General features: G+C 43.5%; 4 protein-coding genes, 2 long non-coding RNA genes, 1 other non-coding gene and 1 pseudogene across 9 annotated transcripts; 4 read left to right on the plus strand and 4 right to left on the minus strand.

Moving 5' to 3' along the window:
• Positions 1-14,041: 14,041 nt before the first annotated feature.
• Positions 14,042-17,188, minus strand: LOC115900287. The gene is made up of 2 exons (XR_004059946.1): positions 16,739-17,188; positions 14,042-16,646 (listed from the first exon to the last, which is right to left on the minus strand). It is a non-coding gene; the product is annotated as an uncharacterized LOC115900287 (long non-coding RNA).
• A 57-nt stretch (positions 17,189-17,245) lies between these two features.
• Positions 17,246-17,788, plus strand: LOC115900422 (homeobox even-skipped homolog protein 2-like). Its single transcript, XM_030941104.1, has 2 exons — positions 17,246-17,321; positions 17,418-17,788. Exons 1-2 carry the CDS (start codon positions 17,246-17,248, stop codon positions 17,786-17,788), a joined length of 447 nt encoding a protein of 148 aa, XP_030796964.1.
• WAPL (WAPL cohesin release factor) lies at positions 17,352-103,937 on the plus strand. 3 transcript variants are annotated; one of them, XM_030940696.1, is made up of 19 exons: positions 17,352-17,784; positions 21,069-21,587; positions 39,328-40,353; positions 42,745-42,863; positions 67,083-67,178; positions 68,291-68,443; positions 68,713-68,849; positions 69,941-70,052; positions 74,066-74,293; positions 80,464-80,575; positions 81,252-81,349; positions 83,026-83,102; positions 86,117-86,292; positions 86,612-86,727; positions 87,741-87,905; positions 93,424-93,631; positions 96,488-96,576; positions 101,181-101,276; positions 101,582-103,937. In XM_030940696.1, exons 2-19 carry the CDS (start codon positions 21,089-21,091, stop codon positions 101,645-101,647), a joined length of 3,573 nt encoding a protein of 1,190 aa, XP_030796556.1. In that variant the 5' UTR covers positions 17,352-17,784; positions 21,069-21,088; the 3' UTR covers positions 101,648-103,937. The 3 variants fall into 3 exon arrangements, with proteins under 3 accessions (XP_030796556.1, XP_030796557.1, XP_030796558.1); XM_030940697.1 differs by having other exon boundaries at positions 42,763-42,863; XM_030940698.1 differs by lacking the exon at positions 68,291-68,443.
• On the minus strand, positions 52,400-52,506 carry LOC115900504. Its single transcript, XR_004060188.1, has one exon. It is a non-coding gene; the product is annotated as a U6 spliceosomal RNA (small nuclear RNA).
• A 37,441-nt stretch (positions 103,938-141,378) lies between the features above and the next one.
• LOC115900423 (basic salivary proline-rich protein 1-like) lies at positions 141,379-147,671 on the minus strand. The gene is made up of 2 exons (XM_030941105.1): positions 145,746-147,671; positions 141,379-141,476 (listed from the first exon to the last, which is right to left on the minus strand). Exon 1 carries the CDS (start codon positions 147,669-147,671, stop codon positions 146,733-146,735), a length of 939 nt encoding a protein of 312 aa, XP_030796965.1. The 3' UTR covers positions 141,379-141,476; positions 145,746-146,732.
• A 33,933-nt stretch (positions 147,672-181,604) lies between these two features.
• Positions 181,605-973,333, plus strand: GRID1 (glutamate ionotropic receptor delta type subunit 1). The gene is made up of 16 exons (XM_030940876.1): positions 181,605-182,086; positions 184,271-184,426; positions 343,980-344,264; positions 417,006-417,211; positions 652,118-652,171; positions 693,450-693,620; positions 706,273-706,434; positions 707,853-707,972; positions 831,506-831,607; positions 833,052-833,249; positions 836,463-836,787; positions 837,993-838,131; positions 924,712-924,907; positions 952,815-952,981; positions 959,195-959,435; positions 970,160-973,333. Exons 1-16 carry the CDS (start codon positions 182,008-182,010, stop codon positions 970,586-970,588), a joined length of 3,030 nt encoding a protein of 1,009 aa, XP_030796736.1. The 5' UTR covers positions 181,605-182,007; the 3' UTR covers positions 970,589-973,333.
• A 77,865-nt stretch (positions 973,334-1,051,198) lies between these two features.
• On the minus strand, positions 1,051,199-1,051,299 carry LOC115900556 (annotated as a pseudogene).
• A 98,782-nt stretch (positions 1,051,300-1,150,081) lies between these two features.
• On the plus strand, positions 1,150,082-1,150,899 carry LOC104654590. The gene is made up of 2 exons (XR_746862.1): positions 1,150,082-1,150,438; positions 1,150,592-1,150,899. It is a non-coding gene; the product is annotated as an uncharacterized LOC104654590 (long non-coding RNA).
• Positions 1,150,900-1,153,433: the final 2,534 nt, after the last annotated feature.

Genomic DNA, 1,153,433 nt, shown 5'->3' on the forward strand with positions numbered 1-1,153,433 from the left:
ACATCAAGTCACTGAGGTAGGACAAAAGGGTGCTACAGTCCTATTATTTTACAGTTATTATAAGTGTACTGGAACTCTAAAAAGAACTTGTTTGTATAATGTCAGTCTATACAAGGTTTGTAGCCCAGGAAATGACCAACCTGATGTGTGTTACGACCCATCTGAGCCTCCCATGACCAGAGTTTTTAAAATAAGATTAAGGACTGAGGACTGGTAGGGGCTCATAAACGATATGAGTAAAGTGTTAGCCAAAACAGAAAAAAGAAAGGGTGCTCAAACAAGTCACCTTAAAATTTGATGCCTGTGCTGTCATTAATAGTAATAAGTTAGGAATAAGGTGTAGTTCTCTTAATTAGAAAAGAGGCTATATGGCAGAAAATAAGTACATCTGTCATAAATTAGGACTGTGTGGAAATAAATGTAAATACTGGTCTTGTGTCATTTAGGCCACTTAGATTAAAAAAAAAAAAAAGAAAAGGATCCAGTCCACCTTCAGAAAGGGAAAAATGGCCCTTCCTGTACTAAAGGACAATGTAACCCCTTAGAGCTAGTAATAACCAATCCCGTGATCCTCGCTGGAAGAAAAGGGGAACGTGTAACCCTAAAAATTAATGGAGCCAGACTAGATCTTCAAGTAAATATTGTGGTTTCAGAAAAAGTTTATAAATGCTCTCCTGAGCCAGTATTTCAAACCTTCTATGATAAACTAAAAGTGTCAGTACCAGAAATTCCAGGAAAAACAAGAAATTTGTTTTTGCAATTAGCCGAGCATGTAGCCAAGTCTCTCAATGTCACATGTTATATATGTGAAGGAATTGTAATAAGAGATCAATGGCCATAGGAAGCCCGATAATTAGTACCTACAGACCTAGTTCCTGATGAATTCCTGGCCCAAAAGAATCACCCTGATCACTTCTAGGTCCTAAAAGCCTCAATCATTAGACAATACTGTATAGCAACAGTGGAGAAGGACTTCACCCTTCCTGCAGGAAGACAACATGGTGGAGTTCAAATCACACAGAGAAAAATCCATTCAGTAAATTTCCAAAGTTGCAGACCATTTAGGCCCACCCAGAATCCCACCAGGACTGGACGGCCCCCACTGGGCTATATTGAATATGTGGACATAGAGCCTATGCTAAGCCGCCTGACCAGTGGACAAGTAGCTGTGTTATTGGCACTATTAAACCATCTTTCTTCCTACTGCCCATAAAAACAGGCAAACTCCTGGGCTTCCCTGTTTATGCTTCCCGCGAAAAGAGAAGCATAGCTATAGGAAATTGAAAATATGATAAATGGCCCCCTGAGAGAATCGTACAATATTATAGGCCTGCTACTCAGGCACAAGATGGCTCGTAGTGATACCAGACCTCCATTTACATGATCAACCGAATCACACGGTTATAAGCTGTCTTAAAAATAATCACTAATAAAACTGGCAGAGCCGTGACTATTCTAGCCTGGCAAGAAACTCAGATGAGAAATGCTGTCTATCAAAATAGATTAGCTCTCCACTACTTGCCAGCAGCTGAAGGAGAGGTCTGTAGGAAATTTAACTTTACTAATTGCTGCCTACACATAGATAATCAAGGGCAAGTAGTTAAAGACATAAAGATATGACAAAACTGGCACATATGCCCATGCAAGTGTGGCATGGATTTGATCCTGGGGCCATGTTTAGAAAATGGTTCCCAGCGCTAGGAGGATTTAAAACTCTTATAAGAGTTACAATAGTAATAGGAACCTACTTACTGTTCCTTGTTTTCTACCTGTACTTCTTCAAATGATAAAGAGCTTCATTGCTACTTTAGTTCACCAAAATGCTTCAGCACAAGTGTGGTATATAAATCACTATTGATCTGTCTTGCAAGAAGACACAGGTAGTAAAAATGAAAGTGAGAACTCCCACTATTGAGTGAGAGTCTCAAAGGGGGGAATAAGGGAGGAGACCACCCCTTATATTGTCTTATGCCCAATTTCCGCCTCCAAAGAGAGAAAAAGTACAAACTAAAAGGCAGAAATGGAATCCACAAGCAGACAGTCTGGCACCACACCCTGGGCCTGATAGTTAAAGATTGACCCCTGACCTAATTGGTTATGTTATCTATAGATTACAGACATTGTATGGAAAAGTACTGTGAAAATCCCTATCCTGTTTCGTTCCCATCTAACTACCAGTGCATGCAGCCCCCAGTCATGTACCCGCTGCTTGCTCAGTCAATTGCAACCCTCTCACGCACACCCCCTTAGAGTTGTGAGCCCTTAAAAGGGACAAGAATTGCTCACTCAGGGAGCTCGGCTCTTGAGACAGGAGGCTTGCCTATGCTCCTGGCCGAAAAAACCCCTTCCTTCTTTAACTCATTGTCTGAGGAGTTTTGTCTGTGGCTGGTCCTGCTACATTCCCAGAGAGAACTCATATGCCAGTTAAACCACCATTTTGTCTCTTAGGTCACACGCTTGAGCCTATTCGCCCAACTCCTGAGATCTAATTGGGAAGCTGATCACCAGTTTTGGGTTTTTCTATCTGTTGGGGAGACTGCCTTTCTCTGGCTCTGGGTGTGATCAATTACTATTTTAGACAGCTTCACAGCCTCCTGACCATCACCTGATGGTCTTCTAATATTCCTGGGTTTGGAGGTAGGGGCTCTCATGCCCTGCCCATGTCTGCTGTTACCCACTGTAACAACACTGCCAGGCAGGCTCTGCATTAGGAGACCCACTGTGGCTTCTGGACAACAGGGGATAAAACCCAGGCTGCCGGGACCTTCTGCTTGTCAATCAGCCAGGAGTCGTGTAGCTATCTCACTTGTGCCTCCTAAATCCCTTTCTGGGAAGGCGAGATGGAGTGGTACCAGTATTGTCCTCATTTTACCAAACCTCACGCCTAGTGCCCTTTCCACCATCCCTGGGGCCTTCCAGTAGAATCTCTGTGCTTGGAGAGAAAGGAGTACACAGTCTGAGGTTGGGTAGGGGATGCAAACATCCATTCATTCAACTATTTCTTGGGAACAGGGGCTGCCTGGGACAGGGAGACCTGGGACACTGTCCTAACGGAAGCCAAGACCTGGGGAAGCCCAAGTCAGACGCAGTTAATTATGATTGCAATTACAACTTCGCACTTGAGTGCTTTCAAGGGTAGCTGAGGAGGTGAGAAGGGAAAGAAGGGGCCACAGGTCTGTGGGTGTTGCGTTTGCTGTGCCAATTGGTTTCAGCTGGCGCAGCGAAGATGGCAGGAATCGTGTAGCCGGCAGGCCTAGCTCTCCACCGCGGATTTGCGCCCACACCCTCTTCCTGGGGCTCTGCAGGCCTCACCTCCAAGGTACTCCACAGGGGGAGGCTCGGAGGTGCGGGTGTTTATGTCCTTGGGGCTGCCAGGGCTGCGGTTGCTAAGCCTTTTTGGACTCACAAGCCTCAGATAAGTAGATCAAAACCCAGGTTGGGGCGGGTGGCCTAATCCGCCGCGGCTCCCGGGTCTCGGGAGGCCCCAGCACCGCGCGGATGATAACAGCGGAGCCGAGGCGATCTAGAGCGGGCCCTAGCTCAGCGCCCCCGCGCCGGCTTTCGGAGCCGGGACTGTTCCGCAGAGCAGCCAGGGCCACTGACCTGGTCGGGAAGGTCCCCTGCGCAACAGAGGCAGCCCAGGCGGCCCCAAGGGTAACGCCCAGGGTGACCCCAGTGCAAAGGGGAGTTCTAGGGGAGAAGCAGTCTGAGGCACCCCGCCCCCAATTCCGGGGGCATTTATTTGAAATGTTAATGTTTTGAAGACTCCCCTGGGCCCAGATCCGTCTCCTAGAAAGCGGGCAGAAGCCTCTGTGGGATTACTAAACTAACCGCCTCTGGCTCGGGTGCGAACCCGGTAAACATGTGTTGGTGTAAGCTAGAGAGGCCAGTGTACACAGACGAACCGGGTAAATTATTACACACCCCGACCCCTCGCCGTAAAGTATCCTTTGGTGCACCAATTCCAGGAGTTGAAGTTTCTCCCGGCCACAGACCTTTATTTGCTCTTGTCCTTTACACCCTCCGCCACCGCACAGGAACCGCGGAATCCAGGTCACAGGTAGGGGCAGGGAGGCCGGGGCGGGGCGGCTGTTGCGCAGCTCTGACAGAGCCCAACCCTGGCCCCGCCCCGGCCGCAGGCCTCGCTCAGGTCCTGCTGGGCGGCAGCCCGGCCTGCACTCAGCCGCCAAGTCTCCGCCACGCCTCGGGACGTCCTTGGGTAGCCCGGACCACGCGAGGTCGGGTGTCCCTGGCCCGGAGGCCGCCGGGCCTGGGGAGGACACAGAGGGTGTCACAACGGGAGCTTTTTAGAAACGTTGGAATGCGTCTCACTGTCCACATTCGATAGTTTGTCGAGTTATTGCCAAAATTATCTAGTCAGAGCCTTTTCCCAGCTCAGCTGCTGGCGATGGTAATCATACCCGCACACACTTTGGGCGCGCTGAGACTCTGCCGGGCGCTGTTCCAAGCTCTTCTTATGAATTAACCTGTGATGAGGCGACCAAAGTCAGTCATCTGGCTTCTTTCGAGAACTGGCAGGTCACCTGCCCTCCATTCGACTGGTGGGGTGAGAGTAAATTGGGGCGTGCTCCCCTGTTGGATATGGGGCCCAAGCTGCGCAGACATGATTGCCAAGGGCCCGGGGCTCCGGTGCTGGAGAGGGGCTAGGTAGGGCGTCAGGCACCGTCTTGATTCTGGAAGATTTTTTAGACCCCGCTGTAGTTCTCCAACTTCAACATTCTCTAATCCACGAACTCCTCCAAGCTGCCTGAGCTTCCAAAAGCTTTCGCCTCAAGCTGGGAGAACCCAATAGAGTGATCATTTTTCAACCAAGGGAGCCAACACTCATACATAATGAAGCGAGTTACACAAAGGACAGAATTCTTTCCCACTCTCCTGGAAGAGGCCCCTCAGCTCAGGGAATCGATTGCAGGGCTGCCCAAACGACCCAAACTATGGGCCAGGTTAGGGGCGCATCAGAGGAATGGGGGGAAGCCAAAGAGCTCCTCTGCCCACTCAGAGGCTGGAGTTCCTCACACGAAGAAACCCCCACCCAGGTTATTCCTGAGCACTTCTCAGAAAGCACAGTTCCTCCCTTTTCCTTGCCCCAAAGGCCAGTTGCAGAGCCCATGACCCAGCCGTGGGACGGGACGCTGTGAAGGGAGGAAGAGCCGCTTATGGTGGAGGAGCTCCCTCCAGGCCCCAGCAATACATCTGGATGCTGTCAAGAACCAAGTGGGCAGGGCAAGAAGAGGCATGGCCTGGTTAAGACAAGACACTGTGACCTTGCCTTCAACAACCTGGCCTGTTAGATCTCTGTCTGCCACCCTACCTTTGCTGCTCACAAATACCTGATCTCTCCCTAGGCCAAAGCTTCTCCACCTACCCTTCCTCACTCCTCCTTGAACTTGGCTTCTTCCTCTAAACAGCTTTGAGTTCTTGATCTTGATCCTCACTCCTGGCTTGAGCCTCTGGCTTGAAATGACAACAGAAGGATGGGGTTCCTCTACCTGGCTTGATATTCAGGGCCCAGGACAGCACATGCTTCATGCCTGGAACCTTTGGAGAAAGATAGTTTTGGTTTAAAACCCTAGCTCTGTCACATTAATCAGCTGGGTGACCTTAGGTAAGTCATTTACCATTGTACAGTATTCCTTAAGATTCCTATCAGAGAAGTGGTAGGATAATGCAGCTCTGATAAGGAGATGAGACATCAATGACAATGTAAATAACAATGTAAATTACAATGCAGGGAAATCTGCACTGTGGCTGGCAAAGAATAGGACTCAGTAAATGGTAGCCTTCTCCCTAGGTAAGAACAGAGCAACTCAGCACCTAGGAGGCTGCTTGCCGTTGTTCTTTTATTTAAAAAAGTTCTTTTAGAGACAGGGCCTTGCTCTGTAACTCAGGTGGGAGTGCAGTGGCATGATCATAGCTCACTGCAACCTTGAACTCGGCTTACGAGATCCTCCTGTCTCAGCCTCCTGAGTAGCTGGAGCTTGCCTTTGTTCTCACACTCTCTCCTGAGGCTCCATAATATGGAGGTAAAGACCATGACATTGGTAATGTTGCTGCCACCTCCACCTCCACTCAGTCATGCCCTGGAAGTTAAATACCTGAAACTGTATGGCCATGGCATCCTCGCTTGGGCAAGCAGCATTCAGACGCAGATTGGCTTTCAGAGCAGGTGACATCCCAGAGGCCTCTCTCCTGATGTCACTGTGGGCAAGCAGTCAGGGAGCAGGGCCTCACTGCTGGGATCTTGCTCCTAACTGGGTGTCCTGCTGCCTTTCACCTAGGAAGTGAGCCCAAGTAGATTTTCCCTGACATTCAATAGCCTTGTTCTGCTTCCACTGTTTCCATCTCAAGGTTATTAATTCCTCACCCACTCATGGCTATCAGAATTCTTTTCCAACATTTCCAAGATTAAAATATAGACCCCCCCCCACCTTTTTTTTTTTCTTTTTGAGATGGAGTTTCACTCTTGTTGCCCAGGCTGGAGTACAGTGGAGCCATCTCTGCTCACTGCAACCTCCGCCTCCCAAGTTCAAGCGATTCTCCTGCCTCAGCCTCCCGAGTATCTGGAATTACAGGTGCCAGCCACCACACCCAGCTAATTTTTGTATTTTTAGTAGAGATGAGGTTTCGCCACCTTGGCGAGGCTGGTCTCAAACTCCTGACCTGAGGTGATCCGCCCGCCGTGGCCTCCCAAAGTGTTGGGATTACAGGTGTGAGTCACTGCACCTGGCCCATATCCATCTTCTAAATTCTTACTAGAAAGAAGCACAAAAATGACAAAAACATGTGTCTGCTTTGCTGTATCTTCTTTTATTTTTTAAACCTTTTTTGAGATAGATAGGGTCTAGCTCTGCTGCCCAGGCTGGAGTGCAGTGGCACAATCATAGCTCACTGTAACGTTGAACTCCTGGGCTCAAGTGATCTCCCACTTCAGCATCCCAAGTAGCTGGTGTTAACAGAAACATGTTAACGGTACAGTGTCCATGTTCTTGGTGTCTTGAACAAAGAATTGGACAAAAAGCACTAACACAGCAAGGAAGGAATGAAAGGATTTATTGATAATCAAAGTACACTCCACAGTGTGGGAGTTGGCCAGAGCATGAGGCTCAAAGACCCCATTACAGAATTTCTGGGAGTTTATATACTCCCTAGAGGATTCCATTGGTTACTTCGGGTACACCCTATGTAAACGGAGAGGATGAAGTAAAGTTACAAAGTCATTTACGGCGTATGCCCTATGGAGAGGATATTTCCTGTTATAGCTGAAGTGTGAATTGGCCTTATGTTCCCTGCCTCCAGACCCTATTTTCCTGCCTCACTGGGACTACAGGAACATGCCACCACACCTGGTTACTTTTTTTGTTTTGTTTTTTTTTTTTGAGACAGAGTCTCACTCTGTTGCCCAGGCTGGAGTGCAGTGTCACGATCTCGGCTCACTGCAACCTCTGTCTCCCAGGTTCAAGCGATTCTCCTGCCTCAGCCCTCTAAGTAGCTAGGACTACAGGTACGCACTACCATACCCGGCTAATTTTTTTGCATTTTTGTAGAGACGGGGTTTTATCATGTTGGTCAGTCTGGTCTTGAACTCCTGATCTCAAATGATCCACCTACTTCTGCCTCCCAAAGTGTGGGATTACTTTGGCATGAGCCACCGCACCCGGCCTAATATTTTTTTTTTTTTGAGACAGTCTCACTCTGTCGCCCAGGCTGGAGTGCGGTGGAGGCATCTTGGCTCACTGCAAGCTCCGCCTCCCTGGTTCATGCCATTCTCCTGTCTCAGCCTCCTGAGTAGCTGGGACTACAGGTACCCACTACCACACCTAGCTAATTTTGTTTTTGTATTTTTAGTAGAGATGGGGTTTCACCGTGTTAGCCAGGATGGTCTCAATCTCCTGACCTTGTGATCCGCCTGCCTCGGCTTCCCAAAGTGCTGGGATTACAGGTGTGAGCCACCGCATCTGGCTCTAATTTTTAAATTTTTAGTAGAGACAGGGTCTCACTATGTTGACCAGGCTGGTCTGGAACTCCTGGCCTTAAGCGATCCTCCCAATTTGGCCTCCCAAAGTGCTGGGTTACAGGCATGAGCTATGGCACCTGGCCTGTATCTTCTTTTAACATAGAACTGGTGGAACCAAGGACTAGAGGATGACTGATTCATTTATGGGTGAGTGTGTGACTCAATAAGTGTGAGGCTCCACAAGTGCAGAGGGAGAAGGAAGTTCTAGACAGAGAGGACTGCATGAGCTAGTCTGGCCCAGCTAGTCAGGAGAGAAGGGAAAGAGAGGTATGGCAGGGTAGAACATAACCATAAATGCCAATGCAAATTATGCCTATGGGATATGAACTTATTTCCCATAGATAGTGGGGAGCAAAATATTTTCTTCTTTTAAGAGAGGGAAGTGATTTCTCAAATGTATGTTTTAGAAATATTCTGGGGACTGTGCAAGAAGAGTACATTCATTTTTAAAAAATAGACTTTTTTAGAACAATTTTAGGCTCATAGAAAAACTGTGCACATAGTACAGAGTTCCCATATTACCTCCCTCCCCAATTCCCTTCCCCAGTTTCCTCTATTATTTATTTATTTATTTTGAGACGAAGTCTTGCTCTGTCACCCAGGCTGGAGTGCAATGGCACTATCTTGGTTCACTGCAACCTCCACCTTCCAGGTTCAAGCGATTCTCCTGACTCAACCTCCCAAGTAGCCGGGACTACAGCCATGTGCTACCACGCCCAGCTGATTTTTTGCATTTTTAGTAGAGATGGGATTTCGCCATGTTGACCAGGCTGGTCTCGAACTCCTGACCTCAGGCGATCCGCCCGCCTTAGCCTCCCAAAGTGCTGGGATTACAGGTGTGAGCCAGCGTGCCTGGAGTATAACAGAATTATTTCACCACTCCCTAAGTCCCCTGTGCTTCAGGTATCCATCTCTCTTCTCCCCTCCTCCTGAACCTCTAGCAACCACTGATCTTTTTATTCTCTCCATTGTTTTGCCTTTTCCAGACATCATATACAGTAGTTGGAATCATATAGTATGTAGTCTTTTCAGACTGGCTTTTTTCACTCAGCAATATACATTTAAGGTTCCATATCTTTTCATAGCCTGACAGCTCATTTCTTTTGGTAAATTCATTTTTAATATTTTTCTTCAACAGATATTTACTCAGCCTTTTTTTTTTTTTTTTTTTTTTTTTTTTTTTTTTTTGAGACAGGGGCTTTCTCTGTCTCCCAGGTTAGAGTGCAGTGGCACTATCATGGCTCTCTGCAGCCTCAATCTCCCAGGCTCAAGCGACCTTCCCACCTCAGCCTCCTGAGTAGCTAAAACTACAGGCATGTGCCAACACACCTGGTTAATTTTTGTAGAGACAGGGTCTCACCATCTTGCCCAGGCTGGTCTTGAACTGATGGGCTCAAGCCATCCACCCCGCCTCGGGCTCCCAAAGTTCTGGGATTATAGGCATAAGCCACTGTGCCCAGCTACTGAGCTTTGTTATCAGGGCTGCCAATATAAATATAATGCAAGTCACAAAGGTAACTTAATTTTTTTTAGTACCCACATTAAATAAAGGTAAAAAACAGGTGATATTAACTTTAATAACATTCTATTTAACTTGATATAAAAAATCATTTCAACATTTAATCAGTGTAAAAAGTATTGAGATATTTTATTTTCTTTTTTTGTAGGAAGTCTCTGAAATCCAGTGTGTGTTCTACATTGTCAGGGTTTCTCAACTTGGACTAGCTATATTTCAAGTGCTCAGTGAACGCACAGCTCATGGCTACCACACTGGACTGTGCAGCCTGTTCTTGGTGCTGAGCATACAGCAGAGAGCAGAACGGACAAGATCTCTGCCTTTACACAGTTGACATTCTAACGTGGAAGATAGATAATACAGAACTAGACTGGGCGTGGTGACTCACGCCTGTAATCCCAGCACGGTGGGGGGCCGAGGCGGCGGACCATTTGAAGTCAGGAGTTCAAGACCAGCCTGGCCAACGTGGTGAAACCGTCTCTACTAAAAACAGAAAAATTAGCTGGGCGGTAGTGGCACAAGCCTGTAATCCCAGCTACTCAGGAGACTGAGGCAGGAGAATCACTTGAGCCTGGGAAGCAGAGGTTGCGGTAAGCCGAGATTGTGCCACTGCACTCCAGTCTGGGTGACAGAGTGAGACCCTATCTCAAAAACAAACACACAAACAAACAAAGAAGTACGCAGGCTGGGTGTGGTGGCTCACAACTGCAATCCCAGCACTTTAGGAGGCCCTGGAGGATTGCTTGAGGTCAGAAGTTCAAGACCAGCCTGGGCAATGTAGTGAGACCCCCCATCTCTAAAAAAAATCAAACATTCATTTTTTGAATTTTTCCCTGGGTGTCACTCTTGCCTGTAGTTCCAGTTACTCAGGAGGCTGAGCCTGGGAAAGCAAGGCTGCAGTGAGCCATGTGTGTCTGCACCACTGCACTCCAGCCTTATTTGGGAGACCTTATTTGGGGGGGAAAAAAAGAGATAATTTGGGAGAGTGGTACGTGTTAATAATACACCAGTGTTATGATAGAGACTGGGAAGCTGCTTCAGATTGCCTGGATAGTCAGGAAAGTCTTTTGGAGGCTGAGACTCCAAAAAAAGGAGGCGTTATCAATGAGAAAATCACTAGTTGTTATCCATTATTTATTGTCACAATGCTGAATAACAAACCACTCTAAAATTGAGAAGCTTAACATAATAAGTAGCTATTATTACTCATGAGCCTACAGGTCATCAGGACAGTTCTAGTCCCAGGTGAGCTCACATCTACATCTTTGGGTGGCTGCAGGTCAGGTGGGTTGCCATGCTGCTCCTGGCTGGGCTTACATGTTTGGGGTCTGCTGGCTGTTCACAGGTCAGGGAAGACTTCAGCTCTTTTCCATGTGGCTTCTCATCTTCCATCAAACTAGCCCAGGCCTGTTCTCATGGCAGAAGCAGGGATCCCAAAGAGAACGTGGAAGCATTCAAGGTTTCTTTAGGCTCAGGCTCAGGACTTTATCACTTCTGTCATTTTCTTTAGGCCAAGGTGAGTTAAAATCCAGCTGAGATTCTGGGAGGAGCTGCCAAGTCACATTGCAAAAGGTGTGGCTATGGGGAGGAGTGCGTGGAAAATTCAGGCAATTTTTGCAGTTAATCTCCCATATTACTTTAAAAGCTTTCAATTCTACCAGGAAGCGATAGCAATTCTAACTTGTGTAGTATGTGCCCAATAAAATAGCCTCAAAATGCAGAAAGAAAAATAGAACTACAGGGAGAAATGAAAAAGATTACTCTTATAGTGGGAGGTTTTCATGCATGTTTTGCTATTATTTATAGGTCAAGCAGACAAAAAAATTATTAAAGATATAGAAGAGCTGAACACTATTTATTATTATTTTTGAGAAAAAGTTTTGCTCTTGTTGCTCAGGCTGGAGTGCAATGGTGTGATCTTGGCTCACTGCAACCTCTACCTCCTGGGTTCAAGTGATCCCCCTGCCTCAACCTCCCAAGTAGCTGGGATTATAGGTGCCTGCCACCTGCCTGGCTAATTTTTGTATTTTAGTAGAGATGGGGTTTCATCATGTTGGCCAGGCTGGTCTTGAACTCCTGACCTCAGATGATTCGCTGCCCGCTTTCACCTCCCAAAGCGCTGAGATCACATATGTAAGCTGTACACAATTTTTTTTTTTTTTTTTGAGACGGAGTCTCGCTGTCGCCCAGGCTGGATTCCAGTGGCACGATCTCAGCTCACTGCAAGCTCTGCCTCCCGGGTTCACGCCATTCTCCTGCCTCAGCCTTCCGAGTAGCTGGGACTACAGGCACCTGCCACCACGCCCAGCTAATTTTTTTTGTATTTTTAGTAGAGATGGGGTTTCACCGTGTTAGCCAGGATGGTCTCAATCACCTGACCTCGTGATCCGCCCGCCTCAGCCTCCCAAGGTGCTGGGATTACAGGCATGAGCCACTGTGCCCGGCTGCTGAACACAATTTAAAGCTTGAATTAATTCAGGTATTCCGTCAACAAATATTTATAGCACACTTTCTGCGTGTGAGGCACTATTCGAGGTGTGCTTGGCATATAAAGTGAACAAGTCAGTCATCCGTGTCCTCATGGAGTTTATATTCTTCTGAAAAGAAACAGATGATAACCAAGTTCATACACAAAGCAAACGTAATGACAATGTTATGGAGAAAAGCAGCAGAGAAAAGGAGATACAGGGTGCTGGACGACCTTAAATAGCATGGCCAGGGAAGACACTACTGAGAAAGAGATACTTGAGCAAAGACCTGAAAGCATGGAGGGAATGAGTCATGTATGTCTCTTGAGGACTAACAGAGGGAACAAGTATGAAGAGGGCCCGCAGGCAGGAGCTGGTTTGGCACGTTCTAGTAGTAGACAGAGGTAGGCCTGGCAAGGTGGGAAGGGATAGGAGTACTCAGGGGCCAGATCATGCAGGGCCTTTTTGCCGTAAGAATTTGAATTTTAGTCTTAGTGATAGGAAGACCCTTCAGGGTCTTTGACTAGGGGGGTATCATACAGTATTAGGGGTGAGGATCCTGGATAAAAAAGGGCTGTTTCCAGGACAAGGGTCAGGAAGCCAGACTTCTTCAAGGTTGCTCATACGAGTCCTTGTCAGGCAATGTGCTTCTAGAGAATTTCCTTTGCTTTGTGTTTCATCTACCTAGACAGCAGTGTATTCCCTAAAGGATGTCACTATCTCCAGAGAACATATTCCAATTATCCTGGGAAATAAGATAACTGGGATTATAAGAGTACTCATTTTCTCAATTTTCAGAATGAAAACCTATCCAAGGCAAGAACAAAAGGTCTCCAGGAAGTACTCCCCTCCCCATTGTGATATCCCAGTTAACACTTTATTAGAGCTACCAGGTTATGTGAAACTGTTGATAGTTTTGCCACTTTCCTTTCAAGATATAGGCAGGGGCAGTGGCTCAAGCCTGTAATCCCAGCACTTTGGGAGGCCAAAGTAGGTGGATGGCTTGAGCCCGTAAGTTCAAGACCAGCCTGGGCAACAAGGTGAAACCCTATCTCTACCAAAAATACAAAAATTAGTGGGGCATGGTAGCATGGACATGTAGTCCCAGCTACTTGGGAGGCTGAGGTGGGAGGATGGCTTGAACCCTGGAAGTGGAGGTTGCAGTGATTGGAGATCGTGCCACTACACTCCACCCTGGGCGACTGAGCGAGACTCTGTCACCAAAAAAAAAAAAAAAATTTGTAGCCAGGTGTGGTAGCTCACACCTGTAACCCCAGCACTTTGGAAGGCTGAGCCGGGCAGATCACAAGGTCAGGAGAAAAAAATGAGCTGGGTGTGGTGGTGCGCGTCTGTAGTCCCAGCTACTGGGGAGGCTGAGGCAGGGGAATCGCTTGAACCTGGGAGGCAGAGACTGCAGTGAGCCGAGATTGTGCCACTGTACTCCAGCCTGGTGACAGAGTGAGACTCAGTCTAAAAAAAAAAAAAAATGTAGTGTGTATATATATATGTATATAATCTTACACGAAAGAAGGAAATAAATGGGTGCTATTATTCAACAAGTATTTATTGAGCACCTACTCTGTGGCAGGCAGTCTTCTAGGTGCTAGGGTTGTAGCAGAAAACAAGACAGGCAGAGATCCCTGCTCTCAGAGGCAGCACAATATGTAAGATAAACATGCAGAACACCTGGTATGTCAGATGCGAAGATAAATGCCCTTAAGGAAAGTAAAGCAGGGACAGTGCCATTTAGGAGTGAGGATGTTGCAACAATTTAAAATAGGTTGGTCAGGGGAGATTCATTGAAAAGTCCCATCTGAGTCAAAACCTAGAGGAGAGGAATTGAAGCAGGCTGGCATCTGGGGGAGTTGTGGGCAGAGGAAATAGGAAATACAAAGGCCCTAAGGTGGGGAAACAGCAAGGACTCATGTGTGGGCAGAGCAGAAAGTAGGGGCTGCATGAGCAAAGGGCAGGGCCTGGCCCACATCTCGTAGAGCTTTGTAACATAACCACAACATGCAAGTGTACAATTTAACATTTTATTCCACATCTTATGGCAAAGAAAAATTGACTGCTACCAATATGGTAGTTTCTGACCTCTAGTTCCCTAAATAGAATTCTGTAAGTTGTAATACACTTTACTACATGTTATCAGAAAAAGACTAAAAGTTCTATTTAGTAACTCCAGTTCTGACAGTTCTCATGTCTGGGCTAGAACAAGGGCATGGCAATGGCAGAACAGATGTCTTCTATTTTCTTTGCAGGATTTTCTTTTTTCAGAGGCAAGTACAGGTATGGGCCCACTCAAGTGCAGCTCCAGGTAGTAGGGGGTTCTGTCCTCACCCAAGCAGCAAACAGGAGGGCAGAAGCCCCTCCTAAGGGTACTACAAACTTGGCTCCGATCCATTATTTCAGTTTCTGACATATACAACATTCAGTGGGGGAAAGAAAATCAGGTATCTGAGAGCTTGCACAGAGGCATTCTAGCAAAACCAAAAGCATCTACTGGCTACTTCACGTTAGTGTGAAGATTCTCATGAAATGGAGACAACCATTCTAGGGGTTGAGGGTGGCCAGGGGGATGAGCAGAGGGTGAAGTCTGAGCTGAGAGAACTAAGAAAAACAATACAACAAAAAGCTGCTCAGCCATGTGTTACCCATACTGGAATCCTGTTTGCTCATTCTGGTGTGGAACCCAGGGCCCTGGTAAGGGAATGAGGTGACTCCAGGGCATTTGCCTGCCTCAGTGGAAGCAGGGAGGTGAGGGGTTAAGGTGGTAGTACAGCCTGCAGGGCCAGGAGTCTGAACTCCCTCCAGGAGGGACCCAAGAGGTGTCTTTAGCCTGAGCCACACAAGGAAGGGTACAGAATATTAAGCTCTGCTTAATATTCATATAGTAAGTTTCCACAGACTAAATACACACACACACACACACACACACACACACTTGTTTACTTCTCAAATCATGTACCACTTTGTACCAGATTCAAGAACATCCATAAGTACTAATGGGTATCCAACCATTAAGAAAAAGTTTGACTCCCTCACTAGTTGTAATATAAGTCTTCCCATTTCCTTACCTGTAAGATAAGGGAACAGGCTGGGAAGCAGACAAAGCCCCTGAACAGCCTAGCATCTTACCTGATGCATAGGAGGTTCTTAATCATCTCCCTTCCTCTCCCTCATCCTAACGAAAAATACTAGATTGCTGTCAAATGCTATGGGTATACTTTAAATCGGTGCTTGTCAAACTTTAATGTGCAGCCCAATCAGCTGGGGGAATCCTGTTAAAATGCAGGTTCTGATTCAGTGGAGCTGGGGTGAGGATAGGAATTATGCGTTCCTCACAGGCTTCCAGGTTATGCTACACTGCTGATTAGGGATCCTTCTTTGAATGGCAAGAATTTGACACTACCAAGTTCCATTACTTAACACAACCATCACACAAAAGCCCTCAAAAGGCACCACACAGTCTAAACAATGAGCCCTTCCACTTCAGCTTCATGCAGGCACTGACCCTGCCAAGTGTCCAGCACTAGAGAGGCCAGGCATAACACATATATCCTTTGGTCTTGGGAGGTTCACAACACCCTCCTAGGGGAAGATCTTGCAATTGTCTCCTCACCTCTTCTGGTTTTTTGATCTTACCTTTTCCCTCTGATGATAACTACCCTTTAATTACCATCCACTACCTTGTCATCTAAATAATTATAGTAAGTGCAGCCTGCACCTTTGCCAGAGATCTTTAAACAAAATGATAAAAACAAGTTCCTAAATTGCCAATTAAAAAAAAGAGACAAAACTGACCCAAATGAAACAGTCATGTGCATCCCACCCACAGTGGAAGATATGGACTTGTTATTCATATAAACTACAGAAGAAGTTGATTTATTTTGAAACAAGAAAAAATACTGACTCAGTATTTGGGAAATTGTAAATGTCAGAATATAAATTCTGCAGTCAGGTAGGCAAAACAATGCAACCACACTAAGACCCACCTCAAATTCCTCTTGGGAAAGGCTGCAGGGTCTCTGAACTATTTTTCCTTTATCTGGAGTTTCCCCGATTATACCGGAGGGAGCTGGATAACTTCTGGGTGCATTAAAAGCAAATTATCCATTTGTGGAAGAAGGGCGGGCTTGTCACTGAAAGCAATTAGTAGTTTTCTAATTTCCCAGGTGGGTCTCCATTAACCGCCTAACAAACACCAAGGCTGTCCGAGTCCGACGAATCATGCACTTCTCTTAGGGGGAACTGGTTGTGCTATTCTTTAGAATACTGTTTTCTCATGGTAGCCTTAAAAAAAAAAAACTTACCAATTTTCTGAATTAGGTAACACATTAAATGGGAAAAACCTAAGACAGCACGAAAAGGCGCACAGCGAAAAATTAAGACTCCTTCCTCCCGTCATCCGCCACCTCACTGTTCTCCCTTGAGGCAATCACTGGTTTACTTCTCTAAACTTTTTATTATGGAAAATTTCAGATACACAAGTAGAGAGATTGTATGATGAGCGCATGTGCTTGCATCACGCAGCATCAACGATGAAAAACGTCCTGCCAGCTTGTTTTATTCCTCTCCCCCAGTTTTCATAGGCGTATTTTACACTCCTGACACCAGATCACTCTACCTGTCAACATATCAGTAGGTCTTAAAAAAAACAAAACCATAACCACATTACCGTTACCACACCCAACAAGGTTAATGATATTTGCTCAATACCATCCAATATTCTCGGGGCCACTTTCAATCGGAGACGGGCAGACGGAGTTAGAGGGAGGGCTGCAGGACTGGAGGGGCGCGAAAAAGCGAGGGGCAACGCTGCTCGCAGCCTCGGGTGTCCGGCGCCTCGCAGTCCCGCCGTCGTCACCTACGCCGGGCCAGGACCTGCCAGGCCAGGTCGAGGGCGGCTCTGGACCACGCGCTCCCTGCCTCCGCGCTCCCGGGCGGCGGCCCCCGCAGGCCTAGCGCAGCTGCACAGCCCGCGGTCCCCAGACACCGGCGAGTCCCTGGAGGGGAAGCGATTGATACAGCTGCCTGCACTGCGCCACCCGCTCGGCCGCCCATCCCCGTGGCACCTGCGTCTCCCGGCGGGGCCGGGAGCTAGAAGTGGCTGCAGAGACCGGGAGGGCCAGGCCAGCCGCCCGCTCCCGCTCCCGCGCCCGGTCCTGGGCAACGCGACCTCGCGGACCGGGACTACAACTCCCGTCGCGCCCCGCGGCCAGGCCAATGGCGGGCGCCGGAGCATGCGGAGCGCAGCGCCTGCGCGGCGGTTTGAGTAAGCGGCTGCGCGATTGGCTGCGGGGTCGGGCGGCCGCGCGGGGACTGTGGGAAGCGGAGTGACGGAGCGAGCGGCTGTTGGAGGAAGGAGGTGGGGGCCGGGAGCGCAAATGGCGTTGAGATGGTTCAGGGCCCTGTTCAAACTCCAGCGCTGACCATTCACCGGCGGAAGCGGCGGCGCAGGAGGCGGCGGCGGCCCAGCAGGGGCACGTAGCGGGCTCTGGCACCAGCTCCGGCGGCGGCGACCAGCGAGAGCTAGGCCCGGGCCCGGCCGGCGGCGCTCGAGGCGGGGAGGGAAGTTGCGGGGCCGCCGTTCCTCCCCCCCCCCACTGGGCTTCCTATTTACCGAAAGCGGAGCCCCTCGCCTCTCTCGGCTCTCACCAGCCGGCCCTGCTTTCCCGCGCGGGGGTTCCGCGCCCGCTCGCGGGCCGTAGGGAGCGGGAGAGGCGGAGGCGGCCCGTGGCCAAAGCACCCGCCAGGCGCCGAGGGTAAGTGAGGTGTCGGGCGGCCGCCTAGGCCGGGAGGGAGCCGGGAGGGTGGGGGAGGCAGAGGCTGGGAGCGGGCGGTGGAAGTCTAACTGCCTCGCCCACCGGGCCGCTGAGGAAGTTGGGCAGGGGAATGACCTGAAGAACTCTCTTTTTCCCGTTTTATTTTCCTTTTTCGGAGTTCTTTTTCGGGCGACTGCTGATTGACTTAGGTCCCCAAACCTAGTCAAGTGTGTTGATTTCAGCCCGGAGTTCTTTCCCGTGGTTTCATCCGCCCCTGGCTGCCACTGGGGCCTTGCACTGCCCTAGGGATTCGGTGGCAGAGGCTTCCGGGGCGTCGAAAGCGACCTCCCTTTCCTGGGCGGCGCGGGTTGGGAGGAGAAAAGTTGCGTGAGTGTCCAGTCCGAGGGGTCCACCGCGCCCACTGCCCGTGGCGCCCCGGCTGTCCCCAGGTGAGGATTTCTGGGTAGTCAGGTTTGTCCCGTCCGCTTTCCATCCTCAGTGGAAGCCCCTAAAGCCTTTGGGGATCGGGAAGACGCTAGATTAGGGTGGGAGTGAAGAATAAAGGCTTTTTTTTTGGTTTTCTTTAATCAGCGCACTTCCCTCAAAATTCGACCTGATTTTGGGCTAGGGCAAAAGCCCAACAACCGAAAAGACTTAGTCGTGAATCATTCTTTCCTTTTTAGTTAGGACAGCCTTTGGAGTTTAAAGGTTGAGCAGGATCGTGTACTTGAAACACTTAAAATTTAATTTCAAAGACGTCTGCACACTTATTTTGGAATCTGTAATGCTTTATGCTTACATGCCATTGCAACAGTCTGCAGACTTAAAGACATTTTATTGTGGGAAACGATAAAGGCAATCAGGAGGAGATACTATGTAATGAACTGTGTACCCATCGCTTGGATTCAGCAGTTAATATTAGAGTTATTTCATCTGTACACTTCTCATTCTTTAATGTTGGAAAATCGCTGACGTTATTTCATCAGTATTTCACCATGTATTTGTAAAAAACATGGTCTTTTGGCACAAAATTATTATTATTATTATTATTATTATTTTTGAGACGGAGTTTTTCGCTCGTTTCTCAGGCTGGAGTGCAGTGACGTGATCTCAGCTCACCGCAACCTCCGGCTCCTGGGTTCAATTTGCTCCTGGGTTCAATTGATTCTCCTGCCGCAGCCTCCCGAGTAGCTGGGATTACAGGCGTGCGCCACCACGACCAGCTAATTTTCTATTTTTAGTAGGCACGCAGTTTCTCCATGTTGGTCAGGCTGGTCTCGAACTCCCGGCCTCAAGTGATCTGCCTGTCTCGTCTTCCCAGAGTGCTGGGTTTACAGGCGTGAGCTACCGCGCCCAGCCAGCACAAAATTATTTTTTATCACATAAAATAATTAGGTCCTTAGTGTCAGATATTCATCTGCAGACTTTAAACTTTCAACAGTGAATGCTTTGGGGTTCTAGAACCATTTTAACAGTGAGTTTTTCTGTTGTTGACATAAAGGAACTCGAAGTCTAGATTTTTGTTTTGGCCTTTGCTCAGTATTTTTAGATGATTAGCACATAAGCGTATCCAAAACATTTCAACCTTGTTGGTGTATATATGTAAGCACACTTACAGACCTGCAGGATCTCAGCTTTACATTCTTGAAGGAATCAAGAGAATCGACTTTTAGTTTGTTGTCCGTGGTAGTTGCCCAGTATCCTGTTGTGTTTAGGCTGTACTTAACAAGAAAGAGAGTAAGACTTCTTAGTGTTAGAGCTGCAGTAGAAGATGAAATAGATCTCCTTCAGGAACACTGTTTTCTCTTAACACAGATATGTATGATGACTAAATTATTATTTTGTCAAATTAAAATTCTCACCAAACATTGGGGGATCTACTACAGAATATATATAAAACTCAGACAGTGACTCATTGTAAGTTGTAATAATTTAAGTTAAGGGAAAACACAAGTGTAGCTCAAAACATATTCAAAAGTATAGGTCAAATATAATTTCAATTATTGTAGCTTTCAAAGTAATGAAGATTTTTCATCCCTTAGGCCCTTGTTCACTTTTTAAAGTTATATTCGATGTATTCATGTTTGAACTGTAGAAAGGTCAAAGTGTAGACAAACGGATAAGGATTGATCATGTTTAAAAAGTACTGTACCTTTTTTTAATAGGCACAGAACCAATGCAAGTAACTTGTTTTAAAAAATGTTTGACTCTTGATTTTCTGCCCTAAAGATTTTTTTTTTGTCCTGTGACGTAGATAAATCAGGTAAATCGATTTGCCATTTATAAATTGAAGAGGAAAATAAAGGTTATATGTTTCTATTCCTGTATTAATCCATGAAACAGTGTAATATGCTGGAGCTCACTAGCTCCAGAAAATGTAACTCAGCAAATGAGCACAGCACTATCGGGACAAGGCAGAAAGGATAAGGATAGTTTCTTTCCCTTAGGGAGATGACCATCTAAGGAACATTTTTTAAGTCACAGCCCGAATTACATTACACCAAGAAGCAGAATCTTCAAGATTGGGTTAAAAGCTGCAGATTGTAAAACGTGAGAAAAAGCACCATTTTGGGGACCTTTTTTCTCCTATGAATTAGTGCCATGAAATTTCAAAGAACTAAATTTAATCAAGTATTGGATATTTCTGAGGCCCTGAAAAAAATTAACATTCTGTGCTTAAGATTTTATATAGGTAATTACCCTATACAGATTATTATTACATCACTGCAACCTCCATCTCCTGAGTTCAAGCGGTTCTCCTGCCCCAGCTTCTCAAGTAGCTGGGATTACAAGCGTGTGCCACCACTTGCAGCTAATTTTTTTATTTTTAGTAGAGACAGGGTTTCACCATGGTGGCCAGGCTGGTCTCAAACTCGTGGCTTCAAGTGATCTGCCTGCCTCGGCCTCCCACCTCTATACAGATTATTTTTTAAGGTAAAAATGATGTTTATAAGAATAGTAAGTTGATTCATTTGGAGCTTAACACGTTTCATTTTAAGTTAGCTTTTTGGATATCGTATTATAAGTTGGTTAATCATTAAGTTTTTTTACTTTGTAAGTAGCATAGGAATATGTACTCGTTGTAGAGGAAAATTGACATGGAAGCATGTAGAGTAATAAATCAGCCTTTCTTTTTACCCCTTCCTCATATTTGTTTGTTTAAAAGTCTGTGGTGAGTGTCAAAAGTCATGAGGGAAGAATCCCTAGGTTTTTATTTTTATAGCACTGTTTAACACTTGTTGAGTATATGATGATTATATGTTTTCTTAAATTTTTTTTCACAGAATATGAAACTGGTGTCAAAATGACATCCAGATTTGGGAAAACATACAGTAGGAAAGGTGGAAATGGCAGTTCAAAATTTGATGAAGTCTTTTCCAACAAACGGACCACCCTTAGCACAAAATGGGGAGAGACCACATTTATGGCTAAATTAGGGCAGAAGAGGCCCAATTTCAAACCAGATATCCAAGAAATTCCGAAGAAACCTAAAGTGGAAGAAGAAAGTACTGGAGATCCTTTTGGATTTGATAGTGATGATGAGTCTCTACCAGTTTCTTCAAAGAATTTAGCCCAGGGTAAGGGTTCCTCTTACTCAGAATCTAGTGAAGCTGCTCAGCTGGAAGAGGTCACTTCAGTACTTGAAGCTAATAGCAAAATTAGTCATGTGGTGGTTGAAGACACTGTTATATCTGATAAATGCTTCCCTTTGGAGGACACTTTGCTTGGGAAAGAAAAGAGCACAAACCGAATTGTAGAAGATGATGCAAGCATAAGTAGCTGTAATAAATTAATAACTTCAGGTAAGTTTTGATTTTCTTTATTCTCAACCAAGAGGGTTTTGTGCAAGCAATTTTTTAAAATGATTTAACTTCTAAAATACGTATTGTGTTTTCTTTCTGCACTTAGGATAAATGGGGACTATTGATAGTTTTGTAAAAGACATTTAAGAACTTTAAAGAAACCAGTTAGAGGTTGAAATAATAAAACAACTTGGATATTAATGTTTATAGACTGTTGCTCAGGGTACATTTTGGGAACAGTCATAAGTTTCTAACCCCGATTCCAATAAGAAATATCTCTTTTTGTTGTGTTAGGATCACAGAGTATCTCATTTCTATTACTGTGGAGGATTTGGATGGTTATTGTTAATGAAAATGAGATGAGTACTTAAAATGAGGATTAGTTAACAATGGTAAACTCTCTGCCAAAACTAGCTCAGAAAGATTAAGGAGGTATTGAGTGGAGACATTAAAGAATTGAACTTGATTCCAAATTGAGATTAGTTTGGGGCCAGTAGCAGCTTGTATTGATAAATTTATTTATTTATTTATTTTGAGACAGAGTCTCACTCTGTCGCTCACGCTGGAGTGCGGTGGCACGATCTCGGCTCACTGCGAGCTCCGCCTGCCAGGTTCATGCCATTCTCCTGCCTCAGCCTCCCAAGTAGCTGGGACTGCAGGGGCCCGCCACCACGCCTGGCTAATTTTTGTATTTTTAGTGGAGACAGAGTTTCACTGTGTTAGCCAGGTTGGTCCCGATCTCCTGACCTTGTAGGTCCGCCTGCCTTGGCCTCCCAAAGTGCTGGGATTACAGGCGTGAGCCGCTTTGCCCGGCCGTATTGATAGATTTTAAACCACAAAACTGGTTGTATTTTAAAAATGTTAATTTGTAAATATAGCATCTAGTACTCCTAAAACGATACATTTTGTTCTGTCTCCTGTAAGGGATTTGAGATTTATAATAAGTGAAAAAGGTACAATTAACTAAAAGACTGAAGAGCTAATATTGAGGGTGGCAGGGAAGAGGTGGGGTAGAGAAGTGGGAACACTCTATCAGCATTAGTATAAGGGTGGCACTATACTGTAATTGAAAAGAAACCTTAGTTCTTGACATCTTGGCAAAGTTTAGCAATAATGAAAGGTTATAAAAATCTTCCTTTGAAAGGAAGTAAACACAAAACTTTGCTGTACTGAATTCTTAAGGGGAATTTGTCCTTTGAAGGTTAAGACACGTGAAACAGTACAATGTACTGGGCTTTGCATAGTTTTACTAAAAATGTTGAGCATTTTTTCACTCTTTCTCTCACTCTTGGATGAGACGATGAGCCAGCTGTTACTGTCATTCCTTTGATCCTCCGGGTTAATTCTAATTTGGCTGTCCTTACTGCTTTGCCCACATTTCTCCTCAGGCGTTGTTGGCAAGTTTAGGTTAAATTTCCATTAAAAAACGGCATAAAGGGTCTGTGCAGTGGCTCATGCCTGTAATCCCAGCACTTTGGGAGGCCAAGGCGAGTGTATCACCTGAGCTCAGGAGTTCAAGACCAGCCTGGCCAACGTGGTGAAACCCCATCTATATTAAAAATACAAAAAATTAGTTGGGCATGGTGGTGGGCGCCTCTGATTCCACCTAATAGGGAGGTTGAGGCGGGAGAATCACTTGAACCCAGGAGACGGAGGTTGCAGTGAGCCAAGATCATGCCCCTGCACTCCAGCCTGGGAGACAAAGCAAGATGCCATCTTAAAAAAATAAATAAATAAATAGCATAAACAGCATAAAAACTGTTTTCAGGTCAGCTTCTAAAAATACATAAATGTATGTTAAAATCATCAAACTTTGAGATGGGAGTCTCACTGTGTTGCCCAGACTGGAGTACAACGGCGCCATCTTGCCTCACTGCAGCCTCCGCCTCCTGGGTTAAAGTGATTCTCCCACCTCAGCCTCCGCAGTAACCGGGATTATAGGCACCTGCCATCATGTCTCGGTAATTTTTATATTTTTGTAGAGACAGATTTTCACCATGTTGGCAAGGCTGGTCTCGAACTGACCTCAAGTGATCCGCCCACCTAGGCCTCCCAAAATGCTGGGATTGCAAGCGTGAGCCATCGCGCCTGGCCCATCAAACTCTTTTTGAACTAAAATGAATTTTAACTGAGCTCTCATTTTATATATGAAGCTCAAAGAGGTTAAGTCGCTGTCCAAGGTCAGCTAGTGGCAGAACTGGAATGAGATTCGTTTATTATCAACATATTGAGCACCTACTGTTTGTCAAACCACTGTACTAGGCTCTGCGAATGCTATTCTGCTTGCGTTTGTTGTTCCAACTGACATTTCTTTTTTTTTTTTTGAGATGAAGTCTTGCTCTTTTCCCCCAGGCTGGAGTGCAATGGCACTGTCTTGGTTCACTGCAACCTCTGCCTCCTGGGTTCAAGCAATTCTCCTGCCTCGGTCCCCCCAAGTAGCTGGGATTATAGGCACCTGCCACCATGCCCGGCTAATTTTTGTATTTTTGGTAGAGACGAGGTTTCACCATGTTGGCCAGGCTGGTCTAGAACTCCTGACCGCATGTGATCTACCCACCTCGGCCTCCCAAAGTGCTAGGATTATAGACGTGAGCCACTGTGCCCGGCCTGACGTTTCTTGATGTTTTCAGATAATCTACAGCGTGGGGTGGGTGGGCTGGAGGAAGGAAGATGAAGCTGTGCAAGTGGTGAAAGTGCTCAAGGCTAACTCCAGCTTCCTTAAGTGTGTGGTCTTTTGAGGGATGGTGCATCACTGGCAGGCAGGGACCCTGATGGCAGAGCATATTAATAAAGATGAACGTTTAGGTAAGGGGGAAAGGAATGTGGAAGTATTCAGAAGTAATTGTTTCTGTAGCTTTGCGGACAATATATCTTTGTGTTAAATCTGTTGTTGGAAGTAGGTTGGAGAGACCAGCCAGCTAAGTGGGATAATTGCTTCCCAGTCTATGTAGTTAAATTGTAGTTCTAATGCTGATACTGTGACTGACTCTTGAGTTCAAACTCCATTTTAATTGGTTTGTGAGGGGAAAATACATACTAAAATAAAGGCAAATAGATGTTCAGGAACATCTTGTCCGTCTTCCTTCCTCCTTCACAAAGGGTCTTTTAGTGGTCAGGGAATGGTATAGCACTATGAATATTTCTTTTTTTCTCCTCTCCCTTCGTCATCCAGAGTTGCAACAACCTTGGCAGCTCCCTGTAGGATAAGAAGTGAATTTGAGGGAGTGCATTTAATTTTTATGGCAGTCTTATCCTGTCTCTAATGTGTGCAAGTTAGTTGTTGTTATAAACCATTTATAAGTTTGTATGTTTGTAAGTTTGTTATAGTTGTGGGGATGCTTTTGCACTTCGTGACCTTTCCTTTGTCTCTTCCCTCTAAACTGGTCATTTCTCTTGTGCCTAGACTGTTTTCTTGCATTATGTCTGTCAATTTTCATTGCCTTTACTCTCACTCAGAAAACCTTGTAATTTTAATTGAAATTTAGAAACCGAAACCTAAATTTTTGATAAAAGAGACCTCTGTAAATCTCAAGGGGTTCCTAACCTTTTTTGCATTAGGTACCTTTCTAAGAATGATAGTTTCGAACTCTTTTCTCCAGATGCAAGTACTCATGTACCTACTTGGGTCTCAGAAATCTTAGCAGTCTTTTGCAGGTCATAGTTAGGCATTTTATTTAAGAACCTGTTGCAAATTTTTATTTTATTTTTTTTAAGACGGAGTGTCACTCTGTAGCCCAGGCTGCAGTGCAGTGGCGCGATCTCGGCTCACTGCAAGCTCCGCCTCCCGAGTTCAAGCAGTTCTTCTGCCTCAGCCTGGCAAGTAGCTGGAACCACAGGCATGCACCACAACGCCCAGCTAATTTTTGAATTTTTTTTAGTAGAGAAGGAGTTTCACCATGTTGGCCAGGCTGGTCTCGAACTCCTGACCTCAGGTGATGTGCCCGCCTCAGCCTCCCAAAGTGCTGGGATTACAGGCGTGAACCACTGTGCCCGGCCACCTGTTGCAAATTTTAACAACTCGTTCAAAGTGCACAGGTGAAGTTCCGTCATATCTTTCCAGTGGAGTGTTGAGTGTCCCTGCTCGTTCATCTTTTTTGCTGTAGAATTATATCACATTAGTGAAAAGGGCTCATCCAGGCTCAGAATTATTATGTCATTTGACCTGGCATTACGTTTTTAAGTGCATCTCTTTCTCTATAGGGGAGTATGTGGTTGATTTTTTTTGACACTGTTAAAATTCTTTAAGTACTTTTATAAAAATGGATAGTACTTTTAAAAATTGTGTTGCGAGTGCGGCGGCCCACGCCTATAATTCCAGCAGTTTGGGAGGCCGAGGCAGGCAGATCAGGAGGTCAGGAGTTCGAGACTAGCCTGACCAACGTGGTGAAACCCTGTCTTTACTTATAAAAATACAAAAATTAACCAGGTGTGTTGGTGCATGCCTGTAATCCCAGCTTCTCAGGAAGTTGAGGCAGGAGAACTGCTTGAACCCAGGAGGCGGAGGTTGCAGTGAGCTGAGATTGTGCCACTGCTCTCCAGCCTGGGTGGCAGAGTCAGACTCTGACTCAAAAAAAAAAAAAAAAAAAAAAAAAATTGTGTTTCACTTGAAGAGGAAACATAGGATGTGGTCACTATGAAACATACAATAGCCGGGCGCAGTGGCTCACGCCTGTAATTCAGCACTTTGGGAGGCTGAGAGGAGTGGATCGCTTGAGGTCAGGAGTTCGAGACCAGCCTGGCCAACATGGTGAAACCCCATCTCGACTAAAAATACAAAAAAAGTTAGCTGGAAATTGCTTGAACTGGGGAGGTGGAGGTTGCAGTGAGCCGAGATCGTGCCACTGCACCCCAGCTTGGACAACAGAGGGAGACTCTATCTGAAAAACAAAAACAAAAAACAACCCACAAAATCTACAATGGTTCCCATTTTCCAGACAGATGCTTGATGGGTAAGGGAACCAGAAACAAGATTACAAACTGAATAGGTACTTCAGGGAAGAGTCATGTTGCTAAAATGTCCTATTCCTTAAACAAGAAGAAAACGTTTATTAGGAAACTTTTCAGGCACGCAAAAATAGAATGGTAAAAAAAACCTCATGTACTTGATTGTCCACCTCCAATATTTAGTATCTGGTAGATCTTGTTTCATCTGTTTTGCACACTACTGTCTCCACTTCCCATCCTTTACTCCCTGGATTTTAAAGCTAATTTCAGATTTCTGTTTCTGTCTGCAAATACTTCTGTATCTAATCTTTAATTTTGAAAACAGAAATTTCTGATTACGGTTGCTATTAAAGTCAGTCAGTTCTCAGCCAGGTGTGCCCATTAAAGATGACTGTTAGCAGAAGCTAAAGGTTTACCCTTCTAAGAGATCTCCAGGTAGTCCTTAATGGTTTGAATCAGTTCTGTCTGTAGTAGAGGCAAAAAGAAGTCTTCTCTTGCCTTTTATGCAAGGCTACTTCCATTTCTCGTCTTTGTTCTGTCTGCTACAGGTTTTTAATCTGGACTCTAAAGTGTGCAAAGACTTATATTTCGGCTTGGCACACTTTCCTTGCCAGTCAGCTGGGATTCAGTCTACATATCCTGCCAAATACTGAGAAAATTACAGCATAGGCTCTTAATTTGCCTGACTGGTTTTGTAGCCAATAAAATTTTTTAATTTGTTTAAAGCTGTAGTGAGTATTTGTGTAAGTTAGAGCGATGGTATTGTCAGGAGATTTTTAACTTAGATTTAGAACTGAAGGTGATTTTTTAGAAAGGGAAATGAATTATTACTGAAAGTTTAGAGTAGTCCACGAACTTGTGACCTGAGATGAGATTGTCATTGGATAAACTATAGATGATTAATGAGGATTATTATTATTTTTTAAGTCCTGAAAGGATAGTATCAGCAAGAGTTACCTGCGTTTATTTATTGAATGTATTTGTTGTGTAGAATATATTTAAATCATATCTAAAATCAGCTTCTTTTTAAGAGAAGTAGATAAGACTTATTATTTCTTTTTTCTTTTTATTTTTTGGAGACAGGGTCTTACTCTGTCGTCCAGGCTGGAGTACCTGGCTCATCACAGCTTCTACCTCCTGGGCTGAAGCCATCTTCCCTCCTTGGCCTCCCCAGCAGTTGGGAGTATGGGGTGCACCACCACACTGGGCCAACTTCTGAATTTTTTTGTGGAGACAGTGTCTCAGTATGTTGCCCTGCCTTGTCCTGAACTCCTGGACTTGAGTGATCCTCCCACCTCCACCTCCCAAAAATATTGGGATTACAGGCGTGAGCCACTGTGCCCAGCCCTGTTATTTCTTAAATTCCTATTTTTACATATTAATTGATCCTTAATCACAACTGTATAAAGGAGGCTTTATTTCCATTGTATTGAGGGTAAGGCACAGTTCAGAGGTTGAATAACTTGAACTGTTAAGTGGAAGATCTGGGAAATATCCAGAGTGTTCTTTTCATACAGTGCTGTTGTATTCTGATGTGAATGAGATTAATTTTGTCGTCTTCAAAGCTGTATATTTAGAAGAGACTGTCACTGTAAGAACAGTTTTATCTTGATGTTGGAAATAAAGTTATTTTGCGAGGGGCAAATTATGGATTCCCTCTTATTTCTGTTCAAGTAATTTTCTGCTTTTTTTAATTTTAAAGATCTGATTTTTTTTTTAAAGAGGTGGGATCTTGCTATCTTGCCCTGGCTGGCCTCAAATTCCTGGGCTCAAGTGATGCTCCCACCTCAGCCTCCTGCCTCAGCCTTCTGAGAGGCTGGGATTATAGGCATGCCACCTGGCTTAAGTAATTTTCTTTTTTATAAGAATGATGGGCCAGGCATGGTGGCTCACATCTGTAATACCAGCACTTGGGGATGCCAAAGTGGGAGGATGGTTTGAGCACAGGAGTTCAAAACCAGCTTGGTCAACATAGTGACATCCCGTTTCTTCAAAAGAAGAAAAATTAGCCCGATGTGTTGGGGTGTACTCGTAGTTCCAGCTACTTGGGAGACTGAGTTGAGGATCACTTGAACCCAGGAGTTCGAGGCTGCAGTGAGCCATGATTGGGTCACAACCCAGGCGAAACAGCAAGATAACCATCTCAAAAACAAAACGAGAATGATGACCAAACTGTTTTTAATACTTACCGAATAAAGTTTTTGACTTGATTTTTATAGATGTTTTCTGCTTCTTATTTTCATGTGTGTATACAAATGGAAATTCGACATTATGTAAATTATGAAAGAGGCATTATAATTTTAAGTAAATTCATTTTGTTCTAAAGCAGAACTTTTGTTTCTTACTCAGATATTCTGAGTAAAAAGAGTATTATTCTCAAGGTTTGTGTATTAACAAAAGCATGGGAGACCACTTAACATATTTCTTCTCAGATCCAGTTTGAATACCAGCTATGGGGTAAAATATGAAATTTATAAACATAGCCTCTGTACTTTAGAGTTATTGATTTCTGCTGGTCATGATAAAGAAGTAACATATGACAACACTTTTATATAATACATTGTGCTTTTCAGAGCATTTTCCCTAAGTATTTTATGCTTTTAGAACTTGAAGCCAGACAGCCAGGCACGGTGGCTACGCCTGTAATCCCAGCACTTTGGGTGGTCAAGGCAGGTGGGTCAGGAGGTCAGGAGTTCGAAACCAGCCTGACCAACATGGTGAAACTCTGTCTCTACTAAAAATACAAAAATTAGCCAGGCGTGGTGGTGTGCGCCTATAATCCCAGCTGCTTAGGAGGCTGAGGCAGGAGAATCGCTTGAACCCACTAGGCAGAGGTTGCAGTGAGCCAAGATCACGCCCCTGCACTCCAGCCTAGGTGACAGAGCGAGACTCTGTCTCCATAAAAAAAAAAAAAAAGGCCGGCGGAGTGACTCATGCCTGTAATCCCATCACTTTGGGAGGCCGAGGTGAGCAGATCACGAGGTTAGCAGTTCGAGACCAGCCTGGCCAACATGGTGAATCCCCGTCTCTACTAAAAATACAAAAATTAGCCAGGCATGGTCCGGGCACCTGTATTCCCAGCTACTCTGGAGGCTGAGGTAGGAGAATCACTTGAACCCGAGAGGCGGGGGTTGCAGTGAGCCGAGACCGCGCCATTGCACTCCAGCCTGGGCGTGTAGGGTAACTTGGGTTTAGGGGAGCAGGAAAGAGTTCAGATAGATGTTACTTAAAGTGGGAGAGTGAGCTGTCTAGAGACAAAGTAGAATTTCTGGACATTATTGAGGCCTTAGTTGAAGTTGGTGTTACTGAAAACACATGGTCACTAATCTACCTAGTGTGTGAGTATGTTTTTTCCCCCTCCTTTAGTAGGCCCCATTACCTGGAACCTGTACAGAATACAGAATATTGGATAGAGTTATTAGAATTGTCCTCAATAGACATTCTGTCAGCATGTGGAATGAAGAGAGAGAAGCAAGGGAATTTAGAGTATTATTGCCCAGAGAGTGATTGAGAAGATTAGACTGTGGAATTTAAAATGCTGAGTGCCTGGACAGGGCTAATGAATAGGAGAAAGGGGAGAAAAGGGGTAGTATACTGAGAATCTTCTTAAGTAAAAATGAAGAATGGGAGTACTGGCACAAGCAAGTTGGATGGTTGGTAGGTTATGATAAAAAAAAAAAAGTGGGCTGATTTTAATGTTTAAGAAGTAAAGCATTTTAAGATGTACAGCGAGCTTCTGGATGAAAACTGGTGGCTGAGATGGAATGCGGGAGAGTGTTGATGATGAGATAGGTTAAGGAACTGGGAAGTTAGAGGGTTGGAATTTGGTGGAATTCAGTGTGATAGCAAAATTGGGATGGAGTAGATTATAAATATGGTGTAAAATCCTTAAATACATGAACGGTGAATGAGAGGTTGAATAAGAGGTTGTTGGATGATAGGTATTAGGAAGATTGGAGGGTAACTAGCACAAGCCTCAAAAGAAGGGGCTTTATTTATTTATTTATTTATTTTTTGAGACAGAGTCTCGTTGTTGCCTAGGTTGGAGTGCAGTGGTGCAATCTTGGCTCACTGCAACCTCTGCCTCTCGGGTTCAAATGATTCTCCTGCCTCATCCTTCTGAGTAGCTGGGATTACAGGTGCCTGTCACCACACCTGCCTAATTTGTGTATTTTTAGTAGAGAATGGGTTTCACTATTTTGGCCAGGGTGGTCTTGAACTCCTGACCTCAGGTGATCCACCCGCCTCAGCCTCCCAAAGTGCTGGGATTACAGGTGTGAGCCACCGTACCCGGCCACTACTTTTTTTTTTTTTCTTAAATCTTTCCTTGTTTATTTTTGTTGTCTTTTTATTATTATTAATATTTGTTTAGTCTTACACAAGAAAATCAAAGAAGCCAAGAAGGGGCTTTTATATAACAGGGTGGAGGAGTAATCATTTTATAAAGAGGCTCTGGAGAGTCAACATATCAGTGTCCCCAGACTATCCTGCTCTGAAATAGCAGGGAAGACTGCAGGAGAAGAGGCACCCTTAGTCAAGTCTAGGGCAAGGAAGTGGTAGAAAGGATGAACCCCAGGTATCCTTTAAATTTTTTTTTTAGAAGCCCAGTCTGGAGTGCAGTGGTGTGATCATTGCTCACTGCAACCTTAAACTCCTGGGCTTAAGTGATCTTACTGCCCCCACTTCCTGAGTAGCTAGGACTGTAGGAACGTGCCACCACGCCCGGCTGATTTTCAAAAATTTTTTTTGTAGACACAGTCTTACTCTGTTATCTAGGCTGGTCTCTGACTCCTGGATGCAAGTGATCCCCCTGCTTTGCTCCCCCCAAGTGCTGGGATTATAGGCGTGAGCCATCACACGTGGCCAATATTGACATTTTAAAATATAACATGCAGTTTAGGTGTCACAGTGATTTTCTTTAACTTTTTTAAGTTGTAAAATAAAACAGAAAACCGCACAGAAGAGGTCTAGCTTAATTAATTATTAGAAGAGGAACACTCCTGTAACCATTACCTAGGTTAAGAAATAGAATTGTGCCAAGCCACTCTAGAAGCTCTTCCATGCATCACTTCCTCACCCTCAAAGTATTTTTTTTTTTTTTTTTTTTTTTTTTTTGGAGACAGGGTCTCACTCTGTCGCCCAGGCTGGAGTGCAGTAATGCAATCATATTTCACTGCAGCCTCAATCTTCTGGGCACAGGTAATCCTACCTCAGCCTCCTGAGAAGCTGGGACCACAGGTGTGCACCATCACAGTCAGCTAATTTTTTTGATTTTAGTAGAGACGAGGTCTCGAACTCCTGAGCTCAAGCAGTCCTCACACCTTGGCCTCCCAAAGTGTTGGGATTACCATTATGAACCACTGCTTCTGGCCCGTAATTATTTTCTTGCTTGCAAATGCCATAATTACCTGCTGTTCATTCTCTTTTTAAAAATTTTTCTTTAATAATTTTTCTTTCTTACGAGTCCCCATTATGCCCCAGAAACTGTTCACTTTTGTATGTTTTAAAAAATACAAGAACATGCTCTTTAATAGCTAGAATATAGTGTTCCTTGTTCTTTTTGAAATTGTATTTCTATCCTACTTCCCCTTCAGAATTTTATCCTGATGATTATGGTATTTATGTTTAGTCTTTTAGTGGTCATCCTTTTCATAATTCTTGGTACAAAAATATGTATATGCATTTAAATTCAAATTATTTATTTATTTATTTATTTTTCTTTTTTTGAGACAGAGTCTCACTCTGTCGCCCAGGCCCGAGTGCCGTGGCGCGATCTCGGCTCACTGCAAGCTCCGCCTCCCAGGTTCTTGCCATTCTCCTGCCTCAGCCTGCTGGGTAGCTGGGACTACAGGTGCCCGCCACCACACCTGGCTAATTTTTTTGTATTTTTGGTAGAGACAGACCGTGTTTGCTAGGACGGTCTTGATCTCCTGACCTCGTGATCCGCCCGCCTCAGCCTCCCAAAGTGGGAGAGAATTAACAGGCGTGAGCCACCACACCTGGCCTAAATTCAAATTTTTAAGAGCTGCAGTCGGGCCTGGTGGCTCATGCATGTAATCCTAGCACTTTGGGAGGCTGAGGTAGGTATATCACTTGAGGTAAGGAGTTTGAGACCAACCTCGTCAACATGGTGAAACCCCGTCTCTGCTAAAAATAAAAAAATTAGCTGGGAATGGTGACTCGCGCCTGTAGTCCCAGCTACTCAGGAGGTTGAGACAGGAGAATCACTTGAACGTGGGAGGTGGAGACTGCGCCACTGCCTCATTGACAGAGCAAGACTCTGTCTCCAAAAAAAAAAAAAAAAAAAAAAAAAAAGTTGGGCGCTGTGGCTGAAGCTTGTAATCACAGTACTTTGGGAGGCTGAGTTGGGAGGATCACCCAAGTCTAGGAGTTTGAGATCAGCCTTGGCAACATAGGGAGACCCTGTCTCTACAAAAAAAAAAACTCCACAGCTTTTAGGAATTTTATGTGACTGTAATGCTGTAAACTGTTTTAAAAATGATTATGATTCTGTACTATACTACATCATGATCACAGTTACCAGTGCTTACTTTTTTTTGATCAAATGCTCTCTCTCTCTCAGCAGAATATTTGATCAAACTTAAATGCTGTCATTTATCAAACTTGAATGCTGTATATATTAAAGATAAAATTTACTGAAAATGAATCTTTTAAGAGATGAGTGGGTTTTTTTCAGTTTATATATATATATGAATGAATATTATTGCTAAAGTATATAAAGGTTTTGGACAAAAAAGTTTTTTGGCATCAATTTTCTTCCTATTTTTTGTTGTTTGTTGTTGTTGAGATGGAGCCTCGCTGTGTTGCTCAGGCTGGAGTGTGTGGCTACTCACAGGTGTGATCATAACATAGCAACCTCAAATGAACTGCTGGCCGCAGTACCCTGGGTAGCTCTAGGTGGGACTACAAGCACATACTACTATGTCCCTATTATTCCTATTTCAAATTTTTTTTTGTTTTTGAGACTGAGTCTCGCTGTGTTGTCCAGGCTCACTGCAATCTCTGCCTCCCAGGTTCAAGCAGTTCTCCTGCCTCAGCCTCCCAAGTAGTTTGGACTAGAGATATGTGCTACCACACCCGGCTAATTTTTTGTATTTTTTAGTAGAGATGGGGCTTCACCGTGTTAGCCGAGATGGTCTCGATCTCCTGACTTTGTGATTGCCTGCCTCTGCTTCCCAAAGTGCTGGGATTACAGGCGTGAGCCCCGCACCTGGCATCCTATTTCAATTTTTTAATATGTGTAAATGTTGAGAAGCCATAAATTCATAAAATAAAGATAAGAATGGTAAGAATTTTGTTATAGCAGATTCTATTGTTTGAATTTTTGCATGCCACAAAGCGTGTGGTAGTTATAGAAATTCATTGTAATAATGAATCAGTTTGTTAGGTCTTTTCAGTTCTGTGAAATGCAATTAATTTAGGAAACCACCTGACATGAAAAGGATTTGTTATCCACACATGAAAGTTTTACTTAATTATGAAGTACAGAAACCAACAATCTATCACGTTATCAACAATCTATCACATTATTTCTTTATAGATCATGTCAAGAGTTGGAGAAATGTACCATATAAGATTAGGGATAGGTGAGCGATACGCTGTTATTAATATTTGTAATGTGGGAGAAGAGTGATTGGTTAATGCCAGGTGGGTTGGCAAATCAGTTTTTGGAACAGTATACACCTGGAGGTTGGGGATTTAGAAGTGAATTTCCTTAAAACGCCATTGTACCTAGGCTTTCCACAGACTGTGTTAGTGGCAGCTAAGGGAAGGTTGCGATAACCTGGACTGTTCTGTGTGGTGGGCCAAGCTGAGTAGTACTTTTGAAATTGTTTTTAGTTTAGTGTTTTATCTTTAAAATTGCATGTAAATTTTGTATTTTATAGGTATGCCTTATAAAATATAAAATGTTTTGGATTACCAATTGTAACGCTTTACCATTTTTTAGTTTTTTGTTTTTCCCCAAGATGGAGTCTCACTTCGTTGCTCAGGCTGGAATGCAGTGGCGAATCTTGGCTCACTGCAACCTCTGCCTCCTGGGTTGAAGTGATTCAACCAGCCTCAGCCTCCTGAGTAGCTGGGATTGTGCAGCACCACTCATGGCAATTTTTTATATTTTTAGTAGACATGGGGTTTCACCATGTTGGCCAGGCTGGTCTCAAACTACTGACCTCAAGTGATCCGCCCGCCTTGGCCTCCCAGAGTGCTGGGATTACAGGTGTGAGCCACAGCGCCTGGCCTTAACTGTTTTAAAAAATAGTTTTTGTCTTTCAAATCTTTGAGTAAAGATTTGCTCACTTAGGAAGATGTGCCGTGTTTTTCCTGTGGCCTTTCAGGTGCCTCTGGTGATCAGCCACATGACCATATTAACAGTGAAAAGTGAATTCCCTTCCACTGAACCAGTGCTGTTAACAGTCTGTTACACAGTCTTTAGTAGGCACAGCATGTATGTCTATATTTGTGTTCTTAAAAACACACACAAATGGGAGCATATATATATTTAGTGTATTATGCTTTTAAAAACACTTAATCTTTTAAGATGTTTATTGTAACATAAGGCAGATCTATAAATATTAAGATTATAATTAAAATTATCTTAATTATAATCTGATATAGATTATTATAGATTTATTTATACATTGTTATAATCTTACTGATATTTATAGCTCTGCCTTGATTTTTTTAAAGCAGTTTCATAGTTTTCCATTGTAGTTTCCATAGTACTATAACTGGTTTTAGTTTCCACTGTAGTTTCCATAGTACTATAACTGGTTTTAGTTTCCATTGTAGTTTCCATAGTACTATAACTATAGTTTCCATAGTACTATAACTGGTGTCTTACAGATAGTTTGGCTGTTTCTAGTGTTTTGCTATTACACATAATGCTACACAATATTATTATATACACGTAAATGCTACACAGTATTACATACACGTATGTATTATATTAATGTATTAGTATAATATGTTAATATATTAATATAATGTATTAGTATAATGCACATGTATAATTATATTAACATATTAATACATATGTAGTTATTAATACATGTGTATTATATACACATAAATGCTACACAGTATTACACATAAATGCCACTTCAGTTTTCTCTGGAACGACCATTCATTGTTATTTGTTTTAACCTTTCTGATATGTTTTGTGCACATACAAGCAATACAGGCAGTTCCACGTATCTTTGTGTACATGTGTGCCTGTGTATTTTAATCCACAAAATTAAAATCCACAAAATGATAATTTGCTGCTATTTTGTACCTTACACTTTCTCATGTAATATCTGGGTGATAATACCATATCAGTTTTCTTTTTGGCCCTCTCCCTACCCTTTGAAAAAATACTGTTGCATGTTGTCAATTTCTGTATGTGCTATAAATTACACACGAATATGTCTTTGACCATTATGTCCCATGTCTGAATATAAGGGCAGGAGATGTTTCTTAAGTGGCATTGAAAGGGCTTATATTTATTTATTTATTTTTGAGATGGAGTCTCGCTCTGTTGTCCAGGCTGGAGTGCACTGGCGTGATCTCAGCTCACTGCAACCTCTGCTTCCCAGGTTCAAGCAATTCTCATGCCTTCAGAATTACTGCGTGAGCCACCACGCCCAGCCCCTGCCCTTCTTTTATTTTTAAAACAGTTTATGGCTGGGCTCGGTTTCTCATGCCTGTAATCCTAGCAGTTTGGGAGGCTGAGGTGGGTGGATTGTCTGAGGTCAGGAGTTTGAGACCATCCTGGCCCATGTGGTGAAACTCCATCTCTACTGAAAATACAAAAATTAGCTGGGCATGGTGGAGGGTGCCTGTAATCCCAGCTACTTAGGAGACTGAGGCAGCTTGAACCTGGGAGGCAGAGGTTGCAGTGAGCAGAGATCGTGCCACTGCACTCCAGCCTGGGAGACAGAGTGAGACTTCGCTGCAAAACAAACAAACAAAAAACCCCCAAAACACACAAAAATACCTTTTATTTGCACATGGTTCAATATGGTGTTGGTTAACAATTTCCCTCCTAGCACATTTCCTTAGCCACCTCAGTTTTCTCTGGAACGACCATTCATTGTTATTTGTTTTAACTTTTCTGATATGTTTTGTGTACATACGAGCAATACAGGCAGTTCCGCATATCTGTATGTACATGTGTGCCTGTGTATTTTAATCCACAAAATTAAAATCCACAAAATGATGATTTGCTGCTGTTTTGTACCTTACTCTTTCTCATGTAATATCTTGGGGATAATACCATATCAGTTTTCTTTTTGGCCCTCCCCCTACCCTTTGAGAAAATACTGTTGCATGTTGTCAATTTCTGTATGTGCTATACATTACTTAACCAATTCCTTATTAATGTCAGACTTTCAAGTTACTTCCAATTTTTTTTTAGTAAGTTGCCTTGTTTTTCAGAGAGTAAATACCACTTAATAGCCATGTAATCAACAACTAGTAATGTAAGCCCATTGTCCTTTATCTGTGGAATGAGATAAAGGTTCACATTTCCTTATCTGAAATCGTTGGGGCCAGATGTGTCTTAGAATTTAGAATTATTTTGGATTTTGGAAAGTTTATATTAACTCCCCTATCAGGATCTGAGGTGGTGTTCTCTATTCAAATATAGTGTTTCTTCAGAGGAGAAAATACCTTCCCTAAGTAGGGTAAATACTATAAACAACCTCCCTTTGGCTGGGGTCGGGTTTTGCTTCCAAGTGTGTTGTGAGAAAACTTTTTACTTTTTAGAGCTTTTTGGATGTTGGAATTGTGGGAAAGGGATTATGAATATGGCAGTAGTACCTACCTGATGGTTGCTTTGAGATAAAATAAATTAATGGAAAGTATTTAGAATAGTACCAGGCATATACTGAGGGCTTATATAAATATAGTTCAGCTTTGTTTTACTTTGAGTTTTGTGAGTGAAATTAAGTATCCTTCATAAGTTATTTAATTCATTATATATATTTTAATGAATTGCTCCTTTGTGTTCCTAGCTTCTTATTTATTTATTTTTGAGGCAGAGTCTTGCCCAGTTGCCCAGGCTGGAGTGCAGTGGTTCTATCTCAGCTCGCTGGAACCGCCTCTGCCTCCTGGGTTCAAACAGTTCTTGTGCCTCAGCCTCCCAAGTAGCTAGGACTACAGGCATGTGCCACCACGCCTACCTATTTTTTTTTTTTTTGTCTCTTTAGTGGAGACAGGGTTTTGCCATGTTGGCCACGCTGATCTCGAACTTCTGGTCTCAAGTGATCTGCCCACCTCGGCCTCCCAAAGAGCCGGGATTACAGGCCTGAGCCATTGTGCCTGGCCCCTAGCTCCATTTTGTACTGGGACATTGGATTTACTGATGTGTAAGGATTCTTCGTATATTAAGGAGTTTACCTTTTGTGTTTCCCTAGCAACTCATGATAAGCATTTTTCATGTGTATATTCTTGATGTCATTATAATTTCGTTGGTGACAGCTGCTCAAAATTTTTTTTTGAGACAGTCTTGCTTGTCACCCAGGTTGGAATGCAATCTATAGTGGCCTGATTATGGCACACTGCAGCCTTGACTTCCTGCTCAGTAATTCTCCCACATCAGCCTCCTGAGTAGCTGGGAGTAGAGGCATGCCTCACCATGCCAGGCTAATTTTTAATTTTTTTGAAGAGACAGGGTTTCGCTAAATTGCCCCGGCTGGTCTGGGACTCCTGCGCTCAAGTGATCTTCCTGCCTCAGCCTCCAACAGTGCTGAGATTACTGGCATGAGCCACTGTGCTCGGCTCTGAAGCTGCAGTGAGCCGTGATCACACCACTGTATTCCAGTGTGGGTAACAGAGTGAGATCCTGTCTTGAGGGGAGGAAAACCTATTGGGTAGCATTAAACATATTATAGTGAATCTGTCCATGTAAAGCATCCCTCTCACCTGTATTTGATGATACTAATTGAGATTTGTAAATAAATTTCCTTAAATGTAGATATATTTTGTAGAAGTAATTTTATTGTTTGTCATAGAGTATACATTTTGCCAGTGTTTTTCTACAAGTAAGTGTTGAGGGAATTAATAATAATACCAGTTGGAATCATATTTGTATTTCATTTGGAAGGGTTATAAAAATGTTCTGATAGTAAAAATTGAAGGCAACAAAAATGAATTCTCCACATACAAGATGAATAGGCAGGCCAAGGATTTGTTACTGGCTGATATGCATAAATAGCCACTATTAGCCATTTAACTAACACACCAGAATGACTGCTAAAAATTCCTTGAGGTTATATGGCTTTATAGGATTAGAAGAAAGAACAGAAGTAGCTAGAGAAACCTGATCCTATGGGCAGGCTTCTAGATAGAACTAGCATACCTTATGGGCAGCCCTATCCCAGATAAATAAAAACATTGGTAGAAGGTTTTTCAGTTGGTTAGATTTTACTGAATAATTTTTAATTTAAGCATCTTTATTTGAAAAGCCCTTAATAACCCTAAGAAGGTTTGGCTGAGTCATTTGCATGTCATTCTGAATGGATTCCGTTGCTTAACCCTGCTGAAATTTCTTGTGAGTTGATAATTTTAAGGGACTTGATTGCCTGAGGAAAGGTCAGTAGAAGACATGAGAGCTATATACTGAAAAGATAGGAGAGAAAATGTCTGATATGTAAATATTAATTTCTTCACAACTTAAAATTATTTGCAGTTCTTTCAAGATTGATCATATACTATTGATTAAACACATGTCTGTTGTTTATTAACTTTTATATTGATACCACTCATGTTTTTATCCTTTGATTTATTTTTACAGATAAAGTGGAGAATTTTCATGAAGAACGTGAGAAGAATAGTCACCATATTCACAAAAATGCTGACGACAGTACTAAGAAACCCAATGCAGAAACTACAGTGGCTTCTGAAATCAAGGAAGCAAACGATACTTGGAACTCCCAGTTTGGGAAAAGGCCAGAATCACCATCAGAAATATCTCCAATCAAGGGATCTGTAAGAACTGGTTTGTATGAATGGGATAATGATTTTGAAGATATCAGATCAGAAGACTGTATTTTAAGTTTGGATAGTGATCCCCTTTTGGAGATGAAGGATGACGATTTTAAAAATCGATTGGAAAATCTAAATGAAGCCATTGAGGAAGATATTGTACAAAGTGTTCTTAGGCCAACCAACTGTAGGACGTACTGTAGGGCCAATAAAGCGAAATCCTCCCAAGGAGCGTCAAATTTTGATAAGCTGATGGATGGCACCAGTCAGGCCTTAGCCAAAGCAAACAGTGAATCGAGTAAAGATGGCCTGAATCAGGCAAAGAAAGGCGGTGTAAGTTGTGGGACCAGTTTTAGAGGGACAGTTGGACGGACTAGAGATTACACAGTTTTACATCCATCTTGCTTGTCAGTTTGTAATGTTACCATACAGGATACTATGGAACGCAGCATGGATGAGTTCACTGCATCCACTCCTGCAGATTTGGGAGAAGCTGGTCGTCTCAGAAAAAAGGCAGACATTGCAACTTCTAAGACCACTACTCGATTTCGACCTAGTAATACCAAATCCAAAAAGGATGTTAAACTTGAATTTTTTGGTTTTGAAGATCATGAGACAGGAGGTGATGAAGGGGGTTCTGGAAGTTCTAATTACAAAATTAAGTATTTTGGCTTTGATGATCTCAGTGAAAGCGATGATGATGAAGATGATGACTGTCAAGTGGAAAGAAAGACAAGCAAAAAAAGAACTAAAACAGCTCCATCACCCTCCTTGCAGCCTCCCCCAGAAAGCAATGATAATTCCCAGGACAGTCAGTCTGGTACTAACAATGCAGGTAAGAATTTTTAAAAAATATATAGTAAGTACAGTAGTCCCCCCCTTACCTGCAGTTTCACTTTCTGTGGTTTCAATTACCCAAGGTCAACCACATTCTGAAAAGAGGTGAGTACAGTATGATAAGATAAAGACCCCATTCACATAACTTTTATTATAGCATATTGTTATAATCATTCTGTTTTGTTCTTAGTCATTGCTAATCTCTTACTGTGCTTGATTTATAAATTAAAGTTTATCATAGGTATGTATATGAAAAAACATAGTATATACAGGTTTTGGTGTACTATCCATAGTTTCAGGAATCCACTAGGAACTGGCATGTATCCCCTATTGATGGCGGGGGGACTACTTTAAATGTGTTTTTCAGGCTTAAATCAACACCTACATCGTTTCTTCTTAGATACTCAATTGTAGCTTGTTATATTTATTAAAAGTACCTATTTAGAACTATCTAAAGGTACAGCATTTTAAGTGTTAATGATCAGGTCCCAAGTTTTAAGGAACCATTTTGTAGATTGGAGAGTCTTCATACTTTGAGTTTTAATTTAACCTTTAGCACTTGAGAATTTTAAAGCATGTATGTATATGGGGCAGGGACACCAAACATCATGATGTTTCCACTTGACAAATGCAAATGCAGTGAAGACATAGATTAGATTTTGGACCTTTGGAACTATGCTGATAACAAATGGTTATAATGAGGGAAATACCAGAAGATTAGAATTTAAAAACTCTTTGTGGTTGGCTGAAAACTAATAAACATTCAAAACACTCTCAAACCGTCTTAAGTTGGTTCAATAAAATTGAAAAGTACCAGGTAACTATGCATTCACTCTTAACTGTGGAAATTTAATTTGTGTGGAGATTGTAGACCCAGTAATGACTAAAGGTCCTCAAGGAGTTCAGTCTCCACTGTGAGAGACAAACAAATGAAGTAGGTTAGCTCTGCTATAATTAAGTCATTACCTGACAAGGGCTTTGTGAAGTGGATTGACTGTCTAGTGAGGAAGAATTTGTGAAAGCTTCTGGGATACATGGTTTCTTAACCAAATATAGTTTTTCTGGATTGCTTTACATATTAAATAAAGCTTTTTTCCTGGTAGGGCCACAGAAGTGTCATTATGGTAAATTAGAATTACAATAGTATTTTAAAATACAGATTCTCTTGTAGAATATAAGTCATTCTTGAGATTACCTACCGTTTTGCTTTATTTGGCCTAAAAATAGTTTTGCTTAATTTATTCTTCAAAACTAGACATACACAGGAGTACCCCTAGGGGCTCACCCCTACCTCCCCCGAAAAAAAAAAGAAAAAAGAAATATATCCAGTGTTGTCTTTGAATCTTTTCCGGAGAATGGAAGTTTGCCGCAGGCTTACTATAGTCACTTAAGATCTGGCTGGGCAGAACAGCTAGGCATTTGCTTCCTCAGTAGAATGATAAATACTGCTATACAGTACCACTGCCCTTGTCCTGCTGCAGTTTACTTACAAGCTTTTATTCTAATCTGGATAGCAAGTTATCCCCTGCAATTGAAAATCTGTGACTGAAATTTACGTCTTGGGTAATAAAACTTTTAAAGGTTTAAAATGTGAAATTAGACTGCCTTTGAGAAACTTGAAGTAGATGCTAAATAACATTTGACAATTAGAGGCCATTTGGTTGATCTACCCAAAGTTGAAATTTGAGTCTTCATACCATATGTGAAACAGCAAAAAATTTTAAGCATTGGGATACAGAAAAGTCTTCCTATTTTCCTATTTTGTTTAGCTTAGAAAAAGATACCTATTTTTAACCAGTTGGGAGATAAACTGATTTTTTGGTTAGTTGTGTTTGAAGACCGACAAATCATTAAACTTTGTTGTATTAGGTCATTTTAAATCTCTTGCCAAGGATAACTGTCCTCCTTTTCTGGTGTTTTAAATGTGGCTTTTGTAGTTGCCAGCAGGCATTCTTTGAAGGCCAGCGTGATTTAGTGGATTTAAAGTTCTGAAAAATGTTACAGGTAGATACCGCATGGTGTTTTGTATATGTATAAACTATACCATTCCAGTGGCAGTATCTATAGATATCCAGCAGTTATGTGACCTCTCGGAAGTAAGAAAATTATTTGGGAAAAGACTTGATTTTTCCATTTAACATAAAATAAGACTAGAACACATATATAGCAACCAGGTTTATGATTTCTCTCTCAGGAGGGGCAAGCAGGAAGGGAGAATGGCAGAATGAAACTTCTTATTCTAGGGAGTATTTTGTCAGCTTTCTGGTGCTCTGATTCCTTTATTCTTTTCTTCCCATTTTCATTGATTCATATATATATAATCTTGATAGGTTTTCTGGTAGGTAATTTGAAATATTAGTAAGCTAGATAGTTTTGATTACTATTTCAGAAAACTTGGATTTTACAGAGGACTTGCCTGGTGTGCCTGAAAGTGTGAAGAAACCCATAAATAAACAAGGAGATAAATCAAAGGAAAATACCAGAAAGATTTTTAGTGGCCCCAAACGGGTAAGTAAAGCACTATCAGTGATTTTTATTATTTATTTGTTATTGGAGGGCTCAACTCTTTATTTTTTATTTGAAAGTTACTAATAAACATAGCAACTGTCTTTCAAAGGATATATGTAAGTCCTTTTTTCAGATGTAACCCTTTTTTTAAAAATTGTAAAATATACATATTTTTTGAACCATTCTCAAGTGTATAAATCAGTGGCATTACTTTCACGGTGTTATGTAACCATCACAATTATCTATACCCAAAACCTTTTTATCATATCCAGCACAAACTCTGTACCCATTAACCAATAACTTCCTCCCCCACCCCATGCCTAGTCAATACTATTCCACTCTGCTCTAGGAATGTGCTTTATCTAAGTATCTTATATAAATAGAATCATACAATATTTATCATAAACCAGATACAAAAGGACAAACATTGTATGAATCTGGTTTATTTCACTAAGCCTAATTTGTCTAAGGTTCATCTGTCTTTTACTGTATGTAAAAATTTCATTCCTTTTTATGGCTGAATAAAATTCCATTGTATGTGAGATATATATGTGTGTGTATATATATATAAGAATAATATTCCATTGTGAGACAAACATACCACCACCACACCCCCACACCTTCCACGTTTTGTTTATCCATTCATCTGTTGATGGACACTTGGATTGTTTTTACCTTTTGGCTACTGTGAATAATGCTGCTGTGAAGGTTGGCACACAGCTATATTTGTTTGAGTCTCTGCTTTCAGTACTTTTGGATATATACCTAGGAGTGGATTTCCTGGGTCAACATGGTAGGCCTATAACTTTCTGAGGAACTGCCAAACTGTTCTCTGTGATGTCTGCACCATTTTACATTGCTACCAGCAATGTATGCTACCAGCAATGTATGAGGGCCCTAGTTTCTTCATATCCTTATCAGCACTTCTATTTTCTGTTTTTTGATAATAGCCTAATGGGTATGAAGTGGTATCTCATTGTGGTTTGATTTGCACTTCACTAATGACTAGTGATGTTGAGCATTTTTTATATGCTTACTGGCTACTTTTGTATCTTTGAAGAAATGTCTAAGTCCTTTGCCCAGTTTTTGCTTGTTTGTTTTTAGATGGAGTTTCGCTGTTGTTGCCCAGGCTGGAGTGCAGTAGCACAATCTTGGCTCACTGCAACCTCCACCTCCTGGGTTCAAGCGATTCTCCTGCCTCAGCCTCCTAAGTAGCTGGGATTACAGGCATGTGACACCATGCATGGCTAATTTTGTATTTTTAATAATGGGGTTTCATCATGTTTGTCAGGCTGGTCCCTAACTCCTGACCTGAGGTGATCCACCTGCCTCGGTGTCCCAAAGTGCTGGGATTCCAGGCGTGAGCCACCGTGCCTGGCCCCTTGCCCATTTTATAATTGAGTTTTTTGTTTTTATTGAGTTGTAGTAGTATGTTAATCCTTATCAGTAATAGGATTTACAAATATTTTCTTCTATTTCATTAGTTGTTTTTCACCGTATTGATACTGTCCTTTGATGCAAAAAGTTTTTAATTTTGATGTTCAATTTATCCTTTTGTTGTCTGTGCATCTGGTGTCATATCCAAGAAATTGTTGCCAGATCCAGTGTTACGTACCTTTTCATTTATGTTTTTTTCCTATAGTTTATAGTTTCAGGTCTTTACATTTAGATCTTTGTTCTGTTTAAGTTAATTTTTGTATATGGTATAAGGTTAGGGCCAACTTTATTCCTCCTCCTCTTTTTTTTTTTGAGATGGTCTCACACTCACCCAGCCTGGAGTGCAGTGATGTGATCACTGTTCAGTGCAGCCTTGACATCCTCGGGCTTAGGTGATCCTCCCACCTCAGACTGCTGAATAGCTGGGACTACAGGCGTGTGTTTTGATACCTGGCTACATTTTTGTAGAGATGTGGTTTCACTTTGTTGCCCATGCTGGTCTTGAACTCCTAGGCTCAGGCTATCTGCCTGCCTTGGCCTCCCAAAATGTAATATGGTCCAGCATAGGTATTGAGAATAATTTGATTTCACCTTTTTTGTAAAAAATTCCTTAAATAGCTTGTTAATAGTATTTTGTTATTTAAAGTTAAAATTAGAGATTGTCAGTACCTTTTATTCTTGTAGATTGAATTGCTTTTAAGTAACAAATGAGTGTGTTCAATTTTTATGGCCTTATTTTTCCTATTTTACCTAAAGAGCCCATTTGGGGATCTTTTCAATGTAATTGTGCTATAGTTTTGCACTCCAGGTGCTTAGGTGAGACTTTGAATTTCTAGAAAACTGTATGACTTCACAGTGATATATGTAATTGTATTTTAACAACCTTTTTGGGTAATTTTGGATATTCTTCTACAGTACTACCCCAAAACTCAATAAATGGGAGTTTCTTGATTGATTAGTTGCAACTTGGAATCTGAAACCATGCCAGTAACCTTTCATACCAGTTGCATTAAAATCTGCTTTGTCTTGCATTTTAAATGGGCATTTACCCATACATGCTTTGTAACATCATGTATTGGTCACTTGCAAAATACTGGTTACGATGAATTATGCACATCTTTCAAATGATGACACATTTCATTATACAGTATCAAAATACCACTGTCAAACTCAGAAAGTTTGTAAGTACTGGGAACCTATCAAGTTCACAGTGGTAGATATAAGTTCTCTAAACTTTGTTTTTGCTTGAAAGTTCAATTTTTGTTGTTGTTGTTGTTGGAAGCAGATACTTCAAGGAAAACAACTGATGGTAACAGATTTACTCTTTGTTTTCGAGAAAATGCCTGCCACATTCCCATGTTTGAATCAGCATAGTTTGTTGATCTTTCCAGTAAAGAATGATGTTTGAGAAAAAAGTAGCTAGTTTGGCTTGCAACTTAAACAGTGGTGGTTTTTTCTCCATACAGCCACTGTACTTTACATGCAGCAGAAGTATTTTATGCATACTTGTTTTGTCACAGAGATTATTAGTGTATTCAGGGATAGAGATTTAATAAAATTAACCATTTTTATTCCTTCATTAAGAGCTTTAAGTGAAACTGGCATTTTACTTTTTGACTGCTACATAGTATGTAGCAGTTCAGAAGTCCTACCTTTATTGGTGCTAAGGCACCAGCAGTTTTACCCACCCTTGCTTTTGCACCATTCATACAAATGTCAATCCAGTAAAAAAAGCCAGATAACATCTTTATAAAATTTTTTTTGAGGTAGAGTCTTGGCTCTGTTGCCTAGGCTGGAGTGCAGTGGCACGATTTCAGCTTACTATACAGCCTCTGCCTCCCAGGCACAAGCAATTCTCCTGCCTCAGCCTCCTGAGTAGCTGGGACTACAGGCAAGTGCCACCATGCCTGGCTAATTTTTTGTATTTTTAGTAGAGACGGGATCTCATCATGTTGGCCAGGCTGGTCTCGAACTCCTGGCCTCAGGTGATCCACCTGCTTCGGCCTCCCAAAGTGCTGCAATTACAGGCGTGAGCCAATGCACATGGCCCCATCTTAAAAAAAAAAAAAAGGAAAGAAAGAAAGAAAAAAATGTAGTTGGGCATGGTGGCTTGGTTTAGTCCCAGCTACTTGGGAGGCCGAGGCAGGAAGATCACTTGAACCCAGGAGTTCAAGGCTGCAGTGAGCTATGATCACATCACTTCACTCCAGCCTGGACAACAGAGTGAGACCCTGTCTCAAAAATAAATAAGGTAAATAAATAAACTAAAATTTGAAATATACAGAAAATGTGAAAGAGCAGTAAGATGAATACCCATATCCCTCTGCCTAGATTGATTTCCAATTAGCATTTAACCATAATTGTACATGGTCCCTTCCTTTTCTTGCTCTCTATAATACGTATTTACTGTATAATATATAATACTTATATTAAATATAGATAGTCTTATTTGCAAGTTTATTATATTAAATATATAAGGTCTTATTTGAAAGTAAGTTGCCTGCATTTCTTAAGAGAAAGGTCTTATACCTGTGGTTATATAACACTTAAGTCAATTCCTAGTAATTCTTTGATATAATCTGATAATCACTGTGTATTCATTTTTCCCCATCTTCAAAATGTCTTTTCATATATTTTTTTTCCAAACCATTATAATCATTTAGTTATGTCTCTTTTAGTTTTGAACAGTACCCTCCTTTGAAAAAAATTCCCGTTGGCCCTGATGTTTTTTCTTTTCTTTTTGTTTTTTTTTTTTTGAGACGGAGTCCCACTCTGTCGCCCAGGCTGGGGTGCAGTGGCGCCATCTCTGCTCACTGCAAGCTCTGCCTCCTGGATTCACGCGATTCACTCTCCTCAGCCTCGTGAGTAGCTGGGACTACAGGTGCCTGCCACCACGCCTGGCTAATTTCGTTTTTGTATTTTTAGTAGAGACCTGGTTTCACCGTGTTAGCCAGGATGGTCTCGATCTCCTGACCTCATGATCCGCCTGCCTCGGCCTCCCAAAGTGGTGGGATTACAGGCATGAGCCACTGTGCTCAGCCGGCCCTGATGGTTTTTTAAGAGCCTAGGCTATTTGTCTTACAGAAAGTTCTACATTCAGAATTTATCTGTTTCCTACTGATGTCATTTAACTTGTTACATCACTGCGTTAAAGTACCAGAATTTAAGTCTAGAAGCTTGATTAAATTCAGGTTAGACTTTGTGTGTGTGTGTGGGAGGGGGGAGAGACTATTTCACCGGTTGCATTGTGTATGATGCTTTACATTAGAAGTCTCATGACATCTGGTTACTCCACTCTTAGCATTGTTTGATCACCACCTCTCTCCAAAATATAAGTACATTTCTGCTTTTATAATTTAGTTAGGAAACTTCAGAATGCTAGTCTGGTACCACATGCATGCCCTGTTCCCCATTGTTGTCTTACCTCATCATTTTCATATCCATTGTTGAGTTTTGCCTACATCATTTATTGCTCGAGTTACAGAATGATGAGTTTTCTAATCGTTATTTCTTACACATTTAATAGCTGGAATTTTGTAAAGAGGAACCTTCATCTCTCTTCCTTCTTCCCGTCTCCTTCCCACTGTCTCCATCAGTGTAGATTCAGTAATTTCTGCTTATTGGATAACATTTTTACTTACATTATGCTAAGTTAAGTAACTCAGACACAAAGAATATTAAAAATGGCATGATTTTACTTGTGTGTCAAACTAAAAATAGTTGAATATGTAGAAACAGAATAGAACGGTGGTTACCAGGGATGAGGAGGGGGAGGAAATAGGGCAGTGTTGGTCAGACAGTACATACTTGCAGTTACATAGGATGAATAAATGTAGCTATCTGATGTATAGTAGCAGACCTGTAGTTAATAACATAGGAAATTTGCTAAGAGAGTAGATTGTAGGTGCTCTATAACACACACACAGGGTAACTGGAAAGTGATGGATGCTTGTAGTAATCACTGTGTATATTAAAGCATTATCTTGCATGTGAAATATATGCAATAAAAATAAATACTATTTACTAAATGTTTTATAGTTGATTTTGCTTTTTTTTTTTTTTTAAGTTGAAGTTGTTTTAGATTTGGCCAATGTGAACCATTTCAAGCAGTCTCTTGTATCCTTTTGAAATAACCTGTCATCTTTGAGCACTTCCCTTGCCTTCTGTACGATAAGATGGCTCAGGCTCATCTTGTAGATTCCCTGTTAAGTCATGGAATCATGTGTTTTTCTAGGAACTTGGTTCTGTTTGTGGACATTAGTACTCAGAAACCGAGATCTGAGTGCTGAATGTGTTCATCACATCAAGGGCCTTTGTTTGGACAGAGTTAGGAGATACGTTGAAAAATGAACCATGAGTTTATGTTATTGATAGTTTTTTTTTTCAAATTTATTTATTTATTGGTTTTTTTTTTTTTTGAGACAGAGTCTTGCTCTGTCACTCAGGCTGGAGTGCGGTGGCACGATTTTGGCTCACTGCAACCTCCGCCTCCCGGGTTCAAGTGCTTCTCCTGCCTCAGCCTCCCGAGTAGCTGGGATTACAGGCATGCACCACCATGCCTGGCTAATTTTATTCGTGTTTTTAGTAGAGACGGGGTTATTCCATGTTGGTCAGGTTGGTCTCGAACTCCCGACCTCAGGTGATCCACCCGCCTCAGCCTCCCAAAGTGTTAGGGATTACAGGCGTGAGCCACTACGCCCGGCCTTCAAATTTAACATCGCAGAATTGTATACTTATCTGCTTTATCCTACAGCATACATATATATCAAAATTATAATTCCAGTGACATGAGCAGTAAATATACTGAGTGAATTTTAATTTCTTTGCAATTCGTTTTGTCCTTAGATTATAGTTTACTTAGGATAAACAGTTATGGTAGTGTGTTAAAATTTGTTGAAATGATTTTTATATTGTCTGCTTATGGTTAATTCTATATTCAGTTGAGGTCATTTGTACCTATTTGTGTTCTGTTTTTTTAACTTAGCTTTGAACTTAATGTTAGAGTAATTTCTTTGCTACGAACATAGCTTAGAAGGCAGCAGTGTACATGTACTTGACCTGATTACGAAGGAATCTATCTGGCCTAAAGTAAATCAGGTCATGGCAACTGAGTCAGCGGCAGACCTATTTACTGTTAATGGATGCAACGTGATAGTGTCAGAAAATTAAGAAAATTATTGCTGATTTATAAAACAAAAAGAGCTATGGGACTGAGCTTATTTGAAAAATGTAATATAAGTAAAGTTGTGTGTGTGTTTGTTTTTTGTTTGTTTGTTTTTGTTTTTTGAGATGGAGTCTCACTCTGTCCCCCAGGCTGGAGTGTGGTGGCACGATCTCGCTCACTGCAACCTCTGCCTCCTAGGTACAAGCAATTCTCCTGCCTCTGCCTCCCAAGTAGCTGGGATTACAGACATGCACCACCATGCCCGGCTAATTTTTGTCTTTTTAGTAGAGATGGGGTTTCACCTGTTTGCCAGGCTGATCTTGAACTGCTGACCTCAAGCAATCGGCCCACCTTGGCCTCCCAAAGTCCCAAAGTGGGCCTCCCACCACGCCCAGCCAAAGCTATGTCTTAACAAGCTGTGTCTTAACGTAGTAGCCCCCCCCTTTTTTTTCAAGGCAAAGCCTTTATTCATTTTAATGTTGCACAAGTGTAAGGAACATATAATCTGGATTTATTAACTTTAGGTAACAGTAATTTAAAAGATAGAGAAAGGTCTCATATTATAGAAATTTAAAAATTGACTACAGTAAATGGTGAAGAAAACTAACAATAGAACAGGACAACGTTCAAATAGGTCATACAGTTAACAAATGGGGCCAAAAGATCAACGTATATCCCACGACATCTTTCATGCAATGTCTCAGCTTTTTTTCCCCCCAAACATAGAGGCCAATTAATTCAAATTAGCCCTATTAAGAATATTAGTTTGTTTCCTTCTGAAATTAATATTTGAGTGGAAAATGTATTAACTCATGGTTTCCTACTGAAGTTTAAGATTCCACCAGATGATGCTCAGATTTAGACAGTGCTAGAATAAGATACTACTGGGTGATTATTTTGAAGTGTGAACTACAGGTAAAATCTGAAAGGGCATCATAAACAATATTTTCTAATTTAAAAGACATAATAAATATAAATGAATTAGCTCACATAACCTACTTACAAACAAAACTAGAATAAACACAGCTTTTAGGAGCCAACTGCAGTTGATTTCATGACTTAACAGGAGCAAGATCTTAGATGTAGCCCTGACGTTTTATTCCCAGAAGAGCCTTACTTAAGTAAATGCCACAGATTTGTTTATGTATGAGAAATTAGGATTTATGGAAAGCTCAGTTCTCCAGGGAAGTTTTACATAAGTTACCTCACATGTACCGGGAGAAAAAAAAAGACGAGATAGGTGGGTATAGGAAATGTTCTCAGCAGTCATTCCAGTCTCTGTTTTCTTTTTGTTGTTGTTTTTTGAGACATGGTCTTGCTTTGTTGCCTAGGCTGGAGTGCAGTGGCATGATCATGGCTCATTGCAACCTCAGCCTTTGGAGGGTAGCTAGTGCCTGTAGCTGTTGACTACAGGCATGTAACACCACATTTGCTAATTTATGTATTTTTTGTACAGATGGGGTCTCATGTTGCCCAGGCTGGTCTTGAACTTCTGGGCTCAAGTGATCCGCTCTCTTTGGCTTCCTAAAGTGCTGGAATTACAGGCATGAGCCAGTGTGCCTGGCCCATTCTCTATTATGATAGAAACACCCTTGTATAGTTGGTAGGCCAGTGGGAATATCTGGATTTTCTGGCTCTCTAATCTGATTAGATTTAAGAATACCAGTGGCCCCATTTCCAGGTGGTAAAGAGGTAGTCTATGACTTGTAGTGGCAAGAGTTTTCCTCCTGCTCTATCACACTTTTTCAGCCTAAGCACTATTGATATTTTGTACTGAATAATTCCTGGTTTCGAGGCTGGCCGTGTACATTGGAGGATATTCAGCAACATCCCTGGCCTCTATCCACTCGTCAGTAGCATCCCCCTCTTGCCTAGTTGTTACAACCCAAGATGTCTTTAGACATTGCCAAATGTTTCCTGGGGAGTGAAGTGTATCCTCCTCCCATTGATGTATATGTATTTGTGATGTATATGTATGATGTATATGTTTGTGACTTGATAGTAATTTCAGATGTGATGCCCCTTACTCCTAAATACCTAGTTTATACTTTCTAAAAACAAAAGCACTTTACTGTACTGCGACAGAATACCCATCAAAACCAGAGTTAACATTGAGGTAATCCATTGTCTAATCCACAGATCCCATTCAAATTTCAGCAATTGTCCCAGTAATGTTCTTTATAGCAAAACAACTAAACCACATCCCCACATCTCCTCAACAAAGAACCCATGATCTAATCCATTAATCACATGTTAAATTTAATTGTCACAAGTCTCTACTCTCCTTCAGTCGGCCATGGGATCTGTGTTTCCTGGTCTTTTCATGGTTTTTACATCTTTGGGGGAGTTAAGGCCAGTTATTTTGTCGAATGTCCCTCAGTTTGTGTTTGATGCCTTCTCATGATTAGACTCAGGTTAGACAGTTTTGATGGCAGTACAGAGGAGATGCCATTTTCTTGCTGCATCACATCAGGTAGTACTTAATGTCAGTTTGTACCATTATTATTGATGTTAACTGATCACTTGGTTAAGATGGTATTTATGAGGTTTGTCACCTTTCCTCATTAGACTTTCACCCACTAGTTTTAGCATTGATTCTTGCCTGAGTCAGTTTTTACAACATTGGTTGGCAAATGTAATTTCCTAATTATAGTAATTGTTCTGCAGTTATTAGTATTTGGCCTTCTAGTGTAAGGTAGATATTTTCTTCCCCTCCATGTAGGTTAGAATGTATGCATGTATTTTTGTATGTATTCATTCTATTATTACAGTATGAACATGGATTTCTACTTTATTCAGTCATTTGTTACTGTATTTATTTAAATCATACTTCTGTCATTAGTTTGATCTTAGATTTGGTTGGTGGATGTTCCTTCAAGCTGACTTTGATGTGTCCCACTATTTTGCATTTCCTTACTTACTGACATTCTGTTTTCTTTAATTTTAACTCTTCATGAATTTGTGTGTCATCCTTGTGCAGGGGTCATGCTAATCTTCTTGGTATCGTTCCAGTTTTTGTATATGTGCTGCTGAAGCAAGCACCTTACTGACATTCTAAGATGTTCCAGGCTCATCCTATACTTTCCCAGTCCTGGAGTCAGCCATTTCTTCAAGGATTCCTGTTTGCAATTCATGGAGAATGGTATTTAGAAATAAATATTTGTTCACTAGGTATGGTTATTTCTTCTGAAGTGTCATTGCTTCTAGGCTCTCTTTGAGTAGACAGCTAGGAAACATGTAAAAATATGCATATACTCTTTCATATACAGACACATGCCTATTGCATGGTCATTCTATGTATGTTTAGAACCATGAGTTCATACTAATATTTCTGATACCACGTTTTATTCTAGACTTCTTATTTTCCATATTTTAATTCCCTTCACCGAGAGAAATCTGGTTTCCATTATCCTCCACATGTGTTCTTATTTCCACAATCCTCATGTATTTAACCAGTTTCTTGACTATGCCGGCCATCTTCCTCACCTTAGTTCTGCTGACATAGTCTGGCCAAGAGGTCCCCCTCCCTCTACCTACTCTACCCTGTGTTAGAAAGCATTAACTCTTAAGCATACTCCTCTGTGAGAATTTTCTTCCCAGGAAGAAAATACTGGGAATTTTCGTCTCCCAGACGAAAATTCCTCTATATTCCTGGGAGAATTTTCGTCTCCCAGGAATCTTTCCAGGAATATAGAGGAGTTGTTAATATCAAGATTGAGGGCTGACTGTAGGAATACATGCCTCAGAAAGAAGATGAGGAGGGTGAAGAAGAAAACTTGTAGTAAGAACATAGTTGAGACAATGATTCAGAAAAGTTGTCACTTGCTGGTTAGAAAAGGAAAGATAGGATTTGATAGATTGGGTTGAAACATACCTGGATTTAAGTACCTATTGTTTCTAGGTAAGGTTTTGATCATTGAGCAGTTCTTGGTGCTTTCGTTCATGAAATGTCATCCAGTTTCTGATTTCTGGCTGTAGCTTCCCTACATGCCATTATTTGTAGCTGTCATATGTGTGCTGATATACTTAGATTATTTCTTCTGCTTGCCCTGCTTGTGGTTTGATTTCTCCCTTTTCATTTAGCTGCTGCGTGTCATCCCTGCTTGTAAGCATTCATTGTCTGTATAGTCAGTCTGACTATACAGGTTTTCAGTGCTTGTGGGGTTGATTGTGTTTTACCTGGGATGTTGGCCATCTTGTTTTGCAGTTAAGACTGCTGCTGGGTCATTGATGAAACTAACCATAACATCAGTCTCAGTTTCAATTCTCAAATATTTATACCTTTACGTTCTTTTTTGTTGTTGTTGAGACAGGGTTTCACTCCTGTTGCTCAGGCTGGAGTGCAATGTTGTCATCATGTATCACTGTAGCCTCGACTTCCTGGGCTCAAGTGATCCTCCTGCTTCAGCCTCTTGGGTAACTGGGACTACAGGCGCAGCCACTGTGTCCAGCTAACTTTTTTGTATTTTTTGTAGAGATGGGATTTCACCATTTTTCCCAGGCTAGTCTCGGGCTTCTGAGTGTGGCCATCTGCTGGTCTCGGCCTCCCAAAGTGTTGGGATTACAGGCATAAGCCATCACGCCCAGCCTGTACCTTTACTTTCATCATTCCCCTGTGGTTTAAAGCTAGGCCCTTCTGGCACTATCTTTTGTCTAACTCTTTAAGGAACATTCTGGACTTAATTTTTTCTTCCCATCTGTCCTTCAATATGACACTGGATAGTGGGCTTCTGGGCAATTAAAATTTATCAGTATAAATCATGGTTACATATTTAGTTGTTTTAGAATGTTACAATTACATAAACCTGCAGTTTTAAAGTTGGATATAGCTGTATACTTTGATAAACTTCATTTTTTGTTTTATAAAATGAGTTTATACAGGTTGTCAACTTAAGTAGAAAAATCTTACAATTGAAGAGACTTTAAAGGACAAGTACTCCCACATCTCACCCAAGAACAAATGTTCCTTCCACACAGTATCTTCCTTTAGCAGTTAGAACCCACTCTCATGAAATAGCATATTTTTCTGTCAGAACAGTTTTACCCAGTGTTACCTTTGTTCTGTGTATAGGAACTCACTGACCATCTTGAGATCCAGTCATCATGTGGTATTGTGAGATCCACTATATTCTCAAGTACTAGAAACCTGTATTAATTGATATGAAGCCTGAAAAAAAGAGTGACTGTAGCAATTGGATTGGTGATGAGGGAAACTGGCAGAAGTGTGGAAGTTAATAGCAGCTGCTATTCATTTACAGCTCCAGAGTGGGTGATCCAAAGAGTTGTTGAAGCTGAGCAGGTTCTGGCTGGGCCTGGGTATGGAAGAGAGGGAGTCGGTTTTAGTTGGCTTTTTTTTCATCATTGTTTTTATTTAGTGTTTACTACATGACTTTCACTGTGCTAGGGATACAAAAAGGAATAAGAAGAGTATCTTAAAAAGGCAGAATTGTTTTTTCCTGCTGGAATTTTGAGCAGTCTTAGTATTTCCTTAGTGTGTTTGTTCCAAACCAGAAGCATTATTTCTTCCTTTTATATAGGTAGTATTTAACTTAAATAATAAACCAGATAATTAAAATCATTGATCTGTGTAAGTAGGCTGGGTGTAGTGGCTCACGCCTTTAATCCCAGCAGGCCGAGGTTGGCGGATCATGAGGTCAGGAGATGAGACCATCCTGGCTAACACGGTGAAACTCCATCTCTACTAAAAAAAAAATACAAAATATTAGCCGGGCATGGTGGTGGGCGCCTGTAATCCCAGCTACTTGGGAGGCTGAGGCAGAAGAATGGCGTGAACCCGGGAGGTGGAGCTGGCAGTGAGCCGAGATCGTACCACTGCACTCTAGCCTGGGTGGCAGAGCGATACTCCGTCTCAAAAAAAAAAAAAAAAAAGACAAAAGTTAAAAAGGCTTAGGAAAATGTAAATTATTTTCTCTCTGTGATCCAATTCTTGTGCTTTTTTTCCTTTAATACTTTATTCTGGAAGGATTTTAATAAGGAATGAAAGTACAGTTAATCTTTTTTTTTTTTTCCTTCTTTGGATGCAGAGTCTTGCTCTGTTGCCTAGGCTGGAGTGCAGTGGTGCAATCTTGGCTCACAGCTTCTTGGGTTCAGGTGATGCAACTGCCTCAGCCTCCTGAGTTGCTGGGACTACAGGCGGATGCCACCACGTCCTAGGGCTAATTTTTGTATTTTTAGTAGAGATGGGGTTTTACCGTGTTGGTCTTGAACTCCTTATCTCAAGTGACCTGCCTCCCTCAGCCTCCCAAAGTAATGGGATTATAGGTGTGAGGTACCGCGCCCTGCCTAATCGTATTTTCTTTAGTATAGATGCCTTTAAAGTTTGAAAGTTCAAAGTATTTTACTATTATTTCCCAGGAAATGAGGCTTGAAGTGAGAAAATGTAGCCAGGGGTTATCAAGAGCTGGAAAGCACTGACATCCATTTGATAGTTAAAGATGGGAAGGATTGAGGTAGGGGTTAGGAGGATGGGTAGGGGGGAGATGGGAGGGACGGGGAGGGGAGAGAGAGAGAGAGAGCGCGGCGTGTGCGCACGTATGCCTGTGTGTGTGTTAGGGTGTTTATGGTTTGGAATTTCATTTGTTTTTCCATTTTGTACTACAGTCACGCATTACTTAATGACAGGGATACGTTCTGAGAAATGCATCATTAGGCGATTTCATTGTGCAAACAGAATGTACTTAGACAAAGCTAGATGGGAGAGCTTACCACACACCTAGGCTTTATGGTGTAGCCTGTTGCTCCTGACATGTTGCTGTACTGACTATTGTAGGCAATTGTAATACAATGGTAAGTATTTGTGTATCTAAACATAGAAAAGGTATAGTAAAAATAGATATAAAAATGGCACACCTATATAGGACACTTAACCATGAATGGAGCTTGCAGGATTGCAAGTTTCTTTGGGGAGTCAGTGAGTAAATGTGAAAGCTAAGGACACTACTATAGCCTTTTAAACACTGTACATGTATGCTGCACTAAAGTTATAATAGTTTCTTCAGTGATAAATTAACCTTAGCTTACTGTAATGGCTTGTTTTGTTCTTTTTGCTTTTTGTTTTGAGACAATCTCCTATCACCTAGGTTGGAGTGCAGTGGTGTGAACACTGTTCATTGCAGCCTTGACCTCCTGGGCTCAATTGACCCTCCCACCTCAGCCTCCCTAGTAGCTGGGACTACAGGTGGACACCACCACACCCTGCTGAGTTTGTATTTTTTGTAGAGGTGGCGTTTCGCCATGGCCAGGCTGGTCTTGAACTCCTGGGCTCAAGCGATCCTACCCACTTGGCCTTCCAAAGTGCTGGGATTACAGATGTGAGCCACTGTGGCCAGCCAGCTTACTGTAACTTTTTAACATTATGAACGTTTAAATTTGTTTAAAACTTTCTGGCTATTGTTAGTAACACTTAGTTTAAAACAAACACACTGTACTACTGTACAAAAATATTTTCATTCTTTATGTCTTTATTCCATAAACTTTTTTCTATTTTTAAAATTATTTTTAATTTTACTCTAAAAGTTTTTTTGTTGCCTGGGTGCGGTGGCTCACGCCTGTAATCCCAGCACTTGGGGGAGGTTGAGGCAGGTGGGTCACCTGAGGTCAGGAGTTTGAGACCAGTCTGGCCAACATAGTGAATCCCCATCTCTACTAAAAATACAATTAGCCAAGCATGGTGGCGGGAGCCAAGATCACGCCATTGTACTCCAGCCTGGACAACAGAGCGAGACTGCCTCAAAAAAAAAAAAAACCAAAAACACATTTTTTGTTTAAAACTAAGATACACTAGCCTAGGCCTATCCAGAGTGAAGGTCATCATTCTAACAGTTTTCCACCTCCACATCTTGTCCCACTGGAAGTTCTTCAAGGGGTACTAACATACGTGGAGCTGTCATCTCCTATGATGCCACCCTTCTGGAATAACTCTTGAAGGAGCTGTCTGAAGCGGTTTTACAGTGAACTTTTTTTTGTTTTACAAGTAGACGGATAATACTCTAAAATGGTTAAAAGTATAGTAAATACATAAACCAGTACCTATGTTATTGTTAATATTCATTGTCAGGTGTTACTTACTGTATCTAATTGTGCTATACTTTTTTTTTAATGAGATGGGAGTTTTTGCTCTTGTTGCCCGGGCTGGAGTGCAATGGTGTGATCTCGTCTCACCACAACCTCTGCCTCCCAGGTTCAAGCGATTCTCCTGCCTCAGCCTCCCGAGTAGCTGGGACTACAGACATGCACCTCCACGCCTGGCCAATTTTGTATTTTTAGTAGAGGCGGGGTTTTTCCATGTTGGTCAGGCTGGTCTCGAACTCCCATCCTCAGGTGATCCACCCACCTTGGCCTCCTGAAGTGCTAGGATTACAGGTGTGAGCACCACACCTGGCCTGTATGTGCCATACTCTTACAGGACTGGCAGCGCAGTAGGTTTGTTGATGAAAGCATCACCACAAATACTCACCTAATGCATTGTGCTAATATGTCACTAAGCATTAGGAATTTTTCAGCTCCATTAAAATCTTATGGGACCGTTATATATGCAGTTTGTAATTGACCGAAACCTTGTTATGTGGTACACGACTCTGTAAAGTACATTATTATTAACTGTAGTCACCATGCTATAAGTCAGATCTCCAGAACCTAATCATTTTATAATGGGAAGTTTCTACCCTTTGACCAAAATCCCATTTCCCCTACCTGCCAGCCCCTGGCAGCCACCTTTCCACTCTTCATTCCTATGAATTTGACTTCTTTAGTGAGTCCCTACTTTTTCCCCAATGGTTTATAATCTGTTACTGTACTTAATTATTCGGGGCCTAAATATGTCCTAATTTGGCTAGTAGAGCCTCATCAAGCTGGCTGTTTGGTTCCTCTGCCATGTCCCCATCATTCAATGAAAACTTCTTTCTTCCTGGTGTAATACAGTGTTCCAGGTTCATCTTGTACCTGGTCAGCTGTAGCCTTGGGATCAAATCCATTCTCTGAGGAGTAATGATTCTCTTTAGTGGAGAATGGTATTAGAGATTATGATAATGGGCCCTAGGTGTGTCCTTTGCTACTTGGCCCTTTTAGCAAACAGGCATAGGAAACATGCACATATACATATATTACATATATCTATATATATTCACATACATTCACATATAAATATACCTTCACATATATATGTGGATTCATGCCTATGCACATAAGTTATCTAGAAATTATGAATTCACACCGATACCTTCAGTATCAGCGCATCCTCACAGGATTATTTCTTGTCTTCTGTCTTTTTCACAGTGAGAGCCCAGGGTTCTTTCTGGCCTTATGTCTTTATCACAGTGAACAACAGCAACACATTTACTCAACCTGTAATACATCTAAATAGGTACGGAATTGCTTTGCCCATTCCACTACAATAAGTAAATTGACAAAAATTTTCAGGAATTGTTTGGCAATTCTGCACTTACCCTACTCCATCCTGCCAAAGATTGAGGGTATAAAGTCAAGTAATATGTTCACAAATTACTTGGGATTATTTCTGCCTGCCTGCCTCTTGGTTGGTCAGTGCTTTGGGTTGTTTGTCTGGCTTCTCTTCACAGTATTTGCTGTCCATGTGAAATATGAGTAGGTTTCTTTGTTCTGGTTTGCTTTAAGTGTTGGGGTTTTCTATTTCCATTCTTACCGTTTTTTTTCTTTTTTTAAAATATGTACAGCATTATAAAAGTCAAAACTATATAAAAAGGTAAGTTTAATGAGGTCACTTCATCTGAGATCTGTTCCAGTCTGTCACCCACCCTTGTAGGGAACCAATTTTATTGTTTTCTGCTTTTTCTTTTCTGTGTTTCTTTTTTATATAAAAATAAACAGACTAAAATTTTTCAGCTGGGCACAGTGCCTCATGCCTGTAATCCCAGCACTTTGGGAGGCGGAAGCGGGCAGATACCTGAGGTCAGGAGTTTGAGACCAGCCTGACCAACAAGGAGAAACCCCGTCTTTACTGAAAATACAAAATTAGCTGGGCATGCGTGGTAGTACTTGCCTATAATCCCAGCTACTTGGGAGGCTGAGGCAGGAGAATCGCATGAATCCGGGAGGTGGAGTTTGCAGCGAGCCAAGATCGTGCCATTGTACTCCAGCCTGGGCAACAAGAGCAAAACTCCATCTCAAAAAAAAAATTTTTTTTTTCTTACATAAAAAGTAGCATCTATATGTGCTGTTTTGCACTGTCTCTCCTTTAAAATTTAGTAATATTTCTTGGAAATCACTCTATCAGTTCATATAGATCTTCCTCAGTATATATTTTTATAATTCTAAAAAGTTGGTTTTAGATTTTATTTTTTTCTTTAGTTTCTGTCTTCCTCCTTACATGTTGACTGTTTATATCTTTTACAATGTTTCTTTTTGATGTTGTTTGTGCGTAGTTTACCCACATCCAGTATTGGCAAAATTTTATATTTTCAGCATGTCCTGTTAATATTTGTTTCTAATTTCAATTTACTGTTGTTCAAAGGTGGCTCTTAGGATTTGGTTCAGATGTTGTAAAAGAAATCACAAATTAGTTTTTAATAGATAGCTTATTTTTCTCTGGCTTACCAGTCTCTGGTTGTTTATCTCTGGGCAATTTTCAAATTGTTGCAGTGTAGGGGACTCAGGCTTCCCTTGTGTGGTGGTGTTCTACCTTTCCTAGACTGTTGATTAAGATAGAAGGAACTAGAAGGGAGGGCAGTGAGCCATCCCTAGAAGCCAGGACCCCAGAAGGTGTACCTCACTTCTCTTCACACTTCATTGACATGAGCTTAGTCACATGCCCATGCAAGCATCAAGATGTTGAGAAATCTATGTGAGCATGTGTCTAGCTAAATGTTCTTAAAGGAAAATGAAGGGGAGAATGGATATTCTCAAATCACAGGTGTTGTTGTCTCAAGATATTTATAACTTCTGTTTTTTTATTTCTAAATTTGATAATCATCTTTCTAATACAACTTGTCAACAATATTTAATGGTATTTTTAGTTGTGAGAACTGTTATTTTAGCTGATTGTGGTCATGGCTCTCATACTAGTGTCTTAGTTTTTAATTGTTGAATTATAGGCTAAGTTATGTTCTCACAAAATGCCAACTACTGCATTTTATGTTTTTTTGCACGAACTTTTTAGAACTTACGACCAAGTTATGCTATTTCCTGGTGATATTCTGAAGTGACAGTTACCTACTTTTAATAAAACCGTGGCTACCAATTATGCTTTGAAGTTATACTCACAGTGGTGTGCATCGTTCTTCATGAAGACAGGAATTGACAATTTCTTCATAAAAATGGCAGCTGTCTTTTTAAAAGTCATTACTACCTGTAGTACGCAATTGATTCAGGCAAAGAAGAAAGACTTTGCAGTTTTATTTCTACCTATTAGCTGTGGATTAGATTTCTACACAGTGTTTCATATTGAATATTACAATTTCTAGTTCTTGATAGTACAGACACTGTTGGTTTTAATTTAGGAGTTTCTGTAGTCTTCCTTCAAATAATTCAGTACTCTGAATATTTAACATGTGTTACGTTTTTTGTGTATGATTATGCTTAAAAGGAAGTTGTAAAGAGCTGAAAGATTCTTTTTAAGACTTTTCTTCTTCCTGCTTCTGATTCCAATTGTCTTTTATACAAATCCTTTAAAGAAATTTTTGACAATCCAGATCCAAATTGTTTTTTCTACTTCCGCCTTTTGAATTGCCAGTAAAGTACTGTGCGTACATACACACACAGTTATGCATTGCAGTACTTTTTCAGAGTTCATTTAGTTGTACTTCATGCTGATTGATTGAATTACTGGTGATTCCTTGGGTGGGTAAGTCTGGGTGAATTCTGATCAGCTTACTATTTTTGTCTTCATATAGCACATAGTTTTTGAAACGTATAAATAAATTTGTTCTTGTTGTTTATAAAGTATTTATGGCTTAAAAACATTCCTTTTTTTGGCCAAGCGTGGTGGCTCACGCCAGTAATCCCAGCACTTGGGAGACCGAGGCGGGTGGATCACCTGAGGTCAGGAGTTCCAGACCAGCCTGGCCAACATGGCGAAACCCCATCTTTACTAAAAATACAAAAATTAGCCGGGTGTGGTGGCGGGCGCTTGTAATCCCAGCTACTTGGGAGGCTGAGGCGGGAGAATCACTTGAACCCTCGAGGTGGAGGTCGCAGTGAGCCGAGGTTGCATCATTGTACTCCAGCCTGGGCAACAAGAGCGAAACTTTGTCAAAAACAAAACAAAACAAAACCCATTCCTTTTTTTCCTCCTTTTTATGAGACAGCCCCAGTGAGTGGGGGATAACATAATGTTGTCACTTTTTTTTTTTGAAATGGAGTGTAACTCTGTCATCCAGACTGGAATGCAGTGGTACAGTCTTGGCTCACTGCAACCTCCATCTCCCAAGACTCAAGTGATTCTCATTCCTTAGCCTCCTGGAGTAGCTGGGATTACAGACGAGTGCCACCACACCCAGCTAATTTTTTTGTATTTTTAGTAGTGATGGAGTTTCACCATGTTGGGCAGGCTGGTCTCCGGACCTCAAGTGATCTGCCCACCTCAGCCTCCCAAAGTGCTGGGATTACAGACACGAGCCACCATACCTGGCCTTTTCCTCTGATTTATAGTTGTGATTCAGTAATCCAGTCGGTTAACAGCAACCTTTGTGGTGTTACTGTAAAAACCCATTTTTGTCCATTGTTTTTATAGAAGCTATATTATCTCTCATGGAGAAATGCCCCATTAGTTTGTCACTGGAATATTTTTTTCCTTAGCTTTAATGGAATGTCACATTTGAGGTTTTTCTTTCTTATGCCCTTGGAGCACTGAATATAAAAGAATAATATATTTAAGATTACTACTAGTATTGAAATATGATGAAATGAATCTGAATATTTAGAATGTTAGGTTATTATTATGAACTTTTTGCTTATTTTGTTCTAAGTATTTTTCTCATTAATTTACCTAGCAAACAGAATCCACCTCCCCCCGCCTTTTTTTTTTTGAAGACAGGATCTCGCTCTGTCACCCAGGCTGGAGTGCAGTAGTGTGATCTTGGCTCACTGCAGCCTCCACTTCCTGGACTCAGGAGGTGATCCTCCCACCTCAACCTCTTGAGTAGCTGGGACCACAGGCACGTGCCATCATGCCCAGCTAATTTTTGTCTTTTTTGTAGAGACTGAGTTTCATCGTGTTGCACAGGCTGTCTCAAACTCCTGGGCTTAAGACATCTGTCTCCCTTGGCCTCCCAACTTGCTGGGATTATAGGCGAGAGCCACCATGCCTAGCCACAATATGTATATGTGTATGTGTATATATATATATATATATATATATATATATATTTTTTTTTTTTTTTTTTTTTTTTTTGAGACGGAGTCTTGATCTGTCGCCCGGGCTGGAGTGCAGTGGCCAGATCTCACTGCAAGCCCTGCCTCCCGGGTTTTGCGCCATTCTCCTGCCTCAGCCTCCGGAGTAGCTGGGACTACAGGCGCCCGCCACCTCGCCCGGCTAGTTTTTTGTATTTTTAGTAGAGACAGGGTTTCACCGTGTTAGCCAGGATGGTCTCGATCTCCTGACCTCATGATCCGCCCGTCTCGGCCTCCCAAAGTGCTGGGATTACAGGCTTGAGCCACCGCGCCCGGCCTATATGTATATTTTTTAACACAGAAAAAAGTTTAGGAATCGGGTTTATATGCTGTATCTGCTTTGCTTTGCTTTCTTTTCTTTTTTTTTTGAGACAGAGTTTCGCTCTTGTTGCTCAGCGTGGAGTTCAATGGCACAATCTCAGTTCACAGCAACCTCTGCCTCCCAGGTTCAAGCAATTCTCCTTCCTTAGCCTCCTGAGTAGTGGAGATTACAGGCACCTACCACCATAACTGGCTAATTTAAAAAATATTTTTAGTAGAGATGGGGTTTTACCATGTTGGCCTGCTTGGTTTCAAACTCCTGACCTCAAACTCCTGATCTGTCTGCCTCGGCCTCCCAAAGTGCTAGGATTACAGGCATGAGCCACTATGCCCGACCTGTATCTGCTTTTTTGTTGGCCAGGCTGGAGTGCAATGGAGCAATCCTGACTCACTGCAGCCTCCACCTTCTGGGTTCAAGCGATTCTCCTGCCTCAGCCTCCCAAGTAGCTGGGACTACAGTGCCTGCCACCACACCCAGCTAATTTTTTGTATTTAGTAGAGATGGGGCTTCACCACGTTGGTCAGGCTGGTCTCGAACTACTGACCTCAGGTGATCCACCTGCTTTGGCCTCCCAAAATGCTGGGATTACAGACATGAGCCTTTGCGCCTGGCCCTTTATCTGCTTTTCAAACAAGCATAAAATTAAGAAGATTAAAGACAATCCTGGTGGTGCAATCAGAATGACTCTGTTAACATTTAGCTAGGTTGCTAAATGGTAAGGGTGACTTTTGATTTTCCATGGAAAGTTTATTGCTATATGATATTTTTACATATTTTGTACACACACAATCACTTTCATTAAGTGAAATTAGCATGTGACATACCGCTATTGTGTGCTTTACATACACAATTCACTTGGGAGCATGTGGAATTATTGTACTGTTTTGGAATGATGTAAAGAGCTCAGTCAGTGTTCCCTTTTCTGTCTTTCCCTGTTTCTTCCCCTCTCCGCTGTGTGTGTATGTTAGCCATACACAGATACTACTTATTTTAATTTTTAGTTAGTAAGATGTGTCTTCAATATCCCTCCTCCTGTAATAAACTCTATATTAATCTTGTAAGACTTTGAAATAAAAGTCAAGAAAAAGTTCTGGTGGGACTACTTCCTTTAGATTGCTTATTAGTATTAAAATGGTAAAACATCAAAAGCTTTAAAACTAATAGTGTTACTGAATTGCCTTGTTCAACAGCATAACCAATAGTTCCTTTAATATGACCTTTTAATATAAATATTCAGTTATTCTGTATGCTGTTATGTTTCAAGGACTTTTGAGATGAATGGACACATCAGTTATTCCATTTGTTTATCATATTCCTTATTAGGTAGTTAGGCTATATATTTCTATTTTCTTACGAATGTGTTAGATTTAAACTGAGCAGCACATCATCACATAACAATTATTGATAATATTTAATACTTACAAAGCACTTTTTTCTTTTCTTTTCTTTTTTTTTAAAGACAGAGTCTCACTTTGTCGCCCAGGCTGGAGTGCAGTGGCGCAATCTTGGCTCACTGCAACCTCTGCCTTCTGGGGTCAACCGATTTTCCTGCCTCAGCCTCCTGAGTAGCTGGGACTACAGGCGCTCACCACCATACCCGGCTGATTTTTGTATTTTTAGTAGAGACGGGGTTTCATCCTGTTGGCCAGACTGGTCTCAAACTCCTGACCTCAGGTGATCCACCCGCCTCGGCCTCCCAAAGTGCTGGGATTATAGGTGTGAGCCACCACAGCCAGAAGCACATATTCTTTCAGGGACTCTTACAGTGTTTTAATTTAGAACTTTGAGCCGCCCTAGTATTTTGTTGGCTGTGGAACTAGGTAACTAGGTTATTACCTGTAGTCAATGCTTTTTAAAAAATAATTTCTCTTTTTGTTTCTTTAATTTCTTTAATTTCTTGTAAAGAACAGGGTCTTGCTTTCTTGCCCAGGCTGGTCTTGAACTCCTGGCTTCAAGTGATTTTCCTGCCTCGGCCTAGAGGCATGCTGCAATTACCAGCATGAGCCACTGTGCCTAGCCTAGTCAGTGCTTTTTAAAAAGAAGTAAAATGCTTGAGCCTTGAGGCACTCGTTCTTGCCAAAAGGCTGTTGTTACCAAAGGCTGGACTCTGAGTATGCTTGAGGTACTAAAGGTAGTTCAAATCAGGGATCCATAGCTAGCACACAAGTTATATAGCTGGTCTTTGAAAAGAATGGAAGGAATAGAGAGGTAGGTTTTAAAATTTATGTTCAGTCCACTTTATGTGTTGTGTCTCAGGAAGCCAGATCAAGTCATTGCATGAGTGCATAAATTGTTTCAGATTGCTAATGCGTCATCATCATGTTATGCAAACCTGGCATATAAGAATGATGGGTTTGTATACACAATACAAATGACAGTTTTTCTACTTTATTAAAGATGATATGTATTACCATTAGTACACACTAATGCTTAATGCTAATTATGTTGCTTCATTGCAGCTAGGAAGAGGAGATAAGTTTTTTAATGTAGATTTTTTGACGGTCTTGAAGTATGGTTTTCTACTTGTCTTCTTATTTTTGTGTTGTACTGAAAATAAGATTAGTTTCATAAGAGAAAATCTCTAATTTGACCAAACCATTTCTTTGAAGTTCAAAACATAATTTAACATCACATTTGTAGAGGATAGAATGAGGTGTTACCTTTCTATCTTGTCAGTCGTTGTAATTATGCAGTTTTCTCTTGAAAGTGAGGGTTTTGTTCTTTTACTTGATTTGATTTTGTAGGTTTACTGTCATTTATTCTCAATTCTGAAATTCAGTGTTAAAACTGAAAATCCTCCCCTATAAGTTTAAGTAAATTGATGGGGCAGCACAATAACCTGAATTGATGTGAGGGACTTTACATCCTTGTCCTGCTTAGTGTGACATTTTGCTGCAGAAATCATGTATGTTTTTACATGGTACTTTCTTGGATCCCACTGTGTCTTGGAATATGTGGTATATGTATTATATTTACCTTGATAAAATTTGAGAACTCTTGAGTGGTGGCACACATCTGACTGCAGTGGTTTGCTTTAAATGAGTGCATTATCTGTCATAAACTGCTGGATTCTCATTGTTGGAATGTTGTGAGGCATGAATTGGTAGTAGGAAGAATAACCTTTTAGTACAGAACACGTTGAACTATTATTATTATCATCATTACTATTTTTAAAATTTTTTTGAGATGGGGTCTTGCTTTGTCACCCAGGTTGGTGTTGAACTCCTGGGCTCAAGTGATCCTCCTGCCTCACTCTCCCAAAGTGTTGGAATTACAGGCATGAGCCGGCATGCCCAGCCCATGTTGAGTTAAATGTGTTGATTACTTAGTCAGTAAGCCTAGCAAGAGGTTTACTATTTTTTTTTTTTTTTTTTGAGACGGAATCTCACTCTGTCACCCAGGCTGGAGTGCAGTGATTCAGTCTCAGCTCACTGCAACCTCTGCCTCTGGGTTCAGGTGATTCTCCTGCCTCAGCCTCCCAAGTAGCTGGGATTACAGATGCCTGCCACCACGCCCAGCTAGTTTTTTTAATTTTTAGTAGAGACGGGGTTTCACTATATTGGCCAGGCTCGTCTCAAACTCCTGACCTCAAGTGAGCCGCCTTGGCCTCCCAAAGTGCTAGGATTACAGGCATGAGCCGCTGCGTCCGGCCTACGTTTACTTTCAAGTGCCATCTTTTCTTGGTTAGTCATAGTTGCACAGAGCATAGTTACTGATTTTGTGACCTAGTACTACAGAGATTATATTTGCCATAGACATGAGAATAGGAACTATGGTGGGACTATTCCCAGATAGTATCCATCCTGCTGTTTCTAGGACATGTTTATGCATATAAATTATTCTTTATGATTTTTAGTTTATTGAGAGTCTTTTATAAGGATGGAAGCAGTTGATCTTTCTCTCATTTCTCTAGTCACCCACAAAAGCTGTATATAATGCCAGACATTGGAATCATCCCGATTCAGAAGAACTGCCTGGGCCACCAGTAGTAAAACCTCAGAGTGTCACAGTAAGTGAACTGTACTTATTTATTTTGTGTTTTTTAATAAGCTGTAATTTAAACAATTACTCTTTTAATTCATAATTTGTAAATCTTTGACTTTTCTATTTAACGGTTTATTTTGGCTTTCTTTACTGAAACTTAGTAGTTGCAGTTTAATTCATTGGAAAACTGAGGATTGTCAGTAAGATAGCAGAAATTCTAGTGCTGCTAGGTTAAACAATGAAAGCCATAAAAAATAAGGCTCTTGTTACTCATGACCCACATTTCATGGAATTTATAGTATTTAGTGTTTAAGAGCAAGATTGTCCATATTTGATGTTTGTATAAGAGCTATATTGTATATTACATCCTGTATGTATTTCTAAGTGGCTTTCAGTGCTTAATTTGCTTTTCAGAGGCAAATCTCTTCCTGTATTCCAGTAATACTTTTCAATCCAAAACATTAGGAAAAAGATTCTTAGCAACTTACTTTCTCCAGAATGACTGGTAATATCATACATGATTTCTAGGTTAACAGTAAAGCTTCACTCATCTGGAGTTATCAAGTAAATTAGTTCTTTATAACAACAAGAAATTTGGGGGTAAAGTCTTTCTAAAGTATAATGTGCAGTTCCCTGTTTTCTTAAACTGATTAGACTCCTTTCGACAGTATAAAGAAATCATTTTGCATATTAGTAGTGATATAGCATGCTTCTGTTATAGCTATTTGTTTCTACCCTAAACTACTTCACACTCTTGTGCTATTAAAATTCTTTTGACTCTGTCTAGTTTTTCTGTCCTGTCCTTTTCTGCTTATGAAAGCTATTTTTGCATGCAATTGTGGTTCTTTAGTCTTTCTAATGGTACTAGAGACAAACGACAAATTGTGTGAAATAAAAAGTTTAAAAAAGACCAGAAGGAATCCTTGAGTGGTTCTTCTGTGTGCAGACATACATATGTCTTACCTGTTAGTGCATGGAATTCAAAGTATTTCTAAAGACCTTTGAGAGGCCTCCCTGCTCCCCGCTTTTTGAAAAGCTTTATTTACTTTTTTTGGAAGCTGAATTTGCCAGATAGATGAGATGTTCCTATTTTTATATATTTATTTAGAACAACTAATTTAATACCTTTATTAATAGGTGAGGCTGTCTTCAAAGGAACCAAATCAAAAAGATGATGGAGTTTTTAAGGCTCCTGCGCCACCATCCAAAGTGATAAAAACTGTGACAATACCTACTCAGCCCTACCAAGATATAGTTACTGCACTGAAATGCAGACGAGAAGACAAAGAAGTAAGCAGCCATATACAGTGTTTACTGCATGTTGATAGATTTTTGTATGTAACATTTAGCCTTTTAATATCTTCAGCAAGTATCAGTATACTGATACTCAGTTTTGAACCACAAACTTCTTTTGTCCTACCATCATCATTGTTCTAAAAATATTTTTGTTGCCATCTAAGGAACTATTTTATGCACTTATGTAAAGTACAGTGAGCCCATTGTTTTAGATATGCTAGTTCCTAGTTAAAAAGGGGTGAACTTTTTTTTTTTCTTGGCAGTTATATACTGTTGTTCAGCACGTGAAGCACTTCAATGATGTCGTAGAATTTGGTGAAAATCAAGAGTTCACTGATGACATTGAGTACTTGTTAAGTGGCTTAAAGAGCACTCAGCCTCTAAACACACGTTGCCTTAGGTAAGATCTTATTTTTATATTTTATAATTATGTGCATGCTGTATTAAATTTTTTCAACTAGATGTTGTCCAAAAAGCCAAACATTTTTTATTTTGTTATGATGGAGAGAATATATAGCCAGTGATATGTTAAAATGCTATCCATTTCTTTAGAAAGAATTTGATTCTACATGATAGAGGGAAAGCTGGGTGGTGAGAGCCTTTTTAGCATAGCATAGGCTTCAGTTTTCAAGTGCTTAAAAAAAAAAAAAAAAAGCATTATGCTAAAGCATCTTTTTGCCCTGTATGGTGGCTCATACCTGTAATCCCAGCATTTTGGGAAGCCAAGTTGGGAGGATCGTGTGTGTCCAAGAGTTCGAGACCATCTTGGACAACATAGTGAGACCCCATGTCTACAAAAAATAAAAAATTAACGAGTCATGGTGGCATATGCCTATAGTTCCAGCTACTTGGGAGGCTGAGGTGGCAGGGTGGCTTGAGCCTGTGATCATGCCACTGCACTCCAGCCTGGATGATAGAGTGAGGTGAGGCCCTGTCTCCAAAAAAAGAAAGAAAGAAATAGCAGAAAGAAATAAAGTAAATAACTTTTTAAAAAGATATTTTAAGTTCTTTTTACCTCTGATGTTCAAGTAATAAATTAGATTTATTTAAGCATATTGTGATCTGAGTGCTTACATTTGCACCCAAATGCTCAAAATAAAAAGATGATCTTTTGTATTTCCTAATGGATTGAATACTATAATTTTGATTGAATTTTTCAGTCATTTGTAGTATATCCAATCAAATATAATTTTTATCAGAAGTATTATGAAAGGCAGTTCAGATTTTAAGCTTTTAATGGTAGTAGTAATGTAAGGAATGCACTAAAGACAGTTACGTTATTTTTTAAAAATACAGTGTACCTAATCATGCACTAGGCATCAGTATGTTTTTAATAGTGTGTTTTGCCTATGGTTTTTATATTGTGATCATATATGGGCAGTGCTTTGACCCTTTTACCCCCTTCCTATTTGCTGGTTTTGGTATTACACAAACTAAAAACTAATGTACTAGCTGTTTCCAGTCCCCCTAACCTACTCTATTTTCTTGTAGTGTTATTAGCTTGGCTACTAAATGTGCCATGCCCAGTTTTCGAATGCACCTGAGAGCACATGGGATGGTAGCAATGGTCTTTAAAACCTTGGATGATTCCCAGCACCATCAGGTATTTTTAAGTTTCCGAGATTGAGAAGCCTTATATTGAAAACTACTAGTCTATTTGGCTATCAAAAAATATCTTCACTGAATAGTCTGTAAATATATCCTAATTACAGATTGAGTTCATTTTATTTGCTAAATTTGTAGTGCTTATGGCCAGAAGTTTTTGCTTAATACTTATTTTCTCATGAAAACATTTTTTCTTAACTTGTCATTTTATACTATTAAAATTGTATTTTGTTATCTTAGCTGACGTAGTATATTGATACTGAATTCTGTAAGCATGATATTCTCTATAATCAGAAAGCACTGAGAAGAATCTTTTAATATTATTTGATACTAATGAATGGAAAAAAACTGGTTCAGAAATGCAGCCCTAATTTTTTAGAAACATTTTTGTCCAGTGTTGAATCTAGAACATGGCCTCACATGGCCTCATTGTGATAAGGAATAAATTCTTCATTTTCCTTGCCTTTGATGCTTTTGCTTAATAATAAACATAATAACAAAAGTTATTAGGTTTAACATTTTCTAAAATTAGAAGACAGTAACCATCATTGCTAATTATTATCATTAGTAGTAGTTTGAGATGGCCTTACTGTATTTTTGTTAAAGAAATTATGTTCTAAATACAGGTTAGGTGATAAATAATTTAATACTGCATCTTCTGGGCTGGGTGCAATGGCTCATGCCTGTAATCCCAGCACTTTGGGAGGCCAGAGTGGGCGGATCACCTCAGGTTACGAGTTTGAGATCAGCCTGGCCAACATGGCAAAACCCCAACTCTACTAAAAATATAAAAAATTAGCTGGACATGGTGGTGGGCACCTGTAATCCCAGCTACTTGGGAGGTTGAGGCAGGATAATTGCTTGAACCTGGGAGGTGGAGGTTGCAGTGAACCGAGATTGCACCACTGCACTCCAGTCTGGGCGACAGAGCAAGACTCCCTCTCAAAAAAAACCCCCAAAAACCTGCATCTTAGGAAACCTAAAGTAATGCACTTAACCCTGAGTGAGCATAACTCCTTTACTCAGTTGTAGCAGATACAAAATAATAATGGAGAAAAAGTGAGAACTAAGAAGTTAGTTCGTTAGCCGGGCATGGTGACTCACACCTGTAATCTCAGCACTTTGGGAGGCTGAGGCAGGTGGATCACTTGAGGTCAGGAGCTTGAGACCAGCCTGGCCAACATGATGAAACCCCGACTCTACTAAAAATATAAAAATTAGCCAGGCGTGGTGGCATGCACCTGTAGTCCCAGCTGCTCGGGAGGCTGAGGCAGGAGAATCGCTTGAACCTGGGACATGGAGGTTGCAGAGATCCAAGGTCGTACCACTGCACTCCAGCCTGGGAGACAGAGCAAAATTCTGTCTTAAAAGAAGTTAGTTTGTCGCTAGGCAAGGTGGTGTGCATTTATAAGTCCCAGCTACTCTGGAGACTAAGGTGGGAGGATCTCTTGAGCCCAGGAGTTCAGATCCATTTTGGGAAACCTAGTGAAACCTCATCTCTTAAAAACAAACAAAAAATAGAATTTGCTTTATTATGCAGTTAACAGTGAACTTAGACATTATTGTGTGTGATTTTAAGGGCAGTGGATCCCCAATGGCCTTTACTATGGCATCCTATTTTCCAAAAATAATTTGCTGTATAAACATTTAATCAGACACCTGGTCTGATGCTTCTCTGCTTCCGGGGGCTCAAAGTTTAAATCTTTAGATAGTTGCATTTTCTGTATATTGAAATAAGTGTAAGTACAGAATATCTCAAGTGTTGGGATATCCCACATGTAAGACCTTTTTTTTGTATTCACATTTATCTAGAATATTTCACCTTCAGTATTTTTAGCTTGTGTTAGTAGAGTGTCCTGGCCAGGTGCGGTGGCTCACGCCTATAATCCTAGCACTTTGGGAGGCTGAGATGGGCAGATTGCCTGAGCTCAGGAGTTTGAGACCAGCCTGGGCAACATGGTGAAACCCCATCTCTATTAAATACAAAAAATTACCTGGGCGTGATGGTGCGTGCCTGTAATCCCAGCTACTCAGGAGGCCGAGGCACAAGAACTGCTGGAACCCAGGAGGTGGAGGTTGCAGTGAGCCGAGATCATGCCACTGCACTCCAGCCTGGGCGACAGAGCAAGACTCCCTCTCAAAAAAAAAAAAAAAGTAGAGTGTGCTGATTTAACTACCTGATCTGAGTGATTTTGAGACATTTTGTTAATGATTTAAAAAATTATTTGGTTCAACCAGACTTGATTGGTTTATTTTATTTTTTTAAGCGATCCTCCCAACTCACCCTCTCAAGTAACTGGCACTACAGGCTCCTGCCACTATGCCAGGCTAGTTTTTGTATTTTATTTTGTTTTGTTTTATTTTATTTTTTATTTTATTTATTTATTTTATTTTATTTATTTTGAGACAGAGTCTCACTCTGTCACCCAGGCTGGAGTGCAGTGACACGATCTCAGCTCACTGCAGCCTCCGCCTCCCGGGTTCAAGTGATTGTCCTGCCTCAGCCTCCCGAGTAGCTGGGATTACAGACGAGCGTCACCATGCCCAGCTAATTTTTTTGTATTTTTAGTAGAGACGGGGTTTCATCATGTTGGCCAGGCTGGTCTTGAACTCCCGACCTTAGGTGATCTGCCTGCCCCAGCCTCCCAAAGTGCTGGGATTAACAGACGTGAGCCACTGCGCCCAGCCTAATTTTTGTATTTTTAATAGAGACGAGGTTTCACCATGTTACCAGGTTGATCTCGATCACCTTACCTCAGGTGATCTGCCCGCCTCAGCCTCCCAAAGTGCTGGGATTACAGGTGTGAGCCACCACGCCTAGCGATTGTTTTATTTTAAAGAAATCCAAATACGTGTATTTCAGCATCCTGGGTTTATATACAGATGTAAACACAGCTGTGTTTTCCAGGGGAAAAAATGTGTTAAGGGTTTGATATAGATTTAAAATTATTATTTAAATTATTGATTTTAAACTGAAATATGACTACTATGTCATAAAGAATAGGCTGGGCGTGGTGGGTCACGCCTGTAATCTTACCACTTTGAGAGGCCAAAGTGGGTGTATCACTTGACCTCAGGTGTTCAGGACCAGCCTCAGCAACATGGTGAAACCCCATCTACAAAAAAATAGAAAAAAGTCAGCTGGGCATGGTGGCATCTGCCGATTGTCCCAGGTACTTGGGAGGCTGAAGTGGGGAGGATTGCTTGAGTCCAGACAGACAAGGCTTCAGTGAGCTGATATGGTGCCACTGCAGTCTAGTCTGGATGACAAAGTGAAACCTTGTCTCAAAAAGAAAAAAAATGAGGTATGTCATAATAGAATTTATATATATATATATATACTCACACACACATATCTGTAAAAATGTTCTATAAACTCTTCATGTAGCACAGAATAGCCAAATAAATATGTAACTCAGCTTATATTCTTATAGCTATCAGGCATTCATGTATGGAGGATCCATTGAAAGGAAAATTTTAAGCAACAGCGTTTAATTTTTTAAACATGTTTCTTCAGAATATTTTTAGAGGGGGGCCAGGTGTGGTGGCTCACACCTGTAATCCCGACACTTTGGGAGGCCGAGCTGGGCGGATCACGAGGTCAGGAGATCAAGACCATCCTGGCTAACACGGTGAAACCCCGTCTCTACTAAAAAAAAATTCAAAAAATAAGCTGGGCATGGTGGTGCACGCCTGTAGTCCCAGCTACTCAGGAGGCTGAGGCAAGAGAATGACGTGAACTCAGAAGGTGGAGGCTGCAGTGAGCCAATATTGCACCACTGCACTCCAACCTGGGCAACAGAGCGAGACTCCATCTCAAAAAAAAAAAAAAAAAGAATATTTTTAGAGGGACCACTGAATAACATTTTTGAAGTTTCCAATATGGTTAGTAATATAAGTTTTAAGCGTTCTAACTTGTAAACAAAAGTCATTAACCATCTTATTTCCTGAGATGTCAGGAGTTGCTTACATGAACTTTTTTTTTCTTTTCCTTTTTTTGGCCTGTTGAAGAATCTGTCCCTCTGTACAGCTGCCCTCATGTATATACTGAGTAGAGATCGTTTGAACATGGATCTTGATAGAGCTAGCTTAGATCTAATGATTCGACTTTTGGAACTGGAACAAGATGCTTCGTCAGCCAAGCTACTGAATGAAAAAGATATGAACAAAATTAAAGAAAAAATCCGAAGGCTCTGTGAAACTGTACACAACAAGCATCTTGATCTAGAAAATATAACGGTGGGTTCCTTCTTCCTTCCTTTTAAGATGAGAATTACTTTCATAAAGTCTTTGATTAGTTGCAGTAGCTCTGTGACTGTGGGCAAATTATTTTAACTCTTACCTTGGTATTACAGTTTGGCAAATTTCTTAGGTTTAGATCTGAGCATATTTTCCTTCCTTGCCTGAACTTCCTAAACTAGTTTATCTGTATTTAGGCTTGTTGCCCAGTAAATAGTTACATTTTCTGTTGCATTTTTTCTAATCCTTTTCTCTTTATTTTTTATTTTTTAAGGAAAAAATGGGCCGGGCACAGTGGCTCATGCCTGTAATAACCAGCATTTTGAGAGGCCTAAGCAGGTGGATTGCTTGAACCTGGGAGTTTGGGTCCAGCTTGGGTGACACAGGGAAACCCCAGCTCTACAGAAAATACAAAAAAGTTAGCCAGATATGGTGGTGTGCACCTGTAGTCCCAGCTACTCAGGAGGCTTAGGTTGGGGGAATATCCTCAGCCAAGGGAGTTTTAGGGTACAGCGAGCTGAGGTTGTACCCGCCCCTGCACTCCATCCTGGGTGGCGGAGTGAGATTGTCTCAAAAAAAAGGGTAGAAACTACATTTAGGCTATTAGGAATTTGAATTCTTATTCTCCATGGATTTCAGGAATAAAAGGTTCAGAGGATTTACATCTGCCATTTTCTTTTTTTTTATTTTATAATAATAGTAATAATTATTTTTTGAGACAGGGTCTTGCTCTGTTTCCCAGGCTGGAGTGCAGTGGTACAGTCATAGCTCATTGCAGCCTCAAACCCCTAGGCTAAAGTGATCCTCCCACCTCAGCGCGCCAAGTAGCTGGGACTACAGGTGTATACCACCATATCTGGCTAACTTTTGTATTTTTAGTAGAGGTGGGGTTTTCTCCATGTTGCCCAGGGTGGTTTTGAACTCCTGGGCTCAAGCGATCTCCCCTCAGCCTCTCAAAGTGTTAGGATTACAGGCGTGAGCCACCACCCCTGCCATAACTGCCATTTTCAATGGGCAAGCATCTATTTATTCCAGAGTACCTCAGGGTGTCTAACTGCTTCATGGGACTTGAAGAACCCTGAAGACACGACAAGGAAGATTCCTAGGCACCTCGCCTCCCCTGAGGTGGTGTGCCTTATAATTTAGTCATGGCCAGTAGCTGCTCTTAATGCTCATCACGATGCCCCATGTGTGAGATGGCTATTCCATTTTTGCTTTAGTTCAGTTCTGCTTTCTTCTGACTTTTTACTTGTAGAATCAATAATGTTCCAATGGTTTCTAGGCCAGTAGAAGATAATTGGCCTGTGATTTTGAAAACAAACAAAAAGAATGTTTATTATAAAGTAACCTGGTTTTCAGACATTTCCAGCATCAAAACTATATAAACATTGGTTATTGTCTACTGGTTCACAGTGGACGAGTCTGTGCAAACGTACCCCCAAAGTCCAAGGAAGCTGAGAGGCTGAAGAGTCTGACAAATCCAGTGTTTTAGAAAGAAACATTTAATAGAGACTTACGAACAAAAGCCATATCTGTATCTCGGGATTCCCATGCCATTACACCCCACATCCATGGTTTATATGCTATATGGAAAGCGTAATTCAGAATGGATGTATAGGGCTGTTGAAGTACACCAGGGTTGTTTGACGTAAGGGTAGGATATACAGTAAGTACCTGATTTTACACAAGGAACAATGGGTAAACTGGAAATTTTAGAGGCTTTCCCAAACAGATGTTAATTAATCAGAAGCCAGGCTGGGCGGTGTGTCTCATGCCTATAATCCCAGCACTTTGGAAGTCCGAGGCAGGTGGCTCACCAGAGACCAGGAGTTCGAGACCAGTCTGGCCAGTATGGTGAAACCCGGTCTTTACTAAAAATACAAAAATTAGCTGTGCATGGTGGTGGGTGCCTGTATTCCCAGCTACTTGGGAGTCTGAGGCACAAGAATTTATTGAACCTGGAACCTAAGAGGCAAGGTGGAGGTTTCAGTGAGCTGAGATTGGCGCCACTGCACTCCATCCTGGGCAACAGAGCAAGACTGTGTCTCCAAAAAAAAAGAGAAAAGAAAAGAAAAAAGGCCAGTGTCTCCACACCTACTTAACTGAAGACTGCAGCATTTGCCACAAAAATTTGTAGGATGCTTTGTGCTAGGCAGATGTGACTTAAGGCTCTTACTCCATTCTCTATTTTAATTAAGGTAGAGGTGGTAATACATTCTGGTTACGGTGGAGGATGGGAGAGCAATTTAACTCTAAACAGCAAGATACAAAACTGACATGTATTCAGTAATTTTCACTTTATAAGATTGTGGAGAGAGGTGGTTTGCTCAGATGGCAAATCACGAAGTCTTGCTCCTGTCGCCCAGGCCAGAGTGCAGTGGTGTGATCTCGTCTCACTGCAGCCTCTGCCTCCTCGGTTCAAGCGATTGTTGTGCGTCAGCCTCTTGAATAGCTGGGATTATAGGCGTGTGCCATCACACCCAGCTAATTTTCTTGTATTTTTAGTAGAGACGGGGTTTTGCTATGTTGGCCAAGCTGGTCTCAAACTCCTGACCTCGGCTGACCTGCCCTCCTCAGCCTTCCTGGGATTACAGACATGAGCCACTGCGCCTGTCTGAAATATTTGTAATTTTTATTTACTTCTATATTTTTACAATGTCTACTAATTTTTTCATGCTATAAAAGAATAAATTTGAGCCTATAATTTTTATTTGCCTGCATAGTTGGATGAATGTGCCTTTATTTTTTTGTCTGTATTCAACATTTAGATTCATTTCAGGTATGCTGTTAAATAACATGATAAACTTGATAATTGGATTTGTCTTATATTTTGTTGAGTTTATTAGGATGATATTTACCAGAATAGAAACTTTCCTACACTGTATTAAATAGTTTACTCATATGATTAAGCCAGAGCACAGTTGTCAATTTTAGGATTCCTCTTTTTCCCCACTAATGTTAGCTATTCTTGAATATTTTTGTTTTAAATTGTACAGTAGATTTAGTATGTTGTTTTGTACAATGAATATCCTCTACACATTAGTTTTGTTCCTAGTTGCTTAATTTCTTGAATATATTGGTATTGCTGATGTGCCATGAAAAGAGAATTTAAAATAGTAATACAGTCATGCTTTGCTTCATGACAGATATGTTCTAAAAATGCATCGTTAGGTGATTTTGTTGTTTTGTGAACATCAGAGTGTACTTAACACAGACCTAGAAGTTATAACCTACCACACATCTCGACTATGTGGTAAAAGCCTGTTGCTTTTAGGGTGCAAACCTGTATAGCATGTTACTATATTGAACACTGAAGGCAGTTGGAACACAATGGTGGTAAAATTTGTGCATCTAAACATAAAAAAGGTACAGTAAAAATATGATATAAAAGGTTTAAAAAGATACACCTATATGGACACTTACCATGAGTAGAGCTTGCAGGACTGGAAGTTGCTCTGTGTAAGTCAGTGAGTGAGTGATGAGTGAATGTGAAGGCCTAGGACATTATTGCACACTGCTACAGACTTGATAAACACCATACACTCTGGCTCCCCTAAGTTTAACTCTTGACTCTTTTATAATAACACTTAGCTTAAAACACAAATTTTATAGATCTACAAAAATATTCTGTGAGCTTTTTTCTGCTTTTAAAATTATTATTTTTTAACTTGTAAAACTTTTTTTGGCCGGGCGCGGTGGCTCAAGCCTGTAATCCCAGCACTTTGGGAGGCTGAGACGGGCGGATCACAAGGTCAGGAGATCGAGACCATCCTGGCTAACATGGTGAAACCCCGTCTCTGCTAAAAAAAATACAAAAAACTAGCCGGGCGAGGTGGCGGTCGCCTATAGTCCCAGCTACTCGGGAGGCTGAGGCAGGAGAATGGCGTAAACCCGGGAGGCGGAGCTTGCAGTGAGCTGAGATCCGGCCATAGCACTCCAGCCTGGGCGGCAGAGCGAGACTCTGTCTCAAAAAAAAAAAAAAAAAAAAAAATTTTTTTGTTAAAAATGAAGACGACACACACACGTTAACCTAGGTCCACCCAGGGTCAAGATTATCAATATGACTGTCTTCCACCTCCATATCTTGTCCCATTGGAAGGTTTTAGGGGCAGTAAAACTTGCATGGAGGTGTCATCTCCTGTGATAACAATGCCTTGACCTAGAATACCTTCTGAAGGACCTGCCTGGGGGCTCCCCCGCACTGCCTTGAAACTCTGGCTCTGTCAACCTGGCTGGAGTGCAGTATCGCGATCTCAGCTCACTGCAACCTCCGCCTCTTGGGTTCAAGTGACCCTTGTGCCTCAGCTTCCCAAAGTGCTAGGATTACAGGTGTGAGCCACCTTGCGGCCTGTTGCTCTTATCTTCTGATTAGTGATTTGACTGTGCTTTAACTCTGAGGACTATTCCAGTTTTCAAATAAAATGCTTGAATAGTAGGCTGTTTTTAAATGCTAGCTTATAGTATACTGAATATAGCCTAAAATATCAAAGAATCCTTTTTATGCCAATAGAAACAAAACCAAAACTTACTAAAAAGACTTGAGTTTTAATTATTAATATCACATTACTGTCACCTTTCTTCCAAACAAAGAATGCCTCATTAGGCTTCAGCTTTGCCGGTATGACTCATGAATTAACACACCCGAACCAATCTAAATTACTCTTTGAGGGACAGAATGAAAAATGGGCACAATTGAATCTGTTTTTTGTGGTATTGGATTCTAGTTCTGTATTTGTCACCTTGGAGAACTTTTCTTTTTTTTGAGACAGAGTCTCACTTTGTCGGCCAGGCTGGAGTGTAGTGGCACAAATTTTGGCTCGCTGCAACCTTGGCCTCCTGGATTCAAGCAATTCTTCCTGCTTTAGCCTCCTGAGTAGCTGGGATTACAGGCGCCCACCACCACGCCCAGCCAAGTTTTCTATTTTTAGTAGAGATGGGGTTTTACCATGTTGGCCAGGCTGGTCTTGAACTCCTGACCTCAGGTGATCGGCCCGCCTCGGTCTCCCAAAGTGTTGGGATTACAGGCGTGAGCCACCACACCTGGCCGAGAGCAACTTTTTAAAAAGAAGTAGATTAAAATATTTTAGATCTCTTCTAAATGTGCAGTCCTAAGGTTTTCACTGGTAATATCTGTTGTTTGCGTTTCTAAATATCTAATTTTTGTGCAGTTTTCAAATAGACCTGATAATGTAAACTATCATCTTTCGAAAGGGAGAAATTTAGGGAGAAAAATCAGATCTTGTCAGTCTTTGCTAGTTAAAGAGCGTTTCTTTTTTTCTGCTGAAGTTCCTTTATTACAGCAGGAACCAAATTGCTCTTTGTTGGGAAGTGGCTGTCTGCTTTAAAAAGAAAAACAACAGCCAAAGTGAAATAAAGAGCAATAAAAACTTTACTCAGATTGTGAATGTGGCTGTTAGCTTTTGTACCAGAAGGTGGTGGTCCTAAAGCATTATTTGTATACAGTTTTGTCATCATGGCCACGTGATGAATATCTGAGCTGCTAAGCCTGCAGTATGCCCTTTAAAACTAGTCAGTCTGCAACACTAAAATGAACAAAAGATTTGTATGCAGAATAGACAAAATACACCGAATAATAAGAAAAGACAATCAGTCTTGCAGGAAAATATGGAAAGAATAATGAACAGGAGTCTCATATTAGAGACATAATATGTGAAAAACTGTTCAAGGTTATTGTAGTTGTAAAAATACAAACAAAAGCAATATGTTACCATTTTGTGTCCTCAAACAAAAATGTTAAGTGATAACTTGTGCTTTTGAAGATTCAGGGCAACTGACTTTGCTCCTGAGAGTGTTACTTGTTAAATCCATTGTGGTAAATTAATCCAATATTGATTTACAGTTAAAAAATACATGTACCCTTTGACTTAGCAGTTCCACACTTGACCTCTATACTATAGAAATAAGAGAACCTATATATATGTATAATACTAAACTGACAAATGATAGACTAATAGCACATTTTCTCTATGAAAAGCTGGTTAAATTTGTTCAATGTAGACTGTTCTGATAAAATTGAAAATTAGTTCAATTTTATGTATAAAAGTAGTATTAAAAAACTACATGTAGCATGCAGTAAAGTTTTGTAAAGAAACAATTTCTAGACTTATTGCTGAAAGTTAATATTCATTAATGATGCTTCTGGTTTTTAGACTGGGCATTTAGCTATGGAGACATTATTGTCCCTTACTTCTAAACGAGCAGGAGACTGGTTTAAAGAAGAACTCCGGCTTTTGGGTGGTCTGGATCATATTGTAGATAAAGGTATGATATTCACATTTATAATGTTTTTATATATTATTTAAAGCCTGAAGAAAATACTCCATTGACATACTTCAAAAAATAATTGTATCCGTTTGGAAATGTCTATTTTTTTTTTAGTAGCATCCTGCAAATTTCTAACATTTAAAGAAGCAACTGGCCGGGCGCGGTGGCTCACGCCTGTCATCCCAGCACTTTGGGAGGCCAAGGCGGGCGGATCACCTGAGGTCAGGATTTTGAAACCAGCCTGACCCACATGGAGAAACCCCTTCTCTACTAAAAGTACAAAACTAGCCAGGCGTGGTGGTGCATGCTTGTAATCCCAGCTACTTGGGAGGCTGAGGCAGGAGAATTGCTTGAACATGGAAAGTGGAGGTTGCAGTGAGCTGAGATTGTGCCGTTGCACTCCAGCCTGGGCAACAAGAGTGAAACTCTGTCTCAAAAAAGAAAGAAAAAAGGCCATTAACATTTTGATATTGGGGAATTATGGAAACAAAATAATTACAGAGTATGATATATTTCAGAATCTCACAGTATGAAACCTAGAATAAAAAATGTTCAGAGAGGTTCCAGCATGTTCATAGCGTGTGTACAGATGGCTTCTAATGTTAGCTAAAAGTATTCTGTTGGTAAATATTGATGGTAAATACTAACTTACATTTGTTTTTTTTTTACCTAGTAAAAGAATGTGTGGATCATTTAAGTAGAGATGAGGATGAAGAGAAACTGGTAGCCTCACTATGGGGAGCAGAGAGATGTTTACGAGTTTTAGAAAGTGTAAGTATGGATGACTATTTGGCAAAAATTATTCAATCTTAATTGTGATTGTGTGTGTGAGAGAGACTGCGAAATATTTTATATACCCCTGGGGGTTCACTTCTGTTAATCCAGATAGAAATAGCAGTACGTTTTTTGAGCAACCAGTTGTTAATAAACAAGCCAAATGAGTAGTTTTGTATTTTAGGAGTACCTGTCTTATTGCTGCAAATGAAATGTTATGCTTGTTTGTTTATATATGCCAATCTTTTTTTAAGATTTTATTATTTTTATTATTATTTTTTGAGCCAGAGTCTCGCTGTGTCACCCAGGCTAGAATGCAGTGGCCTTGTCTCAGCTCACTGCAATCTCTGCCTCTAGGGTTCAAGCAATTTTCATGCCTCAACCTCTTGAGTACTGGGATTATAGGCATGTGCCATCATGCCCTTCCAATTTTTGTATTTTTAGTAGAGTCAGGGTTTCCCCATGTTGGCCAGGCTGGTCTCAAACTCCTAGCCTCAAGTGGTCTGCTGGCTTTGGCCTCCCAAAGTGTTGGGATTACAGGCATTACACCTTGCTGGGCCCCTCCAAGCCCAGCTTTTTTTTCCTTAATGTGAATTTCCTTAATGTGAATTTCTACTTGACTACATTGTAGATAACAATAGTGAAATGCAATCAAGTTTTATTTTTAAATTATTATTAGCATTTTGTTTATTTGACTTTTATTTGAGTTAGATTGTTTATAGGCATGACTTGTCATAATATTTGGCTTTGGAGAATGATACTGTTGAACTGCAGTAAGTATATTTTGTTCTTTGACTCTTATGAAGGACTTAACCCAGTTCCGTGTAGATTAGAATTTATACTGCCAGCTAATTTCAGCATGCATAGATTTGTTCACCAGGTTATTTTAAAAACATCTGTGGGGAAAATAGGCCAGGCACGGTGGCTCACGCCTGTAATCCCAGCACTTTGGGAGGCCGAGGTGGGCTGATCACGAGGTCAGGAGATCGAGACTATCCTGGCTAACATGGTGAAACCCTGTCTCCACTAAAAATACAAAAAATTAGCTGGGTGTGGTGGCAGGTGCCTGTAGTCCAATCTATTCGGGAGGCTGAGGCAGGAGAATGGCATGAACCCAGGAGGTGGAGCTTGCAGTGAGCTGAGATCTGGCCACTGCACTCCAGCCTGGGTGACAGAGTGAGACTTTATCTCAAAAAAAAAAATAAATAAATCTGTGGGGAAAATAGTGTAGTATAAATTAAAAGCTCCTGGCTAGATTAAATTGTAATCGCTCCATATGTCTTCTAGAGTGCTTTGGGTACAGTAGATAACAGATATTTCTTTGTAAAAATGTATTCTAAATGAATCTACTTATGAACTTTACGTTATTTGTAAGTTGAGGACTGCTCTCTTCTGACATTCAGTGTGTTTGGCAATTTGTTACAGTGAATATATAGTGTAGAATATGTTAATTATGAATGAATAATTATAACAGTGATGTCTTAATTTTTTCGTAAAATATTAGCTTTCTTATTTTACGTCTGGAACCTGTGGTTTGTGAAATTATTTCCTTAGGTAACAAGAACTGTTTCTTCCTCATTTTTATATCTTTTACGCCCCAGGCAGAATGTGGTGTTGTGTGAATGAATGAAAGTTTTGGATTGCCACAGTTATCTCATATTCTTCCCTTTTAGGTAACTGTGCATAATCCCGAAAATCAAAGCTACTTGATAGCATATAAAGATTCCCAACTTATTGTTTCATCAGCTAAGTAAGTTTTTTGTTTATTAGTTAACAGTTAACATTATTACTTATTTTAAACATTTGGCTTGATCGTAAATGAAAGAAATTTGGATTAGCTTCCTCTGTGAAGTACTCTGTTGAGTTCTATGAATCAGTTCACATTGTGTAACAAAAGTTTGAAGAGTACAGATTTTGGACTCAAAATGAAGATGTGGATTCCAATTTGATAATTTCAGCTGTATCACTTTTGTAATATACAAACCAAGCTCTTTACAAGGGGGGATAATAATTGTGTCTAACCCACCTAGGATTTTTATTACAATTTAAAATATGTGTATATTAAAAATACATATAAAAACATTTTTAAAATTTAAATGACTTTAAAAGTATCTTTTGTATCTTATTTGTGATACATGTTAATGAGTTAAATTAGTTAATATGCAAAGCCTAGAACAGTACTTGGCATATAGTAAATACTAAGCATTTTTCCTCATTCTGGTTTTAAATGGAGTTTTCTAGCCCTCTTCTTCTGCACTTTATTTAAACCTGTTTTTTCATATCTGTATGTAGCTTCTTCCATTCCACATTTCTTTCTTCCCACGTTTCATCACAATTAGGCTAATGCTGTCACCTCTGCGCAGGTAAAATTCCCAAGTATGTCTCCAGTCCTGGTTTTATCTTATTACAGCAGCCTCTTCCTGATATCTCTGTCCTAGTTCTTGATATCTGCCCTAGTTCTCTGGCTTTTAGCCTATCCAGAACAATACCACTTGGAGTTAACTTTCTCCAAATTGCTACTTTGAAAAAAGTTTTAATTTCTCAAATGTCTGATTCCTTATTGTCTTTAGATATATGTACAACTTTCTTATTGAAGTCAGCCTTATCAAAGGCCCATTGCAGTCTTACTCTAGTTTATCTGTTTTTTAACCTCTTATTTTGGAGGAATTCAAATATAAATAGTGTAATAAACTGTAATGTATACATTATCAATCATGGCCAGTCTGGTTTCCATCTATAACCCCATCCATTCCCTCTCCTGTATTATTTGAAACATATCCAGATATTATTTCATCCATAAATACTTCAGTACATAAGGTCTGAAAGAAAAGGACTCTTTTAAAAAATATAACCTCAATGCCATTTGCATACCACACATTATTAGTTGCCTACTATTTTATGTTTAGGCAATATTCTAATTTTCAATAGTCTCAAATTTTTAGTCTCAATAGATTTTCTTAATCTGTAGGTTTTTAAAATCTCCCTTTTTGTCTTGGATTTGTACATTTTGTATCTTTCATTTGTATATTTTATTTATCTTTATTTTATTTATTTTTTTTTCTGAGCCCCGGCTGGAGTACAGTGGCATGATCTTGGTTCACTGCAACCCCCGCCTCCGAGGTTCATGCAATTCTCCTGCCTCAGCCTTCCGAGTAGCTGGGACAACAGGTGTGCGCCACCATACCCAGCTAATTTTTGTATTTTTAGCAGAGACGGGGTTTCACCATGTTGACCAGGCTGGTCTCAGGTGATCTGCCCGCCTCAGCCTCCCAAAGTGTTGGGATTACAGACGTGAGCCACTGTGCCTGGCCTATTTTATATACATTTAGCACCTTTTTTTTTTTTTTTAAATAGATACAGGGTCTTGCTGTGTTGTCCTGACTGGTCTCAAACTTGTGGGCTCAAGTGATTCTTCTGCCTTGACCTCCCAAAGTGTTGGGATTACAGGCATGAGCCACTGTGCCTTGCCTATATTTAGTGCTCTTACCGCATGCATTCTGGTTGTTTGCTACCATGTTTTTACCCTTCCTTACCAAAGATTATTGAAGTTAAATGTTTCAGGTTTCATTTTCTTTTTTAAATTGACAAGAAAAATTGTATATATTGTTTCTGATTTAAAAATATCTCTTGTGTATACTTCATAACCTCTGACAAGTACCTTGTAAAAGGAAGTATTTCATATGACAGATGCTCTTTCGTTGTGATTAGGAAAATCAGGCCACATGTCTTGGAAGTGGCAGTAGAGGTCAGAATTGAGTGTTTGTAAAAGAGCACTTATCTCTAGGTTTTTAAGCTTTTCAGCAGAAACCATAATCAATTCAGAGATAGCTTACAGAAAGATTAAATAACATATGCTGAACCTCCTTTTATCTTCAAAGCCCGAGTTTAGCCCAGTCTAAAAACAGTTGAGTTACCAATGACAGTATGGTAATCCTGACCAGCATTCAATACCAGAAGAACAAATTATTTTAGGTTAGACGTGAAGAACACCTTCCTGACCAAGTGGTTGTAAAATATTAAGAACTTTCACAGAATTTCCTCAGTATGTTTTAAAGGGCAACTAGGCATAGATTAGATACGGTTTCTAATTTTGTGTGTTATATAATGCATGAAGAATCAACTGATAGAGGCAGCTTACTTGGTTTGTATTAAACATAAAAATAGTGGACTTGGTGATTTAAACAGTGTCTTTAGAAATACTAGATCCATTTAGGAATTATATTTCCTTGTTATTTGGGGTAGAATCTTAAGAATCCTTGGATGTAACTCATCCCCTTGGATAACTGTCAAGGAGACATGTCAGTTTGAATGAACTTAAATTAAAAAATAATGATTTATATTGTCACGTTGGTAGTTAAGATAATAAAAATAATGATTTACTCTAATGCATATGAAATATTTAATACTTGTGTTTACTTTAACATTTGTTATGTAGTTATAACATTTACTACCTCAGAAGTGTCTTTAATCATTTGCACTGTTTGAGAAAGGGTTGTTGTCCGTCTCTTATATTGGAGAGATCAATAACATGCAAGACAATTTGGAAATAAAGAGATTATTAGTGGTAAATGTAGATAGTACAGTTATAAACTTCTGCCATGAGTTTTTAATTTTAACATTCCTTGGATAATTTTTTTTAAGGTATCAGGTTTTTCCAAAATAAAGTGAAATTTCATCCGATAGCCTTTAGGTTCAAGTAAATAGAAATTTGCTGTGTACCTATTATTATTTACTATAATAGTCTATATTTTATTTCCTTTTAAGAGCATTACAGCATTGTGAAGAACTGATTCAACAGTACAACCGTGCTGAGGACAGCATATGCTTAGCTGACAGTAAGCCTCTGCCTCACCAGAATGTAACTAACCATGTAGGCAAAGCAGTGGAGGACTGCATGAGGGCCATCATTGGGGTGTTGCTCAATTTAACTAATGATAATGGTAAGATTTTTTCCATTTCTTTCTCATTGAAAGATGTATATTGCATGTGAAAACAAGTTATTTTTGTTTCTCCTTTTCTTAGGATAGTGATTTTTTAATTTGTCATAATGTACTTGACTTATTCATGTGTAGGTTTAAATTGCTTTTAAGAGTTGGTATTTTTAGAAGCCTAGTAACTTAACCTGGAAGTATCAACAGTATGTTTCAATAGAGAAATGACTGTACAATTCCAAGTTAATGTCCATGTTAATAAATCTCCATTATTAGTGTTCTAAGGAAGAATCAATAACCACTTTCCTATATCCATTTCTTATTTCAGAGTGGGGCAGCACCAAAACAGGAGAGCAGGACGGTCTCATAGGCACAGCACTGAACTGTGTGCTTCAGGTTCCAAAGTACCTACCTCAGGAGCAGAGATTTGATATTCGAGTGCTGGTAAGTGGAAATGACTTTTTCAGAAATGAGTATCATATCTAGTAAGGTGTGCAAAATGTTAACCTTAGTTTGGGTTTAAGAACTAACCCTTTAATATATTTTGGGTTTTTTTCATGAATTTCCTTAAGAACATACTTTTTTTTTTTTTTTTTTTTGGAGATGGAATCTACAGTGGCATCATCTTGGCTCACTGCAACCTCCGCCTCCCTGTTTCAAGCAGTCTTCCTGCCTCAGCCTTCCAGGTGCTGGGACTATAGGCGTGTGCCACCATGCCTGACTCATTTTTGTATTTTTAGTAGAGACGGGGTTTTGCCATGTTGCCTAGGCTGGTCTCAAACTCCTGGCCTCAAGCGATCTTCCCGCCTCCACCTCCCAAAGTGGTGGGATTACAGGTATGAGCCACTGCGGCTGGCTGAATGTACTTCTTATTGTGCAAAAGAAAGCCATGAAAGACCCTATGTAAACATAAAAAGTACAAAAGCTAAAAGTGGCGGTTAAAAGTTAAAGGAATGATTCTTTGGGAAAATTGGTGTTTTGTTTTTGTTTTTTTTTTTGTTTTTGAGACAGAGTCTTACTCACCCTCTTTCCCAGGCTGGAGTGCAGTGACACAATCTTGGCTCACTGCAACCTCCATCTCCTGGGTTCAAGCGATTCTCCTGCCTCAGCCTCCCAAGTAGGTGGGGTTACAGGCATCCAACACCACAGCTGGCTTGTTTTTGTATTTTTAGTAGAGATGGGGTTTCCCCATGTTTGTCAGGTTGGTCTTGAATTCCTGGCCTCAAGTGATCCACCCACCTTGGCCACCCAAAGTGCTGGAATTACAGGCGTGAGCCACTGTGCCCGGTCTTTTTGCTTTTTTTTTCTTTTTGTCCTTTCATACTACTGGTTTTTAGTCATTTTGTAGATGGTAGAACATTGATATTCAGCTTTTTAGCTACCAGTAAAAATTGTGTATATTGTGTTTGTTTTAAGTACTCATCTCTGATAATATGTGTCTTTTAAAATTTTTGAAGGGCTTAGGTCTGCTGATAAATCTAGTGGAGTATAGTGCTCGGAATCGGCACTGTCTTGTCAACATGGAAACATCGTGTTCTTTTGATTCTTCCATCTGTAGTGGAGAAGGGGATGGTAGTTTAAGGATAGCTGGACAAGTTCATGCTGTTCAGGCTTTAGTGCAGGTAAGCAACCACTTAAAAACAAACTCATAACTGCAGTTTGTTGGATTTGTCCAATTTCTTTTATCAATTCCACCTTTTACCTCCTTTTCTTCCCCACCTGTCGCTGGCCCCGTCTGCCCATCCTCCAGCCTTTTTAGTTAGAACTCCTGAAGTGTGTCTCTGCTAGGGTCGAAAGGGACTGTTTTACACCTGACCAATTTTTAAATATTCACAGCGTCTAGGGTGAAAGCTTATTTTAAACCAGAATTTGTAACCAATTAAAAATGTGGTACATGGTGGTGCACGCCTATAATCCTAGCACTTTGGGAGGCCAAGGCAGGTGGATCACTTGAGGTCAGGAGTTCAAGACCAGCCTGACCAATATGGTGAAACCTCATCTCTACTAAAAATACAAAAATTAGCCAGGCATGGTGGCATGCACCTGTAATCCCAGCTACTCAGGAGGCTGAGGCAGGAGAATCACTTGAACTGAGGAGGTGGAGGTTGCAGTGAGCCAAAGTGGCACGTCACTATACTCCAGCCTGGACAACAGAGGAGGACTCTGTTTCAAAAAAAAAAAAAAAAAAAAAAAAAAAGTGTTGTGATTTCTCTGTAGATCAGTATACTGCTTAGAATGCATTCTTACTTTATTCTGCTGATTTTTCTCAACTGTTATAATCACGCCTTAAGCATTGTTACCAAAAAGCAGAGACAAAGGCACATTTGTTTTATTAATCAAATTGGGTGCGGTGCGGTGGCTCACACCTGTAATCCCAGCACTTTGGGAGACTGAGGTGGGGAGGGTCACTTGAGTCCAGGAGTTCAATACCAGCCTGGGCAACATAGTGAGCTCCCATCTCTGTTTAAAAAAAAAAAAAAAAAGTCAAGAATCCAGGCCCATCTCATCCACTTCATGTCCTCTAATATTTATTTACTCGTCTGATCTGTGTCCAGAACTTGTTTGACCTTATAGGCCATAGAAAGTTAGAAGTCCTTTGTCACCTGTTCCCTTACCCAGTCTGGAAAGGACAGAGTAGCTGAGCATGGGAAATCATGAATGACAATGTTTCTTTGAACCATTTAAAGTCATTTTTCATTATCCTCTTTTGTTCTCTATTATGTGTGATTGAATGTTGACTGTAGATAAGAGGTAGTTAATCCCTAGGATTTTCTTCTTAGTTTCAGGATACTCAGTCTTGACTAGCCTTGAAATTTTAGTTTATTTAAAATACAAAATTAAATGTGAAACTAGTGATAAATTTTCATTACTTATCAATAACAGTAATAGTAAATGGTAGTAGTAATTTACTAACAATAATTGGTAATAGACTACTTTTAGTCTCCAGATACCATTTAGAGATTTCATTTAATGCAAAAACCATTTTAAAATATTTGGCACCTCTCGCTTTGATCCCATCGACACATTTATTTTTCTGCTAAATGAAGCATTTCTTGACCAGGCTAGGTAGCTCACACCTGTAATCCCAGCACTTTGGGAGGCCAAGGTGGGTAGATTGTTTGAGCTCAGGAATTTGAGACCAGCATGGGCAACATAGTGAGAATCCTGTCTGTACAAAAAGTAAAATAGTTGATCGAGTGTGGTGGTGCATGCTCATAGTACCAGCTACTTGGGAGGCTGAAGTGAGAGGATTGCTTGGGCCCAGGAGTTTGAAGTTGCAGTGAGCTGTAATTACAGCACTGTGTTCCAGCCTGGGCAACAGAGTGAGACCATGTCTCAATAACGTTTTAAAAAAGTATTTTTTTTCTGTACAGTTGACTTGTTTTTAAACTTTCTATTTCAAAATAGTTATAGACTCACAGGAAGTTACAAAAATAGTACAAAGAATCCCATTTACCCTTTACCTAACTTCCTCAAATGGTGACATCTTAATAACTGTAGTACCATAGCAAAACCAAGAAATTGACATTGGTACATCACTGTTAACTGCACTTTAGACCTTACTTAGTTTTACCATTTTTCATCTGCATTCATTTATGTTTGTGTGTAACATTTGTACCTCTGTTCAGTTTTATTACATGTATAATGTACTCACTACTACATTGAGGTATAGAACCATCACCATAAAAGAATTCCCTTGTGCTGCTCACTGTACAGCCTACCGCCCTCCCTGTCTCCTAGCTACCACCAACCTGTTTTCCATCTTTTTTCATCTCATTTTATTTTTTTCTATCATTCTAGTCCCTTTCTTTTAAAAATTGACTTTTCTTCAAATGGAACCTAGAAATGAATAAAAACTTACCGTCAGCCGCCTCACGAGCTGTGTTTGAAGGCACAGATGATAGGTCTGCATTATTCACATAATAGGGGTTCATTTGCAGAAGCCACCCCCACACCCTAGGAGACCCCTGTTGGTGAGTTGTTTCAGGGATAGTCTCAAATTTTCCTACTGTGTCTAATTGACCTGGGAATATCACTTCCAGTATTCCTCTTTTGCACTTAGTGTTGTGGAAGCTTCTTGTCCTTCAGGGTGTCATCCTGTATCTTCTCTGGCTTTCTTTTATCTGCTATGGTTTATGGTTTGTCATTTTTAAATCAGTTTAAAGTTTTTGTTTTTCAACTGTAATACCTTTTGGGTGGTGGGTTCTGTTACTCATTTTAGAAAATTGTGCTGCCTTGTACTCACATCAGTTATCTTAAAGTATCAAGAAATGGCTCTTAATTCTGTTATTCAAAGATAGAGTGGAAAATTCCATGTTCATATTTGTATCTTTTATGCTACTGGTAACATTGGTCTGAATCCAGTAATTTTCAAATTACGTATCTTTTCAATAATGTTGTATAAATGGAATCTTACAGGTAGTTCTGATTACTGACATGAACTTTCCTCTTTCTAGCTGTTCTTACCTATTTATGGATCTGTTTATTTTTTAAAAACCAAACATAATTCACATACATAGTGGGGAAAAAAAAAGTCAGATCCAGAAAGGTTTAAACTCCACAAATGTATTTCCTAAAACATTACCATTTGTAACTTTTGTGTTTGTCCTGAGAAATTAGTGTTTGTGCATATATCAAAATAAATATGGAGGCCAGACATGGTGGCCCATGACTGTAATCTGTAATCCCAACACTTGGGGAGTCTGAGGTAGGCAGATTGCTTGAGCCCAGGAATTTGAGCCTGGCCTAGGCAACATGGCAAAATTATGTCTCTACTAAAAATTAAAAAATTAGCCAAGTATGGTGGCATATGCCTATAGTCCCAGCTATTTGGAAGGCTGAGGTGGGAGAATCACTTGAGCCCAGGAAGTCGAGGCTTCAGTGAGCCATGATCCTGCCACTGTACTCCAGCCTGGTCAATGGGAGTGAGACCCTGTCCGAAAAGTAAATAAAAAATAAATGTGCAATGTGTTTTATATAAATGGACTCTTACTGTACATAGTGTTTAGTCTATACCCGCTCTTTGCTTAATGTGTCTTCCTGAGCTGTTCATGTCAACACACAGGTTTATCACATTCTTTGTAATGACTGCAAACCAGTAGCTTTTTTATTTATACATACATACATGCATAGTAGTCTCACTCTTTTGCCCAGGCTGAAGTACAATGGTCCAGTCACAGCTCACTGCGGCCTTTTCCTCCCAGGCTCAGGTGATCCTTTTACCTCAGCCTCCCAAGTAGCTGGGACTACAGGCACATGCCACCACATTTAGCTAAGTTTTGTATTTTAGAGCTGAAGTCTCACTGTGTTGCCCAGGCTGGTCTCAAACTCTTGCACTCAAGTGATCCTCCTGCCTTGCCTCCTAAAGTGCTAGGATCACAGGCGTTATCCACCATGCCCTGCCTTAATACTTTATTTAACCAAACCTCTACTGATACACTTTTTGATTGTTTTGTGTTCTTTTAAGTTTTATTTTGTTACAAAAATTACAGAAATAAATACCCTAGCATCTAAATCTTAGGCCATACTTTTCTTTTTTTAATTTTTTTTGGAGACAGAGTCTTGCTCTGTCGCCCAGGCTGGAGTGCAGTGGCACCATTTCAACTTACTGCAACCTCAGACTCCCGGGTTCCAGTGATTCTTCTGCCTCAGCCTCCCAAGTATCTGGAATTACAAGCATGCGCCACTATGCCCAGTTAAGTTTTGTATTTTTAGTAGAGGTGGTTTCACTGTGTTGGCCAGGCTTGTCGCGAACTCCTGACTTCAAGTGATCCGCCTGCCTCGGCCTCCCAAAGTGCTAGGATTTACAGGCATGAGCCACCCCGCCTGGCCAGGCCATACAAAGTATGTCTGTGGGCGTAATTTTCTGATTTAGGAATTGTTGTATCAGAATATATTGTACTGTATTTAAAGTTGATATGCCTAACTCCTCCCACCCTCATCACCAAACACATACTTCCTGTGCCCTCAATTTATACTTCCCCCTAAAACTTTTTATGAGTCCCCATTCCTTCATACTCTTGCCAAGATTTTTGCTAGTCTAACAGGTTCCTAGGTATTTTTGGTATTTCCTTAAATGGCATTTTGTACATGTCCAGAAACAGTGATGGTTCATTCTTTTTATTTTTCCAAAGCCCTTGCTGTGTTTAGCTTCCTTTTTTGGCCTTTTCAAAAGCAGTCATCCTTGAAGTTATGTCTTCAGAGTAACCCACAACAACTTAGTTCTTTCTGAAGTCATAAGTAGGAGTCCATTATTCTCTTCTCATACATTTTTATCTCAGGGCTTGAAAATTATTGGGAAACCCAAAGAACTTTTGTTGTTTATATGTGCTTTATCTATTTATATTTATTGAATTAGAAATTAAAACTGGGAGACATTACATTAGCTGTTAGGGCAGTGACATAATCACATGGCATGTAGATTCCAAAACTCCACTGTACACTCAGTGAAAGAAGAAAGAAGTCAGCAGACCTCTTAATATTATTATGAGTGTAATTTTGACCTCCTATACTCCCTGATAGGGTCTTAAGGATCCACAGGGATTCTTAGACCAGTTTTGAGAATTGCTGTTCTCTATAAAGGTTAACTTTTATTTTCTGAAAGATATTATCTTATATAATCTCTCTTTGAAGTTTATATACCACTCTTCTGTATACTCAACAAATCTTTGGGGTCTACTTGGCATTTGATTTTCAGGCAATTCTTTTAGTAACTTGGAGCATTTCCCAAATCATGTCAGTGTTTTCTGTGTGTCAGTACTATACCAGCACAGGGAAAATAAAGTAAGTGATGGCAAGGAATTTAGCATATTCCCCTTTGACTTAAGAATTTTCCAATTTTGTATTTTTTTGCTTGAATTTCTTGTATTATGCAAATTAAGGGAAATTATTGAGACTCATTCTTGCAAGCAACCTGCGTCATTAGTAGATGACTTCATTGAATCTTAGCAGCATTTATACTTTTGTTTTGGCTTTCAGTAGGATGTAGAGCAAAAGCTTTTACTTATACTCATCTCTTTTTACCACATAACCATCTTAGAGTTAGTGATACATTTAAAAGCAACTATAACTTTATATTTACATATATGCATATTGATTGGCGATCTCTTTTTAATGATCTTCAAAAATAATTTTTATCAGCTATTCCTTGAGCGAGAGCGGGCAGCCCAGCTAGCAGAAAGTAAAACAGATGAGTTGATCAAAGATGCTCCCACCACTCAGCATGATAAGAGTGGAGAGTGGCAAGAAACAAGTGGAGAAATACAGTGGGTATCAACTGAAAAGACTGATGGTACAGAAGAGAAACATAAGAAGGAGGAGGAGGATGAAGAACTTGACCTCAATAAAGGTATATTTACTTTGAATGGTGTACATTGAAGATAGTGGTTTGATTTTGTTTTTTCCTTCAAACCATTTTAATTCGCAGATTGTCTTAATCTGGCTATTACTTGAGGATCTCTCTCGTTCAATCCAGACAAGCTTTGATACTTGAGTGCTTGAGTAGTTCTCCCACAGTGAGGAAGGTGCATGCCAATGGCAGGCATGCTAGTGACAGGAAAGATCCAGTTAAATCACTCTTCCTTCCGGGGCCCTCCTTTCCTTTGCTCATCTGTGAAGAGACACATAGGAGACATAATAGGATTTTTTCAGTTTTCAGTTTTTGAGATTGTTTTTTCAGCTTCACTGTAAACTTGAAGATCTATTGTCATAAATTATAGTAATAGTTCTCAAAATGTAAGTACTAGAGGGGAAACAGTAAGAAATATACTGTAGGCTGGTGGCTCACACCTGAGCCCAGCACTTTGGGAGGCTGAAGCAGGAGGATTACTTGAGGCTAGGAGTTTGAGACAATCTAGCAAGACCCCATCCCTACGAAAAGTTTAAAAAATTAGCTTGGCATGGTGGCGCAAGCCTGTAATCCTAGGTGCTCAGGAGGCTGAGTTTGGAGGATTGCTTGAGCTGAGGAATTCAAAGTTACAGTGAGCTATGATTGCGCCACTGCACTCTACCCTGGGTGACAGAGTGAGACCCTTTCTCATTTAAAAAAAAAAAAAAAGATACTAGAGGTAATATCTTCACCAGTCATACATTATTGAGTATCTGCTGTTGTCAGAATTTGTGATACAACTTTTGCCATTCATACGAGTTCTGCAGAATAGCCATTTGTAACTTCATATCACTAAGGTTATGATTTAAGTTCAGTCAGCCCTTCATACATGTGGGTTCCACATCCACAGAGTCAGCCAACCACAAATCAAAAATATTTGGGGAAGAAAAAACACAGGTTAATAAATAATATAACAGCTATTTACATAACATTTACATTGTATTAGGTATCATAAGTAATCTAGAAATGATTTACAGTATGCCAGAGGATGTGTGTGACTTATATGCAAATACTGCACCCTTTCCTATCAGAGATTTGAGCATACTCCAGTTTTGGTATTGGAGAGTGCTGGCATCCTGGAACCAATCCCCCCTCGGATGCAGAGGGACGACCGTAATGTGTTCAATTTTACATCACTAGGAAGCAAGCTGCCGCAATATGTCATTCTGAGCCTTTTCTCCTTCTATTACTCCCACTTCTCCACAAATCTGATACCATTAGTTCTAATATTGTAATACTTTTCTTTTCCTTTTTCTCAGTTACTAGGTTTTGATGCTTTTCTTTTTTTGGCATAATAACAGTTTTGGTTTTTTAGCAGTCTTTTAAAAAGTTACAGCTTTATTGAGATAGAATTCACAGACTGTACAATTCATCCTTTAAAAGTGAGTAATTCAGTAGTTTTTCATATATTCACAAGGTTGTGCTGCCATCACCACTAATTCCAAATATTGTTTTTATCACCACTAAAGGAACCCCATACCCATTAGCAGCCATCACCCCTATTTTCCCGTCCTCCCTGGGCACTGGCAGCCACTAATCTACTTTCTGTGTCTATGGATTTGCCTGTTTTGGACATTCCATTTAAAAAAGAATCATACAATATGTGGCCTTTTATGACTGGCTTCTTTCAGCCAGCAGAATGTTTTCAAAGTTATCCGTGATACAGTATTTGTTAATACTGTATTCCTTAGACAAATAATATTCCGTAATACTGTTATACCATAGTTTATCCATTTGTTTACTGGTGGACATATGAGTGGTTTCTGCTTTTTAGCTTTTTGAAGTTATCTACAAGTTTTTTTGTAGACATTTTCATTTCTTTTGGATTTATACCTAGGATTTGGAATTGTTGGATTGTTTATAACTGTGTGTTTAACATTCTAAGAAAATGCCAAATTGTTTTCCAGTGTGGCTGCACTATTTTACATTACCATCAGCAATGTATGAAAGTTCCAAGTTACTTGTATTGTAAAATAAAATTTTTAGTCATCCTAGTGGGCGTGAAATGATATCTCATTGTGGTTTGATTTGCAGTTCCCTGGTGATTAATGCTGCTGACCATCTTTTTAATGTGCTCATTGGCCATTTGTGTATCTTGTTTGAAGAAATCTCTAAGTCCTCTGCCCAGTGTGGTGGGTTTTTGTTTTTGTTGTTTTGGAGACAGAGTGTTGCTCTGTCGCCCAGGCTGGAGAGCAGTGGCACAATCAGGGCTTACTGTAGCCTTGACTTCCCAGGCTCAAACAATCCTCCCACCTCAGCCTTGCAAGTAGCTGGGGACTACAGTCATGCACCACCACACCCATTTAAGGTTTTTTAATTTTAGTGGAGAGGAGCTCTCACCATGTTGCCCAGGCTGGTCTCAAACTCCTGAGCTCAAGTGATCCTCCCGCCTCAGCCTTCAAAAGTACTGGGATTATAGGTGTGAGCCACCATGCCTGGGCCCTTTGCCCAGTTTTAATTGGGTTGTTTTTGTTGTTGAGTTGTTAAGAATTTTTTTATATGTTCTGGATACTTGACCCTTATCAAGTTCATGATTTGCAAATATATTCTCTCATTCTGTGGATTATCTTTTCAGTTTGTTAATTGTGTCTTTTGTAACACAAAAATTTTAACTAAAAGTTTTATGGTTTCAGCTCTTCTTTTGGATCCCTTTTTCATTTTGATTTACTTTTTGTTAAGTTGTGGATATCCAGTTGTCCTAGCATCATTTGTTGATTTGTAGCTGTTTTGAAGTAAAGATAACTAACAGAATGGTTGGTTTTGTAAGGTTTGTGTTAATTAATATACTGTTACAATTCTTTACTTCAACTCTCTCAGCCCTTCAGCATGCCGGCAAACACATGGAGGATTGCATTGTGGCCTCCTACACAGCACTACTTCTTGGGTGTCTCTGCCAGGAAAGTCCAGTAAGTACATAGTTCAGTGATGTTTTATGTATCTTTGAAAGATTCCAATGTAACAGCTTCATACCTTTACCTGTTTCACTTACTTATTTCTTCAGTGTTTCCCCCTTAATGTCCAACTTATTCCACAAAGGCTATTGGCTGGTTATAGGGTTGTTTAAACTGTTTGTTTTCTATGGAGGAAAAATGGCAAGAAAATGTGTTAACATTTCCAGTAGTTTTATTTAAATTACCTAAATAGTTTTAAAGTAAAAACTTTTGTACAGTCTCTATTGGAAAGGGAATATGTAGCATTTTTTACATGCTAATCCTTTCCAATATAGGTTTTATTAAGTAAGGCTTGGAGTGGAGTAAATTAAATTGATTTTCACTTTTTAAAAAGTGAAATAAAGTTGATCTTTATGGCTTTGTTAGAAAGGATTTGACGGTCAGAGTTAGGCTATTAAAGATATAAGAAAAAGCAGTTCTGGAAAACAAGCTAGTCAGTGCTTTAATCTAATGAAAAAGGAAGAATTACATGCATGAAATCAAATTAAAAATCAAGATAGTGTATAATATTAAAAACTTTTAAATACTTGTTGAGATTTTTAAGGTACGTCCCAAAGGTCAGAATACATTAGGTCTAATGAAAAAGCTCTTGTGGCTGGGTGTGGTGGCTCATGCCTGTAATCTCAGCACTTTGGGAGGCCGAGATGGGCAGATCACTTGAGGTTAGGAGTTCGAGACCAGCCTTGCCAACATGGTGGAACCATGTCTCTACTAAAAATATAAAAATTTGCTGGGTGTGGTGGCGCACACCTCTAATCGCAGCTGCTCGGGAGGCTGAGGCGCAAGAGTTGAATTGCTTGAATCCTGGAGGCGGAGTTTGCAGTGAGCCAAGATCACGCCACTGCACTTCAGCCTGAGCTTCAGAGTGAGACTGTTTCAAAAAAATAAATAAGAAAAGAAAAGGCTCTTGTTTGATGGATGAATATGTTCAGATGCCTTTGGTTGGAGTAAAAGAAGGGATAGTGTGAAACCTGTACTCATCTGGCTTAAACAAGATGGCAGAGTCTAATTTGGGTGATGTCAGTGCCTCACTGAGGTCATCAGAGACTCGGATCATTTCTGTCTTTATTGTTTTTCTGTATTTTTTTGTAGAGACAGGGTTTCACCATGTTGCCCTGGCTTGTCTCGAACTCCTGGGCTTAAGTGATCCTCCTGCCTTGGTTTTTCAAAGTGCTGTAATTATAGGTGTGAGCCACAGCGCTCACCCCATTTCTGTCTTTAAACTGCTGTCCTCCACATGTTGTCCTTTGCTGGCTCTCATGGTCCCATGCTAAGCTAGGTGTCTCATCAAATTAAATAATGCCTAGCAGTAATAGGTGCCTCTTCCTCTAGATTCTTTTTTTTTTCCACAGGTACATTGGCTAGAAATACATATCTTTTTAAGACAACTGTTTGTTTATTTCCCTTTGGGACCCCATGCCACTCTAACCCCTCACCAGGTAGACTTCCTTATCTTGGCCAGCACTGGGTCACAATGCTTTTGTCTGAACCAGTTGCTGGCCAGGAACATGGGATTACTGTGAGTGGATTAGATCATCAGGATTCACTTTGGAGAAATACGAATGTCTAGACAATCAGGCTGAGTCAGCCCGAAAGTGGAAGGTAATGACTACGGGGATAGTCTGCTGCCTTGGGAAAAACAAAGATGAGGAGTAAAACTGTTGATGAAGGGGACGGCAGAATCATTGTGAGTGTTCTCTTTAAGATGGGGGGTTGGGCGTAGGTAGATTATTGTAAAGCCAGGGTTTGAAATGGAAGGCAGATTGTTTTCTAGGAGCAAGGGCATTGAGGGAGCAAGAAAGAGTGGAGACCTATAGAGCTGGGGGTTAGTTTCAGTAGGAAGCAGGGGCCATCTCATTTTGAAGCTGGAGGACTGGAAGAACAAGAGTAATGATAAATGCATGGCTTCATTTGAGCAGGAACTCATGCTGGCTCCTTGTACTTAGGCCCATCTACCCAGCCATGTTTCCTTATTTTTGCCATCTAATTATTTGTATTGCCTTTTTTTTTTCACTTTCTGTATCTAAGTCCTGTGTGTTTTTTCTGAATCCATCTTGTCCATCTCTTCCATACTTATATTTTAACCAACCTAAATACACCAGCCCACTGTGTGTGGCCCCTTTGGATACCACCCATTTCAGGATCAAGACCAAAGTTCTCATCGTGGCTCTGGAGGCCCCGCAAGATCTTTATATCCCTTTTTCTTGTTTGCAGTGACAAGATTTTAAGAGCAAATCAGAAACACATCACACACAGGAGAGGAGGAAGAGGCAGGCCTCAAAAGCAATGAAAATAATATTTAAATGTAAAGATTTTTAGATGCTCTGTTTTGTACACACTATAGGTTTAGTCATATTTCAGTCATATTCTTTCTTACATAATCGTTCTTGAAATTGTGTTATTACCACATGTGATTTATCTTGGGTCATCTTTCCTATGCTAATTCCTATTTGTGTTTGCCTGTATCTATCTTGTCTCTAAAGAGAGAATGTTCTTAAGTTATAGGCAATGTTGTGAATTCATAGAGCCCCAGATTTGTTTGTTGCCTTGGAGATTATGATTAACACCAAAAAGCTAGCTGATACCACAAAATGTAAAGGAAGTTTGGTTTGCCTAATGTGTAAGTGAAAGAGATAGACAAGAAAGCATGTGGTTGTTGCAGCAAATGCCGCTGTGTGGTCTGATCCCGTTTTCACTTGCCCTTCATGACTTCTCACTTTGCATCTGGTGCATTGCAGTGGTCAGTCTTCTCATTGCTCTTCCTGCTTTCTTGCCCCTCCATTCCTGGGACATTGCACATTGCCACCAGAGCTAACTTACTTCAGAGCACTTGCTGATCACATAGCTCCTTGCCCAGTCTTCCTTGGCTCACAGCCAATAAGGGGACTAATGACTGTTTAGTGTTGCAAGACCCTGGACTTAAGACTGCTTCTCCAATTTCCAAACTTACATACCCACTGGATACTTTTAGAATTTTTCGAATAGGCCACGCTGTATCACGCCTTTTCTTTTTGTACCTGCTATACTCTGTTAAAAAATGCGGTCACTGTCCCTCCCATTGCCTCAGAAATGCTGTATGTTATGTTCTGTAGTGTGTTGATAGAGAAGGATTTGATTTGGATTGAGGGACTTTCATCCAAAACATAGGAGCTAATCATATATTCTCTATTATAGAGGTGTACTTTTCTACTGAGCAGTTCTCCAGAGACACTTTAGCCACCACTCTGCCCACTACTGTGATAGCTTTTGGTGGGAGGATCAGTTTGAATGTGTGTAACTGATCCCTTCAACACATGAGTACTTCAGCAGTTTTTTGATTAGATCTTTTCTGAAGCTGTATTCATCTCATTATTTTGCTGCTTTCTAATTTTGCAAGTCCCCTGGCATGGGAATAGAAAAAAGGGGGTGGGTAGTGGCAAATTTCTGAAGAGAAATATGTCGTCTCTCCTTTTTTGCCCCCGCTAACAAAAGTCAAATTGGAAGTTTTTGTGTGTTTTATTGTTGTTTGGTTGGTTTTGTTTAACCCTTTACCTTGTGTCCCCAAACTTGGGACAGTATACTTTCTTTTGCTCCTTACTACAGGTGAACCTTCCTAAAAGGTTTTTTCTTTTTATTCTCCCTAAAACATTTAAAGCATTCTTTAATGTAATGAAATAGTTTTTAAAGCAGGTTGTGTAATGTTTTCCATGTAACAGATTGGTTTATATATAGTTTGGCTGCTTCTTGCTAATAATGAAGGGTTTTCTCTCCTGATACTGTCTGAGAATCTATCGTAGGTGAGGTTAGATTACCTTTGGAAAGATGCTTCTAGTTAATTTCTGTCCTGTGTAATTAGTTGAATTCATCTGTGAAGCATGTGAATTTTTCTTTCATCTTTTTCATTTCATGAGCAGCTTTGTGAGTACATTCTCAAGTCTAAAGTCCTCACTCTCTTCTCCTGTTCCTCCGGGGCCCCCAATGAAGCATACATATACATTAAACAGTGCAGTTTGTTATTTCAGGCCTTTTTCTTTGCATTTATGAAAGTAGGTCAGCATGCTGCCTCACGCCTGTAATTCCAGCACTTTGGGAGGCCAAGGTGCATGGATTACTTGTGTCCAGGAGCTTGAGACCAGCCTGGCCAACATGATGAAACCCCATCTCTACTAAAAATACAAAAATTAGCCAGGTGTGGTGGCACGTGCCTATAATCCCAGCTACCCGGGAGGCTGAGGCATGGGAATTGCTTTGAACCCAGGAGGTGGAGGTTGCAGTGAGCTGAGATTGCACCATTGCACTCCATCCTGGGTGACAGAGTGACTGTTTCATTAAAAAAAAGAAAGTAAATGTGTACACAAATGTTTCTTTGTAGCTTTTGCCAACTTTACCTTTCTCCTTTCTTTCTGGGGGTGTGATAGGAAATTGACAGCACACAGAATGAGTGTGGAAAGAGAATAACCACGTGTTCCAAGGATCTTAAAAATTTACACCGAGATGTGTGTCAAAACCAACAACATTGTACGAGGTACAGTCTCATGTTTTCTGCCAGCTGACCAATATGTCTTGCTCTGTTTCCTCAGATCAATGTAACCACTGTGCGGGAATATCTGCCAGAAGGAGACTTTTCAATAATGACAGAGATGCTCAAAAAATTTTTGAGCTTCATGAATCTCACTGTAAGTAGCTTTTATGATTTTAAATTTAAGTATAATACATTGACAGTAGACATAAAAATACTATGGCCATAGTAAGTGGGAGCAAAAAGGGATTTTCTTCTAATTTTAATAATTGTGTTCTGTTTCTTCAAGGTAATTATTGCATGTTATGGCAAATAACTGTTTATCAAATCCACAATTTAATCTCGGTGTACTTTGATTTGTAGTGTTCAGTTTAGTAAATCTAGAGGCAAACTTTTATTTATACTTCTTAAAATCTGTTAAATATTAACTGTTACTTCCTTTCGCCTTCATCCCCCTTTCAGTGTGCTGTTGGAACAACTGGCCAGAAATCTATCTCTAGAGTGATTGAATATTTGGAACATTGCTAGCTGCTTTACCTTTGCTTCAGGTGCTCGGTAATGCTGGAGCTATCCTTAGACAAAGAAAAGTCAAGTTATGAAAGAAATCCTTGAAGATGTACCAAGAACATTCATCAGTATCATTCGTGTTTGGATTTTTAAGGCCACCTGATTTCTTCGTCATGCATTCGGCATTTGCTAAATGACAGTTACTACATCAATCTGCAACTATCAAAAATGAGGGAAAAGGTTCAGGCTGTTAACAATTCCATGCAGTATTTAAATACATTTACTTTGGCAGAGTTTATACCCTCCCCTTGTTTTCTTGCTTTATTCTGGGCAAGTTTGAAGGGGAAAATTTGTGCTGCTGTTAGTGCAACTGCTGTGTATGTTGAGCCACTGTTGTCATGCCAGCCAGGTGCAAAGGCAGCTTAGCTACTGAGGTAGCGAATGTTCTGAGGACATTCTAGACAACAGCTTAGTTCCTTTTTCAGGCTCATTTGCTTTTGCTTTTTTGTTGAATGATTCCAATCGTAAATAAAGCTTTTAATAATTTTGTGAATTTTTTGGTTGTTGTTCCCTGAACTACTGTCTATATTTAAAATTAGATGGAATCCAAAGATACATGGGATTAATAGTATATTTTTTTATTCTTGATTAGGTTTGGGTTATTGAACTACTTTTTACTTTTGAGACCACAACCATATTCAATATCATACCGTAATGTGTCATGCTGTAGACACAAGAAAAACAACAGTTTGAGGGAATATTGTATAAGATGATGTGCCCTGTTAAAGGAAGAGGCAAAATAGTCAAACCCAGAGTAGTTTACACTTAATGCTAGAGAGGCTCTTGAAACATTATTAGGTTTTGAGGAAAGACTCTCTAGATATATTTTCTAATGTTCAGTACAATAAATATAAGGAAGCTAAAACACCAATGTGGAATTCATGTTTTCAGATAACATGTATATTCTTCTATAGAGTGACAGGATCAATTGCATAAGCGCAAAGCCTTAAATTGCTGGTTTAGAGAAGACCCTTTTTTCATTCAGATCCTTTGTTCATAGAGCGGTTATTTGAAAAACAGTTATGGAACACAAAACATTTTATAGATTTAATGTCATAACATGGCAAATTTTTCTTGTATTTTTCAGACCACTGGTTGTACTTTTTTTTTTCTTTTCCTTTTTTATTGATTGGGCCTGAATACAGGCTTTCTAGAGATCTTTTTCATTAATACTTTAAATACTTTCAGGTAGTACACATCATGTTTCTTCATTGGATTTGTAAAACTTGAAGCCATAAAAATATTAGTTTGGTGTGTATTGGGGAAAATAGCTAAAAGTCTAATTTTTACCCATTTAGACTTTGTTATTTCCTTGTATAAAGTGACAAATCGGGGCTCTTGTATCAGTGCCAGCTGTAATGTTTTTAAATGCAGTGGCTGCCTTCTATTGTCTTCCTATTTTTGATAATGCAGATTGTTGGGAAATCTATAAGGAAGTAACTGATTCCAGGCAAATTGTTTTCTTTCTTCTACCCACCCCGACCCCTACCCATCACCTTTTAAGAACATACTACGCCAGTGTAACGTGGGAACCATTGAGATTGTATTTGCCCTGAGTATTAAAGCTAGCTTAGCAAAATACTTTTAAAAACATATTGGTAAATGATACCCATAAAATTAAATTAGTTTTATTTTAAAATGCAAAATACATTGATATTTATTAATCATTGGATTTAGGGAAAGGGACAGATTTTTGGTGAACCTGACTTGTGGCAGATGGTAAGGAATATTATAAAACATTTGGATGAGAACAATCAGGGCGAACTACATTTTTCTGTTACACTGGTAATCATTTGAAAATTGATTTACCTCAGTGTTTAACAGTTTTTTGTTTTGTTTTGTTTTTTAAATAATAACTAATTATCAAGCACTGATAGAGATGCAGATTTTGGTGGGGGGAGGTGGTGGGGGAGATAATCACTTCACCAACTGCAGTGCATTTGTGTGTTTTTAACCCTCAGAGAACTCTGCATTTTAGGGTACTTGAGGCTGACTTGCAAATTAACTAAAAGTTTTAAAGTAACCTTTTTTTCCATTGTAAATATTTCTGTAAATACTACCAATTGGAAATTAGAACAGTAGAGTACTTTTCTGAATCCAATCCTATTTTTATTTTATACAGTATTTCTCAGCTGTGATCTTTGGAGCAAAAGCCAACGGCAGGAAAAATAGTTTGTACCAGTTTCATGAAGTATGTCTTTGGGTTTTTGTAAATAATTTTAACTCAAATAAAATTGCTACTTTCAATACACATGTTGTCTTTAACATAAGTCTATTGGAGGACAAAAGTGTCACAAACTTCATATATAGCTGACTCTAATGGGAAATACACTATCACTTAACACACATTTAACCAATTTTTGTTAAATATTTTATTTCTACATGTTTTTAATAATACTTATCTGAATATAATGTGAACTCAACAACTCAGGCCAATTAGGGACTGGATTTTCACTTAGGCCCTTGACATACTTACTGTTGTGATTTAGGTATTTTTTGCTCCTATGAGTATGATCCAGGACTTATTTGCTTCTGAGGTTTTACACTGCTTTTTAGTTTTTTTAGTTTAAGTTTTCTTCTTAATTGTCAGTCCTTAGGCCTCCTGCATTTACAAGTAGATTCCTCAACCTCTCCTTTACTGCTTTTAGCCACAAAACTAAATTGAAGGATCTCTCCTGGGAGTTTCCATCTACTCTCCCCACTTAAACATGAGTATATAAGAGTGGTTTCAGGATGCAGGCTATGGATATAGAAAGACAAATCACACATGAAATTTGAATCCTTTTTCTGATACATGTTTATTGACTTTGAGTAAATTCTTGGACCATTAAGCTTGTTTCCTCAAAACAGGAAAAGTAGGGATAGTACCTATCGTGGTTGTGAAAATTAAGTCAGTACATGTGAAGCATTAGCACAACGTTCTAAACTTAGGATGACCGGGCACAGTGCCTCACACCTGTAATCCCAGCACTTTTGGGAGGCTGAGGTGGGCAGATCACTTGAGGTCAGGAGTTCAAGACCAGCATGGCCAACATGGTGAAACTGGTCTCTAATAAAAATACAAAAATTGGCCAGGCATGGTGATGCACACTTGTAATCCCAGCTATTTGGAAGGCTGAGGCAGGAGAATTGCTTGAACTCAGGAGGCGGAGGTTGCACTAAGCTAAGATCGTACCACTGCACTCCAACTTGGGAAACAGAGCAAGATGCCGTCTGAAAAAATAAAAAGTAACCTTAACTTGGCAATGGTAGCTTTTATCGTCTCACTGTTTTCTATCAGGAAGGTGAAATGCTCTAAACAATGGGGTAGCATATTGTTATATTACTGAGGTCAGTGGGGCTTGGGTTACTTTAACAGCAACTCTACAATTGCTGTTTTCAAATTGATCTTGTTAATATCTTGTTCATGATTAATAAGGAGGGAATTGAACAAACTTCAGTATTAAAGTATTTCAAGCATGGTGGTGGGGCGCGGTGGCTCATGTCTGTAATCCCAGCACTTAGGGAGGCCGAGGTGGGTGGATCACGAGGTCAAGAAATCGAGACCATCCTGGCCAACATGGTGGAAACCGTGTCTCTACTAAAAATACAAAAATTAGCTGGGCGTGATTGCGCATACCTGTAGTCTCAGCTACTTGGGAGGCTGAGGCAGTAGAATCGCTTGAACCCGGAAGGCGGAGGTTGCAGTGAGCCAAGATCGCACCACTGCATTCCAGCCTGGGCGACAGAGCGAGACTCCATCTCAAAAGTATTTTAAGCGTGTCCTTCAGGTTTTTTCTTGGATGTAGAACGGATTGAAAGAGGCTTGCACAATTCCCTGTCATGGTCTCCTGACATTGGATGTGTAGATGAATAACTTTATGGATAATGTCTTTGAACAAAGAATTTGAATAAATACTGAGTGTTTTGGTCAAACCTCTTTCCCTGTTTAACCTGTGTGTGCAGTTTGAATACTCCAAATGCCATGTACTGGCTTAAGGAGCCAGTTGAGTTTATAAAACCACATCTGTATACTGCCTAGTTGTTAGTTATAAGAAGCTGTCTTGCTATCTAGAATTGTATTATAGTGAATGTAGGTAAATGTAGCTATCCTCTTGCAAAAATTGTTAAGTAGATTGTCATATATTAAAGGTGCCTATCATAACGCCTAGAGTAACGAGTAAAATACAATGCAGACGCATATAGCTGGAGCTGCCAGAGGAAATTAAAAGAAACACTGGAAAATATTTGATTAATCAGAGGAAGGCAGGGAAGGAGTAACTAACAAAAACGAACAAGAAAAGTAGAAAACAAGAAGCAGGACAAATGTAAATAAGCAAAACATACTTTCCTTGTAAGGAATAAGCCAAAGATGTCCACTAAGCCTAATGACATGAATAATTATATTAAATGTAAATACACTAAAAGGCAGAGATTGTCAAACTGAACAGCCAAGAGACACTAAATACAAATATACAAATGGTATGAAAGTAAAAGGATAGGAAAAGATGTACCGTGCAAATACTAATCACAAAATTGGAGTGGCTGTATTATCAGACAAGATGGACTTTAAGACAAGGGAATATTAACCAGATCTATTAAGGGGAAAGGGTCTCTAACAGGAAGAAATAACAATTCTGCCTGTGCATCTAATACCTGATAGACCTTTTATACTACATGCAGTTAAAAATTTAAAGGAGAAATAGACAAAGTGACATCATAGTTTGATATTTCACCCTTTGGAATTAATAGGATACATAGATATATATATGATATATATCAGTAAGGATAGAGAAGCTCTGACAGTATCAACTATCTTGACATAATTGACATTTATAAAACATTACACTGAGCATATTTTTCAACTGCACAAAAAATTTTCACAGACCATCTGGTGGATCATAAAACAAGTCTCAATGAATTTAAGATGACTGAAATCTTAAAGGGGATATATCTTCACCCCAGGGAATTAAATCAGAAGTCAATACAGTATCTAGAAAACTTTAAAAAATAATACACTTCCTAGTAGTCTTTGAAGGGGAATTAGAAAGTTTAATGATCTGAATGACAAAATACAACATATCAAAATTTGTAGAATACACTTAAAGCAGTGCTTAGAGGAAAATTAAGAAGGCTTAAATTATCCTAATTTCTATGTGAAGCTAGATGAACAATTAAACCTAAAGTAAATTGAAGGAAAAAAATATGAGCAGAAATTAATAAAAGACAAGTAATAGAAAAATTTTACCAAAGCCAAAAGATGATTCTTTGAAGTTAATAAAACTGATAAATCCTTAGCAAGACTAATTAAGAAAGAAAAACACCCAAATTATCAACGTCAGAAATAAAAGATGGAATACAGATGCTATAGGTATAAAGGGATACATAATTTTAAAATTTTTATAATTAAAAGATTTTTATTACTTAATAGAGACAAGGTCTTGCTTTGTTGCTCAGGCTGGTCTTGAACTACTGAGCTCTGATCCTCCTACCTTGGTTTCCTAAAGTGCAAGCATTACAGACGTGAGCCACCACACCCGGTCAGATAAAGAATTTTATGAATAACTTAAGCCAGTAAATTTTACAAATTAAATGAACAAATTCCTTGCAAAACAAACATACCAAAACTGACTCAAGGAACAGAAAGCCTCAATAGCCCTATATTCAAAACAATTGAATTTGTACTTTAAAATCTACAAATAAGTCCTGTCCCAGAAGACTTCATTGATGCATTACATGAAACACAAGGAAGAATTAATATCTGTCTTACATAGAAAGTAGAGATGGGAATACTTATCAAATCAGTGTATAAGGCTTACCTATATATCCCCAATACAAAACGCAGACAAAGATATGGCAAGGAAAAAAATAGCAACATTTTATAGATGTAAAATATCTAACAAAGTATTACAAAATCAAATCCATTATATAAAAAGTATAATACATCACAACAAGGTATTTATGAAAGGAGTGCAAAATTGTTTTATTATCCTTTAGATACAGAAAAACCGTTTTCCAAAATGCAACACCTATTCATGGTTAAGAAACAAAAAAGCAACAACACAGTGCCTCACGCCTGTAATCCCAGCGCTTCGGGAGGCCAAGGCAGATGAATTGCTTGAGCCCAGGAGTTCGAGACCAGCCTGGGCCACATGGCAAAATCCCTTCTCTATAAAAAATACAAAATTAGCCAGGTGTGGTAGTGTGCGCCTGTGGCCCCAGCTACTTGGCAGCTACTAAGGCAGAAGAATTGCATGAGCACAGGAGGTTGAGGCTGCAGTGAGGCGTGATCACACCACTGCCCTACAGCCTGGGTGACAGAATGAGACTGTCTCAAAAAAAGAGAAAGAAATAGGAACTAATATTGATTCCCCCCCAGAAGAGAGCATGTTTGAAAAGTGTACAATATAATTAAACATGATGAGTCACTGAATACTTTCCTCTGAAAATCAAAAACAAGGCAGTCCAATATCAACACTTCTACTTTGTTTAAAAGCAGAATTGACAAGCGGATTCTAAGATTCACATGGAAATGCAAAGGACGTAAAATAGTAAAAATAATCCTGAAGAATAACAAAGCTGGAGGACATACACTATTGACCTTTCAGTTTCACGGTGAAATCACAATGGTCAAGACCATGTGATATTGGCATGAGGACAAGATCAATACAATGAAGGCAGAGCCTAGAAATAGGTCAACAGATACAAGGTCAACTGATTTTTGACAGAGGCACCAGAGCAATTTAATGTAGAAATTAAAATATTTTTAACAAATGGTTATGAAACAAGTGAATATCCATATTTAAAAAAAAAAAAAAACTTGACCCTTACCTCATGCTAAACAAAAATTAATTCCAGATGGATCATAGATCTCAATGTAAAAGCTAAAACTATAAAGCTACTATAAAAAGAAAGCACGAGGCCACGCGTGGTGGCTCATGCCTGTAATCCCAGCACTTCGGAAGGCCGAGGCCAGCAGATTGCCTGAGCTCAGGTGTTGGAGACCAGCCTGGGCAACACAATAAAACTCCGTCTCTACTAAAATACAAAAAATTAGCCAGGCGTGACAGCCTGTGCCTGTAGTTCCAGCTACTTGGGAGGCTAGGGTGGAAGGATCACCTGAGCCCAGGAGATGGAGGCTGCAGTGAGTGGAGATCAGGCCACTGTACTCCAGCCTGGGAGATAGAGCCATACCTCGTCTCAAAAATAAAATAAAAATTGGTCGGGCACAGTGGCTCATGCCTGTAATCCCAGCACTTTGGGAGGCCGAGGCGGGTGGATCACGAGGTCAGGAGACTGAAACCATCCTGGCCAACATGGTGAAACCCTGTCTCTACTAAAAATACAAAAATTAGCTGGGTGTGGTGGCTCGCGCCTGTAATCCCAGTCACTGGGGAGGCTGAGGCGGGAGAATCGCTTGAACCCGGGAGGCGGACATTGCAGTGAGCAGAGATCGCACCACTGCACTCCAGCCTGGCGACAGAGTGAGACTCCGTCTAAAAAAAAAAAAAAAAAAAAAAAAAAAAATTGAAAAACCCCTAAATTACAATGAGATACTATTGTATATTCAGTAGAATGGCCAGTTCAAAAGATGACAACACCAAATGGTGGCACATGAACAACTGGAACTTTTTTTTAATGCTGTTGGGAATGTAAAATCGTAACACTATTTTGGAAGAGTTTTGTCAATTCCTTGTGAGGTTAAAGTTATACCCGTCTGGACTGAGTGCACTGGCGCATGCCTGCAATCCCAGCACTTTGGGAGGTGGTGGCAGGAGAATCACTTGAGGCCAAGAGTTCAAAACCAGCCTGGGCAATGTGGTGAGACCTCATCTCTGCCATTGTATGATTGATTGATTGATATAGATAGATAGATAGATAGATAGATAGATAGATAGATAGATAGATAGATAAAAGCTGGGCATGGTGGCACATGCCTGTAGTCCCAGCTGAGGCAGGAGGATTGCTTGAGCCGAGGAGGTTGAGGCTACAGTACCTGCGATTGCACACTGCACTCCAGCTTGGGCCACAGCTAAATATATATATATCTGTCCTTCAACTTAACAGTTTCACTTTATCCAGGAGAAATGAAAATATTCAACAGAAAAAGTTGTGGAAAATGTTCATAGTCATATCAACAAATAGCCAAACACTGGAAACAACTCAAATGTCCATCCACAGACAAAAAACAAATTGATAGATTCATGCAATAATATACTACTTAGTAATAAAGAGGAATGAATTACTTTTTAAATAAACATGAAGAAATTTCACATTCATAACGCTGAGTGGAAGAAGCTGAATTTTCAAAATACATATAATACAGCCATGTGCAGTGGCTCACACCTGCAATCCCAGTGTTTTGGGAGGACAAGGTGGGAGAATCGCTTGAGACCATGAATTTGAGACTTATAATATGCATCAATTTATACAAAATGATAGAACAGGCAATATTATCTCAGGTGAAACATTCAGAACAATTTATTTAAAAGACAGTAATAAGCAGTTAAATGAAAACTTCTATATGCTTAGAAATGTAAAAAGCACAACCCAATAACTCATGAGTTAAATCAATTATAATTTTGTTGTTGTTGTTGTTTAGATGGAGTCTTGCTCCGTCACCCAGGCTGGAGAGCAGTGGTGCGATCTTGGCTCACTGCAACCTCCAGCTCCTGGGTTCAAGTGATTCTCCTGCCTCACCCTCCCGAGTAGCTGGGATTACAGGTGCACGCCATCATACCCAGTTAGTTTTTGTATTGTTAGTAGAGACAGGGTTTCACAGGTTGGCCAGGCTGGTCTCGAACTCCTGACCTCAAGTGATCCGCCCACCTCAGTCTCCCAAAGTGCTGGGATTTACAGGTGTGAGCCACCACACCTGGCCATAATTTTTTTTTTTTTTTTTTTAATTAGAACTAGGCTGGTGACAGTGGGTCACACCTATAATCTCAGAACTTTTAGGAGGCTGAGGCAGGTGGATCACCTCAGCCCAAGAGTTCGAGACCATCCTGGGGAACATGGTGAAACCCCATCTCTATGAAAAATACAAAATTAGCCAGGTGTGGTGGCATACGCCTGTATTCCCAGCTACTTGATAGGCTGAGCAGGGAGGATCACTTGAATCCGGGAGGTACAGATTGCAGTGAGCCCTGATTGATCCACTGCACTCCAGCCTAGGTGAAAGAGTGAGACCCTGTCTAAAAAAAATACATATTTTAATTTAAAAAATAAATTAGAACTGGATGATAATGAAAATAAAATATATCAAAAGTCATGATGCAGGGCGCGGTGACTCATGCCTGTAATCCCAGTACTTTGGGAGGCCGAGGCGGGCAGATCACTTGAGGTCAGGAGTTCAAGACCAGCCTGGTCAACATGGTGAAACCCTGTCTCTACTGAAAATACAAAATTAGCTGGGTGTGGTGGCACATGCCTGTAATCCCAGCTACTTGGGAGGCTGAAGCAGGAGAATTGCTTGAACCCGGGAGGCGGAGGTTGCAGTGAGCCGAGATCATGCCATTGCACTCTAGTTTGGGCAACAAGAACAAAACTCCTTCTCAAAAAAAAAAAAAAAAAAAAAAAAAAAAAAAAAAAAAAAACCAGTCATGGGATGCAGCAAAATTTTTTACATGCTTATATTTGAAAGACGGAATGACTAAAATTGTAAAGTACATATTATTCATCTTAAAGACAGTAACAACAATAGAATAAACTCTTAATAAGTAGAACGAAGAAGATAATGGCAAATTTTTAAAAATTGGTGAGAAAAGGATTCTTTGAAAAGTCTAAATTTTGAGTATGCTGACCAAGAAGGAAGAATACAATACAAATTACAAAAGTAAGTATAAAAATCAATACATGTGGGTTGGGCGTGGTGGCTCACACCTGTAATCCCAGCACTTTGGGGGGCCGAGGCGGGCAGATCACAAGGTCGGGAGTTTGAGACCAGCCTGTCTAACATGGTAAAACCCTGTTTCTATTAAAACTACAAAAAATTAGCCAGGTGTGGTGGCACGTGCCTGTAATCCCAGCTACTTGGGAGACTGAAGCAGGAGCTTTGCTTGAACCCAGGAGGCAGAGGTTGCGCCAAGTCGAGATTGAGCCATTGCTCTCCAGCTTAGGCAACAAGAGCGAAACTCCATCATAAAAGAAAAAAAAAAAATCAATACATGCTATCCTGTATGAAATAAATAAATAAATAAATATTAAAAAGACAATATATGAGTACAGAAACACTAGACATTTAAAAAGTTTTAACTAAATACTCTGAATAAATGCATGCTAATGAATTTATGACTTAAATGAAGTCATATTCCTAGAATAATATAGCAAAAAGGAAAAACCTGGCCAGATGTGGTGGCTCATGCCTGCAATCCCAGTACTTTGGGAGGCTGAGGTGGGTGAATCACATGAGGTCAGGAGTTCAAGACTAGCCTGGGCAACATGGTGAAACTTTGTCTCTACTAAAAATACAAAAATTAGCCTCATGTGGTGGCACGCGCCTGTAATCCCAGCTATTTGGGAGGCTGAGGTACAAGAATCCCTCGAACCTGGGAGTTAGAGACTGCAGTGAGCCAAGATCATGCCACGGCACTCCAGCCTGGGTAACAGAGCAAGAATGTCTCAAAAAAGAAAAAAGAAACCCGACACAAAAAGGGACAGAGTTTTACAATTTCTCAAGAAATTGAATCAGTATTATTAAAAGATTTCAAAACACACATGACACGAAGTCCATGGTTTTGAAAGTAATTTCCACTAAATTATCAAGAAATAATTTCAATCTTATACAAATTCTTCTGGAGCATTGAAAAAGAGGGAACTCAGAAACTCCCCTAAATATTCAATGAAGGCTATATAACGATAAAAATAAGAAAAGGACAAGAAGAGAAAGATAAATTTCAGGGTAATCTCCTTAATAACCATAGATAATAAATTCCTTTACAATATGTTAGAAAATTGAGTCCAGAAATGTATAAAAAGCTAATACAATGTCCAAGTTGAATTCATCACAAGAATGCAATGGTGAATTAACATTACAATAATCAACAAATGTAACTTATCACATAAATGAAGAAAATAATGAGGTCTTCTCAGTGAAAGCACAAAAAGCATTTAATTAATTTTAAATAATATTCAAAGATAAATATACAAACTACACAAATTAAATGACTAAATAAAAGAAAGTTTTAAAGATTGACACTAATTACATAAATTCAAAGATACTCAAAGAACAAATGTTTTAGCAGAGTAGGAATAGAAGCGAACTTCTTTGAAGCAATTGAAGGTATCTATTTAAAATCTACAGAAATATTCTACCTTAGTAGTAAAATCTTAGCAGCATTTGCTTTAGAATTAGGAATAAAACAAGGATTTCCAGTGAGAGTACTCCTATTTAAAACAATAGCAGAGGTGTCAGCTAATGTGATAAGATAAATACAGACATAAAAGTGAAAGGATGAAATTAAACCTGAAATTATTTGCAGATGATATGATTATCTATATAGAAAATCCAAATTTATAGAGAATTTGTTAGATATAAAAAGACAGTTTAGCAATATGGCCAGATATAATTTCAGAAAAAACAGATGACAAAAGAATTCAGACCAACCATCTTGCTAAAGACAAATCACTGGAAGAAATACTTTTTAAAAGTCTCTTAAAAATGCACTGAAGCCGAGCGTGGTGGCTCACGCCTATAATCCCAGCACTTTGGGAGGCTGAGGTGGGTGGATCACCTGAGATCAGGAGTTGGAGACCAGCCCGGCCAACCTGGTGAAACCCCGTCTCTACTAAAAATACAAAAATTAGCTGGTGTGGTGGCTCACGTCTGTAATCCCAGCTACTCAGGAGACTAAGGCAGGAGAATCGCTTGGATCCGGGAGGCGGAGATTGCGAGCTGAGATTGTGCCACTGCACTCCAGCCTGGGCACAGAGTAACACTCCAGCTCAGAAAAAAAAAAAAAAAAAAAAAAAAGTAGGCAAAAGATTTCAACAGGTACTTCATTAAAGAAAATATAAGCAAGATAAGCAAGTGCAAGAAAAAAGTCCTAAACATCATTAGTCTTTAGGGAAATAAAGATTAAAAAAATAAAGATTAAAATGATAGTGTACAACTCATACATATTAGAATGCCTAAAATTAAAAGACTGAACACACCAAGTGTTGGCAAAAAGGTGAAGCAACTGGAACTTTCTTTTTTAATTTTTATGGCTACATAATAGTTTTACATATTTATGGGGTACATGTGATATTTTGATACAAGTGTACACTGTGTGATGACCAAATCAAGGTAATTAGAATATCCCTCAACTCAAACATTTAGCATTGCTTTGTGCTGGGAACATTCCAAATCTACTCTTGTAGTTATGTTGAAATATACAATAAATTATTGTTAATGATAGTTGCCCTATTGTGCTACCAAACACTCAATGTTATTCTTACCATCTAACTATATTTTTGCAGCACTAATCACATGCTTTAATTCCATCATCCATTAACCAGCTCCTTTTTATCCTCCCCCAGTGCTGTGCTTCCCAGCCTCTAGTCACCATCATTCTACTATCTACCTCCATGAGATCAATTTTCTTAGCTCCCCCATCAGTGAGAACATGAGATACTTGTCTTTCTCCACCTGGCTTATTTCACTTAACATAATGTTCTCTAGTTCCATCCATGTTGTTGCAAATGACAGGATTTTACTTTTTTATTATTATTTTTTTGAGACAGAGTCTTGCTCTGTTGCCAAGGCTGGAATTCAGTGATGTGATCACAGCTCACTGCAGCCTTGACCTCCTGGGCTCAAGTTATCCTCCTGTCTTACCCTCCCAAAGTATTGGGATTACAGGTGTGAACCAGCATGCCTAGCAATGTTATTCTTTTCTATGACTGAATAATATTCCACTGTGTATCTATATCACATTTTCTTTTTCTTTTCTTTTTGTTTTATTTTCTGAGATGGAGTCTCACTCTGTCACCCAGGTTGAGTGCAGTGGCATGATCTCAGTTCACTGCAACCTCCGCCTGCCCAGTTCAAGCGAGTCTCCTGCCTCAGCCTCCCCAGTAGCTGAGATTACAGGTGCATGCCACCACACCAGGCTAATTTTTGTATTTTTAGTAGAGACGGGGTTTCTCCGTGTTGGCTAGGCTGGTCTTGAACTCCTGACCTCAGGTGATCTGCCCGCCTTGGCCTTCCAAAGTGCTGGGATTACAAGTGTGAGCCACTGTGCCTGGTCACCACATTTTCTTTATCCATTTATCTGTTAGTAGACCCAGTGGAATTGTTGATTCCATATCTTGGCTATTGTGAACAGTGCTGCAATAAACACGAGAGTGCAGATATAACTCCAGTATACTGATTTCCTTTCTTTTGGGTAGATACTCAACAGTGGGATTGAACCGTTAATGGGTGTGTTACCTGATGTACCCAGCAAGTTAATACCCTGAGAATGTTAATATTCTTCGGGTTGCAGCAGAGAAAGAGGTTTAATTATAGGGTCACCGAACGAGGAGATGGGAAGAAAGTTCAAATGCCTTTCTCTGAGGAGTTTGGGGCTAAGGTATTTAAGGGCTCTGGAGTGAGCTGAAGTGTGGGGATCATTGGTCCAGGAGGGAAGGGTGAAGTCATAGGATAAGATGAAGAAATAATTCTCATGTTGATTCTATTCCTCCGTGGGGGTCTTTAAACTGGTTGGCATCAGCTGTTTTGGTGGAATTGGGGATCTGAAAAACATCTTGAGCAATTCTTAAACAATAGTCTCATGATTTTAACATCAGTTCTGTCTCTACAGGAACAAGGTGAATGCAAATAGTCAGACTCTGGTGCTACAGGAACCTCTGGTTACAAGGACGTGGGCCAAAGTGCAGCCTGATTAGAACTCCATTTCTGTCCAGAATTCTTCTTAACCCTGTGAGAATAACTACAGGAGTCCTGGATCATATGGTAGTTCTATTTCTAGTTTTTCTAGGAACCTGTTTTCCACAGTGGCTGTACTAGTTTACGTTCCCTCCAGCAGTGTACCAGTTCTCCATAGCCTTGCCGGCATTGTCAGTTTTGGTTTTTGATAATAGCCATTTAAACTGGAGTGAGATGATCTCTCATTGTGGTTTTGATTTGTGTTTCTCTGATGATGTTGAGCATTTTTTTCTTTTTCTTTTCTTTCTTTCTTTCTTTCTTCTTCTTCTCCTTCTTCTTCTTCTTCTTCTTCTTCTTCTTCTCTTCTTCTTCTTCTTCTTCTTCTTCTTCTTCTTCTTCTTCTTCTTCTTCTTCTTCTTCTTCTTCTTCTTCTTCTTCTTCTTCTTCTTCTTCTTCTTTTTTTATAGAGACGGGATTTCACCATATCACCCAGGCTGGTCTTGAACTCCTGGGCTCAAGCAATCCTCCTGCCTAATCTTCCCAAAGTGCTGGGATTACAAGCATGAGCTACTGCACCTGACCTAGTTTTTTTTTTTTTTTTTTTTTTTTTTAATAGAGATGGGGGGCATTTTTTCATATACCTGTTGGCCATTTGTATGTCTTCTTTTGAAAAATGTGTAATCAGATCTACTCCCATTTAAAAACCTGATTCCTTGTATTTTTTCTATTGGGTTGTTTGGATTCCTTATGTATTCTGGTTATTTTAGTCCCATGTCAGTTGAAGAGTTTGCAAATATTTTCTCTTATTCTGTAGGTTGTCTCTCCCCTTTGTTGATTGTTTCCTTTGCTGTGCAGAAGTGTTTTAGCTTGATGTGATCCAATTTACCCATTTTTGCTTTGATTGCCATGATTCTGAGGTCTTACTCAAGAAATCCTTGTCCAGACCAATGTCCTGAAGCATTTCCTCAATGTTTTTTCCTAGTAGTTTTATAGTTTCAGGTCTTACATTTAAATCATTAATCAATTTTGATTTAATTTTGGTATATGGCGAGATATAGGGGTCTAGTTTTGTTCTTGTGCATACGGATATCTGGTTTACCAGACACCATTTGTTGAAAAGACTGTCCTTTCCCCAGTGTATGTTCCTGCTACCTTTGTTGAAAATGAGTTGACTGTAAATGCATGGATTTATTGGAGTTTTATACTCTGCTGGTGGGGAGTGTGAAGTGGAAGAACCACTTCGGAAAACACTTTGCCAGTTTCTTTTTTTTACTTTCTTTCTTTTCTGCTTTATTCTTTCTTTCTTTTTCTTTTCTTTTCTTTTTTTTCTTGGAGAAAGGGTCTTGCGTTGCAATCCAGGCTGGAGTACAGTGACATGACCTTGGCTCACTGCAGCCTCAACCTCTTAGGTTCAAGCGATCCTCCTACCTCAGTCTCTCAAGTAGCTGGGAGTACAGAAGCATATCATGATGTCTGGTTAATTTTTTGTATTTTTTGAAGGGACAGAGTTTCACCATTTTGCCCAAGCTGGTTTCAAACTCCTGAGCTTAAGCAATCCACCTGCCTTGGCCTCCTAAAGTGTTGGGATTACAGGTGTGAGCCACTGCCCTGGCCTGTTTGTCAGTTTCTTAAACACACACTGTCTATATCACCCATACATTTCACTGCTAGGTATTTACTGAAGACAAACGAAAGCACACTTTCATACAAAGACTTGCTGGTTCAAGATATTGATCATGGGGGAGGCTGTGCATGTTGCAGGCACGGGGGTACCTAGGAAATCTCTGCACCTTCCACTCAATTTTCCTGTAAAACTAAAACTACTTTAAAAAATTAAGTCTATTTTTTTTTTTTTTTTTGAGATGGATTCTCACTCTGTGGCCCAGGCTGGAGTGCAATGGCTTGACCTCAGCTCACCGTAACCTCCACCTCCTGGGTTCAAGTGATTCTCCTGCCTCAGCCTTCTGAGTAGCTGGGATTACAGGTGAGTGCCACCATGCCCAGCTAATTTTTGTAGTTTTATTAGAGACAAGGTTTTACCATGTTGGCCAGCCTGGTCTTGAACTTGTGACCTTGGGATCTGCCCACATCAGCCTCCCAAAGTGCTGGGATTACAAGCATGAGCCACCACAGCTGGCCATAATTTTTTTTTAAATTAGAACTAGGCTGAGCATGGTGGCTCACACCTGTAATCTCAGCACTTTTGGGAGGTCAAGGCGGGTGGATCACTTTATCCCAGGAGTTCAAGACCATCCTGGGCAACATGGTGAAACCCCATCACTATGAAATATACAAAATTAGTCGGATATGGTGGCATACGCCAGTAGTCCCAGCTACTTGAGAGACTGACAGGGGAGGATCACCTGAACCCAGGAGGTGGAGGTTGCAGTGAGCCCTGATTGAGCCACTGAACTCCAGCCTAGGTGAAAGAGTGAGATCCTGTCTAAAAAAATAAAAAATAAAAAATTTAATTTCATTAAAAAAACATTAGAACTGGATAATGAAAATAAAATATATGAAAAGTCATGGTGCGGGGCACGGTGGCTCACACCTGTAATCTCAGTACTTTGGGAAGCCAGGGTGGGTGGATCACTTGACTCCAGGAGTTCACGACCAGCCTGGGCAACACAGTGAAGCCCTGCCTCTACAAAATACACCAAAACATTAGCTGGGGTGGTGGCATGTGTCTGTAGTTCTAACTGCTTGGGAGGCTGAGATGAGAGGATTGCGTGAGCCTGGGGAGGTCAAGGCTGCAATAAGCCATGGTCACGCCAATGCCCTCCAGCCTGGGAGACAGAGTGAGACCTTGTCTCAATAAAAAATACATTGACTGGGTGCCTACTATGCGTCAGGCCCTGTTCTGGGCACTGGAATTTAGCAGTAATGAAAGACACAAAACTCCTGCCTTCATGAAGCTCACATGCTAGCAGATACATAATAAAAATATGCTATGTGGCAGTGAGAAGAGGCGGTGAGAGGTAGTCAGATTCTGGGCATAATTTGAAATGGAAATGAGGGGTAATAAATGAATTATATAAAGGGAAGTGGTGTCACAGTTATTCCGTATTTGGTGCCTAGGAGCTCAGTGAAGGGAACTGAGCTATGAAAGGCTCATGAGTTACATACATGTTGGTGGGGAGGGTCTCAGGGTTTAGTTTCTATATATGATGTAGGAGATGCCTGTGAGACATCCAAGGGGAAAGGGTGGATGGGCGCCTGGATGTGTATGTTTAGGAAATGTTAGGATTGAAGCTACAAATTTGGGAGTCATCAACACGTAGGTGGTGTTCCAAGTCATGAGTCTTGGTGGTCTTATGGGTTATTTCAGTGTTGGAGGTGGGCTTAGTTGGGCCCTCCTCCCTCATGAATGGCTTGGTGCCCTCTCTGCGGTAATGAGTGAGTTCTCATTGTATCAGTTCACGTGAGATCTGGTTGTTGAAAAGAGCCCAGTGCCTCCCTCCCTATTCTCTTGCTCCCTCTCTTACCATGTGACATCTCTGCTCCCTCTCTGCCTTTTGCTTTGACTGGAAACTTCCTGAGCCTTCACCAGAAGGAGATGCTGGCACCGTGCTTCTGGTACAGCCTGCCAAACTGTGAGCCATAGAAACCTCTTTTCTTGATTACCCACCCTCAGGTACTCCTTTATAGCAATGCAAAACAGATGAATGCACCTTCCTATAAAGAAAACACTTGGCCCGTTTACTTTTACTGGTGAGTTTTCCAACATTTTAAGAAAAAAGTAACAACAGTGCTATACAAAACTCTTTAAGGAAATAGAAAAAGAGGAAATACTTTTCCAACACATTTTATGAGACCCATTTGTCCCTGACACCAAACCCTGATGTGGACATTGTAAGAAAGAAAGATTGTACTGTAGTCCAAACTTTCATGCCTTGGATGTGAAATGGTAATAAAATGTTAGCCAGTAAATTACAGCAATATATAAAAATGTGCCTGGATGCAGGTGGCTCACTCACACCTGTAATCCCAGCACTTTGGGATGCCAAGGCGGGTAGATCACCCGAGGTCAGGAGTTTGAGACTAGCCTGACCAACATGGTGAAACCCTGTCTCTACTAAAAGCCAGGCTTGGTGGCAGGCACCTGTAATCCCAGCTACTTGGCAGGCTGAGGCAGGAGAATTGCTTGAATCTGGGAGGCCGAGGTTGCAGTGAGCTAAGATCACGTGACTGCACTCCAGCCTGGTTGACAGAGTGACACTCCCTCTCAAAAGAGAGAAAAACAAAAAGTGGGGGCGGAGCAAGATGGCCGAATAGGAACAGCTCCAGTCTCCAACTCCCAGCGCGAGCGACACAGAAGACCGGTGATTTCTGCATTTTCAACTGAGGTACTGGGGTCATCTCACTAGGGAGTGCCGGACAATCGGTGCTGGTCAGCTGCTGCAGCCTGACCAGCGAGAGCTGAAGCAGGGCGAGGCATCGCCTCACCTGGGAAGTGCAAGGGGGAAGGGAATCCCTTTTCCTAGCCAGGGGAACTGAGACACACAACACCTGGAAAATCGGGTAACTCCCACCCCAATACCGCGCTTTAAGCAAACGGCCACACCAGAAGAATATATCCCTCACCTGGCCGGGAGGGTCCCATGCCCACGGAGCCTCCCTCATTGTTAACACAGCAGTCTGCGGCGATCTAACCGCAAGGCAGCAGCGAGGCTGGGGGAGGGGCGCCCGCCATTGCTGAGGCTTAAGTAGGTAAACAAAGCCGCTGGGAAGCTCGAACTGGATGGAGCTCACAGCAGCTCAAGGAAACCTGCCTGTCTCTATAGACTCCACCTCTGGGGGCAGGGCTCAGCTAAAAAAACAACAGGGGAAGCAGCAGAGGCCTGAGCAGACGCGAACGACTCTGTCTGACAGCTTTGAAGAGAGCAGTGGATCTCCCAACACGGAGGTTGAGATCTGAGAATGGACAGACTGCCTGCTCAAGTGGGTCACTGACCCCTGAGTAGCCTAACTGGGAGACATCCCCCACTAGGGGCAGTCTGACACCCCACACCTCACAGGGTGGAGTACACCCCTGAGAGGAAGCTTCCAAAGGAAGAATCAGACAGGTACACTCGTTGTTCAGCAATATTCTATCTTCTGCAACCTCTGCTGCTGATACCCAGGCAAACAGGGTCTGGAGTGGACCTCAAGCAATCTCCAACAGACCTATAGCTGAGGGTCCTGACTGTCAGAAGGAAAACTATCAAACAGGAAGGACACCTATACCAAAACCCCATCAGTACGTCACCATCATCAAAGACCAGAGACAGATAAAACCACAAAGATGGGGAAAAAGCAGGGCAGAAAAGCTGGAAATTCAAGAAATAAGAGCGCATCTCCCCCTGCAAAGGAGCGCAGCCCATCGCCAGCAACGGATCAAAGCTGGTCGGAGAATGACTTTGACGAGATGAGAGAAGAAGGCTTCAGTCCATCAAACTTCTCAGAGCTAAAGGAGGAATTACGTACCCAGCGCAAAGAAACTAAAAATCTTGAAAAAAGAGTGGAAGAATTGACAGCTAGACTAATTAATGCAGAGAAGGTCATAAACGAAATGACAGAGATGAAAACCATGACACGAGAAATACGTGACAAATGCACAAGCTTCAGTAACCGACTCGATCAACTGGAAGAAAGAGTATCAGCGATTGAGGATCAAATGAATGAAATGAAGCAAGAAGAGAAACCAAAAGAAAAAAGAAGAAAAAGAAATGAACAAAGCCTGCAAGAAGTATGGGATTATGTAAAAAGACCAAATCTACGTCTGATTGGGGTGCCTGAAAGTGTGGAGGAAAATGGAACCAAGTTGGAAAACATTCTTCAGGATATCATCCAGGAGAACTTCCCCAACCTAGTAGGGCAGGCCAACATTCAAATTCAGGAAATACAGAGAACGCCACAAAGATACTCCTCCAGAAGAGCAACTCCAAGACACATAATTGCCAGATTCACCAAAGTTGAAATGAAGGAAAAAATCTTAAGGGCAGCCAGAGAGAAAGGTCGGATTACCCACAAAGGGAAGCCCATCAGACTAACAGCAGATCTCTCGGCAGAAACTCTACAAGTCAGAAGAGAGTGGGGGCCAATATTCAACGTTCTTAAAGAAAAGAATTTTCAACCCAGAATTTCATATCCAGCCAAACTAAGTTTCATAAGTGAAGGAGAAATAAAATCCTTTACAGATAAGCAAATGCTTAGAGATTTTGTCACCACCAGGCCTGCCTTACAAGAGACCCTGAAGGAAGCCCTAAACATGGAAAGGAACAACCGGTACCAGCCATTGCAAAAACATGCCAAAATGTAAAGACCATCGAGGCTAGGAAGAAACTGCATCAACTAATGAGCAAAATAACCAGTTAATATCATAATGGCAGGATCAAGTTCACACATAACAATATTAACCTTAAATGTAAATGGACTAAATGCTCCAATTAAAAGACACAGACTGGCAAACTGGATAAAGAGTCAAGACCCATCAGTCTGCTGTATTCAGGAAACCCATCTCACATGCAGAGACATACATAGGCTCAAAATAAAGGGGTGGAGGAAGATCTACCAAGCAAATGGAGAACAAAAAAAAGCAGGGGTTGCAATCCTAGTCTCTGATAAAACAGACTTTAAACCATCAAAGATCAAAAGAGACAAAGAAGGCCATTACATAATGGTAAAGGGATCAATTCATCAGGAAGAGCTAACTATCCTAAATATATATGCACCCAATACAGGAGCACCCAGATTCATAAAGCAAGTCCTTAGAGACTTACAAAGAGACTTAGACTCCCATACAATAATAATGGGAGACTTCAACACTCCACTGTCAACATTAGACAGATCAACGAGACAGAAAGTTAACAAGGATATCCAGGAATTGAACTCATCTCTGCACCAAGTGGACCTAATAGACATCTACAGAACTCTCCACCCCAAATCAACAGAATATACATTCTTCTCAGCACCACATCGCACTTATTCCAAAATTGACCACATAATTGGAAGTAAGCACTCCTCAGCAAATGTAAAAGAACAGAAATTATAACAAACTGTCTCTCAGACCACAGTGCAATCAAACTAGAACTCAGGACTAAGAAACTCAATCAAAACCGTTCAACTACATGGAAACTGAATAACCTGCTCCTGAATGACTACTGGGTACATAATGAAATGAAGGCAGAAATAAAGATGTTCTTTGAAACCAATGAGAACAAAGATACAACATACCAGAATCTCTGGGACACATTTAAAGCAGTGTGTAGAGGGAAATTTATAGCACTAAATGCCCACAAGAGAAAGCAGGAAAGATCTAAAATTGACACTCTAACATCACAATTAAAAGAACTAGAGAAGCAAGATCAAACACATTCAAAAGCTAGCAGAAGGCAAGAAATAACTAAGATCAGAGCAGAACTGAAGGAGATAGAGACACAAAAAACCCTCCAAAAAATCAATGAATCCAGGAGTTGGTTTTTTGAAAAGATCAACAAAATTGACAGACCGCTAGCAAGACTAATAAAGAAGAAAAGAGAGAGGAATCAAATAGATGCAATAAAAAATGATAAAGGGGATATCACCACCGACCCCACAGAAATACAAACTACCATCAGAGAATACTATAAACACCTCTACGCAAATCAACTAGAAAATCTAGAAGAAATGGATAATTTCCTGGACACTTACACTCTCCCAAGACTAAACCAGGAAGAAGTTGAATCCCTGAATAGACCAATAGCAGGCTCTGAAATTGAGGCAACAATTAATAGCCTACCCACCAAAAAAAGTCCAGGACCAGTTGGATTCACAGCTGAATTCTACCAGAGGTACAAGGAGGAGCTGGTACCATTGCTTCTGAAACTATTCCAATCAATAGAAAAAGAGGGAATCCTCCCTAACTCATTTTATGAGGCCAACATCATCCTGATACCAAAGCCTGGCAGAGACACAACAAAAAAAGAGAATTTTAGACCAATATCCCTGATGAACATCGATGCAAAAATCCTCAATAAAATACTGGCAAACCGGATTCAGCAGCACATCAAAAAGCTTATCCACCATGATCAAGTGGGCTTCATCCCTGGGATGCAAGGCTGGTTCAACATTCGCAAATCAATAAACATAATCCAGCATATAAACAGAACCAAAGTCAAGAACCACATGATTATCTCAATAGATGCAGAAAAGGCTTTTGACAAAATTCAACAGCCCTTCATGCTAAAAACGCTCAATAAATTCGGTATTGATGGAACATACCTCAAAATAATAAGAGCTATTTATGACAAGCCCACAGCTAATATCATACTGAATGGGCAAAAACTGGAAAAATTCCCTTTGAAAACTGGCACAAGACAGGGATGCCCTCTCTCACCACTCCTATTCAACATAGTGTTGGAAATTCTGGCTAGGGCAATCAGGCAAGAGAAAGAAATCAAGGGTATTCAGTTAGGAAAAGAAGAAGTCAAATTGTCCCTGTTTGCAGATGACATGATTGTATATTTAGAAAACCCCATCATCTCAGCCCAAAATCTCCTTAAGCTGATAAGCAACTTCAGCAAAGTCTCAGGATACAAAATTAATGTGCAAAAATCAGAAGCATTCTTACACACCAGTAACAGACAAGCAGAGAGACAAATCAGGAATGAACTTCCATTCACAATTGCTTCAAAGAGAATCAAATACCTAGGAATCCAACTTACAAGGGATGTAAAGGACCTCTTCAAGGAGAACTACAAACCACTGCTCAGTGAAATCAAAGAGGACACAAACAAATGGAAGAACATACCATGCTCATGGATAGGAAGAATCAATATCGTGAAAATGGCCATACTGCCCAAGGTTATTTATAGATTCAATGCCATCCCCATCAAGCTACCAATGAGTTTCTTCACAGAATTGGAAAAAACTGCTTTAAAGTTCATATGGAACCAAAAAAGACCCCACATTGCCAAGACAATCCTAAGTCAAAAGGACAAAGCTGGAGGCGTCACGCTACCTGACTTCAAACTATACTACAAGGCTACAGTAACCAAAACAGCATGGTACTGGTACCAAAACAGAGCTATAGACCAATGGAACAGAACAGAGTCCTCAGAAATAATACCACACATCTACAGCCATCTGATCTTTGACAAACCTGAGAGAAACAAGAAATGGGGAAAGGATTCCCTATTTAATAAATGGTGCTGGGAAAATTGGCTAGCCATAAGTAGAAAGCTGAAACTGGATCCTTTCCTTACTCCGTATACGAAGATTAATTCAAGATGGATTAGAGACTTAAATGTTAGACCTAATACCATAAAAACCCTAGAAGAAAATCTAGGTAGTACCATTCAGGACATAGGCATGGGCAAAAACTTCATGTCTAAAACACCAAAAGCAATGGCAGCAAAAGCCAAAATTGACAAATGGGATCTAATTAAACTAAAGAGCTTCTGCACAGCAAAAGAAACTACCATCAGAGTGAACAGGCCACCTACAGAATGGGAGAAAATTTTTGCAATCTACTCATCTGACAAAGGGCTAATATCCAGAATCTACAAAGAACTCAAACAAATATACAAGAAAAAAACAAACAACCCCATCAAAAAGTGGGCAAAGGATATGAACAGACATTTCTCAAAAGAAGACATTCATACAGCCAACAGACACATGAAAAAATGCTCATCATCACTCGCCATCAGAGAAATGCAAATCAAAACCACAATGAGATACCATCTCACACCAGTTAGAACGGCAATCATTAAAAAATCAGGAAACAACAGGTGCTGGAGAGGATGTGGAGAAATAGGAACACTTTTACACTGTTGGTGGGATTGTAAACTAGTTCAACCATTATGGAAAAGAGTATGGCAATTCCTCAAGGATCTAGAACTAGATGTACCATATGACCCAGCCATCCCACTACTGGGTATATACCCAAAGGATTATAAATTATTCTACTACAAAGACACATGCACACGTATGTTTATTGCAGCAGTATTCACAATAGCAAAGACTTGGAATCAACCCAAATGTCCATCTGTGACAGACTGGATTAAGAAAATGTGGCACATATACACCATGGAATACTATGCAGCCATAAAAAAGGATGAGTTTGCGTCCTTTGTAGGGACATGGATGCAGCTGGAAACCATCATTCTTAGCAAACTATCACAAGAACAGAAAACCAAACACCGCATGTTCTCACTGATAGATGGGAACTGAACAATGAGATCACTTGGACTCCGGAAGGGGAACATCACACACTGGGGCCTATCATGGGGAGGGGGGAGGGGGGAGGGATTGCATTGGGGAGTTATACATGATATAAATGATGAATTGATGGGTGCTGACGAGTTGATGGGTGCAGCACACCAACATGGCACAAATATACATATGTAACAAACCTGCACGTTATGCACATGTACCCTAGAACTTAAAGTATAATAAAATAAAAAAATAAAAAAATAAAAAAAGTGAACACCTCACAACCAAGTTGCCTTCATATTAGGAAAACAACCTGTCATCTGTGTGCACAAAAGCTTCTGCACACCCCTGATCTCAACCTGTGGCCCCTTCTTTTCCCTTCCTCACTTCTTGGTGGTCTTAACGGGTTGGAATAACCCATAAGACCACCAAGACTCATGACTTGAAACACTACCTATGTGTTGATGACTCCCAAATTTGTAGCTTCAATCCTAGCATTTTCCTAACTGTACATATCCAGGTGCCCGTCCACCCTTTCCCCTTGGATGTCTCACAGGCATCTCCTACCTCTTATGTCAAAACTAAACTCTGAAACCCTCCCAAACAATCTGTATGTAACCCATGAGCCTTTCATAGCTCAGTTCCCTTCATTGAGCTCCTAGGCACCAAACATGGAATAATTGTGACACCACCTCCCTTTATATAATTCCTTTATTACCCTCTCACTTCCATTTCAAATTATGCCCAGAATCTGACTACCTCTCACCGCCTCTTCTCACTGCCAGATAGCATATTTTTATTATATATCTGTTCATCATCTCTCTCCCCTGCTAGCATGTAAGCTTCATGAAGGCAGGAGCTTTGTGTCTTTCATTACTGCTCAATTCCAGTGCCCAGAACAGGGCCTGACGCATAGTAGGCACCCAGTCAATGTATTTTTTTTATTGAAACAGGGTCTCATTGTCTCTCAGGCTGGAGTGCAGGGTCGTGATCACTACTCATTGCAGCCTTGACCTCCCCAGGCTCACACAATCCTCTCATCTCAGCCTCCCAAGCAGTTAGAACTACAGACACGTGCCACCACCCCAGCTAATGTGGTGTGTTTTGTAGAGACAGGGTTTGCTATGTTGCCCAGGCTGGTCATGAACTCCTGGAGTCAAGTGATCCACCCACCCTGGTCTTCCAAAGTACTGGGATTACAGGCATGAGCCACCGTGCCCAGCCCCCATCAATATTTTTACAAATAATGACCTCGAGTGTTTTTAAATACATCACACATCTTAAAAGATTGATACCATCTACTTTGTAAGGATGTTGGGCCACAGGTACACATTCATAAACTGTGTGTGTGAGTGTAAATTGTTATAGCTTTTTAAAAACTAGACTTTATGCCGGGTGCGGTGGCTCACGCCTATAATCCCAGCACTTTGGGAGGCCGAGGTGGGCGGATCACAAGGTCACGAGTTCAAGACCAGCCTGGCCAACATGGTGAAATCCTAAAATACAAAAATTAGCCGGGCGTGCTGGCTCATGCCTGTAATCCCAGCTACTCAGGAAGCTGAGGCAGGAGAATCACTTGAACCAGGGAGGTGAAGGTTTCAGTGAGCTGCGATCGAGCCATTGCACTCCAGCCTGGGCAACAGGGCAAGACTCAGACTCAAAAAAAAAAAAAAAAGACTTTATTTTTTAGAGTAGTTTTAGTTTTACAGCAAAATCGAGTGGAAGGTGCAGAGATTTCCCAGGTACCCCCGTGCCCGCAGCACGCACAGCCTCCCCGACGATCAGCATCCTGCGTCAGTGCCGTGCATTTGCTACAATCAGTAAACATGACACATCATTGTCACTCAGAGGCCAAGTTTACATCAGGGCTCACTCATGGCCTTCTATGCTCTGTGGGTTTGAACAAATGTACAGTGACATCTATCCACCATGTTAGTGCCATACAGAGTACTTTCACTGCCCTAAAAATGTTTTGTACTTCGCCTACTTATCCTCCCTCAATGTGACAGCCTTTATAGAGGTCAACTTGAGGGTATCTATTGAAATTGTAAAGATGGGTATCTTTTGACCCAGAAATTTATTTTTGTAATCCATTGAAGAAAATACTTGTACCCAAAGAATAAATATGACTATGTTCTCTGCAACATCAGAATAGTGAAAAATGAAAACTCCCTGAATGCCCCTGAGTAAGGAGATTGCTGCTGAACGAAGTGTGGTCGTTCTTTGCATGGAATATCACACAGCAGTAAAAAGAAAGAGCTCACTCTTGTGCTGACAAGGAAAGAGAAAGTCATATTTTTAAGAGGCAAATTTAAGTGGCATAGTAATATGTACAGTGTGTTCTATCAGTTGAAATATATGTATAATTTCCATACATGCTTGTGAGTATATAGATGGAAAAATTCTGAAAGGCTAAATATCAAACTCATAGTTATTATTTCTGGGGGATGAGATGAAGGGAGATACAAGGCAAATTGTGTTTATTCTGTATTGATTTGGATTTCTTTATTTATCTCTCCCCCCTTTCTCTCTCTTCCTCATTTCTCTTTCTCTTTTCTTTTTTTCTTTCTTTCTTTCCTTCCCTTCTTTCTTTCTTTCTTTCTTTCTTCCTTTTTCCTTCCTTCCCTCCCTCCTTTTTCTTTCTTTCTTTTCCTTTCTTTCTTTCTTTCTTTCTTTCTTTCTTTCTTTCTTTCTTTCTTTCTTTCTTTCTTTCTTTCTTTCTTTCTTTCTTTCTTTCTTTCCTTCCTTCCTTCCTTCCTTCCTTCCTTCCTTCCTTCCTTCCTTCCTTCCTTCCTTCCTCCCTCCCTTCCTTCCTTCCTTCTTTCCCTCCCTCCCTCCCTCCCTTCCTTCTTTCTTTCTCTCTCTTTTCTTCTTTTTCCTTTTTTTGGAGACAGAGTCTTACTCTGTTGCCCAGGCTGGAGCGCAGTGGTGCTCTCATAGCTCACCGCAACCTAGAACTCCTGGACTCAGGTGATTCTCCCGCCTACAGGAAGTATAGGCATGCACCTGGAACTACAGGCATGCACCACTATGCCCAGCTATTTTTTTTTATTTTTTAGGGACAGGGTCTCACTCTGTTGTCCAGGCTGGTCTCAAATTCCTGAGCTCAAGTGATCCTCCCACCTTGGCCTCCCAAAGCACTGGGATTACAGGTGTGAGCCACCACACCCAGCCTGGACTTCTTTTAAATGAGAATATACTTATTCATTTCCTATGTATTAAAAATAAGTTGAAAAAGTCAGGAAAACAAATGAACAGACAAAAAGTTGGTATCACTAGCATTGTTATTTAGAAGGGGTCGGCAGAGGGTGCTGAATATTGAGCCATATCTAAATGATGACCTGCTTACATTCAAGAGCAGATAGAAATCCACACTTAGTTTAGTTAAAATAGTTCTGATAGCTCAGTGGAAACCTGACCTCTGTGAAGCAGATTATTATTCTTTATTGCCAGAGGCAGTGGATATAATAACCATGTTATCTATAGCTAACAGTTCCTGAGTGGTTTACAGGTAATGTATATTTCAACAAGCATCATGTGAATGGGTTAATGCTAAAATGAGCTCACTCCTTCATTCTTTAGGAATATGAGCAAAATTAAGAATGGTTCTTGAATCGTTTTACTGAATGTCTTGATTCTCTAAAACAATCCTCAGCCAGTCACAGTGGCTCATGCCTGTAATCTCAGCACTTTGGGAGGCTGAGGCAGGAGGATCGCTTGAACTCAGGAGATCGAGACCAGCCTGGGCAACATAGCAAGACCTTGTCTCTACTAAAAATAAAACAAACAACAAAAAAAATTAACTAGACATGGTGGTGCTCCTGTAGTCTCAGCTACTTGAGAGGCTGAAGTGTGAGGATCTCTTGAGCCCAGAAGGTAGAGGCTGCAGTGAGCAAGATTGTGCCACTGCATTGCAGGATGGGCAACAGAACAAGACTGTCTCAAAAATAAGTAAATACGTAGCTGGGCACGGTGGCTCACACCTGTAATCCCAGCACTTTGGGAGGCCGAGGCAGGTAGATTGCCTGAGGTCAGAAGTTCGTGAATAGCCTGGCCAACATGGTGAAACCCCATCTCTACTAAAAATACAAAAAATTAGACAGACGTGGTGGCACGTGCCTGTAATCCCAGGTACTCAGGAGGCTGAGGCAGGAGAATCGCTTGAAGCCGGGAGGCAGAGGTTGCAATGAGCCAAGATTATGCCATTGCACTCCAGCCTGGGTGACAGAGCAAGACTCCATTTCAAAATTAATTAAATAAATACATAAAAATAATCCTAGAAAAGAGTGTCTAATAATGAAAATAGTCAATATCCAAATTAGTCTGTTCAGGGTATTTAAAGTGTTTTTAAAAACACCTGGAACAGGGGAGTAAGATGTGAGAATATGGCCATTGTCCGCTGATTAACAACAAAGACTTAGGAAGCAGCTGGTGAGACAGTCCAAGTCCACCTCTAAAGAAGATCAGTGTGTTTTGAAAACGGTCCCTTTAGCTGTCCGGTAACACTAACTGATCGCCTGATTGAAAACCTAAACTCTGAGAATAGAAAACAACAGAATTTTTACTGCGGGCTTTTCTCACAACCACCCTGAGGAATTAGTTGAGCTCTGAAATGGGGATGTACTGAAATGAAGTTATCACTTTCCAGTGAGACTGAGCTTTTTACTTTCGTAATCACAAGCCTTTGAAAGTGCTAAAAAAAAAAAAAAAAAAAAAAAAAAAAAAGCCGGGCGCGGTGGCTCATGCCTGTAATCCCAGCACTTTGGGAGACTGAGGGGGGTGGATCACCTGAGAGCAGGAGTTCCAGATCAGCCTAACCAATATGGTGAAACCCCATCTCTACTAAAATACAAAAATTAGCGGGCATGGTGGTGCACGCCTGTAATCTCAGCTACTCAGGAGGCTGAGGCGGGAGAATCGCTTGAACCTGGAAGGCAGAGGTTGCAGTGAGCTGAGATCATGCCACTGCACTCCAGCCTGGGCAACAGAGTGAGACTGTGTCTCAAAAAAAGAAAGAAAGAAAGAAAAAGAAGAAAGAAAAGAAAGAAAGAGAGAGAGAGAGAGAGAAAGAAAGGAAGAAGGAAGGAAGGAAGAAAGGAAGGAAGGAAGGAAGGAAGGAAGGAAGGAAGGAAGGAAGGAAGGAAGGAAGGAAAGGAAGGAAGGAGGGAAGGAAAGGAAGGAAGGAAGGAAAGGAAGGAAGGAAGGAAGGAAGGAAGGAAGGAAGGAAGGAAGGAAGGAAGGGAGGGAGAAAGGAAGGAAGGGAAAGAAAGAAAGAGCTAAAAAAAAGTTAAGGTGATTTTGGGGAGGACAATTGCAATATGAAATGAAAAATCAACACAAATCCTAAGGTATGTGGCTCTTGGGGTTTTATGTGAGGAGTTTTTTCCTGGACTCAACTGTCAAGATTGGGAGGGCATGACCATGTCAAGGGTCTGGCATGTGCTGAGTGCTTTCACGTAACTCTTCTGACATAACTTCTCCAACATCCTAGGAGGATGGGTGGGTAGTATCTGTGTTTTACAGAGAAATAAATCCCGTGTCGTGAGTCTGGATTAGCCACCTGAGGTCACATGGGGGCAGGATCAGAATCTGAACCCAGGTCTGCTTGATTCCCACAGCAGCTGGGAGTCCCAAGACTCCAGGCTGTCCTTCCTGGGTGGCCACTCCTATAGCCCCTGCGTACGCAGTCCTGAATTTTTCTGTTTTATGGTTTTCCCTGTTCAGTTAAAGTTTGTTGAGGGCAGGAAGTCGGTTTTATTCATGTTTGAATACTCAGTGTCCTACTGAAACTATCTCAAAATGACTTTTTATTTTTATCTCAACCAATTACTAAAATAAATTCTGATTCCTTGTAGCAAGGATGAAGCCACTTCAAGTTCTAAGGAAGAGAGTAATTAGAAGCAGGAGAATTTCAGGAGAGACAAATATATTAAGTAAAGAAAAATATATTAAGAGAATGGACCTCACAGGTTTGAGTGTTCTAGGAATCAATTCATGAGTCAATTGGCACCTCGTGATGAAGGGAAGATAAATACTTAGAAAAATAAGCAAATTATTAACCTGCAGGAAACAAAGTTTCACGAGAAAATAAATGCAATCATAGTATAGTATACATGGTTCACTGGGTAATATTTACACAGTTGTAATCATGAATGTTGAATACTGAGTATTGATATCACCAAAATTTGTGATAGAGCTTTATTGGGGAGATATGTGTGGGGCATAGGAGAGGGAAAATCTAGTCTTCTAGGGCAGACAGTCAATGGAAAAGTCAAGAAAAAGCAGTATAAGCATATTGTTTAAAAATATGGAGTAAAGGCTGGGCACAGTGGCTCACGACTATAATCCCAGCACTTTGGGAGGCCAAGGCAGGTGGATCACGAGGTCAGGAGTTCAAGAGCAGCCTGACCAACATGGTGAAACCCTGTCTCTACTAAAAACACAAAAATTAGCCGTGTGTGGTAACAGGTGCCTGTAATCCCAGCTACTCAAGTGACTGAGGCAGGAGAATCGCTTGAACCCGGGAGGCAGAGGTTGCAGTAAGTTGAGATTGCACCACTGCACTCCAGCCTGGGCAACAGAGAGAGACTCCGTCTCAAAAAATAAAATAAAATAAAATAATAATAAAATTAAAATACGGAGTTAAATCAACTGGCAGAAAAAAGCAGGTGCCAGGGCTGGAAGAGGGTGCTTTCTGGGAACAGAGGTTAATGGTGAACTGCAGAGCTAGGGAACCATTAGTTTTAATTGTAAGCATTTTCACTGTAAAACGTTTGATTTTTAAAGATATGCACACTTATTACTTCGATAGCAATAAAACTCAAGCTATAAAAGGAAAGTGAGGGGCCAGGCACAGTGACTTGTGTCTGAAATCCCTGGTCAGAGACTAGGGTGGCTGAGGCAGGAGGAGCACTTGAGGCCAAGAGTTTGAGACAAGCCTGGGTAGGATAACAAGACCCTGTCTCTACAAACAATAATTTTGAAAAGATTTAATCAGGCATGGTGGCATGAGCCTGTAGTCTCAACTACTTTGGAGGCTGAGGAAGGAGGATTGCTTGAGGCCAGGAGGTTGAGGTTTCAGTGAGCCATGATTGTGCCACTGTACTCCAGCCTGTGACAGAATGAGATCCCAGCTCTTTTTTTTTTTTTTTTTTTTTTTTTTGAGACGGGGTCTCGCTGCAATGCCTGGGCTGGAGTGCAATGGTGCCATCTTGGCTCACTGCAACCTCCGCCTCCTGGGGTCAAGCGGTTCTCCTGCCTCAGCCTTCCGAGTAGCTGGGATTACAGGCACCTGTCATCATGCCCAGCTAATGTTTGTATTTTTAGTAGAAACGGTGTTTCACCATGTTGGCCAGGCTGGTCTCGAACTCCTGACCTTGGGTGATCCGCCCAAAATGCTGGGATTACAGGGGTGAGCCACCACGCCCAGCCAAGACCCCAACTCTTAAAAAAAAAAAAAAAAAGAAAAAAGGAAAGTGAGTGGCAGCTGGGACTGGCTTTGAGTTGGAAACCACATCCTGAATTGAACCTTTAGACCATGGAAAAGTTTCTGAGGCACATAAGCATGAATTTTTGCATGATTGGCCATGTGATACATCAAATAGTTTTTGGTAACTAAACTGAAATAATAAAAAATAAATTTTCAGGGTTTCAGTACTATAGTTGTCAGTACTGTACTTACATAGCACCCCATGGAAAATAAAACAAGACAAACCAAATATTACATAAGCACACACTGCTACTCTAACTTCTTCTGTTTTATGTTGCTGTCATCCAAGGAGAAAATTTAAGCACAGCTTTCATAAAAATAGCTTGCCTGTGCTGAACATGCGCTATATATATGCCAGAGTCTGCAGAAACCACATCCTGCGTTTAACCTTTGGATCACTGAACAGTTTCTGAAATGGTAAGCATGAATTACTGCACAATCCACCATGTCCAGACAGAAATAGTTTAAGTGGACTAATATTAAATATAGCATTTATATTTAGGGTTGTAAGAGTGACAGAGAACCCATACACAAGAGAAACTAAAATGCAGTAAAGTAAACCATCTTACTTCAGCACCTGTTACTGTTCCAACGACGGCCTGATCGTGCCTCTCCAGCCCAGGATGATGTTCTGAGGAATGTTTTTAATATTAATTGTGAACATTTACTGAGCACTTAGAATGTGCCTGGCAGTCTTCAATTTTTTATTTTTTATTTTAGAGATGGAGTCTAGCTTTGTCACCCAGGCTGGAGTGCAGTGGTGTGATCTTGGTTCACTGCAACTTCTGCCTCCCGGGTTCAAGTAATTCTCATGCTTCAGCCTCTTGAGTAGCTAGGATTACAGGTGCCCAAAACCATGCCCGGCTAATTTTCATATTTTTAGTAGAGATGGGGTTTCTCCATGTTGGTCAGGCTGGTCTCAAACTCCTGACCTCAAGTGATCCGCCTGCCTCTGCCTCCCAAAGTGCTGGGATTACAGTTTGTGAGCCACCATGCCCGGCCTGTCTTCAATTTTTAGATACTTCCAGAAGAGTTTATGTTTCAATTTTGGGTTTCCAGGTCTATGCGTCAAGAGTTCATAATGTGTGAACAGGCAAACTCTTACCTAATTTTCAAGGCAGTGTGAAGTTAAAGAAACAACAGGTTTACTCTGGGCACTGCCTGGAAGTGTATGAATTGTTTATAGCGGAGCATGTCGGTGTCTCATACACAGCAAATTAACATAACGGCATTTTAATCAAATCTTCTTCTACCTGGTCAAATGATGAGTATGGTGATATAATGTACTAAGGGTGAGCCAGAGGTATGTACAGCCTGGCATGGGAGGAAAAAGAACAACCTCTTTACAAGGAACAGTGCCAGGTGCGGACAGCCCACAAAGGCCTGATTTATTTTATTTTCCTTTCTTTTCTTTTTCTTTTTCTTTCTTTCTTTCTTTCTTTTTTTTCTTTTTTCTTTTTCTTTTTTTTTTTAAACAGAGTCTTGCTCTGTCACCCAGGCTGGGGTGCAATGGTGTGATCATAGCTCACTGTAGCCTCGACCTCCCTGGGCTTAAGCAATCCTCCTACCTCAGCCTCCTGAGTAGCTGAAATTACACACATGCACCACCATGCCTGACTAATATTTTACTTTTTGTAGAGATGGGGTCTCACTATGTTTCCCAGGCTGGTCTTGAACTCCTGGGCTCAAGTGATCCTTCTGCTTTGGGCTCCCAAAGTGTTGGGATTACAGGTGTGAGCCACGATGCCCGACCAGGCCTGGTTTCATGACAGGTGATGAAGTGGATGGACAGGGCCAGCTTTCTGCAGGGCTGGGTTGCACCATGGTCCAAGTGGAAGCCAACGTCTATTGAACACCTACTAGGTGGTTTATGTGCACTGTCTTATTCATTGTCACTCCTCTTTTACAGCTGTGGGAACTGTGGCCTACAGAAGTCAAGGATCACAGCTAGCAGATAAGGGCCCAGTCCATGCTTTGCCTCAATTCTCTGAGTCTGGGCTGTAACAGCAATGCTTCCTGTGTCTGCGAGCTCATAGCTCTGAAGTGCACAGAATTTCCTGTCTGAGCACTGTGGGTGTTTCCTGAAATAATCTGCTGGGTCAAAGCTGATGCATGCTGTCTGTGCAGTCTTTGACATTTATTTCTGTTTTGCTCCACCTCCGTTTGCACGGAGGCTTTGGATTTATGAAGATTTAGCTGGAATGGGAAATCCAGGAAGAAGCTGGGTGGAGTGGGAAAGTGTCAAGAGAAGCGACTGATTTATTTATCTAACCTGGGGTTACCCAAGATAGGTTTTTTTTTCTCATTCTTAACAATGACAATAAAATATTTTTAGCCCAGCTTTAGTCTCTTAGACTGCACACTATCCTCGTGCATTTCCTGAAGGATGGTTCTCATAAACACAGATGACTCCTCATGCTGGTGTGGAGCTCAGCATCCTGGTTTTAGCATCTGTTTGTGTTTGTTATGGGGACAGTGGTAGCCAGTATCTGAAAGTTTTACAAGAGCTCAATGGGAAAGGAGAGGATGTGTTCAGGCAATTCTTAATGAGCTGTTGAGAAGAGAGCAGAGTCAGAGATAACAGGTATCACGGCCCACACAGGGAGGGAGGTGTGTTGGATCCCCCAGCTGTAGTTGAACCACCTGAAGACACCACGTGTAGAAGGATAAGCTATGCCCACTGAGCCCCGCTAAACTCCACAGAATCATGAGTGACAAATGCTGTTTTGAGCAACCAAGTTTGGATGTACTTTGTTACACAGCTATAGCTGACTGAGACAGATACTTATTAGGAAGAGTCAAAACGAAGGGTTCACAGATTCACAGGCCATGGTCAAATTCAAGTCAGCTAAACTCATGAGATGGAAAAGGTTCACAGAAGAAAGGGAGAGAGGCTAAGGCAGGAGCAGAGATAAACTGAGTCAACATGAAGGGGAAGATAAAGCCAGTTCTGTTTCCAAAGGATCAGCCAGATGGCCTGATCCTTAGAGGAGAAGCTGGCATGATGTTTGCATGTGGCCGAAGTTCAAATAGTATTTGTGGAATAAACAAATGAATTCATGAAGCAGTCTGCTTTCCTGTTCTACTTATCTTCATTTCATCAGCAAAATACATTCCTCTCAACTGTGTCATCTGGTTTCTTGTTTATTCTGTGAGCCATTTTTTTTTTTTTTTGAAACAGAGTTTTGCTCTTGTTGCCCAGGCTGGAGTGCAGTGGCGTTATCTAGCCTCACTGCAACCTCCGCCTCCCGGGTTCAAGCAATTCTCCTGCCTTAGCCTCCCAAGTAGCTGGGATTACAGGCATGTGCCACCACGTCCGGCTAATTTTGTATTTTTAGTAGAGATGGGGTTTCACCATATTGTCCAGGCTGGTCTTGAACTGCTGACCTCAAGTGATCTACCCGCCTCGGCTTCCCAAAGTGTTGGGATTACAGACGTGAGCCACCGTGCCCAGCCCTGTGAGTCATTTTATGCTCCTAATAATACTCAATGTCTTTGCTATATTTGTTCACTGTGATTCAAGTGGCTCTCCTTAGGCCAAATGTCAAGGAATCCAAAATTCTTATACAGGGATTGCTGGGGAGGGGAAATCTGCTTGAAAGAGAGAACTTGTGGGCCGGGCGCAGTGGCTTACGTCTGTAATCCCAGCACTTTGGGAGGCCAAGGTAGGCGAATCACTTGAGGTCAGGAGTTTGAGACCAGCTTCAACATGGAGAAACCTCTCTCTACTAAAAACACAAAATTAGCCGGGCGTGGTGGTGCATGCCTGTAATCCCAGCTACTCAGGTTGCGGTGAGCCGAGATCGCACCATTGCACTCCAGCCTGGGCAGTAAGAGCGAAACTCCATCTCAAAAAAAAAAAAAAAAAAAAAGAGAGAGAGAGAGAACTAGTGGACTTAAAAAAATATATATAGTAGAATATACAAATCTTAACTGTACAACTCGATAAAACTTTTCATGTGTATACACAATGTAACCACCACTCAGATCAATATCTAGAACATTTCCATCATCCCAGAAGTTTCCCTCATGTTTCTTCTCAGGCAAGACCTTTTCCCACCAAAAGACAACCACTATTGCAACTTCTACCATCACTGATTAATTAGAACATCATATATATAGAACATCATATATATAGAACCATACAGCATATATGTGTCTGACTTCTTTTAATCTACATAATGTTGGAGATTCATGCATGTCACTGTATCAGTAGTTTGCTCTTTTTAATTGTATAATATACCACAATTTATTTACCTTGTTGGTAAACGTTTAGTTTGTTTCCAATTTGGGGCTATTCTGAATAAAGCTATCATGAAGAGTTTCGTGTATGTCTTTTATAGATATATGTTCTAGATTGTTTCTAGTGTGGGGCTATTATGAATAAAACTTTCATGAACACTTGCATGCATGCCTTTTATAGCTACATGCACTAATTTCTTTTGGGTAAATAGGAGTGAAATTCTGGATCATAGAGTAGGGCATATATTTAACTTTAGTAGATATTGTCCAACTGTTTTCTGAAATAGAAACATGGATTACTCTCCCTCTGACAATTAATGATAATTTCCAGCTGCTCCATAACCTTGCTAGCACTTAATATTGTCACACTTTTATATTTCAGCCGCCCTGTCTGGTATGTGATGGTATCTCACTGTGGTTTTCATGTATATTTCTCCCATGAGTGATGAGGTTGAGCACTTTTTCATGCACTTATTGGTTATTTGGATATCTTCTTTATGAAGCGTTTGTTCAAGTCATTTGCCCATTTTCTAATTGAGTTGTTTTTTAATTGCTATATAGGTGTTTTAAAATATATTTTGCATATTAATATTTTGTCAGATACATGTGTTGCGAACATGTTCTCCAAGTCACTGGCTTGCCTAATAATGATGTCTTTTGCTTAATGTAAATACTTAATTTTAACAAATCAAGATTTACCTTTAAAAAAAATATAGGCCGGGCACGATGGCTCATGCCTGTAATCCTAGCACTTTGGGAGGCTGAGGTGGGCAGATCACCTGAGGTCAGGAGTTCAAGACAAGCCTGGCCAACATGGTGAAAACCTGTCTCTACTAAAAATATGAAAATTAGCTGGGTGTAGTGGCATGTGCCTGTAATCCCAGCTACCTGGGAGACTGAAGTAAGAGACTCGCTGGAACCTGGGAGAAAGAGGCTGCAGTGAGCTGAGCTGAGATCACACCACTGCATTTCAGCCTGGGTGACAGAGTGAGACTCTGCCTCAAAAAAAAAAAAAAAAAAAAATATATATATATATATATATATGTATATGTATGTATACGTATGTATAGCATATGTAAGTTATGATATAATATAGTGAATATGGCAAGCCTGCCCCAAACTTCAGCTCTTGAATGTGACCATTTGGAGCAGCATGCCTCTCCCTTATGCCAACCCCTGCCTCCCTCTCTACTCTTCAGAGTAAGGTAACTACTACCTTACATTTTGTGTTTATCATTTTCATGCTTTTAAAAATAGCGTTAGCTAACATGACTATATCTCTGCTATGGTCTAAATGTGTCCCCCAAAATATGTGAGGTGGGGCCTAATGGGAGGTGTTTAGGTCATTCGGGCTCTGACCTCATGATTGGATTAATGCTGCTATAAAAAGGGCTAGCATGCCAGGCGCTGTGGCCTGTAATCCCAGCACTTTGGGAGGCTGAGGTGGGTGGATCACATGAGGTCAGGAATTCCATACCAGCCTGACCAATACGGTGAAACCCTGTCTCTACTAAAAATACAAAAATTAGTTGGACATGGTGGTGTGTGCCTGTGGTCCCAGCTACTTGGGAGGCTGAGACAAGAGAATCACTTGAACCTGGGAGGCAGATGTTGCAGTGAGCCAAGATCGCACCACTGCATGCCAGCCTGGGTGATACAGGGAGACTCCATCTCAAAAAAAAAAAAAAAAGAAAGAAAAGGAAAAAGGGCTAGCAGGAGTGGGTTTGTCCGCTTCCACCTTCTGCCGTGTGAGGATGCAGCGTCCCTCCTCTCTGGAAGACACAACAAGGTGCCATCTTGGAGCCAGAGATAAAACCTGCTGGTGCCTTGATCTTGGATTTCCCAGCCTCTAGAACTGTGAGAAATAAGTTCTTGTCCTTTATAAATAATCCAGCCTCAGATATTCTGTTACAGTGGCACAAAATGGACTAACATGATCTGTAAACAACATGTTACTTGGTTTTGCCTGTTTTTGAGATGTATAAAAATAGTACCTTATAATGTGCTGTCTTCTGAAGGATTCCTTTTTTTTCCCCCACTCACTTTTATGTTTCTGAGATTTATCTTTATTGCTACATGTAGATGTAGGTCATCCATCTCCACAGCTGGATAATATTTCATTACATGAAATTTCCACAGTTTATCTACGCAGTAGCCCATCCATGGAAATATGGAATGTTCTCAGAATTATTTATTTTTATTTTTATTTTTTTGAGTCAGTCTTACTTTGTTGCCCAGGCTGGAGTGCAGTTGTATGATCTTGCCTCACTGCCACCTCTGCCTCCCAGGTTCAAGCGATTCTCCTGCCTCAGCCTTCCAAGTAGCTGGGACTACAGGCATGCACCACCATGCCTGGCTAATTTTGTATTTTTAGTAGAGATGGGGTTTCATCACATTGGCCAGGCTGGTCTCAAACTCCTGACCTCAAGTGATCTGCCCACCTTGGCCTCCCAAAGTGCTGGGATTACAGGTGTGAGCCACTCTGCCTGGCCCTCCAAAGATTTTTAATTTCAAAGAATTCTGTTATGATCTGTTTTGTAAATATCTCCTCATGCATATGTATAAGAGTTTCTCTAGATAGATACCTAAGAGTGAAATATCTAGCTATAGGATGTGTGCATATTCAGTTTAAAATACTGTCAACTTGTTTTCCAAAGTGACTGTGCCAATTTATACTCCCATGTGCAGCTAAAGGCGTCCCTACTGCTGTATCTTTCCACCAACACTTTGAACAATCAGATTTTTAAATCTTTTGCCAATTTGATGGATATAAAATAGCATCTCAAGTGTCATCTTTATTTCCATTTTCCTGATTACTGGTGAGGTTGAGCATATTTACAGACCACTGGTCTTTTGTCCATTTTTCTATTGAATTGTTTATCTTTTTCTTACTTTTTTTTTTTTTTTTTTTTGAGACAGAGTCTCACTCTGTTGCCCAGGCTGAAATGCACTGGCACGATCTTGGCTTGCTGCAACTTCCGTCTCCCGGATTCAAGAGATTCTTGTGTCTCAGCCTCCTGAGTAGCTGGGGCTACAGGGGCTTGACACCATGCCTGGCTAATTTTTGTATTTTTAGTAGAGACGGGGTTTCTCCATGTTGGCCAGGCTGGTCTTGAACTCCTGACCTCAAGTGTTCTGCCTGCCTTGGCTTCCCAAAGTGCTGGGATTACAGGCATGAGCCACCACGCCTGGCCTCTTATTGATTATTATACTTACATATTCTGAATATGATTTCCTTGTTGATTATATATGTTGTGAATATATTCTTCCAGTTTGTGGCTTAACTTTTCACTTTCTGTACAGTGTCTTTTATGAAATAGAACTTTTAAATTTTTATTAATCTTTTCCTTTTTTCTTATTCTTTTTTTGTTTTAAAATGACGATGAAATGTGCCTTCATGTTCTGGAAGGTTTTTTTGTTTTGTTTTGTTTTGTTTTTTCTTTTTTTGAGACAGGGTCTCACTCTGGCATCCAGGCTAAAGTGCAGTGCCGTGATCTCGGCTTACTGCAACCTCTGTTTCCCAGGCTCAAGCAACCTTCCCACCTTAGCCTCCTGTGTAGTTGGACTACCGATGTGCAGGTGCGCATCAACATGCCTGGCTGATGTTTTTGTGTTTTTGTAGAGGTGAGGTTTCACCATGTTGCCCAGACTGATCATGAATTTTAGGGCTCAAGTGATCCACCTGCCTTGGCCTCCCAAAGTGCTAGGATTGTAGGTGTGAGTCATTGTACCTGGCCCAATCTTTTGTGATTCAAATTTTTAATATATTATTTAATAAATCCTTCTCTACCAAAGTTGTTAAAACATTCTCCTATATTAGTTTCAAAAAGTATTAAACTTTGATTTTCACATTTAAGTGATCTTTTTGAAATTATTTTTTGTATTACAAATATAAATTTTGTTTTTTTTTCCATATGAACAACCAATTGTCCCAGCACCATTTCTGTCCTTTCCCTGTCGGTCGGTCTTTGTGGTAGGCTGAACAATGGTTCTCCGTAGATGTCCACATACTAATCTCTGTAACTGTGAATGTGTTACTTTGTAAGGTGAAAAGGAATCTGTAGATATGATTAAGTTAAGGATCTTGAGAAGGGGAGATTATCTTGGATTATGTGGTGATCCCAGTATAATCAGAAGGTCCTCATTGGAGGGAAGCAGAGAAGTTAGAATCAGAACAATGTAAAGACACAAGCAGCTCAGGGGTTGAAGTGATGCACGTTAAAAAGGGAGGAAGGGGTCACAAGCCAAGGAATGTAGGCTGGCTCTAGAAACTGTGAAAGAATTCTTCCTTTGAGTCTCCAAAAGGAACAGAGCCCTGCAGACACATTAGAATTCTGGCCTCCAGAACTGCCTGATAATATATGTGTATTGCTTTAAGTAACTAAATTGGTGGTAATTTGTTGCAGTAGCAATAGGGAACTAATATAGTATTCAAAATCACCTTTGTTGGATATCAAGTTTTCATATTCTTCTGAGGTTGTTTCTAGGTTCTCTTTCCTGTTCCATTAGTCTATTATGTATCCTTCTGCTGACACCACACTCTTACTTATCGTAACTTCATTATAAATATTGACCTGGTAAATCAGGTCCTTTATCCTCCTCTTCCTACCTGTGTCGTGGCTACTTGACTCTTCTTGGGCCTTTGCTTTTCTAGATAAATTTCTTTCTTTCTTTCTTTTTTTTGTTTTTTTGGGATGGAGTTTTGCTGTGTTTCCCAGGCTGGAGTGCAGTGGCACGATCTTGGCTCACTGCCACCTTCGCCTTGAAGGTTCAAGTGATTCTCCTGCCTCAGCCTCCCTCCCAAGTAGCTGGGATATATGCCATCATGACTGGCTAATTTTTGTGCTTTTAGTAGAGACGGGGTTTCACCATGTTGGCCAGGCTGGTCTCGAACTCCTGACCTTGAGTGATCCACCCCCCCCCCCAAAGTGCTGGGATTACAGGGGTGAGCTGCTGTACCCAGCCTCCAGATAAATTTCAGCATCTGCTTATCAAGTTCCTCAAATATGACCATCGGGGTTTTTGTTTAGAATTACATAGATTCTGGCCGGGCGCGGTGGCTCAAGCCTGTAATCCCAGCACTTTGGGAGGCCGAGACGGGCGGATCACGAAGTCAGGAGATCGAGACCATCCTGGCTAACACGGTGAAACCCCGTCTCTACTAAAAAAAATACAAAAAACTAGCCGGGCGTGGTGGCAGGCGCCTGTAGTCCCAGCTACTCGGGAGGCAGAGGTAGGAGAATGGCGTAAACCCGGGAGGCAGAGCTTGCAGTGAGCTGAGATCCGGCCACTGCACTCCAGCCTGGGCGACAGAGCGAGACTCTGTCTCAAAAAAAAAAAAAAGAATTACATAGATTCTAGAAATCAATTTGGGAAAAATTGACCTCATTCGGTATTGAGTTTTCTAAAAACACATTATACTCTTGTATTTATTTATGTCCTTCATATATTATAATAAAGTCTTTAAATTTTTTTCTTACACATCTTTTGTAAGACTTTTTTCCTAGATACCTTGTATTTTTTTGTTCCTAAAGGAAATAGTATTATTTTAAAAATTATACATAACATTTAAAAGACTATGCTTTCTAACTGCTGTTGTATAAAAATGCAATTGGTTTTTATATAAGCTCTTACTAGTATAATAAATTATCTACAGATTTCTTGGTTTTCTATTAGATATGAATATCTCCTGCATAATGAGTTTTGTTTCTGCCTTTCCACTTTTTTTTACCTCCATTTTCTTTTTCTTCTCTGACTGTGCTGGCTAGGATTGCCAGTATAATACTGAATAGAGATAGTGATAGAGGTCATCCTATATATACTTCTGGTTTAAAAATAATTTTGACATTTCTCATTGAGAATAATATGTGATGTAGATTTTTTTTTTTTTTTTTTTGCCCAGGCTGGAGTACAGTGGTGCTATCATGGCGTGGGAGCCGCCAGGCGCTCTCTCTGCCTCCAGAGGTGCTGGCACTGCCAGTCATGCCTGTGGCCTCAGTCTCCCAATCCGAGAAGTGGGTGGGCAAAGAAGAGCTCGGCAGAGCTGCATCTCCAACTCCCTGCTCTCCCCTAGGGGAGTCTACCAGCTCGAAGGTCACTGCAACCTTCGCCTCCCAGGTTCAAGCAATTCTCCTGTCTCAGCCTCCCAAGTAGCTGGGGCTACAAGCACCCACCACCACACCCAGCTAATATTTCTATTTTTGCTAGAGATGGGGTTTCACTATGTTGGCCAGGCTGGTCTCAAACTCCTGGCCTCAGGTGATCCACCTGTCTCAGCCTCCCAAAGTGCTGGGATTACAGCCATGAGTTACCACACCTGGCCGTGTGATGTTGATTTTTTAAAAATTCTTGGCCAGGCACAGTGGCTCATGCCTGTAATCCCCAAGGCGGGTGAATCACCTGAGGTCAGGAGTTGGAGACCAACCTAGCCAACATGGTGAATCTCCATCTCTACTAAAAATACAAAAATTAGTTGGGTGTGGTGGCGGGCGCCTGTAGTCCCAACTACTCAGGAGGCTGAGGTAGGAGAATCGCTTGAACCCAGGAGATGGAGGTTGCAGTGAGGCAAGACTGAGGCACTGCACTCCAGCCTGGGTGACACAACCAGACTCCATCTCAAACAAACAAACAAACAAAAAGCAAAAACAAAACAAAACAAAAAAAACCTGGTGTTGAAGTTTACCAAATGCCCAAGTTCATGTTTTTTTTTCAGTGAAGTGCACCAGTGTTTTCCAGTAAGAATGAGTTGTCCCTGCTGTTGTCTTTGATTGCTTCTCTTTGGTATCTCTACCAGACCTGTCAGTCAACTTTTGAACTAATCTGCTTTGCCATAGCTCAGGAAGGGGCAGCGTTGGTGACCTCACCCAAGAGTGGACACATGACCCAGTGTACACATGGCTCAATGCCAGCCAATTATTTCAATGTCAAGACCCTTAACTGTGAGCAGAAGTGTGGAACACAGGAGCTTCCAGGTCACAGAGATGAGAGGTCAGAATTGGCTCCAGGGCAACGGAAGACCAGTGCAGGATCAAGTCATAGGGCACAGAAACTGGAGCCACAGAGGACAGGGCAGTGTCACAGAAAGGAGACACATACATGGAAAGAGGAGCTTTCTCCAATCTTAATGATTCCCAGATCTCAGCCTCGTTTCTGTAAGGCCTGGCTCAGCTTCATCTCTGCCCTTAAGGAAACTCCCCCTTCCTCCAGGTAGACTGAGTAGGCTTCTCCACCTGATTAAAGGAGCCACACCCATATCCCCTGGCACTGGCTTGCATAGCACCTGTCCCTTTGACCTCTGCTTTTCCATCCCCATCACCACATTCAGGTCCTTCTCATGCAGCACCAGGCTTCTCTTGCTCTTGCCAAACCAGTCTCTGGCTTGCCTTTAGGAAAATCACCTTCTCCAGCCGCAAATGTGGCTTTCTGCAGCCCAGCTCCAAAACCACCCCTGCCCTTTGGATCACCCCGCCTCAGCTGCCAGCGTCTTTCGGAAGTCTGACCATCTCACCCCAGCATTCAAGGACCCAAGTGATTCAGTCTCACTGCCTCTCAGAGTTATGTCTCCTCTTGGTTACAGGCGACCCAGTCTGCAAGTAAACTGTCCTGCTTTGGGCCCTGCTGTGTCGCTCTCCGCACCAGCCTTTGCCTCTGCACTTCGCTCTATGAAGTCCTCTCACGCTGCACGGAAGGACGACTCTCTCAGGTCCCTTAGCGATGGAGACTCAGGGACATCAGAACACATCTCAGCGGTGGTGACTAGCCCTCGGATTTCCTGCCATGGTGCTGCCACTCCCACCGCCCGTGCCCTCTGCCTATGCTGTTCCTGCTGCACCAAACGCCTTCTCCTGCCACCGCCCTTTCTTTAGAAGCCCCTGCCAGCACCCGAGCTCTCTACAGATTGCTGCTGTCCCTCCCAGTCTGCGGAAGCTCTGCCCATATGCTTTCCTTAAAAGGGCTCTGGGCAGGGCAGGTGCCCCCACTTCTCAGGGATCCCCTCCTTTTGCCTTCAGCTCTCCTTACCAGATATCTATATATTTGTATATATTCAGTTTCAGCAACAATGCATCAAGTACTTTTTTTTTTTCAGTAAAGATAAGAACCGCACTCATCAAACCGGAGTTCCACTGATTCCCCACCCCCCACCGCCCCAAATCTGGCACCTCTCCGAGGTGTCCTCAGAACCATTTGGGGTGTCCTTTGGCACTGAGTAATAGAAATACATTTTTACCTCTTTCTACCATAAATTGCTGACCCCCTTCATCTGACTTATTGTTGTTTATTTTAGAATATTTTCTCTTTGAAATATTTTTTTTTCGGCAAAAAGATACGACACCGAGCACAGTGCTCCGAAGGCAGAGGCGGATGAATGCGGGAGGTCTGCCTTCGTCTCTTTAGGCGACGCCCTCCCACCCCTTCCCTTGTTCTCACGGCATTCCTCGCGGCTGGCAAAGGTATACGTGCCAGTTTCTGCTGCTCCCCCACAGAATGGAAGCCCCAGAGGGCAGGGACCTAGTCTGTCACATCCCAGGCCTCTCCTCAGCTCCTCTGAGGCCCCGGTGCTGGGTCGGGGCACCTGCTGGGCTGCGCGGGCGGCGGGGGAGGGAGAGCCCTGGAGCGCGGCCCCAGTCCTGGGAGGGAGAGGTGTTCTTCGAGGAAAGGGACAGAAGAGAATTGAGGAAGAAAGAGGGAAAGGATAGGCGTGAGGTGGACGTCCGGGCGGGGTGCGGAGGGCCCCGGGCGAGGTCAGGCCCACGGACTTTCTAGGGCGTGTAGCAGCTCAGGGCCGCGGGGGTGCTCTCCGCTCCAGTCGGACCGCCCGGACGCTGTAATCTCCTCCGAGGCTGGCCCTTCTGCCTCCAGGCAAGCTCGGGTCTGGCACGGAGCAGTGGGAAGGGCGGGAGATTGCCCCTAGCGGACTCCAAGTCCAGCCCCTGTCCCTGGGCGCGTCTCGACACTTGCTGGATCGCGGAGGAAATCCGGTCGCGGATCCCCAGCCAGCACGGGCGCCCGCCTCGGCTTCGCCCCCTTTACCCAGAGGTGGCCTCGGAGGCCAGGGTGGGGCGCGCCGCTCACCTGGAGAGGAGGCTGGGGGTCGGGGGACGCGCACGCCCTTAGGCCCCACTCCTGTCTTCTGCCCTTTTTATTCTCCCCTGCACCCTGGGGCGGGCGGCGCGGGGCCAGGGTTTGCCAGTGTCACCTGCTTGGTAAGTAGGTGGGCGAGTGACGCATCGCGGCGTGGGAGCCGCCTTCCAGGCGCTCTCTCTGCCTCCAGAGGCGCCGGCACTGCGAGGCCCCAGTCATGCCCGGGGCCCCAGTCATGCCCACGGCCTCAGTCTCCCAACCCGAGAAGTGGGTGGGCGAAGGAGAGCTCGGTCGAGCTGCGTCTCCAGTTCCCTGCTCTCCCCTAGGGGAGTCCACCAGCTCCAACCGCGACCTCTTCTGTCCCCAAACCACAGACCGTAGCCCGCCTCTGGGACCCGGATATGGAAGGAACTGTGGGGCGTCCTAGCCTTGATCCACCCTGGGCCGGGCGGGCGTTCGGGAGGCTGTGGGGCTGCAGCCCTTCCTCCCCGCCTGGAAGGTGCGGGTGTGGGAAGAGCGGGAGATGGCGAGGCCGACTCAAGCCCCGCGCGACCAGTGGCGAAGCCCAGAGCCAGACTAGGAGCGCGCTCAAGCGAGCTCGGGGGAAGGCCGAGAAGGTTTCCCGGAGGCGGCGGCGAGCCGAGACCTGGAGAGAGACGGGGCAGGGTGACGGGGCGGGCCGGGTGAAGAGGCGAGCCCCACCCCAGGAGCGCGGGGCCACACGGACACTGGCGGGCTGTCTCCCCCGGGATGCGCGGGGATTGCAGGCCTCCAGCGGACCCGCCAGCCGCCTCCGCCCTCGCGCGCCAGGGCGGCGTGTTCTGCTGGTCCTCGGCCGTGCGTATGGGGTCTGGATACCCGGCTCCGCTTGCCGCGAGCGCGCATGTCAGCCGACTAGCTCTGGACCGCATGGAGCAGCTCCCGCAGGGCCACAGCCGCGCGTCATCGCTGATTGCCAGCTCCGCGCCCACTGCACCTTTGGGCGGCCGCCTAGGGCTCATCGCGCGGAAGTCGGCCGGGTCCCTCCCCTGTGCTAGAAGGGGCTGTTCCTCCCGTGCCGTCGCGCTCTGTGTTGGATGCGAGAGAGGCTTCTGGGGGCGTCGCGGGCTAGGTCCGGGAGCTGCGGTCCTCTCAGAGGTCTCAGTGTGCCCGCAGCGCCCCCTGCAGTGCATCCCCTGCACGGGGCCCGGAACACATTCTTGTCCCCGCCAGGCCTGGAGGCCCTAGCGCCTGCCTTTCATCCGCTCTGCCCACCCGCCTCTGCTGCCTTGGGCGCTGGCCTTAGCAGTTCTGAGTTTGAATTCAATCGCCAATACACAGAAAGCCACACAAATGTGAAGCTTTGTGAATTATTATAAAATAAACACCTTTGTAACCACTACCCAAGCCAAGAAATAGTACTTTCCCTCAGAATCCCTTGCTCGTGCTCCCTCCCGATTTCACTCGACTCCCTCCTTCCCAAAGTAGCCACTATCCTGCCTTTCATAGTAATTACTTAATCGAGTTTTAAAAAACCTGTTGTCACCCAAGTTCGCCTCTCTAGAGGCTATAAATTAGACTTGCTTATTTTGTTAATACCTTTTAAGTCTCTTTAATTTGTAGTTTCTTTTTCCATCACTTTATTTTCCTTGCAACGCATCCTTCGAAGAATCTGAAGAGATTTCTAGTCTGGATTTCACTGATTGCATTCTCCTGGTTCAGTTCAACATATCTCCCTGTTTTCTGCATTTTCTGCAAATTGACAGCTGGATCCAAAGCCTTGATCAGACTCAGGTTCAAGACTTTTGGTGAGACTCCAGGTAGTGGAGTGCTGTTTTGTCAGGAGGCAGATAATGTCTGGTTGTCTCTCTTTTTTGAGATCTAAGGAGAGATGATGTCCAATGCTTACATTCATTAATTCACTGGGGGATGAAAATGGTGATATACTAATTATATAATTTATTTTTCATTTATCATCTGGGTTGATTTTATAAAGAGACTCTCCTCCTCATCTGCTATTTGGTTACCCAGTGGAAGCATTCACAGAGGAAAGGCAGGGTAAATGCTTGTTTCTTTGCATTTATTTATCCATTTTCAAGACAATGAATTGCTACCCTGTCATCTTCCCAAAGTGAAGGATTAGTTAAAAAAAATACCATTATGATGCCAAGGATTTAAATGTGCTAGATGGATTTCAATACATTGCAGTTACTGTCAGTGCTGACATACAAATGGTCCCATGTTTGGGCAGCTGGAGCCTCTTTAGGTTAACTCTTGAGTCCTTTAGATGTGACCCTAGTAGTCTTTGAACACTTCCTTGTTATCTGGAATGACAAGACGTCTTACCAGTTTGGGATGCTAGGAATTCTCTTCACTTCTTGGTTGATCTTTGTTTCTAGATCTTTTCAATGGATGCGCTATAAATTACATATATGATAAAATACACTGGGAATTTATACTGATGTAACTAAGTTAAATGGAGGACTTCTTGATTACACCTGTATTTCTTTTCTTCCACACTGGGAATCCTGGTTCTTAAGGACACTGGGAATAACTGAATTAGAATCCAATTAGTCATTTGTTTTATTTCAATTTATATACTTACAGGTTCAGAATAACAATATCGATACCATAACTAGCTATAATTTCGGAAAATACCTAAAACTTTTTCTTTCTGCATATGTTATTTCTATCCCCCCCATGTGTTTTTTTTTTTTTTTTTTGAGACAGAGTCTTGCTCTGTTGCCTAGGCTGGAGTGCAGTAGCACACTCTTGGCTCACTGCAACCTCTGTCTCGTGGGTTCAAGCGATTCTCCTGCCTCAGCCTCCCGAGTAGCTGGGATTACAGGCACATGCCACCATGCCTGGTTAAGTTTTCAGTAGAGACAGCGTTGGCTAGGCTGGTCTCGAACCCCTGAACTCAGGTTATCTGCCCTTCTTGGCCTCCCAAAGTGCTGGGATTACAGGCGAGGGCCAATGTACCCAGCCTCCCCCCTGTTTTTGTTTGTACTCTACATTCTCAGCTGGTAAAGCCATTAGATAGTATAATCTCTCTTTTTAAACCCTCATTTAGTCTTCACTCCACAAATAACTATACATTTGTTAATCATCACCAATCATTAATGTGATATTTCTCTAGTTATTTTGGTCTCTGGGGCTGGTGCTTTAGTAGATCCTCAAGAAGGGCTATGGACCATGTTACTGTATCACTGTAATAAAGACAGGATCAGCATCACTGATTATTCCTTTGGCCTCAGGCTCCAGTACGGTTCAGTACAAGACTATTAATATCCTATATTTATTTAAAAGTTTGATATTTTGTTCATCATGGATTTTTTGGCATTGGATTTGGTTTAAAAAATTATTACATTAAAATCTCATTTTCTGCATCCCTGAACTGTTTAGTGTGCTCTGAAATTCTGTGCTGCAGGCCAGGACTTTTCTCTACTCACCTGCCTCACCCTGGTTGGAGATGAGTTGGAGCTCCTCTTTCCTTGCTCTTTATTTTTCTTATCTTGTTCAAAAACAACAACAACAGCAACAACAACAACAACAACAACAAAACTCGGTGGGCGAGTTTAAAGAGACTGGGTCTTGCTATGTTGCCAAGAGTAGTCTCAAAATCCTGGCCTCAAGCAATCCTCCCACCTTGGCTTCCCAAATTGCTGGGATTACAGGTGTGAGCCACCATGCCTGGCCCCTGCTTAATTTTGATTCAATTTCCAGCAGTTGCTGTCCATTGTGGGGGTGCAGTCTGGAAGAGAGCCCTGGCAGGTCAGTGAGAGAATTCACAGACCTTCAGATCTTACCGCAGACCTCTGGTAAGATCTGGAGTGAGCCAAACCTGCTGTTCCTCACCCGGCCCCTGCGCTGTACATGAACAGGGCCCTCAGGTGCCCAGGTAACCTGTTGCTTCCCTCTGCTTTCCCCCAACACATGCTGATACTATGCAGGAGTCATGGCTGTTGTCCACCCACTTGCATTTTGTGATGACAGGATACCCCGTCACTTAGTTTTGTTGCAATATTGTCCACAGGTTTTGGTTTTAATGTCTTGTTGCTCTGACTGTATTTATGTGGGGATTCAGAAAGCACAAATTTATGTTTCCACCACCACTGCCCCTTTTTCAGATTTAATTTAATTTATTTAAAAAAAAACACTTTATTTTATTGATATATGATGGTTGTATATATTTTGAGGGTACACCCAATAGTTTGATACATGTATGCAATGTGTAATGATCAAATTCAGGTAAGTGGGATATGCATCACCTCAAACATTTTTCTTTGTGTTGGAAACATTCCAATTCTTCTCTTCTAGCTATTTTGGAATATACAATCAATTATTGCTAACTATAGTCACCCTACTGTACTATCAAACACTAGAACTTATTTCTTCTAACAGTATATTTGTACTCACTAACCAACTTTTCATTATCTCTTCTCCCTTCTACCCTTCCCAGGCCCTGGTAAGCACCATTCTACTCTCCGCCTCCATAAGATCCACTTTTTTAGCTCCCACACATGAATGAGAACATGTGATATTTGTATTTTTGTACCTGGTTTATTTCACTCAACATAATGAACTCCAGCTCCATCCATGTTGCTACAAATGAAAGGATTTTATTCTTTTTTTATGGCCAAATAATGTTTCTTTGTGTATATATACCACATTTTCCTTATTCATTCATTCATTGGTGGATACTTAGGTTGATTTCACTTCTCGACTAATGTGAACAGTCTGTAATAAACATGGGTGCGCAGATAGCTCTTATGTATACTGATTTCCTGGCTTTTGGATATATATCCAGCAGTGGGATTGCTGGATCATATGGCAGTTCTACTTTTAGTTTTTTGAAGCGCCTCCATACTGTTGTTCATAGTGGCTGTCCTAGTTTATATTCCCACTAACGGTGTATGAGTGTTCCCCTTTCTCTGAATCCTTGCCAACATCCATTATTTTTTGTCTTTTTGATAATAGCCATTCTAACTGGGGTGAGATGGTATCTCATCATGGTTTTGATTTGCATTTCCCTGATGATTAGTGATACTGAACATTTTTTCATATACCTGTTGACTGTTTGTATGCCTTCTTTTGAGAAATGTCTATTCAGGTCCTTTGTTCATTTTTAAAATGAAGTTATTTGTTTAAAAAGGATACTTTGAAGCCAGGCACAGTGGCTCACATCTGTAATCTTAGCATTTTGGGAGGCTGAGTTGGGCAGATCACTTGAGGTCAGGAGTTCAAGACCAGCCTGGCCAACATGGGGAAACCCCGTCTCTACTAAAAATACAAAAATTAGCCGCGTGTGGTGGCGGGCGCCTGTAATCCCAGCTACTTGGGAGGCTGAGGCAGGAGAATCTCTTGAACCCAGGAGGTGGAGCTTGCAGTGAACTGAGATCACACCACTGCACTCCAGCCTGGTGACAGAGAGAAACTCCATCATAAGTAAATAAATTAATAAGTAACATACAGGGTGTGGTGACTCATGCCTGTAATCCCAGCACTTTGAGAGGCTGAGGTGGGCAGATTGCTTGAGCAGGAATTTGAGACCAGCCTGAGCAATGTGGCAAAATCCCATCTCTACAAAAATAACAATAAAAAAAATTAGCTGGGTGTGGTGGCATGCACCTGTAGTCAGTGCCAGCTACTCCAGAGGCTGAGGTGAGAGGGTCACTTGAGCCTGCAAAGTAAAGGCTGCAGTAAACCATGATTGTGCCACTTCTCTCCAGCCTGGCTGACAGAGAGAGACTTTCTCTTAACAACAACAACAACAACAACAGCAGCAGCAGCAACAACAAAATATATATGTAGGCTGGGTGCTGTGGTGCATGCCTGTAATCCAAGCATTTTGGGAGGCCGAGACAGGAGGATCACTTGAGCCCAGGAGTTCGAGACCAGCCTGAGCAACATAGTGAGACTTCATCTACTAAAAATATAAAAAAACTAGCTGGGTGTGGTGGGGTGTGCTTGTAGTCCCAGCTACTTGGGAGGCTGAGGTGGGAGAATCACTTGAGCCTGGGAGATGGAGCCTGAAGTGAGCTATGATCTTACCCCTGCACTCCAGCCTGGATGACAGAGCGAGACTTTCTAAAAAAAAAAGTCAAAACAACAATAACAGCAACAATAAATAATAATAATAAAAAAAACAGGCTAAAATTATCCCTGCCTTAAAAAAAGAAAAAGAAGAAGAAACCTTTACTTCCATACACCCATAAGATTTGCACAACTAAAAAGTCTGATGTCACTTTTTTTTTGAAACGGAGTCTCACTCTGTTGCCCAGGCTGGAGTGCAGTGGCATGATTTCAGCTCACTGCAACCTCTGCCTCTTGGGTTCAAGCGATTCTCCTGCCTCAGCTTCGCGAGTAGCTAGGATTACAGGCTCGTGCCACCACACCCAGCTAATTTTTTTATTGTTTTTATTTTTATTTATTTATTTATTTATTTTTGAGACGGAGTCTCACTCTGTCGCCCAGGCTGGAGTGCAGTGGCTGAATCGCAGCTCACTGCAAGCTCCGCCTCCTGGGTTTACGCCATTCTCTTGCCTCAGCCTCCCGAGTAGCTGGGACTACAGGCACCTGCCACCACGCCCGGCTAGTTTTTTGTATTTTTTAGTAGAGATGGGGTTTCACTGTGTTAGCCAGGATGGTCTCGATCTCCTGACCTCATGATCCGCCCGTCTTGGCCTCCCAAAGTGCTGGGATTAGAGGCTTGAGCCATCGCACCCAGCCCACCCAGTAAATTTTTAATATTTTTGGTACAAATGGGGTTTGACCGTGTTGGCCAGGCTGGTTTTGAACTCCTGACCTCAAGTGATCCACTTGCCTTGGCCTCCCAAAGTGTTGGGATTACAGGTGTGAGCCACTGCGCCCAGCCCTGATGATACATTTCATTTTAAACTATCGTTCAGGAGTAAGGGTAAAACAAGATGTTCAGAGAGGGAACCATAGGGAAGCTGGCGAGACTGTGGCAGAAACAGGAAATTGTGTACTCCATTTGTTGAAATCTGAATCAGCCGACTATGTGGAGAGCACTTTGATAATCCTGCTTAGATATCTGCATACTTTGTGGTAGAGACATTTGTAAGTATCAGCTCTAGGGAAATCTGTTCCTATGTTCGCAAGGGTGTAAGTACCAAGATATTCGCTGTGGCACTGTCCGCCATTCTAAAGAAATGGAAAAAACCCGACTCTGCCCTGGTAGGGGAACAGGAGATTGAGATGCAGCACTGTCTATCATCGAATACTGCAAAGCAGCGAAGACAGAGAGCACGAAACTCCATCTGCCAACGCATCGAAACATCAAAAACATGATGCAAGAAAAAAGCGAGCTGCAACACGATATACACAGTATTATCATAATTTATGTAAAGTGAAATACACTGAAGCTGTAATATATATCATTAATGGAAATATACACATATATCAAAGTGTAGAAAAGTCAATTAGACTTACAGCTGACTACTTAACACAACCAATACTACATGTCAACAGCTGTGCCACTGGGGCAGGGGGAGGGGAGGGGAGGGATGAGCCTCAGCTCTCTCCATAGTGGTTTATTTCTAGTAGATAGAGAAACAGCTCCAGAGCAAAGGGATTTCATGGGTTATTTCTGCATGGCCAGTAAGGGTGTCTGTTACATCATTATTTTTCTGTATGTTTTAAAATTTTGTAATTAAAATGTATTACTTCTGCATGAGCACTTTTAATTTCTCCTGTGAAGTAATCAGAAGAGTTGGAAAATAAATAAGAAGGAAATAACTTTATCATTCTGCAGTTGAGTACAATTTGAAGTTTAATTCCTGACTGTCTATCACCCCCCACCCTACCAGTGCTGGAGAATGCCAGGGAAGAGGTGTGAGAGGCCCGGCCGAGCCCAGTGAGTGTTTGCGCTGGTGCTCCTCTTGCTTCTTGTGCCCATGACACTGCACCTTGATGTCCTGCTCTGCTGCAGTGCCTGCCCCACCCCCTTGCTGCTGCAGCCCCATCCCTGGCCTCCGTGTCCTCCCATTGCACATTCTTGCTTCATATCCCAAGCAGTGCTGCACACACAGTGTGATGTCATTGTGCATCTCACTGTCAGAATACAATAACAAAATGAGTGTTTTAAAAAGAAGAACTGGGCCGGATGCAGGCTCACACCTGTAACCCCAGCACTCTGGGAGGCCGAGGTGGGCAGATCACCTGAGGTCAGGAGTTTGAAACCAGCCTGGCCAACATGGCAAAACCCCGTCTCTACTAAAAATACAAAAATTAGCTGGCATGGTAGCACGCGCCTGCTAGCTACTTGGGAGTAATCCCAGCTACTTGGGAGGCTGAAGCTTGAGAATCGCTTGAACCCAGGAGGCAAAGGCTGCAGTGAGCTGAGATCATGCCACTGCACTCCAACCTGGGCCACAGAGTGAGACTCCGCACCCTCACCCCCCCAAAAAGGAAAAAAATAAAAAGAAAAGTTAGCATTTCTCCCTTCCCCCTAACTAGTTGGGTCCACCTTCCTGGCCCCACATCTTAGTGTTGGATGGGGCCCGTGCTTGCTGACCACATGTCACTTGCACACCTTCCCCAGCTTCAGTCCGCCAGGATAGGGTGACAGTACAGGGCCCAGGACTCAGAGGGAGGAGACCAGCAGAGGCAGGTGGGGGCAGGACTTGACCTTCCTCTTTCAATAACTCTAAATTAGTTCTTGCTGCTTTCACTCATTCAGGTCGACAGAATCCCTGAGACATGCAGACATGACTTCCTAAGCATCATTCGTGTGTCCATCCCAGCCCTGCCCGGCCATGTCTGACCTGGGCTCAGGATGGCACTGGCACCCAGGGGTGATTTAGGGGTCGGGTTTCAGTGGGCTTTACCTGAGGTAGGCTCAGGTCACAGAGCACAGCCAGGAAGGAGAACCAAGCTCTTCTAGGAGTGTATGGAAAGAGTTCCAGGAGGAGGAGCTGCCTGGTTGGGCCCGGAGTTGGCCAGGTATTGGGGGAGGTGGGTTCCAGTGCTGTGGCCAACCTCACTGATGACGCTTCCCAGGTCGCAGCCTTCTCCTCTACTCCCACCCTGCCCCTTGCAGCCCCTCCACTTACCCCACCTCCAGACTCCCCTTGCTCCCCTCCCCTTCCAGGGCACTCTCAGGGACACTAGCCCCCAAGCTCCCCCTATCCGCATTCTTCTCTGAGCATCCCACCCTGATGCTTTGATAGACATGGGCTGGCCTAGGCCCTGCCCCCTCTTCAGTCTTCTCCAGTGTGGGGATACCATTTCCTCTCCTGCTATCAGCAAACTGGACCTGGGAGATGTGCAGTCTGTCCTTAGAGACAGGTCTCTAAGGTCTGTCCCCAGCTTAGAGCATTTCTCCTTTCCTTCCAGCAAGTCCTTCTCTCTAAACCCCTGACTCTGGTCTTGGGAGGACCATGGAGCCTGTCTCCTAGCTGTGAGTGCACTCTCTGGCTGGCACCTTCCTCATCCCTCCTCCCTCAGAAGTGGCCCCTCCAGGCTCTGGTGCATCTTCTCTCTCCTCAGGGACCTGTTCCCACACCTCCTCCTTCCCTCCTCTCCCTCTCCTGGGGACTTCCCCGGCCTCCCAACAGGCCCAGGAGGCCCTAAAAAGAAAACAAACCAAACTTCCCTTGACTCCACAACTCCCTCCAGCTACTGTCTCCTCTCCTTCCCCTGTTTATATCTACAGGTGTTTTCTAATCTCAGTTGGTGACTCTACTGTCCTTTTTAGCTTGTAGCTTCACTCAGCATCCCATCTGCTAAGGTCACCAGGGACCTCCAGGGCCACATGTAATCACCACATCTCAGTCCTTGACTTCTGAAGTCCCTTGCTCTGCCTCTTCCCTTGTTTCAAGCTCCAGGCTCTTCAGTTTGCTCCTGGATTCACTTCCGCACCAGGGCCACATGGTCTCAATCTCCTTGCTAACTCCTCCTCCAGGCTGCCCTCTAAAATTACACCCCACCTTCCCCTGCCCCTGCTCAGCTGCTCAGTTGCTCAGCTCCTGCCCTTCTCTCTCCACCTGACCTCTCTAGACCTGAGGTTCTCAATCTTAGTTTGCACGAGAATCATCAGGGAGTTCTGTGAAATGCTGATGCCCAGGCTGATCGCGTCCAGGGGAGGCCCAGGGTCACTGGTATTTTTCCAACACTCCCAGGTGATATAAGTGCTCTGTGAGGGCTGAGAAGCCCAACCCAGGGTGTTGCCTCCATTATCAAGGCACCAGCATCGTGTCCTGCGCAGGTGCCTTCCAGCCTGACCCCTCCTCTGAGCCCCACCTGCCAGTGTGACAGCTCCATCTGGCATGGGAAGCGAAAAAAATGTTACTTAAAAACCCAGCGAACTTATTAAGGAATCTGTGGCTGCAGTTCGAGCTGGTCCCCACAGGCTCGTGGTTCTTCTTAATCAAGTAGTAAATCCTTTGTAAGGTGGTGTCTCACCACAATCATATGACCTAGATGTTATTATTCCCACTTTACAGACGTGGAAACAGACACAGAAACTTGCCCAAGGCCATGCAGGTAGCAGGAGGTGGACCTGGGATTAAAAACACAGACAGTTTTGGCTCAACAGTCCAGGGTCATAACCACAGTGCAGCTGCAGTGAGTCCTGCTGCCTTCACAGGGGACAGCAGCCGGCGGGGTTGACTCCTTGGGCTGGCCACACAGGGACACGGGGACAGGCAGGCAGACAATGGGACTGCCATCGCCACATACACGTGACAATCTGCTGCTGCCTTTATGTTCCATTCCTTAAATACCTCTCCCCAGGATCAAGGCTGGCTGCAACATTTATCTAGGCCCAAACTCAGCATAGGCAGAGTCCAGCCCCACCAGGCATGGCAGCATTTTTTGTGATCTGGAGTAAGACCTTCTACCAGCAACTTCACTGGAAATTCCCTGGTAAGCGGTTTCTCCCAGTGATTTAAGTATTGGAACAGATTTGCTCTAATCTCATGAGTGTCAAAGGTTTAGTGGCCCCAAACTGCCTTCTGGAACGACCTCTCCGCCTTCCTGAAGTGGCAGCTCCTCTCTGCAGCTGCTTAAGCCAGAACCCTGGGGTCTGTGTTGGCTGCTCTCTTTTTTTTTTTCTTTCCTTTCTTTTTTTATTTTTATTATCACCCCCACGTGCAGTTAACTCATCCCCAGGTCCCATCGATTCTAACTCCAAAATCTATCCCTCTCTACATCTGCCTCCACTCCCTGGTCCCGGCTGGCTCTGGCCCTGTTCATGATTCATGCTTTTCACTTCCATTTCCCACTCCCTCCCATCCAAGTGAGAGGTGTTTACAAGACAAATTTAATCCTGTTTCTCTGGGGACAAACAAAAGTATCAGTGGCCCTTTGAGGAAAAGCCCAAATCCTCATTGGGGCCTCAAGCCCCTCCTCCTCCCAGCAGCCCGCCTGGCGAGCCCAGCCACATCGGTCTTCTGTCTGCGCCTCCAAGGAACGCCCCCCGCCCCAGCTTCAGACGCCCCAGGCCTAGCCACCTCCTCGCTTTTTGCCTGGATATTAACCCATTCTTCAGCTTGCCCCCAGGGTTCCTCCTGACGCCTCGCCGCGGGTCTCGGGCGCTGTCAGCCCGGTGGGCGCAGTGGTGGGTCAGACCAGTAAGGGGGGCGAGGCCGGGGGTGGGAGGCGACCTCAGGCCCAGGCCCCGCGGCTCCGCAGCCACCAGCACTCAGGTGCGCCCAGCTGGCTCTGTCGCCTCCCGGCGGCAGCGGCGACCCCGGCCCTCTCTCTTCAGCGGACCCGGCGAGGCCTGGTGCTTCCCGGACCTGGGAAAAGGGGACCAGCCGTGCTCCCCGGGCCCCGCGGTCAGCCGGCGTTGCTCTGGTATTGAGAGAACGCTAACGCCCAGACCTGGGAGCACAGGATCCGAGGGCGGGGCGGGGCTTCCCAGCACTGGCCCCGCCCACCTCTGGCCAAGTCCCAGCTTCCTGGTGATAATCAGCTAGGTCTTTGCTCTCTCGGCGGTCAGAGACGCCGGGTGCAAGTTCTCTGCCGCTTTACTATGTGGCGTGTGCAAGTCACCCTTACTCCTTTAAAGAACATTGACCCTCTTTCACGTGCCAGGCACCATTACAGGCACTGAGCATACCGCCTGGAGCTTACAGTCTACTGTGGGGAGATTGATAACAAGTAAATAGGTTTTTGTTTTGTTTGTTTTGTTTTAAGACGGGTCTCGCTCTATTGCCCAGGCTGGAGTGCAGCCGCGCAATCTTGGCTCACTGAAACCTCTGCTTCCCGAATTCAAGCGATTCTCCTACCTCAGCTTCCTGAGCAGCCGGGACTACAGGCACGCGCCACCACGCCCAGCTAATTTCTGTATTTTTAGTAGAGAGGGGTTTTCACCATATTGGCCAGGCTGGTCTGGAACTCCTGACCTCAAGTGATCCGCCCCCCTCGGCTTCCTAAACTGCTGGGATTACAGGCGTGAGCCACCGCGTCCGACAACAAATAAGTTTTTAAAAAGCATAGACTGTTAGGTGGTGATACTCCTTAGGGGAAAACATAGCAGGAAAGGGGATAGGGATCGCAGGAAAGAGGACTTGCAGTTTTAAGTAGGGTGGTCTGGGAGGCTTCCTCCTGCGGAAGAGCTTTTCCTCTGAGGGAGGAGGGAGGCCGAAGGTTCTCAGCAGAGGAACGACAGGACGCGACACGCTGTGTAACTGAGTCTGGCTGCTGTTGCTGCAAACACGCTGCAGGGGGCACGGGTGGGATCCTGGGACCAATTAGGAGCTCTTGCAATGAGGCAGGAGGCCTCGGCGGTGGTCGCGGAGGGGTGAGAAGGGGCTGGATTCTGAATCTTTATCGAAGCCAGAGCATACAGGATTTGCTGCTGGCTTGGATGTGGGGTGGAAGGAGGGAAGCAGAAAGTTAGGGATGACTCTCAGGTTTTTGGCCTGAGTTTCAGAAAGGATAGAAGTTGCCGGGATGGGGAAGGCTGCAGGAGAAGCCGGTTTGGGGGTGGGGAGATGTGGAACTCACTTTTGGGCACCTCCCATTGAAGATGAATACTCCACCTTTAAGTGGAGATGATGGTTAGATGCTGGCTGTGTCAGTGAGGCAGGACTTCACTGGGGGAGAGTTGGGGGTGGTGGGCTGGAAATCAAGATTTGGGAGTCATAACGTAGAGATGGCATTTTAAAGCATTGGAACTGAATGAGATCATCCAGAGACTGACCGAGAAAAGGTGGGTAGGGGAGATAGGAGAAGGAGAGACTGGAGGAGACTGAGCTGGAGCAGTCAGGAAGGCTGGAGAAAAACCAGGAGGGTGGGAGGAGGCCCCTAAAGCCAAGTGAAGATAGTATTTAGGAGAAGGGCTGCTCAGCTGTCCCAAATGCCGATGACAGTTCAAGAGGAGGACTAAGAGGCGACCATTGGATGTAACACCATGAAGTCATTAGTGAGGTTGATAGAGCAGCATGGGTGAATGGTGGGGGGAAAGCTTGATTGGAGTGAATTCAAGAGAGAACGAGAAGAGAACAGCTGGAGACAGTGAGTCTAGATAAGCCTTCCCACAGTGTGAGCTTTGAAGGGAAGATGGGGAGCATCTGGAGAGAGATGTGAGTGCAGGTCCTGCAGAGGCAGGTGGGTTGATGCAGGAGAGGGAGGCCTGGCAGAGCAAGGCCTAGTGCTGGCTGTCAGGAGGTGCTTCAACCACAGCAACGGGCAAGAGGGTGTAAATTATGTGCACAGTCGCTGCAGCTAGGTGGAGCTTGTGGAAGTTCTCCTTTTTCCCCTTACGCTAACAATATTTTCTGAAAAGTGCATAAAACACAAATATGCCATTTTGTGAATGAAGTAGGTACTATGTAACCATCACCCAGGTTAAAAAGATTAAGGGTATTAACACCTCACCCATCTTCCCAGTGCTCCTCCACAATCATAATCCTTTCCTTCTGCTCTAGATATAACCACCATTCTGGCTATGCTGATAGTATTTTATTTTTATTTTTGAAACAGAGTCTCACTCTGTTTCCCAGATTGAAGTGTAGTAGCACCATCTTGGCTCTGCAACCTGTGCTTCCTGGGTTCAAGTGATTCTCTTGTGTCAGCCTCCCAAGTAGCTGGGATTATAGGTGTGTGCCACCGTGTCTGGCTACTTTTTTGTATTAACATTTTTAGTACAGACGGGGTTTTGCCATATTGCCCAGGCTGGTCTCAAACTCCTGGCCTCAAGTGATCCTTCCACCTTGGTGGCTGAAAGTACTGGGATTACAGGTGTAAACCACCATGCCTAGCCAACAGTGATAATATTTAAAAAGTAGTTTTTTACTATCTCAGTACATTCCTAAATTTGTTTTGGTTGTTATTTAACTTCATTTGAATAGAAGGCCACTAAATATGGTTGTTTTTTGTTTTGGTTTGGTTTTGCCTTTTATTCAATGTCATGTTTGTGAATAGCATTCATGTTTTCTATAGTTTTAGCTTGTTCATTTTCATGGCTGCATAGGGGTCCGTTGTAGAAACATATTGCAGTGATCTATTTACTTATTCCACTAAGATGGAAGTTTGGGTTGTTTGCAGGGTTCTGCCTTTCACAAACAGTGCTGCTGTGAGCGTTCGTAGGTCTGTCACATGTGTCCTTGTGCAGGAGTCTCCCGGGTGTAGAGTGGAAATGCTGGGTCAGGGGGCATGTGTATCTGCAGCTTGAATAGGTGATGCCAAACTCTTTCCAAAGTGGACACATAATTTTACACTCTTATATTTTGATGGATGTGTAATGGCATCTCATTCTAGTTTTAATTTGTATTTCTCTAATCACAAATGAATTTTTTCATTTGAAAACGTCCCTGTTCAAGCGTTTTGTCTGTTTTTCTGTTAGGTTGTTATTCTGGTTATGTACTGCTACATAACCAACCACCCCAAAATTTTGTGACCAGAAAAAGCAGCACTAATTTCTTTTTTTTTTTTTTTGAGACGGAGTCGCTCTGTCGCCCAGGCTGGAGTGCAGTGGCCAGATCTCTGCTCACTGCAAGCTCCGCCTCCCGGGTTTACGCCATTCTCCTGCCTCAGCCTCCCGAGTGGCTGAGACTACAGGCGTCCACCACCTCGCCCGGCTAGTTTTTTTGTATTTTTTTTTTTTAGTAGAGACAGGGTTTCACCGTGTTAGCCAGGATGGTCTCAATCTCCTGACCTTGTGATCCGCCCGTCTGGGCCTCCCAAAGTGCTGGAATTACAGGCTTAAGCCACCGCGCCCCGCCAGCAGCACTAATTTCTTTTGCTCATGGGTCTTCAACTTGAGCAGGACTTGTCCTCAGCTGTGATGACTCAATGGCTAGGGGTGGGGCTAGCTGGAGAATGGCTTCTTCACAGCGGGCCAGTCTCAGGTGTACCCCAGAACAAGCATTGCAAGCATTGGGTGGAAGTGCAGGGCTTCTTCTGACTTAGTGTTGAATGTCCCAGATGTGTTTTTTCAGTCAAGCAAGTCACTAAGGCCAGCCCAGGTTCAAGGAAAGGGGAATTGGATTCTACCTTTCAATGAGAGGAATAGCAAAGAATTTGTAGTCAACTTTCCTCTCCCTTGATTGTAACTTTTTTTCATATTGATTTGTAGTTCTTTATATATTCCCTCTATTTGTAATTATTTATTTTGGAGAATTATTTTTGATTTATACCTTGTCCCATCATGGCTTTGTTTTTACTCTCTTTATAGCTTTTCCCCACTTTGTGGCTAATGGTTTATAAGTCTTGTTTAAGTTTTCCCCTCCCTCAAGGTCATAAGAGCTGTCTAACTTTCTAATCATCTAAAGATTTCTGTCTTTGTCTTTCTATTTAGGTCATCAATCAACCTGGAATTTACGTTAGTGTATGGTGTGAAGTAGGGATCCAATTTAACTTTTTCCTCATATGGATATCTAAGTGTCATTTATGAAGAAGAATGTCCTTTCCTGTCTGCTCTGCAGCGCGCCGGATAGCAAATGTTTGTGTATGCAAGAGTCCTTTCTGGGCTCTCTATTCTGTTCCATTCTAATCTTCTGTCTTTGAGTCAATACCACACTGTCTGAATTTCTATTTATAATAGGTCTTGACATCTAGCAGAATAAGTTCCCCCATCTTGCTTTTCTTTAAAAGTGTCTTGGCTATCCTGTTTTTTTATACTTCCTAATACATTTTAGACTCACTTTACAAGTTCCACAAAACATCTTTTGAATTTTTGATTTAAACTGACATCTGTATCATATTTGTTCTTCCAATATGTATTCGTAGTGTATCCCTTCATCTATGTAGGTGTTCTTAAAGCTTCTCACTGCACCTTTTTTTGTTCTGTAGAATCCACAGGTTTTCATATATTTTTCCTCCTTCAATCCATTACAATGTGGTGAATATCATTGATTTTTAAAAATGTAAGCCAATTTTCATTACTAGAATACATAAAATTTGGTCATGATGGATTATATATTTATAATATCTTTATATTTTATTTATATATCTTTTGATTTGGTTGGCTAATGTTTGATTTAGAATTTTTGTATTTACTTTCATGAAAGTGAGTGGTTTGTGATTTTCATTTCTCTAATGTCTTTGTCAGGTTTTAATATTAAGGCTCTGCTGGCATCATAAAGAAGTTGGGATGGTTCCTTTTTTTCTTTTCTTTTTTTTTTTTTTGAGGACGGAGTTTCACTCTTGTTGCCCAGGCTGGAGCGCAATGGCTCGATCTCGGCTCACTGCAACCTCCGCCTCCCAGTTCAAGCGATTTTCCTGCCTCAGTCTCCTGAGTAGCTGGGATTACAGGCATGTGGCATCACACCCAGCTAATTTTGTATTTTTAGTAGAGATGGGGTTTCTCCATGTTGGTCAGGCTGGTCTCAAACTCCCCACCTCAGCTGATCTGCTCGCCTCGGCCTCCCAAAGTGCTGGGATTAGAGGCGTGAGCCACTGTGCCCAGCCTGGTTCCTCTTTTTCTGATCTATGGAAAAGTCTGTGTAACAGTGACATTGTTTCTTCCTTAAATGTTTGGTAGAATTCACCAATGAAGCCATCTGGAATTCAAGGATTTACATTTCTTTAATAATTGTAAGACTGCCCAAGTTATCCATTTCCTCTGGTATAAATTTTGGTAAATTATATTTTAGAGAGAAATTTATCCATTACATTTGAATTTTCAAGTATATGTTAATACTATTTTCTTATTTTTTGATGTCTGTAGGATCCTTGGTTAACTTCTCTTTTTCTTACTCTTGTTTAGTTATTTTCATTCTCTCTCTCTTTTTCTCTCTTCCATTTTGATCAGTCTTGCCAGAATTTTTTAACTTTGTTAATAGTTTCAAAGAAATGACTTTTGACGTTTAAATTTTATTTTGATTTCTCTATTGCATGTATTATGTTTGTTTCATATTTTATTAATTTACACTCTCAACTTTTTTATTCTACCTTTTTGGGTTATTTTACATTTCTTTTTCTAATGTCTGAAATGGACACTTTTTCATTAATTTTCTGACTTCCTTCAAGACTATAAATCTTCCAAGTACATAAAAGCCTACTTAGAGAGAAGCACAAGTTTTGATATGTGACATTTTTGTCATTCTTCTATTGTAAATATTTTCTAATTTTCATTTATCATTTTCTTTTTGTATACTGAGTTGTTTAGGAATGTATTTCTCAGTTTTATTTTTAATATTAATTACCAAGTTGATTACATTGTTGTCAGAAATCATGTTTAATGGCTGGGTGCAGTGGCTCATGCCTGTAATCCCAGCACTTTGGGAGGCCGAGGCAGGCGAATCACCTGAAGTCAGGAGTTCGAGATCAGCCTGGGCAACATGGTGAAACCCCCATCTCTACTAAAAGTAGAAAATTAGCTGGGCATGGTGACACATGCCTGTAATCCCAGCTATTGGGAGGCTGAGGCAGGAGAATCCCTTGAACCTGGGAGGCAGAGGATGTGGTGAGCTGAGATCGTACCATTGTACTCCAGCCTGGGCAACAAGAGTAGATCTCCGTCTCACCAAAAAAAAAAAAAAAAAAAAAAAAAAAAAAAAAAAAAAAAAAAAGAAAAGAAATCATGTTTAACACTATTTCAATCAAACATTATCTTTTTTTTTTTTTTTTGAGATAAAGTCTTACTCTTTCACCCAGGCTGGAGTGCAGTGGTGTGATCTTGGCTCACTGCAACCTCCACCTCCTGGATTCAAGTGATTTTCTTTCTTCAGCCTCCTAAGTAGCTGAGATTACAGGCACACACCACCATGGTGGGCTAATTTTTGTACTTTTAGTAGAGATGGGGTTTTGCCATATTGGCCAGGCTAGTCTTGAACTCCTGACCTCAGGTAATCTGCCCATCTAGGCCTCCTAAAGTGCTGGGATTAAAAGCATGAGCCACCGTGCCTGGCCTGAAACATTATCTTTTTGTAAATGTTCATGTATGCTTGAAAAGAAACTGTAATCTGCTCTTGTTGAGTGCAGTATTTTATATGTGTCCACTAGATCAAATATGTTAATAATATTGTATAGATGGTTTATTTCTTCCCTAAATTGTGATGGCTTTTTACTGCTTTTCTTGTCTATACTGAGACTTGTGCTAAATTCTCTCACTATGATGTTGGATTTGCTTTCTTCTTGTAGACATATAATTTTGGGCTTTATATATTTTGTGACTATGTGGTTAAGTGCATACAAATAGAACATTTTTATGTCTCCCTTGTAAATAGAGTATTTTATCATCACATAATAATCCTCTTTATCTCTAATAATACTTTGTGCTCTAAAATCTATTTTGTCTGACATTACTATAGCCACAGTAGCTCTTTATTGGTGAATGCTCACATGGCACATTATACTTATTCCTTTTATTCTCAATATTTCTTTATTTTTTATATCCTAAATGTGACTTTTGTCACATCTAGATTTTCATAAAAAATCCAATTTACTAACATTTGCCATTTGACTAAAGCATTCATTTCTCTTACATTTAATATACTTATCAATGTATTTCTGTTTTTAAAATATCACTTTATTTTGGGCTATTTGCCTTTCTGTTCTACGTTTCTTTTTCTTGCTTTCTTGGGCTCAACTGTATTTTCTTGGACTTCGCTGTACTTTGTCATACATTTTCCATCAGAAGTTATTGTCTCCTTTTTTTTTTTTTTTTTTTTTTTGAGGCGGAGTCTCGCTCTGTCGCCGGGACTGGAGTACAGTGGCCAGATCTCAGCTCACTGCAAGCTCTGCCTCCCGAGTAGCTGGGACTACAGGCGCCCGCCACCTTGCCCGGCTAGTTTTTGTATTTTTAGTAGAGATGGGGTTTCACCGTGTTAGCCAGGATGGTCTCGATCTCCTGACCTCGTGATCCGCCCGTCTCGGCCTCCCAAAGTGCTGGGATTACAGGCTTGAGCCACCGTGCCCGGCCTATTGTCTCCTTTTGTGTGTATGTGCTTTCCTTCAAAATTAAAATCTGCATACTTAATTTACCAAAGTTTACAGTTAATGAATACTTTTGCTATATTCCCCAGGCAATCCATGTATTGTCTTATATTTTAGTTCTTAATTTTTGTATGCCATAGGCATCACTGTTCTAGACAGTGTTCATTTATATTCACCCATGCATTTAAACGCTCATTGCTTTTCACTCTTTCCTGTACATAGGTCCTTCCATCTGGGATCACTTTCCTTCTGCCTGAAATAGCTCCTTGAGCATTTCCTTTAGTGAATGTCTGCTTCTAATTGAACTCTCAGAGTTTTTGTTTGCCTGAAAAAATCTTTATTTCATCCTAATTCTTGAAAGACATTTTTTTCCTTAGTGTGGAGTTCTAGGGTAGAAATGTTCTTTCAGCTCATTGAAGCTACCACTCCACTATCTTCCGCCTTGTTACGTGTGTACTGTTGTTGAGAAGTCAGCTGTCAGTTTAAGACATCTGTTTTTTCTTCTCTAGCTGCTTTTACAATTTTTCTCTGTATCTCTGGTTTTCTGCTGTCTCACTATGATGTATCCAGGTGTGAATTTCCTATTGACCAGGAGTTCCAAAGGCATGTGGATGGGTTTCAGCAGTTGGGGAGGGCTGGGAGGTGGGATCAGATAAGGGGATGCCTGCAGCTTGTAGGGGATTGACCTGGGATGCCACATCATTGAGCCTCAGCTGTGTGCTCTGTAAAAGAGGGTTGATATTTACTTTGCCTCTCCATCTTCATTCAGTAAGCATTGATTGAGAACCCATCAGGTAGGTGCTAGACCCTTTCCTGGGTAGTGGGAACACAAGATGAGTCTCAGCTTTTGAGACTCTTCCAGCAAGAAGGGGAGGCAGGTGTGAGAACAGACATATATGATGGTGGATGCTGCAGCCACAGGTGGCCCAAAGATGGGTCACTTCCACATGGGGTTGGGGGTGTAGGTAATAAAGGCTTCCTGGTTCATGGAGCTTCAACCTCATCTTAAAAGCCGCATACATTTTTAGTGGACCATCCACGAAAGAAGGCATTCCTAGGAGAGGGAACAGCAGGCGCTGGGAGGTGGGAAACAGTGTGGCTCATTAGTGTTACCGAATTGTTTCACACTGGGGGGTTGGGTGCCCTTTGGAGGGCTTCTGTTCTAGCCAGTAATCTTTTGGTTTTCAGTGACCATAACACATGGCAGAAACTCACACTGCAAAGGTAGGGAGGGCAGGGGAACAGCCAACACCTCTTGCCCCTGCTTCTCTGGTTCCTTCCACCCATCAGGGATCATGTCTGCCCACCTAGCCTGACTTCACATCTTACATTCCCACCACCTAGAAGGCCAGATTCTCTTTATTCTAGTTAAAGCATTCCAAGGAGGGTGCTGATTGGCTAGTTTGGAGTAGGTGACCATCTTCAGACCAATCAGACATAGTCAGGGCCTGGGTCTTCTATGACCTTGGTCATTCCTGCTACAGCCCTGTGTTGTTTTGATGGCATAGCTCCCAGGGTAGGGGGCATTGCCTGGGGCCAGTCCTGCAGAAATTCACTACAGCATAAATGCTATGGAACTCGACCATTGTTCTGTAGACAGAGGGTCCAGAAAAGGGTTTGTTTGATTTTACATTATTTTTATTTTTAATTGTGATAAAATGCACATAATATAGCATTTACCGTCTTAACCATTTTTAAGTGTACAGTTCAGTGGCATTAGGTACATTCACATTGTTGTGCAACCCTCACTACCATCCATCTCCAGAACTTTTTCATCTTCCCAAACTGAAACACTGCCCCATTAAACAACTCCCCCTTCTCATCTCCCCTCGCACCCTGGCAACCATTCTACTTTCTGTCTCTATGAATTTGACTACTCTAGGTACCTCCTGTGAGTGAATCATACAGTATTTGTCTTTTCTTTTCTTTTTTTTAGATGATGTCCCACTCTGTTACCCGGGTTGGGGTGCAGTGGTACGATCTTAGTTCACTGCAACCTCTGCCTTCCAGGCTCAAGCCATCCTCCTGTCTCAACCTCCCAAGAAGCTGGGACCACAGGTGTGTGTAACCACGCTCGGCTAATTTTTTGTATTTTTTGGTTGAGACAGGTTTTTGCCATGTTGCCCAGGTTGGTCTCAAACTCCTGAGCTCAGACAATCCACTTGCCTTGGCCTCCCAAAGTGCTGGGATACAGGCATGAGCCACCGAGCCAGGCCAGTATTTTTCGTTTTGTGATGGGCTTATTTCATTTAGCATAATGTCCTTAAGGTTCATCTATGTTGGAACATGTGTCAAAATGTCCTTCCTTTTTAAGGATGAATAATATTCCATTCATGGATGGACCACAGTTTGTTTATCCATCATTTGTTGATGAACACCTGGGTTTCTTCCACCCTTTAGCTATTGTGAATAACATTGGTATAAATATTGGTGTACAAATATCTCTTTGAGGACCTGTTTTCAATTCTTTTGGATATATACCCATAGTGGAATTGCTGTATCACGTAAAAGGAAATAAAATTTCAAGATCCTCTAAATTTATTATACCAAGGGGAAAGGCTCATTCATGTAGCATGTTTGCAATTCTGCTTCTTAGATTATAGATTAAGGCCGGGTGTGGCAGAGCACACCTGTAATCCCAGCACTTTGAAAGGCCGAGGTGGGTGGATCACCTGAGTTCAGGAGTTCGAGACCGGCCTGGCCAACATAGTGAAACCCCATCTTTACTAAAAATCCAAAAATTAGCTGGGCTTGGTGGCAGGTGCTTGTAATCCCAGCTACTTGGGAGGAACTCGACCATTGTTCTGCAGACAGAGGGCCCAGAAAAGGGTTTGTTTGATTTTACATTATTTTTATTTTTAATTGTGATAAAATGCACATAATATAGCATTTACCGTCTTAACCATTTTTAAGTGTACAGTTCAGTGGCATTAGGTACAAGAGAATTGCTTGAACCCAGGAGGCAGAGGTTGCAGTGAGCCGAGATCACACCACTGCACTCCAGTCTGGTGACAAAGTGAGACTCAGTCTCAAAAAGAAAAAAGGAAAAGATTATAGATTACTCTCTTACTCATTGCTCTTGTTCTGTAAATGACGAGGGGAGACCAGAGACCATAACTCCCCCCTTCCAATCACTGATCTTTGTTATAGATTAACTGCCTTTTTTATTGTCCTGTACCTAACTTAGACCAGATAGCAGCCAAGACCCCATGACAATTATATCTTCAGTGTGGAATGTTAAGTATACCTTTCCCGGAAGAAAAAGACCATCTTGACTAATCAGATCATTGTAACTATGTATTAAGCTTTACATAAAAAGATGTTAAGGCCAGGGCGCGGTGGCTCAAGCCTGTAATCCCAGCACTTTGGGAGGCCAAGACGGGCGGATCACAAGGTCAGGAGATTGAGACCACCCTGGCTAATACGGTGAAACCCCGTCTCTACTAAAGAATACAAAAAACTAGCCGGGCGACGAGGCGGGTGCCTGTAGTCCCAGCTACTTGGGAGGCTGAGGCAGGAGAATGGCCTAAACCCGGGAGGCGGAGCTTGCAGTGAGCTGAGATCCGGCCACCGCACTCCAGCCTGGGCGACAGAGCCAGACTCTGTCTCAAAAAAAAAAAAAAAAAAAAAAAAAAAAAAAAATAGATGTTAAATGTTCTGTTAAGCTTCCCTAAACTTTGTCTGTATGCATGATCCTAAACTTCTACACTTTGGATCTACACTGACTTCCATCCTTTGGAATCTTTGCTTCCTGGGCCACTTGTCCTTGAACTTTGCACTTAATAAACTCTTTAAGTGAGATTCTGACCCTTTCGGTTAAGTTGGAAATCACATGGTAGTTCTATTTTTAATTTTTTGAGAAATAGCCTGCTGTTTTCCATAGTGGCTGCACCCTCTTACGTTCCCATGAATAGTTCACAAGGGTTCCGATTTCTTCACATCCTTGCTTGTGATTTATTGGTTGATTGTGATTAGTGTGTAATGGATGTGAGGTGGTATCTCATTGTGGTTTTTATTGCATTTCCCTAATAACTAGTGATGTTGAACATCTTTTCATGTGCTTATTGGTCATTTATATCTCTTCTTTGGAGATATGGCTATTCATGTCCTTTGCCTGATTTTTAATCAGGTTGGGTCTTCTTGTTGAGTTGTAGTAAAGAGCTTTAAGTAGGACTGTCACAGTTTGACTTACGGTTTTGACAGAGTTGAGCCTGAAACTTTGGCAGGAATCAGGGTGAGGGGGAAGCGGCAAGAACTTGGGGCTGCCAGGACTGACACTGCGCACAGTGGGCTCTTCACAAAAGCTGATCTCACCCAGGCCCTCTTCCTGCTCCGGATCTTGGATGGCCTAAGGAGGAGGACACTGGGATCACTTCTTTGGATCCTGGCCTTTTTTTTTTTTTTTTTTTGAGACGGAGTCTCGCTCTGTCGCCCAGGCTGGAGTACTGTGGCGCAGTCTCGGCTCACTGCAAGCTCCGCCTCCCGGGTTCACGCCATTCTCCTGCCTCAGTCTCCTGTGGATCCTGGCCTTTTAAGGCTCTCAGGGAATGCTCAGGCAGTCTCCAACAGACCCCTGGGAAATCCAGGGCCCTAGTCCCTCCATATGTGGTCCAGACGGAGAATGGTTAATGATCCACGCTTTAGGACACCTGCCTGCTATTTGCAGCAGGGGCTGACCATGGGGGTTGGGCTCTAGAAATCCGCAGGAATTTACACATAGGTGCTGGGCTGTATGAGGGTGGATCCCCCACTGGTTTTTCTGACTGGCAGATAGTTCAAAGACGTGGGCTGGGGAGCCAGAATGCCTGGGTTCAAATCCTATTTTGCCACATACCACTTGGGCATATTACATAACTCTTTTGTGCCTCCATTTACTGCTCTATAAAATGGGAATAATAAGAGCTCCTCCCTTGTGAAGGATTGGGTGAGGATTACATGAGTTAATGTATGCAAAGCGTTGACATAGTGCCTGTCTCGTAGTAAATGCAATGTAAATGTGGGTTATTGCTGTTATTTTCACTGAGACCAGGCCTTGTTAGGCTTCCCACCGCCCAGCAGCCTGCAAGCCTCCCGGACCACGTGGAGGTGCGGTTATCCTTGGGACCGGTCCTGCCTCCCCGGGCGGCTCGCGCGGCAGCGCCTGGGGTCCGTTCCCGCGGTTGCCGGCAGGGGGCAGCATTGCACTGCGACTGCTCCTGGGCGGCGCGGGCGGTCGGGCTTGGGAACTGCTCCTCGCGTGGGCCCGTGCCCTCGCTGCGTGCCTCGCGCTGTCACCTGCGGCATCGGCGGGGTAGCCTGTGTAGCTGTCTGCCCAGTAGGGTGGGCATGGGGGCCGGAGACCGCTGTCTCTGTTCAGCCCGGGGTCTCTTGGGGCAGGGCGCCCCACCGCCTCTTCCACGAGGCTCTCAAGCGTGCCTGGCTCTTTCTTGGCCCCTCGAGGTGCCTGGAGGCCCTTGACCATCTTTGTTCCGTGCACAATCCAATGTGGGCAATTGCGCGGTGGCTCAGGGTGCGGCCCAGGCCAGGCACAGAGTGTGAGGGTTGGGAGATGTTTGGACAACCCCCACCTCGGCCTTCATTAGGTCGGGGACCGGCAGGGCCTGAGCGGTATTGCAGGTGCGTGTGGCCTCTGGGGAGGGAGTATGGCGGAGAGGATGCGCGCGCCCTGTGGTCCTGATCTGGGCTTGAGCCCACCCCATGCTTGAATCTGCTCTGGGCCTTTGCTTATGCTCAGCCTGCTTCCTGGAATGGCTCCCCCTTCCTCCTTATTCAACCCCCTCGGGTATCTCAGAGTCCGTAACAGCCTTCCAGGTCTCAGGGTCTGGCATCAGCTTCCCTTCCCTGCCAGTCCCCAAAACCGTCTGGTCCTCGCCTGGGCCTACCCCTCACCCACCACCACCAGACTCTGGGTCCACATTAGGACCTGTGTCTGTCCTGCCCACCGTGACCCTTGGCAGGGGATCACGGGGATGGCCCGGCCTCCTGTGAAGGAAGGTCAGCTCCGTGATTCCAGATGATTCTAGTCTGGAAATCTCGTGGACTCCAGAGGTCTAGCCTTTGGCTACTCTCCCCCACATTTCCTGGAGAGGCTTGACCACTGGCCCATAGGCCAAGGGGACCCTCCCTTCTGTGGTCACAGACCTTCAACAGATGATGGCAGATGCAGGTCACTACCCTCAGGTGACCCCACAAAGAGCCACACACTGGGGAAAGAACAGTCAGTGTTCCCAGTGAGTGGGAAGTGCACCCTAAAACAACTTAGAGATACAATTTTTCATTTATCAAGAATGAAACAAAGATTAATGTTTAGTGTTGGTGAAGGTGCAGAGAAGCAGACACTTTCATGAACTGCCCATGGAAATGTAGATTGGTTTTAAAAACAGCTTTGGAGGGCAATTTTGGAACTATGTATTAGAGACTTAAACGATGCATAACCTCTGACCCAGCAATTCCACTGCTAGGTATTTTTTCTACTAAGAAAATAATTGCATAAAAGTTGAAAACGCATGTATAAGTATTTTTACCGAAACACTGTTTATAATGGTAAAAATTGGGGAGAATGTTCAACAGGAAATGAATGATTGAATAATGTATGATAGCTCCATGGAATAGAACTGTAATCAGCCATTAAAAAAATCACATTTTTGGAAGAGAATTTCATAGCAGAGTGAAATGCTCACATTAAAATGTTCATTCATTCACTAATTAATTGATTTAACATATATTGAATATCTGTGAGACATGCCAGGTATTCTTTTAGGCACTGAGAATACAACTGTAAATAAGATAAATACTATCGCCCTCCTTATTGGGCTTTCCTTCTATAGCTGAAGACAGGCAAGAAAGAAGTGAAAAATAATTTCAGGTAGCAATACTTTTGTCTGTTTCTCTTTCAAAATTATACTTGAATAGAAAAAAGGATGGGAAGAAGAGCATCACAGTGTCAACAGTGGTTATTTCTGGTTGGTGGTATCAGGTAGGATTTGTGTTAAGTTACGAGTAACTGAGAACTTCACTGCAGAAGCTTATAAAGACCAGGGTCTGATTGGCTCCTGTGTCCTGGGTTGATAAAGCAGCTCCACTCTGCCCTCCTGGAACGCAGGCTGTGCATGCCCTGCTTGGCTTCTCAAGGTCACAGGACGGTAGGCTTTCCTCCAGGTCTCCTGTCTACCTTCCAGGCAGGAAGAAGGGGGAAGGCAGAGGAACAAAGTCTTTCTCCTCCAGAGGCTCTGCCTTTTATTTTATGTGAACAGAGCTTCAGTCAAGGTCTCATTGGTCAGAATGGACCACTTGGGAAGAACATGGAGGTAGTGTCATGGGTTATCACCGTTTTCTTCTTCACATTTTCTGGCATTTTGTAAATCAAACAAGACATTAAAACTAGCTTCTGTATATAGGAAATGAAGGACTTTTTGTGTTTTAAGAAACAATGTTGGGGTGGATTGCTATGTGGGAATGGAGAGCAGAGGGCAGGCAGTTGCAGCTGGGCTCAGACACAGCTGCTATGGGTGCCGTGGTCCTGGAGGTCTCTCCCACTAATTTCCATCCCCCTGGGTCCTGTGTGCCCCTGAAGACTGGTGCAGTCCTCAGAGGACACGGTGGAGTGCAGGACCGTGGCTGTCCCTGGGAGGGCCATACCTGTCTACTGGCCGCCTTGCTGGCTGCCCTAACTCTCTCTGTTTGCTGGTCTCCAGGAAGGCTGTGTGGCTGCTGGGGTGAGTGTGCACAGCCTAGGCTCATGCTGGGCTGGACTGACTGGCCCTGGGGCTTTCTCCCCAAAGGATTTGTCCCCATGCGCAGGGCTGGTGGGCCATGTCAGGCTAATCTCGATCTGTGTCCTGGCCTCTGTATTGTGTTCATTTCCTGTGGCTGCTGTATGGAATTTCAGCTTCTGGTGGCTGCCCGCATTCCTTGGCAGGGGGCCGCGCCCTTCCAATCCCTGCCTCTGTGATCACATGGTCTTCTCTGTGTCGTCCTTCTCTGACTCTTTCTTAGATGGACATTCATGATGGCATTTAGGGCCCACTTGGACAATCCAGGCCCACTTTGACAATCCAGGACCATCTCCTCATTTGCAGATGCTTGACTTAATCAAATCTGCAAATGCTCTCTCCAAATAAGGTCACATTTACAAATTCTGGGGATTAGAATGTGGACATCTGTTGGGGGCTATTTTTCATTAACTGTCCGGTGACTTTACTGCTCTGAGCCTTGATGATCTCATCTGTAGAGTGGGGATAAGAGTCCCATTCTCACAAAGTCTTGAGTCAGTCACCAACAGGCCGTGAGCAGGCGCTCGGCAGGCAACAGTGAGTGTCCCTCAGTGGTTGAGCCCTGCCCTGCCCCTCCCCTCTGACTGCTGAGGCTGCTTCTCCCTCGCTTTCCCTTGTTGGTTGATCTGCCCTGGTCCTGGAGACAGTGAGAGGACCTGGGTGGCAGGCCTGCCGACGGCCTCTGATCTGCAGACCCTTTTTCCTGTTTCCACCTCCTTCTCCTTCCACTGCCTGTCCCCATAGTGAGGCGTGTGTGCTGCTTTGGTGCACAGGCCTTGTGCTTGGCAAGGGTTAAGCACATGCAGGTTCCCCTCCTTCCCTGGGAGCCTCCCCTGGGGGCTTCTGCTTCCTCCCACTCCCTCTTCTGTTCCCTCATATCAAAGCTCCCACCAGGCTCAGTGGCTCAGGCCTATAATTTCCCAGCACTTTGGGAGGCTGAGGCAGTCAGATCACTTGAGGTCAGGAGTTTGAGACCGCCTGGCCAACCTGGTGAAACCCCCCTTTCTACTAAAAATACAACAATTAGCCAGGCGTGGTGACACATGCCTGCAGTCCCAGCTACTTGGGAGGCTGAGGCAGGAGAATCACTTGAACGTGGGAGGTGGAGGTTGTAGTGAGCTGAGATCATGCCACTGTACTCCAGCCTGGGCAACAGAGCAAGACTGTCTCAAACAAACAAAAAAAGCCAAAACCCCCAAAACAAAAGACATCTCTGGGTCCCTCTCTATTTTCCAGACAGATCTCTGGCAAGTCAGGGACTTTGCCCAAGGTTGCCTAGCATATTGGCAGTGGATTCAGAGCCTTTGCCATGTTCCTGCCTCATCTGGAGGAATACCAGGCAGCCCTTGCTCCAAACCAAGTCTCCAGAAGCCTCCTGTGAGGTAGTACTTCCCCCCTTTAGGTTTACAGAGTGCTAAATGCACTATGGTGCCCAGATAGGAAAAGTCAATCACAATTTCACTTCATTGTCGGATGGAAGAAGAAGTTTACAGGCCAGATAACCCGCTCTTGGAAATGGGTGTGTCCATATGTAGGGTGCTCAGATCCATTAGGGGCTGCGTTCAGCTGGAGGGCTGGGTCTGCGGAAGGGGCTTTCTGTTGGATGAGCAAGGACTTCAGGTGGATGCACCTGCTCCCTTGGGAGAGTTGGGGACTCAGTTCTGAAAGGCTGTGAGCTCGTGGGAGCCCCTGTGCTGCACCCAACTTAGGAGGATGGGGTGAGGAGGGGTGTGGTGGGGTGGACCTCTCGCATCCATTGAACAAAATATCTGTGCAGCTCCTGGCCTGCTGTGCAGGCTGACATTTAGGTACCTCATCTTAAACAAGGAGCAGGGGGCGTCTGGTGAGCAACAAGGCCCCACTTTATGTGTGGACACTTGCAGCCTCATTCCTGGGGAGGGCAGAGGACATATGACTGGCATAGAGCATTGTGTATAGAACCAGGGTGGGACAGTCTCCCATGAGTTCCCTGGTAGCCAGGGGGACAAAGACCTCTCACTCCACTGTTTAAGTTCCCTTTTGCAGATTGGTGATTCTCTTGCCCAGGATGTCCACTGAAGACACGATGGTTGACAGGCCTCTGGCTGCCATGATGTCACCCCAGACCCACTCTGTAGAGATGTGTTTGGGAAGGAGAATGTGTGGCTTTAGCATCTCCCACCAGGACCATTCTGTCAACTTCTATCCTGGTCCCTCTGCTGCCTTCTTCTTCCCACCTTGCTGCTCTCCCCACAGCCTTCCCTTACTTGTTTCCACCTCCATACCTTTCCTCTCGCTGTTCCCTTCACCTGCAATGTACACTCCCTTCCTTAACTCAGCTCAAGGTCTCAGCTAAACCTGTGTGGAGCCCTGGAACCCAAAGCAGGAGATGACAGAGGCAGGAGGAGCCCTGGGCAGTGGTGGAAGGGGCAGGGGCCTCTGTGGCACTTCATGTTCTGGGACAGTCAGGCGGTGACTGTTGAGGGTACAGGAGCCTGAGTTCAGCTCTGGGGTCAGACAGGCCAGGATTCAGGACCCTGCCACTTAGTCTTTCCAGTCATTGGGGACTAGAGTGGTCCCCAAAGTGCAAAAACAGCAGAGTTGCAGAGCCCAGGTGTTGGGGAGAGAGGAGAGGAGCCACCCCAGGCAGGCGTTGGGGTTGGGAAGCAGGGAGCCCAGCAGGTCTCCTGGGAGGGCGTGGGCCAGCCTGTGGGCTCTAGGACAGGCTTTTCAGGGCTGTGGTTTTACATGTGTGAGCTGCAGCAGCAGAAGCCATTCCGTACACACAGGTAGACTCAAAGCGCCCATGCCCAAGGCTGGCTATGGACGTGGAGTGGGGTTCTCAAAAACCCTGAGCTTCCTCTTAAGAGCCTCTTATATCCAGGCTTTGGGGCACATACTTGGAGAATCTCTGCTTTAGCAGGAGGTGAGACACAGGCTGCCCCCAGAGGCCTGGGACTGAGATGACAGCTCCTGGGGGTTGTTCTTTGGACCTGAGCCTTGCTTCTCCTTTGCTCTCCCTTGGCGTTTGGAGATGCCTTTGTGCACACTCCAGCTTGCCTTATCTGACTTTTGCAGGGTTCTAAGGAAGGGATGAACCTTGCTGGATTCCAAGGGGTCAAGGGGAGTCCTGGATGTCAGCATGAGAGCCCCAGATGAGCCTGAGCTGCTGTTCAGTCCTGCCACCCACCCTGCCTGGAGAGCCTGGGTCTAGGAAAGAGGCCTCTGGAGTTCCTTGCTTTTGCAAAGGAAGCAATTTTCCACACAGGTAACTTTTTGGACTAATTGATTCTAAGCAGACTGAAGACCCAGTCCTGAGTCCCAGTTTCCTGACTGTATAATGGGAGTAAAGAGGTCCTTGCCCTGGAAAGATGAGGCCTTCCTATCTAGGGCAGACACATGATGTGTGATTTCCTTTCTCCTCATTGGCCCATGGGGCACGGCTCTGGCCCGCAGAAGCCCTCCCTCAACTGGGCTGCCCGCCATGGGTGTCTGCACCGTGCCATGGGAAGGGTGCAAAGGGGCATAACAGTGGGTCTTGCCCTGGTGGCTGAGGCAAGCTTGTGCTGGAATTTTCCCTCTCCCTAACCTTGGGAAAACCAAGGAATGAATCAATAGAAGCCTCAAATTAATAGAATGAGCAATGCAAAAGATTGCTGGCCTGGGAAATTTAAAGTAAAAACCCATGAGGCTACCAAGAGTAAAAGTAAACTAAAAAAATACAGTAATATAAAAGAAGATCAAATAAAATAAATACAAGCTGAGAAACATTAAAAATAAGATGAAAGAGGTTGGCAAGAAAGGGTAGTAAGGAAGACAAAGTAGAGACAGACAATTCACATTCAACTGAGGAAGAGCCAAAGCAGTGCTGGGAGAACAGATGAAAAAAGCAATAAACAAGGGTGTTAAAAAAAACCAAAAAACAAAAAACAAAGCTGGCGTGGTGGCTCACGCCTGTAACGTCGGCACTTCGGGAGGCTAAGGCAGGAGGATTGCTTGAGTCCAGGAGTTCAAGACAGCCTGAGAAACATGGTGAAACCCCATCTCTACAAGAAATGAAAAACATTAGCTGGGCATGGTAACATGTGCCTGTGGTCTCAGCTACTCAGGAGGCTGAGGTGGGAGGATTGCTGGAGCCCAGGAGGTGTAGGCTACAGTGAGACATGATCACATCAATGTCCCCTGGCTTGGGTGACAGACCAAGACCCTGTCTTCAAGAAAAAATAAAAAAAGGAAAAACCCAGTGGGTTAAGAGAGGAAGGCAGCAGTGAGATTTCCTGAGCTTGGATCTTGGCAGAAAGTGGGTTCCCTGGAGCCTGTAATGAGAGATGGGGCTGGCAACAAGGTTCTTCCCCCCAGATGCCTACAGACTCTTTCCTGGGGGCTTGACCTCAAGACCTGGGTTGGCTTCTACCCTGTGTACAAGGCACAGCTGGGTTCCATGCCAAAGCCTGCAGAGAATTCCCCAGGCTTGGACTTGATCTTTCTTTGCCAGCAGGGCCTGGGCTGAATCGTCTTCCATATCACTGGTAGGCTCTCTGCTGTGGAGGGAATGAGGAAGATAGAGTTTTGGGGCCCTCCCTGGAGACGCATGATTCAGGAGGGGCACTTCTGCAGGGGTTGGGCACTGGTGGTTCCGCATCAGGCAGGCAGCTCCTCAGGATTGTGCCTGGGAGGCAGGTCACTCGGAGGGCCAGGACTCCAGCTGGCCTTTCCTTAGTCCAGCTCTTGGCTGACTAAGAGAAAGAAGGCAATGGAGAAAGGAAAGATCTGCATTTCTGGAATGACAAAGCTTTAAGTCACAATGATTGTGGCTTCCAAGTAGACCACTGAGGCCTCTCTCTGCCTTGACATTTCACCTACAGCTTCTGTGGCCAACTACTAGCTTCCAGTGTTGTTTCAGTTGAGATTCCTGATGAGCCCAGTTTATCTTTTTGCACCGTCCTTCCATTTCCTTGTGTGTAAAATGGGATGACCATCTCCTCGGTAAGATGTCAGGTGGTGAGCACAGTACCTGCATGTGGTAAGTGCTAAATAAAAGTAATTAGAATCAGTAAAACTGAAGAACTCTTTAGAAAAAGCAGTCTCCTGTGTTGGCTGAGCTTGTGTAAAAGAAAGATTTACTGACTCAGTTTTAATTTCTTTGAATACACCTTTGTGTAGTGAGGAGCAAACCAAGAGGACTGAGCCTTGGGCCTGCCAGCAACTCACCTGATGCCTTTCTCTGGGCCTCAGTTTTTCTCTCTCTGAAGTGGGTGTGTGTCATATGACCCAGAGATTGCTAATCTTTCTTCTCCAGCTAAATTCTTGCAGTAGGGGTGAACTTGTTCATTGGGTAGAGCTGCTTCCCCTGCTTTTGGAGAGGCAGCATTTGCAGCCCCAGAGGCTATCAGGGATAAGGGTGTTGGGCCAGGGATAGCTGGGCCAGGAGCAATAAATTGTTAAAGGCTTTATGAGTCTGAGCAAGCCACCACTAACAGCCAATGCCCCTGGAACCTGGCAACTCCAACTTTAGGTGGCAGAGGATTAAACACATTTTGCCTCAAGGTGAGTCTGTACAGGTCCCGAGTGGTCTCTGGGCCTGCCTCCCAGCTCTGTGAGGAACAGGAGCTGAGCAGAGTCCTACAGTCACCACACAAAGGGTGTTCAGGGGATTGTAGCCTGAATAGGAAAACTGGCTTGGCTGAGTGGATTGTCCCAGGGTGAGCATCTGGGAATGAGCATATGGGGATGGCAGACTACCACACGCCCTGGAAGCTGGAGGGGAAGGAGGCACCCGGGACAGAAGGTGAGGTTGCCGCAGGTCAACAGCTTCAGATGAGATCCACCTTGAGTCATGATCCTCAGATGCCAAGCCACAGGAACCTCATCACCCACCTCATCATCCAAACTGGAACTTGATGGAAATCACTCCAAAACTATGTGTTAGTGGGTTGTCTTCTTAATACTTGGAAGGAGGTCTTAATACTTGTTCCACTGAAATCATGCTACCTACACCTAGCAAAACATACATCAAAGAAAAACTTCTAACTGGGTATATCACATGCCCACTGTACTAACACACTGGAGAACCCCCAACAACAGGGGACCCTGGGAGTGTCCCTGACCCACAGGGACTTCAGGTCAAGACCACACCCACCATCCTTTCAAGGTGGAGACAGTCCCCGTAGGAACCAAACTGATGTATAATAAAACTCATCATTTATTTCTCTTCTCCTTACAACATTTCAGCCAGTGAATGGTAGAATTTTGCAGGAATGAGAATTAGAGGCATAGAGGGTTTTGAGATGCAGGGTGGGTCAGGTTTCACTACTCAAGAACCCTAAGACAGGTTTTTGGAAGAAGTGTGTGTGTGTGTGTGTGTGTGTGTGTGTGTGTGTGTGTGTAGGACCACACTCAGCCACTCCCATGGGCGAGTATGACCACTCCTCTCTTCTTGCCCCGTGGCCCCCTTAACCTGGAAGTCACCTTGCTGGCCCATGGGATTCCTTGATACTTCTGCAATCCAGCTTCTCTGCTCCACCATGCTGTCCCTGCTCAGCTGAGCTGGCCCCCTCAGGGTTCCCTCACAGGGCTATGGGCCTCTACTGGCCCCCTCAGCACAGCCCATCCTCTCCAATCTTTCTTTTCAAAGTGAAATCTACCAATGATTACTCTTTGGCTGGCCACATGGGAGACAGACAGACATACAGACACACACACTTCTTTCTTTTTGCCTTGGCTCACCACCGTTCAATGCCTGGAAGCCTTATTTTCTCCTTGGGAACCTTCACTCAGTCTTTACGACTGTCACCTCCTCCAGGAAGCCATCCCTACTCTTCTTCCCAGGCTAGGTCAGAGCCCAGGCATCTGAGCATACACAGCTCATTCATAGTGCCCCCCAACATTTAAAAGATGACCTGGTTAGGTGTCTGCCTCGCCTACTGCTCTGGGTGCTCTGGGAGCTCTGGGCAAGGGCTGTGGTGGGAGCCTCTCCGCCTCCCTCGAGCTCGAGCACCACCTGGTGCGCGGCGGGAGTCCTGGGGTCCCCGCTGACAACAGGGCCGGGGGACGTTCCCAGGCTTGCCAGAGGAGCAGCTTTCGAACGAGGCTCTGCCAGGTCCCAGACTCCAGGAAACTCAGCTGTCTCCTCGTAATCTTGGGGGTGCCACATGGAGCCCAGTCCCTTTCAGGCACCAGCCCACAACAGCTTAACGCTCTTTGGTGGTGGCCAGCCCGAGGCAGGCACCGGAGGCGGAGGGAGCACCGTTCCGCTATGGCCGCGAGGAGTGGGCTCTTCGCCCGGCCTCGCGCAAGAAAGCTCCGTGTAGGGTCGGAGTCTGAGCCCGCCGGCCGCTTGGAAGGCTCCTCACGTCCAGGCGCCGCGGTCACGGCTGCGCTGGTTTCCGGCCATGAATTGGGCTTCAGAGTCCGAGCCTCCTGCCGCCTCCCGGCTGAGTGCGCTGCAGGCGGGGCGGGGGATGGGCGCCCGCCGAGGTCCGCGCGGCCAGCCAGGGTTCGAGCCCGCGGCCCGGGCTCTCCTCCGAGATGCTCGCGGCGGCCGGCCCCCTTTGGCTCCCCAGGTGTCCCGGGGCCTGGCCCGGCGCCCCGCCCCGGTCTCTCTTCTTGCTCCCCAGGTCCCACTCCACGAGGAACGGTCTGTTTCGGCCGGGGACATGACCCGAGACCCGCGGCTGCTGAGATCGCCAGGGCGCTTCGGGAGCCCCTCGAGGGCAGTTAGCGGCCGGCCCTCCTCCGTTCTCCCGCCCCTGGTGAACCGGAGAAGGAGCCCCGGGCCGCCACGGCTCGGCGCGCCGCAGCCCAGGCCGGTCCCCGCTGCCGTGCCGGTCTCCGAGCGTCCCCCGGGCCGGGAACGTGGAGCACCCAGCGCCCCCTCCGAGCTGCGAGCGGGCGAGCGCCGCGCGGCGAGGCTGAGGCTCCGCAGTCACGTGGTAGAGAGAAGGGCGGAGGGGAGGGAGGCGGGCAGGGAGGGGTGGGGGAGCTGAGCCCAGGGGGAGGGGGAGGGGAGGGGGCGTCCTCCGCAGTTCGCTCCTCACCGGGGCTCAGACACACAGCCAGCCCAGAGCCGCCACGCCAGCCCGGCCGCCGCCACCACCGCCTCAGCCTCCCCCGAAGCCGCTCTAGCCTCGGGAAGCGCCGCTGCCACCGCCACGGGCCGCCCCCGCCGCGCCGGCCTGGGCTCAAGCTGCCAGCGCCGCCGCAGCCGCCACCGGAGCGGGAGCGGGAGCCCGACCGCGCTGGGCTGGGCTGGGCTGGGCTGGGGCGGGCGCAGGGCGCAGGGGCGGGCGCGCGGGGGAAGACGCACGGGCGGGCTCGGCTCTCCCGGGGAGCGGCCCGGGACTGCACCGGGACCAGCGCCTCCCCGCTTCGCGCTGCCCTCGGCCTCGCCCCGGGCCCAGGCGGATGAGCCGCGCGCCCGGGGGACATGGAAGCGCTGACGCTGTGGCTTCTCCCCTGGATATGCCAGTGCGTGTCGGTGCGGGCCGACTCCATCATCCACATCGGTGAGCGTGGCTGGCTGCCCGGCTGAGGATGGGCGGGGGCCCCAACGGGGAAGGGGGTGCGCGGCGTCCAAACTTGGCGGTTCCCCGGGCCGAGGGGCTCGGCGGGCGGTGCTCCCCCGAAGGGCCGCGCCGCGCCGCCCGGCGGAGGAGCTGTGCACGGGCCGCGCCGCGCTCCGGCTGGCTGCTAGCCGCTCTCCGGGGCTCCGATCTCCGCGCGGGGCCCCGCGGCCTCTGCCGACACTTAGGGCCGAGGCTTCGGAGAACAGCGGGATGGACGCGCGTGGAGACCCGCGCCCTTAGAGGGGCGGTCGGCGGGTCAGGAGGTCCTTTCCGCGCAGCTCAGAGCAGCGGGGGGCAGGGGAAGGCACGGCGGGGGGCTCGCCAAGTTGGCAGGGCAAGATCAAATAGACCGGACCGGAACCGTGTGTGAATGTGTGTGGTGCGTGTTGTCAGCGTGTGTCGCTGTGTGCGCCTGGCACGGTGTCCCTGTTACTGCGAGAGGGCGTTGGGGTGTGTGGGGCCATCTGAGCGTGTGTTGGTGCGTGCACGACTGTCTGTCAGCCTGTTAGAGTGGACACAGTGTCTGCCTGCTTCTCCGGTGTGTCTGTGTAGCCCTCGGTGTATGTGTGGGTGCGTGTGTATCTGGTTGTGGCGACTGCAGCCCCATCCTGGACAGTCCCAGAGTTCTGCGTGGTCCAAGTCTTGGGGGCCCAGACAGTCTGGGTGGTGGGAGCCGAGGGAAGAAGCGTGGGCAGCGCGGGGTAGGGGGATGCTGAGCGGGAAGAGATGGATAGAGAGAGAGAACCGGGAAAGAAGATGAGAGAGCAGAGGAGGAGGGGGCGCGCCGAGGGGCAGTGGGTGGGAGTTGGGAGCAACACGGGAGGAATCTCGGGAAGTTGGGCCGAGTTGGGGGGCTGACAGCGGTCGCTTTGGGGGAGTCCCTCCGCAGTCGTCTTTCCGGAAGTTGGGAAAGACCAGCGATCACAGGGAAACTGGGGGTTGGGAGGTGTTGAAGTCGAGGAGAACGGGACAGGCGGGGCCGGGGCGTGGAGTGGGGTGGTGAGTACTAGGCCTGGGCTCAGAGAACTACGGTTCCCCTGCAGGGGCCCGTGACCAAACCTGCTTCCCGCCCTGGAGGGGTGCGGGTCTCGCGGTCAGCGTTGCGGCTCGGACTCCGGGTGTAGTGAGGAATCGGGGCCTCCCTCCTCCTACCCAGCCCCCAGCTTGAGGGATCACTGGGCCTAGCTCCGGGACCTCAGGGACCCTCGGGGCTTGATGAGGTGGGGTGTGGGTGGCTGACTCCAGAGCTGCCCAGGTTGCAGGACTAGGCTCGAGCTGGTCGGACGCATCTCGGCTGGAAGCGCAGGGTCCATGGAAGCTGTGCTAGGCGCACAAAGCGCCAGCCGGAGGGCGCCCTGGAGGAGCTGTCCGCGGTTCTAGAAAACCCTTCAAGAACAGGTCCTTCTGGGACCCCCAGCCCCGCTAGATCTGAACGTGGAGGCGCCTAGGACACAGTCCCCTTCCCCCACTCCCCTCCACAGACATACAGGAAATGGAAGTGGGGAAGGATGGAGAGTAGGAGGCTGAGCTCAGGGCGCCAGGCCGGGCAGCGTCACAGCCATTCAAGCTGCAGGTCATCGGAGGCCCCTGCCTAAGGAAGACCCCTCTGCGCAGGAAAGCCAACTGTAGGCCTGCTTCGCTCAGCTCCACTCAGGAGGGAATGTGCATGGCAGAAAGGAGTCATCATTCTGTCCTGGGATTTGGGTGGGGGACACCACTCTCCCGGGGAACTTCCTGGCTCCTGGGATGGGATTAATGGAAGGCATTTGGGCACTGACTGGGGCCACCCCAGCTTGGCTTAGTCCCTTGTGTGGGGCATGGCTAGGACATGTGGTGCCTTGGTTGTGAGACACGTGTGTGACCTGGTGGCAGCATGTGGGATATGCATGTGTAACTCATGTCAACTGTGTGCACGTGTGCGCCGAGGGCTGCTGGGGGGAGGGGAGCATATTCCTGTGCGGGTGGAGATGGGAGAGCCTTATTCTACCCTGCCAAGCTGAAATACCAGCTCAGACTTCCCACCACCTGGCAATCATCGGTCTGCGAGTGCCTTGACCCTTGGGCCAAGGGAAGCGGGGAGAGGGTTCTTGTCCAGGTCCAGTCTTGATCCCCCCTCTCCTCCAGGTGCCATCTTCGAGGAGAACGCAGCCAAGGACGACAGGGTGTTCCAGTTGGCGGTATCCGACCTGAGCCTCAACGATGACATCCTGCAGAGCGAGAAGATCACCTACTCCATCAAGGTCATCGAGGCCAACAACCCGTTCCAGGCTGTGCAGGAAGGTGAGTTACCGCTGTGCCCAGGCCCACTGGGACACGGTCTGTGAGGCGTCGCAGCAGTGGGCACCGGCGGGGTTGGGACGAACTGGGCCGCGCGAGTCCCCCTCTGCTCCTGGGCAGCCGCGGTGCTACACGCGGTGGCGCGCCTTCCCTGGCCCACCTAGGCAGCGGCGCCAGGACTGCTCAGCGCTGCGGGCCGGCAATGAGAGCCGGGCTTCTTGCGGGTTGCGCGCCGCCTTTCGGGCTGTGTGGGCGCGGGTGTGCGCCCAGCGCTGGCTGCGCAGGCGTGCGTGGCTCAGGGCCGTCTTTGTTTCTCGGTGTTTGGGGGTGGGCGTGTCTGCGTGCCGGGTACCTGTGTCGGGCGCACCTCCCCTGATCTCGGTGGGCCGGTGTCTTCCTCACTTCGAGGTGAGGAGTGCCCAGCGGCTGGAGCCCGCCCTGTCTCCTTCTCCTGGGCATAACCTGGTAGGTGCGGTGTTTCGCGCCCCACGGCCCCCAGAGCCTCAGCCCGGCGCTTCTCTGCCGCGCTCCTCCACCAGGTTTGGAGGAGCGGGTTTCTCTATCGCTGTCCGCGCCGCGGGCGGAGGCGCCGCCGCCTGGGCCGGAGGTGGGCGCTGTTCGCCCAGGAAAGTAGCAGAGCTGGGCCAGTCCGGCTGCGGGGAAATCCTAGCCTGCGCCGGGGCCGTCCTCGTCCACGGCCATTGCCTCCAGTCCGGCCCGCGGCAGGCGCCACAGGTGCGCGGCGAGGGCGTTCGTGACAGCAACTCCCTCTGCTTTCCCTCCTCTCTCCTAGTCCCTCCCTTTCAACCTGACTTTCAGCTCCGGAACCCCGGTTCTGTCTCCAAGCCTCCAGCTTCTTGGTTAAGGCCTAAGGCTCCACCTCTGACACTTACCCAGCTTAAGTCCGTTCTCCTTCCCTCTGCCTTGCTCACCACAACCATGGGGACTCTGAGGCCAGTGCCCCTCAGTGCTGAGGATAGAAGGGCACAGTGGTGCAGGATGCAGGGATTCCTTGCTGGAGGAACTGGTAGGGCAGTGTAGAGAAGGCAGTGGGTGTAGTGAGAGGTGGGCTGGCTAAGAGCTCTGGGCCGGTGCTTTCTCCTCAAGCCCCTTGAGCCCAGAGTCCTCTTGCTGCTATGGTACACATGGGCTGCTAGTCTCCCTGGTGCCTGCAAGGACAGGATACCTCGATGATGGCTCTGGTCTGGGTCTGGGGTGTCAGAGCTGGTGTTGGGGAGGTCGTTGTGCTAGAAGGAGGAATTCTGGGGGTCTCCTATTCTTGGGTGCAGCAGAGGAAGGAAAGGGACCAGCTCTGGGGGCAGGGACCGGGGACTAGTTCTGGGGACTGAAGGTCCAAGGATTTCTTGAGGTGGTTTTACAAACCGGGAGTCCCAAGTGTTTTCTTTGGGCAGGGGGTGTGAGGCTAATACTGCTTATTATGGGAGCTGCTGCTTCCAGCTGTGACAGATGTCCATTGTCAGATATCTGTTGAGGTACAGGAAAGAGGAATTCCTGCCCTTCTTTGGTGTCTAGTACCCCACCAGCAGTCTCTGTCTCCAGACGCCCCCTGTTCTGGACTTCTTTTCGGTGTGCCCTTACCACAGCTCGTTGCAGGTTCTTGGGGTGGGCTCCAGCCAGAGGAGGGCAGGGCCTTCTTAGTGGAAGGAACCCTAACTGGGGTGGGGACCTGGGGTGACAAGCTACAACTTCCACATTGCCTCCTGTTCCCTTGACACTGGCTCCACACACCCCATCTCTGTCGACATTCATTCTTTGTGCTTGGGAGCCGAAGCCACAGTTTGGAAGCACATATTTCCTGGACCCAGGAGCTCCCAGTGTGGTGGAGACCCTGCCTGTGTTCTATGTCTGGTGACACACCTCTGTTGACTCCCCTCTGCGGTGTTGAGTATCCAAGCGCATTCATTTTGCCCTTGAATAATGCCTGTTCACTCCCCTCAGCAGTTCCCCAGGGACTAAACATGGTGCTCTTGCACAAGGTTGCCACCTCATGCAGGTAACACACAAGGATGAACCGGGCAGCTGGTTCCTGTGGCACCTGGAGTACAGGGCCTGAAGAGGTCATCTCCATTAAAAGGAGAAGCTGTCACACAGCTTTAACAGATTTTGTGGTTGGGAGTGAAAATCCTACTGTTGTAGACGTGCTGATTTATTTTTTTAAGAGGAACCCCAAATCTGGACCTTAATGTAAAATTTGATTTAAAGCTGTCATCAACTAATAAAACAATGTAAACAACACAGCACAAGCCACACAAAACAGAGCTATGGGCGATTCAACCTGTAAGCTCCTCAAAGCAACTTTGTCCTGGGGACAAATGTTCCACCCAGGGGCCTTTTCTGGGTCTCGGTTTCTCTGTTTGTATAACTGGAAAAATGTCTCAGGCTCCAAGGATGGCAGGGTGACACGGTCTCTGTGGGGTGTGAGAGTGAGTGTTTCTGCATGTCTGGAAGTAGGGAGTTAGATTCTGGTGGTTGACAGTTGTCGAAGGAGAGAGACACTGGCCAGGTATTGTTGCTGGGCTGCCTACTGCCCAGAGAGTTTGTGCTGGTGAAAGCTGGCATTTACTTTCATTTTATGAGTCTGGTGGACTGAAACCCATTGTTATCCTGTGACCTTGCATAGCCCTTGGATGCCTACAAGGGATGGGAGGAGCCAGCCCTGGAAGGCCTCTGGGAGGGGCAGAGCAGTGCTCATCAGCCTCCTTTTCCCTTGCCTGGGGCTCTGCTGCAGGTACTCAGCTCTCGATGTCCTTCCTTGGCTGTACTCTGTGGGGTGCTTTTCCGTCACCCGGCTTGATCCCTGCTTGATGAATGGCTTATCTCTCACTGCTGGGCCTGGACATTCATTGCAGCAGGACATGGGTTGTCGATACAGGTTGAGTAGGAAAGAAAAAGACTTTGAGTAGGGGAGTGGTCAGGGATGGAGAGCAAAGGCAGATAGGGGCTCCATCTCCATCATTGACTGGACAAGCCCACAGTGACCTCTCAGTAGAGTGGTGCTGTAGCTGTTTTGGTCTGAGAGGCAGTGCCATGCAGCAATAACAGCTTGGTGGAGCCTAAAGAGTTTCAGTTCCCATGTTGCTTGTCTTCACTTGCCGTGTGACCCTGGAGCCCTGCTCTGAGCTTCTGTTTCCAGATCTGTTCAAAGGGAATAATCATAGGATTTGCCTCATGGGATTGTGAGGATTAAATGAGATGAGACGTGTGTAAATCATCTGCATAAGGCCTGAGGTGGGTGTTCTGTAAACAGTAATTCCCTTTCCATTCCTTGACCCAACTGTGAATCCATCTCAGCTTCTCTTGAGGCTGTTGATATTTTCAGCTACACCATTTTTTTAAGCTAGTGAATTCCTTGAGAGAGGACCCAAACTGACCTTTTCATTTTTAGCTCTTACTTTTTTCCCCTGATTATAAAAGAAAATGCATTGCGGCAATGAGCATGTATTAATACAAATATATAAAAAAGAAAAAGGGCAATGTGTGCTTATTATGTAAAATGTGGAAGGTACAGGAAAGCATCAAGAAGCAGAACAAAATTGCTCTGAATAGCACTAGTGTTGTTTCCTTCTAGTCTTTCCCCCACCACTGTATTTTATAAATTTTGAGAGCTCCCATTCTGTTCAGTTTTATATCCTGTTTTTTCTCCCCATTTAACATCATTGGCCTTTTCTGAAATCACTGTGAACTATTTGTAAACATTACTTTTAGTAACTGCATACATTTCTCAATGTTCAAAACTTTTTTTTTTTTTTAAAAGGAACTATTTATGCTGAGATATGCAGAATTAAATATTCCTGAACAAAACAAGAAACTCGGTCTGGATATGTTGGTCCTAAGATTTATACTTAACAATTTCTTCAGGCTGACTTTTAACAAGCTCCTAACAAGCACTGCCTTTTAGGACATTTGGTCAATTTATGGAAAAGAATGGATCACACAATAAAATATCCATTTGATAAGGATTGAAAGTTAGCAAATAACACAGAAAGGACATTTAAATCTCTAAAATATTACATCTTAGATTTAGCTGGCAAAGTCCATATTAACAAATAGTGTGAAAATTTGTCTTCTAGATACTAAAAGAGATCCTAATTTGTTAAATAAAAAAAATTTCAGATTGTCGTAAAGTGCCTGCTCAAGTAGGAGGTTATATAAATGCATATAATTTATATAAAAGAACCGGCTGAGCACGAGTCTTCTCATTTCCCAGCATTACTTTTTACTGTGAGTAAAAGATGTGAGTTATTGGATATGCTGTAGATATACCTGTCGCAGCGTGGAGGGATAACAGTTTAGGGAAGAGGCAGAAAAAAGGAATGCATACAAGTGAGGCAATATTCCTTTTAGTTATCAAAAGCACAAAAGGGTTCTAGGAAGACATAAAAATTACCAAGAATAGCTTGTGGTTCACAGAATGAAACAATGAAATAAAATAAAAATGAAACACAGAGAGCTTGTTGGTGCCCATCTGGAGGCCTTGCTCAGTTTATATCCGTTACCTCCTCCTTGCTCAGTTTATATCCGTTACCTCCTAAGTGGTCACCCTGCCCCTCACTGGCCACACTGGTATCTAGACATTCTGCTAGCTCTGATGGCTTCTGGCATCTTCCTTGGCTTCCATTCAGAATTATAGAGAATTGTAGGTCCCATCGAGGCCATGCCCTTGCAGTCCTGCAGGCAGCCTCACCAGACACTATCAGAGGCTGTCTGAGTGTGATGTCCGTGTCTTCCTAAAGATGCCGTAGACCCCTTATTCCCATCCTCTCAGCTGTGTTAGTTTTCTTGTGGTGCTGAAACAAATTTTACCCCAAATTTAGTTGGTTAGATCAACACACATTTATTCTTTTGCAGTTCTGCAGGTCAGAAGCCTAACATGGGTCTTGCTGGGCTAAAATCTGGGTCCTTCTGGAGGCTGGAGGAGATAATTGTTTCCTGGCCTTCTCTAGCTTCCGAAGGCTGCTGGGTTCCTCAGCCCCTGGCCCTTTCCTCCATTTTCAAGGCCAGCAATGGCGGGTCAAGGCCTTCTCACATCCTCTCATGCTGACCTGGCTTCTGTCATCACGTCTCCTTCTCTGACTCTTCTTCCCCCCTTTTCCACTTGGCTTCCTCTTTCAAAGACCTTTGTGGTTATATTGGGCCCACCTGGATGATCCCAGATAATCTCCTTATTTTTATTATTATTATTTTTTGAGACAGAGTCTTGCTCTGTCGCCCAGGCTGGAGTGCAGTGGTGCGATCTCAGTTCACTGCAAGCTCCGCCTCCCGGGTTCACACTATTCTCCTGCCTCAGCCTCCCAAGTAGCTGGGACTACAGGTGCCTGCCACCACGCCTGGCTAATTTTCTGTATTTTTAGTAGAGACGGGGTTTCACTGTGTTAGCCAGGATGGTCTCAATCTCCTGACCTCGTGATCCACCCGCCTCAGCCTCCCAAAATGCTGGGATTACAGGCGTGAGCCACCGCATCCAGCCCTCCCTATTTTAAGGATAGCTGGTTTGCAAGCTTAATGCTGTTGGCAACCTGTGCCATGTAGCCTAGTATATTCACAGATACGGGGATTAGGATGTAGACATCTTTATGGGCCATTATTCTGCTACCATGTTGGCACACCTGTCTTTGCCCAATGTAGCCAATGTGCACTGTCCACCTCCACTTTCCTTCCACCCTGATAATCTTTTGCATGCTTGACTGCACTCTTGGTTACTGGGGGGCATCCTCTTGTCTTCGCTGGGCTTGCTACAGTCACTTGGGATAGATGGCTATGTTTCCTTTCCATTTCTACAAAGCTCACTCTGGAAGCATCGCACTGTAAGCCTGTGGGGCCTCCAAAGACTTACCTGTGTTCTCCAATGACATGCCAGCTTCTTTTCCTGGGCTTGGCTGCTGCTTGTGCATAAGGAAGTTCCTGGAGGAAACTGCCGTTTGAATAGTCAGACTGTAAGTTGGTGCTGCCACTTGGACCCAGGGCTTCTTTTCTGCCTGGGCAGGTTGTTCTTCAGAACCTCACCATCTATGCCCATGCCTACCTACAGCCCAAGGGAGGGCCCTCGTTGAAGTCAATCTTGCTTTGCTGCCCGAGGTCCCACAGAGAGCTGTTGTTCCTGGACCCCTCAAAGGCTACTGCCAGTGATAACAGCTGTGGATGAGGCTGCAGGCATTGATAGTCTGGAGTTAGGCATTGGGTCCCCTCTCCGGATTTCCCACAAACCTGTGCTGAACTCACGGTGTCAGGGTGCTGAACTCATAGGCATCATTCTCCTTCATTCTGGAGTCACTCCTGTGCAGGTGCACACACATGCATGTGCAACACACACACACATGCATGCATATACTCTGGCACACACACATCCACATGTACTCAAGAGCACACACACATGCACACATGCATGGGGACACACACACTTTCTCATTTTATAGACTACACTCCGGCACCACCCACTTCTTCAAATTTTGGGTTCAAGAGGTTCCCTTCATTCCTTATTGCCATGGCTCGGCTCTCTAGATTGGGAGGTTGGACTTAACTGGCATTGAGCAGATGGATACCTCATGCCAGGTGTGTGGGAGAGTCCACAGATCATACTGCCTCTGAGCTGCTGCTGTTCCTAGTCCTGGGCTGGCCTGTGATAGCCCCTTTCTCTGGGGTGCTCCCCTCTCTGACAGGCATTGGGCCCAGGAAGGCAGCTGGGTCTGTGTCCAACATCTCAGCTAGGCTGTCTGAGCCATTCCTCCCAGCCGGTAAACAGTCAGTTTCCTGGCCAATGGCCACAGTTGAGAAAGAAGAACCCAGAGTTCCCCCTTCTGGACCTGAGGTGTGGGCAGGGTGGCCTGGAAGGGATGAGATGGCCCCTTCTGTTTCTAGGTCTAGGACATGAGTACTTTGACAATTTTCCTACTGGGGCCATTTCTCCAGGTTTCTCTTGGGGGCCAGCTAAGGCTGTCCCTCAGCACTCATAGTCACCTCTTGTAATGGCAGACAGACTCTCTTTCCCAATTCTTGTAGCTGCCAGGTTGAAATCCTCTAGCTTTGTCCTCACAGCAGCTGTCTTCCCTCTTCACTGAGCCTTCTACTGCCCAGGAAATGCTGTCGCCTAACAACTCAGAGCATCCCATCTGCCCTGCCTCTTCCCAGATCATTTCTAACCCATTCCATCCCTGGATGTGATTCTTTTTACACTTGGTTACCCATGGCCGTGCCTGTGGGTCTCCACCCTTTGGTTTTGCTCTGTTTCCCATTATATGAGTCAGGGGAGACTAAGTTATGCTACAGTAACAAACAATCCAAAAGTCCCAGCAGCTTGCATGACACAGTATTTCCTGCTCTTGCTGTGTGTCCGTTGCTGGTCAGTGGGGAGCTTGACCTGTCATGGTCACTTCACTTGGTTGTTGCCAGTTGCTGTGCCAGAGGGAAAGAGAGCTCTGAGGGGCTCAGCCTGGATGTGCCCACATCACTTCTGCTTATGACTCATTGGCCACAACCAGCCACATGGCCGCAGCCAGTCACAAGGGATCCAGGAAGCACAGCCCTACTATGTGCCTGGAAGCAGAGAGAACTGGAAACAACTGGTGAGCAACAGAAATGCCTATTTCCCATTCATGTCGAAACAGCCTTCCTATTTCCTTGGCGATTCATTAAAACAATAGCAGCAAACAAAAAGCAAAAACAATTTTAGGTATTGGATGCTGAGTTGGGTGGAATCCGTGGCTCCCGTCGATTCCCCATTGTGTACTCAGCGACTTGTCCCTCCTCTGCAGACCTCTGGGCAGCCCTTCCTTGTGCTGGGAAGTCAGGAAGCCAGGGTCCCCAGCCCGGGCTGGGGTTGCACCTCTGCTTTTCTCCATGTCTGCCAATCTTGTGCTCTGTAAATTAGCACCTGGACAATCCCAGTTCTCAGGAGCGTTGAGCTAGTCATGAGGTGAAGATTGGGTTCTCGGCCCAGCCACCGACAGGACCAGCACCCATGACCTCCCCCTGTCCCCGCAGCTGGACTTGGCAAGTCTGCACTTTCCATGGCTTCAGCCCTGTGGCCCTGTCCCTGATATAGACTCCCACGCCTTGCTCCTGCTGCCCCGCGAAGCAACAGGCTTCTCCTCCTAATGGCAGTGGGCTGGGGCAGAGACCACATATCTGCCATTGCTGGCCTGTGACAGCCCCTTTCTCTGGGGTGCTGCCCTCTCTGACAGGCATTGGGCCCAGGAAGGCAGATGGGTCTGTGTCCAACATCTCAGCTAGACTCTCTGAGCCCTTCCTCCCAGCCCGTAAACAGCCAGTTTCCTGGCGGATGGCCACGGTTGAAGAAAGGAGAACCCAGAGTTCCCCTTTCTGGGCCTGAGGTACGGGCAGGGTGGTCCGGAGGGGATGAGATGGCCCCTTCTGTTTCTAGGTCCAAGCTGTGGGCAGCGTAGGTTACCAGTGGGTGAGGTAGAGGGTGTTAGCTGGGGGCCTAGGGTGGTCCTGAGCCCAGGCTGCCCCTCCTCCTCCACCCAGGTGTGGGACATGTGGCCCTAATGGCCCCATCTTTCCAGTTTTCCCTCACACTCGTCCCTCGACAGACCCTAGGTGAGGCAGCTGTGCTCTGCGACTGCATCTCCACCTGACCTGCCCCGGTTCCCCACTGTGCTCAGCCTGGCCCTTCCCCATGCCTCCGCCGGAGCATCCGTGTAGTGTCCAGGAGCTGAGGGGGTGGGAGTGTAGTGGCTGTCCCTCACACAGACTGGGGCTCCCACCCCTGCTGTGCTTTCTGACTCTGGGTGGGCAACCTTGGTTTCCATGACTGTAAAATGGAACAGAGGACAGCTGAGAGGATCAGTTGAGGAAATGCACTAAAATAGCCCAGCCCAGGGTGAGCACAGGGCAGTGACTGGGTGAAGAGGTGGAGGTGGCTGTGATCTTACTAGCTTGAGTGGTCTATGGTGGAGACTTGTCCTCCTCTCACTTCCTGCCCTGGGCTGGGCAGTGTGAGCAGGTTCCCTTGGCCCACTTAGGGTGGTGGAGATGTGCAGCTTGGAGTTGAGCCCCAGCCATTCTGGGTGCCTCAGGAGAGCAGGGAAGGAGGTTAGCGTTGACAACATGGCTCATATGGAGGCTGCTCAGAGCCGTCCATGTGGGCTGGGACTCTGGGAACCTGTGGACTGTCATGGCATGGTATTTCCATCTTGCTGTGGCCTTGTCTGCTCTGAGTGCATGAAGTGGCCAGAATCCCACTGGCCTGCCCCTGCCTCCGTAGGACCTGGCCATAGGGCAGGTCTACCTTGCTCTGTTTGGTGGAAAGGGGTCAGGCAGGTATGGGTTCAGTTCCCAAATCTGACTGATTAGCTGTGTGTTCTCGAACAGATCACTTTCCCTCTCTGACCCTCAGTCTCAACCTCTGCGAAATGGGGCTGCCTTGGGTTTGTGGTGGTGGATCTAGAGAGGATGGCAGGAGGGAGGCTGTGGTGAGCGACAGTCCACCATGGTGCCCGAGAGAGGGGTGCTTAGTGCCTTGGGGCTCATTCTTGCATTGAGGGCATGGGTGCTGGCACATAGTATGTTCAGGAGGCATTCGTTCTTGTTGTGTCCTGGCCACAATGTTTTCCATCCTCCTAGGATCCTGCCAAGGTACACGACACCTCTTGGTCTCTGGGTCCTGTCTGGGTGCTAGCAAACCCCAGGTCAGGGCTGAGACACAGGCCTTGCTGCCTGGAGCTCTGGGCCCAGCCCACCCATGGCAGTTTATAGTGCCCCTGTAAACTGGGTCCTGGCCTGGCCTGGAAGGCTGTCTCCTTGCTCTCTGTCCCCCATGGCACTCCTCCTGCTCAGTCCAGGGTGGAGACTTGAGGTACTACTGTGGCTCTGTTCCTGGCCTGGGGTCGTGGGCCTTCTTCTGCCTTTTCATCTGAGTGCCCAGAGGTGTGGTGAGCAGTGGAGTGGCCCCGCTCTGGCCTCTGGTCTGGGCTCTGGGCTCAGAGCTCTGAGACCTGATCTGAGCTCTGGGCTGAGCCCCCCTCCCAACAGTGCTCCATCTTCAGTGGCCAGTGTCAGATGCTGAGGTGGCCTTGATTCAGCTGGGCTCTAGGGTTCCTGCCACCTTCCCTGCCATGGCTGTAACATCCAATGCTGCTCCTTCTCTGTCCCAGGAGGCTCCCAGGGTACCTGCCCTCACTCACCTCTCCCACAGGGTTCTGGTAACTAAAACAACCCCGTGGGCCACCCCCAAGTCCTGCAGTTTGCCAGCCTGGGCCTGGAGAGCTGAGGGTGGGTCTCTCCTTATCACAGAACCCCAACTGGAGCTGGCCTAAGGCTTGCTGCTGGGGCCCAGCTCTGCGCAGGGACCTGAGCCTCAGCTCTGGGCATCTACTGTGCACCTGATAAAGGCTTTGGAGGGCTGAGCCATCACACTGCTGGAACGGGTTCCTCCTGTTGCAGGAGGAACATGGCCATAGGTGCCCTGGAGAGTCCAGCAGTGTGATGGCTCAGCCCTCCAAAGGGCTTTTGGGGGCTCTGGTGTAGTGGGCAGTGCTGAGCAGGTGTGTATGTACACAGACACATGCACACACAAGGAGACTGTTGCAGACACCCATGCTGCCTGGGCATGTTTAGCAGAAAGAGCCAAGGCTTCCAGCTGCTGCTTGGAGCACTGTTAGCTCCCTCACACTCCTCCTGGAGTCACGTGAGGTTCCAGTTGGGAGGTGGCATCCTCAGAGTGCATCCCAGCACCCACAGGAGACTGGCCTGGCCATGTGCTCCCCTTGCCTTGTGTTTCCTTTGACTTGTTGGTGATGCCTCCTGGAGGTTGTGGACTGTGGGGAGGGAGGGACTCGGTTGCTTTTGTTCCCTGTGGTATCCTTAGCTCTAAGGGCGGTTTGTAGTGCACACTCAATAAATACATTTTCCTCTCCCTCCTGGGGGCACATTCCTGGCCTCAGATGTGTAGGCCTGACTCTGGGGCCCTCAGAGATCATCCAATGGGATGGTCATTGCAGTGGTGGTCACTTAACTTGGCCAAGGTCAGGAGGAGGCCGCGGACAGCACCTTAAGTGCTTCTTCATTGTCGGTGTCCCCTGTAGCATCTCAGCATCATGCTAGTGGGATGAGAGGGAGCCAGTCTGCCTACACCCCCGGGAGTGGCCCTCTTGGGGTCTCAGCTATACAGGTCAGCAGATGTCAGAGTTCTTGTGTCCAGAGCTGAGGGGGCCATGCAAAGCCAAGGCCAGACTGGGGGAAGGTCTAGAAGTGTTATGGACTGAATGTTTGTTTTCCCTAATTTTATATCAAAGCCCTTAACCCCCAATGTGATGGCATTGCAGGTGGGGCCTTGGGAGGCAATTAGGTTTAGATGGGGTCATGAGGGTGGGGCCCTCAGGATGGGATTAGTGGCATTATAAGAAGAGACACCAAAGAGCTTGCTGTGTCTCTTTGCTATGTGAGGATGCAGCAAGAAGGCAGCCGTCTGCAACCCAGGAAGACAGCCCTTACCAGGAACCAACCATGCTGGCACCTTGATCTTAGACTTTCAGCTTCCAAAACTGTCTGTTGAGAAAATAAATTAGTCTATTGTTTAATCCACCTGGTCTATGGTATTTTGTTTTAGCAGCCAGAGCAGACTAAGACAGGAGAGGAAGGGCTGTGAGCAAACTCTGGCTTGGGGCTAGACCTGGCCAGGCATCGACTGCCTGAGGGAGCATGGGCCAGCCTGCCTTGTCAGGGCTACAGTGCCCAAATTTCTCAAATCCGGCCTTGAACCACATGAGCTAAAGATCCGTGTACCTCTAAGGATTGGTGACTCTCATCTCGGACAGTCTTTATGCTGAGCTGTATTTTTAGTAGAGATGGAGTTTCACCATGTTGGTCAGGCTGGTCTCAAACTCCTGACCCTGTGGTCCACCCGCCTTGGCCTCCTAAAGTGCTGGGATTACATGTGTGAACCACTGCACCCAGCCCCTTTTGTTACTGCCCCTCTTAACACACAAGGTCCCTGGGACATAACTCGCAGAGCCTCAGCATTCCTTTCTGTACACTTGGGATACTGGTGCCCCCACTTAATGGGCTGTCTTCGGGAACAAATGAAGTAATGACTACAGCGGACTTAGCATGTGCCTGGCACAAAGGAGGTGCTCAGTAAAGAGCAGCTACAGTTATTGTCCTCGCGATGTCACCTAGCCAGTGCAGAGGGATGGGAATGGTCACTGCTTGTTCAGGATACTCTGCTGATGTTGATGAAGCCAAAGAGGACACTGGCTTCCCAAATCACTGCCTGCTGTGGCTCTGGGTAAGCCTCTGATCCTCAGGCTCTGGGATCTTCTCCCAAGAAAAGGGGGTGCATCAGACACCCCTGGCAATGCTCACGCAGCTGGCTATTTGACTCCAAATGTGGACTGTACACTGACTCCTTTAGTCCAGTGTGTTCAGAGCTCTGCGAATCTCATGCTTACTTTCTAGAGGTAGCTAGCTGTCTTTCCCAGCCCCAGCCACCTTGCAGGGAGGCCTGTGCTGCCCTCACTGACCTCAGAAATGTCCAGCAGGCTGGACCTAGGCCTGATCCCTCAGTCCACCTCCCCAGCCTGCCCTGTGACTTGACACTGGGTCACAGACCAGCTCCTACGTGTGCTACAAGAATCCCAGAAATCCCATTAGCCCATGCGTGTCTGCACCTGACTCAGTCCTGCACACTTTTTCTATCCACATACACTGTCTCATGCATGTTTCATGGAGCCACGGGATGCTGGAGTTGGCTGGGGTCCTGGAGCCATTTCAGCTAATCCTCGTTTCATTGTAGAAGCCTCATGGACAGTCACCTGGGTGGTGCTTGCAGCTGGCCCAGGAATCTCACTCGGGAAAGGAATGTGGTGAGCTTGGCAGCGTCTGCCATACTGCAGGCTCCTGGTGATTGCCTGTTCAAAAGCAGAGGCATCTGGATGTTCTCACTCATGTGGGAGCTAAACACATTGAACTCATAGAAGTAGAGAGTAGAATACAGGTTACTAGAGCCTGGGGAGGGCAGGGGAAAGGAGGATAGGGAGAAGATGGTTAAGGGATACAAAGTTACCGCTGGTTAGGAGGCATAAGTTCTAGTGGTCTAGAGCACTGCAGGGTGACTATAATTAACAATAATTTATTGTATATTTTCAAACAGCTAGAAGAGAGGAATTTGGATGCTCTCAACACAAAGAAATGATGAATGTTTGAGGTGATGGATATGCTAATTACCGGATGTGATCATTACACGTTGTACACATGTATTGAAATATCACTCTGTACCCCATAAATATGTACAATTACTATACGTCAATTTTTAAATAAGCAGAGGTGTCTACCAGTACATTACAAACTGCCCAGGGCTGTCTGTGCATCATCTCAGGACAATCCTGGGCAGTACAGGGAATGACACAGAAAGCAAAGTGAAGCAGGGATTGCTTAGGGAGTGTGAAGGACTGGCAGCCAAGCTGGTGCTCTCCTTGTACCTGCTGGGCCTCCCACTATGCACCTGGCTTTTGTCTTGTTCTCTCCACCTCCACTGCCATCTCCCCAGCCCCAGCCTGGACACTTGAGGTCACTTCCTCGTGGCCCCCTGCTTCTGCCCTTCCCTCCAGGCCATTGTCCGTATAGCAGCCAGAGTTATCCGAAAAATCAATCTAATCACCTTCCTCTCCTGCTGAAACCCTTCAATGGCTCCCCATTGCACTAAGAATAAAATCCAGACCCCTCGCTGGGCCACAAGTCCCCAAGGACCCCGACAAAAGCCGATCTTACCTGTGTCTCAGTCGCCACTTCTCTTGACCTCACTGCTCTGGCCACATTGGCCTTTTCCCCATCTCTCCAACAAGCCAAGCATGCATCTACCTTGGGGCCTTTGCACATACTGTTCCTACTATCTGGAAGGTTCTTTGCATGCTGGGCCCCTTCTCAGCCTTTGGCTATGCCTCTGATCTTACCCCCTCAGAAAAGCTCCCCTTGGCTCCAAGTAGGGCCCCTATTACTCTACCAAAATGTTATTTTCCTTCTTTGCAGGCTTCCTCATCAGCAATGATGTTAATAATTTATTTGTGAGGGCCATCATGTTTGCGAGGGCAGAGAAGTGTCTGTCTTGTTTGCTGCCAAGTCCTCAGAGCCAAGCCTGGTATGAGGCTGGTTGGAGGTATTCAGTAAAAGTCCCTGGATGGGCGACAGGATGGAGGGACTCATAGGACCTCTGCTCTCTGCAGCCTCTGCATGCTGTTGCTCCTTGTCCCATGTTCTTTCTCAGGACCACTTTGGGTCGCACAGCTGTGTGTATAGCAGTCCTGTCCTGCCCCCTGTGGGTCTGCCTGTGCTAACCCTTCCCTCCTGGTTAGCTTCTGCACTGAAGATCTTCCTGTCAAGAAAAGATGGGAGCTGATGGCACTGCTTCTCCCTGGTAATGGCTATTTATATGAGGTCTTCCAAGGCCACGTGCAAAGGGGAGAACCACGATGGAGATGTTTCCAATACTCACTGGCTGGAGTGGGAAAGTTCTGGAGGCCCCATACCTCTGTATGCCTGAGGTGTGCCTGTACGGGTGGGAGAGGGTAGTTGGGGGTGAGTGGAGAAATCTTGCAGAAGAAATAGAAGCTCACCCGGGCTCCAGGTGCTGGCGGTGTGAGCTTCTGCACCAGAACCTGGGTTTCTCTTCTCTTCTCCCACCTGGGAATTTTCTTGTGGGCTTAGGAGACCCTCTACCCCCAGCAGCCTCCATGGGTGAAATGGGGCTGACATGGTCCTGGCCACTGCCTCTTTCTGGCCAGGGTAGGTGGAAGGGTCCCTGGCCAGGAAGGGGAGGAGCTGTTGCAGGTCTGGAGTGGTGAGCCTGACAGCTGTGAGCTTGGCAGGGAGGTACTTCCCACCGGCTCCCACTAGCGCCTCCCTCTGCACTCCAGAAGCTGCTGACCATTGCCCGTCTGAGTTCATAGCCAGCAGCCACTGCTGTCGCCACGTTGGCCTCTGAGGAAGCAGAAGCTGGACCCCTCCTGGTGAGCAGGGGCTAGAAGGGCTTTGAAGCTCTGTGGTTGTTCATGCCCAATTTTTCCCAGGAGAAGGCTGCATGAGTGCAGCCGGGATGGGGTCCCACTGCTTTAGGCTACTTAGCTCCTGCGAAGAAAAATTAACATTGTTAAAGGCAGGACAGTGAGGTCTGTGATGAGTCTCAGCATGCACTGATCAGCACTGGTAAGTGCTCCTGGGAGCTCCTGGATGTCAGGTGCAGCTAGCAGAGGCATGCATGTGGCTCTGCCTTGGCCTTGCCCTGGGATGCTGTCACATGGACATGCTATGTGCGTGGACAAGCCGGGGCTCTTGTGTGCCAGCCCAGGCACTGGCACATGGCAGATGGGCCCCCACTCAGCCTTGCCCCTCAGAGCTCCCCAGGGCATCTTCCCAACACCAGGCCCCTGTGGCTGCTGGCTTGCAGGGTCACACCTGTGCTCAGCATTCAAGTCCTCCTGGTCTGGCCTCTGCCCTGGCATCCAGTCTGCTCTCTCCTGGTTGCCTACATCCATGCATCCTGTGCCACCGAGCCCCGTCACCTCCCAGTCTCAGCTCTGTATGCTCTTCAGGAGGCCTTTCCTGGCCACTCTGCTTCCTCTGTCTGGGCCAGGGCTGCCTCGTTGCTGCCATGCCATTCATTGTGTCTTAGGTGGTGTCTGGCTTCTACATGCGCCTCTGAAGTCTGTGAGCACCAGCACCATGAACTCATCTTGGGACTCCCGGGCCTGTATAGGCCTAGGCACATGCAGGGGTGGAGCAAATGTTTGTTGAGTGGCTGCCTGACTGGACCTCTGGCAAGTACACACCAGGACCTGCACACACACACTGCATGCACACTGTGTGTCCCAGAGAGCTCACAGTGCACACCTGCTGTTGGACTGAGACCCCAGTGACAGGTGGTCTAGGGGCCATCTTCCCAGAGAGCCCCTTCCTGGGGGAGCCTGTCTAGATGTGCTGGGAGGGCCCCACTGGGACCATGGGGAAGGTGGCCAAGCCTCGCACCCTGTGGCATGTAGGGGTTTCCGCTTCTTATGGCCTGTGGGGAAGTTATGGGCCACGTGTGTCGTTTGTCAGAATGCTAAAGCAGACCATCTGAGACTATCGCCTTCAGGGAAACCTGCCGTGGGTCTGAAATAACCCTCCGTGTTAGTCATATTAATCATGCTGGTGTCAGAAACCCTCATTTGGGCCTAAGCAAAATAGGGATCATTATTAGGCCATGTAATGGAAAAGGCCAGAGGCTGCGTAGCTTCAGGCATGGCTGGATCCAAGGCCCAAATGGTATCCACAGGACTTTGTCTCCGTCTCCACAACCTTTGTCCCTGCTGTCTCCTGGGTGGTTTACTTCCTGAGCAGCCTCCTGCCTGTTGCAGGCTGATGTCCAATGAGCCCAGCCACCTGGCCACTTGACCCTGGAAGAGGGGAATTATTTAACAAGAGTCTCACAGGAGTCTCAGGACTGCAGCTCACTGGGCTGGTATGGGGCCGAATCACTTCCTCCCTGAATCATCCTGGTGCCCAAGGAGTAGAACTCCCTGATTGTCAGGCTGGTGGGGGCTGCCCAGTCGCTGGACTGAGAGTGAAAGAGGCACGGTAGATGGGGGTGGGGTCACCTGGAGAGGAAGAGAAAGGATGACGAGACGGCAGCAGCATCCAGCCAGGGGCTTCTCTGCCACAGGCACTTGGAATGTGGCCCGTCACATTAAGGGGGGATTGGACTGGGAGCCTCAGGGCAACAACACCTGGTGACAGTTGTTCCAGTGAGCTCCAGGAGACCCAAACAGTGCTGGCTGGAAACCTCTTTGGGGACAGGAGAGTAAGGTGGGGAAGGACCAGGCTTTGAGCTCTGTGGTGTGTCCATGGGTGTGTGGGGCAGGGCAGGAGGGTGGGGCTGGGTAGTTAGGGTAGGCTTTCTGGGGTAAGAGACATGTGCCAGCCCACAGGATGACACTTGTGCTCGGCATTCATGCAGGGTACAGGGCCTGGGGCTCTCACACATAGCCCTCACTATGTAGCTGCCATGTGTGCTCTTGCTCCTGGTTTTAGTCTTCCCCAGCCGGCAGGCCTCTCCTAACCCTATGCATACATTGTGGGTGGGGATCTCTGCTTTCTTCCTCCCAATGGGCACATTTGTGGGGAACCCTGAGAGCTCCCTCCAGGTTCCAAGGGACAAGGAGGAGTCCTGGGCCAGCAGCCTTGCCCCATCCTCCTGGCTAGCCTCTGTTTATCCTTCTGCTTAGTGGGGCCAATGCCTGGGGCTGCTGTGGACTTCAGGAAGCTGGGCTGCTGCTGGGAGGTGGCTGCCTTATCAGCATGGGACTGGCTTCTGCCTCCTGGGCAGCACCTGCTCTGCTCTGAATGATTAATTGAATAGAAATCCTCGCACTGTGAGGCAGAGCTAGGGCCCTGCCTAATCTCATTAAGAAGTCCCCTGACAGTCTCATTAAGCGGCTGACTGCTCAGAGAGGTTTATCTCTGCCACAGGATGGTCAGGCCCTGGGGGTGTGGACCTGGGGCCAGGCCCCACCCAGCTGCCCTCCAAACACAGGCCTGGGCAGAGATGAGGCTATGGCAGCTCTGCCGGCCAGCACCAGTCCCTACTTAATCGGTTATGGTTTGCTGGACTTAATTACTTTAAAATTATTAACTTCAGCTGGGGAAAGCAGGTGGTGGTGGTCCAAGAAGAAACGTGAGCCTTCTTAAGGGGTGTGAGGCGGGCTGGGGCGGAGAGGGTGTTTTCCAGCTGGCAGAGTCCATGTGCTGGAGTTGCCCTGGCAGGCCACACCCAGCAGCGGGTCTGGACACTGTGCATACATATTATGCCCACTGGCTGGGTATGGCAGGGACAGATGAGTGGCCTAAGAATGTGATACATGCTACAAGAGAATGAAGCCTGCCCAGGGGTGTGGGAGCACAAGGGTGGTGCCTAACCTAGCCTGGGCTTGGGGGCAACCAGGGGAGATTTCCTGGAAGAAGTGACTTCTGAGCTGAGTCTTAAGTGTGGAACAGGGGTTGGTTAGGTGAAGAAAGGGAGGCAGGCACTCCAGGTAGTGGCATAGCTGAAGCTAGTGCTCAGAGGTGAGCTGTCCAGGGTCCCTGGGCATAGATGGAGGAGGGTGCTGACATCCTGGCAAAGTCTGCAGGGGCCTTAGGGCTTCTCTTTGGTACAGGCAGAAGTGGCTCAGGACTAAGGCCCTGAGCATCAAAGGATCTAGGATGTGGGCCACTGGAGGGGACATCGCTGGGGCTCAGAGCCACGCACCTTCATCTAGGCCCTTAAGCTGTGAGGAGAGAGGCCTGTGGGGATGGCAGAATTGCACAGGCCAGTCAGCTCCCCCAAACCCTGCCTCTGCAGGCATCTGTGCTCTGGACTCAGAGCAGCTCCCTGAGGATCCCTGGTGCACAGCATACCATTCTTGGAGGTTTCAGGACTTCTACATGGCTGAGGCCCATCCCTAAGCCTGGCTTCTGCCTCCCATGGCCACAGATTCCTGGCCTGCCATAGAAGAGGGGAGAGGAGGAGCAGACTGCTAGGCTGGCTGGCTTCTCCCTGGATGGGGAGCAGGGCTCAGAGCCCCAAATTTGCCGAAGGCCTGGTGCTAGGTCTGGTAGCCCCAGGCCTCTCTCTTCTCCACCCCAGGGGCCCGTTCCTGTCCACCCAAGCTGCACCACTCTGAGTGACTTTATTACATATACTGTTGAGATGGTGCTGGCTTATGACAAGGATACCTGCATTTCATAACATATGGTAGCCTGAGGCCCCTCCACGCAGACATGAAGATGAAGATGTCTTATGTCAGACATCTGAGGTGAAGGCTCATGCGCCAGCAGGGGACTTTGGAACACATGCCAAGGGAAGAGGAAGTGTGAATCAGGGCAGGAGGGAAGGCCAGTCTGACTGGTCACTGCCAGGGCTCGTTCCTGCTGGGACCCTCCAGGGAACCACAAAAAAGGCATCTGGATTGTCCATCTGGGCAGGGAAAGTGGGAGCATTTATCCACCAGCCCACTCCTCACTGGTCAGAGGGGCCTGGTGCTGCTCACTTCCCAGCTATTCCAGGTTTGTGCAGCAGCTTGGCTGGGCAGTTCCCACCTGGTGCCAGCAGAGAGGCCCCTGCTGAGCAGAGGTGAAGGCTGCCCAAGGATACCTGTATGCAGCCAGTCACCACAGCAACAGGTGCAGAGGTGGCTGAGAGGATGTGACATGGGCCACAAGAGTTGTCTAGAGACCTGAATTCTTCCAGACTTCTTACAATGACCTAGTGGTAAAATTCAGGTGTCAAGACAGGGCTTTCCTGGTGTGTGGAAATTATATCCTACAAATGTACATTGGCCCCAAAAGAGACTGGTGTAGGAGGAGCGGTGCCCCCATTTCTCCCCAGCACCTGGTGGCATTGCTAGACCACTGTGGCCTCAGAGGCAGCCCCTGGCTCCTGCTGGTCCCTGCTCCTCCCCTAGCTTCTGGTCCAGTGTGGGGCACATGTGGGCCAATCTTGGCTGGGGGAAGGCAGGTGGGATAGGGTGAAGTCTCTGAATCATCTTTGACACTGGACAGTGCTGTGGCTGGGCCGAATCCCTCTTCTGCCTATTATTGGCTGTGCGAGTCAGTACATGTTCCTCTACATATCTGCACCTCAGTTTCCTCATCTGTAGGATGGGGATACTCACATCTACCTTGAAGAAGAATTGTTTTGAGAGTCTGAAGACATGGTATGCATACAGTGGGTGCCCATTTGTTCCCTGCCCACATGTCTCTGGAGGGTTGACCCAGTGCCAGCCACTGTGGGCACAGCAGACCCAGGCCCCAGGAATTCAGAAAAGTGTCAGTGCCCGGGCTCCACCCCAGAGAGCTTGATTTCACAAGACTGGCAAGGGCCCAGGCACTGGTATTTTCTAAGAGCTTCCTGGGTGGTGCCAAAGGGCAGCCAGGGCCAGCCAATGAATGGTGGCCCTTCGTGATGCAGAGATGGAATGCCAAGGGCCAGGTGTGGCCACGTGCTTTCCCGCCCCGGCTCCCAGCAGGTACTTGGCTAGTGGGGGTGCTCTCACTGTTGATTTCCTTCATCACAGCTCTGGACACGCTCCCCTAGTTCAGACTGAAATACACACTTGTGCTGCACAAGGCAGGGTCCCTGGCTGGGCCATGACTGTCATTCTGTCCATCCCCCTGCATGACAGCGATTCTCCCTCATCAGACACAGGGTGCCATGGTTCACTAGAGAGGTATGGGGAACCACGCCTCATTAACTTCAAGGCTGGGATCTCCACAAAGGATATCCCGTCATACTGGCTGACCACCTCCTTTCCCACCTTGGGGGCCTCAGCCACCAGATGCTGTGTACGCCCAGCAGAGCTCTGAGCCAACAATGGCTTATGTTCTCTGCAAGGAATATTTCTCTGCAAGGAATATTTCATCTCATTTTATCAGTAATATGGAGCAGTGGAGCAATGGTACATACGTGTTCTAATTCATAATTTTACAGTGATTTTAGAAAACTCAAGATATTGGTTTTCTTTCCATTAGTGAGATGGTGGCAGGCAGTAAAGCCCACTGTCTTTTTGTAATCGGATTTAAATTGTTTTAATTATACAGCCCATATTCTCCCAGTAACATACCATCTCTGTGAGTTAATGGGCTTTGAAATCTTCTTTTGTTCCATACACTGTAGATACAGATTTTTTTGTTAAATGATTTATTTTATATATAGAAATCCAGAAAATTAGCTGTGAGGTAGCTTAAGATGAGAACTGGGAGGTTCTGTTCTGTCAGAAGAAGGTGAATAACCCTCTGCAGAAAACTCAACCCTAATTCCTGGATGGAATTCCGAACATCTCATCTCCAAAACAAGGTTTTAAGAGCACAAGTGATGGAGAGTGCTATCAGCAGAGAGAACATTCACATTCACTGAAAGGCTGCTGCATAAAGTCCTCTGTTGATCCTTCAGTGGGGATAGTATAAAGGAAATGTCCATTCATTTGTTCATTCATTTCCTGAGTACCTACTGTGGACTGGCCCTGGCCTTGGGCATATACAGCAAGGAACGCCAGGATCTTTATCTTAAAAGAGCCTGTGCTTTTCAGAGGAACAAACATTTGTATTTATGACAAATAAGACCTTTCAATGGTCAGTCCTTCCCCGGAATGGGCTGCCGGGCTGAGGCTCACAGCACACAGGGCTTGCTCACTGCTGGGGCTCCCTCAATGCTGAGGGGTACGCTGTGGTGGAGGGGGTAGATCGCTACCCGACTCAGGCTGCTCCTGGGCAGGGAAGCAGCGTGGGTTCCCTAGGGCTTCCTGGAGGGTGGGCCGGGCTGGGCCAAGCTTCCTGTTCTCTGGATGTCCCTCAGGCCTGCCCTCCACACTCTGTCCTGGGGACATGGCCAGCCCGTGGGTCTCAGTCCCCCTTGGGTATCTAACAGGGCCCAGCCAGCCCCTTAACTGGGTTGGGCTGTCCCAGTTAGGCCAGCCAAGTTACCCAAAAGACTTCTGGGGCTTGACAGACCTTGGGTAAGGACATAGTGGGGTGTGTGTGTATTAGGAAAGGAGCTGGGATTCATCTTGATTTCCACTCCACCTCCTTCTTGGTTCTTTGGACCTGGGGTTGAGGCATCACTGGGACCGGGACTTGGACCTCCTGGCTGGCACAGCACCGCTGTGTGGCCTTTGTGAGCTACAGCCCTCTCTGGTTTCTGGCATTGGCTGTGTGCAGCAGTGCCTGCAGCATGAGGGCTGTGTGACCTGCCTATTCCAGCACTCCCCTCTCGTCCCTGCTCCTGGACACATGTGGCACTTGGTTTGGAGCCACCTCGGGAGTAAGCAGAGGTAGATGAGGCCCAGAAGGTCACACCAGCCCCTCAGTTGGAGGAGCCCAGGGTGACTCTTCTTTAAAAGCTCCCAGATGAGAACCTCAAGCTCAGGACTAGCTCCCCATCTCGATAGAACTTCTAGAATTAGTGCCCTAAAATCCAGATCCCCGGGCTGGGCTTGGAAACTCTGGCATAGAATCCAAGGAAAAGATGCTCCCTGGAAATTCCCCAAGGCCAGATCCCTAAACTGGGGCTCCACAGACTAAGAACTGCAGGCACACAGCTCTTGAGCCTGGAAACCCCATCTGGAAGCCACCCGGCCCAGGCCCTTTGAGCCCAGGTCCCCTCTCTGGGCAGACAGGGCTGGGAAGAGGGGCAGGGCTGTGTGTCTACCCCACTGCCTGAGGCACCAACTCCACAGATGTAAATGCCAGGCTCATGGCAAGAGACCACATGTTGTGAATTGTGGCCGTGGTTTTGTGGCACGTTCTCTCAGTGTGTCAGTTATTTACAGCTGGCGAGGAGGGCCTAGCTCTGGGAGCTGCAGGAGAGGGAATGCTCAGGCTGAGGGAAAGCCATGGCCGTGAGCCCTGCGGGGGAGGTTGCCCACCCTCACTGGCTGCCTTTAAGGAAGCCACCTTTAAGGTTTTTGGTTAAGGTTAAGCATTTCCCTGAGCGGGCCCTTCTGGAAACATGTGTGAGGGAGGGGCACCATGTGAGCACCCAGGGTCCCACTAGGACCTCATCCCGTCCCATCTTCTCCTCCATCCTCCGGGACTGTTTAGTGGGCAGTGCAGGCTCTGGGGCATCCGGGGCTCAGTGTCGGTGGTAGGATTTTCTTACTATCTCTAGAAGCACTCTGCTCCTTTTGTTTTTGTGTTTTAGGGGACCACGTTGAAAGGATGGACCTGGGGGATCAGGGACAGTCCCTGGAGCAGGGGGTTTCTTAAATGAAGCCTGAACAATACGGAGGAGGGAGGATACACAGCATATGCAAAGGCCAGAGGCCAAAGGACAAGTGCCCAGGAGGAGGTAAAGACAGAAGGGCCAGTGGGGGTCAGGGAAGGCAGGGCTCCCTCTGAGAGTTAGGGGATTGCAGTAACTGGCCTGGATCTCTCTGCTGTTGGGACTGGACAGTGAGGCCCAGCGCCAAGGGGGACGGGGTTGGGGGCCACCTGTGGTCCTTGACTAGGAGGAGGCCTGAACTGGAGTAGGCTCCTGAGAGGCAGAGTGAAGGCCTTTTTCTTCCTCCCTTGACACCCTCCAGGTGTTTGTCCAGGGCCACCGCCTCCAGGCAGCTTCCCACTCCAGTCCTCATCCAGTTGCTCTGTGTTGTCTTTGTAGGCCCTGGCTGCTGTGGGGACTTCAGCAGGCAGGGCCATCTCGCCTCCTTTTTTCTTCTTCCCTCCTCCCCTTCTAGTTTTTGATTTTATCGAAGTTATTCATGCAGGTAGTTTGAAGACCCCATGATTTCTATAAGGTCTAGAGAAACAGCGACTCCCCTCCCCTGCCTTCCTCTCCCAGAGGCCACCGTGCCCCTGGAGTATTCATCTGCAAAGTTCCCAAGTGCATGCTTGGCTCCACCCCTTGATGTTCCCCTTGTGGACGTCTGTATTGGCTTCTCGCCTCAGAAGACGGGAATCACGGGCTTTCCCTCCCTCTGTGCCCTGCATCCTGCCCTCTGGGTGGCGGGTCATGATGGTGCTCTGCAGTCTGGTCAGATCTGTGGTGCACGTTTTCTGCATTAGGCCTGTGTCAACACACAGCACAGCCCAGTTAGGGAAGCCCTGCCTTAGCCTTTCCTGTCCCACATTTTGCTTCCCCTGGAGTTGCTGACTGACTTTTTGGTGGTTCGGGGCTTTGCCTGCTATGCATCTCTCGCCATTTCATGCTTGTGCTCTCAACTGGGTGTCTGAGTGCCCCCTTGCTCTGATCCTTGCTCAGCTCCTCCTGGGGTTTCCATTCCACTGCTTGGCTGCTTGACCTTCTCCCCAGGAGCCTCCCAACTGCTGCAGGAGGCACTCTCCCTCATCTGTGAGGCTCACTCTCCCCTCCGCCAGTCCCTGCTGTCTCCTCCTCTATTAGTTCTTCCCTGGGATCCATGCAGAATTTCACCCTGCTCCCCACCCCACTGCCGCTCCCCACCCCACTGCCGCTCCCCACCCCACTGCAGCTCCTCCCGCCCTCCTGGCGCTGCCTGTCTTTCTCTGTAGTTCTCATCTCCTTCTAATAGGCCACTTGGCTGGATGATGAATTAACCTAGTTGTTGCTCGTTCACCTCTATCCCAAGTGGAAGCTTTAGGAGGGCAGGGATTTCTGTCTTTTGGGTCCTCATCTCTAGCGCCGTGCCTTGCACACAGCAGGTGCTTCATCAATGCAGGTTGCATGGAGGACTAAATACCTCTGAGCTGGCGGCCAGACCCCAGACCTTGACACTTCCTCCTGAGGTCACTTTGGTCTGCTGACTCCCAGCCTCCCCACTCTACTCGTTCCCTCCTTTGCTGTTGTGGGTTCCTCAGCAAGGTGCGGCTGGCATCCTCACTGCCCGTGAGGCTGCTCACATGGCCATCCCTGAGGGTCGGCTCTAGGTTCTCCTCCCCAGCGGGAGGCAAAGGCCTGACTGAGCTTTCTTCCTCAGTGTGCATCCTGCAGTGTGGCTCTGCCTGCCTAGCCCAGCCACAGGGTGCAGTGGGAACTACCATACCCCTGGGAGCTGCAAGTTAATTAGTGTAGGTGGAGCCAGCACTGGGTAATCACCGAATCCACTCCCCATGGGCAGGCCTGTGCCAACCCCCAGCCTTCCTGCATGGGGCTTTGAGGTGCCCTGGCCTGGCCTCTGCCAGGCTTGGCAGCTTCTCTCACCCCATGCCTCTTCCTCCTCCTCCCCTGCCTTCCCCTGCAGCTCAGGAGATGTTTCTCGGGAGTGCAGCATTCCTGGGAGGCTCCTAGGAGATGTCCAGGTGTGGCAGGGCAGAGAGCATTTGTTCACTTCAGAGATGTTCACTGGTGTCTTGTCTGGGCCAGGCACCAGGCACTGTGTTGGGTGCTGGGGTTCAGGGTGGACATGGCACCTGGAGCTCGCCTTTGAATGGAGAGAGGAGGTGACAGACAGCACTTTGGAGGCAGACCAGCTGGATCTGAACCCCAGCTCTGCCACTGACTATTTTATTTTATTTTATTTTATTTTTGAGAAAGAGTCTCACTCTGTTGCCCAGACTGGAGTGCAGTGGCTCAATCTCCTCTAACTGCAGGCTCTGCCTCCCGGGTTCAGGCCATTCTCCTGCCTCAGCCTCCCAAGTAGCTGGGACTACAGGCGCCCGCCACCACACCCAGCTAATTTTTTGTATTTTCAGTAGAGACGGGGTTTCACCGTGTGAGCCAGGATAGTCTCGATCTTCTGACCTCGTGATCCGCCCACCTCAGCCTCCCAAAGTGCTGGGATTACAGGCGTGAGCCACTGTGCCCGGCCCACTGACTAGTTTTTGACCTTGAGTAACTTACTGAAGCTCCCTGAGCTTCACTTTCCTCATCTATAAAATGGGGATAAGCATAGGCCCTGTCACTCAGGGTATCTGTGTGAATTAAAATGGGAGCCAGGCGTGGTGGCTCACACCTGTAATCCTAGCACTTTGGGAGGCCGAGGCGGGCAGATCACTTTAGGTCAGGAGTTCAAGATCAGCCTGGCCAACATGGCGAAACCCTGTCTCTACTAAAAACACAAAAATGATCTGGATGTGGTGGTGTGCACCTATAATCTCAGCTACTCGGAAGGCTGAGGCAGGAGAATTGTTTGAACCCGAGAGGTGGAGGTTGCAGTGAGCCGAGATTGTGCCACTGAACTCCAGCCTGGGGGATAGAGCGAGACTCCTCCCTCCCCAGGGGGGCTGGTACTGTGGACTCTCAGGTGGGAGGGACCAGCAAGTTTCCCAAATGAATTCCCGCTGTGGTTTCTTCGGTTGTACAGGACAAAGATCCAACTCACCCTGGCCTTTGCCAAAAGGGGATTGGGGCAGGCTGGATTCTGGGCTGTGGAGTATCTCTTTGTGGCTCTGCTTGACTTCACTTTGTGCATGCTCCTTGCACGTCATCCACTCTTCCTGCTTAGCAAAAATTGTAGAGAAGAGACCACATTCCCTTTCCACTCCTGGGGAGGGATCCTCAGAGGACTTTGATTGGCCCACCCTGGTTCATGTGCTTATCCGTGAACCAATCAGTGCTACAAGGGACAGGGCTATCCTGAATGGCCCAGCCTGGGTCATGTGCCTATCCATGAACCAATCAGTGCTACCAGGGATAGGAGTATCCTGACTGGCCCAGCCTGGGTCGTGTGCCCATCCAAGAGCCACTTAGTGTTATCAGGGAGGGGTGTTTTCATTGGCCAGCCTGAGCCATGTGCCTCACATCTTTCCAAAAGCAGGTAGTATTGGAAGGAAGTTCGGGGTCGGGCTGCAATGGCTCATGCCTGAAATCCTAGCACTTTGGGAGGCTGAGGCAGGTGGATCACCTGAGGTCAGGAGTTTGAGACCAGTCTCGCCAACATGGTGAAACCCCGTCTCTCCTAATAATACACAAATTAACAGCTTGTGGTGGCAGGCACCTGTAATCCCAGCTACTCCGGAGGCCGAGGCAGGAGAATCACTTGAACCTGGGAGACCGAGTTTGCAGTGAGCGGAGATCGTGCCACTGCACTCCAGCCTAGGGGACAGAGCGAGACTCCATCTCAAAAAAAAAAAAAAAAATTTTGAGTTCCCAAAAGGGAAGAGAAAGGCTGTTAGCAAGATAAGGTGAGCAAATCAATTGTGCTGGACATTCAAAACTGTAACTTACAGGCTACCACCAGGAGCAGTTCTTCCTTGGTGGCTGTAGACATTGACCTCTGCGGTCCTCCCCTGCGGTTTTCAGGCCATCTAGGCCACCCCTACTGGTGGGAGTTCTCTTATTTCAGGACATGGGAGGGTCGAGACTGGGGTCAGTGTCTCCCCGACTCCCGGCTTTCTGTGGTGGTGTAGCTGGGGCCCAGTGTGGTTGGAAGCTGTCTGCTCCTTACAGGATGGTGTCCCTGTGGGAAGGCCCTGGCTAAGACTCCTGAGCCAGGGAGTACACAAGGTCAGGGATCAGAGCCTCCCAGCTCCTGCCTGGGACGGCACAACCGTACTCCCAGGCAGCCTCTGGTCCTGTCCTGCCCACATGCAAGTTGGAGGGGCCGGTGGGCTCGTGGGGGGCCTCCCTAATAGGGGATAGGCTGCGTTCCTGCTGGCTGACTTGTGGTTAGTGTCGGTCAATCAGTCGGTCAGATAAAGAGTGGGCCAGGCAGTCAGCAGGCCAGGAGTCAACAGGGCTGTGTGTCGGGGTCTTTCTAGAAATGCCTACAGATGAGTGGGCAACACTTACATGAAATAACACAACTGTCAGAAACAATTTATAGCCATGTTCCTATGGAGCCAGGTCTGGTTATGACTCTGCATGTTGCCTTCTGGCAAATGAGGTTTGTCACCTAATCATTGTACTTTAGTACCTGATATGAAAACCAGCCCTGGAGCCTACTGGTTGGGGACACCATGGGGTTCCAGGCATCCAGAGGACGGCAGGGGGATGGGGAAGTGTGGACCTGGTAAGGGTGGAAAACAGCATTAGTTGTCACTGTGGAGGAGGCTGGGTTGTGGACATACACTTGTGTTTCTTCTTCAGTTGCCTGCTTGGGCTCTAGAGGAGTCCTGGAGCCCAGGGTGTCATTGCTGCAAGGAGCATTGACATTCTTGGAGGCCCCCACTCCCAACATTCTGTTTCCTGGATGTCACAGTTCTTCCATTCTGTTATGAAATCTTGTCCAATTCCTAAGCGTGTGCTTGGCCAGGGGCTGGGGATTACAGTGGAGATCAGCCTTTAGCCTCTGCCTCTGCCATTGTGCACCCCATTAGTGTTTCTATGTGTTATTGTGTACATTTTATTGCAAACACTGTGAAACAATCTCCTTCTTACACACAACACTGGACAAGTAAGTCCAGTGATCATACTCCTAGGAGAGCAACCTAGGGTTGTCTGTGATAGACACAGCCTTCAGAAAGGTGGAGTGGAGCAGCTTCTGCCGCCCTCCCGTCTTCAATGTTTGGGATCAACAGGTGTGATGTTCATGTGACTCCTGGATTCCCGCCCCTTCACTGGCTGGTTAGGCCCCATGTAAAACCATGCTCAGCCGGACTGGGGTGGGAGGGCCCCTCTAAGGGTTTACCCTGTGTTGGGACCAGGCCAGGTGCCTGCATACCCAGTCCCTTCAGTCTACCTGGTTGTGGAGTAGGTTGCAGAGGGGTTCTTTCATGAGCTATAGAGAAGTGGCCATGGGAAGTGTAAGGAGTTTGAAAGAGTCACATACTTTCAGAGTGTTGTCCCAGCTCTCCCCTCCATGGCCATTGGTTGGGCATCTCTTCATATAGCTCCCAACTGTTTGTCAAGGGCCTGTTGTGTGGAGGTCTCCATGCTGGATGCAGGGGATATAGCAGTGAATGAGAGAGACCTCATGAGTGTGTTTCTTCATATCTAAGATAGGGACAGCAATGGCCGCTTTCCGGGCTGGGGAGGAATAGAACAGTATGTCCCAGATTGAATTCTGCACAACTGATTTTACTGAATATTGTGGGAGAAAACAGGCTCTGTGGCCAAATACATATGACCCAGCTAGATGCTTCTCTTGAGGACATCACCACATACATCAGCATATTTAAGGCTCTGAGAAGTCCTGCAGTAAAGAAGCCTGTTAACTTTTGTGAACTCAGAGTTTGCAGGCTCAGTTGAACATGGAACTTTATTTGGCAGAGCACCTATTAACATCCTGTGTAATTAGTGCTTTGCAAAACCCATTTTGGAAATGCCAAGGCAGCATATGTAAAATACTCCACAGAGTGCCCAGCACCTGGGAGGTACTCAGTAACTGTGAGTCTTTCCCCAACTTGGCGTCCTGGAGGAGGCAGAAGGATAAGGCAGCCCTGGCTGGCTGCAAATCAGCTTGGAGGAGCTGACAGTAGCTAACACTCTGGTTTTAATGGTTATAGCAATGAAAGTCTAAGTGAGTTTAATTTTAAAAGACAAGGAGCAATTTCCCCCATGCTCTACCAAAATGGGACTTCATAAATATTACAGCAGGATGTGCTAGGTGGTGGGCACATCTCCTGGTTGAGCAAAATCTCTGCAAAGCACCATGCAGCAGCAAATGGCTCCTCCCAAACCACACTCCTGTTCTTGTTTAGCAGGACATACCCCTTGACAGATTTACCTGCCAGCACCGCTACTGGTCAGAAGATGGCAGCGGATGTAGCAGACCTGTGTTCTGGAAGTGGGGAGGGACTGAGGCTGTGGGAGGGCTCTGCAGACCCAGCCACATCCTCAGCCTCCCAACCATGGTCCATTATCAGGGAGCCTCGGTTTCCTCCTCTGGAACATGGGGATGATGATCAGCACTGTGTGTCGCTTGAAGTAGGGACTGCATCTTTCTCCGAACCCATCACAGATGAAAATCAGAATTGGGTTTTGAAGGATGAGTAGGAGTTTCTTGTGCATACAATAGAAGAAGGGCATTTAGACAGATAGTCTTAAATGCCTTTCTTCTACTTCAGGTACAAAGGTGTGGAGGCCTGAAGAAGTCTGACATGTGATACGAACCATAACCAGACAAGGAGTGTTAGTCATAATTGAGCAAGTGACAGAAAACCCTTTTCACTTGGGTTGCTTAAGGCAACCTTGGGGATCTGCTTTCTGTGCCAGAAGAGACACCTGGAAGGAAAGCATGGTGCATGTGGAGACAAAGGTGATCCCCACCCCCATCCACTCTGGGAGCTGCTTCACTTCATCTAGACAGCCAGCAGCAGCAGTAAATGAGGGAGATGGAACGTGTTATTTTAATTATATACTCTCACCACCTAATTATAATTTTAATTGATATGTGAGCAGGTGCTATGCTCTTCAAAGCAGTTTAAGGCAGGAATATTCCCTGGAAAAGGAACACAGGTTGTTCTGTTCATTAGTCAAGCAGATGGATAGGCGAGGGGACTAGGGGGCCAGGTGGGGGGAGGCAGCCTTTGCCCTGAGTGATGTAGGAGGTGAGGGGCTTCCCCTGGCCGGACAGAGCACAGCTTGAGGGAAGAGGAGAGGAAGGGGGGTGGCGGCTGGCATCCAGTGCTAGTGGGTTGATTCCTTTATTCACTCAGCTATGCAGTTGACCCTTAAACAACATTGGTTTGAACTGTGTAGGTCCATTTACACAGGATTTTCTTTCTCCTTTCCCAACCCTGAGACAGTATAACCAACCCCTCTTCTTCCTCCCCCTCAGCCCACTCACTGTGAAGACAACAAGAATGACGATCTTTATGATGATCCACTTCCACTTAATAGTGGAATAGTAAATATTCTTTCTCTCTTCCTTATGATTCTTTTCTCTAGTTTATTGTAAGAATACAGTATATAATACATTTAACATGCACAAATATGTGTTAATAGATTGCTTATGTTATCAGTAAGGCTTCCAGTCAACAGTGGGCTATTAGTAGTTAATTTTTTAGGGAGTCAAAAGTTGTACTCAAATTTTTGACTGCATGAGGGGTCAGCACCCTAACCTCTCATTGTTCAAGGGTCAACTGTACTTTCAACCGACATTTGTTGACAGCTTGCTGCAAGGCAGGCTCTCTGCTAAATCCAGGGGATTCCAGGACGGCTCCAGCACAACTCCTTTCCTCCAAATGTTCCCAGTCTAATGGGGAAAGCGTAGATGTGGAAATAAATATTTACAGTTCATGGAATAAATGAGAAATTATCCTAGAAGCAGCATGGACTGGCGGGAAAGTTTTGCTCTCTAGTGAAGTTAGGGAAGGCTTCCTGAAAGACACTTTAGTTGGGGTTTTGAAGTGTGGATAGGAGTTGACCAGGTTGCCTAAGATGAAGGATAAGAGATGGTGGTGGGAGATGGCATTCTGAGCAGAGATGGGAAACCTCCATCTGTGGGGTGTGCAGGGAGTGCCTGATGGTTTGCTGGAGCGCTGGCCTGACGGAAGATCTGGTAGGAGATGAGGCTGGAGGTTTGGGTGATAGGTGGGTCTCCCAGGAGCAGGAGCTGGACCTCGTACTGATAGCAGAGAGGAGCTGGGAAGGATTTGAAGCTGGGGGTGATGTGATGGGTTTGTGTTTTTGGGAGGCCACCCTGGTGGAAGGTGGGCTGGACAGGCTGATGGTGCAACCAGGCAGAGAATCGAGGAGGGGCTGTGTGAAGGTCAGAGCAGGAGCTTGGAGGTTGGCTTCTGGGTATTGGAGTGAGGGAAGGGGAAGATCAAGGTGAAGGTCACGTACACGCTTGGGCCTCAGGGAGGCCATCTTTGAGATGAGGAGTCAGGGAGGAGCAGGGGAAGATGTGAGGTCAGTGTAGACCATGGAGTTTGGGGTACTTGGGGGACCTGGGTGAGGTGTCAGGAGGAGAGAGGTGTGCTGGAGGCATCACTTCGGGAGTCACTGTGGGAAGGCAGGGAAGGAAGCCCCAGTGGGGATGAGGTGGGGGCCTGGGACACAGTGTCAGTTCCAGGGAGCTGAGTCCAAGTGGGATTTTGGCTTTTAGGAGGCTTATTGGGGGTGACATTGGGATCTGCACCTGGGAAAGGCAGAGAAAGGAGTCAGGCCAGGCAGGACACAGACTGAGGGATGAGAGGCCATCCCAGGGGAAGCCCCAGCAGACCCTTGGTAGCTCTGAGGCTGAGTGGCCCTTCAGAGGCGTTCTGAGCTGCAGGGAGAGAGTTGCACCCTTCATACCTCATGCTGCTCAATCCTAGGGGTCCATCTAGAATTTTCCTTCAGGAATGCATCATCCTCCTCTTCAGGGGCTGTTCGTGCCCTCCCTTCACCATCCTAGGGCAGCCCCCTCCTCCAGCAGGAAGTTGGCCTGGATTCTGGAGGAGTCAGGGAGGGGCTGTGAGAAAGCTAATCCAGCCATGGGGGTGGGGAGGCCAGGGATGGTCCCTTTGGGCCCCACCCTGACACTGGCCAGCTGCATGACCTCAGGGAAGTCACCCCTGGCCTGGACTCCAGGTTTCCCATCTCTGAAACGAATGGTCTCGTATTGGCAGGTGCTATGGTGTTGCAGGCATGCCCTGAGCCCTGCAGCCTCCGTCTGATTTGTCCTGACTCACAGTTTCTGCTTTCTGTGTCATTCCTGTCCAACAGGATGACCAGTGTCTCGGGCAGTAGGCTCACATCCGATGCATTGCCACCCACCATACACAGTGCCCAGTCTGACCTGGCAGAGACAGTGGCTGGATGCTCATTGCTGGAGAACAGGCAGTGGCTTTGCTTTTACTGAGCACTTGTTCTGTGCCAGACCAGTTACTAGCAGTAAGCGTGTATTTTTCACAGCAACTTGTCTGCAGATGAGGAAATGGAAACTCAGACACTTGGTACCTGCCCCAAGGACCAGAACTCGGGATAGAAGTGACCGCTGAGCTGGGGACCCAGGCTTGGTGACCCCAAAGTCTGAACTCTTTCTGTTCACCCTGCCCCTGAGGTCCCAAGGCAGTGTTTTGGGGAGACTAGGAGTCTCTGTCTCTCCAGCCCTGTCCCATGGAGGGCACTGGTGGAATGTCTGGCACTGTGTTGACTCCAGCCCTCCAGCTTCCAATGGGTTCCTGGCACGTTGTACACCTTGCGGAGAGGGTGGGGGCATTACCATCGCTACCAAGCCTACACACTGCCCTGGGCCACCCCTCCTGACTGTGCACGGAGCTGCTGAGGCTCAGCAGGTATTGACCTCCCTGTGTAGTTGTGGGAGAGGGGCTCTGCAGCCTGGGAGGCCCTGTCAGGGCGGCTCTGTGTGCCCCCTGCTCCAGCCAGGGCTGTCTAGCATGGGAGTCTAAGGCTGGAATGCCCAGTGAGAACCTAGAAGCCACTTAAAGAAGCTGTGGTACTCTGGGCGGCTGGCAGAGAGGTGAGGGGTGGGGGAAAGGTGGAATTAGCAACGTATCCCATGAGCCAAGCCAAGCCAGCAGCTCTGCATGGGTGACAAGTCTCAGCGATGGGCTTCCAGATGCTTCCTGCACGCGCCGGCCCTGCCACAGCCTCCCTGGATTGTTTACGGCAGGACCCTGGTGGCCCTTCTCTCATGGTGTTCCTGGGGCGGCCTGGGGCATGCAGCCCGCCTTTCCTCTTCTTCCTTGTTCACTAGTCCTGGCCTCCAGTCCCTCCTGCCTCTTGGCTGCAGGACCTTGCTGTGGTCCCCCAGCTCTCTGAGGCTCCGTGCCTGCAAGGTGACGTCAGTGAGATGAGCCATCACCTGCCAGGGCAGTTGTACCAGGTCTGTGGGTGTGCCCATGTGCAGTGGGCTTCCTGGACATGCTGCTCCTGTCTTATGTGGCTTACATTTGCCAGGAAACCTACCTTCCTCTGCATCTGGCCTCACCTGAGCTTTGCTGTGAGCCACACCAGGATTAATTTCTAGTTTCTCCTCTTCCTGGCTGTGTGGCTTCACACAAGGTGTGAAGCTGGTCTTGGCCTCCACTTGCTGCTCGGCCCTGTGGGACCCTGATGGCAGCCTCCTGCCGTGGTTGGGGCAAGAATGGGGTGAGATGCTGTTCCCAGTGCTTGGTCAGGGCTTGGAAATGGGTGCAGCCACCATCATTGTGACTGTGCAGTCTCCAGGGGTCTGCTCCTGGCCATGTGTCCTGAGCCCTGGGCTGTGGGTGGGCTTGCTGGAAGGGAACTGGAAGAGGGAGAGGTGTCTAGCCCTGGTGGTGTTGCCAGCCTGCTGGACCCAGGGTTCAAACTTGTGGGGTGGCCAGGACCTCCTGCCTTCTGCAGAGGCCTCCATTGCCTGCCTGAGGAGCTTGAGGGGAGAGGAACCCCCCAGGAAGGCTGGTAAGGGGGTGGGGAGGAAGGGAAATTGGCACACTGCAAGAGGGAAGGGTGTGAACCACCCCCGAGGTGGGAATGGTGAGTCTGGGGTCAGCGGGAAGGGCTGAGCCCCTCCCCAGGGCTGGGGATGCAGAGGAAACAGAAATTCGGTCCTGCCCTGGGGGAGTCACAGTCTGTCCATGATACAGGCCCTGATGCCTGATGCTACTGGGATGGGGGAGGGGAAGGACTTCTTGGGGAGTGAGCAGGAGGGGAGGAAAGTCCTGCTGGCCAGCTCAGCATGCAGGGAGGGAGCCCATCCTCGAGATCAGAGCGTGGGGAGTGGTGCAGGAGCTAAGGAGAGGGCTGTGGTGGTCAGTATCTGGGGTGGGTCATGCTTGGCCTCACAGGCTGGCCTGGAAGGGAACCGATGATGCCAAACTGTGATGTGGCCTGGTTTGCTTCAAGGGAGGCATCCCCCTCCAACTTCATAAGGAAGATTCAGGCTCTGGGTCCTTGGGGTTGGATTCTGAGTTGTCCAGAGCATGAGCAGGGGTAGACTGGCAGGCCAATTTGAGCAGAAACCCCCCAGCAGGGCCCCTTTGCTGAGACTTTGTGTCTGGGACCTCTGGGTTCTGCCAGTTGGCTGGTTGGGGATCAGGGGTCAGTCAATGGGTGTGGGCTGGGGGATGGTCACAGAAGGTAGCATGTATATTCAGAAAGGTCATTTGGGTCATTCTGTCATTGACAGATGAGGGAGTCTGCACACTAGGCCCACCCCTGTCCTTTGACCAGTAGGCAGGAAGCTCCTTGCCAAAGCCCTTCCCAGGGCAGAACCACAGGCTGTGGTGCATGGACATCAGCTGTCCCCCTTCCTCCTGGCTTCCATGGAGGCATATTTGGGTGCTCACCCCCAACCACATGGGCTGTAGACACCTGGCTAGTTGGGGTTGGCGGTTGTTTGTAACCACAGCATGTTCACTTGCCTTGGAGGGCCCTAGAGGAGGGCCCATGGTATGACAGTTGGGGAGAGGCGGCCTGGCCAAGGCAACCTGGTGGACCTTGCAGTGGGCAGCATGCACATCTGTGGTCAGCAGGGCTGGCCAGGGCAAGGGAGCCAGGCAGCTGCATTATCACTTTACATTGGAGGGCTCGGGACGGATGCCCTGAAGGTGTTCCTGCACGTGGGAGGCGATGCTGGCGGATATTTGTCTCACACCCTGCTTCTTTCTCTGAGCCAGGCCTTTGCTTTCCTCCTGGGCTTCTTGGATATGGTCACCCAGCTCATAGTGACAGGGCTTCTGGGCTTGAAGAACACTCAATCCTTATAGCCTTGGGGGTCCCCAGTTCAGCCCCCAAATTTCCAAGTCTTGGACTTATTCTCTTGTGCTATACAGGGAGGTAGAGGCTGGGGGTGGGGTAACCCCGGGGGTCCTGGGAGGGCCTTAGAGTTAAAGGGCCTTGTGCAGAGTCCCCAAGTCCTGGGAGTCTCACAGCTTACATGAAAGGTGAGTCTGAGCATGTTGGTGGGGGTGGGGAACAGGGTCTTGCCAGGCACACATAGAGTTCCAAGGCTCACTCTTGACCCATGAATCAATTCTGGGGATGTGAGAGAATCTACAGGGAACCTCTCCTTAATGGAGAGTGGGGCACCAGCCAGCTGCACGTAAAAATGCTTCCTGAATTTTTCTGATTGTAAAAGCAATATGCGGGTATCACGGAAAAATGAGGACATGCGGAAAAGCCTATGAAAGTGCTTTTGTTACCTGGCAAGATAAATGCTGCCAGGAACCCAGCCATGCAGAGCACCGCTGCTCATGGCTTCCAGCCTCTCCTCTTGCAGACTTCTTCACATGGCTGAGCACATAACCATTCACTCAATTTTGTCTTCAGCCTTCAACCTTAACACTTTCATTTCTTTAAATATCACAAATAATACACAAACACATCTCATTATGAAAGACAAGAAATAATTAAAAGAAACAAAAGCCCCATTTCCTGCCTCAGAGGGAAAACTGCAATCAGCTTGCTCTATATTCCTGCAGAACTTTCCCTCTGTGTTTACATGTGGAGAAATGTAACCTACACACATAACAGAATAAAGAGTTTTGCGTTCTTTTTGTGTGTTTTGTATATATAAGTAATGCCGACTACACATATTTATTGCACTTGCTTGTTTTCTTGCACCAGTGTCTTGGTGGGCTTGCTGTGCTATTTCATATAAATCCACCACATTTCAAACAGAGTTTCATGACATACATGAAACTGTTAATACATATTTAACAGATTCCTCCTCTTAATAGATAGTTAGGTTGTTTTTAATTTGCACAGTAACAAACCATATTGTCATGGAAATCCTTATATATGCCTATGTATCTAGGTAGACTCAGATGTGGAATTGCTTGTCTGAATAACATGCACATTTAATTTAAAAATAACTTCTGCCAAATTGTCCTCCAGAAAGTGGAATCAATTTGCACACCCAGCGACAGGGTAAGAAGAGCACCCACTTCTTCACATTCTTGCCAAGACTTGATGTTATCAGCCTTTTAATTCCTGTCAGTCCAATGGCTAATAGGCGGTACCTCATCGTTGTTTTCTTTTCCATTTCCCTAATTACTGTGAGGCTTCTCTTCTACCTAACACATGCAGTTCTAGCAGATCTTGTTAACAGAAATATTATCTTGCTTAATTTATTTAATCTAAGAGTTCACTGCAAACACAATTAACAATGGCATTCTTTTCCAGTAAGATAACAGCATTTAATGAACTCAGTGATAAAACTTTTGAAAGAGCAGTATATAGGTGTCCATGACTCAATACTGGCATTGATTGATTATGAGTGCTATTGTTCTCATGTGGGTTTGCTCTGCTCTTTGGCTGCTTGCGGAAATTCTTTAAGATGCTGTTGTCCAAGGATGGGATCTCTGGCAGTGGGCAGAGTAAAGTCTGCCATCCTGATGATGGCATGCTGGGTAGAGATAACTAACATACAACCAGTGTTACAGCAAGACCCTTGGATCCTCTAAGCACTGGGATTTTAGGCTCCGTAACTAACTCAAAGTAACAACAGCACTAAACTTTAGCATAAATGTAAGGATATCCAACAAGGGTGTTCATTTTCACAGGATGACTTACTTTGAAATCGAATTCTTTTTGTTGTTTTTGAGATGGAGTCTTGCTCCCTCTCCCAGGCTGGAATGCAGTGGTGCAATCTTGGCTCACTGCCACCTCCGCCTCCCGGGTTCAAGTGATTCTCCTGCCTCAGCCTCCCAAGTAGCTGGAATTACAGTAGCTGCCACCATGTCTGGCTAATTTTTTTTTTTTAGTAGACACAGGGTTTCACTGTGTTGGCCAGGCTTGTCTCGAACTCCTGACCTCAGGTGACCCACCCACCTCGGCCTCCTGAAGTACTGGGCTTACAGGTATGAACCATTGCGCCCCGCCAAAATAAAATTATTTTAAAAATGTGTTCCTTGTAATCCCAGCACTTTGGGAGGCCGAGACAGGTGGATCACGAGGTCAGGAGATCGAGACCATCCTGGCTAACACCGTGAAACCCCGTCTCTACTAAAAAATACAAAAAACTAGCCGGGCGAGGTGGCGGGCGCCTGTGGTCCCAGCTACTGGGGAGGCTGAGGCAGGAGAATGGCGTAAACCCGGGAGGCGGAGCTTGCAGTGAGCTGAGATCCGGCCACTGCACTCCAGCCTGGGCGATAGAGCGAGACTCCATCTCAAAAAAAAAAAAAAAAAAAAAAAAAAAAAAAAAAAAAAAAAAAAATGTGTTCTTATTTTAGGGCCCCACTTTGCTGGTTGCCTCCTGGGTAACCTGGCACCTGCTCCACTCTCGCCTCCAGTTTACCATGTGATGTGCCCACAGCTGTGGCCCACACCTCCGATGTTATGTGCATCCATAGGACTTCAGCTTGCTGATTATTGAAGGCTGGCACCGTTTGCTTGGTCCGACAGTACTCCATTGCTTCTCTTCCAACGGCAAATTGTTCTTCTCTTTGTTTGATGCTCTTTGGTCTCTCTGTGGCTCTAAATTTTAATTTTGGTCTTACGGACGATTTGAGCTGCCTTCTACTTTTTCATTACAGTTTCCCTCCGATTTTTCAAAATTTGTTCATGTGGTCCAGACCGTTTTACCCTTCTTCAAACTTTCATACATTTGATTAGGTAAATAAGTGCTCAGTAAATGCATGCATTTCTTGTGGGTAGACACTAGCTACTTGTCATCCACTACTGTTGGCAATTATACATGAAAATGTGTGTCTGTCAGTGGGTGCTTTGAATATATAGGTAAGGCAGGAGCTCCCATCTTCATAATATGAATAGTTACCAACCCAGGGCGTAGTGTGTCTCCCCATTTATTTTGGGTCTCTTTAATGCTTTTAGTAAAGTTTTATGTTTTTCTTTGTGTAGGTCCCGCACATTTCTTACTAGGTTTTTCCCCAGGGATTTTATCGATTTTGTTTCTAATACAAATGAGCTTTCTTTTACATTACATTTTCTAACTGGGAGTGCTCCCATACACAAAAGTTATTGATTTTTGCATATTGATTTTATATCCCTGAGTTTTGCTGAACTCTTGTATAAGTTCCAGTGGTTTATTAGTTAATTCTCTTGGAGTTCATAGGTGGATACCGATATTTTCTACAAATTATGTCAATTTTGTCTTTCCTTTTTCAACACTTGTCCATATTTATTTTTCAGGTGCTGTCACATTGTCTGGGACGATGCTAAATATTTTTAGTGGTAGAACACTCTACAGTTTCACAGTTAAGTGTGATGCTTGTTGTAGGTTTCTAGGAGATGTCCTTTATCAGGTTATGGTTGTTCCTTTTAATCCCTAGTTTACCAAGAATTTTACAGAGTATGATTTTAGCCATATTCCAATAGGTGCTCAATTCAAATTAATTTCTGAATAGTTTGGAATTTCTCTTGTTATGTTCTCTTAAGCCAGCAGGTATGAAAAAGAATGTTTTAAGTGTTCTAAGTAGATAGATTGGGAAGGAGGTTTCTTTTATTGTTAATTCCTAGTCTTACTGCACTGGACTTCGTTAATACACAATGAATTTTTGAATACTTTTTTCTTAAGGATTTTACTGAGATTTCTACTGTGGAAAGTTGGGTGTGCATGGAAGACAGTGCTGTCTCTTTTGGGTCTCAAGAGAGGGAGCATAAGTGGAGGTTGAGTGTACAAGCTTTGGGGCCAGTGCCTGACTCGAACCCCAGCCCTGCCTCCTGCTGTCCACAGGATGGTGAGTAAGTTGCTGGTAATCAGTTTCATCATGTGTCCAATGCATAGGATAATAGTGCCTACTTCATGGCACTGTGTAAGGACGATATTCGTTAATATATGCAGAACTTTAAACCAGAACTTAGAATATAAGTATTTAATATAATATTGTTAGATAAACGTGTACAAGTGAGATGTACAAATCTTTCATATTATTTTTTGCTCACTGAATCTGAAAGAAAAATGTTAAAATCATCTTTAAGATTATGGATTGGTTGGTTTCCCCTTCAATTATTGTAAATTTTGCCTTATCTACTTTGAAGCTGTGTTGCAAGGTTCATATAGTGTCATGACTGTTATATTTTTGGCGTACGTGGTGTCTTTTATCAAAATGAACTCTTGCTGCCTGTTCCTTTGAGTGCTTCCACCTTGAACTCTTATTTTGTCTGATACACATCCCCTTTTTCTGTTTTTTTTTGCTTGGTGTTGTTTTTCTCATCCTATTATCTTGAACCTTCCTGGGTGTGTGTTTTGTATCTTTTGTAAAATGTTATGTCATGATGAAAACAAAATCTCATCTGTTTATTGAGGATTTTATTAGCATAATTTAATCTATTTACTTTTATTGAGATAGTTGATATGCCTGGACTTTTCCTTGCCATTTTATTTTGTGTTTCTTGTTTGCTATACTTTCTTGTGCTACTCTTGCCCTTTCCTGCCTTTTATTGAATCAATTGTGTTTTCTTTGTCCGAGTTTTTGTTCCTTAAAGCAGTTTTCTCAAGAGTGGCCCTGCATCCTTTGGGTGGGACTGTGTGTTGGTCTGTGGGAGTCTTTGCTGCACCACAGGGCATTTGGCATCCCTCACCCTGGACACTAAGCTACAGCAGACCCCAACCATCTTGTGACAACCAAAAAGTTCCCTCCTCTTTTCTCCCAGTGGAGAGCCATCCACTAAGGGTTCAATAATACATTACATGTTTGTTTTTCTAGTGACTGCTTATATTTTAAAGATACTTTTATGTTTACATGGGTCTCTCAACATATAATCAGTGTATCTTGGAACAAATTGAGACCTTTCTATGTCTCAATGGCCTTCTACCCTGAGCTGTATCACTGCCTAACATGAGGCCAACTGGGATTTTATACTTAATAAAAGCCAATAATTTTTTTTTTTTTGAGACGAGTCTCACTCTGTCACCCAGGCTGGAGTGTAGTGGCACAATTTCGGCTCACTGCAATCTCTGCCTCCTGGGTTCAAGCGATTCTCCTGCCTCAGCCTCCTGAGTAGCTGGGACCCCAGGTGCACACTACCATGCCCAGCTAATTTTTGTATTTTTGGTAGAGATGGGGTTTCACCATCTTGGCTGGGCCGGTCTCAAACTCCTGACCTTAAGTGACTCACCCACCTTGGCCTCCTAAAGTGCTGGGATTACAGGTGTGAGCCACTGCACCGGGCCTCAATAAAGTTTTAATGATAAGTTTTAATTTTTTCTCACTACTGCTTTTGCATTCCACATCATGTTCTTAGATTCTTTTTTTTAAATTGTGGTAAAATGCACATCACATGTTTTTAATCATTTTAAAGTATACACTTCAGTGACTTCCAGTACATTCCAGTGTTGTGCAACCATTGCCACTACCTAATTCCAGAACATTTTCATTATCCTGAAAAGAAACCCTATACCCATTGAGCAGTCACTCCAATTTCCGCTCCCCCGGCCCCTGGCAGCCACTCACCTCTCTGCCCTCTGGATTCATTTTTGTGGTTGCTGGAGCATACCATTTGGTAATTCTTTCCAAGAGGGTTTGTGGTGGTGAACTTTCTGTATCTTCACATTTCTGAAAAAGCCTGTTTCCTTCCTAAAAGCTGAGTAGAGAATTTAAGGTTTATGCCATTTCTCTCCTAAGCTCTTTGGAGATATTTTTTCATTGACTTGTATGCATCCATGTCCTCAGGAACAGTGACTGCTAAGTTGAATACAGTGTGTGCTCTGCACCAGTGCTTCATACATAGTAAGTCATTTAATTCTGCTGGCAACTCTGAGGCTGGGGCTGCTCCCCACATAACAGGCAGAGAAAGTGAGGCTGAGTGAAGAGAAGCCCCACATCTCCTCAGCTAGGAAAGAGGCCATCCCGGCTCTCAAGAAGTTGCCATCTACCACTTCAGCTTCTGCTCCTCTGTAGGCAGGCTGTGTTGTTTTCTGGGAGAATTTGTCGTTTTTCCTTTTTCCCTTTGATTTTTATGTTTTCTTTTTCATATAGAGTCGCACTCTGTAACCCTGGTTGGAGTGCAGTGGTGCGATCTCAGCTCACTGCAACTTCTGTGCCTCCTGAGTTCAAGCGATTCTCCTGCCTCAGCCTCCCGAGGAGCTGGCATTACAGATGTGTGGCACCACACCTAGCTTTTCTTTTTTTTTTTTTGTATTTTTAGTAGAGATGGGGTTTCACCATGTTGGCCAGGCTGGTCTTGAACTCCTGGCCTCCCTCGTGCTGGGATTATAGGCATGAACTACCCTGCCTGGCTGTCCCTTGGGTTTTGAAATTTCACTACTCTATGCCTAATATTTTTTATTATTTATTTATTTATTAAAAAAATAATTCAAGGCCGGGCATGGTGGCTCACATCTGTAATCCCATCACTTTAGGAGGCTGAGGCTGGTGGATCACCTGAGGTCAGGAGTTTGAGACCAGCCTGGCCAACATGGTGAAACCCCATATCTACTAAAAATACAAAAATTAGCTGGGCGTGGTAATGTGTGACTGTAGTCCCAGCTACTTGGGAGGCCGAGGCAGGAGAATTGCTTGAACCCAGGAGGTGGAGGTTGCAGTGACCCGAGATCATGCCACTGCCCTCCAGCCTGGGCAACAGAGCAAGAATCTGTCTCAACAACAACAACAACAACAACAACAAAACAACAACAAGAAGCATGATTCTATTTTGCATGTGGTAGGTTCTGTCAATCTGAGGACTTGTGTGTTTCTGCATTTTCTTTTCTAATTTCCCATATTCTGTCAGGTCTCTTTTTGGAATTCCTTTTAGGTGTGGTTGGAGCTTATACCCTTCGTGTCTTTTAATTTACTTTTATCCTTTCCATCTCTGGGTTTTTGTGCCATCTGGGAGAGTTCCTGTCTCAGCCCTCTAGGTGACTAATTTGATCTTCATCTGTTCCATGCTGCTATTCAGCCCCTTTTTAAACTTTAATGATGAAATGTTTGATTCCCAGATCTAGTTCATTCGTTTTAAATGGATGTGATAGCCTCTCCCCTCTCTCTGTTTTCTCGTTCAAAGTGTCGTTCTGCTTGTCCTAGTACCCAAGTCCTCAGGGGTGCATTCATTTAGCAGATGAGTTTGGTGTGCCTCTTTCGATGTGTAATCTTCTTAATAAGGTAGGTGATTCTGGGTTGCCTGCTCATCTTTGTGTTTGAAGGCTTCTGTTGTCCTATCTGTGAGGCTGAACTCACACACTGGATGGGGAGAGCTCTGCACTGTGGTGCCAGCTGGAGCAGATCCCAGTCTTTGGGTGTGGGCTCCACTGACCTCCTGTGTGTTGGTGTCACTATAGGGCTGCCTCCCCTACTCCCTGCTTCTGCCTGTGGGCGGTTGCTTTTGCAAGTCACTGCTTGGCATCATGGCCCTGCCAGCCACCCTCACATTTGATTTGGAGCTTCTTCTGGGTCCCCATTTTTCTGGGCTTCCCATATTGGAGCTGCCAGCTTCGTGGCAGCCCTCTCCCGGGTATGCTTTGCCCTGTGGTACCATTTCCAATCCGAACCCATCAGCCTTCTGCCTTGCAAACATTCTTCATGATTCCTGCCCTAGTAAGAACCTCATTCTTCTTCTTTTTTAAAAAATCCAGCTCCTGCAGGAAAGAACCCCATTCTTGTTTTTCAGCACTGCTGTGGATTTTTTAAAAAGTATTTATGTTACTTTTAGGGTTTTGTATTGGGAAGAGGCAGAATGTGATCCTAGGCCACCATTTTGGCTCAATCTCTATTCATTTTTACTGGATGAACTTGTTCCAGAAAAGATTTATAATGTGGCACATCATTTCATATAATTACCATGCTATGGTAATTATTTCCTGGGTCATTAAAATTTCTCCATAATCACTATTTTAATGACTGCATAATATTTCTTCTGGTGGGTATATCTGAATTGACTTAGCTGTTTCCTTTTTCTTCCCAACATTTTACTATAATAAAAAAAATGCCACAGTGAACATCTTGTGCTTGAAATTTTGTCCACATTTGGAACTATTTTCCTAAGGTAGAGTCCTAAGATGTGTGTGTGTGTGTTAAAATGTACATAACATTTACCATTCTAGCCATTTTTAAGTGTACAGTTCAATGGCATTAATTCACATTCTATGCAACTATCACCACCATCCATCTCCAGAACTTTTTTATTTTCCCAAACAGAAGCACTATAGCCCTTAAACAATGACTCCCTCTTCCTTCTTCCTCCAGCCCCGCAAAACCACCATTTTCCTTTCTCTCCTTCTGACTTTGGTTACTCCAGGTACTTCATACAAGTGGAATCATATAGTACTTTTGTGATGTGCTTACTTCACTTAGCATGATGTTTTCAAGGTTCATCCGTGGTGCAAATGTGTGTTTGAAATGCCCATTCTGTCTCCCCTACCTCCTGGCTGCCCTCCCTGAGATCCATCCCCTACAATGTTTGGGAATGCATAGTAATCTCTCAGGAGGTGGCCTGGGTGTCTCTCCTCATTCCTGTGTAGAAGGGTTCTTCCCGGAGACTCTGCCATCCTCATTTGCTTAGTGATTCATCTCAGAGTTAGAGCCAAATGAAATAGATTTCATTCCCAGCAGGGCTAGTTTGAAAGTTTGTGCTCATAAACTTGCTTTACCGTAATTTATAAACTGAGTTTTCGCGCTCTGCCGGCCCTATTTCTCCCACCTCTGCCAGATGTATTGCCACATTGGGCTGCTGGGCCCAAGCATGAGGGGAGCCCCCAGGATGCTCTGTGCCTATGGAGGTGCAGCGGGGATTGGTAACGGTGAGGGGGTGTGGTTTGAACATGTAATTGCATTTCATTACTTGATTATTGCTGCTGCTGTCACTGAGGGAGCTAGGGAGCTCCTGGTACAGCTGCTTGTTACTGTAGTTCGTGTTCTAATATCTGATCCTAGGAGGGAATTTGATAGAGTAGAAGGAGGAGGAGAGGAGGAGGGGCAGCCCCTGGGCACCCTGGACAGCAGATCCTCCTGAAAGCCATCAGCAGCATCTTAGCCACGCTCCCTGTCCCCGTCAGCAACTTCTGCAGACACCAGGATTGCCCACCTCCCAGATTATCTCATGGAAGCCTCTGAGGCAGCTGCTACTACTTATTGGAAGCTCTTTGCCCGAAGTCATAGCTGGAGTGTGCTCCCCATGGCGGGATGGGTGCTTTACCCACAGGAATGAGGGGAGAGGGGAAGGTAGCTGGAGTTTTCCCGGGGCCTAGGGCAGGGGGAGGGGATCCCACCCCTTCTTACCACTCCAGGCAGAAAAGCGTGGAGGCGACAGCTGGAGACCTGGATTGTATTCCTGGCTTGCATTCCTGGCTCTGCAATCCTGGCTGAGTGACCTGGGATGAGCTGCTTAACCTCTCTGACCTTGACCCTCTCACTGTAACACCCCTAGGTTGTGGCCAGGTTGGGTGAAGCTGGCACTTCAGGCTGGTCTCCATACTTCTATTCCCAACAGAGTTGTCAGAGTGAGCCTTTGAAAATAAAGGGAGGCTGTGACTCTTTTGCTTACAACCCACCATGGCTCCCCATTTCCCTCAGAGTCAAAGCCCAAGAGGCCCTCATGATCTTGTCTCATTTTGGCCTCATCTACTCCCTTTCTCCCTGGGTGCGTCCCCTGCAGCCACAGTGGCTTAGTCCTTGCTCCTGCAGCACCCCATGTGTGGTCCAGCCTCAGGACCTTAGGGTCTTTGCACTCCCAGTTCCCTCGGCCAAAATGCCCTTTCCGGGACACTCATATGACTTCCCTTCTACCTTCACCATCTCGGTGAGACCTACCTTAAGCCCCATCTTAAAACCCATGACAAGCATAATATTTCTTCAATTTCCTTTTCCCTGGTCTGTTTTTCCATAGAGCTTCTCACCTGGCACTCATGATATGTATGTGTTTACTTGTTTAGTTTTTAGTGCTTTCTCTCCTGCTAGAATGGAGCTCCATGAGAACAGGTTCTAAGTCTGGTTCTCAGATGAATCCTAAAAGCGTGGTGACCAGTAGGTGCTTAGTTGAACGAACGAATGAATGAATGAATGAGGGAGTGAATGAGTGAATGAGTGTCTAGCAGATTGCCCTGCATATGGTAGGGTCTCAGCAAGAGTAAGTTCCTCTTCCCTGCTGTCCCTCACCCTGCCGTGTCCTCAGGCTCAACTTCTGGCTCCAGGGGACGGACAGGGAGGACGCCAGACCTAGCCTGTGTTGGTTCTCTTGTCCTCAGGTCCTGTGGCATCCCCAGGACATCAGAAGTGGGCTTTTCATAGCAGGAGGGGGCTGCAATCTGAGCTTTACTCCCAACCTGTCAGCCTGTGTGGATCCCTGGTATGGGCTGGCCCTGGCAGGCAGAGGGCAGGACATTCGGAGTAGCCACTGCAGCAGAGCATGGAGCTTGACTGGTGACAGAGGGTGTTTTCCAGCTCTGGCATGGCTTCTGTGTGGCAGCAGTGGCCATGACTAGGTCTGAGTTATATGCAATGTGCAGAATTAAAGCCAAGATGGGGCTGTGACTTCTGGGGTCCACTGTGTTCCAGCAGCTGGGGCAGGGTAGACAGCCATCCCTGGCAACAGCACTCAGGTACTGAGTCATTGCCTTTATCTGCCTGCCTTAAGGGGGCCTTGGCCTTTCTCATGCCTCTGAAGAGCAGGCAGGCAGTGGGGTGAGGCTCCCGAAGTGCGTGGGCCTTTTTCTTTCTGCTTGGGGAGCCCAGCCCAGCCCTTCAGTCTGTATGAGTCAAAGGTTGAAGGTCAGGTGCAGTGGCTTGTGCCTGTAATTCTAGTGCATTGGGAGGCCAAGGTGGGAGGATCGCTTGAGTCCAGGAGTTCAAGACCAGCCTGGGCAACAGCAATACTCTGTCTTTACAAAAAAATAAAAAAAATTATCTGGGCATGGTGGCTCTTGCTGGTGGTCCCAGCTACTTAGGAGGCTGGAGGGCGGCGGGGGGTAGGGGGGGTCACTTGAACCCGGGAGGTCAAGGCTGCAGTGAGCCATGATTGTTCCACTTCATTCGCTCCAGCCTGGATGACAGAGTATGACCATGTCTAAAAATTAAAATTAAAAATTTAAAAAATGACACAGATTGGGGGAGCATCCCTTGACCTCCTGCTCTTTAAGTCAGTCAGGAATGGGGACCCTCTTGCTCTCATGGCCCAGCCAGAAGCCCTGGCTGAGATAATTGGGTGCAGGGTCCCTGCTGCCCGAGGCCTGCCCACCTCTTCCTGCCATCCCAGCAGAAGTGGGGTACAAGGATGCCAGATGTGTGTTCCCAAGAAATGTGGCAGTATGGAGAATCCACACTTTCAGCAGGTGAGATGTAATTGTGGGTAATTGAAAAACACCATCAAAGCTATTTGTCATAATTTTAACAAATGCTTTCTTCCTGGGTCATTCATAACACTTCTGGAAACTCACAGGTCCACAGAACACCTACTCACATGCTTTCCTTTACCCTGCAGGAGTCTGTCTTGTTCAGAGTGGGAAAGGAGGCCTGTGGATGAGACAGTCAGGCCTGGAGGTGTAGCCTCCCTCTCAGGAGGGAGCTGCAAGCCAAGTGTCTAGAATCAGAGTATGAGGAGATCAGGACAAAGGGGTCGCTATGCAGACTTGGGATGAGCCCTGAAGCCCTGAGCAGATGCCCAGGGCTGGTCCGGGCAGAGGTCTGCTTCCTGCAGAGAAGCAAGGGGTGGGGAGCCAGGTAGCTCTTTTGAGGGGATTCAGATGTGTGTTGTTCTGTGCTGAGTGGCCACTGGGGCCACATGTATCAGAATTACCAAGGCTGTACTTTTATACAGATTCCTGTCCCCACCAGCTGGACTGAATCTCTTGGGGAAGGGCCTGGGGATATGCATTTTAGTGGGAGTGATTCTTGTGCACACTCAGGGGTGAGAAGCACTGGCTTGGAATAAGGTGCTTCTGAATGCCAGCCTGTCTATGTCTCATGGAAAATCATATAAAAGCAATACAGCCATCTCATCCGGCAGCTGAATAGGAGGCTGAACAGGTCAGTTGGGGTTTGTGAGTCTGTGAGCAGGGCCCAGGAGTGACCTTGGAGGATGCAAGGCTGCTACTCAGGAGTGCTGGGGCTTTAAATTCACAGTGCTGGCTCATTCCAGGCTAGGTACCCCTTGCTGTCTTGGGAGCTGGCTCCATCTCCACCCTGTGTCCCATCTTCCACTGGAGCTCTGCCCTCCCGAGCCTGGAGGCTTTGCCTGGCTATTCCACCTAGGTTGGGGCAGCTTTGAGGGGCCTCTGGGTCCAGCACTGGAGAAAGACTCTTCCATCTGGTTTCAGGAATGTGCAGAGCTTCAGGGGCCAGGCTGTGCCTGATTGGGCGGGGGGATTATTGTGTCTCTGGAGACTCTGGAGAACACTGACTTAGACTGGCTTCTCCTGCAAGTCAGGGCTGCAAAGCCCCTGACATGAAGGAACTGTCAATCCTTGCTGTGGGGGTGTGTCCACTTGCTGTGGACAGTGAGTGTGATGTGATCTCTGCCTTAGTGACCAAATGTGCAGAATGTATTGGCAGCACAGAGTCTGCCTGGGGTATTCTGGGGCACACCTGGTGGCGCATCCCAGAGTGCAGCAACTGAAGGTCATGGGGAGTGTTGGTCAAGTAGAGGTCCCCGGTGTGGACCAGGGTGGCTGCTGTGGCTGTCTGTGACCAGTTCTAGCTCCCTGGCTATCTAGTCTTATATTTTGTGATGCTCTTACTCCGTCTCATCAAAGTGGGGGATGGACGTGTAGGTAGGTGAATAAGTGATGGATGGGTGCATGTGTAGATGGATAGATGGATGAGTGGATGGGTTGACAGGTAGGAGTTAGAAAAATGGGTAGATGGATGGATGGATAGATGAAAACCTGGCTGAGTTTATTACTGCCTGGGTGGGTGGGTGGCCAGTGGGAGGATGTGTAGATGGATGGATTGACGGGGATTGGAGCTGGATAGGTGGCTGGATGAATTGTAGGTTGGGGATGGTTGGATAGATGGTTGGGTTGATAGAGTGTGAGTGGGAGTAGATAGATGGATGAGTGGATGGTTGGAGGCAGATATATATGGGTGACTGAAGGAAAATATGAGGGCATATGAATGGATAGGTGGGAGGATGGATGGATAAAGGGGAGGGTGAATGCATGGATGGGTCTACAGGTGAATGGGTTAATGTGGCTGGAAGGAGGCATTGTGGGGCAGGAAGCAGATCAGGTGGGTGGCCAGGTTCACTGATACAAAATTAAACTGTGGCCAGATATGCAAAAATCCATTCCTTGTGTGACTCAGAGGCGATGGGAGTTCTGAGAGGAGTTGCCCAACCCTGGACTCATTAGAGGAAGCAGCCCCAGCCCCCTTCCTGAGCCACGCAGACCATGTTCCTGGCCTGGGCATCTCTCTGCTCCATGTGCTGATGCCTCAGCCCTCCTTGCCTGGGGTCCAGCAGTGCTGGCCGGCGTGTGGCTGTGCCTGGCCAGGATGACAAATTGCAAGAACCTTGCGGTGGCTATTGGGGGTGGGGGCTGGAGGACAAAGGCTGAGGAAAGAGAACGGGCCTTTGCTTTATCTAGTCTCCACCAGGCAATGTGCTAAGTGCTTTGAGCATGTTGCTGTTTCATGTTTGTGACAGCTGGGGAGGTATGGGCCCCACAAATGAGGAGTCTGAAGGTGACTTGCTCAAGGTCATGCTGTTTGACAGAGGCAGAGCCTGGAAGCTTGATGGAAACAGGGTGGCTCTGAACTAGGTGCGGCACAACAGGATCCGATGCCAGCAGTGGGTGGGGGCAGAAGGTCAGTCCGGGGAAGGACAGGTTGCATGGAGGTCCTGACTGCAGGCCCAAGCAGGGGAGGACTTAAGGGAGGGTTCCCATGGGATGGACTAACACAAGGGCTTGGTGGCTCTGTGATGGATCCTGGGGGCTCTGGCTCTTTACCATGTGGCCTTTCTGATGCTCCTGCAGTAGGTCTCAGGGCACTGGGCAGAGCTCCGAATGGCAGCCTCAGATTCTGGGCTCAGATTCTAGCCTAGAGGGCTAAGACAGCTGGCACACATCTGAGGAGTGCTGGGAAAGGGGACTTTTGGCCCAAGAGCTGAGGCTGACTTCATAAGAGGTGCCATCTTCAGAGAACAGCCTCCTCAGGGAGTCTTCTGGTGAGCAGCAGGCGCTTCTTGCAGCCCACTGACCCTGTCCTTCTAAGGGCACCTGTGCCACTGTTTCCCAGGCCTGGCAGGATATGCCCCCAGAACACCTGAAGCTTCCTTGTCCATCTCTGGGCTAGGCCGGAGATTCCTCTGATATTTCCCCAGGCCAGGCTCTGTAAGCACAGCTGATCCCACCCTGAGGGGTCAGGGAGGCAGATGACCACTGATCACCAGAGCCCAAGGAGCGGAAGGAGCCCTCGTCTCAGGGATCTGAGCCACCTTTATGTCACCTGCTGTCATCTGGAGTTTCTGACTTCATGGTTGAGACAACCCTTGGGATCTGTCCCATCCATGCTCATGTGGGGGCTCTTCATTCTTTGGTGGGTTGCAGGTGGGAGTCAGCTCTCAGCAGCTCAGACCCCAAGCACCAGCTGAAAGCAGCCAGCCCCACCTCTTGGCTACAGTATCTGAGGGGCAAGGAAGTGGAACCTTAGGAGTGAAGAGCTGGAAGCCACTCATGTTCAGGAGGAAGGAGAGAGGAAGCTGGACCTTACCTGTCCTTAACAAAGAAAGATAAAGCAGGAAAAACCGAAAAGTAATTTTAGTGCATTAGGCTAGAGATGGGAGAGTGTTTACAGATCATTTAGTTTACGGATGGTGATAGGTTAGTGGTTAGATTAGCAGGAAGCCAGTCAGCTTGAAAGGAGTGAATTAATTTATGAGATTGCAAAGGGGAAAATTATTTGCAAGAAATACAGGGGTTTTGTTGTAATAGCATGGAGTTTAGCAGAAACAACAAGCACTGGCAGGCCCAGTTGTCCCTCAGGGAGCAAGCCACCAGGAGTGCCAGTCTGGGGGCTGGGGATGTGTGGGAAGAGTGGGACGCCCCAGCACAGGGTGCAGCCCAGCTCTCACCTGCTCCCTAGCTGGGGGGAAGGCTGTTCCTCTCCCACGACTTTCCTGGGCTTTGGAATTGAGGTTTAGGATTGGGAGAAGCTTTGGTGATAGGTGGGCAAGTTCCCGGGCATCATTACATCTTGTGCCAAGGACCTACTGAACTGAGCCTAAAGGGGGAGACTTCACTGCCACGGAGACTGTTCCTGCCCCTGTGCCACACTTCAAGTTCTGGGGAGTGGGGATCTGAGGAGAGGAGCTTGGAGCCTGGAGAGTCCTCTCTTCATTACACTAACATTTCCCATGCATGACAGGGCCAGAGAGACTGGGTTCCAATTCCAGACCCATAAATTAGTGGCTGAGTGATTTGGGCAAGTTGTTGAGCCTCTAGGAACCTCTGTATCCTCATCTGTCAACATCTCAGGGTTGTTGTGAAGATGACCTGAGAAGATATGTGTGAGGAACTTGGCCTGGTGCCTGGCACATGGTTAGTGCTGGGTAATGATCGCCGTTAGTATTTTCACGGTTACTTTAATGGCAGAGGAATTAAACAGAGCTTGCCAAGTTCCAGCTTCTGATCCCCCTTTCCCCCACTGCACAGTCTCAACCCCAGTTCCCTCCATAGGACTTGCCTCTTGCCCAGGCTCCTCCCCCAGCCCTGACTGGTGGCTCTGTCCAACCCACCCAGCCTCTCTCATCCCTAGAGCCTGTGCTAGCTGAGCTGTGGCTAAAGGCTTGGGGCTTCCTGACGCCGTCTGTGCTCTGCCCTGTTGTTTCATTGCCACAGCTCCACAAGAGGCTAGGCATCCTTGAGGCGTGCCTGAGTTTGGGATCCACCGTCCTGGTTTCCTGTGCTGCAGAGCCTCTTGGGTGTCCTGTTGCTTCTCCCTCAGTGGGTGGGCCACCGCTAATGTTGCCATTGGGGTTTGTCCACAGACACCCCCTGACTGCAGGAGGCACACTCCAGGGCTCTGTTCACTACAGTCTATGTGGATGGCATCCCCTGGGGTGGTGCAGGTGACAGCCCTGATAGCTCCTAATAGTTTATAAAAGGCTCAGTCTCCCAAGTCACCTTGTGAGATGTGATCGACAGTGATTTCAAGAAAGGTGGAACATCTTGCCCAAGTTGCAGGACTAGTGAGTGTTGGAACCAAGATTGGAACTTTCCTCCCGTGGCACCCACTGTTCCCTATTTCACTGGCCCTTGGGGTCTAAGATGGGTCTCCCCATGGACTTCAGGGAGGCAGAACCAAGGCTTCTGAATCTACTACCAGAGGCAGATGGGAAGAAATCCTTCTGGAAGAACAGATTGGAAGGAAAGCAGTCCCCTCCCTTTGCTGACTAATGAAGGGTGAGCTTGCTCCTTTGGAGGTGATGAGTGAGTGCTCTCGTCATTAGCTCCAGCAAAGAAAGGGACGGTGTGTTTAGGGTGGGGTGGGAGACCAAAGAGTGCATTTCCTCCAGCTACTTCTTGGCACCACTGTGGAAAGTCATTTTTCCAGCATGGGGGAATTTGTTTTGAAAGTGAAATGACTCTGATGTCATCTGGGCTTGAAGGAGCTAAGCCATCTGGAAACATTTGGAGATAGGTTTGCCTTGTTTTCACCCACATTTAACTTCACAGTAGCTGAGGCAGTCTGAACTTTACAGAAGTGCCCTGTCAGCAGAAAGAGCCTGTGTGGTGGCAGTCAGCCACAAGGCACTTTGCACAAATTACAAGTGCTGGGAAACAGAGGCCAGCCCCCAAGGCAGAAGTGGGCTCCCCAGTTCTGTTGACAGTGTGGATACTCTGTTTTGAATAATCTGTGAGATTTTCAGACCTGTAGACCCAAGGGCTTCAAAACCAACTAATTAAAACAGATTGTGAGGCTGCTGATTTGTCTTTTCTTTTAAGCCAAGGTCTCACTCTGTTGCCCAGGCTGGAGTTCAGGGGTGCAATCACATAGCTCACTGCAGCCTAGAACTTCTGGGCTCAAGTGATCCTCCCATGTTAGCCTCCCAAAGTGCTGGGATTACAGGCATGAGCCACCATGCCCAAACTGTCAGTAGATTTTTGACTTAGGTTTTGAACTGTCAGGTTGGATGGATGGAAAGGCAGAGAGAGAGATTGAGAGAGAGGGAGAGAGAGAAAGAAAGAGAGAGAGAGGCAGCAGTGCATTTTGTTTTTCACTCTGGCAGCCTGGTGTTCTCAGGAGCCCCTGCACCTCTCTAGGCATTTGTCATACAGGTGTGGTCTAGGCATTTGCCTTGCCTGGCTAGAGAGGCTCAAATGGGAACCAGTAACTCCTTCAGGCTTTGATGGAGGCAAGTTTTGTTGTGGGGCCACACCCCATGATACAGCAAAGCACTATGGGAGCAAGTATATATGTGACACTGTCTGCTATTCTGACTGGGTCTCCCAGCTGCCCCAGGATGTCCTCCTCCTGCCTGCTGAAGCTGCACCGTGCAGTGGAAAGAGCATGGCCTTTCACTTCTGACAATCTGAGTCTGCATTTCCTGGCTATGTGATTTAAGGACATTTCTTAATATCTCTGAGACCTCCTTTCGTCAGTGGTAATGAGGGAATAATTCCTGCTCAATAGGCTTTTGGAGGATTGAACAAGATACCACTATATGGTGTCTTAGTTCTGTGGCTGGCACAGAGGAAGGTCTCAGAAAATATCAGTCTACCTTTCCTCCCTCTCTCCTTCCTCCTCGTCCTCACTGCCCCTCCTCTTCCTCCTGCCCATGTCCTCCTCACGCTGCTCCTCCTCCATCTTGACCCACAAGGCTCTTTCAGGATGGATTGGCTGGAAATCTATCATGCTTACCTTCCTGTACCCTCTGCTGTCTGGGATGGAGAGATCTGAGCTCAGAGATAACAGGCTATTACTGAACAGACTGCTGCACGGTGTTACCAAAGACAGCCAAGTTGTAAATTCCTCTGACTTTGGCTTTGTGGAAGTTCCAAAAATAAATGTGGGGGCATTTCAGTCTCCAGCAGACTGGGGTGCTCCAGCAGACGTGAAGTCTCTGGGCTGAGGTGACAGGGCAGCGGATGTGTCTGTCTAGGTCTGAGGGGCATCAGCTGCCTTTTCTGGAGTCTCCACCCTCTTTGCAGAAACCCTGCGTGGCACAGTGGGAAGCCTGGAGACTGGATAGGTATATGCCTTTCTCCCCAACACTCAGGCACCTGATGCTCAGCAAGGGCACTGGCTGGCTGATGCACCCAATTGTGATTGGGGTACTGAGGGCTCAAGGCACACTGGTGGTGTCGGGCACAAGTTGGAAGCTGATGGAGGCTTGCTGCGCACCCCTCTACCCAACACAGGGCTGGGGACCACCTTGCTGGGGATGGAGAGGAACAATGGCCAAGTATATAAAGAACTTCAGTGTGGCTCTGTCTTGAGCAGCCCCTTGAGGTACAGTCCATTGAGAAGAACATGACAGGGCAAGCTTTGGGGGCATTGGGCTATGTTCACAACGGGACCAACTAGTGGCTATGGGCCTGGTTAGAAGGATCTGGGCTTGGGGATGGGGCCAGAGGGTATGAGGGCTGCTCGAAATTTCTTAGGGTCAGGTCAGAGCCAGCAGGAGAGTCAGGTAAGGGTGAGGGCACTGCCCTGTGCACAGGATTCTGGCTCAGCAAACAGCAGAAGTGATTTAAGCAGTGCAGGTGGTGGAGCTGAGGCTGCTGACCCTAGCAGGTGGCCTCAGGCCAGCTGGCTCGGACCTGAGGGGTTGGTGGTGGGCTTGAAGCTGTGAGTTCTGGAATGGTGGTGAGAGAGATGGAGAAGAGCCAGTTGTGTCCTGGCTGGAGGGCACGCAGTTCAGAGGCTGAAATCATTGAGGCACTGGCATCCTCTCTTAGGATGTCTCTTCCAGCAAGGAGGCTTTGTAGGAGGAGGGACTTCAGTGCAACCTTTGTGTGCTAATTGCACAAATATACTTCAGAAGGAAGGACCTTGAAGGCTATTGATCCCATTCTACTTATTGGACCTCCCTTAAGTGGTTCTTTGATGGCAGTGACCATGGAGGCCAGAGGCCACACTGCTAGCAATTCAAGTCCCCCATAAAGATCACTGGGAGAACAAATGCTGCCATCTCCAGTTCAGAGTTCCTCCGATGTGGTGCTGCCAGGACAGGATGCTGCCAGGTAGAACAGAGGAGGCCATGTGGACTTTTTCAATTCTTTACAATGTTGAAACAATGCTTGTGGGAGCCATAGAATCTGTGCACTGTGCCCAGGAAACATGAGCACGCAGGCATGATCCCTTTTATGTAAGACCGCTTTCTTCACCCACTACTCAACTCCCTCCAAGCTATGCCAGTACTTCTCCCAGAGTAGTTCTGACAAGAGCCAACACTGCTCAGTTATTTTATCTACTATGGTTTTGTTAATTATTGTGTCATTAGCATAAGGAGGGGGGCCCTTAATGGATGACTGAGGATGCTGTCTGTAGGCTCTTGTCTCATCTGGACCCCAGTTTTCACTTTGTCAAACTCCAACTGTGTCTTAGGACTCACCTTACTCTGTTGTCCTAAGAAAATTAATGCTCTGAAGCTTCCTAGCCCCTTATTTCTATTGCGACTTTGTAAATCCTGAGTACTAAGACAAGTTCTCCTAAATTCACTAGTTGACTGTATTGTCTTCCTACTGACAGAGCATAGGCTATATCCAAACATAAATAACTAGATAAATATATTTTTAGAAACCATCTGCTATGGTTTGAGTGTCCTCTCCAAAATGCATGTTGAAATTTAATTTCCATTTTGATGGTGTTAGGAAGTGAGACCATTAAAAGGTGAGTAGGTCGCGAGGGCTCTGCTCTCATGAATGGATTAATGTTGTCATTGAGGGAGTGGGTTCATTATGGAGAGTGAGTTGTTAACGAAGTGAGATAGGCCCTCTCGTGCTGTCTCATGCTCTCCTGCCCTTGTGTCTTCCGCCTTCTGCCATGAGATGATGTGGCAAGAAAGCCCTCAGCAGATGTGGGCCCCATGACTTTGGACTTCCCAGTCTCCAGAAGTGTAAGGAATAAATCTCTGTTTTTATTTTTTTATAAATTACCCAGTCTCGAGTGTTTTGTTATAGCAACATGGGATGGATTAAGAGCTTCTCTAACTAAGTGTATTTTACATACTTACCACTGGACCTAATATGTTTCCTTCTGTAGCATAGTAGATTTCTCTTTTGAACAGTATCACCCCATGGGAGAGTCTGTGGCTTGTAAACAGTGACGCACAGTCACTCTGAGGTTGGGTGTCTGGTGTTTGTATTCCATCAGTTCCTTTGGGTGTAGACTTCCTTGCCCCTCCAATTTGTCAGGATGTACAGAAGCAATGACCTGTTTCAACCAAATATCCACAGATTCTGGAAGTGGCTCTGGGGCCGAGGCCAAGGGCTGGGGCCTCATCCCAATGTCTGGTGGGCCCTAGTTCAGGTCTGGAGGTAGAGGGACCCAGCTGGCCACTCAGAGGTGGGCTCAGTTTGCATGTCCATTAGGATAAAGAGGAACTGCTTCTGGAGGTGGGGCAGGCTGGAAAGTGAATGTCTAGGGTCGCACAGTCAAGATGGGCAGGATGGCAGGGAGTGAGAGGAGAACTCTGGACTGTGGAATTCACAGTGAGGTGGAAGCCAGGAGTGGAGATGAAGAATGGTGGTTCTTGCAGGAGAGGGATGTGGGGGGCTGTTGTTCAATGTGTATAAACCTACAGTTGTATGAGATGAGTAAGCTCCGGGGATCCACTACACAGCATTGTGCCTGTAGTTAACAATAGGAGATTGTATATGTAGAAATTTGTTCAGAGCGTAGATCTCACGTTTAGTGCACAAACATATGCACAAAAACAACATCAACAAAAACAAAGGGACAAAGGACATTTTGTTTTTACTTGATTTTCCTCCAGCTTTATTAGATATAATGGACAATAAAACATTTAAGGTGTACAACATGGTGTTTTGATATACATTGTAAAGGGATCACCAGAATCAAGTTAATGAACATATCACCTCATATAGTTAACATTTTTCTTTTTTGTGGTGAGAAAGCTTAAGATCTACTCTCTTAGTAAATTTGAAGTATACAGTACATTATTGTTAACTATAATCTTCATGCTGTTCATTACATCTTTAGAACTTATTCATCTTGCATCTGAGTTTATACACTTTGACCAAAATCTCCCCATTCCCCCCCACCCCAGCTCCTGGCAACCACCTTTCTATGCTCTGCTTGTCTGAGTTCTACTTCTTTAGATTTCCACATATAAGTGAGATTGTGCAGTATTTGTCTTTATATGTCTGGCTTATAACAAAACATAATATTCTCTAGGTTCACCCATGTTATTGCAAATGGCAGGATTTAATTCTTTTTTAAGGCAGAATTCCATTATGTATGTATACCACATTTTCTTTATCCATTCACTCATTGATGGCCACTTAGGCTGTTTGCATACCTTGACTGTTGTGGATTATGCTGCAATGGACATGGGAGTGCAATATTTCTTTGAGATACTGATTTGAACTCCTTTGGGTATATATCCAGAAGTGGGATTGCTGAATTATATGGTAGTTCTATTTTTAGTTTTTTTATAGAACCCCAAGTACCCAATACTGTTTTCCATAATGGCTGTTACCAATTTACAATCTCACCAACAGTGTGCACAGGTTCCCTTTTCTCCACATCTTCATCAATACTTGTCGTCATCTGGGGACACAAGGTAATTTTTGGAGGTAATGGGCATGTTTATTACCTGTACTGTGGTGAGGGCAGCACAGCTGTTTACACATGTCCAAACTAACCAAATTATAGATATTGATTATGTGCAGTGTTAGGTATACCAACTATATTTCAACAAAGGTGGATCAGTACCTCGGACAGTGCCAGGAAGGCACCATTATCCTAAGCTCTTGTGAGGCAGAATTGTCCGGCTCTCTGGAACTTTTAGCTGTTAGGGAACCTTAGAACTTTAATGTCAACATGGTCCTCAGGGACTTTGGATCTCTGTTTCTGGACGACACCTTTGTTTTCTTTCCTGGGTGCTGGACCTCCTTCTTCCCCCCATCTCTCTTTTTCCCTTCCTCCGTTTCTTCACTGCTCTGACTGAGGGCTTCTGGAAGCCAGATCATGGCAAGTACAGGAGGGAGAGATTGGAGGGAGCTGAGCCCAGTACAGGAGGCCTTCATCTTGAAGTCCCTTTGGCTTCTGAGCCCAGGTCACCACAGGTTTCTACTTGGAAATTCCTGGATAGTTTCCTCTATCTGTCCCTGGGATTTAGAAGTCTCCTTGAATCAGATAAGTCAGTGCCAAATGTGACTAGGAGTATTTTAAATCACCGAGAGGAAGCTATTGGGAAATGTTACCTGAACAAAGAGCTTTCTCCACTGGTTTTGGCTCAAGAGAGTCCTGGATAAGCCACCAGGGACCATGAATACTCACAGTTCTTGTGAGAGCCAGAGCTGTAGCAGGGGACCAACTGGGGCCTGGGACTCCAGCATGAGGGACTCCCAAGCTAGGTCCCTAAGCTTGGAGGAGGAGTCTTTCTTTTAAGATCTGGAGAAGAGGCTAGTACCCACTTCTTTGCCCAAAGCCTTGACTAAAGGGTTTTGATGGAACAATCTCTGAAGGCTTTTCCTTCTCTCTGCAACCACAGGTCAGGTGGAGTCATCTTTCCCCATGGCTGAGAGACAGAAGGAAAAAGTTTCTAAATGTGGTCAGGATATATGTTGGGGCATTGATCACCGCCAAGTTATGGTGGGGGGAATTGGGCTGGAACATAGGAGTGTGCATTTGTAAATGTCTTGTATCAAGTTCTTCAGAAAGAGAAGGCTTGTGTCTTAACTCCTTGAGCCTCAAGTTCCTCATCTATAAAATGGAGACAATGTTATAGAATTGTTGTGAAGATGGTAGACAAAGTATAGAAAATGCTCAGTGGTAGGCTCAGCCCCTCCTTTCTCCCCAGAGGGCTGAAGGCATTGTGTGATCCTCCTCTCTGAAATCCCAGGGAGCCATCTGTTCTGGCTCCAGGGGAAGACCTTACTGGAATCCCCAATTCCTATTGTTTCTGAGAGATAATGCTCCCACTGCTCCTATTATGGTGGTGGTGGGGGCAAACTGAGAAATGTCTGTATGCAGAGGCCCTTCCCCTCCCCACTGGCTGCTGCCCCCACAGCCTTTGGGGCCTCAGATATGTGATGTTAGACATCCTAGTGCTTCCCAGGCATGAGAGACCGAGGAGAAGGCAGCGATGTCTGAGAATCACATGGTTATGCAGTAAAAACTTCTTTCTTTTGGGGTTTTACACAATCCTAAAGCCAAGATCAGTGCTCGGCCATGTCACTTCCAGTCAATTTAAGAGAAATAGAGACAGGCTTATGGGACACATCTCAGAGCAGGCACAGGCCCTGCCTCTCAGCACCTGTCATGTGCTCCTGACCAGTGATGGAGGTTGAGGGAGGGCTTCCCCCAGGAGATGGAATTATCTTACATGAGTGTAGGCTCTGGCAAGTCCGAAATCTGCAGAGCAGGCTTCCAGCCTGGGGAGAGTTGATGTTGCAGTCTTGAGTCTGAAGGCAGTCTAGGGACAGAATTCTTTCTTCCTCAGGGGACATCAGTCTTTTTTTTTTTTTTTTCTTAAGCCCTTCAGCTGATAAGACCCACCCACACTATAGAAGATAATCTGCTTTACTCAGAGTCTACTGATTAAATGTTAATCACATCTGAAAAATACCTTCATAGCAATCTCTAGGCTCGTGTTTGACTAAATAACTGGCCCCTATAGCCTAGAAAAATTGACCCATGAAATTAACCACCACAGACAGGGACAGTGCCACCCAGGGGCTTTAAAGTGCTGCTTTAACCCAGATGTAGACCAAGAAGCTCAGGTCTGAAAACATCCACACCCTGACCATGGAAAGAGTGTGGCTTTGAAGTTTGCCAGCCTGAGTTCTAACCCCTGCCTCCCCACTTCTCTGACAAAGACAAGTTACCTTGTCCCTCTTGAAGCTTTTATTTTTCCATCTGTAAAATGGAGATCGTAGCTCATATCTTACAGGAGTGTTGGAGATTGACAGAGATGATGGATATGGCAGGACTGAGCACAGTGCCAGGCCATGACTCATAACTTACCAGTGTGTTAACTTCCTCCCAGTTTCTCCTTCTGCCTTTGGGGGCCTCCATTAGCAGCCCTGAAATCTACCATGCCTTCTGTGCTTAGGATAGTGGACAGAGGGATAGTTCTGTGGGACTTAGCAGGTGCCTACTGGATCCTGCTCAGGGGTCCAGGAGCAGAAGTGTTCTTCTGTGGACCCCAGCAGCTGAGCCAGGGGTAGGCAAGGGTCAGGATTCACAGGGAGCTGAGTGAGGCAGCTGAGGGTGGGACATGTGGAGCATGTGTCCAGGGGAAGGGAGGGGAGGAGTCCCCTCTGCCAGATGTCTTCCTCAACATAAGTATGTTGGGGCTCCTGCCCTCTCTTTGTCCTGGTGCATCTTAAACACACAGCTTCTGGGCTCCCCAGGAGACATCACACAGTGAGCCGAGGGGCAGAATGCATTTTGAAGCAGGCTGTTGAGGAGGCAGGACAGGTAGGAGGTGCAGAGAAGTGCAGTGGAGTGAGCTGGGGTAGGTCCTTGGGTCCCTCTTGATGCCTCCTCTGGGTGGGGTAAGAGCAGAGAGTCACTACCAGGGTCGCGGGCTCCACAGCCTGCAAGAGCCTCCAGCTGGAGGGGGAGGAAATGATGGAGATAGGAAAGGCCACGGCAACGAGAAGTAATGACCGACGACCTGAGACTAAAAAGGGAAAACTGGTGTGTCTTTAAAAGGTCAGAGGCAGTGAGGTTAGTTAAGCCTGGAGATAACATGTGGAGGCAGATCTTAGAGGGAGTGCCCAGAAAAGCTCCAGGAGAGACAGAAACAGTTCAGGACAAGCCCTTGGCGTCTCCTGCTGACATCTGAGTGCCCAGAAGAGATTCAGGTGAGGCTTCTCGAATAGCTCACTGTGCAACCGGGTGAGTTGCTGGTGGACTGGAGAGAGCCCCGGGGTGTCACTGAGATCCTGTCCACAACCCTTAATAACTGTGTGATGTGGGGCAATGTGGTATCCATTAGCTGGCTCAGTTTCCTCATCTGTAAAACAGGGTTAATGAGACCACCTAATGGAATGGCATGAAGATCAATGAGGAAAATAAATATCCGCAGCTGTCATGCCTCTTAGATAGTGAGTGCTTGAGAGAGGCATGCTCTCCCCTTGCCTGCTTCTTCCCTGCGCCCCACCTTCCTGCTGAGCACAGTCTCTGCCATGCGGGGAGAGAACCTGTGCTGATGTCCTCCTGGGCATTGCTCTACTCTTTGTTTAGAAAAATCCTAATGAAGTAAGGGGTTCTTTCCTTATATTTCTAATTTTTATCATAAAATATTTTTGTACATACAGAGTGTAGACTAGTGTAATGGACATAGCCATCATCTGGATTTAACCATTGTTAACATTTGTCATATATCTGCTTCATCTGTTTTTTGTTGTTGAAATATTTCAAAGTAAATTACAGACATCATGGCATTTTACTTCTAAACACTTAAGTATGCATCCCTAAAAATTGGAGGACATTTTCCTACATTTCATGCCTAGCAGAATAATTCTAATTTCTTAATATAGTCTAACACAATCCATATTCAAATTTCCCTAATTGCCCCCAAAATATCTCTTATACCTGATTGGTTCCAGCTGGGATTCAATCCAGGACAACACATGTGATTCATTATTTCACATAAATCTCTTCCTATTTAGATGAGTGTTTGTCAGACTTCTGTGTGTGCACACAGATCACCTGGAGATCTTGCTAAAATGCAGATTCTGCTTCTAGGTCCAGGAAGGGCCTGAGATTCTGCATTTCTAACAAGCTCTCAATTGGCACTGCTGTTGGTGGTTCATGAAATACGTCTTGAGTAACTAGGGTCTAGAACAACCTCCTTTCTTTCCTATGACATTGACTTGTATAGCATGGGCCAGTTGTCCTGTAGAATGTTTTGGCTACTGGATCTAGCTAGTTGCTTCCTTAGGGTGACATTTAACCTGTTCCTCTGCCCTCTGTATTGCCTGCAAGCTGGAAGTTGGGTCTGGAGGTGAGTGTGATCCAGGGAAGGCATTTGTGGTAAGCATACAGGATTGAGGGTGCTGTGTGTTTCAAATGTCATCATGTCAAGAAGCACATCCACACACCTTTCACTGCAATTTATGGTTGAGCATCCTTGGCCATGTGAGGTTGTAGGCAGAGGCTCTGTAGATGCGAGCATAGACCTTGTGGGGAGGTGGGGAGAGGATTCATTGGTTGCATCAAATTCTCAAGGAGATGTTAGAAGTTTTCATTCACAAAAAGTACCCCAGAGTGCTTCTCAAACCTCCAAGGCGCATCAGTGCTGCCCTTGGTTCCCCTTTCTTTTCCTCTGCTGGGTGAGGACCACTGCCTCTTGCCACAGATGTGTCTCCCAAGGAGGCGCAGTGGCCCCTGTGGAGTGAGTCTCAGGGAGGCGCTGCAGTTTGTGTCCAGGATATGCCTGCCAGGCCGGGTTACATCCTGCAGAGACCTCACCTGGCTGTGACCTAGACCATGTGCCAGGGTGAGGAGGGAAGCTAAGGGTCAAAGAAATGGAGCTGTCTGAGCCAAGTGAGGCTTTTAGCACAGAAGTAAGTGGTGGGCCAGAAGCCAGGGAAGGCCGGAAGTAGAGTGCGGGTCAGTCAGGTGACCTGGGAGTCAGGCAGCAAACCATGGCTTTGTCTGAGTCCATTTTCGGGGGTGCAAACATAGCCTTGATGACTTAAGAGGCTCTTTCAGGTACAAAACCAATGAAGACACCTGAAATGTGTTTGCTCTGTTGAATCAGAAAGCTGTTATCTGAGGGTTGTGAACATCTGCTCTTTTTAGTAGTACTGAGGCCTTAAGAAGGGTAAAGAAACTGATTGCAGAAGGGGTCCCTGGGGTCCGTTATCAGTAATGATTGTCCATCCTGGGACCAATGGTGACAATGGTTCAGGCAAACACTGCTCAGAGGCAGGGGGCTGGATGCATTAGCTTTCTCATTCTCAGGCATTGGGGGTCCCTGCTGTCCCTTTCCTTGGGAAGGTGGGGATACAAGGTTGGAACAGTTCCTTGTGGCCGAGGGTCCATCTGCTGGATGGTAGGCCCCTTGAAAATGGGTCTAGATCTGGGTGAGATGTGTGTCTGCTCCCCCTTTAAAGATTTGGCAGAGATGGAGAGAAAAGCACATGTGTGCAGGCTCAGGGGAAAGATAATGCTGTATAATTTTATATCTTCTTTTATGCTGTGTCTTAGCCACACACCATTAGCACAACAGGAAGGAAAATGAATGGAAATGAAGGGTGTCAGTGGCAGAGATAGATAGATGGAGCTGATTGATTTTTGATGTTTCTTCAGTGCAACCTGAAGCAGAAAATTGACAAGCCACTCTGAGCTAGAGTCCGCCAGGGCCCCCAGCAGCAGGTCCAAGGTGAGGTACCTCCCAGCTGGTCTGTGGCCTGTGGCTTGGTCCTTGTGGTGAGCTGAGCTCACTGTCTCTTTTCTGCTTCCATGGGCAGGTGGGTCGGGGGTACCTGAAAGCTAAGCATTTATTCCCTTAGCCTTCCTTGGATGGCAGGGGACCCTCCAGGGCCTGTGCATTTTGACCTAAACGTATAGACTAGCAATAGAGAGGGTTCAGCAGCTTCTCCAAGACCACCCAGCTGGTAAATGGTGGAGATGGAAGTTGAACCCAGTCTTTCTGCTTCCAAAGCTCCCACTCTCTGCCCTTTCCATTCCCCAGGATGCTGTGGTTCTGTCTTCTCTTCTGTCTTTTCTTCCTGGCCCAGACTTCCCGGGCTGTACCCTGGACTCTAGGTGCATTCACCAGGTGGGAGTGGGAAGTGGCTGGCTGCGTCATGGTGGAGTGGGCTGGAGCCCAGGGAAATGCTGTGCTTGGAGTCCCAGGCCAAGCCTAGGGGGGTTCTTTCCTTCTGCTCCAGTTACCATAGCTTCATTCATGTGTTGAATGGCTCAGGTGGGACCTAGAAGAAGCTGGTTTTTGCTGTTCCCAGGGCAGGATCAGCCAGGGAGGGTGGAGGCTGCAGGGAACTCCATTTAAGGGAAAGATCTTTCCAGGTATTTTGTTTTTTCCCTCCCCCCCTTCCCCTCCCCTCCCCCCCCCCTCCTCTCCCCTCCTCTTCCCTGCCTTTCCTCCCTCCGTCCATCCCTCCCCTATTCCCTGTGACTCTGTCACCCTGGCTGGAGTGCAGTGGTACAATCATAGCTGATTGCAGCCCCAAACTTCTGGGCTCAAGTGATCCTCCTGCTTCAGCCTCTGAGTAGCTGGGACCACAAGCTCGTGCCACCGAACCCACTGTTTTAGTTTTCTAGGGCTACCATATCAAATTTACACAAACTGGATGGCTTACAACAACAGAAATGTATTCTCCCAGTTTGGGAGGAATTCTTCCTTGCCTCTTGTAGCTTCTGTGACTTCTGGCGTGCCATACCTTTCTTTGGCTTGTAGATGCATCCCCCACTTTCTGCCTCCAATGGGCTTCTTCTCTCTGTAATGTCTCTGTGTGTCCTCTTCTCTTCATATGAGGACACCAGGTGTTGGATGTAAGGCCCTCCCTAATCTAATATGACCTTATCTCAACTAATGATATCTGCAAACACACTATTTCTATATAAGGTCATATTCTGAGGTTGGAGTGGATGTGACTTTTTGGAGAACACTATTTAGCCAAGTACATATTCCACTGTGCCAAGTTCAGGCAGGGGATTGGAAAGTCCTCGTGGAGGCTGTCAGCAGTGCCGAATTTCAGTGTCCCGGAGACTAACTCCAGCACGTGGGTCTGTCCCATTTGCAGTTTAGTGGCCCGAGCGTCAGTGGTAGGAAGCAGTGTCTTTGGAGCAGGGAGTGTGGTTCATGGGCCCTTGACTCTGCTTGGGTGTTGGAGGGGCAGGCACAAGCCCTGGATTTTGTGTTGGCTTTCTGCTAAGTCCTCACAATCCACATTGGCAAAACGCTATTGGATTCTTATTGCCCACATGGAAAGCTAGTCCTTGTCCTGCAGTACAACATGGAACAGGCAGGCAGGATTGGTTGTATGTGACGTTACCTCTCTGAGCTTTTGAGGGCACCTATAAAGTAGAGGTGATGATAGTTACCCTTATAGGGCTGGGTGGGGGTGGAATGGAATAGGGCATAGAACTATCCCCAGTGCCTCAGATATGTGAGCTCCTTTCCTCTGCATCTAGCCCGGGAGCTTCTGGAAGAAGGGATGCTGTCCACTCCTTCATGTGCCACCCAGGTTTGGCATAAAATTGCAGGCCAGGGATCCGTAAGTGGTGAACAAACCATTACCAATATCTGCTTTGTACCAGGCCAGAGCTCAGCACTGGGCTTTCAGACACAAACTGGATAGAACCACTGCCCTCAAGGAAACCCCGGACCGGGAGCTGGGCACAGGACATTCTGGCAACTCCGTGTCTGGGAGAGTTGCAGTTGCCGTAGGGGTGGAGTGGGATTGAGAAACAGAGAGGAAGGTGAGGAAGCCTCAGGGGCATGTTCAGCTCCAGGATGAGTCCTGAAGGAGGGGCCTTTCCAGGGAGGTGGGGAGGGCATTTCAGCCACACCAGGAGAAGCACAGCAGAAGCCTGGGTCTCCTGTGTAGCCTGGGCAGGCCAGGCCTGGGTGAGTCCTCACAAGAATGGCCAGGGTTGCCCATAGCCCCACACCCCCAGCACAGGGGTTCTGGAGTGCAGGGAGTGAATGTCAGGTGAGGCTGACCTCATAGCTAAAGAGACTCCTGTGTCTGAGTTTTTATGTAATACACAAAAATGCTATTACATTAGAATGGAAATAATAGAGCCAGACTCCATGGTTCTATTTTCATTTTCTATATTCCCTTCCAGTCGTTGGTCCATAGACATATTTTTAATCATGGCAAAACTACAGCTTTGGTTGTGACTTCCTTTATTATACTGTAAACATTTTTCACTGTTGCTACAGTTTTCATAATTATCATTTCAATGGTTGCATAAATTGGCCATTAAATTGATGTTCTTTAATTTATTTAAACATCGCCTTTTGTTAGAGGTTTAGATTGTTTTCCGTTTCTGGATATTATAAATCATGTTGAACATCTTTTTGAAGCAGTCGTTTCTTTCTAACGAATTATTTTCTCAGAAGAAGTGAGATTATTGGGTTAAAGAATGTGGGCATTTTTATGGTACTTGCAATGGTAATGCCCGATCGCTTTTGAAAAGATCATTTCCTGTCAGTGCGCAGGAAGATCGGTTTTACCACAACTCAGCAAGCATTTGATGTGGCAATTAAGCCTTTGTTTTGCTTTTTCTGCTGTTTTAATAGATGTGACCTTCCATTGGATTCCCAGAGAGGTGGATTCTCCTGTGTTTACTAACAGCACCTTCCCATGGGTGGATTTTCTGTCCTGCCCGTTCATCCACTGGCATCTGGGAGTTTTGTTTTTTATAACCATTTGTGTGAACTCCTTATATTTTAGTTATCAATGCCGCCTGATGCACTGCTACAAATGTTTTTCATAGATTATTTTCATTTTAGTTATCTTGTTTCTTTCCTACAAAGCTTTTGTACTTTTTATATTGTTGAATTGTTATCTTTTTATTTGTACTTTTTTTTATCAGCATGAAACTTGAGAAGTTATCACTTCCTCCAAGGAATAGATAAATATTTCCTTCCATTTCCTGCTAGGTTTCTTTCATTTGACTTCTCTAGTTGACTCCTTAATCTCTCCACCGTTTATTTTCTGATGTGTGAGGAAAGGTGTGTTTCTGAACTAATTACTTTTCCTCAAAACTATCAGCGCAATTTATTAATCAAGAATTCCTTTCCCCATGACTTGTTGATACCTGCTTTGTAATGCATTACATTCTTGTATGCAATTAGGTCTTTTTCTAGATTTTTTTATTCTGATCCATATTTCAATTTTTGTGCAAGTTCTATAGTACTTTAATTATTATTGCTTTATAATGATTTTTATATCTAGTTTCCTCTCATTTCTTTTCCTTTATTGAATTTTATTTATTTTTCTCATCTATTTATTTTCAAAATGATTTTAGAATAACTTTATATAATTCCTTGGGGAAATCCTTTTGAGGTTTTGATTGAGATTGAATTAAATATATAAGTTAACTTTTGGGAAAATTAACATCTTTATAACATAAAGTCCCATCTGGAAACAGTTATTTTCTCTATTTATTCAAGCCATCTTTCATAGCTCTCAATAAAGTTTGGTAGTTTTCTTTACACGGGTCATGCGCACCTCTAGCGAAGCTTTATTTCTAAATAGTTACACTCTTTGTTGCTTCTGTGAGTGAGATCTTCTTGCTCATTTTAAAAAATATTTTTGTCTGTGTAGAATACAGTAGTAGAATAAGTTTTATGTGTGTATGTATGTATGTGTATATATATATTTATTTTTGAGATGGAGTCTCCCTCTGTTGCCCAGGCTGGAGTGCAATGACGTGATCTTGGTTCACTGCAACCTCTGTCTCTTGGGTTCAAGCGATTCTTCTGCCTCAGCCTCCCGAGCAGCTGAGATTACAGGCACGTGCCACCACGCCCAGCTAATTTTTGTATTTTTACTTGAGGCAGGGTTTCGCTATGTTGGCCAGGCTGGTCTTGAACTCCTGATCTCAAGTGATCTGCCCGCTTCAGCCTCCCAAAGTGCTGGGATTAAAGGTGTGAGCCATGTGTCCAGCCTATTTTTTTAAAATCCTACTTTTAATTTATTGTATAACCAAGATGGCAACAGCATTGCAGAATTTAAAAAGAAAACAAAGGAGGAACCACTATCTCACCACCTTAACAAGCAAATGGTTTTAATTTTTCTGTGGTTCTTTCTAGAACTTGTCCTCAAACAGACAGACATTAGGCACAGCTATAACCACAGTGGTGATCTGTTTTGTCTCCTGTGGCTTCTTCTATAATGCCATAGCATTTTCCTTGTTGTCACAGGATTTTGCTAATGGTCCCAGTTAATGGTGAGCCACTGGGACTGAGCATTGGTTCTTAGATGCTCTGAAGAGTGTATGGAGACACTGGAGATGGACTGTGGCTGCCGGCCATAGTGTGGGAGCCACTGTGGTTAACTCAGGGCTGGTGGAGCCGGTGCTATGGGGAAATTGGCTCCTGCCCTTGGTCTGCTTTCTCTGCAGCTACTGTCCTCTGCGTCTCCTCTGCCGCTCCCCCACCCCCTTACAGCAAAGCTCTTGAAAAGGCTGGTCTGTACTCTCTGTCTCCTATGCCTTTCTCTCCATTGCTCCTGTGCCCACTGTGGTCAGGCATTTGCCCTCACGACTCTCAGAGCTGCTCCTATGAGCATTCTCATGACTTCTGTGTGACTTGGTCCAGTGGCCCAATCTCAGTCCTTTCCTTACCTGGCCTGCCCCCACTGTTCCCCGGGCTCAGGGCTGCAGCCTCCCTCTTCCTGGCTCTCTGGTGGGTGTGCCTTCCCAGTCCCATTGCTGGTCTCTTCTCATCTCCTAACCTTAAAACACTGGCATGTCCTGTGGCCCCGGCCTCGATCGTCTGTCTTCTGTTGTACTCCTTTTCTTGGTGACTTCTGACTTTCTCACACCTTTGAATATCACCTACCCACGGAGGACTTCGCAGTTCTGCCATCTTTCATCTCTCATTAGCTCTAGATTCTCTGTCCACTGCTTCTCCACTGGGATGACATAAGCTTTTTACATAAGCATGTCCCCATGCTGGGTGCTTCAGCCCACACCAGCCCCCCTGAGGCTTCTCCATCTGCCCTCCCTCCAGTGCTCAGGTCCAGTGCCTTGGGGTCCCCTTCACTCTCCCCTCTTCCCATCCCCAGGAGCCCACCCTTCTCGCTCAGCCCACTGACCACCCCCATGGCTAAGCCACCACCATCTCTTCCCTGGATTCTTAGAATGGCTTCCTGACAGGTCTCCCTGCCTCCGCCCTGTCCCGCTTGGTCTGTTCTCATCATGGCACCAGAGTGATGCTGGTGCACACAGCTCACTCACATCAAAATCCCCAACAGCTTCCATCTCACTAGAGGAGAGGTCAGGGTCCACACACAAGTCGCCAGGCGCTGTGTTGCCCGTCTGCTCCCCCAGGCCTCAGCGCTGACTGCCCTGGGCCGCCTGCGGTGTTCTTCTTGCCTTCACCAGAACTGGTACACCTCTCTTAGAGACTCAGCCCCAGAGCTTGCCCCAGGACTCCCCGAAGCCTTTACTCTCACTTCCTGGTGCTGACCAGACCTGCCTAGCCTCCTCTCCATACTCCTCCAGTCTCTACCCTAGGCTCTTCAGATCCTCTGCCTCGATTAAGTTTTACCCATAACAGTGGTCACCCGCGAATGTACTCTGTCATCCACTCAGCCATATTTTTGAATTGACTTAAAATGTTTTCTTTGACTTCATTGCATTAAAATTTTTATTTATTATCTTATTGTTATTTTTTATCCATCAACCATTTTTGATTTTACTAGAGCCTTAGCTCCAAGAATACAGACATCTATATCTGGTGCAAATGCACCCAGCACAGTGCCTGGACCAGAGACGTTTGTGGGAGGAATGATTGGTGAATGAATGAATGAAGGAATGCATTCCAGCCCAGCTGCAGTGTCTCCTCCCCCACCCCTCCCTATCATCTTGAGTCTGTGTCTCTGTGCTGACAGATTGGTGTGGATGCAGGCTTCCTCATGCTGCAGCCCTGAATCCAGGGCCTGGTGCGGGAAGCAGCAGGTTGCTTTGTGAGGAATACAAAAGGTCTTTGCTCTGAGGATTGGTTTGGGGTTTTTGTTTGAAATGTAATATGCAGAATAATAACAAAAAAAGTCTTTAACATGTAAATGGTTCTGCTTGGCAGAGCCAACTAATCAAATAAAATGGCTCTTCTTCTATGCCTACCCCATCCCCAAGGCATTGCTGGCACCAAGGAGTTCCTCTGAGGCTTTGTTAGTGAGCTGGTGGGGGTAGCTGCAGGAGCCTGAGCAGTATGGGAGCCCTTCTCTTCAAGTCTCAGGGACTGGGACGCCTGGGCCAGGGAAAGACATGGGGAGGTAGGCGATGGCTCCTTCTCCCTCTCTGGCATTGGAGTGTGTGGCCTCCACACCAGGGCAGCCCTGCATGGGCCACAGGGAAAGAAAGAAGGAGTGATAACAAACCTGGGAAAGGTTGGAGCTCTAGGAAGACCCTGGGCTTCTTGAGACCCTCCCACAACAACCTGCAATGGTACAGGGGTTGGGCAGAGGCAGCGCTGGCACAGCTGGGGCACAGGACACAGCTCTGGGCTGGGCATGGTGCCAGGCTCAGGAGTGAGAGGCTGGGTCTGCAGCAGGGCCTCAGGGAGTCTGAGGTCTGTGATTTTCATAGAGCCCAGGCCCAGTCGGCTTTCTTTCCACAAGGGTCCATCCATCTGCCCCCATCCATCTGTTCACACAGACACCCTCACTCACACGGCTACCTTCCACATCCATATCTGCCACACTCACAAACTCATACATATACAATCCCACACAAACTTACACATTAACATCCACACTCACACTCACCCACACTTGCATACACACACCCAGACACTGTCACACTCACACCCACTCCCACCGACACTCACACCTACCCACACTCTCACCCACCCGCATCCACACTCACACTCACCCACACTTGCATACACACACCCAAACACTGTCACACTCACACCCACTCCCACCGACACTCACACCTACCCACACTCTCACCCACCCACATCCACACTCACACTCACCCACACTTGCACACACACCCACACACCTCACACTCACATGCACACACAGAAACACCTTGGCCCTGAGGAGAGGGAGGAAGGCAGGGGTGAAGGGAGGCACAGGTGGACCCCTCCCCAGCCTCAGGGCAGCAGACTGCTGTTCGCTCCGTTGGACCAGAGGAGGTGCCAGGGGTGACGCCTATCCCTGAGCTCAACTCCAGTTTAGCAGCAATTGCCGTAGGAGCTGCTGTTCCTGAGAACTGAGCCTTTCTTCCTGGCCTGGTGATGCTTCCCTGGGGCATGTGGCTGCAGGGCAAAAGCAGAATCCATTTTCCCAAAAGGGAAATGTCGCCCTGTGCATCTTGGCTGCTGTCAGTCCTGACAGTCTCCTGAAATGAAGCTCGCAGGTGAGCAAAGAAGAGCTCCCTGCAGCTCCGAGGCCTGCGGATGCGCCATCCTTCCCAAAGCAGGAAGTGGGGCTGGAGACAGAGCTGAGGGGTGGCGCCCTCGTGGCTTCTCCCCTTGGGCAGGTTCCCCTGAGTCTGTGCTGGGGGGTGGGCGCTTTTTCTTGCACAAGCCTGCAGCCTCTGTTTGTCAGGGTCTGACCTGGAGGGTGTCTGTGGAGGGGCTTCCCTGACCCTGTGTGTGGGCCCCAGTGCCTCCTCTGCCCAGGTTTCCAGGGCTGGCAGCCCCAGACTCCAGGTGATGATGATAGTGAAGGAGAGGAATAGGCCCTGGCTTGAGAATCAGACTGGCCTGGGTTTGAGTCCTTCTCAAAGGGCCCTGGCTGGGTAACTTGCCCTCGATTTTCTCTGTCGGGTGGGCATGATAATCCCTTGATTAGGGCTGCATGTTGAATTGCTACTGCCTGCCCCCGCCCCAGACCTTGCTGTGCTGTGTCCGTGTGTCATGGGCTCAGGGCATGGTGCTAGCATTGATGGAATGGTTACTTTGCATCAGCCTTGGAGGTGAGCTGATGTACTTATTCCCACGGAGCTCTCTGTTTGGTGGGGGAACCAACACGGAAACAGAGATTCAGCGTTGTGTATCTTTCACCATCTAAGATGAACAGGGGGTGGTGTTGGGGACAGCAGCCTAGGGCAGCCCCATATCCAGGAGAAGGTGTCTGGAGGGCTTCCTGGAGGAGGATGGCCTGTGCTGAAGCCCAAAGGCTGAGTGAGAGGCTTGTGCTGTGCCCCTGGGCTGAGGCAGGGCTGGTGCTGGGGAGGCTGCTGTGGGGTGAGCCTGGTACTACCCGGAGTTGGGGAGTCCCTCTTACTCAGCCTGTGCCTTCCCTGGGAGTGACTCATTTCTGCTTTCCCTGGGTTCCTCAGCTTCCCTTCCTCTAGCCTGGTCCTAACATGGTCTCTGGGCCAAAGTCTAGGGCCAGGCTAGGGCGAGGAGTCAGTGGGGTTGGAGGTCAGTGGGGGTGGAGAGTGGGGGTCTGGGTTTTCATCCCCTTCCTGCCTCTTGTTGTGTGCTCTGTACACCGTGCTGTGGATCTGGAGGCCCTCTGGGCTCTGCTTTCCACCCCCCTGCCACAGGTCCCCTTCTCTGCTTTGCCCCTGTGCCTTGTGCCTGTGGCCCATGGTGGTCACGGTCCCTGGGGGCTCAGAGCTGCTGGGAGCAGAGCAGTGCAGACTTCCAGGATCTTCACAAGCTGTCCTGGTCCTGGGAAGCTCTTGGGGCCTGGAGCTTTGCTGCTCCTCCCTTTGAGCTTTTCAGGGACTGGGACTTGGACTCTCAGGATCTCATTGCTGCCCTAGGCTGCTTCCTCTCCAGGACGGCTTTCTGTCCTGGGTTTCAGGGGTGCAGTGTGGCCTGAGGAGGTGTTCTCCCTTGCTGGTCTATTAAACAAAGTCTAGGTTCATTAACAGAGGGAAAAGACCCTCACCTCATGATCCATGCTGACTCATCCTTTGCTTTCTACAACTGCCTCTTGCCTTATTGTTCATACTACTTCCTATTGCCCCCAAACACATTGTGGTCTTTCATGCTTTCTCTTTGTGGCTCTCTTACCTGGAGCATGTTTTATTTTATTTTTGAGACAGAGTCTCGCTCTGTTGCCTAGGCTGGAGTGCAGTGTCATGATTTTGGCTCACTGAAACCTCTGCCTCCTGGGTTCAAGCAATTTTCCTGCCTCAGCCTCCCGAGTAGCTGGGAATATAGATGTGTACAACCACACTTGGCTAATTTTTTAATTTTTATTTTTAGTAGAGACGGAGTTTTGCTATGTTGGCCAGGCTAGTCTAGAACTCCTGGCATTGAATGATCTGCCCTCCTTGGCCTCCCAAAGTGCTGGGATTACAGGTATGAGCCACCGCACCTGGCTGGGAACATCTTTTAAATGATAGCTTTGATGTATCCTCCCCTGGGAGCACCCCAATGCTCTCAGCCAGAATGAGGCACTGCCTCTTCAGTGCTCACAAGAGCAATTTGCATTTCCTGTTAGTTTTATCAGGCACCATGTTTTATGAAAATTATTTGTTTATCTGTAATCGAGTCCACTTATTTTTGCAAGCATGGGGAGATGTATTAATCAGGACTGTTGGTTGAAAGTGATAAAAATACCAGTTAAATTGGTTTAACTAAAAAAGGGAATTATTTTTAGCTTATATTACAAAGTGATCCAAGGATGTGCTAGCTTCAGGCATGGCTGGATCTAGTGGTTACGCCTCCTCTCTTGCTTTCTCTTTCTTGCTCCCTCGGGGTGTCTTGTTTCTCTTCTTCTCTCATTGCCTTGATTCTTAGGAATGTCCTCCCCACCCAGTGACAAAGAGGAACCACAACTCTAGCTTGTCTGGTCTTTGGTGTCCACAGTCTCAGCACAAGTAAGAGTCGCTGTTTGGAAAGCTCAGGCAAAGGCTTTAAGGATATAGTATTGGCCCAGCTGGGGTGGCCGCCCATCCCTGAACCAATTAGGCTGAGTAGGACACTCTAGTTGGGGTGGGCTGCCACTGCATCTGGCCAGCCCACTAGAACTCATGGACTCATGGACTAGGAGTAGAGGGAGAAGGCTCTGCAAAAGAAAATCGGGGTGGGAGGCTGGGCAGGATGGACAAGTGGCTGCCCCCTACAGGAGTCATTAGAGCTTGGTAAACAGGAGCTGGGGAGATCAGAGCCGTGTTTTAGAAAAATTAAGCCAACTGCAGTTAGGAGAGTGGCATGGGGCGGCTGGGGGTGTGGGCACTGGGCCACCGAAAGGCAGCATCCTGGGTCTTCTGGAAGCAGGGGTGGAAGAGGCTGAGGTAGCAGAGCTTGGCTTGGCCTGTGCTGAATCACCAAGGGCAGCCGAGGGTTCTAAAGGGGTGATGACTGCTTCAGCTGGCGGATGTTCTGTTTCTCAGGGATTCACAATTAGGATAATGACGCGAGGGATGACGTTGCCCCCAGTGGTCTCCAGGCCCTTCCCCTCTTCCTTACTCAGTTTCGTGCTTCTTGGAGCCCTCTATTTTTCATGGCTAGGGCTGATGTTCCTGGGCATTAATTGGTCTTCATTAGACAGTTTGAGAGTTGAGGATGCTTTGGGCCTCACTGTATCCTCCCAGCCAGTGTCAGGGGTCCATTGGTCTGTCAACCTTGAGTGACAGGGATCTTCTGAGTCCACTTTTCAAGTGTGTAGCTCTAGTGACTGTGCTCCTGGGGCCCAGTGGGAGAAGAGGCATGGGAGGCAGAACAGTGGTGTCTACACATATTTTTGTTCACAGAGAAACCTGGACAGACATGGTGGGGTGAGCTGCGTCCATGGCCATGTCCCATTGCTGAGCAGGAGGCTGCTAAGTTATAGGGAGTGGTGGGGCCTCTGTTCTCCTGCAGCCTTCACCCCATGCTTGTACGGGGTGTCTTGGTGCCTGCGCTGCCTGCTGTGTTCACGAGGTTGGCATAGCCAGTCAGCCCTGCTCAGAGAAGCGCTCTGGCTGTCTCTGCACACTGAAGAAGAGGTGACAGCCACCCACTGTCAGATTGACATTATCTGGCAATATGGGTGCTGCCGCTTTGAGGTTTGGGGTGATAATGGTGATGTTTGAGAGGGAACCCAGAGACCCAGGTGCTACTTTCCCCCCAGAACGTACCTGAGAGGCCAGCATGGCTGTTCAACAGGACTCCTGGGTTCTCACAGAGTTCCACCTTGTTTCTGGTTTCGGAGTCAACTGAAGAGCAAGTTGCTGAAGTGGATGTTGACCACATTCTAGAACAGCAGTGTGGTTGCCTCATAAAAGCCTTGCTTGTAGGCATATTAAGCTGAATGAACATTGCCAGAGAGAACCCCCTTCCTCAAAACTGTGACTGATCACACACTCTCCAAACAGCAGGTACTGTTATTGTCTCTGGAGACTGGAGACTGTGGGCTCTCCTGGGCTCCCTGGGACATCCTTGGTCAGCCATGCCTGGCCGCTCCAGCTGAGGAGTTACTGTTCAGGAGACATGGGGGACTCTTGGTGTTCGCTGATGAACTCCACTCTCGCAGGAGAACAGGTTCATGGGCAGGGAGATCCTGACCTGTGGGGAATGTGGCAGGTGGGCAGATGTGAGTCTCTGCCCTCGCTTTGTACCCATAGACTCAACTTCTGCCAGGCAGCCTAGCATCTTCCTGCTGCCTTTTGCCCAGGAGGCAATGGTACAACTCTGCAACGAGCATCTGTGGTGGAGGCAGAGCATGACAAGGGCTGGGCAGGCTTGGAGGGCAGTGCTAGGCCTGCATGGAGCATGTGGAACTAGAGGAAGAGACCGTTACTGGCTAAGGAGCAATTTCCTGGAGTCTTGTGGGTACATACTGTAGTGATCCTGATGCCAGCCACCTTCTGCCATCCTAGATATGGGTGTCTAGGAAACCACAGAAAATCTCTGGCAACAGGAACTTTGGGCTGAAACCATGTGGCTCAGAAGTTAGGCTGACCACTGAGAAACCACTTAAACTGGGAAACTTTTTAAAGTGAAATTAATAATTTCACTAAAGAACAGGTGCAACGGCTGTGCTGGGCAAATGAGGATGCACGGTCACCTGTTCAGGGCAGGCTCTGTGGAGGGGCACAACCAGCCCTCTCCTGTGGACTCTGATGGTTGTAGTCAGGGCTGGGGCTAGAATGTAAGGACCCAACATGGCAGGTTGGCCTGAGTATTGAGATGTCAGGACTGGTCCTGGTGCACAAGCCCATTTGATCCAGGGTGCCAGCGCAAGCACTGTGCAGCCGTTCATTTTCATTTTTTTTCTCTGTTGCAGAAGACACTTGGCAAAACAATAGCAGCAGCTGCTTTTAGTTAAGTGATGAATTACTGGGACCCGGAATGGTGTCCAGGGCTCTCCCCTGATTATCTCTTGCTTTGAGGTAGGCACCCAACTTTTAGTTATGAGAGAATTGAGTCAGTGACCTCACTCACAGGAACTTCCAGTCCCTCAGGGATACAGGGAGGAATCTGGGGACTGCAATTCAGGCTTCTCATATGACAAGGTTGCTTTCTCTCTCGTCCTGTTTCTGCCCTAGACTCACCTGCGGCTCCTTCCCCACGGGACCTCCTGTGCCCAGGCATTCCATCTATTTCCATGCCTCCAGAGCTGTCCTGTGCATCCTTCTGGACCTCACCTTCTCAGCCTTTAGGGTCCTGCTCTGTTGTGCTCCCTGAGCCCCTACTGCACTGCCTGGGGTCACATGTCTGCCTCCCCCACCAGCCTATAAGAGCATGGCTCATAGGAGCAACACCAGGTGGCGGTGCCTATGGCCCAAGATCTTGCAGGTGCCCAGGCAGTGGTGGTCATACCACAGTGGCCTTTCTGCTGGGAGGGGTCTTGAGGGCCCTAATTTCTGCTCCTCTGGTTTTCTGCGTGGGTGCTGACTTCTTCCCATTCACAGTAGAAAGCTGTCAACCCTGCCGGCGCCCAGAGTGGAGAGCTGTCAGGCTCTGCCCCTGGGGTAGGTACCATTGTTGTCCCATTTTACAGATGAGAAAGTGAGGTGCAGAAGGCAGGTAACTCCCTCACGGTCACATGGCAGGGCAGGGCTACGATGGAATCCTGCCTCTATCTGACCTGATTCCAGGATCTTGACAATTTGCTGAGCCGCTGAGAAGTGTTTCCTGTCTGCCTTGCGATGCCATGGAGAGGCCCTTTGTGGAGCGCATCCTGTGCTGCAAATTCCTGCCTGGCTTCTTGTGGCCTCTCTCGTGGGCAGAAGCAGGGACTTCGTGGACCCCATGGTGGTTCCCCCAAAACTAGTAAAAAGGCAGGAGAGGGAATGATGCCCAAGCCATGGAGACTGCCTCATCTCCACCCAGGGAGGCACAGGCTGCTCCCTCAGCATGCTTCCTGGGTCCTCAATGAAGGCCCAGCACCCAGGTCAGTGCTGGGTGGTGGTCCAGGCTCACCATCATGCTTGTTTCCTCATCTGTAAATATCTGTCTCTTTATAGGGCTGTGGTGAGGAACAAGATGATTCTATAACTATACATCTACACTTCAATATACCTATGCACCTATATCATCTATACCTCTCTCTACCTACACCTACCGGCTACCCCAACCTCTACTTATACCTACACCTACAGCCTACATCTAACGTATTCCTATCCCTATCCCTATCCCGACATCTAATTTAAATCTGTATCTATATCTACATCTCATCTATACTTATACCAATTTCTAGACCTAAACCCACATCTACAATACGTTCTTGCTTAATGTTGTTGATAAGTTATTGGAAACTTTATGCAAAACAATGTACAGCAGGTTCTCCAATAAGGTTTTGCTCAAATGTCTTCATTACAATGTTGATGAGAAAAAAATTTGGTTTCCATTATACATTGTTTCGCTTAAAGTCCTATCAGTGATATAAGTAAGGACTTACCATATATCTAAACTATGCCTTGACCTACTTCTACTCCTATTCCTATTCTTACATCTAATCTGTACCTGTTCCTAGACCTACAGCCATGCCAACACCAGCACCTACACCTGCGCCCTCATCTCCAGTACATATCTCAGAGCAGTGTCTGGCATCCTGAAAGCCCTGTGCAGGCATGCTGCCATATGGTTATTATTACCGCAGGCCAGGTGGTGGGCGCAGTGCTGGTCTCTCGGAGGTGGCACAGGTTTCCTGTACTGTTGACCCAGTCGGCAGGGGCCCTAGGCTGGGGCATTTAAGCAGCATGTTGATGAGAAGCTGTGCCCTTTGTTTCTGTGACGGGTGGTGGCTGGAGTCTCCCTGGCTGCATCCTCTTTTTGGGTCATTAAGAATGTCACATTTGGTTTAGGCAAGTGTGTCACTGCAGGGCTTCACCATGAGTGTCATGTGCAGGGCGATCCTGAGCATGCCATCTAGGAAGTCCCTGCTAGCAGCCTGAGACGGAGGCGGGAGAGGGTGTCTGGCTTCAGAGCCATTGCTGTCAACTGATATTCGCCTGGCTCAGGGGAAGCTGGGCCTCACAGGCTGTAGAGTCTGACACTACTGGTGCTGCGGTGGTGTTTGCAGGGACACTCTGGATGCTTCCTCTGGGCTGAGGAGGGGTAGAGGCAAAGGTCCCTGGCCATGGGGGCTGGGGTGGGGTGGGGGGCTCACTCGTCTCCTCTCCTGACTCCATCACCATGGAGGGAGGACTGTCCACCTGTGGGCTAGAGAGGCATGGCATGGTCTTGTTGTACCTTCTAGCAACCCCATTACTGTTGTCTCCATGGTTAGGTCTTGACACTGAGGCTCAAGAGGTGGCAAGGCTGTCCTGAACCACTCTGCAGACCAGGGTAGAGCCAGACCTGAGTGGCCACAGCCCAGTTTTCTTCCCCTATATCACAGTGCCCACTGCCCACTCTGCCATCTCTCTCTGCTGCGACCCTATGCCCCGTCCTTAGACTCTGACCCAGGATGTTGGCTCCTGACAGTGGATGGCATTGTGGCCTTTCCCCACAGCATCCGCGTTTACTGAGGGCGCTCTCTTAGCTTTTCTGCCTTCCTTGACTGCCACACTGAGAGCCTGTGGCCTGGAGGGCCCACATTTGCTGCTTCGGGAGCTGCTCTGAGAGCCTGGCTGTGTGATGGAGTGCAGCAGCTTTGTTGGCCCCCGCCTGGGAGCTGGCAGAAGAAGAGCTGGTTCACCTCAGCAGTGGTAGGGCAGCCCCTAGCTCAACAGTAGTGGAAGTGGGTATGTCCTGCGAGCTGGAGCTCTGGTTTTGTTTAAGAGGAGCATTTGGGCCGGGCGCGGTGGCTCAAGCCTGTAATCCCAGCATTTTGGGAGGCTGAGACGGGTGGATCACGAGGTCAGGAGATCGAGACCATGCTGGCTAACACGGTGAAACCCCGTCTCTACTAAAAATACAAAAACTAGCCGGTCGAGGTGGCGGGTGCCTGTAGTCCCAGCTACTCGGGAGGCTGAAGGCAGGAGAAGGGTGTAAACCTGGGAGGCGGAGCTTGCAGTGAGCTGAGATCTGGCCACTGCACTCCAGTCCGGGCGACAGAGCGAGACTCCGCCTCAAAAAAAAAAAAAAAAAAAAAAAAAAAAAAAAAAAAGAGGAGCATTTGTAGTCTCCATGGCTTGGAGATGGAACCTCTAAATTCCTGTGTGCTTCAGTGAATCAGAGTCTGATTAGGAGGTGGCTGAGCTGCCAGAGGAGTCTCCGTTTGTAATTGAAAATGCAGCAGTGACAAGGGTGGGCTGTGTGTGTGTAGGGGTGCATGTGTGTGCAAGTGTGTGTGATGGCAGACGTGTTGTGTGCAGGTGTGTGTGTGAAGGCAGATTGAAGACAGGTGTATATATGCAGGTGTGTGTATGAGGGCAGGTGTGTATGTGTAGGTATGTGTATGAGGACAGATGTGTGTATGCAAGTGTGTGCCTGAGGGCAGGTGTGTATGTGCTGGTATGTGTGAGGGCAGGTATATATATGCAGGTGTGTGTATGAGGGCAGGTGTGTGTATACAGGTGTGTGAGGGCAGGTGTGTATGTACAGATGTGTGTGAGAGGGCACGTGTGTATATGTAGGTTTGTATGTGAGGGCAGATGTGTATGCAGGTGTGTGTGCGAGGGCAGGTGTGTATATGCAGTTGTGTGTATGAGGGCAGGTGTGTATGTGCTGGTGTGTGAGGGTAGGTGTGTATATACAGATGTGTGTGTAAGAGCAGGTTGTATGTGCAGGTGTGTGTGTGAGGGCAGGTGTGTTTGTATATGTGTGTGCATGTGTGTGTGAGGGTAGGTGTGTACGTGTGTGTGTCATATGGGCAAGCTACCCAGCCACAGCTCTTTCCATCCAAGAGCCTGATGCCAGACCCTCCTTCTCTAGCAGGCCAGTTCCATTAAAATCTTCTTGGTCCTGCTGAATCCTTCCTTCCAGCCAGGGAGTGGGCTAGACACTGGGGCCCCTCACCACATGTGGGGAGCTGAATGAGGTGAAAGGCCTGCGTGCTGTCTTGAGGAGGTCTGAGTCTTCCCTTCCCCTTCCCCAACCTGTGCAAATAGCACAGGGGAAAGGATAGGATGGGGGCTGAGCTTTCCTAGAGGAGAGTCTCCTAACCCTGCCTGGGGAGGAATCTCCAGGGAAGACTACCTGGAGGAGATGGTGCCAAAGCAGAGCCTTGGAGGATGAGTTGGAGGAATTGGCCAGGCACGCAGCAGGGCAGGGACGGGCATTCCAGGCCATGAGGGCACATGGACAGGCAGAGAGGTGCCTAGGGTAGGGGGCTGGTGTCTTAGAAGAAGTGAGAGCAGTTCAGAAGGTGTAGGGGATGGCAAGGGTAAGGGTGCACTGGGTGGGCAGAGGCCTGGCCCTGCCTGTGAAGGGTCCTTATGCTACTGGGGAGAGCTTGGCCTTGACTGTGAGCCAAGTGGGTTGCTGCTGAGTGGCTTCAGGTGGAAGAGTGGCATGGACAGATCTGATTCTTAGAGAGTTTCTCTGCTGAGGGTGGAGAATGGGTTGGAGGCAAGGCTAGTGTGGACATCTAGAAGGGAGATAATGACTAATCTTGGGCCATGGCAGTGGGGGGCTCAGAGGATGTGGGAGGGGAGCTCCCAGGGAGGGGCCACAATCCCTGAATTTAGGGGGTGTCCAGTGATAGAGGCCAGCACTCTCTGTTACTCCCTGGGAAGAGCCCTTGTGCCCACCCTTGGATACTGCCATGCTTAAATGGTCTTGCTGCTCATGGTCACTCTTTACTTACACACAAATGGCCTCCAGTACAGTCTTTTATCTTCCTGGGCTGGTGGGGATTCAAGAGCTTGCTGGGGAATTGCACTCTTTGAACTGTGCCCTGAGATGGACCACGGATCCCCTGAGAGGACAGACTCAGCCAGCACCTGGACCCATGGAAGGGCTATGCCCTGAAGACTCCCTGTCTCTGATTTCCCTGGTGGAGTAAAGAAACAAAGGCCCGGTTCCTGCTGTGGTTTTCTCCATTTTACAGATGAGGCAACCGAGGCCCAGAGAGGTCCAGTGATTTGCCCAAGTCACCCAGGGAGAGAGAGGGACACCCAAGCCTCCTGCCTCTACCTTTAGAGGCTGGGATGGGAGCACGAGGGCACTGCTTGAACATCTGCTGTATGCTAGGATTTGCAGGGGCTTCATGAATTCACTTTCCCATTTCATTCTTCTAGCAGCCATGCAAGCTGACAATGGTCTTCCCAGTTTGCAGATGAGCAAACCAAGGTTCTAAGTGGTGGAATCACTTATCCAAGGCACCACTCTGTGGGATTGGGATGCAAACCCAGATGACTAGATGCCAGGGTCTGTCTGAACCTAACCACTGGGCTATTGTGCTTTCCACTGAGGAGTATGGGAAGGAGTGGCATTTAAGCAGATCTTACAGAAGGCAGGAGGCCTCCTCCCTAAGAGTGCTCTGTCCCCATCCTAGAATAACTATGGGCTGGAAAGAGTCCTTCCCAGGCCCAGGGTCTCAACCTGGCTGCCCAGCAGAATCATCTGGGGGAGCTTTTAAAGTGTGCTCAAGCTCTGATCAATTGAAATTGCATTTCTGGAGATGGGGCATGGGCATCTACATTTTAAAAACCTCCCCAGCTGATCCTGATGTCCAGTGAAGGCCTAGGACTACCGTCCTAGGCCTCAGGCCATGGGTCTGTGGGCAGTGGGAATCCAGAGCACCTGCTTCCTTTCTCTAACTGCTGGGCACTTCAAACTCCTGAATTTGGAAGATCTCATGAACAACAAAGTTGCTTTTGGCCATAGTTCCCCATGCTGATTTTCAGATGAACTCCAAATAAGCCAGGGTTAAGCACAACCGCCTGCCCAGTGGGTAGGAGAGGAGGGTAGATGAGGCAGTAGAAATGCTACAGTTTTCCTCTAGCCCAGGACAGCTCTGGTGAGAAATTCTCCCTGAAGAGCCAGCCCACCTTGCTGTACCCCGTAACCCCTCTGTGGCCACTGGCCACAATAGGTGCAGTTCTACTGTGCACCTCAACTTCCTCTGCAATCCCAGCAGCTCGGTGTCAGACAGGAAGTAAATGAAAGATGCCTTCCCCTCACCACATCATTTCTTGCCTCTCTTTATCCAAGTATTCCATTTCCTTCCTCTTTCCAGATGAAGCCACTTCCTCCCCCCTCTTCCAACACTTGCCAGTGGTTTCTTTTGCTGTGCCAGGCCCTGCTGGAGGTGCTTTGGGTTGTATAGATGAGCCAGATATAGGCTCTGCCCCTTGCCTATTGCATTCTCAGTCAGTACAGGAATTAGACAAGAAACACGTCCCAAAGGGAAAGTGCCCCTGGCTCCAGGCGAGGCTCAGAGGAAGGGTGATCCCCATGATTGGTAGAGTCAGGGAGGGCTTCTTGGAGAAGGAGGCATTTGCAGCTGGTCTGTAAGGGCTGAGAAGGATTTGGATATGGGCAGAAGGAAGAGTAATTGAGGCTGGAGAATGAGCTGTAAAAGGAGAGAAGGAAGAAGGGAAAATGGGGGAGAGAAAATACATGAATATTTTATGCACTGACATGGGAAACGGTAGGGGAGGTATGGGGAGCAGTGAATCCATTTAGCTGGCAGAAAGGGTCAGTGAAAGGAGGTTAGGGGAAAGAACATTGGAAAAGTAGATAGGGGGCTGGATCATGGCCTTGAAAGCTGTGCTGAAGAGTCTGGGCTTGATTCTATAGGGAGAGGCATGATGAAAGCTTTTGTGAAATAAATGAAGAGGGGAGAGATGGAAACCACTCAGTCCCTGCTACAATGACTTAGGAAGGCTTTGCTCCTTCTGCTTTCACAAGGGTTCTCACCATAATGAATGTCTCCATGTTAAGTATTAAAACTCTTTGCAACTGATATCATTGCTATTCTGAATCTACTGGCCATACTGAGGAGCTTGTTAAGTTTGGCATTGACTGTGCTCCTGAAATGAAGATCAAGGAATCATTGAAGGAGCAGCAAGTAGAGGAGGGAGAAGATGAAGGATAAGTTGTGATGGTGGAAATTTCGTCAGACTAGTCCCTAAATACTCCATTTTTGATGCTATTGTGAATAATATTTAAAAAATTTTAAATTTGTAATATACAATTGAGTTTGATATATTGATCTTTCATTTTATTTGAATTTATTTTTAGAGGCAGGGTCTTGCTCTGTTGCCCAGGCTGGAGCGCAATCATAGATCACTGCAGCCTTGACCTCCTGGGCTCAAGCAATCTTCCCATCTCAGCCTCCTGGGTAGCTGGGACTAAAGATGTGCACCACTATGTCTGGCTAATTTTAAAATTTGTGGTAGAGATGAGATCTTGTTATGGTGCCCAGGCTGGTCTCAAACTCCTGGCCTCAAGTGATCTCTTGTCTGTCGCTCCCAAAGCACTGAGGTTACAGGCATGAGCCGCTGCACCCAGCCTGTATGTTAATATCTAGCAATGTTGCTAAACTTACTTATTGGTTTTAGCACCTTTTTTAAAAGGGTAGATTCCATCAAATTTTCTAAATAAATGATAATGTCACCTGTGAAGAAAGACAGTTTTGCTTTTTCCCAATTTGGATGACTTTTATTTCATTTTCTTTATTGCAATGGCTGGAACTTCTTGTAAAATGTTAGAGGTGATGAGAGTGAACATCCTTTCTTCTGATCATAGGAGAAAACCACCCTATTCAGTCTTTCAACACTAAATATGATGTTAGCTGTAGGTTTTTATAAATGTTCTTTATCAAATAAAGAAGCTCCCTTCTATGCCTCATTTGCTGAGAATTTTTATTGGGATTGATTTTGGAATAGTCAAATGCTTTTACCATGTTCAATGAGATGATCATATGTGTTTCTTTTTGGGCTTGTTGATATGGTGATTTGATTGCAAATGTTAAGTTAAATGTTAAATCTTACTTAGTCATGATGTATTATCATTTTTATATATTATTGGATTTGATTTGCTAAAGTTTTTGCATCTAAATTCATGAGCGACATCGGTAGGTTGTCTTCGTTTATAAGACTGCTATAACAAAGTGCTGTAAACTGGAAACTTATCAGTAACAGAAACTGATTTCTTACAGTTCTGGAGGCTGGAGGTCTGAGGGGGATACCGATATGGTCCAGCATTGATGAGGGCCCTCTTCTGAGTTGTAGACTGCTGACTTCTTGTGGTACCTTTCCATGGTGGAAATAGGGCAAGAGAACTCTCTAGGGTTCCTTTTATAAAGAATTCATCACATTCATGAGAGCGCCACTCTCATGACCTAATTTCCTTCCAAAGATCCCACCTCCTGATACCATCGAATTAGGGATAATACTTCAACATGTGAATTTTGGGGGAACACAAACATTCAGTCCATTACACATGTGGTTTATTATTATTATTTCTTGTAATGTCTTTGGTTTTGTTATCATGGTAATTTTGTCCTAATAGAACAAATAGGGAAGTATTCATTCCTTTACAATTTTCTGGAAGAAGCTATGTAGAATTGGTATCATATCTTTCTTAAACATGTGGTAGAATTCATCAGTGAAGCCATCAGGGCCTAGAGTTTTCCATGTTGGATAGTTCTTAACTCCAAATTCCATTTCCTTCATGGATAATAAGGCTAGTCAGGTTATCTGTTTCTTCTTGAGTGAGCATTAGTAGTTTGTGTCTTTCAAGGAATTGGTCCATTTGATCTATGCTGATGAGTTTATTCTTGTTCATAATATGTCCTTATTATCTTTTTAATACCTGTAGGATCTATAGTAATGTCATCTCTTTTATTTCTGATATTGATAATTTATGTCTTTTTGTTTTATCTTGATCAGTGTGGCTAGATGTTTATTAATACTATTGATTTTTGAAAATAAGCCAGCCTTTGGTCTCATTGATTTTCCTATTGTTTTTCTGTTTTCTATTTTATCATTTTTTTGGTTTGATATTTATTATTTCCTTTATTCTATTTAATTTGGGTTTAATTTGCTCTTCTTAAGACAAATGCTTAAAGTAGAAACCCAGGTCACTGGATTGACCCTTTAAAATTTATGTACAATGACTTTCTTTATCTCTTCTTACAGTTTTGTCTTACAGTCAATTTGAAAAATAGTGTTATAGCCACCTCACTTCTTTTTTGGTTATAATTTGTATGGAATATCTTTTTCCATCCTTTCACTTTTGACCTACTTATGTCTTTGGGTGTAAAATGAGTCATTTACCTTGAATCATGTTTTGTAAAATTTACTGCTGCAGCCCCTGTTTTTGGTTGGAGAGTTTAACCCATTTACATTTAAAATTATTATTATTTTGATAATTATTGATAAGAATTATTGATAAGAATATACTTACTTCTGCCACTTTACTATTTATAGTTTAACCCATTTACATTTAAAGTTATTATTGATAGGAATATACTTACTTCTGCCATTTTACTGTTTATAGTTTAACCCATTTACATTTAAAGTAATTATTGATAAGAATATACTTACTTCTACCATTTTGCTGTTTGTTTTCGGTATGTCTATTAATTACTTTTTTGTCCCTCATTTTCTCTATTAATGGCTTCTTTTGTGTTTAGTTGATTTTTTTGGTAGTGAAACACTTCGATTCCCTTTTAGTTTCCTTTTGTGTATATTCCTTGGATATTTTCTTTGTGTTTACCCTCAGGATTACACTTAATATCCTAAATTTATAACAATCTAATTAGAATTGATACCAGCTTCCACAACCTACACAACTATGCTCCTATGTAGCTTTATTTCCTTGTTTATGTTATTGTGACAAATCACATCTTTATCAATTGTGTGCCGATTAAAATAGATTTATAATGAAAAATTCATGTGTTTTTAAAATTATGTAAACAATAAAAGTAGAGTTATAAACTAAAAATACAAGAATGGCTTTTATGTTTGTCTGTGTAGTTACCTTTGCATTTATTCCTTCATGCAGCTTTGAGTTAATGTGTAGTGTCCTTTCATTTCAATCTGAAGGACTTCCTTTGGCATTTCTTACAGAGAAGATCCAGTGGTAAGAAATGCCCTCAGCTTTTGTTTATCTAAGCATATCTTACTTTCTCTTTTTAAAAGTTGTGGTAAAATTTATATAACCTAAACTCTACATTTTAAACTATTTTTAAGTGTGTTGTTCAGTGGCCTTAAGTACATTCATATTGTTGTGCAGCCTTTACCATTCTCCATCTTGAGAATATTTTAATCTTCCCAAACTGAAACTCTGTACGTGTTAAACAATAACTCCCCATTTTCCCCTCCCCCCGGCCCTTGAAAACCACTATCCTACTTCCTGTCTCTATGATTTTGATGACTTTAGGTATCTCACATAAGCAGAATCATAAAGTATTTGTCCTTGGTGACTGGCTTATTTCATTTAGCACAATGGCTCTCTCTTTTGAAGGACAGTATTGCTGGATTTAGAACTCTTGAGATTTTTAGTTTTTTTATTTTTATTTTTCCAGCACTCGAAATATGTCATCCCACTGCTTTCTGACTGCCTTGATTTCTGATGACAAATTGGATGCTAAATCTTATTGAAGGCTGGGTGCGGTGGCTCATGCCTGTAATCCCAGCACTTTGGGAGGGTGAGGCAGATGGAACACTTGAGGTCAGGAGTTTGAGACCAGATTGGCCAATATGGTGAAACCCCGTCTCTACTAAAACTACAAAAATTCACTGGGTGTGGTAGTGGACGCCTGTAATCCCAGCCACTCTAGAGGCTGACGCATGAGAATTGCTTGAACCCAGGAGGCGGAGGTTGCAGTGAGCTAAGATTGTGCCACTGCACTCCAGCCTGGGTGACAAAGTGAGACCCCGTCTCCAAAAGAAAAAAAAAAATCGTATTGAATGTCATGTGTTGAATCGTGTCTCAAAAAATTCATATGTTGGAGTGCTGACACACAGTACTTCAGAATGTGAACTTGTTAACTTATTTGGAGATAGGGTCAAAGTGAAAGGATGGAAATTTGCATCCCTATAGAATAGGAAAATTTGGTCACTGAGATAAACATACATAGAGGGAAGATGGTGTGAAGAGACACAGGGAGAAGATGGCAATCTATAAGCCAAAGAGATAGGCCTGTAACAGATCCTTCTCTCAAAGTCCTTACAAGGAACCAGCCTTACTGACACCTCCATTTCAGTCTTCTATCCTCCAGACTGTGAGACAAATCATTTCCATTGCTCAAGCCATCCAGTTTGTGGTATTCTATTATGACACTCCCAGTAAACCAATGCATTGGGCATCCCTTGTACATGACAATTTCCTTCTTTCTTTATGACTTTAAGATTCTTTCTTTGTCTTTGTCTTTCAATAGTTTGATTATAAAGGGTCTCTGTATGGGTCTATGAGTTTATCTTACTTGGAGTTCACTGAACTCCTTGGATTTTAATTTCATGTCTTTCATCAAATTTGGGAAGTTTTTAGCCACTATTTCTTCAAATATTCTTCTTCCCCTTTATCTCTCTCTTCTCCTTCTGGAACACTCATAATGAGTATGTTAGTCTGCTTGATGGTATCTCATAGGTCATTTAGGTTCTGTTCACTTTTCATCTTTCTCTTTTCTTTCTGCTTCTCAGACTTGATAATTTCAGTTGTCCTATCTTTAAGTTCACTGTCTTCTGTCCATTCAAATCTGCTCTTTAACCCCCTAGTGAATTTTTCATTTTGTTATTGTACTTTTTAGCTCCAGAATTTCTATTTGCTTCTTTTAAAAATTAATCTTAATCTTTTTATTGCTTTTCTCATTTTGTTCATATATAATTTCCTTGATTTTCTTTAGTTCTTTTTCCATGTCTTCCTTTACTACTTTCAGCATATTTAAGACAGTTGTTTTAAAGTTGTTATCTAGTAAGTCTGATGCCTGGGCTTCCTTAGGCATGGTTTGTGTAAATTCACTTTGTTCCTTTGAATGGGCCATGTTTTCTTGTTTCTTTGTGTCCTTTTTTTTAAAAAGGACATCTGAGTATTATAATGTGGTAACTCTGGAAATCATATTATCTTCCTTCCCCAGAGGCTGCTGTTTTTTTTTTTTTTTTTTTTTCCAATTGTTGAAGGGTGTATACTTCTTTGTTTAGTAACTTTCTCAAAGATTGTATTTATTGTCTTGTGTGATCACTGAAGTCTCTGATCCTTTAGCTTGTGTTTGGTTAATGTTTTGACAGATAATTCCTTGAATGTCATGAGCTAAAAGCAAAACAACAACAACAAACAAACAAGAAAAACAGAAATACACCAGACATCTCTCTCAGTCTTTGCAGATTTCTCTGTGCTGGGGAAATCCTTCAACACTTAGCCAGGCTGGCATTGTGCCTAGAGATTAGTGTGCCTAGAGATTAGTGTGCCTAGAGAAAGCTTGGGGTCTTCTTATTTCTTTTCTTAGCATGCATCTTGCCCTATGCCTAATGTAGCTTTCTAAATTCCTCAGTATAAATAGGTACTTTTGAATGTCCGAATTTCCCAAAGAATGTTCCAAGCTTTTCCTCACAGGTCTTGTATGTCTCAACTGTGTCTTTTGTCCCAAGTGTCTGTGAGTTGTTCGTTTGCTTTGCAATGTTGTAAGTAATGCCTGTTACTTTTTGGTCTAAGTTCCAAGTTAGGGGGAACATAGAAGAGTACCTTGCATCAATCCTTCAGGTATCCCTCAGACAGCCTATAACAGATAGTCACAATAATTTGTGAATAATATCTGCTCTGCTCCCTCTAGAACTAGAGATGAAGGTCTTACAATGGGAGCATGGGATGGCACCACTTCAAGATGGCACCACTTCAACATAACACCATGCTGGGGGAGGGAGGGGGCATGGGCAAGTAAAAATGCCACAGTACCTCCCTAAAGTTGCCTTTTTCTTGACTAAGTGTTCTCTTGGTTGTTGTAAACCTTTGACTGTTTTCCAGAGTTTTGACAAAGTTGGCACTGGCAGTTTTTGCTTTTTTGTTTGTTCATTTTTTGAATGTTTCTGTAGGAAGATTAGAACTTGGACTTGTCTACTCTGCCATTCTGGTCCACCATCATTTTTGAAAGATTTTTTTTCGTGGTATAAAAATCTAGGTTGATAGTTTTTTTCTCTTTCAGTACTAAAGGTGTTTCTGCCTTGTGTTCTATTTGCATTGTTTCTGATCAGAAATTTACTGTCATCCTTATCCTTTTTCCTCTGAACATTATATATTTCTCTGGCTGCCTTCTCTTTATCTTGATTTTTATCATTTTGATTATAATGGGTCTTGATATATTTTTCTTCATGTTTCTTGTGCTTGTGATTTCTTAAGATTTTTGCATCTGTGCATTTATGGTTTTTGTCAAATTTGAAATTTTTCATGAATTATTTCTATAAATATTTTTTCTTTTTCCTCCCACTCTCCTCCCCTCTGGGACTCCAGTTACACATATGCTAGACCACTTGACGTTGTCCCATTGCTCACCAATGTTACTTTCTTTCTTCTTTTCTCTTTTTTGATTATTTTTCTTTCTCTGTTTAACTTTGGATAGTTTCTTTTTCCATGTGTTTAAATTTGCTCATTTTTTCCTGCTGTATCAAATTTGACATTAATCTAATTCAGTTTATTTTTTAAATCTCACATATTGTACTTTTCATCTCTAGAAGCTTGATTTGCATCTTCTTTTAAATCTTCCATGTCTCTACTTAACGTTTGAACATACGGCATGTAGTTATAATGACTGTTTTAATATCTTTGTCTGCTAATTTCAACATCTGTTTCAGTTGTGGTTTGATTTTGATCAATTGATTTTTTTTCTTCATATGGGTAAATTTTTTTCCTGCTTCTCTACATACCTAATCAGTTTTGATTGGATTCCAGACATTGTGATGGATATTTTTGCATTCTTAGAAATATCCTTGGGCTTTATTCTGGGATGCAGTTATGTGGAAATAGTCTGATACTTTTGGGTCTTGCTTTTACTATTTGCTAGGCAGGACAGAGCTGCTACTACTGAGGCAGGACCTTTCTACACACTCTACCCAATGTCCTGTGAATCATGAGGGTTTCTAGTCTTGTTGAAAACAGTCACTGTTCTTGAAAGTACCAGATACTATTCCCTCAAATCTTTTGGATGATTCTTCTCCTGGCTGTGGGGTGTCTACTCATACTCTGCCGAACACTTGAGTGGGAGTTTCTGAAAGCTCGCCAGGTGTCTCTGTGCGAGACACTGTGCCCATCACTCTTCTCTGGTACTCTGTCCTGTGAACTCTGGCAGCCTTGGTCTCTAGACTCTGAGCTCCAAATCTGCAACTCAGGACATCTGCTAGACTCTGCCTCCTGTGTCACCCTGGGAAGTCCCTAAAGACAGCTGAAGAAATTGTAGGGCTTGCCTTGTTTGATCTTAGCCTCTGGAATCACTGTTCTTCATTGCCTTCTCTCCAATGTCTTGAAAAACCATTGCTCCATATATTTTGTTCATTTTTTTCTTTGGTTATTCCATGAATAAATTCTGATTGACAAATTGGATTCCTCTTACTTTAGCTGGGTTAGAAGCAGAAGTACAAATTATTATTATTATTATTATTATTATTATTATTTTTGAGAGGGAGTCTCGCTCTATTGCCTAGGCTGGAGTGCAGTGGCACAATCTCAGTTCAACACTGCAACCCCACCTCCTGGGTTCAAGCAGTTCTCCTGCCTCAGCCTCCCGAGTAGCTGGGATTACAGGCATGCACCACCACACCTGGCTAGTTTTTGTAGTTTTGCTAGAGGCAGGGCTGTACCACATTGGCCAGGGTGGTTTTGAACTGCTGACCTCAAGTGATCCACCTGCCTTGGTCTCCCAAAGTGCTGGGATTACAGGCATGAACCACCATGCCTGGACCGATTATTATTTTTTTTAATAGTTGTATCTGAGCTCATTTAATGATGGAGGGAATGGAGAGAATGAAGGGTGGGGGTAGTAGAGGGGAGGCAATTGTTGGAGTGAGGTGGATAGTGATTTAATGATTTAATCTGCTACTGATCACTGTTCTGTGCCAGGCCCCAGTGGGTACTGAATGGAACAACTCATAGCCCCTGCCCTCGAGGAGGCCACAGTCTGAAGGGGTGAGGGAAAGTCTTTATCATTGTTTTAATCAGAAGATTCGGCTGCTCAGACAAAGCAGATGTTCTATGTTTCCAAACTATTGAGAATTAGATTCATTTAAAATGCTTTTCATTGAATGCAATTATGAACACTGTTCCAGGAAGACCTACAAATAAGGATAGATTTGTTTAGTATTAAGGGAAGGGGATGTTTAATTCTGTGAGGGAGGCTGCAGGGAGGAGCTTGGGTCAGAAGACTCATGTGTGAGCCCTGTAGACCCCTTCCCTACAGGGGGTCTTAGTGCCTACAGCACAGTGAAATGGGACCTTGTATTACAGGCATCTTGCAGGGTTTTCATGGGGTACACCTAGGCGATGGTCAATAAATGTGGGTCCCATGTCTTAGAGGGATAGCAAAAAGCAAACAGGATGTGCCCCTACCTTCAAGAAGTTGCTGCCAATCTGCCTTAGAACTCCAACTTGGGAATTGAGACTAAAGGGGAGTGAAAGCAGCCCTAGATGGGGCCTGAGGAAAGGGCCAGCTGTGACCAGGGAGGATGAGAGGAAGGACTGAGAACCGGGAGAGGCACAAGGCTGAGGCCAAGAGAACTCTTAATTAGCAAGGGGTCAATGCCAGCCAGTGTGCAGAGCCAGAAATGACGTCTCTCAGAATGTGTGTGGGTGAAGGGGTAAGGGAGCTGGGTGCATAACTTGGAGCATTGGCTTGGTGACCTCAGTGAGGCCAGCACAGCAGGAGCTGGGGCCTCTGTGTGCCCTGTGTGGGTGAGTGTCATCTTAGATACAGCCTATCCTCAGTTACCTGGCCGTGCTGGAGCCTGCCCAGGCCAGGGCTTGGGACTCAGGCCAGTTCCTTCGGCCCCCAGCCCTCCAGGCATCTTGGAGCTAATCAGAGGTTAGCCACCCTGAGCAATGGAAAATTCTCAATGTGCCAGACACTTTATATGTGATGTCTGTGCTCCTGTTATTTTAAGAATGCCCTGGGAGGTAGGTTTTGTTGCACCTACTTTAGGATAAGGAAACCAAGGTTCACAGAGGTGAAGGGATTTGTCCAAGGTCACAGACGTGACTTAGCTTGGATTTGAACCCAAGTCTGCTTTCCAAACCCCAATCTTTTTATTTATTTATTTTTTTTGAGACAGAATCTCACTCTGTCACCTAGGCTGGAGTGCAGTGGCGTGATCTCAGCTCACTGCAACCTCCGCCTCACAGGTCAAGCAAGCCTCCTGCCTCAGCCTCCCAAGTAGCTGGGACTACAGGCATGTGCTACCACACCCAGCTAATTTTTGTATTTTTAATAAAGATGGGGTTTCACCATGTTGACCAGGCTAGTCTCAAACTCCTGACCTCAAGTGATCAGCCTGCCTTGGCATCCCAGAGTGCTGGGATTATAGGTGTAAGCCACGGCACCCGGCTCCAAACCCCAGTCTTTCTAACATGCCTCATGTGCCTCTTCCTTTTTCAGATTTCATCATGTGGTTATCATAGGGACACACCTGGCACTAAGCCTATGTAGAAAGCCAGCCAGTGGTGTTGGTGGCCTCCCATTAGAGTCCCTGACCCTTGTGCTGGCCTGGACACTGCAGGAAGCATGGTTCTTTCACACCTTGCATGGGTTAGAATAGACTAGCCCCCGTGGCAGTAACAAACAACCTCCACACTTCAGTGACTGATTCCTTGCTCAGGCTGCATGTCCATCGTGGACAGTCCTGGGCTATGCTCCCTCCCATCCTCTTCCTCCAGGAAGCAGGCTGACAAGCAGCCAGTATCCACATGCTGTTGGTGATAGCGGTAGAGAGGAACCGGGAAGCTGGAACCAGCTTGGAAACATCTACCAGGAAGAAATGCTTATCACATGGCTTCCATTTCATTGTTCAGAGCAGGTCCCTGGCAGACCTAGCTCTGAGGAGTGGAGGAGCATACCGGGTAGCAGTTGACTATGGATACCCTGAAAGTTCCCATCAGTGGTGACTTTCAGATGCCCCATGTGTGTTCTTCTGTGCAGAAACGGGGGCTGCTTGCTGGAGAGGGGCCCCTCTAGAAGCTTACTGTCTAGGGAAGGGACAGTCATAACCCAGGAAAGAGACGCCTCCACGTAAGATGACTGTGCATGACACGGGTGAGCACTGGGTTGTGGGTGCGCAAAGCGGTGACACATTCTTCATAGGGAGAACTGTAGAGGCGACAGTGTCTGAGCCCCCAGTTTGAAGCTAAGAAATCCCTAGTGAGGCACAAGAATGGAAGGGCCTCTGCCGTTTGAGGGACAGAGTGAAAAGGTGCAGGGATGAGAGCGCAGTGCTGGGTGCAGGCTAGTGGCGTGTGTCTCTGGAGCTCTGGAGACCTATGGAAGTGTGTGGGCAGAGGAGGAGGCTAGAGAGCTGGGCAGGGCCAGGAGTAAGGCTTTCTTCATTGTGGGTGGGATGTCATGTGCCTTTTGCTGTCTTTCAGCTGAGCCATGGCTGTGGAATTCTGGCCAGTGGGTGTGGTGGGCACTCAGAACTGCCTGACCAGAAACTCTAGCGAAGGCCCGGACCCTGCATGCATCCATCCAGCCTGGGTGGCTCTAGGCTGCATTCACCGGTCTAGACTCTGCTGTTCACCCTGGGGGGATGAATCAGCTTCATTCTTCCTGAACAAAAGCTCCTGGGTTGCCAGGGAGATGTAGGGGCTGCTGCCTGCACTTCCTAGAGCTGCAGTTTGGTGTCAGGAAGAGATGGGCACTCAGCAGCCCTAGGGCGGGGCTGGGTTGAGCTGCCATCACCACTGTTGTCCTTGTTGAATGGGACTCTATGTGGATCAGAGACAGCAGAGCCTCTGAGTTTGCACAGATTTGGGTTTGAATGTGGCTCTGCCCGTTGATGGCTACATGACTTTCAGCCGCAGTGTACTCTTTTGAAGCCTGTTTCCTCAAATTGAAGTTGGGATGATAATATCCAGCTTGCAGGGGCTGAGATATTTCATGAGGTAACAGTTGGAAGGCATTCCATCTATTCATTTATTTAATACATGTTTGTGGCTGTCTGCTGTGTGCCAAGCACTGTCCCGGGGTGGGAATCTATGCCGTGACGTGATGCTGACATGGCCCTGTGCTGAGTGGTCAGCCTGGCTGGCACCATGCTAGGCACACAGAGAGCCTCACTAAATGGTATTTACTATTGTTCTTGGGGACAGAGACTCTGTGGGGATAGGTGAAGAGTCCTCCCTGGAGTTTGCCTGGTCTTGGGCACTTTGGGAAAGTGGAGAGGTAGGGGGAATCCCACTCCCCAATCCTATAGCCCGGCAGGAAGTAGTAGGCCTCATGAGAAAACCCTGACAACTTAAGCTCCATGCTGCCTTTGAATCCCAGGGTTCACGGGACCGAGAGGGTTTCCTAAGCCTGTGAAAGCTGCTGCAGTTGGTGTTGAGGCCACCACAGAGCCACAGTCCAGAGGCCCAGTGGGCCTTTTCTTATCTCTCTTGCCAGACCACAGAGTAGGCTCTGGAGAATTGGACCTGGCAGCTCTGAGCTGGGCTGACACCCATCACTGACCTGGGATCATGGGAGTCAGGCAGGAGGGCCTTCCCCTGGGAAAGAATCCTCTCATCTGACTGTGGTGTGTAAAAGATCGGGAAGCCTTGAACTGATTAGGGCAGAACTGGGGATAGGTGCAGAGTCTGGGGGCTCCTCAGCTGTGCAGAAGTGCTGAGAATGCATGAAGTGTATTTAGGGGTCAGACATGGTGGTTTTGGGGTTATTGATGGAATTTGGGGGTAGCCAGGGATGCCGTGTGTGAATGCTCTGGGAAGAGGTTTGGGAAGAGGTTTGGGGGAATTACAGGGATTTGCTGGAGGAGCTTTCTGATGGCGTCATTGGTGCTGTGCACTGGGGGTTGGTGGTAGGTCCTGGAGTCATAGCTGGGGTCATAGGTGTGTTAGGGAGGCAGTGATGATGATTTATTAGGAGGGGGAGGATCACTGATGAGGTGGGAGGTGGGAGCAGCGAGGATGGGATGGTGCTGTTGACCAGGGGGTCCTCAGTGACTATCCCAGCAGGTTGGATTCAATTATAAGCTCTGGTGTGTCTGTTTCTTGTCTCAGTGCTCCAAGGGGAAGTTTAGGCCTGAGCCTCTGAGAGGGTTCGCTGGGCAGAGAGACTCTTGGATCTCAGAGGGCTGAAAGGGGAGGTGAATGGTAGGCATGGATGGCAAGGGGCTGAGCCAGGGCAGTGGAGGAGTCAGGGGTGTGGGAGGCTGGGCTGCTGATCAGTGACTTTGCAGATCCTCAGGGTCATTACTTGCTGTTGTTGCTGGGGAAAGTTGCAAAATGAAAATTAACTGTCAGAGAAGATTGATTCGTTTGATGTCTAACCAGGAGCAGCCTTTTATTGCTGTAAAATGTTGATTTCCTCTTGCCTGCAATGACAGGTGAGTGTTAGTGGCACTGAAGAAAGACAGACCCCCGAAAAGAACCTGCAGAAACCATCCCCTGAGGGGCTCAGCCCTCTTCCCTCCATCTTCCATGGCTGCAGGAGCGGGACTCAGTGTCTGATTTTACTCATGGGGTGAGAACACATATGTGGGTGTGCCAGCCATGTGGCAGGGCTGTTGGTAAGACCTGGGGCTCTGGATTCAGACACATCTGGTTCACATCCAGGCTGGGCCACTTAATAGCTTTGTGCCTGTGGGCAAGCCTCAGTGTCCTCATCTGTAAAACAGAAGGGTCATACCTAATTAAGTCCTAGATTTTAAAGCACTTGGCACAGTGTCTGGCACAGGTTATCAGGGCTGGGTCCAGTTGAAATGATCAAAAGCTGCTGAAATTCAGAACTTGGGTCACTTTTGCAATAGCAGCGTTGGTCAGGGGGCAAGGATGGGACCAAGGCATGACAAGAGTCAAGAGAGGGAGCAGTCAGTGAAGTGGAGTGGGAGGTGAGCAAGGACAATTTGTTATAATGGAACCATGCCCGAGGTGGGGGTATGGGAGCTAACAACTATGGGGGGCCGGGCAGGGTGGGCCACTTAGCCTGCAGGCCTGGGTCAGGCTAGCTGCTTGGAAAGGATGAGCAGCCCAGGTCTGCCCCTGCCCAGTGTGTGGCCAGGGGAGCCTCTCCATGCCCATGCCACTTGTCTTGCTTAAGTGTGAGTAGGAAGGAAAAGGCTGGGCAAGTGCAGCTCCTGCCTGGCTGATCCAGGTCTTGATGGCAGATAGCTATGTTCAGAGGGTTTCCCGGGGGCGGAGGAGCAACCCTTCTCCTCCAGGAGCCTCTGGTCAGCAAGGAGTGCATTTGGCTACAGGTTGGAGGGCTTCCTCATCTGCAGGGCCAAGCAGGAAGGGGCGGCGGTGACACAGACGAGCGAGCGTGTGGGAGGTCTCTGTGTTGGGCGTCTGTCTGCCCGCATGCCTGCCTCTCTGTTGCTCTGAAGGAGGCAGGGGCTGGGCCTGCAGCTGCCTGGGCAGAGCGGCTCCTGCGTGGGACATGGCTCTTCTCTCTGGTTACAGACTCACCACTTCGCTCCCAATCTACTTCCACAGTCAGCGTGGGGCATCAGGGCAGGCCCCCCTGAGCCAGAGAAGATTGTGGAAACCTTGCTCTCCAGGTGGAGTGGCCAGCCTCTGGGAGGTGTTCAGGGAATGGGCCCCTAGAGAGTGTGGTAACCTCAGGCTGGATCTGAGCTGGGCAAAGCTGTTTCCAAGGGGGGCCTGCATCCAAGGGACCAAGTGGTGGTGGGATTCCTTGCTCTGGGGTAGTCTCCAGCCTGTGGGGCAGGGGTACAGGGTACAAGGGGCAGACAAGATGTAGGGAGGACAGGCAGGAAGTTCCAGCAAGTTTCTGGGCCAAGGAAATGTTGTAGAGAACCAGAGGATGACAGGAAATAACAAATGAAGGACAAATGAAAAGGCCTTGCCAGGCTCCAGAGTGGGGCGTGTTGAAGTCTGAGGGTCATGGGTCTCACCTGTTGGCAGGGCTGGGCTCTTAGCCCCAGCGTGGGATCGTACTGCAGCTGTTGGGATGGGAGAGGAGGGTGCCCAGTGGTACCTTCCATGGGTCAGCATGACTGGCAATGAAAATGAGGTGAATGAGCATCCCAGGAGCTCATGCTGCCAATGAAACACCTGACCCGGCAGGTGGGCGGCCTGGATTTGGCTCCCAGCTCTGCTGTGAACTTGCAGAGGCTCCTGGACAAGTCCCTTCCCCTCTCCAGCTTTCTGTTTGCTCCCTGCAAAATGTGAGCCAAATATTTTCGAGCAGTGGCACTCTGTTCAAATGAAATATTCCATGAAACCCACTTTTCTTAACTGAGTGAAGAGGGTTGAGGTGGGGAAACCCAGTGGTCTAGCCCATCTCCAAAGCCTACTTCAAAACATAAGCAATTGTCCTAGATTTTAAAAATTAATATTTTAAAACCAACTCTTTTTGAGCACTTGATATGTGCCAGGCACTGTTCTAAGCACTTTATAGACAGTGGCTCAATTCTCTCAACCCGAGGGGGAGGGAGGTGGGGAAACAGGCATCAGAGGTCAGGTGACATCTCAAGGTCCCACACCTAGTGAGTGGCACAGCAGGATTCCAGCTCAGGCAGTGAGGTCTAGGACGGGATTTGCCCTCTGTTCTCGCTGCCTGTAGGTGCTGGAGAAGGGGGCGGCTTGTTCTGTAGGAGAAAGGCCAGGGCGCCCACGTGACTCGGTGCTGCGCGCTGGAGCCCCGAAGTCAGTGTCTGGGGAACCGTCCCTTTGGGCCTGGATCCCGACTAGCTGGGAGAGGCGGGATCCTCCCCTCTGCCCTCTCATTTCCCAGCTGGCCCACCGCGGCCCCGCCACTCCAAGGCCGGTTTACAATGGCAACGTTGCGCGCCGTGGCGCGTAGGGAATTGAATGCGGGAGCTTCTCCGCCAGGCACACATTCTAACCACCAAATTTATTTAAGCAGATAAAATGCAGGGGTGTAATGTCAGATTAATGGATAAATAACCGTTCTGGTTTTTGGCACGATGACGGGGAGCTGTAGTGAGAAGCCTCATTATGTGCGGCTCTGCCTCGAAGAACAAGCCTCGTGCTGCAAGCCCAGCACCCGGGCCCGCGAACAGAGCATTAAATTGTTGGGAATGGCTCCCCTTCACTCGCAGAACAAAGATGTTTTCTCCAGAATAAATTGACTCCCTCCCAGTGCGCTCAGCCCTGGTTTCCCACAAACGCAGCCTATGCTCTCGGGGGAGGGAGGGAGGGCGGGCGGTGCGGGCCTGGGAACGCCGCGCAGGGAGCTTCCTGCGGGGGCGGGCTTGGGGCCCGGGCTCGGGGCCGGGCTCGGGGCTTCTGGCTCCTGGGCTCTCTGTCGCCAAGCCTCCGTGGTAAAGGAGCAAACCTTTAGTTGTGTGGACAACGCGGAAGTCTGGCGGAATCGGGGTTGGAATTAGGGTGCGCTGAGGTAGTGTTCCTTGGTTAGGGCTTTGCGTTTCGTGTCCCTAGGTTTGCATGTCGTTGGCCAGCTGGGCGATCTTCAGGCAAGTTACTTAACCTCTCTTAGCTCAGTTTAACAGTGAAGTGGGGAAGGGGCCCTTCCTAACAGGGCTGTGGTCCAGAACACCCTAATAAGAGAACGCTTGGGGGTGGAGCCACGTTCCCTTACTCCAGAAGGCGCCCTCCGCTCTGACACTCTGCCAGCATCCATGCCCAGGATGGTGTGGTGGGGTGTGGGGACCCAGGAGGCTGCTGTCCGGCTGGGCCTAGACCCTGTGGCATGGACCAGGGGGCCGAACTGAAGGACTCAAGCTCTTTGAGGTGGGTGGGGGAATAAAGCCTCCCTTCCTGGGTACCCAAGGTCTGGCCAGTGCCTAGTAAGCCCCTGGCTGGGTGGGATCAGAATCTCAATGAAGAGCCTGGCTTTGCTCTGGGCCAAATTTAAAGACAGCCATTGCCTCCCGGAGCCACTGTGCTTGGTTTCTGCCTGGCTTCCTGGGCTCAGTAGGAGCAGAGCTCCAAGAAACTGCTGAGGGGCAGACTAACTGCTTTCAGATCAGCGCCTTTCTTCCCCTCCTTCCTCCTCCTTCTGGAAGGTGACTTGCACAGTGTAAAGAGTGCAGGCTTTGGGGCCAGATTCACCACTGTCACCTCCTCCTGGCTGTGTTATGCTGGACACACTGCTTCACCTATCCATGCCTCAGTTTTCACCTGCGGATGCCAGAATAATACTTTCACTTTGTAAGACTGGCATGAAGAGTGAAGCTCCTGGGCTGATATCTGGCACAGAGCTCTTTGGGCCCCAGTGTTCTGTAACAAATGCTTATGGAGCACATACTTGGTGCCAGGCTCTGAGATACAATGGTAAGCAGTGCAGCCGTGTGTGACCTCCAGGAGTTGACTGGGGAGCAGGATGACCTGGCTGCTGGTGGCTGCCCGGATGTGTATGTGTGTGTGCCACCTCCGTGCACCTGCTCAGGTGAGAGTGGGTGACCTGGGGTTTTGCTGCATCCAGCAGGATCTGGCCTTTGGGATGGTGGGCTGCCTCTGTCTTGTGCTGCCTTTTCCTTGTCCTTTTGGCCTTGCTCCTTCTTACCTGCTCCACCCCAGTTTCTCACTGACCTAACCAAGAGGTTGGAAAAGGAAAACACCCCTGGCTTGGGGCAGGACTATGGGTCCCAGCAGTTTGTGGAGCACCTCCTTCCCAGTGCATTGGGTGCTCTCCAGGCACTGGGGTCCCCCGTGAGCAAAGTAGATGAAGTCTCTGTCCTTGTGGTGCTTGCAGTCTTCTGAGTACTGACAGCTACTGAGCATTTGCCCAGTGCCAGGCTCTGTACTAAGTGCTTTTCCCATCTGATCCTCACTATGCAATGGATAGTCTGTGGCCGGCTTTGAACCCCACCCCTTTGTCATGCCGGCAGGTCCTGGGGGCCCTTTTTCTCCCCCAGGGGTCCTGCAGGCCCTGCCAGGATAGAGCTCTGGACTCAGGTAGGGGTAGCTTTGAGCTTGGTTCTGTCCTGTTATTTTGCAAGTCACATAACTTGTGTAAGCCTCAGTTTCCTCATCCACAAAATTGGGATAATCATAGTACCACCTCGCAGGGTTGTGAGGAGGAAGCACCAAGCATAGAACCTGGGTTACTGCAGGGGCCCAAGCCCTGGTGGCTGGGTGTTTTGCTCCCTGGGGAGTGGGCACAGAGGCTTCTCCGGGCTTTGCAGCCCCCACCCAGCTTTTTCTTTGGTTTGAGGAACGTGTGTTTAGGAGGCTAGGAGAAGGCTCTCCAGGCAGCACTCTTTCTCTCACGTGCTGGGTCTTTGTTTAGCTCCAAATTAAAGCTAAAGCAGAAAGCACAAAACATTTCCATCGCAGGTGAAGGAACCGTCTGTCTTATCAGCTCTGGAGCCGGGTGGTTTGGCATGCGTTTGCTGGTAATTGTGGAGTCTGAATGAGGGGGTCTCTCTGGGGGCCATGCTTTCCATCACTGTCCGTGTCTGTTATGATTATCTCATTCCCAACCAGGCTCAAGGGAAGTGGGGCTGGGTGAGGATTTTCCGTTTTCTGGAGGCTCACATCCCATCTCCACCTGCTTACTCATTCCGATTGCCCAGCTCTTAGCAGCCCTCCCTGGGCTCTGCCTTGATCCTTCTAGGATGTTATCTGCTACTGGTGTCTATTCCAGTTCTGTCTGTCTGCATCTCTGTGAAGACCAGGAGCTCCTGAAGGTCTTGCTAGAGTCCAGGGATTATTGATGAAGCTCTAACCAGGAAGAGAGAGTGGGACACATGGTGGGGGTGGGGGGAGGATTGAAGTTCTTAGAGGCAGATCTGGCTTGTAAATCTAGCTTTGTCACTTGCTGTGTGACCTAGGGAAAGTTACCTAAGTTCTCTGAGCCTGGCTTTCCTGATTTCTAAAATGAAGGTGTTACCGGTACGTGCTGTTTGTAAGGATTGGTGTAAGTATTATCATGAAGTAATATCCACAGTGTATAGCTGAGTGCCTGGCGTGGAATCAGTGCTTTGCAGTGCTGGCCCAAAAGTGGCAGGAAGCCATATGGGTGGTACTCAGATTTCCCTGTTGAAGGTAGAACAGAGAACAAGGTGCAGAAGAGGAAGGCTGGTTGTTGCCCTGACCACTCCACACAGGTGTTCCATGGAGTGGGGGCAGGCTCACTGTTATCTCAGTACCAGCTAGAGACCAGTTCACACTAACCAAGCTCATAAGAGACTGATTTTTGGCTGAACACAAGCCAGCATATTAATTCACAAGGAGAAACCACTGCCTGGGCTCTCATGTGCTTCCCCAGTGAGAAATCCTAGTGAACCAGGTGACTAGGTGCTTCCCACTGGATGGAGGGACGTGCAGAGGGACTGCTGGTGGGTCTCAGGGGCTTCTTGATCACTATATAGAGCCTACTATGGAAGAGGTCAGAGTGTGGCCTCTATCTGGCCTCTTCCTCTCAGTTCACTTTCCTTACTGGACTCTCCTCACTTTGCCTTCTGCTATCTTTCCTCCCCTGCCCCTGCCATTTATGCAGGCTTGCACACGCATGTGCGTGCACACATACACACATGCACACAGACGTGTTATTAGGAATGCAGCTGGACTCTGCACTTGATTGAATTTGAAATAATTGACTTCATTTCTGATTTGCAACTTACAGATTCCGCACTCCCCTATGTTGGCAGTACCCACGTTTTTCCTTGACAATTTGTATTTTTGAATTAATATATTTATACAACCTCATATGTAATGATATAGATGTATTTATATAATTTAATGATATTCTTTAATAATTCAGAGATATTCAGCTTTCTGTATGCATAGTTTACACGCACATGAGGGAGGAAAGTCATTAGTTGTCATCAGTGAATATGGACAGGTATAGATTAAGGAGAGAGGGGAGAGAGAGAGAGAGAGAGGGAGAGAGAGAGATAAAGATTGCAGAGGTCTGGAAACAGAATCTTTTCTTTACATTTTTGGGTTAAACTGTTAGGGCTGACAGTTTGAAAAGAGGTCAGGCTAGGCCACCTGCCCTAGGGTAGGGGGCTGGGCCATCAGAGGAAACAGCTCCATGTTCTTATAGCTCCTCCTGCCGCTTCAAGGGCACAGCTGGGCAGCACATGTTGGCCTGTGTCCAGCCATCAGCGCCCACCTTCGTGAGGCCACAGCTGCTCTGTTTTCCTCATCAGAGATTCTCTCTTTTTCTTTGAAATTTAAGCATTGTTCAATTATGAAACTTAGCATTAATTTCGGTGCATAAACTAAGACTGGTTGTATCCTTTTGATTTCTAATCTGAGTTCTTCGTTCAGTTCCAGGAATTTTTCTATTGAGTTTATGATCAGCTATGATCAGTTTCTTATGTCTTTGGAAATCATGTCCCTGTAATTGGGTTCTCCCTGCATTTTCTCTTGTATGTGTCATCTTTCACATTACAAAAAGCCTCCACTTACTTAGTCTATTGTCTGGATATGTGCAGTAGATTGTTTCATTGTTCACAATATCCACTGCTTTTCTCTGTGGGAGGATTTACAGGCTGCCCTGATGATGTCATCCTTGGCCATGTGACTTGCCAGGGCCAATGAAGTGAGGATGAAAGTGACAGAGGCCTCTTTTGAACAGAAGCTCCAAGAGCTGCCACATTATTTGTTTTTCCCTCTGCCGTGAGAGATGGGGGCTGCTCCCTGAAGCCTGGGTCTTGGAATAAAGATGCCATGGGACAGAGCTGCAGCCAACCTACAATAAACAACCTACAAAAAAACAGTGTGAGAGGAAAATCACTTTTTACTGATTTAAACCACCGAGACTTTGGGGTTGCTTGTTACAACAGCATATCTTAGCTTAAACTGACAAATACATTTCTCAAATATATTCTTTGTTTCACTGGTATGGTTTCTTGGCAATACCAATTTTGTTTTTTACAGCTCCCAACAGTGGTTCTATTAGAATCATACAGATATTAATTTTGTTTTGAATTATATCATTCAGTTGATGTATTTTTTTCTCTTTGAAAATAATTGGTAGTATTTTTCTAAAATCTTATGCTATATATGTGAGTCTGTTTTAGGGTTGGCTATTCTCATGAAATTTTTATATTGGACTGTAGGGATTTTTATGTCCTTTACCTATTTACTACACTTTGAGTGTTCTCTATTGTTTCTTCCTGTTTTGCTGAGGGGCTTAGAAGCCTCATTGGGGTAGAAAGCTAAGTTGTGGGGCTGGAGGCGGGACACCAATCAGTTGGAGACTGGGCATGTGTTTTGCTCATTGCTGTTGGTGCTGCTGAGGAAGTCTTTGTTTTAGTACATTGCAGACTGTTTTAATTGGGTTATAGGGAGAATGTCCTTGGCATTGCTCCCCTGTTCTTTATCTTCCTGGAGGTAATCCTTTTAGGTGTCTGGAGTTGGCGCTCATGTCATCTTCACACTTAGTCTACCTTCTCCCCGGGCCTCTCTGGGTCTCTCAGCCATGCCCCGTGATGAGTTCTGTGTCCTATACACCTGCCTGGTTGTCCCCTTCTACTTCTTCCCCATAGTATTACTGTCCCTACTGAATGTAGAGCCCAGAATGGATTTCAGCGCTCAGCTGCCATCTGGACTGTTTGGAGGGGATCTCTCCCTCCTTATCCAGGGTATGATATCATGAATTCACACAGTCGTGGCCACATCTGTCTGTTGGCTCTTACTAAGCTTAAAGGTGGTTGCATCCAGGTCTTCTCCCACAAGCTTCTAGTTGAGTCTTTTCCACCTGTTCTTATGTCTGTGACTTTCAATCCATCTCTGTTGAGCTCTGTTTTGCTCATGATGGCCCATTGGTCCAGATGGCCAAGATCTTTTTGTATCCCAGACACTGTATTAACTCTCTCTCAAGTGGAATCAGTAGCAATTGATATCCTCTGCAGTCATTCATAAAACTGTTGAGCATACAGGTCTGAGGATAGAGCCCTAAGGCTTGTCACTAGAGACTCTGCCAGTTGTTGTCTCTGAATGCACCTAATTGTACTAGCACTCAGTCCACCTCAGAGAAGATTGTGTGAATACCTCGTTGAAACTCTGCGTCAAAGCCTAAGTGTGCTGACTCTTGAGGTGCATTACTCAGTGTTTGGGAAGAAACAGATTATGTATTCTAAAGGGGCACTGAACAGATTTGAATACAGAAGAACCCAGCAGGGACAGGGAAGCACTCAGAGGGTATCAGTGCCAGGGAGCGGCACTATCCCTGGGCCTGAAGCGACAGGGGCTGTGTTGCTGAGCCTGAGAGAAGGATGCAGCGGGCAGAGAGTGGCTGCCAGTGGGAACTGTGTCCTTCATTGGGGAACACAGCTACTGTAAACCCAGGCCCAGCTCAGCCCTCTGATCTGATGCTTCCCGGTGGCTGAAGCCAGGTAGAAGCCAAGGGGCAAGGGAGCCCAGGAGCTGAGTCCATAGAGGCCAGCCTTGCAGGGTGCACAACAGAGTGGACAGGAGATGCCAGCACAGTAGGCAGCTCAGCAGGTCAAGCTGTAATCTCATGTGCTTCTCTAAGCCTCCGTGTTGTGCTGCACTAGGTTACTTGTTATGTCCCAAAGAGTCTTGTTAATTATATATACATATATGAAGAGAGAGAGAGAGAGAGAGAGAGAGAGAGAGAGAGAGAGGGAGAGAGAGAGAGAGAGGAGAGAGATCCCTTGGGATAGAGAGAGAGAGAGAGAGAGCTTCTCTGTCTATAATCACTTTTGGACCCTCTTGCCAACAGGGTGAGTTTAATTGCAGTCATGGGGACATGATGACATTTAATTAATTAATTAATTATTTAGAGATAGGGTCTCACTCTGTCACCCAGGGTGGAGTGCAGTGGTGCCATCATGGTTCACTGTAGCCTCAGACTTCTGGGCTCAAGTGATCCTCCCACCTCAGCCTCCTGAAATGCTGGGATTACAGGTGCGAGCCACAGCACCCTGAGACGTTGACATCATCTTAACAAATTCAATGCCCATGGGAGCTAACTGGGCTGTTCCCTGTGGGAGCAGAGCCCCTGCTCTGGCCAGAGATGCAGCCTCAGGGTGACAATAGGGGAAAGAAGAGCAGTCAGAGTTGCTAGGAGTTGGAGCTATTGGGTGGGGGCCCATGGAGTCACCCTTCTGTCCAGGGCTGTCCTGAGCAAGACACACAGACAAAATTCACACAGACCCACCTGTGGGGCTGCAAAAGCTGTGCCAAATACTGCTGAGCTGGGAGATTTCTGTTTCATGCCTGCGTTTTAAGAAAAGGCGAGGGCTGTGATCCGAATGACCCTGGAATCCTCTCTAGGAGCCCTGGTTACCGGCTGTTGTGCACACCATGGGGAAGGCTGTGTAGTGGTTGGGGTTGCAGCAACTTCAGAAGACAGGGCAGACTATGTTGGACATGGGAAGTGAGATGTGGTGTGTGTGGAGCTAGGCAGCCCAGGCGAGTCCCCTGGAGCTCCGGCTCAAGTGGTCTGTCCACCTGCCGACTCAGCCCAGCACAGGTGAGTGCACACCGCCATCTCTCTAGCTCTGACATCCCAGCTGATAGGACCAAACCAAATCCTTATGGGGACGTGCTGGGGACACCCTAGGTCCCCAGGGGGTAGTGCAAGTCCTCTCTGAGGTGATGACAGGTGTCAGTTTGCCAGTGCCATAAAGCTGGGCACTGGGCAAGAGAGTTTGTGACTGCAGGAGGAAAAGGGTAACCCGAGCCACGGGTGCACAGAGCCTAGCCAGATGTGCACACAGGCGGCAAGGGAGCTCAGCCACTGCATCCTGAGGGTGGTGAGCACAGGGAGGGCCTCCTGAGGGGCTAGTATATGAGTGTCGGGGGACATTGACTTTGGCCTTAGTGCACTTCTCTGAAAGTGCTACCCAGCCTCTGAGTTGTGCTGCACTCAGTTACTTGTTAATGTCCCAAAGAGTCTTGTGAAGTGTGTGTGTGTGTGTGTGTGTATATATGTATATATACATTGATTCCCTTGGGCTGGAGAGACAGCTTCTCTGTACAGCTTCTCTCGACACAGTTTGTTTCAATTATTAGTTTTAAAGTACATATTCAAAATAGATGCATGACAGAATCTTTGAAAAAGAAAGAAAAGAAAAACATGTTTGCATCTTGGCTTGCTTCTTGGCACGCCCTTCTTAAATACTTGTGATTCTCCAGGGAGTGGGGGACAAGGCTGTGGGGTGACATCCAGGTGGGTGGGGAGTCCATGGAACAGGAAACACAGTGGGAAAGGATCAGGGAGAGAGGCTATGACCAAGGGCAGGCCTGGTCTTAGGGGTGTGGAGGCCAGACTCAGGCTGGAGTTGTTCGTCCCGGGCTTCCTCATGTGGCCTGCTCCAGGGGCTGGTCTTTATCTGGGCTTCCTGAGTCCTGGAGGTGTTCCCCTACTTTGGTGAGCAGGGCCAGCCTGTTTGGGGGGAATCCCTGGCTGGGGCTGTTCAGCTGGCACTGGTTCAGCCAGGTCTGCTTGCAGAAACTCTTGTCTCTTAGGCATTTCTGTGGTCCAGTGGGGAGCTGCTAGGCATCTGACAGGTGATGGCCAGCCCCAGGCTTCAATGGCTCTGCTTTAGTGGCAGCGCAGCTGGAAGCCTACTGGGCCCTGCTTGCCATTGTGGAGAAGCACACAGGGCCAGGGTGTGGCCCCAGCTGCATACCCTGTGTGAACACTGACTCCAGGATCCCACACTATGGGGCTGCAACGTGAGTATCAAGGTTTTTGAAGGCTATCCAGGTGATTCTAAAGAGCAGCTATGGTAGTTCTCATATTTTATGTGCATCAGTCACCTGGATCTTGTCAAAAGACACAATTACAGAGGCCCACCTCAAAAGTTTCTGATTTGTTAGGTTTGTCTGAGAATTTGTAAGAAATTGAAATCTAACAAGTTCCCAGGAGATGCTGGTGCTGCTGGTCTGGGGACCCCACTTTGAGAACCTCTGGCCTAGATGATGTGGGAAATTCTGGTTACCTCCAGAAGGCAAGGGCAGGTGTCAGCTCCCTCAGATGGTGAAGGCAGGTGTCAGCACTCACAGGTGGTGAGGACAGGTGTTGGTTGTTTCATGGGGTTGTGAGGGAGGAGGCTGGTTGTCACAGGTGCTGAGGGAAAGTGTTGGTTGCTATCCTGTGCTAAGGAAAGGTGTTTGCTGTCAGGTACCTAGGTGGTGTAGGAGGGTGTTGCCTGGTATCAGTAATGAAGAAAGCTGTTGGCTGTAGGTTTGGGTGGCAAGGGAAGGGGCTGGCGGTGACAGGTGACAAATCAAGGTGTTAGTGTTGGTGGGTGGTAAGGAAAGCTGTTGACTTTCTGTACAGGTGGTGAGGGCAGGTGCTGCCTGTCGCAGATGGAGCGGGAAGCAGCTGGCAGTCACATACCTGAAGTGAGGGAAGGTATGGCTTTGTCATAGATGTGAGGGTAGGTGTCAAGTGTCACAGATGGTGAGGGAGTTGATGCTGTGTCATAGATCATAAGGGAAGGTGGTGATGGTTCCAGGTGGAGAGGGAAGGGGCTAGCCCTTCTAGCTGGCTAACATGGACATTGGCCTATTTCCCACTGAGGCTGAAGGTGCCTCCAGCTCCCAAGTTCCCTCGTGTGTCTCTCCTGATCCCCTTTCCTGATGCCCTCCGAGCCTGGCCTTCTCATCCTCCCATGCTGCAGTGTAGACCAAGAAGGTGGGTGGAGCTCCAGGGCCTGGGTGGGTGTGTCTCTTGGCCTGGGAGGGAGGAGTGTTCGGGTGGGCTGGGGGGCAGCAACGTGGAGCTCTGTGCTGGGGAAGTGCTTTGCACAATTTCATACTGGCCTTCAATAATGCATCTGCCACAGAACGATGGCCCCAGGAAGCCTCACTCCCTGCACACATTCAGGAGGCACATTTCAATGCAGAAGCCACAGGAAGAGCATTCTCATCTCTGTCTTTTATCATCAGTTTCCAATCAAGAATCACAGCAGCCTGTGTCCTGGGGCTCCAGCCTAGTGCCTGTGGGGAAAACAGTTCTCCCAAGAGCAGGCCTCCGATGCAGAGATGCAGGATGTAGAGCTCGGCTTTTGGAGACGGCCACATGCAGATGAGCTGGTCTTAGGGGAAAAGACAGAGCTGTCAGCCTGGCTGTGTCTGATGTCCCTGGTTTCTATAGCTACAGTAAATGTAATTACCAAAAAGTAACCCTTTTCGGATTTCATCGTAACCTCAGAGAGCTAATGACATTTACTGGGTTTCTAGCAATCTGGGACAAAATGCTCATTTTAAATTTAACATGAGTAATGCCATTTTCCATCTTAGTTAAGTACTTTGTGTCATAAAAGAGTTATCTGCCCAGAGCTCCTAGTTCTGTCAGTAAACATATTACAAATATTATCACCACTTATTTTCTGGATGAAAGATGTGGCGAAGGCCCAGAGAAACACTCCTCCTTTACATTTATGACTTTGCTTGGAGACTCAGCAAATTCAGCATGAAATCATTGTAGAGGTAATTCAGACTGTGCACCAATATCTCACACTCAGCCAGAGGCCCCCAGAGATAGTAATGTTATCTCAGGGAGCACAAACTATGTAAATACATCCTTCCACCACTCGACCACAGTAGGCGTCAGGTGGTGTCACTACCAACAAAGGTGACAGATACTGAGTGTCTTTGGTGTAGAAAAATGGAAGTCATTGACTGCAGCTTGTTAGGGGGAAGATGAGTTTCTTCTCTGTTCCTGGAGACATACAGAATTTGCACACCAAAGCAGAGATGGTGTCAAACCACATATTTATTTATTCATCTGTTTATTCATGCACTTTGTGGATCCATTCACACAGACCCGTAAATAATTCTTACAGTACAGTGTGGTGGGTATTCTAATGGAGGGATGTACCAGGCTTGCTGCAGTGGAGGAAGCACAGAGCGGGAGCCACATGAACTGCCTGGGGAGTCCCAGGAGGCCCATAGCGAGGGTGATGTTGGACCAGGCCTGGGTGGATGTGACTGAGTTGGACAGCCTAGGCTGAAGGAAGATGCTGCAGGCTGGGCGTGATATTAACACTCTTCTTGGGCCACATCCGGGTCTCTGCCGGAGTGAGGACTGGCATTGACCTGCCTCCCCTAGAATCCAGCACTGCTTTGCAGGTCCAAGGCAGAGGGGAGAGCACCTGAGGGCCCTGGGAGAGCTGGACCTGGGATCTGTATCTGGCTCTGCTACTTAGTAGAGGAGTAACTTCAGGTAAGGTCAGAGCCTCAGTTTCCTCATTCATGGAACGGGGACACCCATACCAACCTCTGCAAGTGATAGTGAGGATGACATCAAACCATAGTCCAAGATGCAGGTGCCACTGCTGGTCTTACTGCAGGTGGCTCCTTTAGGGAATGAGAGCACCCATCCCATGGGGGAGGTTTGTGCTCACAGAGTGCTCTAAGACAGCCCAGCCCTGAGCTGCTCAGGGCCAGGCAAAAGTATTTTTAGATGTGAATGTCAGGCCATGCAGGTGCTAAGCATCTGTGCCTCCTGACCCCTGGTGAAAACCTGTTTCACTCTGGCTGATGCCTGGTCCTGGCTCTGACACTTGTCAGCAGTGATTGGCAGATTCTGAAGTGTGAGAACTTTGGAGGAGGAGCTTCTGAGCTTCCCTTCCTGAGTCAGTGCCCAGCCCTGACTCCAGAACCCCAGGCCACTCCTGTCAGGGGCCTGATATTCTAGGGAGGCAAGCAGAGGGGTGTAAATCTAGGGTTTTCCAGGAAAAGCTGAGGTAGTAGCCCTGCAAGGCTTGAGGGACCAGCTCCTGCAGACATGAGGGACTTGAGCCTCGGGTGTGAGGACCAGCCATGGCCCCAATGCTGTCAGTAATTTGGCATAATTGTGTCATATTGCCTATAAAAATACATGCGATTTTTAAGCTTTCCTTAGATTAGCCTGCTGAGTGCCCCACGGGGGAGCCGAGACACAGCACACTCACACAAGCTGCCTGCTGCTCACTGAGACCATTTCTCTTGGCTGATGAATACACTGCAATGCTGAAACTGTCCTGAATGGCTCTTCTTCCAAGAAGGCCTGTGCATGGGGACAGTAACTGTAGAAACAGAAGGGCTGCTCAAAGGCAGCAGGAGGGGAAACAATGTTGAGGGGATGCTGGAGAGGTACTTCAGCCATCCCTCTGCCTTTGCTTAGGGCTACCTTAAATGCCTGGAACAGAGGGAAACCTGCCCTATTCCCAGTCTAGAGGAGACTGCATGGAGGGGATTTTGGCAACTGGAAGCAATGTCCCCACTGGCTTTCGCCTTTGCCTCTTCTTTATGTGACCTTCCTGTTGGACTCACACATGCATGCATCCATCCATCTACTCACCCATCCATCTACTTACCCATCCATCTATCCACCCACCCACCTACCCACCCATCCATTCCATTCACCCATCCACCTACCCACCCATTCATCCATCCTTCCACCCACCCATTCATCCATGCATCCATCCATCTATCCACCCTGTCACCATTCACCTACTCACCCATCCATCCATCTACCCACCCATTATCTACCCACCATCCATCCATTCATCCATCCACCATCCATCCATTTATCAAACATTGATGGGAGTTACTGTACCAGTAACTGGGGATTGGAAGGTTCTATTGTGGGGAGATAGACATAGAAGCACACATATGTTAGAGGACTTGGAGGCCCAGTGATGGAGATGGTGATTGGAGGCTTTCTCAAGGAGGGCCATCTGAGCATTAGCAAGTGGTGGTTGAAGGAGAGGAGTTTCAGACAGAAGGGACTGCATGGGCAAAGGCATAGAGGCCAGAAACAGTTATCTTCCTGTGGTGGGGGGGCAGTGGGGGGAGAAATGGAGGTGAGTTAAGATGTGTGGAGGAGAAATGGAGGCGGAGTGTGGTAGTGAAGACCCTCAAGGAGGATGCCAACTGTTGTGCGGCTGGTCTGAGGGCCACGCGAGGGGCACAATCAGGTCTGTGTTCAAGTAGATTTGTCTGATGTCAGAGACTGGAAAGGATGAGGTGTGGGATAGGAGTGTCCAAGGATGGATCCAGAGCAGGCTCTGACTCAACTCTAGAGAGGTCCTTGAAGGCAGGACTGATGGTGACCTTGGGACTTGCTAGCCTATGGGTGGCCAAATGCCAAGCCCTTTCTGATCTCCCAGGTCTAACCCAAGGGCATAGGTCCTGCTGCTAAGGAAGGGGCACCCTGGGATCCCCCATCCTCAAGAAATAGGGAGGTCTCAGTATGGGACCCTCTCTCCACCTAATCATGGCTTTCGAGGCATCATGGCTGTCAGAAGGTGAAGGTGTTTGGGAACAGGAGGGTTTTCTGGGAGCCCTTGTGGACCAAAGTTAAGTGCCGATCTTGGCCCCCTGGTGGTCTTGGCTCCTCCAGTGAGGGAGACAGCTATCAGGCAGGCTGGCTCCTTTTCCCTGGGAAACTGATGGTGGGGGTTTCCTAGAGCCTGCATGACTCGAGTGTTGTGAGCTGATTTGCTTTTTCAGCTCCTTCAATCTTGATAGTGACTGAGAGGTAAGAATTGTCATGCCCAGGCTGGGCACCGTATTCCTAACATTTTGGGAGGCCAAGGCAGGTGGATCACTGGAGCCCAGGAGTTCAAGACCAGCCTGAGCAACATAGTGAGACTCCATGTCTACAAAAATTACAAAAATTAGCTGGGTGTAGTGGTGCATGTCTGTAGTCCCAGCTACTCGGGAGGGTGAAGTGAGAGGATCGCTTGAGCCCAGGTGGTGGAGGTTGCAGTGAGCTGAGATTGTGCTGCTGCAGCCTGGGCAACAGAGTGAGACCTTGTCTCAAGAAAAAAAAAAAAAAAAAAACAAGAGATTTGTCATGCCCAATTTACAGACAGGGAGCAGAGGTCTAGAGACATTGGGATTTATCCAAGGTTTTGTATGACCGGTGCAGAAAGAAAACTTCTTTCAAGTCTGCTAATTCTGAAGCTCATAGTTATTTTTTGTTGATTCACAATAGAATATTGTTTTAACTACTTGAGGTTATAATCCCTCCGCCCTCCTGCTCCCAGTTTGGTTCTGTAGATCTGTCTGAATATGGCCACCTGCTGAGGTGGGGCCCAGCACAGCAGTGGATGGTGCTGTGGGTGGGGCCTCAGCACTCAAGCAGCCCCAGCCTGCTGCAAGGGTGAAGGTGGGTGAAGGTGACTCCCGCTGGCAGGAGCTGCCTTATTAGACAGTGCCTTTGCCATCTGAAGCCACTGTGTCTGCACCGTCTGCCTACTTTGTGGAAGTGGCTTTGGTTTATTGGGAAGGAATTTAATAAGCAAGCAGTGATTCGGAACATTCTGGGGGAAGTGGGAGGCAGTTTGAGGGGTGGGCAGCCCCTCTGTTGGGCCCCTCAGGGGCAGCACTTGTTGATCCCTCATCTCTGTGGAGGTTGTGGGGGGACCTCGTTGTCAGGATGGTCATAACCACATTCTGGGCCTGCTTGGTGGATATGGAGACAACTATCAACACGTGTTTGGTGTTCAGAGGGCTTGGTCTTGGGCTTAGGTTGGTCCCTTCAGATTCTGCCTGGGCTCTGTGCATGTGCCAGACCTCCTTGAGGGAGGAGTGCTGGGCCATCCACTCTCTAGTTCATGGCTTGGTGCCTCCTGGGGCCTCAGGGGCCTAGCTGGTGCTATTCTCTGCTCTGTCTAGTGTGCTTGTTCTCACACTCCTCGGCACTTCCTCCTCTCAGTCGCAGACTCTAGCTCCCACCTCTCTCATCTTAGTTTCCCAACTTTGAAAAAACTTTTAGGGGTAGTCATGGCCCCTTATTGGAAGACCCAGAGCGTTTCCTTCTAGCCTTCTGCCCTTGGAGACTGCTTAGCCAAACTTTCACTCTTATGGGGCTGGTTTGGTCTCTTTTTTGGTGACTAGTTTGAGAATTTATCTATCCATCTATTCATCCATCTATCTGTCAATCCTTCTATCCCTCTTTCTACCCACCCATCCAACCATCCATCCATTCATCTCCTCATCTGTCCATCCATCCATCCATCCATCCATCCATCCATCCATCCATCCATCCATCCGTTCCTCTGTCCTTCCATCTACCCACCCATCTATTCATCTATCCACCCATCCACTCATATATCCATCCATCCATCCATCCATCCATCCATCCATCCATCAATCCCTCTGTCCTTCCATCTACCTACCCATCTATTCATCTGTCTACCCATCCACTCATATGTCCATCCATCCATCCATCCATCCATCCATCCATCCATCCATACATCCATCCATCATCCACCCATCCATCCATCCACCTACCCAGTTGCCCACTTATCCATTTGTCCATCTGACCATCAGTCTATCTAGTCATTGAGTCAACATGTATTTACTGACACCTGCAGTGTTCCAGGCACAGTGTCAGGCAGCATGGACCCAAAAAGAGATAAGGCTCATTTCTAATTGGAGAAGCAATGTGCAGAGGAGACATCAGTCATTCTTATGGGGCCATATTTAGTGATCCAAGGATGCCACAGGGCTTGGTGAGCTGCCCAAGGGCTCTGAACGAACAAGTGGACTCATCACAGTGATTGTTACTGAAGGTGAGTGTGGAGGGGCATGTAGGAGCCAGCACGGGCTGGGGGAGGCCCTGCGTGGGGGTTGGCTTTGGAGAGGCAGCTGCTGTGAGAACATCAGGCCTAGAATAAGCTTTCAGGCCATGCCATTCCCTGTGGGTGGCAGGGTTGTCAGGAAGACAAGAGGGAGTTCTTGTGTGAGGTACATGGGGGTGGGATAGGGTTCTGGGCGGTGGAGGGAGGATGGAGGGACCTGGAAGGGGAGGCAGGGGCTTTGAGGAGGCTTCGGGTTAATGGTAGGGGAATGCCAGCAAGGGTAGATGGGTCAGTGGTCCCCACGTGGATGGGCAGATTCTCAGGCTCCTCCTCTTTCCTGTGAGCTGGCCCAGGTGCGGCCGGGTTGTGGTGGCCAAGACCCAGCTGGAGTCACTGTCAGGAGCTCCTTTGCTTGTTCCTTCGTTGGTGGCCAGGGCTGGGCTCCTCTCAGGTACCAGACAGGCCAGGCTGTCCTCAGAGAGAGGCCATGGGAGAGTCAGAAGTGTCCCCACAGGGCCCTCAGGGAGCCCAGGTGGGCCGTGGCTTCACAAGGCCCTGTGGCTTTACTTGCCTGGCTGTTATCAGTGGGGTCAGGGAGTGGCAGGGCCGGTGAGTGCAGCTGAGGGGAGAGCATACTTTGCCCTCTAGGCTGGCTGTAAGTCAAGGCCAGAGGGTTCTGGAACGGCACAGTCCCTGGTTCCCAGATTCTGGTAGCACTGCCCTTTCAGCCTCGTGTCTCCCTGGGAGGGCAGAGCTAGGAAGTACCCTTGTGTTTTTCCCTGACCCTGGGTCATCTTGGCCCCCAGGCACATGGGTGCCTGCCCCCGCTTTTGGTTCACCTCTCCCTTTTGCATGGGTCGTGGTGGGTATGGGAGTATGTGTGAATACTCTTGGCATCTGTCTCGGGGAGGCTGGCTGCTGCAGCTGGAATGGGGACCTTGAGGGTTCCCTCTTCCTGCCTTCCCTGGCTTCCTGTGCTTCCCCAGCCTTCTCCTCCTGCTGACCTCTGGCCTGTGACTTTGTGAGTGCCCAAGGCCGGCCAGCTGTGGCTGGCAGGAAGCAGGGGCTTCCTTTCTGCCCAAGCTTCTCATGAGAAAGCGGGGCAGGGACAGCTTTGGGGCAGGTGAGCGGTGACTGCTCACTCATGTGGCTTCAAGGACCGCCTGAGATGCCCACTCACCACCTGGGGACAGTACTCTAAGAGGCAGTTCCTTTGGGTGGGGCCTTCTCTGTTTTGTGGAGGCCACTAAAGAGAGGAGGAATGGAGTAAAGCGAATGGTAGTAGGAGGTGCAATAATGACGGTGATAGGCCGTAGGAATGGGTGACTGTCTGAGGGGCAGGTGCTGGGACATGAGTCCCAGCATGGGCAGTTTCCTGACTTCCCCAGGCCACTGGCCCCCTTGCTCTAAGGGGTTTCTGTGCCAACCATGGGAGCAGCAGGTGGGTAGTGTCCCCTGTTCCCTCCCCTGGCTTAATCCAGTTCCCCCAGAGCCCAGGAGAGGAGTTTCCAGGTAGTGGGAGCTGAACACAGGTCCTTCGGTCTACAGGGAACCCCAGGCTCTGTACCAGGCCAGGTTCTTAGTGCCTAAGGTCCCCTGCCATCGTCTCAGGAGGAGAAAGGAAAAAATGAAAACATGGAATCAGTGCGACCGGGGTCTAATTATTCTAGGTAGCATCAAGCCTCCAATTTTGGGTCCTGGTGCTCCTTTTAATTTGGGGTGTTTAAATATTTACCTGCAATGGAGGGGAAAAAATCTTTTGGGCTGCAAGGCTATTCTGGCAGCAATGCACTGAGAAATTCAGTTAAACCACAGTTAATTAGGGGATGAAAGATACATATATAGCTCATTAGCTCAACCCACATAATTTACATCTCTGAGGATATTCGAGGACTAACTCAGTTTAGGCTCTCAGAAATGATGTCTTGAAAGGAAACCTCTCACTTTGGCTATTTATTTGGGCCTGTGGGGTTAGGGAGAGGCTGATGGCTGCCCTCCATCTGTCTGTCTGTCTGTCTGTCCATCCACGAGAGGATGAAGGGGCCGAGGCCTCGCTGCCTCTCGTGTTCCCCGCTGGAGCCAGAGGTGGGGCTGACTGGTTGTGCTCCCGCTGCCAGGGATGATTAACGAGGGGGCGGCAGCCTCCTTGCAGGCGCGCTGCTTAGCATAATGGTGCGGTGTCTGCGAGGGCTTTAATCTGCATTGAATCCGGTTTCTAGATCAGAGACATTATCCCCGATTTAATCTGTAACAGTCAGAGAAATCGGGGTGGGAGCATCAGATCCACATGTCTCTTACCAGACAATAGTTCCTGTTCTGGCGCCCGCTTGGGGCCTCTGAGGGGAATTAGGGGGGCCTTGGCTCTGCTGAATCTGTGACCAGGCCTTGCACACCAAGCAGGTCCCCAACTCTGCCCGCTTGAAGGGCTGCTCCTCTGTGCCACTGTCCCACCAACTTGGGGCTATGACAGGATTACTGGCCTTGGTAAGGGTTTCTGCATAGTTGTCATCTTTTGGTGGATATTGGTAGGAAGTGCAGTTGGTTAAAAAAAAAATTTCCTGGCCAGGTCCCACTATCAGCCCTCACCCTGATTATGCCCTCAACTGAGGAAGAGAGGTAAGGAGAGGAGCTGTGTTTGCATACCCATGTATATGTGTATACAGGTGTGTACACATACATGTATACATGCATGTATATATGTGTATACACAGTGCACACGAGCACACATGTGTGCATGTATGTGCAGGTATGTATGCATGTGCTTGTGTGCACATGTGTGGCATGTGTGTGCAGAGATGGTGGCGAGGACTGGGGAAGGCTGGATTAAATGTCCTGAGGGATCAGCATGGCCCCTCCTTGGCCCTGACATCTGCCTGCGTTGTGCTGGGGGCTGCGGGTGAATGGAGGTTGGCCAGAATCAGACTGGAAGGTGTGAACCCCATGCTGTTAATGGGTGGTGCTGGCATTTTGGGCAAGCAACTTTCATCTCCAGGCCTTGATTTCCTCATCTGTATACTGGCAGCAGCAATCCCTCACTCAGGCTATTTTTGAAAATTAAGGGAGATGATACAATTAACACTCTTTCTCCAGGGCCTGGCATAGACGAACTGCTCCCTATGTGTTAGCTCTTTTCATTATTGTTTTTTGTTCTTTACCACTCTGAGCCTCAGTTTCCTCATCTGTTAAGTGGGGTTGCCTAGCTCACAGGGTGGTATGAGGAGCTGAGTTCTCATCGGCATCTGACACACAGGATCCAGACAGCCCAGTGGCTTTGGGCCATGTCAATGAATGGGGAAGGGTGGGCACAGCCTGACAGTGCTTGGTTCTCTAGGCCCGGTTAGGGTCCAGGAGTAACTGAGCCCCTAAAGACTCCATCTGAGGACGCCTGACCCTCATCCTGGCCTACCCCAGTGGATGCCTACCCTATTGAGCACGGGTCTGCAGAGCCAGGCCTCTGGGCCTTGGTGGTACCACCTACTAGCAGGTCCCTTTCCTCTTCTTCTGGGTTTGCACCTGTTCCTAATGGCACCCACACCTGCATCGGGTTCCTTATATGAACCACCACCATGACTAGATAGCAGCAGCAGCACCAAGAATTACAGTTGATGTGCATTCTGCTGGAATTGACATCCTCACACCCATCCTGGGAAGTGGGCATTATTATAACTCTTGTTTTACAGGTGAGGAAGCTGAGACACAGGGAACTTGAGCTTGGTCCCAGTGCAGGCCTGCTGGAGGTGGGGAGTTGGGTGAGGTGGGTGGGGCTGGGTGAGGAGCTGATGGACAAGCAGTGTCCATCGGCTGTCAGTACCAGATCCCTGCCCTACCACTTGTTACTGTGACTGTGGGCATGTTGCCTCTCTGTGCCTGAGTTTCCTCATCTGTAGCCTGGATGTCATTACTCGGAGAATGGAGCAAGGTCACCATGCAAAGCACCAGTATCGGACACATGGAGAGCTCTGATTTTTGGGAGTAGGGTGGGAAGAGTGTACTCCTGGAGAGGCCCTCTTGGAGGAAGTGGCCTGGACAGGGGTTTTGGAGGTGGGCGTGGGCAGGGAGTCCAGCTTGGCCACTCTTCCTATATGGTCTTAGGCCTTTGCACTCTCTAAGTCAGTTGCCTTACCTATATCCCTTTCAAAAGTGCCCCAGTTAGGGCTGAGCTAGGGCCTGTGGATGCCTGATGAGGGCATCCCTTCATCAGCAGGCAGCTCAGGATACTGTCAAGAGCCCTTGTCCTCTCCTGGATGTCCTGGGAGGGGAAGTGTGGCAGCCCTCAGCCTGGCCCCCTGAGGCTCTCAGGGTCAGCGTCTGGGTCAGGAGGCAGTCTCCCTGTTCCTCCATGCCCTCATCAGCAACTTGTGGGGCCTTTTGCTCCAAACACTCCATGATCCAAAAGCTGGCCACCGTTCTGGAATGCCATTGTCCTCCTCCCATCTTTGTTTGTGATGTTCCTTCTGCCAGGAACAACTGACCTTATTCTTTCCTTGGTAAATCTTGCTCTGCCTTCAAAAGGCTCAGTTCATGATTTAGCAACCACATACTTCCTACCAGGTGGGCTCTTTGTTTCCATGAGGTTGCACTCTGTTGCCAGAACCTAGCACGGGGCTTGGCACATAATAGATGCTCAACAAAAATCTGTGTAATTGAATTAGTGCACATTATTACAAGCCATCTGTTTCATGTCTCTGTTGCTTCTTCCATGTGAGCCATTGAGGCCAGGCCCCCAGTGAGGGTCGGGGGAAGCTCGGTCCTTGCATCCAGGGACCCAGCACGGGCATTGGCACACAGGAGGTGCTTTCTAAGGGTCTGTTGAGCTCAGCAAAATACCTGGGGCTCTGACCAGGGTCAGGTGGGGGTGTCATCTGCCCCATCCAAGCAGTCTGGGCTCTTGCAGGTGATGGCCTCCCAGGGGCAGTGGTCAGGGGTTTGTCTCAGCAGGACTTTGAGTAGGAACTTGCACTCTATCACTCATAACTAATTAATTATATCGTAGAATTGAGGCTCATTCCTATTATTCACTGATGAGAAAATTAAAGATCTATTGATATTGCAATAATTAATTGAATAAAAATGTAGAAATAACTATGCAAACTCTGTCTAGGATTAAGTTAGTGACATTAACTCCCCAGTGATCAGATAGCAGTGGGGGGGAGTTCTGCTTAAGGGGAGCATGGCCCAACTAAGGCCTGGAGGCCCTGCCTGAGGTAGTGTGGACTGATGGGTAGTGCTTGTTTGGCAGGGCGTTGCCCAGAGGGGCTCAGCCTGCGGCTGTAGGGGGCCCCCTGTAAGGATGCCTCACTCTTAACTTACCAGAGGTGGAGTCCTGATGGCCAGGGCTAGCCAGAGGGTGGAGCCTTTCCCCTGAAGGGCTGGGACAGAGAGGGAGTTACCAAGAGGAGCCAAAGTTACTTCAGGGAATAGACAGCCTGGGTGAGATGAGGAGAGGGGCTTGGGGGCCAGGGCATGGTGGGCTGAAGGGTCAGAGATAAGGCGAGAGTTCATAGCCAAGGCTGAGAGTGGTGAACAAGTGGGAGCTGGTGCATTTTGTGGGCAACAGGGCCTTGGACCCCTCACAGAGCACTGGGCAATGACCACTCATTCCAAAGAATGGTGGCTTCTCCCCAGATCCTGTTGCCTAGGCTTTAGCATCGGGCTATGTCTCCTTGTGTGCTTGGGTAAAGAGGCAGTGTTCATTCAGGCTTCATGTCGCCAGGGCCAGTGGGGCCTTCTCAGGGGCTCTGACCCAGCCTGGCAGGGACACCTTCCACGTCTTTCCACATTGGCTGCTCCTGCTGCTCTGTGCTTGGCTCCCCGAGGCTGGTCTGGGGCTCCCATGCTGCTATTTCTGGAGGATGGAGACCTGAGGTGACCACAGGTGAGCCACTACTTGGTGGCAGCATTGATGCCATGACTGGAAAGCCACACATTCCTATGTTCACCCTGACGCACCTGGTGGCTGCTCCACTGAGTGCAGCTGCTGCTTGGACTCCTCATCTGGGCAGCACATTCCATAGGGGAGCACTTGGTCTCTTTTCTTCTGGAGCTAAAATCTGCTTTTCAGGGGTCCCAGCTCTGCCCTGCCCGTTGCCCCCCCTCACTGCCGCACCCGCCCAAGAGGTGGGCCCCTGGACATATCTTGCTCTCTTCCACACAATAGCCACAGCTCTTTTTCAGAACCTGCTTCACTGACCTGCTGCCTTCCCTGACCCTTCCTCTGAGTGCCCCTGGCTCTCCAACATGGGGCTTAGTACAGAGGAGGCAGCACTCCACTCTCATTCTCCAGATGATCCCAGAGTGCCCCTGTGAGCCGGGCACAATCCCAGGCCAGGTTCTAGCTCCCAGGAAGCTCATGTCCTAGTGATGTGTGTGCTGGAGTGATGGGGGATGGATAGGGTGGAGGCCCAGGGCCCTAAAACCAGACAGCCAGGCTTGCCTCTCCCCAGCCATGGGCCTCAGGTACAGTGTCCCTTACTGAGCCATAGTTGCCTTATCTGGAAATGGGATATTTGGTTTCCTGGGGCTTCCAGAACAAAGTCCCTCAGGCTGGTGGGATTCAAAAAATATATTTATTTTCTCACAGTTCTGGAGGCTGGAAGTATAAGATCAAGGTGTCGGCAGGGTTGGTTTCTGCTGAGCCTCTCTCCTTGGATTGTAGATGGCTGTCGTCTCCCTGTGTCTTCACATGGTCTTTCCTCTGTGTGTACCTGTGTCCTCGTCTCCTCTTTTTATAAGGACACCAGCCTTACAAAGGTGGAATAGGGCCCACCTTCCTGACTCGTCTTAATTTAATCACCTCTAAGGACCCTGTATTTGATCATTCTCACATTGTTATAAAGAACTACCTGAAACTGAGTAATTTATAAAGAAAAGAGGTTTAATTGGCTTTGTGGGCTGTACAGGAGGCATGGCTAGGAGGCCTCTCTATAAGGACCCTGTAGTTGATCATTCTCACATTGTTATAAAGAACTACCTGAAACTGTGTAATTTATAAAGAAAAGAGATTTAATTGGTTCTCCAGGTTGTATAGGAGGCATGGCTCGGAGGCCTCAGGAAACTTACAATTGTGGTGAAAGGTGAAAGGGGAGCAGGCATGTCTTACATAGCTGGAGAAGGGAGAAGAGAGCAAGGGCAGGTGCTACTTGCTTTTAAACAACCAGATTTTGTGAGAGCTCACTCACTATTGCAAGAATAGCAAGAGGGAAATTTGCCCCCACGATCCAATCACCTTCCATCAAGCCCCTCCTCCAACACTGGGGATTACAATTTGATAGGAGATTTGGGTAGGGATACAAATCCAAACCATATCATTCTGTTCTTGGCCCCTCCTGACTCTCATGTTTTTATCACATTGCAAAATACAATCAACCCTTCTCAACAGTGCTCCAAGTCTTAACTAATTTCAGGATTAACTCAAAAGTCCACAGTCCAAAGTCTCATCTGAGACAAGGCAAGTACCTTCTGCCTAAGAACCTGTAAGATCAAAACCAGTTAGTGACTTCCAAGATACAATGGGGGTGCAGGCACTGGCTAAATACACCCATTCCAAGAGGAAGAAATCAGCCAAAACAAAGGGGCTGCAGGCCCCATGCAAGCCCCAAACCCAGTCACTAAATGTTAAGCTTCAAAATAATCTCCTTTAACTCTGTCTCATGTCCAGGCAACACTGATACAAAGGGTGGGCTCGCAAGGCCTTAGGCAGCTCTGTCCCTATGGCTCTGCAGGGCTCAGCCTCTGCAGTTCTGGAGGACGGGGTGTTGAGTGCCTGTGGCTTTTCCAGGTAGATGTTGCAAGTTGTTGGTGGATCTACCATTCTGGGGTCTGGAGGATGGTGGCCCTCTCCTCACAGCTCCCCTAGGCAGTGCCCCAGTGGAGACTCTGTGTGGGGGCTCCAACTCCACATTTTCTCTCCACACTGCCCTAGTAGTGGTTCTCCATGAAGGCTCTGCCCCTGCAGCAGACTTCTGCCTGGACATCCAGGCATTTCCATACATCCTTTGAAATCTAGGTGGAGGCTCCCAAGCCTCAACTCTCACACTTTGCACACCTGCAGGCTTAACACCTGTAGAAGCCCACAAGGCTTATGGCTTGCACCCTCTGAAGCAATAGCCCAAGCTGTACCTTGGCACCCCCCCTTTTTCTGAGATGGAATCTCGTTCTGTTGCCAGGCTGGAGTGCAGTGGCACAATCTTGGCTCACTGCAACCTCTGCCTCCTAGGGTTCAAGTGATTATCCTGCCTCAGCCTCCCAAGTAGCTGGGACTATAGGTATGTGCCACCACACCCAGCTAATTTTTGTATTTTTAGTAGAGATGGGGTTGTATTTTTAGTAGAGATGGAGGGCAGGATGGTCTCAATCTCTTGACCTCATAATCTGCCTGCCTCAGCCTCCCAAAGTGCTGGGATTACAGACATGAACCACTGCCCCTGGCCACCTTGGCCCTTTTAGCCATGACTGGAGCTGGAGTGCCTGTGATGCAGGGTGCCACGTCCCTAGGCTGCACAGCAGTGGGTCCTGGGCCTTGCCCACAAAACCATTCTTCCCTCCTAGGCCTCCAGGCCTGTAATGGAAGGGCTGCCGCAAAGGTCTCTGAAATGCCTTTGATGCATTTTCCCCATTATCTTGGCTGTCAACATTTGGCTCCTCTTTACATATGCAAATTTCTGCAGCCTGCTTAAATTCTTCCCCAGAAAATGGGTTTTTCTTTTCTACCACAATGCCAGGCTGCAAATTTTCCAAACTTTTATGTTCAGCTTCCCTCATCTTCCTGTTTTCTTTTGAGCCCTCCAAACTGTTCCAACCTCTGGCAATTACCCAGTTCCAAAGTTGCTTCCACATTTTCAAGTATCTTTATACCAATGCCTCACTTCTCAATACCAATTTTCTGTATTCGTCTGTTCTCAAATTGCTTTAAAGAACTCCTTGAGACTGGATAATATAATTTATAAAGAAAAGAGGTTTAATTCACTCACAGTTCCACAGGCTATACAGGAAGCATGACTGGGTAGGCCTCAGGATCATGGTGGAAGGTGAGGGAGAAGCAGGCATGTCTTACATGGCAGGAGAGGGAGAAGGAGAGAAGGGGAAGGTGCTACTTTTTTTTTTTTTTTTTTTTTTTTTTTTTTTTTTTTTTTGAGATGGAGTCTCATTCTGTTGCCCAGGCTGGAGTGCAGTGGCGCAGTCTCGGCTCACTATAAGCTCCACCTCCTGGGTTCATGCCATTCTCCTGCCTCAGCCTCCCGAGTAGCTGGGACTGCAGGCGCCTGCCACCATGCCTGGCTAATTTTTTGTATTTTAGTAGAGATGGGGTTTCATTGTGTTAGCCAGGATGGTCTCAATCTCCTGACCTCGTGATCCACCCGCCTTGGCCTCCCAAAGTGCTGGGATTACAGGCGTGAGCCAGTGTGCCTGGCCAGGTGCTACATGCTTTTAAACAACCAGATCTTCTGAGAATTCACTCACTATCATAAGAACAGCAAGAGGGAAATTCACCCTCATGATCCAGTCACCTCCCACCAGGCCCCCCCTCCAATACTGGGGATTACAATTTGACATGAGATTTGGGCAGTGACACAAATCTAAACCATATCAGACCCTGTCTCCAAGTAAGTTCATGTTCTGAGGTACTGGGGGTTAGGGCATTTTAAGGGGGACACAGTTCAGCCCTTAACACAGGAGGTAATGTCACCTCCTCCCAGGAGCGTAGTGAGGAATGGCATAGTGTCCATGACACAGCTCCTGGCACAGAGGTCTCCCTGGTTCTCCTGGGCTGTGGGTCTCTGAGGGGAAGGAGTGTGGAAGCAGAAGCAGAGGACTATGTCGTGCAGGCACATGGAATTAGAAGTTCTTCCGGAGTGCATCTCACCATGTCTCCCTCCCAACAGCAGTGCTCAGGAGCTCCAGCATGGCCTGGCCCCCAGAGTGCCACTCTGCCTGCCTCCTGCTCTCTGATTTCCTGCTAACCCTGAGAGCCGGGCCTAGCCACACTTGCTGGGTCAGGCATGTAGCCCTTCCCTGGCACCCAGGATGTGCCATGCACATTTTCCTTCTCTCTGCTTCTGCTCCTGCTGACCCATCTGCCAGGACATCTTGTCATCCTACCCCTACTCACACCTGTCACCTTTGAGATTGTGCTCCATTCTCAGTGCTCCTGTAATGGGTCTTGCCTGCTGATGTTGCATTTTGCTGTGTGAAGACTGGAGCTGGTGCCACTAATGTTGTATGCAGGCCCTGGAGGGAAGATGCTGGGGATGCCGGGATGGCCTAGGGCTCAAGCTGTCCTAGGTCCTCATCTGTATTGTACTGGGTACTTCAAGTTGAAGGCCAAGACAATGCAGACCTTGACTTCCAGGGATGAGGTGAGGACAGTGATGGTAGTGGTAGCTCCATATTTCAATGGCCTATGTGCCAGGTCTGGCAGTAGGCACTCATCATCCTTGTTCTTTACTACAACGTGGTAAAGTATTATGGCACGTTCCAACTTGCAGGTGAAGACATTGAGAGGTTGAAATATTGCCTAAGAGAAAAAATGTGCAAATCACATATTTTATAATGAATTTCTGTCCAGAACATATAAATGAGTCTTCCAATTCAATAAGACAAGCCACCCAATACAAAATGGGCAAAAGATTTGTATAGATACTTCACCAAAAAAGATATACAGATTTCACATACACATGCAGAAAATATGTTCAATGACGTTAGTCTTTAGGGACATGCAAATCAAAACATAATCGGATACCACTTCACACCCACTAGGATGGCTATAATAAAAAAGACAGTAGCAAGTGTTTTGAGGATGTGGAGCAACTGGAACCCTCATACACTGCCAGTGGGAATGCAAAATGGTGCAGCTCCTGTGAAAAACAATTTGACAGCTTATTAAAAAGACAAACTTATATACTTCACCGTATCATTTAGCAATTCCACTCCTAGGAATTTACGAAAGAGAAAGAGAAGCGTATGTCTACACAAAGACTTATACATGAACGTTCATAGCAGCATCATGTATGATGGCCTCAAACTGGATACAACACAAATGTCCATCAGCTGGTGAATAGATAAACAAAACTGGGTATTCCTATTCAGTGGAATACTACTCAGAAATACAAAAGAATGAAACACTGATACATGCTTAACATGGACGAACCTCAAAACATTATTCTAAGTGAAAGAAGGCAGACACAGAAGACTACATGTTGTATGATTTCATTTATGTGCAATTTCCAGAAAAGGCAAAACCACAGAGACAGAAACCAGATGAGTAGCTGGCTGGAGCTGGGGGTGGAAGCAGAGATCGACTGTAAACAGGCATGAGGGGACCTTTGGGGGGTATGGAAATATTGTAAAACTGGATAGTGGGTATGGTTGCACAATTGTATAAATTTGCTGAAACTCAAAACCACACAATGGGTGAATTTCATAGTATGTAGTTTGTACCTTAATAAAGCTGTTTAAAATAATCTTGCTGAAGACCATAACTAGAAAATGGTCAAGGCAGAATTCAAACCAAGACCAGCCTGCTCCAGGCGGTCTCTGGTCCACACTGCCAGGTACAGAGAAGTCAATCTTGGGCAGGAGTTGAGAGACCTCTGCCCTCTGCAATGTGGGAGCCACAGGGGAGGTGACAGTTGCATTTGGTGTTGGGTGGAGGACTAGGAGGTTGGGGCTGGGCCTTCTCCAGGGCCTGAATATTTGAGGAGGGTATGTATATGAGTGTGTGAGACCCAAGGAGAGAGCTGGCAAGGCTCTGGCCCGGGGAGTAGGGAGGCCAAGACAGCTGGCCTGGGCAGCTGCAATTCTTTTGGGAAAAAGTCTATCTGCATGCACGTCCGTGGAGCTTTCTCCCCTCCACTGCACTTTCTCCTCTCCACTGCACCTCCCTCCCTTTGAGGTTTCTCCACCTCTATTGATTTGGCTGGTGGTTCCACCATCAATATGCCTGCAGGTAGTGATTTTCCCCATAAACTGCATCTCGGCTCATTTAAGGAAGCCGATGGCTTCCTGTGTCGCCAGTATGCCTGCTGTATTTTGCTGATGGGCCCAGAGCTGTATGGGCCATGGAGTCTGCTTTCTCGCCCTCCCATTCTCATCATTAACATTCCAAAGTAGAAAATAAGCCTGATGTTTGCTGCCTAAATATTTATGGAATGCTGCTGGGGTCAGAGGACGAGAGCAGCAAGTGAAATTAAAGATTTACACCGCAACACCAACCTGGGGGGGCTTGGGCCTTGGCTTGCTTTTTGTGTTGCTTAGAGAGTTTTCTTTTTTCTCCTAGGAAACTTAGTTTTTGTAGATATTTGAAGCAAAATGCATGAAATTTTAATCTCTTGCTTCATACTGGATCTTCCTAAGTTGTTAGTTACTAAGGAGCCGATGAGTGAGAGGTGCAGACCCTTCCGTGTGTCTGGATGCACACAGGGATTCTGGAAAAACCAATGCCATTGTTTGGCTTTCATTCTTTTGGCTCCACTGGGGAGCAGGGCTTATTTGGTAGCGTGGGAGCTGCTGCCTGTGTAGGGATTAGCTGGGGGCAGACGTGCCTGTTGTTTGTGTCTTAATAACCCTGAAAGCTGCCCACTTCTCTCTTTCTAGGGTATCTCTGATGAAACCTCCCATTTTATATTGGAGGGAGGAAAAGGGGGATGGAGCGTTTCTCCCAGGCCAGGTAAGGTCTGGTGGAAAACAGACCCTGAACAGAGTTTTCCCAGTAGTATGGGCAAAGTTAAGGGCACCAGCTGTGCTGAAGTGGCCTCAGGAGCTGTTCCTGTCCCTAGTCCTGAAGGGACACAGAGAGGGGAAAGCAACTGGAGCAGGTAGTGCAGCCAAGGTCAACCCAGCAAGGAGGCAGTCAGGGGAGAAGCACTCCCACCCCCACCCACTCTCCTCCCCACCCCCTCCCCCACCCCCACCCCCTCTCTACTCTCTCATTTCCTGCCTGTGTCTCCCATTGGCCAAATCATCAAGGGACCTGGGGACAAGGGAGTCTTGGCCATGCCGTCCACAGCAGTCAGCCTTCCAGAGTCCCAGTAGTGGATCTGGAGGGTCCAATTGTCTCCGGTCAGATTCTCTAGAGGCAGAGCCTGGGACAGGGGTTGGGTGTCTAAGATTTATGGAAGGAAGCAGGCTAGAGAGGAAAAAGAGTCAAGGAAGGATGTGGTATCATGTAAGTCTAGCCTGTCCCAATCAGGGACTCTGGAACATAGAGTTGTTTCCTCTGGAGGGGAGGAGGGGTGACCTCCTCTACCACCACCACTGTCCGACGTTGGCTGTGAGCTACCCTCGGGTGGGGAGTGGGCCATCCTCTCTGGCGGCGCCCCTGGGTGAGGGCAGTTTGCTGGAGAAGAGGGCACCTGTGAGGCCCAGCCGCCTAACATTCAGAGCAAGAGGGGATGGGAGTGTCCATCTGTAAAGGGGGCCTGGCTGGGACACTAATAGCATCTGCGGCTCCATCAGGGAACAGCCTCCGCACCACAGCCTGGCTTTGTGAGGACTGAAGTCAATTAGCAGACACCTCTGGATTAAAGAAAGCGGCCCCTTGCTCCCAGCCATCTCACCTGGGGAATTAATCTGAGTGCTAGTCTTCTCAGAAGCTGCACCCAGCCCGGCTGAGGTGGTCACAACAGAAGCAGAGCGCCTTCTGCAGCTGACGGCTTTCCCTCTCTCGGTGGCCAAGGCCGTTCAGCTTTCCCTAAAACGCTGAAGCTGGCCACTTCAGTGGATGTCCCATCCTATCCCCCAGCCTCTGCCATAGACATCCTGTTCTCCTGCAAAGGCCTGGCTGAAGTACTCCCTTTGGTTATCCTGAGAAATTATCCTGAAGGGTTCCTGCAAGTGAAGAATTTTAGATGAGGGTATTTATCAGAGCCGAACATTAATAATAAATGATGCATGATTTTTTTATTAGAGGAGCCACATAAATGTGGCCGCTTCAACTTTTTAACTCTCAGGAAAGCTTGAAGTTGCAGGCTACTCTGCCGTGGGAGAGTGCCAGCTAATCAGGTCCCATTCATATGCAAAGTACTTGCTAAGCTGAGTTCATCAAAATGCAGTCGTTTCTTAAAAAAAATATTTATAGACTTTCCCTCCCTGCAAAAGACTGCAAGGAAGATGGATAGTGAAAAATACAAATTGTTAATGCCCTGAAAAGGAAGCCTCATTCTGAGTCTTGCTAAAGCATTCCCTATTCTTTGAGAAAAACTTAAAAATGGGCATTTGTACTCTAGAGTTCTCTACTTCCCTTTACTAAACTCTCTCCCTCCTCTTATTCTAGTCACTTCTCAGTATCTCCTTGGAGTCTAGTCTGATCTGTCAGACGAGGTGGTGGTGGGGGTAGATTCAGGGTGGGTGGGGAATACAGCAGGAGAGGCAGCTGGACTGTATTGAGTCCTGCCTTGACTGTACCTGGCACTCTGTGGTCTTGGGCTTGTGAAACCTCATTGAGTCTTTGCATGAAGTCTGTCCCCATTATAGAGACTGGAAAACTGAGGCTCAGAGAGATGCCCAGTAACTGCCAGCCAGAGAACCCTCAGTGTATCGGTTCCTAAGGGAGCAGCATTCCAGAGCGTGCAGGAACAGGACTGCTCAGCTTGCCTTTTCTCCTGGCTCCCTAATACAATGGCTGTGTTATTACCCTGGGGCTCTCCCTGGCCTCCCAGTTTTCTTCCTCACAGGATTGGGATGCTCTGTTTTCATTGCACCTAGGGATGAGAGAGGAGAAAACAGGGAAAGGGAAGGTGGGATTCAGGGCTTCCTGGCCCACTTCTCTACCCTTGTTTCTCCTCTCTTATCCCCAAGTGCAATGAGAACAGGGTACCCCAGTCCCTGGGAGGAAAAAAAATGTCCATGCAGCTACACGGGAGGGTTTGCAATATAGGAGCAACCCTCACCCCATCCCTCACCCAACGAGCATTTGTTGAGTGTGTTCTGTGTGCCGGCCTCAGGGAATCACAGTCACATGAAGGTCCTGCACTGCTTGCTTCCTTGGGGAGACATTAAATGCAGGTTACTGTGAAGAGGCTTGCTCATGAGTAACTGAAGACACTGCATCTCCAAATACAATAGGAGGCACGGACTAGGTGCTGATAGACGTCAGCTGTCTAATGATCCCTGTGGTGGTTAATAATAGCTGCTCACTCTGCTTCCTTTTGTGGTAGCAAATACCCTTTGGAGAAAACACTTGGACAGGTTATTCTTCCCATTTATCAAGTGGGAAAGCTGAGGCCTGTAGAGATAACATGACCCGGCCTGTGCTCTTCATCCAAAGCTTTTGCTGTCTCATTGCTTGGATGCTTGTGGAGAGAGAGAATGGTTGACAGTAGGGCCTATGGGCCTGCCTGGTTCAGCATCCCCTGGCTCAGGGCACAAGGGTCCACTTAGGGGGTCTGGAATAGGGTTACCTGTGGCCTCTGGGTCAGGGGCCATTAGAGCCAGAGGCTCTGTCTTGAGTGCAGAATGACTTGGCTCTGCTTCCCAGGCAGATGGCTATGCCCTGAGTGTGCAGAGATGGTTGGGGGTCAAGACGGCATTTCTGACCTCCCGGGAACCAGCCCGGGCCCTTTGCCTCCCTCCCGGGAGACACTATCTTCAGATTTCCAGGCAAATTAGCAGCAAACCAGCCATTTCCGCTTGGAATTTGAAATTGATTGTGGACAATTTTCTGACATGCATGTCTCCTGCCATTTGCAAAATGTGTTTCACAGGCACCTTCTGGAAGCCTAGCTGGGCAGGCAGTTCTCCCTCTGTCCCCAGCCACCACCACAGATGTTTGGGTTTGTTGGAGCCAGAGTTGTGCTTACAGACCTTGGAAACAGCCCAGTGCTGAGAGGCCTGGTCCTCAGGAAAGTCTCAGGGAACGAGGGATTGCAGTTTGGGCAGAAGTGTGGCCACTTGGGCCTGTCACTGCCCACACCGCTGGGCACAGAGATGGGTGTGCGTTACTCATGTCACCATCCATGGAGGGAGCCCATCTGCCAGCCCTGGGTGGGAGATGAATAGATGGGTTGGACATGATCATGCCTGGAGGATTTCACAGACCAGAGCAGGAGACAGCTCTGAGAACACAGAGGAGAGATCTGGGAGAAATCAGGGGAGACTTCGTGGAGGAGGTGACAACTGAGCAAACTCTTGAAGTATGAGTAGGAATTTATAACGGTCAGAGGAGACTTATGCACATAGAGGAAACAGGGCATGCAGAAGTACAAAATGTTGAAAGGTGACATGTGTTTAGGGAACAGTGGGAAGTTCAGGTGTGGAGACAGAAAGAAATGCATGTTTTCTCACTCCAGGCTCAGTGCTGATGATGGCCTATCCAGAGTTGATCAGGAGAAGCTGTTTGAGCTCTGTCTGCTGTCCTTTTGTTGTGCATTGTCACCAAGTGGCTTCTGGGAGGGCTGAGGCTTCCAGCTCCAAGGGAAGCCAAATGTGGCACAGGAGTTCCTGGTGTTGTTGTCCCCACTGGAGACTCATTTCCTCATCTGTGATAGAAACTCACCCAGGCGATGGTGCGACCAGAGAAGTGGAGACCTGTGGTGGCCTCTCTCCTCCGTGATTCTTGATATGATTGCCCAGTCTGGGGCGGGGTGGGGTGGGTGGTGGTTCTGGGATGGGGTGCGACTGTAGGGTGAGGTCAGGCAGGGCCTGGAGCCAGGTTTAGAAGGCAGGGGCAAGTTGGGCTGGTGGTGGGCTGCTTGAGGCTGGCTGGTCACCGTAGGCAGAAGGGCTGAGGCCGGGAGGAGGAGCTGCTACCAGGAGCAGGATGCAGGGGCCGGGGATGCCTGCCTGGAGGCTGTTACTCCTTCTCTTACCAATGGTCCCGTGTTGAGTCAACAAGCACCCTCAGGGCCTGCTCTGGGCCAGGCTCTGGAGATCCCAAGGTGAGCCAGACAGATGTGGCCATATGGTAGAGTGACTGCCTGAGGACAGGATTCTATGTGTGGTGGTGTCTTACAGAGGACATAGCCTAGCCTGGGATTCGGGGCAGGTCATCTGAAGGAGAGGTGTCTGGGCAGGACTTAGTGAAGGGGGAATTTGTGGAGGAGGCTACAGCAGATGCCACGTGTGGGTAGGAGAACTGGGCTGGCACACCCGGCCATCTGCCCTGGCCATGCCATCAGAAGGGTTGAGGCCAGATGGATTGAGCTCCAGGCAGTGCTAGGCTAGGACAAACCTGCTTAAGAATGAAGCTTCCGGGGTCCCTGGAATGACTGGGGCCTGCGTACTCCCAGAAGTGCGCCCACTGCCACCCCCAGATCATAAGAATAGCTCAGACTCCTAGAGGGTGCCCTGTGAATCAGGCTTGGCTCTCAGCAATGTATACCATTTACTCACTCAGCCTGTGAGGCAGGGCTATTATTAGCCCGTTTTGCCAATGAGCAAATTAGGCACAGAGAAGTTAGGGGTCTTGCCCAAGGTCACAGATTTAGGTAGCTTTAACCTTGGCAGCCTGGTTTCTTCATCCTTTCTCTGAACCCTACACTCTACTTGCAGTGCTGCCTGGTGTTTTGGTGGCCTCAGACCCCAGCAGGTGCCTTCGCTGCTCCTCTGCCCTGGGAGGAGGGGGACTGGCTGTGCTGGCCCCAGGCACTTGCTAGAGAGTGGGGTGGCCTGGCTTAGGCTGAAGCACTGGGGTTCCCATGGGAGGCACAGAGGGACATGGCTGGAGAGATTGAGGGAATGGGGCTGAGTGAGGGGTCACAAAGTAGAAGGCCCAAAGGAGATCATGTGGGGACCCTCCCCCAGCTACAAGCAGTCCCTATTTTGAGGGCACGGAGCCCCACTCTGGACGAAGGCAGCGCCTGCCTACTGTGAGTGCCCACTACCTCCACACCCACGCCCTTGTTCAGGGTGCCTCTGGGCAAGTGGAGCATTTAGAAGGGTCACACTTCTCTCCCTCAGTCTCTGCTGTTGCCTCTTTGGTGTTGAAGAGACCAATGCCTTTAGGGGTCCCTCTTGGGGTCCCAGCTCTTTAGAGCAATGAACCAGTTGCTAGGTGAGTGTAAGAGGAGAGTGGCCGGGCCAGGAGGGGACCCACATATCCACTTCCTGAGGGGTGACCCAGCTCCCTGAATGTGTGTGTGGGGGTGTCTCTTGGTGTCCCCAAGCTCTGCTGTGGGCTGGAGCTCCTGGGACACTGTTGTCCTCATTGGATCCCAGTGGGGGGTCCAGGAGATTGATTTTTCTGCTGGCCTTGGCTGAGCAGGCCCATCTCCTGCCATCCCTTATGGGGTCAACACCTGGTGGCTCTGGGATGCCTGGCCAGGGTGTCAGGTGGAATTAACTGGTAGCAGGGCCAGGTGGGTGTTGATTGAGGCTGATTGCTGGAAGGCAGCAGCTGCAGGCTGCACAGAGCTATTTCCAGCTGCTCCAATTGTATCAAGGAGGCTTAATCCTTCTAAGTGCCTTTGTGGTCGGGTGGTGTGGAGTGAGGATGGGGGACCAAGGCTGGAGCAAGGTCAGATTTCCTCTGATTATCTACGTTTCCTCTCCCATTCACCCCACCCACCCCTTTCCATGCACCAAGCCACCCCCATTCACTCCCTCACCACACTGTCCTCTCCCCCACCCCTCCATCCACCCACTTACATAATCCAGCCATCTACTCACCCACCCACTTACACATCCATCCACTGACCTACTAAACCAACCACCTGCACATCCATGCACCCACCTACTCACCCAACCACCTACATATTCATCCCTCCACCTACTCACTCACTCACCTCATATCTATCCATCCCAACCTGGTCCCCCATGCATCCTTGCATCCAACCATCTTTCCTTCCATCCATCCAATTATCCTTCCATCCACCCATCTGTTGATCTATACATTCACCCATCAATCTGCCCACCCATCCACCCACCCATCTGTCTATTCTTTTATGGCCATCATTCACCGTTTTCCTCGGTGTTTACTATGTAGCCACCATGTGTCAGGCACCATGCTGGGCCTGGGACTAAGCACAGATGAGGCATGGCCTCGGTCCTGCAGTGGCTCACAGTCTAGTGGTGGGAACAGTGCATGGAGCACCCATGATGGAGGGAGGATGGCCACCACAGGAGCTTGCCTTGGGAGGGGAGCCATGCTGAGGGCCAAGCCGGGACTTCACATATGGGAACTGGGCTGAGTATCCTCCAGGCAGAGGGCTGGCATGGGCTGGGGTTCAAGAGGTGTGAGGAAGGACAGTGGGGTAAGGAATGGGGTGGGAGCAGGTTTTGGAAAGGGATTAGAGAACTGGGCTGGGCTGAGCTCATGAGGGTCTTGGGGCTGGGTCTCTGGCTGCTGGTCCTGTGAGAATGGGAGTCTTTGAGAGTCTTAAGCAGGGGTAGGTTTTAGGAAGATTGCTCCTGTGAGCGGTGAGCCCAGGAGTCAAGGCTGGAGGCAGGAAAATGAAGAGACCAGGAGCTCCTGCCTTGGTGCTGGGGCTGCAGCCTCCCGCTACTATGAGTGAGCTCTTAGGGAGTGCTATGAGCTATCCACCACCCCTGCCTTAATGCTGGGCTCCTGGGCCACCTCAGTGCCTATGGCCCACCATCCACCCCAGGAGGGCCCCTTTGAGGGGAGGGGTGGCCCCAGTTGCCATTGTCTTTTGTTTTCTTTTTCTCAGCTCCACCTTTCCAGGCTTCTCCTTTCCCCAGGCTCAGTCCCTCCTCTCAAGCCTCTTCCCCACTGGGAAGCTGCCCTGGCAGAGCAGGTGGCTTCACCCAGACCCATATCAGAGGGATGCTCCCTTTCTCGACTCTGTGGCTTCGGAGGCTTCCCCTTTCCACCAGTTGCAGATGCACAGCTCAGGGTGGCTCCTCTGGTGGATGCTTGATAATGTAGAGAAAGATAAACTGCAGGGCAGGAGGCCTGTGCCAGCAGGGCATGTAGCACCAAATCAGAGAAAGCAGCAAGGCTGAGGCCTGGTAATTCCCTGCAGTTGTCTCCAGGTAGCCTCTGGTGGTTCCATTTCCTAATTAGTGTGTGCAAGCTGACTGAGCTCAGGGAGGAGCGCTGGCTGGTTCAGGGGTCTGCGGGTGAGGGGAGGCCTGGCTATCTCTCTGCTGGGACTGCTGCTTCTGGAGGGAGTAGGTGAGGAGGCCAGGTCGGGACTTGGGGCTCCTGTCCACCTGTCCAAGGTAACTCCTGTTGCTGCCAACACCTCCACTCCACTGGGAAACACTGAAGGTGGGAGGGTATGCTGGGGTAGGAGGGTGTGCTGGGGTGGCCTCTGACCGCTGCTTCATGGGGTGTCAGCTCAGGGAGGTGGCTTTTCAATAACTTTGCATATATGAGTGAGGTGTATGATGTGTGACGGTCAGGGGTGGGTGGGTGGGATCCCCAGTATGTCTGTGCGGGGAACAGGAAGGTCCCCTGTCCAGAGGCATGGCTCTGAGGTCTTCTGGGATGTCCTTCTTCCCTTTCATTCTTACCCTCTTCTTGCTTCTCATGCCTCTGCCCTTTGCCCCATCAGCCTACCTGTCCACCTGCAGAGTCTTGTCAACTTCATTAGGTGACTGTTAATTGAATCGGGCCTGTGGAATTCCAAAGCCCCAATGAGTGGGTCCCCATGAAGCCCCCAGCTCTGTAGAAAGGGGTCAGGACCCCACGAATGCCTGCAGCCTTGACGGTGACCTGATGCTCACACGTGGCCGTGATGTCATAGTTGCTGTATTAACATGCAGGTTTATTTGTTGAGGGTACATTGGCTTCAGGTCGTGATGAGTGCTCTCAAGCAGCAGGCACTAAAGTACAGCTACCTCGTGTAGGAGCCAGTTTTGAACTTTATAAAAGGATCCTGTCACCCAAAGAGCTGGGGGATCTGTTTCTGGGCTTGTCCTTAGCAGATCTTTCTGCTCCTCTCCCCAACAACTTGGGACCTGTGGGCCTTCTTGGTTCCCCTCCAGGGCAGGGTGTTTGGCAGATGCTGTCTTTCATGCCTAAGTGGGGCTGGAGCTGGGACGCTAGCACCTCTCCTGTACCTTCCGGACCCTGCAGTCTCCAGGCCGGCATCCAGCCATTGGGCCTTCTTCCCTGCAGAAATATATGCTTTGAGAAGAGTGCAAATTGCAGTGAGCAATATATAGTCCTCATCTGAATACGATTATGCTTAAACACTATAAATATTCGTAATTCTCAGCCTTGAGTACTGCTTCCCTTGGTGTTATATCCTTTTAAAAAACACTCGAGAAGTCAACCATTTAAGGCAAAAAAGTGCTGAGCTCATTCTGGGCAGTTTCCTTGGCTGGTGTCACGGCTGGAGAAATGCCGGTAGTGAATCGAGACTCTTAGCTCTTAGTCTGGTTTACCTCAGGCTCCTGGACAAGTCAGTGAGCTATTCAGCTCTCCCCTGGCCTGGGAGGGGCTGGGAAATGTCAGCCCCCACCTTCTTGCCTGCCCCTCTGTCTTCACACTAGGGTCGTCTGCTGGAAAACTGGAGGCAGGGTTCTATAGGGCAAAATCGATGCTTTCTATGTGAAACTAGTCCTCTGCACCTGGGCTTGATCTAATGCAATAGTTTCATTCGCTCCTTCAGTAAACATTCCTCTGGCACGTGTGCCTTGGGGACCCTGAAGTGGCCTCAACACGGTTCCTAAATTCCAACAGCTCACAGCCTGGTGGTGGAGACAGAGGGTGATGATTCCGAGTGATAATGCCTGGGCTGTGCTCTGGATGTTGCGAGGGTGGGAAAATCCTGGGGACTTCCTGGTGGAAGGGGCACTTGAATTGAACTTTGAAGGGTAAGGAGCAAGGGACAGAGAGCTTGGGTGTTGGTATGTCAATAGCTGGGCTTATTTTAGTGGCCAGTGCCCTGGATGGCTGTGTAGAGGGAGATGAAATCTGGGTGCATTAAGGATAGCAGCTGGCTGTCTCCCCAGCTTACACCTCCCTCTAGCTTCCTAGAGCCCCTAGGGGTTGATGGAGGTGCAGGACAGGTGCCATCTGGCCTGGGATCTTTGAGAGTAGAGCACTTCTCTCCTATTTGTGTGCTCCCCACATCCCATCCTGCCCAGTCCCCATGAGAACCTGTAAGAGCAGAAGTAGCTATGGACCCAGCTGTAGCAGGGCAGTGGGTGGCAGCATCCCCATGCCTGGGACTCCTTGTGTCCTCCTCTGGGGACTCCCAAGCCCTGGAGCCTTGGGTTGGTCTGTTTTCTCATGAGCTGAATGGAGTGTGGGCTGCCTTCCAAGAAGGCACTGGGGGAGGAGGAGGCTTACCCCTATCTGGTAAGGCTCTGCCTGGGTAGGTGTGGACGCTTGGGCTCACTCAGCCAGTCAGCACACTTACCTTCAACCAATGCTATTGTGATTTAAGCAGATGCAGAAAATAGGTGTGTGCATCTGTGTATGCTGGGAGTGTTGGGGGTGGAAGCTTGGGAGGTTGGGGATTCTGGGAGTTCAAGAGGTTGGAGGGGTGAAACCGGAGTACAGTTGGTGGGAACATGTGCCTGGGATGACAGCAGAAGGTTTTCCTTCTTTCATATGACTTGGAATATCAGTATATCACCTGCTGGTCCTTGGTCTATCACCTTCTGGTCTTCAGTTTATCACCTGCTGGTCCTTAGCCTATCACCTCCTGGTCTTTGGCCTATCACCTGCTGGTCCTTGGTCTATCACTTGCTGGTCCTTGGTCCATCACTTGCTGGTCCCTGGTCTATCACCTGCTGGTCCTTGGTCTATCCCCTGCTGGTCCTTGGTCCATCACTTGCTGGTCCCTGGTCTATCACCTGCTGGTCCTTGGTCTATCACCTGCTGGTCCTTGGTCTTCACTGGCTGGTTCCTTGGTCTTCACCTGCTGGTCCTTGATATTGACTTGCTGGGCCTTGGTCTAACCTGCTGATCCTTGGTCTTCACCTGCTGGTCCTTGGTCTTCACCTGCTGGTCCTTAGTCTATCACCTGCTGGTCCTTGGTCCATCACTTGCTGGTCCCTGGTCTATCACCTGCTGGTCCTTGATCTATCACCTGCTGGTTCCTGGTCTATCACCTTCTGGTCCTTCGTCTATCACCTTCTGGTCCTTGCTCTTCAAATGCTGGTCCTTGGTCTATCCCCTGCTGGTCCTTGGTCCATCACTTGCTGGTCCCTGGTCTATAACCTGCTGGTCCTTGGTCTATCACCTGCTGGTTCCTACTCTATCACCTGCTGGTCCCTGGTCTATTACCTGCTGGTCCTTCGTCTGTCACCTTCTGGACCTTGGTCTTCAACTGCTGGTCCTTGATCTGTCACCTGCTGGTCCTTGGTCTATCATCTGCTGGTCCTTTATCTATCACCTGCTTGTCTTTAGTCTATCACCTGCTGGTCCTTGGTCTATCACCTGCTGGTCCTTGGTCTGTCACCTGCTGATTCTTGGTCTATCACCTGCTGATCCTTGGTCTATCACCTGCTGATCCTTGGCCTATCACCTGCTGATTCTTGGTCTTTGCCTGCTGGTCATTGGTCTTTACCTACTGGTCCCTGGTCTATCACCTGGTGATCCTTGTTCTTCATCTGCTGGTCCTTGGTCTTCACCTGCTGGCCCTTGGGCTTCACCTGCTGGCCCTTGGTCTTCACCTGCTGGTCCTTAGTCTGTCACCTTCTGGTCCTTGGTCTGTCACTTGCTGGTCCCTGGTGTATCACCTGCCAGTTCTTGGTTTGTCACCTGCTGGTCCTTGGTCTGTCACCTGCTGGTCCTTGGTCTGTCACCTGCTGGTTCTTGGTCTGTCACCTGCTGTGGTTTTGATTCTTATCTGTGCCACTTGGTAGAGTGGGAAGAGAGTCTGTAAAGTCAGACTTACTTGAGTTTGAACTCAGATTCCATTGCCTTCTTGTGTGACCTTGGGCATGTGACTCTGCCTCTCTGAGCCTCAATGTCCTCATCTGAGAGATGGCAACAATACTTCTTACTTCAGAATTGTCAGGTGGATCAAATGAGATGGGGAAGGGAAACTGCTAGGCACAGAGTGGTTTGCTCTGTGTTTGTAAGAGGGGTTCCTCCGTTGGCCTGTGCTTTTCTTCGTGTCAGTGTGTCCCTGAGTGAGACACAGCATGCGATTGTCACTTGCTGCCCGTGCTACCTCAGTCACTTCTTGGAAAGCAGACCCAAGCTGGGCTGGAGATTGCCCACTCCAATGGGCCTGTGGGAGGGAGTGCCCCTGCCTCAAAGCCTGAGCTGAGCTGTCCTTTTTGGAGACAGTGCAGAAGCAGTCCTCAGAGCCCCTCCCCATACCTCCAGAACTGCCTGGAATCATCCGTCCAAATCTCCTGAGAGGCTCAGTGGCCTTGGGTATGACTGGGACAGCTCCCCACACCATCATGGGAACTCCTCCTCAGTGCAGAGCAGCCATGTGTGCATGTGCGGGGGGCCATGTGCCTGCAGGTGGTGTGCTTGCACGCGTGCCAGGCAGGGCATTTGGAGGGGCTGAGCCCCCAGCCACAGCTCCGCAGCTTCCTGTTCCTTCTCTGGTGTGTGTCCTGGTGCTGTGTCCTCCTGCCTGTCATCCCTTTGTCTCTTTCTAGGGAAGGTGTCTGGGCAGAGGGTGGAAAAAGGGAGCACCGTCTTCCATGTGCAGGGTAGGGCTGGAACTGAGCACCAGAGCAATCTACTGTGCCCTCCAGACCTAGCCATCCCGCACGCAGCCACTTTCCCAGCAGGAAAAGGCTCTTAGGGAAGGCAGAGAGCAATGAGCAGTATGTGGTATTTTCGGGGGATTCTCAGAGCCCCCCTGCCTTGGTTTGATATGCCATAGTGCTCCCCAGAAGCAGGTCAGCGGCATGGGAGCATACATGCCCAGGCTCCTCTCCCAGCCAGGAGCTCATAGTTCACAGTGGGGTGGGGACCCTATGACCCCAGCTGAGCTTGCTGTGGGGTGGGGAAAGCAGTCTCACACATCCCCCCAGGGGGTGACGGTGTTGTTTTGGGTGTGCACCTGACACTCCTATCCCTTGCCTGACTGGCCGTAGTGCCCTAGTGGCTTGGTGTTGTGGTGGTAAGGAAGGGGGTGCCCTGCCCCCCCTTAAGCTGGGAAGTGCTTGGGCTCTGTGACTTGTGTCCACTCCAACTTGGGGAATTGCATAATGCAGTTTTGTCCATGCTTACACCCTTTTTCCCCTTTGGATTCAGTCTGTCCCAGTGGCTGACCCTGGCACTTAGGGGCTCCTATAACTCCACTGCCCTGAGTGGCTAGGCTGCCTCTCCTGGGGTGCGTCTTTCAGAGGCCCCTCCATTTTTCAGTGAACAGGCCTGCTCTCCAGCTGCTGGGTGGCCCCTAAGCTCAGCCTGGCCTGCAACATGCATGGTCTCTATGGGGCTTCTTCAGGACACAGTGGGGTGAAGGCCCTGCTTTTCCTCCCCACCTGATCCACTGTTCCCACCACACCTTCCCTGGGCACTTAGATGGCACCGAGTCCCTCAAGCCTCTGAGGGCAGCTAAGGTGCTGACTGGAGGCTGAAGGGCTGACCATGCCCTCCCCCTGGGTTGGGAGGCACCTGGAAGCCCAGGCTTGGGGTGGGCAGAGTGTGCCCCTTGGAAGGCCTGAGTTCGTGGCCTAGCTCACTCCACACTTGCCACGCAGTGGATCATACGTGGCGAGAGAGCTCACATTGCCAAGCTTCAGGTGCCCCCTCTGCAAATGGGTGGGGGGACAAGTGGTGGCCCCCCCCAGGCCGGGGAGGATGCCACGAGATGGCATGCAGGAGCCTCGGGGGCCACCGCGTGGTAGGTGCCCTTGCCTAGTCCTGCCAGCTTTGGGATTCTTGGGGCTTGGTGTCTGTCCTTGGCCTGTCCCCTTCTTCCCCTCATGCTTCAGCTGGCTCTGCCCCCTGTTTCTGTGATGGCCATGATGCTGTTCCCACTGCCTCCTACCCCCTGCCCTCCCTACCCCTGTTCCTGCTGGGTGAGGAGGAGGAGTAGTAGTAGGAGGGGGCTTCTGCCTCCAGCCCTCTGGCTGCATCCTCCCTGTGGCCACCTTCCCAGAAGTAAGCTCTGAGCAGGTCCTCCCTCTGCTCTGAAACCCTTCAATTCTCCCTGCTCCTCCTGGGATCAAAACAAAGCCCCTCAGCTGATCATCCAAAGACTTCTGGGGACTCCATCCTCCCTTTCTTCCTAACAGCCATTGCCCAACCTCTCACCCCAATGTGAGGGGGCCATTCCTGGAGGGCACTGGGCCTTGGCTCACAGCAGCCACTGGCCTGGGTTGTCCTCTTTCTCTGCCCCAGCATCAGCTGCTGTCCTCTGTGAAGCCCCCTTGACACCCCAGGCTACATGACTGTTCATGCCCACTCCACCTGCCGGACCTCCACCACTCCCCAGAGCACAGCCTGGCTTCCTCTCCAGATAGCCTTTGCTGGGGCCTGTGCTGGGATCTGCCTCAGTTCTGTGTTCCCAGCATGGGGTGCTTGGGGAGATTTGTAGGGGACTTCCGGGAGGCAATTTGATTACCTGCTGGGAGAACGTGGCTCCCAATCTGTCTATTGTGCCTAAAAACGTGCTGGTGGGAAAAATGTAGCCTTACCGACCAAGATTCTCTAAAGTTCCTCTCTGGTTTATGAGTTTTGTTGTATTATTTTTCAATTTTCTCTGAGCATCTGCTACTGTGAAAATTTTCATTATCACTGGCAAAGAGCCCCTCTCATCCCTGCTGGCTGCAGGAGATTTCTGATTTTGCTCCCCGACTGCTCTGAAGCACCTAGGGGCTGAGATGGTAATGTCCCAGGGCCAACTGGGCTCTTTCTCAGAAAATATTAGGAGGAGGGCCAGCCTGAATGGCCAGGGAGGCGCTGGCCATGGCTTGTGTCGTGATGGCTTTGCCTCCTCCTGGAGATGCAGGATTGGTCAAGCTGAGAAAGCTGGATTTGGGGGCCAGCCAGCACATGTATCCACTTTTCCATCTTGAGAGACCCTTGGCCCCAGGGTGATCCCCTCAGATGTTGGTGCTGGGTGCATGGTGCACCCCTAACACCTGGCTGACTCATTCTCTAAGACAGGCCTCATGTCAACAACTTCAGAGGCTGTGTGCTGTCATGCTGGCTGTTAGGATGGCAATGAGGTGTTGGAAAACAAAGCCCATGCAAAACTTAGGGTGAATGAGAAGAGCTCCTGCACCATGTGGGACCCAGGCTGGGTGTGGCCCCCCCTCACCCCTCACCTGCAGAATTGCACCTGGGCATTCTGCTCAGAGGTGGTACCGATGAGCAGAGGATGGTCTTGGACATGCCCAGGCGTCTGACCATCAGCCTAGACCTCACTCTCCTAGCTTGGTTTTGAGTTTGAACCTAGCCAGGCTGCTTTCTTCTCGCTCTTCTTGCAGTGGGTGGTAAGTTACCTGCACTTACTGGTGCTGGTCGAAGTGCTTCCTCAGTACTAACTTGACTCTCATTATCGCTCTTTGAGGTCAGGACTATCATAACCCCATTTTCAGGGTAGGGCACGGAGCAGGTGTGACTTGCTCACAGCAGTAAGGTGCAGAGCAGGGATTCGAGTCCAGGTAGTTTGGTGCCAGAACCTGTCCTCTTACCGCTGGGCCAGTCCATCTCTCTGAGAGGTCTGGACAGCCTCCTTTCTCTTGTGTTATTGGACGTCCTCTGCACTAATGTGGTTTTCAGTTTCAAAGGGGCCAAGAAGGAGTGTGTTTGGCACTTGATTGGTAAATGAATGAATGAATGAACACTTCCTGAGGAGGAGGAATTAGCATTTTAGAACTTATTCAAGATCTATTTTGTGCCAGTGGCTATATTTTTACATCTGTGTGTGGTGCAGGTGCCATGACCTGTTCTTCGCTGCCCTTCCCCAATTTTACAAAATTAGGCATGAGGCATGACCAACCCAGGCTCCGGGCTGCTGTGTGGTAGAGGTGGGCTGGGGCTTGGGCTTCGTGATTGCCAAGTCCGTTCTCTTTGCACAGCCCAGGCTGCCTCCCGGGGGGAGCATCTGTGGACTGGCTGGACAGAGTTAGTTTGTAAGAGATGCCTTCAGCTTCTGTGGTGTCACTTTGCCTCTTCCTCATTCTGTTCACAGTCCCCTGGAATTAGCATTTTGACCAGTAAATATGGACAACAGTCCACTTGCACTTGGTCACATAAGAATCACAACAAGAAGGATATAAAGAACAGAAAGGACCTGGGAAGGGGGAACCTGCTCCATTTACCCCCACTACTTCCCCAGCCTCACTCCAGCTCTCTCCCTCCTGCCCTCACTCAGGGACGGGGGAGCTGCACATGATGAGGGCTGTAGGGGAGTAGCATGCAGAGCAGGGAGAAGGGGAGCAGGGGGGCTGCCCCTCACGGGTCATCTCCCTGGGCTTGGCTGCAAGGCATGCTGGGGGCTTGCTGGCAGCCAAGGTCGATAAACAACTGGGCTGAGCAGAGTGAGGCAGGGGCTGCGTCTGTCGGGGGATGGCCCTTGAAGAGGGACCTACAGCCCAAATACCTGGTTTAAGGGCCATTGGGCAGTTGGCAGCATTGAACTCATGCTGGAGGGTGGGCACAGTCCCCTGGTAATGGAGTCAGGAAAGGTGGACAATGGATTAGGGGTTCTGGGTCAAGAGACCAGCAGCTGGGGGTGCAGGGGTGGCACCTTCCCCTTGAGGGAGTGGGCTAGAGGTGCTTCAGGCCAGCGCTTCTGTCTTGATCCCTACCAGGCGACAGGCCAGGGAGCAGCATAGAGGCTGCATGCACTCCCACCTGACCTGCCCAGGCAGTTGTAGAGGGAGTGAGGTGGGTGTGGGCGTCGCTGTGACTCTTACCCTAGAGACAGACTCATAGGGTGATGACTGGCTGCCATTGCCTATGGTTTGCCTGGCGAGCACAGCTGTCTTGAGCTGTCCTGGCGATAGTGGGTGGACCACGGCCAGGCCAGCATGATGCACATCCCGCATTGTCCTGTTGCTGCCTGCTGCTCCAAGGCATCCAGAGCTGGGAGTCCCACTCCGTGCGGGGTGCTAGGGAGAGACAAGTCCTGAGGGAGCTCAGTGCAGGTGGTAACAGGGACCCAGGAGCAGTCAATGACACTGAGCTGTAATCATATATAAAGCAGAAAGTGACATCAGAGGAAGGGCCTGTGTTGTCCTGATTGTGGGTAAACAAGAAGGTCCCTGGAGAGGAGGAGGCACTTGTCTGGGTTGATGATAAGGATTCACCATGTAGATAGGAGCCAAGAGGGAACAGTGAGCTTATGGCAGGGGAAAAGCAGGTGCAGAGATGAGGACACAGCATAGCCTCCAGACCCTGTGCTGTATCTTGGAGCCTGGAAGTTGCCCTGGGAAGTCTGCTGGCCATGCTGCAGGATTAGTACAAGGCCTTGGAGCTGGGGCTTGGGGCTGGTGAGGCAGGCAGGGTGGGCCACTCCAACCTTTCCTAGAAGGGCTGCTGGCCAAGGTGTGAGTTTTGTTCCTGCTGCACGAATCCCCGGGAGGGGAAAGACTAGACAGCTGAGGGCCTAGCAGGGGGCATCCTGGTCAGCTTCCAAATCCAGGATGGAGACAAGAGCCTTGGCACAGACAGGAGCTCTGGAGCAGTCAGCCCTACCAGGGAGGCAGGACATCGGCTGCGGTCGGGAGAGTGATTTCCACCTACATACTTGCATATACCTTTGTTGGTGTGTGCATGAAAACACACACACACACACGCACGTACACACACACAGAAGCGAGACTCAGAAAGTCAGAAGTAGTGATAAGGAAGATGAGACAGCCAGAGAAAGCTAAAAACAAAAGTCGGACATAGGTTGAGATGAAGAGGGAGAGCCAGAAACTTCACAGAGCCTAAGTTCCCTATCTGGGAGGGATGCTGGGGCCTGTTGTCTGGATGTTCTTGTCTTTCAGGAGATGAATGCAGGTGGGGTAGGGGAGAATTGGACATGGGATCGGGCCTGGTGGCCCAGGGCTGCGGGGAGGGCTGAGGCAGGCTCTGTGGTGTGGCCTGTCTGTAGGAGTCTAACCGCAGGCTCCTGTTCCTCAGACCTGGCCTTCAGGGGCTTCTCAGTTGTCTGTTGCCAGGAGAGCAGCTGGCCCAAAGGCCGGCAGGAGGAGAAACCACCGTGCAGCTTCTTCCCTGAGCCTGTTTTAGAGTGCAGTGGACATTCTCTGTTCCCATGGCCCAGTGACTTCTGGAGAGGTATTGCTTATGAGGTGTTGCTTACAGGAGCACCAAACCCGCAGGCATGTGGAATTTCTGGGAAGCCGGCTGCGTCTTTCCTAGGGCCAGGCCATGATTGGTGTCTGGCTAAGAGTTTTCTGCTCAACAGCGCTGAGACTACCTCTCCCCGCCCAGACTGAATGAAGGAGTTGGCCCCAAGCTCCTCCACCCTCTACTTGGCTGAGTCTCTAAAAACAGGATCCCATATGAGAGGGCTGTGACTAACAACAGAAGTTGATCCTTTTTTGAATACTTACTATATACCAAATGTTATTCTAAACTTTTTACATGAATTGGTCCATTTAATCCTCATGTCAGCCCTAGGAGATGGGGACTGTTATTATCCATTTACAGGGTGAGAGACCGAGGCTCAGGGAGGTTAAGTGGCTTGCCTGAGGGCACACAGCTACCACAGTGGCCTGTCTCCTGGGCTGGTCCCCTAACTTTAAGATCAGAGACAGCTCAGGGTTTGAACCCAGGCTCCCCTGTGATTTTAGGCAATGCTCTAACCTAGGATCTCTGCTCCTGTTCCTCCTGTCTAGAATGGGGTAGTAGTACCCACTTCCCAGGGAGGCCATGCGGTTTGGCGATTAGGTGAGGGGGCCCTGGCACGGCTCTCTTCCTCCTCACCCACTGTCTGCAGCAGAAGGCATGTCCTTGCCCCACCCTGAGCACTGCCATAACCTTATCCTCTTTTTCAGCGTTTTTCTAAACAGAGCTGGAAACACCTCCTTGGTTAGCCTAGGGATCCTTTTCTGGCCCCAGCCTTCCCTGGATGTGTCCGCACCTGTCCCTTTCTTTCCCCCTCAGTCCATGTTCTGGGCATAGCTGAGCTTCTTGGAGAGCTCCATGTGCTGCCCAAGTCTCCGTCCTCCCCAAGCCAGCTATGCTTCATAGTCTTGGGACCCGAGTTGTCCTGCCCAGGGCCCCATGGAACCAGGGATTCTCAGATCTGGCTGCTTGTCTCTCCCTTCCTTTGCCAGCTCCAGGACAGCATCGTTGCTTTCTCCCAAGCTTCTTGTTTTCCTTTTCTGACCCCGAAACACTCTCTCCTTCTTGGGCAGAATTAGATGAAGTGAATTGCCCAGGACTCCTGACTCATTCATGCAGGGACTGGATTCTGAACCAAGTCTAGGAGGCCCTGCATTCCAAGATCTTTTCTCATTGCGCTGCTGAAGGCCTTGGACAAGACAGAATTTTCCATTGCCTCATTCCTAACATGAGTCCCATCCCATTGATTCTCTAACTTAATCGTTTACCTTGAAACGCTAATATTTCAAATGATTTCTCTAGTATGGATGTATCTGTGCTTTCACTCAGCTCATTCAATCATTCCATATCTTCTGAATATCTCTGCATCAGGCCCTGACCCTGAAGATACATAAAGCCATGGGCCTCAGCCTCTCTTCTTGTGACCTTAGGGATTAAGCATGAGATAATATGATATGTATACAATAGAAGTGTGCTAGGATAAAGTATTCCTGGACCTGCAGGAAAAGGAATGGTGGACTTTGCCTAGCAAGGGGAAAGTCAAATAATGGCAAAGAGCAAGAGGCATTTGAGGTAGGTTTTGGGGAATGAGTGGAAGTTTGAAAGGCAAAGTAGGGGAGGAAGAGCATTTCAGGAAAAGGGAATCAGCACATGCAAAGATAGAGATTAGAATGGGCATGTCTACACGTAGAGAGCATGGGACATGTGAAGGTTTGCAAGTAGACTGGTGCCATTGTGATGTGTGGAGCTGAGGAGCAGTGGAGGATCTCACAAACTGGACTTTGATCACTTGCAATGGGGAGCATGGCTGGTATTTCAAGGACATGCTTGTCGCTGAACTTTGGTCTGTAGAGTGGAGAAAGAAGGACTGGGAGGCAGGGAGACCAGTTCACTGATAAGGGAGGGATACAGACATTCAAAGGCAGAGTGAGGAGGTAACGTCTTGTGGGCTGGCCAGGGGCTGAGGGGATGCCCAGGAGGAGCTGTCTGGGTTTGGGAGTGCTACAGGAGGCCCTAGTGCTCAACTCCTTTCGAGGTTCTCCAAGACACTCCTCCGTGCAGGCATGCCCAGGACTCATCACTGTCCTGATTTAACTTTGACAGCGTAGGCTTCCGTGTGAATCCTGGCTGGGGAGCCTAACGTTTCATTGGTGGAGCAGTAAAGGTCATTAAAGAGGAGCTGGAGAGCTATAAATAAGTGAACATGATCCCACCCAGTGTTCCCTGTGTTTCCAATCTGCAGGAGTAGGGAATTGGTTTTGATTCATTAATTGTTAGAGGAATGAGGCCCCAGAGATCCCGTGGTGCTGCCAGCTCTTCCCCACCCTCCCGATCTGCTTTGTGCATCCTGATTGCATGAGCTGCCCACCTGCCCTGGATGACAGTCCATCATTCCTCAGGACCATTTGGCCGTGCTCCCCTGGGCCTCCCTGGGCCTCCCTGGGCCTCCCTGGGCTAGGCTGAGCTTGAGGCCAGAGAGGCTGGGACTCCCAGCCTGGTGGTGCTCCTGGTGAGATATTTGCACAGCTGCTGCTGCCTGAGCCAGGCCTCAGGCTCATCCCTCTTTCCTCCTCACTGTCTCCTTGGTTCTCTGCAAGCTCTCAGTGAACCCCTCCTTAGAGGGAGTGTCACCTTTAAGGAACTGGCTCCCCTTCTCTAAATTGTGGGATTCGGCTTTGCCTTTTGGTGAACATGAGCACTGTGAGACCTTGGCAAGTTTGAAAACTTTGTGTCTTACCCACGAAATCTGGACTCCAGTTGTGCTTATTTTCCAGAGTTGTTAGGATTATGTTCTTCCCTGCCCTGCCCTGCCCTGCCCTGCCCTGCTCTGCCCTGCTCTGCCCTCACCTCCCCCTCCCCTTCCCCACTTCCCCTCCCCTCCCCTCCCTTCCCTTCCCTTCCCTTTCACTTTTTTGATTCGGAGTCTTGCTTTGTAGCCCACGATGGAGTGCAGTGGCACTATCTTGGTTTACTACAACCTCCACCTCCCAGGTGCAAGCAGTTCCATACCTCGGGCTTCCGAGTAGCAGGGATTACAGGCATGTGCCACCATGCCCAACAATTTTCTTGGTATTTTTTTTTAAGTAGAGACAAGGTTTCACCATGTTGCTCACGTTGGTCTCAAACTTCTGAGCTCAGGCAGTTCGCCCACCTTGGCCTCCCAAAGTGCTAGGATTATAGGCGTGAGCCAGAGATTACATAGTTTCTTGCTCTGCTGTGCTGTGCTAGGTGCTGGGGGTTGGCGGGGTGGGGGGGGGGGTGGGGGGAGGTGGGTAAGAAGTGAAGGTGCTTCTGCTTATGGGCAGAATGAAACCACAGAAAATAGTCCAACATTTGCCATTCCAACTGCCCAGTTGGAATGGCAAATGTTGGATAGTGCCATGAAGGCAAACCATGGTGAGGGAAGATTGGGGACCATGTGGAAGGTTCTCTAGAGGGAATGATGGTTACCCACCCAGCACACAGGAGAAGGAGAATTAGCCAGACAAACATAGCAGGAGCACTTTAGGCAGTGGGGGGAGTGTGGGAAGAGTCCTGGCAGTGAGCAAGAGCTTGGGACGCTTGAGTTACCGCACAAAGGCCTGCTACTTGGAACGCAGTGCATAGGGTGTGGAGTATGCTGGGCCTGTGGGTCCCATTAGGGTGTGCATTTTGTTTTAAGGCCAGTGGGGAGCTCATGTGATTTTAAGCAGGGACAGCACTGTCTGGTTGGTGCTTTATAAAGGCCAGTACACTAGTGTGTAGAATGGACAGTGTGTCCATCTGGGACAGGTAGGGAGGTTGGAGGTGTGAGGGTCCACTGGGGAGGTGACAGTGTTCTGGACCAAGGCGATGGCAGTGGAGTGGAGGAAAGTTGACAGACTCAAGATATATTTGGGAGATAAGGCATACAGGCCTGGTGGTGGCTTGGGTGCAGAGGGCCAGTGAGAGAGAAGGGTTAGGAACTAGTGGGTGGATGGGGCACCACTTTACTGAGGTTGGGAGACTGGGAAGAACAGACCCACACCCTAGGCATCTCAGTGTTGATGCATTAAGTTTGAGCTGCCAAGGGACTCATTAATTGGAGATCTCAGGCAGATGGGTGGGTGGGGGTCAGGACCCCAACGGGAGCCTTGTGGGCTTGAGCAATAACGGTGGAGCCCTCAACAGGACTGGACTTAGGGTGGGTCAAACATGCAAGAAAGGTTGATGATTCCATAGAGAGAGGGTATAGATGATGGATCTGGGTGTAGGAAAAGGCCAGAGGAGGGAGCCGCCAGAGCTCAGGAGCAGGGACCAGCCTTAGGAGAAACTTCTCTCTTCAGCTTTCAGCACAGACAGGGAGGTGTGGAGCTCTGGAGGCAGGAAGTCACGCGAGATTGCTTGTGATGATGTCTTCTGATTCATGAAAAAGGCTGTAAGTCATTCGTTGAACTTGGGGAATAAGCCTGGGTGGTTCAAGAACAGGGAGAGAGGTGGTAGAGAGATGTCAGCGTGGGAGCCCTGCTGAGATGGGTGACTGCCACGTGGCCAAGGTCACCAAGTTGCCAGGGTGTGGCGCTCTCTGTGGCCCTGCTCTGCTTGCCGGCAGTGTGGAGAAGAGCGTGGGCAGGTTGATCCACCCTGAGTTGACTCCTAGTTAGGATTTCAGCAGCCAAGCTACATAAGGAAAGAGAGGGAGTCTGTAGTGGTGTGACTAGAGAGGAGGAAAGCAGGCTCCAAGGAAGGAGGTGGGGTTGCTGCAGGTCTCTGGGAAGTCGGAGAGTGGGCAGAGAATCACTGAAGCACACAGTCTGTGGGACAGGATGGACGACGCCTGTCAACTGTGTGTCCTGTGCTCTGGAGGGAGGCACCTTCTGCAGGAGGGGCAGGAGTGCCAGCTCACTCCGGGGCCCGAGCTCTAGCATTGGCCTCTTACGGCACCACCACCCATTCCCCCCCAGTTTTATGGTTTTGGTTACCTTTTATTTTTATTTATTTATTTATTTATTTATTTATTTATTTATTTATTTATTTTTATTATACTTTAAGTTCTAGGGTACATGTGCATAACATGCAGGTTTGTTACATATGTATACTTATGCCATGTTGGTGTGCTGCACCCATCAACTCGTCAGCACCCATCAATTCATCATTTATATCATGTATAACTCCCCACTGCAATCCCTCCCTCCTCCCCCCTCCCCATGATAGGCCCCAGTGTGTGATGTTCCCCTTCCGGAGTCCAAGTGATCTCATTGTTCAGTTCTCACCTATGAGTGAGAACATGCGGTGTTTGGTTTTCTGTTCTTGTGATAGTTTGCTAAGAATGATGGTTTCCAGCTGCGTCCATGTCCCAACAAAGGACGCAAACTCATCCTTTTTTATGGCTGCATAGTATTCCATGGTGTATATGTGCCACATTTTCTTAATCCAGTCTGTCACAGATGGACATTTGGGTTGATTCCAAGTCTTTGCTATTGTGAATAGTGCCGCAATAAACATACGTGTGCATGTGTCTTTGTAGTAGAATAATTTATAATCCTTTGGGTATATACCCAGTAGTGGGATGGCTGGGTCATATGGTACATCTAGTTCTAGATCCTTGAGGAATTGCTATACTGTTTTCCATAATGGTTGAACTAGTTTACACTCCCACCAACAGTGTAAAAGTGTTCCTATTTCTCCACATCTTCTCCAACACCTGTTGTTTCCTGACTTCTTAATGATTGCCATTCTAACTGGTGTGAGATGGTATCTCATTGTGGTTTTGATTTGCATTTCTCTGATGGCGAGTGATGATGAGCATTTTTTCATGTGTCTGTTGGCTGTATGAATGTCTTCTTTTGAGAAATGTCTGTTCATATCCTTTGCCCACTTTTTGATGGGGTTGTTTGTTTTTTTCTTGTATATTTGTTTGAGTTCTTTGTAGGTTCTGGATATTAGCCCTTTGTCAGATGAGTAGGTTGCAAAAATTTTCTCCCATTCTGTAGGTTGCCTGTTCACTCTGATGGTAGTTTCTTTTGCTGTGCAGAAGCTCTTTAGTTTAATTAGATCCCATTTGTCAATTTTGGCTTTTGCTGCCGTTGCTTTTGGTGTTTTAGACATGAAGTCCTTGCCCATGCCTATGTCCTGAATGGTACTACCTAGCTTTTCTTCTAGGGTTTTTATGGTATTAGGTCTAACAATTACGTCTCTAATCCATCTTGAATTAATCTTCGTATAAGGGGTAAGGAAAGGATCCAGTTTCAGCTTTCTACTTATGGCTAGCCAATTTTCCCAGCACCATTTATTAAATAGGGAATCCTTTCTCCATTTCTTGTTTCTCTCAGGTTTGTCAAAGATCAGATGGCTGTAGATGTGTGGTATTATTTCTGAGGACTCTGTTCTGTTCCATTGGTCTTTATCTCTGTTTTGGTACCAGTACCATGCTGTTTTGGTTACTGTAGCTTTGTAGTATAGTTTGAAGTCAGGTAGCGTGACACCTCCAGCTTTGTCCTTTTGACTTAGGATTGTCTTGGCAATGCGGGCTCTTTTTTGGTTCCATATGAACTTTAAAGCAGTTTTTTCCAATTCTGTGAAGAAAGTCATTGGTAGCTTGATGGGGATGGCATTGAATCTATAAATAACCTTGGGCAGTATGGCCATTTTCACGATATTGATTCTTCCTATCCATGAGCATGGTATGTTCTTCCATTTGTTTGTGTCCTCTTTGATTTCACTGAGCAGTGGTTTGTAGTTCTCCTTGAAGAGGTCCTTTACATCCCTTGTAAGTTGGATTTCTAGGTATTTGACTCTCTTTGAAGCAATTGTGAATGGAAGTTCATTCCTGATTTGGCTCTCTGCTTGTCTGTTACTGGTGTATAAGAATGCTTGTGATTTTTGCACATTAATTTTGTATCCTGAGACTTTGCTGAAGTTGCTTATCATGCTTAAGGAGATTTTGGGCTGAGACAATGGGGTTTTCTAAATATACAATCATGTCATCTGCAAACAGGGACAATTTGACTTCTTCTTTTCCTAACTGGATACCCTTGATTTCTTTCTCTTGCCTGATTGCCCTAGCCAGAACTTCCAAGACTATGTTGAATAGGAGTGGTGAGAGAGGGCATCCCTGTCTTGTACCAGTTTTCAAAGGGAATTTTTCCAGTTTTTGCCCATTCAGTATGATATTAGCTGTGGGTTTGTCATAAATAGCTCTTATTATTTTGAGGTACGTTCCATCAGTACCGAATTTATTGAGCGTTTTTAGCATGAAGGGCTGTTGAATTTTGTCAAAAGCCTTTTCTGCATCTATTGAGATAATCATGTGGTTCTTGTCTTTGGTTCTGTTTATATGCTGGATTACGTTTATTGATTTGCGAATGTTGAACCAGCCTTGCATCCCAGGGATGAAGTCCACTTGATCATGGTGGATAAGCTTTTTGATGTGCTGCTGAATCCGGTTTGCCAGCATTTTATTGAGAATTTTTGCATCGATGTTCATCAGGGATATTGGTCTAAAATTCTCTTTTTTTTGTTGTGTCTCTGCCAGGCTTTGGTATCAGGATGATGTTGGCCTCATAAAATGAGTTACGGAGGATTCCCTCTTTTTCTATTGATTGGAATAGTTTCAGAAGGAATGGTACCAGCTCCTCCTTGTACCTCTGGTAGAATTCAGCTGTGGATCCATCTGGTCCTGGACTTTTTTTGGTGGGTAGGCTATTAATTGTTGCCTCAATTTCAGAGCCTGCTATTGGTCTATTCAGGGATTCAACTTCTTCCTGGTTTAGTCTTGGGAGAGTGTAAGTGTCCAGGAAATTATCCATTTCTTCTAGATTTTCTAGTTGATTTGCATAGAGGTGTTTATAGTATTCTCTGATGGTTGTTTGTATTTCTGTGGGGTTGGTGGTGATATCTCCTTTATCATTTTTTATTGTGTCTATTTGATTCCTCTCTCTTTTCTTCTTTATTAGTCTTGCTAGCGGTCTGTCAATTTTGTTGATCTTTTCAAAAAACCAACTCCTGGATTCATTGATTTTTTGGAGGGTTTTTTGTGTCTCTATCTCCTTCAGTTCTGCTCTGATCTTAGTTATTTCTTGCCTTCTGCTAGCTTTTGAATGTGTTTGCTCTTGCCTCTCTAGTTCTTTTAATTGTGATGTTAGAGTGTCAATTTTAGATCTTTCCTGCTTTCTCTTGTGGGCATTTAGTGCTATAAATTTCCCTCTACACACTGCTTTAAATGTGTCCCAGAGATTCTGGTATGTTGTGTCTTTGTTCTCATTGGTTTCAAAGAACATCTTTATTTCTGCTTTCATTTCGTTATGTACCCAGTAGTCATTCAGGAGCAGGTTGTTCAGTTTCCATGTAGTTGAGTGGTTTTGATTGAGTTTCTTAGTCCTGAGTTCTAGTTTGATTGCACTGTGGTCTGAGAGACAGTTTGTTATAATTTCTGTTCTTTTACATTTGCTGAGGAGTGCTTTACTTCCAATTATGTGGTCAATTTTGGAATAAGTGAGATGTGGTGCTGAGAAGAATGTATATTCTGTTGATTTAGGGTGGAGAGTTCTATAGATGTCTATTAGGTCCACTTGGTGCAGAGATGAGTTCAATTCCTGGATATCCTTGTTAACTTTCTGTCTCGTTGATCTGTCTAATGTTGACAGTGGAGTGTTGAAGTCTCCCATGATTATTGTATGGGAGTCTAAGTCTCTTTGTAAGTCTCTAAGGACTTGCTTTATGAATCTGGGTTCTCCTGTATTGGGTGCATATATATTTAGGATAGTTAGCTCTTCCTGTTGAATTGATCCTTTTACAATTATGTAATGGCCTTCTTTGTCTCTTTTGATCTTTGATGGTTTAAAGTCTGTTTTATCAGAGACTAGGATTGCAACCCCTGCTTTTTTTTGTTCTCCATTTGCTTGGTAGATCTTCCTCCATCCCTTTATTTTGAGCCTATGTATGTCTCTGCATGTGAAATGGGTCTCCTGAATACAGCAGACTGATGGGCCTTGACTCTTTATCCAGTTTGCCAGTCTGTGTCTTTTAATTGGAGCATTTAGTCCATTAACATTTAAGGTTAATATTGTTATGTGTGAACTTGATCCTGCCATTATGATATTAACTGGTTATTTTGCTCGTTAGTTGATGCAGTTTCTTCCTAGCCTCGATGGTCTTTACATTTTGGCATGTTTTTGCAATGGCTGGTACCGGTTGTTCCTTTCCATGTTTAGGGCTTCCTTCAGGGTCTCTTGTAAGGCAGGCCTGGTGGTGACAAAATCTCTAAGCATTTGCTTATCTGTAAAGGATTTTATTTCTCCTTCACTTATGAAACTTAGTTTGGTTGGATATGAAATTCTGGGTTGAAAATTCTTTTCTTAAAGAACATTGAATATTGGCCCCCACTGTCTTCTGGCTTGTAGAGTTTCTGCCGAGAGATCTGCTGTTAGTCTGATGGGCTTCCCTTTGTGGGTAACCCGACCTTTCTCTCTGGCTGCCCTTAAGATATTTTCCTTCATTTCAACTTTGGTGAATCTGGCAATTATGTGTCTTGGAGTTGCTCTTCTGGAGGAGTATCTTTGTGGCGTTCTCTGTATTTCCTGAATTTGAATGTTGGCCTGCCCTACTAGGTTGGGGAAGTTCTCCTGGATGATATCCTGAAGAGTGTTTTCCAACTTGGTTCCATTTTCCCCCTCACTTTCAGGCACCCCAATCAGACGTAGATTTGGTCTTTTTACATAATCCCATACTTCTTGCAGGCTTTGTTCATTTCTTTTTCTTCTTTTTTCTTTTGGTTTCTCTTCTCGCTTCATTTCATTCATTTGATCCTCAATCGCTGATACTCTTTCTTCCAGTTGATCGAGTCGGTTACTAAAGCTTGTGGATTTGTCACGTATTTCTCGTGTCATGGTTTTCATCTCTGTCATTTCGTTTATGACCTTCTCTGCATTAATTAGTCTAGCTGTCAATTCTTCCACTCTTTTTTCAAGATTTTTAGTTTCTTTGCGCTGGGTACGTAATTCCTCCTTTAGCTCTGAGAAGTTTGATGGACTGAAGCCTTCTTCTCTCATCTCGTCAAAGTCATTCTCTGACCAGCTTTGATCTGTTGCTGGCGATGGGCTGCGCTCCTTTGCAGGGGGAGATGCGCTCTTACTTTTTGAATTTCCAGCTTTTCTGCCCTGCTTTTTCCCCATCTTTGTGGTTTTATCTGTCTCTGGTCTCTGATGATGGTGACATACTGATGGGGTTTTGGTATAGGTGTCCTTCCTGTTTGATAGTTTTCCTTCTGACCGTCAGGACCCTCAGCTGTAGGTCTGTTGGAGATTGCTTGAGGTCCACTCCCGACCCTGTTTGCCTGGGTATCAGCAGTAGAGGTTGCAGAAGATAGAATATTGCTGAACAGTGAGTGTACCTGTCTGATTCTTCCTTTGGAAGCTTCCTCTCAGGGGTGTACTCCACCATGTGAGGTGTGGGGTGTCAGATTGCCCCTAGTGGGGGATGTCTCCCAGCTAGGCTACTCAGGGGTCAGGGACCCACCTGAGCAGGCAGTCTGTCCATTCTCAGATCTCAACCTCCGCATTGGGAGATCCACGGCTCTCCCCAAAGCTGTCAGACAGAGTCGTTCGCGTCTGCACAGGCCCCCGCTGCTTCCCCTGTTGGTCTTCAGCTGTGTGCTATCCCCAGAGGTGGAGTCTTAGTTGAAAATGCAGAAATCACCGGTCTTCTGTGTCGCTTGCGCTGGGAGTTGGAGACTGGAGCTGTTCCTATTCGGCCATCTTGCTCCGCCCCTTGGTTACCTTTTAAATGTCTTAATAAAAGATGAAACGTATTTACTCTCCATAGATCAATTATTTACTATGAGTTATGACAATACTAAATTTGGTCAATTATTCATCAGCTCTAAAGTATTTATAAATGCTACCTTAATTTGAAGCATTAGCCATTGGAATTCAAATATTAATGTAGCTGTTTCCCATTTAAAGGAAGAAAGGAAGAGTACAGATAATGAGGGTGGCTGGGGGCAGGTGGGTGCTCGTGTAGGTTAAGATTATTGGAGGAACGAGGTGGCTCATGGAGCAGCCTGGGGGTCGGCAGAGGTGCTTAACTCCCTTGGGGAGAGACCATTCCTTCTGGGAAGGCAGGGCTGAGCCCGGGTTTGCTCAGAGCCTGGCTGTCTTTTCTGCTGCCCACGGAGAGGAGCTGAGCCTTGCCAGGTTCCTCTGAGGTTAGGGCATCAGGTCATTTCTCCCCAGGTGGAGGCTCTCTCTTGCCTCATCCATTTGGGAACATCCTGCTGCTCTTTAAGGTGGCACCCAGAGGCTGGCTAACACAGGGGTTGCCAGTTGAGGGGGTTGGGACCTCAAGAGTAGCAGGGGCTGCATGGGCAGATCTTTTTCCAGGGTGAGCAAGCCTGGGAGCGATTCCTTAACAGCACCTGACAGAGGGAAAGGCTTAGCTGGCAGTGGCCAGTATCATGACCAGGGGGTGGCACCAGGAACTGTGGGTCTCTTCTAACACATGCCTTCTGAGGTATTGCTTCTCACAGCCTTGTTCTGAGAATGTTCTAGAAATCCCCCTGGAGATGGAGAATAGTGGGCATGGATTAGTGATGGTGCCCAGAGTGACCTCAATTTCTGGGGCACCTCTCTCACCTCCAACACCCACCTGCAGGCACCCAGTGACTTGATGAGTCAAGGATCTGCTTTCAGGGGAGACAGGCCTTGTTCCTGCCTGCCTGCTCCTTCCCTGGGGCCAGCACTGAGCTGGGAGCTGCCCTGGAGATTTCTGTCCAGGGACAGTTGGGTAGAGTCAGCCTGGAATCCTGGGTTCTGTCCCTGCTGGCCACTTTCTCTTTGCAGCATTGGATATAGAGGTGCCTGGTGGTCTGGGGTTCTCTTTGCTGTTTGCTCTCTGGCTGTGTGGTCCTGGCCAAGCAACTAGCACTCTCTGTGCTGTAATTTTTTTTTTTTTTTTTAACCAGGAAATCAGAAAGCTCACCTGGGGTGAGAGTTACTGAGAGTTTGTCCTGTGAAGTAGCCAGTACCTCACCTGACATATCCTACCCCTGAGAGTCTGCTGTCTGGAAAATTTTTGCCTGTATGAGTGGGATGCGAACATCTTCTCCAGGGAAGGAGGTGGGAATGTGACTATGGATTGTGGAGTTGAATTGGGAATGCTGGCTGCCCCCCACCCTCGCCCCTGAGCTCTGAGTAGCCCTTTCTTTTGTGGAGACCTTCCACTTTCCCAGGACACAGGGTGCACGGGGAGGAGGCTGGAAGCTGCTCTTTATAGTTTGTCTTACTTTCTCAGCTGACGGATGGGTCATTCTCAGGGGGCCCTTATCAGTCCATCAAGCTTGTGTTGTAATCAAGAGAGACATCAGCTTTGTGACCCTATGATATGGAGGCAAAGAATTATAACAAAAGCTGTTATCCTCTAGAGAGCTGTGCAAACATCTTTGAGCATCATCCTAGGTAGTGGTGACTTCTGATTTGCTACTGTGTGTGAGGCAGCATGAATGACTGTCCACATATAAAGACCTTTCATGGCACACGTGGAGCAGCCCTGTGAGGGAGCCATCATCTTTATTTGACCCTCACCAAGAAGAAAGAAGAAAGAAAAAGAAAGAAAGAAAGACAGAAAGAAATAAAGAGAAAGCCAACCAGTAACCCGGAGAGGACAAGCCCTCAACCACGGTCCCAGTGTGTGACCAGGGCAGACCCTGGACTCCGGCAGGTGGCCAGTCCCAGTCCTGGGGTTCAGCATCTGTCACAACAACCAGGGCATGCATTGTGTAACATCCCATCACACACAACCTTGATTAAGCTAATAGCTGATTTGGCTTTGATCTGATGTATTTTGATCTTATTATTTTTATGTTAGAAGCCTCCAAATAACCATCATTTCAACAGTGCCCCAATTAGCAGGCCATTCACAGTGGATTGGAAATTGACTCACATCAGGCCTCTCCATTAGCGCCTGGGAGAGGCTTCCAGCCTTAATTACCCACCCTGTTTATGAGGCCTGGCGCTTAGGACGCTGCAGGTGGCTCCATGAGGGGTGGGCCGGCAGTGCCCACCTCCATGGGGAGGGCGAGATGGCTCTCGCTTGGGACTACTAATGCTTTAGATCCTGGGCATGACTTTGATGGAGAGATGGAATGTCCAAGGAAGGGGCAGGAGGGTGACATCTGTTCAGCATCTTGTGCACTGTGAGGCATTGGCACTTGCTGTCTGTGTCCTAAGCCAGTGCTCTCATAGCTCTGCTGGGTAGAGATTCTTATTCCTATTTAATAGAAAATGGAGGCTTAGAAAGGGACATACCCGTGGCTGTGTGGCTACTGACTGGAGGAGCCAAAACTGGAACTTGGGTGAACGTGAGATCCGAATGCTCTTCCCACCACCCTTGGTGAGGTGGTAGCTGGTGAGGGTTCTGCCTGGCTCTATGTCGTTGTCACTCTGCACCCACCTTGTGCTGCTCTCCCTGAGGGACACCCTGAAAGTTTCTAAATCCTTTCCTTCATTTGAGGCCCTGGTGCTGACCGCAAATGAATTTACCCTCCTCTGTGTCCCTGGGAGCTTCCTCTCTCTTTCCTCCAGTTGAGTTGCAGAGTCTGTCTCCTTGGTGGATCCTAACCTCCTCAAAGATGGGACCTGTGGTCCTTCCTGCTTTTCCCCCTAATAGTGCTTAGGGCAGGGGCTGGCTTGTGGGGGTGCAGGCAGGGATACCAAATGTATGTATGAGACAAGGAGAGCAGGAGCCAGTGGCATGCGTGCCCTGATGGGGAAACTGAGGCTCAGAGGCATTCTGCAACTTCAAAACCTGACATATATGGAGTGAGGACAGATGATGACCTGGGAGGGAGCCAGGCAGGTGGGGCAACAAGAGCCAAAAGTGACTGAGGGCTGCAAGGAGGACTCTCCATGGGAGTCCTGGGATGGGAGAACTCCACAATTGAGCATTGGAGTTCCTGGAGAATTTACGTCCCAGGGATATACAGTTTATTTTGTACAATCGCTGTTTAAGATTAAAAATGTATAGTATTGGCATTAAAGAGAGCATGCACAAGAAAAAATATCCATGCATTGTCGTAGCGCCTTAGCCTGTAGTGTTTTCTGTTGCCGTTTTCATGGGTGTGCTTTCTGCCTAGCTGTAATCATAGTTAGCATATAATTTTGTGCCCTGGTATTTTCATGTGGCCACCTCTCAGAAGCATTTTCCCCATGTCTGTGGCAGTGTTCATTGTGTGGCCTCACATCTCATTGTCTGGAAAATGGATGCAATGATACCTACTCTACACAAATGTCCTGAGAATACTGTGAATTCACATGTACAAAGGACACCAGGAGAATTTGGCACAGAGGCAATTCTCACACAATAGTCCTTCCTCCTATGTAGTTTTCATACTTGTCCATTATCAGAGGATTATTTTTCTATTTAAAAGGAATTATCCATTTATGTCACAAAATTTTGGCAAAATATAGAAAAGAAAGACCACTTTCAGGTTTCTTCTAAATTGCAGTGACTTTTAACATTTTGCAATATTTCCTTCTGGTTTTTCTTTCATGCATGTTGACGTTTTATTTAATTGATAAAATAAAATACAGACAATTTTTTATCACTTTCACCTACTTTTTTATGACAGGCACTTTCCCATGTTATTGTAGTATCTTCTTGAGTAGTTTAAAGGCTGTATATACTTTCAGCAAATGGGGCACTTTCATAACCGCTCACCTATTTGCATCTTTTAGATTGTTAGCAATATTCCAAGAGTACGGATAGTGTCCTCTGAATGGTTTTGGATTGAATGCTGTTCCTATGGTTTGGACAGGTACCCAGAGAGGAATTACTGACCGGGCCCATGGAAATTCTTGCATGGTATTCTTGCACGAGTCTTTATTGCCTTTGTGAACTGGGCTTAGCACGTGTCTGGGAAAGGATGGTGAACACAGCAGGCATGACACTTGTCATCCTGGAACCTGGGGTCAAGCTGGAGAACGAGCCAGTAACACAGGCAACATGTGGCCCATGACAGGGAAGTGCAGTGAAGGGGGATCATGCCAAAAGGATCATGAGCCAGTCTGGTGATGCTGAGTCTGAGTTTTGAAGCAAGAGTGAGCATCAAGATTGAAGAGGTGAGTTTGAGGGTCTGGGGTGGGCAGTTGGTTGGGATGTGGTGGAAAAGGGTATGGTGAGGAGCGTGAGGCTGCAGGCATGGGAGCTTGCAAGACCGCTTTTTCAGGAGTGGACTTTTACTTTATTCCTAAGGCTAAAGTAAAATGGGGGCACAGCAGGGCTTTAAACAGGACATGCAATAGATTTCTGTTTAGGAGAGAACTCAGCAGACTGGAGCTGGGGTAGGTGGGGGCCAGGGCATCTGGGGGGCTGTGAGATTCACAAGACATCATCATCTCTTGTTTAGCTACCCCTGCCGGTGGCCTTGAAGAGGAGAGAACCATGGGATTTGGGTTCTCGTTCTGCTGGTGCTCATGCCAGTGCAAGGTGAGCGCCCTTGCCCGGAGGGCAGCCAGACTTTGCTGCTGCAGAGTGTGGGGGGACCCTCCCTTTTCCCACATGTTCCCCTGCCTCCCAGTGCCTTGCTCCCTGGGGTCAGTTTCCCCTGTTCTTCTCTCCTTCTCCCAGCCTTATCTGAGGCATTACATAAACCCAAGAGCTCTTGACCGAAAGAACTGCATTGTCAAAAATCGTTCAAAGTCTGCCGTGTGCAGCAGATGGCCTGCTGCCATTCACAGGCTGTGTTTTGAAACTGCATCTGCTTCTGCACATCCTTGCCATCGCATAAACCATTAGTAAGAAATGTTTGCTTCAAAACTGGTGCAGTGGGTTGCGGCGTTGGGAGTTGCATCTTTCTATTAATTGGTTAATATCCCAAAAAAGTGTAGGCACATGGCTACAAGGGGTGCCTCTTGCAGTTACAGGAGAGCTTGGAAAGATGAGCCCCTGAGTGTGTCAGACCTAGAAGTGGCTGCTGGAGCATCCGTTGGGTTCGTCCTCTGCACCCGTGGTAACTGCCTGAGCAGTGGGAGTGTCTTTCTTTGTTATTGTCAAGTGGCTTTTGAATAATCCTTCTGGAACAACTGCTTCATCTGGGGTTTGGCCCAGTATTTTTATGATATGGATCAAGTGGACTTGGCCAGAAGACCTAGGGTTTCTTTTCTTTTGTAATTTTTTCCTACATCTTGGGTCCTCTCGGGTAAGTGCCTCCCTGACTTTCGGAAGCCATTTAGTCCATTCAGTCCCAATCAGTTCAGTTCAGTCAACAGTTGTAGAGCACACAGTGTATTCTCCACCCACAGCTAGGCATGAGGATACACAGATCAACACAATGACGTTTTGGCTCTTAATGGGCTTATAGTCCTAGGCAAGAAACTCAGGATGGCCGAGTTTGGCTGAGTGAGGATGGCTAATCTCACAGCTCAGTTGGGGAGTCAGGCAGATTTGCGATGAATCTGTACTCTACCATCCTTCCCTGACTAGCCTAGGGCAAATGGTTTTACCCCTTTTGACTTCTGTTTTCTCATGTTAAATGGGTACAAGAATGTCTAGTTGGCATTTTCACCAAGGATGTCAGTGAGGCTGTGCTCATGAAAACCGCTGGCCTGGCCCAGGATGGTTCTTGGTCCTAGAGGGAGGCAGCCTCTCTTGGGAGTCCCGGGCACGAGCTGCCAGGCATGGGGCCTGCAGGCTGAAGCTGGTGCAGCATCACCCCGATGCTGACCCCTTCCTCTCTCTCTCCTCTCTTTCTAGCCTGTGACCTCATGACCCAGGGGATTTTGGCCTTGGTCACGTCCACTGGCTGTGCATCTGCCAACGCCCTGCAGTCCCTCACGGATGCCATGCACATCCCACACCTTTTTGTCCAGCGCAACCCTGGGGGGTCGCCACGCACCGCCTGCCACCTGAACCCCAGCCCTGATGGTGAGGCCTACACACTGGCTTCGAGACCACCCGTCCGCCTCAACGACGTCATGCTCAGGCTGGTGACGGAGCTGCGCTGGCAGAAGTTTGTCATGTTCTACGACAGCGAGTATGGTGAGTTGTCAGGCAGGAGAGCCAGGGCTGCTCAGGGGCAGGGATGGCCAGATGCTGGGAGACCAGAGAGAGGGTGGGGCCCTGGACTGGTGGTGGGTGGTCTGTGCTGAGTGAGTCTCCAGGTGATAGGGTCAAACCTCAAGCTTCATGAGTCAGGAAGAGCTGTAAAAACAGCTCCCTAGATAGGCACTAAAGTTGCCTAGCAACAACACCTTATCATGACGGCTGAAGTTTGAATCATCTTAGAGGTTTCAATAAAATATTAATAAACTGCTGGCAGGGATCCAAAGGGCTGTGTGCTGGCACAGGTGGAGGCCGGCCAGCATGGTTCCTCCTGGAGGCTTCCTCTCCAAAGAGTGCCCTTCACACTGGACGATTGCCAGGCCTTCCTGGCTCCTTGCCTCCATCCATCCCAGTCGGCCTTCAGTTTCAGGGTTCCAGGCTGGGGCAAAGGTCGGGGGAGGAATGCCCTGAGTGTCATGGAGCCAGGCTGGGGTTGGTGGGTTGGGGACACTGGGTAGGGCTGGGCATGGCTTCTTTGAAGGCCTCTCATATGAAAAAAAATCATTTTCTTGTTAGGAAACCACAAAAATGGGTTTTGGAGAAATGGCTTCAGGTTTTCTTATGACTGCTCTGTAAAAACAGACTAGTCATAATCCTGAGATAGAATGGTTTCCATGTTTAGTGTTTAAACAATTTTTTTTTTGAAAATTATGAGATAACTTAGATTTACATGCAATTATAAGGAGCAACCCAGAGAGATCCAGTGTGCCCTTCACCCAGGTTCCCCCACGGTAACATCCTGCATAGCTGTAGTACAATATTGCAACCAGGATTTGATACAGCCCATAGGCCTTGTTCATATTTCAGTAGTGCATGTGATCTTGCAGGTATGGATTTATTGCTATGCGTTTTAAAAATCACATGTGTAGATTCCTGTGACCACCAGTCAGGATACAGAGTAGTTCCTTCACAAGGATCCCTATGCTACCTCTGTATAGCCACAGACACCCCCATAACATGTTAGAGGGTGCGGGAGACTGATGAGGGTTGGCAGCCCCACGGCCGGTGCCAGGATGGAATGGGTGGACCTTCGAAAGTCCCATTTTGTCTCTGGGTGATATAATTTCTTTGCCAAGAATGTAACTAAGAAAAGAAATCAGCATATGTTTGCATTTGCCTAAATACCCTTCTTCTCTAAGACTGGAAAGTTGTCCCCAGCTCTTGAGCAAATATACTGTTTGGAGTCTTCCAGGAAGAATTGAAAGAGCAAACAGTCACTGTGCTGAAATAAAAATGAGGTGGATGGGGACAAGGGTGGGACCCGAACTGGACTCAGTCCAAGACCTGGCCTCTCCCTTCCACCCTCCCACTCCTGCTCAGTCCCTGGCCCTTGGGGAGGAGTTGGAGGCTTTGTAAGAGCCCTAAGTTGCCTGCAGGGATCTTTCAGGGGCCAGGCCTTCCCCTGAGAGCCCTTGGGGCTGGTGGCTCAACCCCAAAGTCCAGCCTGCTCTGAGGCTGGGCCCTGTGGAGAGGCATGGACACTGCCAGATCCAGTGCTGTGATCCAGTGTGCCCAGGCCCTTCCCACCCCACTTTCTCTGGGCATCATTGCTCTGTTTCCAATCTGGCCTGCAGACACAGTTTTCCCCTAGAGCCTGGAAGGCGACCTTGATGGGAACCTCAGCTGCTGGGAGGGCAGGTGATCAGCTCTCTAGCCTGCCCACCCGTCTGTGCTCCTGTGATTCCTGCAGACTGAACAAGGCCTGGTAGCACTTGCCCAAGTCCTGTTTTCTTATTACACTCCTTACCCTCACTCTGCTCAAGATGCAGGTCCTCAAATAAAAATGTTCCTGAGCCCCACCTGTCCTACAGAGCTGGCAGCTTGGTTACATGCTCTCGCAGACATGCTCGTCCTGCCCTCAGCCTGCTCTCGGCTTGTCCTGACTCTCATGAGGGCTGGTCCTCCATGAGTGCTGGACTGCCTGGTGAGGCAGTGAAGTCTGGGAGAGTGGCTGTGTACTTCCCACCACAATGGCCCTGCTGCCTGCACGCTGCCTGGCACAGAGTAGCCCCTTGACACATTCATAGATGGGGACATGGAGTTTTCAAGCCATTTCAAACAAGACAAAGGAGGAATGGGGAGAAAGACAAGGGTATTGGATAGTCTGACCTCTGAATATGAGGTGGCAGGGAAGGGGTGTAGACTAGGAAACGGAGGTTTTATTCTGCAGACACATTTCCCCACCCCTCTTCTCTCCTCCACCCAGAATCTACAATGGGACCAAAAGCTGTGTTCCTCTTTTCTGACATGGACACCTTTGCTACCTATGGTGGGGTTGAAGTTAGTTTTCAACCAGACTGCTCCTTATCAGTAAGTCCATAAAGTTGCCAAGTGACCAGTAACTTTCATCTGGAGGACCACTCACTGTAGGTGGTTAATTGAGGCTGCTTGGGAGCTGTGCTGGGAAGGATTCTGAGTCTCTGTGTGGGCTCAGCAGCAGAAAACACCATGGTCGGCCTGTGAGGCTTCCATGGTGCAAGAGAGAGATTGGCAGAGACCTGTCATGTTTGCTGGTTCAGGCCTGGAGGGTGGAGGTGAGTGGAGAACCCCAGAGCTGGGGTTCTCAGTCAGAAGACAGCGTCAGAGCTGTGTGCCCATGGCGCTGTCCAGGGTGCTAGCCCTTCTGGCTCTCCGCTTGCTGGAGGCCAGAGAACTCTTTTATTGGATTCTGTGCAGGACCTCCTGCCTTTGCCTGCCCTGGTCATTGGCCTCCTGATGTGACAAGCAGTGAGGCTTGGTTTCTGCCTCTACACATTTTCTGTAAAATTTTAACTCAGTGCGCAGTGCTCGTCCTGGCTTTCCCCTCATGCCCAGCCCAGCTGCTGCCCATTTCCCACGTGCCTGAGCCAAGGCAACACAGCCTATCTGCTGTTTGATGCAGCACATTCAGCCCTCGGAGTGCGAGTGTGGCTGCTCCCTTGGCATGGCTGGCTGTGGCCTGTCCCAGTGTCACTTCTGGGTGGATACACATTGCCAATACAGCCAAGACAAACGGTGCCTCCGGAACACCTCAGGGCCCCTCCTCCCCCTGACTCACTGCAGCACTAGCTGCAGATGAGCCCAGTTAAAAAGCAAATTAAGTGTAAAGACTGTTCTATTCTTTCCAAAGTCAAACAGAAGTGGTTTGGGAATACAGCAACTTTTTTTCAATGTGATCTGCAAGTATCTTTATGTATTTTACTTCACTCTAGCCACCCAACATCCCTCTGAGGTCGGATTATCGCTACATTTTACAGATGAGGGAAATGAGGCTCAGAACGGTTCTTTTTGACTTTAGTACCCATGCGTTTAGCCAAGGCATCATCCTGTTTCTGTAATTTGGACCCTCTAGGCTCTAGCTTCCTGCTGCTGTCCCCAGCCAGTCAGAGTTGATGCCAAGAAAAAGGGAGGTAGTTTGGAAGGGACATGACATGCTTTAGGCTGGTGCACTCACTTCAGTGAGCATCACACATAGGCTTCCTCCTTTGTGGGGCAAGGCCTGATTCTTCCTCATTTGCTCATCAGCCTCCCTTTAAACCCAGGAATGTCCTGCCCCAGGTAGAGCCTGAGGACTGGGCATTTCAGTCAGGAGTTAGAGATCAGAGCAGGAAAAGCCATGGGCTCCAAGACAGAATTTGGCAGAAGGGTGAGAGAGGAGATGGTATGTATATGGTTTACAAGATGTACCATTTGGTAAAATTCCACTGAAAATACTTGTATGCTTGTTGTGACAGTGAAAGGAAAAATAAAAGAGAAGATGACATTTGAGAGAAAATTTGCAACATTAAAATACCAAAAGTTTGGATCAAAAAGAATGGAGAACTTTCTGAGTTGCCACTTCAAATGCTGGGATATTCATGTGTGTATGCATTGGCAGGGGCCGGGGTGGGGATGTGCTAGTAGCTGTATCCACAATTTCCCTCTAGTGAATAAATTTGGATGAAGGTTGTAATTATGATGAGCTCTTCGATATCATTGACTCATTCATTCAACAAATATTCACGGAATCCCTACCACATGCCAGGTATTTTGCTAGGCACTCATTTTCAAAGAAGACATAGATGGGTGGAGTAACTTGGCTAGTAATGCATGGGCTGGCATTGGAAGTCAGGGCCCAGGGCCCAGGGGCATCTCCAGGGCATGGCAGTCCCTTCCTGGCCTCTGGGCTAGCTTGCAGACCTGGGATGGGTTGGAAGCTGTGATTCCACAGAAACAAAACATCAGGGCTCTGTATGAGTAACTACTGTCTATTTGTACTAGTTTAAAAATTATTTTTTAATCGAAAGCTACACGTGGTTACAATGTATATGTTCAATTAAAAGACTAATAACCTGAAGACTCATGAACACACAATCAGTTTAAAAAATATCAAGGAGCCCTTGTGTGCTTTACCCTGACCATGTCTCCCCTACAGAGGGACTTAAACACTCTCCTGATTGTGTGCTAACAAGTCCCTCGCTTTCCTTGATATATTTTTTTTCTTTTTATGTGTCTGAAGTTTTGCCAAGTTGTATCTAAGCATGGAAATTTTAAATTTATGCCTCATATTTTTAAAACACTGTACATGTATTTCACTGTTTTAGAGGATCCCAAGCCAATGTCTTTTTTTTTGAGACGGAGTCTCACTCTGTCGCCCAGGCTGGAGTGCAGTGGCCGGATCTCAGCTCACTGCAAGCTCCGCCTCCCAGGTTTATGCCATTCTCCTGCCTCAGCCTCCTGAGTAGCTGGGACTACAGGCGCCCGCCACCTCGCCCGGCTAGGTTTTTGTATTTTTTTTTAGTAGAGACGGGGTTTCACCTTGTTAGCCAGGATGGTCTCGATCTCCTGACCTCGTGATCCGCCCGTCTCGGCCTCCCAAAGTGCTGGGATTACAGGCTCGAGCCACCGCACCCGGACGTCTTTTTTTTTTTTTTTTTTAACTTTTTTTTTAGGCTTAGTGGTACAAGTGCAAGTTTGTTACATAGGTAAACTCGTGTCGTGGGAGTTTGTTGTATGGATTATTTCATCACCAAGGTAGTAAGCCTAGTACCCATTAGTTGTTTTTCTTGATCCTCTCCCTCCTCCCACCCTCCAATCTCCATGCTCCCTCCACTCTCCACCCTCCCATAGGCCCCAGTGTGTGTTGTTCCCCTCTGTGTGTCCATGGGTTCTCATAATTTAGTTCCTGCTTAGAAGCGAGAACATGCCCTATGTGGCTTTCTGGTCCTTAGTTGGCTTGGGATAGTGGCCTGCAGCTCCATTCCTTGATAGTTTTATCATACAAGTATGGGGCCCATGGTTGGTTTGTGACTCATATATGTGGAATAACACTTCTGCATGCTTCTAGGATTGTTTTTTTATTTTCACTCATCATTAGGTTTTTGAGATTCATCCGTTTGATGCAGGTCGGTGTATTAATCATTTTTATTGCTGCACTGTATGCCCTGATTCATTTATCCACTTTATTGTCCATGGGCATTTGTGTTGTTTCCAGGATTTTGTTATTACCAACAATACTGGTAGGAACATTCTCATATTTGTCTTTTGGTTTTTGTGTGCAAGAGCTTTTCAGGGTCTATTCTGAGGAGCAGAATTGCTGGACTGTTGGGTCAGTGCGTATTTCACTTTATTAGGTTAGACCAAACTGTTTTCCAAAGCATTCCTAGCGATTCACACTACCACCTGCAATATGTGAGAGTTCCCCAAGTCCCCTAACCTCACCAACACTTGTCTTCTTGTTACTTTTAGGTTTCTAGTGCAAAATGTAATCTTATTTTGATTTTAATTTACATTTTCTTGATGATAGATGAGGTTGGGTATCTTTTTATATCTTTGTGGGCTATTTTCTCTTCTGTGAAACACCTGTTTACAGTTGATTTTTTTGCCCGTTTTTAAAATTGAGCCTTTTCTTTTTAAGCGTGGCAATATCTTCTTTAAGTTAATTGTTTGTCTTAGTGAACAGAAATTCTTTATTGTATTGTTGTCAAATGTAGTCATCTTTTTTCCTTTTTTTTTTTTTTTTTTATGGCCAGCTCTCTTGCTTGTCTTGTTTAAGAAGTCCTCTCCTACCCGCATGTCAGAAAGAAATTTTCCTGCTGAAACTTCCCTCTCTATGTGGAGAGCAGATATTGTCCACCTGGCTAGGTGTCCACAGCTAGGGTCTGGCCAGGCTGCGCCTGTCTCCCCTGCTCCTCTGTGAGCCTAGCAAGCCTACCTCTCTCAGCAGCTGTGGGTTGATATTCCTTCCACTCTGACACTGCTCCACTTTGCCGTGCCTTTGGGCCTGTCTTTTTCTTGGTGGTAACCGAAGAAAGCTCATGCAAATTCAGTGTAGCCTATGGCAAGGTGGTTAGGAAGAGCTTCCTGGAGGAGGTGACATTTAAGCAGGTGCTTAAATAGGAGTAGTTTTTATTTTTTGTTAGGCAATTAAAGGGCACTGGGGGCTGGAGGTGACATTTAAGCATGTGTTTAAATAGGAGTAGTTTTTATTTTTTGTTAGGCAAGCAAAGGGCACTGGGGTTGTAGGAAGAGTATTCCAAGCAGAGGGAAGAACTTGCTTCCCTCTTTCCTGAGGAAAGGCCTAGGAGCAATGGAGAGGAGGAAAGATCATATGGCTGGAATATGGGAATTGGCTAGGGATGAGACTGGAGAGACAGTCAGAGGAGACTTTAGATGCTCAGGATCCCCAGAAATCCCTGGGAGCCATACCTTGCTACCTTGGGTGGCACTCTTGGGTCCTGTTCTTTATACCCTGTCCAGAGATCTGAAGACAGACAAAGGCAAAGCCTTCATCTCTAGAAGGCTCTGGTCCTTTCACTGCCTTCTGTCTGAAGTCATTGTCTGCAGACAAAAGGGCAGAAACTGACACATTCTCAGGAATAATGATCTGTCTCAGGGCAAACCACAGCCCCAGAGTCTAAGCCAGATGTAGGGCCTGCATTTCCCAGATGACCCAGGCGTCATGCCAGCGGGTAACAGCTCCAGTCCCTCTAGCCCTTGCTTTGTCCTGGGTGCCCTGAAAGAGTGTGGAGCTGCCCTTGCTCACGTCATCCCAATAGCAACCCCACATGGTGGGTTCTGTATTCAGAGAAGTAAAGGGGTTTGCTCTAGGTCATATGGCTGGTGAGTGGGGGGCTGGCCAGCTCTGGTTCCCAGAGGGTCCACAGCTCTGTTCACAGCCTCTTGGCATATCTGTGAGGAGCAAACACTGTGGTAGAGTGTTTGCTTGATGTACTAAGATTTATTGTGGCATATTTGATGACATCAGAAATTAGCAACAATCTAAATGTCCATCTTGAGCAAATTGGTTAAATATATTATGATATGTACATTTAATGGAAAACTCTAGTTTATTATGTACTGAGTGGAAGTAGTTCCAAAACATGGCGCTGTTAGCTGACAATAGAGAAATGAGAATGGTGACGTAAGTGTTGCTTTGTGTACAAGTGAGCTTCTGTGTGTGTGTATCTGAGTGGACACACAGTCACTCCAAGGAAATGCTGTTTAAGGGAGGGAAACACAGTGGCTTGGACTGGGATGGGAGATGAATTTTTCACTGCATAACTTCTTGTACTTTTTGAGTGTTGCATCAAGTGTAAAAAATAAATGAGTAAGTAAAAAAATAAGCATGGATCAGCACCCCTCTCTGCCTCCTGCTTCCTATGCAAGGTGACTTCTCTGAGCTTCAGCTTCCTCATCTATAGGGTAATTTCTGAGCTGTAAGGGCAAAACACCCAGTAGAGTACCTGGCACATGGTAAGTGGTCTATATGATCACAGCAAACCATGCGTGGGGACCAGGAGTGGCAGGAACCAGAATTCTTCCCTCATGGCAGTGCGTAAGGGCACTAGGCAACTTTGGTAGAATCTTGGTGCAAGAGATTTGGCTGTTTGCTCCTCCAGTCAGGCTCAGGATAACCCTTGCATTTAATAGTTAGGGGCGTGGCATCCAGAGCAGTCTTCTTGTTGAATCCCAGCTCTGCTGCCTTAGCTGTGTGACATTGGGCAAGTCACTCAACCTCTCTGTGCAACAGTTTTCTCATTTGTAACATTGCGATACAGTACTCATTTCTGCCTGATGGGGTTAATGTGTGGATTAAATGAGTCAATAGATGTCAGGGGCTTAGCTCAGTACCTGGCAGGTGGTAACTGCTCAGTAACACTTACTACTCTGGAGCTGTGCCCAGCGGTGGTCCCATTGCTGTCCATTCTTCCTTGGCTGCCCAAGGCAGACCTGGTGAATCCCAGTCCTGGCTTGTTCAGCATCCCAGAATGCAGCTGTATTTTGGTTGTGTTCTTGGTGCTTGGGGAAACACAGAGAGCTTGGGGGTCAGCTCTCTCACCTGCAGGGTATACACCTTGCCCTATGGAGGAGCTGAGCTGCCAAGGCTTCCCCAAGGTCTCCTTGCACAGTCACAGGTGGCTCTGAAGAGCCATCGTGCCTTCTAAGCTGGACAGCTTAACTGGTTTTCATAGCAAATATCTGTTGGGATCTCACCCCCAGAGTCTTCCTGAAATAAAATTCCCTGAAAGAAAGGGAATTATTAGGGCAAATGTTACTTTATAATCAGTGCTCCTTGCTGACGTCTCCTTTGCGGCCCCTGGCAAAGCAGTCCAGATGACTGAACTGTCATGCCCGCTCTCATTAATAACACACATTGGATCATTATGGCATTAGTTTAAATTGAAGTAATACATACTTTTTTCAGACGAAATGAGTAAGTGGGTTTAATTGCTAGGAAACCTACGGAAGAAGTTTGACAATAACTTTACCTGGACGAGTGTTTTGGGTTTTGTTCTTCGATCTAATTACAAAGTAACTGTACTTTAGGGTGTGTTAATTGTAGTGTGCACTAGAAGATTACAGTTTATTAACTCTGAAGTTCCCTCACACCTCTGTCAGATTCCAGAGTGCGTCTGGAGAAGTGAGGAGATGCCTGATACAGGCGTGGATAGAGGACTGGAAAGTGAGGCTTTGCCGACTCCCACACATGCCCCAATGTGCCACTGGGTCCTGCTGGAGTTGAGGGAGCAAGAACTTGGCCAGATCTTCCCCTATTTCCTCTTCTCACCACACACTGTTGTGCCCTTGCAGGACCAGTGCAGGCTCCTGTTGATATCCCTCTTCTGCCAGACCCACACTCCCCAGACCTCCTTCACCCCACACATGAGAGGGAACAAGGGAGATGTGTTGTTAAATACTAGAATTTCAGGAAGGGTACCACTGAGATGTGGCTGCAGACTTCTGAAAGGATCACTGGTCCAGATGGGACCTCCCCTCCTCCCTCTCCCTGTCTGCTCCCCTCCAGCTCCGGCTCCTTGGTGCTCCGTGAGCGTGCCCGGCACAACTTGCTGCAGAGACTTTGGACTGGCTGTTTCCTCTGCCTGGGACACTCTTCCTGCATGTGCAAACGTCCGCAAGCTGCACCTTTGGGGCTTTGCTTCAATTCCGTCTATCCCTTGGGGCCTTCCCTTTCCAATGTATTTAAAAATGGAGCTCTATTTTCTCTTGGCACCCCTTTCTCCCTTTTTTCATTGAATTTATTCCCATTTACTCAGTTTTTGATGTCTGTCTTTCCCCAACTAGAATGTGAGTTCCATGCAGACAGGCAGTTTTGTTTGCTTAGATGAGTGATACTGGACCCACAGCGTTTAGAACAGCACCTAAAGCTTAGTAGGTGCTCATTAAATATTTGATGAGTGAATGAATGGATATTTGGGGGTGTTTCATTGCCCATTTATTGGCCTAGGAGCATTTGTTTCTTTCCTTGAGTTTACCACACAGCAGTAATATATGCTTCCTATGGAGTCCGAGGATGTGCAAAGGCAAAGCCCCTCCCTCCTCCACTTTCAGCAGAGCACTGGCTTGTTCAGCCTGCTGTGTTTCTGTCTATACCTTCCTCCTTGTCAAGTGTGTAGACTGCCTGTGTTTGCCAGGGGTAAGGACTAGATCGTAGTTTAGATGTGCCCAGCCCCTAGAAAAGTTCTTCCCATAGCTTCAAGAAAAGAATGACTGCAAAACACATATGAATCACAGTGAGATGGCAACGGTGCTGCTAAGGTCTGGTGGGTGAGCCTGGCTTGTGTTGGAAGACTTAGTTCTCTTCCTGGCTTTGTCTTTTTCTAACGTGCCTCTGGGCACACTGACAACTCTTTCTGATCCTTTGTTTTCCCACTTTGGTAGTGGGGATAATAAAAACGCCCACCATGGAAGGTTCCTGTGAGGCTGAAATGAAATGAAATGAAGTGATGGATTTGAGAGTGATTGCGCTCCCCAAGGTCCCAGACCATTTCTCGTTTTTCTTACTCCTCCGCAGTACCCAGGACAACACTGGGTACAAGGCCTGTGACTGAGCCAAGTGCTGAACAAACTGTGCTGGGATCCCTGAAGCCTAGAGCCCCAACTCTGTCCCGGGAGGCAGTGGGTTTTGAATTACAGCTGGGAGCAAGAGAGCTTCTGCAGATGGAGGAAACCTGTGACTAAAATGCCAGGGTGTGAATGGCATGGCATATTTGAGAGGGAGGAGGTACGGAGGGTCAGTAGCTTATGGGAAAGGATGAAGGGGTCCATGGAAGGGAAACTGCACTGGCAGTCCCAGAGGCCAGGTCGTCGTGTCTGTCGTAGGGTTTTTCTCTTCTGATGTGAGGCATGTGCTGTGACGTTGAGGCTTGTCCTCTGTGTGCACTTTCTCCTGTGTAGTAAGGATGCTCAAGAACAGAAGCCCGTCCTCTCTGGTTGCATTACTCTGGAATGTTAAAAGGATGAAATTGCCTGTATCTTGTGTGGCTAGTTCTGGACTGCAGGAAGCCTGGTGGTTTTGATCCAGATGGCAACTTCCTGCCCCATATTTCCTGCAGAAGGCTCTGCGAGTGGTGACAAGGCTACTTAGAACCAAAAGGTGGGGGTCATGCCCAGACACAGCCATGTGGGTAACATTATGTCTCCTCTCAGCTCTTCATGTACCCAGTTCCTTGCTGGAAGTTAGTCTCTTACCCACCTGATGGCGTGGTCGCCATGGGGGCTTGTTTGCTGCCAACCCCCAGCCAGCATAGGAGGCTGCACGTAAGTCTGGCACGCTGCCTCTGATTTTTGGTTTGATTGTTTCAGGTTGCATTATCTGCCTGTTTGCTTATTTGTTTATTTCCTGTGATATTCAGAGAGGATTTGCAGAGGCTTCTAATGTCTTCTTAGAGAGACACTGAGGTTAAGAAAGCAGCTGCATTAGAAAATCAAGTGGTGCCAAGGACGGCTGTGGTCATGCTCTTCTGGCAGCCACAGGTTACAGAGACCACAGTCCCTGGGTGGGAGGAAGCGGAGGGACCAGGCCCCCCTCAGCACTGCAAATAATCCTCCCTGAGGGACCTGATCTCTGCAGGAGACCCTGAAGGACAGAATGGATGGGAATTCCGGCTCAACCTTTACAGCAAATGCAGAAGTGGGTTTTGCTTGGCTGTTTCTCATTCAAGCACAGTCGCTGACTGCCTCTCATGGCTCAGCTGATCCCAAGCTGGAACTTACCATTCCTGGAAGAGAGTAGGAATAGGACTTGTCCCTGCCTAAGCTTCCTCTGGGCCGGACTTGTAGCGGGTCACAGTAAGGGTGTGTGTTCCGGCACTCCTTGCTGCCCATGGAGGTGTGTTCCGGCACTCCTTGCTGCCCATGGAGGTGTGTTCCGGCACTCCTTGCTGCCCATGGAGTGAGGCTTCATGTTTCCATTCAGTTTAGTTCCATTGGACAAATGTCCTCCGAAGGCCTTTGCAGTCCCAGGTGCTGAGTGGGGCTCAGGAGGAGAGCACGGCAGGCATGGTCCCTGCCCTGATAGGAACTGCTGTAAGTGGGACAAAGGGTGTGATGGGGGCTGTGCAGTGCTCGCCACAGAGCCGTAGCAGAATCTGGGGAGGCCTTCATGAGCATTGGTGGCTGAGTCCAGTCCTGATGGGGTGAGGAGGGCGGAGCAGAGACCAGCCCAACGTGAGGGGTTCCAGCAGGGCAGAGGGGCTGCCTTGTATTCTCAGGGGAGTGGGAAGATGTGGAAGGGGAGACCACTCTGCTTTGGGACTTTTGCTTTGAAATTATTTTTATCATATACATAAGTCATATGCAAAATGAATATGCTCTTGTTGAAAAAAAATTAAAACAACATAGTCATTTAAAACAAAAAGCAAGCACCCATTAGGCACGTGTTCTCCCTCTCCCACCTATCTGTCTTCCTCTCTTGAGGTGAGTAAAGGCCTTGCCTGGACATGCCACATGTGCATACAGACACAGTGCTTTGCAGACGCAGAAGGGGGAACATGTCCCGGGCATTGTTTGGTGACATGCTTTTACTTGATGGGCTTTGCAGCTTTTGCTCCATATTGCCCACTTTGTTCTACCCCATTCTTTTTGCCTGCTGCACAACATTCTGCAGGGTGGACCCCATGGGCTTTATTCCTCCATGTCTTGATTCAGGTGGCTTCTAGTTATTGGCTGTCACAGAGGGCTGCAGTGCGCAGCCATGGACACACATCCTCATGCATGTATCTAAGTACTTCTAGGGATTGGATTGCTAGAAAGCAGAGCAGCTGGGCTGCAGGGGATTCTGTTTTCAAATTAGGAAGCTAGAAGACAGTGATGAGATGCCAGTTACCAAAATAAGGCAGGGAGAGGAAAGTGTTCTGGAGGAGAACAGACCTTGTTCTGGCCCCTGTTGTTTCCATTCTTGGGTGCCATCTTGCTTAGAAATGTGATTGGACAGAAAGTCAGGGACAAAATCCAAAATCAGAGAACCAGATAAAATGCAGCAAGGACCCACTTAGGCCGGCAGCAACTCTTGTGAGAAGCGATTTGAGGGTTGAATTATCTGCAGCTTGGTGGGAGTGAGCGGTGGGAATGAGCAGTGGGAGTAAGCAGTGGAAAGGAGGGAGGGAGGTGGTGAGGACTGGGTAGTCCCTGTGGTGTGTCCTGCACCGAGGGACATGCCTCTCTGGTGGAATGGAGACAAGCTGGCAGGAATTCAGAAAGGAGGGATTCTGAGGTCGCTGACAGGCCTGGAGCTAGGGGAATGGGCTAATGTGAGCCGAGGGGTCCCAGGACTGGGACTAATGAGGAAATGCTGCAGAGAATAGAGTGCGGTATGTCAAGGAACTTTCCAACTATCAGAGCCGATCTGAACTGGAAGGGACTGCCTCTCTTCCCCAGGGACCCACTCTGGGTACTATGGCAGGAAGGGTTCTTAGCTCTGGTGTGCCCACAAGCCCCTGGCTGATTGGCCATCATGAGATAGGGGTTCTCCCCAGAGACCCTGGCACGGTTTCCCCAGGCCTAGAGGCTCACCAAAGGCCATATGGTTGAGCTTTGCTAATGGATCATAAAGAGAATAACGTGCCCTGCACTGCTTCTCCCAAAGGAAGCAAATCAAACATTCACTGTGTAGTTACTCTGTGCCAGGCACACAGCCACAGTTCCTGTCTTAGTCTTTATAGTAACTCAACAAGGTAGGCATCTGCAACCAGGTCACATAGGGAGCAGACTGGGGGGACCCCAGCTGTAGGTGGCGATTCAGATCTCAAGCTCTCACTCTCCTGATTGCAGCCCAACCACCCTGAGCTACAGGTGAGCGTGTTCCGGATACCATGCCCTGGGAATGAGGAGAGAGTGGAGGGTGTAGGTAGGGTGAGCTCCTGAAGCCCTGAGTTAGGAGATGCTGAGGCTGGATGGGGCTCAGGGAACTGGGAGGCATTTTTTCATTGCCTCACCTTCTCTTCTGTTCTCCTTGCTCCCCATCCTCACGGACTCTCCTGAGACACAAGAGCTAGCCTCTCACATGTGCCATTTGCAGAGGGACCTGCACACAGTGGAGCCTTAGGCCTGGGATTTGGGCTCTGGGAGGCTGCATCCTCACTGTGGGGCCTTTAAGGATTTTGTTGCTGGAGACCCTCATGGTTCTGTGGAATCACCACATATATAAGTGTGAACATCACCTGTTGGCCCTGGTCCTGTGTGCTGGATTCTACCTGTGCTCTGGTGGGAAGTTCCTACTTTACTTTTGTAGTTTTTTTTTTTTATTGTGGAAAAATATACATACAACACAAAATTTACCATGTTAGCCATTTTAATGCACAGTTCAGCGGCATTAAGTACATTCACCTTGCAGTCACTACCATTCATCTCCAGAAGGTTCTCATCTTTCCAAACCGAAATTCTACTCATTCAACAAACACCCCCATTCCCCCCTCCCTTCAGCCCTCCGTACCCACTGTTCTCCTTCCTGTCCCTGTGACTTTGACTGTTCTAGGGGCCTCATGTAAGTGGACTCGTACTGTATTTGTTCCTTGAGACTGACTTATTTCACTTGGCATAGTGCTCTCTACGTTCCTCCACACTGAGGCATGCGTCAGAACGTCCTTCCTTTTTCAGGCTGAGTAATATTCCATTGTGTGGATAGACTGCATTTTATTGATCTATTCATCCATCAATGGACGCTTAAGGGTCGCTTCTACCTTTGGTCCACTTGGCTTTCTGAGGGTGTTGGGAGAGGAATGTTGTCTCTTGGAGCCTCTGTGTGTGTGTGTGTGTGTGCAGGTGTGCGTGGGTGTGTGTTGCTGCAATAGGATTGTATGTGTTTGTGTGTGGTGGGCATTTTCATGCTACACTATTTGGAAGACATCCATTCATCCTTCATTCTGCCACCAAAGTCACCTTCCTTAACTCACTGCCATGCTTAGACCCCTGAATGGCTACCCATCTCCTTAAGGATCAAGTTCAGATCCCTTCTCACAGTACACGGGGCCTCCAAGGTCTGTCTCTCCCTGGCCTCTTCTCTCATCACTCCCTCAAGACCTCTGTGTCCCAGTGATGCAGGATGGATCAGCAGGGGTGCCATCAGGAACACATGGTCTACTCTAGGTCATTCAGAGGAGGGGATTTACCATGAGGAACTACTGACAGGTGTTGGCAGAGGTGAGGACAGGTGGAGTGGAAGCAGCCCAGACTAACAACTGGGCAGGGCTGAAGGGGCTCCCAGGACTCGAGGGATGAATGGGAGAGATGGTCCTGGAGCCATGACTGCCCAGTGGGTATTGAGACCTCATAGAGGGGCCACCCTGAGGGAACTGGGAGCATGTGGGAGACCCAGCCATGGCCAGAGACACTGGAGGCAGAGAGAGGATGAAATACGTGGCTTCCTCTTCCTCCTGTCCCTGAGTCTCCTGATCATGCTTCTCAGTGGTCAGTGGCAACCAGAAGGATAGGGAGTCTGGGAAGGGGAGTTTTTTTCTGGGGGAGGGGTGGGCACTCCAGAAGGCAGAACAGGGGAGGGTGGGGGATGGATGTGACTACAATCTGCACTCTCCACCACACCCAGGGACTCACCTTCCTGAATGTGTCCCAGTCACACCCCACCATCCCACATGGCTCCCCGACCCGGACCAGCCACCTCACTGCCTGAAAGCTATTCCTCCATCCTCAAGACTTATTTGACTGTCTCCTCGTTTGGGAAGCTTCCTCTGTTCTCCTTGTTCCCCTGCCAGGTGGACTGTCCCTTCTCTGGGTTCCACAGCTCTCTGTGCATCTCACCCCAGGTTACTGGGCCATAATTACTCACTTCTTTTCTCCCTCCCTCTGGACAGTAAGCTCCTCCAGGGTGAAAAGCCTGCTTTACCTGACTTTGAGTCTCTGGCATCAAATGCGTGTAACAGGCCTGAGCAGATGCTTATTGTGTGATTCAGCAACTAGGTTAGAGGTGACAGAAATAAAAAGCCCAGAGATCTGGAGCTGTCTCTCTCTCACACACGCATATATGCATGTGTGTTCACACAGGCATATGCATTTGAGCACACACAGATGCATGTGTGCATGCATGTACACACTCATGCATGCATGCATGACTATGCACACACGTGCACATAGACACGTGCATGTAAACACCCACACATCTGAAGTGCCTGTGGTCATTAAAGTCAGAGGCGCAGATGAATGTGATCTGAGGCTAGCTATGAATCTTGCTAACAGTCACCAAGAAAGATCAATAAATTTACCTCCTTTCTTCTAAGTTGGCACAAGGTTTCACTGGAGGGCCTCAGGCAGCTTAAGGTGAAATTCTTCCTGAGGTCTTCCTTCTAGCCTGGCCTGTGCAGGGAAGGGAGAGCCAGGTGAGCTCCAGGGGCCCTGCACACCTGCAGGATGGGGATGGGCATGTCAGGGGTGCCTTTGGTCCATCTTGGACCTATCCAGATCTTGGCTACTGCCACTGCAGTCAGAGGCCCTGGCTACAGAGCCAGGCTATAGCCATGGGGCACTGCCCAGCCCCTCCCTGACACCAGCATAGCCAGGCTTTGTGGGCCCCCACACCTGTTGTGGGGTCCGGGGGCAGCAAAGGGAGGAAGCATGTGGGGTGCCCTGGAGCCTGTGCACAGGGTCTCGTGCGAGCCACCGTGCCACCTCTTCCCAATTCCGTGTTTGGTGACAGCACTTCAATCAGTCCTGGTGGGAATATTTACTCCGCGGAGGCTAGTAAGTGCCGTACGTCAGAGCTTCTTATTCTGGAGGGCCGGTTAAGATCACACCATGTGTCCCACTCACAGAGTGTTTGTGACCTGCTTGGGGGTGGGTGACCAGATGGTGACACACAGGATATTCAAGGTAACAGTGTGTGTTGAAGGGAAAGCAGGAGCCTGGGGCTGAGTCACGGAAAGCGTGCTGTGGACTTCCACTGGACTTTGGAAGGCAGGGAGGGCTTAGGCAGAGGGAGACAGAGGTGCCCAGGAGGGGAACAGCCTGAGCTCAGAGAAGCACGAGGGTCAGAGAGTGGGGCGTTAGCAAGGAGGGTTAGGTGAGTTTTCAGGCAAAAGAGAAGGGCCTGGAGAGCCATGTTAGGAGTTGGCCTTTGTCCTTGCAGGGAAGGGGTTCTTAGTGGGTACAAGAGCCTCCTCCTACCTCTGGCCCTGGGGACATTTGGCAATGTCTGGGGACATTTGTGTTTCTCTGTCATAACAGGGGATGGGGAAGAGTACTAGTGGCCTCAGTGGGTAGAGGCCAGGGTTGCCAATAAACATCGCACAGCACCCGCTTAAGACAGCCCTTGACAGTAAAGATCTTTCTGGCCTCAAATGTCAATAGTAGGTAACAGGGCATAGGTAATAGGGAGCTATTGCAGGTTTGTGGTCAGGGATCTATAAAATTGTGTTTTCAGTGCAGTTTGTGGAATAGAGTGGAAATGCATGCATGTGGGGTGTGTGTGTGTGTGTGTGTGTGTGTGTGTGTGTAGAGGGTAGGGATGCTGGGGACAGGGAGACCATAGGCAGGGGAGTAATGAGTAGGCTGTGTCAGGATTTCTGGGATGGTGATGAGGGCTTACTGGGGGTGGTAGCAGTGAGATCACAGCAGAGAAGACACATGGGACTTTGTAACAGGAAGTGATGTGAGCTGGAAGCAGACTGGTTAAGCCAGGTGAAATGGGAAGGTTGACATCAGAAGTTCCCCAAAGGTCCCATCACTAGCCTAGGAGGCCAGGGGCTCCATCATCCTGAAGAATACGAGAGAGTTGAAAGGAATGATGGCAAACCAGAAAAGGACTCTGGTTTGAGTCCTGGATTCCAGGGTCACAGAATGTCTGAGCTGCAGACATGACCCCCCCCTTTTAGAGAAGGGGAATAGAGCTTTGAAAGTGCCAGCAGGTGCCTGTGGGTGTTGAGATGCAGGAAACCAGAGGGAAGTGCCTTTGGATGGTGGAAAATGGGTGTTTCAGAAATCTGCCTGCTTCTTCACTGGTGTGGGTCAGGAGAGCCCTGGGCCTGGCAGAGTGGGGCTTCAGCCACAGCTCTCCCTGTGTCAGACACTTGGTTCCCCCTGTGGCTCCTTGTGGTTAGAGTTCCAGAACTGGGCTCAACTTGTGCTCTGACACTTGTCTAGTTGGACCACTCTGACCTTCAGAGTCTTCATTTATCAAACAGAGATAACACTGGCACCAATCCCATAGCTTAAATAGTGGATTAAATGGGATTACTGATGTGCCTAGCACAGGGCCTGGCACATTTGGGGGTCTGTTATGGTTATTCTTTAATAGAGGAGGTTGGCAGTGGTGGGTGATGGACGATGAGAAGAGTAGATATGTGTCCTGTAGCCCCAGGACAGCCCTGCCAACCTGCTTGGGCCCCGAGGGAGAGGGAGGTGCTGTAAATGCTTGTCCTCATCCCTCCCAGCCCTCTGGCACCCTTCCTGTATGCCTTGGGCACAGAGGCTTCTCTATTCCTCAGGGAGTGGGTCTTGGCAAAGGAACCTGTTTCTAGGCTCAGACAGTGGGCTGGCAGGGGGATGAGGTAGCTTGGCAGAATGGAAGGTATGGGCAGGCCAGGCCTAGCAGGGGCTGCTCTCCTGGTGGGCTGCAGCTCCCATTTTCCCTCTGGCCTGGTTTGTTGGGGGATGAACTGGTCCCTGAAGGGAGAAGAGCCTGAGCCCTTATTGGCATGGGGATGGCATCAGCATAGCTGAACAGACATTCTAGCCATGCAGGGACTCAACCTTGTGCTAGGGGAAAAGTGGGGTTTAGATGTATGCAGCTTTTCTACTTATTATCTGGGCACCTTTGAATTAACTTATCTTTCCATCTGTGCAATGAAGAACTGGTACCCAACTTGCTGCAGTCCACATAGGAGCCATACACGCTCACACCTCTATTCATTTCACCATGTGTGTCACTCATCAGTACTAATTGAGGATCTGCACTATAAGGAGCTGCAGAGGATGGACAGGGCAGGGCAGGGCAAAGACCTGGAGTCCTCCTGGAGTCTTCACCCAGCCCTTCCATCACCCACCAATGGGCCTTTGGTGGGTCTCTTCCTTCAAGACTTATTTCCCTTCCTTCCACCAATTAGGACAGGGCTAGGGGTGGTCCCTGTGGCTCTGACATCTCTAGTTATGTGTCTTATGTAGCATCTGTGAAGTAAAAGCTCTTTAGGAGATGGGTGGTGGGAGCTTCTTGAATTATTCCTCCCATGTAGCTGCTTTATGGAAATGAGCCGATAATGGCCAATTCCATGTGCAAATCAGCTCTGGGCTCAGCTCAGCCTGAGCAGGCGTGATGCCTCCTGCACTATAAATACCTCCCCTGGAACTAGGGCAGCCCCAAGAGTAGCCCCAGTGCTTCTCAGCATGCACAGATGCCAAGAACATCACCTGTTCTTCCTGGGGCTCCCCACCCTCTGGCTGCTCCTTGGAATCTCACATTTCCTGGTCTAGTTCAGTGCTGGGTCCCTTAGGTATATTTGTTAATTCTCATAAAACCCTGGGAAGATAATGCAATTAGCAGCACTGGATGGTGATTTAGCACTAAGACTCTGGTGCTGACTGTCGGAGTTCAAATCCTGCCTCCAGCCTTTCTAGGTAGGATGAACTTGGGTGAGATACTCAATGTCTCCACGTCTCAGGTTGCCTATAGGCATCTACATTGGAGCCTTCTTGTAAGGCATAGAGAGCTGGCACCACAATAACACTCAGTGCCTGTCCCATAGAAAGTGCTTATCAGATGCTTGATATTATTATCAACCCCATTTTACCAATGAGGAAATGGAGACTCAGGGAGGTGAAGTAATTTTTCTGAGGTCGCAGAGACAGCAAATGGCAAAAGAGGTCTGACCCCCGCCCCGCCCCCAATGACCATGCTTTTCCTACCACAACCCACCTGGATCTCTGTCCTCTGGGGATGGTCAAATGATAAGGTAAAAGCTAAAAGGGATTTGGGGCTACCTTTCCTTGGCTCTTCTCTGGAATGTCCACCAAGTCATTGAGTGTCATAGAAAACCTGGTTTCCCCAGCTTAAAATTCTAAAGCTAGTCCAGAGGAACATTTGGTTCTGCCTGGGAGTTAGTCTCTGTACCTCAGTTTGCTTCTCTCTAAATGAATAGATCAGATCTGCTGGACTCTCTTGTGACTGCATTGATCTCTGTGTTTTGTGGCTATGGTGTGCTTCTTATGTGCTCTGGGGTTGTTACCCAAGGAAGTGATGAAATGGTTGCTTGTCATGGGGACAGGAAAGAAGGAGCATTTGAGTAATCACTGCATGCCAGCATTGGGTTTAGTGTTTAAAAAACTGGCCCCATTGAGTTTTCATAACACCCCGGTAAGTTAGGTACTTTTGGCACCATTTTCCAGATGGGAAAACTGAGGTTCAGGCAGGTTATTGAACTTGATTGAGGTCACCCATCAAGATAAACAAATACTGGTGGCTATGTGGCTTGAAGTCCCCTTGTCCCTTAGGAAAGCAGAAAGTCCTCAAATTACCTGAGCTTCCACCTAGGAAGCTAGGAAAAAAGAGCAAATCAAATCCAACATAAGTAAAAGAAAGAATAAATGAAGATTAGAGTGGAAAATGATGAAGTGGAAATCAGAAAAACAATAGAAAAAATAAATGAGACAAAAAGCTGGTTTTTCATGAAGGTAAAATTGATAAACCTCTGAACAGACTGACCAGGAAAATACAAGAGAGAAGACACAAATTACCAACTTCAGAAGTGAGAAAGGTGATATCACTATAGATGCGAGAGACATTAAACAATGATAAGGGAATATTTTGAAAAACGTCATTCCTTGAAAGACACAAATTACTAAAGCATAATCCAGAAGAAATAGAAAGCCTGAATGGTCACATACTGATTAAAGAAATTGAATTTCTAGTTTTAAAACCTCTGAGAAAGAAAACTCCAGACACAGATAGCTTTGCTGTTAATTCTGCCTAATATTTAAGAGAGAAATATTTCCAATTTATGCCAATTTATCCAGAAAACTGAAGAGAATACTTCCCAACTCATACTATTAGATCAGTGTTATCCTGGTACTAAAACTGACCAAAACGTGACAAGCAAATTAAACTGATGTCCTTCATAAGAACCTCAACAAAAGATTAGTAACAATATATAAACAGAATACTTCATTGTGAGCAAGCAGGGCCTAGTCCAGTAATACAAGGCTGATGTAACATTCAAAAATCAAGTGACGTAATCCCCCATTATTATAGACTTAAAAAGAAAACACATATGATTATGTTGCAGCATTTGATGAGATCCAACATCCAGTTATGTTAAAACTCTCAGCAAACTGGAGATAAATAACTTCTTTAACTTCATAAAGGGAATTTATAAACAATTCACGAGGAACATCATACTTAATAGTGAAAGACTATATGCTTGTCCCTTGAGATCAGGAGCAAGACAGGATGTTTACTCTCACTGTATCTATTCAATGCTGTAGCTGAGGTTTTAGCCAGAAAAGTAGGCAAGAAGAAGAAACAAAGACTCCCAGATTGGAAAGAAAATGTGAACACTTTAAATTTACTGATTATATGATCATCTTTGTGAAAAATTTAATGGGATCTACAGAAAAGTACTAGAATTAACAAGTGAGTTTAGCAACATTGCAGTCTAAAAAATATACAAAAATCCATTGTATCTACATACTAGCAATGAACAATTGAAATCAAAATAAAGAAGAATACTATTTACAATAGCATACAAAATGGGAACTATTTAGGGATCAATCTGACAAAAATCAACAAGATCTGCACACGGAAAACTACAAAACACTGCTGAGAAAAATCAAGATAAATGGAGAGACATACTGTGTTCGTGGATTGGAAGACTCATTACTGTTAAAAATATTAGTTCTCCCCAAATTAATCTATAGGTTCAATGCAATCCCAGTAGAAATCTCAGCATGCTTCTTCTTTTTGGTAAAAATTGCTAATTGTAAAATTTGTATGGAAATGTAAAGTACCTAGGATAGTCAAAACAACTTTGGAAAGGAAGAATAGACTTGAAGGACTAACACAACATGACTTCAATTTCAATTTCACTACATGACTATATGTTTTCAATGATCCATTGCTAGTTTATAGATACAATGGATTTTTGTATATTGATGTTTTTATACTGCAGGGTTGCTAAACTCACTTGTTAATGCTAGTAGGTTTTTTGTAGATTCCATTGAGTTTTGTACATAGATCATCATATGATCAGTAAACTAAAAGTTTTAGTTTTTCAGAGTTATAGCTTCAAAACATTTAAAAGCTACAGTAATCAATACAGTGTGTTTTTGTGTGAACACAGAGAGACAGATTACTGGAACAGGAGAGACAATCCAAAAATGGACCCCCACTTATATGGACAATTGATTTCAACAGGGTTGCAAAGGCAATTCAGTGAAGAAAGAATAAATAACCTTTTAAACAAATGGTGCTGGGACAACTAACTTTCTGTGTGCAAAAAAAGAAATATACTTCATTCATCTTGCCCATATGGAAAAATAAGTCAAAATGCTTCACAGACACAAGAATAAACCTTAAAAATGTAAAATTACTAGGAGAAAACACAGTGGAAAATCATCATGACCTTAGATTAGGCAAAGATTTCTTAGATGTAACACCAAAAGCACAATCCATAAAATAAAAAAATTGATAAGCCAGATTTCATTAAAATTAACTTGCACTCTTGAAAGATACTGTGAAGAGGACAAAAAGCCAAAATTGAGGAGAAATATTTATGAATCACATAACTGATAAAGAAATCATGTATAGAATATAAAAAAACTCTTAAAACTCAGTAATAATAAACAACACAGTGAGAATTGGGCAAAATGTTTGAATAGACACTTAACCAAAGAGGATACGTGGATGACAAGCACATGGAAAAATGCTTATTATTGATTAAGAAATTGCAAGTTAAAGCCACAGAACATGCTATGTCATAACAGTGATTAGAATTGCTAAAATTAAAGATGACTGACTATACCAAGCATCAGGAAGTTTATGGGGCAACTGGAATTCTCATTTACTGCTGGGGGGAATGTAAAATGCACTACCAGTTTGGCGAACTGTTTGGCGGTTTCTTAAAAAGCTAAACATATACCTATCATATCAGTCATTCTACTCCCAGGTATTTACCTGAGAGAAATGAAGGCACAAGTCCACCTGAAGATTTCAGTAGCAGTTTAATTCATAATAGCCTCAAACGGAAAACAACCAAAATGTCCATCGGCAAGTGAATGAATTAAAACATTTTGGGCTGGGCGTGGTGGCTCACGCCTGTAATCCCAGCATTTTGGGAGGCTGAGGCAGGTGGATCACTTGAAGTCAGGAGTTCGAGACCAGCCTGACCAACATGGTGAAACCCCGTCTCTACTAAAAAGACAAAATTAGCGGGGTGTGGTGGCGCATGCCTGTAATCCTAGCTACTTGGGAGGCTGAGGCAGAAGAATCACTTGAACCTCAAAGGTGGAGGTTGCAGTGAGTTGAGATCATGCCATTGCGCTTCGGCTCGGGCAACAAGAGTGAAACTCTGTCTCAATAAATAAATAAATAAATGAATAAATAAATAAATAATTGTGGCACATTTATACGATGAAATACTACTCAGCAATAAAATGGAATCAATTATTGGTACAAGCAACAACATGGATGAATTTCAAAATAATTAGGCTGAGTGAAAAAAGACAAAAAGAGTACATACTGTGGGATTACATTTATACAAAACTAGAACATAGAAACTAATCCACAGTGACAGACTGCAGATCAGTGGTTGCCTGGGGACTGGGGTGGGGGATAGGGAAAGAAAGACCACAAAGAAGCACAAGAAAATTCAGTATCCTGATTGTGTAATGCATATGTCAAAAATGCATTAAAAATTTACATTGTAATACGTGCAGTTTATTGTATGTTGCACATTCGTACCTCAATAAAGCTGTTGAACAAATTCCATTGCCTTTTCCTGATACCATGCTGCCTATCACAGGGGTTCTGTGTCCACGCCAAAGAAACCATCACACCTGAATTCATTCAAATAATCGCATATCCCTTATGGTCTGCAAAGACTTGTTAGTTTGAGAATCCATCTGTGTAATGTCTACCACATAAGCAAGCTGTGCTGGCTTGTTGGAATTCCTGTCACACACAGGACAGAAAGGGTAGACCAGTCAGGATTATATTATAGCAGGGCCCCCAAATGCAATGAGCAATTTCAACTACTAGTCCTTGAAATGTATGACAAAGGAAGCTAAGTGCATTGCGATCTAGAAGCTGACATCACAGTTTTTAATCTCCATGTTATAATTTTCTTCCTTTATCACCAGTCTGCATTAAGGTTTATTAGTACATCTCTGGCCTGCTCCGAAGCCATCAGGTGGGGACAGATTAGCGTGTCAGTTATGGAACAGTGGTAGGCAAAAGCCGATCAGATGAACTCAGACAGCACGGTAATTAGCATGCCCGAGACACCAGGCTGCCGCGCTGGGGCGGCCTTGGCCAGTCTCACTGTGGAGCAGTTTGTTCCTTTCCTCAAAGAAATTCATTAGTGGTGATCAATGGCATGCAGTGTGGAGGCTCCCCCACCGATGCCTGGAGTCTCCATGGCCCAGAGTCGCCCCCTGCTTGGGGCTGGGAGACAGAGGTATCCATGCCAGCTCTCTGGCTGCTCGGCAGGGCCGCTCAGCAGCCCCTCAGGGCTAGGCTACGGGGAAGCACCCGCAGACACTGGAATTCTGCATGTAGCCATGGTCTCACCCCACAGTCTCAACGGAAGGACGAGCACACAGCTCTAAGGCTGTCTGCACCCATGGAGACTGATGTGGAATTGATGCGGGGGTCGAGTGCAGAGTCTGAAGTCATTAAGCTCTTAAAGAAGCCAACTTCACTTTTGGATGTTTGCCCCATGCCAGCAAATTCTAAGTACTGAAACATTAAGTTGTAAATTCGTGTATTCGTCCAATGAGTATTTATTGTGTGACTTTTGCAGGCTAGGTTCTGGGGATTCATGGAGAATGCAGGGGCCAAGATTCCTGCCCTCATGGAGCTTATAGCCTGGCTTAGGAGACAGAGAATAAATAACTAAGATAGCCAACAAGATAAGTATCACTGACACTTAAGAAAACTTGTTATTATGTAATGTTCTGGATACAGCGTGACTTTCTTATTCAGAGGTTCTTCCCCTGGGCTCATAGACCCCATAAGCTCCTTGAAATAGTATGGAAAAGTATGTGTGTCTTTGTTTCTGTTTTTTTTTTTTCTCTAGGGAAAGTCCATACTTTTCACCATATGCCTAAAGTGTCTATACTCCAAGGAAGGGTGGACAAATGACTCTAGTTCACCCCTTAGGTGTCCATGGGCACAGGCATTCTTTCCTAACCCTCTCCTGGACCCACTGTGACTGTCTCCTCCTTGTTTCTCTAAATCACTCCCAGAGAAGTCTGTTCCCATGTCCTAGTGGGGCTGGGAGCTATTGCTCCTCTGGGTTCATGTCAGTGTCCACTGGAAGAGGCGACCTACCTGCATTCGATCAGCATTGCTCTGCAGCATTGAGAAGAAGCTCTCCATTTCCCAGGGGAGGGCCAGGTCCTGGGGGCCACAGCTTCAGGGGCAGCTGGATGGGAGACCATGTAGCCCTGCGCCACCAGCCTGATCTCCTGGATTTGTAAGGTGATGGCTGCAGTGGGAGGCTTTGGGTGGGTGCAGGTAACCAAGTTCACCTGTGGGATAAGAGTGAGGGGTTTGCAAGCAAATACCAGGGAACGTGCCCTGCTCCTGGCACCTGTACTGGGGATTGCTCTGCACACCTGCATGGTTGGGGGTGTGTGTGGCTTGTATAGCCTCATGGCTGTATCCTGCCCAAGCACTGTGTGTTCAGGTGAGGTTCAGCCTGGGCTTGTCTGTCCTCATGGCCAGCATCCAAGTGAGGACCCTTACTTGCTTGCCCTGGTCCTCAGTACCACCTCTGCTCCTCCAGGTTAGCCTTCCCTGAGCTCAGAGTTTGCCAGTTCCCTTACAGAGCCTTCGGCCTCTCTGGTCTGGCACTGAGCTCCCCAAGCCCTGTCTCAGGAGGGGGCTACAGGGATCTTGTTGCCATTTGTGTCACAATCTCTGAGGATGTTCACAGCCTGGTTCCCGGGCCTGGCCTCAGGTGGTGGAGCAGGCCCTCCCTTTGTCCAGCCCTGCTCCTCTGAGCTGCAGGCAGCGCCTTGTTCCTGCCTGCACGTCACATGGAGAGGGGGCCTTCTGTGGAGCAGCTGTTGGAGTACATGGGGAAGCCTAGGAAGTGGGTGCACTTGGGCTTTGTTCTTTAAAGCTCCTGGGTGCTCAGGTCTCTGCCCAGCCCAGCTTGGGACAGGGAGCACATGGGGCTGGCAACCTTGGTCCTTCAAAGCATCATTGCCCTTGACCCCAGGACCTGTCCTCTGCTCAGCAGACCACCAGTTTTAATTATGGTTAGGATGTGGTCAGTATGGGGCACTCTGAGGACAACCTCTGTGGTCCTAGAGTCACTTTTCTTACAGAAGATATAGGACCGTCACACCTGCCCAAGCATGGCCCTGGGCAGCCGCTCGATCACCCTGGGCCTCTATGCCATTTGTCAGTAAAATGAGGGGCTCCTGTCTGTGGCATGGAGGAGAGGAGTTGCTGAGCCAATCACTGCGGGCCACAGGCATGGTGCCCACCCCCGGTGTTCTCTGGGTGTCCTTCTGTTGCACCAGCCAGAACCTTCTGCTCACAGGCTAGCTGGCGTCCACCTCTCCTGCACCTCTCCACCACTCCACCACTGGGCTGGCCTCCCTTTGTCCAGCTGCTCCTGCTCTGCCCTGCCCACGGGCTCCCAGACTCTTGACTTGGCCTCTGCCATAGGTTGATGGAGCTCTGGTTTCTTTGTGGTGCCCCAGGCCTCTGCAAGGGATTCAGACCCTTCTGCATCTTTCTGGACTCATTCTTTGGCTCCCTCCTGCCCATGCGCCGCATGGGATTCAGACTGAGGTGTGTGTGTAACAAATGTGGGCCTCTTCTTCTCTCCGCTTTTCGGGGGAAGATGGGCTTCCTCATGACCCTCTGGAGGATGCCCTGGGGAGGATCATGTGGTGGCATTTCATTGTTAGACTTCGCTTGATTAAAGTGGCTGAAATCCTAGTGGACGTTTATTTAGACATAATGCACTGGTTTGGGCCAGGAGACTCATTGTGATTGATCGGCTGTGGCCCTGAGGTTCATACAGATGTTTCCATAGAGGGAAGGACGCTGTCCCATGGCCAGTTGGAGCAGTGACTGGGGACCTAGGGAGCAGAAGGGGACTTGAGGCCCCACAAACTCTGTCAGAGAAAATGAAACGCAGTTCTCTGTGGCTCTCCACTTGCAAATTATGTGACCTTGGACAAGTAAGTAGAACTGTCTGAGCCATAGTTTCCTCCCTTGAAAGCTGGGATGGAAGTGACTCCCTGCTGGGGTCGTGGTGAGGACCAGAGGAGGTCACCTCAGTGAAGCTGCCTGACACACCATCCCGGACAGCCTCAGAGAAGTTTAAGTAAATGTCCGGCTGATCCTAGGAGAGCAAGGAGAAAGATGGAGGGAGGGGAAGGGGGAGGAGGGTTGCAGTCCAGGGCTGGGGCATGGGTGGGGGCTGCTGCAAGATCAGCCTGGCCAGTCTGGGTTTGTGTGCTGGTGGCAGGAAGAGGAAGGTAGCCAGGCTCGCTTTGGGAATGTGTGTGCTGTGGGCCCCAGTGAAGGCCCTGGAACTTAGCCCTGGGCGCTCATACTCAAATGTGTGTACTGTCTTGGGGGGATTTCTGCCTTCTGGGTGAGAATTGGGTCTGGAGCCCGGAAACACCTTTGGTCTGATGACCCAAGCCCTGGGCATTCCATCCCATCCTTGGCTCAGACTAGGCTGGGACCTAGGATGACTCCAATCCCAGCTCTCCTATTGGCCCCAGGAGTGTACGGCTGGGGCAAGGCCTAAGGGTAAACCAGACCCTCCAGCTTCTGCATTGCCTGCCCAAGGTCAAGGCTCTTGGCTCAGAGTGACAGAGAAAATTCTCCCCATCAGGAACCACTCAAGGCTTCCCTGGACAGGGCACTGACTTTGAGGGTCTCTGGGCTAAATGGTCTCACTCCAAATCAAGCAGGGAGGCTGGGGAGAAACCGTGGGTTCGGGGAGGGGAGTGAAATCAGAGCCTCTCAAAGGCAGAAAGGGCCAGGAGGCCTGGAGGGGCTCCCAGGGTCTGATGCATGGAAATGAGGAGTGGCTTAATTTAAGGAACCCGGAGTTCTCTGTGTGTAGAACACCCGGGGATGCACGAGCCACCTGCTGGTCATCTGGAGGCGGCGCACGGGCTCTCTTGGACCTGTCCTCTGTGGCAGGGCCCTTCCTGGGCCTAACATCCTCATGAAATGGCCTATGATCTTGAACCTGGGCCTGAATGTCCTCACTAATGACCCAGCACTGTTTGCCAAAAATCAGGCCAGGTTGCCCCTGGAGAGCCTGTTAACTGAATGACTTGCTGTCACCCAGCCTTGCTTCTTCTCCCCCTGTACCCCCTCCACTGCTCCCGCTTTTGTGTGCAAATAGGCAGGCAGGGGAAGGTTTGGGGCCATGTCTAAAAGAAGGGCACGATGAATATAAAATGTAAGAAAAAAAATTCTCAATAATTTGGTGATCTGGAAAATCAGCCAGAGGTCATTTGGGAGACAAATGATTTTGTGACCTGGTTTCTGGTGAGTTGGCCATTAGAACTGCTCACTTGAAGATTTTGTCACTTGGGGAACTGAGTTTGGAGATTTGTTTTTTTGTGGAGTGGAACTGATTTCTTAAGTGAAATCTCAGCACAGAGGTTTATAGGAAGTCAGAGTCCTCCTTACTTGAAAACTCACATCTCACCCCTGGTGCCCCTCAAGGCTATGTCTCCGCAGTGTCCCCATGGAGGGGAGCATAGTATGTTCTTCACGGTGGTGGATTGGGATCTCTTTGTCTCATGCTCTCTCTGTCTCTTTTACACACATACTGGAACCTTTGTTTCTGTTTCTCTCTCATGCACACATACACACATACACTGAAGTCTCTGTCTCTCTCATGCACACACATATGCATACGCTAGTCTCTGTCTCTGTTTCTCTGTCATGCATGCACACACAGGCACACACACACACAGTCTCACTCCTGCACATATACACACACTGGAATCTCTCTCTGCCTCTGTCTCTTTCTCTCATATACACAAAATGGATCTCTGTCTCGTTCACACACACATGCATACACATGCTAAAGTCTTTCTCTGTGTCATGCATGTGCACATACACACTATCTCTGTCTCATGCACATACACACATACTGGAATCTCTCTCTTTTTCTCATGCATGCACACACACACTGAAGTCTCTGTCTCTCATGCACACACGCATGCACATGCTAAAGTCTGTCTCTCTCTCTGTAATGCATGCACCCACCCCCCTACACACAGTCTCTGTCTCTCATGCACACACGCATGCACATGCTAAAGTCTGTCTCTCTCTCTGTAATGCATGCACCCACCCCCCTACACACAGTCTCTGTCTCTCATGCACATAAACACACACTGGAATCTCTCTCTGTCTCTCTCTCTCTCTCTTTCTCCTGTCTGAAGCCGCCAGAGAAGTAAGTTGAATGTTGAGCAGGGTTTTCCCATGGGGTGGCTCAGAAGCAGCCGTAATTGGAGGGAGTAGGGAAAAGACAATGCACTGTAATTGGTCTAAATTACCCTTTTCGCTGAGTGTTAAAGGCAAATAACTTCTCAGGAGCAGACCTGGCTTTTTCCTCCCTAGGATTTTCTTGCTTGTTCCTGGAGGGTGTTTTCATCTCTCTTGGGGGAGTTGGGGATCCTGGGTGCTGTTGGGGTTTGCTGCTGTCAGGGGTGGGGGCGAAGGGCACCAGACAGTGATGTGGTGGAAACTGTACCGTGCATGCCTGGGGCTGTCTCACAGATGCTGAGTCTGAACTCACCGTTTCTCCTCCAGATCTGGTCTCCTTTTGTCTTGGCTGGTGACATCACTGCCACTGGATGATATTTCTTACTGTTGCCACGGCCACTGAGAAAGCTGACACCTTTTCACAGCTTTCAGTGATTGAACATTGACTCTTTTCAAGCATCCTTGCATCTACTCTTCCATCTGCACCATTACAGTCCCTCATCATTTCTTTCCTAGACTGGCACAATAGCAGTCTATCAAGGCTTTCTGCTATCAATGTCTTCTTTCTCTAATTCACCCCGTTGGTCACTAGAGGGGACTTGAGAATATGAGTCTGATTAGTCATATCCAAGCTTGAAAACCTTCGGTGGCTCTTCATTGCCTCAGGGTCAAATTCAAGCTTTGTAACTTGACATCCAGGACACTTTCCTACCTGGCCCCTTCCTTCTTTTGCATGATCATCTCCTCGTCTTCTCCCTCATTTGCCTTTGGTCTCCGGCAGTCCTGAACTGCTTTAGCTCTCAGAGCATGCACAGGATTCTCCTTGCTTATGCCTCCACTTTTTCAGGCCTCCGTGCCTTTGCACATGCTGATCTTCCTGCCTGGAAATGCCTTCCTTTCACCTCGTGCCACAATGAATTTAATTACGCCAAGTTCCCTGTTCTTTTAGGTAACATTAGATACACTCTCCTTGTGCTATTTCTGTTCTTTTTTTGATGACAACTATCATGCTCCAACACTGTGCTATTATTCATTTGTTTCCATATCCTACTCTCCTCCTCCTCCAGCCCCAGGACGTGGTGTTCAAAGGCAGGAAATATGCTTTGTTCACCTCTGTATCCCCAGCATCTAGCCCAGAACTCAGCCCAACAGCTGGTCTTCAAAAATTGTGATCCTGGCCAGGCGCGGTGGCTCATGCTTGTGATGCCAGCCCTTTGGGAGGCCAAGGCAGGTGGATCACAAGGTCAGGAGTTCAAGACCAGCCTGGCCAACATAGTGAAACCCCGTCTCTACTAAAAATACAAAAATTAGGCCGGGTGTGGTGGCTCATACCTGTAATCCCAGCACTTTGGGAGGCTGAGGCGGGCAGATCACCTGAAGTCGGGAATTCGAGACCAGGCGGTGCATGCCTGTAATCCCAGCTACTTGGGAGGTTGAGGCAGGAGAATCACTTGAACCCGGGAGGCAGAGGTTGCAGTGAGCAGAGATTGTACCATTGCACTCCAGTCTGGACAACAAGAGTGAAACTCCGTCTCAAAAAAAAAAAAAACTATATCTATATCTATATATACACACATATATATAGACTCATTCCCCCTAAATGAATTGTGAATTCATTCCACAAACATCTACCAAACACTGCCCTATGCCAGGCACAGCTCTGGGCACTGGGGGTGCATGGATGTGAGTGTCGACCACTGGGTTTACAGCAGTGGTGTCCTTGACAAGAGCCGTTGCAGTGGGGCAGTGGGCAGATGGGGTGGGTTCGAGAGATGGCAGGAAGAGAGGAAGTGGAGCCAGCTGCCTAGATCATATGGAATTCTCTTTGTTAAGGGGTGTGGAGGCATGGTGGCCATTGAAGGAGGGGTCATGGTATCAAGAGGGAGATATTTTAATAAAGACAGAGGGTAGCTTAGGACACCACTTTCTTGGAGTCTTTTTTTTTTTTTTCTTGCTTTATTGAGGGCAAGGAGGTAGAGAAAATGACCTTTTGGGAGTAAGTAAGTGAGAAAGGGGAGAGAGAAATACACAGAGAATAACCAGATCCACAAGTCGAGACACTGTATCTGTAGCTACTTCTGGTACCCATCCCTATAGCTATTGCTGCATCTATGTGTAAACACATATACCTCCTCCCCCCACACACATGTTCACACACACATCTTTACTGAACGTTCAATGATTTCTAAAGGTCCTGTGGAATGCTGGTGTGCTGCCTTGTGGGGAGAAAAGAAGACCGAGGAGGAAAGTTTAGACTAAAAGTGATTTCAGAGATGTATCAAACAACTGGCTATAGGTATAGACTTTGTCAGGATTCTGATTTGAAAAAAATTACAAGAAAATATTTATGTGGCCATGGGGAAATATGAATACTGGCTGGATACTAGAAGATAGTAAGGGTTTCTTTACTTCTTTTTTTTTTTTTTTTTGAGGCGGAGTCTTGCTCTGTCGCCCAGGCTGGCGTGTAGTGGCCGGATCTCAGCTCACTGCAAGCTCCGCCTCCCGAGTTCCCGCCATTCTCCTGCCTCAGCCTCCCAAGTAGCTGGGACTACAAGCGCCCGCCACCTCGCCCGGCTAGTTTTTTGTATTTTTTTTTTAGTAGAGACGGGGTTTCACCGTGTTCGCCAGGATGGTCTCGATCTCCTGACCTTGTGATCCGCCCGTCTCGGCCTCCCAAAGTGCTGGGATTACAGGCTTGAGCCACCGCACCCGGCCTGTTTACTTCTTGTAGTATGCTTATGGCATTGCATTAAAAAAATTTCTTGTCAGGCCAGGTGCAGTGGCTGACGTCTGTCATCCCAGCACTTTGGGAGGCTGAGGCAGGAGGATCACTTGAGCCAGGAGTTTGAGACAAGCCTGGACAACATAGCAAGACCCTGTCTCTACAAAAACCAATAAAAATTAGCCAAGCATGGTGGCACACACCTGTAGTTCCAGCTTCTTGGGAGGCTGAGGTGGGAGGATTGCTTGAGTCCAGGAAATCAAGGCTATAGTGAGATGTGATTAGGTCACTGCATTCCAGCCTGGGTGACGGATATTCTGTCTGTTCAAAACAAAACAAAACAAAATAAAATAAAACAATAACAGGGAAAAATCCTTGTTTTTTTGGAGATACAATTGAAATGTATACGTGTGAAAGACGTGATGCTGGAAATTTTCTTCAACGTAATTTGGAGTGGGTGAGGTGTAGGTGATAACAGTTGAAGCTAGGTAAGAGATACACAAGGCCCACTACCCTTTTTTCCAATGTTTAAAATTATTTTATAATAACAAGTAAAATAAAATCAAATAATAACAGTTTTTTCTTAGTTATACAGGAATCCTGTTTGCTTTTTATTTTAGGTTTTACGGCCTTAACTTTTCTGAAATATTAGGTGCTGTTATCACTTGCCGGCTAGAGAGAGGAGCAGATGGCAGGATGGATGGATAAGTAATGAGCAAATATTAATGAGAACAGGAAACTATCAATCGAGTTTCCTGGACAGATTGCTTTTATCCCTGGATACTTCTGCAAAATTACATGCATATAATATAGTCATATTATTTTTTGCTAGAAAATGATTCATACCATGGGATTAAGTAGGGCAGTACTTTGTGGTAGGAGGGAGGTTTATAGAGGCTTACGTGTGGGCTCTGGAGGCAGACTGCCTGACTCTGCACTCAGTAATCCTCTGACCTGGGGCAGTAACTCCCTGTCTGCAAAATGAAGATAAAGTAGGTGTATGCATGAATATACACCTGATGTATACTCACACAATGGAGTATTATTTGGACACAAAAAATAATGAAGTACTGATGAGTGCTACAGTGGCGATGAACCTTGAAAACATTATGCCAAGTGAAAGAAGCTAGCCACTAAAGACCACATATTGTATGATTCCATTTATATGCAATGTCGAGGATAGCTGAATCCATAGACATAGAAAGTGGCTGCCAAGGGCTAGGGTGGGATGGGGGTAGAGGCGTGTAGAGAGTAATTGCTGATGGTCATGAGGTTTCTTTTTGAGTTGATGGGAAAATTCTGAAATCAGATCGTAGTGGTGGTTGCAAGAGTCTGAATATAATAAGCCATTCAATTGTACACTTAAAACAGGTGAATTTTTTGGCATGTAAATTATATCTCAATAAAGCTGCTTGAAAAAAATACACCACCCACATCACAGAGTTAAGGATTAAATGAAAAACTGTGTGTAAAGTATTTCCTGGCATGCCATGTAGGGTTTCTAACTCCAGGTGCTTCGCCGAAATCATTAGGGAAGAGCGTGTTCCTCCGGCGTTTGCTTTCTGAAATGCTTGATATGAATCATGCTATGAAGACTCTGGAAGTGAGTGGTTTAGGTAGAATTACCATTTCAAGTTTCTAATGACCACATACTGGTCTAGAATTAAAAGCCTTCTTAATGGCCCTAAAGTAGATTATTCATATTGCTCCAAATTTTTGGTCTTTAAAACCTTCTCTCTTTGAAGCTTGGAAATCTTTTAGACAGTCTACAGTGTGGAATTTCCTTGCACAGCCCCCACCCTACGCACCTCTGCAGACCCTCCTCTTTTCCCATGGGACTTATGTGAACGCCTGAGCCCTGCTGACGTCTTCACCCTCTGGGTCCCCACCTCAGTTAATAGAGATGAAGCCAATTAGTAGCTAATCTAATGGACTAGTGATGTCCTAGTTTATCTCTCTTTCTTCAATACTTCCTTAATTGCCTAAAATGTTGTGAGAGAGGCACAGAGCTAGCTGACCCACAGAACTGATGGGGTTGGCCTTGGACTTGGGGATTTTCTTCCTTTCCAACTTTCAGGCTTAAAGACCAAATCCCTGGGCTGGAGGCAGAAACACTTCTGCTGCCCCAGGTCCCTTCCCCCGTGGTTCTCTTGAGCTTGAGAAGAATGTGAACCATCCCCCCTCTTTTTTTTTTTGAGACGGAGTCTCTCTCTGGTGAGAGTGCAGTGTGGCGCCATCTCGGCTCACTGCAAGCTCCGCCTCCCGAGATCAGGCCATTCTCCTGCCTCAGCCTCCTGAGTAGCTGGTACTACAGTCGCCCGCCACCGCGCCCGGCTAATTTTTTTTGTATTTTTAGTAGAGACGAGGTTTCACCGTGGTCTCGATCTCCTGATCTTGTGATCCGCCCGCCTCGGCCTCCCAAAGTGCTGGGATTACAGGCGTAAGCCACTGCCCCCAGCCGTGAACCATCCCTTTAATTTAAGCTCTTGCTGCCCTGGCAGGGCCAAAGCATGCTTTCTCATAGTGGCTGCACCTTGGGATCACTTGGTAAGTTTCAAAAAATACAGGTGCCTGAGTCCTGCCTCTAGACGCTCTGATGTAACTGGTATAGGGTAGAGAGTATTAAAACCTTCCAGGTGATTCTAGTATGCCTTGAGAAGTCTGAGAACCACTGCCTCAGAGGGAAGTCATGCTGAACAGGTGGTGGCGGTCTGAAGGCAGGGAAAAGCAGAAGTGCTTAATGAGTTGGGGGAGGAAGCGCGGGGCGGGGGGTAAACGTTTTTCTTGACTTGAGTGTAGAGGAGAACCTGTGAGTAAACATGCTGTTTTAAATGGGTTGGCCATTGGCTGAAAATACACAGGAAGCACGGGTCCAGCAATCCATTCAGCTTTTAGAACGTGACCCCAAATAGCTTTACTCCTGCTCTGACACATCCACAAGAAGGAATCTTCCTCCTTTGTCAGCCAAACATGTCAGCAGTTGTCTTCTGGCACTTGGAGTGTGTATATGTGTGTGTGTGTGTGTGTATGTGTGTGGGTGTGTTTGTGTGTGTAGGAGAGAGAGAGACAATAGAAAGGTTGTGCATAGCTGTGGCAGACTCTGCACATGCTTCTTTGTGGTTCACTCGTCCCTTGGAGAGCAAAGTGGGGACCCTCCTAAAGATGGGCAGGCCCAGCAGGGAGAAGAGCAGGTCCATTCATTAAAGAACAGGGCATTGCCCTCTCCTGGGGGAGCTCACATTTCTGACGGGACCTATGGAGGCAGGCACTGTCCTAGGGCCGTTATCTCCTGTAGGCCTCAAACGACACTCCTGTGAGAAGCTCCACTTTACCGGGGAGTCAGTTGAGGCTTGTGGTGCATCCAGGACATACATATGGTGGGTGATAGGGCCCTGATTAGAATCGCTGTCTACTGGACCATGCCATCTGCCTGCTGGCTCAGAGGTGGCTGCTGTGGAGTTGACACCCCTAGATGCTCTGGGAGAGCTGGTACAGAAACCCAGTCCTGTGGGCTGGGCCAGAGCCACGCAGGCTCTAGGTGTCACCTTGGGCACTGTTGTAGTCCTTTTTGGCTCTGTGATTTCCTCAAGCCCCAGGCTTGCCTGGAGACCTTTTTGGAAGAGGTGGCTTGGGATAATGCTTTTCATTAATGATGGGCGGAAAGGCCTGTCTTCTGAGAGTCCTTGGCAGTGCTGATTCAAAACCCAAGCGCCAGGTGCCCGAGTCTTGCACAGGCCCCTTTCCTGCCTCCCCTTTGCCTCTGCGAGCTCCAGCTGTGCTCTGAGCAGGACAAAGGAAGTGACTGTACCTTGAAGAAGAGGGATCCTCAGAAGCCCCAGTGGAGCCACATGGGCTGCCGCTGGGCTGTTTCAGCGGTAGATCTCCCTGGATGGGGTATCTTTGGGGAGTTCCTCCTGCAGGCCATGGCAGGGCTTTGCCTGTAGCACTGGGGCATCTTCTGGGGACTCTTGAGTTGAACTGGCTGGTGGGGTCTTCTGCCTGGGGATTGAAAGTGACCGTGTTTCAGAAATCCCAGGCTGGACTGCTGCTGGAAACTGCTAGAGGAATTTTGTGCTCTTCTGACTTGCTGGACTCAGCAGGCCTTATGGGTTGCCCTGTCTGCTTTCTCTGAGGTTTCAGGCTTTGGTTCCCACTCTCGTTTTCTCCTTGGCAGCATCCTTTCCACCACCCCTATGATGCACCTGGGCACATGTGGGTACCCCTGTGCAGGGGTGTGCTGGAAGCTGGCATCCTAACTCCATGCTTAGTAATGTCACTTGGTAGCTTGAAATCTACCATGGTGGAAATATTTACATCAAGGAAGTTGGCAAAAGCTACAAGTTAGGGGTTTATTTACTTCCAGAGAGCCAGTTAAACCTCTCCTAGTACACCACTGCCCCGGGGGCTACAGCGTGGCTTGATAAGCTCAATAGTACTTACCCCATTCTCTATCTGTTTGGCCTAGGGTCATTGCCAGAAGGCACTTAGCTATCTCAGGGCAGTGTTTCCAGAGGCCACTGTGGCCCTTTTGGTCTGCTGTGACCAAATCCCTAGCTTTGACACAAGGCCTTCTTGTTGCAGTCAGGCCTAGCTCTTGCCATGATCCTGGATTGGCCTGGACCAGTGCATTGAAGCATCTTTTACGTCAGACACACTGTCCTTCAGCCTTCCTGCACTGGCATTGTGCGCCCATGCAGGTGTGTGAGGGTGGGGGGCGAGGCCCGGCTCGAGCTGTGGGCCTGGGCCCCGTTTCTAGCTTCAGTTTCTTTCCCCACAGAACGAGCTGAACTCACAAGATCCAGGTCATACTCTGTGCCCAGGGAGTCTCCCTGAATAGTGCTGCCTCCTGTGCCCGTTGCCTGGGATGCACGCCTGCCTTGGGTCTTTGCCCTGCCCTGTCCCCCAGGGTAAGTGGGTGAGTTAGAAGAAGGTCTTTCCAGAGGCGGGTATTTTGTGAGTCTTTGAGTATGTGACTGGGTATTTCTGTGTGTCTGTGTGTGCAAAACCTGAGTGTGTTCTTTCCCTGCCAGCCTTACTCGCCACTCTGCCCTGGGCTTGCTGAGGCTCCCTCAGGGCCAGGGTGTGTGAGGAAGGGCACCTCCTCAGGGTGCAGTGGGCATTTGGTTTAGAATCCTTCCCACACCTGACAGAGGGGATTCTGCATCAGCAGGTGTTGTGTGGACAGCAGGCTATTGGGTTCTAGAGATTGTCATGGTGTCCCGGTTTCTAAGGGCTTCCCAGGGTTCAGATGCACCCTCGGTGAACACAGCCCACAACTTGGGCAGGGCCTCCCATCTCAGTGCAGCGCTCGAGGGCAGGCGAGGTTCATTTTTCCCAGCCTAGGGTCATGCCGCTTGCCTGCACTGTCTCCTCGGCTCTGCACACAGCCTGGTGAGATCGTGTGCCTATTTTTCAGTAGAAACTGAGGCTCAAAGTGGTTAAGTCCCTGTCTACAGTCACACAGCCCATAAATGTCAGGAGGAAGATTTGCCTTAGACTCAAAGGTCCACGCTCTGTCTCACTGTCATCACACTGCCTCAGGCAGGGAATGGAAGTCCACTCATGCAGGCTCACCTTAACCTGTGGTGCCTCTGGTGGAGTCCAGATGTTTTTGGGCTGTATTCATTTCAAACCACTGATGCCATGTCTGCCTCCACCGAGCAGCCTGCCTAACTGCTTCCCCTCTTCTTCGGTTTTCACCACACTCAGTGTGCTCAAGGCTGTGGGGGTCTATGGGGCTTCTTTTAGCTCCTTCTGTCCTGGAGAACCCACTGTGAGCCTGGCCTGGTGCCTCCCTCAGTCACAACTGCTTGCCTCTGGGCCTCCTCTGCTGGAACACAGCATCGTCTTCTCACAGATGTCTCCTGAGAGGCTCAGGCAGGAATCCTGGGTGGTGGCTGCCCAAGCTGAGCCTGGTGCTTCTGTGAGAAAGGCAGAATCTGTCCTGCTTTGTGTCTAACATCAGAGGCTCAGGACCAGGCTGAGGAGGGCTGACTCTGCAGTGATGGTGGGGCAGGAAGACAGCAAAACCTCAGTTTCCTCATCTGTAAAACAGCTACAGTGCTATGGACCCTGCCTGGCGGTGGGGAGGACCAGCTGAGATGGTGCACACCTGACACCTTGGCCAAAGTGTGAGGCTGCTGCTGGAAAGCCTGCCACTCCCTCAGCAACCACTGTCCTATAGGATGTTGGCTCCATTTGCTTGGTCCCGAGGTCCTTGGGAACAGCCAGGGGCAGGGTGTCTGTGGCCTGTGGGATCTCTCCTCTACTTCCTGGGGAGATGCATGGTTCTCTTCCAGAGTGGGCAAGCACACACTCTGGGGCCAATTCGGTGGTTCCTTCTAGAAGGCAGGCACTCTTTCTTGGTGGCGCCTGCACTCAGGCCTTCAGCCTTCCTCTGTGACCCCTTCTCCCTGCTGCTCATCCTCAGAAAGAAAGCAGCAGGGAGGATTTGGCCTTCTGACTGGCTGGACACCCTCCCAGGGCCTAGGCCCCTCTGCCCTGTCTTACTGGCAGCTCCTTGGCCTCCCCAATAGATCAATGCTCTCTTGACTGTGGAAAAACCTCTGGTATCCCTGATAAAATGGTGCAGGGTTTGCAGGGAAGATGACAGTGCTGCAGGGAGGGAGAGAACTTTCCCTTCTACCCTTGTTGGCTGGGTCTTTTCTGGGCTTGGTAGGGGGTGCTCCCCATTCAGCCTCTCTGCCAGTAGGCCTCAGATTCCTTGCTGCAGCAGAAAAGTAGCAATGCCTGTAAGCTCCTGAATGTAAAGGCAGGAAGATTTGGTGCTTGAGATTTGGAACTTTGGGTTTGGGGCCTGACTCAGGCTTAACCGTTTGGGAGGTAAGGAGGTACTGGGGGCAGAGCAGCAACCAAGCCTGGTACAAATAGTGTGGAAATAGAGATTGCCCAGCAAAAGCTTAGACATGGCTGTGAAGACTGAGGAGAACTGCATTCTGCTCACATAAAACCTCCTATTTTGAGAAAGCAGAGATGGAGTATTTGGTTCCACCTAAATTTTAAATGTCGGCCAGGCCAATTTATACTGTGGGGCCAGGAACTGGGCTGTCCTGACAGCAGGTCCTGCTTTGCCACTTCCCAGCTATGGGACTTGTGCCAAGTTACTCGTCCTCTCAGAACCTCATTGTGCTTATTTGCAAAATGGGACAGTAATATAGGCCTTGCGAGTTCTCCTGAGTACTGAGTGAGAAAATATCTGCAAAACACAGGTAAAGCTGCACCCCCCAGCTCAGTAAATGCTGCTAAGATAGTGACAGTGACATAAAGAACTGCTGAGAATGACATAATGCATGTGATGGAGGCCGATCCATGGGTCTCATTTACTCCATAGTTAGCCAAGGCGTAATGAATGTGAAATGTTTCCCTGTGTCTTCAGCATTTTGGTGTCTCCCTTTGCTCTCATGTCCAATCAACATGACCTGAGCCTCCTTTGATTGTGGTGGGAACCGTTGCTCTGCACAGGATTTCTGGGGGTGTGAATGAGGAGTGAGTCTTACCTACTGAATCCCAGGCCCTGCCGTATGTCGGTTCCCACTAGCCACTCGCAGCACCACCTTGCCCTAAACAGAAGCTGCCCTTGGTTTCCTCCCATGAGCACCTCCAGGGAGGTAGTCAGCAGGACAGTTTGTCACTTAAAATTTGAGAAAACAGGGAAGGATGGCTACCCACCTGGATCTCAACTCCAAGAATTCTAACCCTTAGCCCTAGCCCCAGTCTTTATAACCTTAAACCCAACCCAAAACTGGAAACAACTTACCACCCAATATTGGATCTCCGTCTTTGTAGATTAGGCCAGCCACAGGCAGCCTCTTTGGCCCTGGGCTTCAGCAGGGATGGGCTCTCAGTCCTGTCTCAGCACCTCCCCTCTTCTCCCAGCCCTCTGTCTCCAGGAGGCCAGCAAGCAATGCTGCAGTTCTGCCCTGCAGGGCCCATGTGCTCCCTTTTCCCTCTCTGCCTTGGTCTAGCCTGGGCCTAGTCCTTCACACAGAAAAAGGGCTATTCAGGCATTTTCCTCCAGAAACCTTGAGCACCGAGCAACACAGCAACTTGCAGATGCTTTGACACAACCATTTGTCTTGGCCTCGTCTCAGATCTAGTTCTTCATCAGGGCTTTCTGCCCACTCTGCTCCTCCTCCTACTACCAGGATGTAATTAATACAGGAGCATGGGAAATGTGCACCGAGAGCAGCCCTCCAGGTTCACAGATTTTGTTTTCCCTTCTATTGGTCGTAGCTGGGGTTGATTGAAACCCCCTGTGACTGCCTCGTGGCTGTTTGTTCTGCCAGACACAGTCTGCCTCTGGAGCACACAGCAGGGCAGAAGGTACTTCTGCCATTGTTGGAATCCCCAAATTTCCTCTCCCCCCGCCACTGCACATTCACCTCTGTACACTGTTCTTTGCTCCATTTCTCTGGCCTTTGGATGCCTGGTCTGCCTTCTGGTCCCATCACCCAAGGACATGCTTTATCATCACCCGTGCTGCCTCCTCCATGCCACTGATGTGCCCCCAGCTTCATCCACTACTCCTTGGGGCCCCAAAAAAGGGGCTAAGTAAGTGTATGGCTGACTACATTGGAGGGAATGGCTTGCATCGGTCCTGGAGGAAGCCAAGCCTCCAGGCTTTGTTCATGCTATTCCATCTGCCTGAATGCTGTTCCCTCTCCCACCTCTCTGCACCTATTGCAAACTCCTCCTCCATTCCTCTGCTTAAAGTCATTTTCTTGGGAAACTCTCCCTGATCCCCTGACAAAGTTAAGCTTTGTCCTTGTTTAATTATAATTTAACTATTTGATTGTGCTATTTTGGGCTTAATTATACTTCTGTTTCCTCCACTGTGCTGGGTGAGGGCAGGGACTGTCCCTCTAAGACTGTGCTCAGCAGGCTGCCTGGAACAGTGTCACTTAGTAGATATTTATCCTTTGTGCAAATGAATGAATGAATGAATGCTCCAGGCTGCAGGGTTCCGGGCTGGGCCTCAGCACTGAGCTCTTTTGTTCTCTGCTCCCTGGTGCTGCTGGGGGTAGGTCGCCCCAGCGCTGGCATCCTGCGAGTCTTGCTCACGTCCCCGATTCTGAACCTCTTTTTCCTCCTGGTTCCTGGGCTGCTGTTCCAGGTCGCTGGGCTGGAGCCTCCCCCAGATTTTGTCCTTTAAAACTCATTGATTTTTGTGCTGACTTTTACAGTACAAATGTCATCGTTAGATAAAATAATTGAAGCGGGTAATCTATTCGCTGAGCTCACACAGCCCCTCCCACTCTGCTCAGCCTGGTGCACTGGTGAAAGCACTGCCCGGGTTTGTTTTGACAACTGTTCCCCACCTGGGGTCCAAAGACGATGGCCAGCTGGAGTGAGCAGCACCCGGTGGTGCAGGGGCCTCAGGCCTGAGACCCTTCCCTGCCACGCCAGTAGCTTCCGAGATGGACAGGGTGATGCAAGCAGATGGGTGAGGCTGAGCAGGCGACCACAAACCAGCCGGGGGTGCTGGGCCACTCTTCCTCCTCTCTGTTCTTCATCCTCTCAGCCATTTGGTGGGGATAATCATACTTCCCTAGAAAGAAGATTAAGAGACCACAGATGGACTGCCCCCACCGTACCTCCTACTGAGTGGGGACTCAACAGACATTGTCTGACCCAGGCCTCCCACACTGAGTCCCTGCTCGTGACTCTGGGCCAGAGGGCCAACCAGAGACCAATTGTAGGGGCAAGGCTCAAAGTCTCAGCCTCTGACCCTTTGTCTGCCTGCCGGGTCGGTGGCTGACGCTATCAGTCCAAAGAATCATGCTCACGGTCTTCATCACTGGCTTAACAGCTTACGTGTTAACAGAGGATGTTTAAGAAATGCATCAAAAAGTGCTGCTCTGGGGCTTGTGCTCACAGGATAGCTATGCCCCGAAGCCCCTAGCTCTGCGTCTGCTGTGGGCCTCAAGGACAGGATGGGCCATGGAGTGACTCACCTAGGCCTGATGGAGACAGCTGGCAGTGCCATGGCCCAGGGCAGCCATGGGCTCAAATGCAAGTGCCAGGCCAGGCTGTGCTGCTCCTACTCCTGTTCCAAGTGGTTCCAGCCTGCCCTATGCCAGCCTGGGATGCATAAAGGGCACTGAGGGCACTGGCCCATTGGAGGTCCACAGAGTCACAGTCACTCCCACTCCCTGCTTCCACCTCTCCAGTGTCCTGGCCCTCAGTTTTGGAATCTCAGCCCCTGTGTTTCCTCAGGTTCTTGTACCCTAATGTGCTACTTACTTAGTACAGGCCTCTCCAACTCAACAAACCCCTGACACTGGCTTTCAGAAGGCTCCTTCAGGCCCATGTCCATGATGGTGGATCAGATATACGCCCCCTGCCAGGCTGCCCACCTGGAGAGAAATCTGCAACCCCAGGACTCTGTTTACAGTAGCCCTTCTCAGCCCTGGGCACAGGGCATGGCCCAGAAGGTTCTCTCTGGGTGTTGGGACAGATACCCAAAGGCCATTCCCAAAGAATAGTAAAGCCAAGAGGAATGATGATTTCTCCATGCAGTGGGTCATGGACAACCCCAACACCACCCTCACCTGCCCACTAGTGTGCACCCTGCTGACTCCAGGTCTAGACATACTTTATGCTTCTATACTTTTGAAAAGGTGGCCCCAAGACCCTTTTTATGCACAGGACACCCCTGTTTTTAGGGTTGGATTTGCAGAATTGGGAATGGAAATTGAGTTTGAGCTACTATGTGGCTTATCAATGGAAAGCTTCTGAAAACAAATAAGATTGGCTGCCCTTTGCTTTTAGGTGAGAGAACACACAGTTTGCAGTTAGCTGGCCCCAGTGGGCTTGGGAAAGGAGGAGCTGTTTGGCTGGGCTTTGGGTGGCTGGGATGGGGATGTATGGCTCTTCTTCCTGTTCCTTGCATGGGGTGAGGGTCCCTGGGCCTCAGCAGGGATGCAGTCATGATGGCCCCATGATTTTGCCCTTTTCCTGTCTTTATTCCTGGGACAGTTCCCTCCTTGTGATGGCTGCACCCTCTTCCCTTTTTCCTCCCTGGGCCTTGTTGCCTGGGACACCACCCACCCAAGGCCCCAAAGGGTGCGGGGGTCCATCTGGATAAATTACTAACCCCAGGACACATTCATACATATTCATTTGTTCAATATTTAATTTTAATTAGAAGTGAAATGGCATTGCAAAAACACCCTGCCACAAGCCTACCACTGGTCGGGTGTCTTGCTGTCCCTCCAGAGCAGGCCAGCTGCCAGGAGCCCTTCCTGGGTGACCACCAGCATTTTCCTTCAGTAAACAGTGACAATTGGAAGTTTGCACAAAATACAACACACTTGTTTTTCTGCCTTCTCTATTGATTTGGTTTTAGCAGGAAGAAGCTGGATGTAAGTTTTGTTTGATTTTTCTCTTGGTTTCTGAGTGGACTGAGATGTTGTTGTCAATTCCTCCACCTCCAGCCATCTCAGTAATCCAGTTCCATTGTGACCACCAACACCTGCTTGCAAGCCTGTGGCTTGCACAAGTCAGCCAGTAAGTCGTCTCCACCTGCTTGCTAAAAACCCTGCCCAGAACCAGGGTGATGTGGTGGAGATGTGCAGCATTTTTGGGAAGGCAGATTCTGACTGATGAGAGATAAGCCCTTCTAGAGACTCCCTCAAGCACTCATGGCCTGCAGAGACCCTCAGTTCCCCAGCCTCAGCTCCTAATGTTACTTTTTGGCTTAGGGCACTCACTGAGCCTCACTGTTCTCATCTGTGTAATGAGGTTAGGGCATTTCTCATGGGAGAAACAGGAATGCTCAGTGGGGGTAGCACACATCAGCCTGCCCCAGAGCCTGGCACTAGGTGAGAGCTTCATAAATGCTTTTCCCTCCCCGCAGTTGCCTGTTCTGGCTCAGCTTCTCAGACTGAGTCACTCCTCCAAGTGCCCTGTCTTCCCTCTTACACCACCCCCTACCCAGGCTTCACAAACCCCTAGCTACCTGAATGTACCTGAATGTGCCTGAATGTGCTAGGATGTCAGGCCCTGTATTTCCCTCCTGACACTCCTTGCTACCAGCTTATTTTCTCATGCTGTCTCTTATTCCTAAAAGCGTGGCTCACACCTTAGTTCTTTGGGTCACTGGGGTTGGGCGGCCAGGGTGTGGGAGTTTCACATCGTGTAGCCTGTCTGTTGTTGTTGGTGCTATCAGCTGAGAGGTGGGAGGCCTGGGACAATGCACAGCTTTCCTGAGAGCCAGCAGGGTAAACACTTTTACACAAGAACACCCTCGTTCTCGTTATTGAGGGGAGCACCCAAACAGATGTTGAGAGATCAAGGCAGGATTTTGGCCTCTAAGAATAAAGATGCTTTGTTTCCAGCATGCTGAGTGTGTGCTTGGACAGTAGGCTACACCGTTCTAAGAGAACAGCTTTTGGACTGGAGTCTCCTAGACTCCATTCCCTGCTTTGCTGCTTATACCCTGTGTGACCCTGGGCAAGTCACTTCACCTCGTTGAGCCTTAGGCTACTGATCTGTAAAAATGGGGTTATTATTCCCCCCTGGAAGGACTCTTGCAAGGGCTAAATGAGGGAACACATGGTTCCTGGCACATCGTAGGCCCTCAGCTTATGCTGTGGCCTTCTTCCTATGGCACTAGGGGTTGCCGATGATGAGCTTCTTTCTGCTTGGCATGTCTGGGCAGGCACCTGGGTCTGAATATGGTGACCACCAGCAGGTTGCTGGTTTGTGACCAGTCAGCCTTCTGACCCTTTGTTGATCATGCCTCCTTCTTCCCCTCCACTCTGAATGCCAGAAGGTACACAGTGAACTTTCTTTTTGTTGGCATAATTGTGCAAGCTCTTGATGTCATTGGTTCTAAAGAGTTACTCCAGAGTGGCAATGCTAGCTAGTTGGTCTGCAGGAGGCATGGCAGCTGGGAAAGGAGGGGCGAAGTAGGTGATCTGGACTGAACTGGGAATTCCACGTAGTTGAAATGAAATTTGTGCTTTGGTGAGGTGCATGCAGCAGGGAGGGAGGACAGGCACACAGTGAGCATTTGCAGGATGCCTTAGGACTCAGCTGTGGCTTTGGCAAGACCGAGCATAGCATACACATTTATGGGTGGCTCCTTTGTGTAGAAATCAGACCCATCCTGGCTTAATCCCCCAGTTGAGGGCTTGGTGTTCTGGAGGTATGGCATGGACAGGTGTGCTTTGGTTCACTTGATGATGACAATGATAATGATGATGATGCTGGTATTGATGGTGGTGATGTTGATGGTTATGATGATGGTGGTAGTGGGGGTGGTGATGATGAAGGTGATGGTGAAGGTGATGGTGAAGGTGATGATAATGGTGATGATGGCAATGTTTATGATGATGGTGATGATGGTGGTGGTGGTGGTGATGGTGATGATGATGATGATGATGGTGGTGGTGATCGAGCTAATTCAGCTCTTACCACATGCTGGGTACATTTACCTGTTTTGAATGTAGATTTAATTCTCATAAGAATCCTATGAGGTTGGCTTTGTTATCATCTCCATTTTATAGATGAGGAACAAAGGCAGAGAGAGGTTAAAATTGTTCATTGCTGAATGGTTGGTAAGGGGTGGAGTCCAGTGTCCACCTGGCTCAGATCGGCTCATTGTTGTGCTTAAGTCCACCCTGGCTGACTTAGCCCAGTGCCGCCTACCTCTGTCCCAAGAATGATGAGCAGGCATGCTGAGCAAAGCTGTGTTCTGTGGCACAGACAACGCTCTGGCCCAGCGCTAACAGAAATATAGTCGTGCATTGCTTAATGATGGGGATACACCCTGAGAAGTGTGTCTTAGATGGGCTAATTGTTGTACTTACTGTGTACTTACACAGACCTAGAGGGTACAGCCACCTACACACCTAGACTATAAGGGACAGCCTATGGCTCATAGGCTACAAACCTGTACAGCATGTTATTGTACTGAATACTGGAGGCAGCTGTAACACAGTGGTAAGTATTTGTGTATCTAAACAAATATAGAAAAGGTAATGATGTTACTGTGGCTATGATCTCACCAGGCAATAGAAGTTTTTCAGCTCCATTATAACCTTTGGGATTACCATGTTCATTGTTGACTGAAATGTCATTTTGTGGTGCATGACTGTATAGTGTGAACCACATATGTAATTTAAAATTTAAAAAGTAAAAAGAAAAATGTGAAATTAATTTAGTATGTTTATTTTAGCCCATTATTGTCATTTCAACATATAATTAATATAAAAATAATTAATGGGAGGCCGAGGTGGGTGGATAACGAGGTCAGGAGATTGAGACCATCCTGGCTAACACGGTGAAACCCCGTCTCTACTAAAAATACAAAAAAATTAGCCGGGCATGGTGGCGGGTGCCTGTAGTCCCAGCTACTTGGGAGGCTGAGGCAGGAGAATGATGTGAACCCGGGAGGTGGAGCTTGCAGTGAGCTGAGGTCAGGCCACTGCACCCCAGCCTGGGCGACAGAGTGAGACTCTGTCTCAAAAAAAAAAAAAAAAAAAAAAAAAAGATAATTAATGAAATATTTTGCATTCTTTGTTTTATACCAAGGCTTTGAAATTCAACCTCAGCTTTACACTTAACAGCCGATCTCAGTTGATTCCACCTCATTTCAAATGCTCAGGAGCCCCCTGTGGCTGGTGGCTGCCACATTGGACAGTGTAGGATCACCCAGACTCTGCCTCAGGGTGTACAGTATGACTGGGGACATCTGCTCATATTTTGCTTCCCATTGGTCACACAAACCTCTCAGCCATGATTCGGTGTCTCCTGACTTGTCCCATGGCCTCCTGAATTGCCTCTTTGAATAATTTCCCATCTCTGTAGTACCTCTGTGACCTCACACAGGTGCTTCTTTTGGTCTGGGAGCCCTTTCAAGTGGGGTTAGAGCTGAGTGCTACAGAGCAGAGATAATTTGGAAAGGTCAGGAGTCAGGGTGCTGCTGAAAGCCAGGACAGGCAAGGGCACATCAGCTGCTTCCCAGTGGCTTAGTAGGTGAGTGAGTAATTTCTGATGATGGTCATCGTAGGTGCAGTTCACTGGGAACCTCCACAAATGCCTGACCTTTAATTCTCACAATAACCCTGTAATGCAGATACATTTCCCCTTTTAATTGTAATCAGTGTTTTCATTGGTAGGGAGACGAAGGTGCAGAGAGGTGAGAGGTACCTTAGTTGGTGGGTGGTGAAGCCAAGACTGGGGCCAGGGCTGACTGACTCCCAGGGCCAGGCCGTTCCCCTCTGTCAGGGTGCTCAGTCTCAGGCTGATGAATGAAAATTCTTCCACCGACCCAGGAGCCCTGGAGGCTTGTGAGCAGGCCTGTGTCAGGGAAGAAACACTGCGTTGGGTGGACAAATCTGGCATGAAATGACACAGCAGAAATCTTGAGAATTCATGCTGTTTATGAAAATCCCCTTGATCACTGTCTAGGCTGTGCTGGTCCCATGCTCTGGGGGCCCAACATCCTTTCACGGAGACCACAGCTCACCTGTGGGAGCAGCTGGAGCCAGAGCCCAGGCAGCCACGCTTATGGACAGTCCTGAGGAGGCTACTATCTTCTGTATTTTGGATAATGATGGAGGGGGTGCTGACAACACCTTCACTGACTGTTGGCTGTCAACTTTCATTTATAATTTGGGAGGATTCCAGGTTGTCTCTAGGGTAACCTCACTGTTACTACCTAGACTTTCCATCTGCTTTCTTCCATGGAGCCCACAGAGGTGGCCTAGGAACTCAGGTTACTGGGAAATACTCCCAATTCCAAGCTGTCCATGGGAGAAGTCCTGCTGGTGAGCACCTGGAGGAGAGATGTGTTTAGGGAGATAAAAGGTTGAGCATGGCGTACAAACCCTTCTTTACGTTTCTCCATTTGTCACTCCACTGGAAGTTCTCTGGGGTACTCGCCATCATTCATGGCACAGGCAGCACCGTTTCGAGCTCATCATCCTTGAGCCCTCCAGGCACCCAGTGGTCTTGGCCACCCTGCTTACTGGAAATGCCCCCTTTTCCTGCTTGGGGGGCATTTGCCTTCTGGGTCTCATGCCATGTCCTTAGCCCTCATTCTGTCTTGCTCTGTATCTCTTCCTGGGCCAACATTCACATTTGTGGCTTCAGTTGTTCCTCTGGTGAGGACACAGCAAGTTACATCTGTAGCCCTGATCATGTTTGGATTCAAGTTTTCAAGCATCTGATTAAGATGTGCTTCAACACCTCACAGTAAACAAACCCCCATCAGAACTCACAGCTTCCATCCTAAGCTTGTTCCTCCTTCTCTGTTTTATGGATTCACTATTGCCACCTTCATGCTTCCAGAGGTCCTGTTTGGAAGCCTCCAAGCCATCCTAGCCTCCCCTTTCTTCCCCTCTTTCCATCCAGACAGTCAGCTTGTTCACTCTTCCACTGAGCGCCTCTTCTCCTTTATCCTTATTCGCTCCTGATACCCCTCCCCTTGAAGTCTGCCTGTCATCCTCTCTTGCCTGGTCTGTTGCCACACCTCCCACTCCTGTCTACTGTTCCCTCCAGACCACTTCTGTTGGCCCAGCCCTGTTTATGTCCTTCCCCAACTTTAGGATCTCCCTCCTATCTGGGGGTACAGACCCATCATGCTGGCCTTTGAGACGTGAGATCACCTGGACATGACTTGTTCTAGATGTCTCTTCTGACATTCCCTTCCCCATCTGCTCCCACATAGCACCATTAATCACAAGTCATACATTTTCTTGCTTCTGGGCTTTTGCTCTTGTGGTTCTCTTTTGGCAATGGGTGACAGAAACTCACCTTGAGCTACCTTAGTTAAAGGGCCGGAGCCATCTGAGCCTCTGGCTTTGTCAAACCAGGGACTCAAATGTTGCCCTTTGGTTTCTTTACCTGTATATCGGTCAATTCCCTCACCCTGGCTTCCCCCACTGGACAAGAAACATGACAGCTCTCACCTCCTGAGCCTCCTACCAGCTTTTTCTAGAGGGCCATCCCTCTTCTTTTAGTTACAGTTTGAAAAAAAATCAGGGAAGGGCTCTGACAGGCTGTGCCTGAATCATGTGATCTCTTCTGGACTAATGAGCTATGGCCAGTGCCTGGGGGCAGGTTGCATGGATGGCAGCACTCACTAGAGCTACAAGATCAGATTGGAGCAGATAAGGAGGAATTCCCCCAAACAAGAGCAGGGAACTGTTTCCAGAAGAAGAGGGATGTGCTGCACACGCAACAAGTTGTGCATGCATGTGCTGCCCCTCACTTCTCCCCTTGCTCACACCTTCCCTAGAGGCCAGGCATTCTTTTGGGCTCTCCTAGCATTTGCATGTGGATGGAGTTCCGAATTTTGCAGCTTGTTGCAGCTGTCTCTACATCTGACTCCTTCTCCAGCCTGCTAGCTGGAGAGTGCTCAGCTAGGAAGGTCAGACTGGGGACTGGAACTTGCCTTGGATGTCTGGGGACTTTGTCCTCCCCATCAGCAGGCACGGCTACCCTCGATGCCTTGCACCCATCCTGTTGCTCAAAGGTTTCCCTGCCTTCCCATTCTCCTCAGGCCTGCATCCTGCCAGTGGATTTTCAGAGCTTCCTGGAGACAAGCACACAGCCCAGCCCTGACTAGAGATTCACAACTTTCCTCCCTCCTGCCCTCTCTATTCCCCTACACCCACTAGAGAGTCCTGAGGACTATTAACCTGTTCCCTCATTTAGGGCTGATGTATATATTCAGTGGAAAAGGCAGGGGAGTGGAGATGAGAATGGGGGACTTCCACCAGAGCTTCTGATACCTCTGATTGCCCCAGGAACCTGTGCTAACCCACAGATGATTGGATCTCCCCTTTATCCTGGTGACAGGGCTTGCGATGAACTGCTCATATTTTATTCCTCAGGAAGTTTTATTGCTATTCCAGAATGGTAGAATTCATTCTAAATGCTTTCTGGGGTGTTCATTTCCCTCTAAACTGGAAATCACTATAATTGCAATGAAAACTCTGACTCAGAATCTGAATCTGTCTTTTCAGTTGCTCTTGCAAAGATGGTTTAAAAAAAAAACAAAAAAAAGGGGGGGGGGGCGGAGCAAGATGGCCGAATAGGAGCAGCTCCAGTCTCTAACTCCCAGTGCGAGCGACACAGAAGACTGGTGATTTCTGCATTTTCAACTGAGGTACTGGGGTCATCTCACTAGGGAGTGCCGGACAATCGGTGCTGGTCAGTTGCTGCAGCCCGACCAGCGAGAGCTGAAGCAGGGCGAGGCATCGCCTCACCTGGGAAGCACAAGGAGGAAGGGAATCCCTTTTCCTAGCCAGGGGAACTGAGACACACAACACCTGGAAAATCGGGTAACTCCCACCCCAATACTGCACTTTAAGCAAACGGGCACACCAGGAGAATATATCCCACACCTGGCCGGGAGGGTCCCACGCCCATGGAGCCTCCCTCATTGCTAACACAGCAGTCTGCGATCTAACCGCAAGGCAGAAGCGAGGCTAGGGGAGGGGCACCGGCAATTGCTGAGGATTAAGTAGGTAAACAAAGCCACTGGGAAGCTCGAACTGGGTGGAGCTCACAGCAGCTCAAGGAAACCCGCCTGTCTCTGTAGACTCCACCTCTGGGGACAGGGCACAGTTAACAACAACAACAACAAAAGCAGCAGAAACCTTTGCAGATGCAAACGACTCTGTCTGACAGCTTTGAAGAGAGCAGTGGATCTCCCCACACGGAGGTTGAGATCTGAGAAGGGACAGACTGCCTGCTCAAGTGGGTCCCTGACCCCTGAGTAGCCTAACTGGGAGACATCCCCCACTAGGGGCAATCTGACACCCCACACCTCACAGGGTGGAGTACACCCCTGAGAGGAAGCTTCCAAAGTAAGAATCAGACAGGTACACTCGCTGTTCAGCAATATTCTATCTTCTGCAACCTCTGCTGCTGATACCCAGGCAAACAGGGTCTGGAGTGGACCTCAAGCAACCTCCAACAGACCTATAGCCGAGGGTCCTGACTGTCAGAAGGAAAACTATCAAACAGGAAGGACACCTATACCAAAACCCCATCAGTACGTCACCATCATCAAAGACCAGAGACAGATAAAACCACAAAGATGGGGAAGAAGCAGGGCAGAAAAGTTGGAAATTCAAAAAATAAGAGCGCATCTCCCCCTGCAAAGGAGCGCAGCCCATCGCCAGCAACGGATCAAAGCTGGTCGGAGAATGACTTTGACGAGATGAGAGAAGAAGTCTTCAGTCCATCAAACTTCTCAGAGCTAAAGGAGGAATTACGTACCCAGCGCAAAGAAACTAAAAATCTTGAAAAAAGCGTGGAAGAATTGACAGCTAGACTAATTAATGCAGAGAAGGTCATAAACGAAATGACAGAGATGAAAACCATGACACGAGAAATACGTGACAAATGCACAAGCTTCAGTAACCGACTCGATCAACTGGAAGAAAGAGTATCAGCGATTAAGGATCAAATGAATGAAATGAAGCGAGAAGAGAAACCAAAAGAAAAAAGAAGAAAAAGAAATGAACAAAGCCTGCAAGAAGTATGGGATTATGTAAAAAGACCAAATCTACGTCTGATTGGGGTGCCTGAAAGTGAGGGGGAAAACGGAACCAAGTTGGAAAACACTCTTCAGGATATCATCCAGGAGAACTTCCCCAACCTAGTAGGGCAGGCCAACATTCAAATTCAGGAAATATAGAGAAAGCCACAAAGATACTCCTCGAGAAGAGCAACTCTAAGACACATAATTGCCAGATTCACCAAAGTTGAAATGAAGGAAAGAATCTTAAGGGCAGCCAGAGAGAAAGGTCGGGTTACCCACAAAGGGAACCCCATCAGACTAACAGGAGATCTCTTGGCAGAAACTCTACAAGCCAGAAGAGAGTGGGGGCCAATATTCAACATTCTTAAAGAAAAGAATTTTCAACCCAGAATTTCATATCCAGCCAAACTAAGTTTCATAAGTGAAGGAGAAATAAAATCCTTTACAGATAAGCAAATGCTTAGAGATTTTGTCACCACCAGGCCTGCCTTACAAGAGACCCTGAAGGAAGCCCTAAACATGGAAAGGAACAACCGGTACCAGCCATTGCAAAAACATGCCAAAATGTAAAGACCATCGAGGCTAGGAAGAAACTGCATCAACTAACGAGCAAAATAACCAGTTAATATCATAATGGCAGGATCAAGTTCACACATAACAATATTAACCTTAAATGTCAATGGACTAAATGCTCCAATTAAAAGACACAGACTGGCAAACTGGATAAAGAGTCAAGACCCATCAGTCTGCTGTATTCAGGAGACCCATCTCACATGCAGAGACATACATAGGCTCAAAATAAAGGGATGGAGGAAAATCTACCAAGCAAATGGAGAACAAAAAAAAGCAGGGGTTGCAATCCTAGTCTCTGATAAAACAGACTTTAAACCATCAAAGATCAAAGAGACAAAGAAGGCCATTACATAATTGTAAAAGGATCAATTCAACAGGAAGAGCTAACTATCCTAAATATACATGCACCCAATACAGGAGAACCCAGATTCATAAAGCAAGTCCTTAGAGACTTACAAAGAGACTTAGACTCCCATACAATAATCATGGGAGACTTCAACACTCCACTGTCAACATTAGACAGATCAACGAGACAGAAAGGATATCCAGGAATTGAACTCACCTCTGCACCAAGTGGACCTAATAGACATCTATAGAACTCTCCACCCTAAATCAACAGAATATACATTCTTCTCAGCACCACATCTCACTTATTCCAAAATTGACCACATAATTGGAAGTAAAGCACTCCTCAGCAAATGTAAAAGAACAGAAATTATAACAAATTGTCTCTCAGACCACAGTGCAATCAAACTAGAACTCAGGACTAAGAAACTCAATCAAAACCACTCAACTACATGGAAACTGAGCAACCTGCTCCTGAATGACTACTGGATGCATAACGAAATGAAGGCAGAAATAAAGATGTTCTTTGAAACCAATGAGAACAAAGATACAACATACTAGAATCTCTGGGACACATTTAAAGCAGTGTGTAGAGGGAAATTTATAGCACTAAATGCCCACAAGAGAAAGCTGGAAAGATCTAAAATTGACACTCTAACATCACAATTAAAAGAACTAGAGAAGCAAGAGCAAACACATTCAAAAGCTAGCAGAAGGCAAGAAATAACTAAGATCAGAGCAGAACTGAAGGAGATAGAGACACAAAAGACCCTCCAAAAAATCAATGAATCCAGGAGTTGGTTTTTTGAAAAGATCAACAAAATTGACAGACTGCTAGCAAGACTAACAAAGAAGAAAAGAGAGAGGAATCAAATAGATGCAATAAAAAATGATAAAGCGGATATCACCACTGACCCCACAGAAATACAAACTACCATCAGAGAATACTATAAACACCTCTACGCAAATCAACTAGAAAATCTAGAAGAAATAGATAATTTCCTGGACACTTATACTCTTCCAAGACTAAACCAGGAAGAAGTTGAATCCCTGAATAGACCAATAGCAGGCTCTGAAATTGAGGCAATAATTAATAGCCTACCAACCAAAAAAAGTCCAGGACCAGATGGACTCACAGCTGAATTCTACCAGAGGTACAAGGAGGAGCTGGTACCATTCCTTCTGAAACTATTCCAATCAATAGAAAAAGAGGGAATCCTCCCTAACTCATTTTATGAGGCCAATATCATCCTGATACCAAAGCCTGGCAGAGACACAACAAAAAAATAGAATTTTTGACCAATATCCCTGATGAACGTCGATGCAAAAATCCTCAATAAAATACTGGCAAACCGGATTCAGCAGCACATCAAAAAGCTTATCCACCATGATCAAGTGGGCTTCATCCCTGGGATGCAAGGCTGGTTCAACATTCGCAAATCAATAAATGTAATCCAGCATATAAACAGAACCAAAGACAAGAACCACATGATTATCTCAATAGATGCAGAAAAGGCTTTTGACAAAATTCAACAGCCCTTCATGCTAAAAACGCTCAATAAATTCGGTATTGATGGAACGTACCTCAAAATAATAAGAGCTATTTATGACAAACCCACAGCTAATATCATACTGAATGGGCAAAAACTGGAAAAATTCCCTTTGAAACCTGGCACAAGACAGGGATGCCCTCTCTCACCACTCCTATTCAACATAGTCTTGGAAGTTCTGGCTAGGGCAATCAGGCAAGAGAAAGAAATCAAGGGTATTCAGTTAGGAAAAGAAGAAGTCAAATTGTCCCTGTTTGCAGATGACATGATTGTATATTTAGAAAACCCCATCGTCTCAGCCCAAAATCTCCTTAAGCTGATAAGCCACTTCAGCAAAGTCTCAGGATACAAAATTAATGTGCAAAAATCACAAGCATTCTTATACACCAGTAACAGACAAACAGAGAGCCAAATCATGAATGAACTTCCATTCACAATTGCTTCAAAGAGAATCAAATACCTAGGAATCCAACTTACAAGGGATGTAAAGGACCTCTTCAAGGAGAACTACAAACCACTGCTCAGTGAAATCAAAGAGGACACAAACAAATGGAAGAACATACCATGCTCATGGATAGGAAGAATCAATATCATGAAAATGGCCATACTGCCCAAGGTTATTTATAGATTCAATGCCATCCCCATCAAGCTACCAATGAGTTTCTTCACAGAATTGGAAAAAACTGCTTTAAAGTTCATATGGAACCAAAAAAGAGCCCGCATTGCCAAGACAATCCTAAGTCAAAAGGACAAAGCTGGAGGTGTCACGCTACCTGACTTCAAACTATACTACAAGGCTACAGTAACCAAAACAGCATGGTACTGGTACCAAAACAGAGCTATAGACCAATGGAACAGAACAGAGTCCTCAGAAATAATACCACACATCTACAGCCATCTGATCTTTGACAAACCTGAGAGAAACAAGAAATGGGGAAAGGATTCCCTATTTAATAAATGGTGCTGGGAAAATTGGCTAGCCATAAGTAGAAAGCTGAAACTGGATCCTTTCCTTACTCCTTATACGAAGATTAATTCAAGATGGATTAGAGACTTAAATGTTAGACCTAATGCCATAAAAACCCTAGAAGAAAACCTAGGTAATACCATTCAGGACATAGGCATGGGCAAGGACTTCATGTCTAAAACACCAAAAGCAACGGCAGCAAAAGCCAAAATTGACAAATGGGATCTAATTAAACTAAAGAGCTTCTGCACAGCAAAAGAAACTACCATCAGAGTGAACAGGCCACCTACAGAATGGGAGAAAATTTTTGCAATCTACTCATCCGACAAAGGGCTAATATCCAGAATCTACAAAGAACTCAAACAAATATACAAGAAAAATCAAACAACCCCATCAAAAAGTGGGCAAAGGATATGAACAGACATTTCTCAAAAGAAGACATTCATGCAGCCAACAGACACATGAAAAAATGCTCATCATCACTCGCCATCAGAGAAATGCAAATCAAAACCACAATGAGATACCATCTCACACCAGTTAGAATGGCAATCATTAAAAAGTCAGGAAACAACAGGTGTTAGAGAGGATGTGGAGAAATAGGAACACTTTTACACTGTTGGTGGGATTGTAAACTAGTTCAACCATTATGGAAAACAGTATGGCAATTCCTCAAGGATCTAGAACTAGATGTACCATATGACCCAGCCATCCCACTACTGGGTATATACCCAAAGGATTATAAATCATGCTGCTATAAAGACACATGCACACGTATGTTTATTGCGGCACTATTCACAATAGCGAAGACTTGGAATCAACCCAAATGTCCATCTGTGACAGACTGGATTAAGAAAATGTGGCACATATACCCCATGGAATACTATGCAGCCATAAAAAAGGATGAGTTTGCGTCCTTTGTAGGGACATGGATGCAGCTGGAAACCATCATTCTTAGCAAACTATCACAAGAACAGAAAACCAAACACTGCATGTTCTCACTCATAGGTGGGAACTGAACAATGAGATCACTTGGACTCGGGAAGGGGAACATCACACACCGGGGCCTATCATGGGGAGTGGGGAGGGGGGAGGGATTGCATTGGGAGTTATACCTGATATATATGATGAATTGATGGGTCCTGACGAGTTGATGGGTGCAGCACACCAACATGGCACAAGTATACATATGTAACAAACCTGTACGTTATGCACATGTACCCTAGAACTTAAAGTATAATAAAAACAAAACAAAAAAAAGGCAGCTATGGGTTAGGAAAGAGTCCATGTAGTGTCCCGGGCAGAGACTGTGTGGTTGACACCTTGAAGAATAGCAGGCCAACTGTCGAATGGGCCTGGTTGAGCCGGACAAAGTGGGCACCCAGCTATTGGCTGCAGGCAGGGGCTGCACAGACCCAGGGCCACCAGAGGGCCTTCCCCAGACTTCAGCAAACCATACAGCCCATGATGCTGGCCTGGGCAGAGGGCATCTGGCAGCGAGTGGATTTATTTTTGATTATTGTTTTTTCTGGAAGGTGAAGGGGGCTAACAATAATGAGGGGCTTCTTTATAGGAGGCATGTTCCTAAATATCAGAGAGACTCAAGGTAGGGGCTTTGGAGTCAGATTGACTTGGATTTGAACTGTGGCATTGGCACTCACCTCTCCAAACCTCAGTTATCTGTAAAGTGGGGATAATAATAGACCTGCCCTCCTGGGTTTGCTGGGATGAGTAAATGAGATGGGAGTGCATGGGGCTTGGCACAGTGCTGGGTGCACTGCTGGAGTGTCCCCCGGTTTTGCTCCTGGACAGGTGGCAGTGAGGAGAGGTGTGCGCTCTTGCCCATCCCACGATGACAGGTCTTTCAATTCCTCCTCTTCAGTTTGCATAGGCCAGCTCAGGTGTGGGCTTCTGCATCAACCCAGTGGGCTCCTGTTGGACTTGAGCTTCCATTCCTGGACAAGGAATTGCATTTCTGTAATTAATTTGAACATTTTTTCCATGTGACTTTTCTGAGCTGCTATTGCATGCCAGGCTCCATGCTTGGATCTGGGGATATGCAGTGCTGAGAAAGATGCCCAGGATCTGGGGCCACTCTCTAAAGACACCTGCTGCTGCTGGGAGGGACCCCCTTGGATATGGAGGTTGGTCAAGAAGTCAGGAGCCCTCCTGGAGACCACGGTGTGGACTGGGGTCCTTGGGGCTCTACATTCTGTTGTATCACTCTCCTGGAGGCAGCAGAGCTGGACAGAATCAGACCTCCTGGTTCAGCCCTTATTACTAGAGTGCCTGAAGCTCTCTAGGCCCCAGTTTTTTCCTCTGTAAAGCAGGAATGAAAATCCTGCCCTTGTAGGCTTGCTGTGAGGAGGAAATGAAGGGGAGAGTGTGGGACAGTGCAAAGAAGGTGCTTCATAAGCCATAAATGGGGGCGCACTTCCCTCCTCCCCTGGCCCAGCATTCCTGGCAGGAAGGACATCTGCCCTCGGGAGGAGGAGAGGGGACAGTGTTGGTCCCAGCAGCCGTTTCCCATGACTGCAGCCCCACCCCACTGGCATTGATCATACTATTAGTCCAGTTGTCTGCACCTTCCTCAGAGCCCAAGAGCAGCCCTGGCATTTCCAGGGCCTTCCGGCGGCCTGTGATGGATGGCCCCACGGTCCCGTCTTTGCTTGTGCCAGGCCTGGGCGGGTGCGGTATGTGATGGATCAGACCGAGGATGGTATTTTGGAAGGAAAATTCAAATTATATTTCAGGATAATACCCTGCCTCCCTGGCCCCCACCCTACATCCCATTTGTAATCTGGCCAAAGAGGTTCTGGCAGGAGGTAACGAGTTTGTGATGGATGGGCAGACAGCCCCATTAGGCCTGCAGATCCTGCCTCTTAATTAATATAGATGTGGCTTTAATTTGGGGGCTTAGCAGGCATGTTTTCGTGGCGGGGCTCTGTGGGGTTGCAGAGGCCCTGGGCTACCTGTGTTGCTCCTAGCATGGCCGGGCTGCCTGGGCTGGGGTATCCAGCTGTGTCACCGCTCCGTTCTTGCAGAGCTCCCCGCCTCTACTGACCACCAGCCCCATCTTGAGCAGCATGATGTCCCTGGACATGGAACTGGGAAGCAATGACACCCATTATTTCTGGTGTTTCAGATAGGATAGACATTAATAGCCTCAAGAGCACAGATAATAGTAAAATGCAGCAAAATCATTAGGGAATGATGAGCTTTGTGTACTTATCAATTTTGTTTGTTAATATAATTTGTTTAATGATAGGTTTATATAATTTAATCCATACTGGCTGTGTTTAATAACTGGCTTGCAAATTCCTGAAAATGTAACAATAGGCTCTGGCAAAGTGGTAGGATGGGCTCCAGCCCACTAAGTGTGTGTGAGTACAGGTGAGTGTGAACACTGGTGAGTCGGAATACCTGAGCGTGTGTGTGAGTGAATGTGTCAGTCAGGGAGGCCTTCCTTTGCACCCAGACTCAGGCCTGGGGCAGAATCCCAGATGCCACCTGACCTGGCACCCACTGGGCTCAGTCACTGGAGGCTCTGTGGCACCCTGGAGCTCAGACAGAGTGAGGTCCCTCTGCAGAAGTGGCGTCGGGAGGCCCACAATGAGGGGTGGTGGCATCTGTGGGCCCCTTACTGTGGCTTCACTTCCAGCTCTGGTTGCTACTGTCTCTTCAAAGACAGGTTCCCGAGGAAACAAATTAAACCCGAGTAAATATCAGAGGGAAATTATGTAAATTAAATACATAATTTAAAGAACACTTGTCATGAGGTCAGTGGAAAGCTGTGAAGACAGAAGCCTCCCTGTCAGGGCTGGCAAGGCACAGATGGGTGAGGGGCGGCAGCCACACTGGAGAGCATGGGCTGCTGTTCCGAGTGGCCTGCCCCTCACATGGGCTCCGTCCCAGGTGCTTCATATCTGTCCTTCCATGTGCCCCTTACGGTGGTCCTACCCCTAGACAGCCTCACTCTGCCCAATTTAGAGGCATTGGCTAAAGCTCAGGGAACTTAAGAGCCATGCCCAGGCCAGAGATGGCCACCCGTGAGTCCACCTCCCCTGTGGCAGGCCCCAAAACCCAGGCTCTTTCTTCCACGGGGGGCCACAGCCCTGCCTTGAAGTGGCCTCCCTGAGAGCTAGGCAGCAACTGCTCAGGCTGTGGGGACTCTTGGGCGCAGAGTGGGGCTTCAGGGCTCACTCCAGGGCAGTGGCTCTGTTGCTGTCATCCTTTCTCTGCCTCAGAGACAGGAGGCAGTGGGCAGGAGTGGTGGGCTTGGCATGGCTGGGCCCTAGGCCCTGGTCTCAGGGTTTTCTGGCACGCTTGCTGTCCAGAAATGCCACTGTGGCTATCCTATTGGGGGCACACAAGGCCCCACACCCCTCATACCAAAATAGAACCACGCACAGGTCTCCACCTGGGCTGTTGGGTTCCATGAGGCCTTTGATCCTGACATCCTCTCGGTCTGGAATACTCCCTCTCTTGTCCATGCAGAAAATGCCTCTTCATCCTGTAAGTTCCAACTCCTGACTTTCTGAAGGCTTTCTTGAGACCTTCCGTCTGTCTGGGGAAACAAATCCCTTCTCGTGCACTCCCTGGTGTTCCTAGTACATCCTCAAACACTGTTTTCTTGTCCGTTTCCTGTTGGACTCACTGACAGGAGGACAGGATCTGATCCTTCTCTCTAGTATCCACAATAGGGCATGGCCTGGTTGGGCACCAGACATAGGCTTGGGGCAAGCCTGAGTGGGTGAGATAGTGTGGGGCAGTCCCATCACCCTGTCACTGAGAGGGTGGGAGTTGTGGGCAGTGACCAGGGCAGGCCCACACACATTCCCCACCAGAGCAGATCTCGAGACATTGCTGGTCCCAGGGATCAGGAGGGCCCATTGGGTGGGTGGGTGACAGCCCCTGGGTGGCCCTCGGACAGGTCTGCAGAGGTGGAACCCAGCCCAGGTTGCTTCCAAGTTAACTCAGTTGGGGCTGCTCTTTCTAGTAGAATGGGCTTTACTCAGAGTGATAATTTACAGAACTAATGAAGATGCTACATTTCACTGTATAATGTCACTTATTAATACTGATTGCAAATTAACAGCTGGTAATGGCATGCATCACGGTTTCCTCTTGCCATTCTTAAATGCCAGACTCCAGCGTTTGACCAGCCTGCTGCACTGTCTCTCTGGAGTTCTGTATGCCTGTGGTGGCCACTAGGTAGGTCTGGGTGGGGATGGGGGTTTCCATGTGTTGGTGCACAGAGAGCAGAGCCCCTTATGGTAGACAGATCTGGGGTTGAATCCCAGCTCTGTTCTGAGCCAGTGACTTATCTGTGAAATGGGCATACTCTGGTAATTCCCTATGGGTGCTCAGGCTCAGGTGAAATGTGTGTGCCGGGCACCTACCTCAGCATCGCAAACCAGACCATTGCAAACATGATGGGGTTTACAAACCTGCCTCCTTCTCATCCCTTCCCAGGTGCCTTCAGCTTGTTGGTGAATAAGGCTAAAGACCTCTGGCTCTGGAGTCAGAGGCCCTGGATTTGAGCCCCTTCCTAGGCTGGATAAACTCAGGCAAGACATGAGGGTGTCATGGGGATTAAATGAGACAGTATATGCAAATTACTTCACATAGTGCCTGGCAAGAAGACAGACCTTGATAAGATGTGCTGTGTCCTAGTAAACTTGGGCTGCCATAACAAATACCTCATGCTGGGGGGCTTAAACAACACACATTTAATTCTCACAGTCTGGAGGCTGAGAAGTCCAAGATCAAGGTGCTGGATCTGACGTCTGGTGAGGGCACTCTTCCTACTTTGCAGTTGGCCATCTTCTCTCAGTGTGTACACCTGGTAGAGAGAAAAAGATCTCGAGTCTCTTATTTTCTTATAAGGCCACTAATTCCAACCAGGAGGTCTCTACCCTTATGACCCTAGTTACCTCCCAAAGCCCCCTCTTCTAATACCATCACATTGAGGGTTAGGATTTTAACACATGAATTTTGGGGGAGCACAAACATTCATTCTGTAACATGCTGTTACGATTATGCCATCATTGGTTTGGCCATACCATGGAGAGACGTCATCGGGCTGTGGCATTAACAAAATCCAAAGGCATCAGCTTTGGAGTCCCTGGAAATTCACATGTGGCTGTTTGGACAAACACTTGGAAATTACTTCTCTAGATTTGCTTCTCTACTTAAATGAAAGAGGGATCCAGAAAAATACCCAGAGCTCCTTTAAAGCAATGATGTGGGTCGTTCCTCTGTGTTCTGAAGGAGGAGCTCAACTTCTCTGGCCTTCAGTTTTTTCATCTTTCATGATATGGTTAGCCTTCCTAACAAGCCACAGAGAGGGAGAAAAGAAACGAAGCATTGAAGAATCCAGCAGCTCAGGGAGAGGGCACCAAGCACCCAAGGACTGGAGGCGAGCCTCCTGCTGGGCGCCTTCGGCTGGGGTCTTGCTCCTGCCCTGAGGGGCCTGTTGATGCAGGAAAGAAGCTTGTGGGGAAATGCCATGCTGATTCCTTGTCCTGAAAAAATGGCGTCAAAACAGCAGGACTCTGAAAACCATCCCTGTAAATCATAGAGGAAGAACTGCTAAAATCATTACCAAATACCTCAGAAGTGAAAGGTGACAGGAAAATCAAACTTTATTTGTGAAAATTCTAAAAATCATTAGCATATTATGGATTCCTTAAAAATATGATCTCACTCAGTTGATGGAAGGGAATTGTAAATCAAAGGGACTATTTATTGCAGTGGGAACAAGGGACCTGCCAGATTAAAAGAAAATATTGAAGGAGCCAGAGATTTGAAACATGAAAGACAGTAGCAGATAAACACTATGGAATTTTATCCAAATACTGGAACCCAGCTTGGAACACAAGTTGGTGAAGAATTATTTTATAAAGTCATTTTCATCATAACATGTGTAAAATGCAAATCTTGATAATTATGCAAATTAGTTACTTGGCATAATTTACTTAATTCAAAGCACTTAATGTAGCGTGGTATGTTTTTTCCAAAGTGCCAGAGTAGACGTTTATTTTAAATTGTTTTTAATCTCGATCTTCCAGCCTGATTATTTAAAATGTTTTTCCCTGTGTTTGTTTTTTAAATGGAAAGGAGTAGAACTTTGTGGGAAATTGGAACGTGGTTGGATCAGCCGAAGCCTTCCATTGTCAGTGCCCCAGGCAGGGGGTGTGGCTACGGCTCATTCAAGGTCCCTGTGTCTGAAACAGCACACATGTGAACACACAGTGTGAACGTGCCCATATGGGGTCATCCAGACCACCCACTCCCTTTCCTGAATCTGCCCTTATGTGGCTCTGTGGCTGGTTCTGAAACCTGTCTGAGCAGAAGGCTCCTAGGTACTATCAGCCCTTATTAGAGGCAGAAACTTGTTTCCTTTCTCAAAGAGTTTTCAATGACAGACCTTCCCCTTCAAGCCACTTTACAACTTTGGAATTTCCATGATCACAGAAGGGAGAGATGACCTTTTTAGTTTTCTATTGTGTCACCCAATTGTCAGGATGGCACCTCCCTTCTTGATGAGACTCTAGAACAAGAGAGATGATTTGTTCATTTGGGAGCCCTTTTGGGGGCGTTCCCTGCAGTGATGAGAAGGTTGGAAGGGAGCTGACAGCCGCTGAACATCTGTTTTGCACTGTGCCAGCTGTGATGTATGCCCCTCATTGAAGGATCTGAGGCCTCCTAGGAGGAAGGTGGGGCTGGCTCTGCTTTGCAGGTGAGAAAATGGGCTCAGAGAGGTGGTTGCCCAGGATCACCCAGATAGTGAACCCAGGCTTGTGCTTATTCTGTGCACCCCTGGGGGAGCAGGGCAATGGGACTGCTGCTTTGTGCCTTTCCTAAGCTGTGAATCTCAGACCACCATGGAAGACAGTGGTTTTTTTTTTTTTTGACAAGTAAAAGTTATGTTTTTATGATACACAACATGTTTTGATATATGCATACATTGTGGAATGGCTAAATCAAGGTAATCAACATATGCATTATCTCACAGTCTTTTTTTTTTGTGGTGAGAACACTTAAAATTGACTCTTTTATGAATTTTCGAATATGCAATATATTGTTATTAACTGTAGTCAACATTTATACAGTAGATCACTTGAACTTATTCCTCTTGCCTAATTGAAATTTCACCTCCTTTGACCAACATCTCCCCAATCCCTTAACTCCCCAGCTTCTGGTAACTACCTTTCTATTCTCCATTTCAAGTTAAACCTTTTCACATTCCACTTGTGAGTGAGATCATGCAGTATTTGTCTTTCTGGGTTTGATTTATTTCACTTAGCATAATCTGCTCCAGGGTCACGCACATTGTTGCAAATGACAGGATTTCCTTCTTTTCAAAGGCTGAAGAGCATTCCATTGTGCATGTACACCACGTTTTCTTCATCCATCCATCGGCTGGCGAACACCTAGGCTGATTCCCTGTCTTGGCTATTGCAGAGTGCTGCAAGGAGCACGGGAGTTTTAATACAGGTTTTATTATGATTTAAGTATGGCAAGGCCAATACATTAGGAGATGACTACCATTGAAAAGATCGTTTGTTATACTTGCAGATTCCCAGAGACGAGGGCCTGCCTTGCCAGCGGGTGCCACAGGGAAGCAGAAGGGAGGAGGGGGGAAACTATGGGCAAGAGTCGGCTGTGCTTTCCATGGGGAGGAACAGGCAAGGCAGAGTAGGTGGGCTTAGGGTTGGCTGATGGGAATAAGCCCAGTGGGCTCTGGGGCATAGGGTTGTCCCTGGTTGTCTGGTACCTGGCCCTGGGGTGATTGGGACAAGTGTATAGTGTCCCTGAGTGTGAGATCCCAATATAAAATGTGCTTGGGGTTCTGGGCTCTGGATTAGTTGGTTTGCAGATAAAAGGCAAGCTCTGGAGCAAGTTGCTTACTAACCCAGGGAGAGACAGGCCCTCCAGGGTAAGCAAGGCCCCAGATGTCAAAGCATCAAAAGGTAAAAGATGTAAGGAAGGGGTCCAGTTTTAGTCTTCTGCATATGGCTAGCCAGTTATCCCAGCCCCACTTAGTGATAGGGAGTCCTTTCCCCATTGCTTGTTTTTGTCAACTTTGTTGAAGATCAGATGGTTGTATGTGTGCAGCTTTATTTCTGGGTCTTCTTTTCTGTTCCATTGGTTTATGTGTCTATTTTTGTACCAGCACCCCTATGCTGTTTTGGTTACTGTAGCCTTATAGTATATTTTGAAGTCGAGTACGTGATGCCTCCAGCTTCGTTCTTTTTGCTTAGGATTGTCTTGGCTGTTCAGGATTTTTTGGTTCCATATGATACACTCTGAAACTAAAATAAAAGTTAAATAAATAAGTTCATATCTTTGGGAAAATGATATGGTTAATACAGAGGGTGGAGGTTTTTGGGGTGAGGGATGGGATGTCAATCTGGAGGACCTCAGGGCCGGGCCTACCATGAGTGTTGTCTGGGCAGCTGGGATTGTGATGGGGACAGGGGAGGCCTCCCTCCCATCCAGGACTCTCCCAGATGAGACCTTGGGCAAGAAGACTTAGAGCAGTAGCCCTGTGCTGCTGAAGCTGGCGGGACACCATCATTCTACTCACCTGAATGCAGCCCTTGCCTAGGCTCTGGGGGACCTTGTCACCCCACGACGGGGGAGGCCTGCTTCCAGTTTTACCAACAGCTGCTGGATGTGCCATACCTTTGCTGAATTGCCCCTGGGCCTGCTTGGTACCCCTCTGACTTCCACAGAGAGTCATCTACATGGATCGATTGCAGGGAATTCGTTTATTTATGAAATACTCTGCAAATGGAACACATTCTGGCAATAGGAGGTGCTCAAGAAGTGGCAGATGGGAGCCACTCCTTTCTTCAGGGTCAGCGTCAGTCTTACCCTCAGGACCCAGAGCTCCTCCAGGACAGGGCTGTGAAGTTTTAACATTCTGCTCTTCTGGAACCAAGCATAGGGCCTGGCCCAGGACAGTGCTCAGGAAATATGTAAGGAAGGAAGGAAGAGGGCGGGAACGGAGGAAGAGGAAATGCATAGCTGAGAAGCCAAGCTGTGAGGTATGTGGAGGTGAGGCTCCAGATGGATTCCAGCGGGCAGAGGGCAAGGGTATCCCCTGTGATTGGAGCCACAGCGGGTAGTTCTTTGGGTTCTCTTGGAAACGGCAGACCCTGCCACCATCACACCTGCTCTGCTTGCAACAACTATGGTGACGTTAGGAGCTGGTGGTGGGAGGGGAATGTGCAATGAAAGAGGAGAGGAGGCTGGGCAGGGCTCTTAGAAATGAACTTGAATTATGGGTAAACTACATCTGGGAAGAAATTCAAAGCATATCTTTGGGGGCTCAGATAGGAAAGAAGTAAAAAAAAAAAGAAAGTCTGTGGAATCAAAGTTGTGTCTCAGCCTTTGGAAAATTTGCCAATAATCCAAAAACACTTCTAACTGTGAACTTCTCCTGGGTGTGAGGTGGCAGCATTCATACATATATATGTACATTACAGATGGTAAAATATTCTCTATAAGTACTCTCAGTGCCTGGGCCTTTCTCAGAAATTGAAAATAGTAGGGGAAGCAATTTGAAATGTCTTCTTTCACTTCAATTACTTTTCAGAAAGAAAGTATTGAAAATACCCAGTATTAAATATACTATCTGATATTTTTCAGAGGGAGTGGAGGGATAGTCACAGTTATAACCTTAGATTTTTGAAAAAATGATTTTCCTGACTTCAGTTCCTTACTAAGTAGGGCTTTGCCTCCGCCTGATACGTGGTCATCGTGTGGCTGCTGAAGTCACTCCGGGCTTCAGGCAGGTTCCCGCTGCGGTTCAACTTGATTCCGTAAACTTTTACTGTTTCTGACTCTGTACTAGGCACCAAGCCTTGGGGTTTGATAAAGAACACGAATGAGAAAGGCCTAGCTCCTGTTACCCATATATTATGATTTAATGTTATTAATATTATTTAATATTATTAAATTTGAAGGAGGCATGAATTTCAACTTGAGGACTTGAGATGGCCTCAGAGGGGAAGTTTGAATTGGGTCTTGATGGAGGAGTAGGGCTCTGTAAATTTCAAATTGGGAGCATCCCAGTGGAGGGTGTGTGTGTGTGTATGGAGGATGTCCAGGAGTGGGCAAAGAGCTTCTTTTTTTTGGAGCCCAAGGTATATGGTTTGAGGAGGTCATGGTGGAGGCAGGTGATGAATGTTAAAACAAATAGAAAATGCTGTTAGGCATGGTGAAACCCTCACTAAAAATACAAAAATTAGGCGGGTGTGATGGCAGGCGTCTGTAATCCCAGTTACTCTGGAGGCTGAGGCAGGAGAATTGCTTGAACCTGGGAGGTGGAGGTGGCAGTGGGCTAAGATCGCGCCACTGCATTCCAGCCTGGGCAACAAGAGAGAGACTCCATCTCAAAAATATGGTATTAGGACCACAGTCTCTTAGGTACTCAAAATGTCTGGAGTCTATTTTGTGCACAATAATGAAGTCTCTAGAAGACTTTTTGTTTGTAACTTGATTGACTGATAATTTTGAGGATATTAATTTCTTGGCAACTCTTACATAAATTGTGTTATTTGTTGAAGGTTTAGAGGAGGGCTTTATTGTGAGCGGATATAATCTCAAGAGAGAAAATTCTTGTGGAATGTGTTAGAGGGCAGATGCTAGGATCAGGGGACCCTGCAGGACACTGTTGCATGAATCCTAGGGAGGACGTGATAGTGCTGAACCTGAGAAGGGAGAGTGGAACTTGGAAAATGTTTAGGAGGAGAAGTTAAAAGGCTTCCGCCAGTCCAGGATGTGGGCCTCATTAGTACATGTGTGGTGATGCTCTTCTCAGACACGTGAGAACAGATATTGCAGGTAGTACCAGGGGGAAGTCCAGGACTAGTGGGAGTGTGACTGGGAGTGTGTGAGGGAGGAGAAGGGGAAGCGAGTGGGAGCAGAGGGGCATATCATTGAGCTTGCAAGTCCGGGGGAGAGGGCATTAGGCAGGGCTGCAGGCTGGATGCTGGAGAACCGTGGAAGACAAAGACCGAGGAGGGCCCCTGTTTGTTGATGACTTTGGCAGGAGCTTTAGAGCAGAGTCATGGAGCCTGATGCAGGGGGAGAGGGCGAGTGGCCGGGATGTGCTGGGCAAGCAGGGCCAGGTGTCAGAAAGCTGGTGTGGAGGCAGGGAGGGACCTGTGTCCTCTCCTCCCCATGGGTTGTCCCTGGTGCCCACTGACCCTCAGCTTCCTTTCCTGGCAGTTCCACAGTCCAGCCTTGTCATGGGGCGAGCAAGGATCTTCTTCATTTGATGTCAAAGATGCTTCATTCTGGAATTTTCTATGTACTGTTTCCCTCTCCTGGAATGTTCTTCCCAAGGGTTTTCCAGAGCTGCTTCTCCTCACCGAGGCAGGGTCTTCCCTATCCCACCCTGAAGTCCCCTCCAGGCCAGTATTTATTTCTTTGGCTCTTCTCATTGTTGGAAACTATCTTGTTGTCTTTCCTGCTGTTGATTTGTTCTGGTTTGTTCTCGGCCTCTGAAATGTTAAGTTCTGTGATACAAGAACCCCAGGGGCTTATTCAGTTTTGTTTTCCCCATACCCAGGGGAGAGACAGATACAGAGTGCTCAGTGAGTACTGGCAGAAGAAGGAACGGGTGGGTGCTGGCAGGACTCTGGCAGGCTTGGGTATTGGGAAGGCCTGGTGACGGGGCCCCTGAGAGCCCACAGAGGGTGCAGCGAGGCTGGCAGGCAGAGAGGCAATGCCAAGGCCTAACCCGGGCACCGTCACCTTGCATTCCTCGCAGGAGTGGACTGGGCCATGCTCCCCAAGCTTCCTCCTTTCTCTAAGGCACAGGACTCCTCTCTAGGGAGCTCCTCCCTATCCCTGCAGTGTCCAGTGGCCTTTTCCAGAGTCCATGCCTCTCCTGGCTGCCTGGAGACCCAGTGGCCATTCCCTTTCTCGTGCCCATTCTGGATCAGGTTAATGTGAGGCCTGACAAGACCTCAGTCAGCAACCTTCCCCAGGGGCGGGTGGAAGTGCGTGTGGTTGGTGGAAGCTGCATTGGTGATGGTGGGTAGGGCTGGCCAGTGTGTATAGTGAGCTTGCTGGGGAGGCCCTGGGACAAAGTCCAGAGCCCTGTGGGAGCCAAGGGATTCCAGGGGAGGGGCGCTCACTCTGTGGCCCAGTGGGGGAAACCCCAGATCTGTTCATTGTCTACAGTCTTGGGGAATTCTCTGTGAGCAGCAGCAGCAGCCAGGTATTTTTGGGGGTGGGGGATGGGGTAGGGTGGAATTACAAATTCGGTTTCTTGAAGGGAGAAAAGGACTTTGTGGGAGAAGTGGGCTTCCGTGGCCCCATTCCTGGAGAGTAGCAGGAGGGCTGCAGCATGGGCTTGGGCTCCCCACTGTTACTCTGCCTCCAGCCCCACCCCAAGTGCAGCTGGACAGAAGCTTCAGGGGAAGGAGGCTGAGAGTTGACCTTGTCAGCCAACTGGGAGCAGGTGGTGGTAGCCAGGGGCTGTGGTCCCTCAGGAACACGAACACTGGCTTCAGCTGGCATCACTGATTTCAGGCGTGAGGAGCCACCGCTGGCAGGGAGCTTAAACTCTCTCTGATGGATTGTAAACCCTCAGCCCCATTAGGGGCTGCTGGAACAGAAGCCAGAAATGCAGCAGTGGGAGGTAAAGAGGAGCTCTGAGGGCTTGTGTCCTCCCATATTGCATGTTCTCATGTACTCAGGATGCCAAGACAGTTGCTACCTGCCCATGGCATCTCCTATTCCCTGAAGAAATGAAATAGTCCTATGGGTTGAGATGGTTTTAGGTAGAGGGAGCTCAGAAAAGGGACTGAAGGAGACTTTAACCCCAGCCTGAGAGGACTGGCCATGCTGGCATGAGGCATAAGGTCCCTGGAGCCACATGGGTGTCCCTACCAGACTCATGGACTTATGCAAGCCCTCATGGTACACAGATGTGGAGAAAGGTATGCTCTGTAGACATGGCCAGTCTCTGCCATTTTAAAGACTTGCAGTGGCCTTAGAAGATGCTGGAAGGAGCAGAAGCTTATAAATGACAGGTCTCAGGATCCCACCTTCATGCCCATCATGCAGCTGTGCTTGGATCTGGGTCACAACCCAGAGGACCATGAGGGCCATGAGGACCACTGGTGTTCTAAGGAAGGGACAGGGCTGCAGAAGCTCCCTGTGGACATGTGGCCTCATCCTGGGGCTGACTAGCACTCAGCCCTGTGTGGACAGTTCCACAGGTAAGCTGTGGCAGGGCAATTTTTAAAGGCAAAGGTGTTGCTCTTTCACTTAACGTTTTCATAAGCTATACCAGATACAGTGCATCCGATGACCTTGATCTATCAGTTTGTTATTGCTGGGAAACAAACGATCCCAAAACTTAGTGGCTTAGAACAGCAGTCATTTATTATTTTTTATGAGTCTATAGGTCAACTGGGCAGTTCTGCTCTGGGCTTGCTCGTGCATCTGAGTTCGGCTGCTTGCAGCTGGGGATGGCTGCCTGGGTGCCTGCCTCACTCTTCTCTGTGTGTCTCCAGCAGCTGGCCTGGGGATATTCTCATGGTGGTGGCATGGTCCAAGAGTGGAAATGGAAATGCACAAATGCTTTTTTCAAACCTCTGTGTGCATCAAGTTTACTACTGTCCCATAATCAAAGCGGGTCACTTGGCCGAGGCCGGAGCTGGAGCTGGAGGAGTCCTCACAGTGAGAGAACAAAAAGCCTGGGATTAGGAGCCTTTGCCAGGGGCCTTAAGGCAGCCAGTCTCCCATATTTAGGAATATCGTTTACACCACACTGGTTAAAGGTGGTTTCTCCAGGCAGTACCAGGCAATAGGACTTTCTGTGATGATCAATCTCATATGATCTATATCTGTGCTGTCCAACATGGTAGCCACCAGCCAGATGTGGCTGTTGAGTACTTGAAATGTGGCTAGTGCACCTGAGGAGCTGAGCATGAGCATGTAATTGTGTTTCTCTTCAATTAATTGAAGTTTTAATGGCCATATATGGCTAAAAGTTGTGTTATGTACAGCCCAGATCCAGGGGGAAACCCTCATTGGCACCCATGGAAGGCTGTTATGTGCCCAGCACAGCTGCCCACTGCTGGTTTTGGTGTGGGTGGCCGCTGGGTGCTGAAATGTCCTCCAGCTTATGATGAACAGATTTGCATTGTGCTGTGCTCCAGAGAGGGCAGGACTGGGGCTGACACCAGCGCTTGTGTTTCTGGTTGGAGCTCTTGAGCCATCTCTGCACGCTTGCCCTGCTACTCCCTCTAATTGGTTAAGAAAAGGTCTTTATCTTCTTCACCTTTTCTTTCAAGAAGCTTGGGAGCTACAGATCTGCACAGCCCTGAACAGGCTAATGGAGACTGAATTGCCTCTCTGGGAACCCAAAGGGTGTTGACAGCCTGGGGCTTGTGTGTTGGGGGCCTGGAGCACCGGTGCAGGTGTAAGGCACCGTATTGTCCTCAGTTGGCTACCTTTCCTCACTTTGGGGGAGGCCTGTGCTGGCCACTTCATCCCGGCCCTGGGGCTGGCTCTCCTTCCTGTCTGACACAGTGGGAAGAGCAACACCGAGACCCCTGTGCTTTGTGAAGCCAGTGGGTTAGGTCACATGGCTGTGCTCCAGGGACCAGGCTGCTGATGGACAAGGGGCCAGCTGAGGACATGGTTGGATGGTCACACATTTGCCATCTCTAGAGGGCCCCAGGGTTCTCATTTGTATGCTACTGTGCCCTCCCCATGCACCACCAGGAGGTGGGCTCCCTGTACTCCCAGGTGCAGGCTCCTGAGACACAAGCAGGTGGCCTGCACAGGAAGTGTGGTTCCTCAGAGTCCCAGGAAAATGGTAGTTGGCGATTTTCATCCCCATTTGACAGAGAGACCTTCAGGCTCAAAGGGGATGGTGATTTGCCTGAGAGCTTCAGGGACTGCACTGAGTCCTAGGTGTCAGGGTTCCTGGCAGGTGCTGAGGCCCTAGTCCAGGGCTTTCCCCCTGCAGTGGGAAGGGGGTCCCTGTGCACAGCTCCCAGCACCCTCATTACGATGGCCATAGTGCTCTGCTCTCCTCCTTCGTGCTGCTTGATTCCCCATGATGGCTCCTGTCACACAGTCCAGCTGGGACTACACTTAGTGGTGAGCCTGTCCTCTTGGCACAACAGGGAGCCCGGGACTTCTGCAGCAGCTTGCATGGCACTTGGCATGAGTGTAGACCAGGAAGTTTGCAAAATGAGTACAGAGAGAGTTTTGGAGAGGGACTGGTCAGGAGCAAAACCTGGTTGAACTAACACTGTTTATTTGGATTTCTATCTTGGTGACTGCATGGGCCAGGCCGTGCCTGTGGGCATCCCAGGGCATGGGGACAGTGAAGCTTGTGGATCTGGGCAGACCTAGAGTGTCCTTTGGAGGGTGCGACTCAGGCATGGGTCTTGCTTATGGGAGGTGAAATGCAAGGATGGGCCAGATGCAAGAAACATCCCAGGCTGTGAAAAAATGGTCTGTGGATTGAGACTCTGGGCTGCACATGACCCACCTTTGGCAAGCAAAGGCATTCACTGGCTCATGAAACTGGAAATTCGGGAGAAACAGGCTTCAGCCTCACATGGACCCAGGGGCTGAAATGACATCATCAGGACCATGTCTTACTCTCAGACCTGCCTGCCTCTGTTCCTGGGCATGTCTATTTTTGGGAAAGCCAAATGGCTTCTACAAGGCTGCTGCTAAAAGATGATTTTGGCACTGGTTGAAAAAACTTTAGCACCCTCAGGCCTCACAAGGATAGATTTGTAGCAGTGTGCAGTGCAACTATGTTGGCTTCCAGGTTCCTTCTTGTTGAATCTTCCATCCCTGGGTGGTTTGTGCCTACAGGCCTCTCTCCCAGTGATCACCAGCGTGCCAGGATGGGCTCTCTCTGTACCTCCTTGAACCCCCCGCTCATCCCTGATCCAGTCAGGATGTGGGCTTCTCTCTGGACTTGGAGTGAGAGTCACTCCAGCTGGAAACAGGCAGGAGGAATGTTTCATCCAGGAAAATCAGGTCCCTGAAGCCAGATGGGGTCCCACACCTCAGGGCTGGGGTGCCGTGGTGCAGGCTGTACATTTGCGGGATTGGTGCAGGGACTGAGGGCTTGAACTGCCCATCTGCTGAGGCCAGGCCCACTCCAGTCAGTGGCCTCAACTCACCATGGTTGGTCAAGGAACCTCATGTGGGGAGCAGAGGGAGTTGGAGCGGACTGGGGATGTCAGGCCCAGGGACCTCCAGCAAATGTGGCCTGAAGGCCAGAATTGCTGTGATTGGGCCCATCTAGGGAGAGAAAGAGAGCTTGTCATGAATCAAGGGCACGTTCTGGCCATAGGACCTGTTGGATGGCATCCAACCTGTTGGGGAGACAGTCAGCCAAGGCTGGACACTGGTGAGCGTGACTGAGTCTATGCCGGTATCCTCCAACCTCTGTTTAGGGGAATCCCTGAGGCAGACTTGGACCCTTGTTTTTCGCGGTGGCCTGCAGGGGTGGAACGTGTTGGAGTTAGACACCCTCCCTGGTGCATTCCCACTTAAAGGTGATTTTTCTCCTCCTCCTCTTCTCCCACTGCTCAGATATCCGTGGGCTTCAAAGCTTTCTGGACCAGGCCTCGCGGCTGGGCCTTGACGTCTCTTTACAAAAGGTGGACAAGAACATTAGCCACGTATTCACCAGCCTCTTCACCACAATGAAGACAGAGGAGCTGAATCGCTACCGGGACACGCTTCGCCGCGCCATCCTGCTGCTCAGCCCGCAGGGAGCCCACTCCTTCATCAACGAGGTAGGTCGTGGGGGCCTGAGGCCTCAGGGGCCTGGTGCCCAGGGCTCTGCAGAAGATGGCTCAGGTGGGCTGTAGGGCACAGTCGTCTTATGCACGGCCTAAACGGACATGGAGACACTTGGGTGCTAGGCCCACAGCACACAGCCTGTGAGGGGGGATTCTCTGAGCACTACTTGGTTCCTGATTGTTCCCGAACAGGTGACTCAAGGCCTGCCCAGCCTCTGAGAAGCTGTGGGGAGGCTGATGGGAAGCCTGTTTGCAAGTCACTGCCAGAGATTTCTGAGGCAAGACTCAGGCCTTTTTTTTTTTTTTTTTTTTTTTCCTTTTTAATTTTCCTCTCTTTGTTGACAGGTGTAAGCCTCTAGGGATAAAATAAATTTCCAGCTTTCTGCAGAGGTGGGTAGGTCTGCCTTGGGATTTCTTAGCACCTGGAAGAGGTGTCTTTGCCTATCGTTGAAGGATACATTGGACGTTCTTATTTTTTTGGCACTTGGGCTAATAATCAGTGTGTATTTCTTTTATAAACATCTCTGTTCGAGATTGGAGCCTTCTAATGAAGACAGGGCCCATCAGTTTAAGAATCCATTAGTTAGTAAAGAATCCGTTCATTTGTAAAGAATCCATTAATTTGAGAACAAACTAGAAATAACCTATGAGTTGGCTGATTGGCGCCGGCCCAGGTAGTCTAATGGCAGAGAGGTGATGGGCTGGAGTTGGCAGGTCTCCCTCTGGCCTGGGTTGGTTTTGGGGGTAAGCTGGGGATGTGGTGTGCCTGGGAGCAGAGGCGGATTGAACAGGTCACAGGGTGGCCAAGAGCTCCCTGCAGATTCTCCAGACAACCCCAGTCACCTTGCTGGTCCTCTCTGATTGAAAGTAAACTGAAGTGAAGCATGGCATTATGCTAATTCCATTTGATGTTCTTTGCTTGCTTATTCTGCTTTTCCCTCTAATTAATTATTACTCAGAATGCTACCTCATGCATCAGGAGCCAGCCCAAAGCCCACTGCTGGGGAACTTAAAGTTTGGAATGCTTAATATGGTACAATTGGCCGGCAGCCCTGATGCTCTCTGCTAAGCAGGCCCCGAATCACGCCGGTGGTCCGTCAGGCTGTGATGTCCTGTCGGCTCCCGGCATTTTCACCAGAACATGTTGCCCTGTATGAAGTGATTCAGTCCAGTAATGGGCAGCCTGGGATTAGCAGCACTAACATGTCCATTCTTTCTCAGAATATACCCAGCTGTGCGTTTGCAAAAGTCTGCTCAGGGGATGGCTCTTCTGGCAGTATTTCCTCAGCTGGAGTCTGTACTGGTGATGGTGTCAGCTAATCTCATTGCCGTTCCCCTCGCTTCTTGCTTCTCGTCAATTCCTTGCCCCTTCCCCTTGCTTCCTTTCCTCCTTGCTCTGCTGTGAAGCTTGGGGGTGGAAAGACTATTGGTTTTGGAGCTGAATGGATTTGGGGGCAAGTCCCAGCTCCCTGAATTATTATTTGTGTGACCTTGGGCCATTTGCATCACCATCTTAGCCTCTGTTTCTTCATCTGTTAAAAGGGATGAAGGAGACAGCTATGATAAAGCATTTAGCGTATAGCTTTTTAAGAAGCATCTGTTTTCTTTTCACTGCACATATTCATGCATTTTCCTTCTAGAGGATTTTAGCCCTTTCCTGTTTCTAGCCCTGTGAGGATTTAACACATAACTAAGACTGGCCTAAGGGTGTTATTTCCAAGTGGTTAATTATGCAAGCGCCTGCAGTGGTGGATTCCTGGGCTTGCTTTGTCCTGCTCGCATTGCTGGGTGTGATGGGACTGGGGATGCCTCTGGGGTGGCCACTCTTTTTTTTGTCAGGCCATTATTTTATTTTTAAATTTCAACTTTTATTTTAGATACAGGGGGTACATGTGCAGATTTGTTACATGGGAATCTTGTGTGATGCTGAGGTTTGGAGTACGGATCCTGTCACCCAGGTGGTGAGAATAGTATCCAGTAGGTCGTTTCTAAACCCCCCACCCTCTAGTATGCTACAGTTTCTTTTGCTCCACTCTTAACTTCAGTCAAATCCTTGGGAGTGTTGGCAGGAGATTGGGGGGAAGGATGGCATTCGGACTTTGGGCCAACAGCTCCCACCATAGTCTTCAGTCTCCACTGATGATAAGAGTCTTGATCCCTGTTCCCATGTGCCTGCTATTGGGAGGGAAGAAGCTGAGGTTTCTCGAGTGCCCGCGATGGCTCTGGCCCTTTGTGCGTTCTCTAATCCTCACACTTTGCAGACGGAGGAAACGGAAAAGCTAAACATGTTAAATGACTTGCTTAAGGTCACACAAGTAGCCACTTAGGCATTGAACAGGATTCAAGTCCAGATTTTACTCCCTCCAGAGCCCCTCTCTTCCATCTGTGATGATTCCAGGAACACAGCGTATAGCACTGCATTTGCTGGAGTGGGGAAATAGGGCATGCTGGCCTCATGGGGAAAGATATGGTTCCAGTGTCTCTGGCCAGGGTTTGGTAGAGGTTCTCAGGGTACTTACACGCAAAGCATTTTAACGTATCTCCTAAGTGTGGTGAGGAAGAAATGTGGATTCTGAAGTAAACATGAGCTGTCTGACTGGCTAGCCCAGCAGGTCCCTTAGGAACACCTGGGAGTGCTGTCCCTGCATGAAGCCTTCCTCACCACCTGGAGGCATTGCATGGGCTTCTTGAGCAGACGACCCAACCTCCTCTTTGCTGTGACAAGGACAAATGATGCTCACAAGGATGACACACTGCCAGAACATGTCCTGAATTCTATGAAGCCCAAAGCACAGTTAAGGAAGAGTAAATGTCCCCTCAGCGCCCCCCCACATCGACTGCATGTCAATGTTATGCCGCATCTGGGATGGTACGGATGAGCTACAGTTGGCGTGGGCTCTGTGGCTCTCCTAGTTGTAAGTTCTCCTCTTCCCTACTCAAGAAGCCTAGCCACATGGGAGAGGGAGGGAGTGAGGAAGACAGAGCTGCTGGAATCTTTTACATTTTGCAAAATGGCATTCATTCACTGCAGATGGCTGTTGGCCTGGGGGCACATGGCACCACCAGCCTCTCTGTGATTCCACTTCATGAGGGGCTGTGCTGGCGGGGCCTACAGGTTCTGTGAGCCTGGCTTTGGCAGTGAGTGGGTGAGTGGAGGAATTGTGGCAGGCCAAGGTGCTGGGGCCTGCCTGGGGACACTGTGGGCTTGTGTGTCAGGCCCCACCTAGAGACCCCTCACATCCCTCGCTCAGTCTTTATTCCACATTCATCCTCTCAAGCCTCCTCATCACCATCTTAGTAGCCACCACAACACTGCATCATCTTAAAGACGTGTGGAGAGGCTCCCCTCGGGGAGGATGGGCCTGAGGGTGATAGAACTCAGGTCTCTGGGTCCCAGGCCTGGGGCCACCATGGGGCTGCTCTGGGGGCTGCCGAGGGTATAGGCTGTGGAAGGTCCCTTCCTCCAGGGGTTCCTGTTCTGTCCTGGGCTTGACCTTGGGACCCTCCATGTGAGTGTGGGTGGCTCTTTCCAGTCATACCCTAATTGGGGAGTGGATTGGACTCATTGGATCCTCAGCTGGACCTTGGTTCTCTGGGCCACAGGTTGCTTAGTGGGACTTCAGTGCACAGTGACAACTACCTGTGATGTTCTCCTCATGCAAGCCTGTCAGCTTCCTCACCAGCTGGAGATCACGGCCCATGGAATGGCTGAAGTGACCAAGGCAGCAGCTGCTGAGAGGGGTCTTGCTCTGGGAATCTTGCCGGTGGCTGCTGGAGCTTTCTGTCTTCTCCTCATGGCTCTTCCTGTCACTTCTCTAGCATTTACTGAGCCCCAGCCTGTGCCAAGTTCTGTGTGGGCATGTAGGCTGTTGTCCCTGCTCTCACAGGGCTCCCAGCTTGGTGGGGAGGACTGAGGTGTGAACAGACCCCTTTACCTGTAATGGCAGAGGTGTGGCCAGGTCTTGTAAGAGCACGGAAGACAGAGAGATGTCCTGTGGCCAGGGACAGATGGGGTCATCAGAGGGTCAACAGAAGCTTCCTGGACTAGGTGATTCTGGGTCTGGGTCTGTAGGAATGAACTTGCACTAACTCTGTGGACAAGGAAGGGCTGGAGAGAGGGGTCAGGAGATGCCTAGTGTATTCAGGAACTTGTATGTCATGCAGTTGCAGTCATGGGTGTGCAGGGGAGGGAGTGGCTGGAGTTGAGGCTGGGATGTCAGCAGGGAGGGCTACCTAGCCTGGGGCAGGAAATCCAGACTTCAGGACTGGTGTGTTCCAGGGGTTCTTTCCAGGGTGTTAGAAGTTAACACCCTACAGTTTACATGTCTTATTGTTCTTGTTCTTAGTCTAGGTCAGGCTTGATGGGGAGAACTCCAGTCCACAGTCATTTGGCCCTGGGCTTCATCTCAGCTTCATGGAGGGATTCTGTTCATCTATTCATCTGTCATCCATCTCTCTCCATTCATCCATTCATCTGTCCATCTCCTCATCCATCCATCCAATCATCTACTTACCCAGCAAGTACCAATTGGGAGTCTCTTATGGATGAGGAACCCTATCAAATGCTGGGGGGCATGGAATTCAGGGGCAGTGCCTCCTCCTCTCCAAGATTGGTTATGATATGGAAAGTCATTGCCACATACCATGCCACTGCTGGGCATTCCAGTGGCTGGCAGAGCAGCTGTGCCCCAGGGCTGTGATCACTGAGGCCTCTCTCAGTGTCCGTGGGCATTTTGAGGACTCCAGGGCTTTGTCCTTTCACCTCTTATTTATTGGTTCTATGCCACTGTCTCTACTGTACATAGGCCTCCCTCTTTCCTTTTGTTTCCTCTGTGTTTCCTCTTCTCCCTTCTAGTCTTTTGTTTCACTGGAAAGAGTGGAAAAATTAAATGATTTTAGACCATTTGTGATCTTTATGGAGAATAGTTGCTGCTCCTTCCTTCTACTTCCCAAGGAGACGGGGCAGCCTGCCCAACCCTGATGCCCAGGCACTGTCCATTTCTGTATGTCCTGCAGATGTTGGACAATCTGTCCCTCTAACTAGAACATGCTGCCTGTAGACCAGGGACTGTGTGATGTTCACCATTTTATTTCCTGAGAGCAGTATGGGACCTTGTCTACAGTAGTGTTGAGGGAATAAATAAATGGGCATTTTATGTTTCTTACTTCCAATAGAAATGGGGTAAGCTGTTTTTGTCTGTGTGTATACTTTGGTTGCCTGTTTGGCTGGTCAACAACTCCTAGGCCAGCACATCAGCAAGGGCTTTGGTCTGAAAACTTTGGCTAGTGGGAAGGCTTACCTTTGACTAAGAGTGTTGCCTTAGGCCTAGGTGGGTCAGCAAATGAGGCCAGGGCTGCTCCTGCAGGTGAGACATTCCTGGGCCCAGCTGTGGCACATGGCAGTGGAGCATGGGGTGCAGAGAGATGAGCATGTGTGGGGGCGGTGGGGGTGGTAAGCAGCAGTGGAGGAAGGTGTGGGAGACCAGGCATTTGTGCACACACACACACGCACACATGGACACAGCCTGATGCAATGATACAACCAGCAGCCACATACACTGGTACAACCAGACCTTCAGACTGGCACAGCCCAATAGGAACTGACACATGCACATTACCCGTGCAGATCCACACATCAACATGCACACACATCCACCAGGAGGAGAGCATTGCTGGTGGCAGAGCAGTCTGGGAGAGGTATTCTGTCTTTGGAAAAGAAATGGCAGCTACCCAGTGTCAGTTGCAGCAGATGGCATTGACCTCTGCGGTTAGATACCAGTGATCTCTTTCTGTAGAGAGAAAAAGAGGAGAAAGAACAGCAGAGAGAGAATAGTTGGTTGGTCGGACGGCTTTCCATTGCTCTGGTGCAAAATGTTACTTTTCATCCAGGCTGGATGGAGTTAGGTGAAGGAAAAAGTTGGAAGGGGCCACTCCCAACACCTCTCCCAGATTGGCTTCCCAGGCATGGTGTGTGCCTGGAGGTCAATTTAATCCTTCATAGAAACCCAGCCTGGGTTTAGTCCTGTCTTCAAATCAATTGCTTCTCAGAGTTTGCTGCAGTGACTGAAGCTCCCGCAATTTGAATATAAAGACTGTGCTTTTTAATACATTTACAGCAAAGGTAAATTAAGTAATCTCAATGTTCTGTTGTCCCACATGATATATGCAAATATTTCTCACTGTAACACGGTAAATCTTTAGCAGACGACTTTATCACTCAGAGCTAGGCTAATTCTGTGCCATTTAAGTATCATTTACCAGAATATTTTAAATTACTAATTAATTGTAGGAGATTAATTTTTGAATATGGCCCTGCATTTGCATTTAATTATATCCCACTGTTTACGGATTCTAAAGCCTTAAGCACTTTAGTAAAAGTGCTTCCAGTCTGAGAAATTTCTGTTTTCTCTTAGAAATTCTTAGAAATAAGATCACAAGAAAGAAATGTTTCTAGATTTTGTTCTGATAGCTTGGAACTCAGCGGCTGCAAGAGGGAGCCAGAAGGTGGGGCCTGGCTGAGTTCAGGAAGAGAAGAGAGAGCTGTCCTGTTAGGGTCTGTGTTTAAGGATCTACATGGCTCTGTCCCTTTCCTCCTCTGTCCCCACCCTCCTGCTCATCTTTCCAGAGTCTCTGAGTGCTGGGGAAGCTGCTGTGAGCTCTGTCCAGGTACCAACCAGCACTGGTCTTGCAGGCCTCTGGCATCCCAGCCCCCTGTCCCCTCTCTATGACAGCACCATCACATCCCTCAGAGCCTGCTGCCTCCTGAACACACCTCTGTTGCCACCTCATCCCAGAGCTAGCCCTGCACCCAGTGCTTGTGCTGTGACCATCTATTGCATCTCCCTCCTTGTGTGACCTGGGAATGCTAAGGGCAGGAACTGGGGCCTGTTAATCTTTTTTTATCACCTTTTCAGGGGCCATGTGTTATGGTTGGTAAACAGATGGAGGGTGGGACCCCAGGAGCACCGACTTCTGCCCCCACACAAACATTGTCTGGAACTTCGATTGCCCACTGGGCAAATGAAACACATTCTTTACACTCCAGCCAAGCAAAGGCGCCTGAGTAAAACATTGTAAGAATTTAATGTTTGATTTTTGATATTTCAAAGGAGCGTCTAAACAATCATCAGGGAAAAAGGCCTAAGTGCTGCTGGACTTTCTGGTGTTTATTTTCTGGTTGGGTGTTGTTTCTATTTTGAGTTCCATCTCAAATCATGCCATCCCATTCTTGGTGCTCAGGGGTGCTGAAAGCCTTACAGAGATTGTCTGGGAGGCCTGTCTGGGGTCAAAGAAGGCTGTGAACCTGAAGCATGGGCCTGAAGACACCTGGTGGCCTTTCCTTCCTTTGTGGGTCATTAAATAGCAGAGCACAGTGTCAGCTCCTCCCTGCAGAGTCTCTGTGGCTTATTAGCAGGTAGCCTCTTGAGGCAGCAGACATGAGAAATAGGCATTTACAAAGGGAAACAGCCTGCAGCAGCCAAAATGGCTCAATTACCCTTTCTGCTCGGATCCCCAAGGGTTTTCAGCCTGGGGGGGCCTCGCCCCTGAGCCTGAGGTGAGTCAGCCTGTTTGTTGACTGAAGAGCTGATTGGGGAGCTCAGCAGCGAAGCTGTAAGAAGACATGGTGGGAGGCGGGGGGAGGAGGTGGGTCATGAGAGGCAGAAATGAGAGAGATTATCTAAATTGGTATGAATTTATCTCAGAGAAGCTATCTGTGCCATGTAGTCCACATCTGGTGCCATCCTCTGCACATGGCATCCCCAAACAGAGCCCTCTCCTGGTGCTGGTGAGATGAGAGACTTCCCTGACCCCACTCGCAGGACGTGGGATAGGGATGTGGCTCCTTTGTTCTGCTGCGTGCTCCTTACGGGAGAGGGGCCTGCAGAAGGGTAGGTACAGGAGCTGGGGTGAGGACTTTTGGACTCTGGCCCCGTGGTAGCATCTAGGGGTGGGTGCCTGTGACTCCCAAAGCCCCAGTGGGTGTGTTACAGTGCTCTTTTAGCTCTGCCATCTGCAGATGGCTTAAGTGTTAACCAGCTCAGTGCCCTCTTGGTACTCAGGTCCTTGTCTGGCATCCAGGAAGAATCGGGCCACATGGACAAGTTGAAGGATGGTAAATGCAGGGGATTTTATTGTCAGATGGAAGTGGCTCTCAGCAGGGTGGATGGGGAGCTGGAAAGGGGTTGGAGTGGGAAGATGATATTCCCCTGGAGTTCCACCATCCTGCAGCTGATCTTCTCTCTGACTGTCTCCAACCAAACTCCTCTTGATGTTCAGATGCTCCTTTTCTTCTCTCCTTCTCTGCTGTATCACTCTTCTGTTCCTCTGCCCTTCTGCTTATGGAGCCTGGGGTTTGGGGTTGTATGGGTACAGGATAGGGGGGCATGGCAGGCCAAAAGGCAACATTTGTGTGTGAAAACAGGAATGACTGTTCCCATTTCGGGCTGTGAGTTTCCAGGCTTGTGGGTGGGGCCTTTGCTGGGGAACTTCCCTCTTCTACCCAGTATTTCCCGGCCTCCTGTCTGTGTCACTGGTAGGAACCTGGCCTTGGTTACCTGCCATCTGTGCTTGAGCTGCCGGTTCCCTTGGAGAGAAGAAGGGCTCTGCATTACCTAGCTGGTGCAGTGTAACAAACCATCCTAAAACTCAGTGTCATGTGACAGTAAGCATGTGTTATTACTCGTGAACTTCCTGGTCAGCAGACCTGGGTTAGACTCACTGGATCTCAGCTGGGTTGGCTCATGCATCTGGGCTGGCTGGTGAGGATGGCACTGGCCAGCTGTAAGCTGGGGTGATGAGCCTTGCCCCTTGACAGGCACACTAGCCCAGGCTTATTCATGTGGCAGCAGCGGAGTTCCAGGAAAGCAAGTATGAGTGCTCAGGGCTGCTTGAAGCCTGAGCTCAGACCTGGTGTGTTGTGACTTCTGCTGCAATCTCTTGGCCAGAGCAAGCCATGAAGTCAGCCCAACAGGCAGGGGAAAGAGATTCCTTCTCTGGATGGAAGACTGCTCTTGAAGGGGGAAGTGCAAAGTCACATTGCCAAGACAGTGGCTGCATTAAGGGATGGAGAGTTGGGACCATTTTTTTGTCCATCTAGCATGGTCCTAGTGTGCAGATGAGCTTCCTGGGTGGAAGCAGATGGCAGCAGGTCTGCGGGTGACCTGGGATCATGTACCTCTTGACTCTCACTTTGCTTCAACATTGCTCAACTTTGGGGTGAACATGGCAAAGAGGGGGATGCGGGGCAGAGGGAGGGATAAAGGCAGCCTATATTTATCAAGTTCACCATATTTAGACCTTGAAACTCATGAAATCTTCTCAACAATGCTGAAGAGAAGGGCTCGAATGGAGCTTTGAGCCTGCAGGGATTTTGTGGTTTGCTCATGGTCTGGAAGATGAAAAATGACAGAGCTGGGCTATGAATGCTGAATACCCTGACTCAAAACCCAGCCTTTTTCTACCACTGTGTGCTGTTGGGAGAGGAGGCTTGTTGCCATTGACAGATCAAGGGTGAGCCCACTTTTCTCCTGGAGTATAGCACAGAGCAGACTAGGTGAACATTGCCACGGAGTAGCAGGTAGCATGGGGAGGGGGACTGGACACTTCTGAATGCTCGTATGGAGATGGGGACAACCCCCAGTCCTCTCTCTGCCAGCACATCTGCAGAGAGCCCGAGGGGATGGATGGGCTCCCTCTGCCTCTCCATGGACAACTAGAAGAGCAGTTTCCACAACCTCCCAGGCACCTGAGAGTCTGGGGACATTTTATATAGGCTTTCTGTCTACAGGGCAGGGAAGGGCAGAGTTCAGGCAGACCCAGCCCGTTTCCTGCCCCACTTTCTCACCATGTGGCTTTCTGAGCTCTGGTTCCTCATCTGCTCAATGGAGTTAATACTTGATTCACAATGTTCTTCTAAGTACAGGTTATTTTGGGGTATAGGTTTTCCTTTTTCCTTTCTCACAGTGCTTGATGTGGGTATGGGTACCCAGAACATGCCCAGTGACTGATGTGTGAGTGGGGAGATTGACGAGTCTCAGAAAATGTAAAGATATGGGTATGAAGGGCATTGAGAAAAGTGAAAAGATCTTCTGTGACCCTGGGCAAGGTCAACATTCTGAAATTTAGGATGTGATAGTGCTTGACATCAGGGATTGGGCTGGTAACCTGCTGCTAGGTCGGTGGACCTAGGAGAGAAGTGGCAAGGTCGGTGGGCTGTTACCAGGCATTTGTACCCTTCACCTCCAAGTTGCCTGCTGTGCAGGGCATGGTGTGGCCTCTCCGTCTCCCCATTGCATTACTTATATCTGCACTATCACCAAAGTATGCTGTGAGCGATGTCGGGGAAAGCAATGTACAGGGTTGTGGTCCACAGTTGGAGTCACAGAGCCTGGGGGAAGGGAGCTGCTGTAGGAGACAAGTGTGAAGGTGCGGGAGAAAAGAACTGGAGGGAGGTAGATCATTGCAGGAAGAGCACACATGAATTCCCCCAACCCCATCCAAGAAGCCCTGGGTACATGGGCACAGGGAGGGAAGGTGGACTTGAACAGGGAGATGCAGGACTTGAACCACTTCAATTTAAATAAGAAAAGGCAGGGCAGACCACCTGAGTGTCCCCCTTCTCCCATACCCATTCCACCCACTCTCCTCTTCACAGAGGAAACCTGAGGCTTTCAGATGCTCAGCTGGGGCCATGATGATGCCTTTTTTTTTTTTTTTTTTTTTCCCCCAGGGCTGGGGCTGCTGGTGGCACAGAGGAAGGGGCATTGTCCTTGGAGCAAATGGACACAGAATCAGAGCCCAACTCTGCTATCAGTGCCATCTTTTTGAGGCTGTTTACTGGTCATAAGCTGGAGTATTAACACCTTCCCAGAGGGTTGCCATGGGAATTAAATGAGGGAACACGCTTGAGAGGGCCTGGTGCAGGGGTGGTGCTCTGCAAATTGTAATTTCATTATTGTGCCTGTGGATGGTGTTTGGCTGAGATTGTAGAACCAATCTGGGACTGTTGGGGTCAAGCATGGAGGTGCCGGTGGCTCAGAGATGGGGAGCTGTGGCCAGCCTGGCAGAAGGATAGCTCCCACTCACTCTGTGTCAGGAAGCATAGCTCCCAGAGCCAAGTGAGGAAAGCCAGATGTGGGGTGCACCTTGGGTGGTAAGAGGAGGGGCTAGGAAAAAGTGACAAAGTGCTCACAATCTCCAGCCAGCCCAGCTGGGTTTGAGAACTGGCTTGCAGTCCAGCACTCAGCTGGAGAGGATGTTAGAGTCCAAGGGAGAGGGGGAGAAGAGGAGGGCTAAGTGCTGCCTGGGCTCCAGATGCTGGCTGGGCACTTTCGGATCTTGTTCAGGAGCAGGGTGGGAATTCACAGGGCACCTCCCATCTGGGCTGTTATTGGAGCACATGAGCAGGAGCAGCTACTAGTGACTTTTCAGGAGTGCTGGTTACTGGGCTGATAGAAAGAGGGACAGCCGCTGATGCTTTCTGCCTGCAGAGTTACTCTTCAGATGAGAAGGCATCTCTCAGCAGCCTGTCAGTGGCCAGTCCACCACTAAGACATAATGGGCTCCATCCCCGGACCTCTTACACTGGGTGCTTTGGGGGAGAAAGACATGGTCTCTGCCCATGAAGCACTGCCAGACTACACTAGAGAGAGAAAACAGTGAATACTCAGTTGGAGACTGCCCTGCACCTAGCGAAGCAGGGTGGGAAGGGGCTGCATAGCTGCCACTCTCTCGCCCTGTGATGATCAAGTGGAACCATCCCATCCAGGCCACCACGTGAACCACTCTTGGATAATTCTGTAACTTGGAGCTTTTGAGGACAATCAAAGGGTCAGAGAAGAATGGCTAAAGCCACCCTTTGACATGATAGCAGGCCATAAATCCAAATGCCTATGGCATCCAGGCAGGGATATTAAGGCAGACAGCAGGTAGGCTATAAGAACTGAGAGTATTGCAGCTCCAGGCACCTGGGGAACATCCTTCTCCGAAGAGGACTGTTAGGCTCTGCCAAGATTCCCCTGAGAAGGCCTGGTGTGGTCACTATTTCTTGTGTCTCAAGAGGAGCCAGAAATTTGGACTTCCTGTGAAATCTCTTAGTTTTTAAATGTTTGTAGCTAATTACAAAAATGCTGAACTCTCTGTTGGCCAACTCTGCCTGTGGCAGGGCTGATAAGGCTTGTAGACTGCCAAGTGGCAATGTCTGATTTATTGCATATATACTGTCAACTTAAGCTCATTAACTATGAGAATAGTGTGAAACAAGCCCTGTTCTCCTTTCCGAGTCCTTTCTTGCTGAGGATCGGCAGTCATTCTTAGCACAGTGGTCCTAGGAGTTCCTATTTCTTTCCTTTTCTTTTTTTTTTTTTTTTTTTTTTTGAGATGGAGTCTCGCTCTGTCACCCAGGCTGGAGTGCAGTAGCGTGATCTTGGCTCACTGCAACCTCCGCCCCTCCAGGTTTAAGCAATTCTCTGCCTCAGCCTCTGGAGTAGCTGGGATTACAGGTGCGTGCCAGCACACCCAGCTAATTTTTTGTATTTTTAGTACAGATGGGGTTTCACTATCTTGGCCAGGCTGCTCTTGAACGGCCGACTTTGTGATCCACCCACCTCGGCCTCTCAAAGTGCTGGGATTACAGGCATGAGCCACCGTGCCCGGCTGAGTTCCTGTTTCTTTCCTTGGCTCCTCAAGGTACCACCCCTGTTTTCTGTGATTCCAGCACCCTTCTTACTTTTGTTAGTGGGTGCTGACCTGCCTTAGGGGTCTCCTTTGTGCAGTTGACCCTTGAACAATGCAGAGATTAGGGGAACCAACCCCCTATGCAGTCAAAAATCTGTGTATAACTTTTGACTCCCCCAAAACTTAACTCCTAAGCTTACTATTGGCCAGAAGCCTTACCGATAACATAAACATTTGATCAACACATATTTTGTATGTTATAGGTATTGTATACTATATTCTTATGGTAAAGTAGAGAAAATGGAATTAAGAAAATCATAGGAAGAGAAAATATATTTACTACTTATTAAGTGGAAGCGGCTCATCATAGAGTTCTTCGTCCTCATTATCTTCATGGTGAGTAGGCTGAGGAAGAGGAGGAAGGGTTGGTCTTGCTGTCTCATGGGTGGCAGAGGCGGGAGAGGTGGAGGAGGGATAAGCGGAGGAGGGAGAGGCAGTCACATTCGGTGAAACATCGATTGAAAAAAATCCACAGGTAAGTGGAGCCTCACAGTTCAAATCTGTGTTGTTCAAGAATCATCTGTAGTTGCCAGAAGCCCTTGTTCTTTTTATCCACCATTGCTCAAATTCTACCCTAAATGTGAACTGAGCTCTTTAACCATTACTGGCACTTTTGGTCTTTCCTGTGTGAAGGTCGGCTCTTTAGATGGGTGGTGATCATTGGCATTGGTTTGCTCTGCCTAGCAGTACTCCACAAGGCTGCTTCTGCTTGTTAACTATCTTGGGACTGGCAACTTTCAGTTCGTGGGTGTAATAGCTTTTTCCTTTCTGCATTTGGGACACACTGACTCTGCTGGTTCCCTCTCTGTACTGGGGTGGGGAGGGTTTCGGCCTGCCTGACCATTAGCGTGAGAAGTAGCTTCCTACTTAGGGCCTGAGTGGCAAAGTCTTGCCCATTGACAGTCACGTGGAAACCATGGTGCTTTTATGTTCTACTGTCAGATTTTCTTCCTCCAGTCCCTGCTGTGGGTGCAGCATGTCCAGGGAGCCTATCCAGGGAGCCTGTCCAGGCCAGTGCTGAGGCATTACTGCATTGGACTGTGGCCTTAGTTTTCATGTTTTTCTAAAACCATGTCTCACTTGCAGGGAGGGACCAACCTCACCTTACCATTGCTCCCTGAAGTGCATTGAATGGGCCATGCAGAGTAGATGCTCAGCAAGTCACTGACTGCATCAGCCAGGCCAGTAGGGAACTGCCCAATTCCTCATATCACACCTAGGAGCTCTCCAGAGCCTGGGACTAAGGTTCGCACAAGCTCTTGCCCTGGCTATGTCCTGTTCCCTGTATGACTATAGGGCACTGCCTTGCCTTTCTAGGTCTCATTTGCCTGTCTTGAAATGGATTCGATATTAATTGGGCAGCAAATATGGACCAGGCTCTGTTCTAGACCCTGAGAATATAAAGGGACTGAGACAAACAAGGTCCTTGTCTTCAAGAGCTGACATCTTAGTGGAGGTGGTGGTCAGACACTAAACAAATAAATGAGTAAACCAAAAGTCATGCAGGTAGTGATAACCCCCATGAAGAAAAATACAGTAAGGTAAGAAGAGAGTGGTTTCGTGGGGGCACCACTGTAGAGCCATGGTCAGGGACAATGATGCCAAGAAGGAGGCATTTATTGAGTGACCGGAAGGGTGTGATAGAGCCCCCCAAACAAGATCTGCTGCACAGGGATTGTGGCAGCTGGAGTGGCATGTGGTCCTGAGGCTGGAATGAGCTCAGCACATTGGAGCATCAGTGAGGAGGAGGATGTACCTGGTGCCAGGTGAGCCAGGGGGAGAGTGGTGGCAGGTGACATTAGGAGATGTCCAAGATCAAAGCACTGGGGGCTCTCAGGCCTTTGTCAGATTTTGGGTTTGGTTTCAATTGAACAGGAAGTCACTGGAGGTTTGTGAGCAGGTGAGCAGCATGATCTGGAAAGGGACCAGGGTTAAGGTGTTGTCTCTGCCACTTTCTGATTCCATGGGAAGCAGCTCAGGGACACAGAAATCCTAAGGAAATGGTAATCTATAGTTGTCAGCCAACAGGGAGCCTGGGAGCTGAGAATGGCTACCCTGGGGAGGTGCTCCCTCTATCTTCCTACTTGCCTGGGCCACAAGGCCTGGATGGTCAGCCCCCTGCCTGGCAGCCTCATTCTGGGCTCCCTTCACTCAGGCCACCTGCATGGGCCCTTGGTGTGGGAAGCCAGGCTGGCTCCTGCTTTGTGCCTCATGGAGCGAATTCACAGGGGTGAGCTCAGCCTCTTGGCAGCCACCATAGCGGCTTCCTGTGAGGAGCAAGCAATCAGCCTAAAGAGCTTTGCACATTATTAATGTGTGTGCAAATGGGCCTGCCTTGCTGCTCCAAGGACTCTCCTTGTGAAAGGGCTGAGAGAGGACGTGCCCTTTCCAGTGCATCTTTCCTTTTTCCTTCAGCAGGGAATTTGGGGAAGCAGCAAAAGCAACAGCAATAACAAACCCCAACCACACAAACCTGTTCATCACCTAATGAGAATCAGGCAGGGCTGCTACCAAGCCCAGTGCAGGGCCTCCCCTCCCCAGGACTGCGATTTGTTTGCCCTTGTGCCAATAGGTAAACAAAGCAGGGATGCCCGTGTGTGGACACGTGTGGGTGTGGGTGTGGGTGCAGAGTTTGCATTTGTTCCACCTTTGTCTGCCTGTTTCCACACTGGCCTTTGAAACTGTGTGATGCCCCTACCTCCACCATAAAGGACTCACTGACATTGTGGAGGATAGTGATGTGGGGCATCCCACATCCCATCCCATTCTTTGTTGCTCCCAGCTGCTTCCCCTCCACTCTCAGCATCACTGGTAGGTTCCAGGCTATGGCCCTCTGTCCTCTGTTCCCTAGGTTTGGAGTGTAGCTTTGCCCTTAGGATAAGGTGGTTTTCAGCAGGTCCCCCTTCCCCTCCTGTGACCCAGTAGACTGCAATCCTCATCCCCACCATTCATTCCAGATCCCCTAGGGCACTGGCAGTGTTGGGGCAGAGAAGTAGTCAGGCCTGGCATTGCACGGGACCAAAATCATGACATGACTTGATTCAAAAATCAAGCAGTTGCCTGGTTCATCCTCAAAGCTGGGTACCTTTCAGAGCCTTTGCAGTGATGCTTGGGTCCCTTGGTTCTGCTGCCATGGCTCTGAAGTCCTATGTCCCTGGACTCTGGACTTGATCACTGCCCAGGCCGCACGGCAGGGCACTAAGAGCTGCGGAAAGTGGGGCCCAACAGTTCCAACTGGGCTCTCCCCTTGTCTGCACCCCTCCCTCATGTGTGCTCACACCCCAGGGGTGGCCCTGAGGGTCAGTCTCATCAGAGGCAGCAGCTGTGGTACAGACATACTGGACCACAGAGGCCAATTAAAAGGTGAGGAAAAAATAAATTTATCTGTGAAATGGGGAACACTATTTGCACATTTATTTCAGTGACCAATTAAAAAATCATGACTGTTTCTTTCTATGAGGGGCAGTGTCCTTTCAAATCTGGCTAGTTTTAGCTTCCAAAGGAAGATAGGTAAAGGGAAGTTGTATAAGCTATCCAGGCACCCAGTGGAGCTCCAGTGCCAGGGAGAGGCTGAGCAGGAATTCCAGCTCCAGGGCTGCTCATTCCTCTTCCAGTTGTTGGATATTTCTTCCTATGCAGAAGGGGCCATGCCCAGGATGGCCATCAGCCCCTGGAAATGCAAAGCAAGCACATCCTGGCTCATTAATTGCTCTAAGTGAATGTGCAGGGAATGATCCTGCTTCTCTGACAGGGTCAGACAGAGGGACCTTGTCCCTGGCTCAGCATGTGGTACCTGTCCTCAGGGTAGGGATGGGGGAACAGTTGGGGACAGCAGAAAGAGCAGGGTTTTGGGGGTTACTCAGCTTTGCTTACTCTCTGAACCTGTGTTCACTGGTAAAGTGAAGAAGCTAGTCCCTGCTCACCTCCAGGGCTGTGGTAAAGTTTATAGGAGGTAATGTGTGAGGAAGTGCCTGGCTTGGAGTAGGTTAGTAAATTACTGCATTTGTCTCCCTTCTATGGCACAGGGTGCTCTTAGGTCTGTCACTCTGTCCAGAGCCAGGCTGTTGTCACTGCTCCCATTTTTCAGATGCAGTGACTGAGGGCCTGCAGGGTTGTATTTGGAGCCCTGGGGTATCCAGTGGAATGTTTCTAAAGCAATCAAGGTAAGGAGCAGGTTTGAGGGGAGAGATGTCAGAGCAGGTAAGAGCATGTCTAGCTTTTGGAGTTGTCTGTTTGGTGTTAGAATCCAAGCACTGCCCTTTATGGCTGCTGGCTGTGGGCAAGTTATAAAACTTCTCCAAACCTTTGTTTTGTTATCTCTGAAGTAGGGATAGTGGCAGGACTACATCATAAGATGTGATGAGAGTTTAACAAGACAGTCATTTGAAGTGTTTAGGATAGTTCCTGGTACATAGTAAGTACTCAGTAAATGTCCCTGGTATTACTGTGGTCATGGTGATAATGACGATTTTGATGGTGATGATGCTGTTGATGGTGATAATGATAGTGAGATGATGGTAATGGTGGTGATGTTGATGGTGATAACGATGGTGAGATGATGGTGGTGATGATGATGGTGATAATGATGGTGAGATGACGGTGATGGTGGTGATGATGGTGATAATGATGGTGAGATGATGGTAATGGTGATGATGGTGGTGATGGTGATGATGGTGATAATGATCATAAGATGATGGTGATGGTGGTGATGATAATGGTGATGGTGGTGGTGATGATGGTCATGATGGTGATGGTGGTGATGATGATGATTGTGGTGATGATTATGATGATAGTGATGATGATGGTGATGGTGATAATGATGGTGAGATAATGGTGATAGTGATGATGGTGATGATGGTGGTAGTGATGATGATGGTGATGGTGATGATGGTGATGGTGGTGGTGGTGATAATGGTGATAATGATGGTGTTGATGATGATGATGTTGATGATGGCGATGGAGATAAATGATGGTGAGATGGTAGCATTGGTGGTGGTGGTGGTGGTAGTGGGTGATGATGGTGATGGTGGTGATGATAATTATGATTATGGTGCTGTTGATGATTGATGATGACAATGACAACAATGGTGATGACAATGACATTGATGGTGATGATAGGATTGATAATTATTATGGTGATTGAAGATAGTGATTATGAAGACAATAATGATGATAGTGATGATGATGATGATGATGATGACGGCGCAGCTTGTGCTTTCCATCAGAACCACTCTGCCTTTGGCATCACTTTGGCTTTCTCAGAAACACAAGTAACCAGGAGGTCTCAGCTCAATCATAGAATGCCCGAAGTATATTTTTACTTTATTTGTGGGCTGGTGGGTCAGAGTGAGGTAGGGGTGAGAATTCCTTTCTGTGTGAGGTTGACAGGAGTCAGGGGATGCCAGATTCTGTGGTTGTGGGGCCTGAATGAATGTTTCAGGAAGACGTTTGAGCCAGAAGCACCAGCACATTGGAGAAGGGACAGAATAGCTTTCTCTGTCTGACAGTGGGACCAAGGCTGTGTGGGAAGCTCAAGTTTGCTGCTGGAAGAAGGATCTGAGAGAGGTGTTTGTTTATTGCAGTGGCTCTGATGTTGGACCTTTGCTCTGGTTATCTGTTGCTGTGTAATAAACCACCTCAAAGTTCAGTGGCTTAAAACAACAATCGTTTTATTATTATTCATATTTTCTTTGGGTTAAAACTTTGGTAAGCTGGGTGGTTTGGGCTCAGAATCTGTGATGTGGTTCAATCAGGACTTGGAAGAGTGAGGGGCTGGAGAAGCTGGAGACTGGCTGGGCAATCTTCCTCTTCATTTGGTCTCTCTGAATATATTAGTTGGGGCTTTGTCAAAGCATGGTGACTTAATGCTGTTAGGATTTCTTATATTCTATGCTGAAGCTCAGGGACTCAGTATGCAGGGCTCCAGCAAGCCAGGAGGAAGCTTGGGCCTGTTCATTCCAGACTTCTGGCAGGATCCATGGTTGGGAAGAGGACTTAACATGGAAGCACTGTGTCCTGTATGTGGCTTTTGCATTATGAACATTCATGATCCTGCCATTTGAGAGTAGCCTGAAGGTGACGGACCAGAGGTGAAGTTTTTGTTAAGGTGCAGAATGAAATTACAACTTTAGGGACAGAGCCAAAGCAGGGCTTGAGAGGTGGCTGGAGGAGAAGATGTGGTAGACAGGTGGAGGCCCAGGAGGAGCCTTCCTAGTTCACAGCAGCTCATCTTCCCCTCCCTGACTTACAATGTTGTCTGCACCTTGTCGTAACTCCTGAGTCTCCCTTGCTCCTTGTGGTTGCTCTTATTTCATGTTTTGGAGGGAAATGGAGGCCATAAGGGGATGTGCAACTTGAGGATCTCCCAAGAGACTTGAACAGATTCCTCCAGAAACTCAAAGGGCCAGGCATGGTGGTCTGCACTAGGGCATGTGAGAGACAGGTTGTGGCAGGGCCAGGTATGTCAGGAGCCCAGCCTCAAGCCAGGGAGGAGGCATTCTACTTGGAGGACGGAGGCAGCCGGCAAACCAGATGTTCCACTTGGCATCACTCCCCCCATGACAAAGGCACTTCTCATCAAAAACTGGAATTTCTAATTCTTGCAATCATAGTCGGAAAATAGTTACATAGAAGGTGATATTTAATATTTATGTCCAAACTGGCAATACCTTGACATTAATTATCCTGTTATAATTAAATCTAGTATTCCATTACATTGCCATATAGTGGATGTGGTTATATAGGACTCTAGTGAGGATAATGGAGTTCTGAAGAGCAGAATTTGTAATTTAAAACCCAGGAACAAAAGCCCTGGATTGTTGGCCATGATTTTTCATGCCACCCTTTTTTCCCAAAGTCATTTACTCATCATTAAATAAACATTTGTTGAAGGTTGACAATGAAGAGACATAGGTGAGAGCACTTGTCTGTCCTTAGGGAAAGTAAGCAATCAACGACAATACAGAATAGATGTAAGTACAGGGATTGCCAGGGCATCCTCCGAAGCCAATACATTTGTCCTGGGGCAAAATAAGGCTTTCTGTAGGAAGCACTGTCTGAGCTGAGTCTTAAAGGACAGGCAAGGGCCAACCAGGGAAAACAGTGGGGCAGCAAGGGTGGGAGCATAGATGGTCAGAGCATGGGCACTAGAGGAAGTTTCTGGAGGAAAGAGCAATTGGTGTTTTAATATAGCAACATCAAAAGAGGCATGTGGAGGAACAGGAGGCCAGGCTGGGAAGGATCCTGTATGCCATGCTAGAGGCTATAATCAGTCCTTAAAACAGTGGGAGCCGGCCAGGCACAGTGGCTTACGCCTGTAATCCCAGCACTTTGGGAGGCCGAGGCAGGTGGATCATGAGCTCAGGAGATCGAGACCGTCCTGGCTAACACAGTGAACCCTGTCTCTTCTAAAATATACAAAAATAAATAAATAAATAAAATAAAATAAAATAAAATAAAATAATAATTAGCCGAGTGTGGTGGTGGGTGCCTGTAGTCCCAACTACGTGGGAGGCTGAGACAGGAGAATGGAGCAAACCTGCACTGCACTCCAGCCTGGGCGACAGAGTGAGACTCCGTCTCAAAAAAAAACAAAAAAACAAAAAAAAAAAACAGTGGGAGCCATTGCAGCATAGATGTGCCTCCTCACATCTGTGTTCCTGAAAGCTCTGAGTGGCCTCAGGAAACAGGATGCCCTGGATGGGATGCCTGTGGCAAGGAGGAAGGGCAGTGCTAATATTTGGGTGAGCGTCAACATAACATCGAGCTAAGGAAGTGATAATTGGGGAGGAGGAAATACTTTAGAGGAGTATTTCAGAAGTGTATTCTATATAATTTAGGGTGAAATTCCAATTTTTTGAATAAACTTTACATTTTAGGATCATTACAAAGATACTATAGAGAGTTCTCATATACCCCACACCGAGTTTTCCCCATTTTTAGCTTCTTACATCAGTATAGAACATTTGTCATAATTAGGGACCCAATACTGATGCATTATTAACTGAAAAGTTTGATGTTTGATTTTTCATTCCTGAGTTACTTTACTTAGAATAATAGTCTGCAATTCCATCCAGGTTGCTGTGAATGCCACTATTTCATTCCATTTTATGACTGAATAGTATTCCATGGTGGTGTGTATATGTATATCACATTTTCTTAATTCACTTGTTCTTTGATGGGCATTTGGGGTGGTTCCATATTTTTGAAATTGCAAATTATGCTGCTATAAACATATATGTACAAGTATCTTTTTTATTAACTTTTTTGTATAATGACTTCTTTTCCTTTGGGTAGATAGTTAGTAGTGGGATTGCTGGATCAAACGGTAGATCTACTTGTAGTTCTTTAAGGTATCTCCACACTGTTTTCCGTAGAGGTGGTACTAGTTTACATTCTCACCAACAGTGTAAAGTGTCCCCTTTTCACTACCTTCAAGTCAACATCTATTTTTTTTGCTTTTTTGATTATGGTCATTCTTGCAGGAGTGATGTGGTATCACATTGTGCTTTTGATTTGTATTTCCCTGATAATTAATGATATTGAGCATTTTTCCACTCAGCTGGGATATTCTAATTCACTTTTTGAAGGTCAAATTGGTTGTGATCTGTGAGGTTAATGGTGGTGGTGATGATAATGATGGTAATGATGGTGGTGGTGATAATGATAGTAGTGATGATGGCAGTGGTGGTGATGATGGTAGTGGTGATGGTGATAGTGATGGTAATGGTGGTGGTGATACTGATGATGATGGTGGTGATGGTGTTGTTATTGTTGGTGATGGGAATGGTGGTGGTGGTAGGATGGTGTTGGTATTGGTGGTGGTGGTAATAGTGATGGTGTTGGTGCTGGTGCTGGTGTTGGTCATGATGGTGATGGTGATTGTGGTAATGGTGGTGGTGGTGGTAGTGGTGGTAGTGGTGGTAATAGTGATGGTGTTGGTGATGGTGCTGGTGTTGGTCATGATGGTGATGATGATTGTAGTAATGGTGGTGGTGGTAGTGGTGGTGATGATGGTGGTGATGTGATTACAGTGATGGTGGTGGTGATGGTGTTGGTGTTAGTGTTGGTGGTGGTGATAGTGGTAGTAGTGATGGTGATAGTGATGGTAATGGTAGTGGTGGTGATGATGATGGTAGTGATGGTGTTATTGGTGGTGCTGGTAATGGTATTGGTGATGTGGTGTTGGTGGTGATGGTGGTAGTATTGCTGATTGTGATAATGGTGGTGCTGGTGATGGTGGTGATGATGGTGTTGTTATTGGTGGTGGTGGGAATGGTAGTGGTGATGGTGGTGGTGGTGATGGTGGTAGTATTGGTGATTGTGGTGATGATGGTGGTGATGGTGATGAAGGTTGTGATGATGATAGTGATTGCGGTGATGGTGGTGGTACACAGGCTAGTAGGAGAGGACTCAAAATTTCCCTGAGAATCATTCTTTGGGCCACCTATGCCCCTCTGGACCTGCCTCCAAGGGACAATTTATTTGGTGGTGGATTGAAGACTTGTGCTACATTCTGAGCAGGCAGGTGAATAAGGCTTGGGTTCTCTCTTGGTGAGCCTTAGACCCTGGCCACATAGTCTGTCCTCAGGCTGCTGGTGCTCCTCTCCCCGTGAGTGGTGGTGGGGGGTGGCATTTGATTTAACTTAATTAAATCAAAGTCAACCCCGTAAGCATTTTTTGCATGTTGCCTTTTGCTTGTGTGTCAGATCTAGGGCTCACCTCTGGAAATAGATGAGTCAGAGGTTTTGTTAGCCCTGGAGAAGCCTACCACTTATGAATGACCATCTTTCTCCCACAAACAGTCTCTGGCCCTTTGGCCTCTCTCTTTTAAGTTGAAGTTGGCCACCTGATTCTTCCAGCTGGTTGGGAAGGGCAGCTTTTCACCCTGGGCTTCTCCCTGAGTGCTCATTTGGGGAGCTGGGGGAGAGAGAGCAGCCTTGTTGCCCTTTGAGTATCTGCCTGACACACTCTACGGGTAGAGGCATTGCAGATGTGCCTTGGCCTTAACACTCCAAGCTCAATCTTTTCCAGATACCTATTTTTCATGTTATTTTATTGTTTGTATGAAATAAAATTTTGTAAGCACTTACTGACTACAGCCAAGAAAGTGACAATTGCACTTGGTTGTTATTTCTGCTGTTTATTATTGATCTATTAGAAGATATCCAGTCATGCATCACTTAACGATGGGGATATATCCTCAGAAATGCATCGTTAGGTGATTTCATCATTGTGCGAACCCCATAGAGTGTACTTACACAAATCTAGACAGTACAGCCTAAAGCACACCAAGGCTTTATGGTACAGCCTATCGCTCCAACGCTACAAACCTGCGTAGCATGTGACTGTGCCAAATGTAGTGGTAACACGGTGGTATTTGTATGTCTAAACACACTTTAACAGAAAAGGTACAGTAAAAATTCAGCAATATAATCTTCTGGGACCACTGTCTTATATACAGTCTATGGTTAACTGAAATGTTGTTAAGCAGAGCCTGATTGTACACGTGTTTTGGCCTCCCAGGTAATAGCCTGGCAGGCTCCTTCTGCCAGGAGCAGCTGGGATGGGGCTGGCCCAGTGTGCTGGGGTCACTGGCTCTGTCAGTCCTTTTTGGCAAGTAGATCACCTCATGGGTTAGCAGAATGGCTAAGCAAATGGGTCAGGCCCCAGACTTGAGTTGGAATTCTGTCTAGTCACCACTTACTAACTGTAGAACCTTAGGTGAATGCCTCAGTTTTCTCACCTGCAAAATGGGGATAATGAGATTACCTACCTTGTAGGTGGCAGATTAAAGAAGTTAGGACATGTAGAGCACTTAAACACATGCCTAGCACATTTACCTAGGGGTGTTAGCCGCTATCATGTTTAACATAGGCAGGAGAGACTTGGGACTTTGGGAACTAAACAATGGGTTCCTAGTTTTCATTCATTTGTTCATTCATTCATTCATTCATTCATTCATTCATTCATCTATTGTTTCATTCATTTGTAATCCAAATATAAGTAATGGTGCCTCATATAGCAGTGGTGCCCCAATGTCTAGGTAGAGTCACATTAGAAAAAGAAAGTAGTGGCATGCAAAGCAATCCTTTACTGATACTCTAAGCGCCTGAGTCCACGGCATTCATGTTGATTTCCTCCATCTCGGTGGGATTGTAACCCCCTGAGGGAGGGTGGGGCCTCGTTCCCCAGCAGGGGCTCTCTGCACAGGGTGGGGTTGGGGTGTCAGATGGAGCACAGGTATCCACTTGAATGTCAAAGAGGATCTTTGTTATAACTCACAGCCTTGCTTCTTAGAATACTCCTGTTTTTCTCTCTTCCCCTTGTCTCTCACAAGCCGCCATCTCCTTGAACTCTCCAGATGTATTACCTTTCATAGCCCCCGGGAGCTCTTGCTTCTCCTCCCTGCTCCTCTTTCTGTTCCTCTTTTCCCCCCACAAAAGTCCAGAAAGCCTGAGGAAACGGGGAAGATACACGGGCCAATATTGGATCTTAGGAGCAGGCAGGGAGAGAGGTGGATTCTCACCTGCCGTAACTACCTCCCTGCTGAGTGCCTGCCGTGGGAGTTACCTGTACTGGTTGATGGAAATGCAGATTTATGATGGAGTCACGCCCTGGAGGAGACCGTGGCATCACAGCTCTGTGCCTGTTGACGCTGGGAGGAGGGAGCCTGCCAATGGGCTGGTTCTACCAGCTTCCCTGCGAATAGCTCTATGTCAGATGACAGAGTGCAGAACTGAGTGGGGTTCCAGTTAGGGCTTGACCTAGGAGGTTTAAGGGGCTTCCTTTTCTCAGAAGACAGGGGAGAGGGAAAGACAGGAGGAGTTGAGAATGTTTCCAACTGGCAGGTCTGCAGTCTGAGGGGAGCTGCCTGACCTTCGGGGGTCAAGCTGTCAAGAATACAGGCTGTGGCATCAGTCAGATCTGAGCGCAACTCCCAGCATCTCCCAGACCCACTGTAGGACTTGGGCAAATAATGTGACTGTCCTGAGCCCTGAGTTTCTTATCTGTGGGATGGAAGTCATGTTCTCCTTCACAGGGCTGTGGGAGCATTGGCAGAGGAACAGTTAGAGGGCAGCTTGTAGTGTTCCCTGACTGCCACCTCTGTACTGCCTTTCCTGTCCACTCCCCAGGCTTGTGTCCCTGGAGGAAAGTATAGACTACAAGCTTAGTTCCTCCAGGAAGGTGCCTGCCTCCACATGGGGGCCCCATGGATTTAGCCTGGCCTGGAGCCTCCAGCTTACCCCTGAACAGGAGCCAAGAACCTATACTGTACTCCGTGTCTGGTGAATACCTGTGCTCCATCTGACACCCCAACCCCACCCTGTGCAGAGAGCCCGTGCTGGGGAACGAGGCCCCACCCTACCTCAGGGGGTTATGATCCCACTGAGATGGAGGAAGCCAATGGAATGCCGTGGAATCAAGCGCTTAGAAGGATGCTCATCTCTCCACTACACAGGCTCCAGCAGTGGCCTTTGCTGACAAACCTCTGCACATGGGGAACTCACTATCGATTAAGGAAACCTATTTTGTTGTTGGGTAGCTTGACAGTGGGAAAATTACCTTATGTTAGGCAAAAGCTGTCCTGTGGCTTCTACCCATTAGTTCTGGATTGGTGTTCTTGGTCTACACAGCAATTTTACTTTCTTTTCCCATCATCCCCTTGGTTATCTGAAGATAGGTGCATGCACTTTGTGGACTTCTTGGTAAGTCCAGCTCCACCAGCTCACCCACCGGCCTGAGTCCATCAGTAGTTACTGAGCATCTCCTGTGTGTCAGATGCCCTGAAGCTCTACAGGGTGCGGGGGTCTGATGGGTAAACCAGGCGAGGCCGCCACACCTATGGAACTTACATTTTATGTGAGAGAGGGAGAGGCAAAAAAGCAAGATAATATCATGTGAAGAGTTTTGTAAGGAATTAGAACAGAACCATGTGATGAGACATGACTGGGGCTGCTTTTGGCTATGTGACCACTCTGACTTTTCAGCTGACATCTGATTGCTGGAGTCAGGCCTGAGAAGGCCTTTGCTTTTGTAAGGGAGACCTTTACCATTGCAAGAGTCCCAAGATGGAATTAAAACTGGCCTGTTAGAGGAACAGAGAGAGAATGCCTGTGTGGCTGGAGCTTAATGAAAGGAGGGGAGGCAGCAGCATGGTGGGGTCAGAGAGGTGGGTGAGAGAATGCCACCTGGGGTTATGTGGTCTAGACGAGGAGTTAGGGTTCTATTTTAAGTATGATGGGAAGTCATTGGAGGGTTTGTATAGGGCAATGACATGACCCATTTCCTCTTTAGTGAACCCTCTGGCTGAACTGTGAAGAGCCTTTAAGAAGGCAAGCATGAAAGCAGAACAAATGTCATTGCGTGCATCACATGAGTAAGATCCTTAAAGCCTCACTTTAACAAGTATTGGACAAATCAGAGGCTAAAGGTCTAGTCTGTGGCAGAGGCTGGGGTCATCAAGGGCTTCTGAGTCTTGGTACTCTAAATACTCAACTTCTAGGGGTGTCTTCTACTCATAAACTTTGTGTGCCTCTTTTCCCCCCTAATTTTGGGTAATCCTGGCCAATGCAAAATATGCATCCCTCAGCCAAAGCCCCCAGGCTGTGAGCATGGCCAGGCTCACGGGGAGAAGAATGCTGCATGACACCACCTCATCAGCAGTCCCTGGAGGTGCCTTGGTTCTCATGATATATCGTTAGAGAACATATCGGTGGAAATTGCTCTTTCATCTTCATCAGTATCACTTTTATGTTGTGGAGAAGGCCCGTCCTCATTAGGAGCCAAGGAGGAGGTGAGATTTGCAGGAGGAGCCCCCTGGCAGACACCACAATCACAACCCCCACCCCCACCCCTGCTCGGCCGCAGTTGTCATTAATCTATATTTCACTCTTGCTTTCATCCTTCACTTGCTGTTTGTCATTTTTGGAGAAGGATCCTCTCTGTTAGCACATTTGGAACCTATTTCATTGCTGAGGAGAAGGGAACAATACAGGTTTTCATCTCAGACTAATTATGCCTCCAGTACACTGATGCTAAATAAAACCAAGGGGAAGGTAATTGGAAATTCTTGACATGACATTCACAGCTTTGAGAAAAACAGATGTTCACTTGAGGAGCTGGGAAGAGAATCCATATCCCTGTGACTGGCCAATGAGATCAGTTCCAGGAGGTTTTGAGACAGAGCTGGGCCACCCCTCATCCTGCAGATGTGGCGTGAGGAATCTTTGCTGAGCCTGCCTGTTGCTTGCTAGTCTGGCTTGACCTGGGGTCCTAGGTCCCAGCACTGTCCCCTGTCTCTAGTCCTGGGGACTAGGTGCTCTGTCTTCACCTGGGATGACTTGGACAACTCCTGTGTTGAGTCGTCTAAGATACTTTGTGGCAACTCAGGTCTTGAACCTGAAAGTGCCTACCTGCAGCCTTGCCTCAGCCACTCAGCAGTGTGGGACTGTGGGCCTGGACTGTAGCCTCATGGTGGCCCATGTCTTTATTGTCGGGTGGAGAGTACACCTCATTAGATTCCTGGAGGACTTGGATAAGACAATGTCTGTAACATGTCCAGACCATGGAATGTCATTAGAGGTTCTATTTCTTTGCAAATGATGGCACTTGCCAGCGGGTTAAGGCTGTGCCTAATCCTCAGTGCCTCTTCCCATCAATTTGAGTTCTTTGACTTCCTTCAATGGCATGACTGATTGGACCAGCCAAACATTGGTATCTGTCAGCCTGGGAAGCTGTGAACACCAGATCCTCATCCTCTTTCATATGAACAGTTTCACCAGGTGCAAATAATAATGAAGGCAGTTGAGTGTAGCTTGGGTTAACTCTTTTATCCCTCCAAGTCCCTTCTTTTCCACCTGTTAAGTGAGTGACAGTTCCTGCCTGGTTTAATTTATAGGACACATATATCAGGGAACAGGTGTCCTTCCCTGAGATACATGCAGGTATCCTTCAGGCTAGAAAATACTCTGGATCCCAAATAACTTCAGTGATTGGGACAAAATTATATTGTGCTGCAGCTATTCCTGATGCATTCTTTCTCTGTCCAGGTCAGGAGGAGGTCTTTTAGGTCAGCGGCTGGGCGTGATTGATTGGATGGTTGCTGCAAGTTATTCACACAGACCTGCATCCACATGCTTGCTATGTTCTTGTGGTGGGTGGATTTTAGTAGGGAACTAATAGCCCTGTGACTTGCTGTGGCCAAGGGCATGTAGGCAGAGATGACAACCTGCCAGTTCTGAGCCTGGGTTAAAAAAAGAGATATTGGACATTTCCACCTGTCCTCTTGAGTTTCTATCACCTTCACGTTCTTGAAAACCTACTGGTTCAAAGCAGATGAGAAACATAAGGGGCAGACAAGAGCCACTGAGCTGAGCTACAGACTTGCAGTGAGGAGCAGATCTGCCCAACCAACCCACAAATCTGTGTGAATAGATGATGCTTGTTTTAGCTACTGAATTTTGAGTTGTTTGTTATGCAGCATTATTTTGGCAAGTGCTAACTGATACACTGGGCTTTATTTGTGTCTCTATTCTCCACATCCAGCAAATTTGTGCATGGCATAGAGGAGGCTCTTAGAACTGTTTACTGAATAAGCACATGAATGAATGAATGAAGAATTGTATTTGCTTGTTAAATCTTACTGTGTTAATTCTTTCTTTACATTGACACACATGAACACTCTGAACTTGAGGGTCCTCTGGGGTGCCTACCTCATCTGGTTGACTCTTTCCAAGTTTTGCTGGGATGAAAGCTGTGGGCTAAACTCTTTCTCAGTGTCACAGCTGGGAAAGAGAGGAGGAAGAGTGGCGCCTGAGAGCAGATAGGGATTGCTAAGCCTGGTCCTGGGATGGCCGTCCCAGTGACGGCCTAAGGAGGGCAGTAGTGAGCCCCCATCCTCTGGGTGATAGAGGCTGGACGTCCCCCTGATGCCCAGCTTTCACCCCATTACCTCTCTGCAATGGTACCCTCCTTCTCAATAGGTGGCTGCTGTAGGGAGGTATTCGAAGAGGCCTGTGGCAGGTGTTCTGCCCCAAACCGTCTTCCCCTCTTCCTGGGCCAGCCAGCACAGACAGACCTAGGGCCAGCACAGACAGACCCAGGAGCCCTTTTCATTTCTCTCTAAAAAGCAGGGCCACGTGGCAGAGCAGGGAGAGAAGTGGACCTGGGATGGGTGACCCAGGGGGTGAAAAAAGAATGGTAGGCTGGGTGTGGTGGCTCATGCCTGTAATCCCAGCACTTTGGGAGGCTGAGGCAGGTGGATCACCTGAGGTCAGGAGTTTGAGATCAATATGGTGAAACCCCGTCTCTACTAAAAATATAAAAAATTAGCCAGGCATGGTGGCACGCACCTGTAATCCCAGCTACTCAGGAAGCTGAGACAGGAGAATTGCTTGAACCCGAGAGGCAGAGGTTGCAGTGAGCCAAGATCACTTCACTGCACTCCAATCTGGGTGACAGAGCGAGACTCCATCTCAAAAAAAAAAAAAAAAAAAAAAAAAAAAAATGGCAGAGTTACAGATTTATTGAATGCTAACTTTGTGCTAGGCCCTTGACATGCGTTTTTTTCTTTACCTATGAGGAGTGCTGTAGCTGAGGACACTGAAGCCTAGTGAGGCTGGGTAACTTGCTGGAGTTGGACCACAGAAGCAGGATTTGGACCCCAGCCATCTTCCTCTAGAGTTCCAGCTCTCGAAAGCCCATGGTCTCACCCTGGCCTGCATGTTAGAATCACCCAGAGAGCTTTCAGATAGGGTCAAGGCCCACATCCCATCTAGACCAACTAAGTGAGATCCCTAGGGAAGAGGCCAGTCAATGAGATGCTTAAACATCTCCCCAGGTGACCTGATGACATAGAGAGGCCTTCTGCAACCCGACTGTCATGCTATGTCCAATGGCAGGCCTGGCTCATAGTTGGGGTATGCCTGCAGTGCAGGTCTGGCAACAGGGCACAAAACATTGTGTGTGGTTGTCCTGTGGAGTTGTGACATGAGAGGGAGCTAGCATGGGCTTGGGGAGAGCCCTGTTTGGCCACTGGGATGTTGAGGGAGGCCGTTGTTCCTCAGCCTGATGACAGTGATTCCTGGAGCCCATTAACAAGGCCCCTTGTGTTGGGGGCCCAAGAGCTGTGCTGAGTTTTGTAAGCCTTGCTCACCCTGGGCAGGTGGCAGGAGCCTATCCTCTGAACACTCAGTGTCTCATTTTCTTTGCACATCAGATTTGCTCTTTCCTTCCGTTGTTCACTGTGTCTTATTAGCAGCTAGGCTGAGGCCCTCACTGGAGTAAGGGAATGGTTGTTTTGACTTACAGAGGAGGGAAACTACCTTGAAGCAAGATAAACAGGAGGGGAGATACATGTTGTGAAATATACTCAATCTATAATCACAGCTGGAAGAACGTTTGCTTAAAAAAGGGTCAGGAGAACAGAAGAAAAGGTCGATGAAGGGAAGGTGGAAAGAATGTTTGGGTTTCTTTAATGTGGGAGATGTGCAGGCTGGGCTGCAGCGAGAACTCGGTGAAGGCAGCGCATGCTAGGGATGTCGTAGGTTGGGGAGGGACTCGGAGAGGGAAGCCGGCCAGGGTGGGCACTGATGAAAGCCAACCTCGGTGGGGGCTGCTCTAAGACAACTCAGGAAAACTGAGTGATCAAAACGCAACTGCCAGACTCACAGGCATTGGTGGGCCCTTAGGTGCCTGGGCGTTTTTCAAAACGTGCTGGTGAAATTCTGAAAGTGATCAGATACCTCTCTTGTTAGACATAGGACCTGCAAATCAAAGGAAGTGGGAAATCAGAAAGACTAGAAGGGAGCAAATAAGGAAATGCAAACAACCCCAAGGAGAAGAGCAGAGCAGAGTCTGGTGCTGGGGATGGGGTGTGAGGGCTGGCGCTGCTCCATCCCAGGGATTCTGCTCTTTTGGGGAGATGGAGCTCCTTCTGGAATATTGTGTGTACATGTCTGTGTGCACGTGTGTGGGTGTGCACGTGTATGTGCATGCATGTGTGAACACCTTCTCTCATGGAAGTTTCCAGTCCCAGAGGAGAAAAATAGGACAATTTGGTGGACAAAGCTCCATTCCAAGCAGGCAGAATAATAACTGCTAATACCTGTTGAGGCTTACCACTTTTCTGAGCAGTTTTTGTGTTTATCTTGTTGAATTCCCTAAATTCCATAAGGTAGGGTTTTGTTAAAATCCCTATTTTATCTGGGGAAGCTGAGATGCAAAGAGGTTATATTGAAATGGGAAAAGTTCTCTTGTCCTCCTCGCTGGGCATGCAATGGAGGCGAGGCTCGTTTCTTCAGTGCCCCGCTGCTCAAACCTCTAGGGGAGCATACAGACGGGCAGACTGTGGGACTCTGACCCCACGGTGGTGTCTAGGCATGAATGTTTACAGCTCCTAAAGCCCCAGTGGGCATGTGTTACAGGGTGCTCTCTTAGTTTGCTGTCTATAGGTGACTTGTGTTAATCAGCTCAATTAGACCCTCTACCTCATTGCAAGGACAGAGGGCTTTCTGTATCCCGGGTTCTTGCCTTGGTATACAGGAAGAATTGGATCACACGTGGGCTTGGAGAATGAGTGCAAGGTTTTATTGAGTGGAAGTAGCTCTCAGCAGATGGGGGAGCAACAAGGGAGACGATTTTCCCCTGGAGTCGGGCTGTTTGGCGGCTTCGGTTCTCCTGAGTACCCTGGCCAAATTCTGCATTATTCTGCGGGTCAGTGGCTGGCTGGCCTGCTGGTGCCTGCTGAAGTGCTCCTCTCGACGTCCAGCCACCTGTGTGTTCCCCCGCTGATGTGCTCCTCTCAACATCCAGCTGCCTGTGTGTTTGCCTGTTAGGATCTCAGCGTTTTTATGGGCACAGGATGAGGGCATGGCAGGCCAGGGGAGGTCTTGGGAAATGCAACATTTGGGCAGGAAAACAAGAATACCTGTCTTCACTTAGGTTCGTGGGCACAGGCTGGGGAGTGGAGCCCTAGCCAGGGACCATGCCCTTCCTTTCCTACATTCTGTATCATTTAAAGGGCCCATGCCCTTCCCTTCCCACACTTCCCTTCCCCCCTCCTGTATCAATATAACTAGGCCAAGGTTTGGGCCACCCTGTGGGGCTTGCCACTGACACTTGTGAGGCTTGTGCATTGTACCTGCCAAAGGACACCCTTCAGATCATGGTCCTCATGGCTGTGCATTGTTACCAGGGCACACCTCCAGCAGTCAAAGGTCTCCAGCAGAATAGCTATTTGGGCCAGGGCAGGGCCACAGGGCTCAAGATTCCTTCCCAGAGCAGCAATCGGGCAGTGAGAAGGCGGCACCTGGATAGGATGTAGGCGTACCATGGTGCCACCTAAGGCAAAGCGCTAATACTCAGTGAGCTGTCACTAGGCCTAATGTCTGGGTTGCAGGCTGGGCTTTCCTGCTGTGCCTGCACTGGGAAAGTTTCCTTTTCCTAGACTTGTCATGCAGGATTTGTGTCACTTGGTGTTTTCCGTAGGCAGGTCTGGCCCTCACTCTTCACAGGGGACTGGATTCTGTCACCGCAAAGACCCATCTAGGCTTCTGACCTAGAAGTCCTCTCTCTTAAAACTTCACCTCTCTTCTTACCTCCTCCTTGTTGTCGGTTCATTTTTCTCTTCACCCCTGGGCTCCTTCACCTCCCCAGCTCCATTCTCTATCCCATCTTAGCTGCCACCTCCAATGGCCTCATCCTGGAGCCTGCCCAGTCCCGGAACTCTCCACTGCCAACCACCATGCAGTCCTGCCCTTCGTTCCCTTGCTTCCCTAGACACGCCCTTGCACCTCACCAAGACCCCTCTTCTCATTGCGCATTCCTGATAATCTCTGATGATCAGGAATCAGAGAAGTGAATGACTTGGCCCAAGTGTGCAGCCCAGGAAGAGAACTTTGATTTGAACTCAAGGCTCCCTCCTCCCATCCCCACACCTAAAGCTGGCCCCTCTCTCTATCCCCACTCCTGAAGCTGGCCCCTTCTTCCATTCCCACACCTGAAGCCGGCCCCTCCCTTTATCCCCACACCTGAAGCCGGCCCCTCCCTCTATCCCCACACCTGAAGCAGGCCCCTTCCACTATCCCCACACCTGAAGCAGGCTCCTCCCCCAACCCACACAACTGAAGGCAGGTCTCCTCCCATCCCAAACACCTATTTTGCTTATTTTAAAAACATATGACAGTGTCAGGAAGAATTCCATAACCTTACTGCCTAGCCTAGTCATTGTTTTTGTTTTTTGTATTCTTCTCTGAACACATGCACACTGATTTTATATAGAGATACTCATAATCTAGATGAGATTTTGTGTTTTGCTTTTTTGACCTAACATCCTGGCATAAACATTTCCCGTGTGGTTGCAAAGCCTTTCTAATCATCATTTTTAATGATTGCATTGAGATGAAGAATTGATGTTGTATGCCCTATCTAATGTTTCCTATCATTGGACATTGTGACTGTTTCCAATCTTCAATTTTTTTGACCGTGTTCAGTGTAAACCTTCATGTGCAGTGTTTGATTTTTCTCATTTGGATTATTGCTGACAGGAAATTTCCTAGAGCAGGAGCAAAAGGTCAGGGAAGGACAGACACTTGGGGAGCTCCCAGACCCTGGAGCTCACAGTCCCCAAGACTGTGATCTTGGCTGAGGTGCTGAGCAGTGGATATCGTCATCCTCCTTTGCAACTAGGAACACTGGCTTTTCCAGAATCTTCTCTCACAAGGCTTCCTCTCCCTAAAGCGGCCCCCATCCTCTTGTCCCCCTTGCATACCATACTAACTCTACCATCATTTTCATCTCCCCATCGTGGCTCCGCAGGGCAGCATTCCTGAGTGACCCGTGGTGCCCAGGCCAGTTAGACACATGCACAGTGCCTGTGCTTTTCCCTCAGGGTGCAGACTTCACTCTGCAATGATCTGTCTGTCACAGGCTTATATGACTGGCATCAGTCTCTCTCCTAGATTCTAATCTTTGCTGGAGAAGGGGGATGGCCATCTTTCTCTCCACAGTGCCAATTACAGTGCCTGGCACACAGAAGAGGCTTCAGTGCTTGCTGAATGGGGAACGAAGGCTCTGTGTGCCCCGGACACTGCTGGGGAGGGGCAGCTGGCCCCTAGGGCTCTGCTATCATTGAAGAGCGTGTTCCCCACCCAATCTAGAGGTGTGCCTCAGAAGGCTAGGACTCAAGTGTGGGAATTGTGTGAGAGCCACAGGAGGCAAGAACAGCCAGTGCTGTGTGTTCTGAGGAGATAGCATGGTGCAGAATCAAACAGGGCGTCTGTAACAGAGAGGCCATACTTCTGACCAACTCTGTGCTCCACAACTGTGAGACCTTGGCCAGAGCGCTACACCCTCTGGGCCTCAGTTTCCTGGTCTCTGTGATGGGCACACTCCAGACCTTAATGGATGGGCATAACCTTGCCTGCCCTCACTGTCTTCCCGGGCAAATTGAAGCTATCCCAGTGCCTAGTTCATGCAGCTTTTCCCTCAGGTATTTGGGGTAACAGTTCTTGAGAAAGCATGGCTCGTTAAATTGAAAAGTGCTTCTCCAACTTCCTGGGAAAGAGGATGGCACTAACCCGGTCCAGATCTTCAGAGCCACTGTAAATCACTTCCTTAAAATTCCCAAACTTGAATGTAATTATATGAATATATAATGAAGTCAGAAGTGGGTAGGATTGATTTGTCAGGTGAATTAATCTCCACAGCAAGTGGAGGCACGCGGGGGCACGAGGCCTGTCACAGCCTTGTCACCTGCTGCAGGCTTCACTGGCTTCCCGCTCTCAATGCTGTACCTTTTGCCCCCCTGTCCTCTGTTGCACACCCCAAGCACTTGCTGTGTGTGGCCATCGGCCATGCGTGAAGGTCCAGTGCACTGTCTCAGGCCCTGCAGGGTCCTGGGAATAAGATACCAGGTTGAATTCAGTTGGACCTGACCATGGTGCATGTTAGGGTGTGGGTGTGTGTCCAATACTGAAGGGACAGAGGCAGAGCCCTGTGGTCCTGAGGGCCTGGGGGGTGGGGCAGCTGGGCCAGGCCTATGGAACAAGGCAGGAATGACTCTGGCCATTCAGTATGCCAAGGATTGCCCCGATGTATGGCATGGAAATGTTCTCTGGCCTCAGAGGAGCTGGTGCTCCCTTTGTGTCGTGCTGCCTGTCTGTGGCCAGCTAGGGCTGGGCCTTGTGAAGCTCTGAGCATGGTGGGCATGCACCTGTCTGGGCCATCCTTGCAGCAGTGATCTTTACCCTGGGAGGGAAACCTATGCCCTGGCTAAGCAAGTGGATGAGTTGTGCCCCTCGGACGTTGGAGGAAACAGGTGTGGGATGCCTGTGCTGGGCCTTCTCATGGGGGTCTGGCCACGAGACCTCTGCACCTGCTGAGGCCTGGCCTCAGAGTTGGAGGGAACTTCACAGAGCAAGTGTGGTTGGGTCTGGGGTCCCGACTGCACCCTGGACTCTGAGCTGGGTTGGCCAGCAGCTTTGCAAGAGGAACTAGCCCCTTCTGCCTGCCAGGTTTGGGTTTGAACCCTGGTCCGTATGTCTCCAAGCCTGTTCTTGTTAAAGAACAGGGTGGGCAGAGAGTGGAGTGGTGCCTACCCCATGGGATAAAGCACCCACCTCTCTGCCAGACTGGAACAAGTGTGCACATATGTGCCCTTACATGCCTGTGTAGCTGAATAGAGTCTGAAGGCCACATTAGAGAGCCATGCTTATGAGGGAAGCACGGCAGGAGGAGCTGTCCTCCTGAGGCCAGGAGGAAGAGTTGTGATGCATGAGATTGGGTGGGAACACCATGAGGGCTATTCCCAGCGTCTGTCACTGGATGACTGATTGCCCCATGTGCAGGGTTCAGCCCAACAGTACTTAGTAATGATTCTCTCTCTCTCTCCAGTGACATGGTTGGGCCAGGGGAGGTAGGCAGTGTCTCAGGGTGGCCTTGCCCTCTGTCCTTGCTACCCTTGAGGTACAAGGCACACACCTTTCCTAAGGGCTCCCCACTGTGGCAAACGTTTAAGAGCCATGGCTGGAGCAGAATGTGAGATGCTATGGAATGAAGGAGAGCCTGTTCCTGTCCCCCAAGAAGGCATTGCATGAAGCAGCATCGGAAGTCCTCTTCCTCCAGGGCCTGTCTGCAGTTTCACTGCTTGTCCACATGGGCTCCAGGTCCCATGGCTGACGCTTGCTCCGGGGAGCCTAGGCCTGTGGACTAGGGGTGCAGTTGAGCCTCCTTACATGGCATAATGTGAATCTAGCCCTGGGCACTAAGCTGAGGCTGAGCAGGTGGCAGGAGACTGAGGGCCTCATCACAGGCTCACAGGGAATGACTGAGGGCCTCAGAATTCCCCATCTGGGCCCTGTAGGGAATTGATGGCCAGCTCTGGTCTCTGGCCCCAGGAGGTCAGCCTCAGGTGGCAGAGTGGCAGCTGACTCTGGTGCTGTCCTCTGTCCTGGCTCCACCTCTGTGATGCACACAGGGGCTTATTGGGCTGACCAGTGAGGGGTGCGGCCTGAGCTGCCAGCCTCTTCTGCTTGCCTGTGCTGACTTTGTCCTCTTGCTTTCCTGCTGTATTAGTCCATTTTCATACTGCTATGAAGAAATACCTGAGACTGGGTAATTTATAAAGAAAAAGAGGTTTAATGGATTCACAGTTCCACATGGCTAGGGAGGCCTCACAATCATGGCAGAAGGCGAAGGAGGAGCAAAGGCATGTCTTACATGGCAGCAGGCAACAGAACATGTGCAGGGGAACTGTCCTTTTGTAAAACTGTCAGTTCTCATGAAACTTACTCACTATCATGAGAACAACACGGGAAAAACCTGCCCTCATGATTCAATTACCTCCCACTGGGTGCCTCCCACGACATGTGCAGAATATGGGCACTACAATTCAAGATGAGATGTGGGTGGGGACACAGCAAAACCATATTACCTGCCCTTCCATAGGCCTCGCAGTCTGGTCATGAACAGAAAAAGAGGTTTAACGGATTCACAGTTCCATATGGCTGGGGAGGCCTGGCTCCCATCCCCTGGGCCTCTTGCCACTGCTCCCAAGTAGGGCCTTTCCAGGACTGGGCACATTTATGTTGTGGAGATCAGGCCTGGATTCCTCCTTAGGGAAGATTGTTTGTTCTGTGTTTAACATAAAGCAAATGGTGTGGCAGTGCCAGGCAGGGCTTGGGAACACCAGCCCCGGTTTTCCCTCTCAGTGAGTGGACATGGGGTAATACCTTGCCCACGTTAAACCATCTCTGTGAAATGGGCCCATGACCCTTTCTTCAGTTGCCCAGGCCCAACATCTTGGTACTGTCTTTGCTGCTTCTTCCTCACACCCCTCATAATTAGTCCATTAGCAGTTCTGACACCCTTACCCTCCATGTGTCTGGATTCTGATTACTCCTCACTATGTTCCTGGTCTAAGCCATCACTGGCATCAGCCTCCTGACCTGCCTTCCTGCTTCTCACCTTGCTCCATGCAGCTTGTCATTCTGAGGCAGCCGGAGTGACTCTGTTAAAATTCCAGCTGATCAAGTCATTACCCTGCTCAGAGTCTTCCTGTCTCACTGGGGTAATAGCCGGAGTCCCTGTGTGGACAAAGTGGGGCGAACACTCTTCCTGGTCTATGAGGGATGGTCTCCACTTATGACTTTTGTTCCGGAAGAAATATTCGTTCTCAAAATCATCCTGGTTTGCTCTTTGTGAATGCTTAGTGGCTTTGTTGTAATAACCCCAAACTGGAAACCATCCCAATGTCCTTCAGCTGGTGAATGGATAACAAACTGTGGTACATCCATACAATGGAATATTATTCAGCATTAAGAAGGAGCTTGAGACCAGCCTGAGCCCCATAATAAGACTCTGTCTCTACGAAAATATGTGTATATATATAAAATAAAATTAGCCAAACCAGACATAGTGCATGCCATGTAGTCCCAGCTACTCAGAAGGCTGAGGTGGGAGGATCTCTTGAGCCAAGGAGATTGAGCCTGCAGTGAGCTATGATTGCACCACACTGCACTCTAGCCTGGGTAACAGAGCAGAGACTCTGTCTCTTAAAAAAAAAAAAAAAAAGAATAATAAAAAACAAACCAGGAACAAACTACTGATACACACAGCAACATGAGATGATTCTCAAAAGCACATGCTGAGTGAAAGAGGCTGCACTCAGGAGGCCTCATACTCCATAATTTCAATTATGTGATGTTCCTGAATAGGCAAAACTATAGGGGCAGAAAACTTACCAGTGTTTTCCAGGCCTAGGGATAGGAGGATTCACTACAAAGAGCCATAAGGAATTTCTGTGGGCAATGAAGCTGTTCTATATCTTGATTATGATATTGGTTACATTACTGTCTAAGTTTATAAAACTCATAAAATTATACATTAAAAATAATGCATTTTGCTATGTAAATTATACTTTGATTTAAAAAGCAAGTCCTGGTTAGGGTGATAAATTATATGGTCACTCAACCTCTAACATCTTACCCGATTCATCCTCTCTTTGATGTCATCTCCTGCTGTTCCTCTCCTGGATCTCTCATTCCAGCCACCCAGGCCACTTGCTGTCCCGTGAATATGCCAGGTGGGCCCCTGCATATGGTTCTCTATACTTGTTTTCTTCTCTGCTTGGAAAAATCAACTTACAGATAGTCATGAACCCCTTCTCTCTCACTTCCTTAAAATCTTTACCCAAAAGTCCCCCTGTCAGTCACCAGTGACCACTTAATGCTGCATAACAAACAGCCTCAAGTCTCACTGGTATCCAGCAGCTCATGCACCCTACAGATTGGTGGAGGTGCCACATCCAGGCTGGGCTTGGTGGGCTCTGCTTCTAGCTGTGGGTCTGCTTGCCAGCATCTCAGCAAGGCCAAGATTGAAAGAGCAGCAGCTACCCAAGGGACACTCTCTTTTGGCCATGGCACAAGCACAAAAGACACGTCCTGCATGTGCACATTTCAAGCTTTTGCTTGTGCTGTGCCAGTTAACATCCCATTGGTGACAGCAAGTCGAGCTGTGCAGTATACTCCACCCACAGGGAGAGGAGTGAATATCACCAATAACCCAAACAGTCCCCATCACCTTCCCAGTGAGGGCTTCTCTGACCAACCTGCGAAAACTTGAGCCCCTGCTTGCCATTTTCTCTCCCTCCTCTCTGCTTTGGCCTGTGTTTTCCTAACACTCCTGACTGTATAACTTATTATACATTTCATTGATTAATCTTGTTTAGTTTCTGTCTTCCAGTCACTGGAGTGTAAGTTTCACCAGAGCACAAGGACATTTATCTGTTTTTTTTTTCTTCACTCCTATATCTCCAGCACCTAAGAAAAATGCTCAGTAAGTATTTGACTAAATGATTGAATAGAGTTATGCTAATAATTTATTGAGATGATATATGAGACATGTTTAAAATACAGTCCTGCACACGAGAAGTGCTCGGTAATTGGAGGCTCTTGTACTCTACAGCCTGCATGCTGTTGGGAGAGTCAAGGCTCAGTTATGTGTATGATTACAACACTTTGCACAATAAGCCTTTGAAGCCAGATCTGCTTTAAGTTTGGCTTCAGAGATAAGGCGTTGAGGCTTGGAGAGGCTGTTCCTTGCCCAGAGTCACTTGGTGAGTCAGGGTCTCTTTCCCTGAAGCTCATGCACTTCTCCCCATGCTATGCTGCCCCCACACCTTCCTGCATGCTAGTTACCAGGCTCTGGCCTCCTTCCCTGCACCAGCATCCCTGAGGAGTCAAAATAACTGATGATATTAGAGCTCTAGCCCATGAGGGTGCTGAAGTTGGCCACAGATACCCCTCCCAGTTCTCTGGAAGCCAGTTGCTATGCAGGGCCTCTGGAACACTGATGGCTGTCCTGTGCCACCCCCAGCCACCAGTGGCCCCTGTGCATGGAGACCCCAGAAAAGCTGCTCCCTGCAGACCCTGAAGCAGTTGGACCCTGAGGATGGACAGACGGCTGGGCCTGTGGTCAGAGGAGATCACAGACACACATGCTCAGGAAAAGCATAGGCCCCTCCTGCCAGGAGTGAGTCACAGAGGGAGGGCTTGATGGATGGGATGTGGGGAAATTTATGAGAGTCATTCCGTTTGCTCTGTGACCCCTTATGGATAACACTGGGTTGGAGGAGTCAGACTGTGCTCCAATGTGAAACTTCAGAAAGATGAATTTGACCTCGAGTGGCAGATTCTGCCCTGGTGAAGGGACAAGGGGCCTGGGTTGTGGCTTCTCAGTGCCTTGTACACGCGTCTGTGAGGGCCCTGACATGATGATTGGTTCATAGTGTGTGTTTGTTTGTTTTCTCTGCCAGACTCTGAACTCCTGGTCTCTGTATTTCCAATGCCCATCAGGATGCTTGGCCACAACAGCATCTGCATGTGTTTGTGAAATGAAGGATTTATAGAGCAGTCACCATGGGCCAGGCACTGTGCTTAGCACCCCACAGCTATGATTCATTTGACTCTTACCTGCCCCAGGAGGGAATTGCTGTTATCCCTGGGGATGGCAGAGTTGGGTTATAGATGTGGACTCAAAACCACTGTGCTACCTTGTCCCCTGAAATTGAAAGAAATTCTGGTACCAACTCTGGTGGTTAGTGGTTACATGACCCTGGAAAAGCCAGTGTAATCACTTTGAACCTTTGCTTTCTGCTCTGTAAAATGGGGATTACGAATCCTATTAGTCCTACAAAGAAGAGGGTTGTGAAAATCAAACCAGAGTGTGCTTGTGTTGAGTGCTCTTTAGGTTTGAAATTTTATTACTAATATTATTTCAAGTGGGCACCAATGGCAGTCAATAAATAGGGGAGTTGTAGCAGAAGCGTGACAAAAGAGAGGGCTTAGAGAAGCTTAAGTATGACACCGATCATTTCCAGTAGGTAAATGTGCAAAGAACATGATCAAACAAATCACAAGAGGAAATGCAGCTTGTTAGCAAACATATGGAAAACCACTAAAACTTCAGTTGTAATCAAAGCAATGTAAATTAAAACAGGATGCCATTTTTCACCATTCAGTTAAAGAACATGCAGTGCTGGGGGACTTTGGCAAAATGAACACTTGCCTATAACCTGGTGGAGATGTTCTGGAAGATAAATCAGTAATGAGTATCTGGAACTATAAAAATGTTTGTACCTTTTGACCTGGTAATTCAATTTCTAGGAATCTCTCCTGAGGGATTATTCTAATTGTCCAGGAAGCTTTCTGCATGAAGTTGTTCAAAACAGCTGAATAAAAAATGGGTGATAATCTAAGGAGCCAATGTTAGGGGTGTGGTTAAGGCAATGATGGTATCCAGGTGATAGAGGATCCTGCAGGGACCCACGAGTGCTTGCCAAATCACATCAGATGACTGTGTAGGCTCTAAGGGAAAAGCAAGACACAGGAATGCACATATTTTATTACAACTATGTAAGATTCTGTAGGAATCTTTGCTTAGAGCCAAATCTGGAAAGAGGTAAAACAAAAAATGTTAACAATGGTTGTGTGAGGGTGGGATGAATATGGGTGATTTAAGATCATCCTTTTAATAGTAAGCATGTACTCCTTTCATATCAGAACCATAATATGGTGACTACATTGACTTGAGGATGTAAAAGGAGGCCTGGATGCCACTGGAATAGAGGCGCCATGGTTGGGAAAACTGAGTCAAGAAACTGCTTATCTCGTGTGGTATTTTTATGTAAAATCCACTTTGTGGAAAACAAAGGGATGATTTCTGAAGATAAGCCATGCTGGAAAATAACCACTCGATTGTATTTTTCTTCATATCTGGATTTTTTTTTTTTTTGTTTCAGATTTGGTTATTTATTATTGTCCCTTTTTCTCAAGAAGTGATTGGAATGTTTTTCTTCTGCTGAAAAACAAGAGAAAGTTATATTAACTTCAACCATGATAGATTCACATGCAGTTGAAAGTGGACTTGGTTTTGTCTCACCCTCTTCAGAGATAACCACTGTTAAGAGTTCAATATGTATCTGTCCACCTTTTCCCACATATATGGTGTTATATAATTATTATTTATTCTTTTTTTAAAACAAAGTTTGGGTTATAGTATGCATTTTCTTTTTTTCATTTAGCTATGTATCTTGGGCATTTTTCTATTTGAGTTTGTACTAAAGTTCTCCAGATAAAGAGGACCAACAGGATATAGATAGATGGATGATAGATAGCTACATAGGTAGATAGATAGATGTATAGACAGATGGATAGATAGGTGGTAGATAGATAGACGATAGATAGATGATAGATAGATGAGAGGGGATAAAAGTGTTCCTTTTACCAGTGTCCCCAGCACTGCATGTTCTTTAACTGAGTGGTAAAAAATGGCATCCTGTTTTAATTTGCATTGCTTTGATTACAACTGAAGTTTTAGTGGTTTTCCATATGTTTGTTAATCCCCTAATAAATCCTCTCTTATCTTTCTGTCATCTATCATATATCTATTGTCTGGGATTGGCTCACATGATTATGGAGGGTGAGAAGTCCCATGACAGGCTATCTTTAAGCCGGAGACATTGGGATGCTGGTAGTGTGGCTCAGTGCAAGTCTGAAGGTCTTACGACCAGAGAAGTGGATGGTGTCACTCACACTTTAAGGCCGAAGGCCTGAGGACCCAGGGGACCACTGGGGTAAGTACTGGAGTCCAAAGGCTGGGAAGCCTGGAGTTGTTGCCCAAGGACAGTCCCTCTGAAACTAAGACCTCTAGGCCAGCAGAGCCTGAAGTTGTGGTAACAGGAAGCAAAAATTTTGCTAGTGGGTCACTGGGGGTAATGGTAAGTGGTGCCACTCCCACTTCCACCCCTTGATTCCTGGACTTGTGAATACTGGCTATGGAAGAAACAGCACCACATATTGGGTGCTGATTTAGAGCATATACAGCCTTCTGGAGAATGTTGTCCCAGCCCTGCAAGGTACTGGCAGCTAGCTGGTGTTGTAACTAAGTATTTAGGAGGCTATCCCATTATTCTATCAAACTGGCTACTCCAAGATGAAGGGTAACATGGTAAGACCAGTGAATTCCATAAGCATGAGCCCACTGCCACACTTCTTTGGCTGTGAAATGATTTCCCTGGGTAGTAGCAGTGCTGTGTGGAATACTGTGACAGAGGATAAGGCAGTCTATGAGTCCACGGATTGTAGCTTTTGCAGAAGCACTGTGTGCAGGCATAGCAAATCTGTATCTGGACTAAGTGGCTATTCCAGCAAGAATAAAATGCTGCCACTTCTCTGGAAATGGTTCAATATAATTAACTGGTTGAGCAAGATTGTGCCTTTAATGGAGACGAAACTATGGAAACATTTGTGGGGCTGGCACAGTCTGTGGTTGTGGGCAACTCCTTCAGCCATTATTTCGTTTTTTTCCATAAGTTATTGGGGTACAGATGGTATTTGGTTACACGAATAAGTTCTTTAGTGGTGATTTGTGAGAGTTTGGGTGCACCCATCACCCATGTATACACTGCACCATATTTGTAGTCTTTTATCCCTTGTCCCCTCTCACTCTTCCCCCCAAGTCCCCAAAGTCCACTGGATCATTCTTATGCCTTTGTGTCTTCATAGCTTAGCTCCCACATATCAGTGAGAACATATGATGTTCGGTTTTCCATTCCTGAGCTACATCACTTAGAATAATAGTCTCCAATCTCATCCAGGTCACTGCAAATGTTGTTAATTCATTCCTTTTTATGGCTGCATATATATACTACAGTTTCTTTATCCACTCATTCATCGATTGGCATTTGGGTTGGCTCCATGATTTTGCAGTTGTGAATTGTGCTGCCATAAACATGTGTGTGCAAGTATCTTTTTTGAGTAATGACTTCTTTTCTTCTGTGTGGATACCCAATAGTTCGATTGCTGGATCAAATGGTAGTTCTACTTTTAGTTCTTTAAGGAGTCTACACACTGTTTTCCATAGAGGCTGTACTAGTTTACATTCCCACTGGCAGTGTGGAATGTTCTCTGTTCACCACATCCACGCCAGCATCTACTGTTTTTTGATTTTTTTTTTTTATTTTATTATTATGGCCATTCTTGCAGGAGTGTGGTGGTACCGCCTTGTGGTTTTGATTTGCACTTCCCTGATCATTAGTGATGTTGAGCATTTTTTTATATGTTTGTTGGCCATTTGTATATCTTCCTTTGAGAATTGTTTATTCATGTCTTTAGCCCAGTTTTTGATGGGATTGTTCATTTTTTTCTTACTGATTTGTTTGAGTTTGTTGCAGATTCTGGATATTATTCCTTTGTCAGATGTATAGATTGTGAAGATTTTCTCCCACTCTGTGGGTTGTCTGTTTACACTGCTGACTGTTCCTTTTTCCATGCAAAAGCTCTTTAGTTCAATTAGTTCCCAGATATTTATCTTTGTTTTTATTGCATTTGCTTTTTTGTTCTTGGTCATGAAATCCTTGCCTAAGGCAATGTCTAGAAGAGTTTTTCCATTGTTATCTTCTAGAACTTTTATAGTTTCAGGTCTTAGATTTAAGTCTTTAATCCATCTTGAGTTGATTTTTGTATGAGGTGAGAGATGAGGATTCAGTTTCACTCTCCTCCTGTGGCTGGCTAGCCAATTATCTCAGCACCAATTGTTGAAAATGAATTAGGGAGGGTTTCTTTCCCCACTTTATGTTTTTGTTTGCTTTGTTGAAGATCAGTTGGCTGTAAGTATTTGGGTTTATTTCTGGTTTCTTTATTCTGTTCGATTGGTTTATGTGCCTATTTTTATATCAGTACCATGCTGTTTTGGTGGTTATGGCCTTATAGTATAGTTTGAAATCAGGTAATGTGATGCCTCCAGATTTGTTCCTTTTGCTTAGTCTTGCTTTGGCTATGTGGGCTGTTTTTTGGTTTCATATGAATTTTAGAATTTTTTCTTTTTTTCCCCAAATCTGTGAAGAACGATGGTGGTATTCTGATGAGGATTGCGTTGAATTTGTAGATTGCTTTTGGGAGTATGGTCATTTTCACAATATTGATTCTACCCATCCATGAGCATGGGATGTGTTTCCATTTGTTTGTGTCATCTGTGATTTCTTTCAGCAGTGTTTTGTAGCTTTCCTTGTAGAGGTCTTTTGACTCCTTTGTTAGGTATATTCCTCAGTATTTTATTTATTTTTTGCCACTGTTGTAAAAGGGGTTGAGTTCTTGATTTGATTCTCTGCTTGGTCGCTGTTGGTGTATAGAAGAACTATTGATTTGTGCACATTAATCTTGTATCTGGAAACTTAGCTCAATTCTTTTATCAGTTCTAGGAGCTTTCTGGAGGCGTCCTTAGGGTTTTCAAGGTAAACGATCATATCGTCAGCAAATAGTGACAGTTTGACTTCCTCTTGACTGATTTGGATGTCCTTCATTTCTTTCTCTTGTCTGATTACTCTCGCTAAGACTTCCAGTACTATGTTGAAAAGAACTGGTGAGAGTGGGCATCCTTGTCTTGTTCCAGTTCTCAGAGGGAACTGATTTCCCCATTCAGTATTATGTTGGCTGTGGGTTTGTCATAGATAGCTTTTATTATATTAAGGTATGTCCCTTGTATGCTGATTTTGCTGAGAGTTTTAATCATACAGTGTTGCTGAATTTTTGTCAAATGCTTTTTCTGCATCTGTTAAGATGATTGTGTGATTTTTATATTTTATTCTGTTGCTGTTGTGCATCACATTTATTGACTTGCATATGTTAAACCATCCCTGCATCCCTGTTATGAAACCCACTTGATCATGGTGGGTTATCTTTTTGCTATGTTGTTGGATTCGGTTAGCTAGTATTTTGTTAAGGATTTTAGCATCTATGTTCATCTATGTTCACCAAGGATATTAGTCTGTAGTTTTCTTTTTTGGTTATGTCCTTTCCTGGTTTTGGTATTAGAGTGATGCTGGCTTCAAAGAATGGATTAGGGAGGGTTTCTTCTTTGTCTTTCTTATAGAATAGTGTCAAAAGGATTGGTACCAATTATTCTTTGAATGTCTGGTAGAATTCTGCTGTGAATCCCTCTGGTCCTGGACTTTTTTTTGTTAATTTTTAAATTACCATTTCAATCTCGCTGCTTGTTATTGGTCTGTTCAGGGTATCTAATTCTTCCTGGTTTAAGCTAAGAGGGTTGTATTTTTCCAGGAATTTATCCATCTCTTCTAGGTTTTCTAGTTTATGTGCATAAAGGTGTTCGTAGTAGCCTTGAATGATCTTTTGTATTTCAGTGGTGTCTGTTGTAGTATCTCCTGTTTCGTTTCTTAGTGAGGTTATTTGAATTTTCTCTCTTATTGGTTAATCTTGCTAATGGTCTATCAATTTTATTTATCTTTTCAAAGAACCAGCTTTTTGTTTCATTTGTCTTTTGTATTTTTTTTTTTTTTCAATTTCATTTAGTCCTGCTCTCATCTTGGTTATTTTCTTTCTGGGTTTGGTTTGTTCTTGTTTCTCTAGTTCCTTGAGGTGTGACCTTAGATTGTCTGTTTGTGCTCTGTCAGACTTTTTGATGTAGGCGTTAAGGGCTATGAACTTTCCTCTTAGCACCGCCTTTGCTGTATCCCAGAGATTTTGATAGGTTGTGTCATCATTGTCATTCAGTTTGAAGAATTTTTTAATTTCCATGTTGATTTCGTTTTCGACCCAATGCTCATTCAAGAGCAGGCTATTGAATTTCTATGGATTTGCATGGTTTTGAAGGTTCCTTTTGGAGTTTATCTCCAGTTTTATTCCACTGTGGTCTGAGAGAGTGCTTGATATAATTTCAATTGTCTTAAATTTATTGAGGCTCATTTTATGGCCTATCATATTGTCTATCTTGGAAAATGTTCCATGAGCTGTTGAATGTGTATTCTGTAGTTGCTGGATCAAATGTTCTGTATATATCTGTTAAGTCCATTTGTTCCAAGGTATAGTTTAAATCCATTGTTTCTTTGTTGACTTTCTGTCTTGATGACCTGTCTAGTGCTGTCAGTGGATTATTGAATTCCCCCACTATTACTGTGTTGCTGTCTATCTCATTTCTTAGGTCTATTAGTAATTGTTTTATAAATTTGGAGCTCCAGTGTTAGCTGCATATATGTTAGGATTATGATATTTTCCCACTGGACAAGGCCTTTTACCGTTATACACTGTCCCTCCTTGTCTCTTTTAGTTGCTGTTGCTTTAAAACTTGTTTTGTTTGATGTAAGAATAGCTATTCCTGTTCGCTTTTGGTGTTCATGTGCATTAAATGCCTTTTTCCACCCTTTAAGTTTATGTGAGTCTTAATGCGCATAAAGGTTTGGTCGTTTAACATAATCCCAGACTTCTTGGAGGCGTTGTTCATATTTTCTTATTCTTTTATCTTTGTCTTTGTTGGATTGGGTTAATTCAAAGACCTTGTCTTCGAGCTCTGAATTTGTTTCTTCTACTTTTTCAATTGTATTGCTGAAACTTCCCAGGGCATTTTGCATTTCTAAAAGTGTGTCCACAGTTTCCTGAAGTTTTTGTTTTTTCTTTAAGCTATCTATTTCCTTGAATATTTCTCCCTTCATTTCTTGTATCATTTTTTTGTATTCCCTTGCATTGGGCTTCACCTTTCTCTGGTCCCTCCTTGATTAGCTCAATAACTAACCTCCTGAATTCTTTTTCAGGTAAATCCGGAATTTCTTTTTGGTTTCGATCCATTGATGGTGAGCTAGTGTGATGTTTTTGGGGGTGTTGAAGAGCCTTGTTTTGTCATTTACCAGGGTTAGTTTTCTGGTTCCTTCTCATTTGGGTAGTCTCTGTCAGAGGGAAGGTCTAGGGCTGAAGGCTGTTGTTCAGATTCTTTTGTCCCTTAGGGTATTACCTTGATGTAGTACTCTCCCCCTTCTCCTGTGGATGTGGCTTCCTGTGAGCTGAATTGCAGTGATTGTTGTCTCTCTTCTGAGTCTAGCCACCCAGCAAGTCTACCCGGCTCTAGGCTGGTACTGGGGGTTGTCTGCACAGAGTCCTGTGATGTGAACCATCTATGGGTCTCTCAGTCATGGATACCAGCACCTGTTCTGGTGGAGGTGGCAGAGGGTGCAATGGACTCTGTTGAGGGTCCTTAGCTTTGGTGGTTTAATGCTCTATTTTTGTGCTGGTTGGCTTCCTGCCAGGAGGTGGTGCTTTCCAGAAAGCATCAGCTGTAGCACTGTGGAGAGGTACCGGCACTGGGCGGGGCTCTAGCACTCCCAACATTATATGCCTTTTGTCTTCTGCTACCAGGGTAGGTAGGGAAGGACCATCAGGTTGGGGCAGGGCTAGGTGTGTCTGAGCACAGACTCTCCTTGGGCCAGTCTTGCTGTGGATGCTGTGGTGGATGGGGGTGAGATTCCCAGGTCACTGGAGTTGTGTACCTAGGAGGATTATGGCTGCCTCTGATGAGTCATGCAGGTTGTCAGGGAAGTGGGGGAAAGCCGGCAGTCACAGGCATCACCCAATTCCCATGCAAACTGAAGGGCCGGTCTCACTCTCATGGTGACCCCTACAACAGCCCTGAGTCTGTTTCCAGGCAGAGCACGAAATGGGCTTGAAAATTTGTCCGAAGCTATCTGCCTCCCATCTGGGAGAGAAAAGGGCTTGGTTCTTACCCAGCCTGTGAAGTCTGCACACCAGATTCGTGCCCTTCCCTGAGTTCTGGCCAGGAGTCTTCTCACCCCTTTCAAATTGTTACAAAGTTCAGCTACAGAATTCCTTCTCCCTGTGGAGTTTTACCCCCTGCTTCTCTGGCCGCCCTCCCGATGGATCCCTGTGGTGCCAAGCAGGAAAGGGCTAACTGGGGACCCAGTGAGCTCCCAGGGCCTTTCTCCTGCTTCCTCTACCACTGTATTTCACTCGGCCCTCTAACTTGACTCAGCTCCAGGTAAAGGTGGAAACTTCTCTCACAAACAGACCTTCAGCTTCTCCGGTGGGGGTGTGTGTTTGGGAGAGGAGGGTCTCCCTTTCCCACTTCTGGAGTTGGGCCATTCACAGTATTTGGGGTGTCTCCCGGGTCCTGCAGAAGCAGTTTGCTTCCTGCAGAGTGTCTGTGGATCTTCTCGGGATTGCTGGTTTGTTCTTGCAGTCAATCTGGAGCTAAAATTCACAGTGCAAGCCTCTGTATTGCTCTGTCCAGAGTTGCAATCTTGACCTGCCTCCTGTCCGCCATGTTTCCCTGTAGCCATTATTTCTTCAAGTACTTTTTCAGCCCCATCTTCTTTCTCCTTTCCTTTTAGGACTCCAATGACACAAATGTTAGATTTTTTTTTTTTCTTTTTTTCATAGTCTCACAGGTTCCTGAGGCTATGTTCATTTTCTAAAAATTTCAGTCAATTCTGTCTCTGTTGTTTAGGCTGAGTAATGTATATTATTATGTCTTTTTATTTTTTATTTTTTGAAACGTAATCTCACTCTGTCACCCAGGTTGGAGTGCAGTGGTATGATCTCAGCTCACTGCAACCTTAGCCTCTCAGGTTCAAGCAATTCTTCCGAGTAGCTGGGACTACAGGTGTGCACCCCCTTGCCAGCTATTGTTATTATTATTATTTTTTGCATTTTTAGTAGAGATGGGATTTCTCCATGTTGCCCAGGGTGGTCTTGATCTCCTGGCCTCAAGTGATTCCCCCGCCTCGACCTCCCAAAGTGCTGGGATTATGGGCGTGAGCCGCCAAGCCTGGCCATATCTTTTAGGTCACTGATTCTTTCCTCTGTCTCCTCTTTCAACTGAGCTTTATTTCTGGTTATTGTATATTTTAGTTTTAAAATTTCCAGGCCGGGCACAGTGGCTCATGCCTGTAATCCCAGCACTTTGGCAAGTGGATCACCTGAGGTTAGGAGTTTGAGATCAGCCTGGCCAAGATGGCAAAACCCCATCTCTACTAAAAATACAAAAATTAGCTAGGCTTGGTGGCATGTGCCTGCAGTCCCAGCTACTTGGGAGGCTGAGGCAGGAGAATCATTTGAACCTGGGAGGTGGTTTTTTTTTTTTGTTTGTTTATTCCTTCTTTATCTATTGTATTTCCTTGCTGAGATTTTCTTTTTTCATTTGGTTCAAATACATTTGCAATTGCTCATGGAAGCATTTTTATGCTAGCTGTTTAAAAATTTTTGTGAGATTGTTCTTTATGATTTCATCATCTCAGCACAGGAATCTATTGATTGATTCAGTTTGAGTTCTTCCTGGATCTTTGTGTGAATAGTGACCTTTGTTTGAAACCTGGAAATTCTGGGGAATTACGTTAGGCTCATGGGTCTTCGTTACACCTTCTGTTTTAGCTGGTTTCTTCTGATACTGCTCTGGCGAGGGGGTTGCTGTCTCATTGTCAAATGAGGGTGGAAGTCCAGATTCTCCTCTTGGTTTCTGTTGAAACCTGAGGTGGGGGTTCCTTGTTACTACTGGGAAGATGTGGAAGTTCTAGCTCCCTAGTGAGGCCACCACTGACCCCTCCCTGGCTGGGAGAAGTAGGGATGCATCGTTACTGCTCTCTAGATGGCCTCCACTGACACCACCTTGGTGAGGGGGTTGGGCGTGGTTTATTTGTGAACTCTTTATGGTAGTGGTGAAAGTTCTGACTCTACACTAAACCCTTTTGGACATGACCCAGCTGGGCAAATGGGGACTTCATTTCAGCCTGGTGACGATGGGGAGTCTAGAGTCTGCATTCGGGCTTTGCTGGTGTGGGTGAGGTGAAACCACACTTACTTTCTGAAATGTTTGGCTGGAGTATGGTGGCAATTATCTGAAAGTTTTCTGTCTTGGTAGCCTACCCCTTTCCTGGACCTTTGGCTAGAGAGAGCAGGACTTCTGTTGACAGCATTTTTTTTTTTTTTTTTTTTTTTTTGCCTGCGTCTATTGGTCTTTCTGGGTTGCTGAGTTTTCTGCTGCAAGTCTGCAAAATGATGAGGCCAAAAGAAAACCCCAGACCTCAACATCATGTTGTTCTTCAGGTCCTGAGGTCCTGAGCTGTTCTGCCTTCTTCTCTCCGTTGAATAATCCTAAGACTCTTATGTTTGTTTTCTGTACAATGTTTGGGCTTTTTAGTTGTACTTAGTGGGGAGAATAAGGAAAAAGTCTGTCTACTATATTTCCCTGGGAGCAGAAGTCCTCACTCTGGCCTGCCCTCAACCATGAACCCTCAATGTTTTGAGCTGAAGTTCCTCCCAGCAATCTCTAATTTGCCCTGGAGAAGCGGAGTCACTGTTTCAGAGCTGGGATCCCCATGCTCTCTGGGACGTGACAGCTGTTCTTTAAGCAGAGAGATACAAAATTAGTCAAAGTACAGTTGCTCATTTTTCAAACATGTTTAATGACAGAATACATTTGCATGCTAAACAAGTATATCTGGATTCTAAGACAGTATTTAAAGAATCTCAAGTGGGGGATATTTATTTAGTTCTGAATTAACGGATGTGACCTCTCTCTCTATCACTCTCTTTCTCTCTCTTTTCCTTCTTATTTGCCTTTTTTCCCATTGTTGTCTTTTAATTAAACAATTCCTTCATAGGATGTTCCTTCATTGAGAATTATTAAAGATGTAAACCTTCCTTTATCAAACAGTGGACTGTGCAATTATTGTATAGACTTTACATTTGGCTCTGGGGAAATTTGAGAATTGCGGTAGAGAAGGTGCTTCATTAACTGGTTGAGCAAGATTGTGCCTTTAATGGATACAAAGCCACGGAAGCGTTTGTGGGGCTGGAACAGTCCGCGGTTGTTGGCCAGGACAGAGGCGGCCAGTGTTGGGGGCTCTGCAGACAGTTCCTGCTTCTGCACTGCCTGTAGGACGTGCTCTGCATAAGCAGATAGAGGACACAGGGGGTGGGGAGGAACTAGCGCTGTAGGGGCCTGACCCAGAGCTGGTGGCTGCACCACCATCCTGAGCAGAGCCATGAAAACTTAGGCTGCCTTTGCATGGTTGGGGTCTCAGTGGTCACGGGCTGGGAGGGAGGTGGGCCAGCAGCCATGTGGTAGGGAATGGGAGCTTCTCCCTTGTGCCATCTGTGCTGGGCTGCACATCTCTGTGATACTGTGAGACTGTGTGGACAGGGACCCAAGGGTGATCTGCGCTTTCCTTCTGTTAATGAATAAATTAGTTGGTTGTGCTTATTGGACACATAGGAGTGGCCAGTGAAGGAAAACAGAAAGAGCTGGCCTGGTCTCTGTCTTGTCAGTTTTCACTCTGGAGGGGAAGCAGAAAACACACACACACACACACACACACACACACTTGGATCTGCTTGTAGAGACATAGGTATAAATAGTCTCAGCAACAACCCATCACAACAGGTGTGTACACACACATACACAGACACCCCAGATTCACACACACAGACTCCATTATGCAGACACAACACACACACACACACACTCAGACCCACGTGTACATTCATGCCGTATACTGACATACTAACATATTACACACACACACATAGATGCTCAGACACAAGAGCTCCCCCGACAGACCCCCCCCCACACATACACCATCTTCTAACATAGAGGCGGGCATAGAGGCAGGATGGAGAAGACCCAGATGGGAAGTGTGTGTAAGTGTATATAGCCATTACAAAGGAATCAGAAGCTTGTATTGGTTCCATGCCCCATGACTTCTATGTAAGCAAATTCATTTTTTAACCCTAAACTATTGGTAATTTTGTCTCTAGAGACTTTCCTTTCACATACACAGGCAAGAAAGCACAAGAACTTAAAGCAATGACAGTGCATGTATGTACAGCTCTTGAATTTGCAATTAGTTGAGCCGACTTTTACTGATGCTCAGCTGGAGGGCCTGTGGAACGTCCTGGGCATAAAGCTGTGAAAAAGATGAGCTCCTTTTGTTCCATGAGCTCCTGGACCTGCAAAGTGGAGTCATGTTCAGGAGTCTGGGGGCACTGACACACACATGCACAAACACCAACACACACTGTGCACACACATACATATCTGTGCAAATATGCACACACACCCACACTTGTACACAAGTACACGCCTGCACATGCCCATGCACACACATAGACACTTGTGCACGCTCTTGCGCATATACATGCACACACATGCACACATATGCTTGCACACACATACACACTTGCACACACAGGCACACTCAATTGTTTCATTTGCTTCTTATAACCCCCTGTGGGCTTTGCAGAACCCTTAGACAGGTGTGGCTTTGAGTCTCAGCCCTGCCCCTGACTGTCTGTGTGACGGTGGCACTGTGTGACAGTGGAGACTGAGAGCCTGGGTTCTGCTCTTGGGGCTCAGTGAGTATCAGGACTCTTCCTAATTCCCCAGCCTGTTCCTGGTTTGATGCCATGGGCTGTGGGATCAGCAGGGAGCTTCGGGTCGATGTCCCCTGCCTGCAAGTCCTAAAGACCCCTGGGATTCCCAGGGACATGGAGACCATTGGATGGAGGTGACAGCTCTCAGCTGCCACCTGCCTTCCTGGTGACTAGTAAATAAAGGAGACGTTCCCAGTGACTGTCCATTTCATTCTATGAGAAGACTCAACTTTATTTACTTTGTTCCTAGGGAGCAGGCAGGAGGTTACCTTTGAAGGTATTCATCTTCCCCACCCAGGTCCCTGGAGCACCAGGGCTCTTGGAGAGTACTATTGGGAGAGTACACAGGTCTCATCCAGTCCAAAAAGCCATGCTCTCTCAACTTTTTCTGCTTTCATGCCTGGTTTCCACATTTTCTCACACTTGCCTGCATCTGCCAGTTCCACCCTAATTTCTTGTCCTTGGGTGCCTGCGCCATCCTTCTGAGGCTGGCACTGGAGGTCCACAGAATGGCAGTGGCAGAGCAGAGCTGCTATGGGCAGGCAGTTGCTGGCTGAGCCCCGAAAGCCCAGGGAAACAAGCCGAGGACCCAAGGTTCCAGGCTGCCTCTCTGGCTATCCCTGGAGGGGTTTTTCCTGCTCACTCCAAAGGTAGGTGTCTCTGCCCTGCCACATCTGGGGCGTGTCGAAGTAGTGAGAGAGAGGCTTATCACAGGGGTTTCTTCCTGAAATGCTCTTCCCTGGATACTCCTCTTTCTTTATTTGTTTAAATACACATTGCATGAGTATTGGTAAAATACATCACATAAAGTTTACCATGTTAACCATTTTTAGGGCATTAGGTACATTTTCAGTGTTGTGCAACCATCACCACCATCCATTTCCAGAACTTTTTTATTAGCCTAAACTGCAACTTTTTACCCATGAAACAATAACTCCCCATTCCTCCCTCCCCTCAGTCCCTGGCAACCACCATTCTACTTTCTGTCTCTGTGAATTTGACTGCTCTAGATAACTCATATAAGTGGGATCATACAGTATTCTGTCGTGAGCGGCTTACTGCACTTAGCATAATGTTCTTAAGAGTCATTCATGTTGTAGCATATGTCAGAATTTCCTTCCTTTTTAAGGCTGAGTCATATTCATTGCATGGATAGACACCATTTTGTTTATCCATTCATTAATTCGTCAATGGACACTTGAGTTGTTTTAGCTATTGTGAATAATGCTGCTGTGAAAATAGGTGTGCAAGTAGCTCTTTGAGACCCTGCTTTCACTTCTTTTGGGTATATGTTCAGTGTTGAATTGCTAGATCATAGGGTATTTCTATTTTTAACTTTTTGAGGAATTGCCATACTGTTTTCTATAGCAGAATTTCTATTGATAGCAATTTTACATTTCTATCAATAGCACACAAGGGTTCCAATTTCTTCACTTCCTCAACAATACGTATTTTCTTTCTTTTTCTCCCTTCCTCCCTTCCTCTCTCCCCCCATTTCTTCCTCCTCTCCTTCCTTCCTTTCTTTCTTTTGATAGTAGCCATCCTAATGGTTCTAAGGCCTTCTCATTTTTTAAGACACAGGTCAGTCATCACCTGTTCCAGGAAGTCTTCCCTGGTGCTCACCGTCTGGCTGGGCGCCTGTCCTTTGTGCTCCTTCAGTGCCCTAGGCTTCCCTCGATTGCATTTGTGTGTGTACCTACTACCCCGTCGCTGCTCTGTGAGTCCAGAGGGACACACTGGATATTCAGTGCATGTCCATCCTGCCATGCCAGGGCCTGATCAGGGGAGGCACACAGGACATCTTTGTGGAGTGGATGCACAACAACCAGACCGAGGCTGATGTCCAGCAGGGACTCCAGACGCAGTGAAAGAAGCCTGGCCCCTTCCCTTGGGACACCTGGAGAACTTTTTGTGAGTGTGGGCACAACCCTAGAAAGCAGCCTTCTGTTGCTGCAAAGTCTCATGGCTGAAAACACACAAGTACAACTTACGAGCTGAACTGGAGTTTGATGTGCACTGGAATGGGGTATTCAGGTGGAAAGCTGCCTGTAAGGTGCATGCTGAGTGGAGGTCATTGGCCATGTTGACCAAGGTGACCTGATTTCTGAAGGTAATGCTGGCAGATTTATCATTCTTCTTCCTAGGGATGAAGATAACAACAAAGCTTATATTCCCTGTGATTTAATGACAGACCCTTCATTTCTCAGAACGGCCCAGAGACTTGGATCTGAAGGTAGGATGGACTTTTACTATCACTTGAAAAAGGAATGTAAGTTGTAGCTGTTCCCCATCACCCCGTGCAATGTCTGCTTCTGAAACAAGATTTAAGGATCAGACTTCTTGACAACAGTTGTCTCATGACAGCGAGGAGGGAAATTCACTGGCTGTGGTTGAGACCAACTGTGTGTCACATTGTGCAAACCCACCGTGCACTTCACTGCTGTTCTACAGCGGCACAGGAGATAGCGTGAGTGGTACCATGCCGTGCTTAGAAGATGGAAAGGATGGCACGGAGCTCCTAGGTGGCCACACACTCAGGAACAAGTTCTCCCCACCAGTCCTCAACCCCTATGACAGCCCTGGTGCCCTTCTCAGAAAGGGCATCTTCCAATAAGTGATGCTTTAGAAACAACTGCATGAGAATATAATGTTCAAGGGGAGAAGAAAATGCTGCTTTGAATTCCAAGTTCAGATGGGAGCCAGACCACGTGACATTTCAGTCCACTTGCACTCACCTGTTCACTCAGTCATGTCACAGACTTTACTGAGCCCTCACTATGTGTCTGGCTTTGTGCCAGGTATAGTGACAAAGATGTGACATCTTTCATCCTCCAGAAACTCTTGGTCTAGTGGAGTGAAAAGGCAGACAATTCCTCAGGAATAGAAACAGAGATCCAGAGCTGAGATCATCAGCTGCTTCCCCCCGCTCTGTCCTTGCCTGCTGGGAAGACACTGCAAAGGAGGAAACATTTGAACCACATTTCAGAGAATGGAAGTGAAGAAAGGGGGCAGGATGGTGCAGGCAGAGCCGACAGTCTATACACAGGTGCAGAGTCATGGTTTGGGCAGCACTGAGTGGTGGGGCAGAGGGAGGGGTAGGGTGGGGACATGAGGTTGGAGAGTCAGCTTTGGCCTAGGAGGCTAAAAGGTTCTTGTGGGTTGTGTGAAGGAGTCTGTGCTTTATCCTGTGGGAAACGGGGCACCTCCAGAACTTGGGAAGAGGGGTCGTGGCCCTATTGGATGAGTTTTCTTTGAGGCTCCCTCTGGCAGTAACGTGGGGATAGGCTGGAGTCTAGGGGATAAGTTAGAAGCTATTGCAATGGCCCAGGCAAGAGATGATGAGGACAGGGTGCAGGAGAATTTCCAGGGAGGCTTGCTTGCCTAGAGCAATCCCAATTTTGCTTAAACTCAACTCCCTCCCTGCTCTGCACCTGCAGCTGCCCCTGGGCAATGGAATGCTGTTGGCAGAAAATACATAGCCAGGCTGCAACTGGCCTCTAGGAACTCCCACCTGCCCTCAAATGGGTCCTTCATGCTGCAGGATTATTCTACCGCGTTGCCCAGGGCCATTTATATCACGTGTTCCCTCCCCTCAAACCTCTGAAACTGCTTCTTCTGCAGTTACGTCTTGCTATTATTTTTCCTTTTTTGAAAAAATTAAGGGGCTTTACTTTTTTGAACAGTTTCATGTTTGCAGAAAAATTGAGCAAAAATTACGGTGAGATCCATGTAACTGCCTCACTTTCCCCCAATTTCCTCTATTATTGATATCTTGAATTAATGTGGTATAATTGTTACAACCAATAAGGCAATATCTGTACATTCTTATTATCAAAGTTCATAGTTCACATTAGGATTCACTCTTTGGTGCTATAAATGTTATGGGTTTGGACAAATGTGTAATGACAGAAATTCACCGTTATTAGTAGTATGCAGAATAATATTACTGCCCTGAAAATGCTCTGTGCTCTGCCTATTCATGGGCAACCACTGATCCTTTTACTGTCTCTATAGTTTTGCCTTTTCTAGAATGTCATATGGTTGGAATCATATAGTATGTCGCCTTTTCAGACTGGCTTCTTTCACTTAGCAATATGCATTTAAGTTTCCTCCATGCCTTTTCATGGCTTGATAGCTCATTTCTTTTTAGGGCTGAAGAATATTCCATTGTCTGGATGTGCCACAGCTATTCATTCACTTACTGAAGGACATTTTAGTTGCTTTCACATTTTGGCAATTGTGGACAAAGCTGCTATAAACACAATGACTTTGCTTTTTAATTTACTGAGAAAACAGGAAGGATGAGGGCAGAGTTGATCTATGCATTCACTGCCATGTCTATCAGCTTCCATCGTCTGTGGCCATGAGCCTCCTCTTCTGTCTGATGTTGAGCGGGAACACCGTGTGCTCCTTCTAAACGCAAGCCCTTGGATACTAGAAATAATTCCCTGTCACCTACTTAAGGGTGGAATTCTTGCACTGTCAGTTTCTCCTTTTCAAATGGATCACATCAGCCAGCTCTCAGGCACGCTGTAATACCCACTATCTCTGCACGGCCCTCTTTGCATCTGTTTTCATCCCCAGCCCCATTTATCTGCTCCTCTTTGAACAAAACTCTTCAAAATAGTTACCTTGTCTTGAACTCCTGGGCTAGCCTGGGTGACAGAATGAGACCATCACAAAATAATAACAATAACAATAATAATAATAATAATAATAATAAATAATAATAAAATGAGATAGTTACCTTCACTTGCTGTTTCCACTACAGCTCTTCCCATTCTCTCAGGAGCTCCTCTGCAGCAGATGCTGGCAGTGACCACGGCCCATCCTTGGCCCCTCTCCTGTCAATGGGCTCTGCAGCATCTGCCTCTCCGTGTCCCGGGCTTTTTCTGTAACCTTAAGGGCCATGCTTTGCTTGCACTCAGAGCAGGCTGGAAGTGAGGGAATTAGTCTACCTGGGAGCATTCTTCAATCAAAGACAGGCTGGAGTTGGTGTATAGATACCCTGTCCCCTGTCCCTCGGTGGTAAAATCTAGAGGTCCAAATTCCGCATTGTTTCCCTGATGGAGGAAGCTCCAGTCGTCTGTGTGGAGATTTCCTAGTAACACCCATTGTGGGCCGCTTTTCCTTCCCACTTGCTTACTCTCCATCAGTTTTCCCTGCGCATCACAAATGAACTTCTTGCACCTGATTCCTTTTGTCAGCGTTTACTCCCTGGGACCCCCATTCAGACACTCCACTCTCCAATCAGGAGGATGCCTGACGTCCTACAGATGTTGCTCCTGGGGGCCAAATCTAGTGGTGAAAAACCCTGGGCTTCATCTTACTCCATTTCTTTCTTCTTTCTTTCCTTTTTCATTTTCCCCCTTTCCCCTTTCCTTTCCTTTCTCGCTTTCTCTCTCTCTCTCTCTCTTTTTTTCCACATAGTCTTGCTCTGTTGCCCAGGCTGGAGTGCAGTGGCACGATCTTGGCTCACTGCAACCTCTGCTTCCTGGGTTCAAGCAATTCTCCTGCCTCAGCCTCCTGAGTAGCTGGAATTACAGGAGTGTGCCACCACGCCCGGCTAATTTTTATATTTTTAGTAGAGACGGGGTTTCACCATGTTGGCCAGGCTGTTCTCGAACTCCTGACCTCAGGTGGTCCACCTGCCTCAACCTCCCAAAGTGCTGGGATTATAGGCATGAGCCACTGCGCTGGGCCCTTACTCCATTTCTTAACAGCCTTTGGCCATGGTGGTCATTCCCTTGCACTTGTCCTGTGGGACATGGTTCCTTTTTTGGTTTCCTCCTCTTTATGGATTGGTCCTTTCAGATTTCCCAGCTAGCTGCTTCTCAGCTTCCTGCCCCTTGCACCCACTGCCAGGGAGATTAACCAGAGTATTGTATACAGAAAGGAAATAACATCCACTTAAAGAAGAGTGGGAGTTCATTTACTCTATAACTGTTAGGTCAAAGGGGGAAGTGACCCCGTTTAAGTGTCTGACATGCTCTGGGCACTTTGCACCCGTTAACTCATTTGATCTTGAAAATAGCTGCATGATGGAGGTGCTTTTTATCACCATAAACAGTGGAGGACACAGAGGCCCAGAGAGGTTGAATGACTTGGTCAAGGGCACCCAGGGTTGGTGCTGGGATTTGGAACTGGGTCTCTGTCACATTCCATTTCTTTTAAGGAGCTGCTGACTGAGACAGCTGTGTTCAAAGTGGACCCTGGTTTCTTTCCCAGCTTCTTTCTGCCTCACTTCCTGGTCTGATGGATGTCTTATTCCCTCCAACCCAGTGCCCAAGGCCCTTGATTTGGCTAAGCCCTAGAGCTCTGGAGCCCTGGAGAGAAACGCATGATTAAATCATCAATAGTGCAGAGCCCCAGTGACTTGCAGGCAGCCTTTTCCCCTACCAGCCTAGAACGTTCAGCCTTTATCAGGGAGAACCAGTATGACTTCAGAAATTCCTTTTCGGAACTGTGTTCAAAGGGTAATCAGCCCCCATCCAGGCCATTTGCTAAAACAGGTCTGAGTAATTCAGCAGTCCGCTCCAGGAGGCTGCTGTGACTCAGCTGGTGCTGTTGAGCTGCTAATGGGCTTCCTGGAAGTGTTGGGCCCCATGTCCCTGCACTCACCTCTCTGAAACCTGTGCTGCTTCAGTTCAAGGTACTGGGTACAACAGGGAGTCTCTTTATGCTGTGTATGGGGGATGAGCAGCTGCTGGGCTGTTACCCAGTTTCTGAGTGCTGTGCTGATGGGGGTAGCTCCGTCCCAGAGGAGATCTCCCTTGTGCCTATTGAGCCCCCTTAAGTGTGGACCTGAGTTTACACAGCTCCTGACACAGAGCCGGGTCCAGGGAGGCTACCTGTCAGGTTTGCACAAGAGAGGAAACCCTTGCTGGCTCTCCTCAGGGCCACCCATGCTGGGCGCTGGGGGAAGGCAAACACAGTCCCAGAGGTTTAGCTGCAAGGCCAGGGGGCTGGGGACCCTAGGTTCCATGGAGAAGGCTGGGGCTGGACACCTTCCTGCTTCTCCCAAGCCCTCATGCCTGGCTCCCATTACCCAGCCAGTCCTAGGCCCCCAGGGGATCCTTGAACAGTGGAAGGGTCCGGTGTTGAAGGCAGGGCTGTGTGTTCCCATTATCAATCTTATGTCTTATTCCTTGCTCAGAGAAGACAAGACATTAAGCAAGGCTTTCGAGAACATGAAGTCTTTTGAGAAAGAAGGTATGAGTCCCAGGTTTACATGACAGAGAGATGAGAGTGTGAGAGGAGGAAGGACAGGGGGATGGCTTGTGGAGAAGCTGCTGCAGGTCATGGAGCACCCGTTCCACCCACCGTCTGTGCCCAGGGCAGCCAGCTGCTGACCGTCCACAAGAGGACATTTCTAATTTAACAGATTTTACACTTTGCAATGAAGAAGCAGCTGTGCATTTTAGCAGGAAACTGGAAGGAGGCAAAAAGCCCAGGCAGAAATGGATCGATTGTGTTGTCCATTAAAATCGTTCCAGGGCTTTGCTAAGCATATCCCTGGAGTTGTCGCTGTCTCCTGGCCTCTGGGAAAGATAAGCTGTATGATCACAGCCCTCTTCTGGCTGTGGAGATGAAAATCAATCCCTATGCATTTCCTTGGAGATGGCCCATGGATGGGCAGGGTCAGGCCTGCCAAGGGAGGCATGAGTGCCGGCCCTGGCACTGCCACTTCCCTCTAAGCCCAGGTCCTAGAGAACCCTTGAGTCTCAAAGCGACCAGGCTGGCCATGCGTCAGGATGTTGGCTCCAGAAAGCCCCTTGGGCAGCCTCAGAGGATCCTTCCCAGTGAGCTTTGGAGTCAAAGCTTCTTAGGCTTGCTTTGTAGGCCAGGCCATGAGAGCCATTTTCCTGTCACTTTCCCTTGAGTCACTTAATGTCCACGCCCTGGTTCATGCAGACTGTGTGTGGGGCTGAGGTTGAGGTTTTTTTCCATCCGTGATTTGTCTGCTTTCAATCTATGTATTCCTTAGCTTCCCATCCTAATATTCAGCTCCTAATATAGGTTCTCACAGGGCTGCAAAGAGCTCTCAGTCTACAGATGGGGACAGTGGTCAAGTTAGAGTGGGGACAGATTCCTTTTTCTTTCAACGCACATGAATCACTGGTCATAGCCACACAGTATGTGTTCGAATGGATGTCTGTGCAGGATGTCTGTACAGATGGAGACGTAGCAAATAGCATGATTCTGTCTGCAGGGAGCAGGGAATGCTTTGGAAGAGGAGCCCTAGTGCCATAGGTTTAGGTGGGACTGAGCTCAAAGGGGGAAGGGCACTCCAGGCTGGAATAATGGAGTGTGCAAAGGTGTGGCTGCTGCAGACTGCAGGGGGTGTTCAGGCAGTGGGCGTGTTTTGGAATTCTTGAATCAGAAGGTTTGATGGAAGACTTGGTGGTGACCAGATCAGGAGGGGCTTTGGAGACTGTCCTGAGGAGTTGAGGCTTATTCCGTAGGTGATTTGGAGCAAGAAAGATGGTATCAATGCAAAGCCATGGAACAGGGAATACAAAGATCTGGCCTGTGGGTCAGTTTTAGAGAAGGAATTGGAGGGGTTAGGAGGGCAGCAAGGAGGTTGGTGCAGGGCCCAGGTGAGTGAATAGGCGAGGGCCAGTGGTTTTGCTGTGGTTTGAAGGTCTATGTTTCCCCAAAATTAACATGGCAACCTAATCCTCATGTCACAGCGTGACCTAATCCTCAATGTGATGCTATTAGGAAATGGAGTCATTGAGACCTATTAGGTCATGAGGATAGAGTCTACATGAATGGGATTATTGCCCTTATGAACGAGATCCCAAAGAGATCCCTTGCTCTTTCTACTGTGTGAGGATGCAGCTAGAAGGTATCATCCTAGAACCAGGAAGTGAATCTTCACCAGACACTAAATTTGCTAGCACCTTGATCTAGGACTTCTCAGCCTCCAGAACTGTGAGAAATAAATTTCTGTTGTTTATAAGCCGCTCAGTCTATGGTATTTGGTTATGACAGCCAATGAATGAAGACAGAGATCTTTTCCACTGCCATGTTAGCTACTATTCTGATTTAGCCTGAGATCTGGGGGAACCTTCATTCCTCTCTAGCGGGTCCCCTAACTTTTATTCCCAGGTGTGACAGTTAATTTTATGCCAATTTGGCTGGGCTCTGGTACCCATATATGTGGCCAAACATATTCTAGATGTTTCTGTGAGTGCATTTTTGATGAGATTAGCAATTAAATAGATGGCCTCTGAGTAAAGCAGATTGCTCTCCATGATGTGGGTGGGCCTCACCTAATCAGTTGAAAGCGTGAATGGCCCAAAACACTGACCTCCACCAAGCACAAGAGACTTTTGCCAGTAGACTGCCTTTGAACTTGAACTGCAACATGAGGTCGTCTAGGGGTCTCTGGTCTGACAACTCCCCTCACAGCTTGTGGACTTGCCAGCTTCCATCATCAGATGAGCCAATTCCTTAAAATAAGCCTCTTTCTCTCTCAGTGCACACATTTCTTATTGGTTCTGTTTCTCTGGAGAAGCCTGACTAATACACCAGGTTTGGCCAGACTGTTGCTGAGAGCAGCAGCTGCCGAGCTTCAGGTACCCCAGACCAACTGGCCTGCATTCTAGTGATTCATGACCGACTTTCACATTTTTATCATATCTTCATATCACCTGTTCCTTACTTACTGTTTCTTTCTTTAAACTTACTGTTTTCATTACTTAAATGGTGTCTCATCCTCAATCATAATTTTCTTGAAATCATGGCTTGGATATACTAGCAGGGAATATTTGCCCAGTTATAAATAATTAAAATAGATAGATCACTGTGAAAAATGTTTGCCCATGTGCTACCCGTGTCGAATCTGATAGAACTTGTGGCAACTGATAACTTCTTGAGAAGAATAAATGGACCTTTCCCAGAAAATAGGAGCCATTTGGTTTAGATTTCACAAGTCTTTTCCTCCTTGCTTCCCTCTCTCCTTTAGAACTTTCCTAAGCACCTACTAGGTGCCATGCATAGGGCAGGAGCTGGGGACACCAACATGAGTCTTGGCCCCACCTTGCTTGGCTCTGTGGGGGGAGTCAAGACACCAGCCCTTCCTGTGCTGGGAAGGCCCAGTGGTAGGCATATTTCTAGCTGCCCCGTGGTGCCCTTCACATCCCATTTCCTCTGAAGTTTCCTTACATTCCTGGCCAACCTCACTATGTGTGGTGTTTTCTGTTTGCCTATGAGCAGAGGGTCCTCTGCGTGTTCTCTGAGGAAGTGCCATGTACCTTGTGCCTGCCTCCCCTTGGGCATCTCTTCCAAAACAAGCCCTCCATCCTGTTGATTTGTGGTGGCCACGGGCAGTGTCTGGGCATGGGAAGCACCTGGAGGAACCTCGCTATGCCTTTGGGATAGTTTGTTAGGGCAGTTGTAACAAAGTACCACAAATGGGGTGGCTTATTCAACAGACATGTATCATCTTACAGTTGCAGAGGTTGGACGTTCAAGATCAAGGTGTTGGCAGGATTGGTTCCCTCTGAGGGCTGTGAGGGGGAATTTTGTTACTGCCTCTGTACTAGCCGCCAAGGGTTTGCTCAACCTTAGGCCTTCCTTGGCTTGTGGCAGCATCATCCTGATCGCTGGCTGCTTCTTCCCATGACGTTCTCCCTGTGTCTGTCTCCCAATTTCCCCTTCTTATAAGGATGCCAGCCATGTTGGATTAGGGCTTAATGACCTCATTTTAATTTGATTATCTCTATAAAATCCCTATTTCCAGATAAGGCCAACTTCACAGGTACTGGCGGTTAGGACTCTGGCATATGAATTTTGGAAGGGGACACATTTCAACTCATACTGAGTCAAACTGGCAGGGTGGGACAGTGGCAAGTGAGGAGCCTTCTGCAGGAACTGTGGTGGGTGAGCTGAGCTGGACTCTCCTCCCAGGCCTCTCACCATGGGGTGTCATGCTTAGTGAAGCTTGCTGGTTCCTTTTGTGCATTTGGTCATTCATTCAGCTGCACAGTGATAGTCAGTGGCTCCTCATTCCCACACTGATTTGCTCATTCACACACTATGCACTTCATTTGTTCATTTATTCAACAACTACAATAATATTCAGTGACTTCCTCCTTCCCTCTATCAGTCGTACATCGACATGCATCCCATTATTCATTCCTTTGAACACTTCTCAAGGGCAGATGGAGCCCTGTCCTGCACCATCTCTGTGTAAAAGCTGAAGTCAAATTTTAATAATCCATTCCTTTCCGTCGGAGTACTCTTCAGGGCTCAGAAAGTGGGAGCACTGCTGAGTACTATCCAAGGAAAAGGAATCAGTATGTCAAAGGGTTATTTGCACACCTATGTTTACTGTGGCACTGTTCACAATAGCAAAGATGTGGAATCAACCTAAGTGTCCATCAATGGCCGAATGGATAACGAAAATGTGGTATACTCAGTGGACTATTAGTCAGCCATAAAAAGAATGAAATTATGTCATTTGCAAATTATGTCAATTTCATTGTAAATGACAATGAAATTATGTCATTGCATAAATCAGGTCATTATCTTAAGTGAAATAAGACTGTCACAAAAAGGCAAATATCACATGTTCTCATTTCTATGTGGGAATGGAAACATTTGAACACGTGGAGGCAGTGAGTAGAATGATAGTTCTCAGAGACCGGGATGGGCGAGTGGGAGGGAGGGGAGAGGATGAAGAGAAGTGGATTAAAGTGTACAAACATTTAGTAAGATAGAAGTAATAAATTCAATGTTTGATATCAGAGCAGGGTGACTATACTTAAAAACGTATTGTGCTTGGGTGATGGACACATGGCTTGATCGCTACACATAACATACACGTAACCAAATTTCTCATGCACCCCATACATTTGCGCAAATAAGAAAATAATAAAAAAGAAAGTGGGGAGGGATTTTTTTTTTGTCTACTATTTTTTTTTGAATAGACAGACTATTGAACTATCTCCACTTCTTCAAAGTGGTGTGATTTTCCAGGACTGGAGGACAATGGTGGTTTGGTGAGGAATGGATGTACAGGTTGGCTGTACACTTGATTTCTTGGCTACTTCTACTCAGAATAATGGGAATTTCCCCCACCCTCCCCCAAACTGGTCAGAGGGAGAGCTCTGTCCTGGGTGCCTTTGTTTGAAACCAGAGTGCCTGTCTGCTGTGGTCCTGACTGTCCACATCTCTGAGCAAGAGGAGAGAGAGCCCAGGCGTTCAGTCCTGTCAGCCAGGCAGGGCATGTCGGTCTCTTCCTTCTGACCCTCTGTTGTGTCTAGGTCCTTAATCTTGCTCTGAGGATTCCAGCCAAGTGATGATGTTTCTTTTTTTTTTTTTTGATGGAGTCTCGCTCTTTTGCCCAGGCTGGAGTGCAGTGGTGCGATCTCGGCTCACTGCAACCTCCGCCTCCCGGGTTCAAGCAATTCTCCTGCCTCAGCCTCCTGAGTAGCTGGGATTATAGGTGCCCACCACCATGCCAAGCTAATTTTTGTATTTTTAGTAGAGATGGGGTTTCACCATGTTGGTCAGGCTGGTCTGGAACCCCTGACCTCGTGATCCACCCACCTTGGCCTCCCAAAGTGCTGGGATTACAGGCGAGAGCCGCTGTGCCCGGCATGATGATGTTTCATCACTGATCATGGTGCCTGGGGCAGCTTCACACTGGCATCAAGTGGTGCCCACCTTGTGATCCAGAGCTCAATGGAGCTTGAGAGTGCCCTTAGTTGTCGCTGGAAGACAGGTGTGCATGCCAGCTTCCTGCCAGGGGGGCCGGGCCCAGCCTCCCTCTCCCCCTGGATCATCCCAGCAGGAGGCAAGAAAACATCATCACCAGCAAACTCTGTTTCCAGGCTGCATAACCACACCCCCAGGGAACCCACCAGACAAAGTTATACTGTTGGGGTGCACAATGGAAAGCAAAACTGTCCCAGGAAGAAGGCAGTGGCTTCTGTGCGATGGCTACTCTCCCAGCACACAGATGAAGTCTGGCTTCACCCTACCCCAGTGTGTGACAGGGAATAAACACCAGTCCCCCTGCTGCACAGAGCTGGAGTGTAACTAAAAGGAGGTTGTGCTGAATAAATTGGTCCCTCCCTCAGGGGTGCTCTGTTGGAGAGAAAGGCTGTGTGATGAGCATGCATTCGTCTGTTTAGATGTTTATGGAGTCTCTATTTGGCTAATCATTTTAATCAGAATTTATTTCACTTACTGCAATATTTGGGGGTGTTAATGCCTCCTCCTAAATCCCTTCAACAAACAAAGATTTTTTAAATTACTAACAACTTATGAACTGGAAATATGAGTGGAGGTTGTAGCTCTTTATTTATTCTTTATTCTCAATACTCACAAAGCCACACATCTGGATGAGAATTTCTGGAAAAATTCCACCAGCTATCTTCATGTTTCCAAATATTGTGGCTTTGGCATTGGGTAGATGACATAATAGAATTAAAAAGCATTTCATCTCACCTCCTTGCTGCGTAGGCACTAGCACATGCTGTACAGGCACCTGTGCCTTTCCTGGGCTGCAGCAGTGTGCGTGCAGTGAGGACAAGTAAACCACTTGTTTTTGTACACTAGCAAAGACCCTATACTCTCTCCTTGGTGTAGAGTTAGGTCTGAGACCGTGGAAAGGGGTGGGATAGATGGACGAAAACCCATGAAGAAAAGCTGACATTAAAAAGGAGAGATGTTCACTGTGCTGATCAGACCGAGCTACCTTGGACTTCTGCGGGTAATTATTTTCTCCTTACTAAGAATTCATCTTACTTTACTTCTATATTGCTATCTTTAATTACCTCTGCTACTGAAAACATATCTATATTTCCTGAGATGTGTTTATATTTCTTTACCCAATAAAATAAAAAAAAGAAAGAGTAGTTATGGACTCCTCTGGGTAAGATGAGGAAATAACTTGTATTGTCTAAGAAAAAAACATCGACTGGCCTGAAAAATGGCTGGGCATTGCCTTTCCCATGAGTCTTCTTTTAGCTCCCTACCTGTTTCAAATTGCAGAAGCTTCTCCTGGCACCTCGCCCTTGGTTAGTGATAAATCTTAGTTTACCGTTTTCATCCTCGTGTGAGCTGTGATAGATTTTTTTTGGAGGGAAGTTGGTTGAGGTATGGACTGTTGCCAGACACTACCTTAAACTTGAACGTCTGAAATATAAAACTTATCTTGTTCCTCTGCATAAAACATTTCCACACTTCCTGATGACCCCAGAATAATGTCCTGCTCCTTTAGCTCCCAGGAGGCCCTTAGAGACTGGCTACCTTTCCTTCATCACTCCCAGTTCCTCCCATCTTCCTCTTACCTGACAGTAACAGCAAATGACTCACAGTTTCTTCCTTGCCATGAGCCCCTTCTCCCCTCTCTTGGCATCTGCTCATGCAGGTGTCTCTGTCTCCCATTCTCTTTCACTTCACTATTTCTTTCACCCTTCAACATTTACTCAGGTTCTGCCTCCTCCTCCAGGATGCTGTTCCTGACCACCTCTCCCACTGGCTGGGGCAGCTCCTCTCATGGCAGTCTGGGTTTCCCTCTCCTTTACCAGCTCCCAACGTACATGCGCCACAATATAGATCATTTATGCATCTCCAAGTAGACCATGAGCTCTTCAAGGCTGCACATGCCCCACGTCCCCACCACCTCCCTCAGCGCGCCTATAGCACAGAACCTAGCAGGTAATGGGTGCTGTGAAAATATTTGTTATCTGTAAAAAGAAAGATGTCAATGTTGACTTACTCTAAGAGGAAGGCATATGAGTTTAATGGAGCAAGGGCAAACTAGAAAAAGGCAATGGCTTGGATTTGCAGAAAAGTGTTGCTTTCAGAGGCTGTAATCTGAGTTATTATTTGCTGAGCATCTCACACTATATCACATTGCACCTGTGAGAGTATTGTGGACCCAGTTTTGTGGCTGATGGACCAGAGACCCAGAGGTTAAGGAACTTGCTGAGCTTCCGTAGCATGGCAGGCAAAGCCAGGACACAAGTCATTGTCCTACCAGCCTATTGCATTTGAGATCTGTGCAGTTATGCCAGGTGGGGTGGACATTCTGAGTGGCACCAGGACTGCTGTATCTTCCCAGGACAGTGAGCTCTCTCAGCACAGGCTGGATATGGGTTGTCTGTACCTCTGTGTGTCTATCGTGAAGCAGGAGGATTCCCCAGTTGAGTCTGTTCCTAAGCAGTTATTCTTGTTGGAATTTTAAAATTGGCCGAAGCAATGAAAAGCATTCACACAAGTTACCTCAGTACTGGAAGCAGATAAGCTGAGGGTTGCACACCCAGAGGCCACCTTTTTTTAAATTCACTGGCAGTGTGTCAGCTTGGGGTCAGGGTGAGGTGCAGGAATTGACCCCTGGGATACAGGTCAGAGATGGATGCCTTTTCAGTGGCTTGCAGGGAGGGAGATGTGCATGCAGTGGTTCTCTTCCCAGATGCTTCCCTCTTTATTGGTTCCTCTCCATTACCCCAAAAGCTCCTCCAGGGTAAGAACAAGATGGGATTAATCCTGTTACTCTCTGTATCAGCTGGGCCTACTTCAGTGCCTGGAATAGTCAATGAATGTTTGTTGAAAGACTACTTAACACACAGATGAGTGGGTGGATGTAGGCATGTGTGCAGGGATGGATGAGGGGCCAGGAAGCAGTGTCTGGGTCATATCACAGAGATGCTTTCTTGTGGGCTGCCCTGAAGGTTCTGAGAAGGCTGATGGGTAGTTCCCAGTGTCCACTGTGGAGAGAAAGGAGCTTGGGCACCCTGCAGAATTCCCTTCACCAGCTCCTGTTCCAGACACTAATGACAGGCAGGATGGATGTCAGGAAAAGGCATCTGGTGCACGTGCCCATCCCAGCCTGGTCAGGGCAGCATTTAAGACAATTATCTTAATTTATGCCAGGAAGAAATAGCTTCCCTATGGAGGGTTTGATTCTGGAAAGACACCCTGTGGTAGAGGTGGGGCTGGGTAAGGAGTATGGACCACACGGTCTGACCCTGCTCCCATCAGGGGTGCATGCTTTGATTTCCACAACTGGCACAGACACTCCCAGTGCCCCAGTGCCCTCTTCCAAGCCTGGATGCCTGTTACTCCTCTGGTTAGCCCAGCCCAGGGGAATTTAATTCCAGAAACCCTTCCAAGCTCTGAGGAGGAATAACAGGCCAATGGGGAGGTAAGCATGAGATGCAGGTAACATAAATTATCGGCTTTCCATTCCACAACACTTCTGAGAGATGGTCTCGGACTCCAAAGAGCTGGCACAACCACAGCACCATCCTACCCAGGCTCACAGATTTCCTTCTGCAAGCTCATTGTCCTCTACAGGCACCATATCAGGACCCACAATGACCCAGGAGTTTCCTCTTCGGCATCCCTGTCTTCCCACAGTCAAGAGTGAGTGGCCCCTCTCCCCTCACCCATGCACCACTCACTTGGGGCTTTTTGAGTCTTCTGCACCAGGAATGATTTTTATCTACACGTCACACCCCAGCTGAGGCATAGAGGAGTGTTCTGGCTAATAGGAAATGAAGATGCTGGCTGGACTAGCTTGCCTTGTAACTTCCTGGACGTCTCTTCCACTGAAAACAAGATTCATCATGGTCTTACTGATGAAGCTTCTTGGCCTCTCAGAATGTTGGAGAGGGAGGCACTCCTGTATTTATTTATTTATTTATTTATTTATTTATTTATTTATTTATTTATTTAGAGACAGAGTCTCGCTCTGTCACCCAGGCTAGAGTGCAGTGGTGCGATCTCAGCTCACTGCCAGCTCTGCCTCCCAGGTTTACGCCATTCTCCCACCTCAGCCTCCTGTGTAGCTGGGACCACAGGCACCCACCACCATGCCGGGCCAATTTTTTGTATTTTTAGTAGAGACGGGGTTTCACCATGTTAGCCAGGATGGTCTCTATCTCCTGACCTCATGATCTGCCCACCTCGGCCTCCCAAAGTGCTGGGATTACAGGTGTGAGCCACCACATCAGGCTGGGTAGCACTCTTGACTGCAGTCCTCCCAGGGTGAGGCTCTGTGGTCTGGAGCAGCTCCATCCCCTCGTCCCCAGCCTCTGAAAGCTGGGGCCTACTTATAATTCTGCTCACATCACCTCTGAACCCCCTTGGCAACTGTCATGTCATCGTGTCTGCAGTGGCAGGTTTTCTGCAAACCTGGCCCAGGTGAGTAGAGGCCCCTCCTGCCAGCAGCTCTCATTAGGGAGCCTGAAGTACATAAACACCTCCATGCCCTGGCCTTCCCTGGCCCATCCTCGGTCCTCCCCAACCTGACCTTCCCCAGCAGTCTGCATACGCTCCCCCTTCCCACAGCTTCTCCCGGAAATTGTTGGGTCTAATCAAACCAGAGACTAGGGGCTTGTGGAGCAGCTTGGAGTTTCTGACTGTGGCAGGACTTGCTGGACATTGGGCAGGGGGTGAGTGGAGGCAGAATGGCAAGTCTGTGAGAAAGGAGCCTGTCTTTCCTCCCAACTCCTGATCACACATGCTGCCTGCCAGCAGAGAGGGCACTTGGACAGTAATTAATAGTTACATAGGGGTGGCACATTTCACTGTTGGTTTTGTTTTGATTGGAGTGAGGCTATCTGCCTTCTTAGGATGCCCAGGTCCTTGGGTGACACCATCTGAGCAAGTTGCCTCCCTAGACGCTCATCACGGAGCACATTTTAATTCAGCAGGAGCGTGTGTGACAGTATCTGAGGCACCGTCGCTGGCAGTAGGCTTCTTTACCTTTATTGAAGCTGTTAGCTCCTTTAGGCAGGAGCCCCATGTGGGAAAATTTGCCTCAGTCTATTGACCAATGAAATATAAATTATAAATTAAAATGTAGGGTATGTTTTATAATTGAGAATCAGAGAGGTGGCAAGTGGTTAGTTTCTTGCCAAGCAATATGTGAAGGTCCCACTTGGGGATGGTGAGGAACACACAGAATGGTGATTTGAACTCCTCAGTGAGGGGAGGTTTTCTCTCTCCCTGCTGGTCTTTCAGCTTTCAGCCTGGTGTATCTTTTCAGATCTTTTTAGAGCTCCGTTCTCTCTTCTCCTGACTTCACATAGCCCATCGTAAACATGAGGAAGTAACGTGGTGCCATGCAAATACATTTGCATGGGTTTCAGCATCAACCACACCTGGGTTACATCTTGCCTTTGCCACTGAGGAGCCATGTGACCTTGGCCAAATCGCTGTCCCATTCTGAGCCTCAGTTTCCTTATCTGTAAACGGTGACATTTTCCCATACTCCACAAGTTTGCTGAGGAACGTTAGTGAAATAGTGAATGGAAAGTGTCTAACACAGAGCCGGGCACAAAACAGTGTTCCAAAAATCGTAGTTCTAATCCCCTCTCCTTTTCTCCCTGCTTAAGTCTGACTCCTTGGAAGCAGAGCCAGGCATTGCACAAGTGATTTATCCAGGGAGAGCTCTCTGGTGAAATCCTTAAGGATGTGGAGGTAGCAGGATGGGGCAGGGGAGGAAGCTTGGCACAGCGGGGTCTCAGCTGAGGTCAGGCCTTGGCCTGATATTAAGGGGAGCTCTGGCATAGGAATGGCACCACAGAGTCATCGTGGCTTGAGGCTAAAGGGCTGGAATTTGGTGCACCATAGTGCTCACTCACTGACTGTGGGCCACCCCAGTTGGAGGGCATAGCATTCCAGGCCTTTCTGTGTGAGGCAGAGGCCTTTGCAGTTCTCAGGGGCCTGTGCCCCAGCTGCTGGGGATGGGCACACCCAGCAGGGGAGGGGATCTGGGTGGAGAACCACAGCATCTGTCACCTTCCCCTTGCCTATTTTAAAACTTTTTATCCCAAGAGTTTTAAAAAATCAGCTGTAAGTATAAGCATGCTCAAGAAAGTTTCAACTACATTCCCAAATGCCTATGCCTTCCAGTTTGTAGATTCTCTGGCTTTTTGGGGTGAGGTCTGTGAAACGCTCTTTACTCACGCAGTCCCTTGGTGCGCAATATCCTGGACTAGCCACAGGGCAAGCCTGACCTGCCTCGTAACTCAAAAATGGTGGAGATGCAGGCTGCTGCTGTCTCAGGATCAGTTCCAAATTGAGAAGCTCCCCAGGTTTAATTGGCCAACCCTCCAGTGTGCATGCAGAGCGCGGAGGCTCTGTGCTGCTGGAGCCGCCTCTAATCAGCATTTGCTAAGGTTTATTAACACCTTATCAGTGCTTGGGATGGCTCAGTGTACACTCCCTTGTCAGTGGCATTATCTCACTCTAGGAAATCTGAAAACATTAGATGGCAAAGCCATCTTGCATGCCTCATTAGTTGTTCAAAGCGTGCATGGTTTGAGGACCATTGGGGGTATTCCATCAGCTCCATGCGCTATTAAGGAAAGGGTGATTGATAGGTGGGTCCTATCTGGAGGCTTTATAGCTCCAAGGGCTTCATAACAGGTGTGACAGTGGCCCAGGGAAAGCCCAAGGCCCTGCCAGCACCTATGGGATGCTCGTGCCGGGGCGGCCCCTACCGAGGGTTCTGGGCTGTGGCTCTTGGTGTTTGCCATCTAAGCCCATTGCCACTCTGCAGTGACATCTAGGCACATTTCCTTAAAGGGGAGGAGGTGGCCTGATGACAGGAAAGAGCACACAGAACCTCCCAACTTAGGCAATAGCTTGAATTTGCAGAAGAGTGTTGCTTTCAGAGGCTGTTACCCGAGTTACCATTTGCTGAGCATATCACACTATATCACATCACACCTGCAAGAGTATTGTGAACCCAGTTTTGCAGATGATGGACCAGAGACTCAGAGGTTAAGGAACTTGCTGAGCTTCCATAGCATGGTGGGCAGAACCAGGATGCAAGCTTGGGTTTGACCTCCCTCAGCTCTGCCACTTACAAGCTGTGTGAACTTGGGTACTTGTGTGCATTCTTCAGTCTCCTCATCTGGAAAATGAGTGTCCTCTCTTAGGGCTAAAAATTGTAATACCCCTGGCACACAGCCCACTGGAAAGTTCTAGACACATATTAGCTGCTCAATTGTCAGTAACAGTTTTTAGTATCACTCCTGGATTTCACCTCCCGGCTTGGGTTTGAGCTCATGGGAGGTGTGCAGTCCCCCTTGGCGGGTCCTTGGGTCAGAGCCACCGTGGAGCAACATCCCTGAATTCTTCTCTCTGGGAAGGGGCTGCCGGGCTGGGGGATGTGATAAATAACTTTTCTTCCGAATTGAGTCTTATATTTCAGTCAACTCAGCCTCCTGCTATGTGTGGGCAATTGCACCATCTTAATACCGCTCTTCCCCCTCTTTAATCTGTCTTTTCAGAATGCTCTGTCAATTAGAAAATGCTTGTCAGCTAAGTGACTACTCAGGAAAACAGCCTACATGACTTCTTCAGCACTTGAAGAATTTAAAATAATGTCGGGGGATTAACTCGCAGGGAAAGGCATTGTTAGGAAGGAGGGCTGCTATTCAGAACTGCCTCCTAGTCTGTACGGTTTCATTAATAACACCTTTCATTCTGTAGCCCCTCACATCTAGAAGGATCCTGAGTGATTAACAGATGCTTTGAATAGGAATTACTTCATCTTCTGCTGAAATATCACTTCTCCTTGGAGCTGCAAGCATTTGATTCTCACCATCCTTGTCATGCCAGACATAGGAGGGCTGAGGCTGCCTCGTGGTCACTCTTGCTCCTCCAAATTAGGGGGGTACAAATCATCACCAAGTGAATCAGTTTAATTCTGCAGAAGGTCCTGAGCCCTGACTAAGGGCCTGGCTTTGTGCTAAGTGATAGGGAGGCAGGAATCAGAAATAGCTCCTGCCCCAAAAGATCCCACTGGCTAGGAAATAGATAGGTAAAGAACACCTGGCCACAGGGCAGGGGAGTGCACGCAACAGAAATTTAATGCATGTGGCTGGGAGCTGGCCCAGGACTCAGTTGTGCTGGGACCAAGGTGGAAGGATGGGGGTATGAGGTAGAAAAGGCTGGCAGAGGGCACAGATTGGCCTTGGTGCTTGGGCCAGAGTCCATAGGGCTACAGCAGAAGTTCTCAGAGGGTCAGGTATTGTAATCCCCTGGAAGGCTTGCTACAGCACAGACTTCTGGGCCCTAGCCCTGGAGTTTCTCACTCAGTAGGTCTAGGACAGACCTGGGAATTTGCATTTCTAGCACATTTCCAGGCAATGCTGACGCTGCTGGTCCAGGAGCATACTTGGAGAACCACTGTGCCAGAGGATTTAATGGAAGGGTTGTAATCTCAGATAGATGTCTATGGAGGCCAGTGAGGGAGGCCGGGTGGTGGCCCTAGTGGGGTGCTCAGCCAACTGGGAAGCATGCACCCTATGCAAAGAGAACAGCTGCTCCTGAGCCACAGCCTGTGGCTGCTACATGGTAATGTGGGATGAGCATTACTAGATTTTCTGCTCAGTCTGGAAAGAATGGGAATCTCAATTTTTAATATAAAATGTTATTTTTATGATGCCACATGGGTCTGAGGAAATGCATTTGCAGGCTTCATGTGGCCAGCGAGTTTTCAGTTTGTCTTCTTTCTTTTAAAGAACGAATAGGAATTTTCCAGGCAGCTGGGGAGGGAAAGGACTTTTATGCAAAGGAATCCACAGGTGCAAATGCCTGGAATAAGATGCTCTGAGTGAGGAAGTGTGAGGCTTTCTGATTGGCTGGAGCATCGTGGTTGCTGGGTAATGGGGAGGGGAAAGGGGGAATTGTCAGAGAGGTGAGAGGCAGCAGCTGAAGGGCACATGGAGCTTGGAGAAGGTTTAGATTTTATCTCTGACTCCAGTGTGGCCAGCTTTGCCTACCAACCTTGGTTCCTCTGTGTCCTGGGATAGAGGAAGCATTTGATATCCATTGTAGCTGGCCCAGCACACTGAGGCAAGCACTGTGCCCTCTGGGAGCCATGAAGAGTTCTGATGCCTCGCACCAGACCTGGATAGGATGCTGGTAACTTGCATCCCATCCAGGCCAGCTTCTGTGAGGAGGCAGTGCCTCCCTTTGGGGAGGGACCTCTTGTCCCTGTCTCCCCAGAAGAGAAAACAGGAAGCCTTTTTTCATCACAGATATTGTGCTCAGCATCTTACCCTGAGAGGGTCTTCGGGTCAGACAGACCCAGGCTGGGTCTCACATGCACTGTGGGCAAGTTGCTAGAACTTTCTCTAACTCTGTTCCTCAGCTATAAAATGGGAAAAATGTTTGTGAACATTGATAAAATTATTTTTAACATAAGTAGGCCAATAGATTGTTTTTCTAAACTATGTGCTTTTTAGGATATTATACATTATCACAGCAGAGAAAACATAAATATATAAACAGCCATAAAGGAAAAAAACCCAACAATTTAAAATTACGCAAGTTCCTAGTACCTTGACATAAACATCATTAATATCTTTGTAGCTCTTCTTCTAGACCAGGGGTTGACATGCTCTTTTTTAAAGGGCCAGATAGTAAATAGTGTTGGTTTGTAGCATATATGGTCTCTGCTGCAACTCTTCATCTCTATCCTTAGGCCTGACAGTAGCTACAGATAATTCATGAACAAATGCCTGTGGATGTGCTTTAATAAAACTTTATTTATAAAAACAGGCCCCTGAGTTGAGTTTGATGATCCTCTTTCTAGACTTTCTACAAAGTTCCATGTATCCTGTATTTTATAAATACGTAAGTATTCCTACTTTTTCTTCTTTGGCCTGACTTTTCACGTCACAGTATATCATGGAAGTCTTCCATATCAATATATATTCACTTACATTTTTATTTCTAAAAGCTGCAAAGTATGTCTTACAATAGCAGATTGGTTAAGCACATTATGGTTCTATTCATAATTTATTTAAGCATCTGGTACTGTTGGATGTTTTTCCAATTCATTTTTATTGAAACATGATGCTGAGGATAAGATGTATCTTACACTGTTGCACACTTGCCCAGTTTTGAAATAACCTTTTTGGAGTCTGGGCACTGTAGTTATTGGAGAAGTGCAGGCTGCTCTCTCTGGGCCCTCTCAGGTTCCCATTCTGGCATTTCCTATCAGTTCATGTTCTCCATTGTCCAGTTCCCCATGAGCTCCTTTATGCTTCTCAGTGGCTGGCGTGTGTTTCTCTAGCACCTGTGGGTTTGCCACTATTACTTTGTCAATTTTATATACATTGTGTATACTCACCATTTCCACCTGAGCACGAGCATATGGACTTCAGGTTTTATTTCCTTCATGCTTTTGACACGTGTGTTCCAGGGCGGTTGCCTCAAGTTGTCCTGCCTCTGACAAGAGGGGGTGGCACTGTTGCCCTCAATAGGGAAGACACATGGGTGCCAGGCTGGGTGGAGTTGGAGGCTCCATCCTGTCTCTCTTCCTGGGCTGGGGCTTGTGACAGCCTCCCGAACATACCCCTGTACTCATCCTAGGGGGGTCCCTCCCAAGTTCTGGGCAGGACCCATCACCCCGAAGACCTTGGAGATGCTCAGGCAAGGGGAGAGGGGTCCTGTTGATCTGTCCCTAGTGAGCAATAGTGAGGGAAAGTTCGGGCCCCAATGGGAGGCTGCTGTTAGCCCTGGGCATGTGGTCAACCACAGCCACAGCCACAGCCACAGGACCCAGCCTGTGCCAGACAGGTGCTGGGCATGGGGTTCACACATGTGGAAGCCATGGTCTCCCCTTTCAAGGAGCTACATTCTAGAAGGGGAGGTGACAGCACATGATTGGTGGGATATGAGCGAAGCTGGTGACTGGGATAGTGGCGATGGCTCTGGGAGCTCATATTCATGGCAGGGACTCCACCAGGTACTTTGTATTCATACACAGACTCCCCATGACAGTGCTGCAAGGCAGGCATTTGTCTAGGGCAGGCTTCTTCCGAGCAAACCTTGAAATGAGGGTTCCAGTACCAGTATTTCCTAAGAAGGTGCTCACAGAGGAGCCTGGAAGGGAGGGGAAAGCAGGACAGAGAATGGCCGGAAGCAGGGGTGGAAGCGAAGCTGAGTGGGACCTCCAGAGAAGACCCCTAGGTGTCAGACTGAGCTCCAGGTTCTCTGGGGTGAGGGTGAGTCACAGCCTGGAATGTCCCTGAGGCAAAGGGAGAGCTGGGTCATCACACCCTCACCCTCATCTTAAGTGTGTGTGTGTGTATGTGTATGAGATGCTCAGACCCTTCCAGGCCTCTCTGCCTGTGGCCAACATAGCTCCAGGAGCCAGAAGGCCATTCTCTGAATAAGAGCCCCAGGTAGGTGCCAGGGGTAAGATGCAAAGCACACCAAAGCTTCACCCTCATTTAACCAGAATGTTGCGATTCCCATTGCACAGATGGAGAAGCAAAGGCACAGAACGGATGATGGGCTCATCTGCAGACTGTGGGAAAGCCAGAATTGTGGCTCAGCCTGTTGGATGCTTTCTCTGATACCCATGGGGGTGTCCAAGGGAGAGAATACATCACGGGCTCTTAGTTTCTATTTCTGGTTGGGCCAGTAAAGCCGCTTCCTCATCTCTTTTCTGCTTATCACTAGAGAAAGAAATTAAAAACCCCGGCTTCAGGCTGCTAAAAGCCTAAAACAAAACCAAGCAGAACAACAACAACAACAAAATAAGGCAGGTTGGACAGGCTTGTGACCTACAGAAGTGAGCATCTGGCCTTTGGGGAATGGGAGCACTCCAGGTGGATTCCTGCAGGAGGAGTCTTGTGTGAAGCCTGAGTGTGCAGGGATGGCCCTTGGAGCACTGGCAGGAGGGACAGAAATGGGCTGGGTCTGAGAGAGGTAGGTGGGTCCTGCATGATGGGGCCCTCCAGAGGGGTCTGGGGGAGCAGCAGCCATCTGGAATCACAGTGCCAGGCTTTGCTTCCCCTTGCTGAGTAGAGAGGGGCCTTGACTGCATCTCACTGGTTCTTCTTTGAGGAATATGAACCTGTCGGTGGTGAACAGGACAGATTGGAGAGGGCGAGCTGGATGGCAGGGCTGCCATTTTGAAGGTGATGCTGCTGGGAGGTGGCTGCTTTCACAATGGAAGGGGAATCCTGCACAGAGAGGATCCTGTCTGGATCCCTGCCTGGGAAGGGGCCAGGGAAGAGGGAAGAGTCAGAGGCCAGGCCAAGGCTTGAGGGATTCTTTGCAGTGTCCTGCAGAGGGGGAACTATAGTGGAAGCTGGGAGTTGTTATTTGGTTCTCTTGAGCTGCCTTTGGCAATTCAAGTGGTGGATCTGCTCGGAGCTGCTGGAAGGTAATTGGATTGGAGGGTCCTGAGCTCTGCAGGGAAAGAGGCCAGTGCTGCAGATATGAGTGGAAAACAAAGCCCATGGAGTACCCCCAGGAGGTAGGGATGGGAGAAGGATAGTGGAGGCACCAGGAAGGGCCAGTGCCATGGGGGCCAAGGTGAGAGAGGCCACCAGAAGGATGGTGCAGGTAACTGGGGAGGCATAGGAAGTGCCGCGGGGTGGAGGCTGCTCTGCCTTCTCTTTGGAAAGGGATGCATTGTAGAGTCAACTGATCTGCTAGTGCCTGCCAGCTCTGTTGGGAGGTGGCTACCCAGAGGCCTTGACATCTGTCAAGGAGGGAGCTGCCCGTGTACAGGAAACAAGTTTGAGTGCCAGTCCATGGAGAGTACAAGGCATCTAAGGAGCTTGCTGGCCATGGTGGAGTAGATGTGGCCTGGAGGCTGGAGTCCTGAGCCTGGACTGGGAGCCGTGTCTTCTGGAGGGACTGAGTGAGACACAGCCTGAGGTTCTGTTCCCCACAAACTCAGGAGCACTGTTCATGTGTTGAAACCAGTGGCAGGTCACCCAGGCCAGCGCCCTGCTGTGGTGGGGCATCTGACTCCCAGGGACACCTGACATGGTTAAGTGACCCGGCCTTCAGGGTGGGGCAGATGGGGCTATAATCCTGGCTGTGACTTTTGTGCCTGTGCCCCTGAGCTGCTCAGCCTCCAAGGCCTCCCTGGATGTGATCCTTCACCAATATACTGGGGATATGCTCCCTCCAAAGTCTGGGTGCCCACATTAGGTGCTCTGGCTGGTGGGTTCAGATCTATCTTGTGGGTAGAATCGGGCAAGCTTCCCAGTTCGCTCCTGTAGCTAGTTCCCATAAATGCTGGAATACAGAGCATCTCCTAATAGAAAGTGCTTTATGCATTTTCCCAGTGGGGAAATCCTATATTTAGGGGAGGGGGTCAACTTGTAGTTGAATATAAAAACTCCTAGGGAAACAGATGAAAGAGTTTATGTCTATTTGTAGCATTTGATTTATTAATTTAGTTACACATACATATTTAAATTCCCATGCCATGTAAAATAGTATTTAATTTAGAAATCTGCCTTTTTTCCCTTTCTGGCAGTTATGGAGCAATTTTATTCAAAGCCTTCCCAGGCCCCATCATTGCCAGAGCCACTGTGTGCAGCATTGAACACAATTTTCCAGGGCACAGAATCTCCACTTCCATCATGGTTGTTTGAGACCCGACACTTGTGGCTTTGTGTAAAATGCTGTCACTGGAGAATTTATCACAAGCTACCTATGCTCATTTGCATGATATTAGCAGAGTGTTTTTTTTTTTTTTCGTTTTTTCTTTAGGTATATATCTAGGATCTTCATAGTGTAACTACTTCTGATTTCGCGTTTTAAAGTGATTTGTAAAAGACTTGTTTAGACCAACATCCCCAGCTTGTAATTCTAAGATCAGACCCAGGAATAATTATTAAATAGGGGTTAAATATCTTTGCCTTCTCTTTTAACGATTCCATCAAGCAAATTCTTATGAGCATCCAAAACTAGCATTGATTGAGGTCATTTCAGGCTAATATCTTTTCCCCAAATGGTACTTTGTTGGTTAAAATAAAGTAAATGAGAGAACTGCCCTTTAACAGGAGAGTTTGTCAGGAATTTGAATATAAGTTCCCTTACTCTCCTTATTGAAGGATGATTTTGGAAAAAAATTACCTTTGCCGTTTGCTTGGTCACAGAGAGTAGCAGTGGCTCCACAGGTAATTGTTACATTGAATGAATGCACAAATCTAAGGATTTCATAAATGCCTGTGTATGGCAGAATGCCTGGCACGTAGTAGGTGCTCATCAAAGACAGTTCTTTTCTCCACCTGAGCTCCACTGTATCTTTACCATCTTTGCATTTAAGGAGCGACCTGCAGGTTACTTTTGCCTACCCTCTTTCACTCATAATGTTATCAGGCTCCCGATAAGCAAGACCCCTTGACATCCACTCCCACAAGACTCAGGACCCTTGTGGACCAGCTACACCTACTCCCTTTGCCTGCTTCGTCTCAGACCACATGGGTCCTCATCCTCCATGGGTCTGCTTTGTCATGACCTATCCAAGGGCTTTGCATGTGCTGCTTCCTCTGCTGGAATGCTTTCCCCCGACCTCCTGCTCCTCACTAGCTCATATCCACCTCTGGTGACTTCTCTGGTCCCTAGATGAGATCAGTCATCCCCGCTCAAACTCCATCTGCTGCCCAGTGTTATGTCCTCATAGGGCCCAGTACCTGTCCTTCCTAGTGTTTATCCAGCTGCAGTTTAGCAGGCATTTGGGTGATCATTTGATTGATGCATGTGTCCTCCTCTAAATTATAAGCTCCTCAAGGGCAGGGACCTGGTGTCCCTTCACAGCTGTGATCCCCATGCTGAGCATGTGCCAGACACACTGCAGGTGTTCAAGAAAATATTTGCTGCATGTTTGGCTGAGTTCATGGTACCTGCAGATTAAGAAGTTTAATGGAAGATGAAGGGTGGCATCTTAACATCCTGACCTGCTTCTTGGGTCTTGAATCCCCTCCCACAGGTCTCTGGCAGATGTCAGTTTCTGTCATTTTGCACAAATCTGATGGGCTCAGGAAATGAAGGTACATGGATGCCCAGAACTTCGAGCTGTGGGTCGTTATCTCTATACAATTCGCCACTTCTTTCTCTGAAGAGAATGAGTTCAACTTTTAGTTAATCCGCCAGTTTTGGTATTTCTGGGACTCAGAAATGTGGGCTGAAAGTTATATTAAAAGATCACTGTACTGGAGAAGCTGAAATTGTGGGCTAATGGGGAACCAGTTGCAATGAACATGGAGAGGTTGAACTTGATAGCTCTCATGTCAGCATGCCTGGAATCTGGGCCAGGAACCATCCAAACCAACTAGAAGGTCACACAGAAATGAGCTGAGTTCTACCTTGCTTCTACCTGACCTGTTGTGCACACAGGTGTTCCATCCAGCCTCTCGCTTTCTCTGTTCCTTTCCCTAGGAGGGCTGGGGGAGGAAGGGTGTCCCAGGGGTCTCATTTATGCACTCCAGCTCCCTCCCTTCCTCTCTCCCTTCCTTCGTCCCTTTCTTCCCCACTTCCCTATCAGATTTTCCTGGTTTTACTTCCCCAAAGCTGATTTCTACTCATATTTTGATCCCAAGATCTACTTCTGGGGACACCCAACCTATGACACAATGGATCCTCCATTTCCCAAGGCAAAACTCCTAGTTAGTATTCCACAAACATTTCTGGAGTGCACACCTCATGCCTGACATAGAGTTAGATAGTCAACATGCACACGTAAGCCAAAGCAGGCATGGCTCCTACTCTCCTGGGATTTACTGACTTGTGGAAAAGACAGACATTAACTAAACAGTTCCATGGCCAGGAGAATAAAGTTAAGACACTTAGTGTGTGGGGAAAGAAAGAGATGTGGTTCTGAGAGGGAGTAACTCTGAGGAAGTGGCCCCAAACTGGAGGGTCAGGGAAGACTTCCCTGAGGCAGTGGCCCTTGAGGTGAGACCTGAGAGTGGGGAAACTGAACCAAGGCCCTGTGCTGAGGGATGTTAGTCAAGGAATTGAAGGAAATTGGGATATTGGGAACCCAGCAAGGGGGCCCTTGCTGGGTGTGCATAAATGAGACCCACCTGAGGGCCAATGTTGTAGGCAAAGGTTGAGACTGCAGGGCGTCATAGGCTGCATCAAAGGTTATCAGCTTTATTTAAGAACAGAGAAGAGCCATGGCTTGGTTGAAGCAGTGTGACGTACTAAGCAGGATGGGAGTATAGGCCCTGTTTGGCCATTGCAGAAGAAGGTCATCCCAGACGCTGGGGGACCTGGCACATCTGGGAGGTGGTTGTGTGGTACCACAGAAGGCAGAGTTCTCATCCACCTCATTCCTGACCTGAATCCTAGGTGACTCCTGTGAAATCTCCAGAGAAGTGACTGCAGGAGGGATCTCCTTGAAGGCCCAAATGTCCTGTTCTCTGAAAAGGTTTCTTTAGTGCTCCTTCTACTCTGTCTCTCTCTCCAAGCCAGGATTAGTTGCCCTCTCTGTGGGCTCACAACCCTGTAGAAACCTCTGTAGAATCCTCTCCACTCCCTGGAGGGTCCTCGAGGGCCAGGACCACATCTTGTTAGTTGGAGTGCAGCCTGAGCCCCAGAGACAGCAGCCCTTTATGGATGTGCTGAAGGAACTTCATCTTCTCTAAGAGTTCCACCACAGCCAAAAGCCAGGTGGGGGCAGCACTCCAGCTCTGCGGGAAGCACAAGGCATCTTCTGATGCTTTGTGGCATCTCAAATGAGGCTCTGTCTTTGCACAGCAGGTGGGCCCCAAGCCCTAGGGGCTCCTGATTGCTATGTGGTTTGTAAGCCCTTGGAAGGGCCTGCCAGGCTGCCATATGTATGGGCAACAGCCAAATAGCCTCCTTAAGCTACAGTCTCTGCTACAAGATCCACCACATGGCTTTGGAGAGGCTGTGCATGTGACCTGGGGGCTCTGTCTTCTGCATACAGGGAGCTGCTGCCTCAATGATGCTGGTGGGTGGAAGCAACTTCATTTTCTTGGCTGTAAAGGAGATACCCAGGTCCTACCATCTGTCTGTGCTATGTTAACTGTGTGACTCGGCAGTCTGATTTGTGGGGAAGGGTTTGGGAATGGGGACAGGTGGGAGTAGGAATTCATGAGGAGATCCTAAGAGTTCTGGCTTCTGGATCTCAAGATTGGCATCCTTGGGATACGGGTTGCAAACGAGATGAGAATTCCTGAAGGACAACTCTTCCTTGTTTTTATTACACCTGGAAAAGCAGATCAGCCTGGTTTGGACAAATGAGTGCTTCATTGGGAGACCTTTGTTGCAGCATTTCCTTTGCCTTTCTATACAGTCTGACCTTGGCCAATTCATTTGAATCATCTGGTCTTCAGCATCATCATCTATAGAACTAGGAAGTTGGAGTTAATGCCCTCAAAGTCTGTTTTCAGCCTTGGAATTCCATGTGCTTAGAACATTTAGGATTCTAGGACACCTCAAGGCAGGAGGCAGCCCCAAGGGTGTGGCTGAGAAATTTGAAGTGGAGTAAAGTCCACCTGCTCTGGTCACTGCCCTGAGGCTGGGCAGGAAGCTGTGAACTCCTTATTAAGCTTTGGAATCTAACTTTGTCACCTACCAGCTGTGAGACCTTGTCTGCTCAGGCTGCCATAACAGAATACTATAGCCTGGCTTAAACAACAGAAATTTGTTTTTCTCACATTGCTGGAGGCTGGGAAGTTCGATATCAGGGTACTAGCACTGTTGGTTTCTGGCAAGGGCTCTTTTTCTGGCTTGCAGACAGCTGCCTCTTTTCTGTGTCCTCACATGACAGAGAGAGAGAGAGAGAGAGAGAGAGAGAGAGAGAGAGAGAGAGAGAGAGAGAGAGAGAGAGAGAGAGAGAGAGAGAGAGAGAATGAGAGCAGAAGCTCTCTGGTCTGGCATCTCTTCTTCTTCCTTCTTCTTTCTTCTTTCTTTTTCTTCTTTCTTCTTCTTTCTTCTTCTTCCTCCTCCTCCTCCTCCTCCTCCTTCTTTCTTCTTTCTTCTTTCTTCTTCTTTTTTTTTTGTTGTTGTGGTTGATATGCAGTCTCACTCTGTCACCCAGGCTGGAGTGCAGTGGCACAATCTCGGCTCACTGCAGCCTTTGCCTCCTGGGTTCAAACAATTCTCCTGTCTCAGCCTCCCGAGTAGCTGAGATTATAGGTGTGCACCATCATGTCTGGCTACTTTTTGTATTTTTAGTAGAGACAGGATTTCGCCATATTGGCCAGGCTGGTCTCAAACTCCTGACGTCAAGTGGTCCGCCTGCCTCGGCCTCCCAAAGTGCTAGGGTTACAGGGGTCTCTTCTTAAAAGAGCAGTAATCCCATCATGAAGGCGCCACGCTCATGACCTGATCTAATGACACATCTCCAAATACTATCACATTGGGTGGTTAAGGATTCAATATATGAATTCTGGGTGTTGGGACACAAACATTCAATCCATAACAAAAAAGTTTCTTTCTCAACTTGAGTTTAGCAGCAATAATGGTACTCACTTGTATCCAGTTATTTATTGCCATAATAATGCAGTGTAACTCTCCCCAAACTTACAGTTTAAGACAACAACCATGTTTTATTTCTCATGATACTACAGGTCAGCTGGGTGGGTTTGCTTTCCTGGGTCAGGCTTGGCTGATCTTGGGTGAGGTGACTGATGTCTGTGGTCAGCTCAAGTTTTGGCTGGTTAAGGGTGACCTTGGCTCATGTGGCTTTTCTCCACGTGATCTTCCATCCCCAGCAGGCTAGCCCAGGCTCATTCTCATGGAAATGGCAGGATTCCCAGAGAGTGAGTAGAAACGGGCAAGAGCTCTTGAGTTCTAGGCTCAGAATTGGCACGTCACTTTGCCTCGTTCTATTGGCCAAAGAAAGTCACAACATCTGCCCAAAGTCAAGGGGTGAAATGTAGACCCTACCCACTAATGGGAGAAGCTGCAAAGTCACATGGCCAAGAGCAGGGATGTAGAGAGGACTGGGAAGTGGGCCCATTTTTACAGTGAGTCTTCTACACTACCTCATATCCTTGCTGTGAGCCTTAAATAAGATTGTGTTCTTACAGTGCTTGATAGTGAAAACACATTGATAGCTGCTATTATGTTATTATTACACTTAAGAGTTTGCAGAGCTAGACACAGGGTCAGCCACTTTATGCAGCCAGGGTCAAAATGAGAAGTCCCTCTGGCCTGAGCCTTTGCAGGGCACACTGGTCTCTCTTTCACACTCACAGGGAGGAAAATTGTGGATAAGTGAGGGGCCCTCACCCAGAAGGGGGTCGGCAGGACTCTGCTCTTGATCTTCTTTTAGAGTTGGGGGAAGATCAGCCTAAATCTGAATCTCCAGCAACAAGTCATCTTTGACGCGAGAAGAGGGTCAGCATATTCTCAAAGACCAACTGCATCAGCTGGAGGGGGCTTGACTCTCTTCCAGGTATTTCTCTCATCTCTGATGCCCACTCTGGTTTCACCTTGCCTGCTGGGTACTACCCACTCCAACCCCCAGCCCCGACTGGAGTAGACAGAAAAGCCTGCTCTCTGCCTTCCTGTGAGTCCTGTGGTATCGCACTTTGGGCCTTCAGAATTTGCTCTTTCACCTGCCTGGGATGATAACACTTCTGGCTTACTATCTGAGTTCTGAGAAGGCATTTTCAGGGGTCATGAGAGTTAAGTGGCTTTTTGGAGCCTGGACTAGGCATAAGGACAGAACTTCATGGCATAGTATTTGTGTTTTTTTCCATCTACATACTCCTTTATTAAGGTTCAATTTTAGGCAGAAGGCCTATTTACAAAACATGAGAAAGTGGAATTATGACTGTGTGTGTAAGAGAGCTTGCGTATGTGTGTAAACGTGTGTTAGTGTGTGCAGGTGTGCACGTGTGTGTGAGCATGTGTGTGTGTACATGTATAAGCATGTGTGTACCTGTGCCTATGTAAGTGTGTGTGTAGGGATGGGGGCCAGCATGTGGAGCACAGCCTCAAATCCTCCATCTTTCCCCTTTCCCCATCTCTCTTGCCCTCAGCAGCCCCTGAGGAAAGCCTCTGAGGAAAGCTTTTGAGTTTTACCATAGCACAGTTTAAAAATATTGCAGTAAAGGCCAGGCGTGGTGGCTCACGCCTGTAATCCCAGCACTTTGGGAGGCTGAGGTAGGTGGATCACCTGAGGTCAGGAGTTCGAGACCAGCCTGGCCAACATGACGAAACCCCATCTCTACTAAAAATACAAAAAAAATTAGCCAGACACGGTGGCTCATGCCTATAGTCCCAGCTACTCAAGGAGGCTGAGGCAGGAGAATTGCTTGAACAGGGGAGACAGAGGTTGCAGTGAACCAAGATTGCACCACTGCACTCTAGTTTGGGTGACAGAGAGAGACTCCATCTCAACAACAACAAAAAAATGGAGCAAAGAATCGAGATAAGTAGAAGTCCACGAGAGTAGCTATCTCAGATATCAATCAACAAAGCTCAACTTTTTCTTTTTTTCTTTTTAAATAACTTTTATTGTTTTTTATTACACAAGGAATATATATCAATTGTAGAAAAATTAGAAAATATTATTGTGCAAAAAGAATAAAAGTCATCCATTACCCCACTCCCTGGGATAGCTGCAATGAATATGTTAGTGTATACCTTTGCAGCAGAGGGTAAACATCTTTTGGTATCATTAAATATGCTGCAGCATAAATTTGGTGCCTGCTTGGGATTCCATTGTATGGGAGGCCATGACTTACTAAATTAATCACCCGTCTCTGAGCATTTGTATGTAAAGTACAGCCTTGTATCTGTCTTTGAGCACAGTCTTAGTGATTTTCTTTAAAAAGATTTCTAGATCTACAATTGCTGGGGACAAAGGGCACTCACTGCCTATTGAAATGTTTTGAATTATGAAATCTGCATATATGCGCACATACATATTAGTTTTATATAATGTATATGAATGGTTCAAACATGTTGTGATGTATTTTTGTGTGCCTTATTCCTTCACAATTCCATTATCTGCTTCTGGCACTTTGCTTTAGTTCCACAGAGTTTGGCTCCCTTTCCCATTCTTCTTCTCTATCTTTGTTCTTTATCTCTGTAGTACTAGAGTTTCTTTTATTTTCATGTTCTCTGTTATCTGTTCTGTTAACATTTAGTTATCTCATTTTTTAAAACATATGTATCTATCTGTCTATTCATTTAAAAAGGCAGCAGCATCTGGTATTCCCAGGCAGTCTCCCATTAAAGTACTAACCAGGCCTAACTTTGCTTAGCTTCCAAGATTAGAGGGGACCAGACATGTTCAGGGTGGTAGGGCCACAGACAACATCTGTCTTTGAAGAAATAACTTTAATATATTTATTTAATTTTTGAATAGGCTCAAAAATTAGTAGTGTAAAAAGGTATTGGGTAAAAATTCTCCCAAGCTTCACTCTATTTCACCCCTCCCCACTCCCTCAGATAAACGTATTATTAATTTTTTAGTGGGGGATTTTCTAGATTTTTAAAATAATTATAAGCAGATAAGAGTATAAATTCACATTCCTTCACTTCTGTATGCAAATACAGGCATGCTATGTATACTTTTTCTTCACATTGGTTTTTTTATTCCATGTTTTTCTTTTTTTTTTTTATTATACGTTAAGCTCTAGGGTACATGTACACAACGTGCGGCTTTGTTACATATGTATACATGTGCCATGTTGGTGTGCTGCACCCATCAACTCGTCAGCACCCATCAACTCGTCATTTATATCAGGTATATTTCCATATTAGAAAGGCTTGCCTGTTTTTCTCAACTGCACAGTAGTTTATTGCATAGATGTGCCATAACCTACTTAACCAGCTTCCTAATAACATTTAGATTCCACACATTCTTTTGCTATGAAAAATTGTGCTGCATAGAATAATCTTGCAATTAGGACAGTTTGCATTTTTGCAAGTATATCTATAAAGATAAATACATAAAAATGGAATTGCAGAGTAAAAGGATTTTTGCATTGGTAATTTTGGTAGATACTGCAAAAATCTCTTCTAGAAGGGTTGTGCCAATTTATATTCCCACCAGCAATGTATAAGCGTGCCTGTTTTTCCATAGTTTTGTCAACAGAATGCGTTATCAAACTTTTGGATTTTTGCCAATCTGATGGATAAAAATAGTATGAAAGCAAGCTTTAATTTGCATTTCTCTTTTGAACAAGATTAAGCATCTTATCACATGCTCAGGAGTTATTTGTATTTCATTTTCTGTGAGACGTGTACATGTACTTTGCCTATTTTTCTACTGATTTTTGGGAAATCTTTATAGTAGGGATTTTATACCTTGATTTTTTGGCATGTGTTGAAAATATTGAACCAGTTCATTGATTTTTATTTGCCTTTTCCCTTCATGAAACAGTTTTTGATTTATATATGGGAAAATCATTGGTTCCTTTTTCTTTTATGACTTCTGAATTTTAGTTCATAGGAAAACATTTGCTAGTACAAAGTTATAAAATATTTCCCTCATTTTTCTTATAAGTATTTTTGTGGTTCCATTTTAAACGTTTAAATCTAAGGCCCTGTTAAAGGTTTTTTTTTTTTTTTTTTTTTTTTGCTTTTGTTGTATAGTTAATCTAAATCCCATTTATTGAAAACTCATCATTTCTTCATTGATTTTCGTTGTTATTTTATAGTATATTAAAATCATGTGTATATGTGAGTCTATTTCTAGAAATGGTATTCTATTTCATTGATGTTTCTGATGGTCTTTCACATGTCTGTACCACACTGTTTTAATTATTGTAGCTTTGTTTTATATGTGTATATATATATATATATATATATATATATACACACACACACTTTTTTTTTTTTGAGATGGAGTTTTGCTCTTGTTGCCCAGGCTGGAGTGCAATGGAGTGATCTTGACTCACTGCAACCTCTGACCCCCGGGTTCAAGCGATTCTCCTGCCTCTACGTATATTTTATTACTTGGTATGATTAGGTCTCTATGAACCTCCAGCTATTCTTGTTTTTTTTTTAACTTTTTTTTCCTGGTTCTTATGATTGTTAGTTTTTGGTTTAGAGTTTTAGAATCAGCTCATCTAGTGCCCAAAACGCAGCCTATTGACATTCCATTGCAACTGCTTTACATTTATAAGTTATTATAGTTTAGGGAAAATCAATCTTTATGATATTGGATTCTACCCAAGAACTTGGTATATCTTTCCATGTTTTTCATTCCTTTCTTTGCACTCTTTTGCCACTATTTAAGAGACTGACTTCATATAGATTTATGCAGTTGAAGTCAGCCTATTCCTAGGTATTTTATCTTGCTATCTGGGTTTGTAAAGTTTTCCCCCTTCTGCTAAATCTTCAAATTCATCATTGTTTGAATATATGAGAATTACTGACCTTTTAGTATTGATTTTGTACTGCACTCTGTTTACATTTTCTGTTTTTTCCTTACCAGAAGTGGATCAGCATTTCTTCATGTGTTTTTCAGAGTTCTTATGCAAGTTCAGCCATGGGTACACATTTAAAAACGTATCCACACATTATTAAATAAATAAATGCTTAAAATGTGTAGAACTATTTATTAATTGAATACTAAACACTACGTATATACACACACATACTTCTTACAAATACTTTTGAGCATTGTAAATTCCAAATAGGTTTTGCCAATAGAGAAATCGTGTGCCTCCTTTTAAAATGCTTAAGTGGCTAAATATTAGAAACACAGACATTTCTTGTAAAGTGTCACTGATGCCCTGTCTCCTTGGTCATCCCTCTTAAGTGTATTGACTTGATTTTCCAGTGATCCCTGTGAGCCATCTGTGGAATCACACCTTGCTGAGTCTGGCAGGAACACACCTGGGTTTTTGTGTGTGCATGGATCCCATGGATCCCACCATTTCTCCTTTGCCTGCCACACATTTTGACAAAGGTGGATGAGCAGGCAATCAGATTGAGCTCTCTGATGGGTGTTTAACATGTACACACATGTGTCCCTGTGAACGGAGGAGAGTCTCACCTTTGAAAACCAGCTATGAAAGGGGCAACATAGATATTCTATTAAAGAAACACTGACAATGGCTTGCTGGGCTTAAACGATGACAAAAAGAAGAAGAAGAGGTGAGTTGCAGGCAGAGCCCAAATATATCTCCAAGAGGAGGTTATGTATTTCTCAAAGACTTGGACAAGTAAGAGTCATGGATGAATCTGGCCCCAGAGGTAGTCAAAGCCAAGCAATGCAGCCATACCCACCGACAGGCCTGGTCCCCAGGAAAATGCATGTCATCTAGAATCACCTTGATTCTGGCAGGCTCCCCATTGCTGGATAATGGTTGGATTTTCTCAGTGCCAGTGAGAAGCAGCCTTTGCCTTATCCAGGGATTAAGCACATCTCTTCCTGGTGTGGCATGGCCGGACTTGCTTTCTGGTTCAGTTCCCCAATCTCACAGTCAGGACAGGCTTTTCCTGGGCCATATAGTAGCCCCATCTCCACCAGTTCTTCTCATTCAGGAAATAATGTCTTTAAGAAGGAAATTTTATGGGTCAAAAATATCTAGACTGCTGGAAAGTTGGGTCAAGTCTAACAAGATAAAATTTGATATGGATCAATAAAATGTGTAAGAGATCTCGCTGCACCATCCCACTCATCTAATCAAAGTATGTTGGTGGAAGTAGAGGGGGATGAGGCTGTGGCTGCCACTTAAGAGGCTGCTGGGGGCCCGGTCAATTGCTCAGACACTCAGCATCATGTGATGGTGACAGGCTGGGGCCTGTTGTCAATACATGAGTTCACTTCTCAGTTCTGCCGTTTACTGTCTAATGACTTCAGTACCAAGTTACTTAACTTCCCTGAGCCTCCTCTCCTGTGAAACAGGGATAGTGGTAGCTCCAGGCTCATGGAATGACAGAGAGCAAGACAACATAGGTAGGAACTTGGCACAAGGCTCGATGTACAGAAGGGCTCTTTCTGTTTTCAGTTCTTGCACTCATTCTGGGAGACAGGTGAATTACCATTTCCATTTTGCAGAGAAGGGACTGAGCTTCAGAAAGGGGAAGGAACCAAAGAGCCAAGGTCTGTAGGGCCCTTGAGCTTGCGAACCTCCTGGCATGTCCTCTAGTGTCCCATAATGTTATTATTATTACATGTTGACACTATAAACAAGGTGAGTCTTCAGTAGGGTGTGTCCTGAATAAAAAGTGAATGTGGCTTTAAGCCATGTGGATCTAGCATTTCAGCTTCCACCCCTTCCCATGGTATTTCCAAACACAAGCACTCACCCAGAACCCTGGCTCCAGAGGGGAGAGGCCTTTAGCATCAGCTGGCAGTGTTGCCATGAGCCTCGTGTGTTGGGGCTTCAGCCCAGGCCCCTAGCCCGGATCTCCTTTTCCTTGAAATGGTTTTATTCCTCAATCTTGTGTCATGCCTCTGCTCCTGGGCCTGGAAGAGCCATCTGGCCTTCCCTGACAAGTGCCTGTAACTTAGAATATTAAATTGCAGGAATTGGAGTTTTGGTGCCTTTTCTCTTAGAGGACTCTGTAAGGTTTTGAAGGCTCCAAAGGAAATGATTACATAAATAGACTCACAATCCCAAGGCAGTGGCTGCCTCTCTGCCCTACTTTTACCTAAGATGGGCACTCAAGTGATCCTCTAGAGGTCAAAGAAGTCAATGTCTTCTATTCTCTGTTAAAAAAAAAAAGTATGGTACTCTGTTTCATATGCCTATGAACTTGAAATGAAATGAGTGCAAATTACAGCCCCTGCCTGATGATCTCTGATCCTGGAACCTCAGAATACTTTGGCTTCTTCACTGGACATCTGGAGTTTGCTTCCCAAAGTGAGGAAAATGAACACATGTTCATTTGTGTGCAAGGATGGTGAACTTGAAGTCAGGGCCAGGAGAGCAAAAAGCAGAAGCCGACAAAGGGAATGCAGTCACCGCATTGCCACGTCGGGTGTTTCCAATGAGGACAAAACAACCATTATTTTCCTCCTGGGAAGTTCCAGTCAGCCAGAGAACAAAAATCCAAATGCCTTCATCAGCAGAGTTTACGCCTAAGTTCTTGCTAGCCTCTGAGAACAGAAGCTCAATATTACAGCGAGTTCTCTAGTTTGTGGTTTGTGGCTGTTTCTATCTAATTAGACATGTAATTTCATTTCCCAGTCTTGATTAAAAGTCATTTTTTCCCTAGAAACCACATCTCTGAGTGCTTCTGCTGCACCGTGGAGGGCATTGAGGTGGCTCCTCCGAGATTACCCCAAAAATCATCTCCAGCATCATTGCTGGGTTCCAATTAACCCAGAGCTTCTTTGATCTCCTCAGTCCTTAATGTTTACTTCACAACGATTTGAAGGCAAGGAGAGGGCAGGGTTAGGAACTCTGTTTAGGCTGGGTAATGTAGCGGTGCTCCCCCCAAAAGTCCTAATTAACCATGAAATTATACACACCACCCTATTAGCAACAAGTCCCTTAACATCCCCATTCACTGGGAATAATTGCATCATTTCTCAGGGCTGCCTCTATGTCCCAGGAAAAAGCCAACTCTATTAATCACCTAAAGCAGAATAAGTGATTTTCAGCTTATGTTTTAATAATGTGTGCCCAGCTCCAGTCTGTGTAAGCAGGGGTTGGCTCTGCTCCACACTCGTGGATTACAGTTCTGCCTGTTGCCAGACTACCTTCTCCCACCAGGGCCCAGGTAGCTCAGGAGGCTGAGTCATTTAGATGAGTATGTTTCCTGCTGGGGAGCTGTCTTTGATGATGAACTCAAGTTTGGTATTTTCAGTCATTGAAGGTGAGACTTCAGTGAGCTTAACGAAGATTAATTAGTTTTGAGAATGAGCAGCTAATTAGTTTCAAGGCAATCATTTGTTCTGATGCTCAGAGAACATGGTACTGAGTCATGGAGAAGTCCTGCAACCTCTGGTGTGGCCACTGCCTGACTTGAGAGGGCGGGGGGAGCACATGTGGCCTTTCTGCTGCCCTGCAGACCTAGGTAGTATCCCCACCTGACTGCTTGCTAACTGTTTGATCTCTCTGGGTCTCTGTGTCTTTTTTTTTTTTAATGGGCTTAACAATTTGCAGCATTATTGTTGGGATTCAAAGCACTTACAGATGTAAAGAGACTGCATTTAAGTGATTAAAAGTGAGTTTTATAGAGATAATTGTCCAGAGATGAGCAACTGGCATTTCCTTCTTTGATAGTTTCACTTGTCAAGATAACAATCCCTTCTTCCTCTGGTGGGATGGGGAGATGAATCCAGATGTCAAGGTGAATCTAGGGTTAACTGTTATATACAATCTTTATTAGACCAAGGTGGGGTGGGGGGAATAAACTTTGGGAGGAGAATGAAGAGAGAAATTTGTAATTGTTTGCCTGATGTGATCATGCTGACTATTAACCTGGAACTCAGCCACAGGCCACTGAGATCTAGGTGAAATTGATATAGGACAGGCAAGCCCCAAGTGGGGCTTAGGCCATGAGGGTTCCTGGATTCGCCCAGGGAAGAATTCAAGGGCAAACTGGTGGTAGGGTAGAAGAAAAAAGCTTTATGGAAGCAGCAGTGTTGCAGCTCTGGTGTTGGTGCAGATCCGTGACTGCTCCTGCAAAGCAGGGTGCTCCACAGGCAGTGTGCTGAGATAAGCAGCTCAGAGCAGTTCGGGAGTCATATTCACACTTACTTTTAATTACTTGTAGATTCAGGGGCGGTTTATGCAGAAATTTCTAGGGTCAGGGTGGTAACTTCTAGGTCTTCAGGTCATTGCCATGGAAAGAGGCAGTAACTCCTGGGTGTTGCCATGGCAATGGTAAACTGACATGGCACAATGGTGGGTGTGTCTTATGAAAAGCCGCTTCTGCCCCATCCCTGTTTTAGCTAGTCCTTAGTTTGGTCTGGTGTCTGAGCCCTGACTCCAGAGTTGAGTCCCACCTCCTACTTCAGAATCACCTGAAAATCCCCTCCTCAAGTCCATGGCCAGTAGAAGTCCAAAGCTCACTCAGAGATCTCCCCAAGGGTTTGTAAACCACTGGCATCCTTTCTCTCTAAACTGTGGTTTCAGCAAGTGCAGCCTCTGTCTTGCACCACACCTTTCCCAATGTGAACCTTAGTCCTCCTCTGTTTCCAACCATAACAACAGCCCTCACACCAATGACCAGTCATTATGACAATCGGTTATGAGATTGATAGACATTCCTTAAGATTTGCTGGATGGAGTATCCAGAGACGGTCAACCACCACTCATTGCCTCACCTTCTTACCACCATCTTGCTCTCTCTCTCTACCCCCCCACTCTCTCTCCATCTGTTTTGCTTATCTTCATCCTCCCAGAGGATCTCAGGAGCCCCATATGCTTCTCTTGTATTATGTAGGCCATATTCCCCTCCTCTGAAGCTTTGGAGCCAGGCTACCCCGAGGACTGATGTGACTCATCTGTTGTTGCCGTAAGTGTCTCTTCCTAAGGAAAATCCCAGTCTCACTTGTTGAAATAATTTCCCCTACCATATTGCTCTGTTGATTGACACATTGTATGTCCATTTTGCTCTGCAGTACTGCTCCAGCATGTGTAGATGTGGTCACTCAGTGCTTCTAGACCTTGGTCCAAAAAGCCACTGCCGTGGTTGCAAGTGAAGATTTCCAAAGCAGAGTCAGGGTTTGAATTCCAACTCTGCCATTAATAGTCACATAACCCTGGGCAAATGACTTAACTTCCCCATGCCTCAGTTTCCTCATGTGAAACTGGAAGCAATAACAGAATCTACCACAATGTGTTATTGTGTGGATTGAATGAGTTAATACAAATCAAGAGTACTGGCTCTTGACAACACTTGCTACATACTCTTTGCATTTAAACAATTTCCACTAAATTGCAGGCTGCACCGGAGCAAGGATTTGTGGGTCCTTGCATCCCAGTGTCAAGAGGAGGGCCTGGTAAATAGTAGTTGCCAATAAACATCTGAGGAATGAATATGTAATGAGTTTGTGTGATTCTGCCTGGCACTGACTCAGGGCCCTGCGATGCTCTTGCACTCCACCAAGGCTCCTTGCTACAGCATCCAGTTCGGCAGTCTACACAGAATGTACTTTTGGCCTGTGTGAGATAACTTGCAAAATGAGCTGCCAAGTTCTACCCAAGAACAAAGGGTCTTGCTTCTCCTTTAGCAGACAAATGTGTGATTTCTGCAAGGTCCCCCAAAGCCTGGAAATCACTCGTGTTGCTCTTCCCCTGCCACATACCATGGTTGCACATCTCTAAGAGTTGGGGAATCCATGGGGAACCCTGTAACAGCACCTCTGTGATATGATGAGTAGATTTTCCTCTTTTGAGTAAGGTTTTTAGGGGAAGTGAGGTCTCAGGACCCTGGGAAAACCAGGTGGGCTATAAGTCACCCTTGGTGGATATGCAGATGAGAGGGTAGCTTTTATGAATGTCTGCTTCTTTACTAAGCAAGTCCGGTATCTTCTGTTGATCAGCAATGTCCCAGTTCTAGCACTGAAGAAAGACCAGCAAAAAGACCAGCAATTAAAATATAACCAAGGTAAAGTCATTCACTAGCATGTCAAAAACCATTAAGCCAATGCTGGTTTATAAGTTTATGCACTATGATTAGCAAGCAAGTAGGGAAATGAAGCAGGTCTTTACCTAGAATTTTAAAAATAAATAATACAGTGGAATGCTATTAGCCACTTCACCCCTTCATTCAGCAAACATTTATATGGCACTTATGTGCTTGCCACTTGCTAGACTCTGGGGATGGAGTTTAACACAGTGTAGTTTACTTCCTGACCTTGAAAACCCTGCTATCTTGAGCAGTGTTTCTGTGTGGGGGCTTGGTAAAATATCTGACATTTCTTTAGTGGACTATTGAAAACAGATGTAGAGCTGGTATTATATAATAATACGTAACTCACTGTCTTACTATTGAGCACATGTAGGTAATGTTTATTAAGTCTTTCAATGATCATGTTAAAAGAACTTCATTTTCATTTTCTATTGGCACGCGTTAATCATCACTGAAATTTGAAATCTCACAGGCTTATATTGCTTGGGGATAATTCACCTTGTAAGTAATGATCCAGTTATTTAAAGATCTAGAAAATGCAAGTTTTTGTAGATTTGTGAGATTCGGTGTAAGGGCTGACATTTGGGAAACAGAAATGGAGGATGTGAGAAGAAATTGTATGTGTAAAAGTGTTCAAAAATCCTGTAGTTGGATTATTTATGATGCATTGTGCAGTTCCAGAGGGGGTTTTATTGAATTGAGTTGAGCTGTGAATTTGCCAGAGATCAGATTGAAGCTCTGGCTGGATGCAGAGCCAAGGTAGGTCACCTATAGCCTGCAGCCTGCCCACCTGTGCCCTTTCCTGCTCCTCCGGGCCCCAGCCTGCCAGTAATGAGGGCAAGGATCACCAGGCTGCCACCAAGAGGCCCACAGGATAGCTGCAGGCTCAGGCCTGCAGGATGTACTCCCAGGGGAGGACTGGCCTGGGCTCCCTGGCTTCCTCCAGGTGTGACTCCACGCCCCTGGCTGTCAGGAAGGTCTGCCTTATGTCGATCTAATTCCATTGAGGTAAAGAGGGAGCTCTTTTCCAGTGTCTGGTCCTCAGATTCTTGATAGCCTTCTTCTGAGGGGTCTGGCGAGATGGAGGAACAAAGGGTGGTAGAGAAGAGACAGTCTGGGAGAAAGTCCCTGGCTGGGTGTCTGTGATGAAGGACTTGCGGCTCGGGAGAATGTTCCCCAGTTGGGGATTTTAGGTATATCTTTGTGTGGACGAAGGTATGTAACTCCACTCTCTGCTGTCTGATAGAATAAACACTTTCTTTTTTTGGGAACACAGTCTTTGTCACCCAGGCTGGATTGCAGTGGAGTGATTGATCTCAGCTCACTGCTGCCTCGACCTCACTGGCTCAAGGTATCCTTCCACCTCAGCCTCCTGAGTAGCTGGGAATACAGGAACACACCACCATGCCCAGCTAATTTTTTACTTTTTTTTTTGTAGAGATGGGGTCTTACTATGTTGCCCTGGCTGATCTCGAACTCCTGGGCTCAGGTGATGCTATTGCCTCAGCCTCCCAAAGCACTGGGATTACAGTGTGAGCCACCATGCCCAGGCTAGAATAGACATCTTGGTGGATTCTCAGAAAGTTTTTTCTCTGTGTTGGCATCTTGGGCTTTCTATGATGCTCAGAGATAAAGATGAAGATGCTGTGAGCACAGCTTGGCCATTTAAGCAAGGGCAGGGCCACCACCTCCTCCAGGCAGGTCCCCTAGTTCCTGTGGAGTTCTTGGTATAGCCTGTTGGTCTTGAGTTTGCTATTAGCCTACAGTTTGGGTGTTACAATACCCCCTGCTATTTCTAGGCCCCCATGCTCCAGAAGCTTCTTGGACCACTGAGCTTCCAGTTGACACCCACAGAACTCCTGCTCTCTGCTTGGTCCTGGAACTCTGCTCAGGCGGGGCTTTATCTCTCCTGGTTGAGCCCGTCTTCCTGGTATCTCTTTCCTCCAGGTACTGTGGCCCACACTGTGCACCCAGAGGCTTCCCTAACCCTCATGGAGCCTCCCAGTCTTCTTCAGCATCCTCTTGGGCTGTGAGCCTGGAGTCTGTGGGCCCAGAGACCTGAGTGTCAGACCAGGCTGACTTCTCCCAGCTGAGGAGAGACTCCAAAGACACAGAAAAACCTCCTGTCTGTCCCAGGGGGGATTGAGAAAGCCATCTTTCTGGAGGCAAGATGGCTTTAAGGACTGGATGAACTTCATTAGAGAATTTGGCTGAAGCCCTCATAAGCAACCTCTAGAGACCCTCCCAGTTTCCCCCTTGCATGGTGGGGGCTGTCTGAGGAGCTGGTGGACCTGTTCCTCTTTCAGCTTGGTGATTGGGAAAGGGGTGCTACTAAGCAAGAGGGTTGGCTTTGATTGGTCCCCTTAAATAAATCTCTAGGTTAAGGCTGGCAGCAAGAGAGGAAGGTTCACCTACCCAGGTGGGAGGCCTGACAGGGCCCTCAGTAGCAGGCAGCATGAGGCCAGATATCCATGGTAAGGGACATGTGACATCCTGGGCAAAAAGTGGTGGAAATTGTCAGGGCTCCAGCATGCAGCTCTACACTCACGATCCTCCTTTCAGATGACAAAGCTGATAATCTTGGGGTTTACACAGTGACTTTTGGGTCACAGACTTGATGTTAGTGTTCTGTCTTACACATTGTAATAGCTCTGAGCGACGAAACAGATTTTACAGATTAGGAAACTGAGGCTTGATGGTCAGGGGACCTGTCCTGGGTTATCTAGCTAGGATGATGGGGGACTGGGCTTTGAACCCAGGAAGAGTGACTCCCAAGCCCATGCTCCTCAGGATACTCAGGCTGCTCCAGGTGCATCCCCTGGCTGGCCCCACTATGGAAAGCAATCCATCAGCACCTGCAGTTCCCCTCTTTTCAGGTCTCTGCCCGATATACAGCACTGGCCAGGGAGATTTCTAAATAAGGTCAGCTTTTTTGTGGATTATGGGACAGGGGGTGGCTAATGGACTTGCAGCTCAAACACCCTTGCATTTCTCCTTCAGCCCTTGGAGGCAGTAATGGTGCAAGCAGATGCACATTTTGCTCTGTTGTTGTGGTGTTTGCAAGACTTCAGGCCTTCCAGGAGGCCTCACTAGGGCTCAAGGTCTTGCCCAACCACTCACACCCTGGGTTGGTTTGCAGGAAACAGATGTCAGCAGACCTGCCTTAAAAACTGCTGGTCCAAAGAGCTCAGGGAGGTCTCCATGTGGATGAACAGGTGGAGTGAAGTGGTTATCCAATACCAATGGATAGCTACATCTTGGATGACACATGTAAGCAAGTGTGAGAGAGAGGCTGAGTGGGAAAGAGGACAAGTATCAGGAACTGGGCAGGAGAGGATAGGCGGAAGGAGGCAGAGCCCAGAGAGAGCCGGGTTGTGCAGCTACACCTGAATTCTACCATTGTGGGGACAGCCCCACCTTGGGCTGCTGAGCACTTGGATCCTGTAGCCCAGAGACCAACTTTAAAAAAAATTTACACATAATAATTATACATATTTTGGGGGTACCATGTGATGTTTTAACACTTGTGTACATCGTGTAATTATCAGATCAGGGTAATTAGCATATCCGTCACCTTAAACACTGGTCATTTCTTTGTTGTGGGAACATTCAAAATTCTCTCTTTTAATTATTTGAAATACACAATGCACTATTGTTAGCTATAGTCACCCTAATTTGCAATGGATCAGAAGAATTTATTCCTCCTATCTAACCTAGCAAACGTAACACTGTACCCATTGGCCAACCTCTCCCCATTTCCCCCTTGCCCTTTTCACACTGTACCCATTGGCCAACCTCTCCCCATTTCCCTCTTGCCCTTTTCTCCTCAGTCTCTGGTAACCACAATTCTATTCTCAACTTCTATGAGATGAACTTTTTTTTTTTTTTTTCAAGGTATGAGTGAGATCATGTGGTATTTGGCTTTCTGTGCCCGGCTAATTCTCTTAGCATAGTGATTCATCCATGTTGTCACAAATGATAGATTTCATCATTTTTATGGCTGAATAGTATTCCATTTTATATATAGCACATTTTCTTTATCCGTTCATCCATTGATGGGCACTAAGTTTATCTTGACTTTTGTGAATAGCACTGCAATAAACATGGGAGTGCAGGCATCTCTTCAACATACTGATTTTATTTCCTTTGGATATATACCCAGTAGTTGGATTTCTGAGTCATACAGTAGATCTATTTTTAAGCTTTTTTTTTCCTTCTTTTAAAAATTATTATACTTTAAGTTCTAGGGTACATGTGCACAATGTGCAGGTTTATTATATATGTATACATCTGCCATGTTGGTGTGCTGCACCCATTAACTTGTCATTTACATTAGGTATATCTCCTAATGCTATCCCTCCTGCCTCCTACCCGATGACAGGCTCCAGTGTGTGATGTTCCCCATTCTGTGTCCAAGTGTGCTCATTGTTCAATTCCCACCTATGAGTGAGAACATACGGTGTTTGGTTTTCTGCCCTTGTTATAGTTTCCTGAGAATGATGGTTTCCAGCTTCTTCCATGTCCCTACAAAGGACATGAACTCATCCTTTTTTATGGCTGCATAGTATTCCATGGTGTATATGTGCCACATTTTCTTAATCCAGTGTATCATTGATGGACATTTGGGTTGGTTCCAAGTTTTTGCTATTGTGAATAGTGCCGCAATAAACAAACGTGTGCATGTGTCTTTATAGCAGCATAATTTATAATCCTTTGGGTACATACCAAGTAATGGGGTGGCTGGGTCAAATGGTATTTCTAGTTCCAGATCCTTGAGGAATTGCCACACTGTCTTCCACAATGGTTGAACTAGTTTACAGTGCCACTAACAGTGTAAAAGTGTTCCTATTTCTCCACATCCTCTCCAGCACCTGTTGTTTCCTAACGTTTTAATGAGCTTAAGGAGATTTTGGGCCGAGATGATGGGGTTTTCTAAATATACAATCATGTCATCTGCAAACAAGGACAATTTAACTTCCTCTTTTTGTAATTGAATACCCTTTATTTATTTCTCCTGCCTGATTGTTCTGGCCAGCACTTCCAACACTATGTTGAATAGGAGTGGTGAGAGAGGGCATCCCTATCTTGTGCCAGTTTTCTTTTTTTTTTTTTTTTTTTTGAGGCGGAGTCTTGCTCTGTCGCCCAGGCTGGAGTGCAGTGGCCGGATCTCAGCTCACTGCAAGCTCTGCCTCCCGGGTTCCCACCATTCTCCTGCCTCAGCCTCCCAAGTAGCTGGGACTACAGGCGCCCGCCACCTCGCCCGGCTAGTTTTTTGTATTTTTAGTAGAGACGGGGTTTCACTGTGTTCGCCAGGATGGTCTCGATCTCCTGACCTTGTGATCCGCCTGTCTCGGCCTCCCAAAGTGCTGGGATTACAGGCTTGAGCCACCGCGCCCGGCCTTTGTGCCAGTTTTCAAAGGGAATGCTTCCAGTTTTTGCCCATTCAGTATAATATTGGCTGTGGGTTTGTCATAAATAGCTATTATTATTTTGAGACATGTCCCATCAATACCTAATTTATTGAGAGTTTTTAGCATGAAGGGCTGTTGAATTTTGTCAAAGGCCTTTTCTGCATCTATTGAGATAATCATGTGGTTTTTGTCTTTGGTTCTGTTTATATGCTGGATTACGTTTATTGATTTGCATATGTTGAACCAGCCTTGCATCCCAGGGATGAAACCCACTTGATCGTGGTGGATAAACTTTTTGATGTGCTGCTGGATTCAGTTTGTCAGTATTTTATTGAGGATTTCTGCATTGATGTTCATCAGGGATATTGGTCTAAAATTCTCTTTTTTTGTTGTGTCTCTGCCAGGCTTTGGTATCAGAATGATGCTGGCCTCATAAAATGGGTTAGGGAGGATTCCCTCTTTTTCTATTGATTGGAATAGTTTCAGAAGGAATGGTACCAGCTCCTCGTTGTACCTCTGGTAGAATTCGGCTGTGAATCCATCTGGTCCTGGACTTTTTTTGGTTGGAAGGCTATTAATTGTTGCCTCAATTTCAGAGCCTGTTATTGATCTATTCAGGGATTCAACTTCTTCCTGGTTTAGTCTTGGGAGGGTGAATGTGTCCAGGAAATTATCCATTTCTTCTAGGTTTTCTAGTTTATTTGCATAGAGGTGTTTATAGTATTCTCTGATGGTAGTTTGTATTTCTATGGGATCGGTGGTAATATCCCCTTTATCATTTTTTATTGCATCTATTTGACTTTTCTCTCTTTTCTTCTTTATTAGTCTTGCTAGCAGTCTATCAATTTTGTTGATCTTTTCAAAAAACCAGCTCCTGGATTCATTGATTTTTTGAAGGGTTTTTTGTGACTCTATCTCCTTCAGTTCTGCTCTGATCTTAGTTATTTCTTGCCTTCTGCTAGCTTTTGAATGTGTTTGCTCTTGCTTCTCTAGTTCTTTTAATTGTGATGTTAGGGTGTCAATTTTAGATCTTTCCAGCTTTCTCTTGTGGGCATTTAGTGCTATAAATTTCCCTCTACACTTTAAATGTGTCCCAGAGATTCTGGTATGTTGTGTCTTTGTTCCCATTGGTTTCAAAGAACATCTTTATTTCTGCCTTCATTTCGTTATGTACCCAGTAGTCATTCAGGAGCAGGTTGTTCAGTTTCCATGTAGTTGAGCGGTTTTGATTGAGTTTCTTAGTCCTGAGTTCTAGTTTGATTGCACTGTGGTCTGAGAGACAGTTTGTTATAATTTCTGTTCTTTTACATTTGCTGAGGAGTGCTTTACTTCCAATTATGTGGTCAATTTTGGAATAAGTGTGATGTGGTGCTGAGAAGAATGTATATTCTGTTGATTTGGGGTGGAGAGTTCTATAGATGTCTATTAGGTCCGCTTGGTGCAGAGATGAGTTAAATTCCTGGGTATCCTTGTTAACTTTCTGTCTCATTGATCTGTCTAATGTTGACAGTGGAGTGTTGAAGTCTCCCATTATTATTGTATGGGAGTCTAAGTCTCTTTGTAGGTCTCTAAGGACTTGCTTTATGAGTCTGGATTGCTCCTGTATTGGGTGCATATATATTTAGGATAGTTACCTCTTCTTGCTGAATTGATCCCTTTACCATTATGTAATGGTATGTAATGACTTTCTTTGTCTCTTCTGATCTTTGTTGGTTTAAAGTCTGTTTTATCAGAGACTAGGATTGCAAACCCTGCTTTTTTTTTCTTTTGCTTTTTTTTGCTTTCCATTTGCTTGGTAGATCTTCCTCCATCCCTTTATTTTGAGCCTATGTGTGTCTCTGCATGTGAGATGGGTCTCCTGAATACAGCACACTGATGGGTCTTGATTCTTTATCCAATTTGCCAGTCTGTGTCTTTTAATTGGAGGATTTAGCCCATTTACATTTAAAGTTAATATTGTTGTATGTGAATTTGATCCTGTCATTATGATGTTAGCTGGTTATTTTGCTTGTTAGTTGATGCAGTTTCTTGCTAGCATCAATGGTCTTTACATTTTGGCATGTTTTTGCAGTGGCTGATACTGGTTGTTCCTTTCCATGTTTAGTACTTCCTTTAGGAGCTCTTATAAGGCAGGCCTGGTGGTGACAAAATCTCTCAGCATTTGCTTGTCTGTAAAGGATTTTATTTCTCCTTCACTTATGAAGCTTAGTTTGGCTGGATATGAAATTCTGGGTTGAAAATTCTTTTCTTAAAAATGTTGAATATTGGCCCCCACTCTTTTCTGGCTTGTAGAGTTTCTGCTGAGAGATCTGCTGTTAGTCTGATGTGCTTCCCCTTGTGGGTAACCCAACCTTTCTCTCTGACTTCCCTTAACATTTTTTCCTTCGTTTCAACTTGGGTGAATCTGACAATTATGTGTCTTGGACAATATCTTCTCGAGGGGTATCTTTGTGGCATTCTCTGTATTTCCTGAATTTGAATGTTGGCCTGCCTTGCTAGGTTGGGGAAGTTCTCCTGGATGATATCCTGAAGAGTGTTTTCCAACTTGATTCCATTCTCCCTGTCACCTTCAGGTTCACCAGTCAGATGTAGATTTGGTCTTTTCACATAGTCCCATATTTCTCGGAAACTTTGTTCATTTCTTTTTACTCTTTTTTCTTTAAACTTCTCTTCTCGCTTCATTTCATTCATTTGATCTTCCATCACTGATACCCTTTCTTCCAGTTGATCGAATTGGCTACTGAAGCTTGTGCATGCGTCATGTAGTTCTCGTGCCATGGGTTTCAGCTCCATCAGGTCATTTAAGGTCTTCTCTATGCTGTTTATTCTAGTTAGCTATACGTCTAATCTTTTTTCAAGGTTTTTCAAGCTACTTTTTCAAGGTTTCAAGGTTTTTCAAGCTTTTTTCAAGCTACTTTGCAATGGGTTTGAGCATCCTCCTTTAGCTCCGAGAAGTTTGTTATTACTGATCGTCTGAAGCCTTCTTCTCTCAACTCGTCAAAGTCATTCTCCATCCAGCTTTGTTCCGTTGCTGGCAAGGAGCTGTGTTCCTCTGGAGGAGAAGAGGCACTCTGATTTTAAGAATTTTCAGCTTTTCTGCTCTGGTTTCTCCCCATCTTTGTGATTTTATCTGCCTTTGGTCTTTGAGTCTTTGATGATGGTGATGTACAGATCGGGTTTTGGTGTGGATGTCCTTTCTGTTTGTTAGTTTTCCTTCTAACAGTTAGGACCCTCAGCTGCAGGTCTGTTGGAGTTTTCTGGAGGTCCACTGCAGACCCTGTTTGCCTGGGTATCACCAGCTGAGGGTGGAGAACAGCAGATATTGCAGAATGGCAAATGTTGCTGTCTGATTGTTCCTCTGGAAGCTTCGTCTCAGAGGGGCACCCGGCTGCATGAGGTGTCATTCGGCCCCTACTGGGGGGTGCCTCCCAGTTAGGCTACTTGGGGGTCAGGAACCCACTTGAGGTGGCAGTCTGTCCATTCTCAGATCTCAAACTCTGTGCTGGGAGAACCACTACTCTCTTCAAAGCTCAGTTGGCAATGCAGAAATCACCCATCTTCTGTGTCACTCACACTGGGAGCTATAGGCTGGAGCTGTTCCAATTCGGCCATCTTGGAACCTAATCCTCTATTTTTAAGTTTTTGAGGAAACTGCATACTGTTTTTCATGACGGCTATACTAATTTACATTCCCATCAACAGTGTATAAGAATTCCCATTTCCGGAGACCATCTTAACTTGCTTTTTCAGGTCCCACAACAGTGGATGCCCTACCTGAAATATGGCAGGCACTCAGTGCTTCTCAGAGTGCATCCTATTCTGTGGAGAAAAGACTCAGCCCTCTTCTCCAGGGGCTTCTGATCCACAGGGGGAAAGTGACAAGTTGACAGATAATTACCACTCCATGTACTAGTCTTTTCCTGTTGCACAAGTTCTGGATTCCAAGGGCTAATTATTCATACTCAACTATTCTGTGAGTTCTGCACTAATTCAGAAGCATACATAGAAGTGAGATAGAGAGAAACGTCAGAGAGAAACGTCTCTATTTTATTGCTGGATTAAAGACCTGTTTTGGAGCTGAGACCAAAAATGGATTTTCCACTATTTCCCCACAAGTGCATTGCTTAGGCCCTACAGGTTGAGATAGTTGTCTATAGATCTGATCCTTGTTTGGTCAACTGCTAGGGGATCGCAGCCTGGGCCTCAGCTCACCCTTCTACTCACTCTTGCTTGCCATCACCAGAGTTAGGTGAGCCAGTGGGTGTCAAACTCTTCCCTTCTCACCAAGCAGGTAAAACCTTTCCCTTCCTAAGGAGAGAAGCTTGTAAAAGGTGAAGGAAAGTACAACAGCTTTTAAAATATATATTTAAGGGATAAAATTTCTTATTTAAAATCTGGGATAAAACATGGGGAAAGGGAGCAAGTGGTCCCTCATAATGATTCATTAACACGGACTGGAAAAACTCAGAAAGGGGTTTTGAAGGGTGAAGAGGAGCTGTTCCAGGTAGTCCAATAGGGACCAAAAGGGAATTTTAAGTGGAACTATTTATTCCCAGAGTGGTGAATTGACATGAGTTCTGTCATAAAATCCAGAACTGTCAAGGTTGGGAGGAATAGGGGAAAATGACCATAGAGAGGTTAGGAGTGAGGAATGACAAGGTCCAATTTGCATTTTGATTCTCTTTCTAGTTGAGCGTAGGAGGAAAGGAAGGGAAGCGGGGAGATAAAAGAAAAGTGGTTACCTAGGAGGCAATGAATAGTCTTGGCAGATGTTCAAGACCTAAAGGAAAGAAGTGGTGGTAGGGATATACCCTAGGGGTGATAGCGAATAGGGGTGGATTTCTGACCTGTTTGGAAAGCAAAATTGGCTGGGCTTTTTTGTTGCTTGGTTTGCTCACCACAAGGATAACATTGGCTTGGAATAGGGCTTGGGGTTACACATTTAGCCTGTTGAAGAGAAGGGTGGGGGCTGTTGTGAGATTACTCCCCTACTTCAAGAACTAGGAAATCAGAAATAAGACCATCTTCTGCGAGTCATCACTTTAGCCAACACACAATAGATCCTCACAGATATGTACAAAGTTACGTTAAAGAGAAATGACACAATGGGATATTTAGAAGGACTGAGAAGTGAAAGTAGAGGTTTGTCTGCCCGGAAGAAAATACAAAGAGGAATTTCAGAGGCCGGTGTTGGCCATGTGTGTCTGAACACAGTGCAAAGGGGCCTGGAGCTTGATTCCTGGGCTTCCAGGGTGTGTTTTCACTGGCAGTGCTATCACCTTTTTAGGGCACAGCACTTGAAAGCTAATGGGCTTTTAGGCTCATGAGCAACCATGGCAGCTCTGCATATGATTGTACATTTGGCTAAGTCCCCTTGTCCCGTTAGTCACCTCTTGCTTCTGATTCAGCATCCCAGGAGCAGTATCTCCAAGAAAAGACTGTAGCATGTCTGGTAGATGCAAGATTTCAACCTGAATCTCAGATTTAGCTGGTGTTTGTAATCATACCTGGCTTGTATCTGTTCATGGGAGCCAATCATATGCGTCTCTTCCAATGGTGTATCACTTGGAGACATTACATTGGTAGCTTGAAAGTGGCCACAGTGGGAGTATCCGTGTGCTGGGGCTACCATATCAAAGCACCACAGACCAGGAGGCTTAAACAACAGAATTTATTGTCTCACAGTTCTGGAGGCTAGGAGTTCAAAATCAAGGTAGTGGCAGGGTTGGTTTCTCCTGAGGCCGCTCTCCTTGGGTTGTTCATGCTATCTTCTCCCTATATCTTCACCTGATCTTGCCTATGAGTGTCTGTGTCCTAATCACCTTTTCTTATAAGGACACCAATCATATTGGATTAGGGCCCACCCTAATGACCTCATTTTAACTTAATCACCTCTTTAAAGATCCTAGCTCCATATACAGTTTCATTCCAAGGTGCTGAGGGTTAGACCTTTAACGTATGAATTTTGGGGGAACACATTCAGCCCATATAATGGTAGTATTTATAGCATGGAAAACAGCAAATGCACAACTCAGGACTTCCCACGCCCACCTGAGAGCTGGATGTTAAACATTTACCAACACACCATTGACTATAGCTCTCACTGCCACCCCACTCTTTTTTTTTTTTTTTTGGTGTATGCATCCATTTCTTTGAACTTGGTTATTTCTCAAAGATAAACAGTTTCTGAGTTTCTGAACTAACAAGGCTAATACTAGGCCTCTCCTTGGAGAAAGGGATATCTCTGTAGTGCACCTAAGCCCCAACCTCAAGGCTTCCTAAGACAATAACCTCTTGAACCTTCTAAGGAAAGTGTATCTTAGAATAATAGTAGCAATTTTTATTGATTTCTTCCTATGGAACAGACCCTGGTCGAAACACTTTGCATAAAGTAGCACATCAGTCCCCACAGTAACTCTGCAAGGTGGATATTATTATTACTATATCCTTTTCTGGATGAGAAACTCACGTGGCACCACACAGCTGCTAGATGGCAGTTAGGATTCCAGCCTTGCATGTTCTTGATCATCAGGTTCCTTGCTCTTTGAGGCCCGGATGTTCCCTCATTTCATACCACCTCAAGTAACTAAGTGTGATTAACTCTTTCCAAAGCCAGATCTTGGTCCTTGACGGCCTTGGTTCCCCTTCCAGGAAAAGAAACACATCTTTGCAAGTACCTTTGTAACTCAAAGCTTGGATGGCAAGTTTGATGATATTTCTAGCTACCTCGAGCCCCTTTTTCTATTCCAGAAAGTGGTATCAAAAGGGCACCTTTAGAATTTACTCTGATTGCATAAGTACTTTGAATAACACATCTGTAATTTGTGACATATATTCTCTAAGCAAAATATAGTGAGCCATGCTTCAGGGAACACAATGTGCTGTTGTACTAATTAATTTGTCAAGTTATGGCTAATTATAAAATGCACTGTTGCTTATTTTGATTTGTAATGTAGCCTACATTGTTTTAACCACTAACAGGAAGTGGCAGAGTGTGGGGGAGTGCAGTGTTCCCTCTAGGCTGCAGAAGCCATGGGCTGGCGTCTGGGTTACCTGGGTCACCGGGTGTGTGTGTTTCAGTCGATCCTCACCTGCTCTGTAAGGCTGGAAGTCCCCATCCACTCCTTTCTCACCAAGTGGATGGTGGAGGGCCTTCCTGCTTGTCAGCTGGTGGACACTCTCACTGTGTTGCAGTGAGAGGGTCTCACAGGGTGGCACTGAAGCCTTTTGTTTCCGAGCCCTTCAGGGACAGGGAGGCAGGACAGGGTCACAGGAGGGTGTCCTGGCCCTCCAGAAGAATCAGTTCTGGACCTTTGGCTGGTCCTTCTTGGGGCTGGAGGTGACAGGCTCAAGATGAACAGGGGAACAGGTCACAGTGCCTACGGCTGCCTTCCAAAACTTCACAGATGGCAGCATTCCTTGGGAAATCTCCCAGGGTGCAGGGTTGGGCATTTGGACTGATAGCCCCAAAGCTCAATTTTGTCAATACATTTAGAGGGACTCCCTTTCCAGGGCCAAACTCACAGCAACCAGCCAAGAAAACTCATGTGTGACACAAGGCCAGAAATCCCAGGACAGCACCTGATGGCCTCACGGAGAGTCTGCCCAGCCCAGGGCGGACAGAGTGGTGATGTCACTTGTCTTAGTCACCCAGGACTGGTCTGCCCAGGGCTCAGCAGGCAAGAGCCTGGGGTCCTACACACCTTTCCCCCAATTGCATTACATGAGTGCTGTGACTTCTGCTTCTCTGGGCTTCCTTCTTCATATACCAGGCTGGTCACCTCCCCTCCCTTTTTTCTAACTGATTGTAATGCTTTTGGTGATGTGCCCTCACAGCCCTGCCTTTTAAAGACCACCCTGGTCCACCTGAGGTGAGCTGCAGGGGGCTCTCGAAAGCTTTGGCCTGAGGCTCCTATTCCAAGTGTCTGATGATGCCAGTGTGCTGATATTTCCCCCTATTTTACCACCCCTATTTTGTTCTCTTCAAGCACCTGCTCTTTTCACTGGGCATGTGTATCTTGCCTTATATCTATTTATTATTATTTATAGATTTATGTTCTGTATTATGTTATATTATAAACATATTTATTCATTTACGTTAATGCTCATTATCTGTCTTCCTCCTGGATCATGCTGTTTTTTCCACCAAAGCACACCTGGTGCCTAGCCCAAGGCCTGGCACCAGTGGTCACTGATAAAATATTTATTGAATGTACAAAAAATCCTGCACTGAGAGGGGACTCCGGGAACCCTTCATAGAGCTGCTCTGTGCTGCCAGCCTGCTTTGACTCTGGACACGGTGGATGGCGCTTGTGCGGCCAGCCCTCTGCTGGGACCTGTGAGCACCTGCCTGGAGCTGGATCCTGCACAGCACACTCTCTACCATCCATGCTTTCATAGTCAAGAGGGCACTTAATGAAATTAAAAGGCTGCAAATTTAAAATAGATTCCCGTTTTTTGGCAACATATTATTAATCAGCCTTGGGAACTCACTCCTGCAGGGTATCATTGAGTCAAATAATTCAGCACGACTAAGGAGGGGATTAGAAAGCTCTATGAATAAGAATAACATCTGTTAGGATGGAGCTTCGCTTTCCAGAGAAATCCACCCCTGAAGTGTTAGGTAAAATCTCAGCCCCAGCTATGATGAAGGGATAACAGGCCTATCAGCGCTGATTAGGTAAAATCAAGGCTGCTAGTGAGAGGGTGGTTATAGACACTGACCAGGGAGAGAGATCTTGTCCCAAAGACAGCCCAGTCCCCAAATCCTCCTTTCCAAATGACTGTGCTCCCTGGAGCCTAGAACTTAGATTTAATAAGTCCCCAATGATTCCATGTACCTATATACTTATCCATTCACCCACCATCCATCCATCCATCCATCCATCCATCCATCCATCCATCCATCCATCCATCCATCCATCCATCCATCCTTCCATCCATCCATCCACCAACCCATTGATCTATCCATTCATGGCATCCATTCATCAGTAGGTCCATCCATCCATCCATCCATCCATCCATCCATCCATCCATCCATCCATCCATCCACTGGTCTGCCCATCTGTTCATACATCTGTTCATCCAGGCACAATCTGAGGAGAAGATAGACAAGGCCCTTATTTTCAGAAACTCTCATGCTCCAATAAGGCAGGCCAAAGAGGAAACAGATCATTGTAATTGTAATCACATGATAAAATGATTACAGGGGACATCCTAGGTGCCAGGGGAACCCAGGGAAGGCCCCTTACCAGGAAGCAAAGCCTCAGCTGGTTCCTGGGTAGCAGTGTGGTATTGCAGAAAGAATGTCTGCTTTGGAACTAGTCAGAAATGGATTTAAATTCTTGTTCTATCACTTACAGTCTGAGTGACTATGGGCAACTGCGTGGAGCCTTCATTTTCCTCCCCTCTAAGATGGAGACAGCTAAATCCACCAGGTTTCTGGGAAGATTCAGTGAGGTGGTGTCTGTGCAGGACCTGACAGAATGCCTACCATTAGCAGCTGGTGGGTAAATTGTGGTGCCTTTCCTTCCATTTTCTTCTTTCTTTTTTTTTTTTTTTTTTTTTTTTTTAGAAAGATTAGAACTATTTTTATTTTTTAATTTTTAAATTTTTTTTTTTTTATTATTATACTTTAAGTTCTAGGGTACATGTGCATAACGTGCAGGTTTGTTACATATGTATACTTGTGCCATGTTGGTGTGCTGCACCCATCAACTCGTCAGCACCCATCAATTCATCATTTATATCAGGTATAGCTCCCAATGCAATCCCTCCCCCCTCCCCCCTCCCGATGATAGGCCCCGGTGTGTGATGTTCCCCTTCCCGAGTCCAAGTGATGTCATTGTTCAGTTCCCACCTATGAGTGAGAACATGCGGTGTTTGGTTTTCTGTTCTTGTGATAGTTTGCTAAGAATGATGGTTTCCAGCTGCATCCATGTCCCTACAAAGGACGCAAACTCATCCTTTTTTATGGCTGCATAGTATTCCATGGTGTATATGTGCCACATTTTCTTAATCCAGTCTGTCACAGATGGACATTTGGATTGATTCCAAGTCTTTGCTATTGTGAATAGTGCCGCAATAAACATACGTGTGCATGTGTCTTTATAGCAGCATGATTTATAATCCTTTGGGTATATACCCAGTAGTGAGATGGCTGGGTCATATGGTACATCTAGTTCTAGATCCTTGAGGAATTGCCATACTGTTTTCCATAATGGTTGAACTAGTTTACAATCCCACCAACAGTGTAAAAGTGTTCCTATTTCTCCACATCCTCTCCAACACCTGTTGTTTCCTGACTTTTTAATGATTGCCATTCTAACTGGTGTGAGATGGTATCTCATTGTGGTTTTGATTTGCATTTCTCTGATGGCCAGTGATGATGAGCATTTTTTCATGTGTCTGGTGGCTGTATGAATGTCTTCTTTTGAGAAATGTCTGTTCATATCCTTTGCCCACTTTTTGATGGGGTTGTTTGTTTTTTTCTTGTATATTTGTTTGAGTTCTTTGTAGATTCTGGATATTAGCCCTTTGTCAGATGAGTAGATTGCAAAAATTTTCTCCCATTCTGTAGGTGGCCTGTTCACTCTGATGGTAGTTTCTTTTGCTGTGCAGAAGCTCTTTAGTTTAATTAGATCCCATTTGTCAATTTTGGCTTTTGCTGCCGTTGCTTTTGGTGTTTTAGACATGAAGTCCTTGCCCGTGCCTATGTCCTGAATGGTACTACCTAGGTTTTCTTCTAGGGTTTTTATGGTATTAGGTCTAACATTTAAGTCTCTAATCCATCTTGAATTAATCTTCGTATAAGGAGTAAGGAAAGGATCCAGTTTCAGCTTTCTACTTATGGCTAGCCAATTTTCCCAGCACCATTGATTAAATAGGGAATCCTTTCCCCATTTCTTGTTTCTCTCAGGTTTGTCAAAGATCAGATGGCTGTAGATGTGTGGTATTATTTCTGAGGGCTCTGTTCTGTTCCATTGGTCTATATCACTGTTTTGGTACCAGTACCATGCTGTTTTGGTTACTGTAGCCTTGTAGTATAGTTTGAAGTCAGGTAGCATGATGCCTCCAGCTTTGTCCTTTTGACTTAGGATTGTCTTGGCAATGAGGGGTCTTTTTTGGTTCCATATGAACTTTAAAGCAGCTTTTTCCAGTTCTGTGAAGAAAGTCATCGGTAGCTTGATGGGGATGGCATTGAATCTATAAATAACCTTGGGCAGTATGGCCATTTTCACGATATTGATTCTTCCTATCCATGAGCATGGTATGTTCTTCCATTTGTTTGTGTCCTCTTTGATTTCACTGAGCAGTGGTTTGTAGTTCTCCTTGAAGAGGTCCTTGACATCCCTTGTAAGTTGGATTCCTAAGTATTTGATTCTCTTTGAAGCAATTGTGAATGGAAGTTCATTCATGATTTGGCTCTCTGTTTGTCTGTTACTGGTGTATAAGAATGCTTGTGATTTTTGCACATTAATTTTGTATCCTGAGACTTTGCTGAAGTTGCTTATCAGCTTAAGGAGATTTTGGGCTGAGACTATGGGGTTTTGTAAATATACAATCATGTCATCTGCAAACAGGGACAATTTGACTTCTTCTTTTCCTAACTGGATACCCTTGATTTCTTTCTCTTGCCTGATTGCCCTAGCCAGAACTTCCAAGACTATGTTGAATAGGAGTGGTGAGAGAGGGCATCCCTGTCTTGTACCAGTTTTCAAAGGGAATTTTTCCAGTTTTTGCCCATTCAGTATGATATTAGCTGTGGGTTTGTCATAAATAGCTCTTATTATTTTGAGGTACGTTCCATCAATACCGAATTTATTGAGCGTTTTTAGCATGAAGGACTGTTGAATTTTGTCAAAAGCCTTTTCTGCATCTATTGAGATAATCATGTGGTTCTTGTCTTTGGTTCTGTTTATATGCTGGATTATGTTTATTGATTTGTGAACGTTGAACCAGCCTTGCATCCCAGGGATGAAGCCCACTTGATCATGGTGGATAAGCTTTTTGATGTGCTGCTGAATCCGGTTTGCCAGTATTTTATTGAGGATTTTTGCATCGATGTTCATCAGAGATATTGGTCAAAAATTCTCTTTTTTGGTTGTGTCTCTGCCAGGCTTTGGTATCACGATGATGTTGGCCTCATAAAATGAGTTAGGGAGGATTCCCTCTTTTTCAATTGATTGGAGTAGTTTCAGAAGGAATGGTACCAGCTCCTCGTTGTACCTCTGGTAGAATTCAGCTGTGAATCCATCTAGTCCTGGACTTTTTTTGGTGGGTAGGCTATTAATTATTGCCTCAATTTCAGAGCCTGCTATTGGTCTATTCAGGGATTCAACTTCTTCCTGGTTTAGTCTTGGGAGAGTGTAAGTGCCCAGGAAATGATCCATTTCTTCTAGATTTTCTAGTTGATTTACGTAGAGGTGTTTATAGTATTCTCTGATGGTAGTTTGTATTTCTGTGGGGTCGGTGGTGATATCCCCTTTATCATTTTTTATTGCATCTATTTGATTCCTCTCTCTTTTCTTCTTTATTAGTCTTGCTAGCGGTCTGTCAATTTTGTTGATCTTCTCAAAAAACCAACTCCTGGATTCATTGATTTTTTGGAGGGTTTTTTTGTGTCTCTATCTCCTTCAGTTCTGCTCTGATCTTAGTTATTTCTTGCCTTCTGCTAGCTTTTGAATGTGTTTGCTCTTCCCTCTCTAGTTCTTTTAATTGTGATGTTAGAGTGTCAATTTTAGATCTTTCCTGCTTTCTCTTGTGGGCATTTAGTGCTATAAATTTCCCTCTACACACTGCTTTAAATGGGTCCCAGAGATTCTGGTATGTTGTATCTTTGTTCTCATTGCTTTCAAAGAACATCTTTATTTCTACCTTCATTTCGTTATGTACCCAGTAGTCATTCAGGAGCAGGTTGTCCAGTTGCCATGTAGTTGAGCGGTTTTGATTGAGTTTCTTAGTCCTGAGTTCTAGTTTGATTGCACTGTGGTCTGAGAGACAGTTTGTTATAATTTCTGTTCTTTTACATTTGCTGAGGAGTGCTTTACTTCCAATTATGTGGTCAATTTTGGAATAAGTGCGATGTGGTGCTGAGAAGTATGCATATTCTGTTGATTTGGGGTGGAGAGTTCTATAGATGTCTGTTAGGTCTGCTTGGTGCAGAGATGAGTTCAATTCCTGGATATCCTTGTTAACTTTCTGTCTCATTGATCTGTCTAATGTTGACAGTGGAGTGTTGAAGTCTCCCATGATTATTGTATGGGAGTCTAAGTCTCTTTGTAAGTCTCTAAGGACTTGCTTTATGAATCTGGGTGCTCCTGTATTGGGTGCATATATATTTAGGAGAGTTAGCTCTTCCTGTTGAATTGATCCCTTTACCATTATGTAATGTCCTTCTTTGTCTCTTTCGATCTTTGATGGTTTAAAGTGTGTTTTATCAGAAACTAGTATTGCAACCCCTGCTTTTTTTTGTTCTCCATTTGCTCGGTAGATCTTCCTCCATCCCTTTATTTTGAGCCTATGTATGTCTCTGCATGTGAGATGGGTCTCCTGAATACAGCAGACTGATGGGTCTTGACTCTTTATCCAGTTTGCCAGTCTGTGTCTTGTAATTGGAGCATTTAGTCCATTAACATTTAAGGTTAATATTGTTATGTGTGACCTTGATCCAGCCATTATGATAATAACTGGTTATTTTGCTCATTAGTTGATGCAGTTTCTTCCTAGCCTTGATGGTCTTTACATTTTGGCATGTTTTTGCAATGGCTGGTACCGGTTGTTCCTTTCCATGTTTAGGGCTTCCTTCAGGGTCTCTTGTAAGGCAGGCCTGGTGGTGACAAAATCTCTAAGCATTTGCTTGTCTGTAAAGGATTTTATTTCTCCACTTATGAAACTTAGTTTGGCTGGATATGAAATTCTGGGTTGAAAATTCTTTTCTTTAAGAATGTTGAATATTGGCCCCCACTCTCTTCTGGCTTGTAGAGTTTCTGCCAAGAGATCTGCTGTTAGTCTGATGGGCTTCCCTTTGTGGGTAACCCGACCTTTCTCTCTGGCTGCCCTTAAGACTTTTTCCTTCATTTCAACTTTGGTGAATCTGGCAATTATGTGTCTTGGAGTTGCTCTTCTGGAGGAGTATCTTTGTGGCGTTCTCTGTATTTCCTGAATTTGAATGTTGGCCTGCCCTACTAGGTTGGGGAAGTTCTCCTGTATGATATCCTGAAGAGTGTTTTCCAACTTGGTTCCATTTTCCCCCTCACTTTCAGGTACCCCAGTCAAACGTAGATTTGGTCTTTTTACATAATCCCATACTTCTTGCATGCTTTGTTCATTTCTTTTTCTTTTTTTTTTTCTTTTGGTTTCTCTTCTCACTTCATTTCATTCATTTGATCCTCAATCGCTGATACTCTTTCTTCCAGTTGATCGAGTCGGTTACTAAAGCTTGTGGATTTGTCACGTATTTCTCGTGTCATGGTTTTCATCTCTGTCATTTCGTTTATGACCTTCTCTGCATTAATTATTCTAGCTATCAATTCTTCCACTCTTTTTTCAAGATTTTTAGTTTCTTTGCGCTGGGTACGTAATTCCTCCTTTAGCTCTGAGAAGTTTGATGGACTGAAGCCTTCTTCTCTCATTTCGTCAAAGTCATTCTCTGACCAGCTTTGATCCGTTGCTGGCGATGGGCTGCGCTCCTTTGCAGGGGGAGATGCACTCTTATTTTTTGAATTTCCAGCTTTTCTGCCCTGCTTTTTCCCCATCTTTGTGGTTTTATCTGCCTCTGGTCTTTGATGATGGTGACGTACTGATGGGGTTTTGGTATAGGTGTCCTTCCTGTTTGATAGTTTTCCTTCTAACAGTCGGGACCCTCAGCTGTAGGTCTGTTCAAGATTGCTTGAGGTCCACTCCAGACCCTGTTTGCCTGGGTATCAGCAGCAGGGGTTGCAGAAGATAGGATATTGCTAAACATCGAGTGTACCTGTCTGATTCTTACTTTGGAAGCTTCCTCTCAGGGGTGTACTCCACCCTGTGAGGTGTGGGGTGTCAGACTGCCCCTAGTGGGGGATGTCTCCCAGTTAGGCTACTCAGGGGTCAGGGACCCACTTTAGCAGGCAGTCTGTCCCTTCTCAGATCTCAACCTTCGTGTTGGGAGATCCATTGCTCTCTTCAAAGCTGTCAGACAGAGTCGTTTGCATCTGCAAAGGTTTCTGCTGCTTTTGTTGTTGTTGTTGTTAACTGTGCCCTGTCCCCAGAGGTGGAGTCTACAGAGACAGGCGGGTTTCCTTGAGCTGCTGTGAGCTCCACCCAGTTCGAGCTTCCCAGCATGTTTGTTTACCTACTTAAGCCTCAGCAATGGCGGGCGCCCCTCCCCCAGCCTCGCTGCTGCCCTGCGGTTAGATCGCAGACTGCTGTGTTAGCAATGAGAGAGGCTCCGTGGGCATGGGACCCTCCCGGCCAGGTGTGGGATATATTCTCCTGGTGTGCCCGTTTACTTAAAGCGCAGTATTGGGGTGGGAGTTACCCGATTTTCCAGGTGTTGTGTGTCTCCGTTCCCCTGACTAGGAAAAGGGATTCCCTTCCCCCTTGCGCTTCCCAGGTGAGGCGATGCCTCGCCCTGCTTCAGCTCTCGCTGGTCGGGCTGCAGCAACTGACCAGCACCGATTGTCCGGCACTCCCTAGTGAGATGACCCCAGTACCTCAGTTGAAAATGCAGAAATCACCAGTCTTCTGTGTTGCTCGTGCTGGGAGTTGGAGACTGGAGCTGTTCCTATTCGGCCATCTTGCTCCGCCCCCCCCCCCCCATTTTCTTCTTTCTTTGTTTAATTTTGAAAATGAAATACATATCATGTTTAAAAATATTTATATATTTGATATTCTACACACACATACACACATACTCACACACACATGGAATTTAACACTCTCAGTTCAGCATTAAATTTCTCCCTTTTTCTAGGCAACTCACAAGGACATCTGTTACCTCGATGCTATTAGCTGCGTTAGCACATCATTAAAAAAATCAAATATTAACAACATATCGGGAGCTCTAGGCTTTCCATTTGATTACTCTGAAGGGTAAGTTTACTTAAAATAAGCTAATTTATAATTCTGAAGTTGTAAATTTGAATAGCACTGTCCCTTGAAGACTTTTTTCAATGAATCCAAGTGTAGACACAGAATCCTCAGTTTCCATAGGGGCAGCCCCAGGGTCAGTGGGGATGAGCTGACACAGGATGACATCCTCTCATTGGCACCCTTCTTCTCCCCTAACTCAGGGGGAGCACAGCCAGCATCTTTAACACTGGAGCTGGTTGGTGGGCATTGAGCACTTGTTGCTGTGGTAGGAGTGGTTACCATTTCCATTTTGTTAGGACCCCTAGTGAGCCACTGGTTCTGTGGGTGTGATGGGAGAGAGAGCTGACATTCTTGCTGGCCTGGAGCCCTGTCCAGTCTGGAGGCCCAGTGGCCAACTGAGAGTGCTCCGGGTGGCCCATCTGCCTGGGACTATGGGGAGGACACAGAGGTGCTTTTCTGTCTGGATATTCCTTGGGGCTATCTTATAGTCCACACTTTTGCAGGCAAGACTGCTGCCCCCTGCAAGGGCTTCAGGTGGTCTCCTTGCAGACTTTGATTGTGTTTTTGAAAGTGAAGTCCACTTCTTATCTCATCTACACCCAATTCCCGGCCTTCTCCAACTCTTGTTTTCTTCCCACCCCTTGGATGACCCAGAGACTGAAGCATCATTCGTCCTTTTGGGCTTCCATGACCTGCTGTTCTGGCTCCTCTCTCCCTCTGAGGAGTGTGCCAAGCCGGGCAGCAAGTGCTCATGGGCCCTTAATAGAAATATTTGATGATGATAATTAGATTATGGGCAATTTGTTACCATAGCATTTACTTTTCACATTTTTCTTGGAAATTACATCTGTCTCCAGCTCTTTTGCTTGACTCAGGACAGCGATTTCAATTTTTGCAAAGAATGTGGCCCAAAGAGGCAGTTCATTGTTGAAGAAAGAGCGAAGGCCGCAGAACTGGGTGGGCCAGGCTTCTATTCCAGCTTCTCTGTCTTCTAGCTGTTTGAATCTGAGAAAGCTTAAGTTTCTGGGCTTGAATTTTCATGTTTGCAAAATTCCTTCTTCCTCCCTCTCACAGATATTTAATGAGCACCTAGTACATGCCATTCAGAGAGAGATGACCACCAGCCAGACTAAGCCCCCTTTGTCATGGAGCCTACATTGCGGGACAGGTGACGACCAGATAACCACATAGATGTATGATAAATACGGTGAAGATGAGTAAGGAGAAAAATGGGGTGTCGGTCATATTGCAGAAAGGTGGGGAGGGAAGGGAAGGCCCCTCTGACATGGGGGCATTTGAGAGGCCTGAAGGAGGTGACAGAATGAACCACCGGGACGTGGGCGAAGAACATCTAGGCAGAGGGAACAGCCAGAGCAAAGACTCTGAGCAGGGGTGTATTTGGCATATGCAAGAAACACCTTGGCAACAGGTCAGGTAGGGCTTTGTGGGACTTTGTAAAGAAATTACAAAAGTATAACGAAATGCACTTTAAGATGGAAGCTGTTAGAGAGTTTTGAGCAGAGCTGCTGTGAAGAACTGACCATGGAGGGAGAAGGGAAAGGAAGGAGGCCTTTGAGAACACTGTGGAAGCAACCTAAGCAAGAGGTGGTGGGGGCTTTGATGAGGGGGTGGAGGTGGAAAACCTAAACAGTAGTCAGGTTCTGGATGCATTTTGCTGTTTTGTTATTTTTGTTATTTTAGAATGAGAGGGTACATGTGCAGGTTTGTTACGTGGGTATATTGCATCATGCTGAGGTTTGGGTGTCTAATGATCCTGTCACCTAAATAGTGAACATAGTACCCCATAGGTAGTTTTTCAACCCTTGACCTCCTCCTCCTGCCCCCCCTTTTGAAGTCCACAGTGTTTATTGTTCCCATCTTTATTTCCAAGTGTACTCAACATTTAGTTTCTCCTTGTAAGTGAGAACATGCCATATTTGGTTTTTTGTTTTTGCATCAATTTGCTTAGAATAATGGCCTCCAGCTGCATCCATGTTGCTGCAAAAGACATGATTTTGTTCTTTTGTTTGGTTGTATGGTATTACCTAGTGTATATGTACCATATTTTCTTTATATTTTGGGTTTTTTTTTTTTTTCCGTTTAGGAGTGGAGATTTAATAGGCAGAAGAAAAGAGAAAGAGAAATAGCTCTCTCTTTAGAGAGGGTAGTCTCCAAGCAGAAAGGACTGGCTGGTGGCAAATGCGCCAGATTTTATAGGCAGGTTTGAGGAGGTGGTGTCCGATTTACATAGGGCTCACGTGCTGGTTCGATCAGGTATGATGTTTACATAGTGCACAGGGAAGGCTGGTCACCCCACCCTAATCTTTTTATGCAATAGGCTTTCCAGTTGATTGGCACCATCTTGTTTACTCCTTACTGTACACGTGGCTGACAAAGAGAAGGAAGATGGAGCCACCATCTTGAACATGTCTAGTCCCTAGTTCCTGCTGGCATTCACCCGTGCAAGCTCCCAGCTTGCTTGTCTATGTCTGCAGCCTGACTTTACAGGCTTCTCTTTGTTAGAAAATGATTTGGGGCTGCTTTTTATTAAAAAGGAAAGCCTTACCGAGGACTCCTATACCCTTACTATCTTCCTAAGTGATTTCTTCTTAACTCCTACATCATTCCTCACTCTGGAGTGGTAACCCTAACGGCTGTTAGGGAGTGTTGGATGATGACTCTTTCTGGGTATTTACTGCTGAGAAGGGGCATCGTGTGCAGAAGAGCCGCTAAGATTCCTCCTGGGGTCGATCTAAGGGTCGCTGGAAGAAAGGCATGTCCATGCATGGTTCTATCTGCAGCACCATTTGGAGTTTGATTGCTGTCAGTCATTCCGATGGGTAGTAACACTGGTTTGCCTCCACCAGATGTAGCTGAAACGTCAATATAAAAGTAACATTCCTTGTAGGATGAGTGGTATTGTATTTGGGTAGCTAGAGAAACTTTAGTGTTAACCTTTGCTAATTCTTTCCTGCAATTATTAATCCCTTCATGACTTCCATAGGCCATCTAAGACATGCTTACACCTTCTGTCTTGTCCTAAATATCCCTGTTTTAAACCAACCATTTCCTTTGGGAAAAGTATTTACCAAACAAGATCCTTTCTTATATAAAAATCTCTTTCCTTTATAACCTTCTTTACATAGCCAGGGTGTGACATATTACCAAAACCAATAAGAAATTCTAGTAGACTCGGCGATAGTAAAACTTTCATGATTCCTTTTTGTTGGTAACTATTATCTCTTCTATAAAGATAGGAATTAAGCAAAATGCTATAGCAATGGAAACTTTCTGTCCAATATTTCAGTTAGAAGGTGCTACCGTGTATAGCTCTACTGCAAATAGTAGAGTAAGTACAGCAGTTCCTGCAAGGGTAACATAGTAGATTATTTCCATCTAAAATTTTACTTGCCAAGATATAAAATTTCCTTTTGGGGGTCTATGAAGTTCCTTGGTTTTATTTTCCCAAACAAAGAAACCTCCAGGTTATGGACACCCTACTCACTTTCATTACCTGGCAGAATTTGCAGGTTAATTGCCCAGAACTAGCATATTGATACAGATTTCTATGTTACCTATCCCTTTTTGTTTCTTTCAAGCTGCAGAAGATCACCACTAGATTCACAAGAATAAGCAAGGTTAGTCTAAAGTGTAGGCAAAAAGCTTAAAAACAATTAATGTGACTAGGATTTAGTGACAAATGTATGATAAGCTTTGGAGTATAATTTCTCTCTCCAGTCCTCATTTTTGGTAAAAACAAATTATGATGGGACCATGTTGTTCATAGAATAAACTTTAGTCTTATACTTGGCCTGATTCTTTGCAAAAAGTACAAGAATGATTATTAGGCCTTTTGGATTGACTTTGATGGAACTCTGTTCCACAAGGAATCTCAGATAAGACCTCTTAAAGGTGAGCCCAGACATGGGTTCGTATTCTCAAATATCTGTGAGTTGGGTGATCCTCTCCTAGATTTTGGATGTATTTTGAAGGTGAATTGACAAAATCTGCCTAGAGCTTGGATGTGGGTCTTCAGAGAAGAGTCAAGGACAGCGCCATCACTTTTGGCCTGAGTTATAAGAATGGTGTGACCAATTGCTACAATGACAAGGAGGACAGAGGAGTGGGTTTAGGGGGAAGTGGAAGCCAGTTTATTTTTGGAAATGTTAAATTTGAGAAACCCAATTAGAAGTTGAAGGAGGCAACTGGATCAACCATGCTGGAGATGAGAGGAGAGGATGGAGCTTCAGGTACACCTGGGGACTCACCAGCACGCAGACACTGTGGAGAGCCATAGTATAGTATTAGAGGGATGCTTAAGGGAGGAGAAGGGATCCGGGGACTGGTATCAGAAGGATTGCTGTAAGGGCTAAGGGGAGCATAAAGCAATCAGCTTTCTTATCTCCCACCCTTCAGAATTCATGAGACATTTCTTACCCTTAGATTTTACAATTTGAAAGTCTACTGGAAGACCTGGGACATGTTATTTTATTTTATTTTATTTTATTATTATTTTTTATTATACTTTAAGTTATAGGGTACATGTGCACAATGTGTAGGCTTGTTCCACATGTATACATGTGCCATGTTGGTGTGCTGCACCCATTAACTTGTCATTTTCATTAGGTATATTTCCTAATGCTATCTTTCCCCTCTCCCCCACCCCCATGACAAGCCCCATTGTGTGATGTTCCCCTTTCTGTGTCCAAGTGTTCTCATTGTTCAATTCCCACCTATGAGTGAGAACATGTGGTGTTTGGTTTTTTGTCCTTGCGATAGTTTGCTGAGAATGATGGTTTCCAGCTTCATCCATGTCCCTGCAAAGGACATGAACTCATCTTTTTTATGGCTGCATAGTATTCCATAGTGTATATGTGCCACATTTTCTTAATCCAGTCTATCACTGATGGACATTTGAGTTGGTTCCAAGTCTTTGCTATTGTGAACAGTGCTGCAATAAACATACGTGTGCATGTGTCTTTATAGCAACATGATTTATAATCCTTTGGGTATATACCCAGTAGTGGGATGGCTGGGTCAAATGGTATTTCTAGTTCTAGATCCTTGAGGAATCACCACACTATGCTCCACAATGGTTGAACTAGTTTATAGTCCTTCCAGCAGTGTAAAAGTGTTCCTATTTCTCCACATCCTTTCCAGCACCTGTTGTTTCCTGACTTTTTAATGATCGCCATTCTAACTGGTGTGAGATGGTATCTCATAGTGATTTTCATTTGCATTTCTCTAATGGCCAATGATGATGAGCATTTTTTCATGTGTCTGTTGGCTGCATAAATGTCTTCTTTTGAGAAGTATCTATTCATATCCTTTGCCCACTTTTTGATGGGGTTGTTTTTTCCTTATAAATTTGTTTGAGTTCTTTGTAGATTTTGGATACTAGCCCTTTGTCAGATGAATAGATTGCAAAACTTTTCTCCCATTCTGTAGGTTGCCTGTTCACTCTGATGGTAGCTTCTTTTGCTGTGTAGAAGCTCTTTAGTTTCATTAGATCCCATTTGTCAATTTTGGCTTTTGTTGCCATTGCTTTTGGTGCTTTAGACAAGAGGTCCTTGCCCATGCCTATGTCCTGAATGGTATTGCCTAGGTTTTCTTCTAGGGTTTTTATGGTTTTAGGTCTAACATTTAAGTCTTTAATCCATCTTGAATTAAGTTTTGTATAAGGTATAAGGAAGGGATCAAGTTTCCGCTTTCTACATATGGCCAGCCAGTTTTCCCAGCACCATTTATTAAATAGGGAATCCTTTCCCCATTTCTTGTTTTTGTCAGGTTTGTCAAAGATCAGATGGCTGTAGATGTGTGGTATTATTTCTGAGGGCTCTGTTCTGTTCCATTGGTCTATATCTCTATTTTGGTACCAGTACCATGCTGTTTTGGTTACTGTAGCCTTGTAGTATCGTTTGAATTCAGGTAGCGTGATGCCTCTAGCTTTGTTCTTTTGACTTAGGATTGTCTTGGCAATGCGGGCTCTTTTTTGGTTCCATATGAACTTTAAAGTAGTTTTTTCCAATTCTGTGAAGAAACTCATTGGTAGCTTGATGGGAATGACATCAAATCTATAAATTATGTTGGGCAGTATGGCCATTTTCATGATGTTGATTCTTCCTATTCATGGAATGTTCTTCCATTTGTTTGTGTCCTCTTTTGTTTCACTGAGCAGTGGTTTGTAGTTCTCCTTGAAGAGGTCCTTCACATCCCTTGTAAGTTGAATTCTTAGGTATTTTATTCTCTTTGAGGCAATTGTGAATAGGAGTTCACTCATGATTTGGCTGTTTGTCTGTTATTGGTGTATAGGAATGCTTGTGATTTTTGCCCATTGATTTTGTATCCTGAGACTTTGCTGAAGTTGCTTATCAGCTTAAGGAGATTTTGGGCTGAGATGATGGGGTTTTCTAAATATACAGTCATGTCATCTGCAAACAGGGACAATTTGACTTCCTCTTTTCCTAATAAATACCCTTTATTTCTTTCTCTTGCCTGATTGCCCTGGCCAGAACTTCCAACACTATGTTGAATAGGAGTAGTGAGAGAGGGCATCCCTGTCTTGTGCCTGTTTTCAAAGGGAGTGCTTCCAGTTTTTGCCCATTCAGTATGATATTGGCTGTAAGTTTGTCATAAATAGCTCTTATTATTTTGAGATACCTTCCATCAATACCTAGTTTTTAGCATGAAGCGCTGTTGAATTTTGTCGAAGGCCTTTTCTGCATCTGTTGAGATAATCACAATTTGGAAGTCTGCTGGAAGACCTGGGAGATTTTTTTTTTTTTAAGTATAAATATTTTGCTCATGATGACACAATTTTTATTTAGTTACAAACCTGTCATTTGAGATGAAAATGGCTCTTTCCCACAGTCCCTCCTACCAGGTGGCTTTTCAGAGAGAAGGGTGGATACTGCAGGGCCCTGGGCACTGGCTAAGAGGTATGCTGAGAGGAGCCCTGGCTGTCCTGAGCAAGTCATCTCTGGTAAAGACTGAGCATCACATGCTCCCCCCTTCTCTAGGTTTGAGCATGTGAATGTGCACATGAATATTTAAAGATCCCAATATCTAAAGATAGTTCTCATAATTTCTAGAACATTCCAGGGTAGACAACAGATACCTGTTTTATTGTTGGAAGATCAGGGCCATTTCAGTTCAGTGGACTGACTCACCTGAAGTCAGACAGTAAATCAGTCCATACCAGTGACCCTGGCTTCTAATCCCATGGCCTAGTACCTTAATTCCATAGCCTTGATGCATATATAAAATTCCATAACTTTCCCAGAATGAAAGGGGCAGAGTTGTACCCAAAGAGCATATAAGGATGGAAGCTTTGATTACTTGCACAGCTGCTGTGGTGTGCAGTTTGATGGGGCAGCGTATAGATGCAGTGGGAGCAGGCTAAGGTGGCTCCTTGCTTATAATTATTGGTCAAGGAGGTATTGGTTGGAGATGCAGGAGGCAGCTTTGGAGCCACACATGCCTGGCGGGTGAATGGCATCTCAGCGTCTTGTGAGATGTGTAATTTGAGAAGAGTCCCTTCACCTCTTTAAGCCTGAATTTTCTCATCCATACATCACGGAATATTAACTCTTAACTCCAAGAGGGGTTAGAAGGGTTAGTCAGATGACATCCATAAAGGAGCCAACACAGAGCCTGGTACAAACCTGGTGTTCACTCAATGTTTATTCTCTTGTCTATATACAGCCAATGAGAAATTCATGATGGTAATAGGTACAGGTTAATGATAAGCAGTTTCTGTAATGACTGTTGTGATAATGTGAGTGTTGATTTTATGCCAATAAATCAATTAGGAAACCTGAGCTGAGGAAACAAGGTGTCTGATGTGTAGGCAAAACAAAGGCAAACAATGTGTGTGACTGGAAGCTGTCAGCTCTGGCTTTTCCTGAAGGAAACTTGGTCTCAAATGGACCTTAGGAGAAGCAGCTCCAGACTCCCTAAGCAGGATATGATGATCTGAGTTCAGGAATATAACACCTAAAAAACTGGAACTAAAGCTGTCTCAGCCACTAAAATCAGATAAGGGTTTCATAGCAGCAGTGTTCACAACAGCCAAAAAATGGAAGCCATTCAAATGTTTATCAACTGCTGAATGGATAAATAGAATGTGGCATATCCATACAATGGAATAGTATTTAGCCCTGAGAAGGAATGCAGTTCTGACACATGTTACAGCTTGGATAAAACTTGAACACCCTATTCTAGGTGAAAGAAACCAGGCAAAAAAGGACCACTATCCCATGACTGCATTAATATGAAATGTCCAGAACAGGCAAATCCATGGAGACAGAGAGCAGTGAGTAGTTGCAGGGGCTGGGGAGAAAGGAAAATGGAGAGTGACTGCTAATGGATACAAGATTTTCCTTTGGGATGACAAAAATATTCCAGAACTAGCCACTGTTGATGTATTAAATACTATGGCATCTTATACTTTAAATGACTACAATTGTGGATTTTATGTCATGTGTATTTTACCATAATTAGAAAATAATCAGATAGAGAAGTCTGAGATTTTACTCCAGGAGACCCTCAAGACAGGCTGCTCCTTCTGAGTGGAGCTCTTTGTCCTGCCTCCCATGGCCCCACTGTGGGCCAGACTTAGCCCAGAACGCTTTAGATAGGTTGTTTCTTTGTCTTCACAGCAGCTGTGAGAGTGGTGCTCTCCTGCTTTACAGGCCAGGAACAGAGGCTGAGAGCATGTCATGCATTTTCTCCAGTCCCAGGCCAGCATGTGCTGAGCTGGGATTCACACCCCACACGTCTCCACATGAGGGCTGGACCTGCCACCATAAGCACCAGTCTCTGGTCATCCAGCCCAGCCACTGTTGTTTATTGAGCATTTACTATGTGCTTGCTCCAGGGTAGGTCTGGGCTGCTTCTCACCAGTTAGATTCAATTCTGGGTCCCCTATGCTAAGTACAGTGTCTGACAAAGAATAGAAGCTGAGTATGTGTTTGTTAAGTAAATATTAGGTTTTTGTCTCTGACGTAGTTGACTTGGTTGTAGATGGCAAACTGTATAGAAGGAATGGCTTTCTCTTTGACAGCCAGCACCAGTGGAGGTTTCAACAAGAGCGAGCCTGACTCCTAGCTTCTCTGAAGTAAAGCTGCTTGAAACCCTCATTCTCCGTTCCTCTGATACTTGGCAACCACAGCCCATCAAGCAGTTGAAAATCATTTATATGTTCAGAAATGGACAATTCAGTATTGTAAATTTGGAAAATTAACAAACTGTTAGAGGATCACTGTGCACTTGAAGTTGTGGCAGAAAGCAAGCATTTCTGCGCTTGTAAGAGCAATATGTATGTGTGTGTGTTTCAGATATTACTCATCAAATACAAGCATATGTTTATAACCCTCCATCTATATGCAAGTAGTTTGTGGTGTGGCACTCATATCCCACACAAATAGTGTGAAATGTATATAAATTATGCAATAATATGGATGTTGCACATATGTTAGTTGGAGCAAATTGTCATAAAAACTCCGGGATTGGATGGGTTTGTGTTGTGGATGTTAGCCACACCTCCTTGGGCGCTGAGGGGAGTGCCAGTGAAGGTCTTGCTGTAGGAGCAAGCCAGAGGGTAGTGTGGCCTTGGAAGGAGGCTGCTTCCCTGCCCCAGGGCAAAGAAGGACTATACCCTGAGGCACAAGGCTTAGAGGTAAGTTCCTCAGAACAGAGGTCTGTTTTTCAATTTTGCAGGCTCAAAATTCAATTTTACTGGAGTTCTAGGGGAGTGACTGGGCCAGAGGCATTATTCCAGGTCCCCAAACTGGGTTGATTATCTATTTACAGTGAGAAGTCCCACTGTCCAGGCTGAAGTCTCACCCTGGCTGAGCTGCATGATATCTGCTTGCATACACAGTGCAGGGCACAGATATCAGGTTCTGCTCCAGGTTCAAAATTCAGCCCTGCCACTTACTATATGTATGACACCTGAAGGAAACATCCACCCTCTCTGAGTCTGTTTTCTTATTTGTAAACCGGGCAGGTAATGGCTCCTGATCTAGGGTTGTGGTTGGGGTAGAAATGACAGCATTTGGAAAGCACATGGTACATAGAATGTGCTCCCAATTGGTGGAACCCCTTGATTGTGACTACCATCGTAGGAAAGCTACAAAGGGGGAGCCAATTCTAATAAGGCTACTTGTGATAGAAAGTGAGGAGTCAAGTGAGTCAAGTCAGTCTCGTTGGAATCACTCGTATTCATGACCTGGTCTCTGCACTTAGGCTGCGTAGTGTTGATGACAGGACAATGCTTCAGAAATGAGCAAACCACCATAATCACTACATTTACATGCGTTTTATTACCTAGTGTTCCCAAAAGGAAGACTTGGTACTATTACTATTCGTGGTCTGCAGCTCAGCCAGGGGAAGCCATGTGTCTGGGTCACAGAGCTGGTGAGAGGGGGCCAGGATTTGAGTCTAACCTCTGTAGACTGACTTCTCCATCAGGGCTGCTTCCTTGCAAATAATTCTGGCCACGTGGGGACGTGTTGCTGCATTTTGAGCCTCTCTTATCACATGATTCCTGTTTAAGGCAGTTTCAAACCACTGGTGCGGTTGGGAGACTAACATTGGGATTGATATTGCAAACTGTTCAGACTAGCTTTCCTGGAATTAGCCTGGTATAAAGACTCCTGGGGCTCAGATGACATCCTAGGATGCCTGGCCTCATCTCATCTATTCCGTGGATGTTTTCCCTCTTTGGGTGTTTTTTTGGCAGAGAGGGGTGGGAATACCCACCCACTGTTTCCCTGGGCCAGGGACAGGAAGACCCTTGCGTGCTGAACCAGAAGTGAGTGATGGGACAGGAAACCACCAGGGGCAGGGAGGAAAGGCTCTGCCCAACCGGCTAACTGTGAGGCTGCTGGGAAGCAGAGCTGTGGACAGAAGCAAGTCTGGGTTGCAGCCAGCCGGAGAGGTGGGGCTCAGAACCAGGGAAACTAACTTTTGGGAGGAGCCCTCACCTGGCTCAGATCTGCTCGTCTCGTGGAGCCCCGGCGCCATCCACGTCGTGGTGAGGCTCCTCGCAGTGACTTTGCATGGATCACTGTGTACCATTTAGAGCATCTCACAAGCAAATTTAGCCAAGCTTATTTTAGGCCAATTGAAGTTGTAGGCATGCTGCCTGGGGAAAAAATAGATCTTTTCTCACTTGATGTATGACAGATGAGAGCGACAGAGAGGCCCCTGCACTGTATCCTACACACCGTGATTGCTGCTTGGGGAACTGGGGGCTGGCTACCTTATTATCCTGCTTCTCATAGTCACTTCTGGGGTGTTTAAATGGGTCGTTTGTACCAGACGGCTGGGGGATAGCAGAAGAAGAATGGGAAAGAAGAAATAAGCAAGTTATTTTGTGGGATGCTAACCAGGTCTGGCCGTCTCTGCATACTCATTTGTAAACTGGGTGATCTCATTCCAGAATGCCCGTTCCAGCCCAGGTCATGGCTCATGGGGCCCTTGACTAGGGAAATCTGACAGCTCTTATTCCATCCTCAGCATCTGGAGACATAAGTGGCTGGCCTTGGTTCAGAGGCACTGTAGAGGAGAGAATGAAGAGGAAGAAGAGGAAGGCATTAATTTAACATAATTAATGAGTACTCACTCATGTGCTAGGCATACAGACATGACTGTGATGATGATTAGTATTTTTGTGTACTTGTCTGTTTATTTGCTGCAGCCTCAGTGAGAGATGGTGAGGCCCCTGTCATGTGTGGTGCTGGGACAGAAAGGGAACTTACTCGATTCATCTGAAGGGAATAGATGCAACTGAACTTAGAGAGGTAGGAGACCAGCGAGATATAAGACAGAGTCTGGGTTCTTGCATGTGTGGCTGTGTAAATCATACATGATTCAGGGAGCATAAGAAGTCAGGAAGAAGAATGTGTTTGGCCAGGGGGAGGTAGTGAGTCTGGCCTTGGGCATTCTGGGTGTGTAGCGTTGGTGCGGTTTATGCGTGCAGGTATTGTCAGCAAGCAGTGGGTAATAAAGAAATGGTGTTCAAGAGAGGGGTCTGGACAGGGACCTGGAGAAGCAGTGGGCATGGAGCAGGTTGCTGAGAGAAGGTTTAGAGGGAAAACTGGACTGAGGGACTAAGCCAGTGGAGACGGGATGGGCAAAGGCAGCAGGAGTTCAAGGCACCCTTTGAAAGTGGGATCAGATTAGTATTTAGCTTATGGGGTTGTGAGAATTCAAGGAGGTAAGGGCTTACAGTGAAGCACAGGACACAGGCCATATTGGTTGCTGGTGTGGATTGCACTGATGACTGTTTTTCTGCCTCGATTAGTTTTCTCAGTCTTTCTTGGGACATACATTTCACCTTTGGACTAGGTCAGATCTTAGTGCGGAAAGGGGCTGGGTCTCTCTACTGCATCCCTCAGCAGGGCCTCTCTTTCTCCAAGCTGGGAACCCCTGAGGACATAGTGGGAGGTGGCAGTGTGAGGAGGTAGAGGGACCTCCAAGCACCCTGAGCTGAGGTTTGGAGGCTGGGAGAGCTGCAGTCACTCTGCCCAGGCGGCAGTGATTACAATATCCTTGTGGCCCCCCAACATATGACCCTTGTTTGGGTGCTGGTCTCTCAATAATCTTGCAGGTCTTAAAAAAATGCATTTTTTTAATCTATTTTTTTTTTTTTTTTTGAGATGGAGTCTTGTTCTGTCACCCAGGCTGGAGTGCAGTGGTGCAATCTCGGCTCACTGCAACCTCCTCCTCCTGGGTTCAAGCAGTTCTTTGGCCTCAGCCTCCAGAGTAGCTGGGATTACAGGCACCTGCCACCATGCCTGGTTAATTTTTGTATTTTTAGTAGAGACAGGGTTTCACCATGTTGGCCAGGCTGGTCTCAAACTCCTAACCTTGGGTGATCTGCCCTCCTCGGCCTCCCAAAGTGCTGGGATTACAGGTGTGAGCCACTGCACCTGGCCAAAAAAGGAATTTTTGATGCCTTCCATTCCCCAGTAGATTAGCGGCCTTGAGCTAGCCCCTCACAGAGACCTTGGGAAAAAAAGAGCATCAGAACTGCCCTGTTTTTTTTTTTTTTTTTTTTTTTTTATCCTTTAATTGACTTTGGGGTTTGGGGCTAATGACTCTCATGGGCAGGAGGCAGCATGGCTGACCAGAGGACCTCCCTGGCCTCGCCCTGTGGCCCTGCACTGTCCTACACAGGAGCCACCAGACACAGGTGGTCATTGAGGGCTTGAAATGGGGCCAGTGCTACTGAGCACCTAAATTTTAATAATATGGAATTGAAATTAGTTTAAATTTAAAAACTGACACTTGATTCAAGTATTAGAAAAAATTTTAAGTATGTTTGGAACAACTTGATTATGTGAATCTTCTAAAGATACATTTTATAAAATATAAAATCAGATCAAGTATTTCTGATGAAAATTTAGCATTTGGATTAAGATGTGCTGTAAATGTACAATACACACTGGTTTAGAAGACTTCATATGAATGTGAAATATCTTATTAATAGTTTTTATATTGATTACATGTTGAAATGATAATATTTTAGACATATTGGGCTAAGTAAAGTGTGTGGTATTAATCGGTTTCTTTTTACCATTTTATAGTGGAGGCTAGACAATTTTAAATTGAATATGCAGCTTGCCTTCTACTTCTTTTGGATGGGGCTGCCGTAGTCAGCCCGGGTCCCAGGCTGTAGCTCACCCTCAGCTGACTAAGAGCTACTAAACCCTTTGCAGACACACCTGAGGGTGAAGCTCTCCAAATCTTCTGGGGAGGCCTAGCTCAGCCTATGGTCTGAGAAGCTGATGGCTCCAGGGTTCACTTACAAAATATACCACGCAGGTCAACGGGAAAATTTTGCAGGTTTAAACCAGACACCAACCTGAATATAAACTATGGACTTGGGGTGTAAATGATGCGTCAGTGTAGGCTCATCAGTCGTAACAAACATGGTACTGTGGCATGGATGGTAATAATGTGGAGATCATGCATGTGTAGGGGCTGGGGAGATACAGCAATCTTTGTCTTTTCTGTTCAGTTTTGCTGTGAACCTAATACTGCTTTTAAAAATGAAGTCTTTTTTTTTTTTTATTATACTTTAAGTTCTAGGGTACATGTACACAACGTGCAGGTTTGTTACATATGTATATATGTGCCATGTTGGTTTGCTGTACCCATTAACTTTTCATTTACATCAGGTGTATCTCCTAATGCTATCCCTCCCCGCTCCCTGCTCCCCACAATAGGACCCAGTGTGTGATGTTCCCCTTCCTGTGTCCAAGTGATCTCATTGTTCAATTCCCACCTATGAGTGAGAACATGCGGTATTTGGTTTTCTGTTCTTGCGATAGTTTGCTGAGAATGAAGTCTTTTTAAAAAACAAAAAGCCTAAAGCAGAAGAAAAGAGTAAGAAAAACAATTAATGAAACAAACAAAAACCCTAAACAGATATCTCAGGGTGTCATCAATGTCTTTTTCTGGGGAAAGAAATCTGCTCAGTTAATCCCTACTCACCAAGGGCGGTGTCTGCTGATAAGACCAGATCACAGCATTGTTATAGTATGATAATAAAAGGCTCAGCTGGAGGGGTGAGACACCTGTTTGCCAAGGAGTATCTCCTGAGATTCTTACCAGGAAACCCAGAGAAGCCCAGATAGGGAGGGAATGCCTTTTAAAAATTTGCTTGGCTTTCATTTGGGAGATTAAGGCCTTAAATCACACCCGCAATTACAAGTGGATTCCTCCCAAGCTTTGATCATGGTCTTTGCATTGTAGAGTGGCTCTCAGACACTTTTATCGTCCTCCCAGGCAGGCAGGCAGGTCAGATTGAATTAACCACATATGAGAATCAGACAAGACAAAAACGCCTTGCAAAGTGGTCTCCAAGAGTTCTGGGGGGGCTGCTAATATTCTGTTCTCTCATCTCTGTGTGTTCATTTATGAAAATTCACGAGTCTCAGGATTTTTGCACTTTTCTGTATGTCTATTATAACTTCAGTAAACATAGTTTAACAAAAGGCTTCAGAGTCAGCTGTCACTGTCATCAAATGCACAAGGAAAGGAACCAGGAAGATGCTGCTCCCAGAGGGGCTTCCCTTCTCCCCAGGGAGGCCTCATTCTGTGGGGCCTGCCTGTCCTGTAGGCTTTGGACACTGGAGGCCTGTAGTGCCAGCTGACCTTAGATGATGCTTTAGAATTTTGCAAATGGTGGAAATGGAGCTAATGATGAATTACAAGGCACTTTCCACTCTCCCTACTCCATCTGTTACTTCCTCTGACCCTACAGTCACCTCCATGCACTTGACTCCATTTTAATAGGCAGGAAATTGAGGCTTAGAGAAGCCAAGGTCACTGAGCAAATAAGCAGTGAAGGTTGGAACTCAGTTCAGCCTGATTCCCCTGAGCCCACAGGCTGTGCTGGGGCTGTGCCTATATGCACACAAGGGCCCACAGGCTGGAGGTACATGGACGAGTCTCGACTCCTGCACATCCAGCATGGATGGCTCAGTCGGTCAGCGCCAGGAACCATCCTGTCAATCACACGGAATCTGGGTAGCTGGCTCTGCTTCTGCTCCTCTCCTGTGCCAGGCTCTGTCCTTGCTCCTGCCTGGCGCTTTGGAAATGTGTGAGGGTCCCACTCTGCCATCTAAAGGAAACGGATTTTTCTCTCACATTGGAACAACTTTGCTCATAAGCGGATATGCAGTGTCTCACCTTGGCCAGGGCACTGCCAGCCCTCTGAGGGGAGTGTGCAGAATGCTAAACGCGCTTGTTGACATTACACCTGAGACATGTTTGTGTTATAAATGGGTACAAATTGAATTTGGCTTAGGTGATATATGATGTTTGTCATGTTTTCCCCCATGGTAAGTCAGTTAGAGGAGAGCTAATTTATTTCAGATTGGGCATTCCCAGCCTTCATTGTGCTTAGCATGGCCATATTTCCCTCTGCAATCACTAGGATGAAGCTGGCAGTGTACCAGGGCTGCCGGTGAGCTGGCCGCTGCCTTCAGGGTGCTCCTCAAACCACCCTGGCCCTGGGTACACATGCTGAGGATGCTTCGTGGCCTTGGCCAAATAGACTTTTGCCTTCTTTTGGCCCATGAAGACCTGGCTTGGAGTCAGACCTCTGTTTGAATCCTGATCTGCCACTTATTAGCTATCACACTAGCTGTGTGGCTCAAAGCAAGTCACACACCTTCTCTGGACCTCAGCTTCTTAATTTGTGAAAGACAGAGATGCCAACTTCCACCCAGGGGAGTTCTGGGAGGATTCAATGGATAGTCTGCAAAGGGCCTCGTATGCATGTGAATTGCTTTTCCTCATCTGTGCATTGAGAATGCAGATTCCACCTGTGTACCTGGCTGGCCAGGGTATGGTTGGAATGGAGCTGGGGTCATGGGCAGGAAAGGGGAAATGCCCCATGCTCCGAAACCCTCCAGCCCCCAGAAGCCCTCTTCCTGATGGGGACACTATGGACTTCCTGATGAGAGCAGGTGGCTGAGGCATTAGGGGGTTTGTAGAGAGGTTTGCAGGAGAACACCACCATGCTACGGGGGCACGTGCCTATGCAGAGCACAGCTGGGGTGGAGGGGCAGCTGTGTGAGGACACATATTGTCAGCACTGGGGATGGGGGTGTGCAGGGGTCCATAGGCCCTTCTGTGGTGCAGATGCCAAACCTGGTTCATATGTGTTTCTGAGTGGACTTTGAGGCAGCTGCCAGGCCTCTGGTTCAAGTTGCCCAGACAAGGCTCCACCTTGATCAAAGGCACTATCTTGTCCTGTAAGAGCCACTGTGTCCTGGGTTGTCTACACAGTCCAGAATCCAGTGTTAGGTGTCCTGACTGTGCCTTCTGATTTGGAACTGCAAGCTCTTCAGCCCACATCATTAGTATCTTTTGGAGAAGGTCCATCATGGATGGAATTTGCATCTACTCTTGAAGTTAACCAAATGCAGAAAAATACTTGGTTGCATCATGAGAAAAAAGAAGACAATATTGTGTGGGTTGTGTTAAAACCCTGAGTCTGTGGCTGGTGGAAACTGTTGAAACACATGGCAGCCTCCTGCCATGCAGCCTCTGGTGGGGCAGGGAGATGGGGCTGGAAGGCGGGGATAATCCTTTCAACCACAGGCCAGAGCTTCCCGAGCAGCAAGTCTTTGTCTGTGGCCCCAGCATTCTGGCTGGCTGTTTAGGCTGGTAGTCTCCAGAGGCACTCACAGGAGGTTTGGAAGAAACAGCCTGAGCAGCTGCCTCAGCAGCTCTGGAAGGCGTGGGCACCTGCAGTCACGTGCATGTAACAAAGCCAGCTGTTTGCTCTTGGCCTCGGAGCTGCAATCAAGAACCTAGGACTTGTTAGAGTGAGAGACAGGTTGTCATGCTGTGTGAGAACACTGCATGTGTAACTCGATTGAGTTCCCCCAGACATTTTGGCATCGGATACTGTCTGTCTTGTAGCATTTGCTGATGCTTCCCATAAGCCTGTCTTTTCTCCCCTGACAGGGTTATGGGAGGCCAGAGAGCCAGTCTGCTTTCCTCACACCTGCTACAGGCACTCACAGAATTCTGACCAAGCTGGGCAGTTCTGATGTGTTTCAGGGAGAGGTTTCTGATGCCAGAGTTTGGTTGTGGCTCATGGCATGAAGAAGCTCATCAGAAGTCTGTGGGCCCAGGGCTGAGGTACATGGTCCAGGGCCAGATCACCCCTCCATTGGAACAGAGGTGAGCAGACTGCACTGTTGGATGTGAAATGTTGCTCCATATCGTTGTCTTTTTCCTAGAGCTGCGGGACAAGTACAGCACCTTGCAGCTGGGGGTGAGGTGCCCGGGAGAGTTGGTGTGAGGAGGAGGTAGGTGGTGCAGGAAATCTGCAGTGAGGCAGCTGTAGCACTGAGTCTGGACATGGTCTGTTGGGCTCAGAGATGGGGCAAGTGCCTCCACACACCTGTGCACTAAGGGATATGCCAACCTCCTCTCTTTCCCTCCTTTGCAAGGCCCAGACAGGACCTGCATCCTCTCCAAATCTTCCTTCTCTTTCCTACTTGGAATCCCCACACCTGATTTTCTATCTGCAACATGCTCAGAATTACCAACCATTCACAATCATCAGGGATGGCTACTTTGATTTACACAAATGACTCAAGGGTGGAAGGACACTTGTGTTGTCAGATGGATACTGTGGCCCTCTGGATTGAATGTCTGCCAGCCATACCTGCCCCTTGTCCTGGAGACACCAGGGCCAATACAGCCAAATGGGCTGTGACATTGAACCATGACCCAGTTGTGCCTGCTCAAGGGTTTTGGAGAAGGTGGCTGGAGAACCCCTGCTTCTGCAAATAAGGCTGGAGGAACAGGCAGCCTGGTGCCTAGTTCTGCCTCTGCAGGCCGGTGGCTGCAGGTCTGTAGCAAAAGTCAGCACTTACTAAAGTGGGGTCAGTGCTTACTAAAGTCTAACATAAGACCCTGTAGTCCAGCCTTCTTTGACAATTCAAATTCTGAGCACTTGTTGTGTTCCTGGTCACATTGCCCAGAAAAGCAGAGAAAGAAGATGGAGAATAAGGACAGGTTATACATGTCTCCTGATACTTACCTGATGTGCCTGGAATTCTATTTTCAGTTGTTATTCCCATAGGTAAAATGAGGGAATTGAACCTTGGAGAGATTTGAGTTATTGTCTCAAACAAATGTTTTATCACACATAGCAAGTAAGTGGTTGGGGTCAAACTGGAACCCAGGAATACTTAGCAGCAAGTCCAATACTTTGTGTTGGTAACCCTTGATCTCTGTAGTTACATGTGTGTAACATCTTCCTGGGATTTCAGACTGTTTCTACTTCAGGGTCTAGCAGATGATTGGCACACAGCAGCACTTAGTAAAAGTTCATTGAATGAATGAATTAGGCCAGTGCTAGACTCAAGACCAATGCCTCCTCTCATCACAGCACCCTCATTCTGTGGATACTGAGTGTGAGAGATGATACCTCTGACTCTAAAGTCCAGGGTCCCTCAACCACATGGTTCTGGCCATCCAGCTGCTCACCATTTGCGGGGAGATAGAATAATACACATAAAAGAGGGCGGTGGGTTTAGAAATGGGAGGCAGAGATCTGAGAGAGCAATTGCGGTATAAGGCTATTTTTCAGAGTCATTGGAAATAAAATATCACAGAAGCAGGAAAGATGTGAAATGGAGAAAAGCAAGACTAAGTTCCTTCATTCATTGTATATTCCACTGATATTTATGGAGGACTACTGTGTGCTAGACGCTGTTCTCAGCTGTTGGGGGATAGGAGTGAAGAAGACAGAAAGAGTCTACCCAATTTAGAGAGAATTCATAGAAATAAACTCTTACTCATAACTCTCACTTACATGGTTACACATGAAGAAGGCTTGCTTCACTTAATTCCTTAGTAAACATTTGCAGCCCTACGCTCTAGGGATTCAGAAACAGAGATCGCGGCTACTCTTGTAAGAGATGGTGCTCTTTGGGGTTAGCCTGACTATTTAACTCAGCCTGTTGTTTACTTCCTACCACTCATCTGAGACTTTGGTCCCTGGATAACTGTCTTCCTCACCAGCCCAAGTCTAGACATAATGTTCGGTAACTTCCCTGTCTATGTGGCAATCCCTCAACACATTTCCTTGACCTCCTGATTTCCTCCTCCACTGTCCACTCCTCCACTGTCCCTCAGCTTTCTACTTCCACAGCCCCATCATGGCCCTTAGCATCATCTAAAATGATTCCAGCTCCTACTTTCTGGCCACATCTGTAATAATACCTGTAATAATTTCCCATGCCTCACCTTCTGTTCTGTCAGGGTTCTGATTGCAATGATGAAGTCCGCTCCCATTAACTTAATCAGCTAACATGATGGATTGTTAAGATATTGGACAGGTCACAGAGTCAATGGGAAGTCCAGAGAACCAAATTAAGAAAATGAGCAGCAACCAAGGGAGTCTGGGCCCAAGAGCAGTTGGATCTCCTCGGCCACAGTGTGGCTGGGCAGCAGGGCTGTTGCTGAATGTGGCTGCCACTTCTACTTGCCCTGCCACTGCCTCCACAGCTGGACATTGGCTTGCACTAGCATGGTGTCAATACTCTCTTAGAGTGCTTGCATTTTTGTGTCACTTTCATCATATGTGGAAAGTTGGGTAAGATTATCCCATTTCCTCCTTTTGCCATACCTGCCAGAGCATTGGGAGAGAAAATTATCTAACTGCATTAAGCATCTTTGGTAGGAGGAATGAACTTTTCTTCTATGAAGACTAAAGCTGTGGTTGAGTTTCTAACCAACTGAAAGGGAGTTTGGTGGCTGGAAAGCGAAAGGAAAACCAAATGGTCACGACATTTTTCCTTTTTGGCTGACTGACACCCATATGCATTTCTTTAACCCATAGTTTTGAGCACCTGCTGTGTAACTGGCACAGTTCTAGGCGCTGAGGCAGTGAACTAAATATAAAATTCTCTGCTCAGATGAGACTTTGAGGAGATGGACAATAAACAGGATGAATAGGTATATGGTATGTTATGATAAGTGCCACACAGCATTACAGGAAAAGGAGCCGTAACATGTTTAGAGGGACTCAATGTTAAATATGGTGGTAAGAGGAAGCTTACTGGGAAGTGGGCATTTGAGTGAAAACCTTATAAAAGGTGAAGAAACAAACTATCTGAATAACTCAGGAAAGGGTGCTCCTAGCAGAGATGACAGTAAACATAAAGACCTTAAGTGAGGGCATGAGTGGATGTGGGGACTTACATCGATATGGGGCTTGAATAGAATGTCCTCCAATCAGATGAGAGACCAGCATGGCTGGAGTCCCATGAACCAGAAGGAGAGTAATAGGAGATGAAGTCAGAGGGAATAGTGCCCAGCCTGAAGACTTGCTCCCTTTAAGTCTATGACATTCTGGCTAGAAAGTGAGCCATTGACTGACTGTAATTGTAGTGCTATGGCAGTGTGCTTCTGGATGGCATCTGCATACTTGCCGAGTGATCTTTGTGGTATGCCTAAATCTGTTTCTCCCATCCATGCTAAAGACAGTCCTGATATGAGTTGAGAGAGAGCCTGCTGCGTGGCCAGAAAGTGCAGGCAAGGAGAAGCCTGCTGGTGGCTTTCTTGTGGCTCCAGGGCCTGACCAGGCATGACCATGTGCATGCCCTTGTACTGGATGATAGAATGCTAATGCATATCCTCAACTTTCTGACTCACTTAGTGAATCTGAAAACATCCAATCTGTGTTGGGTGGCTCAGCCTATACATTAATATCGTTTCTGTTTAATATTGTTTCCATTATTAGGCATTCCTTCTTTCCTAAGTCTGTTAGAAAGTCAGGAACTGCCCAGTGTGAAAAATAAGAATAGCTAGTTGTCAAGCAGGGTATAACTTGGCTCCCAAGCCCCATAAATGTCTGGCATGTTTCACTTGTGTGAGCTCCATACAGCATCCTCACTCAGTGGAGTCATGTTAAATCCTGGCTTGTGGGAGCTGAGTGTCAGAGCCTCTGTGCTGCAGCCTGGAAAAAGCAGACAGTTTACTCTTTATCTGGGCCCCATTAAGAGTTGTCAGATTTTCAGCTTCTCCAGTGAGTGGATCAGAGCAGCCCACCCAAATATGGCATCTGTTGCCTCCAAATCCAGAAAGGCTCACCTAGTGTTGTGCCTTTTTGTGAATAACATGGGATGCAGGGGACAGCATCTTGTTTTTTCTTCTGCAGGGTACATTCTGACAAACCATACAGCACTGAGCCTCCAAAAAGCTTAACTAAATTTTGCAGGTTCATAGAAGTTATTTTCTACCATATATACATGTATCTTATCAAGGCACTTTGTATTTGCTAATTTATACCCTCTATGTCTTGTCAGCATGATGTCATCAATGTATTGGACTAGCATGATGTTCTTCTCAAATGGTCAGATGGTCAAATTCTTATGGACTGTGTGGCTTAGAGACAGAAAGTTGCTATGGACCTCAGGAAGGATAGTGAAGGTTTATTGCTATAGCTATCTGGAGAAAGTAAACTGCTTCTAGTAATTTTTGTTGTTGTTTGGGATAAAGGGAGAAACATACTGACAGGTCAATAACCATGTACAAGTTGCTAGATTCTGTATTGATTTGATCCAGTAAAAGACCGTATCAGAAAGAGCAGATGCAATTGGAGTCACCACTTGATTAAGTTTATGATGATCCACTGTCAATCTATATAACTCACTATTTTTTGTATGTGCTAACTTAGAAAGTTAATATAGGGATGTGATTGGAATCCTCTGCTTTGTACCTTTCAAATAGTTAATGAGGAAGCAAATTTATCTGATTTCTCTGGGGATGTAGTCATGTTTATTTGTTGTTATTTTGGTAGGAAGAGGGAAATAGTTTAGGTTTTGTCCCTTTGGCCTTATTTGCCCTCACTTGATTTTCAGGGAGAGTCAATCGGGAAGTTTATCTTATTGCTAAAGATATCTATTCCAAACAGACACTCGGGAAATTGGAAAATAGCTATTGAATAGGTCCGAGGTCGGACTGGACTGACTAGGGTTGAAACTCTATTTTTCATTTGACCTGCCTTAGCCCCTACTCTGACCCATGGGTGGATTCAGATGTCCAGGAATTAGGATTAGTCAAGATCCAGCATTCAATGATACCCCAAAGATCGTGCTCTTATTTCGTTTCCTCCATTGCAAAGTTATCCTGATAAATAGTGTCTTAGGTCATTCAGGCTGCTATAACACAATACCATAAATGAATTAGCTTATAAAAAACAGTAATTTATTTCTCACAGTTCTAGAGACTGAAGTCCAAGATCAAGGTCCCAGCAGATTCAGTGTCTGGTGAGGGCCTACTTCTTGGTTCATAGAATGCGTTTTGTCATGGAGTCGTCACATGGCAGAAGGGTCAAAAAACCTCTCTGGAGCCTCTTTTAAAAGAGTACCAGTCCCATTCTGGCACTTCACGATCCCATCACCTCCCAAAGGCTGCATCTCCTAATACCATCACCTTGGAGGTTAGGATTCCAACACCTGAATTTTGGGGGTGGGACACAGACAGTCAACCCATAACAAATAGTTTCAGGTCCCTTTAGGGAAGGCTAAGAAATGTTAAGTATTCATGATACTTAATTCTGATGCTGTATGTGAGTTGAGGTCTTCCTTCCTTGTAAAGGGTTCCGGGTCAGGGTCAGTTAACCTCTGCCAACTCCCTCCATGGGTTAGAACATTCTGACGACCCCTCTGGCTCTGCCGATTCCCTAAGTGCCAGGTACACTTTACTCCTGGTGTTTGTGTGGGTGCTCTGCCCATCAGGGCACTAGTTTCAACTGCAGTTGACTGACACTTTATAGCCTATGGAGACCAGGCCAGGCACTAACATGTTTTTCCAAAATGCTAGCACTCCCCTCACCTTTGTATTTATCAACACTTGCCGAAGGGAGTGGCTTTGGGAGTGTGCTTATAGGTGAGTAGGGTGAGGTACATCTACTTTATTTTATTTATTTATTTTTTGAGGTGGAGTCCTTCTCTGTTGCCCAGGCTGGTGTGCGGTGGTTCAAGCAATTCTCTTGCCTCAGCCTCTTAAGTAGCTGGGATTACAGATGCCTACCACCATGCCTGGCAAATTTTTGTATCTTTAGTAGAGACGGGGTTTCACCATGTTGGCCAGGCTGATCTCGAACTCCTGACCTCAAGCAATCTGCTCGCCTCAGCCTCCCAAAGTGCTGGGATTACAGGCGTGAACCATCACAGCCTGGCCAAGATACATCTACTTTAATATTTTTTTGGTCTTTGGACTGTTTCCTCTACATTATGTCAAAGAAATTTGGCATCTAACTTCATTTAGAGTTCATCACTGTTGAGTTTATATTTCTGTTAAATAGCTGAGCAAACAATTAGAACCACTCTCAGCTGCTTGTACTAGGACATTGAATTTAGAATTCTGGCAAGTTCCTCCATATCAGTGAATTTAGTCTGATCTGAAATTACGTTCTTTCCTCCTTAGGCCCTCTTAGGGTCCAGTCCTTTACGTTCAGTTCATATATTGAGCCTCAGATTTAGAGATCTGAGACGTTTTTTCCCCTTTTTCCTTCATTTATACAGAGCACTTAGAAGCTGCCATCCTAATCCGTGCCATTTTCATTAATCTCTTCATGCTTTTCATAATATTCTTTGGGAGCCAAGCATTAGTGTCCCAAAATTTTGCTTTCAATTCATTTATTCACTAAACTATTATTTAATGAGCATGTATTATTTGTTAGGTATTGTTCTAGGTGTTAGGTATAGCAGAGGAAAAAAAAATGGCAAAAATCTCTGCTCTCATGGAGTTCCCAATCTAGCAGAAAGTTTATTTCAGTTGATCACATGTGCTAATTTAGTGAGTTATTTCGTCACTGCAAAAATATTGGCTTCCAGCTCCTCATTTCTGAATCCAAATTAGATTTTCATTATCTTTGCCCTCAATGAGATTAGAATATCAGCCCCAGATTTCTCTCCTTACTTCTTATTGCAATCAGCTATTAAGTAATCCTCACATTTTCATTTTGACCATCTCTATTCTTCATCCAGAGTGAGTTTTTTTCGAAATGCAAAATATGAAAGTCATCTCTTGCACCTACCCTGTCCTTTAAAGATCCCTGTCCCAAATTCCTTTAAAGGTTTCTATAGATTTAGGGCAAAGACTGGAATCTTGACTGTGGCCTTCATGATTCATCTGCTGCCTAATTTGGTGCATATTTCTTCTGCCTTATTTGTTTCTACACACACACACTCACACACACACACCTTCAACTCATTACTTTTTTTTTTTTTTTTTTTTTTGAAGACATAGTCTCGCTCTGTTGCCCAGACTGGAGTGCAGTGGCAAGATCTTGGCTCACTGCAACCTCTGCCTCCCAGGTTCAAGCAGCTCTTCTGTCTTAGCCTCTCGAGTAGCTGGGACTACAGGTGCACACCACCATACCTGGCTAATTTTTTTGTATTTTAGTAGAGATGGAGTTTCATCATTGCCCAGGCCTATCTAGAACTCCTGAGCTCAGGCAATCCATTCACCTCAGCCTCCCAAAGTGCTAGGATTATAGGAATGAACCACCACACCCGGCCTCATTGCTTCCTTTTCATATTCAGAAATCACTTTAAACTTTACTTTCTGGAGTCCCAGTCCCACTCCTGCCAACATGGTCTGGTCCCTGGGCACCCTGCCTGCCCTTCATAGCACTTCCGTTGATTTGTAATGGAACATACAATATTATGGCCATCTGGTAAAGCAGTTTTCCCTTCCTGGGAAGTAGGCCCCAAGAAAATGGGCACTGTGTTTGTGTTTGCTGCTATAGCCCAGTGCTCAGCACACTGTCTAGTATGAAGTAATATTCAGTGGATATTTGTCTAATCAATTAGTAACATCATGATAGCCATTGTAATGATTTCTCATTCTCTAAGTGCCGAAATAGGAGTATATACTAACACTGTTGTCAATTGCATAAGAGGCCCTTCAAGGATTCCAGGGACAGTCAAGGATGGCTTCCTGAAGGAGAAAGAGTTTGAGCTGAGAAGAGAACTGAGTTTGTCTTTCATGGGTGTTTGAGAGTTGCCTGGGTGTTTTTGCCCTGGATCCTATTTTGTGTCTGATATGCAAACCTGGATGAGGTAACTGAGGTAACTGATGGTTTAAAATCACTGTCTGGAGTCAATGAAGTGGAGAGGTCTCATTTTTGTACCAGTCCTTTGGAGATCACTGAGACATGGGTTTTCAGCCTTGTAACTTTCTTGCCTATTTGTGTGCTAATGGTTATGACCCATCTTTTTGGGTTAGTTCTCCTTTTTCTCCATTCTGGTGTCTGATGCAGATTTTTTAGGAAGTTTACAGACCTCTGCTTAGGTTGGGTTAGGAAAATTCCACATAACATGTTCATGTCCCTGGTTCTTCAAAGTTCTTGTAGGAGGGTGAGAAAACCTTTGCAGGGAAAGAACATAAACAGTGTTGGGAAAACTGAAATCTAATAGCAGCTTTTTCTGCTGTTCGTGCTATAATTACCTTCCTTCTTGGCAATGACTTTACCTCTTCTATCACTGCTGTTTCATTTGTCCAATAAACTCCCGATTATCCATCTTCAGCAGCGTGGCCTGGCTTTATCTCAGGCAATTGGTTCCAGCAGACGGATTGATTAGAAGCCATTTCCTTCTCAAATTCTGTAGCTTGATGTTCCTGTTAACTTTTATCATCAGGGCTGTAGAATCCTCTCTTAACTCTGCCTGAATTCATGCATAAATAAAACTGGCTGCAGCTAAACCCCCAGCCTCTGCCATTTAAATCCCTATTTATCTCACTCTGGGATGCTTGGGTAGAAATTTCGTTTGTGGTATTGGGTTGAAAAATGTCAAGAGGGGCTTGCTGTTAAAAAATAAATTCTTCTGCAACAGACACTTATGCCTCTTGCAAGGATGAGATCACAGCACTTGTCTGACCAGGGAAAGGAGTGTCCTTTCAAAAAAAATTCTCCACTTTTTTTTTTTCGGTTATATTTTGGATCTCAGACTTGGAGTATTCATAATCCTTGGTTTGTGACACATTCTCATCATTGCTGTGTGTGGCCAGAGCTCATTAGCATTTTGAGTGCTATATAATATTACAATGGGATGCTGTTGTGAATGGTGTCTCCTTTGTAATCCATTCTCCTGTTGATAGGCATTAGGCATGATATCAAGATTTTGCTATTGTGAACTGTGTTGTTATGAACATTTTTGTGTATGCTTCCTACTATACATGTGCAAGAGTTTCTCTTGGAGTGGCGTTGGATAGCTGGGGACATGAATATTTAAATTAAACCAAAAAGCTCTCAAATTGATTGTATCAATTTATCATTCAGCAAAATATGGGAGATGTTCTTGATTTACATACTCTGAAACACATGGAGGTTTCTTAATCTGTGTCCATAAAATGTGTATAAAATGGCATTTTATTGTGGCCTGGATTTGCATTTCTCTGATCACCAAGGAGACTAAAGATCTTACAGTTTTATTTTTCACAGGTGTTTCCTTTTCTGTGAAAAGACCATTTGTGTCTTTGCTCATTTTTCTATTGGGTTGAAGATACTTTTCTTATTGATTTATAGAAGCTCTTTATATATTATTTATAAATTCATGGTCACTTATAACTGTTACAGCTATTATTTTTCCATTTGTCTTTTTTACTTTCTTGAAGCTTTTCATTGATAAATAGAAGTTGTTAATTTGGATATTGTAAAATTTATCCACTATTTATTATATATAGTTTTGTTTTGGTTTGTTTAAGAAATCCTTTTCTACCCCTAGATCAGAAAGATATTCACCCATGTAAAAGTCCTAAAGTTAGCTTCTGTCATTTAAGTTCTTTTTTTTCTTTTTTTTTTTGAGACAGAGTCTCACTCTTTCGCCAGGCTGGAGTGCAGTGGCACGATCTCAGCTCACTGCAACCTCTACCTCCCGGGTTCAAGCAATTCTCCCACCTCAGCCTCCCGAGTAGCTGAGACTGCAGGTGCATGCCACCAGGCCTAGCTAATTTTTGTACTTTTAAGAGACCGGGTTTCACCATGTTGGCCAGAATGGTCTCAATCTCTTGACCTCATGATCCACCCACCTCGGCCTCCCAAAGTGCTGGGATTACAGGCATGAGCCACCATGCCTGGCCCTGTCATTTAAGTTCTTAATCCAACTACAGCTAATTTTTGTGTTTTGAGTGAGTTAGGTTTTGAAATTAACCTTTTTTCCCAAGTGGATAATCATATTTTCTTATCCTATTTATTGAATAGTCTTCATCTGTCTGATGACCTGACCTGCCACTTTGGACATCTAGAACATTTTTACTTACAAATAATATCTATTTTAGGGCTTTGTATTCTATTCTGTTGGTTAATTTATTAATTACTGCACTAGTACCACCATGGCTTAATTGCTTTAGATTCATAATAATTCTTGATATTTGATAAAACAAACCTCTTCAATCTTCCTTCTCAGAAGTGTACTGGCTATTCTTCCATGTAAATTTTAGAATTAGCTTATTAGGGTTCATGAAATTCTGTCGGAATCTTGAATAGAATTGCATTAAATATACAGATAAGTATGGGAAGAATTTATGTCTACATAAGATTATATATCCTTATCCACAAGTATGATACATATCTTCATTTATTTAAGTTTTTCAGAGACCAGATAGGGCCTGTGTTTCAATAGTTCTCTTGCCTGCTGTAAGGCAAATCTGTGTCACTTACCCTTTCATATCATACTGCGAGCTATCCACCATAACATTATACATTCTTGTATCTTGTCTGAATTCTATGCCTACTCTTACTCAAGATAATGGCGATGGTTGTCTGACATCAGAGTCTGTGCTTTGGAGCTATCACTATGACCCCCATCAAAGTTTGACCACAGTGTGGGATCCCTTACCTCATCCTGGTGGTTAATTTATCAGTGATTTTTTTTAGTGCTTGCTTTCACTTTTTGGTAGTCCAGGTATCCTGTGCTTTGTTATTAGATATTCTAGTTTCACACCCTTGTTCACCTGCTACCTAATCTATGTGATTAACCAGTTGTCTCTCCAACAACGTTTACCCTTGCCCGTGATCTTTCTCCTTACTGTCTTAGGGGTGGCCTTTTATGAGAAGGCAATGAGTTTTGCCTTTTTTAAAAATTTGTTTTACAAGTACTTATTGAATGGAGCTGGCCACTGGGAAGCATTACAAATGTATGCCCTGGGGGAGGGGATATCACCAAGTACAAGATGGGAGCCATCACGGTTGGCTGGCCAGAGCTGTGGGTCAACCATAGAGTCTTCTGCAGGAGAACTATTCCTTTCAGTGATCCTAGTACCAACACTGACCAGCTGTTGGGATAGGTGGCATCTGCCCACTTGTGTTTGATTCCTAGCAGAGCCAAGGCATGCCCACCATCTAGGTCCTTGCTATATGCTTTGGGAGAATAGATATGGAGTTTGAGCCTGAAAATATTTCATCACTTGCCTGATGTGAGACGTTGGTAAGTTATTCAGCTCCTCTAAGCCTCGGTTTTACTCCTTATAAAATGGAATCAATGATAGCTTCCTCAGAGTGTGATGTTATAGTAGTTTATGTCTTCTTTGTCCTTCTTTCAAGATTCCAGACAGAAGAACGTAGGGAACAGTGCAATGAGGTCACTTTTCATCTGTCGATCAGCTGCTGCAATATTGAGCAAGCGCTGGAGAGAGGGGATGTTAGGGTTCTCCAGAGAAACAGAATCAAGTGTGTGTGTGTGTGTGTGTGTGTGTGTGTGTGTGTATGTGTGTGTAGGGAGGGGAGAGAGAGAGAGAGAGAGAGAGAGAGATTTTAAGCAATTGGCTCACGCAATTACAGAGACTAAAATCTGCAGAGTGAGCCAGCAGGTTGGAGACCCAGGAGAGAGCCAATAATGCAGATGAAGTTTGAAGGCCATCTGCTGCAAAATTCCCTTTTGTTGGGAGAGGCCAGCCTTCTGTTCTATTCATGCCTTCAACTGATTGGATGAGGCCCACCCACATCATGGATGGCAATCTGCTTTACTCAAAGTCAGATGATTTAAATATGAACCTCATCCCGAAACCATCCATCTTACAGAAACAGCCAGAATGTTTGACCAAGTATCTGGACATTGTGATCCATCCAAGTCTACATAAAATTAACCATTACAGAGGGACTTTGGGAAGCTCTTTCTGGCAGCACATCTATCTCTTCTTTGATAATTAGGACATTTTTCAAACATGTGTAAACCTCCGGGAGAATTGCAATATACCTCCATGTCCATTCTGCACATTTCTTCAGAGGCAGGATTGCAGAATGGGTAAGATCACAGATGTGGGGTCAGGTGGCCTGGGTTGACCTCTGGCTCTGCCTAGATGTGTAAACTTAGGCAAGTTACTTACCCTGTCTGTTCCTCAGTTTCCCCATTGGGAAATAGGGTAAATAGTATACCTGTCTCGCAGGGTAGCAGTAAGGATTATCTGTTGGATTGGATTCCTGTGCACAGTTTCCTTCTTCCTGTTGCTCTGTTGCATGACATTGGGGAGTTTCTAATGTTTTGCTGAAATGGGCAGTGCTGCAGTGAACAGCATCCTGTTGTTTTCCTTGTGCCCTATGTGTGTGGCGCAGGACAGGCAAGTTGGCAGGTTTCTTAGCTATTGCCAAAGGGATCTCCAAGTTTGTTATACTTTGTTTTTCACATCCTGGCAAATATTCGATTGACATTGTTACACTTTAAAATCAATGCCTATAGGATGGGTGTAAGTGGTGGGCTCCTTACAATGTGCATTTCTCCATTTATAGATGTTTGACTGTCTTCTTAGGTACCCATTGGCCATTGGCTTCTAAACCCTTATGGAAAGAGAGCTGCTCTCACATTTGGTGTCTGCCGATGGCAGCCTCCTTGCATACTTGGGCTGGGTGAATATGGGAAGTACTGAGGCACACCTGGGCTTCACGAGTGGCTGCCACGTGTCCTGCTAGCTCCTGGTGGCCTTGGCAGCTCTCAGAAGCTGCCTGAGCTCTCAGGAGTCTGGATTAGTTGGGCTTCCCTGATTAGTCACTGAAGTAATATTCTAAATAGGACACAAGTGCCAGGGAATTAAAAATACTTCTTGTTTTTGAATAAGAAGCTGACATGTTCTTAGGACATCAGGGCTATATCTGGATGAACAGCTGTCAGCTGCCTCATGGGCTCTCCCATCCAGCTGATGTGCCAAGGGCTCCCCATTCTCCTAGCTCCCTGGCTTCCCAAGAGCAAGTCTCGTTAGACAAAGTTCAGTGAGGGCATCTACCTCCTGGTTCTTCATCATCACTCTATTCCCATGGCTCAACATGGTGCTTGACACATTGTAGGTATGCATTTTCATTTGTTAAATGAATGTGTCAAGTGTCTACAGGTGCCCAGGAGGTTCTGGGTTAGTCTGGTTTTGGGCTGCATTGGGTTCAGGAGACAGAAGAAAGGGAAGTCCTTTTTTGCTCTTGTGGGTTTGCTGTTGACTTGTGCAATGAATCAAACTAGCTGGAGGACAGTCATTCCTTACTCTGCAAGAGGAGTTAGGGCCAACCCTAAGATCTTGCTGTACCTTGAAAACATTTAAGACATTGAATTTTCATAAGTTTTTATGGCTTTCTTCTGTTTGTCTTTGTATCCCCAGCACAATACATGAGGTGAGGACATAGTATGTGTGCAGTGAATATTTACTGATGGGATAAACAAACCAATGGAGGAAGGCACAATGATTCTCATTAACTATGGTTTTGAAATGCCACTTTTGTGTCTGTATATAAAAGGTTTAATTCCGCAGTTTTTAAAAAATAGGTGCATAGTTCAACACAGTCCCTTTAAACAAAATAACACAGCAATCACTATGGCTCCTTTCCTTTGTAGAACATGTGGCTGAGTCTGGGGGATTGTAAGTGGAGAGACATTTGTTTATACTTCTCCCAGGCCCAGTAACCACCGTGATAATTTTGTGAAAAGGCTAGGAGATTAAACAAGGATTTTGCTGAGACTTAGGAAGTTGAGACACTGGGGAATATAAGTGCAAAAAGGCATTAAATTTTACGTCTGTGAGTGCTGATTTGAAAACTTTATAAAGATATGTGGCCTGCATTATAGAAAAACATACAGTAATGCAGCTCTGTTTTTCCAAGCAATTCAAAAAATGCAGTTCAGGGTAAGGGGAGAAAGGACTGAATGCCAGTGAGCTTTAGAATCAGTTGCTATTAGTACATTAAACACATGAATGCCAGCATTCTTGTTTTACCTGTCATTTTCTATTTTCTATTTTCTATGAAATCTCGGTATTTTAGGTTGAATTGTATCACCTCATGGGTGTATTGAAGACTTAACCCCTGATAACTGTGAATGTGACCTTGTTTGGCAGTGGGATCTTTGTAGATGCTGTGAGGTTAAGATGAGCTCATGAGGGTGATCCTAATCCAGTATGACTTGTGTTCTCATAAGAAGAGGAAAATTTGAAGACAGACATGCACAAAGAGGAAATGCACGCAATGACACGGACACAGAGAGAGGTGGCCATGTGAAGAAAGAGGCAGAGATTGGAGTTATACTGCCACAGGACAAGGAATGCCTGGGGCTACTAGAAGCTGGAAGAGGCAAGGAAGAACCCTTCCCTAGAGACTTTGAAGGGAGCATGGCCTTGCTGGCACCTTGACTTCAGACTTCTAGCCTCCAGAACTGTGGGAAAATACATTTCTTTTTTTTTAAGCCACCCATTTTGTGGTCCTTTGTTACAGTAGCCATAGCAAACTAATACACTCGATGTAGTTGTTCAGTTACAACAATCAAGCTAATTGTCAGGCATCTCCCACAAATGATAGGGAAACTTTCTGCATCATTGGATGCTAAACTTTGTAGCAGAATCACAGATGCCTCTGAAGCTGAATCTGCATTTGTAACAGGTGCCCTTTCTCTGCACGGCCAAATTCCTTCAGGAAATCTTTCCCAAACTCTGACATACAAGAAACGTTGAAGAACAGCACTCTAAGGAATCTCCAAGGTCAAGGAAAGAGGCTGAACAGTGCTCCAGGCTCAGAAGGAGGAATTTGGACGTGAAGTCAGGTGGGTCCTCCAGGATCCACCTCTGCCCTTTCAATGCCTTATCATCTTCCTTCTGTGTCTTTTGAGAGACCGAGTGAGGATTGATGGGGTATTTTGGGGTGTTTTGTGTGGGTTGTGTCATTTTTTTTTGTTTGCTTATTTTGTTGCTGTTTGCAGTTCTCTAAATTTTAACATATATAAAGATTCATGGAATCACCACCTCAATCAGGATACAGAATAGCTCCATCAAAAATTTTCCTTATACTATCCCTTTACCGTGGCAGCATTTTCCTACCCTGAGCCTCTTGCAATCACTTATTTGTTCTCCATCATGATGGTTTTATCATTTTGAGACTGTCATATGAATAGAAGCAAGCAGTATGTAGCCTTTGAGACCAGCTTCTTTCACTGAGAATAATGCCTTTTAGATTCATCCACATTGATATGTGTATCAATAGTTCATTTTTTAAAAAATTGCTGAGTAGTATTTCATTGGTATGTCATAGTTGATTTCTCCCTTCACCTGCTGAAGAACAAATGGGTTGTTTCTAGTTTTTGGTAATTATGAAGAGTGCCACTAAAAGCTTTTTCTTGTGTGAATTTTTTATTCTTGTTGGGTAACACCCAGGAGTGGGTTTGCTTAGTTGTATGGTAAGTTTGTATTTAACTTTATTAAAACTATCAAACTTTTCCAGAATGATGTTCCATTTTGAGTTGACTTTTGGGCAAGGTGTGAGACTTAATTTAAGGTTCAACTTTTTTGATATATGAATTTCCAGTTGTTCCTACACTATTTGTTAAGACACTATCCTTTCTCCATTGAATGGCTTTTGCATTGTTGTTAAAATCAATTGGCTATATTTGTGTGGGTCTATTTTTGGACCCTTTATTCTATTCCACTGATACATTTGTCTATTCCTTCACCAATACCATGCTGTCTTGATTACTATAGCTTATGGTAAGTCTGAAAATTGGTTAGAGTGATTTCTTCAACTTATTTTTCAATAATGTTTAGCTGTTCTAATTCCTTTGCCTTTCCATGTATATGCTAGAAGTGGCTTGTCCATATTGTGAAAAATCCTCTTGGGATTTTGTTACCTATAGACCAATTTGGAGAGGATTGGCATCCTTCCTCTACTGAGTCTTCCAGTCTGTGAATACAATTTGTCTTTCCATTTACTTATGTCTTTGATTTCCTGCCTCAGTGTTTTGTACAGATTCTGCATGAGTTGATAGTTTTATAACTTTCTCCCCCAAGTTATTAGGAATAGTATTGTCTTTAGATTTTGTTTTCCAATTCTACATTGCTAGTATATGGAAACACAACTGAGTTTTGTATATGATCTTGTAGTATGCCACTTTGCTAAATTTCATTTTTATTTCAAGAAATTGTTTTGTAAATTAATTGAGGTTTTCTATATAGACAATATTGTTGGTTGTGAATAGGGACAGTTTTACTTCTTTCTTTCCAATCTGTACACATTTTGATTTCTTTTTCTTGCCTTATGGCACTGGCTGGGGCTCCCAGGAAGATGGGGAATAAGAATGGTGCATGTGAACATCTTTACCTTTTTTTGTTCTTAGTGGGGTAAAGTTTCCAATCTTTCACTATTAGGTGTAATGTTAGACATAGATTTTAGAAATAGATACCCTTTATCAAGTTGAGGAAGTTGTCTTTTATTTTTGGTTTGCAAGGAGTTTTTATCATGAATGAAAGCTACATTTTGTCATGTGCATTTTTTTCTGCATCCTTTGATGTAATCAAGTGGGTTTCTTCTTTAGGCTATTAATATAGTATATTATATTGCTTGAATTTTAAATATTGAATTAATCATGCGTTTCTCAGATAAATCCAACATGGCCATAACATTAATTTTTCAATATATTGCTAGATTCAATTTGCTAATATTTAACATTTTCTTTAAAATTTTTGGGTCTATGTTCATGAGGGATATTCATCTGCAGTTTTCTGTTTCTGTACTGTCTTTGGTTTTGGTAGCAGGGCAAATCTGGCCTCATAAAATGAGTGGGGGGTGTACCTGTCTCTTTTATTTCTGGAAGAGATTTATGTAGAATTGGTGCTATTTCTTTTTTAAATGTTTGGTGGAATTTTTCAGTAAATCATCTAATGCTAAAGATTTCTTTTATGGAAAGCTTTTAACTATGCATTAAATTTATTTAATAATTATAGGAGTACTCAGGTTACTGAGTTAATCATGGGTAAATTCTGTTGTTTGTGTTTTTCTTTCTTTTTTCTTTTCTTTTCTTTTTTTTTTTTTTTTGAGATGAAGTCTTGCTCTGTTGGCTAGGCTGGAGTGCAGTGGCACAGTGTTGGCTCACTGCAACCTCTGCCTCCCAAGTTCAAGTGATTCTCCTGCCTCAGCCTCCCAAGTAGCTGGGTTACAGACGTTCACCACCACATCCAGCTAGTTTTTGTATTTTTAGTAGAGACAGAGTTTCACCATGTTGGCCAGGCTGGTCTTGAACTCCTGACCTCAGGTGATCCACCCACCTTGGCATCCCAAAGTGCTGGGATTACAGGCATGAGCCACTGTGCCTGGCCTTATTTGTGTTTTCCAATGAGATGGTGTTCTATGTCATCTAAGCTGTTGGGTTTAAGTGTACAGAGCTGTTTGTAGTATTCCCTTCTTAACATTTTAACAGCTGTGGAGTCTGCTGTGTTTTATCTTACTTTTCTAAAATTGGTTATTTGTGTCTTTTCTTTGTTAGGTGTGCTGGAGCTTTATCAAGTTTGCTGATGTTTTCAAAGAATCAGTTTTAGTTCTGTCAATTTTATCTGTTGTTTTTAGGTTTTTAATTTCTTTGATTTCTGATCTTTATTATTTTATTCCATCTGCCTGTTATGGAGTTAAAAGAATGCTTTTATTCTTATAGTTTCTTAAGATAAAAGCTAAAAGCTTAGTTTTTTTTTTGAAATCTTTCTTTTTTTTAGTATAAATATTTTATTGCTATGCATTTTCCTGTAAGCACTGGTTTGCCTGTGTCTCACAAATTGTGCAATGTTGTGTTTTTCATTTTTATGTAATTCAAAATATTTTCTAATTTTCTTTTAGACTTTTTTTCACCCATGCATTTTTTATAAGTTTGCTTTCAAGTGTTCAGATATTTTCTTATTATCTTTCGAATACCAAATTCCAGTTTAATTCCATTATTTTCAGAAAACTTTTATATGATTCACTTATTTTACATTTGTTAGGATTTGTTTTATGATACAGGATGTGGACTTCCTTGGGGAATGTTTCCTGAGCTCTTGATAAAAAAGGATATTCTGCTGTTGTTGTGTGAAATATTCTGTAAATGTCAATAAGATCTAGTAGGTTAATGGATTTATTTAGTTCATTTTTATCTTTAATAATTTTTTGTCTACTAATTCTATCTATTGCTGACAAAGTTGTGTTAGAGTCTATAAAATTATGCATTTGTTTATTTATCTTAGTTCCTCCAGTGTTTGCTTCACATAACCTTTATCATTAGATAATATTTCTCTATGCATTATCATCTTCTTTGCTCTGATATTTCATTTGTCTGATATTAATATAGTTACTCTAGCTTTTATTTGATAAGTGCTTTCACAATATGTTTTTCCATTCTTTTATCATTAATCTATCTATATCAGTATAGTTGAAGTGAGTTTCTTGTAGGCAGCATATAATCGGTTTGCTTGTTTTTTTCAAAAAATTGATGTATTCTATCAATTTTTGATTGATATGTTTAGACCATTTACATTTAATGCATTTATTAACTTCTTTAGATTTACATCTTCCATTTTCTTGTTTTCTGTTTCCTTTCTGTTTTTGTCTTTTGCTATTTTCTGCCTTCTTTTGGGTTATTAAAACATTTTTTACTATTCCTTTTGGATTTATTTATTGTGATTTTGACTATATATCTTTGATTGTTTTTATAAGATTGCTTTGGAGACTATAATATGCATACTTATGTTTTTATAGTGTACTGAGAATTAATAATTTGCCACTTTAAGTGCAATGTAGAAATCTTGCCACCATTTATAGTTTCCTCTACATAAATCAAAACGTTATCCAACTATTATATATATATATATATATATATATTTTTTTTTTTTTTTTTGAGGTGGAGTCTCGCTCTGTTGCCCAGGCCTGGGGTACAGTGGCACGATCTTGGCTCACTTCAAACTCCGCCTCCCAGGTTCAAGCAGTTCTCTGCCTCAGCCTCCCAAGTAGCTGGGATTACAGGTGCCCACCACCACATGCAGCTAATTTTTGTGTTTTTATTAGAGATGAGGTTTCACCATCTTGGCCAGGCTTGTCTTGGACTCTTGACTTTGTGATCAACCCTCTTTGGCCTCCCAAATTGCTGGGATTACAGGCGTAAGCCAGCATGCCCAGCTTACGTTATGATTTTTACTTTTAGCTATCTCTTGTTTTAGAGAACTAAAAAGGAGAAGAATCTATTATATATAGACTTTATTATTTTCAAGATTTTTTTCCTTGTCTCTAGTTTTTAGCAGTTTAATTGTGATTTGTCTGAATGTGGGTTTCTTTACGTTTATTCTGTTTGAGTTTGCAGAACTTAGATCTATAGATTTTTGTCTTTCACCAAATTTGGTAAGTTTTAAGCCATTATTTCAGTTTTTTTCTTTTTCTTTTTCTTTTCTTTCTTTCTTTCTTTCTTTCTTTCTTTCTTTCTTTCTTTCTTTCTTTCTTTCTTTCTTTCTTTCTTTCTTTCTTTCTTTTTTTTTTTTTTTTTTTTTTTTTTTTTTGAGTTGGAGTTTTGCTTTTGTCACCCAGGCTGAAGTGCAATAGCACAATCTCAGCTCACTGCAACCTCTACCTCCTGGATTCAAGTGATTCTCCTGCCTCAGCCTCCTGAGTAGCTGGGATTACATGTGCCCACCATCATGCCTGGCTAATTTTTGTATTTTTAGTAGAGGCAGGGTTTCACCATGTCGGCCAGACTGGTCTCTCTGATAACACAAATATTAGATCTTTTGTTTTTGTCTCCTAGGTCCCTGAGGCTCTGTTCATTTTTAAAAATATATTTCTCTTGTTCTGATGGAATCATTACTATTGATGTGTTTTCAAGTTTATTGATTCTTTCCTCTGTCATCATCATTCTTCATTGAGCCCATCCAATGAAATTTTTTTTGTTGTTAAATTTTAGTTATTGTGTACTTCAGCATAACATTCCTATTTGGTTTTTTAAAAGTCTCTTCTATTTCTTTGCTGGGACTTTTTTGTTTTTTCATTTCTTTTAGGAGTGTTCACAATTGCTTGTTGGAACATTTTTATAATAGATACTTTAAAGCCTTTGCCAGAAAATTGCATCTATGTCATCTTTGGGTTGATGTTTGCTGATTATCTTTTCCCATGTGAGTTGAGATTTTGCTTGTTCTTATTCTGAGCAATTTTGGATTTTATCGTGGAAAATTTGAATATTATGAGACTCTTGGTTTCACTTACATTCTATGAAAGATGTTGATATTTTTATTTTAGCAGGTTAAGTTCAGGCCACAAACTCCAGCATGTTGTCTGTGGGCCTGTTACCAATGTTAGCTGAGGTTTGAAAGTGTTTGTAGTGCTCTTCTAATCATTCCCATGTGTGTGCCACCCAGTGGCCAGTCTGGAACCTAATGGTAATCTGTCTTTTATCTTTTATTCGCAGCTTTTATATACTGATTAGAATCCTATCCATGTGTGAGCAGCTCAGGAGTGAGCCCAGGAGTTCGTAAACAGCTTGTTAGAGTTGCTTTCCTGAGATTTTCCTTCTCTGTGACATCCTCACTCTTTTCCTATTCTGAGGGACTCTTTGATGGTTCTCCAATCAGCTGTGGCTTTGGAGATCTTGCTCTGCTGCACACTTTTGTGGCTGCATCTGCCTCTAGGGCAAGGGGTCAAGATGGTTAGAGGATAAAAACTTGGTAAACTTATAGCCAGTTTGGTGTTCTTTCAATTCTTATTTTCTTCTCCTATCTGCCTGCTCATGTTTACTCATCAGACTCTTTGAACAGCTGCTACATGCATTCTGTCCAGGTTTTATGACTATGTTCAGGGGAGAATCATGGTGGGTGCTCCTACTCCATTCTACCTAGTCAGTGCTCCTTAATCAGACATGCATACCTAATCAATTGGGGAACATTTTCCCCTTGCATAGTTTTTATGGAGCCCTGTGAGTGGGGGATCCAAAACTCTTCCTCACCCTCAAGGCTGGAGACCCTGAAAACTAAGGCAAAGCCAAGAGATTGGGAGCAGAGGCATCCAGCTGCCTGCTAGTTGGGAACTTCCTCTCTTGCCAGGATTATCTTAGGACACTTGTTCTGTCCAGAAATAAAATACAGGAGAGCCAATAGGTGGTCATCCCATCAAAGTTCTATGACTAGTGATAGATTATTGGAAACCACTTTGTTCCTGAATAATGCCTTTATGTTGAATTGTTATAAGAGAAGCTTCTATTTTCTATGGCTGTAGCATTATTTTCTATAGGTACAGGGTTCCACTTCTGAAAAATAACTTTTAACATAAAAATCCCCAAGTCTAACATGAAAATAAATGAAAAGAACATAAAACTCAACTATGTGCCTTTAAAAACATTTATAGTAAGCATGTGAAGGCAAACAGCGTCTATGAAGGTTAATTTTACATTCACAGTTGTTTCAGCCAGGTGGAAATGTTTAAAAATATAAGCCAAATGGCATTTTGACTAAAGATTCTGTCTTGTATTCTCAATAAATTTTATATATTAGGTGCTTTTGATTGCTTCAAGAAACTTTAAACTGAATTCAAAAACAGGGAATTCTGGTCCATAGTAGGCTGTCTCTGGAAAAGCACAGGCCATCTTACCTACTCTTGTCTGACAGCTGGAGATAAGGTTACAGCCATGGTTTCTGGACTATCAGGTGACTAGTTGGGGGACCCCAGCATTCTGTCCACTGCCACAGATGCATAATCGCGTGCTGAGTATCTAACAGCTCACCAATAAGTGGCAGCGTGTGTGTATCCATATTCCGACCAGAATGGACCTCTATTTCTTCATCTCAGGGCATCCAAGCATCCCTTGGGTTTGGCCAGTTTTATGGTTATCACTGCAGTGGGCAGCTAGGGTTCTGTGTGGTCCCCAGTGTCTAATTTCAGGTGTGTGATTTAAGGGCAGAGATGTCGGGTGCTGCGATTGAGATTATCGGCTGTTATGGGCTGGATTTTAAACAATTTTAATCTCAAGTTGGCCTGATGCCAGGTGAGCTATGTCCTCTGGAAAGCACCCTGCCTTACCTCTGTCCACTCACAGATGCTGACGCTGTGGGATCCTTACCGCAGCCCCGGCAGGTCAGGCTGCCATGCTGTGGGTCACTGCACAGCATCTGTAAACCCAGATGGAGGGTCTGTTTCTTGAGCTGGAAGAGCTATTTGGAGGCATTGGGTCAAGCCTCTTTCTGGGTCTGGTTTGCTCATTTTTCTTTCCTGTTGTTTAGTGTGTTTGAAAAATCAAAGCCGTTTGCAGCTCCTGGCCCAGGACATGTTTGATTAGTTGGTTCATCAGGGAAGATGGCTCAGCAGGGCAGGAGTCCAACGAGGTTAAAAGTTGCAATGTCCATCTCTGTGGCAGGGGCATCTGCTCCGTATTTAAACTGGTTGCCTGACAGGGCTTGGACATGACTTCTGTGTCAGGCTGCCGTGCAAGGAAACATCATCTACTAAACATCATCAGAAATGGAGAGGGGTCCCTGGCTTGGACTTTGGGCGAGTCTCATTACTCTCCTAGGCACAATTCCCCTGTCTATAAGATGGTATACAATGTAATTTTACTTTACAGTTCGTCATTAGGATAAAATAGGACAATTCATGTAAAAGCAATTAGCCATAGGCTCACGTGAAGTAAAATACTAAGTAAATTTCAATGGTGCTCTTCATCATTTTCTTCTCCTTCTTCTTCTTTTATTACTAGTCATGGGCCCTGGCTGGGGTACCTAGTTTCTCTAAACCTTTCCCTTGTGTATAGAGTGGGGGCAGTAATAGCTCCTTTGCAGACTTGTAGGAGGATTAAATGGGACAGCAGGAGGACTGAATGTTCGTAGGACCAGTGGGTTTCCAATACTAATTGCTTCCCTGACCCCATTTGATTGATATAAATGTCCATGCTTTAAAAATATTTGCTAATATTTACACACACAGGTGACCCTTGCACTGTAGCTTGCCCATGTGAGGCAGTGTCGGGGATGGCCCATACCATTGAGCAGAGAATTAGAGGCCCGCTCCCCACTGCACATCTGCCAGCTCCCATCCGACTGCCTTGCTGCCTTGCTTACCTTGGACAAAGCTTCCCCTGCACCTGCACAGATTCCACCTGCTGTCCTCTCCCACATCCCTCCCCTTGTCCTCTGTACCAACTGTCCTGAGGCCAGCAAACACGCTGGCCTCCTCCTCTTCTCTTACCTTACTTTCCTTAACTCAAACCGGCTATCCTCTGGGGATAGCCTGTCATGTTGAAGGTCTTATTCCTTTCACATTCCGTGTCCCTCAGGAGGTGTCCTTTTAATATTATCTCTTTTATCTCCTCCAAACCATTTCTTTCCCTTCCTGCACCACCCTATCTTTTTCTAGTTCTTTAAAAAACTTGTAAAATTGTTATTTTTTAGAGACAAAGTCCCACTTGGTCACCCAGGCTGGAGTGCAGTGATGCAATCATAGCTCACTATAGCCTCAAGCTCCTGGGCTCAAGTAGTCCTGCTGCGTTAGCCTCCCAAGTTGCTGAGACTACGGGTGCATGCCACCGTGCCCTGCTCATTATTATTATTATTATTTCTTAGAGACAGGGTCTCACTATGTTACCCAGGCTGGTCTTGAACTCCTGGGCTCAAGCAATCTTCCTGCCTCAGCTTCCCAAAGCACCAGGATTAAAAACATGAGCCACTGTGCCTGGCCTCTTTCTAGCTTCTTCTAGCTCTTAACATTTGTGCCCACCCTCTCCACCCCCCACCTCTCCTCATCCTCACTGCCAGCTCTGTCCCCTCTGTTATCTTTCCCTGAACACTCTGGCTCACTCTTTCCTCCCTCCTCCAGTCTGGCACATGCCCAGTGACCTCCTAATGAGACCTCCAACCTCACGTTTTCACAAAACCCTTGTCTTCATGCCTTCTTAGTGAAGCTTCAAGTTACTGATCCATAATAATCTCTCCCTTGCCTGCCCAATTTTCCTGGTCCCTTTTCTTTGTAATATTCACCAGGTAAAACTCCCACATGAGCTAAGCCTGATCATCTACTTTTGCATACCTGTGCCTGAGCACTGAGTGTTGCTGTAGATAATGACAAAGCTGGGATGCTGATCTTCCTTGGTATTGCTCCTCACAAATCTCCATGGCTTGCACTGTACTTCCCTAAACCCCTATTCCATGCTTTGTCTTCTCCTTTCAACCCCTTCTCCTCCTCCCTCCTCATTTAGCCATCAGATAGGAGCCCCCTCATCTCCCATCTCCAAAGTCAAGCCCACCCACACTTGTACCAGCTGGCTCATTGCCCCATCCTGTCACACCCACGGACGTTAAGTGTCTGTTCTTGCAATAGCCACTTGCCCCCTGCCTTGAATTCATCCCAATTTCCCCTCTAGGATTTTGCCTTTTCTTTTCCACATTTCTCTAGTGCATTACCAATCTCTTCCTATCCACTCCTGCATTGCTGCTCTGCCTAGAAACTTGTTTTAGAACATTTAGTCTAAGAAAACAACCCCCCTTCCACATTTTCCACATCCCCTTTCAGTGATTGCTGTTTCTCCCAATTTCATTTTCTTTTTGTCCAATTTTCCACCTGCCACAGTTTGGCTACTGATTTCACCCTCCTTCTCCTGAAATTACCTTTGTCAGGGCTAACCATCTTCCTATTTTCCAATTTGCTGCTCGTTCCCCTCTTCCTTGCCCACTCCGTGATGTTTGACACAGTGAAGCGCGGCCTCCTGACACATTTGCTTCTCTGGTCTATGATATTAGCGTCAACCCAGAGCCCTCCTGACTTGGCAGCTTCTTTCGCAGGCTCCCCTTTCTTGCCCAAACTCCTATTGTCCACATACCCCGAGGGCAGTCCCGTACCTCTTCTCTGTCTCTTCCCTCCTTCCTTGGTGGTCTCATCTCCACCAATGGCTTCAACTACTTGCACATTAATATACTCCAAATGTTAGTCTCCAGCCCAGGCTTTTCCTGTGAGCCTTGGCATCCATCTGGATGTTTTGCAGGCACCTTGGCCTCAGCATGTCTCAAAAAAAATTCTCTACTTTGCTCCTCCCTTACTTTGCCCACCTCTCAAAATGACTCTACAGGCAGCGAGTTGCTTGAGTCCAAAATAGAAATCATCCCCATCTCCCCCTTTCCTTTGTATTCTACATTCAATTCAATGGATCCACCAGCATCATAAAGAACTAGACCCAGCCAGAAGGAAGACAGGGACCTCACCTCATCCACAGACAATCAGGCAACTCTGGGCATCTCTCTACTCTTGCCCCCTTCCCTCATGGGCCAGAGGAGTGGAGACTCCAAGGAGCAGGGAGGGTGCAAGAGGAATCTTGGTAGAAGATCGTGCTTCCTACCCCAGAACAAGGTTACCCATACCCTGGGGGACAGTGGAGGTGAGCATTAAATGGGGTAAGATGAACCTGGACTTTTTAACGATTACAAGTGACCTTAAAGTTATGGGTGTCATTCTGGGACCAGGGATAATGACTGAAGGAAAAAAAAAGTCTTTATATTTTTATTCTATTGGTTTCTGATTTGTCCAACAAACTAATTATAGTAAACATGACCACATCACCCCCTGTTTCAGACTTCTCAAAGGTGTTCCATTCAAAATAAAAACCAAGCTCCTTTTAGAGGCCTCCATGCATTCTACTGACCACCTTTCTCTACTTGCAGGGGACCTCTCTTCCTCCTGCCTCAGCACTCTGAGCTCTTTGAGCCCCATGGCCTTTGCACATGATCTTCTGGTTTCCTGGAAAGGTTTTGGCTGCTTCCTTCTCATTTTTCTTAAGGGCACCTTGGTTGAAAGGCTGTCATCTCTCACGATTTGTTTTCTATGTTTCTGGCTTAGCACCCATCACCTATTTTTGAATTCCTTGTTTCACTGCATATTGTCTCCTTTAAGTGAGTCCTGTGAAGGCAGATCATTCCTGCCTTGATCACACTTACTCCCCCTGAGCCTCATACAAGCTCTGCATGTGTTAGGTCACTGATAAATACCTCTTGAGTGTAAGAATAAAATTCATTTACTGGCTTACTGATGTCACCATGAAGGGCTATTTCTTCTCTGCTGAGCAGAGATGAGGATATTGTGAAGCTAACGATGCCTACGTTTCAGGGCCATTTGCTTTCCTGGGTTCCTTCTAAGGCAAAGTGATCAATAAAGTCATGTTTTTGAATAATTTGCAGAAGTGTCTTGTTTGTTTGAACTGTTATAACAAAAATACTATAGACTTGGTGCCTCATAAACAACAGGAATTTAGTTCTCACAGTTTGGAGACTGGTCCTAGATCCAAGTGCAGACAGATTTTGAATCTGGTGAGGGCCTGCTTCCTGGTTCACAGGCGGCTGTCTTTTTGCTGTAATTTCACAGGGCTGAAGGGGCAAGGGAGCAACCTGGGGCTTCTTTTTATAAGGCACTCATTATGAGGGATACACCCTCTTGACCTAATCACCTCCCAAAGGCTCCATGTCCTAATACCATCTTGGGAGTTAGAATTTCAACATGTAAATTTTGCAGAGATACAAACTGTCAGATCCTAGCAGTTAGATGAAAATCATGCTTTCTTTTCCCTTCCTGTAGAACAGCGGTCTCCAGGCTTTTTGACACCAGGGACAGATTTCGTGGAAGATAATGTTTCCATGGACCAGTTGGGATTGAAGGCTAGTTTCAGGATGAAACTGTTCTATTTCAGATCACCAGTCACTAGTTAGATTCTCATGAATGCACAACCTAGATCTGTCACATGCTTAATTCACAATAGGGTTTGTAGTCCTGTGAGAATCAAATGCTGCTGCTGATTGAACAGGAGGCGGAGCTCAGGTGGTCTTGCTTACTGGCCTGATACTTATCTCCTGCTCTGTGGCCTGGCTCCTAACTGGCTAAGGACTGGTACCTCTGTTGGGCTAAACAGGGGAAAATGCAGGTACCAGCCCATGGCCAGCGGGTAGACCCCTGCTGTAGAATACTTCTGTATTAACATGTTTTTGATTTCTCAGACTTTAGGATGCTTTGACATGTTGGGGCTTTACTGACCAGGGAAAGCCTTCCCCTCAGGGCAAGCTCATTCCTAGAGACAGCAAATGACCCACCTGTGACACACTTTTTGCATGTCAAGCAACCCATCCAAAGCCCATGACTCCAACAGCTGCCTTGTGCCTTTGTGGAACTCTCACTGGCCAAGCCACTGTTCCCCTGCCCTGATCATCCCAGGGTCAGGTAGTAGGCGACTCTTGACAGTCCCTAACACCCAGAGCCTGCTAGAATTATTCACACCAGCCAATCCTAAACCTATGTACTCTGCCTCTCCTATTTCTTCCCTCACAAACCACACAAAAAGTTCTTGTCCACATTTTCCTTCTGCCCTCTGTGACCGGACCCACACTGGCGCTTCCCCATGTGGCCCCAAAAGGTGTGCCCTACCTCCTTTGTCTAGGGATCTGTGACTCTGTGACCACAACAGACTTCTTCCTGCATGTGAGTCATTTCTGTGTCTGTGTATCTCACCATCCTTGATTAAAAGAAATCCTGGGGATATGTTAAAAATCCTCCCAAGTTGTATAAACAGATAGCATCCCTTGGTCAAAGTGGCTTTGGTTGTGAAGTTCCCACAGATTTCTGTGCCCATACCCATGTACATCTAGAGGCCACACCACCAATCTGTGGCTCGGCCACCCCTGGGACGGAAAAACAGCAAAGGCCCGGGAACTTCTCAGTGCTTGAGCTGTTCATCCCATATGGGTGACGGTGATCTTGAGAAGATCACACTTTCTCTGCTTAAAGTCATTCCCTAGTCCTCCTAGGCCCAGGGGTCTAGGAAGGCCCAGGTTGGGGAGCAGACTTTCAGGCAAGGGTGAAAATGTTACTTCTCTTCTTGTAAACAATTCATTTGATCACAGAGCCTCTGCCAGTAGTTACAGAGCTTCTAGACTGAAGTGCCTGAAAAAAGCTTCCCTCCATATTTACTTCATTCATCCTTATATTTCATTCATGCAACATTCACCGGACTTTTGCCAGACTCTGTGTGAAGGGTAGGGGACACAAAGTCCAATAAAGCCACCCCTGCCCCCGAGGATCAGACAGATTAATCAATGATCGAGTCTCAGGGTGACACCTGCAACAATGGAGGAAAATGCAGGGTATTGGGAGAGTAGAGGGGAGTGGGGTAGGGTCACTTAAATCTGGCAGGAGGTGGAGAAGAGGAGGCAACACTTGAGCTGAGTTGTGAGGGATGAGTGGGAATAAGATGAATAACTGGGGATGGAGGGGGCATGCCAGATATTCCTTGCTATTCAGCAGGTCTTTTGTTTTTGAGCAGGAATTTATTGTGGGTCTCTGTGTTCAGTGCAGGGGATTTGGTGGTGACAAACCTGATGATTACCCACTTTCATGGAGTTTTCAGCTAGAGGGGAGATAGACATTACACAAAAAATGGTTCAGTCACACTGAAGAGTCACAAATTCTGATGTCTGTGAAGAAAAAGGTGAGGATGTGAAGAGGTGAAATGGTGTTGCTGGGGGACCCCATTCAGATGCAAGGTATGGGAAGACCCCTGAGGAAGCACTACTCAAACTTAGGGCTTAAGGTGAGAATGTGGGAAAAGGGCAGTGGCATGGGAGGAGCATCCTGGATTCCGGAAAGAAGGAACTGGAAGTGCCAAGGACCAGAGGGACGAAGGGATATGTTGGATTAGAGCAGGTTAAGGCTGCAAGGGAAGTAAGGGTAGGAGCAGGTAAGGCTGTAGGGGAGGTGAAGCTGGGGAGAGGTAAGACTGGCGGGGGAAGAGGTGATTAGGTTGGGGGAAAGGTATAGCTGGGGGGAAGGTAAGACTCTGGGGACGTAAGGCTGGGGGTGATTAGGTTAGGGGGAAGTTAAGGCTTGGGGAGAGGTAAGGCTGGGGGTAGGTAAGGCTGGGGTTGATTGGGTTGGGGGAAAGGTATAGCTAGGGGGAAGGTAAGGCTTGGAGGAGGTAAGGCTGGGGGGATGATTAGGTTGGGGGGAAGGTAAGGCTTGGAGCAGGTAAGGCTGGGGGGATGATTAGGTTGGGGGGAAGGTAAGGCTTGGAGCAGGTAAGGCTGGGGGGATGATTAGGTTGGGGGGAAGGTAAGGCTTGGAGCAGGTAAGGCTGGGGGGATGATTAGGTTGGGGGGAAGGTAAGGCTTGGAGCAGGTAAGGCTGGGGGGATGATTAGGTTGGGGGGAAGGTAAGGCTTGGAGGAGGTAAGGCTCGGGGGATGATTAGGTTGTGGGGAAGGTAAGGCTTGGAGGAGGTAAGGCTGGGGAGATGATTAGGCTGGGGGGAAGGTAAGGCTTGGAGCAGGTAAGGCTGGGGAGATGATTAGGTTGGCTGTGGGAAGAGATGAGAGTGGGAGGTGGGAGGTGAGACTCGGGGAGGGGGAGGTAAGGCCTCTTGTGAGGGAGCCATCTCAGTCAAGGTGAGGACAGGCTGGCTGATCCTGGCAGTCCAGGCTGTTCAAGATGGGGACCATGACTCAATCCAGGGTGGGCTTTGAAGATACCCCTGAGGCTGCTGGGCTGGGTGGCTGGGGAGCTGGGGCAACTCTGAGTCCTGGGCATGGAGTGGCTGCCCTGGGGTCCACTAGGTGCCCGTCGTACCCCTTCAGCCTTCATTCTAGTCCTAGATGGGGAGGAGCTGGTTAGGGTGGGGCAGGAAAGTCCTGACTCATCTGCAGCTTGGGCTGGGATCCTCCCTTAGGAGTCAGTGCCTGAGGCTGGGAGCTGCAATGGCTGTGATGAAGCTGCTGCGTCTGAGAGTGCTGAATGGGGCCATCTGTGGAATGAACAGAGTGGAGCAGACTCTGGTTCTTTTTCACACTCCACTTGGGTTTCATAAGAGAAGAAAGCTCTATCTGTGCTGTCCTTTGCAGTATCTTCAGTATCTAGGATCATTCTTTGGAACTAGAGCTCTGCAAACACTTGTTGAGTAAATGAATGTTGCACCTCTCTTAGACATAGGAGCAGATGCAGGCTGAGCTAACCAGGGAGCCAGGGCACATTTCGGAAGCCTGGCATCTCAGTCTCTTTCCTCACTTCTGTGGGCCTGGCACAGACTTGCCCTTGCATGCTCAGACCACTCCTTTCTCCAGTGTGGGTGGCAGGAGAGGCAGGTTGCAGGTGGGGCCTGGCAGCGATGCAGGCTCCTTCCCACTGCTGTATTTACCTGATTATTATGTGATGCTCTTCCCAGCTGGCCTCCTATCCAGCCTGTCTCTACAACTAACGCAATTTCCCTGGCAGAATGCACAGACAAATGTCTCAGACAACAAACTGGATTATTATTATTTTCTTCCTCTTGGACTGACTGCTCCAGTGCCCACCAAGGGCTCTCCCAGGGCATCTCATTTGGAAGTGTTCTGGGCTTGCTATTTGCAGGCAGTTGCCTTTAAGACAAAGGCGGTCTGAGACAACTTCATTACCTTTCAGGTTTTTTTCGGTTAAATTTGGGCTGCCTCAAATATGGGAGACTGGCTTACCGTGGAATTCTTAGCGTACATTTATTCATCCACCCAATCTATCCATAAGTTACGAACACCTGGGAGGCACGCAGAACTTTCCTTCTCACTATGCTTAGTGCTTCAGAATTTTATTAAACATGATTTATTGAACACCTTGAATGCAGTAGACACTGTGCCAGGCATTTAGCCTCCAACTTCTTGCTTTGTCTCCACCACATCCCCGTGGGGTGGGTATTATTATTTTTCTTCTTTGGAGGAGTGAATTCATGTTCTGAGAGATGAAACCACATATTCTGAATTTGTCAGGATTTGTACCGAGAGACCAGGCCTTGCTGCTCTAACTTGACTTTGGGGAAACAACGCAGCCAACAGCTGAGTTTTTTTTTTTTTTTTTGCCTCTCCCGGCAGGCCAGGCAGCCAGATCCGGGAGATCCAATGGGGCCATGTTTGTAGATGGGATCCCCACCACCTCCAGGTGCTGGTTGAGGCCCGGTAGAAAGATTACCTGACCAGAGGGGAATCGCAGTGGGGACACACAGGGGAGACAGCTGCCCAGCCAGGTGGTGACTGTGAGTGCAGGTAGCATTTCAGAGGCTCTTCAGGCACTGAACGGCCAGCCTGGGAACCCAGAGGTAAGTTCTTGCTGCATCTGGGGTTCCAGGATGGCTAGTGGTTCCTACAAGGAGAGCCTGCCCCATGAGCTTCATGTACCATGCGGTAAACCCTGCTTCTGGCCTCTGAAGGTTACCATCTAGTTAGATTCACAGGGGCTGCTCCTAATTTATCGATCAAATTCAGGTATCACCTGCTAGCTTACAGTTGGGGGAGACCGAGGTGGGCAGCCACTTAGTGTTGATCTTTGCATCAGGAAATAGAGTTTTATGGCAGAAAATGCCCTGGACTTTGAATCAGAATGGCCTGGGAACCCAGGGCATTTTCTGCCATAAAACTCTATTTCCTGATGCAAAGATCAACACTAAGTGGCTGCCCACCTCGGTCTCCCCCAACTGTAAGCTAGCAGGTGATACCTGAATTTGATCGATAAACATGAATATGGCTACTTGCTTAGTGATGTTGGGCAAGTCGATGAACCCTCTCTGAGTCTCAGTTTCCTCATTTGGCAACTTGGGATAGAAACATCTATTACTATTGTGAAGATTAAATGGTGTATGCCAGTGGTTCTAATTTGGGTGCAATTTTATTCCCCAGGCAACATTTGGCAATGTCTAGAGACATTTTTGGTTGTTACAGCTGAGGGGTTGGGATGCTACTGGCATCTGGTGGGTAGAGCCCAGAGACGCTGATAAAAATCCTACAATGTGGAGGTCAGCCCTCTGCAACAAGGTATTATTCAGCCCAAAATGTAGTGCTAGGTTGAGAAACCCTGGTGTAAGTGAGTAAGCATCACCTAGTGCTTAGCACCAAGAGGGTGTTAGTCAGGGCTAATTGAATTAGAGCCAGAGTGTTAAGAGCCAGAGGACTCTCAACACTGGGGCCCCAGGGCTCCAGAGCTCCAGTGCTCCAGAGCTCCATGGTTTGCTCCTGGGACTTAAGGTAGGGCTGTGAATGTACCTGTGTATTTTTGTCAGGGAACTAGCAGTCCTGATCAGTTGCTTGTGAAGGACACTCCTTTCCCCTTCTTGAGCCTCTCTGCCTGCATCCTGCTGGTGTCCGACAGAGTTTCTGAGGGCCGTTCGGCTCTGATGTTTCTTTCCAGGCACTCGGATATGCTGGGATTTGGCCAGGACCAAGGCTCCTTGCACTTCTATTCATTAGCATGAGTATCCTGCCCACCCCTCCCAGCTCCAGGTCCTGGACACAGGCCCATCCCACCTGCCTGCAGGTGCCACAGCCATCGGGAGAAGGCTCTCCTGCCCAGACCTCTCGGCACCCAGGCTGCTTTCTTGACATAAGCAGCTCATGCCTTGGCCCCAGGTGGCCAGGTGGTAGATGGAGACTAGAATCCCCCACCCTGACTGCTGGCTTGGGCTTGAAGACGACCCTTGGGTTTAATCTGGGTGTGGAGAGTCTGGAGGAAGGAGAATTGTTATGTTTCTTTCTGGTTCCATGTTGAGTGGTTCCAGGTCTTTACTGAGGCCCTCAGGCTGGGGGCTCAGGGGCACAGGATACCTATTAGGAGCCTTGTGAGAAAGTAAGGGAGAGGAGCAGGCAGGGATGAAGCCAGGGAGATGGGTTGGAGCCTCTCTCTGTGGTCCAGGGAGAGGTGAGGATGCTGCTGGGAGGTCACGGAGGAGGGATGGAGAGGAAGGCTGGATTCAGATTACATTCCTGAAGTCCAGTGGCCAGGGTGGGGAGGAGACAGGCTGACACTCACGTGTCCAGAGGAGATGGAGGAGTAGGGAAGGAGCAGGTATGAGGAGGACCTCATCTGGCCATGCTGACGGTGAGGGTCCTGTGGGCATGGGAGAGAATTATATTGTCAGGTGAAGCCTGAAAAGAAAGGGCCTCTTTTTTAGCAGCCCCCAAGCTCATGACCCCATGGTGAGTCTTGGTCCTCCCTCCCTTGACCAGGGCTTGAGGAGGGAAAGCCCCTGAGCCATGGAGTGTGACCTTGTGAAGCATCTGGGGCCTGCCTTGGAGATTCTGTGGGAGCTTTCTTGGCCTGGCCAGTTCCTGCTCACCATTCACAGGGCCTGACGCTCATTCAGCTCTGACAACCCTGGATGTGACACCCTGGCCCGGGAGAGGATGGGCAACTGGAACTTGTGGGTGGTCTCAGAAGGAGATCCATTCTGTTCAAGTCTCCAGGCCACATGCCCTGTCTGAGCTTCAGTTCTCTCATCTTTAAGATGAGATAGTCATTTCCACCCTGTTCATCTTAGAGGGCAGTTGCAAAAATTAACTGGGCTCATTTCTGGGATTGTGTAGCACTGTGAACTGGGGAGTTACCACAGGGCCAGGTGGAGCCTGCTCAGGGCTGGGGTCCCATGCAGTGGGCAATGGACAAGCAGCATAATCTCACCAGGTGAATCTGCACATGTGCCTCACTCCTTTCTTTCCCCTCTGGGCCTTCTGTGAGTGGCTCCCCCAGCTTTTCTGGTTGGACCAGGTCTTACACCAGGTCCAGGGCCAACCAGCACATGTGACAGAGACTCCATTTCCTTACTCATGAACTCAACAGAGGCTGTCCAGTCATCCTCACTTCAGACAAGGTGGTGGGTGGGCTCAGGAGCAGGGCTGCCCACCTGCTTCCCCCACAGAGACCTCTGTCCAGGCCATGGCTGGCACTCCACTCAGGCAGCTCCCCATGCTCCAGTTGCCAGAAATTTGTGGTTTCTGGGCCCCAAATTGGCTAATTGGATCAACAATAGAGGGTCTCTAGAGGATATGCCACGTAGGTTTCTAAAGTGTTTTTAGGGAGCCATAAAAGTGCCCGGTTGTCTTTTTTATGATGGCTTTTACAGTCTTGATTTAAGAGGTTCTTGAGTTTTCCTGTTTTTGCCTGTGGGTTGCTCTTTCTGAGAAACTTGGGCTGAGGGAGTTCCTTTTTCAGTGACAAGAGCTACTATAGGGAAGAAATTCTTCCCAAAACAGAGATGATAGCAGATGGGGAGGGAAAGCCACTTTTGCTGAGGTCCTGATATGAGTCAGGTGCTGTGCACAGCCTTTTGCATACGTTATCTATTATGCTCCTACTGGATACCCATGTGGTACTAGGATTGCTCTCACTGTATAGAGGAAGACACAGAGGCTCAGAGAAGTCCCAACTTATCCCACATCACAGAGCTGCCAAGGGCTGGGCTCACCATGGGTCCACTGCTCCCCTTCTCCCCTACAATACTCCCCATTCACCCTTGGCTCTCACCTGATAGACAATGGCCACAGGCGTCTTTGGGATGGCTGCACTTCACCCTTGACTCCTTGAGTCAGTTTTAGCACCATATAGCACCTGTTAGATCACTATTGATCACTGGTCAGATCACTGTTGCTGAAAATGCTTCCAGTGGTTTTTGTTTCACAAAATAAAATCCAAAGTTTTTTTCTTAATAAAAAGTATATATTTAAGGTATACAACATGACGTTTTGCTATACATACAGAGAGTGAAATGGCGGCTATATAGCCAAGCAAAGTAACACATTCATCATCTCACATAATTTACCCATTTTTTTTTTTTTATGGCAAGAGCCCTTTTCATCAGTTTCAAGGCCTGCACTAAATGGCCATTTTTCCATCTGTTCTCATCTCCAACTTCATTCCCCAGACTCACCTGGAGTCTTATTTTTGGTTCTCAAACATGCCAAACAAGCACTCACCTCAGGGCCTTTGCACTGGCTGTCCCCTGTCATTGGATCACTCTCACTCTTTGCCCAGATTCCCACATGGCTGGCTTCCTTGCTTCTTGGTGCCGCGGCATGATGCTGCCTCATCACAGAGGCCTTTCCTGACCACCCTACCTGAAGCAGCACACTCCTCCTTCTCCCTGGTCCCTCTCCTGCCTGACTTCATCGTATTTGTCATGACCTGACATTGATTCATATATTAAGTGGGTGGTTGGTGTTTGTAATAAAAGAGGCTATGTGTGTTTTGCTTCAGCTCTATTCTCCATGCCTGCAACAGCATCTGGCACGTAGTAGGTGCCTGGAGCATCTAGCGAGTGAACAACTCACTGAACTAACACAGGAATCAAAGAGGCGGTGGTAGTGGGGAAACACAGAGAGCAATGGTGAAGGAAAGGGAAGCTTTAGACAAAGCTTTCAGATATGTGCATCTGAGGGTAAGGGCATCAGCCTGCCAGAGAGCCCGGGGCAAGAAGGCAGAGCTTGGATGAACATTGATGTACATTTGAAGGAGGCCAACATGAAGTCCTTTGCCAAGGTTCCTAGTGGCTGCTGGGCTCCCATCAAAAGCCAAGTAGGCATTGTAGCCCTTGTGAAGTTAGCATCCCTGGCAGCCAGCTGCTTCCAGATTCCCTTCTACAAAGGTTGATGATCCGCGAAGGCTTTTCCCTGGAGTGACTGCAGTTTGTGTCCTATGCCTGCATATTTCAAGGCATAACACAGAGCAAAACCAAACAGGTCCTGTCCTGGCAGCTTCCGAGTCAGACTGAAAGCGTGTGCCTGAAGAGGTGTGGGTTAGACCTGCTATGGTGGGAGGGGCATATTCATTGCTGTTGGCTGCTGGTGGTACATTTCTTCCAGGGCCTGGGACAGAGCATGGAGCCTGTTGGTCAGTTCCCAACTGTCTGTGCTCATGGGCCGCTGTTGAGCCGTGAGCTACCTAGGTGAATCCCCACATGCAACCTTGTCCTGTGGCTTCATTGGGAGCTAGTGGCCCCTCCACACTGAGGCTGTCCAAGCTACGGCTCACCTGGGAGAAAGGCAAGAGACAGCTGTCACTTCCTGGGTGCCCACAGTGCCTAGGCATCAATCTAGGCATTTATGTATTCATAATTTCCCAAATCCTCACTGTGAAATGGGCTTCATTGTTCTCTCATGTATTACAGTGGAGGAAAGCAGGGCCCAGAGAAGCCATGTGACTCTCATAAATTCCTGTTTCTATTAAGAAGCAGACGCAGGGTCTGAGGACTTACCTTGAGGCCTCAAGTTTGGGGCTCAATTCATTACAATGCATGCAGGAGACACATCCCTGTTCCTGACCCCACTCAGGGACGGCCAGCACTCTTTGCTGTTTTCTTTATTGCTCTCTTACCAACCCTTCATCCCAGGGCCTCATATGGGAACATGAGTGTGGTTTCCATGGGGAAGAAAGAGCAGGGAGGTTTGCCTGCTGGCCAGGAAACATCCAGAGATGTTGCAGAAGGCAGACTCGGATCTGTCCCAGCCCCAGCTCGGGGAACCAGAAGTTTGCCGTTGAGAGCTCAGCATTAGGAATCAGATGGCGTTAGCTGTGCAACCTTGGACAAGTCATTTCTATAGACAGACAGTTTCTCATCTGTTATATGGAAACAGAAGTTTCCTTGTATCTAAAGCTCCTACTGCAGGATAAACTTAAAGGCATCACTGTCCCACTATTTCTTCACTTAACAAACACTGAGCGCTGGTCATATGCCAGGCACTGTCCTAGGAGTAGGGGCCCAGAGGTAAGCAAAACAGCCCTGACACTCTCCAGCAGGGGCTATGGGTGGCACAGGAGATGGGCATGGGGGAATCCCACCCTGGGGAGAAGCCCATCCACCTGGGGTCTGACGGGTAAGAGAAATTCATTGTTATCAGGTCTAGGTAAGTCCCAGGTGGGGAAGGGGGAAGGGGAGAGCATTCCAGGAACCAATCCAACATTTGGAAGGTAATGAGGATGGAATGGCTTCGTTCTCTCCCCTGAGACTAATGGACTGTCATTGAAGGCTTCTAAGCAGTGACTGCTCTTATCAAATTTGTGTTTTGGTTGAAAAGTTCATTCTGGCTGCTGTGTGGAGCCTGGATGGGAGGTAACAATTGGCATGAGTGAAGATCAGCTAGGAGGCTACCCAAATTGTTTTGGCAACAGATGAAGGTAGCTTGGAGTAGGCAACTGGATAGACCCATTCTCTGCCTGTCCTCCTGGTCTCTTCCTGAGGCCTGTGGACCAGTATCTGCCTCCACCAAGGATAGCAGTGCTACAGCCTTCCGTTATGGACTGAGTTATGTCCCATCCCAAAAGATAAGCTGGAATCCTAACCCCAGCACCACAGCATGTGATCTTATTTGGAGACAGGGTCTTTGCAGATGATCAAGTTAAAATGATGTTATAAGGGTGGACCCTAATCCAATATGACTATTTCCTTATAAAAAGGAGACATTTGGATTCAGGACATACACAGACAGAGGGAAGATGATGTGAAGATACAGAGAGAAATGGCTATCTACAAGCCAAGAAGGAAGGCTTGGAAGTGATCCCTCCTTCCTGGTCCTCAGAGGAACCAGCCCTGCTGACACCTTAATCTCAGACTTCCATCCTCCAGAACTGGGAGATAATACATTTCTGTTGTTTGATCTAGCCACCTGGTCTGTGATATTTTATTATGGCAGCCCTAGCAAATGAACACACCCTCACGTCTTTACGTAGAAAACTTGGGGACTTCTAAAATTTCACCATTCTTGGGTCCCACTGGTGGAGATGCACAGATACAGCATAGGTGGTGGTCAGGCCTCTCCAGATGATGCTGATGGGCACTGGGAGTCATGGGAGTGGGGCTGGAGGACACAGGTCTCATGCAGGGCCTTCCTGTGTGCACTCACACCCTTAGTCCTCAGCTTTGTGCAGCCAGACCTCCAGAAACCTATGTCCTTGGCCTTTATTATGCTCACAGACCCCTTTTGGACACCCCCCTCACACAAAGTTCATCTCTTGTCAAGGGTCCTACAAGAAGAAACAAGTCCTGCAGAGTCAGAGAATGGGGCTGTCACTTACTGGTTTTGTGAACAGGGCAAGACACTTATGCTTTCTGAGCCCCAGTTTCTCTGTATACAAAATGGAACCATTGTCTCTGGAGGGTTACTGTAAGTGTTGCAGGAGGATAAGTACACAGGGTTGCCACATGCAGGTGAGCAGGTTGCCTTCTGCACCTGGATGACTGGGAGGTGAGTCTGGACTTCATCAGCACACTGTTTGCTGCTCAGCAGGCCTTCCCCACTGGGGCATTTTCTTCTAATCTGAATAAGAGCTCATGCAGGCAGGGAGGACCCTGTATGGCAAATGTCTCACAGTGTTTCTAGCATGTAGTAGACATTCAAGAAGTGTTAGCTTTTTTCCATTAAAATAATTGTCCATTATACAATTTGGAGGAATCTCTTTCAGAATTTAGGGAATGTCTGCTTCCTCCTTCCTGGTAATGTGATCAATGTAACAATGTGTTTCCCTTTTTGCTCTTACTGCTGGGAAGGTCAAGTCCATTAATTCTCAGGTTTGTACAAATGTATTCACTTTTCCCTGGCTCAATTTATTATGCTTTATTTATGTTGTACCAGTTGATTAAATATGTTCTTTATGGTAAGTTACCCAGTCCCTTTGGAGAAAATGCTTCTAAGTAAATGCAATGTTTTTAGGCTTGGGCAACATATAATCTAGCTGCTTTAGGTCCTTTGGCCTAGTGGATAGTCAGAGGTGAATGGAATAGCTCTGGCGTCTGCATGGTGTTGACCCTGAACCCTAAGGATGTGGCTTTGGGGGATTTTTAAAAATCACAGGTTAGGTAGGGAAGACGCTGCATGGACTGGAAAAATGTCCACTCTGGGACCACTTGTTGATGGCTTTGTATAGTAAGCAAGAACTATAAGGATAACCCTAGCTATGTGTGGATCCCTGGAAGGTTAGTAGTATGTTTTCAGAGAGCTGGATACATTCCCAGGCTTTTTTGGCCCTCTGGCCCAATTGACCTCGGCATTCTCATGTGGGCCCTGGAGTGGCATCTGTGATCACAGCTGCCATCATGTTCATCCTTCAGGGCACTAGATAGACCAGACATCTGCCAGGCACCTGAGTGTGGTCCATCAGGGCGTTACTAGTGTTAAGGTTGGCATTGTGCTTAAACAGCAGCTTAGGATTTCACTTTCAGAAGGGGGGCGGGGCGATCTTCAATTGGCTAGTGACTGTTTCCCACATAAGGACTGGCTGGGTATTTCTGGATATGAAATAGGAACTTGTGATCTAATCCAGGGCAGTAAGGAAGACCAGCCCACTGCATTGTGTCTGGAGAGGGGCTGTCTTGAGTGTGAGTTCAAGGGAGTACTCCCAGGCTCTGCAGGTGTGCATGGAGCCTTGCTCTAATCTAAGCCTGGGGGGTTGATTGCTTACTTTATGTTGCTAGAAATGTTTCATAGCTATGAGTATGCCCTTGTTTTTCATATTTTTCTCTTCTCCAGAGTTGAAGCTCACTGCCCATGGGCTGAATTCAGATCAGAGATATATTTGTGTGGCTGGCATGGTGTTTTCTACAACATCAGAGTCCCTTTAGGTGGGGTCTGCACTCTTGAGTCAGGCACAGGTCTCATTTCTCCTCATGGGCTCATCTCTACCTGTTCCCCTCACTTCTAACTGTATTACCTGCCTGGGACAGATTCTGTGCTACCTCCAGCATTTACACTTTGGCCACAATAGGCTTTAGGATGGAAGGAAAGCTTTGTTGAGCATCTGCTACATGCCAGCCACTTTTCTAAGCATTTTTGGAACTCTAGTCTTCTTCAGACTTTGTATCAACCCTATAATGTAGACACTAATCACATTTATAGCAGAGGGGGCTGGACTCCAAATCAAATGCATCAGGAGAGTATGTCCCAGGATTTAAGCAGCCCTGGCTCCTACGCAGGCTTCATGGGCTTCACCTCTCCCCTGAAACTGGGTCTTGTCAGAGGGAGAAGACTGTGCTGGAACCCACAGGCCAGTGCTTAGTCCTTCCTAACTGCCTTCCATTTGGAGCAGGAGAAGAAAAACCATCTCTGTTAGTTGCAGACAAGTTCCCATTATGGTTGGAGTAAACCTGCACCCATGTGATATATTTTCCTGAGGCCTTGGAGACACAGCACTCCTGTCTTAGCCTGTCATGTGGGGTTTTTGAAGACTGTCAGGCCTGAAGGCAGAATTTAGCAAAGAGCATACACAGAGGGAAAGAGGTAAGCCTGCTCAGGTCTGCAGCCAAGAGCAGCAGCTGCTTCTCTTCAGGTTGCTGCAGGGACACTGGGGAACTGGAGGAGGGCTACATCTCCTGCATATCATCCTGGAGTGTGAGGGATCCTCCTGCAGGTGCATGCACAGGTGGATGCCATAGGGTGGCAAGGGGCAGGGGAGCTAGATGGATAGGTCAGGTTTTCTAAGACAAGGAAGCAATGGCTCACCTCATAGGTGAGTTCCTGCAGAAGCCAGAATCTGGAGCCTTTCTTCTACTCACCTGAAGGAGCTGCCATCCTCTGGAGGGAGCCAGCCATAGGTCTGGTGAGCAGGAGCTCAGCCTGTCATCACTCAGTCTGGAGGCATTTCCACTCTCCGGGGGCAGTGCCTTAAAATCACTTGACCTCAGGCCATGCTAGTAATTGGGATGTATTGATGGAGCACCATCCAGAGTTGTGATTAACTCGGATCAAAGTGCTCAGCAGAACACAGCCTTGCAGATAGATTAATTGCTGCAAGAAATGATCACAGTTTGATCTCTGGTCATTTTGTTGTTATTTGAAAACAGAACAAAAAGTAATAATCAAATTAGAGAAAATAGATGCTTTTTATTAATGAAGGGGAAAAAAAGAGAGGAGAATAGCACAAAGACATTCAGATCATAAGAAAGACAAGGCACACATGGCAGAAGCATTGGCATCTATTAGACAACACTTGCCCACCCCGCGGTGAGCTGGTAAAGTGAACAGAGGCAGAGGGTTCCTGAGCCATAGGTGAGCTCTCCTGGGGCTTCCTGGTGTTCTCACAGATGGCACACTAGTTCTAAATGACAGGTTTTGGAAGACTAATAAGGAAAAACCACATAAATATGTTGATTTTTTCATGTAGATGAAATATATTTTATAGGAAAGAAATCACTGCTGTCCTTTTGGGGAGCATGAATTAAGTTTTTGGGAACAGTGGCCTCTGAGAGAGAGAGCTTGACCTTGAGGGTCGATTTTTTTGATTATCTGCTGGGCAGTCCCTGCCTCATGGAGCTTAGTTGAAAGAGGGCAACTCGGAGACCCCTTGACCATAGGCCTGGACCAAAAAGAGTCAGTCTTCAAAATTTTGGGTTCTGGGGTAGCTTACTACAGACTGGACACTGTTCATTGTCCACAGGGAGGCCATTCAGCTTTTCTTGTTTGCAAACTCCAGTTGATCCCAACCACAGATGAGCCATCTGCTAGACCTCATCAAGCATCTTATAACTTTTAAATTTTATTTTGTTTCCTTTATGCTAGAGGATCCAATTAGGACAATTGCCCTCTTGGCCCTAAATGTGGATGGCCTGGAGGAACCACTTGGTGAAGTGGAAATGAGAGTAGCCTTGTGTCAGGCTGGCCCAACTGATGGCTCTTCAGTTCCCCACAGTCAGCCAGGAAAGGCTGGGCAAACCCTGTCCACCCTGCATCTCAGCAGGGAGGATTTCAAAAAGTCTCGAGAAATCTCAGTGTTTCTGTCAAAATAAGGGAAGATGGCTTTTCAGGTTGTGCAGGCTGGAAACTGAATGTGAGGAAGTAATTATGAATGTCCCCAGTAGAGACAGAGAAGGTTGGGATAGACCAGCAGAGCCACATGCAGAGATTTTGGACAAATTCATTTTTAGGGCATGGGCAAATGATGAGAATGGGAATGTCTAAGGTGGCATATTTAGATTTATATGAGACTCTGGATGATGCCCTTGTAGAGAACATGGAGAAACATATAATTTTAAGCAGGGCAATTAGGTTGATGTGTAACTTTAAACACATGTACCCAGAAATTATTGATTCACTGATCAAAGTCAATCAAAGGAAGGCTTTAGGCCATGCTCATGGCCCACACCTATAATCCCAACATTTTGGGAGTCCAAGGTGGGAGGATGGCTTGGGCTAGGAGTTTGAGACCAGCCTGGGCAACATAGTGAGATCCTGTCATTGCAAAAATAAAAAATTAGCCAGGCATAGTAGTGCGTGCCTGTGGTCCCAGCTGCTTGGGAAGCATTAGGCAGAGTTCAACATGTCCACCATCCATGAGGAGTGGTGGAGCACTGACTGGTTGCAGAAAGCCAAGAGGGTCGCTATTTCATTAGTGCCGCACAACCTGCCAGCTAATATAGGGGAGCATATTTAGCATAGTGCTGTCATATTCATTTACTTGACAGGTGAGGATCCCAAATATCTCCAATGACTGGCGCAGTGTGTCAGAGATAACAAGATAAAATCTGATGTGGAAAAATTGAAAGTCTTCCACTTAGGTTCAAAAGGTCAATGGCAGCATTTGGTCTATAATTAAAAACAATAATAATACCTGACATTTCCGATGTTCTTGCTACTCATCAGGCATAATGCCAAGCGGTTTTCAGACATTATTCCATTTAGTCCTCACACAGCCCCCTGAGAGAGGCAGGTGATAATCTCTGATTTACAAAAACAAAACAAACAAAAAAACCTGAGACTTGGGCTTTATGTGACTTTCCCTAGGTCTTCCTTTCCTAAATATTGACTGATGAATTTATTTATGTGCACAGTTGATGCTGGATCTGGTCATGAGCTTGCTTTGGCTAATAGCATGCTGGAAAAAGTGAGCGTGCAAGTTCTGAGCATAGACTTTCAGTAGAAAGCATGAGTCCACCTACCCCTCTCCTCTGATAAGGAGAGTATGCCCCAGGTATACACTATCCTCACACCTGAGCCCAAGAATGGGACGAGTGGAGGTGGGCCATCCAGATGACTCCCCAATCTGCGAATATGAGACATACACCATTATAGTGGGTGATCCTGAGATTTTGTGGTTGTTTGCCACTTAGCAGCATGACTAATACATGTTGCCAGTTTGTAGTTGGGCTGGGATTCAAATTCACATAATCTGACTTCAGAGCCCATGCTCTTTGGCTCTTTACCATATTTCATTGAAAGAAATAAGAGATGAATAATCAAGGAGACTTAATATATTCCCTACTGTAGTCTTTTGGCTAAATACTTAAAAAGTCTATTCTCAATTTATAATTGTAGCCTAATCCTCATCAAAATTTCCATCCAGTGTTTTATTAGATTTTTACAAAATGATTAGAAAATAAAATTGGAAAAGAAAAGCTACTTTATATAGAAATAGTTAGAAAATAAGAAATAATGAAGGGGGCCAGTATTAATAGATTTTAGAACATAGAAGCCCATGGTAATTAAATCCGAGAAGCACTGGTACAGAGCAGAGACTTTCAGCAACAAAAGACAAATCTGAAAGAGTTCCTTGTACATAAAATGAGAGAAGATAAAGGAGGAATCATATACCATGGAGAAAAGAAGGATTTGTAATGAAGGATGTTGGAAGAATGTATTAGTCATTTGGAAAAAAAAACTACAAATAGCAAAAAGTAGACTACAAGATTTTTCAGGTAACACTCTAAATTTTAAAGTGGTAAAAATATTTACAAAGTAAATAGATCCAACGTATAAAAAGTAAAAACTTCTTTATAAAGACAAAAAGAAAGAAAAAAAGTGGAGGGAAAATTATTTGTTACAAATGTGACAAAACAGGAGTGTTTACCTTATCTTGTTCAAATTAATAAGCAAATTCAAACCCTGGTTAACACTGGACAGAATGTATGAATGAACAAGTGACATCGGAAGGAATAAGGTTCAGTTCACCTGAAAAGTCATGTGGTGCCACCTTGCTCTGTGCCTGGCCTTGTTAAATACCAAGACTTCAAAACAAACATAGCAAAATGAACATCTTCAGGAATAACCAATGAATTTCAAAATAAAATGAAATCCATGCAATCATCTTATATCTATTATAGATAATTAAAGGTAATAATGCTATCAAGGTTGTGGTAAAACTGGTGTCTTTATACATTGCTAGTTGCTGTGTCAATGGGAAAAATCATTTGTAAAATATACCTAGAATCATTAATATGTTCATTTGTTTGATCCAATAATCTCACTTGTTAAAATTTATCCTAGCCTTGTAATTTAAGTGAGAAATACATTAATATACAAGGACTGTACTGTAGTGCTATCTTCCATACTTAAAAATTGGAAAAAACCTAAATGTTCAGTGCAGGGAATAGCTAAGTACATTATGGCATAGCCACACAATAGATGATTATATAGCCAGTAAAGATGATGATTGCAAAGGCTCTGAGAAAGTATTTCTGATATGATCATGAGTATTGAAATAGCAAAATTATACCTATGTAATGATTATAAGTACATCAAAATTAAATATATAAATGACTAGGGACTAGAGGGTCCCTGGAATCTGACGATTCATGGGATGGCTGGCCTGTGGGAAATTATGCTCTTCCCAATTGCCTTTGATTTCCATTAGGGTTGTTTCATTTTTCAGTAAACAAGTAATAATAACATTAGATTAAAAAACATGCCGAAGGATGGAATGAGAACAATGAGTCCTAGCTGTGCCGGGGGAAAAAGAGACTTAGGAATGTGAGTTGAATTCAAGCTCACTATGAGCCATCAAAATTATGGGTCAGTTAAAAAAAAGAAAAAGAAAAGAAAAATGGTCAGGAAACCCTTGAATGCTTTTGCTGAGACACAGCATGAGATCCACAGGAGATGTCTGGCTTCTGTCATGCAACATAATATCTGTGACATTTTCTCATGTTGTTGTGTCTATTAGGGGTTGATTCTCATTTGTTACCATGTAGAAATGTAGAATTCCTTTGTAAGAATATACTGTCATTTATTTATTCTTTTCTTGATGGAAATTTTGGTTAGTTCTAATTTTTGACTATGATGAATAAAACTGTTACTGTTTTATTCTTGTTCTTGTCTTTTGGTGGGCATATGCACCCACTTATCTTGGATATATATCTAGAAATGGAATTGCAGAATTATAAAGTAGATATATGTTTCGTCTTAGAAGATGCTGGCAAACATTATCCCAAAATGGTTGCAGGAATTTTTTCCTACCTGAACTGTGTGAAAGTTTCAGATACTCTACATTCTCAACAACACTTAGTGTTGGTAGTCTTTTTAATTTCAGCTATTCCAAAGGCAGGAGTGAGTCTCACTGTGGTTTTAATTTCCATTTCCCTGATGACTGAAGATATTGAGCATTTTTCACATTCTTACCAGCCATTTGGATATCCTCTTTTGTAAAAGGCTTGTTGAGAACTTTCTCCCACTGTACCTTTTCAATTGGGTTGTTGGACTTTTTCTTTTTGATTTACAGGATAATTTTAAAACTATATATTCTGAATATGGGTCTTTTGGGGACATAGGTATTATGAATATCTTGTCACTTGTATCATCTTTTTCACTGTCTAAGTTTGGTGTCTTTTGGTGAGAAACAGTTATTACTTTTTAATAAAGTGTGATAGATTATTTTTAAATGGTTACTGCCTTTTTGTCTTATTTTAGAAATCTTTGCCTACATTAAGGCAAGGAAGCTATCTTCCTATATTTTCTTTTAGAAGTTTATTTATTTATATCTTACCTTTTACATTCATATCTGAAGCTGAATGACTCCTGAGGAAAGGTCACTGGGGAACCATCTAAGTGCATCTGTTTTCATTTAGATTTGTTGTTTTTATTCCTAAATTTGATTTCCTTTTCATACCATTGTAAATTGAATTGTTTTATTATTTTTATTGTCATGCTAGTATATAGAAATAGAATTGATTTTTATATATTGATCTTGTTATCCTACAACCTTACAGAATTCATTTATTAGCCTTGATAATTTTTTGTGTGAATATCTTAGGACTTTTAAAAAAATAAATGAGCTATGTCATCCTCAAATGTAGTTTTACTTCTTCCTTCCTTTCTATTTCCTTCTAGATGTTTTAAAATTTCCTTTTCTTGCCTAATTGGCATGACTAGAATCTCCAGTACAATACTGAGTAGAAGTTGCAAAAGCAGATGTCCTTGTCTTGTTCCTTGTCTTAGGGGAAAAACATTGAGTCTTTCACCATTCAGTATGATGTTAGCTGCAGGTGTTTCATAGATGTCCTTTATCAGGTTGAAGGAGTTTTCTTCTATTCCTAATTCGTTGAGTGTTGTTGTTGTTTTTAATCATGAAAAGCTTTGGATTTTGTCAAATGCTTTTTCTGCATATGTAAAGATAATCATATGGTTTTTGTCCTTTATTCTGTTAACTATGGTATATTACATTGATTGGTTTTCAGATGTTAGACAAATCCTGCATTCCTAGGATAAATCTTACTTGACCATTAGGTATAATTCTTGTTATATGCTGCTGGATTTATTTTGCTAGCATATTGTTGAAAATTTTTGTGTTTATATTCATAAAAGTTACTGGTCTGTAGTCCTCTTTCCTTGTGGTGTCTTTGTCTGATTTTAGTATCAGGGTGATAGTAGCCTCTTAGAACGAGTTTGAAAGTGTTCCCTCCTATTCTATTTTTTGGAAGAGTTTGTGAAGGCATGGCATTAATTCTTCTTTAAATATTTGAAAGAATTCACCAGTGAAGACATCTGGGCTTTGACTTTACTTTGTGGGAAGTTTTAAAATTACCAATTCAATTTCTTAACTGGTTATAGGTATATTCAGGAATTCTGTTTCTTTCTGAGACAGTTTCAGCAGTTTGTTTCTTTCTAGAAATATATCTATTTCACTTATTTAGTTTGTTGTCACACAGCTATTTATTTTTATTTTCTTAAGATCAGTAGTGAAGTCCCCTCTTTTATTTCTGACTCTAGTAATTTGAGTCTTCTCTAATTTTTAATTGGTAAATCTGGTTAAATTTTATCAATTTTGTCAGTCTTGTCAAAAAATCAACTCTTTGCTTATTGATTTTCTCTATTGTTTTTCTATTCTCGATTTCATTTATTTCCATTCCAATCTTTATTATTTCCTTAATTTCCTTATTTTGGTGTTAGTTTGCTGTTTATCTTTTTAGTTTCTTTTTTTTTTTTTTTCGAGATGGAGTCTCGTTGTGTCACCCAGGCTGGAGTGCAGTGGCAGGATTGGATTTTGGCTCACCGCAAGCTCTGCCTCCCGGGTTCACACCATTCTCCTGCCTCAGCCTCCCAAGTAGTGAGTAGCTGGGACTACAGGTACCCACCAGCATGCCCGGCTAATTTTTTGTATTTTTAGTAGAGACGGGGTTTCACCGTGTTAGCCAGGATGGTCTCAATCTCCTGACCTTGTGATTCTGCCCACCTTGGCCTCCCAAAGTGCTGGGATTACAGGTGTGACTCACCTGTGCCCGGCCTATCTTTTTAGTTTCTTAAGGAAGAAGGTTAAATTACTGATTTGAGGGCTTCTTTCTCTTTCAATATAGGTGTTTACAGCCACAAATTTTCCTCTAGGCACTGCTTTTGTCGCATCCTATAAATTTTGATATCTGTATTTTTTTCTCATTAATCTCAAGTATGTAAAATTTTTTTTGTAATTTCTTCCTTGACTCATTGATTATTGAGGAGTTCGTTGTCTAATTTCCACATATTAATGAATTTTCAAAATTTCCTTCTATTATAGATTTCTACTTTAATTCTATTTAGGTTAAATAACATACTTTGTATGATTTTAATCCTTTTACTTTTATTGAGGCATGTTTTATGGCATAGCACATAGTCTATCCTATCCTGGGGAAATGTTCCATGTGTGCGTGAGAAGAATTCTCCTTTTGTTCAATGGCGTGTTCTATAGACATCTGTTAAATTTAGTTGGTTTATAGCATTTTTCAAGCTGTTTCCTTATTGAACTTCTGTCTAGTTGTTCTACCAATTATGGAAAGTGAGGTATTATAGTCTGCAACTATAATATTATCATTGAATTATTTATGTCCGCCTTCAATTCTGTCATTTTTTGCTTCCTGTGTTTTTGGGGTGCTGTTGTTAGATGAATACAAGTTTATAAAACATACCTTCCTAATGGATGGACACTTTATCATTATAAAATGTTCCTTTTGTGTTCAATAAATTTTGCCTTAAAGTCTATTTTGTCTGCTATTAGTACAGCCACGTCAGCTGTCTTGTGGCTATTGTTTGTATGGCACATATTTTTCCATTGTTTTACTTTCAACCTATCGTATCTTTGAAACTAAAGTGTGTTTTTTGTAGACTACATCTGGTCGTAACTTTTAAAAAATTCATTCTGTCATTCTACCTTCTGATTGGAGTATTTAATTCATTTACATTTAATGTAATTACTGATAAAGTAGATTTGCACCTATCATTTTATTGTTTGCTTTCTGTTTGTCTTATGTGTTTGTTCTTTTTTCCATTACCGCTTTATTTTGCATTCAATGTACATTTTCTAATGTAATGTTTTAATTCCCTTGTTTCTTTTTCTGTATATATTTTTTAGTTATTTTTGTAGTGGTTGCCCTGGGAATTACAATTAACATCTTACCTTAAAACAAACCAGAACAGATTAATGGTAGCTAATTTTAAATGTTATGCAAAAACTTTGCTTTTGTGTAGCTGTTTTCTCCCCCTTCTTTATATTATTTTTGCCGTTGAAATTGCATATTTATATATTTGAAGCCTGTCAATACAGTATTATTGACATAAGTATTATTATGGGCACTTGTCTTTTAATTAAATAGAAGGACAGACTTACAAAAATACATTTATACCTTCATTTTTACTTATATTGTTACCTTTATCAGTGCTCTTTATTTTGTATGTTAATTCAGATTGTTATCTATTGTCTTTTCGTTTCAGCCTAAAGGACTTCCTCTAGTACCTCTTGTAAAGCCAATGTAAAAACAAATTATATCCATTCTCATTTATCTGTGAATGTCTTAATTTCTCCTTATTTTTGCTGGGTGGTTTTTGCCAGATATAAAATTCTTGGCTGATGGTGTTTTTCTTGCAGTACTTTGAACATGTCATCTTACTACCTTCTGGCCACCACAGTCTCTGCTGAGAAGTCAGATGACAATTTTATTCCTCATCAGTGATGAGTCATTTCTTTCTTGCTACTTTCAAGAGTCTCTGCCTTTGGTTTTATGATATATTTAGGCATGAGTCTCCCTGAGTTCTCCTTCTTAGCATTGATTAAGCTTCATTCAAGAATTTCATTTAGTTCTTTAAAAATATAATTTCTATCTCTTTATTGACATTCTCCATTTGGTGAGATACTATTGTTATACTTTTTTAGACATGATTTTCTCTAGTTCCTTGAAAATATTTTTAATAGCTGACTTAAAGTCTTTGGGTACTAATTTCAACAACTGTCCACCATGGGACAATTTATATTGAATGCATTTTTTCCTATTTTTCTGAATGTCTCATCATATATTTTGTTGAAAACTGAACACTTTAGATAATATGATGTGGCAACTCTGGAAATAAGTCCCCCTTATCCTGGGTTTGTTGCTTTTCTTTTTTTTTCTTCTTTTTTGTGGTGGTGTTGCTATATACTTGTTTAGTAACTTTGATGGACTAGTTTTGTGGTGTCTTTATTACATGTGGTGTGTATCTGTATTAGTTTATTCTCATACTGCAATAAAGACATACTTGGGACTGGGTAATTTATAAAGAAAAGGGTTTAATTGACTCACAGTTCCACATGGCTGGGGAGGCCTCACAATCATGACAGAAAGCAAGGGGAAGCAAGACACGCCTGCTTGGTGGCAGGTGAGAGAGCTTGTGCAGGGGAACTGCCATTTATAAAACCATCAGATTTTGTGAGATGTGTTCACTACCATGAGAACAGTATGGGGGAAACTGCTCCCAGTAGTCAGTTATCTCCATCTGTCCCTGCCCTTAAGGCATGGTGATTATTACAATTCAGGGTGAGATTTGGATGGGGACAGTCAGTATCCATTGAAGTCTCTGCTCAAGCAGTCTTCTTAGTAGTCAACTAATAATTGGTCATATATTTCTTTTTGCTTTTTTTTTTTTTTTTTTTTTTTTTTTTTTGAGGTGGAGTCTCACTCTCTGTCACCCAGGCTGGAGTGCAGTGGCATGATCTTGGCTCACTGCAACCTCTGCCTCCCGGGTTCAAGCGATTCTCCTGCCTCAGCCTCCTGAGTAGCTGGGATTACAGGTGCATACCACCATGTCCAGCTAATTTTTATATTTTCAGTAGAGCTGGGGTTTTGCCTTGTTGGTCAGGTTGGTCTCAAACTCCTGACCTCAGGTGATCCACCCACCTCAGCCTCCCAAAGTCCTGGGATTACAGGTGTGAGCCACCATATCTGGCCAGATATCTCTTTAGATGCCTTTAGTCAATATAATTTTTACCCTTTCCTGGGGATTCCTATGATGGGGCATGCTTTAGATGCTCATGTAGGTACTTACAACTCTCTGTATCCTTTACTTTCTACTTGTATACAGTCTCAAGGCCAGCCAGAGGTAAGATATCGGGGCTGAGATCTTTTCCAGGTGCATCCTTCTAAATATCCAGGAATAGATCAGAGATTTCCCAATGTCCCTATAGGCATCTTTCTCTCCATTTTCCTTTTAAGGTTTTGGCCAGGCTGTTGTTTTTCCTAACTGTTATTACAGACTCAGGTATTTGTGATGCCAAACAATTGCTTCTAATTGTTTTTAACAAATGCTGTAAGGACAGGGCTTTTCCTACCTAGTGAGCTGTAAGCCAGGTAAAATAATGACAACACCCTGTGAGTAAGAATCTTCCAGGGAGCTGTGAAACATGTCAAATTGTGACAATGCCCTGGAGAATGGAACTTTTTAAGAAGCTCCAAACTCAGTTCCCACCCCATCTTATAGCTGCAAGGAAGATGGTCTTCATAACTACCTGGGTTGAGGGATTGCTGTTTTTTAAGGCTACTCTGGAACTGGGGAGGAGGTGTTGAGAGTAGATCTAGTTAAAGTACCATAAATCCTGATGTTCTTACCAAGGATTAGTTGGGATTTTTTGAGTAACTACTCCTTAGGTTGTTATATGGCTTTGGTTGATTTTCAGAGTTGTGAAAATGTTTTTTTTTTTTTTTTTAATTATATTTTAAGTTCTGGGGTACATGTGCAGAACTTGCAGGTTTGTTACATAGGTATACCTGTGCCATGGTGGTTTGCTGCACCCATCAACCCATCATCTACATTAGATATTTCTCCTAATGCTATCCCTCCCCTAGACCCCCACCCCCGACAGGCTCCGGTGTGTGATGTTCCCTTCCCTGTGTCCATGTGTTCTCTGTGTTTAACTCTCACTTATGAGTGAGACCATGTGGTGTTTCGTTTTCTGTTCTTGTGTTAGATTGCTGAGAATGATGGTTTCCAGTGTAATCTATGTCCCTGCAAAGGACACGAACTCATCCTTTTTTCTGGCTACATAGTATTCCATGGTGTATATGTGCCACATTTTCTTTATCCAGGCTATCATTGATGGGCATTTGGATTGGTTCCAAGTCTTTGTTATTGTGAACAGTGCCACAATAAACATACATATGCATGTGTCTTTATGATAGAATGATTTATAATTCTTTGGGTATATAACCAGTAATGGGATTGCTGGGTCAAATGGTATTTCTAGTTTTAGATCCTTGAGGAATTGCCACACTGTCTTCCACAATGGTTGAACTAATTCACACTCCCACCAACAGTGTAAAAGCATTCCTTTTCTCCACATCCTCTCCAATACCTGTTGTTTCCTGACTTATCAATGATCGTCATTCTAACTGGCGTGAGATGGTGTCTCATTGTGGTTTTGATTTACATTTCTCTAATCATCAGTGATGATGTGCTTTTTTCATATGTTTGTTGGCTGCATAAATGTCTTCTTTTGAGAAGTGGGTGTTCATATCCTTTGCCCATTTTTTGATGGGGTTGTTTGTTTTTTTCTTATAAATGTGTTTCAATTCATTGTAGATTCTGGATATTAACCCTTTGCAGATGGATAGATTGCGAAATTTTTCTCCCATTCTGTAGGTTGCCTGTTCACTCTGATGATAGCTTCTTTTGCTGTGCAGAAGCTCTTTAGTTTATTCAGATCCAGTTTGTCCATTTTGGCTTTCAGTTTCCATTGTTTTTGGTGTTTTAGACATGAAGTCTTTGCCCATGCCTATGTCCTGAATGGTATTGTCTAGGTTTTCTTCTAGGGTTTTTATGGTTTTAGGTCTTATGTTTAAGTCTTTAATGCATCTTGAATTAATTTTTGTATAAGGTGTAAGGAAGGGATCCAGTTTCAGCTTTCAGCATATGGCTAGCCAGTTTTCTCCACACCATTTATTAAGTAGTGATTCCTTTCCCCATTGCTTGTTTTTGTTAGGTTTGTCAAAGATCAGATTGTTGTAGATGTGTGGCATTATTTCTGAGGCCTCTATTCTGTTCCATTGGTCTATATCTCTGTTTGATACCAGTAGCATGCTGTTTTGGTTACTGTAGCCTTGTAGTGTAGTTTGAAGTCAGGTAGCGTGATGCCTCCAGCTTTGTTCTTTTTGCTTAGGATTGTCTTGGCTATGTGGGCTCTTCTTTGGTTCCATATGAAATTTAAAGTAGTTTTTTCCAATTCTGTGAAGAAAGTCAATGGTAGCTTGATGGGGATAGCATTGAATCTATAAATTACTTTGGACAGCATGGCCATTTTCATGATATTGATTCCTCTTATCCATGAGCATGGAATGTTTTTCCGTTTGTTTGTGTCCTCTCTTATTTCTTTGAGCAGTGGTTTGTAGTTCTCCTTGAAGAAATCCTTCATATCCCTTTTAAGTTGCATTCCTAGGTATTTTTTCTCTTTGTAGCAATTGTGAATGGGAGTTCACTCGTGATTTGGCTCTCTGTTTTCCTGTTATTGCTGTATAGGAATGCTTGTGATTTTTAAATTTCTTTTATGGAGGGGCTTATTTATGGAAGTCCTCATTCTGCCATGTATAAATCCTCTTCCAGTTAGATACAAGGACTCTTTAAGTAATTTCTGCATGCCCTATATTAGGTGTTGCTGCTAGAGTGAGAAATAAGATAGAGGGCTTGTTTTCATCTCATAATGTAAAAAGGAGAGAGACAAGTTGCATACAAAAGCAACAAAATGTTATACACATAGAGTGCTGACCAGGGTGAAGTAATGACTCAAGGAATGTAGTGGGTACTTCTACCTTTGGGGCAAGGTGTGACCAGGAGAATTGAGGTGAAGGAGTAGTCTTATACATATGGACAATAAATAAACCCATGGATTTGGAGAGTTGCTTTGGACTTAAGGTTGGGAGTGGTAAGAGTGGAGGATGGGGAGATCATCAGGGGTCTGGTGTCAGGAGGTTAGAGTTTTTTTGAAAAGCTATGAGAGCCTTAGTAGAGGTTTGAGCACAAGTCTGACTAGCTCAGATGGAAGTGAGCAAAAGTCACCCTGTCCACTGTGTGGCAGGTGCATTGGAGGGTAAGTGAGAAAAGGGATGGGAGTCTTAGGAAAGAGGACTGGTTTCTTCACTTGGCAGAGAGGTGATGGCCAACACCTGGGAGTAAGGTAGTGGCAGTGGAGAAAGGAAGGAAGGGTTGGAGTAAAGAGATAATTCAGCAGTGGAATCCTTCCTTGGGACCAGAAACCCAGTTGCATATGAAAGAAAAGGTCAGAAACATCTTTATTTTATTTTATTTTATTTTTATTTTTATTTTTTTTTGGTGGCTGAAAGATGTAGCTGGTTCCCATGAAGAAAGCCATAGGCCCTCTAAGTTCAACTGCCTCCAAGAACATGTCCTGGAATCCATGATACAGTTACAGCAATGGAATTAAATAAATAACCTACAGTTCAGGCATCAGCAACACAGATCATTCTTCCAGACTTCCCTGGCTGGGTTGGGCAGCTCTTCTTAGGCTCACACAGAACCTGCTTCTTATGCCCAGCAGAACACTTAGCATATTATTTTAAAATTATCTATTTGTGTGCCTGTCTTTCCCCGTAAACCATGAGTGGTTTAAGCATAGGAACCAAGTCTCACTCAGCATTGCTTCGCTAGCTTGTCCCAGAGTAGGGATTAACAATTGTGTGTTGAATTAAGGATGGATGTAGAGGGTTAGGAGGAAATGGAATCTGAAAGGGTAGTACTAAGTGATTTCAGAAATTTTAAAATTTCTCTCCAAACCCAGTACCTCCCAAACCTGAGCATAGTATTCAGTTGTCATAGCCCTGCTCAGTGCTTGAGACACTCAGTCTCCCTGGGGCAAGGGTGCCACCTTGATGCAAGTTGGTTTCTCTTGAGCAACCATCTTGCATTCTAGGATCCCCCCTAAGAGCTGTTAGTGTGCCTTGAGGCCATGTTGTGCTGGACACATCTGTGATGATGTTTTCTTCCCTCCCTCTCCACTTATTAAGCTGACATGGCTCCAGGAAATGTTACTTCTCTGGGCATTGTTTCCAAGTGGAGCTTTTGGACAGTTGTAACTTTTGCCAGGTGCTTGGGAGTTCTATGCAGCTGAGCTGGTGCTTTTTCTGATTTTTAGGGACTGGCAGCTTCAGGTTGTCTCCTTAAGTAGAGAAGCAAGGTGGAAATTGGGAAAGAAGGTTGTAGGGGAATATCACTTCCATCCAGACACCAGATGCTAAGCAACTTTGTAGGGGAGAGCAACGAACCCGGGGATGCTGGAAAGGAATGCTGGGTAGGGAAGGAAGGAGGGGAGGAGTGACAGACCCCTATAGGAGCCTACTAGGGACCCTTGTACCATGGGCACAGTGAAACCTAGACCAGTGAGGAGGCCTGACCAAAGGAGAGCGAGTGGCCCAAGCCATAGACCTCAGGATCCACAGACCACCCTCTGTCCTCCCTCCCTCTGCCTTTCTTCCTTCATTCCCTTCCTCCTTCTTTCCTTCCTTTCTTCTGCTCTTCTTTCTTCCTTATTTTCTTCTTTCCTTCTTTCCTTCCTTCCTTCCTTCCTTCCTTCCTTCCTTCCTTCCTTCCTTCCTTCCTTCCTTCCTCCTTCCTTCCTTCCTTCCTTCCTTCCTTCCTTCCTTCCTTCCTTCCTTCCTTCCTTCCTTCCTTCCTTCCTTCCTTCCTTCCTTCCTTCCTTCTTCCTTCCTTCCTTCCTTCCTTCCTTCCTTCCTTCCTTCCTTCCTTCCTTCCCTCCCTCCTTCCTTCCTTCCTTCCTTCCTTCCTTCCTTCCTTCTTCCCTCCCTCATTCTTTTCTTTCTTCTTTTCTTCCTTCCTTTTTCCCCCTTTTCCTTCCCTCCTTCCCTCTCTCTCTCTTTTCTTCCTTCCATCCTTTTTGTCCTTAGGAAGGAAGGAAGGAAAGAGGGAGGGAGGGAAGGCTGGAGGAAGGGAAAAGAAGAAGGAAGAAGGGAAGAGAGGGAGGAAGGGAAGAGAAGGAAGGAAGAAAGAAAGGAAGAAGGGAGGGAAAGAAGCAGGGAAGGAAAAAAGGAAGGAGGGAAGGAAGGTGAGAAGGAAGGAGTGAAAGAGGGGAAAACAGATGAAAGGCAGAAAAGAAGGAAGGAAGGAAAGAGGGAAGGAGGTAAGGTAAAAGGAAGGAAGGAAAGAAGGAAGGAGGAAGGGGAGGAAGGAAGGAAGGAAGGAAGGAAGGAAGGAAGGAAGGAAGGAAGGAAGGAAGGAAGAAAAGCAGAAGGGAGGGAGGACAGATGGTGACCCGTGGGTCCTGAGGTATTTGGCCACGAGCCACTCGCTTTCCTTTGCCTCAGGACCCGAGTGGCAGGAGTCCTCCTCGCTGGTCTGGGCTTCACTGTGCTCATGATACCACGGTCCCTGGTGGGCTCTACAGGGGGTCTGCTCATAGCTCCCGGACTGACAGATGCGGGAGACTTGTTGGGCACAGCTAATGTGCCTGGTGGTGCCAGCTGTGAAGGGAGGCAGGGGCAGGCTCAGAGGAGAACCCAGTGCCGCATGATAATTGAGGCTTGCGTTTGGGGAGCAATTTAGTGTTTTCAAAGCACTTGCATGTACATTATCTCATTCTGTCCTCAGAGCAATACTGTGAATGTGTTATTATCACTCTGTTCTGTTCAGAGAAGAAATCTGGGCTTAGGATGTACTGCCATTCAAAAAGGCAGGGCCTACTTCTGAGGCTCGTGAGACTGGCCCTGGAGCCCTTCACTGCAGGCCTGGACACCGCACAGAGAACTCCTTGCCAGCTTCCATGCAACTCCACTACTGAGCCTCTCTCTGAGTTCTCAGGGTGAAGGCCTGGGTTAATAGCATGGTCTGCAGAAGCCTCTCCTCCCTCCTCAAGCCACCAGCAACAAGCGGGAAAGTTCTCAAAAGATCAAAAGAAATGTTTTCCCTGTGTGAGGTCAGTGCTCACAATGGTGCATGCATGGGTGGAATGCAGTGCTCCAATTCCGTGAGGCTGGTGTGGCCATGATAGAAGCAATTAAACCAGATTCAATCCATTGATTCATTCATTTGGATGTTCACCAACATGTAGCACCAATTGTTATTGCAAGGCAGGTGAGAGATTCTTAGGGGTGGGGGCAAGGGGAGAGACACACACATCAGTAGGGTGAGGTCCAGCCCTTGAGCCACGGCTGGTGGAAATGTATAGTGCTCTTTCTACCTTAGCATGGCTGTGCTGTGTGGATATGTGCCCTCATGCCCACAGCAAATGCAGAGGGGAGCTCAGTGTTGAAGGCTAGAGAAAGCTTAAAAAGCTTTAGCAAAGAGAGGACTCTAGACCTGGCCAGGGAAGGCCTGCTGTACTATGATATGATCACAACCTTTTCCTGACTCTTCATCCTGCAGGCAGCACCTGAACACCTCGCCACCTGTCTGTGTGGGCAGAGTGATGTTAAAACTTTGCCAGCTTTGCTAGTGAAAATGGAAGATAGCGCAACTACTTCAGAGGACAGTTTGTCTGTTTCTTGGAAAGCTAAGCATAAAATTACCTTAGGACTTTGCTATTCTGCTCCTAAATATTGACCCAGAAGAGGCTGGGCATGGTGGCTCACACCTGTAATCCCAGCACTTCTGGAGGTTGAGGCAGGCAGATCACTTGAGGTCAGGAGTTTGAGACCAGCCTGGCCAATGTGGTGAAACCCCGTCTCTACCAAAAACTATAAAAATTAGCTGGGAGTGGTGGCACATGCCTGTAGTCTCAGATACTTAGGAGGCTGAGGCACAAGAATTGCTTGAACCGAGAAGGTGGAGGTTGCAATGAGCTGAGATTGTGCCACTGCACTCCAGCCTGGGTGACAGAGTGAGACCCTGTCTCAAAAAAAAAAAAAAAAAAAAAATTTACCCAAAAGAAATGAAAAAACATATCCACACAATGACTTGGACATGAATGTTTAGCGCAGCTTTAATCGAAATAGTAAAAAGCTGAAAATGATGCAAATGTTCATTGACAGGTGAATAAACAAATAGTGATGTTCTCAGTAATAGAAAAGTAGACAGCAATTAAAGAAAACAATCTGGTGATACACACAGTGACAAAGATGAATCTCAAAAACATCATGTTGAGCAAAAGAAGCCAGACCAGAAAAAGAGTACATTATGTATCATTTTATGTCTATGAAACCCTGGAAAAAGTGAATCTGATCTTGAGCTATGGAAAGCAGACCAGTGGTTGCCTCGAGTGGGAGCGGGTGGGAGACTGGCTGGCAGTACACAGGGAACTCTCCTGGATGGTGGAAATGTGCTCCATCAGGATCAGCGAGTGGGTGCACAGGTGGATACCCTTGCCAACTCATTGCCCTGAACACCTCCAAGCAGGTGCTGTCAAGGCACTGGAGCAACACCCTAGAGACCCTGCTGCATTTCATCTTGTTCCTTTTATTTGCCAGGTCACAGAGAGGGCCAAAGTTTCCCAGGGGAAGGTCCATTTTGGCCAGGACAGGGCAGGAGTGTTGCTGAGAAGTGTTGCATCAGTCAGGGTTCTTCAGAGAAGCAGAATCAGTATGCATACACATAGAGAAAGAGATTCATTATAAGGAATTGACTCAGGCAATTTTGGAGGCTGACAGATCCCAAGATATGCAGTCAGCAAACAGGAGACCCAGGAGAGCCAGCGGTGTCAGTTCCAGTCTGAAAGATGTTTCAGTTCAAGTTTGAAGGTTGGAAAAGACCAGTGTCCCAGCTCAACATAGTCAGGCAGACAAAATTTCCTCTTCCTCAGCTTCTTTTTTTTTTTTTTTGAGACAGAGTTTCACTCTCATTGCTCAGGCTGGAGTGCAATGGCACGATCTTGGCTCACCGCAACCTCTGGCTCTCAGGTTCAAGTGATTCTTCTGCCTCAGCCTCCCGAGTAGCTGAGATTACAGGCATGCGCCATCATGCCTGACTAATTTTGTATTTTTAGTAGAAACGGGGTTTCTCCATGTTGGTCAGGCTGGTCTTCTCTTGACCTCAGGTGATCTGCCTGCCTCAGCCTCCCAAAGTGCTGGGATTACAGGCGTGAGCCACCCCACCTGGACCCTCAGCTTCTTTATGTTTTGTTCAGATCTTCAACTGATGGGATGAGGCTTACCCACGTTAGTGGGGGTGATCTACCTTACTTAGTTACTGATCCAAATGCTAATCTCATCCAGAAACATCCTCACAGACACACCCAGATTAATATTCAGCCAAATGTCTGGACATCCTGTGGCCCAGTCAAATGGACACGTAAAATTAACTATCACAGGTGTCACCAAGGGTCCTTGAGGCAACAGATGGGTATAGTATTGTTTAGTGTGTTCATATGGGTTCAGTTTAGTGTGTTCATATGGGTTCAGTGTAGCAGGGTACCTGTGGATGAGGGACAGGTAGTTTGTGACTTACCCCTGACATTCCTATCTTTGAGGAGATTATGGTGCCATGAGAGAGACTGTCATTAGTAAAAAGTTACTCATGGAAGTAAAATTCAAACTGCAGTAATATTTACAAAGGAACATGTGGAATCCAGGAGAGGCCCAGGGTGACCTGACCCAGCAGGGGTCAGAGGGGTTTCTAGAGGTTATTGGCCCTGGGACAGTGAAGTTTGCCTTTGTTGTCCGCTTGCTGGGTTTTGCCGTCATGGCCCTGACTAGCTGGCACATTTCCCGACTCCCTTAGGAGGAGTTTCACATGTTCCATTCTTGCTTAAGTTAAAAGTAGCTCAATTTGGGGAAGGTCCTTACTTGCAGCTTGTCTCACCTTGGTAGGTGACATCCAGGTTTGCAGAGGCTGCCCCTCCATGTTGTGTTCACCCTGGGGAGCCAGAACAGGCTTATAGACATCCCCAGCCTGGCTTTCCATTAACCTCTCCTCTCCCAAGCTTGGGGGAAGAGTTACCTGGGAATGGGTGGCTGCTGACCTTCAGCATGGATGCAGGGAGAGCATGGCCTGCAGAGCAGGCTTGGGGTCTTGCCATACCAACCCAGTCTGGGATTCAGGGTGTTCTAGATGGGCTGCAACCCTACCAGGTGGGCTCAGGCTGTCAAGACACTCTTTTCTGCATTTTCGCTGGGGAGAACATTCATCCTTTCCTCCTTCCTACTGCTCTCTGATTTCATTTTGGGAGCTCCATCTTGCCCTTATGTGTAGTCTGGGGGGAATTATCCTATTTACAGAAGCCAAAGGGGCCAGATATGTCTTCTTAGCTGCCTAATACAACCGGGGGAACACCAAGACCTAATCTGGCCACTTAAATGCTTTCTTGTGGGGTTCTAAAAATTTGAGGACTGAAGACCTGGCTGGAAAGCATTCATGGGGTGTGTGAGGCTGGAAGACCCTCTGGCCACACCATTTCTACTCTAAAGTGATTTCTGTAGTTTGTTCTCCAAACCCCTGGAGCTGCCTCATATCCCAGCTTCATTCTGTAGCTTTGGCAGTGTCATATGGTCTGGCTCTGTGTCCTCACCCAAATCGCATCTTGAATTGTAATCTGAATTGTAATCCCCACGTGTTGGGGGAGGGAATTCATGGGAGGTGATTAGATCATGGGGACGGTTCCCCCATGCAGTTCTCGTGATAATGAGTGAGTTCTCAAGGGATCTATTGGTTTTATAAGGGGCCTTTGCCATTTTGCTCAGCACTTCTCTCTCCTGCCGCCACGTGAAGTAGGATGTGTTTGCTTCCCCTTCCACCATGATTGTTTCCTGAGGCCTTCCCAGCCATGCGGAACTGTGAGTCAATTAAACCTCTTTCCTTTATAAATTACCCAGTCTTTGTAGCAACCTGAAAAGGAACTGATACACAGTGATTCTGTGAGTTGTCAGATTCCTTCCAACAGTTCCCCAACTTTAATTAGAATCAATTTCTGTTGCTTGCACTAAAGAGTCCAGTGGTTCTTGCTGGATCCATTTCAAATCGATGCTTCCCATGCCTACCCTGTTCTGCACTCCTCAATGGGAGAAAGGGCATTTTCCATTAATCTCAAAGAACCTTTTTGATTAGAGTTTGTAAAGTGCCGGGATGTGAAGGGGCTTTCCTTGTGCTACCACTGAATGTTTGGGTAGCTTAGAGTAATCAGACTACATGCATGAGCCCAAACCAGACCAAGATGGTCCCTTGGGGTCAAAACTGCAGTTAATCCCCACCTGCCCCATTTGAAAAGAGAAATCCTGAGCATCTATTTTAAACTTTTTAAAGATATGGTGTTTATGTAACTCACCTCTTTGAAGTTGGATATATCCTCATAAACTTTGAAAGGAATGAGCATCGGCAGCTTATAAGTTTCCAGAGGAGAGTGCTGGGGAGGTTGGGCTAGTAGGAGCTTGCTAGAATAGGAAGGGTTGGGAAAGGGAGTTGGCACAGCCAATTAGAGAGTCAAGTGGTCAGGGTGCCCAGGGGTAAGGAACTTACACCTGGAGTGCAGGACTTGCACAGCAGGTGCAAACTGTTTGACACCATGGCTTACAGTCTGACTTGGGAAATGATTTGGGTTAAAATTAAAATAAGAATAAATATTTGGAAAACAAGATATGAGTATAACGAGTGTTGAAAGAAAGAGGCTGCCCAGGGGCTTGGGCATTGTGTGCCCTGAGTAACCACATCAGGACTGTGGCCATCCACTTTGAGGGCCTGGAATCAATTTTGCCAGGGAGCCTGGAGGTTACTCCAGTGGGTCAAGCTACTATGAATGTCACATCCTAATTTCCTTATCATGCTGAGAAAGAGAAAGGGCTGAGGGGAGCACAATGGCCAGCTCCCCTCTGGTGGAGGCTGAGCTGTAGAAGCCTCAGGGGTCAGAAGGGGAGGAGTCCCACTCTAGGACTGTGGGCACAGGTCAGCCGCACTGTCCACTGTGACTGTGGCAGACAGGGGCAAAGTGTGGGCTTGTAGGGAGCTCAGGAAAGGTGCTCACTGACTGTCTGATGACTAAATGAATCGTGGAGAAAGGACAGCCTGAGGTCTCCACCTGCTCTGTCGAAAGAGACCTTTCTGACCCACTGGACCCTGTCAATTGCTAGTTGTTTCTTATCCCAGGCACAACTGAAGGCCCGGAAGCATTTTCCCTTCACCATGCCCTACATCTTTGAATAGGATAATACCCCTAATGAGGCTGAATTCATGTTCTCAGGTCCTGCTGTTTCTGCTTTGACTACAGAGTCCCTCCTAGGTAGGGAACTGGGCAGAGGCTAGCTGGCCCCTCTACCACTGATTCCACCCATTTTACTCCCAGAGGAGGCCGTTGCATCCAGATTCTTGGCACTTCCATAAGTTGTCTCTCATGCTGGAGGCTGGCTATCCTGATGCTGGTTCTGAGGGGCCTCTTGGTGTCCCCATATGTTGTTTAATCATGGCTACAGGTTTGCCACCTTGATGAACTGACCCCAAGGACTGGGACTCTGGAGCAAGGGCAGAAAAGTTTCTTTGGCCCCATTTCAACTGAGTGAGTAAGTTCTTCCCTGCACCGTCCAAGGGACAGGGAGATGGAGTCTTTCCTTCAGGCCTTGGAATCTCATCCTTTAGACCTGTTTCAAAGTATATACTAGAAAATGAGAAAAAATACAAGTTCAACAAGTGTCTGTAGTGGGTTTGACATTTTATATCCATGATCTCATTTAAATTTCACAACACCATGGGGAACTGAACTATGGCTCGGAGGGATTAAGTGACTTATTCTAGATCACAAGATTAGTAAATGTTTGAGTTCATACTACTTTAACACTTATTAGTGTAATTTACTGCCTTGATCTCTATTTTGGGGGTTTAGCACAGTTCTCCCAGTTTGGAAGGACCTGGGAGGCTGTGTAGGGACAAGTATTACCTGATTTTGCTATTTTCTGCTTATGCTAGAGTACACTGCTTATGAGGAACCACATGATACAGTACTGTTGTCGAATTTAGGGGCAACTTCCTTAGATATATCAAGGGCCATCTATCTTTGGCCCTTTTATAATAATCCCTTTTAGAATAAAGACAGTATAAAGGCTTTTGTTGGTTGGTGGACTTTTGTTGGTTTCCTATATTTATGACTTAGGCTTTCATGTAGACTTAATTTCTGAAGATTTCCTATTGCTGCCAGTTACTCTCAGTCCATTAAATAGTTAGGACATAGGATAAAGAGAGACAATGTTTAGAGTAACTTGGCATGCTTGCTGGATATAATAATTAGCAGTCATTGATTTATAGTGGAAGTGATGGTAAACCTTTTTCTGTTAGATTTCATATTTAATTGAACATCCTCTATTGCCATCCTCTTGTCCTGAGTGCTATCCAGTTATCTTCATGAATGGCATTTCATGGTGTTGTTTTCTGGGACCAAAGCTTCCTACTGGCTCCCCTTCTTTCCACCATTTTATACGTTTGTTAATTTCAAGGCAGTTTCAGACACTCCTGTAAATTGTTGAGCAGTGATAGACTCCCCTCCTCTCATCTGACTTGATTGTGAAGTGCCAAATTCCAAGTTCAGAAGGATTTGTTATTTGGAGATTATTTTGTCCTCTTTTGTAAATTAATTTCCTTTCCTGCTAAAACAGCCAAAGAACTGCAATGATTTTCTACCACAGAGAGGTAATGAGGCTTAGGGGAAAATGCTTAATAGGAAAACATTGTCCCACACTGAGAATTAGGAACTCAGGGTGGAGAAGAAGAAGTGAATATTAAAACCAGACAGTGTGATATTTCTGTGTGAGGGTTTCTGTGAAAATGTGCATGAATTGTCCTGGGAAGGAGTTACGCCTGTACCTTCATGCACATCAGAGACATACCTATACAGAGAGACTGTGAAATGGCTAAGCACTTAACCCCTCACAGGCTGAAGCGGGGGAGAGGAGTTTGCAATTGAGTATGGTGTTGGGAGGCCAGGAATATTATAGAGTCCACAAATTCTGCAAAGTGGGGAAGGCTTTTTTAGTTATACATAGTCTGGAAGTTTCTTCTTACAAAATATCCTAGCAATTACAGTTGACCTTTGAACAATGTTGAAGTTAGGGGTGCTGACTCCCTGCATAGTCAAAAATTTACATATAATTTTTGTTGTTCAGATTATTTAATCACTCAGGTATTAAGCCTAGTACCCATTCGTTATTTCTCCTGTCGTCTCCCTGCTCTACCCTCCACCCTCTAATAGGCCCCAGTGTGTGTTGTTCCCTTCTATGTGTTCTCACTATTTAGCTTCCACTTATAAGTGGGAACATGCAGTATTTGGTTTTCTGTTCCTGCATCAGTTTGCTAAGAATAATGGCGTCCAGTTCCATTCATGTCCTTGCAAAGGATATTATCTCATTCTTTTTTATGGCTGCATAGTATTCCATGGTGCATATGTACCACCAAGGAATACTTTTGACTTCCCCAAAATTTAACTACTAATAGGTTACTGTTGATAAGCAACTTACTGATAATATAAAAAATTAACACATACTGTGTTTGTTATACATATTATATACTGTACTCTTACAATATGTAAGAATACAATATATAAGAGAAAAGAAAATGCTATTAATAAAATCATAAGGAAGAAAAAATATAGTTACTATTCATTCAGTGGAAGTAATCATCATGAATGTTTTTACCCTTGTTGTCTTAACATTGAGTAGCTGAGGAGGAGGAGGAAGAAGAGGGGCTGGTCTTGCTGTCTAGGGGTGGAAGAGGCAGAAGAAAATCTGAGTGTAAATGCAATTTAAACCCACGTGATTCAAGGATCAACTGTGTACAGTTCTCCCAAGATGATAGCCTAGGTCATTGATTGGGGGGTGTCATACCAGAGAGAACCCTTGAAATAGAGATGTACTTCAATTTGCAAGGCCCTATTTTGTTTCTTTTTCTTTATTTTTTCTCTTTTCCTCTTGTGGCAGAAGGCTTTCTTTGGAGAGTGAGCCAAGCCTTGAAGGAAAAAAAAAAAAAAAAATGCAAACACAAAACACCTCCTTAAAAAATGGGTTTGTTGCAGATCCCACACTTAAACCTGAAGGCATTGCAGTAATACTGCAATTGATATCAAAGTGTCTGTTTCATCACAGATGAGTTGAGGAGTTTGGGAAACAATGAAGAGAATTAATAAAAGAATAATTTCTAAAACGTGGCATTGCCAATTTTTTCATGTCTAGCTTTTCCTCTGGATGGATCTTAAAAAACAAAATAAAACAAACAGAACCAGGCCATTTTTGGTTGTTCTCTGAATTGTTTTGAAGATTTAGCCTGTTCTAGGAGTTTGCTTCCTCATGCTGTTTTCAGGTTGATGTTGTAACATGTGCCCCTCTTCATTTACTGGAAATTATTAACTCCGTTCAATTGCTCTTTCGTGTCTTTATTTTTGCATTTCCTTCCTGTTTGTTTCTTAGAGGATGCTATTCCCATGTAGGCAGTGTGCTACAAGAGACAGAAGGGAGAATCGACATATGTCTTGTTTTTGAAAGATTTGTTTGGGAAGATGGAATGTTTGGTGCTTTGGATAGTGTTCCTTAGAAGCAGGGCCTGACATGGAGATTTGTGAGCACTTTATTTATTGAGAAAGGGAGATGCTCATAAAGCAGTTAGGGAGATGGGGTGGAGGAAGGGATGGATCTACTCAGGCAAGACGTCGGCCTCACCCCCAGGAACACAGGTGATGCTACAGAGGATCCTACGGGCTTGTGTTCTCCAGCAGCATTGGCCATGGGGTGGGAACAGGGCCCAGTGGGCACCTCTGGGCTTTGATTGTTCCAGGGAAGGTTGTGAGTGTGAGCCTTTAGCCAGCACCTGCGGGCCCTGGGGCAGGGCCAGTGAAAGGGATCCTGGGGTGTGTCTGGGTGGGCACCAGTGATGTCCGCTGCAGTTCTGTACATAATTTGCCTTAGATAAAGGTAGAATATAAGACATGTTACTAGAAGTTTGAGATAATGTGCAATGAAACTTCATAAGGCATAGAGAGCGACTTTATCTGGGAGCATCGGGGAAGATTGCATGGGAGAACCAGCATATGAGACAAACCTGGAAGAGATTTGAGCTTTTTGATCATGGGTAGGGAATTGCATTTTGGTTGTACGTGACAGAAATCCCAACTAAAGCTAGTATAAGCAGAAATACAGAAATATAACATTTGAGCACACTTAATGGGGAGGTCTGAGGGTGCATGCTTAGAATTCTCTCTGAACACTGGTGCTGCTTGTCCTTTTATTTGCTCCGATTCCATCCTGTCACATTCAATTATTAATTCAACAAACATGCATGCACTGTATGCCAGACAAAAATCCCTTGCCCTCCTGGAGCCCAGAGTCTGGTTCTCCTCATGGTAGGCAGGGTGGTAACTGCCAGCCCCAGCCCAAGGAAGACAGTGACCTGATTTGGTCTTGCTTGAGATGTTTTCATCCTGTGGGCTGATCCCTGTGAACAGGAGAATAGAAACATCCAATGACCGGGTATAGGAGTGGGATCTTGTGAGTGGTATCTAACCAGAGACAGATGGAGTCCTGCAGGGGCCATTTCCCAATGGAATGGGGATGCCAGACAGGCCCCTAACTTCAGACATCTCCCACCTATACTCCAGGCCCAGGGTTCAAGTCAGATGATGGTACAATATTCCTCCTGGAAGGAGACTCTTGAATGATCAGTGATGGTGTGGTCAGAGGGCAGGACATGTGGAGAGAAGTGGTACAAATCAGGCTGGGACCTGATTTGAGAGGACTCTGAAGCTGCATCATGACTGTATACCTTGTTCTGGAAGCCTCAGAGGATGATGGGGCTTGGTGTGCCATAACGGGGTGTAGGAAGATCACTCTGGCAGGAAGTTTGTACAGGGCATAATGTTTGCTAGATTCAAGAACTGATTGAATTAGAGGACGAATCAAAGGTGACTGCAAGGATGTGCTTCTGCTTTTAAATATTTTGTTATCTCACAGGCCTCTTGAGATGTTCTCTGCCTCCACTCCTTGACAAGACCATTGATTACAGTCTGGTCAGGCTTGGATTCTCAGAGCCTCCCTCATCTGTAGCTGTATCATTTTTAAAAGTCTTAGGACATGGAGTTACATCTTGCTTTTCTTTGGGCATTTCACAGTCTCTTTGGCTAGAATCTGGGATACATTTGTGATTACACTGAGCTGTACCCTCTCTGGCTAGCACATGCTGTTAAAATGACATGACCACTTTCTCTCAATGTTCTTGCCACTCCATTTCCGGAACCATGTCTCTTTAGCTCCACAATAGTGGCATTTACTCCATCACTTCTAAGTTGGAAAATTGTCACTGCAGGTGCACTGCTCTGGGCTTAATGGCTCTTCAAGCAGATACTTTAGTTGAATGTAAAACGCCCATTGCCACTGTGTTTTGTCTGCTCCCTATTTCCTTAAAAGGAAAAGGAAGGAATTTAAGTCCATTTAAGATCATTAATTTATAAAATTCCTCCATGCCTTGATGCTAGGCTTTGTTGCCTACCAGGTGTCTCTGTCTCTCTTTGTTATCTATCTATCTACCCATCCATTTATCATCCACTCACCCATCTATCCATCCATCTACTCACCCATTCATCCAACCATCCATCCATCCATCCATCCATTCATCCATCCATCCATCCCTATAGTCCTCTCTCTCTCTTTATATATCTCTCTCTTTTATCTGTCTCCCTGCCTATAGACACACACACATCAAACACACAGATATCAGGGGAACAACTAGTCATTTTTGTTCATTTTCTTTTAGTCATTAGTATAAGTGCATTTAATCCTGGCAATATATGTATAAAGTAGATATTATTGCTCAGTGATTATTCACTGAGTTTCAGAGAGGTTAAATAATGTGTTCAAAAATATAGTTAGTCTTTGGAGATGCCAGGATGGAAGCCTAGAGGGTTTGATGTAAAGATTGTGCTCATCAGAGCACAAACAATATGGCAGCACCATCCATAATACAAAAACCTGGAAACACTGTAAATGAAAATCAATAGGTGTTTGGATAAATAATTGAATATTTATCCATAAAATGAAATACAATAGCACTTCCCAAAAGAATGGATTAGGCCTACATACACAAAGAGTGAGAAAATGTTCATGATCTATTGTTTTATGACAAAAAGAAGCAAATTATACAATAGTATGTATAATATGATTTATTTCTGTTAAAGTTATTCTTATATATATGCATAGAAAGGGTCTGGAACAATGCCCAAAAATATGCAGTTACCAGTGGTTACTTCTGGGATATGAAATTAGGGAATGAAAAGGAATTTTCAATTAAAACTGTTTTGAAATTTTTACAATTATTATTATTCTAATAATAGTTATTTTTGTTAAAAAAAAATGTAAAAACCAATACAACACCCTGGTATGAAAGGCTATCTGCTGCCCTTCCCCTCCCACACCTCACACCTGTCAGAGTACCCTCCTGGGAGAAGCACCTCTTCTGTTCCTGTAGAAAGTGCTTCCTTTGTCCTCTCCACCCAAATTTAAGCATCATGTCCAGATGGTTTCTCTCCTCTCCAGTTTGTGTATTCTTGTGTGGGCTTAAAGTGTATTTTTCTATTCAAGTTCCTGATTATAAAGTTAATACTTAATAATAAAAATGTCAATTCAGACAACAATGAAATATCATATTATCTTTTAGAATGGTCAAGGTATTTTGGAAGCAGTTCACATATATTTATTTTTTCCTTAAAGCACATGTTTTTATTTAAAATTTGAAAAGATCGTATATACTTAGAAGACTTCAGAATGTCAAATAAACAGCAGGGTCTTTTTTCTTGCAATTATAAGCTGGTATTAAGTTCACAGAAGAGTTAATACAAGTTGCATCAAAAACAAAACTACCACTCCAAATATAGTTTGTGTTATATGTGACCTGCTTTAAATTTCTATGTCAATTTACAGCCCGATACTGTAAGATACAAAGTTAGTGGCTATTGCAAATACCTCTAAAAGACAGGTTCATAATGTTTTAATCTTAATACTAGGCTTACTGTACAAAAATTATCTTACACATCCTTATGATTTCAATTTTTAAAAAACCAAGTGAGATGTGTGTGGGGCAGTTAATTCCTTCAGAGAAGACAACATCTTCTAAGTTGGGAAATTGTCACTCCAGGTGACAATACAGCTTCCCAAAAGGACTACCTAATTCCTCAACTGTATCCTCAACCACTTCATCCTCATCTTCCTCTTCCTTGGTCTTGCTCTTTTTATCCTTGGCAAGTCTCTCTGTTTTTTAAAAATAAACTTTTCATTTGGAATAATTTTAAATGATTAAACAATGGACAGAGAGTTCTTATCTATCCCCTTACTCAGTTTCCCTTGATGTTGATTATCTAATCTAATCAAATTCTACATTGCCTTGGTACATTTGTCAAAACTAAGACACTGACAATGGTACATTACTATTAATTAAACCCAAGACTTTATTTGAATTTCACTAGTTTTTCTACTAATGTCCCTTTTCTGCTCTCAGTTCTAGTCTAAGATACCACATTGCCTTCAGGGCAACTTCTTCTTCTCCTATGGTAGGCTTTAACCTGGCAAAGCAATACCATTTTCAAAATTTTCCTCAGCTTGGTAGGCTTATTGTAAGGTTGCTTATCACCTGCAGTGCTATTCAACATTCTCCCAATTCTTTTGTAACATCTCCAAGATGCTCTCCTTTGATTTCTGGGGATAGACGGAACAAAATAAGAACAAGGTCGAAGGAGGCTATTGAGTGTATTGGGACTCCTGACCCTCTTTCTTTCCCCTTCAGAAGGAAATAAAGCTTTCATAGCAAGGCTTTATGCTTTTGCCATGTCTTCAGCATCCTCTCTTCTCAGCAGATTTGGTGGTCTTCTTTACTAAGCATTTTTTAGAAAATTCTGTGAAGTTGACAGAAGCATCAGGTGCTGCTTGTGTGCCTTTCTCTGGCACAGCGTCCTGCAAAGTCACGACACTCTCCATGGACATGCACTTGCGGGTCTGTGGTGACCACAATGCCCCTGGGACGATGACTGGGTTTTCTAGGGGAATCTGTAGCCATAGCTTCATTCCCAAAACTTGCTGATATGTACTCTACATACATATCTTTAAATCATATTTTATATGAGTTATGAAAGTTATCAATGGCCATTATAACAAGAAAACCAGTTCAAAGATGTGTAAACCAGTATTCTTCCCACCCCACACCACCTCCAGTCCCAGGCTTCCTGTTCACAGCTTGGAGTGTATCCTTGCACAGCTCTGTGTGGGTAACAAGGTACCAATGCATGTGGTGGGTATTTATCTCAAGCCACAAATTCAGAAGTGGAAACAACACAGCCTTTTACATCTATAGCTGAACTTAATTTTCATCTTGCACTTCCCCTTCTGTGTGGGGGCAGAGAATGCAGCCACAGCCATGCTCTGTTTCCCCTGTCCCCTTCTCCTGGAGGAGCCTCTCTGATTTGGCAGTGAGAATAATGGTGTGGGTGGACAGTGCTGGTGGGGACTGCTCTGGTTCATTGTCATCACTGTCCCGCCTCTTCTGAGCCATACACTGTTTCTTCTGGACTTGCTGTCGTCTCTCTTGCTGTGTTTGCCAAGTCATCCACATTTCCGCATCATGAACCATTGGAACTTACGACTGTGTGCTTCTCATACTCACCTACTATTGTCCTGTCCACAATTCTCAGGTCACCAGGCAGCTCCACAGGCCACACTGGGGAGTGTGGGTGGGGTTCTGGGAGGCCCCTCATGTCTACCTTCCTGGATGCCTGAGAAAACTGGGCTTGTTGGTATCACAGTGCCAAATGAAACTGAAGACAGTTTCTCAGAGCCGCCCAAGACTGAACTGGGGATTCCTCCCCCCGCAACCCCTGGGGCTGACCTTGACCCTGGGAGCAGGGACAGCATCCCTTTCTAAGCTCCCACTGGACTCTGACATCTCTTTTTGCCTGAGCATTTTTCTCTCTTCATGGCATCAAAAGTATTTTCCCAAATAAATTATTTAGAGTAGTGATTTCCAAAGTGGATTACACAGTTGATTCCCTGGTGTGTCAAAGAAAAATATTAGAATTTCTCTTTCTAATTTTTAAGTAAAAATCAAAGGAGTGAAGCTTCCTAATATTGAACACGAGTTGGCACTTGGGTTGAATGGAATGGACACTGAGCAGGGTTTGGAGCAGTGACCTTACCTGGCTGTTTATCTTCTCAGGGCATTGAGCACAACCCATTTAATCTGCCATGAGATACCATTAGCTTATTACTTTTTAAAACATAAGACCTTTCAATGGCAGACTCTTTATAGTACCTTGTAATGAAATGGGGAGAAAATTTTGAAATCTTTTGTACTACCCAGAGCTTCACCAGTGATCTTTTGGCAAAGTGCTTGAAAGGCTGGGACTTGATGCTAAGACATTTTTCTCTCATTAAAAGACAAACTTTCAGGATTGCTGATCCTTTTTGTAATAATGAGATAATGTCAATTGAATGTACCTGGCAGGTACTCTTCTAAAAATTAACCATATTTTATCTATCCCTTCAATGTTTTAACAATGCATAAGAAAGTAATTGCTTTTTGAAAGAAATTCTTGCTTCAAGAAAGCATTTTGAAAATGAATGGTTGGAAATATTTCCATATGTGTCACTCATAAATAATAATTTAAAGCCCTTATATCTGCTTACTAGAAAACAAACCTTGGAAACAGAATTTTCTAATCCGTATGTAAAAATCTTCCACAGTGAAGCATCTCAGGATATTTGGAAAGTGCTTATGAAAACTGTGAAAATTTACCATCCTAAAAACCTGGGAAACAGAATTTTCTTGCCCATGTATAAGAACCTTCCAGAGTGAAGGGTTTCAACGTGCTTTGAAATGAGTTCCTAAAAACATGAAAGTTTAGTGTGTTTGAAGTATCTGGGAAGATAGAAATGTATCAGTCAACTTTTTGACAAATTCTTTGTTTGCTAAGATTGAGGAATCAATATCCCAAAGAACGTCTTCAGTTTGGACATATGGAACTCTGAGAGATACCTCTTTCAGCTACAATACCCATTAAAATCAAGTATTGAAATAAATGGAAACTGGAAGCAGGCTTTGAATTATTGTATTAAAAAGGGTTACAACAAGATATTTAAAAAATTAAAGCATTTTCAATTACATTGCTGGACTTAGAATTGTTTATAATGGAGCATATATGTTTTTAATTATATCAAAAAGATTTTGTACTATTAATCACATTAAATCATAACTTATTAAAATCATTTATTTCTTCTTTTGGATCTCCTTTTAGTATTATATATTCTAATATGTTTTATAATCTACAGTAATTCATGTGCATAATTTTTAAAAACCTAAGTATACATATAATGGAGCACCTGCTTCAAAGGTTTTACTGATAGGTGTTCACGGTTAGGATGCTTGGCAGTCATAGTTTGGATGAGGACCTCAGCATTTGAAACTCAAAGTCATGAGTTAACCTTTATTTCTATAGTCTGCTGGGGTACCCATTATTTTCATGTTTTTAGGAGGGTCACTGGATAAAAGAAATTAGTAAGATGGAAACACGTCAATATTATAATATTCTGCAAAAACACATATAACTATATCATCTTTTTATTTTAGAAAAAATGGAATTGTACTGTATCCATTACATTGTAACTTGCTTTAAAAAACTCAACAGTAAATCACATTCATCTTTCCAAATTCGTAAATGTAAGTCTGATTTACTCCTTTAATATTTATCTAGTGACCTATAATACACACATGCTACATTTTACTAAGGATTTTCCTATTGAGAGATATACATGTTTGCCCCAGGTTTTCTCTTGCATTCTTTTCTTTCTCATTACCTCCCTCCCTTCCTTTCTTTGATGATTCCTCCTCCCCCAATACAGCCAATATGCCAATAAGTATCCTTATACTTTTTTTTTACTGCTGTTAAGATAAATTTCTCGAAGTCGAGCTCTAGAGTCAAAGGCTATATGTATTTTCAGTTTCAATAGCTTTGTCACAAAGATAACATATCTTTTCAGATATGTTAGTAGCAATTTGCACTCAGCAATGAATAGAAATATTTCTTTCCATCCTTGCTGAACTGAAATTATTATTATTCTTCATTTTTGTTAATTTGAGGGTTTAAAAATAATACTGTGCTTAAATTTGCTGCTTGTGAGCTTCAGCACATTTTTATTTGTTTATTAGCTATTTTTGTTTGCTTTTGCTGCATAACAAATCGCCCCAAACCTTAGTGGCCTAAAGCAACAACCATTTATTTTAGCTCACGATTCTGTGGGCCACCAGTTTGAGCTGGGCTCAACTGGGAAGTTCTGCTACTGGTCTTGGCTCAGCTCCCTCACAGATCTGTGGTCAGCTACTGGTCAGTTAGGTGGCCCTGTGGTTGCCAGTTGGGTGGCTGTTGGCTAGGGCTATGGAGACCAGTGGGCCATACGTGTCTCATAATCCACCAGGCTAGCTGGAGACTGTTCACAGGCTACTGTGGCAGGATTCCTCAGAGCAGCAAGATAGGACAAGCTCCAGTGCTGAGAACTTTTCAATTCTTTGCTCAAGTTATATTTGTTCATTTCCCATTGGCCGAAGAAGTCACACAGCCAATCCAGACTCCGGGCTTGGGGACGTAGACATCGCTCCTGATGGGAGGGAGAATCATATGGCCATTGTTTCTAATCTATCATTTAGCCTTTTCAATTTATTTTTCTCTGCATTGCTTTTGCAATCCTTTGCCCCATCCTCCTTTATTTTCTTATTAATACTAAAGGAGCTCTTTATTTACTGATATTAACCAGTTGCTTGGCAGGTATAGTTGGCCCTTGAACAGCGTGAGTTTGAACTACATAGGTTGACTTTTCATATAGGTGTGTTCTGCAGAGCCAGCTGTGATTTTAAATGTGCCTGGATTTTGGTATAGGTGGGGGTAGATTCAATCTCCAAGTATAGCAAGGTACTTTACGTTGCAAATATTTTCTCTAATCTTTCATTTATCTTTTTGCTTTATGGTATTTTTCACTATATTGAAAATGATCTGGCTTAAGAAATTCTTCCTAGTTCCATGGTGAGGTAATGCTTATGTTTCTGGTATTTTTTTCCCTCCCAGTGTAGATATTTTATTATTTCCATTTAGAGCTTTAATCTGTTTGGCATACAGTTTTAAAAAATATGGCATATATTTTATATATCTTTGATTTATTCCAGCATTCTTTATTAAATTTCCTTACTAAATAATCATTTTCCCTCACAGAACTCAAATGTTATTTCTGTAAAGTTCCCATATATAATTTTTTAGTAGGGGGCTGTTTGGCAATATCGTTTGACATAACAATTTTTCCTCTAGGAATTTATCTTCCAGAAATAGTTGATCAAGTGAGCAAGAGATATGCACAAGAATGTTCATTGAAGCATTAAATAGTGAAAAATTGGAAGCAACTCTATTTTTGAAACATGATTAGATATTGAAATAGAATAATAGAATATTGTTCAACTATTGCAAAGAATTTATTAGCTCAATAACTCAAAGGCATGTTGTTCAGTGATGATAAGAATATTGTAGAAAGTATGTATGATATGCTTCCACTGCCATACTGTTACTAAGCTATGTATCTTCATTTCATATAACCAAAGACATATATAGTATTTAATATTTTTGAATATGAACAGCTGCTCTTTTCTCTTCTTTCTATGCCTCACTTCCTCTCCTCTCCCAGTCTTCAGGCAACACATAGGACCACAGGACAAAAGTTAATTTCAGCTTTGGAATTTCAAAATAGACTTTTGTAATCTATAATAGAGACATTGATTTGAGGAGAAGGCTTGCATAGTGTCCATTCCAAGGCAGAGAGAAAGGACCCCTGGCATCAGGTTTATGTCTTAAACCTTGAACACGAACAAGTCTCTGCTCAGGTTATATTTGTTCATTTCCCATTGGCCAAAGAAGTCACACAGCCAATCCAGACTCCGGGCTTGGGGAGGTAGACATCGCTCCTGATGGGAGGGAGAATCATGTGGCCATTGTTTGTGATTTATCACATTAGCCTTTTCAATTTATTTTTCTCTGTATTGCTTTTGCAATCCTTTGCCCCCATCCTCCTTTATTTTCTTGTTAATACTAAAGGAGCTATTTATTTACGGATATTAACCAGCTGCCAGGTCCATGCAAAAGAGATAAAGATTACAGTAGCTGCAGGAAGGAGAGGAAACTGGGTGGAGAATCTGAGTGTTCTCATTTAAGTTTTGGATGGGCATCTGTGAAGGGATCTATGTCTTTGAGGCCCTCCTAGGGTGGGGAAGGAAAGTCTGGATCACAGGCCCCAGATAGCTTGGGACATAAGAGTCAGAGACCCCTCTGAACTCTGTGGAGGTGGAGACCCACACACCAACATCCTCTGAACCAGGTAGAGGCAGAATCAGAAGATTAGAAATTGGCAGGGTGGGGGTGGAAGGCAGGTCTAGACAGAGAAAGCCTGTGAGTGCCCCTTCTGGGGGAGCAGGGGATAGCATCTGGAAGCTTTTTGAGGGGGCCTTTGAGAGACTGAGGACCCAAGTCTCTTGGACCAGAAGAGAAAGGGGTGCCCCAGTGTGTTTGGCATGGGTTGATCAGTGTATTTGAGAAACTTGCATATCTAAGAGTCCATTAGTTGGGATAGACCCTGAAGACCAAGGGCAGGGGAAAAGTACATCTAGGTTCAAGCTAGGGTGGAAAGATGACCCCTCTGGTGCCCCACTGCACACTTCAACACCATGTAAGCTCCCCAGGATGAAGATGCAATTCCAGGGAGAAGTAGGAGACAGTAGGGAGTTAAAGCCATCGGGAAAACTCTTATTTGGCTGGGAGCATTCTTATTTGCCTGATCTCACTTTCCATTGCTTAAAATTACGTTTCTGCCACTAAGTGAAATGGGGCCTGGGATAGAAATAAAATTCAATCACAAAAAACTAAAGATGTCCTCTTTTGCACAGCTTCTGAATTTGTGACCTGTGAAATTCATGCCCTGTACATATGTATTTAGATAGGCACAGAAAAACATCTGGAAGAATTCATAACAAGCTGTTCCCAGTGGTAACAAAGTTTAATTTCCTACACTGAACATGGATCACTTTTGCAATAAAAATGCAAATCTAGATAAATATTTCAAAGTATGTCATGTTCATTGTAGGCAATTTGGAAAATATAAAAAAGTACATTTAAAAATTAAATCATCTGAATTCCCACCATGTGGATATAACCATCGTTAATACTTGTATTTATTTTCTTTCATCTATCTATGCATATATATTGACAGCATATAGATATGCATATATTCAACATGTATATATTCTTTTTACAGAACCAGAGTTACATGGTTTTTGTGTGTCATCCTCCATTTTTTTCTTTTAATGTTGTTAATGACCATTTTCCCGTGCTATTAAATATTCTTTGAAAACACACTTTAAAAGATTCAGGCTCTGTGAGGTATAGACTACAGTTTCTAAATACAGATGAGAAAATGAAGGTCAGAAAGATTAAATAACTCACCCAAGGACACCCAGCTGGCATGTAGTGCAGCTGGGATTTGAACCTAATCTTCCTGATTATGAAGACCAACCCTCCTAAGGTGGGAAGAATAATTGAATACACATCACAGGTTGATGAAAAGCACCTGACATATGTGGGTCCTTAATACATATAATTCTTCTCCAGTCTCCCCACCCCCTGATCTGGCCTTCCCCAGGCAGAATGGTTCTTATATTGGTAGTCAGTCTCGGTTTATAGCAACCCTTCTGAGGAAGCTCTTGGAGCTTGAGCGGTTGCTTTGGCACCCTGAGCCCCTGCCTCGGTCTCTTCTTCTCTCTGAGATTCTGGCTGATGCTTTCTCCAGCCAGGGTCTGGCTCTGCCTCTTTGTGTTTCCCATGCCACTGCTCCCAGTTGTCCACATGGGTCAACAGTGCTTTTGTCCACGCCATCCAGAAGTTTAACAGAACCTCCACAGAAGACAAGATTTAAACAGTGCAGGCAGTCAAAGTTCTCCCTGCACCCCTTAAATTTAAAGCGATCAATTGGATGAGTTATTGTGGAGGCAGTAACTGGGTTTTGGCTGGGAGAAGCCTAGGGTCTATAAAATTCAGATAAATCATTCCATAGATGTATATTCAGAGTTGTAAGTCACCCAGACATCGATAGAAACGGATGTTTCTCCAGTTTCTTTTTCAGAAGCCACATCAGTGTGTGCACCCTGGAATCTGCATTTATTATTCATTCCATTAGCTTTGGAGAGGGTTGCCGGCAGCACTGGGGGTCTGCATATGGTATCACTCGTCTGAGCTTGGCTTCCTAAGAGCAGAGCTGAAGCTAAGTGAGATGGGCCCTCCTTTGAAGATTCACTACACATGGGTTAGAAACTCAGCTGCCTCTGTGGGCCAGGCAGAGAATGTAAATAAGAGCGGAGTGTTGGAAAAGACGAGAGTGAGTGTTGGTGACCAGACAAACTGGAGAGGCATGTCCCATCAAAAGGCATTCAAATTCAGTTAAGAAACTACTATGATAATTCCTCGGACACTTTGCTACTACATCTAAGAATTGTGGCAGGCAGAACAATGCCCCCTCCCTGCCCACAGCTGTCTTTTTTTTTTTTTTTTTTTTTTTTTTTTTTGAGAGGGAGTCTCACTTTGTCACCCAGGCTGCAGTGCAGTGGGGCAATCTCAGCTCACTGCAACCTCTGCCTCCCAGGTTCAAACAATTCTCCTGCTTCGGCCTCCCAAGTAGCCAGGATAACAGGCACGCACCACCATGCCCAGCTAATTTTTGTATTTTTAGTACAGATGGAGTTTCATCATGTTGGCCATGCTGGTCTCAAACTCCTGACCTCAGGTGATCCTCCCACTTTGGCCTCCCAAAGTGCTGGGATTATAGGCATGAACCACCACACTCAGCCTGTCTCTGTCTTAACTCTTGGAACCTATGAATATGTTATGTTACAGGATGAAAGAAAATTAAGGTTGAAGATGGAATTACTGTTGCTAATCAGCTGACCTTAAACAGGGAACTTATTTGGGTTATTCAGGTGGGCCCAATGGAATCACAAGTGACTGTGAAAGTGGAAGAAGGAGACAGAGAGTCAGAGGAACACATGACTCCCCAAGAAAGGCCCAGAGAGACGTGTTGCTGCTGCTTGTGAAGATGGACAAAGGGGCCAAGGAATGAGAGTGGCTTCTAGAAGTTGGAAAGGGCAAAGAAACACACTCTATCCTAGAGCGTCTAGACAGGAACGCAGCCCTGCCATCACCTTGATTTTAGCTTAGTGAGACTTCTAGTGTACCAAACTTTGTAGGTTTGTGCTAAGTCACTAAACTTTGTGTGCTTAGTCACTAAACTTGTGGTAATTTATGGCAGCATCAATAAAGAGCTAATACATGTTGTATCCTGTCTATGAGCTAATAAGAAAGCAATCTCTGTTGGATCAGGGGTCCCAGTAAGACCTACGTGGGTAGGGAGAGGTGGGGAAGCATAGACTTGACCTTGACTTCCTTGTTGAACTCAGGTTGGAGGAATCAGGGGTGCCCCAGGGGCAGTCCAGGTGGGCTGGCAGAGAGGCTGTCCTACAGACCAGGCACCAGGCGGCCTGGGACTGAGCAATGACCCACCTGCCGAGGGTTGGCCTCCAAGGACAGCCATTTGACCAGGCTTGGTTTTCCAGGGGGTTACAAGTGTCAATGTCCATTTAAAAACGAATCAAACTTTGGCAGGTTTGAACAACTATGCTCAAATTTAGTTGATTAATTTGTTTTGAAGAAATTAACTTTAAAAAGGGATTTTACTTAATATATGTTCATATGACTTTTTTTGGTTGAATATGAGAGATTGTTGTTGCTGGTATTATCAAGTCATAATTTTTTAAAGCTTTCCAAGTCACAGGTTAAATGCCTACCTGTGATTGCCCAGCTAAGGGCTGGCCAAATTAGGTTCTGGCCTGTTTCTAATCTGTTGTTACTGGTGATGACCCATAGAGGACTGGGTTTTTAATTGGCCCTCAGAATACTGTTGATTAGAATTGGAGAGCCTTTTGTATATTTTCAGCATGTTTACTCACTATCCCTGAGGTCAAATCCTGGCTCTTTTGTATCGTGGCATTTTTATGATGTCTGTGAGGCTCACTTTTCTCATTTGTAGAATAGGAACCATGAGAGAAACTACCCCATAGGGTTGTTGTGAGAGTTACGGGAGCCAAGCCATGGAAAACTCTGAGCACATTGCCCAGCATGTAGTAAGTGCTAAAAAAAATTGATTTATCTCATTGTTATTCTAATTTTGGAATATATAATATGAAAAATTGGAGAACATTGTATTGAAAGTCAGGGCACGAGTAGAGGGTGGACTCTGACCCCGTCCGAGCACTTAGATGCTGGTGATCCACTAGGGAGGAATGGATGTGGCTGAACTTTCCCCTCAGTATTGGTCTTACTTATAGAAAATGTGTCCAAGTATTTTTCTCCTTAATTCAGGTGGATTTTCCTGGAGAACTTGCCCTAGAGAGTTGGACTCTCCCATCCAGATTCCCCCGGGCAAAATCTCTGGGATCATAATTGGAATGCAGCCGTATCATACCTCTGGAAGAAACTCTGTTGGTTGATGGCTTTGTAGAATATATTAAGCTCAAAGGCTTGTCAAATTGAGACCAGATAGCTAATAAATCTTGGATGGAGAGTCTAGATGTTGATAGATCACATTGGTCTTATCTGAATGATGAATAAGTATGGGAAGAAGAAAGTTCTCGATGTGAATATCTTTCTGATATTTAGTGTCAACTTTGTGTTGAACATTAAGCTAGCCCTGGTTTTCTCAACCTCAGCAGTGTTGGAATTTTGGGCTGGGCACTTCTTTGTGGTGGGGGCTGAACTGTGCTTGTACGATGTTTAGCAGCATTCCTGACCTCTACCCATTTGATGCTCTTGGCGCCCTCACTCCAAGTTATGACAACTCCAGATGTCCCCAGACATTGCCGAATGTTCCAGTGGGAGGAGGATGGTGGAGGTAAAATTGTCGCTGGCTAAAAGCTATGGGGTTAGGCATTGGAATTACAAAAATGAATCAAACCCTGCTTCTATAATCTAGAGTCTTACAGTTTAAGAGGGGAGACCCTCAAGAGCAATGGGCTGTGATAATACAGTCAGGTCAACCACAAGGTGAACCCTGAGCAGAACATAAGACTGGAGATGAGACAGGGGAGGGCGGGTGATACCTTCAACACAGCTACTTGGCTGGATACAGAGAGAAATGGTCCTTTTCTGGTGAACACAGGTGGGTATTTGGAATACCAGTTTTGATTTTCTGATGCCCACAGGGGCTAATCAGAAGGTGCTACCTTTTGCCCCTGCTGCAAATGGGCCGAGGCTGCTCTACATTTTGACCTCCTGCATCTGTGTTTCATCGTTAGACTGGGCAGTTTTCACATCTTGTTGCAGAGGCCATCTTTATCTTTAGCATCTTTGCTCTTCTTTAGAAGTACTAGTGCTTGTCCAGGCCACAACCCAGACTAATTAAGCCAGAATTGTCGGGATGAGGGCTGGACACTGGGATTTTCTGAAGCTGCTCAGGTGAATCAGATGTACATGGTTGAACACCACTGGTCTCATGTAAAAGAAAACAGCCGGGTGAGGATTTGAGCAGAACAAACCAGGATAAGGGCTGGTGGTGCCTCCAGAAGCTGCTCTCCAGGTCTGGGCTTGGTTCACATCAGTAAAATTAGGTAATGGCCACATCTAGGAAACAAAAGCATTATTTTGATTTATAAAATCAGTTTCTATTGAGTTGAAAAACAAACGTGAATTAAAATTAACTTAATAACTGATCTTTAAATTTAGTGTAAGAAGAGATTGTATTAATATCATTTTAAAACTCTCCCTTAGTCAAATACTTTTTAATTGAACATCAAAATAATAAAAATATTGAATGTCTGCATTTTCTCTCAAGATAGAGGCAAGTAAACAAGGGCAAAGGGATCCTTATGCCAAAAAACATAGGCTAAAGGAGGCTCTTAACATTGCCCTCTGCTCTGAGCTTCCCAGTAGGCAAAGCAACAAACAGAACTGGATAGAATGCATGGCCCTCAATGCTTACTACAAGGAAGAATGCCAGTCCATTGAGAGTGAGGCTTCTATTTTTTATCTTTTTTTTTTTTTTTTTTTTTTTTTTTGTCTGTTTGGTGCTTTTTTAGGAGGCATTTATCACATGAATTTCCAGATAAGGGACATAGAACAATATAATGGGTAGTGTCTTTGCTTGCAGTTTTACAAACAATGCAAATGCGATTCATGTGGCTGCCTCTTATATCAGCTCTGGCTAGAAGCCAAAGGCATAAACAGTGTGATATTCTAGTTTGGTGTGAATTTTTCCATGGAGAGCAGAAATGATATCATCCAGGCTTAGAGCTTCCCAGGGATTTGACTTGGCAGTAGGCAGAGCTTAAAAGCCTTAGAAGAATTAAAATTTGGTGTTTCTTAGGCTGTCTTTCTGGCTAACTTCCATTTAATTTTTAAGATGTAGTTCCAGCATCATGTGTTCCAAGAAAGTTTCTCTGACTCCCTGAAGTTGAATTAGGTATCCTAATAATGTGGTCCCATAATATCCTGTGCACCCCACCTTTCCACAGAACCCCCACTCCATTATACCTGTGTATGTGTCTGTGTTGCAGATGATGGACCCTGAAAGGTAGGCATGATATCAGTTATGTTTGTATTCCCAGCTCATACACTGGCTCTGGCACATAGTAGGTCTTCATAAATATTTATTAGGCATGCCAAACTAGAGTAATTCTTGGTATAAGGCAAGGTAGTGTGCAGAGAGGTTAGAGTCTTGGTTTTGGCACCAGATTGCCAGGATAAAATTTAGGCCTTTACCACTATCTAGCTCCGTTACCTTGGACAAGTGAAAGAATTGTTATGTGCCTCTGTTTATGCATCTGAAATACGGAGCTAACAACAGCACCTACCCCTAGAGTTGCTGAGGAGATTAAGGGAATTGACATATGAAGCATATTTAGTACAGTGCCTGGCATATAGAAATTGCTATGCAATTGGCTATGATGACTGGTGTTTTTGATGTCCCCATGGCTCTTTTGCCAGGGTGAATGTACAGAGGGGCTAAGCTGTGGTCCTGGCTGGGCCTGGCACACAAATACTTGTTACTCACTTGAAAGTAGCTCCTGTGTGCCAGCTCTTAGGCATGTGGAGGGGCCAGGCTGATGCTCTGCGTGCATACTGGCCCTCCAGGCTGCCTCTGTCCAGAGGTTGGGCAACCTTATCCATCCTTCTCAGAGCTCCCTGTCTAGCCACACTGGGGTGGGTTTTGGGAGGATATTTGTAGTCTCCAGGTCAGAACTCCATCTCTGAGGCTTTCTACCTTCTTCAGGTGACTTCTCACCCTGCCTTGGTTTTCCGTGGGAGGCAATTGAGGGGTCTTTGGCCACGAGCAGACTTGGGATCCTCTTCTGGCTCAGCCTCTTATTTTCTGTGTGATCTTGGATGAGTAATGAAACATCTCCAGCATCAACTGTCTCATCTTTAATAATTGAGATGATAGCAACCCTGATAAGGTGGCTACTGTAAGGATTCAGGGAAGTAATCTGTATAGAGCTGTTAGCTGGGACCCATCATGATCAACATGTAATCAGTATGAGATGCTTTTGCTCTTGACTGTGAAACTGGCTTCTATGAAGTCTATACCTGTTTTTTCTCCATGACATGAGCTTTCTTTAGAATGTATCTTTGTTGAAATAACCAGAAAAGCTCTGGAGGCCTTAAAGTACTGAGGTGGCTTTATCCCAACCAAAGTCTACAGGACTTACTTACAAGTAGGGATCAGTGCTCACTAACCTGCTCCTGAAGATGCTGGAGGTCCCTACTCACCTTCTCCCTCCTGGAGCTGCCTGGCACTCAGGCCATGCCTGGCAGTGGTCCCAGCCAGCGTGACTGGCGTCCTGTCTGCTTGTGGCTTCTCCTTGCCCTTTTCATACAAGCTTCATTTTCTACTCTAAAAGACATAGGTATTTTACAAAAAAAGGATTAGGAAAGAAGAAAAATTAGGCACTTTTCATCATATTTGTACAGAAAGTGATGTGTAAAGTGGTTTTGTTGAGAACAACATATGATTTTTGTACCAGAGCACTAAATGTGAATCTAGACTCTTAGAATATAGCCCAGACTCTGCCTCCAATCCACAGCTGGCCAGGAGGTGTGCCATTTTGATGAGCTATTTATCTTTGCTGTGTGTTTGTGTGTGTGTGTGTGTGTGTGTCCAATCTCTGCCGCTTAGGGTTCTTCCGTTCCATATTTTGGGGCATACTATGGGCACACTGGACTCAGAGTAACTTTTCTTTATACTTACGTTAATTTTGAGGGCAAGGAGCTGTTTTACTCTTTCTTCCTTCACAGGATTTCAATGACCTACTTCTTCCTTTAGGTCTACCCAAACTTCTCACCCTTTCAGCCCATACCTCCATGAAGCCATTCCTACTATTCCAGCTTGCTCTCACTTTTCCCATCAGAGGTCCCTCCAGACAGCTTACCTATCCACAGACTGCATGCACTATCTCTTCCTCCCTACATAACCCCACAGTGGAGCCCAATCTGATTGAGGAAAGAGACAGCATCAGTGGCTTTCCTTCTTGCCTGCAAATTCACCCTCACTGAGGACAGGATACCTAGGAAACCCTCAGCCTATATTTATGTTGAAGGAGCTCAGATCTCCTGTTCTGTACATTTTTAAATCATTCATCCTTCTAGAAAGATGTGTTGATCAAAGTGAGCCAGTATGTTTGAACTATTTCTTTGAACAGACTGTTATAAATCTCCAGCCCTCATGCACATCCTGTTGATATAATGTCAATCCCGAGGTTACTGATGATTCTGCACCTCTTCTTTCTTTGAGTTGCCTGATGTATGTTCATTTAAATGGGCTGTGGAATGAAGTTGTAGGATAAGCATCTGACATTCTTCCCTTCTAGAAGTGATAAATAGAGCCTGAGCCCAAAATGGACTTATGGGCTTGATCAAGAATTCTCTATGAAGTTGTGTCTGTTCTACTGCTTGATTCCAAAGAACACACAGCCCAAACAGCCACCAGGGCCTGGAGATTGGAGCAGAGAATTCCTTCTCTTATCTCAACGTCTGGCCAGAAGGTCCACCTTTCCAAAGTGTATGAAAATAAGTTATGTCTTAGTCCATTTTGTTCTGCTATCACAGAATACCTGAGATTAGGTAGTATATTGAAAAATAACCTGTTGGGTACTATGCTTATTACCTGGGTGACGAAATAATCTGTATACCCATTGCTCATAACATGCAATTTACCTATATAACAGGCCTGTGTATAAACCCCTGAATCTAAAATAAAAGTTTTTTTTTTTTTTTTTTTTTTAGAACAGAGATTTATTTCTTATAGTTCTGGAGGCTGGGAAGTCCAAAGTCGAGGAGTCTGCATCATTGGCAAGGGCCTTTGTGCTGTGCCATTCCATGTCAGAAAGCAGGAGGGCAAGAGAGGGTAAGAGAGGGCGAGCAGGAGAGCAAGAGGGAGTCAAACTCACCCTTTTATAAGGAAACCACTCTTGCAATGCTGACATTAATCTATACAGGAGGATGGTGTCCTATGACACAAACACCTTCTATTAGACCCCACTGTCAACTCTATTGCATTGGGAATTAAGTTTCTAACACATACTTTTTGGGGGATGCATTCAAACCATAGCAAGTTCTATATAAGAAGTTTTGGAGTTTGGGTTCTCAGCTAGTTTTCCAGGCTTGGTGCAGAAAATCGATATTCCTTTTATTTTGTTTTGCTGCCAATTTTCCCTCTTCTGTCAGCCCCTGCACAAGCCATGCTCATCCCTGCTGTGCCCCCGTCCAGCCACCTTGCATCAGTCAGTGTTCTTAGTCTTCAACAACAGAAACCTGCTCTAGTTAGCTTAAGGAAAAGGAGAATTTATTGACTTCTGATGGACTTGGGATTTATTGACTTCTGATTAGACAAGTCTGATTGGTTGCCCATGTTTATCCCTGCTGTCCCCTAAACTATTCTAAAATGATGGGCAAGAGGTTAAAATGTTATAAATCTACAAGATCAAAGAGTTCATAATAGGAGACAATAGTGGATGGGTGCTTGGGGCCAGTTTTTGGAAAATAGAAAGTAGATGGAGGGCTGGGCATGGTGGCTTATACTGGCACTTTGAGAGGTTGAGGCAGGAGCATCCCTAAGTCCAGAAGTTTGAGACCAGCCTGGGCAACATAGTGAGACCCCGTCTTTACAAAAAATTAAAAAGAAAATTAACCAGGCTTGGTAATATGTGCCTGTAGTAACAGCTACTCGGGTGGCTGAGGTAGGAGGATCACTTGAGCCTAGGAGGTCAAGACTACAGTGAGCCAGGATTGTGCTATTGCACTCAGCCTGGGTGATAGAGGGAGACCCTGTCTCAATTTTTAAAAAAGTGGATGGAGGAAGGATAACTGATTTAGCAGATGCAAGGATGTTGCAGTGTTAGTGCTTGATAATAAAGAGGTTATTGGGGGATGAGCCTGGTTCTGCCAGCAAGCCTCTGAGAGCCTCTGCACCCAAAAACTCCAGAAAGCCGAGGTTAGGCAGGTGGCACAAACCAGGAAAAATTAAGCAGAGATTGACATATTTGATAGTAGAAACTTTGGCTACTTCTTCTGACCTGCTCACAGGATGCCAGTGGCTGGAGTGCTCTCTTCTGGCAGGATATAGTAGGAGTCATTTCTGGAGAAACTGAAGGACTCTGGGGAAAATACCTCCAAATGCTGACATTGGGGAGTCTTCCAATGCAAAGGACAGGAAGTCCCCCTATCCACAAGTCACACCCATACCCTTCAATGAGCTTCTTAATGCTTCACATTAAACATGAAAGGACAATTAAGGATCATTATGCATTTGAGGAATGTCTTTTATATGAAACAGAGAGTACAAAACAAAGGGATACCAAAGGGATCCAGGACAAACTAAATAATGTGAGGAAAAAGAGAAAACTTCAAAAATGCTATTATTAGTCTGAAAGAGATTAAAAAATATTGCACCCTTAAGACATGAACAGGTTGCTATGAAAAAGAATAGAGAGCACAAAGCAGCAATTGAAGAGAAACGTGATGACTGAAATTGTAAAAGTCCAATTGAAGTAAAGCAAAAAAGGCAAAGAGGTACATAATGAGAGGAAAAAGTTGATAAAAATGCATGGCTTAATTTAGAAAGTTTAATATTCTAGTAGAAATTCTAGAGAGAGAACAGAAAAAATACAGAAAAGGCAAATATCAAAGAAATAAGTAACAAAATATTTCAGAGTTAAAGGATATGTGTCTCCAGATTAAAAAGTCCTACTAACCATGTAGCTCTTACTCAGAGTAAACGAAAAGAACAACCACACCAAGGCACTGGGTAGAGGGGTAGGGCAGGGGTAGAGGGAAGGGAGGAGGAAGAAAAGGGGAAGGAGGGAAAGGGAGGAGGGAGAGCAGGTGACACGAAAAGAACAGGAATCAAAATGGCATTAGCATGCTTAAGAGTAACACCAGGCATGGTGGCTCATGCCTGTAGTCCTAGAACTTTGGGAGGCTAAGGCTGGCAGGTCACATGAGCCCAGGGGTTTGAGACCAGCCTGGGCAACATGTCAAAACCCAGTCTCTACAAAAAATGTAAAAACTAGGCCACCACAGTGTTGGACACCTGTAATTTCAGCTACTTGGGAGACAGAGGTGGGAGATTGCTTGAACCTGGGAGGTCGAGGCTGAAGTGAGTCATGATCATACCATTGCACTCCAGTCTGGGTGACAGAGCGAGACTCTATCTAAAAAAAGAAAATAAAAAAAGTAACACCCATACTAGAAGATACTGGAGAGGTGCTATTTCTGAGGAAGAATTAATATTCACCTATTCTATACTAAGTGAAGCTATCAATCAATATTATAGCAAAGTTAAAAAAATTCATATATGTAAATACTCAAAAACATATACCCTGTGAATCTACTTAAGAAATTACTATGGTAGGATGGGCTTCAGAAAAAAAAAAAATCAAAACACACAAAAAAAGATAAAAGTAAGCACAATGGCAGTTACAGAGAATCCAATCAGCAGAGCAGAAAGGAAGTCTCATGACAGCCCCTGCTCATCCATCTGGAGACCAATTGGCCCACACAAGGGAAGGGAGGGAGCTGGAATGGGCTGTCTCCAGGGTTTAAGGAAATGGAAAGCTTATTTTGTTGTGTTGAGCATTTGGAAAAGTACATTATATTATAAATATTATATAATATATAACTACAAATAACTGTAAATATAAATTAAAATTTTGTGGTTAAAAGTAACTACAAGTCAGAGCAATTGCTAATGCAAAAAAGCAAAAGTTGTATAAGCAAGGAAATAATATAATCATAGTCTACTGTTTGGTTTAGTAGTGAATAGTATCATAATCATAATGGAGTCAATACATTTGATTTAATTTACAAATTGTGATATAGCTAGATTGGAAATACTGGGAAGGGAAATGAAAGGATGAGAGGATTGAGAGACTTAAGTCCTCTCTGCAGTATCAGGAAGATAATAGATAGTGGTAAAGTTGATCAACAAAGTATAGCAGTATGAACATGATTAAATATGATTAAGAAACATGGAAGTAAATCCCAAAGAAACAGATGAAAGAGTTATAAGTGTTTGCCACTGGGGAGCAGGACTGGGAGTGGCATTAGGACCAGGGACTGCCATTTTTCAATAGAAGGCTTTTAATTCTGCCTTTTAAAAATTATGATTTAGTATAGAATAATAGGCTTAGAAACTATTGTCTATAATTGTCACATTGTGCTTTGAAATTACTCAGTTTATTCTCCCTTTTAAAACATTTGATTATACTCTTATTTGGCACATGGCTCTTACCAGTTTTTTATATTCAGATTTTAAAAATAAATATTATTTTCCCGATTGTTTGTGTAAAGTTTTAGAACAGAGTTAATAAGAAATAAAAGTAATTTATTCAAATGACACTGGTCAACTCACAGCGGTGGACTGAATACTGAAGAACTAGACCCAGAAAGCCATGGGAGGCTGGATGGAACAGATGTGGCTGAGGTTACCCTGGGTCAGCCTGGATAAGACACCATCAGTGGACCCCAACACTGCTGTTCTCGTGGGGAGTGAGTTAGACCTTTGAGTCACTATCTCAGGATTCAGGGGGATCTGCTGTGCTAAGCCTAGGTCCTATGCTGGCCTTGCACACAATGGGCATCTCCACACACCAAGGACTCCCTGATACAGGGCAGACAAAATCCTACAACTGTTTCTCACACACACCCATGTGGCGCACCCTTTCCTTTTCTCCCAAATGACTGGATTCCTCAAGCTATTGGGAACCTGCCCCCATAGCATTTTCGAATATATTGAGGCCCAAGCATCAGTCTTGTCTATCAATCTCCCAGACTTTTCAGATGAAAAAGCAATGAAACCCGGGGAGTTTAAAAGCAAAAGAGAAAAAGCAAGAGCTAGGTTCGTAGTCCTTTTCACATATATTTCCCTGGTTGATCAAACAGGGTGCTAGTCTGATAAAGTTTACCTTCGCTCGCGATCTAAGGTAAAGAGGGTAATGTTGGAAGACAAGAAGAGGTTCCAAAGTATTCTGAATGGTTTGTGTAGAGCAGTGAACTGATTCCAACAACATGACATTTACAATGATAAAGATGAAGGCTTCCAGTGAGGCTGGGAAACCCCCTGAACCAGTACAGAGAATGTAGGTGTATGTGTGTGTATGTAACTCATAATTTTAAAAATACATTCCTGGGGCTTGAAAGTGGGGCCGCTGGGTGTGAGCTGTGCTGTCTCCAGGAATGTGGAAGCTCCGCAATAGCGAAGCAATCGTGGTGCAAGGGGGAAAGGGATCTTCCTGTCCTGCCACTTTCGGCCCGGTTTCCAGCCTTTACAGGTCACCAGTTCTGCAGCTGGAGTGACTTGGTGTCTGCAGGCCAAGCCTGTCAGTGCCGATTCCCACACTGGAGGACGGGGACTCTGCAGGCTGCCTTGCTGCTGCATAACCTGCCTTGTCCTTGCGGACGTTTCCCTTTTGCCTGAGTGAAGCCCTTGCCCTATCCCTGTCTGCTCCTGTGATTACTCATCTCTCCCAGACTTTATGTATTTATGTAAGTGTTTTAGAGATGCAATCTTGCTATATTGCCCAGGCTGGTCTCAAGCTCCCAGCCCTAAACGATCCTCCGCCTCTGTCCCAGAGCAGCTGGATCACAGGTGTAAGCCACCACAACTGGTCTCTCCCAAACTGTTAAGATTGTCCTCTCCAGCTTCCTGCTGCCTGAGGGAGTTTAGCAGGATGAATCATCATCTTCCTCATTGAGCCTATCCAGCGTCTGTCTTTATGCAGCTGCATCTGGAAGTCACGTCAAGTTCCTTTTTCTCCCTGTACCTCACTCTGTTTTCAACCTATGACCCCATCCTGTCAATGTTTTCTTTCTAAACACTTTAAGCTCCATCCTTTTCTTCCTGGACCAATGCCTCATACCCTGTTCTGGTCCTCATTGCCTCTTTTCTGGACTATTCTAACTACTTTTCATCAGATTTTTAAAATGCTCTCACTTGTTAAATTCACCTCCACATGGTCAGGCTGGCCTATCTGGAATCCAGATCTGACCATACTCTTCCATCCTAACTTCCTTCCATGCATGCCCAAGGCTGCAGCTCCGTTTACCTGACTCTGTTCCTGTTGCAACCTCAGTGTCCTGTGAAATATTGATGTGTTTCTTGAACAAAGAAAGTGAATATTCTGGGGAGATTCATTTGATAAATAAACTGTGGGTTCAGCCAAGTTTGACAAGTTTCTGTGAAAAGAGGACTTGTCTATTTAGTATGCTTTGTCATTCTCAAGCTGGAGATATAAATGCAGTATATCTCCAACTTTCCCACAGATTTTTTTTTTTTTTACAAGAAACTTTTAATTGTTTCCTAAGACCCTCCCATTCTGTGGAATACAATCTGGAAACTCTCATTTTATGGGGTAAAAGCCAGGCTCTGCTGCCTGGCAGAAGACCTGTTGACTGGGACCTGGCAGCATTTCAGGTAATAACTCACGCCTCATGTCACTGATCCTCCCACCTCGGGTATTAAACCATGAGGTGACCAACAGTAGAGATGCATCATGTGCACATTTAACTCACAGTCCATTGGTTATCAGGCCAGATGATGCCACATCTGCCTCAACAGGCAGTAGGCATAGTGAAACCTGACATAGTTTGTGTGCCAGGACCTGCTGGGGAGAGTGCGCGCATGGTCTCGAGGGTTTCTCACGAGGTCAGCTTACCCACACACTTCCTGTCCTAACTTGCAAGGCAGGAAGAGCTTCCAAAGTGGTCTGAGCATTTGAATTAGAGCAGTGGCCTGAGAGAACAGGGCTAGGTAAGTGGGTGATGATTTAGTCAATACACTCAGGGAAGAAAATGAAGCTCTAATTGAAGGCTGTAGAGAAATAGTGATTGATAAAGGTTAGGGGAACAGACAGAACGTTCTTTATACAAATGATGTTTTCTGTACCATTTCATATCCATGAATTAAGAAATCTTTATGGCTAATTTTGTCTAATTCATTTTTGCCTCATCTGGTAACTTTAGATTCAAATCCTCACTCACACGATGTGACGGTGTGGCTCCACCACCGTCCCTACAAATCGAATGCCCTTTCACATCTCCAGGCTTCTGCACACTGTCTCCTTAGAAGCCCTGTATTACAGAGTTTTCTCTCTAAGCCATGTCATTCTGTGGGTGGGGCCTTTTCAGGTGCTTTGTGCTGGCAGTGGGGTGGGCGTTGGGCAGGTGGGCCACACCCCTGAGGACTAAGAGCAGGCATCTTTGGTTTCTGATTCTGTTTCTACCTTCTATAAGGGCCAAATGCAATTTCCTGGCTTACTGTGAGGTCCCAAGAGCTCTGGGCAAAAACTAAGTTCCTGACCATTCCCAGGTCTGGGACCAAACTGCATGGGCGCTTTGTGCTTGGAGAAGGGCTGTCTTAATGGTTGTGAAGCAATTTACATTGTGGATGCTAAAAATAGATTCCTTCTCCCTACATTCTCTTATTGCTGAATTTGCAATATCCTCTCTTCCTTACTCCCTAAGATCTCAGAGCCCCCCATGGTCTCTCAGTCACTTTCTGTGGAACCAGAGTCCCAAATTGAGTACTGAGGTGGCCAAGATAAGAGGTAAGCAACGGTTTATGCCCCAGCTGTCGCACCATCCACCTCCCCTCCCCCACTGCACTGGCCACCTCCCCTGGTTTTCCCATGTCACAAATCCAGAGACTTGTTTCCTGACAATTTCTGGGCCAGGAGTTCCTCCCTAGCACCATGAGGTAGAAGAAGCTTATGTCTCCAGAACTAAAAAGCAGATATTTTTCTTTCTATTCCATTCTCAAAAAGTCAGGCTCATAAAAAAGAATACAAATTATACTCAGCAGCTCTTATCAGCTTGGTAAAGAATTGCTACTTTCAACTTTATTTCCTTAAAAAGAATTCACATGTTTCCATCTTTTAAAAAAAGATTTGGGTTGAGGGAAGGAATTAGATTCATGTGCAGAAGTGGCTTGCCTGAGCATGATTTGAAGGGGTCACGGCATTAACCTTGAACGCTGATGCTTTAATTGAACAGCTGGGAAAGTGTAGCTATTCTCCCAGCGGATGTCCCCGCTGTGGGTCAGGGGCTCTGAGACTGACAGCTGCACTGGGAGGGAGGGACTCTCCTGTCCCAAATGGCTCCACACCCTCCTTCAGCAGTATCTGATGCTGTAGTCCCTGGAGTTGGTCTTTGGATGCAGGCAGCAGCTTCTCAAACTCCAGTATGAACATGAACATGCTGGAGGGAGGAGAAAACATTTCTAAACAGTTTTGGACTTTGCTTGTATTTGAAAATCACTTGAAGCTGGAGCTGAACGGCAGAGTGTATGAGAAATGGCTCAGCACAGCCATCTGCACCCCAGGGCCGTGTCCCCTGTCCTCAGGGACCGAGTCATGAGATTGTTCACAGTGCACACTGCAGAGGCTGGTGGCTTGCCCCGCCGAACCAAAGTGAGCATAAATAATCTCAGAAGTGATTTGTTCCACTGTACATCCAGGTCCTCAAAAGGGGTTGTGGAACAGCATCCATGTGGCCAAAGGCCTGAATGTCTTGCTCCTCTGTGAGACAAGATTGGACAGAAAAGCTGGGCTCCGTTACCTCCCATCAGGACATAGCCTGAATGCCTGTAAGAGTGAGGACAAGGGGGGCCTTATTTGGTTTCTGTGCCCTCCAGGTGGCAGGGAAATTATGGACCATTGATTAAAATCCAAGTATCCATTGGCCAATACTCATTGGTGCCGCCTGGCTTCACTTCTCCAAGTTGATCTTATTAAACAGATCGTGCCTGCGAGCAGGCTCCATTTCATTTTTCTGCTGATATTAACGTTTCCTTATAAATTGTCCACATGTAGCATATTCTCACTTTTTATTATAGTAAATTGCACTCCCTGCACAGCCTGGAACTTGCCTCTATTTCATCTGAAGGATCCACAAATGCTCTGTAATGAATCTTCATTCCCCCGGGGCTGTGAGAGGGCGCTTCTGCCATCCACACGAACAGGGAAGGCAGTTCAGGACTGGCTATTGAGCTCAGACTTGGTCAACAAGAAGGACTGAGGCCAGAGAGGTCTAATGATTTACTAGAAATTTTTCACATCTATCAGAATTTTACATGAATTTAGTCAATTATGCTTTCTTTCTTTCTTGTTATTCCATAGCAACATAATAGTTTTTCAGAGATCTGAGCCAATGTCCAAAAAGTCTAATGCTGAACACTCTCTCTTCCAGTGTACTCTCTTTCAGTAATATCTTTTTAAATCTCACTGATTGACCAAACTAGCCCAGCACTTACTATGCTGTTAGGTATGATATATGGGAACTAGCATCAGGAGGATCAACACTCAGTCCGAATGAAGAAACAATTGTATCCTGGAGGAAAAGCTCTAGAATTTGATCATGTTTCCATCAGCTCCTAAAGGTCACGGCATCTTGCATTCATCCGCTTTAAGGTCACTTTGTTTCCTTCTCAGATCCTCTCAGATGTGTAGAACAGTGTGTTATTTGCAAATACAGTCTGCAGTCACTTTGCACGGCACAAGTTAACCAAAAATCAAGTGTATAATCAAGTTCGTGCAAAGCGAGGACACTAGTTCCATATGCACAGGTTTTGGTGACCACAATACCATGCACCATGCAAAGCACAGGTCACCTGTACATTCGTGTTCTTTTTAACTGTAGTAAAGTTTCTATTTATGCTCCCGGCCTTCCTTCTACTCAGTCCCAGGAATGTGAATCACCCATTCATTCATTCTATAGGCACATTTTGAAGTTCACTGTCTGCCAGGTGCTGTGTCCCACAAATGGCTTCGTAGTAATTAGACCAGGCTTTGGCCTCTAGGAGCTCACTTCCTAGTGAGGGACCAGAGGCTATCCCCATAGACAAAAAAATCCTTTGGCAACCAGAGGTGCAGATGATCCAGGAATTTTGAAAGGAGGTGACAGGAAACTCTGGAAACCAGGATCAGACTTTGCAGAAGCCTCTGTAGCTCTCTAGGCCCCCACTATTCAGTCACTACTATCACTGTCACCTGAATCATCTTCTGGTTTAGCTGTTGTTTTTGCACTAAACACCTATGAAAGGTGCAGAGATTGAGTTTCGTCTTTTCTTGGTGCCCAAGTCAGTGGAACACGGTAGAAACCATATGGGTTTTGCATTGGAAAGGCCTGGTTACTCTGACTTTCTGGGAGACTTTGGGAAAATAACTTCATCCTTCTGAGCCTGGGCTTTTCCATTTGTAGGCTGCAGTTCAGTAGCCTCTTTCAGTGGGCCGTTGTGAGGGCTCAGGGAGGGATCGTGTGTAGAGGGCTTAGCTCAGGGTCTGGGTTGGATGAGGTGTTCTGTAAATGCCAGCGATTGCCCCCAGCCTGCAACCAGCCTTCCGCTCCAGCCTTTGCCAGCCAGTGCCTTCCCTGAGCTCCTAAGTGGTAGGTTCAGCTTTCTCCCAGCAAAACAGCCCTCTTAAAGGCCTCCCCCAGAGCTGTGGTTTAGCGCTTCACAGGGTAAATTCTACACCTTTCTCAGATGGCTTTGCTAGAGCCAGGAGGGATTGCCTTATCTCCACCATCCTTCAGTGACCTGAGCCCATGCACTCCCCCATGTTCAACTGCTTTTCCCTGTGCCCAGATGGGGTGTTTCCTGTTCCTGCCAAGGGTGGGGGCCTTGGGCTTCAAGGATCCTCCAGCAAAGAGATGGGTGAAGTGGGAATAGATGACCGTCAGGAGGGGCTGACTCCTGGGAAAGGCTTGGGAGAAAACACTGGAAAAGAGACCTTCTGGGATCCAAGATTCCCCAGTGGAATCTAAAAATAAGGATGGAGCCAGAATTAGGAGTTGTGGGAGATGAAGAGAACTTCAGGGCAGTTTTCTGGTGAACACAAAGACCAAAGAGGCTCCAGAGAAAAGACTGGGGCAAGGAGAAGCAGCTGAGCCAGCATCTTGGGACATTTTCCCAAGCAGGCAGGCCCCCAGGAGGCACAGGGTGGCTGAGAAAGTTCTGTGGTAACTGCTCTTTAGGGGTTTCCTCATGCTTCCTGGCATAACTTCTGAAACTTGGGCCTCATGGTGTCTGCTTTGCTGATTTCCTTTTAAACGGGCTCTTCAAATAATCCATCCTCCTGCAGCTAGCTGCGCCCCTTCCTTGCAAATGGAGGGGCGTTGCGCTCCCGCATGCTTTGGAGGGGTGACATTGCACAGAGAGCATTGTTCCTAAATGACATGTTGTTGCAAAGGCAGCGGTGGGCCTTTAACGTGAGCTCAATATCTGTCCTTGGGAAAGTGCCAGGCCCTGGGCTCCACGGGGGTAATGTTCTCAAATGTTAGAGTTGGGGTTTTAAAAAGATGCTAATTGCTGACAAGCTTCCATTATCTCAGGCTCCCAGTGTTGGGGGGATGCCTAGATAAGTGGTCAACAATTAACACATACATAAATAATTGGTGGCATTTGCACTTTGTAAAATAAATCCTCAGCGATGTTATTGGAAGGCTTCCATGTGGAGGTTTGAGGTTTTTTTCACTCCATTTACTATTCCTTTAGGCCAAGATAAAGAGAAACAGTCTCACACTTAAGAAATGCAAGTGGGATAATGGTCTCAGGCTTATGAGGACAGGTTAACCTGGAGAAGGACAGCACTGTGACTTGTAATGGTGTTTTCTTAGATATGAGAAAAAAAGACCATTTTGTTCCCATTGTTACGGGGCCGGGTTCAGACCCAAAAGCTTTTTCAGACAGTTATCTGGGCTTTTGGAGAGCAACATGACCAAAAGAAAGAACACAGGCTTTGGAGACAGTTGGGCCAGAGTTCAAATCTAACCTCTGCTGAGTACTGGCTAAGGGACCTTTTGCAAGATACGAGTCTAGATTGAGGTCTCAGTTCCCCACCTGTGAAGCAGGGATAAGAACACTGCATGGCTTGTTAGGTTGTTGGGAGTAAATGAGGTGTGTGGGTTGTGAAGCAGAGGAGATGTTGTATTGAAGTATCTTGGGGGGTGGTTAATAAAAGCAAGCTCTCGTCACCCTTGGAAATGTCTCCAACTTAGTCTTGAGGGAAAAGCCGAGGACACAGAGGAAGGGGCCCCAGGCTGGAGATGCCTCCTCCAGCGTGTTCAGCCTCACTGTTTTCTCTACTTTCTTCCAGGCTCTTGGATGTTAGAACTGATCCTCACTACCATATGGTCCAGGGGCAGCTGTCAGCTCTCCCCATCACCAGTCTAGGAGAGCCACCTCCGCCCTTGACATTCATGTCAGTGCTCATGGACTCCTTTCTGTGCAGAGTCTGTTTGGAAGCTGGGAGCCAGCGCTTGGCCCACATCTATTTCCCTATGAAAATCGTGAGATCAGGGTGGCCAGAGCAGGACCCAAATGTCCTCTGGCCCTCAGTGGGCCTGCAGAATGGCCTCTTGGTGTCCTGTGTCACTTACAACTCAGCTCTTAGGCATCACTGGGAAAAGGCATCTAAGGTTCAGATTGGGGCTGTTGCTCTCGAGCAGGGAGACACATTCCCTTCCACAGTCAGTCGGCTCCCCCAGCGTGGGAATAACAGCCGCTTTCGGTCTCCTTTAGCTGGAGTTTGCCTATAACAGCACACTTTTCTTTCCAGGGGGTGGAATGTGGGTGTCAAGATGTGGATGTACACATAAGTCAACACACGTGTGGACACTTAGCTGTTCCTTTTACCCCTGGCTGACTGTGCCCAGCCTCCCAGCTATCTCATGCGCTAGTCACCACCGTCAGCATCTGCTGTCTCCTCCACTCAAAAGAGGCTAGAAGAGAAGTCAGCCAGATGCTTTGCAATTTCTTACATCCTTAACTCTTCTTCTGAAGTTCTGTGTTTGCCAATGTATGATCGCCACAGGAGCCAGGCAGACTGGCCCAGTGGTTTGACTAGGTCTCGTGGGATTCATAGCAACTTGAGGGGTGCAGGCATCTGGCCACTGCAGCAATTCCTTTGGGCTTATTGGGCCCTAGTTCCCAGCTCCCACAGGGTTTGTGTCCCCCAGCCACAGTGTCTAATTTCAGGAGAGAAGTCTAACTGCAGACCGCAGGGAATCAGCCACCCCACCTGCTGGGAGCCCACCCTGAGCAGGAGGCCAGCTCCCCTCGCCTCCCCACCCACATGGTACAGGGGCTGCCCTTTGCTTGTCTGACTGGGTCATCACTTCTCTGCTGATGCCCACAGCATTATGCAGCTCAGTCCACACTGTGGCCAAGATGGGAGGGAAGCACCACGTCCTGCTGCCTTGAAGGGGAGCACATGGAGGTGGCGGTGCCCATCAATTTGCAAAGCTGTATTGATTGTTGGTCTTTTTGCCACTGGTATCTCCATGATGGCAGAGATGAGGTTCCTGGTTCACTCTCCTACCCAGGAGAATTGGGATGGCCTGTTGGGGTTGGATGGGCTCTGTCTGTTGAATGAAGGAATGAATGAATGAGGGATTACGCACTTGTACACATTCAAAAGAGACCATCGAATCAAGACCAGGCTGGAGACTCCAGTAGAGGGAACGAGAGGAACTTTGTGCTGACTGATCATCTTTAGTGAGCTCCTCCCTGGGCTGGAAGTGTCACCTGTAATTTCATTTGACTCTCACAATAACCCTAAGTGGGAGGTGTTTGTCTTGAGTTGGGTTCGCCGAAGTAGACGTGGAGATGAATTTTTTTGTATGACAATGGTTTATTAAAAGTTATGGGGAATTTAAAAAAGAAAGACAGCAGGGGAGTGGGGACTTGGAACAGGAACATAAAGGAAGCCAAATAAGGTGATTTTGGCTCCACCCTGCAGAGGAATTCTGGAAACAGCTGAGATCACACTCTGGAGAAGTCTCCATTAGGGAGCAAGGCAGCTGGGATTTGTTTTCGTGGCACTCTGGGTCCCTGGTTAGGGGGGTGCATTCCAAGCCACCGTGAGTGCCAAGCAGGGTTTAGGCCGCCTGAATTGGGGGTGTTGGCTGTTGGGAGTGAACACACATGCTGAGTCAGTGTAATAAAAAATGCTAACAAGATTCACAGGGACTGTGGGCAGAGCCCCCTGTAGCACTGTTGGTATTCAAATGCCTTATGGGTGTGGAAACTACAGCTCAGAGAAGTGAAAAGGCTCACCCAGGAGCACTCAGCCAGGAAGTGGCAGAACTGGGATTCCAATGCACTCTGCCTGCCTGCTGGAACTCTCCATAGCGTTCTCACTCTGCAGACGAAAGGGAGGACTTACCTCTACCTGCTGCAGATGTAGCTGGAGAGGAAAAGGGAAAGGGCAGCACTTAGAAGGGGAATTAGTGGTGCTGGGAGGGACATTGCCCACTGGGGTGTGAGCATTTAGGACTCTTCCCACAGAGCTGGCAGCCCTCTAGTAATTGCTGAAGTAGCGTGGGGTGATAGAGGACAGGGGGAGGCAGGCAGTGTTCCTGCTAAATCTGCTATAGCTTCTCCTTCTCTCCATCTATCTCAGCCTCTGTGCGAATGGCACCCTCTGGAAAAGGCTGCAGAAAAGCACTATTTATCTCCATGTGGGGAAAAGAGGCTTAACAAATTAGCTGATGCTTAATTGGTGAGGAAAAGTAGGACAGAAAAGTTGACCAGTTGTCCCATGGGGTTTTCTGATCAATTGTCTCCACCAATATCTTCCCTGCATGGGTCTGATACTAGGTGGAAGTACTTCTTAGGGTGGCCAAATCTCCCACCCACTCCCTGCGGTCTCCCAGAGTCAGGTTGTCTGCAGTGCTGGCTTCTTCCAGGACAAGCAGAGAACCTCTCACCTGCACAGGTATACCCAGACCTTCAGATTCACAGAACTGCATATTCTGAAGCAGGACTCTCAGGCCCTGAAGCCAAGAGGCAGGGTCAGAGCTCTGAAACAGCACAGGATCTCAGACACAGCACAATTACCAGTAAATTAGGATCCCTAGCAGTGGGGCCTGGGGGCCCTCTTTTTTAAAGCTCCCTAGGAGGTTCTTAAACACAGCCAGACTGGAGAATCATTGCTGAAGAATGTCAGTGCATAATAACGCTTTACTTCTCACAAATGGTCAACCTTCTTAGATACATGGCACTGTAAAGAGAGTACTGCTCACCTTCTGCTCAGGCACTTCCTGGGATGGGACGTCGCTACTCCTGAGACATCCCATTTCATCTTGAATGACTTGGAAAGTCAGAAAGTTGTCTCCTATATTGAATTGATATCTGCCTCCCTGATTATGGGAGCCATTGGCTCTAAGTCAACACTCAGAAGATGCACAGAGCAGTTCCAATCTCTCTTGCACATGACAATTTAAAGACACCTGTATTATCCCACCTCTAAGCATCCCTGATCACTTTAACTGTCCCTCTTCATGACTGGGCTATAGTGTGCATTGTCCTTCATCAAGTGGGGCGGCCTGGTTAGGTCCATCCCCCAAGGGGTGGAACAAACTCCTCCCACACCCTCGTTTCCATGAGTTGAGCTAGAGGTGAGCTAGAGCCCATCGGTGTGCTTTTACATACCTTGGGAGACAGGAAAGGGCAAGTGTTATCTACATTTTATGAAGGAACAGAGACCAGAGTGGTTAAGTGACAGCTGGGTGGAGGCAGTCCCCTTTGGTTTTTCCTCAAGAGTGTTGCTTTCAAACTTCATTTCCCCATTTGCCCTTCTGCTCCTGGAAACTGAGTGTAGGGCTGTGAGTTCGGCCTTGCTAAACCACATGTCTTTAGATTCAGTTCAGTGTTCCAGCCACTGAGATGTTATGACATCCTCCCAGATTTGCATCTGTGCACATTTGATAAGAGTATTGCCAGTGTCCTCTACATGAGTGTTAAGGAAATGTTGAACTGTTGGCAATCGAGGTGAGCTAGAGCCCAGTGATGTTCTCAGAGCATTCTCAGCCCACCCTGTCTCCACTTCTCCCTCCACTTCTTCAGCAGTGCTTCCAGGCTTTTGAAGGCCTCCCTGAAAGTCTGCATGTTGACAGGAGAGAGGCTCTGGACGGAGTGGCTGAGACTCCACCCTGAAGTGTTCTCCTTCCTCTACCCTGACTGAAGGTTCCTTTGAGCTTTGGCTCTTCAGCCCTTGAAGCTTCTGTGGAGAAAGCCGGGTTAACTGAGTTTGTAGAAAGGGGCGGAAAGTGTCTTCAGGATACAGCCTTGCAGCATACCCAGGTACATGGCTTAGCATCTCTTGAAGCCTCCTTTCTTTCCAGTGCAAAAGAGAGGCACCCTGTATATGACAGTTTGCAGGCTGCAGCACCATGCAGACCTAGGGTCACTGGTGGGGTCGTTGGCATAGGCCCTGACACCTCCATGCCTCATTTGTTGGGAGTGAGGCAGATCTCTATGTACTGATGAGGAAAGATATTCGTGTTACATTGAGAAATCAAAAACTAGAGTCTTAACTGGATGTGTATTTCATGGTCTGATTTTAATGAAAACACTTGTCTGATATCTATTTGTAGCTATTTACTTGCAGAGATAACTGTAAAATCTTCTAGAAGGTGACACCTCAAACAATGTTTAGAGAGTAAATATGGAGGGATAAAGGGGGAATTTTCACTATGACAGCATATTTTTTTTAAATGGGATGGGATGATGGGATGTTGAACATTTTTATTTTTTTGCATTTTTTTCGATAGCAGGAATAATAAAATTACATTTCAAACAAAAAAACAGGACTCCAATCTGATAGCTCTTGTCCAGGTTCATAGTCGGCCTGGCTCAGTGTCCAGGCTCAGCAAGTACTTGGCACCTGCTCACGGGAGGTATTCATACGGGACATGCTTGGAAACCATCAGTCTCTTCCAATTCTTCCAATCTGTTGGCTTTCCAATTGAAGGAGAGGGAAAGCACTCATAAACACATACAGGAAACAAAATAATTAACTGAATTCTGTCTGCCTTGGCCTTCCACTTCATTTGCATAATCAACAATGTTTACTGAATACCTGCTGTGTGCCGGTTACAGCTATTGGGACACAGCTGTGACCTAGGAGATGTGGCCTTTGACATAATGGCAGAGGAGATAGACAATAAGAAATATTCTGGCAGAGGAGATAGACAATAAGAAATAAATAAACTGATAGCCATTCAAGCACAAAGATGGCAAGTGCCATAAAGAAACAGAACAAAACACTGTAATAGAGAGTTACAAATGGGGCTATGGCCCAGGAACTAGAAAGAGCTTTGTTCTATGGATCCTAAAGAACTGAAGGAAGCTGGGAGCCCCAGAGCTGCTGTGAGCTGCTGTCTTCCTGAATGTCACTCAGTACAGCTGGACTAGACAAGCCCCCATAAATCCCTCATTCCAGTTTCCTGATTCTGCAGCCTGGAGTAATGATAACACTCATCCCTTAAGCGCCCCAGCAGAAAGGTGTTTGCAGGCATTCCTAGGGAAGGGAGGCTGTACCTGTGCCTGTGACTCTGTGCTGCCTGCAGGAACCCAAGCATCTAATCTTGCTCTGGGCTGGTGCAGGAGAGCATGGAGGGAGAGCAGGAAATCAGATGTCTGTGTTCAGATGAAGCTTCTTGCAGCTAAGGCAGCCAGAGCAGGCCCCAGGGGGATGGCATGTTTTGTGAGGAAAATATTCTCTAAGAACAATGTTTATAAAACTGTGTCTCGGCAATCATCCTGTGTCTGCCAGCTTCTGTCTTGCTTCTGTTCATGTTCGTTCTTTTTCTCTCTGCAGGCCGTGGAGACCAACCTGGCTTCCAAGGACAGCCACTGGGTCTTTGTGAATGAGGTAAGGGTTCTAGAAATGTGATGAGCACGGCCTGGACTGAGCCCCTAACCCCTTGGTAAAGCTCAGCATGATCCTTTTGGGTTCAATTCTGACTTAGGGGGCTGTCGTGAATCCTGGGGCTCCACCTAGCCCAGGCAGGAACTCAAAGAGTTGAACTTGACCTAGCAGGGTGCTCACCTGGCAGGTGAGAACCAGAGAAAGAATCCTGACCCGGGTCCATGAGGAAGTCAAAAGTCAGAGGACAGTGGTGGCAGGGATGAGGCATGCTAGGTGAGGTGAGGCAGCCAGTGGGAGCCAGGGGCTGGAGCAGTTAGGGCAGGTCATGAATTGGGATGCAGAGGCGGTGGGGCAAAGGAATGAGTAGGGGAGGAAGGCTGAATTTCATGCAGGATGGTAAGGGTGTGCATGAGTGTGAGCGAGAGTGTGTATGCAGGGTGTGCACATGCATGTGAGAGTGTGAATCCAGGTGTGTGTGTATGTCTGTGTTAATGGTGTGTGTGTGTGTGTATGAGTTGTGTGTGTGTGTAGGTGTGTGTGAACATCCATGTGTGTGGATGTGTCTGCGTGAAGGTGTGTGTATATATGTGTCTGCGTGAAGGTGTGTGTATATATGTGTGTGGATGTGTTTGGGTGTGTGACAGGTATGTGCATGCATGTGCAAGTGTATGTGTGTGTGTGAGCGTGTGCATGTGTAAATGAGTGAATATGTGTGTGGCTGTGCATGTACAAGAGTGTGTGTGTGTCTTTGTGTGTAAATTGTATGTGTTGAGTGTATGTACCAGGGTGTGCATGTGCAAATTTCATGTGTGCATGTGTGTATGTATGAGTGTGTGTGCATGAGTGTGTATATGTGAGTTTGTGTATGTATATGTTTGGGTGTGTATGTATGAAAGTGCATGTATCTGTATATGAGTTTGTGTGAGTGCTGTGCTGTGTGAGTTGTATGTGCATGTGTGTGTGTGCATGTGTGTGTAGGTATGTTTGTGTGTGCAACCAGTACGTGTAGGGATAAGTGTACCCATGTAAAGGGAGTAAATAGGAAGTCTCTCCCATGACTGACCATCCCACCAGCTTGGCCCCAGGGAGGAATGACAACACCAGGGATCATGGTGGCCTGGCCTGCTCTTCATTACTTGTACCCTGTCTGGCCCTGGCCTCCTCCACGCTGGAAATCACACAGCCTAGCTTTCCCAAAGAATCCCCTCTGCCCACATGTCATTTCAGGAGCACTGACTGGGGTGGCCTGTGTGACCTCAGTGTGCTATATTCACTGACAGCAGACTCAGAATGTGTTCCTGGTGCAAGCTTTCATCATGGCTCATCATGGCTATGGCCTTCAGCTGCTCCTAAATTAGCTGATCAATTTCTAATGGCTTCATCTGGAAGATGCAGGTTTATTATGTAGGCAATTCATTCTTTTATGATGTCTGTTTCCCCATTAGTTCTTTGCTAATATGTCTGAAATAGTCTTGGGTGGCTTATTTTAATAATTGTGCAGGTAGTATCAGATTGTAACTACTTGCAAAGTCCACTTTTCATAGATTTCCCTTCATGAATTCACATCTTATTAGCTCCATGTCCACAGATGCCAGTTGGGGACGTGTAGTAACTGTCCATTTACCATGGGGTGCAGGTGGTTGTGCTGGTAATTAGAGGGGACATGACCACCTCCTCCTGTTTTCAGAGCCTGTGAGAGGCTGCCTTGATCCTTGAGAAGTTTGGATTCTCTGGGGTTTGCTGACTTCTCTATGGTTCTTCACAGTCCAGTTTTCTTTGTTCCAAAGAAACAATGCATTCCTAAAGTCAAATGTCTGATGCTGGTTTTACTTTTTTGATGAAACCTCCAAATTGGATAGCCAGTGTTTCTCTGTTACCAGTCTTCAAAAGAATCGCTCTGCTTTTACATTCCTAACCTGTTTTCTTTTCTTTCCCCAAATCCCCACCCACCCTCAGGGGCCACCTGTCTGTCCCTCTTGACTCACTCTTCAGGGCTGGAGTTAACTTTAGACTAACCCAGTGTGTGGTGCCCCTAGGGCATTCCATACTGGTAGGCACATTGGCATTACTGGGGCAGCTGGAACCCAGGGCTGAGTGTCATCAGGAGGAGTCAGATATGGGGTATACCTGTTGGAGCCACACTGGAGCAGCTTAGAGAGGATGGCAGTGTCGCACCATGGCCAGCTGTGTACCCTGCGCCAGCCCAGGAGCTCACACGGATGGTGCGAGTATCTCTGAGCTGAGTGTGTCCTCTTCCAAATGTGAGGGGCCTCCAGGGAGCCCCAGCTCCCTCCTTTCTTGGCTTCCTTTTCTGTAAGGCAGGGGACAACATCTAATATTTCTTATTTTTATTTTTTATTTTTTGAGACTGGAGTCTTGTTCTGTTGCCCAGGCTGGAGTGCAGTGGTACGATCTCAGCTCACTGCAATCTCCGCCTCCCAGGCTCAAGCAATTCTCCTGCCTCAGCCTCCTGAGAAGCTGGGACTATAGGTGTGTGCCATCTCGCCCAGCTAATTTTTGTATTTTTAGTAGGGTGGGGTTTACCATGTTGGCCAGGCTGGCCTCGAACTCCTGACCTCAAGTGATCTGCCCTCCTTGACCTCCCAAAGTGCTGGGATTACACCATGCCTGGCCAGCTAATATTTCTTAATCACCTACTATGCGCCAGGCACTTGTCACTGCATTTGTTACCCTCCTAGTCCTCATCAACAGCCCAGTGTGACAGTTATCCTCATTTTGCAGATGGGAAAACAGAGTCTCCAGAGGTTAAATCACTTGCCCAAGGTCATGCAGCTATTAATGGTGTATCTAGGATCCTATTTGAGGACCAGTCTGGCTCCAAAATTTTTCCATCAAACAGTAGCTTCATGCACATGGCCTTGGCAAAGATCCCTAACTCACAGTCAGTGTCTGATTCAGTGAAGCCAGTCAGTGAGGGTCAAGTATGTACACTGACGGGGAATACTCTTGGGCTGGCCTTTGGTGCCAACTCATGGACTTTTTTGAAGTCTTCTATCAGAAGGTAGGGCCTGTTGGAAAGCTTTCACCCAGGCACCCCAGGGTAGCCTCTGGTTAAGGACCGAAGTGTTTTCCAAATTACATGTAGGCTTATCCTTAGGATCTGGCTATATTCAGGACTACTGTTTCCGGTTTCAGCATGGCCCCAATTGAACACAAAAGTCCTGTTATTCTTGTTACAATGTGATATCATTTTAGGCTTTGCCCAATTTTTAAGCTATCCAAGTATAGAGCCACAGGCAAATGGTTTCCCAGCTACCTTCCTGTTTGTCTTATATAATGACTAGAGATAAAATAAGGGGGAAAAATAAAGAAAAAAGGAGAGTCAGGGGCAGGCATTTACTGGCTCACTTTCCAACATGCTCCAGAATTCAGCTGCTTCACTGGGTCCTTGCCTTCCCACATGTTGAAACTGCTCCCCACTTCTCTGGATTAAGTTCAGCTCCTCAAACAAGATCAGGTCTGTGTCTCCCCGACCACCGCAGGTGTCTTTGGGACCTCCAGCATGGCCCTCTAGCTGTGCCCCCCACTCCCTCTCATTCCTTACAGGTTCTGCCTTTCAGTTTCTTTCTCTATTTGATTTGTTTTATGCATTTTCCTGGATTCAAAATAAACATTTGAGGGCACATGTTTTTATTTGCTTTTTTTATGCAGTGGTTTTCTAAATACATCTGCCCTCTTTCTGGTGAGTATTGGCGTTACATATTACAGACCTGGTTTATTTGGAGAAGAAATAATTGGATGCAGAGGAAGCCTTGTGTGAGCCCTACCGACAGTTCCTATAGGTCTCTGGGCACCACTCTGGGGACACTGGAGAGCAGATGTGTTTTTAGATCTGCTAAAAGTATTTAAAGAATATTTTAATTGACTGATTAGGTTGCAAATTACCTTAGAGAGGGTAGGGGATTCAAAAGAACTTGTGGAAAACAAAATGAACTGTTAGTCAAGGTGGCCACTGAACTGTGAGTCCCTTGAGGGCATGGCCAGATTCAGCTCATCACTGAATCCTCAATGCCCTGAGCAAGGAATAGATTCTTCAAAGGTTTGTTTGAAGGCAGGTCGATGTACATAGTGTAGAGCAAATTGCATTGACAAGCATTTCCCTGTCTGCCTCAGAGAAAAGACAAAGGCAACAATTAAGTCCTGAGTTTCAGCGATGGAAAGGACCTCTATGGGTCATTCATCAGATGTTGCCAAGTTCAAGCCCAGTCAGCCTTGACTCTGGATGAGGCGGGTGGCTTTTGGAGCCTCTTTAGCAGCTGAGGTAAAATGTTTCCTCTCCACGCATCCTCCAGCAGATGCCAGGAGAGTCAGGGATCCCTGTGGGTCTGGCTTTTTGGGAACTTTGTTCAGGGAGTTCTCCCATAGAAAAATCAGTATGACTCTCCAGCCTCTTGAAGAACCAAGGGTGATGGGGATTGAAGCACTCTGTTTGTTGCTGGGCAACTTCCATTGTTACATGAATTCTTCCAGACGTTGAACCAAACCACACACATACTTTGGTGGAAATGGTTTAAGGTGCTTAACGGATGATGTGAGTATGCACACATAACCTTTGCACCTGGGTTTTATCAGAGAGTGAGGCTCTAAGAGGTGATCTGTGGGTCAGCAGGGGCCAGGAGGAGGTGACTTCTAAAAAGGGAGGACGTATAGTCAGCAGGCCCTTGCCACTTCTTCCCGATTGTCAGCGTATGTCGGTGACTCCACATCTCACATGCATTCCAGACCTTGCCCTTGAGCTCCAGATCCAGAGATCCAGCTTGACTCAAGATCCTCTTGACTTGGCCACTTGGAAGCTCCATCACCAACTCAAACTCAGCGTGTCTCTCTCCAAACTCACCATCCTCCCCAAACCTGGCTCTCTCTTGGTGCTCCTGATCTCAGAGACCACTGTCACCATCCTTCTGGTTGGCTCCTCAGACACAGAAAAGACAAAGGCATGATAAAAGAAAAAGACTGTGATGTGAATGCTGAATCACATAGCTTTAAGAAATCTGCCCACATCATCCAGCCCACTGCAGCCCTCTGCAGGATGACCCTGACCCTACATTTGCACCCTTATTTACTTCTTACTATTGCATTCCTATCTCATGGGTCATCCCTGCAAAAGGATAAGTGACTTCTTGTTTCTTGTATTTATTTTTCCCTGCTAGCTTTGGGGTTTTGGCAGCATTTTTCTTTCCACCTGCCATGTCCTTCTGAATCTGTGATTGTCTAGGACTTCCCTTTCTTGCAGGGATCTGCTTAACATTGCCTCTGCCAAAAGGACTTCTGTATTTCCCCAGTAGGGTGATTCTTTCACAGCCTTACCCCAGTTCTACTGTGTTGGGGAATTGATGCACGTGCCTGATTCCCTGGACAAGCTGATCTGCTTTCTCTGAGGTTCCCTAAAGTTTCTAGTATGAGGAGCTGACACATAGAAGAGCTCGCTGGGTTAAATGATCTGACTGGATCTTAAGAGATCCCCCATCTGCCACCCCAAAGACAAGGTCATCCCAGTGTGTGGACTTCTTCAGTACCTTCTGCCTAGATGCTCTCCTGTTCTTGAGCCTCAGGCCCTGGTCCCCATCTTATCACTTTCACTAGTTTGTCACCAACAAGTACTCAGTGAGCAAGGGGTCAGTCCTTGCTCTTAGAGCAGCCTCTGTCAATAGTCCAGGGACATCACTCCAGACTTTCAAATCTTCCCTATCCTAAAGCACACACCAAGGTAAAACAAATGAAAATAAGATTACATGCCACATGTATAACATGGGAGAGGAAGATGCTAATGCTCTAATTGAAGAAAACAAAGAAAAAGACCATGATATGAATGTTGAATCACATAGCTTTAAGAAATCTCTGTTTGGGACCCACAGAAAGAGAGGGAAGGAAAAGATTGTTTTCTTCCTTTTATTTTGAAGATTCCAATTCTGTTGGACTGTTCAGTCCCTGTACCATTTACCATCTTCAAATTTAATTTAGTAACACTCAAAAACAATTATATTTGTCATAATCGTTTTACTTGTTTCTCTCCCAGCCTCACTGAGAAATCTTTGAGGACAGGGAGCACATCTTACTACCTCTGTAGCCCCAGTTCAGAACTCTTGAATGAAGACCAGGAGTTGCCATTTATTAGACCTTAGATAGAGCCAGACATTGTTTTTGAGTATCACCTTCATTATCTTTTTCTTTTTTTCTGAAAAAGTAACAGCTTTGTTGAGGTTTAATTGACATGCAATACATACAATATTTAAGTATGTAAGTTGTTAAATTTGGCATATGTATATACCCAGGAAACCGTAACCACAATAGAGGTAGTGAACATATCCATCACCCCAAAAGTGTCCTCATGGCCCTCAGGAACGCCACCCTCCTGGCCCACTTTCTCCCACTCTCTAGGCAACTACTGATCTGTTTCTGGCTCTACTGATTATTTGTATCTTTGCGTTTTATCTAAGTGGAATTATGGAGTATGTACTCTTCTGCTTTTGGTATGGCTTATTTTATTCAATGAAATTATTTTGAGATTCATCTTATGTTGCAATGTATAGCAATAGTTCTTTCCTTTTTATTGATGAGGAATATTTATTTGTACATGGGTAAGCCACAATAGGATTATCTATTCTTCTGTTGATGGACATTTGGGTTGTTTTAGTTTTTTTGCTATTACAAATAAAGCTACTACGAACATTTATGTATAAGTCTTTGTATGGACGTATACTTTCCTGTTTCTGGGACTTATACCTACAAGTGGAATTACCAACCCCTATGGTAGATTTATGTTAACTTTTTAAGAAACTGCCAAGTTGCTGAGAGTTCCAATTGCTTCATATCCTCTTCAGCACTTGTTATGGTCAGGCTTTTTGATTATAGTCACTCTAATGGGTGTGTAATGGTTCTCACTGTGATGTTGATTTTTCATTTCCCTGATAACTAATAATGCTTCCTAGCATCTTTTCTTGTGCTTATTTGCCATTTAGATCTAAGTATCTTCTTGGCAAAGTATCTGTTTAAACAACTTCCCCATTTATATTGGATTTTTTGTTTTCTTATTATTGAGTTCTGAAAATTCTTTTTATATTGGGATAAAAGATTTTGTAAAAATCAGATATGTACTTTGTAAATATTTTCTCCCAGCCTGTGGCTTTTCAGTCTCGCATTGTCTTTTGAAGAAGAGACATTTTAAATTTTTATGAAGTTTAACTTACCAATTTATCTTTTAAGAATATGTTTTTACTGTAGTATCTGAAAAATGCCTGTACTCTTGATTCTATTCCATTGATCTATTTTTTTCTATCTTTATGCCAATCCCACATTCTTTTGATTACTACAGCTATAGCTTTATGATATGATTTGGAATTAGATTTTGTTAGGCTTCTGCCTTGTTCTTCATCTTCAAGATTGTTTTGGTTGTCTTAGGTCCTTGAAATTTTTGTATACATTTATAATCAGCTTGTCAGTTTCTAAAAAAAACTGACTGGGATTTTATTTGGGATTGCAGTGAATCTGTACTCCATTTTTGGGAGAATTGACATCATAAAAATAGTGAGTCTTCTCACCCACAAACAAGATATATCTCCCTAATTATTTAGATTTTCTTTAATTTCTCTCAATGTTTTATCTTTTCCAGTGTACAGATCTTTCACGTCTTTTTGTCAGATTTATCCCTTAGTATTTTATATTGTCAGTGCTAATGACAATTATACTTTAAAACAAATTTTAATTTCCAATTGTTCAATGGTAGAATATACAAATGCAATTGATTTTTGCATATTGATCTTGTATCCTGGAACTTTGCTAAACCCACTTACTAATACTAGTGGAGTTTTTCATAGATTCCATTAGATTTTCTTAGAGAAAATATTCTTGACTATCATGTCCTCTGGGAATATGACAGTTTTACCTCTTCCTTTCCATCTGGATACTTTTTATTTCTTTTTTCTTCCTGATTGCACTGATTAGTACCTCCAGTTCAATGTTGAATATAAGTGGTGACAGGAGACATCATTTTCGTATTCCTGATATTAGAGGGAACACACACAGTGTTTCATCATTAAGTATCAGGTTAGCTGTAAGTTGTTTATAGATGTTCTTTATCAGAGTGGGGAAGTTCTCTTCCATTCCTAGACTGGTGAAAATTTTTATCAGGAAATGATAATGGATTTTATCTAATGCTTCTGCATCTATTGAGATGATGATATGGTTTTTCTTTTTGCAGAATATGCTGAATTACATTGACTGATTTTCTAACATTAAAGCAATCCAACATCTCTGGGATAAAACCTACTTTTCATATTATATTATCCTTTGTATATATTGTTCTATTTGATTTGTTAAATTTTTGATTAGAATTATTCTCCTATGTTCACCAGGTATATTGGTATTTATTTATTTTTTCTTTTTATGTCTTTCTTTAGTTTTGGTATTGGCATAATGCTGGCCTCAAAAGTAAGCTGGGAAGTATTCTCTCTTTTACAGTTTCTGGAAGAGTTCATAAATAATTATTATTTTTTTCCCCTAAATGTTTGTTAGAATTTACCAATGAAGCCATCTGAGCCTGGGGTTTTCTTTAGAGGAATATTTTAACTACAAATTAAATTTATGTATTAGACATAGAACTAGCTATTTGTTCTCAAGTAAGTTTGGTAATTTGTGTCTTTCCAGAAATTTTTCCATTTCCTCTAAGTTGTCAAATTTATAGGTATGGTCCAGGCATGGTAGCTCACCCCTGTAATCCCAGCACTTTGGGAGGCCGAGGCAGGCAGATCACTTGAGGTCAGGTGTTCCAGACCAGCCTGGCCAACATAGCGAAACCCCACTTCTACTAAAAATACAAAAATTAGCCAGGTGTGGTGGTACACCCCTGTAATCCCAACTACTTGGGAGACTGAGACATGAGAATCACTTGAACCCGGGAGGTGGAGGTTGCAGTGAGCCGAGATCGTGCCATTGCACTCCAGCCTGGGCAACAGAGTGAGACTCTGTCTCAAATAAACAAAACAAAACAAACCAAACAAAAAAATTTATAGGTATGAAGTTCATAATATCCTGCTATTATCCTTTTAATACTTGTTGAATCTATAGACATATGATTTTTCTCATTTATAACATTCATTACTTGTCTCTTTTCTTTTTTTCTTGATCAGTCTGATTGGAGGTTTATTGATGTTATTCATTTCAAAGAACCAGTTTTCAATTTCATTGATTTTCTCTATTGTTTTTCAGTTTCCATTTATATTAGTTTATTGTTTTGTCTTCATTATTTTCTTTTTCTGTTTACTTTGGCTTTAATTTGCTCTTTTTTCCCCCTAGTTTCTAGGGAACAAGCTGAGATCATTGATTTAAGACCTGTCTTTTTCTTTGCTATGTTTCCCCTTAAGTGATTTAGTGACATCTCACAAATCTTGATATGATGTGCTTTCATTATTTAGTTCAAAATACTTTCTATATTACTTTTGGATTCCTTCTTTGACCCATGGGTTTTAGAAGTATGTTTTTAGTTTCCAAATATTTGGGGATTTTAAAGAAATCTTTCTGCTATTGGTTTCTAATTTAACTCCACTGTGGCTACAGGATAGAGTTTCTATTATTTGGGTCCTTTTAAAATTATTGAGACTGATTTGATAGCCAGTATATTGTCTTTCTTGCTAGATATTTCAAGTATACGTGAAAAGGATCCATTATCTGTTGTTGTGTGGAATGTTTCATCAATGTGAATTAGGTCATTTTAGTTGAGTGTTGGTTGTGCCTTCTGTATCCTTTATGATTATTTTGTCTACTTTTTCTATCAATTATTTAGAGAGGAACATTAAAATATTCATCCTTAATTGTGAGTTTGTTTATTCCTCTTTCAGTTTTATCCGTTATTGCTTAATAGATTTGGAAGCTTTATTTCAAGGGGCAGAAATGCTTAGGATTTTTATGTCCTCTTGATTTATTAACCCTGTATCATTAGGACATAAATTAGGATTTATCCCTGGTAATTTTTTCTGCTCTGAAATATACTTTATCTGATATTACTGCAGCCATTCTATATTTATTTTGACTTGTGTTAGCATAATACCTTTTTTCACCATCTTACTTTTAACATACTTGTTTCTTTATGTTTAAGTATATTTCCTGGAGGCAGCACTTATTTAGGTCTTGCTATTTTATCCATTATAACAGTCTTTACCTTTTAATTGAGGAATTTTAGATAATTTATACTGAATGTAATCGTCAATATTGTTAGGCTCAAGCCTGTCTTCTTGCCGTTTTGTATTTGTATCATTTCCTTTGAGTCCTTTTTTCTCTTTTAAAGCTTCTTATGGATGAATTGAGAATTTTTTATGATTCTATTTTAACTGTTTTATTGGCTTATGAGCTATAACTCTTTTAAAAAATTTTAGTAGTTGCTTTAGGATTTATAGTATACATCTTTAATTCACCATCATCTACTTTTAAGTGAAATTATACTACACCACATATATTTCAGTATAAGTATCTTACAATAGTATCCCTCCATGTTACCCTCCTGGACTCGATATAATTGTTATAATAAATATTACTTTTATATGTGTTATATACACAAAAATACATAGGTATTATGTTTATTAAAACAGTCAATTATCTTTTAAAGAGATTTAAGTAATAAGAAAATAATCTTGGCCGGGCGCGGTGGCTCAAGCCTGTAATCCCAGCACTTTGGGAGGCCGAGACGGGCAGATCACGAGGTCAGGAGATCGAGACCATCCTGGCTAACACTGTGAAACCCCGTCTCTACTAAAAATACAAAAAACTAGCCGGGTGAGGTGGCAGGTGTCTATAGTCCCAGCTACTCGGGAGGCTGAGGCAGGAGAATGGCGTAAACCCGGGAGGCGGAGCTTGCAGTGAGCTGAGATCCGGCCACTGCACTCCAGCCTGGGCGACAGAGCGAGACTCTGTCTCAAAAAAAATAAAATAAATTAAAAAAAATAATAATAATCTTAAATACTTTTCTCTGCCGTTATTATTTCAGGTGGTATTTATTTTTTTGGTGTGAAGATCTGTAGTTTGATCTGGTATCATTTCTCTTCTGCTTGAAAGACTTCCTTTGACATTTCTTATAGTACAGTTCTGCTGGTGGTGAATGCTTTCCACTTCTGTATGTGTGAAAATGACTTTATTTCACTTTCATTTTTGAAAGATATTTTTACTAGGTATGGAATTCTAGGTTAACAGTATTTCCTTTCAGTGCTTTAAAAATGTTGCCGCACTGTCTTCCTACTCATATTAATACTGATAAGCATCTGATATTATCATTACTTTTGTTTTTCTGTACATAACATGCTCTTTATCTCTGTTTTCTTTTAATGTTTCTTCTCCTTCTCTGGTTTTGATCAATTTGATTATCACATACCTTGGCATGGTTTTCTTGTTTTTATTTTTGTGTGTGTCTGCACTTTGTTGAGCTTCTTGAACTTGTGTATTTATAATTTTCATGAAAACTTTAATCCATTATTACTGCAAAATGTGAAAAAGATCTTTTATATTTTCTAATATTTTTCTGCCTCCGTATACTCTTACTTAAGATTTTGAGTTATGCAGATATTAGGTTTTTTTGAAGTTATCCCACATATTACTGATGTTCTTTTCCTCTTCTTTTTTTCTCTCTATTTTATTTTGCATAATTTTTATTGTTATGTGTTCAGATTCAGTGACATTTTCTTTGTTGGTGTCTCATTTGCCAATTATTCTGTGCAGTGTGTTTTTTAAATCTCATGCATTGTAGTTTTGATCTCTAGAAGTTTGAGTTGAGTCTTTTCTTTAAATCTTCAATGTCTCTACTTACATTTTGAATGTAAAAAAAGTAGCTATAATAACTGTTTAAAGTCATTGCTAATTCTAATTCTGTTTTAGTTCTGGGTCAGTTTTGTTTAATCGATTCTTTTTCTTCTTATGGCTTATGTTTTTCTGAATGCCTGGTAACCTTTGATTGATGGCCAGACTTTGTGAATTTTACTTTGTTGAGTGCTAGCTGTTTTTTGTGTTCCTATACATATTCTTGAGTTCTTTTTTCTAGGATACAGTTATTTGGAAATAGTTGATCCTCTTGCTTTTGTGATTTAATAGGTATTTCTCAAGTAAAACTCAGTCTAGGGCTAATTATTTTACACTGCTGAGGCTAGACTACTTAAGTATTTTGCTCAATGCACATGAAGTATGAGGTTTTCCAGTCTGGATGGTAGGAAGAAACACTCTTCCTAGCTCTGAGTGAGCTCCATACACTGGTTTGGTCGGTTCTTTTACCAGCCTCAGGTAGTCTCCTTACATGCATGCTCTGGTCAACACTCTGCTCAGTATTGCCATGGGGGACCCTCTCTAAGTGACCACATTTTTCTCTCTCTGTGCAGTTTTCTCCTCTCTAGTACTCTTTCCTGCAAACTCTAACTGCTTTGCTCTTCCAGTCTCTCGGGTCCATATCCTTAATACGTGGAGTCTGCTGGGTTCTGCATGCTTCCTCTCCCCACCTGCACTGTGGCATGGAAATTCTCTAAAGGCAGTGATTTAGCTCAGTCATAAAACCCTTGTTTCCTGTCTTGGAGGATCGCTATTCTTCATTGCCTGTTTTCCAGTGTCTTGCAAACTATTTTTTCATGGGTTTTTCCTAGTCTTTTGGTTATTTCATATCAGAGGGTAAATCCAATCCCTGTTACTCCATCTTGGTTAATTATAGGTGTCATCTTTATTATCTGACTTAATTCTCAGAAAGCTCCTGGTATCGTGGAGCATATTTTGAATGGCGCAAGACAGATGACCAGATAATTATTACATTTATAATTTGATGAATTTGTTAGATTCTATGTAGTGTAATAAAATCATGTAAGGCAAAAAGAGGGAGAAGGAATGGATTCTACTTTACATAGGGTGCCCATGAGAAATCTATCTGATGAGGTAACATTTGAACAGGGACTTGAAGAAGTGAGGAAGTGAGGAAGCTGTGCATGTATCTGAGGGAACAGCATTCCAGTTGGAGGAGAGAACAGGTGTGAAGTCTCTGAGTGGGAGTCTGGGGGTAAGCTTTAGGAATGGTACAGAGGCTGGAGCACAGTGAATGATGGAGAGAGTGGTGGGAGAGGGGTTAGAGGCATGGCAGGGGGCCAGGTTACGTAGAACTTTTCTGGCCTTTGTAAGACGCGATTCTTATTCTGAGTGAAGTTGGAAGCAAGGAGAGGGTTTTGAGCAAAAGATGGCTATATATATATATATTTTGAAACTATACCCTCGTAGCTGCCTTAAGAGTAAGTGAGGTGGTAAGGGGTGTAGGGATGAAATAAATTATTTATCAGGCTATTGTGATTATCTAGGAAAGGAAGGGTGGTGGTTTTGACTATGAGGTAGTATGGAGGAGGTAAGAAGTAGTTGGATTCTGAATATATTTGGGGTGGGGAGCAGGTAAGATTTGTTGTTGGATTAGGTGTGGATTATGAGAAAAGAGAAATATCAGGTATGACTCTAGGATTTTCATTTGTTTTTAGCTTCAGGAACTGAAAAGAGAAGACATTTCTTGAGATGAGGAGATTGAATATTTGAGGGGTAAGATCAGGAATTTGGTTTGAATCTGTTGATTTTGAGATACCTATTAGACCATTACACAGAGATGGTATGTAGACACTAGACATGCGGCTCCATGAGTCTGGAGTTCAGAGGGAGGGTAAAGCTGGTGATATGAATCTGGGAGCCATCTGCATATAGGGGATATTTAACCTCATGCAACTGGATGAGACCACAAAGGGGTTGCATTACTAAAAATGAGAAGAGGCTCGAACCCTGGCACCTCTGGGACATGCCAAGCCAGAGAAAGGAGGAGAAACTCACCATGGATGCTGATCAGGAGCAGCCTGAGGTGGAGGAGGAGGACAGGTAGGCGGTGGTCCCAGAAACTAAGTGAAGAAACCATTTCAAGGGGAAGGAGAGGTCAATGTCAGGTGATGCTGCCAGGAGGGTATGTGACCTAGAAGGGGAATGCCAAAAAAGCTGGGAGCACGGAACCCTCAAGAACTCCAACTTCTATTATACCATCCTACAGATAAGAAAACTGTTTGATGCCACATAATTAGTAAGTGGCAGAATCAGGAATTGAGATCTGAGTGACTTCGAATTTAAGAGCTACATACCTGATGCCACATGGCTCCCCCCTTATCTTCCCTCTCACACCCAGCACTGGAATGCTGAATAAGTTATGGAATCCCAGCAATATTTGAATTTTTCATAACTTAGAAACAGTAATATAGTTTGTATTATGGAAAGTCTTACAATGAAACTTTTGTTAATTTATTGCAATTGTCCCTCCTTATCTGCGGTTTTACTTTTTATGGTTTCAGTCACCCACTGTCAACTGAGGTTCAAAAGTATTAAGTGGAAAATTCCATAAATAAATAATTCATAAGTTTTCAATCACACACTGTTCTGCGTAGTGTGATGGAATCTCGCATTGTCCTGCTTTGTCCCACCCAGGATATGAATCATCCCTTTATCCGGAGTCTCCACACTGTATGCACCACCACCCATTGGTCACCCAGTGCTAGGTTATTGGATAGAAAAAACTATAGTATATATAGGGTTTGGTATTATCTGCAGTTTCAGGCATCCACTGAGGATCTTGAAATGCATTCCCCGAGGATAAGAGGGGTCTGCTTTATTAGATTTCTACCCTTCATATTATTTTGCACATTAGCGCCTTATTTTTAAAATCTATTGTGGAAAACATGAAAGAACCTGGCAAAAGCCCACACAAATAAACTTATACAAGTCCCATGAGGAATACATGAAGGAAACAAACCCTGTTTACTGGAAATGCACTTCTATGTGTTAATCACAATAGGTCTGTTCTTCTTTCTCAGCCCTAAAGGAACCTATGAGATTTAACGTTTATGGTTGCAGATATATGAGGTCATCATTGTTCTGCAGGATCATTCTTTAGCCCTTTGAAAAGCCCTGTGGAGAGGGTGTTTGCAGCTGCACAAATGATGGGTTTGGGGAGCAGGACTGAGGAAGAAGTGACATACCATTGTGCTTTAGATCACAGCCTTTGAGAACACACCATGGATATGATTTTGGCTCCAATACTGACCACTTCTATGACTGTTTTATTTCCTTCCTTGAGCCATATCTTCATCATTTACTCAGTAGACTTTGTGATAGTTACCTGCTAGGACAGACCTCCTAGGACAGTCATGAAGATTAAATGAGCTAACATACAGGAAGTGGCCTAGCACAGCATCAGGCAGACAGCAAGCACTCTTAAAAGATAGCTCTTCTTCTTTGGGAGGCCAAGGTGGGCGGATAACAAGGTCAGGAGATGGAGACCATCCTGGCTAACACGGTGAAACCCCGTCTCTACTAAAAATACAAAAACTATTAGCCAGGCATGGTGGCGGGTGCCTGTAGTCCCAGCTACTTGGGAGGCTGAGGCAGGAGAATGGCGTGAACCCAGGAGGCGGAGCTTGTGGTGAAGAGGAGATGGCCACAGAGCGAGACTCCGCCTCAAAGAAAAGAAAAAAAAAAAGATAGCTCTTCTTTGTAACAAGTGACTCACATCCTGTGGGAAAGTTAGCCTTTGTACTTTAATCAAGAAAACACACAGACTTGAGGAATTAATTCCTTTTGTTATTTGTTATGAATCCGTATCACAGCATTTATAGTTCTGTTCTGGGCCTGCTGCGACCCTCGTTCTTCCTGAAGTCTCATGCATCCTTTAAGACAGTTCAAATTACTGCCTCCCCCACTTTTTGCAATACCTATTAATGTCTTCCATGGCCTTTCCTTCTTTCCACACTGCATACAACTTATGCTGTGATTCTTCAGTGGTCCTTACCTTTTTCTTTCATGGCCTCTCTCCCTCCCATGATACATAACTCTTGACAAGCTATTGTTCATTCGTCATACATGTACTGAACACCTGTGAAGCACCAATGCTCATAAGAATTTGAAAAATGCATCCCTCACCCTCAGAGAGTTTATAGTATCACGAGTGAGAAACATGTGTCCATGGATCACTAAATTACAGCTCAGCCAAGGCTGTGGGAGCCACTCCAGATCCTCTACAGTTCAAGTTCCAACTCTCTGTAGACAGACAACCTGCCATTGCTGTGGAATCAGACTCCATGTTTTTAGATATGAATCAATTGTTCCCAACAAGCGTATTGCCGTTTTGCAGAGTTTTGACAGAAAAATGCTTGGGAAAGGGAGGGCTGACACTTAGGGAGTTTTAAAAATAGCTTTAATTACCACGTGCAGCAAATGTATTTGAAAACTAAAGGTTGGTGTCTACCTTTCCGCATTCCTATCCATCTGTCTTCCAACAAATGGATTCTGGTGGATTCAGATGAACTTGCTGCTTGTGCCAGAAAGGCCCTATTATCTGTGCCTTCTACCCTGTTATTACACCTCCTTCGCCAGGCTGGATAATCATTATGCACCACACAGAGGAGAAGCAAGCGCGCCTGCATGCACACGTACACACGCACATTCACATGTGGCTGCTGCCTTCACACAGCATGGGGAATTACAGGCCCCTGGTGGAGCTCCCCAGGAAGGGTCCTTTCAAAGCTGGAACAGAGCAGAGGCGGGAGATAGTTCAAACCACCAGAACCTCTTTCTGTGAAGTGTCTTAAGGGATTTTTGAGGGTTTACAGAGACAGTAGTCTCAGCTTTGGTTCTCTTTCCTACTGCCTCAAACCAAGGGATGCTATGTGCACCAAGGCAACTGTCTCTTAGGGGTGGCTGGAGAATCCCAAATGAATATTATGCAGTTTTGGAAAGGAAAGTGAGGAGGCAGTTTAATTGCCAGTGATTGGAACTAGGATGCAGTTTCCAGCAGCCCTAGAGGCCAGCTTGTCAGCTGCTGAGGCAATGAGGGGCTGAACTTTCTGGGTACTTTCATGCCCGATACTCCTCTTGCTCAAGAATTTCTGAAAAGCCCACTGTGTGAGGCCCATGGGGATCTGAACAAGTGCCTCCCCATATTCAGGTTTCTGCTTGCTATCGGCAAGGCAAGAATAGCAAGCTGAGGGGTCGCCCTCAGAAGCAAGCAAATCATGTTGCTGAGTGCCTACTGTGTGCCAGGTCCTGCTTTGGATGCTTTATAGATATTATCTTAAAACAAATTAAATTTACCCAATTAAAGGGATGGCAAGAAACTTGATCTCAGTTATAATAGGATTGCTTCCTTTCTGCCCTCCTGAAGGATGTGCAAAGGTTCCTGGGTTTTATACTAACAAGATCAATCATAGAAAGATGTCTGTAGACTCAGCAGTCCCACTACGGGGTGTACATCCAAAGGAAATGAAATCAGTGTATCGAAGGGACATCTGCACTCTCATGTTGATTGCAGGACTATTCACAATAGCAAGATATGGTATCAACCTAAGTGTCCATCAGTAGTTGAATGGATACAGAAAATGTGGTCTATCTACACAAAGGAATTCTATTCAGCCTTAAAATGGAAGGAAATCTTGTTATTGACAACATGGATGAGCCTGGAGAACACTATATTAAGTCAAATAAGCTAGGCATAGAAAGACAAATATGGCCTGACATCACTTATACACTTACGTGTTGCAGAATGATGCTTCTGCCAACCACGAACCCTATCTACAATAGCAGTCCCGTAAGATTTTAGTGGACCTGAGAAATTCCTACCACCTAATGACTTTGTAGCCATCCTAATGTCATAGTGCAGTACATTACTCCAATATTTGTGGTGATGCTGGTATAAACAAACCTACTGTGCTGCCAGTCATGTAAAGTAGAGCACATACAATTAGGTGCAGTCCATAATACTTGAGAATAATAATAGGCAGCTATACTATTGGTTTATGTATTTGCTATGTTATATTTTTTATTGTTATTTTAGAATGTACCTCTTCTAGTTACAAATAAGAAAGTTAACTGTAAAACGGCCTGAGGCAGATCTTTCAGGAGATATTCCAGAATAAGGCACTGTCATCACAGAAAATGACAGCTCCATGCATGTTATTGCCCCAGAAGACCTTCCAGTGGGACAAGAAGTGAAAGTGGAAGACAGTGATATTGTTGATCCTGACCCTGTGTAGGCCTAAGTGTCTTAGTTTTTAACAAAAAAGTTTTAAAGAAATTTAAAAATAGAAAAAAGCTTATAGAATAAGTATATAAGATATATAAGTATATAAGAAAGCAATATTTTGTATAGCTATACATTGTGTTGTAAACTAAGTGTTACTATAGGAATCAAAAAGTTAAAATAGTTAAAAAGTTTATAAAGTAGAAAAGTTATGGTAAGTTAAAGTTAATTTATTTTTGAAGAAAGAAAAATTTTAAAAATAAATTTTAGTGTAGCCTATGTGTACAATGTTCATAGCCTCTATGGTAGTGTACAGTAGTGTCCTGAGCCTTCACAGTTACTCACCACTCACCCACTAACTCACCCAGAGAAACTTACAGTTCTGCAAGTAAGTGTACTATACAGTTGTACAATTTTTAATCTTTTATAGCGTATTTTTAACATACCTTTTCTACGTCCAGCTTTGTTCAGATACACAAATACCATTGGGTTACAATTGCCTGCAATAGTCAGTACAGTAACATGCTATATAGGTTTGTAGCCTAAGAACAATACGCTATACCATATAGCCTAGGTGTGCAGTTGGCTGTTCCATCTAGGTCTGTGTAAGTACCCTCTATGATGTTCTCACAGTGACACAATCATCTAACAACACATTTCTCAGAACATATCCCCATCATTAAGCAATGTGTGACTGCATGTGGAATCCAAAAGAGTTGAACTCGTAGAAGCAGAGAGAAGAAGGGTGAGATGCCATGGGCCAGAGTGACAGTGGGGGCTGGGGAGATGGTGGTCCAAGGAATCAAAATTTCAGTTAGAAAGAATTACTAGTTCAGGGGATCCATTCTACAACATTGTTACTATAGCTGATAACAATGCATTGAATACTTGAAGAACGCTAAGAAAGATTTTAAATGTTCTCATCATAAAAAATTGATAATGGATCAATTAATTAGCTTGATTTAACCATTCCACAATGTATACATGTCAAAATGTCATGTTGTACATCATAAATATAAAACATTTTATTTGTCACCATCATCATCATCATAAAAACTTCTGTAGGTACTCAATAACATTAACTCCAAGGCACTTTGGGCCTCAGGCATGATGATTTGTTTTCCGAGGTTGAGAGACCCCATGCCTATGGCCAAGCCTTCCTGAGGGCCCAGTGTATCGGCGATGGGTCAATCCATGGCTTCTCCTCTGTCTCCCTCCCCATCTTCCCTGGAGGTTTCCTGACTCAGGCCACTTTACCTATCCCCATTCTCCAAGCCACAGAGAACTTCCCAGCCAACCATTATGTCAGTTCGCCTATTTTTTGAAAGAAAATATCTTGGGAGAAAGAAGAGCATAAACTTTCTAGGGCGTAAAGTGCTGCTTACCACTGTGTGGGTGTGTGGGTGTGTCTGGGTGTGTGTATAATGAAGGGGGAGGGGCAGGGATAGAAGCAAAACAGAGAAAAATTGCTCTAATTCCTTCTGCTCCTTCTATAATGATAAAATAAAATACAAATTAATGTACCAATAAATGATCCTTTCAAACAGCCTTATATATGTCATTTATTTTGCCACATCAAGATTTTACTGTTATGTTCAGTTTTGTGTCTCACTGTTTTCAATTAATAATATATCATTAACAATTTATCATGTCAGTAAATAGCATTTGAAATAATATTTAATGACCTTGTAGTATTCTGTCATTGGAGGAATCATCTTTATGCAAATCTTCTCCTTTGTTGGAAACTTAGCTTGGTTAATGCTATTGTAAATTATGCTGCAATCAACATCCTTATACCTAGATCTCTTGATGTCTCCTTCTGATGATAATATTACTATTTCAAAGTATGGAAACTCAAAGAGTCTGAACTACTTTTATCATAGTGCCCATCTCGTCTTATTCTTGCATCTTGTGACATGAATGTAATAAATTGTTATTTGTTTTTACCAATATTTTAGATAAAAAAGGTGCACTGCATTGTTTGTTTAATTTGTACTTGTTTGCTTATCAGCTAAGTCAAACACTTTTAATATTTATTGATTGATCATCACGTCTACTTCTATTTTGTGACATGGTTGCCTATGTCCTTTGCGCAGATGTGTTAGTATCATATAACTTTGTCCTTACAACAACCTTATAAGAGAGATATTATTAAAAATCCAGTAGAGGTGATGAAGTTGAAGCTCAGAAAAGGTCTGAGGTATCACAACAATATAAAGACAAGCTAGGATTTTAAGCTCAGGTTGGTCTGATTCCAAAACCTGTGTTACCTTCATGCAGTACTACTGCCTTTGAACCAGCCCAGCTCTACCTTAATGGAAGATACATGTTGATTTTTGTCCTTTAAAGGTCAAAATTTCTGCATCAAGCCAAGTAAAACTTCTCATTATTATACTGGGGTAGATCATTTTAATGGCTGAATCAAAACTTGACTTTGCAACTTAAAGTGACAGAACTTCCTATTAACTAGAAACAGACAGAAAAGCCACAAAACTTCATCCGACAGATGAAATTCTCATCCAATAGAAGAGAATGAATGAACAGATTCAAAGGGCCAGTGGAAGACAATGTAAAGTAGCTTTTATGATTTACCACAAAGAATCCTGCTTGTTTAAAGTCCTAGCTGTCTTACGTTGAACTCTTCAATGACCCCACCAAGAAGACCTGCAGTGAGGGACAGACACTCTCCTTCCCCTTCTGGGAGTGACAACACATTCATGTTCTATTTTTCCCCCAGAGAGAAGTTTCTCACTAAATCCTCTTTCCCATAATTTTGATTCTTGTGGACCTTTTATGTCCTCCTTGTGGCTGAGCATTTTTGGAGTCAAGAAACTGATTCTTATTTTCCTTGGATCATCTGCATCTGGGTCAGACACTTTACTGTGGAATTTCATTATCTTTAAGACTATGTGCCTCAAAGAAAATTTTCGGTTTAGCATAATGGTTCAGTTAATGTGAAACGCCATTTCTTCCACCCAAATATTGGCTGCAGGAAGACGGGTTCTAGTAACCATTAGGTTTTTGTCCCTCAACTCACACCACACAGTACTGGGAGAAATGTGTACCCCAGATGAGAAGCAGTCACAGCCAGGAACCACAAGAACTGGGAAATATGGTGATGGCTTGTGGATGAAATATGGGCAGACAGCTAATAATGGGGCAGTGGCTTAGAGTCCAAGGTGATAACATACGAGCAGGGGTGGGATGAGTTTCTGTGGCATCTGTTCCCACAAGGACTTGGCTTCTATTCTGATTGAGCTGAGGAGACACTGGAGCATTTTGTATTGAAAAATGATGTGATTTGAATTATCTTTTTGAAGGACCACCCTGACGTCAGTGTTGAAGATTTATCATGGGGGTTGGGGTGAGGAGGGGTAGGAAAAAGGAAAAAAGGTGGAGCCTTTATTACAGATGATGGGACGTGGGCCAGGATGGTTCAAGTGGAGGTGGTGAGATGGATTCAGGCTCAGGAGTTTCAAAGATGGGGCTAACAGGAGCTGCTGAGAGTTGATTAAACTGATGTCAGGGAGGACCAATGGTTAGTGCAAAAACAAGCACCTACAAGTAGCAAGTGTTGAAAGGAGATGAAGGCTATAGGTTCTGTGTGGGGTGAGTTTTATTTATACACACACACACACACACACACACACACACACACACACACACACATATACATGTATTTTTTTTTTTGAGGAAGAGCCTCAGTTTGTCACCTAGGCTGGGGTGCAGTGACATGATCTTGGTTCACTGCAACCTCCACCTCCCAGGTTCAAGCAATTCTCCTGCCTCAGCCTCCCAAGTAGCTGGGATTACAGGTGCATGCCACCATGCTGGGATAATTTTTGTCTTTTTAGTAGAGACGGGGTTTCACCATGCTGGCAAGGCTGGTCTTGAACTCCTGACCTCAAGTGATCTGCCTGCTTCAGCCTCCCAAAGTGCTGGGATTACAGGCATGAGCCACCGTACTACGCCAAGTTCTGTTTTATTTGGAGTGCTCTGGGTCTGAGCAAAGGTAGTCTGATTCCAGTGCCTACGCTGCTATTATTTTACAAACTTTTAAAAGTATAATTGACACTTTAAAAACCTGCACAATCTGATAAGTATGACTGGAGTTTTGAAATATACATTTGTAAAACCATCACCACAATCATGATAATGCACCTTTGCATTACCCACAAAAATTTCCTCCTGCCTCATATAATTTCTCCCTCCACCTAATCTCAAGACAACTTCTGATCTGCTTTCTGTCACTGTAGATTACTTTACATTTCCTAGAATTTTACATCAATGGAATCAAACTTGTATTACACTCTTTTTTGTGGAGCTTATTTCACTCAGCATATTGATTTTGAGACACATGCATGTTGTATATATTGGTGGTTAATTTTTGCATATGATGTGAGGTAAGGGTTAAGGTTAATCTTTATTTTATTTTCTTACATAATTATTTAATTGTTCCAGCACCAACCATTGAAAATATCCTTTCTACCTTGGATCCTTTGCCAAAAATCAATTGCCCTTCAGTATGTGTATCTATTCTTGGACTTTCTGTTCTGTTCCATTGACCATTGACTGGTGGAAAGATTGGCTACTGTCCCAGCAGTGCCATACTATCTTAATAACTGTAGCATTATAGTTAATTTTGAAATCAGCAGGAGGAAGTTCTCTACTTTGTTCCGTTTTTGAAACTTTATTTTCACCTTTCTAGGTTCTTCACATTTTCACAGGTGTGGGACTAGGGTGAGACAAGTGAGGCACCCAGGACACCAAATTTAAGAGGAATTCACTCTGAAGTTTGTGATAGTGCCTTACCCTAGTTGAGGCCCTGCATTTCCATATGCATTTTAGAATTAACTTGTCAGTTTCTAGAAAAATCCTACTAGGATTTTAATTTCAATTGTGTTGAATTGGCATCTTAACAATATTGTCTTCTAATTCGTGAACAAAGCATATCTTTTCATTTATTTAGGTCTTTGTTAATTATTTCTAGCAATGTTTTGCACTGTTAAGTGTATAGGTCTTGTTGTTAAATTAATCTCCAAGTATCTAATAAGTTTCACATAATTGTAAACGGTGTTTCTTTTTTCATTTAAATTTGCAATTGTTTGTTACTAGCATGTAGAAATACAACTGGTTTCTGGACCTTGTGTTCCTAATCTTGCTAAAGTCAGTTCTTAGTTCTAGTAGCTTTTTGTTTCAGATTTCCTGGGATTTTTCTGTATAGACTATCATGCCATCCATAACTATAGTGAACTATCCTTATTGCTTTCCAATCTGGATCTCTCTCACTTATTTTTCTAGCCTTGGTGCCCTGACTAGAACCTCCAGCACAATGTTGAGTAGAAGTAATAGTAGTGGATATCTATGCCCTTTTCCTGTTCTTAGGGGAAATAATTCAGCTTTTTATCATTAATGATGATGTTAGATGTAAGTTGATTGTTGGTATTCTTTATCATGTTGAAGAAGTTTTCTTTTATTCCTAGCTTGCTGAGAGTTTTTAACATAATTGGATCTTGAATTTTGCCGAATACTTTTTGTGCATCTATTGAGATAATCAGGTTTTGTCTTTTGTATTTTGTTAGGGTGGAGAACTAAATTGATTCATTTACAAGTGTAAAACCAACCTGCAGTCCTGGGATGAATATTTTTGTCTTTTTTAAAGAAAATGTTAGATTTGAAATTAAAATATTTTAGCTAAAGTATTGCTAAGATATTTTAAAGAAATTTTAAATCTACAAATTTTGTATCTATGCCCAGAGATACAAAAATTGACTTTAGTTTCTTATCTTGTAAACCCTTTGTATGGTTTTGTTATCAGAGTAGTGATGACCTCTTGACATGAGTTGCGATATGTTTCCTCCTCTTCAATTTTCTGAAAGTGTTTTGTGTAAAATTGATATTCTTTCTTCCATAAATGCATGTAGAATTCACCAATGACGTTATCTGGGTCTGAAAAGGTTCCTCTGAATACCGTTCATGGAAAGATTTTAAGAACACATTCTGTTTCTTTAGTAGATCTAGGACTATTTAGGTTATCTTTTTTAGTGTGTGAAGAGTTTTTGTTTTACTTTTAATTTTTCTAAAAACGTCTTTGTTTTTGCAGGTATAAAAATCTAGGGAAAACATAGTTTTTTTTTTTCTTTTCATACTTAAAAGATGTATCACGGACTTCAGGCTTGCCTTGATGAGGACTCAGCTCTTAATCTTATTTTTATTTCTCCCTGCATATCGGATCTTCTTCTTCTAGCTGCTTTTAGGATTTTTTCTTTGCCTCTCTTTGTTTATATGCTTAATTAAGTGTGCTCTTCATCAAATTTGGAAACTTTTTGGCAATTATTTTCTCAAATACTTTTTTCTGTGTTTCCTCTCTCTTCTCCCTCATGGACTTGAATAACTTGTGTATTAGGCTGCTTGAAATTATTCCATTGTCACTAATGCTCTGTTGATTTTTTTCCAGCTTTTTTTTTTTTTTTTTTTTCTCTATGATTCATTTTGGATAGTTTCTGTTGCCATACTTTCAGGTTCATTGATTTTTCTTCTACAGTGTCTAATGTGCTGTTAATTTTATCCAGTGTATATTTCATCTCAGACATTACATATTTTATTGTTAAATCCAATTTGTACCTTTTATTTTTCTCCCTATCATGCATGTTTTGCTCTGTCTTCTTGAACATATGGTATATGTTTAAAATATTTATAATATCTGTTTTAATGTCCTGTTTTACTAATTACCATCTACCATCTGCATTATTTCTGGGTGTGTTTCTATTGATTGATTTGTATTCTCATTATGGATTGTATTTTCCTGCTTCTTTAAGTGCCTGGTAATTTTTGATTAGATGCCAGACATTGTGCTTTTACATGGTTGACTGGTTGATTTATTGTTAGTCCTTTAAAGACTTCCTCCCTCCTTGGGACACAGCTGAATTACTTTGAATATTTTTATTTTTCAAGACTTGCTTTGAAGCTTTGTTATGCAGATCTCTTTAGGCTGTTGCTAATTTGGCCTATTTCTAAGGATTGCTGCACCTTTTCCTTTCAGATGGTCCTTTCCCTGGATTCAGGGGGTTTAGTTATGTCTGTCTAGTTATGCCTGTTATCCAGTGTCTGAAAAGTTGTTGCATATATTTTGTTTGGTTTTAGTTATTTAAGATGACAGGTACATTCAGCTCCTATTAATCTACCATGGCCAGCATTTGCACTCTTAATTACCACCCTATATTTCCTTCTGAATGTATGTTTTTTATCTTTACTCTTGGGTCTACAAAATTGGATCTTGTTCAGATGTAAGGATTAGATATGTTAAATACAGGGCTGTAAACTCCAGAATCATGACACTTAAGGGCTCTGGGCCATGTAATTTTATTTCTAAATCATCTTTGGAAAGTTTTTTGGGGTAATTTTTTAGGATTTCAAATTATATATGTAATTAAAATTGTAATTATCTGTCAGCTCCTCAGGGATTAAAAAAAAAAAAAACCCTTAAGGTATTAATGTGAAACGTAAGGTCTCATTTTCCCAGTTGTGGGCATAGTTGTGCACAAATAGAAGCAGATTTAAATATTCCCTTGAGATAAACAAATAGGTATTGCAAACAAAATAATTAAAGTGGTTTGTAACAGGCAAGCAAATGAGGACTGTGAAGGATCAGCTCTATTGTATTTATTTTTCTGTTTGAATATCTGCCTGGGGCGTAAACTGTGAATTAAAGGGCTCAGTCAGCTTTTAATAATTTAACAACAGAATGAAAAGAATTGGCTTTGTGTTACGGAGCTAGTTACCCAGGTCATAGTTTAAAATATTACAAATTTTGAGGTTCACTTTGTGTGTATGTGTGTGTAATTCTAAATACCTCATTTTCTCCCTTCTTCCTTTTTCTTTCTCTCTTTCTTCTTCTCTCCCTTGCTCCTTTGCTCTTTCCTCCTTCCCTTTCCTTCTTCCTTCACGAGTACTTACCAGGCCTGGTGCTTAGAGCTAGGAAGATAGCACAACAGGAGACATTTACCTCACCCTGTAAGAGCTGGTGCTGGTTCTAACTCCAGCATACATAGAGCAGTGGATTATCACCTGCAATTTTCTTTTGGTTTTGGAGGCACAGTGATTATTTACAGTAGTCCTGAACTAAATGAAAATTGTGGCTATGCACAGTGAATGACCAAAAGATCCTTATGAATTTTAGATCTGAGTTAATGGAGTTTCTTTATGCATTTATTAACACCCATGTTCTTTTTTTAAATTGACACAATAATTGTACATATTTATGGGGGTACAATGTGATATTTTTGTGCACATATACATTGTATAATGATCAAATCAGAGTAATTAGCATATCCATCATGTCATACCTTTATAATTTCCTTGTGGTAAGAACATTCAGAAACCTCTCTTCTAGCTATCATGAAATATACAATATATTATTGTTAACTATAGTTTGCCTGATGGGCAATAGATTCCCAGAATTTATTTATCCTAACATCAGTAATCATCAGAGAATTGCAAATCAAAACCACAATGACTCACTAGGTAGAAGGAATAAGTTCTAATGTCCTGCAGCACTATAGGATGACTATAGCTAACAATAATACACTATGTAGTTTCAGATAGCTAAGAGGAAGACATTGAACATTCCCAAGACAAATAAATGATGAACTTTGAGGTGATGGCTATCCTAATCACCCTGATCTGATCACTATGCATTGTATGAATTGAAGCATCATTACATACCCCCGAATATGTACATTATGTGTCAATTTAAAAAATAGAACACAATGAGATGCCACCTCACTCTTTATCAAAATGACTCTTATAAAAATGATAAAAGATAAAAGTATGGATGAGGGTGTGGAGAAAAGGGAATCTTAACACACTGTTGGTGAAAATGTAAATTAGTACAATCACGGAAAACAGTATAGAGGTTTCTCAAAAAATTAAAATACAACTACCATATGAACCAGCAATCCCACTTCTGGGTATCTATCCAAAAGAAAAGAAATCAACATCTCCAAAGATACCTGAACATGGTTATATGTTTATGGCAGCACTATTGACAATAGCCAAGCTATGAAAACAACCTAAGTGTCCCTCAACAGATGAATGGATAAAGAAATTGTGATATATATCCAAAAGAGAATACTATTCAGCCATAAGAAAGAGTGAAATTCTGTCATTTGAGACAATATTTATGAACCTGGGAGACATTTTGTTAAGTAAAATTAGCCAGGCACAGAGAGACCATTACTACATGATCTCACTCAAGTGGAATCTAAGAAATATTGATCTCATAGAAGGAGAGAGTAGAACAGTGGTTACCAGAATCTTGGGAGGAGAGGGGTAAGGGGAGATTGGAGAGAAGTTGGTGAATAGTTACGAACTTGAAACTCCTTTTCTGGGCCCATTTTCACATTGCTTTGTTGGGTGCAAGGGATCGCAAAAAGGGGCACGTCTCTGCCTGTGATTGCTGAAACCCATTACCTGGAAAACTTCCCACTTAACCTCTGCCTTGAGTTGTTGAACCACAGAGACTCTAGATTTGCCATCCCTCCAAATGCCAGACAAAGCTGTTTTAGCTTGTCCCAACAGTTATTTCAGTGCTTTTAAAATCCAGGTTTAGACCTGCAGAAGTTTCCATTTCAGATGCAACTTGGAGCATATTTCAGGAATATCACATCTGAAAAAGTCAGAGTAAGGTTAGCAATTAATAAACCACTTTTGGGAATTGCTTTGACCTACCCTGAATGTTCTGAGTCCATTGGAATTAAAGGAAATTGCATGAGTAGGGACGGGTGAAATGGGGTTTTGAGAATTTAGAATTTGCTAGGTAGAATTTTCCATGGCAGAAGAAGTAAGCTCAGAGAAGATGAGGGAAAAAGAGGGTGAAATAAAAAGAGAGGGAGGACGAGTGAGAGACAAAGGAAACAGTAAAAACAAAAGGAAAGCAGAAAGTAAAAGTAGGTGACAAGAAAAAAGAGATGAGGAGAGAACTGAGGAGAAGGTGGATAAATCTCACAGACAGCCCACCTAAACACGTCTATCACCTATAAATAACCAACCAGCCAGAGGAGCTCCAGTCACTGTCCTCAGTGTGGGTCCCTAGTCTCATTGGCAGGGAGATGTCCACCTTGTGCTCATGATTAAATATGGTTGAACAAAATAGAGTAAAATGTGAAAAAATACAAATTGGTCGATAAAATGGTGTAAGCTTCTCAAAGCGTAAAGTTCTTGGGACTTTGGACTTCTCTGGCTAATAACAGGTTCTTCTAGTAAACCAGTAGACCTGGGAAGGGTTTGCCAGAACTGAGCAGAGAGCCTGTTCCTCCATGTGCTATTCTTTAGGGAGAGGAGACTGCTGCAAATTGCTGGCTGTGCTGACTGGGCCCACTCATGGGAATGGGCTATGATGGAGGAGGTGGATGGGAGGCAGCTCTGCTAGCTGAACGCTGGACAGCCAGAGTATGAGGGCAGGCAGTGTGCTGACTCTACGGTGAGCAGAAGCTATTGTGCCATTAATACAAACAAAGGAAGCTGCACTGCTTTTCAAACAATGGCCCATTTTATTTAATAACAGAACTGTTGAGTCCTGTTTTGATGTCCTGGCAAAGGGCAAGGGTACCTAAGATTTCTTGGAGGTGAGGAGCAGGAAAGGGCTAATTGAAAATTGAGATGGTGTGCTATGGGTTTCCTTCAGGGTACGGAAGAGGTTGTAGGAGGAATGGGATGATGGGAAGGGCAGAAAAAGGGCTGCTGTGGCTTGCGTGGAGGCCAGGTAGAGGCAGGTCTTTGATGGGTATCAAAGGTTGTAGAAAGAAGTTTAGTTTTTGAGTTAGATGGATAAGGAGGACTCACTGCAAAACTTTGGGCTAGATGCATTGTATCCTATTGAATTAAAGCCACTGAACTTTGTCAAAACCCTAGGAAGTACTATTATTCCATTTATAAATGATGCTCAAAGAAATTAAGTGCCTTGTCCAAGTTACACCACCAGGAAGAGAAGCCGGGGTTGGAATTCAAATCCATCTGATTTCAGACCCTACACTCATCACTTCACTACATAATATCTTAGACCAGGGCTTCTCAAATATTAATGTGCCCATAAGTCACCTGGGGATCTTGTTAAAATGCAGATTCTGATGAGATAGGTCTGGGGTGGGGCCTGAGACTTTGCATTTCTGATAAGCTCCCAGATGATGCCATTACTGTTGGACCATGGATCTCACTTTAAGAAACAAAAGAATGCTTTTTGGCAAGTTTCTGTGGCCTATGCAAAGCAGGGAGACTCATGCATACCCCATAAGTTTTTAGGGGACAGCTAATGAGATGATGTGCCTCTGGTCAGAGTGACTACTCAGAAGATGTCCCTTCTTCCACTGTCCACTGTCCTGGAGATGATGTAACCAGTGCCAAGCTTTGGCAGTGTCTCTCACCCTCTCTTCCTACCCAGGATGTCCTGATCTCCATGGAGCCTTGGTCTGCCTTGCCCTAGGTTTTCTATAGGGATCTGAATGCAACACACATTCTGTAAACCCTGCTGACTTCAGCAGGAGTTGTTCTTTCATCATGACTTTATTGAATTCTTTTATTTTCTCAACTTTTCTTAAGCTGGCCTTGTCTGAAGTTTCTCTACTGTCATCAACTTAGATTACAGGCACCGTGGTTTGGAGGAGGAAAATAAACTTTGTTATTTCTCCAGAGATGGAGTAATGCTGGTATCACACAGATGTTTGATAGATCTAGGTCTTTCTAAGGAATAAAAGGAAATTACTAATAATGTAATTGCATAGCCCTATTAAGTTTAGAGATTTATATAAATGTTTAATAATATTTTTCTCTGATATCAGAACTTTCCAAAATTTTACTGAAGTTTTGCAGATCAGACAAAAACTTATTTGTGCATGAGTTTTGCACCTGGTTTACCAAAATACATATTTAGAAAAAAAGAGATCCTTACTATTTTAATTGTTGCTTTGAAAATTTCTCTTCATTATAAAAATTTATCCTCTTTGCTCCTCAACCTGACTTGAAGTGAGACATTTGCAGTTACTCTTTCTCTGTTTTCAATAAAATATTTCTAAGATGCTTAAAAGATACAGAGAGTAATATAACAAACACCCACATGTCCATCATTGAAATTTTGCCATATTTGAGATCTCATATTTGGAGAAATTGGCTATTTTGGATACAGTGAAAGTCTGCCCTGCACCCCATTTCAAGTCCCATTAAAGTGTGAATCAGTAAGGTTGTTCTGACTCCAGTAACAGAAAAATATGCATCAAATTTCCTTGAACGGTCTAAAAATTTATTACTTCACTTTACATATGGTTCAGAGACAGGTCATAAGGTTTCAAGGTAGGACAATTCAGAGGCTAAGTGGCATCTTCAGGCTCCCTGATCTTTGCAGTGTGATGGGCCAACCCTCAAGTGGACTCTGCTCAGGACTCAAACATCCAGAGGCAGAAAGGTGCTGTCTCTTCTAGGTCTTCTTCTTAGGATTCAGAAAATCATCTCAAAATCCAGCATGGAGAACCCCCTCACGTCTCAACAACCAGAAATGGGGCCATGACTGTTAAAACTGGGACAACCCAGGTGGTCTGGGACCAAGCAGGACATAGCTCTGGTTCTGGGTATCCTGGAGGGGAGGGCACCCTGGGGTTGCCCTAGCATGGAGGAAGTGGGCAAGAGTCTCATGCAGGCCCCAAATCTGCTGGTTAGCTCCCTGTTTTCCCCCAGGGACAACTACTGTCCTGAAGCTGGGTGTGTCATCATCTAAGTTTTTATTATACTATACATATATCTTTACTATAAATGTATTTATATATCACTTGATAACTTATTCCTCTTTTCCTTTCTTTTCTGCTTTCCTTAACTCTGTCATCCACATCCGTGCAGCTGACGAAGTAACACCGCAGATGTATTCAGTCATCTTTCTAGCTGGATGGTAGTCCGTCGTATTAATTCCATTACTTCCTCTCTTCTTTCTTTTTCTGTTATTACATCAGAGGCCTGAATGAGTGTGAGGAAGAAATAGCTGAATCTGACAGTTAGTGAAACTCTTGTGTCTCCAAATTATCCCATTGATATTATCATCATTTTTATTCTTCTCATAATTAGCAACAAAGAGCACTTGAGGAACCATTACTAGCCTCCATATCAGTAATTCATCACCTTTTTGTTTTGATTAAAGGCTTTTTTGAAAATCCAATATAATCTATGGGCTTTCTCCACAGGAAAATGCACATATACTTGTATACTTTGCACTTTTTGGAATGGCAAGTCCTCCTGAAGCCAGCCGTATAGCCTGGCTGAATACACATGTTCCTCTGAACAGGGGAAATCACATCTTACCCCCTTCCTTAGTGCATACTATAAAAAGGACAGTTTTGCTTCAAATCAGTGAATTAAGTGTGTGCCTTTTGGGAGAATGTGAGGATTGGCTTTTCTTTAGATTTCTAACTTTTCTTTGGTCTTAACGCTTTGCAAGTGAAGTAGAGATTTGCAGAGGTTTCTTAATAATTTATTTGACTCAAAATGCAGATTTTCTAAGATTCAGTGTATTCTCAGTAGAGAATTAGAGACAGCGATTATTTTTATTATGTAGTGCATGAAGCAATTTCTCACATTTTAGTGTATTCACAGAAATCTTTTATTAAGTGTGGTATAAGGCAATAAAAGAGTCTTTTTTCACTTTCTGATGACTGGCAAAAAGGATATGATGTTAACTCGAAACTCCATCCTTCATTTCTTCTCTACTTGTTTTTATTGTTACAATATTCTGGTTATTAAATTGCAAATACTTCTCCCATTGAAAATGGAACTGCTCCATCAGTATTTTGCCATCGATCAAATCCAATTTCATCATCAGTTAATGCTCCAAATTCTAAATTTTACCTAGTTCTAAAGATGACCATTTACAGCCACCTTAGCTTAAGTTACCATCATCTCTCACAGGGCTAATCTCTTGAATGAGCAGTACTGATGAAATAGGATTTATGGGTGGAAACTATTAGATTGTAGGAGAAGAAGTAACAGAAATTTAGGGATATCTTTCTGGAGCAACACACAAAATAAGGTGGAATCTTCAGAATATTTACATTCTTTCAGTCACGATAGTGAGATTATTCAAGAATACAATTCAGATTTGGCCAAACGGAGGAGAGTGCACATGCCTCTCTTGGGCCCCTCAGAAATAGCCCTCTTTCTAATATTAATGACAAGAAACTTAAGAAAAGGCAGTCAAATGAAGCAAATATAAATTATAGCATAATAACTGAGGGTTAGTCAGTCACAAAGTCAAAACATATAGGGAGCTATTTGGGAGGCAGATGTGTGTCCCAGAAAACGAACAGGGTCATGAGCTAAAGAATTTAAATTCTGTACAAAAGGTTTAGTAGTATGTCTTCATAGAAGAATAATTAGCCTGAGTGACACTCACAAAAGGAAAAATGACCAAAAAAAGCCAGATATAATACATTTAAAAATACTTAAAAATAGAGTCCATCAAGAATAACATCTATGAAGGCCAAATATAAAATGACAATAGGAACTTTCAGCAATATGTGAGCTTCAAATTTAATTTTTGCCTTGCATGTATTTGCCCAACTGTGAAAACCCTGAGCTTTTCACTTATGACTGTGCAAGGAATAGGACATATAAGATAAAGTCTAAGAACGAAACAAATGTGGAGCCTGATAAGAGATTTCTACATAAAGCTGGAAACTTCTATCTTCAGTATAAAGATTAATGAGAAATGAGCACACTCTGCAGAAGGAGATGGCAAGGAAAATTTTCAGTCTTGACTGGAGTTGCATGGAGCGGGGAGGTTTCTTCAGAACTGCTAACTCCCATGCAGGTTTGTGATCCAAGTTTCCACTATTTACGGTGTCTTTAAAAAGCTGAAAGGAAAACTTAGTTTGTAGTGGTTATAGATTTGTAGTGGTTATAGATAACTAGTCCTCCTAGTTAGGGGGTTGAAGCAAGCATAAATAGTTTTTGAAGTAATGTGAATCAAAGGATTCATAAGGAAGTTTTAAGGAAAATGAGATTACATTCATGATGGAAAAAAACAAGGAAGAAAGAGAGGGTAGGAGAGAGAGGGAGAGAGGGACGGAAGGGGAGAGAGAGAGACAGAAAGAGAGAAGGAAAAAAAGAAGGAAAGAAAAAAGTCACCATGAGTGAGAACCAGGAAACAATAAGGTGCAGTTTAATCAAACCTGAAATAATTTTATGTATTTAGAATAATCTGACATAGAATATTAAATAAGTGTGCTTAAACATGTTTCAAGAATAGAGACTGGAAAATATGAGCAAGGAATAAAAGGCATTTAAAAAGCAAAATGGAAAAGGAAATGAACAGAACATCAGAAAATTAAGAATCTAACAATTGAAGTTAAAAATCTTAGAGGAGAGGTTGAATACCAAAGTGGATACATATGCAGAAACAATTAGTGAACTGGAAAATATGAAGAAATTGTTTAGAATGAAGCCTAGAGAAACAAAGAAATAGAAAATATGAAGGAGAAGTTAAGATACATGGAAGGTAGAATGAAAACGTCCTACATGCTTTTGATTGGATTTCTAAAATGAAATATGAGACAATGGAGAAGAAAAAATAATAAATGATGTTATGGCTTCTAATTCTCTAGAATTATTGAAAGAAACCAAATGCCATACTCAGGAATCCCAAGAAACAGAATAAAAATTAGAAGTCCATATCTGGGTACAGCATAACATGCTACTGTAGAACACCAAAGACAAGCAAAAACCTAAAAAAGCATCCAGACAGAAAAGACATGTCATCTGCAAGGCAATGACAGTTAAAATGATTCTTAATATCTGGATGTGGTGGGCTGAATAATGGACTCCAAAGATATCCAAGGCCTAGTCCTAGAACTGCGAGTATTACCTTATATGGCAAAGGACATTTTGCAGATATGATGAAGTTAATGATCTTAAGATGGGGCGATTATCTTGGGTTATCTGTAGCGGTCTTAAATGCAATCCCAGCATTCTTATAAGAGGAAAGCAAAGGGAGGTTTGATTGTACAAAAGAAGAGGAGGTAATGCAATCATAGAGGCAGAGCTTGGAATGATGAAGCCACAAGCCAGGGAATGCTGATGGCCACCAGAAGCTGGAAGAAATGAGCAATATATTTCCCCTTGGGACTCCAAAAGAGGGCATCCTGGCCACCACCGAGATTTCAGCCCAGTGAAATGGATTTTGGTCTTTGGTCTCCAGAAATATGACAGAATAAAACTCTCTTATTCCGAGCCACTAAGTTTGTGATAATTTGTTAATGCAGCTGTGGGAAACTGACACACTGGATAGCAGTGGAAGCTAGAAGACAGTCCCGTATTACTTTCCATGTCTAAGAGAAAATAGTAGTCAACTTAGAATTATATCTTTCAAGAGTGAGATAAAAATAAAGGCATTTCCCAGTAAACAAAAACTGAGTTTATCACCAACAAACCCAAATTAAAGGAAATTCTCAATAATATACTTCAGGAGGAGGAAGATGATCCCAGATGTAAGGTTTGAGGTTTCTAAAAGAATGCCAATAAACTAATGAATATTGGTTACATAGACAAATATTGGCTGTATCAAACCATAGAAATAATGCGTAATAGGAAAACATAAAGAAAGACTGAATTAAAATACTGGAGGTTTTTAACGTGTTAGTTGGGATAATGGTGAGTGGAAGTAAACGTTAAAGAAGAGAGTAAGAATACTTATTAACTTCATACTTTGTTAGATATGCATATTAAAATATCTAGAATAACCAATAAAAGATAACATAGAGAACGTAACTGCCAAGCCAAGGTAAATAAGTGAAGATAGGAAACAAATCATTTTAAGGGGAAACAAGGAAGAAAGAGAAAACACCCAAATATATAATATAAATAATATGATAGGAAACAATCCAAATATATAAGTAATCATAATCAGTATAAGTGGATTGAGATTTCTACTAAAAATTCAAATATGGATGTAAAATATCTAGTATATTAGGTTTACAGGAATTCCAACTAAAATGTGAGACAGAGAAAGACTGATGGCAAAGAGATGGAAAAAGTTAGAGCAGACAAATGCTAACCAAATGTAGCTATTTTAATATCAGACACAATAGATGATAAGGCAAGATGTATTACTAGAAATAGAATATCTATATGATGGTAACATTTAATTCAGCAAGATGCTATCTTTCTACACTGTGTGTAACTAGTAAAAGAACCTGTCAGCCAGGCATGGTGGCTCACACCTGTAATCCCAGCACTTTGGGAGGCCAAGGCGGGTGGATCACCTGAGGTCAGGAGTTCAAGACCAGCCTGACCAACATGCTGAAACCCCGTCTCTACTAAAAATACAAAAAACAAAAAACAAAAAAAAAAAAAAAAAAAAAAAAGCCTGGCATGGTGCCATGTTACCATAGTCTGAGCTACTCAGGAGTCTGAGACAGGAGAATTGCTTGACGCTGGAAAGTGGAGGTTGCAGTGAGCCGAGATTGTGCCACTGTACTCCAGCCTGGGAGACAGAATGAGACTCTGTCTCAAAATAAATAAATAAATACATAAAATAAAATAGCCCCAAAATATATTGAAAATAGCCAATATTCAAAGAGAAACACACAGGTTTTTAATGGACCTAAAAATGACCATTGACACCAACAAGTGAACAGCGAGTGCACATGAAATGTTCATATAATACAAACTGACCACACGGTAAGCTACAAAGCCAGCCTCTCTACAAAGAACCAACGTTAGATGGGTTTGTAGTCTGATTCTAAGAAACATTCCAGAATGCGGAGAAGGTATCTGTCATGGGTGACAAAGGCTTTGTATCTAGAATAAAAAAATGCAGTCCCACAAATTAACATGCAATAGAACCAACTCAGTGGAAATTGGACAAAAGCACAAATGCAGGAAAGGCAATACAAATGATTCATAAGTGCATACGAGATATTCAACCCTATTAAGAACTAGGGAAGCGAAAATAAAATTTAACAATGCTCCAACGCATACTTACTGTCAAATATTAGGAAGTCATACAATATCAGGTGTAGGCAAGTATGTAGAGCAACAGAAACTCCCATCACAAATGATTATAAATTTGTAAAACCACTTTACAAAAAGGAAAAATGAAAAAATAGCAAAATATAGAATATAAATGACAGAAATCAATCCAAATATATAAATTTATTTTGTACTTTACATATTTGCTGTTACCTAGTAAATTTGAGTATGTTCCTATTTTCTAATCAAGGAATTTTAATTCTCGATATATATCCTAAAGAAATTCTTACTCAAGCACACCAAGACACACGCACAAGACAATGTACATGGAAACTTTGTAATAGCAAACAAACAAAACAATCAAATGGTAATCAACAATAGGGTGAATAAATTGCAGTATAGTCATACAATGTGATTGTTCACAGCTTCGAAAATGAATAAACTAGAACTTCACCTACCAGCGATGAATCAATCACTAATGCTTAATGTTCGACCAGTGGTTATTAAATGTTGGTGAGTATTGGAATTATCTGGAAAGCTCATGGGGTACCCAGAGATGTTTCTTGTTAAAGTGGGACAGGACTGGAGCTTTGTAATTTTGTTAAGTTCCCCAAATGATACTGATACACAATGAAGTTTGAGAAACAACGTGTTAGAGCACAATTGTGAGAGGCATGCACACTGTTTAGCTTACCCAAAGCTAAACAGAACAAAGGAGACTAAGCTGTATGTTATTTCGGTTAACACTATACTAATCAGAGCATGACAAAGGCTGCTTCTGTGAGGAGGAAGGGGTAAGCATTTGAGAAGGAGGCATCCAACCAAGATGTGGGTAATATTTTATTTCTTAGCTTGATTAAAGACACACTGAAATTATTTTATTATTCATATTTAATATATGTAATGTTTGTACATAAGATATATTTCACAATATAAACTTTAAAAGTAATAAAATACAAAAGGCTTACTTTGAGCCTGTGCACTCCAGTGAGCATCTGTGTATGATACGTTACTTTTGTTTGTGCTGCTGTTGTACTGACTTCTGATAGTGTTGTATATACATTGTCTTGCTGCTTCTGCTCATTGGCTGCACTGCTGGAGGAAATGTTTGCCCAGGTCAAAGGGAAAGTTTGTTTTCCAAGAAGCCACTTGGATTGCCCTCTGCATACTTAAGAAGGTCCCGAGGTCAGGGTATCTCACAGTAGTACAGAGATTGACCTGATGTGTGCAGCCAGGAAGTTCAGTCTGGTGTGTGCGGCCTGACATCAGTGAGCAGGGAGTGAGTGCATCCCTACACTCACCCCTGTGGCACTCAAGGGACCCAGGAGGACCAACAGGACAGGAGCAGGGCCTGGCATGAAACTGCTAGAACTGACTGATCTCAGAGGTTTGGGACTGAGGCAAGGAGAAAACTGACCTTTTTAATTGCCCCCCAAGGAAGTAGGGAAGCTGCTTCTGTGGCTTCTTAGATTCTGATTGCAGATATCTCTGGATTGTACAGTAAGAATAGTCCCACAAGTGCAAGGAGGTGGGTGGGAGTACATTGGCAGCCAGCATACATGCTCTGATCCAGAGCACATGGATGAGAACTGGGTTAGGGGAAACAGGAAATTCTGCAAGGTACCTGCAGACCCTCACAGTGAGGAAGGCATATGGCAGCTAATGGATTGGAAAGGGAGCCTTCAAGAATTCCCGGGTGGGTAGAATGGAAAAGAAACAGTACAGACTAGGGCAGCTGGGGGCAGGGGCTGAGCCCACTTGATGTTGTGGCTGCCCTTGGCCCATTTAGCCAGTCACTCCAGGTGCTGCCCAAGGTTGCCAGGGAAAGTGATGGTTGTGCTTACAGAAAGGTACTGTGCAACTTTGTAAGTCAGCTCCACTACAGATTTCCAAGGTCCTGCTTGGGGTGTGGTAGGGAGAGCTCAGTGCTGCTGATTCTCCCTCCAGAAAGTTGAGGAAGCAGGAGAAGTTTAATCAAAGGACTTCTAGGAAAATGGCCTGTTATTCCTACAGTGCCCTCTGCCATCAAGAGAATATGAGAAAAACAAAAGTCATGAGACACATTCAATTCCTCTTGGAGGTGTACTGGCCCTGATTCTCCCTTTTCTGCATAATCTAAATTAGGGTCTTCATGACCTCATACTTTTTCTAGATTAAAAATTCCCTCCCCAAGTCCTTTATATTCCATCTTCAAGGTAAAACTAACTAATCTACTCATTGCTTTTTCTTATATTCCTACTTCGTGTTAGATTATAATGTGATTTCTCTCATTCTGTATCCTGTGTTCGGGTCAGGGCCTTGGTCACCAAGGCAGCTAAGAGCAGAGCTGAGCATGCACATCCAGGCTCAGCTGTGCCCTCTGCTCCCCTCCCTGAAGCCCAGCTGTGTTCTAGGCCTGCTCCATCTGGTAGTCCTGAGATATGGACATTGTCAATTTCCCCACCTTTGACTGTCTGTCGGTTCCAATCTAATAAAATCATCTTCCCTTGAACAGACTTTTGTCTGAAATACAGTTTAGTAGTTTAAGCCCAAATCCAATATGTAATAGCATTTTAGTTCTTTTGAAATCCCTGTAATTCAGTATATTTAGAAACTATTAATTATCTTAAAAGAATACAAACCTTAATTTTTTACTTTCTCCCAGATCCAGCATGCGGTTTCAACTGACCAGGCTTCACACACATATCAGCTTCTTAAGACAGCTCCTGAAATACATTGTTTACCATCTTACCTTAAAAATATTATGTTCTTGTTTAAATGATTTTGAAACCCTCATTACTAATTCCTAACCTCATTAGCTTCCTCTTTACCATCATATTGTCTCAAAGTTAGAATGTGTCACATGCGAGGAGGAAGATTTAAGACCTATTTCAAAATGTAGCTATTTGTAGATAAAATTTTGTCTTGTGATTTACCACTGATTTAGTCCCTTCTTAGAAAGAGTGAACCAGAGCCCTCTCTTCCACTACTGAAATTGTTGGCTTGTACAGGCTGTCCCTGACTTAGAATGGTTTGACTTACAACTTTTTGACTTTTCAATGGCGTCAAAGTGATACACATTCAGTAGAATACCCAGTTTAGTACCTATAAAACCATTCTGTTTTTCACATTCAGTACAGCATTCAAGAAATTCCGTGTAAGATATTCAACACTTTATTACAAAATGGGCTTTCTGTCGGGTGACTTTGCCCGACTGTAGGCTAATGCAAGCATTCTGAGCAAGGCTAAGCTGCAATGTTCATCGGCAAGGGGGATTAAATGCATTTTTGATATACAATATTTTCAATGTATGATGGGTTTGTCAGGATATAAGCCCATCTTAAGTGGAGGAGCATCTGTATGTGTTAGCTTCCATTTTTGTTGTAATTCCCATGTTGCACCTAGCTACAGAGATGGGTGCTCTCTTCTCTGCTCTCTCCTCCAGTTTTGTTCCTCTCTAATCCTCTCTCCCTACTGCAGTCAGAGGTTTTAAAAACTGTAAATCTATGGCTTGTTTGAGGCCAGATCCTTTCAAGGGCTCCTTGTCTCCCTTAGTATGGGCATTTTGTGGGGTGTCCTGACCGTCTGTTCTCCCATCTGACCCTGAATGGGGCTCTAGCCCTGCCTCTGACCACTCTTCCTTCTGCCTCACAAGCATTCCCTGCAGGAGGGCAGTCTCTCTGTCCCTCTTCAGGTTGCCTAAGGCTTTAGCGTTTCACACTCCCTGCTGCCTCTACCCTCTACCTGGAACAGGAAGCTATTGGCAGCTCCCTCTACCTTCCTTCCACAGCAACCCCAGCTCCTCAACTGCAACCCTGCCCTGCCTACCAGCGGCACTTTGGCTAACAAGTTCCTCCTCCAGAACTTGTTAGCCAGAAACGAAATCTGTATTAGTCAGGGTTCTCTAGAGGGATGGGAGTAATAGGATAGAAGTATATATGAAAGGGAGTTTATTAAGGAGTATTGGCTTACACGATCACAAGGTGAAGTTCCACAATAGGCTGTCTGCAAGCTGAGAAGCCAGTCTGAGTCCCAAAACCTCAAAAGTAGGGAAGCCACAGTACAGCCTTCAGCCTGTGGCCGAAGGCCTGAGAGCCCCTGGAAAATCACTGGTGTAAGTACAAGAGTCCAAAAGCTGAAGAACTTGGAGTCTGATGTTCAAAGGCAGGAAGCATCCAGCACAGGAGAAAGAAGGAGGTTGGAAGACTTAGCAAGTCTGCTCTTTCCAGCTTCTTCTGCCTGCTTTATTCTAGCCATGCTGGCAGCTGATTAGATGTTGCCCACTCAGATTGAGAACGGGTCTGCCTCTCCCAGACCGCTAACTCAAATGTTAAAATCCTTTGGCAACATCCTCACAGACACACGCAGGAACAATACTTTGCATCCTTCAATCAAGTTGATACTCAATATTAACCATCACAAGTCCACCCCTTGTCAGATTCCTCATGGAAGCCCTATTGTGGAAAGAGCTCCTGTGGTCTCCTCCCCTTGCTATTTCTATGCTCCACAGTGGATCATACCAGGATGGGATGTTGTGAGCCTAAATGAGTTAATGTGAGCAGAGGGTTTTGTGTAGTCAATATGGACAGCACATAGATTTCCTCAGCCCTGGAACTCGGCATATTCCATCCTAGGATGTCCATGAGATTTATGGGACAGGATAGGGCCTGATTTGTTCCTGGCTGTATCCACAGTACTTAGTACAGAACAAACTTCAGAGATGTAGGTAGATTTTGTGGAATGAATAGTGAATAAATGAATGGATATATTCTCAAAATTCATATGCAAATATTTTGTAAAATGAATGTAATTCTAGAAGAATTCAGGGAAACTCATTGTATATTGATCAACTATGGCAGAGAAACCCAGCTTTCCCTGTCAGAATCAGGTAGGTGACTCCCAAAAGAAAAGTTAACCTTTCTCTCTTGCTAATGTCTACCATGACCTTTGACAGCATTGGTTCCTAAAAGCTTCACACCTGTGGAAACCAGTGCTTCGGTGGTTTAGCCTCAAACATCTTTTTCTAGCCTTCAGGGAAAATGTTGACTAATCTTGTTTGCCCCTAAAGGATAGCAAGTATTATTTGTGAATAAGCAACTAATGAACTGTGTGACCTGGGCCCAATCCCTTGCCTTCTTTGGCATCAGTTTTTCAGGCTGCTGGCCTAGACGCCTCCTGATAGGTCTCTTGCAGAGATAGTTCATGAGTGGATGGTAAGCATGGGCCTGGTTATTTTTCTAGGAAATCAGTGACCCGGAGATCTTGGATCTGGTCCATAGTGCCCTTGGAAGGATGACCGTGGTCCGGCAAATCTTTCCGTCTGCAAAGGACAATCAGAAATGCATGAGGAACAACCACCGCATCTCCTCCCTGCTCTGCGACCCCCAGGAAGGCTACCTCCAGATGCTGCAGGTCAGTGCTCAGCCTCTTCTCCCCAGTGCCCTCCACCAAGAGTCTCACCCACACCCTTGGCCAAGGGAGACATGTGGGGGCCTCCTGTTGCCACCAACTTCAATTACTAGCTCTGTCATTTGTTGAGATTGAAACCGGCCGACTGGGCAGTGTCTCTGAGCAGTACCAGCAGGCAATTATGCCTGTTGTCAGCAGACAGGGCTTATTGGCTCACTGGGTGTCTCTGGTATTTAAAAGTTCATGCATAGAGGGTAAAAAGATTCCTGTCTCTTATGTCTCTGTGATGACTGCTTTGTGGGAATGTGTTCGTCTGGCAGGGCTGGGGATGGAGTCTTCTTTGGGAAGTGATCATTTTGAACCTGTTTTAGGCTCTTCTTAATACAGACATGACCCTTGCAAAGCAAATTGGGACTATCCCAGCACATAGGTTGAGTGCTGAGGCTTGGGTCACCCAGGACACTGCTGGATGCCCAGCTGAGCAGGGAGGGGCAGGACAGCAGGACCATGACATGGAACCCCACGCACATGGTTCCTTCCAAGGCCAGAGGTATCAAGTGTTTCTGGCCATTCCTTCAACCCTAAGTATGTGCAATTGGCACTAGCTTGTCTTGGGCCTTGGAATATGATGGAGAGCTATATGCCTGGTGTAAGAGGTGGTTTCTCTCTGGGTGTTTGGGAGCAACAGGGAAGCAGTGTGGAGAGTACCCACTGGCAGCCTCAAATCCACTTCTAGGTTAGGAATGTGGTGCCTCAGAAAACTTTCACTGATGCTTAGTGAGAGCCACAGGACAGAAAGAAACCCTTCTTCCAGTTGGGTTTGTGGAAATTGCCCAGAAGTTTGTACATGTGATATGCTTTCCCCTCAGCATTTGAAACTAGTTCCACCATCTTTACCCAGCCAGGCATGAGGGATAGAAATCAGGGTTTCCGAACAGAGATGGCTGTACCTGCCACCTGAGTATCAGCCCCACCCCATAACATTTTGTTCTCACTGTATCAGGGGCCACACATTTTGTAGAGGGAATTATTGGAATCTTGAGTGGGGTGTGGACATGTGTCAAATTTGCCAAAGGAATGAATCTACTCTATAATCTCAGATGTAGGGAGAAAAAGGAAACATGTCTCAATGATGGTAGGCATGATAAATGTGTTCTTGGTTGAGGTGGAAACACAGCACACATTGATTTTAGCTGGAATAATTTCCATTCCACCAGTGTCCTCTGCTCCAGGTAGCCCACCAGAGTGTCTGGGGTCTTTCTAAGGTGGTAGAGGGGTGGCGAAGAGAGTGGACCCAAGGCCCCTGCAGCACTCATGGACTCAAGAGCCTGGGCACCCGAGTCAGAGTGAAAGGCCCTGGTGCAAGAGTTTATGTTGAAGTGCTGCTGGTTTATTCTGCCTTCCTCTATGTGGAGTCTGTAAGAAATGGTGAAGGCCAAGTAAGTTCCTTTCACTGTGCCTCTGTAGTCATCACTCCCAGCCTCCATGTGGATGGAAACGGCCTTAGACAATGGGACTCAGGGAGAGTGTGCCCATTCCCACCCAGTGCACCTGGAGAGGGGAATCCCTTTGCTCTCTGTGGGGCCAGAGCCTGTGAAGGTATCACTCTCTGCAGGGTCTTTCTAGCTTCTCTCTCCCTTGAAGGGCTTCCTCCCTCCAAATACATGGCACCCTTGCCTCATATGCCCTAAATCATTCTCTGGGTCTTAATTAAACTGCACTCAGTGTCCTTGAGGAACAAAGATGGGGCCACTTTCCATGGCACAGAAGTGTCTGCAAAGGTTGGAGCAGGGGAAAGAGGAAAGTGCTTATTGTTGGGACCTGTGATGCCATCTTTTGCTGTGGGTGAAAGGCGCAGGTGGGCCCCTTGGTTGCATATCAGACACATTGGATACAAAAAGTCTTTTCACTGGAGTAGAGAGAAAGAGAGACTGAGGGGTTCAAAAGGGAATCTATCTGAGGGCCTACTTAAATGACACGTGCCCATGGAGAGGAGAAACAAAGGCGCAGCTCCCAGATATGTGGCCGAACATCATCAAATGAGGTAAATGCAGTGTCAGACCCAGGAACCCTGGGACACTACACCTCCCTCTGTTCCTGCTGAGACCCAGGCACTGCATAAAGAGCAAAGCTTAAGTACAACACTACAGGAATCTTGTAGTAATAGCAGCAACAGTAAAAGAGGAATCAAATCACCTGGGTTCAAATCCTGGTAACTCTAGTTACTAGCCAATTATTTCATGATTATTATTTGTTTATCATTCTGTGCCTCAGGTCCCTCCTCCCTAAATTGAGGTTTAGAGTATTACCCCCCAGAGCCATAATAAAAATTAAATGGGAGAACATACGGAAAGCATTCAGTTCAGAGCTGAGCTATTAGCAGTACAGGTTGAATATCTCTAATCTGAAAATCCAAAATCTGAAATACTCTGAAATCTGAAATTTTTGAGTGCCAAAATGACACTAAAAAATGCTCATTGGGGCATTTCAGATTTTGCATTTTTGGATTAGGGATGCTGAACTGGAATTGGAATATAAAGCAAATATTTCAAAATCTGAAAAAAAATCCCAAATAAAAACACTTCTGGTCCTAAGCATTTAAGATACTGGATACTTAACCTATTATCATCATTACTGAGGGTGTGGACAAGTACATTTAGGGTTTCCATGGAAAGGCTGAACATAGCCTCCTTTTTTTTTTTTTTTTTGGTGTGATTTAGTCTACCTATCTCCAAAGTGTGCTTTTTAAAGGCATCACTGCAGGTGGGAGGGCAGTTTCTATCTTTCCAGCCCCTTATCACAGGTTTTGTGTACCACTTATTGTCCACATCTCTCCCATGGGTACTGAATCATAGCTTTCTTGCTTGGGAGTTGAGAGGCTATGTCTTTTAGACTCATGTAGCTCTTTATACAAGACCACAAGACTCTGCTCATTGAAGACCCTCGATAAGGAATTAAAGGATGAATCTATTAAGAATGCAGGTCTCAATACAATACTGACTCTAGATGCCTCTCTATATATATATATGTAAAACACTTTATTAAAGGAATGTCTGTCTCCATTTGTTGCATCTGCTTCCTTGCGAGGTGGTATCATGAGAGGAAAATGTGGATTCATTTACTCATCCTGCCCAGTAACTACTTAGGCATCTTGTAGATTCATCTCATTTACAAGCCATTCCCTTCCAGTTTCCTCCATAGCTATTACCACTTCTTTCTTAATGAGAGTGTGAAAGGCAAACTAATTTCTACTAGCCTCTAGCTGTGAGATTTATCGAGAAGACTCTAACATGTTTGGAACAACTAACTCAAGGAAAAAAAAAAACATTTATGTCATGGATTATTAACTTTGTCTTGACGAAATTAGTGAAGATCCTTTTGGAAATGGAGCTCTCCAGTCCATCTTTAGTCCCCCCCACCAAATGGCTACTCTTGGGAAGATCATTCTGGTTTAGAAGCTTCTGGGAGGACCAAGAAGAACAGGGAATTTTTGCAATAGCATCCATCCCTTGGCTTCTCTATTGAGCTGGCCTCAGAAACTCTGTCATCCTCTATGAGGCCTGTGGTCAGGGCTTTCTGTGCTCTAAAGCCAACCAAGGACTATTATAGCAAATCAATTTGGTTCCTATTTAGCAGAACAAAAGGCCCTTGGAAGAAAAATACCTAAATATGTGACCCCTAGTGCTTCAAAAGCATTGCCTTTGCCAGCATGCAGCACTGTTGTTTATTTTTCCCACAAAGCACTGTCTTATTTGTGTGTTTCTCATTCTTGTTTCCTTGATAAGTTAGTTTAGGATTTGTCTGACTCAGCCAGTAATAAAAGTGATAACCAGTCCCTCAGAACCCTGAGACTTTGGTAAGATTTCACGGACATCTTTGCTCAGAGGAGAATCTGTAACGTACTCTGTCTCTGGAACTGTACTGCCCTGTGACATCAGGGCTGCAATTGAAGTAAGAGGCATATTATCACATAGCTATCCCCCCATTTATATTCAAATGTGTTTCTAAGGGGTGACAGGCAAATGATATAAACTGTGTTGTGTGGTCACTGTGGAGCCAGATCCCTGACTTAAGCTTTGGGGGCTAACGTGGTATTACCATAAAATGGTCCCTCAGGTTGAAATTTCTCTTCTTTGTGTGTTTAAAAATTGTCGAATGGCTTGATGGAATCGTTCTTCCTCTGTGCTGCACACAATCTATTAGAGGATTTCAACCCCTCTCCCTCTAATATCCCTTTTTTTTAGGGCTTTCTGTACTCTTCCATGGCTAAAAGGTTTTTGTCAACCTGTTGGTAGAAGCCTGTCCTCTGGAGCTTCACCAAGCCTCCACATACCAGCTACCTTGGATTTCATGTCACTTTCAATGGTTTACTTAGCCCTAAAGATCCGTATGGGAGCATTTAACACAGAGAGTGGGGAAGGCTTTGTCGGAGACAATTGCACAGGTGTTCTCCTTGGGTGCAACCAGCTGCTGTTCTGGCTGCAGGTGGCCATGCGTGCATTTGGAGCCCAGAAAACCTTGGGTGTGGACAGATAACCCTCTTTACTCTTCACACCATCCCCTCAGATTCAGCAGTGAGCAGAGCTCCCTGCATCCCCCGTGCCCTCTGTTACCATCTGCTTCCTCCTGAGGCTTGGCTGTGGTGCCCTATCCCAGGACAGCTGGACTGGCAGCAGTTTGGCAGAGAGACTTCACCTGGCATAGATTTCTCAAGCTGTGACATCTGTGTGTCAACTTGTCCTCCCTGCTGGACCCTCTGTTAGCTGCTTGTCAAACTTTGCTGGCCAACCACAACCTGTCTGAGGATTTGGTCAGAGGTCAGTTCCTGCTGTTTGCCTCTGTGATGTCTCTCTGAACAGTCCACTTTGCTTGATTAATGACAGAGGGAAGAGAAAACTAGGCTCTTTAAAAGCCTGGAGGAAATGCAGCCTTTCTTAATGAAAACATTTCCCACACTTCCAGCTTTGGTGTTGGGAGGATAATGGTCTGGTTCTGACCCTGGCCTGTGATTCATCTTCCTTCGCCTCCAAGGATGATTTTTACCTTGATAATGCGGATGCACAACAATTCCCTGGGCCCCAGAGCATAACAAATACTAGGCTGGAACACCCCAGATTTACTACGGAGAAGGTATGTGCTGCTGCCAGGAAGGCAGACAGTGTGGCCATCCAGCAGACACACCCTCCTGTGTTCCAGGGACCTCTCCCTTTCCCACTGATGGGGGCAGAGGTCTTAGCTGGATCATCCTGGGAGCCTGCAGCACTCCTGAGGACCTCAACACATTTCATGGGGGACTTACATGCTCATTATCTTTGGTCCTGATCCTGCTTCCAGGGATTCAATAACAGACCAGAGCACCTGGGCTTCCAATGTGCCTGCCTCCACCCTGCCCAGTGCTTGCCCAGGTGGAAAGTCAGTGCCTTCCTGATTTCAACAAGACAACAAATTCCCTTCTGTACAAGATATCCACTGTGGTCTGAATGTTTGTATCCCTCCAAAATTTCTATTTCAAAACCCTATCCCCCAGGTGACAGCATTAGGAGGTGGGATCTTTGGGAGGTGATGAGGGTGGAGCCCTCCTGAATGGGATTCGTGCCCTTATAAGGGGCTGAAGAGACCAGAGTTCTCCTCTTCCACTCTGCCAGGACAAGATGAGAAGGCATCACCTATGAGCCAAAAAGCACATCCTCCCTAGACACAGACTCTGTAGGCACCTTGATCTTGTACTTGCCAGGCTTCAGAACGGTAAGAAGTTAAGTTTCTGTTGCTTATAAGCCACCCAGTCTGTGGTGTTCTGTTGCAGTGGCCTGAGTGGACTAAGGCAGCCTTCACATCTCCTCGGGAGCCTCAGAGCCAGTGTTACACATGGTGGGATGTTGGGTGGGGCATTTGCATTGTAACTGCTCAAGCAGGATTCAGCCTTCGAAGCCCCTCCCCGCTGGAGAATGTGCAGTGTTTCTGAGCACTGCTCCCCTGCCCCCAGTGCTCCATCCATTTCCTCCCTCTGGATCTTGATTCCTTATTTTCTCATGAAGATCAATTTAACACTCTTACTGGTGGCCTTTGCTCCTGCTGACACAAGGTATTTTCCTAAATAAAGTATAGTTACTGATGTAATAGAAATTCTGGTAATAAATTTTTAAAAAATCAATTTTTTCATCCCTGGTCCTCAGTCAACTTCTTGTGACTCATCTCTAATTATCCAGCAGCCAAGAGTGTCCACCTGGGTCTCTCAAGAGCTGCAAGCCCCCAACAAGAGCTCACGGCTGAGTTCTCTCCTGCTTCCCAGAGACGCCTCCTACCTTTCCCGTTATCTTTCTGAGGACCCACCTCCTGCTTGGGTAACTGATGTTGGAAATTTACACCTTGCCAGGATCCTGCCATCTCAGGGAAATGCACAGCCTGAGATTCTGGTGGGAGATGGCCAGTTCCACATTTATTCACACAGAGCTCCCATCTCTTTCCCCAGCAGCCTCTATCCACCACCACTTGTCTTCTAAGAAGAGGCATCTTCTTTGCAAATGCCTTGACATCTCTTTAACTTCATGTTTCTAAGAACATGTTTAGAACTGTTATTCAACTTTCAGTAATTCCATAAATACCCATTTATGCATTTGTTATGCATTTCTTCTTACGTTAGACCTTTCACAGATGTTTCCTCCTAATTCTCATAAACCCCTCAAAATTGGGAATTTTAATTTCCACGTCGTAGCATGTTCTGATTAGGGAAACTGGCATGTGCACAGGCCCAGAGGCCTGAGAGAGCAGGGGAAGAGTTCATTGTGCCTGGGGCAAGGGGTGAGAGGCAAGAAGTTGCCAAGTAACTTGGAGGGGACAACAGCGACTGGGGCTCTGCCCTTGGTGATGTGATGTGGAAGATGTGTATCTGAAAAAGGCAACTCTATGCAGTGTGGAAAGGGAGGATCTGAGACTGGAGACAGGTTAACCAGTGGTTACCATCTCCCTAGGGAAACATAAGGGCACCTGAACTCCACCCCTAAAATGGGAGGTGACCATTGAGTGAGGACATCTGGAGGCTACCCCAGGACTGAAACCCCTGAGCTGGGCAGAGGGTGGAGTGCAGAGCACCCACCTTCCATGGATGCTGGACTGCAGCTGGCCTTTGTTCCAGCCATACCCTGCCTGCCTTCCCCACCTACCCTGCACACCTTGCTGATCTCATTGCAGAATCCACTGTCCCAAAGGCTCCCGTGGCTGAGCCAGCCTTGCTGTGTGAATGTCTGGCTTTTGACTGCAGCGGGCCACACTCTCTCCCTCTCAGGAACCAGAGTCAGGGTATTATAACGCTTTCCCCTCCACCCCTCGCCATGCAACACACACTATCTGAGCCTTCCTGTGTTGGTACCTTTTATGAAACATCCTAGGGGCAGAGAAGTGGCCTTTCCCTTAAAGGGCTGCCCTGCAACACCTCAGATCATGTGGCCCTGAAAGGTGAAAGACCCTGGGGGCTGTGGCAGCTGTGACTGTGCTGCTGGGACCTGGAGGAGGCCAGGGACATGTACACAGGTGCTCAGGTGAGCAGATTTCAGGTGGGACTGGGAATTAATATTCAATACTGATTCTTGCTTGATCTCTGACCCTCAAGCCTATAGGAGTCAGACATGTTCCCTTCATGCCTTTGGAAGGCTTTAGGGACCAAGTGACTTTGTGAGAGAGGATGAGTGGTGTTGGAGGATACAAATTCATTTTCTCAGTAGTTCTCATGTTCTGCATCTAGACTTGTGCTGACCCCAGCTTCTGGCGACATCCCTGGAGGAGCTCTCAGCTCATACATATTGAAATCAGGAAGCTGCTTAGATATTTTATTTGCCTCTTCTATTCCTTTCTGTCTCTGCTCCCTCTGAAAATGAAGATGCATGCAAAGATCTTAGAATAGTACTTGGCACACAGGGGTACTACCATCTGCATTCCACAGGTGGGTAAATCAGGGCTGCCACATTGCACCTCTCCAGGGGCCCAGATCACACTGTATTTTATTGTTATAAAGGTAAGTCTCAGAGTGTTCAACAGCTTGTTCAACATCACTCAGCAAATGGATGCTAATGGAGATCTACTTCACTTGTTCAATCAACATTTATTGAGTGCTTGCTGTATCCAGGCACTACTGTAGAGACCTGGGTCCAGCTGTGAGCAAAGCTGATCCAGGTTGGGATGAATCCAAAGCTGTTGCTGATCCTATTAGACCACTTGCCTAAGCTGCAACCCTAGTGTGAGAGTCGTACTATATGGTAATTAGTGAAAGAGGAACTTACTGTTAATCTCTGGGGTGGCTAAATGAAACCATCTAGTCCCTCTTCCAGCTCTCTCCTCACTTATAATAGAGCCCACGGGCTCCCAGGAAGGCCTCAAGCCCTTTTCCTGGCTTCTGTCTGGCCTTGACTTCACTCCCACTAGCATCTCTGACCTGGTTCTAGGTATTTTGCTTTGCTGCCAGGTCTCTCCTCTGCCATGCCCGTGGCCTTGGCACTTTGACCTGTCTTTTGCTTCTCAAATTTACTCTTACCTGGAATGCTTTTTTGATTCCTGGAACTTCATGCTGCAGTGTTCCTAGGTCACCCAGAGCCCTGGGCTCCTGCTTGCATGGGGATGATGGTTTAAATAGTGACAGCATCTGCTTGCTTGCCTTACCTTTGCTGATGGACTCTGTGCTGTGCCTAACCTAAAATATGAGGGAGTGAGGCAAGGACTTCTTCAAACCAGGCCTCATTCTCTGCACCTGTGGTCTGTGGCTCCAGCCTGGGCTGTTGGTCCCTGGTGGTCAATGATGAGTGAGCATCCATGCATCTGGAAGCCTCTCTCCTTCCACACTTCCTTCTCAGGGGCTTGACATGACCAACCCTGATACTGGTATCCAGCTATCTTCCCTGAGGAAAGGCTTCTCTTATGTTTATCAGGCTCTGGAGAGGGCCCCAAGTTTAAACTGCCTTTCTACCATCTACTTGTGATTTTTTTAATCCAAAAATTGCTTCTCAGAATTGGTTGTGAGGTTAGGGCCTTTCCTACCCTCTGCATTGCCACCAGTGAACTGTCAGCTAAAGTCAGTTTGCACAAAGTAGGTCACCTCCATGAGGATGCTGAGGTTGGAGTGCAGATGGGGGAGCCACAGATTATTACTGCAGTGTTAGATTATCCCCATGGCAGGGAGAGACAACATCTTACCAGGGAACAGTTAGGAGTAAGTGGAGTAGATGGAAACAGCTCCTTGGGAAGATCAAGAAGATGTTTTGAGGAGGTTTTAGACAAGAACAAATTGCTGTTTGAAAAAAGGAGGCTCTCTCCAAAGTCAAAGTTGGAGGGATAAAATCTCTTTTATCTGTGATTCATTTTCTATAATTTCTCTTTTTTTTTAAAACATGGTTAGTGTATGCCTTCTGAGAAGATCCATCCATCCATCCGTCCGTCCGTCTGTCCATCTGTCCATCCATCCATCCATCATTCCATCCATCCATCCATCCATCCATCCATCCATCCATCCATCCATCCATCACTTCATCCATCCATCCATCTTCTCATACATCTACACACTCATCTACCCTTCCGTTTGTGCATACATGTGTCTACCATGTGTTCAGCCATGAAACATACATTAAGTACCAGCTATGTGCTTTGATTGGTGCTGAGTTCTAGAGATAGTACTTAAAGAGCTCAAAGTTTGCTGAGGTAAACACATTTATGAGCTGACAACATATGTAATGGAAGAGGGTACATCCAGGGTGATATGTGGGCAGTGGGGAGGCCTGCCTATCTGTGCCTGGAAAAGTGCATTGCTCAAGCCTGTTCCTGTGAACTGGGATGTATTTGCCCTTCCAAGCAGACATACTTGTGCAAGGACTGAGGGCTTCCTTTGGCCTTTCTGAGTCATGTCCTGCTTTTTCCTCTTTTTTCAAGATCTCTCTGCATTCATACATTTGTTGAGTACCTTGATTCATTGTGAATAGAAGTGCTGAAGTGAAAGGGAGATTCCACTGGGTTCTGGTCAGAGCCACAGATGAGCTGGTGCTGCAGACTCTGCCCTGATGTGTAAGTGTGTGGATGGATAGGGGTAGGGGTCAAAGAGACCTGGCTGGTTAAATAGCAGCAGCTATGAGTGGGTGACAGGTAGACCCATGAATGTCTTGAGAAGAGAAATCTTCACATCATTAAGGAGTCTCAGCTTCAAGTTATTCTTTTGGGTAAAAAAAAAAAAAAAAAAAAAAAAAAAAAAAACAACAAAGCAATTCTAAGTGGTTTATATTCCTTATAACAACATCTCCATCATGGGTTTGTTTTCCAGAGGGGAGGAAGACTTAAAACACATGCAGTGGTGGGGGCTCCTGAGGGCTGGGGAGTTGCCAGCAACAAAGAGTGAATTAGTCCTGCTCATTGAGGAAATGCTCCTCTAGGCCTCAAGTGGCTGAGGGCACAGTTCTGTCATGGTGTTCTGTGTGTGGTGGGGGGTGAGCTCCCAGTGGGTGGTGGTACTTAGTTTTCCCCCTGCTGTCAAGTAAACTCCTGTGTGCTTTAGGCCCCTGAAGAGGGTCAGCCCAGGCACTGACCTTCTGCTCCCCCTCAGTTCAAGGCTCTGGTTTTAGCATACTCTTGACACCTCTGCAACATCTGGCCATCGTCCACGTACCTATCACACCTACAGCATGCAGAGACCCTGGGCATGCAGCCCACAGTGGTCAGAGCTGGGTGACAGGACAGTGACAGACAGGACAGAGCTCTTCAACAATGGTCTGTGCACAAGGACACCTACAGGGGTGGCAGTCAGCTCTGCCTGGATGTGACATGCTGGGAATGGCCCTTGAGGACTGGACAGGCATAACGGGGCAGATGTTTGTGATGCCTTGCACCTCCTATTGGCTCATCTCAGACTTCAGCTTCAGTTGCTGGAGAGTTCCCGCCACCTAAGTTCTGATCTAAGGTTCTGCTTTTGGAGCACCTGGACTAAGAAACATGAGGAAGTAAATTGCGGGCAGAGAACAAGGCACAGAGGTGTTGTAGTACAGGGACATATTGAGGAGGGTGGGAGTGAGGCTGCGGGAGGAGGGGTTCTTTTTGCAGCCCAAGGAGCCTATTTGATCTTTGCAGGAGTCCTGTGAGGCTGACATGATCTCCTATTTTTATCTGGTGATTTTGTTTTTCTAAAATATTTTTAGCAGACGACTTGCTGCTTAGGCGTTCAGAGAATGGTCCCCTTGACCCACTTTGGCTGAGGGTTGTTTGTGCAACAGTTATCAGTGGGGGGCCACAAACCTGACTGAGGGTGGACGCTACCTCGTCCTCACCCCCTTCCCTTCTCCTACTCCTCTCCTTTGTGCTCCAATGTCCCCGTGGAGGGCTGGGGTGGTGTGAAGGTAACATCTGAGAACAATGCTGTGCTTCTCTGCCATTGGGCTCCCGCTGGGCGCCTGGGAGGGCGGGTTCTGTCTTCCAGCTCCTCCACATCCAGATTGGGGTCTGTAGCCACACTCAGGAGGCTGAGCCTGGCCTGCCCACCCTGGACCCCACACATGGGTTGGGCCCCGATGCTGTAGTGTCGTTCTTCACACTGCTACCCTAGATTCTCACTCATGGCCTTGCTCTCCAGAGCTCTGAGACAGGCATGTGTCTCCTCTACCACTGAGCTCACATCAGACAACTAAACAGAAGGGTGGTCTTCAGATGGGCACAGTTGCAAATCCCAAATGTGTTCCCTGGGTGGCAGTGACTCCACTGCACAGCAGGCACCAGAATCCTCATCTCTTGTTACCACCGTCCTCGCTGTTACCTTGTCACTCAGGCCACCATTCACCCTAGGCCCATCCAGTGACCAGAGAAGTCTTTCTGAGGCCCAGGTCTGATCTCCAGCTTCCTGTATACAGACCCAACAATGGTGTCCTTCCCCCTACAGTCACCTGTGTTGCTATTCCTCCTTAGTAAGTCCCTAAGTCTTTGCAGGTCTCAATCCCTGCTTCTCTCTTGATCCTGCTCCCTCTGTATTGTATCCATTGACACAGTCGTCTTGAGCTGCTTTCAATTCCTTTAACCCAAGGATCTGCCAATGGTGGCCCACAGGGTAAATCCAGTATATTGCCTGTTTTGGAAAATAATGTTTTATTGCACATGGCTGCACCCATATGTTTATATGGCTGCTTTCAAGTTATAACGGCAGGGTTGAGCAATTGCAAGAGAGCAGTAAGCCTAAAATCTTTATGAGCTGGTCCTTTACAAGAAACTCTGGTGGACTGCGCTGTACCTGGCCCTGTCTCTTGACACCTTCATGCCCTTGCAAATGCTGTGCCTTTCCTTTATCCCACTAATCATTCAACCCTGAGCTTTCTGCTTATCCTTCCCTCCATCCTCCCTCACCTGAGTGGGTAACTTGCCTGTGTGCACATCTCAATCAGCTACAGATCAGGGTTCTCCTTGCTGATGTACAGATGCACCTCCCACTCTAGTTCCTGAGGCAGGGCAAGGCCTTATTCCATTCAGGACTCCAGTAGCTGGCTGGGTTTTTGAACGTACACCTAAAAGCCAAGGATCTTGGCATAGATTCTTGGCACCACAGCTTAGTGTTGGCATCCTGCATTCCTCCTTCTTTCTGTGGGTTTCTCCAAAGCTCTCTGGAAATGCACCTGTGGAAAGGGTTTCACTGCCTCTGTCTTTGCAGATCTCCAACCTCTATCTGTATGACAGTGTTCTGATGCTGGCCAACGCCTTTCACAGGAAGCTGGAGGACCGGAAGTGGCATAGCATGGCAAGCCTCAACTGCATACGGAAGTCCACTAAGCCATGGAATGGTGGGAGGTCCATGCTGGACACCATAAAAAAGGTATGTGTGAAGGGGCACCCCCAACCTGGCCAAAGAAAGGCCGCTTCTTATACCTCTACTGTGTTCCCCTCTAGCAGCTGGCCTGAAGCTAGGCTCTGTGTAGCTGCCCCAATAGGCCCCTCCCCATTCCTCTCTCCTCGTCACTATTCCTGTCCCAGCATCTGCAGGCCAGGTGAGCTGTGGTCCACGAATACATACTATCATTACTGTCTTCAATTTAATATAAGAATTTCTGAGAGGTTATGCAACTTGCCCTTGGCCGCAGTTGTCAAGTAGGTATGAAATGGAGGCATCTGCCTATCCCATGTCTGCAAGGTACCCCTCTATGCAGACCACCATTCCCCAAGAGAGGAGTGCACCTGTATGTGTGCTTGTGATGTATCTCATGTGCTGAGGAGGGATACTGAATTAGAAAGCTGGATTTGAAGTGAATTGAGTAATCTATGGACCATTTGTTAGAGTGAATTGACTTTTAGAGGTTTCAAAAGAGTATTTAGGGAAATCCATAGCATTAGGAGTTTAGTCACAATGAACTGCATGTGGTTTCAGTAGTAGTGAATATGCTGTAGTGTAGGTGAGAATCCACTACAGCCCAGGGCAGAGCCAGGGCCCCTTCTGGGCCAGGTGTTTCTGGGACTCTGTAGGCTCATAGGGACTATGAGAGATAAATCTGGTTGAGAATCTCACCCTGGGCTTGGAGAGAGAAAGGGGCTCACCATGGCTCCCTCAGCTTCCTGCTGCCTCCTTCTCCTATAGAGCCCACTGAGCCAGTAGAGAGGCAGGGGGACGGTAGCCCGTCTATGCTGGATGCTGTGCTTTGTACCTGTTTTCTCCTTCAGTCCTTGTGAGTTCTATGATGTGGAGCTGATTAACTTCAGGCCAAAGCTGAGAGATGGGCAATGTGCCCAAGGTGACACAGGTGGCAAAGTCAGGATCCAAGCTTGGGACCTGGCTGTGCCCTCCAATGCACATGCTTGCTGCCCTGCAACTTAACATCATGTGTCTGATATGTCTCTTGTTGACCTTTGAATTTCCTCTTGGGTCAGGCTAAGGTGAGCCTCTGGAACTGATTGCAAGGGGAGGACTAAGTTTCAAGAGGGCAAGGAGAAAAGCTGCCACTGTTTAATCTCATGGCTAGCATGGTGCCTGGCACATAGCAGGGACTCTAAGCATATAGACGGTATGAATGACAGGTGCAAGCCTTAGGGATTTCTCCCATAAGCAAATGTCCTGGAAAGTACTGATCCTACTCTGAGGGCCTAGGACCACCAGCCTATCTTGTCCTCATTACAGCCTGTCCATGGTCTCAAGACTGATTGCTCCCTTCTTGGTGACCACTTCCTTGCTCCTCTTAGCCTTTGGGATGCCATCCTCTACTTTAACCAGATTTTCCAATGGGTTTTTCTCCTCTTCTGCAGGGCCACATCACTGGCCTCACTGGGGTGATGGAGTTTCGGGAGGACAGTTCGAATCCCTATGTCCAATTTGAAATCCTTGGCACTACCTATAGTGAGACTTTTGGCAAAGACATGCGCAAGGTAAGCCCCAGGCTCTCTATCTTCCAGTCTTCCTGCTATGGTGCCACTGAAGACAGCAACAGCTACAGGATCCCTGGGCTCCCAGCAACTGTTAGTTGGCACAGATTCCCTCCCTCCCAGTCTCTCTCTGCTGATGCTACCATTGGCTGGTGTTTATATAGCATGCTAGGGAGTAGGTGCAGAGAGGTTTCCAAACAGAAATTGTCACTAATGGAGTCTCTTTGAGTAGAGCAGGGGTACCTGGTAACAACTGGGTCCTACTGCTTGGATCAGGGGGGCTGCTTGGAGGCTATAAAGGACAATGTGTTTTCTCAGAGCAGTGAAATCAGCCCAACCACAGGGACAAGTGTGAATTGCGGTTGAGGCGGGAGACAGACGTTACAGCCTGAGTGTCCTCCAGATCCAAGAGTGAGACAAGGCCACAAACAGAAAACGGAGCTGCAAGGAGGGTGGAAATTGGAAAATGCCAGAGCCCAGCAGAAAGAGAAATGAGAGACAGATGAATTGAACAACTCAGAATGAGGTTTGGCTTTTTTAATTTGATGCTGGTGCTGGTGCAGGTGGCAGCCTGGGTCTTCCCAGTGATACTTTCCCTCTTCTTCCACCTCTTATAGGGGATAGAGAATAGTTTTTCAGGATTGTAGATAGTGGAGAAGTGGCCTTTTATGCAGGGTGGGGATCCCCACAGTTAAGGGGACCCATGACACCAAGAGTCTAACAGGGCTAGGACAAAGAGGCCCATATGGCAAGTAAGGGCTTGGAACAATTATCCAACTGAAGGACCTCGGATGTGGTCACTGTGAGCCAATGTGGAGCTGATGGTGGGTATCCTGGTGTGGTCAGTGGCTGGCTGTCCTGGGCCCAGCCAACTCCACTGGCTTGGATGCACTTCCAGAAATAACCTGTACAGGAGAGACCAGAGATGGGACTACTCATGGTGTAGAAGACCAAGGCCACAGGGGCTTGATCTTCTCTGGAAATAATGAAAGCATTGACTGATTGGCATGTACTCAGGCACAGCCTCATGTAATCACAGACACGCTCACACACTCACACATGGACACACTTCATACACTTCGAAGGAAGATGTCTCCACTAATGATGGTGCCTGGAGCATGAAGGACAGTCCTTGCAAGCAATGAGCTCTCAGCAGGGGCTGGATAAGCCCTCAGTAAAGAGCCCTCTAGCCTGACGTCAGCATTGGCTAGGAGCAGTGCTAGAGGGGGGAGGCAAGGGCTAAGTGATGTTGGGGTACTGAGAATCTGGGTGGGGGACTTCTAAGGTTTTGCTCCTGAGGGCCAGGGTAGAAAGACGCATGTGTGGACTGGTGGAGGGTATGAGAGTTGGGGAACAGGGAGGGAGCAGTGTAGAGCTCATCAGTGACAGATGGGGCAAAAGACTAGCTCACCAGGGATAGGCTGGGATGGCCTGGGTGCATGTGTGATGGGGAGGTGGGGAATTTTTAGCCCACTCTGTGATGGAAGAGAGAGTCATGGATTGGTCATATAAATAATTGAAGTTTCAATAATTTGTTGTGACACAATGTCTGACATACATGGCTTGATGACATTTTGGAGCTCAGAGGTTTGTTGGTGGCATCCTAGATGGAGCTGGCTAGCAACTATTCTGTGACTTCCCATGGAGGGCCAGGGTGTGACCTGTGATGTCCAAGAAGCCAGGGCTGGCCTATGATGTCTGTTAGGATGCCCAAAGCTGTGAGACTTGGTGAGGGGATGGGGATGGGTGGTCAGCACTAGTCTGAGTCATGACCACAAGAGATATGGGCTTGCATTGGGACTCCCACCAGGTAAGGAGGGTTCTTTCAGTCACTCTCGTATGAAAAGGCTTGCCAAGTGTAGCTGGCTGCCGAAGTAACTGTTCATATTGACCATGGTCCTGGTGCAGTTGCCTTCATCCCCAAGTCTTATTCTGAAGTTAGGTCCTGCCTGCCAGCTCCTTCCGTCTCCCACCCACTTCTTTTGGTGGGAATGCTGGTTGTGGAGTTCTCTGCCTTGTCTCAAGCAGCTGACCCTCCAGTCCTGTGCCTGGCGCCCTGCTGGCCACCTCAGGTGCCTGAGAGAGGGGGAGGCACTGTGTCCTCCACTTTCTGTTTCAGGTGTCTGGGCCTTCCATGTTGCCAAGGCAATGCGCCTCAAAAACCCCGAAGCCAGTGGGAGCTGGAATCTCTCAGTATAAGGAGCTTTGAGCAGGAGGCCTGAATGTAATTGAGTTGGAAGGGAAGCTGATTTTCAAGTGGGCTTTATGTTAAAATGTATCTTTTTGTCATTTTAAAATCTGCCCTTAATAACTGCATATCCTAGTTGTTATCTGTCTGCCTGGCAGCTTATCACTGCTAAGGGGAAGTTATCTGGAAAGTAGGGAATGGGATTTACTATAGCAAATGTTTGTGATGCGGCCTAGGGTGCATTAAAGCAAGTCCGGGGGTTTCAGATGAACCAAGGAGAAGGGATTAGGACCGTATCATGGGGGTAGGGCAGCATTTGAAGGCAGAGCTGAGTGGTGGTTTCGGATGGGAGACGGGGCTGTGAAGGGTGGGGCTGGAAAATCAGGGTAACTTAAAGGACATTCACATAAGGAAGAAAAAAATTGAGGATGGGTGGCAAATTTGAGGGTAGGGTCCTGAGCCACACCAAAACAGTGCCAAGATCAGTCATCTAAGGAGTGCCCAAGGTCAGAGTCCAAGGGGTCGCAGCTCTCTTGGCCATGCAAGGTGCACAGCTGCTGGAGGAGCCGACTGGGCAGACTTCTAGATCCTGTTATGCTGGGCAGGGGCAACATTCCCTGCAAAGATTGTATGTGCCATACATGAACAAATCAGACACAGACTAAGCAGTTTCTTAAGACTTAAACCAAGAGGCATCTTTTAAATTAAAGACCAACATGTTTTCTTAAACTGAATACCCTGGAGGGAAATCTCAGGGACAGTGAGTCACCCAGACATTTTAGATTAAGTGGTATCAAGAGACTATAGATTACTCAGCCCCTTCATTGGAGGGAAGGAGTGGGTGATCGCCTTTCACTACAGGGTGCTGGACAAATACTAATTCAATTATCTCATCCAGGAAGTGTGTTCTTAGTGAATGAGCTTTGTATGGAAAAATCAAAGGTCTATGTCATCAGCTTGCTGTGTAACTACTAGCAAAATATTAATCGTCTGTTTTGTACTTGGAGCTGTCTGGCATGGGTCTGCCACCAGGGGAAAGGTTTGCTGGAAACTCTTCTAGCTCTCACAGGCATTGGTCTAACATTTGTCTTGGTGGGGTGGGGGGTGACATATGCTTCTTTTATCCTATTGGAGGGATATTTTTTTTTCAGGGTTCAGAACTGTAACAGGACCTCCACAAATTTCTATTTGGCTTTGTTTCTCTTTGTTCAGACAGGAATCTCCAAAGGAGGATGCCATGAACATGTCCATGTAAATGTCCTTAGCTCATGATTGAGCTCTGACAGATCTGTCAGAGCCACCTGTAGACAAGTTTCCAAAGGTGGGGTGTGTGGGAAGCTGCTAGGTATAGGGAGCGGGCAGGAACTATTAAGCATCCACGGTATCCAAAGGTACATTGTACATATGTTGTCTCATTGACCTGGGCCTTTGCTTTGCTCCTGGTTCTGCCTCTCCTGAGTTTTTGCACAACTTCCCTTTTCTGAACCTTTGTTTCTTCAGAGGAAAGTTACAGGTAATATAAGCCGACCTGTCAGATGAAGGGGTCAGTCAGTGTAATGACACTGTGCAGCACTTGGCAGTGAGAGCGTGCTCATATGGCACAGGGCATCAGCTTCGGGCAAATGGGACTGTGCGTTTTCTCTGAGCGTATCTATCTCAGACTCCACAAGAGCAGAGAGACACAGGAAGGCCTAAAACACAGCTTCCAGCCTGACAGTACCGTAGACTATAGCTCCAAAGCCAAGGCCAGAGATGGGAGGCTCCCTCTTGCAGCCTTGAGCTGGTACAGCTGGGATCACTCAGCTCTGTGTGCCAGGGCAGTGCCAAACTCCCCTTCTATGCCTGGCAGCAGATGTCCACTCCTTATAAAGACCAAGGGCTGTGAGGAATCTGTGGAACTTCACCTATGATAAGATTTTATTTTCAGGGCTGTTTTGTTGTTAGTATAATCATTGCAAGAAGAAAAACATAGTTGTCTTTTTTTTTTCCCCCACAAGCATGACTTGCTTGGATAGCAGCACTAGTTATAGCCCAGAGGAAACATTTCTCCATGACCTGATTGCTGAAGCTGTCCGCCTTTCTCCATCCTAATGACACTGGTGTAGGGAACTCATTCTCTTCCACTAACTCCGGGTCCCTTGTGCTTGAAAACCCTGGGAGAATTGCCAACTGCTCGCAGGCCCTTTGAACCTCATTTTCTCTGGGTAGCATCCACCCGATTCAGTGGCTCAGTGGAGGGCAGTGGGTGTCCTTGGGCAGGAGGGTGGGAGAAGTAGGCAGAAGCATCTGGACAGCCTGTGGCTTTGTTTTATGCCTTGCGTCCTGAATGAGGGAGACCCTGATGTGGTGTGAGACAACAGAGCTGCTTTCTTCTCCTTTCAAGAATCAAGTTAGGACCAAGAGAGGCTGAAGGAATATTTTGTTCAGGGGATCAAGTTTTTCTCTGGCCCTAAAAGTCTGGTCAAGCAGGATCTTTCTGGGACCCAAATGTATTAAATATACATAGAAGCACATGTGCTGGTTGCAATAGGTGGGGAATTGGGGTCTGCACAGCTAAGTTTGGGAAAGAGAGGCCCAGAGACTGGGGAGATGCATAGCACCAGCAAGCATGATGCTGTGCTGGGCTTGGAAGGCAGATTTTCTGGAAGTGAGAGGGGGTTAACAGAGGACCCAGAACATCCTTTCTGAACTTAAGGTAATGCAGTTCTGTGACTCCCTCTCTCCCCTTCATCTCACTTTCTGCTCCAACCTTCCCCAGCCAGCATTAGGGCATCACAGTCCCTTCCTGTTGACTGGGAGCCTGCTGAGTTGAAATTTCCACCACTGCCCTTGGCTCAGCCTCCCTGTTCCAGCGATTTCCCAGGGAAATAGAAGGGCCTCATTCCCCTTTACTAGTTTAAGATGCTTCTTCTAACTTCTCTGTCAATGTTGATTCTTCATAAAAGCTGGCTTTGGATGGGAATCAAATGCCCCCCTTGATGTTGCATCCCTGGGAGAGCCTTGTGACTGCTGATAATTCACTGAGTAATAACTGCTCTTTGTGCAGCGATTGCCACGCCATAAGACCTCAGTCCTCCCTGAGCTTGAAAGTGCATCATTAACATTCTCGTGCAGATCCACTATGCGGTGTTACAAATTGCCCCAAATTCTCAGGTTCAGAAGTTTGTAAGAGGTGAAGCCAGGTTGAAAAGGCTAACTCCTAATGAAGTAGAAGCTGCCTTTACCTGGTGGCTCCAGCAGTTGGTGCTAGGAGCCTGGGAAGTGGGCACAGCAGTGAGGAGGGGGATATGGGTGGAGGTGGGGCTGCGAGGATCTAGTCTGAGGACTGTGCAGTGTCTCTATTAAGCTGCTCTCATAGAGACTCCCGGCTGTGCACAGTGAGTTGCAGAAGAGAAATAAACTTGAGTCTCTTCATGGATTAACATTCTTCCAGTGTATTTTCAAAGTAAAATGTCAACCGTTCTGAACCCTTGTGCAGAACTATTTTTGACAGAGCTGAGAACTGAAACAAACACTGCTGCTTCATCCCAGTAAAGAAATAAGGAAAAGATGCAATTAAGTATTTCATTTTAGGTAGCGTTTTATCAATACATACCCATTAAGGGTAGAATGTTCAGAAAATACAGATAAATGAAAAGAAGAATGTAAAACTCAGCTACAATCTTTAAACCAAGAAATAAATACTGTTAATGTTTCTGGTGTATTTTCTTGTTTTTTTTTTTTTTTTCTCCCTCCGTATATAGAGATTATGATATGTATATTTATCAAATTGCCATTTATTGTAATACATTTTATATCCTGACCTTCCTACAAAATGTTATATTGGTAATATTTTCTCATTTCTTTGTGCTTTACAACTGTGATTTTTTCAGTGGAAATACATTACTCAACTTCCAGGCAGCCATCATTTATTGCATCTTCCTATCTGATGAATATTTAGGTATTTTCACCACATTTATTATAGAATAGTGTTGTCATGAGCATCTAAAATACATACAGTTTTAATTATATCTATATTTACTTCCATATTATATTTTTTAAGAAGTAGAATTACCAGAACAAGAATATTAATTCTTTTAGGCTCCTAATGTACGTGATACGTATTTTCAAATTGATTATAGAAAGGCCTAATAACTTTCACATCCATGAGTAGTATATAAAGTCTATGTTATATGCTGAAAAATATGGTTAATATATATTAAGCATTTTTGCTAGTTTGATAGCAGGATGAAAAAGCGATATACTAGATTTGCATTTCTTGTGAGATTGTACGTTTTAAAGTATAATTATTGGTCGTTTGTATTTCACATTTTTGTAAATTATACCTCAGGTTCTTTGCACATTGTAAACCTATATAACCTCTCTTTCAGAAAGGAATTGATAGTTATTTGTGTTCAATATTTTGTTCCAATAAATAGTTTGACTTTGAATTAAATATTTTCACATACAGACATTAAAAAATGCATGTGGTCAAATAATTAGATTATCCGTTTGCATTTTTTTATATTTGCGTTTTTTAGAAACTTATACCCAATTCGCAAAGTAGATACTGTTTACTCATACTTTCTTCCAGTTATTTTTGTGGTTTGACTTTTTTTTTTTTTTCCAACAAAATCTACCATCTAACTGGGATGGATTTGGGATAAATTGTGAAATGATGTCCTAGCTTTTACATTTTTTCACTAAATGGTTTCTACTACCATTTATACAGCAGACCTTCATTTCCCTATTGACTTGAATATCATATTTTATTATAAGCTATATAAATTTGCATATCTCCTCATTGATTTTTAGAAATTATTAATCATTTTTCTTTTTTCTCTCAGCTTAAATTTAATTCACATTTGTACATTTTCAGAATGTGCTTGTCTTCAGGTAACAGAATGTCCACCTTAAGTGGATTACACAATAAGAAAGACTTACTATCTCACATTAAAGAGGACTGCAACTAGGAAGGCTTCAGGGTTGGCCAATTCAGCCATTCATTGCTGAGCCCAAAGGCCCAGGTCTTTTTCATATCTCAACTTGGCTGTTCTCAGGCCACAGTCTTAATTTTTCTCATAATTTCAGAATGACTGTGGCAGTTCAAACTGTCATACCCAGAAAGATAGCAGTAAGTAGAAGAAGAGTACCCTTTTCTGTGTGTCTCCATTCTGTAAGTGAAGAGCCCTTTCCTAGAAATTGGTCCTGGCTTACTGTGCTATTTTATATCATTTTTTTTTGTTGTTATAGCAGGTGAGGGTTTCCTGTTAGATGCATAAGTAACATTGGCAGAATTTCTCTCTCAGATGCTTGTGTTCAGCTTGTGTTAGGCTTGTGCTCTTTTCATAACATGGAAAAGAAATTGCTCATTCTTTTGTACTTACATAGACAGAGCTCTTGAACGTTGGAAAGAATTTGACTATACAATTTTCTGGACTAGTGGCTGGTTTTGGAGATATTACTTTTGTATCTTGGAAACTTTCTTTCCTGGTTTCTACATTTCATTTAATCATTTTTAGTAATCTGCTTCACTGAAAATCTTGCAGTTCACTGGAATTTTCAAATTCATTACTTACAGCTCTATATAGTACTTGTAAACAATTTTAAAAATACTGAGCTGTTGACGTAACTCCTTCTTCATTCCTATTATTACATATTTGTGTTGTCTTGCTTTATTTTTTTATTAGACTTGACAGCAGATTTTTCCATTTTTTTTTTCAAAGAACTAGGTCTAATTTGTTTAATCATTTTTTGTACTTTTTTCTGTCTGCCTGCTACATAATAGTTGTTTTATTGTTATTTACCACTTTTTGAGACACAGTGTCACTCTGTTGCTGAGGCTGGAGTGCAGTGGCACAATCATGGCTCACTGCAACCTCTGCCTCCTGTGTTCAAGTGATTCTTGTGCGCCAGGCTCACGAGTAGCTGGGACTACAGGCACATGCCACTATGCCCAACTGATTTTAATAGAGATGGAGTTTCACCATCCTGGTGACGCTGATTGCAAACTCCTAGCCTCAAATGATCTGCCCCCTCAGTCTCCCAAAGTACTGGGATTACAGGTGTGAGCCACTGCACCTGGCCAATTTTATTGCTATTTTTAAAAACTTTTTATATGAGGTGTTAGATAATTTATTTTTATTCTTTCTTGTTTTGGAATGTCTTGTTTTATTCTGAATATAGTTGTGACTGAATTCTTAGTGGTTTTGCTAATATAAACTGAAGCATAAACCTCATACAGAAAAATGTTGAAATCTTATGTGAATCACAGTGAATTTTCAGAAGTGAACATGCCCACACAGACAACACTTACATCAAAGAACGTCACCAGCACCCTCAGAGCTCTCCCCTGTGCACCCCTTTAGTCAGCACACCCACCAAATGGAACCAGTTTTGATATCTAATGACCTTAATTAGGTTTTTCCTGTTTTTAAGTTGATATCAGTGTTATCAAATGTTCCATACTCTTTTGTATCTTACTTCTTTTGCTCAACATTGTGTTAGTAGTATTCATTATTATTGTTGTATGTAGTTTTAGAAAATTCATTATTGTGTTTTACAAGGAAAGTTTTATTATCATACAGGTATAGAAAGGCCAACAAATCAGGAGATGACTGCCATTAAAAAGATAGGTTGTTACTCACAGTTCCCCAGAGGAGCATGCACCGCACACTAGACAGGACCACAGGGTCAGTCAGGAAATGGAGGAAAACCTGAGCAAGCTTCATACTTATTTTTCAAGATCGACTTGGTGATTCTTGACTCTTTGCATTTTCTTACACATTTTAAAATTAGATTTTTATTTTCCACAAAAAAATTTGGGATTTTGACGGAGATTGCCTTGACTCTTGATCAATTTGGGAAGTGTTAATAATGTCTTACCAATATGGAGTAATGTAATTCATGAATATAGTATACCCCTCAATTTATTTATGGCTTCTTCAATTTCTCTCAGTAAAGTTTTGTAGCTTTCACTGTAGAGATCTGAATAACTTTTGTTTGATTTATTCCTGGATATTGATTTATGATTATATGTAGTAAATTTCAAATTGATTTTTCTACTTGTTACTGTGTGTATATAGAAATGGAATTGGTTTTGTATATCAAACTTATTTCCAGTGAACTAACTGTATTTGCTAATTTATTTTACTAGTTTACCTTTAGATTATTTTAGATTTTCTATATACACAATCACGTCATCTATAACTAATAAAAATTCTATATTTGCATTTCTAATTGCCATTATTATTATTATTTTTTGAGACAGAGTCTCGCTCCATTGCCCAGGCTGGAGTGCAGTGGCGTGATCTCGGCTCACTGCAAGCTCCGCCACCTGGGTTCACACCATTCTCCTGCCTCAGCTTCCCAAGTAACTGGGACTACAGGCACCTGCCACCACTCCCAGCTAATTTTTTGTATTTTTGGTAGAGACGGGGTTTCACCATGTTAGCCAGGATGGTCTCGATCTCCTGACCTCGTGATCCACCTGCCTCAGCCTCCCAAAGTACTGAGATTACAGGCGTGAGCCACTGTGCCTGGCCTCTAATTATTATTTTTTTTATTTCTTTCTCCTGTCTTGTTGCATTAGTTAGGGTCTTTAGTTCAAGTTAAATAGATGTAATAACAGTGGATGTCTTTATTTTGTTCTTGATGTCAGAATATAATTTGTAATAATTTATTCTTTAATATGTTTGCTACATAATTTTGGTTTAATGTTCTTTTTTCAGATTAAGAAAATTCGCTTGAATATCTAGTTTACTAATAGTGTTATCAAGAATGAGTGTTACATTTATTTAAAGGCTATTTTGCATCTATCAAGATAATTATATAATTTTTATTCTTGCTCTTTCCTGTTAATATGATAAATTATGTGGATATATTCCTTTTTGATGGTGCTCATTTCTCTTTATTGCACAAATATCATACCATACCATACTGTTATTATTATTTTATAGTATATTCCAGTATTTGCTAAGTTTGATACCATCTAATTTATCTTCCTTTTCAGAATATTTTACAATTAAATTTGATTTATTTTGAGTTGGTATAGATTTACATGCAGTTTTAATAAAAAGTATAGAGAGATCCAGCATACCCTTTATTCAGTTTCCTCAGGGGTAACATCTTGAGATGCAATAATAACACAATAAGGATACTGACATTGATACAACCTATGGATCTCATTCAGATCCACATTTTCCTAGTTTCATTTGTGTGTATGTGTCTGTGTATATTTAGTTGTATTCAGTATTTTCCTGCGTAAGCTGATATATCCACTACCACATCCAACACACAGTTCTGTTACCAAGAAGATTCCTTCCCCATTTGCTCTTTTATGACCACATGGACCTCACTCATACCTCCCTGCCCTTCTTGTTCCTACCTCCTGATAACCATAGTATTTTCTATTCTCCATTTCTAAAATTTTGTCATTTAAAAAATGATATATAGATTGAATCATATAGTATTATAATTTTTATTGGCCTTTTCTCACTCTAGAAAAAAAGGCATAATTTTCTAGAGGTTCCATCCAAGTTGTTGCATGTATGAAGAGTTTCTCCCTTTTATTGTTGAGTATCATTTCAAAGAATGGATGTGTCCCTATTTGTTTAACCATCCACCCATTGAAGAACATCTGAATTGCTTGCAGTTAGGGCAATTATGAATAAAGCCACTATGAGCATTTGTGTGCAGGTTTTCCGGGATAAATGCCCAAGAGTGCAATTGCTGTGTCATATGGTAATTACATGTGTAGTGTTAAAAAAAAATAACAGCCGAACTGTTTTCCAGAGTAGCTGTACCATTTTATACTTCAGCCATGAAATGCATAAGAAAATGCCTCTACATCCTCACCTGCATTTTGTGTTATCACTATTTTTTATTTAATAATTGCACAGAGATATCTTATTGTGGCTTTAATTTGCACTTCACTGATAGTCAGTAGTGTTGAAATTTTTTTATGTGCATATTTGCCTGTTTGCCATCTGGATATCCTCTTCAGTGAAATGTCTGCCCAAGTCTTTTGACTGTTTTTCTAAGACGATTGCTTACATTGTACTGTTGAGTTTTCAGAATTCTTTATATATTCCAGATACTAGTCTTTTAATGGATATATAGTTTGCAATCATTTTATTGCAATTTGTAATTGGCTTTTCCTTTTCTGTTGAGGACTTTTTGCAGAGCTAAAGTTTTACATTTTAATGAGGCTAAGTGTATCAATTTTTTCCTTTTATATATCATGCTTTTGGTGTCAAGTCTAAGAATTTTTTGCCTATCCCTATATTCCAAAGATTTTCTCCTATTTTTTAAAAGTTTGATATTTTCATATTTTTAAGTCTATAATCCATTTTGAATTAATTATTTTAGACATTGTGATGTTTAGGTTGAAGTTCATTTTTTTGCCTATAGGTATCCAATTGCTTCACCACCATTTGTTTAAAAGACAGTCCATCCTCCATTGAATTGCTTTTGGATCTTTGCCATAAATCATTTTGGCATATTTGTGTGGGTCTATTTTTGGGTTCTCTAGTCTATCCCATTGATCAGTGTGCCTATCTTTATGACCCTGTGTTGATTACCAAAATGTTTTATACATTGTTGGATTGTATTTGCTAAGACATTATGGGGGATATTGCTATTCTGAATTCATGAGAATATTGAGGTTTAGGGTTTTTTTTTTTTTTTTTGCTGTTCTACTATCATTGTCTGCTTTAGGCATCAGGGTAGTATTAGCCTCATAAAATATGTAGGAAAACATTTGTTTTTCATCTTTTGGAAGAGATTGTGTAGAATTTGGTTTTAATTCCTTAAATGTTTGATGTAATCCTCCAGTAAAATCATTATAGCCTGGGGATTTCTTTTACAGGAGCTCTTAAATTACAAATTAAATTTCTCCAATGGTTATTGGGATATTCAGATTATCTATTTCATCATGGTTGACTTCTGGTAGTTTGTAGGAAATAATTGGTCATTTCTTCTAACTTGTTAAATTTCTGAGTGTAATGTCGTTTGTATTTTCTTTTATTGTTTAAAGGGCTACAGCATCTGTAATAGTATCTCTTGTGTTATTCCTGACATTTGTGATTTGTCTTTTCTTTATTATTATTTTTGTTAGTCTTGTTAGAGGTTTACCAATTTTATCGATTTTTTCAATTCTTATTTTAAGTTCAAGGTTACATGTTTAGGTTTGTTACATACGTAAATGTGTGTCATAGGGGTTTGTTGTACAACCAGGTATTAAGCCCAGTACCCATTAGATATTTTTCTGATCTTCTCCCTCATCCCATCCCCCTACTCTCTAATAGGCCTCAGTGTGTGTTTTCCTCTATGTATCCACATGTTCTCATCATTTGGCTGCCACTTATAAGTGAGAACATGCAGTATTTGATTTTCTGTTTCTATTCTGCTAAGGATAATGGCCTCCAACTCCAACCATGTCCTTGCAAAGGACATGATCTTATTCTTTTATGTGGCTGCATAGTATTCTAGGGTTTATATGTACCACATTTTCTTTACCAGTCTAACATTGACAGACATTTAGGTTAATTTCATGTCTTTGATATTGTGAATTGTGCTGTAGTGAACATACACATGCATGTGCTTTTATAATAGAACAATTTATACTCTCGGGGTATATACCCAGTAATGGGATTACTGGGTTGAATAGTATTTCTTTTTTTAGGTCTTTGAGGAATTGCTACACTCTCTTCCACAATGGTTGAACTAATTTACACTCCCAGTAACAGTATATGTGTTCCCTTTTCTCCACAACCTCGCCATCATCTGTCATTTTTGACTTTTTATTAATAGCCATTTTGATTGGTGTAAGATGGTATCTCATTGTGCTTTTAATTTGCATTTATTTAATGATCAGTGATGTTGGGCTTTTTTTCATATTATTTTTGGCTACCTGTATGTCTTCCTTTGAAAAGCGTCTGTTCATGTTCTTTGCCCACGTTTTAATGTTTTCTTTTTGATAAATTTGTTTAAGTTCCTTATAGATACTAAATATTAGACCTTTGTGAGATGCATAGCTTGCAAAAATTTTATCTCATTCTGTAGGTTGTCAGTTTACCCTATTGGTGCAGAAGCTCTTTAGTTTAATTAGATCCCATTTGTCAATTTTTGCTTTTGTTGCAATAGCTTTTGGCCTCTTTGTCATGAAATCTTTGTTCATACCTATGTCCTGAATGATATTACCTAGGTTGTCTTAGAGAATTTTTGGAGTTTTGGGCTTTACATATAAATTTTTAATCCATATTGAGTTAATTTTTACATATGGTGAAAGGAAGGGGTCCAGTTTCAATCTGCATATGACTAGCCAGTTATTCCAGCACCATTTATTGAATAGGGAATTTTTCCCTATTGCTTGTTTTTGTCAGGTTTGTTGAAGATCAGATAGTTGTATGTGTGTGGACTTATTTGTGGGTTCTCTGTTCTGTTCTTTTGGTATAGATGTCTGCTTTTGTACCAGTACCATGCTGATTTGGTTACTGGAGCCATATTGTATGGTTTGAAGTAGGGTACCCTGATGCCTCCAGCTTTGTTCTTTTTGCTTAGGATTGCCTTGGTTATTCAGGGTGTTTTTTGGTTCCATATGAATTTTAAAATGCTTTTTCTAGTTCTGTGAAGAATCTCAATGGTAGGTTAATAGGAATAACATTGAATCTATAAATTGCTTTGGGCAGTATGGCCATTTTAGCAATATTGATTCTTTCTATCCATGAGCATGAATTTTTTTTTTTTTCATTTGTTAATGTCATCTCTTATTTCTGTGAGCAGTGCTTTGTAGCTCTCTTTGTAGAGATATTTCACTTCCTTGGTTAGCTGTATTCCTTGGTATTTTATTCTTTTTCTGGCAATTGTGAGTGTGAGTATGTTCCTGATTTTGCTCTCTGCTTTACTGTGCTTGATGTATAGGAATGCTAGTGATTTTTGCACATTGATTTTTGTACCCTAAGACATTGCTGAAATTCTTTATCAGTTTAAGAAACTTTTGATTGGAGTCCATGTGGTTTTCTAAATATAGGATCATATCATCTGCAAACAGGGATAGTTTGACTTCTCCTCCTCCTATTTGGATGCCCTTTATTTCTTTCTCTTGTTTGATTGCCCTGGCCAGGGATTCCAATACTATGTTGAATAGAAGTGGTGAGAGAGGGCATCCTTGTCTTGTGCCAGTTTTCAAGGGGAATGCTTCCAGTCTTTGCCTATTCAGTATGATGATGGCCATGGGTTTTTTATATACAGCTCTTATTATTTTGAGGTTCAAGGATATTGGTCTCAAATTTTCTTATTTGGTTGTATCTCTTCCAGGTTTTGGTATCAAGATGATGCTGGCCTCATAGAATGAGAAAGGGAGGAGTCCCTTCTCCTCCTCAATTTTTTAGAACAGTTTCAGTAGGAATAGTACCAGCTCTTCTTTGTACATCTGGTAGAATTCAGCTGTGAATCTCTCTGGTCTTAAGCTTTTGGGGTTGATAGGCTATTTATTATGGCCTCAATTTCAGAGCTTGTTATTAGTCATCCAGGGCTCAATTTCTTCCTGGTGCAGTCTTGGGAGGGTGTATGTGCCACAAATTTATCCATTTCTTCTAGATTTTCTAGCTTATGTGCATAGAAATGTTCATAATATTCTCTGATGGTTGTTTGTATTTCTGTGGAGTCAATGGCAATTTAATTTAATTTAATTTAATTTAATTTCTAATTTAATTACACTGTGGTATGAGAGACTATTATAATTTTGGTTCTTTTGCATTTGCCGATCAGTGTTTTACTTTGGATTATGTGATCAATTGTAAAATATGTTCCATGTGGCAATGAGAAGATGTTTACTCTGTTGTTTTGGGGTAGAGAGTTCTGTAGATATCTATAAATTCTGTTTGATCCAGTGCTGAGTTCAGGTCCTGAATATCTTCATTTCCTCTCTCAGTGCTCTGTCTAATATTGTCAAAGGGGTGTTAAAGTCTCCCAGTATTATCGTGGGAGAGTCTGAGTCTCTTTGAATGTCTCTAAGAACTTGCTTTATGAGTCTGGGTGATCCTGTGTTGGATGGATATATATTTAGGATAGTCAGATCTTCTCACTGAATTGAACACTTTACCATTATACAGTGTACTTCTTTGTCTTTTTTGATCTTTATTGGTTTAAAGTCTGTTTTGTCAGAAACAAGGATTGCAACCTCTGCTTTTTTCTGTTTTCCATTCGCTTGGTAGATTTTTTTCCTTTCTTTATTTTGAGCCTATGTGTGTCACTGTGTGTGAGATGAGTCTCTTGAAGACAGCATAACAATGGGTCTTGGTTCTTTATCCAGCTTGCCACTTGTGCCTTTTAATTGTGGGCTTTTAGATTATTTATATTTAAGGTTATTATTGATATGTGTGGATTTTATCTTGTCATTGTGATATTAGCTGGTTATTATGCAGACTTGTTTGTGTGGTTGCTTTATAATGTCACTAATCTATGTACTTCAGTGTATTTTTGTAGTAGCTGGTAAGTCTTTTTTTCCATATTTAGTGCTTCCTTCAAGAGCTCTTGTAAGGCAGTTCTGGTGGTAACAAATTCCCTCAGCATTTTCTTATCTGGAAATGCTCCTTTGCTAATGAAGCTTAGTTTGGCTGGGTATGAAATTCTGGGTTGGAATTTCTTTCTTTAAGAATGTTGAATATCAGTGCCCAATTTCTTCTGGCTTGTAGGATTTCAACTGAGAGTTCTGTTGTTAGTCTGATGAGCGCTTCCCTTTGTAGGTGACCTGGCCTGTTCCTCTAGCTACTTTTAACATTTTTTCTTTCATTTTAACCTTCAATAATCTAATGATTATGTGTATTAGGGATGATCTTCTTGTGAACTATCTGACTGGGGTTCTCTACATTTCCTGAATTTGAATGTTAACCTCTCTAGCTAGGTTGGGGAAGTTCTTATGGATGATATCCTGGAATATATTTACCAAGTTGGTTCCATTCTCTGCATCTCTTTCAGGTACACAAGTCAGTCATAGCTTTGGTCTCTTTACATAATCCCATATTTCTTGATGGTGTTATTCATTCCTTTTTATTCATTTTTCTCTGTTTTTGTCTGCTTGTCTTTTTTTAGAAAGGCAGTCTTCAGGCTTTGAGATTCTTTCCACCTTTTGGTCTCTTCTGCCATTAGTACTTGTGATTGCATTATGAAATTATTGTAGTGTGTTTTTCAGCTCTATAAGGTCAGTTATATTCTTCTCTAAACTGGCTATTTTGTCTGTCAGTTCCTGCAATGTATTATCGTGATTTTTAGCTTCCTTAAATTGGGTTTCAACCTACTCCTGTAGCTTAATGAGCTTTGTTCTTATCCATATTCTGAATTCTATTTCTGTCATTTCAGTCACCTCAGCCTCAGCCTGGTTCTGAACCCTTGCTGGAGAGATGATGTGGTCATTTGGAGGAAAGAAGACACTCTGGCTTTGAGTGTTCAGCATTCTTGTGCTGATTCTCATCTTTGTGGGCTTATCTACCTTCAGTCTTTGAGGTTATTGACCTCTGGATGTGGTGTTTTTTTTTTTTTTTTTCTTTTGTCCTATTCAATGACCCTGAGGACTTGATTATGGTATAAGGTGGATTCACTAACTTGCTTTATTTCTGGGAGATTTTCAGGAGCCATTGCTCAGCTCCCAACTCCTAGACTGCATGCTTTGACTCTGGAGAACTTGTATTGGGTCCCAACTTTGTTCTCTGGCTCCTAGAGGCTTGGAGTCCACTGTGCTGGGAGTGCCAAGGTGCAACAGCTGCAACAGAGTGCTAGCATGTGCAGGGGTGCCTGCCTCACTGTGGGCATTCACCACAGTGGCAGAGGCAAGACAGCTGGTAGTAGGAAGGACCCTGATGGAGACTATGTGCACTGTTGTGCTGGAGGTGGAGTTGGTTTGGGATAAGGTGCTGGCTGGCATAGGTCTAGGTGCTTTCTGTATGCCCCCACAAGCTACAGTGATCACTCAGGTTGTGGGAGGATCCCTTGTTCTCTGTGCAGCATTAGCATAAGTATGGGACACTAGTGGAGGCAGGGCTTGCTGACTGTGTGCCACGAAGGCTCTGTCTGCAGTGACAGCTGGTGGTGGTGGGGGGACAAACTGCACTACCACATGCTGGCAGGGCAAGTAAAGCAAAACCCACCTATGCAGACACATGCTAACAATGTGATGTGAGGGGTTGCTGTGGGCTCAGGGAAAGCTGCAGTATGGGGAGGTGGCATGTGGGCTGGTGTGAAGCCACAGGAGCTACTTCTCTGGAGCTCTCCACCTGTCAGGCTTGGTTCTCTGGTGCAGAAGTTATGATGTGTGCCCCCAGGGCACCTGACGCTGCCTTATAAGCAGGCATGGTGATGCTGGGGCCCCAGGAGAGGTAAGCAGGCCGAGGAGTGCTCAGGTTGGACAAGTCCTGTTTGATGTGCAAGACCACCCTACAGAGATCAGGTCTGACAGTTCCCCTAAAGCTAAAGTCTCTTATTTAGGAGCAAGTTGAGCCTAGGGGGATAGCTGTCCCTGGCCATGCTCCATTACAGCTGCCCCTACACCAAACCCTCTGTACTCTGCATCAGCTGGCTGCTGCCCCACCACTTCTCTAAGCAGCAGTCCCTGCTATCTCAAGTGTCTCTGGTAGTCAAGGGGTCCCCTTCTGCCTGGGATCCAGAGGCCTGTGGTGAGAGTGGGTTGCTCCTTGCCAGTTCAATTCATCCATTCCCCTAGAGCTGTTGTGGGTCAAAAATGAATCCCAGTGCTGAGTAGCCCTTGTGGGGTTCATAGCTTTCTCCCTCTTCAATCTAGGTTCTGTGTCTTTCCTCCATTCACTCTCGGTGCCTTCCCTCTGATGATCTGTTAAAACCATACCTGTCATTTCCATCCCTCCATGGGAGCTATTCCACTTGTCAACATCTAGTTGGTCATCTTGTCCTCCCCTCCTTTATTGATTTTTTGAAGAACAATATTCTGTTTCATTTTAAAATTATTTTTCTATTTCCAATTTTAATAATTTCTGCTCTCATCTTTTATTATTTCTGCTTGCTATGAATTTATTTTGCTTTTTTTTACTCCTTGAAGTTGAACCTTAGATTATTTGAGACATTTACGTTTTTCTTTTTTTTTTTTTTTGTTAGTTCTCAAAATTGTTGTTTTCCTGTCATTTCTGTTTTTTTTTTTTAAATTATACTTTAAGTTCTAGGGTACATGTACACAACATGCAGCTTTGTTACATATGTATACTTGTGCCATGTTGGTGTGCTGCGCCCATCAGCTCATCAGCACCGATCAACTCGTCATTTACATCAGGTATAACTACCAATGCCATCCCCCCTCCCCCATAATAGACCCCAATGTGTGATGTTCCCCTTCCAGAGTCCAAGTAATCTCATTGTTCAATTCCCACCTATGAGTGAGAACATGCGGTGTTTGGTTTTCTGTTCTTGTGATAGTTTGCTGGGAATGATGGTTTCCAGCTGCATCCATGTCCCTACAAAGGACACGAACTCATCCTTTTTTACGGCTGCATAGTATTCCATGGTGTATATGTGCTACATTTTCTTCATCCAGTCTGTCACTGATGGACATTTGGGTTGATTCCAAGTCTTTGCTATTGTGAATAGTGCCGCAATAAACATACGTGTGCATGTCTCTTTACAGCAGCATGGTTTATAATCCTTCACCCAAAGGATTATATATCCCCAGTAATGGGATGGCTGGGTCATATCGTATTTCTAGTTCTAGATCCTTGAGGAATCGCCATACTGTTTTCCACAATGGTTGAACCAGTTTATTAGAACTATTTTGGCTGCATTTTATATAATTTAATATGTTGCATTTCATTTATATTCAGTTCTATATATTTTCTAAAAATTTCCTATTTGATTTATGGCTTAGGTTAAAACTGTACTGTTACTTTCCACATGTTTAAGGATCATCCTTTTGTTTTTCTCTTACTGAATTCTAGTCTGATTCCATTATAATCAGATAACATACTCTGTATGATATCAGTTCTTTAAAATTTATTGACGTCTCTTTATTGTTTAGGATATGATCTATCTTGGTGAATAATCGGTGCACAGTTGAAAATATATATATTCTGCTGATATTGGGATAAATGTTCTATATGTGTCAATTAGATATTATTGGTTGATTGTTGTATTAGTCTGTTCTCACACTGCTAATAAAGACATACCCAAGACTGAGTAATTTTTAAAGGGAAGAGGTTTAATTGGTTGACTCACAGTTCCACATGACTGGGGAGGCTTCACAATCATGGTGGAAGGCAAAGGAGGAGCAAAATCACATCTTACATGGTGGTCGGCAAGGGAGATTGTGCAGGGGAAGTCCCATTTATAAAATCATCAGATCTCATGAGACTTATTCACTACCATGAGAACAGTATGAGGGAAATTGCCCCTATGATTCACTTATCTTCACCTGGCCCCACCCTTGGCATGTGGGTATTATTACAATCAATGGTGAGATTTGGGTGGGGACACAGCCAAACCATATCAGTTGTGTTGTTCAGAGTTTCAATATCCTTGTCAATCTATTGGTTTTATCAGATGCCGAGATGGGGTTGTTGATGTCCCCAACTACAATTGTGGATTTGTCTATTTTTCTTCTCAGCTTTATCAGTTTTTTCTTTGTGCATTTTGAAGATCTGTTGTTTGGAGCATGCACATTTAGGATCATTATGTCTTTCTGATGGATTTTTCCTTTTAAAATTTTGTAATGTCCCTCTTTATCTCTATTGATTTTATTTACCTGATATTAAAATAGTCACTCCTACTTTTTAAAAATTAATGTCTGCATGGTATATTTTTGAATTTTTTGACATTAACCCCTCATGTTATTGCCTTTGAAGTAACTTTTTTTTGCAAACAGCATTTAGTTGGATTTTAAAAAAATCTGTTCTTCCCATTTTTGCCTTTTAATTGGCAAATTTACATCCTTAAGATAATTATTGTTGTTTTAGCATTTAAGTAAGTGCTATATCATAATTGTTTATTTCCTCTGTTTTTAATTTTTCTGTTTCTCTTTTCTTACTTTCTTGTGGGCTATTTGCATATTTTGATGATTCAATATTGATATATTTATAGTGTTCCTTAGTGTATATCTCTGTGGAGTTTTCTTAGTGGTTGCTCTGAGTATTACAATACACATATGTGACTTAATAGTTTATTGGTGTTAATATTTTACCACTTTGAGTGAAGTGTAGAAATCTTACTTCCATTCAGGTACCTTTACCTTTCATACTTTTAAATGTCATTGTCTTGAGTATCAAATGGTGTAATAGTTTCTGTTTCAATTATCAAATACATTTATAAAACTCAGAAGAAGAAGGATAGTATATCCTCATATTTCTGTTGCTTTTACTTACTTCCTAAAGCTCCAATAATGCTTTTGTTTTTTGTTTTTTGTTTTTGCTTAGTAAATGTTATTTATCCAGTCTCGAAGGATTGGTCTTCTAGGCACATATTCTTTTAGTCTTCCTTCATCTGAGAATGTCTTTATTTCCCCTTTTTGTCAGAAAGACAGACATAGAATTTATGGTTGAGAGTTCTTTTCTTTCCGGAATTTAAATGTGTTGTGCCATTTTCTACTGATTACCATAGTTTCATATTCTCAAATCACTGTAGTTTTGTATTCTTCTGGGTAGTTTCTTTCTAGGTGCTTTCAAGATTTCTTTTAAAAAATTTAGTTTTCAGAAGTTTTATTATGATATGTCTTGACATGGATTTATTTGGGCTTATCTTGTTTGAATTCTTCTTGAATTTCCAGGTTTACATCTTCCACTAAATCTGTCAAACTGCTACTCATTATCTATTTGAATAGTCTTTCAGCCTCAGTCTCTTTCTCTTCTCTTTCTGGAATTTCAGTGGAATTAATGTTGGTGTTGGATCTCTTGTTATTGTCCCATACACCCTCGAGGCTCTATTCATTTCTTTATCAATCTGTTTTCTCTCTGTTTTTCACATCGGGTAAATTTTATTCATCTGTTCTCTAGTTTGCTGACTCTATCCTCTGTTATCTAAACACTATGATTGATTTAATCCAGTGAATGTTTCATTTTAGTTATTCTATTTTTCAGGTCCATAATTTCCATTTAGGTCTACTCTATACCTTCTTGTCCTTTGATGAGATTTTCTACCTTTTGTTTCAAGAATTTGTAATTGCTTGTTGAAGCATTTTTATGATTATTTATTTAAAATTATAGTCAGATAATTAAAACATCTGATCCATCCTGGTCTTAGCATCAGTTGATCATTTTTTCTTACTCAAGTTGTGGTTTTCCTAGTTCTTGATTATATCTTGAACATTGTGGTAACTGCCTTAGGAGGCTGTGTGTTCGGCTTAAATCTTTTTTTTTTTTTTTTTTTTTTTTTTTTTTTTTTTTTTTTTTTTTGGTAGGGAGTTATCCTGGTTAGTTTTAGCACACATGTCTGGCCTACTTTTATCTGCTGTGCTTTCAGTGACTACTTAATTTTAGGAGCTGGTGTTATTTTGTGGTACTATTTTGGTCTATTTAGTTTATCTGGTGCTGTTGGGGCTTCCACTGATCTTTCTTTGTGATTCCCAAGAAGTATGACAGGGATTTTCGAGGCTGGGCCACCTGGTTTCTGTAGTTGAGAATGAGGAACACTTCCCAGGCACTTGTGACAAGACTATCCTGCCTGTAGGGAAAGGAGGGCACTTCCCTGGCTGGGGACTGCTTGTGGCAGGATCCCTTTTGCCAATGCCACCTGCTGACTCTGGGTGGAGGAGGAAAGATTCCAGCCTATGGGGATGAAGAGTTTTTATGGGCTAGGTGGAATCACCGTTGCTGGTCCTGCCCAGCTGCCTGAGTGGGAGTGTAAAGTCTTGGACCCACAATGACAGAGAGGATTCCTGAGCTGTGTCCAATAATGATGAGATCTCTTTGCCAGTGCTGCTTATGGTGCCCGGTTTCTCATGGTGGGTCAGGGGAGTCCCAGGTTGCTGTGGAGGGTGGTTGGTGTGGAAGGGTTGTGCTTCTAGGGCTGGGCCATTTGTTTTCAGCAGGACTTCTGATTGATTGTCCTTTTGGTATTGCTTGTCTGGTCTGGCTGGGAGAAGAATGAGCCTACCTGGACCATCTTCTGTTGCTAGGTTGGAATTTAGAAAATTCTAGGCTTGGGTTTGTTGCATTTTTTATGTTGTTGGGGGCCATAAGACACCCTGTCACTATGTTTTTCCTCTAGTGCTGAGTTCCATTACTATTTTGTCTTCCTCTTCCCATCTTTCAGTATTCTCCTTTCATTGCCTTTTGCGTTATTTCCAGGGTTTGTAGTTGTATATAGCAGAGAAGAGCAGGGAGAAATGAGTGAGTCTACATCATCTTCTTCAGAAACTCTCACATTGATGGGTTTTTGGAAGTTGAGCCATTTTTCACTGCTCGAATTATGCTTGGTTGTAATTTATTATCCTTATTGTGTATCACCACATTTGATTTTCTAATATTTTGTTAATAATTTCTTTATGTTCATAGAGAATTTGTCTGAAATTTTCTTATGTGGCAATGTCCTTCTCAGTTTTAGTATTCAGTAGTCTTAGTATTAAGACTATTGAATGCTGGGGCTCTTATAATGAGATAAAAAGTGTATATTTTTCTCTATTTCTGAGCAAGTTTGTATGAAGTTGGTGCAACTTCTTTCTTGAATGTTCAGAATAATTCACTAGTGAAGCAAACTGTCATTGAGTATATATATTTATGCAAACATGCTAGTATGTACATTTAGATTTTATATTATTTCTTGACTCAGTTTGTTAAGATGTGATTTTCAATAAGTATTTCCACTTCATCTAAATTGTCAAATATCATGGCACACACAAAAAATTGTTTTCTTACCTGATTTTTGTTGTTTTCATCTCTTTATTCTTTTCAAAAAACAAATTTTGGCCTTATTACTTTATTTTGTTTAAAATTTTTATTAATCTTTGTTCTTATTTATTTTATTTTCCAATATATTTTATTATGATTTGTTGTTTTTCTGGCTTCTTGCTATGTGTGGTTAGATAATTTATTTTTTGTGTTTATTTTTCTTTCATTTAAAGCTATGAATTTACTTTACAGTACTGTTTTAGCTGAATTCCATATATTTTGACATATTTTACTTTCAGTGTTATCCAGCTCAAACATTATTTCATTTACTAAAGAAAATTGTTTTTGACCCAGGTTTTATTTAGAGGCATATTGCTTATTTTCCAAGCATAGAAGGTTCTCTAGTCTTTTCTTTGGTTAGTCATTTAATAGTTTCTAACTTATTTTCACCGTGATCAGCAAATTTGTAAATGATTTTGGCTCTTTAAATATTATCTTGGCTTACTACATGACCACCATACAGTCATCTTACCGTATTACCACCATAGAGGTAAATATTTCATGTGCCCTTAAAAAGATGGTATCTCATCTTATTGTTTCATATTATGGTTGTGGATTTACCTATTTTTTCTTCTTTGTATTTTATATCTTATAAAACTTATTTTAGCTTCAGGGGTATATATGCAGATTTGTTATATAGGTAAGTTGCATGTCATGGGGTTTTGGTGTACAGATTGTTGTTTCATCACCCAGGTAATTAGTATAGTACCTGATCGGTAGCTTTTCAGTCCTCTCACTCCCACCCTCCACCCTCAAGTACTCAAGTGTCCATTTGTACTCAGTGTTTAGCTTCCACTTAAAAGTGAGAACACATAGTATTTTGTTTTCTGCTCTTGTGTTAGTTCGCTTAGGAAAATGGTCTCCATCTCCATCTAATTTTCTGCAAAGGACATGATCTCATTTTTTATAGCTACATAGTATTCTATGGTGTATATGTACCACATTTACTTTATCCAGTCTACTCTTGATGGGCATTAATGTTGACTTCATGTCTGCCATTGTCAATAGTTCAGCAATGAACATACATGTGTATGTGTCTTTATAATAGAATGATTTACATTCCTTTGGATATATACCCAATATTGGAATTGCTGGGTCAAATAGTAATTTTGCTTTAATTTTTGAGAAGTTGTCACACTACTTTCCACAATGGCTGAGCTGATTTACATTACACCAGCAGTGTAGAAGCATTCTTTTTTCTTCACAACCTCATGAACATCTGTTATTATTTTATTTTTTAATTAATAGCTATTCTGACTGGTGTGAGGTGATCATTATAGTTTTGATTTGCATTTTTTTAATGATTAGTGATAATGGAACACTTTTTCATATGCTTGTTGGCTATGTGCATATCATCTTTTGAACTGTCTGTTCATGTCCTTTTCCCACTTTTTAATGGGGTTTCTTTTTGCTTGTAAATTTGTTGAAGTTCTTTACAGATTCTGGATATTAGACCTTTATTGGATGCATAGTTTGCAAAAATTTTCTCCCACTTGGTAGGCTGTCTATTTACTCTGTTGATAGTTTCTTTTGCTGTGCAGAAGCTCCTTAGTTTATTGAGGTCTCCTTTGTCAATTTTTGTTTATGTTGCTGTTGCTTTTGGTGTCTTTTTTGTGAAATCTTTGCCAGGGTCTATGTCCAGAATTGTATTTCCTAGGTTGTTTTCCAGCATAGTTTTTGGTTTTACATTTAAGTCATTAATTCATCTTGAGTTAATTTTTTAAATATGATGTAAGGAAGAGGTCCAGTTTCAGTCTTCTGCATATGGCTAGCCAGTTATCCCAGCACCATTTATTGAATAGGAAGGCCCTCTCCCATTGCTTGTTTTTGTTTGCTTTGTCAAAGATCAGATAGTTGCAGGTGTATGGCTTTCCTTCTGGGCTCTTTATTCTGTTCCATTGGTCTATGTGTCTGTCTTTGTTTGAGTACCATGCTGTTCTGGCTACTGTAGCCTTATAGTATAGTTTGAAGTCAGGTAATGTGATGCCCCCAGCTTTGTTATTTTTGCTTAGGATTGCTTTGGCTATCTGGGCTCTTTTTTGGTTCCATGTGAATTGTAAAATAGTTTTTTCCAATTCCGTGAAGAATGCCATTGGTAGTTCAATAGCTATAGCATTGCATCTGTAAATTGCATAATAGCATGGCATCAGTATGGCCATTTTAACAATATTGATTCTTCCTATCCATGAGCATGGGATATTTTTCTGTTTGTGTCATCTCGGATCTCTTTGGGTTGTGTTTTGTAATTCTCATTGCAGAGATCTTTCACCTCTTTAGCTAGCTTTATTTCTAGGTATTTTATTCTTTGGGGGGATATTTTGAATGGAATTGTGTTCTTGATTTGGCTCTTCACTTGTACATTGTTGTTGTATAGAAATGCTACTGATATTTGTGTATTGATTTTGTATTCTAAAACTTTGCAGAAATTGACTATCAGATCAAGGAACATTTGGGAGAGACTATGGGGTTTTCTAGATATAGAATTAATCATCCGCAAACAGAGATAGTTTGGCTTCCAATCTCTTGCTATTTGGATGCCCTTTATTTCTTTCTCTTGCTGATTGCTGTGGCTAGGACTTCCAATAGTGTGTTGAATAGGAGTCATGATAATGGGCATCCTTGTCTTGTTCTGGTTCTCAGCGGAATGCTTCCAGCTTTTGCCTATTCAGTATGATGTTGGCTCTGGGTTTGTCATATATGACTTATTTTTTTTTTGAAGTATGTTATTTTAATGTCTAGTTTGTTGAGGGTTTTTAACATTAAGGGATGTTCCATTTTATCAAAACCTTTTCTACATTTATTGAGATAATCATGTAACTTTTGTTTTTACTTCTGTTTATGTGATGAATCACATTAATTTGTATATGCTGAACTAACCTAGCATCCCAGGGATAAAACTTACCCGTTCGTGGTGGATTAGCTTTTTGCTGGATTCAGTTTGCTAGGATTTTGTTGAAGATTTTTGCATGTATGTTCATCAATGATATTGGCCTGATTTTTTCTGTTTTTGTTGTGTCTCTGCTAGGTTTTGGTGTTAGAATGATGCCAGCCTTATAGAATAAGTTAGGAAAGAGTCCCTCCTCCTCAATTTTTTGGAATAGTTTCAGTAGCAATATTAGCAGCCCTTCTTTATACACCTGGTGGAATTCAGCTATGAATCCATCTAGTCCTGGGCTTTTTCTGGTTGGTAGGCTTTTTATTGCTGATTCAATTTTGTTACTAATTTTTAATCCATTCAAGGATTCTATTACTTCCTGGTTCAATCTTGGGAGGTTGTATGTTTCCAGGAATTTATTCATTTTTTCTAGATTTTCTAGTTTGTGTGCATAGATGTGTTCAGAGTAGTCTCTAAGAGTTGTTGTCATGGGGATTTTTTTGCATTTCAGTTCAGTAGTAATGTTTTCTTTGTCATTTCTGACTGTGTTTATTTGGATCGTCTGTCTTTTTTCCTTTATTAGACTAGATGGTGATCTATCAATCTTATTTATTTCAAATAATGGACTCCTGGATTTGTTGATCTTCTGTATGGTTTTTCACATCTTGGTTTCATTCCGTGCAGCTCTGATTTTGGTTATTTCTTTTCTTCTGCTCCCTTTGAAGTTGTTTTGATCTCTTCTTTTTTTCTCTCATTTCTCTAAGTATGATGTTAGATTGTTCATTCGAGATCTTTCTAACTTTTTGATGTGGGATTCAGCACTATAAATTTTCTTCTTAACACTGCTTTAGACAGCTAAAGCAGTCTATTCTGTCTGCTGTGTTATATATTTCTTTTCATTAGTTTCAAATCATTTCTTGATTTCTTGCTTAATTTCATTGTTTACCCAAATGGCATTCAGGAGCAGGTTGTTTAAATTCCATGTAATTGTGTGGTTTTTGAAAGATTTTCTTAGTATTGATTTCTATTTTTATTGCACTGCGGTTGCGTGTTGTGGTTGGTATGATTTCATTTTTTTAAATTTTCTGAGAATTGTTTTATAGCTGATTGTGTAGTCAATTTCAGAGTATATGCGATGTGCAAATGAGAATAATGTATATTCTTTTGTTTTTGAATGGAGATTTCTGTAGATGTCTGTTAGGTCCATTTTGTTGAGTGCCAGGTTCAAGTCCTGAATGTCTTTGTTAGTTTTCTGCCTTGATCTGTCGAATACTGCAAGTAGGCTGTTGATCTATCCCATTATTATTATGTGATTATCTCAGTCTCTTATCAAGGTCTTAGAAGACCTTGATGCTTCTGTGTTTGATGCATATATATTTAGAATAGTTAGGTCTTCTAGCAAGATTAGATATTTTCATGGACGGTATCCTCAAAAATTCGCTTTCCAAGTTGCTTGCTTTCTCTTCTTCTCTTTCAGTGACTCCAAGTCATAGATTTGGCCTGTGAGTCATAGTTTGGTCTCTTTACATTTTCTCATATTTCTCAGAGGCTTTGTCCATTCTTTTTAATTCTCTCTCTCTCTGTCTCTCTCTCTTTCTTTGTCTGTCTGTCTGTCTTTGTCTGACTGATTTAATTCAGAGAACTGTTTTTCGAGCTCTGAGATTCTTTCCTCAGCTTGGTCAATTCTGTTGTTGATACTTGTAATGGTATTATAAAATTCTTGAAGTGAGTTTTTTAGCTCTATCTGATGAATTTGGTTCTTTCTTAAAATGGCCACTTCATTTTTCAACTCCTGTATCATTCTATTGTATTCCTTAGACTCCTTGAATTGGGTTTCAGCTTTCTCTTGAATCTCAATAATCTTCATTCCTCTCCATATTCTGAATTCTATGTCTGTCATTTCAGCTATTACAGCCTCACTAAGAACCATTGCTGATGAACCAGTGCAGCCATTTGGAGGTAAGAGGATACTCTGGCTTTTTGAATTGCTAGAGTTCTTGCACTGGTTCTTTCTCATCTGTGTGGGCTCATATTCCTTCAATCTTTGAAGTTGTCTTTTGAATTAGATTTTTTGCTTTCATTTTCTTTGATGCCCTTGGAGGTTTGATTGTGGCATAATGTGGGTTCAGTCAATTAGCTTTATTTCTGGAAGATTTTAGGGAATCAGGCCTCAGGTCAGCACTCCTGGACTGCCTGCTCTAACTGTTGAGGTTTGGTGCCAGGCCCCCAGTTTTGTTCTCTGGCCCCTTGAAATTAGGAACCTGCTGTGCTGGAGGAACTGAGGTGTTCCCAGTCTGTTGGCGGCAATGCTCTGATGGGTGGTGCTGGCCAGAGTGCTTCACTGAAATGGTGGCAGCAGGATCCTTGCTCACTTGTGCCTGCCAGTAGCCACAGCAGTGTGGCATGGTGTAGGTGCAGTGTGGCTGATCATTTAAAAAATTAGTTCTTTTGCCCCCTCTATTAACTTGTTACCTTTTGCTATTCCTTTAGTGAATTCCCTAGAGATTAAATAATACATTTGACTCATTACAAACTAGCATAAATTATTCTTTTACCTTTTCCACACTAACACTAGAAAGTTTCAGTATTAGTCTATTTTAACATAATTAAATTCAAATGCTTCTGCACAGCAAAAGAATCATCAGAGTAAACACACAACCCACAGAATGGGAGAAAATATTTGCAAACTATGCATCTGACAAATGACTAATATCCAGAATCAACAAGAAGCTCAGATAAATCAGCAAGAATAAAACAAACAATCCCATCAAAAAATGGACAAATGACATGAATAGACACTTCTCAAAAGAAGATACACAAATGGCCAACAAACATGAAAAAATGCTCAACATCACTAATCATCAGATAAATGCAAATTAAAACCACAATGAAATATCACCTTACCCCAGCCAGAATAGCTGTTATTAAAAAGTTGAAAGCAACAGATGTTGGCATGGATGTGGTGAAAAGGAAACACTTATACACCGCTGTTGGGAATGTAAATTAGTACAACCTATATGGAAAACAGTATGGGCATTTCTCAAAAAACTAAAAGTAGACCTATCATTCAGTCTAGCAATCCCACGTCTGGATATTTTTCCAAAGGGAAAGAAGTCATCACATCAAAAAGACACCTTCACACATATTTATTGCAACACAATTTACAGTTGCAAAGATATGGAGCCAACCTAAGTATCCATCAACTGATGAGTGGGTAAAGAAAATGTGGTATATATATAGTGTGGAATACTACTGAGCCATAAAATAGAATAAAATAATGTCATTTGCAGCAACTTCAGTGGATCTGGAGGCCATTATTCTAAGTGAAGTTAACTCAGAAATGGAAAACCGAATACACATTCTCAATTATAAGTGGGAAATAAACTATGTGTATGCAAAGGCGTACAGAGAGGTATAATAGATATTGGAGACTCAGAAGACCGGAAGGTTGGTGGGGTCAGGGGGTAAGGGATAGAAAACGATATATTGGGTGCAATATAAACTACGGGGGTAACAGATGCACTAAACTCTGATATTCATGGCTATACAGTTCATTCATGTAACCAGAAACCACTTTTACCTGAAAAGCTATTGAAATTTTCAAAATTGTGAAAAAAATGAATTAAAAAACAACAACAAAAAAAGGCTGGGCATGGTGGCTTATGCCTGTAATCCCAGCACTTTGGGAGGCCGAGGTGGGCAGATCACTTAAGGCCAGGAATTTGAGACCAGCCTGCCCAACATGGTGAAACCCCGTCTCTAGTAAAAATACAAAAATTACCAGGTGTGGTGGTGTGGGCCTGTCATCCCATCTACTTGGGAGGCTGAGGCAAGAGAATCGCTTGAACCCGTGCGGTGGAGGTTGCAGTGAGCCAAGATTGTACCACTGCACTCCAGCCTGGGCGACAAGGCAAGACTCCATCTCAAAAAACAAACAAACAAAATCAACTCTTTTAAAGTCCTTTCCACTTTTGCCTTATTGTTGTCATGTACTTTCATTGTGAATATTTTAAAACCCTTAATACATTGCTATTTTTTGAACAATGATCATTTAATCACTATTTAGTTATACGTAGTCACATATTTACTTTTTCAATTGTTCTTATTCCTTTCTACTTTTCTCTGGGATCCTTTCGTACCCAAGGAACTTTCTTTAGTGTTTCTTTCGATGCGGGTCTACTGGTGACCAGTGGATTCTCTCAGTATTTACTATTTTGAAAATATATTTTTCCAGTACTCATTGATGATGATTATTTTTACTAGGTGTGGAATTTGAAGCTAGTAGTTATTTTTCTTTCATAACTTTAAAAGGTATTTTTCTACTTTCTTCTTGATTCCATGATTTCTGGGACTGTCAGTCTTACTGTTTCTCATTTCAAAGTAAAATGGTAACATTTTTCCCCTGACTGTTTTAAAGTTTTCAGTAGTCTTACTGTATCTAGATATGGTTTTTTAAAAAAATTTCTCAAGCTTGATATTCACAGAATTATTTAATTATTTGGATTTAAATATATTATCAGTTTTGGACGATTCTCAGTTTGTATTTAATCTTATATTGCTTTTGGTGAATTATCTCTCTTCTCTCTGAAATGCTAATTACATACATTAGAGCTTTTAAGCATGACCCACATGTTAACGTTTTACCCCCTCTTTTTGGTTTTAGTCATTATGCATTTTTAATTTTCTGTTTATTTTTGTTTAAATATATTTTAATTAGATTCTAATTATTTCTCAAATGATCTATATTTTTATCTTTTTTGTAATTTAAAAAATTTCTTGAACATATCTTGGATTTTTCAATAACTTGATTGAGGCATATTTTACACATCATATAATGCACCCATTTCAAGTGTATATGTCAATGACTTTTAGCAGCTTTACTGAGAGATGATTGAAGTAAAATAATTGAGAATATTGATAATGTACATTTTAATAATTTTCAGGATATATACACATATACATATATATATATGAATACAGACACCCATATATATAACAAATTTTATTACAATCAAGATAACAATTATTTGCATTACCCTCAAATTTGCCTGTACTTCTTTGCAATCCATGTCTCCCTCTAACACAACCCACAGTCAACTATTGACCTGTTTTCTTTTTTGTTTGTTTGTTTTTATTTTTTATTTTTTGAGATGAAGTCTTGCTCTGTCACCCAGGCTGGAGTGCAGTGGCACAATCTCAGCTCACTGCAACCTCTGCCTCCCGGGTTCAAGTGATTCTCCTGTCTTAGCTTCCCAGGTAGCTGGGATTACAGGTGCCCGCCACCATGCCCAGCTAATGTTTGTATTTTTAGTAGAGACTGGGTTTCACCATTTTGGTCTGTCGGGCTCGAACTCCTGACCTCAAATGATCCTTCCACTTTGGCCTCCCAAAGTGCTGGGATTACAGGCATGAGCCACCGTGGCTGGCCTGATCTGTTTTCTGCTACAATAGTTTATTTGGTGTTTCCTAGAATTTTGTATAAATATAAAACATAACGTGCTTTTTTTTACACTTTCTTCTAGAATGTGATTTTGAGACTAATCTACACTGTTATGTTTGTTAAGAGGTCTTTTCTTTTTATTGATGAGTAATTTCATTATATAGGAAAACCATATTTCTTTATCTCCTCATCTGTTGATGAGCATTTGCATTGTTTCTAGATTTTGGCTATTTTTAATAAAGCTGATACAAGCATTTATGTAAAATATGCCTTCATGTAGATATATATTTATATTTCTCTTGAATAAATACCAAAGAGGCAGAATGGTTGGGTCATATTGTTGATGCTTAATTTTTAAAGAAACGTCCATGCTGTTTTCCAAACTGCATATTTGATTTTTAATTTCCTTCAGCAATGTATTAACATTTCAATTCTCCTACAGCCTTGCCTCCATGTAGTATAGATAAGTTTAAAAATTTTAGCCATTATAAATGGTATAATGGTATAATAGTGGTATCTTGTTGTGGCTTTTATAATTAAAAAATAATTTTAGGATTTGAAAAGACAGCACAAATAATTGTTTGGTGTACTTTCCTCAGCTTCCTTTAATTTTAACATCTAACATAATAATTATAAATATATAAAATCTGGGAAATTAGCCTTGGAATAATATATTAACCCATTTATTCCTGAGGTTGCAATTTTTTTAATTTGAAAAATCGGATCTTGGCGATGACCTTGAGCAGTAGGATATAAAGAACTCCCACATCCTTAGCGTTCCAATAATGGAACACTAAGCATATGAAGTAAACTATGGACTTCATTATGATTTTGCCTGTTTTCCTACTAATGTTCTTTTCCTTTTTCAGGATCTTTCTCAGGAATCCACATAGCAGTTAGTCATTGTGGCTCTTTCCTCCTCCAATCTATAACAAATTATTAGTTTTTTCTTTTTTGAAAGACCTTGACAATTTTGAAGAGTATTCATCAGGTATTTTGTAGAAAGTTCCTCAATTTGAGTGTATCAGAAGTTTTCTTTCTTTTCTTTTTTCCCTCTTCCTTTCCCTCCCTCCCTCCCTCCCCGCTCCCTCTCTCCCTCCTCCCTCCGTCCCCCCTCCCCCCTCCCTCCCTCCCTTCCTCCCTTCCTCCCTTCCTTCCTTCCTTCCTTCCTCTTTCTTTCTCTCCCTTGCTCCCTCCCTTCCTCCCTCCCTCCCTCCTTCTCTCTCTTTCTGTCTTTCTTCCTTGATGGAGTTTTGCTCTTTTTGCCCAGGCTAGAGTGCAGTGGAATGATCTCGGTTCACTGCAACTTTCACCTCCCGAGTTCAAGTGATTCTGCTGCCTCAGCCTCCTGAGTAGCTGGGATTACAGGTGCCCGCCACCATGGCTGGCTAATTTTTGTATTTTTAGTAGAGACGGAGGTTTTACCATGTTGGCCAGGCTGGTCTTGAACTCTTGACCTCAAGTGATCCGCCTGCCTCTGCCTCCCGAAGTGCTGGGATTAGATTACATGCATGAGCCACCATGTCTGGCCAGAAGTTTTCTTATGATTAGATGGAGGTTACGAATTCTGGGGAAGAACACTACCTGGTACCCTTCTCACTGTATCGTGTTAGGGGATACATGATATTAATGTGATGTTAACCTTGATTGCCTGTTTAAGGTGGTGTCTGTGAGGTTTCCCCAAGGTAAAATTACTAGTTTTTTTCATACAATATTCATTAGAAGCAAGTTACTAAGTCCAGATCATGTTGAGGAAAGGGGAGTTAAGATTCATCACGTGGTGTGAGGAGTAACAAAAAGTTGTGGGTCCTTGTCAAAATCACAGTAATTAATAAACGTCTGGGGGAATATGCTTTGAAACTGTGCAAATGTCTTATTTCTCCTTTAATTTTTTCCCACTAATTTTAGCATTTATCAGCGAATCCTGCATGCAGCAATGTTGCTATTGTGCTTTTTGTGGTGATTTGAGGTTTCCCTTGTTCCTCTTACCTTACTTGGAATTCTTACATAACGAGGATTTGACTCTTCCTCTCCCTCCCATTTATTTATTTGTTGAAACATGCATTATATCAGTATGAACTCATGAATTTTTTAACGCTAATCTTTGGGTTATAATCAAATACTATTATTGCACAGGACATGGTGGCTCACTCCTGTAATCCCAGCACTTTGGGAGGCTGAGGCAGGTGGATCACTCGAGGTCAGGAGTTTGAGACCAGCCTGGTCAACATGGCGAACCCCCGTCTCTGCTACAAAATACAAAAAAATTATCCAGGTGTGGTGGCATGCGCCTATAGTCCCAGCTACTTAGGAGGCTGAGGCACGAGACTCACTTGAACAGGGGAGGCAGAGGTTGCAGTGAGCCAAGATTGTGCCACTGCACTCCAGCCTGAGCGACAGAACGAGACTCTGTCAAAAAAAAATTAATATTGGTATGTTTTTCTGGCTTTGGTTACTGGGAACTGTATCAAGTAGCCTCCTATCTCCTTTGGACATGCCTTCCTCATCCTTTTTGAGAACTTCTATACTTTCTGATGGTATAAGATGCTCTGTTCCCATCTTGTATTTTCCTTGCCTCTGACCTAGAATTAGCCATTTCTCCAAGGAGCTCTGGCTTATTTTATTGGTATCTGGCTTATATTAGTGGTATTCAGAAACTAAAAGATGGGTGATTAATGTATGTGCTTTTACTGAGATATCATTGCTTCTGGGACCTTTTAATGGACAAAGCGAGGAAGAATATGTACGTGTATTAACTCTGGTATGCACACACATCTCTATTTCTGTCTGTCTGTCTCTCTATTCATGTATATGCATGTGTATTAACTCATGTACGCACACACATCTCTATTTCTGTCTGTCTCTCCATGTATATGCATGTGTATTAACTCATGTACGCATACACATCTCTATTTCTGTCTGTCTCTCTATCCATGTATATGCATGTGTATTAATACGTACTCACACACATCTCTATTTCTGTCTGTCTCTCTATCCATGTATATGCATGTGTATTAACTCATGTATGCACACACATCTCTATTTCTGTCTATCCATGTATATGCATGTGTATTAACTCATGTATGCACACACATCTCTATTTCTGTCTCTCTATCTATGTATATGTGTGTGTATTAACACGTGCTCACACACATCTCTATTTCTGTCTCTCTATACATGTATATGCATGTGTATTAACTCATGTATGCACACACATCTCTATTTCTGTCTGTCTTTCTCTGTATCCATGTATATGCATGTGTATTAACTCGTGCATACACACATCTCTATTTCTGTCTGTCTATCCATTCATCCATCCATGTGTGTGTGTAGATGTATATTTGTAGATACAAATAGATGGAAACATAGGTAGATTTAAACCCACATACATATATGTATAAATAATCATAATATTTAACTCATCGATCAGGAAGGATTCATTCTAGTCTTCTTTTTTACTTATTTGTTACTTCACTCTTTGACAGTGAGAAACTTGGCTTCCATTATCTACAAATTATTTACTTGTTTGTCCAACCCTTGGATACATAGAGTATCAGAACTGCTAATCAGCATGCATGTGAGAACCAAATTTACCAACTAAAGAACAGCATTTAAATACAGTTCTTTTGGTATTTGGCATCAGAGTATCCAAGCAAATCACTGTTTCCGAAAGCTACCTAGGTAAACTTCCATTCACCCTCTGCCTTCAGTGAGGTTATGCCTTTTATTTGTGCTACAATGAAATTCTTTTTTTTTTTTTTTTTTTTTCTGAGACGGAGTCTTGTTTTATCACTCAGGCTGGAGTGCAGTGGCAAAATCTCACCTCACTGCAACCTCTGCCTCCCGGGTTCAAGCAATTCTCCTGCCTCAGCCTCCCAAGTGGCTGGGATTACAGGCACGTGCCACCACGTCTGGCTGATTTTTATATTTTTAGTAGAGATGGGGTTTCACCAAGTTGGCCAGGCTGGTCTCGAACTCTTGACCTCGTGATCCATCTGCCTCAGTCTTCCAAAGTGTTGGGATTACAGGTGTAAGTCACTGTGCTCGGCCTTCTGAAATTCATTTTTTATAGCCAACTTTCCATCCTGGAATCTTTTGACGTTCTGGCTATAAATCTTAAACATGTTGTTATTATTGAGATAGAGTCTCGCTCTGTCGTTCAGGCTGGAGTGCAGTGGCACAAATATGGCCCACTGCAGCCTTGACCTCTTGGGCTCAGGCTGTGCTCCTACTTCAGCCTCCTGAGTAGCTGGGACTATAGGGACATGCCACCATGCCTGGCTGATTTTGTAGTTTTTGTAGAGATGGGTCTCACTGTGTTGCCCAGGCTGGTCTTGAACTCCTGGACCCAAGCAGTTCTCTCACTTTGGCCTCCCAAAGTGCTGGGATTACAGGCATAGAACTTAAAACAGAATTACCATTTGAACCAGCAATCCCACTATTGGGTATATACCCAAAGGAATATAAATCATTCTACCATAAAGACACGTACATGTGTGTGTTTGTTGCAGCACCATTCAAAATAGCAAAGACGTGGAATCAACCTAAATACCCATCAATGGCAGACTGGATAACGAAAATGTGGTACATAGAAACCATGAAATGCTATACAGCCATAAAAAATAATGAGATCAGGTCCTTTGCAGCAACATAGAGAGAGCTGGAGGCCATTATCCTAAGGAAACTAACACAGAAATAGAATATCAAATACTGCATGTTCTCAGTTATAAGTGGGAGTTAAACAATGAGAACACATGGCTGGTAGGAGGGGAACAACAGATTCTGGGGCCTACTTGAGGGTGAAGAGTGGAAGGATGGAGAGGATCAGAGAAAAATACCTATCAGATACTATGCTTATTACTTGGGTGATGAGATTATCTGAACACCAAATCCCTTTGACACACAGTTTACCTATATAACAAACCTGCACATGTACACCTGAACCTCCAATAAAAGTTAAAATAATAATGATAACAAAAAGCATGAAAAAATTATACAATAAAATTTACTTTTGTGGTGTACAGTTTTATAGATTTTGACAAATGCACAGCATCATGTATCCACCAACATGGTGACATGCAGAATAGTTCCATCACCCTAAAAATTGTCTTGTGTGGCCTCTTTCTATTCAACCCCACATCCTTAAAAACCAGCCAGGCAACCAACCACTAGTCAAATTTTTGTCTCTATAGGTTGACTTTACAAGGATTTTATAAATGAGTTACATGATATGTATGTAGCCTTTGGGGTCTGTCCTCTTTCACTTAGCAAAATCTATGTAAGATTAATTTATGCTGTTCTGTAATTTGTTTCTTCATTTTCTTGCTAAATAGTATTCCATTGTTGGATGTGCCAGGGTTTGTTCATCCATTCAACTCTTGAAGGACATCTTGATTATTTTCAATTTTTAGCAATTCTGAATAAAGGCATTATCAAAATTTTTGTAAAGATTTTTATGTAAAAGTGAATTTTAATTCATTTGGATAAATATACCTTGAAGTAGAATTGATAGATCATGTCATAAGTAGATATTTATTTTCATAAGAAACTGCCAAACTTTTTATCAAAGTGGCTGTATAATTTTGCATTTCCACCAACAATGAATTAATGTTTTTTTGCTTCACATTTTTGTCAGCATTTGGTACTGTCAATTTATTATCATAATAATTTTTTAAAAAAATTTGGCCATTCTAATAAATATATAGTAGTGCCTAATTGTAGTGTTAATTTGCATTTAACTCATGACTAATGATGTAAACTTTTTTTTTTTTTACAAAAAGGAGTTGTTTTGCTTTATTGTTGAAGTATTAATTTTCTATAGATGTATTCTTAATACAAGGTGTTCATTAGATAAGAGTTTTAAAATATCTTTCCCCATCTGTGACTTGCCTTTTCATTACCTAATAGTGTATTTTTGCAGAACAATCAGTACTTAAATTTTGAGAAATTTCAAATTACATTTTTTTGGTGCATTGTGATTTTGGTGTCCAATGTAAACTTTCTAGAAATCTAAGTCCATGAAGATTTTTCTCTTATGTTTTATTCTAGAAGTTTTAAAGTTTTACATTTAAGTCTGTGGTCCAATTTGAGTTTTTATCTGGTGATCTTGTTAAACTTACTTACTCGTTTACTAACTTACTACTTACTAGTAGATTTTAATGTAATTGTTTAGTTTTTTCTACACAGAGAATCGTTTCGTCTGTGAATAGAGGCAGTTCTATTTATTTCTTTCTAATCTATATTTCTTATATTTCTTTTGTTTATTTTTATTGTCTTATTGCATGTCTTCCAATATGATGGTGATTAGGAATTGTGAAATAGGCATTCCTTCCTTGTTCCCACTCTTAGGGAGAAAGCATTCAGTGTCTTTCATTAAATGAGGCATTATTGCAGGTTTTTAAAAAGATGTCTTTTAATAAGTCATGGAAGTTTCCTTCTGTTCTTAGTTCCTTGAGAGTTTTTATCATGAATAGATGTTTAATTTTGTTGAATGGTTCATTGAGATGATTATGATTTTTTTTTCTCTCAGGTTTTCAGTGTGATCATATGGTGAATTCCAATGACTGATTTGTGTATGTGAAAGCAGTTTTGCATTTGAGGGATGAACATCACTTGGTCATGATGTATTATCTTTTTTATATGTGGCTCCTTTCAGTTTGCTGGTATTTTGTTGACAATTTTGCATCTATGTTCACATGATCTGTCAGTCTCCAGTTTTTCTGTAATGGCCATTTCATTTTGGTATTAGTATAATGGTGACCTCATAAAAATAATTGATAAATGTTCTCTCCTCTTCTATTTTCTAGAAGAAATTGTGCAGAATTGGTATTATTTCTTTCTGACTCCATCAAGTGAAACTATAGGGGCCTTTTGAAAGATTTTTATCTACAAATTTAATATCTTTTTTTTTTTTTTGAGATGGAGTCTTGCTCTGTCGCCCAGGCTGGAGTGCAGCGGCCGGATCTCAGCTCACCGCAAGCTCTGCCTCCCGGGTTTACGCCATTCTCCTGCCTCAGCCTCCCGAGTAGCTGGGACTACAGGCGCCCGCCACCTCGCCCGGCTAGTTTTTTATATATATATATATTTTTTTGGTAGAGACGGGGTTTCACCGTATTAGCCAGGATGGTCTCGATCTCCTGACCTCGTGATCCGCCCGTCTCGGCCTCCCAAAGTACAGGGATTACAGGCTTGAGCCACCGCACCCGGCCAAATTTAATATCTTTAATGGATATGAAGTTATCTCATTATCTATCTCTTCTTGAGTAGATTATAGTAATTTGTATCTTTCAAGGTATTGATTATTTTCATCAAAGTTGTTTGACTTATAGAAATAGAATTATTAATGGTATTCCCTTAATATCATTTAAAAGTATGTAGTAATGTCCTGTTTTAATTCCAGATATTAGTAGTTGGTGTTATTTCCACTTATTACTTGATCAGTCTGACTAGAGGTTTATCAATCTTACCAATCTTTTCAAAGACATTATCTTTTGGTTTCATTGATTTTTCTCTGTTGTTTTTCTGTTTTTAACTTCGATCATTTCTACTTTTACCTTTGTTATTTTCCTTCTATCACTTGTTTTAGCTTTAATTTGTTCTTTCTCTAATTACTTAGGTTATTTATTTTATATCTCTATTCTTTCTTTAGCATAGCATTTAATTATACACATTTCCCTCTAAGTACTGCTTTGGCTGCATTTCACAACATTACGTAAGTTGTAGAATTATCTATCCATTTATTTTCAATCCTCCTGCCATTTATGTTTAAATTGTTACTTATATATGCAGCCTATGGCAGGGTATTGCTTTTTGTCCACTCTATCAACATCTGCCTTTAAATTGGAGTGTTTGGAACATCGTATAATTTTGTGTAATTATTGATAGAGTTGGATTTATGTCTACAATTTTCTTATTAATTTTTTGGTTGTTCAGTCTCCATATCCCTTTTCTTGACTTTTTTGAGTTATTTAAATTTTTAAAAATATTTCACTTTATTTATTTACTTTTTGGATATATATTTTCTGTCAATATTTAAGGAATTTATTTAGCACTAATGTTGTATCACTTTACGTTGACTTTAGAAAATTTGTAGCATGTAGGTCCCTATAACTCTCCTCCTTTACCTCTATGCTATTTTACATTATAGATATCATATATATCTGCATACATTGAAAGTTCTAACAGATGATGTAATTTTTTATTTCAACATTCAGTCACACACATTTAAAAGTACTTAAGCTATAAGAAAATAGCTTAGATATTTACTATTTATTTTATTTTTTAATTTCTGAAGATGCAAGTTTCCCTCTGGTATTGTTTTCCTTGAATATTTTTTAAACATAATTGTTTGAAAAAATATTTTAAAGCAAATTTACAAAAAACATTTTTAATATTGTAGTCCTGCTGTAAAACTTCTATTTGTTTTTCTTCTTGTGAGAAGATTGTAAGTTTCATTTATTCTTGAAGGATATTTTTATAGGATATAAAATTCTGGTTTGACAGTTCCTTTTTTTCTTTTTTTTTCAGCGTTTCACATTTTAAAGATGTTCCACTTTATTCTGGCTTCCATATCCTCTGATGAGAAATCAGTGGTGATTCCAATCCTGCTTCCCCTGTGTATAATGTGTTGTTTTCTTCCGGCTGCTTTCCGGATTTTTCCTTTTTATTTCGTTTCCAGCAATTTGATAAAGATATATGTAGACATGGTTTTCTTTGTGCTTATACTTTTTGGAGTTCACTGTCTTGAATCCATAATTTATATATATATATTTTGTATCAAATTTGGAATATTTTCTATAATTACTGCTTTAAATATTTTTGCACGAATATGTTTTTCTCTTCTTCTGGGGCTCCAATGGCACATCAATTAAAACATTTAATACAGAGTCCTAGAGGCTCTGATCTTTCTTTTTCAATCTTTTCTGACTTCTTTTCTCTTCAGATTGAATTATTTCTATTGCTCTATTCATGTTCACCAAATATAAAGCAATACATGAGTTTCCATGCTATCTTTAGGTACCAATGCTGCCATTACCACCATGCTGATATACAGCAAGAACACTCTTAAGTTGAAAGAGAGCAGGAGAATATATATACACACACACACACACACGTACGTGCATATATATAAAATATACACACAGATATATGCATATTAATGCACATACATATGTATGTATAGACACACACAAATATATAGTGAAAGAAAGAGATGGGGGGAGAGAGAGAGAGAGAACTTCTCCTGTTTGCTTCTTTAGTTTTGACTTTCTTTCACAATGTGCCTGCATTACCTCACACTTTAGAGTCCTCAGGTAATTATTTTCTGCATTTTTTCCAGAAAGTATAACTCCAACTAGCAGAAGGGCTGGGCTGTAATAGATTCCTACCAGCCTAGCAGAATTGGAATTTCAGTTATGTCTTTTAAATAAAGAAGATAAAAAATAATAAAATGCTAATAATTGCTATCTCCAAATAGGCTTTTACAGCCACTGTACATCACTGCCATTATCACAACATATATGTCACCTTTGTACATACACCCTGATCATCATTTTTTGAAGCTCATTTCCATAGATTATCAAGTTCCAGATTTGTAATTATCTTTATTTTAACACTTTACATATGTAATCTTATGTCATGATAAAGTTTGATTTTTTTTCTCTTTCTCCTTTGTGTATCTGTTCTAACTATGATTTTTGTAATTTTTTGTGTTTTCATGATGGTAGTAATCATCTTTTCACTTCCAGATGTAGGACTCCCTTAAGCATTTCTTTTAACACCAGTATAGTTGTGAATAATTCCTGTAGTTTTTGCTTATCTGGGAAATACTTTATTTCTCTTTCCTTTCTAAATAACAGTTTTGCTGGGTTCTTGACTGGCAGTATGTTTTTCTTTTAGCACTTTCTATAAATTATTCCATTCTCTTCTGGCCTGGAAGATTTCTCCTGAGAAACCTACTGTTAGTCTAATTGGAATTCTCTTATATGTGACTTACTGTTTTTCCCTTGCTGCTTTTAGAATGCTCTCTTTGTCTTTGATTGACAATTGGCTCTAATGTACATGGGAGAGGATGTGTTTGTGTTTAATCTATTTGGGGTCCTTTGAGATTTCCGGACCTGGATGTCCATCTCTCCCTCTCTAGACTTGGGAAGTTTTCTGCTATTATTTTATCAAAAATGTTTTCCTCACCTCTTCCCTTCTCTTTACCTTCTGATTGCTCATAATGCAAATAGTTATTCACTTAATGCTTTTCCATAAACTCTGTAGGCTTTCTTTATTTGTTCTTTCTCTTTCTTTTTCTGCTTTGTTATTTCAAAAGATCTGTCTTGAAGTTTAGAAATTCTTTCTTTTGCTTGGTGTCATCTGTTGTTGAAACTCTTGATTGTATTTTTTATTCCATTCATTAAGTTTTTCATGTCTAGAAGTTTTGTTTGGTTCTTTTTAAAAATAATATCTATCTCTTTGTTGAATTTTTAATGCAGATGCTAAATTGTCTTCCTAATTTAATTGAATTGTTTATTCATATTGTCTTATATCTCACTGGCGTTTTGTATATTTCCTTTGATTTGGGGTCTATTACTGGAAAATTATTGTGTTACTTTGGAGGTGTCATGTTTCCTTGCTTTTTCATGTTTGCTGTGTCCTTACATTGATATTTATGCACCTGAGGGAATAGTAGCCTCTTCCAATTTTATAGAGTAGGTTTCATAGAGAAAACCTTGTTCCTATAGATGGGTTTTTATATGTTGATTGGCTGGGGTGTATTGACTTTGGTTCTTGGTAGATAAAGTAGTGCAGTTTCTTCAGATGTAATCCATGTTAGTGATGTTTGATAGTGCCTTAGTGGCCTAGGTTGTGAGGATTTGTGGTGGTGATGACACAGCTTCTTCTGGGGTGGGCTTGCTGAAGTGTTTCTCAGCCTTGGGTGTATGCATGAACACAGTGGATCAGCCAACTTGAAGACTGGTTCACTAAGGTTTGTGCCACCAGGATGTTTTTTGGACTGTGGGTGCAGGTGTGCAGGATGAGTCAGCTGGCTTGGGGACTGGCTCACTGGGGTCAGGGTCTCTCGTTTATTACTCCAACTGGAGACATGAGTCATGCCTGTTTGTCTGGCCTGGGATGAGTCTGCCAGGGTTGGGTCTACTCAGCTGTTTCTGTGATCAGGGTAATGGGTACATAGCCACTAAACTAGTTCAGGCATACGTCTGCCTGGGGCAGGTCCACTAGGCTGTTTTACTGATGGGGAATATGATGATGCAGATGTTTGGTAGCTTAGGGGCATGTCTGCCAGGGGCAGGTTTGCCTAGCTTCACTCCAGTTGGGAGTGAGAGTGCATGGTAGTTAGGTCAGCTCAAGACCAGGTCTGCCTGGGATGGGTCTGCTGGAGTGTTTCTCTTACCAGAAACTCAGGCACACAGCTGCTCAGCTGTTTTGGGTCCTTCTCTGCTAGAGTCAGGTCTGCTAGACTGTTTCTCCAACTCTGGCCACAGCTGCTTAGCAGCTCAAGGGTGCGTCTAGCCAGGGTCAGGTCTGCTGGACTGTTTATTGGCCAGGGACATAGGTGCACAGAAGTTCAGCTGACCCAGGATGGCTCACCTGCAGTGTGGTAAGGGAGCAAGGGCCATTCCTGGGCCCAGCGCTCTGAGCAGCTGAGGTCATGGTGTTACAGCCACCCATGTGGGTGGACAGACTGTGGAAACCCACAGTTGGAGGCCCAAAGTTGCTATTGGCCCCCAGGGCAGAGCACACTCCAGTAGTGGCTCTAGTTTTAAAGATGGTACCACACCCTAGCAGCTTGGGTAATTGGATAATGGAAGTACAAAACTTGTACTCCTAATCCAGTGAAATGCAGCCATGTGAATTCCAGACAGCTCCCAAATGGAGCTGAGGGATTGTGAGGACTGTGGGATTCTTCTGTAGTAAAGACTACAGGGTGGCTGTAGTGGCAGTGAGGGCTGCTGCAGGTCCTCTGCTTTCCCTTTCCCACAGGAAGAAGTCCCTGTTATCTCTGAGCTGATCTCAATAAGACAGGTGGTTCAGCAGAAGCACGGTGCCTTGCTCCCCTCTTTATGTTACCCTCTTGGGTTTCTGAACACTGAAATGACTTTACTACTCCTTTGTTACACTTCAACACTTTCCCTCTGATGCTTCAGTAAAAGTTTTAGTTGTTAATTTACTTCCTTTGTCATATATATATTATTATACTTTAAGTTCTAGGGTACATGTGCACAACGTGCAGGTTTGTTACATATGTATACATGTGTCATGTTGGTGTGCTGCACCCATTAACTCGTCATTTACATTAGGTATATCTCCTAATGCTATTCCTCCCCCCTTCCCCCTCCCCACAATAGGACCTGGTGTGTGATGTTCCACTTCCTGTGTCCAAGTGATCTCATTGTTCAATTCCCACCTATGAGTGAGAACATGCGGTATTTGGTTTTCTGTTCTTGCGATGGTTTGCTGAGAATGATGGTTTCCAGCTGCATCCATGTCCCTACAAAGGACACGAACTCACCCTTTTTTATGGCTGCATAGTATTCCATGGTGTATATGTGCCACATTTTCTTAATCCAGTCTGTCACTGATGGACGTTTGAGTTGATTCCAAGTCTTTGCTATTGTGAATAGTGCCGCAGTAAACATACGTGTGCATGTGTCTTTGTAGCAGCATGACTTATAATCCTTTGGGTATATCCCCAGTAATGGGATGGCTGGGTCAAATGGTATCTCTAGTTCTAGATCCTTGAGGAATTGCCATACTGTTTTCCACAATGGTTGGACTAGTTTACAGTCACACCAACAGTGTAAAAGTGTTCCTAATTCTCCACATCCTCTCCAGCACCTGTTGTTTCCTGATTTTTTTCATGATTGCCATTCTAACTGATGTGAGATGGTATCTCATTGTGGTTTTGATTTGCATTTCTCTGATGGCGAGTGATGACGAGCATTTTTTCACGTGTCTGTTGGATGTATGAATGTCTTCTTTTGAAAAGTGTCTGTTCATATCCTTTGTCCACTTTTTGATGGAGTTGTTTGTTTTTTTCTTGTAAATTTGATTGAATTCTTTATAGGTTCTGGATATTAGTCCTTTGTCAGATGAGTAGATTGCAAAAATTTTCTCCCATTCTGTAGGTTGCCTGTTCACTCTGATGGTAGTTTCTTTTGCTGTGCAGAAGCTCTTTACATTAATTAGATCCCATTTGTCAATTTTGGCTTTTGTTGCCATTGCTTTTGGTGTTTTAGACATGAAGTCCTTGCCCATGCCTATGTCCTGAATGGTATTACCTAGGTTTTCTTCTATGGTTTTTATGGTTTTAGGTCTAACATTTAAGTCTCTAATCCATCTTGAATTAATTTTCATAAAAGGAGTAAGGAAAGGATCCAGTTTCAGCTTTCTACTTATGGCTAGCCAATTTTCCCAGCACCATTTATTAAATAGGGAATCCTTTCCCCATTTCTTGTTTTTGTCATGTTTGTCAAAGATCAAATGGTTGTAGATGTGTGGTATTATTTCCGAGGGCTCTGTTCTGTTCCATTGGTCTATATCTGTGGTTTGGTACCAGTACCATGCTGTTTTGGTTACTGTAGCCTTGTAGTAGTTTGAAGTCAGGTAGCATGATGCCTCCAGCTTTGTTCTTTTGACTTAGGATTATCTTGGCAATGTGGGGTCTTTTTTGGTTCCATATGAACTTTAAAGCAGTTTTTTTCAATTCTGTGAAGAAACTCATTGGTAGCTTATTGGGGATGGCATTGAATCTATAAATTACCTTGGGCAGTATGGCCATTTTCACAATATTGATTCTTCCTATCCATGAGCATGGTATGTTCTTCCATTTGTTTGTGTCTCCTCTTTTATTTCACTGAGCAGTGGTTTGTAGTTCTCCTTGAAGAGGTCCTTTACATCCCTTGTAAGTTGGATTCCTAGGTATTTGATTCTCTTTGAAGCTATTGTGAATGGGAGTTCATTCATGATTTGGCTCTCTGTTTGTCTGTTACTGGTGTAAAAAAATGCTTGTGATTTTTGCACATTGATTTTGTATCCTGAGACTTTACTGAATTTGCTTATCAGTTTAAGGAGATTTTGGGCTGAGACAATGGGGTTTTCTAAATATACAATCATGTCATCTGCAAACAGGGACAATTTGACTTCTTCTTTTCCTAACTGAATACCCTTGATTTCTTTCTCTTGCCTGATTGCCCTAGCCAGAACTTCCAAGACTATGTTGAATAGGAGTGGTGAGAGAGGGCATCCCTGTCTTGTGCCAGTTTTCAAAGGGAATGCTTCTAGTTTTTGCCCATTCAGCATGATATTGGCTGTGGGTTTGTCATAAATAGCTCTTATTATTTTGAGATACGTTCCATCAATACTGAATTTATTGATAGTTTTTAGCGTGAAGGGCTGTTGAATTTTGTCAAAGGCCTTTTCTGCATCTATTGAGATAATCATGTGGTTTTTGTCTTTGGTTCTGCTTATATGCTGGATTACATTTATTGATTTGCATATGTTGAACCAGCCTTGCATCCCAGGGATGAAGCTCACTTGATCATGGTGGATAAACTTTTTGATGTGCTACTGGATTCAGTTTGCCAGTATTTTATTGAGGATTTCTGCATCAATCTTCATCAGGAATATTGGTCTAAAATTCTCTTTTTTTGTTGTATCCCTGACAGACTTTGGTATCAGGATGATGTTGGCCTCGTAAAATGAGTTAGGGAGGATTCCCTCTTTTTCTATTGATTGAAATAGTTTTAGAAGGAATGGTACCAACTCCTCCTTGTACCTCTGGTAGAATTCAGCTGTGAATCCGTCTGGTCCTGGACTTTTTTTTTGTTGGTAGCTATTAATTATTGCCTCAATTTCAGAACCTGCTATTGGTCTATTCAGGGATTCAACTTCTTCCTGGTTTAGTCTTGGGAGAGTGTTAGTGTCCAGGAAATTGTCCATTTCTTCTAGGTTTTCTAGCTTATTTGCGCAGAGGTCTTTATAGTATTATCTGATGGTAGTTTGTATTTCTGTGGGGTCGGTGGTGATATCCCCTTTATCATTTTTTATTGTATCTATTTGATTCTTCTCTCTTTTCTTCTTTATTAGTCTTGCTAGTGGTCTATCAATTTTGTTGATCTTTTCAAAAAACCACCTCCTGGAGTCATTGATTTTTTTGAAGGTTTTTTGTGTCTCTATCTCCTTCAGTTCTGCTCTGATCTCAGTTATTTCTTGCCTTCTGCTAGCTTTTGAATGTATTTGCTCTTGCTTCTCTAGTTCTTTTAATTGTGATGCTAGGGTGTCAATTTTAGATCTTTCCTGCTTTCTCTTGTGGGCATTTAGTGCTATAAATTTCCCTCTACACACTGCTTTAAATGTGTCCCAGAGATTCTGGTATGTTGTATCTTTGTTCTCGTTGGTTTCAAAGAACATCTTTATTTCTGTCTTCATTGCGTTATGTACTCAGTAGTCATTCAGGAGCAGGTTGTTCAGTTTCTGTGTAGTTGAGCGGTTTTGATTGAGTTTCTTAGTCCTGAGTTCTGGTTTGATTGCACTGTGGTCTGAGAGACAGTTTGTTATAATTTCTGTTCTTTTACATTTGCTGAGGAGTGCTTTACTTCCAACTATGTGGTCAGTTTTGGAATAAGTGCTATGTGGTGCTGAGAAGAATGTATATTCTGTTGATTTGGGGTGGAGAGTTCTGTAGCTGTCTATTAGGTCCGCTTGGTACAGAGTTGAGATTCAATTCTTGGATATCCTTGTTGACTTTCTGTCTTGTTGATCTGTCTAATGTTGACAGTGGGGTGTTGAAGTCTCCCATTATTATTGTATGGGAGTCTAAGTGTCTTTGTAAGTCTCTAAGGACTTGCTTTATGAATCTGGATGCTCCTGTATTGATTGCATATATATTTAGGATAGTTAGCTCTTCCTGATGAATTGATCCCTTTACCATTATTTAATGGCCTTCTTTGTCTCTTTTGATCTTTGATGGTTTAAAGTCTGTTTTATCAGAGACTAGGATTGCAACCCCTGCTTTTTTTTTGTTTTCCATTTGCTTGGTAGATCTTCCTCCATCCCTTTATTTTGAGCCTATGTATGTCTCTGCATGTGAGATGGGTCTCCTGAATACAGCACACTGATGAGGCTTGACTATCCAATTTGCCGGTCTCTGTCTTTTAATTGGAGCATTTAGTCCATTTACATTTAAGGTAAATATTGTTATGTGTGAACTTGATCCTGTCATTTTGATATTAGCTGGTTATTTTGCTCACTGGTTGATGCAGTCTTCCTAGCATCGATGGACTTTACATTTTGACATGTTTTTGCAATGGCTGGTACCTGTTTTTCCTTTCCATGTTTAGTTGTTCCTTCAGGATGTCTTGTAGGGCAAGCCTGGTGGTGACAAAATCTCCCAGCATTTGCTTGTCTGTAAAGGATTTTATTTCTCCTTCACTTATGAAACTTAGTTTGGCTGGATAGGAAATTCTGGGTTGAAAATTCTTTTCTTTAAGAATGTTGAATATTGTCCCCCACTGTCTTCTGGCTTGTAGAGTTTCTGCTGAGAGATCTGCTGTTAGTCTGATGGGCTTCCCTTGGTGTGTAACCCGACCTTTCTCTCTGGCTGCCCTTAAGATATTTTCCTTCATTTCAACTTTGGTGAATCTGGCAATTATGTGTCTTGGAGTTGCTCTTCTCGACGAGTATCTTTGTGGCATTCTCTGTATTTCCTGAATTTGAATATTGGCCTGCCTTACTAGGTTGGGGAAGTTCTCCTGGATGATGTCCTGAAGAGTGTTTTCCAACTTGATTCCATTTTCCCTGTCACTTTCAGGCACACCATTCAGATGTAGATTTGGTCTTTTCACATAGTCCCATATTTCTTGGAGGCTTTGTTCATTTCTTTTTATGCTTTTTTTCTCTACACTTCTCTTCTCACTTCGTTTCATTCATTTGGTCTTCAATCGCTGATACTCTTTGTTCTAGATGATCGAGTTGGTTACTGAAGCTTGTGCATTTGTCACGCAGTTCTCGTGTTATGGTTTTTATCTCTATCATTTCTTTTAAGGACTTTTCTACATTGGTTATTCTAGTTAGCCATTGGTCAAACCTTTTTTTAAGGTTTTTAGTTTCTGCGCTGGTTACGTAGTTCCTCCTTTAGCTCTGAGAAGTTTGATCGACTGAAGCCTTCTTCTCTCGACTCGTCAAAGTCATTCTCCGTCCAGCTTTGTTCCATTGCTGGCAATGAGCTGCGTTCCTTTGGTCCTCTTTTATAAGACGAAATATATGGCAGGTCTTTCTAATTACCCATCTTGCTGATAGCACTGCTTTTGTCTAGGCAGATTTTTGTTTTGAAAGTCATCCATCCTATTGTTGCTCCTTTTAAGGGAATATACTTTTTTGTCTAGGTGCTTTTAAAATTTTCTCTGTATTTGAGTTTTTTTATATGTTTATAATGTGTGTAGGTAGGTGTGGTTTTGGGATTATGACTATAATGTGTTTAAGTAGGTGTGGCTTTTATTACTTTTATCCTACTGAAGTTATTGAGGGAATGGTTTGATGTGTTTTATTAAATTTAATAATTTAAGTTGTGATACTTTCTCTCATTTTGAGACAACATTTAAACATTTGTTAGACATTTTTAACAGGAACTTATATATTTTATGCTCTGTTTTTTTCCTCATTTTATTTTTTCTCTGTGAATCAGTTGAATATTGGGTCACATCTTCTGCTGTGTTCAGTCCATTTTATTCTGATTTAGTGAATATTTTATTTTATATTTTATTTTACAATTCTTGACTATATTTATAATTTTTGTGGATTTAAATTATCTGTTCAAGTTTTTTAACTTTTCATTCAGGTTGTCTCTCTCTAATTTCCTCTGTTTTCTTTGATATACAGGCATAATATAGACATAATATTTATTTTTAAATGCTGGTCTGTAAACTCAATATCTCACCTTTTAAGGTCTTAATTCTATTGACTATTTTGTCTCTTGATTATCAGTCATTTTCTGTTTTTTGTATATGTAATAGTAAATTTTTATGTTTTCCTGGACATTGTGGGAGATACGTTGTACCATCTTTGGTTTATGTTAGTTTTGTCTGATTATTGTACAATGCTGTACTAAAAGTCATTTATGTTGCTAACAAATCATCTTGGTCTTATTGAGGTATGATTTTCAATTTGTTGTGGTGATTCTATTTTAGTCTTTTCCTCACTCTTACTTAGACCATGCTTACACTGAAGGCATAGCCTCCCTTATGTGTCACTTAAAAGTCATTGACATTCATTCATTGAGATGTTTATACTTTCCCTGGAGTTTAACATATTTCCAGAACTTTATGACCTCTGAAATATGTGCTCATTTCTCCATTTTCCTAGTTGATCAGTGACATCATCTTAGACTTTTTGCAAACTAGATACGTGTTATAGGAGTCATCCAAGAACTTGAATGCAATTTTTGCAGAGATATTTTGGGGTTCTTTTTAATTTCAACTTGTTCCTTCCTCTTAACATACTTCACAAATTTTTCTCACCTTGATACCACAAACTCTTATTTCTATTCCCTTCACCTAGCGAGACTCTCATTCCATGCTTGTGTTTGACTTCCATGCAAAACTGATGACAAAATATCTGCAGGTAATAATGTCTAGTGTGAATATGGGCCTCCTGCCGTGTTTTTCTGGTTATTTCAAAAGTAACCTTGTAATTGTTGATATCTAAGGCCTGAAATCAGTTATTTTATACATTTTAATAGATTTTATAATTATTTACTGTGGGAACTTCCCTTACTTTTATGATTCTATTATATATTTATTCATGTCATTTCCCTGAAGTGTTGTTCAGTTTAAATAGTTTTGAACTTTCAAATAAGGGTATCTCCTGGACTTTACTTTTAAACTCAACACTTTTATGTTAATAAAGTTTATTATAAGTGCAACTATGTTGTTTAATTTATATTACTGATGTACAAGAGTTTCTCTTGACTATATACAGAAATGGAATTCCTGAGTCTTGTGAATAATAAACTTTAAAAATCAACTTGTAATATCTATTTGTTTTCCAATGTGGTTATAGTAATTATACTTCCAGCAATGAATACAATGTTCCACTAATCCACATCTTCTTCACCCCTTACTATTTTTTAGACTTATTTATGCCACTCAAGAGAATGTAAAATAGTATCACATTTTGATCAAGATTTGCATATCCCTGATCACTATGAAAACCAAGCAGCTCTTCATATGTAAATTTAACATATGTTTTTTTCTAGGTAATATTCATCTCCATTGCTCATTTTTTCTACTGGAATATTTATCTCTTTCTTACTGATCAATGAGAGTTCTTCATGTGGTTTATGAAGCTTCTAACTTTTTTAAGTCATATGGTTATCTTTCATATATTTGTATCATTCTTCCCTCCATATTTTTAAGGTGTCTAAAATTACTAATTCTTAATCTTAGTAAATAAAGATTCTTTTTTCCTTTTTTTTTTTTTTTTTTTTGAGGAGATGGAGTCTCACTCGGTTATCTAGGCCAGAGTGCAGTGACGTGATCTCAGCTCACTGCAATCTCCACCTCCTGGGTTCAAGTGATTCTCCTGCCTCAGCCTCCTGAGTAGCTGAGACTACAGGTGCATGCCACTGCACCTGGCTAATTTTTGTATTTTTAGTAGAGATGGGGTTTTGCCATGCTGGCCAGGCTGGTCTCAAACTCCTCACCTCAGGTGATCCACCCACCTCAGCCTCCCAAAGTGCTGGAATTACAAACGTGAGCCACCACGCCCAGCCCATGATTATTTTTCTTTACTTTTAATAAACCAAGATTTTTTTTTAAATTTCTAAAAGTAGTACTGTTTGTCTGAATCCAAGGTAAAAGATATATCCTTTCATTTTGTAAAGTTTAAAAAAATCTGTTGAGATATAATTTACAAATATTAAAGTGCAACCATTTTGATTGCACAATTAGATTAGTAATGATAAATATGTTCATACAGGTAACCACCACCCTATTTAAGGGCTAGAACCTTTCCATGACACTAAAATATTATCCCATTCCCCTTTTGAATTGAATGCCCTCTTCATTGTAAGCAAATTCTGATTTGATTTCTGTCACTATAAATATTATCTATTCTAGAACATACAAATAAAGTACACAGTCATCTTTTATATCAGTTTTCCTTTAATTAGCCTAATGTTTTTGAGATTTCCACATTGTTTTGTTTATTCCTTTTTATTGAATTATTTGTTCCTTTTTATTTGAATGGCATTTCATTATATGAATATTATCACAATTTTATGAAAAAAAAATTTTTTTCCCAAATTTGGATTATCATAAATCCAGCTTCTGAGAACATTCACATGCAATTATTTGTGTGAATGGGGACTTACGCTTCAATTTGTCTTAAGTAAATATCTAGGGTTATGACAAATATCTAGCCATAGTCTAAGAACACAGTCTAAGAAATTGCTGAACTGTTTTCCAAATTGGCTATATCTTTTTGTATTCTCACCAGAAATGTATGGAATTTCCAGTTGTTCCACTTTCTTACCAACACTTGGCATGACCGTGTTAATTTTTGTCATTCTGGTGGGTGTATAGTGGTATTTGTGTTTTCAAATTCTTCTTCTATAATGACTGATAATGTTAAGCATCATTTCATGTGTTTATTAGCAATTCTTAATGTGTTCTTTTGCAAAATGTCCATTCAAATCTTTTGCCCATTTAAAACATTGGATTGCTTGTCTTCTTTTATTGAGTTGTATGATTTATTTAATATTCTGGATACCATTGATTAATTAGGTGTATGTATTGTGAATATTTTCTCCCAATCCATAGCTTGCTTGTCTTTTCCTTAATGGACTTTTTGTTTTTGTTTTTATCTTTTTTTTTAAGCATGATAGTTATAGGGTCCAATTTATCAATCCTTCTTTTATGGCTTTTTGTTTCCTATTAAAAAAACTTTGTCCATCCCAAAGTCACAAATATTTTTCCCTGTGTTTTTGCCTAAATTTTGTAGTTTATGTTTGACTTTTCTGGCTACGATTGATTTTGAATTATTGTTTTGTATGTGTTGTGAGGGAGGTATCAAGGTATTTATTTACCTACTTATTTATCATATGATATCTAATTATTGAAAAGGCATTTCTTGCCCTAATGTATTACTTTGGGATCTTTGTTGAAAATCAATTCAGGGTGTATATGTGGATCTTTTTCCAGACTCTCTAGTCTGTTTAGTTTTTAAAATACATTTTTCTTTATGCTAATACCACATCTTCTTCATTACTGAAGCTTTATAGTCATATGATGTAAATTCTTCACTTTTATTGCCTTGGTAAACATTATTTTGTCCATTCTTAGTCCTTTAAATTTTTAGAATCGCATAATTTCTTAGAGTCAAATTGTCTTAAAACATCTGGAATTTTTGGGGGGGATTGTTAAATCTTTTGACCAATTTAGGGTTTGTTGGACATCTTAACAATTGAGTCTTTCACTCATGAACATGCCAAATCTTTTTATTTGTTTAGGTTTTATTTTCTTTTTCTCATCAATAGTTTTTAGTATACAGCCCTTGAATATATCTTATTACATTTAGTATTATGTAGTTTATGTTTTATACACTGTTTCAAAAGTTATTTTAAATTTCATTTTTCAGTGGCTAACTCATGGTGTGTAGACAGGTATCAGGTTTTTGTATCCTGTGAACTTGTTAAATTTATGTGTTAGATCTAGTAGTTTATTCCTGTATTTTATTATATTATTATATTCCTATGTATTATATATAGTATGTTCCTATATTCTAGTATATTTTTCTTATCTTCTTTACATTTTTTAGATATATGACCAAAAGGGCCGTCAACTTCTTTCTTCCTTTTCTCCCTTCTTCTGTCTCCTCCCACCCTCTTTTATCCTTCCTTTTCTTTTTTTCATTGTATGGTTTTTTCTTTTGTACATTTACTATAATTTTGAAAAGATGCGGTGAGAGCTGACATCCTTGTCCCCAAACTTACTTAGAAAGTATTCAGGCTTTTGTTATTAAGCATGTTGTGAAATGAAGGTGTTTTTGAACATGGGCTTTATTCAGTTTCTACGTTGCTGAGGCATTTATCATAATTGAGCTTTGAATGTTAATAAAATTTTTATTGTGATTATTATGGTAATTGGTTGCCTTATTCTGTTAATGAGGAGTGAATTATATTGATTGATTTTTTTTTTTGAAAGGTAAAAGAATCTTGCAATTCTAGGACAAATACGTACATAGTCATAATGCTGTATCATTTTTTATATATAAGTGAATTTGATTTATTATTATTAAGGGTATTAATCCATGAATTTTTTCTTGTAATGTCTTTGGTTTTGTATGAGCACAACACTGGTCATATAAAATGAGTTAGAAAGTACCCTTTCCCCTGTTATGTCTGAAGCTGTTTGTGTGAAATTGGTATTGTTTGCTCCCATATGGTTGAGTAAAGCCATCTAGACCTGTATTTTCTTTGTATGCGGATTTCAAATTATGAATTCAATATCTTTAATTGTTACAGGTCTATTTAGAATTCTCATTTCTTCTAATGTCAGTTTTGGTCATTTGGATCTCAAAACTTTTTTTTTTTCACTTTAGTTTTTCAAATTAATTGGCATATTATTTATAGCAGTCTTTTATTATCATTCTCATGTTCATAGAATCAGTAGTGATACCCTGTCTTTTACTCCTTAGACGGGTAATTTATGCTTTTTTCCTTTTTTCTTCCTTGACTAGTCTAAATGGGGTTTTATCAATTTTTATTGTTATTGTCAAGAATGAATTTTTGTCTTTATATATTTCTCTGTTTTTTTCCAATTTCATTGACATCCCCTCTTTAGTGTTTCATTAATTCTATTTATTTTGTGCTTAATTTGTTCATCTTAGCTCCTTAATTGAAAACTTGGGTTGGTGATTGTACACCTCTCTCTTCAAAAAATATATATAAATATTTAGAACTATAACTTTTTAAATAAATACTGCTTCGGCTGTGTCCCATAAACTTTGCTATTTGGGTGTGCATTATTTTTTAGCTCAAAATATAACAAAAAGTATAAATGTGTGAGGTGATGGATACCCCATTGACTCTGATGTGATTATTATGTATTTATGCCTGTATCAAAACATCTGATGTAACCCACAAATATATACACTTACCATGTACCCACAAAAATAAAAAATTAAAAATATATTTTCTAATTTTCATTTTTTTTAACCAGTTGGTTATTTTCACATATGTTGCTTAAATTTCTTTATTTAGAGTTTTTGGAAAATGCTTTTGTTATTAATTTATAAATTAATTTTGTTTTGGTCACAGAATATTTTCTGTGTGATTTTAGTTGTTTTAAAGTTATTGAGACTTGTCTAATAGAAAAACAATAGTTAATCTAGGTGAGTAGTTCATTTGCACTGAAGTTGTTAGATGTGCTCCATAAATGTCAGTTAGGTTAAGTTTGTGTGTGGTGTTTTTAAAAATAAATTAATTATGTTTTTAGTGGGTACATAATAGGTGTATATATTTATAGCATACATGAGACGTTTTGATACAGGCATGCACTGTGAAATAATTACATTATGGGGAATGTATCCATGCTCTCAAGCATTTATCCTTTGTGTTACAATCATCCAGTTATACTCTTTTAGTTATTTTTAAATGTACAATTAAGTTATTATTGTCTGTAGTCACACTGCTGTGCTATCAAATAGTAGGTCTTACTCATTCTTTTTAACTATATTTTTTGTGCCCATTAACCATCCCCACCTTCCACTCACCCCCAAACTACCCTTCCCAGCCTCTGGTAACCATCCTTCTGGTAACCAATCTCTTGTCCAGTGTTGGAAAACAGTTTTTATTGTATATTTATTCCTGTTTTTAAGTTATTTATGGTGAAAGTGCTAGTACCAATTACTCTCTGTCTCCATGAGTTTAATTGTTTTGATTTTTAAATCCTGCAAATAAGCAATTTGATTTGAATGTGCCTTGGGGTGTGTGTGTGTGTGTGTGTGTTTATTCTGCTTGGAGTTCTGGTGAGACTGCAGGACTCTCTTCGTCTGTTTCTTTTCTCTTGACATCTTGACAGTCACAGTTCTGCCCTGCCTCTTGTCCAGTGTTTGAAAACAGTTTTGTTTTGTATATTTATTTCTGTTTTTAAGTTATTTATTGGTGGAAGTGCTAGTTACTAGTTACTCTGTTATGACCAGGATTCAGAGTTATCCCTATTAAAATTTATCTATTTTTCCTTTTAAATGTAAGATCTGAATCTATGTGGAGATAAATTTTGTGTATAATATGAGTTGGCATACAATTTCATTTTTAAAAGGTTATGAATAAGCATTTTACCATAGTTCTATTTATCCAGTAGTCCTTTGCCTAATGATTTATCATGCCTCCTATTTTCTATAGGCAAATTTCCATATTCATATATATGTGAGTCTGCTTCTGGGTTCTCTATTTTATTATGATGGTCAATTGATCTATCACTGTACCAATACTGAACTATCTTAATTTCTACGGCTTAATAATAAATCGTGTAAATCATATTATTTGTAAAGTTGGGTCCTCTCTCCCAGTTCTTCTTCAGAAATGTCTTAGCTATTATTGGCTCTTTATTCCCTCCAAGTTCCTTATGAAATGTTGCTTTTTTGATTAGCATTTCTTTGGCTGTCTAGAACAATTTCAGAGACAGTTGATATCCTTACCATATTATGTCTTGTTTTCCTTGATCATGGGTTAAACCGTTCATTTTAAAATTCTTTAATGACTTTCACTAATTTTTATAACTTCCTCATGGAGATGTTGCACATTTTTGTTAGATTTATTTGCTATCGTAAATGCTGTCCTTTGAAGATGTTTTCTCTAATTGTTTGGTGTATAGAAAAATAAGTAACATTTATAGAGAGATTTTCTATTCGTTTATCTAGCTAAATTCATCTCGTATAGCTAATAGTTTTTCTCAAGATTAGTTTTGTTTGTTTCATATACAAACATAATCTGAAAATATCTCTTAATTTCACATTTCTAATTCTTGGGGTTTTTTTTCCTATAATTGTATATTCTAGAACATGTAGTATAATGTTGAATAGATTTGTTAATATTGAACATCATTTTGTATTCTGATTTTAAAGCAGTTGCTTTACATTTTCTCATTTATGGTTATGTTTATTAAATGTGCTTTGTAGATCCCTTTTATCAAAATAGAGAACTTTCTTTCCATTCCCAATATATTATAATTTTATCATAAATGGACATTAAATATTATGGAAAGTTTTATTTGTCTCTGTGAGGTGATGACATGGATCTTATCCATTAATTTGTTTAATAAAACTCATAAATCCTGTTGTATTTGGTTATTTAGAATTTGTTTTAAAGATTTTTATTTAACACTTTTAGTTAGATATTTTACATGTATATTGATGAATAAAATGAATGGTCCTGTAAAATTTTCTTCTTGAATAATTTTTGTTTCTTTTCAGATCAAAATATAGTGGATTTATAAGATGAGTTACAGTATGCTCCTTTTACTTATATTTTTTGAAAGAACATACATCTTGTAAATTTAGTAAAAATTGCCTATGAAAATGTCAAGAACTTTTTTGTGGGAAAACCTTTAATTATTTCAATTTTTTTCAAAAGCTATCAGAATTTTCATGTTTTATTTCTTATTGAATCATTTTACATTAACAAACAAATTTTCTAACTTCTAAAGGTTATTAGCATAAAAGAATTAATAATATTCTCTCATATTTTAGTTTTTACTCTGTTATTAATTATGTCACTTTTTCAATCATAATATTGTTTGTTTGTTCTCGGTCTTTGTTTCTCTCTCTCTCTCCAAATCAATAATCCCAGAGGTTTGCCTATTTTGTTATTCTTTTTAAGTAATTGACTTTTATTTCTATTGGAGTCTTTCTATTTTAACAAAACAGTTCAAACTCTGTAGCCAGATTCAGGCTCCAGCAATTACTAGCTGTGTGGTTCTGTGTTAATTACTTAAACTCTCTGTGCTTCAGTTTCTATCTCTATAAAATGGGAATTATATCCACCTCATAGGTTGTTATGTTGATTAGAAGAGTTAATAATTGCAAAGCACTCGTGTCGTCTGACACATAGAACGTACTGTATAAAAATTTATTTAGTAAATAAATAATTGTGTTGATTTCTGTTCTTATCTCCTTTCTTGTATATTTTTGGAATTCATGTTGCTCTCTTTATAGATTCTTAGGTCTTGCTTCTCTTCTAATGTAAGAACTGAAAGTTAAATATTTTCCTCGAATTACCACTTTTGCTATATTCTATAAATTTAGCTATGTGGTAGTTGTTTTGGGGTTTTGTTGTTGTTATAGTTCTAGATGGTTTTGAACTATCCATTATGGATTTTTCTATAATCTTGGAGTTATTTAAAAGTACTTTAAAATATTTCTCTATATAAGAATATCTTATGTTTTTGTTTCTATCTTGTAACCTTTGGTTAAGAACATAGTTGGTTCTTGTTTAGTATGTAATCCAGTTTCGGGACTGTATTATAAATGTCTGAGAATGATGTGTGTTTTTACATTGTCTGATTTGGTATTGATGGAACGTACCTCAAAATAATAAGAGCTATTTATGACAAAACCACAGCCAATATCATACTGAATGGGCAAAAACTGGAAAAATTCACTTTGAAAACTGGCACAAGACAGGGATGCCCTCTCTCACCACTCCTATTCAACATAGTCTTGGAAGTTCTGGCTAGGGCAATCAGGCAAGAGAAAGAAATCAAGGGTATTCAGTTAGGAAAAGAAGAAGTCAAATTGTCCCTGTTTGCAGATGACATGATTGTATATTTAGAAAACCCCATTGTCTCAGCCCCAAATCTCCTTAAGCTGATAAGCAACTTCAGCAAAGTCTCAGGATACAAAATCAATGTGCAAAAATCACAAGCATTCTTTTACACCAGTAACAGACAGAGAGCCAAATCATGAATGAACTTCCATTCACAATTGCTTCAAAGAGAATCAAATACCTAGGAATCCAACTTACAAGGGATGTCAAGGACCTCTTCAAGGAGAACTACAAACCACTGCTCAGTGAAATCAAAGAGGACACAAACAAATGGAAGAACATACCATGCTCATGGATAGGAACAATCAATATCATGAAAATGGCCATACTGCCCAAGGTTATTTATAGATTCAATGCCATCCCCATCAAGCTACCAATGACTTTCTTCACAGAATTGGAAAAAACTGCTTTAAAGTTCATATGGAACCAAAAAAGAGCCTGCACTGCCAGGACAATCCTAAGTCAAAAGGACAAAGCTGGAGGCGTCACGCTACCTGACTTCAAACTATACTACAAGGCTACAGTAACCAAAACAGCATGGTACTGGTACCAAAACAGAGATATAGACCAATGGAACAGAACAGAGTCCTCAGAAATAATACCACACATCTACAGCCATCTGATCTTTGACAAACCTGAGAGAAACAAGAAATGGGGAAAGGATTCCCTATTTAATCAATGGTGCTGGGAAAATTGGCTAGCCATAAGTAGAAAGCTGAAACTGGATCCTTTCCTTACTCCTTATATGAAGATTAATTCAAGATGGATTAGAGACTTAAATGTTAGACCTAAAACCATAAAAACCATAGAAGAAAACCTAGGTAGTACCATTCAGGACATAGGCATGGGCAAGGACTTCATGTCTAAAACACCAAAAGCAATGGCAACAAAAGCCAAAATTGACAAATGGGATCTAATTAATGTAAAGAGCTTCTGCACAGCAAAAGAAACTACCATCAGAGTGAACAGGCAACCTACAGAATGGGAGAAAATTTTTGCAATCTACTCATCTGACAAAGGGCTAATATCCAGAATCTACAAAGAACTCAAACAAATTTACAAGAAAAAACAAACAACCCCATCAAAAAGTGGGCAAAGGATATGAACAGACATTTCTCAAAAGAAGACATTCATACGGCCAACAGACACATGAAAAAATGCTCATCATCACTGGCCATCAGAGAAATGCAATTCAAAACCACAATGAGATACCATCTCACACCAGCTAGAATGGCAATCATTAAAAAATCAGGAAACAACAGTTGTTGGAGAGGATGTGGAGAAATAGGAACACTTTTACACTGTTGGTGGGATTGTAAACTAGTTCAACCATTATGAAAAACAGTATGGCAATTCCTCAAGGATCTAGAACTAGATGTACCATATGAGCCAGCCATCCCACTACTGGGTATATACCCAAAGGATTATAAATTATTCCACTACAAAGACACATGCACACGTATGTTTATTGCGGCACTATTCACAATAGCAAAGACTTGGAATCAACCCAAATGTCCATCTGTGACAGACTGGATTAAGAAAATGTGGCACATATACACCATGGAATACTATGCAGCCATAAAAAAGGATGAGTTTGCGTCCTTTGTAGGGACATGGATGCAGCTGGAAACCATCATTCTTAGCAAACTATCACAAGAAGAGAAAACCAAACACCGCATGTTCTCACTCATAGGTGGGAACTGAACAATGAGATCACTTGGACTCGGGAAGGGGAACATCACACACTGGGGCCTCTCATGGGGAGGGGGGAGGGGGGAGGGATTGCAGTGGGGAGTTATACATGATATAAATGATGAATTGATGGGTGCTGACGAGTTGATGGGTGCAGCACACCAACATGGCACAAATATACATATGTAACAAAGCTGCACGTAATGCACATGTACCCTAGAACTTAAAGTATAATAAAAAATAAAAAGAAAAATAAAAAAAAAAAAAGAAAATGTGGCGCATATACACCATGGAATACTATGCAGCCATAAAAAAGGATGAGTTTGCGTCCTTTGTAGGGACATGGATGCATCTGGAAACCATCATTCTTAGCAAACTATCACAAGAACAGAAAACCAAACACCGCATGTTCTCACTCATAGGTGGGAACTGAACAATGAGATCACTTGGACTCGGGAAGGGGAACATCACACACCGGGGCCTATCATGGGGAGAGGGGAGGGGGGAGGGATTGCACTGGGAGTTATACCTGATATAAATGATAAATTGATGGGTGCTGACGAGTTGATGGGTGCAGCACACCAACATGGCACAAGTATACATATGTAACAAACCTGCACGTTATGCACATGTACCCTAGAACTTAAAGTAGAATAAAAAAGAAATAAAAATATAAAATAAAATAAAATTGGTTATTGAAAAAAATAAAATAAAATAAAAGTTGAGATTTTTTTAAAAAAAGGAAATTTGAAATTTTGTTTTAAATTATCCAGTGTTTTGAGGTTTTTTAAAAAACTCTTTTTCAAATAAGAAGAAATTTAACAGCTTCATACCACATCATCCTGCGAGTTTCTTTTATTCTCGTTTTGGTTTCTTATATATATACTTTATCCTTTCCATTTGGCAGTGCTCTTAGCCTTTTAAAAGACAAAAGAAAATTTTCCAGATATTTTATCACTCCTACTTCATGTGTCTCCTGCAGCATTTGTTAGGTTTGTGTCTTTTCTTATTTGAATACTTTATCACAAAGTCTTTCTAAAATGGGTCATTGTTAGACAAAACTAATGAAGCCTTCCTTGTATGTCTGAAAATATTTTTATGACATTTGAAAGGCAATTTGTCTGGATATAAGATTTCAGATTTAATGTTCTTTTACTTAAAATGCCTTAAAATATCTTACTGTGTTGTCTTATTGAAACTAATGTTTCTGTTGCTGTTGAGGTCTGATGTCAAATTGTTCTGAAAGGTTATTTGCTACTTTTTTTTTTTTTTTTGAGTTAGAACATTTTAACTATGAGCTTAAATTATTTCAGTGTTCAAAGTCATTGCTTTTCTACCATGATTTGCCCATCTAGACCTCTTAATTTTCAGAGTGGCTAGATTATATATTCATGCTGTTTTTCCAAGCAAGCCACTTTTGATTTTTTCTGAGCCTTTTATATCTTGCAATGTGCTTCTTAATCTAGAATGCACTTCTTGTGACATTATGTAAGTTGGAGACATTTACTCCTTTCTGTTGTTGTTTCTAGTGTATAAAATGGAAGGTCTGAAATAAAGTAGATTTTTTAGTCAACACCATTTTTTTCTCTATAAGAATTTGTTATAGTGTGTATTCTTTGTCCAATTAATATTTTAATCACAATATGTCTAGATTTATTTTAAGAACTTTGTTTAGAGTGTGGTAAGTCCCTTTGGCTTACAGGTGATTATTTTAAAATTCAAAAGTATTTCTCCAGTGGTGTCTTCTTTGATCCTGTCAAAGTTTTGTGGGTTTTCTGGTTTGTGCACTAGTTTTCCCAGAATCATCTGTGATTCTGGCTTTGACCTTTATTCTCTATTCTCTCCACATCATTCCCCTTGTCCCTTGTCATTGCTATCTCTGACCATTCCTTTCACATTGTCAGGAAGAGAAGGCTTCCCATGACTGATCCAGTCTCTTCTTCGTCAATTCCAATGCTGGGATTAGAGGTTTGGTTTTGTTTGCAGTCCTCCCTTAACTCACCAGCTCCCCTTTTAAGTTCAGCTTATCATTTTTTCTGTCTCTTCCTGGGGCTCTCCATCTCAGCCTGTTTTCTTCCCTCAGTTCTTCTTCATAATAGTTTCATGATAAACATGTCCTCTGAATCATTTGGAAGATGTTGTTTACTGTTGTGTATATTGTTTTACCTATGGTCACTTTCTCTGGATTGCTCAGCAAGCAACTGCAAGCCTTGCTGTAAGATGTTGAGATTCTTTCTGTCTCAGCCAAATGTGCTTTGCTGGTGGGCATTATGGGTGCCAGGATTCGATGTGCCATTGCCTGTCTCCTTTCTCCTCCACTTCCTGTTTCCTGTCTTCCTGCTTCCTGGTAATTGTTTTCCCTAAATTAATTTAGAACATTTTCTGAAAATATGTTTCAGGGAACACTAGTTCTTCAGGATGTATATAGATGATAAATGAAAAATAAAAATGCCTTGTATTCAAGTGCATTTAAGAAATATTGAAATAAACAAAATCATTACAGGATTATTTACTAAATGGCTTCTGAGAGCCTTTGATAACTGTGGCTTCTTGAGGTGGGACTAGATGAAGCTCTCTGAGGTGCATCTTGTAAGACTGACATGCTGCAGGACACCTTTTAGGTGCATCTTGTAAGACTGACATGCTGCAGAACACCTTTTAATGTCTTTTGCTGTCATATGTTTGGGGAGATAGAGAAAATGGTCTGGCTGCCCCAGAAACAGGAAGCACACAGTAGAGGAATTGCTATGCACTATTCAATTTGGCATAAACCTTGGGCCTCTAATTTCAAGAACAATCAAAGAAGGAATGAATGATGTTAGAATATCCTTCTGTGGTGATTCAGAGTGGTGAGACTGTCCTGTCTTTTGGACAAAAGCATAGGTAGTCCAGTGATTATATTTCTCAGTCCATATCCATCCACCTATATTCAAGGGAAATTCCTAATATTTACAGTGGGATGACTGTCAGTATTGTCTTCATCTTTTATTCTATATTTTCATCATTTCCGTGTCTTTATATTTAGTTAGAAGTTGGCGGAGAATGTGTCATCTGCCATTTTCAACTGGAGACCTATGTAAATAGTGCAAGAGGTTGGTAAGTAATCCACTTTGAATTTGCTGTGTCTTTCAGGCAGGAAAAGCAATCACTTGGCAGTATGTCAGCTTCACGCTTCTCCATCAGTGTTTGACCTCAAGGGCATGGCTCTACTGTCTTATGATTACAGGAGGCAAATGCAGGGTCTTATCTCCACATCAGCTGCCTTTACATCACTTGGGTCTATTAGCACCCAGTGGTAAATACTACTGGCTGCACCCCAGGCACTGGCTTAGAAGTAAAACTTTGAACTTGCCATTGCCATTACTTAACCCCCATCAAAGCTAGATTGAGAGAAACAACACTTTTAGTAGATTACCTGAAAGCTATTCAATCCGTCAATCCTTTGGACACTAACGTTTATAATCAGCAAAATTCTTCCAGTGATAATTGCTTTCCTCTGTGGAGATTCATTTCATCAAATATTTTTGGTGTGATGTCACTGACTGTCATTCAAGAACATGATTAGAAACACACTTATAAAATTCATTATTGACTTTATTGTGAACATGATCCTGAAAACATTCACTGCCTGACACACGTTTTCTCTTTAGCACTGATGCTCTGAGATTCAATCTCAGGGATGGAAATAGCTGTGCTTGTTTTTGTCCTATGTTATAAATCATATAAATGATTAGGTTACTGATCATATTAAGCAGCTAAAATGATGGGTGACAGAGTTGACATTTAAATCATTATGGCAGGATGGGTAGAGGCTAACCAAATAACCTCAGCAGTGGAAAATCTACAGCCTTCATTTGGGTAAAAATAATCCATTGAAACACCTGTTCTGACAGAGAGATTAATTCAGCATTTCCAAAAGTATGCTTGGAGATGCAGTCCTTCAAGGAGATGCTTCTTGAAGGAAAGGCCCCGGGGAGAACTAAGTATGGGAAATGCTGCATGTTAAATCTATCTTATCATGATTCATAATACTCATTATCATATTAAAAGTCTGTAGTAAAGAAATCTGTTTAATTCTGTTGTCTCCATTTTTTTCTTCCTAAGTTCATTTAATGCAAAGCTTTTGTTGTTGTTGTCATTCCTGGTAGACCCAGGACTATCCCAGGAATGCTCTGCAGAATTCATTTTAGAAAATGCCAGGTTAAATCATTCAGCCTAAGACCAGTGAGTTTTCCTTCCCACTGTTGATTGACTCTTACTATAGTAATGCTTTTATTTTTTCATATAGTTTTCATGACCTTTACCATGGTAGTAATAGCTATCATTTGTGGAGTATTTTGTATGTGCTGTATCTTGTAAAAGTTACTATCAGTGAGCGTACCAGAGATGCCAAATGGTGGAGCCCTGCAGAGACCGTCAGGGCCTGAAGAAGTTGGAAAACTCACTTGATAGCTGTCGGTCCAAGGGCAGAACTGGATTCCTCCAGTCACATCTTTCCTGACCTTCATCTAGGCCTGGGCTGGATTATGCAGATAAAGTTATGAATAAGAAATATAGTCTTTGTCTCCAAAAGCTTAAAATCGAGAGCAGTGACAGACAATGCATGTAAGAGGAGCTGGGTAAGAGACTCTAGAAGAGAAAGTGATTGATTAGTGGAGGTTCAAGTGCACCTTGACTGCAGAGAGCACACCTGTGCTGCTGTATGGACAGCAGCTTCCAGGTGGGGGCAGACTAAGGATCCAGCAGAAGCACCTGCAGAGTCCCAGGACGCCGCTTAAGGAGTGCATATGGCAGTGCCAAGAGTTGCTTCCGGTTGAGGTAGTGGGTTTCACATAGCTGGATTATGGAACCCTTTGGGAGATGAAGATGGACATTGGACCTGGAAAGGCTTCAAAGCCCATCGAGAGTGTTGAGCTCCAGACAGGAGGCATGCCTGCACTCTGGAGCTGATATGTGGCACTTGCCAGAAGTCGTATGATGGAAAAGCTACTTAGGCAGGGATGGGACAAGGGTGTGGCAGAGCCCTGAAGCAGGTACTGATGACCTCAGCGTAGGCATCTGACTTAATCTGAAATGTTTCACACCCTCCTCACTGCCATCGTTGTGATGGGCAAGTGCCCCTGCTGACTCTTCTCTGTCTGCTCTGCTGGCCCACCTTCTCACAGCCGTGTAGGTACTCGTGTGGTGTTGTTGGACGGGAACTCAGAAAAGGGTCATTGTGGCCTCCTCCCTGCAGGACTCTGGGTGTCATTTCCATCATTCCACTGGGATACCAGGAGGAAGAGGCTTCGAGCTTGAGAGGAAAACCACAGCTTCCTGAGAGGTCTGGAGTGGCCCTGCCTTTGAACCTGCCCCGTGGATCTGGGTGCTTGGACAGAGCTGCAACAGTCGCTTCATTTAGCCAGTGTTGGGAGGAGTGGGGAGAGAGAGAGACCAGGATCCTGAGGCCTTTGGCACCTCTCAGCTCAGATCGCAAGCTGGGTTCCTCCGGAGTCATAAACCCTGTACTCTGCCAGAGAACAAATCATTCCAGCAAGAAAGAGGATTCTAGCTTCCAGTGTCTGATGACTTATGAAGTGCAGCCAAGAGGGAAAATCATTTTTAAAAATATTGAAAGGCACCTCGCCAGGGCTCCCTCCACTGGAGGAAATATCAATACAGGATTTATTTGAGGCCCCAAGTGCTGTGGCATCATCCAGAAATGGGGACAACACTGTCTGCATTTCAGAGCTGACAGCTACAACTTGTTTCTTCCTGCTGCTGCGGCTGTGGCTGCTGCCACCGTCAGGAGCTTCGAGCGTCAAGGCAGATCTCTGGTGGCACTGACAATTGAGGCATAATCCTTCAATGGAGTGGGTGATGGTTTCAGGGAGGCTGTGGTCCCATTCTTGTGGAAGGAGGATTTGGGGAAAGCTATGCTCTGTGGTTTGGCCAGCTTGGGTAGATAATTTAAGTTATGTGCTAGTTCATGAATGCAGTTAGGCTTGCAGAACCTAAAGTGAGGACATTCTTTTGGGCTGGTTCACTGGCCTCCTGCCTGGGGGACCCAGGGACTCAGCTGCTCCTTTTACTCCTGATGCTGCATCCTCCCCGCTGGACCACAGCCCAGCTCTCCCCACTGTGTCCCGTGCACAAAAGGCCAGGGTCCCCTGGCTTTGTCTCTTCCCTAACCTGAACTATTTGCTTTTTCTCTGTCTGTTGTTTTATCTTTTCTTTGAACTCTTGTATCTCTTCTTGAATTTCTTTTTCCTTCAAGAGACCATGTTATCTGTAACTTTTTTGAGACTTGGGAGAATATTTGCCTGAATTATTAATCTTTTCTGCCCTAAGAGATAATTCCTTGTGATGGATTTTTACATTTTCTTTATCTGCTTTTCTCCCCATGCTGGCTTTTCCCTCCCTTACTCATGATTTGGGGACATTCTGTGTGAACTCCACCCCCCGACACACACAATCCCTTTGCCCAGACAGGCCCTTCCTTTGATAGAAACACCCTTTTATATACTGTTGCTTTCTTTCTGATTATCATTCACCTTTAAAGAGAGCTGGCTCCCTGTTTCAGAAAGTGTAGGGAGGGACTGGGGACTGAAGTCAGGAGCTTGCTGGGGCTGTCCTTGGCTTCTGTGAGAATTGGTGAGTTCTCTCTCTCCAAGTTTTTGATTCACTTTGTCCTGGATGTGTATCTATACATAATTTTCAGGATTCAAAATGGGAGGGAACTTTCAGAAAATTCTTCTAAGATCTGCATTGCCCAAGTCAGGGTTTTGGCCCTCTGCCCTCAGGTCCTGTGCTCCATCTCACCATGGGGCATCTTTCACGGCCTGGGTGTGGCTGGAAACCACAACACAGTCTCTGCCTTGCTTGGCCTCCTGTTGGATTTGGGGATCAACCTGGACTCTCCAGGGACATCAGTCACATCGTCTGTGGGCTCCCTGAAATGCTCTCATCTGAGGATATCTGTATTCTGCTCGGACCTGAGCTGCCGGGTGGGCATTGATATTGGGTGTCACTGCCTGGCTGGTGTGCTTCTGTCGCCATGGGTGGCCATTGCCGGGGGTGAAGTCGCTCGTTGTCTCTGGGAAAGGCAGGATTAGAAGGGGAGTAGATAACCATGGGGGCAGTAGAGTGTGTTGCCCCCAGGCCCTCAGGAAGGCTAGAACCAAAGCCCAGCAAGTTTCTCTACTCTGCCTCAGAGACAGTGGGGCTGTACCTGGTCTCTAAAGAGCAGAGGAGCTGGGGAGAGAGGGTCCTGTGAAGCCAGGACGAGGGCTTGGTCGAGGTGCTTGAGAGGTTGTGAGGAGCGGGTGGTGGAGAAGCCAGGCGGCCCTGTACTGTCAGCCACCTCCGTCAGCCGCATCTTTCTCAGATGCCCACTCATGAAGCATGGGAGTGACCATCCTCATATGCACCTGACCCAGACAATGGACGAGGGGACCAAGGGCCTGGATGCTCCCTGCCAGGAGGCTCCTGGTCCGACTCAGGTCAGGGCCTGCTCTAAACCTAGTGACCTCAGCATACCTTGGTGCCCCATGCTGACAGGCCCTGAACTCCACCCCCCGACACACACAATCCCTTTGCCCAGACAGGCCCTTCCTTTGATAGAACCACCCTTTTGTCCCACTCTGAATCTCCCTCATCATCTGCCTGTCCTGCAGTCTCCTCAGAGATGCAGACCTTGTTTGTTTCTTTCCAGTTTCCCTTTCCCAAGGCCTGAAATGGCCTCTGGGTGTGGAGCCAGGTCCCCTGAGGACAACTGCCTAGTCACAAACTGCTGGGGATTGGCAGACTCCGTGTCATCTCATTTAATCATTCTCCTGCTCCATCTATATTTATTGAGTTCGTGATATCTGCCAGTCATGGGGTTAGGTACTGGGGAATGACAGGGGACGAAGGGAAACACAGCCTTGTCCTCCTACATCCTGGGCCGGTCCTCATCTGCTTTGGTGGACAGGCTCAGTCATGCTGTGATAGGAGAGGTGGGTGGACCTGGGAACATGCAGCAGCAGTCCCAGCCTGGCTGGAGGAGGATGAACTGCCCACTGGGAAAAGCTTCCAGACAAAGTAAATCTAAGCTGAGGCCAGAGGCAGAGTCAGGAAAAGGGAGAGGGCTCTCTGGAGATGGAAGAGCAGGTGTGGACGCCAAGAGCCATGAGGGCGGGTGCTGCCACCGTAGAACTTGGGGCTCTTCAGCCTGGGGGAAGCCAGAGGGTCTCAGGGCCTGATCACTCAGACTTGCAAATTGCACTTGTGTTTGTACTGTAGGTTTGCATTGAATGAGATCACAGTGCCACAGTGTAGGGATATTCAGGACCCACCTTCTGCTCTTGGCCTCTGCTACCCTGACTGTGAGGCCCCCAAATCTCCTGGGGGATTGTCACATCCATGGGCAGTTCTGAAGCCATCCCAGTTCCTTCCTCTCAGCTGTGAGGAACCTGAAAGTGTTTGCTGCTTTAATTGTGGCAAAGGAATTCGTAAAGCTACAGCTGAAAGGGCATCCTCTGAAGCCTGCCTGTGTTACCAGAAGGGTTGTTTAATAATAGGAACCATACTTGGACCTGGGCACTGCACCAGGAGCTTTGAGACCCATTTTCACCCTCAGAGGTGGTCTTTGTTCCAAACTGCCATTTTCTATAAATTCAAGCTGAGACCCAGGGAGAGAGACACCTCTGTATTATCCATAATTTTCCTGGATAGTGCTGCCCAGTCTGGGGTGCTTACAGGTCCTCTCCACTCTGTGGCTGCTCTGGCATCTTCCCCAGGGCCCTCTAGGTGGGCACCAGCCTGCACACGGACGGCAGCGCTCGGTGCAGTGTCAGCTTTGGCAGGTGTCTCGGCTCCAGAGCCAGCTCTGTGGTTCCTGCGTACACAGTCACAATCCTGAAATTTGAAAATAGATCATAAATAGACATGTAGATGACCTGAATCCAAGCAGAGGGGGCACCCTGGGGGAAGAAGACAAAGCTCATTTATTTATTTATATTTACTTATTTATATTCTGCCTCCTTCCAGAAAAGGATTTCTGACAGTTTACAGAAACACTTAATGTACAATGGGAAGTATCTTTTGGTTTTTTTCCTCTTAATCAAGATATGGGGGAAATTAGGGCAAAGAGAAAATGAGGGCAGAGATGCAAGATGAAGCTGGTGGAAAGCTAAGTATACAAATGCATGTGCCCACCCTGCCTCCCCCGACCCTGAGTTCTCTAGCCTAGTTTTATTTCACAGCCAAGTCCTAACTTGGGCTGACATCTCCAAAGCAGCTGAAAGCCCTCCTGGCTGGTGCAGTCTGGTGCTCAGCAACTCATCTGCGAAGGACTTGATTAGTTGCTAGAGGTCAGCTCCAGACACTCCATATGTGCCTGTGCACCTCCAACTAGCCACAGTGAGAAGGGAAACAGGTCCCATTTCACAGTGCCAGACTGTCCTAACGCAAGAATAAATCAGTGACCCAGAAGAGGACGAGCCTTCCCAGATACTCAGGCCTGAAAAAGTCTGTGGGTAATGACTTGTGTGGCAACAATTAGGGCTTGCCTTTCACTGGGGAATAAATTCATGAGGTTGGCCAAGAAAACGTCACTGGCCCCACTATGAGCCAGCCACATTGGTTGATGTTACAGATAAGACCTTGGGCAGACAGACTCATCCCTGCTTTAATGGGGACCCCAATATTTAGGGGAGACAAGACCATAAGAAAGAACACACCTAAACATAATAATTGAATGCTAAGTAGGAATAGAGGAGCTCTGATAAAGATGGGACTGCAGCCGTACTGGTGGCAAGGATATATTATGTAAAGTCTTGATATACAAATGGAAACCCAAATGTTGAGAGAGAAAAGCACAGAAAGAACCAGTGAAACCATGTTCTAGGCAGAGGAAAAAGAAAAGGCAAAGGTACAGGGGCATGACAAACCTTGGAGAGCTCTAGTGACCCATGGAAGTCTGTAGGGCTGTGACAGTGTCTGCTGCAGGGCTCCAAGGCCTCTTCCCAAGAGTCTGACTCTGAGACTAGCCCAGTGAGAGGCTCAACATTCTTGAGAGGCAGAGGCTGGGGAGGGAGGTCCATGGTCCTGCCCCCTAAAGCAGAGGAAGCTCATCAGGACCAGGTGGGCTCCAGGTTAGAGTGGCTGTATTTCAGTGGGAGACTTCATCTTTTCCAGTCTAGATCAGATTCTTCTGATGAGAGTCAGGGGAAGCTGAAATAGGAGCCTGCGGGCCTGAGGGAGCCCTTGAGCTGTTGGGAGACAAGGATTGGAACAGAGAACCAAAGGCAAGAAACCAGACATCCTCCAAGAGATGCCCTCAGACTCCAAGTGTTTCCTCTAAGAAGGGTCCACCGTTAGTAGTTTTTAACTTCTGGTCTTTCTGAGGATTGCATAGTAAATAACTGCATGCAGGGACCATCCAGCCATTGCCTCCACTTACTCACCAGTGGGAAACAGGAGTCCCCAAGACAGAGGACCAGAGGCCAAATGCAATAGTGCATTTAGGACATGTATGAAGTTGACTTTGCCTGGCTCCTCCACACATGAGATCTGACCATGGGTATTGCATGGTATAGAAGGAACCAGATATGACTTATTCTACTTCCATCTGATCAGATGTTGGCTTTGAGCGAGAACAATGGGGATGAAAGAAGGATGCAGAAGGCAAACAGAGAGGCTGCCTTTGGTGGGATCTGTCCCATGGGATGTGGGGTCTCTAGATTCTCTGCCAAGTGGTCACTTTTCTGAGACTCTGTATTGCTGCAGATCATCCCAAGTCAAGGTTGGTTGGATGTGTTGGGTGCATTAGCCTTCAGAGGCATGATGGTGGAGAACGGGGTTGAGGCTCGATTGCTGGGGCGAGGGGGCAGCACCACTGATGCTTTTGGCTCATGGACACATCTGTACTTTGATTCTCCATGCAGAGGGTGGAGCCAAGGGGAAAACCTTTGAGCCAGAAAACAAAAATGGGCCCAGCAGCAACTTGGAGATTTTCGGGAAAGCATTTAAGTTAGATTCAACTTTTCCTGGTGAATATCAGGAGCAGAGACAATAACCTAAAAACACAAGCTAGGCTGTGCAAATTCCATGGCAAGCTTTGGAGTTGCACCCTTGCAGGAAGGGCTACCAGGCAGGAGATGAGGCCCTACGGAATTTAAAATCTGCTGGTTTACTTACGTTGACTAAGTCTCTCAATGGGGTACAATAAGCCTGGCATAGCCTAGAAGTTCCTGTGCTTTCAGGCTCTGTTCAGATGTTTCATTTCCAGCTCAGGTGTCTCCCCAGAGAGAAAAGGAGGCCACCTTTGCAATCTGCCATGCTCTTCTTTCTTCTTGACTCACTGGGCCTGCTTATCACCACCCTCATCTCTGTCTAGCATCGCAGTGAATGTCTGCTCTTCTGGCCAGGCTCACTGCACTTCCCTGCCCTGACCATATTTTATAAGAAAAGTTTCTCCCACAGAGAAAGAGCAAATCATGAAAGAAAAAGGCTGGCAAGCATCTAGGCAGTCAATAATTCCTGATTTTTTTCCCCCTCATTCATCAGCTTTTAATTGGTGTCTCTGTGTGTCAGACATTCTGCTAAGGGGTAATTAAAAGGCAAAATAACTTTTTTCTTTTTCTTTCTTTTTTTTTTTTTTTTTTTGAAGTTTATAGCCTCCGGAGGGTGACCGATGAGTTAGCAGATCCTTGTGATGTGCTCAGTACTTTGCAGGGGTAACAGGAGACAAGAGCAAAGAGTGGAACCAGGGCCAGACCCTGGGGAGGGATTTGGAAATGGATTCTGTGAGCCACTGGGGACCTTCTCAGTCCTAGGAGCAGAAGCATCAGGAGTAGAAAGAAACTGGAGAGGGGGAGTGCTGGTGGCATGGGGGCCCCTGGCTGTCAGATGGCAGCAGGGCACAGCAGCAGAGAGGGGCAAGGTGGGGTGGGCTTGGCAGCAGACCCACCCATTTAGGCTGGCTGGGGAATGGTGGGGATGCAACTGGGCAGTGTGCTGAGCTGAGGATTTACCTGGTTCCACTGTGGTCCACATCAATGGGCGGTCCTGTGTGTCTCAGAAGCAGTGGATGTCACAGAGCTGGGCAGGCTCTTAGAAGGGAAATGGAGCTGGTTGGACAGGAGATAACCCATGACATCAGTCCCTTGTTGTTCCCTCCCAGGATTCAAAGCATAGCTCCAGTTCCTATGGGAAAGATGAGTGAGAGGAATGAGGCCTACATTTTTCAAGTCCAGCATGAAGGTGGGTGCCCAGCCCTAGGACATGGCAGGAACTGCTCAGGCCGCTAGCTTCACCCACAGGACTTCTTATGACCTGGGTCCAGGTGGACAACAGACTCAGAGGACAAAGCAGAGTCCATGGCCATGATGGACCTGAGGACAGAGGGTTCAGATCCAGACAATGAGGTTGTCAGCATCAGTAGGCCCAGCTGGATAGCTGGGAGTGGCCAGGGCAGGGGCAGGGGCAGGGACAGGCACATTTACCAAACCCTTCCAGAACTGTCCTGGATGCACTATGTCTGTGATCTCACCACCACACTGCATGAATGCGAATGGTCTCTTCAGCGACCAATGGGAACAAGGCTCAGAGAACATATAAGTAACTTGCTCAATGTCACAGTCATCTTCCGTGGGTGCTGTGCTCTAGCCACGGCTGCAGGGCATTGATGGGAGACGGTGGATGGCAGCTGGGAGACAGAGGGGGAGCCTCTCATAGCAGGGGGCCTAGGCCCTGGGGCAAGCCCCAGCCATGGCTCTGCCCCCAGCTCTCACAGGTGTGACCTCCAGGCAGGCTGGAGAGAGGCCCCATTTCTTAATGGCTGGTTTATTTTCAGGTTGAAAGCTTCTCCCTGTCACCACTCCTCCTCCACACCCTGCCCTTTGCAGCCTGGGCCCTGGGAGGCCATAGTGACATCCAATGCTCGCAGCAGGTTCATTGCCTATTGCACAAATCTCCTTCCTATCAGCCGGGTCCTGGCGGGGGGGTGGGGCATGCTAATCTAATCGGCCCTTTCCCATCTGTAATTACTGTAATCTATAACAATAATTACAGTCCATTTTATTTTAGTGCCACTTATCTAAACGTGGATGTGCACTACTGAGATTGCCAATAGAAATAAGCCCCCGGGTGAGGCAGCAGGGTGGGAGGGATATCCGGGAGAAAGCTATGCCCTGCAGGCCCACATGGTTCCAATGTGCTCCTCTCCAGCCCTTTGCTGCCCTCCTGAGGCACCCTGCTGCCCTGTGGAGTCCAGCATGCCTGCAGGGGGTGGACCACTGAGCAACCAGGAAAGAGTAAGCATTGTCACATCAATGCTAGAGTTTAGTGACTTCCCTTGGAACAGGTTATCTTGAATCCTAGAGCCAGCATGGCAGCTGCTACACATACAAAGCCTTTTGGGAACAGGGATCATGCCCTCAGCACCCAGTTTCTCAGACGCCAAGTACAGTGTCTGGTGTGTGGTTGGTGCCCAATGAGTGCTTGGTGAATGATGTAGAAATCACACTAAAATCATATGTCACTCAAGCTGGCTATTGATTCAGGCAGCTTTCCCTTCATGAATCAAGTCTCACTGCCTCTATACTTTGGAAAGATAACTGCTTGGGGGAATATCATGAAAAAAAATTCATTTTACACAGCATGATATAGCCAGGCTAGAGATTGTGTGTGCATATGTATGTATATGGTGTGTATGTGTCTGTGGTATGTGTATGTGTATGTGTATAGTATGTGTATGTGTGTGTGGTGTGTGGGTATGGTGAGTACACGTGTGTGTGTATGTGTGGTGCTGTGTGTGTGTGATGTGTGTGTGTCTGTGGGGTGTTGTGTAGTGTGTGGGTGTGGATATGTGTGTGTGCATTTGTTTAATGCACTTTGAGCTGCTGTTGCCTGTTCTTCCAGTGGAGGAGAGCCAATCTGTCTTTGGTCTTATCCTGAGTCACATAAAGTTCCTGATTTCAGGTTTGGGATGGAGATGGCTGTGGTGGTAAAGTTGGGTGTAAACCATTTATTACCAGGGCTTCATCATAAAGTCCAATGAGGCTGCTTTACTGAATTTACTAGGTCCCTAGAACACTAAAAAAGGAAGTCAGTGCCCCTGTCCTTGGGGACTGGAGGAGACAGATATTTCAGTCTAGCCTAGAAGCCTTAGACTCCAGAAGTCATGCTCCCTTCAATATTTAAAAACAGCTTGAGATTTCATCCAGCTTATGGAGGGGAACCCAAAGCCTGCCACAGCAGAACTGTGGTCATTCTCAGGGAAGCCCCTTCCTAGTTCCACTTTTCTTGTCTCTTTCTGCATCCATGGAATTCATCTCGTGATCATTTTGCTTCCTGCTGTGGGTCTGTTTCCTCCGCTTTGCTCTCAACCACTGTGGAACCAGAGTCTTTTCCTTTGATTTGCAAAGGAGCTTCTAACACAGGGCTACTGCAACAGCAGAATTTCAGAGAAGTTTTGGGGTGGTCAGAGACCAGCATAGTGAATTCCTTACCTGAATATTTACCCTGTAAGTTTAAAAGCGTCTCTACCCCATTCCAGTTTATTTCTCATTCATGTAAAATCCAAAATAAGTGTTCCTGATTGCTAGGGTGCACAGGTGTGTGCATGTGCATGCTCCTCTCAGTCAGGCCAGGCCCCAGATCAAATGACTCATTCAGAAACCATGCTGGGTGACATTATGCTGTCTACATACAAGGGAGAGCATCAGGGATGTCCTCTGCAATTGTGTAGCCAGACTTAGAAGTGTCACCTGTCACATCTCATTGAGCAGAACTCAGTCACATGGCCATGGGGACAGGAAAGTGAGGCTGAAAATGCAGTTCAGTTGTGTGCTCAGAGAAAAAAAAGAAATCTTGATAACCAGTGAAAACACTCTTCCATAGTTAGCCCTTGTGTTTACCAAATGTTTCATTGATTTTCCCTCACACAGAGCATGCACACCTCGTCCTTAAGGCAGACAATCTTCAAATCCCACCCAGCCTCTGGATCCGTTCAAAAGCCCAGAACTTCTGGACTCCATCAGCTTAAGATGGGCTCCTTGCTATACTGTGACTCAGGAGCTTAAACAAACAAACTGATGCTCATGGTTGTCTGCAGTCCTCCCTCCCAAAGCACACCAGATACAGTCCTAGAATTGGGACAGGATAAATGCAGTAAACATCCCACTTGGCAGAAAGGGGAAAGGGAGATGACGTGGCCATCATTCAGAGTGATGCTGAACTCCTGGGAAGCCCCATGAGCACGTTAGCCATGGCAGTGGACAGAGTGCCCCAGGCAGACTCTAGTTCTGTCCCCTAGGAAGAACTCCTTTGACCCATTGTCCTCTGTGTCCCCTGATCCTCTGTCTAGAGGTCTGTACTACCCATTAGCCTCCTGGACACACCTGAGGTGCATGCTGTGGAGTGGGTGTGCGTGTTTATGGGCTTGAGGATTGGTTTATGTAGTCAGAGCCTCAGAGAGATGAGCAAAGACCCTGCTATTGAGAGTAAAAGTTCTTTAATTTACCTCTGGCATGCTTTCAGCATCTTGAGCTAGATGATTCCTGTTTAGACAATTAATCCTCAAAATAATTCTTCCAAGAGAAGGTCCATTATTCAGGTAATAAAATAAAATAATGTAAATAAATAATTTACATTATTTCCTTTGCTAGATGTTCCCCAGCTCCTTTTTTATCTATAGCAGATTTTGCTGAAGGTTTGACATATTGGAGAGTAGTTACATCACAGCCCCACCTAGGAAATCATGAAGACGCTGAACATTACGTGCTCTTGTTTTTAAAAGACCCTGGGCCCCCTGATGCCAGCGATATCTCCCAACCCTCAACTAACCAATAACCCCCACATGACATGCAGTGTCTTGGGAGTGTCCAGGCTATCTCAAATACTGCTCTTCTCTAGGTGCTCTTGGGAGGTTTTATTTTGGCTCAAGTAAGCCTCTGGTGACAAAAGCTTTATTTTTTTTTGGAGTAAAACAATTCTGGCCATGCTGGATGAGAGGGAACTTTGGGCAGGTCCCTGATTGCCTATTTGTCTGTGCACTGAAGCAGACTTGTGGCAGTTTTCTAAAGTGATCCCTGTCCCCACCAGTGGTAATCCTCAGCTCACCTCATGACACAAGGACGAAGTGTTTTTAGCAAGATCCTTGGCTTCTACAAAGGTATGTCATTTCCATTCTGGTTTATTTTCTGCGACGCCTCAGAGGTTAGTCCTCCACTGGCAACCACAAGAGCTATATTCAGTGGCTTTCTGGGCAGTGCCAGGACAGTCCTGATCTCACTGTCACTCTTTCTGACCATAAAATCGGATTCAAGGAACTCCATTCAGTGAGGATTACGTGAAGGATGAGAGGTCTTGCCCCGCTTCTTGATATTATGAATCTGTGTGTGGTCAGTCTCTCTGTCAGAGGGTAGCCCCCTCAGATGCCCAGCCCTCTCTTCACCCTTGGCAGAACTGGCTTGAGCACCTTGCACTGTACCTAAGAAACAGGATCTGGGAAGCTTCTCATCACATTCATTGCAAGGGTGCTGCTAGCGATGCTGTTGTCCGCTTTGCTTCACGCAGTCTGGATATATGATCCCCCGGGGAGGCAGTCTTTTCTAATTACAATGCCAAAGACAGTTTTAATCCCTCGGATTGAGTTGTTGGCACTTATTCTCTGGGGATGGTGCATTTGGTGATGAATAGCATTTCCCCGTTTATGCCTACTCTGACACCTAGGAGGCTGAGAAGAAAAGTGAGTCCCAGCTGTTGGAGATGTGGAGATCATCTTTTTAGGCATTTCTAGTGCCTTTCTGGCTGTAGTTTATTTCCATCCTTATTCATTTTCTTTCTTCTTTTGATCCCATGTCAATGTGTGTCTTTTATTGCAATTAACTTGGTCAGCTGCCCAAAATTCCTCCTGGAAAATTTAGACATGCGCATACACTGGTTTGTACTTGAATATTTTCTAGAATAGCCTCGAGGCCCATATGACCCAGTCCCCTGTGACATCCCTGGCTCCACAGCAGTTGCCCTGGCAGTATTGCACTCATTTTATGCCTGCCAGGCATTTACCTACCTCAGGGCCTTTGACTCGCTGCTCCCTCAGCCCAGAATGCCCTTCTCCCGATATTCATTTGACTTACTCCCTGCAATCTTTCAGGGTTTTTACTCAAATAACTCTTCTTCAATGAGGCTCTTTTGTTCACTTAACATTTCAACTCTAACACTGCCCATTGCTCATCCCATATAACACCTGTATTAGTCTACCTTCACTAAATTGTAGCGTACAAGAGAGCAGTGATTTTTACTTGTTTTGTTAATTGCTGGGTCCCCAAGGTTTAGAACAAGGCCTGGCATGCTCAATGAACATTTGTTGAATGAATGAAGAAATTCTGTTTTCAAGCTGTCAATAGACAATGATACTGCCCGTCCTACAGAGATCTCATAAAAGGCGTTGATTGTTAATTTTCCAAACATTTCCCTGCATGATGTTACAATGTGGATTCTGATTACTGTGTGTGTGAGAGTGTGTGTGTGCGTGTGTGTGTGTGCGCATGTGCACTCACATGTCTTGTCCGAGGGTCAGTTGTTAAGTGTCGTAATTGGTATTATTGCTGTTATTGTGATTTTGGGCTAATTTCAGTGGCTCCCAGACCTGGCTGGCTTTTTCACTTAAAAATATTATAAAATTATTATGAGAATATTAATATGGATTTATTGTAATTAAACTTTTAATTTTTTGCCTCTAGGAACATTAATTTTCAGAAAACAGACTAACAAAAATAGGTCAAACCAATGTTAAACTATTGAGAATTCCTAGCCTCCTAAATAACCATTGAGGTCTGGAAGAGCTTGTCAGGGCCTAGTGATTAAGATCATGGATTCTAAGCCCAGCCATTTCTATGTATAAATCCAGGCCCAATAAGTTACTGACTGCGTGATCTTGAACTAGTTTTTTTTTTTTTTAAATGTACAATATATCTCTGTTTCTTCACTGGAAATTGAAGACCATGATATTTACTTCACAGGCTTATGTAACACTGTCCTCTGTGTAAAATGCCCAACATGAGGCCAGCCATGTAGTAGGTATTCATTAAATACAGATTTTACTCAGGAGGTTTGAGGGAATGAGTTAGCATTTCCTGAGTCACATGCTCTGGTCCGAAAGTTTGACCCTCCGTCAACCACTTGTTACCTACTCTCCAGCATCACACAGGCATTTTATCATCTCAACCACCACGTTTGCAACTGGCCAGCCACTGCTATACTGCAGCTCATGTAATCAGTAATGTTGTATTTTACAAAAGTAGATTATTCATTTGTCAGACACATACTACAAAAAAGTAACTGTATGGATTCCAGGGAACAAAGGATTAATTTCTGACAGAGCTAATCATGCTTATGTGGCATAGTGAGAGCACGCAGAGGTGTCTCAATATTTGAAGGGAAATGTTCTTCCCCAAATGATATTATGACTCAGGAGTCCAGGAGAATTAGCTTTAGTCTCCTTCTAGCAAAGGAAAAATTATCCTTAATTTGATATTGATTTTTTAAAATTGGGTTCTGCTACTTTTACTTTCCATCTGTGAGCAGAGATTCAAATGCCAGCTTTTAATCCTAGGAGCACCTACTTCATTTCCCCTTCTGGATGGGGAGACCAGGCAAACCCTCCAAAGCTCTGTAGAGACTGGAGGAAACTTCCTGTGATGGAGAAAATCATTCCTTCCCAGGAGTGAGCTCCTGAGCCCGGTGGCTCCTTGGCCCTCCTTTGGAAACTGGGTTCCCAAGCACTCTGGTGTTCACCATGGACACACCCTGGGCCAAGCAGGGCATTTTTTGGTCTGTCTTTACAAGACCACGCTTTCTGTAAATTTTAATAGCAACAACTATTTATAAAGCACTATGTGCCAGGAAGTTTTTGAATGACTTTGCATCGAATGCCTAATTTAATCCTCAGAACACCACTGTGACTTGACTTCCGTGATTAAGCACTGATATTGGCCCCATTTTACAGAAGGGAGGCGTAGCTCACCCAGGATCCCACAGCATGGCCGAGTGGAAATAGGGTGTGACCCGTACTATCTGCCTCCAGGCTGGGTGTTCAGGAAGCTGGCTCAGAAGTGCCATTGGCATAACTAAACTCGTATGAGGCCCGTGGTGTGCCAGGCATTTTGAAAACGTCGGCTCGGTATTGGTAAGCAGCAGCCCCATAGGAATGATTATCATCCACATCCTAGTGATGGGGGAGCTGAGGCTGAGTTAGGTTAAGTAATGTGCTCAAAGCCACATGAATAGTAGTTAGGAGAAACAGGACTTTTGCCCAGTGGTGCAGCATGAGAAACGGGGCTCTTTGTAATACCAGATTACACCAGTTCTTCTCGCTCCAGCCCCACTTCCTCCTCCACCTCCTCCAGGTAGGCCTGGGTTTGTAGATCTGTAGGGGATGTGGTGGCAGTTGCATCTGGGCATGTTCTGAATCCCAGCTGCTGGTGGCTGTGCCTCTGGTCTATCTGGACTGCAGTGCCCATGGCAGCAAAGCTCTGAGTGGACAGTGGCCTCACAGATCCTCCTCTTCTCTCTGGCAAATTTGCTCTGAGGCTCTAGGGCTGGGGTTAAACAAAGATCTCAAGATGTCCTCCCAATGCCAAGCATGGTGCAATGTGGAGCTGCTCTGCCCCTTTTGTTTCATCCAATCTTGACCTGGCACTGCTGAGCCTTAAGGGAGCACATAGCGTGGGCTAGTGCCTGGAGAGAAGATGAGATGGAGAATCTGCACGGTGCTATACCTGCCCTTGTCATTTACCCCTTCCCTTTCTCTGGCAGACATCTTTCCATCATCCCACAGACTCTGCTAGCATGCAAAGCCAACCAGGACCAAATGCAAAGGACTGCTTCCCTGCACGTGGTGCCTTCATAGAAACCAACCACCATTTCCATGTGTAACTTTCCTTTTCCCTTTCCATCCTCATCTCCGCAGGGCTGCATTGCCAGTGCCTGTTGTGTGAGATTAGGAGGTATTAGTGACTGCTCATTCAGGGGCCAACTGATAGAACATGCCTGGAAGGGGCAGTTAGGACCTCTTTAGACAATGTAATTAACCTCGTCACATTTCTGCTTGTAGAGTGGATAATGCTGTCAAATGCTGTCCAATCTTTCTGGTATTCAACATATTTCAATTAAAACAGAAAAGCCCAGCCTGGGGAGGGAGAGGATCAGTTGAGCCTATCCTTTCTGATTTGCAAAGGAGTTTATCGTTCCCTTGGTCACTGTCCTTCTGAAACATCTGGGAATGGTGATGTCTGCTGGGAGCACGGGACCTGGCATGCAGTAGCCAGTGGGTGCTCAGTGAGCATCTGATGCCTGCACCACATGGCAGGGATGAAACCCTGGCAGGATAACTGAGAAGACTCCCATTGAGTTAGAGAGATTTCACTCTCCTAAGGCAGGTTTTGGATTTTTCCAATAGAGTGAAGCAGGGGAACAAAAATTGAGTCTTGTTACCATTTGATGTGCTTTATGTGCTTGCCTGGAGGCCTTCGTAGAGTGAGAAACACCAGCAAATTCGACAAGCTCCTCCTGGGCCGGGGCTTCCAAGCTACATTTTCCTTCCTTGAAAGGCAGCAGAGCTTTTCCACCCAACTTTTCTCCAACAGCAGCTTGGTTACATGCACAGCAGGAAGAAAGAAAAGTATTTAACTTCACTGAAGACATTTTGAAAAATGACAACTTAAATCATTTCCAGAACTGTTTTTTGTTTAAAGGCTTGGCTGCTTCTCAGACTTCATAGCTACTTTCTTCTCCTTCATCCATCTCTAAATATTATTATTTCCTGGAGATGTTGTCTTTATCCCACACTCTTCCCAGCTATATCTGTCAGGTCTCAGCTTTGAAGACTTTTCATTTACTTTTTCTGTTGCAGAAGTTTTTCGAAACACCTTTTACTACTGGGAATTCTTGGTTTTCTATTGAGTGTAAGTTAAAATCCAAATCATCAGCACAGCACACAGGTCAAACTTGTCCCCTTGCCCTGAAATTGTTTTTTCCTCTTTCCATGCACTAGAAAGTGAGCTTTCTGAGGTCAGGAACAGTATCTTTTTGCTTATCACACTATCCTGGGGCACTATAATGATGAGCAGAAAAGGGAAGCACAATGAATACTTTTGGGGGGTGAATACCACGTGGTTCCTGACAACCTAGCCTTGGAGTGACATTTCATCCCCAGTGACACTGCATCCAATGCTGTCCCCACCTCCCACCCCTGCTCTGGCCTACCTCTTACCTTGCTGAGCCACCTGTTCCTCACCTTGTCACTGCATGGCACTGTTCCCCACCATGATTCCCACTGGAGTTTCTGCTTGTCTAGCAGGTGTGCCGGACACAGGTTCATCTTATGCCCCTGTGTTCTCGCAGCTGCTCTGACACCTCCAGAGCCCCTCCAGAGCCAGTGCCAATGCTCCCTGTGTGTGCTCCTCAGAACCCCTTTTCTTGTCCATGGTGGTCCTAGTCTTATTGATTCCAGCTTCCGTCTTTTCTTTGTTTATCTCTTGAATTCCACAACAGGGCATAGTGTCTTCCAACAGATTTCATGGACAACAGAACCTGACGCCGAGATGCCCAAGAACTGGTTAAATTAATGAGTCTTGAGATGATAGACCATGTACAGAAATATATTTGGGGTGTGGATTTATTCTTTCCTCAATATCATCCCCCTAGTTTTAATTACGGCTAAATTTCTGCACAAGAGTGTCTGATGATTGCTGAATGCCTGTCTATCACTGCTGAGTGATGTGGTGTCCTTGGCTGTGGTAATCAACATTCCTCATTTGCCCAGGACTAAGGAGTTTCCTGGGATGTAGGACTTTCACTGCGAAAACTGAGAGAGTCCTATGGTTAGTTCATCCTCCTATCCTGAGCTATGACCAGCTGAGAAGTCTCTTTAGTAGGCAAAAAGCAAATAAATTGGTCATTTCCTTTTATATGAAATCATGGCTATTTTCTCCATTAGATTATGCTTTCTATGAAGACACATGATGAGAACTTCAAAGAAACAAAACAGTACAATATGACATGGGTCTCCAGTCCTTGCTGAATATTAGAATCACCCAGGAGCTCTTAAAAATCCCAGTGCCCAGGTCCTACCCCATCCCACTTACATCATAAGCCCAGGTGTGGAAGCCAGGCATCAGTCTATTTTAAAGTCTTCCAAGGATTCCAATGTTCAGCAAAGTTGACAGGCATTGTGGAGACTCCTAGCAGACATGAATGGATTTGTTGAGTGGACAGTAGGCTGGAGGTAAGCAAAGCACTCCTGGCAATATTGCAGGCTGGGAGAAAGGAGGCGCCAGGGGAGAGAGTGGACCCCAGGTTTTTGTAGCGTTGGCCTTTGCCCACTGCTGATTCTGGGAACATCCCCGCCTCCCTGATTTAGAGGCCCGCTTATTAGAGCAGAGGGCATGGTTGGTAGGCCAGAGGAGAAGGTGCCCAGCTATAATTACATATTAGGCTGGAGAACTGGAGAGGAAGGTGGAGGTTTGTGCTGATACAGGACCCTTTCCCATTACAGTGGGAAGGAATGCATTTTATTGTCAAATTTGCTGTTTGTTTTTATCCAGATAATGATTTCAGCTGCCAATACCACAATTTGTTGTAGCTACAGGTAGCAAATGCATTTCATTGCTAGCCTCTCACTGTGGTCTGCTTTCTGCCTCCCTGTGTCCCTAGAACACTTGGCCAGTGAGTAAGCCACACAAGGACTAGCAGACTTGAGATTCAGTGGACACAGCAGAGATTTGAGGACTATGCTGGAACATGGCTGTTAGCTTCATCCCTGCTTCTCCTTACTCAGTTCAGAGAGTCAGTGCCCTTGCAGGCAAACCTCATCTGTGTTGGGAGAGGATGTTGGGCACTTGGATCACAGGTAGCATTTGCTTGTTGACATAGAGGCTTGACAATCTGAGTTAGGGCTGCGGTTGCCACGCTTTGTAGAGCCCTCCATTCTAGGGTGTGGTTTCCAAGCAGTGATCTCCCCTTCTCCTGCCTCCCCTCGGCTGCTGGGTGCTATGTGTTGGTCTCAATACAGGCCACCCCAGTTCTTGCCACTTCCTTGGAGAGGTGGCCTCAGCTCTGCTCCAGCCAGGACACTGGCACAATAGAAACATTGTGTGTGTTTCTATTTTTCTCCTAAGTGGAGAAGGTGGGAGAGCATTTCATGTTCATTTAGTAACCTTTTATGTTTTCTCTGCTATCAATTGTCTGCTCTATGTTCTTTGTTGTGGAAAGCATGAAATTGATCCTAGCCTCACTTCTGTCCCTTATAAAAAGGGTTGTTTTGAGGTTTAATTTTTATTTGACAATGCATAGGTGAAGTGCTTATTCCTGGGCCCATAACATCAAGAGCTGCTTGCTCATCTTTGTAGTCTTCTCTTGGAGCAGCAAAGGCCTTACCCCAACCATTGCCTCCAGTAGGCAAGGTCATTGTAGTTAGGAACGTGGAGGTGTTGTGCCTAGGTTGGGACACAAACCCAAGTCTCTTCAGTGCATGGCTTCTAACTAGACCATCTGGCTAACTGATGAGACCACCAGTGCTTTTCTGATTTTTTTTTTTTCCTGATCTCAGTTACATATATTTTAAAATATTCATTAGGTTAAATTTGTTTTGATTGTTAAATTATTTGATTATATTATATATTCATGTAGTGCAAAAATTTGAACAAAACTATTTACAGTGAAAGTTCTGCTCCCCACCCAGAAAGACAATGACTCTCTTTTTTTTTTTTTTTTTTTTTTGAGACAGAGTCTCACTCTATCGCCCAGGCTGGAGTGCAGTGGCCGGATCTCAGCTCACTGCAAGCTCCGCCTCCTGGGTTTACGCCATTCTCCTGCCTCAGCCTCCTGAGTAGCTGGGACTAACAGGCGCCCGCCACCTCGCCCGGCTAGTTTTTTGTATTTTTTAGTAGAGACGGGGTTTCACGGTGTTAGCCAGGATGGTCTCGATCTCCTGACCTCGTGATCCACCCGTCTCGGCCTCCCAAAGTGCTGGGATTACAGGCTTGAGCCACTGCGCCCGGCCAAGACAATGACTCTTTTGTGTTTAGTCCTCAGTTCTTCCCTGCCTGAAGAGATGCCTAATGTTGCTATTTTCTCATATACAGTTCTTTAAACCAAATAAATTGGAATACATATTTCTGAACCCCCCTTTCAACAATATTCTTTTACAAAAAATTTAAAAATTTAAAATTTTTAAATGATTTTAACTATTATTTTAGATTCAGGGTGGGGTGTATGTGCAAGTTTCTTACATGGTTATATTGTGTGATGCTGAAGTTTGGGCTACAATGGATCTCATTACCTAGGTAGTGAGCATAGTACCCAATAGTTAGTTTTGCAACCCTTTCCCCTCTCCCCTCCCTTCCTCCTCTAGGAGTCCCCAGTGTCTATTGTTGCCATCTTTATATTCATGTGTATCCCACATTTAGCTCCCACTTATAAGTGAGAACATGCAGTATTTGGTTTTCTGTTCTGTGATTAATTTGCTTAGGATAATGGCTTCCAGCTGCATCCATGTTGCTGCAAAGGACATGATTTTATTCCTTTTTTATGGCTGCATAATATTCCATGGCATTTTCACCATTATTCTTGCAGTTATTTTCATATTAGTTCAGAAAGAACTTCTTGATTCTTTTTTCACAGGTACATTATTATAGACTTGTTGTTTCTTTACAAGTACAATACTTTCCTTTGAGTGAATAGAGCATGACTTATTTTACCAATACCCAGTTGATGGACATTTAAACTATTTCCAATCTTCTGCTATTGAAAACAGTGTTGAATAAATGACTTTGACCATATATTAATTCACATGTGTCTGAGAGTAACTTGAAGATAAATATCTAAAAATAGAATTACTGGTTAAAAGTATTTGTATATATGTGTGTGTGATTTTGCTAAATATTACCAAGTTGGCCTCCACAGGTGTTGGGTCAATTTCTATATCTGTCAACAATGCATTGGAGTTCCAATTTCCTTACAGCCTTGTTACTGCAGTGCTTTACCAAACTTTGGGGTTTTTGCCAACCTGTTAGGTGAAAAATGGTAACACAGAATAATTGAAAATTGTATTTTTTAAAACCCTGTATGAGGCTGTATATCTTTTCAAATGTTTAGAGGCATTTGTTTTCCTTTTCTGTTAATGGCTAGTCATATAATTTTTCCATGTTAAAAACTGAATTGTTGATCTGTGTCTTTCTTGTTTATTTATAGGAGTTTTATACATCAAAGAGATTACCCTTTGCATTGGATATTGCCAATATTTTCCACAGAATATTGTTAGTCTTTTGGATTTTCTTTTTGTTATTATCATTGTTTTTTTTTTTTTTTTACCACATAGAAGGTTTTCATGCAGTCTAATTACTATTTTTTTCTTTTATGCACTCTAAATTTTAAATAATTTTTCAATGTTATCTTCTAGAACTTTTATGGTTTCAATTTGATGTGTTTAAATCCTTGATTTTTTGGAATTCATCCTGGTGTATTGTGTGTTGTGTGAAAAATGGATTCCACTTAATATTTTTCCAGATGGTCACCCAGTTATTCCAACACCATTTATTGACTACTTCATATTTTCCACACTTCCTTAGGGGTTGGTCAAGGAAAACACATTCTCAGCTTTCATTTCTTCTTAATCGATTTTAACTCGGGATTTCCTGGGAAGGTGATAAAACTTTCCACCAAAGTCTCTGGGGTTTGCATTTCCTGTTCTGTTTGGGGATTACTATGCATCTCTTAACTCTGTCATTTTGCTTTCCAAGCTTTTGTGGTTTGCATCCCTTGTCAATAGGATTTTCTTCTGCAAACAGCAATGTAAAGGCTCAATGTGTCTAATGTGCCTCTGTGGTCTGTATGGTCACTATAGCTGTGGCACCAGCCATAGCCATTTGTGAGCAGAGAGCTCTCAACAAATATCTCACGTTTTTCTATTTCTGCCAAATGATTCTGCATCAGGACAGGATGGGTGCAGCAGCCAAAAGAAATATCAAAGGTGGAATAGGAGCCACATTTGGGAAGTGTGTGCATAAAGCCAGAGGAAATTGCCAGCTGTCAAGCATATGAAAAGACAACTGAAGAAATGCCTACCGCTTTCCCTTGAGTTCTTCCTCGCCCCTTTTCCATCTCCCCGACCCAGGGACTCTTGCTCATGGAATGAGTAACAACAGGCCCAAAACTTCAGCAAAATGAAAATGACTCAGAACTTTTAGGTCTTATTTGTCTGTCTATTCATTTAATAAAGTTCTTTTTCCCATCCTAAAAATAAGCATGCTGGGTGTATATTAGATATGCTATTTAAATTATTTGAATTTTTAATGAATATGATTCAGTGAAGAACTTGAGTCAACTAACAAAACCAAAAATGGATCAGAAAAAATAACTGGTGGAATTGCAGCCTAGATAATGGAGGACAAGAAAGTAATAAAGCTGGGGATGGAACTGGGGGTGACGGTGTGGGAGGAGGATAGGATCATAGAAGTGTAACTTATTGAGTTTGTACAGTTGCTGCATTGCTCCAGCTTGGCTCTACATTTCCTAGCGGTCAAATTAAAAAGGGAAATATTAGTTACAACTTTCATAAGATGAATAGCTGCGCCTGAGTGGCCCAGCTTCTCCTGATCTCGAGTTCTGGGAATAACTCTGCCAAATGCACTAATGTTCATTCCCAAGAAATTATAAACCTTATTGGAATTTGACAATGACAGACATGGATTTGACTACAGGAAACAAGAGGGGCATGGATACATTCTTGGCATATGCAGGGGAAGACTCTTCCCCTCTAATTACACGCAGGCCGGGCAGATCCAGGCTTTCTAAGACTTGAAGTGTATGCAATTTCAAAGGTTTTACTTTAAGGAAAAGAATATGAAATTGTGAATGTAAAATCAGGTATGAAAGTGAATATTTATTTAATGAGAAAAAATACAATAAAATATACTAAAAAACATGAAAAACATGACAGATACAACAAAATCATACACACACACACACACACACACACACACAGTCATCTGCCTTGCACACAGTTCCACAATAATTTCTCCCCTGTCATTTTTGGCTACTCTTTGATCCTCTCCTCATATGATAATCCTTTTGAATTTAATGTCCCATAGAGAGAAGAGCAAGATTATTTCATCTTTCCTCTGGTATGGTTGATTGAAAGTTTTTTATTAGTAGTTGTTTAGAAAAATTTTGTTTGGTTTGTTATCATTGGTAATGTGTTGTAAATTTAAAACTATTGTCGGCCGGGCTCGGTGGCTCAGGCCTGTAATCCCAGCACTTTGGGAGGCCGAGTTGGGCGGATCATGAGGTCAGGAGATCGAGACCATCCTGGCGAACACGGTGAAACCCCGTCTCTACTAAAAAAATACAAAAAACTAGCCGGGCGAGGTGGCGGGCGCCTGTAGTCCCAGCTACTCGGGAGGCTGAGGCAGGAGATGGCGTAAACCCGGGAGGCGGAGCTTGCAGTGAGCTGAGATCCGGCCACTGCACTCCAGCCTGGGTGACAGAGCAAGACTCCGTCCCCAAAAAAAAAAGAAAAAAAAAGAAAAAAAAAAAAAAACTATTGTCATTTTTTTTTGAGACAAGTTCTCATTCTGTTGCCCAGAGTGGAGTGCACTAGCATGAACACAGCTTATTGCAGCCTCAACCTCCTGGGTTCAATTGGTCCTCCCACTTCAGCCTCCTGAGCAACTGTGACTACAGGCACATGCCCCTCCACCTGGCTAATTTTCAAATTTTTTATAGAAATGGGGTTTCATCACTTTGCCCAAGCTGGTCTTGAACTCTTGGGCTTATGCAATCCTCACGCTTCAGTCTCTCAAAGTGCTGGGATTATACGCGTGAGCCACTGTGCCCAGTCCCTATTATCAAATTTAAGGAAACCCTTTCAAGTTTCTTTTGTGAGGGGGAAGATTTGGAAGGTTTTTCCATGGCTGACTTCCTCCTTGGTTTATTTCAAACCTTGTTTCTCCTCTAGCACATACTTGTGATGCCAGGGCTGCAGCACATGTACTGCCATGACACAACCTCACCTGTGCACCTCTGTGGTATGAGACCATTGAGTCAGCAAGAAAGCTGGTTAAAATTGTCTCCCTCTGGTAGCCAGCAATATGTTTTCTATGCATGGAAGTGAAACTAGACCATGGGAAAGTATTCCACTAAACTCAGACCCAAAACTTGGCTTCCTAAAATTTCTGACAGCGGCTCCTACAGCAGTAGACACAAGAGAAAGTGTGGCTAATAGGAAGCTGGGTGGAACAGTGGTCTGAATTGATTCCCATTAAGTTCAGATTGAGTGTTCTTTATCCAAAATGCTTGGGACCAGAAGTGTTTTGGATTTCTGATTTTTTCTGATTTGGGAATACTTGCATTATTTATATGCAATATCTTGGGGATGGGACCAAATTCTAAACATGAGATTCATTTATGTTTCACATACACTTTATATGCATGGCCTGAAGGTAATTTTATAGAATATCATAAATAATTTTGAGCATGAAGCAAAATTTTGACTGCATTTTGACAGCAACATGTTACATGAGGTCAGGTATGGAATTTTCCACTTGTGTCATGTTGATGCTCAAAATGTTTCAGATTTTGGAGCATTTTGGATTTTGCATTTTCATATTAGAGGTGCTCAACTTGTATCCTACTTTTTCAAATGTTACTAAACTGGAGACACATGGGAAAACATTGCTAGGACCTTCCCTGGTAATCAGCATTGCCAGAGCAACAGGAGGGCCTTGAGGCCTAAGCCAGCCCATGTAGCTAAATCTCCCTCTGGATGCAGAGCTTTCTAAGGGTAATCATGATCACTTACACATAGAATTTGGAAGCAAATAGCATGTCCTAGTTGAGCCATTTTCTTGCTGTGTGACCATGGACTAGTTATTCAACTTCTATGAACCTCAGTTTCATCTGCTTGAAAACTGAGATAATACAACATAATACAAAATTATGGGGTTGTTTTGAGGATTAAATGGGATATATTCATACATCAATTACTCTTTTCAGCACCTGCAACATCCTAAATTCTAAATAAATATCAAGTATAAAGATGTACTGGGATCCTCAAAGAGACCATCTAACCACTTGCTTTGTCCTCTTTGGGGCAAAGAAAAATCCCTGCTGCATTTCTGTTATATAATCTGATGACCCTTTCTATTTTCAGACAAGTAGAATTTTAAATTAAGTGACCCTGAGTTTTGTTTTCAATTTTCCCTTTCTATTTTCCTTGAATTGTGTCTGGGCCTGTACTATGGCTGACATGCATGCAATGTTAAGCACAATGTGAGCTATGTGCAGAGTAAACCGTAGCTTCAGAAATAGTTGTTTCTTGAGAGTGACGTGAAGGTACTAACTTAGTGGAGAGGAAGATAAACTTGAAGTCATGGGTTTACTAACTTAGACTCAGAAATAAAGCCCACACGTGTTTTTGAGGCTTTCGGACAACTCTTTAGAACATGTGCCTGTGTCTAACCATCATTTCCTGGGCCCTGTATTGCACTGGACCCTGCGGGGCATAGGGTTCAACTGCAGCAGCCCAGGTGGCTGACTTTCCCCACATCAAGATGACTGGTTCTTAAAGGGACCAGGGGAACCTTGTCCATTCTGGGCTTACTTTCTCTGCCCTGGGGCCTCACTGAGGACTTGTGAATGCTACCAGAAAGTACTATGTGGGGCCATTCAAAGGCCCAGAATTTATCCTGAGGCCCTGTGGTGAGTTCATTTGCCACATGTGCCCCTGCTTAAAATTCCACTCCTCAGGGGGATTCTGTGCAGCCCTTTGAGAACCATCACTTTGCAGGGAAGTCAGTGCTTGGCAGCATAGAATGAAACTGGATCCCTCTGATTATTCAACACAGTTGCCCCTTGGCCTGGGAAGCATTTACTGAGCATTTTGGTCACCTCCTGTCACCCTTCATGGAAAGACTCACCACTTCAGGGGCTCATCATCCTGTTCCTGAACAAACTGGAGTTTTACAGGCAGAAAACACATCTCTTGGCTTTTATTAAGAACTAATATTGAAAAATCCAGCAGTCTCCAGAGGGTTCCTTCTCTGTGGCCTCATCTGTAATTTATCTATTATTTAATCTTTAAATGGAGTCTCTCAGAGACTTTGCTGGAGTTTTTTCATCTGCCTCCCCACACAGAGATGAAATTATTTCCCAAGTGCCTTAGATCATGAATTGGTACCTTTTGGAAAGGAAAAGATAATACTGTTTATGTGCGAGTACAAGAGAATTACTTTACTTGTCTGTAGTAACACTAATTCAACTGAAATGTCAGAGCTAATGTTACAGTTAATAAATGTTATACACATTCAAATTTGTCTACTGATGATTCTAACAAATGCAGAGGATGCTGCTTAAAAATAGGAGGGATACCTGCATGACCATGTGAGTGCTATTTGTGCTGTCCATTTCCAGTGAGTAAGGTAAAAATGTGCGTTATAAATGAGACCCATGTTGGTGACGTCTGCAGGTCATGTTTTATCACTTAAAGTTTTCCTAACCAGATAAATTGTCATAGTTATGGGAAATTGACATAGGACTGGGAAAACATTTTCTGAGATGAGTTGCATTATGTAAATTAGAAGATAGTGGGATAGAGTATGATGAGAAAATGGAGTGTCAGACATCAGTGTGCCAGCGGCTTTGGTGAGAGGAAGAGCAAAAGGGAGCACAACAAGTAGGAAAAACAAGAAAATGAGATGAGGACTGCAAGGTGGGCAGCTGGCTTGGGGTAACTGGCAAAAAGACCAAGACTCTAGTCCACCCTGCCCATTCTCCCAGAAGTCAAATCTCAGTTTCTGGAGAAAGATGTCACTCTTTCTCTGACCACAGGAGGACTTTACCTGTTTGCTGTCTACCCCTCCATTCTCCCCAGATGCTGTGCTCTGCTGCAGTTTCCCAGTTTCTAGATATACTGTGGGGTTTGTAGTCTCATACATATAGTTACAAATCCTAGCTGTGACTTTTGACTAGGTTTTAACTGAGGCTACTCAGGGGCCTCCTGTCTGTCTCCTAGGATGATTCTGCTAAATCAGTGAGCAAATGTATATCAGGCACCTGACAAGTCACCTGACTCACAACCGGCACTCACTTCTTCCCATCCTCCAAATAGAGTTGATTACTTGTGCATTGTTACGACTTCAAGACGGGGGCTTTTCTTCTCTTCCCCATTGCCCTCTCTCTTCCTGGTTTCTAATGTCTGTCAAAGCCTCTGTAGCTTTTTTGGTCAGCAGATAGGAATAGGGTTGTTTGTTTTTTTCTTGTAAATTTGTTTGAGTTCTTTGTAGGTTCTGGATATTAGCCCTTTGTCAGATGAGTAGATTGCAGAAATTTTCTCCCATTCTATAGGTTGCCTGTTCACTCTGATGGTGTTTCTTTTGCTGTGCAGAAGCTGTTTAGTTTAATTAGATCCCATTTGTCAATTTTTGCTTTTGCTGCCGTTGCTTTTGGTGTTTTAGACATGAAGTCCTTAGCTGGCAGGCAGCCTTTTGCCCTCTCTCCGGCACATGCGGCAGTCTAGGGCTTATCTGAAAGGAGGAAGCTGGTTGAGGCACAGTTCCTGCATTGGGGTAGATTGGGGAGCAACTCACACATTCAAGGTCTGGGACATCCCAGCTGGCACCCCCAGTTAGGCAGCTCATCACCCTAGGAGAATTCTAATTCAGTTGGATTTACCATCAAATGATTGTAACAAAGAAAGGATATATTAAAATGTTCATTGGGGATCTTGGTTATTATAAATTACATTCTTTGAAATCTCATTTAGATCCAGAAATTTCCAGACTGCGTTTGGAAGCTCTGAGGATTAGTCCTTTTGGAACAATGGAGTGTCAGTGATCATTTGAAAAAGTAATTATGTCAAATTTAATTATCATGCATATGCATTTCATTGACATCACTGTGCACACCCAGGAGACAGTGGGGAAAGGACTGCTCCAGCATGAGCCCTTGTTGGAGGAATGCGGTGCAAAATTGTACATGTTGTAATTGAGTGTCACTTAATCTGAGGCATGATGGATACAGTGACTGTGGGTGGAGCAAATAGAAGGGAGTATTTGGCCCACTCAGCAGATGTTTGAGATATTTGGGAAGGCTTTTCAATGTTTTCAATATATTGGAGAGAAGCAAACTACATTTTAAGAAGGCTGATAACAATGTTTCCCTGTCTTAAACATTTTTGTTTTCTGTTCCTGTGGTAGCTTCACCTCTTCTGGATTGCAGGATGGTTTGGCATAATCAAGTAAACTGCTGAAGGAGACTTTGAAAGTGTGTGTGTATTTTGAGGGGCCTGAGGGGAGCGTGGCATAGGGACTGTCTGGCAGACAGAGGGGTCACCATGGCAATTTGCACCCTAAAGTGTTCAGAGTATGTTCTATTGGATGCTGACCAATTGGGGACCTGTAGTGGTTTTATCTGTCTCCTGGCCTCTATTCCAGCTTCCTCCCTTAAGCTGGCTAGCACGCTTTAGAACTCCCTGTCATTGCCTCTTCTTTAAGGGCCTTCCCTGATGACACTGGGTTAGGTTGGCTGCCCTGCACTTACTTGCACAGCACAATGGTGTAATTGCTAATTTGTATGCTTGTTACCTCTGCACACCGTGGGCACTGTGCGAGCAGTGACCTTGTCCTTGGCTTAGCATTGGCTCTCTCGTCCCCAGTGCAGCATCTGCATAGAAAGGGCTCAGTAAATACTTGTTTGAATGGGTGATCAGAAACTGGAAAGAACTCCACAAGTCAATTTCTCCTCTCTACACATCCCTAATTGTGCTGAAGCCCAAACAAGCTGTTTCTAAAGCTGCTGTCTTTGATTTGAGGATGTAAGATAAAACCGTTAGTGTTTAACACATGACACTGGATATATGACCAGGAGCTAACTGGTTAGCTTCTCTGGGGCTCATTGAGAATTGTAAAACTGGCTGCAGGCATTGTTGAGTGGAAAAACTGAAATAGTGCACAGCAGGTGCTTCCTTCTTCCTGGGATACCCGTAAAAAGTTACCTTTTAATTTGCTCAGCTGAGCTCAGAGTCTTTTTGTTTTTTGAAGAGCTGGCCAATAATTCATCAAGGACTGAAAAACTGAAGCCTTTAACTTCAGGTTAGAGGTGGTATTATTGGGTTCTCAGTGCATGGTGCTGAAGCCACAGCTCATGGGTGTGAGTGCAGATTTGTCCACTTTGAAGAAATGCCTTCTGACCTGTGTTATCATCTGAGAATCTTGGTGCTTTGGGTAAAGTTTGATGGCCCTGCTGATGCTCTGACAAGGACATTTTACCAAAGCCAGGGAACCTCAAATTGCTACAGTAGAGCAGAGTGGCTCCTGAACAGGAAATCCAGGCATAACTCCCACTTTCTGGAACTCTTGGGAAGATAAAACAGGATAATTGAGGAAATTGTGCTTGAGACACTATAGAATGTGTTGCAAATGTATACTTATTGTTGACATTGTTGATTTCTGTCTCACTAGCCAATACTGTGTGTGTGTGACCAGTCTCATTGTGACCAAGACATTGAAAAGCTTGATGATTAAAGGATGCAGGGCTCTTTGTGACTTCTGTTGAGTTGCTATAGTTTACCTGGCAGAAAATGAATGGTGGAAACCCAAAATGGGCAAAAGGAAGGAGCTAAATTGTTTTGAAACTGTCTTGTGTGCCAGGGGGAGTGACAAACACATTTTCTTATGTACTTTAATCTAATTTTCCCAACAACCTGGAAAGTAGGCAGTAGTACTACTTCCACTTACAGTGAGTTGCACAATTCATGCCAATGACAATAGTAATAACACCTAAAATCTACTGAGTTCTTGCCATATGTCAGGCATCTAATAAAGCTGAACAATATAAAATTGCCATTTATACAGGTCAAAAACAATTGATGGTCAACACTTTTCATGTATCTTATTTGTGCCTAAACAAACTTAAGTCAGCAGGGCTGTCTGACTCAAGTTTCCTGTTATGACACCACCTCTCACTGAGGTAAAATAGCTTGCTACTAACAAAAACGGATGTCAGAATCCTGTCTTATATATTCATAATAACACAACTGTTACCATCAAGAGCCCCACTGAGAAGACAGGCCTGGTGACTTGAGAATGTGATGGCGATATGGGGCAAGAGAGAGCAAGTCCCCAGGAACCACACTTTGGGGACTCTCTTTCTTGCATTAATTCTTTACCTGGCATGGCAGGATGCCCTCAGAGGTGGAAGATACTTTTGCTGTATTAGGTTTAAAATGTCATAACTAATTAGAATTGCAGGTTGGGTCAGTGCAGTATCAAGCCTGGGGACTCAACTTTATAGACATAGAATTGAAGGGAAAAATACTTTTCCGAACTCATTTTAAAAATAGTTTCCCTTGGAAATTAAAACCATTAAATGTACATAATTATGCAGATCAGTATTCATGCTTTAAAGAAACATCATTTTGCCTTCACTTAATTTGTTTCTCCAAGACCTAATTATGGATTAGATTTAAAAATGTTATTTTTCAATCACTGTGCAAATCGCCTTTTACCACCCAGCAGGACAGTTCTCTCTGGTTAGTGAGGGTCGTTTCCATGCACTAATCAGTCAAGGAAAAGTCAGAGAGATATATTCCAAGAGGGAGTTGGTTGTTCATAAAGTCAAAGGAAGACAACAAGTGTGATCCTTTTCAGTAAGACAGAGCTGTGGGGATCAGCTTGAATGGGGCTCCAGGTCTTTTCCCAAGAGCAGCTGCATTTAGCACCTGGTCAGACTCTAGGGTTGTAAGGGTGCAGCTGCCCAAGGGCTGGTCCAGGATCCAACAGTAAATGTCTATGGCCCATCAGACTGGGATGCCTGGAAAGGAGCACCAGGGTTGCAGGGAGAGGGAAAGGCACTCAGTGACCTCGAGGGGCAGCCAGGAACAAGGTGGAAGACAACACCTCTGTAGTCATCACTTTGCTTCATGGGAAGTGTTGATGCCAGAGACTTGATTCATGACCAAGACTCAGAGACTGAAGTTAGCTCTGATTAGGATGATAATAATGGAAATCATCTCCATCATGTTTACTATGTCCTAGGCATGGTTTTAAACACTTTACAAACATCAACTTATTTAATCCTCACAACAATTCTACAAGGCAAGTGCTATTATTATCTTTGTTTTATATTAATAGATGAAGAATTTGAACCACACAGGAGTTAAGCAGCTTTTCCTCTAGTGAGCAATGAGAATGGAGCAGCCTGTCTGGAGTCTGTTTCACCAGGCTATAGTGGGAGGCTCTCCACTGTGCTGCCTTTCAATACTAGCAGGTCAATCACAACTTGACAAGTGCCATAGATGCTCTATTACATTTAATCCTATCCATAGCCCTATGGGGAAGATAGGCTGTGGTGAGCTGTTATTCTAATTGGTCCCCATCAAATCATACTTCCCAGTGCCCACACACTTTTGCAGTACCCTCCCCTTGAACTTGGGCGGGCCTATACCTGCTTTAATCCACAGGATATGGCAGAACTGATGGTGGGACATGCTATGAGACAGTGCTTATGATCCTTGGCAGTCTGCGCTTTGCCCTCTGGAGAAATCCAGATGCCATGTAAAAAGTTTGAAAACCCTGAAGCTGCCAAGCTCAACAATGAGGAGAACCTATGTGGAAGAAAACTGAGGTCTCAACAGTTGCCCTCTGCTGAGCTCCTAAACCACAGCCCCACCAACTTTCCAGCCATGTGAGTGAAGTCAACTTGGTAAGAAAGTGCCCACCCCTAGTGGTTTTCCCTGGCTGATGGCACGTAGAGCATAGACGAGCTGTTGCCAAACTCTTTCAGAATTGCAAAAGAGTGAGCAAATAAGTAAAATAATTGAAAGTGATTGTTGTTGTAAGCTACTAAGTTTTGCCATTATTTGATAATGCAGCAAAAGATAATTAAAATGGTTATAGACTTCACTTTACAGATGAAAAATCTGAAGTCCAAAGAGGCCCTAAAACTTGCCTCAAATGCTATAGCGAGAGTAACAGATGCAGAAATGGAATCAAGGAGTGTGAGTGCAGAGGAGCACTCTAACCGCCGTGCTCTACTCCCTTTGTTGGTGCATCTGCAAGGACTGCCTCAGTGTCCAAGGAAGGTCAGTCTGTATGAGGCTGTACCAGGAGTGTTATGATATCAAATTTCTGGCCCCTGCCTACCTGGCCGGTCTGTTCTGGTTGGAGCTTACACTTCCCTTGGAATACTTGCGAGTGTAGCAGCATGCTGCAATATTTACTGAACTCCAAGAATGTACCAGATACTTTTTAGTTGGCTTATCATTGAATCATAAAGAAGGTAGGAATGACTGTCCCCACCTTGGAGTTGGGAAAACAGGCTTGGAGATTTCAGTAAGATCCTTAGGTTCACACAATGTGTTTGGATGGAGCTAGAATTTGACCTGGTTCAGCTCAACCACCATACATAGTACATGGACCAACTTCAGCTCCTGTTCCTAGTCTTTAGTGTTTCCCAGTAGGCTCTGTCACATTATTCAAGATGCTGCTGAACTCTGTTCAAAGTGAGCTTCTTTCCACTTTCCCTACATAACAAGGTCAGCCACAATCCTGGGGATGCTCTGAATGTTTGTAAGACCACCTAGATTTGGTGGCCTCTTATTGCCTCCCTGATCAGAGATCATTATATCTGTTTTCTTGTACATGCCAACTCCCAGAGTGGACAGGTGGGAGAATTTTCTGCTCTCACTCCACCCTTGTGCAGATTGAGCATCAGATCCTCTCAGCATCCTGAAGACAGTTCTCACAACAGCAGCAGCATTAGCCAAGTAAGCATTTGGCTTGGGTTGGGCCATAGGGAAAATTTTCCTTCCCATCCACAGATAATGAGCAGGAAGGTGTTCCTCAGTGAGAGGCTTGTTCTTCCAAGCGAGATTAGGTAGTAGAACCTTGAAGGGGAGTTGAAGGCATTGAGGCTGTGCCTGAGCTCAGTAGAGGAGCATCTGCTGAGTGGGTGAACCCTGCCATCCCAAGTTTGTGCCCTGTTGGCTTGGTTTGCTTCCCATGCCTTAGATCCTGCGCTTAACTCAGGTACCTTTTAGAAGGTAGATCCTTGGAGGAGCTATACAAAAGCAGCTGACAGACTATGAGAACATTTTGATCCAAAAGGCAGTCATTAACCCTTAAGCTATAAAACTACACTTTGCCTCAGTCTCCCCATTGTACAGGGAATCAGTAATGGTGCTTACCTCATTAGGTTGTCATGAGGATTAGAGGAGTTTATATTGGTACAGTGCTCAGAGGAACACCTGGCATAACCTATAAATTGTTAGCTCAGTGTAAGTGACAAATGGACAGAGGGCCAAATGCCTGTCTATACAGTAGTACTCCCTTATTTGTGGCTTCAGTTTTCATGGTTTCAGTTACCCACAGTCAACCAATCAACTATGGCACAAAAATATTAAATGATAAATTCCAGAAATAAACAATTCATAAGTTTTAGACTGCAGTGCTGTTTTAAGTAACAGAATGAAGTCTCACTCTGTCTGGCTCCACCCTACCTATGACATGAATCATCCCTTTGTCCAGCGTATTCACACTGTAGATAATACCTGCCAGTCGGTCACTTTGTACCTGTCTTAGTTATCAGATTGGCTGTGTTGGGATTTCAATGCTTGTGTTCAAGTAACCCTTATTTGACTTAATAATGGTCCTAAAGTACAAGATTAGTGATGCTGGCAATTCAGATATGCCACAGAGAAGCCATAAAGTGCTTCCTTTAAGTGAAAAGGTGAAAGCTCTAGACATAATAAGAAAAGAAAAAAGTTGTATGCTGAGGTTGCTAAGATCTACGGCAAGAACGAATCTTCTATCCATGAAATTGTGAAGAAGGAAAAAGAAATTTATTCTTCACAGCTCAAAGTGCAAATTTACGGCGACAGTGCATGATAAGTGCTTAGTTAAGATGAAAAGGGCATTAAATTTATGGGAGAAGAACATGAACAGAAACGTGTTCCAGTTGATGGCAGTTGGGTTTGGTACTATTTGTGGTTTCAGGCTCCCACTAAGGGGGGTCTTGGAACATAATGTATCCCCCTCAGATAAGGGAGGACTATTGCATGTGGGTGGGGGTTGAAGGAGAATGGGTGGTGAGGGTAGGAGAGAGATTACCATGGTGAGAGAAGGTTCCTGAGCTATTACCAGTGGCATCCAGCGCATGGCAGGGTCTCAACATGTCTTTGGCCTGTGGGAAGGGCTCTGATAGGTATGAGTCCCACCTCCTTGTTTTAGGGATGAGATAAGGGAGATTTAGGGGCCAGGGGAGAGGCCTGTGTAATTCAAGTTTGTTCCAGACCTTTTCCATCTAGGTCACGTCACCCGGAAATAGGGTTCTTAGACAAGGGTGTCAGAGCCCCACCACGTGTGCTTATGGCCCCGGCAGAGTGCCCAGGGGTGCCTGAGCGGAAATGCCACTTCAAGGGCTGAGAAGTGAGAGTGACACCAGCTGCGTCAGGTTTTCTCATGCTCTCATGCCAGCAGTAGGCTCCTCATCTCAGCATGTGCGCCCTCCTTGGCGATGTGAATTTGATGCTTTTACCTTTCAGAAGAGTCCTTTGCTTTACTCTGGTAGTCCTGGCACTCCTGTGACTTGCTTCGACCACTAGAATGTGGTGGAAGTGACTTTGCAGAAGTTCTGGAGCCTTAGGAGACCACGCAGCTTCCGTTTTGCTCCCTTGCACATCATCCTGAGCTGGGCAGGCACTAAAGAACCAAGGATGGAAACCACGTGGAGAGAAAGGCCGAGTCATCTCAGCCAGCTCAGCTGAACCCAGGACCTATTGATCCTCCAGCTGAGTGAAATCCCAGGAGCAGGCTCCATTAGCTCATTGAACTGTTAGAAATAAGACATTGTGGCTGTTTGAAGCCATTAAGTTTGGGAGTGGTTTGTTTTGCTTCAATGGGTAACTGAAATGCTTGTACAAGTTTGACCAGGCCTGGAGTCCTAGGACCCTTTCTAGCAGCCCCTCTACTAACGTATGAAAAAGGGCCAGTCAAAAACAGGCTTCATAAGAAATAGTGAGGGGAACTAGTGAGAAGAAAAGGCTAAAAACCCATAGGCTCATGATCAGGCTGTTTCAAATACCAAGAGGGCCATCCTATATCAGAAAGACTAGGCTGATTCGAAAGCATCCCAAGCTCTTTAAGAAATATTATAACAATGATAAAAATAAATTTAGTACCTCCAATATGCCAGTCATTTTATATGCAGCCTACTCTTAATCCTATAAATAACTTTTTAAGGTAGGTAGGCATTAATTCCATTATTTTTTGGGTGAAGAAATAGAATCAAAGAGTTTCCTGCCTAAGTTCACACAGTCTGCAAGGGGAGGAACTAGAATTTGAACCAAAGTTTGACTCCCAAACCCAACCTCTATTTATTATGCCTTGTAGTCTTTCTCTTGGCCAACTGGATGTAAGTCAAGGGAATGAGAATGTTGGGGGAAAGGAATATCTCTGAGCATAGCATGCTCTTTTTTTTACCACCATTGCTTTGCATATACTCTGTTTTTGATCAGTAATGGGCATTATGTAAGTCTGTTTGGGGAAATTCTATTCACTCTTTAACTTTAATCATATCTTACTCTTTTTGTCATATCTTTCCCTAGTCTTGTATACTCAGAGGATCACTCTTTTCTCTGTTTCTCCTCAGTGCATTCTACAAACCTTTTTCTCATATGTAACTCATGATTTTAATTACTTTCTTTTATTCTATCTTTCTCCCTTCTAGACCAGACCTTTCTCTGGGACAGGATCTATACTTTATTTCTGTGACCTGTGCCTGTCAGCTTCCGGCATGTGGCAACCTTCAATAAATGTTTGTTTAATTAATGAATATATTGATGCTTTGATAGAAGGAAAAACTCTGTGAACCATTGCCCACATTTGAAAAATGACATTTCTGATGGAAGTGAGTCCCCCTCCCCACATCTGTTGAGTGTCTGGGTAGTCATTTAGGCTGGTGGCATGTGAATTCTGGCTTTGTATGAAGATTTTACAAAATCAGTGCTCTCATGAGTGAAATTGTCACATTACTGGGTGATGGAGGATAAAATTAGAAATTTCTTTTTAGTTTTTTTGTCTTAAAACTTAAGAAAGAAATTAAGCTTTACAATATTTGCTATGTGCTTTAGCACTGGTGCTTATAGGGGAATGGCTTTGCCATGATTGTCTGAAGACCTTGTGTGTGTCCAGATAGGCCATACAAGCAAAGGCTTAAACTACAGCTAATGGAAGTCTTGGTGTATCACCTTGCAATCCTTCTGGAACACAAGAAGAAGGGAGGCCTCTGAGGAGCTGCTGTGAGGCCATCTCTCACTCCCCTTCCTATTTCCTATGGGAGGCTGTCCTGAGACAGTTTTTCATTACTCTTCATGAGGTGTGAGTCTTTCTGCCCTACACCTATCAGGATATAGCTGTAGGCTATAAAATTGCTTAAGTGAGGTCTAGAATTGGCTCCTCAGCAATGGAATATCCCACAACTGAAGTTGTAGTCATTTGGACCAGATAAAGTCTAGAATTAGCTCCCCAGCAGTGGGATATCTCACAGCTAGAGTTATAGTCACCAAGACCCTTTGGTTTTAGTGTCATCTTTTCTGGTATGTAGGAAGACACAGGGAGTGGGCACGTTTAGTTATTCTTCCTCTCTCTGTCCATATAAGTTATAAACTCTGAATCCTTAAGTGGCTTGTCATCTCTTCACCAGCCGAATCTTTTAGGCCTTGGTCCCGGCCTTTCCTGCTGTGTGCTTGATGGTGCCCTTACTGTCTACATGTCAATCTGCCCATGTGCCCCATATGTCAGTGCTTCTCAATTATTTGCAGTAAAGGACCACTTATTTTTATTTTCAATCTTCCACCAACCCATATTTTTATAGAGTATAATAAAATGAATTTCTAAAACATTAAAGATACACAGAATACAAGTCCCTCCCTCTTCTAGTTAAATCAGATGACATAGTGTAATCTGTGAAATTGCTAGATGTTTATGAACACTTTTGATTTCTCTACTTATCTCATTGAAGACTAGGAAGAGTTTGAAGGCTAGCACCGATCCATGGATCACACTCTCAGCAGCACTGAAGTGTGGGACATGAGATACCCAAGGGAAAAGTAGGGATTTCAGAACACAGATGGTTTGCCAGAATGCCCTAAGTTTTTATTTATTTTTATAAGTTGTAATGTATACCTGGTAGGGAATTTATGTATAATATTGATTTTTAACTAAAATAACCCTTAGAGGAATTTGAAAAAACCTTAAAAGTTACCTTTTAGTAATGGAGAGATTGACAATATTAATAAAGGCAAACATAGCTTACAATATGCAAATGGTTGAATGGACATTTCTTTAACTCTTAGTCTCAGCTCCTTGTCAGCCATATTATGAGGTAGACAAAATAACAGTATATTCTGGTATTACAGGAAATTGGTTAAAAATTCCAAGTTAGCAATAGACTATTTAAAATATCAAATTGAATTTATAGTGGTTAATAATGAACCTTGTTGTAAGTATATATTGGATCTTGAAATATTCATTAATTACAATATGATCTCTCAAGTCTGGCAAGACAGTTAAAGAAATTTATCTGTATCTTCACTTGTCAAAATTCCATTTTGTATCTATTTTGTAATATATACATATGTTAGTATATATATCTATATCATTTGTAAATAAGCAGTCATATATTGGTGTGAGGCTTAGCATTTTTTCACAGGGGTCATGTACAGGAAATGTTTTGACCTTGGCATGAAGTCACCTTCAAGGCCTTCCCAATCCCAAAGGTAGTCAGTCATGTCTCAGATTTTACCTTGTGAGTGCAGGTCATCATTTCTGGACTTTCTCCACTTTGAGTGTGTCTCCAAGATTGTGAATTCAGGGTCAGCTCTGGGATGTGTTTCCCACCAATTCTAACCACGAAGGACCTGAGGGCTGTGATTGTATGTGCTTTGGTCTTGTACCAATTACAAGGCTCATAAAGATACGCTCAAGAGGGGCACCAACTCTTTCTACAGTTTGTCTATTCCAAGTTTCGTTAAATAATGTGGATTAAAGAAAGGCCATTTTGGGAAGGCAGATGTGTCTCTATCCTAACTAGCCAGAGTAAGCTGACTAGCAGAAATGTGGGGATGCTTACTTTCAACTAGTCACTGACTTGGCCATAGCAAGTTCATAACCCTGGACTTGCATAAAAGTATTTAAAATTTCACTTTATTTAAAATCATACTTTATTTTTCTCATTATGAAAGCAAGTCAAGCTCATTGTGGAAAGTTTTCTTAAATGCATTAAATTTAAATAAATTTAACAATAATTTTTTTGCTTAAAGAATCATTAATTTTTGGATCTATTATATATCCTCATACCACATACCATACATATATGTGTGCATACATATATAATATTAAATGTGTATATGGTTGTAATAAGAATATATATTTATCTTTTTAAAATAATATAATTTTGATTCCCCAGCTTTTACCTCTACAGGCCCCCAAAAGCCACTGGGGAGATTGAGTTCTACTAAGTTTTGATCCTGAGGCTTCCTCTTCCATGTAACTAAAGGGACCAGACTGAACAGGGGAAGCCATGTGAACCCATTGGTGTGATGAGGGCTATCTCAGTGGGATAACAGAAGACCCGATTTTCTCGAGCTTTCAGCAGCAGTCTTTTCTTATCTTGGATGTGATGCTTTCTTTCTAACACCACCTTTGTCTCCTGCACAAACCCTTCCTAAACTCTTATGGAAATCTGCTCCCAAGGCAGAGCTTCTTAGACCCAACCTGGTGCTACCCTAATATCTGCTCATTTCATTTGCATGTGACTTGTCTCATTTATAATATCACTACCAAGAGAAGGGGGCCTGTAACCAGGGCAACCAGAAGAGGTGCCTTCGAAATTCTGGCTCAGCCAGACTTTCTGCTCAGTTAGTCAGATTCTTATACGTTTATGGCTCTCTTCTCTCCTGAGATTGTAAGAATGTAAACACCTAGAATGTCCCTCATCTCATGTCCTTTTCTCCCAGGGTCCCCTCTGGGCCCACCTACCCAACACATTCTGTTTCTATCAACCTGAATGTTTCTTCAACTGTTACAAGATTCCTATTCAATTACTATCCAATATTATGGGTCGTAATATTTTCTAATGTTAATACAATCTCTGATCATTATTTTTAATGCTGCCTATTGTTATATCCAGAAGGTGGACCATAACTACTTTACAATTCTCCTATAATTGGATTTTGGGTAGTTTCCTTTTTTGTTTGCTTTGGCCATTATGTTTAGTTCTCTGATGATCATCTTTGTGCATTACTTTTGTTTCTGTCGTTAATCTATAGGCGTCCTTCCCTGGAACTGAAATTAATGATCAAGAGGTATGTTTGTTAGGCTTTTGATGCATACTGCTACGTTATCTTCCACAGAGTATCAGTTTACCCTGTATTATCATTGTGCCCATTTCATGGTATCATTGCTAGGTATTTCATTTTTAAAATATTTTATAAGCAAAAATAAAAATAGAAATAGCATAACATGACAATTTGCCTTTTTATGTTACTAGATTGGACATATTTCCATGCTTGTTAGTTAATTACTTATTCTCTTTGTGAAAGTATTTGTTCTGGTTTTCTTTCCTTTCAATTATTCATGTTTTACTTTGCAAGTTGTTCTGCCTGTGAGGTTGGGCAGAAGCCTTGTTCTTAAAATAGGAGTAATAGTATCTTTCAGCCAATCACAGGTGATGATCAGATGACCAAATTCTTCCCTGGTAATGGGTCAGAAGAGTTGTGTGCTTCTGAGCACAGCTGAACCTTCTCTGAATTTTGGTTCAGGTAGAGCACTGTGTGATCATGTATTAAGATTATTCCAGATCTACACCCTAGTCACCTAAGAATAGATGCTCCTGTTGGAATTCAGCTAACTATAAAAATAGGTATGCATATCTTTTTAATTTATGGTAATGATAGTAATAATAATTCATTTTTACTGAGTGCCTTCTCTGTGCCAGGCATTTTAATAAGTGCTGAAGGACCTGCTGAAAATAGGTCAAACTATACTCTGTCCTCATTAAGCTTATATTTCAGTGAAGGGAGATAGACAAGAAATTTATAAAAATGTTAGAAACTAAATAATAAAATAAGTTGGATCATTTTATATAGTTATAATACTATTGAAAACTAAAATAGGAATATAGGACAGAGAAGGACTTAGTAAGGGAGTCTACTTAGGATGACAAGAAATCCCTTTAGAGAAAATAACTGACTAATGCAAGAAGTCGATTAAGAGTAGTTCTGGGGTGAAAATGTTTCTAGAAGAAGAGCATGTACAAAGGCTCTACATTGGGAATAGTTTTGGACTGTCTGAGGTACAGAAAGTGGGCCATGTGGCTGTTTTAGATTACTAGGAGGAAGTGATAGGATATTATTAACTAGGCAGAGGTCATATCATATAGAATGCTGTAGGTTACACTTGGGAATTTGGATCTTATTTTAAATGGGTGCCAAAGGAACATTTTAAATGAAGGAGTAATATAAAATGATTTATGTTTCTGAAATGTCACTCTGTATCCTATGTAGGGGATGTATTATGGTCAGGATAGGTTAGACTGTTATTTTTAGAGGCTTCATGCATTAGAGGTTTATTTCTTGTTCACAGAAAGCCTGATGTGGCCAGGTGTTTCTCTAGGGAATGTCTTCTCCATGCAGTGACTCAGGAATCCAGGCAACATCTATCCTGTTATTCTACCCCATCAACTTGTGAACTATATGGTTGCCACTAAAGAAGAAGAGATGGAAGGATAAGCACACAGACTCTTAAATGCTCTGAGCCAGAAGCAAGAGTCCCCATTGCTAACATTCCCATTTGTTAAAACTCAGGCACATGGCCCCAAACTCACTGGAATGAAGCTGAGAAATTTAGAAGAACGTATCGATATTTGATGAATAGTAACTGCGTGTCACCTGGAGGCCCAAGTAAAAATAGGGATATCTGTTACAAAGCAGTTTCAGTGATCCAAATGAATATCGTGGCTGGAATTTGGGAGGTAGTAATAGATATGGTGCAGTTTCCGGATAGAGTTCTGAAGTAGAGTAAACATGGCTAGCAGATGGCTTTTGTGTGCAAGGGAAATCAAGGATGATTCTGAAATCTTTGGCTTAAGTAATGAGGTAGATAATGGTGTTTGTAATTGAGATGAGAAATATGTGGAAAAGAAAAGGTTAGTATGTGATGTGTTTGAGGAGTTTTTGGAGGGAAGGTTATGTATTTGAAATTTTTGACTCGGAGTTGTCTATTAGGTATTCAAGTAGAGATGTCAAGCTGGAGCCTGGTCATTTCAGTCTGGAGGCCAGGGAAGAAACCTGATGTAGAAATATAAATTTCAAAGTGATTAGAGCATTGATGAATATAGAAATTCACCAGGACCTGCTATCAAAGTTAATATGTGTTCTAATTTAAGGAAACAAAACTTGAGGCTAAAAAGGGTTAATTAGCTTCCTTAAAGCCATAATTAGTATGTGATTGAGGTAGGATTCAAACTGAAGTCTGCCCAAATTCATTCAGCCAAAGATAATAATTATTTTAATATTGCTAATATGATATCAATTTTTGATCAGTTTTATAGCTCTCAACCCTCTTTTACCCATATGATTTCACTGGTGAAGAGGTTAGATATTAAGAATTTCTGCTCCTGGTTTTCAGGAGATGACAGTGAAACATAGGATAGTCACATGAATTGACTAAGGTCATGTGATATTTCTCAGGCAATCTCACCCTTGATATGCAGGTTTTTTAGTGGAAGCACTTTACACCATACTGTACTGTTTTTCAGTCAGTGTGGAATTATGTGAATGTTCTACTCCATTCCGTTCCATTTCTTTCAGTTCAGTTGCAGATGTTCTTATTGAATGTTTGAATGTCTGAGCCCAGGGTCTTTGGAGGCCACGTAGAGGCAGACGCTCTTGGCTGCCGACCTTGAGATGTACACAGTCATAGTGGGCAGGTGCACCTCACTCCTATGACTCATTTCCCTGAACACAACCTTCAGGCTCATCAGAAGCAGAATCCCCTCCAATCTTACAAAGTAATGTACTGATCATTTTCTCTTTTTACTGTTGTAGAAAGAAAGGTGATTTATTTGGTTATCTTAATATCTGAGTTACATGTATAAACTAAAGAAGACTTACTGATACTGAAAGCAAGTACTATTCACTTTCTGATTATGGACTATGAAAGATAAAATTAGATATGGGAAGACCCATCTTTGACCCCCTACACTGTCTTCGTAGCTAGATCATCTGGGCTCAAGACTTCGGGTATCCCATAACAGAAATTGCTTTCAAAATCTCTATCTCTTGGTTCTTATTGCCTAATATCACTCCCAGGTTATATAGACTAATCACTTTCTGGTATAGGCTTTATTATTGTTATGCTTATATCCATTTTCTGGGTAAGAATAATTCTTTGGCTGTGGTGCTGGGGATGAATGAGAGTCATTTTCCTTCTGTGCAGTTGGAGAAACCTCTATAGTATGGGGCTAAGAGGAAGGGGCAGGAGGAAGGAGGCCTGAAGCTTACGAGGTTTCTAGGTTGTGCCAGTGCAATGATCTGGCTCCCAGAATGTCAAATAAGATGTAAGGAGAAGGAAGCCCGCAAAATGCTGACCTCAGGATCGTGTCAAGTTTCTGGGGCTTCATCGGCAGTCCCAGTCCAGATGAGATTTCATCACTGTGGAAGTTAACTGCCTTTGGAACATTTTTCTCTGTTATTCCTTCTTCTATCCTGCTCACCTTTCCTTTATGTCTTCCTCCATTAAATAAGGAAATGCCTATGCAGACACTACTATGTGCATAGGGAACATTTTGTGAGGAAAATTCCATGGGCTTTGATTCAGAATTTCTGAGTTTACAGGCTCTCTGGATTGTTTAATTGACATAAATCACCTAACTGTTCTGAGCCTCAGGTCTCTCCACCAGCAAAATTGAAGATAAAAATTTCTGTTTTACTTAACTCACAACGTGTTGGTGACACTCAAATGAGATATTATGTGTGACAATACTTTGTAGAATGTAAACAAGTTCACCTACTGTATGGGAGGCAGCATTTTAGATGCTGTGGGAATACAGAGAGGACTAAACCAGCCCAGGCTTTTAAGATGAGCATAAAGGCAAATGTATGAGAAAGTGTTACTATTGATGCATTAACAAATGACCCAACATTTAACAGCTTGAGACAGCAATAATTTATTATATTATTTTATGTAATATTCATCATGTTTTATTTTATTATATATCATATATTATGCAGGATTGGATGGGTGATTTCAACTGAGGTCACTTAGCTGTACTCAGGGGGGTTCAAGAGAGCTTCACTTGCATGCCTGTTACCATGGTGGGAGTTACTGAAAGACTGAGATCATCTAGAACTATCTTCCAGGACATCTACATGTAGCCTCTTCAACATGGTGATCTCAAGCTATTGAATCTCTTATATGGTGGCTGACGTGCCCCAGTGCAAGAGTCATAAGTGGAAATTGAAGGCCATTTAGAATGTAGACTCAGAAGTCATAAAATGTTACTTCCACAACAATTTAGAAATTACAAATAAAACCAATCAATATTGAAGGGAGGGGGTGAGGTTAGGCTTTGTATGAAGATGTGGAAGCGACAAGGTCACATTCTAGAAGAGCATAGGATGATGTTATTGCTAAACTTGGAAGGTGCAACCTGCTATCCTACTTCTGATGGCTATAATGATCCACACCCCTCTCAAATGAAAAAAATACCCTCAACTCCCTCTCTAAAGAACCTCAAAGACTCGTACCATTTAGGGCATTGACTCAAAGTCTAGGATCTCATCATCTAAGTCAGGTTGAGGTACAGATGAAGCTCTTTGAGTACAGATTCTTGGGTACATCTTCCCAAGTATAGTTTTCAACCTGAATACCTAAATCTAAAGAGACAAATGATATAACTCCCTTGCACTCAAGATATGAAAGTAAGGCAGTCATAGGATAACTGCAATAAGGATTACCATTTGTAAGGATGGAGAAGTTGGAAAGCACATAGTGATAACTGGTCGATAGCAATTTTCATATCCAGCTGGGCTCATGTCATTAACTCCTCAATTAAAACTTGTTGCTGCTTCTCTGTTTCTTCACTCTACCTTTGAGCTCTTGATTCTTCCCACATCATCCTTAGTTTTCCATTAAAAAAATGTAGATTCTTTTTGCACCTGATTTCCTTTCCATAGTTCAGGGATCTAAATGTCTCTCTCATTCTGTATTGTCTCTGACCCATTTAGTCTAACCTGGTCATGCTTTTGACACTACACTTACTTTAAAAATTGTGTGGGTTTTAAAATTAAGTTTATTGGCTGTTGACCACATTAGATAAAAGCACACTTGCCAATATTTTTGACAGTCTCTTCTTTAGCTTGAATTCCCAAACAGGCTGCTAGGGATTTTTAGAATTTCTGTTGTCTAACAGAGAAGGTTTGTGAGGTACACCTTTAAGATTATAGAAAGTCTTTTGTCTTTCTGAGAAGTCTTCAAGGCAGCATTTTAAATATGTATGAAGTCTTAAGAAAGGGTTTACAGTTATACCCTTCATTTCATGGGTCCACATTTTCTGGCTAGTCTACAGGAGTTGATCTTTGCAGTTGAGAACCTCTCTTATTTTGGAATTTTCTGCTAGAAAAGACTGAGAATAAAAAATGTTTTATTTTTGAATCCAACAAATCTTGGCTTCTCTCTTCTGTATACTTTCTTTAAATTCTGATTGAAAACAGAATCCCTTCTTTACTTAATCTATGAACTATCTATGCACCTATGCATGTATTATGACATGCAATTAAGAGAAACCAAAGGATCATTCAAATTTCTGCCTGAACACCTCAGTAGTTAGATTCACCAGTTTATTAAGTGGATTTTCTACTTTCCATATTACTGCATGTGAAAAATTTCTAAAATTTTCTGCCACTAGATATTAGGTTGGTGAAAAATTAATCATGGCTTTTGCCATTACTTTAATTTCAAAAACCACAATTACTTTCTCACCAACCTAATAACAAAGGTAGCTTTTTTTTTATCAGCTTCCAATATTTTTCCCTGAACTCCTACAGTAGTTTTCCTGAGTTTTGGTTCCACTAAAAGTCTCCTTAAGGTTCTCCTATCTTCTTTCCTATACGCAGCCTCAAAGCCAGTTCCACATATTTTATATATATTTCTTATAGTATCACTGCATTTCCAGGACTAACTTCTTTTCAAGTTACTTACTGCATGAAAACCTAGAATTTCATAAAATAATAATTTATAAATGTCTAATGGATTCTGTATGTCAGAAATTTGGTCAGGGCTTGTCTTGGGGATTCTTCTAATGTTAACTAAAGTCACTCAATGACACTCAGCTAGTTTACGCACCACTCTTCAGGATCTAAGATGGATTCACTCACATGTCTAGTGCTTTGGCAGAGGTGATTGGAAGGCTGGACACATATGGGATCCATGTGGGACCCACATGTGATCTCTCCAGCATGGCGGTCTCAGGTTTGCTGTACTTTTTGCAGGCAAAACTGGATTCTCCTAGATAATTGGTTCTCAATGGGTGGTGTTTGCGGGGGGCATGGGTGTATAATTCTATCCTCCAAGGGTTTTTGGCAATGTCTGGAGATATTTTTGGTTGTCACACTGGTTGGGGGCCAGGGAGTCGGGAGAGAGGCACTACTGGCATCTATTTGGCAGAGGTCAAGGATGCAACTAAACATCCTACAATGCACAGAATAGCCCCCACACTAACCCACAAATAATTATCTGGCCCCAAATGCCAATAGTGTCGGGTTGAAAAACTTTTTCCTAGAGCAAGTATCTCAAGGGAACTAAGTAGACACTGCATGGCCCTTTCTGACCTAGTCTCAAAGACAGAGCATCAGATTCAGACCAGATTTAAAGGAAGAGTAATTAGACTTCTCTTCCTGATAGGAGGTGGAGAAGTCACATTACAGAAGAGCATGGGGGATGGGGAATATTGTCACAACCATCTTTAGAAAATACAATCTGCTGCAGGAACTGTCAGGGAAATCTGAATGTGATCAGTGCCATGAAAAGGGGTAAGCATAATGCGTTAAAGATGCAGGAGGATCTGTCACTTCTAGTTGGAGAGATAAAATGGGATTTCCTGAAAACATGGCAATTAAACAATTTTTTTAACTGACAATTGAACCTTGAAAGAAAGGTAGTTCCTTGAAATATGCAACTGAAGCAAGAACATTCTAGGCAGAGGGAACAATATAATAAAAGTATCAACATTTCAGGGATTAACAAACTATGGCCCTTGGGCCCAATGCAGCCTGCCGCTTAATTTGTAAGTAAAGTCTACTGGAACCCAACTCCACTACTCAATGTGTGGAGTGGTTGACCACAGAGACCATCTGGCCCAGAAAACTTAAAATATTTACTGTATGGTCCTTTATGGAATAGTTAAAGAATTATCCATGGACTAGTTCTTTAATTTATTTCCTGATTCAACAAATAATTTGTTAAGTGCATGACATGTGCCAGAAAGTGTGTCAGATGTTTAGTGTATGATGGTGAGCAAAACAGACATCCTCCCTATTATGGAGGGTGCTTTTCACAGTTTCAATATTTGAGAGGTATGAAGAAAATATCAAGGTCTTGTGTTTAAAAATATTAAAATGCTTAGGAAGAGTGAACCTGAGAAGGCCTTTATCAAGAGTAAAACTCATCAGGCAAGACCCACCAGAGGAGAAAGAACCAAACATGAGTTGTGAATGGCAGAGATAAGATTTACTGGGAACATGAAGGATATACACAAAGTTCCTAATCAGAAAGGACCTAGGCTTGAGAGAGAAAGTGAAATGTGGCCAGTGTCGGTGGGGTGTAGTGAGTGAGGTAGAAAGTGTGGTGGATGGGGTTAAAGGCAGACATGGATCACATCTTGGTGAGTCTTACAGACCATGAAAAGGATGACCCAAGTGTAACTGAAAACCATTTGAGAATTTTGAGAAGAATGAAATAAAGCAATTTCTTAAAGAAAAGGAAAGAAAACCATCTGTTGGGTTGAGGGAGGCTTAGATAGGGGGTGGATAATAAAGATATTGAAGGATAGTTAAGGCAGCTCATAAAGGTCCCAAGCAAGAAATGATGGTACCATGATATAGAAATTGTTCTTCTCTAACCTTACTGTGCCTATGTTCTTCTGGGAATCTTGTCAAAATATAGAAACTAATTCGGTAGATGTGGGATGGAGCCACACTGCAATGCTCCTGGCCCACAGACCACGCACAGGGGCCTAGTGGTAAAGACATATCAAGCGAGTTTTTAAAGAAAATATTTATTATCCTAATACTTTACCATGACTAGAAGTCTTAAAGTAAGTTTCCAACACAAAATCATGCAAAAGAGAAAATCCAGCCCAGGAAATTTCAACCACTGGAAATAAATCAGCACTGAATGAGAAAACCTTTTGCAGAGCTTCAAATATAAGGCATAATCTGGGACCCTGAGTCTAAGAAAAGCAATGACATTCCAGCCAGTTAATGAGGAAGCTCCCAGAAGATGATCAATATTATTAATTTTCCGAACAAGATTTTATTGAGCAAATCAAAATGAGGAAGAGATGGTCTCTGCCTTAACAAAAAGTTATGTGGGCCAGGCACAGTGGCTCACCTGTAATCCCAGCACTTTGGGAGGCTGAGGTGGGTGGATCACCTGGGGTCAGGAGTTCGAGAACAGCCTGGTTAACATGGTGAAACCCTGTTGCTACTAAAAAAAATACAAAAATTAGCCAGGTGTGGTGGCAGGCACCTGTAATCCCAGCTACTTGGGAGGCTGAGGCAGGAGAATTGCTTGAACCAGGGAGGCAAAGGTTACAGTAAACTAAGATTATACCATTCCACTCCAGCCTGAGTGACAGAGAGACTCTGTTGCAAAAAAAAAAAAAAAAAAAAAAAAAAAAAAAAAAAAAAGTTACAGTGTATTTGTGAACAGATAGACATAAAATTTTAATATATTATAAAAGGCATTTCCATAGGGCAATGGTCAGGATATCATGGGCTCACTCAAGGAAGACAGCTACTTATAACTACCTTGTACTTCATGGAGGTACAAGGAAAGATCTCTAGAATGATATTCAAAGGATGAGTAGGAGGCAGAGGACAAAGGAAGAGAAGGATGTTCCAGAGAGAGGAGCCAGTCCAGAGTTTGAGAGAGTGTAATGGGAGACATCTGCCACTTTTTTCAGCGTAAGAACTCATAGAATTGACTGTCAGAAGTGTCTTGTCAGACTTCAGACTGAGGTATAGTGTACATAGGGTGATTAATTCGGGTCAATTAAAACCAACAAGAATCTCAAATCTGTTAGTATGGGCCTGAGCATAATAGACTTAAGAGGAGATATTGTATTATTAATAACAATAACTAATATCTGATGGAACTTGAAACACATGAAGACACTTGAGCCCAGAGAACAAATATGACCACTCCATACTTTGCCAAAGGTTTCCAGGCTCATCTGTGGAAGAAACAGTATTCCAGCCTGGCTTGTCCCACTATAGAGAATGCCTTCGCTGGAACTTGCAGTTTATTTAGAGAGAAAAAGCTGATACACCTGAAACAATTAAAGAGAGGTACAAAATCAACATTACAGTCATTAGCTAGACTGCACTGCAGTTTCAAAATGAAAATTGCTTTATTGTTTTTCTTCTGATTATAAAAACAATGCTTCCTCTCAGTAAAACAATTCTAACTGTATAGGACTGTGGAGTGCAAGAGATGAATATTCCCTATAATCCCATTGCTCCACCCAATGCCAGAAACAGCTACTTATAACTACCTTTGAGCTTAGGCTTATATGTGCACCATCTCACAAAAAGAAATAAGCTTTTGAAAAGTTGGATCACAGTGTATGCAATGTTACATAATCTAATTTCCCCCCCACACACCATGGAACTATTTGCAGTTAAAACTGTACTTAGATTCTTCCTAAACTCTTATAATGATGCATCTAGTTCTTTGAGATTGATAATTTTTTGGCCATTTGATACCATCTAGCTCCATGTAATTAAAGCACAGTCACCTGAGAATACTACAATTGATCGTAATGTTATTTTTGTTTTGTTTTGTTTCGTTTTGAGTTGAAGTCTTACTCTGTCGCCCAGGCTTGAGTACAGTGGCTCAATCATGCCTCACTGCAGCCTGGAACTCCTGGGCTCAAGTGATCCTCTCACCTCAACTTCCTGAGTATCTGGGAATACAGGCACATGACACAATGCCTGGCTGTTTTTTATTAGTTTATTTTTAGAGATGGAGTCTTGCTATGTTGCCTGGGTTGGTCTCAATCTCCTGGGCTCAAGTGATTCTCTTGCCTTAGCCTCACAAGTTGTCAGGATTATAGGCATGAGCCACTGTGACCAGCTATAATGTTATTTTGGCAATCATTTCCTCTCATCATCCTTACCAATAGGTCATAGTTGAGTCACATGACAGGTTAGTGCCACTACCTACCTGCTCAACACATGGCCCATCATTTAAAAAATCATTATGTGTGTGTGTGTGTGTGTGTGTGTGTATGGCATGTATTTGTATCTAAATAAACCATATATATATTTAGATACAAGTATATGATATATATATATAATGATTTTATATATAATGATTTCAAATGGCTGGATTTATTGCACATACTTGTATCTAAATAAACCATATGGTTTATTTAGTATGTACAATAAATCTATCCATTTGAGGTATAGAGTGTTTGATCAGCTCTGACAAATGTATATGGTAACGTAGGCACCAGGCCATTCAAAATATAGAACACTTCCATTACCCCAAATGTCCCACCTTCCTCTTTGCATTTGATACCCTTCTACCATTACCACCTCCAGACAAACATTGATCTGTTTTCAGTACCTGTAGTATTGCCTTCGCGAGAATGCCATATTAACAGCACCGTAAATCACACGGTCTCCTATGTCTGGCTTCATTCACTTGGTGTAAGGCTTTTGAGCTTTATCCATGTTGTTGTGTGTGTCAGTTGCTTGTTGCTTTTTATTGCTGAGTAGTACTCTGTTGTATAAATATCCCACACTGTTTATCTATTCACCAGCTGATCCACATTTGGAGAGTTTCAATTTTTTGGCTATTATGAATAAAGCTTCTATGAACATTCACATATGGACCTTTGTATGGACATGGTTTACATCTCCCTTATGTAATGTCTAGAAGTGGAATCGCTGGGCTTAACATTGTATGTTTAACTTTATAGGAAATTGCCAAAGTGTCTTCCAATGTGGCTGCAGAATTTGCCTGCCAGATTCTCAGTGACACTTGGTAACATCTGTCTTTGATTTTAGCCATTCGAGTGAGATTTAGTGTACTGCCTTGTCACCTTACTTTGCATTTCCCTGATGACTTATGATGTGGAGCGGGTATGTTTTCATGTGCATATTGGCCTATCATATGTCTTTCTCGTTGGAAAAATAAGTCCTTTCTCTATTTTTAAAAATGAGTTGTTTGTGAGTTTTCTTTATGTGTACTTGATACATATCCTTTATTGGGTACACACATGTTTGATATTTTTCCTATAACTTTTGGATGGTAGCTTACATTTTTCTTTTTCCTGCTCCATCCAGTGGAGGTTTGATGGAGAAGGGCTGATGAGTAGATGTGGCCTCCCTTGAGTCTAGGGCCCAGGGATCCTGACTGTTAAAGATCCACACTTGACCTTTAAGATTGTTAAAATACCAGGGTTTTTTCTTCTTACTCACTTTTATAACTACCACCTGCGTTTGCTCCATGCTCTGCCATAGAGCAGAAACACTTCTTGCATCCTGTCTCTACTTGGAGGGGTTTCGTACCATTTGAAATTCAGTTCAAAGGGTGGTTTTGTGATTGCAAGTGTCTTATAGGCTAACTTTATATCTATATATGGTTAGTTGATTTTTTGGCTTTACTGTTGTTGTTGTTCCCAAATCCTCTTGCTCCTTTCTATGTCTTAAGCAGAAGTGGAACTGCCTGCCTCCATCCTTGCTCTTAATATGACAAAAGACTCCATTGACGGCATTATTAGAGTTGGTTGGTCCTTTTATCCTGTGTGAGCTCACTGAGACCTTTGTGGCCTGGGCTTTAAGGTAGTGGAAGCTAGAGCTTGAGCATTTCCTTTGCCTTCATTATGAGTGATCTCTTGCCAGTGCAGAAGGCATTTCTGCTAGTTTTCATTGTCTTTCCAGCACCACTGGGAAGTATCTTTTCCTCATCCTTGCTAAAGGTTTTTCAAAAGCCCCTGTATATGATAGCCCTCCTGTCCATTTCACTCTTCTTTTAGTTTCTTACAGCTCTGTCCTCTGGACACTTAACACACGTCCTTCTAGGACTTGTTTTTAAGATAGTGTGTCTTTCACACCAAAATCTCAATTCCTTGTGCAAATGGTCCTGAGATGGATACTCTCAATTCTCTCCATCTTAGAGAGTGATAATCACTCCTTCCTATTCACATGCCTGAGATATTCAAGAGTGGTCCTAGCCCCTTCCTCATGGGTGTATTAATTCGGCTCTGACTGCCAACTCCTGTGACTCATACCCTCCAAGGCCCAGGTTCATTAGCTCTGATATGCTGGCATTCCCAAAATGAACTCTCAAGTTATACCTTACTTCGGGAATCCTGGCTACCAATATTAATATTCTACCCTCAGATGTTCACAGTCTCCTTCCAAGGTGCTGTGTTTGTATCTAAACATGTTGTTCCTGCATTTAGCTGAAGATTAAGACTTGCAATGGATTATCTGATATCAGTGCTGGCCGAATGTCCATTTCAAGCTGATTCAAGATAGTGAGTTCTGTTTCACGTTACCCTTATTTAAGGCTGTGATCCTTTGAAACATACTCTGAGCCCATTTGCTTTCCAATAAAAGTAAACAAAGAAAAAAAAACCCTAAAAGATGACTTATTGTTTTAGAAAAACCCATACACTGACATAACGACAGACCCACTATGGCCATCATCACTGAGACTGGGGCCATCTGCACTCAGATCATGGCAGTCACTGGTTGATGAGAACACAGCTCTTATGGGATTTCAGATGTGGTTGTGAGGTCTGATAGACATGGCCATAAAATCTTCACCTCTTGCTTTCTAATACTACCTTGAGACAAGCTTACCAACAAAGTATTTGTCACTAAGCTGTAAAATTGTGACTGTGTAACTTATTGATCCATTGTCTTATTGGATATTATTAAACATGAGATTTGGGGTTATTTCCTTCCTTCCTTCCTTTCTTCCTTCCTTCCTTTCTTTCTTCCTCCTTCTTCCTTCTCTCCCTTCCTTTCTTCCTCTCTCCCTTCCTCCCTCCCTCATTCTCTCCTTCCTTCCTTCCTCCTCTCCTTCCTTCCTCCCTCCCTCCTTCTTCTTTCCTTCCTCCTCTCCTTCCTTCCTTCTCTCCTTCCTTCCTTCCTTCCTTCGCTCCCTCTCTCATTCCTTTCCTCTGTCCTTCCCTCTCTCCTTCCTTCCTTTCTCCCTCCTTCCTTCCCTCCCTCCCTCTCTCCTTCCTTCCTTCTCTCGTTCCCTCCCTCCTTTTCTCCCTCTCTCCCTTCTTTGCTCTCTCCCTCCTTCCCTCCCTCCTGCCTTCTGTCCTTCCTTACTTCTCTTGCCTCCTCCCTTTCCCTCCTTCCCTCCCTCCATCCTTCTCTCCTTCCTTCCTTCCTTCCCTCCTTCCTTTCTTCCTTCCCTCGCTCCCTCCCTCCCTTTCTCCCTCTCTCTCTTCTTCACTCCCTCCCTTCTTCCCTCCCTCCTGCCTTGTCTCCTTCCTTCCTTCTCTTGCTTCCTCCCTTTCCTTCCTTTCCTCCTTCCTTCCTTCCTTCCATCCCTCCCTCCCTCCCTCCTTCCCTCCTTCCTTCTTTCCTCCCTTCCTCTGTCCTTCCCTTCGCAGGAACATACAATGCTCTCTATATGAAATTGGTTATATTGTCCCTGGGCTGTAAAACAGTTAGATTGCACCTCTTTCTATCCTCCCTCCCCATGAAAAGAGAATGACACTTTAAGACACCTTTATAACTAGTCTACAGAACACAAAGCCCAATCTTCCAAAGGACATTTGTCCCATTTAGGGTTAATAGCCCTGCATTTATTAAGGACAGGGCCACAAAGTCCCAAATCCCCACATCTTACAACTCAGAAACACTAACTTGAAGAACAGCCCAGTTGACTTGGGAAATATATTTTCCTGAGACCAGTGATTTGTGAAATATATTCTCCAATTGGCTGATCTCTTGCACAGTTGTTTGTCATAATCAGATTTTGAGGCCATATATCTCCTTTCAAGTGATGATTGTGCTGTAACCTCTGGCTCCATCCACATTTCTGGTTTGGGTAGAGCAGATCTCAGCAATGAATGAAAACCGTAGCTGTCTTATCAAATAGCAGCAGTACTTGTTTTGTTTAACAGTGCTGGAAATTAGTTTTTCAGGCACTGATCTTGACAGGTCAGCTGTCAAAAGTGGGTGTCTGTGGCCATAAATTCATCAATCCTGTAAACAAAATTCTGTCTGCAAAATACAAGGGGAAGTCAGAGTAGACACACTTAGGTACAAATGAAATGGTCTGGAGCTGTATGACTAAGTGTCGGGACTTCTTTGGGTCAAAGGTTTTTCTGGCTTCCCATTTATCAAGTCCATTGGCCTCATTTGGCTTTTATTGACTGAAACATTTTCTTGAGCATTTGGAGTGGGGAGCGCCAGACACCCTCAGGATGGAGGTGGGATGCAAGTCTCTTCTGATCTTGGTTGACTACAGTGCTGGTAATCCATTTAAAGCCTTCATTTACTTAAAAATATTCCACTGGATTATTTCATGTGAACCGTGTTTTTCTATGTTCTGGCCTTATATTTTGGATCACAGACGGATGGCCTTGCCCAGAAATGATGGAGGTTTACCACTGTTATCTTAAGATTTGGGCAAGAGCACACCGTTTTGTGGAAATGGGGAGATTCACTCAGCTTGGAGCACTTGGCTTCTGTCTGATATGAGGGAATAATAAACTTTCCTACTCAATATGAAGGATCCTGAATCCTGGAACATAGTTGCACTTTGATGTGTTTGAAAGGCAGAATTTTGATTTTTTCCTTTGAAGTTTTTTTTTTCTTGCTTTTCCAGGGTACAGGATGCCTAAAGGCTAGGGAGAAAGAGAAGTCTGTATTAAAGCAAAACAAAACAAAACAAAAATACTTTTTAAGTCCTAACCACTTTTAGATGAAGAGATAAGCATGATAATAGGCTTGGAAGAATTTTTTTTCCTTCATGAAATTCCATTTTAATTTACATGGCCTTCTCGTATTAAGATTGTCTGAATATTAACTAAAATGATTTGGAGCTGCTCCTCTTTCTCAGTGGAGAAAGATTACTTGGATTGCTTATCTTCATGGATCTGGGCCTCAGCTGTGGTCACTTCCTATCTCCCAACCCAACAGTTTACAGAGCTCCCACCATCTTGGAGAGATCCTAGAATATGAGAAGCTGTGCTGGTCAAACTAGCCATATGCCCCTTCATGATGAGGCACCTCTAGACCAAAATTCCTTAGAGCCAAAGCACTGATTTATTGGGTTCTGACTCTCAGATTGGCCTTGACATATTGACAGGTAATTTGACTCCAGTTGCTCCCCCATCATGCAGTTTTCAGTCGTACAAGTGCATGTGATAGGATATTGCTCAATCATCTATGCTAGTTATTTTTATCAAAAGCTTATTTTACTTCCTATTAGTGAAAATCCTGTTAAAATCAGGAAGAGGGTGAAGAAGGTAGTAATGATTACTTATAATTCCATCACCTATGTGTAACACACATATCCATGTATCACATTTTAATGTATCTTCTCCCATTTTTACCACTGCTTTAAAAAAAAACATAATTGAGGTCATATTGTATGCTGTCTTATATCCTGGTTCTTTACTTTGTGATTTTTAATTAAGCTATTTTATAATAGACTATTTCAAAGTTATTTTCTTCTTTGAACAGCCCCTCAATTTGATAGGCAAGGAAGATTTTTATTTCCCATTTCATAGATAAGAAAATAGAATCGGCTGGGCACAGTGGCCCATGCCTGTAATCCCAACATTTTGGGAGGCTGAGGTCAGTGGATCTCTTGAGCCCAGAAGTTTGAGACCAGCCTGAGCAACATGGCACAACCTCATCTCTACAAAAAATACAGAAAAATTTGCAGGATGTAGTGGTGTACTCCTGTAGTCCCAGCTACTTGGAAGGCTGAGGTGGGAGGATCACTTGAGCCCAGGAGGCAGAGGATGCAGTGAGCCATGATCATACCACTGCATTCTATCCTGGACAACAGAGTGAGATCCTGTCTAAAAAAAAGAAAAGAAAAGAAAATGATGGAATCTCAGTAAAGTGTACTTTATTGAAAAAATATTTATTGACTCTATGTTTCAAGCACTGTGCTGTCAAGTGCTGTCTGAGGTCACTCACATAAGTGGTGACAACAACTAGAGCATAGGTCTACTGACTCATGAACGTCTGCTAAGTTCACACTTCCAAGTTCCCGTCTTCTTCCTCAGTTACAGAAGTTAATGTTGGAGAGGAGAGCCTGGAATTCGAGGCAAGGTTGGAGACCCTGAGATGGGAATGAGAAAGGCCAGGTCCAGCCCAGGAGCCTGAGGCTCTAGACAGCTTATGAAGACAGGGTTTTGACCCCAGAGAACATGGCAAGAAACCCCAATGCCACAGCTGACTTACTGACTTAGGCCAAGAGTAGAAGGAACTGGAGATCCTTCTATTTCATTTCTATTGCAGATTTGCATAAATCATGGATATTAGGCTGAACATTCATTAGTGGTGATAAATGTGTCATTCTAATGTTATATCTTAACAATGGGAAAAACTGGGTATCGATCTATTGACATTCTCTGCACAGCATCTACAACTTTTCTGTAAATCTAAAACTATTCTAAAGTGAAATCTCATTTCAACAAACAAGTAAGAGTTTGCCAGACCCAGAAGAAGAGAAAGGGCATTCCAGGCAGAAAGAAACCAGATACAAATATCAGGAGGGAATGCGGTGTGCCTGAGAAAGGAGGAGGAATTTTGGGGATTGTAGTATACCGTAACTACATAAACTAAAGTGAGGTTGAGAGTCAGGATTGGCTCTGGATGAGGAAGGCTTTTCTTTTAGGCCAAGTTTAAAAGTCTTAGGATTTATTCTGTAGGAAAAAGGAATTCATTAGAATAGTTTAATTAATATAGTTCATATTTGAGTTTATTTGTTGTAAGGGTACCCACTTGCCTATTGATGAGCTGTAAGAGAGAGAGGTTGAGAGTAATGAAACCAATGAGAAAGCTGTTGCAAAGATCTAGGGGAACTGAGGTGGTGCCTCCTAGAGCCAAGCAGTGGGCCAGAAGTAGAGAATGATGTTCAGGGCTTCATCCCAACTGTTTCTTTCTGCCTCCATCCTCCATTCTAATTTCTGATTACAATCCCAGTAGAAAGACAGAGAAGGCCTTCTTGATCAAGATGCACAGAGCCCCATTCCAAACACTCACTCAAGCCAAGACAGTAGAGAATTAAGATGCCCCTTCACCGTGCCAGGAAGATTTGGCAGCAGATATTAGGCAAAAGGGTCCTGGTACAAGATAGAGTATGGAGTGTCTGGAATGGTTGCATCATCATTAGGACAAGATGGCTTCTGTTATGACTCTATGAGCCATTGGGGTGGTCAAGAAGACCTCTACAACTCCACCCACACCCAGGAGAAGTAGCAGTATACACATCAGGGCTAAGCAGCTCCAGCATCTGGGCTAAGCAGTTAAGGTAGTGCAGATACAGGCACCCCAAATAAATATCCACTCCTGCCCCAGTGAGTCCATGGTAGAACATCCAAAGAATAGGGGCAATCAACCCCTTGGCCCCATTTGTCTGAATTTGTCCTCTTCCCGCTGACAAGCATTTTAATCCAGCTGTAGAAATCGATTCTGCATCTTCATTCAATTTCTTCCTTTCCTTTCCTTTCCTTTCCTTTCCTTTCCTTTCCTTTCCTTTCCTTTCCTTTCCTTTCCTTTCCTTTCCTTTCCTTTCCTTTCCTTTCCTTTCCTTTCCTTTCCTCTCCTCTCTCAATCTCCCCCCCTTTCTTTCTGTATTTCTTTCCCTCCCTCCCTTCCTTCCTTCCTTCCTTCCTTCCTTCCTTCCTTCCTTCCTCCTTCCTTCCTTCCTTCCTTCCTTCCTTCCTTCCTTCCTTCCTTCCTTCCTTCCTTCCTTCCTTCCTTCCTTCCTTCCTTCCTTCTTCTCTCAATTCCTTCCTTCCTTCCTTCCTTCCTTCCTTCCTTCCTTCCTTCCTTCCTTCCTTCCTTCCTTCCTTCCTTCTTTCCTTCCTTCCTTCCTCCCTTCCTTCTTTGGCAGGATCTCACTCTGTTGCCCAGGCTGGAATGCAGTGGCACAATTACGGCTCTCTGCAGTCTTGACCTCCTGGTCTCAATTGAACCTCCCACCTCAACCTCCCAAGTAGCTGGGACTACAGGTGTATGCCACCACACCTGGCTAATTTATTTTTATTTTTTATAGAGGCAGTATTTCACCATATTGCCCAGACTGATTTTGAGTTCCTGGACTCAAGTGATCCACCCGCCTTGGCCTCCCAAAGTGCTGGGATTGCAGGCATAAGCCACAGCTCCCAGCCTATTTCTTAAGATCCAATGGAGAAATAGCCATGATTTTTGCTTTTTTTTTTTTTTTAAACTGTATCATTACCCAAAGTGTGGTATATTGCTATCTTCAAGGTCTTTAAGCAGAATTTTGGGCAGATCTTCATTTGTTCTTTACCTCAATGCCCCCAAATTAATTAGTGGTGGTGGTGGTGGGTGGTTCTTCAGGGTACATGGCCATGATTATACTAATTTATTTATTCATCACACCAAGGCATCCTATTATTTAGAATGGAGTGGGTCTTGTTGGGCATCATGTCCAAGGTGACAATAGGAAATTCTAGGTTTCTGTAAAACTGACTCTAGAACTCCATCTCTTATTCTGATGGTTTTACTTTATATCTCAGAGTTGTTGTCTCTTCCAGGAGGAATGGCCCCTCAGGTTCTATGGCCTTATAGTCAGGGCTCAGTGTGCAGACGCTGCTGCAGATGTCAGAACCATGGGAAATGCTGAGAGAGTAGAGGCATTCTTAAGTGGAACAGTTGGTGGTTCCTTCAGGGCTCCCAGTAGCACTTTTCCACTGGGATTCTTCTTCTCTTCAGGTTAACTAGGGGATCTTATGGATTTTTCCCTGATAACAGTATATACTGCCTGTGGCAGTTTGACCCTTTAGCCCCCTGCTATTTAAATGGTGGTCCATGGATTAGCAGCAGCAGCAGCAGCAGCAGCAGCAGCAGCATCACCTGGGAGCTTGTTAGACATGAATAATCTCAGGCGCCAGAATCACAAAGTGCGTAGAAAATCCCTGGGCCATTTGTGTGGATATCATAGTTTGAGCATCATGGCTTTAATCAACAACAGTGGTTCACAATTCTGGCTGTGCATTAGAATCACCTGGGGAGCTAAAATATTCATCTCTAGTACACTACAGACCAATTACATAAGAGTCTCTGGGGGTAGGACCCAACTTTCAGTACATTTTATTATAAAGCCCCCCTGAAGAGATACTAATATGCAGCCAAGTTGGAGGGCCAGTGACCTAGAAGAGCAGGGGTTTTCAACCTTGGCTGCAGTATCAGGAGCACTCGGGAGGCATTAACTTCCTATGCTCAGGCCCTGAGATCCTGATTTAGTTGACTTGAGATGGGGCTGGGTATCTGCATTTTGTTATGTCTTCTCCATTAATAGTTGAGAATCATTTCCCAGACAAAAGTTTTGTCATTGTATAGACCCTGCAAGGATGCAGGGAGGGAAAGCAGTCTCATGAACAACTGTGTCTCCTCATTGTTTCTGAGCCAAAGTAGGTTCTCCGTGACCACCTTAGGATGACTGTCAGAGATGCATCTGGCTATTGGATACACTCTGCAGGCTTAGGAGAATGTAGCAGATTCAGAGCACATTTACCCTGCCTTTAGCCTCTACCTGCCTATCAAGGAAAATGAAGCAGCTGACACCACAGTGAAAACAGGCAGGAAGCTCTTGACCCTGCTTGCCATAGGCACCGGGGTGCAAGGCAAGCTGTGCACTTGAGTGTTTGCTACTTGCTTTACTGCTGAGCCTCATCCTACCCATGGAGGGAGCAATGGCTGAACTCAAGGGCGTTGTGGCCTGGGCAAGCCAAAGGAATAATTAAACAAAGAGGGTATTTTGCAGGCATCACAGTGACATGGCCTCTGTGGGTGAACAGAATAAAACTGGACATAAACATTTGTTTTAGAGACAAGTTCTCACCAGTTGGTTTCATTTTAGCGCTGTGCTGAGCTCTAGAGATCCAGGCAAGCTGAAGGAGGACATGTAACTCTGCTTACCATATGTCTATTCTCTTTAGGGTTTTAAAATGGCTCTGGGTCTCTGGGAACTCCAGGGCACTGCTGTTACCCTACCTGCCTAATTCAGGCTCCCAGTGTAGGAGCCGAGGTCCTAAGGTGTGCATAGGTGCCAGTTCCATCCCTCATAATCTTTATTTCTCCTTCACAGTTGGCAACGTGGGACTCAGAGAAGGGCTTGAATGGCAGCTTGCAAGAGAGGCCCATGGGCAGCCGCCTCCAAGGATTGACTCTCAAAGTGGTGACTGTCTTGGTAGGATCATGGGGACATTCTGGGAGCTACACCATCCAGGCTGTTGAATCAGAGGCTGCTTTCTGTTTAATGCTGGGTTTTGGGAGAAGAGAATCTTGAGGAGTGTTGTGAGCTTTCATAAGGCCTTTCATTTAACTAATTGTGTGAATAATGAAAGGAAGAGTGAGATTGATGTTTCTGCCCCAGGACCTCTGTGCTTTCCATAGGAAGTCCCTGAGCTGCTCTATAAAAGGACTTCTCATCCATAGCCTCCTCTGAGGACCAGAGGGGGCCCAGCTGCTCCCCTTGTTCTTGGATGTAAACTGGATCTTGACCCACTACTGGTCCTTAGGAGAGCTGTTCTGGTAGCCAGAACCCCAAGATAGATGCTGGAGGAGGATATTTCCTAGCACCCAACACTACTGATGGGCTCATGTGACACAAGTTCAGAATGAAGACCATTTGGTAGTTGCAACTTTTCTGCATGGGTATCCTGGAATCATAGACTTTTGCATTTGTAAGAGAACTTAAAAGCATCTTCCTTTCAATTGTTTTTTTCACATTTTTATAAAAACTGCAAGAGACGTTACAGATTTGCCTCTTATTGACTGGGTCACACATGCCCAAATGTCCCTTCTGTCCCAGCAGACACTAGCATTCCCTTGGCTCAGAAATCTTTGGCAGCAATATCTGTGCATTCCCTGTTTGCACACCACAAACAAGCTTTACACCCTATTTCCCGACACAACTAAATTAATGAGCTATACTCCCTGGAACTGTTTGCCAAAGGCCCCTTGTTCAGTTTCACACAAGAAGGAAGGGGAATGGTGGTGAGCGCTGAGGCATTTTTCAGATGACCACCTCGCTCACATGTGGCATAGCACAACATGTGCAGGTGTGAGCATGGCATGGCTTTGAACTCGGAACTCTGGGTTTGAATTCTATCTTACCCTTTGGCTTCTGGTCTGGCCTTGGCCAGTTAATCCATATCCACTTTCTAGTATTGCCAGTAGACATAATGCTTTTTCTCTCAACCTAATGTCACAGAACTTTATCACCACTTATTATCCTGGATGAGAAGTTTCATGTTTCTTATGTGGGCCTCGTATAATTTTGGCATATTCTAAGGACAGGGTCCTAACTCTGCATGGATGTTACAAATGGAGGAAGGAAAACCATATTATTCAGGGAAGTAGGGGTTGGAGCAGAGCCTGGGATAACATAACATAGGACAAATGAATCTCCACTCCTCTGTATGGACCTACTGATTGGAGTGATCATCCTGTGCACTGTTCCTTGAGTGTCCATACACGGCTTTTAGAAAAAGGCAGGTAAGTTGAGCCTCCAGTCCTAAATTGGGGAACTGCAAATGTTCTAATCACATCTTTCTCTCTAACAATACACTCGAGATATGTGTTAATGAACCTGTTATTTAATTGGAGAACCTTCATTCTGTTGTCCTCAGGAAGAGCCTTTCGTGATGGTGGCTGAGAACATCCTAGGACAGCCCAAGCGCTACAAAGGGTTCTCCATAGATGTCCTGGATGCACTGGCCAAGGCTCTGGGCTTCAAATATGAGATTTATCAAGCCCCTGATGGCAGGTATGGTCACCAGCTCCATAACACCTCCTGGAACGGGATGATCGGGGAGCTCATCAGCAAGGTAGGTACCCACAGCAGATCCAGGGGGAGGGGCACCCTAGTCTTCCTCTGGGGTAATATCTAAACTTGACCAATTGCACCGTGGAAACCTTGGGACCAGCTAAACAGACCACAGTTACCATTCTCCACACACAAAGGCTCTTTTGTCCTCAAATCCCCTGCTACATCAATTTCTGCTCTTGTATCTCCTCAACCCTGACATTCTGTGTTACCTCCCTGCCCACTTATGTCATTTATTTGAAGTCTATCATCCACTGTGCCTACTCTGTAGCACACCTTTCAGGGAACCACCCCACATTTAGGGTGAAGCAGAAACCTAGTTCCCACCAGGGGTACTGGTGAGTGCTCATTCTCCTATCCCTCATAGACCACAGGTAGGATATGCATACACATGTGTGTGTCTGCATTGCTATGTGTGGATGGTGTGGTATCCCGCAGGTCCTTATACTCATTTAAATCATACTCTTCTTCCCTCCCGTGGAAACTGCATCCTCATTGAAACTCATGGCATGAGGCCAACTTACCATGTCCCCCTTCTTGTCATCTCATGACCCTGGGTCGTTTCCCCATGATCATTGATCATGATGGCATCTGACTCAAGTCCTCCATCTCCATTATTCCTCCTGCCACCATTCTGACAACTTCTGACATCCCTGTAGACAACTCTGGACTCCCAGTACTTTGACACCCTCGCCTCCAGAGAGCTTTGCTGTGCTACACTCCATTGTTCACCCCCATGCATCTTGTTAGCATCTTACATGTCACCATCACTAGCCCACTGCATGACCACAACAAGTTGTCCTTCTGACTCTTTTGAACCTTTACTCTGACAGCAAAGGCCCTTTGCTTTTTAAATCGGTAAAGGCAGACACTAGGCTTGTCATTCCTCTGATTTCTATTAATCTTTTTAAGAAACAGCTTTACTGTGATAAATTCACATACTATAAAATTTACCCATTTTAGATATACAACTCAATGATTTTTAGTAAAGGTACTGGGTTGTGCAACCTTCATTATGATCTAGTTTTAGAATACTTCCGTCACCCCATTGAGATCTTTCATACCTACTTATAGTTAATACCATTCCCACCCCCAGCCCTAGGCAACCATTAATCTACTTTGTATCTCATAGAGTTGCTTCGGTGAACATTTTGTACACAAGATGTGGTCTTTTGTGTCACACGAGATGTGGTCTTTTGAGTCATACAAGATGTGGTCTTTTGTGTCTGGTTCTTTTCACATAGTGTGTGTATTTGAGGTGCATCCTTCTCTGCGGCTTCTGTGCCTTTCTGATACTGCATCCTCCATGGGTGGCCAGATAAATCCCTCCTCCCTTCATCCCTTGTGACTCCCTCTGTTCTTGACTTTTTTCTTGCACCCTAAGCCTGAATGGATTCTATTATCTATCCTCTTCACTCTGAAATCCAGGTTGCTGCACTCAATTAGAGAAGGAAATTACGAATCTGTCCAGATTGCTGTAGAAACCCTGTGTGGTCTCCAGAATCAGCTGGGCCCTTCAGTACTGCCAGAATCTTTTAACTTGTCCTCTGTTGGGCTCCTTGGCTATGTCTCTCAGAGACTGTTTAAAAAGTTTACCTTTCTTCTTGAGCTACCTAAGAATCTTCTATCCTTCCCAACTAAAAAAAGAAAAGGACTGTACTTCTATATCGGGGAAATAAACTGAGACTTTGGGGCATAAAATTGTACTTCTAATGCCTATGAAATTTACATCTGCAGGCACCTGTCATCTTCCACAGAGGGGAGTGTCCCCTGTCCCCTGTCAGTCTCTCCCACTGTCACAGGACAACCCCTCCACCTGTGTCATGAGTTGATTCCTTTGTGCCTCCTTCGAACCTTGCTCCATAAATTAGTTTACCTTCATTCTGTGTTATAAGCCTATCCTGCTCCACTAAATTTCTTTTTAAGCCCTTAAATATGCTCCAAACTTTCCTAATCCTAAAAATAGTCCCCGGATGTTGGGATTTTTAGAAGAGAGGCAAGAACCAGAGATGCCAGTGTGACAAGTGTAAGAGGAGGGTGTTGATAGGGTCACCTCCATATTTTGTCTTTACTCAAGGTATAGTATTAAATTTCAGTTTAGGACACGAGTATATCTGTCCCTAGCCCACATATTAAACCTTAAAAAAATCATTCCACGTGTGTTTCCCCAACTTGAGCATGGAGGTTGAATCAGTTGTCACTATTGGTCATTCTAAAAGAAACCGGTTCTGCTGATGCCTCCCACTTGGAGGGCCAAGAGCCCAGATCATTATGATGTCTGCCTTTCAGTGCTCTGGTGACTAAAGGAGGACTCTAGGCCCCATTGTCACCTGGCATCTACCCATCCAGACATGAAGCTTGTGATTGCCCCAAACTTGGCAGCTTCATCCTCACAGTCTGGATCCATCTTAATGGCGTTTCTGTCTGTTTTTGAAATGGAAGCCTATTTTGGAAGGCAAACATCTTGGGAGATAATTTTGAGGTCACAGTAGGGAACGTCCATAGAGATTCTTCACACCATGACTTTATCATGGAAGAATCAGCCTGTGGGTCTGCAAGCCATGAATTAAGGGTGGGGGAAGATAGAAGTAAGTAGATGACCCCTTTATTCTTTCAGTATTTTACTCTCTGGCATAAAGTCTACATATAAAACACTCAGTGGCTAATATGTTAATGAAGTCTAACGTAGTTGTAGAACTCACCATATAACTTCTGAAGTGTTTTAGAAAAGAGAGAGATCAATGTGGGATAATAGAGTCTGAGGGGTGTGATGAAGAAATGGAGTGTGCCTCTGGTCTTAACATGTAGGGAGGATGCAGACAGGCTTAGAAGAAGATAGAAGGGCCTTCTTGGTGAAGGGTAGAGGGAAACACAGGGAAAATAAAAAGAAGATAGCTAAAGTTTGGTAGGAAAACAACAAGCAAGTGAAGATAAACTATAATTCATAGAGAAATGAAGATGCTTTACTCGGCTCTTTTCTGTAGAAGTCGTTTCCTGAAGTTTTTAAAAGAGAGAAACTTGTAAGGTGAAGGAAATAGTAACAGACAACTTGGTGTTGGATTTTCCTTACAATATTCAGACTCTCAGGGCGCCAGCTCTCAAATCCATTCCTCTGAACAGAGCAGTTCAAAGGGCAGAAGGTGGACCTTGACCCAGGGCAGAGCCCAACAGTAAGCTGAGGACTGCCGTCTGATGAGATGGCTTTGCCTTTCAGAGAGCAGACTTGGCCATCTCTGCCATCACCATCACCCCAGAAAGGGAGAGCGTTGTGGACTTCAGCAAGCGGTACATGGACTATTCGGTGGGAATTCTAATCAAGAAACCTGAGGAGAAAATCAGCATCTTCTCCCTCTTTGCTCCATTCGATTTTGCTGTGTGGGCGTGCATTGCAGCAGCCATCCCCGTGGTTGGTGTGCTGATATTTGTGTTGAACAGGATACAGGCTGTGAGGGCTCAGAGTGCTCCCCAGCCCAGGCCATCAGCTTCTGCTACTCTGCACAGTGCCATCTGGATTGTCTATGGAGCGTTCGTACAGCAAGGTACCTTTCTGGTTCCCTGATCCTTGAATAGCTTTGGGGGCTTAGAAGAACTTATCCATTGGCAAAGTTCTCAGGTGCATTTTAGCAAAGTCATTTCAAATGCAATTTTACTTAATCTCTAGGACAGTACAAATATCATGTTGCACCAACTTCCCTGAGTAATATCAGAGATAAATTAAATGAAACAACAATAAGGAACTCAACTTCAATTCCTGATTCTCCACTTTAGATAAAATTAACTTTGGAGTTCTGCTTTGCACTTTTCTCCCCTCCTACATTAAAGTGATTGCTATGCACATGAGGTTGTCAATGAAACTGTGAATCTTGCTTAAATTTGATGACTTAATGGGAAAAAAAATCCCAATTGTGTTGCAATCATATAAGCAGTACTCCAGCCATTCTTGAGGTACAAATTCTCCTACCTTTGAGGGGTCCATATGGCACTTCTATCCAGTAGTGAGTTATAGGATTGTGCCATTGTGACTGGAGCAACAAATTGCAAAGTTTCTAATGTGAGTCTTGGTCCTGTTTGCACCATGGCAAATGCTTTGTGAGGTTATGTAAGGAGATAAGCAGTGAGAAGCTCTCTTCTCCTAACACTTTAGAGACCAAGGAGAAATAATTGGCCTCAAAGAGGCTAAACTTCTAACTAAAAGGCTCATGCCATGATTTCTGAAAATTCTGGGGGAAGAAAAGCCATCTAGAGAGGCCTGAATACTAATAAAAGTGATATGGGACATCCCATTTCTGAAGTTTAAAAGAAAGCCAGGGAGCCCTCCACGTAGGAGGTATTTCTATATTTACAGAATTCCCGAGTCTGCTATATATGAATTTGAAATTGGAAAGGGATCTTACATAAGGCTGCAGCCCTAGAAGTTCTTACCACTGTGAGGTAGAATCTCCTAACTGAAAGATTTTGATATTCAGATCCCCACCCTTGGTGTTTTGACGAACTCCACACCACTAGAAGCCCAATCCTAACTTTTCCATATTTTGTGGTCCTCTGCCCCTGTCCAAGATCCATGGTTTTAGGATCCTATCCCAGAATTGGCACAGATGCCCAGAGCCAGCTGGCAGTCACCTCCCTGGTTCCCAGCCCGTCACCAGTGATAGCCTGTGTGCCTGGCTGCAGGGCAGAGCACCTCCCTGGGGATGAGAGGGAGACCAGAAGCCACTGGCCAATCCACTTTTTCTGCCTCCCACAGGTGGTGAATCTTCCGTGAACTCTGTGGCCATGCGCATCGTGATGGGCAGCTGGTGGCTCTTCACGCTCATCGTGTGCTCCTCTTACACAGCCAACCTTGCTGCCTTCCTCACAGTGTCCAGGATGGACAACCCCATAAGGTAAGCCTATTCTTCCTTGATCTGGAGCCAGCAGCTCAGAGAGGCTTTAAAGAGGGTGTAAACCTTTCTAGGGCAGTGTGGTATGATGGAGAGAGCCCTGATCTGCAATCTGATGGTCTCCTGGAATCTTTAGTGCATGGAGAAGAGCTTCACTCCTGTTGTATTTTATCTCAGGCAAAATTACATAAATGTATAAATTCATTAAATAATATTTCCTGCAAATGTAATGCTGGCTACAAAGCTAAGAAATCAATTAACAAATTACATTTCCTCAGACATTTAAACATTGATTACAAACTTATTTAATAAAATTTTATAAATATTTAGTTAAAATTAATTTAAACCAGAAGTCTAATATGTTTTTTTCAATCTTCAAACACCTTAAAATGATTTTTTCAAAAATGCCAATTACCACAATAACTAGAAACCATATTTCATGCACATTTATATGATTATAAAATTATTGAAACCAAAGACTAAAAATATGTCTTCATTTTTACAAAATATTAAGATTGTGGCATAAAAGAACGAGCTAAATATAGCAAAATAACTCTTGGAAGTGACTTTATTTTATGATCAGATTCTCAAATATAGTGCAAATTATAAAAAAAGAACATGGACAAACTGCATTTGGTTTGGATGTATGGTTGCTAAAGTGGCCATAAGGCATGGATCTGTTGTACACTTCATTGGGTACGATATTGGTTTCAATATTACCTCTAACTTGATGTCTGACTATGGTTTTTTGAGCCACTGCTTTTAGTAACATCTCCTTTAATTCATCACACTCATTGCCATCATATTGGTTCTTTTGATCCATAGCTCTTAATCAAGTCATTTATACTCAACTAGCCTCTATGGGTCTCAACTAGCTGTTGAAAAGAGTTCAAACTCCTTGACTAGGATTCAAGATTCAGTATGATATTGTCTAATATCTTTATTAAATTGACATTTTTATTGAGATAATTATAGATTCACATGTAGTCGTAAGAAAAATTGCAGAGAGGTTTCCTAGGATCCTTTACCCAGTTTTCTCAATGGTAACATTTTGCAAAAGTCTAATATTATATCAAAACCAGGGTACTGACATTGATGCGGTTGACTGATTTTATTCACATTTCCCCTCTTGTACTCATCTCTCTGTGTGTCTGTGTATATGCATGTCTGCATTCGGATCTATTTTATCACTTATAAACTTGTATATCTGCACCACGTTAAAGATACTGAACAGATCTATCACCACAAAGATCCTTTATGTTGTTGTCTTATAACCACCCAACTTTTTTCACATTTCTTCCCCTGCCACTCTGTCCCCAACTCTGGCAACCATTAATTGTGCTCCATCTCTAAAATTTTGTCATTTCAGCTTGTGATATAAATGGAATAATGCCTTTTGGCTTTGGCTTTTTCACTCAGCATAATTCCTTAGAGATTCATCCACGTTTTCGTGCATATTAGTAGTTCACTGCTTTGATTATATCACATATACCACATAAGAGTAATATCACATATACCACAGTTTGTCTAACCTTTCCCCCATTGGAGGACATCTGGGATGTTTCAAATTCTTGGCAATTATGAAAAAAGCTTCCATGAACATTTGCGTGCAGGTTTTTGCGTGAGCATGAGTTTTCATTTACATGTGATAAACACCCCGGAGTGCAATTGCTGGATCATATGGCAAGTTCATGTTGGGTATTGTAAGAAAGTATCAAATTGCTTTCCAGAGTGTCTGTACCATTTCATATTTCTGCCAGTGATGTCAGAATAATCCAGTTTCTCTGCATCTTTCCTGACATTTGGTATTGCCATTATTTTTCATTTTACCATTCTGATGGGTGTGGAGTCATACCTCATTGTGGTTTTATTTTGCACTTCCTTAATGACTAATGATGCTGCACACCTTTTTATGTGCTTATTTGCTATGTATATATCCCCTTCCATAAAATATCTGTTTTTAACTTTTCTAAATGGATTGCTTATTACTTTTGAGTTTTGAAAGTTCTTTATATATTTTAGATACTAGTTCTTTGTCAGCTATGCGGTCAGCAAATATTTGCTGCCACTCTATAGCTTGTCTTTTCAAACTCTTGTCTTTTCACCATGAAAACGTTTTAATTTTGATGAGGTTCAATTTAGAAAATTATTTGCTTCACGAATCATACTTTGATGTCAAGTCTTTTCCTAGCCTGAGACCCTGAAGATTTTCTACTTTTCTTTTTTACTGAAAATGTTTGTATTTTACAATTCAGTCCACAATCAATTTTGAGATAATTTTATACAGTTTGAGGTTTAGGTTGAGAGCATTTTTTGTTTTGTTTTGTTTTGTTTTGTCTGTCTGTTTTGGTCGATGGATGTCCAATAGCTTTAATACTATTTGTTGAAAAGGCTATCCTTCCTCCATGGAATTGCTTTTGTATTTTGTGAGAAAACAGTTGGGCATATTTGTATGTTATCTAAATTGTCTATTCTGTTCCATTGTTATATATGGTCATCCCTTTGCCAACACCATACTATTGTGATTACAGTAGCCATAGCATAAGCCTTATTATAGGGTAGAGCGATTCCTTCCATTTTAATCTTCTTTGTTAGGATTATTTTAGCCATTCTTGGACTTGCATCTATACATATAAATTTTTTCACATTTGTATTTTTTGTTATTTTCAAAATTATCAGCTAAAGGATTTCAGAATTGTATTCAGAGCAAATGGACCAACTGAAAAATTAACCATATAACACAATTAATTAAAATTTTCCTATTTAATAATTAATAAATAATAAAGTATCAGTGAATCTAATAGTAGGTTGAGTTTGAACCCAGCTCAATAGTTAGTCGGCTAAATATTTTCCTCAAAAAATTGATAAAGTAAGTAGCCATTTACTCTTATGTTGATCTTTTGCTAAGTTTACTTATTTTTTCTTTATTGAGGTATTACTGACAAAAATTTACAGCATACAACGTTATGTTTTACGTTAACAGGGTCTTTCACTGAGAAAAGGTTTTAATTTTGATGAGGTCAAATTTAGAAATGTATTCTTTCATGGATCATTCTTTTGATGTTGTCTTTGTCTATCCAGAGAGCCTTAGGATTTTCTCTTGTTTTAAAATTCCTAACATTTTTATATTTTTACATTTTACATTTCATTCCACAATCAATTTTGAGTGAATTTCTGTATGAAATTTGAGGTACAGGCTGAGGTCTTTTTTTTCAGTCTATGCATACTGATATGATTTGGCTGTGCCCCCACCCAAATCTCAACCTGAATTGTATTTCCCAGAATTCCCACATGTTGTGGGAGGGACCCAGGGAGAGGTAATTGAATCATAGGGGCCGGTCTTTCCCGTGCTATTCTCATGACAATGAGTAAGTCTCACAGGATCTAATGTGGGTTTATCAGGGGTTTCTGCTTTTGCTTCTTCCTCATTTTCTCTTGCCACCACCATGTAAGAAGAGCCTTTCACCTCCCACCATGATTCTGAGGCTTCCCTATCCATGTGAAACTGTAAGTCCAATTACAATTTTTTTTTTGTTCCCAGTTTTGGGTATGTCTTTATCAGCAGTGTGAAAACAAACTAATACAGTAAATTGGTACTGGAAGTGGGGCATTGCTGAAAAGGTACCCACAAATGTAGAAGTGACTTTGGAACTGGGTAACAGGCAGAGGTTGGAACAATTTGGAGGGCTCAAAAGAAGACAGGAAAATGTGGGAAAGTTTGGAACCTCCTAGAGACTTGTTGAATGGCTTTGACAAAAATGCTGATAGTGATATGAACAATAAGGTCCAGGCTGAGGTGGTCTCAGATGGAGATGAGGAACTTATTGAGAACTGGAGCAAAGGTGACTCTTGTTATGTTTTAGCAAAGAGAGTAGTGGCATTTCTTCCCTGCACTAGAGATTTGTGAAACTTTGAACTTGAGAGAGATGATTTAGGGTATCTGGTGGAAGAAATTTCTAAGCAGCAAAGCATTCAAAAGGTGACTTGGGTGCTGTTAAAAGAATTCCGTTTTAAAAGGGAAACAGCATAAAAGTTCAGAAAATTTGCAGCCTGACAAAGCAGTAGAAAAGAAACACCCATTTTTAGAGGAGAAATTCAAGCCAGCTGCAGAAATATGCACAAGTAGCAAGGAGCCTAATGTTAATCCCCAAGACCATGGGGAAAATGTCTCCAGGCCATGTCAGCCCCTCCCATCACAGGCCCAGAGGCCCAGTAGCAAAATATGGTGTCATGGGCTGGGCCCAGGGTCCCTATGCTGTGTGCCGCCTAGGGACTTGGTGCCGTGTCCCAGATGCTCCAGCCATGGCTGAAAGGGGCCAACATAGAGCTTGAGCTGGGGCTTCAGAGGGTGGAAGCCCCAAGCCTTGGCAGCTTTCACGTGGTGTTGAGCCTGCAGGTGTACAGAAGCAAAGAATTGAGGTTTGGGAACCTCTGCCTAGATTTCAGAAGATGTATAGAAATGCCTGGATGCCCAGGCAAAAGTTTGCTGCAGGGGCAAGGCCCTCATGGAGAACCTCTGCTAGGGCAGTATGGAAGCGAAATGTGGGATTAGAGTCCCTACTGGGGTGTGGAGTCCCTATGTGGAAGTCAAGGAGTCAAGAATTGAGGTTTGAGAACCTTTGCCTAGATTTCAGAAGATGCATAGAAACGCCTGGATGCCCAGGCAAAAGTTTGCTTCAGGGGTGAGGCCCTCATGGAGAATCTCTGCTAGGGCAGTGCAGAAGGGAAATGTGGGGTGTGGAGTCCCTACACAGAGTCCCTACTGGGGCACTGCCTAGTGGAGCTGTGAGAAGAGGGCCACCATCCTTCTGACCACAGAATGATAGATCCACTAACAGCTTGCACCGTGTGCCTGGAAAAGCCACAGAGACTCAATGGTAGCCCATGAAAGCAGCCATGAGGGAGGCTGTACCCTGCAAAGCCACAGGGACAGAGTTCCCCAAAACCATGGGAACCCACCTCTTGCCTCGGTGTGTCCTGGATGTGAGTCCTGGAGTCAAAGGAGATCATTTTGGAGCTTTAAAATCTGACTGCCCGCTGGATTTCGGACTTGCATGGGCCCTGTAACCCCTTTGTTGTGGCCAATTTCTCCCATTTAGAATGGCTTTATTTACCTAATACCTGTATCTCCATTGTATCCAGGAAGTAACTAACTTGCTTTTGATTTTACAGGCTCACTAGCGGAACACACTTGCCTTGTCTCAGATGAGACTTTGGACTGTGGACTTTTGGGTTAATGCTGAAATGAGTTAAGACTTTCGGGGACTGCTGGGAAGGCATGATTGCTTTTGAAATGTGAGGCCATGAGACTTGGAGGGGCCAGGAGTGGAATAATATGTTTTGGCTCTGTCTCCATCTAAATCTCAGCTTGAATTGTATCTCCCAGAATTCTCACGTGTTGTGGGAGGGACCTAGGGAGAGGTAATTGAATCATGGGGACCAGTCTTTCCCATTCCATTCTTGTGATAGCAAATAGTCGCACAAGATCTGATGGGTTTATCAGGACTTTCTGCTTTTGCTTCTCCCTCATTTTCTCTTGCCTACACCATGTAAGAAGAACCTTTTGTCTCCCATCGTGATTCTGAGGCCTCCTCAGCCTTTTGGAACTTTAAGTCCAATTAAATCTTTTTTTTTTTTGTTCTCAGTTTCGGGTATGTCTTTATCAGCAGCATGAAAACAAACTAACACAGATACTTAATTGCTCCAGCACTATTTGTTGAAAAGGCTGTTCTTCTTCTATTGAATATAACATTTGCATGTGCACTACGAAATGATTACAATGAAGCTAAGTAACATATCTGTTACCTCACATAGTTATCAGTTTTTTGTGTGTGATGAGAATATTTAAGATCTGCTGTTTTAGCCAATCTCAAATATATAACACAATTTTATGAATTATAGCCACCATGCTGTACATTATATCTCCAGATCTTATTCATCATACCTAACAAATTCTGTACTATTTGACAAAAAGCTCGTAATTCCCCCACACTCCAGTCCCTGGCAGCCACCATTTTCTGGCAACCAATAAACTTTCCGTTCCTATGAGTTTGACTCTTCAGATTCCAAATATAAGTGAGATCATTCAGTATGTGTCTTTCTGTGCCTAGCTTATTTGAGTTAACATAATATAATATTTGAGTTAACATAACATAATATCCTCTAGGTTCACCCATGTTGTCACAATGGAAATATATTTTATTTATGTATTATATATATTAATTATATATAATGTATCACATTTATATATTATATGTATATTTAATATATACAAATAATTACATTTATATACATTATGTATGTGTATATATAATCACATGTGTATACATTATATATGTGCATATATATAATATATCACATTTTCTTTGTCCAATTATTTGTGGATAAAATGTTAGGTTGATTCTGGCTGGGTGCAGTGTCTCACACCTGTAATCAAGCAATTTGGGAGGCCAAGACGGGCGAATCACCTGAGGTCAAGAGTTCAAGACCAGCCTGGCAAACATGGTGAAACCCAGTCTCTACTAAAAATACAAAAATTAGCCAGGCATGGTGGCGGGCGCCTGTAATCCCAGCTACTTAGGAGGCTGAGGCAGGAGAATTACTTGAATCTGAGAGGTGGAGGTTGCAGTGAGCCAAGATCATGCCACTGCACTGCAGCCTGGGCAATAGAGTGAGACTCCATCTCAAAAAAAAAAAAAAGTTAGTTCTATATCTTGTCAATTTCTAATAATGCTGCAGTGAACATGGTAGTGCAGACAAATATCTCTTCAAGATACTGATTTCATCTTCTTTGGCTCTGTATTAAAAAGTGGGATCACTGAATCATATGGTACTTCTATATTTAAGTTTTTGAGAAATTGCCATACTGTTTTCCATATTCTTATCATCACTTGTTATTTTTTGTCTTTTTTTTTTTTTTTTTTTTACCATAGCTATTCTAACAGGTGTAAGGTGATACCTCATTATAGTTTTCATTTTTATTTTCCTGATGATAATTATGTTGAATATTTTTTCATATATCTTTTGGTCATTTATATGTCTTCTTTTGAGAAATGTCTATTCAGGTCCTTGCCCATTTTTAAATTAAATTATTTGTTTTGTGGTTAGTGAGTTTTTGATTTCCTTATATATTTTGGATATTAGCACATTATTTGATTTTCTGTCATTTTTCAAGTTGTCTCTTCACTTTGTAGATTGTTTACTTTGCTATGTGTAAGATTTTTAAATTTGATTTAGTTTTTTATCTGAATTTATCTATTTTTGCTTTTGTTGCCTGTGCTTTTGGGTCACATCCAAAAAATCATGCCCCAGACTAATGTCAAAAAGCTTTTTTCTTCTGGAATTTTTACAGCTTCAGCTCTTACATTTAAGTTTTTAATTTATTTTGAGTTGATTTTTGTGTATGGTGTGAAATAAGGGTCTATTTTCATTCTTTTGTGTGTGAATATTCAGTTTCTCCACCATCATTTATTAAAAAGACTGTCTTCCCCATTGTATGTTCTTTGCAACTTTGTCAAAGATCGATTGACTGTAAATGTGGCAATTTATTTCTGGGTTCTATTCTCTTTCATTGGTCTCTATATCTCGTTTTATGCCAATACCAGATTGTTTTAATTACTATGACTGTATACTATATTTTGAAATCAAGTAGTGTGATGTCTCCAGATTTGCTTCTCTTGTTTAAGATTGCATTGCTATTCAGAGACCTTTTGTAGTCACAGGAATTTTACGATTTTTTTTTTCTATTTCTGTGAAGAATATCACTGGTATTTTGGTAGGGGTTATACCAAATCTGTAGATCACTTTGGGTGGTATTAGCATATTAATGGTATTATTTTTTCCAATCCATGAATGTAGGATACCTTTCCATTTATTTGTGTCTTCTTCAGTTTTTTCACCAATTTTTTTTTTATTTTTTATTTTTTTTTTTTATTTTTTATTTTTTATTATTTTTTTTTTTGAGATGGAGTCTCGCTCTGTCGCCCAGGCTGGAATGCAGTGGCCAGATCTCAAATGACTGCAAGCTCCGCCTCCCAGGTTTACGCCATTCTCCTGCCTCAGCCTCCCGAGTAGCTGGGACTACAGGCGCCCGCCACCTCGCCCGGCTAGTTTTTGTATTTTTTAGTAGAGACAGGGTTTCACCAGTTAGCCAGGATGGTCTGGATGTCCTGACTTCGTGATCCGCCCGTCTCGGCCTCCCAAAGTCCTGGGATTACAGGCTTGAGCCACTGCACCCAGCCACCAATGTTTTATAGTTTACAGCATAGCATACAGATTTTTCACCTCCTTGGTATAATTTATACACAATAATTTTATTTTTATGCTATTTTAAATAGAATTGTTTTCTTGATTTGTTTGTAAATACTTTGTTGTTAGTTTATAGAAATATTCCTGATTTTTGTATGTTTATTTTGTATCCTGCAAATTTACTGCACTATTTATTAGTTCCTGCATTTGTTTGGTGAAGTCAAGGGTTTTCTATATAGGTCATGTCATCTGCAAATATATGCAGTTTTACTTCTTTCTCTCTGATTTGAACGTCTTTTCTTTCTTTTTTTTTTTTAACTTTTACATTCAGGGGTACATGTACAGGTTTGTTTATAGATAAACTGTATGTCATGGGGGTTTGATGTACAGATAATTTCATCACCCAGATAAACATAGTACTTGAGAGTCATTTTTTTCTGATACTCTCCTTCCTCCTAACCTCCACCCTCAAATATGTCCCAGTGTCTGTTGTTCCTATATAGCGTCTATCCATATGTTCTTGTTTAGCTTCCATTTATCAGTAAAAACATGTGGTATTTAGTTTCCTGTTCCTCTGTTAGTTTGCTTCAAATAATGGCCTTTAGCTCTATCCATGTTGCTGCAAAGAATATTATCTTGTTCTTTTTTATGGCTGCATAATATTCCATGGTGTATATGTATCACATTTTCTTTATCTTTTATTTATTTGTATTGCCTAACTGTTCTGACCATGCCTTCCAGTTCTGTGTTGAATAGATATGGTGAGAGTGGGCAATTTGTTTTGTTCCCAATCTTGGAGGAAAAGCTTTTAGATTTTTACTGTTGAGTATGATGTTAGTCATAGGCTTCATATATGGCTTTTATGATGTTGAAGTACATGACATTTAGTCCTAATTTGCTGAAAGTTTTTATCATGAAAGATGTTAAATTTTCTCCAATGATTTTTCTACATCTTTTGAGATAAATATATAATTTGTATCCTTCATTTTGTTAATGTAGTGCCTCCCATATCTTGATTTTTGTATGTTAAACCATCCTTGCATTCTGGGGGTAAGTTCCACTTGATCATGGAATTTTTTTTCTTTTTTTAATGTGCTATTGAATTGGGTTTGTAAGCATTTTGTTGAAGATTTGCACATCTATGCTATCTGGGATATTAGCCTGTAGTTTTGTTTTCTCGAAGATTCCTTGTCAGGCTTTGATATAAAGGTAGTGGTGGTCTTGTAAAATGAGTTTGAAAGTGTTCCCTTCAATTTTTTGGGAAGTGTTTGAGAAGGATTGGCATTTTTCTTTCTTGGGAGGTGTCTGATTACTGTTTCAATCTTATTACCAATATTAGTATGTTCAGATTTTCTGTTTCTTCAGCAATCAGTCTCAGTAGGTTATGTTTCTAGAAATTTATTCATTTCTTCTAAATTACTCAGTTTGCTGTTGCAAAATTGTTTATAGTGTTCTCTTATGACCCTTTCTATTTCTGTGGTATTGATTGCTTCTCTTTCATTTATAATTTTATTTATTTGAGACTTACCACTTTTTTCTTAGTCTAGCTAAAGGTTTTTCAATTTTGTTTGTCTTTCCAAAAAAGCCAATCTTAGTTTCATTGACCTTTGGTAGTGTCTGTCTAGTCTCTATTTTATTTGTTTCTGCCCTGATCTTTATTATTTTCTTCTTTCTGCTAACTTTGGGCTTCGTTTGTTCTTCTTTTTGTAGTTCATTGATATATAAAGTTAGAATATTTAAAATGTTTCTTTTTTAATGTAGTTTTAATCAACATTAACTTCCTTCTTAAAAAGACTCATGCTGCATCCTATTATTTTTGGTATGCTTGTGTTTCCATTTTTATTTGTCTCAAGAATTTTTTTAGTATCCCTTTTTATTTTTTCTATAATCTACTGGTTGTTTCAGGGATGTGTTTAATTTCCACATTTGATAAATTTTCTTATTTTTCTCTGGTTATTGATTTCTAGTTTCATAGCATTGTGCCTGGTGAAGATACTTGATATGATTTCAGTCTTCTCAAATTTGTTAAACTTGTTTTGTGGTCTAACATGTAATATATCCTGGAGAATGTTCCATGAAAGTTTGAAAGGAATGTGTATTCTGTGGCTATTAGATGGAGTGTTATGTATGTGTCTGTTAGGACCATCTGGTCTACATTGTTGTTCAAGTCTGTTTTTACTTACTGACTTTCTGCCTAGATGATCTTTCCATTGTTGAAAGTGGGACATTGAAGTCCCTGAGAATTCTTGTATTGCTATTTCTCCCTTCAGTTTGGTCAAAATTTACTTAACATATTTATGTGTTTAATATTGAATGCATATATGCATATGTACACATGTGTGTCTATTTTGTTGGATATAAGTTTAGTCAACCTATTCTATTACCACTTGCATGGAATATCTTTTTCCATCTTTTTTCTTTCAGTGTACTTGTCTGAATCTACAGTGAGGCACCTGTACACAGCATATAGTTGGATCATGTTTAAAATCATTATGCTGATCTCTACTTTTAAATAAATGTTTATTCTGCTTATATTTAATATAATTTCTAAGAAAGGACTTAGTTCTACCATTTTGCTATTTGATTTCTATATGACTTACATCATTTGTGTTCCTCATGTTTTCTGTTGCTGCCTTCTTTTGTGTTAAATGGATATTTTTTTCTTTCTTTTTTTTAATTATACTTTTTAAGTTCTAGGGTACATGTGCACAATGTGCAGGTTTGTTACATATGTATACTTGTGCTATGTTGGTGTGCTGCACCCATCAACTCATCAGCACCCATCAACTTGTCATTTACATCAGGTATAACTCCCAATGGCATCCTTCCCCCCTCCCCCCTCCCCATAATAGGCCCCGGTGTGTGATGTTCCCCTTCCAGAGTACAAGTGATCTCATTGATCAATTCCCACCTGTGAGTGAGAACATGCGGTGTTTGGTTTTCTCTTCTTGCAATAGTTTGCTGAGCACGATGGTTTCCAGCTGCATCCATGTCCCTACAAAGGTGACGAACTCATCCTTTTTCATGGCTGCATAGTATTTCATGGTGTATATGTGCCACATTTTCTTAATCCAGTCTGTCACTGATGGACATTTGGGTTGATTCCAAGTCTTTGCTATTGTGAATAGTGCCGCGATAAACATACGTGTGCATGTGTCTTTATAGCAGCATGATTTATAATCCTTTGGGTATATACCCAGTAATGGGATGGCTGGGTCATATGGTATTTCTAGTTCTAGATCCTTGAGGAATTGCCATACTGTTTTCCACAATGGTTGAACCAGTTTACAATCCCACTAACAGTGTAAAAGTGTTCCTATTTCTCCACATCCTCTCTAGCACCTGTTGTTTCCTGATTTTTAATGATTGCCATTCTAACTGGTGTGAGATGGTATCTCATTGTGGTTTTGATTTGCATTTCTCTGATGGCCAGTGATGACGAGCATTTTTTCATGTATCTGTTGGCTGTATGCATGTCTTCTTTTGAGGAATGTCTGTTCATATCCTTTTCCCACTTTTTGATAGGGTTGTTTGTTTTTTTCTCGTAAATTTGTTTGAGTTCTTGGTAGGTTCTGGATATTAGCTCCTTGTCTGATGAGTAGATTGCAAAAATTTTCTCCCATTCTGTAGGTTGCCTGTTCACTCTGATGGTGGTTTCTTTTGCTGTGCAGAAGCTCTTTAGATTAATTAGATCCCATTTGTCAATTTTGGCTTTTGTTGCCATTGCTTTTGGTGTTTTAGACATGAAGTCCTTGCCCATGCCTATGTCCTGAATGGTATTACCTAGGTTTTCTTCTACGGTTTTTATGGTATTAGGTCTAACATTTAAGTCTCTAATCCATCTTGAATTAATTTTCATAAAAGGAGTAAGGAAAGGATCCAGTTTCAGCTTTCTACTTACGACTAGCCAATTTTCCCAGCACCGTTTATCAAGTAGGGAATCCTTTCTCCATTTCTTGTTTTTGTCAGGTTTGTCAAAGATCAGATGGCTGTAGATGTGTGGTATTATTTCTGAGGGCTCTGTTCTGTTCCATTGGTCTATATCTGTAGTTTGGTACCAGTACCATGCTGTTTTGGTTACTGTAGCCTTGTAGTAGTTTGAAGTCAGGTAGCGTGATGCCTCCAGCTTTGTTCTTTTGACTTAGGATTGTCTTGGCAATGCGGGCTCTTTTTTGGTTCCATATGAACTTTAAAGCAGTTTTTTCCAATTCTCTGAAGAAAGTCATTGGTAGCTTGATGGGAATGGCATTGAATCTATAAATAACCTTGGGCAGTATGGCCATTTTCACGATATTGATTCTTCCTATCCATGAGCATGGTATGTTCTTCCATTTGTTTGTGTCCTCTTTGATTTCACTGAGCAGTAGTTTGTAGTTCTCCTTGAAGAGGTCCTTTACATCCCTTTTAAGTTGGATTCCTAGGTATTTTATTCTCTTTGAAGAATTGTGAATGGAGGTTCATTCATGATTTGGCTCTCTTTTTGTCTTTTACTGGTGTATAAGAATGCTTGTGATTTTTGCACATTAATTTTGTATCCTGAGATTTTGCTGAAGTTTCTTATCAGCTTAAGGAGATTTTGGGTTGAGATGATGGGGTTTTCTAAATATACAATCATGTCATCTGCAAACAGGGACAATTTGACTTCTTTTCCTAACTGAATACCCTTTATTTCTTTCTCTTGCCTGATTGCCCTAGCCAGAACTTCCAACACTATGTTGAAAAGGAGTGGTGAGAGAGGGCATCCCTGTCTTGTGCCAGTTTTCAAAGGGAATGCTTCCAGTTTTTGCCCATTCAGTATGATATTGGCTGTGGGTTTGTCATAAATAGCGCTTATTATTTTGAAATACGTTCCATCAATACCGAATTTATTGAGAGTTTTTAGCATGAAGGGCTGTTGAATTTTGTCAAAAGCCTTTTCTACATCTATTGAGATAATCATATGGTTTTTGTCTTTGGTTCTGTTTATATACTGGATTATGTTCATTGATTTGCATATGTTGAACCAGCCTTGCATCCCAGGGATGAAGCCCACTTGATCATGGTGGATAAACTTTTTGATATGCTGCTGGATTTGGTTTGCCAGTATTTTATTGAGGATATTTGCATCGGTGTTCATCAGGGATATTGGTCCAAAATTCTCTTTTTTTGTTGTGTCTCTGCCAGGCTTTGGTATCAGGATGATGCTGGCCTCATAAAATGAGTTAGGGAGGATTCCCTCTTTTTCTATTGATGGGAATAGTTTCAGAAGGAATGGTACCAGCTCCTCCTTGTACCTCCGGTAGAATTCAGCTGTGAATCCATCTGATGCTGGACTTTATTTGGTTGGTAGGCTATTAATTATTGCCTCAATTTCAGAGCGTGCTATGGGTCTATTCAAAAATGGATGTTTTTTCTTTACTATTTTAACTCCCTTGATATACATACATATATATCCACACATCATATATATTATTATTATATTTTTAGTAGTTGCCCAGGACACTATAATTAACATCTTAATTTATAACAATTTGTGTTGGATTAATAGCAAATTTAGCTTAATAATATACAGAAGTTATGCTCTTATATAGTTTTGTTCCACCTACACCCTGATCTTAATTCTTTTATAAAACTGTTTGATGTGCTCTTTTTCAGGAGGTAATTTTAATACTTTTAATTTATTCAGTAGATAGTCTTCGATATTTAGTTTTAAATTTGTTATTTTTTTACTTGTTGAATAAACTTCACAAGTTTTAAGAACATCTTTAGGTATTAGAAGATATTACTAAATTATTTGTTTATTCTGATTTAAATTTTTATTGGTAAAATATACATGACATAAAACCTATTGTTTTAAGAATTTCTAAATGTAAGTTTAGTGGCACTAAGTATATTCACATTGTCACAATCAACATTACTATCTATCTCCAGAACACTTCATCTTGCATGACTGATAATCTGTACCCGTGAAAGAACTAATTTCCCATTTTCTCTGGACCCTGGAAACCACCATTCTATTTTCTGTCTCTATAAATTTGACTACTCTAGGTACCTCATATTAGTAATATTATATGGCATTTATTTTTTATGATTGGCTTATTTCACTTTTCTGTTTTCAAGATTCATCCATGTTGTAGCTTGTGTAAGAATGTCATTCCTTTTTAAGGCTGAATAATATCCCATTGAATGTATATATCATGTTTTATTTATCCATTCATCTATCAGTGGAATCTTGGATTGCTTTCACATTTTAGCTATTGCAATACTACGGTTATAAACTTGGGTATACAAATACCTGTTCAATGCCTGCTTTTAATTCTTTGGTGTATATACCCAGAAGTAAAATTGCTGGATCATATGGTAATCCTATGTTTAACTTTTTAAATTAATTAATTAATTAATTTTTTATTATACTTTAAGTTCTAAGATACATGTGCACAACATGCAGGTTTATTACATATGTACACATGTGCCATGTTGGTGTGCTGCATCCATTAACCTGTCATTTACATTAGGTATAGCTCCTAATGCTATCCCTTTCCCCACCCCCCCACCCCTGCCCCATGACAGGCCCCGGTGTGTGATGTTCCCCATCCTGTGTCCAAGTGTTCTCATTGTTCAATTCCCACCTATGAGTGAGAACGTGCGGTGTTTGGTTTTCTCTTCTTGCAATAGTTTGCTGAGCATGATGGTTTCCACCTTCATCCACGTCCCTACAAAGGACATGAACTCGTCCTTTTTGATGGCTGCATAGTATTCCATGGTGTATAGGTGCCACATTTTCTTAATCCGGTCTCTCATTGATGGACATTTGGGTTGGTTCCAAGTCTTTGCTATTGTGAATAGGGCCGCAGTAAACATACATGTGCATGTGTCTTTATAGCAGCATGATTTATAATCCTTTGGGTATATACCCAGTAATGGGATGACTGGGTCAAATGGTATTTCTAGTTCTAGATCCTTGAGGAATTGCCACACTGTTTTCCACAATGGTTGAACTAGTTTACAGTCCCACCAATAGTGTAAAAGTGTTCCTATTTCTTCACATCCTCTCCAGCACCTGTTGTTTCCTGACTTTTTAATGATCGCCATTCTAAGTGATGTGAGATGGTATCTCATTGTGGTTTTGGTTTGCATTTCTCTGATAGTGAGTGATGATGAGCATTTTTTCATGTGTCTGTTGGCTGCATAAATGTCTTCTTTTGAGAAGTGTCTGTTCATATCCTTCATCCAGTTTTTGATGGGGTCGTTTGTTTTTTTCTTGTAAATTTGTTTGAGTTCTTTGTAGGTTCTGGATATTAGCCCTTTGTCAGATGAGTAGATTGCAAAAATTTTCTCCCATTCTGTAGGTTGCCTGTTCACTCTGATGGTAGTTTCTTTCACTGTGCCGAGCCTCTTTAGTTTAATTAGATCCCATTTGTCAATTTTGGCTTTTGTTGCCGTTGCTTTTGGTGTTTTAGACATGAAGTCCTTGCCCATGCCTATGTCCTGAATGGTATTGCCTAGGTTTTCTTCTAAGGTCTTTATGGTTTTTCAGTCTAACATTTAAGTATCTAATCCATCTTGAATTAATTTTCGTATAAGGTGTAAGGAAGGGATCCAGTTTCAGCTTTCAACATATGACTAGCCAGTTTTCCCAGCACCATTTATTAAATAAAATCCTTTCCCCATTTCTTATTTTTGTCATGTTTGTCAAAGATCAAATGTTTGTAGATGTGTGGTGTTATTTCTGAGGACTCTGTTCTGTTCCATTGGTCTATATCTGTAGTTTGGTACCAGTACCATGCTGTTTTGGTTACTGTAGCCTTGTAGTATAGTTTGAAGTCAGGTAGTATGATGCCTCCAGCTTTGTTCTTTTGACTTAGGATTGTCTTGGCAATGAGGGCTCTTTTTTGGTTCCATATGAACTTTAAAGCAGTTTTTTCCAATTCTGTGAAGAAAGTCATTGGTAGCTTGATGGGAATGGCATTGAATCTATAAATTACCTTGGGTAGTATGGCCATTTTCACAATATTGATTCTTCCTATCCATGAGCATGGTATGTTCTTCCATTTGTTTGTGTCCTCTTTTATTTCACTGAGCAGTGGTTTGTAATTCTCCTTGAAGTGGTCCTTCAGATCCGTTGTAAGTTGGATTCCTAGGTATTTTATTCTCTTTGAAGCAATTGTGAATGGGAGTTCACTCATGATTTGGCTCTCTGGTTGTCTGTTATTGGTATATAAGAATGCTTGTGATTTTTGCCCATTGATTTTGTATCCTGAGACTTTGCTGAATTTGTTTACCAGCTTAAAGAGATTTTGGGCTGAGATGATGGAGTTTTCTAAGTATACAATCATGTCATCTGCAAACAGGGACAATTTTCCTAATTGAACATGCTTTATTTCTTTCTCCTGCCTAATTACCCTGGCCAGCACTCCCAACACTATGTTGAGTAGGAGTGGTGAGAGAGGGCATCCCTGTCTTGTGCCAGTTTTCAAAGGGAATGCTTCCAGTTTTTGCCCATTCAGTATGATATTGGCTGTGGGTTTGTCATAAGTGGCTCTTATTATTATGAGATATGTTCCATCAATACCGAATTTATTGAGAGTTTTAGCATGAAGAACTCTTGAATTTTGTCAAAGGACTTTTCTACATCTATTGAGATAATCGTGGTTTTTGTCTTTGGTTCTGTTTATATGCTGGATTATGGTTATTCATTTGCATATGTTGAACCAGCCTTGCATCCCAGAGATGAAGCCCACTTGATTGTGGTGGATAAGCTTTTTGATCTGCTGCTGGATTTGGTTTGTCAGTATTTTACTGAGAATTTTTGCATCGATGTTCATCAGGGATATTGGTCTAAAATTGTCCTTTTTTGTTGCGTCTCTTCCAGGCTTTGGTATCAAGATGATGTTGGCCTCATAAAATGAGTTAGGGAGGATTCCCTCTTTTTCTATTGATTGGAATAGTTTCAGAAGGAATGGTACCAGCTCCTCGTTGTACCTCTGCTAGAATTTGGCTGTAAATCCATCTGGTTCTGGACTTTTGTTGGTTGGTAGGCTATTAATTATTGCCTCATTTTCAGAGCCTGTTGTTGGTCTACTCAGGGATTCAACTTCTTCCTGGTTTGGATTTGCGAGAGTGTATGTGTCCAGGAATTTATCCATTTCTTTTAGGTTTTCTAGTTTATTCGCATAGAGGTGTTTATAGTATTCTCTGATGGTAGTTTGTATTTCTGTGGGGTCGGTGGTGATATCTCGTTTATCATTTTTTATTGTGTCTATTTTATTCTTCTCTCTCTTTTTATTAGTCTTGCTAGCGGTCTATCGGTTTTGTTGGTCTTTTCAAAAAACCAGCCCCTGGATTCATTGATTTTTTGAATGTTTTTTTGTGTCTCTATCTCCTTCAGTTCTGCTCTGATCTTAGTTATTTCTTGCCTTCTGCTAGCTTTTGAATGTGTTTGCTCTTGCTTCTCTAGTCCTTGTAATTGTGATGTTAGGGTGTCAATTTTAGATCTCTCCTGCTTTCTCTTGTGGGCATTTAGTGCTATAAATTTCCCTCTACACACTGCTTTAAATGTGTCCCAGAGATTCTGGTATGTTGTATCTTTGTTCTCATTGGTTTCAAAGAACATCTTTATTTCTGCCTTCATTTCGTTATGTACCCAGTAGTCATTCAGGAGCAGGATGTTCAGTTTCCATGTAGTTTAGTGGTTTTGAGTTAGTTTCTTAATCCTGAATTCTAGTTTGATTGCACTGTGGTCTGAGAAAGTTTGTTATTATCTCTTTTCTTTTACATTAGCTGAGGAGTGCTTTACTCCCAACTATGTGGTCTGTTTTGGAATAAGTGCGATGTGGTGCTGAGATGAATGTATATTCTGTTGATTTGGAGTGGAGAGTTCTGTAGATGTCTATTAGGTCTGCTTGGTGCAGAGCTGAGTTCAATTCCTGGATATCCTTTTAACTTTCTGTCTCATTGATCTGTGTAATGTTGACAGTGGGGTGTTAAAGTCTCCCATTATGATTGTCTGGGTGTCTAAGTCTCTTTGTAAGTGTCTAAGGACTTGGTTTATGAATCTGGGTGCTTCTGTATTGGGTGCATATATATTTAGGACAGTTAGCTCTTCTTGTTGAATTGATCCCTTTACCATTATGTAATGGCCTTCTTTGTCTCTTCTGATCTTTGTTGGTTTAAAGTCTGTTTTATCAGAGACTAGGATTGTAACCCCTGCCTGTTTTTATTTTGCATTTGCTTGGTAAATCTTCCTCCATCCCTTTATTTTGAGCCTATGTGTTTCCATGCACGTGAGATGGGTCTCCTGAATACAGCAAACTGATGAGTATTGACTCTATCCAATTTGCCAGTCTTTGTTTTTTAATTGGAGCATTTAGCCCATTTACATTTAAGGTTAATATTGTTATGTGTAAACTTGATCCTGCCATTATGATGTTAGCTGGTTATTTCGCTCATTAGTTGACACAGTTTCTTCCTAGCATCGATAGTCTTTACATTTTGGCATGTTTTTGCAGTGACTGGTACCAGTTGTTCCTTTCCATGGTTAGTGCTTCCTTTAGGATCTCTTGTGGGGCAGGCCTAGTGGTGACAAAATCTCCCAGCATTTGCTTGTCTGTAAAGAATTTTATTTCTCCTTCACTTATGAAACTTAGTTTGACTGGATATGAAATTCTGGGTTTAAAATTATTTTCTTTAAGAATGTTGAATATTGTCCCCTACTCTGTTCTGGCTTGTAGAGTTTCTGCCAAGAGATCTGCTGTTAGTCTGATGGGCTTCCCTTTGTGGGTAACCTGACCTTTCTCTCTGGCTGCCCTTAACATTTTTTCCTTCATTTCAACTTTGGTGAATCTGACAATTATGTGTCTTGGAGTTGCTCTTCTCAAGGAGTATCTTTGTGGCATTCTCTGTATTTCCTGAATTTGAATGTTAGGTTGGGGAAGTTCTCCTGGATAATATCCTGCAGTGTTTTCCAACTTGGTTCCATTCTCCCTGTCACTTTCAGGTACGCCAATCAGATGCAGATTTGGTCTTTTCACATAGTCCCATATTTCTTGAAGGCTTTGTTCATTTCTTTTTACTCTTTTTTCTCTAAACTTCTCTTCTCGCTTCATTTCATTCATTTGATCTTCAATCACTGATACCCTTTCTTCCGGTTGATCGAATTGGTTACTGAAGCTTGTGCATTTGTGCATTTGTCATGCCCTTATTTTCAGCTCCATCAGGTCATTTAAGGACTTCTCTCTGTTGGTTATTCTAGTTAGCCATTTGTCTAATCTTTTTTCAAGGTTTTTATCTTCTTTGTTATGGGTTCGAACTTCCTCCTTTAGCTCAGAGAAGTTTGATCATCTGAAGACTTCTGTCAACTCGTCAAAATCATTTTCCATCCAGCTTTGTTCCATTGCTGGCGAGGAGCTGCATTCCTTTGGAGTGGGAGAGGCACTCTGATTTTTAGAATTTTCAGCTTTTCTGCTCTGTTTTTTCCCCATCTTTGTGGTTTTATCTACCTTTGTTCTTTGATGATGGTGACGTACAGATGGGGTTTTGGTGTGGCTGTCCTTTCTGTTTGTTAGTTTTCCTTCTAACAGTCAGGACCCTCAGCTGCAGGTCTGTTGGAGTTTGCTGGAGGTCCACTCCAGACCCTGTTTGCCTGGGTATCAGCAGCAGAGGCTGCAGAAGAGTGAATATTGCTGAACAGCAAATGCTGCTTGATCGTTCCTCTGGAAGCTTAGTCTCAGAGGGGTACCCAGCTGTGTGAAGTGTCAGTCCACCCCTACTGGGGGGTTGCCTCCCAGTTAGGCTACTCGGGGGTCAGGGACCCACTTGATGAGGCAGTCTGTCCGTTCTCAGATCTCAAACTCTATGCTGGGAGAACCTGCTACTCTCTTCAAAACTGTCAGACAGGGATATTTAAATCTGCAGAGATTTCTGCTGCCTTTTGTTTGGCTATGCCCTGTCTCCAGAGGTAGAGTCTACAGAGGCAGGCAGGCCTCCTTGAGCTGCGGTGGGTTCCACCCAGTTCGAGCTTCTGGGCAGCTTTGTTTTCCTACTCAAGCCTTAGCAATGGCGGGTGCCCCCACTCCCCCAGCCTCACTCCTGCCTTTCAGTTAGATCTCAGACTGCTGGGCTAGCTATGAGGGAGGCTCCATGGGCATGGGACCCTCCGAGCCAGGCGCGGGATATAATTTCCTGGTATGCCGTTTGCTAAGACCCTTGGAAACGCTCAGTATTAGCGTGGGAGTGACCCGATTTTCCAGGTGCTGTGTGTCACGGTTTCCCTTGGCTAGGAAAGGGAATTCCCTTACCCTTTGCGCTTCCCAGGTGAGGTGATGCCTCATCCTGCTTCGGCTCTTGCTTGGTGGGCTGCACCCACTGTCCTGCACCCACTGTCCAACACACCCCAGTAAGATGAACCCAGTACCTCAGTTGGAAATGCAGAAATCACCCATCTCTGCATGGCTTATGCTGGGCTCTGTAGCCTGGAGCTGTTTCTATTCGGCCATCTTGGAACTGCCCCGCCATGTTTCATTTTTTTGAAAAATAACCATACAATTTTCTACAGCAGCCGCATCCTTTTACATTTCCACAGCAATGCATAAGAAATCCAATTTCTCCAAATTATTGCCAATACTTGTTGTTATCTGCTTTTTGTTTGTTTGTTTTTATTTTAAATATCCATTTCAATGGATGTGAAGTAGCATCTCATTGTGGTTATGGTTTGCATTTCCATGATTTAAAATTTTGAGAATTTTTATGTGTTTATTGTCAAATTTGCATATCTCCTTTGGAGAAATGTTTATTCAAGTTCTTTGCCTATTTTTAATTGAATCCTTTATGGGTTTTTTTTGTTATTAAGTTGTAGGGGTTCTTTATACATTCCAGGTATTAATCCATTATCGTATATACGATTTACAAATTTTTTTTCTATTAGCAGGTTGCCTTTTCACTCTGCTGATAGTGTCTTTTAATGCAGAAAAGTTTTTAATTTTGATGAAGTCCAGATTATCCCTTTGTCTCTTGTTGCCTGTACTTTAGGTATAATATTCATTGTCAAATCTAATGTCATAAAGCTTTCCTCTATGTTTTCTTCTGGCAGTTTTATGATTTCAGTGTTAGATTTAAATCTTTGAGCCAGTTTGAGTTAACTTTTGTGCATGGTGTAAGGTAAGGGTACAGCTGCATTTTCTACACGTGGATATCCACTTTTCCCATTACCATTTGTTGAAAGACTATCCTTTCTTCATTGAATTATCTTGGCACCCTTGTTGAAAATCATTTGACCATACCCAAGAGGGTTTATGTCTGGGATCACTATTCCATTCCACTGGTCTATGTATCTGTCTTTGTGCCAATACTACATTGTTTTTGATTGTCATAGCTTTTGATTCCATTTGGAAATCATAAAATGTGAGACCTTCAACTGTGTTTTTTTTCCAAGAATGTTTTGGCTATTTGGGGATCCCTTGAAATTTTGTACAAATTTTAGTTTTTTTTTTTTATTTCTACAAAAAAAAAATCATTGGAATTTTGTTAGAGATTACATTGAATTAGTAGATTACTCTGACCAGTATTGCCATCTTAAAATATTAAGTCTTCCAATCCATTAGCATAAAATGTCTATTTATTTGTGCCTTTAATTTCTTTTTAGCAATGTTTTGTAGTATTCAGTGCATACACCTTTTGCCTTCCTGGTTAAGTGTATTCTTAGGTATTTTATTTTATTCATGGTTTTATTGTAAATGGAATTATTTTTGTAATTTCCTTTTCAGGTATTTTATTATTAATGTATAGAAACAAACTGATTTTTGTGTGTCTACTTTTATCCTGCAACTTTGCTAAATTTGTTTATTAGTATTTACAGGTGTGTGTGTGTGTTTGTGTTTGTGTATATGTGTAATTTAGTGTTTTTTTGTTTTTGTTTTTGTTTTTTTTACCTATACAATCATGTTGTTGAGAATGGACATACCTTACTTATTTCTTTTTAATTTGAATGCTTCTTATTTATTTTTATTGCCAAATTGCTTGGCTAGGACTACTTCTAGCACTATGTTGAATAAAAGGGGTGAAAGTGAGCATCTATGTCCTGTCCTGATCTTACAGGGAAAGCTTTCTGTCTTGCGTTATTGAGTATGATGTTAACTGTGGGTTTCTCATATAAGGCCTTCGTTATATTGAGCTTGTTTCTCTCTCTTTCTAGTTTGTTCAGTATTTTCTTTTTTGTCGTGAAAGGGTATTGAATTGTATCAAATGCTTTTTCTGCATCAATTGAGATAATCATATTTTTTCTTAATTTCATTAATGTGATGTATTACATTGATTCTGTTTATTAAACTATTCCTGAATTCCAGGAAGAAATCCCTTTTGTTAATGGTGTATAATCCTTTTAATATACTGTTGAGTACAGATTGCTAGAAATTTGTTCAGGATTCATTAGGAATCTTGATCTATACTTTTCTTGTAGTGTCCTTATGTCTGGCTTCAGTATTAGAGTAATGCTGGCTTCATAGAATAAGTTAGGAAGTGTTCCCTCTCCTTTAGATCTTTTTTTTTTTTTTTTTTGGTAAGAATTTGAGGAGGGTTGGCATTCATTATTCCTTAAATGTTTGCTGGAATATGCGAGTCAAGCCTCTGGTCTTGGGATTTTCTTTGGTGAGTGGTTTTTTACTGTGGAGTCAATCTCCTTTCTAGTTATAGATCTATTTGGATTTTCTATATCCTTATGATTCAATCTTGGTAGGTTGCGTGTTTCTAGGAATTTGCCCATTTCATCTAGGTTATTCGTTTTTTGTATATAGTCATTCATAATACTGCCTAATAGCTCTTTTTCTTCTGTAAAATTGGTGCTAATGTCTTCTCTTTCATTTCTGACTTCAGTTATTGAGTATTCTTTCTTTCTTCTTAGTTAATTTAGCTAAAGGTTCACCAATTTTGTTGATCTTTTTGAAGAACCAACTCTTGGTTGTGTTGATTTTCTCTGTTGTTTTTCTGTTCTCTATTTTACTTATCTCTGCTCTTAATTTTATTATTTTCTTCCTTCTGCTAGTTTTGTATTTAGTATTTTTTTCTAGTTTCTGAAGGTATAAAGTTAGGTTGTTGATTTAAGCTGTTTTCAATGTAAGCATTTTTAGTTATAAATTTTCTTTAAACTCCACTAATTTTCCTGCATCCAATATTGTTTGGTATGTCGTGTGTTCATTTTCATTTATCTCAAGATTTTTGTAATTTGTGATTTCATACTTGACTCACTGATTTTGAAAGAGAGTTACTTAATTTAAGTAACTACAAAAATTCCATTTCTGTTTCTCTTTCTGTTAATTTCTAGTTTCATTCCGTAGTGATCAGAATATGTACTTTGTGTTATTTAATCTTTAAATATGTGTTAAGGCTTGTTTTGTGCCCTGGTATATGGTCTATTGGGAGAATGTTTCATTGCACTTGAAAAAAATGTATACCATATTCTCCTTTGGAAGAGTATTTGGTATTTATGTCTCTTACATCTATTTTTTTAATAGAGTTGTTAAAGTGCTCTATTTATTGAGCTTCCATCTGATTTTTCCAGTCATTATCAAAAATGGAATTAAATACATGTTTATTCTTGAATCATTTAAAATATCTATTTATTTACTATTGTGTTTTCTTTTACTTTTCTCTTTCTTTTTAATTTGTGTTTAAACTTTTTTCTATATTCACCGTAAGACTGGGGTATTTTATTTCCTCCACAAACCTCCTATTGAATCTGACTTTCAAATTACCCCCACAGTCTGCACAGGTAATTATGCAGCCTAAAACTTTAGACTGTCAGAGTTCAAACTGTTGTTCTATCAATTAAGAAGTAACTACTCTCATCATGTCTCACATTTCTCATTAAAGGATAACTGCTTACCTGACAAAGGATGTTAGGAGGACCAGAAGACACCAGACATGTTAAATGCATAGTATGACATGTGTCCTATGAAACACCTAATATAATCAGTTATTGATTTTTTTAAGTAAACTTTTTTCAATTTACTTTTACTTTTATTAATTCCTCCTCTTTCATCCATCACTATGATTTTAATTTCTTTTGTATCTTTGGCTTAATATTATTTTAATTTCTATTCCTTTTAATAAATGGCTAATACCCTGATAACTTACTTGCCTGTATACCTTTGAATCCCATTTTCTCTATTATTTCTTTACTTTTTTTATTACACTTTAGCTATATTTTTATAACTCCCCACTTCATTTTGAAAAGAAATTTTTCTGACATATATCTATTTGAATTTGAGATTAATTACATCAAAGTACATATAAATTACCTATAATTGCCTATAAATGTATTAAACACAAATGAAAGAATATTTCTTAACATATCAGTATTTAAGCATGCCAATGTAATATAATTTTTTTCCAACTCAAATTTTTTTTTATCACCTAAGTCAATTTGTATTTGACATTTGGGTTACATGTGGATGTAAATATAGACATATCACTCAACCAACATATAGAACAGCAAAGAAGGATGCTTCTATCCTGGTTTATCTATGGTCTATATTCCTCCTCATGAAATAACCTAGACAAAAATTAAGAGGTATGAAAAGTGCCAAATAGTGATTTAATACATTTTCCTCTCTTTCTTATCTTTTAAATATACAATTGTGCACTATGGGTGTGAGTGAACTAAAATAATTCTAATCTAGACTATGAGTTCCATGGGCAAAAAGAGAGAGACAGCATAGGTGAGTGGAGGGCACTTGTCCTTCATCAAGCTATTCACACAAACTAATTGAAGAGGTAGACTAAATTCTCTAAGGCTTGATGGGCTTAGATGTTACATAGGTCTTCAAGTGATGTTTTACTTTATTTTGCTTTAATTTATTGCCCTATATGTTGTATGTTCCACTATTCTTGTAATTGGGCCAAAGTGAAAGGTTCAACTAGTCTAAGAATAGTTAATATACCCCATAAACTGTCTGAATCAAATATTTTTATTTATTGTTCAGCCAAACACAACTGATTTCCATCTACAATTATTTTTTAAGATAACAAACAGTATGTCAACTGAAGGAAGAGCTGGGATACCAAACTGTAAAACATTATTGCACTTTAGCACACTGACTGAGAAATGCAGAACCTCAGGTGGGGTCTTGTCACTGTTGGCTGCAGCAGGGCATGAGCGCAGCCTCAGTGGGCCTTTTCCAAGAATGCTCTGCAGCACCTGACACATAGCTGGTACACCGTCTCAAAGTCAGGGTCATTGCCTTAACAGAGATTTTCAGTAACAAGTTGTTTTGGTGGATATAGCTCCTAAGTAGTTCAATTTTAGCTTTGCAGTGTTTAACTTTAGGAAATTTTCTCTTCAAATCTCTCGGATTGTTTTCATTGATATATGATATATAATCAAATGAGGTAAAGTCTTCTTTGATAATCTGCTGAGCCATGTGATTCATGGGCATACCATGCTTCTTCATGTAATTTTCCTCCCTGTAATCTGGGGGGTTTCCTATTTCATATGTGGAGGTAACTGCATGGTCTATCCTCCAAAATATGTGAAACACTTTTATCATTACACCCTTTCTGAAAATTGCTTCTGCAAACGAGTGGCTGACTGCAATGGGTGTATGTGTTACCCAGACACGTACACAACACTGAATTGGGCACATGCTTGGTCATCTTCTTCTCTCAAGTTTTGCTTTCTGCACTTCTGTAACCCACAACTTCATTAGGGCTCAATATTTTGCCAATATAAAATGATCATTTTCCAATTTAATATTGTATACCTTAAATCTACTTATTGAATATTGGTATGACTCTTTGATTACTATTCTTATGTGTTTACCGGAAAAGTATTTGTCATATTTGAATCATAGTGCTTTGGGTATTTCTCTTGTAATCAGCATGCATTGTATTTCTGATCCCATTTTATTAATCTTGTATTTTAAAGGAGTATTTTTAACCATTGGTAGTTATTATAATATAGATATATTTGATTTTATTTTTCTCATGTCCACTTGTACATTTCCAACTTTTTATGCTGTTTAGCATTCTGTTACCATTATTATAACTATACTTACCTCCTACCTGAAGTTAACCATTTTCTTTTAATCTCCAGTAGTTTCCTTTAGGCTTAAAAATACATGCAACTCCATTTCTCTTTCAGAATTAGCAGTGAAACTATATATTCATATCTCTCCTTATGTAAGGTAATACTAAAAGACCTTTTTTCCTCCTCTCCTTCTTCCCTCTACTTAATCTTTGTTTACAGAATTTTAGACCCAGTTTACTATATTTCTTTTTTTCGTCTTAACATCCTATATGGCTTCTTTAAGATATATATTTGCCATTCACATTCTTTTATTTTTTCCCATCCATATCTATAGTTACAGTTAAGACTGAATTCTGTGCTCCAGTTGTTTTAATGATTGTTGAATGTTTCTTTATACTATGATTTAGCCATTGTTCATTTCTTTATTTTGATGGATTTTTGATCAGCTGGAGTAGCTTTTTCAGCAATATAATAAGTAGTATGATTTCTGAGACAGCATATCTGAGAATGTTTTCTGCTGCCTTTATACATTAATTAAAACATATCCGTATGTAATATTCTTGTGTCACAACTTTCCTCTTCAATATTGTTTAGAACTTGCTCGATTGCCTTCTTCCTGTGTGTAATACAATGGAGAAACTTTCACCTATTGATTTTCCTCTCCTCTTTTACTTTCTCCCTCACCCCCTCACAACTTTCTCTCTTCTCCCCTCTTCATCTCCTTCTTTCCTCCTTTCTGTTTCTGTCTGATTCATTTACTCATCTTCTTTCTCCTTAACCTCCCCTTCTCTTTCTTTCCTTTTCACCCTCTTCCTCCTCTTTTCCTTCTCCTTCTCCTCACCAGCTTTCTTCTCACTTACCACCTCCCTGTTTTTCTCCTTCTTCCTTCTTCTCCTGCTTTTCCTCCCCTTCCTTTTCCACTTTTTCCTCATCTCTCCTCTCCGCCTCCATTTATCCTCATACTGCTCCTTTTTCTTCTCTTTTTGTTCTCCTTTTCCTTTTTCTGTTTTCCCTCTTCCTCTTTCACTTGTTTCTCCTTTCCTGTGCTTTCTCCTTTGTAATTATCCTTACTAATGTCTTTCAACTTAAAAACTTCCAGAGTTGGTTGATATGCCATTAATTATTCTCAGGATTCACTGAGGCCTTCATATATGCAAACAGAAACTTGCACTTTAGTTCAATAATTTTGCCATCTGTTAAACCTTTCCTTATTATTTATATTCCATTTATTTGCGTGTTGTTTCCAGGAACATTGATTTTTCATATGTTGGTATTATGATTACTCCACATCTATCACATTCTCTGATCATTTTCAATTCATTTCCTTTTCCTGCTCATTCTGGGGCAGTTCCTCAGTTTGTCTTTCATATTTCAGATTAGATTTTCTTTAGTTTTCACATGCCTTTTAGCAGTATTAATGACTATATACATTCTACTTGTATATTTTTATTCCCCCTTCATTCTGTCTTCCTTTCACTCTGCTAGCACTTCTTTTATTTCTCAGCCATTTATTTCTCATCCATAAAATGAAATGGATTTCATGTTAAAGTTTTGTTATAAAGAGTCCTTGCTGTAGTAAATTATACCTACAGAAAAACAAATATTTTTAAAATGTTGGCTTTGTTTCCTTAGCATATGTTTTTCTAACAATATATTCTTTAGTATCTTTAACACAATATTATATAAACATATTTATGTATTATTTCTTTCATAATGAAATCTTCCTTTATGTCTCCGTCTTGTTGCTATTTTCTAATTTGGAAATATCTTCATGTCTTTTTCCCCATAGGTTATTGGGGAACAGGTGGTGTTTGGTTACGTGAGTAAGTTCTTTAGTGGTGATTGGTGAGATTTTTGTGTACCCATCTCCCGAGCAGTATACATTGCACTTTGCTTGTAGTCTTTTATCCCTCACCCCTATCCCACCCTTCCCCCCAAGTCCCCGGGTCCATTGTATCATTTCTTATGCTTTTGCCTCCTCATAGCTTAGCTCTCACATATCAGTAAGAACATATGATATTTGATTTTTCATTCCTGAGTTACTTCACTTAGAATAATCAGTTTTTGTTTAGTTTACTCTTCCTTGAATGTGGAGAGCTCTTTCCGTAAACAGGTGGGTTGATTCTCTTTGGATTTCCTAATAGTACATCTGGATGCAGTTAGAATAACTCTTTCAGGTCTTAACCTGGACTTGTGAGTATAAGTGGAGAAGGTGATATAAATTTAAATTCCTATTATCAAAATTATGCCTTAGTGGAATTTTTTCTTTTGAGTATTTTGCCCCAGTGACAAAGTTTCAGTTTCTAGCATGCTCAGTGATATAGCCTCAGCAACAGTAAGAGAAGCCACTGTGTACCTTTTTGTAACCTTTTTTTTTTTTTTTTTTTTTTTCTTGGCATCGGTATTCTCTGCTATTTACTGACAAATTACTATTGTTTGGAGACAAATGCTGGTAAATGAGGATTACTGCATACTGTACCCTGCAGAGCTGTGAGGAACCTAGGCATTTGACATTGTTGCTGCTCTGAATTACTTTGTCTCTATAGATATAAGAAGAAATCCACAGAGATGATGCGTTTTCAAAGCAAGATGAATTTGAGTCTCCCATTGCTGTCTCCCATTAATTTTTTCTCTCTCCCCTAGAAATCTCCCAGAGTTTAAATAAGTAGGTAGCAGCCTTTCCTGGTTCATGATACATGATTCCCCAGAGTTTAAAAAATGGCCTGTTCATTTCAATAGGTAGCTGAAAGGAGTAAGGATGAATATCTGTTCTCTCTTTATAAATGTCTTTTTTTAGTTATCTTCAACTTACATATTTTCAAGCTAATATAAAACCATTCAATAATGATTGCAATTCACCCTGTCCATATAAATGTTCATCATTACTGTCTAAGTCTTAGGAATCTATACATTCCTTAAAAGACATAGACAATGCCAGCATCCAAGAGAACTGAAATCTAAAGAGGAGAGATTCACTTATCAATTATTTTAAGCAATTTTTACCTTTTTCATCAGGGGTGAGTGTGAGGTATGTTCGTTGAGGAGAGAATATCTCATTTTTGTTCACTAAGCAGTCTCAAACTACTGTAATTACTTTCATTTCCTTTACAATTACTAATAGATATTTACCTGCTATAATGATGACAGCAGAATCATTTGAAAACGGGAGCATTGGCATAAGGTTGAACACTACAGGCACCTTTTAATAATGCCTTTAGGAAATGCATCATTAAATGCATTAATGTCTGCACTTAGGAAATACTTTGTTTAAAAATCGTATGTGAGTAGCATCCTACATTCAGAAAGATCATATTTGGCCCAGAGGCTCAGGTTGGAAGGCAGGAGGACAGTGGCATGACTAAGAAAGACAAGAAGGCATGGTTGTCTTGAGCATAGACACAGGAGCTTGACTGACTGGTTTGAAATCCTTTCTCTCTCACTTACTACCTGTGTAATCTTGGAAAATCATTTGACCTCTCTGTATTTCTCTTTTATTATCTCTATATAGGGATAAGAATAGCATCTATCTCACAGGCTTATTGGGAAGATTAATCAATCTATGTTAGAGTTTATAAAGTTACCTGGCACATAGAAAGGGCCATATATCTGCTAGGTATTATCGTTACTGTTGTTGACAAGGTCCTTCATAGTCAAAGGAACAGCTCTGAGGTTTGGAGTCCTGTGCTGAAGAAAGCCAGCATGCCTGGGTGATGTGGGAGAGAAGATTTAGTCTAGGAAGTAGACAGCTCCATTTTGAAATTGTTACCACATAGCTGGATGGCATTAGAAACTATTCTGATGTTTAGCTTCCATATATGTAAAATAGGGATGTTGGTATAAACTGCAATTTAAGATGTTTGCTCGTATTTTCACTGGAAACATCAAATTTGTAAACTAAAGTAAGCAAATACTTTGAACAGATAAATTATTGTGTTAAACTAAGGAAAGATAGGCAATCTATAATTAGAGATTTGTCTTGTGTCCACAAATCTGCACAGTTTCAGAGGAGAAAATAATTAGGCTTCTGAATTCACCAGAAGCCTAATTTATCCTGAGGTAGATTCCTTCCAATTATCTCAATGTAAAGAAATAACCTTTATTAATACAAAATTTACTATAAACCTCTGAGTTTTAATTTTGTATTATTATTTTAAAAAGTCTTTTGATAAACTGAAAATTTAGATGACCTTGGGTTTGGTGGTGACTTCTTTAATACAAGAACAAAAGCATGATCCATAAAATAAAACATTGTTAAGTTGGAATTTATTAAAATTTAACACTTCTGTGAAAGACATTGTTAAGGGAACAAAAAGGTCACAGACTGGGAGAAAATCTTTGCAAAACACATGTAAGATAAATGATTGGTATCCAACATAAACAAAGTACTCTTCTTTTTTTTTTTTTTTTTTTTTTTTTTTTGTTACAGAGTCTTGCTCTGTCGCTCAGGCTGGAGTGCAGTAGCGCCATCTTGGCTCACTGCAATCTTCGCCTCCTGGATTCAAGAATTCTCCTACCCCAGCCTCCTGAGTAGCTGGGATTACAGGCGTGTGCCACCATGGCTGGCTAATTTTTGTATTTTTAGTAGAGACGGTGTTTCACCATGTTGGTCAGGCTGGTCTGAAACTCCTGACCTTGTGATCCACCCGCCTCGGCTTCCCAAAGTGCTGGGATTACAGGCGTGAGCCACCATGCTCACCCAACAAAGTACTCTTAAAACTCAACAATTAGGCTGGGCGCAGTGGCTCACGCCTACAATCCCAACACTTTAGGAGGCCAAGGTGGGAGGATCACCTGAGGTCAGGAGCTTGAGACCAGCCCTGGCCAACATAGCGAAACCCTATAGTTACTAAAAAAACAAAAATTAGCCAGGTATGGTGGTGCATGCTTGTGATTCCAGCTACTGGGGAAGCTTAGGCAGGAGAATTGTTTGAACCTGGGAGGTGGAGGTTGCAGTGAGCTGAGATCATGCCACTGCACTCCAGCCTGGGCCACAGAGTGAGACTCTATCTCCAAAAACAAAACAAAAAGCAAAGCAAAACAAAAACAAACAAACAAAAAAAACTCAACAATGAAAAAAATACCAACCACCTGTTTAAAACTTGGGCAAAAATTCTGAACAGACACCTCATCAAAGATTTACAGATGGCAAACAAACATGAGAAGATGCTCAACATCATGTCATTAGGGAATGCAGATTAAAACAACAGTGGAATACCACTACACACCTATTAACATGGCCACGATCCAAGACCCCAATAGCACCAAATGCTGGTGAGGACATGAAGCAACAGAAGGTCTTATTCATTGCTGTTATGGCCACGTTGGAAGACAGTTTGCAGTTTCTTACAAAACACAGCATACTCTTAGCATATAATACAGCAATTACTCTTCTGGTATTTAGCCCAAAGAATTAAGAATATATGCGCACACAAAAATCTTTACATAAATGTTGATAGCTGCTTTATTTATAATTTTCAAAACTTGGAAACAACTAAGATATCTTCTAACAGGTGAATGGATAAGTCAGCTCTGGTACATCCAGACAATGGAATATGATTCAGTGCTTAAAAAAAAAAAAAAAAATGAGCTATCGGGTTGAAAAAACGTGGTGGATACTTGAATGCCTGTTGATAAGGGAACATTTTATGATAAAAAGAAATATCTATGAATTTTTTTTTTTTTTGAGATGGAGTCTTGCTCTGTCACCCAGGCTGGAGTGCAGTGGCCGGATCTCAGCTCACTGCAAGCTCCGCCTCCCGGCTTTACGCCATTCTCCTGCCTCAGCCTCCCAAGTAGCTGGGACTACAGGCGCCCGCCACCTCGCCTGGCTAGTTTTTTGTATTTTTTTAGTAGAGACAGGGTTTCACTGTGTTAGCCAGGATGGTCTCGATCTCCCGACCTCGTTATCCGCCCGTCTTGGCCTCCCAAAGTGCTGGGATTACAGGCTTGAGCCACCGCGCCCAGCCAAGAAATATGTATGAATTTTTAAGAACACCTATGTCAAGTCTTAGAAGATGTATTTGTGGATTAAGTGTGGAAAATATGAACTGGGCAGGGCTACTGTGGATCAATTGCTCTTTGGAGGCTGAACTTAAATTCTGTTTATACATGGATCATTGCCATTTTGCATGTGAGCTTTTTATTCTTTTAATTGATATGTGGGTAGTGACATTGAATAGGAATCATAAACAGTTGGATATGATCTGAATTTATCTGACATCCTTGGTTTTTTAACAGCACAATGTTTTAAATTTTTAAATTTGATATTTTGGGGGGTACCTGCACTCTCCAAATTGCCATTGGTATAATTAGTTTTTTATTTTTTGTCACCTGCTGGCTTTATAACCTCACATACTCACTGTACACCATCAAGCCATTCATGTTAGTAACTTCTCCTATAGAAAATCTGAATAACTCTTTGCAAGTTAGTGGGTACTGTAAATCCTTGCTATTCAAAGTGGACCATATAGACAAACATCACTAGCATAAGTGAAGTCTCAGACCTCATCTCAGATATCCTGGATCAGAATCTGTATATGACTAGATCTCTAAATGTTTTTAATCCACATTAATTTTTGGAAAGCAGTGCCTCTAGTTAGGAAAAAAAATGATATATAAAATGTCAATAGCCTGAAGTGATTGGCTGCATCTAACAAAATATGTTTTAATGGAACTACATATCAGTTCTTGCCTTCAGGCCACCATAAACTGGTAGAGGAAGGTGGTTCATATTAATGGGACTCATGAAAAAGAACTTGTGTACATTTCTTTACATGTTATGATAAAGTAACAGGTCTTCCCTGTTATGGTAAAGGAACAGGACCAGTCTTCCCATTATTAATAACTATAAAATGGGGAAAATATGCTATATGTAAACATTTTAAGCACAAAAAGGCACAGATAGATTGAGAGAGAAGGTGAAGATATACCATGTCAACAGTGAGCATAAGAAAGCTGGTGAGGCTATATCAATATCAGACAGAATGGACTTTATGCCATAGAGTATTACAGAGGATAGAGGGTCATTGCATAATAATGAAAGGAACAAAGTCACCAGAGAGACAAGATGTCTAAATATTTATGCTCTTAATAATGGAGCAACAAAGTTTATGAGGTAAAATCTGACAAATCTAGTGGAATATGTAGAAAAATCTAATATAGTCAAAATGTAACTTCATTCTCTTAAAAACTCATATAACAAGTAAACAAAAAACCATTAAGGCTTTAGAAATCTGTACAACACTCTCAGCCAACTTGACATAATTGACATTTATAGAACACTACACCCAAAAATTGCAGAATACAGTTTTTTCGTGTGCCTGAAACATTCACCAAGAATAGTCATTTTTTGAGCCATAGAGTTAAATTTCAGTAAATTTAAAGAGTAAAATCATACATAGCATGTTCTATCCCTACAATTAATTACATTAAAATCAATAAAAATAATCCAGAAACTTCACAGGAAATATAACTAACATAATGTAGCCAAAATATTCCTGAAATATTAGCTAAATATTATCAATAATAAATATTTAGCTAAAATATCAGCGAAATGTTTAATATAGCTAAAATCGTGCTTAAAGGAAAGTGTATAGCTTTAAATGCCTATATTAGAAACAAAAAGAGTTTTGCTTAAATTGAGATTCTTAGTTTCCTTCTTAAGAAGAGAGAAAAATAAAGACAAGCTTAGTTCAATGTAATCTGAAAGAAAAAAATAGAATATATATAACGGCATAGAAAATTAGCAAAGCTTAAAGTTGGTTATTTGGTAATTTTAATAAAGGTATTAAACCCCAAGCAAGACTAACCAAGAAAAATAAGAGAAAATGGAAATTTGGCATGCCCTGTCTCTGTCTAGGTGTTTTTAATTTTATCTCCCAGTAGCTTCTGTCTGCTCCCTGAACATCATGAATAGTTTTCTGCTCTTCCTCATGTAAGTTAGTCCATATTTTTAGAACACCCTTCTCATGCTTTTTTACCTAGCCAATTTCACTCATCCTTCAAGTGACTGCTCAAACATCACCTCCTCAGAATGGCCTTCCTAGATACACCTCAATTTATATCACCTTTCTCTAATTTTAATGTCATAGACCCTATACTTTTATTTCATAGCAATTATTACACTGTACAATTATGTACTTATGTGCTTACTTTTGTTTAACATGCACTCATATCTGCTTAGCACAGTGCCTGACAGTATATATACCCTATAGATATGTTAATTGGATTACTTAATTACTGAAGGCAGACTTGTGCTTTATGGTCCATATATAAAGAATTAGGAACATTGGGTAGGATAGTTCAAGATAAAGCTTAGCTCAGTGGATAAAATAAAGTCCTTTCTTGGTGTCAGACATGTCTGAAGATGAATACACATTCTTGGGAGGTGATGAATTGTGCATCCCTGAGCCGTGTCCATAATAGCTAGGAAGCCATGAAGGTCTCTTATAAACTCTGAATTCATGTATTTTGTGCTCCCTACTCCTTGGGTTACATGCTCTTTACACCTCTGCCATGCAAAGAGGAATTGGCTTGGTATTTTTTGTTTGTTTGTTTGGTTGGTTGGTTATGGTTTTTCTTATTTATTTTTAGATTGAGGACAATTGCTTATGTCCAGCATACACATCAGTATCCTACTGGGCAAAGCATTGACAAGACACCTTTTTCTAAAGGTCAAATTGGAGATTTTCCACATCTTTTGATTTTTTTACTTCTTTTTATTCTTCTATTGCTCCTGTATCCAGAGATCCATTAGAATTGTGTGAAATGCAGTCTGCAGTTTATGTACTGTTTCACTTTGAACAGTGAGATTCATGAATTGATAGCATCCACATTTTATAGCTGTGATAAGTCATCCATATGCACAACCTGGCTGTAAAATTTGTATTCCTGTTCAGGCTTATGCATACACAATATAGTAGTAAGAATTATATAATTCAGGAAAGCTAGGTTCCAAAGGGGCAAGCATGTTGTACAACTCCCATGATGGGTGCATACCCACTTCTCTCATGTCACATCCAGAACTACAGCATCTGGTTGTCAAAGAAACATCAAGGGCATTGAGTCCAGCCTTCTGCAGTAGATGTTGAGTTTTTAAGGAAGGTAAGGGTCAGCATTACCACAGGCTTACTCTTTGGACTGTTGAAAAGACGGCCTTCCTTGAGGACTAACCTAAAGTTGACATATTCAAGGTGCTGGAAAATCCCAAATTAGTATTTCTCTTCTCTCCTACATGTTTTTAAAAATTTAGTAGACTTCATTTTTTAAACAGTTTTAGGTTTACAGAAAAATTGACTGGAAAGTAATAGAGTTCCCATATATTCATCTTCTCTTCCCTCCACTTTCCTCTATTGTTATTTTTTATTTGTATTAATTTAAGGGGTATAAGTGCAGCTTTGTTACATGGATATATTGTGTAGTGGTAAAGTCTGGGCTTTTAGTCTTACCATCACTCCAATAACGTACATTGTACCCATTAAGTAATTTCTCATCATCACCTCCCTCCCACCCTTCCACTTTTCCAAGTCTCTAATGTCTATTATTTTTCTGTCTTTGTCCATGTGTATGTATTATTTACTTCCCACTTACAACTAAAACAAATATGAGGAATTTGACTTTGTGTTTCTGAGTTATTTCACTTACAGTAATATCCTCTGGTTCCATCAATGTTACTGCAAAATATATGAGTTCATTCTTTTTTATGGCTGAATAATATTCTATTATGTATATACACCACGTTTTCTTTATCTAGTTACCAGTTGATGGACATTTAAGTTGATTTAATAGTTTCGCTATTGTGAACAGTGCTGCAATAAACAGTTATCTTTCTGATGTAATGATTTATTTTCTGTTGGTTAGATATTCAGTAGTGGGATCAAATGGTAGTTCTATCCTTAGTTCTTTGAGAAATCTCCATACAGTTTTCCCTAGAGGTTGTACTAATTAATTTACATTTCTTCCAACAGTGTATAAGTATTCCCTTTTCTCCACATGCTTGCCAACATGTTACATTTGTCATTTTAGTAATAGCCATTCTGATTTGTGTAAGATGGTAAGTCACTGTAGGTTTAATTTACATTTCTCTGATAATCGGTGATGTTGAGCATTTTTTCAGGTTTGTCGATCATTTGTATGCTTCCTTTTGAAAAATATTTGTTCGTTTCCTTTACCCACTTTTTAATGAGGTTCTTTGTCTCATTGTTGAGTTATTTGAGTTCTTTGTAAATTCTGGATATCAGTCTCCTATTGGATGCATGCTTTGCAAATATTTATTTTCTCTCATTTTTCATGTTGTCTGTTGACTCTGTTGACTATTTCTTTAGCTTTGCAGAAACTTTTTAGTTAATTCCCACTTGTCTACTTTTGATTTTGTTGCTTATGCATTTACAGTCTTAGGCATAAATTATTTGCTTAGACCAATGTCTGGTTTTTCCTCAGTTTTCTTCTAGTATTTCTGTAGTTTCAGTCTTACACGTAAGTCTTTTATTCATCTTGAGTTGATTTTTGTATACAGTGAAAGATAAGGGTCCAGTTTCATTCTTTTGCATACAGCAATCCAATTTTCTCCACACCATTTATTGAAAAGTGTCCCTTTCCCCATTGCATGTTTTTGTTCATCAGTTGGATGTAGATATGTGGCTTTATTTCCGTGTTCTCTATTCTGTTTCATTGACCTGTGTATCTATTTTTATACAAGTACCCTGCTGTTTTGGTTACTATAGCCTTGTAGTATATTATTAACATCTTAGTGTGGCACATTTATTACAGTTGATAAGCCAATACTGATACCTTATTATTAACTTAAGGTCACAGTTTACTTAAGACTCACTTTTCGTGCTGTATATTCCATTGGTTTTGATAAATATATAATGACATATATCCACTTTTACGGTATCATACATAATAGTTTCACTGTACAAAAAGTCTCTATGTTCTACCTATGCATCTCACTCTCCCTCTCCCCAAATATTTTATTGACTAGGCAGACACTGGAATCATTCTAAATGTCCACTTGCTCCATACACCCCAGAACTACTCTGTTAATAGAGTCTATCCATTCTATCCCCTAAATTTCTCAAATACATGTGGTTTCTATGTCCTGATGACTACTTTGTTTATTATACCAGCCTCCTGGCTTACCTTTTTCCCTCCTCTTTTCACTCCCTCAAATCTTTCTCCATCTTGTAAGTACAAAATTCTTTGTAGAACAAATTCTGATAAGGTCAGTCATTGCTTATTAATTTCTAGTGGTTCTAGTGTTCAGATTAAAGTTCAACTTTCTTAGCAAAGCATCTTCACTTGATTGTAGCCACCTTTACAGCCTTACCTTTACAGCTACATGCATGTTCTGTGATGCCTAAAATGCTAGGCCTTGGTGAATATCTCAAAGTACAGTTATCTCCTGTACCTTGTTAGTCAAGTGTTTGAATTTTTCAGAGTTCAGTTTTATTTATCTTGTAGGATTTTTCTTATGATTTTCTATGACAGCTCCTATATAACTTCTTTAATTGAAATTTGATTATTTATTTGATCTCTTTGTATTTCTTTTTCTTTTTCTTTTAAACAGGGTCTCACTCTGTCGCCCAGGCTGGAGTGCAGTGGCACAATCTTGGCTTACTGCAACCTCTGCCTCCTGGGCTCAAGCTTTTCTCCCACCTCAGCCTCCCTCCTGTGTAGCTGGGACCACAGGCACATGCCATCACAACTGGCTAATTTTTGCATTTTTTTGTAGAGATGAGATTTTGCCATGTTTCCCAGACTTGCCTCAAACTCCTGGGGTCAAGCAATCCACCCACCTCAGCCTCCCAAAGTGCTGGGACTGTAGCTATGAGCCACTGCACCCGTCCTCTCCTTTTGTTTCTATCACTGAACTTATTTAATTGAATTTTTACTATTCATTTATAAGTTCTGTCTTTCATTAAATTGTGCCTTCATTGAGTGTAGAAACTGTGTTCCATTCATTTTCTAATTCTCCGTGCTAAACAAATGGCTTGGCACTCAGCTTAGCACATAGTAGGGTTGGGTAAATTCATGAATGAACAGACAGTGGAACTTGAGAGACTCAGATGCCCTAGAGTCAGTAGGTAAACAAATAATAATGAAAACACACTGTGAAAGCTGTGAGAAGAAAAGAGTAGATGTAGAGAGAAAGCTGCATAAATGGAGCAACTGACGAAACCACGAAGAAGGATAGCTGCTGCTAAGAACAAGCTGCCCTATTGGCAGCTCATTGTACGGTGTAATGTAGAACTATCGAGAGGGCTACAGTGACAATCTCCCAGTGTGCAATGGGACCCCAACTTCAGAAACCATTGAGGTGGAAACAAGGTAGTTTAGATGAACTGGTCATTGCTTTTGGTGTTGAGTGACTGTGGACCCATCTATCTTCTGACAAGCCCAGGGCAAGTGTCTTGGAAAACAGCCAGAATACTTATGGCGCATTTGGGGCCATGCAGAGCTGTTCACATTTTAAAAATGAGGGAAAGAAAATAATTTGTTGATAATGCAAGTAATGGGAAGTGTGGGAGAAAGAGAAACTGTCTTATTGAAATTTATTGTAATAGATGCGAACTAGAAGGCAGAGTTAGGCACAACTTGGTAGTTAGTTAATTCTTCAGGAAAGCAGAGTTCCAAATTTTTCAGAAAAGGGAACATTCTGAGGTCCACGGCTATGGTTCAAGAGGGGAAAGTCTTTAAATTATGCAGCGGGAGTGGTCTAATCACAAATTATCTCAGTGAGGAGGGAACAGCAGGCAAATGCCCACGGGCTCACTACGAGGAGCTGGGGAATCAGAGGGATGAGAGACAAGCGTGGAAATTGGAAGATAATGCACAGAATAATAAAACGAAGCAGGGATATTCACTCAAAAGTGTATATAAGTAGGGCCAAGTGAAATAATGAACTTCAATTGGTGAAAAATGCTGAAGAAAACAAAAGTTATGGCAGAATTGCTTTCTATACTCTCGTTAGCAGAGCAGGTCAGTGTTTAAGGATACTGGGTGGCATTAACAGACAATAATGTGAAGTAGAATCACTGCTGTCATATAAAAATCATTGGTTCAATTGTTTTGTGTTAGCACAGTGGCTTGCTGGCTGTGTGATTTTAGATGGTCACTTTATGGATCTGAGTCTTAGCTTTCTCACCTCCAAAATAGACAGAATTAATGAGTTTAATGGTGGGTTATGTCAATTAATTAAATTAGACATCATATGATTCAGCATTGTGTTGGCATTTACTTGGTCCTCAATAAATGAATAAATCTATCTTTCCCCTAATGTCTTGTAAAAGCCTGCTTCCAGATTCAATTAGAAAACTATTCCAAGACTCTGGAGCAATGTGTGTATGTGTGTGTGTGTGTGTGTTTGCACTGCTGATAATATTTGAAAATCAGAATGGTATTAGAGTATCAGAGATGGTTATATATCTAACTTTTTGAGAAACCATTGAATTATTGAATTTTGTGTTTGATATGCCAGTGAATTTGATGTGCAACTGTGCCAACATTTACAAATGATTTCTTTGGAAGATCTGTGAACACTTGGAAAGGAAAAAGTGATCCCTGGAAGGTGGCCCCAATGCCCCAAGAACAGATCATCTTGAGTTAGGCTAACCTCTTTCAACTTGTTTTTCTTTGTTTTTGATAGACTTTTTAGACTGGCAAATCAGAATAATTCATAGACCTGGTATGTCTTGATTTCAGCAGTACATTATTTGGTGGTCTTTGATAGTGATCTTGGGATAAAAAGGAAAATGTGGTACATGGATAAATAGATTTGTGATTGGTTAAAAACTGTCCTAGTGCATTAATAAAATATATTTGGGTTAACTTGGCAGATTATTGCTTAGTTGAACGTCATAAAGTGCTTACCTTAGAACCATTGTGTTCAACAGTAATCAGGCTCAGATTAAGAGAGCAAACACATACTAATCAATTTCACAGATAATATACAATTTTAAGGATGTATATATTTATGTAAATTTTATTACTGTAAAAGTGCATATTCATTAAAGACAATTAAATCTAAGCAAAAGAAAAATGCACAAAGTACAAAAATATGACTATATTTTAACATATTATTTCATTGCAGATTTAATTCATAGTCAGTTCAGATAGAAACGACGTATTAAAACCTTTCTCCATAAGACAATGTTGATAAGTTGGGTGGTGTTCCTTCTGATAGCTTTTTTGGAAAATCTGAGAATCATTTTACATACAGCTTTTCTGCATTTAGGTTCTTCCTGTCAGTTTAACTCTTGATTGGTTGAATTGTGCTTTCACTAGATATTTCAACAAAAGGACATAGATATTTTATTTTCTAAACTCCTACATTTCTGATGATTTGTTTCATTTCTGGTTCTTTACATATGAAGAATAACTTGACTGGTAGAATTCAAGGTTGTATTCTCTAGCATGTAGGACTTCACAGGAGAGAAATGACCTGAGTTATTTTTCTTCCTTTGAATCTGTCCTTCCTCCTCCTTTTAAAAATCATATGCCTACAGGATATTTTTGACAGATTTTGTTAGCATGGGTAGAAGTAATATTTGTTTCTTTCCATTGGATTTCCTTGGGATGTGGTGACTTCTTTCAATTGTCATGTTATCTTTTGGTTTTTGTTGTATTTGATGATTTTTTTTCCAATTATAACTTTGTTTATAACATTTACTATAGTTGTTTGCATGTATGTCAGCAACTTCTATATATTTTTTGAGGATGGTGCTCTGTCCTCTAGCCTCTACTATCAACTTTTTATTTTCACTTTTTTTTTTTTCCATTTCTTTGTTCTTTTACTCTGGATTCAGAGCCAGTTTTTGAAATGTGTCCTTCTTACAATTTATCCTGTTTTCTCTACTCTCCATGTGGATTCATTTGAGCAATTTCAGTTTTCCCCTGCAATTCTTCATTCTATTAACTATTCCCATTTACATCTTATCTTGTTGACTTTTCATTCTTGGCTCTTTCCTTTGTAGCCTGTCTGTACCAGTTCCAAAATGCTTATAAAGAAATGGCACATTTGCTATTTTACAAAGTTGTAATTTTTTGAATGATGGTGTGATATTTTATCATTTTTGTGATTATTGTATTAGGAAGTTGGGAGAGTTGTGCATGCTCGACAGAGACATTTTAAACTGAAAAGCCTGGGATGGTTAATATGTTGACTGATAGAATCAAAATTCTAAATGATATCAACAGGGTAGAACAAAGCACTAAAACGAACAAGATGGATAAATGAAACCTGATAAGCTGCCTAATAAGCCACTTAAGTACAGGACAGGGGATGTGTATTTCCAGGCTTATACATCCCGCTCCCTGCTTAGCCCGTTCTCCGTACTTCCTGAGCAGTGTCACCCACTCCTAAGGCTTCAATTACCACCAAATGCTGAAGGTGTGACATCTGGGGCCCTGGTCCAGGCCAGGTCCATAGACTCAACTTGTTCAACACTGAGCTCATTAGCGCAACCCTAAACCATTCTACCAACATTATTCATTAGTGGAAGAGCACCACCATCCTCCTGGCCACTCATTCACCCTTAACCCCAGCCTGTCCTTGTTTCCACAGGACATCATTTGCCACCTAGAGATGCAGAATACCTCATAAATATGCCTCAAAGTCTCCTCTTTGTTTCACTTTTGAAGCAGGTGTTCACATACCTAGATAGCTTCCTTCCTGCTCTGGGGCATGTGGGTCACTTGAGGCCAAGAGTCCAAGTCTGCAGTGAGCTATGATTGTGCCACTGCACTCCAGCCATGTCTCTTTTTAAAAAATTCACCCAATACCTTCTGAGTATTTTTAAAAAGACTAATCAAGTTATTTCCCAGCAGCCCCTTTTCTCCCCAAGACGAAGTCTGTTGTGATCTCCTGCAAGAAGTCCAAGCTGCTGCAATAGACACCAAAGGCAATGACATGACAGCCTTGCCTGCCTTCATGGCTTCCCTGTTCCCAGTCCTTCTCACTCACCTGATATTTCAGTCACAAGTTGTCTCCTTTCTGTGCTTTTGAATTTGTTGTTTTATTTTTCTATCCTGGAATACTTTACTCACTTCATCTTCCTGGAAAACTTGACTTTTCCATTCAATAATCTATGCTCTCTCCTCTGTGAATCTGTTTTGACTTACCAGACTGAACAATCCCATTTTCCTGGGATTTCCCAGCACTATTCTCATACCAGCAATCACATCCAACTCCCTCATTTGAAGTCATATACTGTATTCCCCACACTTTTAAACACAGTCATTTCACTCTCGGTGAGCCAGTTATTTTCAGGTTAGTCCTTCTCCCCCAAATACACATTCAGTTCCTCAGTTTGTTCATTTTTTGAAATTTCACATTTCCTCCAGGTCTGGTGAAAGCCTGCTCTTCCTTTAATTGTTCTTGAACTTTTCCCAGTTCATTTGTGTTCTCTTTAAAATCCCTTGTCTTATACGGTCTGTTTGTGCCATGTTGTACTTTATTGCCTTAAATATTTTGTAATATAATTATTGTACTATTTTTTTGTTTGTTTGTTTTGTGTTTGAGACAGTCTTGCTCTGTCACCCAGGCTGGAGTGCAGTGATGCCATCTTAGCTCATTGCAGCCTCAATCTCCTGGGCTCCAGCAACCCTCCTGCCTCAGCCTCCCAAAGTGCTGGGATGACAGGCATGATCCACCATGCCTGGTCCTGGTTACATTTTTTTTTTTTTCAAATATTTTTATTCGTACCATACAAATTCAAATTTTAAAAATAACAATTACCAACGTTTTTCCCTCTCTCCAAGTAACTAATATTTTCAATTTGGAGAAAACCATTTCAGGAGTCTGGTTCTGCCTATTTATGGATGGATAGAGAGGGGTAATCTCGAGAATAAAATAGGGTCATCTTATAAACCTGTTCTTAATAAAATTATTATATTTATTTTTACTTGACTTTGAGGAACAATGAATAGAAGTAAAACTAAAGATATTGCTGAAGTTTGAATATATTTTTTATTACAAGAAATATTAGTTCCTAAATTATCCTAAGTTATTCTGTAGTTATAAAGTCAAATCTGAAGAACTGAAGAAGTTGCAGTACTTTCAACTATCGGCTTCAAATATTTTAATCTCCACTGTGGAAAATAAGATTATCATACACATGTACAAGTAGCCTCCTATTTCCCTAAGTATTACTTTCCATTTTGTTTTGTTTGGTGTTATATTTACGTTACAAAAATTATGAATGTATATTTCTTCTTTGTACCCATAATTATCCAGAGTTGCTAAATATTAGGTTCTATGTGTAAATGGATCCAGTGCTTGTTCAATACCTGTATTTTTATCATAATTCACATCTCTTTAACTATCTTTGTATGTTTTGTAGAAAACATTTAAACGTGAAAAGAAATTAAAAGTAATATAACAAATATTTATGCCCCACCACCCACATATAAGAAATGTTAATCAATTTCCTTCAAATTATGTTTTGTGAAATAAAATCTTATAGATAGTATTGAATACACATTAGCACTTATGTCATTTCTTTTTTTTTCTCTTCTACCCACAGTCATTTATTGACATGACTTCAGTTTTTCTCCATATATAAATTTTACCATATATAATATGCCTCTGTAAATAAAATATAGGATTATTTAAAATATTTTATTATCTTTCAATTTCTTAATACCTTTGATATTTTAGATCAGAAATATATTTAATATATGTATCATCTTTTAATATCTTCAAAATGTGTGTAAGTAGTATTGAACTATATGTAATTTACAAATAGTAGGAAATCTATGTGTTGCCTTTTAAAATCAATATTTGGTACATATAGGGCTAGTCCATTTATTTAGATACCATATAGTAAAGTTTATTTTAACTATACAACCACATCACATTTATCTATCCATGACTGGCATTTGGAATGTTTCATATTTTGCCAGTGTGCCAATACTGACAGTGCTACAGTATGCATTCCTATACTATCTTGTGAACAACACATGGATGTGTTCCTTGTAATGCATACCTTGAAACAGAATCACTGGCTTATCAGTATAATTTTATTTTTATTTAATTTTATTAGATATTGCCAAATTGCTCTTTAATGTGGTTTTGCAAATTTACATTGCCAGTAGCTGTGTATGAGAGTACACATTGTTTGTCAATGCAGTGAATATTTGATGATTTAATATCTTTCAATTTCAAAAATGTGGTGGGTGTCACATGCTATTTTATAACTATATTAATTTCCAGATTCCTGATTACGAGTGAGGCTATGCATTTTTTTCATAAGTTTATTTCCATTTGGGCTTCTTCTGCACATTTTCTATTCATATGTTTTTTGCTTTTGGTAAATTATGATATTTGCTTTAATCTTATCAATCTTACACATCTGTTACATGTATACAACCATTTTCTTCCAGTCTGTGGCTTATATTTTATTTCCTTTGTAGCATCTTTATTATGAAAAGATTTTAATATTAATGTAGTCAACTTTATAAATTATTCCCTTTAGCATTTGTTCTATTTGCATGTTTTTTAAAAATATCATCCCTAACTCCAGGTCTATGATTTATTTAAAAAATTATGCAGTATTGACTTTCACATATAGGTCTTTTATCCATCTTGAATTTACTTTGGAGAATATCATTTAACCTACATGGATAAATATTTTTACAGGGTCATTTATTGAATAGTTCATGCTTTCCCCCTCTGATGTTTTTTTGTTTTTTGTTTTTTTTTTTTTTGTTTTTTTTTTTTTTTTGAGACAGAGTCTCACTCTGTCCCCCAGGCTGGAGTACAGTGGCGCGATCTAGGCTCACTGCCAACTCCCACCTCTCAGGTTTACTTACACCATTCTCCTGTCTCAACCTCCGGAGTAGCTGGGACTACAGGCACCCGCCACCACACCCAGCTAAGTTTTTGTGTTTTTAGTAGAGATGGGGTTTCACTGTGTTAGCCAGGATAGTCTCCATCTCCTGACCTCGTGATCTTGCCACCTCGGCCTCCCAAAGTGATGGGATTACAGGTGTGAGCCACCGTGCCTGGCCCCACTCTGATTTTTAAATAAACATTTTATTTACAGTACAGTAGTCTATGTTTACAGGAAAGTAAAACCTGCAAAGTAGCTTTTGCCAGGTTTCTCCAATTTGAGGGTTTGTATACCTCTTTCCCATATTCTGCTTTTTAGTAGCATGTCATGAAGCACAGTTCACACTCAAGGTTGAAGGTATATTAAGTTCTAATTCCCAGTGGAGGGAGTATCTACATAAGTCATTTAAAATTGTCCTCTATGAAAGCTTTATGTCTTCTTATGTATTTATTTAGTCATTAATTTATAGTAGTATAGATTTATGAATATTTTATTCTTCAAATTATAATCCAATAGTACCATAGTTATTTTGTTGCTCAAATTGTTTTGGCTTTGGCCATTGGTTGGCTCCTGGGTCCCTTTGGTGCAATCACATTCTTTTCTTTTTTTTTTTTTTTTTTTTTTTTTTTTTTTTTTTTTTTTTTTTTTTTTTTTTTTTTGAGACAGAGTCACACTCTGTCACGCAGGCTGGAGTGCAGTGGTATGAACTCGCTTACTGCAGCCTTTGCCTTCCAGGTTCAAGCGATTCTCCTTCCTCAGCCTCCTGAGTAGCTGGGATTATAGGTGCACACCACCACTCCCAGCTAATTGTTGTATTTTTTAGTAGAGATGGAGTTACACCATGTTGGTCAGGCTGGTCTTGAACTCCTGACCTTGTGATCCATCTGCCCCGGCCTCCCAAAGTGCTGAGATTATAGGTGTGAGCCACTGTGCCTGACCACAATCACATTCTTTTCTTCTCCTTTATTTGTATTCATTTTCTTATTTTTTGTCACAAGATGCTCCCCCATTCTGTATGTTCCCTGCCCCAGCCCTAGAATGTGTTGTCTTTCCAAGGAGTTTTTTTATTTTGCTTTGTTTTATCTTTTAATTTAAGAATGGTAATAAATCTGAGACATGGGCTCTGGGTGTATTCATTGCCACTGGGGCATCACTGCTACTGGGTCATCTCAGAGGGTGGAGCTAGGAAGTAGCTGTGTGTATCTTGACCCATGTACACATGTACACACTTGCTTGTTTCTTTATCCAGTCATGTGTTACCTTCACCAAGCTAAGCATGAATGTATACTGTTGCCTCCAACTCTAATCCAGTACTGCATGTTTCATTCTTGCTTTCTCCTCTTGCTTCTCTGTAATTTCCTTTTCCAATAGACAAAACCTGGATCCAACTATACATCATCCATTTACTTATTGGTTTGACCCTAGTACATATGGAAAGCAATTTCAGAATAATAACCCCTACTTTCATGAGAATCAAATTTACTAACTAGAACAATGTTGATTAAGAATTTCGTTTTTTAGCCTTATAATTGCCAGTCAAAACATTGTTTTCTGAATTGACAGGTTAGGTCATTTTCCCTATGCTCTTTAGTGGTCACATCATTCATTTATACTACCGTGAGATCCCTGTGAGACAATCTGCATTCTATCCTGGGTTCCCCCAAATTCCTGGCCTTTTTTAAAAAAAAAAAACTTTTATGCATTCAAGTTTACTTTTTGTGCTGGAAAGTTCTATGGGCTTTGACAATCTCCACTGATTTCCAGTATCTCTTCAATCACATAAGTGGGCTGTGTATGTAACTGAGACTCCTGGGCTTTCTTTTCTCCCCCAGTGATCTATTTGTTTTTCCCTGTGCACTATAATAGTTTTGTGCTTGTCACACTTATCTTTTTTATATTTTCCAGAACTTCCTTGAAGCCTTATTCTCTTATATATACTTGAAAATCAGCTTCTTATATTTCACATAAACAAAATCAAAATATACTTGGGGATAATTGGCACCTTTATGAGATGAGTTTTTCTATTCATGAACAGAGTATATCTATCTTTCCATTTAGTTTTTTTTCTTTAGTTACTTTTATATTGTTTTTCAATAAAGGTCTTGCACATTTTTATTAAATACATCACTATGTATCATAATATCTGTGTTGTTAATATGAATAGTGTATTTATTTCTGCTACGTTTTCTATACACTATATTGCTATCCTATCAGAAAATTACTGCTTTCCTTCAGCACAGTGTCATCTTTGTCATAAATAAAGTATATACACATGTTTCTAGAATTACTATTTCCCTTTGGTCTATCTATGTTTGTAAAATACCAAACTATTTTAATTTCTTTAACTTCCTAGTAAATCTATGTAACTGTTATATCCATGTCTCCAACCTAGTTTGTCTCCAGGAGAATTTTGGTTACTCTTGGATCTTTTCATTTCCATGTATGTTTTTGGATCAGTGTTTTAAGTTTTACCTGAAATTACTGTAGATAGTTTCATTATATTGAATTTACAAATTGACTTGGAAATAAATTACATCATTATAATACTGAGTTTTCTGACCCATGTAAATGGTAGTCTCTCTGTTTATTGAAGCATTCTTTTTCTCAATTTAATTTATCTCATGTTTTTACCATTAAGATATAGACACCTTTTGTTAGATTTATTACAAGGTACTTGACATTTTCATGGTATCTTATAAATTTTAATTTATGTTTTACATTTATATAGCTGGTATATGGAAAAACAATTGATTTTGTGTATTGATTTTAAATCCAGTTACTTTTCTGAATAGGCTTATTAATTTTAATAACTATAAATTCTCTTGGAATTTCTGTGTACACAATCATATCATTTGCAAAAATCGTGATCTTGTTACAATCTTTAGCATTTTATCCCCCTTTTGATGAAAAAATAATACCTCCAGTACAATGTTGAATAAAAGCTATCATGGGTGCTATAGACTGAATTATATCTCTCCCCCAAACTCATTTGATGAAGCCCTAACCCCTAGTGTGGTAAATATCTGGAGACAGAGTCTTTAGGAAGTAATTGAAATTAAATGAGGTCATATGGGTGTAGCCCTAATGCAAAATGACTGTGGCCTTGTAAGAAGCGAAACAGACATTTCTCTCATGTGGAATACAGTGAAGATATGGCAGTCTGCAAGCCTAAAGTGAAGCTTCACCAGAAGCCTACTAGGCTAGCACCCTGATCGTTGACTTCCAGCCTCCAGAACTGTGAGAAAATAAATTGCAGTTATTTAAGCCACCCAGTCTATGATATTGTATTATGGCAGCCCAAGCTAAATAGTATGACGGAGTTACACATTTTATTTCTTCTCTCAAAGGAAAAGCTTTTAATATTTTGCCATTTAGGATGATGTTTGGTATGTTTTACAGATATCCGTTACTAAGTTAAGAAATTCTTTCATTTCTATGAAGCTAAGAGGGTCTTTTTCCCTTAAGATGAATATTACATTTTATTAAATGCTTTTTCTATATCTGTGAAGATGATTATAGTTTTTTCTGCTTTGATATATGAATATAACAAATTACATAGATAGTTCTAATTTTAAACCAACTTTGCATTTCTGAAAGAAGCTCAGGTTGCAAGTGCTATATTAATTTTCTTAATATTTTGTTTAGGGTTTTTATCTCTATATTTCCAAGCAAGTTTGGCTGGAAATTTTTCATTCTCTTGTCATCTTTATCATATTTTGTTATGAAAATTGTGCTAGTGGTGGCCGGGCGCGGTGGCTCAAGCCTGTAATCCCAGCACTTTGGGAGGCCGAGATGGGCGGATCACGAGGTCAGGAGATTGAGACCATCCTGGCTAACACGGTGAAACCCCGTCTCTACTAAAAAATGCAAAAAATCAGCCGGGCGTGGTGGCGAGCGCCTGTAGTCCCAGTCACTTAGGAGGCTGAGGCAGGAGAATGGCGTAAACCCGGGAGGCGGAGCTTGCGGTGGGCTGAGATCCGGCCACTGCACTCCAGCCCGGGGGACAGAGTGAGACTCCATCTCAAAAAAAAAAAAAAAAGAAAGAAAATTGTACTAGTGGCATACGTTGTTTTAGAGGCGTGTATACTTGTCAAGTTAGTCTAAGCTATTTCGTGGTAACAATTAAATGCTAAAATATCTTAACACAATTAATTCTGGCTTGCATCATAGTCCATTGTCATTTAGGTCACCCCCTTGGCATAAAAATGACTAAGAGATCCAGAATCTGTACATATTGTGAGGCTCCCGTATTAAATGGATGGTTTCTGAAGTTCCCCCGTAAGGGAAAATAACACTTTATGGCCTGTTCTGGAATTTTTATACATAATTTTTGCCCATATTTTATTAATTTGCATCTAGTCACATGGCTCTAACTGCCAGAAAGGTTGTGGAATTTGGTGTTCCTTTGTGCCCAGCAAGAGGAAATAGATGAACAGTTAGACATTCTTCATCACAGGGAAAACCTTCATTGTCTATTATCTGTAAGAGTGTGTTGAAGACTGGAAATATTTCATTCCTAAATATTTGGTAGAACACTACAGTGAAGCTATCTGGGCCAAAAGTTTTCAATGTAGAAAGGTTTCAAAATATGGATTTAGTTTTTCTTAATAGTTATAGGACTATTTAAGTTTCCTATTTTTTTCTCAGGTCAGATTTTATCAGAGTTCTTCAACGCAGTTCATGGCCAGTGAGCGTGAAAAGCTAAAGTTACAAGGATTTCATGACAATTTTCTTTACAACTGCTGCTTTTAATGAGGAAAGGAGAAAAACAGTTTGCTTCAAAGTTGACTTCATGACCACTGTATGTTCCACAGTGCCACGTTTCAGTTCACCAGTCCTCAAGGCACTGCCCATGTCCCATGCCAAACCTAAGAGCTCTAAAACAGTATTGTGAAGATTCTTTTCTATTTTCTTTTTCAGAGCACTATTTTAAAAATTTCCACTCTTAAGGCCTAGAGATCTCTTCAATTGTTTTGGCATATTGTCGTTGAGAGAGACATGGAGTTCTCCCTATTCGCTTTGACACTTACACATTCCTCAAACCTCCTGTAAGAGATGGTCGTCTTCATTTTTGTCCGGTGAAATTTTGTTTTTCTATTTTTTTCTTTGCATGCCTATAACAAACCTCTAGAACTTCCTAGAAAGTGAGATCTCTCTTGGTGAATAAGTTTCAGACAGAGATGGAAAGAAGCCCTCTTATGATTTCTGTGTGTCTGAGAGTGATAGTAAACTGCGTGTGAGGGCTACTAGCCCAGCCTGTCGCCATGGGAATTGGGTATCACTTAAGTACTGACTGAAAAACAGCAACAAAAGTAGAAATGTAGGATGTTCTTCACATCCTTGGAAAGTGAAAACTGGCCACAACTGAAAGGCTCCCTAGCCACGTGCCATCTTCCCTGGGGAGGGATGCCAGAAGGCGAATCTTCTTGCACATCTGAAGAGGATTCTCACAACAGGCACGCTTGGGATTCCTTCCAAGCGGCTACATTCCAGGAGCTTGGCTGCACATCAGACACAGGGACTCAATCTGTCCAAGGCTGTGTTGCTGAGGCCATGCAGGCAGGCCTGTGGGAGGCCTTGGCCTCCACTGGGGAAGGGTGCCTGAGGCCTCCATCTCCTCTCTATACCTTAGTTGGAAATTGCAGCTGTTAGTTTATTTTCCCACCTGCCAAAGATGTTTGTCTGTGTTTATAAGGAGGTGGAGAGAGTGGCAAAGTGAGTTGGCAATTTTTTGTGATCTGCAAGCAGTGGTGTGCTGCTGGCTGCTGACGATTCACTGACATCACATTGCTAGGGTAAAGTTGTCTATGGTGGAAGTAATGACATCACAGAAATCAGAGCTTTTTATTCATTTATGTATTTACCTATTTTTGGAGGGTCTGTTTTTGTACAGGCATATGGTCTATGAGTAGGTCTATGATCTACTAATCATAGACCATAATTGCTGCACACACTGCACTAGACTCTGTAGTAAGTGCCTTACAAACAAATCTCATATCATCTTCCCAACTCTCTGGAATGTGGGGATTACATTTTTTCTATTTCATTGAAGGAAACAGAGGATCTAGGAAATGAAGAGACTTTTCATATTATATGACAACTATTGGAAGATCTGGTCTTGGGACTCATCCCTTTTCCCTCCATCTGCAAGGCCTTCCCTGGGACCCTTGTCCCTTGCTGCAGAGAAGCCAGCTGGTTCTAAGAAGGCACGTCTGTCTTTCTTGTTCTTATTATCCAGGGTCTGTTGCTCTCTGCTGCTTGCCCCACCCAGTGAACACTCCAAGACATGAAGGGTGAGACAGGTGCTCTCCCAGTGTTTGCTGGTGCATATGCTATGCCGGGAAGAAACTGAGTGTACAGGTTGGGTAAAGTGCCTGAGGTACCCCAACATTGGTTCAACTCTGGTTGAGCATCCACTCGGCACAGACACCGTATACTGTGGGGACAGCAGGCCGTATACTGTGGTCCTTGCAAAAAACCCTCCATCAGGCAGCTTGCTGTTTAATATTGGAAGTGAGAGAGATGCGGAAATGCCAGCAGAACAACCCGGAGTGATCTGTCAGGTGCGTGGGCTGAAGGCAGTGTGGAGGGAATAATTACCCTCAGCTGTGGTGGCAGAAAGGGGCTGGGCTGTGAAGAAGGTGCAAGATTTAGAAAGTGACGGTGCATGGAGCATTCCAGGTAAAGAGGCAGTGCATGTGGGGTAAACCCAGGTGGGTACCCTTAGTGAACTCTGGGGAAGCCTCGGGTCGTGGGAAAGATGAGAAGACACAGAGACTGTCAGACAAAGTCTGAGTTCCAGCCTTGAGAATTAATAAACTTTGAGAAACTGAAGTTTTCCAAACCTATTTCTTTTCTTTGTTCTTTTTCTAGAAACAAATGAAAAATACTAATATCTGCTTCATGGGTGTTGTTTGAATTAGAAAAAAATAGATAATATATTTTAAAATGTTGGTGCAATGTTGGACATGGAAGAGGTGCCAGAGAGCCCGATTCAGAGCTCCTTTTCCCGAGTTTAGATTAGGTGGAGAACAGGGCTCATGGGGGGAGCCAACTTGAACATGAGATTGGGTCCCATCATGGAGGGCCTGCAAAATGAGATCAGGGATTTCTTTCTTTTTTAATTTTTACTTTTATAGATGGAGGGAGTGCAAGTGCAGTTTTGATGCATGGATATATTGCATGGTGACAAAGTCTGGGTTTTTAGTGTAATCATCACCCAAATACAGTACATAGTACCCATAAGGTAATTTCTCCTCCCTCACCCCCTTACCACCCTTCTGAGTCTCCATTGTCTGTTATTCTACTGTCTGTGCCCATGTGTACACATTATTTTGCTGTCACTTGTAAGTGAGAGCATGTAGTATTTGGCTTTCTTTTTCTGAGTTATTTCACTTAGGATGATGACCTTCAGTTCCATCCACATTGCTGCAACAGTGATTTTATTATTTTTTATGGCTGAGTAGTAGTCCATGGTGTATGTGTACACATTTTCTTTATCTAGTCAAAGATAATGCCCATGTTGATGGACATTTAGATTGGTTCCATATCTTTGCTATTGTGAGTAGTACTGTGATAAACATGAGTGTACATATCCTTTTGATATAATAACATCTTTTCCTTTGGTAGATGCCCAGTAGTGGGATTGCTTGATCAAATGGTAATCTTATTTTTAGTTCTTTGAGAAATCTCCATTCTGTTTTCCATAGGGGTTGTGCTAATTTACATCCCACCAACGATGTATAAGCGTTCCCTTTTCTCTGCATTCTCAATAGCATCTGCTATTTTTTAGGTCAGGGATTTCTGTGCTGAATGGCAGATAGATGAGAGTTTCCATCAGGAGTTGGCCATGATCGTGTGGCACTTTGGGAAGATGAGCTGCGTGAATAGGCTGGAGAAGGAACATGTGGACTCCTGGCTAGGGAAGGAGTTGGAGTGTGGTCTCCAGGGACAGCCGGAGTGGAGGAAGTGCCAGTGGAAGGAAATGCAGCAGAGGGTTACTGGTGGAGCTGGACACTGGTGGGAGGTGGCCTGGAAAGAGGAAGAAGGCAAAGGGTGTTAAGCTGGGCTCTTCTGGATCTGTTTGCAGCCGCAATCTGCAGTCTCCTGCCACTGCACACACACTTATTCTGTACTCATGTTTACCCTTCAGTATTTTGCGGGAGCTCCAGGGCTTGCTTGGAATGGCTGGAGGAAGTCTTGGGCATCTAAAGCAGAAGCAGGTTGTTAGTACAGGCCTGACGTGGAACTGTGCTGCATGCATAGGAGCCTGAGATGCCCCGCCCAGGGCCTCAGGACTCTTTCCATGACCCCCTAAATTCACTGGCCACCACCTCTGCCTAGGCCCATCATGGTCACTGCCTGCATAATTCTGTCATGCTGCATCTTGCAGGGGGGTGGGGCAGGGCAGGCACTAGAGTGTGTTAATGTCCCCCCACTGACTGTTACAGATGGTTTGTCATGGGTCCTGATGTTGGTTTTTAAATACTTTCTGCCTTGATTTTATCACTAGCTTCTTGTAGCTTCTTTTCAGCTAGCAGGGTGGTATTTTCTCTGGAAACATTCTTGCCTCAATCACGTCCATCCTCCTGCCAGTAAGACATTTTGTCTAACAGACCAGGGTTCCCTACCCCCATATCCTACATTCTGCATCCTTGTTCCTTCTGCCTGGAAGCCCCAGTCCTCTGCTTCTCCAGGGCATTGATATCTGTATCTGTCCTGCAAGTGTCAATTCAATTGTTCCCTCCTCCAACAGGCCTCCCCAGATCCAGTTAGGTTGAGTTGAGGAACAGCTGGAAATGCGCACCTGTTGGTTGGGGAATAGTCGGGGCTGATAAAGTCAGAGCCTTCAAAGTCCGCTGCAAAAATATTCACTCTTCATTGTGGGAGTTAGTTTATTCCCATTGGATATACTGCAGACTGAGAAACCAGGAGGGCTCAGACAAAGACTTTTAAGGTATGGCACATTTAAGTTATGGTAGAGGAAGATGAGAGAGATCTGTGGTTTGGGAGCTTGATCAGAGCCTGGGAGCTGAGATGCTGTGCTGTTCCAAGGAGTAAGTATTTCAAGGATGTATCTGTCTGGGGTTGATAAGCAGAATTCCCTGGAGGCTTCTGAAACTCTGCCTCCCAACACCACTGAGAATTACTGCCATGGTAGTTATGGCAGAAGAATGTTCTATCCCTAGATGTGATGGGGCATGTGAAGCTAGAAAGAGTACTGGATTAAATGACAAATTAAATCATCAGCGTTGTTTGAGAGCCTGTTTTATGTCAGGTGTAGATTACCTATAATGATGCACGTTAAGCAGCAGTGTGGGACTTGGCTGAGTTTAGTTCCCTCTCCTTTATCCATTGAGAGAAAAATTTAGTTGCATGCTCAGGGTGTAATTTAAATTTCAAGGAGTACAAACCAAAGTTGCAGAAGTGAGGGCATATTATTATCGAGAACTTTAATGGTGAGAGGAAGAGGAGAGAAGAGGCTTGTAGAGGTGGTGGTGGCAGAGCTGAGGGAGGTGTCCAGGGAGATCTGGATGTTAAAGTAATTATTTTAGGATGAGGTGGACCTTATCATATCTTTAGACTGAGGGTAGCCAGAGGCAAAGTAAAGAAGGGCTGATGGATGGGGCAAAGTCTCTAAGGAGACTAGAGAAAATGAAAAAAAAGGAAGAGTTTGTGTCCTTTGTAGGGACATGGCTGCAGCTGGAAACCATCATTCTCAGCAAACTATCACAAGAACAGAAAACCAAACACCGCATGTTCTCACTCATAGGTGGGAACTGAACGATGAGATCACTTGGACTTGGGAAGGGGAACATCACACTCCGGGGCCTATCATGGGGAGGGGGCAAGGGGGAGGGATTGCATTGGGAGTTATACCTGATGTAAATGACGAGTTGATGGGTGCTGACGAGTTGATGGGTGCAGCACACCAACATGGCACAAGTATACATGTGTAACAAACCTGCACGTTATGCACATGTACCCTAGAACTTAAAGTATAATAATAAAAATAAAAATAAAATAAAATAATAAAATGAAAAAAGAAAATGATGTTGAGACTCAAGTAGAGAAGAGAACCAGGAGATACAGTGCAGAGACCACATGAGGCAATGGGACCTCTCCACGGGCCACCAATTGCAGCAGCCAAGTTTTAGACCTCATCTTTGGGTATTGGACCTTGGGGAGTCCACTCTTCCCAGTTAACAATTTCTGCTCTTAGGGCTTGAGAAAGGGCTGAAGAGAACCACAGCCCAGAGCTATAATTATCTTTGAATGTGTCTATGAAAGAAGCCAGTGGATGAGAGATTAGCAAATTATGTCCAGCCTTTGATCTTTTCCTTCAGGATATCAACAATAAGAAAAAATCACTCCTCTGCTGAAGCATCCCAGTTGAGGTTTTCTCCTGGGGCGCCTTGTCCAGCAGGGAGGTGATCATTTCCCTTTCTTCTTAGCAGAACCCTGACCTTCCTGCTCAACTGAGTCCTTAATTGAAATGCTTCTTAGGGAGCCAGGAAGCCCACCCCACATCTTGCGTTAGCTTTGGCCAACTTAGAGTCTGAGGGTTGTGGGGGGCAGAGTGCTGGTGGTGAAGAAATGGGATTCCTGCCTTTTGAGTGTCAAGTCACTAAGAATGAGATACAGCATCCTGCCTGTACATGTGCCAGTTAAATCCCTTCTGTAGACACAGGTGCTTTCTGGGGAGTTTCTGGCACCATGTCTGTCTCTAGTGTCTCAAGATACACTCTATGAACTCACTTCCCTTTAATCTCACCAGGCTACAAAATGGAGCATGTCCTTCTTTACCTCCCCCTATTGTGCATGCTCTTCTCACTTCCATGAATGTGCTTAGAGGTTATTTTCCTTCAACACTCCTCTTTTCACTCACAGCTCATCCCATAAACACTACTTTGTAGGGGAGACTCCAGTCAAACCTACGACTCCATTCTCTCCAGGGAAGGTCCCATCTAACTATGATTCCAGAAAGGTATTGAGAGTACAACCTTGGTGGGCTGAAAATCATGTAGGCTTGGGTATTCACCTGATGTAGGTTTTTGTCTTCTCAGCTTTGTTTCCCCCTGGCTTTTGGATAGAAATATCAATCCCTTCTTCACAAAGCTGTTGAAAAGGTTAATAGAGACAACTATGTGAATGTATCTAGCACGTGATAGGTGCTCCATTGAAGTGAGTTACTGTTTCTCTTTCCTTTCTTCTCAATTCCCAGTATTGATGCATCCAGGAACTAAGTGAGCTCCGATCCCTCCTCCCCCTCAACTGAATCACAAGGATGCCTCATGCCTGTCCTTTTTCCCACTGCTTGCTGACCACTGTGTGCCAGGCATGCTGGCTGGGTGGGCATTCTTGGCCTGCCAACAGCCCTCACACCCACACCCTGGTCTTAATTAAAACTTACCTACCCACATCCCACTTTATCTCTTACCCTGTTGAACACTTTGGCCCTTGAGATTTTGTTTTAGAAATAGATTCCAGGCTTAGCACTAAGGAGGCTCTGGCTGTTTTGGGGGTCAGTTTGCCCCATTTTGAGTTTATCAGAGGAGATCTGTCACACATTGCCAAATCATCAAGACAGCTTAGAATCTTCAGTCCAAATACAGGGTCCAACAAATTTCTCAGCTCATCTGCAAATAGCAGCCACTGTAGGGTCAGGTTTTCTCCTAAGGCCTTATTTATTTTATTACTACCCCAAACATAAAAATGATGGTTCTGATAGCTCTGCCTGCCATTAACTAATAGCAAACCCGGTAACTGATTGTGCTTGAATCTGGTAAGCAAGTGAAATTAATTGTCCTTGCAGAGACTGGTCCCTGCGGACTTGGAGGAGAACAGAAGTGCTGACATGCAAAGAACCAAGCATATGAAAATATGGAGCTTTATCAATCAAGTCAGATCTCCAGGATATAATGGGTGCTTCCAAGGTGCTCAGTGCTGTGCCTCATACCTTTCTGCAACTTGGAAGTCCATGGCTTCCCAGCTTCCCTTGCTGTTCTAGGGCTAGGAGAGGCTCTTTGGAAGCTGCATCTCCATTGTGGTGTGTTTGACTGTGAAGCTTTCTTGCTTTCGTAGTTGGGATTCCTATGAGCAGAACCTGAGCTGAGGACTCTAGCACAAATGTTTTCTTGGGTGGAGGGGAACCTCAAGAGAAGCAGAATGAGGGAAATAGGGTGAGGCAGGGAAAAGGTGCTAAGCAAGAATATGGTGTCAGGTGGAAACTAGCTCCAGCCTGATCCCACAAGAACTCTGGATTGCAAGTGGCCCCACAGATTTGATCCTACCCTGAAGCAAAGAGGCTGCCTTTGACATTCCCATGTCAGTCAGTTGTTGGCTGTGGGCTGCGGAAGAGATAAGAGGGGGGTCATCTCCAGGGGAGGCAGCTCCCCTCCGTGGAGGGCGGTGTTCTTGCCCCATTAGCTGCCAGGACTCACAGGAGGAACAGGCCTAACCTTCCAAAAATGATTCAAGGTGAGACGCTAACAGTATCCACTACAGGTCTGGCTGACCTCCCTTCCATGAACAGAAACTCAAGCTATATCTATGTTCTTTGCTGCCATGAAAATCTCCTTGCTGGAGGTGATCCCTGTGGCATTGCACAGCCTTTTTAGTGAAAACCACTTGGTCACACAGACAGGACAGGAAGCAGAATTTGCCAAAAGCCTTGGGGATTCTGACCCCAGGGCCTGACCGAATCTTCAGTTTCCAATTACAGCTTCACATGCAGGTCCCAGCCCTCACAAGATATATGGAACACCCAAAGCAACATGGACACTGCCCCTGCCCTGTGACTTTGCGTTATCTGTCAAAAAGCAAACCTGTCCTTCTCATGAACACCTGAAGCTGATGCCTCCAATTTAGTCTATATGGGTTGATGTCACACCAGGCTGCATGGCATTTTTATACCAGGGGCCCTGCTGGACATTGAAAGAACATTATTCTTCTCTCTGAAGTTTGAATGTCAAACTCATTGTGTTTATGGTCTCCCTCTGTTTGAGAGAGATAAAGATGGGAAGAAAGGTACGAGCTCATTTTCCACCACACGAGAACACATTTTAAGTAGCGTGCTTTGTCATTTTCTCAGATACCTCCCTTAAGGAACTTGAGGCATAGTCTGAAGGACTGAATCAAAGAATTCCCCAAGTAATACACATAAGATGTCTGTCATTCCTGAAAGCAGCCTTTCTCACCAGGAGTTATCCTGGATCCCTGTGGTAGGTTCAAGTTCCTCCTGCATTATTTTGCCCCAGGCTGAGATCTTCATTGTCCCTTAGCCTAGGAGGATCTGGAATAGGTGGTGGGTGGAGGGAAAAGAAAGGAGAGGAGAAGAGCACTGACATTCTAGACTTATCATGCAGAGTTTATTGCTAGTCCTAAGGTGCTTCATCAATCCCTTCTAGCCGCATAGCTCACGGGTGTGCAGCCCCAGAGTAGACAGCATTGCTAGGTATCGCCTAGACCCTCCAAGAGTATGAATAATTTCTTAAAACTTTCCCTGGGAATAGGTTTCTTTTCTTCTGGGCAATTTTCCTAAGAGGAAATGACACAAACCAGCAGCATTGAACCTGATGGACGGTCTCTTATCTTCTTCAAAACACCTGTAAAGCTATTGATAATGCATTGAATATGAACCCAGAAATGAGCCCTAAAAAAATAATTTCCAATAAACTCCAATGGAATATATGAGCAGTTTAAGCAGAACGATACTCTAAATTTCTGAGCTTCATGCCCAGAGTTTGTCCTACATATGTCTCCTCCTGGGATAAAGGACTAGTAAGTCTTTGGTTGTAATTTGCATTAATAATGATTGAGCTTCTCATTAGCATACACTGGGCATGTCAGTGTCAGGTAATCCATTTGACTGCTATGGATGGATTTATGCTGCACACCAAAAAAAAAAAAAAAAAAAAAAAAAAAAAAAAAAGCTGCAATTTTCACTCTTCTCTTGTACTAAGTTATGTGGCAGAAGAAACAGGTGATATGGTGCCACAAAATATTAACTCTGTGTTCTTGAATAACCCTTAACCTCTCAGAGCCTCCAGATCCTCATCTTTCAAATGAGCATAGTTAATTGCAGTTGACTTCATAGGATAGTCATCTTGATCAATCAGTGTAATCTATGTGATGATTCCTGGAATATTCTAAAATGTCACAAAAGATATAATGTAAGCTTTTATAATCCATTAATCTCTGAAAGAAGACTTTTATAATTTGTCTGTCTTGAACTTTGAGATATATACAGTGGGGTATGCTGAAGCTGTTCTTATTCATTGGATTTCTTCTTAACACACATTTCTTGGGCACCTGTTCTGTGAGGGGCTTTCTATGGGACATCTAGAACCACATAGAGAAATACGCAGGCTTTGGCCCTAGGTGAACACAGAGGGAGAACAGATGAGCCCACAGCTTTGTAACTCTTGGACAGGTCACAGCACACAAGCCAAAGAAGAAGCCCAGAGAGAAAAGCAATCTTACCCATCCTGTTGGAAAAAGGGATAGAAGGAAACACAAAGGACATTGCATCTGAACTGGTCACATCTAAACCTACTATGTCCAGTAGAGAAAGGTGGAAAAAGTGAAAGTTGAGCAAACTAATTTTAACCTAAGGTTAAAAAATGGATCTATTAATTAAGAAGAGTGATCTGAGAGGAATTTGTTCAAGTCCAGATCATCTCAAGAAAGTGAATACTGCAATAAATAAAGTCACAGGATTTTTTTTGTTTTCCAGTGCAGATAAAAGTTATGTTTGTATTATACTATAGTCTATTAAGTATTCAATAGCATTATGTCTAAAAATATGTATACTTTAATTTTAAGGTACCTTAAATTTTAAAGTACTAACCCCCATCTGAGCCTTCAGTGAGTTGTAATCTTTTTGCTGGTGGAGGGTTTGCCTCGAAGTTGATGGCTGCTGACTGATCAGAGTGGTGGTTGCTAAAGGTAGGAGTGGCTGTGGCAGTTTCTTAAAATGAGGCAACAATGAAACTTGCCACTTACCACATCAATTGACTCTTCTTTTCATGAAAGAATTCTCTGTAGCATGTGATGCTGTTTGATAGCCTTTTACTCACAGTAGAACTTCTGTGAAGATTGGAGTCACACTTCTCAAACCTTGCCACTTATTCATCAACTATATGAATGGAATGTTCTAAACGTTTTGTTGTCGTTTCAACAATGTTCAAAGTATTTTCACCAGGAGTATGTTCTATCTCAAGAAGCCACTTTCTTTGCTCATCTGTAAGAAATAAATGCTCACCCATTTAAGTTTGATCATGAGATTGCAGGAATTCAGTCTCATCTTCAGGCTCCCCTTCTAATTCTAGTTCTCTTGCTATTTTTACCACATGTGTAGTTACTTCCTCCACTGAAATCTTGAACCTCTCAAAGTCATCCATCAGGGTTGGAATCAAGTTCTTGCAAACTCCTGTTTATGTTGATATTTTGACCTCCTTTCATGAATTACAAGTATTCTGAATGGCACCTAGAATGGTGAATCCTTTTCAGAAGGTTTCAATTTACTTTGCATCCATCAGAAGAATCATTATCTATGGCAACTACTGCCTTATGAAGTGTATTTCTTAAATGATAAAACCTGAAGGTCAAAATTATACCTTGATCCATGGGCTCCAGAATGGACGTTGTAATAACAGACATGAAGACATTAATCCCCTTGTACATCTTCATCAGAGTTCTTGGGTAGCCAGGTGCTTTGTCAATGAGCAATAATATTTTGAAAGGAATCTTTTTGTTTTTCCAGAGCAGTAGGTCTCAACAGTGGGCTTAAAATATTCAGTAAGCCATGCTGTAAACAGATGTGTTGTCATACAGGCCTTGTTGTTCCCTTTACAGAGCACAGAGGCTGGGTGTGGTGGCTCAAGCCTGTCATCCCAGCACTCTGGGAGGCCGAGGTGGGCAGATCATGAGGTCAAGAGATCAAGATCATCCTGGCCAACGTGGTGAAACCCCATCTCAACTGAAAATACAAAGCTTAGCTGGGCATGGTGGCATGCACCTGTAGTCCCAGCTACTTAGGAGGCTGAGGCAGGAGAACTGCTTGAACCCGGGAGATGGAGGTTGCAGTGAGCCAAGATTGTGCCACTGCACTCCAGCCTGGCCACAGAGGGAGACTCCATCAAAAAAAAAAAAAAAAAAAAAAAGCGCAGAAACAGTAAATTTAACATAATTCTTAAGGGTCTTCGGCTTTTCAGAATGGTAGCTGAGCATTAGTTTCAACATAAAGTCATGAGCTGCATTAACTTCTAACAGGAAAATCAGCTTGCTCTTCAAAGTTTTGAAGGCAGGAATTGACTTTTTCCCTCTAGCTATGAAAGTTATAGATGGTGTTTTCCTCCAATAGAAGGCCATTTCAGCCACACTGAAAATTGGTTATTTGGTATAGCCACTTACATCAATGATCTTAGCTAGATCTTCTGGATAACTTGCTGCTCCATCAGCACTTGCTACTTTACCTTGCACTGTTATGTTATAGGGACAGCTTCATTCCTTAAACCTCATGAACCAACCTCTGCTAGCTTCCAACTTTTTTTCTACAGTTTCCTCACCTCTCTCAGCCTTCATTAAAATTGAAGAGTTTTGGGACATTGATCTGGATTAGGCTTTAGCTTAAGGGAATGTCCTGTTGATCTTCTATTCAGACCACTAAAACTTTCTCCATATCAGTAATAAGGCTGTTTTGCTTTCTTATAATTCGTATGTTGACTGGAGTTGCACTTTTAATTTTCTTCAAGAACTTTTCCCATGCATTCACAACTTGGTTGACTGGCTAAGAGGCCTTTCTTGGCTTTCAACATCCCTTCCTCACTAAGTGTAATCATTTCTAGATTTTCATCAAGAATGAGAGATGTACAACTCTTCATTTCACTGAATCAGGCCATTTTAAGATTATTAATCAGCCTAATTTCAATAGTGTTGCATCTTGGGGAATAGGGAGGCCTGAGCAGAGAGAGAGAGAGAGAGAGATGAGGGAATGGCTGGTCAGTGGAGCAGTCAGAACACACACAACATTTACTGATGAACTTCACCATTTTATATGGGCACAGTTTGTGGCCCCCAAACAATCACAACAGTAACATCAAAAATCACTGATCATAGATCACTATAACTTATAATAATAATAATTTTAAAAGTTTGAAATATTGTGAGAATTACCAAAAGGTGACGGAGACATGAAGTGAGCACATGCTGTTGGAAAATGGCACTGACAGACTTGCTTGACACAGGGTTGCCACAGACCTTCAATTTGTAAGAAACACAATAACTGCAAAGTGCAATAAAAGGTGTTAAGCCTGTACTACCATAGTCAGATGACAGGGAAAGAAACTGAGCTAAGAGAGTGTCAGTAGAAATGAAAAGAAAGGAGGGTGTTGGCAGTAGAATTCTGTTGACTCAACAAGGCAAAGGTATAAAAAAAAAGGATTATTGAAGAGTCCTAAGACTTTATATTTGGGGGACTGAGGGTGGCAGTGTCCTCACAGGACATAGGGAAGTCAGGAGGTGAGCTGGTTTTAGAAAAAGAGGATTGCCTGATGGCATTTTCAGAGCAGGAGATTTCTATTTTGGCATCCTAGAGGCGCTTATCTCAACCCTATGCAAGTAAGAACGCCAGAGGTTAAAGGAGGAGCGACAAACCATCTATGACTGGATGGGCACAGGCAGAGGTGAGGGAGGAAAATTTGCAATAAGCAATGAAAATGAAGAGGTGAACCATTGTCAAGCATTGTCAAGTTGGGCATGTAGGTCAGGGCAGTTTCCAGAGGTGGTAGTCTGTGACCTAGCAAGATGGAGGACCCTGTGGGCTGAAGGGTGCGAACAGAAGCCAGTTGGTCATGAGCAGGAGACGAAGATGCAGGGTCTGAGATGAGGGGTCTTCAAGCGACTCTCAGGTCCTTCTCACGCTTGCAGTCATCCTCAATTTTGTCTCTATAGACAAAAGAGACTGTCTTCGTGTTTGTTTGGGTCTAGGTGTCATTTTAAACTTCGGATGTCATTTCTGACCCTTTTTCTGAGGTATCTTTCTTCCCTGGTCTCCCTTTCTTGAAAAATAGTGTTCCTTCAGCTAATTATTCAAGATGGAAATACAATGGGCTTGTTTAAAAAGCCCATTGAAATCCTATTCGGGGGCAGGCAGAATCCTCATTGCTCTGTTTCTAATGCAAGTCTCAGCATTGGTGCCCATTTCAAAGCCTTTTGGTCTTTGAATCATCTACACATCATTTCCCAAGTGGTTCCTAGTAGCTCTGTTTTCTGAAGATGGAAAAAGTTGGGTGAAATAAAGTTGAAAATTTTCTTTAAAGGGCTTTTCAGTCTTTCCTGTGTTATTATGCACCGTAAGTCTCTGAGAGGGGCTGTCGTGTTCAGTATTTCCCAGATGTATTTATTAATGAACTATTTTTGAAAAATCATAAATATGTATTTCTGAATAGAAAAGTCAAGAAAGACAATTCAATAAACTAACTAGAAAAACATATTTGTATCACATTTTTAAAGAAAACAAAATACCTTGTTACGATGCAGGTGTGTCAGCATTCCTCACTGTAAGCCAAAACACAGTAGAATATGATACTGCATGAAAAGCAGAATCACGCCAGAGTAGTCTACTTTCCCTAAGTCCCATTCACTGATTGCTGATGTGATCAGCAACTGAGCTAAGAGAGTGCTCAGTTGTTACCGAGGCTCAGGTGTTAAACAGTAAACTTGGTTGAAAGAGCTTCCATTTTAGTAATCTAAGTTACTGCATAGAATGAAAGTATTAAAGGTGGCTTCCAGTTGGAGCAGGACATAGAAGGGGGCCTCAGGATAAGATCCGTCTGGGGATGGGAGCTAGCAGTCCTTCCCTAGACAGTCTGATCTAAGGATGGGCCAAATCAGGACCCACAGAGCAGGGCAAGTCATGAGAAGTGGGGCTGGGAGTCAAATTGGAGATTCAAGAGGAAGTCATGGATGAAAAATGGGTCAGGAGCCAGGGTGAGGGTGTGGGTATGGAGGAAGAAACCAGGGACTTCAGAAAGTGTGAACTCTGTTCTATGTAGATGTATTTTGCTTTTAGTTTTCCCAGCCAACTTGTCCACATTTGAAATCATCTGCATTTTATGCCCATCCTCATGACCCAGAGGGGCCCTTGGAGCCCTCTCAGATTCCCAGTTCGCTCCTCTGTGATATAACATTGACTTCCCCACAGGTGGTGATTGTGAAGAGAAACTCTCTGTAAAGTGCTCTGCACATTGCCTGGCTCATGGGGCCCCTCAATAAATAGGAAACTGCCACCATCCTCCACCCCTACTTAACCCACTGGCCATTTGGAGTGGGCTTGGTGGACTCACAGAATCCCACTGTCTAGTGCCCTGCATTTGGGTAATGGTTATAAAATAGTAATTGGACATGGAAGACAAGTCAGGCCTGGTTTGGGCCATATGCTTACTCAGGCCTAGAGTGGGGAATCCTGTGATTAGCCCATGTGTCATCCTCTGGTGGAACCAAGAGGATTTCTAACTTGGATAATGTTTTTCAAACACCTGACTATGCCAGTGCAAGTCTACAGTGGAAGTCCACAGTGGTTGCCAATGTGTCCTGCAGGTCACTTTTTTTCTCTCTGTCTTCCTGAGATCTGGACCCCTTGAGCACACTCCACTGTACTGACTTAGAGGATTCACAGGAAGGATCATGAGCTGTTGAGAACACAGCAACCAACATGACTTTTTGATGTGCAACGTAGAGCCTGGATATTGGTGACCTGCCTTTAGAAGCAGTGCCTTATTGCCATTGCTGAAGTGTGAAATAAATTCTACCTTTAAGCAATGGCAAGTCTTCTAGCAGGTCCCTCAGGCATTGTGCAAAGTCCACTGAGTGTGGACAGAGAGTCCTGGCGGACTCATTAGCTGTGTGTCCTTGGAAAGTGACTGCTTTCTGGGTCTCATTTTCTAGGTCTATAAAATGAGGGGATTTTATGAGAAGATTTCTAAACTTGCCTCCTGCTCTGACAGTTTGTGAGCTTATTGACAATTTAGTTCAAACTCTTGCCTTAAACAGTAGCGTCTAAAGAACATCTCAGAAGTGGCTTCTCTAGGCTCCACACACTAAGAAAAGCAGGACAAATTTGATCTGGAGTCAAGAACAGGCACATTTTCCTGCTTCCACTTCAGAGCTTCACACAGAGAAGACACACATCAGCCCACAGATGCCCACTCAGGGGTAGCCAACCACACACACACACACACACACACACACACACACACACACACACGCAGTCAGAGGCACATGCTCCATTGCTCACATACAGAATGAATCTGCCTGTTGTCTATGTGCATTTCTTTCTTTTACTCTGGTTTCTGTTTTTGGCCAGGAAGGGCCAGACTGAGGCTGCATTTCCTTCCCTGGGATCCTTCTCTGAGCCTCCCTATGGAAGCATCCCCAGTCTCCTGTGTCTGACAGGTTGTGGAATGTGCGTGCTGATGCCCTCACAAGGCTAATGCACCTTATCTCATAATAACAACAGTCATAGTACACAGCAGGTTAGCCAGGGATTTTCCTCGGAAAACGGGGATAACTCAGCAGGTGAGATGGTATGTGATTCTGCATGCTGGCCTTTGCCTGGGGCTTAGGGATGGGGAATGGTGGGTGCCCTCCAGGGAGAGCACTGGCTCAGCATGAATTCATGGAAATGGAGGGCAAGGGGAGTTGTCATTTCCTACAGAGCGGGGAAGCCTAGTCAGACAGCTGGGAACAGAATACTACAAGACCAGTTATCAGGGTTTACAGCAATAATATACACAAACAGACTAGATTCATCCACTCATTCACTCACAAAGTTTTTGTTGACCACCTACCATGTGCTAGGGGCTGTGCTCAGTTCTGGGGGCACACTGGGGAAGAAGCTAGACCTGTTGCATGTCTTCATGAACTTAAAGTGCAGGAGCATGGTTAGGAGTCCATGTACGGGAGCCAGACAGCCTGCGCTCACATCCTGGATCTGATATTGAATGGACGTGTGACTTTGGGCAAGCTGATTAACCTTCTGGACTCCAGATTCCTCTTCTGTAGACTAAGAATACTAACAGGGCCAACCTAAAAGGGTTGTTCTGTAAATAATCAGAACACTGCCCTATACATAGTAATAACTCACTAATAATATTCTATTGTTTGTCTTTATTCTTTTTTTTAAAACAGCCTACTAGGGGAGTAGGCTAACAGATAAAAGACATTCTCTCTCTCTCTTTCTCTCTCTTCCCCCCTCTCTTTCTGTCTGTGTGCATGTTTGTGTGTGTGTGATTCTAGAAAGAGTTGCTACATAGGCAGGCAGAATGCCTGCCTCTACCTGGGAGTCCCAGAGGATGCAGGGGAAATTTTTCCCAGGAAGAACAGCAGATAAAGAATAGACGGGCTTCCCATGTGCTAGATGTGAGTGCAGATTTACACTGGAGACAGTCATGCCAATCATATAACCACAGAGAGCAAGGTCTTCACTACTTTGCTGTTATCATTGATCCTGGGTTCTCTTCTGTGTGTCTGCTCCTCTCTGCCTCTGCTTAGTTCCCTCTCTTTACAGCCTAATGAATGTTCTCCACATTTCCTCAACTACGACAGTAGCACTGATGTTGGAGGAGTAGGGAGATCTGAGAAATATTGTGGGGCTCAACTCAGTCAGGCCTGTTGGAATATGACAGGTGGGAGAAAGGCCAGAGTAAGGGGCAAGGCAGCCCAGGTGTTAGTGTGAGACCTGGGTGGATGGGGGCACGTGCACCTAACGTGAGCTGTACGGGGGAGGAGCTGGCTTGGGTAGGCAGAACAAGGTCCAGTTGAGACCAGGTAAGTGTTAGATGCGCATAGATATCCAGGTGGAGATACCCAATAGGTAATGACTGTGGGGAAGCTTGGGATGAGCTGAGGTCACGGCCCCTGTAGTAACCAAAATCAGTCACAAAGTACAGTTGGCTGTTGAAACTGGTTTATTGACTACAATGAAGTTCACCTAAATAAAAAATGTAAAATGAGCACCTCTAAAATCATCCCCTATCCCTTCATGCCTTCCAAGCCAACCTCAACTAAATCTCTTACTTCTCCACCCAAGGTTGCAGGCACCCGCCCCCAGTGGGGAGAGGCATCAAAGTCCCAGTGCACCCTCTGCCGGTGGAAGGGATGGCAGCAAGAAATGCCCCTTTCAAAGGATGTGCTGACCCTGGAGAGAGGTTCCTATCCATACCCACCAGGAGAAGTGTTCTAGGGCTGGCCCCCTGGGAAACGCCTGTTCGTTCTACCCTGTTCTTTCGTGCCTTCTGTTTCAGCAGATCAGTGTAGGGGTGTGGTTTTGTCAAATCTGGTATTCAATACTGGCTGAGACATTGACTAACCATGCTGGGCCCCAGTGTCCTTGCCTATAAAATGGCACCACTCTATCTCTGTCAGTATAGTCTGGAAATTTAGTGCATAATAAATATTCGTTCCATAGTAGCTCCCTCCAGACCATATCAGAGGACGTTTACAAAAGTGATGGTGTAGTTCTTTAGAGACAAGGTAGAAAAATCACATATTTGCTCTTTGTCTAGTTTCTTTCTTTGGGTTTAGGAGACATTTGCCAGAAAAGAGCCTTGACCTCCAGCGGTGAGCTGTGCACACTCCTGTCCACCCTCCCCTTGGTGGAATTATGCTGATCTTGCCTGGCAACGTGCCTCCCTTCCCAAGACAGCTTGGAGATGCATATTTATATATTTCCAGTCATCACCCCAAGAGCTCAGATTTTCCTGTCCTTAGTGTCACTTTAATTAATACACTCCCATGTGCTGGGTGACAAAATTAGGTTGCAGGGGTGGCAGGCGTTTATATCACGAAGGGAGAGAAAAAAGGTGTTTTGAACCATTTTCCTCCTTAAGCTCTGTTATTAATCTTTGCAATCAATACTCCTTTATTTTTGGCTCCAGAAGATGGTAGGGTGGAATCAGACTGTCAAGCAATTTAAGACCATATCTGCATAAGTAATAGAGATGGTGTGTTCCTTTTGCTCTAGGTGAAAACATGTGTCCCTGGCCAGATGTGGCAGGGCCAGACTCTGAGTCTCATGCCAGTTTTATGATATGTTTGATTTAGGTAAAGTGCCTGGAACCTACTGGGACTAAGTTGTTATTAAACACCATCTGCAGTTTTCAGTTTGATTAATGTCATAAGAATTAGGATCCCATGCTTTAATTATCATGTTAACCCTTTAGGATCATGGGAAGAAGGAGGGAAACGTGGGAAGGTGGACAAGCGTAGCTCTTTAGAGGACTTTGGATCTGTAGGTTGACGCCCTTCATCCTGAACCCCACAGCTGAAAACATGTGTGGTGGGCTAGTCACTGTCCAGGTGTGACCCTGGGGCTGCTGGGGTTTGCTTGTGTGGAAAGGAAACTGGAGTATATTAGTCCAATAGAGAAGGAGTCTACTTAAAATATCAGTCACACCTAGTTTCCCAGCCCCGTAAGGGAAATTACTTCAACAACAACAGTAGCACTAATAATGATAGTTCTAATAATGACATATCATTTGTTGAGGAATTACTTTCATTTTAATATACAGTGTATACTATGTAGTCTGTGTGTGAATATATACTGTGTTATACAATATATTCTGTACTAGAAACTGCCTAAGTGCTTTCCAAAAATTACATCATTTAATTTTTACCACATTAAGCTCTGATTGCTTATGAGGAAACCAAGGCAGAAAACAGTCCACATACCTAGTGTGAAGCAAAACTTGGATTCAAATGTAAGCTTATTTGAATCAAATCCAATGCTTTTCATTAACGTACATCACTTAATAAAACATTCCTGTTGAAAAGTTGAAAGGAAAGACTTCAAGTGGAGAGGGGACCTATTGTGCCCTCCAGGATTTCATTTCCTTTGTGGGAAATGAAACCTCAGATTCTAATATTGCTGCCATTGCCACCTCCAAGGTACCCATGCCTGTGGCTTCAAGCTCGGCTGTCAGCGAAGAGACTGAGCTCATTGCTTGTGTTCTCCAAGCAAAGCTAATGTTGGCTGATACATTGACAATGCTTCCTCAAACCATGCAGGATAATAAGACGTAAATACATTCAGACATTACAAAAGATAAAAAACTGGAAACAGGGATGGAAAAGTCTGAGATGTAAGGTTAGTCTCAAAGTAATGCTCTGATTCCAAGGGAAGAGCATTTTTGAGGTAGGCACCACTAGGCAGAAATCTTTGTTACCCCTTACTGGCTACAGGACCGCAGACAAGTCACCTATCTCATATGCCTGGGTTCCTCATTGGAAAATGGAGATGTTCATGCTTGCCCTTCATGGGTTTCATGAGGATTCTACCCAGAGCTTGATACATAGCAGGCATTCTTTTAAAAGCATGACTCTTCTTACTGGAGGCTCTCACATGTTGACTATCAGACTAATTGCACAAGGAGGGTGATCTTGTGACTCCCAGTCAAGAGCTCCCTCCTGGGCCTCTCAGTGCCTTCATGCCATGCTCTGCTGCACATCAACACTGAGTGACTATTCCATATGGCAAGGTTCCTCTCAAGAAGCATGACGCCAGGAATGAAGTCATGCTGGAGAGGACACTGTGCCTTTTATACTCTGGGAGGTGTCTCTTTACAGGTTAATTGACTCATCTATTCATTTATTCATCCAGCAAGCAGTATGGAGCATATTCAATACCTGGATTAAGCTGGACATTGGTGAAGTAACAGTGTTATGGTAACATTATCTTGTAACCAACATAATGACCATGTTGCAACAGTTGTCTATGATCAGAAATCATCCTATTCGTTTATTCACTCATTCATTCTTACATTTCTACAATAAAGAGATCATTTGCCCCTATCATTCACCTGACATTGTGTCAGGCTCTGGAGATAAAAAGTGGATGAGAAATTATGTTCTCCACCTTCATGGAGTGGCAGTTGGCAATTCAGAGGAGCAGGCAGAGAAGTGACTAAGTACAGCACAGTAAGATGAGTACCATGATTAGGGAAGTTTCTGTGATTGTCAGGGCACATGGGGGCTGTATTAGTTTCTTAGGGGTACTGTGAACAAAGTATCACAAACTTGATTTAGCTAAAGTGCCTGGAACCTGCTGATACTAAGTTATTAAACACCATCTGCAGTTTTCAGTTTGATTAATATCATAAGAATTAGGATCCCATGCTTTAATTATCATGTTAACCCTTTAGGGTCATGGGAAGAAGGAGGGAAATGTGGGAAGGTGGACCAGGGTAGCTCTTTAGAGGACTTTGGATCCGTAGGTTGATGCCCTTCATCCTGAACCCCACAGCTGTAAACATGTGTGGTGGGCTAGTCACTGTCCAGGTGTGACCCTGGGGCTGCTGGGGTTTGCTTGTGTGGAAAGAAAACTGGAGTATATTTGTCCAGTAGAGAAGGACAAATTTATTTATTGTCTCACAGTTCTGGAGGCTGAAAGTCTAAGATCAAAATGTGGGCAGAGCGGATTTCTTCTGAGGGCTGTGAGGGAGAATCTGTTCTCACCTCTCCCCCAGCATTTGACGGTGGCTGGCAATTTTGGTGTTCTTTGGCTTGTAGATGCATTACCCTGCTCTCTGCCTTCATTTTACACATGGCATTCTGCCTGTGTAGGTATCTGTGTAGAAATTTCTCCTTTTTATAAGGACACCAGTGGTATTAGAGTAGGGCCACTCTAATGACCTCATTTAACTTGATGACCTCTGATAAGGACTCCCCAAGTGAGATCAAATTTGTGGGTACTAGCGGTTAGGATGCCACATATTTACTTTGGGGGGATGCATTCCAACCCATCACAGGGGAAATATCTTGAACAGAATTTTGAAGGTAGTGATATGTTCCCCAAGATGTGAGATGAGGAGTTGTCCGCATGTCTAGAAAGGAGAACTGTTCCATGTGGCATATGGGAAGGACCAGAAGCAGGAGAGAGCACTGTGGGCTTGGGAAACAAAATCTTGCATGGGACAGAACATAAAGTATAGGAGTAGCTGCTGGAGGACTAAGTGGGACAAATCCTTCAAGGCCTAAAGAGTCAGATCTGGAGGGGTCCCTTCCTCCTGAGGAGAGTGGGGACCCATGAAAGGCTTATCCAGACAGCTTCATGGTCAGAATCCATCCCAGTCTCCCACAGAGAACCTTGTCACGGTGGTGTGGCAGATATGGTGCTTCCTATGATACAGTGCAGCTCTCTTCTGGTAGGCCACGTAACCCATTAGGCCCTGGCATCAGGAAAAATGTCATACAGGGCTCAGTTCAGGCATGGGGGAACACGGTTTCTTCCCTGGGAGAGGGGCCCTATGGTTTGGAAGGAGAAGGGAGCCTGTCTCTGGTTGGCAATGGCCTTGTGGGTGGGGAGAAATATTAGGGAGGGAGCTGGGGACCCAGTGTACAGGGCAGAGGGACTTAGGGTTCACCTGAGATGGCTCCACTTGCAGCCGCCTTGCTGGCCCAGCGGCTCCCTTCACTGCAGTCATGTGGTCCCTGAAGCCCCCCATCCTGGCATTGGAGCCCTCTCCTACCTGGGGGTCTCCTCAAGCCAAGTGCCCTCTGGTCCTTTTGTTTTTACTTCTCCAGACTGTTTAGCCAAACCCATGAAGGAACATCAGAAATACCTTTACAGAGACCTGTAGGTATCCCTGTTTGTTGACCTGACTACTGTCTCTGGAATAGGAGAAAGGAGAGTAAAACACAGATGAGGCAGTGAGATGTGTGTCTTATACATCATTCATCCACTCGACCAAATCAGGATGCAACATCTGCTGAGTGACTCTTGGGATTTCAGTGCAAAGATTCAGGTACAGCCTGGTCCTGGTGTGCCTGGCTCTGAATCCAGGAAACACAGGAGGCAGTGTTCCTCCTACCTGGCCTGGATGCCCTGTGAACATGGCAGAAGGAAACCATTCCAGGGAGAACCTTGTTTTTGGCAGACATGGTAGTCTAGAGAGACAGCAGGCAAAGAGAGCACCATCTTGGAATGGTGAGGGTTCCCTTGGAATGCTCATTTCTCTTGAAGAATGGCAAGCAGCTTCCACCCAAAATTCATCTTTGGCTCTTCCTGCTGGAAATCTCTCTTCCCCCAGAGAGGAAGACATTGGCTTTGCTTTGGGTTTGTGGCTAAATTTTGTGCATTACCTTTCATCCTGAGGCACTACGGGGACGTGTTATGTTCTTAAGAGTCAGAAAAGACCACAATGACCTGAGCTGGTGCCTTTGAAGGTGGTTGATTTGCTTTGCCCCATTGGGTGCAGTGTCGCTGTAGCCTTGGTGTGTGTGACTTGGGGACAAGCTCCCTGGGTCCCTGCTTCTGAGGAGGTGGCTTCCAGCATCCTGCAGAGGCAAAGCTGCTGGCGTCTGAGCACACTACATTTTAATCACTAGAGGTCTATTCTCTGTGAGATGCTCCCCGTGGTAGCTCTGAGTCCCAACAGACACTGCAAAATGAGATTCTAGTTTTCAGAGAAAACAGCTATGTTTCAGAGAAAAAAGCCCATGATGCTGCTTTTCTGGAAGAGAGAATCCTAAACAAGATAAGTCTTTTAGTTCCAGCCCAGGCCATAGAATCATGAAATATCACAGCAGGAAAAGGCCTGATGGATCATCTTGTCCAGTGGGTTTCCATCGCAGTGTTTACAGGGCTAAGCAGAGAATGTAAATGTCGGTCTAAGACCAGAGTGCTGAGCCTGTGATGACTCAAAAATCACAGACCCAGGCTAAAAAAAAAAAATGCAGATTCAAAGCAGGCAAAGAGCATGCTAGCCAAACCAGCCACTTCTGTACTGGGCATGCAGGTTGGCAGTTTACAAGCACTGGCATAGCATCATTCCCTCATGTAATCATTGGGGAAACTGAAGCTCATAATGATAGCTAACACTTACTAGATGCTTCCCACAGACTGGCACTATGCTCAGTGCTCTGCCTGAATTCATTCAATCCATGAATATTCCTGTTGTATAGATGAGAACACTGAAGCACAGAGAGGTTAGGTAGCTTATCCACGGCCACAGAGCTAGCAAGATGTAGAGTAATATTTGAAAGCACACTCTGACTCCATTGCCCAGGTTCTGAACCGCTTCCCTGCCCTGCCACTCCAGCATGAGTACTCCTAAGAGCAAGGAAATGCCATGTTCCCTAGGCAGGGTCCAGAATCCAGGCCCTGGACTCCTGGTGAGATAGCGCCTGAACTGCAATGTGTTGCTTCCCTTGTTTTCTCTGCTTAAGAGGTTTGATATTTAGAACCAGACTTCAGCCAGAACAGGCTAGCATATATGATCATCTCTTCTCATGACCAGCTGTAGGGTCCTGCATAAATTGATATGAGTCTCAGATTCTCTGGGGAATTCACCTTACCTCCCAGGGTCCTAAGAATTAGGACTGTTCTCCCAGGGCTGTCACAAGGATCCCATGAAAGAGGAACTGGCACCAGGTCTGGATATGTTTGGCTATCCCCAGATGTTTTTGTCCATCTGTGTTTTTTCCAATAACCTTTCCATGGTGGTGTATCTAGTGTTCTGTAGTGGGATGTTTTGCTCCAACTGGACAAACACTGTTGGATACTGGCAGAGTTATCCTGAGTGTCTTGCCCAAACCCTAAAAAGTCAATGGGATGAATAATTACTTCAAAGAACAAAAAACAGCGCCATGCCCTATCCTGCCAGTATCCTGGTCCTGATTGGGGCATAGGCGGGCTCCCATTGATGCCCTGGGGAATGCAGGCACCTGCAGCAGATAGTCTCTGTCACAGGCCAGAGAGCATGCCAGGTCAAGGTTATTTGGTGTGTGGAGCTCTTGGGGTACTGTGACTGGCACCTGGCATTGCTAATCGTGCCACAAGAGAAATAGTGTCCAAGATAAAAATAGTTGTAACCGAAAGTTTCATGGCATGGACATCATCCCTAATTGGAGCTGGTTTGGGAAGATAGCTAAGGCATCTAGGAGATCCAGGCCTGGAACAGCTTAGCATCAACAGCTCAACAAGCTCAACTTGGCTTTGGCATGGACCAGCTTCAAAAACTTCATAATTTCCTTATCCATAAGATGGGAAGAATAGCTTACCACAGAGGGTGGTTCTGAGAATGAAATGCGCTAGCCCATGTAACAGCACATGGCACAGAGTAGGAATCCTCCCATTCTCTGAACTCAGACAAGACTCATCAATGATAGAGCACAACTTCTCCTCCCAATTCCCTTTCCTAAACTTCCCATCAGAGTCTATATCCTTGTTAATGTGATTTTCTGCAAACTGATTCGAAACAGCTAGATCTTGTAGCTTCACATTTAATTACAGCTGGTTTTGCATTGTTCAATCACTGGCCCATGTGTGCTAGTATTTTTCCTCCAGCTGTCCCACAAGGGAAGAGCCTTAGTCTGTTTTCTTGCACCATGAGTACTGACTGCTCAGATCCATAAACAAGCTCAGGCAGGCAGATGTCTTGTGTGCTGTGATCCCTTCACCAGCTGCTTTGGTTGGGCTCTCTGCCACATGAATCCACCTCCTCTGGGGTCCCCATCCAACCACTGAGGAACTCACAACCACTCCTTTATTTTAAAGTTAGTCATAGCAAATGGCATACCCCTATCCAATTGTCCTGGCCCTCCAGCAACACTCTCTTCTATCTTTCCTCTCTTCTTCCTGCTCTGGGGCCCTTGAGTATACATTCTTACATGAATACACGCAGGCCTGAACAGGTGTGCACATTTATGCACGCACACATATGTGCAAGCACATGGACTCACAGCTGCTTCTCAGCTCTGCATTCTAAAATACGTGTGGCATACTTTCTGCAGTGGCTTCCTCACTGTCCACAGTATAGGATGTCTCCACCCACTCAGCTCACACATTCTCTGGCCCCATAATTGTCTAGGGAGCATCGATAGCTTATCATTTTTCCATTATCTTTGCACTTCCACAAAAATTCCATTATAACAATCCTCTAAGTATTTTATGGACAATTGTCCTGCAATCCTATTCTTAGTGCTTAGTAATATACCATTTCTGCTGTCTCCTAGTAAACTATTACTAGTTCCCAGAAGATTTCTCTTTCTCACACACATCTATGATTTAAACAATGCAGTGTTATCTTTGCACAGAACATTTTTTATTTATCTCTTCTGCATGTCCATTTCCTGTTTCTCCTTAAGTCTCAGCCTTACCCTCACCCTTCCCATGAACCCTCCCTCTTTGCTCACAGCCCTAGTTCCTTGTCTGCTAAGCAGGGACAAGTTCAACTTCATGTTCCCATGACTCTATGCTTCATTCTAGCACAGTTTTGCATGATGTTTCTAATGGTCCATGTGCCTGTTTGCCCTCCTCGCTTAGCTATGAGCTACTTAATATCACCATAGGATGATACTAATATGGACAGGTTTTTGTACCAAGCAGTCCTGAGTGTGAAGACAGCTCTTGTACTTGCTGCTTCTGTGACCTTCCATAAATTCCTTAATCTCCTGAAGCCTTGATTTTTAATCTGTAAAATGAGGGGGCTAGCAATAATAACTATGAAAGGGCTATTGCCAAGGTTCAGTGAAACAGTATAAAGCAAGTGTTAGCACAGGGTCTGGAAGTTAGTCTCATTGTATCTTTCTTCTGGCATATCAAGTGACTGCTGGGGAAGATGACACACTAGAGGGTTCAGGCAGACATTTGAAAAGAAGAAGAGGGAAGGAAAGATAGTATTAGCAGGGAGAGAAGAGGCTCAGGCTGTTTCTCTGGAGTACAGGGTGATGCAGGCTATGCCAGAAGGGGAAGAAGGCACCTTCACAGCCTCCCCAAGGGCTGCTGCCCTGATTTGCATTTCAGACACATTTGTGACAGCTTCATAATGGATTAAGAGCCCCAGCACTGATATATTAAAGGTTAATGGTGCATCCTGCTTTTATCTTGATTTGTGACAGCAAATATTTGCGGGTGTTGAGAGCTGGGAGCTAGCCATGTTCTTGGCGTGGAGGTCTTGCTGGCTGGCAGGACTCCCATGGAGTGGCAGGGACACAGGAGCCAGGGGAGCAGACAACAACTGTGTCCCAGGAGAATTCTCTTAATTGGTGGATGCTGATTTCCACTGCACCCACAAAAAACCTGTATCATGAAGTTTCAGCACCCTGCAGATTGAGCCTAAAGAACTAGATCTGATTCCCAGACTCCTTAGCAATCTGTTCCTGGACAGCCTGAAGCCATGTAGCTTTGTGCTGTGCCTCCTGGCTCAGGGCCACAGTTTTTTGGTTCAAGCACCTCAAACTATTACTAGGCCTGCTTCTCTGCAGATGATTGACTCACAGTTGTCCTGAAGGGAGACTAGTCAACCCAAGATGAAGATTTTTCCAACAGAATATCCAAACTAGATGTTTTAAAGGCAAGAAAAAGGCCAAGTCATTCATATATGATTCATACATATAACCTATGTTCATCTGAGTGTTTACCTTGAGCTGGGCACTATTGTAGGTAGGGGGCATATTATCCCAGTTTGGCTAGAACTTTTCTGGTTCTAGCACTGAAAGTCTTGCTTCCAGGAAATCTCTAGTTCCCAAGCAAACTGGGGTGATTGGTCACTCAAGTTGTAAGCACTGGTGATATAGCAACAAAACAAATAGCCGAGTCCCATTCTAGGAGGGGAACTAACATTAAGCAGCCATATATGTCAAGTTGTGATGTGTTTTTGTATTTTTTTCATATAATTTAAGGGATGTTGTATTTTGTAAAAGATTGTCAACAAAGGCATCATGGAGAAGGTAACATTTGATTCGACTCAGACCCTGAGAGAGTGAGCCAATTACAAATCTGAGGTAAGAGTAAACCAGGATAAGGTTAATAAAAAAACTACAGAAACCCCGAGGTGGGAAGGCAGGGAGGCTGGTAGAGTGAGAGTAGATATATTGGGGTCCACATAACCTGGGACCTTTCAGGCCATGTGAGGACTTTGGATGCTCCCTTTGACTTTGGAGTCAAGAAGTCATTGGAGGGCTTTGAATGATGAGGTGACATGATCTGGCATAGATTTTTAAAGGATCACTCTGCTTGACCTCCCCAGGGAATAGCTGTAGGGGTTAAAGGGGGAAGCAAGGAGTTTCTTAGACAGACTAGCTCACTGTCCAGATAAGATGCAGAGTGAAGGTCATGATAAGTGATCTGATTCTAGATGTATCTTGATAGAAAAAGAGCTAGGAAATGCTGAAATTTGTATGTGTGATACATAAGAAAGAAGTCAGTAGTGATTTCAAGGCTCTTGGCTACAGCATCTCAAAGAATAGAGCAGTGTTTGACTGAGATGGGAGAACTAAAGGAAGAGTAGGCATGATTTAGGGGTTAGTGATTTAAGAGCTCAAGTTTGAACATTTTTATTGTGAAGATCTATTAGCCATCCAAATGAAGTGGTCAGGTGGGTGATTGCCAGGAGTGAATGGGGTGGGTCAGGGCTGGGGTGTCCCACTGTGGTCATCAATGTATGGCTGCATCTACAGACAACTGACATGATGAGATTGTGGCAAAAGTCCTGCAACCCAGAAGATAAGGAATCTGTGGTCTGACCTCTGGAAGATTCCAAAATTCAGAGTCTGAGAACAGAAAGAAGAACTAGGAAAGGAAATGAATAAGGAGGTCCTCCAAGGTGGGAGGAGGACTGAGCAAGAGCAATTTCTGCAAACCAAATGAAAGAAGGGCATCTAGGAGAGTGGTTGGCTTGTCAAATGCTACTGGTCGGGGGGATGTGAAGACCGAGGATTGGCCACTGTATTTGGGAGATCATTAATGACCTTGATGAAAGTTGCTTCAGATCAGCAGTGGGATGAAAACTGGAGTAAGCCAGGTTTCTGAGAAATGGGAAGAGGGTAATGGAGGCAGTAATCATAGATAACTCTCCAGAAGAAGAGCTGGAAGGGTGGTTGGAGGAGGAAGTCATTTCATAGGATTTTTTTTTTTTTTTTTTTTTTGAGAGAGAAGATGTATGTGTGTATTTTCAAGCCAATGGAAATGATCTGCAGAGAGAAATAATTTCATGATGAGGAAGATAGAGGTGCTCTTCCATGAAGTGGAAGAGCAATGTACTTTGAGAAAGCAAGAATGTCTGGGATCTAAGAGACAAACAAAGTTAGACATACATGGGAGAAAAAACAAAACTGTCATTTTAAAAGGATGGAAGGCAACTATTCTGTTCGGTAGTTTTTGAGAAGGGAGTTCTCTGGAAAAGCAAAGTTCTCCACCGATGGCTTCTCCCTTCTTAGGAAACAAGAAGCAGCCTCATTGTCTGAGAGTCATCTGAGAACGTGGGAGGAGGAAGTGCATGGGGAGATTTAGAAGATCTAGGCAGCTTTAAGGGTCCCCTGGAGGCTAGTGGTCATGATTCTAAAGTTAGAATCACCATGCTGGTGGTTAGCTTGGATCTTCTCCCAGCCATATTCAGCCATTCACTTCTAAACACAAAATTGTTTTAAAACAGAGTTCATTCTTCCAGAAAACATGAACTCAGCTCCTAATGTCTGTCAGCCTGTATGCGGGGTGATAGAAATTCAGAGATGAACACAGAGTCCATTCCCTGGGGGAGCTCAGGGTTGAGGTGGGCAGACAACACAGGAAGCTCAAAGGTGAAAACATTAGGATAGGGCCAAGTCCAGAGCACATAGGACTTAGATCCAGTGGGCATGGATCCGCTCTTTCAATACAACGTGACAGCTGAGCTGATTCCTTCAGGGTAGGTATGTTTTAGTCACCTGACAAAGGCAGGGCACAGCAAAGAAGGCAGGCAATGAACCTGAGTGAAGACTTGGAGGCCCGAGTGAGCAGGAGGTCTTCCAGGCTGGCACCCCAAAAGTAGGGTAGCCAAGAAAAGCTGGAGGAGGCAGCACTGAAGCACTGAAGGCTCTACACTAAGCCTCCTTTGCTGGGGGAAATAGAAGCCCCAGAATTGACCTAGTGAATAGTGTGGACATTGAGCTCCTGACTTGGCTTAGCACCTGGCCCACAATTATCTGACCTCATCAAGGTGATTTTCACAGCTCCTATTACTGAGCTCTGCTTACATACAGGATCTAGGCTGAGTTTGGCAAATCAGAAACAAGTATCACATATGCCCATGTTTAGGAATTCACAGTCTGCTTTGGGACCAGGGCACCAGGCCTGGGTTGAATTCAGGCAGAAAGTGCAGAAGTGAGGAAACTCCAGCCTGCCTTGGTATGGGAGCCTGAGTACTGATGGGCCCTAAGTACCTGGGATGGCCTCGGACCACTTTGAGTTAGTCTGACATGTTTGTCTTGCTGTTGGGACTGAAGATACAACTATCACAGCCTCCTCGTGGCTGTGGACAGGTTGTTTGATGGGGCTGGTAGAGAGAACTCCTGCCTCTCAATGGATCTTGGCTGATGGGAGGCTAACCCAGGAGGAGAGGTGGACGTAGAGGATAGAAGAGAGCACAGAGCTCAGTTCTCAAGGCCCAGAACTGATGCTTGGGCAGAAGCAGGATATTTAAAATCATTCAGATCACATTTTTTATTTATAGCATAATAAAAATGCAAATTTTACAAAAATGTGTTTGTAAGAAGTGGAAGTCTTGCAGAAGTTCACTGCTTATCCCTTTTGCTTTTGTTTTTATATTTATTTACATTTATTAATTGTTACTTTTTACAAGTATGTAAATATATTCAAATGCTTTGAGTCTTTCTAGCCGTTTATTTTGGATGTCTTTTAATTTCAATAGCAATTGAAGAAGTGGGATTTGGAGAGAAAACACCGTGGAGGGAAGGAAGGTGAGGAGGGAGGGCACCTCAACTGGCCCTCCGAGGCTGGCTTTCAGGCACAGGTTGGAAGAAGGGCTCTGTGGCCTGTGGAAGCATGCATTTTCCTGCCGTGGGCCCTGCAGCCCTCACCCTGTGGGTCACTAAGTGTTCTCATACAGTGTTTGGATCTGCAGTCCCTCTGCTCACTACTCCAAATCACACCCTGACTAGGCTTTGGATACAAAGGAGAACTGTTTTCTTAGTCTATTTTTTCTCGCTTATAACAGAATACCTTCAACTGGATAGTTTATTTTTTTTTTTAAAGGGCATTTATTTCTTACAGTTCTGGAGGCTGAGAAGTCCAAGGTCCAGCAGCTGCATCTGGTATGCACCTTCTCCCTGCAGTGTCATGTGGTGGTGCAGGGCATCACGTGGATAGGGGCCCAAGCCTACTTGCATCCCAGCTTAAGCCTCTCTTCTTCTTATAAAAATACCGTCTCCCCTCCCATGATGACTGATTAGTCCATGGCTGGGTTAATCCATTCATCAAGGCAGAGTCTTCATGATCCAATCACCTCTCAATGGCCCCACCTCTCAATACTGCCACATTGGGAATTAAGTTTCAACATGAGTTTTGGCGGAGACAGTATTCTAACCACAGCACCTGTGTACACCCAAGCATCACCTTTCCCAGGCTTCCTGGAAGGTCCCTGGGTAAATATTCCAAGGTAGGAGAGGTTCATAAGCTGGCTCCTTGGCTTCCCTGTCTCAGCTCCTTGGCAGGACAGCCCCAGCAGGCCTCAGCCCCAGCCTCTGCGAGTTCACTCCTCTCTGCTCCTCTTAGTCCAGTGCGAGGACAGATACTAGAGAAACACATGCCCTAGATGTCAACTCCAATGGCTCAAAATCCACCCTGGCTACTTTATGTAATCACTGCCTCCATCATTTTATCTCACCCTTGCTCTGCTTTATTAATCTTCATAGCCTTTTTCATCACTTGTTACAGAGCTGCAGGGGTCAGCCGACGATACCCCACAGGCCTTCAGAGGGCCTGCAGCCTGCTTTGACACAGCCTGCAAGCCAAGACTGCTTTTCCTTTTTAAAAATGTTTTAAATGTTGGAAAACAAAACAAAAACAAAGAATATGTGACTGAGTCTTGTGTGGCCCTCAGAGACCACATAGGCACTATCTGTCCCTTTCCAGAAAGTTTGCTGACCCTGGCATTACCTAGTTATTGTATTGTTGCTGTTGTCATTGATGTTTGTTTCTTTGTCTCATCTCAACTATGTAAAATCCACAAAAGTAGGAACTTGGTGCCATTCATGCCCTATCACCAGACCTGGAGCACTGTCTAATGCAGGCAGATGCACAGGAAATAGGGTTGTTTGAATGACAAGTGAATGAAAGAAGGAAGACACCTAGGAAGCCTTCCCCTGCATGGGTGACAGATTAGAGAGGCCGTGGGGCACCCTGGGGAAGAAAACCAGGAGAGGCTTATCAATGTGCACCAGGGTGGGTCATGGTGCCCTCTGGAAGCCAGTTGTGGAGCCCTAGCCAGGCAATCTGGATTCTTTTGATGATTGCAGCATCATCTCTTGTAGAGTCAGACATGAGATAGAAAATCGAGACTGCTGGAATGATAGTAAAGGCATCTGTAGGCTGTAGCTATGAAAGTTTCAAGTCACCAGGATGGATATCCCCACCCTCCCGTGTCTTTTGAGACACTCTACCATGTTGTTTTCTCCTTAAGGAAGAGTAATAGGACTTCCAGATCCAAATGTATCAGGCCCATGCTTATGACATCCCCACCATTGTTGAAATCCATTACATATACTGAATATTGATTCTGCTCTTGTTGCAAGTGTGTTTATCTCCATTGCCAATGTAAATATTTTTGTAACATGCAAAGATGTATTTATAAATTCTGCGTGTTATTGATTTTTCTCATAATGCAAACACATTTATCTCTTTGTTAATGAACATATATCAAGGAAATAGTAAGACTGATTTATGGAGAAAGGTGTGGGGAGGAAAGGAGGTGGTACCAAGCTGGGGAGAATATCCTTGGCCACAGCTGAAGGATGCATGGTGGGTCTTCTCTGGAGGTGCATGTTTAATTAGAGGACAGTGTTCTCAGAGGCAAGGGATGCTTACAAAGTCCTTTTGCAAGACAATCTGATGTGCTCAAAGGTATCAGCTATGCTTTTAGCTTGTGGAAATTTCAAAAATCGGTAATCCAGGTCAGGAGACACAGAGAAGCAGCTCGCATTGGTCTCAAACCCAGTTTTGGTAGGACACACTTGAGTAGAAGATACTGATTTAAACATAAGATTGGAGGAGAGTGTAGGCTTTGTCAGGGGAGGATTCCAACACAAAATATTATCAAAAGGTGAAGTAAGAAGATAGGCAGCAAACAGAAGTGAGGCTCAAGGGATACACAAGCTTGCACCATGGTATTTCATGAGCCAGTGCAGACTCTGGTGGGCAGCCTGGGTCTGATGCTTTTGAGGCCATTCTTCCTGAGCAGTTCCTTGCCTAGGACTTCACTACTTTCCCGGGGTAGCCTCTGCTAGGCTGTTACTATGACGACCCACAAAGCAAATGTCCAGATTTCCTGCTAGAGGAGTTTTGGTGTCTCTATGCTCATCCTGGGTTCAGACTTCTGCAAGTCATCCCTTTAGGTATCCTGAGTGCCTGAAGTGTGTGCTGTTGACATGGCAGCAAATTGTGGGCTGATAGGGGAGCATTTGCATGTACCTTGGCAACAAGATGGAAACAAGATGGGCCATAGGCTTCTCAATGGGGAGACAGATGGGCAAATGGGGAGATAGGCTCCAATCACATTAGCCTGGAAGCTTAGACATGCGGCTTGCCCATGCTTGCTTCCATCTAGGTGTGACTACTCTGGCCTGTTACCCATGACTCCTTCACATGAGCCCAGTGCTCCAACCATTTGAACTACTGATAAGCAGTCTACTAGAAGGGCTAGCATTTGTTAAACATTAACTGTGTACCAGGTGTATGTCTGGGATCATTAATCTTCAAAAACCCTGTGAGTTGGGTATGAGTTTTGAAATCTAAGGCCTCAGAGATTAAATGACTTGCCCCAGTCCATGGTTCTCGAGCTTGCGTGCATCATTTGGAGGGTTGTGGAAACATAGACTGCTGAGCACCACCCTCAGAGTTTCTGACTCAGTATGTCTGGAGTGGGGCCCAAGGATTTGCATTTCTCATAAGGCCCGAGGTGCTGACACTGCAGCTCTGAGGATCACACTTTGAGAGCTACTGGTCTATGTCAAACAGTGAAGGCATTCAGAGGGAGCATCCACACCCAGGACTGCCAAATTCCATCACCTATGTCTTTTTAGCTGATGTGAATTGCTCCCTGGTTTGTGTCCCGAATAAGCCACCTGTTTTCATTACCCAAATGCCTTCTCAGGTAATACCTTCTCTTCTAGGAACATTCTACCCTTTGGTTCTCCATCTGACTGCCTCTACCCGTTCTTTCTGACTCAGCTTAATGTTCCCACTTCTAGGAAGCATTTCTTTAGCTCCTACCTATGGGTTAGCTACTTTTCTGTGCTTCTGGGGTCCCCCATACAGACCTGTATTTTAATGTCTCTCATATTGTTTGGTCACTGTTGCTTTACTTCTCTGACCACTCACCCCCTGATGATGCCTGCCATGTATTCCTTGCTTGGTGTGCACTGTGCCTTACCTAGTAGACATTCAGGAACTGTTGGTGAAATAACTGGTTGAATGACATCAGCGAGTTGCATTGTACATGTGAGGTTAATAGAGACCACACCTGTGATGGGCATGTCTTCTTCATCTCTCTGTGGTAGAGGTACCTGGACACTTTGTAGCAGTTGTTGCTAAAGAGACTGACTTCAGAAAAGTTCTAAATTGAGTGTACTGCTAGCACAGCCTTCTCCAGGTGAAGCCTCCCTCACTTGCTTGAATGGGCGTCCTATCTGACTTCAGCATCTGTCTTCTGCTGACTGCCACTATTGGCTTGGCAGTCTGGATGCCTGGCTGTCCCCATTCTCCTTTATTCCTCCCTGTGTGTCCCCTCCAAAACTCTGTGCTGTGACAAGAGGATGACTTCCTCAGGGAGATGATGGCTTTCGTGGATGAACTGTTGGGTCCCTCTGTTTAACATCCCAGGTAGCCTTCCATAAGTTTATTCACCCTGGAATAAGATGATAGTGCCCCCTGTGCTGGGCATTAGTGAGCCTGGAAACCTTTGTTGAAAGATCGAGTGCATGTCTGAGATGGGAGAGATTCCTCTGCACAAATTTGTGGCTATGAGAGGTGATGGATGAATGGAGGCTATGACCGTGGGTCTGAGCAGTAAGATTCAAAGAAGATGGGGGTGCCATTTTGGGGTTGGAACAGTGAGGTCTACTGGAACAGAAATGAACATGAAGCCATAAACATTTGGGCTGCCTGCTTCTTATCCAGAGACGTTTTCTGAGCCTCTGGACATGGGCACCTTCATGAATAATACCAAGAGGAGAGAGAAAATCTCCATTTCAAATGTGGGGATGAAACAGTTTGGAGATCCCTGGCAGTTACCCATTCGTTCCACACTCATGAAAACTGCAGCAATTCAGAGCAGCTCAGTATTTAGACTCAACTATGTAATTCATCCTGATGTTTCTCATTCATCAAAGCCTTGTGTTTGTTTGTATTACCGTGAGAAAAATTTTTTAAAATGTGGGAAAAAAAAGATCCTCCTCCTTTCATTACAGGCAGATTACGGCAGAGTTGCAACCTTTGGGGCCCTTCAGGCAAGGGAACATCTTGCTTCAATTAGATATAAATAATGAACAATAATTAGAAAGATTTCTTCATCGAATTTGTTATTTTATGTTTCCTTTCATCTGTAATGTATTGAAACGAATACTGAGCTCTGTTTCTGGGCCACATAGCAGGGATCTAAGGAGTGCTGTGGCATGTGTCTCTGAAGCAAGGGGAAGCATCCACAGCTGGGCCTTCTGTGTGCTGGCTGGGGAGGCTGCTGTCAGCATTGGTCCAGGGCCATGGATGCAAAAAAGGGGCTCCTTCAGCTCCAGTCCTCAATTCGTATAGTCCACTGGGGACCTGAATAATCACGGTAGTCAGGGACTGCTCTGAGAGCTGAACACAAATCCCATTTAATCCTCATAGCAATCCTCTGCCACAGGCTCTGCTTCTATCTCCATTATTAAAAGATTTGGAAACTGAGGCACAGATAAGTTAACTAACTTTTCTGGACCACAGTGTTGGTTGTGGAGGGCAGACAGGCAAGGTAGGTAATTGGACTCCAGAGCCCTTGCTTGTCTCTGCTCTGGCATGTGGCCCTCTGAAGTCCCGGTGAGCTCGTGCTGCCACAGAAGCCCACAAGGTGTGGAGAGGGCACAGGGAGGCTGGGATGGGGACAGCTCCCCAAGGAAAGAGGCAGCTGTTGGCTGCTGGATTTTCAACGGGCTTGTAGAGGTGTTGTTAGAGGAGGAAGATAAAGGGATTCCAGGCAGAGGGAGCAGTGTGGCCTGGTGCCACGGATGGGAAGTGTGTGGGATTTCTTATTTCAAGGTTGGCTACGGTGCTGTGTGCAGGTGGGGAGAACAGCCAGAAATGAGACCAGAAGATGGAGGGTTGTGTAGATCCAGTTGAGAAGACTGGCTCTTCCTGTGGAAACGGTGACTCAGAGAGAGGGAGGGATGATGGTGTGGGTTGATAAAGAGGAGAGACAGATTTCTAGAAGAGAAATAAGTAAAGAGTGATCAGGCTGGAACCTGGAGAGAGAGGCTAGCTCCCCACTGGGCTTTTTTTTATTTTGCAATTCTGTTTGGTACATGACATTTTCTCAACATGCTGAGCCAAGTACGCTCTTCTGAAGCAAGTGAAATCTTCATAGCGACTGGTTCTTCCTGCTGTGCCTATTCGTCCTTCCCCAGAGGAATCTCCTCCTCTGCCCCTAGCTCAGAAGTCTGCTCTTGGGCTGCCGATGGCTGTTGTTTCGTGAAATCCCGCCTCTGATGTGCACCTGGCTGGAGCCACCTGCCACTCCTGTAAGGAAAGCAAACCCAAGGCCTTCAGAAGTGCTTTGTTTTTTTCATTATCTTTTAAATAATGGTCAACATTTGAAAATCAGGAGAGATATAAAAATCCAATTTACTTTATTTTTTCAAAAACCAAATTGGTCAGGGAGGTCATGGGGAGGGGAGCATTCAAAGTCAATAATTGGCTAGACCCCTAGCACAGCTGCAAGCTTTGGAGGGATGCCTCTTAATTTACCCTGAGTCAGTTGGTCTCTGAGTGCGTTTCTTCCCCATGCTGTCTCTGAATGTCACAGGCCAGCCATCATTATCGTCCATATTGCCAACATAGGCCTTTTTCCTGTGCAGCCTCTGCAGGCATATGAGTTGGAGATCCGCAGCAAACAGCCTCCCATGTTGCCCTGACTCTTTGATACTATGATTCTCTGTCTATATGTCTGCTTCTATAGCTGAACTATAAGCTCCTTAAAGGCAAGAATCATGTCTTATTCATCCTTTTATCCCTCCAGTTCAGTAAAGAACCTGGTTTTAGGCGCCCAGTCATCTTATTGAATTAATCTACACTGAGAAAACATACCTGTAATTGAATGAGGCCCTCTCCGGGCTGAGGGACTCAAACTTTGGGGGATTGGGAATGAAGAATGTGGATAGTGGGCCATGCTGGGCTTGGACTTCAGAAGAGCCTTGCAGCCCATTTGTAACCTTGCAGTGTGCAGTGCACAGCATGTACTCATGCCTCGCTGTCTTTCTGCATTTCAGGACTTTCCAGGACTTGTCCAAACAAGTGGAGATGTCTTATGGCACCGTCTGGGATTCTGCTGTATATGAATACTTCCGGGCCAAGGGCACCAACCCCCTGGAGCAGGACAGCACGTTTGCCGAACTCTGGCGGACCATCAGCAAGAACGGAGGGGCTGACAACTGTGTATCCAGTCCTTCAGAAGGCATCAGGAAGGTAGGCAGGGAGCTGGCGCTTGGGCACGTGCACTGTGACAGGGCCACGGGGTGGTCATCCCCCAGGTGAGAGATACCTCCAGAGGCATCTGACTCTGAGCAGCCCTGTTACCTGCGGGGCAATCCATCACACACATTCTTTTTTTTTTTTTTTTTGAGACGGAGTCTCGCTCTGTCGCCCAGGCTGGAGTGCAGTGGCCGGATCTCAGCTCATTGCAAGCTCCACCTCCCAGGTTTATGCCATTCTCCTGCCTCAGCCTCCCGAGTAGCTGGGACTGCAGGCGCCAGCCACCTCGCCCGGCTGGTTTTTTGTATTTTTTAGTAGAGACGGGGTTTCACCATGTTAGCCAGGATGGTCTCGATCTCCTGACCTTGTGGATATGATCCGCCCGTCTCGGCCTCCCAAAGTGCTGGGATTACAGGCTTGAGCCACTGCGCCCGGCCCATCACACACATTCTTTAGGTGGATGCCCCTTCTGGGCAGCAGAAGTAGAGCAGCTGCTCCTTAGAGACCTCCAAGTTTGCAGAGTGGTGCTGGCTGGGGAGGAGCAGGCAGATTAAGCCTGACCTTTGGCCCACCCTCCTCATGGGCTCATAGGAGGGTGGCACCAAGAGACCTGTCCACCCCAGGTGAGAACACTTGGCAAAAGCAGAAGCAGAGTACCAAGGAAGAGGTGCAGGAGTGAAGGGAGGGTGTTGGGGAGAGGGTGGCCCACTGTGGTTAGCCTGGGGGTCTGGTTGGGGAAGTCTGCACACAGGGAAAGGGTCAGCCAGGTGGGCTGGGCTCATCTCTGGGGCCGTACTGTGAGAAGAGGTGTGCCTCAGAGATGGGGATAAGGGCGGAGAGCCTGGGATAGAGCCTTACCAGGCAAAGCCTTGGGAGGACAGGTGGGAAGATACCAGTGCCAGAGGGAAGAAGGGAGGAGAAAGCCCATGATGCTCTTCAGCACTGTTAGATGTTGCTCATTTGTTTCAGTCAATTTCCCACAATGACTCGAATTCAGCGTTATTATCCTCTTATACAGCTGAGGATTGGATGGTTCTGACTCATGACTCCTTGGGTTCCAATCTGGGGAATTGGCATTTATCCACTCATGTGCAGCTGTAGAGCCCTTGGAGGTCAATGAAGAAGAATGTGGTGGGATGAAGGCAGGTGTTATGATTTTGCTGCTGGTGGTGGGGTCCTCCTGTCCAGTGACCCCCACATGTGACGGCTACTGTCCTGAGGTCATTAGAGAATAGGACCAGAGATATGTGCAGCCACCTGGTCAGCACTGCTGCCTCTCTGAGCAGACCAACTGCCTCAGTGTCTCCTCCTATCCCTTCCCTCCCAGACCCATCCTGCCACCTCTGTGGAGTCTCCTCATGTATACCCTCACAGGCGCACTCACACCTTACCCCCCAACCAACACATACACTCATCCCTGTGCTGCCCCCCAGCCACTCCAGTGACATCTTGGCCTTCCTGCAGAGAGCGTTGGATGTCAGGACAGCCTGGGGCAAGCTGTGGGGCCACTAAGGCCCACTACCCTGCCCTTCATGGTCCTCAGCAATCTGCCAGCCCTTCCCTGATGTGCCCCAGAGGGGTCAAGGGAAAGAGGCCTGAGTCCCCCTTTGCTTTGGAAACACATGGGCATCAGACAGAGTGCAGCCTCTATCCCGTGACAGGCTGGGGCACCTAGCTGTGGTACCATGTGGAGTGAGGCCCACTGGGAAGACGGTTGTGCATAGGATGACTTGTATGCTTCCATGCTCAGGATGACTTTTCCTTGCCATTTAGCCACATTGAACAGCAGAATGTGTCTAGGCTCTGGAGCTTGACACATTTAGGTGTGAATTCCAGTTTTGTAAGTTACCAACATTGTGAAATGGAGCACACCATTCTCCCTGTCTGGGAACTCTTGGAGTTGAGAAAGACCTGGGCAACTTTCCATTTGGGGGTCTCCTTAGAGATTTAAATGATCTGACAATACATATCATGATAAATTTTGAATGTTTAGATTTAACAAAGTGATACTTTGACAATAATAATAGAATGCGGTGTAACTGTGCTATTCTCATGCTTACAAGATTTATTAAAACCTCATAGTTCTCACTTCACTGCAAAGGATGGTGCTCTAGCCTTAAGCTGCAGGGTCTTCTTTCATCCCTGACAGTGAATCTTTGTGGCTGTAGGTGACCTCATTTGAAGATAATGAACACAATGTTGATTTAAGGCCTTTTGTGCATGTGAGGCCTGGGCCAAATGGCCTTCGAGTTCCTTTTCCTGGCTTTCTTTGACTCTCAGAGAGAGCCAGTACTGTCATCCTCACAGGGTCTTATGAAGATTCATTGCATAATGCTAAAAAAAAAGCACTGCTTAGAAAAATAAAAAGATAGCTACTTTTGACTTTGTTAAATTTCTGTTCATTACAAGTCACTTTAAATAAAATAAAAAGGCAAGTCACATACTGGGAGGGGATATTTACAATACATATAACCAATGCAAGATTACTATCAAGAATATATCAATAAGAAAAGCTCAAACAACTTAATAGGAAAATAGCAAGAGGCTTGCACAGGCCTGACACAGAAGAGGCAACACAAATGGCCAATAATCAAATGAAGAGATGTTCAAAATTATTAGTGATCTGTGAAATGCAAATCAAGACCATAAAGATTATATCATTTTACACCAATTAGTTTGGCACAAAATGAGAGGTGGTGAAGAAGACGTGGAGTAACAGTTGGTTAATTGCTGGTGAGGGTGTGCTCAGTACAATCGCTTTGGAGAAGAGCTTAGCATTCTCTTATAAAATGGAACACTTACATACCGTATGGCCCAGCAATTACACTCCAATGTATCGACCCAAAATAAATGTCCACATACACTTTTGGAGACAAGAAAGGCCACGGTAGCACTTCCTGTAGAACCAAAACCCTGGAAACCATCCAAATGACCACTAACAATATAAAGAAAGATGTTGGCTACAATGAAATGGATGAATCTTAGCAGGATGATATTGAGTAAAATAAACCATTAAAGACAATTTCATACAGGTCAACTAATAGAAGGTAACACAGAATATTATGCCCTCTTAAAAATGTATAAAATATACATATGCACATCCAAAGCAATGATAAAATACAAGATTCACCACAGTGGTTGCTACAGGTGGGAGAGCCAAAGCAGCAGGGAAGAGAGAAGGACATTATGGGTAAGGCAGGGTTGGTGTTAGGTTTAGATTAGCAGGAGATTTTACAAAATTAGTTAATGAGTTAATTCAAAAAGACAGCCATTCCAGGAGAAATGTACGGGTATCCTGAAGCAAAAGTTGTCATTGATCTCATTCTGCTCACCTCCCTACTCTTCCAAATGCAAGTCCACACCAAGCAAGGCAATGCTGGACTCCTCACAAGTACCCACCCCTTCCCTCTTGGCAGGTGACATGTGCCTGCTTATGCCTCAGAAAGGCCAACAAACACCATCGAGCCCTCTGGATGGTGATAAATCTGGAGATGAGTCATTAGAGAAACACATCATCATTATTCTAGCTACCCCTTGTCCATTGGTGGCACTTAGGAAACCACTCACCCTCTGGTGATATTTAGAGTCTTACTCACGAATACAACAATGTTAAAAAATCAGTAGCAAAGGATGCAAACAAAGGATTTTTTATCAATGCCTATCACTTCATGGTATAGAATTTAATCTTTTTTAGTACATAGGATGGATTGTTTTCATGATACCTTCATTTTATGAACCCCAAGCTGGCTTTGAGATCACAAATCTCTCTCTTGCATTTGGATCTCTAAGAAAAAGAAACCGACTGCCAGCACTAGACAAATGTTAGGGGTTTTATAACTAGTGTCATAAAAGTGAGTTTATAGTATTGTCAGACAATGAAGTGTGCTGCTTTTTTTTTTACTGGAAGAAAAGCTCAGATTTACTCTCAAATCCTCCTTCTTCATGTGCCTGTTTGGATGACTACTGGACTTAAATGCTTGTCTGAAATTTGTCCTCTTCCCTACTTCTATGGAGTGGCCCCTCTGCCCCCTGCCCCCAGACTATGGCTTCAGTAAGCTTGTGAATCCCTGAGCCCAGAGCAGACCAGTCTGGAGATGGCTGTGCCCTAAGTGAGGATGACAACTTGAATCCAGAAACTGCAGGACAAATCCAACAAGTAGGGAATTATGGGCCTAGTATTCAGGGAGGAACAGCCTCTCCAAATCCCAAACAGAGTCTGCTGCCATGCAATGTGGGAAGCCTGGCAAAGGTGAGGAGTTGCCCACCGAGGGGCTTCTTCTGGAAGCTTCTTTAGCAATTGACAGACAATCACACTGCTAATTTTCAGTTGCTCTTTGGTGACTCAGCTCCATTTTCAGGAAGTGTTTGGTAGCAGAGCAATGTCTAATTACTGCAAAAGTCAAGGAAGTTGGTACAGAGGGTGACCCTGGAGAGCTGCTGTTATTTTCTCCTTGGGAGTGCTAAGGCTTTTAATGACATGAAACCAATTTAGATGGGGAATTGTTTACAGTGATCACTTGTCCACGATATCAGAACTGGAGAAGGGTTATGTCATGGTTGGCTCACCTCTGGGACCCACTCCTTCATGCCAACACACACCATTGAGCCTCTGGAGGGTAATAAACCTGGGGATGAGTCATTAGAGAAACACTTCCTTATTGTTCTAACTACTCCTTGTCTATTGGCGGCACTTAGGAAATCACTAACCCTCTGGAGATAGAGTCTTATTCATGAATACAACAACGTTAAAAAATCAGTAGCAAAAGATGCAAATAAAGGATTTACCATGCCAGTGGCCAGTAAGATAAGGACAAGTGAGATCTTGTCAGACTTTGATGAGGCAAATATGAAAGAATTTGGGACAGGAGGGAATTTTTATTTATGAAGAGACTACAACACACCATTTTCACAACAAACCTGCCTGGCACCCAGTAAGTCTCAATGAATACAGGATTGTCCCTGAATGAGTCATCTGTTTGCTGTCTGACTGAGCAGAGGCAGATAAATTGGAGACAAGGTTCCTGTCATCAATTAGCAGGTTACCCTCTTTAGATTTCATGGTGGAAGGGACAAGAGAAATAGCTCCAGGGTTCCTGTCAGGCTTGTCTCTTGATAACCTTCTGTAGGGGATAAGATTTTCCTGGTCCTGAAAGATGTGTCACAAAGAGAGAGGAGAGAGGCTGCTTCCATTTCTGTCAGCCACATGCACCTATCAGGCCTAAGGAAAGACTAGACCAAGGATTGGCAAACTCTGACTCCTGCTCAAATCTGACCTACAGCTTGTTTTATAAAGGTTTATTGGAAAACAGCCCGACTCATTTATTTACAAGTTATTTATGGCTGCTTTCCTGCTATTTCAGCAGAGTTGAATAGTTATGATAAAGATATATGGCCCACAAAGCCTAAAATATCTATTATCTGTTCCTTTATAGAAAAAGTTTGAGGACTCCTGGTCTAGACAGGGGCAACCCAGGGACATTGCCTCTAGCTGTGCATCATCTCATAGCACACAGTTACCATTAATAGGTAGCATATCCTCTAACTCTGTATGATGGAATAGTGCACAGGCATCTCTACTAAGAAGCTCCTGCTGCAGCTCTGCACCATTTAACAGCTCATAGGTGCCTCTAATAGTGCATCATCCAGCTCTGTACCATCTTGTAGCATTTGGGCTCTGCCCCTTTTTGTCCTCTAGGTCTGTCTCTGATGGCCTAGAAACTTCTCCCTCACTGCACTGAGACCCAGCTTTACTGCTGGTCTGGCCTGGTCTCCCTCTGAAATCTGTTGAGCAATCTCTACATCCCAGGCACTGGGCCAGATCATTTACATACATTCATACTTTCATCTGAAACTGACTACTTGATTATTATCTCCAAGATGTAGAAACTGGACCTGAGCCTCAGAGAAACTAAGTGACTTGCCTAAGGTTCACACAGATGTGAGTAATTAGTGGCATGGTCACCAAAACCTCATTCTACTCGTGCCTCTTCCCATGGGGTGGTAATCTCGTCTTTTCTACATCTCATTGTGTTTCCACCCCGTTGTGTATACTTTGCTTGTGCTTTTATTTCCTTCCCTCTCTGACACCAAAGTAGGAAGATATATGCCCAGCTCCCATGTTTGGCAGCCATACTGCTCCTTCCATGTGTCATGGCAAAGGTTATTGAAGTCTGTGACTTTATCTTTTGATTTTCAAACTATTAAAATATCCATTACAGAAACTTGGAGATGCAGAATTGAGCTGGCAAATGGTTCAAATTTATATGATAATAACTTCATCACGTGAAGTCAGATTTTAATATTGCTGATGGGATTTTTTTTTTCTTTAGCTTGATCAACTTCATCAAGCAACATCCAGCATAACCCAATTTCTGCTCAGTGCCAGGGCTGACCTGGACCACCAATTGATTAAGCCTTTCCATAAATCAAACCTAATATTTAATAACACTGTCAAATAGAATATAGCGCTAATAGTTTAAATGTCAGTCTTCACAGCTCATTGAGCCCTTTGAATAAATAGACGAGTAGCTTGTTTCAGACCCTGTGGCTGGAGATAGTATTTTTCAGAGGGAAGGAGTTTTTTAGGTCAGCATTTGGTGGTAACAAAAGGTGGTGTTTTCCTCTCAATAAATATAGCTGAAGTCACAAAGTGTGAATGCAAATGTAGGAAGAAAATGGGCCCACAAATCTTATTTCCACCCCTGATCTAATGCTTGTCCTTGCACTAGATTGCATGTGGGCATCACCTCTTAGCACCAACATTTGCTCCCTTCCTCTTCCTTTCTGCTCTGTAACAGGGTTGCTCTCCTTGCACACAATCTCTGCTTAGTGTCAGGGACTACATCTGTGGCAGAGAAGCTGATTCCTAGAAGGATGGCAGTCTTCCACAGTAGGATCAGGAACTTTGGCACCCAGATAACCCTCCATTTGGAAAGGGCAAGGTAAGAAAGGTGACCTCATGTGTGGCAGCTCCTGGTTCCATGGCATGCTGGAAATTCCTACTGAGGAGTAGGGCGAGGCTTATATGGGTGGGCACTTCTTTGCACTTTGGGGATGCTAGATTCAAAGATCAAGAGAATTTGACCAAGATGATGGAAGTGGATGTAGACTAGATAGCTACCTGTGTGGTGCAAAGCAAAAATACTGCTCTCTACAACAGCAAGAGCCCTTGTAGCCATGATCCAAGAAATTCTGTTATTTCACTGCTTCCAAGTGAGTATGGATTGGGGATTTTGTAAGCCTCTTTCCCTCTCAGACACTCACATTGGTGAATCATTCATGTCTATATCTTTTGTACCTGCTCAAAAGACCCTATATCTATTTTGCAACTTGGATGGTATCTTCTCTTTATTCATTCATTTATGAACTTATCCATTCAAGAAATGTAGTTTGAGTAGCATCTTCCTTTTAGGAGTTAGAAAATGTGTGTTTAAATTTTATGTTCAACCTAGTCTGTGGCATTGAACAAGTATATTCACCTTGCTGTACTATCTGTGATACTTGAGGAAGGTCTGTCCAGATTAGTTGCAAGTGTACCAATGTATAGGGTCTAAAGCATCCAATGTGGATTGTAGCACAAGGTATACATTCAGCAGGTGTCAGCAAACTATCTTAGCAACTGCTGTATGTTAGAAAGGGTATTTGTTTGTTTGTTTGTTTATTTTCTGAGATGGAGTTTTGCTCTTGTTGCCCAGGCTGGAGTGCAATGGTACAATATCAGCTCGCAACCTCCATCTCCCCAGGTTCAAGCGATTCTCCTGCCTCAGCCTCCTGAGTAGCAAGGATTATGGGCATGTGCCACCATGCCCAGCTGATTTTTGTATTTTTAGTAGAGAAGAGGTTTCTCCATTTTGGCCAGGCTGGTCTCAAACTCCTGACCTCAGGTGATCCACCTGCCTCAGCCTCCCAAAGTGCTGGGATTACAGACGTGAGCCACCGCACCCAGCCACGAAAAAGATTTTTTAAAAAGGGCAATAGCACTTAGTCTTTTATGAGGTGCAATTAAAATACACATATAGTATCTATTTCATGAGTTTAGACAATTTATGCAATTCTGTAATAATCACCCAAAACAAGATACCTGTTTCCATCACCTGCAAAAATTTTCTTTTGTCACTTTCTAGACACTTCTCCTCATCCCCAGAGAAAACCACTTGCAGATTTCTAGCACCACACATTAAATTTACCTGCTCTTGTAGTTCATATAAATGGAATTATACCGAATATATGTATTTGTGTTTCCTTCTTTCACCCAACAAAACGTCTGTGAGATTTACCCATGGAGTTGTGCATATCAGTACTTCTTTTGTGTGTGTGTGTGAATGATATTCTATTGTATGAATAGACCTTGATTTGCTTATTTATTCTCCAATTAACATACATTGTAGTTGTTGCCAATTCAGGGCTACCATAAATATGACAATATGAACAATACTATACAAGTACTTTGTTGAGACATGTCTCCGTTTTTCTTTGCTAAATTTGAAAGGGTGAAATTCCTAGGTCATTATGAAACTACCTCCTATGTGCTTATGCTACTTTACATCACCTCTGGTAATATAATCCTTACATACTTGTAAGTCCCAGTTGCTGAATGTCCTATCCTGCATTAGTGTTGCCAGTATTTTTGGTTGCAGCCAATTTAGTGGGTATGAACATAAATCTGATTATTATTTTAATTTGCTTCTCTTTGGGGACTAGTGATGCTGGGCATGTTTCCATGTGCTTATTGGCCATTCATGTATCTTCTTTCATAAAATGTGTGCTTTTTTTGTTAATATTTATTTGGTTTTCCATCTTCTCATTGCTGATTTATATTCATTAATTTATATATTCTGGATAGAAGTCCTTGATCAAATATAAGTACTACAAATATAATTCTTAGTCTGTAACTTGCCTATTCATTTTATTCTATTGACCTATTACCATTATTAAGATAATTTGCATTTAATCAGTTGACTACATGCCTTGATTGACAGTCAACTGGCCATGTATGTGTTGGTCTATTTCTGGACTCTATTCTGTTCCATTGATCCATATAACTACTCTTATGCAATACAAAAATATCTTGATTATTGAAGTTTTAAAATAATTCCTTAAATCAGGTATTGTAAGTCCTTCAACTTCATTCTTCTTTTACAAGATTGGGCAATTTCAGATTCTTTACATTTCCACTTGAATTTTAGAATCATTTTGTCAATTTCTTCAAAAATGCCTGTTGAGATTTTGATCGTTATTACATTTAATATAAGGATCATTTCAGGGAAGACTTACATTTTTATAATACTGAATCTTCTAATCTATAAGCATGGTTTTTCTGTTCAAAAATACCAATTTCCGTCTTCAATGATTTTCACTGTTGTTTTTATATTTTATTGATTTCAACTTTTTTGCGCATAAAATATTTTCTTCTATTTTACTTTGGTTATAATTTTATCTTACCTCTTCTAGCTTCTTAACGTTAAAACCTACATCATTACTTTTACACTTGTTTTCTTTCCTAATATAAGTATCAGAGCTATGAACTTCCCTCTAAACACTGTTTTAACCCCACCCTGTGAATTTTTATATGTTGTATATTCATTATCACCTAATTCAAAATATGAAGTCTCAGACTTAATCTTTTTGTTAAGGAATCAAGTTCTAGAGGACAGCAAATGGCTGCAATTGATTTAATGTGGGAAAGAATATGGATGTCCAGAGCGGGGATACTTAGTGAAGTTAGAAGAAGCTTTCCAAGATAGTCATGTTAGGAACACATATTTTATCATCTCTAACCCTCAACTTCTTTTCTGATTTGAAGTTAAAAGTGTGAGAATGTGAGAGCAAACTGGCAAGCAAGAAATAAAAGGTACAGGAAGATAAGGGAAATTAGAGAGGCAGGAAAAAACAGTTGAACTCCATGTGAACAAAACCCACATTTATTTCTACTAAATGTGTAGCTTTAGTAGTAGTTTATTTCTACTAAATGTGTAGCTTCCTTGTAGGAGAATGAGAGCAGTGGTCTTTTCACTGCTTCACAGTTACTGTCTTCAGTATCCCTCCCATGGTCTTGGGCTTCAGCTTCCTGAATTCTGTAGACCGTAGCCAATTAAAATGTGCCTAAGCCTTTTTCACATGCTTTGACTCTGCAGTCCACCCAACGGCAGATCCACTCAAATATCCCCCAATCCATATCAACTTTTAAAATAATAAGCAGTTTTGAGAGGAAATCTTTAGGTTATACATTTATGATTTACATGTAATAAGTCCCCATTAAGAAAAGTTTAAGAGATTTCCTTTTTTTCACCACCTAAATGCAGTTCCAGGAATCCTCTTGTGTATTTCTGTCTAGCCTTTTTAGAATTTCTACAAACACGGCATATAATTATAATGCTATAATAATATTTTATCCTGCATTTTTCTGACAATGTGGGAAAACTTTATAAAAATTGTTTAGTGACTAATTAGTATTTTATCAAATAGATGTAAATGGATGTAAAAATTTTATTTAAACATTCCCTTCTTGATTGCCATTTGGGTCATTTCCAGTTGTTTACAGTTATAAATAACATTGTAATGAACATCTTTATGCCTAATGTTTTTCAGTTACTACATTTATTTCTGTAGGTCTAATTCTCAAAAGTAGAATTATGATGCCAAAAAGGATATAAACATTTAAAGCCCTTGATGAAATATTATTGAATATTCCCAAAAGCAGAGCTTCGAATGAATTACATTATTAGTTTTGGGATCTAAAGAATATTTATTTGTCAGTGGATTTTTTTCATCAAATCCTTGTGATTTATCTTAAGATTTTAAAAATAAATTAGTATTTTTCTACTTTCTCATATCTTTCATTGTGATTTTTTGTTTATCTTTCTGTTTATATTTGTACATAGTTATTTGTGTATGCATGTATTTTTGCTTTATTTTGATTTATAATTCTGGGGACAGAGTGGAACAGCAATCATTTTCTTTAATTTTTTTTTTTCCTGGGCGTTGCCATTATAAATTGTGGCTAATTGGGGAAATTGAATAAGATCATGTTTAGAGGTCTATGGTTGTTCAATAATCAGAAGTGATGGACATGTAAATTTCTTCCTTAAATATAGATTTCTGCAGTGATTTACTCTGTGAAGTATTTTGTATTTTATCCATTTATTCATTCATTTGTTCATCAACTCATTTACTAGTGCTGAACTCAGTTAATATGTAAAAGTTGACGTGACACTTTTCCTCCTAAAACTGAGTTAGAAGAGAAGACAAAAACGGACTTGGGACAGTATATTATTTCAAAAGTAAAATATTTTTGTATCCTTTCTTATTTTACCCTGGGTCTCCCTTTCCTCCGTTGGGGCCTTATGTCAATGTTTGGACAATCAGGAGATTAATTTAATCACAACAGCTACCATGAGAGAAACCTGGTCTGGACCAGGTGTGAGGTTAAGTTTCACCTGTGCATCAGGTCAACTGTGCTTCAGCACAACCAGTTCATTAATGAGGAAACTGAAGTTCCAAGAGGGCAAGGGACTTGCTGACAATCAAGCTTGAGTCAGTATTGAACTCTTCTCACTCCAGCACCCTTGTCGTTACCCTGTGACACTCCACAGAAATGGAAGAAACCCGTGATCAGAATGAAGCTTCAGCTCCCACAAACTGCTTGGAGCACCAGTCTCCTTCTCTGCTTGCCAGGCTGGTTCCTGGTTATCCCTCAGGCAGTAACAGAAGCATTAATGTCTCCTGAGCCTTCCCTGGTCTTTCCCTTTCCCCTTACCACACAGTTCATCCCAGAGTGCAGCCTCACCAGATGCCATCCAACCCTCAGTGCCCTGCTCTGTCACAGCCCTGCTAGACTTGAGGCTTTTCTACAGTGAGGCCTGCCTCTTATTTATTTGTCTGTCCTAAGGGCTGGCCGAGGACAGAGGTGGGCATAGGGATAAAGCGCTTACTCAAAGTCTCCTACCCTTTCAAAAATCAAAGTAAATGTTCAATGAGTAAGAAATGAGAGTGGGAAGAAATGCATTCATATGCATCTTTCTTAAACATGAATGAGCAGCAAAATTGCTGGGGTCCACTTGCAGTAAGGGCAAGGAAGGGGCAGGGAAGGGCAGGGGGTCCTCTGCCCTGGGCCTGGGTGGCAGAGTCAGTCTTACTGGAGCCCATTGCCGCACAATTGACTAAGTTGGCCCCTTTATAACTCCTTGCCGTTTAATTCTGTTTGGTGATGACTGGTTTGGGATAATACAGTCCAAAGATCAAGGAAAACCCCCACTGTGCCTCCCTTATTAAATTATTCTGCTTTGGGTTTTGAGCATTGCCAAGCAAATCTTGTTATGAATTCTGCAATTACTTTCTTTTACAATTTTTATAATTTGATAGAGTAAGCTCTGGAATCAAACCAGTATCCATGCCATCATGCTAACCTTGATTAGTTTCAAACTTCTTATTAGAGGAAGTGGGAGGATATTGACTTCTCTTAAATCTGATTTTTTTTTTTTTTTTTTCAGATTTTCTCTACCCTGTAATTTGCTTTGTACCCAGGTCTGATACGCTTCACCTTAGTGCTGGCTATAAATGTGGGCTGATTCCATTCTGCTTGTTCCATTGAATATTATTGCTTTGGGTTTTATGACTTAAGTTTTTACATTTTGAACTGAATTGTTTTGTTGTTTGATTACATTAAAATCAAGAAGACATTTCTGATGAAAATAATTTGGATTTGTTATGTCAGCCAGATTGTTGGCAATTTTTGTGTAGCTTATTTTTATTTCCACTTTATTGGCATAATGTTTATTCAGGAGCAAAAAGGAAGAAAAAGTGAAGAAAAATAACATTTACACAGAAATTGACGTGTGGCATTGTGCTTATGCACTTTATCTTCACCATTGAGGATCTTTTGTGGCGTGTTTCCATTTTGCAAATAAGGAATGCAAAACTCAAAAAAACTAAATTATTTTCCCAAAAATTAGCTGTCTCTTTCTACCATTTTTGTGTCTTTTTGTTATTACTACTATTATTATCATTGTCATCATTATCTTGTCATCATCCATAAGATAAAACATATTTGGGTAGAAGCAGTGGTTTCCACTGGGATGGGGTGCTCCAATAAACAGCTGATAGGTCTCTTCACTCTACAACATGAGGATATTAAGATTTGCTCTGGGTCCTATATTTTGAAATTGTAGTCTCTGTGTGTGTGTGTGTGTGTGTGTGTGTGTGTGTGTGTGTGTGTGTGTGTGTGTAAGAGAGAGAGAGAGAGAGAAAGAGAGAGGGAGAGAGAGAGAGGTGCCCCCATCAGGACTGTGCAGGAGTTCCCCCACTACCCCTATAAAGCCCCTCTATTGGTAAACTTTATTTATTTATTTATTTTGAGATGGAGTTTCGCTCTTGTTGCCCAGGCTAGAGTGCAATGAGCAATCTCGGCTCACCGCAACCTCCGCCTCCTGGGTTCAAGCAATTCTCCTGCCTCAGCCTCCCGAGTAGCGGGGATTACCGGCATGTGCCACCACACCTGGCTAATTTTGTATTTTTAGTAGAGACGGGGTTTCTCCATGTTGGTCAGGCTGATCTCGAACTCCAGACCTCAGGTCATCCACCCACCTCAGCCTCCCAAAGTGCTGGGATTACAGATGTGAGGCACTGCAGCCAGCCCTCTACCAGTAAACTTTTATGGTTCTTTTGACTTTACAAAGCTGTAAATTCCGACAGGTAGAGCCCACAGCTTATTCAGCTGTGAGGAATGAGAGTCCATTTTTATCTTTTTGGTCAGAATGTGACCTCTTTTATAGCTCCTCAAAGTGCTCCAAGGCTGTTGTGTGAGCTCTGACATTTTAGCAAAGGCCATAAAGGAATACTTAGCCACATATGGAGTTAGAGGATGAGGCTCTTCCACATAAGCCTCTGGAGACGGTCTCCCAGCACATGAAGGGATGTTCGTTAATATTAATTGGGATAGCATGCAATTTTGCTGCTTCTCTCTCCTCACAGCACAGTTCGTGTTGCCAGTTCCCAGCAACCCTTTATGGCTAAAGAGACTTTAAGAAGAAGCTGCTTCAGACAGCAAAGCCACCTTGGCCTGGGGGTATAGTTTCATGGGTCTCACTTAAACTTTATTTCAGTGAAGTCAAGTGCTCAGTTAAAGGCAACATAGCATAGTGAATAGAGAATCGGATTTGGATCTGAAAGAACTGGATTTGGCTCTTGCATCCATCTTTTACTAGCTGTGAGATCTTGGGCAAATTAATGGGCTCCTGAATAATAAGAATAATAATACCAGGTCTTATCAGAGCTATTGTGAAGATTAGAAGTGATGTGAAAGAGCCAGGCATGGTGGCTCGCGCCTGTAATCTCAGTACTTTGGGAGGCTGAGGCGGGAGGATCTCTTGAGGTCAGGAGTTCAAGACCAGCCTGGACAACATGGTGAAACCCCATCTCTACTAAAAATGCAGAAATTAATACACCATGGAATACTCTACAGTCATAAAAGGAACAAGATCATGTCCTTTTCAAGGACATGGATGAAGCTGGAAGCCATTATCCTCAGCAAACTAACACAAGAACAGAAAACCAAACACTGCATGTTCTCACTCATAAGTGGGAGCTGAACAATGAGAACACATGGACACAGGGAAGGGAACAACACACACTGGGGCCTGTTGGGGGGTGGAGGGATAGTATCAGAATAAATAATTAATGCATGTGAGGCTTAATACCTAGGTGATGGGTTGATAGGTGCAGCAAACCACCATGGCACATGTTTACCTATGTAGCACATGTGCACATCTTGCACGTGTAACCCACACCTTCAAATAAAATAAAACTTTTTTTTTTAAATACCAAAATTAGCCCGGCGTGGTGGCACATGTCTGTAGCCCCAGCTACTCAGGAGGCTGAGGCACGAGAACCGCTTGTTCCCAGGAGGCGGAGGTTGCAGTGAGCCTGGGCAACAGAGCAAGACTCCATTTCAAAACAACAAAAAATAACATTAAAAGTATATTTTAAGAGCGTAGTTCTCAAAGGGTGGGCCTCGTTCCAACACTGCCAGCATCATGTGGGACCTTGTTAGAAATGTACCTTCTTGGACTCTACTCCAGAGCTAATGAATTAGAAGCTGGGCAACAGGGAGGTTGGCAATCTGTGTTTTAACATGTCCTCCAGGTGATCCTCACGGCTTCCGAGTTTGAGAACGTTTGCTTGAACAAATGGTGCTTATTGTCATGATTGTTGTTTTATTAGTATTTTATTTATTCTTGAATTTTAGAAACTGAGGCCAAGGGTGCCCATTAATGCTGTCCGTGAAGCCTCTGGAAGAGACTTCAGGGTGGAAAAGGGTGGAGGGCAGCCAGGAGGGGCAAACAGGATGTGCCCCACTCAGCAGCTCAGTCAAGCCAAAACCAAGGCTCCTGGCTTCCCAGATTCTGCTTGCCATACCTTCATCTTTTATTCAATCACTTTACACATATTTACTTAGCACCAACTCTATGCCAGATATCATGCTAGGGGAGCAAACAGGACATACATGGTCAAGCTTACATTCTTCCTTGTGTGTGTGCGTGTGTGTGTGGGTGTGCATATGTGTGTACCTGGCACACAGGTACTATCTGCACAGTCCTGTTCCTGTACTTTATGGGCTATTTGACCACATGTATGTTTGTCGTCTGTGTACCCTGAATTCATGTATTCTTAAGTTGTTTAAATTTCCTGGGATGGCATTCTTCATTCTGTATTCTTTTCCTTTTGTAATCTATTTTGTATCTGGGTACACAGATTTACTCTTTCTTTTTAGGTCATTCTTAATTTTTCCCATGGAATAACTCAGATTAAATTATTGTTTATCATGGTCTTTGGACAATTTAAAATTTTGACAAATCATTGAAAAATCAATGTGTCCCTTTGCCCTACTGACGAGGTTGTTTATAGTCCCTAGTTTTGCTGATAGCGTACAACTTCAGAATTTGATAAAAGAGGCATTGATTTTTCCAACTTAGGACCTTTCTTTTTCCTTTGTACCAAACCAGCTTCTTTTTTCTTGAAAATATAAGAAACCTTATTATACTAGGACAATTTTTGGCTCACTAAATAAAACTATTCCTCCCCAAAGTGCTGGAGGTCCCAAAAGGGAATGCTGCCATAATGTCTCCAAAGGGTCAGATGCTGGAGGCAGATGTCATTAACAAAAACTTGACAAGAATCTGGCAGCAGAAGAGGGGAGAAAACCAGCATGAGGACAGAGTCAATTGCTCAGGGGGCTCAATGTGGCTCTTTGGGGCTACTGATACTGAACTTTTGATGTGACAGAGAGGAAGATAATTTGCAGTCAAGGAGATCTGAGGAGAAATTGAAGCTCTGCCAATAGCTAATTCTGTGGCCTTGGGTACAGTTCTTTTTGAGCCTCAATTTCCTTGAGTGGAAAGTGTACACAATTTGGACTGCGGAAGTTTATCCTGAACTTTCTAAGAAATTCAGGGAATGGAATTGATGGTAAGGGAAGAGAATAGCTGGTAAAGCATAAAGTAGAGTTATTTTCAGGAAGATGTTCAGTGTGACTTTCCTTTAAAATGTGGTTTTAGTAGCTTTGGTCTCTCAACTCTATGGTTTCCCCTCTTCCATTCAGTACTCCAATTCAACACCCTGGAGCTTTAATACTATCTCCCTTTCTAAACCTATGTTCAAGAGAAGATCAGAAATTATTTGACCCAGAGGTCTAAATCATTACATCTCGACTTTAGCATGCATCAGGATCACTTGTAAAGGTTATTAAAACATAGCATTTTGGACCTTGTTCAAAGAGTCTCTTATTTAGTGGGTCTTGGGATGGGACCTGATAATTTACATTTCTTATAAGTTCTTCAGTGAGCTGATGCTGCTTGGCCAGAAAACACACTTTGAGAACCACTAGTCTATATCATAGACTTTGAGAATGCCAGTTCTGGAGAAGACCTGAAGGACCATCTGTGCCACTCTTCCATTTTTATAAATTGATATGAAATCAGTAATTGGGCCAAGACTGTGATCTAGCCTAGTCTAACAATTTTTCTAATTTACTATGCTGATGGTTGAGGACAATTTCAAGTGTTATTTATTCTAAGGCAATTGCATTATCAGGATCCAAACTTTCAGCTATAAGATCATGCAGGTAATGATTGTCATGATCATAAGAATAGCGTGTTATTGTTTGCGTTTCTTCAATGCACCAGGCACTTTCCACACTGTCTTTTCCTGTGACAAGTGTGTGAGGTGGGCATGCTATTCCTGTCTTCTAGGTGAGGGCATTCAGCTCAGAGGGCTCAGATAGCTGGCCAAGGATGCTAAAGAAAGACCTGGTCTGCCTGTCTCCAAATCCTTGTTCTCGCCAACATACCATGCTGTGCTCTCTATGACCTGGAATTGAAAATTCTATAAATGAAGTTAAAAATCAAAGGGCAGATAACATAAGAGAAAAGGCATTTCTGTTATTGTTGCTGTTGTTCAGTTGTTTGAGTTTCTTACAAATTCTGGCTATCTGTCCCTCCATTAAAAAGTGGGCAAAGGACATGAATAGACATTTTTCAAACAAAGACATACCAATGGCCAACAAGCATAGGAAAAAAGTGCACAACATCACTAGTCATCAGATAAATGCAAATTAGACCAACAGTGAGATATCACTTACACCAGTCAGAATGGCTGTTATTAAAATGACAAAAAATAACAAATGTTAGTGAGGATGCAGAGAAAAGGGAATGCTTCTACAGTGTTGGTGGGAATGTAAATTACTAAAACTTCTGTGGAAAACAATATGTAGATTTCCCAAAAAACTAAACATAGAACTACCCAGCAATCTCACTACTGGGTATCTATTCAAAGAAAATTATTATATCAAAAAGATAACTGCAGTTATATGTTTATAGCATCTCTGTTCACAATATCTAAGATATGAAATCAATCTGTTGATTGGATAAAGAAAACGTGATATATGTATGTATATTTATGCAAAGGAATATTATTCAGCCATTCAAAAGAATAAAATAATGTCTTTTGCAGTATCATGGATGGAACTGGAGGTCAGTATCTTAAGTGAAATAGTTCAGAAACAGAAAATCAAATGCCACATGTTCTCACTTATAAGTGGGAGCTAAATCATGTGTACACCTGGACATCGAGTGTGGAATAACAGACATTAGAGACTTGGAAAGGTGGGAGGGTGGGATGGGGGTAAGGGATGAGAAATTACATAAGGGTACAATGTAGGCTATTTGGGTGATGGTTACAGTAAAATCCCAGACTTCACTACTATGCAATATATCCATGTAACAAAACTGCCCTTGTACCCTTTAAAGTTATACAAATTTTCTAACAAAGAAAAGAAACTCATGGAAAAAAAGGGATTGGTGGCCTTTTTGAGATGCAAAATTACTGTCATTCTCTCTATCCACTGCTGTCCTCCTCACTATTGACTATGTTACTCTAGGAAACAGGAATACCAGGATGAGATAGGCAATCATTTGCAGAAATCCTGGCACCTGGACATCAGGAGCCATGTCCTACTGCTGTAGCCTGGCAACACCTCCATCTTCTCAGTTCTCCTGACCAGGTCATGGGTGGCCTCTCTGGGCCTTTCATGACAAAGCTAAGGGCTGCCCTAGTGTCTGTGCTCTACATGCCACACAAGCCAGAGGCCTTCCTGCTGCCAGATGGCCTTGCTCCTCTTTGGTTGTGTCATCTCATTGTCCAGTCCCATCCTGTTCACTCTGGGTTGCAGCCAGGACCCAAATTGACTTTGTGCCCTGTGGACCCTCAGGAAAGCAGCTTTTTCAGTAATTGTGGAGAGTTCATCTGCAATCTCTTGCCCCCCAACTAAGCCTGTCCTGGTTTGCCTCCTTTTGCTGGTCCAGAGTCTGATCTAGATAAAAAGTCTTTACCTTTCATTCTTTGGGTAGCAGGTTTCTTGGCAGCCTCCTAGCTGGGCCCACCAATGGTCAGCCTCACAGCCTCACATCATTTTGATTTTGCATCACCTCTCTCCATTGTTCTCTCTTTAGAGATGGGCTCTTTATCTCCAGCGGAAGGTCCACTTTTTCTGAACCCTTCATGGTTCTCCAGCAGCTTGGTACCTGAGTCCTCTTCTCTGCTGCCTCCCTTGGGGCAATGGTGCTCACAATCATACACACACTCATACACTTACACATAAACTCACTCATCAACCTGCACACATATATACAATTCTCACATGTATACACACACACCTTCACACACACACATTCCCTCACACTTACACATGTACACACACTCACATAATTCTCACTCCCTCACATACATTCACACACATACACAGTCATACCTGTACATACATTATTCCGGCATGCGCACACGCATACACCCATACACACACTCACACATTCCCATGCACACATACACATAAATACGTACCTATAGACACTAACGTGTATTATCGAATGCACACACACTCACCCACCCATACATTCTCATGTGCATCCACATGTACACATCTATACAAACACATCTCCCTCACACTTACACATATGCACATACACAACTCTCATGCACATAAACACACAAACTCACACTCTTCTGCATGCACACACTCATGCACATACACTGCATACTCACACAGAGTGTGTTGCTGAGTTGGTGAAGATGGGGGGTGACTGGCAAGAGGGGAGTAGGTGGAGGAAAAATGCTTCAATCACAGCTGACAGATGGATCTCCTGACCATCTGGGAACTGAAGGAAGGAGGAGGACACGGAACTCGCGTTGAGCCCTCATGCTGTGCCAGGTACAGTGTTTTGCCTTCAGGAATTTCCCACTCACAACCGTCTTTTTAGGAAACAATTCTTAGCCCCTGAGACAGTAGGATCACTGGAGAGCTGGGCTGTGACAGTGGGCACCCTGCTTTTTCTGCTGCACTGTGCACAAGGAAGGAGGCTGAGCCTTGATATCCCCAGTCACAAAAGGTGAGGCTTGCTGAGCTGCAGGAAATGTAGGCAACAAAGAGATGTTCAAAACCAACAAAAGTCACTCATGATGGCACCTCCCAAAGATGACCATGGCCTGTATTTGGCACTTATTTTTGATTCCTCACAAACATAAAGATTTACATAATAATTTAAGAGGCGGTCACAATGTCAATACTCTAGTGTAATAGGTTCATTTTCCACTAAACAATATAAGATTGATTATCATTTATTTAGCACTTACCATATGTTAAGCAAGATCCTAAGCACATCACACATATTGAGTAATTTAATCCTCATCAGGACTCTGTGAGGTGGGGACCAGTTTATCCAGTGGAACTGAGACTCAGAGATGTTAAGCAACTCATCTGCATAGGCAGCAAGCGTGGAGCTGGCATTTAAACTCGAGCAGTTGGATTCAGTAACCCAGGCTGGTTCATAGCTCAGGGGTGCCTCTTTTTTTCTCATGGAAATTTCCCTTAACAATCAATGCTCTTTCAAAGCCCCATACTAACGGTAACGTAATGTTCCACCATCTAATACTATCATTCACCTAGCTGTTTCCCAATTACTGAGCATTTAGGTTGTTTCTAACTTCTGACTAGTTTAAACAGTGTTGCCCTGAAAAAAATCTTTATGCAAACACTTTTTGAAAATTGAATAATTCCTTAGGATAAATCCCACGGGGTAGAATCACTGCATGTACACATTTTAAAAACATTCAATTCTCCCCACCAAATTGCCATTCCAGAAATATCATGCCAGCCACACTCCCACCAGCCGACTGCAAAATTGTCTTTTTCTCTGCAGATGGTCTGGGTTTTACTGTTGAATCTTACAATTTGGCATGGTGCATACATAATACAGGTATCACGGTAGCCAGGGTTCAGGCTGCCTGTGGTAATGTGTTGCCATTGTATGAACATGACTATAGGAACTAAGACTTAGGATGCTTGAAAAGACTGAGTTCTGCTTTGTTAGGATAAGTGGTGGCTGAAGCAGAGGCAGAATGCACTCTGCACAGATGGTGAATGCACACGAGAATGTGTCAGGTTTCCAAAGAGTCCATGATGTACAGAGAAGGGGCAGACCCCGTGTCCTCCCTTCTTCCAGAATTTCAGTGACTCCATGAACCACTTTTGTTTCTAAAGCTAGGGAAATACAGGCATTGCCATTTGTGTGTGGTCTATCACCAGCAATGTTCTCTGGGAAGTGGTCCAAGAGCAAAGACAGTAGGTGAATTCTCCCCAGTCCATTCTTCGTGAGTCTAACCAGGACAGAGGAGACAGCACAGACTTCTTTGGAGCCAGATGTAACTCAGGTTGACATGGCCCCACTGTTCATAATTCAGGCTTGTTTGGGACACGCCATTTAATTTTTCTGAGCCTCAGTGTGTTTGTTTGTTTGTTTGTTTGTTTGTTTTTGTCTGTAAATGGGGTGGAATCTTCTGCCCTTGAGAAGTATTACATCGATAATAAAGGGATCAGGTTTCTGAAGGCATTGGTACCCAGTGGGGGCCCCATACTTACCCTGCACCTGGCACTACGGGCACCTGGCTTCCTTCTGTGCTTCCTTTCCCATAGCGTTTCTGACTGATGTTTGCAGCACACGCATTCTCATTTGGGGGAGCAGTGTGGTTGCTTGTTCCTTTCCAAAGCAGTTAGGATGGAATGTGATAGTGTAATGAGGTTCTTGCCTTGAAGGCTGATGTCTCTGAAAGGTTGTGCTCCATGTGAGTTCCAAAAGGGGTGGAATCAGTGGAGCAACAAAAGGCAATACAATCTCATTTTACTGCTGGTGTGAAGTCATAGAACGCAAGCAAGTCATCCAATAATCCAGCTCACTTGCAGCTTCTTTTATAGAGCCCAACCTTCCTCCAGCAAATAGAGGCCAATCATATTCCCCTAAATGTTAGGGAGGATGCTGTAAGTGTGAGAGCCAGACTCCCTCACCATGTCAATTTTTTTTTCCTTTTGCAACAACCCAGGTGCAGGTAGACTGAGAAGGGAATCTGTTTGCTAAGGTGTTTGCTGGGAGACAAGGCTGGGTGGTCTCTTTAGCTGTTGTTGTCCTGGCATCCCAGGGATAGATGCTCACATGCCTTTGACTTTTTCTCATGCCAAGATATTCTTCCTCCTTTCCCTAAAGTTCCTGCATCTATTCTTTTTTATATCTGGACCGTGTTTGTTTGTTTGCTTTTCTTTTAGGAAAAGGGGAGAATGAAATGAAGCAAAATGTTTAGAGATAGGCCAGAAATGTCAAGGAGATTTTCCCAAGTGCTTGGCTATCATCAGGGAGCCAGTGTCCTGGAGAGATCTGAGAGCTCTCCCAGGCCTTTGTGTCCTGTTGATGGGCCAGGGCACTGCTACAGTGGAGCCACGGGCACATGGAGGATGCAGATTGGATTAGGTGTCTGTGTCATGTGTGATAGAACAAACTGTGAAACAAGGTTAAATAAAGACAACACTTTCACCCACTTGTCTAGAAAAGTGTCACTTATCCCACTCTATTAGGTGATGATCCATCTTTTAGAATATTGTATTTCACATGTACACACAACAGCTATAATACTGTATCTATCAATAATAATCTGTTCATCCTATTATTTTCTGCCACTTTCCTTAAGTATTCATATATATGTATATAAATATAAACATACAGTGTTTCTGTGAAGTCTTTATATTACTATCTGTTACATAAAGTGCCATCACGTTTATGAACCATAATTTATTAAGTTGTTTCCCTAATAGTAAATATTTAAACTGTATGTTTACTTTAGAGTCAACTCTTGATTTAGAATATTTATCAGGCATTTTAGATACATTTAGGTTACTTTTTTGGTTAAATTCCCAACTTGCAAAGGTGAAAGACATGAGCAGCTTTAAACATTTGTGTTCTGTACTGCTGTATTACTCTCCAAAGGGTTACATCAATTTGTGGTGCTGGTAGCCATGAAGGATTACGCACACTTTTTTCACAATTCCTTTACCACTAGATATTATCTTTAAAAAAAAAAAAAAAGCGCTGTGTAAGTGGCCAAATTACATTTCTAGGCCATATGTTCTAGAAATGTAGTTTGGCCACTTACACATATTAGTTTGCAGACATCTATTTTCTAGGATGATCTGCAAATACGTTTCATAGCTCCTGGAAGAAACAAGGGCTAGAGTCCCAGGACCCCATAACTAGTCCTGAAGGGCTCTCTGGGGTCAAAAGGGCCTGGACTGTTGGATGTCTATGCCCACCTAGGCTCTGCAGAGAGCTGAGGGCTTGGAGCAAGCTTGGCTGTATCCACAGCCTTGTCTCCAGCCTAATTTTCCGCCAGCCTTATTCTAAGGCATTGATCCATGGTGAGTCAGCGATTGGAAATTCAGAATGTGTTTAATATTATAAATGGACCAGCCAAACCAGATAAAGGTAATTTAACCCATTGAAAGGTGAAATACAGTGTTTGCTTTTGTTTTCTTTTAATAGCAGAACTCAAATCAGTGGCATCCCTTTTATCTTTTAGGCATGATGAGATAAATGCCAACAAATCTATTTGCAAACAGCTTACCACCTATCATGGCTGTTCTCAGACATTATCCTCCTCAACTTCCCACAGCCACCTGGAAGTAGGAACAAGACAGTACTGGGAGATACAGGAAGAAGGAGTTGGTCTGAACAGGAAGTGGCAAAAAAATAGCAGATCTAAAGATCTGTTGTGACACTTGGCCAAGGGACTCTGGGACACCTGCAGGGAGGTGGCTGGGTTCACCCTCCTCCCTCTACAAGCACCAGACCATAGCACAAGGTTGAGAGGAAGCTAGATTCCTGCCTATGCTCTGTCTTTTCCAGAGCCTGAAAAACATCCTCAACAGAAAAGAGTTAATATAAATAGGAAATGACAAATGCCTCCTAATGTGAGAGGTCTCTGAAATGGAGGTGAAGGGTTGGAGAATGGCGAGAAAGGGGTAGACATGCTTTCCTAACAGAACTAGAGGCTAGATAAGAGGTTGCACCCACAGAGGAGGTGACTGAACCTAGGAGCGGGATTGGAGGGAATGCTGAGACTCAAGGAAGGAGGAGGGTGAACTTGCAGAAGGAGGGGCAGGGAAGAGAGGACACACTTGGCTGTCCTGGAGGCAGATGCTTGATATATTAGGTGTCCCCCCTGTAGCAGGGAAGTCAGACCTGTGGATAAGTAGCACAGAATAAGGGGGTGAATTCATCATTATTAGGGGCCACATGGAAAACTGATTCTGACCCTACAAGGAAGAAGCAAAGCTTAGAGTTTTTGTGGGGACAGGATGGAGCTCATTCTGAAATGGGACAAGAAGAGGGTCTGTATAAAGATAACAGGGCCATGATGGGGGGATATTTTAACTTCTTAGAGCTGGCATCTGCAATGTTCCTGACAGTATAGTCAGACCTAAGAAGCCTTATGTCTCAGACAGGCTCTGTGACACACTGGAAACTGGGGGAGATGTCTGCAAGGTCCAGAAAATTCTCCTGGAAATAGATGAACTTGGGGACCCAAGGAAATACTTCAGCACTGCCTTTTACTCAGCATGGAGCTGAAAGAGAAGGGCTGAGAAAGTTCTGGGATGCCAAGGAAGTGAAGATGACGTTTAGGAATGGAGGGTATTTCCTAAGGACAGAGCTAGAGTCTGGCCTGTCCTGCCACCATTGGAGCTTCTGATTTGGCCCTGTCAGGGTCCTATTCATAAAGGGTTTTTCCCCATGTACAGGGAGGTCTAGGCATGTACTTGTGCTGGATATTGTCACCAGTTCTTGGAGGCACTGAAGTCAAGGCCATTTCCTGTATTCACTTTAAACAGGGCTCAGTCAAGTTCTAAGTAGAAATATCAAATGGATAAGATTTACCACAGTCCATCCTCCCCTCTTTCTCATCTCCACACTGTTATACTCCCCATACATTTCCGTAGAATTGCAATCCCCTGGCATTAGATTTTCTGCCCTCTCCAAGGGTGAACCCCCCAATCTGAGACATAGGCCCATGCCATGACCAGAAAGCTCATCCTAGAGCCTACCTCCAACTCCCATCACAAAATGTGGGACAGCACCCTCTCCAGGTGCTCCTGCTTCAGCATTTTCAGGCAGATTCTGGATCCAGCCACATGCTTCCTCAAGCAGACACAAGAAATATATTGGCAACCTGGCATAGTGGCGTGAACCTGTAGTCCCAGCAACTCAAGATGCTGAAGCAGGACAATTGCTTGAGCCCAGGAGTTCAAATTTAGCCTGGGCAACATAGCAAGACTGTCTATATTTTTAAAAAAAAAAGAAAAAATAAATATAATGATGAACTTAGTCCCTATTTACAAATAGACAAATGGGGAGATGGAGTATTCAGCAGGTCCAGAAGGCATCTCCTACTGTCTCCTCTGGACTTCCTTCCTGGTTAGCAGGGATTTGAGGCTGAGCCATTGCCAGCATCCCTTCTGGATGTTCCCTCCTTTTCAGCTTAGGCCAGCAGGACTATAAATGTGGGTGCTTTCATGCAGCTGTGCTCGCCTGTCCCTGAGCCCAAACTGAGTCACAAACACCTGTGGCTTGAAAGAAGCCATGTGTCCCATTAGAGTGCCCACATCAGGCTTTCCTTGGAGTCCCTTTCCACTCTGTCTAAGTCAGCATATTTTGTTTTCATTCTTGGAGCATCACTTGAAATGTAGAAACAAACCTGATCTTAATTTTTCCCTCAAAGTGACATGCCCTTTTGAAATTGTACAAATAACAATGTCTGATTGTCATGTTGAATTGCAAGCATGGATGTGAAATGCTCCAAAGTCTGACTGAAGCCAAATATTAGGTCATAAGTCAACATTTTGCTGAGAAACTTGGTTACTAAGAGGTTGAAAATGTCTATCTTTTTGTGAGAAAACTTGTTTGCCAGCAGGAAAAATTTATAGGACTGTTATCTTCCTACATGGAACTAGAGAGATGTGTGTAATTTTGCAACCTGGGTCAAAGTCCTTTAGGACTTCTGAAATTGGATTGGTTGAGGACTGAGGCCTTGGTATAATATTTGAATTGCTCCCTGAGGTGAAAGTCGAAGAGTGGCACAGGTGTGTGTCATTTCTTACAAGGTTGTTGGGCAAAATGGTCTGAATGTCTGGGAACAGGCTCTTCCCACTGCAGGAGGTCATACTCTGCCCACAAATCCTTCTAATGGAGAACTTCTGACAAGGAAATAATCCGTCTTGGGCCATGGGCACTTGGGGTCTTGAAAGAAATAAAATCGGCCGGGCGCGGTGGCTCAAGCCTGTAATCCCAGCACTTTGGGAGGCCGAGACGGGCGGATCACGAGGTCAGGAGATCGAGACCATCCTGGTTAACACGGTGAAACCCCGTCTCTACTAAAAATACAAAAAACTAACCGGGCGAGGTGGTGGGCACCTGTAGTCCCAGCTACTCCGGAGGCTGAGGCAGGAGAATGGCGTAAACCCGGGAGGCGGAGCTTGCAGTGAGCTGAGATCCAGCCACTGCACTCCAGCCCGGGCGACAGAGCAAGACTCCGTCTCAAAAAAAAAAAGAAAGAAAGAAAGAAAATAAAATCTTGACTGACTTCATCTAAGTAGCTATGACACTCTTTGGAAAGTCTCAGTGGATGAAGACTCAACTGAACAAAGGCAGGAGCCAGGGACAATGCCCTCAACAATGCCAAGAAGCCTGTAGCTTGCTAGCATGGCCTATTATTGTCTGTGATATTTCAGTGATGTCACAAAGCCCATAATGAGGCCCCCCATCATCTAGTGCGAGCCACGGTAAAAAGGAAAGAAGTGGCAAAGAGTTGTCTGTGTGCTCGCTATAGCATTAAAGCCAGGCACTTTGCTGCATTAAGAACATCCTACTTTGTTTTAAGATGGCCAAGTGACAGTGTCAGGTTTGCATCTCTTTCCAGAAAGTAAAGCAGCTTGCATTCCCTCCCAGCGCCCAAACTCCAGGCAAAGTTAGAATTGTGGTTCAGGATAGAAGACAACCTCTGCTGTGGATGGGTGTGACAGAGTAGGACTTTAGCTGTCACCGCAGGCAAATTCCCGATGGAAGAATCTGCCGCCACTTCACTGATATGGAGACAGTGACACCAGAAACCTGCACGTGTGTGTGCATATATATGTTTACATGCATGTGCATACAAACATATATGCATGTGAGTGTATGCATACATATGTGAACACATACTTATGGGTGCATATATGTGTGTGTATTACACATATGTATGTGGATGTGCACAGGCGTATGTGTGCAGGCATGTGTGTGCATGTGTAGGGGTGTGTGCAGGCATGTGCGTACCTTCATGTATGGGCAATAAAAGACAAGTAGCAGAAGCCTGGCATGGCACCATAACAGTCAAGCCCTGTCCCTGACGGATTTTTCCTCATGCACAGGGGGCTCTATATGTGCATGTGCTTGTGCTTGATATTAAGTCATCATTACTCTGGGGCTCTGAATTCAGGGCCATTTTCCAGATTTACCCTAAGCAGAGCTCAGACAAGTTCTAAGTAGAAATATCAGTGGGTAAGATTTGCCACAGTTCTATTCTCCCCTGTTCCTCATCCCCAACTGTTATGCTCCCTAACAATTCTGATCTGAGAATCTCAGTCACCTGGCATTAGATTTTCTACACTCTCCAAGGCTGAGCCTTCTAATCTGAGACATAGGCCCATGGCACTGTGACCAGGAAGCTCGTCTTAGAGCCCACCTCTAGTTCCTCCGCCCTTCCCCTCTCCATGAGATGTTTTGTGGCTGGTCTGCACACATTTTATGTCTAGTCAAAGTGAGTGGCCTCAACCAATGCTGGTATTTGTAGGCCAGGAAACAGTAGCACAGTTGCTGTGCTGTCTGGTGGGTAGGAAGACCATTGAGGATGGGTCCCTCAAATCCCACCATCAAGATGGCTCACCGATCAAAGCTAACACAACTGGCCAGGCCTGCCGGATTTCATGGTGATTTTGATCTTTCAGGCAAAGAAGGGGAACTATGCCTTCCTGTGGGATGTGGCCGTGGTGGAATACGCAGCCCTGACAGATGACGACTGCTCGGTGACTGTCATCGGCAACAGCATCAGCAGCAAGGGTTACGGGATTGCCCTGCAGCATGGCAGCCCCTACAGGGACCTCTTCTCCCAGAGGTAAGCTCAGGCAGCTGCCTCGGGACTCTAGTGTCTCGGGACTCTAGTGGTCAATGGTAAGAGAATAACCTTTTAGAAGACAAGAGCCAATGCAAACACCTTCGTTCATCACATTTTCCTAAGCACCTACTATGCCCCACTGCTTCCTCCTCCCCTACCCTCAGACCCTGTGGAAGTATATGGTCCCTGCCAGGAAGGCTCAGAGTCTCTGTGGGGGTCTCTGTTGTGAGCAGGTAATGCCAGCCCAGAGCATATTAGCATGTGGCAAAGACATCCTCAGTATGCTAGGGTAGAGGCAGGCAGAAAAGGGTATCTCACCAGACCCAGGATATCTGGGAGAACTTCCAAGAGGAGGGGACACCTGAGGCTGGAAGAACGAGGAGGAGTTAGCCAGAAAAATGAATAATTAGCAGGATCTGATAAGGGCCTACTAATCACTTTTAAAGAGAAATGTACCTGTAAAGTAGAGTAGTCGATGTGGAGACTTTAAAAAAGTAGGGTCAGAGAAGCAGAATGTCTCCATATTTATTTGCACATGGCTGGAGGGGGCCTCTGATTGTAGGGCAGAAGTTTCCTTGTCCAAGGAGATGCTGTCTGCTGGGGGAGGGAAGGTATGTGGCCTTAGCCAGAAGGGGTGGAAGTGGGGCAGGGGTAGTTCAGTGGCCTTTGTCCAGTAGTCAGCTGTGAATAAGAGCTCCTGTCCCCAAGGTGTCTAAGCCTTGGGCCATCTTCTTGCACACATCTGTGAAGGGCATTTTGCTGGGTGAAGGGATGAATCTGCAGAGCCCAGTGAGGAAGCCCTAGGGGCAGGCTCTGCCAGAGTCCACCCAAATCCAAAATGAGGCAGAAGCATTGGAATGAAAAGGCTGGCATCATGCCAGGTTCAGGGGCGACGCTTGTCGACTGATTAATGCATGGATTTCAGTACTAAAGAACTTCTGTTTGGAGACGTGAGAGTCCTTATAAATCATTTCTTTAACATCCTGCAGTTCAGAGAGGGTAACTAGGATATCCAGGTTGCTGAGCCAGCTGCTGGCAGAGCTGGAAGTAGAATCTAGGTCTCCTGAGCCCTAGTGCTATGCCCGTGTGGCTGCTGGATCTCCAAGCCCCACAACCTCCCTTCTCCCACACTCTAGATGTCCACATTGTGCTCTTCTTCTCATGAGTACCTGGGCCTCAGCCCCATCAAGGGAAGGCTGAGGAGGAGGGCCTGCAACCAGTCCATTCAGTGGCTTCTTTGCAAAACTGAGGAAAAGAGTAGGGCTAATCAAGTATACATTCTGTTCCTCCCTCTCCTCTCTGGAGCAGAGAGAGAGAGATGACAAGAGGGAAGGAGGAGTAGTGATTTATCAGTTGCTCAGATTAAATGCATGAAAAAAGAATGGCTTCTCTCCAGGATTTATAACACGTTGGTGTTCTTGAGGTTCACACCAGTTGGTTTTCCGAGATGGGAGGCTCAGGACGATTCCACAGACCATCAACCTCTGAGCATCTCTCTAGAACAGATGGTAAGAGAGCCCATGAGGCCAACACAGCAGCAGCACCAAGACCACTAATGTGCCCCATGACAGCGCTCATGGAAGCACAGGGGCCCCAGCGAGGAAAGGTTAGGGTCCCGGTGTGCTCACACTGCTCACATAGCTCCTGAGAGTCTGCTGAAGTGAACATTGACACACTGGAGAGAAGAGGCAGCAGACATTAGTCCAGGAGCCCCGGTCTTGGCTAGATTGCTGAATGGAGTCAGAGCAGAGGGGACTCCCATTAGGTCAGAGTAGAACCTGAGAATACTCAACCTGGGGAAGGCGGAGATGAGTGGGGAGGGGTGTGGCTTCCCACCTCTAGTATCTTAAGCCTTGCTGGAGGCAGAACGAGTGAGATGTCCTTTGTGTGACTTCAGAGGACCAGAGCCAGGGCCAACATGGGGTGTGTGATTCCAGAGACCAGGCTTTCTGAAACAGGCCTGCCCACTACCTGTCCACTCACTGACCGTGAGGTCCATGTGCAAAACCTCCCAACAGAGACCCCATGTGCTGCTCTCCTGACTCCAGCAGTCACCATAATCAAATGTGGCTAGTCCAGTTTCCATGTCATTTTGACAAGTAGTGTTTGATTACTGTTTGCTTTCATCAGAAGACATGTGCTCTGTGATGATAAGGAAACGTCACTAGTGGCCTGTGCTGGCCTCCCACGGTTTCCTCATCTTCCTGTATGGTACAGTTCCTTCTGGGCTGGGATCATCCCTTGAGTAGCGACACTCAGACCTCAGGTTGCCAACTTACTGATGCCAGTGTTTCTTTAAAAGGCTCTGTTGGGCTGGGTGCAGTGGCTCCCCACACTTTGCGAGGCTGAAGCGGGCAGATCACGTGAGGTCGGGAGTTCAAGACCAGCCCGACCAACATAGCAAAACCCTGTCTGTAGTAAAAATGCAAAAAATTAGGTGGATGTGGTGGCACACATCTGTAATCCCAGCTACTTGGGAGGCTGAGGCATGAAAATCGCTTGAACCCAGGAGGCGGAGGTTGCAGTGAGCTGAGATCGTACCACTGCACTCCAGCCTGGGACTGCAAAACGAGACCCTGTTCTCAAAAAAAAAAAGAAGGCTTTCTTGTATGGTGTATACAGAACTGTGAGCTGCCCCTAGCTAGGGCATGCTTCAGAGGAGTGAAGGGACAGGTCCTGAGAGCAATGCCTCATGCCATTTTGCAGAAAACAGGTTCTAGTATAAATGGTAGGTCCTAGCCTTATGTGGAACTGCTGTAACTGTCTTTCCCTTCATCCTGGAAACTAAACTACTTCCTTCAATAAAGATATGCTCCTTTGCTTTGGCAGAAGACAGAATCTAGATGTATGTGCATGTGTGGCAGGGCTTATGTGCTATAAACTGGCTTGCAGACCACAGCATGCAGAGTGGGCATTCAATAAATGTTTAGCAACTTAATAGCCATTTATTGAGCACCTACTGTGTAGCAGGCTCCACAGCTATTGAATAAAAAAAAGCACCTGCAATTATATCTGTCTGGAAAATAGAACAACTGGCTTCAGGAAGTGGCTATTATCCCTCTGGCTTTCTCGTAAGCGGGAGTATGTATTATTACGGTGTGCATTAGTTTAGCCTCATTCTCAAAGTCATTTTGTACCTGTGACTTGTTTTATCTTTCCTCTGTTCCTTCCATATTTAAATATCCTTTTTGTTTGTTTAAGTTTTTTGTTTTATGTTATGCTTTCCTATAAATTGCCTTACTATCATTCTGGGATAAGATTGGGTATAAAAAATGCATACAATTATAGGGAGCAGGAAGAAGAGGTCAGCAAAATTAAGCAACTTCCCTGACATTGCACAGGGAATTAGGATCTGCCTAATGAATGGAGGAGTGGGGATCTGACCCCACAACCACCATCTGGCCAGAGCCTCACCATCCCCTAGGCCCCGAAGCTGGCCCCAGGAGAACAGCCTGCTGTTCTGGAAAGAGCATGGCCTCCTGGGTCAGAATGACCCAGCTCTGATGAGCAGCATTACCACTTTCTAATTGCAACAGTGGGCAAGTCATCTAGATTCTGAGCTTTAGGTCTTTGAGACATAAAATAGGCATAATAAGAACCACTTTGCAGGCTGTTATGAGGATTCAAACAGTGTAAAATGATCAGCTCCTACTGTGTTCTCTATAAAAGGTCACTCATGTCAGTGCTGGCAAGATAAGGCTACTGGTCAATGTGGCCATCAGATTGACAACTACTAACCAGTTTTCATGGAGCTCTGATTACTGGCTGGATCTCAAGCTAACAGTCTGTATGTGTTCCCTCTTCTCATTTTGTCGCAATATCCTGTGAGGTAGGTACATTTATTATAACCTCAGGCTTTAGTGATAAGAGAGCTAAATTTGAGAGACTCCAAGCCTGGATTTGAATGGATAGCCATGAACACGAAGCTCTACTGTTTATCCATAGCTAGCTAGTTGTTCAATTGCTGACATCCTCAAAGGCCCTGAGGTCCTGCCTATCTGTCCCTGAGGTTCCTGCAACTGCCAAGAGGCTCAGCCTCCTCACACCCAGTAGCACAGACTTATTACGGCCAGTGAACAGGCAGACGTGCAGCCACTGAGTTGGCCCGACATGATCCATATGAGGTGGTACAACATTGCGGCTGTCTGGTTCACCATGTGATGTGCCATGAGAGGGGTCTGTAGTGTTCTTGGGCAATCTAAGCATGACCCCAAACCATATAAATGCACACGTATCTTAACAACCAAGTCCCTGAATGTACAGCCACATTCTGTGTCTTACATCCTGACCAGTGCCCTGAGCACTTAATGGACATTATATCAATATCTAACCACAGCCATCTTAGTCAAGTTTTTACTGCTCAATTGGTACATTCACACATTTATTGACACAACAGACATCTACTGACAGCCTTAGTGGTGCCAGCCACTGTGGTTGCTCAGGGAAAACAGAGTAACCCACAGCTCCTGTCCTGAAGGATCTGCTCATCTAAGTGGGGGTCAACAGTTTATATTGCAAAGATGAGAACACTGAGCTTTAGGAGGGGCAAGTCCCTGGTCCAGGTGAGGTCTGGTGCCTCCAAAGCCAATCTTTGCACTGAGCCAGGCCATTGCCAGCCATCAAGAGGCCATGCTGTGCTGGGCCCATGATGCTGACAGGTCTTGGGACCCCCTCAGGGTTGTGACTCTTGTCTCCACCAGACACAAGCCCATGTATGGGAATTGAGCATAGCCTCAGGTCTGTGGTCACAGCTGACCTGGAATGCAGGTCCAGGGTAGAGCTCACACAACTCTCCAGTGGTCAGTGAATTTCTCCCGGCTATAAACAACTGCTGCTCTCTAACGACACACACCCAGAGAACTCAGAGGGACCTCTACAGATGTTATCAGTCGAATATATCACCATGGATCAGGCTTAAAGAGCTCCACTCCCCACTGGAAAAGCTTAGGTGTTTGGGGTCTGAGTGCTACCAGCTACCACTGGCTCTCTGTTAAGGCTCCTGGGTTACAGACAAAAATACCACAACCAAAGAAAACCACAGTGGGGAGTATAGAAGCAGCATGGGTTGTCCCACCATTGCACACATGATGAAATCGAAACTTCCACTCATGCCCTCTCAGAGCCCATGTCTGGGGTCTGCCTTCTTCCCTGTCCTCACCTGATGCCTGCTCCTGTACCACCCAATAGCCTCCCTGGCCATTTTTCCACTTCCTAAATGTGCTAAGCGCTACCCCAGACATGACTTTCACATGGGGTGTTAGTCTCAGGAAGGCTTTTCCTCCTCCAAGTTGAAAGCCAACCCTGGCAGCCTCATAATGACTTTGGCAAGACATTTCACCTCTCTGTGCCTTGATTTCCTTCTCTGTAAAATGGGAAAACAGGAATAACCATCTCAAAAGATTGGCATGCGAATGAAGATTCAACACTATTTGCCAAGCATGGAGGGTACTCCTTGGCACGTAGAACATGCTAGACCCATGTGAGCTGTTTTATGATTAGTCATCCTTCAAGCTTCCCCTTACCTTTAGGCTCCTCGGTGAGGATTTCTCCAATCCTCCAGTGAACACCACCCACCATGTGCTGTTTCCCAGAACCTCTACTTTGATTAATTTTTTTTTTAATCACAGTTCTGCCTGCACTTTGATTGAGCTAATTTTTTTAGGGTCAGTGATTGTATCTCTAGACCATAAGCTCAGCAGTGCTGAACATCATACTAGGCAAAGCACAGAAGGTCCTCAAATCAAATGATTGTGTGAATAATTTGGTGAATCCCAGTGGGAGAGACGTAGGATATAGTAATGAAAGCTCAAAAGAAAGCATTTTCAGGATCAGGAATATCCTAAATCCACAACCTAAATGTTTGCCTCTTTCCTTTCTGTATTTCCCAGTTTTATCTTGAGCTCTTGCCACAGAATCCGTATAACGGGCCCTATGTGATTTGCTGTTAGACTTTATTCTTGGGCAGTGGGATAGGGTGGGAGAGAGTGGGGGGCTGTTGGGAAGAGAAGTGACAAAACTTAATGTGCGTTTTGGGAATAACACTTTACCTGCAGTGTGGAGAGTGCACTGGGAAGAGAAGAGCTAAGGCAGAAAGCTGCTAGGATGGCTCAATGTTATCTGTGGTGGGGCCAGCATGGTGGGGCAGGGGCCAGGGCCCTCATGGCTGAGTCAATGAGGTCAGTGGCTATAGCTCACCTGGATTGTGTCTTGCAGGATCCTGGAGCTGCAGGACACAGGGGACCTGGATGTGCTGAAGCAGAAGTGGTGGCCACACATGGGCCGCTGTGACCTCACCAGCCATGCCAGTGCCCAGGCCGACGGCAAATCCCTCAAGCTGCACAGCTTCGCCGGGGTCTTCTGCATCCTGGCCATTGGCCTGCTCCTGGCCTGCCTGGTGGCTGCCCTGGAGTTGTGGTGGAACAGTAACCGGTGCCACCAGGAGACCCCCAAGGAGGTCAGCACCCTGGGGCCTGCCCTCCCTTTCGCAGCCTAGAGGCAAGAGTGTCACACTGGGCCGTTGGGAGGGCAGGTTGTTTCTAGCTAGTATTCACCTGAGTCATCTTGTCTGGAGACAACAGAGTTTTATATTGGGGGATTTTGTTGTTGTTTTATTTTGTTTTTAAAACTAGAGAAGAATGTAGGGGATGTTTTCTTGCTTGAACAAAGTGCTGCAGTGCCAGCCTTAGCCACTAAAGTCCTGTATTTATCTATAGAGCAGGTACAGCGTGGGCAGCGCCAGAGAGCCCTTCCCTACCCTGCCCCGCCCATGTGCCTCCACCCTGACCTGGAGAGACCACCTGTAGGGTAAGAGAGGAGCCCATTCCTTCCTGATTCTCTTTGACTTCTCACCGAGGGCCACAGGGCACTGTTCTCCCAGAGCATCAGGGGATCCCTGTCCCTCCCAGCACTCTTTTCTCCCTATATTCCTCCTCCTTGCAGGGCCCAGCCTTGCCCTGTCCCTCCTGGGTACACCCAGCCCAGGGAACACTCTAGCTCTGTCCACACTCCAGGTTCTGGGCACACGTCCCTCCCTGTATGTGCCAACTGCAAGTTGATTCTGTCCATCCACACTTCCTTCTTATTTGTATTCTTCTGCAAGCTCTTTTTTTTTTAAATTTTTATTTTTTCTGAAATAAAGCCTTCACCAAGATCCCCCAGAGACCTGGAGACAGTTCCCCTAAGGGAGGGTGGAAAGGAGTGTCATTTGGTGATGATGCTTTGCCAGCAGAAACTACACATGCCCAGCCACACCATCCGCGGGGCTGTCACTCTGTGCCACATAGGCCTCAGCTATGTCTAGAACCACAGCTCTGCTTAGAGACTCTGTGGGTGCAAATGGATATAAACCTCAAACAGGAAGTGGTAAAGCAACCTGCATCAGACCCAAAAGCACTTCTGTTTTGTTTTTGTTTTTTACCTGTTTTTGTTTTTACTGAAAGCTCAGATAGTACCGGGTAGTTCATTAAATTGTTTCAGAGGAAGGAGGTCCAAGGGGCACACAAATAAACTGAGCCAGGAAAGAAAAACAGCCAGGAGGACGTAAGAGCTGGCGGGCTCCTTCTCAGCCTAATTTCGGGCAGGGATTTGGCACCTCTGGACAGGAAGGGTGGGTCCACCATGTCTGTGGCCTGGGTGTCTGGCCACATCTCACCCTCCATTCGTTGGTCTGTAAGGGCATTCCTGGCAGGTCAGGGGTGAAGACAGGGGTGGGCGTCCCTCATTCCTTTACAGGACTCTGCATTATACCAGGTAGTGAGCTCTCTGTCCTTACGCTGTCTCTTCCCTGGAAGGAGGACACTGCTTAACTCAGTACATCTGCAATATTTGGGGACATCTGTCTTCCTCTCCGTCCTTCAGTGTATCTCCATGGAAGGGAATGTGAAGCTGGAGCCAGTTGCAGCCTCAGTGGCTGTCCTGTCACCCCTGGAGCTCAGAAGGGAAAGAAGGCAGAGCTTTGATGAAAAGGCCTGAAAGGAACAGTTGATGGTTCTGTCCCGAGCTTCTTTGGTTACTGGAACATTTTGTATAAAGAAGTCAGTGGGAGGGACAGTGAATTATTCTGATGAGCAGTGTTAAGGAAAGGCCGCACATATCTGACCTCTCCTCATCATGCCAGCCCCTCCAGGTCATGGCCAGTGTGCACCATTCACCTGCTTGTCACCACCCAGGTCTCTATGCACGGAAGCATCAGTGGGCAGCCATGGTGGGGTGGTCCCAAAACCACTCCCAGTAGGACCAAGAAGGATGAGAAGGATGGAAAAGACCAGGCCCCCAAATTGGCCCACGTTGCTCCCACTCTGTGTTGTTTGTTTTGGGTTTTGCTTATTTTCCGTAAGTTTTCAGCCTGGTTTCCTCTGTGCAAAGGCCTTTTGTGTCAGGGGAGCAGGGGAGGGTCTCCAGGTGGATGAAAATCACACTGTCAGGAATTTGCCTTCCTGGGCAGCAGTGGGCAAGGCTGGGGGCCTGGAGACACAGGTTCAGGCTCAGCCCCAGCCTCTAGCCTATCATCTGTGAGCCACATGCAGGGAGAGCTTGTCTTTGGATGGGAAGTCATTGTCTGCTTTTAGCCATGTCCCTTCACAATGCCTAGTTTAGTGACGGTTTGGACAATTTCAGCCTGGACCACCCACAGTTAATTGTTGTGGTGTATGTGTGTGAGAGAGACAGAGAGAGAGAGAGAGAGAGTGGTGATTGTTAAAGAAACATAGATAGGAAGACAGAAAAGAAAAGAGAAAAAAATGTAGAGACCAGGAGACCAAGGAATCACCTAGCTGTGAGGAACAGCTCCTTTCTTGCTGGTAAAACATCCTACCTTTTATTCTGGCTTCTGCATAAGTCCAGGATCTCAGTTATGAAATGATGAATACATCAGCCCTGCTTCCAGAATGTGGGACTTCCTGCCCCTGCTGCCAACCTGCTTCCAGATAGGAATGAGGACACATGGAGAGAGGCAGGTTGGAAAAGCACAGCAGCTGCCTGTCCTCCAACCCCTTCTGGTGTTGCTAAGAAGGGTTGCATGGAAATGTTCCATCTTTTTCCTATTTTTATGGGTTTCCAAATTTCAAATGCAATGTCTCCCTTCCTTCTTCCCTCTCTCCCTTTCTTCCTTTAATAAGCCTGCCTTCAGGGAGCTTACCTTCTCATGCACAGATGTGGCAGAGAGCTGGGCCCAGCAGTCTCCACTCATTGAGCAGGCTGTCCTGCAGTGATCAGCAAGTATCACAAAAGTGCTGAGGGCATCCAGCCCAGCCAGGGCATGGTGGGGTCAGAGGGATTAGGGGTGTGGTTATTGAAGTCTACTTGGGGCTCAGAGCTGTTAGAACTGAGCTTTGAAGCATTGATACAAATCCTGATACTAAAGATGAGACAGGAAGTTGCATTTTGGGCAAGGTGAACAGCACGGAGGTGAACAAAGTCATCATACCTCCTGGAGCTTTAGGGCTGAAGTGTCAACATGAGGAAGGAGATGCTAGCAGGGGAAGCTGGGGAGGGATACGGGACCTGCACCGAAGAACTTAAATGCCAGACCGAGAGGTTTTGACTTTATCATGCAGGGAATAGGAACCAGGAAAGGGCTCAAAACAACAGTCTTTTAGAAGCATATTCTTAAAACCTTCAAAAAATAATGATGGTATTTAATCCAGAACTACTCTGTGCTCCTGGTTGCCCGTGTTTTATGGGGCAGCATTTGCAATTAGGTGAGAGTGTCTGGTTGATCTTTCAATGTTTCATTTTGAGGCATTGGCTGTATTTCTTAAGAGCCAGAAACCTGTCTTTGGGTGGAGCCCAAGTTGTGTTTAATGGCTTGCTCTAGGATGTCGTCACAGTTTAGACACCTACTTGAAGAAGAGTGGTAATGTGCGTTCAACCCCTTAATATTCATGTAGATTTGAGCTCATATGTTTTCTAAGGAATCAGACGATTATGTAGTTACCCAATGCAGGTGAATGCACTAAGCTCCATGGATGCAGTAAAGAGCCACCCGCTAGATTTATGGGGGATGTGGAGCCATTGCTCTGAGAATAAAATATTCATGAAATAAAGATGAGAACTGCAGAAATGGGAGATGACATGAGGAGTGAGATATGAATCATCCATCACTGGGCTCGGAGTTTGGAATTCTTGCTTTCTGCCTTGCCTGCCCTCCCTTGGCCTGGCTTCCATCGCACACAGGAGCTGGCTGAGGCCAGGGTGGCGGGGGAGCAGGGGGCAGAGGAGCAGATGGCCCCTCTGTTCTGGCTGTGGGCAGCATCTGTCTGCATGCCCCCACCTGCTATGAAAGATTAGATCCCAGAGGCCCTCACTGCCTCCACTCCACACCCTTCCTTGCCTCCACTCCTTTGATGTCTTCTTCAACTGCATGTAAAGAGTTTGCCCTTCTGCACATTTTTCTTCTTCATTTATGCCAACCCAGCAGTGTTGCATTGAGGATTCAACAAGGGAAGGCATGTAAAGTGAATTAAAGATGTACCTGGCCCAGGGTCATGCTTGGTTGATGGTGGCCAAGGGGCTACTCCATCAAAAGGTTCTGGGCTAGGCAATGAGGAATATGAGGGAGACAAGTGACACCTTAGGGCTCCTTTCCTGTGCTGAGCAATCTTGTTAGCCCTCTTCGGTAGTTGAGGAAGGCATCCTTATCCTTGACGAAATCCATATCAGAAGTGAGAAGGGTAGAGATGGGATGTGAACAATGTGTCTACCTCTGTACCCCTGCTGCTTCCCAGGTGCAAGCTTGTCAAAAGGCCAGGGTGCTGTCCTTTCCACTGGGTATGTCCATGAGCCCATTGGGTTCCAAGGCAGCATTTTCCAGAGGACTTGGGAATGAAGGTTGTGACTTGGTGCTCTACCCGGGGCCAGGTTCCTGGCTTCTGGTTACACATTAACATTATCTGAACCTCAGTCTCTCCCTTCTGCTGGAAACAGCCTGGCCTGAGAACTATGCTCAGGAGCAAATGGCTTAGCATGAGAGTAAGAATAGTGAGTGTGCATATTTCAGCCCACGGCCTCCAGTGAGAAGCCATGGAACACTTACCATACACCACTGTGTATCTCAAAACCAGATCACTTGGCAAAGCCTCCCCTGCCTGCTGCCACCACTAGCTGCCTCCCTTGCTGGGTGTGCTCTACATTGCCAGTAACTATTTACCTGCTTGTCTCTGCTTCAGATCCACCAGTGCCTCCTCACCTCTGGATTCCCGTCAATTTGCCTTCTCTCTGGAACAGTGGAAGCTCTCATTAAGGGGTGATGAATATAATTGAAGTATTGAGCACTTTCTATGTGCCAGGGACCAAGATAGATGCTTTATCAAGAACATTAGCTCATCTGGGAGTAGGAGCTCAAGCACGTTTATTGAATGAATGAACTAGTCTGGACTCACATAAAGAAATGTTATTAATGTTAAATTGTTGTATAATCATTGCAGCTGGATCAATGGCTTTCAATTCTGGCGGCATATCAGAGGTGATGAATTCTGGGGCTTTTTAGAAATACAGATGCTTGGGCCCTGTTTCCCAAAGGGTCATATTAGGGAGATCTGGACTGCCATAATTTCTAAAATCTCCACATGTGCTTCTGATATCCAGCCAAGGATGAAAACCTCTGATCTACACCAGCATTCCAAGGTGAGAAGCTACTGGGGTAATGAAATTTGAGTAGAATGAATTCTTACTGGTGTGGGGAGGATGAATTTCTTGACACATTGATGTCATGGAAAAGAGCCCAGGTTTTAGGCTGGGTACAATGGTGCATGCCTGTAATCCCAGCACTTTGGGAGGCCAAGGCAGGAGAATTGCTTGAAGCCAGGAGTTGGAGACCAGCCTGGGCAAAAAAAAGCTAGACCTCAGTCTCTGCAATTTGTTTTTAATTAGCCAGGTGAGATGGTATGTGCCTGTAGTCCCAGCTACTCAGGAGACTGAGACAAGAGGATTGCTTGAGCCCAGGAGTTCAAGGCTGCAGTGAGCCGAGATTAGGCCACTGCACTCTAGCCTGGGAGACAGATGGAGACCCTGTCTCAAACAAACAAACAAACAAACAAAAAAAAAAAAAAAAAAAAAAAGGAAAAGAAAAGAGCCCAGGTTTGGGAACCTGGTAGATGTGAGCTCTCGTCCTGACCTTCCACTTACTGTGGAACTGCATGGCCTTGAGCAAGCTGCTGTACCCCTAGCCTCAGCTCATTCCTCGGTGCACCTGCTGCTACCACCATGATGTGAAGTCATTGTCGGTTCGCTCTCATTGCCCTCCCTAAAATATCTGTGATTGAACTGATCAGAACTCTTTCTCCTGATGCTTTGAAAAACTACCACCATCTCCTGAGACCATTTCACTTACGTAATTGAGCTCCTTTGTCTTTATCCAGCCAATACTCTCAGACCCCTAGCCCGGCCCGTTGGGGTTGGGTAAGTCTTGGGAACAGCACTGAAGAGATTGTGTTGGTGGCATTTCTCCCAGCCCTTGGGTCTAATTTAGCACCTGGTTGGTCTCAGTGGTAACAGGATAATGCCACCAACAGCCAGCTTAGTCAGGGGGAAGTCCCTCATCCCCAGTTTTGTTCCTGCCCAACTTAAAATAAGAGCTGTTGGACTCCAAGCAAAGTCTGTTCTAAGGAGTCCCACGTGTAACAGGCTGTTACAAAGATGATAGTTTAGTTAATTACCGTTTTCCAATACACTGTATTATTTCCACATTGGTGAACAGTGGCTTAATTACAGAACTTTATCTCTGCAAGATAATGCCTGGGAGAGGTTCCCCAGTAACCTCTGTTGGTGCATCTGTCGTCAGTTTAATATGGGATGAGAAACACAGAGCTGGAATTCAGCCGGATTCACGGGTAAATATAGTCTGTGAATTTTATGTCATATTCAGGGATGTTTCACTAGGTCAGTTACCTACAGTAAATTAATGAAGGTAGCAATAAGTTTCCAAGTCTCTTTTCACAGCTGTCATTACCTGGCCGAACACTGAAACCTTGGGATAATGAGGATGTAAACGGATGTAGTTCACATAAAAAAGCCCATTATTTGAATTTGCATAACATAATAGAATGCACGTTTTGTCTAAAAGATAGATAATTATTCAAATCACTCCTGCCTCTTTCCTTGAGTAGGCTAATTACTCTTGTCTCCTCTTTCCTTGGCTGGAGACACAGAAGGAACAGCCAGACATGACTTTATGAGTGCTAAATCTACGGCCCCAGGTGATACAAGCAGACCATGCTTCCAGACTTTCCAAACCAGGCAGTCTGTTCTCCTCACCTCAGCTCTGGCTCCCACAGACAGCAGCAGGAGCAGGCAACTTAAAGGACACATTGTGAGACACAGCAAATGGCTGCATTTGTTTTTCAGAAAACACAGGAGTCATTTGGTGCAGTTATACACATTTTCTTATTCAGTTAAACAACCAAAATAAGAGGCTTGAGATGGCATCCTCATCTTCCAGGATTTGTCCTGGTGTTGGAGCTATTGGGAATGATGGAATTTGAGTAGAATGAGGTGACACTGATGTGAAGAGGATGGATTTCTTAATAACCATTTGGATAGGAAACCCCCCTGGAACGTTTGTCCATTTGGTGTAGTCACTTTCTGCATGTCCTGACATAAGACTTTAAAGGCTAATGATAACTGCAATTGGGAGTTGGTTCCCGCAGCACAGCTTAGCAGTCCTTAGGACTGCTTCATCCATCCTTAATTTGAGGCAAACAAAAAAATATGGGTAAAATAAACTTAGTCAAGCTCTTTCTTTAGAAATAACAGACTGGCAGGGAACTAGCTATCTCCACATTCAGTCTCAGGGCTGGTTTTGATTCTAAATGCTCTAGTATTACCCAATCCACTCCCCACCGCCGTGTTTACTGCTCCATCTTGGCACCTGTGCCCTGCCACTTGACAGTCCACCACGCTCCATCGTTCTCTCCCTCACCCTTCAGTGGTGAAGTCTTCCAGCTCAGAGAAGTGCCTCACTCACATCTTCCTTCAGAGGATTTTGCCTGGTCTGTCTTTCCCTGAAGCTCTCATGTTTGTTTCCCTGGCATTAAGTAGAAACAGTTCTTTCACCTTGTCCCTTACTTCCAACCCCCTACCTCCCTGTGGCTTTCTTGGACAGGAAGTTAATCTTTCCTTCTCTCCAAACTCTGACAAAATGGGAGCATCTCCTGAACACCCTGGGCTAGTGCTCAAGTGACTGAGAAAAAGGACAGGCCCTCTATCAACTGCCAGAATCCAGAGTTGAGCAGCCCTGGAACCAAGATACCCACCGGCTTCCTGCTTCAGTTGAGTCTACTCAAACTTTATTTCTTTTCATCTTCAAAGGGGTCCTTAAAGTCCTGAAGGGAAGTTAGAAGGGAGGAAAAGGGAAGATTATGCAGCTGACTAGTTACTAACTAGTTCTTCCAGTGGTCCCCAGGTCATCAGTTTCCCTTCCATGGAAATGAAAGTCTCTGCCAGTGAGGGTGACCAGCTTGTTCAGCCTTCTCCAAGCTTTGCTAGCTGCAAAGAGAAGAGAAGGTTATCTTATTAAACCCTGAAAGTATCTGAATTCCTCTCTCAACTACTTCAACTTCCAGACTCCCTGGTACTTGTTTTGTGCCATTCACACATTTCAAAATGAACATGCCTTATAGACACAAATATTCACCAAAATGATTGTGACACTGAGTCTCGCTAATGCAGATGACACTCTATCCACAGTTTAACAGGAGCTCATAGCAGTCCCAAGAATGCTAGAAATGCAGGCTTGATGCTGGGCAGGAGTCAGGGCTTGTCTGGAGGCCCAGCACCCAGACACTAGGAGGACAGCTGTGGAAGAGAAAGTTTGGCGGAGTCCCGCTGCTGCAGCAGATGAAGCACCCACTGCTTTCTGTCTCTCTGTCTCTTTGTTCAGGATTCAGCTTCAATCTTACTGTCCTTATTTGGGTCATGGTCTTGTCTCTTTGTCAGGTAACCTGTCTCTTGATAGCCTGTCAAACTGTTATCCAGTGGGGATAGTAACTCCCTAAAAGCAATAAACCATAGACTTCCTTGGGAAAAGATCATTGATGCTGAGTGGCGCTAAGCCGCTAATACCCTGTATAACAGTTATAAAATATTCCTAAAGTAGTCTTACATGCAAAAATGAAAACAAAGCAGACAAAATAGAACACACAAAAAGGAGCAAAGTTGAACAGAGCTGGCTCCACCATGGTATAAGGTAATTAGGAAAATAACTTGAATTTGGTTTGCTCTATATTTTACAAACCTTTGAAGGAGTCAGCATAAGCAATGCATGAACAGTATTTAGCTGGGCCAAGTAGAAGCCTGGCATTCTCCAGCCAGTCCCCCCGATTTCCCCATGACACTTGCCATGCAGAGGTGACCCTAACTCAGAGATGGTCTCCAGCACCAATGAACTGAGCTCTGCTTGTGTGGGTGGGCTTCAGATCACTGGAGTTGTGACTGTGCCTATAAAGCTGTGCCAGTGGTTTCTGATGTCATTTTCACCTATGACACTGAGCCACATCCCATAGTATCCTCTACTCTGAAACCAGTTGGCTCTCTTGATTTCCTCCTGCCCTGGCATGACTTGTCAAGTTGTCTTATGGGTGTTGTCAGTTTTCTTGTCCTGGGAAGGATTCTGAGAATGACAGCAGGTGTCTCATCAGAAGCCAAGCTCTGTGTGCCAACCATGAACTCATAAAGGTGTGAAGAGAGCAGTGGTCCCACCTTCTATATGCCAGGGGACATTGAAGCAAGGAGTGAACTGTAGAGCACATAACTTCCTTGCCTGGGGAACACTGAGTTGACCTTTCTTGGGGGTTAGCCCTGTAATTCATGCACTCCTCTGGTCGGGGCTCATGCCCATCTTTCAGCTGAACTTCTGGGGGTGGAAATCCTCTCCCATCATCCCCACAGAAGCTCAAAGCAGTCACTGGTATGGCTCTTAGATTCATGTGATTCCTTTGTTTCCTTCTGAAAGCATATTCAGGGCTCCTATATTTCTTAATATTTCTAACTCCTCTGCAAGGTGGACAGGGGATGGGTTGCTTTCTCTGATACAAGATGCCAACATGAGACAACCTGTAGGGGTGCCTGGGAGCTGAGCTTTGGGACTGTATTTCTCTAGGAGTTTGAGGTGAGGGAGAGGTCACCACGTTCCCTGGCCCATCAGCACCCATGTTGCTTACAAAGTCCCTGCAGCTTCAACCTCACTGGGAAGCTCATATGGCTCCTCTGCTGAGCACCAGATCCTGTGCCCACCTCACTGTGGGGAAGCTAAGGAAGGAGATGACGTCTTTCTTGAGCTTTCAAGCAGTTTGTCTGTCTTTAATTATTCTAACATTGTAGACAAATCATCAAGTTATTTGAAAGGAACAATATTTGTTCTGTTTTGTTTTCTTTCTTAAGCAAATGAACAAACCAAGTAATTTCCTGTGATGTCACCCACTGTGGTGAGACAGTATCAGGTGTGAGATCACCCACTTAGATAGCCTTGAAACCTTATGAAACCAGGAGAGTCAGCTGACTCTGGGGAAGTCCCATTCCTCACAATCTCCATCCAGGAACCCATGCCGCCTTGCCCTTCCAGACAGGGACATGTCCCCTTCCTTGGGCTGCCTGAGGAGGTTGCACAGGGAGGACAGAGGTCACTGGGTGAGGCAGAGCTTCTCTCTGGGTCCAGGCCTCAAAGCTGCCTCTGACACTCATGGGCCTGTGACTCTGAAGAGTCATTGAACCTTCCTGGGCTTGAGCCTCCTTTTGTGTAAGGTGGGGATGATCATACAAAATCTTTTCATTATCGTGAACTCAAAGTGGCAAATTCATGGGGCACCTTAGGGGCTCAAGGACCATTTCCTTTATTCCTGTGGGACTTCTTCTCCTGTCTCTACCTACTCTTCAAAGCATCTTGTCCTAAGGGTTGGTTCTGGGTGTGGCAGTGACTCTAAACTGAGTACAGAGGCAAGGCAGGATGCAGCCAAGGCCTGTTGATGGCATCTTTGTTACATAGGGATCATGTCTACCCCATGGCTTCCCCAGATGACTGAGGGTTGGCCATATAATTGAGGGGAGGTGGGAGCCACATGAATGGGATACTCACCCACAGCCCAACAGACTGACCAGGTCTGGTGCCTCCAGACATCCAGAGTTGTAGCAAGCCAGCCTTGACTTACTGTTAGGGCCCCACTTGACCTTCCTGTGCCTTCCCTCCAGGACAAAGAAGTGAACTTGGAGCAGGTCCACCGGCGCATGAACAGCCTCATGGATGAAGACATTGCTCACAAGCAGATTTCCCCAGCATCAATTGAGCTCTCGGCCCTGGAGATGGGGGGCCTGGCTCCCACCCAGACCTTGGAGCCAACACGGGAGTACCAGAACACCCAGCTCTCAGTCAGCACCTTTCTGCCGGAGCAGAGCAGCCATGGCACCAGCCGGACACTCTCATCAGGGCCCAGCAGCACCCTGCCACTGCCGCTGAGCAGCTCAGCCACCATGCCCTCCATGCAGTGCAAACACAGGTCGCCCAACGGGGGACTGTTCCGGCAGAGCCCGGTGAAGACCCCCATCCCCATGTCCTTCCAGCCCGTGCCTGGAGGCGTCCTTCCAGAGGCTCTGGACACCTCCCACGGGACCTCCATCTGACCGCGCTGCCTGCCCTCCCGCCCACCCTCCCACCCACCCGACCAGCAGAGCTTTTTAATACAAGAAGACAGCAACACAAACCACACACACTCGCACACACACACATACACAGAGACTCTTTCATTTTTCTTGTACATATATGTAAATAATGACAGAATGGAGTGGGGTAAAAGTGTATTTTGAATATTCCCAATTTTCGAAGTCAGTAAAAAAACACAAAAACTGTATGAATGACTTTGTAAATTTTGTTCTATATGAATAAAAAGGAAAATTACTTGTGATCATTCTGAAGTGCCAAAGGAGCCCCCCCATTCCTGGGCCTTTCTGAGGGCAGAAGGGGCAACCAGATAAGAAGCCCCTCTCTGCTGGGGGAGAAGGGAAGACGAGGAGCCCCACATGCCACTAGCTGCCTTGTCCCATAGCTTGCTGCCCCATTTCTTTGCTCCTGGCCCTCGTTCCTTTTAGTCCTTCAGCTGGATAAAGAGTGAGTCTGGAGCCCACATTGGGCTCGCCCACTGGGTTGCTGTAGGGTGATCGGCTGTTCTGGGTAGCCTGGGACTGAGGAGGTGCCCTGGACTCAGGGCCGTCCTGTCCTGTCCTGTTCTGTCCTGTCCTGGATCATGCGGGACGAGATGGTCACTGCTGTGTGTGCCGCAGTGTGCCTCTGCCCCGTGGGCCCAAGAGAAGCTGACAGTTACCTGTAATTGAGGTAATTGAGGACTTTGATACTGAGCTGTTCTCATCTCATCCTGTTGGCTTTGTTTCTTATTTTCTTTTCAAAATTAGAAGAATCAAAAAGTGATAGAATATTGGGGGAAGGAGGGCAGACTCCATCATTTCCTCAGGGAGGCTGGGCAGAGGTGGGGTTGATCTGGAAGAAGGTCCATGGGGGCAAGGAGTTGCGAGGTGGGGTTAGTTACATGGACCAGGTGAGGTGGTGGAACAAAAGGCCAGGTAGAGGAAGAATGTTCCCTTGGGTTTCGGCCCATAGTCCTGGGTGAGAGAAGGAAGTGAGGCCATAGATGCAGGGAGTAGAAGCTTCGCGGTGTCAGGTAAACGGATCCTTTTAGAAAGAGTTGGGGGAGGTACCCAGGTGGGTGGACCAGTACTCCAGGTGATGGGGCATGCTGAGAAATAGAGAAAAGAGACCATGTTTGTTTAGGTAGGATGAAAGTGTTGCCCCTTAGATAAAAAGCATAAGTGTAACTCCCATCCACCAGGGAAGTTGCTCGTAGCCCCAAAAGTGAAGACCTATCTCAGGGTCCTAAATCCTGCAGGCAGTCCAACAAACAGTGATGGCTCCAGCACAAACCCTCCCTTCCAGCTTCACCACCCTCTCCAGACCAGACCTGGAGTCCTCTTCAGGCAGCAATCCAGCCCAGAGCAGGGGCCCTCCCCACTCAGGGCATCTGATATCCTCTGAGATTTCCAGGCCTATGCCTGTGCAGGTACAGCTGTGGGGAAACCCAGTTTTGTAAGCCTAGGACTACCTAACAGCTCCCCCTCCTTCAGTTGCCCTTTCTGAGGCAACTAAACTACAGAATCAGGGAAAGAACCATTAGGAGTGGAACTGGGAGAATCTGAGTTGTGTCACTTCAGTTCCTCTCCTAAAGACAAAGGTTATTCTGATCTCTAGACCTGTCAGAATGGAATACACAGCCCACATCTGTCACTGAAGGAGGTGGAGCTCCCACAGCCAGCAGTAATCACGGAGTTGAGAGCCTGGGTCTGTGATCGTGGAGAAATACAAAGTCCTATTGATTGCTTCTTCTATAGCCTTGTGGAGTTTCTAGAGAGATGTATTTGAGGGTGATAACTAGCCCGGGATTGATTTCTTTCCTAAAGTCCCTAGTGACATGATTGAGCAGTAAAGAACGGCCACATCACACAGTCAGCTAAAAGCACTGGGGGGAAGAGAGTGTTTATAATTATGTTATTTATTGCTGGATGCTGAGAATGGTCTGATATTCGTGCTACCTAGGCAATCCATTGACATTTCTCCAATCAGAGCATGTGGAGCTTGAAGCCAGACATGCTCAGAGAAGCCTGGGTGGGCTACCATGACCCCGAGGAAGAGCAGGCTTTGTTTTCCATCAGCACATTGGGGGCCCTGCCCTGAATGGTCAATTTTCCATATATATATATATATATATATATATATATATATTTTTTTTTTTTTTTAATCAAACTCTGGTCTCACTGCCTTATCTCACACCAACTCTGTTTCCCCATTGCCCCCTGAGATGGCCTGTCTTCTGGGGTATAGCATGGATGTCTTCTTGGATGGTTCTGCTTAGAATGAGTGTCAAGGAGGAAAGAGAGGGAGATGGAGGATGTGTTTGTGCGTGTGTGTGTGTGTGTGTGTGTGTGTGTGTGTGTGAGAGAGAGAGAGAGAGAGAGAGAGAGAGAGAGAGAGAGAGCAGCATCCTCAAGAGAAGTATTCTGCTTATACAAAATCCTTAACACCTCATGGTGTTATTCTTCACCATGTTTATGTTATTTTTTTTTTAGAATTTTCTACCCTTGGCATGAGGGGAAATGATTGATAGTCAAGCAAGTTCTCTAGGAAAAAAAAATCTTCCCAACTCAGATTTCTGTGTCAGCTCAGAATGTATCTTTTTTTCATGCTTTGCTCTTTGGATTTATAACTCTGTTTAGACTATTCCATACATTTTAGGTATATTTTGTGCCTTCAGACACTGCAAATAATAATCAGCATTTGGATTAAAGTTGTTTAATAATAAATCTTGTCTTTGCTCCCTATGCTCTTATTCTCTGGGGTGAAGAAATACTGTCTGCTTGTTTCTGGGCATGCTGAGATTATGAAGTAAATTCTGTGCCATCGGCAGGGACAGTCATGAGAAAAACTCCTCTCCTTAAGAGGGTCTCAGATATGCCTGGAGGTGGGCCATGCCCTCCTCACCCAGTGCATATCCAGAGTTCCCTGAAACCAACCAGGGGACAGTGTGAGGGACAGGCTGAGCAGCAAGTCTAATTTTTGGTTAACCTAACAGTGTTCTTTAAAATATTAAGTTCTTGGAAGTGTCTTAGGAGAGAACTGGGTCATGATTGATCAGTGTAGAGAAGTGCTCCCATGGCCTGGAGGAATGAACACCCTTTTAATTGTCAGCTGACTGTGCTGCCACTCTCATCTCTGTGCTCACCCTCTCCTCTAGATAAGTTGCTTCACTGTGCTTAGGTCTCAGGGCTAAGGGACTGTCATTCCTGGTGGAGCCATAGCTTGGCTTCTCAAAGTTTGGCCCTTACAGGATCTGTGGAGACCTTTCTTCAATGAACATACTATGCCCTCAGTCATCCTACAGGCCTCGAGCCATCAACCTGATCCTCCACCCTCAGATGCATGTGCTTTTCAGCCAACCTCTGAAAAAGTCCCCTGGCTTCAGTGACTTTGTGGGGGAAACAGCCCCACTGTTGGCCTCAAGCTCAGTAAAGCTGATCTAAGGGGGCTGTCTGTCATGATCAAGACTTCTTCTTTTAGAAACCAAAGGGAGGATGCCCAGCCCTAGTTCTTCTGTCCTGCACCAAGGACAGGCTTCTCCACATGGGGTCACTCCTGAGACTGGGGCTGAGGGGTGGGCAACAGACACCGCTGGATTCTGTGGGCAGATGGATGGACAGGAGCAGCTGTGAGGAATCACAAAGGGCTGTTTTCTTAAGAAGAAGCTACCTAGTTCCTAAATTAGAAATCCCCCAAATAGTGCCAAGGTAAAACTAATTCCATACCTAATGTTTATCTTTTCAAGCACTGAAGGAGAAGCAGACACATTAAAGAAGAAAAGTCCAGTGATCCTAAGGGCCATGAGGACATGGAGGGATGCAGTCCATGGCCTGTGCATTTTCATTTAAAAGTCATTGCATTTAATAATAGGTGATAGAAATATTATAAAACATTGAAATATTAAACATTTTAAATATTATTAAACAACAGAGATGGGCAAGGTCTTACAGATAACTCAGGTCTCTATGTGACCTTCTGCTTCCAAGGTGAAGGGGCCACTTAATCGAGTGCTTCCAGCTTTGTTTTCAGGAAACCTTCACTCCCAAAAGTATCTGCTCATGAATTAGCATCTGCGTCTTAACTAGAGCCTTGTACTCCAAGGCTTGGCAAAAGAAAATGAGATAAAACCTCCAGACAATTTTAACTGACCTTTCCTTGCTGTGGACACAATAAAAGAGGCAGCATTTCTGTTCCTAATGTAACATTTTTTAATATCTAAAATATTCTTTTATGCCATTAGTTGTTTTTAATAAAACTGTTTATTCTTATTATCCTCACCCTTTGTACCAAGAAACTGCACATAAATAACCCTCTTCTGTGCCAATAACTTTACTCATTGTCTGTTTGTTTTGTTTTGTTTTGTTTTTTGCCTCTCAGTGGTGGTATTTAGTCAGAGGAGATTACTTACGAGAGAAGGGAACCTATTCCAGATAAATCCGGTGAGCTAATAGTCACCTCCTACGAAAGAGGAAGGGACAATTGTCTGTAATGTCTGATCATCCCTCCCCTGCCAGCATTTATTGTCTCACCTCTGAACTTGACATTGAGCACTGAGCTCCAGAGATAATAGAAACTCTCTCTGCAGGGGAAAAAAAAAAAAAAAAAAAAGATGGGCACAGAAGTTTACAACGGCTGATGGCTGGGATCTGGAAGAGAGGGCACTAGACAGACCTGGATTACTTAAGGTGAGTAACCAAATGTGCCCCAAGGAGAGCTCAGTTGCTGGTAGATTCAAGTATACAGTTGCCAGAGACTCAGGGGTGTCCAAACTCAGAGGAAAACAAAATATTCACCAATGTATGGAGACCTGTACATCTAAAATAAGTACACACAGACACATATACACCTATGTACATGTTCACGCACAAACACCTAAGTCCATGCAAACACACTAACCGTATCAGACACATGCATGTAGAGTTTTAAAGCACATGGCAATGCACTTGGGTGACATAAGCAAATGGAGATATGCTCATCAGAAACAGAACCCAGGGCAGAAAAGAGGCTGTTTCAGAGCTTCCCTGCCCAGTGCACAATCTCAATACAACAATCAGCCAAGCGGTGCTCTGCAATCAGCCACCGAGGAGGGAGGAGCAGCTCCTTCAATGTGGCCTCTTGTCTGCAAAGCTGCCTGGTGTGCTCAGCAAACCCTCCTCTATCATCAGTCCTTTGTTCTAAAATCCTGATTTGCAACCAGAATCCCTGAAATATGCAAAGAATCCCCAAGCATTCTCCAAAACATCCTGCTTCCTAATAAGAATACCCATTATCATCTGTATCAGTGACCGTTTCTCGATCAGGTATGGTGTTCGAGAGACTGTACTATACCCCTCACATATAAACACTCTCTTATTCTCAGATCAGCCATGCAAGGTAAAAAATATTGTAAATAGATTTATAGATAGGAAAACTGAGACTCAAAAAGACATGGTTCCAAAGCTGGTGAGAGAGAGTGCTGGGATTCACTTTCTTGTCTGTCTGAGTCCTTAGTGCATACTCCTGCCAGTACAGCCAGCTCTCCCTCCTGGAGAGCATACCTGCTGTGCCTCAGCTGCTGCACCTGTGCTGATCTTCCCTCTCACCAGCCTGTCAGGTACCTCAGCCTCCACATCTGCTGCCTTCTCTCCAGTGGCTTCAGGGGAGTCGGTGAGTATCTGCTTGTGGCCCCCTGCAGTGGCTGGGCTAACAGGGTCATTTCTAACCCAGAGTTGGGCTAGATATCTGCTCCCCTGAAGCTGCCTCAGCCAGGCAGGGCATCAGTCTGTTAGGTTTACTCAGAAGCTGGACTGTTATTTTAAGGGTATCTCCTTCCTCTCCTAGACTCCCCAAGAGGCATCTCCTCCTTCTGCCAAAGGTAAAGTGTGCATCAAGCTAAGGGAAACTCTGAGGCTAACCAGTGCTCTACAGAGTTTTAGGATTCTCCCCTGGGCAGGAATTCCTCCATCAAAGTCCCTTGACAGACCTCAGAGGTGCCTGAAAACCTCCAAAAATTATCTGCCAAATTGCTTGTGCATGTATGTGTGCATGTATGTATGCATGTGTGTATGTGCATTTATTCCAGGATCCTGGTTCATATCTTCCACATATTCCTAAAATGCTCGTATAAAAGCTCTAAGCCACTTGCCTTAAGAGTTGTGAGTCAGGCAAGCCTCTACATCTCACCCTTCCAAGGTGAGTGTTTAGGTGCCATCTTATTTTGGTGCTCATCTGAGGTGAAAAGCAGAACAGTAGCCAGAGGAAAGAGTGTAGAAAATGCATTGCAGATGCGGGCCTTGGGGCTTTGACTAAGAGGAGTTGGAAAAATCCCACTGGCAGGGCACCCTGGGCACCATGAGATGCATGGGCAACAGAGTGGGGCTGGTGCCCTGATCCTGGCACCCAAGAACGTGGTCAAGATAAGTCAAAGGAGTGAATACTAAAACTGGCCAGGTCTGGGCTGGATTCCTATGTCTGGCTCTTATTGGAGGTGACATCTTGAGCACATTCTTTTTTACTTCTTTGAGTCCCACTCTTTCATTTTTATATCAGTGACAGTAATACCTATATCTTCTATTTGGTGAAAATTCCATTGTTAGTAATCATAAAAACAGCTGCAATTGGGAGTTGGTTCCCGTAGCACAGCTTTTCAGTCCTTAGAACTGCTTCATCCATCCTTAATTTGAGGCAAGCAAAAAAAATTGGGTGAAATAAACTTATTCAAGCTCTTCCTCTAGAAATAATAGACTGGCAGGGAATTGGCTGTCTCCACACTCAGTCCCTGGGCTGATTTTGGTTCTAAATGCTCTAGTATTACCCAGTCCACTGTGCCCTGCCGCTTGACAATCCACCACCCTCCAGCATCCTCTCGCTTGCATTTCAATGGTGAAGTCAACCTCCTCAGAGACCTCCCTCGCTCACGTCTTCCTTCAGAGGGTTTTGGCTGATCTGTCTTCCCCTGAAGCTCTCATGTTTGTTTCCCTGACATTAAGGAGACAGGATTCCTTTCACTTTGCCTCCTACTTTCAACCCCTTACCTCCCTGTGGCCTTCTTGGATGCGAAGGGTCAGTGCCCTGCCTGGGACATATCCACGTTTGCTCTGTTCTAGGCCTGGCTCCCTGGGCAAGGGGTGCAGGAAGAAGGGATTTGTGCACCTTAGATGGGTACAAATGCTAGACAAATGCTGTGTCAATAAAATAAGTGAGACTTGCTCTTGCATTTTGGCTCTGGACTTTACAGTTGTGTGATTTTGGATTTGAAGTGATAAGAATGAATTCACAGAGCTATGTGTGATTCATGACTGCTGAAATGATGTTTTCCCAGTTCATAAACTCCCCTCTTCTGCCAGCTGAGGCTCTTGCAGAATCTATACAGTTTCCAAAGACCAGAGCTGGCTCCTGACAAGCAAGGCCATGCTTCTCTTTGCTTTGTGGCAAATTACTTTTTTTACTCCAAAACAGCATGGCTTAGTGCTGATTCAGTAGATTAGAGTAGGAAAAGACAGATCTGGCTTAAAATCTGTTCTTTGCTGCTCACTGGATGGGTATCCTTGATCCTATTACCAATGTCTATGAGCCTTCTTTCTCCTCCTCACCTGTAGAGTGGATTCTGAGTCCTGAGCTGTTTTGAAGATAGTGATAATGCGGGTAAGGTACTTGCACAAACACACTCTTATAAATAGAAGTTCTTGTGATTTGTGCACCTACAGCATCCTGCCTCTTGGTGTGAACTGCTCAGGCTTTGAGCTTAATCAACCATCTTATTCGTAACATTCATGTACAGACCACTTCCTTCCAGCTTGTCTGCTGAGACAGAGGAAGGAAGCGTTTCCATTTTCATCCGTAGAACTGGAATGCTTGCTTTAGGTCTCACTCTCCCACTGGGAGCTAGCAGTAACAGCAGCCCTCATTTCTGTTCCCAAGACCCTCTCAGGTAATCATTCTGATTGTTCTCGGAAAGCAAATGAAAAGCAGCCTGGCTTACCTAGAGAGGAGTGATTTGATTGTGAGAGGCTCAGTCAGTGCCCTCTCAGCTCCTGACTTTCAGACATGCTCATGATGAAGTGCAGCTGAAAAGAAGCAAACTTCAGGGAAACTGCCTCTCCAAAGCTGGCAGAAGTATCTATGCATCTTTCAGAATATAGTTTGAGAGGTAAGGTTCATGTCCATATAGTTCAAAAAAACACAAGACCTTCAGAGGTTCCTGGAGTGATGGCCCTGTGTTTTTCAGGTAGCATCCAACCCCTTGTGTTTTATGGGGGAAATAAATGCACACACCTGAAGCAACGAGCTGTATATGTGCTGGGATTATTTTACATCTATTCCATCATGTCTGTTTTTTATTTTTTGGCTTCTGCCTCTACCTTAGGCCCGAAGCCCAAAGGTAGTTAAATCTTCTTTTGTTGGCAACTTGTCATCTGACCAGACTAAGTAATCTCATGTAGAAGGTGCTTGTTGTATTCCAGAGAAAATGACAGAGTGAGCTGCTGTGTCAGTAAGGATCCTGCATGGTAAGAAAGAGATGGCACAGGGAAACTGAGAAATTTGGGGAGAGAGACTATTTGGAAAGATGTGCGCAGGCAAAGCAAAGTCACAAGGAGAACTGAGGATTAATGAGATTGAGCCTTTTACACATGCTTATGTGCATATTGCTTTTGTGAGCTGTCTCTTTTCTTCCATAGTGGAGAAGCCTGAGTGTAGGAACAGCAGCACACCCTTACCTGCTGACAGCCCAACAAGGTTGAAGGAGGGAGCACATTTTCTAACTATGGTCAGGACTGCCTGACAGGAGCTGAGCGCAGCTCCAGAGATAAGCTATTCAATGGTGACTCTAAAAGCAGCCAGCTGCAGAAGTGCATACTCTGACTTGACTGGTTTCCTGCCAGCTAATCTCCTGCCAGTCCCAAGAGCAGACAGCAAGGGAGTCCACTGAGGCAGAGTAGAGAAAGATGGAAAATGGGTGTGGGGCGGGAAAGAAATAAAACATATTTACTCTAGGGGAGTCAAGAGGGGAAAGAAAAGGAATTCACATGGATCAGATGCCTAGCATGTCCTAGGAGAATTAACTCCTTCTCTCCCTGGAAAATTAAAGAAATCTCTTTTTGATAAATGCAGAAAATGAGACTTAGGGTAATTAAGTGGTTTGCTCAAGGTCATTCATCTTGTCCGTCAGCCTAAATAAAGCTCATGCTCTTTCCACCCTGAATTGCCCCACATCTTCTGAAGATGGAGACATAAGACACATCAGACAGACGGTCAGCTCCCCAGATCTAGGTCTCAGCTACCAAGGACTGCAAGCTTGCAGGTGAGGGCAGGCAGTGTGGAAGGTGTGGCATTCATGGAGAAAACACTAGTCAACCTTTTTGCGGTTAGGATAGTGTGAATGTATCCTGCATAATTCTAATTTGGCTGTGGGAGGTCACTATTCTGAACGGATGCCTGAAGAATACTAATGCACAGAACTACACAGGAGTCAGTGTTGGCATCAGAAAAGTGTGCTTTTGAAGGTAGGTTTTTAGTTACATGACCATGAGTAAGTCCCTTAACTTCTCTGAGCATCAGCTTCCATATCTATGAAATCTAAACAACATGAGCAGCAATTTTATCTTGAAGAATGAACTTAGAAAATTTGGAGGCTGGGCATGGTGGCTCATGCCTGTAATCCCAGCACTTTGGGAGGCCGAGGTGGGTGAATCACCTGAGGTTGAGACCAGCCTGGCCAACATGGTGAAACCCTGTCTCTACTAAAAATACAAAAAATTAGCCAGGTGTGGTGGTGGGCACCTGTAATCCCAGCTACTCGAGAGGCTGAGGCAGGAGAATTGCTTGAATTCCAGAGGTGGAGATTGCAATGAGCTGAGATCGTGCCATTGCATACCAGCCTGGGCAACAACAGTGAAACACCATCTCTGAAAAAAAAAAAAAAAAAAAGAAAAGAAAAGAAAACTTGGACTAAAACACCTAAACACCTAGTGCTAGTGACTGACGTACAGCAAGTGCTCAGAAATGTTGACCATTAGTAGTAGTACAGGAAAATGGTCACAAAAGGCCCAATTACAAAGTCACAGTTTTATAATATAATTGTTCAGAAAATTATAAAATTTACTTAGAAAGGTGCATAAATCATAAGTATAGAGGTTGGTTCATTTTAACAGTGTGAGTGCTCTTGTGTAGGCCCTAACTCAAAATGAGAATAGAATTTCCTCTTGTATATCTCCTCAGTTGACGACTCTGGAACTCTGAAGGTAACCAGTACTATAAATGCTAGAACCATTGATTAATGTCATCTGTTTTAGAAATACGTTGAGATAGAGTTGAGATTTTTTGAGATAGAGGCCTGGTGCGGTGGCTTCTGCCTGTAATCCCAGCACTTTGGGAGGCCGAGGTGGGCGGATCATGAGGTCACGAGATTGAGACCAGCCTGATCAACATGGTGAAACCCCATCTCTACTAAAAATATAAAAATTGGCTGGGCATGGTGGCACACACCTGTAATCCCAGCTACTCGGGAGACTGAGACAGGAGAATTGCTTGAACCTGGGAAGCGGAGGTTGCAATGAGCTGAGATCGTGCCACTGCACTCCAGCCTGGTGACGGAGCAAGACTCTGTCTCAAAAAGAAAAAAAAAGAAAGAAATACGTTGAGATAGAATCGGTTATACTTTTTTGTCTGTTTTGTTTGTTTGTTTGTTTGTTTGTTTCCATTCAACATTGGCTTTAGGGACTTTATGGTTCCGCATGAAGTTCATTTCATTGTTATACAGGATTTCTTTGTATGAATATACCACAATTTATGCATTCTACTATCAATAGATTTTTGACTTGAGTTCATTTAGGGTTATAACAAGCAGTATCCCAATAAACATTTTTTGGACATGTTGGGTGAATTTATGTATGCCTTTCTGTTGGTTTGCTGGGTCACAAGTATGCATGTGTTCAATTTTATGTAGGTACTTCTAAACTGTTTTCAGAAATAGTTGTACTGATTTATGCATTCGACCTGCAGTGTTTGAGAGTTGCAGTTGTCCCACATCCTCATTAACACCAGTGCAATCATATATTTTAATTTTCAGCCATTCTAGTGAGAATGCAGTACACTTAATTGTGATTTTAATTTGTATTTACTGATGATTAATGAGATTGAGCCTTTTACATATGCTTATTTGCATATTGCTTTTGTGAGCTGTCTCTTTTCTTCCATAGCGTGGTTTACCTTTTCACTCTCTTTCTGGCATCTTTTGATGAACAGAAGTTGTTAATTTAACTGTAAGTTCATTTTCAACTTTTTTTTTTTTTAATCTTCAGTGTTAGATACATCCTATTTCTGAAAACTCTGGATAAACCAGGTCATAAAGATGCTTTCTTGTTTTCTTCTGGGTGTTTTGTGTTGATGTTTGTTTTGCTTTTACATTTACATCTGCAAGCTGCCTGGAATCAATTTTTTAGTATGATGTGAGAAAGAGGTTACAATATGTTTTTAGTATGGACATTTGTTTATTACAGAAACATTTATAGAAAAACGTCTGTTTCTCATTACACTGTGGTGTCAGATTTATCATTAATACAGTGATCTTACGTGTGTAGGCCTATTTTCATATCATATTCTGTTGATCCATTTGTCTGTTTTTGCACTAATGCCCTTCTGTCTTAGTTGATGTAACTTTGTCATCAATCTTGATATCTGGTTATGTGAGTCAGGCCTTTGCATTTACACATAAATTTTAAAACATCATGTTATTTTCTGGAAAATTACTCTTGAGATTTTGGCTGAAACTGCATCGAATCCACAGATAAACTTTGAAAAAATTAATACCTTTCCATTTCTTACTTTCAACTTTTCTGCGTTCTTATATTTAAGGTGTGACATTTGAAAGCAGTTTGAGGTTCTGTGTGTGTGTCCGTCTGTGTGTGTGTTTTAATATGGTGTTTAAAATAATTAGTGCATTCACATTCAATATAATTGCTGATGTATTTGGGTTTAGATCTATAGTCTTGTTTTCTATTTTTGCTTCTTGTTCTATTTTAATTATCCCCTTTTTGTCTTCTTAGTAGTTAAAATAATGCTTTGTTATTCAATATCCTCTCTCTGTTAGCTTGTTGGTTGTACATTTTTATATTCTTAAAGGGATTATCCTACAGATATAAATATATATTTTACCTTGTCTAAGACAAAATCGGGATCTTAAAACACCTTAATTTCATTTAATCCCCTCCATTTTTATAATTGTAATTTTACATATATTTTCAACAAAACTTCAATAATAATTTTTTAACTATCATTATATACAGTAAGGAATCATTTGGGCTTTTCAATATATTATTTCTGTGTCTCTTTATTTCTCCCTCTATGTCTCTGTTTCTTTCTGATATATTTTTCTTCTGCCTGAAACAACACTTTTAAGAATTACAAATAAAGCTGCTACAAACATTCATGTGTAGGTTTTGGTGGCCATTAAGTTTTTAACTCATTTGGGTAAATACCTAAAAGTGCAATTGCTGGTTTGGATAATAAGACTGTGTTTGTCAGAATCTCCCGAATTTGTCAGAAATTACCAAACTATCTTCCAAAGTGGCTGTATTCACCATCAATAAGTGAAAGTTCCTATTGCTTCTCACTTGATACTATCACTGTTTTGGACTTTGTCCATTCTAAAAGATAGGTTGTGGTATCTCTGTTTTAATTTGCAGTTCCCTAATGGCATATGATGTGAAGCATTTTTTATATGCTTATTTGACATCTGTATGTTTTCTTTGATGAAGTGTCTGTTCAGGTCTTTTGCCCAATTTTTAAATTGAGTTGTTTGATTTTTTATTGTTGAATATAAGGCTTCTTGGTATCTTTTTGATAATAATCTTTTTATCAGATATGTATGTTGAAAATGTATTCTCCCAATCTCTGATTGTCTTCTCATGCTCTTGATAGTATCTTCAGCAGAGCAGAAATTTTTAATTTTAATGCAGTTTAATTTTAAACCTTACTGGTTTTTTATTTCATAGATTTTGCCTTTGCTGTTGTATCGAAAAAGTCATCATCATACTCAAGGTCATGTAGATTTTCTCCTGTGATATCTTGTGGAAGTTTTATAGTTGCGTTCTTTGCATTTAGGTCTATGGTTTCTTTTGAGTTAATTTTTGTGAGGGTATAAGGTCTCTGTCTAAATTCTTTGTAGGTTTTTTTTTCTTTTTTTTTTTCATGTGGATTTTCAGTTGTTCCAGAATATTTAGTATCTTTCTTCATTGCATTACCTTTGCTTCTATATCAAAATTTAGTTGACTATATTTATGTGGTTCTGCTTCTGGGCTCTCTATTCTTTTCCATGGATCTACCTGTCTATTCTTTTGCTAATACCACATTGTAGCTTCATAGAAAGTCTTAAAGTCTGATAGTGTCAGTTTTCTGACTTTGTTCATTTGCAATATTGTGTTGGCTATTCTGGGTCTTTTGCTTCTTCATATAAACTTTAGAATCATTTTGTTGATATCCACAAAATAACTACTGGGATTTTGGTTGAGACTGTATTTAGTCTATTGATCAAGTTGGGAAGAACTGACACCTTGACAGTATTGAGTGTTTCTATCCATGAATATAGAATATCTTTCTATTTCTCTGGTTCTTCTTTGATTTATTTCATCAAAGTTTTGTCATTTTTTATATAGATCTTGTAATATTTTGCTAGATTTATGCCAAATAATTTAATATTTTTGGCACTACTGTAGATGGTACTGTGGTTTTAATGTCCAATTCCATTTATTGTTGACATATAGAAAGTCAATTTAATATGTATATTAACTTTGTATCTGAAGGCTTTCTATAATTGCTTTTAAGTTTCAGGAGTTCTTTTGTTGGTTATTTCAGATTTTCAACATAAAGAAATATGTCACCTATGAACAAAAAGTTTTATATCTTTCCTCCCAATCTGTATACTTTTTATTTCCTTTTCTTGTGTTACTGAACTATCTTGCTTATTGCATAGTTTTAACATTTTGAAAAGGAATGATAAGAGGAGATATACTTGTCTTTTTCCTGATCTTAATGGGAAATGTTCTAATTTCTCACCATCAAGTAAAATGTTAGTTATAGGTTCTTGTAGAATTTTTTTTTACCAAGTTGAGAACATTTTCTTCTTTTTCTAGTATGCCATGAGTTTTAATTATGAATAGGCATCAAGTTGTTTTAAAGGTGCTTTTCCTGCATTTATTGATATAATCATGAACTTTTGGTTGCTGTTGTTTAGTCTGTTGATAGAACGAACTAGTATTTCATACCTGGGATAAATGACACTTGGTCATGATGTATAATTTTTTTATTGAATTCAATTTGCAATTTTTTTTTGAGATTTTCTGCATGTGTTCATTAGAAATGTTGGTCTGTACTTTTATTTTCTTGTAAAATGTCTTTGGTTTTGGTATTAGGGTAATACTGGCCTCACAGAATGAATTAGGAAGTTTGTCCTCTGCTTTTATCTTCTGGAAGAGATTGTGGAAATTGTCATTTTTTTCTTTACATGTTTGGTAGAATTGATCAGTGAACCCAGCTGGGTTCGATGCTTTGGATTTTGAACAGTTTTGAATTTTTTATTCAAATCATTTAGTAGATATAGGTGTATTCAGATTGTCTACTTTTTCTTGTATGGTATTTGGCACATATGCCTTTCTCTTCTATTTTATCTAAATAATCAAATTTGTAGGCACTGAGTTATTCATAGTATTTTTATTTTCCTTTAAATGTTCATAAGATCTGTACTGATGTCTCTTCTTCATTTCTGATATTAGCAATTTTTGTCTTCTTTTTTCCTTTGGTGAGCAGACTAGAGTTTTATACATTTTACTCATCTTTCAAAGAACCAGCTTTTGGATTTGTTCATTTTCTCTATCGATTTCCTGCTTTAAATTTCATTTATTTCTGCTTTAATTTTTATTATTTCTTTCTTCTAGTTACATTGGATTTAATTTAGTCTTCTTTTGCCAGGTTTTCTAAAGTGGAAACATAGATTATTCACTTTAGATATTTCTTTTTATAAAAGTATGTATGGTGACTGCTACAAATTTATTTCAAAGCACTGCTTTTGCTCCATGCCACAATTCTTGATGAACTGTTTATTTTTGTTCAGTTCAAAATATTTCCAAATTTCTCTTCAGATTTTTTTCATTCACCAATATGTTATTTAGAAATGTGTTGTTTAATTACTAAGTGTCTGGGGACTTTTCACCTCCCTTTATTATTCTTTTCTAGTTTAATTCTAGTTTGTTCTGAGAGAAAACATTGTATGATTTGTATTTTTAAAAAATTTGTTGGTTTTTTATGGCCAAGAATGTTGGTCTATTTTGGTAAATATTTTGCATGATCTTAAAAAGAATTTGTTCTATACTTTTATTGGATGAAGTAGTCTATAGATGTCAATTATATCAAGTTGATTGATGGAGCTGTTGAGTTCAACTATGTCATTAGTTATTTGCTGCCTGCTGGATTTGTCCATTTCTGATAAAGGAGTGCTAAAGTCTGCAAATATAATAGTGGATTCATCTACTTCTCTTTGAAGTTCTATCAGTTTCTGACTTACATGTTTTGATGTTCTTAATTTAGGTGCATACCCATCAAGGATTGTTGTATATTATTGTAAATCTATCCCTTTATCATTACCCCTCTTGATCCCTGATTATATTCCTTACTGTCAAGTCTGTTCTGTTTAATATTAATGCAGCTTCTTCCTTTTTGTTTTGATTAGTGTTAGCATGATATGCATTTCTCCATTTCTTCTAATCTATATGTTTCTTTGTGTTTAAAGTGGGTTTCTTGTGGGATTTTGATCCACTCTGATAATTTTTTAATTGTGTATTTAGATATTTCATGTTTGAAATGATTATTAATATGGTTGGATTAATATCTTTTCTATTTATTGCCTTTGTTTTTAGTTTTTACTTTTCTGTCTTTTGTGGCTTTACTTGAGCATTTTATATAATTCTATTTTCTCTCCTTTCTTAGCATATCATTTATACTTCTTTTTCTTTTTCTTTCTTACTGGTTGGCCTAGAGTTTGCAATATATATTTACAACCAATCTAGGTTCACTTTCAAATAATATTATACCACTTCACAGGCAGTGCAAATACCTTATAATAACAAAATATTCCTGATTGTTCCTTCTTGTTCTTTGAATCACCACCCTTATTCATTTCACTTATATATAAGCTATAATAATCATTTAAAAAATTGTTGCTGTTATTTGGAACAAACTGTTTTGTGTTAGAACAATTAACAACAAGAAAAATAGAAGTTTTTATTTTATCTTTACTTTTCGTTCTCCAATGATCTTCCTTTGTTTATGTAGATCTGAGTTTCTGACCTATATCATTTTCTTTCTTTCTGAAGAGCTTCTTTTAACATTTCTTTCATGGCATGTCTACTGGCAACAAATTTCCTCAATTTTTGTTCGTATGAGAATATTTTTATTTTTCCTTCACTTTTAAAGGATAATTTTGCAGCATATAGAGTTCTAGGTTAGTGCTTTTTTTTCTCCCAACACTTTAAATATTTTACTTCACTCTCTTGCTTACAGTTTTTCTGAGAAGTCAGATGTAATTTTTTTTTTTTTCTTTAATAGGGAGTCTCACTTTGTCACTAGGCTGGAGTGCAGTGGCGCGATCTCTGCTCACTGCATCCTCCGCCTCCTGGGTTCAAGTGATTCTCCTGCCTCAGCCTCCCAAGTAGCTGGGACTGCAAGCATGTGCTACCATGCCCGGCTAATTTTCTTTTGTATTTTTAGCAGAGACAGGGTTTTACCCTGTTAGCCAGGATGGTCTCTATCTCCTGACCCCGTGATCCGCCTGCTTCACCCTCCCAAAGTGCTGGGATTACAGGCGTGAGCCACAGCACTGAGCCGTAATCCTTATATTTGATCCTTTATGAGTAAGATGCTTTTTACCTTTGTCTTCTTTTTAAGACTTTTTAATCTTTGATTTCCCACAGTTTGAATATAAAATTTCTAGGTGTAGTGGTTTTTTGTCTTGTTTTGATTTTTCCTTTCAGAGGCAGGGTGGTGTTATTCTGTTTGGTGTTCTCTGAACTTCCTGGACTTGTGATTTGGTGTCTGACATTAATTGGGGAATATTCTCAGTCATTACTTCAAGTATTTTATGTTTCTTTCTCTATTTTTCCTTCGGATATTCCCATTAAGCATTTGTTACATCATTTGTAGTTGTCCCACAGTTCTTGGATATAATGTTCTATTTTTTTCTTCTGTTTTTCTCTTTGATTTTCAGTTTTAGAAGTTTCTGTTGACATATACCCAAGCTCAGAGACTCATTCCTCAGCCATATCCAGTCTACAAATTACTCTATCAAAGATATTCTTCATTTTGTTCCAATGTTTTTGAGTTATATCATTTCTTTTTGAATATTTCTTAAAGTTTCCTTCTCTCTGCTTACATTTTACCTCTGCTTTGCATATTTTCTACTTTTTCCATTAGAGCCTTTAGCTTATTAATGACAGTTCCAAATTCTTGGCCTGATAACTCTAATATATCTGAAATATATGAGTCTGGTTCTGATAGTTGCTCTGTCTCTTCAAACTGTTTTTTGTTGTTGTTGTTGTTGTTGTGTTTTGCCTTTAGTATATATTGTAACTTTTTATTGTAAGCCTGACCTGACGTACTCAGCAAAAGGAATTCTGGTAACAGATCTTTAGTAATGTGGTGGTAAGATGAAGTGTTCTGTCACTCTGTGATTATTAGGCTTTCATCCTTTTGTGCTCCTATGACCCCTGGGTATGAACTTCACAAGGGCTTCTCAGTCTCCCTGACCCACTGCTCCAGGTAGAACAGGTTGACTAGAGGGGGCTAGAGTTGGGTCTTTCTCTTTCTCCAGGTTGGTTAGGCTCTGTTAAAACCACAAAAGAGTAGGCTTTGGTAAGATATTTTTTATTGACTGCAGGCCTTTTTAAGAACAGAATGCTTTGGCATATTTCATAATGTTTACTTCTCCTTCCTACTTTCAAATACATGAGGAAAGTTTTCTCTAATACTCACGTTGAGAACCTGAGAGAGCTCCTGGAAGTAAAACTCATAAAAAGTGAGGGGCCTCTGTATGCCTGCCCCCACTGGAGTTTCTAATTCTCAGATTCATCCACACTGAGCTTTTAGCAATTCACGACTTACAGTTTGGGTCTTCCTGCCCTGGTATTTGTTCCCACAGAGGTTTCTGCTTGTGGGTCGCTGTTCTGGCAAGTTGTGATTCTCTGTATATGCTGGTGTGCCTCTCTTATTTTTGGGGAAGAGGTACATCCTGTGACCTTACTTTTATGACATATCTAAGAAGAGCTGATTTTTCAGTGGATGTATTTTTCCTGTGTTTATTTGTTATTAGTGAAGACCTCAAAGCTCCTTACATGCATGTCTAGAATCCAGAAGAAGCTTTAAAAAATGCCTGGTAATATTTTACGGAGCATCAGATATTGTGTATGAAACACTATGTAGGCTCAGAACGGCATTCTCTTTTCCCAGAAATGATTTACTCTATCATATAGCGGGCAACTAGAATAAGACAGATAATCTCACTTATTCAGGAATGGAACTGACTTGAGCCTGCTTTCATTTCTTCTTCTTCTTCTTTTTCTTTTTCTTTTTTTTTTTTTTTTTTTTTTTTTTGAGATGGAATTTCGCTCTTGTTGCCCAGGCTGGAGTGCAATGGCGTAATCTCGCCTCACCGCAACCTCCGCCTCATGGGTTCAACCGATTCTCCTGCCTCAGTCTCCCGAGTAGTTGGGATTACAGGCATGAGCCACCACACCTGGCTCATTTTGTATTTTAGTAGAGACAAGGTTTCTCCATGTTGGTCAGGCTGGTCTCGAACTCCCGTCCTCAGGTGGTCCACACACCTTGGCCTCCCAAAGTGCTGGGATTACAGGCTGGTTTCACTTCTTAAAAGATTTTGCCTACTTCTGATAGGGACAGGAGGCAAAGAAATTCCAGGCAGAAAAGAGTGGGTTCTCTGGCAAGGGCTCCATCCTCAAGCCTAGAACCACAGCCCAAAGTGAGAACTTTACATGCCCATTTTCCCACTCAAATATTGCCTTTTCCAAACCCACCCCTGAACTGCCCTGCACTCCATCCTGTACCCATGAAAACTCCAAGCTCTACTGGCAGAGAGCAGAGAAGGGGAGAAGAGAGGAAGCAGCTGAATGTTGGAGAGAAGCAGTTTGGCTTCAGAGGGACAGCTTGATGGTGGGACTTCAGGGGAAGAATAGCTTCCCACTCCATCCCCTTTCAACTCCTCTTCCCACTAAAAGCCACTTCCATAGGCAATAAAATCCCTCACATTTACTATCCTTCAATTCATTCATGGGAACTGATTTTTCCTGGATGCTGGACAAGAGCTCAAGGTACAGAAGGCTGTCACGCTGACCCTCTGCCCTTGCAAAAAGGCAGAGGGTCCACTAAGCTGTTAATCACTTAAGCCATCTGTGGATGATAAAGCTAAGAGTGCTGCCTGTAACACTCCTTCTGGGGCTTTGGGGATTGTGGGTACTCCCCCATAGATGCTGCCTTGGGGCCTGCACAGCATTTCGCTCCTGTCAGTGCCCAGAAGCACTTCCTCCGGCTCCTGCACCAGCTCAGCTGCACTCCTCCTCCCACAAGGGGTGGAATGCAATGGATCCCAGTGAGTGAAGCCTCTGAAGCCACTGGCTAGCTCCAGCACCTGCATTCCAGTTCCCACCCATGAAGGGGTCCAGGAAAATTTCCTGTTTCAATTCTGTTTTATCCCCACTAGTAAACTGTAGACCTCCAAGGATCACGCCTGAACACCTGTTATGTTTACCAACACCCTATTCTCATCTCCATATTTTTTCTCCCCAGCATAGTGAAATGGCCACAATTTCTACTCACCTTTTTAGTGTCTTTATTCCTCCGCTTCTTAGTCTTTTTTCCTAAACAACTTATAAATAGACTGATCCCTCAATAAGAAGACTGGCACACAGTGTGGCTCTCATCTTAGTATCCCCATTTCACTATCCATGACTTGGGTTCCTCAAGATCGGGTTGTGATTGCCCCAGACTCCAGCCTTCGTTTCCCCACTTCCGTGATATATGGAAAGCACTGCTTAGCTGCTGATTCTCCCTTGGGTTCTTCTCCATTTTCTGGTGGCCACTTATCTCCATGACATACACCAAAGTGGCAATGACCAATAGGAAAAGCCTCATGCAGTTCCTCACAAGACTATGGCCTTTAACTCTTGGTTATTCAGTATCTCCCTAATACCTGCAAACAACTGTTTCTTTCATTTCATTCAGCTTTTCTAGTTGTTACTCTTGGAAGTATTGGTATCAATAGACAGAAATGAGAGTCCTGGGGCCACTTTTTGTAAGAAGTAAAAGTTTCAGGCTGGTGTTCATAGCAACCTATGAGATGAGCAGAGGTGCTGTAGAGAACTCTGGGAAGTTCCCAGAAGGGCAGTCCTTACCATCAATATCATCAGCTAACCCCTGGCTGCAATTGAAGAGGCTGCTGCATCTCAGCAGATCAGAATCATCTGTAATACCTTATTTGAAGAGATGAAACGACTACATGCTTTATCCAGCGTCACTCCCAAGAGTGTGAAGCAGACAGATCTTTAACACATCACGGAGAGATAGCTTCTTGGGCAGGAGCCAGAAAGGAGTTCCTCATAAAAAGTCCAGCTCAGAGCATAAGCACTGGGCCAGTGTCACTGGTGTGCTGCGTCCTGCTCTTACCAGCTCATGAAAACCTCTTGTGTGTATCTTTTCTCAACTCTGTGTTCAGTAACACCACATTAGCACCATGAAATTGGCTGTGATGGGAGTATTTACACCATGGAAATCAGCAAGCACTGTAAATCAGACCTTTGTTTTATTCAGAGAGCTGATTATAAAACATTAGCCAGCATATCACCACCCAAAGGAGATGAAAGGCAGAACACTAGGGCCAGATTTCAAGTCCTATATTAGGCTTAGATGCTGAGGGCTGACTTAGTAACAGGCATCATGTCTGACTCTTTGCATGTGTTCCATCATTTAATCTTCACAATAAGACCGTGAGATCAGATGATGGAGGGTAGCAGATTTTATGTAATCTGCTTCAGACCACAGAGCAACCAAGGTCAGTCTGGTTCTCACATCTTTGTTCTTTTTTTTTTTTTATACATTTTTTTTTATTATTATACTTGAAGTTCTAGGGTACATGTGCATAACGTGCAGGTTTGTTACATATGTATACTTGTGCCATGCTGGTGTGCTGCACCCATCAACTCGTCAGCACCCATCAACTTGTCATTTACATCAGGTATAACTCCCAATGCAATCCCTCCCCCCTCCCCCCTCCCCATGATAGGCCCCGATGTGTGATGTTCCCCTTCCCAAGTCCAGGTGACGTCATTGTTCAGTTCCCACCTATGAGTGAGAACATGCGGTGTTTGGTTTTCTGTTCTTGTGATAGTTTGCTAAGAATGATGGTTTCCAGCTGCATCCATGTCCCTACAAAGGACGCAAACTCATCCTTTTTTATGGCTGCGTAGTATTCCATGGGTTGATTCCAAGTCTTTGCTGTTGTGAATAGTGCCGCAATAAACATGCGTGTGCATGTGTCTTTATAGCAGCATGATTTATAATCCTTTGGGTATATACCCAGTAGTGGGATGGCTGGGTCATATGGTACATCTAGTTCTAGATCCTTGAGGAATCACCATACTGTTTTCCATAATGGTTGAACTAGTTTACAATCCCACCAACAGTGTAAAAGTGTTCCTATTTCTCCACATCCTCTCCAGCACCTGTTGTTTCCTGACTTTTTAATGATTGCCGTTCTAACTGGTGTGAGATGGTATCTCATTGTGGTTTTGATTTGCATCTCTCTGATGGCCAGTGATGATGAGCATTTTTTCATGTGTCTGTTGGCTGTATGAATGTCTTCTTTTGAGAAATGTCTGTTCATATCCTTTCCCCACTTTTTGATGGGGTTGTTTGTTTTTTTCTCGTATATTTGTTTGAGTTCTTTGTAGATTCTGGATATTAGCCCTTTGTCAGATAAGTAGATTGCAAAAATTTTCTCCCATTCTGGAGGTTGCCTGTTCACTCTGATGGTAGTTTCTTTTGCTGTGCAGAAGCTCTTTAGTTTAATTAGATCCCATTTGTCAATTTTGGCTTTTGCTGCCGTTGCTTTTGGTGTTTTAGACATGAAGTCCTTGCCCATGCCTATGTCCTGAATGGTACTACCTAGGTTTTCTTCTAGGGTTTTTATGGTATTAGGTCTAACATTTAAGTCTCTAATCCATCTTGAATTAATTTTCATATAAGGAGTAAGGAAAGGATCCAGTTTCAGCTTTCTACTTATGGCTAGCCAATTTTCCCAGCACCATTTATTAAATAGGGAATCCTTTCCCCATTTCTTGTTTCTCTCAGGTTTGTCAAAGATCAGATGGCTGTAGATGTGTGGTATTATTTCTGAGGACTCTGTTCTGTTCCATTGGTCTATATCTCTGTTTTGGTACCAGTACCATGCTGTTTTGGTTACTGTAGCCTTGTAGTATAGTTTGAAGTCAGGTAGCATGATGCCTCCAGCTTTGTTCTTATGACTTAGGATTGTCTTGGCAATGCGGGCTCTTTTTTGGTTCCATATGAATTTTAAAGCAGTTTTTTCCAATTCTGTGAAGAAAGTCATTGGTAGCTTGATGGGGATGGCATTGAATCTATAAATAACCTTGGGCAGTATGGCCATTTCCACGATATTGATTCTTCCTATCCATGAGCATGGTATGTTCTTCCATTTCTTAGTGTCCTCTTTGATTTCACTGAGCAGTGGTTTGTAGTTCTCCTTGAAGAGGTCCTTCACATCCCTTGTAAGTTGGATTCCTAGGTATTTTATTCTCTTTGAAGCAATTGTGAATGGAAGTTCATTCCTGATTTGGCTCTCTGTTTGTCTGTTACTGGTGTATAAGAATGCTTGTGATTTTTGCACATTAATTTTGTATCCTGAGACTTTGCTGAAGTTGCTTATCAGCTTAAGGAGATTTTGGGCTGAGACAATGGGGTTTTCTAAATATACAGTCATGTCATCTGCAAACAAGGACAATTTGACTTCTTCTTTTCCTAACTGGATACCCTTGATTTATTTCTCTTGCCTGATTGCCCTAGCCAGAACTTCCAACACTATGTTGAATAGGAGTGGTGAGAGAGGGCATCCCTGTCTTGTACCAGTTTTCAAAGGGAATTTTTCCAGTTTTTGCCCATTCAGTATGATATTGGCTGTGGGTTTTTCATAAATAGCTCTTATTATTTTGAGGTACGTTCCATCAGTACCGAATTTATTGAGCGTTTTTAGCATGAAGGGCTGTTGAATTTTGTCAAAAGCCTTTTCTGCATCTATTGAGATAATCATGTGGTTCTTGTCTTTGGTTCTGTTTATATGCTGGATTACGTTTATTGATTTGCGAATGTTGAACCAGCCTTGCATCCCAGGGATGAAGCCCACTTGATCATGGTGGATAAGCTTTTTGATGTGCTGCTGAATCCGGTTTGCCAGTATTTTATTGAGGATTTTTGCATCGATGTTCATCAGGGACATTGATCTAAAATTTTCTTTTTTTGTTGTGTCTCTGCCAGGCTTTGGTATCACGATGATGTTGGCCTCATAAAATGAGTTAGGGAGGATTCCCTCTTTTTCTATTGATTGGAATAGTTTCAGAAGGAATGGTACCAGCTCCTCCTTGTACCTCTGGTAGAATTCAGCTGTGAATCCATCTGGTCCTGGACTTTTTTTGGTGGGTAGGCTATTAATAATTGCCTCAATTTCAGAGCCTGCTATTGGTCTATTCAGGGATTCAACTTCTTCCTGGTTCAGTCTTGGAAGAGTGTAAGTGTCCAGGAAATTATCCATTTCTTCTAGATTTTCTAGTTGATTTGCGTAGAGGTGTTTATAGTATTCTCTGATGGTAGTTTGTATTTCTGTGGGATCGGTGGTGATATCCCCTTTATCATTTTTTATTGCATCTATTTGATTCTTCTCTCTTTTCTTCTTTATTAGTCTTGCTAGTGGTCTGTCAATTTTGTTAATTTTTTCAAAAAACCAACTCCTGGATTCATTGATTTTTTGGAGGGTCTTTTGTGTCTCTATCTCCTTCAGTTCTGCTCTGATCTTAGTTATTTCTTGCCTTCTGCTAGCTTTTGAATGTGTTTGCTCTTGCTTCTCCAGTTCTTTTAATTGTGATGTTAGAGTGTCAATTTTAGATCTTTCCAGCTTTCTCTTGTGGGCATTTAGTGCTATAAATTTCCCTCTACACACTGCTTTAAATGTGTCCCAGAGATTCTGGTATGTTGTATCTTTGTTCTCATTGGTTTCAAAGAACATCTTTATTTCTGCCTTCATTTCGTTATGTACCCAGTAGTCATTCAGGAGCAGGTTGTTCAGTTTCCATGTAGTTGAGCGGTTTTGATTGAGTTTCTTAGTCCTGAGTTCTAGTTTGATTGCACTGTGGTCTGAGAGACAGTTTGTTATAATTTCTGTTCTTTTACATTTGCTAAGGAGTGCTTTACTTCCAATTATGTGGTCAATTTTGGAATAAGTGCGATGTGGTGCTGAGAAGAATGTATATTCTGTTGATTTGGGGTGGAGAGTTCTGTAGATGTCTATTAGGTCCGCTTGGTGCAGAGATGAGTTCAATTCCTGGATATCCTTGTTAACTTTCTGTCTCGTTGATCTGTCTAATGTTGACAGTGGAGTGTTGAAGTCTCCCATTATTATTGTATGGGAGTCTAAGTCTCTTTGTAAGTCTCTAAGGACTTGCTTTATGAATCTGGGTGCTCCTGTATTGGGTGCATATATATTTAGGATAGTTAGCTCTTTCTGTTGAATTGATCCCTTTACCTTATGTAATGGCCTTCTTTGTCTCTTTTGATCTTTGATGGTTTAAAGTCTATTTTATCAGAGACTAGGATTGCAACCCCTGCTTTTTTTGTTCTCCATTTGCTTGGTAGATCTTCCTCCATCCCTTTATTTTGAGCCTATGTATGTCTCTGCATGTGAGATGGGTCTCCTGAATACAGCAGACTGATGGGCCTTGACTCTTTATCCAGTTTGCCAGTCTGTGTCTTTTAATTGGAGCATTTAGTCCATTTACATTTAAGGTTAATATTGTTATGTGTGAACTTGATCCTGTCATTATGATATTAACTGGTTTTTTTGCTCATTAGTTGATGCAGTTTCTTCCTAGCCTCGATGGTCTTTACATTTTGGCATGTTTTTGCAATGGCTGGTACCGGTTGTTCCTTTCCATGTTTAGTGCTTCCTTCAGGGTCTCTTGTAAGGCAGGCCTGGTGGTGACAAAATCTCTAAGCATTTGCTTATCTGTAAAGGATTTTATTTCTCCTTCACTTATGAAACTTAGTTTGGCTGGATATGAAATTCTGGGTTTAAACTTCTTTTCTTTAAGAACGTTGAATATTGGCCCCCACTCTCTTCTGGCTTGTAGAGTTTCTGCCGAGAGGTCTGCTGTTATTCTGATGGGCTTCCCTTTGTGGGTAACCCGACCTTTCTCTCTGGCTGCCCTTAAGATTTTTTCCTTCATTTCAACTTTGGTGAATCTGGCAATTATGTGTCTTGGAGTTGCTCTTCTCGAGGAGTATCTTTGTGGTGTTCTCTGTATTTCCTGAATTTGAATGTTGGCCTGCCCTACTAGGTTGGGGAAGTTCTCCTGGATGATATCCTGAAGAGTGTTTTCCAACTTGGTTCCATTTTCCCCCTCACTTTCAGGCACCCCAATCAGATGTAGATTTGGTCTTTTTACATAATCCCATACTTCTTGCAGGCTTTGTTCATTTCTTTTTCTTCTTTTTTCTTTTGGTTTCTCTTCTCACTTCATTTCATTCATTTAATCCTCAATCACTGATACTCTTTCTTCCAGTTGATCGAGTCGGTTACTGAAGCTTGTGGATTTGTCACGTATTTCTTGTGTCATGGTTTTCATCTCTGTCATATCATTTATGACCTTCTCTGCATTAATTATTCTAGCTATTAATTCTTCCACTCTTTTTTCAAGATTTTTAGTTTCTTTGCACTGGGTACATAATTCCTCCTTTAGCTCTGAGAAGTTTGATGGACTGAAGCCTTCTTCTCTCATCTCGTCAAAGTCATTCTCTGACCAGCTTTGATCTGTTGCTGGCGATGAGCTGCGCTCCTTTGCAGGGGGAGATGCGCTCTTATTTCTTGAATTTCCAGCTTTTCTGCCCTGCTTCTTCCCCATCTTTGTGGTTTTATCTGCCTCTGGTCTTTGATGATGGTGACGTACTGATGGGGTTTTGGTATAGGTGTTCTTCCTGTTTGATAGTTTTCCTTCTAATAGTCAGGACCCTCACCTGTAGGTCTGTTGGAGATTGCTTGAGGTCCACTCCAGACCCTGTTTGCCTGGGTATCAGCAGCAGAGGTTGCAGAAGATAGAATATTGCTGAACAGCGAGTGTACCTGTCTGATTCTTACTTTGGAAGCTTCCTTTCAGGGGTGTACTCCACCGTGTGAGGTGTGGGGTGTCAGACTGCCCCTAGTGGGGGATGTCTCCCAGTTAGGCTACTCAGGGGTCAGGAACCCACTTGAGCAGGCAGTCTGTCCGTTCTCAGATCTCAACCTCCGTTTTGGAAGATCCACTGCTCTCTTCAAAGCTGTCAGACAGAGTCGTTCGCGTCTGCACAGGCCTCTGCTGCTTCCCCTTTTGTTGTTTCGCTGTGCCCTGTCCCCAGAGGTGGAGTCTACAAAGACAGGCAGGTTTCCTTGAGCTGCTGTGAGCTCCACCCAGTTCGAACTTCCCAGCGGCTTTGTTTACCTACTTAAGCCTCAGCAATGGCAGGTGCCCCTGCCCCAGCCTCGCTGCTGCCGTTCGGTTAGAACGCAGACTGCTGTGCTAGCAATGAGGGATGCTCCGTGGCCGTGGGACCCTCCCAGCCAGGTGTGGGTATAATCTCCTGGTGTGCCCATTTGCTTAAAGTGCAGTATTGGGGTGGGAATTACCCGTATTTCCAGGTGTTGTGTGTCTCAGTTCCCCTGGCTAGGAAAAGGGATTCCCTCCGCCTTGCGCTTCCCAGGTGAGGCAATGCCTCGCCCTGCTTCAGCTCTCACTGGTCGGGCTGCAGCAGCTGACCAGCACCTATTGTCCGGCACTCCCCAGTGAGATGACCCCAGTACTTTAGTTGAAAATGCAGAAATCACCGGTCTTCTCACATCTTTGTTCTTAACTACAGTACGAAACATCCTCCCTGTGGTTGCACAAAATGGGAAGACAAACCCTGGACTAAATGGATTGGGAGGTTTTTAGTTACTGAGGGCAGAAAACGTAGTATGGCAGAGTCCAGGAACTGGTGCTGGAACTGAGCACATAGCAAGCCCACATATGACATGCAAACAGACCCTGAGGCAGGGCCTACAGTTTCCCAGTGAGCAGAAAAGCAAACTCAAATAAGCTGGGAGGCAGTGCCAGTCTTGGATGCATCTGTGGCTGATGGACATAGTGCAGTGACAAAGGAAACTAGAACCAGCAATATGACATGGCCACATGCCAGCAGTAGCAGGAAACTGCCCATGGGGCTTGGCAGCAGTTCTCTGCACTCACAGTGAGTGATTTCCAAGAGCTATGCTTATCTGTCAAAGGAATTTAGGTTCTAGGTGGGTTTTTCAGTCTGGGACTTGGTGATGATCCAGAGTTCCTGCTTTCAGGAAGAGGCAATTTGATCAGCATAGAACTAGCAGAGTAGAACTCAGGATTATAAAAGGATTCTGCAGGGTAGAGGAGTAGAGGTTCTTAGTATGGAGATGTCCCTGCCAAGACCTAAAAGCTGGGGGAGGAGGGACACCCAGAATACTGAGAACTAAGCAGGCCTGGTAACAATGCCAAGGTGGGATACAGGTACCCCAAGATATGGGTCTTAGGACTGAGTGTGATTCTCAGACCCTGCTCAGATCAGGGCTTGAGTGGAGTAGCCATCAGCCCAATGGCATGTCTAGGGACATGTCCTGTGTACACTTAAGTTGAAGATAACAGTTTCTTCTCTTTTCGTTTTTGGGTAATGTTCCTTTTCAGGCGTTTCAGAGGTGTCAGAGGCTAACAGAATATGAATCTATCCTCTTCTGGTTAAGCCTGAGAGATTTCAGATGGGTGGGAGAACCTGGAATGGACTATGTGGTGAGGACAGACCACAGACAAATAAAAACCAAGATGGGCCAGGAGGGGCAGTCAACATTTCTTGAATACAACAGTGTGCAGGGCACCAACTTTTTCTAGGGACACAGAGATCCATAGAAACTCCCATGGAGATATCAAAGCACATTGTGATGAGACTGTAATGAAGATAGTCTTATGTCCTGGTTTGCCAGAGACAGCCCCAGTTCGTGCTTATTGTTCTAACAATTATTAATAACTTTCATTAGAATGATGAATGGTGTGATCACTCTAGCTATAATGGATGTGATGGTTAATTTTATGTGTTGACTTAGCTAGGATCGTGACGCCCAGATATTTGGTCAAACACTAGTCTAAATGTTGCTGTGAAGGTATCATTTTTAGGTGGAATTAGCATTTAAATCAATAGATTTTTGAGGAAATCACATTAATGTCTGTACTAAGGGTTAGCTTCATTCAATCAATGGAAGGTCTTGAGAGAAAAAACTGAGGTTTCCCGAAAGGAGGGCATTTTACCTCCAGAGTCCCTTTGGACTGGAGCTGTAACATGGTCTCCAGCACCTTCCCTGGATCCCCACCTGACCTGCAGAGGGGGACTTGCCAGGGTCCATACCATGTGCACCAATTCCCTAAAATACATAAACAATACATCTCTCTCCTTCTCTTCTCTCTCTGTCTCTCCCCCACATCCCTCCATCCCTCTCTCTTTCTCTGTTTCTCTGTCTATCTGTTTGTCTATCTATACACACAATCTTTTGGCTCTGTTTCTTTAGGGAACACTGATAAATACAGCACACTAATGTACAAGAAGCTATGAAGGCATAGTCACAGTTGTTGTTGTCACTTCTGGGCCCAGGAATTTGAAGGATAAGCTGCTTAAATTACAATGCTGGTGTGGGAGTAGCCCAGGAAAGAGCCTGCACATGTTGAGGAGATACAAAAGCACGATTCTGAGCCGAAGCAGCAGCAGGGAGGATGGAAAGGACAGAGATGGATCTGAGAAAAATTGTCCTTGATGTCTTGCTGTTGTTATTGCACTGGTTTGGTACACCTGTATCCTGAACAACCCAACCACTTGTTTTCTCTGTTCTTATCCCCAGACGGTAGAGTGCAGGTGATGAAAGCTACACAGCAGAGCAGATTGATTGCTGTCATTGTGAATTCATGGTTGCCAATCTCTAAGAGACCTGGAAATCTTACTAGGACTTTTTGGCTGATTCTTTCTTTACTTTCCTCAGAAACTGTTCACACTTTTTAAATGCATAAACACGCCTCCTCTCCCTTACTCAACATCTTTTAATTAAACTTTTTTATTTTGAGATACTTGTGTATTCACATGAAGTTGTAATAAGAGAGTTTCCCTGTACTCTTTACTCAGTTTTTGCCAATGGTAACATCTTGTGAAATTGTAGCATAATATCAAATCCAGAATACTGACATGAATACAGCAAAGATAAAGTATGTTTTTGTCACGACATGATGCTTCATGTTGCCATTTTATAGTCACACCCACTTCCCTCTGCTTCTCCTTAGCCTCTGGCAACCACTAATCTGTTCTTCATTCTCATCATTTTATCATTTCTAGCATGTTATATAAATGAAATCATATAACTTACGTGTTTTTTAGGATTGGTTTTTGTCAGTTCATATCCATTTTACAGAAAAATAAAAAATAAAATACAAGTTACCAAATGAGAACTTATTTATCTTCCAAATTATAAATATATGAATGACCTGCATCTGTCCTCAATATCTCCCCTTTTTTGCTGTTACAATAAAGGAGACTTTCTCCTGCGAGTTAAGGCCACATCTCATCCTGAAAACCAGATCCTATCCACTCTTGCTTTCCCAGGAGCAATGAAACAGGTTATTTTTTTCCCTTATACATAGATTCCTTCTGTCAACTAGATTTGTCGATTAGCTTTTAATTTGTTCAAACCCTTTCCATTAAATACACGTAAAATCCTAACCTCATTCCCCCAGCTATTGCTCTCCTCCTCTCTTCTTTTATTGAGCTTCTTAAAGAAAATCTTATTTCTTCATTTTACAATATTTCTTAACCACTCTACTGTGGCTTGGTTCCCATAATTCCACATCCAAGTAGCTCTACTGAATACAGTATTTCCATATGACCACTTTCTTGAATTCTCAGCACCTTCGGCCCTGATAATCACTTTCTGCTTCTTGCAATGCTCTCTGCCCTAGTCTTCCATGAGACAGCATTCTCCTAATTTTTCTTCTACCCCTCCTACCATGTCTTCTCCATTTATTTTCTGAGCTTATTCTCTTCCACTCAACCAGTGAATATTGGAGCTTTCAGAATTTGGTCACAGGCTGTGTGTCTTCTCAGTTCACTCAAATTTTTCTCCCTGGACATTCTCATCTACATTAGGACATCACTTATCATCTATATACAGACAGCACACACATTCATATGCAGCATTATCTCCCTCTGAGTTTCAAACTTGCAATCCATATCTCTTCTTGGAGGGCTGAAAGTCCCTGCAAACCAGTATGTTCATAATTGAAATTAAGATACAGTCCCCAGTGCTGTCCTCCATCACATAATCTTCTTTCTCTATTCTCCAAGTCAGTAAAGGACACCATCATCTATCCACCTAGAAAAGCCAGGAACCTGACATGATGTCCTCTTCTCCTTAATCTTCCATAGTCAACACATCATTGTGTTGATTTTATCTCCTGAATAACTCACCAACCCATCCACCTGTCTCCTGTCCAATTGCCTTCCTACTCATTCAAGAGACCACCAGCCCTCCTGCCAGATACATTGCCATTGCTGCCTCAACATTCTCCTGCCTCGATCCTTGCTTCTCACCAAGCTGGTTGCCACACTGTAACCAAAGTACATTTTTCAAAACTCAGATTTGTTTTTCTTTTTCTCTGTCATGCTGAATATCTGTAAATGCTTTCAGTGTCTTGCCAATGCTGATAGAACAGACAAAGACATAGCTCCTTTATGTGGTCTAGGCTCTGCATGGTCTGCTTTCCTCCTAATTTCCAGTCTCATTTTGCACAATTTTCCTCCAATTTCTGCTTCAGCCACACTGGCCTTTCAGTGGCAATTATGCCCCATGATGCTCCTGCCCGAGGCATTTGCCTACAGTACTATGTGCAGGAGCCATTTGACTTCTATTCAGTTCTTTCTCTTTCCCTCGTTCTTCAGTTCCTGGCTCAATCATCATTTTCTGATGTCTTCTTGCAATTTTTCACTTGTTTGATGCTGATCTTGTTTATGGTCATGTCCCTATGCTACATTTTAAGAGCCATAAAGGCAGGCCCTATTGCCTATTATTATCCTTATTATTATAGTCATGGTGTAACACCATGACTCACAGGGTCATTATGTTGCACCTAATGCATGGTGTCCCTGGCATTGTGCATTATTACAGCTGAAATTACTTATTTCTCATGGAGGAAATTTCAAATGAATATTTTTGAGTGAATGAATAAACAAAATTAAATCAGTGGGATTTAATATCAGTTGGGCATATGTATGAGAGCAATTGATAAGAAGACATAAAATGCGATATTTATTTTTTATTTTTTGTAGACATGGGATCTTGCCACGTTGCCCAGGCTGATCTTGAACTCCTGGCCTAAGCAATCCTCCTGTCTCAGCCTCCAAAAGCACTGGGATTATAGGCATAAGCCACCATGCCTGGCTTAAAATATAATTCTTAGGTTTCTATCTTGGGTAATTTGATCAAATTTAATGTCTTTAAAACAAAGATTACCCCCCCAAAATACTAGGTTTAGAAAGAGGAGGCTGGGTTTATTTCTTGGCACATCATTTTTGCCATGTAAGCTTTTAATTTGTTCAAACCCTTTCCATTAAATACACGTAATACACATCTCTAGTTTTCAGTTAAGATCTGGGATTGGGAAATTGATTTTGGGATCATCAGAGTATGGATGGTATTTGCATTCATGTCTGTGGATGAAATCTATTCAGTGACGAGAAAGTAGACTAAGAAAAGGGTCAAAGGGAAGACTCCGAGTAGCCACCCAAATATTAAGAGTATGTTACCACAAAAATCAAGGGAGTGCCGGGCGCGGTGGCTCATGCCTGTAATCCCAGCACTTTGAGAGGCCGAGGTGGGCGGATCACGAGGTCAGGAGATCGAGACCATCCTGGCTAACACAGTGAAACCCCGTTTGTACTAAAAATACAAAAAATTAGCCAGGCATGGCGGCGGGTGCCTGTAGTCCCAGCTACTCAGGAGGCTGAGGCAGGAGAATGGCGTGAACCCAGGAGGTGGAAGCTGCAGTGAGCCGAGATCGCCACTGCACTCCAGCCTGGGCGACTAAGCAAGACTCCGTCTCAAAAAAAAAAAAAAAAAAAAAAAAAAAAAAAAATCAAGGGAGGAGGATGTTTCAGAAGGGGGTGTGATAAGCACTATTAGAAACTTCCCATTTCAATTAAGAGGAAGAGCAGACTCTTCCCAGAGGGGCCATAGGGAGGTTGTAGGGGACTCAGGAAAGGATGGAATGATGGATAGTAAACATAAAAACACAGTGGACACTCAGTGGCAACACAGGTTTGAGTGAGGCTTTTTGACAAAGCGAGGTCTTGTTGAAGACTGTGACATCTGAAATCTTGGCAACAGGTGGGGAAAAAATGAGGGAAGATAAAGGAATATTTTCAGAGAAAAGTTGAAGGAGTTCACACTTAAGGATCTCAATTTTCCCAGCAACATAGACCACTTATTCATCAGCTGAGAGAATGAGGGCAGGGGCCTGGTAGGGAGCCTGAAGACAAAGACAAGGCTGAGAGTCATCACTGCAGGGAAGAGGAAAGAGAGACAACTTGAGCAGGATAAAGGATTTTCAGTGAGACTGAAAGATCCACGAAGGTTGAATTCAAACACATGTAGCAGATTTTGTCCAGTGGCCTCCACGTTCCCTGGGCCGCAAAGGGCAAAACAGGTAATTGTATTAATCCAGACCTGTACATCATGAGAGCCTGTGCAGGGAAAGATAAAGGGATCAGGGGAATTGAGGGAGTTAGTAAACACGTAGTTGAAGTGATTGACAACAGCAGCCAGGTTGATAGGAAGGAAGTGAAACTGGTCTGGGATTGATGGGCTGAAAGACAGAGCAGGACTGGAAGGCTGCAGTTCTCCGTGAGTTCACATCAGGGCAGTTTTATTGGGATAGGTGAAGGGACACACTTTAGTCAGACATTGAAAGGTTAAATAGAGATTGTAGAAAAAAAATGTATTGTGCAACTGATACAAATACATACCTTGATGTTGACACATCTGTGTATAAGTCTTATTTCTTAGTTATTAGCTGTGTGAACTTGGAACTCAATTGCTTAATCTATAAAGTGGAGATAATAATATTTCCTATGTCAAAAGCTGGTAGCGAGAATTCAATGTAGTAGTGCACATAAAGCACTTAGCACAGTATAGAACATGGTAAGCTCTCTAGGAGTAGGTGGATATTTAGAGTTTTAAGATACACATGACCTCAGAATGTGGCTGTGACTGTGAGTGGCTGAAAATGTGCAGATGTGCAGGGTTTTGGAATAGAGAAGATTTTGCAACTGAGACCAGAGATTGGGAAGGGCCATTCGCATGGCTGTTTTGGTGGGCAACAGCTCTCTATCGCTTCTCAGTCTTTTGGCTAAGATCAAGTATAATATCTTTGCTCTGCCTCCATTGCTGTTGTGTGTGCCAGGCTGCAGGCTGGAGATGATGCTGTTGGCTTCCCTCTCCACAAAAGACACACAGCAAAGGCAGTCCAGGGCTCTACCCAGTTGGGAACTTCTTTTGACTAGAAGCACATATGCATCCAAGTTCAGCTTTGTTTGTTCATCGTAAATCCTTGTATATCATAGCACTTCATTTGCATAAAAGGATGTCCAGGTTTTAGTAATGAGACCTTTTTAATTGTTTGATTTCTACACATAAATTGGTTTTGAGTCAGCCAAATACGCTCGTAATTAGGAGATAAATAGCAAAGGCCAGTAAGTAGCATTTTCTTCCACTTATTTAAATAGTAGGCTTATTTGGAGTGAAGCCATATTGATCCTGAGGAAGCTTTATTCAATTAGTACCCACGTGTGCATTCAGCACTATGCAGTCAGCGAGGACTCAGGTGGGCTTGGGAGTGACTCTGGGTTCTTCCCGGGGGTGTCTGGTCACCACGTGTCTTGCACAAGAAATTGAGACACTCTGGCTTCTATAAGATGGCATTCATGCTGACCCTACAGGCAGCAACTGCATCCGTACCTGTAGGACTCATCCAACCCTGCTGGAAATCCAGTAAAACCCACTTCTGTGTGCCCATCATAGCCTGAAAGTTCTGGGGAATAATAGTCATGGTTCTCAGCTTAATAGAAAAAAAGGAAGCTAGGTGTTAGTAAGCACCTGTTGTATCGCAGGTACTATTCTAATTTGTTCCTGAGAGCAAATCGTTTGATCATTACTCCCTCTTACAGCAAGGAGAACTAGACTCAAAGAAGTAAATACCTTGTCTAAAATCACACAAAGTGATATGAACCCAGCTGATATGAAATCTAAGGCCCACATGATCCATGCACTGCTAGTAGGTTTTTTCTTTTCCCTTTTGTGTGTGTGTGTGTGTGTGCACACACTCTGTGTTCTTCCAGAGTTGGTGTTTTTTTTTGTTTGTTTGTTTGTTTTTCAGGGTTTATTAGTAAATCTGAACAAATGACATAGAGCTTGACGGTCCACCGATGTGTGGAATGTCCCTGACCAAAGTGAGATTCTGGAATGTCAGAGCAGAGCACTGAGTATTCAGGGGCCCAAAGTCTATCAGGAGAGTATTGATGCATATTGCTAGGGTGCATGGTCCCCTGGGCTTGAAACCTCCCATGAAGAGGAATCATAAACAGCATAATTTCAGATTGCATATGTAAGTGAGATCATGTGGTATTGATCTTTCTGTGCCTAGCTTACTTCACTTAGCATAGCTTCCAGGTTCATCCATGTTTTCGCAAATGACAAGATTTCCTTCCTTTTTAAAGCTGAACAGTATACCATTGTGTATATATACTACATTTTCCTTATGCATTTATCTGCCCATTATACCTTAATAAAGCTGGGGAAAACAAGTTTCAAGAAGATCGAAGAGCAAGGTCAATTAGTCTTTAATCTAACAGGAGATTGGTACATGTCAGGGAAAATATCCATCCTTCTCTTTGGCTTAAACAACCTAAAATTAAATGAGACCATGCCTGAGGACCAGGAAAACACAGGGATGGTATCAGGATGGAGTGTATGAAGGTAGCAGGGATTATCTCTGGGCAGAATAAGGACTTCATTGAGATAAACTGGTAGAGTAAATATGATGCCTTCTCAGCAAGAAAAAAATAAACAAAAAAGGAAAATAGCTTAGTCCAGGAGGGGGAATTTAGGGTGAAAAGCCATCTTAGTTTGCCCTGGACTGTCCTGGTTTTAGCACTGGTAGTCCTACTTCTGGAAAATACCTTAGTAGGTAGTAAGTTGGGAATGAGTTAACAGTGCAGAGTCCATCAGAGGCTCATGACAAGGGTCAGGAGAGAGGGCAAGGTGACGTAGTGCCTGTCACTGTAGGCAATTAGCTCTCTCAGCCATGGTGTCCTCAAATATGAAGTAGGAATAGGGATTCCTCTTTTGTGTGGTTACTGTGAGTGAACTGTGTAATGAGGTTTGGAGGAAAAGGGACAAGGAACTAAGATCGTAGAGCATTCTCTCTGAAATTGTTTGTACTGTAACGTCTCCTCTAGTAGTCGCTTGCAGTCTTCTTATTATTTGTCTTATTTTAAAAATAAGAGAAAAAGAAATTATTGAGCAATCAGGTCAGTTGTCTCAAGTTATATAGTTGGAAGGCAGTGGCATTACATTTGAAAACCAGATGGTAGGGGTAAGGAGTTAGATAGAGCTGAAAGAATGTCTTTGTCAGTGGGGTTGTGAAAAATCTAGGGTCAGAAGTCCCACTGCCCCTTATCCCTACTACCTGATTTTCAAATGTAACTCCACTGCCTTCCAGCCATATAACTCAGGATGAGTGACCTGGTCTGTCAACAATTTATCTTTTTTTAATTTTTAAAACAAGACAAATAATAAGAATATTGCAAGTGGCTATTAAAGGAGACGCTTCAGTGCAAACAAGTTCAGAGAAAATGCTTTGCAATTTTAGCTCCTTGTCCCTTTTCCTCCAAGCCTCATTACACACCTCGCTCACAGTAACAGGTGAGTGTCTTCTGCCTGGAAAAAATAACGGAAGATGACATTCCTCCAGTTTAAAGTGTCTGAGCTTCAGGGTGCTGAGTCATTCTCAGAAGAGCTGACCTTTTTACCTGATATTTTGTTTTTTGTTTTGGTTTTAAGAAGGAAGATATTGATTCCTTTCAATTTCTGTTAAGGAGAGAATTGACCACTCCAAGCAAATAAGGCAGAGATAAAGTGGAACAGGATGTGCTGCACTCATGCCCATGAGTGCTTGTCAGGGATTATTTCTCTGTGGTTTAAAACAGGATAATCAGCCCTGAAAAGACAAGGTACCCTTGGGTATGAAATCTGTTTTTACAGAAGCTGGTTGACAAGCATTTAGTCAGTTGGGGATACATACCCCCTAGTCTCCACTGCAACCGGAAGCCTACATGTCCCCACTGGGAAATTCGCCATTTTTAACAAAATTAACAAGGAAAGGCCCTCTCTGGAACCAGCTCCATGGGAACTGCAGAGCTCATGGGAGAGCCCCGGGCAATGGCTCTCGGAGCCTCAGAGGCCTGGAGCTACCAGCTCACCTTTGAGGAAGGAAACTCCAGCCAGATTGGCCTGGCCTTGACACTGCTGGGACTCAGGAAACAAACTCCCAAAATGAAGGCCTTAGAAGCAGCCTCAGAAGCACGGGTCTCTTCCTGACCTTCTCCTCTCCTCCTGCCTCTGGCCCCTCATTCTCCCCTGAGGCTAGCCATGGAAGCCAGAATCCTTCCTTCCCAAGGTGGGACATAGAAATCAGAACCCTTTTCCTCAAAGCCAGCCATGAAACCTAGAAATATTACTCTAATTTTCCCTCCGCCTTTCTGTGTAAAAACTGGCCATAAAGAAATTATGTGATCTACCATGTTTCACTGTAGGTCATAAGATCCCATTCCAGAGAAGGTCCTGCCCCATGCCTTTAAGGAAGAAATGCTGTGCGGAGAGGCCCAGAAGAATCTAGACAGACAGGCCTTGCTGAGCCTCTCCATTCAGACTCTTAGCATTAGATCATACCCTTTTAGTTCAGTTGCATTTCTACATGGCTGTCCACACTTTGTTAAACCTAACCATAAAAATGGACAATTTCCCTGTATATTTGGCCCTTTATTCCGAAGGCTCCTGTGTCACAGAAAACTATGATCAGACAAATTTGTTTGCAAGTTGATTTTTCAGCAAACTTTAGGAAGGCTAAGTGGAACTTTCCCCTTGGCCTTGTAACACCCAGCCTTACAACTTTATCCAGGATACCTCCAAAAGGGACAACTGACCTGTAAATGCTGATTGTTAAAATGACGTTTTCCTAACTCTTATTCAATGTTTTCAGTTTCTGTAAGTATAGAAATTATGGGGAATTTAAAAAAAGTATTTACAAAACTGACAGCTAATCAATGTATAATTTAAAAATCACCAATTTGCAACCCCTAATATAAAAACTTACTCCGGAAAATACTAGCAATGGGTGCAAAAACCTGTGGGTGAAATGTTTTTGGAAAAAAATTTCACAGTGACATATATTATTGCTCAGTTACTGATTATAAAAGGAAAAATATTATCTTAAAATGGAGAGACGGTGGTAACCATGTTAAGCAAATGATCCAAACTAGCATCATTTATGGTGAAACATCGTGACATTTTTTACTCCTGATAAGATGTTATTTGAAGTTACAATATCACCTATGATGTATTCTTGACAAAAACATCTAATCTTAATCTAACCAAATCATTAGCCTAAGGTTAAATTTAACTGAAATTCAGAAATAGAGGAATGCTTGGAACAATAGCATCAGTAAACAATCAGAAAAATCCAAATTGTGGAAAATTCAATTAGAAGACTGGTTGCCTGACTCTTTAAAAAGGAAACAAGCAAACAAACAGTAAACAATAAGCTATTCTAGTTTGAAAGAGATCATAGAAAAATAAGAACAAATGCATTGTAATGCATGAGCCTTGATTGGTCCTTGGATCCAGAATAAACAATTAAATAAGTAAAACAAGACCTTTCTATAATTCCTAAACAATTAAATCAGTTACAGAGACAACTTTGAAGGCAAATGGATAAATTTGAATATAGAATGCATATTATATGTTACTATGGGATTATTCTTAATTTTGAGTATAATAATGGTATTACAGTTATGTTGGAAAAGGTTCTTATTCAGAGGAAATATATAAGCATTTATGAATGAATTATTATGCCTGCAACTTATTTTAAAATGTTATTGTAAAAAATTACCCACAAAAAGAATTTTTTAGAAGTAGAAAAGTGCTAACAATTATTAACATTCTTTCACAATTTCTGAATGTTTAAAAACTTGAAAAACAAAAATTTGTAAAGTTCTTCTTCTGCTATAGCAGAGCAATTGGTACCAGATAATCCCTCTTGCTGTAAATAAATATGAAAAATTGGAAAGAGTCTATTAGGCAAAGCTTCTAGATTATGGAATCACATTTCAACACAGCAATGTGCTTCCTGAGATAGGCGGAAACACATGAGGTGAGCCCAATGATTGCCCTGGCATTTTGCAGAGGGACACTCTGCACTGCTTTGCAGGGAAATAGCGACTTAGGAAAGTTCAGGGGCTTAGAGGAACTGAGATTACAGAAATCAGAGGCTCTGAAAGGTCGAGGCAGCTAGAGACAGCAAAGCAAGGTGCTGGAGAAAAGGGAGCTGTGTAGAGAAGGAACTTCAAAAATCAGTAGCAGGTCTCAAGATTTTGGCCAAATATTAAATTGCTGATATGCAGAAACACAGGTAGACAAAAGCTGCTGGGCAACTGTGGGTTAAATAGAGATTTCTTTGACTATGTAATGGCTGGAGTTATAGGGAGTGGTTCAAACAGCTAGAGTGAAAGGATTCTGTTGAAAATCCTGAGCTTTTAGTTAATCAGTTGATTCCTCATAATGACAAGTACTAAGGAGTAGGATAAATACACCACATCTATTCAGATCATAGTCCAGCTGCAAAAAAGAGAGAGAGTGGGTAGGGAAAGAAAGAAAGAGAGAGAGAAGGAGAGAGGGAGAGAGAGAGAGAGAGAAAGAAAGAGAGACAGAGGGAGAAAGACAAAAGGGGGGGGGGAGAGAGAGAGAGAGAGATTGAGATTGAATATCCTGTAAAGCAGCCAGGGAAAAATGTATGTTACATCTAAGGAAACAATAATTTGAATGACAGCTGACTTGTAAGAAGAAACAATGGAGGCCAGAAGATAGAAAAACACCACCTTTAAAGTGCTAGAAAATGCACATGGGTGTATATGTGCACATACACTAACTCACACGCACACAAATTATACAACTGGAAAAACTATTATTCAATATCAGAACAGCGTAAAAATATTTCCAGGGAAAGAAATTGGGAGAATTTGTCTTTACATCTCTTCACACAAAAGCTACCGAAATTGCTTCAGACTGCAGAGAATTGATACCATACGGAAATTCAGATTAACAGAAAGAGATAAAGAGCCCAGGAAATAAAAAAAAAATATGGCGAAACGTGACAGCCCATATAATTTTTTATCTTAATTTCTTTAGAAAACATAACTTCTAAAGCAATAATTATATACCTGTGTGTATGTATGTATGTGTGTGTGTATATATATATAGGCAATAACAGTGCAAAGGACAAGAATAAATATCAAACTATATCAAAATAAGGTTCTCATATTGATGGCAAAGTGAAATAATATTAACTTTTAAGTTAGAAATTCTTTCTGTAATTCCTAAACAATCACTAAATGCAATATTTTATAGTCTTCCATGTATGAGACTTGAATATTATTTGTTAATTTTTTCTTAAATATTTTACATAATACAGTTATATTATTGTTTTATAACTTTCTGCCAATTCTTATTTGCTAGTATTAAAAATATAATTGTTTTTTGTATATTGACATTGCCTCTTGTAAAACTACTAAATGTAATTTTAACTTCTAGTAGATTTTTAGGAGATTTCATTGAGTATTTTAAGTACACAGTCATTATGACAAGCAATAACAGTCAACATTTTATTTCTTTTTTTCTCAACTAATCTTTATTTCCTTTTCCCTTCTTTCCTTACCTTCTTCCCTTCTTTCTTTATTTTTTCAGTAGTTCGGACTTTCAGTACAACATTGAATACAAACTAAGAGAGTAGATATGTTCTTTTTTCTGATTTTAGTGGAAAATCATTCAATATTCTATCATTAAGAGTGATGTTAGCTAGAGGTTTTGTTTTTGTTTTGTTGTGTAAATGTCCTTTTTTCAGAATGAAGAATTTCTTTTATGTTCCCAGTTTCCTAAAAGCTATTATGAAGGGGCTGTAAATTTAATCAAATGATTTTCTGCATCTACTGAGGTGATCATTTTTTTCTCTTCATTCTGGTGATGTGGTGAATTACATTGCCTGATTCACAGATGTTGAAACAACCTTGCATTCCTGAGATTAATTCTATTTGGTCATGATTTATTATTATTTTTATATATTGCTGGGAAATGTTTACTAACATTTTGTTAAGGATTTTATGTCCATGTTTGTGAGAGAGATTGATCTGTAACTTTTTCTTCCAATGTCTTTGCCAGGTACTACTATCAGTATTTTGTAAGTTTCACAAAATATATTAGAATAACCCTTCACTTCTTTTTAGTAGTATAAAAAATTGTGCAGAATTTTTGATTTATTCTGAAACGTTTGTGTAGAATTCACGTTATCTCTATCAACATTTCATGGAATTGTTAAGAAGTCATCTGGGCCTAGGATTTTCTTTGTGGAAATATTTTTTAGTATGGGTTGAATTTTTTAGTAAATATTGGGATTTCTTAATTTTATATTTCTTCTTGTATTAACTATGGTAAGTTTTACTCTTCGAGGGTTTGTTCACTTAATTTATGTCAAATAATTTATTGTCATTAAATTCTTTATGCTATTCCCCGATGACCCTTTCAATGTTTGTAAATTTATAATTATGTTTCTTATTTTATTTCTTTTGCTAGATATTTGCATTTTCTCACTGTATCTTAACTAATATTGCTAGATTTTGACCAATTTTTAAATTATTTTCAAAGTTTTGAGTTATCAATTTTTATTTGTCATTTTTCTATTGATTCCAATATTTATTATTTTTTTCTACTTATTTTTGATTTAATTTGCTTTACTTATACTTTCTTAAGTTGGAAACCAAGATAATTCGGTTGAGACCTGTATTATTTTCTAATACAATCATTTAAAGCCATTTAATTTCCTCTAAGCACTTCTTTAGCTATAAGCCACACAATTAGATATGTAGTGTTTTATTTATAACTTAGACTGAAATACTTTTTAATTCCCTGTTTGACTGATGTGTTATGTAAAGTGGTATTACTACATTGTCAAATATTTGGAAATTTTCTGGATACCCTAATGCTACTGATTTCTTATTTAAAATCCTTATTGCCTACAAAAGAGTCAAACTAAAATATTTGAAGAGATTTATTCTGAGCCAAATATGAGTGACCAATGACCCATGACACGACTCTCAGGAGATCCTGAGAACATGTGCCCAAGGTGGTTGTGGCACAGCCTAGTTTTATACATTTTAGGGAGACATGAGACATCAATCAAATACATGTAAGATTTATATTGGTTCAATCTAGAAAGGTGGGACAACTTCTAGATCTAACCAATCTGGTGGGGTGTGGGGATTTGGGGGAGCTTCCAGATCATAAGTAGATTAAAAAATTTTCTGATTGGCAGTTGATTGAAAGAGTTATTATCAATAGAAAGGAATATCTTGTTTACGATAAGGGGTTGTGGAGAACAAGCTTTTATCATGCAGATGAAGCCTCCAAGTAGTGGACTTCAAAGAGAATAGACTGTCTGATCATATTTAAGATCTGTGTTGATGTTAATGCTGGCTGGCTTTTCCTGAATTGCAAAACTGGGGAGGGTATAATGAAGCGTGTCCAACTGCCCCTTCTATCATGGCCTGAACAAAATTTTTAGGTTAACTTTAGAATGTCTTTGGCCTAGAGGAGGCATCCATTCAGATGTTTGGGGTAGGGGGCTTAGCCTTCTATTTTTGGTTTACACTGTGGTGGGAGAATATATATATTCTGTGTGATTCCATTCTTTTATATTGATTAAAACTTGCTTTGTGACCCAGAATGTTGGTCTATCTTGGTGACTGCTCTATATGCAATTGAAAATAATGGGTATTCTGCAGTTTTGAGGTGAAGTGTTCTATAAATACCAATTGGGTCAAATTCCATGACAATGTTTTTCAAATTCTGTATTGTACTACTTTTTTATATACTTACTCTATCAATTACTCAGAGGAGTGTAAAAATATCCAACTATAGTTTCTCTCAGCTCTCTTTCTCTGCCCTCAGCTGTTCAGTTGTTGGAAGCCTGGCTGCCTTGATAAATCCATGTCTCTCAGCTCCCTTCCTGCCTCTCTGCTTGTGGAGTATTCTTGCCTTGCCCTTGGGGGAGGGTCCATGCACCTCAATGGCATCTCAGCAACTGCCCTGCATTGCCACTGACACACACTACCCAGGAGCACTCAGTGAAGACCCTTGGGAAAGAATTGGTGTGTGGGGCAGACTTGTTCTGTAGCCCAGGTGCCTCAGAATTTCACACCATCATTCAGGCTCACACTGGGCCCTGGCAAGTTTGTTAAAGTTCTTATAGTTTCTCTTAAAACTCACCAGTGATGAAATTTTCCTCTTCACATTTCACCACGAACCATTGGCCTCTTTTATTCTATAATATGTTTATCTTTTTTTCTGGAATGCAGTGCATTTGCATTCATAAGTTTCTGATAGGCTTTGACGAAAAAAAAAAAACCTACAAATTTTTTGCTTGACCAGTTTGTTTTGGTGGATAGTGTACAAACAATGATTTTGTTCTATTTTCTAAATACTAACAAAAGAAGAAAGTCTGTTTCAGTTGATATTTCTATTTTAAGGCTTACTTTTTCAAGTCTATTTTTTAAATATGTGAAATATTTATTTGGTTCAAAATGAAAAGTGTATAAAAAGTATACTGTGAGAATTTTGTTTTAACTCTGTTCTCCTCTTAAAAATAACAACTGTACATTGCTTCCTGTTTTTTGTGTGTAGATGGATTACATAGATAGGTATTAATTTCTCGTCCTTTCTTACACAGAAAGTAGCATTCTAATATCTGTTCTGTGCCTTGTTTGATTGTAAACTCAAAAAATTAAAAACCTATTATACAGAAAAGTACACAAATGATAAGAATATAGCCTTGTGAATAATTATAAGTGAACAGATTGGCATGATCGCTGCATTTTCCAAGAAATGTTAGCAGAACCCATAATCCTCCTTCATGTCCCCTTTCCATCATTACACTTTTCTTTTCCCTCAAATATACCACTACACAGATTTTACCATCACAAGTTAGTCCTGCCAACTTCTGAAATTTTATGGACAGAATTATACAGACTTTCTTACATCTGGTTTATTTACTCAACAATGTATTTATAAAAGAGCCAACTCTGTTTTTATGTAAAGTCTTAGTTCATTCATTTTGTCTAGTCATGTAATATTCCATTATATGAACATCATGAAATTTATTTTCCTACTCTATTCTTCATAGATTTTGCAATTAGTAATTATACTTTAAAGTTCCATATTATCTACAAATAGTTTTATTCATTACTTTCTGATTCTTATTCATTTGTTTTCATTTCCTTGCCTTATTTTGTCACATAGAAATGTGATAAAATCAGTACAAAATTGAATGAACACATGAGAGTTAACATTCTGGTTACTAAAATGCCAGATGCATTTTTTAAGATTAAGAAAAATCTTCATATTCTAGATTTTCAAATTCTTTTTAATTTTTGTCATCAATAGAGGTTGAATTTTATCAGATTATACTTAGGTATTTATTGAGATAATATACTTTAATTCTTTATTCCATTAACAAGATATATTATGTTGGTTGATCTTTGAATACTGAACCAAATTGCAATCTAGAAATAAACCTAAATTGGACATAGTATGTTATAATTTTTATGTATTACTGACTTTTTAACAAATATTATCTTTAAGAGTTTTCTTTCTTGTGTATAGGTGGGTTGTCCAGTACATTTCCTTTCTTATAATGCCTTCAGCATGTTTAAATACCATGTTAACTCTGGTTTCTTAAAATAAAATAGTCAGTGCTCTGACTTTTTTATTTCTTTAGAAAGATTTTTATAAACTTGGTATTATTCTTTTATTAAAATTTGCCAGTCTTGTCCTTTGAAGCCGTCTGAAACTGCTCTTTTATTTGTGAAGAGGTTTTTATGTGTTTTTTAAAAGAATGCAGCTTTTTAATAGAGAAAGGACAATTTATATTTTCTTTGATCTTATGTCAGTTGTAATAAATTTTTTAAGACTTTTTAATTTTATTCAAATTTTTACATTTATTTTCCAAAAGTTGACCTTAATATCCTTTATTTTTAAATTTGATGTCTTTTTATTTTTTATTTCTGATTTTGGAAATTTGTCCTCTCTTTTTTCTAATTGTTAGTATTAAAAATTTTTTAAATCAATTTTATACTCTATTTAAAGTATAAATTTTTGTTGTTGTCAATCATATTTTGTTTTTTATTTAATTAATTTGATCTCATATTGATTTTCTTCATATACTTCCTTTGCGCTTCCTTTTTCTATTCAATTTCCAGTTTGTTATGTCTTCTGACTCTCTCTCATGGTAGATTATTTTCTTATTTTATGTAAGCACATCTTCAGCAGAGGCTATTTTTGTCTGTAGCTATATTATACATTTTAATTTTTATAACTTTATATAGATTGCTTTGATTTATTTTTATTAGATAGCCTGCGAGTTTCAACAGTTTGGAGCTAGATTTAACCTTTTTCTAATTTGTGAATTACTTTTTATTCATAGGATTAGACAAACTTTTGATTTCGTTTGCATACATGAAGCAGGTTTATTAGTTTAATTCCACAGAAGATATAGAAGACATTTTTACCCACCCAAAGCCCTAGGCAGAAGCACGTTTACTTTTCATTTCTCATTGTCCTGGGGAGAGAGTGTAAGTATTATCTTCTTCCTATCACTTAGGTACAATCCTTAAATGATTCTGGTTCTCAGCAGAGCTGCTCAACTCATCCTCTGGTAAATTTGAGCCCAAAGCTAGGTGTTCTGTTTCTGAGACAGCACCAAGACCCTGAGCCCTTCTCTCTGAGGTCTGGATCTTTCATGCTATCACACCAGACTTCTACAGAGACATCTATAGGGCTTATTGTTTCATTAATTTTATTCATGGTTTCTAGATTTCCTTTTCTTTTAGACATTAAAATACTGCATTGGATACTGCAGTGTGTATTGGGTACTGGATACTGGATGCTGCATTGGGATGGAGATGTATGCTAACTGCTTCCACAATATTGCTGGACTCCTGATTCTAGTCTACCTTTATAAAAGTTAGACTGGAGTCTGATTTGTGTGTTTCAAGTGAGGCAGTGAGGATAACAATATTAGTCCAGATATTATAGTAAGGTAACTATGCATTTGGATGATCAGGAAACAAGACAAAATGGTTGAACTGTGTAACATAAATTTTATTCTGTTTGCAAGATAGCAAGCATAGAAAAATACTACTCCTGAGACAACCTGAATATCAGGCCTTAGCGAACAATGTGCCTGTGGACTTAAGCATCAATAAATCAAAATGCAAAATTTTTCTTCTTCACAATGCAAATATATGTAAGAGTTGAGGTTGAACATAAGTCCACACTGGGAAAAAATAACTAAGCCCATCAGCATGCATTGGATTTTAGTGAATCTGGCTTCATATACCCCTAATTTAGAGTGTCCCAAAGTTTGCAATTAAAAGCTACAACTGAACAGTGGCTGAGCACTGACTCATTAGTAGAGACTTACAAAAGCTCAACAAAAACCTCCTAAATTATAGACCACAGCTATTCACAAGGCTGCCTCGGTTTTGGCAAAGCAGTGTTTTTAAAGGGTAAGTATGTGTTTGGGGATGGAATTATGTATGTTTTTCATCACTATGTATTTATTTATATCAATCTTTTATTGTATCACAGGTACAGAAAGGTGCAATAGAACTTCAGCATTCAACAATCTAGAGGAAAACTCTTTTAGTTTTTATTTTTAATTTTTACCCATTTCTAACTCCATTTCTCCCCCATCAGGTTATCCCTAATGTGTAAAATCTACATGTTTTGGAGCATATTTTTATTCTTAAAAAATAGTGCTACAGATTATGGTGGATAATGTAGGTGCCTCACCACATCCTCTAACTGCCATGAATGTTGACTGGTAAGACCCCAACAATCCCCTTTACTGAATTATTGCCCTTAGCGGTATGAGAGCCACCCCTACTATGCTTCTGTAAAACAAATAATTGCAACTTTTGCAACTTTTATTTTATATTCAGGGAGTACATGTGCTGACTTGTTACCGGGGTATATTGTGTAATGCTGAGGTTTGTGGTACAAATGATCCTGTCACCAGGTAGTGAGCATAGTACACAACAATTGGTTTTTTGCCCCTTGCCCTCACTTCTACCTCCCTCGTCTAGTAGTCCCCAGTGTCTATTGTTCCCATCTCTATGTCCATGAGTACCCAATATTTAGCTCACACTTATAAGTGAAAACATGCTGTATTTCGTTTTCTGTTACTGTGTTAATTTGCTTAGGATAATGACCTACAGCTACATCCATGTTGCTGCAAAGGACATGATTTCCTTCTTTTTTACAGCTGCATAGTATTCCATCTACCTTGCTTCTTGCTTCTTTCATTCTTCTTTTCTTTTCTTTTCCTTTCTTTCTTTTCTTTTTCTTTTTTTTTTTTTTTTTTTTTGGGATAGAGTCTCGCTCTGTCACCCAGGCTGGAGTGCAGTGGTGCAATCTCAGCTTACTGCAAGCTCCGCCTCCTGGGTTCACGCCATTCTCCTGCCTCAGCCTCCCGAGTAGCTGGGACTACAGGCGCCCACCACCATGGCTATTTTCTTTTTCTTTTTTTTTTTTTTTTGTATTTTTAGTAGGGACAGGGTTTCACCTGTTAAGCCAGGATGGTCTCGATCTCCTGACCTTGTGATCCTCCTTGCTCAGCCTCCCAAAGTGCTGGGATTACAGGTGTGAGCCACTGCGCTTGGCCTCATTCTTCTTTTCTTAAGAGAAGCACTTCAACAAGAATTCTTCTCAGGCTCTGCTTTTGGGGAAAACAACCTAAGATACAGGTTTGTTATAGAAATTATATTTGTGCTCATATATATGAATATTTTAGATATATGTGTATTTTGATAAGAGGGGTAAGAATGGCAGAATAATTTGAAAAACAGAGGAATAAGAGGAGAGGAACTTTTTTATTAGATAACATGAACAAATAAACTTTATAGTCATTAAACAGTGTTTTAGACACAGCAATATCAACTCTAAGAAACGGTGGAAATGCAGAGTGAGAATCAGGTGTAATTATTTTGTTACTGATATGTAACTAGTACTTGGAACACAATTGAAAACATGATAGACAATGAAAACATATTGATCAGATGTGCAACATATTGACCAATTGATGTGCAACAGAGCTGGCATTACTAAGCAGCTGGGAAGAAGGGATCATTCCAGTAAATGGTTCCGACATAATAGCTTATCCATATGAAAAAAAAATTGAATCCCATCTTTATACTGTAAAAACAAATCAATTCCAGTCAGTTAAAGATATAACTGTAAAAAGTAAAATTTTAAAATGTTTAGCAGAAAATATAGCAAATATCTTTATGACCTCAATATTGGAGAATGCTTTTTCAAATACATCAAGAACCATGGGAACATAAAGAAAAGATGGATTTCAAACTTTTAATTAAAAAAGAATTCTGTATCAAAAACACAAACAAATTGAAAAGATAACCCACAGATTAGGAAACACATTTGCTGTGCACAAAACTGACAAAGAATTAGCATTCAGTAGTGTATATAGAATTACTATAAATCAGTAAGAAAATAGATGAAAATTGAAAAATAGAAAAAAAGATAAGAAGTAAATCCCAAAGAGTAAATAAATAAGATTCTCAACCTCAGAAGACTTTTTGTATTCATCAGATAAATACATTTTATAAGGCAACAACTAACAATATTCTCTGAATATGCCACGTGTTAGCAGAGATGTCAGTAAAGAAAAAGGAGCAAGTACATCCATGCACTAGCAGTGAGAATATAATTGGAGTTACCACTTTGGAGAATCATTTGACAATATCTAGATAAATGCAAACACTACTGCTATAGGAATTTCAGAGTTAGTATTATACCATACATGAATTCATAGACATGTGAACAAGAAGACATATACAAAAATGCTCATTTCAAAATGACTTGTAATGTCAAAAACTTGAAATGATCTGCCCATCAATATGACAAGGAAAATACTAGGTAGTATATGCACACAATGAAATACAGTACAGTCAAATAAACATACTGGATGTACAAACAACAGCAGGGAGAAAACTCAAAAACAAAATGTTAAATAAATCAAACTGGTTGCAAAAGGATTCATGCAGTAAGATATCTTTTTTAGAAAACTTTAAACATATAAAATAATACTGTATATTGTTTCTGCACAAATACATATGTAGCAGGAGCATAAAAGTATAAGCAAGGGCTGAGTAATTTTATACTCTTGCCAGAGATAAGAGAATATGTTCTTGGAGGTTTAATGTCCAATTACTTATGGGGTTGAATTTTATTTGAAATGTTTAATCTTTTAAGCCAAGGGAAACATTTATAAGTTTTTGGTTAAATGATGTATACTTTTCTATGCCTGAACATTTTATTGATGAAAAGGAAAAATAATCTTGTGCTATTTTGTATGTATTTAAGTGTACATTATATGCAGATATATATGTGGATATGTATATATGTGGATACGTATATATGCACACATATACACACATATATCTGTATTCACACAATATATAGCTTAGTTTTATACTTAACTCCCTCAATGATGTGATTGCTTGTTTTCATTTTATTACGGTATTTATCCATCCCATTTTACTTTTATTCTTCTAGCAATGGACAGATAATGCCTTCTGTTCTTCCACTCAACCTCCTGTAGAGCCATGCAGAAATTTTCTTTGTGGTGTGGATGAATCATAGAGCATGTAGATAGGTAACTTCCATGCACACTCCCAGATATTTCTAAATCAGATAGCCCCAAATGGCATCTCATTTTATACTTCTACCAGAAATGAATAAGTGATTATATCTTTCCACAATCATCTCCCAGTCTGTCATTGGTTAATAAAATCTATAGCATTATTTATTAAACAGAAAATTTAAAATACAACAAAATTAATTAATTCATTTTTACCTCATACTGTTTTATTTTCATATCTGGTTAAGCAAGTTTGTTCTTAGTCCAAGATCACAAGAACCCTCTTGACCGCGGACTAAGGGTTCTAAAGGTTCTAGCAGAAAATTTCAGTTCCTTGAATGCTCTTGATCAAAGAACTATTCTCCTCTCTCTGAGAAGGTGATCCTCCTCAACCACAGAGGCAGTTTCCGGAAGAGTGCCCTTGGAGGCTTGAAAGGGAGTGTCACATCTAGGCAGCCAGAGCACACATGTTGCTCTCTGGACAATCAACGAACTGTGAGTTGTCCCAGACAAGGCATCCTAACATGTGGTTGGGAAAGTTGAAAGCAAAGCTTGACTTAGCAACAATTGACTCAGCCTTTTCCTTTCTGCACCTCAGAGTTTCTGGAATATGTGTAATATGGAGGGATGGACAATATTATATCTATTATTCCCTTACACTCAAACTGTTCATGATAGACTTATTTTTACTAACTGATAAATTTCATCCTTCCATAGCTGTCGGAATCAGGTTTGCTGATATCAACTTCCCATGTGCTCTGCAACAGGCAAATTAAAATCAAGGTCATCTCAGTATCTAGGTGGTTCCATGTTAAACTATTCACCAAGTATATCACTTTAGCTTAACTGCCATATAGATAAATTCTCAAACTTCAATAATTTCACTCAATAGAAACTCAGTCTCACCCAAATAAAGTCCAGTTGGTAGGGAGACTTTTCAAACAATCATTCAAGGACTTGCGCTTTTTTCATATCTTATTTCTCTGCTCCTTTAGGTTCATGATGCTCGCTGGCCACCTTTGAGACAGGAAGAAAGAGCAGAGGATCACTGTGAGAGGACTTTGAGGATCAAATCCTGAAGTGGTACATGTCACTACTGTTCATAGTCTCTTTGCTGGAACTTGGTCCTATGGCCCTACTGGCAGAGAGGAAGGCTATGAAACCCAGTCTAGCCATGTGCCTAGAAGAGGAAGAAACACCTTTTGAAGAACAGAGAGCAGTCTCTGTCATACCAGGAGTACTTGTCACGTACTTGTAGAACAAAAATCAGTGGCATTTTGATTATTGAAACAATGTAACAACTTTAAACACAGTTTCATAATCAGGAGTGAATCACCCATAATCTCATACCCGGAACAAAATATCTGTTAGTATAATGCACCTTTACATAGCTGTAATCTTAAAGGGCGTGTACTTCTTCTTCTTCTTTTTTTTTTAATTCATCCTTTCCCTCTCTCCCTCTCGCCCTCGCTCCCTTTCTCTCTTCCTTCTTTCTTTTCTTCCTTCCTTTCTGGTTTTCTAACTTCCTTCTTTAAACATCTCTTGATCGTCTATTGGTCTGAACAGCAATATAGAGATCAATAAGGCACAGCATTTTAAATTTGCCCTCAAGAAATTCCACTAGTAGGCAAGTAACCAATTATTACGATAGTGGGACAAGCGCTGTGATAGAAATAAATACAGAGTACTGCGGCAGTCCTTACCCAGAAAAAGATGTCTAGGGTAGATGGTATCTGAACTGAGAATTAAAGAATAAATAGAAGACAGCATGGCAAAAAAAGGTCAAGAGTGTTCCAGTCTTTGAGAATGGGGCACTGAGATAGAACCTGGAGACATGAGATAGAACTGGGCATCCTAGAAATTGCACATAGTTCAGATTGATTGAGAAATAGAGTGTGGATGGGAAGTAGTGAAAGCTGGGTCAGTAGAATTCAATGGGGTCAAATTGTGAAAGACTGTGAGCTCTACTAAGGAGATGATATTTTAGCTTAAATACAAGAAGAGCCATTGAACTATTTTAAGCATAGGAGTGATCTAATCAGAACTCTGAGAAAGATAACCTTGGTTGCTGTGTGAAAAACTATACCAGAGGCAAACAAAGTTGAAGCCAGGAGACCAGTTAACAGACAAAATTCATAATTTATATGAGATACGATCATAATTTGACTTAGGCTGTGATTGACATTGTAGGGTAACATATCGTATTCAAGAGATGTTTGGGTGATGAAACCAAGAGGGCTTGGAAATTGATTGGATATGAGGCATTACAGGAATATGTTAGGGCTAGATCCCAGGATTCTGCTTTGGATAATTGGATAGGCAATTAAAGCAGAAACTATAGAAGAAGGGGAGAAGATAAAGAGTTTGGATTTTCATTTCAATTCTAAGGTATTGTTGGAAATATGAGCAGAGGATGCTGATGGGAGTTGGTTATAAAGCAAATTCAAAAGTGAGACTTACACTGGAGTTAAGATACATAATCGGATCTGTAAGAGTAAAAGGAAGAAGTTGTTCGGGGACTATGTGTACAGTATGAAGACCAACATCTGAATGAAACATAAAAGAACAAAAGCTGACAATGGAGTCTGTGAAAGAGCAAACAAAAAAATGAGGAATAGAACAAGAGCATGAAATCACAGAAACCAAGGGAAGAAAATTTTAGGTGCAGATCAAAGATCAAGGAAAATAAAGATAAAAATGTGTCAATTAGATTTGGTATTAAAGACTGCATTAGTATCTTTTTGAGTACAATTTTATGGCTACTTGGCAAAGAATCAGATGACTGGAATCAGGAAGTGAATGGAAAGTGAAAAATGAAAAGGACTGTCTTTTCTTGTAAATTTGTTTGAGTTCTTTGTAGGTTCTGGATATTAGCCCTTTGTCAGATGAGTAGACTGCAAAAATTTTTCCCATTCTGTAGGTTGCCTGTTCACTCTGATGGTAATTTCTTTTGCTGTGCAGAAGCTCTTTAGTTTAATTAGATCCCATTTGTCAATTTTGGCTTTTGCTGCCGTTGCTTTTGGTGTTTTAGACATGAAGTCCTTGCCCATGCCTATGTCCTGAATGGTACTACCTAGATTTTCTTCTAGGGTTTTTATGGTATTAGGTCTAACATTTAAGTCTCTAATCCATCTTGAATTAATCTTCGTATAAGGGGTAAGGAAAGGATCCAGTTTCAGCTTTCTACTTATGGCTAGCCAATTTTCCCAGCACCATTTATTAAATAGGGAATCCTTTCCCCATTTCTTGTTTCTCTCAGGTTTGTCAAAGATCACATGGCTGTAGATGTGTGGTATTATTTCTGAGGACTCTGTTCTGTTCCATTGGTCTATATCTCTGTTTTGGTACCAGTACCATGCTGTTTTGGTTACTGTAGCCTTGTAGTATAGTTTGAAGTCAGATAGCGTGATGCCTCCACCTTTGTTCTTTTGACTTAGGATTGTCTTGGCAATGCGGGGTCTTTTTGGTTCCATATGAACTTTAAAGCAGTTTTTTCCAATTCTGTGAAGAAACTCATTGGTAGCTTGATGGGGACGGCATTGAATCTATAAATAACCTTGGGTAGTATGGCCATTTTCACGATATTGATTCTTCCTATCCGTGAGCATCGTATGTTCTTCCATTTGTTTGTGTCCTCTTTTATTTCACTGAGCAGTGGTTTGTAGTTCTCCTTGAAGAGGTCCTTTACATCCCTTGTAAGTTGGATTCCTAGGTATTTGATTCTCTTTGAAGCAATTGTGAATGGAAGTTCATTCCTGATTTGGCTCTCTGTTTGTCTGTTACTGGTGTATAAGAATGCTTGAAGTGGGCAAAGGATATGAACAGACATTTCTCAAAAGAAGACATTCATACAGCCAACAGACACATGAAAAAATGCTCATCATCACTGGCCATCAGAGAAATGCAAATCAAAACCACAATGAGATACCATCTCACACCAGTTAGAATGGCAATCATTCAAAAGTCAGGAAACAACAGGTGCTGGAGAGGATGTGAAGAAATAGGAACACTTTTACACTGTTGGTGGGATTGTAAACTAGTTCAACCATTATCGAAAACAGTATGGCAATTCCTCAAGGATCTAGAACTAGATGTACCATATGACCCAGCCATCCCACTACTGGGTATATACCCAAAAGATTATGAATCATGCTGCTATAAAGACACATGCACACGTATGTTTATTGCGGCACTATTCACAATAGCAAAGACTTGGAATCAACCCAAATGTCCATCTGTGACAAACTGGATTAAGAAAATGTGGCACATATACACCATGGAATATTATGCAGCCATAAAAAAGGATGAGTTTGCGTCCTTTGTAGGGACATGGATGCAGCTGGAAACCATCATTCTTAGCAAACTGTCACAAGAACAGAAAACCAAACACCGCATGTTCTCACTCATAGGTGGGAACTGAACAATGAGATCACTTGGACACGGGAAGGGGAACATCACACATCGGGGCCTATCACGGGGAGGGGAGGGGGAGAGGGATTGCATTGGGGAGTTATACCTGATATAAATGACGAATTGATGGGTGCTGACGAATTGATGGGTGCAGCACACCAACATGGCACAAGTATACATATGTAACACACCTGCACGTTATGCACATGTACCCTAGAACTGAAAGTATAATAAAAAATAAAATAAAAAAATAAAAAGAAAAAGAAATTCAAAAAAAAAAAAAAAGAAAAGGACTGTCAATAAGGGAAAAGATAGGATATAAACTCTAATGTTTATTTGAAGTTTTTTTGTTTCTTCCAAAGCTGGGAAAGATCTAATAATGTGTGAATGCTTTTAAGGAAAAGTTTGTAGAGAGAGACTTTTTGACAATAGTAGAACAAATCATGGAGAAGTAATTGATAGAATGAGGTCCCAAGAAAGCAAGAACATTCCTGGAGGAAGAAGCTTTCCATTTTAACAGGCAGTAACAAAGATCAATGAATCAGGATGAGTCTACGTTTGTCAGTTTAGAGTGGAAATTGTTGGTAGAGCTCCTGGGACAACTCCTGTTTTACTTGTGACAAAAGCTTAACTGCTGAGAGCAAACAGGGTGGTGGGATCAGCTATTATTTTTAAATGGAGAAATTTAAAAATCACAATTGTGAAGTAAAATCTCTCAAGACAGATAGAACAGGAATACTGAGTAGTGCTGTGCGCCTCTTTGAAGTCAAAGCTGATGCAGTGACCACATGCCAAGGGCTGCTTTGAGACTTTCTCTCACAGTGCTCATTGTGTTATGTGAGAAGGTGAAGATGGAAAATAGGTGAATGACAGCACACATGTTACACGAGTTTGGCAAGAGGACAAGTGAGGCAAGGGTAGCAGCAAGAGGGTGAAGAAAATGCTCAGCCAGAAAATGTAAGCTGACTGTGAAAGGAAAACAGTTCCACAGACTGGAGAATTGCATGAGATAGAGATTAAGTGACAGTAATTAATTGACTAAGAGAAGAAGAAGAAAAAATGATAATATCCTGAACATGAATGTTTTACTTTACTGTGATATAAAGAGTCCATGGAGATCTAAATAAATACTTGTTGAATGATGAATGAGTGGATTTTTCTGTGTGCACATATAAACTTTCCCCTGTTATTATACACCTAGGTTGCTTTTATTTTCAATTTGTTTTTGAAATTATCAGTGCAGTAGAGTTTTTCTTTCAGAGTGTGCAGTTCTGTGTTTTTAAAATTAATAGACATTATTTTTAAAGTTTTTATTTACATTTTTGCATTTACAGAAAAATTGAGCAGAAATTTGAGTTTCCATATACTACTCCTCTTCCCCATACCCTGCACACAGTTAACATCTTGCATTCATGTGGTATATTTGTTATCATTAATGAATCAATATTTATATATTATTATTAATTAAATTCCATATTTTACATTAGGGTTTATACTTTGTGTTATATAGTTTTATGGGTGTTGACAAATATAAATGTTATGTATCTACCACTACAGTATCATACAGAATAGTTTCATTGCCTTACCTACTCATGTCTTCCTACTCATGTCTTCCTTCTTCTCATCCACCCTTTTCCTAGCAACCATTGATCTCTTTATTGTCTCTATAGTTTTTCCTAATTCAAAGTCATATAGTTAAAATTGTACAGTATATGGCCTTTGCAGACTGACTTTTTTAACTTAGTACTATTCATTTAATATTCTTCTGTGTCTATTTTTATGGCTCAATAGCTCATTTTAAAAAATCTGAATAATATTCCATTGTATGGATGTATCATAGTTTATCCATTCACTTATTGAAGAATACCTTGGATGCTTCTAAGATTTGACAGTTCTAAATACAGCTGCTATAAACATCCATATGCAGGTTTTTGTGGGACATTAGTTTTCAAATAATTTGGGTAAATTTACTTGGTGACTGCTGGATTGTATGGTAAGATGATGTTTAGCTTTGTCAGAAATCACCAGACTGTCTTCCAAAATGCTGTATCATTTTGCAAATCCCACTATCAAGGAATGAATGTTTCTGTTGCTCCATGTCCATATGAGCATTGGATGTTATCAGAGTTTAAAATTTTAGCTATTCTGATAGGTGAGTAATGGTTTATCATTGTTATTTTAATTTGTGATTAACTAATTACATGTGTTGTTGAGTATCTTTTCGTATGCTATCCGTACATCTTTGGTGAATTACCTGTTCAGATCTTTTGCCCATTTTAGTTGAGTCGTTTGCTTTCTTATTTTTGAAGTTTAAGAGTTCTTTGTATATTTTGTATACTAGCCATTGGATAGCTGCTGGCAATTGTGTTTTTTTTTTTCTCAGTCAGAAAGTAATGACTTTCTTTTTTCATTCTCCTAATAGTGTCTTTGACAGAGCAGAAGTTCTTAATTTTAGTGAAGCTCAGCTTACCCAGTTTCTCTTCATGGACTGTGCTTTTGTGTTATATCTAAAAAGTCACCAAACCCAAGGTCACCTAGATTTTTTCCTGCTTTTCTCTCTAGAAGTTTTATTGTTTTATATTTAGGTCTTTGATTAATTTTGAGTTAATGTTTGCGCAAGGTGTAAGGCCTGTGTCTAGTTTCATTTTTTTTTTTTTTTTTTTTTTTTTGTATGCGGATGTCCAGTTGTTTCAGCACCATTTGTTGAAAAGACTGTCCTTTCGCCATAGAATTGTCTTGGCTCTTTTGTCAAAGATCAGTAGGCTATGTTTATGTGACTTATTTCTGTGTTCTCTATTTTACTCCATTGATTGGCCTATTTTTTTTTGCCAGTACCACACTGTCCTTACTACTGTCATTTCTATGAATTTGAATACATGTGTAGATCTGTGTAACCACCACCATAATTAACATACACAACCATTCTATTATTCTAAAATAATTCCCTCATGCAAACTCTTTATACTCTACCTCCCACTCACACGCAGCCTCTGACAACCACTGATCTGTTTTCATCACAATAGTTTTTTTTTTTTTTTTTTTTTTGCTGGGGACTACTGTATGAATGAAATCATATAATATGTGATCTTTTGAGACTGGCTTGTATCACTCAGCATGATGCTTTTGAGATTTATCCATGTTCTTGTGTGTATCAGTGATTGTTTCTTGTTATGGCTGAGGGATACCTACACTGTATGAATGTGTCATTATTTGTTTATTTGTTTTCTAATTGAGAAACATTTGTGTTATTTCTAGTTTCGATCAATTAGTAATAAAGACATTAAAGTATCCATGTATAGATTTTTGTGTGCTAACATTAGTTTTCATTTCTGTAGAGTCAATACCCAGGAGTGAGCTGCTAAGCCATATGATGAGCATATGAATACTTTGGAAGAAGCTACTTACCATTTTTCATAGCAACTGCATCATCTTACATTCCTATCAGCAATATGCAAGAGTTCCAGAAGCTCCACATCATTGGCAGGAGTTGATATTGTCAGTAGTTTACAGTCTGGACATTCAGTATGTGGCAGTGATATTTCATCATGATCCTAATTTTTCATTTAGTCACTGATGATGTTGAACATCTTTACCTGTGATTATTTGACATCGATGTTTTTTCTTTGGTGAAGTGTCTGTCAACATCTTGTGCCCATTGGGAAAAAATGTGTTGTTTGTTTTTTTACTGTCGAGTTTTCAGAGTTCTTTATTTACTACCGGTACATGTCTTTTGTCAGATACGTGATTTGTAAATATATTCTCTCAGTCTGTAGCTTGTCTTTTCATCCTTCTGATAATGTCTTGTGCAGAGCAAAATTTGTTAAGTTTGGTGAAATCCAATTTATCATTTTTTTCTTTTGTGTCTCAGGCTTTTGTTGTCATATCTAATAATTCTAATTCTTTGCATAGCCGTAGGTCCTGAAGAGTTTCTCCTAAAATTTTTAGTTTAGCACTTTACGTTTAGAGGTATGATCAATTCAGAGATAATTTTTGTATGAGGTATGAGATGTAGGTTAAGATTTATTTTCTTGTCTGTATATGTCAAATTGTTCTATCATCATTTGTTGAAAAGAATACTTTTCTTCACTGAACTGCATCTGTAGCTTTGTCAAATATAAATTGGCCATATTTGTGTGGGTTAATTTCTGGACACTACTCTCTTCCATTGATCTACATGTTTGATCTTCACCAATAGCACATAGTCTTGATTGCTATAAATTTATAGCAATTATTAAAATTAGTATGATTTCTCAAAATTTATATTTCTTTTCCAAAATTACTCTAGTTATTCAAATTTCTTTGCTTTTCCATGTAAATCTTAGAATCAGCTTATCTATATAAAATATTCTGCTGAAATTTTGGTCAATACTGAATTCATTTACAAATCAAATTGGGAAGAATTAATAACTTTCCTATGTTAAATCTTGTAATGCCTGAACATGGTAGTTTTCTTCATTTATTTAGGTCTTTAATTTCTTTCAACAGTACTTTATAGTTTTCAACATACAGATTCTCTATGTGATTTTTTTCCAGATTTATGCCAAAGTGTTTCTATTTTTATTGGAGTTATTATAAATGGTATTGTTTTTGTTTGAATTTCAGGTTTTAATTGTACATTGTTAGTACATAGAAAAAAGTTTAATTTCTCAGTATTGACTTATGTCTTTGTTATTATTTTGGACATTTTTTATTTGTATACGTTTATGGGGTACAAGTGTAGTTTTGTTACATGGATAGATTGTGTAGTGGTGATGTCAAGGCTTTTAGTGTATTCATCACATGAATAACATATACTGTACTGTTAAGTTATTTCTTATTGTCCATGCCCTCCTAGTTCCTTGCTTTTCTAAGTCTCAGTTGTCTATCATTCCACACTCTATGCCCATGTGTACACATTATTTAGTTCCCACTTAGAAGTGAGAACATGTGGTATTTGTCTTTCTGTTACTGACTTGTTTTACTTAATGGCCTCCAGTTCTATTCATATTGCTGCAAAAGACATGATTTTATTCTTTTTATGGATGAACAGTATTCCATTGTATATATATGCCACAGTTTCTTTATCCAATCGTCCGTTGATGGATACTTAAGTTGATTCTATATCTTTGCTATTATGAATAGTGCTAGAATAAACATAGGTGCAGATACCTTTTTGACATAATGATTGATTTTCCTTTGGGTAGATACCTAATGACGAGATGGATGGATCAAATGGTAGTTCTAATTTTTGTTCTTTGAGGAGTCTCCATACTGTTTGCTAAAGTGGCTGTACTAAATCACATTCCCACCAACAGTGAATAAGCACTCCCTTTCTCTGCATTCTCTCCAGTATCTGTTGTTTTTGCTTTTCCTTCTCTAGGATTTTCTATACAGACAATCATGTCTCTGAATAGAGACAGTTTTATTTATTCACATCTTATTTATTTCTAAAAAATAATTGCTGTTTCATGCCTATTGCATTGGCTAAAAGTTCCAGTACTATGTTGAATAGAAATAGTGAGAAAGGATTACTTATCTTTCCTAATCTGAAGAAGAAAACATTCGGACTTTCATTATTAAGTATGATAGTAGCTGTAGATTTTGTCTGTAGAGATCTTTTATCGAATTGAGGAAGTTCTTTCTGTTCCTGTTTGCAAAGAGTTTTTATCATAAATGAATGCTAAATTTTGTCAACTTCTTTTTCTTCATCAATTGATCTGATAATGTATTTTTTCTTCTTCGAACTCTGAATGTGATGGATCACATTGATTGCTATTTGAACATTGAACCAAGTTTTATTTTACTGGCATAAATTCCATTTGGTCATGGTGAATTGTCAGTGTCATTATGATGATTTTATATAGCTTCATTAAATTTAATAATATTTTGTTGACAATTCTTGCATATTTTAATACAAGATATTGGTCTGTAGTTTTCATTTTTTTCTACTTTGCTGCTTTAGTTTTGGTACAGAGTGACACAGGCTTCATGAAATTATGTAGACAAAATTTTTTATTCTATTATTTGAAAGACATTTTTGACACCTGATGTTATTTTTTAAAATATCTGATATAACTACACTAGGAAACCATCAGAGATTGGAATTTCTTTTTCAGGAGACTCTTCAGCTACAAATTCAAATTATTTAATTAGGTAAGAAGATTTGTCTGTTTCATCTTTTCTGAATTTGTAGTTTACAGTTTTTGAGGAATTGTATCATTTCAGATAAATTATTGAAGAGAGTGCATAGAGTTGAGCTGGCTGTTCACTCTCTATTCTTGTAATATGTATGCCATTTTTAGTGAGAGCATCTCTTTCATTTCTACTGTTGGTAATTTGTATCTTTTCTCTCTTTTTTTTTTACTATCTTGATATTTATCAATTTCATTGATTATTTCAAAGAATCAGCTTTTACTTTCATTGATATTTAATATTTGTTGCTTGACTTTTACTCTTAACTTTATTCTTTTCTTCTTTAAACTTGCTTTGAATTTATTTTGCTCTGTTTCTTATTTTTTTAAGTTAGAAGCATAGAATATTGATTTGAGAACTTTCTTCTTTCTTAATAAATGCATTTATTACTGTGACTTTCACTCTAATCACTTCCTTAACTGTACACAACAACTTTGATCTGTTTGTGCTTTTATTTTCTTTAAGTTCTACTTTTTATCTATTTATCTTGGAAGTTTCTCTTTGACTCACAGATTATTATTATTATTATTATTTATTATTATTATTATTATACTTTAAGTTCTAGGGTACATGTGCATAACGTGCAGGTTTGTTACATATGTATACTTGTGCCATGTTGGTGTGCTGCACCCATTAACTCGTCAGCACCCATCAACTCGTCATTTACATCAGGTATAACTCCCAATGCAATCCCTCCCCCCTCCCCCCTCCCCATGACAGGCCCCGGTGTGTGATGTTTCCCTTCCCGAGTCCAAGTGATCTCATTGTTCAGTTCCCACCTATGAGTGAGAACATGCGGTGTTTGGTTTTCTGTTCTTGTGATAGTTTGCTAAGAATGATGGTTTCCAGCTGCATCCATGTCCCTACAAAGGACACAAACTCACCCTTTTTTATGGCTGCATAGTGTTCCATGGTGTATATGTGCCACATTTTCTTAATCCAGTCTGTCACTGATGGACATTTGGATTGATTCCAAGTCTTTGCTATTGGACTCACAGATTATTTTAAAGTGGGGTATGTAATATGCAGATGTTTGCAGATTTTTCAGTCATCTTTCTATTATTGATGTCTAGTTTAATTCCATGAAAGTCTGAGAACTTTGTAGAGTTTAATTATTTTAAACTTCACAAAGCTTTTTAAATGATTCAGGTAATGGAGTATCTTGGTAAATGTACCACGTGGACTTTAAAAGAATGGGTATTCTGTTGTCACTGAGTGTAGTGTTCTATAAACATCAATTATATGCAGTTGGTTGATGGTTTCATTCAATTCTTCAATGTCTTTGCTGACTATCTGTTTTCTAGTTCTCTATACTACTAAGTGATATGTTGACATCTCCTAATATAATCACAAATGTTTGTATTTGTCCTTTAATTTCTGTCATTTTTGCATATTTAAGCTCTGTTGTTAAGCACACATGCATGTAGGATTGTTACTGTTATTTCATATGCAAGGACTCTTTATAATTTTCTCTGCTCCGAAATGTTCTTTTCTCATATTAGTATAGCCTCTCAGGCTTTTGTGGGTTAATGTTTGCATGGGACATAATTGTCTATCCTTTTTCTTTTCATTTATCTATTTTGTTATCTTTGAAGTGAGTTTGCTGTAGACAGCATTTAGTTGAGTCATTTTTAAAAATCTATTTTGAAAATTTCTCTTATTTAATTGCTGTGTTTAAGATTATTATTAACAGATTTGTATTTAACTCTACTATTTCATTGTCTGCTTTCTGTCACTTCTGTTTGTCATTTGTTTCTCCTCTTTTGTTTTCATTGAGTGACATTTAAGTTTCTTTTATTCTGTTTTAATTGATATATTATGGATTTTACTTTACCTATTTATTACTGCCTGCTCTTATAATTAAAATATATACACTTTCTTTTTATGAACTTCTAAGAATTTTAGTACATTATATAGAAAACTTAGCATCACATAGGTCCCCTTACCTTCCTTCCTTTACGTTATAGTTTTCATATTACAGCAACTACATTAAAAACATTACCAGAGGAACGTTATAATTTTTGCTTCAAACATGGAATAGATTTTTAAAATTTGAGAAGAGGAAAATGGCCTATTATATTTACCAAGATTCTCCTTTATTTCTAAAATTCCAGTGACGTGCATTTTAAATCTTTTATTATTGTCACACAGATCTCTGGGGCTCTCTTCATTTTTTCCCTCTCTGTTTTTGCTATGAGCCCATCTAATGAGTTTTACATTTTGGTTACTATACTTCTCAATTCTAAAATTTCTATTTGATTCTTCTTTTTATATGTTATTTATTTGTTGACTTTCTGTTTTTCCATTTTTTTCAAGAGTGTTTACTATTGCTTCTCAGGTCTTTCAAATAATAGATGCTCTGCAGTCTTTATCAGGTAATTCCAACATCTGTGTCATCCTGACATTTGTGAGTGTTAATTGTTTTTTCTCATGCAAATTGAAAGTTTCTTGTTTTGTTTTGTTTTATTTTTTTCCCATGGCAAGTAATTTTGGCTTATTTCCTGGATATTGTGAATATTATGTTTTGTTCTCTGGTTCTTATCTAAATTCTACGGCAAATGTTGATATGGTTCTCTTAGTGGCAAGGCAACCTGACTAAGTTCAGACTACAAGTTTCAACTTGCCTTCTGTGGGCTGTGAATTCAATCGCAATTTACTGCTCAGCGCCTCATAGTGCTATTCAGATTTTGCCCACATGTGTGCCACCCTGTGGTGGATTTGAGACTTGGTCAATGATCTAGTTATTAGTTCTGTCCTCTCAATCTTTATATGTTCAGTAGAATCAGATCCATTCATGTGCAAACTGAAGGTGAACCCAGGATTTCTTAAACTACTTTATGGGGGATGTCTTCTTGGCTTTCTCCCTCTTCACAGTCTCTCAGGTAAAACATCCAGTGGTTTTTTGCCGACTCCAAAGGGTCCCTGGCACTCCTCTTTTTGGTCCTCCAGAGAAAGTATTGTGACTTTATTTTTTCTGCCCTGCCATGCACTTCCATGACTACACTTTGTCTGGGGTCAAGTGGAAGGAGGATACATGAAGAAAAAGGCAATGGTAGCTCTCTCCACACTCCTGGGTTCGCAACCCCACTGAATAGCGAGGCTTCTGTCAGTACTGCTGTGATATTACTTGGAGGATAAACAATAGCAACACAACATTAACAACAGAGGATTTCCACATTCCTTTTGAGATTTCAGAGTTCCTTTCTCACCTCCTGGAGCCAGAACTGGAGAGTTTCTCCTGGAGGCCTCTCTGTTTGTGCCAATGACCACCTCTCAGTTTCAGTTTGAATTGCATTCAGCCTAGGGGATAATGTAGGGAAAAAATGCATAAACTCACCACCATTTGGTGTTGCTTTGAATTGTGGTCTTCTTTCCAACCCATTTGCTACTATTTACTTTTCACTGTCCTAAAATATCTCCTCCATATATTCTCTCCTGATTGTGTAGTCACAGCAATGGGAAAGACAACAGAAACATAGTTACTCCGAAGGACACATAACTGGAATATATCCATTAGGGTTTTGTTTTTGCATTTTTTTCAAATTTTTCTTTTGAACTGAAAACTCACAGAAGTTGCAAAAATAATACTGAAAGTTCCTGTGTGTGCTTTCCCTAGCTTTCCCCAATGATAACATCTTATATACAAGAGTACATTTTCAAAACCAGAAAATCAGTAATGTTACAACACTATTAATTAAACCATAGGAATTATTTGACTTTTATCAGCTTTTGTTGGCAGGTGGTGGTGATGTTGATGATGATGTATGGTACTATGGAATTTCACACGTGTAAATTTCTGTTGACACCACCACAATCAAGATATAGAACTCTTCCAGCACTACAAAAAATCTCCCTCATGCTGCTACCTCTGTATAATCACACTGTCCCTCTGATTGTAATCTCTGGTAACCATTGATCTGTTCTCCATTACTGTAACTTTTTCATTTCAAGGTTGCTCTATAAATGGAATCATACACTATAGCCATTAGTTTTTAACAGAATCCGATCTTTGGCACCTCGTATTTTATTGCTATTAAACATTCAGACATCTAGCAATATTCCTTCAATGGGACAAGGACTGTAAAACTCTGTACCTCAAGTCCCTCTGACAAGTACAGGAGTTGAAAAAAGAGTTATGATAGTATAGGACATATTTATTGACTAGGTTCTGTTAAAGGATCACATACCCCATTATTATTCATTTCTGACAGCCCAACTGCTGGCCTGTTGGGGTCAGAGAAAAACTACCTTTCAATGGACTCATGGTTTCAGGTCACAAGCTATGACAAGGAGACCACGCTTGTCTCCTCCCTTCCCCTGTCCCCCTGTGCCACCTCCATGAATGTGAGGTCGGAGAACAGTGTGCTGGCCGAGCACAGTGGAGCTGTTCAGAAAAAGGCACATTTAAAGACATGTATTATCTCCATGCCTTTGTCAACAAAACATTTCAATTTCTGATGAATCTCTCTGTGTTCCTAGATTCATTTTAGGTGCAGCAAAACAGATTGTTTCTTTGTTTCCTTTTCTATTTGCTCACGGTTATTACTTCCCCCTGAATGGTTCATCATAGCAGCAGTCATAGAGTAATCATCTGACAGTATATTATTATTTATTATGTATCGAGTGCCATAAAGGCTCATAAAGCTTACCAGGTGCCTATAAGGATACCAGTCATTGGCTGCAGAGCACACAGCTGCACTTAGGCACTTACTGGGGAGATGCAGCGGGAGGTCCAAGGATGAGGCAGGCAGTTCTGGGGAGAAATTGATTCCTTCCAGCTTCCCCCTAGTGGGGGGACACAGTTGCTGAGCTCAGGAAGCTCCATGCTGTAAGGACACAGAAGAGGAAGTGAACAGAGAATGCACTCCTAATGTGGGTTTCATAGGCGAAGGTGGTGGTGCCTGCAATGGTAGGAGAGGGGGCAAGTCTCCTTTAGTTATAAAAACACAACTCTGATTCTCATATATTCTTTTTATTTTTTTTTTTTATTTTTTATTTTTTTTATTATTATTATTTTTTATTATACTTTAAGTTCTAGGGTACATGTGCATAACGTGCAGGTTTGTTACATATGTATACTTATGCCATGTTGGTGTGCTGCACCCATCAACTCGTCAGCATCCATCAATTCATCATTTATATCTTGTATAACTCCCCAATGCAAGCCCTCCCTCCTCCCCCCTCCCCCCTCCCCATGATAGGCCCCAGTGCGTGATGTTCCCCTTCCCGAGTCCAAGTGATCTCATTGTTCAGTTCCCACCTATGAGTGAGAACATGCGGTGTTTGGTTTTCTGTTCTTGTGATAGTTTGCTAAGAATGATGGTTTCCAGCTGCATCCATGTCCCTACAAAGGACGCAAACTCATCCTTTTTTATGGCTGCATAGTATTCCATGGTGTATATGTGCCACATTTTCTTAATCCAGTCTGTCACAGATGGACATTTGGGTTGATTCCAAGTCTTTGCTATTGTGAATAGTGCCGCAATAAACATACGTGTACATGTGTCTTTGTAGTAGAATAATTTATAATCCTTTGGGTATATACCCAGTAGTGGGATGGCTGGGTCATATGGTACATCTAGTTCTAGATCCTTGAGGAATTGCCATACTGTTTTCCATAATGGTTGAACTAGTTTACAATCCCACCAACAGTGTAAAAATGTTCCTATTTCTCCACATCCTCTCCAACACCTGTTGTTTCCTGACTTCTTAATGATTGCCATTCTAACTGGTGTGAGATGGTATCTCATTGTGGTTTTGATTTGCATTTCTCTGATTGCGAGTGATGATGAGCATTTTTTCATGTGTCTGTTGGCTGTATGAATATCTTCTTTTGAGAAATGTCTGTTCATATCCTTTGCCCACTTTTTGATGGGGTTGTTTGTTTTTTTCTCGTATATTTGTTTGAGTTCTTTGTAGATTCTGGATATTAGCCCTTTGTCAGATGAGTAGGTTGCAAAACTTTTCTCCCATTCTGTAGGTTGCCTGTTCACTCTGATGGTAGTTTCTTTTGCTGTGCAAAAGCTCTTTAGTTTAATTAGATCCCATTTGTCAATTTTGGCTTTTGCTGCCGTTGCTTTTGGTGTTTTAGACATGAAGTCCTTGCCCATGCCTATGTCCTGAATGGTACTACCTAGATTTTCTTCTAGGGTTTTTATGGTATTAGGTCTAACATTTAAGTCTCTAATCCATCTTGAATTAATCTTCGTATAAGGGGTAAGGAAAGGATCCAGTTTCAGCTCTCTACTTATGGCTAGCCAATTTTCCCAGCACCATTTATTAAATAGGGAATCCTTTCCCCATTTCTTGTTTCTCTCAGGTTTGTCAAAGATCAGATGGCTGTAGATGTGTGGTATTATTTCTGAGGACTCTGTTCTGTTCCATTGATCTATATCTCTGTTTTGGTACCAGTACCATGCTGTTTTGGTTACTGTAGCCTTGTAGTATAGTTTGAAGTCAGGTAGCGTGACGCCTCCAGCTTTGTCCTTTTGACTTAGGATTGTCTTGGCAATGCGGGCCCTTTTTTGGTACCATATGAACTTTAAAGCAGTTTTTTCCAATTCTGTGAAGAAACTCATTGGTAGCTTGATGGGGATGGCATTGAATCTATAAATAACCTTGGGGAGTATGGCCATTTTCACGATATTGATTCTTCCTATCCATGAGCATGGTATGTTCTTCCATTTGTTTGTGTCCTCTTTTATTTCACTGAGCAGTGGTTTGTAGTTCTCCTTGAAGAGGTCCTTTACATCCCTTGTAAGCTGGATTCCTAGGTATTTTATTCTCTTTGAAGCAATTGTGAATGGAAGTTCATTCCTGATTTGGCTCTCTGCTTGTCTGTTACTGGTGTATAAGAATGCTTGTGATTTTTGCACATTAATTTTGTATCCTGAGACTTTGCTGAAGTTGCTTATCAGCTTAAGGAGATTTTGGGCTGAGACGATGGGGTTTTCTAAATATACAATCATGTCATCTGCAAACAGGGACAATTTGACTTCTTCTTTTCCTAACTGGATACCCTTGATTTCTTTCTCTTGCCTGATTGCCCTAGCCAGAACTTCCAACACTATGTTGAATAGGAGTGGTGAGAGAGGGCATCCCTGTCTTGTGCCAGTTTTCAAAGGGAATTTTTCCAGTTTTTGCCCATTCAGTATGATATTAGCTGTGGGTTTGTCGTAAATAGCTCTTATTATTTTGAGGTACGTTCCATCAATACCGAATTTATTGAGCGTTTTTAGCATGAAGGGCTGTTGAATTTTGTCAAAAGCCTTTTCTGCATCTATTGAGACAATCATGTGGTTCTTGTCTTTGGTTCTGTTTATATGCTGGATTACGTTTATTGATTTGCGAATGTTGAACCAGCCTTGCATCCCAGGGATGAAGCCCACTTGATCATGGTGGATAAGCTTTTTGATGTGCTGCTGAATCCGGTTTGCCAGTATTTTATTGAGAATTTTTGCATCAATGTTCATCAGGGATATTGGTCTAAAATTCTCTTTTTTTGATGTGTCTCTGCCAGGCTTTGGTATCAGGATGATGTTGGCCTCATAAAATGAGTTAGGGAGGATTCCCTCTTTTTCTATTGATTGGAATAGTTTCAGAAGGAATGGTACCAGCTCCTCCTTGTACCTCTGGTAGAATTCAGCTGTGAATCCATCTGGTCCTGGACTTTTTTTGGTGGGTAGGCTATTAATTGTTGCCTCAATTTCAGAGCCTGCTATTGGTCTATTCAGGGATTCAACTTCTTCCTGGTTTAGTCTTGGAAGAGTGTAAGTGTCCAGGAATTTATCCATTTCTTCTAGATTTCCTAGTTGATTTGCGTAGAGACGTTTATAGTATTCTCTGATGGTAGTTTGTATTTCTGTGGGGTCAGTGGTGATATCCCCTTTATCATTTTTTATTGCATCTATTTGATTCCTCTCTCTTTTCTTCTTTATTAGCCTTGCTAGCGGTCTGTCAATTTTGTTGATCTTTTCAAAAAACCAACTCCTGGATTCATTGATTTTTTGGAGGGTTTTTTGTGTCTCTATCTCCTTCAGTTCGGCTCTGATCTTAGTTATTTCTTGCCTTCTGCTAGCTTTTGAATGTCTTTGCTCTTGCCTCTCTAGTTCTTTTAATTGTGATGTTAGAGTGTCAATTTTAGATCTTTCCTGCTTTCTCTTGTGGGCATTTAGTGCTATAAATTTCCCTCTACACACTGCTTTAAATGTGTCCCAGAGATTCTGGTATGTTGTATCTTTGTTCTCATTGGTTTCAAAGAACATCTTTATTTCCGCTTTCATTTCGTTATGTACCCAGTAGTCGTTCAGGAGCAGGTTGTTCAGTTTCCATGTAGTTGAGCGGTTTTGATGGAGTTTCTTAGTCCTGAGTTCTAGTTTGATTGCACTGTGGTCTGAGAGACAGTTTGTTATAATTTCTGTTCTTTTACATTTGCTGAGGAGTGCTTTACTTCCAATTATGTGGTCAATTTTGGAATAAGTGCGATGTGGTGCTGAGAAGAATGTATATTCTGTTGATTTGGGGTGGAGAGTTCTATAGATGTCTATTAGGTCCACTTGGTGCAGAGATGAGTTCAATTCCTGGATATCCTTGTTAACTTTCTGTCTCGTTGATCTGTCTAATGTTGACAGCGGAGTGTTGAAGTCTCCCATTATTATTGTATGGGAGTCTAAGTCTCTTTGTAAGTCTCTAAGGACTTGCTTTATGAATCTGGGTGCTCCTGTATTGGGTGCATATATATTTAGGAGAGTTAGCTCTTCCTGTTGAATTGATCCCTTTACCATTATGTAATGGCCTTCTTTGTCTCTTTTGATCTTTGATGGTTTAAAGTCTGTTTTATCAGAGACAAGGATTGCAACCCCTGCTTTTTTGTGTTCTCCATTTGCTTGGTAGATCTTCCTCCATCCCTTTATTTTGAGCCTATGTATGTCTCTGCATGTGAGATGGGTCTCCTGAATACAGCAGACTGATGGGTCTTGACTCTTTATCCAGTTTGCCAGTCTGTGTCTTTTAATTGGAGCATTTAGTCCATTAATATTTAAGGTTAATATTGTTATGTGTGAACTTGATCCTGCCATTATGATATTAACTGGTTATTTTGCTCGTTAGTCGATGCAGTTTCTTCCTAGCCTCGATGGTCTTTACATTTTGGTATGTTTTTGCAATGGCTGGTACCGGTTGTTCCTTTCCATGTTTAGGGCTTCCTTCAGGGTCTCTTGTAAGGCAGGCCTGGTGGTGACAAAATCTCTAAGCATTTGCTTATCTGTAAAGGATTTTATTTCTCCTTCACTTATGAAACTTAGTTTGGCTGGATATGAAATTCTGGGTTTAAACTTCTTTTCTTTAAGAACGTTGAATATTGGCCCCCACTCTCTTCTGGCTTGTAGAGTTTCTGCCAAGAGATCTGCTGTTAGTCTGATGGGCTTCCCTTTGTGGGTTACCCGACCTTTCTCTCTGGCTGCCCTTAAGATTTTTTCCTTCATTTCAACTTTGGTGAATCTGGCAATTATGTGTCTTGGAGTTGCTCTTCTGGAGGAGTATCTTTGTGGCGTTCTCTGTATTTCCTGAATTTGAATGTTGGCCTGCCCTACTAGGTTGGGGAAGTTCTCCTGGATGATATCCTGAAGAGTGTTTTCCAACTTGGTTCCATTTTCCCCCTCACTTTCAGGCACCCCAATCAGACGTAGATTTGGTCTTTTTACGTAATCCCATACTTCTTGCAGGCTTTGCTCATTTCTTTTTCTTCTTTTTTCTTTTGGTTTCTCTTCTCGCTTCATTTCATTCATTTGATCTTCAATCGCTGATACTCTTTCTTCCAGTTGATCGAGTCGGTTACTGAAGCTTGTGCATTTGTCACGTATTTCTCGTGTCATGGTTTTCATCTCTGTCATTTCGTTTATGATCTTCTCTGCATTAATTAGTCTAGCTGTCAATTCTTCCACTCTTTTTTCAAGATTTTTAGTTTCTTTGCGCTGGGTACGTAATTCCTCCTTTAGCTCTGATAAGTTTGATGGACTGAAGCCTTCTTCTCTCCTCTCGTCCAAGTCATTCTCTGACCAGCTTTGATCTGTTGCTGGTGATGGGCTGCGCTCCTTCGCAGGGGGAGATGCGCTCTTATTTTTTGAATTTCCAGCTTTTCTGCCCTGCTTCTTCCCCATCTTTGTGGTTTTATCTGTCTCTGGTCTTTGATGGTGGTGACGTACTGATGGGGTTTTGGTATAGGTGTCCTTCCTGTTTGATAGTTTTCCTTCTGACAGTCAGAAGGACTGTCTTTTGGTCTGTTGGAGATTGCTTGAGGTCCACTTCAGACCCTGTTTGCCTGGGTATCAGCAGCAAAGGTTGCCGAAGATAGAATATTGCTGAACAGCGAGTGTACCTGTCTGATTCTTCCTTTGGAAGTTTCCTCTCAGGGGTGTACTCCACCCTGTGAGGTGTGGGGTGTCAGACTGCCCCTAGTGGGGGATTTCTCCCAGCTAGGCTACTCAGGGGTCAGAGACACACCTGAGCAGGCAGTCTGTCCGTTCTCAGATCTCAACCTCCGCGTTGGGAGATCCACGGCTCTCCCCAAAGCTGTCAGACAGAGTCGTTCGCGTCTGCACCGGCTCCCGCTACTTCCCCTGTTGGTCTTCAGCTGTGCGCTGTCCCCAGAGGTGGAGACTACAGAGACAGGCAGGCTTCCTTGAGCTGCTGTGAGCTCCACCCAGTTCGAGCTTCCCAGCGGCTTTGTTTACCTACTTAAGCCTCAGCAATGGCGGGCGCCCCTCCCCCAGCCTCGCTGCTGCCTTGCGGATAGATCGCGGCAGACTGCTGTGTTAGCAGTGAGGGAGGCTTCGTGGGCGTGGGACCCTCCCGGCCAGGATTGGGATATATTCTCCTGGTGTGCCTGTATGCTTACAGCGCAGTATTGGGGTGGGAGTTACCCGATTTTCCAGGTGTTGTGTGTCTCAGTTCCCCTGGCTAGGAAAACGGATCCCCTTCCCCCTTGCGCTTCCAGGTGAGGCGATGCCTCGCCCTGCTTCAGCTCTCGCTGGTCAGGCTGCAGCAGCTGACCAGCACCGATTGTCCGGCACTCCCTAGTGAGATGACCCCAGTACCTCAGTTGAAAATGCAGAAATCACCGGTCTTCTGTGTCGCTCGCGCTGGGAGTTGGAGACTGGAGCTGTTCCTATTCGGCCATCTTGCTCCGCCCCCTGATTCTCATATATTCTGAATGGGATTCTGTAGTCCTGAGAGAGGATAGGGAATGAAAGAAGGAAGGCAAAGATAACTTACATTTATTATCTATGTGCCAGCACTGATTTGGGCATTGGAATAGAGAGGAATGAAACCCATGGTGTGTTACAAAAAAAAGACAAAAGATGAATAAATAAATACATAATGTAATGTTTAAGAAGGAGACTGAAGTTGAGTAAGGAGATCAAGCATAAAAAGATGGTCATTTATGATAAACCAGGGAAGCGTGTTCTGAGACATGTCCTTTGAGCAGAGACCTTAATGAACTGAGGGAATGAGCCATGTAAATATCTACAGAAGGGCTTTGAGTAAGAAGGAACAGCACATGCTAAGGCCCTGGTTATGCATACTCTTGGCAAGTGGAGTGGCAGTGATCCATCAGTGGTACTGAAGCCCAGTAGACAAAGGGGAGGGTGCTAAAGATGAGGTTGGAACATCAGCCATGGGCAGACCATGTTGACTGTGGGGGAAAATGGTGAATTTGTTCTCAGGGTGTTGGCAAGTCATTGAAGGGTTGAATTAGGGAAACTACATGAATCTGTTTGTGATTTTAAAAGTTTACATTGGGTGTTGTGCTAATGTGTGGAGAATAAACAGGGGTAGGTGAGCATAAGAATGAGTCTGTGTGTCCACGAAAAGCACTTACCAGGCTGACATACCCATTACATTTCATTCCTATGAAATTCTACCAATGCAGTAGATAGGTAACAATAATCTCCATATGACAGAATAGTCAGTGACTCAAGCAACTGCTGTAGTTTACTCATGCAATAAACAGCAAGCAGGCACTTGAACCCAGGACTGGCTGACTTCTGATCTCTCCTTTTATCCCAGAAACAGCTTGGCTGTGGATACCTTGCTTTTGAGAGCCAGGAAGGGTCATTGCCACTGCATTCTTGTCTCTATCCATTCTGTTTCCTCCTTGGGTGATGGAAACCAGATTAGTTTGTCTCAACCTCATGATTAAAGTTTAGATCCCATTGATCCCTCCACATTTCCCTTTGCCAGTGCCCTCCCAGGTGGCATCAGAAAACACATTGCAGTAATGAAGTGAGTATGGCCCTTGGTGAACACTCTTCTCCCCATCTGGGATTGCCACTTCCCTGTTTAAAACACCAGACACAGGCAGAGAGTCTCTTCTTAACTTTCCAGTACTATCTTCCCAAGAAGTGCGATTTCCCTAGGTTTGCTCACCCTTAGAGCTCAAATTCTGAAATTAACTGGCATTGTCTGTCAGCAAAATGGTAACTGATATGAAATCTGTTAGAAAATCATGAGGTTTGGGAGGCCGAGATGGGCGGATCACCTGAGGTCAGTAGTTCGAGACCAACCTGGACAACATGGGGAAACCTCATCTCTACTAAAAATACAAAAATTAGCCAGGCATGGTGGCACATGCCTGTAGTCCCAGCTACTTGGGAGGCTGAGGCAGCAGAATGGTTTGAACCCAGTAGGCAGAGGTTGCAGTGAGCTGAGATCACGCCATTGCACTCTAACCTGGGCAACAAAGCAAGACTCCATCTCAAAAAATAAGAAAAGAAAATTATGATGATCTCTAACCAAATCCTTGCAATTCACACAAGGGGGTGAGGAAAGGTGTGTTTCTGTAATTTTTCAGCCTGAGAAGAACGGGAAGGAAGTTACCACCGTGTGAAATTCTTTCAGGATTGTATCATCGCCGGGATTCTTCTTATTGCAGTGGAGAAAAACTAAAACACTTTCCCCTCTTCCTCTACTCTCTTGGGTTTAGTGGTTAGGGTATGCAAATTAAGCTGACAAAAGACAAATGAACAGGAGAAAAAACGTACAAATGTTATTGATGTTAATATTTTCACAAGTATAGGGTTTTACAAAACCAACATAACAACAACAAACAGGGAAAACCCAAAGAATTGGGTAGAATTGTAAGGTTATATACCATTTAAACAAAAGGTGAAAAATTGTGGGGAAGTGACTACATAAAGGAAAGGAGAGTTTTGGGCTTTTAGGGGCAGTAAATTATGTGAAGGTAAATATGTGAGAGAACTAATGTAAGATAAGTGTTATTTTAGGAAGGTTTGGGCAGACTCATTTTGGTGCCAACTTTCCATCTTTTTCATGACCATAAAACTTCCCTGGAGAAAGGATTTATGGTGGTTCTCATTTCTCAGAAGTTTCTGCTTTTAGTCAGGTAAGAGAAGCTCCAAGAAGGCTTCTTTCTGCATCTGTTGATTCACAATTGCCTTCAGCTAAAATTTGTCCATATACCAAAGTGGAATATTTTGGGGTAGCATATTCCCCTTCATTATATTTGACTGGAGAGTAGCATGCAGCCAGCTTTGTTCAATCAGTTCTACTTGAAACTGGCTAAAAGTCTTAGCAGTGTCCTGCATTCTTCCTGAAAGAGGCAATATGGTACAGTCAGTAAGAATCTGGCCTCTGCAATCTAATTGCTGTGTTTAGAATCCTAGCTCTATAACTCACTATTGAGGGATTTCTAAATTATACTTTATCTAATTGTTGTGTTTAGAATCCTAGCTCTATAACTTTGTACTACAAGGAATTTTTTGTGTGTGCTTCAGTTTTATAATCTGTTAAATGGGACAAAAACGAGATATATGTAGTGTGTGCTGGGTGATAGCTTCTGCTGCCATTAACGATATCAAGGACGAGCCTGAGTTAGCTGCATCAGCTGCTTTCTCCAAGCTCATGAGCCTGAGGGAACTTAGTGCAGTTGTTTTTAAATACTACCTGCCCATGTCAAGAAGGAAAGAGGTGCCCGAGGCTGATCTTGCCTCCTGCCCTTGCCCTCTCTACTGCGGTGACTATGGAGAGGTTTGTTTTAAACCTCCCGCTTGGGGATATACTCCAGTCTCAGAAGGGCAACTGTGCTTTCTTCCTGGGGGAAGGGGCTCTCTTTACTCTTCTCCCTCCTGGACTCTGCTCATAAGGGCACTTCACAACTGTTCCTTCATCAGTACATTCTCTTGGCGTCTGCAAATCCCAATCAGCCAGGAAGATTTTCAAAATTCGCAGTGAGGTTTGTATATGAACAAATGTTCTTTTTGACTATGCCTTATCAGCCTATTGATGCCCCTCTGGAGGTTCAGGCGTGCCTCTTTATTTTCCCCTGGATGGAAATAACGTATAATTTAGAAATCCCTCGAGTTTATTTTTTTCACTTTTGATTGCAACACAGGTCTGATGAAAATTTCCCCTATTTTTATTACCTATCAGTCTTTCCAATGGAATTAATAGAGAGAAAGGCAGTTAAACCATGTGCTCAAATTGCACTATCTTACCCAAAGTCCTATGAAAGAAAAATTTTGTTACATATGTTAAATGATATGGAGCGCATATATCCCCTAGATAAACCTTGGAGTCTCTAGGTTAAGTCTTCCTGTTTGCATGTATCCCCTTTCCCAGAGCAGACTCAGGTGGACTCTGGAATTTGCAGGAGGCAATACATCACTTCTTACATATAGCAGGGGCAGTAGTTCATTTTTAATCTTCACTTTGACCAAGCTTGGGCCCTGACACATGATCTCAGGCATGAGATGGGTGTCTGCCTTGGGCTCTGCTCTTGCAGAGTCACTATTCTGCAGGAACCAGCTTTGCTTCTTATGCCCAGGAGGACCTGTGGCAGCAGCTCACCTTTCAGGGCCCCGGAATGTAAATCTCATGAAGACAGGATCTGGGCACATTCTGTTCTTTGCTCTCTCTCGCATACCCACATCAGTGTCCGGCACATGGTAAGTGCTCAGCACTTACTGAAAAATGAATGAGTACAATCGGGAGTGATGGCCTAGATACTTTTCATCCTGTGTTTTGTGAAGGTGTTGCTTGCCTATAGCAGATTTTAATGAATTTTTTCCCCTTTAGCTATGACAAACTGTAGTATATAGTTTAATATAAATGGATAATTAAGAAAAAATTATAAATCAGTCTATAAAGAAATTAACATCTTGTGTTAATTAAGAACTTTCTTGCCTATCAGTCTTCTCAATAACTGTGTACTCTGGTCCTTGTGAAACTGAAGGCTGACCTGATTAAGCTTGCCAAACTTAACCTGCCTTGCTTGCTTTTAACTGCTTACTTCTAGTTGATCTTAAACTCTTATAGCTAAAAGTCATGTAGCCAAACAATATGTAACTCAACTCTCACCAGCTTCCTTAGAGATAATATATCTGATGTGTATGTCACTATGGTAACAGTTGCTTTAACTTGTTTTTCAGGAGCTAGGGGACAGCTCTTGTCTGGTTTCAACTGATTGAGACCACCGACCCTTCAACTGGGCCTGCACAAATGCCTAAAATGTTATCTTTTGCCATCAGAGGGCCAAAACTCCTTCCTCAGATCATGCTACTGAACATGCATCCTATGAAGAGTCATGATCCTCAGTTACACTTGCAAAGACCATCAATTACATCATCTTTCCCCACTACCAATCACCTTTCCCCATGTCTGGACCGTCTTAATCCTCTATCCCACAAATATCCTTCAAACCCCATCTTCAGGGAGATGTACTAGAGACATGTTCTCCCATTTCCTCACTTGGCTGCCTCATGAATAAACTCCCTTTTGTAAAACTCATATCAGTGATTGGCTTGCTGTGTGTGGGCAGAATAAGCCTGGTTAGATATCACTTATTAATCTAATAGTCCATGGACAAATGGTGAGTGCTCACTCTGATCAAATGGGGCTTGGCAGGCTTTATTATATAACCTAGCAGCTCAACAAAATTATTCTGTCTAATTCAAGGAAAATTTGAGTTGGTATACATTCCTCTTCAGTCTTAGTGAGATACTTCAGAACTTGGATTTGGTTGAACTTCGGAAGTTCCTATTTTTCAAAGATGTTAACTCAAGAAAATTGCTGAGAAATCCCTGTTTTTATTGGATTTCTCCTCTGCTTCAGTTACTTTGTCTACTTTTATTCAACGTCCCAGGATTTCTTGCCTGAGGATATCAGTATCCTTCTGAAGAACGCTCAGGAGAATGGTACATGAAGGAGGCGACAGAGCAGAAAACTATTTTTCTGTAGAGATGTACCTGTGCTGGACAGGATTTCTAAAAATGGCACTCAAGATTCCATTCTGGAACCTGTGACTATGAAAAGATATTATCCCTGTGGCTCTGTTATGTTATATAGCACAGGTGATGTTGAAGAAGGGAGATTATTTGGGTTGACCCAGTCTAACCATAAGTCCTCAAATGCACAAAGCTTTCTCTGGTGAGACAGAGGTTCTTTGCTTGGCCAAACATTAGTCAGTCTCCTGAATCTTCTCCCAGGCCCATCTATGCACTTCCTTAGAAAATCCACTTTTAGCAAGAACCCTGCTAAGTGAATTCAGCAAGAACTCCCCACCCTCGATATCTGATTGGACTCCTCATCCTCCACCATCTCCCAGGTGATATCTGATCATCCTGGACTGTCTTCAGCAAGAAACCTGTTAGGTCGGTTCAGCCAGAATTTCCCTTACCCCTGACGTTTCCTCTTCGTAATTTTTCATCCACTGTTCCCACCCTGCTTTCCGACTATAAATTCCCACTTGCCCATGTCTCCATCAGAGAACTCATTGCTGCAGTCCCCACATCTGTTGTGGTGGCCCCAAATAAAGTCTGCATTAATGTGCTTTAATAAGTGTCATCGAATAATTTTTTCTATAACAGGAGAAGAAAGCAGAAGGCAATGTTAGATGTAAAAAGAAAGGCCTCAAAGCACTGTTGCTGGTATGAAGATGGAGGTGAGCATATGAGAAGGAATGTGGGCAGTGTGGCACAGAATGGCCCCAACTGACAGCCAACAGGAAAGGAGGATTTCAGTGCCATCATCACAGGAGCTGAATTATACCAACACCCTGAATGAGACTAAAAACCATTTCTCTTCCAGAGCCTCCACAGAAGGGCCCAGCTTGGTTACATCTTGGTTTCTGTCCTGTGAGACTCTGAGTATGAAACCTAGCAGAGCCCTCCTGAACTGGACTTCTGACCTATAAAAGTGTGAACTAAGGAAATGAAGTTTTGTTTTTTGCTGCTAAGCCTGTAGTAATTTTTTTTTCCATTTTTTTAAGACTGAGTTTCATTCTTGTTGCCCAGGCGGGAGTGCAGTGGTACGATCTCAACTCACCGCAACCTCCGCCTCCTGGGTTCAAGCGATTCTCCTGCCTCAGCCTCCTGAGTAGCTGGGATTGCAGGCATGCACCACCATGCCCAGCTAATTTTGTGTTTTTAGTAGAGACGGGGTTTCTCCACGTTGGCCAGGCTGGTCTCAAACTCCCCACCTCAGGTGATCCGCCCGTCTCGGCCTCCCAAAATGTTGGAATTACTGGCCTAAGCCACCATGCCAGACAACCTCTAGTAATTTTTTTTTTTTCCTGTTACGGCAGCACTTTTATTTTTCCTTAAACAATGACGTGTTGCTGGGGCCTAATGTTCTCACATAACAGTAGAAAACCAAAATTTGTTGTCATCTCTTTAAAGAATTGAGAATTGCATACAAAAAAACCTTACATAAATTAAAAGGATGAACACATTTACAGGTGTAAATGCAAACCGCTTCCAACTCAAGGCAAGTAACAGCCCACGGTGTTCTGGCAGAAAACGTCAGCTAAGAAAACTGGGTCCTATGGCTTGCACTTTCCAACCCTGACAGACTGGCAGGGCAGAAACTGGTTCAGGAGCCCTTGCCAGCCTCTAGAGAAATCCCAGAACACTCAAGCCCTGACACATTAATACCCTGCACAGATCAGAGACTGCTGGCCACGCAGATTCACCAAGCCACAGACTTGTCTTCCACAAGAACGTTCTTACCTCAGCCACAAAGTGACCAAGCCACATGTACTAAAGGTTGAACTCAAAGATATGTACAGGGTATTAAACAAATACCAAGGGGAACAGTTAACTTGAATACACGGTCAAAATCAGCAACAAGTTCTACAATCCCTACACTAAAGAAAGAAAAGTAATACACATTCTTTCATGTATAATTAAGTTCTAAATAGAATAGGTAAATGGAGTCCCTGAATATCCTACTTTAAAAAACTAAATTAGAAGGTGGACTCATTTGTGCCATAAAAGATTCTTTACATCACAAAAGGTTGAAAAGGCCCCTTCAAAGAGCACTTAGCAGAGTGTTTGTTTACAGAGCATGACTTGCTTAACAGAGGAAGAAACTGAAAGCTGAAGTGTTCTATTGCTGACTAAATAGCAATCATAAATGAAGATAAAGTATGAGATTATAATAAGAACAAATGGACATTTCCACATCCATTTCAGATTTTTTTCATTTTAAATAGCCGGACATGAAAATTCCAGAATCTACCCCCAACATCCTTTCAAGTCACATCTAGCTCAGGTAGGAAACTGCAACTCAGGAGACCTTAGAAGTACAAAGAAGAGACAAGGAGTTCTTGCCTTTGGGCTCTTTTCTCCCAACTACTTGGCCTCCTAATGATTACTAACATTGAACTTTTGACCAGAGGAGCAGAGAAGGACAAGTATGGAGAAACTCAGGAGTTAAGGTGAAAAATCCTAATAACAAGGTTCTTGATTCTGAGGAAGAGAAAAGGGGGGACCCTTTGTCAGTCCTCTGCTCTTAGGACCACACCAGGCCTACTTGACTATGACCTCATTAAATTCCGCACGAGGTGCAATTTGCCCTGACATTTCAGGTAAATAAGCTAAGAAGGTTCCAAGATGAAAGCCAATTTGTTCAAGTTTATGAAACATTTAAATAAAGGGCAGACTCAGTTTGGTTCCCGAACTCATGACATTTCTGTTATAAAGCGGCCTCTCGGCCGGGCGTGGTGATTCACACCTGGAATTCCAGCACTTTGGGAGGCCAAGGAGGGCGGATCACCTGAGGTCGGGAGTTTGAGAACAGCCTGATCAACATGGAGAAACCCCGTCTCTACTAAAAATACAAAAAAATTAGCCGGGCATGGTGGCCCATGCTTGTAATCCCAGCTACTCGGGAGGCTGAGGCAGGAGAATCGCTTGAACCCAGGAAGTAGACGTTGCAGTGAGCTGAGATCAAGCCACTGCACTCCAGCCTGGGCAACAAAAGCAAAACTGTCTCAAAAAAACAAACAAACAAAAACAACAACAACAGCAACAACAAAAAGCTGCCTCTCCAGACATCTGCAGAGGTGGACCAGTGGTGAGGAGAAGTAACGAAGTCAACGTTAGAGCAAGAGCAATTCTACCTGTCACAGGGACCTTAAGGCTCAGACTGGGCTGCAACAAACTCAAGATTTTCGCTAAAAGATTCCTAAGTGCTTTGATACTCCCTCCTCCTATATACATTAATAAAATGTATATTTGTCCTAATAATTAGTTTTCATAATTATCCTTAATAGTTAAACTTAGGATTCAATCGATCCAGAGAGACATTAAGTGCAAGTAGCCTGTCTTCAATCAAAACCTAAGGTGGAACTAGGAAACATACATTGCTGGGATCTCCAATTGCCCTAAATTTCTAATTTTACCATTTAGCATACTATTTAAAGTTTCAAATTTTATTCAAACCAGGTAAACATTTTTTTACTTTCCAAAGTAATTACAGCTTGGTGAATACTGAGCTATTCATCATAAGCTCAGTCTCACTATATACTTCACCTGGCATTAGGTAGGCACCCCCTAAGTATTTCTCGAGTTAACAGTATTGGTCTGCAGCTAACTCTGGTCCTTTCACATAACCCCATGGGTTCCATGAAGCAATCAGTCATGCACTCACCCACTCTCAGACTCATTAAATCATTAAATAATCAAAACCCTTATGGTCAGGTTTGTTAAATTTATATTCATTTCCCTCACTCTGTTGAGTGATTTTTTTTCTTTTTGTAGTTCAAATAAGGGTTTAGCATTTATTAAATGATTTCTATGTGGCAAATAAATTCCCATGAAGTATTTACTAATTTTGATACTGGTCTTATGCAAAAGGTTATATTTGGTGCCAGTAGGATACTGAGCATACTGTAAACCACACATTCATGTGTTCACTTATTCATCCAACAAATATTTACTTAGTGCCAGTTGTTTGTCACACACTATGAATGCAAACACAGAGGTGATTGACAAGTCTTCCATCCTTTACAGAGCCTTCAATATTTGTGTGAGAGAAAGAGGAATTGTAAGCAAAATATGCCTCTCTAACATACTGGCGATTTTAATTAAAGGTAAAAGTTTAAAACAGAAAGGCAGACTCTGCCCCTCCTCTCTACTTTTCCCACCTAAGGACAAGCTCCTTTACAACACACTTTCTTTTTTAAAATATATATATATATACATATATATTTAAAATTTAAACTAGACTTTTACTACTTTATTGCTTTTTTATTTTGTGTCATCCCTGCACAGCGACTATACGAACCTTCTCTGTATTGTTTCCATTTTAGTACACGTGCTGCCGAAGAGAACACATCCACACACTCAGAGATAGAGCCCATAGACAACGGCACCAGAGGATCTAGGAGCAGATTTCACTCTCCCCATCAATTTACCTTCCCATATTTTCCCACCTTTTGGAAGCCTGAAGATGCTTTATTCTTTTTCTTATCACTATGTAGGATTTATGGCTCTTTGTTAAAATATTATTTAAGCAAGGACCCTAAGCCACTGCCTTGAGAAAGAAACACTTTTGAACTGAGACCTTTCCTGCATGATGGGTACAGCACGTGTTAACACATTTCTGCTTGTTTTCCTTACTTGTTTAATCTGACTTTTGTTTTCAGGAGAGTGTCTCAACAGCATCTCTTTAAGAATCTAAAAAGGGAAAGGACAGAAATTATGATTCCTCCTTTACAATTTGGCACCCAAGATGGGGTCAACAGAGACACCCTGACTGCTCCAGGACCTACAGGTGAAATCCTGGGAGAACTGGCAGATGCAGCAGAAAAGGGTGAGATTTCTCACCAAGGTCAGCTTCTCCCAGGTTTCTATCTCTGGTACCTGGACAAGAAAGAAGGTAAAATGTTTTCCTCATCCCTCCCTTTCCAGGTTCTCAGATTGATAGGAGGAAAACATTTACAAATAATAATAAAATTAATTCTTTGAATCTGTGACTTGTCGATTTCTTTAAGTACCTATTTGGTTATTGATCGTTAGTTTTACAAGGATGATCTGTGCTTTCCTTGTCTCTGACTTTCTGAGTGGTTTTTCATAGGAGGATCACAATAAGATTCTTCTTTCATCTTGTTTCATTTCTTGGGAAGCTTGGCGTTGTAAGCAGCAAATTTATTCTGTGGTCTGTGCCACCTTGAGGGCATAAATTGTCTGGCCTATGTCAGGTAGCCAGCTGGGAGTCCCACTGGGTCCAAAATGTCTGTTTGTCTAAATGTGCTGGCTCTCAGGATTTGTCTTAATTGTCTCAACCTTCATTGCCTTGCTAATAATAAAGGTCTTTACTTTCTTAGGCCATCTTTGGAAAAACTTCGGATCTTGAAGGGGATTGCATTTTTATACCATCTTAGGGGATATAATTTTTGTGTCTGGTTATAAGCCATAAAAAGACTTACTGATTTTAAGTCACAATTATAGTAGGTTTACTTTGGAAACTGGGACTTTTACATCTAGAAGCATTTTTTTTAAGGGATTCTTCTTAGTCTCTACGAGATGTAGATCTTAAAAATGACTTTGAAATGTCTAGGGAATTAGATAAGCAGCATTCCAACTGAGATAGGATTTGAAACAGTTAAAGTGCTTTGAACCAACCACAAAATTCCTTTCCTCAGTAGGTGCCTTTAGCTCAGGAGAGAAACATTTCTAAAATTATTCATTTTAAACAATCAAGGTATACCTTTGATTTAAATTTTGGCTTACATTTAGAGCATAAGAAGAATTTTTTGTTTTTTCTTTTAGCTTCCTTTCCTAAGATAAATGGAACAACATACTTAGAAAAACAAAAGAAACAGTTTATTACAACATTTTAAAGACAAAGAGTTTTAAACAGTGATTGCATTAGACCTCTAATAAACAAATATACCCACCTCCAAAACTCTTTCTTTATGTAAATTTAAGAAAGGAAAAGGCAAGAAATAGGAATGTTTGCTATTTGCCCAGCTAAAATTTGATAAAAAGATTTTAAGAGCTCTACAGTCAAAAGTCACCTTAATTAAAAGCCGATATTTAGGCTATATGTGTATGCATATATTTTTAAAACCCTTCTTCTCTGTGACAACTATACGCACTTCTTCTGTCTGTTTCTCCTCTTGTTGATATAGTTTTTGCCTCTAAGACTTGTTCTTCCATTTACTTCTGTCTTTCTTTCCTCTTGCGACCCACAAGGTTGCAAGAGGAAAGATTGCAATATTGTAGACCTAAAAAAGATTTCTAACAGCCCTGGGATCTTGGGAGGAAAACAGAAAAGCCAACACAGCCTCCTCTTTTGGGGAGGAACCTCTGTTTTTCCTCATGGAACCCCTAGAGTTGTGGATGGACAGGTTCCTGTCAGCTGTAAAGCTCTATCTTCTTTTACACTGAACTCTGTGATTTCTCTGGCTTTTATATGCATGCATGTGTACATTTGTAGGTTGTATGTTGTGTCTACGTGTATGTATATGTCTATACATGTATTTGTATATTTTCTACATGATACCAACTTAACTTAAAGGTAAATGAGTGCTCATATATTAAATAAATAAGCCCAATTATTTTTCCAGTTCATGTGACTTGAGTAAATCATTTGGGGTAAAGAAAGGTAAATAAGACTAGTTTAATACTGTTGGTTTAATAAAAATAACAATGTCTTCTAAGTTTATCAGCAAAATATTCATATGTTTAGCTTTCAGGTTCTTGCTTTTCTGATACTTACCTAATCTAACATACAATAAAACAAAAATGATCAATAGAAAATTTAACTTGAGATGATGATCAGAGTTGTCTAAAGTGTCATAAAATTTTCCAAACATAATTGTTAAAATTAAATAAAATAGATTTGAATAAAAGTTTACAAGTAAAATTTTAATAATAATTATAATTTTTAATGCTTATTTAAAAAGCTTTTCAAATCTTTTAGTAACTACACCCTTAGAGTTTTTTGCTAAGCTAAATTAAATAATTGATATTCATTGAATATCTAGATCATTTCCAAATAAGATGTATTGCTAAGATATTACTAAATATGAGTGTAAACTTACATACTTTAGGCTTCTTATTTCAGAGAAAAAAAGATATCTAGACCTATTAGTAAATATATCCTGTTCCACTGAAAAATGGTTCCATTAGAAAGCTTATGTTTCCGAGGATTATGAAATATGCATTCATAAATTGTTAGTATGTGACTGAGTTAAAAATTGTTTACTGCTTAGATTTTCACTATGAATTAAGGTTAAGAATTAAAATTCTGACTAATATATGGTAACCAAAACTAGAACTTAAAAAAAGAAAGGAAATAAATTACGTTTTCTCCTCTACAATTATAAGAAAAATGGTAAGTACTTCTATGCTGGCAAGATTCAGAGAAGAAATGTAAACACAGAGAAAGGACCCAACAGAGATAGAAGTGGGTAGGGGAATGATGAAAGGCTCTTCAAAGGAGTCAAAGCATGAGTGGAGTTGTGAAAAATAAATAGGAATCATCCAGGTGGATAGGGAAGAAGTGAAGGACAAAGCATATGCGTTTGAGTGTGACATTCTAAGGGACAGATTGGGAAACTCAGATGTGGCTGACAGATGGGTGAGAACAAAGCATAAGATAGAGACAGAAAGGTCCGTCTAATTCCTGGGTGCTTCTGGCTGTGCTCACACAAGGGCTGGGCAGATAAACATGGTGCCCAACAAGGTCCTGGCAGAGAAGCAAAGCTGACAGATGCCAGCTCCTGCTTGAAGTTGGGCATTGTCCCTGTAAGGTGAGGATAAGCTTGCATGAAGCTAACCACTGTGGTTGGCCCAAAATGAGAGACAGGCCACAGGATGTGATGGGAAGCACTGCAGACATCTGCCACACATGGTTCATGCATGCGACTTTGGGACTAGGTTTTCCTTAATCCCCAGACATTGCCAGGAAGCCCAGGAAACCCAGCTGAGGTCAAGATAAAGTCTAGATGGGACCTGAAATAGTCCAGCCCAGGGGCCAATAAAGTGGAGAAGGGTCAGACAAATGACTGCATTTCAGGTCCTGCTGAACCTTCTGGCCCCTAGGACCTTGCTAACTTGCCAGAAATCCAAACATGGCTTCCTTTTTGAGACAGGTAGGATCTCGACTCAAACACTGGTGGTGGACATTTGTAGGGCACAGTGGGCAGGCACTGGAAGTGGATAAATCTGGCCTGGACAATGATTTCAGTAAAAGAAACCTGAAACCTTTTTAGCAGAACATACAATGTTCAGTTTTTCCAACTCCACACCACTCCCTATTCCACTCTGCTCCTTTAACACATTCATCTTCCTTTCCTGCCCTCAAGGTGTTTGAGTTTACCACTTTTGTTGGAGAGTAGATAATGGAACTCTAGAAGACACCAGGTCAGCCTGAGGAAGACCAAATAAAAAGAATCAGAGAAAAAGAAGTCAGGGGCATGAGGGAGGCCAGGAAAAAATACCATAACTGCCCAATGGGTTCACCTTGCGCACTGCCTAGACAAAGCCAATTTATCAAGAAGGGGATTGCAATAAAGAGTAATTCGCACACAGCCGGCTTTGTGGGAGAGCAGAGTTTTATTATTACTCAAATCAGTCTCCCTGAGCATTCTGGTATCAGTTTTTAAGGACAACTTGGTGGGTAGGGGGAAGTCCCTGAGCCAGGAGTATTGACTGGTCAGGTAGGAGATGAAATCATAGGGAATCGGAGCTGTGTTCTTGCGTTGAGTCAGTTCCTGAGTGGGGGCCACAAGATCAGTTGAACCATTTTATCCATCTGGGTGGTGCCAGCTGATCCATCAAATGCAGGTTGAGCAAAATATCCTAAGCACTGATCTCAGGGTCAGAATCTTGTAGCCTCCAGCTGCATGACTCTTAAACCATCATTCCTAATCTTGTGCCTAATTTGTTAGTCCTATAAAGGCAGTCTAGTCCCTAGGCAAGAAGAAGTCTTGTTTTTTGGAAATGGCTGTTATCGTCTTTGTTTCAAACTATAAATTAAGTTCCTCCCAAAGTTAGGTCAGCCTATGCCCAGGAATGAAGAAGGACAGCTTAAAGGTTAGAAGCAAGATGGAGTTGGTTAGGTTAGATCTCTTTCACTGTCGCAGCCATAATTTTGCAAAGGCAGTTTCAACCTGATCATTTAGCAGAGAGAGGAAGGCATACACACCAAATCTGACGTCAGGGACTGATCAGGCAAGTTGCACATTTAAAGCATCCGCTGGGTGCAGCACTGAACAAAATCAAATCAGATCTTGTCTAGTGACTCTACTAGAAAAGGAATCCTTGTGGCATCACCAGGAACTTGGAAATGTAAGGACTAAGTTCAGTAGAGTCAATCTGCTTTATTTTAACCTCTTCACCAGGACTCTCATTAATGAATTTGGGATTTTGTGTACATGGTCCAGAACCAAGTCTAAAGGAAGAACACTGGTTATTTCCCATAAGTTTCTATTTCTGCTCCTTTAATGTAAAGCTTTACATCCACTTTCCCCAAATTGGGCCCAGTCTGTTCTGCACCTTTCAAGCTTCACTTCCCTGCCTAGGATACCTTCCTGCTGCTTTTGTTCAAGGCCAAGGTAATTTGAGCCATTTCTGAAAACTTTTATCAATTTCCCTATCTAGGACATTTGGCCGCTTTGCTTGACAGCTGACACAGCTTGTGTGAAGCGTAGGCTTTCCTTCCTCCTAGTTCAAGGGCATACAGGCAGAGCTTCCTAACATCTGAAAATGGGAAAAATTTTGCAAAGATTACTCAGCAGCAGCCTCAAGGGTGAGAGATTGTCTGATATGGTGCCTGGGGGAGTGAGAGGGCAGGTGCTCTCAAACTTCCCCTAACTCTCCTAATAATAGGGTGTCATTTTTCTCCTCCCTGAGTGAGAGGGAACTGAGAATAATGAAGGTAGCTGTGCATTTGTAAAAACTTTACCCCACCCTGTCTACCCTACTTCTGCTGATTCTCTCTGTGAGATTGAGCCCATGGAATCAAAATTCTCCCAGGAGAGCCTACATTTTCACTCTCTTTTTCCCAACTATTCTTTCACAGTTGGCTTTCTGGATGAGAATGATCCCTGACATCCATAAAATAATTTCTCTTCACATCTGTGTAAGAATCTCTTACATCTGTAGAAGGTTTGCGTATTCATTATCTCATTTGATCCTTACAACTGTCATGTCTAATTATGCTAATGATGACAAAAATCATTTAATTCTTATTCTGTTCCATGTACCACCCTAAGGTTATTTACGCCGCTAAATTTGATCCGTCCAAACCCTATCATGGAGAAATTTTATTAATCCCATTTTTCAGATGTGGAAACTAAAACCTAGATATGCACATAGATGACTCAGGCAAGGGCATCCAGCTTTTCAAGGTCATTTGGTTTTTCTATTATAGAGCGGGACCAATGATTAGGTGCCCTGCCTTATCATCTTGTGCTTGTATTATACCAGATTGCTGCAAACCTAACTGATAGAACAGTATTTCCCAAACTATAATAATGTGTTTAAGAGTCACCTGCAGATTTTGTTAAATGCAGACTCCAATTCAGTAGGTCTGGGTGAGGCCCACACATTTGCTTATCAAACAAGCTCCTGGCTGAGGCTGATGCTGAGGACCCAGGGACCACGCATTGTGCAACAAGGCATTAGGAGATCCTGGTTGCGACCGTAATTTCTTCAGTCCCTATTTTGAGATTAAAAAAACCACTTTCAAAAGAGACATTTTGTCACCTGATCTTCATCTTGCTAGTTCTGACCATCCTACAAGAAACTGCTTTGAATGGACAGGTGAGCTGGCATTTAAAGGCAAAGAATGATCCCTGAGCTAGGGCCTGGAAAGCCTCAGAGAATTTGCATTATGGGGTGTCAGAATTCTTCTTTCTGGGAGCTAAGAAAATCATTGCTTACAGAGAAAAAGTCCAGGGCCCTTGTTCTCAAAGGCAGCTTTACTTCGTATAGGAGAAACATGAGGCTGAGAAAGAGATGTATTTTTTTATTCCAAAGGAGCAAAATTTTTCTCAGATTATCAAAGCATTGCATACCCTTTGGAAATCATTTGCAAGATACATGAAACAACAAAAACACTGTTTAACTCATTCCAGAGCTCAACATCTAGCAATAACCACTATTTATCACTGTTATGTATTTATAGTGAGTTTTTAAGCTAGATGAAGACATCAGCTAGTAGATAAAACAGTGGAGATTACACTGCACTTTTAGATTTATGTGCTGTGATTGGTTTAACAATTCTGTCAGAAGCATCACCTTGGGTTATTAAGGATTCTCTGTATGCATAATTTTTGATGGTGATGTAATTTTCCATTGTTTGTCCCCATCATAATTTCCTTAACTATTCCCATATTGCTGTTCCTTCAAGTTTTTTTCTAAGTTTTCACTGTTATGATTAATGTTGAAATAAATCTGTTTACATTTTTTGTTATTGCCTTACAATAAATCCCTAGGAGTGAACTTAGTGGAACAATGGTCTTAGACATTTTTAGTATGTTTGTTCCATATTGTTAAGTTTATTTCCAGAAATGCTGTTTTCTAGAAAGGATTTTTTTTTTTTTTTTTTTTTTTTCTCCAGGAAGTGTCCCTGGATCCAGAGACTGAGCCCACTCTGAGAGCCTTCCTCCTCAGGGAAGCTAGCACTCTGTCTCAGCTATTTGCTTTGCAATTGTTTTCCTAGTCTTTCCTCCCTCTCATTATCAGAAAAGTGGCAGTGGAGGACCAATTTGGTTCTTAATGCACTCTTACTAATTGCACCGTATGTTACACATTTGGGTCACCGTAGTTTTGAATTCTTTTTATGTGTCTTTGATAAAGAAAATGAAAATGAGCCAACAGAGAAGTGGATCATGCTGTGGGAAGCCCACTCCCCATGCCTCCACCTGAACCCTCCATCCCTGTAGGCCACCAGGACATGTGCACGAGAGGACTGGGAAAAAGACCCACTCAATGTTGCCTTTCTGGTCCATTTTGATAGTCTGACAGCTTAATTGCAGTTAACTGAAATTCAATTGCCTGTGCTATAATTGTGGGTGCTTCCATATCCCCAGGTTCTCTCTTGTTGTTGTTCAAAGTCACACATCTTTACATGTGAATACCATGGCCTATCCAAGATGTGGTGGCCTGTATCACCTGGAAGCCTCCTGTATTATTCTGGTATTTCCATTTTTGTGCAGTCTTGTCTGTACTGAGCATGAGTCACGGCATATCACTGCGGACCCCAGGGAGCCCAGGTCTACAATGAAGGAGAAAGCATGTAGGAGACTTGGTTACAGTGATACAGATGCCAACTCTGAGGTGAGCAAGGAGGAGGCATGGGGAAGAAGATGAGCCGCAAATCCCGAGAACAGACTCCATGTGGTGGGAGGAAGATCCTGAAGCACAAATCTGATAATCCCTCAGTTTGATCTCAGCCTAGCTTCAGAGGGAGCCCAGATCCCAGACTAAGCCTGGATCTTGGTCACAACCTGGACTTACCTCCAGGCTCATTGAGCCCTGACACAAGCCCATGCCAACTTAGACTCTGGCCATTGGAGTAAATCACTACCTGGCAATCATCTGAGCCTGAACCCCAACCGAGAATAATCCTATTTTTCCATTCAAGGAATAATTATTTAGTACCTACAGCAAGCCTATTTCTGGGTCAGTCTCTGACTTTGAACTTCACCACCTCTTTTCAACATTAGTGTGAAATTTAATGAGAAAATACATGTGCCCATTAGTCAGTTCTGAAACCATCCTCATAAAATTAGTAAAATCAATTGCCAGATGTTTTGACAAAAGCAGAAGACTGGAATACAGTTACAGCTCAACATAACGGTTAACCAGCACACCCTCTGGCCCACTGACTTGTAGTCGCTTACTTCCCATAAGTCACAGACCAGGTCACAAGGCACTAACTTTCCTTAGTTTTTTCTATAGATAACATCTTTAACATTGAGAAATCTCAAGTTTTCCATTTAAGATATTTTTCAGAACTCATATTCCAGTGAAAGTACCAATGTTAGCTAGCCTGAGGGTCCTCATCAAGGAGCTGACTCAACTGAAGAATGTAGTTGTTTCTACATCCTGATGATTTCACCCCCCCCAACCCTTACCAAATGGTGACCACAATCTTCCAGCCCCTTTCCCTCCACAATTCCCTTTAAAACACTAGCCCAGAATCTCTCAGGGAGGCAGATTTGAGGTTCTTCCTGTCTCTTCATTTGGCTGCCCAGTGATCATGAAACTTTCTCTGCAGTAACTCCTAATGTTTCAGTGTATTGGTCTGTTACTGCACATTGAGCAAATGAGCCTGGCAGTCACGTAACAGCTCCATTACTCAGCAGTTACCGTTACGTACCCTTACCACAGCCTGAGCCCTCCTAACCCCAGTCATGGCTAGGGGGACAGTAGTCTTCTCAGAGTGTGGAGAGAGGTTCTGTAGGACTTTCTAGCAGTCCTGGTAAAGGCTTGTTTCCACAGGACTTGCACACATTGTTCTCTGGGTCTCATAGCTGACACATCCTGCGGATCAGCCCCGCTAGCTTTGGTTTCTGGCCCATCCCCCTCTTTCTTTGCTTTTATCTCAGAGGAAGGACTCCAGACTTCTGGAGAAAACCTTTCTTTCTTCAACTTCCCTCTGCTCACAAGGCTACTTCCTCTAAACTCAGATGTTCTGAGTATAGGCAGGATGGCCCCTCTGGGGTCAGGAATAGGACATTTGCTTACCTCTTCCAAAGGCAATCATATTTTCCTTTGACACTGAACAGAGCTCTGTAACCCTGACCTGTGGCAGAATGTGGGTGGAGGTTGTCACCTATTAGTGACTCTAAGTGACTGTTCCTGATTCACTTGGCCAGTGGTATTAGGCTGCTAGTGGCACAGGAGGGCATGATGTCATCGGCCTGGCTTCCTCCTTCAAGAGGAAATGTGTGGGCATTCTGAACATTTCTGCTCTGTATGTCTGCCAGTCTGGCACCCTCTTACCAGACACCAACCTTCAGAGTGCATAAGCATTGCCCGTAACTCAAAAGTGATTCTGGATTCTGAATAAGCTCTCAGTCATCAGATCTCACTGGGAGTGCATCTCAGGAACTGCTCATCTCTCTCAGAGATACAAGGGTTGGCAGACGTGGATATACTCTTTTTTACTTTGCAGAGAACTGGACCAGCAGAACCCACCAGGATAGGGCTCTTTTTATGTTAATGTTAGGGTGCACAAAACAATTCCCCAAAATATAGTGCTTGGGTATGCTGATTGCTTTTGAGAATTGAAAGGACTCAGAAATAAACCTCAGAACTATGGTCTCTCTCTGACCTTTTCCACACCTCCCTGTCTCTCTCACCCTTTTCCCTGAAGCACTTGGGAGGGAGTATCTCTGGAATTTCCTTATATGATTAACAAAACTTCTTTCCAAAAGTAATGCAATTGTCTTGAGTTCCTCCCTAAGAATCTCGTCAAATAACCAGGAAAGATCAACCACCTGAGAAGAGAAGAGACTGTAAGTCATCACCACACCCAGACATCATCTGCTCTTCTGAGAGCAGCTCCAAGTGATTATGTGGAGGACTTTATCTGCAAAATAAAACAACCTTTGTTCCTGTACAGCTGCACCTCTCACCTTCCAGTAAAGTTTGACTCCCACCACCTGGGTCCGTTCATTCTTTCTAATGATTGACTGCTCCTCAAAAGAATTGTCTACATTTTCCATCAGGTCCCTCTTGTGTGAAGAAGGATGCATAAGCATTATACTACACTGGTTTTTTTTGGTGATTACCCTGTGATTCCCCCCTGTACATGTTAATAAATTTGTATGCCTTTTCTCTTACTAATATGCCTTTTGTCAGTTTATTTTTCAGTGTACCGTCAGAGGATGAAGGGGAACTGTTCCCTTTGCCCCTGCATTAACAACAGACTGACACAGATTCATGGAGATCAGCCACTAGGAGGGAAAGATAGTTGTTTTCTTTATACAAATGAATGGAAAACTCATTTCACTTGATTCTTAATACAGCTGTTTTAAGTCAGTACAATTATCCCTACTTACCTGATTAAGAAACTGAAGCTCAGAAGATGTTGAGAAAATCGCATACGCTCACACAGTTATCAACACAGCTGAGATCTGAGGGGACAATTTCTGCACTCAAATGACCACGTTCTAGCACACAGAAACCCACAAATCAGTGTTTGTGGAATACTAGAATGAACTTCAATTTTTATGTTGTAGTGATACATGCTCAGTCATCCCCATGTCCCCAACTGGGATGCCTAGAACTTTGGAGCAAGATGGGCTCTTACAAACTCTTCCCACCAAATCAGTATCCATTCTTCACAGACTGGGGAACCAAGGTCTAAGTTCAGGTTGCTTTATGTGAACAGAGATCTGTTCTCCCAGTGCTTTATGTGAACAGAGCTCACTTCTCCCAAGTGCTTCAGGGAAAAGGGTGAGAGAGACAGGGAGGTGTGGAAAAGGTCAGAGAGAGACCATAGTTCTGAGGTTTATTTCTGAGTCCTTTCAATTCTCAAAAGCAATCAGCATACCCAAGCACTATATTTTGGGGAATTGTTTTGTGCACCCTAACATTAACATAAAAAGAGCCCTATCCTGGTGGAGATTAGCAGTAGGAGAGCTTTTTCAGACAGAGGTGATGTGATAGAAGCAAAAAGAAAAAAATAAATAAAAGGCTTACAGGTTTTGGAATAGACTATAGACACATATCTTAACCTCCTTCCAGCTTCTCTGTTCCCTTATTTGTAAAATGGGAATAATAATACCTGCCATCCGGGGCCATGGAAAGAATTAAACGAAAGTACATTTTTAAAACATCTGTCACTGTGCCATAAAGGTTTAAAGAAGAAATGCTCCACCTCGCAGAATGAGTCTAAAATCTAAAAGCGTGGAACTGCATGAATTCCCTGTATACCCCATCTCCCATTTTGCTACCCTCTTCCTACTTGTGCCTCCTTCAGCAGCTCCCTGGCCTGGAAGGTCTGGAAGCCCACCTGCCCTCTACTCCCGTCTGTCTATTCCCAACCACAAGCATGTGTGGCTCATGTTCAGTGCCCAGGAACCCTTTCCTTTCTGCCACTCTCTGCTTGTTCAAACTGTTTCCCGTCTCAGAAAACACCCATTTGACCAGTTCAATGCCCACAGGGCTCTTAATTAATCTTTTTTATTGTTTCTACTATCATTGGTGGCTCACTGATAACTGAATACCAGCAGTTTTGCAGTGTTTTATCTAAGGCATTGTGAGTCCTTCAAGGACAGAGCTTTCTTTTCCAGTAGAACTAAATACAAGCCTCAATGAATGAGAGTAACAATCAACACGTGCTTCCCCTCTGACAGTTCCCTTTCCAGAATATTCTAGAACTACTCATAGAATATGGACGAGAAAGGAAGGGAAAGATTTAGCATCTTCTGCTGGTATATTCCTCTTCTTGTTTCTCTCCCCAAATCCTCACACACACACTGCCTCACACTCAAACACACATGCCTCACATATTCATAGGCACAGACACACTAACTCACACTTTTACCTCAGTAAAACAGAGCACTGGCTGACCCCATTTCACCAAAACAAAGCTTTGTGACTGATTTCTTCTAAGCACCTTCTTGGGAGTCTCTATTATCATGAACTCAGGTTTTACTCATGCCCTAATTTATCTAAACAGTTCAGGCTAACGTTGTCATTGTCTGGCTACTCAAAGACTCCTGCTAATTACTTAGCACATTCTCTCTGATAGAAAAGTCTTTCTTCAGCTGTATGAGATACATGTAGTGAAGAAGAGGGGGACAAAGCAACACAGAGGTGTGGCTGTCCTGATGTTGGAGCTAGAGAGAAGATCAGAGACTAAATACTTCCCAGAAACTTCAGTGACACCTGCTTTAAACACAGACCTCTCCCAAAGCTACACACGTTGTGTCTGACAGAGCACACTTCATTTCCTCTACATGGGAGAGTCTCTCAGTTGTTCCCAATTGCCTCAGAGACAATAGAAAAGGGAGTTTGAGGAAAATCAGATTACCTCTGATCTCATTTCTTTCTCAGTTTCATGGATCATAGGTTTAGGTTATTTTAAGAATTGCCACTGAGGAAGAAAAGGCAAAGAATTCAATATAATCACACTAGTAACATGACTGAATAGGTCTGTGAAAACTTCTTAGTTTTGTCCTTTCTCCTTCCTTTCTTCCTGTGCATCCAACCCTGCTTTCTTTTAGATCAGTATCTGGGTACTGAGGACAAGATACTAGAAGGTAGTAGCTGTCATTCAGAAGACCACCAGGATGGATAGTAGAAATATTGGCAATAGCAGTTTGCAAACTGGAAAGACATTGTCTGTGGCTGGTACTGAAGCTGCTTTCTCTTTGAACAGTGGAAGGACAGGTTGGGTTTTATGACTGAGAGGGCCAATATCATACATATTCAGCAGATTTGGTGGAAAGCTATGCATATTTATGAGAGAAGCCAAGTGCATGCATAATGGGTAAACCTGTATGTAACATACATTCCATGTTCACTTTAGGGGAGGATTTAGCATTGAAATGGAGTGGAATTTGGCTGTTTACACCAAAGAGTGAATTATAAGACACAAACACAATTTGTGCACAGCCTCTACAAGCTGCTGTAACTGGCTTAAGTTCTGCAATTGCTTATTAGAAAAGAATGTTTGTAAGGCTGGTGGTCTGTCCAATCAGATGTGTAGCAGCCTGGGTTGTAAATCAGCCTGATAGCTCCTATTGCTGGGGAGTTTTGCTAGGGTGTAATTTTTTTCTTGTGGTCACAGGAATTTAGAAATTTGCCATACCAGTTGGGCCCTGAATGCTCAATCCATGGGTAACTTTTGTTTTCTTAACCTTAGGGCCTTAGTTGATAAAGTGGTGTCTATTACAGTCTTTCAGACCACACAGGTACTGAGGATAAGGAGAGAAGCAAGGGCAACACCCGTCCCTAGTTCACAGGCCACTTGGCAGAGGGAACAACATAGAACAGACCCAGTTTCAGATCAGAGCTCTTCCAGTGACCGCAGGTTAACACTAACAAGCCCTTCTCCTTGCTATGCCTCAGTTTTCTCTCCTATAATTACTGTTGTTATCTTTCAGATTCAGTGCTATTAAAGAGTGAAGCCCTGATGGAAACAGAAGACTCAAGGAAGAAAGAGCAGATTGCAGCAGACAAGATTAAAATTTAAGATTGTTCAGTCTTCGTTCTTTGTTTCAGCCTATTTGTTTTTAATAGGCTTTCTTCTTATACACAAAGCAAAAGCTTATACTAGATACATTATTCAAAAAGATAATAATTCACATTTACTAAGTTCCTACTTGGTTGCTAGGCCCTGAGCAAAGTAAATTACACATTTTCTTGCCGTTGAGACTTGGAGTGATTGAGTTACCAATGTGGCAGGACAAGTAAGTGGCACATCAGGATTTTAACCAAAGTGCTAACTTCAGAACACAGAATCTTGATTATTAACCTATTTTGCTAAGCAAAAGGGGGTCAGTTAATCCCATCCCACTGTAAAGTAATGTTGGTTAGCATGTTTCCTTCTATTTTTTTGTTTTTTTTTGAGATGGAGTCTTGCTCTGTCGCCCAGGCTGGAGTGCAGTGACACGATCTCAGCACACTGCAACCTCCACCTCCTGGGTTCAAGTGATTCTCTTGCCTCAGCCTCCCTAATAACCGGGATTACAGGTGCCCACCACCACGTCCAGCTAATTTTTATATTTTTAGTAGAGACAGGGTTTCACCATGTTGGCCAGGCTGGTTTCTAACTCCTGACCTCAGGTGATCCACCTGCCTCGGCCTTCCAAAGTGCTAGGATTACAGGCATGAACCACTGGGCCTGGCCACTTCCTTGTTTCTAGTATTTACAACTCTTATCTTTGACCTCGATAACACTGAGTTCCACTGCCAGATGAATATTCAACAACATTGATGTCATCTTACCTTGTATCAGATTTCAAAATTTTAACTGAAATAGTTACATGAAAAGTCGAGGAAGTTGAAATCCAAAAATCTGGCAGTGCAAATATTCTGAGGTAAAAAGTTTCCAGGTTCTAGGAAGCCTCATAAAATCTGGAGAGACAGATAGGTGCTTGACCATGACCTGATAGTCAATGGCAAGTTCTTTTGCTAAATACAGTAGGAAATCACCAAAGAATTTTAAGCAATGGAGGGGAAAGATATAATGGACATAGTTAAAATGTTCACTTAATTAAAAAAAAGTTGGTAAGTCATGTGGAGAATTGAAAGCCCTGTTTGCTACTAGCAGGGGTGTGAAATGGTGCAACCATTATTGAAAACAGTATGGTAGTTACTGGGAAAGAAGGGCAATTCATTAGGTAATCCGCATCATGGCCTCAGGTTTCTGCCTGGGAGACAGTTTTCTCATGGCTGCGTAGTGAGCTGGAGTCCAAGCAAAGAACAGCAGCATCACTGATCATAGGAGGTAGATATTAGGGTTTCACAAAACCAAAGGTGGTGGAATTTAATAGGCAGGCACTAGAGGATAGAGAGCTGGGCAGAGGTTTCCTCATGAGTCTCCATGAGTCCTTGATAAGCAGTCAGGCTGTACAAGTTTAATGAGAGACTTAGAAGATGTAGCTGCTGTAGGTTGGAGAATGGAACAGATACTAGAGCTCGAGCAGTGCTCAGGGATGTTGGAGATATCCACCTGAGACATCTTTAGGCTTTCCCTTATGATATGGTTTTGCTGTGTTCCCCTACCCCAAACTCATCTAGAATTGTAGCTCCTGCGATCCCCACATATCCTGGGTAGGACCTGGTGGGAGGTAATTGAATCCTGGGGGCAGGTTTTCTCCTTCATTTTCTCATGATAGTGAATAAGTCTCACGAGATCTGATGGTTTTATAAAGGGCAGCTCCCCTGTACACTCTCTCTTGCCTGCCGTCATTGCCTGCCTTTGCTCCTCCTTTGCCTTCCACCATGATTGTGAGGCCTCCCCAGTCATGTAGAGCTGTGAGTCAATTAAACCTCTTTCCTTTATAAATTACCCTGTCTCAGGTATGTCTTTATTAGCACTGTGAGAATGGACTAATACTCCTTATAAGGAAATATTAAATTTTTAGTAAGGTTTACTTTATTTCTCTTTAACAAAGTCTGAAAGCAAACTTTAACAAGATTCTGAAAAAGAGGCAGTTTTTGGAAGTTGAATCTTGCCATGTTAAAGAGGACATGAAAACAGAACTGGCTTTCAACAGATCTTCCATAATAAGATGTAAGAAAACCTACTCAGTTTCAAGGTGAGCAAGAAATAGTCAAACTCCTTACTAGAACAAAAGCTAACACTCTTCAGAAAAAGACGACAGAATCCAAAGTCCTTACAGCTCAATACAACAATGTCTAGTAGGAAATCAAAAATTGCTGAACATAGAGAAAACTAGTAATGGGGGAAAAAAGTCAATAGAGATTGACCACAAGATGGTCTTTAACATGGATTTAGCAGAAACACACACACACATACACACATACACACATACACACACACACACACACACCCAATGTAAAACAGCTACTATAAAGTGCTGGAAGAACATAAAGAAATATGTTTAAGGAATTCAATAAGATATTATGTTAACGAGTAAGGCATTCAGAAATCACCACAGAGAAATGGAAACTGTGACAAATAACAAAACACACATTTAGGAATTCATTGCAGGAAAAATTTATTGAATGGTCAGATCAGCAGATTGAAGATAGAGAAAAATTGAGGAATCAAACTTGACTCACAATCTAAAGAAATAATCTAATCTAAAGAAGAGATAAAATGCTTGATCAACAGAGCCTCAGGGTTATGTGAGTCAATATAATATGGTCTGATGTGTGTAAATATGATTTCTATAAAGAGACTAGATCAATAATGATTAAAAAATGCTTGAAGTACAATAACTGAAAAGTTACAAAATGTGATGAGAAACACTGACTTACAGATATGAGAAGCTTAATGAACTCCTAGCAGAATAAATACAGAGGAAACTGCTTCAGGGTGTATTACAGTCAACCTACTGAAAACTTAAGAGTAAGAGAAGATATTTAAAGTATCCAGTGAAAAAAGTCACATTATATACAGGAAAGCAAAGATGAAAATGACCAATAACTTCTCATCAGGAAGACAGTAGGCCAGGGTACAATGTAATGACATCCTTAATGAGCTGGGGTGGTGGTGGTGTCAGTCAGCCCAGAATTCTATACAAACTAAAAATATCATCTAAAAATGAAGGGTTAATAAAGACATCTGATAAATAAAACTGAGAGAATTTGCTACTAGCAGACATGCAATGGAAGAAATTCAAAATGTTCTTAAGGTTGAAGAAAAATGACATCAGAAGGAAATTCAGATATATAGGAAGCAAAAGAAAGCAACAAAAATGGAAAAGAAGCAGCTACACATAAAAAGCTATGCATTTTGCTGCTTATAATTTCTATAAATAATAACTGTTTACAACAAAAATATTAACATCATAAAGTAGGATTTATTACGGTGTAGAAATAAAAAGTGGCACAATAGCACTAAAGAAAGGGGTCATGTACATATAATTTTACTGCATTTTAGTTATTACATTTGAAAAGTAATAAGTAGGAGGTGTGAAGAGCACAGTGGAAAGTGGAAGCATCAGAAGAGGAAAGTGTCAGGTGTGAACTGGAAACATTAATCTGTGTAGATACCGGAAATTAAGTACAGATTGTTAGCCCTAGAGTAACTATGAAAAAGAGTGAAAGAGGTATTGCTGAGAAGTTAATAGAGGACATAAAATATATGATTGTATGCAAGTATCACCCACCTCCCCCTGCCAACAAAAAAAACAAAACAAGAAAACATCAACAGAAGAACAAAAACAAAAGACAAAAATGGAAAACAAATAGCAAGATTGTGGACTTAAACCCAAAGGATAGGAACAATTGCATAGAATATAAACGGACAGAATGCATGGAACATAAACAGTCTAAATAAATGTTGGAGCATCTCAGACTGGAGAAAAGCAAGATCCAGCTCTGTTCATTACGAGACATGAAGAAATTCCAGGTCCCTGTGGTTTCACCAGTGAATTCTATTTGAGGAAGAAAGAATTCCAATCCTAGACAACTCTTCTAGAAAGTAGAGGGGGAGCGAATGCTGTCTATCTAGTTTTATGAATGCAGCATTGGCATGATGCACTATTGAACAAGAAAGCTATAGGCCAATATTCCTTATGAACATATTTATAAAAATCCTTAAAATATTAGTCAATCATATCTATAGGCTGGACACACTTATCCCAGTGTTGATTATTTTTCTCTTTTTGCCTCTTAGTTAATGCGATCAGAAATATGTTTTATTGATATTTACAAAGACTCAAAAAGATTTTCTAATATGTGTTTCTTTTTAATATGATTTCAGCTTTTAGATTGAATTAAGGGTCTGTGTGTGTTTAGAAGGTAATCTTATGTTTTATTTGTTTTCAATATTCCACAGTCATTTTAAAAAAGATTGTGACATACAAAACATATATATCTAGCAAATTAACTTTATTTATTATATTATTGTTTTCCTAAAACTCATTTATGGTTGTCTATTTGATCTTTCTAAGGTTTAGAGAATTGACTTAGTTTCCTGACTTGATTATGGTTTTATTAATTTCTCCTAGTATAATAGCAGTTGTTATTTTTAAACTGATGCAGTGTTATTCAACATAAACACTTCATGACATGGCTGTTGGAGCAGTTTTCATTACCAATTATGTTACTAATAAGAAAAATACTTCCCACTTATCTTTAAATATTTAGTTCGGGGGACAACTCCCCTAACAAGCCTTGCCTTAGTTCCTGAGGCTTCTCTTATACATATCCCCTCTGCCTCCTTGCTTAATTCTATTGTTGCACTTTCAATATTTTATTAATATGCTGCATTGAGAGACTCTATTCCTTATTAGATTATGAGTTCCATGAGAATAGAGTTTATGCCTTTTCTGTTTTGAATTCCAACTCTCGGCCTAGTCCTTGCATTTGGGATGGGGTTGGGTAAATATTTGTTGAACTAGACTGAAAGAAACATGACAAAACAATAGGTATTAGAAGTGAAGAATTTGTTCATGTGTCTGTTGGCTGTATGAATGTCTTCTTTTGAGAAATGTCTGTTCATATCCTTTGCCCACTTTTTGATGGGGTTGTTTGTCTTTTTCTTGTAAATTTATTTGAGTTCTTTGTAGGTTCTGGATATTAACCCTTTGTCAGATGAGTAGATTGCAAAAATTTTCTCCCATTCTGTAGGTTGCCTGTTCACTCTGATGGTAGTTTCTTTTGCTGTGCAGAAGCTCTTAGTTTAATTAGATCCCATTTGTCAATTTTGGCTTTTGCTGCTGTTGCTTTTGGTGTTTTAGACATGAAGTCCTTGCCCATGCCTATGTCCTGAATGGTACTACCTAGATTTTCTTCTAGGGTTTTTATGGTATTAGGTCTAACATTTAAGTCTCTAATCCATCTTGAATTAATTTTCATATAAGGAGTAAGGAAAGGATCCAGTTTCAGCTTTCTACTTATGGCTAGCCAATTTTCCCAGCACCATTTATTAAATAGGGAATCCTTTCCCCATTTCTTGTTTCTCTCAGGTTTGTCAAAGATCAGATGGCTGTAGATGTGTGGTATTATTTCTGAAGACTCTGTTCTGTTCCATTGGTCTATATCTCTGTTTTGGCACCAGTACCATGCTGTTTTGGTTACTGTAGCCTTGTAGTATAGTTTGAAGTCAGGTAGCATGATGCCTCCAGCTTTGTTCTTTTGACTTAGGATTGTCTTGGCAATGCGGGGTCTTTTTTGGTTCCATATGAACTTTAAAGCAGTTTTTTCCAATTCTGCAAAGAAAGTCATTGGTAGCTTGATGGGGATGGCATTGAATCTATAAATAACCTTGGGCAGTATGGCCATTTTCACAATATTGATTCTTCCTATCATCACTGGCCATCAGAGAAATGCAAATCAAAACCACAATGAGATACCATCTCACACCAGTTAGAATGGCAATCATTCAAAAGTCAGGAAACAACAGGTGCTGGAGAGGATGTGGAGAAATAGGAACACTTTTACACTGTTGGTGGGATTGTAAACTAGTTCAACTGTTATGGAAAACAGTAGGGAGATTCCTCAAGGATCTAGAACTAGATGTACCATATGACCCAGCCATCCCATTACTGGGTATATACCCAAAGGATCATAAATCATGCTGCTATAAAGACACATGCACACGTATGTTTATTGTGGCACTATTCACAATAGCAAAGACTTGGAATCAACCCAAATGTCCATCAGTGACAGACTGGATTAAGAAAATGTGGCACATATTCACCATGGAATACTATGCAGCCATAAAAAAGGATGGGTTGTGTCCTTTGTAGGGACATGGATGCAGCTGGAAACCATCATTCTTAGCAAACTATCACAAGAACAGAAAACCAAACACCGCATGTTCTCACTCATAGGTGGGAACTGAACAATGAGACCACTTGGACACGGGAAGGGGAACATCACACACCGGGGCCTATCATGGGGAGGGGGGAGGGGGGAGGGATTGCATTGGGAGTTATACCTGATGTAAATGACGAGTTGATGGGTGCTGATGAGTTGATGGGTGCAGCACCAACATGGCACAGGTATACATATGTAACAAACCTGCACGTTATGCACATGTACCCTAGAACTTAAAGTATAATAATAATAAAAAATAAATAAATAAAGGTAAGCAAGTATAAACAAACAAAAAAAAGTGAAGAATTTGAAAACAAACCGAAAATCAAAAGAAGGACTCATCTGTGTTTCTCACCTCTCCGCTCCACCCCCTCGCCCACACCCTTCTTAGATCTTTCTCTTTGCCAGGCCATTCTTTCCGCTTGTGTCAGCTCCTGAGTCCCCTCTCTGCAGGTCCTCACCTTCCCGTTTGCCTGGAGTGAAGCAGAGTTGGATAGCTTGCTGTTTGTGTGGCAAGTCTCCAGGACAAAAGACTGTGCTTTGATAGCTCTGTGGTGTGAGATCATTCCTTACAAGCCACCTCTTCCCATGGTTCTGTTTAATGGGACGACGAGAACAAGACAGTAGCTCTGACAGTCTGTGGAGACAGGGATGAGTAGTTGGAGAAACGAGTGTTGTAGTTTCTGTGTCAGGTACCATATACACACAGCTCACTGAGCACTCTTGGATGATGCTGGCAATAAGCCTGAGATCAACTGGAGAGTGGTATCATTGTACATTCAGCCTCAGATTTTGCCTGCTCCAGACCTGAGGATTCCTAACACATCCTGAGCCGTAGCTTCACCTGGGATTCAGTCTGTGGGAGATGAGCCCAAACTACGATTCCAACTTGAACCTATTCCTTTTTCTCTCTCTCCCTGCTCAGTCTTTGCACCCGGGCAAGAGAAGGGATCTGATCAGTAGGGCCACTTACCATTCCTGAAAGAAGCATAATCTGTGTCATACCATTGGCCTTTGCCTCTGCTATTCCCCGATCCGGCACCCTTTGCATTTTTTGCAATCCTATCACTTTTCAGGAACCAGCTCAAATGTCAACTCTTCTTTGAAGACTTCCCTTTTATCTAAGTATCATTGATAATGTTCTTTTCTGTACTTCTAATATACCCTGGCCTTTTAGCTATCATAACATAAAACCACTAGCGAGTATTTTTGTTAAGATATCTTTTTCTCTTAACAGTCTGTGGGATCCTTACAGACAGGACAAAATTTAATCGTCTTTTGCACTCTCAGTACCTAGTGGTTGGCATGTAGTAGTGCTTAACACTAGTTGCAAATTTATTGGAATTGACGGGGTAGATGCATTCACTGACTGGTAACTGGAGGAAGAACGTTTTAGTTTGGAGAACTAGTCTTTTTTGAGAATATATCTGGTATTTCTGATATCCAGAACTTTTCCCATTTTGGTTCACCCTGTCTAAAAGGCTGTTATCCCTTACTTTTCGAGGACTGATAAGATCCTTGTGTGTATGAATGGATAAATTCTTGCTCCCCTAAACACTAAAGCAACATCATTTGTAGGCTCCGGGACTCAACAGATACGGGGTCAAGTTTCTGTTCTAACCTTACTAGAGGCATGGTCAGGTTATAATTTTTTGATCCAATTTGTTTATTGGTAAAATGCAGATATTAACTCCTCCTTCTTTTGACATAGCCAACTGACTGTGGGTTCTTTTATTTTAATAATTTTTATATGAAGTCTAGTCTATGATTTATGGCATTCCTGACCTCTCCAGAGCATTGTGGAGATTAAACGAGATGATATAGACCACTGATCAGAATGGCACTGGGAGTTCATGCAGTGAACCTCCCTTTGTGCTAAACACAGCAATGATAGATGAGCTGTGCTCACCAACAAGAGGAACCTCTCGGGGAGCCCAGAGCATAACTGAAGCCTCTGTAGTGAGCTGAGCAGAAGCTGAACCCTACCGAGCTCTGCTTCTGGAAGCAGGCAGAGGCAGCTTGGAGTGTGACATCTGGGGGATCATGGGAACAAAATGCACCCCACAAGCCTGGGGTATAGGTCCTGAGCCAGCAGGGTGCATGAAACAAGAGTAAAGGCAGCGTCCTTGAATCTGGCAAGATGGCTGAAAGAGATGCTGTAGACACTGTCCTGAGGCTGTGGCTTATATAAAGCTGTATGTGCCATGGCTGAAGAAAGATTTTAAAAGTTCATTTAGGACTGGATTCAAGCCCCTATTAACACAGTGCTGGGTCTGCTGGGTGATACTTGCAATATCACCCCAGGATGAAGTCCTTGTGTAAAATCTGATTATAGACTGGATAAGGCTGGGGTATATGGATGCAACGGCAAAGCTGCAAGATTTCAAGGGATGAGTATAGAGTCTAGATTGCAAGACAGAGGTAACAGCCTCTCAAGCTGCATCTGCAAAGTGAAGTAAATTCCAGGCAGCCTGAGATGCACTAGGAGCTCACAAAATAATAATACTGTGCCTGCGGGAGTTCTATCTTTTTCTACTTTTTGTTATGTATATTTAAGTCCTGGTCACATTTTTCTTTCAGTCAGTGTGCTCATTGAGTACAGTGGCTTTCACCAAGTCTCCCTTCCTCCCTGCAGGGGTATGGGACCAGGCAAACAATAGGAGCTCAGCGACTGTTTATTTTTGGGAGAAATTTGTGTATGCTTAATGCTGTGAGTGGAATCATTGCAAAGAGCACAGTGGGTGTGATCCATGACTGTGTAAAAGGGAGCATTAAACACTTTCTTTCCATTTGACCATTTCTGAAGACTGAGTAGTTGCTCTATGAGCTTTCCTTATTTCCTAGAGCTAATAACATGCTCTACAAACACAAACTCAGGGCCTAGGAATCCTTGTGGCCATGCATTTAGCTGCTACCACAGAGCAGGGAAAATCTCAAGCGAACAGCTGCCCTGTGCTCGAGGCACATGTAACACATTTCATCTTTCTTTCTGGCCAGTCCTATTGAGTATTATTCTCCCCACTGTCTTTTTGGATCTTTTTTTCCCCTAGTCTATTTCCCTTGCTTGGGCTGGGAAGGTCTGTACTATATAGTATGAGAAAGCCAGTTTCCTTTATTATTTTTTTCTTCTGAGTGTTTGATTTTCATATTTTCTGTGATTTTGATATCATTTGGTAGCACTTTATCTGTGCATACCCTGGGGCTGCAGTTTATCTTTAAATGAAACTAACTTTGCCTCTGAAATTCTCTCCACTATTTCTTGCTATTTTGATCCTTGTCTGGGAGCTCATGTCTGTTCTTCAGCATTTCTCTTTTTTGCCTATGGTGCCCCATTCCTCTTCCTTTGTCCTTAAGTGCTTGGATTTGCAGAGCAAGAGTCCTGGTCTTGCTAAGGCAGTCCTGCCATTGCCACCCCTCATCATGCCAATTCTCACCTATATTTTAATTTCATGAGCCAGCAGTTGCACAGTATTTATACCCAATACTTCGTTTTTACTCACACACCACTGAGCTCACCTGAACATGAATAAGACAAAATGCAGGCAAGTAAGGTAAGCAACAACAAAGTGGCTCCATTCTAGACCTCCTTGACCTCAATTCCATTCTTTCTCCATCCTGCCATGATGACACCCTCCCTACAGCCACCTCCCACTGTGCCAAGCCTTCTCCACCTCACCCCATCACACACCATGCTTCTTTCTGGTGTTTATTGTCTATCCAGCTTAGAATGTCAGTCATAGTTGTCTAAAAAGAGGGATCTGAATCTTCTGCCTGGACTGACATATGCATTATTGGCTTAGTTGCCAGAAGTCTGATTCTGCCCTGAAAATCTTACTGAAATGTAAACCCTGGCCCTTTCTTCTCAGTCCATGTCCTATATTTGAAAACTTTCCTTCTGTCTGTCTGTAGGTCTGCTTCCTAACCCTGCTTCCATCCTTTCTCCTTGCTTCCTTTCTGAACTCTGGTTATGAATGGGTCTGGAAGCACACAGATGTGACTTGCACAGTCCACCACAGCACCCCTCAGCAGCCATTCTTTCACTCTGCCGTTGTTTAACTTGCATACCAGCAACTTCAGGAGGTACAACAGGATACAAAACATCCTGCCATCCACCGCGCCCATCTCGGCACCTCCCATCTGCAGGTGATAGACCACCTTCCCCATTAGTTCTAGATGCGGCCTGGTATAGGATTTTGGCCTGGAAAGTGAAATGTAAATATAAGCAACACGTATTCCCCTCACTGGAAATAACAGGGGAAGGAGAAAAGTAGAAAATAAATAGCGGATGGATACGTATTGACATATTTAACAAAAACGTGCATAGTGGCTATAGTCTTCATTTCTGTGTCTGGCCATGGGCTAGAGTTTCTTCTTCTAAAACACATTTCAAGTTCTCTTTTCCCCCGGCCAGCACCTTGTCTGGTTGGGGTTCTTCATCTGGTGGGGTAATGTAAACCTCCCTTTTAAATAAAAAGGTGTGAGGTCTCAGTAGCCCTGTCTCTGCTGGATTGCTGTTGCCTTCTATTAACTTTTACTCCTAGATATGGGTGCTCCAGTCAAGCACCTAAGTTCCAGATATACACACCTGACTATTCCAGTTTACCTTCCATTTTATTTGGTAGAAGCATACCAATGCTCATTTGTTAATTGGTATAAATAACTCCAGTTAGGAACACTACCCCATTCTCCACCTAGCAGTACGGTGGCCTGAAGAGCACAGGGTGTCCAGAAGACAACCTCAACTTCCAATTCAGTGGAATTGTTGGTGAACATCCTGTGGCAGCATTTTTCCTTTGGAAATAAAGACCTCTGCACCCTGAAAATCTCAGGTCACTAGGCTGCAAGTCAAATGGATTGGTAGGTAGTATCCCTTGGGTAGGTACTGGATCCATGTAGTGTGGGGATGGGAGAAGCGACAACATATATTGGCTGCTGGTTCAGAGTGCGTGTCACATCCTACAGGCAGCAGTCCTCACTTACAGGATGTTGGCACCTAAACTAAATGTTCAGTCAGGCATTCTGCCATTCTATCAGACCAGCTGCTTCTGGGTGATGGAGTATGTGATTTAAGCAGATAATTTCATGGGCACAACTTTACTGGCAAACTTATATTGCTGTAAAAAAAAAAAAAAAAGTCCTTGGTCAGAAATAATGCTATGAAGGGACTATACAACACTGTAAAAGGCTGAATCGGAAGGAACATTTCAAATGGGGAAGACAAGTCCATATCCAGAATATATGTCTATTCTTGTGAAGATAAAGCCTATTCCCCTGTTTCCTTCATAATGGAAGGGATCCAATGAATTTGATAACTGAGGGCAAAAGGTGCTGGATCAGGGGCCCAGCACTGGGCGGTGCTGTTGGCAGTCTGGGTAGTCAGCATGTGCAGAAGCCAGATCAGTTTTGGTGAAGGGAAATCCACATTGTTAGACCTGTGCTTATTTTCCATCAGTGCACCATAGCCACTTTACTCATGGACCCATAAATCAAGCAAAAGAATAGCGAAGGAAAAAGGTGTGTTATCCATGCAGTGAACTATCTTGCCTATCTGATTATGGGAAAGCCTGCTTTGCAGAGTATACCCTGCATTTAGGAAACAAGTATCCTCACAAGTACTAGCCAACTGGCCAAATTATTAGCCACCGCCCTTGAATTAGTAGCGATCTACCCATTTCGCCATGCATTCTTAAGTGAAGGTATATAAACAGATGCATCACTTGAAGTCTGACTCCTTCCCCACTGTCTTTCAATGCTCTTTCTGCACGCAGGTATAACTGGAATAATTTGCTGCACACACGGTGCCCAATTTGTGGTGTTTACAACGTCACTCGGTTTCCTTCACCAGGTGCTCAGTCTGCATCAAGGCATAATAATGACTCAGAAAGTGGCAACCATTGTTGTCAGAGGGACCCCCGTCCAACCCAGCAGATGAATGATTCTACCTGGGCTGCTCTCTGCTGTTAAAATGAGGGTTGGAAGAAATCGAGCCTGGATTGCTTTCCTTTGTTGGGTGGGGTGGGGGACTAAAGATTCCCTGCCAGTAGGCTGCTCTTCCAGTTCTGGGTTCTCTCACCAGTATGCCTTTCTCTTTATACCCTTTAGAGTTCTTGTTGAGTGTTTCTTGCATTATTTTCAGCAGTTACAGTTATTCTTAGTGGAGAGAATCAGGGAAACACTGGCCTATGATATCTCATCTGGATAAGAAACACCAAAGAAAATAAAATTTAAGAATAAAGATGTCTATTGTTTTGCATTACTGCTGGGTTAAAACTTTTCTTAGTCTCCTTATTCTCATCTACAACTAACTTTCGTAAAGCTCATCACACACTCAAACAGACACAATTGTCAGTGAAGTCTGTATCTAAGAATGCAGATGTGTGTAAGTAACTTTGTGGGGTGTATGTGAGAGAGAGAAAGAGAGAAGGAGAGAGAACAAAATCTAAGTGACTGTTTTTCACAACACCATGCTGTGAAACTAGAAACAGTGTTTATAGAAAGAGTAAGTAATTGGCTGGGCACAGTAACTTACACCTGCAATCCCAGCAATTTGGGAAGCTGAGGTCAGGGGCTTGAGACCAGCCTGGCCAATAAGGTGAAACCCTGTCTCTACTAAAAATACAAAAATTAGCTGGGTGTGGTGGTGCATCCCTGTAATCCCAGCTACTTGGGAGGCTGAGACACTAGAATCACTTGAATTTGAGAAGTGGAGGTTGCAGTGAGAGGAGATCGTGCCACTGCACTCCAGCCTGAGTGACAGAGTGAGACTCTGTCTCAAAAAAAAAAAAAAAAAAAAAAAAGAAAAAGAAAAAGAAAGAGAAGAAGTAATGAAACCAGCTAAAGGCTGTCATGAAAGCCTTGGTCTTTTATGTATTTAAAAATAATCTCTGAGAAAGTTAATATTCCACAGAATTTGGAATGAAGATTCTAAATGATCTTAACAAGATATCAGAAGGCTAGGAAATGCCAATTGACATGTGAGTTACATGTGCTTTTTCTTTTCTTTTTTTTTTTTTTTTGAGACCGAGTCTCGCTCTGTCGCCCAGGCTGGAGTGCAGTGGCCGGATCTCAGCTCACTGCAAGCTCCGCCTCCCGGGTTCACGCCATTCTCCTGCCTCAGCCTCCCGAGTAGCTGGGACTACAGGCGCCTGCCTCGTCGCCCGGCTAGTTTTTTTGTATTTTTTAGTAGAGACGGGGTTTCACCATGTTAGCCAGGATGGTCTAGATCTCCTGACCTCGTGATCCGCCCGTCTCGGCCTCCCAAAGTGCTGGGATTACAGGCTTGAGCCACCGCGCCCGGCCACATGTGCTTTTTCTTATCATGGGATCAGGACTTACCTTGATTGAAATTATAAAATTGCTAAAGTATTTGCAAATAAGTTGGAGATTTAGAGAAAATGACTCTAGATTTATTATACTCCCCTTTGTATTACAGTCTGTGTTTAGTTTGCAAGGTGGCCAGCTGATGTAGTGTCTCTTTGACATCCTGAGCTGTCAAGAAAAAATACCCATGCTCATTTGTCTATTCATAATCCATGCACGTCTGTGAATTTTGAGGTGGCACAAATGTTTCTGCCAGAATGAGTGTTCAACATTTGGTTGGTGACTTGTTCCATGGTCATGGTTGTGTTGTCAGGAGGAGCATGCAAAGATAAAATAGAAGAGACTCAAAATTCTTGCTTGGAGACCGACATATCTGAGGGTCAGGTAAAGGCAAACTACCTAGAAACGGAGACTAATATATAACAGAGAAGAATCGGCAAGAAAATGATATTTTGTTTATCATGTTTTCCAAGGGAGAGGACGGTGGTAAGAAGGTCAAGGCCTTGCCCTTGTAGGCATCTGAGATGTGGACACTCTGTTTGGCATTAGGGAGAATTTTGAATGGAAAATTTTGGTGAGTGGTGGTAATGGAAGATAAATTGTATTGGTTGAATAGCGATCATGAGACAAAGAAGTCTGAACTTGAAGAAAAGAAAGCATAGAAATGTTGAATGTTTGCTGAATTTTGCATTCTTGATAGTCCCCTGAGGAGTATCTGACACAAGACAGACGTTTAATAACATTCCTATTTGCCCCCTTGGAGCCTGGATTTCTTGGGCTTCTCCAGGGAACTGCTCTGGGCACTCCTCCTAGGAATGGCTATTGAGTTTCCTGCAGCTAGCCCGGGGACTGTGCCTCCTAATGGTGCTTGACAAGCAACATTGTAAGCTGTTGGTATTGAACCATTAGCCCCAACTCTGCTGTGGCTGACCTCAGCCTGCTCACCGGTAAGGGCTTGCTGCTTACTATCCCAGAGAGACGAGGGAGGGCATTGCAACGTACACAAGGTTGTGCTCAGATAATTTCACAGTGATGACAACTCATCCATTATAAGTGCAAATGTTAGAATAAAGGAAACACACTGTTAAATAGCTGTAGGTTTAAGAGATGGTTGTTGTCAATCATGGTCTCTCACTGGGCAAAGACATTTTTAATTAGCTGGTTTGGGAAAATCATCAAAGGAAGGACATTGCTTTTAAACTGATGAATTGGATTTGAGTGACGTCCAAATTCTGTGATTTTCACCACCTGATCAGCACAACCCACTATTTTTTATTCACTGTATTTTATTTTGAACCTCTCTCTCCTTGATTGGAGATGTTTCCTCAGCCATGAATGACTACCACCCAACCGCACCATTCAATCTCTTCTCTCAGCTGTGAATAGATTGCAATTCCCCTGGATCTTCTCCTCTGACTCCACTCCCTTATATCCTTTTGAATGTTTTAGGAGGATCTCTTTGAAATAAGAATTGTGCCAGAGTAAGCATTATGTGCCTTCTCTTTCAAAGGAAAAAAGTGTACAATGCATTTAGTTTTCCACTATATGCTAAGCACATCCACAAATACTATCTAATTTAGTCTTTACCACAACTCACTGGAGTATGTTTAATTACCCCATTTTAAAGACAAAGAAATTGAGTCTCAGATAAATAACTTACCTGTGATGACATATCCAATATGGTAATAAAACTATAACTTATAGACACGTCTTTCTTACTCAGTGCATTGCAGTCTATAATGCAAATTAAATCCGTGGAAACACACAGCTCCCTGTGGCTCTTGTTATTTCCTCTACCTAAAACGTTCTTTCCTGTGTCTACATTTTTCTGTTCATTTAGTCATAAACTTAAATATTATCTCCTTAGAGAGCCTCTTATGACCACTCCAGACCCCCGGGTCTCCTATCACAATATGGCCATTATCACTAGTTGGCAGCTTATTATTTACTTTGGGTCTTTGTTATCTGTCTTTTCCTTCTAGAATAAAAATTCTGTGATAATAGAACTCTTGTCTGTCCTAGTCAACATTATGTCCAGTTTCTATAGCAGTATCTGGCATATTGTAGCCCTTTACACTTGCATGACATTGAATGAATAAATAAATGAATTATGAATTAAATGAATAACTGAATAGATGAATAGAAATTTCTCTATGCCATGGGCTATACCTTTTAACTATTGTTTTACCCTACAATATAAATTATAAACCAGTAGTTCTACAGAGGAATGAAACATTTCTTTCAAAGTGAACTGTGTTTAGTTGATTTAGAAGAACGTACACAGGTTCAATAAATAAGTCAGTAGGAAAATATAAGCACTGATGGAGATTTAGGCGACTTGGATTCTACCACTAATTTATCAATGCCTGGCTATGTGATTCAAGGTAAGTAATTCTTTTGTGGAATCAAATTTTCCATTCATTCCTGGTTTAAAAATCTAAATTTGTGTGTAAATATTTGCCTGTGTCATCTTCTGAGGCACAGTCCCGGTTAGCATGCAGAAACTTAAGTACTTGAAAAGAGTTTCCTGAAAAGAATTCACTGCTTCCGATTTCAGACCATGAAAAAGTGCATATCAGTTTACATTCCTGGGTGTGTTGATAGGTTCATTTTCTATTGCTATTGTAATAAATTATCACAAGTGTAATGCCCTAACACAGCACGGATTTATTCTCTTACATTTCTGGAAGCCAGAAGTTCCAAATGAGTCTTACTGAGCTAAAACCAAGGTGCCAAACCAGGCTGTATTTCTCCTGGAGGCTCTAGGGAAGAATCCCTGTCCTTGCCTTTTCCAGCTTCTAGATGCCATTTACATTTCCTGGCTCAGGGTCTCTTCCTCTATTTTCAAAGGCAGTTGACTATCATCTTCAAATCTGTCTCTTACTCTGACACTCCTGCCACCCTCTTGTAAAGATTCTCGTGATTATAGTAGTCCCATCTGGATCATGCAGAGTAACCTTCCCATCTCAAGATTCTTAACCTAATCATGTATCCAAAATTCCATTTGCCATGTAAGGTAACATATTCACAGGTTGGGGAATTAGGAAGGGGGCAACTTTGAGGGTCCATTTTCTGCCTGCCACAGTGGTATGAAAACACAGAAGAATTAGGTGCCAAACAAATAAATTGGTTTCTTAATTGACACCATTTATAAAGATTCTGCTGTGTCCCTGGCATTATTGTACATGTTGAGGATGTCCTGTGACTCTGGAGATGGTCTGGAGTATGTACAGCTTGAAATTTACATCTGTCCAAACCTCCTCACAATCTACTTCACCAAATAGAATGACAAGATCTCCTTCCTGGCACAGCAATCAATATTGCTACTTCCTGGCCTTTTCTTTCCTTTTTAGCATGTTTTGATTCCTCTCTTCTAGTGATATGCCAGTGCTGTCTCGAAACTAATATTTTGGAAGAGATGGGAGGATTTTAGAATCAAACATATTAATATCATTTATCAATTTTAATTTTTATCAAGGCTCTGTCAACATAGAGCCATTTGCTATTTTTTACACAAATATGTAGAAATTATCTCTTTTTCTTGTCATTCCACAAAACTAGGCATATCTTTATCTCCTCTGCAGACTCAACATTCTCAATATTGTTATTGGAATTTTAAAGCCATCATCCTTGATTCTTTTCTTTTCTCACTCGATGCTCTTTCCTTAAGTAACAAAATCTATTCCCAGTACTTAAATTTAGATGCAGAAGACTACCAAATATGTCTTCAGCTCTGACCAAGTTCTGATGTGATATACCTAAAGAACTAATTTTAGGAGTTAGAGAAGGCACTATAAGTTGTATTTCACTGGGACAGTTGTCATAAACTTTACTGTCTGAAATAAACTTAGTCATGTGGCCACTTAAACTATGACCAATCTCCTATTTCCTATTTCATTTTTTCCCTTGGGCGTCCTTTAGATACCTCAGACTCAGTATCTCCAAGTTGGAACTTACAGCCTTCCCTTGCAATAAGTAGTCTCTTCCAGTGTTCCTTACCTCAGAGAATGGCATAAGTATTCAGTTGCATAAAGAAAAAAATGTAGTGAGCCGGTTCCAAGATGGCCGAATAGGAACAACTCCGGTCTGCAGCTCCCAGCATGGTCAACACAGAAGATGGGTGATTTCTGCATTTCCAAAAGAGGTACTTGGCTCATCTCACTGGGACTGGTTGGACAGTGGGTGCAGCCTGTGGAGGGTGAGCCAAAGCAGGGCAGGGCATCACCTCACCCAGGAAGTGCAAGGGATTGGGGGATTTCCCTTTCCTAGCCAAGGGAAGCCGTGACAGACTGTAGCTGGAAAATTGGGACACTGTCACCCAAATGATGTGCTTTTCCAATGGTCTTAGCAAACAGCACACCAGGAGATTAAATCCCACACCTGGCTCAGCAGGTCCCAGGCCCATGGAGCCCTGCTCACTGCTAGCGCAGCAGTCCGAGATGGAGCTGCAAGGTGGCAGCCGGGCTGGGGGAGGGGTGTCTGCCATTGCTGAGGCTTGAGTAGGTAAACAAAGTGTCCAGGAAGCTCGAACTGGGTGGAGCCCAGGGCAGCTCAAGAAGGCCTGCTTGCCTCTATAGACTCCACCTCTGGGGCAGGGCACTGCTGAACAAAAGGCAGCAGAAACTTCTACAGACTTAAACGTCCCTGTCTGACAGCTCTGAAGAGAGCAGTGGTTCTCCCAGCATGGTGTTTGAGCTCTGAGAACAGACAGACTGCCTCCTCAAGTGGGTCCCTGAGCCCCGTGTAGCCTAACTGAGAGACATCTCCCAGTAGGAGTTGATTGACACATCATACAGCTGAGTGCCCCTCTGAGATGAAGCTTCTAGAGGAAGGATCAGGCAGCAATATTTGCTGTTCTGCAATATTTGCTGTTCTGCAGGCTCTGCTGGTGATACCCAGGCAAACAGGGTCTGGAGTGGACCTCCAGCAAACTCCAACAGAACTGCAGCTGAAGAGCAAGACTATTAGAAGGAAAACTAACAAACAGAAAGGAAGAACATCAAGATCAACAAAAAGGACATCCACACCAAAACCCCATCTGTAGGTCACTAGATAAAACCACAAAGATGGGGAGAAACCAGAGTAGAAAAGCTGAAAATTCTAAAATCCAGAGCACCTCTTCTCCTCCAAAGGATTGCAACTCCTCACCAGCAATGGAACAAAGCTGGACGGAGAATGACTTTGACAAGTTGACAGAAATAGGCTTTAGAAGGTCAGTAATAACAAACTTCTCTGAGCTAAAGGAAGATGCTTGAACTCATCACACAGAAGCCAAAAACCTTGAAAAGAGAGATTAGACAAATGGCTAACTAGAATAAACAGTGTAAGAGAAGACCTTAAATGACCTGATGGAGCTGAAAACCATGGTATGAGAACTACATGATGCATGCACAAGCTTAAATAGCCATATTGTATCAAGTGAAAGAAAGGGTATCAGTGATTGAAGATCAAATGAATGAAATGAAGTGAGAAGTTTAGAGAAAAAAGAGTAAAAAGAAATGAACAAAGCCTCCAAGAAATATGGGACTGTGTGAAAAGACCAAATCTATGTTTGATTGGTGGACCTGAAGGTGATGGGAAGAATGGAACCAAGCTGGAAAACACTCTTCAGGATATTATCCAGGAGAACTTCCCCAACCTAGCAAGGCAGGCCAACATTTAAATTCAGGAAATACAGAGAACACCACAAAGATACTCCTCAAAAAGAGCAACCCCAAGACACATAATTGTCAGATTCACCAAGGCTGAAATGAAGGAAAAAATGTTAAGGGCAGCCAGAGAGAAAGGTCGGGTTACCAACAAAGGGAAACCCATCAGACTAACAGTGTATCTCTCAGCAGAAACCCTACAAACCAGAAGCGGGGGTGGGGGGGGGCAATATTCAACATTCTTAAAGAAAAAATTTTCAACCTTCATATCCAGCCAAACTAAGCTTCATAAGAGAAGGAGAAATAAAATCCTCTACAGACAAGAAAATGCTAAGAGATTTTGTCACCACCAGGCCTGCCTTGCAAGAGCTCCTGAAGGAAGCAGTAAACATGGAAAGGAACAACCAGTAGCAGCCATTGCAAAAACATGCCAAATTGTAAAGACCATTGATGCTAGGAAGAAACTGCATCAATTAATGGGCAAAACGGCCAGCTAACATCATAATGATAGGATCAAATTCACACATAACCATATTAACCTTAAATGTAAATGAGCTAAATGCACCAGTTAAAAGACACAGACTGGCAAAATGGATAAACAGTCAAGACCCAACAGTGTGCTGTATTCAGGAGACCAATCTCACATGCAGAGACACACATAGTCTCAAAATAAAGCAAATGGAAAGCAAAATGGAAAAGCAAAAAAAAAAAAAAAAAAAAAAAAAAAAAAAAAAAAAAAAAAAGCACGGGTTGCAATGCTAGTCTCTGATAAAACAGACTTTAAACCAACAAAGATCAAAAGAGGCAAAGAAGGCCATTACATAATGGTAAAGGGATCAATTCAACAAGAAGAGCTAACTATCCTAAATATATATGCACCCAATACAGGTGCACCCAGATTCATAAAGCAAGTCCTTAGAGACCTACAAAGAGACTTCAACTCCCACACAAAAACAATGGGAGACTTTAACACCCCAGATCAATGAGACAGAAGGTTAACAAAGATATCCAGGACTTGAACTCAGCTCTGCACCAAGTGGACCTAATAGACATCTACAGAACTCTCCACCCCAAATCAACAGAATATACATTCTTTTCAGCATCACATTGCACTTATTCCAAAACTGACCACATAGTTGGACATAAAGCACACCTCAGCAAATGTAAAAGAACAGAAATCACAACAAACTGTCCCTCAGACCACAGTGCAATCAAATTATAACTCAGGACTAAGCAACTCACTCAAAACCACACAACTACACGGAAACTGAACAACCTGCCCCTGAATGACTACTGGGTAAATAATGAAATGAAAGCAGAAATAAAGATGTTCTTTGAAACCAATGAGAACAAAGACACAATGTGTCAGAATCTCTGGCACACATTTAAAGCAGTAATTCCTGGACACATTCACCCTCCCAAGACTAAACCAGGAAGAAGTTGAATCCCTGAATAGACCAATAACCAGTTCTGAAGTTGAGGCAATAATTAATAGCCTACCAACAAAAAAGTCCAGGACCAGATGGATTCATAGCTGAATTCTAGCAAAGGTACAAAGAGGAGCTGGTACCATTCCTTCTGAAACTATTCCAATCAATAGAAAAAGAGGAAATCCTCCCTAACTAATTTTATAAGGCCAATATCATCTTGATACCAAAGCCTGGCAGAGACACAACAAAAAAAGAGAATTTTAGATCAATATCCCTGATGAACATCTATGCAAAAATCCTCAATAAAATACTGGCAAACCAAATCCAGCAGCACATTAAAAAGCTTATCCACCACGATCAAGTGGGCTTCATCCCTGGGATGCAAGGCTGGTTGAACATACACAAATCAATAAATGTAATCCATCATACAAACAGAGCCAAAGAAAAAAAGCACATGATTATCTCAATAGGTGCAGAAAAGGCCTTCAACAAAATTCAACAGCTCTTCATGCTAAAAACTCTCAATAAATTAGGTATTGATGGAACATATCTCAAAATAAAAGCTGCTTATGACAAACCCACAGCCAATATTTTGCTGAATGGGCAAAAATTGGAAGCATTACCCTTGAAAACTGGCACAAGACAGGAATGCCCTCTCTCATCACTCCTGTTCAACATAGTGTTGGAAGTTCTGGCCAGGGGAATCACGCAAGAGAAAGAAATAAAGGGTATTCGATTAGGAAAAGAGGAAGTCAAATTGTCCCTGTTTGCAGATGACATGACTGTATATTTAGAAAACCCCATTGTCTTAGCCCAAAATCTCCTTAAGCTGATAAGCAACTTCAGCAAAGTCTCAGGATACAAAATCAATGTGCAAAAATCAGAAGCATTCGTATACACCAAAAACAGAAAACAGAGAGCCAAATCATGAGTGAACTCCCATTCACAATTGATACAAAGAGAATAAAATACGTAGGAATCCAACTTACAAGGGATGTGAAGGACCTCTTCAAGGAGAACTACAAACCACTGCTCAATGAAATAAAACAGAACACAAACAAATGGAAGAACATTCCATGCTCACGGATAGGAAGAATCAATATCATGAAAATGGCCATACTGTCCAAGGTAATTTATAGATTTAACGACATACCCATCAAGCTACCAATGACTTTCTTCATGGAATTGGAAAAAAACTACTTTAAAGTTTATATAGAACCAAAATAGAGCCTGCATTGCCAAGACAATCCTAAGTCAAAAGAACAAAGCTAGAAGCATCATGCTACCTGACTTCAAGCTGTACTAGAAGCGCACAATAACCAAAACAGCACGGTACTGGTACCAAAACAGAGACATAGGCCAGTGGAACAGAACAGAGGCCTCAGAAACAGCACTAGACATCTACAACCATCTGATCTTTAACAAACCTGACAAAAACAAGAAATGGGTAAAGGATTCCCTATTTAATAAATGGTGCTGGGAAAACTGGCTAGCCATGTGTAGAAAGCTGAAACTGGATCCCTTCCTTACACCTTATACAAAAATCAATTCAAGATGGATTAAAGACTTAAATGTTAGAAGTAAAACCATAAAAGCCCTATAAGAAAACCTAGGCTATATCATTCAGGACGTAGGCATGGGCAAGGACTTCGTGACTAAAACACCAAAACAATGGCAATGAAAGTCAAAATAGACAAATGGGATCTAATTAAACTAAAGAGCTTCTGCATAGCAAAAGAAACTATCATCAGAGTGAACAGGCAACCTACAGAAAGGAAGAAAATTTTTGCAATCTACCCATCTGACAAAGGGTTAATATCCAGAACCTACAAAGAACTTAAACAAATTTACAAGAAAAAAATCAAACAACCCCATCAAAAAGTGGGCAAAGGATATGAACAGACACTTCTTAAAAGAAGACATTTATGCAGCCAACAGACACATGAAAAAATGCTCATCATCACTGGTCATCAGAGAAATGCAAATCAAAACCACAATGAGATACCATCTCACACCAGTTAGAGTGGCAATCATTAAAAAGTCAGGAAACAACAGGTGTTGGAGAGGATGTGGAGAAATAGCAATGCTTTTACGCTGTTGGTGGGAGTGTAAACTAGTTCAACCATTGTGGAAGACAGTGTGACAAATCCTCAAGGATCTAGAACTAGAAATACCATTTGACCCAGCCATCTCATTACTGGGTATATACCCAAAGGATTATAAATCATGCTACTATAAAGACACATGCACACATATGTTTATTGCAGCACTATTCACAATAGCAAAGACTTGGAACCAACCCAAATGTCCATCAATGATAGACTGGATTAAGAAAATGTGACACATATACACCATGGAATACTATGCAGCCATAAAAAAGATGGGTTCATGTCCTTTGTAGGGACATGGATGAAGCTGGAAGCCATAATTCTGAGCAAACTATCACAAGGAGAGGAAACCAAACACCCCATGTTCTCACTCATAGGTGGGAACTGAACAATGAGAACACTTGGACACAGGGCAGGGAGCATCACACACCAGAGCCTGTTATAGGGTGGGGGGATGTGAGAGGGATAGCATTAGGAGAGATACCTAATGTAAATGACAAGTTACTGGGTGCAGCAAACCAACATGGCACATGTATACATATGTATACTTAAATATAATAAAAAGAGAAAAAGAAAAAAATGTATTGTCATTCTTTAAACAACTGATTTCTCCCTGACACCAAAGGTTCTCTCCGTCTTAACTATCATAAACCTAGGTTGAGCGGGCAGCAGTTATGTGGACTGGCTTTCATACATTCATGCTTGTTTCCTCTGAAACATTCTCCACACATCAGCCAGAATAATATTTTCAAAGTGTAAAAAGATCATGTCAAACCCTCTGCAATTTTACTCCCTTCAAAATTTTCCTCCTTATTAGAATAAAACCCAACGTTTTCAAAGGACTTTTAACTATTTGTTGGTTTATTCATTTAACAGTTATCTGTTGACAGCTTGCTCTGTATGAAGCATTATTGAAGCCAATGGAGATACAGAAAACAGCAAATAAAATGCAATTCATTTTTTTAAGAAGCTATTTCTACTGGGAGAAACAAGCAAAATCAAAGGAAAAGACATACAAAATAATTTCAAGGTATATTGACAATAATGGGAGCCAATGAGATAATGAGATGATTAAAACCCAAGTTGAAAAGAAAGTCCATTCTGAGGGCTTTTCTTTAAAGAAGAAGAATAATGCTCTTGTGTTATAGAGGAATAGTGTGTGCAGATATCCTGGGTTGGAAAAGACTATGGAAACTTGAAAAGGGGAATGTAGTAGAATATAGTACTACAGGAGAAAAACACAAAACAAGGTAGAAGACAACAAGTCACATCATGTAGAGCTTTTCAGGCCACAGTATAAGGCCTTGAAAAGCTTGAGGGAAAGAGGGCCGTCATGAAGTATTTCTCAGTTTATGGTTTGAGTAACTGGAGGATTAGTAGTGCTACTTATTGAAAGAAGGAAATCTGGAGGAAGTTTAGGAAAGTTAAGAGTTTAAGAAAGATAATCAGGACTTCTGTTTCAGATATGTAATATTTTGAAAGCTCACTAGACCATCAAGTGGAGCTATTGAATAAGCAATTGGATGGATGAGTGTGGAGTTCAGGAGAATGGTCAGGTCTGGAGATATTCAGTTAGAGACTGACATTTCATCATGCTAAAAGCTCACTTATCAATTCTAATGTGTATTCTCCTATTATTAATGCAAAGACTGACAGAAGTAAAGAGAGAAGTAGGATAACGCAAGCCATATTCAAAAAGTTCAACTTTCATCTCCCAGTAAGTGATAACACAAGCAGGCAAAATAATCAGTAAGGATAAAAAAGATTTAAACAAAATAATCCACACATGTGATAGAAAACGCAACATATAGAACACTGCACCCAATGAATACAGAATAAACATTATTTTCAAGTACACATGGAACATTTACCAACATTGACCACATGCTGGGCCATAAAGGAAATCTCAATAAATTTCAGGAGAGTGACATTCTACAGAGTAGGCTCATTGACCACAGTGATATTAAGCCAGAACTCAATAACAACAACAACGAAAAAAACTAAGATGTTCCCATTTGTCTAAAAATTAAGAAGCATGGTTTTGAATATATGGTTCTACATAGAGAACAAATATAATTAGAAAATATTTGAGCTGAATGATAATGAAACTGTTATATATCAAATTGTTGGACTATAAGCAAACACATAATTAAAGATAAATATAAAATATAAAATGTGAATATCATAAAAGAATAAAAGCTGAAAAACTGGTGACGTAAGCATCCAAGTCAGAAAGAAAGAAAGAGTAAAACAAGTGAAACTCACATAAAGCTTAGAGAAGGAAACCATAGACAAGTGAAAATAAGTAAATTGCAATACATGCAGGGAAGGGATTAAAAAGTTAAAAGTCTCTTTTTGAAAAGATTAATGAAATTGTTAAGACTCTGACAACAGAAAAAGAAGACTTGAAGGTTTGCTTTTAATAATGAAAAGAAGTGTTAATATAAATGCCAAAATATTAGATAATGAGAATATGTGATGACTTGTTATTATAACAAATTTTAAAATGTAGACTAAATTGTAAAATGTCTAGAAAAAGAAAATACTAAAGTCGATGAAAGAAAAGCAATCAAGAGTCCTCTAAATGTTAAGACAGATGAGTCCTGCAATTTAAAACCTTCCAACAAAGAAAAGGTAATACTTACATGGAATGTCCTTGGAAAATTCTAGTAATATTTAAGCAAAAATAATAACAATGGTTAAAAGCTTTCTTGCTGTGATTTGGAATACGATTTTTCCAAAAGGAACACAAGGATTACTACTATATTTGTTCTTTGTGTCCAGAATAACCTTAATATTCCAATTTGACATGTACCTTAGGTGAATGAAAAATAAAGTACAATTTCATTTTTGACGAAGAAAGATCCAAAAGGCCTAACACAATTCTGCAAATATAGCTCATAATATATATGAAAAGTATGAATCTTCATGACCATGTTGGGTTAATTCCAGGTGGTTTAAATATTAAAAAATCAAATAATGTGATTTACCATGCTAAATATTCTATGATCATTTCAACAGATGCAAAAATGTTGATAAAATTTAACATTCATTCATCTTTGATGTCTTAGCAAACTAGGAATAAAACAGAATCACCTTGATCTGAAAAAGAATATTTATAAAGAATTCTGTCCCAAATATCATACATAATACATGTGGTATTATTATAAAGACATACAAGTAGACCAAAGAAATGATAAATAACCCAAATTTATGCCTACTTATAAATTGTCAATTTCTTTAAACAAAAGAAGAACTATAGAACAGTAGGAAAAGAAAACATTTTTCAATAAAGGGTGCTGGGTCAACTCAATATGCAAATTAACCAAAATGAAATTGTACTTAACACAAAAATAAATTTCAGGGGAGCTGCAAATCTCCCATGAATTGTAAAATGGTAAGACTTCTAGAAGATAATATATACAAATATGCTCATAAATTTGGTAATAAAAAACCTATTTAAAATAAGACATATATATCTAGTAAAAAGGAAAATGTTGTAAAATGGCATTATATTATAATTAAACACTGTTATTTACAAAAGACAATATTAAGAAACAAAAATAGTGAGCTACAGTGTGGGAGAAGACATTTGCAACCCATCTAACCAATACTGAGCTCATATACAGAATGTATGACTACCTTTAACAAATTCATAAAAAAAAAACTGTACAATAGAAAAATGTACAAGAGATCTGAACAAGCATTTTACCAATGCATTTGTCCAATTGGAGAATAAATTTACTTTTAGAAGTTTAGATAGTAATCAAAGAAATGCAAATTTAAATAATAGGCAATACAGCATTCCACCACCAGAATGACTAGGAGAAAAAAGACTAATGATTCTAAGTGCTGACAAATAGGATGTGGAACAACAGGCACTCTTCAAACACTCTCAGTAGATGTGTAAGTAGGTCTAAATATTTTGATAAACATTTTTTATTATCTATGAAAGTTGAATGTATGTAAAGTCTATGATCCCTCACTTTCACACCTACATACATCCAAAATGAATGTCTACAGATATGTACTAACAGATAGATGTGTTCAAGGGTGTTCATTGCAGCATTATTTATAAGAACTCTAAACTGGAAATAATCCAGTGTTTTTGAAAAATAGAATGGAGAGAGAAGCATGTTCATATAATGCAAGACTTTTCATCAGTAAAAATGTCTAAATTACAGCTTTGTGCAATAACATGGATGATGCTCACAAATATGATGCTGATAGAAAGACGCTAAATACAAATAATGTCTTACCATATGGTTATGTTTATGCAAATTTAAAACATCAGGCAATACTAGGTAAGCTAAACTATACCATTTAAGAATGCATACATACGTGGTAAAACTAAAAAGCAAAGTAAGAAAGTGCACAAGTAAAATTAAGAATAGTGATTAATTTTGAAGTAGAGAGAATTGGGAAGGGCTGAGGGAAGGCTTCTGAGAGCTGACACTGTTCTATTGTTCTGTCTTTGTCCTGGGTGGCAATTAATCAGTTGTTGCCTTTTACTAAATGTGTATAATATTTCCCATTAAAAAAAAAAGTGTGTGTGTGTGTGACAGAGAGAGAGACATACAGAGAGAGAGAGAAAGAGAATGGGACATGAGAAATTGCTTATGAGACAAATTTATAATGAATTTTATCTATAAAAAGAAAGAGAAGCCAGGTACAATGCCTCACACATGTAATCCTAGCACTTTGGGGGGCCAAGGTGGGAGGATTACTTGAGCCCAGGAGTTCAAGACCAACCTGGGCAACATGGCAAAACACCATATCCTCAAAAAAGTACAAAAATTAGCTGGGTGTGGTGGTGTGCACCAGTGGTCCCTTCTACTTGGGAGGCTGAGGTGGGAGGATCACCTGAGCCCAGAGAGGTCAGGGCTGCAGTGGGCTGAGATTGGGCCACTGTACTCTAGCCTGGGTGATGGAGCAAGACCTAGTCTCAAAGCAAGAAAGAAAGCAAGAAAGTAAGGAAGCAATCAAGAAAGCAAGGAAGCAAGAAAAGAAAGAAAGACAAAGAAAAGAAAGAGGTAGGAAAGAAGGAAGGAAGGAAGGAGAGAAGGAAGGAAGGAAGGAAGGAAGGAAGGAAGGAAGGAAGGAAGGAAGGAAGGAAGGAAGGAAGGAAGGAAGGAAAGAACTGTATGGCAGATGTTAAGGGAATATAAGCATTAATGGAAATTTTTCTTCTTTATTTCAGATAGGAGATATTAGGGTATGTTTATATACTAATGGTAATTTTGCAAAAGAGAAAGGGACATCAATGAGGCCGAACCCAGAAAAAACTAAAAATGTTGAAATACTTGAAGATGGTGGGAGTGAGTTGCAGGCCATGAATGCAGTGATTGGCCTTTAAAAAAAGCAGCTCTCCAGAGAAAGGATGCTTGAAGTAGGTCCAGATGAGTGTAAGTATGAGAAACTTTGCAGGTATGAGTATTAGAAGTCATCTTTGTCCTCTGTGAGTTATGGGTGTCAGCACGTTGTCAGGTTCATCTCAGCCTCCAGAGCCTTCTTTCTGTTCATGTAGTGGACCATTGTTCATCCTACTGATGCACCTCTGCGCATGCTGTCTGCTGCATAAAATGATTATACTGTCAGCCTCCCTCACTTGGCTAATACCTATACATCCTGTAAGTCTCAGTGGAATTGCCAAGCATGCAGGAAAGTACACTCTGACTCCCCAGGGCACATTCTCAGCTCTGAGGGCAACTTTCCCTCACAGCACATATTAACATTGTAATTGCATATTCATTTTATTTAGGCTGTCCTCCCACAATACAGTTTGTGCTATGTATTCTGGGAGTATTTCTTCTTTGAACCAACCTCTGGCATAGTGCCTAGCATCTTGTAGGTGCCATTTTTTGAAGGCATGAATACATGAATAAGTGAAGGTTGTGCAGGAGTATTCTTAGAAATATTATTTGAGAAATCAGAATTTGTTGACAAGAAATGTTATTTGCAATAATCCTTCTGCTTAGTGATCAAATGCTCTAATATATTTAATCCATAAAACATAGATTCATTTAGACAGCCATTCAGTAATAAACATGTGTTTAGTAATGATTCTATGCCAGGTACTGAGAAAGGCAGTGCCGTGGTCAGTTCTGTGACACACTTCTGTGGCATTCCCTTCTGTGGCAGGGAAGGGTCCCAGAAGCAATTCAGGTTTGTGTGAGTAGAAGAGTTGTGGAAACAGACTCTTGCATTGGAGTTGTATAGTTTACACTTACATTCTAACTCTTTTGTTTACAAATTTGTTGACTTTGCTCAAGCCTCCCAAATTCTTTGAGCTGTTATCTCCTTATTAAAAAATGAGACTCATCCTTAATCCCTTACAATATTGCTGTGAAGATTGCATATGGCAAACTTTGTGAAGACTTGTAGGGTGCCTGGTGCAGAACTCTGTTCTGCCCTTGGTTAATATCTAAGTGAGAAGTAAGGCAGGAAGCTTGGGTCCTAAGTATACTCTGATTCTGCACATTAATAAAGCTGGGGAACTGTTGCTAAAGGAGATCTTGAGTTGATTCTCAGATCATTAGATGAATGCAGTGTCACAGCTGGAAGGAACTTAAAATTCATGTTGTCAAAATACTTTCTATATAGGTGAGGCCTCTAGGGCTCTGAGAGGGGAAGGGCTTCTGCGGGTCCAGGGCTTCATCTCAGAGCAGAAGGCCAGCTGTATCTTAGAGACGGCACACTTCTTCCTCCCTTGCCAGTGGGGATTCTCAACTGGGGTGCTAACAGGCAAGCTATTTTGAGCCAGGATTTGTATAAAGAAAGGCTCACAGCAGTGCCCAGCCTTGGTCTTGCCATTGTGTTGGCATCCTGCGATGCCTCCCTCCTTACAAGGCACTTTGTGTCAGCGGGAATGTGAGGCAAGTTGTGAAATTCAATTAATTCTACAGCCAGCCCACATACCTCCCTCCAGGGCTGGACCAGCCTGGATGATGCAGCACTACCCTCTCTGAAAATGAGGCTTCCTGACCCATCTCCTTCCCTTCTTTCCCTTCTACCAGCCCCTCCTCAGGTCCTCCCCCGCCTTCTCTCAATGTCTTTACAGAAGACAAAGCTCCTCTCTATGGGGATGTGTTTCTGTGTTAAAATACTGTTGCATAGCTAATTTTTATTTGGAATCTCTGAAAGCTTAAATTATAGAATTGCTTTTGTTGAAGTTGGGAGGGAGTGACAAAGATATTCTGTCCTTCTCTCTTGAGTACTAATGGGTAAAAACAAAAAGCACAAATACCTATCTGACTAATACGTTTCCAGGATGTGCCTGTAATCCTGAAATACAGGAGTTCTAGGTAACTGAAACCAAGATAGGGCCAACAGTTCTCTCTCCTATGAAGGAGGGTATGAGGGGCAGAGACTTGCCCTGGTTTAATGCATGGGTTGAGAAAGCAGTGAGTCCAATATCCTTATAAGAGACCTAGCTATAAGGAAGTGAGAGAAGGGGAAATCTGATTCCATTTTTGAGGCAAATTAAGTGCTCCTTCAAACCTAGTGAATATCCTGGACTCTACGTATGGAAAGAGAAAATTTGTAAGAGTGCAGAGGAGAGCTGAAATTTTTCACTCCAATATTTTCTCCTCCTGAGTCGTAAAATAAAATCCCCTTTCTATGGACAAAGTGAACACACAGAAATACTGGATCTACCCTGACAGTGTCTAAAATATTTAAACTGATTTTATTAAATTTGAGAGTTAAGATCAACCAGGATTACAGTTGTCCTTTTAGAGGCTGAAAATCTATGAACTTCTGGAGCAATCCTGTCTGTTCCTTCATGAAGTCGCTCCTCATTAGAGGTGGAAAGCTCAGATATGAATCTCTCACCCCAAGGAAGCTCTGAAATGGGTTATATGGGGCCATTAATTAAATTTAATTTTAAGGTCAAATTTTCCCCTTATCAGATGGTTTACCCATGATTCTGTTTTCATTCCACATTAAGTCTATCCATATTGTTCAACAGAAAACACTGGGAAAGGTGGTATAATGAGCACTGTGTGGTACTAGCATTTCTGAAGCTGAGTTATCCAACTTTAGACCCTTATTTGCCCCACATTTGTGACAATCCCACAAAATGACATAAGAATCACAGTGTTTGTATAATAACAAAAAGTGCAGAAAACACAAGAAAATCTCTAAATTTTTTTTATTAAAATGTTGCTTCTGGAACACAGAGCAGGTATAATCTAGATTTACATTGCTAATATCAATAAAAGATCATAGTGGAGATTTCTGGCTATCTAGAGGCTCTTAGAAGAGAAAATGAAAAAAAAAGAAAAAGAAAAAAAGATAGACTATTCTTGGTGTTAGCACCAAAACATCAATTTATCTAGTGAGCAGATTCCAGATGTATGTGGTCTATGATTTATAAAGTTTCCTGCAATGGGAGAAATTTCCCAGAGTTTAATTGTGCCTTAGTTTGTTCTTCGTTTTCTGCCTCTTTGAAATGTAAATTTAGTTTTTTATTTGAGATATTTTTACTCTATTAATGTGTTTGTTGCTATGAACGTCCCTCATAGAACTACTTTTGCCGTATTCCATAAATTTTGGTATATTGTGTTTCATTTTGATTTGTGTTGATGTATTTTCAAATTTTAGTTTTTATTTCTTTCTTGACCCAATAGTTGCTCAATAGTATACTGTCTAATTTTTACTTATTTGTGAGTTTTCTAGTTTGTCTTCTGTTACTGATTTCTAGTTTTATTCCATTGTGGTCAGAGAAGATACTTGATATAATTTAAATCTTCTTAAGTTTGTTAAGACTTGTTTTGTGTCCTAACACATGATCTATCCTGGAGAAAAGTCTATGTGCACCTGAGAACGATGTGTATTCTGCAGCTGTTGGGTGGAATGTTCTGTATATGCCTGTAGGTCCATTTGGTCTATAGAGCTATCCAAATCCTCTGTTTCCTTTTTGATCTTCCATCTGGAATTTCTGTTCATTATTGAAAGTGGGGTTTTAAAGCCTCCTATTATTACTATATTGCTGCCTATTTCTCCCTTCAGTTCTGTCAATGTTTGCTTTACATACTTGTGTGCTCTGACGTTGGGTGCATATATATTTATAATTGCTATATTTTCCTGGTAAATTGACCCTACTATTACTATACAATGTTCTTTTTTGTCTCTTGTGACAGTTTCAAAAGTCTATTTTGTCTGACATATGAATAGCCACCATTGTTCTTTTTGGTTATTATTTAAATGAAATATCTTTTTTTCATCTCTTCACTTTCAGACTATATGTGTCTTTCAATCTAAAGTGAGTTTCTTGTAGACCATACATCGTTGGGCCTTGTTTGTTTGTTTCCTATCCATTCAGAAAGTCTGTCTTTTGATTTAGGAGTTTAATTCATTTACATTTAAAATAATTATTGACAAAAAATAATTTACTTTTGCCATTTTGTATGTTTTTGATTTTGTATAGAGTATTTTTTCAGGTTTATTGAGGGAAGATTGACAAAAATTGTATACATTTAAGGTATAAAACATTATATTTTGATATATGTACATTGTGAAATAACTATCACAGTCAAGGTAATTAACATATCCATCATGTCACCTAGTTACCGTATTTATTTTTCTGCTGATAATACCTGAGATCCCTACTCTCAGCAAAGCTCAAGTATATGATACATTATTGTCAGCTATAGTCACCAAGCTATATATTAGATATCCAATACTTATTCATCTTATAAAAGAAAGTTTGTATCTTTTGACCAAAGGGTCAAAATCAATGGTGGCTATTCTTATACCCCCTTTTTTCCCTTCCTCCAAACTCTTTCTCTGTTTTTGATAAGAGCAATTCTAACAGATGAGGTGATATCGCATTGTGATTTTAACTTAGATTTTCCTGATGATTAATGATGCTGAGCATCTTTTCATACACCTATTGGCCATTTGTATGTTTCCTTTGAAAAAAAAAGGTCTATTAAGGTTCATTAATCGTTCTTTAATCCAGTTTTATACATATATAGATATGAAGATGTATGAGTACCTTATGTATTTTGGATATTAAGCCCTTATGAAATATGGTTTACAAATATGTTATCTCATTCCAAGGGTTGGCTGTTCATTTTATTAGTTGTTTGCTTTACTATGCAAGACCTTTTTAGTTTGATATAGCCCCACTTGTTCACGTATGCTTCTGCTGTCTGTGCTTTTGGAATCAAATTTTAAAAATTATTGTCAAGACCAATGTAAAGGAGTTTTCTCCTAAGAGTTTTACAGTTTCAAGTCTTTCATTTAAGTCTTTAATCAATTTTGAGTAATTTTTTGTGTATGTTGTAAAGTAGGGTCTAATTTTATTATTTTGTATGTGGATATCCAGTTTTTCCAATACTATTGATTGAAGATTATCCTTTCTCCATTGTGTATGCTTGGCACCTTTGTTAAAAATTAATTGACCATATATGTTAAGAGGATTCTATTCCATTGCGCTTTGTGTCTGTTTTTATGCCAGAAGCATACTGTTTTGATTACTATAGCTAAGTATCGTATTTTGAAATCAGGACATGTAATGCCTCCTGCTTTGTTCTTCTTGCTCAAGATTGCTTTAGCTATTTGGGATCTTTAGTGGTTCCAGGTGAATTTTAGGATTGTTTTTCTATTTATATGAAAAATGCCGTTGTAATTTGACATGGATTGCATTAAATCTGTAGATTGTTTTGGTAGTAAGAACTTTTAAGAATATTAATTCTTCTTAATTCATAAGCACAGAATAACTTTTCATTCATTTGTGTCTTCTTCAAGTTTTTTCAATAATGTTTCATATTTTCCAGTGTAAGATCTTTCACCTCCTAGGTTAGACTTATTCCTAAGTGTTTTATGCTTTTTGATGTAATTGTAAATGTGATTGTTTTCTTAAATTTTGGGGGGGGTAGTTTGTTTTTAGTATGTATAACTACAACTATTTTTGTTGGTTGATTTGTTATTGTGTAAACTTACTGAATCCATGTGTTAGTTTTTACAGTTTAAAAAAAACGGATTCTGGAGTTTTCTATACATACGATAATGTCATTTGCTAACAGGGGCAATTTTATTTCTTCCTTTCTTATTTGGATGCCTTTTGTTTATTTTTTGCCTCATTACCCTAGCTAGGACATCCAGTGCTATGTTGAATAGATGTGGTGAAAGTAGACACCCTTGTTTTGTTCTTGATCTTACATGAAAATCTTTCAGCTTTTCAACATTGAATATGGTATCTGCTGTGGGGTGTCATATGTGGCCTTTATTATGTTGAGGCTGAGGTAACTTACTTCTATACTTAATTTGTTGAGAGTTTTTTTATCGTGAAAGGATGTTGAATTTGTCAAATACCTTTTCTGCATCTATTGAGATTATTATATTTATTTTTTCCTTCATTTTGTTAATGCAATGTATCAAGATTAGTGATTTGCATATATTGAACCATTATTACATCCCAGAGAAAAATCCCACTTTATCATGGTGTAAGATCCTTTTAATATACGTTTGAATTCAGTTACTAGTATTTTGTTGAGGATTTGTTGCATTTATGCTCATTAAGAATATTGACCTATGATTTTCTTCTCTTACAGTATTCTTGTCTGGCTTTGGTATTACTGTAATGCTGGCCTAATGAAATAAAATTTGAAGTATTCCCTCCTCTTCAGTTTTTTGGAGAAGTTTGGAAAGGATTGGTGTTAATTTTTCTTTAAATGGTAAAATTTACTAGCGAAGGCATCTAGTCCTAAATTTTTCTTTGTTGGGAGATTTTTCATTACTCATTCAATTTTTTACTCATTATTAATCTCTTCAGACATCTTTGCCTTCATGATTTAACCTTGGTAGGTTGCATGTATGTAGGAAATTATACATTTCTTTTCAGGTTATTCAATTTGTTGACCTATAATTACTCATAAGTAGTCTCTTCGGATCATTTGTATTTCTGTGGCATCAATTGTAATATCTCCTCTTTCATTTCTGATCTTGTTTATTTGAATTTTTTATCTTTTTTTCTATTTAGCTAAGAGTTGATCAGTTTTGTTTACATTTTCAAAAAACCAACTCTTTGTTTTTCATATTTTTTTCTGTTGTTTTTCTAGTCTTTCTTTCATTTATTTCTTCTGCGATTGTTATTTCCTTCCTTTTACTAACTTTGGCCTTATTCTGTTCTATTTCTACTTTTTTGAAGTTAAATTTAGCTTGTTTATTTGACATCTTACTTTTCTATAATATAGACATTAATTATCATAAACTTTCCTTTGAAAATGGCTTTCGTTAAAACAAACAGCCCTATTAAAAATTAGGCAAACTATATGAACAGATACTTCTTGAAAGAAGATATAGTAGTGGCCAACAAAGATATGAAAAAAATGTTCATCATCACTAATTATGACAAATGCAAATCAAAACCATAATGAGATAATATCTTACACAAATCAGAATGACTTTTGTTACAAAGTAAAAAAAATAACAGATGTTGACGAGGTTATGGAGTAAAGGGGACACTTACATGCTGTTGGTGGAAATGTAAATTAATCTAGCTACTGTTGAGAACAGTTTGAAGATTTCTCACAGAACTAAGAGTTGAACTATGATTTGATCCAATAATCCCATTACTGGGTATAAACTCAAAGAAAAATGAATTGTTCTACCTAATGGACACATGCACCTATGTGTTTATTACAGCACTATTCACAATGGCTAAGACATGGAATCAACCCAGGTGCCTATCAATGGTGGACTGGACAGGTCGGGTGCAGTGGCTCACATCTGTAATCCCAGCACTTTGGGAGGCCAAGACGGACAGATCATCAGGTCAGGAAATCGAGACCATCCTGGCTAACACGGTGAAACCCTGTCTCTACTAAAAATACAAAAGATTAGCCAGGCGCAGTGGCGGGTGCCTGTAGCTACTTGGGAGGCTGAGGCAGGAGAATGGCGTGAATCTGGGAGGCAGAGCTTTCACTGAGCCGAGATAGAGCCACTGCACTCCAGCCTGGGCAACAGAGTGAGTCTCTGTCTCAAAAAAAAACAAAAATAAGAATCGTGGACTGATTAAAGAAAATGCAGTACATATACACCAGGGAATACTATGCAACCATAAAAAAGAACAAAATCATATCCTTTGCAGTAACATGGGTATAGCTGCAAGTCATTATCCTAGGTGAACTAATGCAGAAACAGAAAACCAAATACCACATGTTCTCACTTATAAGTGTGAGTTAAACTTTGGGTACACTTGGACATAATTATGTGAACAATAGAAGGGCCTACTAGAGGTGGAGACAGGGAAGGGAGCAAAGGCTGAAAAACTACTTCCTGGGTACTGTGCTCACCACCTGGGTGATGGATTCAATCATACTCTGAGCCTCAGCATCATGCACTATACTTTTGTAACAAATCTGCATGTGTACGCCAATTCTAAAATAAAAGTTGAAAAAAAAAACCTGCTTTGGCTGTATATCTCATATATTTTGTTTCCATTTTTATTTGTCTCAATATATTTTTTAATTTTGCTTTTAATTTCATCTTTGAGTTATTGGTTGTTCAGCAGGGTGTTGTTTAATTTCCACATATTTGTAATTTTTCTGGCTTTGTCCGTGTGTTATTTATTTCTAGTTTCATACCATTGTGCTCTGAAAAAAATGCTGGATATGATTTCAATCTTCTTAAATTTGTTAAGACTTGTTTTCTGACCTAACATATGATCTATCCTGGAAAATGTTTCATGTATGCTTGAGAAGAATGTTTATTCTGCTGCTATTGAATGAAATTTTCTGTATAGAGTTAAGTCCTCATTCAAAGTTATCGATAGGTTCTTGGAAACTGTGACTTTAAGTAAAACAGTGGATTGTATAATGAAATCAATTTTACCATAAGCTAATTAATATTTAAAAAGTCAAGTTCCTATAGCATACTGTATGTAATTTTACTTAAAGCTGATATGAAGACTTACTGTATATCTGTCAAGTATATTTGTTCTAAAGTATATTTCAAGTCCATTGTTCCTTTATTTTCTATCTGCATAGTATTTCTATCTGGAACAAATATACCTGAGTGGGGCATCAAAGTCATCTACTGTTATTCCATTGCTATCTATTTCTCCCTTCAGATCTGCTAATATTTGCTTTATATGTTTAGATTCTCCAAAGTTGGTTGCAGATAGATAGATAGATAGATAGATAGATAGATAGATAGATAGATAAAGATAGATGATAGATAGACAAATGTTTATATAAACATTTGATGAATTGACCTCTTTACCAATATATAATAACATTTTTTGTCTTTTGTCAGAATTTTTAACAAACAGATTATTTTATCTGATATAAATATGGCTGCCCTTCTTCTATTTTGGTTTCCATTTGCATGGGACATCTTTTTTCATCTATTTACTTTTAGTTTATGCATGTCCTTAGTGAAGTAATTCTTTCGTAGGCAGCATATAGTTGGGTCTTGTTTGTTAATTTATTCATCCATTCTATGCCTTTTGATTAAGTAATTCAAACCATTAACATTTAAAGTAATTATCAAGAGAGAAAAATTTATCATCACCATTTTGTTAGCTGTTTTCCATTAGTCATGTAGTTTTCTTCCTCCCACTGTCATCTTTGTGTTTTGTTCATTTACATATTGTTATACTTTGATTCTTTTCTCTCTTTCTTGTGTGTAACATCTATAGGTATTTTTGTGTGTGCAGATACTTTGGGGATTATATAAAATGGCATATTTGTAACAGACTATTTGAAGCTGACAACAACTTAAATTCAGTCACACACAAAGACTACACTTTAACTTCTCCTCTTCCCACTGTTTATGTTATTATTGTTATACTTTACATCTATTTATATTGTGTATCTTTTAACATATTTATAGTTATGCTTATTTGTAATACTTTTGTCTTTTAACTTTAATAATATAATTAAAAGTTATTCAACCACCACAATTAAAGTAGAATGTATTCCATGTTTGTTAATATATTCACTGTTATTAATGAGTTTCATACTTCCTTATGCTATTGTAAGAAATAACAAAATTTACAGTAAAAATAACTACAATAGAAAATAGTAAAAAAGCATAGATGTGAAAAAATAAAAATGTCTAAAAAGGAAAATCAATTTAAAAATAAATGAAACTGAGAGTTTTTTTAAAGACAAAATTGACAAACAGGTAGACTAACTAAGATAACAGAATAAAAGATAAAAGTCACATGATTATATCAACAAATGCAGAAAAATGTATTTTGTCATTTGACAAAATTTAATGTCTTTTCATTATTAAAAACTCATAATAATTAGGCAAAGAAGGAAAAACCTTAATGTAATGAAGGTCATATGTGAAGAGTCACAACTAATATAATGCTCAACAGTAAAAGACTAAAAGCTTTTGCTCTGAAATAAGAAACAAAGAGAGGATATCCCCTCTTGCCACATCAATTCAACATAGTACTGGAAGTCTTCGCCAGAGCAATTAGACAAGAAAAAAATTAAGCGACATTCTAATTGAAAAAGAAGAAGTGAAATTGCCCATACTTGCAGATAACATTATATATATATATATTCCACAAAAAATGTTAGGGCTTATGAAGAATTCAGTAAAGTTGCAGAATACAAAATCAACAAACAATTTTTTGTGTCTTTATACACTAACAATGAACTATCTGAAAAGGAAATTAAGAAAAATGTCCTATTACAATACAATCAAAAGAGTTAAATGCCTAGGAACAAAGTTTTATGAACCAAAAGACTTAATATTGTAAAAACATTCATATTCACTAAAGCAATCTACAGATTTAATGCAAGTGCTATCAGAATCCCAGTGACTTCTTTATAGACATTTTTAAAAATTCTACAATTAATATGGCATCCTTAAAGAACATAAATAGCCAATGAATCTTGAGAAACACCAAAGTAGAAGACAACACATGGCCCGATTTTAAAAAATGTATACTACAAAGCAACAGTAATCAAAACAGTATGCTACTGGCATAAACGCAGACATACAAGACAAAGAATAAAATAGAGGCCCCAGAAATAAATCCATACATATGATCGACTCATCTTTGACAAGACTGCTAAGAATAAACAATGGAGAAAGGACAGTCTTTTCAACAAAAGACATTGGGAAAACTGGATTTCCACATGCAAAAGAATGGAATTGAACCCAATTTTACATCATACACACAAAAAACTCAAGTCAAAATGGATTAAAGACTGAAACATCACACCTGAAACTATAATAATACTATAAGAAAACATAGGGAAAAAACTTCATGTCATTGGTCTCAGCAATTATTTCATGAATAATATAACAAAAGACAAAGAACACAACCAAAAATAAGTAAGTGGGGCTATGTCAAAATTAAAAGCTTCTCTAGAGAAAATAAATCAATAAATGGAATGAAAAGAACACCTACAGCATGGGAAAAAATTGCAAATCATATTCCTGATAATTATTTATTATCCAAAATATATAAGAAACTCCTGGAACTCAATAGTAAAATAACAGGTATAACCAGGTTAAACAATGGGCTACAAACTTACCCCAAGAAGATATACAACTGGCCAACAGATATATGAAAGATGCTCAACATCACTAATTATCAGGAAAATGCAAATCCAAGCTGCAATGAGGTATCAACTCATAACTGTCAGGATAGCTATTATCAAAGAATGGCTACTATTAAAAAGACAAAAAACAACAGATGCTGGTAAGGACATAGAGAACTGGAAGTTCTTGTACACAATTGGCAGGAATGTAATTAGTGCAGCTACTACATGAAACAGTATGGAAGTTTATGGAGAAACTAAAAATAGAACTACCATATAATACAACAGTCTCACTTCTGGGTATCTATCCAAATAATTGGAATTAGTGTCTTGAAGAGATACTAGCACTCATATTTATTGCAGTACTATTTCCACAACTTTATTGTAAGTTGATAAATAAATGGGTAAAGAAAATGTGTTATATACATAAAATACAGTACCATTCAGCCTTAAAAAAAAGGAAATTCTGCAATATGCAACAACATGGATGAACTTTGAGAACACAATAATAAGTGAAATAAGACAGCCACAGAAAGACATATATTGTGTGATTACCCTACTCTGAGGTATCTAAAATAATCAAATTAATAGAATCAAGGAGTGGTGGTCATTGCCAGGAACTGGGGGAAGAGTAAATAGGGAATTTCTAATCAATGGGTATAAAGTTTTAGTTAAGCAAGATAAATAAGCTCTGGAGAGCTGCTGCACAACATTGTCCCTATAGTAAAAAATAATTCATTAGACACTTAAAATATGGTTAACCAGATAGATCTCATGTTAACTGTCCTTACCAAAATACACCTTTTTGAGTTTAATTTTATAATTGTGAATGAGCACTTTCTTAGCTTGAAAAAAGTTAATTCATACTTTTTCTTAAAAGTATATATTCAAAACATTGTTATTTTTGAAATATTTAGAAACTTGTTATGGTGACACCCTAAATTATTAGGTATAATTGGATGCTTATATTTTCTCCTCACATTCACTTAAAATACCTTTATTTCTGTTTTCCTTTTATCCCTAGTTTCTGAGTGGGGACTCTGTCTGTGGCCCTATTTTTCTGTGTAACAAGGTTATCTATTTTTTTTTGTTTGTTTGTTTTTGGCAAGAAACTCTAGGGATAAGTTTCATTTCCTTATATTTCACGTGTCCCAAATTTTTACTCTAATTTCTATAATTACCCCAATACAATCTTAGAGAATTCATCTTTTTAGTTCTACATGAATTCATAAACTTCTGAGTTTTTCTTTAAGAAATACTAATTAACCTAAACAATGGCCATAAATTCCCACTTTGGCTCACAGTGGCTGCCATGCACCCCTCATCTAAGGAGTCATCCCTCATCTAAGAAAGGAGAGGGCACCTGGCAGGCAAATGAGAAAAGCTCATTCATTGACAAATATTTATGAACGCCTTTCATAAATGCCTTTATGATCCCTTCAACAGACATCTATGAAGTGTCAATTCTGTTCCAGATGCTGGAGATATATCAATTAAGAACAGCCAAAATATCCTGCCCTCCTGGAGGTTATATTCCAATGAGGGGAAGAACAGAAAATAACCAAAACAATCAAGTAAATGCCTGTTGCATGTTAAAGTATACATATTATGAGGAAAAATGAAGCAGGTTTGAAATTGTCGAGTAGTTGTAGATTTCCATGTAAATGTAGTCAGGGAAAGCATTACTCAGACAGTGACATTTGAGAACAAATGTAGATAATATCAGGAGAGAAGGCTGAGACCCTCAGATGCACTCACACACAGACACTATGGACAGGTAGAAGAGAAAGCAAAGGCCAGAAGCTAACTTATTACAACCCGACATTGGGCAGTTGCAAAAGTTACCCTAAAGCTACAATTAGGTGGCAAAAATAAGTCACATCGTCAGAATCAGCCCAACTACAAAGTAAGAATAAATTGCGGAGTGGAGAAAGGGGACTATGGTGAATAAGAAAGCTATCAGTGAGTACATATTAGATATTTATTATGCTCAGACCTGTGCTACATACTTTACAAAGATATCTCATTTCATGCACTAATAACTTTTGGAGATGAATAGGCTTAGCCCCCCTTTGTCAGTTTAGAAAAATGAGACACAGAATGGTTAAGTGACTTACCCATTTGTCCCATAATGTCCTTTGTATAGTTATTTTCTCAGTTTAGTAATCCAATATTAAAGGCATTGCATTTAATTGTCATGAGTCTTCAGTCTCTAATATAAAATATTCTAACACTGCAAGCATAGTGTTAGAATGTCCATCAATTTGTGTTTGTCTGATGTCTTCTCATCATTTTATTTATTTATGTTTTTATTATTACTTGTCACTTGTGGAACAGAAGCAATACTGTATACTTCTCAATGCATTTATATCAAATATCATATGATTCTAGATTATCCAATATTAGTTATGTTAACTCTAATCACTTGGTTAACATGGTAATTCACCAGACTTCTCAACTGTGAAATTACTTTTTTTTTCCCTTTTGTAAAAAAATAAATTGTGGGAAGAAACTTTGAGACTATGTAAGTATCCTTTTCCCCATGAAACATTCATTCACTAGTTGTAGTACAAGTGGGGATTATCTAACTTTATTATTAATTCTGTATTTAGCATCATGCTAAGGGTTTTCCTTCTCCTGCATTAGACCAGATCAATCACTTTTCTTATGTGTGTGCATGTGGGTATATGTGTGCACGCTCATGCACATATGTGCACATGTATATGTATGGATACACAATTGTCAAGTTGGTAGCCTGTATACTCTGGCAGATAGTGCTTTTGTCTGTGTCTTGCGTGGCTTTAAATGTCCGTTTAGATTTGAGGGTTTTTTCCGTGTTTAAGGGATTTGGAAGTCTTGATTTCATGGTATTATCATGAGCTCATTCACTGGGATCTGATGTAGAAAATTTTTCTCCACTTGGACAAGGATGTGATCAATATCTGAAATCCCACAAGTCCTCTTGTTTGAGTCCTCCTTTCTTTGAATTCACACAGAATCTGCAGCACTGCATCTGTTGAATAGATAAAATCTGGGTTACCATGCTCAGAACGGCAGCTTGGAGAATAATCCCTGGCTCCAGCAAGCCTCAGCTACCTGCAAGCCTGGTATGTGCTTTCCACCGCCAAACTTAACTGATCACCCAATGACAAAGACAAAGAATGGCTAGACCAGTCAACAAGCAGCCTTGAAATGGAGTAGAGACTTACCTTTTTAAAATTTTGATCTGTAGTCCAGAGAGAATCTAAGATAAAATTTATTATAAATATAAATATATCACAGTGAACCTGGCAGCATAAAGATTATGCCTCATGCAAAGATGCTCAACATGATGCCTTGTCTAGTGGCATCACTAAGCCTCTGATAGCTCTGGGCTATAATCCATCATGGTGGTAAACAGCTCTATCCAGATTCTTTTGTGAAATCCTAGAACTAGCCAAAAGTTTCTGCCTCATATTCTTGCAACTTTTTATTCTATAATAAAATGCATGTCTTCTCTGAACTCCATACTGTTTTAGAGTTTCTGCTTCCAAAATCCACTTTCATGCTGTTGCACTTCCTCTAGCACTGGAGCCTTTAAGGTCTTGCTATATGTTAAATCAGCACATGCCCATCATCAAAGTCCTCACTGAGTCTTGCCTCTACCTGATAAAATTAACCTTCCATATACCCTGCTGATGCTGATTTATGGCAGTCTTCATCAGCAGATGCTCACTCCGAGGTAGGAAGCCCTCAGTGCCTCTTCCAAATTATTTCTCTGAACCCAAATAAACCATTCCTCTCATCTTAGGTAGTAGTTAAGTGTGCAAAACCAGGGGTTGGATAGCCTGAATAAAATGCTGCTATACCCCTTACTGAACAGTTGTTTGACTCATTTTTATAGTGCTCACCTGTAAATTGAAGAAAATAACGTAGATATGCATATACCCATATAGATACTTTGAAAATTAAATTAACATATATATCCATACCTAGCTCTTAGAAGACACTTAACAAATATTAGCAACTATAATAGTTACCAAAGCTGATGACATTCAACCAGAAAACTTTCTAATTCTCCCTTTCTACTATTTGTTTGGTCACATATTATAATCCAAGCAACTTGGGCACCTAGTCTAGCCTTCTACCCTACCCTAAGACCTGATTTTACTTTAGGTCACATGCAGAAATAGCCATCCAACTTCCTGACACCTAGGATCTTTCAACTTCTGGAACTTACTATGCTCTGAATGTAAAGTTCTATGTCTTCTGCCATCTAGATGCCTTACCTCATCTTTCAATGTAATAAGGCAGAAGACCCTCAATTTTCCATGCTCTTCTATCTATCGATGTCTTCTCAGGTTCATTTCTTTTTCTATATTCTCACCAATAGCCTCATCTCCTTCTCCCTCTTCCCCTCCATAATACCATGAGCTTGGGTAAATAAAAATATGTGCCTTCCTTTTCTCTTGCATTGTGACTGCTTGGTATATCTAGAGAACATTAGACAAACCTAGAAATGGGTAATTTTGAATTCCTGGCCTCCAGAACTGCGAGTCACAAATTTCTGTTGCTTTAAGCCATCTGCTTTGTGGTACTTTTTTAAAAATTGTAACTTAGAGAACAAATACAAATAAGGTCAGAAACTTTTATATACATACATTTAGCTTGTAACTCAGGGCAGGGCACAAGGTAAGTTCTCAGGAAATTATTGTGGAATGCGTGGTCAAAGCAAGATGGAGATATTGCATACAAGCTTGTTGCTAGGACAAGGGTTGATTACTGGAGGAAAGGGGCAATTTTTAGTCTAGTTTGCTGAGTGTGATGAAGATTGAGACCAAAAGATTAGATTAGATGAAGTACATGATGGCACCATTTATGGCCTAACGAGAGCCTTCTTCACAAGGAGGACTCTACAGGATAGAAAGATATTTTCCCTACTTTGGTGTCATGGAGAGAGTTGGGTGGATGCACAAATGTGGGAGTAAAAAGAGTTGTAGCATCATATCTGGAACTGAGAAGTAATGTGACCAATGTCTGTGGTTGGAGGAAGATCGCGGAGTCATAGTATCAAGTCAAGCAGTAGGAGAAGTAGGTGGTTCATTCCCAATATGAGTGGGGATCTAGCATAAGGAGGAGAAGAGGAGAAGGATGCCAATTAGCTATCAGGTAAATATATTGAACACAGAAAAAACAAGCATGGCAGCAATCTATGGGAAGAGAGGAGAAAGAATTTGTTACTGTATTTCTCATAATTATTTTATTGGAGGAAACAATCTCTGCTTCATTTGTACTTTATCTTCATGAAATTACATGTCATTTATGATTCAATTACCTTTATTCAGAGGTCCCTAAGATTTGGAATGTGGACGAGATTTCACTTTTTGGCACCCAGGAAAACTTAAGCTCTTTAAGTTACATGGAAATTTGGCTAAAAACACTAAGCCTAAAGTTTGCTTACAAGCCAAGCACTGTCATCCTATTCTGTGTTTGTTTCACTAGTAAATGTTATTAAAGGGGAACATTTGTTTGAAACTTCTGGCCAGTCATTTTTCTGCTCCTTTTGGTTGCTTTGTGTTTTTGCAAATCATCTCTGGGCTAGAAGCCATTCTTGCTTTTTTTTTGCTAGAACTCTAAATCCAAACAAAGATGCTGTTTGGCATGATCACACATGAAGCCATCTCAATAATTAGTACAGCCAATGGATTCAAGCCAAACAAGAGAACTGCTGGACTGCAATCTGGTGGACATGTTGAAGATGACACCATCCATAAATCTGTTGTGTTCTACCTTAGGGACCAGTGGCAAGAGAAACCCGTCAGAGTTTCCCTTTAAGTCTCTGGAAATCTGATCTGGAAACTCTGATTTATCGCAATACCTCCTAATCTGTTGATGAATTGCATTCAGAAGTGTCCTTACTGCTGATATGCTATGTTTGGCAAATTGAGCAAAGAGAAATTCAGGACTTAAGATTGGTTTGCCATAAGACAGGCTGAAATATGAAAGGGATTAGATAGAGTATGAATGAAAATAAGGATAGGGATACTGGGAAGGGAATATAGGTAGTGGAATTCAAGTTGCTCAGAACAAGAGACTTGGGGACATCAATGAAAATGGGAGGGAAATTGCGGATAACAGAATTCTCGTGAAGTTGTAATAATTCAGTACTACTTAGATTGCAAAAATAAGATAAAAAAAGGCATATTATGTTCTTATTAGGTCTACACTGCTGTAAGTGCATATATTGACTCATTTGATTGCCATGACTAGGCTATGACTATCATTTTCATTTACAGATGAAGAAATTAAAGCAAGGTCAGGCAGCTACAGAATAGCAATTCTGGGACCACAGACCTCATATGGCTCCAGAATCCATTCTCTTAACCTCCAAGTGATATTATTCCTCATAATGTGTATTTATTTATATTTGTTTAGTGGGCATTAGAGATAACATGTGATCCATTTTTGGCACCCTGTGATTGTTAACTCAAGGTCAGGAATTAGGCATAAATGGATCAGGGTTAAGGAGGGTAATAGGCTGACCATATAATTTATGGAATTAAAATTATATCATTTTGAAATATTTATCAATTGATTAATACATTGAATTTGTTGTATTGGTAGATGTGTAAAATGACTGTTTATAATGATTTTCTGTAACTTTTTCTAAAACATAATAATATACTTTTGTATACATTAAAGCAACATAAAATAAACCTTTTATTGATTATCTAAAATTACGAGAAACAAAAAATATTTTATTCTTGCCAAACACTTGTATCCTCATGAATTTTGTAGCTTACCTGTGTCATAGGTATGTTTCAGAAGATTTTATTTTTAATGTGTACTTATTAAATATTTTAATGATAAAATGTCTAAAATGTTTTCAAAGTTGCCTTTTACAAGCAAAACGTTTCAAATTGTTGACATTTTCAATTAATCTTTCTTTGTAGACCACAATTTTTTTAAATGAAAAAGTACTCCCTCTCTACAAGTGCTGAGAAACTTTATAATTTCAGAGAAAATACTGCTAAATGGAGGTTAGTCATAATTCTATTTTTGTATCAAAATTGGTATCTATTTTAGATAATATATTTTCCAAGGACTATTATTTGGCCTCAGTCAAGTGTACTTTTCTTTGAAAAATATTTTTGTAACCAAAATCTCATCAAATAGGTTATTTGCAATTATAATTTTTTTGACTGTTTTATCAAATTCAGATGCTGTAAAGCCAGAGGTCATCTCGATTTCATTCTGCTCTCTTACTGAATATCAACCTATTGAAATAAAAATAGAATCTTTATTTAAAAAATTATTCCCACAACTGAGATATTTGAAAGCATAATTATAGAATTTTAAAAAATCTTGAACACTATTTGAATTCTTCTTGTGTAATTTTTTCAGTTTCATTTTTTCTTTTGAATAATTAAATTTAAATGTCTTTCTGTTTGTAAGCTTTGCTTTCAAAAGTTCCAAATTTTTGAAAGTGCAAAAGTGGATTCTTTTGTGCTCTATTTATTGAATACACTGCCTAATGATTTACAGCTGATTTTTAATAAAACACATGAAAGATTTAGAAAACTTATTTGAACAATATCCAATACCATTGTAGGACATTTAAGTTGATTTACACAGTACTTCTTCAAAAGGCTTATATGTTTCTAAAATTTGACTGATATCAAGCAACACAGAGTGAAAGAATGTGCTGCCATAGCTGAATTTTTGTAGTCGTTATTTTTGCCAGACTAATTGTCATTTAGTTACTCTGTATATATGCAAATATTGTTATATTTTGGCTATGCTTTGTATCTGCATCATTAGAATACTGATGCTTGTTTGAGAGCAATTAGAAATTATGTGTGTACTATAAACAATTCCAATTACATTTTTATTACCTAAGTCCATTAATTTTGTAAAATTATTCTTTTTGCAAAAGAATATGAGACTGTGCTTCACTAAAATTTTCATTTGTATTTTTACTGCCCAACAAATTAATTCTCAAAATGGAATTTTTTAGCTGAAGTTAAAATTGTATTTACAATAACATTTTATGTTTCTCCTTCAATAAAAGGAACTTATAACCTCTTTATTTAGATTCTCTAAATGGACTAAAATCTGATCCATTATTGGAGTTACCTCAATTAATTTTCCGTTTGAAGCATCTGATAGAACTTATAAAAGTCTCACTTCATTTAACTATTTGTAAAATCTTCCTTCTGATATTTAAATTAACTTGTTAACAGCTTTTCCTCACTCTTCATATATTCAAAAGAAATTATGAAACCAAATATAAGTGAAATTAGAAAAGCAGTCATTTGATCTAAGTGAAAAGTCATTTTATTATATAAATTACATAAATGTAACTTTTGTAGTAAATGCATTAAATCATAATCTATAGGCATCATTTGTAAAGATTGGTAACTTTTGAAGTTGCTGCTAAAGCTTATTCAAATTTGTCTTCTTTTATCTGATCAAGGGTGTCATTATAGACAGTTTTGGTTTTTTTCTTTTAGCATTTTAAATATATCTTCCCACTACCTTCTTATCTCCTTAGTTGTTTTTTTTGTAAAATTGACTATTAATTTTATTAACAGTTCCTTGTATGTCATGAGTTGCTTTTCTCTTGCAACTTTCAAAATTATCTCTTTCCCTTGACTTTTGACAGTTTGACTATACATCTCACTGTAAATTTATTTGGCTTTACCCTACTTAGATTTTATTGAGTTTCTTGGATTTGTAGATGCATATCTTTCATCAAATATGCAAAGATTTTTGGCCACAATTTCTTTAAATAATATGTATCTACATTTTTACCCCTCTCTTCTCTTTCTGGGATTCTTCTATTGCATATCTTGGTCCCCCACAGTTCTCTTAGGCTCTGTTAACTTTTCTTCATTCTTTCCTTTTTTATGCTCTTCAGACTGGTTGATATAAATTGTACTATATTCAACATCATTGATTCTTTCTTTTGCCTCATCAATTCTGCTGATAAACTCATCTTGTAAACTTTTTATTTCCATTATTTTATTTTCAACTCCCAAGATGTTACTTGGTTTGTTGTCAAAAACTAAACATTTAAGTATTAAGATATGTTCAGGTTTTCTTCCTAGTAAGTCACTGATATTCTCATTTTTTTCATTCCTTGTCTTTCTGCTTTCATTTTGTCCTTCCTTTAAGTATTTGAACATATGGGAGATAGTTGTTTTTAGGTTTTCTTCCTTGTCCAATGTATGGACTTCCCCAGGAATAGTTTCTGTCAATTAGTTTTTTTCCTAATTTCCTTTCTGTCAACTATTTTGTGTCGATTAATTGTTTTCCTAATTTCCCCATTCAGGGGAATCTTTTACTGTTTGTTTATATGCCTGTGACTTTTGTTGTTGTTGTTGAAAAGTAAACATTTAAGTATTATGATGTAGTAACCTTGGAAATAAGATTGTCTCCCTTTTCTAGGGTTGCTAGTTTTGATTGTATAAGATTTTAATTATCCCGTTGTTTAATGGCTTTTCAAAACTATTTTTGCATAGACTGTGTTCTTTTGTGTTTATGGTCCCTGAAATATCTAATTCTTTGACTTGAGTTTATCTAGTGTTTTAAGGCCCTCGATGAAGTACCTGAGTATCACTGCTAGTTATTCACAGCACAAGGGCTCTTCAGTTAGCAGATGATGAATGCTGTGAGGACTGGGTTCTTCCTTTCTGGCTCAGAGTGTGTCTAGAAATGTCACCCAGGAGGTAGGGCTTGGATTGGGGGTCTCATGACTCTGAATGGTACCCTGTTCTCCTGTGGCTAAGTTGGCATCCAAGATGCAAGACAAAGTGGTCCCCACTCTTCCCTCTCCTCTCCTCAAGTGGAAGGAAGGAGTCTCTTTTGGAACCACAAACTGTGTAGGCTAGGGTAAGAAAAGGAGTGATGCCAGCACTCCCTTAGCCACCCCAGCATCTCAGTTGGTCATGTACATTCCCAGTCCGCTTTCTCTGGATCAGTTCAGCACTAAGATTCACCTAAGAGTTGTAGTCTGTGTGGTCTAGTCTGCCTTTCAAGTTTACTTAGGGCTCAGAGCGCTTTAGTTCATGGTATGACATTTGCAGGAACTCAATTTCTGACCAATGGGATTGGTGATTCCCTCTGGCTAGGGCTAGTTTAAATGTTCCCTCTGAGGATGAACATTAGATATGTTTGGTCTGGTTTTCCTTTCTGGTTTAATAGACAGCATTGAGTTCAATGCCTCACAATTGCTGTGCTTTCCCTCTCCCAGCACACAGACACACTCTCTGCACCACACTGGTCAGTGGGGTGGTGGGGGAGGGGTGGCGTCAGTGATTCAAGACTGTTTTCTCTACCTGTTTAGTGCCTTTTCCAGTGATAAGAAGTTAAAACCAGGTAGTATGAGTGCTCACTTAGTTTTTGATCCTTATGAAGGTGATTTGTGTGTGTGTGTGTGTGTGTATGTGTATGTGTGTGTGTGTGTGGAGATAGTTGTTAAATTGGTATTTTTGGTGGGGGAGTTGACTGGTGGAGCCTTCTGTTCCACCGTCTTTCTCTGCCTAGATATGAAATCTTAAAGCTCCAAAATAATCTCTTTGACTTTATGTACTTCATCCTGGACACATTGATGTAAGGAGTAGGAGGTTCCCAATATCTTGGACAGCCCCACCCCCAAGCTTTGCTTGGTGTAGCCCATTTGGCTACTCTAATGGGTTGGACTCAAATGCCTGTGGCTCTTCTAGGCTAAAGTTCCACACTGCCAAAGGCTCTATAATGCTAGGTCTGGAAGGTGATGGCCATGCTTATATGACTCCATAGGTCTTTACCTCGTTGAGGCATTCTGTGGTGGCTCCACTTCTGTGGCAGGCTTGTGCCTGGGCACCTGGGCTTTCTAATACATCCTCTGAAATATGGTTGGAAACCACCAAGCTTCTCCCATTCTTGCATTCTGGGTGGATGCCTGCAGACTCAGAACCATGAGGATGCTGCCAAGGCTTACTGCTTTACCTGTCTAGAGCAGGTGGCCCAAGCAGTACCTGAGGCAGTTGAGTCTTAGCTGGAGCCAGAGTAACTGAGATGCAATAAGAAGTATCAGGGCAGCACAATGAAGTAGCATGCCAGGCCCAGCCCCTGAAACCATTCTGTCCTCCTAGGCCTCTGGGCCTGTGATGGGAGAGGTGACTTTGAAGATTTCTGAAATGTCTTCAGGTCCTTTTTATCATTGTCTTTATTGTTAGCACCTGGATCCCTTTTATCTGTGCTAATCTCTCTAGCAAGTGGTTGCTCCACAGCGCCCTCAGGTTACTCTCATAAAAATCTTCTTTCCTTCTCTACCACAGAGCTAGTCTGCTAATTTTTCACATGTTAACGCTCTGTTCTCTTCTTAATCATAAATTCCACCTTTAGGGTTTTTTTTTTTTTTTTTTTTTTTTTTTTTTTTTGCTGCTGTATCTGATTGCAAGCTATAAAAAGTCGCCATGCAATTTCTTGAACACTTATGTTTTTCTTCTGTCAGTTACCCCAGGTCATCACTCTTAAGTTCAGCTTTCCACAGAGCCTGCAGCATGGACACAATACAGCCAAGATTTTCGTCACAGTGTAACAAGAGTGACCTTTGCTCCAGTTTCCAATAAGTTTCTCATTTCTGTCTGACACCGCATTAGCATGGCCTTTACTGTCTATATTTCTATCAGGATTTTGGTTACAACCACTTAACCAATTTCCAAAAGGTTCCAAACTTTTCTTTATTTTTTGTCTTCTTCTGAGCTCTCCAAACTCTTTCAACAGCCCATTACTCAGTTGTAAAGGCACTTCACATTTGCAGGTATCCTATAGCAACATCTCAGTATTCAGCACCAATTTTCTGCCCTAGTTCATTTTGTGTTGCTATAAATAACACTTGAGATTGGGTAATTCACATAGAAAAATGTTTTGCTTGGCTCATAGTTCTTCAGACTATACAAGAAGCATGGTACCAGTGTCTGTATTTGGTGAGGGCCTCAGGAAGTTTCCACTAATGATGTAAGGTGAAGGAGTGCCCACATGTTCAGGAGGTGCCAGGCTCCTTTTATCAACCAGATTTTGTGGAAACTAAAATATGAGAACTCACTTACCCAGTCTTCGTTGCTGGTGGGAGGGTATTAATTTATTCGTGAGAGATCCACCTCCATGACCCAAAAACCTCCCATTAGACTCCATCTCCAACATTAGGAATCAAATTTCAACATGAAATTTGAAGGGGACACACTTACAAATTATAGCACTACAGCTCACAGTCTTTTTATATTATATTTTTATTTTTACTTCTTTTGTTTTTAGAGACACGGTCTTGCTGTTTTACTCAGGGTGGCCTAACCTCCTGGGCTCAAGTGATTCTCCAACTTCAGCCTTCTGAGTAGCTATGACTCCAGGTGCATGGCACCATGCCCAGCTCTCTTTTCAGATTAGTTTTGTGCTGGAGCACTTTTTCAATGCTATGCTAGGTTTCTTTCTCTGAACCTAGAGATTAGCCAGTGGTCTTCTCAAATCTTTTCTGAGCATGCATTCCACTCTGGGTATGCACATGGTGTTTTTGAATGTCCTAATCTCCTCCCAACCCCCAAAAAACTCCCTCCCCCAGATCTTCCTACAGACTTTAGGTGATCTATTATGTGTCTCAATTTTGTGTCTTAATCTTTATCTCAGGTGATTGCAAGTTTTTCCTTCATTTTACATTTTCTAGCACTGCTGGTGACTTTTCTATCTTGTATGAGTTCTGAATTAGGCCAAACAGAAATGAGGGACTTGTATAAGTTCTTCAGGTAACTCCCAGACATTTTAGAACACAAGCACAATAACTCGTAAAAAGGTCTTCTTTGCTCCTTCTGGAAGCATAAACCAGGGTCCCCTCCTGGAAATGCAGGTTGTTTTCTTCAAAACTACCTCTGTCTTGGGAGGGTTTACAAGGTCAAGTAAAAATACTGTGATGTTTTTCTACTATTTTGAAGTTATCTCTTTGTTTATTCAGCATTTGCTTAGTTTCTGTAAACTTTTAACTATTTTTTAAGAGCTCCAGCAAATTTGGATCTTACAGTTTCTGCTTGGTTTTCAATGTTTCCGTGGAGGCAAAAAAGCTTGTAGCTACAAACTTTACTATTTTGCTCATGTCACTCATCAAGTATTTTTCTTTGGAAAAAAGGTTTCTGAGCTTTTTTTTTTTTTTTCTGGAACCTAGTAGTAATTGTATATATGGTAATGAGACTCTTGCTATTTAATCCATCACAGTGTAATATTTGCAGTTTTTTTTTTTTTTTTTTTTTTTTTTTTTTTTTTTTTTTTTTTTTTTTTTTTTTTGAGACAGAATCTTGCTTTATTGCTCAGCCTGGAGTGCAGCGGCAGGATCATGGGTCACTGCAACCTTCATCTCCTGGGCTCAAGTGATTCAAGTGATTCTCCTGCCTCAGCTTCCTAAGTAGTTGGGACCACTAGTACATGCCACCATGCCCAATTCTTTTCTTTTCTTTTCTTTCTTTCTTTCTTTCTTTCTTTCTTTCTTTTTTTTTTTTTTTTTTTAGACAAGATCTTACTGTGTTGCCCAGGCTGGTCTCAAACTGCTGTGCTCAGGTAATCCTCCCACCTCAGCCTTCCAAAGTGCTGGAATTACAGGTGTCAACCACTGGGCAAAACCTTCTTTTAGATTTTATTTTTAAATTTTTTGTAGCAATATGGTTGTACTATGTTGCCCAGGCTGGTCCCGAACTCCTGGGCTCAAGTGCTTCTCCCACCTCAGTCTCGTAGTTGGGACCATAGGTGCACTATGTTGCCCAGGCTGGTCTTGAACTCCTGGGCTCTAGTGCTCCTTCTATCTTGGCCTTCCCAAGTGCTTGTATTATAGGCATGAGCCATCACACCTTCATCACATTATGCTTTTCTTTTTTTATTTCATTTTTCATTTTTTATAGAGACAGGGTCTTACTGTGTTGCCCAGGCTGGTCTCAAACTCATGGACTCAAATGATTCTTCTGCCTCAGCCTCCCAAAGTGTTGAGATTACAGGTGTGAGCCACTGCACTTGGCCACTATGATGTTCTGAAGTACTTGATTAGCACCTGGAAATAGTTCATGTGAAATCAGGCTGAAGCAGATCTTGAATGAAACAAGATTCTCACGGCATTCACTTGTGTTGCATTGACACTACTCTTTCAACTCACATTTTCAACTTAATGGGGAGAGTTCCCTGTGACCAAATATTTTAGTCTTTATTTATAGATGGGTATGATAGTAAGCTTACATGAGCCAATTTTATAGCCCCAATCTGGGGTAGCCATCAATTGCAGTGGGGAAAGTATATTTTATCACTGGGCAAGACCACGGTCAGTAAATTTGTTTGCTCACTTTGATTGAGAGAAGAAATAGAGGTATCTATGTGCACTGATTCATGGGCAATGGCTAATGGTTATGTCTAATGGCCAGTGACATGGAATGACAAGATTTGAGAATTAGTGACAAGGGTTTCTGGAAAAAGAGATGTATGTGTGAATCTCACAAAATGGGCCCTAATTGGAAGATAGTCATTTGTGTGAATTCACACCAAAGAGAATTCACACTAGGGAAATCCTCAATAATCAGGTTGACAAAATGACAAAATTGTAGATGTAGTCAACATCTTCCCTTAGCCACTAAAATAGTTGTTTACAGAACTCAAGAGTTGAAGTGGCAGCCAGAGCAGTAGGAATGAACAATATTTATGGGCTAAACCTCATAGGTTCTCCCTGGCCAATACCAAGCTAGACAACTTTGTGTGTGTGTGTCTACCAGCCAATGATAGAGAACAACATTGTACCCCCAATACAGTCACACTCTCCAGGGGAATCAACCAGCTACTTAGTGGCAGGTTGATTGCAATGACCCCTTCCATCATGAAAGGCCTTCCATTGGGGATGTGTTTGTACTCACTGGAGGGCCTTCTACCTTGGATATGAAATTGCCTTAATATCTTAATATTTCTGCCAGCATCACCAACGAAAACTTACAGAATATTATCCTTTTGTCCCAAACAACATTGTTTCTGAATATGGGACTCATTTACACACTGGTTTCCAAAGTGATTTTACCAACATTTGCTCCCACTGAACTTAGGAAGATGAGAGTCTCTGTTGCTCCACATCCTCATCAACACTGCTTATTGTCCTATATCATTTATGGGTAAACAGTCTGTCATTTCCAGTGAAATTGACAGTGAGAATATCTTATAACTTAGCAATTTATTTCATCAGTATATACCCTAAAATGCTCTTGAGAAAGTTCATGAGAAGGTACTCACACAAATATTCAGAGCAACATTATTCATGTTAGCAAACTAATGGAATTTCTATTTTACATAAACAGTAGAATAGAAAATGTTGGTACATTCACTCAATAAAATACCAGGCATTAGTGAAAATAAATGAACTAAAGTTATGTGTTGCAGTGTGAATAAATCCCAAAAACATAATATTGAGTCAAATAAAAATATATATATTATGATTCCATTTATATAAAGAACAGGAACTCTGTACATATTTTTTAAAAAAATACAAGCAAGTGTTTGATTCTGTTTACAAAGGAGGAAGGGAATGGTTAACACAAAATTTAAGATAGAACTTTGCTATGAGAGGGTGGTGCAATGGGTAGGGTACATATGGGCTTCTCTGATACTGTAGAATTTGTCAAGCTGAGTGGTAGGTATATGTATATTCATTTTACTATTTTCTTTAAGCAATGCTTGCCAGAATATATGCTCTGTGTTCACAAAAACTTGTTCTCCTGCAGGGTACATAGAGTTCCACATTTCCCAGCCTGCTTGCCTTTAGGGGAACCCATAACTTCAGTTCTAGTCAATAAAATGTGAAGGGACGTGAGGAGCATCGCTCCCACACAGAGATAGTAAAAACTATCACATGATCTCCTTGAGATCTTTTCCCTGTCATGTTGACTGAACCAGAAGATGGAGACAGCCTGAACCTCTTGGGTCACTGCTGAAAGGGGGTGCCCTGGAGAACCTCTGGACCTGCAGTGAACTTTGTGTAAGTGAAAAACTATAATTTATGTGCTAAGCTACTGAGATGTAGACATTTGTTACTGCAGAATAAATTAGTCTTTCTTGTTTAATGCAGTGAACTTACATGATTTATTTATTTACCCTTGTGTACACAGTAAATTTACCAATATAAAAAAGAAAGCTCGTGCTTAAGGGAAAGACTTGGAGAGGGAAGTAGAATCATACACAGTTCCATCTCATACTAGGCAGGCTCCTTATTCAAATAACGACTTCCTGGAACCTCAGTTACTTCATTTAAACCTAACTGAATAATTATGCCTGCCTAATAGGGTTATCTGGGCATTAAACGGGATAATGTATTTCATTGACTTAGTAAAATGCCGAGTATCTATAGATATTAAATAAATATTAATTTTTGTTTTGTTCTTCTGTAAAAGGAAGAGAACATATAGAACAGATAAAAGGAGAGATTAAGACAAGATTAAGAGATAAGATAAGCGATTAAGATTAAGATTAGTGTCTTGACTGAGCGAAGACCAAAGAAAATGTAGGCAGAAAGAGCTTAAAACAATTAGTTAAAGGGAAAACCCAAGTAAACCTCATGGCTGGGATAGTTAGGACTTTCCATGGCCCCCTCCCATCATCTGGTAGTGCAGTACTGGGAACATGATGAAGTGGCATCATTGTCTGTGGTAACTATTTGAGGTTTGTCGTCTCACGCCAAGGAAATCGAGGATGCAGGCACACAAGAAGTGAGTTTAAGAGTGGAGGTTTAATAGGCAAGAGAAAGAGAAGAGAAAAGCTCTCTCTCCTGCAGAGAGAGAAGGGATCCCAAGTGGGTCTTCCGGTTTTGTGGTGAAATGCATGGGGTTTCATAGACGAGCTCTAGGAGGCAGTGTCTGGTTTACATAGGGCCCAAAAGATTGGTTGGACCAGGTGTGCTGTTTGCATAGCCTGTGAAGAAGCTGGCCATCCCAGCCTAATCTTGAATTATGCAGATGGGGTCTCTAACTAGCTGGCGCCATGTTGTCTGCCTTTTTACCACACACATGGTGACAAAGAAAAAGAGCGAGGGAACCTCATGTTGAATATGCATGGTTTCCATATATTGCTTTTCTGTTGGCACAGCTGCCGGCATTTTTGCTTGCTTATTTATGCTTGCAGCTTGATTTCTCAGGCTGCTTTTTGGTACAAAAGAAATGATTTGTGGGCTGCTTTTTATTAAAAGGAAACCTTATCAAGGACTCTCTTACCTTCACTATCTGCCTAAATAATTTCTTTCTAGCTTCTGTGTTAATGAAGATCATCACAAGGGTGATGTTGAATCATGAATTACCACCCTGAAAGTTAAGACCACCAGAATGTCAAGAAATTCACTGTGACTTAGACCAAGGTTGCCAGAGTCACCTCCTTTCTGAGGTCATTCTGGGTAGACCTGCAATGAGTGGGCTTCAGAGACCTCTTGAGCTGGCCTGTCTTGGGTCTGCCAGTTCTCAGCCATTGAGACAGGTCTCATTCTTCTCTACGAGCCTTTCCTTCTTTTCTTCTGTCCCCATAACAAGTCATCTCCTAGAGTACTACTCTCTTTGCAAAGAGCTGAGATATCTAGGCCGGTGGTTCTGAGTGTGCAAAAGTGTCAACTGGAAGGCTTGCTAAAACACAGATGGCTTGACTTCTCCCTCAGAACTTCGGATGCAGTAGGTTAGTCTAGGGTCCAAAAATTTGCATTTCTATCAAATTTCTATCTACAGTGATTCTGAACCCCACTTAGAAAACAGTCTTTGATTTTCTCCGGTACTCAGAAAGTAAGAGATAGAAGGAGTTTCCGCCATATTAGAGGGTCAAATTCTCCAAGGACACCAGCCTTTTGGATATGCATTTTCCTGAGTTCTGTGGTGGGGGCTAATTGTCTGACCTCACAACTAGAAGTGATACTGGTGTTTGCATTGGTCCCTTTCAAGTGACTCAGTTAAATAGCAGAAAGTGATAGAGGAAACCAAGGAAGGGGACTGGAGCTGGACTTCTTTAAAAGGACTTTTTCATGAAAAAATCTGTTATTCTCTAAGAAGAAGTTGCTGCAGGCTGATTGTGGGAGTGACCATTTACAGGAAAGGAAAGGAGGCAATTCCAGGCACCCTGTGGGACCTTCCCAGCTCTAATTTCTCATTGTAATGAAGACTGATGGGTAATGGGATCAGCTTTTTGCCCAAGGGCCTGCATGGTTTTGTGGGAACATTTTCCCACTGCGGCACATTTGGTCTGTGGGGAGAGGATGGATGCTGGAGGCAGACTTGCTGGCAGGAAGCAAAGCCAGGCTGGCCTCTTGTCATCTGATTTCCTGTGTATGGGGCTGGCCCAAGGGAACCTCATGTCCTCCTTTCTACCCAAGGTCACAAGGAGCTGCCAGGGCTGATGACGGCCCCAAGTTATAGCCCCTCAGGGCAGACTCTGTGGAGAAATGTGACTCCATTAAAACACAGCTGTCACCCTGGGGCAGCTGAAGCAGCTGATAATAATCTTTAGATCTAACCCTGAAGTTTCAAGAAATTACTGAGAATAAAATAATGTCAGCACAATTTCCAAACAAACAAACAAATAAAAAACAACAACCTAGTCCTGGTCTAGGCCAGTTAGAGAAGCTAGGGTCAAGGAAATAACTGAGTTTTCTTGAGCACATTCTAAGTACCTGGTGATTTACATATGTTTTCTAGTTTGCACATTTAGGGCAATGCTGGAAACTAGATTTATCATCTTAATTATTTGAGGAAGTAAGCTAGGGTCAGAGAGGGTAATTGATTTGCAAAGTTTGATAAGTGGCAGAGTGTGGCTATGAAGTATAAACTGGCCTGACCCCAGAACTATGTCGTCGGCCGTAGACCCCTGCTTTCAGGAATGACAGGCTCGTTTTCACCAGAATGAAGTAGAAGTAGGCCATTCGGGAATAAAAGGTCTGTACACATTGACACGTGCCTTTTCTTTTCTTTTTTCTTTTTTTTTTTTTTTTTTTTTTTTGAGACGGAGTCTCGCTCTGTCGCCCGGGCTGGAGTGCAGTGGCCGGATCTCAGCTCACTGCAAGTTCCGCCTCCCGGGTTTACGCCATTCTCCTGCCTCAGCCTCCCGAGTAACTGGGACTACAGGCGCCCGCCACCTGGCCCGGCTAGTTTTTTTGTATTTTTTTTAGTAGAGACGGGGTTTCACCGTGTTAGCCAGGATGGTCTCGATCTCCTGACCTCGTGATCCGCCCGTCTCGGCCTCCCAAAGTGCTGGGATTACAGGCTTGAGCCACCGCGCCCGGCCGACACGTGCCTTTTATTTTCTAAGAAGGGCCCACACATTTGCCAAACTCCACGCTCTTTTCCTGGTGCAAATGGGATATTCATCCCTAATTCTGAGAATCACCCCAAATGCCAACTTATCTGTAATAGCTCTTCCTCTGTAGCTCATGTTTCCTGGAATCCCGCCTTCTCAACATTCCTATAGCATTACTGTATCTCACACCTCATTCATTTATGTATTAATTTATAAGCTAAAAATAAAATGCTTTCTTCCCTAAGGGCATAACAGAAACCAGCCCATTCAGAAGACTTTGCCACTGATTTCAATTAATCGCCTGACACTGCCCCTCCCGTTTTGTCTGATAAGAGACCACCCACCACGGAGCTGTTCTGGCCAGTCCACTAAGAATATGAAGTGAGGGTTTTTTTTTTTGTCCTCTGTTTCATCTTTTGACATTAGAGGGCTGACAACTCCACCCTCAGATCATGCTAACACCGCCATTTCTTGTACAGGGGTCCCATTAAAGGGCATAAAGTTCAATTGCACATGGACACATTTCTCCTTTCATGAATACTAATAACTCCTTCTATAGCTTATTAAATATGTATATTCAGTCACTCCGTTCAGCATGCATTACTGCTGTCCGTGTCCCTCCCTTGAAGTATCTGTTCTGGTTTCCTTCCGGAAGCTGTGCTACCTAAGTTGTCAGAAAGGCCACCCTACAGGCTGCAAAACTTTGTGAGAAATAAAGCTCTCCTTTCCAAATTTATAAACCTTGTCATTCTGCAGTTGACACATTCATTCAATAGACATTTATTGAGAAATATCTTTTCTATGCTAGATTTTTTTTTTAGGCTCTAGGGGCACAGAAATGCATAAGTTCCTGCCTTCCTGGACCTTTACACACACACACACACACTATATATATATATATATATATATATATATATATATATATATATATATGTAGTTTGATTTCAACTAGTGAGAAGTGTTATGATAAAAAATACACCTGAGTGAGCAGCTCAAGAGTGTTTTGGAGGAAAGGACTTATTATAGAAAGAATGATCTTAAAAGGCCTTACTGGAGAGGTGACATTTGATCAGACACCTAAAGTTATAGAGCAAGTGATATGACAATGTTTAGAGGAGAATATTCCAGGCAGAGTGAGTAGCAAGTATGAGGGCACTGTGGCGGGAAAGAGTGATGTGCCTACAGTAAGAAGGAGTGATGTGTAGGGGCAGCATGCTGTCCAGTGTGGCTGGGGTGGAGTAAATCTAGGGGATCATGATTGACAATAATGATGGCAAAAGCCAGACAGCTCCCAGCTCCCATCTTCCTAGCTCAACCTTGGGCAAGGCAAATCTCTTTTCTGAGTCCTGATCTGCTCATGAGTAAAATATGGACTACAATGCCTATGAGACTGTATTATTTGAGAGCTGAACCAAGAAAATGAGGAAAAGGCCTAACTTAAATAGACTCAATAATAATCTTCAGTTTTCTTCCTTTTTTCTACCCTTCACTCCTTCATGTTCTCTTTTGTTTCCCTTTCCTTCTTCCAAAAAAAAAAAAAAAAAAAAAAAAATCTTGCTGGTCCTTGAGCATATGGAAATGGTTTGATCAAGTTTCTTGCTGTCTTTATCAGAGGGAAAGTCCTTGGTGGCAGTAGAACCAGCCTGATGGTCTCTTGAGTGCTGAGTTCCATCCCGGAGGAGCAGGGAACAGAAAGGGAGTAGCTGCCTGGAGGTGTCATCAGTGAATGAGTCCCAAGCAGGTACTAATTAAACTGTTTTTTAAGGGATATCTGGAATATTCTAGGGCATTCCAAGTAGGGCAAAGTGTATTCTCTGTGATAGGCAAATAATGCCGTCCCTGAAAACTTCCATGCCCTAATTCTTAGAACTTGTGAATATGTTGCCTTACATGGCAAATGGGACTTAGTGAATGTGATTAAGTTAAGGATCTTGGGATGGTAAGATTATTCTGGCCCACCCAGGCAGGTCTACTGTCATCACAAGTGTCTTTATAAGTGAAAGAAGGAGGCAAGAGTATGAGGATCAGAGAGAGAACTGAAGACATTCATCTGCTGGCTTTGAAGATGGAGGAAAGAGGCTGTGAGCCAAGGAATGTCAGCAGCCTCTGTGAGCTGGGAAAGGAAAGGAAATGGATTATCCTTTAGAGCCACCAAGGGAACACCACCTGGCTAACACCTTTGTTTTGGTCTCATAAGACCCATTTCAGATTTCTGGCCTCTAGAATTGAAATATAATATAATTTATGTTGTTTTAGGTCACAAAGTTTGTGGTAATTTGTTACAACAGCTGCAGGAACTTCATACATTCCAAAGAGAGAAAACTGGGAGCTGGCTCCAGAGAGGTTGTGTACTCTAAAGGGCTTGGTTCTCCATGCACTTCCTCTTGTAACCAGGACACGTATTAGTTTCCTTCTGCTTGTGTCTCAAAATTTTTAACATCCAGCAAATAATGTTACTGAAAACCTGATTACCTGCTTCTAAACCCTCCTCACACTGTAATTCTCCTTCCCTATTTTCCCTCAGACTTCATCTTTGTATTCATCAGACAATGTATAGAACCATTCCCAAGCCAGAGTTACTCTATGTCAGATATGTCACATTCCTAAATGGTCCCCAACTCTAATTCTTGCTTCAATTTTCACCCTGTTTTAAAACCCATCACCTCATTGTAGTTTCCCACATCAGATCTATACTTTCAGCTACCAGATATAGCATTGCAACTTGGATGTCCTACAGTAACTTCTACAATTGAATTACCCCTCAACCTCATTCCAAATAATCATGATGAATGGCAGAAACATCTTCATAGGAAGATAGTGGAGAAATTTCAGAGGCACACTTGGTTTCTCCTTCTCCATCCACCGTGATGTCTAGGTGCCCATGTGTTTATTGCTAGCCTTATAACATGTTTTGCAGCTATTCTTTTCTCCCCCTTCCACTGTCCAGAGCCATTTTATTTCTTTACTGTGTGCCTCTTGACTGGCCTTCTCCATCTGCCCTCAGTGTCCTCTAATTCGTCCTGCAGCTGAGTTACCCAGTAGGTTAGTGCCATGTCCATCTTGGGCTGAGCAAGTTACTCCCCGTTCGAACATGCCCAGCTGCATACATAGCAGTCTGTTCTTTGTCTGCCATTCCAAAATATTTCTGATGTGGCACCAGTCTACTTTTTCATATGAATCTGACCACATTTTCCTGCCAGCATACTGTGCATTGCCCTGTTCCTGGCAATTCATCAATCCTTGAATACACTCTTATTTTTCTGATTTCATGCCTTTATTCAGACTATCCTACATTTGACCTCCTTTCTATTGAAGTGCTTCCCGTTTCTTCTAGACTCAAAGAAAATGCTAATACCCTTCTAAACCCTTATGAGATCCCCTGTCTATCTTCTCAATTAATGTGCCCCTGTTCTATTTTTCAATATTGAATATGAGAGTCGAGCTCCTCTCATGATAAGAGTTGAGTCATTTTGTGCCTCATAATCTTTCGAGTTCATAGCCAGATCTTCTTTTGTTTGAAAGCATATCAGGGATACTCAGTTTGTAGCCATTTTTTAGGGTTTTTTGAATGTTTTCGTATTAGCCACCCCTCCCCACCTTCCCATTCGGGGTTAAATGCCTGCCCACAGGGCCACCTTTCTCTCAAATGCAGTTTCACTCTTTGGGAAATGTGCTGGGCATCTTCCATTTGCCTCGCTCACTCTATTTCCCACCCTTCTTCACCCTGCTCTGTGCGGCGAGGGGCTCAACTATACGGATTGTATTGATGGGTTCCTTTACTGCCTGGCTTTGGTTTCAGTTTGTCCAATAGGAAGCACCGTTAGGAGACTGGAGGGTCTCGTAATGCAGGGTCTGGCATGTAGAATCCAGCAAACCCTTTTGATGGTAAGGGTGGGTGGGCTATGTGTAAGCAATTTCTGATGCTGCCGAGCCCTGCAGTAATGGTACGGTCAGCTGTCATTATTGTCATTCTTATGAACTTGTTGAGCAACAGTTAGCAGGCATCTCTAAAACACTACAGTTCTCAGCATATGGAGATTGCTTAGTAAATGATGGTGGAATCAAGTGGAATCAGACAATGGCTGAGTCCTTCTTTCTCCTATAGCTGTTAGAACTCAGAGACGTCTACTACTAGTGGCAGGATAATATACTTGGGTCATATAATCTCTTTTTTGCCCAAACTTCACTACTTTCCTATATGTGATAAAATTCCCCAAAGGCTATTCTGATTCTTTCTGGGACTGAGAGAGCATGGCAGTATTTGAATGGCAGTCCAGAAAAGGCAGCTTATCTGGGAAACAAGACTAGACAAGGCAAGAGACTGCTGAGTAAGTGAAACAACCAGATCTCTGGGAAAGTGGAACCCCAGCTCTTGGCTGAGACAGACTGTGGATAAGCAGCTCCCCAGGAAGAGCATTCCCTCAGCCTGGCACATAAAGCTGCCCACTCCACTTCAGCTCTGCAGACCATGCTGCTATTATTTATAGGGAAGAGAAAAGTAGTTGAGAGAGGTCCTAGGACATGGCACTGGGGCAAGTAAGTAGCACTTCTGATGAGTTGTTGCAGCGGAAGGCCAAAGTCTCTGGAAAGAATCACAATGAAAGTAGTCTGAAATGGAGAGAGATGGGTTAGCCCTAGATGGCTTTTGATGTGTGGTGCAACGCTGTCCTGAAGTGAATCCCAGTGGTAGTTCTTGTGTGAGCCTGGACCAGCAGCATTAGGGCTACTTGGGAACTTTAAGAGATGCAGATTCTTAGGCCCAACCCCAGTGTATGGAATCAGAATCTCTGAGGCAGGAGGGCCCACTTGTGATTCTGAGGCTTGCTGGTATTTGAGAGCAACGAGTTAGAGGAATCTGTTGTTATCACTCCTACTGGTATACAGGGTCTACTAGTGGGTATTGTAGGCTAATGTGGAAGTAATGTATCCCTTCACTGCCTCTCCAGAAAGATGGCACAACACAGAGAGAGTTAGAGGCTTGGTGTAGGGATGGAGAAGGCATTTATATATGAAAAGCCTTGACTTCTCTCTTCAAATTTCATCTAAATCTTGTGTGTTAGAGTCTGTGATGACTGAAGGGAGAGATTCTCAGCAAAAATGAAGGGGTGGATAACAGTCCTGAAGGGACCCTGGGCTTCTGTATTCAAATTGGCACCCAGTGTTTGGCCAGCCCCCGGCTCAGGATTGCATGAGGGACCCTGAGTCATGTCTCACTGCTGAGACTGAGGAACTGGAGAAACTTGCCTCACCTTCGGTCTCCAGCTATTGCAGAACAGAACAGACTTGAGGGAGATGCTCAGGCAGAGATAATCTCAGTATATGAGTCAAGACACTGGCATCAAGAAGCATCTCACAGCCCAGGAGCCACACGTAAAGGAAAGTAAATTAAAGGCAAGGGGCTCAAGGACACATCATCAGCCCAAAGCTTCTGGCTCATGGGTCTCACTGGGTGGATGTAGCTCTGTTTCTGTGCACTGATGTCTGACATGGGACAGATGAGAATTAAGGCAGAGGCCAGTAGAAGCTCTGTTCTGCATCCTCAGAATCCCTCCGCTTGGTGGGTGGGCCTTTTATTTATTTTTATTTATTTATTTATTTATTTATTTTATTTTTATTTTTTTGAGACGGAGTCTCACTCTGTCGCCCAGGCTGGAGTGCGGTGGCCAGATCTCGGCTCACTGCAAGCTCCGCCTCCCGGGTTTACGCCATTCTCCTGCCTCAGCCTCCCGAGTAGCTGGGACTACAGGCGCCGGACCTCGCCCGGCCAGTTTTTTTGTATTTTTTAGTAGAGACGGGGTTTCACCATGTTAGCCAGGATAGTCTCGATCTCCTGACCTCTTGATCCGCCCGCCTCGGCCTCCCAAAGTGCTGGGATTACAGGCTTGAGCCACCGCGCCCGGCCTGGGTGGGCCTTTTATTGGGAATTTTGAATAGATGCAAAATGTTGATCATGTTATAGTTGGCACTCTGCTGGCTGTGGGGGCTATTTGGAGATCTCCAGCTGATATTCTGGTGATATTTAACAAGGGGTCCAAGAACAATCAAATTTGCTGAAGATGCCATTGACAAGTCACCTTTCCCTCCAAGGGCCTCCCAGGAAATATGTGTGCAGAGATAAAAGCCAAGCGAAGCAGCACTCTATGCCTAGCACAGCTCCGATCAACTATGGTGAATAAGTACAGAATGTTCGTCAGAATTTATGGAGATTCCTGACCTTGGACGGGCCATCTGCCCTGACCACCTTCACCTGAAAACCTACCTCTGTGTCTTGGAACTCCATTCCACAGTTCTGGGAGGTCACACGCAGGATGCAGTAGAGTGGAATGCCAGAGATGGGAAGCATCTCTCACAGGAGACAGATGCTAGGGAATGCAATTGAGAGGAAGAAGGAGAGGCACACTCCCATGGGACCCCCTAGAGGTTGACAGAGATCCAAGGCACTTCTATTTTTGAGGTTCCTGATATATCAAAAACACAAAGAAATTGAAAAGAAGGTCATAGAATTTATAGATATTACATGCTTACTTTAAACAAGTTAGTGTCTTCAACAAAAATAAGGCAAAGATAAAATTGTACAATATAATCCCAGAATTAAAGAAACAAAACAAAACAAAAAAATCTCATGTAGCTGATATTACAAGATGGTGCTCCAGGAGGCTTGGTGTGGGGATGGAGAAGGCATTTATATATAAAAAGCTTTGACTTCTTCCACATTTAAAGTTGTGTGTTGGGTGTCTTCTTTCTTCAGCCAGCCAAGTTAACTCTGTGACTGTGTGTTATTGTACTGAACATAAATGTGTGGGTCAAAAAGCGTGCATTGGAAGTCTCTGTATCATCAGAAGCATTAACTGAATGGCTTTTCTGTTTTGCAACCCTTATGATGGACTCAGACCTGTCCCAGCCGAATCTTCCTTTTCAGTGTGACGGGGAAGATGGCATCCAACACAGAGACCTGAACTCAGCATATGACCACACATACTGGGCAGGCCTGTCCTACCAGAGAATGGAAGGTGATTCCCACCTTCACCCACCCAAGGGGAAGGACTAGGAAGCAGGAAGAAGAGCCTCTATTTCCTCTCTTAAAAGCAACAGAAGGCTGGGTGCAGTGGTTCACGCCTGTAATCCCAGCACTTTGGGAGGCCGCGGCGGGTGGGTCACGAGGTTGAGAGATTGAGACCATCTTGGCCAACATGGTGAAACCCCATCTCTACTAAAAAAATACAAAAAACTAGCCGGGCGAGGTGGTGGGTGCCTGTAGTCCCAGCTATTCGGGAGGGTGAGGCAGGAGAATGGCGTAAACCTGGGAGGCGGAGCTTGCAGTGAGCTGAGATCCGGCCACTGCACTCCTGACTGGGTGACAGAGCGAGACTCCTGTCTCAAAAAAAAAAAAAAAAAAAAAAGCAAAATAATAAGCAACAGAAGCCTCATGGTGAGCCTCACATAATCCTCACTACCAAGAGAACAAAGAGATGCAGCATCTTGTTCCAGATCACAAAAGGAAAAGCAACTTGGCTGAACCAGGACTGCCCTGGCTTGTGATTGCTCTGTTCAGGGACTTCATTGCTGACATTCCTGGATATAACCATATCTCATTTGTGCATCTTGAGCTTACCTGGCATTCAATGCACACGTTAAATTTTTGTTGGTTTGTTTTATGCAAGAATCTATTTGTCACAGCTTCATTTCCTTTCCGGCTTCCTCAACAGCTCCATTCACTATGGACGTCATCTGAGAGTCAGGAGGATGACAGACTTGGCTGCTGAAACATTTGACTGCTTCCCTAAGCATCTGAAGCCTCCTGGGAAGGTTTCACTGAGAGAGGTGGGAGACAGGCAGGGTGGGTCTTCCTTGCTTCTGTGCATTTGAGCTCAGGCGCTGGCCCATTTATCTGCTGCAGTGAAGCTCTACTAATGCAAAAGAAATACATTCAGCACAGAGTGCCCCGGAGAGCAGTGAGGATAATAATGCCACTATTCATTATTTTAAAACAAACACAATTTGGAGTGTGGATCTATCTGGAAGTGTGAAATTGGTTTCTCTTAAAGAGCAACTGGCAAGGGAAGAACATGTGACCAGCCCAAGGGCAAGGAATTCCACCAGGGGCAAGCAGTGCAGTGTCACAAACTACAAGCTGGCCCTGCCGGCTGAGTCGCAGTCACAATTGATGTTGGAATATTATAAGAGATACCTGTCATCCACTGAGGACCTATTAAGTGCTCTGTGTGCTTGATCTCATTGTCTCCTTACAACTACCCTATGCCATAGACATTATTTTTTCCCATTACCTATAAGAAGAGACCGAGGGTCGAATCAGTGGACAGCCTTGGCAGAGAAAACTTCATTCCAGACTGTTGGGACTTCAAGGCCATGCTGTTTTCACAGTACTTTGTTGTAAGTGCAGAGGTAACACTGAACTGTGAAACAAGACACTCCAGCTTTCACTCAGAGCCAGGAAATGGTATGAGAAACTAACACATGCAAAAAGGAAGAAGTCCTTCCCACTGAACAAGTCAAAGCTAGATCTGACTTCCAGCTTGACCAACTCTAGGCACCAAAAATAGTACAACATTGGATAGGTTGTTTGCCAGTTCTGCCCCATTTCTCCCATCTGTGAAAATGGGATTTGAATAAGATAAAAGCTATACTCTTAAAGGTCTTAATTTTGCTAGAATCTTATGCCAGCAGGAATGTTTTTCACTGACCCATCCAGGCCCTTACATGTTTAAAAAAATCCCCACACTGGCTGAGTGCAGTGGCTCATGCCTGTAATCCCAGCACTTTGGGAGGCCGAGGCGGGTGGACCACGAGGTCAGGAGATCGAGACCATCCTGGCTAACATAGTGAAACTCCGTCTCTACTAAAAATACAAAAGTTATCTGGGCATTGTGGCGGATGCCTGTAGTCCCAGTTACTCTGGAGGCTGAGATAGGAGACTGGCGTGAACCCAGTACTGGCTGAGTACTGGCTAAACACACCACTGCACTCCAGTCTGGGCAACAGAGTGAGACTCCATCTCAAAAAAAAAAAAAAATAAAATAAAATAATAATAATAAAAAAGTAAATCCCTACATTGAGTAGGAACCCAATCTAGAACCACAGGGCTGGAAGGTACCTTTAAGGAGAGGGTGGCTCAAAGCCCCACCTGATTATGATATTTCATTCACAGAAGCTTCAACAGAAGAATCTGCTCTGGAATTATGTGTTTCCTGGGAGCTCTTGTCTTACAGTCATTTGGAGTTTTCTGTCCTTGTTTGATGGAAGAGTATTGAGTTGAATTCACAATGCTGCTCTTGAAAAGTTGTTTCAGAGATCATGTGACTGGTGTGGGGTTGGCCTGTCTGGACTTGATGTCTTGATGTGATCTTACCCTGAAGTCCCACTCCACTCTGCTGGTGATCTTAAAGATCATTGTGATGCAATGGAGAAAGCATGGTTTGGAATCACACCACTCTGGGTTGTTCCATCTTCTATGTATGCACCCATCCTGGGCAACCTGCCCAACTACTTGGACCTTTGGCCTCTCATCTGTTAATTGGGAAAACTGAGGCAGCCTTACCGCTTGAGCATTAGATGGGGCAACTGCATTAGATGCTGGATGTGAAGCAGCTGACACAATGCCGGACCCAGGGCCAGTGTCCTTTCCCCTCTTCATGCCCTTCAGTAAAAAGATTCCTCCCCTGAGACATGGTTCCTGGACTTGGGACGACATCTGGCATGGTAAAGTCGTAAGAGCTCTGTCTCTGAAAGTTTTTGGGGGGCCATTGGTCCTTTTGAGAGCAAAATGAAATTTGTGAACATTTTTCCGAGAAAAGAATCACACTGAGCTATTAATGCTGATGCTCACTTTTAAGAATCTCCTCTCAGAATCTCAGTCAGGCATTTCAGGGGTCTCCCTGCCTTTAGAACTGCCTGTGATTCAGTCCACAGGAAACAGGCAAACCTTTCCCAGACCTTGGGAAACCTTCAGCGAGAGAAGAGGCTGAAGGCCAGGCGGATCGCCTGCTGGCCTTTCCTAATTGCTTTTCTTGTGCTTGTGTGCGAATGTGCTCTTGTTAACCTGTACTTCCTGTACCCCATGGCCCTGGCACCTCCTGTCTGATCTGTGACACCAGCAGGAGCACAATTAGTCAGGAAGAACAAAAGCTCTGAGGTGCGTGGACTCAGCTCTGACCTCACCAGATGTTCTGGCCTGTTCGTTTTCATGTAGGTTTCTGGAGCACCCTGGAGGCTGCTGGCTACTCCTCTCTAGAGCACTCCCTGGTACACTGAGGTGGCCGCATTCCTCTATGTTCAGTTATCCTGTGCAGCTACAATCATCTGTCTGCAGGCACTTCACTCACAACAAAGCCAGAGATGCCCATTTTATGAGATCAAGGCTCCTTTATTTATGACATGACAGGAGAACAGAACAGACTGCTATGCTTTAACACGAGAAGAAGGGCCTCTTGATTCCCGGCCAGCCCTGTGCATGTGAAACCTGGAAGCTCAGGCAGCAGCATCTCTGAATGTAGGGAACAGCCACTGGCAGCTTGCTCAAAAGGGCCCTCTCCTGGGAGGAGGTGCCTCCAATTTGGCTAATTGTCTGGCTCCTTTTTCCCCTAGTCCAGAGGCTCCGTACCTGGGTCACCCTTGATGACACCCAGTAGATTCTAACATAACATCTCATTTCTGGAGCTTCTTCTTGGTGACAGCACATGTCACTTTGTCCTTTCTCCATACTACTCTGTTTGTGTGTCCTTGTCCCATGCACAACAGACCTGGATTACAAATGTTTTCATCTTCCCAGTAGCCACATGCAGCCCCTTCCATCTTCCCAGCAATCTTCTCTTTCTCTAACCTTCTCTAGCTCGTTACCCTGTTATATTTTTATCTGTAGATCTTACCATCCTCCGAAGGTCTATTACTTATTTATGTCTTTACCTGTTTATTATCTCTCTTGCTAAAGGATAAGACCATGAGAGCAGGCCCCATGTCTCTCTTGTTCACGTTCTATCCCCAGGGCAAGAACTAAGTGCAAAAAATCAGTTCTGTTGAATCAAGAGTTTGTGGCAAATGCAGTGATATATTATTATATGGATTCAAACCTTTCCCCTGGGCCTTGTTTTGCCGAGAAATTTATTCATCCTGGAGAGAAGGATTCAGGAAGCTTTGCAGATGGTGAGACAGATTAGTTATATCTCTGAGATAAAATGTAGTGCCACAGGAATGGACTACACATTACAGACACTGTGTAGGTTTGTGGGTTCACGCAATTGTTTTGTTTGCCCTATTTCTGAGCACCTAGATCTATAATTGTTACCCGCTTGCTCTTCCCACATCTCAAATTCACCTTCAATCATAGATATGGAGTTTCAGACTCCCTAGAGGTGGCTCTGTGTGCCATATTGTGCAATCCAATGGCCAACTATTATTATGCAGCTATGATGGTGCCCACAATGATGGTCACAGTCTCACTGACATGCCAGTGTGGGTCTTGTGGGATCTTGGAGCGATAATACTTCCTTTTTCAAAGTGTGGTGTAAGAAGCCATGGTGGTTCATACTGTTCTCTGTCCAGTTGCCAGGAGAAGCTGGGCCAATTCTAAGCATACGGGGTCTGCAATGGTAATGATGTTGGAGATGATGATAATGATAGGTAAAGTATATGGAGCATTTGTACTGTGGTAGCAACTTTGCTGAGTACCCTACACGTTATTGCATTTAGCAATCACAACCATTGAACGAGGTAAATCTAATGGTCATCCCTACTTTGCAGACAGGAAGGCTCAAAGAAGCAAAATAGCTAGAACTTGGGGTGATTCTGAAGGCTGCACCTTTAACCACTGTGCTCTGTGGCTTTGGTTGTATTTTGGTATAGAAAATAGATTAGAAAGTGCATGCCTAGGTGTAGAGAGGGTAGTTGGGAGGTTCTCGCAGTGGTTCAGATGGGAGTTGCTTAGAGCTAGGGCTGGCAGAAACAAGGCATGGTTTTCTCATGGTACCACTCTTGACTTGAGGAGCAGGGAAGATAAGTTCCAGTAAAAGGACAAAATGCACAGAAAAGAATAAAAATGCCCTCAGGTGTGAGGCTGAGAATACCAAGGTGCCGCAGGCAGGAGAGCGCTTTGCCTAGCCCAGTGTCATGGAGGCGAGAGAATTCATGTCTATGAGGGAACAGGCTGTTCCACAGAAACCAGAAAAACAAAACAAACAAACAAACAAAAAAATCAACAACAGAAAACCAGTGGGTAATGGTGATGCTGGTGGGGTGGGAGAGGCAGAGTGGCTGGGTTGAGCAGACCCAATCCCAACTGGGAAGTGACTCAGAGGAGCTACTGCCTCATGATGCTGTGAAAGATGTCAATTGGAGATGCCTGTTGCAAGATTCAGAGAGGGTAGGATGATTTCCAGACAGTCAGTCAGAGGTGCTGTTTGGAAACCAGGTTTCCAAGCTTGTCTTCAGGGGGTTTTTCAGAGCAGGATTATTCTCATCACTTGTCCTGCATGTCCTCTCCATGTGGCATTTCCTTGAAATATTTTCTTGATTTTGGAGGGTCTATGAACATGAAAGGGAATATTTAGTTTTTGCTCATTTCTTTCTTTTTTTTTGAGACAGAATCTCACTCTGTTGCCCAGGCTGGAGTGCAGTGGCATGATAGCTTACTGCAACTTACATCTCCCAGGTTCAAGTGATTCTCCTGCCTCATCCTCCTGAGTAGCTGGGACTACAGGCATGTGCCACCATGCCCGGCTAATTTTTGTGTTTTTAGTAGAGACGGGGTTTCACCATGTGGGCCAGGCTGTTCTCAAACTCCTGACCTCAGGTGATCCACCCGCCTCAGCCTCCCAAAGTGTTGGGATTACAGGCACGAGCCACCCACCATGCTCGGCTGCTCATTTCTTATACACGCATACATGACCCTTCCCTAATTATCAGGGTAAATTGGTTTGCAGAAAGCGTGGACAAAAAAAGATTCCAAAACATGTATTCAGCATGCACTGTCCCGGTACGCACACAATATATAACCACGATCCGACCAATCCCACTTAGTTGTGGCTCTGCTCTCTAGGAAGAAAACATTTCCCAGTGCCCTTGCAGTTAGGTGGGGTTCAATGACTAGCTCTAGCCAATGAAGACGAGTGAGAATAAAGTGTGTCACTTCTGGGCTGATTTATTAACAGCTATTTCTCCTTGTCCTGACTCTTCCTGGCCTGTGACCTTAGAGGTCCTCCGTTCAGCCTAGGTCCCTTAATGACTGTGTGGAGCAGCATCCAGGCTCCCAACCCCATCCCTGACTCTCCTTGAATATGCGGATCTGCAACTGATGAAAATCTTTGTTGTGATAAGCCACTGACATTTTAGACGTGTTGTTACTAATGCATAAGCTACTCACTTTCATGATCTTTCCTTTGCCTGGAATGTCTCCCTTTTTCTTTTCTGCATGACAAACTGCTACATTTTTGAAAATACCCAGCTGTCATATTAACATCTTGTAGGGGATTTTTACCACTCTTTAGCACAATTACTTGCTCTCTTTACCCCCTGCAGCACGTTGCAGACACCTTCTTACTTTGCATTGCACTTATCTTCCTCTTGTGAGTCTGTGAGCCCTTTGGAGACCAGAATCATCTGTTATTTATCCTTCTATCCCTAGCACCAGCACAGGTCTGGCTCTGGGAGGGAAGTCACACACCAATACTTGTCTGATTGAACTTGGACGGGCACCGTTGTGTCTGTGATGAGATTCGTTGAGACTTTTCCCCAAGGTCACACTCAGTTTCTTTCATTTAGATCCTTGCCTCTAGAGTCTTCATGGTCGGTGAGGCCTCTTTTTTGTTGCCTTAACATTGGGTCCTCTGGATATGTCTCTAGATATTTAGAAAACTGCTCCTGAGGGTGGGGGGCTCCTTTCTGCTCTTTGGTTAGCTTCTTAATTTTATTAGATTGTTGAGTCCTAGAACATGCAGCAGTCTGGATTTGACTAAACCACACTGGAATATTAAAACATGGGCTTCAGGCACATGGATATGGTCCGAATATGGTCCCTTCCACCTCTTGCTATTGATGTTGCCTCAGCCAAGTCACATTCTCTCCCAGACTCCTCCATCCCTAATCTGGAAGAATGATAACAAGCTCCTTCAGGGCCATTATGGGGGTTAAATAATATAGTCACTTAAATAAGATAACCACTTTTCATTTTCCCTTACTAACTGATAAACTGCCAAGTAAGCACAAGAGATAAAAAGCATGTGAAACTCTCTGGGCACCCTCCCTCCACCCTCCACCTCTGTCTAGGCCTGGCTGATGAAGAACGGGCAGTCACCTCTGCCAAGCCCACCATGGGCATTACCACTCACGTTGTTGGGGGAGGCCCTACAATTCCACTGTAGGGTGCTGATGAGGAGACTGCTGACTGATGCACACATGGCTGCCTGCCATAGACACATACATTCTTATGTCAGCTATGATCTCTGGAGGATGCAGGGACTAGATTTGTTTGAAGCCACCACTTTACAGATCCAGGCCTTTAACTGAGGTCTAAGGATGGATCCTCTATGGGGTGTTTGTGAAACCGAAATTACATGCACATAGTAATGGAGGCTGTTATATTTATTTATTTTTTTCCTGAGGAAAGGATCTAAAGCATTCGTCAATTTCTCAAGGAGTTCTATGACCCAGAAAACGTGAATGGATGGCAAATCCTATGTGGCAATCCATGACACAGAGGAAAGCAGCTTGGTCCCTGGCATGCTGTGGGATCCAACACACACAAGGTGTGAGAGGAGAGGGGAAAAGGGGGTGAGATGTGTGAGAACATCCCCAGGGCCCGGTGTTTCCTCTTTTTCTAAATGTGTTAGAATGGGGCAGTCAAAGGCAATCTGGGCACAGGACTAATTGAGCAAAGTCAGCCTAGGGCCATCTGTGTTGCACCTCTGGCGTCAGGCCCTTTGCCCTGTAATCCCAATGAAGTTCCATGGCTGATCTCTAAGGGTGGTGCCAATTAGCCACATTTTACAGGTGGGTGGAATGAGCCCAGAGATGCCAGACTGCTTTTCCAAGGAAAACCAGCTTGTAGGTGAATGATCAAGGATTTTAAACTCAAATATGTGTGACCCGCATGCCAGAACTTCTGAAAAGGGAAGTGAGAATGTAGAAGAATAGTCATCATTAGTAGAGGCCACTCAGGAATACCTGTTGAAGGAAAGAAAAAAAAATATGGAAGAAAGCAAGGAAAAAAGGAGAAAATCTTAAATCTTAACAAATACAAAAGTTATGAAAGACTCAGCGACTAACATCACCATCTTGGGTAATATAGAAAAATGTTTTTTTTCCTAAAAGATTAGAAACACATTTTCATCTTTTTTCCTTCTTTTCTAGGGAAACTTTCTCTCCTTCCTTCCTTCCTTCCTTCCTTCCTTCCTTCCTTCCTTCCTTCCTTCCTTCCTTCCTTCCTTCCTTCCTTCCTTCCTCCCTTCCCCTTTTTCTTCATTCTTTTCTTCTTTCTTCTTTCCTTCTTTTTTCTTCCTTTTCTTCCTTTCTTCTTTCAATCTTTTCTCCTTTCTTTTCTTAAACAGATGTCTTCTAAGCCCTTCTTTTGTGAAATACTGAGTAGAGGGCATTGAGAATGATACAGATGTGTAAACATTCCTAATGCCTCCCTGCTATCAAGAAAATCTTAACCTTTTAGCACGCTTATATTTAAAGCCAATGGAGGAAAAAAAATCTTCCTGACAAATGAAAAATCTAAATGAAAATTTAGAAGAATAATTGTAGAATTTTTGGATGAGGGCATATTTTAAAGAAGAAAACTTATAGCAAAAATACCATATATGGCAAAATATATGATGCATTAATCAAGTCTCTTGCAAGTGAAAGAATAAAAGTGAAATTAGCTTAAGTGAAAAGAAAATTTAGAGGCATTCGTAGGTAGCTGAAAATCCAAATTGCATGTAGCACGGAAGGTCACTTTCCTGAATATGTCAAGGACTCCCACTCTTGATATGTTGTTTAGATAGATAATAGGTAAGTGAAATAAGATATGAAGAACACATTGCTGATTAACTGTAAATTGCTGTAACTTTTAAGGAAAATAATATCAGTGTACAGAGTGCAGCTGAGAGTATCTATATATGTTGACCTTTTGGAAGGTGATATTACAAACATGAGTACAACGTTTATCACAGTAATGTTTGCAGTATTCAAAAGAAAAAGCACAGAGATAAAAACAACCTAAATAGCTACCAGAGGGGAATGGTTGATTAAGCCACAGAACATTCTTACTAACTATCAGATTTTATGCTACAGTTAAAAGGGAAAAATTTGGTGCATGTTTGAGGGTCAGGGGGATTTAGCGGTCACTGAGTACAAAAATCAAATGGCTCAGTCATGTGAATAGTATCATCACACTTCTATAAAACAATTAAAAATGAAAAGCCTTTTATATGCATATCTATTATCTATCTATCCATCAATCTATCTATCATCTATCTTCATGCAATTAGAGAGAAAGGCAAGGATAGACCCTGCAAATGCTGTTTAACTCAGGTGGGATTAGGAGATGGGGAGAAGATTCAATAATATTTTTATAACTCTGAATTTTAGAATGTGGTAGAACTACTATGCATCACTGCTATCTTTAAATAATAAAACAATTTTTAAAAGGAAAAAAATAGACCATCAAATAGGGAGGTAAAATTCAGCATACTCCTCTTCATTAAGAAAGAGCAGGTGGCCCGCAAGGCCCAGTCCTATACAGAGTTGGTATTTGACAGAACTCAGCTTGGGTTTTCTGTTTTCATTTTTGGGGTGGCTGCATTAACTCAGGACCCATCTTACAGACAGGAAAGTGAATTTGCAAGAGTGAGGAGATGTGCAAAAAGATGGAAAACTCACAGCCTCTTAAAATTAAGAAGAAATGAGAAAACAGATGATATGCTACTTGTAAAATTGAAAACCTCCCAATTTTAATTGTGACTGGTGAAAAAAGGACAATTTTTATCTGTGTTATAAATCAGCATAATTTCTCAATATTGTTCACTGCAGCCCATTCTCTTTAGGACAATTTATTTCTATTGCCCTGTAGGTAAGCGGGCTCAGCTTACTTTCAGCAACTGCAACAAGTTGAGTCTTGATGTACATAATTAAATTAAAAAAACCGTGAGACACTTGCTGAAGTGAGAAGACTAGGGGAAATTTTTTCTAAAGTGTAAATTAGCTGGAGAACACGAGTCTTGGATGGTTGTATTGGTGCCAAAGGATGAGTTAGTTTTCTCGGATACTGCCGAGCCGCATAATAAAAGTTGTTTCACAGGCTTCTGGTTCATATGAGCTGTTTGATTTCAAACCCCGCCTGTCTTATAAGCAACTGGGTCATTAACCTTAAAAATGTCAACTTGTTCACATTCATGTGAATTAAGTTACAAGCTAAGGGACCCTGAAGACTCAGCAGGCATTATGGGCATGCATATAGTACTCTGTCCTCACACTTCTTCAGACCCAAAAGTAGGGAGATGCAGAGACAGCAGGGGCTGGCACACAGGAGTCTCTCGGTCAGATATGCATGTGTCCCGTGGGAGGAGAGAGGGAAGGCAGGTGTGGGAGGAGCAGGATGCCACAGTGGAAAATCCAGGGCATGGGCTGAGGTCAAAGCTGACCATGAACACAGACTGGGGCGGGTCCCAGAAATAAGCGTTCAACCAGAGTGGCATGGTCATGTCAGGAGGACTTTGCGTGGGGAGAAGGATGGGAGTGTGTCTCCAGCTCCTCCTTTACCCTGGTCCCTGGTTCTGGAGGCCAGCTCCTCCATACTTTTCATGAAGAGTCCACAGCTTCACAGAAATGATAAACGCTTGAGGAGATGGATATTCTAAATACCCTGACTTGATCATGACATGTTCTATGCATGTAACAAAATATCACACATGCCCATACATATGGACAATTATTATGTGACAATTAAAAATAATAATTAGCAGCTCTCCTGGCCTGGGGGAAGCAAACTAGGTCTGGGAGTCCCACATTCTTTTATTGAAATTTTATATAAAGTCAATGGCCAGTTATTGACTGTATTAGTCGGCCACAGCCGAGTTCCACAGACAGTAGCTGAAGCAGCAGAATATCATTCTCTTGTATCCTTGGAGGCTGCAGGGCTGAGATCAGGGTGTCAGCAGGGTTGGCTCCTCCTGAGGCTTGCAGATGGCCACCTTCTCCCTGTGTCCTCACACGATCTTCCCTCTGTGCATGTCTGTGTCCTCATCTCCTCTTCCTCTAAGGACAACAGTCGTATTAGATTAGGGCCCATCTATATGACCTCATTTTACTTTCCCATTAATTACCTCTTTAAAATCCTTCTCTCCAAATATGGTCATATTCTGAGACATTGGGGATGAGGATTTTGACATATGAATTTTGAGGGTTGGACACACTTCAGTCTATTTATTTATTTTGGTATATTTTCCACTCAAATACCATCAACTGTCCAGATAGAAATGTGAGTGTGTGTATGTATATGTGTATGTGTGTGTATGTATGTGTGCATATTTGCATATGTATGTGTGACTGTAAAAGGACTAGTTTTTCTCCCTGATAATACTTTTATCTCTCTACTTTTCAACTGCACATGACAGCTGCCGGGCTGTGTGCCTTCAAAAAGCATGGCAATTCTATCTCTGGTAGAGCAAGTTCTCTCTGAGAACTTGCACATAAAATGGCTTTGAAACCCATTTCCTTTGCTTCCCTCTGAGTTGGACAGAAGAACTGACTCCTCAAACAGGGCATGAAGTCAGAGTTTGTCTCTAGATCTGATTCTGTCAGGCCCCTCAATCCCTACATGCGGAGGTGCAATTTGTGAAGTGCTCACTCCATAGCAGATCCTTTGCCAGGTCCTCGATGGAGCTCAGCACCCTGGCCTTGTATGACTGCCTTTGTCTCTAAGGCACTATAAGTGCACAGGCATATTTGCATGTTGATTATTATATATCACTACATGCCAGGCATTCTAAATGTTCTGCAGAAGTGAATTCATTTAATCCTCACAATAACTCTGTAAGACAAGGACCCTTGATAAGCCCATTCTACAGATGAGTAAACCAAGGCCCAGGAAGCAGAATGACCTACTTGAGGTCAAACATCCAGCCAGTGATAGCTCCTGCATTTGAAACCAGGTAACTCAAAGCATATTTATTCTTCACACAATCTTGTGAAAAAGGGGCTGCTATCACTATCTTGCAGATGAGGAAAGAGATTTATAGCTGTTTGGACCCAGGAGTGTCTAACTCCAAAGCCATTTTTCTTTCTATTGTGCCAGCCTGTTTGCCTGGACACTGCCTATTCCCCAGTGTCTTGGCTAATCCTCCCTCCTGTCACACATCCCTGTGAACACCCAAAGTCAAGCATGCCTGCTTCTTTACATCAATATTAAAGAGCATAGAAAGCTGTCAGGCCTATTTGGTGAACCAGAAAAGGCACAGGCTTGCTCAAACCTTAGCTCTTTTACTTTCCCACTTTCTGGTTCTCCCAAGTTACCTTCCTAAATTTTAGCTTCCTCATAAAAGTGGGGATAATAATAACTAGTAATAGTAGGACTTCAATGTTCAACAAGTATCAGTTAATTTGTCACCATGTTAGTGTTGAGCAGGGTAGAAAATTGATTGCCAAGTGACCTCTGCTTCTCCTATCAGGAGATGACATTTACTTCCCTACCCCAGAAATCTGGACTGGCCTGGTGGCTTGTTTTAGGAAAAAGAAAGTGATAGAAGTAAAAATGTGTTAGTTCCAAACCTGAAAAGGCCTTGCATGTTTCCACCTTTTCTCTTGAACTCTTACCATGACCATGAGAACAAGCCTGGATTAACCTGCTGGAAAATGAAAAACCACCCAGAGCAGAACAGTCATTCCAGCTGAGGTCACTGTAGATGAGCAAGCCCCAGACAACTGGCCAGCTGACCACAGATGCATGAGCTAGGTTCAGCTGACCACCCAGCCATCTTCTTGTTGCCTGAGAAATTCTATACGGGTGTTATTTAGGTCATTAATTTTGCTGTGCTTTGTTATGCAGCAATAGCTAACTAATATAATCACGTATTATCAGTACTATTTAGAAAAAGCTCAAAAACATGGTCAGTTTTATTCAGAGTAGTCTCTTTTCCCTTATCTTCACATGTGCTCTCATCTGCATGCTCCTATTCTCCTTGTACATACATGAAAGCAACTCCACACTGGCTACTGCTGATGCTTCTAATGAGTGAGAGAGGAAGCATTTGTTCCCATGGGTTCAAATAAACTCTCTTTGCATATGCTTCTCATTGTCCTTATGTCAATATTGGCTTATGGAACTGGAATCTTTTTTATGAGTGCTTTAGAGTATGATTTTAGCAAAGAGACTAACACTTCTTTTGGCAAAGAGAACACAATTCAAATGCCATTAAAGTGTTAGAGAAAGGGTCAGCTTCCTCCCAACCTGGCCAGTTAAGCAGGGCCAGGGGCCTACAATCATGATTCTGAGCTTATCTTTCTGTTCTGCAGCTACAGCCAAAGTACTCTGGGTACTGACCTGTCTGGATGGCCAAGGCATACCCCAAGTTCTTGTAACAACCACTGGCCTCAGATTAGTCTACAGAGCTATGGCATTTACCAGGACTGACTGTAATTATTGTGTGTGTGTGTGTTCCTCCCATTATGTTACACAGCAGTGAGATTAAAAATGGTTGTACTTTATGGAGTCCCAAGTATTTATGATAGGTACTTCCTACCTCAGTTGAAAGACAGGTCAGGAATTCCCACTGAAGTTATTTGGCTCCAGAGCACCTAACAGTCACAGCTATAATAAGTCTCAGCTATAGTCACAGCTATAGTAAGGTACAGGTGTCTTTGTGGCTTTTGATTCTCGCACAGTATCAATATGGTTCCCTAGTAAATGTCTTTCGCATGAACCTAACACCACTGTTCATGAAGAAACCCTTCCTTTTCTTCCCCTTGACCTTAAAACATTTCATTTCTTTCAGAGTCTGCTATAATTGTTAGGATTCTAGGTTGGGTTCAGGTTTCAACTCCAACCCTTTCTACCTGGATGGTCCTATATAAACTCCTTGACATAGATGAGTCCCAGGATACAGGTATATGAAACACCTAATGCTCTCTCCTGCCTTGTAGTGTTGTGGTGAGGAAGTACACATAGGTACTCAAAAAAGTTAATATATTATCAGATGCCTAGAATACTGCTTGACGTATGGTGGTGGGAGTGATTAAATCAATGTCACCTGTTCTTCATTTATACATCTGTTTGTGTGACACTATTAGAGCAGTAATTACTTGTCATCTCCCATGACAAAGATAGAGGGATGGAAAAGACCTGGCCCCTACCGAAAAGTTTCCTGATTGGGAAGGGGAAGGTGCTGGTATGAGCATGTTGTTGTCCACAGGGGCAATTGTTCCTGCCATGAAACCAGAGGTCTGAGAAAGCCCGGGGACAGCAGTGTCTAATTCCTCTTGGGTTCAGGGAATTGAGCAAGGAGTCTCAGAGAAGGCAGTATTTGAGTTGAGTTCAGAAGGATGAAGGGGAATTTCACAGCTGAAAAGGTCAGGTCTTCCAGGAAGAAGGAAGGGCCTGCAGGAAGGAGCCAGGCCGTTGTAGGCCGACATGGAGAGAAGCGGGGAAGGAAGGCAGGCAGACTGTCAAGAGACAGGTGTCGGGACAGAGCTGAAAAAGAGACTGGGGACAGAAGGAGGTCTCGAGCTCTTCAAGAGGGCCTTGTTTCCTTCAGCTGCCTGTGTAAGGGGGAGGGAAATAATGTTATTTTGGATTTTGGAAACAGAATTCCACTCAGGGAGAGAATTGTGCTTGTTTAAAAACAAGCCTTAATGGGCCTTTATGGATATGATTGGAGGCCCTGTGGGGATTGTCTGAGTGGGGTGGGGGTTTATCAAGGAAAGCGAAATGTTCACGCTTAGAGGAATTAAGGGGGAAGCGTGGGTGGGAGAGAAGGAGATTGACGCAGTGCTGAGGAGAAGCAGGTGAGAGAGTGGGGGAAGGGAGCAGCGGGAAGTATTGTCTTGCTGAGAGGGTTTGGTGCAGTTGGCGGTGCAGGGGAAAGGGCATTCCAAGGCTGCTGAGAAGAGAACGAGGTGTGTGTGGTACAGTCTTAGGTTGTTTGCTGAACAACACTGTTGAGCTTCTTCAGGAAAAGCAACTGCAAATCCAAAATGCCTGCATGAATGGTGTTTTCCAGAAATCAAGGGGCGGGGCCTGGGTTCCAGGTGAGAGATTAAGACAATCACCAAAGGAGGGGAGCATCAATATAAGCAGACAGCAGAAACTGGGTGACATAAACAAGGAAGTCCCTGGGAAATCACAAAGACATGGGCAAATATTAAACTTCAGAACAGAAAAGCATATACTTTTGAACCAATTTTATTTGAATATTAAAGAACAGAGAGATGCCAGCTGTCACCCTTGGCTACATGTGTATGTCAAATGTCACTCATGATATCTGCATGTATAATGTCTTTTTAGAATACTACGTGCAGATGCTATATCTTCAGGAGAAACAAAGATGGCTGATTAGGAGGATATTTTGAATTTGGGGGGTTTCAGTATATCATAAATTTTCAGGGTCACATTTCTTACTTGGTGATATTAGGATATCCCAACCTTTTGAAGACTATAAACTACATGGGGATAGATCACAGGAATGTCAGAACAGTGAAAGGGGTGGCAGGAATGTTCTAGAAAACTCAGTGCCTCAGACACAGCTGAGCATTTGAAATTCAGGCATCACTGAACAGAAAAGCACCCAGAATATTATAAGCAAAATACAGGAATAGAAACGCATCCAGAATATTATAAGCAAAAGGGAGGTGTTTTTGGAAGGACATAGCAGTTGCCTGAAGGAAACTGAAGTGAGGAGTAATAGCCAGGTCTGGTAGGGAATGAACATGGAAATGAAAATTTAAGAAGCAAGATCATTGCTTGTCTTCTAGGGGCCACATGGTATCTTGATTGTTTCTTCCAGCTAATTTTTTTGTTTTCCTTTATAAACAACTTCCTCCACCCCAGCGTGCCAGGGGTGCCTCAGTCCTTCTCCAGCTGGGCTATCAGTTCCAATGGGCTCCAGAGGCCTACAAGAGCCCCTCCACCTCAGTCTAGGTTCCTGGAGCCCGAATCTCACCGGTGTCACTGTGGAAGCCTCCCCTTTCTCCAATCATTTGTCTCTGAGTGTGGAGGCAGATCACATGGTGTCCACATGGCTGCAGGGCCTCTACTGCTGCACTATGGGCAGTTCCCAAAGAGGGAGATGCAGGCTGGAAGTGAACTCATGTGTGCAAAATGTAACGGTTTCAAAGAAAGAAGATGAATGATAAAATATATATCTGCCTGTTGGCCAGCACTGCTGCAGTATACTGTGTCTCCACAGCAAGGAGAGGACAGTTTTAGAGCACTGCATCTGTCTAGCCATACGCCAGACACTTACCTTCTCTGGCTTTCTTCCATCAGCTACTTTGAGTGGGAGACACAGCAGTCCTCATTTTATGATTGGCAACTCGTTTGGGACCTTATGATGACATTCCACCTGAAGGTACCCACTTTCTTCATGAACTGGAGAAAGCTGGTGGGCCTACTCTGGAGCCACTTGGCACCGCAGGTCCTCCTAACCCCTGGCTCTGCAGGTCTCTTGAATGTGCTAGATGAATTGGGTGGCCTTGCCAAAGTGGCTGGTCCCATATCTGGTTATTGCTTCTGTTGTTGCAGCAGCACTTAAAAGGGCCAAAGGGCCACAGACAGACAATCATCCTGTGAAGAGACTGATGGTGAAGAAAGGGCTTTCAGGAAAATAAATGGATCAATGAGAGGAGGTGGCTTAGACTACATATGCATGCAGGTGAATCCTGTGCACAGAGACCCTGTACAGGAGACCCCTTCCATACGTATGTGCACTTACTCACCCCTACCCCCACATACCTATACAACATACATGAGTATTTGTGTATATACATATATATTAGGAGCCCTGTTTATCTACAGTGTGTCAGACCAAGGAGTTAATCTCCACTTTGCCTTTTGCCACCTGTGTGATCCTGAACAAACCATTCTCTGACATTAACTTTCTGCATCAGTTAAAATGAAAGTCATTACAGATTTTTAAAGTTGTGAGAATAAGCTAATATATGTAAAATACAGTGCCTGACACATATTTTGCTATAGAGAAGTTCAAACTAAATATAAACTACATTTAAACTATGCGTACATAGACTCACATACACATATTCATTCATACGAATGCATGCGTGCATACATGCATTCCTATACACATATAAATTCTTACATATATACAAGCACATACACAGTCATAAATACCAATACACACAATAATTTTATACACATCTGTGGATGGCATTAACATTTATGCTCATTTATATATTATACATATAAACTTTAATATACACATTTATGAACATATATCAACTTACTCTCAGATACACCACACTATTAGACACACACATATATCCACACATGCATACATACACATATTATATATGTATGTATGTATGCAGGCATGTGTATAAACACACATTCTCCATAGTAAGAATTCATCTCTAATATTGAAAAAAGTCAAAATAATTCACTATCTAGCTCTGAAAATAACTCTCTGGTAGGTCAACCTTATTGCCTCATGTATGGAAAACGGCTCCTGTTACTTCTTTTAGAGAAAAATATGCATTTTGTCATCTTCGTAAGCCTATTGGTGGTAGAGGAGGTCCTTGTTTCATGTTGTGGCCACACCACTTTCCTGTCTGGGGAGAGGAGCCGGGTCTATGAAGATCCAGCCGGTGTTTGGGATACCACAGGGCCACTATGAGATGAGCTGTTCTTATACAGAAGTTCTGTCTTCAGTGCTGGCTCATGAAGGCCAGGCTTGAGTCAAGCTAGGTGTTTTGCTTCTCTCATTGATGCACCCTCAAGTGAGCTACTGAAGAGCTGCAATTTTTATTCCTGAGCCTGTGTGGGTTGTGGGAGGACGGGGAGGGCTGTGTACAAGGTCCCAGAGTTCTCTCAATCCATCTGCAGAGCCCCTAGGAGTCCTTGGGAAATTGAAATAGTGTTCGGTGGCCCTGAGGCAGGAACACAAACCTGTCATCGGCACTGTCTACTGCTGCCTGGGCGTCTGAGGCCTCCATGCTCAGGACCCCATGCCATGGCCACAGGTCTGTGTGGGGTCTATTGGTTTGTGAGCTCACTTTGGAGACTCAAACATAAAGGACGAAAGTTGCAGGCAGAGTTGGCGGGAGGCTGGTCTTTTGCAAGGAATGGCTGGTTATACTCCATGAGGAAGGACACCCTGCCACCTTATTTATATGGTCACACTTCCATTTATAAATTACAAAAGGGATGAAGAAGGAAGACTTTGAGCCATCAAATTTATGGATTCAATAACTGTTGCCATTTCAGACAGCAGGGTCTCTGGGGAATATTTTCCCATGTATGCTTAGGTAGCAGAGAGGGAGAGACAAATGCTAAATATTCTGCTATATTTATGAAATGTCAAATGTGCTTTCCGGGGTAATTGCATGAATATTGAAAAGCCTCGCTGAAATTTATAACCTTGCAACTGAATGTTTGGGGATGCTTCTTGCCAGCAGCCCCTCTGCAGACAGGACAACAGCCCTGGCACGAAATGCCCAAATGAAATGGGATCCAGACTGGCCTTTACTGGCCAGCCATTGCCAATGCAGCTGGACAACTTGGCCCAACTTCATGAATGCTTCCCGTGCAAGGAGTCCATGTCAGGCCCAGTGGACACATTCAGCATAACTAGGGGACTTGGTTAATGTCAAATGTCCCATGATAATTCTAAAAAAAAAAAAAAAAAGGTTTTACTGTAACTTTCTCCAGATCTGGTGGAATAGCATATAGCATATCAGAATCTAGGTCTATTCTGTTGGAAGATAAACCTTTCCTCTGTTTTTCCAAAATTCTAGCATATTCTTTGACCAAGCAGGACATTCTTACCCCTGGCAGACAAACAAATTCTCAGCATTAACTGAAGAAAAACAAGTGGCCTTTCCCAGCCATAGACCTTGAGTAGCATTGAAACATGGTGGGGTGGGGGATGCATCGTAGTTGGTATTTCCTCCTTTTTTTAAATTTCACTTAAGTCAGTTTAATAGTCTCATGAGTCATTCTCACGTTCTCTTTCTTTTTAACCACACATAACCACCCCTTCATAGATCTGGCTGCTTTAATCTCAGAAAAGTCTCTTACAACCCTAACTTGCTTTACTCCCAGGGTGGCTTTTCTTTATGATGTCATAACTTTTCTTTATGATGCCACAACTTTACAGACACATCACCCACTGTCTCCCCATGCATACTGTGCTCTGTCTCCTCAGTGCTACTCATGCTGTCTCCATCCCTGGTGCCCTCTGTGTATCTCTGTGCCTTTGTGCACACTGCTTCCTCTGCCTGGAAGCCCTTCTTCCTTTCTCCACACAGCACATCCCTCCTTACTCATTAAAGTCCCATACAAATGCTAAAGGCACCTGATAGTCTCAGCAAACTTGGCCACCAAATATGAAATCTTCTCCATCTATGCCCACTAGTCATGGACAAAACTCAAGAGTTGCATGAGAACTTCAGTTATCAGGCAATGGTACCAGGGTTTGGGGCAGAAGGAATAGATAAAAGGGATAATTCTGAGGAAGATGATGGAAAGATGATGGATGATTCCAGCACTACTCGTACTACACTAGGTGAGCCAGGAGCTGGAAGGAAGGGTGGTGTGGAAGAAGGTTGGGGTGAAACTGGAGAAATTTTGGGAAAGAATGGGCTTTCTGAGGCCACCAGAGGTGAATGGAAGAAAAAAGAGTGATATCAGCTAAGCCATGTACTTTTCTAATTTTCAGGATCAGACAACTTGAAATCTCTCTTTGCTTTTATTGGGCAATCTGTTCTAGGGATCACAGCCCCTACCTGTAACTGTCACCTCTTTTGAGGTTCAATTATAGGACTCCTCCATCATTACATTCTTTCCTCTCCTCCCATTGCAATGTTTCCATGCTGAGAGGGCTCCAGATAGATATAGGGAAGCTCACTAGTCTCTGTGATGAAGCTCAGTGCTTGGCACACCTCTGCCTTTGATGAGGCTCTGGCACAGCCCTGCATCATTCTTCATTTGCCTGCACATTAAAGAATGCCTCTGGTGCTCATCAGAGCGCCTCATGTCAGAGGCTTTGTCTGCACCTCTCTGTGCCTAGGTTGCAGGCACAGCTTTGGATATTTTTATCCTCCTCTCATGTACTTATGTTCAGTTTGGGTGAGTTCCTCTTCTTAGCCTTATTCAACTGAAAAAAAAAAAAAAAGATCCTGATTTCTTTTGGCCATATGCTGCATTACAAAAATGCCTAAGGCCCTCAAGTTAGCAAATTAGATCCCAGATGAGACTCTGAGCACAGACAATTTGTCAAGAGGTGGGGTAAAGTTTACATTTCAGGCTCACCTCTCCCACCCATCTGGATGATGCCCCAGTGACCCCTTATGGGGTGTGGATATTAAAATAATGGTAGAACTCTCAATCAGGAGGCAATTGTACAACTGGAAGGGGAAGGGGATGTACATATGTATGAGGGTGTGTGTGTGTGTGTGCACGTGTGTATTTACTCATCCATTTATACATATATATGTATATTCTTGCATTATTTTAATACCTACATCTCATGATAGGTGTGTGATTTTATACATACATATATATATATATCATGGGATGAATATATATGAATATATGTGTATTATATATGTACATATTTGTAAATATACATATATACACAAAGTATATATACACCCATATATAAACTACATATTAGTAAATATGTATATACACACATATATATGAATAACACACACACAAAAACACACACACACAAACACACACACACACACACACGCTTAGCTAAAATGCACTACTCTGAGCTAAACTTGAGCCATGACTCACTCTGCTCCCATGATAGCAGTGAGTACTGTGAAGTTCAAACAAACAGAGGGAACCAAAACAAATAAAACTGGTCTGTGTCATCTCTGCATGACCAGAGACTCTCCAGGGCCCTTACCACCAACATGTGGGGTTGAGGATGGAGGGCTCCTGGCGCCAGTGACACCTTTTGAACCTCTGTAAGAGTACAGAACACGTGTCAGAATGGACACGTCCCATTGTAATCTTTCCCGTAATATCATGCCCCCTCCAGACGGTGCTGTAACTTTCTCACATTTGCATTCTTAATGCTGACTACAGAACCTGGCATCCAGGCACTCAATCTTTTCGTTGCTGTTGTTGTGGTTTTTCATTGATAGAATGTCCTTGGCTAATCGTCATCAATTTTCATAAAATTTGATCTGCTAAATTGCATATGCACAGATTGCATTGTGTTTTATGAAGAAAATTACAACATCATTTCTTCCTCCTGAATTTTGAGGAAAGACAATGAAATGTTTACCAGTCTAAATCAGCAATTGAAAAATTGATACAGTATGGATACTTTTAATGGACTTTTATCTTGGGAGTCCAGCAATTAATTTTAAATATCTTCCTTATTTACGAGATTTTGTTACACAATATAGATTCATTTTGAATATATGTATTCATATTTATACTCATATATAAATATATAAACTTAGATTTATATATAAAATCACAGCCCACCATGCATATTGGTCCCTGAGTATATCATCCAATACACTGGATGATCGTGGGGTGAGTTTGTTCTTCTGCCATCCTAGGAAATACCTCTCCCAGTCAGGCGCGGGGGCTCACACCTGTAATCCCAACACTTTGGGAGGCTGAGGAGGGCGGATGACTTGAAGACAGGAGTTCGAGACCAGCCTGGCCAATATGGTGAAACCCTGTCTGTACCAAAACTACAAAAATTAGCTAGACGTGGTGGTGCATGCTTGTAGTCCCAGCTACTTGAGAGGCTGGGGCAGGAGAATTGCTTGAATCCGGAAGGTGGAGCTTGTGCTAAGCTGAGATCGTGCCACTGCACTCCAGCTGGGGCACTGCAGTGAGACTCCATCTCAAAAAAAAAAAAAAAAAGAAAAAAGAAAAAAAGAAAAAGAAAAAGAGAAAGAAATTCCTCGCCTGCCTACCCACCTATCTTGAAGTGAAAACATACTTAATCCACAAGGGAAGTCAAACCAGTGTTGACTGAAAATATGGGAAGAGAACTGTGTTCGAGGCCATATGGGGTTAGTATTCTGTGCATGTGAGTAGAAGGCTCACGGCTCCTAGTTTCTCTTTCTCTTGAACTTCCTAAGGTGCAAAACACTTCACCACCATTCCCCTGGGACTCTGCCCCCTACTTCTATGAATCTTTTCGTTTTCTTCTTTCTTTCTGTGTTCCTCTTCCTTTAAGCCCTCCCTGTGTGGTGATCCTGCCTCCTAGTGCCCTTGGAAACCATATCTCTCCCACTTCATGACAAGAGTTCAGTCCAGTTCTCAGGTCCTCTTATAAGGCTCATAGCCTCAGAGTTTATTCTCTACTCAGTTTCTGCTGGTGGCCAGGTGAGAATGGGCTCTGGTCTCAGTTCTATTGGCTTTGAATGATCTCCAGACAGGTACATTGGTGGTGGTGATAGGGAGTAGGAGGACTTCCAAAGTGGGCTGTGCCTGAAAATATTCATTTTTATGAGAATTAATTGCATTTTGAATATCATTTAGTCCAGTCTTTGTTCGTAATTCTTTTCAACCCTGGCCTT

The sequence above is a fragment of the Rhinopithecus roxellana genome, chromosome 11 (assembly GCF_007565055.1).
Source record: "Rhinopithecus roxellana isolate Shanxi Qingling chromosome 11, ASM756505v1, whole genome shotgun sequence".
Taxonomy (NCBI): Eukaryota; Metazoa; Chordata; class Mammalia; order Primates; family Cercopithecidae; genus Rhinopithecus; species Rhinopithecus roxellana.

Bases quoted from the DNA above. Each gene is read 5' to 3' on its own strand.
- LOC115900422 (XM_030941104.1), top strand. From the start codon at position 17,246: ATGGCGGGCGCCGGAGCATGCGGAGCGCAGCGCCTGCGCGGCGGTTTG. The intron at 17,322-17,417 runs GTCGGGCGGCCG...AATGGCGTTGAG, and splicing joins GCTGCGCGATTGGCTGCGGG to ATGGTTCAGGGCCCTGTTCA.
- WAPL (XM_030940696.1), top strand. From the start codon at position 21,089: ATGACATCCAGATTTGGGAAAACATACAGTAGGAAAGGTGGAAATGGC. The intron at 86,728-87,740 runs GTAAGTGGAAAT...AAATTTTTGAAG, and splicing joins GATTTGATATTCGAGTGCTG to GGCTTAGGTCTGCTGATAAA. The intron at 93,632-96,487 runs GTATATTTACTT...CAACTCTCTCAG, and splicing joins AGAACTTGACCTCAATAAAG to CCCTTCAGCATGCCGGCAAA.
- LOC115900423 (XM_030941105.1), bottom strand. From the start codon at position 147,671: ATGCACTGCAGGGGGCGCTGCGGGCACACTGAGACCTCTGAGAGGACC.
- GRID1 (XM_030940876.1), top strand. From the start codon at position 182,008: ATGGAAGCGCTGACGCTGTGGCTTCTCCCCTGGATATGCCAGTGCGTG. The intron at 417,212-652,117 runs GTAGGTCGTGGG...TTCTCTCTGCAG, and splicing joins CCCACTCCTTCATCAACGAG to GCCGTGGAGACCAACCTGGC. The intron at 833,250-836,462 runs GTAGGTACCCAC...TTTGCCTTTCAG, and splicing joins TCGGGGAGCTCATCAGCAAG to AGAGCAGACTTGGCCATCTC.